Raw genomic sequence first — 1,153,433 nt, forward strand, 5'->3', positions numbered from 1 at the left:
TTTTCCCCAATCCTATTCAATACTTCCTCATTAGTTATGTGATCTACCCATCTAATCTTCAGCATTCTTCTGTAGCACCACATTTCGAAAGCTTCTATTCTCTTCTTGTCCAAACTATTTATCGTCCATGTTTCACTTCCATACAAGGCTACACTCCTTGCAAATACTGTCAGAAATGACTTCCTGACACTTAAATCTATACTCGATGTTAACAAATTTCTCTTCTTCAGAAACGCTTTCCTTGCTATTGGAAGTTTACATTTTATATAATCTCTACTTCGACCATCATCAGTTAGTTATTTTGCTCCCCAAACAGTAAAATTCCTTTACTACTTTAAGTGTCTCATTTCCTAATCTAATTCCCTCAGCATCACCCGACTTCATTCGATTACATTCCATTATCCTCGTTTTGCTTTTGTTGATGTTCATCTTATATCCTCCTCTCAAGACACTATCCATTCCGTTCAACTGCTCTTCCAAGTCCTTTGCTGTCTCTGACTGAATTACGATGTCATCGGCGAATCTCAAAGTTTTTATTTCTTCTCCATGGATTTTAATTCCTACTCCAAATTTTTCTTTTGTTTCCTTTACTGCTTGCTCATTATACAGATTGAATAACATCGGGGAGAGACTACAACTCTGCCTCACTCCTATCTCAACCACTTCTTCCCTTTCATGTCCCTCGACTCTTATAACTGCCATCTGCCTTCTGTACATATTGTAAATAGCCTTTCGCTCCCTATATTTTACCCCTTCCACCTTCAGAATGTGGAAGAGAGTATTCCAGTCAACATTGTCAAAAGCTTTCTCTAAGTCTACAAATGCTAGGAACGTAGGTTTGCCCTTCCTTAATCTAGCTTCTAAGATAAGTCGTAGGGTCAGTATTGCCTCACGTGTTCCAACATTTCTACGGAATCCAAACTGACCTTCCCCGAGGTCGGCTTCTACTAGTTTTTCCATTTGTCTGTAAAGAATTCACGTTAATATTTTGCAGCTGTGACTTATTAAACTGATAGTTCGGTAATTTTCACATCTGACAACAGCTTGTGGCGTCGCAACTAGTGCGAGCGCACAGTTTTCTATCAAATATTTACTGTGAAATGTAGACAGACTGTAAAGTAGCCATCAGATTAGCATATGTGCTGTAGCGGGCAGATTACCGGTGTCCGTTCGTCTGACGTCACGACCATATGGCATGTCTGTACCGTGAGAATGTAAGACCTGTGCGCTAACTAGCCGCGTGTATAACGTGGAACTTTCATCTTTAATAACTTCTAACTGAGGAACCTGAGGAAATTAAAAGTTAATATACTAGTTTCTGTTATGAATAAAAATAAGTCATCCAAATTTGAGCTTTGAAACCTGCATATTTTGGAAATTAGAAAAATCTTACAGAAAACGCAAATTTCTACAATTTTCGAGTCTAAATAAATACCATTATGTATAGATCACCTTCAGTGACCATCCAACTATGAAACAAAATCACCTTCCGTGCTTTTGTATTTATTTTGAGAATTTTACTTTTAGAAATTCACCTATAACTTTGTTAAAACCATAAATGTTTTGAATTTTTGTGAACAGTTATTTTATATGAGTAGGTGAGAGTGAATGAGTGTGCCTGAGTGAATGAAAGAGGGACATTCGCCATTCTTTGCAAGTGTATAAAATCTAGGTTGGAACTCGCAAGTGTTCAGACGATGTAACCGTGGGAACAGAGTCGCCAGTGGTTCCCCATCTTAGTGAATGTCGGATGTCCAAGAGTGTATGGTATTGTACAAGCAGCCAGAACGTTCGCGAGTATTTAAATAATTTCTGGAAATAAAGTAAAGTCTAGTTTTCCTTTCGGTTTGTTAAATTATACAGTAAATTTTGTGTAACAAGAAATCATGACGTAAATGATTCAGAAGTCATGACTGGTGCGTGCTAGATTTTGGCGCGAGGCGCACCCAAAGAGTTAATTCTGATTGGCTGTGTGATGTGTGAGCCAATGAGATGCGAGGACGGTTAGCAGACTAGGAGAGTGAGTCGCGAGTGGATGAGGAGTCGTGAAGGAACTGTGATCGAGAAGAGACATGCTTGATGTGTCCTCGCGAATAATGTGTAAAATGAAGTCATAAAACGGCTTCATCGGTTCGGTACTGTGCGATTTGAGACTGGAAGAGTCCAGTAACGCGTAGTGTGAGTTTGAGCGAGTTGTGACTTTTCGTTCCGCGAAAGACGCGAGTAACTTTAATAATTAAAAGCGTGGCGGTACTTCGTAAACTTTTACTAAGTGCTTATGGCGAGCATTAACGTTAAAAAACGAACTATTATTGAACATCGACTGCAAACGTGTATGTTAGAAAATCGTCTGTGTTGCAGTTAAGTAAATTCCGTAACTTTGAAAGTTAATTCTGGCGGGGTTTGAGTGTGGATAGAATTGTGAACTGAACTTTCTTCAAACGTAGATTAGCGGGCTGATGATCAGGCTTAAAGACAATAAAGAGCTTAAATAGAATTACCAACTTCGCGTTCTCGTTTGAGTAAACAATTACTACCATTCCAATAACTCAATTTATTTAGGAAGATTGCTCATAGATTGTATTTCAGCAAACATGTATCGCGGCCTCCGGTGAGCGGCTATTAAATTGCAGTTTCTTCAACACTGCTTTTCTGCAATTTTTCCAGTGGCTGCTATCAGGAGAGGCGAGTGCAGCAACTACCTAAGAAACGAGGTAGGTGGATTTTTCTTTCAGGGAAAGGAAACTGCGCGATAAGAGCCTGACCCGTCGCAAGTGGTGCATCGGCCGGGAAATAAAAATAGTAAATTCCAGTGAATTTCAAAAAAAAAGCAGTAGTGACAATTACCGGACAATACAGAAGTGCTCGCTATGTGTAGGAACTGTGTAGCGTACAAATTGATATCGCCACGTGAATAGGAAGGACAGTGAAAGTGTCCGTGAACTGTAATGTGTTGTACGGAACGGAAGAATTTTTCGGTGACTACGCGCCGATTGGAATAGCAGTCTACGACGGCGTCTGGCAGACGACGAGCTACGGAGACTACGCAGAGGCGACGACAGCAGTGGCAGTTGGCAGCGCTGATTCGAGCGGGGGCCCGGAAACTGGTACAGCATTGCAGTGTATGGTGAACGGACCCGCAGTTTCATCTAGCAGCAACGCAGCACGCCGAAGCACAAAGTTAAGTATAGTGCTTTTGAAAACTTTGTGTGTTTGTGGAGTCAAACTGAGAAAAATGGCTGAGTTTCAACCAAGTGACAAAAAGGCGGAACTAAGTTTTGATAGTGGGATGGAGACAGGGGAAAATGACCCCATGAATTTTAGTTTAGACGTGTCTCAACCCAATTTCAGTAGTAGTTTGACTGATTCATCCTATGTTAATTATAGTTTGGAGTCAGATCCAAATATGTCAGTGCCCAGGGAGTTACAGTTACCCATGCCGGTAGTTAATGTTAATAGGGACATTGTATCAGCAAATGAGGGGGCGAAGGATAATGTCGCCAGTATGCTGATGAATCTATTAACTAAGATGAACGTGTTGGATTCCAATATGTCAAGTAAGATGGATTCCAGTATATCAAAATTGGAAACTAATATGTCACAAATGGAAACTAATATGTCAAGTAAAATGGATTCAAAAATGTCTAAATTAGGATCTGATTTAAGTAATGAGATGACTAAAATGGGCGCTGATTTAGATTCCAAAATATCCGATCTCAGAGACTGTTGGAAGCAAGATTTAGCAGTGCTCAGTAGTAAAGTAAATGTTGAAATACAGCAGGTTAAACTAGAATGTACAGAAAATATTGTTCAAGTGCAAAGTGAATTGACGACACGAATCGAACAGGTTACTGAGGATCAACAGCAATTTAAATCCCATGTTGATGCAGAATTAGATAAAGTATGTGAGCACATAAAAGTGGTAGAGAATTCCAATGAAATTAATCATGCCGCCTTAGAATGTAAAGTAAATGATACCAAAATTCGGTGTGAGAAACTTGGAGAGCAAGTTGTAAATAAGGTCAATAATTTAGAGACTCACATAAGCCATTTCAGTGAAAGTGTGAATGAGCAACTTTGTGGGCATGAATGCAGACTAACCAAAGTAGAACAGTGTGTTTCTAACCATAGTGGTAGTATAATTTCCAGTGGAATAATTGAATCTACCGAGGTTGCGTATGTTACCCACAGACAGTTTTTAAAATTTGACCCAAGTAAGAACATGCACCCCAGAGAATTTTGGAACGATTTTGAAGACGTTTTGCCGAAAGTATGGAGCGATAAACAAAAGATAGGCTTTATCACTTCAAATTTGATGGGAGAGGCCAGAGTATGGGGGAATTTAGCCTCTGAAAAATACGCGAAATTGTCAGAATTTAAATTAGCGTTCTTTGAGGAATACTGGGGAAAGAGAAAGCAGATGGATGTTCTTAATCGGTTCTGGTCGGGAGAGAAGTATGACCCCAAGAGAGAGGGCATCAAACGATTTGTTCAAAGGTGGGTAACAACTCTGTCCTACCTTAGTAATAAGTTAGAAACAGAACAGATCATATTAGGGGTAGAAAATAAGCTACCGTGGAACTGGAAAACTAAGATCATATCTGCGCCCCGAGATAACATTGACAAGTTCGTACAGTATTTAGAAAGGGTTGAATCCGTCCAAAAAGAAGAAGAAAACATGAGGAGGGAGCATCGCCCGCCTGCTAGGCAGAATGACAATCGCGCGGATGTAAACATTAATAGGATGGGTGTTCAGAGAGGCGGCGGATACCGTGGCAGTTCACGTGGTAGAGGAAGAACATATGTTAACAGGTTCAATGAACGCGAGCAGTATGACAGCGGCCGACAGATGTCAGGAGGTGAGGCGGTCAGCTGGAGGCATAGTGATGACGCACCGCGCTCGGAAAACCATTAATTGTCTACGAGTGTGCTGGCGATCGTAGGCAACAGCGTTTAAAGTTAAATCTGCTGGCAAAACCATTCATAAGAAAGCAGCCTGAACGACCACCTAACATAAATGTTGTTGCTACAAAATTTAGGGAGGATAACGTAAAACAGACAGAGATAGTAGCTTTAAGTCAAGTGGAGGTTAATGAACCAATTAACTGTAAGAATAATCATAAGAAGCCACTTATTGAAGAACTAAGTACTAGTTATAAGGGTAATAATCAGAAAGACATTATGCACAGTAAAACTAATGAAGAGCTGTCGGATAGGGGTGAGAACAGTAATAATGGCAGGGTTGTGACTGTGCTTGATAAGATAATTGATGTTGTAGATAGTTACGAAGAAGAGGATAGATTAGAGGAGGAGGTAGAGGTTAATGACGACGCCTTGGATAGGGTCGTAGAAAAGGAGGTTAATGAGAAAGAGGGGGAAACATTGGAAAAATGTTTTGACTTAGCAATAGTGGATAGGCTAATAGGAGCTGCCACTAGAATTGAGGGTGATAATAAGCATGAAATAAACCCTGTAAGTGTGAATGTGATTGCCACCCAAAAGACAGGCTTCGAAAGGAGAGAAATTGTGCAAGATTTATTGGAGGAAGCAGAACCCAAAATAAATAAAGAGTACTTAGGGCAACCGATAGTAGAGCTAAGAGTATTAAATGAACCAGTTAAATGTTTGATAGATACTGGATCGGAAGTCTGTGCAGTATCCCAGAACTTGGTAAATGAACTCCCTAACAGTAAACAGATTGTTAAGATGCCAGTAAGTGGCTTGAACATTGTAGTAGCAACCGGTAAGACTAAGAAGACAGTAAAACAGGAAGTGTTTCTACCCATAGCATTTAAGGAAGTAGAAATAAGACAGAACTTCTTAGTTATAAATGGACTGAGTGTAGACATATTGGTGGGGGCTGACTTTTTGAATAAATATGAAGGATGGGTGAATTTTTCTACCAATGATGTTATGGTAAAAATTAAGGGTAAACTAATTACTATACCTTTCATCGGTAAGCAGCTATGTGAGGATCCTGAGCAGAATGATTTTCCTATATGTATTTGTAAAACAGAGAAATTCTTGGAGGGCTATAATGAGTACGGTGGCAAAAAAGTAGAGGATCCGTCTGAGCTTGTGAGTGTCAGAAATAGGATCGAGGAGAAATTACTAGAATTAATTGATATTGATGAAGCAAGGAAAAACGATTTAAGACAAATACTAGTCAAACATGCCGAGGTTTTCTCAGATCAACCAGGGCTAGTAAAGGATTATGAGTGTTTTTTGACAGTGCAGAAAGACGCTCATTTCTTCAAAAAACCATTTGCAATCCCAGAAGTACATAAGGAGGCAGTACGTGACTTAATTCAAAATATGTTAGAGTGGGGAATTATTGAAAGGGCTGTTAGTGTGTACAATAACCCGCTAGTCATAGTTCCTAAGAAGGATGGCTCAATTAGACTAGTGTTGGATGCTCGAGCATTAACCAAATAGTACTACCTGAGAGTGACCGTCCGGAGAATATTGAAGAACTGCTACAAAAGTTTAAAGGTGCTAAGTTCTTTACATCCATGGATGTGACCTGTGGATATTGGAACCTACCGTTAGCAAAGGAATCAAGAAAGTACACGGCATTCTTATTCGAAGGTAGATGTTATCAGTATAAGGTGGTGCCGTTTGGTTTAAATATAAGTGTATGTGCCTTTGTAAGAGCTATGTCGCAGGTATTAGGGGACCATCTACTAAGAAGAATTACAGTGTATGTAGACGACGTTTTGATATCGACACCAACGTGGGAGGAACACTGTATGTTATTGGATGAAGTATTGAGGGCCATAAAATTGGGGGGTATGAAATTGAAGCTAGACAAAACTGAATTTGTGAAGAAAGAAATTAAATTCTTGGGGCACATAGTGAGTGGCGATGGTATCATGCCGGATCCAGAAAAGATTAGAGCAATAAGGGATTATGCTGCACCTACAACACGTAAAGCATTAAAGGGGATGTTTGGTTTGTTTGGGTTTTATAGAAAATTTGTGTCTGGACAATTATTCAATGCACCGTGCCTGCGAGAACTCTTAAAGAAAAATGTAGTTTATAAATGGACTTCTGAGTGTCAGAAGGCGTTTGAAGAATTGAAAGAAGCTCTTATTAATAGTAAGATTTTGAACCATCCCGATTTTTCGAAACCATTTTGTCTGGGATCTGATGCTTGTGGTTACGGGTTAGGAGTTGAACTATTTCAGTTGGAAAAAGAAGGAGAAGAGGAAGTCCACAAGACCATAGCCTTTGCGAGCAGGTCATTGCAACAATCCGAGAAAAATTATAGTATATCTGAACTTGAAGCATTAGCTGTTATTTTCGGCCTGCAAAAATTTGAAAAGTACCTTTTAGGACATGAAATTTGGATCTACACAGACCATAGTGCCCTTACATATTTAGACTCATGTCAGCTAAAACATGCTAGATTAAGAAGGTGGTCCCTGTATTTACAGCAATTTAATTATAAGATGATATACATTAAGGGTTCCGAGAACATCGTGGCGGACGCCTTATCAAGAAGTGTGAAAGATACAGGACAAGAAGGGAAATCTTTAAGAAATACCGATAATAATGAAGTAATGTTGGCCATCATGCAGCTCCAGGACGATGGCTTAATTAAGCGCATTTGTAAGAACTTACGGAGGGAACAGAACCAGGATGACAACATTAAATTAGTAAAGAGTAGATTAGGTCATCCAGACTACCCAAAATTACTGGTCTACTATAAAGTGCATAAAGATGTCTTATTTAGGCGCAGGAAAGACAGTGAGGAGAATTGGAAAATATGTTTTCCGGAGCAACATGTAGATGCACTTATAGACTACGTACATTGTAAGTATGGGCATTATGGCGCTCGTAAATGTATAGCTAAGTTAAGTGAAGTGGTAATTTTTGATAATATGTGGAGAAGGGTGCAACAGCGATTAGAATCCTGTGATCGTTGCCAGAAAGTTAGGGCCAACAATAGAACTATCCAAGGACAGATGTATTCAGTAGAACCACAAAATCGGCTGGATTTAGTAGCTGTAGATTTATTTGGTCCACTACCAGTGTCTAGAGGGGGATGTGAATATGTGTTTGTGATGGTGGATGGGTTTACTAAGTACGTAAAATTTTACCCAATTAAGAAAGCCAACTCTAAAGTATTAGTGAATAAGTTGGAGAAGGACTATTTTGGGAAGATAGGAGTGCCAAAGGCAATATTGTCAGACAATGGGCCCCAGTTTATCTCTAAGAAATTTAGTGAATGTTTACAACAGAGAGGTATCGATCACATAAAAATCTCCGCGTACTTTCCTCAAGGGAACATGTGTGAGCGAATTATGAAGGAGTTAAACAGATTGTGTAGAACATATTGTCATAAAAAACACTCCGCTTGGGCCAATTATATTGAATACTTCGAAGAAGTAATAAACCATCTGAAGCATGAAGCCACAGGATATGCACCAGTAGAGCTAATGTGTGACATTAGGCCGAATAATATTTTATTCGACCTGGTCGAGTTTCCAAATCTCACAGACATAGCCATCGAAGAGAAGGAGAGACTGGCACGTATTAATATAAGAAAGAAGGCCCTGGAAAGAAAGAGAAGGCATGACGCAAGAGCTGATCCCACTAGTTTTCAGGTAGGGGATCTAGTGCTAGTGAAAACTAGGGAAAGATCTAAGAAACTTACGTCAGAAACAAAGAAGTTTACCGATGAGTACGTGGGCCCATTTAGAATCGTAGAGAAGCCTCACCCAAATGCTTATAGACTGGAGTTTGTGAAATCACATAAGGTGTTAGGGCTTAGGAACATTGTGGATTTGAAAAGATATGTTCAAAAGAGAGACGTGGCCAGGAGTGAGTAGATACCTCAGAGAGCTTTGCACTCTTTGCAGAGCTAAGTGCGTGACGAGCACTAGGTCTCGAGTCGTTTGACAATATTTCTTCCACTTTCTTTTCCGTATTGTCAACCTACCTCTTCTTTCATTCAGAACTAAATTTCTATCGTCTTTCCTTCTTCTCTATCGTAGTTTTTAAGTGATAAAGTGTTTAAGTAATGAGTAGGAAAGAACCTCAGTGCAGTATAGGTTAAGCGTAAGGAATGAGTGTAAGAGAAAATCAAAAAGGATTAAGATACCTCAGATAAGTAATAAGTCTCAGTAAAGTAAATGTTTGGCCTAAGGTGTGAGTAATGCCCTTAGAAAGGTAAAATAACTAAGAAATGTAAGAGCCTCAGAAAATATGGTGACGAACATTGAAGCTGTTTGTTAAGTAACAGAACGATATGTTAAGACGTAGCATTAAGCTAATGTTTAGGAAAGGAAATGGAGCAGTACAGCAAAACTGTCTGTTCAATGAAGTCAGGGCCTCAGGAGGTGATTTAGTGGTAAAATGAGTAAAGGTACAGTGCAACAAGGTTGACTGTCAAAGGGGTAAAGGAAGTTAAGTTAAAGGGACAGTGCAGCAGGACTGACTGTCAAATGAAGAGAAATATGTGAGAAAAGGAGAAAGAATGAGCATAGTGTTTGGCTAGCTCGATATTAGGAAAAAGTGAGGCTACGAAGGTGAGTAAATAAAAAGCTTAATGTTGGTAACCAGAGGTGGCGTTTGTTGGTAAACAGAGGAGATGTTTGTAAACAAAAGGAAGTGAGGCTACGAATGTAAACAGAGCTGAGGCGACGTTGGTAACTCAGGAGGTGGATGTATGTTAGAAAGTATGGGTAACGAGGTTTCGCAGATTAGTAGGAAACGCTTTAACAAATACTAACCTGAGTGTGTGAAGTATGAGTATGAGAGTCGTAAATTAAACCCGAATGTGACTAGAGAAAACCTGATGTTGACAAGAAATTGAAGTAACTCCAGATATGTGAGATGAGGAAAGTACCCATGACATCGATTCCATTTTTGACCAGAGACACACAAAGCTCCCCAAGTTTGTCGTAGAGATTAGTATAAGGATTGTAGTGTTGATAAATGAATAAGTAAATATGTATTTTTCAGTGTTTAATTTATGATACAGGACTACAGGAGATTGCCTGGAGACAGAATTGTAATATTGATAATTTTGTGTATATTTTATATTGTTGTGTATTGTACAGGAACTGGAGAGTCACCAGTGCTGGCGGAGCTTTATTATGTATTTGTGAACTATTTGTAGGAATGGTTTTTCTTAGTATTTCTTATGTAACCATAACTTGTTTGATTATGAGATGAAGAAGTAATTAAAGAGTAAATGTGCCACTTCGGTACTGCATTAGGAAAGTCAATTCACTTTTCACTTAAAAAAAAAAAAAAAAAAAAAAAAATTGAAAATTGTACATACTGTAAAGTAAATTTTATCAAAAATATGAGACTTTAGAGTCAAGCAGATAGCGCCATTTATCGCTGCTGTAGGTTAAGACGTAGCAGTTAGAAAGGGAACTGAGGCCAGCTGATGTTTCAGGTGCGCCGAAGTAAACAGAGGTGGTAGCACGAGACTTGAAATGGACCTCCCAAGCAGGACCCGGTCGAACTACGAGTGCTATCAAAATCTTAAGTGTAAGTGGTAAAAAAGTGACGCTCACCATAGCGATAGTAGTGTTAGTGTGCGTGTGACGTACATCAAGATAGTATTTAGGTTTGTTTTCTCTTTCAGGAATTTGTAAATAGAATTTTGTAATCTGAAAAATTTTTTTTGAATGATGATAAAAGTGCATGTTTAGATATAAGATGTTTTGTAGGTCGTCAGCCCTAGGTATAAGTGGATGATTGATGTACAGGAACTATAAATGTTAAATAGCTGTTTGAGTAAATCTTTAATAGAAATTTTTTTAGAAAACTAAAAGTTTGTCATGAATGAAAAAATTTAGTTTCCTCAGGAGGTGCGTGGCGTCGCAACTAGTGCGAGCGCACAGTTTTCTATCAAATATTTACTGTGAAATGTAGACAGACTGTAAAGTAGCCATCAGATTAGCATATGTGCTGTAGCGGGCAGATTACCGGTGTCCGTTCGTCTGACGTCACGACCATATGGCATGTCTGTACCGTGAGAATGTAAGACCTGTGCGCTAACTAGCCGCGTGTATAACGTGGAACTTTCATCTTTAATAACTTCTAACTGAGGAACCTGAGGAAATTAAAAGTTAATATACTAGTTTCTGTTATGAATAAAAATAAGTCATCCAAATTTGAGCTTTGAAACCTGCATATTTTGGAAATTAGAAAAATCTTACAGAAAACGCAAATTTCTACAATTTTCGAGTCTAAATAAATACCATTATGTATAGATCACCTTCAGTGACCATCCAACTATGAAACAAAATCACCTTCCGTGCTTTTGTATTTATTTTGAGAATTTTACTTTTAGAAATTCACCTATAACTTTGTTAAAACCATAAATGTTTTGAATTTTTGTGAACAGTTATTTTATATGAGTAGGTGAGAGTGAATGAGTGTGCCTGAGTGAATGAAAGAGGGACATTCGCCATTCTTTGCAAGTGTATAAAATCTAGGTTGGAACTCGCAAGTGTTCAGACGATGTAACCGTGGGAACAGAGTCGCCAGTGGTTCCCCATCTTAGTGAATGTCGGATGTCCAAGAGTGTATGGTATTGTACAAGCAGCCAGAACGTTCGCGAGTATTTAAATAATTTCTGGAAATAAAGTAAAGTCTAGTTTTCCTTTCGGTTTGTTAAATTATACAGTAAATTTTGTGTAACAAGAAATCATGACGTAAATGATTCAGAAGTCATGACTGGTGCGTGCTAGATTTTGGCGCGAGGCGCACCCAAAGAGTTAATTCTGATTGGCTGTGTGATGTGTGAGCCAATGAGATGCGAGGACGGTTAGCAGACTAGGAGAGTGAGTCGCGAGTGGATGAGGAGTCGTGAAGGAACTGTGATCGAGAAGAGACATGCTTGATGTGTCCTCGCGAATAATGTGTAAAATGAAGTCATAAAACGGCTTCATCGGTTCGGTACTGTGCGATTTGAGACTGGAAGAGTCCAGTAACGCGTAGTGTGAGTTTGAGCGAGTTGTGACTTTTCGTTCCGCGAAAGACGCGAGTAACTTTAATAATTAAAAGCGTGGCGGTACTTCGTAAACTTTTACTAAGTGCTTATGGCGAGCATTAACGTTAAAAAACGAACTATTATTGAACATCGACTGCAAACGTGTATGTTAGAAAATCGTCTGTGTTGCAGTTAAGTAAATTCCGTAACTTTGAAAGTTAATTCTGGCGGGGTTTGAGTGTGGATAGAATTGTGAACTGAACTTTCTTCAAACGTAGATTAGCGGGCTGATGATCAGGCTTAAAGACAATAAAGAGCTTAAATAGAATTACCAACTTCGCGTTCTCGTTTGAGTAAACAATTACTACCATTCCAATAACTCAGTTTATTTAGGAAGATTGCTCATAGATTGTATTTCAGCAAACATGTATCGCGGCCTCCGGTGAGCGGCTATTAAATTGCAGTTTCTTCAACACTGCTTTTCTGCAATTTTTCCAGTAGCTGCTATCAGGAGAGGCGAGTGCAGCAACTACCTAAGAAACGAGGTAGGTGGATTTTTCTTTCAGGGAAAGGAAACTGCGCGATAAGAGCCTGACCCGTCGCAAGCTGCTCTCTTTGGGATTGGAATTATTATATTCTTCTTGAAGTCTGAGGGTACTTCGCCTGTCTCATACATCTAGCTCACCAGATGGTAGAGTTTTGTCAGGACTGGCTCTCCCAAGGCCGTCAGTAGTTGCAATGGAATGTTGTCTATTCCAGGGGCCTTGTTTCGACTCAGGTCTTTCAGTGCTTTGTCAAACTCTACACGCAGTATCGTATCTCCCATTTCGTCTTCATCTACATCCTCTTACATTTCCATAATATTGTCCTCAAGTACATCGCCCTTGTATAGACCCTCTATATACTCCTTTCACCTTTCTGCTTTCCCTTCTTTGCTTAGAACTGGGTTTCCATCTGAGCTCTTGATGTTCGTAGAAGTGCTTCTCTTATCTCCAAAGCTCTCTTTAATTTTCCTGTAGGCAGTATCTATCTTACCCCTAGTGAGATAAGCCTCTACATCCTTACATTTGTCCTCTAGCCATCCCTACTCAGCCATTTTGCACTTCCTGTCGATCTCATTTTTGAGACGTCTGTATTCCTTTTTGCCTGCTTCATTTACTGCGTTTTTAAATTTTCTCCTGTCATCAATTAAATTCAATAGTTCTTCTGTTACCCAAGGATTTCTACTATCCCTCGTCTTTTTACCTACTTGATATTCTGCTGCCTTCACTACTTCATCTCTCAAAGCTATCCATTCTTCTTCTATTGTATTTCTTTCCCCCATTCCTGTCAATTGCTCCCTTATGCTCTGCCTGAAACTCTGTACAACCTCTGGTTCTTTTAGTTTATCCGTGTCCCATCTCCTTAAATTCCCACATTTTTGCAGTTTCATCAGTTTTAATCTACAGTTCATAACCAACAGATTGTGGTTTGAGTCCACATCTGCCCCTGGAAATGTCTTACAACTTAAAACCTTGTTCCTAAATCTCTGTCTTACCATTATATAATCTATCTGATACCTTTTAGTATCTCCAGGCTTCTTCCATGTATACAGCATTCTTTTATGATTCTTGAACCAAGTGTTAGCTATGATTAAGCTGTGCTCTGTGCAAAATTCTACCAGGCGGCTTCCTCTTTCATTTCTTTGCCCCAGTCCATATTCACCTACTACGTTTCCTACTCTCCATTTTCCTACTACCGAATTCCAGTCACCCATGACTATCAAATTTTCATCTCCCTTCACTATCTGAATAATTTCTTTAATTTGATCATAAATTTCTTCAATTTATTCGTCATCTGCAGAGCTAGTTGGCATATAAACTTGTACTACTGTAGTAGGCGTGGGCTTTGTGTCTATCTTGGCCACAATAATGCGTTCACTATGCTGTTTGTAGTAGCTTAGCCGCATTCCAATTTTCGTATTCCATATTAAACCTAGTCCTGCATTACCCCTATTTGATTTTGTGTTTATAACCCTGTAGTACCTGACCAGAGGTCTTGTTCCTCCTGCCACCGGACTTCACTAATTCCCACTATATCTAACATTAACCTATCAATTTCCCTTTTTAAATTTTCTATCCTACCTACCTGATTAAGGGCTCTGACATTCCACGCTCCGATCCGTAGAACGCCAGTTTTCTTTCTCATGATAACGACATCCTCTTGAGTAGTCCCCACCCGGAGATCCGAATGGGGGACTATTTTACCTCCGGAATATTTTACCCAAGAGGACGCCATCGTCATTAAACCAAACAGTAAAGCTGCATGCCCTCGGGAAAAATTACGGCCGTAGTGTCCCCTTGCTTTCAGCCGTTCGCAGTACCAGCACTGCAAGGCCGTTTTGGTTATTGTTACAAGGCCAGATCAGTCAATCATCCATACTGTTGCCTCTGCAACTACTGAAAAGGCTGCTGCCCCTCTTCAGGAACCACATGTTTGTCTCGCCTCTCAACAGATACCCCTCCGTTGTGGTTGCACCTACGGTACGGCTATCTGTATCGCTGAGGCACGCAAGCCTCCCCACCAACGGCAAGGTCCACGGTTCATGGTGGGGGGGTTACACGAATATGTAATAAAAAAATGGAGGTTCCTATTTTTCAAAAAACGCAGATGATGTCCGTTTGACCTATGGCAGTGCCATCTAGTGGGCCAACCATAGCGCCATCTCGTTTCCCCCTTCAAGCTAGACAAGTTTCGTTCTTAGCCGTTTTTTCGTTTGATGCTTATTTCGTGAGATATATGGCCCGATCACTGTCAAAGGACCATCCTGTATGTCTATTTGCTTTTATACGAGTTCGTTGCTGTTAGCACAGCTGGACTCTGTATATAAATGTTAAACATTTACTACAAGTTATCCATCTATGTTTATAATTATCACGTAAGATAAGTACATTTTTCAACCAGTCGTGAGGTCATGCCTCTTCGAAGAAGATATTGACGTATGCTGAATCAGTATTAGATAAGTTTTTATAATACACTTCATATACTTCGTCTGAGTTATAATATCCGAAAATCTGTAGGCTTCTGAAGATTACAGGCTGATCTGTTGTAACCAGTAAAGTGAAATAATTTTCTTTATTGTGGAAATGAGGACTGAATTTTATTCTTTAATACGTAGCACAATGAGAAAATAACAGCTTTGTATAAAACAATAAGTCTATTTACACTACTGGCCATTAAAACTGCTACACCAAGGAGAAATGCAGATGATGAAAGGGTATTCATTGGACAAATAAATTATACTAGAACTGACATGTGATTACGATTTCATGCAATTTGGGTGCATAGATCCTGAGAAATCAGTACCCAGAACAACCACCACTGCCCATAATAACGGCTCTGATACGTCTAGCCATTGAGTCAAACAGAGCTTGGATGGCGTGTACAGATACAGCTGCCCATGCACCTTCAACACGATACCACAGTTGATCAAGAGTAGTGGCTGGCGTATTGTGACGAGGCAGTTGCTCGGCCACCATTGGCCAGACGATTTCAATTGCTGAGAGATCTGGAGAATGTGCTGGCCAGGGAACAGTCGAACATTTTCTGTATCCAGAAATGCCCGTACAGGACCTGCAACATGCGGTCGTGCATTATCCTGCTGAAATGTGGGGTTTCACAGGGATCGAATGAAGGGTAGAGCCACGGGTTGTAACACGTCTGAAATGTAACGTCCACTGTTAAAAGTGCCATCAATGCTTACAAGAGATGATCGAGACGTGTAACCAATGGCACACCATACCATCACGCAGAGTGAAATGCCAGTATGGCGATGACGAATACCCGCTTCCAATGGGCGTCCACCGCGCTGACGCCAAACACGGATGCGACCATCATGATGCTGTAAACAGAATCTGGATTCATCCGAAAAAATGACGTTTTGCCATTCGTGCACCGAGGTTTCTCGTTGAGTACACCATCGCAGGCGCTCTTGTCTGTGATGCAGCGTCAAGGGTAAACGCAGCCATGCTCTTCGAGCTGATAGTCCATGCTGCTACAAACGTCGTCGAACTGTTCGTGCAGATGGTTGTTGTCTTGCAAACGTCCCCTTCTGTTGACTCAGGGATCGAGACGTGGCTGCACGATCCTTTACAGCCATGCGGATAAGATGCCTGTCATCTAGACTGCTAGTGATACGAGGCCGTTGGGATCCAGCACGGGGTTCTGTATTACCCTCCTGAATCCACCGATTCCATATTCTGCTAACAGTCATTGGGCTCTTGACCAACGCGAGTAGCAATGTCGCGGTACGATAAACCGCTATCGTGATAGGCTACAATCCGACCTTTATCAAAGTCGTAAACGTGATGGTACGCATTTCTCCTCCTTACAGGAGGCATCACAACAACGATACACCAGACAACGCCGGTCAACTGCTGTTTCTGTATGAGAGATTGGTTGGAAACTTTCCTGATGTCAGTAGGTGTCGCCACCGGCGACAACCTTGTGTGAATTCTCTGAAAAGCTAATCATTTGCATATCACAGCATCTTCTTCCGGTCGGTTAAATTTCACGTGTGTAGCATGTCATCTTCGTGGTGTAGCAATTTTAATGGCGAGTAGTGTATTTTACTGAAGGAAGTTAAGGAAAGTACCCATTTCGACCTACCACAAATTTCGGGAGATGGGTTGTTTCCAGCCTACCATTCTCTGTGACCGAGGAGGCGCCGGACTGAGTGAGCCTTGCCGTTATGTTGTGTACTATTCCTCGGGAAGTGTCGGCACAGCTCGCCCTTAATCACCTGTGAAGCCCTTCGGCGTCCTCCACCCTGCGAAAGCTTTTACAACATTTCGCTAAAGGACTGGACCGTCTGTCCGTCCACAGTTTTTAGGAAATTTAATTAACGAAACGGCGACTGCAGTCGGTCTCTCGCGAGCAGTGTGGCGTAAATTAGAAAACTTGGTCAACACCATTACGTGGCGAAACAAGGGCGCGCTAGCTGGCTGGAGGCCGCGCCGTTATTAAAGGCTGGCGCCGTGACGCGACGTGGCGGGGTCCGGTTCACTGACGTAGCAGCGGCACAGCCGGCGGTCTGGACTGGTATAGCTTATCAGCCGGGGTAACGACAGCCGCGATAAACCGTTTTACAAGCGGCACGTTCAGCTCCCTGTCACTGCATCAGTTGTTTTTTGTAATTTTCACGCGAGAAAAAATGACGGCGAAAACGGTCACAAGATTTAATTAACAAACAAACAGTTTTAGTAATTCATCCAGTTTATATTATCGTCCACTGTGGAACTGAAATTTGTGAAGTACGACATATGGTGTTTCACCAGGAATCCATACATAATGTAAAAATGGATGTGTGTGTGTGTGTGTGTGTGTGTGTGTGTGTGTGTGTGTGTGTGTTCCACATCTCCTCTTAAATCATCGGACCGATTTCAATCAAACAAAGTACCTGACGGAAACAATCGCCATGGGGAACGAAACACCTATCTGTCATAGTTCAGGAGATATGAAATCATTTAACATCGATGTGTTGTTGCTGTGGTCTTTAGTCCAGAGACTGGTTTGATGCATCTCTCCATGCTACTCTATCCTGCGCAAGCTTTTTCATCTCCCAGTACCTATTGCAACCTACATCCTTCTGAATCTGTTTAGACTTTAGTGTATTCATCTCTTGGTCTCCCTCTACGATTTTTATCCCCCACGCTTCCCTCCAAAACTAAATTCGTGATCCCTTGATGTCTCAGAATATGCCCTACCAACCGATCCCTTATTAAGATCAAGTTGTGCCATAAATTTCTCTTCTCTCCAATGCTATCCTCATTAGTTATGTGATCTACCCATCTGATTTCAGCATTCTTCTGTAGCACCACGTTTCGAAAGCTTCTATTATCTTCTTGTTCAAACCATTTATCGTCCACGTTTCACTTCCGTACTAGGCTACACTCCATAGAAATACTTTCATAAATGATTTCCTGACATTTAAATCTATACTCGATATTAACAAATTTCTCTTCTTCAGAAACGCTTTCCTTGCCTTTGCCAGACTACATTTTATATAATCTCTACTTCGGCCATCATCAGTTATTTTGCTCCCCAAGTAGCAAAATTCCTTTACTACTTTAAGTGTCTCATTTCCTAATCTAATTTCCTCACTATGACCTGACTTAATTCGACTACCTTCGATTATCCTCGTTTTGCTTTTGTTGATGTTCATCTTATATCCTCCTTTCAATACACTGTCTATTCTGTTCAGCTGCTTTTCCGGGTCCTTTGCTGTCTCTGACAAGATTAAAATGTAATCGGCAAACCTCAAAATTTTTATTTCTTCTCCATGGATTTTAATTCCTACTCCGAATTTTTCTTTTTTTTTTCCTTTTCTGCTTGCTCAATATACAGATTGAATAACATCGGGGATAGGCTACAACCCTGTCTCACTCTTTCCCAACCACTACTTCCCTTTCATACCCCTTGACTCTTATAACTGCCATCCGGTTTCTGTACAAATTGTAAATAGCCTTTCGATCCCTGTATTTTACCCCTGCCACCTTCAGAATTTGGAAGAGAGGACTCCAGTCAATGTTGTCAAAAGCTTTCTCTATGTGTACAAGTGCTAGAAACGTAGTTTAGCCCTTCCTTAATCTATTTTCTAAGATACGTCGTAAGGTCAGTATTGTCTCACGTGTTCCAACATTTCTGCGGAATCGAAACTGTTGTTCCCCGAGGTTGGCTTCTACAAGTTTTTCCATTCGTCTGTAAGGAATTCGTGTAGCATTTTGCAGCCGTGGCTTATTACATCGATATGCATGAAAACTTGCCACATCATCAATGACGTTTAAATTTATTACTTCTGTGTTACTAATTCTATTCGCAATATGTTTCGCAAACAAGATCCGCATATGCCGCCAAATGCACCAACAAAATTGTATCATGGTACCACCCAGAGTTCGGGAGAAAAGACCTCCTCAACACTAAGATGCGAGAAACTGCCTGAAGTTGAAAATTATTACTTCTTTGCTACTCTACATTGAGGAGACAAAAGTCATGGGGTACCTCCTAACATCGTGCCGGACCTTTTTCTCAGTTCGACGTGACGTGGACTCAACAAGCTGTTTGCAGTCCCCTCCAGATTTAGCCATGCTGCACTATAGTCCCCCATAGTTCCGTAAGTGGTGTCGGTGCAGAATTTTGTGCACGAATTGACCTCTTGATAATGTTCCATAAATGTTAGAACGGATTTTAGTGGGATGATCTGGGTTGCCAAACCATTCGCTAGAATTGTCCAGAATATTCTTCAAATCAATAGCACACAATTGCGACCTAGTGATGTGGTTCATTGTCATTCATAAAAACTCCATCGTTATTTGGGAACCTGAAGTCGGTGAATGGCTGCAGGTGGTCTCCAAGTAGCCCAACGCAGCCATTTCCATCAATAATCGATTCAGTTGGGTCATAGTCAAATGTTCAGATGTGCGTGAATTCCTAAGGGACCAAACTGCTGAGGTCATCGGTCCCTAGACTTACACACTACTTAAAGTAACTTATGCTATGAACAACACACACACCCATGCCCGAGTCAGGACTCGAACCTCCGGAGGGAGAGGCCTCGCAATCCGTGACATGGCGCCTCGCACCTCTTAGCCACTCAGCGCGGTGGATCATAGTCCATTCCATACGGACACAGCCACCACCTGCTTGTACAGTGTCTTGTTGACAAGTTGAATCCATGGATTCGTGGGGTCTGCGCCACATCGAACCCTACCATCACCTCGTCCCACAGAGGTGTTATTAATACTGTCACGTATCAAAGTGGCTTTGTCACTGAATAGTATTAATTATTCGACGATTTACAATCAGGAAAAGGCAGAATTCCAATCATCTTCCTTCATCTGCTCCTCTAAAATGAATCCGCTGTAAATGATAAGGACAGAGACCATGCACACGTAGTGTGTGCTATTTTCCTGTATATATATAACACCGATACGTGCAGAAATTGTACGTGTGCTTGTTGAAAGACTACGTCCTACCAAGGAATAATTCCTTCTACTTCATCTTTACTCTGTTCGTTTGCACGTTTAGGCAAAATATGACTGTTGGGCACTGCACTAGACTCACGCAGTTTAGTGAAAATACGAATGAACAGTCTTGTATCTGGTACTCTGCGGTTAGGAAATCGTCCATCCTATTTTCGACAAGCAGCGGCAGAGTTTTCATAACAAAATGCGCACACAAGTACCATATCGGCACACACAGTATTTGTAAATACAGCCGGCATGTCTTAACGATACAGTAACATTGAGCAACAGATTGTAATCAATTACATTTGGAAAATTCAACTGCGTAAAACCAAGCAGAGCTTCGCATCTTGAATTTCAAAACAAAAGTGACCGTAGATACATAAACAAATGGGGTGCCAACAAGTGACATAAAATTTTATCTCTGTAATCAGTTGTATCTGTGCAACTAACAAAAACTGGACACGGAATGTAAGACATTTTTTATTCGACTTAATATATATTACCATATACTATAAAATTTACGAACCCTTTGCCCTGTATTTCAAAAGCGACTGAAGACTCAGCACTGAGATTTCCGGTAACATGGGGTACGCAAAAGGTTTGTAATTTACTGTGCCATTAATGGGAGATTCTATACTGCGAGAAGAATTAGACGGAGCCCTAAAAGACCTAATCATAAACAAGGAACCTGGAATAGATGACATTCCCTTGGAATTATTACACATTTCGATAATGCAGTAGTGATTGAATTATACAGGTGAAATACTCCTAGGCTTCAAGAAGAACTTAATAAATCAAATTCCAAAGAAGTCAAGTGCTGACAACTGCAGAGCTAAAGAGTTAACAAATCATGGTTGCAAAATACTGACATGAATTATTCGCAGAAGAATGAAAAAACCGGTAGAGGCCCAGGTCGGGGACGCTCAATTTGAGTTCCGGAGAAATTTAAGAGCATGTGATGCAATAACTGACCGTACGGTTTTTATTAAACTGAAGAAAGACAGAACTATGTTTACAGCATTTATAAATTCAGACAATATCTTTGACAATGTTGACTGGAATACACTCTATAAAGCTATGGAGGTAGCAGGGATTAAAATACGAAGACTGAAAAGTTGTCTCCAACTTGAGTAGAAAGCTGACTGCAGTTATAGGAATCGAAAGACATGAAAAGGAAGGAGTGGTTAAGAAAGAAGTGAGACAAAGTTCTAGCCTGTCCTCGATGTAATTTAATGTGTATAATATGCAAGGAGTAAAAGGTATTTAACATGCCACTGGAAAGGGAAGTACAGTTCAGGGGAGAAGTAAGATGAACATGCATGTTTTCCGATGACACTGTAATTCTGTCAGAAATGTCACAGCTCTTGGAATATCAGTTCAGCGGGATGGATAACGTCTTGGAAAATGATTAGATCATGACCGTCCATAAAAGTAAAACAAGGATAATGGAATGTGGTTAATTAAAATCAGTAGGTGCAGAGGAAATCTGATCACGGGACGAGATACTAAAAGTAAGAGAATAGTTTTGGTATTTGTACAACGAGATAACTGAAAATGACAGAAGCAGATATGATATAAAATACAGACTGGCAATAACAAAATAAGTGTTTCTGAAGGAGAGAACTGTATCAATATCTGATGCAAATTTCAGTGTTAGATTGATGCTTGTGAAAGTATTTGGAGTGTTTCCGCAAATGTAAGTGAAACGTCGGCGATAAACCGTATAGACGTGAAAGTGATACTGGTAGATGATTTTGTACATTATTATTACAGGAGAATGCTGAAGATTAGAGGACTCCATCGTACTTCTAGTGAAGACGTACCGAAGAAGAAGAATGTTGTGGAGCAATCTGAATGAAAGAAGGAATCGGTCAGTAGGACAAATCCTGAGACATCAGGGAATATTCAACCTAAATGCGAAGCGAACTGTGATCATAAACAATACAGAGGGAGATCAAGGACCGAATATAGTAAAGAGGTGCAGATGTAGGCTACAATAGCTCTGCACACTTGAAGAGACTGGCACTCAATAGGCTGGCGTGCAGAACTGCATCAAGCGGGTATTCAGATTGAAGAGCACAATGTAGCACTCTTCTCCATTTCATAAGCCAATACCTTTAAGCATCCATGATTTCATCAGTCAGGTCCGGCGGCTTTAGACAGCTGTCGAAGAAATAAATATTATGTTGATATTATATTGATAGGTTGCTTGTTGACGTTTTCTGCTAAAACTTTCGATAGGATGCTAAACGCAGGATTGAAACTGATAGTTTTTAATTAAATGTGTAACAAATAAATATTTCCGTCAAAAAGCATTGACCCAAAAAGCAGTCATCATTCATCAGATATCTAATGCGCCGATGCCTTTGAAAAAACATATTTAGATATCACGGAAGTTGCAGTACAAGAATTGCCAAATTTCATTGGAAGCTACGACCATCCTCTTCCAGTTTCACTCACATTCAGCTACCCAGGCAAACGCAGTAATGAAGAATGTAAAATCTGCAAATCTATCTATGTTAAAATTTGCTATTAAAATCCTAGTTGAAAGACAGTATAACAGTATAAAAATTCTCAGAAACTGTAGCTTTCAGATCATTTGCTAGCCATACCGGCAACACGTTCAACCTTCTCCTATAGGTCAGATCACCTGATAAACTAACCCCTGCCCTCGTATCTGAATATAAACTACAGTCAGTCAATTTGTGACATACTGAAGACCATACACTATAAGCGCCACATATTGGAGCATCGTCCCACCGGAGCAGTAAGTCATACGTCATTGAGCAGTGCCCGATCGAAACGCTAGTGAGAAATACTTCTTCGCGTCTCAGTAACCAGAATGAGGCAGAGTACAGCCGAGTACTTGGTTTTATCAAATGAAACTTCCACCCACCCTACTTCTTACCGACACATGTATCTCGACAGCGAGGATGTAGCGTCTATGACACTGCACTGAAACACGTGATTCAGGTGACACACATTCTTGGCTTACAAATCACCCATACTTTTGCTGGAATGTCTAGAGATGCATTCACTGCTGTTGCTAAGCAACACTGCAGTTTACACAATACTGGAAACAAAAAGGGAGGCACGTAGGCATAGTCTCTGATCAACCGCATCGCCCACTCCTCACGAAAACAGAAAAATAGCATGCGGTGGAAAGCCAATTGGCGCAATGCGAGGTCCGTACGCTCCACACGGTCGATCGATTGTTATGGACGTATTCCTAACGAAAATCGCGCCGAACAGTTATAACCGTTTTGCACCGATTCCAATAGAGAACGTAGAACGTTTGTTGTTGCGTCATCTCCCTCTTCACTCGACGAACTTTGGGTAATGATGAGTGAGCAAAATCCCTAGTGACAAAGTGAGCTGCGACTTAAAACTTACGCGAATCTTAAGATTTACTTCAAGTTCTGCATTCGTGCAGCAGGTACAGTGTTAAGAAATCGCGTGAATCCTTTTCAGACAACCTGTATATTGATCCAACAATAGCAAAATAAGCTATGGGAGCAGATAGAAAATCATTTGCGGTGAGTCAATAATGCAAAACAGACTTAGCAGACGCAATACTGAATTGCATTATTTTGCAGCTGAAATGATGTGTTTGATCGTTTTTGTGTTAAAACATGTGTGCAACAGATGTGCATGTTGAAGATAAATGCCAGCCACTGTGGCCGAGCGGTTCTAGGCCCTTCAGTCCGGAACCACGCGGCTACTACGGTCGCAGGTTAGAATCCTGCCTCGGACTTGGATGTGTGTGATGTCCTTAGGTTAGTTAGGTTTAAGTAGTTCTAAGACTAGGGGATTGGTGACCTCAGATGTTAAGTCCCGTAGTGCTTAGAGCCCTTTGAGCACATTAAAAATTGTGTCAAAGCTAAAGTAAGAAATGTATATGCATTTTAATCGTTTCATGTGATTGGTAAGTTACTACGTAAGATTATATCACATAAGCATTCACCTTAAATAAGTATGGTATGTTTTACTAAACTATAAACTTTATTGATTTATGCTATTTTAAAAGAAATGTCGGTTCAGGCGCTCAGTCCGGAACCGTGCGACTGCTACGGTCGCAGGTTCGAATTCTGCCCCGGGCATGAATGTGTGTGATGTCCTGAGGTTAGTTAGGTTTAAATAGGTCTAAGTTCTAGGGGACTGATGACCACAGATGTTAAGTCCCATAGTGTTCAGAGCTATATTTTGAAAAGAAATGTAACCTAATTATTCAAATACGGTCATAATTAACTTATCTTTTGTTTTTATAAATTTCACTTGCTGATTTTTGAGAGGCATACAAAATATTAATAAGAGCTGTAGTTTATATTTCAGCTCACAATAATACGAAGTAAAATAGCACTTATACAGTTATCAACAGCGTTACATGCTTCCACTGTTTTCGTCCGGTTTCATTTTCACGTTTTGTTGGCAAAGAAATTCTTCACCGTGCAGAAATCATTGCACTCTTGAGGAATGTAGATTTCAGTTTTCATCAGGTCTTGAATCTTCGCTCTTTTAATGAGGATTTTTCCAAGAAGGTATGATACCGATGATGGTGGTGCTGATGTATTTGAACGAGACCGATGAAGAAGTCATGGCAAACCATAACGTTTATTATGGAATACTTCTCGATGGGAATAGATAAAGTGAAAAACGTTATCGACTGAAAGTTTAATTCTTTTGTTTATGGGTTTGCTTTTTGTCTCTTCAGGTTCAAATGCTTCAAATGGCTCTGAGCACTATGCGACTTAGCTTCTGAGGTCATCAGTCGCCTAGAACATAAAACTAATTAAACCTACCTAACCTAAGGACATCACACACATCCATGCCCGAGGCAGGATTCGAATCTGCGACCGTAGCGGTCTCTCGGTTCCAGGCTGTAGCGCCTAGAACCGCACGGCCACTCCGGCCGGCTGTCTCTTCAGAAATATCATCCTTTTGTAGTACAATTTCTATCAGCTTTTAAAACTAAAATTATCTCTGGTTGACACTTCTTTTATCACAGACTTTCCTAGTTCAGAATTCTTTATAACATGAAGAATATCCTGATCGAATGAATAGATTGTATCATTTGTTTCGGGATTTTTGGTGATGATTCCAAAATCTCGGTTACAACAACTGTGACCCCTCACAGCGAAAAATCGTATCTCTTATGTAACGAATGTTGTCCACCACGTTTTCTTTTACGTGATTTGTCGTCGTAATCATCACTACACATGCTGTCAACATTATTCATTTTGTCATTTAGCGATGTCAAGAGATTTTTTAAAGAGGCAAAGTGACATACATCCATTCAAAAGCAACTGTAGTCTTTGGCCTGAGTTTCTCGTTCAGCATGAGGTATTAAGAACGCCCTTTTAAAACAATTAGGTATGCCACCTGAAGAGTTTCTGAAACAACTAAAAACAGGAAATTGGATAAATTTTGAGTTACTCGCCTTTAACAAAATCGACTATTTTTTTAATTTCATGCACTTGTAAATAATGGGTGATAGGCGTATGATTATGATTTTCTTCGGTAGCATATTCAGCGCATTTCGTGGCTGTTTATGCAGAAAGTTTTGTTATAAACATACAGTAATTTCACAGTACTTGCGACAACGTATAGGGCAATAGATCCAATAGATCACGTCATGGGGAAGAGCTTTTACTGAGATCAAAATGTTCGATGAGGCTTATCGTTGAAGTCAGGTTGCGTTAGTATTTGCCGATCCTGGAACGACGGGGTCTCACAGAATAGCAGAGTTTGTTCAATATCTAAGAACTTTCAGCATTGCAGCGCGTCAGCAATCGTAATTATCTAAATAAACTATGAATAATCCGCCTCGATTGCGAAAACGATCAGCTACAATTAAAAAACAGAAATTTCTTTGAAGGTTTCGGTCCCTTACTTAATTCTTTTCATTAAACCACATGACGTGGAAGTTGGCTGATGCATGCACAGGTTGTTGATTGTTAACGGATGTTAACGATGCCCCTCCTCCTCTCTTTTTTGGCACCTTTCCCTTTCGATGAGTTGAAGGTTTGGTTAGCCAAGATGGACGCCTTTCGGTCATCGTAAGTTCATATCGCTGCGCTCTTTTAAGACGTATTGTATCCTCGTTGGCTTCTATATTTATAAGATCGTGGAGCCAAGATATGTCCTAAATGTTTTATGTTTTTTGATTACGGCCTGCTCAGCCACTTAGCATTTTGGCGATGTAGCGACAGTGATGGTTTCTGTTAGCAGAAATTGTGTGGTTTTATCCGTTAACAACATTTGAGATTTTATTTCCCCCGCCCCCCCCCCTCCCCGCCCCCACACCATTATCCGTTAAGGTGTCAAGTTTTGCAGACCGTTTGCTCTGTGAGTTACAACTTAATGGTTCCCGCATGTAGTATGGTTTGGAACCGATTGCACTTTGCTATGTCCTCATGCATAGCCATTTCTGTATGTTAGTTGTAATTTTTACCTAATTTTAGTGCCTCCATATTAGTTAGTGGCTGATGCACGACCTGTGCGCAATGTTGGTCGAGAATTAATATGTCGTAATTTCCGCATCAATGCTTGTATCACTTACTATTTGGGTGACAACCTCTTGTAGTTACTTAGGCCCCGATTCATGTTAACTGTTGTATCCCGTTTCTATGCATAAGAAGAGCGTTTCTAAGACGCGCGCATGCGCAGAGATTGTCGACAGTCGCTCAGGGGAACAGCCGGCGAGGCCTTAGTGCAGTGGAGAGCCTGTGACCCATCGCACGTTGGCTGGGGCGAGGCAGCACACACAGTTAAGTAGTGTTATTGACTTGGTACGGATGTACCGTGTAATGTTAATAAATTTTATGGGGACCTGCCGTTGTGGGTGTTCATTCTAGAAATTGACTATGCCCATTTAGGCAAGCTGTTTTTTATTTTGTTCTGAAGAAGGCGTGGTTATCCACGTTGAAACCTGGGTAAACACCGGGAATTTTCGCAATCGAGGCGGATTATTCATAATTTATTGTTCAATATCCGTGTGAATTCTTTAGGGATCAAACTGCTGAGGTCATCGGTCCCTAGACTTACACCCTACTTATAGTAACTTAAACTAACATGTTAAGACAAACACACACACACCCATGCCCGAGGAAGGACTCGAACCTCTGGCGGGAGAGGCCTCCCAGTCCGTGACAGGGCGCCTCAAACCGCGCCGCCATCCCGCGCGGATGCAGGGTTTGCAAAACAGCTGTGCAGCATACTACCTGCCCCAGTAAAACGACAGAGTGATCTTCAACAAGAAAACCTTAAGAATGAGTGTCTCGAAGCGAACCAGGAACGTTAATTTTGTGGGCCCAATGAGTTTCACGCAGAGCATATGACTGTATTACAGGCAATACTCGTTCTACACAAACACCGAAAACTGCCTACACCCTGCCGTCTGTCACGGCCATAACGTCGGTCTTAAGCGACGCCTGGTGTCGTCGGAGAGCTTCAGTGAACATTTTGTCTCTGACGTCCATGACGTGATCTGTCGCCCCAAGATGATTCCCGCAGAGACTGTGAAACATTCTGTATGTTGTATAACGGACCTATTGAGTTCGTTAATAATCTAGGAGCAAGACTCTGTACTTTTGGGGTTTCATCACTGCCTAGAAAAGTTGAGGTTGTTGGTCCAAGTTTCCTGTTTTGGACCCAGAATAAAGAGGCCAGTGAGTATACATTCATGTTCAGAAAACTGAACACCTTGAACGGCTAGAAATAGGGCGTTCATATTTACTGGACATGTATGTTAGTATGTTCTGCAGAAATGATTAGCATTTGAACCATTTCTGCGCCCTGGTTCAAGGTCAGTATCGATATCGCCGCGCAACACCACCTATCGATAAAATGTGGTTGCGACTCTCGTTGTCGCTATAGAGCGAAGGCAATGAATCAGTGCAACTTGAACAGACGTGCAGGATGCCTCGCTGACGTATGCGCTAACCGTATCGTCAAATCAGTGAGTTTGAACGGCGGAGCATTATTGGCATGAGAGAGTGTGAGGATGCATCCGGAAAATTGCTCCTCGTGTGGGACGAAGTGTTTCGGCAGTACAACGGGTGTGTACCGAATGGCTCACGGAAGGCCGTAGACACGACAAGATGGGTAAGGTCGCACCACCCAGACCATTTCGCCCCTCCTCCGAAAAGACTGACACCTCATCCGAATGGTTTTGCAGGACAGAAGTGCGAACTCCTCGGCTCTGGCGCAGCTGTGGGACGATGTAACACATCGTACACTGGCAAGGGTTGCTTGCAGCTCTCTGGTATGGACAACCTCCCCTGAGGTGGTCTACAGTATCGGAGTCTGTTGTCAGTTGACATTTACTCCACACGTATAAAGGTAAAATTGACTGGGATTAAAAAGGGTTTACTAAAACTTGTCTGAGCTCGACAGGATAAAATACAATGGGTGCTAGGGATACAGCGGCGAGAGGAAGAGGAATGTTTGTTCTTCTTCTGCTTGACTCTCGGAATAGCAGCGATTATACGCTGCCAGTCATAGTTGGTAAAAATAGGGAAGCGGTTTATAAGGTCCAAGTCCCTCTTAGGAATGACGGCGGTCAGATTTGCAATTGCCCAGCAGAAATCATAAGGCTTATGGGGTAGAGGTGGTTTAGGAACATTGGAGGCGGTAAAAGGGTACGGGGTATTGTGATGCGCGAACGTCTTGTCACGCAATGATCTTGCGACCATCTTCAGCAGTTCTGGCGCAGTGATCTCTGTCTCTGCTGGCGGCGTGTGGACTCCATCTTCTGTGTCCTGTTCTTGGATGGGCGCAGCAGTTGTGACTTCATCTCCCAGCAGCGGCAGTCCCGCCTTGTCTTCGGAAGGTCGGGCGGACGTTTCGATGCCTTTGGTCACGTCATCTCGCATTGCTGGTGGAGCTGGCTCGGAATCTTGTTTCCACCGGTCCTCCTCCTTCGAGGAGGGGGCAGACATCTCGTTTGCCACATCCATGGGCACCCCCACAGCGCTCTGCGTTACCGCAGGAGCCGGGAGAGCGTCCGTCTGCGTGGCGATGGTGGCAGTCGTAACATCTCGCCCCTTGCGAGATTTGCTGGCCAGCAACTCGCGGAGCTGCGCGAGCTGGAGGCGTACCTCGTCCACCTCGGCCTGAGGTGCAGCGCTCTCCGCTGCCATGGCAGACTTGAGAGCAGCAACTGCGTTGGCAACAGCATCGTCGATCTTGTGAATGCTGTAGGGGTTGCAGCAGCGCGGCCCTCCGCTCGCGCCAGCACCGGCAGAAGTGCCAGTGGCGCGATGTGCGGGCAGAGCTTCTTGATTCCTTGTCACCTCTTCTTGCGCAGTAATTCGCCGTCGGTGTATGTGCCGCTCCTTCCCGCGACGACAGCTCTTGAGGTAACTGCAGCCACGGTGGTTGACGGCGTGAGAACCGCCGCAATTACAACATGTAGCAGCGGCTTCCCTGGGCTTCGTACAGTCGCTTGTGAGGTGCGACTTTGCACACTTCGAACACGCGAGTCTTCCTGTACAGTCCGCGGCGAAGTGCCCCAACTTCTGACAGCGGAAGCATTGTACAAGTTTCTTCCTCTTCTGCTTGCTGTCCAGTCCAAGCGCTTGGCCCAGGAGGCTAACGATTGCGGCGACTTGTTCTCCTCGTCTTCTATTCTGGCGTCCAGACATGTAGGCGTGGCGAGCGAGAATGCCGGAATGAGGCAAGGGTGACAGTCCCTGGCCGATTATTACGGCACGGGTTAGTCCACTTCTCCTCCTCCCATAGCGTGGGATGCTATTGGGTACAAACACAAAGAAGATTTTACGCGTGTCCTGAACTGTGACTGGCGCGACCTATGTAGATTACATATTGAGGCCCAAACCCATACAGTTTCTGCAAGAAGCCAGGTTTCCACAAGACAATGCACGACAACACGCTTCTGTACGAAGGCGTGTCTCAGGATGTCAGCCTTTTGCCATGGCCCGCCGCATCACCAGACTTGTCGCCAACTGAAAATGTGTGAGGTACGGTGAAACGACGGGTGCGGCGCTGTGACCCAGTGCTAAGCGCCACAGATGACCTTTGGAACCAGGCGAAGGGAGCATTGGTGGCTATAACACAGCATGGAATTCGCGCCTTATACGAGTTGATGGAACGAATTGTTAGGGCCTGTAGAGAAGCCTATGCAACTAGACAACAGGACAACAGGACACGTAGTCCACTTCTCCTCCTACCTTTCACGAACGTGCTAGACGGCACTGGTGTATGGAACAACGCCACTGGGAAAAGGAATGGCTTCAGATAGTGTTTACGAATGAATCCAGGTTCTGGTTGCTTGAAAATGATTCCCACAATTTGTTTCGCCTCAGAAAGGGGGAACAGCATCACAGTTACTGCATACGCACAAGACACATAGAGCTTACTCAAGGCCTTATAGGAGGTGGCTTACAAAACACTCGTTCGACCTGTACTGGAGTATTGCTCATTAGTGTGGGATCCGTACGAGATCGGGTTGACAGAGGAGATAGAGAGGATCCAAAGAAGAGCGTCGCGTTTCGTCACAGGGTTATTTGGTACGCGTGATAGCGTTACGGAGATGTTTAGCAAACTCAAGTGGCAGACTCTGCAAGAGCGGCGCTCTGCATCGCGGTGTAGCTGGCTGTCCAGGTTTCGAGAGGGTGCATTTCTGGATGAGGTATCGAATATATTGCTTCCCTCTACTTATACCTCCCGAGAAGATCACGAATGTAAAATTAGAGAGATTTGAGAGCGCTCGGAGGATTTTCGGCAGTCGTTCTTCCCGCGAACCATACGCGACTGGAACAGGAAAGGGAGGTAGTGACAGTGGCACGTAAACAGCCCTCCGCCACACACAGTTGGGTGGCTTGCGGAGTATAAATGTAGATGTAGACACATGCTGAGCCAAGATGACTGAAATACTAATCATTTCAGAAGAACACATTAAGACATTGTCCTAGGAATATGAACGTCCTATCTCTAGTCCTTCAACAGCATGAGTGTATACGTTAATTCTGTTTTCTGGGTTATTTATGAACACTAGTGTACGGACGAAAGATGAATGAAACATATGAACTGCAAGGAGGCTTTGGGGAGAATGCTGCTCGCTTAAGAGGTATATTATCTCAAGCAATGATGCATGCTTTTCTGAACATAAAAAAGATCACTGAAGTGCATTTACAAAAGGTGAGCTGAAGAATTCCGCTGATATGAATTTTTTTGTGAATACCTAAAAAGAGGTCGGCACTGTTAGGTCCTGAATACAGCACTGTGCTGACTGATCGTAGTCATTTCTGTGCTGTACAGAGAAGAAAGTGATTAGCTCATCGACTCAGACTCGTTGTCGGCTCTCTGGACCACAGATCTGTTACTCTTGATTCTAGCAGCAGCACAGTTAGTCTCGTGTAGCTGAGTCACATAAACTGTCAGCTGTAGAGAAAATAATTTCATAAATAATGCATCAAAGAAAATAACAAAATAAAACCGCTGCATGTTGATGATAAACGTGGAAAGGAAGGAAGAAAGGAGGGCTAGGATTAATGCTTCTTCGACTCTGACGTTGTATGTGACGGAAGACGAGCTTGAACTTGACAGAGATAGAGAAGGAAACGGGCACCGTGCTTTTTTAATCCCAGTATCCAGCGAACTAAGAAACATACGGAAACCTGGACTAGGATAGCTTGTTGCAGATTCGAACCCCGTTCATTCTGAATCCGCGACCAGTGATGTCAACACTGCTCCAAGCTGCAAGGACTCTTTATCTGTGGGCTGTTATTGCCAGCTGCACCTTCCTCCTGTAAATGGTCATTTCTGTCACCTCTGGTCCTGGAAGGCAGACAAGGCAGGAAAGAATTCCAGTGTACATTCGGTATGTTTGCCGCGAAGTTTCATTCGTGATGTGGAGGAGGCCCTGCCAGCGGCTATCGAGCGCACTGGGTGCTACCGGCTTACATGTAGTGGCACATGTCGGCACGAATGACGCCTGCCGCTTGGGTTCTGAGGCCGTCCTCGGCCCCTTTCGGCGGTTGGCTGGTTTGCTGAACGCCACTAGGAACGCACGCGGGTTGCAAGTAAAGCTATTTGTAGCATGTACCCAGGGTGGATCGCGGTCCTCCGGTTTGGAGCCGAGGCTCAGACGACTCTGCGACGGTGTGGGATGGGAGTTTATCGGCCTCCGCTATTGGGTGCAGAATTGTAGGGTTCGCCTTAATGGGCCTGGCGTGCGCTGCACGCAGAAATGGGCTACTACTGTACGTGTGGCGTGTACATCGGGCTTATTTAGGTTAGAGAACCCCTCCCTTGGGGCCAAAGAAGATTTGCTTGTTAAATCAGCCACAGTGACCTCAGACGGTCTTGATTCTCGCAGACCAAAGATAGAAACGATTAATATGATTTTAGTAAACTGCAGGAGCATCGAAGGAAAGGTCCCGGAATTATTATCGCTTGCTGAAGATTATAATGCACGGATAGTATTGGGAACAAAAAGATGGTTGAAACCAGATCCTAAGTTCAGATTGGAATGTTTATCGTAAGGATAGATTAGTCGCCAAAGATGGCGATGTGTCTATTACAGTAAAAAAATTCGATAAAATCTAGCGAAGTTTTCACTGATTCCAAATGTGCATTAATCTGGTTGAAAATGAGTATCAAAGAACAGTACAAAATGGTGACTGAAGGCTTTTATAGGCCACCTGGACCACGACATGTAGTCGTAGAGCGCTTCAGATACAACTTCAGGATATCATTAGTACTTTTTCATGCCGTTGTAATAGGGGGTAACTTCAACTTGCCAGTTATATGATGGGAGTGTAATGCCATCAAAACTGGTGCCAGAAACAGGGATTCGGGTGGGATTAATCTGAATGCCTTCTCCGAAAATTACTTTGAGCAGATAGATAGGGAACCAACTCGTGAGAGTAGCGCCATAGAGCTCCTGGCAACAAACAAACCAGAACTTACCGAATCAGTTAACGTAGAGGAAGGTATCAATGATCATAAGGTTGTGACAGCATCTATGACAACAGATCTTATAAGGAATATTAAGAAAGGTAGGAAGATATATTTGCTCAGCAAGTGTGTCAGGATACAAATTTCAGAATACCTTACCACTCAGCATCAAATATTCGGCGATGAGAACGAAGATGTGGAGAACAAATGGAAAAAAAATCACAGGCTCATGCGATATGCTCTAGACGAGTATGTTCAGAGAAAGGTTTTAAGGGACGGGGAAGATCAAGCATGGTTTAATAGCCGTGTTAGAAAAGAGCTACATAAACAAAGAGCACTTCATCTCAGATTCAAGAAAAGCAAATATCTAGCTAGCAAAGAAAAGCCGAAAGAAACGAAAATGAGAGTAAGGAGAGCAATGAGAGAAGCCTTCAGTGATTATGAAAGTAAGACGTTGTCAACCTACCTGAGTAAAAACCGTAAGAGAATTTGGTCGTTTGTGAAATCAGTAAGTAGGTCAAAATCATCTATTCATTCTCTCAGAGACCACACCGGCACTGAAACGGTAGATAACAGAGAGAAGGCCGAAATACTGAATTCGGTGTTCCGGAGTTATTTCATCGCGTCGTACGAACGTCGAAATGGCAGATAATGAGATAACTACAATCGCTTAGTAGCCGCAAGGTGTCAGTCTGTTGTAGAACTATGGAACATGTTTTATGCTCAAGAATTATGACGTTTTTGGAAAATGAATAGCTCCTCTATGAAAATCAACATGGATTCTGCAAACAGAGATCCTGTGAAACACATGTCGCTTTATTCCTCCATGAGATCTACAGCGCAGTGGACAACGGCGCTAAGGTTGATGACGTGTTCCTTGATTTCAGTAAGGCATTTGACACCGTTCCGCACTGTCGTTTAATGAAATAAATACGATCTTACGGAGTATTGGAGCAGGCTTGCGATTGTATTCAAGACTTTCTTGCAGAACCAACTCAACACGTCTCTGTTAACGGAACAAAATCGACAGATGTAATGGTAATATCCTGAGTACCACAGGGAAGTGTGATAGGACCGTTGCTCTTTATAATATTTATAAATAATCTAGTAGAAATCGTCGGATACTGTTTAAGGTTAATTGCAGATTATGCAGTTTTTATATACCAAAGTAGCAACTCCAGAAGATAGTAAGAATTTGCAGAACGATCGGCAGAGAACTGGTGACTGGTGCAGGTTCTGTCAATTGACCCTGAACGTAAATAAATGCATCATTTTGCGCATATATAGGAAAAGAAATCCACTACTGTACAGCTACACTATTGAAGACAAACAGTTGGAGACAGCGTCTGCCGTAAAATATCTAGGTGTAACTTTCCAAAGCGACCTTAAGTGGAATGACCACATAAAACAGATAGTGTGAAAAGCAGACACCAGAATCAGATTCATCGGAAGAATCTTAAGGAAACTTAACTCATCCACGGAAGAATTCTTGAGTATTGTTCATCTATCTGGGACCGCTATCAGGTAGTACTGATAGAGAAGGTAGAGAAGATCCAACGAGGAGAGCGCGTTTCGTCCCCGGGTCGTTTAACTGGCGAGATAGCGTTACGAAGATGCTAAGCAAACTCCATAGGCAGATGTTGCAAGGGAGGCGTTGTGCATCACGGAGAGATTTACTATTGGAACTTAGGAACAGCACTTTTCAGTGGGAGACAACATAGTACTTCCCTCCATATGCATCTCTCGTTCTGACCGCGAGGAGAAATTCGAGAAATTAGAGCCAATACAGGGGCTTATGACAGTGAATCTTCCCACGCACTATTCACAAGTGGAACAGGGTTGGAAGAATCAGATAGTGGTAACGAAAGTACCCTCCGCCACATACCATTAGATGTCTTGCGGAGTATGATACAAACGTAGCTGTAGATGTAGATAAGGGGATGTTAACGTGCATAAAAAGCCTTGTATTTATAAGCTCCAACATAATAGCTGTGATGGGCCGTAGGCTTTTGAAGGAGCCACCCTGTCATTTGCCTTATGCGATTTAGGGAAATCATGGTAAACCTAAGTAAGGATGCCTGCTCGCGGACTTGAACCGTCGTCCTCCTGAAAGTGAGCCCAGCGTCCTAAACACTGCGCTGTCTCTCTCGGTCTCGACAACAAAACTCTCAGTCTGCCGCAATAGAAAGAGTCAGGAAAATAATCACATTCAGTAAAACATCTAACACAACAAGAAAATTTCCAAATTCTAAAGGCAGTAAGAGAAAAGAAACACGTACTAAACAGCGTAATAAGCATTAGCCACAAGAAAAAATTATTACATAAACCTGGCAACAATCGCACTCACGAACACACCCACCGCCATACCATAATAAACAGAGTGGAGAAGTGTCGGTCAAATGGAAACACACTGATGTAGAAATAGGGACACACAGAGGAATAGCAAATGCTGACACACACAAACACACACACACACACACACACACACACACACACACACACACATACACATCAAAAATTGCCAGGTGGCACGGTAGCTCAGCGTGTTCGGACAGAGGGTTACGTACCCTCTGTAACAAAAAACTGAGTTAATCGATAATCAACGAACTTAATCGGATGTCTTACGACGTCCGCCCCGAGCAGATACAACGATCAAACGCGGACAAAATGAGAATTAAAAAAAAAAAAAGATGGTAACGTACTCGCCTCCTATGTAAGCGGGCCCGGGTTCGATTCCCGGCCAGGTTGGTGATGTTTTCGACTCGTGGACTAGGCGTTGTTGTCTTCATCGTCGTTTTCATCGTCATCACCGCCGCGCAAGTCGCCCAATGTGGCGTCGAAGGAAATCCGACTTGCACTTGGCAGTCGAACTTCCCCGGGTGCGGTCTCCCGGCCAACGATGCCCTACGATCATTTCCATTTTTATCCATCTTTGGAATCGAGAATCTCGACGATTTTTGTCTGTTATCGACGTTGATACTGGAAAGATAACGGTCCCGGAATTTCAAAACTTTCGAGAAAGTTTAAGTTTGAAGTAAGAGAAGAAATGAAAATAGAAATATTTTTGGCTTATGAAATAAGTAAAAAGTAGCAATTTTCGGTTTTTTTGCTATGCTGTTATTGTAAAGGCTTGCTGCTTGCCAAATTTCATGATTCTAGGTCAGCGGGAAGTACCCTATAGGTTTTAATGATTGAGTTTGCGAGTATATAAATATACGACAAAAATGGCTATATTCTTTCATTGCATTGACCAAAGACCTTACCATGTGACATAAATTTCCAAATAGTATGTCCACCCATTCCAGAGAAAAATGTTTTAGCAGTCGAACAGACACAAACCAAATCACAGCGATCATATAAGGGATACGTTTTTTTTATTGATATACGGGACCCTAAAGAAACGACCGCATTTCTGCACCGTCAAAACGAAGTTCATGAAGTACACGAGGAGAGTTTGGATACGTAAAAAAATGTAAAGGAGAAAACGTGGTGTTTCAATACAATGCTAAAAATCAAACGCATTCGTGTAGGAGAATGTATGGAAATAACGTAAGAGCCAAAAGTAGTGAATAGTGAAAGTAATTTGGTACAGGAGGATTGTTAATGTTCTCGTTAACCTGATTTGTAAGGAAAACAACAATTGTTACAGTTAACATTGAAGATGCTTTTAAATAAACCAAAGCGTATCTGGTATAATTCAGACTTTACCACACACTAGACAGACTGCTTAATTCCCATAGCCGACCGCTGTGGCCGAGCGGTTCTAGGCGCTTCAGACCGGAACCGCACTGCTGCTACCGTCGCAGGTTCGAATCCTGTCTCGTGCATGGATGTGTGTGATGTCCTTAGGTTATTTAGGTTTAAGTAGTTCTACGTCTATGGAACTGGTGAGCTCAGATGTTAAGTCCCATAGTGCTTAGAGCATTTGAACGATTTTACTCATACACGTAAAACTGCGATTGCTTAAGATATATCTAAAAACAATTAGAAATCATTAAAAATAAACCGAATTTTTATTTCTAACAGTAAATCGTGATAGATTAGTTCATTGAGATATGCAGCAACTGAATACACTACTAGCCATGAAAATTGCTACACCATGAAGATGACGTACTGCAGACCCGAAATTTTACCGACACGAAGAAGATGCTGTGATATGCAAATGATTAGCTTTTCAGAGTATTCACACAAGGTTGGCACCGGTGGCGACACCTATAACATGCTGACACGTGGAAAGGTTCCAAACGATTTCTCATACACAAACAGCAGTTGACCGGCGTTTTCTGGTGAAACTTGGTTGTGATGCTTCGTGTTTCCGAATTTGATAAATGTCGGGTTGTAGCCTATCGCGATTGCGGTTTATCGTATCGCGACATTGGTGTTCGCGTTGTTCGAGATCCAATGACTGTTAGCAGAATATGGAATCGGTTGGTTCAGTACGGTAATATGGAATGCCGTGCTGGATCCCAACGGCCTCTTGTGACTAGCAGTGGAGATGACAGGTATCTTATCCGCTTGGCTATAACGGATCGTGCAGCCACGTCTCGATCCCTGAGTCAACAGATGGAGACGTTTGCAAGACAATAACCATCTGCACGAACAGTTCGACGACATTTGCAACAGCATGTACTATCAGCTCGGAGACCATGGCTGTGGTTACCCTTGACGCTGCATCACAGACAGGAGGGCCTGCGATGGTGTGCTCAATGACGAACCTGGGTGCACGAAGTTTGGCGACATCTCGGTGAACACACATTCGAAGCGTGTATTCGTCATCGCCATAATGGCGTATCACCCGGCATGATGGTATGGGGTGCCATTGTTTACACGTCTCGGTCACCTCTTGTTCGCATTGACGGCACTTTGAACAGTGGACGTTATATTTCAGATGTGTTACGACCCGTGGACCGTGGCTCTACCGTTCATTCGATTCCTTGGAACCCCTACATTTCAGGAGGATAATGCACGACCGCATGTTGCAGGTCCTGTACGGGCCTTTCTGGATACAGGAAATATTCGACTGATACCCTGGCCAACACATTCTCCAGATCTCTCACCAACTGAAAACGTCTGGTCAATGGTGGCCAAGCAACTGGCTCGTCGCAATACGCCAGTCACTGCTGTCGATGAACTGTGGTATCGTATTGAAGCTGCATGGGCTGCTGTACCTGTACACGCCGTCCAAGCTCTGTTTGACTCAGTGCCCAGGCGAATCAAGGCCGTTATTACGGCCATAGGTGGTTGTTCTGGGTACTGATTTCTCAGGATCTATGAACCCAAATTGCGTGAAAATGTAAACACATGTCAGTTCTAATATAATATATTTGTCCAATGAATAACCGTTTATCATCTGCATTTCTTCTTGGTGTAGCAATTTTAATGGCCAGTACTGTGCATGATGTACACGAGTAGATTTTGTATACGTAAAAACATGCAAAGGAGAAAATATGGTGTTTCAATACAAAGCTAAAAATTAAACGCCTTGGTGTAGCAGAATGTACGGAAATAACGTAAGAGCCAAAAATAGTGAATAGTTAAAGTAATTTGATACAGGAGGATTGTTCATGTTCTCGTTAAACAATCGTTACAGTGAACAATGAAGATGCTTTTGGATAAACCAAAGCGTATCTGGTATAATTAAGACTTTATCACGTTCTAGACAGACGTCGTAATTCCCATACTCGTAAAACTGCGTTTGCGTAAGATAGGTCTCAAAAACAAAAAGAAATCAGGAAAAATAAACTGAACTTTGATTTCTAACAGTAAATCTTGATCGATTAGTTCATTGAGATTATCAGTAAATGAATATTTTAACTAGAGTGTTGCCGAAACTACTTGACTGGTTTAGGTAACTTTCTTTTTCTATATAAGTAAAGTAAATAATGAAGTAGAAAATCGACTGAGACTCATTTCCTCTAAAGGACTCGTGCCGTGAAACAGTCAAAATATCGCGGGGCTCAACTTTCAGCGGTAACAAATGAGAGCTGTTATACTTTTCAGCCTCGCAATATAAGGTTCCACATTAAAACATTCTTTCGCATGACCCAACGAGTCTCACCCTCTATGAACACGTTTCCCAGTTGGCTGCGTTAGGTTGATAGTAAAATGAAGTGCTGATACGCGTTGCGGTGCTATTCGCAAACAGAGCAGCTGCTAGCGCCCGCATCGTGACCGCCCGCTGTTCGATTACGCTGGTCGAACAAAGGCCGGGCCGTAAATTGGTCTGCGGCTCGCTCTCAATAACTTACGGGCTGTCCGCGGCAGGGCTGCTTTACAGGGTACCAGCCGCCCTGACCGCACGGGCTGGAGATCGCTGCCTGTGGACCGTGTCCGAACAGGTGGGCCACAAAAGGCTCAGGGTACGCCAGTTTTGTTGATTAACTGTTTCACTTCTCGCAAACAGAAGGGGACGAGAAAAGTCAGCAGACGTTCCGCAACAATGGTTCGGAAGAATTTATATAAAATGGCAATAAAAGTTGCGGTTGTGGTTCTCTGGATCGGAAAATCTGTATCCACACTTTCTTGTCAGAATTGGTGGTCTATTGGTATAGCGCTTGCCGAGAAACTGAGAGGTGGTAAGATCGGATCTCAGTAGAACCAAGGAGACTGTTCAATATACCTTGAATCTAGCCTTCGCTTGGCAGCGATGTGAAGATCAGCCAGGAACGACACGTTGTTTGGATTCTCATCGGATTAGGGAAGGAAGTCAGCCGTGCCCTTTCAAAGGAACCATCTCGGCATTTGCCTGGAGCGATTTAGGGAAATCACGGAAAACCTAAATCAGGATGGCCGCACGCGGGATTTAACCGTCGTCCTCCCGCATGCGATTCCAGTGTGCTGACCACTGCACCACCTCGCTCGGTGTTAAGCCGTGAGTCCGCTTTCCTCGCATTTAGCAGAACAGGTATTCAGTTGTAAGACATGCACCAGGCTATTGAGCGACACGAAAGTAATTATTATTATTATTACTTTTTTAACGACAGGAAATCCCTGCTGACGTAACGAAAATTGTGGTACATCTTATCATATTAACAGAATCTTCCGTCAGTCCTTGGTAGAACAACATTATAATAAATGAAAAGCACCAGTTTGCTTTTGTTCTACATAAATGTCTGAAGATGGCCTTGTAAGCCGAAAACCGGTTAACAATAAAAGTAATATTGTAGAACAAAAGCAAACTGGTGCTTTCATTTATTATAAAATTGTGGTAAGTTCCTATGTGACGAAAGTGCTGAGGTCATCGGTCCCTAGGCTTACAAACTACTTAATATAACTTAAACTAACTTACGCTAGGGACAATACACACACCCATGCTCGAGGGAGGACTCGGACCTCCGACGGGCGGAGTCTCGTGAACCGTGTCAAGGCGTCATAGACCTCGGGGCTTCCCCGCGCGGCTTCGATATAACGTAGGTAAAGTAAATATACAATAGCTATGCAATTCAGAATAGCGCACCGTGCCTCTGTTCTTGAACAGGACAATGGAAGTTCTGTACACTGTTCGGTTTATCACTGTGCTACAAAGGGTCCGCAAGGCGTTTGACACAGTTCCCCACAGTCGTTTAATGAACAAAGTAAGAGCATACGGACTATCAGATCAATTGTGTGATTGGATTGAGGAGTTCCTAGATAACAGAACGCAGCATGTCATTCTCAATGGAGAGAAGTCTTCCGAAGTAAGAGTGATTTCAGGTGTACCGCAGGGGAGTGTCATAGGACCGTTGCTATTCACAATATACATAAATGACCTGGTGGATGACATCGGAAGTTCACTGAGGCATTTTGCAGATGATGCTGTGGTGTATCGAGAGGTTGCAACAATGGAAAATTGTACTGAAATGCAGGAGGATCTGCAGCGAATTGACGCATGGTGCACGGAATGGCAATTGAATCTCAATGTAGACAAGTGTAATGTGATGCGAATACATAGAAAGATAGGTCCCTTACCACTTAGCTACAAAATAGCTGGTCAGCAACTGGAAGCAGTTAATTCCATAAATTATCTGGGAGTACGCATTAGGAGTGATTTAAAATGGAATGATCATATAAAGTTGATCGTCGGTAAAGCAGATGCCAGACTGAGATTCATTGGAAGAATCGTAAGGAAATGCAATCCGACAAGAAAGGAAGTAGGTTACAGTACGCTTGTTCGCCCACTACTTGAATACTGCTCAGCAGTGTGGGATCCGCACCTGATAGGGTTGATAGCAGAGATAGAGAAGATCCAACGGAGGGCAGCTCGCTTCGTTACAGGGTCATTTAGTAATCGCGAAAGCGTTACGGAGATGACAGATAAACTCCAGTGGAAGACTCTGCAGGAGAGACGCTCAGTAGCTCGGTACGGGCTTTTGTTAAAGTTTCGAGAACATACCTTCACCGAACATACCTTCTCGCGAAGAGACCATGAGGATAAAATCAGAGAGATTAGAGCCCACACAGAAGCTTACCGACAATCCTTCTTTCCACGCACAATACGAGACTGGAATAGAAGGGAGAACCGATAGAGGTATTCAGGGTACTCTCCGCCACACACCGTCAGGTGGCTTGCGGAGTATGGATGTAGATGTAGATGTAGATGTAGATGTAGACGACTCTGCGAGCGTAATCTTTTTACAGTTTTACTGCAGGGAGGATTGTTCAGAACTGGTCTGTGGCGGCGGAATAAGGATACGCTCAATAACGCAATTCAAACGCTCAGCGACTAACGTGAAATATCGAACACTGACGATTCGCTTCGTAGTGGTCGTCCAGGGCAACACCACCTGCTGATGACGGCTGCCTACAAATTACACAATTTTGCATGATCTGTCATTATCAAGTGCCATAGCTGTTGTAGGGGTACGAAATGGAATTATCATGTAGGCTCAGTTGTGGGTAAAATAGGCGATAGACTTCGGTTTATTGGCTGAACACGGGGGAAAAGCGGTCCTTCTACATAAGAGATTGCTTACAAATCACTCGTGAGGCTCATTCTACAGGGTGGTCCAAAAGTGCGGAAACACCCTCATGAAATTCAAATGGAGTAGCAAACAAGGAAACAGAGCCCCCACACATGAGGCACGGGAAGGGGGAAACTTTATAGGCTATGCCACCAGCATGGCGGCCATCTTGAAAGCCGCCATCTTGGATTCAACTCCAAAATTTCAAATTGGAATGTGGTCATGTGACATATCAAACAGATAGAGAATTTCACCAGAAAAACAATACCGTTGTTATTTTAAACATAGCTTTATTCATTCTCGGGTTATAGCCAGTTACATGTGGCAGCGGTGGGACGCTCGGCTGCATGTGTGTTATGTGCCGAAGAGACATTACGCCGATGTTACACAGTGCCGAGAGACCACCAACAGTCATAGGAATGGCTCGATATGTTGTCAATTATGTTGGATTGTTAATGCTATCGTCCAAACCAAATCCTGATGAATTTTGACCAACACATCTGGCTGAATTTGACCACACCCATCAACAATGCGCTGCTTTAGATGATGCAAATCCCGTATTTTCACAGAACAGACCAGTGCTTTGACATGACCCCAAAGGTAAAAATCCAAAGGAGTCAAATCTGGTGAACGTGGTGGCCACTCCACAGCACCACTATGACCAATCCACTTTTGAGGGAACTGCAGATCCAGGTATGCTCGCACATTGTGCCCATAATGCGGTGGGGCACCAACATGCTGGAAGAATTCCGGAAATGTTCTGTCTTCCGTTAACAACGAGGGAAACACTTCTTCATCCAATAACCTCAGATAACCGTTGGCTGTTAACGTAACATCAATAAAAAAGGTCCAACGACTTTGGTACCCCACACACCACACCACACCAGACCATCACTTTTTGTGAGTCGACAGTTTTGGAAGCATCAATCCAGTGCGGATATGTGTCGGACCAGTATCTGTGATTCAGCTTGTTCGCTTCACCATTGATAAAGAAATTGACTTCATCGCCGAACAGCACCTGATAGGGGAAACGTGGGTTTATCTGCAGCTGCTGTGTCACCCATTCTGCGAACTGTACCCGACGGTCTGGGTCATCCTCATTCAGGTGTTGGAGCAGCTGAATTTTGTACAGGTGCCATTTGTGCTGCGGTAAAATTCACAGTATGGAGGTATGGCTAACCCCACATTCTTGTGAAAGGCGACGAGTACTCGGACTCTTACTAAATATTGATAACACGCTCACTGTTGTTGCTTCATCGGTGGCGGATTTTGGTCTTCCAGACTTAGGTTTATCTGCGACAGAACCTGTTGCTCGGAATTTGGCCAAAAGCTTGGCAAATGCGCTGCGAGTGATGGGCTGTCAGGCTGGATGACGACTGTGCTTCTTTCTCCTGATATCAAGATGATTTCAATGCGTTCTTCACGTGTTAAAGACATTTTGTAACCTATAAATAAGGAAACAATGATTAAAACGTTAGCATGAGTAAATGATACTGAACATTAAACACATGTAACATATAAGGCATGGGATAACCACTTTGCACCGTTTCAGACTCCATTTTATGATTTCTCAGTGCGTAATACTAACGCTGCCGATCGGCCCACTTCTGCCGCAAGTAATTTGCCATAACCCGAGAATGAATAAAGCTGTGTTTAAATTAACAACGTCATTGTTTTTCTTGTGAAATTCTCTATCTGTTTCATATGTCACACGACCACATTCCCATTTGAAATTTTGGAGTTGAATCCAAGATGTCGGCTTTCAAGATGGCCGCCATGTTTATGGCATAGCCTGTAAAGTTTCCCCCAACCCCTTCCTCGTGTGTAGGGACTCTGTTTCCGTGTTTGCTACTCCATTTCGATTTTATCAGGGTGTTGGACTTTTGGACCACCCTGTAGAATATTTATAAAATGCGTGGGGCATGTTCCAAAATGGGCTAACGAGGAATACTGAACGTATACAGAGAAGGGCAGCACGACTGGTCACAGGTTTGTTAGATCATTCGGTGTGCGTCACGGAGATACTGAATGAAAAGAAATGGCAGATTCTTGAAGGTACAGGTAAACTATACCCAAAAAGCCTGTTTACAAAGTTTCGAAGAACGGCTTTAAATAATTACTCCCCAGTAGTGTAGCTCACAGAGGGATCGTGAGGAGAAGATTAGCTTAGTTACTGCATGTACAGAAGCATTCAAACGGTTGTCCTTCCTGCGCTCCTTACTTGAATGCGACGAGAAGAAACGCTGGACAGCGACAGCACGATGAGGAAAATATACTGCCTGAATTTACGTCAACGGCCAGGGCAAGTAATTGGAGTGTTAACGACTACAGGGCAGAAGATTCCGCTGGTGCACTTCAATTCAAAATAACCAAGTACAGCACTTCAATTCAAAATAATTAATTACAGTTAAACTTTACCGGAGGGTGGCTAAAATTTGCCAACTTGAAAACACACGTTGTTGCTCCCTCGAATGTCCCAACAGCCGACAAAGAAATTAAAACGACACAACGTGAACAGTCGTGACTCTCTGGTAGATTAAGTAAAAAACTCAACTTTCGTGTCCAGGATCGGTCAGTCACGGACCTCGTAGCAAATGGAACAGCACCACACACCGGGACCGCGCGTAGACGCCGCCAGTGGGCCCCGGCCGAACCACGCATTGCGGAGGTTTCCTCGCTGCTGCGCCAACCGATCAAGTGATCGCACACAGCACAGCCGAAACTGTAAGCGTCACGATAAAGACAGTACACGGTGCGAGTATCGATACACACCGCTGCTGCCACTCGCTGAGAGAGACTATAACAGCATAATTGCGATAACCGCGGGAGACTAAACACAGAATAGCAACCAAGGTTTAATCCAACGCATAACATGAGCCAGCCACGTCTCAGTGGACATTGTAAAAAAGTGTAAGATGGCTCTCAATAAAATTTGTCATCACCACGTACAGATGCATCGTCTGAAACGTCCTCCCATGCTGGTCACAAATTTGGTGATGAGTTCTTGTGGTAGGCCGTTCCATTCCCCGACCGGTACGGTCGACAACTGCTGGCTGGTTGTTGGAGCATGCTGCCGTGCTGCACTACCTCTCCCGAATTCCTCCTACACGTGTTCGATGGGGCTTTAGACAACGCGGCGGCGAGGCCAGTCCTTCATCGAATGTCTTCTCGTTCCAAGACCACCTCAACCTGCGCAGTTCGATACGGTAGCGCGTTGTCATTCGTAAAATTGAAGTCACGGTCCAATGCAACCGTGAAAGGCTCCACATGGGGAAACTAAACTATCGCAACAGCGTTGACAGGGGTATGTACCGTTTTCTGGAAGTCAGAGCGTCCATGCAACATCCTGCCGCCACACACCATACCATCTGGACCACGAAAACGATGATGTTAGACAATGTATCTGGGTGCATTACGTGTTCGCACTTGTTACCATTGAGAGTACGTCCAGGATAACTGTTGAGATTGAATTTGTTCTCATCCGAGAAGAGTACATGACTTCACTCTTCGGTGACGCCGGCCCCATGCATTTGGTGTCATCGCAAACTGTGCCGTTTATGTGCGGGTGCCAACGGAACACGACGTACTGGTCATCGGACAAAGAGACAACTCCCATGCAGTCACCGTGTCACTGTACAGTGTGAGATTGTGTGGCTTGCAATCCTGTTAAATGTGACTGCATTGCACCTGCTGTCTGACGTAGGTCCCTTCTTGTGTGTTGCACAACATAGAGGTCATCTGCTGCTGTGCTCGACAACGCCCTCTGCTTTGATGATGATGATGATGTTTGGTATGTGGGGCGCATCTCAGGTCAACAGGCCCCTAGACTTAGAACTACTTAAACTTAACTAACCTAAAGACATCACACACATCTACGCCCGATGCACGATTCGAACCTGCGACCGTAGCAGCAGCGCAGTTCCGGACTGAAGCGCCTAGAGCCGCTCGGCCACAGCGGCCGACTTTTGCAGAACAGAACAGTGTAGCTCGTAACAGTCCTGAGCAAAAAGCGGCAGAACGGCTCTACCTATTTGAATGCAAGTGGGAGGACGATGTCAGATTATACACAACCGTCTCAGCACGATCGGTTTTCCCTCAAGGCGTCTATTGTGAACAATATTACGATCCATCTGCACCATAATGCGTGAAGAATGTGTGTGTGTGGTGTGTGGGGGGGAGTGATATGTATTGGAACCTGGTTCAACAGCGTCGGATTCCCTACATCAGCACATTAACTGCCATCATGTACAGTGCCAGCAGTGACGGACAATGAAGATGGTTTTACGGTATGTGGGTGTTCTTCGTGATTAGGTATGGGCCCTTTTAGGAGCTCAAGAAAACGCTAACTGTGGAAAGATATGAACACATCTTACAGCATTCAGTAGAGGGACAGTTTGGAGGCTCTTTCTATCGTCATGACAATATGCACTTTGTGGTGCCACCGCCAGACACCAGACTTGCTAGGTGGTAGCCTTTAAATCGGCCACGGTCCGGTAGTATATGTCGGACCCGCGTTTCACCACTATCAATGATTGCAGACCGAGCGCCACCACACGACAGGTCTAGAGAGACTTCCTAGCACTCGCCCCAGTTGTACAACCGACTTTGCTAGCGATGGTTCACTGACAAAATACGCTCTCATTTGCCGAGACGATAGTTAGCATAGCCTTCAGCTACGTTAATTGCTACAACCTAGCAAGGCGCCATTATTAGCTATTATTGATATTGAATCATGTACCGTCAAGACCGACGTTCACCATTAATGGATTAAAGTTAAGTATTCCAACAGCTACGTTCGTTTTTCTAAAGTCTAATTTCCTTGTCCTGTTCCAGACCTCAAGCCAGCCTGCGTGAGCTAAATCACGTGCATTTCGGCCTCCTCTAGTTACACGGTGTTGGTTCTCCTGCCAACAACAACACACTTCTACTGAGCAGCATCTGTGAGGCACTAACTGGAGGCAAATGATATTCCTGAAATGGACTGGCCTGCCAAGAGTCCCGACCTGAACACAGTGCAACACCTTTGGGAAGAGTTAGAAGGTCGACTTCGCTGTAGACACCAGAGTTCAACATCACTGTCGTCTGCGGTTTCGGCTCTTAAAAAGAAGAACTGGTTGCCATTCTTCGACAGACTGTCAGCCACCACATACGTCACGTAAAGTGCCTCCATCAGAGTTCAAGCCAGCATGGTGGACGCACATACTAATGTCCAACTCTAAAATTGCCAGTTTCGCTATAAATGATTCCGTGAGTTTGGAAATATGTCGTGACCTAACCACTAATTATCGGTGCAAGAATACGAAACTGGTAATTACTTATTTACACTACTGGCCACACCAAGAAGAAATGCAGATGATTAATGGGTATTCATTGGACAAATATATTACACTAGAACTGACATGTGATTACATTTTCACGCAATTTGGGTGCATAGATCCTGAGAAATCTGTACCCAGAACAACCACCTCTGGCCGTAATAACGGCCTTGATACCCCTGGGCATCGAGTCAAACAGAGCTTGGATGGCGTGTACAGGTACAGCTGCCCATGCAGCTTCAACACGATATCACAGTCCATCACTGGAGTATTGTGACGAGCCAGTTGCTCGGCCACCATTGACCAGACGTTTTCAGTTGGTGAGAGATCTGAAGAATGTGCTGGCCAGGGCAACAGTCGAACATTTTCTGTATCCAGAAAGGCCCGTAAAGGACCTGCAACATGTGGTCGTGCATTATCCTGCTGAAATATAGGGTTTCGTAGGGATAGAATGAAGCGTACAGCCACGGGTCGTAACACATCTGAAATGTAACGCCGTCAATGCGAACAAGAGGTGACCGAGACTTGTAACCATGGCACCCCATACCGTGAGCTGGGTGATACGCAAGTATGGTGATGACGAATACTCGCTTCCAATGTGCGTTCATCGCGATGTCGCCAAACACAGATGCGACCATCATGATGCTGTAAACAGAACCTGGTTTCATCCGAAAAAATGACGTTTTGACATTCGTGCACCCAGGTTCGTCGTTGAGTACACCATCGCAGGTGCTCCTGTCTGTGGTGCACCTTCAAGGGTAATCGCAGCCTTGGTCCCCTGACTGATAGTCCAATGCTGCTGCAATGTCGTCGAACTGTTCTTGCAGATGGTTGTTGTCTTGCAAGTGTCCCCATCTGTTGACTCAAGGATCGATCGAGACGTGGCTGCTCCACACGTTATAACCATGCGGATAAGTTGCCTGTCATCTCGACTGCTAGTGATACGAGGCCGTTGGGATCCAGCACGGCGTTCCATATTACCCTCCTGGACCCACCGATTCCATATTCTGTTAACAGTCATTGGATCTCGACCAACGCGAGCAGCAATGTTTCGATATGATAAACGGCAATCGCGATAGGCTACAATGCGACCTTCATCAAAGTCAGAAACGTGATGGTACGCATTTCTCCTCCTTACACGAGGCATCACAACAACGTTTCACCAGGCAACGCCGGTCAACTGCCTTTTGTGTATGAGAAATCGGTTGGAAACTCTCCACACGTCAGCACGTTGTGCGTGTCGCCACCGACGTCAAACTTGTGTGAATTCTCTGAAAAGTTAATCATTTGCATATCACAGCATCTTCTTCCTGTCGGTTAACTTTTGCCTCTGTAGCACGTCGTCTTCGTGGTGTAGCAATGTTAATGGCCAGTAGTGTATATTATGGTGTGGCGAACATTCACCTAGGCTTCCAGGGAGCTTGTGGTGATAATCAAAGCCATCACGATAGCTGTCAATTAGTCAACATTATTGTGGACGACTGCATCCTTTAGTTCTTAATAGTTTCCTTGTCGGTGACGGCATCTTCCGGAATGGTAACTGTCCTTGTCACAAGGTCATACGGTAGTGTGAGAATCATGGTAGTAAATTCTCGTAGACGCCATGGTCACCAAATACACATAATCTGTAATCTACAGAATGCGTCCGGGACTCTGTCGCACGCCAGCTCCGCTCACGCAAACAGCGGGCATGTAATTTACGTAGTCTGCGTGAACTGTGCGTACATGTTTTGAGCCACCCACCTCAGAAATCTAGCCAAGAACTTTCCACTCCACGTCAGAATCACTGCTTTATGGCACTCCACGCTATCAAGCAGGTGGTCGTACTGTATAAATACTCATTTTATCACATTCTACGCCGTTACCTTCTTGCAATACGATATTTATTTTGCCTTTTATTTGGAAAGCACTTTAAGTGTGAAGCCATTTTCATTTACAGTTCTCGTAAGATAAATCTAATACGTTTGTCAGGGCAGAAGTGAAGTTAATACATTACTTAATTAAAGAAAAGAAAAGCATGAAAACTAAACATCAAGAGTTCTCGCTCCGCTCTTTCATAAGTTTGTTTGAAGTGTGCCCTGTAATATAAGACTAGATGAGAGGAAACCCAGAATTTCCCGGGACTGAACTGCAACTATAATCTCCACGGAACATGCCTTTAATATAAAAGGAGTAACATTTGTGGAAAGCAAACAGACGTTATATCATGCAAGAAAAAAGAAAAGCATTTGAATCTATGCAAACAGCAGTTATCAATGCTTCCTTCGTAATATGAATCTAAACGCCCTTTCCTTGCTGTTATCTACATTTATTCCGTTCAATTCCAGACTCTCGATTTTACATTAATGTATCTTCAGTGGATTTAATACTGAATAACTCAGCTCTGGTACTGAATGCAATACTTAGAGATTAGAAAATAATTGAAGCCATAACTATTATTTGAATTAATTATAGCAGCTATTCGACTCGTTTGTCCAACCAAAATATGCATTTCCTCTCATCTTGTCACAGCTTATGGAACATCGACTCTTTCTGAATGTTTTCTGGTTTCCGTATTTCTTTTGCTAAAAGCTGTGAATTGCTGTTAATGTTTTCTTAGAAAAACTGTTAGCGATTTCCATCATAACGCTTTGTTCGTGTCTCACTCAACATTTTCAGATCATCACAGACAATATAATCACAAGCCACCTATAGGGAAGAAGACAGAAAACTAATGAGAATACACAGTATAACAGGTTGCAACACTAAAGCTGTTCGAGTAGCTATTTTTAACTATATTTCCCTTATTTACTGTGAATATGCGGAGCTTCACAAGTATCTGCTGTCATCTGCTGACATTTTATGCAAATACGTAAATGTAATTTTGGAAAATTACCACATTCTGAGTTTGATGTTTATACATGTGGAATTATTTGTTATGAAATACAGTAATCAAAGCTTTCTATTAGCAAAGCTTTGCAAGCAACATTTGTTTTGCGAGTGATCAGTAGAACGTTGTAGTACTTTTGAAATAACTGTCTGTTACAAGATAGACGCGCTACGACATGTATGTGACCAGCTAGGAATACTGAGCAATTGTAACAGAGCATTAACAAGAGGGTTGTGCATGTGTAAAAATAGCCATAGCACCACTCGAGGAGATGCAATGCGACTTAGCGGTATGTAATTGATCATTGACGAAGCTGGAGGTGCGGGCAACATCTTTATATGTGTCAAAAGCCGCCGCTACACGCAAGAGAACTGCTACGCCTCAGATGCCTCTCAGTTTTATGCACTGACCACTCAATAACTTCACACTGTGGAAACACAGCTCTAAATGAATGGTAGCTGTGTTTTTGTTCTTATCGAATATTTTATCCAAGATTGAAATATATTATTCTGGGAAGAACTGTAATCAGAATCATGAGCTTTTGTTTCTATATTTCATCACTTAAATTATTCAGAATCCATTCACAAAGTTACTAGGGCAAAAAAGTAAAATAATGGTGCGCGGCACTTTAGAATCTGTACAACAGAATTAAGACTTGTTTTGTGTCACTACCAGATATTTGCGTAGATGGCATTGTTCTAGTTATATATGATCAATGTAATATGATAGCGAACATATGAATACAGTCTGACTGAGCTGGTGCGAATGTGACAGTTTCTGTTTTTTCATTTTCTTATATCTTACTGCTAGGCTTCATTTGCTATGATATTGCATGTGTTGTGAGTAAATCAGCGTTGTAGATTTGAGTTGCAAAGAACTGTCTTCATTCAAATTATGTTTTTGTAAAATGTGTTCTACAAAATTCATTTGCTTTTTTTATACTTTTTGCGTGCATTATTTTAAAGGGTATAATGTTACACGATTTTTTTGCCTTGTTCTGTAATTACCTTATTATGCAATACAGTGCCGCAAAGATATCGGACAGTAGCTTGGCTGCATATAATAATTACATTTTTGACTTGTAAATAAAATTAAATGTGTGTAGCTGCATTGCTATAAATGAAATTCTCAACGTACAGGTAGTAGTGATATTTAAATTTTGAGGTAGTTGTGCATTACCTTCACACTGTTACATTTGTTAAGCTGGCTGTACATAGTTGCATTTTAAAGCGATTTTAAGAAGAGATTACAAACCAGAATCGTATGTTAGGAATATTATTATACATTGTCTGAGAGCTAATCAGCTGCAAGACCTTCTAACCTTGCAAGAAAATTATCATGTACAATAAACAAATGCAGAAAACAAAACTCTTTTGAATGGCCAAGTGTACGTGAAGAAAGAACTCACTGTTGACATTAATAGATAAAATAGTAGAGGAGGAGCCAAAATGACGATGCCACACAAACCCTTTTCCCCTCACTCTTCCCTGATCCACTTAAATAACTTGTAATCCAAAAACCCAGTCGTCTGAATACCTCTTTGCTCACTCGTTGACAGTAATTCTTGGCTCATTCAATTCTTCCAAGTCTAAACACAATGTTAACATATCTGTTGTGAAATTAGAAATTAAACTTATAGTAAGAAATATAAACTGTGCACACGTGTGCATATGCAGGCGCACGCACGCATACGCATACACACACACACACACGCGCGCGCACACACACACACACACACACACACACACACTAATACACGCTTGCTAAAACTTCGAAACAAAAATGTTTGGCGGGGAAACGTGGCGATGTTTCACGACATGACAGTATAGCGCACAGATAACTAACTCGCGGGACAGTGTCGTGAGCTAAACGTGAATCGAATCTATGCGGCTGTTTAAAGGCTGTGGGCAGGTACACTGGCCCATGCGAGAGAGGTCTTAGGCGGTTTCCTACACCTATGGCACGTACTCGTATGCTGCCCTGGTCCCAAAATTCTGCCTCAGACAGTGCGATTCACAAACAGTTAAAGTACGATAACACGCAGAACACAATTTAGCAATAGACAAACAGATGGCGCACACGATATCTCCTATATTAGGTTACGTTGACGACTGCGGCGTCAGGAAGCTCATCTTTCCTCAGAGTTAAATAATAAAATATATCATATCTACAACGAGCATACCCCATACTTGATAAATAAAGACTAAGGTAAAAAAAAAAGAATAATTTATTGAAGGTAAAATTTTGTCGTACATGCTACTGATTTATTATGTTAAAGAACATTTTTACAGAACAAAAAGGCAAAAGACCCGTTTGACAATTCCAAAGACAATACCACAATTAAACATCGTATGTAAGTGCGTTGTATATTAGTCCAGAATGTTTGGTTCGTAAGAACACAAGCTTCTTGTAAACAATAGCCAGTAGTTATGTGAAGATGGCCTAATAAGCCGAAAACTAGTTCATACAAACAAAAAGCAGTAGAACAAAAAAAAACGCGTAAGTGCTATTCACCCCTCAATAAAATCTTGTGGGTTCCTAGGCCGCATCATATCATTTCTATACGAGCGACGTTTCTACCCCTGTGTTACGATCCTCATCGGGATTCTGTGGCGTTCGAGACTGACAGAACACTAATAATTTATTGATGTAAAACTTACGGCGTGAACTGTCTTCTTATCTGAAAATATCGCATATAAAAAGAAATCTCTTATGTTTCATACTAAATCCGCTGAAGATGCCTTAACGTAAAAGGCTAAACGCATCTGGAACATAAATAAACGTAGACTACAGCAAGAAAATGGCGTTCTGATTTATAAAACGAGCTCGTCACCCTCAGCAGCTTCGCAAAGGTAGTACTTAATATCTGTGGAAGACCAACTGCTTATAACATCTATGGATATACACCAACCTTCCTTGTGAGTCTGTCTATCTGTTAATGAAAACAGAATGAAACACTACATCAGTTTCTGAAATTAGCCTTTACCTATACACAGAAAAACGCAATAAAGGATTCAAATTTATGATATGAAAATATTATGGTGAAGCTCCGATGCTCTGTGGATTCACGGTGCATGTTAGTTTACAGGTTTTACCACCAGATATCGCCTCCGGTCAGCTTGTAGCTCCCGTTATATTCATGTGATGATTCTCCAAAACCCAATTAAACATGGAATAGATAAAAATATATGTGTTAAATAATAATGATATTATTTAACAGTAATCAAATATGTACAGAAAGTTTCTTCGTGAGCCAGTCTATCGACAGTGTTTCTTCGGTTTCTCTTAACGTCGTTAATAACCAAATAGCTCACGGGTTAACAGCCGAATTCTAGTATCCAAAGGGCATAATAATGCAGCCAGCAACCACGCTGCCATCATCATGTTCGCTGATCAAGTGACTGGTTAGTAGCCAGAGAGGTGCTTGCCAGTTGGGCACTGACATCCAGCCGTTCGTCCGTGAACTGTTTCTTCAGCCTCTCTAATAGCGAAAATCGTATCGAAATCTCTTCACTACTTCCTGAAAGAAGCCCTGACGCACATAGACTGCGCTGGTACTTTAATTTACAATACACTAAAAGACAAAAGACACGACGCATCATGATAAAATCATCCGAATGGAACGGAGATCGGTAGATGTGATTTACATGTAGAGACAAACAAATGATTAAAATTTCAGAAGAAACTGCGTGTTTTATTCAAGTCCAAGTCAATAACGCGTTGATCCACTTCTGGCCCTTATGCAAGCAGTTATTCAGCTTCGCATTCATTTACGCATTTTTTTGGTTGTCCTGAGGGATATCGCGCCAAATTCTGTCCAATTGGAGGGTTGTATCATTCATATCCCAAGCTGGTTGGAGGACCCTTCCCATAATGATCGAAATATTTTCTGATGGGGAGAGATCCGATGACGTTTTTGACGAAAGTGAGGTTTGGGAAGCACGAAGAGTGGGATAGCGTTATCTTGCTGAAATGTAACCCCAGGATGACGTACCATGAAGAGGAAAGAAAACATGACATAGATTATCGTCGACGTACCGCTATTCTGTAAGGATACCACAGATGACAACCAAAGGGGTCCTGCTATGATAAAAAAAAAGCACAACCGACTTCTCTGGTCATCGGTGCCCAGTTCCAATCAGGATTCATCACTGATGGTAATACTCCTCCAGTCAATGAAATTCAGGCTGAAGACTGCGTAGAGACGCCCTAGAGACACCAACCTGAGCGCTATACGGCCCGAAACCCAGAAGTGATGGTCTGCGGTTCCAATTCTTTTCATAACGGACCACTCTGTTTGTCACCAGCGACATCTTCTACGTCAACGGTATACTACGAGCCGTGTAACATCCACGAGATAAATTTTAGCTATAGTGCGACTAGAGGAAATTATGCCTCTAACAGTTATAAACATTATCTATCCGACATATGGATAAATAGTGAAGTAAAACGATGATAAATATTGATTATTTATATAAAATTTAATGATGTAATTGGTCATATCGATGTGTATCGTACAAAGACAATGATAATTGTAAATTCCTTTTATGATCTGCGTTTGTCTTCGTTTGTTTTTACCTTTAGTTGGTTGGCTTTGTAGGTTGCGGACGCAAGACGCAGATCAAACTGAGGTCTGTTAAGAACTTGTAATTATTTGTTAATTATTACTTGAGAATAGAGTCCTTTATTATTATAAATACATGTGACTAATTATTTGTAACTTTAATTCCTCTCTCAATAAGCATTGTCGGTGTTAATTATGTCTTTCCGCTGCAAGGAGCGCAGCCATTGATGATAGCGATTTGTGTTGAATTTTTATCTGTGTTTCTTACAAAAGTATCAAAGATTTTCTTGATAAAAATTAGTGTGAATAGTGCACAATATGAAAGCAAAGTTTAATAAGCATTTCAAATACTTATCCTGTTAAAAGGAAATTTGCTCTAACAATAGAAAGTCTCTAACAATTGTCTGCGGCCATCTTAACAATTATCTTAGCGGCTAATTCAAATTACGCAACTCTGCGGCCATAAATGCGAAAGATAAAAGAAATGTGTAAAAATAAATGTGCACCGGTGGTCCCAAACCAATGTTAGTGAAAATAATTCGAATCAGATTGGTTCTTTAAAAAACAGTGCTCATAGCACGATCCATATAACAAACTTTTCTTGCTGATGTATGGAGCCGAAATTAATTACGCACTAAATGCGAAGAATATCGTTTCAAGTAACATACGTCCGTGTCGTGCGCGGCTGATATTCGCTGGTTTTAATGATCATTTTGCTGAAGATAACTCTTTCCATCACAATCAATGGTTGTATAGAATCTGTTGTGTGAACTGTGATTTAGTGCCACTTACATAACTTACAGACAACACTTTAACACAACGTTAACTCGGAGTTCTTTAGCAACTTGACCAAATCTTTAGCCGAGAGAATAATTATTTAGTAATTACCCACTGTAATAAAATAAGATTATCATTTTTATTTACAAATTAGTTAAATACCAAACCACTAAGTAACACAGCGAACGCCACACCCATTTTGCTGCCCTTCATGACAAGTCATCCTGGGGTTACATTTCAGGAAGATAACGCCTGCTCGCATACGAAGGGAGTTTGTAGTGCTTTGTCTTCGTGCTTGCGAATCCTTGCCTTAGCCAGGAAGGTCGCCACATCTCTCTCTAGGTGGGAATGTATGGAGCATTAAGCTCAGGGCACTCTGACCAGTTCTGGAATTTGGAGATATAATACAGCAGTTGGCCAGAATGTGGGACTATCTCCATCAGAAGGACATCCAACAACTCTCCCAGCCAATGCCAGTCGGAATAAGTACTTGTGTAAAGGCCAGAAGAGAACCAACGCGTTGTTGTGTTACTAAATTCGTGAAGTTGTTTCTTATAAAGAAATTACCAAATTTTTCTGAAATTACAATCATTTGTTTGTCCATACATGTACATTCCATCTACCGATTTTCGTCACTTTATGATAATTGCTGCGTGGTAATTTTTTTTTGTCTTAGAGTACTGGGTGATCAAAAAGTCAGTATAAATTTGAAAACTTAGTAAAGCACAGAATAATGTAGACAGAGAGGTAAAAATTAACACACATGCTTGGAATGACATGGGGTTTTATTAGAACCACGCCAAATTGCTTGGCCTCCCAGGTCCCCAGACCTCAAGCTCTGCGATTATTGGCTTTGGGGTTACCTGAAGTCGCAAGTATTTTTTTGGTTCTAACAAATTCTCATCTAATCCCAAGCATGCGTGGGAATTTGTACCTCTCTATCTACATTATTCCGCGATTTATTCAGTTTTCAAATTTATACTGACTTTTTGATCACCCGGTATATAGACCAAATAGAGAAGAAGATATAGATCTTTATACACTCCTGGAAATGGAAAAAAGAACACATTGACACCGGTGTGTCAGAATCACCATACTTGCTCCGGACACTGCGAGAGGGCTGTACAAGCAATGATCACACGCACGCCACAGCGGACACACCAGGAACCGCGGTGTTGGCCGTCGAATGGCGCTAGCTGCGCAGCATTTGTGCACCGCCGCCGTCAGTGTCAGCCAGTTTGCCGCGGCATACGGAGCTCCATCGCAGTCTTTAACACTGGTAGCATGCCGCGACAGCGTGGACGTGAACCGTATGTGCAGTTGTCGGACTTTGAGCGAGGGCGTATAGTGGGCATGCGGGAGGCCGGGTGGACGTACCGCCGAATTGCTCAACACGTGGGGCGTGAGGTCTCCACAGTACATCGATGTTGTCGCCAGTGGTCGGCGGAAGGTGCACGTGCCCGTCGACCTGGGACCGGACCGCAGCGACGCACGTATGCACGCCAAGACCGTAGGATCCTACGCAGTGCCGTAGGGGACCGCACCGCCACTTGCCAGCAAATTAGGGACACTGTTGCTCCTGGGGTATCGGCGAGGACCATTCGCAACCGTCTCCATGAAGCTGGGCTACGGTCCCGCACACCGTTAGGCCGTCTTCCGCTCACTCCCCAACATCGTGCAGCCCGCCTCCAGTGGTGTCGCGACAGGCGTGAATGGAGGGACAAATGGAGACGTGTCGTCTTCAGCGATGAGAGTCGCTTCTGCCTTGGAGCCAATGGTCGTCGTATGCGTGTTTGGCGCCGTGCAGGGGAGCGCCACAATCAGGACTGCATACGACCGAGGCACACAGGGCCAACACCCGGCATCATGGTGTGGGGAGCGATCTCCTACACTGGCCGTACACCTCTGGTGATCGTCGAGGGGACACTGAATAGTGCACGGTACATCCAAACCGTCATCGAACCCATCGTTCTACCATTCCTAGATCGGCAAGGGAACTTGCTGATCCAACAGGACAATGCACGTCTGCATGTATCCCGTGCCACCCAACGTGCTCTAGAAGGTGTAAGTCAACTACCCTGGCCAGCAAGATCTCCGGATCAGCCCCCCATTGAGCATGTTTGGGACCGGATGAACCGTCGTCTCACGCGGTCTGCACGTCCAGCACGAACGCTGGTCCAACTGAGGCGCCAGGTGGAAATGGCAAGGCAAGCCGTTCCACAGGACTACATCCAGCATCTCTACGATCGTCTCCATGGGAGAATAGCAGCCTGCATTGCTGCGAAAGGTGGATATCCGCTGTACTAGTGACGACATTGTGCATGCTCTGTTGCCTGTGTCTATGTGCCTGTGGTTCTGTCAGTGTGATCTTGTGATGTATCTGACCCCAGAAATGTGTCAATAAAGTTTCCCCTTCCTGGGACAATGAATTCACGGTGTTCTTATTTCAATTTCCAGGAGTGTATATGTGCAGTGCAGTGTCGTCACAGCCAACCAACTTGATGCAAATACGTTTTCATTTGTAGATCATCCGTGGAAAACGTTTTCACGAAGGCCAACCAGCAGCGGCTGAGTCTGGCAACCTGTAATTTCCTGTAGGGAGCCAACGGCCAGAGAGGTCAGGGGGCAACAGGCTTCTGGCGAGCATTGCCCTCATTTCTGGAGGAAACAACGCGAGGCCGGTGATGGCCGGATTGCGGGGCGGAATACACGGGAAATGTAGTGTTGGCGGGGGGGGGGGGGGGGGGAGGGAGAGGAGTGCAGGGCGCAGCGTGTTTCTGGCAGGGCAGGCGTGGCGCGGCAGACCCACCCTCGCATTAAGGTAACGAGCGGGCGCCGCGCGCAGGAAGCAGTGTCCGCCCTGAGCAGAGGGCGGGGCAAAGGGCCCCGCCGTCTGCCGGACAGACCCTTCAATTACACGCCGCGGCCGACTTCGTTAATTCCGCGCGGAGCGGGTGTTCGCCGCTTGTGTCATTAGTTCGTGCCCTTGCTATCTCTAAATCAAGGAAAACGCAAAAATAAATTATCGTAAGTCAAACAAATAAAACAAAAGATTGATACAGAATGGCCATCACCCATTCGAGTCCAGAACTGGAGTGAGTAGAAACAACGTCAAAGGGGAACAAAACACACTGAGAGAGATAATGAAATTCCATGTCGATAGGAAGGAGTGAGACAGGGTTGTAGCCTCTCCCCGATGTTATTCAGTCTGTATATTGAGCGAGCAGTAAAGGAAACAAATGAAATATTTGGAATAGGAATTAAAATCCATGGAGAAGAAATAAAAACTTTGAGGTTCGCCGATACATTGTCATTTTGGCAGAGACAGCAAAGGACCTGCAAGCGCAGCTTAACGAAATGGACAGTGTCTTGAAAGGAGGATATAAGATGAACATCAACAAAAGCACAACGAGGATAATGGAATGTAGTCGATTTAAGTCGTGTGATGCTGAGGGAATTAGATTAGCAAATGAGACACTTAAAGGAGTTTTGCTATTTGGGAAGCAAAATAACTGATGATGGTCGAAATAGAGAGGATATAAAATGTAGACTGGTAATGGCAAGGAAAGCGTCTCTGAAGAAGAGAAATTTATTAACATATAGATTTAAGAGTCAGAAAGTATTTGTATGGAGTGTAGCCATGTATGGAAGTGAAACATGGACGATAAATAGTTTTGATAGGAAGAGAATAGAAGCTTTCGAAATGTGGTGCTACAGAAGAATGCTGAAGATTAGATGGGTAGTTCCCATAACTAATGAGGAGGTATCGAACAGAATTCGGGAGAAGAAGAGTTTGTGGCACAACTTGACAAGAAGAGGGGATCGGTTGGTAAGACATGTTCTGAGAAATCAAGGGATGACCAATTTAGTATTTGATGGCAGCGTGGAGGTTAAAAATCGTAGAGGGAGACCAAGAGATGAATACACTAAGCAGATTCAGAAGGATGTAGGTTGCAGTAAGTACTGGGAGATGAAGAAGCTGGCACAGGATAGAGTAGCATGGAGAGCTGTATCAAAGCAGTCTCTGGACTAAAGACCACAACAACAACAACAACAACAACAACAACAAGGAGGGGTGGAGCGGCTTTATGTGGTGTCTTCTGAATTTTCTTCAATGATTTGTGAGACTGAGCGCTATAGCGGTACACTTCATTCAGAACAGTGACCAATAGTATTGTACAATGGAACTATTATAGTGACAGCTACAGTTTTTGATGCGTAGATAGATCGATACGCTTGAAGCAGCGCGCTCTCTAAAATGCCAATTTATGCTAGGTAGTAACTCTTCATTGGACAATAGTAATGTGGCCAACGGAAAACTGTGCTGTAATGCTGCCCATATTTTCCATGAACCAAATGTACGAGGGCCGTTGAGAAGGTAATGTCACGAACATTTTTTTCTGATAGCAGGTTAGTTCCTTAGAACCAACCCACTTTCAGAGAAAAAAGATGTGGAAATACCAAGAAATGACGAGATACGCTTGAAGTCCTCTAAGTCTATAGATACAGCAATAAGGGATAGCTCAGTACGCAGTACTGTTGAAGAGGAATAAACATATCTACAAAGGGCAGTCACAGAAGTTAGAAAATAAAAAAAATCATACGAACAAATAAGATAACTACGAAGAACCCACGGGTAACAGAAGAAATACTTCAGCTCATCGATGAAAGAAGGACGTACATAAATGTTCAGGGAAATTTAGGAGTGCAGAAATACAAGTCGCTGACGAATGAAATAAATAGAAAATGTAGGAAAGGTAAGACGAAATGACTGCATGAAAAATGTAAAGAAATCGGAAAAGAAATGACTGTCGGAAGGACTGACTCAGCATGCAGGAAAGTCAAGTCAAGGTAGTAACATTAAGAGCCTAATTGGAATTCCACTGCTAAATGCAGAGGGGAGAGCGGATAAGTGGAAAGAGTGCACTGAAGCCCTCTGGGGGGTTTGTCTGATGTGTTAGGAAAAGAAAAAAAATAGAGTCTATTTAGAAGAGATACGGGATCTAGTATTAGAATCAGAATTTAAGAGACCTTTGGAGGACTTGACATGAAGTGAGGAGGAAGGGATAGACAACATTCCACCACTTCTTCTAAAATCATTTCGCAAAGTGGCAACAAAAGACTATTTACGTTGGTGTGTGGACTTTCGGAAAATATCTTTCAAACAATTCCGGCGACTGTAAGACCTGACAAGCACGATAATTATCGCACAATCATCTTAACAGCTCACGCATCCAAGTTTCTGACAAGAATAATATACAGAAAAATGGAGAAGAAACCTGAGGAGATGACAGATGACTGCCAGTTTGGCTTTAGGAGAGGTAAAGTCATCAGAGAGGCAATTCCGACGTTGCAGTTGATAATGGAAGAAAGACTAAATAAAAATCAAGACGCGTTCATAGGATCTGTCAACCTGGAAAAAGCGTCGAAAATGTAAAATGGTACAGGATATTCGAAATTTTGAGAAAAGTAGGGGTAAACTTTAGGAAGAGAATGGTAATATACAATATGTATGAGAGCCAAGAGGGAATAAAAGAGTGGACGACAAGAACGAAGTGCTCGGATTAAAAAGGGTGCCAGACAGGGATGCAGTCATTTCCCCTACTGTTCAATCTGTACATCGAAGAAGCAATGATGGAAATAAAAGAAAGGTTCAGGAGTGGAATTCAAATTTAAGGTGAAAGGATATCAATGATAGGATTAACTGATGACACAGCTATCCTGAGCGACAGTGAAGAAAAATTACGTGATTGCTGAATGAAACGGACAGTGTAATGAGTACAGAATATGGATGGAATGTAAATCGGAGAAAGACGGAAGTAATCAGAAGTAGCAGAAATGAAAACAGCGAGAAACTTAATATTAGGATTCATGGTCTCGAGGTAGAGGAAAGTAAGGAATTCTGCTACCTAGGCAGCAAAATAACTAGTGACTGGCGGAGCCAGGAGGACGTCCAAAGTAGTACAGCAACTCGCAAAAAGGACATTCCTGGTCAAGAGAAGTCTGCTAGTATCAAACAAGGTCCTTGAGAAAGAAATTTCTGAGAATATACGTTTGGAGTGTAGCATTGTATGGTAGTGAAACATGGAGTGTGGGAAATTAGGTGGACTGATAAGTAAGGAATGAGGAGGTCTTGCGCAGAATCGGAGAGGGAAGGAATATGTGGAAAACACTGACAAGGAGAAGGGACAGGATGATAGGGCATCTGCTAAGACCTCAGGGAATGACTTCCATAGTACTGGAGGGAGCCGTAGAGGGCGAAAACGGCAGAGGGAGCAGAGATTAGAATGAATCTAGTAGATGTATGAGGATGTAGGTTTCAAGTGCTACTATGAGATGAAAAATCAACGTCTTGTAGGATCAATAACCTCACCATCATCCACTTACTCCTTCTCATGGAGCGCATCCTTCATTAGGCCAAACAGATGGATGGTAGGTATGGTCTTCTGTTGGACATGAGGAACACAGCGGCACACACCTTTGGATACTCCAACTATTCGACGGGTGTGTCAGCACTACCGACAAAGGCTTTGAGTTGTGCAACGACGTGGTTGAATGTGATCCGACGATCACCTTGGTTGAGAATGTCCACAGGTTCCCCGAGTCACAGCTGTCTGTGGCCGGCCGGTAGGCAGCAGGTAGGACAGATCTGCGTGACCATGTTGTCATGATGAAAGACGCCTTGCCAAATGAATCACCGTGCTTTTGTTCACCGCCAGGTCTCCGTAGATATTTTGCAAACTCCTGCCAATATGTACGATGTTCGACTTTTCTGTCAGAAGAAACTCGAAGACAGCTCTCTCCTTGGAACGGACCTCCGTTACAGACGCCATTTTGGAGGGTAAGTTCAGCGTCGCCACCTAACAGCAGGAGTTAAAGCTGGAATATTCCACAATGTCCTGTAACAAATTCCGCAAGTTTTCAACTGAAATCGGCTGAAAAACAAATCTGTTGTATTACCTATTGAGGGTTCGTCGTTGACTTCATAGTACTCATATAAAGTAAACAATCCAACATTCTTATCTAGGTATGAAGATGGCACCAGCCCTTTCAAAAATGGTTCAAATTCCTCTGAGCGCTATGGGACTTAACATCTGAGGTCATCAGTCCCCTACACTTAGAACTACTTAAACCTAACTAACCTAAGGACATCACACACATCCATGCCCAGGGCAGGATTCGAACCTGCGACCGTAGCAGCAGCACGGTTCCAGACTGAAGCGCCTAGAACCGCTCGGCCACAACGGCCAGCCTTGTTCTTTCGGATATGTTAAGGCTAAGCGACCACTGACCTTCTTCTGTGATGGATGCATACCCATTGCCTGAACTCTTACGGGACTCGGTCAGATTCTCTGCCGCGAGTAATGATTGTAATGGTCAGGGACACTACGAATGTAGTGTGTGGACATTAAGTTGGGAATGTGCGTCTCACTGGGAGCGTGCAAGGGATAAATCTCTGCAGTCGCACTATCCTCTGTGCCCTCAGTGGCTTAGATTGATAGAGCGTCTGCCATGTAAGCAGCAGTTTCTGGCTTCGAATCCCGGTCGGGACACACATTTTCAACTGTCCCCGTTGAAGTATATCAACGTCTGTCGACAGCTTAGGTTCAATTATCATTTCATACTTATCTAGGAATCTGTTGCGTGTGAAACAGACTTGTTGTAGTATGTAAGGTATGGGTAATCGTAAAATATTACCTCCTTTTTGCCACAGCCATTTACAGCTATACTTGGTCTTGGAATCCACTGATCTGCGTTTGCTGCATTCGATGTTATGAAAAGTTTGTAACGTCTCACTCCGAACTCTTCTATCTTAGCAGTTTGTGACTTAGCATGCTAGGAGAAACCCATCGATAGAGCTCTGATACTCTCTATGGAAAATACCGTTTTAACATCCCATGACCGAATTCACTGAAGACTTATTTACGTCCAGCACTGGTCTTTGCGGTGATACCTTGACAACAACCGTGCGTCTCTAGTCACTGTCGAGAATCTATTATTCTAGAAGTCTGCGACACATTTGCTTCACAAACAGTTCGGGATAAAATTCGGTGAGACATCAGAAATTTCGATCAGCGACGTAACTCGCTGATGTAATTTAATGTGTGCTACATTTACGTCCATGAAACAGAACAATTCATTCGGACTGCACGATTACTCAGGGTGCCCACCTCACAACTGACAAACGAAGTACTCCGAATCGTGAAGTGGTCGCAGTAATTTCTGCCCATCTTGTCGAAAGACGATATTGGGATCTATACGAGAAGTACAAGTGCTTGGTAACATGAATTACAAAAAAAAAAAAAAAAAAAAAAAAAAAAAAAAAAAAAAAAAAAAAGGTCAAGTGCGAGTAGTACACCCACTCTGAAGGACCTGTACGTATTTAATTATGTAGATACATCTACATCCATACTCCACAAGCCACCTGACGGTGTATGGCGGGGGGTACCCTGAGTACCTCTATTGGTTCTCCCTTCTATTCCACTCTCGTATTGTTCGTAGAAAGAAGGATTGTCGGTATGCCTCGGTGTCGGCTTTAATCTCTCTGATTTTATCCTCAGTGTCTCTTCGCGAGATATACGTAGGAGGGAGCAATATACTGCTTGACTCTTCTGCGAAGGTATGTTCTCGAAACTTTAACAAAAGCCCGTACCGAGCTACTGAGCGTCTCTCCTGCAGAGTCTTCCACTGGAGTTTATCTATCATCTCCGTAACGCTTTCGCGATTACTAAATGACCCTGTAACGAAGCGCGTTGCTCTCCGTTACATCTTCTCTATCTCTTCTATCAACCCTATCTGGACGGATCCCACACTGCTGAGCAGTATTGAAGCAGTGGGCGAACAAGCGTACTGTAACCTACTTCCTTTGTTTCCGGATTGCATTTCCTTAGGATTCTTCCAATGAATCTCAGTCTGGCATCTGCTTTACTGACGATCAACTTTTTATGATCATTCCATTTTAAATCACTCCTAATGAGTACTCCCAGATAATTTATGGAATTAACTGCTTCCAGTTGCTGACTTGCTATTTTTTAGCTAAATGATAAGGGATCTATCTTTCTATGTATTCGCATCACATTACACTTGTCTTCATTGAGATTCAATTGCCATTCCCTGCACCATGCGTCAATTCGCTGCGGATCCTCCTGAATTTCAGTACAATTAGCTGATCCATTGAGAAACTCGAGAATCTCAACGATGCAGGTGGTGGCAAGATATCTGGTACGGGATTCTAGGATTTTCGCGTGATACAATTGAAAATTAAAATTTTTTGGATTTTTCTCTTGTATAGTAAAACCTTGATTCTTGCCAAAATTCATAATTATAAGCCAACGAAAAGTACTCTACAAGTTTTGATGAGTGCATTTGCGAATGTAAAAAAAATGTGACATTAATGGTGTATCGTATCATTGCATTGCCTAGAGCACAGCGTTTTTTTTACGTCGCTAAGGGACCATGGACCTAAGTGTATGATATGAATTTCAACTTGGTATGTCTATGCGTTCTTAATAGTCGGAGACACAGACAGGTGGACAAAAAATTGATTCTCCAAAAGTTCCATTTTTACCAGTTGATGTACGAAACTATACAAATGAAAATCAAGAGTAAACCCCATAAGAAAAATATCTCAGGATATTGCATGAAGGCTTCCGAAAGATCAAATACAACTCACGGGTGTGAGAACCTGCTGCCTCTAACACATATCGTAATAATTACGATTTTCTTCGCATAAAAACTAGATGTGATAACGACGATCGGCGAACAGTACTCATGGCTCTCTACGAGATGCAGTGCTGGCGCTCATCTTCCCTAATGAGATTCCCCGCAACACATTCCTTCGTCGGTAATGAACTAGTGTTGAAATGATTTGCAGCATTATGAAGAAAGTCATTATGAAAGTGAGGAAGCTGAGGCACGTGTGAATATTTCTGATGAAAATAAACCATAAGAGTTTGAAAGAAGTCCGTTTGCAGTAACACGTCACTCCCCCACTTAACATAACCATCTCACCAAGGTACAACTGCATGCTTTAAGTTCCTCGCGACTCATGGAAAGCAGTCCGCTGTGGCTGAGCGGTTCTAGGCGCTTCAGTCCGTAACCACAGGGCTCCTACGGTCGCAGGTTCGAATACTGCCTCGGGTATGGATGTGTATATGTCCTTAGGTTCGTTAGGTTTACGTAGTTCTAAGTCTAGGGGACTGATTACCTCAGATGTGAAGTCCCATAGTACTTAGAGCCATCTGAACTCATGGAAATCCGCTGCACAGTGATATTATGCCTGTATTACCTCTGTGGACGAAGGAACGGTTGGGAGCCTTCGGTAGGCTGTAATGTCTCTTCTAGTTTTGTTTGATATTAATAATATTTTAGCAACTCGTCTGATTGTTTGTTCACAATATCACATGTACATTGGCAATGCTCGCATACAGGATGTCTGACTATTACACAGGGATCTGGGATATAGGTCCCGAAATTGTGATTGTTAGCACCTCTCAGAGTTTGTTGTTATTTTTCTGTATTTAACAGGTGAGCAGTGCGTGGGTCGTCTTCCCGCCATCATGTATTTTACACCCTGGTTTTAACGTCTTCCACCTCACTACGGTAATTTAAATTACTGCTGTCACTGAGTTGCCACTATTCCTGACCGTGAGCGGCGCTGACAGCGCGTATCGATATATTCCCTCCCGTAGTATCCTTTCTCGACTGCTATTACTTCCTGGGTTGGGTTGCGTTGGGTTTTTTGGGGAAGGAGACCAGACAGTGAGGTCATCAGTCTCATCGGATTAGGGAAGGCCGTTCCCTTTCAAAGGAACCATTCGGGCATTTGCCTGGAGCGATTTAGGGAAATCACGGAAAAGCTAAATCAGGATGGCCGGACTCGGGATTGAACCATCGTCCTTATTACTTCCTGGTCGTTGTCTGTTGTAAAGGAGTTCGAGTCGCGAGTTCGGGCTGCCAGTCAGTTGGAACGCGTCTGGAGTGCAGTGCGGACCTCCCAGTCGGGGAGTTGCAATGCGGCACTAATGCAGTCGGGTCGGAGCAGTGAGCTCTGCGCCGACATGGCTCGCCCTACCATTGCGCCACGAATTATTTGAGCCGGACCGCGGTCGTGGTGGACGGTCGGTCGGTCGATCGGCCTACCGGACTACGCGTTTTAGCTCGCCGATTTCATGAGTCGGCTGTGTGTGTATCAACTCTCGATTTGTCTTCGGGCATGTTTGGTTGCTGTTGGGTATCGTTCAGGTCGTCGTGCAAGTGTGTCAGGTTGTGTGTGTAGTTGCCGTTATTTCCACTGACGACTATTTTAGATGTTGTCGGCATTCTGCTGGCAGTCGGTCGGTTGGTGCGGACCAGGGAGGATATCTCCGTGTGGTTCAATCGGCTGGGTCCGCTGTGGGTCCCTGCCCAGTGTCTGAGCGTGTGTGGAGCTGTCCGATCGCTACGAGCTTCGTGGTTCGCCGACCCAGGACGTCAAAGTTGAGTGGTGCATTAGGTACCCAAGCCACGTCCGTTCATCTTGTGTCGTTCGTTTCGGTGATTTGCTGTTGGGGAGCTTTTACTGTGACCAAGACCGAGTGTTTGCAGTGGTGAAATCGAGCGACCGTGCGGTGGAATTACCTATATTGGTTCACTATAATTCAAGTGTGCCAGCGGATTTTTCTGCTTTGTGGCCTTTAGTGTTCCGGTTACCTGCCCTGGCCGCTAACGTAATTTCAGGCAGCGTCCTTTCCTCACCTGTTGTCGCTGTCCAACATATTGTGTAGTTTAGACAGCTTAATACATATTTCATTGTGGATAATCATGTCTGTAACAGGTTGGTCTTTGAGTTTTTCTGTATTGGTGGCAAGCAAGTCGTTTTGTCAGTTGGTCCGTGGCTGTTCCTTGGTTGGGTTACCGACGGATCAAGTGTAGTTAGCCTCACTAACTGTCTCACATAAGTGAACGAGTGCCGATCTATCCCCTGGAGGCTTCTGAGAGCCGTTTTCTTTACTTTCGCACGGGCATTTAATTGTCCGTATAATCTACCACAGCCAATGATTTAAAAAGTTCTTGGTTTTACTGTGTTTTATGCACATCAAAATTAATTGTGGCCTTTCAGCAGCTTGGAACCTTATTTTTAAAATTACCTTTCAAACATTGCGGTCTTCTGCCCTTAAACGTATATAGTATTTTTCAATTTTGGGAAATAAGTTTTGAGCCTTTACCCGCCTAAAAACCTTATTCGTACATTTACATTGCTGTCTTCTCCCTTTGAATGGTTATGGTTATTTATTTTAAAAACATGAAAATTTTATTGTGGGCCTTCAGCCGTTTGTATTGCATCTTGTTTGTGTTTCAGCCTAGCTGTGATTTATAATTTTATTTCTAATTTTAACTGCGTGTTTTCAGTCACTTGAAATTTATCTTGTTGATTTTTAGGATTTCTTGTTTGGAGGCCTTCAACAGTGAAAGAATTCGGTTTTCAAACTCGGAATTCTGAAGGTTTTGGTTTAAATGTGTTATTAAATTACAGTATATTACAATTTCGAGTGAAACTAACCGACAGCATATTTGGCCTTTTCCACAATTCTGATCACCTGTTCTGCCCAGCGGGTATAGCGGGCGTCTCAACAGTATTCCCGCAAACACATCACATAATTTACTACCTGATGTTTTCTGTGCGGTCGTAACTGTGCCACGAAGTGGACTATGCCTGCCAATATAGACCGTTTTGTGTCTACGTGTCCAAAATTCAATACCTGACTTGTTGCCCAGGAGAAAGTAAACATTAATGACTTGTTAGTGCCCGTCATACTTGGAGGTACTAATCAACCTAGAAACATACTACTCTGAAAAGCTATAATTGACAGTTTATTAGTGAGGTAAATACTAATGTAATGTACACTACTGGCCATTAAAATATCTACACTACGAAGATGACGTGCTACAGACGCGAAATTTAACGGACAGGAAGAAAATGCTGTGATATGTAAAGAGAATTCACACAAGGTTGGCGCTGGTGGTGACACCTACAACGTGCTAACATGACGAAAGTTTCCAACCGATTTCTCATACACAAACAGCAGTTGAGCGGCGTTGCCTGGTGAAACGCTGTTGTGATGCCTCGTGTAAGGAGGAGAAATGCGTACCATCACGTTCCCGACTTCGATGAAGGTCGGATTGTAGCCTATCGCGACTGCGGTTTACCGTATCGTGACATAGCTGCTCGTGTTGGTCGAGATCCAATGACTGTTAGCAGAATGAGGAATCGGTGGGTTCAGGAGGGTAATAGGGAACGCCGTGCTGGATCCCCAACGGCCTCGCATCACTAGCAGTCGAGATGACAGGCATCTTAACCGCATGGCTGTAATGGATCGTGCAGCCACGTCTCGTTCCGTGAGTCAACAGATGGGGACGTTTCCAAGACAACAACCATCTGCACGAACAGTTCGGAAGCGTTTGCAAGAGCATTGACTATCAGCTCGCAAACCATGGCTGCGGTTACCCTTGACGCTGAATCACAAACAGGAGCGCCTGCCATGGTGTACTCAACGACGAACCTGGGTGCACGAATAGCAAAACGTAATTTTTTCGCACGAATCCAGGTTCTGTTTACAGTATCATGATGGCTGCATCCGTATTTGGTGACATCGCGGTGAACGCACATTGGAAGCGTGTATTCGTCATCGCCATACTGGCGTATCACCCGGAGTTATGGTATGGGGTGCCATTGGTTACCCGTCTCGGCCACCTCTTGTTCGCACTGACGGCACATTGAACAGTGGACGTTGGATTTCAGATGTGTTACGACCCGTGGCTCTACCCTTCATTCGATACCTGTGAAACTATACATTTCAACAGGATAATGCACGACTGCATGTTGCAGGTCCTGTATGGGCCTTTCTGGATACAGAAAATGTTCGACTGCAGCCCTAGTCAGCACACTCTCCAGGTCTCTCACCAACTAAAAACGTCTGGCCAATGGTGGCCGAGCAACTGGCTCGTCACAATACCCCAGTCACTGCTCTTAATGAACTGTGGTATCGTGTTGAAGCTGTATGGGCAGTTGTACCTGTACACGTCATTCTAGCTCTGTTTGACTCAATGCCCAGGAATATCAAGGCCGTTATTACGGCCAGAGGTGGTTGTTCGTGGTACTGATTTCTCAGGATCTATGCACCCAAAATGAGTGAAAATGTAATCAGATGTCGGTTACAGAATAATATATTTTTCCAATGAATACTCTTTTATCATCTGCACTTCTTCTTGATGTAGCAATTTTAATGGACAGTAGTGTAGTTCAGTACACGGTCCTCAGTCAGCAGCTGAAAAATGTGCAGTTGTGCCAGACACAGTATCTAAAAACGAATGAATTGAGTAGAGGCTAATGACAGAAGCAAATAATCCCACTGAATATATGATTGGAAAGCAATGGTTTTCTAGATACGACATATCTACGTGTGTACTTTTACCAGTATTACAATACTAGTTCCTACAGTATGCAGCAGACGCAGTGCGCACATGTAGCATTTCAAGCGCTTGCCATAGCCCTACGCACCTCCTCAGGTGACAAAATGACTGACGTCCATTCCATGTATGTGCGTGCTAATGCCAATACTCAGGAAGCAGTGTTATTGTATCACGAAGAGTATCTTAAGAGAAGAGTGCCAAATGGCAGAGTGTTTACTGTGTCCCATTAGCACCAGGGTGAGACTGGTTAATTTAAACCTAACATGGAACATGCTGGTGGGCCAAACTCGTTGTCGACACCCCCAACAAAGCAGCGTGTGTTACAAGAAGTCGAAGCGGTCCTGGCAAAAGTACCAGGACTGCCGCAGCAGAGTGCATATCACCCTCCACCATTTGGCTAATATTACACGAGGAACAATTGTACTGGCTAATATTACACGAGGAACAATTGTACCAACATCAAGTGCAAAGTGTGCAAGTTCAAGCAGTTATCGTGCACGTGTTATTTGCAGTCGAACTATGTTTTACCTTAGACAGTACTACCAACATCCAAAAGATATATGTTTGAGCTTGTGAGAGCCCACGGCTGACGACTGGGCACATGTCATTGGTGATCGGTAGGTAGAGCCACCTTTCCTAAGTGACCGACCTACTGGTAGTGTGTACCATCGATTTCTACAAGACAAGCTAATCGAATATTTGGATGACTTTCCTTATGGTGAAATGATGCATACGTAGTACAGTCATGACAGTGCTCAGGTTCACTTTCACACGACTCTTAGCCAACGCAAGTGTAGGCCTACTGGTCGTGGTTCGGCAATACTATGCCCTTCCAGTTCTCCCAACTTGAATCCAATGGATCTTTTTGTATGGGCATGTCTAAAGGCCTCGGTGTGTACCAGATCTCTTGATATAGTCAATGAACTCTGGTACTGAAAATGTGGGTAATTGTCAGTGCATTTGGAACATGACTGGAATTCTTGTACCTGCGTGGGTATTGATGAGCGGATGTGCTGAAGCCTGCCTTCACATGAACGGTGACCATGTGCTTGTGTTTCTTATCAGGTCCTTACTTGCAGTTTGTATGCTGAAGCCTGCCTTCACATGAACGATGACCATGTGCTTGTGTTTCTGATCAGGTCCTTACTTGCAGTTTGGATCCTCGGGAACTCTGTTGTAAGATGTTCATCTGCTTAGAAGTAATATGCCGTATGGGGGAAACCATTGGTTTCCTATGTTTAGTGGGATTATTAGCTTTCTCCTCTACTTGCCTTTCTTTTTTTTTACAGTCAAATATTCTGTACGTCAGTTGCTTTTTATCAGTCACAATTAGTTCAAAGTGTTCCTATGTGTGGGTCAACGATCTGTTTCTAGTAATCTAGGCAAATGTACCTCCACACTGCACAAACAACATTACAGTGTGTCCGGGGGGAAAGGGGCGTAGGGAGGTGATTTGTGTACAGTAGTCACTTCGCCTATTGTCTCTTAAAGGAACTAATAGTACACGGGAAGAATGACTGCTGGAAAGGCTTCGTGTGAACTCGAAAACATGTATATTTACCTTCAGCATCTGTCCGTTAGGTATACATAGGAGGACGGTTGGTGTCACGTCAGCCACAACGTGACGTGTGTTGCATTGCACGTGTGTTTTTAAAAATATTGAAGATGTTCTAGAGCAGCTCTGTAGTTCTTTACCTGCGTTACATTCTATGGAAGTGTTCTTCCATGTGCTGTGCTGTGTCCTGTTGGGTATCACCAGTGTTAGCTGAATGCCGATGGGAAAAAGAGTGGTTCAAATGACTCTCAGCACTATGGGAGTTAACATCTGAGGTAATCAGTCCCCTAGAACTTAGAACTACTTACACCTAACTAGCCTAAGGACATCACACACATCCGTGCCCGAGGCAGGATTCGAACCAGAGACAGTTGCAGCAACGCGGGTCCGGACTGAAGCGCCTAGAACTGCTCGGCCACAACGGCCGGCGCCGATGAGAAAACCAAGAGGTGGCAGCAGCAGTAGTGGACGCGGCGTCTCAGCCAGTGCGGGAGAGCGGTAGCTGGCGGCAGGTGAGACCTCGTTGCCCGCCATCGAGAAGCTGGTCGGCTCCTACGTAAGGTGTCGCGCTGCATAGCATGGAAATAATATCGGCAAAATATTCTCGTACAAGCCGCCTCACTTCGAATAAAACACTCAAGCTTTCGATAACTGTCTCCGCCTGTGTTATCAGGTGGTATAACCACCGACTGCAGGGGCTAACACGGTTTCCTGCTTGTTGTTGTGGTCTCCAGTCCTGAGACTGGTTTGATGCACCTCACCATGCTACTCTATTCTGTGCAAGCTCCTTCATCTCCCAGTACCTACTGCAAAAAATGGTTCGAATGGCTCTGAGCACTATGGGAATCAACTGCTGTGGTCATTAGTCACCTAGAACTTAGAACTACTTAAACCTAACTAACCTAAGGACATCACACATATCCATGCCCGAGGCAGGATTCGAACCTGCGACCGTAGCAGTCGCACGGTTCCGGACTGCGCGCCTAGAACCGCGAGACCAACGCGGCCGGCAGTACCTACTGCAACCTACATACATCCTTCTGAGTCTGTTTAGTGTATTTGTGGTGTCACCGCCAGACACCACACTTCCTAGGTGGTAGCCTTTAAATCAGCCGCGGTCCTGTAGTACACGTGGGGCCCACGTGTCGCCACTATCAGTGATTGCAGACCGAACGCCGCCACACGGTAGGTCTAGTCTAGAGAGACTTCCCAGCGCTCGCCCCAGTTGTACAGCCGACTTTGCTAGCGATGGTTCACTACTTCTACGCTCTCCTTTGCCGAGACGATAGTTAGCATAGCCTTCAGTTACGTTATTTGCTACGACCTAGCGAGGCGCCAGTATCCGTACTATTGATATTGTGAATCATGTACCATAAAGAGTGACGTTCTCCATGAATGGATTAAAGTTAAGTACTCCACCAGCTACGTCCGTTTTTCTCAGTTCTAATTCCCTTGTCGTGTTCCAGACCTCACGCGTGAGGTAAAACGCGTGCATTTCGGCCTCCTTTACTGCCACGGTTGGCTCTCCTGCCAACCACAACACTGGCGACGAGAGTCAAGGTGTTCTTATCTAAATTGCCCTGATTTACTTGTGTAACGGCTTCACCTCAATCTCCAGATGTACTGTCCGAATTTTATCGCTTACAGAATCAGCAGACGCAGGCCTTACTGGTTGCCCTTGGACAGCTCGTCCAGGGTCAACGTGCGATGCAAAACGATGCGGCAGCAGCCGCTTCACCGCTAACGCAGTCACAACACGAAGTTGCGCCCACTTTTCGGCCTTTTGATGCACTGGAAAGCTGGACGGAGTGGTCACACCAATTTGGATTCCATCTCGCCGCCTACAGAATTCAAGGTAACGAGCGGCAGCCTTTCCTCCTTTCCTCCGTCGGGGTACATACGTACCGTGTGATAGTCAAATTATTTCCCCGACGCGACGTCGCAACTCTGTCCTACGAAGAAATTTTGTCTGCATTAGATGCATAGTTCAAAGAATCAGTCAATGTAGTTGCCAAACGGTATACCTTCTTTCGTACAAAACGTACGGCAGGTCAGACTAATCGGGAGTGGGTTGCAACCTTGCAAGGCCTTACTAGAGATTGTGCTTTTGAGTGTCAATGTGGACTCCCTTATTCAGATACTATGGTACGTGATACAATTGAACAGAACGTTTCTGATGTTCGTATAAGGGAACAGATTTTGAAACTAGTCAATCCCTCCCTTCAACAAGTGATGGACATATTGGATCGGCAGGACACACTTGACTTTGCTCAGGAATCATTTGAAACTTCGCCAGCAGTGTGTCAGGTTAACCGGCCCGCCGGGCGAGCTGCACGGAGCAGTAAACAGCCCTCGCGCCCGGCCGCGCCGCTGCCGGCAGGCTCTCAGCCGCGTGTGCCGCGCAGGCCAGCAAATGCAGTGATCAAATCATGCCCGCGGTGTGCTACTAAACATTCGCGAGAGAATTGCCCGTCACGCAAAGCTATTTACTTTTATTGTAATAAAAAAGGACATGTTCAGAGTGTTTGCCAGAAAAAGCTCAGATCGGAAGCTCAAAACCGTTCCAGGCCCTTTGCTTCGAGCCGGTATCGGAATCGAACCAAGGATACTCAGGCTCACGAACCTTCGCCCATGGAAATTCATGTAGTTCATTCCACTCCGCCCAGTGCCACTCTCTCTAACAGTGACCGTGTTCGTTCCAAATATAGTGTGCGTCGACATCGCCGGAACGCCGGTCAAATCGTAAGTGATTATGTACCAGTGTCCGTTCACGTAGCACGAGACAGTCGCTCTTGTCAGCAGGACAATAAACTTTTTGTAGACTTGGACATTAACGGCAAAGTGATACTATTAGAGCTCGATACCGGAGCTGCAGTTTCACTGATCAGTCACGACACTTACAAACTGCTGGGTACACCTCCGTTGCGTGCCGCAAATGTTCGGTTAACCACCTATTCAGGACAACAGATCCCTGTGTTAGGACAGTGCAGCCTTCTAGCAACATACAAAGGACAAACAAAACTTGTGTCATTTTACGTCCTTCGTTCTTCTTCTGCAGTGAACTTGTTTGGTTTCGATTTATTTCAGTTGTTTAACTTGTCTATAGTAAATAAGGTCCTATCAGTGAACCAGACTGTGCCTTCAGACAGTGTTTCTCGTCTATGTGAAAAATTTGCAGATATTTTTGTACCGGGTCTCGGTTGCGCTAAGAACTATAAAGCACATTTGGAACTGAAAGTAAACGCGCAACCGAAATGTTTCAGACCTCGCAATGTTCCCCACGTATTGCGTGATGAGGTCGCAAAAACATTACATTAATTGGAATCACAAGGTGTAATTGAACGTGTGCAGGCTTCTCTCTGGGCATCACCCTTAGTAATTGTGCCAAAACCTTCTGGAAAGTTGAGACTTTGTGTGGACTTTAAGGCAACAGTGAATCCGCAGCTAGTGATTGCAACTTTTCCTTTACCACGCCCGGAAGATCTTTTTGACAAACTGTGCCCGGGCAAATATTTTTCGAAGTTGGACCTCGCAGATGCGTACTTGCAAATACCGGTGGACGAAGAATCCCAGCGCGTTTTCGTGGTTAACACGCATCTTGGTTTGTATCGATTCAAACGACTGCCATTCGGGTGTGCATCCACCCCTGCATTGTTTCAGCAATATCTACAAACTGTTTGTGCCTCGGTCCCTACTGCAGCAAATTATCTGGACGATATTGTGGTCTCTGGAAAGACGGAAGAAGAACATTTGGCCAATCTCAGAACATTATTTTAGGTCTTTCGACAAAATGGTCTTCGCTTGCGAAAGGATAAATGTGTGTTTTTTGCTCGGGACTTGCCATATTTGGGACATGTACTCAATGCCCAAGGCATACATCCCAGTCCAACGCAACTCCGTTCCATACAAGACTTGCCGTCGCCGCACAGTTTGAACCAGCTTCAGAGTGTGCTGGGAAAAAATCAACTATTATTATAAATATTTTCCGCAAGCCTCTTCCATTTCAGTTCCGCTTCATCGCTTATGCCGTAAAGGTGTTCCGTTCGTCTGGACGACGGAATGCGAACGCGCCTTTCGCCAGTTGAAATCGGCGTTGCTTTCCAATACTTGCCTTGCGCCATTAGATCCCCGGAAGCCCCTTTTGTTGATGGTGGATGCATCGGATTTCGGGATCGGTGCTGTGCTTGCGCACAAAGATGGATCGCACGATCGCCCTATTGCCTTTGCGTCCAAATTGCTCTCGTCTGCGCAAACAAATTATTCACAGATCGAGAAAGAAGCATTGGCTCTCGTATTTGGTGTTACAAAGTTTCATGATTTCTTGTATGGTCGTCACTTTACCATAATCACAGACCACAAACCTTTGACATCGCTTTTTCATCCGACCAAGCCTGTACCTCCACGTACAGCGCAGAAATTCATTCGCTGGTCTATTTTCCTCTCGCAGTACCGCTACGATATCTTGTATCGGTCCATTGCTAAGCACGGAAACGCCGATGCGTTGTCCCGCTTGCCTGTTGCTGAGGATAGGGCATTCGATTCCTCCGAACTTGCTTGCATGTTCATTGATGCGGAAACCGATGACGTGGTCGAATCGTTTCCGATTGATTTTCGTCGTGTAGCTACAGCCACAGCGGCCGACCCTGTCCTTGCTCTCGTTCTGCTTTTTGTTTCTACGCAATGGCCCTTGTCAAAGTCACGGATCGGGGACCTGTTGGTACGCCGAATTTTTTGTTCACAAGGAGAAACTTTTTGTACGACGTGGTGTTTTGCTGTTGCGTTCTGATAATGCTCAGTCCAGGGTCGTAGTAGTCGTGGTACCACACTCGTTACAGTCCACTGTCTTACAGTTCCTCCACCAAGGCCATTGGGGTATAGTGAGAGCGAAACAACTTGCTCGTCACCACTGTACTTGGTTCGATTCCGCGGTTACGAATATGTGCTCTCCTTGCAGGGTGTGTGCCGAACAACAATCAGCGTCACCGCGGAAATTCTTTGCATGGCCAAAAGCCACTTCCCCTTGGCAACGCTTACACATCGATTTTGCTGGTCCGTTCTGGAATGCTCGATGGTTGCTTGTGGTAGATTCATTCAGTAATTTTCCTTTTGTTGTCCGGATGTCTTCCACGACGTCATCTGCGACCATCCAAGCGTTATCCGCTATCTTTTGCATTGAAGGTCTTCCACAGACTATTGTTTCCGACAATGGCCCACAATTCATGTCCGCAGAATTTCAGTCATTCTGCCACAGTCAAACGGTGCCTCTGAACGATTAGTCAGGACTTTCAAGTCACAGATGTTGAAGTTAAAAGAGTCTCATTCTCGGGAGGACGCGTTATTGCTCTTTTTGTCCTCGTATCGCTCTCAGCCCCGAGATGGTCGCTCGCCGGCTGAGTTGCTCCACGGTCGCCCTCATCGAACCTTGATGTCTTTGCTGCATCCGCCGCATCAGGTTCCTGTGCAGCGGCAGGCACCTGCTTTTGCTCCAGGCGACGTTGTCTAATATCGCCACTACCGAGGTTCACGGCGTTGGCTCGAAGGGCGCATTCTTCGCTGCCTCGGACGTGCTATGTATCTGGTTTTGGGGGCCTCTGGTGAGGTGCGTCGGCATCTCAATCAGCTGCGCCTCTGTCGTCGCACGGGATCTGCCGCTCCGTCTCCTTTCAGTGACGGTGGCGTCCGGTCAGCGCCCCGGGGACCCATCTACCGGCTCGCCTCAGCCCCAGGTGTTACCGACGCTGCCTTCCATTTTTCCCCATGGCGATGCGCCGCCGCCCCCGTCCCCGGCGCCGCCGCCTGTTATCTCGACGGCGACGCCCGCAGTCGACGCGTCGCTGCAACCGCCGAGCGCCTCACTGGGTCACGCGCCGCCGATCGCTTCCCGTGACCAGTTGTCCTCCGACATGGAACTCTTGCCCGCTCCGGGGCCACATGTCGTCTTCCCCCGTCGGGTGCCCCGGCCCGATGGAGGTCGAACCTTCGGCCCCTCCTGTCTCTCTACGGGTGCATACACCGCATGTTGGCGTGCACCCTGGAGCAGGTTTTCAGGCGTTTCCTAGCTCCCCGCGGTCCGAATGGCAGGGTGCGGGTGGCACAGCCTCGCCTGTTGTTAGGCTTCCCACCTCGTCGCATACGTAAACATGTGGTCTTCCCCACGGCGGGCGGAAGCCTTATGCCACAACCGTACGCCGACTTGCGGGGGAGGAATGTAGTGTCACCGCCAGACACCACACTTGCTAGGTGGTAGCCTTTAAATCGGCCGCGGTCCTGTAGTATACGTGGGACCCACGTGTCGCCACTATCAGTGATTGCAGACCGAGCACCGCCACACGGCAGGTCTAGTCTAGAGAGACTTCCTAGCGCTCGCCCCAGTTGTACAGCCGACTTTGCTAGCGATGGTTCACTGACTTCTACGCTCTCCTTTGCCAAGACGATAGTTACCACAGCCTTCAGCTACGTTATTTGCTACGACCTATTGATATTGTGAATCATGTACCATAAAGAGCGACGTTCTCCATGAATGGATTAAAGTTAAGTATTCCATCAGCTACGTCCGTTTTTCTCAATTCTAATTCCCTTGTCATGTTCCAGACCTCACGCCAGCCTGCGTGAGCTAATACGCGTGCATTTCGGCCTCCTTTACTAACACGCTTGGCTCTCCTGCCAACCACAACAGTATTCATCTCTTGGACTCCGTCTACGATTTTTACCCTCCACGCTGCCATCCAATACTAAATTGGTGATCCCTTGTTGCCTCAGAATATGCCGCACCAACCGATCCCTTCTCCTAGTCAAGTTATGCCAGAAATTTCTCATCTCTCCAATTGTATTCAATAGCTCCTCATCAGTTATGTGATCTACCCATCTAATCTTCAACCATTATTCTGTAGCACCACATTATGAAAGCTTCTATTCTCTTCTTGCCTGAACTATTTATCGTCCACGTTTCACTTCCATACATGGCTACACTCGATACAAATACTTTCAGAAACAACTTCCAGACACTTAAATCTATACTCGATGTTAACAAATTTCTCTTCTTCAGAAACGCTTCCTTGCCATTGCCAGTCTATATTTTATATCCTCTCTAACTCGTCCATCATCAGTTATTTTGCTCCCCACATAGCCAAACTCTTTTACTACTTAATCCTCTCATTTCCTACTCTAATTCCCGCAGCATCACCCGATTTAATTCGACTGCATTCAATTATTCTCGTTTTGCTTCTGTAGATGTTCATCTTATATCCTCCTTTCAAGACACTGTCCATTCCGTTCAACTGCTCTTCCAAGTCCTTTGCTGTCTCTGACAGAATTACAGTGTCATCGGCGAACCTCAAAGTTTTTACTTCTTCTGCATGGATTTTAATTCCTACTCCGAATTTTTCCTTTGTTTCCTCTACTGCTTGCTCAACATGCAGATTGAATAACATCGGGGATAGGCTACAACCATATCTCAATACCTTCCTAACCATTGCTTCCATTTCCCTCGACTCTTATAACTGCCATCTGGTTTCTGTACAAATTGTAAGGAGCCTTTCGCTCCCTGTATTTTACCCCTGCCACCTTTAGAATTTGAAAGAGATTGTTCCACTCAACATTGTCAAAAGCTTTCTCTAAGTCTACAAATGCTAGAAACGTCGGTTTGCCTTTCCTTAATCTATTTTCTAAGATAAGTCATACGGTCAGTATTGGCTCACGTGTTCCAACATTTCTACGGAATCTAAACTGATCTTCCGCGAGGTCGTCTTCTACCAGTTTTTCCACTCGTCTGTAAGGAATTAGTGTTAGTATTTTGCAGCCGTGGTTTCCTGCTTATCTACATGTAATGGCAGCGTATGGAGCCTCCCGCAGAGAACCGGAGAGACTCAAACCCAGAAAGTGAGAATCGCCCCGCCGCAGGTCCGGGGCCCACGAGAAATTCGGGCCCTAGAACGGACTTGCGAAGTCACACTACTCAGCTTGTCCGCCATATTCCGTGAACGTTCGGCTCCGTGCAGGGCCCACTGGAATCAATATGTAATTGAACTGATATCCACTAATCATCTTAACTTTGCTTTTTTGGAGTGCGGCCTTGGACGGAAGTGAAACGTGGATCGTAAGCAGTTTAGACAAGAAGAGAGTAGAAATGTGGCGCTGTAGAAGAATGCTGAAGAATAGATGTGTAGATCGAATAACTAGTCGGGACGCAGTGAATCGAGCTGAGGGAAGAAAGAAACCTTTGGCACAACTTGACTGATAGACTGGATCGTTTGATAGGACGCATGATGAGACAGTCAGTTTCGAAATGGAAGAAAATGTTTGTTTGGGAGCGGGGGGCGGGGACAAAAATTTTAGAGGTGGACCAAGGCTTGAACATAGTAAGAAGGTTCAAATGAATGTTGGTTTCGGCAGTTATGCAGAGATAAAGAGACTTGCACAGGACAGACTCTCTTCGAATACAGCATCAACCAGTCTTCGGACTTGTGACCACAGAGCATTAATAACAGTCCATCTGGAGAGACCACGCTTATTCTTAAAGCCACACTCACGTTCTCAGTCATTACCACCACCACTTCTACTAGAGTAATTTCTCTATGCATAACTGTTTGTGTTATTTGGCTTTATGATGCACCCATTCCTTCATGCCATCGATTTGACCTTTCTCAATGTAGGAATCATGGCTGGAAGTACACGTCCTCCGGAGCATGCTGCGTCGCAATTTCTATATGAAATTTTCCAGTGAAGTCCGACACATCCAGGGGCTTCATATAATCACGAAATTTTTCACGCGCAGGAATGGCTTTCTTCTGTACGAAAATATTGGAAATTAGCACGCCTTAGGATGAAATGTAAATCAAGAAATGTAATATGAATAGGATTTTAGGAATATTAGTTTCGCAGAGTTGGCAAAAGTGTTCGTGTTGTGACACTTTCAGGTTTCGTCAGTCAATTACGTAACAGTCGTCTTTGGTATTATAAAAAAAATATTTGTCACCATATGTGTGGCTGCAATAGTGTTGCCGTAACATTGCTACTTTTTGCCTACAATTCACGGCAGTATTACGAAATGGCTGGGCAATATTCCTGATGGCTGGAGGTGTTGCTCGTAGTTGCCTAAGATGTTATCGATGTGTTACCCGTGTTGCCCACCAATGTTGGAGGGCAATAGCTATCTCTGTCCTTATCTGTATATGCTTCCTCTCTCACTCTTAGCCTTCTTTCCTTTTCCTCATGCCGACGGCGTTCACTGCCAAGTCAAGTAATCGAACGGTGAATCGATATTATTTCGCTTCAGTTGGAAAGATGGTGTATGTAGTGGCAAACTATTCGTTTGTTTTGTACAGGAATGTATAAGTGGGCGGACAAGGCAACCATGAATTCCATAAGTAAGATACATGAATCTACTACCAGGACTATGGATCAGAGAGAGTAATACATCCAGATACCGAATTCTGAAAGAAAAGGGTCGCCCTCGTTGCTCTCATCGTAGTATGTCTGCCAGAAGTGATCCATGATTTCGTTTCACATTTACATCTACATTACATCGTAATTCGCAAGACACCTGACGGTGTGCGGTGGAGGGTACTTGGTTATTGTGGTACTGCGAACTGATAGCCGATTAATCTCTTTTGAAGCTCCATCCCATCAGTTTTCATATTTAAGGGCTGAAACTTGCCACTGTCATACTTTTTACTGTTAAAGTATTTACATATTGCGTTCGAACATTATGAATCACCTCTAACCAAACCATCTACTGGATGCAGAAGATACAGTTCTTGTGCAACATAACTCTTTATTTTCCTGAAGTAATTAGTACTACAGACACGCGACTTCCAGAAAGCTTTTGACACATTTCCTCAAAAGTGCTTTCTAATCAAATTGGGTGACTATAGATTATCGTCTCAATTAGGAGTTGGATTCGCGTTTTCAGAGCGGTTAGAGCATGCAACAGGTCTCTAGCTACGCTACTACGCTTGTCCATCCTCTGGTAGAGTATCACAGTGTAATTAGTATGGTGTCCTTAGCAAACAGGACTAACGGAGGACATCGAAAAAGTTCAAAGTAGGGCAGCTCGTTTTGTATTATCTCGATCTGAAACGGGAGTTGGGACAGCAACCACTAAAATAAAGACGTTTTTCCTTATGGCGAGATCTCTTAACGAAATTTCACAATCATTAAAGGAATTTTTCTTAACGGTGAGATCTTTTAACGAAATTCCAATCTCCAACTTCCTTCTTCGAAAGCGAAAATATTTTTATACCCTTCTACATAGGGGTCAATGACGATCGTAATAAAATATAGGTGGTCGCATGGAAAGATTTAACTATTCGTTTTCTCCGTGAGTTTAACGGTAGAGAAATAGTGTGAAAGTTGTTCGATGAAACCTCTCCCAGACACTTCAGTGAGAATTACAGAGTAGTCATGTAGTCATAGGTACATTACTTTTCACGTCTCCTAACTTTGATGGAAGATGTAATGCATTTACGAAATATGTAGTTCTTTTACTGCACTGGTCAACCACAATAAAATATTAACATAAAAATTTGATTATTATTTCAAAAAACTTTAATTAATATCATGTGTCCATTCCCCAAATGCTTGGAAACATCTGGTACCAAAAGGCATACTGAAGAGAAGTAGGCCTACATTTCAAAGATGTACATACACCGATGAACATTATGACCAGCTGCTTAGTAGCTTGTTTGTCCGTCATTGCGACGAAATACATCACTGATTCTGCGTATCATGGATCTGACAGATTGTTGGTAGCTTTGTGGCGATATGTGGCATTAGATGTCTACGCACAGGTCATAAAATTCTCGTCAAAACGGGCCGGTGAATTGCGTACGCGGTGATAGCGACCCGAGTGGGTTCCACAGGATTTCCATCAGGCGAATTTGGTCACCGAGACATCAAGTGAGCTCAGTAAAATGGTCCTCTGAACACTATAGCACGAACCTCGCTCCAAGACGCGGACAGTTATAATGCTGAAATATGACGTCGCCGTCGGGGAAGACATCAAACATGAAGAGATGCAGGTGGTTCGCAGCTGTCAGCGTCCTTCGATTACTTTCACAGGTCCCGTGCGAGCGCCGGGAAAGTCTCTAACAGCATAATACTGCACCCACCAGCCTGCGTCCGTGGAGCCTACACGTTTCGAGCCGCTATTCACCTAGATGACGACGTTTGTGGATATGACCACCGATTTAGTGTAACAAAAATATGATTCACCCGAAGGGTCAACGCGTTTCCCTCGATCGACGGTCGAGTCCCGATGGTCCCTTGCCCACTGCAATAGTAATTGATGCTGCCGTTGGGTCAACATGTGGACACATAGGGATGTTCTGCTGCGGAGCTCCTTATTCAACAACGTACGATAAAATGTGCGCTCCGAAAGACTTGCGGGTGCTATTTCGGTAGAGATGCCACATTCACCTTCTATCCTACTTTACAGAGTAGACGAGCGTCCGAACCCCACGTTCTGTGGACCGGCCGGAGTGGCCGTGCGGTTCTAGACGCTCCAGTCTAGAACCGTGTGACCACTACGTTCGCAGGTTCGAATCCTGCCTCGGGCATGGATGTGTGTGATGTCCTTAGGTTAGTTAGGTTTAAGTAGTTCTAAGTTCTGGGGGCCTGATGACCACAGCAGTTAAGTCCCATAGTGCTCAGAGCCATTTGAACCACGTTATGTGAACAGACGTTGACGTCGAACCATTTAGCCCTTACTGGTAGTTTCACTGACCTTCAAACTTTTCCGTTAACGCTCACGAGAGTAGTTCCAAAAGGTTCGACCAGCTTCGCCATTTTCGAGATACTCGTTGACAGGCACAACGTAATAATAATAATCTGTCAAAATCGCTCATCTCTACGGATTTCCCCATTTGCAGCCCATATCGTCGCTAGGGGGATCCTCTGTCCGTGTCTGCTACACTTACGTACTTTTTAAACCGTGTCACGTGCCAATAGGGTCACCACGCGTCAGCCAAAGTCGCGATGGACAATGGTCATAATGCTTCGGGTAATCAGTGTAACTTCTGTACGAATCACCGGTAGCTAAAACTAGAGAGACCATCAGCGCCCTGTAACTAGTATACCACTTTCGTATTGCTTTCAAATGATGTGTTCAAAATGTTTCGATAGCGTCTTGGAAATGGGACTTATGTACAATACTGCCATTAAAATTGCTACACCACGACGATGACGTGTTACAGACGCGAAATTTAACCGACAGGAAGAAGATGCTGTGATATGCAAATGATTAGCTTTTCAGAGCATTCACACAAGGTTAGCGCCGGTGGCGACACCTACAACGTGCTGGAATGAGAAAAGTTTCCAACCTATCTCCCATACACAAACAGCAGTTGACAAGCGGTGCTTGGTGAAAGATTGTTGTGATGCCTCGTGTAAGGAGGAGAAATGCGTACCATCACGTTTCCGACTTTGATAAAGGTCGGATTGTAGCCTATCGCGATTTCGGTTTATGGTATCGCGACATTGCTGATCGCGTTGGCCGAGATCCAATGACTGTTTGCAGAATATGGAATCGGTGTGTTCAGGAGGCTAATACGGAACTCCGTGCGGGATCGCAGCGGCCTCGTATCAGTAGCAGTCGACGTGACAAGCATCTTATCCGCATGGCTGTAACGTATCGTGCAGCCACGTCTCGATCCCTGAGTCAGTAGATGGGGACGTTTGCAAGACAACAACCATCTGCACGAACAGTTGGACGACGTTTGCAGCAGCATGGACAATCAGCTCGCAGACCATGGCTGCGGTTATCCGTGACGCTGCATCATAGACAGGAGCGGCTGCGATGGTGGACACAATGACGAACCTGGGTGCATGAATTATAAAACGTCATTTTTTCGGATGAATCCAGGTTCTGTTTACAGCATCATGATGGTCGCATCCGTGTTTGGCGACATCGCGGTGAACGCACATTGGAATCGTGTATTCGTCATCGCCATATTGGCGTATCACCCGGCGTGATGGTATGGGGTGCCATTGGTTACACGTCTCGGTCACCTCTTGTTCGCATTGACGACAATTTGAACAGTGGGCATTACATTTCAGGTGTGTTACGACCCGTGGCTGTACGCTTTATTCTATCCCTACGAAACCCTATATTTCAGCAGGATAATGCACGACCACATGTTGCAGGTCCCTTACGGGCCTTTCTGGATACAAAACATGTTCGACTGTTGCCCTGGCCAGCACATTCTTCGGATATCTCACCAATTGAAAACGTCTGGTCAATGGTGGCCGAGCAACTGGCTCGTCACAATACTCCAGTCACTACTCTCGATGAACTGTGGTATCGTGTTGAAGCTGCATGGGCAGTTGTACCTATACACGTCATTCTAGCTCTGTTTGACTCAATGCCCAGGCGTATCAAGGCCGTTATTACGGCCAGAGGTGGTTGTTCTTGGTACAGATTTCTCTGGATATATGCACCCAAATTGCGTGAAAATGTAATCACATGTCAGTTCTAGTATAATATATTTGTCCAATGAATAATCGTTTATCATCTGCATTTCTTCTTGGCGTAGCAATTTTAATGGCCAGTAGTGTAGTATTAGGTCACAAGTTAAAAGTTTCAGAAGCAATTCGCTCACTTAAAGAAAATGGAACCACAAAGCTCGGTTTGTCCTTTTCGTGTCAACATTTTTCGTTGAGGAATGCAAACGCAGTGCATCCGCTCTCAACCCCACTAGATCGCTCTCGTCCATTACGTGGACACTGCTTGACTCAGTGCACACATTTCTGATCCGGAAACGAATTGCAGCAACATTATCGGGCAACAGTTGGCGATCATGTTGCAACTGATCGTGTAGCCGGCTATATTTCCGGCCAACATTTCGGGCTATACTGTCGACAGTATTCAACTTTTACGGTCCGTACGGACTTGTTTAGTTTTAATTTTCCACCGGTTTGTATTTCCGCAACTGGCGCTGATATTTCGAGCATTACGACCCAAAATAGTCAGTAATCCTACAGCTGAAATGACACTCGGTGCACAGTGATGGATCGGCTCCGCTGTCATTCAGTCGGCAGATGTTGACGTGGCAGCTTTTAAATGCGAATTGTCCGCTGGCGCCCTGTCATTTTTAACGAACCTGGGGGCTCTGCGTTGTCCCCATTTGCAAGATAACGATGCGGCGCATTAATTAACTCTCTGATTTGCGACCCTGCCAAACGAATAAAAACTGTATCTCTCGCACAACTAGCACATTTTTCGATTTTTTTTGTCATGAAAGAGAGAAAGGAATAAACACGATATGAAATGAAAACCAGAGTATTTCCGCCACCCGCCAGGTACCTGATAAAAGGTTTGGCCATAGTGCAACAGCGAACGGTCACTTTTTTCTTCGTGAGTTTGTTTCTCTTTTGCATAACCAGTTTCATTCTTCGAATGAGCCACGCATTTATTACATTGGAACGGGAAAAAGACAACTGATACATTGTAGGGTCGAGAATGAATATTACAATCGACAGCAAAGTATGCGCTGTTATGAAACTTCGGACCGATAAACCACTGTGTGCTGAATTGGCTTGGACACGTATCCTAGACTTGTCTGTGTTGACAGCCTCCCATGTACACCCACAATCAGCAACTCAACGCGATTCTAATGACAAAAAATCTTCTAAACTGTGACAGAGCCATTATCTGCAATACCGGTTTTCTCAGGAGTCCTATTGTGGACAGCAATTCGGGGAAGAGGAAGGCATTGCTTAGCTCAGACAGTAATAACAATTCATAGGCAAGCACCACATCTATCAGAAACTTTCACTCAGTTCCGTTATGATACGTTTTGGTCCTATCGTGGAGTGTCAGTGCTTATTTTGCACAAGGACGCAAACGGCTGTTGTGCTTCATTTGTTCTGAAGCTCTTCTTTAAGGGTTGAGACAGGTATATACATATACAAAATGTTTTCTATTAAAACAGCTACCTAACCAGAGGGCTATTCGGAAAGTAAGGTCAGATCGGTCGCGAAATTGAAATCACTGTGGAAATCCGATGAAACTTTGCACAGGTGTATACGTCAGTGTCTCCAGTATTCTCGTCGATCGCGTCACATCACTCCTTTCAGTGTGAGTGCATAGTGATCACGTAAAGATGACAAGGAAATAGCGTCTTCCGCCAAGTATGAGGGTCTGGTGCGAGATTTCCCCCGATGTCATGCAACCCACACAACACAACTGTCATACGGTTCCTTCTTCAAGACAATTCTGAGCCGCACCCTGCAGGAGCAATAAAGATGCTCCTGCAGCATTTTCAACGGGAAGTATTTGGTCACCCACAATACCGCACATAACGGGCTGCCCCTGAGTTTCATTTGTGCTCACGCGAACCGCTGGCTTTGAATACAATATTTTGGCACAGTCAACGGGCTGAAGACGAGAGCACAGTATCAGTGGGTGAGCTAAGACCCCTTTAACATTTGAAAATACAATACTTTTCGAAATAACGTAGGAAGAAAGGTAAATATAATGCTTGAAACCAAAACAAAGTGCACAAAAGACCAACAGATGGCGCTTCACATGATACAAGAGCAATAATTAGCATAACAATTAATGTTTTGCAAAGAGGATGTTCGTAACAACAAATGCTTAACATGTCGGCAGCCGTTCATCAACAGTATCTACAGTCAAGGGACAATGTTAGGAACAGCACTGTACGGCATATCAGTAGCTACGGTGGGAAATTCCCGCTTGGTGTTTTCTATAAAATTCCTAATGAGGTCGGAGCATCGCGGTAGACTTGCGACTTTAGGTAACCCCACAAGTAATAATCACACGAATTGAAGTCTGGGACCTTGTAAGCTAATCATGACGAAAACGGCGGCTCAGAAAGCTATCCTTACCAATCAATGTGCGCAGAAGATCTTTAATACTTGTATAAATATGGGGTGGAGCGTCATCGTGAATAAGAGTCGAATCTTCAGTACGTGTTTATCAGACAGGCTGTGGATGACGCGATTTTCTGATTCATCGGCGTGCCTCGCATCCATCACATTGACATTTCATATACGACTGTCTTGCGGTGTCGCTGACGTGATGCCATCCATCGCCATCTGTTGACAGGTTTTTGCTCTCGTTTCTGGTTTCAATAAAATCCCATATTATTTCCAGCAAGTGAGTCAGATTTTTCCTCTCTATCTACGTTATTCCATGAACCAACGCATTTTCAAATGTTAACGGATTTATGGGTCACCTCTTTCCATTGATTTATCACAAGTAGTTGAATCGAAAAGTAATGGAGCACTTCAACTTTTTATGCACAATGCGTTGTGCTTAATTACATTTACGATAAACTACGACTCCTTGCAAATGCCGAGAGTATTTTCCCGCATTCGCGTCTTCTGGCGTAGCAAACTTTCTATAGAGAAATTTCGTTCGCGAATAGCCTCATGCTGTATCCACAGTTATCCACTACTTGATTGATGTATATTGTAATAACACACTGCTGGCCATTAAAATTGCTACACTAAGAAGAAATGCCGATGATAAACGGGTATTCATTGGACAAATATATTATACTAGAGCTGACATTTCATTACATTTTCAAGCAATTTGGGTGCATGCAAGCTGAGAAACTAGTACCCAGAACAATCACTTCTGGCCGTAATAACGGCCTTGAAACGCCTGGGCATTGAGTCAAACAGAGCTTTGGCTTGTACAGGTACAGCTGCCTATGCAGCTTCAACACGATACCACAGTTCATCAAGAGTAGTGACTGGCGTATTGTGACGAGCCAGTTGCTCGGCCACCGTTAACCAGGCGTTTTCAGTTGGTGAGAGATCTGGAGAATGTGCTGGCCAGGGCAGCAGTCGAACATTTACTGTATCCAGAAAGGCTCGTACAGGACCTACAACATGCGGTCTTGCATTATCCTTCTGAAGTGTAGGGTTTCGCTGGAATCGAATGAAGGGTAGAGCCACGGGTCGTAACACATTTGAAATGTAACGTCCACTGTTCAATGAGCCGTCAATGCGAACAAGAGGTGACCGAGACGTGTAACCAATGGCACCCCATACCATCACGCCGGGTGATACGTTAGTATGGCGATGACGAATACACGCTTCCAATGTGCGTTCTCGGCGATGTCGCCAAACACGGATGCGACCACCATGATGCTGTAAACAGAACCTGGATTCATCTGGAAAAAAAAAATGATGGTTTGCCAGGTTCGCCGTTGAGTACACCATCGCAGGCGCTCCTGTCTGTGATAGGCTACAATCCGACCTTTATCAAAGTCGGAAACGTGATGGACGTATTTCTCCTCCTTACACGAGGCATCACAACAGCGTTTCACCAAGCGACACCAGTCAACTGCTGTTTGTGTATGAGAAATCGGTTGGAAACTTTCCTCATGTCAGAACGTTGTAGGTGTCGCCACCGGCGCCAACCTTGTGTGAATGCACTGTAAAGCTAATCATTTGCATACCACAGCATGTTCCTCCTGTCGGTTAAATTTCGCGTCTGTGTCACGCCATCTTTGTGGTGCAGCAATTGTAATGGCCAGTAGTGTAGTAACGGTTCTACAACATTCTCTTTATGTAGTCGCGAAATTATCTTTGCATCTTTTGATCTCGTTCCGTTACGGACAACGTGTTGAGTTCTGTCTGCTAGGAAGCTCTGAATCCAGTCACAACTCTGCAAGGACGTAATATGTTCACTAAATGTCGGCGAATAACTGTGCTCAATGTCTTCTGGAAGTTAAGTAATACGGATCTAAATGGACTCCGATATCTATGGCGCTCTGAAATTTGTGGTTGAAAACAGCGAGCTGTGCTCTGCGAAATATTTGTTTTCAGAATGCGTGTTGATTTACATAGAGGAGATTTTCGTTCTTGAAAAGGGTTATCAGGCGCAAGCGTGGAACATGTTCCATAATTCTACAGCAGAATGTCTTGGGTGATATAGGCCCGTAATTAATGCGTCTGTCCGAATACCATGATCGAAAACGCAAATGAATTTTCGGGTTGCTAGGCAACTTTCGTTTCTCCTGCAGCCCACAGTAAACTACTCTTCGAAAGGGATCAAGTTATTTTGCATAATCTCTGTAGAACCTCACACATGTAAGCACCAAAACACAGCACATTATCATTTTTAATACGGTTAAAAGGAACTGCTGGCAATCAGAAGAGCTTTCAGTCGTCTCTGATTGGATACTTACGGATGCTATATAGTTTTCAAGGCAATGTTATAACATTAGGGCTGCAAAACAGTGACGTACCATTCTTCCTGCAAAATAGTGATCGAGTGAGAGCAAGAATTATTAGAGGAGCTGAGAGCTAAGTTTGATTCAGTTGTTGCATGAAGTCATATGATGGGTGCTGTAACTCATTAACATCAATTTTGTTATGGTTAATGAGATTTCAGGAGAGAACTTCTCACTGTATGAATTTACGCTCTAAACAAAGAGGCTCTCTATTCAACACGATAAAGTTTGTCATGTTTTATTACTCGCATTTTACTTAAGACTAGCCGTTCGCAACCTCGTTTTGTTATTCGGTTTTCTCTACGTATTCATCACGGTGTTCCACAAACTTTCCGACAGATGTTCCACTAGCTTTCCATGTTACTACTACTAATACTATTGATTTTATGTATTCATCTCCTGTTATTTAACACTGAAACAATATGACGGACATAAGTTTAAAGAATTTCTTGTTTCTGTTTGAAATTGGTGTTGACATCCCCTCTGACGTCGTTGTAGTGAATCTGAGAGAGTCGTGTTCATATCCGATTGGTAGAAAACCATTTTAGGCTTGTGGCTGGTTGGTTCTTTCAAGATCACTACGTTTGATTTCATCCCGCTCCTTTAAGTTCTGTCGCTAAAGACCACAGTTTCGATTAAACGTTGCGTTCTAACATCAAGCTCTTTTTTGTCATTATGATACGCTGCATTATTCATTTCTCAATAGCACGCCGTTTCTACTATGTCTATGCGTACGAAACGAAAAGAGAAATACTTGTTAGAAATGGTTTATCGAAAATTTTTTATTCAGACGAATCAAAAATTAATCTCATACGTCTTGGAACAAACAGATTCGGTGCGTTCGATGCTTTTGAGGCAGCGACAGTAATCTTCAATTTTTACACACTGATTATTCCAATGATTATGGAGAATGAAAAAGTCTACAAACTTTTTTCCCCTTTCGAATAGATGAGAAAAAAATTACAGCACGTTAAAGCAATCTTCCAGGGTTTCATGGTTTCAAGTAGCACTCGGTACAGACACTCTTTTTGAGACCCACTCGATTTGCCAAAGCCCTAGATGCCCGGTTTTCACATGTGCTGAAACACAATTCTGCAGTATTCCACTTGCTAATGACCACAAGTAATAGTGGGTTTTATAAATAAATTATAATAATGAACATAATAATTAATATCCAAAAATTGAAACCTTGAGATCAGAACACAAGTCGTGAGAAACTATGTCCGGCGCACAGCCTTGCATCTCAGACAAACGTGCTAAATAGAGAATGCACAAATGAAACTATTGGAAATACTTGAAGCACGGTGCTTCAGGAGATTAATAAAGTTAAGGCGAATACATAGAGTAGAGAATTAAAACGCACAGCGGCGAGTCAGCCAGAAAAGTCCTCATACGTAACATGGTGAAGAGATTCTGGAAAGAAGGAGACAGCTGGAAAAATCGACGGAAACAGAGACCTAAATGAAACAAACTTGAGAACAGATGATCTGAACAAAACTAAGGACTTAAGTTAATGAGTTTTGGAACCATGATGGAACACATTCAACTTATTTAATACACTCCTGGAAATGGAAAAAAGAACACATTGACACCGGTGTGTCAGACCCACCATACTTGCTCCGGACACTGCGAGAGGGCTGTACAAGCAATGATCACACGCACGACACAGCGGACACACCAGGAACCGCGGTGTTGGCCGTCGAATGGCGCTAGCTGCGCAGAATTTGTGCACCGCCTCCGTCAGTGTCAGCCAGTTTGCCGTGGCATACGGAGCTCCATCGCAGTCTTTAACACTGGTAGCATGCCGCGACAGCGTGGACGTGAACCGTATGTGCAGTTGACGGACTTTGAGCGAGGGCGTATAGTGGGCATACGGGAGGCCGGGTGGACGTACCGCCGAATTGCTCAACACGTGGGGCGTGAGGTCTCCACAGTACATCGATGTTGTCGCCAGTGGTCGGCGGAAGGTGCACGTGCCCGTCGACCTAGGACCGGACCGCAGCGACGCACGGATGCACGCCAAGACCGTAGGATCCTACGCAGTGCCGTAGGGGACCGCACCGCCACTTCCCAGCAAATTTGGGACACTGTTCCTCCTGGGGTATCGGCGAGGACCATTCTCAACCTTCTCCATGAAGCTGGGCTACGGTCCCGCACACCGTTAGGCCGTCTTTCGCTCACGCCCCAACATCGTGCAGCCCGCCTCCAGTGGTGTCGCGGCAGGCGTGAATGGAGGGACGAATGCAGACGTGTCGTCTTCAGCGATGAGAGTCGCTTCTGCCTTGGTGCCAATGATGGTCGTATTCGTGTTTGGCGCCGTTCAGTTGAGCGCCACAATCAGGACTGCATACGACCGAGGCACACAGGGCCAACACCCGGCATCGTAGTGTGGGGAGCGATCTCCTACACTGGCCGTACACCTCTGGTGATCGTCGAGGGGACACTGAATAGTGCACGGTACATCCAAACCGTCATCGAACCCATCGTTCTACCATTCCTAGACCGGCAAGGGAACTTGCTGTTCCAACAGGACAATGCACGTCCGCATGTATCCCGTGCCACCCAACGTGCTCTAGAAGGTGTAAGTCAACTACCCTGGCCAGCAAGATCTCCGGATCTGTCCCCCATTGAGCATGTTTGGGACTGGATAAAGCATCGTCTCACGCGGCCTGCACGTCCAGCACGAACGCTGGTCCAACTGAGGCGCCAGGTGGAAATGGCATGGCAAGCCGTTCCACAGGACTACATCCAGCATCTCTACGATCGTCTCCATGGGAGAATAGCAGCCTGCATTGCTGCGAAAGGTGGATATACACTGTACTAGTGCCGACATTGTGCAGGCTCTGTTGCCTGTGTCTATGTGCCTGTGGTTCTGTCAGTGTGATCATGTGATATATGTGACCCCAGGAATGTGTCAATAAAGTTTCCCCTTCCTGGAACAATGAATTCACGGTGTTCTTATTTCAATTTCCAGGAGTGTATATTAATTAAAAGCAGTAAAGATAGCCGCGTTTATTTTTATTTTTAATACTGGTCATGGGTTTCCGTTTACAAGACCAAATCTCCAGTTGACGTGAGGAGCCGAGACCAGGAGCCGCTGTAGTAGTGATTGGTACCTGCCTGAGAATACTCTTACAGACCGAAACCGGTAGCCAGAATTAAAAATAAAAATTAAATAAATTTCGATCTTGATTGTTTTTTATTAAATGTTAAGTACTATCGCTGTGTTCTGCAATGATGTCAAAATTATTAGCTTACTATCTAGTCAAACACATACGACACACTTAAGAAATGTGAAAAAAGGGGAAAAACGGCAGTTCGTGACAGGTAGCACGTAGTAGTACACAGCGGCTCCTGCCATATGATGCCTTCGTCTGAGGATGGTCTTATTGACCGAAACTCTAAATCAGAATTAAAAATAAAAAGAAAAACGTAGCCATCATTACTAATTGTTATTAGAAAAGTCTTAAGTGATTTTTGAGAGAGCTTGCCTTGCCGAAATGTGTTTGAAAGTGCTTCTCGACTATAAATTGGAAGCCGCTTGAGGTAAAGCAACGAAAGTTGACGCAGGGACAAACGGTCATAAGACACGCTAGCAAGTAACACACCTTTTCATCCATTAAGTAGAGTTTCGCACTCTGGAATGCTAATACTGGAAGGGTAATAAGTTGCATTTGCGTCCACGCCATGTTGCACTATTTATGAGATCTTAATTACGTAACTGGTCAATCATTACACTCCCTGTTATCGACTATAACCCTACTATTTGAGCAGCAGTGCAGAAACACAGTCAATAAAGCAAAATCCTCTTTGTAGCTTCATACAAAACAACTGTTTTCTCAAAACCACTCTCTGCCTTGGAAACGCAGGTTTAAAATGGACTTTCCCAAAATACAGGAGAAATTAAACTCCCTTTCACCTTCAAAAGAATGCTAACGGTTACAATAGCTATGTCTTGCACACACTTGTTCCGCAACTCACTCTAGTCACCCCTTTGCTCTCTCTTTCTCTCCGCTAGCCTACAGAGTTCTCTACTGAAACCATCTGCTTTCTCTTTCTGACAGCAACTGCCACTGTCTTTTCAGTCTTCTTCTCAGGCCTTGTCCCAGGCATGTCTGACGATATTAAACACAGGTTCAAAAGTGGTAAACCAATTACTATTTTGTTACTATTATTCACAGCTGTGTTTGTGATTATAACTATCGTCTCTATACAGTACCTAATAAAAAAGTGAGTAGACGTAGAGTGATCACTGTGAAGGAGCCTCAGACAGGGTTATCAAAGCCTTACGAAGTTGTAAAGGGGCCTCACTATGGCCATAAATTCGGACATTCGGTTAAATCGTGAAATACCGAGATTTGTGGAACTACTGGATGTGACTGTCGCCCGATCAAGCACTTCATGGGACTGTGAAGGCAGGCATACTCCTAGCTAAGATTCCAGTCGGCCCCCCTTGACCACCACATGGGAGGACTACTGTACTGTGTACCGAGCACATCGTGGACCCATCACATAGTGCCTGCCATAAATTCTCTTCAACAATCTATATCATCCCGCACCATGTCGGAGAGTAGAAGGAGCCGGATAAGGAAATTACTGTTCCAAGCGTACGGTGCTTTTAACACCACAGTACTTAACGGTTTCATTTGAATTGGTGGTTTGACACGCTAGTACAGACTCATTATGAACGGTGTCGCATTTTCAGTGATGAGTCGTGTTTCTACACTACCCTGGATGACCATCATTGGTGAGTTTGTCGACGACCTGATGAGAAGTCACTTTCTTCCAAAGTTTTGGAAATACCCAGCAGCATTGCTGTCTGGAACAATGTCGACTTTCTAACGCATCCCAAAGACATTACATAGGGTTCAGGGCGCGACTGAGCAGGCCAATCTACTTCATAAATGCTAACGTCCAGAAACCATTGCCTCATGGATGCTGCCCTAAGACAGGATGCATGGTCAAGATGAACAAACACTCATCGTCTCTGAACTCTCCATCTTCTGTACGCATTACAAAACTAGTAAAATGTTTTCAAAGCCTTCCTCATTTAGGGATTTCTGAAGCCCAATAAGGGGACCACACCCTAACCATAAAGAACACCTCCATATCATAGCACCACGTCTTCCTGACTTCACTGTTGGCGTCACTCTTACACCACCGTTCTTTGGTGTCGATAACACTGACTGTAGAAACGTGTTGCTTATGAGAAGCTGGTCGGCCATTGTGGCCATTCTCAACTCCCGAGGCACAGTCATTGTGCTGCAGATAGCACTTTGGAATTCATGAGCGATTCCTTCCTCGGATCTAATGCGATTCTTTATAACAGTCCTCTACAATGCTCGACGGCCCGTGACGGCAGGACTGACTGCGGAACTTTGGTACAGAGCCGAGTGGAGGGGTCTGAATCAGAGGCTGAGACGGTTCTGCGACCGTGTGGGCTGCACGTTCCTCGACTTGCGCCATAGGGTGGTGGGGTTTCGGGTTCCGCTGGAAAGGTCAGGAGTCCACTACACGCAGCAAGCGGCTACACGGGTAGCAGGGGTTGTGTGGCGTGGACGGCGGTTTTCTAGGTTAGATGACCTCGGGCAAGTACAGAAAGGGCAACAGCCTCAAAGGGTGCGGGGCAAAGTCAGGACATGCGGGGACCAAGCAGCAATCGGTATTGTAATTGTAAACTGTCGAAGCTGCATTGGTAAAGTACCGGAACTTCAAGCGCTGATAGAAAGCACCGAAGCTGAAATCGTTATAGGTTCAGAAATCTGGCTGAAGCTAGAGATAAATTCAGCCAAAATTTTTACAAAGGCACAGACGGTGTTTAGAAAGGATAGATTGCATGCAACCGGTGGTGGCGTGTTTGTCGCTGTTAGTAGTAGTTTATCCTGTAGTGAAGTAGAAGTAGATAGTTTCTGCGAAATATTATGGGTGGGGGTTACACTCAACAACCGAGCTAGGTTGATAATTGACTCCTTTTACCGACCTCCCGACTCAGCAGCATTAGTGGCAGAACAACTGAGAGAAAATTTGGAATACATTTCACATAAATTTTCTCAGCATATTATCGTCTTAGGTGGAGATTTCAGTTTACCAGAAATAGACTGAGACACTCAGATGTTTTGGACGGGTGGTAGGGACAGAGCATCGAGTGACATTATACCGACTGCACTATCCGAAAATTACCTCGAGCAACTAAACAGAGAAACGACTCGTGGAGATAACATTTGGACCTACTGATAACAAACGGACCCGAACTTTTCGATTCTGTAAATGCAGAACAGGGAAACATTGATCATAAGGCCGTGGCAGCATCCATGAATATGGAAGTTAATCGGAATAAAAAAAAACGGAGGAAGGTTTATCTGTTTAGCAAGAGTAATAGAAGGCAAATTTCAGACTACCTAACAGATCAAAACGAAAATTTCTGTTCCGACACTGACAATGTTGAGTGTTTATGGAAAAAAGTTTAAGGCAATTGTAAAATGCGTTTAGACAGGTACGTGCCGCGTAAAACTGTGAGGGACGGGAAAAACCCACCGTGGTTTAACAATAAAGTTAGAAAACTACTGCGAAAGTAAAGAGAGCTTCACTCCAAGTTTAAATGCTGCCAAAACCTCTCAGACAAACAGAATCTAAACGATGTCAAAGTTAGCGTAAGGAGGGCTATGCGTAAAGCGTTCAGTGAATTCGAAAGTAAAATTCTATGTACCGACTTGACAGAAAATCCTAGGAAGTTCTGGTCTTACGATAAATCAGTAAGTGCCTCGAAACAGCATATCCAGACACTCCTGGATGATGATGGCATTGAAACAGAGGATGACACGCGTAAAGATGAAATACTAAACACCTTCTTCCAAAGCTGTTTCACAGAGGAAGACCGCACTGCTGTTCCTTCTCTAAATCCTCGCACAAACGAAAAAATGGCTGACATCGAAATAAGTGTCCAAGGAATAGCAAAAAGCAACTGGATTCACTCAACAGAGGAAAGTCCACTGGACCTGACGGGATACCAGTTCTATTCTACACAGAGTACGCGAAAGAACTTGCCCCCCTTCTAACAGCCGTGTACCGCAAGTCTCTAGGGTAACGGAAGGTTCCAAATGATTGGAAAAGAGCACAGGTAGTCCCAGTCTTCAAGAAGGGTCGTGGAGAAGATGCGCAAAACTATAGACCTATATCTCTGACGTCGATCTGTTGTAGAATTTTAGAACATGTTTTTTGCTCGAGTATCATGTCGTTTTTGGAAACCCAGAATCTACTCTGTAGGAATCAACATGGATTCCGGAAATAGCGATCGTATGAGACCCAACTCGCTTTATTTGTTCATGAGAACTAGAAAATATTAGATACAGGCTCCCAGGTAGATGCTATTTTCCTTGATTTCCGGAAGGCGTTCGATACAGTTCCGCACTGTCGCCTGATAAACAAAGTAAGAGCCTACGGAATATCAGACCAGCTGTGTGGCTGGATTGAAGAGTGTTTAGCAAACAGAACACAGCATGTTGTTATCAATGGAGAGACATCTACAGACGTTAAAGTAACCTCTGGCGTGCCACAGGGGAATGTTATGGGACAGTTGCTTTTCACAATATATATAAATGACCTAGTAGATAATGTCGGAAGTTCCATGCGGCTTTTCGAGGATGATGCTGTAGTATACAGAGAAGTTGCAGCATTAGAAAATTGTAGCGAAATGCAGGAAGATCTGCAGTAGATAGGCACTTGGTGTAGGGAGTGTCAACTGACCCTTAACGTAGACAAATGCAATGTATTGCGAATACATAGAAAGAAGGATCCTTTATTGTATGATTATATGATAGCGGAACGAACACTGATAACAGTTACTTCTGTAAAATATCTGGGAGTATGCGTGCGGAACGATTTGAAGTAGAATGGTCATATAAAATTAATTGTTGGTAAGGTGGGTACCAGGTTGAGATTCATTGGGAGAGTCCTTAGAAAATGTAGTCCATCAACAAAGGAGGTGACTTACAAAACACTCGTTCGACCTATACTTGAGTACTGCTCATCAGCGTGGGATCCATACCAGATCGGGTTGACGGAGGAGATAGAGAAGATCCAAAGAACAGCGGCGCGTTTCGTCACAGGGTTATTTGGTAACCGTGATAGCGTTGCGGAGATGTTTAGTAAACTCAAGTGGCAGACTCCGCAAGAGAGGCGTCTGCATAGTGGTTTAGCTTGCTCGCCAGGTTTCGAGAGGGAGCGTTTCTGGATGAGGTATCGAATATATTGCTTCCCCGTACTTATACCTCCCGAGGAGATCACGAATGTAAAATTAGAGAGATTCGAGCGCACACGGAGGCTTTCAGACAGTCGTTCTTCCCGCGAACCATACGCGACTGGAACAGAAAAGGGAGGTAGTGACAGTGGCACGTAAAGTGCCCTCCGCCACACACCGTTGGGTGGCTTCTGGAGTATAAACGTAGATGTAGATACGAGGTCTGCCGGCTCTTGTTTTGCTACGGTTGTTCCTTCACTTTCCCCAGGAGTCCGCAGTCGACTTGAGCAGCTATACAATGGGGGAAATGTCCCTCATGGAAATGGTACTCAGGTGACAATCAATTGGTAGTGTACGTTTGAAGCCACTGGACTCTCTTGATCGACCCGTTGTGCTGTTACTGGTTCTCATCCAAAAAAAAAAAAAAAAAAAAACCGTACTCCCTGCCTCCTTTGATACTGGCGGTCCACCTCCAGCGCCACCTTGCTGTCATCTGCACATTACATAGGGGTGTTTTGATCAGATAGTCTACTTCAGCAGCCTACCACCCACTCCTGTATGAGTGTCTTTCTATAAGATTGGCCAGTCATTTGTATTTTTAGCACGTAGCTGACTATGTGTTTGCCTGGGAGTAAAGTAGACTACATTACTTTCGGGTACTTAGGTCGTCTGATTATGACTTCCTGTACTAACGAAGAAGATTAGTACGTATATTGCGGATATCTTCTTACAAATATTTCTTGCATTCTACCTCGGAAGAGGTTGCTTAATATGATTAAAGTCTAGATATTCGAAGTTGTAAGGTCGCAAACCACTAGTTAATGTCTGAAGTGGTGATGGTTCTGTAATATCTGTAATCTGTGAGGTCGTGGCTTGTGAACATTAGCTATATGTCAGTTTTTTATATTTTATCGCAAAATATTTCCAGTTGAATGACGCTTTTAAAACCAGCAGTCATCAGCTCGCTTAACGCACTCAAATGTCATTTAACCCATGTTTTGTACGTACATGGTGTATCAAAAAGAGACGACAGAAAATGAAGCACACACATTTTGCGAGGATAGAAGACGGAGTTATTTTATATGACGTGGGACCATAAACTTTTATTTTTATATTACTGTTCATTTTACACAACTGTTCATAGTACATAAATCATGGGAATCACGCCGGAACAGCACATACGCGCATAACTCAACATAGTGTCAATACTCCCTCTGGCAGCATACATTCATTAACCAACAAGTCGTGGCATTAACGCAGTACATTCATGGACTATTGCGAACGGTTTTGCAGCCTTCCCCATTACTGACACGAAGACTCACTGCATACTGCATCGGGTATCCATCCACAACAGTCTTGATACACCCCACAAAAATAAATGTCTAGCCAGTTAGGTCGACCGTGTCCTTCAGTTCGTCGTCCAAGTTGAAGTGTGTCCCTTTGAGATGCATTTCAGATGACGAAACACATGGGATTTGTAGGGTGTCGTGTCTGTGCTGTAGGGCGGATGGTAAAGCTGTTCCCGCTGGTACGTAGCCATTATACTTCGTCACCGTGGAGCAGAATCACGCCCTCCATGCCGGCCCGGGTGGCCAGCGGTTCTAGGCGCTACAGTCTGAAACCGTGTGAGCGCTACGGTCGCAGGTTCGAATCCTGCCTCGGGCATGGGTGCGTGTGATATCCTTAGCTTAGTTAGGTTTAAGTAGTTCTAAGTTCTAGGGGACTGATGACCTCAGATCTTAAGTCCCATAGAGCTCAGACCCATTTGAACCACATCTTCCGTGAGCAGTCCACGCCGTTTGCTCTTGATGGATTTGTGTAGGCTACGAAGTACCTCACAGTACATGTAACTGTTAATAGTTCTCCCGTGCTCGAGGAATTATATGAGTATCGGATCTCGGACATCAAAAAAGATGGTGAGCATCACCTTTCCTGTTGAGGGCACAGTTTTCAATTTTTAAGGTGAGATGACGACACTACGTTCGCGTTCCTGGATGACTCTCTACCTTACCTCAAACCGGTATACGAAAATCTCAACAAGTTTGGTTGTTATGACGTTTCGTACCTTTTCGTTTGAACAGTCTTTACACATCTGCATCCGAGTCTACACTCCACAAGTCACTTCAGGGTGTGTGCTGAGCGTAAGTTTGGTGCCACTATCATTTCCCCCCTCGCTTGTTCCATTCACAAATATCATGTGGGAGGAACGGCTTCGATAAACCTCGGAATGAACTCTAATTTCTCTGATTTTTTTGTCGTTATCATTTCGCTAGACGTAATACTTCGCCCGACTGTTCTTCAAATGTACGCTCTTGCAATTACGGCAGTAATCCTCCGTGAGACACAGCACCTCTCTTGTAGCGTCTGTCACTCGCGTTTGTTGAGCGTTACTGTCTCGCGCCCACTAAATGACCCCTTGATCCACAGCTCACCGTTCTGTCTCTCTTATCAGAGTAAGTGTCCCAGAGCCAAGGGGCCAAGGATACGTCTGAAAAGGGTTGGCGTATTAGTACGAATTTCGAATTGCAAATGGTAGTGGCATGGGTGTCGGGATAGCCTTCCTGAAGTGACCACTTCCACCGCAGTACGAGAATTCGTGTACCCAATCTCTTTTCGTCTTATGTTATCTCATGTTTAAGTGTGAGAATGTTTTCTAAATTTTGTACATTTTGTACCTGAATCGGGACGTGGATATCAGCCACGTGCTCTCCCAGTCGCATGTGGAAAACCATCTAAAACCACATCCAAGATAGCGGGCGGGTTAACGCGCTACACTATCCAGGCGGGTAGTGGGAGTCTCACAAGGAGACTGCGCCTGTCGTTTCAACAGAAAACGTTGAAAAATCTCGAAAATTACACATCGCATCAAAGAATAGTTATAATTCCCATTTGTTTTTCTCGGATCCATATTCGATACCATACGCGGCCCGCCACCAAACATGCGGCATGGGGCAGCTTTGAAATCTTCAATGGGAACCGCCTTTGTTTATTGCACATTACGATTACACTGCTAAATCTACTAAATACGTTTTGTTTGAAGCATTTTCTTCGTTTCGCCGCAGATGGTGCGGTACTCGGGGGAATAGAAATGGGTACACAATCCTAATTTAGGACAGCTACTCGCAAGGGAACCTCCCCATCGCACCTCCCCTCCCCCCCCCCCCCCCCTCAGATTTAGTTACATGTTGGCACAGTGGATAGACCTTGAAAAACTGAACACATATCAATCGAGAAAACAGGAAGAAATTGTGTGGAACTATGAAAAAAATAAACAAAATATACGAACTGAGTAGTCCATGCGCAAGATACGCAACATCAAGGCCATTGTGAGCTCACGAGTGCCGTGGTTAGCGTGAGCAGCTGCGACATGAGAGGTCCTTGGTTCAAGTCTTCCCTTGAGTTAAAAGTTTAGTGTCTTTATTTTCGCAAAGTTATGATCTGTCCGTTCGTTCATTGACGTCTCTGTTCACTGTAATAAGTTTTATGTCTATGTTTTGCGACCGCACCGCAAAACCGTGCGATTAATAGATGGAAGGACGTACCTCTCCAGCGGGAACCGAAAACATTTGATCTCATGGTCATAGGTCAACCGATTCCTCCACAGGAAAACACGTCTGATATATTCTGTACGACACTGGTGACTACACGTGCGTCACATGACAGGAATATGTTGTCGACCCACCTAACTTGTACACTTGGCGAATGTGTAAACAGATCCTTCTACCTTGCCCGATTTAGGTTATCTTGTGGATATGATAAGCACTCCCAAAAAAGTGATGAAAACATAAGAGTTTGTCACATAAACTGCAACAAATGAATGCAACAGTTTCACAGTCGCACAGTTTTATCTGTGCTCTATCAAAACATTTGTTTTTAACATTTTCACATTTTTACGTGTGTAGACCGTCAAATCCTGCATATGTCCAAGCAAATCTGAACATGTCCTTGAGTTTTGGAGAGCGAAGTTGATTATGTGTGATTGCGTGAACTTTGATAATTGTCTGAAAATAAAAAATTAAACTCTAGGAAAGACTTCAACCAAGGACTTCTCATTTCACAGCTGCTCACGCTAACCACGGGACCAAGGCTCTCGTGAGCTCACATTAGCCTTGATGTTGCGTATCTTGCCCATGGACTACTCAGTTTGTATATTTTGCTTATTTTTTTCATAATTCCACACAACTTCTTCCTGTTTTCTCGATTGATCTGTGTGCAGTTTTTCAAGGCCTATCCACTGTGCCAACTTATAACTAAATCTCAAGGGGGTGCGATGGGGAGGTTCCCTTGTTAGTGTCCGTTGAATATCGAATGGCACGTGCGACCCGACTTACATGCTACGAGGATAGGACAGGCAGTATTTCATAGTTTCTAATAGGGAACCCCATTCCCAACGTTGTATTCCCAAAACATATCGAACTGGAAACTACTACGACCAGAGCTCACGTAGCGTGCAGACGTCAAACAGATACCGCTCCAAATGTTACAGTACTTCCGCAGTGTCTATTGCCTGCACACCTACCAATCAATTAGAGAACAGACGTGTAACTGGACGATGAATGTTGTAACCACAGAAGAAAAAAAATTAAATGATCCTGATTTGCGAAGACTGTAGGTGAGATGTTTGAAGGCTGCTGTTGCCCTGTGTGCCGAGCGTTTTCCAGAAAAGGATCGCTGTCGTTCGTTCTTTTACAGGGTTGTGAACGACTTTATGTCTCGTGGCAGGTCCAGACCGGCAAAAGGAAACAAAACAATCGTGTTACAGGAAAAGCCAGTGAAATAGCTGTACTAGCGGTAGTGCACCACAACCCCTGGATGGGAGCCCGTCAATTACACCGCGATTCCCTTATGTCCGTACGTAGTATTGTCACGATAATGCATCGCCATAAGTATTATCCACACCACGTGTCACTGCATCAATAACTTAATGGTGCCGATTTTCATAAGCGCTTTGTGTTTCGTGAATGGGGGCGTCAACAAATGTAAACGACCCCCACATTCTTTGCCGAGGTACTATTTTTACATGAGTCTAATATTCACAAACTAAGGCAGCGTTAACTGGCATAACATGCTTTATTGGAGTGTAGATGATCCCCACTAGTTACGGTAAACTGACTATCAGCGTCCTTGGTCTGTTACATATGGTGTGGCGGCATGGGCAACAAACTCATTGGTCGGGGTTTTATCGACAGGACGTTGAATGGATTCAAATATCGAACGTTCTTGGAACAGGAACTACTGGAAGTACTGCAGTTTGTCGATCGGGACATTCATTCAACAATGTATGTGGTTTCAGCATGACGGTAGCCCAGCACGTTACGCAATTGAAGAACGGGAGGTAATAGACCGTTTTTTCTACTGGTCGGTGGTTCGGTAGAGGTGGCCGTTTTAGTTGGTCGGCTAGGTCACCGGGATTGACGTCCGCGGATTTCTTTCTAAGGGGATATTTAAAAGTTAAGGTGTACCAGCAAGAGCCCACAGGCAGTGGCGATATGGTCGACCGCATCGGAAACGCCTGTGCTGACATCCCCAAGGATGTGTACGCCGTTTGGTGGTACTACATCTGAACACTTACTGTAATTGGTTCAAAATGGTTCAAATGGTTCTGAGCACTATGGGAATTAACTTCTGAGGTCATCAGTCCCCTAGAACTTAGAACTACTTAAATCTCGCTAACCTAAGGACATCACACACATCCATGTCCGATGGAGGATTCGAACATGCGACCGTAGCGGTCATGCGGTTCCAGACTGTAGCGCCTAGAACCGCTCGGCCACCCAGGCCGGCTTTACTTTAATTGGGAAAGTAGAGTAGCGTTCTTCTCCAGCCACAGACACAGTTGTGCATCGATTAGTTCCCTGTTCGATAAGTCGAGCAGTACAACGTTGCGAGTAGGATTTCCTATTAGAAGTTATGAAATGCTGGCCTGTTCTATCTTTGCAGCATCAAGCTGCCATGGAGTAACGTGTCGTAAATTACGACTGTGTACCCATTTCTATTCCTGTGATTGCAGCTTCATCTGTGGCGAAACAAAGTAAATACTTCAGACAAAACGTATCTAGATTTTGCCGTAGAATCGTAATCTGGAGTAAAAAACGGGCGTTCCCACTGAAGATTTTTAAAGTCGCCCTCCCCCCTCTCCGCCACCAACCACGCATGGGGTGGGCTGGCGGTCGAATGCGATATCACTGGAAATATAACACTGAACTCCTTTTCATCCGATGTCTTCAGTTAAATTGAATAACTTGTGTATAAAAATAATATGTAAGAAAGTAGCATGTTTGGCACTGGTGTGGCATGGCATGAGCTGTTTATGCTGGCGTCGTTTCCAGGCAGCGGTTGGCGCAGCGGAAAGAAAATGGAACGGTAATTCGGAGGTTGAAACTTTTTTATTTTCTTATTTTCAATGTTTACGTTACTTTTACTGCAAAGAAACAGAGATAATTCTCATTATATTGCATTTTATTAAAAGATTCATAAAAATGATGAAGAGAAAAGACTAGAGGAAAACTTGCGATTGCAAATAAATTTCCAAGAAACTGCTGTACTTCGTCCACGAGGACTCTACAAATAATTTTTCAACACAGGATTGTTTGCGTACAAGACTTCGTATTTCGTTAGCCTTATTTTGAGCTTCGGGCAGCCCTTGCATCTACACGTGAACAATAGGTTCCCCGACCGTGAGCGTTCAGGACAACGATGGTACATGTAAATCAACAACACTGGAATACAAGTTTCTAAATTTATATATGAAGTCCTCCTAAATGTCTTGCCGTCTCTTCCTGAAAATATATTTTCAATCTCAAAATTTCATTTGCCTTTCTTTCTCGCACATTTTAAGAGAAAAAAAATATAGTATACTGAGTATTATTTCGGTTTATTTGCAGTGTAAGTAACACAAAATTGAAAACAAAAAGAGAGAGAAATTTCTCAATAGGCTTTCGATCTCAGAACCACTGGATTAGCGTTCTGCACTCTTTCTACTCCGGCAACTATTGCCTCCAATGATGCGAATGTAAGTGGCAGATGCCTCATGCGACCCGCGAAAAAAATGCTATATTTTCTAAACGCTTCGCCATCTTTATATCCCAATTCCGTCGCTTTCATCTCTAACCATGCCCCGCACATACAGAAATTTGACAGTATCGGTAACGAGAATAGGCTAGGTACCCTTGTCAGACTGATGAGCAGTAATCAAGAATCCGTCGAATAAGTGCGATGTCAGCAACTTCTTTCGTGAATAAATTACATTTCCTTGAGACTCTCGGAATGAATGTCAGCTTGTCATCTGGTTTCCTTACGGTTCGTTTTATGTGTTCATTCCACTTCAGGTCGCTCCGAGTACCTACTGCTAGGTATTTAACCCTACGTATTATTTCCATTGACTTGTCGCTATCAACGAAATCGAACAGCAGTGAATGCCTTCGCAGTTTTATGCGCAACACTTAATATTTATTTATCTTGCCGTCGCTGCATCAGAGTCGATCCTCAACAGATCCTCCTGCACTTCGCTACACTCTTCTGGCTTGCATCCTACCTACAGATAGCAGCATTATCTGTGAAAACCGGCACTGAGCCTCCAATATTACCCCGAAAAGTCATTAATGTAATATACATAGTAAAAAAGGGTGAGTCTTTATGACCTTTAAAAACCCCAAAAGCGACGTAGTTGAAGCTGAGACAAGTAATTTAATACAAGACACTTGCGACTGCAAAAGCCGCAAAGTACCCGAAAAGAGGCTTAAAAAATGTTGAACATGTGACGTCACCAAATGTCGTACCTAACCACATGTTGGTCTTGTCGATTCTACCCTCGCGGGTAGTGGGCAGTGCCACAAATCGCACCACTAGAAGTTACAAATCATTGTCCTCACTGTAACCAAGTTGCAGGTGTTCTCGTTTTGTGTTTCTTTTCTTTAGTGACCTCGTTTTTTTTCTTTACGGACTTTATTTAGTGAGGAGAACATAGATCATTAACTGGTAGCCACGCAATTCGCAACCTTACACTCATTAACTTGTGACCCACTACGCTATGTTTTCGTTTTACTGTACTATGCAATAGCTCAGTTGCATCCGCGAAACCGAAAAATAAAATAGTAGATCTTACTCCAATGTAGACACATAGAGCTTAGGCGGCCAGTGTGACCGAGCGCTTCTAAGCGCATCAGTCTGGAACCGCGCGACCGCTACGGTCGCAGGTTCGAATCGTGCCACGGGCATGAATGTGTGTAATGTCCTTAGGCTAGTTAGGTTTAAGTAGTTCTACGTTCTAGGGGAATGATGACCCATAGCGCTCAGAGCCATTTGAACCTTAGAACCATAGAGATTAACGCAGTGCAAAAAATAGTGCCTGCCACAGACAAGACTCGAACCCTGACCACTAGATGTTGAAGTCACGCACATAGGCCCGGGCCCCCGCCGATGTGAACACTTAACTTTGGTTGGGATGAGCAGTTGTGACAGACCGAGATTCATCTGTGGAGAGGTAAGTCATCTGGTGACGTCAAATGTTCAAACATTTATAATCCACTTTGGGGTGTTTCCCGAAATTTGTGTCCCGGTGTCTTGTATCAAAATACTTGTCTCAGTGTCATCTGTGTCACTTTTCGTTTTTTTTTTAATGTGAATAAGAAACACCCTGTATATGCAGACTGAAGTGACGAATGCAAGCTTCGCGGAGGGCCGAGTGGTTTGAGGCGCCATGTCACGGATTCCATGGCCCCTCCCGCCGGAGGTTCGAGTCCTCTCTCGGACATGGGTGTGTGTGTCGTTCTTAGCATAAGTTAGTTTAAATAGTGTGTAAGTCTAGCAGCTTGGTCCCGTAGCAATTCACACACATTTGACGAATGAAAATTTTTACGAACACTGCTATTCGAACCAGGGTCGCCTGTTCACGAGGCAGAGTGGCTTGCCATAACTTCACGTACTAACCTAGCACGGCTGCCTCCTCAGTCAAAATTCCAAATCACGTCTCATCTCAATGGTACTTCCCCTAAACTTGAGCAACACTGCAGAGGCTCTACAACTGTATCGGAACAGCACCTTAGCATCAAACGGAACGAGAGATCCTGTTTGAAACCCAGGCATATGTGCTTCAATAATATGAAAAGTTTGAAACTTGAAAACTTTTCTGGAATCGTTATCTTTCTCTTGGCTCTAGAACTCTTTGCTTGGATATTCCTGAAAATGCTTTTACATATGTCAGTTTTGTTCCATTGAGTGCAAAGTGTTAGGTTCTATCTGTAAAGAACTAATACTGTGTGTCAAATTTACACTGTGATAACGTTGAAAAGATAGCTCATCCGTCAGCACCACAGTCGTACTAAAATAAGGGTTTGTCTCCAGCTGAACTAAGAATTTCCTCCTCTAATGGTGATGATTAATGTCATTGCTATTCTGAGTGCAAGTAAAGAAGAATTACATGATCCGCTGAGTGGAATGAACAGTATATGGACTGGGAGTAAATAGAAGAAATACGAAAGTAATGAGAAGTAGCAGAAATGAGAACAGCGAGAAACTTAACATCTGGACTGGTGGTTACGAAGTAGATCAAGTTAATGAATTCTGCTACCTAGGCAGAAAAATAATCGATGCCGGACGGAGCAAGGAGCGCGTAAAAGGCAGACTAGCACTGGAAAAAAGGGCATTCCTAACCAACAAACATAGTCCTTAATTTGAGAAAGAAATTTCTGAGAATGTAAGTTTGGAGTAGAACACTGTATGGTAGTGAAACATGGACTGTGGGAAAACGGAACAGAAGAGAATCGTAGCATCTGTGATGTGTTGCTACAAGCGAATGTTGAAAATTAGGTGGGCTGATAAGGTAAGGAATGACGAAGTTCTGCGCACAATCGGAGAGGAAAGGAATATGTGGAGAACACTGAGGAGGAGAAGCGACAAGATGAGAGGACATCTGTTAAGGTAGATAGCATGGTCTTTCTTCGATTTACTCTCAATCCATATACTGTACTCAGTAGACTGTTCATTCCACGTAGCGGATGATATAATTCGTCTTTACTTTCACTCAGGATAGCAATGTCATTGATCATCACCATTAGAGGAGAAAATTCTTAGTTCAGCTGGAGACAAATCCTTATTTTAGTACCTAGCATGGTGCTAGAGGGATATGTAGAGGACTAAAACTGTAGAGGAATACGTCCAACAAATAATTGAGGAATTAATTTGAAAATGCTACTCTGAGATGTAGAGGTTGGCGCAGGAGAGGAATTCGAGGTTGGCCACATGAAACCAGTCTGAGGACTGATGACCCCCCAAGAAAAAGGCGATCTCTTCGTTGATATAGAACTCCCTGCAGTCGCAAGTGGCATACTATTGCTCCCAGCATGCTTAAGACGTCAGTCAATTTAATTAACGTCCTGATCTCATCGTACGCTAGTTGTGGAAATGTTTCACTATACACACTGTGGCTGATAAATTTTGTTATGCTAGCTAATCTACATAAGAAAGAGAGATTCGCCACTTCCGCTTCTTCGTAAGCGTCCACTGCACTGTACCAGAAACCCAGAGCACGATGATCGCTGGTTCTTAAAATTACGAGCTCTATTTTTGTCTCTGCAACTACGTAAAATGTATGAGATTGACAATATCCCGTTTGACTTTCGGAAAAATATCATCCAGACAATTCCCAAGACTGCAAGAACTGACAAGTGCGAGAATTATCGCATATCAGGTTAACAGCACATGCATCCAATTTGCTGACGAGAGTAATGTATGATGATATAAAGAAGAATGGCAAAGAAAACTGAGGTCGTAGGTTGCAAGTGCTACTCTGAGATGAAGAGGTTCGCACAGAAATTCGTCGCGAGCTTCATCAAGTCAGTCCGAAGACTGATGACCCATAAAAAACAAATCTACCGTGATTAATGAAATGGGTATCCGCCAATTCCGGTTTTGTGTGTTGGAAGCTAGTCAACGTTAGTTAAGATCCCTTACAGAGTGACAAATACTGAACTATATGAAATAAAATCTTCATAACTTTTGAACGGTTTGCATTAGGCATTTCAAACGGCACGGCATCCACGTGCAACGTTTAGTTTAGGGACGAAGCTTCGTTCGGATGGGTTCGTCAGTACGCAAACTTGGCGCATTTGGGGACTGTGAAACCGCATTTCGCAATCGAGAAGTCTCTTTACCCTCAACGGGTGACTGTGTGGTTTGCAGTCTCCAGTCACGGAATAATAGATGCGATATTCGTTAATGGCACTGTGGCTACCAAACGGTATCTGAAAGTTTTGGAAGATGATTTCAACCCCATTATCCAAAGTGACCCTGATTTCGACAACATGTGGTTCATACAGGATGGGCCTCGACCCCCATCGAAGCAGGAGAGTGTTTGATGTCCTGGAGGAGCACTTTGGGTGCCGCATTCTAGCTCTGGGGTGGGCAGAGGCCACTGGCATGGGCCTCCATTGCCGCCATATTCCTCAGATATGAACACATGTGACTTCTTTTTGTGGGGCTATATTAAAGACAAGGTGCACGGCAATAACCCTAAAACCATTGCTGAGCTGAAAACAGCCGTTCAGATGTCATCGACAGCATCAATTTTCCAACACTTCAGCGGGTCACGCAGAATTTCGCAATTCATCTACAGCACATCACCGCCAAGTAGGTGTTACGCCGTCGCCAAGGTAGCCCCTGCCGGCCGGCAACACAGGACCAAGGTTGTCTATGGTCACGGCGTAAGCATTGGTAAACATTGGCTGTTTTGGAAACAGACATTCCACATACTACTTCCTACAGAGGGAGTTCGAGATGGCCTGCAGGAAGTATTACTACACCAACATTTGATTCGCTGGCCAATACTATTTAAAACCTAGAACCAGTACCGGACGTCAGTTCACGCCGAGTACCGACCTCAAGGATGCCTCCACAGAAGACTACGTCTTAACCATCGGAATAGGACTTGAAATTAAGTGTATGTGTGTTACTGTGGACTCTTGTTGAAAACCTAGAAGTTGTCTTTTGTTGCCTCTAGTAGGAAAAGCTATTACCTCTTTTGACAATCGCCACTATAGAAGCCCAACCTCATCCGAGCGACGTCCAAAAATTCCAGTCTTTCTTGGGTAAAATTACGTACTATCGAAAGTTCATTCTCTCCGCCGCTCACATTGCGGCGCCCGTCCATCGCCTATGCCGAAAAATGGTGCATTTTCAGTGGTCCCCAGCTTGTGAATCGGATTTCTGAACCTTAAAGTGAGGGTCGTGCTCGACAGAGTGTCTCATGCCGTATACCCCCTCTCTTTCTTTTCTCTTGGCCATGGACGCCTCAGACTATGGTGTTGGGGCTGTCCTTTCGCATCGTCTACCGAATGGATCAGAATGCCTGGTGGCATACATATCTCAATCCCTTACAGAGACCCAATGCAAATATTCCCAAATCGAGAAGAAAGCCCTCGCCATCATGTTTGCCTGTACCAAATTTCTCCTGTACCTTTATGGTACGTCTTTTCGTTTAATCACTGACCATAAGTCCCTCATGGGCTATTTTCACCAGTAGCCCAGTTACCCACGAAAGTTTTCCACTGCCTGCAGTGATAGGCCCTATTTCTTCACGTTTTAGGTACACTATCCATTCCTAGCCCACCGCCCAGCTTTCCAACGCCGATACCTTGTCTCGGTTCTGCTCTGGCCAGGATTCGGCATTCTACTCATCCTAATTTTTCAGGTCGATGACGCCGTACAGGAGGCATTAGTGGCACTCCCCATCACAGCTGTGCGGGTGTTCCCGCGACGGCCACAGATCCGCTCCTGCAAGTAGTGCACCACTATGTTTTCCATGGCTGGCCGACGCTTCCTCTGCCTTACGCCCAGGTTGACCTCCGATTCTATTTCTCCATCCATCAACTGGTGGCTATCGACAGGGTGCTCCTCCATGTGGAACATGATGCCAATCCATGAGTTATCGTACCAAATCCCTGCAGTCCTAGATTCTCAACGTCTTACATCAAGGTCACTGGGGTATTGCCTGGACGAAAACCCTCACATGTCACCATGTCTTCTGGATAGGCAAGACGGCTCACGTGGAGGGCATGATCTGGGGTTGTCCACAGTGTACCAAGGCCCTTCCCACTCCATGCTGCTCCTTGCAGTTCTGGCCGGCCGCTTCCCTCCCATGGGAATGCATCCATGTGGATTTTGCGGGACCCTTCCTTGGCACTTACTGTTTGCTCATCACGGATGCGTACTCCCACTTCCCTTTCATTGTCTGCTGCTACTCTACCACCATCGGGAGTACTATCATGGCCCAGACAAACATATTTTCCATTGAAGGCCTTCTCGTCACCTTGGTCACTGATAACGGCCCGCAATTCCATAGTCAAGAGTTCGCCAAATTCTGCCACTTTAAGCGAATCCACTATGTCTTTACCCAGCCTTTTCATCCACAATGCAATGGCGGGGCAGAGCGGCTTGTTCACACATTTAGAACTCATATGCAGAAAAACACGGAGGACCATTCTGCAGCAGAGGCTCTTGCGTTATTTCTCAGTTCCTACAGGACCACACCGGTGGGTGACAGGAGTCCAGCCAAACTGCTCCATGGTCGCCAGCCTCGGACCCTACTCCATCCCCTCCTGCCACAGGTGGCACTTCGCGCCCAGCACGGCACTTACAGATTTTCATCCGGCTTCATGGTGTGGACATGCGGTTTTGGGTCACGGCCCCGTTGGTTGTCAGGGGTCTTTCTCTGGCCCCGTGGTCGACAACTGTTCGACGTCTGCCTGGGAGACAGGGTGGTTTCGCGTCACCGCAACCATCTCCGTCATTATTTCCTCGACCAGCTTCAGCCCCAAACGCCGGCTTTTCTCTCTCTCTCCTGTTGCCGGCCCCTTCCGTGAGTCCTATGTTGCTGCCCTCTCCTCAGTTAGTGTGGGATCTTCCAGGAAATGGCCGACAGCCGCCGGCTGCTAGCCCTGCGCCGCAGCCACCACACCTGCCGCCTCCTCTGGACCTGGGGCAACCCTGGGACCTTCCCTGTGATCCACTTCCCAGCCCCTCTTCGGCTCCGCCCCGGTTGGGTGATACGTACGTTCCCATGCCGCTCTCCTAGCCAACCATCGCCTCCCAACCCTCACCGTTTCGACGTGCCCTCCGCATCGTGCAGAAGGTGGTGTCCTACTCACTGGTGGCCGGTTTCGACCACCTCCTTCTGGACGACTTAGCTGCCGATCGGCCTACTGCACGGGTCTACATTGGTGCTGTCTCCGCCGCAGTCGCCTGTGCGCTCCAGCACTTTGAAAGGGGAGGGTGTTACACCTTCGCCAAGGTAGCCCCTGCGGGCCGGCGACACATCTACCACCACACAGGACCGAGGTTGTCTATGCACAAGGCGTAAGCAATGGTAAACGTCGGCTGTTTTGGAAACAGACATTCCGCGTACTGCTTCCTGCAGAGGAAGTTCGAGATAGCCTCAGGAAGTATTACTACATCCTGTGATTGGCTGGCCAGTCCTATTGAAAGGCTAGAACCAGCACCGGGCGTAAGTTCACCCCGAATACCCACCACAAGGACGTCTCCACGGAACACTACGTCTTCGCCATCGGAATAGGACTTGGAATTAAGTGTATGTGTGTTACTGCGGAGTGTTGTGGGAAGCTTAGAAGTTACCTTTTGTTGCCCCTAGCAGGAAATACTTACTGGCTTTGTGACTGGGACTTTTCGAGGTTTTTCAGTCATTTCCATGTAGACTCACGTAAATAAAAGTTTTGTCGTAAAAACTTTCAAAATTGTCAGTTACAACAGTAGGTAGTCATATCGAACATTTCATAACATAAATCCCAATATTCGTACTGTTTTTGCACGTTGAGTAAAGTGTGTGCACGCCGTAGATTGTAACTATTTTACGTTTATTTTTTCGTATAGTTCAGTATTTACCACCCTGTAGTAAGTTCATGTTACGCGAAAGGTAGACAGTGAACTGAGTTGAATGTCAGCACAAGTTGAGAGCTAAGTCACTAAGTTGCAAGTCAACATTATCTTCGGCGAAGTGAGGCACAAAACACCGCCGGTAAATATAAGAAATAGAACTTAACCACACGCACTCAAGTAGACAAGTCGGTTTGCACACTCTTACGTATGTTTGCACACTCTTACGTATCAGACAGTTCATACGGGATATTGAAAGGCAGGATAAAAAGTAAACTTGTTGACCATTTAGCAAAGGCAGCAAAAGAATGCCGTTATAATTTGTCGCAGTCGTAACTTACTAAAGTGCGTCCCATCTCATCAGCTTCATCTCCTGATTCGCGCTTCGCCTGGATGGCAGAGTCTGGTCCACACCGTACATTTAATAAATCGGTTAATAAGAGTTACCCTCGAATCAGCGCACGAGTTTGTAATTAACGCGTCGTAGCGCCGAAGCTAAAACAGCATAATAATTACGCGGCTGCCTTTGCGAACGGCACAGCGCGTGTTGGTAATGTGTTTCCGCGCGGCTGAACTTAACGAGATATGCGATCCGCTTAGCGCCGAATGGCTAAGTTTACGCTGCTGGTGAGTTATGCTAATGCGACGGGCCGACAGTTACTGTTATTAACAACCTGGCAGCGCTTAAGTCTGTGAGTAATGACAACTTAGCGTAAACCAAATTCGTCGCGGTTCCTAGATGACCAAATGTGGCGGCAGCATAAGTAATTGTTGCCTCCCATCAACTCTCCCAAATCTCTTTAGTGCATTCCTAGTTGATGATTTATCGTGGATCATCTGTTATTCATTCGTTCACCGAGAAATTAGTTCAAAAACTTGTTTCACACGTCCCACATCTGTGCAGTATTAGTCCGCATTACAAGAAAATAATTTCTATAATGCAGAGCTATGGTAGATGAGCTGATACACTAATAAGAAATTTTCCTCCGATATCTGAAACCTGTTTCTCATGCAGCACGATATAGGAGGAAGTCCAGGGCAGCCACGACTTACTATCTACTGGGGTCAAAGGAACATACGGCTTCAGGGAGACGGTTTTTCTGTCTTGACAGCTAACGTACCTGTAATGCGAATACATGTGCGACTCCACTAGACGCCGCAGCCTCTTGAAGTGCTACTGAGCTAGAGCGTTATTTTCGGACTGGGTGTAAAATGTTCCTGGAACAACAGCCTGTGGTCGGTAAAATCAGCTATCCATTCGCAGTGTGGTTCGTTCCAGTCATTAACGCAAGACGAAGTGTTTTTAACACTTATCAGGACTGAACACTGCTCTTTAACAAGTAAAGTTCTTCTCCAATGTTAGGACCTACCAATGTGCGGTACACCTGGTGTAGATTTGTCGGTGCGTCACATTTTGTTGAAATGCGCTATATAGGTTTAACGAAGCGCTGTTCGTTATTCAGCGGGTCTCTCATTTTTGCAATGACACCAAATTTTGAAACGGTTGCTAAATTTTTGTACAAAATCCAAAGTTTTAGATATTCCTAATGCGCTGAACTTAAACTGTGGAATATATAATGTTCCACTTATGTTTGTGTTGTACTTATTGTACATATGATTTTTTAATGTTTTTGTGTTCATTCTGGTCACGTTCACATATCACTATGAAACAGTATCTACGGACCGTTGGGGGATTACACAACCAACAACGAATACCTTAAAAAAAGTTTATTTTAAGACAACTGTTGATGGTGTTGAGACAGCAACCAGCAACAAATATATTTTCAGTTTCTTTATTCAAAAGGTACAGTTACCGGTTTCGAGTCATTACGATTCATCTTCAGACATTTCTCATGCTTTCATTAGAATATGTGGTGCTTTCTTTTAGAAATGTCGGTTTGGAGTGTTTCACGACAATATCTGTAAAAAAAATGCACCCCATGTTCTAATGAAAGCATGGAAACCGTCTGAAGATGAATTGTAATGATTCGAAACCGATAACGGTATCTTTTGAATAAGGGAACTAAAAATGAATTTGTGGCCGGTTGCTGTCTCAATACCATCAACATTTGTCTTCAGATAACAGCCACGGTCTCCAACCATGTCATCATATGACCAAATTGCATTAAAGTTTATTTTCTATCCGTTACCAGTTTATGGCCATTATATCCATTTTCAGATGTCTACACTTCTTTTCATACATTGTCAGAATTGTCAGCAGCATGACGTGTATTTCTGTACTGCATAAAAATGTGTAAGTTCTTAGCGCTACACTGTGTGTTGCACCTACGAGTTGCATAAAATAGAAAACAAATACGCCGCTGTGCATACAGGTACAATGAAAACATGTAAATTGATCAAGATACATGCATTTATATTTGTTTTAGTTAACGATATTTATGCTGTAATAATAGGAATTTATGTAGAGACATACTTGTTTGTGCTGTCAACTATATGTTAATCAAGCCTACTTTCTTATTGTGGTCAAATATGTCGCCCCCTTTTAAACACTGTAATGTCTACAACCACTTAGTATCCTGTCAGTTACATCCTAACAGTGTTCATGGCTAAAAAACATAGCACAGGAAATCCTCTGTAAGACACTTTGTCTTGTAGCTCTTAAACAATCTACTTACACGTGTACGTTATTATTTTTGTTACTAGCTTGCTAGGTCTCTCATGTACGCGTTTGTTAGGTAGATAATTTTTTCTTGTAGTCAAAAATATTACGTATAATGAATATGTCTGAAATTTCAGCTGTCATGATGGTTCGTTGGTTGATTTGGGGGAGGAGATCAAACAGTGAGGTCACCGGTGTCATCGGATCAGGGAAGGATGGGGAAGGAAATCGGTCGTGCCCTCCCAAAGGAACCATTACGGCGTTTGCCTGAAGTAATTTAGGGAAATGAAGGAAAACCTGAATCAGGATGGTCGGACGTGGATTTGAACTGTCGTATGGCCGATGCGAAACTAGTGTGCTAACCACTGTACTTTTATACGAAATGACATGCATGTACGGTTTTTACACAAAATAAGCTTATATGTTTTATGACTTTTGATTAACCCATTATAGACGTCAAAACAGTATGAGGATAAGAAGCATAATACGTTAGAAAACGTTGGCTTTTGGAAAAACTCATTAGACATAAGGGATAGTGAAAGGAAAATCGAACACCCGCCACAACGGGACCATAGGATGGTTCTATTCAAAAGTAACCACTACATGCGTTAAGACTTTCGCCCACGGCGAGACGAGGCGATTAGAACTTGTTTCGTCCGCAGACGGGTCCATAACTGCACCCACTCTCGAATTTCCTCGTACAAATGAAACCGAAGTCTACACTTGTCTTTCTTCAAGTGGCCAAAATTGTGAAAATCACACAATGAAATATCCGGGGTGTACCAAGAAAGTTTCAGTGTTTCCCATATAGATCACTGAAGCGTAGCCTTCGTCCGATTTACAGTGTGGGGCGTGGAGGGGGTTATGGTGCATGATTGCGTCCGACAGCATTCCTGGCCGGTTTGACTTCATGGCTCATCACAGTTTCTGCAAAGTGCCTTCACAGCGCTGCCCACTGATTGTGGCTCTTCGCTCGAGGAAGATGGTCATCACCGCCTTACCAGAGCCTATGTGAACAGATTTGAATTTCTTTGGAGGTGAAGCAGTGGGATGTTACCACTGTTGCCTTTGCCGTCTGCCGTCGGGCTGTCGAAATGCTGTTGGACGGAATAATCCTGTTGCACGATGAGGAAAACTTCCAATCGGATGAAGGCTAAGGTTTAGCGATTTCGTTGGGAAACTTTCCAACGGCTTCCTTACAGCCCAAATATTTCAACGTGTGATTCTAACAACTTTGGTGACATGAAATGCGCCAGCCGCGGTGACCGAGCGGTTCTAGGCGCTTCAGTCCGGAACCGCGTGACTGCTACGGTCGCAGGTTTGAATCCTGCCTCGGGCATGGATGTGTGTGATGTCCTTAGGTTAGTTAGGTTTAAGTAGTTCTAAGTTCTAGGGGACTGAGGACCTCCGATGTTAAGTCCCATAGTGCTCAGAACCATTTAAACCATTTTGATTACATGAAATGCTATATGCGTGAATGTAGGTTTCAGTCGGACGAGGAAGTACAAGAGCCGGTGCGGTTGTGGATCCGTCAGCTACCGACCGGATTCGCCGAAACAGAATTTGTGAGATAAATGTCTTAACGCGTGTGGTGATTACTGTTGGATGGAACCATTCTATGGTCCCGTTGTAACGTTTATTCGGTTTCCTTTTCAATGCCCCTCATATTAACATACTGTCATCGGAAAATGTCATCAAGTGTTAAATCTGAGGAGACTAGATTTTTACGACAAATTTTCCTCATCGGTGGATGTCTTGTCTGATATCGTTCTAGATGCGCAGATTTTCTGTGTTCTTGAGCGTTCCACTTCGAAAATCATTACGTCGCCATTCAGGAAATACATTCAGGTGTCAAGAGTTAAGTGTCGGGCCGTCTTTTTCCTAGAGTACTGCTGCCTTCCGACGTGGCATGGACTCACAAAAAGTCATAGGAAGTTCCCAGTGGGAATGTTGAGCCGTGCTGCCTCTATAGCCGTCTATAATTGCGAAAGTGTTTCCGGTGCAGGATTTTGTGGACGAACTGACCTCTGGATTATGTCGAATAAATAATCGATGGGTTTCATACTGGGCGATCTTGGCAGCAAAAATATTCGCTCAAATTATGCAGAATGTTCTTCAAACAAATCGCGAACAATTGTGGCCCGGTAACATGGAGCATTGTCATCCATGAACATTCCATCGTTGTTTGTAAACATGAAGACCATGAAAGACTGTAAATGGTCCCAAAGTAGGTGAACATAACCATTTTCAGTGATTGGTCGGTTCAATTGGGCCAGAAGACCCAATCGTTTTCATGTAATCTCTGCCAACACCATTGTGGAGCCACCACAAGCTTCCTCAGTACCTTCTTGACTACTCGGGTCTATGGCTTCGTGGGGTCTGCTCCACACTCGAACCTTACCATTAGTCCCTACCAAATGAAATTGGGACACATATGACCAGGCCAACGTTTTCCAGTCTCTAGCGTCCAACCGATATGGTTATGAGCCCAGGAGAGACGCTGCAAGCGATGTCGTGCTCGCGTCGGTCGCCTGCTGTCATAGCCCATTAACGCCAAACTTCGCCACACTCTCCTAAAGGAGACGTTCGTCGTGCGTCTCATATAGATTTCGGTGATTATTTTACTCAGTGTTGCTTGTCTTTTAGCAATGACAGCTCTAAGCAAACGCCGCTGCTCTCAGTCGTTAAATGAAGGCTGTCGGCCACTGCGTTGTCTGTGGGCCAGAGGTGGGCCAACGTGCTTGCTCAATCTGTGAAGCTTTTTGTTGAACACATCATGCAGTTTTTCTGAAATTGTAATCTTTTGTTTGTTTGTGCGTCACCTCCACCGATTTCCGTCCCATTCGGAATACTCCTCCGTGGCGCGTCGCTGTTTTGTTTTAGAAAGTATTTATTTCAGTGTTTTTCTACGATGATACATGTCTGGTTTTTTGTTGAATTATTCGCCACGTAATTGTAGTTCTTTTCTTTACTCGTTCTGTGACGTCGTATGTTTGGAGCGGAATTATGGTTCAAATGGTGTAAGACGTGTATATTTCTATTGTCTTTTGTCAAACCACAATTTATGAAAGATGTTTACATTTTATTAATAGGATTAAGTAGGAATAATTAATATTTGTCATGTTTGAAATAATTGTGGTAGCAGGGAATGTCTGCACCAAAGTATTGTTGGCGGGAGAGACCGCACTTCAGCTTTTGTAGGAAGTCAGTAGTAAAAGAGATGTGAAGCGAGAGGTTGAGAGGAGCGGAGTGCCTGCCAGCCACTAGCTATGATTTACAAGAGATTATAAACGGATGTACAGAAACATAAGCTAACTATTATCATAAGAGGAACTAATATTATTGAATTAATTTTTTGAGTAACTCAGGACTACTGAAGGTATGTTTGCGCATTGCTAGTTGTTATATTATTGTAAAAAGTAAGTCCCATTTGAACGTTTGTAAAATCATTTCATTCAGAATATAATTAATTTCTGCCAGCAATATTGCATTACTGATTATAATCCATTTCAAAAACAATAAACGTAAAACTTTGCAAAATTTTATTGTTGTCAAGAAAAAGTTTAAATATGAGTTACGTAACTTCAGTCAAATTAATTAAAGAATAACGTAAGCTTTGTTATTAAAGAATAACGTCAGCTTTGTTATTAAAGAATAACGTCCGCTTTGTTATTAAAGAATAACGTCAGCTTTGGTAATAAATACAGCCACTTATTATAACAGCCCACCAGCAGCTAATAGAGTATAGTAAGTCAGAGTAAGTATATTCACGTCGCAGTTAGATGTAGCAGGCAGATGGATATCTAGTAACAGTAAAATAGGTAAGGAACAGGTTTGGGTTATTGCAAGTAACGACTAAGGGCCACGACGACGACGAATTGTATGTTTCGTCGAAATAATGGGAAAATAACTTTTAATAAGCAGCACTTAAATTAGTATGCGAAGATTGAGAACGATAATTAATTTCAAAGGCAAGATTTCATTTCTTATTATTAAGCAAGAGGTAGAAATCCTAAGGGAAGGTATCATAGGTTATTGTAGAAGGGAAGGTTGCGTAACAAAAGAGATGTAGAGGAGACGCGACGATTTCAATGGCTCTGAGCACTAAGGGGCTTAACTGCTGTAGTCATCAGTCCCCTACAACTTAGAGCTACTTAAACCTAACTAACCTAAGGCAATCACTCACATCCATGACAGAGGCAGGATTCGAGCCTGCGACCGTAGTGGTCGCGCGGTTCCAGATTGTAGCGCCTAGAACCTCTCGGCCACTACTGCCGGCGCGGCATTACGGCTACCAACAAAGACCAATTAACATTAAAATTTCAAGCGGGTACGTTGAGGGCTCATCGGGAAAAGCGAACAAACATTTCGCAACTTATGCATTTGCAACTCTATACGTCCACTGACCTCGACATTCCGTAGGATTAAGACGAACGCAAAGAGAAAAAGGAGAGGTTCGAGAAAACTTTATAGACTCGGCGTCCGTCAGTCAGGCAACCACGCCGGTTCTTGAAATATCAGAGTCAGGATGGAGGTGTCCTGCGGCAACACGACCAGTGGGTGCGGGTTTAAATTTAGCCCCTGCGACCGGATGGCCGTAGCCACCGCGTCAGCAGGTGCCGCGTCAGCACATCATTAAGCGCCGAGAGGTCCGGGTGGACCGCGATACGCCCTCCACAGCGACGCCTTCGCGTCCACTCGACGGGGCGGCGCGGCAGCTGCCGGCCCGGCAGGTGGCGGCAAGAAGTGTCCGTCCTCGGAGGGCCCCGCAGGCCTGTTAACGCCCGCTCCGGCGCTGGCTCGACACGTCCGCTCGATACGGCGTCGGCCCATAGCTCTCGATCTGCAACAGGTAGCGCGGCCGGCCGCACGCTGGACGAGGTATCGACCCCGGGACGATGCTGCGGCGGCGATGCGGAATGTCGCCTCCCGCTGAGGCCGACGCTTAGAATGCCCGACATTTGCCACGCCGGACATTTGCCACACTTGCCCCTTAGCCAGGTAGCTTGAGTAGCGATCCCTCACGTAAGGGACGCCCTTCCTCGTACTTCTTCTGTCCGCTTGCAAACCGCCGTCTCCACATCTTACTCGATACAACCAGTACGCAACGGACCGTCTTCAAATGGCTCTGAGCACTATGGGACTTAACTTCTGACGTCAATTATCCGGTAACTTCACACTTCCCAGTGGATTTTCTCGAACTAAGAAATTTGCTGAATTTGTGAAAATTTCAGATTGGCTTTACATGGAGCCTATGATGCCTAGAAGAGTCTTTAAATCCTGCTGACATGAGAATAGCATAAGCTCCTCGTCAGAAGGTTGCTTCTACTTAACCATTTAATAGACTCTCGTTTTTTCCACAGTGACTAATTTTGTACGCTAAGCACATCATCCGTTACAGCACACTCCTGGGGCTGGGAAATGCGGCCACAATGGTTTGGTGGAACGAACTGTCATAGGTGCAATGCGTGGGTTCAGGCATTTATTTTTAAGAGGCATCTCTGGTAGCCTCAAGAGAATGACGTTATAATCCAGAATCCGCATTAGACATCACGTTCCTTCATTACCAACTGGGCAGAGCCGGTTCACGTTGGGAAATAACATAGCAGAAGTCATGGCAAACAGAAATACAGTCTCCAGTAACCTTACTTACATTAGAAAATTTTATTTTATTTGATGAAACGATGGACATTTAAAGGAATATGGCTCTTATTTTACTTGATTGAACTAGAGACGTTGAAAAATTTGGTGCTGGACTGTGATTCGAATCCGTATCTCCTCTTTCGAGGATCTGAATCTCTCGGAACAGTATAGTTCAAATCATTTTGTTCCTTTTCCGAAGACTGCAATCTTCTCTAGGTCTCCTCCAAAGGTAAGTATGTGGGTCCGAATCCTGATCCAATACAAAAATATTCATAATTTCATTTCAAGCCCTATCACGTGCACACCGGCCTGCTAGTGAAAATTAAAGCGAATTTTTAATGTCTGTTCATGTGTTGCTGACAATCGCATTAGGTGTCGCTATTTCTGGTCAAACACGCACACATCCTACCGTTGGTGAGTAAGCAACTGATATTTAAGCTATATTGGTGGATGCACGGTAGGTGTGCAGTTCGATTGTCGCTTATGCACAAAAGTTTGTATCATTATTTTATATTCAAACACCTAGCAGCTGGTAAGAAAAACCGATACGTAACATAGGTTTTTAATTAGTTAACAATCTGATTACGTGTTGGGTTCGTGTCTCTGTCTCAGAACTTCACATTATGCACTTCATCTTTAAATGCGTGCACACTTTGTTACTTCAGAATGGAGGTATATCAGACATCTTTCGTGGTTAGTTAACAGGGACGAAAGGGTCTTGATAGAAGTCCCGGTTTATTACAAAAATTGACGTCTTTAATTTTCAAGTTTAGATTTGGTCACTGATATTGGCAAAAACTTCGGTAATTCATGACTCTTTAAGGCTAGTCATCAATATGATATGATTAGATTAGATTATATTACATTAGATCAATTCTTGTTTCATAGATCATGAATACGATAATTCGTAATGATGTGGAAGGTGTCATTTTAATGAAAGATTTCTTTACATACCCTGGTTCAATTTCTTTACAAGCAATGTTTCACTCTCTCTCTCTCTCTCTCATTCTTTTTGATTTTTATCTCTCTCTGTATTACACACACACACACACACACACACACACACACACACACACACACACACACCCTTTTCTTATTTTTATTTGTTTGGTGTGCTCGACCATCGGCGAGGCACGAAAACGTCTGTGAATGAGTTTCTTAGTTTTGAGTACACTTACGAAAGAAATATATAAACAACTATGAGATTTGCTTATTTATGATGCTTAGTTTGCAGTCAGTTCTGAGTATTATTAGTAACGACGCTCCAGTCCCTAAACGTAGTTACAGAAATGCGAATCAAACGCATTACGTATTCCAGACTGTAGCAGCCGCGAGATGGAGACACCAGCTATGGTTACTTCCCAGCCCGCTGTACGATAACATCGGTTCGTCTTCTTCCTGCTGCTACTGTAACTGAGATTTGGCAACAAGGCAACGTATGTTTGGCAACTCTGTGATCAACGAGTTACTTCCTGGTGTGCACGGAATTAAGCCTCGAAGTTCACTTGAATTTACCTGTCATTTCCATTGAATAATCTGAGTTATTATCGCTTGAGGTGTAACAAAAGATTGTAAATTTACTGTTTTCATCCCAGGAAAGTCGTTGCACGTGGAAATCGCAACTAATCTCGTCCTTTAAATAGTGGTTTACGAATTCTAGCCACTACTGACCTCGTAAGAGGAAGATAAGACATCTACTTCTTCGCCCACTCTGTGGTTACGTGCTGACCTGTGAAAAAGCGTCTGTTATGGTTCGCAGTTCCAGTCTCACTAACTGTTCGGTTTCTATCCCTTCTGTGAAAGAGCTACAAGCAGTCAGATCAAACATCGATAAGGAAATCACAAGAAAATACTTTCGGCTCATAGTGCAATGGTGAAAACCTTACAATGCTGCACAGCAGGTAACTCCTCTTCCCGCCGCTGACAAACAAATTTTGGGTTTCTAGGAATACAAAATTTATTTTTGAAATGCCACATCTGCACTGAACGACGTTTTCCACAAACTGATAGAGCAATAGGGTAGCTCAAATGAGAAGCAACACTTCCTATTTAAATTTTTGCATCCTACACTGTCGGCATTTCTGTGTAGGTGGCAGTTACGTGATTTTATTTCGATGATTACAAAATAAAATCAAATGTATGCACTGGGTAGCCGAGGCAGCTAGTTCATGGTGATTCGGTCAACTAAGTAAATGAATTTACTGAAGATGCTGCAAATTCCTACAGGGAGCCTGTGTGTCAGAATTCTCAACCAGTGTGGCGCAACGGGCTTACGACAGAAAAATGAGTGATGGAAAATAGAATTTGGTGGTCTCTTGGATTGATGCTAGGTTGCTATACTTACAGTCTGGGTTCGATTCTAACTTCTGCTGATGATTTTTGATAAGGAGAGACAGATTCTGTTGTCTTCTGGCTACGCCAAGTCAGGAAGGTATAATGGCACTGTGGTCTGACATTCATGTTAAATATGATATTCCTTTTCTACCAAGTAGACGTTAGGTTGAACCACAATAAAGTCTGGAGTGGCGACATGTAGAAACTCGATCACCAGTAACCTTTTTGATAGTAGTTACTTATTTCTAGTGACGAAACAAACGCTATGTAGTCTCCCAGGACACTTATTCCATCTTTTAGCTGAGCTTCTGTATGTCGATAAAACTGGTTCTGAACTCGGAATGCAACGCAGACCGTCCTTAAGGCGGAATTTGATCCCTTCGTGGCAATACAGCTCGGCTACAATTTGTTGTTTGTCCAAAACTGCATATTTCTCAACATCTTCACATATTGCGCGTGAATGGGTTCGATTCCTGACCCGGCACTATAGCTTTAATTATGTATTATCAAGCTCTAGCATGAGAACACCTATCTGCTGGTGGATACTAATTTTGTTTTTTAATGTATTTTCATTCATTGTCAACACTAACGATATGTGATGTTTTTGACTCCCAGTGACACACAGAACTATTTGCGATATCACTGTAAGTTCAAGATGTTATTCCGAGCTGGAGAAAAATTCGGTAGCTGACGTCTCTTTGTGTGTAGTCAACAACTGTATGTGTGGAGCTCTATTCGCAGTCAGCACTGACCTCTTCGTCATATTATTTCTAGTTCAAACACGCTCACATGTCGCTGCTGGTGCAAAAAACCCATATTTAACGTTCGTTCGTTCGTTTCCTCTAGAATATAACAGCGCTGTTTCGTCTCGTCATTTCAGTTACAACATCTAGCTACTGCCGACAAATTCCGAAATGTCACAGTTGATTGTGCGTCAATATCATCCGTTTTTGTTCTGAGTTCGAATCCCTGTCCAACACAAAGCTTTACCTCACGGCAATTCAAGTAGGTTACTTGTGAAGAAGCAATATTTAAGACCTCTCGTAGTTCGTTAAAAGGGAAAACAGATGCTGGGTAGGAATTCGCATCCTAAAAATGGTGTTATGCTATTTAAAGTTGATATTTGCTAACTTTTACTGTCTAAAATCGAGGTATATCACTCTCTGTATGCCTAATCAGGAATGACTGTTAGTTTCCGTCAATCCCAAAACTTTGCTTAGTCTACATGACTTGGGTTTGAATCCATATGCTGAACCAGACGGTTCGTCGTATCATTTGAAGTTCGTACATATTCTCAACTGGCTGCTCATGAATAACTTAAATTTTTAATCTCATTTTGTGTTAAATAATAAGAACGGTATGTTACTTTGAAGAGGAAATCAGGAATACGACGAACTTACTACGTGCATTACCTGTCTGACGTAATAATGAGAGTGGTAACATTTCAGGTAAGTCATTTATTGTAATAAATGTAAGCTTACAAGCCTTAAGAACAGTCTTATCTGTGATAAGGTGTTCCCTGATATTTGTAGTATCGTGGTATGTCTTTACACCTTGAGTTAGGATACAGAGCAGTGTTTTCTAGTGGTGACTTGTTGGAACCATTTTCAATAGTCAAACGACTGTACCAAAAAGCGATTAGAGGACCTGCCAGGCAGCTGCGTTATTTGGGTTGCATGAGAATCAGGCGAAATGCAATTGTTCGGATACTTTTGAGCATAACTGTACCTCTGTGAACTTATTATGTCTGAGAACGAATGCCGCTACAGCGTGATTACCTGTAAATACCACATTAATGCTATAAATGTTCAAAATGATGTCCGTCAACCTCAACGTACAATGCATTTGGCAATACGTGTAACGACATTCCTCTCAACAGACAGTAGTTCGCCTTCCGTAATGTTCGCACATGCATTGACAATGAGCTGACGCATGATGTCTGGCGTTGTCGGTGGATCACGATAGCAAATATCCTTCAACTTTCGCCACAGAAAGAAATCCGGAGACGTCAGATCCGGAGAACGTGCGGGCGATGGTATGGTGCTTCGACGACCAATCTACCTGTCATGAAATATGCTATTCAATACCGCTTAAACCACACGCGAGCTATGTTCCAGACATACATCATGTTGGAAGTACATCGCCATTCTGTCATGCAGTGAAACATCTTGTAGTAGCATCGGTGGAACATTTCGTAGGAAATCAGGATACATTGCACCATTTAGATTGCCACCGATAAAATGGGGGCCAATTATCCTTCCTCCCATAATACCGCACCATACATTAACCCGCCAAGCTCACTGATGTTCCACTTGTAGCACCCATTGTGTATTTTCCGTTGCCCAATAGTGCATATTCTGCCGGTCTGTGTAACCGCTGTTGCTGAATGACGCTTCGTCGGTAAATACAACGCGTGCAAAAAGTCTGTCATCGTCCCGTAATTTCTCTTGTGCCCAGTGGCAGAACTGTCTACGACGTTCAAAGTCGTCCCCATGCAATTCCTGGTGCATAGAAATTTGGTACGGGTGCAATCGATGTTGATATAGCATTCTCAACACCAACGTTTTTGAGATTCCCGATTCTCGCGCAATTGTCTGCTACTGAAGTGCGGATTAGCCGCGACAGCAGCTAAAACACCTACTTGGGCATCATCATTTGTTGCAGGTCGTGGTTGACGTTTCACATATGGCTGAGCACTTCCTGTTTCCTTAAATAACGTAAATATCCAGCGAAAGGTCCGGACACTTGGATGATGTCGTCCAGGATACCGAGCAGCATACATAACACACGCCGGTTGGGCATTTTGATCGCAATAGCCATACGTAAACACGATATCGACCTTTTCCGCAATTGGTAAACGGTCCATTTTAACACGGGAAATGTATCACGAAGCAAATACCGTCCGCACTGGTGGAATGGTACGTGATACCGCATACTTATTCGTTTGTGACTATTACAGCACCACCTATCACAAAGCGAAAAAAGTGGTCCAATTCAAACGTTCATATTTCTTTACGTACTACACGAATATGCAATAAAAATGAGGGTTCCTATTTTTAAAAAAACGCAGTTGATATCCATATGACCAATGGCAGCGTCATCTAGTGGGCCAACCATAGCGCCATCTGGTTTCCCCCTTCAAGCTAGACGAGTTTTATTCTTCGTAGTTTTTTCGTTCGATGCTTATTTCGTGAGATATTTGGCCCGGTCACTATCAATGGACCACCCTGTATAAGGACCGACATGTAGACAAGGGATGAGTGTGACAGTCGTATGTCTTCGACTTACCTGCAGTAAATGTCGAAACGTGAACTGTGGTGACGTTGTTACCAAATGCATCCAAACAGAACCAACGTGCTGTTACTCTTTTCTTGGCTGCCGAAGGACAACGGAGAATGAAGAAGGTCTATGGGCAGCATTTCTGTCGAAAGCCTCCGCTGCGGAATGATGCGAGCACGCCTGCTGCTGCTTCATGACATTGCATGTTCTTATATTGCAAATATTGTAACGCGGAAGTTACGCCAACCCAAGTGGGAGACACTGGAACACCCGCGATGTAGATCTGATCTCTCAGCAAGCGATTATCACACATTCGGTCTCTTAAAAAAGGCGTTGAATTTTCGACGATTCCTGTCGGACGAGGATGTACAGCAGGCAGTTACGGACTACATCTCACAGGAACACACAGTGTTTTACTAAGCGAATATTTTCAACCTAGTGCATAGGTGAGATGATGGCATTATCTTCAACCTAGTGCATAGGTGGGTGATTGCATTATCTTCAACCTAGTGCATAGCTCAGATTATTGCATTATCTTCAACCTAGTGTGTAGATGAGATGATAGCTTTATCTTCAACCTAGTGCCTAGTGAGATGATCACATTTTCTTCAACCTAGTGCGTACGTGAGAGATGAGATGATCGCATTATCTTCAACCTAGTGTGTAGGTGAGATGATAGCATTATCTTCAACCTAGTGCCTAGGAGAGAGGTGAGACGATCGCATTATCTTCAACCTAGTGTGTAGGTGAGATGATCGCATTACGTCAATTTGAACTGGTTGGCATATCAATTAGGGGTTATACGGCCTACGAACGGAAACCTTTTGATCGCTGCTTATATTTTATCGTATCTAGCAGTGTTTTAGTGTCACAGCAGTTAACAACATTGTTGAGTGGCGTAGTATCGCTTGTGTCTGCAGAATACATCATGCATTGCGAAGGTTCCAAGCAAAAGAATTAAGATTCAGTATTCTATACTTGTTTCAAAAATGTTTAATCACTGATGATTGAAATACTACACATTTTCAGTAGTGTTGTGTAAGTCCCGAACAAATAACTTGTTCTAAAATCTTTTCAGCATTAACCGTCTATTTCGCGGAATTGCGTTCATTCTCTTACGTTCTTTTCCTTCTTTTTTTACATAAAGCATTGGACTTGCAGCCGTTTCTAAATCGTAAAAAACTCTCTTTTCCATCCCACTGCCAACGTTTACCAACTGCTTTCCCACCTCTTCTTTCCTAAGTTTCTCAGTGTACTTCCGTACTCAAGCTATTTCGCAGATATAAAAAAGAAGTTAATGTCGTCTTCATTATCGGTCCCCTCTGTAAGCCGCCAAAGCTTTGCTGTGAGCCAAAAACTCCAAAATTTTCTGTATAATCTCCCAGAGCGAACACAGCCGCAGTGGGCTTCAGTCGTTGCGAAGAGCTTACCACGATCCATCTGGCTGCGTTTACACAGAGAGGGGTAGCCCAAAAAACCAAGTTTTATGAAGGAGATAAAAATTGTATTTTTCTGTTAGCTTTCCGCCATGATTACTACTTAATATTCAATCGTTAACACCCAGGCGTTTACTATATGCACCACATACATCTTTAGACATGAAATTTATTTATCATATGAGTCATATATTTCACGCTGAAGTAAATGAAATATTACGAAATAAACGAATAACAGTTTCTAATTCCAGAAACCTGTTAACACGTTACTGCTGAATCCTTTTATTGTCATCAGTCTCAATTTGCATAACAGCACTGTTAACGTTGTAGCAAATCTGACGAAGTTAATTTTCCATCCAAGATCTGCTGACTTTTTCACATGGGCAGCGATGAGTCTGTCTGTGGTGGGTTTTACACATCAATATAATCTGATAAAATAAATACGGCGTAACAGAAAGCACACATGTTACACTACATTACGGAAACACCCTAATGAATGCATGCTTGAACACAACTATAGATGCTAGCAGAGCCCCCTAGTTACGATGTTCCATTTGATCTCAGAAGGTACCTGTGCTACGTCGTCAATTCGTTGTGCAAAGTCCTCCATACGTCGCAAGTGTCAATCGTGGTAAGAACAGTGTTTCGTGTAGTTGTGAGTGTCGAAGGTAAATGGAGTCGAGCGTGGGAAAACTGTTCGTGCTGCTATAGTGGATGCCCCGTTACCATGATAGCCGAAGTGTTGGTAGATTTATACCGCATACAGCGTAATCGGGAAAACACTATCCCCTAAGTCACAATTCTGACGTAAGTGTGTGCTGAATGATCGTGACATACACTCACTGAAGAGGATTGTGAGGAAAAATAAAAAGATTGCGGCTTCAAAACCAGTACAGAGCTGAATGACGCACTCGTTAACCCTTTCAGCACCAAAGCAAAGCAACAGGTAGGGAACTCCATGAGTTGCTCACTGCAGGCGAGTTGGAACTACAATGGTTCAAATGGCTCTGAGCAATATGGGACTTAACAGCTGTGGTCATGAGTCCCCTAGAACTTAGAACTACATAAACCTAACTAACCTAAGGACATCACACACATCCATGCCCGAGGCAGGATTAGAACCTGCGACCGTAGCAGTCGCACGTTTCCGGACTGCGCGCCTAGAACCGTGAGACCACCGTGACCGGCACTTGGAACTCCAAACGAACTCACCACTGATGGAAATTTCGTAACAGGGAAAAGTTGTGTTGAAGCCATAGAATCTGGACTATGCAGCAATGGAAAAGTGTTGCGTGGTCAGAGCGTCCTGTTCTACACTATGTCTAACTTATTGCCGAATTTACGTCTCAAGGCACAAACATGGGAGAGTGGTTTCGGTGGTCAACCACACTGTGGTATTCCACGGACCACGTGGTTACTCTGCACTGCCGCAGTACCGCCACGGACTGGGTCCACCCCATGGTACAAAGTTCGTTCCCCCATAGTGACACTGTCTTGCTGTGTTCCAACACGACGGGGCCCTTGATCAACGATCGAGGTCAGTTTGCTGACTACGAGGGTGAATTGTCGCATCTCCCCGCGGCGGCTACAACAGTCACCAGATCTCAATATTATTTAGCCTTTCTGGTCTACTTTGGAGAGAAGGATGCGTGATCGCTATCAACCTTCATCTTTGGTGTATACGCTTGACACTATTTTGCAGGGAAAAACGGCATACTGTTCCCATGAAACGCATGCAGATCCTGTATTTATTCATCAAGACACAACTGGACGCTGTTTTGAATGCCAACGGGTTTTCTGCATCGTATTATTCATCGTAATGTGTCTCGTTTTTATGCTTAGATATTTTTGTCTACTCCCTGTATCTGCCACTTTCTTCACATATGAAAGAATTAGATTACATGGATACAGGTCCTGAGATGCCTTAAATTAATGTCGGAACTGATTTTCCAAATTTCATCGTATTTTAAGTTACTCATGACAACATTAAATTACAGAATATACTAGCAAACTTCATGAAACTTCTCCTGAGTAACGTGTTCTCACATTCGTGAAATCAATATCTGGGTTTGGGTGACGTTCAGTACCGTGTTTGTATAACATTATAAAGCCATTCTGTTTACAAAGTGGTCGAGATTTTTCTGCTGAAACCTGTCCTACCATTCTTTGCTAGTTTTCCTGTCGTCTTATATGTGAGGAGGGTTTCTGCCGACGCTGTACTCAAGTTACAACTTTTCTCAAGGACACTCAATCACGCTCATGTCAGAAAAGACGACGTGCCAATATATTTGATTCCTACCTCGTGGAGTAAGGCATTCACGAGGTGGACGTTGGGAGTTAGTTTAATACCATCTTGAAGATAATATGAATCAGTGGGGCAGTGTGACACACTGATATGTAACGATTATAAGGCGTCTGACAAACCCTGCGCTCGTCGGCGAAGCGAATACGAAAGCCACTGTTCCAGGCGTTCCCTGGCACTTCTCCTTCGCCTACCGCGCTGCAGGGTGATTTGTACCATTAGTCGTAATGGATACCTAGAGTTCCAGACCACCCTCCCTTTGACTGATGCATGAAACGATCAAATGCGCCCACTTGAGAAAGGTCTTTAATTGTTGTTTAAATCAAGTGCACTTTTCCGACAGCGGGAACATTAGTTAGTACTGCTAGAATGTTTAAGAAGGAAGGTCACACGGCACAAATTTGATAATGCATCTCTTTCTTGTGTCTCCACGACGAAAACGCGGCTCGCTGAAAGAATAATTTGCGTTTAAAACTATATGATTTTCAGATAATAAAGATCTGTGGTGAAAATGAATTCATCTGTCGATTTATTGCCTTCATTTCGACATAGTAGTCTTCATTTTCCACATTGTCTTTAAATATTGAACTTTTTCATTGCAATCGTTCAAAGCGCTTTCAACTATCAAAAATTACACTTTCTCTTAAAAAAAAAGTCTATGAAAGTTAAACAATACATCAACGCGTAATTAACCTCTCGATTTTCAAATGGTTCAAATGGCTCTGAGCACTATGGGACTTAACATTTTAGGTGACCAGTCCCCTACTTAAACCTAACTAACCTAAGGACATCACACACATCCATGCCCGAGGCAGGATTCGAACCTGCGACCGTAGCAGTCCCGCGGTTCCCGACTGCAGCGTCTAGAACCGCACGGCCACCGTGGCCGGCTCTCGATTTTCGTCAACAGAATTATTTTAATTAATTTTTAACTATAAGGTAATGAAAGTAGAACTGTTCTTTACGCCAACAACTACAGCTCATTTCCGCCAACAGCTTACAGTCTCCTCTCACAACTAACTAGAAAGAACAAAGATTATGTATGTACCAGAGAAATTCTTTTACGTAACAAAATGAATTATTTATCTATATTTTTTCATGAAAGTAATTTTAATAGGTTTCAATTAACAATTTCATTGTCCATGACATCAAATGGAAATAAAATTGAATGGTCAAATTTCAAAATGAATCCAATATAAAAAAATCAAATTTTAAAAGAAATTAAAATTATTAAGATTTATATCGGATCCATTATTTGCATACGTGTTTTGTGTACAAGTGTACAAAGTTGTATTATAGGTGTTTTAAAACTACTCGTTTGTCACAGATAGGGAATTTATGGAAGGTATCGATAAGCCCATTTTCTTAACTGTGTTGACAAAACTATGGTTAGTGAAAGATTCACTATTGCGCTATTGACCAGTTCCATTCTATGGTCGGGTTGATCGAGTGGAGGGCTCTGCACATAGCCAGGATCCACATAGTCCACTCAGTTGCCTTCAAAAAGGCAGTGCTCAGTACTGTTGCATTTTCCGCAGGTGCAAAACAGCAATAGTGTGAAGATGGCGGAAATCAGCTTGTTTGTTGACCACAGGTAACTCCTATGAGTCAGATACTCATTGTGTTGATGGATGCGTTGGTGCATGAATGCGGCAGATATTCACGAAGTATGCATAACTAGCACCGTCCGTCGGGTCAAACAGTTAATGCCGATACTCATCCACGCATATTGCCATCACAACAGTTACCTCTTGGAGGTGCATAGGCGCGAGTTACTTGCAGCCGAGCAAACCGGGCTACATCGGAAAAAGCCACAAAATTTTAAGAAGATGGGAGAAACTGAATGAATACATGTCTCTCACAACCCAATCATTTACTTAAGGAAAAAAAAAATTACGCGACTGGGCAGTGAATTGCTAAACGTGTCAGAAAAGTAGTAAAAATGTCGCGACTGTTTGCGACATGCCCAACACGCTGAAAGATCACAAATATCTTGGTATATATGGAGAGACAGAAATCTACTGGAGTACGTATCTGTAAACAAAGTTCCAAGACTTATTGTTCTCTGAGTTTATGTAAAGATTTCTGGCTCTCCATACACGCGAGAGGCCAAAGTACAGCTGTCTGTGCAAAAAATATGACGTGCCCAGTCGAACACCTACCTCTTTCAACATTTGTCCTCTTATTTATGTTGGTGGAGAAGACCACTTGCAACGTGAACTGCAAGCGTTTGAACTAGAAGGGCAAGTTTGTCGGGATGATAGTTAACTCTCATGGATCAATTTTTAGTCGCCTTACCCATTCTACAGAAACACTAGTCACGTTGAGCATCCCGTAAGAACAGCGATAAAAGGTAGCCTATGTATTAATTCAGGGTAGAGGATATCTCCATTCCAAATCCGTGCAGCCGCTTAATTGGGAAAGAGTAACAAACGTACTAACTCTAAAAAGAAAGAAAAGCAACTTACTGTTCGGTTCAGAGCAAATTTTATGATATTTGTACGTGCAACAACGTCATCTGCGCTCACATGTGTGCCTGTTACCAGCAAATGCGCTGGCGTATCATAATCGGAATCAGCCTCACTAAAAGTCTACCACGTTCTAGACGTCAAGGCACGACGTCTCTCTGTATGCAGCTTTTAAATGACACCGTTGTTGTATGCCTTCAAGCGCACCAGAAACTATAAGATACGACTAACAGCTGCTAAAATGTAACGGGCTTGCATGGAATTCGTGACAAAACACTTTGAGAATGTATAAGGATTGTATTCAGTGCGTTGAATCGTGTTACGTAGGGAATATTAAACAAGAAAAGCATGTTCAAATGATTCTGTTCAAATGTCAACGAGTAAATACACTGATATACAAAATTAAAGCAATAAGCTGAAATTTCGCAAGTTCGCGTTGTATTTTGCCACAAAAGAGCATAAACAGGTGATAGTAAAGCCGAAACAATGTAATGAATACAGAACGTAAGCAATTTTAACATGCATAATGGTATACAGGAAAGTTTCATCATTTTTTCCAACTTAGTGGATTTCCTCACACATTACGACAACTGGTTAATCTGCTCAGTAGTGGTTTTGACCATCTCTGGCAGCAATACGGGCCTGACACGTCGGTGCATGCTGCGAATGATGTCATCAATTTCATTTGAGCTAATGACGCCCATTGTTCCTGCAGAGCTGCTCTCAAGTCTTGTGGTTTGTGGATGCTGACGTGACGCCATGTGTGCAACATCTTCAGTATCCAAGAAACCATCAACTATGAGGTCGAGTATTGTCGCCTATCAGTACGAAGTTTAGTCCAACAGAACCTCGCAACAACGACACATGGGGTCCCAGTATCTCATCACGATACATGACAGCAATTAAACTTGCTGGTACACCGGTTCAGTTTCCTGAAGAGGCATTTGAATGGTCAACATAAGTCCTGCCCCCACCATTAGGGATCCTGCAAGATATCGACTCTTTTCAGAATGTTTGGGTCCCGAAATCGTTTTCCACGTGCCATACATATGAGAATCGGTCGAGAATCCAGACCAAATCGGGACTCATCTGAGATAAGAAAATTGGTCCACTCTTCGACTGTGGAGGTGGCATGTGACGACCCCACTCTAGACGTTCCCTTCTGTGAAGAGGCGTCAGAGGCACACGTACAACAGGTCTGCGACAGTAAAGGCCACTCTGCCTTTCTGTAAGCCGTTTGCCTCGATATGACATCCAGTGGGCCCAGCAAGGTCAGATGCCAGTTCTTAGGCACAAACGTCGTGCCCTTACTGCCAAATAACGGTCCTCTCTTTTTAATGTCACACGTGGTCGGCCCTGCTCTGGTCTTCGGGATACAGATCCGTCTCTATTAACTCTCGCCACGTCCGAGAAACAACAGAACGATTCACATTATACCATCGGGCCATATGACTTTGCGAATGTGCTGCTTCCACTCTTCCTATAACCCTCCAAATCTGTTAAGCGTCTTCTCTGTGCCATACTGCACTGTCTGTGACTCAGTACACAATGATTGTGGATGCAGGACTATTCGGCAAACACTACCCCGTTTGACAGTTGCCCTGACGTCATCGTTGGTGTGGTTGTCGATTGACTGGTGTGCTATCTTCCGTGTAGAACACGATCGTACGGTCATCTATCGACAGTTTGTTCGATTAGATCATGAATCAGATATAGGATAGGAAAGTATCGGGTTGCTACTTTAATTTTGCACAGTGGTGTATCTTTTTCGAAGAGTGATTATTGTTTTTGTTTATAGAATTCAAATCAATAAACATCTTGTGCTACGCACTTTTTAAAGTAGTCTATGTGTTAATTCAGGGTATAAGCTAATTCTCTTCCAAATTTATTCTAAATCCGTCCATCCATTTCAGAGTCAAGGAGTAACAAACACTTATGCAAACTTTCGCATTTATAATATAGGCAGGGTGTTCGAAAATTTCCGTTACAAACTTCTAGGGCATGTAGAGGGGAATAATTAGATAATATTTTGATTAGGAACCCATGTCCGGAACGTACGGTTTCCGTGCTACAGCCGTTTGGATGCATGTTACGAGGCAGGTATACAACCAGGTAGTCATCATTGGGAGGGGGCTGGTTACGTTGGTTTGGATGTCATTTGACGTCTGTTCTAGCTCTCTGGCCTGATATGACCTCATTTACGTGTCTGTAAGTGTTAGGGCAACATGGGCGAGTCCACATTTGGAGAATACACCGACATGATCCTTTTGAATGGCGAAGCTCACGGTAATGGAAAAGCTGTTCGTTTTCTTTATCAAGTTAGTTCTCCAAAAAGTCCGTCTCCATCGTCTACCCTATTCGCAACAGTTATGCAACAGCTTCGAGAAAGATTACGTTAACCGTCAGCGGACGTAGGTGTGGTGCTCCGAGAAGACGCCGCAAGCTCGAACTGGGAGAGGCCGTACTGCATCACGTTGAAGAGATATCGTCAACGAATACACCAGCCATTTCTTTGAATGTTAATACGTGAAACTTTAATGGAAGTAGATATACTGGTTCATACCTAATCATTTACTTACATAACTGGTCGCGTTACCAATATGTTTTGAAATGATTTTACGGTTCCGGACATGGGTCCTAGTTCAAAATACTGTCTATTCACTTCACTGGACATGTCCTAGAAGTTTGTAACGGGAATTTTCGAACACCCTGTACATGGAATATTCTCCAACTTTTTTTGGAGTTTGCGTAATGGTAGATGAGAGAGTTTTGTCTGATCTAGAGCAAGGCATGCAGAGGCAACGGCAACAGCCCTGTCTAGCCTCCTGACAAAGAGAGAGTTGCTAAATTAAATTTTTTCTACATTTCCAACCGCAGATTCTGGTTGCAGTAACGAGTGTAATGATACGGCTCACGGGTTTCTCAGACTACAAATTCTATGAAATTAATTGATGATAAATGATACTAAATCAATATTCCCCAACAAACAAACACCACCTGGGCTTGCCTAAACTTAGAGCTAGCGTCTCGTGGGGACAGAGTAATTATCCGGACCACGGAAGAATTATTTCTGCAACGACTTCCGAGTCGTCACTTTGAATGTTAAACTATGGCTGCAAGGATACCAGACCTATCCGCCATGGCGAAACTGTCGCCATTTCAATCCCCCCAACATCTGAGCAGTCAGACCATGCTGTCACTGGCACAACAGATCGTAGCCACCACCCCGCCACCCTTTTTGTGTTGGCCACGGCGTCATCTTTCTGTCGGTGTGGGGGGGGGGGGGGGGGGGGGGGGGGAGCTAGTGCGGTGCAGCATCATGGACAAAACTCACGACAGACACTCTCATGAGCGCAGTCGGTCGCAGTTATGGTCAGAACCACTTCGCCACTTTACACGGATGTCGCCGCCATTGCCATGCCTATACGCCAGCCTACTGTGCTTGTTAGCAGCCATGGAGCGTGAAACTCGTGGTAGTATTACTTTTGCTCGTTGATAAGTTCACCGTTATTTAGGTCGCAATTTCTTGAGTATACTTCCACTAGCAATTCGATCGATATTCACGGCACAGCTTTGCTGCCCCTGCCTGGGATTCAGTCAACGTAGAATTCTCAGCTTTTAGCTTCACTGATGGAAAAAAAGGCGCAACACCAAGAAAAAGTTGTGCGTAATAAACGAAAGTTGGTAGGCGTGCCACATACTGTGACGCGCTGAGGATTAGATACTTTTGAGATTGGAAGTGATGGGTTTATAAGAGTTAAGAATACCTTTAAGATGGCGATACCGGAAATAGACTTGGCAGTGTACACGATAGCTGGCAGTTGTGCCGACACTGTATGGTCGGAAGGAGACCGGGCTCCGGACGGCCACGTGACACTAAAGAGAGGGAAGACCACCGAGTTCGGCGTACGGCTCTGCCGCATCGTATTGCATGTGCAGCAGCATTTCGAGCAGCAGTTGGCACCACTGTGTTGAGGGCCTGGAAGCAACCAGTCGACGTGCTTGGACATACTCGCCCTACACCTGCAATTATGGTCTGGGGTGCGATTTGGTATGACGGCAGGAGCACTCTAGTGGTAATCCCACGCACACTGACTAGAATTTGTGCGTCAGTCTGCTGATGCGACCTGTTGTACTCCCATTCATGAACAGCATTCCAGAAGGTCTTTTCCAGTAGGATACCGCTTGCCCACATACCGCTGTTGTTACCTATCATGCTCTACAGAGTGTCGATATTTTGTCTCGGCCTGTTCGATCACCAGATCTATCTCCAGTCGAGCACATATGGGACATCATCGGACGACAACTCCTGTATTTAATGGCAAAATGCAAGAGACTTGGGACCCACAAACAGATATCCGACAATCTGTACGACACAATGCACGAACGTGAGGATGCTTGCATTCAACATTCTGTCGACTAGACCAGTTATTAATGGCTCTGAGCACTATGGGACTTAACTGCTGAGGTCATCAGTCCCCTAGACCTTAGAACTACATAAACCTAACTAACCTAAGGACAACACACACACCCATGCCCGAGGCAGGATTCGAACCTGCGACCGTAGCGGTCGCGCGGTTCCAAACTGTAGTTCCTAGAACCGCTCGACCACACCGGCCCGCTAGTTATTAATGTATCAACATTTAACATTTGCAGTGGCTCATCTCGCGTTTGCATCAACCTGTGATCTCGCGATGGCAATCACTCAAATATGTTACTTAGACATTACTCTACATAAATTATTTTTTGGTGTTGTGTTTTTAATTCCGTCAGCGTATTTCCAAAGTAATTATCAGTATGTATCTCACTCTAAAGACGGGCCAGACGCGTTATTCACATTTAATTTCATGTATTCAGCTGTTTTTATTCTTTTGTTTGAACTGCTGAATGACGTTTTCGTGCCAGGTTGTTGCTTAAACTGTGTGATTGTATTACGGAGAAACAGAATGTAACAGGCGACCTCGCATTTCATGTGTTTGTAGTCAGTATATCCTGAAGTTTGCCAGATGTATCTGTCTTCTGATCTGTATTTACATTTACATCAATACTTCCCAAGCCACCTCACAGTGAGTGGGGAGGGCGCTTTGGGTATCAGTCAGTGATACCCCATTCCCTCATCATCTCGCGAATGCCGTGTGGGAAAACTGATGGTCACTAAGCCTCTGTATTAGCTCTACTTCCGCGAATTCTTTCATCGTGATTATTTCACGAGATATATGTGGAAGAAAGTAATATGTTGTCAGACTCCCCGGAAAGTACTCTGCCGAAATTTCTATAGTAACCTCTCCGTGGTGAACAACGCCTCTGAGTCATGGCTGGCGCATGCTATGCGTTGGATTAAGCCTGGGCTTCTATACTGTGTTAGTCTCCCGCGGTTATCGCTATTATGCTGTTATCCTCTCTTTCCGCGGGTGGCAGTAGCGGTGTGTATCGATATTCGCACCTTGAACTCTCTTTGGCCTGGCGCTTACAGTTTGCGGCTGGGCTGTGCGGGGCAGTTGGTCAGTTGGCGTGGAGCAGCGAGGAAATCGCGGAGCGTTGTTTGGGCGGGCCGAGGTTCATGGATCACCGATCGTGGACATGAAAATTGAGTTTTGACTTTATTTACCAGCAAGTCACGACTGTTCACATTGTGTCGTTTGAAATTCGTTGCCGGCTGTTGGGATATTCCCGCAGGAACAACGTGCGTTTTTTGAGTTGGCAGTATATTTTCCTCATAGTGTTGTCGCTGTCCAGCACTGTGTGAAGTTTGACAACTCAATGTATAATTGATTCTGGGCGCCAATACCGTCTGCGTTGTTCCATTGAACTCCCTGTTGTGTGCTGGCCGGGTGAAGCGGAGGTTATCTTGTCTGTGGGTCCGTTGACTGTCTGTCGGTTGGGCTGTCGTCCGATCGACAATGGTTGGGCCTGTCTCCCCTAAGCGAGCGTTAGTGTCTGAATTCCAGGCCGAACCTCGGAGCTTCTGAGCGCCCTTGGGTGTACTGCCTTTGAAACGTCCTCTTAGAAAAATTATTACAAGACTGTGCTTAAACTGAAACACAATATTTTTTAGCGCAACGCAATCTGACATCCAAAATTCCCTACGAAAGAATGCCCCTGATTAACATTAACCTATACGTTTCACAAATCACTTACCTCATCAAAAATCTTCGTTACTCGAACTACTGCAATACAGCGAGCGCCGCTACTGCCAGCTAACTAAAAGATTCAAACTACGGAAGTCACTAACTACTGATAGGCACAGTTAGCAAATGAAAGATTTTAATAGAGAACAAACAATGTATTTACTTTTATAGTCATAATATATATATATCAGTTCATGACACCAATTCTAACAAATTTCAAAACTCCGCCATCTCTCTCCCCACGTCCACCACTGCTGGCGGCTCACCTCCAACTGCCCTACGCTACGCGCTGTTAGCATCCAGCTGCCGCTGCCCGACACTACAATGGCAGACAACAATGCAAACCAGCCACAGACTGCACACAGCACAGCCAGCGATTTTCATACAGAGCGCTACGTGGTGTTACCAATAAGAAAACCTAAACAGCCTACTTACACCTTTTCTTGTTTGTTCTTATTGTTTGTACTTGTATGGCTTCTAGCCGATTTTTAGATTAAGATTGTTTTGCCCTTAAGGCAGCAGATAGTTTGGGCCTTCAGCCTAATTTAAGAACAGTTTTACGTAAAGCTTTTGGCATTTTTAAAATTAATGTTCAGCCTAATTAAGGAACTGTTTTAAGATAAGGTTGCCTTTTAAATTTCTGATTTTAGTTGAGCTTTACGTTATTGGCTTTCAGCCGTTTTAAAATTAAAGTGCTCTTGCGTTTAAGGCATGAGATTGTACGACGCATTCAGCCGCTAATTAAGTTCCAGAACTAAAGCTGTGTGTATTTTCTTCTTTTTTTTTGTTTTTCTTGGCGCTTGTAGTGTTTGATCAAATAAAAGGTTGTATGTTCGAGTGTAACTGACAGCCGTTTATTTTGGCCCCTTTCCACAACTTTCACTATCTGTCCTGTCCTGTGGGTTTAGCTGGGCGTCTCAGCCTCTCTGTAGCATTTCCCTGTTTCGGCACATCAAAATATTTTGTTTATCTCCAAGATATCAATGTTAGACGAGATGGAGTCCTGTGATATAACGCTCGAGACAGCCCTTTGGCGTCGCGCGGAGTGGCTACGCGGTTTTAGGGCCATGCCATCGATTGCGCGGCTCCTCCCGCCGGAGGTTCGTATCCTCCGTCGGGCATAGGTGAGTGTGTGTTGTTCTTACTATAAGTTAGTTTAAATTAGTTTAAGTACTATGTAAGTCTAGGGACCGATGACCTCAGCAGTTTGGTCCCTTTAGGAATTCATACACAGCCGGCTGGCAGGTGAGACTAATTACTCCAGCTAATAGGGAATGAGGGGTAGAAAGTTCGAATAATCCCACATCCATCCATTTATCATTCCATTATCCAATGTCTTTCCTTCTAAACTTTTTTTGTGTATACCAGTCCTCTGATTTATCCACTTTGTCTTGAGTTATTAGCACCTGCCTATGAAACTAACTGTTGTGGTAACTGTATGTGGTGGCTGCACTGAATTTCACGACTTGGCGCGTGTGTTATCGTGTTGGGGGAACGTTGCATTTTGTTGTAGAAGATATGGACAGCCGCTCTAGAACAGCCCTTACGCGTGGTACTTCTGCCATTTATTGCAGCAGAGCTGTTATACGGATGTTTGGTAGATGCTGAGCCAACAGCAGTGGGCGGTTGCGTGTTATTTGTAGCCTTTGTATGTACATTTTGGCGGTTTTTAACCACACGATGACAGCGTGTTCCAGTGTTGTGCAGTGCAGCGCCTTTCAATGTGTTGCCACCCTGTGGTGATGGAGTGGAAGATGGATCCACCAGTGGGTGAAACCTGCTGAACTGACGGACGGCTTCGTTGCTGTCGTCTCGGACGTGTTGGCGGCACGTTAGAGATAGAACAAGAGTCATACGAAGATATCATACCGTGTCACTCTGTTGAACAAAGCTGTCTGCAATGGAGATGAATGGCAACGCTGCAGGAATGGCGCAGCGCATAATAACCAAGAAATGCGTGTTGGTAGCACCGAATTTAGGGCTCCGCAGCCGATGTTGGAGAGTGCTCGTAATCATGCTGCTGCTGAAGATCGATGTGATCTGCACGTGGTCTGTCTTAGGTGCGCTCCTGGGATCCGAAGGCCTCCTTCACTAATCGCAGGATCTGACGTTCGGTTGAATGCCCATCCGAAACCCGAGCTGACCCTCAAGTAGTATCTCCCGGAAGTGACGTGACACTGTAGCTCTGCAAATACAACTTCCCAAATATTTTGGATAGTGAGATAATAGCCCTATAGATCTTATTTTGCTGTGTCGGAAGTTACCCTTCCGGTGCTTGAAAGACGACGCGGTTCTGTACGACGACTCCGCACGTACGTCAGCTGCTGTCTGTCCTCCTTGCAGTTGAGCGATAATAAGCTGGGGTTCTAAGCTTGACATGACCGTTCCAGACTTGCAAACAGACTAAACCCGACGCACTCTGCTTAGCCGCACTGAGAATGCCGTTTCGGTTTATTCTGTAAGGAAACCCAGTTCTAAGCAAAGAAGGGCAAGCAGAAAGGTGGAAGGAGTATACAGAGGGTCTATACAAGGGCGAAGTTCTGGAGAAACATATTATAGAAGTGGAAGAGAATGTAGATGAAGAGGAAATAGGAGATATGATACAGCGTGAAGAATTTGACAGAGCACTGAAAGAGCTAAGTCCAAACAAGGCCCCGGAAGTAAGCCACATATCATTAGAACTACTGACAGCCTTGGGAGAGCCAGGACTGACATAACTCTACCATATAGTGAGCAAGATGTATCAGACAGGCGAAATACCGTCAGACTTCAAGAAGACTATAATAATTCCAATCACAAAGAAAGCAGGTGTTGGCAGATATGAAAATTAGCAGCCACAGCTGCAAAATACTAACACGAATTCTTTACAGACGAATGGAAGAACTAGTAGAAGCCAACCTCGGAGAAGATCAGTTTGGATTCCGCTGAAATATTGGAAAACGTGAGGCAATACTGACCCTACGACTTATCTTAGAAAATAGATTAAGGAAAGGCAAACCTACGTTTATAGCATTTGTAGACTTAAAAAAAGCTTTTGACAACATTGACTGGAATACCCTCTTCCAAAGTCTGAAGGTGGCAGGGGTAAAATACAGGGAGCGAAAGGCTATTTACAATTTGTACAGGAACCAGATGGCAGTTATAAGAGTCGAGGGATACGAAAGGGAAGCATTGGTTGGGAAGAGAGTGAGGGTTGTTGCCTATTCCCGATGTTATTCAATCTGTATATTGAGCAAGCAGTAAACAAAAGAAAAATTCGGAGTAGGAATTAAAATCCATAGAGAAGAAATAAAAACTTTGAGGTTCGCTGACGACTTGGTAATTCTGACAGCAAAGGACCTGGAAGAGCAGCTGAACGGAATGAACAGTGTCTTGAAAGGAGGGTGTAAGATAAACACCAACAAAAGTAAAACGTGGATAATGGAATATAGTCGAATTAAACCGGGTGATGCTGCAGGAATTAGATTAGGAAATAAGAGGCTTAAAACAGTAAATGATTTTGCTATTTGGGGAGCAAAATAACTCATGATGGTCGAAGTAGAGAGGATATAAAATGTAGACTGGCAATGGCAAGGAAAGCGTTTCTGAAGAAGAGAAATTTGTTAAGATCGAGTATAGATTTAAGAGTCTGAAAGTATTTGTATGGAGTGTAGACATGTATTGAAGTGAAACATGGACGATAAATAGTTTGGACAGGAAGAGAATAGAAGCTTTTAAAATGTGGTGCTACAGAAAAATGCTGAAGATTAGATCACATAACTAATGCGGAGGTTGGTAGGACCTACTCTGAGGCATCAAGGGATCACAAATTTAGTGTTGGAGGGCAGCGTGGAGAGTAAAGATCGCAGAGGGAGACCAATAGATGAATACACTAAGCAGATTCAGAAGGATGTAGGTTTCAGTAGGTACTGGGGATGAAGAAGCTTGCACAGGATAGAGTAGCAAGGAGAGCTGCATCGAACCAGTCTCTGGACTGAAGACCACACACACACACACCTCTAAGGATAGAAAACAGCATCACTACTTTTCTCTGTGGCACATGAATGTGATCTGGTTTGACCGTTCAACCAGATGCGGAGACAGTTATAGAGATGCCAGTCTAATGCCAGTCTAACGTCACAGTATGAAAGGACGAGTCATTAATGGTTCAAATGGCTGTACCCAGTGTGGGACTTAATATATGAGCTCATCAGTCCACTAGACTTAGAACTACATAAACCTAACAAACCTAACAACATCACACACATCCATGCCCGTGGCAGGTTTCGAACCTGCGACCGTAGAAGCAGCGCAGTTCCGGACTGAAGCGTCTGTAACTGCTCTGCCACAGCGGCAGGCTGACTCATTAATATTTGACAAATAAATCTCTTCCAGCTGTAGGCCTATATGAACCTTTATTTATAGGAACACGGCGGTTTCGTGATGTCACATCACATCCTCAGGAGCATCTGAACAAGATACAAGACATACAGTTGACATTGCGATCCAAAACGGATACCAATCCTTATAACATAAGAAATATGACTAACAGTACGAAAATTCACCTGTCCTCATAACATTGAATTCTTAAGACGGGAAGAAGGGGGGATCAATCTTCTCTAAATGTTGTTACTGGTAATAAGCAGGGTGTCACTATCAGCAAAATTATATATTACGCACGATATTTTGTTTTGAGTTCTACTCTGTGATCTAATTTGAAATTACAATGAAACGACTGTAGAAAAATTGCTCGAGAAGAATCAGAGCGCTATTCTAAAATACATAACTCACAGATGTAGCAAGGGCCTTACGATTTCATCCAGTAAATTATCAATTCCCAAATAAAAGAAGTGAGGTAAATGAGTAGACATTACACTTGTTGTCAAGCGAACACGTCGGAACTTTTTTTATGCCTAATGGCAACTTAATATGTTTGGAGTCAAAACCGGTGAATTGTCAAGACAGCTCAAAATGAGACATATTTACTGAAGAGAAACCGTGTCCTGTAATTTGACACTGTCAAATTTAATAGGAATGTTACAATGACATCCTCTGAGGAGAACGTGAACAGACCCAGACCAGCAGTATGTGCTGTTAATCCGGAACCCCTTTCCTGTTCAGGCGGTTATAGCAAACAGAGCTACTTGCCCATAGTCATCGATTACACGATCTGGTGCCAAGTGCCACATCACTCGAAAATCGCACGCAGTTGGTGTGCCGCCTATATTGTCAATTACGCCTTGATAACGAGTAATTCCACGCAACTTCACTGCAGGCAGTTGCAATGAGAATGATACGTTGTCAGCTCTCCTCCCATTGCCAGCTTTATTCCCCCAGGCAGTCGTGCAGTACGATAATGCCCTACCTTACGCAATTGCCGCGTCGAGCGCTCTGCAGGAGCCTTAGACGCTATTTCATCGTCACAGCGTTAACCAATCTCTCCCTGATACAAAATGCACAGGACGAAATTGGATGCACTTCATAGAACACATCACCTCCGTGCAATTTCAGCAGTTGGGTGCAACTGTTTGAGCAATCTACACCAGATTACAAGAGGATATCGGACACCTGTGCGCTTCCATACTGTTACATTTAGAATAGTTTTTGTAACTTACCGGAGGTAGTTAATCGTAATAACGGTGTGACCTACTCTGGATTAAAATGAAGATTAGTTAATTAGGTCGTGTTTATTCAACCAGCAAAAAGTATTTAATCCGCTTTATTTATGTTTCAAATCGAAAATCAAAGTGAGATAAGCATATCATTTGAATTTTCATCACTATATATTAAATACTTCTTGCATTTGTACACAAACTGTTCAGTTAATACGCAGGATGTTGCGAAAGATGTAATTTTTGTCTTCTAGACAGCAAACAAAGTCAAATAACTAAGAAGTTACTACGCACCCGAGAAATTCTCGGAACACTTTTACTGTTTATTTTCTATGCAGTCGCCAAGTGGCAAAAAATTGACGATGGGCAAAGTATAGCGTGAGAACAGCAAGACTTATGAAAAGGAGCAATTTGAGGATGTCAGAAATAAATGTAAGTGTTAAGAAGGTCCTTAATTAAAGTATCTGACAAGTTTAAGGTCATATGGAAGTAAAACGTGGACGGGAAACAGTACAGACGAAAATAGAAGATTTTGTACAGTGTTTCAAAAGAATGCTAAATATAGGATTGGTATAGCTACTGATGAGCTTCTGCAAGTAATCGCTGGCCGTTGTGGCCGAGCGGTTCTAGGCCCTTCAGTGCGGAACCGCGCGACCGTTACGGTAGCAGGTTCGAATCCTGTCTCGGGCATGTATGCGTGTGATGTCCTTAGGTTAGTTACGTTTAAGTAGTTATAATTTGTAGGGGACTGATGACCTCAGATGTTACGTCCCATAGTGCTCAGAGCCATTGGAACCATTTTGCAAGTAATCAGAGAGGAAACAAATTTACTATGTAAATTGACTAAAAGAAGGGGCATGACTCTTCATAAGGCATCAAGGAATAGTTAATTCAGTATTAGAGGCAATGCAAGAACGCAGTAAAAAAAAAACCAGGAGAAAGAGAAATGGAACCAGCAGTACAGGTTGCTTGGTAATTAATCACAAGGCATGTCAACAGGCTAGTACGAACGGATGACACGCAAGGAAACACAGAGAGAAGGTGTCGGTTACAGAAAATGTAAAGAGACAATGTGCTGGTTATAGGAAAGGAGTAATGCAGCCCATATTAAAGTTGAAGTAATTATTTTAAAGGAAAAAATGAGATATTTATCTGAGAAATGAAGATGGAAGCTTAATTTTAGTGATAGGTCGGATATTTGACAGGAATACTTAACGGGTCTCTACAATGGACGGAAGCTGTTCTAAAATTGTGATAGAAGAGGACGTTGCGTAGCAAGTGGAATAAATACGAAAATCAAATTCTCCTCTGCCAATGGAAAATGGCGAACTTGAAATGATGATAAAAGAGAGAGAAGAAATGGCAATGAATTACAGAGACAGACGAGCAGTCTACAGTATCTAAAACCATTTGAGAGTACTACGCGTGCAAAATTCAGAGACATAAATTTATGTCAAGAGGGCCGTTAGCTTACATGAAAACTTTCCGCCAATGTTTATCAACGAATAATTGAAGGAACTTCAACAAACATTCAGAATATGCAGAGAAATAAATGTGAGATGGGATCATATACCAGTGTTAAGGCGTGCAGCTCTTCGGGTATATTCGATAGAGACTAAAATATGTTTCCAAAATGAATGTTCCATGCTGCAGGGCAGCGGGCTCTCTTCCGAAACCTCATAGGTGATTTAAAATATGTACCCGAAATATAGAAGAAATGTTGATTTACAAGCATAGTTTACTGTGTGGAGCGCTTGGTTAAAGATAAAAAGAATCATAGAAGGAAGCGAGGAAGATGGTAGAAGCAAAGTAGACAAAAAGAAGCAGACAGGGTGCGGTGAAAGAAGCTGTCTATAGAGAAAGAAAACTAAGGAAAAATTTCTTGAAAACCTAGGTCAGGTATACATAATTGCAAGAGATAGACTTGGAACAGGGATGAAGATTTAAAATACCAGCATTTGGATTGTGCTATAAAATAATATCGAAATGAAAAAGAAACAATAAGAAAAGAAAGCTACCACTGAAGCTAGAAATGTGTTACAAGACATAGGAGAGAAATAACTCCGAAAAGTTTGGATGGATGTCTTTGAAGGTATCTAAAAATATTAGAATTTAAAGCAAATTTCGGAAATTGAGTGTTGTAGGTATACAGGGATCAAAGGATGGAGAAAAGTAGAAAGAAGCCGATGCCGACATCAAAGTTGTAGGAGAAGATTATAAATTTAAAAAAAAATGAAAATGTGTAGGTTTCTGAAAGAGCCAATTTATACTCTTCAGGCAAGTTTATCTTCATTATAATATGGTTTAAATGGCTTTAAGCGCTATGGGACTTAACATCTGAGGGACTTGAAACTACTGAAACCTAACTAACCTAAGGACATCACACACATCCATGCCTGAGGCAGGATTCAAACCTGCGACCGTAGCAGCCGCGTGGTTCCGCACTGAAGCGCCTATCCGGAAATTCAATATTCTGAGATTCACAGAGTCAAGAGTGTGACAAGAACATCGCCACTCAAAACGCAGTGGCCGACGGCCATCACATAACTATCGGAAGCAGCGGCGTTTGCGTAGGGTTATCAATGCGTGAAATAAACGCAGAAATCAATGTGAGACGAACGACGAACGTATCAGTTAGGACAGTGTGCCGAAACTTTGAGTTCTGGGGTACGGCGGCATTCGATCGACGCGAGTACTACTGCTGACAGCAAGACATCGCTTACAGTGTCTCTCCTGGGCTTGCAATCATAGGGATGGCCAGATAAGTCCGAGTTTCGGTTGGTAAGAGTTAATGGTAGGGTTCGATTACGGCGCACACCCTACTAACATGGACCGAAGATGTCAACAAAGCACTGGTGATGGCTCCATAGCGGTATGGGCCGTGTCTACATGGAATGGACTAAGTCCCATGATCTGTCTAACCGATCATTGACTGGAAATCGTTCGCGACTTGTTGGAAGTACATTCCGACCGTTGGAGTGAATTATTTGGCAACCCGGATCGCCAACATGAGTCGAATATTTGTGAGACAAAATCGGGAGTACAGTTCGTGCGCAATATCCTGCACTTTCGTGATTATGGACGGCTTTAGAGGCAGCATGGCTCAATATTTCTGCAGAGCACCTACGACGACTTGTTGAGTCCAATCTACGTCGAGTTTCTGCACTAAGCTAAAGGTGGTCCGACACGATGTTAGGAGGTATTCCCTGACTTTTGTCAAATCATCGTATGTTGGGCAAAATCCCACATGTAATGTATGCAATGCATCAGAACATCTTCCGGAAAACTGTCCACGGCGAATGTTTACTCTATAAAATAATCTGCAAACAGCGGAAAACATCTGAGACACAGGAACAGATACACAGTAGTAATGCAGCGGTCACCACCGAGAATACCTCCACCGAATCTACTGACCAAACCTGTAACATAGATGCATGAGAATTCCAAGTCTTGAATAAGGGACCAGCAAGAAATGAATTAGTGGAAAATCAGACAACAGTGAAGAGGCTGAAACCGATAAAGACCAGTCTGCAACTACACTATTGGCTATTAAAATTGCTACACCAAGAAGAAATGTAGATGATAAACGGGTATTCGTTGGACAAATATGTTAAACTAGAACTGACATGTAATTACATTTTCACGCAATTTGGGTGCATATATCCAAAGAAATCAGTACCCAGAACAACCACCTCTCGCCGTAATAACGGCCTTGATATGCCTAGGCATTGAGTCAAAAAGAGCTTGGTTGGCGTGTACAGATTCAGCTGCCAATGCAGCTTCAACACTATACCACAGTTCATCAAGAGTAGTGACTGGCGTATTGTGACGAGCCAGTTGCTCGGCCACCATTGACCATATGTATTCAATTGGTGAGATATCTGAAGAATGTGCTGGCCAGGGCAGCAGTCGAATATTTTCTGTATCCAGAAAGTCCCGTACAGGATCTGCAACATGCAGTCGCGCATTATCCTGCTGAAATGTAGGGTTTCACAGGGATCGAAAAAAGGGTAGAGCGACGGGTCGTAACACATCTGAAATGTAAAGTCCACTGTTCAAAGTGCCGTCAATGCGAACAAGAGGTGACAGAGACGTGTAACCAATGGCACCCCATAACATCACGCCGTGGCGATGACGAACACACACTTCCAATGTACGTTCGCTGCGATGTCGCCAAACACGGATGCGACCACCATGATGCTGTAAACAGAACTTGCACTCATCCGAAAAAATGGCGTCTTGCCATTCGTGCACCCAGGTTCGTCGTTGAGTACACCGTCGCAGGCGCTCCTGTCTGTGATGCAGCGTCAAGGGTAACCGCAGCCATGTTCTTTCACTTAATAGTCCATGCTGCTGCAAACGTCGTCGAACTGTTAGAGCAGACGGTTGTTGTCTTGCAAACGTCCCCATCTGTTGACTCAGGGATCGAGACGTGGCTGCACGATCCCTTACATCCATGCGGATAAGATGCCTGTCGTCTCGACTGCTAGTGATACGAGGCCGCTGGGATCCAGCGTTCCGTATTACCTTTCTGAACCCACCGATTCCATAGTCTGCTTACAGTCTTCGGATCTCGACCAACACGAGCAGCAATGTCGCGATACGATAAATCGCAATCGCGATAGACTACATTCCGACCTCTATCAAAGTCTGAAACGTGATGGTACGCATTTCTCCTCCTTATAAGAGGCAACACAACAACGTTTGACCAGGCAACGCCGGCCAAGTGCTGTTTGTGTATGAGAAATCGGTTAGGAACGTTACTCATGTCAGCACGTTGTAGGTGTCGCCACCGACGCCAACTTTGTGTGAATGCTTTGAAAAGCTAATGATTTGCATATCACAGCATCTTCTTCCTGTCGGTTAAATTTCTCTTCTGTAGCACGCCATGTTCGTGGTGTAGTAGTTTTAATGGCCAATAGTGTACTTTCCAGGGAAACAGCTACGAAGTACACGAAATTTCAGTTCACCAATAAGCAAACGACATGGATAAGATAAATGAAAGTCCTTCCAGTTCTGATATAAAAAACTACAAGAAACGGCCATTACAAATGGGTAGTAAGAGGTCCGAGGAAGACACTGAAGAGAAATTGGTGCAGATACCTGGGAAAGAGAAATCTTTTAACGATACAGCAATACAGCGTGGATCCGAGATTGAAACCGAAAATCGTGGAGTAGCAGCTGTCTCCCAGTCCCGCAATCAGAGGTGGCCAGCCGCTTGAGACGACCACAGCTGGACGGTAAACATCAACCGATGAAGGAAGCTTCACGCCAGACGACAACACGTGAACAGCTGAGTGAAGCGACCGCAGCCTTTACCGAAGCATGTAAATAAAGCAGTAAATTGAAAGATCGTCGGGAACCAAATATCACTATCACCACAGAATCAAAGAAACACTCAGTAAAGGGAGTGGGGAAAAGTAGCACCAACCAGAAGGCTACAAAGGTTTTGCGAAAGCACCAAATGAGGAAGCAAACCCAATCGAAAAAGTGTGCCATGTAAAAAAAAAAAAATGCGGATAGGGAATACAAAGAGGAGGAGGAAACAGGAACAGAAAGTGAACCTGCCGGAAACCGCACTGGTCAGAATATTAAATTGGGCAGTAAGAAGGAAAATCAAAACTGAAAAATAAGGTAACAATGGACGGTACAATGTCAGCTCTTCTCAAGCTAGGCTGTTACTATGAACGTAGATGAGTGACAGGAACAACCGCTGGCAACGACACACATGCAAACAGTAGACAACAAACTGATCTCGTCAAAGGACTTAGAATTGCTGGACATGAGCATACAGTGATGTTAAATAGCGTCTGTCAACATGAGCCGAATCGAACTCAGTCAGACGTAAAATTAAAATGCTTTGTAGTTTATTTTTATTCCTCAGACGTAGCTCTTATCCAAGAAATGATCACGCCAAAGATTTCAGATTCATTAGAATTTGATGTGATAATGTTGGTGATGAATCTGGACAGGCGATTCTATACAGGAAGGGCATAGAATGTACGGTTCGAACGTGCGTAGAGTGAACAAGAAGAATTGCTGCCCTGGTCTAGAGGATGTGCTCTTCCTCAACTTTACGCCTCTATGGGTTCAAACAGTAGCAGAACGAAAATTGAATTATTTCAAGACGGAATCGTAATCCTCATTACTAATGCACGCCGAAATACAATAATAGGAAGAGAGTTTATCTGCGTGATAAAGAAAGAAGTTTACAATCCAAATTATAAATTCTGCCCAGAGATAACAGATGGCTTGTACCTCAAAGACACTTGGATCTACTTCCACCCTAATCAGTACACAGTCTGCCAGTAGATTAGACGCAGTTTATGTCTCCAGAGACATGTGAAATCATCTACAAGATTATGAAATATGGCCGCTCAACTGTAACGTCCATTGAGCTTGGAATACAATCGTTTTGTACATCAGACAGAAAACCTTTATAAGGCATGGCGTATGGCAATTGAATGCGTCGCTGCTGTACGAGTTTTGTTTTATACAGAAAATTGTAATTTTGGTAACATTTTGGATGTCACGAGGAAAAGTAAAGCTTCAATAGCATCTAAGTAATAGTGGGCAACATTTCTGCCAGAGACGTAGCACAGCGAGAGACTGTTAGTAGAGCCTTTGCTTAAGAGTGGAATGCAGTCTTGGAGAGAAGGAGGATGAGTCGGGTTGTACCTTTTGATAGGGTAAGATGTGTTTAGGCCGCGTTGTGTGCCGACAATAATTTTCAAAATGATTTCGAACAGTAGTGTAACTTCGCATTTGCCGAGACACCAAGCGTAGTAATTAATTTGGTCAAGGATTTACAGGGTGTCCAGATAGCATGATGCAGTAATCGTTTCGGATCTGAAAAATGGGCCAATGATTCCTTTGGAAGAAATGGCAGCCCAGACCAGTACTTTTTGAGGATGCAGAGACGATGGGACTGCAACATGGGGCTTTTCGGTTCCACATATGCGCCAGTTCTGTTTATTGACGAAGCCGTCCAGGTAAAAATGAGCTTTGTCAGTAAACCAAATGCTGCCCACATGCATATCGCCGTCATCAATCCTGTGCACTATATCGTTAGCGAATGTCTCTCGTGCAGCAATGGTAGCGGCGCTCAGGGGTTGCCGCGTTTTAATTTTGTATGGATAGAGGTGTAAACTCTGGCGCATGAGACGATGCGTGGACGTTGGCGTCATTTGGACCGCAGCTGCAACACGGCGAACGGAAACCCGAGGCCGCTGTTGGATCACCTGCTGCACTAGCTGCGCGTTGCCCTCTGTGGTTGCCGTACGCGGTCGCCCTACCTTTCCAGCACGTTCATCCGTCACGTTCCCAGTCCGTTGAAATTTTTCAAACAGTTCCTTTATTGTATCGCTTTTCGGTCCTTTGGTTACATTAAACCTCCGTTGAAAACTTCGTCTTGTTGCAACAACACTGTGTTCTTGGCGGTGGAATTCCAACACCAGAAAAATCCTCTGTTCTAAGGAATAAACCATGTTGTCCACAGCACACTTGCACGTTGTGAACAGCACACGCTTACAGCAGAAAGACGACGTACAGAATGGCGCACCCACAGACTGCGTTGTCTTCTATATCTTTCACATCACTTGCAGCGCCATCTGTTGTTGAAAATTGTAACTAATGTAATTTCGAAAGTTTGTCCGCCTGAAAATGTACTGTTGTCGCAAGCATATTGCAACAAACGGTGTATTTTTATCGCTGCTCGTTTAGTTTTTATTGCCGTTTCTAACATACCGGTCAAATTTGAAACACCCTGTAGAATTGGCGATTTTTTTGTGATAACGCAACAATGTGTGACTTGATGATTTATCTTCAAAGATGGATAGCATACGCGTTTGTAAGAAAGTAAGGATCATTCGTTCAGGTTTTTCCACTATCAGTTTAAAATGAATATTTAAATAATTCGAGGGAGAAATTATTTTGTCTCAGTGATGTTAAGTTTTGTTAGTACAGATATTTTATGTTTTTCCATCATCCAGCGGTTGTCTTTTTATTTCAAGTTTCATATATATAATTTTGCTTTCCTGAGTTTCTCATTAACGAGATTTATTAGTGAAAAAGTTTTTTGGATGTCTCTATAGCTTAAAGCAGGCATTGCACATCGTGTTGCTAGTAGATTGAATTTTGGTTTTTTTAACTAGCATAACAGCAGTAGCTGCAGTAGTTTGGAGATAGCAGCGGCACAGCATTTATTCACTGTGCAAACACGTACGTCATTTATAATTTACGTATCATACATTTGATATTTCAACAATGACATACTTTTCAGACAGGGCAATTTTGGTAGTTGTTTGCATTTCATATTTTTCTTGCTTGTATTATTGCTAATAGGTCAGTTTTCTGAAATTTAACAGAACAGACTGCACTCCCGACTCAAGCGTAGCAGTACACAGATTTAGTGTTGCATTTCTGATTAACTTTTGCATTGCTGATCACTTTTCAAGAGTTACGATATCACTTATGAATTTAAATACGAGTTTAACTGTTTCTATAATCAAGAGTACAACTTCACATTACCACAAAAAACAATACCAGTAAATGTATCTATACATTACCATACAACTAATACTAATTAATCACTTTCACTGGTTGACGACGATACATAACGGAAGGTAATTCAGGACACTTGAGATAATGTTTAGAAAGACGAGAAATAGTGCTACAGTGGACAGATTGGACAAAGACGCAAATAAAGAAATGCATCATACAGTTAGCACTGATTAAATCGTACTGGAGGAAAAATATTCTCGAATATTACTTCACAATTGTCTGAAAACTATGTAATCAACCGGACACTCCAAAGGCTAGTCTAATTAAAATTAAAAGAATTAAACCATAAATAAAAGCACAAGTTCACGAAACATTACCTGATATTAAAGTACGGGCTCGAGATATCAGTGAAATTAACCATGAAACTGCATCCGTGTCTCACATGATACGAGAAACCAAACACAAACTTCTTACTTAGGTTGTGAATGATGGTGGAAATGAATGTTTTTAGCAATAAACGACCAATGAATATGTTGTGAGATATTATAAAGAGTGCTACTCACCACCGAATATAGAAGAGACGTCGGTAGATTACTTTTTGAACAGTATCACACCGTGTATTGATCAACTGATGACGAAGAACTATTCGTTGGGATAACAAAAGAGGAAGCAAAAACTTGTCATCTTCAACACCCCCAAGAGGAAGACAACTGGATTAGATGCATTACCCATCGAATTTACGAACAGTTTTGGGATAACATAGGAGAGGAACTCACTGAATATACTATAAACATTTAGTAAATCACGTCTTCCCCTCACAATTTAAGGAGGAAATGATAGTTCTAATACAAAGACTGCCCAGAGCAATAGATCGGAAAATTTCTTCCTCTTATGTTGTTCAACGCTGACTTAAGAATTGTAACTTGCGTTATAAACAACAGAATAAAACAAATACTCGGAAAATAATTTGACCGTGCCAAGCCAATGCATGTACCCGGAGTTCAATGTTAAATATGTTAGTCGGGTACAGAGATAGGGCACATTTAACATTGATATGCAAAACGAGATTAGCTATAGCTTTTCTAGAGTTTAATAAAACCTTTGACGGCGTTAATCAGCAATTTTTGTCTCAAACTATGGCGAAAATGGGGTTAGTGAGCCAGTAATGAAACTGATAAAAAAATACATAGGATCGAGGCTAAAGACTAATGGGCAACTGACAGCTTCGGTGTATGTTAAACAAGATGTACGACAGGGATGCCCCCTCCAAATGTCGCTGTTCGCCATATATATAGAACCTTTATTGAATAAATACCATAGTTCCCTTCTAGGACTTCAGACAATTAATATAAAAAACGGCATGCCAAGCTTACGCAGATGACGTGAGTGTGATCGTCAATTCCAGGAAAGAAGTTTACAAAGTTAGACGAACAATAAAAAAGTATGAAGATTCAACTGGGAGCAGTTCCAACAGATCAAAAATAGTACTCCTAGGATTGCAAAACGAATACATGGATCAAACCTGGCTTCAACAACGAATGAAATAAGACCTCTAAGGACACTTTGATCCAGAATCCGATGGATATGATCAAAGTGAACTGGGGAATGTAACTTATATACGTGCGTATTTAGCGGAATATACAACATGGGTGCGATACTTTCCATTACAACTATTATAGGAAATAAAATATTAACCTTCGCTTGTTGGTATACTTGGGAAAGCAAGTTCTTCAAAGTCAACTACAAGACAACCTAAGGGCGTCTCAAATGTGGACTAGGTATCAAATATATCGAATCAATGTGTTCCGGAGTCTCGGTTCATAGCTAGAATACATACTGCAAGACAACAGGCCAAAACTTTATTGATGTCCTAGATCCCAACGACAGGACTCCACTAACGAACATTGGCCGCATCAACAGCGCATTAGAACACGTTCATAGATATTTCGTGGAAATCAGATACATTGCAAATAGCCCAAAAAGGCTTACTACCAGACAGATTTACAGCCTCACCGCCAATTCGCTGTCTGCAAACTACATCGTAGAGAAATACCCTGACAGAAACTGGAAATTCATATAGGACAATATTAACAATCCCACGCTAATTTCTAACTTAGCTGGACTATGGAACGACGTAGTAGATAAAGTAGTTCCCACACGTGAAAAGCTGAGTTATATGAACTCGCTGAGTCGAATCCGCAGAGCGAAAAATGTGACCGCGACGCCACGTTAGCACACACTTTCATACGAATTGATCGCAACCTTATGTGGAAGTGGACTAGGAAAAATTGGCAACCATTAAACGGACATGGGAGACATTGATAATGATCAAAGATATTATAAATACCGATTGGAAATTATAGCCTTCTGTGAAGAATAGCGGTTACACCAAGCTCGTCGGTCAGTATCATTATTATGTGGGGACAGAAAGAGAACCAGGAGTGTTAGAATGTATTACTTACATCTTGGATGGTCACCATCGTATAGACAAACATAAGAAAAACCAAGAATGGTTTCGGAAGTTTTTATTGGTTTTATTATCACAAGAAAGAGAAAATGGGTTTAGTGTTACTTAGCTCAAGAGGAATGGTTTCTTGTCTTCACATAATAACTGAGTGAAGGAATTCACTTCACAGACTCATAAGAACTGTGTCAATTTTAATTTTAATTTATCTCCTTGATAAAACAGCAGCAAGTGTAATTAATACATTCCTGGAAATGGAAAAAAGAACACATTGACACCGGTGTGTCAGACCCACCATACTTGCTCCGGACACTGCGAGAGGGCTGTACAAGCAATGATCACACGCACGGCCCAGCGGACACACCAGGAACCGCGGTGTTGGCCGTCGAATGGCGCTAGCTGCGCAGCATTTGTGCACCGCCGCCGTCAGTGTCAGCCAGTTTGCCGTGGCATACGGAGCTCCATCGCAATCTTTAACACTGGCAGCATGCCGCGACAGCGTGGACGTGAACCGTATGTGCAGTTGACGGACTTTGAGCGAGGGCGTATAGTGGGCATGCGGGAGGCCGGGTGGACGTACCGCCGAATTGCTCAACACGTGAGGCGTGAGGTCTCCACAGTACATCGATGTTGTCGCCAGTGGTCGGCGGAAGGTGCACGTGCCCGTCGACCTGGGACCGGACCGCAGCGACGCACAGATTCACGCCAAGACCGTAGGATCCTACGCAGTGCCGTAGGGGACCGCACCGCCACTTCCCAGCAAATTAGGGACACTGTTGCTCCTGGGGTATCGGCGTGGACCATTCGCAACCGTGTCCATGAAGCTGGGCTACGGTCCCGCACAACATTAGGCCGTCTTCCGCTCACGCCCCAACATCGTGCAGCCCGCCTCCAGTGGTGTCGCGACAGGCGTGAATGGAGAGACGAATGGAGACGTGTCGTCTTCAGCGATGAGAGTCGCTTCTGCCTTGGTGCCAATGATGGTCGTATGCGTGTTTGGCGCCGTGCAAGTGAGCGCCACAATCAGGACTGCATAAGACCGAGGCACACAGGGCCAACACCCGGCATCATGGTGTGGGGAGCGATCTCCTACACTGGCCGTACACCTCTGGTGATCGTCGAGGGGACACTGAATAGTGCACGGTACATCCAAACCGTCATCGAACCCATCGTTCTACCATTCCTAGACCGGCAAGGGAACTTGCTGTTCCAACAGGACAATGCACGTCCGCATGTATCCCGTGCCACCCAACGTGCTCTAGAAGGTGTAAGTCAACTACCCTGGCCAGCAAGATCTCATGATCTGTCCCCCATTGAGCATGTTTGGGACTGGATGAAGCGTCGTCTCACGCGGTCTGCACGTCCAGCACGAACGCTGGTCCAACTGAGGCGCCACGTGGAAATGGCATGGCAAGCCGTTCCACAGGACTACATCCAGCATCTCTACGATCGTCTCCATGGGAGAATAGCAGCCTGCATTGCTGCGAAAGGTGGATATACACTGTACTAGTGCCGACATTGTGCATGCTCTGTTGCCTGTGTCTATGTGCCTGTGGTTCTGTCAGTGTGATCATGTAATGTATCTGACCCCAGGAATGTGTCAATAAAGTTTTCCCTTCCTGGGACAATGAATTCACGGTGTTCTTATTTCAATTTCCAGGAGTGTATTATGTGCGGTTATCTAAGTGCAGAAATACGTCATCAAACAATGGTCCTATGGAATAGATGACAATGGCCTCGTCGTTAATTCATTTGTTGTCCATTTATGATAAGGAATATTTCAATTTGAAAGAAAAATGTAGTGAACTTTTTTGATGCGAAAAATGAAAACAACTTTTAAGAAATATATCAACAGCCTTGCCACAGTGGTAACATCGGTTCATCACGTCTGGTCACCGAAGTTAAGGAGCTACTTGTTTGAGAAGTAGCGTCATCGGTCACGATAAATGGCAACAGTCTGGCTATATACGTATATATATGAGAACAGTCTTATAAACTGACCCGTGCCGGCACGGTTTGCTTGTATAACTACGTGTGGCACCGGTATCGATAGTCACCTTCCTTGTGGCTCATCTTTGGTTGGCCAGGTTGAGGTGTTGAGGCTCGGCGCTGAGGTGGTGGAGTGGTGAACGGCACGTGACCGGAGGAAGAGGGCTGGAGCAGCAGTGCCTGGCGGCGGGGTTTGGTTGGACAGATTTGGGATGGACAACATATATACCCAGCCGGATCGACGAGCGACTTGACGAATGTTGGGCACCCGCTAAAGAAGGTAAAGACAGTTGTGCTCTGGAGCTCAGGTGACGGGGACCTCCTGTTATTTGAAGAGGAGTTAAGAGGATAGTTGAAGGTGGGAAGAGTGCACCGTAACGTACTCACTATGGGTATTCTGGCCCTGTGCTTTTATTGTTTAAAGAATAATCGGCGCGATATTATTGTGTCTTGTTCATTGAATAATATGTATTTGTTTTGTCTGCAGTGTGTCTTCGCTTGACAGCGGCCAATGGTTGTTAATGCTGTCTTGTTCATTGAATAATATGTATTAGTTTTGTCTGCAGTGTGTCTTCGCTTGACAGCGGCCAATGGTTGTTAATGCGTCTTCTTTGACTCCACGTGGTTCTTTTAGTTGGTAAATCGTTTGTGTGCACCCGCTTGGGATGCGATGCTATGAACGGAAGTTGTAACACCGGTGCAGGGCACTGTATCCGGTGGCAATGTCATGGTACTGTATCATGTACTGGGTATGAATTTGAAATGTAATTGTGATTTAGTAGTGTATTTATTCTAACCTACGTTGATGTGTTTTACACATGATTGAATTTCTTCGGACTACCACTGACTGAAATTTTCTGCCTTGCTTAAGGGTTTAACTGCAATTCCTCTGTTTGTACCTGCAGCTACTCAGTTACACTACTCGCTTATCATCTTACCTAGATAGAGGCGTATGTATTTATTGTGTTCGAAAAAATCCCTTCTAACTATCTCTGTCAATCTTCACGAGTTTCCCCTGATCTCACTAAAAGCCTTTAATTATTGACGTTTGGCTTTAGCTACTTGTTTTAGCTAAGGATACGAGTTGTATTTATCTTGCTAAAGCGAGGCTCATCATTTGTGAGTGTGTATTCTGTTAGAGTTTGAGGGTGCTGCCTCGCGTGTGATTTATGTTCACAATTGATTGCAAAACACGCGAGTCTACCTAGGTATTTTCAGCTGTGACTTCTGGGTCGCTGCCTTGGCGGCATCCTGGCCAACACCGAGGTATAAGTTATTGTCGCTTTGCCGCGTCGTCATACCTAGTAAAACTTGGGTAGTTTTCTTGATCCTTGGAGTTATACCTGAGTTGAGCGACTGCCTCCAGAGTTGTAGGCTGTGAAGTTTGACGGGATTAACTCATGAAGTTTTGTAAATTACGATTCAAATTTCATTCTTTTTGTTATAAACTCATATGCTTTGTGTTTATTGAATATTGTTTTCCTTACTTATATTAGCAAATTTCAGTAGTTTGTTACTTTGTACGTCACTATAATTGTGATGGTTTTCATTTAATCTGTAATTTAATTGATCAGTATGTTTTTCTTCGATAAACGTTAATTTGGTGAAAACGACGAACTACCTGATGAGTTTCCCTTCCACGTGTTGATGTTTGATCCATTCTTACCCTGAACCTGTTACCTGGGTTTCATAAACAAAAGAATGACAATAACGTAAGATGTTTTGTTTTTGAGAAATAGAAGTATTTAGTTAATTTTAAGAAGAATAATTTCTTTAGTAATGGAAAATACAAGTATACCTGAAGGAAATACGCATATACGTTGAAAGGGTACAGTACCGCCCGACATTGAAAACAGGTACAACATTCTTCATTATTCTTGTCAGAACAACATATTTTTTGTAATAATAACTCAATTATAGTTAATAAACCGAAGCCGGATACCAGTGTAGGAAAGAAGGACAATTTATTTATTTAATTCATCACATGCGCACTCCCACAAAATAAATCCCTACATCCAGTTCGGTGAGATCTGTGAAATGAATGAATGTATGGTCGTCTGCTAACCGCAGACAATGAATGTGCAGTATATGATCATCTTTGAGACGGTCCTTGGGTCACCTTTGGTGGAAACAAAGAGATAAAATTTACCTGAGCTTTGAGCGCCTGAAATGTGGCTGGCCAATACGGTAGCATGGTGCTCCCCCACCTTGAAGGAGGTGCGAGATGACCTGAAGAATGGCCATGTTTCACCACTCTGGCGCTGGATCTTGTGTTGGTAAGACCTGTCTTAGGTGTGCTCCGTAAAGACAAAAGAGTGGAGAGAATGGTATCCATGTGGAATACTTAATAGTAGTTTGGAATAATTTTTTCTCTATTTCAGGAACTTTTGGGTGGAGAAATAATGACAGGTAGGTAATATTAAGGGGACCGTAGTAATCTTCGGAAGTGACCAACGGTCACAATGAAACCACGTGTAGCAATAAGTTGAAATACTTGCGAGTGCTAGTACTAAGGTGAAATACATCCGAGTGCTAAAGTATTTAAGAAATGGCATGTGCAGGACTTGAAATTAGAGACAAGTACTTCCACGTGGTGAGTACTGTGTGAGTCTCAATTTGTGTATGAGATAAAGGATAAAGAGAAGTACTCGTCCATGGTATCAGTTGAGGACTCGTGTGTGTCACGAATACGTTCTTAATATTAGTTTGCGTGTTATGTATCCTTGTGATGCTTGATTCTAACTCTAATACTCTGAGAGAGAAGTAAGGTGAGTCAGCCGTCTATCCAGCAACGCCGCTGGGCTTGCATTGTACAGGAAGACGTGCATATATCCTCCATAGTTCGTAGTAGGAAAGAAACGATGTGTGGGAGTACGTGTGAAACTGGGATGAATACTAATTCAAGTGCGAAAGCTGAAAGTGAAGTGATTCTATCGTTGTGACTATTCTTTGTGATGTATTGTGTGTTGCTAGTGTGATGTATTTCATGTAATTTAAGTATGTGTGGTTTGCATGGGAGAGTAACAAGATATGTTCAGAGGCAGTGGCTTATTCATGTTCCTTTTTGTACCGCTCGGTCTGGAGGAAATTTTCGTGATGATGGGTGTGAGAGTCGAAGTGTGAGAAATAGCAAAAGATCCACCATCCTATCCAGAAAGTGCACTGTAGCGTTAGATAATTACGAGACCATAAGGTAATCACCAATGTAAAGCCATGCCCACCGGGCTGAGTCCTCCTGTGTAATTGTTGTATAAAATGTAATGGTGTGTTTAGGTTATCTTAGAATCATAATGGAATTTATCGTAATAAAAAATATAGTGAAAAGAAAGAGATTGGTGGCCTTGTTCTTTGAATAGTGTGTAGCCATGATATCCAGAATTTATAATGTGCGCCATTCACATTCAGTGCGATGGCCAAGTGTTGATCAAAGCCGTTGAATTAGGAAGAAAATGTGGTATTGCCAGAGCGTAGTGAACAATCAGAGTTCTACAGATTCCAAATAGTCAGATGTGTGTTATCCGTTTCCGTTGCGTATTATACAAACAGGGGAATAATTTGTAGCTTACTTGTGAGTACTAGAGCTCATTATCAGTCATTGATATTACTCGATAGATAAGAATATATCCACTCGCTTGGCAGACCACTCATCTTGCAGGGCTGACTGCTTGATGCCACAGTATGAGCAAGGCATGTGGGTGCCTCTCAACGTTAAGGAAGCTAGGTGGTGATGTTACAGTTGGCGAAGATTCATAACAGAACACACCCCACCGCAGAGTTAAAATTCACTCTAGAACACAGATATTGCTAAGGTATTACTCCATATCTAATTTGCAGGATGCTGAGGCACAATTTATTTCAACTGTTCAACTTGTGAGACGAATGTATGTGTCCAAAGAAACAGGTATTTACTGTATAGCTGTGTATTACTTGTTGAAGGGAAACGATGTACGTTCGCACTGTAGGAATGGAAAAGTGAGAGACGGAGAGAGGCAGCTAAGCAGAAATACTTTTTTTCGTTTTGTTTTAGGCAGATGGTCCTGGATGCCACAATCAACGTGGATTACTTTTCCTGGGAATTAAAATGCTCTGCAGCTGACTTCGTGGCCTACGGCCGCATGCTAGAGCAAGATGCGGGGATACAGCACGCTGCTGTATCCAGGGACATCACCGGTATTTAAAAATAGGGCGGCGCGTGCGGGTGCAGTCGCTGCCGGTGTCTGAGAGCGTTGCGCAAACCGAAAGCACTTTCATTTCCATTCCAGACGCAAGGATAGTACCAATGCGATGCGTTCATACTTCCAGATGCTTCTACGCCTCTACGTACGCCGAAAGGACGCGATACCAATATAAGAAGCGCTACTAATTCTCAAGAGAGCAGAGCTAAGGGCTAGATGCACGTCTCAGAGCAAGGGATACGTGCACAACTCGACGACTAGCAAAATACTGAAGTGTCGTTACAGTAAAAAAAAAAAGTATCTCTTTTGCTGTGAGAGTGCCTAACGTCAAAAACTGGAGATATTTGTGAATTCCAATGGGTGGACGAGAAGAACAATTTGAATTCAGTTGTGCGGATGTAAACTAGAAATAAATTTTCCCCCTGCTCGGAAGACAGGCACATGCTGTGTACGGTAGGTCTTCCAGTACAGTACGTGACTGGGAATTGATTTTATTGTTCTGACAACAGTGAGATATATGGGGAACAATTTTGCAATATTCAAGATGTTTGTTTTAACTTGAAATAACTAAATATCTCGAAAACGAAGCATCGTAAGAAGTAAATGCTCTAGATGAAATATACTGAAGTGTCGTTACACTAAAAACATGTTTCTCTTTTGCTGTGAGAGTGCCTAACGTCAAAAACTGGAGTGCTATCGCGTACGCGTGCTGTAGCATCTTCAGCAGCACGCGTAGCCACGTGCTAGGCGGCCCGGGCGGGTTGCATCATGCAGCCTTGCATGTTTTCGATTTTTTTCAAACTGTTGTATCCTTGAGCCCCCGTTCACCAGATGTACGTCTAGCGATTTGTGGCTGACGCTACAGATCACACTTTATTAATAATTACAGTTCAAGGTTACATCACACAGTTACATTCTCAGCAAGTACACCAAGTCCTTTCATTCATACATGAATTTTTTCATCATTGGTAACTTTACGACAGGAGCGGGTATACAATGAAAAAGGCATGTTACTATATACATAACTAGGCCTAGATTGGGTCTTAGCATCTATTCCATAATGCCAATACAGTTCCCTTTGTGCCAAGTTTATTCTCCAGGCTTATAATGTGTTTGTAGACTGGCATACGATGGCGACGTTGACGATACACACTGTCGACGAGGCATAGTGCTTCAATGCTGTTGGAGACAGAGCTCACAGCGGAGTGATTCCGCTGGTCTGCTTTGGCCGCTTTTGTACCGAGTGCTCTTATGTAATGAAGGTCATGTGCTCGGTATAAAAGCGGCCAACGCAGACCAGCGGAATCATTTCGCTGTGAGCTCTATCTGCAACAGCATTGAAGCACTGTGCCTCATCGACGTGTGTATCGTCAACGCCGCCATCGCATGCCAATCTACAAACACATTATAAGCCTGGAGAATAGGCTTGGCACAAATGGAACTGCACAAAGTGTCATATTGAATGGACCTATTTTTTTCCGGGGATGTCGAGTTAATTACAGTCTTGAAGTTGCCACAGGGAGTACTGAAAGTAGATGGTTTACTCTCGCTATCGTGCGATGTGAGAATGCCTCTCTACCTGGATTGGAATCATTCGCCAACCGAGATGTCATCGCTTACAAGACCTGCTATTGTGGAATAGGCACTAAGACCCAATCTAGACCTAGTTATGTATATAGCAATATCCCTTTCACATGGCATACCCGCTCCTGTCGTAAAGTTAGTAATGATTAAAAAATACATGTATGGATGAAAGGTCTTGGTGTACTTGCTGAGAATGTAACTGTAACTGATGATGTAACCTTGTCTATAATTAAAGGGGAAATCTATTTGTGCCACAATTGGGCACCTCCTCATCATCTGTGTGGGCAGAGACCTGTTTCATGTTTGTAAAAGGGACCCCCCGCCCCCCGTGTATTTATTGCATATTAGGATTCTACCCCAAATCATGGTTTTTTATTCGTGGTAGATGGCACAGTAATCGCCAAATTTCAAGTTTTTTGCAATTGAGTACCGACGCATTTGGCTCTACATTTCATCTAGATGTGCACGTAAACCTTTGTGCTATAACGGTTCATATTTATGTTCGAAATTTACGTTAGTGTTGTAAATTTGGTTGTACATTACAGTTTGGGAAGCCGTTTCAGTGATTCGTTAAGAACTAAATTCAGCTCAATCCAGGAACAATGACGTGGAAGTACTAGTTTTCTGTTCCCATCTGGGTGGTTGATAACCGTGAGCCCCCTTTCATCTCACCACTAGGATGTTTGATTTCGGCCAGTACCAATAGCAGGTGCACCTCTCTCTATCTCTCGAAGGAAATTTTATGTTATTGTAGTGGCTGTGATTTGTATTCCACTGGTAGTCGAATAGTGGCCAGCGCGAGCGTTACGGCGTTTGGATGGAAACATATACCGTAATTTGTCACGCTGGTGGCGACATTCGAGGGTAGCCACCGAAATCAGGCATTTCGATTGTTCCCTTGTTTTGGGCCCTGCCAAAATCAACCTCGTAGCGAACAGAATGCTACGTTCCTATACAAATAAGTCATATGCCAAAAATGTCAGTGTCTAGTCCTTTTATCTGTACCCCATAATCACGTTTGAAACACTCAAGTAACGTTTCAACATCGAAAATCAAGCTTTAAAACACAAAGATTTACATTTACATCGTAAATGAAATGTAGACTCAGATGTGCCCATTATTAATTGAAAAAACAAGCAAACTTGATAGTTGTCGATTACAGTGCCGTCTAACACGGATGGGAAACAATGGTTTGAGTAAGCAGCGCGTATTTTTTGGCGTGGAATCCGAATACTGAATAAAAATGGGGGGTGTGCGTTTGAAAATATAAAGTCGACCCTTTCCGTCCGGGAGGGATGGTTAGGAGAACGCCAGTTGTAGCACAGACAGATATTCCGTTTTTAAAATATTGACTTGTCACCTAAAACATTTTTTCATACTAAGCGTGTTTTCGAGATATTTAGTTGTTTCACGGTAAAGCAAACAGCCTGTATATAACGTAAACAGAGTGAAGCGACAAGGTGTAACTGGTTACTTACTCCGTCGCTTACTGATGTACACATCAACGAAAATTATGCATTACCCAATTACTTCGAAAATAATGTCACAAGAAACAAAAATTGCCCTTGATGCATGCGAAAATATTAACCTGCAATCTGCCCATGACGTCGTGGCATTCAATCGGCGAGATCATCAAGCCCAGCCCTGGTCCAAATCGTCCCACGGTTCAACGACGATTCTGCTTACGTCGCGCACAGTATGTGGTCTTTCTCGACTTCCAATAAAAGCCATTTAATTTCATCCCATATTTTCTTGATTGTGTGCGTGTCCGGAGAACACGCAGGCTACTCCATCCCGGTGATGTTGGCATGCTGAAGGGTCACACTCAAGACGAGCATGATGAAAATGCGAGTTATCATCCAACCATATGAAATTGTCACCAAAATGTTGGCGATACTATCCCGTTGTTGCTTGCATATTCTCTTCCCCGAACTGCACAAGAGTGAGATTGCCTTTAACAACCATGAGAAGTGTGTGGTTTTTCGGCCAAGATAATATCTATGACGCAACTGGCTACCGCAAGATTCCAACGACAGCCGCAATGATAAACCAACTATAGTTAAAACGGAGAATTAGCTTGCTGTGTTTGTTCTTCGTAAATGGTTCTTCTTTGTCCCATGAGAAGTCGTTGATTGGTAGCCGGAATAAGATCAGTTTGGCTGTGTTTGAATACTACTCGAATTGTTATAACAGGTTACGTCACATTTCGGGAAATCTCTGGTCTTGTTCAATCTCTTGATCGGCCTGCGGTCTAATAACTTTTGTTTATGCTACTACAACGACTTGCCTTATCATTTTTTATCCATTATGGATTTTAACAATAAAAATAGCTGAGAAAGACGGACTGAAGAATCTTCAAGGGTGTAGGTCACGAGTATCTATGGCAACTAATAAATAAATGAAATATTGCTATCATGATTCTGTGTAATTCTCGACATTCGGTCGTCCAGCGTTCTGCTGAGGTCAGATGGTATTGTCTGCAAAATGGGTCACTCCGCTGTAATTTTTTCTCGCGATAGGAATTACACTCACAATTTTACGATATATTTCGTTTGTTCTGCATTTAATTCTTGATTACTTCTCTTGATTATTTCATCTGAATGTTGCTGCGTTATTTACAAACTGATTAAAATCTGCTAAACTTTTTATCTGTTTTTCAAATATGTGAATAGAGGTTGAATTGCTCATTTTCAATCTATTTGGTAGCTCGTTACCGTCTCTGATAATCAAATAATATATTATTTATGGCCCAGTCAAGCAACATTTATTGGAGGACAACGTTTTCGTCTTTGTCATCTTTACTTAAAAATCGGCATAAATGGTTAGAGTACAAATCTGTGAATGCTGTATGACAGCTCGGTATTTAAAATTTGTTCAGACACAACAGAAGTTTGCGCAGTGATAGGATTTAATGCTGTTTCCTCCACTGTTTCACGAATTTGAGAAATTTGAGCTGAGCCGTAGCTTACTGTCGTTGCTAGTTCGTAGTTTCTTTCACACCCTTTGTACTCGCACCAAGCGAGTAAAATGTCACGTGATTGTTCGAACAATCTCGATACTGTATCGAACGCTGGGGTGCATTGTGGAATCTCGAGCCCGTTCGAACTTGAGTATTGTTTGCCCAGCCCTGAAGATCAGTCAGGATCGGGGTTAGACTTGGGCCAAACGCAACAGTCGTTTAGGAGAACTCCATGGTACTGTTATCGGTTTGTTTGACAGATACTTACCCGGATCTGTGATAACTCTGATTTCACTTTGTCGGGCGAAAAGCGTCAAGTGATTGATTTGTGACGGAATTTGGAATTTTATGTAGGTAGCAGTAGTGACTACGATATATCGTAATTTGGGACTGGTTTGTCTTGGTTCGTGAATATATGCCAAGACAGTTACTGAACGAAGTGTAGTTTGAAAGCCACTCATTCGTAGGCGATCCATACCTGGATTATACTGAAGATCTTCCATTTTGTTGTAGGAGATAATGACGTTATCGCTTTAAATCTTTATTTGAATATGAAGCTGAAGAAAGCGTTCACTAAGGAAATATTGCCTTTGACTTTTTGTATTAATGGATTTGAAGGTGAAAGCAAGCACTTACGAAATAGCGACTTTGCGATATTGTGTTAGGGCTTGTTTTGCGACTTCAGCGTGAGCGTCGATGCAATTTAGTTAATGTTTGGAAAATTGTGTATAGATACACGGACAGTATGATATTTGTAATTAGCAGAACGGATGTCCTACTGTTGTATGTGATATAGTGAAAACCAATCTAAGTCAGTAGGAGTTCTGAAGGCGCATTCTCGAATCTAGTTGCTTTTCCTATAAAACTCTAAATATTTCATTTTTTGTCTATTTTAATATTCAAGCCGTTTAAAAGTGGCGGTGACACCCAAATGGTTTGTGCAATTTTGTTTTCACTTTTCCGCTTAGACGGTTTTGTTTGATTGTCCAGCACTCGTAAAAACAAAGCCGATTTGTACCCTTACGTGAAAGAAGACAGGAAATAATGACAGAATAGTTTGTTTCAAAAATAAATTTTATGTCTCGAGTCTCATTTGTCCCATATTTAATTTTCAAGGATATTTTAAAAGTAAAGTTTAATTTTAAACCAAACTAACAATTTGCAAATATCATAAAGAAAAGTGGGAAAAGGAAGTCGGAGATTAGATACAGAAAAGTCTGCAACGTTAAAAAAAGCACAGATATTAATTCCGAAAGAAATAGGAATATTAGTGCAGATTGGTTAATTTACAAAGAGAGAAAGTATTTCATAATTCTTAAGTAAAAAAGGAGAGAAATTATCTCCAGGATTTTATTGAAAGGTAAAGGTAATTAATTTTTAAAAGAAAGCTGATTTATTTACTATTGGGAGAGTAAGAATCTTAAAATGATATACAAAGATACTGTATTGTTGGAGCGTGGCTGCTGCCCACGAAAGTTACCTCTGATTAATATCGTAAAGAGTAAATTATTATTGTGTAAGTGCGACATAAATATTATATAAAAATGCAGACAAGCACACTGAAATTAGCTATTTCTATGCAATCTGGTCGTGGTTTCGAATTGGAAAAATGTTTGTACGGTACGGCGAGTATGATAGCTCGTTTTGCTTACCGAGGTGAGTTGCAGTATAGTACAGTTACACTCTGAAAGATTTAATTTGTGGCTGTGTGTGGTGAGGTCGATAGGCTAATTTTCTATCCATCGTATACTTTAGTGCATTGTATTTTCCATTGAAACTGAGATTGTCTTTCGTTGTAGTTATTTGCACGAACCTTGAAGATCTTTTGATAGTCAGATTCGTTATTAATAACATTATCATAATCATATTCTGGTACCTACCACAAGCCCGTAAAACCACAAGTAGTACCTGTGGCAATGCACAACCTCTTCGTAGTGGTACGTAGTGTAGACTGTATCGAAAGAATTTCAACATCCTTTAAAATTGTCTACGTTGTGATCTGGACAGACATCACTTCCAATACAGAAGCTTAAGCCCGCTGATTACTTTAGGTATTGTCTTACCTATGAAGTCGAGTGACGTACTTCCACAATAGAGCTAACATAGCAGATTTTTCTGTTGTGCTTCTTGAGGACAACAGAGCGAACCTAAGTTGTTGACTTCTGCTGTGCGACGTTGCGCTTTTCTTACGTGTCATTGTGCCTCTGTAGAGTCTAATCGTTTTGCTATTTCTACGAGGATGGTCGTATCTGTGGTACGGGGCAGTATCCACAAACAGATCCGAGTTTCGTCGTTAAACACCACCCGACGCCTATCCTGGGGCGTGTATTATTCGTGATTTCTTGGCCATCTGTAACTGATTGTGAGTCCGCAGTCTTGTGGTATGTGACATGTTACTCGCCATGATCGTCGGGATGATATCTTGTTCATCCGTAATGGAGTCCATGGTGTTGTGTTATTTGACGCGGTGTTCGCCATGGTCGTCGGGAATGGACTTCGTATCAAGCAAGTGTCTCCTACCCGTTTGATGTGATAAACGGCATCATGTAGCAGCTTCCAACGCCAAACGCAGTTCTGGAGCCCTCAGTTTATTATTTGTTTGGCTCAGATGTCGTAGATAATGTTCATCATGTGCACCTGTAGAAAGTGAATACGGTGTCTAGCATAATTCCTTATCACTATGCGACAAGTAGAACATACAGATGACAGTTATTGAACTATGTGAAAGAAAACGTAAATTACTTACAAACTAGGCGTACACACAGTTTATTCAATACGTAAACGTCACTACAGATTTTCTGATTTAGGTTATGCATGTTCGACATGCGTGCCATTATTGGTGAGGATGTGGCGAAACTCTGCATGACCCGCTTAAGTGTCGGAACATAGATTCTGTCAATAGCCTCCTCAAGGGCTGTTTACAGATCAGCCGAAGATTTTGGGCTATTGTTGTACGCTTTGTCTTTAATATAGCCCCGCAGAAAGGAGCCGCATGTGTTCATATCCGGAGGATATATAGGGCAATAAATGCCCATCGCAGTGGCCTCTGGGTACCCCAGGGCCAGAACGCGGTCTCCATAGTGCTCCTTCAGGACATCGAACACTCTTCTGCTTCGGAAGGGTCGAGTTCCGTCTTACGTGAACCACATCTTGTGAAAATCAGATTCACTTTGGATAATGGGAATGAATCATCTTCCAGAACCTTGATGTTCCGTTCGTAGTCACCGTGACCTCAAAGAACATTACACCGATTATTCCGTGACTGGACATTGCAAACCACACAGTCACCTGTTGAAAGTCAAGAGACTTCACGATCGTGAAATGCCCCGATTTGCTTATTGACGAACCATTCCAAACGAAAGTGGGCTTCGTCGCTAAACCATACCATACTCGCATCAAAGCCCAGTTCGTGAATTCTGTGGACAATAGTTTTATCGAAACACGACAGCTGTTCCATGGCCGCGTTCCATAGCTTGATCGCTGATGGGTTTGAATTTTGTATTGGAATAGATGCAGAACTTCAACAACAATTTCTCGCAGTGTCTCCTGTTTGATTACCATCTGTTGTGCAATTCGTCTGATCGATTTTCTGCTGCTGGTTGAAAAACAGCGCGTGTCTTCTCGATGTTTTCAGGCGTTTTCGCCCTTTTTGGACGACCGACGTGCCAACACTCAACCAGTTCTCTCAAAACTTAAGTGTCACATTCTTGATTGTCAGCACATTTGAACCGGTTCTCTTCAGCTTGAACTCGGTCGCAAACTTTCTTTGAGCCACAGCTGGGCTGTTATTGTTCGGATAGTAGAGCTTCACAAGCGCTATGCCCTCAGGCACGCTGTATCGTGACATTTTCACTTGCAACTGGCCAACAACAATAAGGTGCGTGCACAAGCGCATATTAATTCCCATCATGCCCCGCGGCCAACCGTGCCGTTTGAACGTCCTAATGCATACAGTTCGGAAGTTATGACGATTTCATTTCACATAGTTCAATAATTATCGCCCTGAATTCCATGTCCGCATCACATCACCTTGGCTCCGGTCCATCCGTAGGAAACTTCCCTTGGTACAAACCTTCACATAAAGTCATGTTGCGCACTCGATCTTTGGTCACAGATGTCCTGAGTGGCGTAATTAATATTCATTCTGCTGCTCCACGGATGTCTCTAACGCATACATACCGGTGTTTCAATTTGAACTGGAATGGTGTATCCATTAGAATGGGCCCATACATCCGAAGGTAAAGCTCGTGGTAACTGTGTGTATGTTTTTGTGTGTATGTTTTCAGACAACGTCAAGGGTGATCTCCGTGTCGGTACAGGAACAGTCACAATAGTAACACAGACGCACGAGATTTCGGGCTGATGCAAAAATTTGGTTAATGTCTGAATAAAACTTTTCTTGAGATTGCAACAGCGGCTAGGTTTTTCCGATATGTTTAAGTTCACTGACTTCTTTATTCAACATGAAGTTTTCATCAAAGTAATAAAATAGTTTCACATACACTTGTCAGATTTAAAGCAGGTGTCGTTTGACAGTTAGTGTGATGGATTGCTCTCACCATCTGTACACCAACAGGAATATCACTAGTATCGTGAGATTGGACCGTGCTGCGCAGAGCACTGTGCCTGCCAGTTCGCAAGTAGCTGACTTTTATGGAAGCAAAAATGTCATCTGCTTCAAGAAACGAAACATGAATCTGCCGCTGATTAAAATTAAGAATAGGCTTATGATCTTCTTAGAGATACTACAGAGGTAAATACAGTAAGCGAATTACAAAAGCTTTATGCGATTAGTGCATGAGGAAAGGACTCCATACTTGGTCAGTTAAAAGTTAAATAATGACAAGGAAAGGCGATGTGATACGCAACTTTGAAAAGATACATTGTCGAGCACCAGTTATTTCAGTGAGTAAAATTGTTTTCGAGACACAACATGATAAGTTTGTAGCTTTTTCTTGAGTGGAATAATTTCACACAGAAAAAAAAAACCTGTGTGCATCACTAAAGTTAAGAACGGATTTTTAGCATCCTTTGAATTACCGCTGAGAGCTACACCACAGGTAAATTTCCTATTTTTTGCATGTCATTTGTCCTCTGTAGAGACTTAAGAAGAGATTTCGTCTCTCCACAGAGATGTGAGCTCTGTAGTGACTGACAGCAGGTACTTGGTGTCCCAACGTCGGACGCCAAATAACGCTGGATGGCGTCTGCAAGCATGAGTCCTGCCTCAGCGTTGTCAACTTGAACCGATGCACCATAGTCACTGGAGCTTCCTGCAGTCTTTCATACTGGTTATTTTTAAAGAAAAAACACGTCTTTCCAGACACCATTGAGATCAAGAGTTCAAGGCTCTTACTGAAAATAGACACCGCCTCGCCTTTAAAATATTGTTTTAACAGACGTCTCTTCAAATTTTACCTAGCAATGTCTGGCAATGGAAACTGTCACAGATTAAGTCACTTCACAACAGTGACTGAAATAAGAGTGAGTTCTATTTTTAGTTCTCGTAAAAATTCATACATATAGTCTTATGCAGATATTTTTTATACAGAAGAATATCATTTTATTTACTTATGCAAAGCATAAACGAGATTCTGATGTACACTCCCTTACTGAACGAAGTACTTAATTTTTGAAACTGGTATTTAAAAATCAGTTCATTATTATCTCGTGTATTCTTGCGGACTGCCATTTTTCCTGCTTACGTCGTTTTTTAGAGGCTTCAGAATTCATGAGGTATACTAAGTCATTTAGCTACAAACACGGAACATACGTCCATGAATTACTGTGAACGCTGTTAAACGCATGCTGTGATCGGTGCGCTGCTGGCTTCATCTGTTGTGCTCAGTATAGATAATGTTGTGGGTAGAGCAAACCAAATACTGCAATTCATTGGCAGATCACTCAGAAGGTGCAACAGGTCTACTAAAAAGATTTATTACATCACGCCTGTCCGCCCTAACCTGGAGTATTGCTGTGCGATGTGGTATCCCCATCAGGTGGGACTGACGGAAGACATCGAAAAAAGTTCCAAGAAGGGCAGCTCGTTTTGGATTAACACGAAATCGGGGAAATAGTGACAAAGACATGATATGTGAATTGGACTGGCAATCATTAAAACAAATGCGTTTTTGGTTGCAACGGGATCTTTTCATGAAATTTCAATCACCAGTTTTCTCCTCCGATTGCCAAAACATTAGGATGGCACTCACCTACATGGGGAGAAATGACCATCACTATAAAATAAGAGAGATTAGGGATCGCACAGATAAATTTAAGTACCAGTTTTTCCTGCGCGCCGTGCGAGAGTTGAACGGTAGAGAGACAGCATAAAGACGGTTCAGTGAACTCTCTGCCAGGCATTTTACTGTGTGTAACAGAGTAATCACGTAGATGTAGATGTAGAATATATCCAGAAATTACCATTTTTTAAATTTTAATGAAGTGATCTGATACTGAGGAACATTTTTTCTTAATCATTTATCGATCACAGTCCATTCTCTTTGAAGTGTAAATTTTGGGGAGCTTACCACCTTATTTTGATCCATATATGGTGTTAGTTTTTTAAGATTTTGTCATTGAAAATATATCTCTGCAAACATCTACAAGCTATCATTTTGATTGAAAACGTAGGGGGTTTCTTCCCAGGATATCCACTATTATTTAAGTATGATATATATATAGATACAAATTAAATAACGCTTTAATGATCGTGATTGAGTTCATCGATACAACACACTGGCTTTTTTTTGTTGACACAGTTGAGACACCTAACAGACAGCTTAATTATCTAGTATTTCAATTCATAATAGTTTTACAAATCCATAGACAAGTCTTTTTCAGAATTAATTTATTTAATAACAAAAATTAACTGGAATAAGTTTACAGACTAATGAAACTAAGTCCGAATTAATTCCTCTAAACCGAGCGAGGTGGCACAATGGTTAGCACACTGGACTCGCATTCCAGAGGACAACAGTTCAATCCCACGTCCGGCCATCCTGGTTTAGGTTTCCAGTGATTTCCCTAAATTGTTTCAGGCAAATGCCGAGGTGGTTGCTACGAAAGGCCATGGCCGACTTCCTTCCACATATTTATCTAATCCGATGAGACCGATGACCCCTCAACGTCCTCTAAGACCATGTGTGAAAAAGTAATGCTTCTGATTATATTTTCCTTGATAAAATCAGCACGACACAAAAAAAATTATACTAACATTTGGTTTTGCGATTCACTGCAATTGGTACGAGGAGCTTTCAGCAAGTAGTGTAAGACGTTTTCACACAGTCAGTTTCGATATAAAAATTGGGAAATTTGTTGTGGGACATCATGGAATATTCCCCATCAGCCTCGTGTAGTTTCATGAAGTTTTGATTGGAGGTGATGCTATTCGTACCCTTCAAAATGGCGTCTGTAACGGACGGGTGTTCCTAGCAGGGAGCTGTTAATAAGTTTCTTTTGGTGGAAAACCAGAAGATCGCGGATACTTACAGACGCTTGCAGAATGTAACGAAGATTTACAGCGAACAAAAGCACGCTGAGTTGTTGGGCGAGACGTCTGTCATCAGTGTAACAATGGCCCGCAAATCTGTACGAACTCCCGCGTGCCGACGGGCCGCACACAGCTGCGACTCTTCCAATGTTGGAACGTACGGAGACTTTCATTTAAGGTGATCGACGGATCACAGACAAACACCTCATTGATCAACTGGACGTCTCTGTTGATAGTGCTGACGCACGCGTCCACTGGTTGGCGTACTCAGAGATGTACGGCAGCTGGGTTCCTAGCCGCCTAACAGAAGGCAATAAAGGTCAACAGTGCAGAGTTACTTGCGCTCTACGAGTCTGATTGTGAAAATTTTTAGTCGAACATCGTCATAGGCGATGAAATATGATTTCCTCATTCGGACCGGAAAGGAAACGGCAATTTATGGAGTGGCGCCACCCCACCTCTTCTCAGAAGAAAAATCTGAAAGTCGCCTATTCGGCCGGTGGAGTCATGGCGACTCTGAAGAGGTTATCTGTTTTGTGTCCTCTCTCATACTGAACCGATCAACTGTGTCGTGTATTTTGGTACCACCAGGAAGTTGAAGAAACGATTTCATCGTGTTCGTCGTCACAAAAATGCAAACCAACTTCTCCTTCTCGAGACAACGCAAGGCCTTAGACACACCCGTGCATTTGAGTGGAAAACTTCCATCTGTTTGGCCGAATGAAGGATGCATTCCGCGGGAAGCAGCATGTGGATCAGGTGCAGGTTATTGATGCAGCAAGACCGTGGCTCCGACGTAGACCAGTGGATTCCTACCATGGCGAATACGGGCCCTCCCAGTGAAGCGGCGTTATAGCATTTGCCCCCGGTAAGTAATAGTAGAAATAAAATGCAGAGACTTAACAATGGAGAAGGGTTATCTGTGCTACCAGAATTACAAATATTTTTATCTGTGTATCTTTGTAGAAGAAGGATGATTAGTTTCTGTTTCATTGTCTTGTCGATTCTGCGGTACTCACTGACGGACGTTAAATTTCCACGGTCTGTATCTGGTTCAATTATTTGTAGAAGGAATATAATTTTGTTGAATACACATGAGATTAATAATTGTAGTGAGTATTTTTGTAAGTAGCTACTACCTACCCTGTATATGATTTAGTACGTGCCGGCCGCGGTGGTCTCACGGTTCTAGGCGCTCAGTCCGAAACCGCGCGATGCTACGGTCGCAGGTTCGAATCCTGCCTCGGGCATGGGTGTCTGTGATGTCCTTAGGTTAGTTAGGTGTAAGTAGTTCTAAGTTCTAGGGGACTGATGAACTCAGAAGTTAAGTCCCATAGTGCTCAGAGCCATTTGAACCATTTGAACCATTTAGTAAGTAATAATTAAATGTTGCGCTACGGTCGCAAGTTCGAATCCTACCTCGAGCATGGGTGTCTGTGATGTTCTTAGGTTAGTTAGGTTTAAGTAGTTCTAAGTTCTAGGGGACTGATGAACTCAGAAGTTAAGTCCCACAGTGCTCAGAGCCATTTGAAGCCAATTAAATATTGCCCTGGCCATTTATGTGTAGGCTCATTGTTGTAGCGACGCGATTAATTACTAAAATTATATAAGTGTATAGATGGTCTATACTACGGAGATGTACTTGAGGACAATATTATGGAAATGGAAGAGGATATATACAAAAATGAGAAGAGAGATATGATAATTACATAAAGAATTTGACAAATCTCTGAAAGGCTTGTGTCGAAACAAGGCCCTGGGAGAAGACAAAATTTCGTTAGAGCCCATAGTGCTCAGAGCCATTTTTTAGTACGCTGTTCTGCTTAAGACGGCCAGATGAAGACCCACATTGTCGGAAGCTGAGATCCTAACTTCGCCACGCAGGAAGCATTCCACTCCAAAACCTTTGCCCGGGTTCATTCACTGCGGAAAGTGAACCGTAGTGCGGATTTTCGAGAACGACTGACCACTGTTGTAGCACACATAAACGACTCATAAGTAACGGCCGCTGAAAGTAAGCAACAGCGAGCGTGCGCACTTGGCAGAGGTAACACACAGCACGTCCGCACGGCACGGGTGCGACACCCGGACTGCCAACTGGGCCACCCAGGTACGACTCCCTATCCGTGCTCACGGGTTTACTTCCACCAGTACCTCGTATCCTACCCTCCGAAATTGGCTAAGCGTCGTTTCCGTATTACTTTATGGACGATGGTTGGTCTCGGATATTGCGTCTGCACTTACGCCTCCAAGACCAAGCACAGTTGATAACAGCGAAACTACGAAAACTTTATTTGTAGATAGACAACAAATATCTCGTATCTCACTAATCTGAACTGGTGCGAGTATATCCACTATCCAATACAGTCACAATCGGGATAACAAAGAGACGGAATTACTCTAGCGAACCACTAGAAACCAAAGATTCATGGTAGTGAGCAACAAAACAGGTTCAACGTGTGATGCCACATTCTGCTGGGGTGGCAACCGAGTATCGTCACATCAGAATTAGGTTAACTAGAGATTAACTAGTCAACGAGGAACGTATGGAGATTTTGTACGAAGTAATTAATTTTGATTCGTGATCTTGTTTATGTTGCAAGGGCCTAAGGTAGATACCATATAAACAGTAATTATGCCCCACTGTGGAAGTACTGTCCATAATTTTTGCAGTTCGTAGTTACAATTAATATAGAAGTTAGTAATTTGCAGCAAAATTGCGTCCTCCTGTTGTAAGGGAGCAATTTGTAGTAAACATGAAGGGTACTTCGTGCACGAACACACCAGAGAGGCTACAGAGATGCGGTTCTGTCGTTATTTAAGCAAACTGTTGTGACGGATAAATCTTCCAAGAACAGTGAAAATTTGCACAGTTAGGTTGGGTCTGCACAGTCAGTTGTTTTTCTCGAAACCTGAGGTCTTAAAGAACTTTCACAGCAAGAGCCTTGCCTCACTGGTGTTCCGTGACAAGTACAGTCTCCAGCCAATATGGGTCTACCGTTTAGGCAGCGTGATGAAAGAGCTTAACTGAGTAGTAGAGACACCAGAAGGTCGATAAAAGATCTGTAGTTACTAAGAGAAACAGTTAATGACCTTGTCGCTCGCTAGTAGCGACATGCGGATCATTCGTAATTACAGAGGCAGCTCGTAAATACGATCGCATTTGTGCCACCGACGCCTCCACGCAACGACTAAGGTAATTTGGCACGTTCTACTGCCATGATCAGTTAGACAGTAGCTCTCTCACTCGTCGTCAGTTACATTTTTTATTTCGTTATTTGGTGTCTCTCATCTGTTTGCTTATGTGTGCGGTTTCTCTTGATTGACTGGGTGTAGTCCCTTGGTCCAGTAATAACTGTCTCGTATCCAGGCCCTTTTGACAACTATTTCTGTGTCTTTCTATGTTGCCTAGTCGTATGAGCTTCGTTCTTAATGTATTTCTGTGAATTGAAGCTGTAGTTGATTCTTATTTAAGTACGGCTGTGGTATCGCCATCTACCAGACGAAAACTACTATTCCACAACCAAGATAAATACCATGATATCGTTGGTAGGAAATACTCTGCCTTACTTAGCAAGATAGAAGGAAGAGCGATCATATCGGTCTCTATAGTATATATCGCAACCCAGGCACAATTATTAACGAAGGACACTAAATATAGGCAAAGGTAAGTAAACTACAGCTGAGCAGCCGAGCAATTGAAAATATGAGGTAAAGAAAAGAAAGAGAAATGAGAATGCTACTACTGTAATCTCTATCTGGTTGGTTGCTGTTGATGTATTCCTCCAATGATTATGGTGTTCTTGCCCTTGCCAGTTGACACAATATCTACAAAGACATGCTACATGGAAAAGCAAATGAAGTTTCCTAGATGCTGGACATAATTGTATATTTTATCACATACTCAGTAGCATTGACAGGTTTGATCAGCCATTCACTGAAACTGGGAAAAAGGTTACTGACCATATTTTTAAGCATGACATGTTGTGCCGGGAAGGATAAGAATAGATTGCTGAGGAAGAACCTAATGACACAAACACAGGAGGGCAGTGAAGGAATAAGGGGGAAATTTATAATCTGCACTCTGTAGTAGGAGCACACAAAGGCAAACTCAGTTGGAGCAAATGCCAGTACGAAAATGGTCACAATCCGGGTGATGATTATTTTTAGTAATTAATATGGCTGAAATGTGCAGTGATTTCATGACTGCTCGTAAATTGTTGCTTTACTACCTGAAAAATACAACATTGCAAATTTTCTGTTAGAAACTAAAAGAAAAAATGAACTGTGTTTGTAGTGTAATACTGAAAAAATTCATTTCCGTGGATTCGTGGAAACACGTTTGATGTTATGAAACAGTCGCACAAAGAAATAAACAGAAGGGACAAATCTATAAACACAGAATCCTGAACAGTTTCTGTGTGTTGGGCGCAGCTGCCTCGCTCGTGTATAAAGCGATTTTGTAAACGTCTCCATGGTAACGGCTCTACGTAGATCTATAGACGACTATCGTTCCCGCCTACAGTCGTTAACGCTTCGTAGCTGAAAGCTGATAAAAGCCCTGCCAAGAGTCAAGGATTCATTTAAGCTGAATCAATTGTAAGAGTCTCTTAGTACAAAAGTATTAAGGCTATTTTGTCTAAAACTGACATAGTGAGACGTGGCTGTGTACAATTAATATAGTTTAATTCTGACAAACAAGAAAACAGCAAACAACCACTATTAATACTGCTATTAATTTAGGTAAATAGCGCCGTTACCGGTTTATAAATGGTAAGTTCATCACCAGACGGCTGTTCACACGATTTTCAAGATACACTTTACATTATCGTCCGTTTTCGATTTTTTATTATTCCACCGTGGCGAAGTATCTTTGGTGTGTTGTTGTCCCTTATTAGTATTAAGGCTTTCGTGGCCACTAGCTGACAAACTGCCTATTGGCTTCTGTCTCGGGTTCTTCGACCGACGTTTGTCTCATGATTTTTCTGAAGTTTCGCCACCACGAGTGACTGACATTGTCAAGGCTTCACCCTCCATTACAGCACCAACAATAGAGACTGAAGATTTAACAATGCCACTGGTGCTGGCGAAACGTCAGAGAAATTGTCACCGAAGAACATAAGACAGAAGCCAACAGGCAGTTTGTCGGTGTCTTAGCAGTAAAGAAGAAATGCGTTAAAACTTCATGCGTGATTCATCATCTTTCACGCATGTCTGTGTTTATGACGCCATACCTCTAGAACTATGTGTGGTACAATGATATATTTGTGTAGGTAAATTCAACGGCGGAAGTGGATAAGTGTGCTAAATATGTTGCCAATAGGGAATAAATTTGAACGTCATGTATGACACAGCAGTTTTTCAAGTTTCTCAATGTTTATGACGTCAAATCTTGTGATCCATGAATCATACAAAGATGTGATTTTGTAAGTTTATTCAGCAGAATATGTTGACACTGTTTGCAGAATGTGTTGAGATTAGAGTTAGTAGCAAAGAAGTAATAAATTTGAACGCATCTGTTTGTTTATGACGTCAAACCTCCTGAACCATGCAACGTAGGTGAAATTTACCCTACAGCAACTGTTGACCGTCAGTGACGGGTAAATCTACGAAGGGTGGTTGAAATTGTTACACACACACACACACACACACACACACACACACACACACACACACACACACACACGTATATATATTTTTATAATATGTGTGGAGTAAGTTGTTACTGCTTGGAAAAAAAATCTATATCTAAGCTACCCCACTGTGATTGTGAAGAAGAGATCATATCACGACTCTAGTAACACCCGTGATAGGAAGTAAACTTCCTGGCAGATTAAAACTGCGTGTCGGACCGAGACTCGAACTCGGGACCTTTGCCTCCTGCGTAGTTCTGCAAGGTTCGCAGGAGAACTTCTGTGAAGTTTGGAAGGTAGGAGACGAGGGACGAGGCACTGGCGGAATCAAAGCTTTGAGGACGGGGGGGGGGGGGGGGGGGAGTCGTTATTGGGTAGCTCAGTTGGTAGAGCACTTGCCCGCGAAAGGCAAAGGTCCCTAGTTCGAGTCTCGGTCCGGCACACAGTTTTAATCTGCCAGGAAGTTTCATATCAGCGCACACTCCGCTGCAGAGTGAAAATTTCATTCTAGGAAGTAAGGTAGTTTTCAAACCACACTGCTGGGAAGGCATTTTTCACCTTTTGAGGTCAAGACAGTGGCCGTAGAACGCTAAGGTGCGCTGAGGTGATAGGAAGTGCCTCGATATCATTATCAGATTTTAGAGGCGGCAGTTTATTGCGAGTGAGCGATCCACCTAAACAAGTGCCCAGCTGCGGTGCTAGGTCAGGTGTGGCCCGCCCTCTGCTAGAGCAGTGAGGGTCGCTGTGCTGAAAGAGCCGCCCACCTGAAGTTACGGCCTGTGACCGCGGCGGCTAAACACTGTCTCCCTCCCACCCCCATCCCTGGACGCATCGGGGCGCCGTTACGCTATCGTAAATTGTTCGCTCACCTGTTGTGCCACCTGCTTCCGTCCGGAGCCGCCGACAACAGCACACTCCATAATTTGCTAATACACCGCCCTGCTCAGGCTACTGTGTAACACTGTAGCTACAGAGAATTTTCTAATAACGCTACGATGCCAAAAGGTCGCAATAAGTTACTGTAAACGTCCCATTAATCGTAAGAATATGCGACAAGTTCCGAAAAACGTTGGTACACGTTTGACCTGAGGTGAATTGAGACTCCTAGTGCAGGAAGGATTTATCACACACGTAGGGACAAACACGAGTTTTTGCTGCACTTGGGCAGCCTGTGCTGTCAGTTAATAAGTGTTGAAATCTTAAGTGAGTGGTATACGTTTTAACTAATGAAAACTGCACCAGTACACTTATTTATTCGTGCTTAGCACAACGCGTTTCAAGAATTTATTCTAATTTTTAAGTGCATTTGCTTACATGAATTATTGGCGACGTTTGCATATGTGATTTTCTGTTAAAAATATGAGAATGAAAGTTTTCAAAACTATAGCACGCATAAAATTCAGCAATGGGTGTCGGCAGTTAGGTCTGATCCCTAACTACATTAACGTTAATTTGAGGTTCAGAGGTACAGCTTTCATTATTCAAATCATGAATGACACAGCTGCAGAGTTTCCTAAAAGATGTAAATGGTGGACGAAATTGAAGGTTCTAGTACTCCTGACGCTTTCAGCTTATACAAAGCCAATAATTTTTACTAGGTAAGACTTTCACTGCCATATGGATTTATCACACATCCAAAGGACAAGATTAATCTCTGGCGCTGCCGGCAGAATGACGAATGACATTTTAAACCGTTTGCAGTCAATTCCGTAATACCAAAATTTATATTTTATGTTGCAGGTTTTTTATCTCAATATTATTTTAGAACCTTACGTACAAAACGTATTTAATCTAAATCAATGAAATTTACCTTACCCATAATTGTTCCAACTGCACTCCGTGCCTGTTCCTTTATAGGGTGTAGAATAATAATCAGTACCAGTGACAATGGAAGATATTTTTATGTTACATACGACTGGTTTGGGGCTTGTGCCCATCTTAAACTGGTCTGCATTCGGATAAATGGTTTCTTACTCAGTGTTCGAGATCACTGTTTAACTCAAAAACAAGTAATGTGATCAGAATGAGATTTTCACTCTGCAGCGGAGTGTGCGCTGATATGAAACTTCCTGGCAGATTAAAACTGTGTGCCCGACCGAGACTCGAACTCGGGACCTTTGCCTTTCACGGGCAAGTGCTCTACCAACTGAGCTACCGAAGCACGACTCACGCCCGGTACTCACAGCTTTACTTCTGCCAGTATCCGTCTCCTACCTTCCAAACTTTACAGAAGCTCTTCTGCGAATGTGATGATGTCTAAATAGACACAAATGAAACATTTGGAAGTGGCTAAGCCACATGAGCTGCAAAACATTATACTAATTACGTAAATCTGGTGTATCCACACCGTTTTCACATCAAATTTATCACATTTGTGTATACAAATATTTCGTTTCTTTACTCAACTGTATATTACTCACCTTGCTAATTATTGGTGGTTACATATTACGTCTTTGATAGAGTAGTGCCACTTTAGACGTTGGTAACTTCAGACACACGTGCACTCACAACGTGGTCACATTTGAAAACAGATTATGGTCAAAGAACTTATGTCCAAGAAGTACAGAGATCTTAAACGAACAGATACATAATAGATATTACAAATTATGAAAATGAAACTGTTACATGATCGTGGAACACACTGTCATTTATTGTGTCTAGAATGATTGCTGGTATATTATATAAGGTTAACATTGCGTTTTTTTCCAAAAACTTGCTTGGTATCAGGAGGCCATGAGTTACAGTTTATGATTTTTTAAATACTCCATTAAATATCTCTAGGAATTACTTACTTGCAAGGTCTACTTGTTCACTGAGAATTAGGAGTGGTGATCTGCAGATACTGATGTGAATTTCGAGCTCTTCAAGAAGACTGATTTTCTTTGCTTTGCTGATAGTGTGCAGTACCTTTAGCTTGTCTTTAACGGTTGTGGCTGAATGGTTATGTTCTTTAAAATCAGTTGAGAATCTGGATTTATAAAAGTTATTTAGCCGGATGGCATCCACGCGTTCCCGGTATCTCGTACTGAAACTCCTTTGACCTGTCTGACCTATGTAGAAGTGTATGCTATTGCCAAGTAAAAGTTTGTAAATATCTGATTTGCTATGAAAATGTCTGTGTTGTTGCAGTGAATGATGTGCTGTTGTAGGTTATTGTTAAAGTTGAAGGACATTATAAATGGCAGTGTGGTTCCACAACCGTGTAACAATTTAATATTCATGACGTTTTAATATCTATTGTGCATATGTCTTCGTAACATCTGTGTACTTCTTTGACTTAATCTCTTTGGCCATTACCTCAGTTTTTCAAATATAAACACGTTGTGCAAGCATGTGTGTCTGAAGTTACCAACATCTGAAGTGCCGCTCCTCTCTTAGAGGCATTATATGGAAGCACCCGTGATTACCATGGTGACCAGTATACAGTTATCTAGTAAAAAGCGAAGTATATGTGTACAAAAATATGAATATAATGTGAAAACGATATGGTTTATCTACTTTTATGTAAGTACTTTAGTATTTTGCGATACATGTCGCTTAGCGACTTGCAGATGTTTCATTTGAGTCTGTTTAGTCATCATCACATTACTTGTTTTTGATTTAAACAGAGATCTCAAACACCGGGTATGGATACATGTAACTGAATATAAACCACCTGAAGATGGGCACAAGTCCGAAATTGGCCGTGTGTTAAATAAAATCACCTCCTATTGTGACTGGTGGCGGTTGTTATTCTACGCCAAATTAATGGAAGGGAGAATAATCAAATTTTAGAAAGCACCGAGCTGATCATCGTCTAATTTCAAAATAGGAGTAAACCTGCAAACATCAGATTCTTTAAAGAATCGAATTCTCATGTGTAAGAAGTTCAAAACCTCTGATTACCTTAAAAATGATTTAATCTGTTAAATATTTGACGTTAAGCATGTAAACGAAAAGAAGTTTGAAAAATGAAACTATGTCTAAAGTTTGTTGTAAGTCGCTAAGGGCTGTCAATTCCAGATACTGCATAGCTATAGTCAGGGATTTTATGCATGGTGGGTGAGACGTGCTGCGCCTTTTCTGGTGCACCAGCTTTTGGCACGTCACTATCGATTACCCGACTGTACTACGATCTTTGCCCCTGTTGTGATCTGCGGGCTGTTTTGCGGTCACGGCAGTGGGGGTCGGACTCGCTACGAGACGGAAGGATGTGTTCGCGGGGACGAAGGAGGAAAAGACGCGGGCTTGGCCAGCAGTGGCGCCGCCGGTCTACCTTGCAACACGGTCTCGAGTTTGTGTTGGACCTGCCTGATGTCAACTCCGGGCACGGTTCGTCGCATTGCTTTGGTGCCTGTTTTCTCGGACCATCTCGAACAACTCTCTCCATCGAAGGTGTAAGTGTTTCTGGTGCCTTCGTTTCGTTGAACGATTTGCGTTGCAGTGAGTGTACTTATTGGATGGTTGGTTGCCCTAATGTACGACTTGCTGACGTAAGAGCAGCCGGCAAGGTGTGTGACCGCGTGAAGACCGACAGTCACTACTTCCCTTAAAAATCAGTGTTCCCAAATGATGTGGTAGGTGTAAAGTAATGAAGATATTAGGTCATAGTCTAGTCGTATGTTTCTGCATACCAAGCTTACAAAATTGGCAGGTACATTGCAGATCTATGCAACGAAATTAAAGTGCAGAAAACCTAGTATCGTTGTGAAGTCGTGCATTTGAATAATGTGATATTATCTTAAAATTTTTCCATTTCATCTTTGTACACATTGTCGCCTTAAACATATGTGGAAATATTGTTTGGCAAACTGCGAGAGTATAAAAGTCTGATACTATATTTTCAGCACTGGATTTGTGTACTGTTCTTCGTTTAAATCTTTTACAACATTGATATTGCTGTAAAACTTGAGTCACTTCTATTGAAAGGATTTATTAGTTCTACATTTATATTGTTGTTTATTGATCTCTTAACCTATATTAATTGATGTTTTCTTGGAGTTTGCCGTATTTTCTGCGTTATGTTTGTGTTACAGTATTCTGCTTGTTGGGGTGTATGGGAGCGGTGCCACGTTCCGGTTCGGTGCACAGAAGCTGTGACCTGTCGTCTAATGGGAATTGACTTCCGGTTGCGCCCCGGGGTTTAGGTGTGTTTTGGATGGCTGGTCTGCCGCTTCCGGCATTTTCAGTTAGGTCACATTTTGCCAAGGGCAGTCTGGCGTCACTGCCCGCTTGGTAGATATTTAACCTGTTTCTTGTATAGGTAAAACAAAGGGGTTTTTCAATTCGCTTGTGAAACAATTGTATTAATTAACTTGTTGTGCTGCATGTGTTATTTTGGTTCGTAACGAACAGGTGTGCTTTGTAAATCACTGTCATGCTGCAGATTATTGCCTTAAAAAAACTATATGTGCCACCTTTTAAAAGCACCTTCAGATTATAATTTATGTTTCTTAAGTACTGAAATGTCCCTGGCTCATCTTTTAAGTCAGTTGTTGTGATTGTATGTCTTGATATTGTCTTAAACACGGCCACGTGTTGATTGCCTTCTATCAGTTTTATGAAATCTTGTTTTGAATAAATATTACTTACTGATTTGCTAGTTGTTGTGTTAAGAAGTGACATAGTAGGGACCTTGACCTTCCATGCTAAGTGTCCCCCTCATCCCGAGTGAGTTGCGCTGTCTCACGACGTACGGACTGTTTCTAAACCGTCCAGTCACATTAATCCCACCACTTGTCACAAGTCTTTTGCAGCGGGGACCACTACGAGACGTGGAAGAATGCAGCCAATGTTCTTCTGGAAGATACCGACAGGAATGTGGGGTCATGTGACTGCAGTGCCCCGGACAGCTGCGTTAGGTCTCGCTCAAGAATCCATGTCGCGAACAGCCCGATTGAGGAAGTCTCAGAGATTTTCTGTTGGGTTTAGATTCGACGAGTTTTGTGGCCAGGAGTGTATGGCAAATTCATCCTAGTGTTCTTCGAATACGCTAGTACACTGCGAGCTGTGCCACTCGTTGGATTGTCCTGCTGGCATACGTCATCGCGGCGAAGAAAAACAAGCTTCGTGAAGGGGTGGACATGGTTTCCAAGGGATCGCCCAGGGAATGCCACGAAAACATACTGCAGATGGTAACACTCCCTCTTCTGTCCTGGACGATTGTTGCTATATGTGTGCTTTGTGTTCAATGGCGCACAGAACACGATTCATTTGAAAAGACCACTTTTCTTCATTGAGAGAACGTCCAGTTGCGAAACTGGTGTACAAATTCCAGCTTTCGTTGGTGATTAACAGCAGATAGCATGGGTGCCTCAACCATTCGCGTGCTGCAATTGTTGAGGGGGCACGCTTGATAGCCCATTGCTTCATCTGGGCAGTAAGTTGCTCAGCAGTTGCACGACTGTTCTCCAGTACGCATCTCTGTAGCAGTCGTTCAGCTCTGTCGTAATTGCCCGTGGTGCACATCGTTGCACTGATCCGGTTTTGGATAGCACCATTTTGAAATGCACGGTATACCTTAACCCCGGTGGCAAGTGAGCTGTTTACAGACTTATATGGTTCTAAAATGTTTCCACCTTTGGCTAGAAAGCCGATGATCATGCCATTTTTGACCGCAGATAAATCACTTTGCTTCTTCATAGCTGTAGCGGCTTTTATCCTTGCCCCCCCCCCCCCCCTCCGACACGCTTTATATACCATCCACAACTACATCTACATCAACATCTACATTTATACTTCGAAAGCCACCCAATTGTATGTAGCGGAGGGCACTTTACGTGCCACCGTCATTACCTCCATTTCCTGTTCCAGTCGCATATGGTTCGCGGGAAGAACGGCTGCCAGAAAGCCTCCGTGCGCGCTCGAATCTCTCTAATTTTACATCCGTTGTCTCCTCGGGAGGTATAAGTAGAGGGAAGCAATATATTCGATACCTCATCCAGAAACGCGCCCTCATGAAACCTGGACAAGCAAGCTACACCGCGATGCAGAGCGCCTCTCTTGCAGTCTGTCACTTGAGTTTGCTAACCATCTCCGTAACGCTATCACGCTTACCAAGTAACCGTGTGACGAAACGCGCCGCTCTTCCTTGGATCTTCTCTATCTCCTCCGTCAACCCGATCTCGTACGGATCCCACACTGATGAGCAATACCCAAGTACAGGTCGAAAGAGTGTTTTGTAAGCCACCTCCTTTGTTGATGGGCTACATTTTCTAAGGACTCTCCCAATGAATCTCAACCTGGTACCCGTCTTACCAACAATTAATTTTATATGATCATTCCACTTCAAATCGTTCCGCATGCATACTCCCAGATATTTTACAGAAGTAACTGCTACCAGTGTTTGTTCCGCTATCATATAATCATACAATAAAGGATGCTTCTTTCTATGTATTCGCAATACATTACATTTGTCTATGTTAAGGGTCAGTTGCCACTCCCTGCACCAAGTGCTTATCCGCTGCAGATCTTCCTGCATTTCGCTGCAATTTTCTAATGCTGCAACTTCTCTGTATACCACTGCACCATCCGCGAAAAGCCGCATGGAACTTCCGACACTATCTACTAGGTCATTTATATATATTGTGAAAAGCAGTGGTGCCATAACACTCCCCTGTTGCACGCCAGAGGTTACTTCAACGTCTGTAGACGTCTCTCCATTGAGTGCTGCCATCTACCTTCTGTGAGTGGATACTGCACGTTGACGTTGAGCGTAAATGGTGGTCACATTAATGTGATTCCAATGTGCAATGTAATACTTGCCTTACCGTGTTGAACCTTTCACGTAAGATTATATCGCACAACGAGTAGATTATATCGGCATTTTAAATTTTTAAATTAGGTTACTATTTATATGATATATTGAAAATCAAATTTTTGTTACTCTTGGAATCCGTTATATAGGCAACCTGTAACTATCTTCGGGTTCCATGTCGTTGAATAGCCGCTTTGTAATGCAGATGTTACATCTGCATCTGGGAAATAAAGGAAAATGTGATGAAAATTCTTCGAAAGCTCACGGCCAAAATAAAGCGAAATAGTGGCTAAGAGTATGTAAGAAACATTGGATATACTATAAGCAGCTACAGTACATAAGCCTAACTGATTTTATACCAGAGATTTGTAATACATTTCGAATCACTGGCGTTCCTCTTCGGGCTTCAAGAAATACAAAACACGGGATATTATTTACGCCACTAAGACTGCTACAAAATAATTGTCGCTGGTCGTATCTGAGCTTGAAGCAAGGTGCTGGTTATGCGTGTAACTTTTGCGCACAAAGTTAAACGTCAACTGGTGCTGCAATACGTTATTAGTTGTCAATACGTACAAAAGAGGTTTTCCTAAATTTTACTGACTAAAAGAGATAGATTTAAAGTTCAATATTGGTTCAAAATGGTTCAAATGGCTCTGAGCACTATGGGACTTAACTTCTAAGGTCATCAGTCCCCTAGAGCTTAAACCTAACTAACCTAAGGACATCACACACACCGATGCCCGAGGCGTATTAAGAAAGAACTATGAAAATAGGAGCTATTTAAACGGATCTCTGCTGGAAGTATTGTGTCTTGAAAAAAAATTAATTCTTCAAAGACTCTTCTAAGATTTTCTGCATTTCTTTTTTACAGTGTATGGGGATTATTTACCATGTATTTGTTCATCTTTAGAATCTGGAATGGGGACGGTCCACTCTTCGTTCTGTCACCCCAAGAAGTAATTTATCAAGAAACTAATCTGAGTTTCGGGAGTTGAGTATGGAGCAAATGAAGGCAATGACGAAACAAGTCCACTTCATGGAAAAACTGCTCACGCTGACGCGATGGAGGTAGACTGAGAGCGACAGAACTCTCAACAAATACACTCTGTCAGCTTTATAGCTTCGTCATTGTAATTTGTCCTTTGTATAGGCAATTCAGACATCTTTGCCTACTTGCAGGGGAAATTTGTGACCTTGCCCGGGATATGATACCAAAGATTCGCTGAATCGAGCTCCAAGATAACCCATCCGACAGTTGATCAATTGTCTCTCGACGGTCTGTGAACACAAGTTCTCGAACTTTTTCCTTATGGTCGTCGATTCGACGTCCAGAATGAGGTTTGTCATCAATCGACATGTTGCCATTTTTAAATAGAGCAAACCACTCATACACTTGAGTTTTTTCCCACAGTGTCAACCTTGGTAAGCTCTTTTCAACGTTAAAACAATTTCAGCAGCATTTTTACCGAAACGAAAACAAAATTTCACGCTTGCATGTTGTTTCCTTAAACCTGCCATCATAACAAGAACAAAACAACGCTAGCAAAAAACAATCACTGCTGGTGGACAGAACAAGCCTGGTCGACAACAGAGGCGGAACCGAACTGTCAATGAGTTGCGCTAGACACGCCTAGCGGCAGACATGTATACTACACAAGCTCTGCCCACGGAAATGTTATTCCGTTTCTTTTTTTTCTTTTGGTATCCCCCTGTTTTGTCAAAGACAGTGTAGTAAGGTGAAAAGCACTCTCGCAGTTTAAAATAAATTACTACGATTAATTAATGTTTTACACTTCGAGGATAAATACTTTCTAATTAACTCTATATGTGGTACATTCGTTATACGTCATTCGTTCATTCCTCAAATTGGCAGTATTGTACCCATTCGAATATTTACAATATTTCATTTTAAAGAGAGGTGTGCAAATGCAGTGTCTAACGACTCGGAAAGTAAGTGCTACAACTTCTTTGACTTACATCACTGGTAGAAGTCACATGACAGCCGGGTAGCAGCTTTCAGGACCTACAGTGTTTCAAAGCCACCAGTGTGCTATTTTAAATGGTTTCTAACGCTTTACCTACCAAACCAAAGTGAGACCCCCAGAAGATGTAGTCGTTCACATCGACGGGTATGATTGGAGTTACAACTCTGTGTGACAGGTAGAACGGCCACCAGAATCGTCACTAGCCCTGGTAGGGTGTACCTGTGCGCCCCATTCTTGCAATGTTTTTCCGGAGGTACAAAGTTGTTACTCGTACCGTCATGATGTGGAGAGCCATCGGCTATAGCTACAGAGCACGGCTGGCAAGCAGTGAGGGAAGTCTGACAGCGCTCCGATGTGTCACGGGCCACTTGCGTCCTCGTATGTTAGCTGTCATGGGACAGTATCGTGGTGCAGTACTTCAACAGGACGATGCTCGTCCACACACAACATGTGTCTCTCTGAACTGTATACACTACTGTCCATTACAATAGCTACACCACGAAGATGACGTGCTAAGGACTCGAAATTTAACAGACAGGAAGAAGATGCTGTGATTTGCAAATGATTAGCTTTTCAGAGTATTCACACACGGTTAGCGCCGATGGTGACAACTACAACGCGCTGACATCGGGAAAGTTTCCAAGCGATTTCTCATACACAAACTGCAGTTGACAAGCTTTGCCTGGCGAAACGTTGTTGTGATGCCACTTGTAAGGAAAAGACTACCATCACGTTTCCGACTTTGATAAAGATCGCATTGTAGTCTATCGCGATTGCGGTTTATCGTATCGCTACATTGGTGCTCGCGTTGGTCGAGATCCAATGACTGTTAGCACAATATGGAATCGGCGGGTTCAGGAGGGTAATACGGAACGCCACGCTAGATCCCAAGGGTCTCGTATCACTAGCAGTCGAGATGACAGGCACCTTATCCGCATGCCTGTAACGGATCGTGCAGCCACGTCTCGATCTCTGAGTCAACAGATGGGGACGTTTGTAAGACAACAACCATCTGCACCAACAGTTCGACGACGTTTGCAGCAGCATGCACTATTAGGTGGAAGAACATGGCTGCGGTTACCGTTGACGCTGCATCACAGCAGGAGCGCCTGCGATGGTGTACTCAACGACGAACCTGGGTGCACGTATCGCAAAACGTCATTTTTTCGGATGAATCCAGGTTCCGTTTACAGCATCATGATAGTCGCATCCGTGTTTGGCTACATCGCCGTGAACGCACGTTGGAAGGGTATATTCGTCATCGCCATAATGGTGCATAACCCGACGTGATGGCATGGGGTGCCATTGTTTACACGTCTCGGACACCTCTTGTTTGCATTGACGCCACTTTGAGCAGTGGACGTTACATTTCAAATGTGTTACGACCCGTGGGTCTACCCTTCAGTCGATCCCTGCGAAACCCTACATTTCAGCAGGATAATGCACGACCACATGTTGCAGGTCCTGTCCGGGCCTTTCTGGATACAGAAAATGTTCGACTGCTGTCCTGGCCAGCACATTCGCCAGATCTCTCACCAACTGAGAACGTCTGGTCAATGGTGGCCGAGCAACTGGCTCGTCACAATACGCCAGTCCCTACTATTGATGAATTGTGGTATCGTGTTGAAGCTGCATGGGCAGCTGTACCTGTACACGCCATCCAAGCTCTGTTTGACTCAATGCCCAGGCGTATGAAGGCCGTTATTACAGCGAGAGGTGGTTGTTCTGCGTACTGATTTCTCAGGATCTGTGCACCCAAACTGCGTGAAAATGTAATCAGTTCCAGTGTAATATATTTGTCGAATGAATACCTGTTTATCATCTGAATTTTTTTTTCTTTTTTTGTGTAGCAATTTTAATGACCAGTAGTGTACATCATGGTGAGTACTCCCGTGACCAGCAACATCCTCACATCTGTCTCCGGTAGAACGTGTGTGGGGGCAGCTAGTATGTCCAGAACGAAATTTTCACTCTGCACAGGAGTGTGCTCTGATATGAAACTTGCTGGCCCGTTAAGGCTGTGTGCCGGACCGAGAGTCGAGGTCGGGATCTTTGCCTTTGATGGGAAAGTGCTCGCGTCTCGGTCCGACACATTACTTTAATCTGCAAGAAAATATTCAGCTAGTATGTCTTCTCAGTCTCAGTGCGAAGTAGACAGTATGTCATCTCGGTTTCAGTGCCAAGAAGCAGTATGTCAGGGACCAGTTACGACAGCTGTGGGCCAGCCTGCCTCACGGGGTGATACAACGGATTTATGACTGCCTTTGCGAGCGAATCAGTCTATGCTTCCAGATCAAAGAGGGTTCGCAATTTCCTACTGATAAATGGGCTCACACCAAGTTCTTTGTAAATTTGACTCGATATTACAAATCAGTGAAATAGTACACATCCCATCTCACCTCGAGTAGTTTCACTTCGTTTCCTCCTGCACCAGAGTCAGTACCGGGGACATCAATGACCAGTTACAACACTTGTGGATCAGCTTGCTTCAGGAGAGGATACAATTGTTTTATGACAGCGTTGTCAGCCGAATCAGTACATGCAGTTGTGTCAGAGTGGATGCAGCGTAAGACGGACGAGTGGATTATACTGCCAAGTTCTTCGTAAATTTAAGTCGATATCGTAATCACTATAATAACACCGCATACTGCTTGAACCTGTTAAGTTCCATTTCATTTCCTAATCTCCCTCAGGGTAGTGATGGCGGTTGTCGCTGAAACAACCTATTTTCGGTAATATCGATTTTTTTACACGACAATTTAAATTGACTGTTAAATACGCTAAAAATAACCGGTTTCTGAAATAAGTGATTTTGGTTTCTTTTATTCCTATTACATCTTGTGTAAACGTACAAATCGAAAAAAAGACTGAAAACTTTTGATTTTCTCATTTTCAAGACACACAGAATTAAACTATTAAATTAAATAAGAGAAAACTTAGCCAGTCCATCATTCGCAGCTCTCCTCGAAAAGTGATAAATGGCTGAACACTACAAAAAAATCACCAGTATTCTCTTACTGAATCTAGGGTTTCGAACCTCTGCTAAAACATTATGATGTTATCGGGGATCGCATCACTATTTGGACATTACGAATTGTCGGCGCTAAAATGTGAAAACAAAGGCTGAAAATTATACAGTGTACGCTTTCACGGCCAGTGTTGTCTTCAGTTGAAACTTCCGGGCTGAGAGACCATGGTCGATGTATAAAATTTCCACCGGAGGAGAAAAGAAGCCAGAAGTCCAGAGAAACAACGGCCATCTACTGGAAAAGTTCTCCTGCCGTTCATTAATAAAGTCACGGACCGTATCGGGAAAGTTCTGGACAAATATGGGATGAAACAATCTTCAGGCCCACCAAGAAGATTAAGGAATATTTAAGAATTGGAAAAGACGCCCCACACCCCATAGCAACACCTGGGGTATAGAAAATTCCATGCAGTTGTGGACAGCTATATATTGGAACAACGAAAAGAAGTGTAAACACCCGCTTAGCCACATAAAATAAACTGTCGCTTAGGACACATCGAAAAGTGGGCCGTAGCTGAGCATGTTTTTCGAGATGTGAATCACGAAATTAAATTTAATGAGACAAGCGTTCTAGCACGAACATCCCATTATCATGCGCGCATATATAGAGAAGCAATAGAGATTCACAAACACCTTAACATTTTTAATAGAAAAGAGGAAGTTTTAAAGTTAGACAAAGTATGGATGTCGACCTTGCGCCAGCAGAATGACAATCGATTACTCTTAATCGAGAATGATGACGCCTTACAAAGATCGGCATACGTCGGCATCAAGTGACGAATGATGGTTCCTTCTATGCGCTTTATAAATGCTAGAGTACCTGGAGCCTCAGTAGCAGTAGCCGGACAACCTCAGAAGGTGTCTCCCGCAGATGGAGACGAAACGTCAGGTGGAAATTTTATACATCGACCACGGTCTCTCAACCCGGAAGTTTCAACTGAAAAAAAGGCTGAAAACCTTTTTTTTGTGTTAATTTGTCCGTTTTAAAGGGGCACAAGCAGATAAAGAGATGAAACTTCCTGGCAGATTAAAACTATGTGCCGGACCGAGGAGACGAGGTACTGGCAAAAGTAAGACTGTGAGGACGGGGCGTGAGTCGTGCTTGGGTAGCTCAGTTGGTAGAACACTTGCCCGCGAAAGGCAAAGGTCCCGAGTTCGAGTCTCGGTCCGGCACAAAGTTTTAATCTGCCAGGAAGTTTCATATCAGCGCACACTCTGCTGCAGAGTGAAAATCTCATTCTGGATGAAAACATATTATGCAGGTAGAGGCAACAGATCAGCTACTTTCTATTTTCATAGTATGCAATGTATGAATTGTTAAGTTTTCACTTTATTACTGTCCTTTATTACTGTCCTTCCTCCTTCATTATTCCATTGAACTGACAGACAAATCTTTAATCTTTTAAAGAAAATTAAGCACTGTCCTTCATTATTAGGTCGTTTCGTAAAAATGATTAGGATTATCGCGTAAGACTACCCGCAGTTCCGATTTTCTATAACAACCCAATATTTCAAACGAATGCAAATATTTCGAGCAAAAAGTGCTCTTTTACAAAAATAATGTTTATTTAAAACCAAAAGATTAATACTGCTGTAATGGCTAATTGATATTTCGATATTTTGCTTGGTTATTAGAAAAAGAATAAAAAGAACACCTGTTAAAGCTGAGACCAAACGAATACTGAAAAAATAGTGGTTATTGAGACCTAAATTACCGGTATCGGGTCTAACCGATGTTTTTTCGGATCCCTACTCCTTCGTGCTCCACTTATCTTGACAGACGGTGTATAACTTCCTTCGAGCATAGTCGCGCATCTACCTTCTAACAATACCACCACTTGCAAAGTAGGTTAGAAGTCAGATTAATGATGTTACTCACGCAGCATGTGTTCGCTTTATCGGGCAACCAAAAAGTTATTGACTGTAGATGGTATCGTCAGAATGGAAATAACGAAGTTACTGTAAAAAATGCATTAATTTTGGCACTTATTTTGAATGGATTCCCACATAGAATTCGTCGAAGTTGTTATGGCTCATCTTGTTGATTCTTTGACAGCTCGAAAGTCCAGTTCTGTATTTTAGCAATATTTGAAGACCTACCAAATGTGCTTTTCAGGAAATTCTTAAAGATCAAACAATTCCAGATCAGAACAATGGTATGGTAGAAATAATTTCTGACTTGATCCACATTTTTATTAAACTTCTTGTAAATTCACATATACTTCTTCGTAATTGTCACATCACCAAGAAAACAGTTTTGTATCAATCTTCATATTTTTACAATGAAATGAACACCCTTAGCTGCCTACAGGCGTTGACATACGTCAACGGGGACAGATGAAAAAGTGTGAGCCGACGGGGACTCGAACCCGGGATCTCCTGCTTGCATGGCAGACGCTCTATCCATCTGAGGACACAGAGGATAGCGTGACCGCAGGGATTTATCTCTGGCACGCCTCCCGCGAAACCCACATTCTCAACGTATTGTCCCGCACTACATTCGTTGTGCCCCCGTCCATTATACACATTACTCGCGGCGCGTTGCCGATTCCCGTATGAGTTCGGGCACTGTTTGTGCATTCGCACAGAAGATGAAGATGGTCAACTGGCAGGTGAGCCTTAACTATATAAAGATACTAAGATGGTCAAGTGGCCGGTGAGGCTGAACTGTATATATATATATATATATATATACTAAGATGGTATCTGTTCTTTCGGACATGTCCGAAAGAACAGATACCATCTTAGTATATACTTCATATATTTAATTTCCGCTTTAACCAAACACAAGTCTTGACTGTTCTGTTACAAAGTGAAATAACAACTTAACTTCTGCAAAGTTAAACAAAGACTGCTCTGTGGGCATTCGCGCCAATACGGTTACAAGTAACTAAAAGATAGCCCGCATTTCGTGGTTCTGCGGTAGCGTTCTCGCTTCCCACGCCCTGGTTCCCGGGTTCGATTCCCGGCGGGGTCAGGGATTCTCTCTGCCTCGTGATGACTGGGTGTTGTGTGACGTCCCATAGTGCTCAGAGCCATTTGAACTATTTGAACTCAAAGATTATGACAGTCTCACAGACATGAATACACACAATTGTAATATATCGATACATCGGAGTACCTATACATTAATAAAACCAAATGTGAATATTGTCACAAAAATATGTCTGTTTTTTGTTGTTGTGGTCTTCAGTCCTGAGCCTGGTTTGATGCAGCTTTCCATGCTACTCTATCCTGTGCAAGTTTCTTCATCTCACAGTACCTACTGCAGCCTACATCCTTCTGAATCTGCTTAGTGTATTCATCTCTTGGTCTCCCTCAACGATTTTTACCCTCCACGCTGCCCTCCAATACTAAATTGGTGATCCCTCGATGTCTCAGAACATGTCCTACCAACCGATCCCTCCTTCTATTCGAGTTGTGCCACAAGTTCCTCTTCTCCCCTGTTCTATTCAATACCTCCTCATTAGTTATGTGATCCACCCATCTAATCTTCAGCATTCTTCTTTAACACGACAATTCGAAAGCTTCCATTCTCTTCTTGTCCAAAATATTTATCGCCCACGTTTCACTTTCATACACGCTACACTCCATACAAATATTTTCAGAAGTGACTTCCTGACATTTATATCTATACTCGATGTTAGCAAATTTTTCTTCTTCAGATACGTTTTCTTTGGCATTCCAAGTCTACATTTTATATTTTCTCTACTTCGAGCATTATCAGTTATTTTCCTTCCCAAATAGCAAAACTCCTTTACTACTTTAAGTGCCTCATTTCCTAATCTAATTCCCTCAGCATCACCCGACTTAATTCGACTACATTCCATTATCCTCGATTTGCTTTTGTTGGTGTTCATCTTATACCCTCCTTTCAAGACACTGTCCATTCCGTTCAACTGCTCTTCCAGGTCCTTTGCTGTGTCTGACACAATTACAATGTCATCAGCGAACCCCAAGTTTTAATTTCTTCTGTTGTTACTGTTACTTCGCAGAAAAGTAGTACGATATTACTGGTATCGAGCACTGGCGTTGGAGTGCCGTAATGGCCACGTAAATAAAGAACCATTACAACCTGCAGCCTTGTACTTCTCATCGTTTCTCATGGTTCCCTCCAATAAAAGTCTTAGAAATCGCATAACGATTTGATCGAGACGCTACTTGCGTGTCTCCCTCTCCCCAAACAACCCCGTTTCCCCTCCCTTCTCCGCATCTCGTGTTCTCGCTCGCACCTGCATGCACGCGAAGCCCCGCCGTACACAGCCGTTCCAATAACCGGTATAGGCTGCACACTCAATTAACGTAGGAGTACCGCTAAAAGGATATACGTGGGGCCGAGTCAGCGCCGCCGCCAATTAGGCTGTTCAGATTGGACGCCGCCGACCGGCGGCTGCGGGCGTCGTCCTGCCCTAGGCCCGCGGGCCCGCACTCGCCGGCTTCATTAGGCGCGGCTGCTTACGCGAGGGGGGTGGTGTGGGGGCGGGCAGGTGTTGCCGGCCGGCGGCGGCTAATGTGATTACCTCGGCCGCGGTGGCTGCAGCCGGCGGAGCGCGGAAGCGCAGCCGCCTTCCCCCGTACGGAGCGGCTCTGAGCTGCGATTCCGTCAGGTAGAACCGCCATAACAGTTTGGACGACTCGACGCGCGAAAACTGTCCCCGAGTTCGCAGACGTAACCTGGACTCGGAGAATTGCACCTATGAAAACTTAACTTATTTGCTTTTATTGCCACTTTGGCTCTCACTAACTTAGATCGAAAAACTGCGAAATCTGAGCCGCAGAACTGAGCGAAAGGAGAAAGTAAAAAAAAAAAAAAAAAAAAAGAAAAAGAAAAACCTCCCGCTAGTATGGACCTCTGTGGCCCTCGAGCAGCTGCCACTGGTTGGTAAAACAGTTTCGAATTCCTCCTCGGAAGGCGGTAGAGATTTTTAATGCGACGATTTTCTATGTTTCCTTGATGCAGCGGACGTTCCTAAAGTAACTTCCGTCATTGTTTTTCACACGGAAACTGAGCCGTGGCGGCTCATATCGATAGTGCCACTCTGGTTGTTTATCTTTCGTGCCACGGTTAGGGCGTTAAGCAGCGCCCTCTGGGGCCTACACGAGGAGTAACGAGGCGAGGTCCTGTAGGGGTGTGTGCTCCGGGACGTGGTGGAAGACGGTTGTCGGGTGACGCAGCGAGTGTGGGGCCGGACCTATCACATGGAGATATACAAGTTGGCTCTCAACGGAAAGCGTCTTAGCAAGCGGCGGGAAGCGGGCGTCCTGTAATTTGTGTGAAGGAGTAACGATTTTTGCATTGATGTCCCAGTGGTTCACGAGAGTTGCGATGGCTGCTTTCGGAGAAGAGAACTGGTAAGAGCTTGTGTCTACGCTCTTTTCCGTACGATCTTGCTGCCTGCCGTTATAAACGGGTGAAAATCAGGCTCTGGTATTGACCATACGGGAACTGGTGATGTAAAATTACATTTGTGAGTCTCACTTGTACTGTGACAAAAAATATGGTTCAAATTTCTCTGAACACTATGGGACTTAACATCCATAGTCATCAGCCCCATAGAACTTAGAACTACTTAAACCTAACAAACCTAAGGATAGCACACCACACCCAGTCATCACGAGGCAGAGAAAATGCCTGACCCCGCCAGGAATCGAACCCGGGAACCCGCGCGTGGGAAGCGAGAACGCTACCGCACGACCACGAGCTGCGGACTATACTGTGACAATGTAGAGGAGATAACTGTGGTAGTTTCAATAGGTCTGGTTCTTTGCTGTGCAACTAAGGGAGTCAGTTATTTGGGGTAACTGAGGGAGCACCATTGTGTTGGTCTAAATGATAGATTCTCCACGTTTTGTCTATGGCTTTGCGATTCGAAATCGTGGGTGGGTCCACGTGTGAGTAATTCGCTATTGTATTGATGGTTATGTTGTAAAGGCTGTTCTCTGGTGTGTTAAATCAGGCGCTGATTTGTAGCCAATCTAAGCAGAAGTTACCATTGCTACTTGCTTATGTTCTACTGTCCTTATGATTGGCGTTGTTTGTCTTTTGATTGTGGGTGTTTTCACGTTTAAAAAGAAAATTACGGCTACTATTCATAAGGGTTGTCTAGTAAGGAAATTGCTTAAGCTTTTATCATATGCTGGTCTGTTCGTCTCTCACATTGGCTTCCTATGGAGTAACTGAAAGAATGTGTATGGTGGTTCAAGATTGTAGGCTGACTAGTATCTGAACTGCTGCTGAGATTAACGGCGAGATCAGCATTCCGCAAACCCGCACGCTGCGCGTGGTACAATGTTACGCTGCTGGGGAGCCGGCTCTCTGTTCTTGAATTTTGTAAGGATACGTGACGAGTGCATCGCTGTAGTTCTTCGCGTGCTAAATTGCGGGGTGTCGGTGCCGTCCCAGGGCTAGACTTGTGATCAACGTTATGTTGAAAGGGAATTAACTGTACCAAACTTGAGAGAGCTTTTAGTTTGTTTTAGGTCTGTACATGGAATGATGTATTTATTTTGTCGATTGTGGCAATAACTTCCTGTGTGGGGAGATCCTGTGAGGGACTTGTATTGTACTGTTGCAGTGCAGCCCATCTGAAACATGCTGCTTAAAACTTGGGACTGCAGCTCTCTGATGTTATATACTACTGTTTAATTTTAAATTTCTTGGATGTAATATGGTTGTTGAGGGTTATGTGATTAATTTTGATCGCCGGTTCCTTAAAGGAAGTATTTCGTTTTAAAATATGTGCTCGGTTAGAGCCTATTTAAATATGATTTTAACTCAACATTCAAATTTTCTAGTCTTGCTTTCTTAAAAGGCTTTCAGTTAAATGATTGCTATTTGCCTGTTTAAATGTTTGAGTGACTTAAAGGAAAAGAGTATTATTTTGTAATTTGTACTGATTGTTCCTTTTGGGTAATATCTTACTTACGTGTTCAATAAATGAGTGTCTAGTCAATGGTGATGCACTGTTCTATTGCTAGCCTACCCCTTCCACTCCACAGCCTATTCAGCTGCTTTGTGTCGCAATTGTGTTCTGAATACCCCTCTGACCTGACACCTCAGGAATTTTATTGCTTGCCAAAAACAAATACTCCACTGAAGTATACACCTTGCACTATTTTTCTACAAAGTTCCCCCCGACATTGGATCTTGCCGCATAGCGCGGTGAATAAAACAGTCTGGTAAAACTCGGTGCCCAGAGATGCAAAGAATTATCACATATCCTGTTCCACCACAGCATTGGTTTGGAAGTGACATCCCGAAGGTACGGCTTTCAGTGCAAGATACAGGTGAAAATCCGATGGGACATAAAAACCAGTGACCAACTGTTTGACGAGGCATGAATTCTTCATTTAACACGTAGTGTAGGCGTTCATGTCTGGAACCGCGTGACCGCTACAGTCGCAGGTTCGAATCCTGCCTCGGGCATGGATGTGTGTGATGTCATTAGGTTAGTTAGGTTTAAATAGTTCTAAGTTCTAGGGGACTGATGATCTCAGAAGTTAAGTTCCCTAGTGCTCAGAGCCATTCGAACTATTAGGCGTTCATGGATGACGTCCCACGTGCCCATTCATACAAGGTAACAGCACGCACCTCCATTGGCGACAATGTTGTCAGTATACATCAGTCTGCAAATCGTGATGTATACTCGAATAACCTCGGGCACACCGGTCTGCTGCTACTCTTCTCGGCGCTTTGCGCATGCGTCATTCCTCATCCGCTGACGCCCCTACTGTTGAACAAGAGCGGGCGTGGACTGGTATCGCGTTCCTTGTGTCACCTTCCCTTTCAAAAACAATGCGATACATTCTTTCGCCAAGTCCCTTGTACATAGCGAACGTCAAATAGAATAAGGGAAAAAAAGTATCAAATATTTTTGTGAGGATTACACTAATTTTATTTTTTCTTCCGTTTCTGTTCCGGCTGAGTTAGAAAATTTTAATTTGTGTGTCTCTCAACTTTACGGTTATCAGCGCCCGTAGAAATTCCCAACCTTTGCTCAGTTCAGTATCGCCATTTACATTAATGATGGTGAAACGATGAGGACAACTCAAGCACCTAGTCGTCTCGACGCAGGCGAAAAATCCCTGACCCCGCCGGGAATCGAACAAGGGACACCTTGCTTGGGAAGCGAGAAAGCGACCTTGAGACCTCGAGCTGCGGACTTTTACTTTGTGACGACCAGTTTCGGACTGCTTTGTACACTTTGAAACCATAGCCTTCGTTGTAAATGTTGACATACATTTCTACCAGTGCATACATATACAACTGCCATAACTGGTATTTTTACGCTTGTACAAAATAGTAATGCTTTTTGAGAATCCAGTAGCTTGCCTAAGACAAGTAGTGTAAGCTCCCTCCATAAGCACATGGTGCACATGGTACTAGAGGGCGGCGAAGAGGACTTAAACTGTAGGCGAGGATAGAGAATGCAATACATCCAACGAAAAACTGAGGACGTTCAGTGGAAGTGGCATTCTGAGACATTTTGGCGCAGCAGCGGATGTAGTGGGAGCAATATCAAACTGAGGACTGATCACTCATAGAAGAAGAAGATCTTAAAATAAATTTTTCCCAGTATATGGTTCCACCTCCATGTCGTTTTATAGGCCAATGTTTCGGTCGAATTAGCAAGCGGTCATCATCATGGTAGTACTTGTAATAGTTGGCGAAAACTTGGTCAACAAACCAACATGAAAGAGCCGTGAAGTATATGGGAGACTTTTATTCACGATGACATGTCTACTAATGGGACAATAAGAAGATCTAATAGGCGTTTGGACGTTTCTGTAGACCTATATAGAGGAAACTGAGACGAACAAACGGGTTAGAACAGATAGCTGTGTATTTCTTATACTTTCTAACGGTTTTGTGGACTACATTGTGAAGGAGTGGAAAGGCGCAAGTAACACTCGAATTCTGTCGGGGTACTTACACAAGCTAACCCTCTATTACATGTCGACGACACGGTCATTACACAATAAACATGCAAAGATGAGTATGCATACTGGACTTCCAAAAATAAAGTATAAATTCACAAATTACGTTTTTGTGTAAGGGACCTCTACTATCAAAATAAGTGCCAACGGAAAAGTGTCCGACTCCAAACGTCTTTTATGAATTTGAATTGTTAGAAAAATACTGTCGCCAAATCACACTACATTACTTCGTTCAAACAGATTTTGCAAAATAAGTGTCATTCCGACTCTGATATACGGAAGCCAAACCAGGACACCAACCAAAAGGGAAACATCGACGGTGCCGTTCACTGAAATGGTGTTCCTTCGAGCGGCCGAAGGATCTTCTCTGGAAAACAGTACCGTAAATAGTGATATACTTGAGGAGTTAACGGTATATAGTGTCCAGAGTGCGTCAGGACGAACAGGAAACGCAGGAGTAATCATCTAACAAATATGTCGGCAGGCTGGCTCCCGTTGAAAACGTGGAAAGGTACCTAAACATAAGGAGAAGGGCCCCTGAAAAATCGAGAAAACGGTGTGAACCGCGACATGCTTATTGGCCTAAACGTTGAATGAAACTGGTATTGCTGTTGCCGATGATGATGGTAAAATACGTGAGTCGAATTTATTTTCCTTAAAACTTAGCCGTTTACCGATGACAATAGGATCCAGTCAGAGACATCAAAGGATATGGGAGATCATGTGAACGGAATGGGTAGTGTCCTGAAAAGAGAATATGAGATGAATACGAACAAAAGGAAAACTTGGATAATGGAATGTATTCCAGTTAAACCAGTTGATCCAGATAGTATTACTTGAGGAAATGAGACACTAAAACAAATCGGTGAGTTTTCCTACTTATGCAACAAAATAACTGACGATGGTCGAAGTCGAGAGCATATAACATGCACAATGTCAGCGGCAAGGAAAGCGTTTCTGAAAAAGGATAATTTGTTCTAATTGAATATAAAAGTAAGTGTTATTGGAAGTATTTTCTAAATGTATTGGTATGTAGACGTGCGTTTTAAGCAGTTCAGACTAATAATAAAAGCTTCTTAAATGTACTCTACAGCAGAGCGTTGAATGTTACATAGGTAGTTCGACTAACTAATGAGGAAGTAAAGAATGAATGTAATTGGGGAAGAAAGGTGTGGCACAGCTTGACCAAAAGAAAAGAGAGCTTATAGGAAACATTTTTAAGCTATCAGGGGATCGTGTTTGGTAACAGATGTAAGTTTGAAGAGCTAAAATTGTAGAGGGAGACCAAGGGCTGAATACAGTGAGCAGGCGCCAATGGATGTAATTTGCAGAAGCCATGCAGAGACGAATAAGATAAGTCTATGATCTAAAGACCACAACAGTTATAGCACTTATACGGAAAATTTACAGACACAAGTTCGAACGCAATAAATTATCTTCAAACTTCATCTCCGATTCGTCAGTATCTAGCACGAAAAGAGAATCACACGAGTGTTTATTACTAAGAAATGCAAAGATATTGATAACTCATGCGCCGGCCGGTGTGACCGAGCGGTTCTAGGCGCTTCAGTCTTTGACTGCGCGACCTCTCCAGTCGCAGGTTCGAATCCCGCCTCGGGCAGGGATGGGAGTGGTGTTCTTCGGTTAATTAGGTTTAAGTAGTTCTAAGTTCTGGGGGACGACCTCAGAAGCCATTTGATAACTCATGCCAGAAGTAAAATTAAACAGAAACGCCGAAGGTAGCGTAACGTATAACAACATACAGTGACAGCAACGCTTCGGTAGCAGGTGCATTAAACACAGCTGGTTTGCAACAAGTGCTGACCACAGGGCACAGCGGAAAGGATGTAAGTCTGTCAGCTCAGTCTGTTAACGGAAGAGGTTTTGTACCGTCGCTCATCACCAGAGAGACAGCGACAATGGACGAGGGGGCGCCCTGCCACCAGGCAACAAGATGAATGGCCTCTTTTACGGAGTCCAGGCTCTCGCCGATGGAAAAACACAGAGGCGAAACACTTCACTCCTTCCAGACGCGTGTCCTTGCTGCAGCGGTTTTTGAAGCATTCTTGAATTTGCACTTTTTCAAATATTTTGCTCGGCTGTGAGTAGAGTATATATACATAATATGCAAGTGAGTTTGGTATTCATTTAATCGTAATGCACCGTAGATCCCTCGAACAAAAAAATCATTTCCTAGTGGTCTACAAGAAAGGTAGCAGAAATCCCCAAAGTTAGTATACATTGTCTTTGGCGTCGATCTGCTGCAGTTTGTTAAAACGTAGTGAGCTGAGTCTTAAAGAGGTACCTGCACGCAGAGTGACAATCTCCGTGGCAACCAGTACGCATTCCGAAAACATCGGTCGTGCGGATATAGGCTGCCGATTTTCTCAGATGACAGCCTGAAAATCATGACAGTTAGGTAGATGTCGCATTACTTTACTTATAAAATGGTTTTGACTCAATATTGTAATGTATATGCAACAAATATGTGAGTTCCTGCAACAAATATGTATATGTCAGTGAAAATGGCCTCGATGAGCAACCTGACCTATCAGTAAACGGAATCTAACCTGCACCTGCGCATGTTCAAAAATGGCTCTGAGCACTATGGGACTTAACTACTCTGGTCGTCAGTCCCCTAGAACTTGGAACTACTTAAACCTAACTAACCTAAAGACATCACACACATCCATGCCCGAGGCAGGATTCAAACCTGCGACCGTAGCAGCAGTGTCAGTTTCTCTGTCATTTAAGCCCTCAACAGATCGTTACATGAAAAACTTAATACAACCACTTGGATAAGCTATCTGACTGAGTATTTGAATATGAAAAACTACAGGAACAAATGAATCAGTAACAATGAATACATAAGCTATCTGTGATTTTGAACAAGAATTTTCAAGTGATACAGAATCTGACGTGTGCTACGGAATTTACTGGGTTAGAGTACATGACGTGTTGTGGTGTGTCAGTATCTCTGTTTTGACCCTACGTTTTGCACTCACTTCTTTAGATGACTGCCGTTTTCCATGTGATTTGCAGTAATTTGCAGTAATTTGCAGCAGCATGCAGCAGCAGCGGTTAAAGCTTATTTATTGTTACTAAGAATGAATTTAATAAAAAGGAGTGTGCTTGGGTCCTATTAACTACTAAATAATTTATGAGAAGACATTTCATGAATAAAGTCTATTTAAAAACTTCAGAAATGAATAAATATTAATAATGACAATGACATAGGTGTCAATAATAGCTAAGTGCCAGATTAACAATTATTTCAATTTCACTGTTACATTAACAATTAATAACCACAGTGTTTATTTATTAATTAGATGTGCAGAATAATAATTATTATTTCGAGGATAAGGAGGCTTCTTTCACCGAGAAGCCTGAGCCTGCAGTTGCTTTTGCGCTATGCTTGCGAATTTAACCTTGAATTCCATCTTCAAGCGCCGGCCTGAGTGACCGAGCTGTTCTAGGCGCTACAGTCTGGAACCGCGTGACCGCTACGGTCGCAGGTTCGAATCCTGCCTCGGGCATGGATGTGTGGGATGTCCTTAGGTTAGTTAGGTTTAAGTAGTTCTAAGTTTTCGGGGACTGATAACCACAACAGTTAAGTCCCACAACGCTCAGAGCCATTTGAACCCTCTTGAAGCGTCTGTAAGCCACCTGAATGTCTCCTGGCTATATAAGTGAAATTCGTCCTGGAGTGTGGTAAGATTTGCCGTCACCGACGTGGGGACAGCGTGACACATCAACTGTCTCCGAGCTCTCGACCGACAATACTACTTCCACTCTCACAGACAGACCTCGTCTCACAATAATGCTTAGAATCGCGCTCCCATGTTTCGCCCTCAGCTTTTTACTATCGATATCTGAGTGCTTACATAATGCAAAGAATAGCGTTGGGTGGGCTGTATTGTTTTCAATGTAATGGAGAGTTCTGACACACTCCTTAAAGTATTACACCAAATGACATTTGTGACTGGAATGAACTTTCGTTAACAGGGAGGACGCAATATGCTGTCTTATACTGCCCGTCCAGAACGTTCCAAGACTGATTTTACTTCTTGCGTATAAGCGAGGCAGCGGAGTGACTACGGTGACGTTTTGAAGAAACAACTGTAAACAACAGCTATGCATTCGACACGTCAGTTGTGGGCAGGCAGTGTTAAGCTTTTGAGGTACGACTGTACTGTATCAATGTTGTTACGTTACAAATCGCAACAGAGCAACACCTCTAAATACGGCATTTAAGGACATCCCCCAGAACGTTCTGAAGAAGAAAAAAATGTGTGCAAAGTTTTTTTACACACACCTTGACGCCCGAACAAAAACAAAGACATTTGGCACCTGCCGTGAGATGATTTAAATGAAAAATGCGTACAAACATTTTCTGGAAAAGTTCGTCTGTTATCAACACTAACCTGGCACGAAGCGACACAGTGCAGAAATTTACATGAAGGGTCAACACACGGACGACGTAACCGATATTCAAGTCAATGTGATTCACGAGTTGACCAACATCCGAAAGGAAGACTTTTTCTGATAGTTTCATGGGGATGCATGAACGTTCTGTGCATTGTAATCAAATGGGGCAAGACTTTGTAGAACAGCACAAGCATTAAAACTGCTCTATTAACTTTTCTCTGTTTGTTATCAATCCAGTCTTTAACCGTTTTGGTTCAAAAATGGCTCTGAGCGCTATCGGACTTAACATCTGAGGTCATCAATCCCTAGAACGTCGAACTACTTAAACCTAACTAAACTGTCATCACTCACATTAATGCCCGAGGCAGGATTCGAATCTGCGACCGTAGCGATCGTGCGGTTCCAGACTGTAGCGCCTAGAACCGCTCGGCCACCTCGGCCGGCTAACCGTTTTGGACAGCCGGGTAGGTGAATTTTCATGGACAGACGTAAAGTAATTTGGGTGCGCTCCAAGGAAGTGCTGGACCTATGGATGTTCAAATTCTGTACTATTGATTTGGCATACATTAATAAGAGCAGTCTCAAGAGTTTTCATAAACGATGTCATTATCCTTAGTGAAGTTACGACTGTAAAACAAAAAAGGAAAACAATCAAACTTACACGCAGGTCTTGACAAGTTCTCAAAGTGATGCATAAATTGATCACTGGATTTAAATCTGCAGAAATGTGAAATCCTGAATTCGTAAAACGAAAACAGTAATGCCCAAAGACTACAACATCAATGAGCCACATTATTAAACATTCAGTTCACTGAAATATCTGGGTGTAACAAATTGTATTCTAGTGACATGAAATGGCTGTTGCGTAGCTAAAGGAGGTGGCAGATTTCGATTCGTGGGTAAGACAGTGGGAAAATCCATTAGCCTACGAAGGAGACAGCTTACAAACACTTGCGAGAGGCATCCAAGATTATTGCTCATGTCTGTAGAATTCATAAAATTTGGACTGCCAGAGAATATTGAACATATGCAAAGGCGGGCAAGATGTATAGTGACAGGTTTGTTTGATCCATGTGAGAGCGCCACAGAGATGCTGCGACATCTGAACTGGCAGACACTTGAAGATGGATGAGCACTATACCGAGAAAGTCTACTTACAAAGTTTCGAGAACCATCACTAAGTGAGGAATGTGTGATAGTACTGTAACCCTCCACACAGAGGAGCGTACGACATTAATTAAAACGCTCACGGAAGAGTTTAAGCAATCATTCTTCCCGCGCTCCATACGTGAATGTAACAGGAAGAAATCCTAATAACTGGCACAATGAGAACTGTCTCAAGTGTAAAAAATGAAATAATGTGACACTCTTTTTTTTCCACGAAGATGACATGCTACAGATGCGAAATTTAACCGACAGGAAGAAGATGCTGTTATATGCAAATGATTAGCTTTTCATATCATTCACACATAAAGAAGGTTTCCAACCGATTTCTCATACACAAACAGCAGTTGACCGGCGTTGGCTGGTGAAACGTTGTTGTGATGCCTCGTGTAAGGAGGAGAAATGCGCCTTGTTCGAGATCCAATGACTGTTAGCAGAATATGGAGTCGGTTGGTTCAGGACGGTAATAAGGAACGCCGTGCTGGATCCAACGACCTCATATCACTAGCAGGCGAGATGACAGGCATGTTATCCGCATGGTTGTAACGGATCGTCAGCCACGTCTCGATCCCTAAGTCAACAGATGGGGACGTTTGCAAGACAACAACCATCTGCACGGACAGTTCTACGACGTTTGCAACAGCATGGACTATCAGCTCGGAGACCATGGCTCCAGTTATCCATGACGCTGCATCACAGACAGGAGCGCCTGCGATGGTGTACTCAACGACGAACCTAGGTGCTCGTATGGCAAAACGTCATTTTTTCAGATGAATCCAGGTTCTGTTTGCAGGACCATTATGGTTGCATCCGTGTTTGGTGACATCGCGGTGAACGCACATTGGAAGTGTGTATTCGTCATCGCCATACTGGCCTATCACCCGGCGTGATGGTATGGGGTGCCATTGGTTACACGTCTCGGTCACCTCTTGTTCGCATTGACGGCACTTTGAAAAGTGTACGTTACATTACAGATGTGTTACGACCCGTGGCTCTACCCTTCATTCGATCCCTACAAAACCCTACATTTCAGCAGAATAAAGCAAGACCACATGTTGCAGGTCTTGTACGGGCATTTCTGGATACAGGAAATGTTCGACTGCTGCCCTGGCCAGCACATTCTGCAGATCGCTCAGCAATTGGAAACGTCTGGTCAATGGTCGCCGAGGAACTGGCTCGTCACAATACGCCATTCACTACTCTTGATGAACTGTGGTATCGTGTTGAAGCTGCATGGGCAGCTGTACCTGTACACGCCATCCAAGCTCTGTATGACTCAATGCCCAGGCGTATCAAGGCCTTATTACGGCGAGAGGTTGTTGTTCTGGGTAGTGAGTTCTCAGGATCTATGCACCAAAATTGCGTGAAAATGTAATCACATGTCAGTTCTAGTATAAGATATTTGTCCAATGAATTCCCGTTTATCAACAGCATTTTTTCTTTGTGTAGCAATTTTAATGGTCAGTAGTGTACATTGCTTGAAAGTAATCAGACCAATCGCGGATCGCGTCTTGGTATTTCACCACTGGATTCCGAGCACAAACTTCATATTTTTAATACGAGGTCAGATTCAGCTTTACCACCACTGTTTAAGGTGGAAAATAAAGTAAGACGGTTCATGATCATTCTTCTTCTCGAACAATGGTATGTTCATCAGCACCCACGGCCTAATACACTCACTAATCATTAAGCTATATCGATTTCATTTCTTTTACAGGAATTCACATTAATACTCATATTTTCTAATGTTTGGATGTAAATGCAATGCGCAGTGTTGTCGCTTCTGTGATGTGCCTTCCGACAGAAAACTTTTAATTCGTTCATACAGTGCATGCTAGTGAGCAGATTCATTTTCATACCTGCTACTGCTGATCGGCGAAGAATAAATTACATGTCAACTGCCATGCACTTCATAGTGGTTTGTAGGGTGTAGGTATAAATGTAGATCCAGGCTTCGGAAAACTGACAAAGAAGGCTCTAAATTTTATTTAGACAATGTGAAAAAAAATGGTACCAAGTTTATATGCAATTGTACTTCGTAGTTTGCTTCTTGCAAATCTTAAGGAAAATCATATGACGACGAAGGCCGTTACGAAAGAACAATGGGTGGAGAAAACTTGCAAGACATAAATATCTCGGTCTAGCATAATTTATTTCGAAAGGCTTCCGATGATCGTACTTCGAGACGCAAAATAAGACGGCTCCTTCACTCGTGTCGCACTGTATGGAGAAGACACGGTGATAGTCTGACGGGCCATGAACGTTCGACACCTACAAGACGATATTGAAGCTCGTATAACCTCCTGGACGCTGAAATAACGCCTGCCTTTCAACGGAGACAAAAGCGAGGCCATTATCACGAGCCGCCGGAACGCCCGTTAACCGGGTCATTCGTGAAGGAAGAGGTCAGTAGAAACAGTTCAATAAGCGGAATTTCTAATGGATGGCCAGTCACCGTTCCGTACAAATCATTGCTTCGGTCTCATTTCTGCACGTAATTATCCATGTAAGTAACAATCAAAATAATGTTAACTTGTTTCACATGACTTGTCATAATACTGACGTAGCGCTTGTTTGAAGCTGTGAAAATGACGTCACAAGCAACCAGAATAAAACCAGCAGACTAAGCTGTAGGTGAGGAGAGGTGTGATCAGTTTTAGAGTGGGTTGAGCTACTTAGACCAGTGATTCCGATACTTCCGTGTTGATAAGTAATACACTCCTGGAAATGGAAAAAAGAACACATTGACACCGGTGTGTCAGACCCACCATACTTGCTCCGGACACTGCGAGAGGGCTGTACAAGCAATGATCACACGCACGGCACAGCGGACACACCAGGAACCGCGGTGTTGGCCGTCGAATGGCGCTAGCTGCGCAGGATTTGTGCATCGCACCGCCACTTCGCAGCAAATTAGGGACACTGTTGCTCCTGGGGTATCGGCGAGGACCATTCGCAACCGTCTTCATGAAGCTGGGCTACGGTCCCGCACACCGTTAGGCCGTCTTCCGCTCACGCCCCAACATCGTGCAGCCCGCCTCCAGTGGTGTCGCGACAGGCGTGAATGGAGGGACGAATGGAGACGTGTCGTCTTCAGCGATGAGAGTCGCTTCTGCCTTGGTGCCAATGATGGTCGTATGCGTGTTTGGCGCCGTGCAGGTGAGCGCCACAATCAGGACTGCATACGACCGAGGCACACAGGGCCAACACCCGGCATCATGGTGTGGGGAGCGATCTCCTACACTGGCCGTACACCTCTGGTGATCGTCGAGGGGACACTGAATAGTGCACGGTACATCCAAACCGTCATCGAACCCATCGTTCTACTATTCCTAGACCGGCAAGGGAACTTGCTGTTCCAACAGGACAATGCACGTCAGCATGTATCCCGTGCCACCCAACGTGCTCTAGAAGGTGTAAGTCCACTACCCTGGCCAGCAAGATCTCCGGATCTGTCCCCCATTGAGCATGTTTGGGACTGGATGAAGCGTCGTCTCACGCGGTCTGCACGTCCAGCACGAACGCTGGTCCAACTGAGGCGCCAGGTGGAAATGGCATGGCAAGCCGTTCCACAGGACTACATCCAGCATCTCTACGATCGTCTCCATGGGAGAATAGCAGCCTGCATTGCTGCGAAAGGTGGATATACACTGTACTAGTGCCGACATTGTGCATGCTCTGTTGCCTGTGTCTATGTGCCTGTGGTTCTGTCAGTGGAATCATGTGATGTATCTGACCCCAGGAATGTGTCAATAAAGTTTCCTCTTCCTGGGACAATGAATTCACGGTGTTCTTATTTCAATTTCCAGGAGTGTATATTGGCAACACTGACTCATCCAGGTGCAATACACCTTTGTTTCTGAACTGCGCTATAATAAATAAACATTACGCAAAATTTTTGTTTGATATTTATAAAGCCAACATACCCTCAATGGTAAACTGGATCCATGGACCTGCATGCTTGGACAACCAACGACCACAATATAAGTATATCTACGAGAATTGTGGGTTTGAAAATCTGGTGACGGAGAGACATTTCTTGTAAAGCGAGCACGAAACGTATGTAAATTTTAATGTGTAGACAGGAACGGATGAAGCGGCACTGAAATGTATCGAAGAGAAAATAAATGTGTAGCACCCCTTGAATAGAGGATGGAATCGGTTGATTGGACACAGACACTGAAGTGTTTTATAAATTTTCTAAGGTGTTACAGGTAAGACTACATTTATTAAAAATGTCACAATTAATTTTCCGATTAATATACTATTTTCGTAAAGGAGAGCTTGTAATGGATCACGTCACCGGAATTAACTGCTGTAAGATATGTTTGCTGATCTGTTAATGTTTGCATTGGAAAAATGTGACTGGGATTTCGTACTGTTACTCTAGACATCTACATCTGCATTCATACTCAACAAGTCACCGGTGCATGGCGGAGGGTACCCTGTACCGCTACTAGTCATTTCCTTTCCTGGTCCACTCGCAAACACAGCTACAATCCTCCGTAAGAGCACTAGTTTCTTCATCTTCATGGTCCTTAGACGAGATGCATGCTGTCGGCAGTACACTTGATCTGCAGTCGGACTCATATTCCGGTCTTTTTAAATTCCGCTTTAGTGCTTTGCGATAAGGGCGTCGTCTTCCCACTTTCACATTCACCATAGGACTTTTCTCGAACGTGTAGTTTGCGAAGAAGCCTGTGAAGTGGTCCGTTATTAAAACTCATTCAAATTAATGGAAATGTAAACTTTATATTCACATTAATTGTGTGGAACCACTGGCTTTGAGGGAATGGCTCTGATCGCTATGGGACTTAACTTCTGATGTCATCAGTCCCCTAGAACTTACAACTAATTAAACCTAACTAACGTAAGGACATCACATACATCCATGCCCGAGGCAGGATTCGAACTTGCGACCGGACGCCGGCCGGCTTGGAGAGAATGTTTTACTGCAGTTGTAAATAATATATTCCTTTGCTGCTTATTGACGACTAATGTTCGTGTTCCCAATGGCACCTCCTTCTTCATGTCTACTGGAGATAATAAAATGTTTTTATACATGCCATTCCAAATAGCGGTCTTCGCTAAGCCATTGACTATTTCACTATAATTAATGCTAGAGTTTCCCTTGATCTATATAAATCTAATCTTTTGCCTGAGATCTTCGTATCATTGGTCGCTTTCACAATATCCGTTACCAGTGGGTAGTTTCCTTGAAGAGGGCTGGTGTCTGCATATTTTGGAGCAAGCTTCACAATTCGTTAAAATCAAACTTTTTGCACTGTGATATTCTCCAAGTAGGGTTGCAGTCTGCCAAAACTGCAGTTTTCTCGTTTTTGTGCATCACATAAGTGACGTAGTAAATGGTAAGATTACCGGTATTGTTGGTAACTTTGGTAGGGAAAGAGACAGAAGTCAGTGTGTGAGAGAGAAACCGACTTTTCTACGTTTTGTGTTTGTATTGCACATAATTAGCAGAGTACATCGTTCAGGATTGATTCAATGTGTATCCTGTATTATTACAAAACGTACATTGCCTTTTATAAGTAATACAAAGTTTTTGATCGCATAAGGTCTGCGCTCTTATGTAATCAAAGCAGTTACTTTTAATACAGTTACCGTTTAATTACACAAACATAAAAAGATCTATGTTATTATTGTTCTTTGTACTCAACAGAGCATTCTTCATTATCAAAACGAGTAGTTTCCTATTATTATCGATAAATCCGAAAGTTGTTTATGAATAACAATTGGAAATTTGTGGTAAGGTCATCGGTCCCTAAGCCTAAACACTACTTAATCTAACTGAAACTAAGTTACACCACACACACACACACACACACACACACACACACACACACACACACACATGCCCGAGGGAGGACACGAAGCTCCGACGGGGGTAGCCGCACGGACCGTAACAAGACGCCTAAGACCGCCGGGCTATGAATAACAGAGTCATGTTTTTTATAAGTTCCATGAAGTACTGAAGTGATATTCTATACAGTATTACAAATCACAGTGAATGAGAAGTCATAGATATCACAATAACAACTTCACAGAATCTAACTGCGATTTCAATCACAATTAGCAGTCGCAAGTAGCATTTCACATTCAACACCGTGTGCCATCTGTTGGCCGAATTTCGTACTGCTTTCTGTAAACTTGGTGTCCTGCTATGGATTTAGCTGCGATTTCAGGGACAAGTCGCAAGTAGCAACTAAAAACCGCAGTTAAACAGTCAACGCCGTGTGCCACCTTTTGGCGAATGCACGAACTACTATATCACTGCTACACTCTATGGAGTCTAACTGAGATTTCAGTGACAAGTCGCGACTATGTGTCGCAAATAGAAACTAAAAAGCGCAGTCAACGCCGTCGCCATCTGTTGGCCCAAGATCTAACTTCGCTCTTTCTCTGCGAATCACTATCGATTCAAACAACGATTTCTGTGACAAATCGCAATTAGAAGTCACAAGTAGCAATTAAAAAGCGCAGTTAACATTCTTTGCGTAGTGCCATCTGTTGATCGATGTTCTTACATTGTTATAAGAACCTTGTGCCTCACGAGATCGATATACTGTGTCTGCATACTATGACGACATGCACAGTCAGCACCAGTTATAATCGGTCAAACACAACTGTGATTATGAATGTATTATACCAGTAAGAAGCAACAGTGCCTTTTTCTCCTGAATATAACATTTAGATACAAGTAACCTGAAATTGTGTTTGTTTCTGCTTCCTATATGACAGTTGTGGTTAATACTCCATATGCCTACAGGACTTCGCAATGTGAACACAGCAGAACTCAGACGTCTGTGTAAGTGTAATGAAATGAAAAAAAAATATTATTGACTCTTATGAATGTCTCAGTTTTGTTCCGACACAGTTGAAGACTATGGAGAAAAATTTTATACCTGTCGGTCTACATGGTAACTCCACACACAAGAACTTTTGCCGACACTGCGACCACCTACACAAGTAAGCTTTTCCTGTGTTACCTTCAAGTATTGCACTTAAACTATTCCTGATTTAACTGGAAGATCCGTACCTCCCACTTTCCAATCAACAGCCTCAAAAAGAACACTCTAGACCTCGAGCTATGTTACAGGTATCACCACACCAAGATTGCGGGGAAGATTGGGGGGGGGGGGGGGGGACGGCATGTCACTCTCTAACAAGTATTAACCAAAACCAATAACTAAATGGCGGACGGCTTAACGGCTTAAGGCACGGGGAAAATGAGATTTTCATTATTAACTCGCTGTAATTAACATTTATTTATGATTCTTTTAAGATCGCATAATAACTTCAATTAAACACAGTTAAAACACTCATTCTGCACACCTGTTTCATTATCACGGCGGTCTTAAGCTGAAAGTCCTCTAAGAGCTGTGAATTATCACGATTCTCTCTCAAGAGCCTTGATGTGGATAGGTACGTACAGAAACCAGTAATCATAATCGGAACTGCATCTGCAAAATCATTTAAACATTTCTGCTGACACTAATTAGAAGCAATGTAACTGACGCAGTAGTATTGTTAATATTTTCTGCAATGAAAGCAAATCAATGGTTGATGTATCACATTTGCAATGACGATCTCACTTAAGTAATTAAGTTCATCGAAACACTTAGAAACTAACCTCTCGACTGAGGAAGACAGTCTAAAGGCACAGTGGGTATTTATCCAGATCTGTTGACAATGTTATTTTGAATTATCGCTACACTGAGTGAGTGAAAAGTAGTTCAGCTATCTGTGAACATAACAATACGGTAGACTTCATTTTCTAAAAGACAAATATTACGGTACTGTAGGACTACTTACATATTCAAATTTTAAATGGTTCAAATGGCTCTGAGCACTACGGGACTTAACATTTATGGTCATCAGTCCCCTAGAACTTAGAACTACTTAAACCTAACTAACCTAAGGACATCACACAACACCCAGCCATCACGAGGCAGAGAAAATCCCTGACCCCGCCGGGAATCGAACCCGGGAACCCGGGCGTGGGAAGCGAGAACGTTACCGCACGACCACGACATGCGGGCACTTACATATTAATTACACTATTATTATTATTGCCAAAGATGCTTCTCTAATGCAGAATTAAAGCCAGCGGAAGAACTAATGTAAAACATACTTACCAATGACAGTTTTCTTGAGATGCAATTTTCTGTGGGGACAAGTGTAACTTTTTCATGTGGTGATAAATTGCAGCCAGCCGGAGTGGCAGAGTGGTTCTAGGCGCTTCTGTTTGGTACCGTGCGACCGCTACGGTCACAGGTTCGAATCCTGCTTCGGGCATGGATGTGAGTGATGTCCATAGGTTAGTTAGGTTTAAGTAGTTCAAAGTTCTAGGGTACTGATGACCTCAGTAGTTAAGTCCCATAGTTCTCAGAGCCATATGAACCATTTTCTTGATAAATCGCAGAAATCGCAGGAGCCGCCGAAATCGCAGAAGTCACAGAAATCGCAGAAGCTGCAGAAGTGCGGATGGAAGCCAAGATCTGGATTCGCTAACTGCGATTTTTAGCTGCGACAAATCACAGTTGAGAACAGATACTGAAAAGTAGCATTCACAGAATCGCTGATGTGGGAAAACCGCAGTTTAGCCTTTCACTATTTGATATATTGCTACAAAAACGGCGACCGGGGTGGCCGAGCGGTTCTAGGCACTACAGTCTGGAACCACACTGCTGCTACGGTCACAGGTTTGAATCCTGCCTCGGGCATGGATATGTGTGATGTCCTTAGGTTAGTTATGTTTAAGTAGGGGACTGATGACCTCAGAAGTTAAGTCCCATAGTGCTCAGAGCCATTTGAACTACAAAAACTACCGCAGTCTACGCTTACTTGTCATTGTCTACAGTAGACGGCGGTAGTCTGACAACTATATCGGCAAGTAACATAAAATGATGTGACTTGCACAGCCTGGACTAGTGTGCAGTTAACAAGTCTTCTGGCTGAAGATAACAGCAACAAAGTTGTGAGCGGCTACTGCAGCGAGCTATGAGCTGAGCAACATGGGTAAGTTGTTACGCATCCCAAGAGCGTACAAACGGAGGACGTAACTCGACACGACCTCGCAGGAAGTACAACAGTTTGGTGCGTAACGCCTGGGTCAGAGAAGCGGCGGCAACCCGGGGCACACGGCTCGGTGTACGCGTCACGCTGGTGGCAGACCGTGTCCACGCGACTTAATTAGAGCTGGCACGGCGCACGTGATGAATGCGGTGGCGGCGGCGCCGGCTGTCTCCCTGTCTGAAATATTAATTAAGCGCCTAATGACTCGCAGCGCCGCCCATGTCACGCCGCAGCGGCCGCACGTCCGTGACTTGGCGTGACGTCCTCACGGCCGTGTCACACGTTCCGTAACCGGCTGGATACTATTGCTACTGCAGCGCTCGCCGCTCATTCACCCGAACGCCTTCCTCGTCAAGCCGACAGCTGTTGGACGAGGCAATATACGGCTACCTCGCCGCTCTCTCTGTGTCGACATTCCAGTTCAGCTGAGCAGCATTCGGGGCAAGTGGGCTGAGGTGCCCATTTCCTTTCGGGCGCTGACATGGATCTACAAGTAGAACGCGTTTCGGAAAAGTTCACGCTGTTCCACAAGGCTACAATGAGGAGACAAAAGTCGTGAGATACATGCCAATACCGTGTAGGAACTCCTTTTTTCCTGCGTGGCATATACTCAACAAGTCGCTATAAATCCCTTGCAGAAATATTGAGCCATGTTGCGTGTGTATCAGTTTATAATATCGAAAAGTTATCGGTGTCGGATGTTAAGCACGAAATGGCCTCTCGATTATGTTCCATAAATTTTCGGTGGCGATCTAAGGCGCTGCAGTCATGGACTGTGCGGCTGGTCCCTGCAGAGGATCGAGTTCTACCTCGGGCATGGGTGTGTGTGTTTGTCCTTAGGATAATTTAGGTTAAGGAGTGTGTACGCTTAGGGAGTGACGACCTTAGCAGTTAAGTTCCATAAGATTTCACACACATCTGAACATTTTTGAATATTCTGTGGGATTCATGTTGGGTGATCTGGGTGGCCTAATAATTCGCTTGAAGCGGGCAGAATGTTCTTTAAGTTTATTGCGAACATTTGTGGCCCGGTGTTATGTTTGGGAACATGAAGCCCATGTATGGCTGCAGATCATTCCCAAAGTAGCTCGTACTGAGGCGTTCAGGCAGTCGTTTTTCCCTCGCACGATCCACGAGAGGAATAGTGAGTGGGGGGGGGGGGGGGGAGGGGAATATGACTTTGGCGCGAATAGCGCCCACCGCCACATACCGCTTTGAGGCTAGTGGAAAATATGTCTCGATCTAGGTGTAGAACATAACCATTTCCAGTTGGATCACAGGATCAGGTCCATATAATGAAAGAACAGACCACCCCATTATGGAGCCACCACCAGCTTGCAAAAAAGTTCAAATGTGCGTGAAATCTTATGGGACTTAACTGCTAAGGTCATAAGTTCCTTAGCTTACACACTACTTAACCTAAATTATCCTAAGGACAAACACACACACCCATGTCCGATGGAGGACTGGAAACTCCGCCGGAACCAACCGTACAGTCCATGACTGCAACACCCCAGACAGCTCGGCTAATCCCGCGCGGCACCAGCTTCCACAGCGCCTTGTTGACAACTGGGGTCCTTGCCTTCGACGGGTCTACGCAACATTCGAATCTTACCATCAGTTCTTACCAACTAACATATGGGCTCATCTCAGCAAACCACGGCTTCCCAGTCGTTTAGGTTTCAATCGATACGGTCACGAGTCCTTGCCTTCGACGGGTCTACGCAACATTCGAATCTTACCATCAGTTCTTACCAACTAACATCTGGACTCATCTCACCAAACCACGGTACCAGTCGTCTAGTTTCTAATCGATAGGTTCACGAGCTCAGGAGAATCGTCCACTGCTGTAGCACATCAACGCCAAATTTCGCCACACTGTCCTAACGGATACGTTCGCCGTACGCCCCACATTGATTTCTGCGGTTGCTTCGCGCCACGTTTCTTGTCTGTTAGCACTGACAACTCTACACGGACGTCGCTGTTCTCGGTCGTCAAGTGAAGGCCGTCGGCGACTGCGTTGTCCGTAGTCAGAGGTAATGCATGAAATGTGGTATTCTCGGCACGCTGTTGACATTATCAATCCCGGAATATTGAATTCCCTAACGATTGCTGCAATAGAATGTCCTGTGACCATAATCACGTTGGAAACTTTTTCACGTGAAACACCTAAGTAGAGATGATATCTCCACCAGTGCACTGCCCTTTTATGCCTTGTGTACGCGATACTACCGCGATCTGTATCTGCATATCGCTATCCCACCACTACTCTCACCACAGTGTATATCTTCACAAGAATAGTGATGCAAAATGTTAGTAGATAGTAGCTTACCAGAGACCCGCACCAGTTTCGCACGGGTTGCACTAGCAGTTGACTCGTGCATACTCGTCAACACCGATTTCCTGCAAATTTATTGTATACGCAGGTCTTGCCCAGAAATGAAAATGGCAGAACTGAGAAAATTTCTAGTACGTTCTATGGGACCAAACTGCTGAGGTCATCGGTCCCTAGGCTTACAGACTACTTAATCTAACTTAAACTTACGCTAAGGACAGCATACACACACCCATGTCCGAGGGAGGACTCGAACCTCCGAAGGGGGAAGCCGCGCAAACCGTGGCGAAGAGCCTTAGACCGCACGGCTACCCCGCGCGGCAACTGAGAACTCCAGATAGCCAATCATCTAGGAAAAAACAGCAATTTTGGTGGGGGTCGGGCGAGGCACGAGTCATTTATATATCCGTACTTCCAAATGAACAGTTGGTGCTGCTGAAAGAAAACAGAAGGGTAATCCGCTGCTCGTGGGCTGGCCACACTGAACTGAATTTTTTTTAGTTATCGATTTGATAGTTTTCTTATACCTTAAATAAATCGATACAACACTCAATACTTTGTATCTTGTAGAATGGAAGACGAAGCAAAACTTGAGATCTCAAATAAACATCCAGAGACGTGTTGTACGGTCTACACGAGCACTTCGTATATAAGGTTAGACACTTGTATTATTTTACGGCTGATGATCTGCACGTGCTACAGCGATATTCATCGGAAAAACTCAGGTATCAGTCATTTTCTTGGCTTTGGAACCGAATACAAACGCCATATTCTTTCAGTTACATGCTTGTTTTAAAATATCCTTGCAGAAACAAAGTTGGTTTACATTCATGGAAGATTCTCACTCATCGCACAGTTTGACAGCAAACCATGTGTAACGCGTCATTTGTCCAACTACTGGCGAGGATAGCTGATCTGCAGTGGAATGTATTTTTATTTTGATGTAGTCACGTCGGGATGTTTTTTTTTCTGTCACGACGAGATAAGAGAAATTTTGAAGTTTTTTGATCAATTTATTATGCTGATCACAAAATTCGAGATCGCAGCGTAGCATTAGTGGAAGGCATTTGAGGGAAGGGAACACTTTAAATGCTACACGATAGCAGTCCTCCTGAACCTCGAAAAATCTCGTCGTAAATTAACAGAAGAAATTAGTTCTCCCGCACACAAGGTTTCATTACACCAAATGAAACATACTGAGTATCAGCTCGGCATATTTGCTGTGTGAGTAACATAACAATTAAAAATAAAGGAAAAAGAGTTTCCACACAGAGACTCGAGCCCAGAGCCTTCGGATTACCGTTTGTACCCTTTCCATTGCGCCAATCACTTCCTGGAAACTTTGCCAACATAAACGGCCCATTCCTCGACCTACTCACGATAAAAATTCTATTTTTTTCTGAACGCCTAGCCATTTGATGCTTTTACCTCTGTCAGTTTCATTTCTGGTCAATCCCATATATAACATAAATTTGGACGAAATCGTTGATGACTCGTAGGCGTGATCCCTTTCTATGTACGGCCGGACGTCTTGCCTGGCGTAGTAGTAATAAACCATACACACAAACCATCCTCCTGAATGAGTCTGTCTATTAGGGAAAACAGTATCAAAATCCCTACAACAGTTTCTGAGATTGGACGTTACATAGAGACAGAAAAATGAGGGGGGAGATTATAATTTGCAAATATGAACAAGTAGTAGAAGTAGCAGAAGAAGAAATATATGTGTAGACTCTGGTAATAATGATTTCGCGTGGTTCTGTTGCCTGGTGCAAGTTTGAAGGCAGTGGTCGTCAAACTGCGGCGTGTGGGCCGCGTGGGCCCCGAATCGAGTGTTAGCGCGGCCTGCTGCTGCTCGGGTGTCTGAATCTTACTGTGTTATCTCGTATTTAATGACGGGTTACCAGCAGCTATACAGCCCGCAAGACAGGGCACAAATTTAAACAGCCCTTGCTATGGACAGACTTGAAGATAGGCTTAACGGAAGATAAATGGCAAAATAGCAAAAATATTATTTTAGTATTGCGTAACTTATTAGACATTGTTTAAGAACATCATCGCAAAGTTTCATAATCTAACTCTGGCTAGAAATATGTTTTTAAAAAGTTTGTTTCGGCGTCCGCGTCTGCCACGCGCCACCTTTCTATGCTGTGATCCACAGCTTCTCTATGCTAGAAATTTTTTGTGTGGTAATTTTTCGTTCACACAATTTAAACAAACTACAGATGAGTCTACAAGGATGTAAGAAATATTACCTTTCCTTGTTCCTTCGTTTACAAGGTGTTTTTTTAATAGTACGTGCTACAATCTTATTTCAGATTTTAGTTTTGCGTACATCAACCTATTTTACTCGGAATGGGTCGTAACAGTGGACACATATTTAAAAGTGAGGAAATTTTTATTTTCTTTTACAAACTTACTACAAATCCTCAACATTTCCTTTGTGACTAATCGTGGTGCAAATATCTTCAGGAATAAGTCAGTGGAAAGCCATACACCCACAAACATAATTTGCCACTTGCTGTTTTAGGTGTTATAAAATCAGCTTTCAGGTACCTAGCCAATGCTGAACTGCTGAAAAAATGTTACATGGGAAAACACACAACACAAATGGGATGAAGTCGTGTAACCTCCAATGGAAATGAAAATTCCGTGTGGCTAGGGACTCCCGTCGGGTAGACCGTTCGCCGGATGCAAGTCTTTCGATTTGACGCCACTTCGGCTACTTGTGCGTCGATGAGGATGAAATGATGATGATTAGGGCAACACAACACTCAGTCCCTGAGCGGAGAAAATCTCCGACCCAGCCAGGAATCGAACCCGGTCCCTTAGGATTGACATTCTGTCGTGCTGACCACGTTTTTTTTCATTTTGTTCGTTGTTCATCGTTGTGTTTCATCTTTGCGGACGTCACATTACATCCCTTCAAGTTCGTTGTTGATCCTTTCATTCGTTTTTTTTTACTACAGAGGCCAATCAGCTCTCTGACCGAACACGCAGGTAACATGCAATTTGTAGAAAAATCGAGTGGGGAAAATAAGAATGGAAGACTAAGAACAAAGATCTCGCATTAAAAAGGTTGCAAGACAGGGATGCAGCCATCGGCCCTTTCTGTCAAATCTATACATCGAACAAGAAATGACGGAAATCAAAGATAGGCTCAACAGTGGGATTAAAATTAAGGATGAATACTTATCAATGACTAAAGTTGGTGATGGCATTTTTATGGCCAGTGAAAGTGAAGAGGAATTTCAGGCGGTGTTGAATAGAGCGAACAGTCTAATGAGAATAAAATATGAACTGAGAGCAAACAGAAGAAAGGTGTAAGCAATGAAGACTAACAGTAATGAGATTGCTGATTATCCGAACATCGAAATATGTGACAACGAAGAGTAGACGAAATGAAGGAATTCTGGTGAGTTGGAAATGAAAACACATAACAGAGGAAGCAAGAAAAACATAAAAGGCGGACTAACCAAGTAAGGAGAGCACGCATGGTCAAAATAAGTCAGTAAGTATGAGACATCGGCTTTAATTTGAAGAAGAAGCTTGTGACGATGTAAGTTTGGAGCTCAGCATTGTCTAACAGTGGTTCGTGGATTTTGAGACAACCTGAAAAGGAGAGAATGCATGCGATGTGTTGAGTTACAAAAAAAAAAAAAAAAAAAAAAAAAAAAGGTTGGAAGAATAAGTGGGCCGATAATTTAAGGAAGAGGAGGTTCTCTGTAGAGTCAGAGATGAAAGATACAAATGTAAATCACTGACAAGAAGACGGGATGGAGATAGGACTTGTCTTAAGACATAAGAGAATTACTTCCATCGTGATAAAGCGAGCTGAAAAGGGTAAAAATTTTTAGGAAAAAACAGAGACTATGTATCCACCAAAATTTTTTTTGAGAAACGAGAAAGTTAGTCACATGTTTTGTGAAATGAGTTATCTAAAAGTAAGGAACAAAACAGTTTAGACAAAATTTGACACGCCTCATTTACTCTACATTATTTCGAGCACTATTCAAAGACACGCAAAATGCTCTTCTAATCATTTTTTTATTTCTTTTTTTCAAACAAGTCATTTCACAAAACATTTAACGGATTCTTTTCCAAATGATTTATTTTTATACTAAAGTTCTGTTCAGCGTAAATGATCTTATTGACCCCTTATTTGCTTTCCTAGCGTTTTCTGTTTTCTAGGAGTTCTGAATTTAGTAGTAGGTTCGAACCAAACTATTTTCACTGATAAAAGTCACACTAATGTAATCGTTTATGCGTAAACTGGGTAGGAATGGCAAAGATAAACATTTTGACAGATTTGTGTTCCTTGTGTCTGCTGTTCTCGAAATGTCCTAAATTTAGAACTTGATTCGAAGGAAGGCATTTTCACAATAAAATATCACAGCAAGGCTAGACCTTGAACAGATAAACTTTTTTACAGTCTATTTACATTCGTAGCAGCTGCTTTTCGTGAAATATTTCGATTTTCTCTGGAATCACTAATTTAGTTTTTCTTACTTACACTTAATACTTTCAAGCAAATTGCAAAATAAGACGTCACAATAGTCATTTCGATACCACATTTGTCCACTTCTTACTTTTCGTGTAGCTATGAAAATTCGGACAAAAATTCATTCTCTAATTTTCCCTCAAAAAATAAGTGATTACATTAAAGGAATTAACTTTTTTATCAGGGTAGACCTCATACTGGTCAATTTGATACTCCAGTTATCCATTTACAACTCTTGGTTGGCTATAAAAATTCGGACAAAACCCCATTGTGTAATATATAGCGGGTGTAGTTTTTACTCCGCTGAAAACATTTGAAAAATAGTTGAAAACGTTTGGTTTGATTTTAAATCCTTGGAATGTTATTTGAGCATCCTATATGCTGAACCTGTCCTCCTGACAACTATGTAATTGCCGATTTTTTTCACTTTTTCATGTAGACATTTTGCTTTACTTTCCTTTCGCCTTCTGTAGATCTCATACCCAAGTTGCTCTATTCCTATATTTTCCTAAAAGTTTTTTCTATTTTCTTCTATTTTCTATCAGTTGGAGTACTTCTAGTGTTACCCAAAAAATTTTCACATCTTATCTTCTTGTACCTACATTTGTCTGCCCAACTTATGTGTTAACCCTTTCCCTCCTCAACTGAACTACCTATTATGGTTTTCAATACATTACACCTACATGACTGCACTGAAATTCACACTTGAGTGTTTGGCAGTGGGTTGGTTCGGGGTTAAAGGACTAAACAGCGCCAGGTTCAAGAGACAATTCATCAGGAGTTAGTGACGTCAGCCAGAAACACTCTTTTCTGACCCCTTGCCGACCCACTTACGGGCGAAGACAGTTACAGAGTAGATTGCTTGCATCCAGAAGATTCTTAATAATAAAAGTCAGAAGATGCAAAACGTAATAGATATCTGTTTAAATGGTAATAATAAAATAAACCGAGATAAATAATGAGATCAATAGGTAAGTGGGACCAGGCGAGTTTCGACAGGGAATCTGCGTGTGATCAGAGGCCCTCCATCCCACAGCTGTCTCAGCCCCAATCCCTTATAGTGGTAAAGCAGGGAACGTCACTTACATTTACGGAGTGCTAACCCTAAGACCGAAAATAAGATTCAGCAGAAGAAAGGGGCTAACTGAATCTAAAAGCCCTTAAAACAGAAGAAAAATAAAAATGATAGAAGCAGCTGGCAAAGGAGGTAGGGTCGAGAGTCCATCAGCTCTGGAATTGAATTCACAGAACCTCTTAATGACCATTTCTCGACCGTTCCATTCTCGAATAGCATGTAGGAAACATACACCGCTACAACTTGCACTGAAATTTAGGATTCTCTAATTTCATTCCGATGGTCATTTCTCCTTGTGTAACTGGGAGTCAACAAAATACGCCGGCATTCGGAAGACGAAGTTGGTCGTTACAGTTTTACAAAGAGATCTTGCTGCAGTGAAATATGTCTTTGATTTAATGACTGCCACCCAAACCTGCTTATATTATATGTGAAAATCTCTCCCCTGCTTCGTTATAATTTAAAACAAGGTGCCCTTCTTTGAAGTTTTTAGACGTTAACAATCATTCCTACTCGTAAGGAGTGTATTGCTGTAACAGGTTTGGTTCAGCAATTTGATGGTTCCAGTTGAAATTGTTTGTAATTGTGATCCCTAGGTATTTAGTCGTATCAGCAAGCATGAAGTAAGTGTTATTTATCGTGTAACGGAAATTTAACGGATTTATTCACTATTAATGTTGACTACCTCACACATTTTATAGTTTACAGTCAAACTCCGCCTTTCGCACCATTCATATATCTTGTGTAGATCATTTGTTATTCGTTTTGATTCTATAATAGTTTTATGGACGGTAAACGACAGCATTGCTACAAATAATTAACGTAGGCTGCTCAGATTGTGTTCTAAATAACATGTACAGACTGAAAACTACATATGCTCTGTAAAACTTCCTCGGATAGCCACAGTTATGACTTGTGTTTCAGTAAATGACTTCCCGCTCCTAAAACACTTCACCGGAATACAGCCAAAACTACTTTCACACATGACGATTCCTCCAAGTTGGAAACGATGTTTAAACTCGTATTTTCTTGGGAGTTCTCAATACAGTCACCAGGCATGTCTGATGATCCATGATCATGTTTTTTGTTCACAAGGCGACTGCGCGAAACTTCTCAATCTCCTCAACTTATAGGGATTTGATTTTCATAAAAACACATTTTCTGAAAATCACCTTGCTTCCGAAAGTGTATGTCTGTAGTTCTACATGGTGATGCCTTTTCGTTTTAAAGGAAAGGCAGGTTTTCAGTACTTTAAATATATTTTTTTCTCTCTTTGCACTATCTCCTTCCGTACTACCCGCCACTGGACCACAGTTATGAAGATTTTCTCTGTGTAACATTTTCGTGTTAACTAAGGAGCTCTTCAAATCACTTAGCTGTTCTAGAAATCTTTTGATTCGCTATAGTGTCCTGTGGGATTTGTAGCATGTGTATTCCATAAATCACAAAAGATATTGCACAATAGTCTTTCAGCGCAGTACACAGTTTACAAAAAACTCATTTTTTGTTCGTAAAAATTTGTTTTTCGCTTCGGTTGTGGAAATCTCCGTTTACGGAGAATCCTTATTTCAACCTTTATTGAGTGTGCCCTGTAACTCTAGAACGCAACCAGAGATGGCAGTTTGTTTAAGATGGCGCTCTTTCAAACAACCAGGACCAGTTATTACTCGCCCTCCTCTGACCTACTTCCAGTCTTTTGATGATAGACTCTTTCGAAAAAAGCTTTAGCGGAGTCCTACCCTATTCTTTTATAATAAAAACTTTTTCCGTGAGATTGACTTTCGATCGTCAACAAAAGGTGCTTAAAAGCGAAACAGTCTTGCATTTTCGTGCGACAAACCGTGTGTTATGAACGTTTGATCACGGCCCTTTGCTTTGCTTATTTTGGTGGGGCATGAGCACGTAAAGGGAATTACACCATAAAGTATATTTACAACGCTCCTCTTTCCATATTTTAATTTTCTGTTGATACCTATCTTTGTAACGATGGAGCGGATACATGTTCCATACGTTTTGTTCGGTCTGTTAAAGCACATATATCTAAGAAATATAGATTCGTCTGTTTAAAAGGGCTAAAATTTCTGATAGCATGTTGTCGAATGAAGTTAGGATAATGTTAGTGAGATTTACCTATTTAAGAGGTTTCGAGCCATCACAAATGCAGGTTTCCAGCGGTTATTCTAAAAGTTGAAAATGACGAGTCTAAATCTCTGCACCATACACGAGGTTTGCTTTGGCAATGAGGGCGAACCCCCATTATACTTTTACAATTAAAACTTCCTTTCTCAGCTCTCTCCGCTGGATGAAAAGAATCGCTACAACAGTTAACTTTATCCTTTTCCGTAGGTAATGTACTAAATAAATCTTCATATAAGTTATTGAAATAATGGTCTCAGAAACGAATTAAAATAAGCTCCAGCCTCTTGGTTCCAGCTGCCATTGTTGGAGGTTCTTTCAATTTAGGTTTTTGCATGTTCGGTCTTTCACATACGCGGGAAGTGGTGTAGTGATTTATTTGTGTGTGTAAGCGGGTGTGTCGATTCGTTGTATCGTCGATGTGGTATATCTGCCGTGGGTGAGTGTCCGAGTAACTGAACAATAAGTATGCGTACACTTGCGCTGTTAATGACACTTCGGGCGATCAAATGAGGCTACGTGCAACATACAACAACTTCATTTTAGGGGCAAGTAATTTTGTCTTTGATATTGTTAAGGTTTTCTATAAGTAAGTGGCAGATAAATAAATGACTTTGGAGTGTCTGTTAGACGTAGAATAAATTACGAACAAATCGGTGTGAAGCACCTTAACCTTCTACTTTCAGAATTATTTCAGGATTGTTATGGAATGTCTTTTAGCTTGAATAATAATTTATACTTTCGTAGGGAAGGTATGGAAAAACACCTTTTGCGAGGTATAGTTATTTTTAATTGAAAGCTGAGAATTTTCTTAACAGTTACAAATCTAGTCACTTCACGCGGCAACCACAAGGATCTGTTTTGATATCGATACTACTCTTTGCAAAATGTGTGAAATTGACTTTATTCTGTTTATTCAAGAAATTAACAATCTTCTTTTTGCTTAACACCACGTAATACTGCCAGTTTGGCGATGACGAATACACGCTTCCGATGTGCGTTCACCACGATGTCGCCAAACACGGATGCGACCATCATGATGCTGTAAACAGAACCTGGATTCATCCGAAAAAATGACGTTTTACCATTCATGCACCCAGGTTCGTCGTTGAGTACACCATCGCAGGCGCTCCTGTCTGTGATGCAGCGTCAAGGGTAGCCGCAGCCATGGTCTCCGAGCTGATAGTCCATGCTGCTGCAAACGTCGTCGACTGTTCTTGTAGATAGTTGTTGTCTTCCAAACGTCCCCATCTGTTGACTCGGGGATCGAGACGTGGCTGCACGATGCGTTACAGCCATGAGGATAAGATGTCTGTCATCTCGACTGCTAGTGATACGCGCCGTTGGGATCCAGCACGGCGTTGCGTATTACCCTCCTGAATCCACCGATTCCGTATTCTGCTAACAGTCACTGGATCTCGACGAACGCGAGCAGCAATGTCATCTTCGAGGTGTAGCAGTTTTAATGGCCAGTAGTGTAGCATTTTGGCTTTTGCATAGCCGGAGCATAGTCTTGGTGTAAAGCGCCGTAGTCCTGTCTCTCACATTAACCAGATCCAGGCCACCATCCCGCTTCGGTAAGGTGAGAGCTTCATACTGGAGATGTGTCCAGAACTTATAAAATACCCGAAATCCGCCTGTAGTGTGGCTGACATTGCGCAGTGATGGGCAGAATCTGCGCGATAAGGGGTATTGGGGATGCCGGATGGATACTGACGAAGGTGACTCAGGCACATAATCAGCGGGTGACCTGCTGACAGGACCGTCTTCAGATTTGAGGTTGTTCTGGACACGAATTTTGTATTGTGCAAATCTCGTAACAAAGTACTCATTACGGACAGGCCGTTACGTCAGCGAGAATAAGTAGTGGGAGTAATCCTAATTGCATTTGAGATTTGGCATTTATATTGAAAATTATTAAAATGAGTGAAGGCAACAATTACCAAAATTTGGTAGACTTGGATACAGAACAATCGGTCGAACAGTGGGAAACACGTACCGCGGAACCCATTGTTCAGGACTAGGCGGCTAGCATGAAAGACGCGACCGCCGAAACGCAACAAAGAGCAGAAATGGAATTCCAAACTTTAGAAAATGTTTCGGAATCGGAAGTGCATACCAAATCTGAACCCCTTGATGACGAATACGGGGTGACAATTAAAGAGGAAGCAGCTACGGAAGTAAAACCGGTAGTTTCCGGGAATTTAACTGATTTATTGAATGTTGTAATTAACGAAATCAAGAGTCAATCGGCAGAAATTAAAGCTCAGGCTGCCAAGCAAGAAGTTCAGTCTACCAAGAAAGAAGCTCAGTCTGAAAAAATTGTACGGAAGCTACATAATCAGAACAAAGCTATTAATGTTGTTAACAACAATGTTGTTGTCAACACAAAAGTTGATAAGATTAAAGAAGATATTGTGATTAATACCGAAATCGGTAATCTTAAACAGGAAATGATAGGCGTTCAGGCGGAAATTGCGAGCATAAATACTCGTTTTTATTCCGAAATCAGCAGAATCGAAAAAAGTGTAGGAGAAGCAGTTGCTCCGATCATCGAGAATAAGGTGACGGTACAAATTCAATTTAAAAAAAAAGAGGATCAAAAGAGGGTGGAAACTTTAAAGGCTTTAGTATCCGAAGTAGATACTAAAGTGAGGAAGCAGGCTAATACCTGCGAAGAGAAAAAAAGGGAAGTAGAAACGCTTGAAACAATCACTTGCCAAGTAATTACGAGAGTGTCGGAATTAGAAAAGAAACTCGAAGAAAAACAGAGCTATGTGCCAATCTGTGCACATAGTTCGGAACTGTTGACGAAAGAGGAACGGTTAGACCCCTTGAAAAAAGGCTGTATAAACCCGACGGATTTCATTAAAAATTGTGAAACAGTTTTAGCCAGATCATGGCCTAATTTAAGGAAAATTAATATGGTTATTGATGTCTGAAGGTGGCAGGGGTAAAATATAGGGAGCGAAAGGCTATTTACAATTTGTACAGAAACCAGATGGCAGTTATAAGAGTCGAGGGACATGAAAGGGTAGCAGTGGTTGGGAAGGGAATGAGACAGGGTTGTGGTCTATCCCCGATGTTATTCAATCTGTATATTGAGCAAGCAGTAAAGGAAACAAAAGAAAAATTTGGAGTAGGTATTAAAATACATGGAGAAGAAATAAAAACTTTGAGGTTCGCCGATGACATCGTAATTCTGTCAGAGACAGCGCTTTCGGGGTTTGGCAAAGTGTAAGAGTATAGATTGAAGTGTCAGGAAGTCATTTCTGAAAGTATTTGTATGGAGTGTAGCTATGTATGGAAGTGAAACATGGACGATAAATACTTTGGACAAGACGAGAATATAAGCTTTCGAAATATGGTGCTACAGAAGAATGCTGAAGATTAGATGGGTAGATCACATAACTAATGAAGAAGTATTGAATAGGATTGGAGAGAAGAGAAGTTTGTGGCACAACTTGACCAGAAGAAGGGATCGGTTTGTAGGACATGTTCTGAGGCATCAAGGGATCACCAATTTAGTATTAGAGGTCAGCGTGGAGGGTAAAAATCGTAGAGGGAAACCAAGAGATGAATACGCTAAGCAGATTCAGAAGGATGTAAATTGCAGTAAGTACTGGGAGATGAAGAAGCTTACACAAGATAGAGTAGCATGGAGAGCTGCATCAAACCAGTCTCAGGACTGAAGACCACAACAACGTCAACCTGTTTTATTTGGTGCAAGATGACAGAGTGTAATAAGATTAGGAGTGTCTCCACTCAATTATTGTGGTCTAAAATTGGTTTATGGTTAATTAGAAGAATGCTAAATTTTGTTAATGTTTTGAGCATATGCATTTCCGCTGTTTCTTTTTTGGGACATTTTCTGAGTCTGGTTAGGTTACACGAACATCCTCAGACACGTGGGGCACGTCTTACGCCGGAAATGCTTGTGCTCCTCCTATTTCCATCTATTGTACTATAAATTTTTTTCGTTATCTTGTCACCAGAAGATATGACATTACTGTCTCTTTATATCTTGTAATTGTTTTACTGTATATATATATATATATATATATATATATATATATATATATATATATATATATATATATATGCATCTATGGCGATGTATAATTGGTTTGTTTTGTAAATATTATTTGTATATTTACTCTGGGTCTTGCCTAATCGAACGATTACATCGATAGGTCGTGTGGAGAACCAAAGTGTTTAGGATCTTTGATAGTCTTAACTCTGCTGCGTGGAGCGCGGGCAGAGAGGGTCTGGATGGCGTAGTGCGGTTGAGCAGGTGTGTTGTGTGATGCTCCCGCGAGTTGCCGCGCTTTCGGGGTTTGGCAAAGTGTAATTGCGCTCGACTTGTTATGATAGTTTCTGACACGGTGTCGCGGACGGGAAGCATTAGCTGCCGCACATCAAGAGCCCGTTTCGCCTGGTGACAGCGTCAAGAAGAAGGCGCGCCTACATCCAGCTACTGGAACAGCGACGGCCGACAATGAGTAACTGTCGCCACCTCCTCGACCGACGACTTCAAACCTTCAATCAACGAATAAGGAAGACTGAGAGCACGTAAAGTTTTCGAACTGTATGGCACACCTCAGCTTTTCAAACTGTCCAGTTTGTCTCACCAAATTACAGTAAAGTAGCATGAACCATTGTTGCTCATTGTCCCAATTGCATTACCAAGCAGGGTCCCTTCCTTTCCCGAAATTAACCCGAGTGTCGTTGAAATTCAGACGCCAGCATTAAAGTAATATCATTCCATTTCACTGCTTTTATTTCCAAGTTCACTTAAGGTATTCATAGCTGGCTACAATATTCATATTACACAATCAGAAATTAAGAGTGCGAGTTTTGTTAGCATTTTTTAGCTAACCTGTGACTGCAGCTCAGCTTGGTACGAACTAAATGTTAGTATTGTAAATTTTTCAGAATCATTTAATTCAAGTACAAAGTTAAATCTCTTATTTCTAAATTGCGTAGATTCAAGTAGCTTTTGAAATGATTGTTGAGGTAGCCCAAGACTAACCTTATTTTACTGGATTTCGATGTGCTTCAGAAACAAAGCTCACAATTAATTTCAGTCACTAACTTAGCTTTCAATTTTCTGGTTTTATCAATTCTTTTGGTAAATTAAGTCAGAGTGTAGCGAAATTTATTACTTCTGTCAAACTTTCAGTTTTCAGACTACACATGTCAACCTTAAGTTGCCACGCTTCTAGTGCTAATTATATGTGCAATAACTTTTCTTTTTCAGTTACTATAGTAACTGTCCATAGGACTAGCGACCGTAATTTTCCCCAAATCTCAAATATCTAATTACCGCTAGTTAATTGTTAACGTAACGGCCGCGCATTTACTTTCTTTATTAACTTTACCCGTTTTCAAAATTGATTTCCACCAGTTTCATTTGCATTTTTCCTTCCATTTAGATGTAACTTTTTCCTCCCTCTTTACCGACAGATTAACTTCGGTGACGATTGCTTTTCCCAAATTTCCATTAGGTACACGCGGTTTAATTTTTCACTGTCATTAAGGTCGATAAGTGAGAGGGAAGTTACACATGGTGATTCTGTATGTTGTCACGGACGCGTTGCTGCAGTTTTCGAAAATTGATTGCGGAGATGCGGCGAATGCCTCGCGTGAACACCAACCCAGGACTCTCAAAGAAGTAATTCAGAGGTCACGTTCCAGTGTCAGTCTCATTCTAAAAATTCTAGCCAGCAAACCTAAAACTTTTTCAGTAACTAAAGCCAACTTGGCTCCACTCATATGAAAATTGTAAATTGTTCCACGAGAGAGTTATTATATAACTCACGTGGCCGAGAAGGCGCACATTTAGATGCTGCTGGCTGTACCTAGAGCGGATGACAGCAGATGTTAGTTCGGCGGTCCGCTGCGCCCATACGTAAAGGTGGCCAGACAGGCAGTAGTAGGGACAAAGGGCACCGAGCTATCAATCTGTCCGCATGAGTCAAACGCAGGCATACGCCGTGTCACTGGTGACGTCACAGCCGGGGCGCTACCAAATGCGTTGTTGTTAAAAGTAGAAAGTGATCTCGCGAAAACTATACAACATCCTAGATTTCACGCAAGTAATTGCTTGTGTGGCGCCCATAATGTTGACCGAGTGGCAAATGATAAGATTCTTTTCCACATTGCAGCGAGTAATTGACATTAATGATAAGAAGTCAGGGGACCGATGACCTCAGCAGTTTGGTTCCTTAGAAATTCACACACATTTGAACATTTTGAACATCAGAAGTCAGGACGATGGGCCATTTTACAGGAAACTTAACGTACAGGTCGTCTCTGAAATGTTAGTAGTGCTGTTTATGATAGGGACATTATTATTCGTATCAGGAATAATATTATGTTCGTGCATGTGAACTTTTACTGAATATATTAATCATTATGAACTTAAAAAAAATGGTTCAAATGGCTCTGAGCACTATGGGACATAACATCTATGGTCATCAGTCCCCCAGAACTTAGAACTACTTAAACCTAACTAACCTAAGGACATCACACAACACCCAGTCATCACGAGGCAGAGAAAATCCCTGACCCCGCCGGGTATCGAACCCCTGAACCCGGGCGCGGGAAGCGAGAACGCTACCGCACGACCACGAGCTGTGGACATTATGAACTTAATACTTTTACTTATAATCATAGGTCCTGAACATCTCTCAGAGTAAATAGCTAGTAGGAACATTTTCTTTCAAGAGCACAAGATGAAAGTGCACTTGCAGACTGGATATTATGGTCAGCATGTTCTCCATCGCTTTCCGGCTGACCTCTAAAATTTTCTGAAGGCTCTTGTGGCGTAGAGTATTGATTATTATTCCACCTGCCTCCCTACGTTCCTCTAGCCTCTTCAGAGGTCTATACCAAAGGGCCAATGCGGTACTTTCTCCTCTGGTGTCTCCATTTCCAATATTCTCTCTCCTACCTGGAACGCTGACCACAGAAACTTCAGTTCTCGTGATTATACCTTGCTCAAATTAGCGTATCAATTAAATATCACTCCACGCTGCATGTCATAATCTGCAGGAGACAAGTTTTAAATATGGTGTGTTTGGCTCTCACAGGAGCTCGCTTGTCGCACACCATGTTCCGCGCTAGATGAAAAAATTTTGATCCCTTTCTTACTCTACTTTGTACTTCTAATTAGGCATTTCTCTTCATTTATATCGTACTTCCCAGGTAACTGAAGTTCACACGAGTACTGTTCGGAAAGTAAGGTCCAGTCGGTCGCAAAATGAAAACCACAGTGAAAATCGAAAAATTTTTTAGTCGCAAGAGCTAGCCACACCTTCCAGTTGCCTCTCTAGCCGCCGCACCGACTTAGACATTATCGTGGCGTTGAACAAACTGTCCAGTACCCTCGTCACAGAAAGCAGCCGTCTGTGCTTTCCGTCAATTCTCTACACTGGTCTGCTAGTCGTTGTTTGTGCCAAATTGTTGTCTTCGAAGCCAGAGGTTCATGTGCGCAGAGATGAACAACGTAGGGAGCCAATAACGGGCTGTATTGTGGGTGATCAAACACTTCCGACTGAAAACGCTGCAGGAGCGTCTTCATTGCTCCTGCAATATGCGCCTGAAAATTGTCTTCAAGATATAAACGCATGTGGGCTGCATAGCTTTAGGAGAAATCATTCCCCAGATCCACTTCCTTGGCGGGAGACACTGTTGTTTTAAGCATTTCTACGTGATCACTTTGCGCTCTGAACAGAAAAGAGCGACGTGAAGCGATCGATAGGCACACTAAAGACACTGCTGAACGCTTCTGCGCAAAAGTTCCGTCGGATCTTAACAGTAACCTTCCGCCACACACCGTCAGGTGGCTTGCGGAGTATGGATGTAGATGTAGATGTGATTTCCATTTCGCCCCTAATCGGACCTTATTTTCCGACTACGCCTTGTAGTTTTTCTGTGTTTATTTCGTCTAATCATATAACCGGCTATATCTCTTTCGTTCTTTGTTGTGTAGGTATTATCTCGCATTACTTTATTCACATTTAAAAAGGAGTGCATTGGTAAATATAGATGCAATGGTGAACAAACCATCTGTCATTTCCTCTAGAAAAACGCGTGAGGAAGACTTTACCAGGTGTATCGGTATCAAATCAGCGTTAAGATACAAATGTGTCGATAGGTAACATTTGTTATCAACGAGCCTTACTTTTTTTTGTTTGGTTGGTATGACATCTGTCAAACATATTTAGTATACATCAAGTCATGGAACAAACAATATCATATTTTATCATCGTGTTAACAATGTCGAATTTTGTACCAGAAATAATTAATTTTTTGTTTTCATTTGAAAAAAAGTCCTGCAGCGTCGCATCGAATGCTTGTCGAGGCATATGGTGATCATGCTCTATCAGGAGCAACATGCAAATGATGGTTTCAACGATTCATAAATAATGATTTTGATGTAAGAAATGAAGAACGTGGAAGAGCACCAAAAAAGTTCGAAGACGCCGAATTGCAAGCAATATTGGATGAAGATGATAATTTGAATAAGAAGCAAATGGCAGCAATGATAACTGTTGCACAACAAACAATTTGTGACCGTTTGAAAGGTATGGGAAAGATCCAAAAGTGTGGAAAATGGGTGCCACATGAATTGAATGAAAGACGGATGGAAAACCGAGAAACCATTTGTCAAATTTTGCTTCAAAGACATGAAAGAAAACAATTTTGCATCGAATTGTTACTGGCGATGAAAAGTGGATTTATTTTAAGAAACATAAACGGGAAAAATCATACGGTTAATCCGGGACAACCATCAACATAGACTGCAAAATCAAATCGATTCGGCAAGAAGACGGTGCGCTGTGTTTGGTGGGATCAGAAAGGTGTGGTGTATCATGAGCTTGTAAAACTCGGTGAAACTGTGAATACTAATCGCTACAGACAACAAATGATTAATTTGAATTATGCATTGATCGAAAAAAGACCAGAATCGGCCAGAAGACATGGAAAAGTAATCTTTTTACACGACAGTGCACCTGCACACAAAGAAAAACTGGTTCGGGGTAGCCGGCCGCGGTGGTCTCGCAGTTCTAGGCACTTCAGTCCGGAACTGTGCGACTGCTACGGTCGCAGTTTCAAATCCTGCGTCGGGCATGGATGTGTGTGATGTCCTTAGGTTAGTTAGGTTTAAGTATTTCTAAGTTCTAGGGGACTGATGACCACAGCAGTTGAGTCCCATAGTGTTCAGAGCCATTTGAACCATTTTTTTGGTTCGGGGTACAATCAAAACACTTGGCTGGGAGCTGCTACCCCACCCACCGTATTCACCAGACTTGGCCCCTTCCGACTACTATTTGTTCTCATCAATGGGACACGCATTGGCTGAGGAACACTTCGATTCCTACGAAGAAGTCGAAAATTAGGTGTCTGATTGGTTTGCTTCAAAAGACGAACATTTCTATTGGCTTGGTGTCCACAAATTGCCAGAAAGGTGGTCAAAATGTATAGAAAGCAATGGTCAGTACTTTGAATAAAATGTTTTTACTTTTCAATTCAAAATTAGTGTTTCATTTTCAGAGAAAAACGCTCATTTCATACCGGTACACCTGGTACGTAAATAAAACCATTGTCAGCGAAAAAGGTTTCCTTTTATCATACGCACTCTGGGAATATTAGCAATCATATAGTGCTTCATTGGGGAACGTGAGATATTTTCGCAAACGACTAATACGAAAAACTAGTCCGCTTAATTCTCCTGCTTGCGATATTGGTCGCGCGTAAATTAAACTGTAGCCTATAATCAGTGCAGTCGATGTGGCTAACTGTTCATCCGGGTACTGGCGGGGGTGCCCGCACTGCGCCAAGGCAGTGGCGGCTTCCCCGCCGTGGGCCTAACGGCGTAATCACGCCGGCCGGCCGTGTCAGCGGCAGCTCGCGGCCTGATACATGGCCGCAAGCCATTTGGCCGTGGCACCGCACGCGGGAGGCACGTGCTCGCCAATAACCCGGGGCTCAGGGCACGGCTGCGGCCGGGTCAACGTCACTCGTGACACCGGAGGCAGCCGGAATATTACGCCAGCTCCCGAAACAAATCATCGCCCTTCACACGTTCCGGGCGACTGAGCACACGGGTATAAACACTGAGCAGGAAACAGCACTGGTAAGTAGTTTGTGATACGGAGCGTGGATTTTGAGAGCGTAAGATGCCACTGACACAGCCGGCGCTGTGGTATGTATGAGGTATTATTTGGCATACGCTTTCGTTTCATTAGATTTATCCAGTAAAATTGCTACATCACGAAGATGGCGTGCTACAGACCGACAGGAAGAAGATGCTGTGATACGCAAATTATTAGCTTTTCAGAGCATTCGCACAAGGTTGGCGCCGGTGGCGACACCTACAACGTGCTGACGTGAGGAAAGTTTCCAACCGATTTATCATACCAAAACAGCAGTTGACCGGCGTTGCCTGGTAAAATGTTGTGATGCCTCGTGTGAGGAGGATAAATGCGTAACATCACGTTTCCGACTTTGATAACGGTCGAATTGCAGCCTATCGCGATTGCGGTTTATCGTATGGCAACATTGCTGCTTGCGTTGGGCGAGATCTAATTAATGTTAGCAGAATATGGAATCGGTGGGTTCAGGCCGGTAATACGAAACGCCGTGCTGGATCCAACGGCCTCGTATCACTAGCAGTCGAGATGACAGGCATCTTATCCGCAAGGCTGTAACGGATCGTGCAGCCACGTCTCCATCCCTCCGTCAATAGATGGGGACGTTTGCAAGACAACAACCATCTTCACGAACAGTTGGGCGACGTTTGTAGCAGCATGGACTATCAGCGTGGAGACCATGGCTGTGGTTACTCTTTACGCTGCATGACAAACATGATTACCTTCCATTTTAGAAGTTTCATGAGTACCTTCGATGGTGTACTCAACGACGAACCTGTGTACACGAATGGCAAAACGTAATTTTTTCGCATGAATCCACTTGCTGTTTTCAGCACCATGATGGTGGCAGTCGTGTTTGGCGACGTCGCGGTGAACGCACATTGGAAGCGTGTATTCGTCATCGCCATACTGGCGTATCACCCGGCGTGATGGTATGGGGTACCGTTGGTTACACGTCTCGGTCACCTGTGGAACAGTGGACGTTACATTTTAGATGTTTTACGACCCGTTCCTCTACCCTTCATCCGATCCCTGCGAAACCCTACATTTCAGCAGGATACTGAACGACCGCATGCTGCAGGTCCTCTACGGGCCTTTTTGGATACAGAAAATGTTCGAATGCTGCCCTGGCTAGCACATTCTCCAGATCTTTCACCAATTGAAAACGTCTGGTCAATGGTGGCCGAGCAACTGACTCGTCACAACAAGCCAGTCACTACTCTTGATGACCTGTGCTATCGTGTTGAAGCTGCATGGGCAGCTGTACCTGTACACGCTATCCAAGCTTTGTTTGACTCAATGCCCAGGCGTATTACGGCCAGAGATGGTTGTTCTGGATACTGATTTCTCAGGATCTATGCACCCAAATTGCGTGAAAATGTAATCACATGTCAGTTCTAGTATAATATATTTGTCGAAGGAATACCCGTTTATCATCTGCATTTCTTCTTGGTGTAGCAATTTTAATGGCCAGGAGTGTAGCTTTACCGGGCGTGCGTTCAAATAAGTATTTGGTTTTATAATCCGTTTATTGAAGTTGTTTTGGATACACAATACTGTATTTTTGGATTTTGTTTCTGGTATGTACACTAATAAGTCAGACGGTTTCCCGACGCTCTAGCATTCCGAATACAGCTTTGTATTTGAAAAGGATGGATTTCCCAAATGTAGTCCACAAATACCTAGTGACAGTCGCTGCCCCTTGTTGAACGTCATTGGAAATACGAGTCGCACCGGAAACTAATTGAATTAAGTACGCGAGCTGACTGCCATATGAAATAGATACATAAAAACACGTCCGTATTAGAATGCAACGGAGTTTGAAAATTTCAGAGAAATCGGTCAAGAAACTTCCGAAATTTGCTCTTAATAACAGATGAATAGAAAATGTAAATGTTCCAAATCTCTGAATGTCTTGATCCATAGACTTGAAAGCTTGACACAACGCTGAACTGAAATAGGCCCTTGGTTTTATATAATTCTTTTAAATACATTTTCGAAGTGCGTTGCGAATAGCTTTAGTTAGTAAAGAAGTAATAAAACAAAACATCATGCCTGACGTGCTATAGATTTAAGTGTCAGGAAGTCGTTTCTAAAAGTATTTGTATGTAGTGTAGCGATGTGTGTAGGTGAAACGTGGACGATAAATAGTTTAGACAAGAAGAGAATAGAAGCTTTCGATATGTGGTGGTACAGAAACAGACATTAAGGGGTAGTCGATTTGCCTAGGACGAAGCAGTGAAAGAAGCAGTGCATTCCTGGCTCGTAGGTCAACCGATAACTTTCTTTCATGAGGACAACAGGAAGCTTGTGCAACGATGGACCAAATGCATTGAAACGCATGTCGAAAAATGAGGTACTTGTAAGTTTCTTATTTGATTACAATAAAATATTATATTTACTTTATATTATTGACTTACCTTTTTATTCCACTAATTTAGATAATACACTCCTGGAAATTGAAATAAGAACACCGTGAATTCATTGTCCCAGGAAGGGGAAATTTTATTGACACATTCCTGGGGTCAGATACATCACATGATCACACTGACAGAACCACAGGCACATAGACACAGGCAACAGAGCATGCTCAATGTCGGCACTAGTACCGTGTATATCCACCTTTCGCAGCAATGCAGGCTGCTATTCTCCCATGGAGACGATCGTAGAGATGCTGGATGTAGTCCTGTGGAACGGCTTGCCATGCCATTTCCACCTGGCGTCTCAGTTGGACCAGCGTTCGTGCTGGACGTGCAGACCGCGTGAGACGACGCTTCATCCAGTCCCAAACATGCTCAATGGGGGACAGATCCGGAGATCTTTCTGGCCAGGGTAGCTGACTTACACCTTCTAGAGCACGTTGGGTGGCACGGGATACATGCGGACGTGCATTGTCCTGTTGGAACAGCAAGTTCCCTTGCCGGTCTAGGAATGGTAAAACGATGGGTTCGATGACGGTTTGGATGTACCGTGCACTATTCAGTGTCCCCTCGTCGATCACCAGAGGTGTACGGCCAGTGTAGGAGATCGCTCCCCACACCATGATGCCGGGTGTTGGCCCTGTGTGCCTCGGTCGTATGCAGTCCTGATTGTGGCGCTCACCTGCACGGCGCCAAACACGCATACGACCATCATTGGCACCAAGGCAGAAGCTACTCTCATCGCTGAAGACGACACGTCTCCATTCTTCCCTCCATTCACGCCTGTCGCGACACCACTGGAGGCGGGCTGCACGATGTTGGGGCGTGAGCGGAAGACGGCCTAACGGTGTGCGGGACCGTAGCCCAGCTTCATGGAGACGGTTGCGAATGGTCCTCGCCGAAACCCCAGGAGCAACAGTGTCCCTAATTTGCTGGGAAGTGGCGGTGCGGTCCCCTACGGCACTGCGTAGGATCCTACGGTCTTGGCGTGCATCCGTGCGTCGCTGCGGTCCGGTCCCAGGCCGACGGGCACATGCATCTTCCGCCGACCACTGGCGACAACATCGATGTACTGTGGAGACCTCACGCCCCACGTGTTGAGCAATTCGGCGGTACGTCCACCCAGCCTCCCGCATGCCCACTATACGCCCTCGCTCAAAGTCCGTCAACTGCACATACGGTTCACGTCCACGCTGTCGCGGCATGCTACCAGTGTTAAAGACTGCGATGGAGCTCCGTATGCCACGGCAAACTGGCTGACACTGACGGCGGCGGTGCACAAATGCTGCGCAGCTAGCGCCATTCGACGGCCAACACCGCGGTTCCTGGTGTGTCCGCTGTGCCGTGCGTGTGATCATTGCTTGTACAGCCATCTCGCAGTGTCCGGAGCAAGTATGGTGGGTCTGACACACCGGTGTCAATGTGTTCTTTTTTCCATTTCCAGGAGTGTATATAGAACCAGCTGTAGCGATAATTTTAAATCAAGTGAGAAAAATTAGTCTGCCATTGATTTCTCTTCCTATAAGCTGCCTAAACTACTAGCGCAAAACCATCTTATTTAATTCTGAACTACTGACCTACAAAAGGACTACAAAAAGTCTACGAGGTCATATATTTGTTTATAAAAGGTGTGTCACAACTTAGTTGGTGATATTTAAACGCCTCTCAGACTTTCATTCAACGTAGCTAAGAACCACCCCGATTAAACCAACTTTCAATGTAATAAATAAATAAAAACTGAAATAAAATCGGACCATTCGTTTGGGAGTACGATGCCGCAAACACATACCCATTCATGTATATTTAACTTACGACACACCTGTGTTTGCGACAGAGGTTAAAAAAATATTTTAAGGAAAGGCTCTTGCGTTAGCTCACGCGAAACAGTAGAATTGTGAAAGATACAGCGAGTGCTGTTACAAAGTCCACAGAACGAACCCCAGTTTTCGGTAACAGAGGAAAGGATCAATAAGAACGACACAGTAGGTGAAGTTATCCGATGAGTTGACTGTTCAGAGTACATCAGTCACTTTGTCTCTGGTACAGAGAGAAACGGAGCAACAGTAAGTTCACAAGATTCTCCAGTTTGCCTTTCTAATACAACATCTTCACTCCCTTCTGTGGCTGCATGCAACTTACGAATGCACAAGAAATCCTCAGAACCTGCAAAGATATAGACTTTCGTTTACCCCTGTTAAACCTAACAATTTAAAAACTTTCTGCAGGGACAATAAAAGTATCTTATTGCATCCATTCAAGTTCATTGTGCATTCCGACGGAATGGGCAATTCCAGCAGGACAGTGCGACATCCCACACATCCAGAATTTCTACAGAGTGTCTCCAGGAACACTCTTCTGAGTATAAACTCTTCCGCTGGTCACCAAACTCCGGAGACATGAACATCATTTAGCACATCTGGGATGCCTTGCAATGTGCTGTACTCTTACAGATTTATTGGCAGTCCTGCAGGCTTCATGGTGTCAATTCCCTCGAGCACTACTTCAGACGTTAGTCGAATGCATGCCACGTCGTGTTGCGGCACTTCTCCCTGGTCGTGGGGGCCCTACACGATATTAGGCAGGTGTACCGATTTCTTTGGCTCTTCAGTGTACTCTTATGATACCTAGGAAATATTCTCAGACTTTGAGACGAATGCGATAACTCCAACTCGAAAGGAAGCATGTGCTGACAGGTCTGACTATTAACGAGCTGTTGGTTTAGTAAGTCATAGCTGCAGAATACTGAGACGAACTATTTACAGATGAAAGGAAAAACTGGTAGAAGTCGACCTCGGGGAAGATCAGTTTGGGTTCCGAAGAGATGTGAGAACGCACGAAGCAATACTGACCCTGCGACTTATCTAATAGGATATGTTAAAGAAAGGAAGATATACAGCATCTGTAAACTTGGGAAAGATTTTAAAAACGTTGACTGGAATACGCTCTTTACGTTTCTGGAACTGGATCCGGCCACTGTGGCTGAGCGGATCTAGGCGCTTCAGTCCGAAACCACGATGCTTCGACGGTCGCAGGTTCGAATCCTGTCTCGGGCATGGATGTGTGTGGTGTCCCTAGGTTAGATAGGTTTAAGTAGTCCTAAGTCTGGGGGACTGATGACCTGAGATGTTAAGCCCCATAGTGCTTAGAGCTATTTGAATCATTTTGAAACTAGCAGTGGTAATAGAGAGGGAGCGAAAAGTTGTATACAACTTATACAAAACCAACTGGTAGTATTTGTTGATGAATTGTAATTGTTAGGGACAGGAAAACTCTTGGAAGAGCACTTGAGCAGAATGGGCAGTGACTTTAAAGGATGATATAAGATGAACATAAAAAGGCAAAAGTTTTGAAATGAAATATAGTCGAATTAAATCGGCGACGCAGAGAGAGAGTTAGATTAGGAAATGAAACACTAAAAGTATTAGATGACTTCTGATTTTTGGACAATAAAGTAACCAATGATGTCCGAAATTAGATAACGCATGTAGACTGTCACGGCAAGAGAAGAGACTCTGAAGAATAGAAATTTGTTAACATCGAATAAGCGTTTAAGTGCTGGGAAGTCTTTGCTGAAGATATTTGTCTGAAGTGTAGGTTTGTATGGAACTGAAACGTGAACGATAAGCATATCAGACAAGAAGTGGATAGAAGAACGTTGAAGATGAGACTGATAGATCGCGTTACTAATAAAGAAGTATTGAATGGATCTGTGGAGAGCAGAAATGTGTGGCATGGCTTGACTAAAAGAAGGGATCCGTTGGTAGGACACGTTCTGAGACATCAATGAATCGTCAGTTTACGAGTACTATTGGAGGAAACTGTGGGTGTGTGTAAAAACTGTAAAGCTAGACCAAGAGGCGAGTATAGTAAGAATGTTCCAATGGACGTGGACTGCATATTTATTCGGAGATGAAGAGTCTTGCACATTATAGAGTGCTGCATCAAACCAGTCTTCAGACTGAAGACCACAACAAAACAACAACAACAACCTTCAGGAGTTCTAGACAGGTAGAATACCTATGAAGAATACCGGAAAGTAGATACTGCTGGACTTTGTAACAAGCATACAACATTAAACACAGAGTAGAATCACGACTACGAAATGAAGCAAAACAATCGCTTCTGTAAAGAACATTAATATCATCATCATCTAATACCATTGTTTTCTTGTAACTGACATCTGAAACTCCATAGCTAACTTTTGTAAGTCGCATGTTATCAAGAAAAGTTGCGTCTCATTTTCAGGTCACATTTTGCGCAATATGGACCGATGCGTCACTTAAACGTTCTTTTCTTGGACGAACATAGTTACAGTGCCGTGCAAATTGACACTGTATGGCACCAAATGAGTGGAAGGGTGTTTAATCACAGTTGAGGTGGTGCACGGGACCCAAACAACGAGCACTGTAATCATACTAGACGCCAAAGATACTTTGTTGTGTTTTTGCCCGGAGTCCTTTACGCCTCTGAAAGCTGTTTACACCGAACTCGGCACTCCCCCATAAAACGAGAGCGCAATTTATTTTGCGGCTGTCAACTCGAATGTATTACGAGACATTAGCGCCGTCAGCACTCACGCTAACATGTTAACGCCCTGCTATTCACTTGTCCGTGTGATAAAGCGGACTAAATTTGTATTCTCAACAAGCCTTTGCCCAGCGAGGTGACACGTGGCCTAAGGCGCTGTAGTAGCAGTTCTGTAATTCAGATTAATTTCCCCTGGTTCGCTCAGATCGCGACAGGCAAATGTCGAAAACCTTCTGTAGAAAATGGGACGGCCGGTTCTCGCCCCAAGACGATCCAAACCTCTAGTTTGTCACCAGTCTTTCGACTTTACGTCATTTTTTCTTATCTGTTAATTATTTCGTGTACACATAAGGGCAGCATCGAAAGGCTTGTGGAAACTATTTTGCATACTCTGGTTATTCTGTGAGCCTACTTCCCTTCTGCTTCGACCAAAGGCAGTTGTCGATTCCTGAATGCTACAGATGATTTTTTAGGTAAGCGTCTTCTGTAGATTTGTTTACTCACACTTCATTTTGTACATATTCATTTTTCATGTGTCCATAATTTCTCTGGATTTCCTACGGTCTATGTAACACATCTGTACAATGCTGTGTTCCAGACGAGCACTTTTAGGAAATTTTTCCTAATTCTTTTTCTATATCTAATACCGGTAGACTACATTAAAAAAAGAAAAACAAATAGTTTCTTGCTGTGTCACCCTACTTCTTATATCCTTCATCGTCAGCAATCCAGTGTCACCTTTCTTTCCTCGTAGAATTATTCCTTTTCCAGTATTCTGACGTACCTAGTTTCTAGCTGAAGCAAGTTGTTGTTCTCGTTTCTACTGCTCTTCATCACTTTTGTCTTTGTGCTGTTTATGCTTCAGCCATATTAACTGCGCCGTCCCTTCATTTCAATAGGTCCTTTAATCCTCGATTACATCCAGCCACAGGTAGTATGACGTGAGCGACTTCTACCCCTCTTCCGAAATTTTCGTTTACTTCCCAAGACTACATTGGTCTCGTGGTTTGATTTGTAAGGCTATAGGCGACTAAGCATATGATGTGACAGCAATCGCTTTAGCTTCTAAGTCTTGGACTTGTCTACCTGGCCATGCATCTGCTAAATAGATTCTGCCCTCTGATAGTGGTTGTTCTTGCTAGCTTGCATTGGAAGCTACGTTCGCCCATGGTATCTGAGTGGTCAGCGCCACGGAATGTACCTAACGGCCCGAGTTCGATTCCCGGCTGGGCGGAGATTTTCTCCGCTCAGGGACTGGATGCTGTCCTTATCATCATCATTTCATCCTCATTGACACACAAGTCGCCGAAGTGGCGTCAACGCGAAAGACTTGCACTAGGTGGAGGGTCTAACCGACGGAAGTCCCTAGCCACACAGCATTTTCATTTCCATTCGGGGTTATCATTTTTATCAGAAACTTAGTTAAGTTTGATTAATGAAATAATTTAGTGGAATGATGGCGGTGTCATTATTGTAGTCAATATTGATGCATGATTAATATATCGAATTGAGATTTATCCTTCAAAAAATAATGGAACTAGTATATGGGACAAATATCACAGGTTAAGCGATATGACCAATAAATCATGAACTGATGGCAACACAAAGTGAAGCAACAAATAATCAGTGGTCTACTGGAAGGCGTTTGGTTGGAAAAGACTACCGTAGATCTGTTTAATCTATTACCTTGACTCAAAACATTATGAAACGTCCCCTTAGAAAAGTTATACGAGAATGTGCTTAAACTGACACACAATATTTTTAGCGCATCACAATCTGACTTTCAAAAATCTCTACAAAAAAATGCCCTGACTAACATTAACCTATACGTTTCACAAATCGCGTACCTCACAAAAATCTTGGTTACCAGAACTACTGCGATACAGCGAGCACCACTACTGCCAGCTAAATAAAAGATTCAAACTGCTGAAGGCACAAACTACTGACAGGCATAGTTAGCAAATGAAAGATTTTGATAGAGAACAAACAATGTATTTATCTTAATACTCATAATATATATAGCAGTTCATGACATCCAGTCTTACAAATTTCTAATCTCCGCCATCTCGCTCCCCACATCCATCACTGCTGGCGCCTCACCTCCAACTGCGCAACGCTACGCGCTGTTAACATCCACCCGCCCAACACTACAATGGCGAGTATTAGAACAATGCCAATCAGGCACAGACTGCACATAGCACAGCCAGTGATTTTTCATACAGAGCGCTATGTGGCGTTACCAAAAAAAACCTAAACAGCCTACTTACAACATGGATAACGCAACTTGAAATTATCCAATGCCGAATAGACTTTGATGGATGTATTTCACTCAAAAGTTATACAATTTTGGCGCAGCTGAGAACAAGTGGCGAGACTGTGATTCTGTTTGCCGTAACATACAATAGTGTAACGTACAATAGTGTACCCCTTTTTGGATGCATAACGCTGTCTCAGGTTACGGTCATAGTGCAAGAGGCTACAAAGTAGCGATGCCCGGCGCCTGTAATTCGTTATCGCGGGCACGAAATATGAAAATTCGTGTGTTGGCGGTCTGTTGGACAGATAGCTGTTACTCCCTGATAGAGCCCTGAAATCTCAGCTGATTCGAACACGTGACATTCCCGTTCCCTGGTCATGCCATGGACCAATTTGACTCACTTATGTCAAGGCGGCAGACCTGATACAAATATTATCCTACTACACTACAAGTTGTTCTGACGTCTAAACTGTCAGTATTGCTAAGGCTTCACCACAGGCTCCCCAGTCAAGACTGGTGCCAGTGCAAAGTCACGCTCAAGACGAGTGTCTCAAGTCCAAGCCACTCATAACAAGAGTCAGGACCATAATCTTCGGAGTCTGAATCAGAAGCTCCGTTTCTGCTTCCTACCCATCCATCAAACATCAAACCTGTGTAAACTAGAAAAAAAAATCGAGCGATGCAACTGCCCCCACATGGGTTTTCGGCCAATCACAACACTCCACTAGGGCCATGTCTTCTCTCTAGCTCGTCTGTTCTAGCATCTGGCCAAACCTAACCAAAGTTAATAATACTCTTTTCCCTGCTGGAAAATCAGCCAATCCCTGATACGAAAATTCCCGCGCAGGGAGGAGAAGACGCTATGCTCCTAAATTGTTTTTCCTACTGCCATTTTAGTAGTGTGTTGTGAGTTTTCGTTTAGTTTTAATGTGAACGACACATTTATCACACAGATCATTATGTGGATGGGCCAAACGTTACCGTTGTTCGACCATGGGACTGTGGCTCAACTAATACAAGTGCTATTATGTCCCAACATGACCATTTCAGAGCCGGCGTAAATGTTCCATTGTATCCTAAAATTCTTCTAAGGGCCTGACTTCCCAGAAACACGGCATGCCGAATGGCGACACCATCTGACGGCATCATCGATAGTGTCTGGTCCAAGGTGAACATGGAAACTCACGGATATTTATGGACGCCATCCCTTAAAACGTTGCCATTTACGACACTGTAGAAACATCTTGGCCAGGCGACACACTTCTCTCCTGCGCCCCTGACCCTGCTGGGGCCAGAAACGCCTCAAAGGTATATCCAGGGAGGCAGTTATCCGCCTCTTCGAACGAAAGCATTGTCTGCACACAGGTGCTAGAAATTCATGGGACCAGTATTCAGTCCCCAGTAAGTGCTATGAGATTTTCCTCTCCCTAACAGCTCAACATGACTTCGAAGCTCCAAATGTAAGATTTATTGTTAGATACACAAACTGTCTGCTTGTTTTCAACTCCAGAAAATACTATTTGAAGGAGAGCCACAATAAAGATCCCACATGAATTAACAATGTACATGTTCACATCAGTGCCTGCTCATGCTGATAACTTCCCATAGTCTCACAAAAACGATGTTAGAGCGTAATAACAGTATTAAAGAATAGCCTTGAATATGAAAATAAGTGAGAAAGTGACTTGTTCTCTCTCAGCTCGTTTCAGTGTAATTTGAACAACAGCGGTAATAATCTGAAATCCTGCCTTACATGCTCAACTAACTTCTATCTTGGCCATTAACGTTTGTTCATCTCACTCATTTTTTTATATATATATGTTAGATGATTCTTCTGTTTGTCATTGTAGGGAATTCTTCAGATATGAAGCTTTTACTGTCTTGTTCGCATGTAGGTACACTGGATTACTAATTTTGACAGGAATAAACTGCCATTTCCAGATCCGAAACGTTATAAAAATTACAACACCATAAACACCGTTGTATCTGTAATCGTAAACTGACGATTTTACAATTAGTTCTTTTTTACGCACCCACAATGGACAGGTTGTGAAATCATGCTGTATGATAAACCTCTCATTTGCCTTCATACCATCAAAACGGCCTGTGAATTTGAAATAAAACAAGTTATTACAGTAAGCATATAAATTCCTGAATATGCGTAACATAACAATACCTCATAATAAAAGAGAGTAGAACTTGGAAAATGATGACTGTGTCCTCTTGGCAAGACAGTCATGCAACTGTGGCTCAACAAGAAGTGCCCAATGTGTCTGGGCCGCACTTTGTCAGGCCAACAGAGTAATACTGAGGAGTGCCACCAGATGTCACTAGTCTCATAAATGATACTAAATGTGTTTTAGGTTTTTATAAACGTACATGAAACATTATATGGAAGAATGAAATCTGAATCATTTAAAATGGAAAGTAGTAAAATATCAGGCATGTAACATGGGAAATCACTATGTAAAAATAGTCGCATTTCGTCACTTCGAAATTTTACATAATTTTACAGAAATTATTGATAAAAGTAATAGCATCTTGACATATTATAATAACGAAAACTGTAAGGTACATGTCATAAATCCATGTGTGAATTACTAACTTATGGTAGACTTATATGTTTCACAATGAATGCACACATGTGCATTTTCTTCTACAGTTGTATTACTATGAGATCTAGGGCAGAGGAATATTGGAAGTCTTTTTCCACTGGTATAAAATTTTTTTTATCAATGCCAACAACGTTACTCGATGTCTAAGTGACAACTTAACAATGTGACAATCGAGATGTGATACTATAATAATTTAGAGGGAGATACTACACCACTTGCTGGCTTTATAAGGTAATAAACATATTAAGTATATAGGAACACAAGAAATTACAAATGAGAAGAACGGCATGTACAAAAGTACTACTGCACAACATTCCAATAATATGACGAAACCACTCAATTACTTTTGTGCCATTTATTGAGTATTGATGTATGCATTGAAATTAAATAATTATGTAAAACAGCACTAGAATTGGAAATTTCAATATGATGTCTACTGTGAGACGAAAAGTACATATATTACCAGTTGTAGAAGTCGGCCTTTTGCCACACTCCTAATAATTGAACGATTCGCATACTGTAATCTACATTGTGTCCCAGTTACGTCGTTCATTTAGCCTGTAACAAATGTTTATTGCCAACAGCCTTATTGGAAATAATTTTTTTGATCTTAAGAACTTGCAAAATACTAGTATTTTTACCTAGAGAATTTTCCATTTTATATGACTGACATTGTACTGTTTCACAGTTTAAATGATTCACCTTGTATTCTCTCACACACTGTTACATGTACGTTTATAAAAAAACCTAGAACACATTTATTTTCATTTATGGGACTGCTGTCATATGGTGGTACTTTTCCGTATTACTCTTTTGACCAGCTTGGATACGGCGGTATATAGCAGAAGCCCAGACAGACACATAAGTACTTCTTGATGTGACTCACTTGTACGACTCTTATCTTGCCAGGAGTACACAGTTATCATTTTTAATGTTCTACTCTCCTTTTATTATGAGGTAACGTTATCACAGGCATGTATTAGAATTTGTACATATACTGTAATAACGTATGCAAAGATAATTTTGTCTTATTTTAGATTCACAGCGTGATTTCATAAGCTGTACGCTGTAGGTACATCAAAAAGAATGTACGTAAAATCGTTAATTTACTATTACAGCTACAACAGTGTTTACGTTTTTGTAAATTTTGTGATCTTTCATATCTCAAGAAGGCAGTTTAGTGATGTGGAAACTAGTAATACACTGTACCTACACGTGACAACGGCAATAAAAACTACATGTATGAAGCTTTCTTTACACTGATTTCTCTGATCACTCTCCAGATCGCAATGCCAGGTGTTTATAATCATCTGTTTGTACTTTGGCCACTAATTTATAACGACTGAGAACATATTATTCTATCCTACATGATCATCGTCTTCACATAGATCCGAAAGTGTTGGGAGGTATATAGTTTTCCTTAGTCTGCCTTCGATTACTAAGCCCCTGTCAGAAGTATTTATCTCGTACATTTTCCCTTCCTGGAAGTGAACTGAACTTTATCGGTATCTCTTGAGTTATCTTTCCAGTTCTCCTGTATATATACTATGATTAGCAGTATTCAAGTATGGCATATCCTCCGCCATTCTTGTTCAAATGATCTCGTCAGTGACATGCAGTTTAACTTACATTAGAAAGTTGGTGCTCGACAGCTATAATATGTTTAAAGGGAGGTATATTTATGTACACTATTAGGTGCTGTTTGAACTTTATTAAAATGTGTTTCTAGTTTCGCTCTGCTTAGACCATCTCCTAGAATTGGTAAAAAATTTGTAACAGCAATTTTCCTTCTGATTTATGAAGCCTATTCTGAAAGTAATATCCGACAGGTCGGGCTAAATGGAGATGACAATGAAAGTCCGATGAAACTTTGCACACATGTATCGGGTATTGTCTCTGAGCCGTGGCGGCTCAGTTTGGTTGCCTAACTACCTCTGGCACCGGTATTGATAGTCACATCCCTTGTGACTTATCTTTGGTTTTCCTGGTTGAGGTGGTGGATGGTGAACGGCACGTGACCGTAGGAGGAGGGCTGGAGCAACAGTGTCTGGCGGCAGGGTTCGGTTGGACAGGTTTGGGATGGACAAGGCGTGTAGACAGCCGGATAGCCGAGCGACTTGTCGAATGTTAGGCAGCCGCTAAAGAAGGTGCCGAAGGGCCTGCTCTGGATCTCTGGTGACGGGGTCCTCCTCCTGTTGTGTGAAGAGAGGTTAAAAGGATAATAGACGATGGGAAACTGCACCGTAACATACTGCCTATTGATATTCTGGCCTTGCGGTTTTATTGTTTAAAAGAAAAACTGGCCCAGTATTATTATCTCTTGTTCAGTGAATTATATGTATTTGTTTGTTCTGCAGTGTACCTTGGCTTGAGAGTGACCAATAGTTGTTAGTGCGTCTTCTTTGAAGCCATGTGATTCTGTTAATTGGTAAGCCGCTCGTGTGCACCCGCTTGGGGTGCGATGTTATGAACTGAAGTGGTAACACCGCTGAGTGGCACTGTACCCGGTGGCAATGTCATGGTTTGTATTAGGTACTGAGTATGAATTTGAAATCTGTGATTTAGTAAAGTGTGTTATTCTAACATACGTTGATGTCTTTTCGTCATAACTGAATTACGTAGGTCTACTACATAGTGAAATTATCTGCTTTGCTTGAGCTCACCTTAACTAGTGTTTCTCAAGGAGTTTTAGCAATACTTATTCATGCCTCAGTAGGTTTAACTGAAACTGCTCTGTTTGTACCTGCAGCTTGTCAGTTACATGTAGTTGCTTATCATTTTACTTAGACACAGGCGTATTTATTTATTGTGTACGAGAAAATCCATACTAATGATCTTTGTCAATAAGCCTTGTGAGGCATATATATATTCGTAACGTCAGTTAAAACAAATACTTAAAGCCAAACTTAAGTAAATAAACTATTATATTAACTATTTGTCTTATCTGAGTTTACGAATTGTATTCATCTTGCTAAAGCGAGTCTCATCATTTGTTAGTGTATATTCTGTTATTGTTTGATGGTACTGGCTCGCGTGTATTTATGTTCACAGTTGATTGCGAAACAAGCGAGTCTACCTTAGTGTTTGCAACCGTAACTTCTGGGCCGCTACCTTGGCGGAATTCTGCCCAACGCCTGAGGTCTAAGTTATTGACGCGGGAACGCGTTGCCGCGTCGTCTGTCATACCTAGCAAAATCTGAGTAGTTGTCTCGTTCCTTGGAGCTATATCTGGGTTGTACGACTGCCGCCAGGGCTGTAGACTGTGGAGTTTTGCGGGATTAACTCATGAACTTTTGTAAATTATAATGAAGCTGTTGATCCTCTGACTGTTTATAAAAGAAGGAGGCTGAAATTATTTACTAACTGTTGTTCATGAAATCGGATGGACTCTGTATTTGGTAAATGTAGTTTCCCTTTACTGAACGACCCAAATTTCATTCTTACTGATCATAAACTTAGATGCCTTGTGCTTATTGAATACTGTTTCCTTTGGCTTATATTGGTAAATTTCAGCAGTTTGTCACCCTATACAGGGTGTTACAAAAAGGTACGGCCAAACTTTCAGGAAACATTCCTCACACACAAATAAATAAAAGATGTTATGTGGACATGTGTCCGGAAACGCTTAATTTCCATGTTATAGCTCATTTTAGTTTCGTCAGTATGTACGCTGAATGGAGCACTTATCATGATTTCATACGGGATACTCTACCTGTGCTGCTAGAACATGTGCCTTTACAAGTACGACACAACATGTGGTTCATGCGCGATGGAGCTACTGCACATTTCAGTCGAAGTGTACGTACGCTTCTCAACAACAGATTCGCTGACCGACGGATTGGTAGAGGCGGACCAATCCCATGGCCTCCACGCTCTCCTGACCTCAACCCTCTTGACTTTCATTTATGGGGGCATTTGAAAGCTCTTGTCTACGCAACCCCGGTACCAAATGTAGAGACTCTTCGTGCTAGTATTGTGGACGGCTGTGGTACAATACGCCATTCTCCAGAGCTGCATCAGCGCATCAGGGATTCCATGCGACGGAGGGTGGATGCATGTATCCTCTCTAACGGAGGACATTTTGAACATTTCCTGTAACAAAGTGTTTGAAGTCACTCTGGTACGTTCTGTTGCTGTGTGTTTCCATTCGATTAATGTGATTTGAAGAGATGTAATAAAATGAGCTCTAACATGGAAAGTAAGCGTTTCCGAACACATGTCCACATAACATATTTTCTTTCTATGTGTGTGAGGAATGTTTCTTGAAACTTTGGCTGTACCTTTTTGTAGCACCCTGTATTTCACTATAATACTCATGGTTTTCATGTTGTTATTAATCTGCAATTTAATTGATCAGTATGTTTTCCTTAAATAAATGTTAATTTAGCGAAAACGACAAACTATATGATGGATCTCCGTTCCACATGTTAGTGTTTGATCTATTCCTATCCTGAAACTGTTAACTGTGTTTCAGCCTCTAGTATGTGTGTCGATTGCGTCACGTCGGTTTCTTCATTTCTGAGCACACAGTGAGCACGTAAAGATACCCAAAATATCTGTGTCTCCTGCCAAGTTTGCGTGCCTGCTGAGAGGTTTCACCTCATTTCATGCAACCCCATATAACCTACTGTCACGCATTTCCTTCTTCGTGACTATTCTCGGTCGATCATTGCAGGGGCAGTGAGGACGCCCTTGCAGCGTTTTCGATGGGAAGTGTTTGACCACCCACCATACAGTCCGGTCTTGGCTCCCTCTGATATTCGTCTCTGCTCATGTTAACCCCTGGCTATGGAGATAATATTTTGGCACAAACAACGTACGGAAGTAACTGAAAGCACAGGCAGCTGGCTTCTATGACGAAGGTATTGGAAATTTGGTACAACGCTACTACAAATGACGAAGTCGGTGTGGCGCCTAAGCAGAAAATCAGCTTGAAGTTGTAGCAAACTGTTGCAAATAAAATGTTTGTGATTTTAGTGTGGTTTCTATTTTGCGACTGATCAGACCTTACTCTTCGAGTAGCCCGCGTATAAAAAAGTTACCTTAATACTGAAGTACATACGCAATCAACAGTTCCTTATTGATCTCTGGATATCATTAGTTATATTACATATCACTAAGACACTTTTTATAACTGGACATATCTGTACTCTCGTTCAAAAGAAGGCGTATGCACTAACACCTGTCCAAATGTGTTACATCTACGCCGCACACAACTGCGAATATTTTGTAGCATGTTCCACTTGTATGTGGGCTGTTTTTCTGTAGATTACTTGAGGGCCATTGAGCTCAGTGTAAGTGAAATTACTCTGTATAGCAACAAAACGATAGCCTACAGGTAAGTGAAACATGTTTCCATCTACCCAGATACGAAACTTTTGGACTAGTAGCGACGTCGTAGTAGTAATAGTAGTAGTAGTAGTAGTAGTAGCAGCAGCAGTAGCAATAGTAATTTTATTGCTCCCTTGATCACTTTTACAAGGATACTGGACGTGCCTTAGTACGAAAATTTAAAAACAATGTAATTCACACATACAGGCATTTACATACTTACAGGTCTCGTTTGACAAGGGTGGGACAGTTAGTCGGCCGTTGCCTTATAGAAGAAAACATGCACGCATTTACCTAAAGTAATTTAGGGAAACCTTCATCACAATCGCCAGATAATGACTGGAGCCACTAACTACCAGAATATAAGGTCAACCTGTTTAAAATAATGGTATCTGATTCAGTTTGTCCATGGTGTACAGTACTGGATTTCAAACTAATTGAAAGGCTAGTACTACACTGTTCATTCAATTCTTACTTCCAGTAACTGCGCGCTGTGCACACAATATAGACAGGTTGTTTCGTACTGTTACACTACACACGCTATCCGCTGGTGACAGGGCTATAGTGAGAACGTCAGGTTTTCATTTTGTATGCAGTAGCTTTCCACCGGAGGCGAGGAATTTTAATATAATTTACCCTTTCTAGGCTAAAAATTTTCTTGGAGCAGATTTAACTTTATAAGAGCCAATTCGACACAGAAAACCCATTTCCGTTATAATTTTGTGTACACATGGAGATGATTGCTTTTGTGGCTGATCGTTTATGATCTTAACCATCTAACAAAACAGAGTGACTCACTTTACCAACTGCCAGTGGTTTCAACATGACTTTCTTCAAATCTTTAGCAGATATGGAGCATCGGTCTTCAAAATTATTACTTGTAGCCCAACGAATCCAGCCCGTTGAGACCACTCTGCTAAGAAATCGTGTATACAATTAAAAATGCGATCCGATATTCCGTGAGCTCGCATTTATTCGTTAGGCACTAGTGGGTAAGTGTATAGAACGTCTTTCTGAACGCTTGGAACACCCATGTTGATACAAAATCTCGGAAATACAGAGGTTTGAAGTTTATGTTCCATGGATATAGTGGTCGTTTCATGCGAAACACTATACTAGAATCAACATAAGAAACAGTTGAACAAGGGAATATAGCTGAGCGTGGAAGAGGATGATGAAGTTTCGTGTTTACAATGCGCGCAGCAATTCTCTGTCGGCGACTTGGTGCGGTTCCGTAGGGAATACATTCATACGCGCACCGAATTCGCGTGGTATTGTGTGAGCTTTGGAGACTCGCAATAGCCTTATTGCTTTCCTGCTCGGTTTCTCTACTGGCTTTAAACGTTCCATTACGTAAAATAAACGCAGTTGACAGAGAAACAAAGGATTCAATGAAAACGGATTACAACAGTTGCGTTACAAGTTTCAATACTGTCGCCTGCATCTGACTGCGCTGTCTGGCAGTGCCGGTAGTACAGCGATATGGCGATGGTGAACACAATGGAAAACACGGCAGACTTCCTCCTCTATTTCCTCGCTGCTCTGGTAGTTATTTTGTGAACTACTAGCTGCCAGTCACTTTTTATCATTCAGATGTATGTCAGCTGAACAAGGACGGCAAAGAAACGTGAAAAATATTTTAAAGCAACCTCTGCAGAATTCGCCCGTAGCAATTTAGAACATTTATTCACACTTTATCTCAAGCTGATAGAACTGATTGTGTACATGCCAATGAAGATATCTTTCTGAAATCTGGGTGAATTACTCCTCGGGCATGTCCGCGAGGAGTAATAGGCTAGTTTTGTTTTAATTCACTCATTAGTTATTGCAAAAACGTGATCAAAACACACGAGAAAACTGCATTTTTGTTTGAAACGTCCGCCATTCTATTGTTTTGTCAAATTAAAAAGAAATTGTGGTGTGACTCGCTGCCCAATATCCAAAAGGTTAAGAACTTGTTAATTTATTTATTTATTTTACTTTCAGGTATGATTTGCAAATTGTGGGGCTTTTGACGTGGACACGCTTAGTTTTGGGTACAACTCCTCTATTGGGACTCCTAATGATAACTGAATTTCTTAAAAACGTCAGTAAACGTTGTCCAAAAATCAATAAGTAATATGCAAAGAGATTTACATTGATTGCTTTATTAGCTTTTCCAAAAAATAGTAATCGTAAAAAGTACTTATATTATTGGCTGTCTGACGAGAATTTCCGTGAATTGCTGTATCAAACGAGTCTTCCGAATGAAGAGCACAATAAAAGCAACGTGTTTATAAAAGCTAATCTGTACGCAATGCTCACCGACGTCCTCGTACCGCCTACAGTACCTAAAGTAATCATTTTCCTAATGGCAAAAAATGTAGAACACCGAACATTCGGCATAATTTTCGTCCTAAAACACAGGGTGATTATAATTAAATTTTCAAAACGCTGTAGAAATAACACTACTGGTCAGAATGCCACCAAATTGCAACGGAATATTATCGGAGAAGAGGGAAAACGTATGGCAGAAGAAAGAAAGGGTGAAAATTAATCGACAGATGGAGTTGTATGTGTCAGAATACATAAATGAAAACGCCTGTCATGCGCACGACCCATTGAAGCTGCCGAACGAAGTGGCCGAGCGGTTCTAGGCGCTACAGTCTGGAACCACGCGACCGCTACGCTCGCAGGTTCGAATCCAGCCAGCCTCGGGCATGGATGTGTGTGATGTCCTTAGGTTAGTTAGGTTTAAGTAGTTCGAAGTTCTAGGCGACTGATGAACTCAGAAGTTAAGTCCCATAGTGCTGAGAGCCATTTGAACCATTTTTGAACCATTGAAGCTGATATAGACATGGCGGGTAAACGGCTTTTCCTCCTTCCGCGACTGCGATGTTCGCCATGACTGTCTCAATGCAGGATGGCGCTTTGCTTGTAAAGATGTATCACAGGAATGATGACTGTGCACCCTTCGCTCTACATTAGTTCCCGACACTGAAGGATTTGGAAAAAGGCGTCGGTCCGATGACTGCCGTGAGTCTGGAGAATATGATTAGGAAATTCGAAAAGACTGGTTATTTTGGGGTGCAACCTGGTAGAGGGAGGAAAGGAATTGATTCGACGTCAGTGGAAGCAATTTCTTGCTCGTATGGTAGTGGACAATGATTGGACGTGGAACATTTTGTGGAAGATAAAGCCCACCTCAATGTGACAGGGTATGTCAATACACAGCATTGTCGAATGTGGATAATGGGAAATCTGCACCCAAATCAACCAGTACCATTTCATGCAGTTTCCTCACTTCAACTTGTTGCAGAAAACGGTGGACAGAATATTGGACATGTTTTCTCCCAGTCACATGGAAATTAATAATCTGATTTGATTATGACTGATGCTTTTTATGCTGTTTTTGGCTTCATTACAATTAAAAACCGACGTGGTTGATGCTTTCTATGCGATTTTTGGCCTCAGGATAGTTAAAAACCGATTTTTCCCATCCGATGCTATATGACCATGCCGTAGTGGATGGGCTTACGTAACTAACAGTATCACACCTGTACACCTACGCACACTGAATACTACAGTTTGTTTAACTTCAAACTTACAGCTCAGGCATTGTCGTATGATTCATTTGTCATTTGCAGTCGACCACTATTAAATTATGATGCTTACAGCGCCATCTATTGCTACATTTTGTAACTATAAATTTTTCTTCTGTCATACATTTTCCCCCTTCCCCGACAATATTCCGTGGCAATTTGACGGACGGCCGCTGTGACTTAGCGGTTCTAGGCGCTTCAGTCCGGAACCGCGCTGCTGCTACTGTCGCAGGTTCGAATCCTTCCTCGAGCATGGATGTGTGTGATGTCCTTAGGTTAGTTAGTTTTAAGTAATTCTAAGTCAAGGGGACTGATGACCTCAGAAGTCAAGTCCCATAGTGCTTAGAACCATTTGAACAATTTTCTGCTTAGAGCCATATGAACCATTTTACAATTTGACGTCATTATGGCCGTTGGTGTTATTTCTACAGTGGTTTGAAAGTTTAACTTTAACTGTAATCACAGCGTATTTTTGGAGATTTCCATGGAGGCAAGACAATAAAGTACTCTCGGTTTTCAGGTTGCGGCAGTTGAGGTGTAGCCGCTGTTGATGCGGCTTGAAACTGAAAGTACATTTCATGTCAAAAAAAGGAGAAGCACCCAGAAGATTTGGTCGGGTGTTAATGTAAGTCCTTGCACGTACCACTTTTCGTCACGTGTGTAAATGATTAAGTTGCAATTATCTGCGATAGATACAACTGTCACCAGAGTGAATTGGTGTTGTTCATGTTTATCGTAGTTATGAGGCCTGTTCGGGTATATTAGAGACTTGAGTCACAGTGGGGGTCACAGAGACGCCACATAGTCGTGGGAGACATGAGCACCTCACAGAGTACGGAAGAGTGCTCGTTGTGGTTATCCATTTGGTACGCTGGTCGAATCGTCCAGTAGCCAGGTTTCTAGGCCGTTCGGATGAGACAGAGGCCCGGATGTAATGGAATCGCTGGAACGTTCAGTGTCATCCTGCACAATTGGTTGGAGATTAGCACCAGTCGGGCCAGGGAATTACCGTCGCATGCGTAGGCTGCCTTTAACGCCACAGCGCAACTGGCTGCCTTTCGATTGCTGTCGCGACTGTCAGTCATGGAGTGCTGTTGAATGGCGTCAAACTGCGTGCAGTTTTGCACTACCCCACGCAATAATAATCGGCGAGTATTGTGGCGGGCTGGGGAGAGATCCAACTCTTCCGATATTTTCAAGACGCTTAGCAGTGTTACTCCTGGTGTCACGTTGTGGGGAGCCACAGAGTATGATTTTCGGGAGCCATCGGGCGTAGTTCCAGTTCAGGGCTGGTAGTGGTAGGAGACACACTGCCGTCACAATGGTAAGAGGCGGGCAGCGTTCTCACGTGTACCTCTTGTGCAACGGTATCGCGGTGCCATTTTTGAACAGGATAACGTTCATTCACACACGGCACGTGTCCTTATGAACTGTCGGTGTGATGCTGTGGAACTTCTGTGACCATCAATTTCCCAAGTTTTTGCCCAACAGACCGTGTGTGGGTCCAACTCTAGGGTGAGCTCTGTCCCACTTTCAGTATCCAGGATATCAATGACCAATCACAACAGCTCCTGACCAGCGTGCTTCAGGAAAGGATAGAAGGGCATAATGATGCACTTCCCACCCTAATGAATACATGCATCCAGAGATGGTGCAACGTCGCATTGGTAAATGTTCTCACACTTCCAAATTTTTGGTAAATTTCACTCGATTTCGTGAAAGGTTGCAAAACGTCTGGCTTGCCGCCTTCCGTTAATAAACTAAGTGTTTCAGCACCTTGTCATGACTGGAGATATATGGGATAAACAATTCTCATCAGTTTATTAACTCTGTTTTCTATACTTGCTTTACCGTACTGTATTTGATAAAAAGTGCAGGGTCTCTCCGTCTGACCTTACTTTGCTTCAGCCAAGGGAATTAATGGGAACGTTGCTGTTAGTTTCCCCAGGATCTGGGAAATTAGGGAACAGCCGAAGCACACAACACTGCGAATTACGGAGCTGTCCACTCGCCACTCAGAGGGCTAAGGCCCTAGCTTAGATGGGTGGTGGAGACTCGAGCAAGGTTTGTGGGACCTTGTGTCACTCAAAAACTGACGGGATTTTCGGTATTGCGGCCTACGGTACTGTGGTACTGTGCGACGTCTGGCTAGTGGATTTGAGTCTCAAGGGCCGGCCTGAGTGTCCGAGCGGTTCTAGGCGCTACAGCCTGGAACCGCGCGACTGCTACGGTCGCAGGTTCCAATCCTGCCTCGAGCATGGATGTGTGCGATGTCCTTAGGTAAGTTTAAACAGTTCTAAGTTGTAGGAGACTGATGACCTCAGAAGTTAAGTACCCTGGTGCTCAGAGCCATTTGAATCATTTGAATATGAGTCTGAAGTGCTGGACCTCTATTTGATCGGTCTCATCATTCTTGAAGAGGCTATGCCTGCTGCTATGGGAACGGCACCTGGAGGAGTTCCAGTCACGTTCACTTGGAATGCTGAAAATTAAGACTTCTATAAACAACGCTCTGATACGTGGGGTTTCTTCACATCATTGAGGGAATGTGCAGCTTGATTCCACTGTCATCCCCTGGACATACTAGTTACGCTGATTAGTTGTCTGTCGTCTTGGATTAAAATCCTCAATCTCTTGATTTTCTTGTATGCATGATTTCAATTTCGTTTAAAATAAATAGAGTCCCGTTCATCTCATTTTCCTTATAAGTCATTTTTAAAATGTAGTTAGTAATTGGTTTTGCAGCAATTGCCCACCTTAGGATGTCATGTTAGGGCCAAATTTCTGATAGCGTATTACCATTATGTTGGGTGCATCAACATTGCGTCTTTAAGGGTCTTTGGAGTCTAGACAATCTGTGATTCTGGTAACGGGTTCTATGATAATCACCTGGGATACTGAATTTGTTATCACCCAGACAATGACACAGACATTCAACCAGTGGTGTTTTGTTTCGTTTCCACCTCCTCTTCTAGGTGCTGCACTTCTCTCCCAGGCAGTGTGTTTAATTTTAAGCGAATTATATGGAAGATCCTGCATAAACGTATGTTATAGAGCTATATGGAAAAACAGACCAGCGTCAATGTAACGAGGGAGGGCTATCGCGCAGAAGCCACTGTTGTTGTTGCTGTCTTCAGTCCTGAGACTGGTTTGATGCAGCTCTCCATGCTACTCTATCCTGTGCAAGCTGCTTCATCTCCCAGTACCTACTGCCACCTACATCCTTCTGAATCTGCTTAGTGTATTCATCTCTTGGTCTCCCTCTACGATTTTTACCCTCCACGCTGCCCTCCAATGCGAAATTTGTGATCCCTTGATCTACATCTACATCTACATCTACATGACTACTCTGCAATTAACATTTAAGTGCTTGGCAGAGGGTTCATCGAACCACAATCATACTATCTCTCTACTATTCCACTCCCGAACAGCGAGCGGGAAAAACGAACACCTAAACCTTTCTGTTCGAGCTCTGATTTCTCTTATTTTATTTTGATGATCATTCCTACCTATGTAGGTTGGGCTCAACAAAATATTTTCGCATTCGGAAGAGAAAGTTGGTGACTGAAATTTCGTAAAAAGGTCTCGCCGCGACGAAAAACGTCTATGCTGTAATGACTTCCATCCCAACTCGTGTATCATATCTGCCACACTCTCTCCCCTATAAAGCGATAATACAAAACGAGCTGCCCTTTTTTGCACCCTTTCGATGTCCTCCGTCAATCCCACCTGGTAAGGATCCCACACCGCGCAGCAATATTCTAACAGAGGACGAACGAGTGTAGTGTAAGCTGTCTCTTTAGTGGACTTGTTGCATCTTCTAAGTGTCCTGCCAATGAAACGCAACCTTTGACTCGCCTTCCCGACAATATTATCTATGTGGTCCTTCCAACTGAAGTTGTTCGTAATTTTAACACCCAGGTACTTAGTTGAACATGCCTCAAAACATGTCCTACCAACCGATCCCTTCTTCTAGTCAAGTTGTGCCACAAACTTCTCTTCTCCCCAATCCTATTCAATACCTCCTCATTAGTTACGTGATATATCCACCTTATCTTCAGTATTCTTCTGTAGCACCATATTTCAAAAGCTTCTATTCTCTTCTTGTCCAAACTAGTTATCGTCCATGTTTCAATTCCATGCACGGCTACCCTCCAAACAAATACATTCAGAAACGACTTCCTGATACATAAATCTATATTCGATGTTAACAAATTTCTCTTCTTCAGAAACGCTTTCCTTGCCATTGCCAGTCTACATTTTATATCCTCTGTACTTCGACCATCATCAGTTATTTTACTTCCTAAATAGCAAAACTCCTTTACTACTTTAAGTGTCTCATTTCCTAATCTAATTCCCTCAGCATCACCCGATTTAATTTGACTACGTTCCATTATCCTCGTTTTCCTTTTGTTGATGTTCATCTTATATCCTCCTTTCAAGACACTGTCCATTCCGATCAACTGCTCTTCCAAGTCCTTTGCCGTCTCTGACAGAATTACAATGTCATCGGCGAACCTCAAAGTTTTTACTTCTTCTCCATGAATTTTAATACCTACTCCGCATTTTTCTTTTATTTCCTTCACTGCTTGCTCAATATGCAGATTGAATAACATCGGGGAGAGGCTACAACCCTGTCTCACTCCTTTCCCAACCACTGCTTCCCTTTCTTCCTCCTCGACTCTTATGACTGCCATCTGGTTTCTGTACAAATTGTGAATACCCTTTCGCTCCCTGTATTTTACCCCTGCCACCTTTAGAATTTGAAAAAGAGTATTCCAGTCAACGTTGTCAAAAGCTTTCTCTAAGTCTACAAATGCTAAAAACGTGGGTTTGCCTTTTCTTAATCTTTCTTCTAAGATAAGTCGTAAGGTCAGTATTGCCTCACGTGTTCCAACATTTCTACGGAATCCAAACTGATCCTCCCCGAGGTCCACATCTACCAGTTTTTCCATTCGTCTGTAAAGAATTCGTGTTAGTATTTTGCAGCTGTGACTTATTAAACTAATAGTTCGGTAATTTTCACATCTGTCAGCACCTGCTTTCTTTGGGATTTGAATTATTATATTCTTCTTGAAGTCTGAGGGTATTTCACCTGTTTCATACATCTTGCTCACCAGCTGGTAGAGTTTTGTCATGACTGGCTCTTCCAAGGCCGTCAGTAGTTCTAATGGAATGTTATCTACTCCGGAGGCCTTGTTTCGACTCAGGTCTTTCAGTGCTCTGTCAAACTCTTCACGCAGTATCGTATCTCCCATTTCGTCTTCATCTACATCCTCTTCCATTTCCATAATATTGTCCTCAAGTACATCGCCCTTGTATAAACCTTCTATATACTCCTTCCACCTTTCTGCCTTCCCTTCTTTGCTTAGAACTGGGTTGCCATCTGAGCTCTTGATATTCATACACGTGGTTCTCTTCTCTCCAAAGGTCTCTTTAATTTTCCTGTAGGCAGTAACTATCTTACCCCTAGTGAGATAAGCTTCTACATCCTTACATTTGTCCTCTAGCCATCCCTGCTTGGCCATTTTGCACTTCCTGTCGATCTCATTTTTGAGACGTTTGTATTCCTTTTTGCCTGCTTCATTTACTGCATTTTTATATTTTCTCCTTTCATCAATTAAATTCAATATTTCTTCTGTTACCCAAGAATTTCTAGCAGCCCTCGTCTTTTTACCTACTTTATCCTCTGCTGCCTTCACTACTTCATCCCTCAGAGCTATCCATTCTTCTTCTACTGTATTTCTTTCCCCTATTCCTGTCAATTGTTTCCTTATTCTCTACCTGAAACTCTGTACAACCTCTGGTTCCTTTAGTTTATCCAGGTCCCATCTCCTTAATTTCCCACCTTTTTGCAGTTTCTTCATTTTTAATCTACGGGTCATAACCAATAGATTGTGGTCAGAGTCCACATCTGCCCCTGGAAATGTCTTACAACTTAAAACCTGGTTCCTAAATCTCTGTCTTGCCATTATATAATCTATCTGATACCTTTTAGTATCTCCAGGATTCTTCCATGTATACAACCTTCTTTTATGATTATGAAGCCACTGACTGGTACGAATTAATCTGCATGCGGAGATCGCGGACCCGCCGCGCGCCATTTGACACTGCTGCCCTCTGTACCGCGATACAGCTGTCGCCATTGGCGCCCCTCGTGCCGGGATGGGCCCACATTCCGGCAGCGGCGTCGCGCGGAACTGCAATAAAACGCGGCCCTCGCCCGGCTATCACCCCCGCCAGCACATCCCCCGCTCCAACCGCCACCCCGTAGCCATTGCTGCCCGCCGCCGTGCTGTCCACTTCCGGCGGGGCTCCACTAAATTAAACAACAGCGTCCAGCACCCAGCGTCCACATCTCACACCATCTCGCGCCCCCTCGTGGCTGCCCGCAAGCTGCAGAGGAAACCTATTTTGCGGGCTGGTTTAGCATCGTGCGCCACACCAGCTGGACAATTCACGCTGCCCGGCGACGTCCGACCATTAAGAGGCGGCGCGCTTTACGAGCACTGGTCGCTGGAGTCGCTCTGCCTGCCTTATAGTTGATTTGATACTGTCGGTGCTCCCCACTGTTTAATTTATATCTTGCACTGTTCAAGATCAGGGGCAGTAAAATCTTCTTACAGTAATTTAAATCCGTATAAATGCATGGATGTATGTCGGGAAATTAACATCGTCGGTTGGAATAGTTATTGACAGTTTATACTGACGTGACAAGAGATAGCGGTAGTATTGCGTACACAAGATATAAAAAAATATTGCTTTGTCGAAGTGGTCCCCCCCCCTCCCCCACGCTCTTGTTTCCTCCTTCCTCTCCATCCCCCACCCATTGCCACACTGCTATCACTATATCCTTCCCCCTCTCTACCTCCACACCCTCCTTCATCAGGGCAATTTCCAGCACCCCCCGTCCTCACTTCGCCGTGACATCTACCCTTCCTACCAACTATAGCCTAGCCTTGTTCCCCGTCCACCTCCCCAGGGCCTCCCTTTTCCCTCTCGCCTCCTATCCCAGAGCGGATTTCCCTCCTTCCCCCTGAGTCCCTCCACCCCCTTCTTGGCTGTTTTCCTCTGCCCTCCCTTTTCTCCCCAGCTATCCTTTGTTGCGCCCCCACTTCATCCCCCCTTCTCCCCCTCCTTCTCTCCCCTACTTCTCACCTCCTTTTGCCTTCTCCCTTGTTGCCCTCCCCTCCCCCAGCAGATCCACTGAGGTTTTTATTTATTATCAAGTGTGCTGTGTTGTGTTCGGGGCCATTATAAAGTGTCATCAAGTGATGTGGTTTTAATTCTGTGCTCGACTGTATATAGTCGATGATTGTTTGTGTGCTTTTTTTACTGTGACCAACTTTTAACATGTTCTTTCCACCACTGTTTTTTTAAGTGCATTACATGTTTCTTTGTAACTTTCTATCGATTTTTAACTGTCTCCCAGTGCATTTCCCTGTATTTGTGCGTATTTTAACTCCCATCATTTCCATTTACAGATTTTTATGTCCTCCTTTTTTATCCCTCTGTAATGTAAGAGTTCACCTTCCATATGTGTAAAGTTCTTTGGCTGAAGAGTGGTGGACTGTGCCATGGCCAGCCCTCCCCTGCCTGTATGGGCAGGGGAATGGAATGACAATAAAGAAAAACAAATCGAAGCTGTCGTTTGTACTCAGGTGATACATATAAAGAGATTTCGGACGACATTATGACCATACAGCGAGAAATACCTCATTTTTAACTCGGAATCGTAATTGGAACTAGACGCGTAGGCCATTCCAGTGTTAGGAAATTCAGTATTCTGAGATTCACAGTGTGAAGACTGCGCCCTGAGTACCAAATTTCAGACATTACCTCTCACTGCAGACATACCAGTAGCCGAAGGTCTCCACTTGATGACCAAGATCAGCAGTGTTTGCTTAGACTTGTGAGTGCTAACAAAAGTAATACTGCGTCAAATAACCACAGAAATCAGTGTGGGACGTACGACGAACGTATCCGTTACGACATTGCGCGACCAACAGGAGTGCCTTGGCTAAAAGCACGAAATAGCCTGTAGCGCCTCTCCTGGCTTCATGACCATATTTGTTGGGTGCTAGAAGACTGGAAAAGAGTGACCTGGTCCGATAAGGACCGATTTCTGTTGGTAAGTGCTGATGGTAGGATTCGAGTGTGGCGCAGACGTCACAAAACATGGACCCTAGTTGTCAATAAGGAACTGTGCAAACTGGTGGTGGCTCCGTAATTATTGTGGTCATGTTTACATGGAATGGACTGGGTCCTCTGATCAAACTGAGCTTCAAGATGTAACTACTTTTAGTTCACTGTGTTATGTCTTGAAGTTACAGTTTTCGATCTAATGTCTATATTAGTGACAGAAGACTGATAGTACATCACATCAACAACGCCAAACAAAATGAAAGAGGAGGGAAAAATTTTCTAAAAAAAATAAATAAATAAACAAGTTTATGTCTCGTAAATAGAGCGGTAGTGCGGAACGTTACTAGATGACAGGAATGCAGATGTCAACTAAAAACGCGAAGAACGGAACGTTACTAGATGACAGGAATGCAGATGTCAACTAAAAACGCGAAGAACAATAAGTAATCACTTATTTACAAAAAAAGCGAGAAGTTAACTGTTTTATAATCTATGCATAATACATATCAAAGAAAGTGTATCATAACTGAATCATTACAGATTCCACTGATGACGCCTCAAAGTGAAAAAAGGCGAAACGCGTCTAGGAGAATAAAATACAGGGCAGCAAGCGTAGGCGTTTTTTATTTACAAAACAGATATTTCTGAGCATGCTGTGGAGGACTGCCATGCAGACACACTCCTTATCGTCAGTTATGATTGCAGTGGGCGCAGCCTCACCGAGTTTTCGCCGTAAATCTATAGAAAAGTGTCCCCCGTCAAATTAATCGCATTTCTTGTTATACTTGGTCGATGGTTGAGCCCTTGCACGCCGTCATCCAGGTGAATGGGGAATGGCTGCAAGAAAATGCACCGCACCACAGGTGTAGGCTGGTGAGAGCAGAATTATGCTTTGGGTTGCACTGAGTTGGGCTTCCATGGGATCTGTGGTGGTAATCGAAGACGTCATGACAGAAGTGGGCTACATCAACAATATTGTGGACCATCTGCATGGCTTCTTGCTTGTAGTGTCCCCCTAAGGCGATGTATTGCAAGGTCAGAATCGTGCTATAGTGTCTTGAGGGACGTTATAGTGAACTGAAAAAATGGCTCTTAGCACTATGGGACTTAACATCTGAGGTCATCAGTCCCCTAGAACTTATAACTACTTAAACATAACTAACCTAAGGATATCACACACATTCATGCCCGAGGCAGGATTCGAACCTGCGACCGTAGCAGCACCGCGGTTCTGGACTGTAGCGCCTAGAACCGCTCGGTCACCCCAGCTGGCATAGTGAACTCACATTGATGTCTTGGCCAGCAAACATGCCTAGTCTGTGTCCACTGGGACACACATTGGGCGGCAGATGCGTGCTCGTAAACCACCATCCCATAATTTGACGCGAACGGCTTGACCCGTGCGTAGACATCTGTTGCCACATAGTTCTGAAATCCTGTCAAGGTCTTGTAAAATGCAAAGCAGAATGTCTGTTGTACTGTGTTTGAAAAGTGGAACAACGCGCTATTAAATAGGTGTTCATAATGTTTTTGGACATCGGTGTATAGTCCACTACCAGTTAACCAACTATTTAATTACAAAGACCCCATTAGACGAATGTAAACACTACATGTTCCATAATAAAAGCAACAGACAATGTGAATCTTGCTACCGATTGATAAAAGGCGCAATCATATACTTCTTAGACTCGAATAAAGCCTTCGACACTGTCGACTTTGACGTTTTAACTACCAAACTTAGTAGCGTAAATTACACACTAAGTGCAGTGCAATGGTTTCTCTCAGACTTGCCATCTTGCTACCAGTGTCTCTTGTCCTGCACAATAAAGTCACTGTGGAGACTGATGATAACAGGTGTGCATCACGTGATTAGGTATTATGGAACATACTCTTTTCAATCTATGTCAATTATGATTCATCGGTTTCGCGCCGCTGCAAACACTACATGTATGTTGATGATCTCCAGTTGTATCTAAGTAAATGAACCTGATTATAGCTATTCATAATTTCAATACTGTCCTTGAAAAGTGACTCCGTGGTCTTTGAATTTATTTTCATCTTCTATCTTGAACAGGGAAGCTCGTTGTTGCCTGATGGCCGGTATTTAGTCCAACACTCACAAAGCAAACCGTGCTGAAAAGCGCGTTCATCACTTAGCAGATTCCACCGAAAAGAGCTCGTACGGGTGCTGAGGAAAAAGAACCATTGCCAAATGGGTATCTATACCTCGCGAAACGGTACCACCTCCATCTGTTACTGACCAGCGTCTCTGGCTTTACCAGACGCCTCACATTGGTTACATTGACACCACGAAGTTACGACTCTACGAAGGTCTCTGAATACCCCGCAGCAGATTTCCAATCGATCGTATCCTCTCATTTACAGATGCAAGCAAACAGAACAAAAAATAGGAAAGAAAAGAGACTGCATAAGGAAAAACTGTAAAGAAACGCAAACGCACGGTCTTTTGCCAGAAGCTACGTTTTGGTGTTGCGGTAAAAAATACAAACATGAAAACCTGTCGCTGTCAGATGTAAAGGCACAAGTTGGAATTAACTTCTATGAAACGGGTCATAGTGACTTCTTTCAACCTGTGCATCATAAAAATGGGGACAGAATATAGAGTTAATGCTCAATTCATACAAAAACCAAGAGGTCAAGTTTGGTTATTCTACGCTCATTAGTCGAAATATCGGAATGACTATAATTTGTAGTATTAAATTGGACAAACAAAGGCTATAGGAATAGTAACAGATGTAAGTCGAAATTAGACTTCCCATATAGCTGCAATATGGAAGAATGTATCAGCATCTCTCCAAGCACTACTGTCTTCGATGTATCTGTGGCACCCGATTTTTTCACTAATTTTCACTATAATATGCACCTTGGAAACCTTCCACATTCAGTACCTATTTCATAAACATTTCTCTGTCATTTTGTCTTCAGCTTTTATATCATAGTTTTTCGAAATGTTTTTACTTTATGGATGAAACTTGCTGTTGAAACTGTATTGCTGAAATATTTGAAGATCTTTATTGTTAACCTACTGTCTTGCATTCGATATAAATCTTCAGAAAATTGCAGTCATCTTTTATCATTACGAGCTTCGATATGTTTTCTATGTTTCGACAAATCATGTAGAGGGTTGGGCAAGCAAAAGTGGCCGGAACAACGGAGTTCCGGGGTAGAAAGAAAGACAGAAGAAGAAAGGAATTACAGAACTAATCTGACTCTAGCAGAGGCTGATAGCGAATACCGTTCGTCTCTTGGACCTTCTGGATCCTGGTCAGAAAATTGCAGAGGGCGGATACAGGTTGCACTGCTACAATTGCGGCAGTCTCATACGAAATGTTCTGCTACAGTACTTGAAGACTAAGAGTTGTTTCAATACGCCTTAGACTTGAAGGCACCCCACAAAAGCGCATGGTGACAGTTCAGGGACCAGACTGACCTTTGCTAACGACTCTTGGCAGTCGTGAAGATTATATACAAGCGTTCCAATGTACAGCCGGCTGTATGGTCAGCTGCCACATCTTGTTGGAAGAAACTGTAGATCATTTCTTCAAATGGCTATGAGCATTATGGGACTTAACTTCCGAGGTCATCAGTCCCCTAGAACTTAGAACTACTTAAACCTAACCAACCTAAGGACATCACACACATCAATGCCCGAGGCAGGATTCGAACCTGCGACCGTATCCGTCGCGTGGTCCCACACTGTAGCGCCTAGAACCGCTCGGCCACCCCGTCCGGCGATCATTTCTTCCTTCGTTAATGCTGCCTCAAGTGATTTCACAATGTTAGCAATGTAACGCTCGTACGTGAGCCTCTAAGATCACGAAATGGTGTTTGGTGGAGGTTACGCCGATTCTCCTCTGCCCAGAGCCTGTGATTCTGTGAGATGACATAACCACTCAGGTGAAACCAGGCTTTATCAGACATAAAGAACATATCTTTGTGCAAGCCATTCGTTGTTACCTCAGTGGGTAGTCACTCTCAGAACTGGAGGCGCTGAGGAGCATCTGCAGGTTTTAATGCATGAACAACAGACGCTCTGTAAGGATGCATGTCCAGATCCAGGTGGTGTATTTGTGCACGTGATCGACGTGACATGCAGGTGTCTTGCGAGAGGCGTATTGCAACGTTCCGTAAAGAATTTTGTTCAAGGTAATGGGCACAAAAATATACGAGTATATACAAGGTTGTATCATAAATTCATGATTATTACTTCATGTCATTTGGTTCATTTTACAAGTTATTTTCTCTTCGCTCTCGTAACTGTCCTTATCTCAGCGATTACTCTTATTCCAAATACTGGCATCATTTAAAACTGTAAAAGTGCGGAGGTTTCGCATGGATCAGCTAGTTTCATGGCCATTAACTAATTTATAACCTTCCATACTTTTTCGTCGGCTTAATGTATTCCCAATGTTTCGTCTTTCAAATATTTCCAATTTATCTAAATTACAGCTTAAATCTAGACATTCACTTGTATATAGGCATTCTGACTTCTCTACTGTATTATAATACCTTATTTTCACGTTTTAGAGGCGCCTCTTCTGTCGTGAAAGCCATTTTATGCATCTTTTACCTTCAGCAGCTTTCTCAAACAATTTCTTTTTATTATTTATCAACGTTATTTTAATTTTTAATCCTTTCAGTTTGGCCAATATCTATCTTTAGGAATTATTGTTTTTTTTTATTCTGCAGAAATTGTCAAGTCGGTCCTTGTGGCTATTTCTTCTAAAAAATAAATCTGCGTTACGTTATTGTATACTCTTAATATTATTATTATTGGTGTGCACAGCAGCAGAAGTAGTAGTACTAATACTGGTAGTATTAACGCTATTAGTTCTTAGCCAATCGTATTTAATGACATTGTTCTACATGCATTCGTATGATTTTTAACTCTGTTCATCGTATTTATTACTATATATTTGTCATATTGCAAGTACTGTTATTTATTAAGTAACTATGTTATAAACCACGGTAGGTGTGAAAAGATGCTCCTATATGACAGATGTCCCGAACACCCTAATCTGATTAGGCTATATAAATAAAATATATAAGGCTTTCTCCAACTTCTGTGCACATAAATGACGCAAGCGGATGTGATATCTAAAATCACTGCTGGAAAAAAGTCAGAGATCACAATGTAATACCTGAAATTAATTACGAAACAGTGAAGATCGCAAGGCGCATTTATTGAAAGGTGACTGGTTCCGATCATCACATGATCATCTGCAGACTTTCAATCACACTGATGGTAAATGGCTGTGTGTGGAGTAGCAACCGCTGAATGACGATAGTCATCTGTTGACCCATCGTCATTCAGCAGCTCTTGCTCAATAGACAGCGATTGCCCATCAGTATGGTTGAAGGCCTGATAAGGGAAACCGGTCAGGTTTTAATAAATGTTCCTTGCGATCTAGACTGTTTTATACACTACTGGCCATTAAAATTGCTACTCCACGAAGATGACGTGGTACAGACGCGAAATTTAACCGACAGGGAGAAGATGCTGTAATAGGCAAATGAATAGTTTTTCAGAGCATTCACACAATGTTGGCGCCGGTGGCGACACCTAAAACGTGCTGACATGAGGAAAGTTTCCAACCGACTTCTCATACACAAACAGCACTTGACCGGCGTTGCCCGGTGAAACGTTGTTGTGATGCATCGTGTAAGGAGGTCTAATGCGTACCATCACGTTTCCGCCTTTGATGACGGTCGGATTGTAGCCTATCGCGATTCAGGTTTATCGTATCGCGACATTTCTGCTCGCGTTGGTCGAGATCCAATGACTGTTAGCAGAATATGGAATCTGTGGGTTGAGGAGGGTAATACGGAACGCCGTGCTGGATCTCAACGGCCTCGTATCATTAGTAGTCGAAATAACAGGCATCTTATCCGCATGACTGTAACGGATCTTGCAGCCACGTCTCGATCCCTGAGTCAACAGATGAGGACGTTTGTAAGACAACAACGATCTGCACGAACAGTTCGACGACGTTTGCAGCACCTTGGAGACCATGGCTGCGATTGCCGTTGACGCTGCATCACAGACAAGAACGCCTGCTATGTTGTACTCAACGACGAACCTGGGTGCATGAATGCAAAACGTCATGTTTTCGGATGAATCCAGTTTCTGTTTACAGCATCATGATGGTCGCATCCGTGTTTGGCGACATCTCGGTAAACGCACATTTGAAGCGTGTATTCGTCATCGCCATACTGGCATTTTCACCCGGCGTGATGATATGGGATGCCATTGGTTACACGTCTTGGTCACCTCTTGTTCGCATTGACGGCACTTTGAACGGTGGACGTAACATTCCAGATGTGTTACGGCCCGTAGCTCTACGCTTCATTCGATCCCTGCGAAACGCTAATTTCAGAAGGATAATGCACGACCGCATGTTGCAGGTCCCGTATGGGCCTTTCTGAATACATAATATGTTCGACTGCTGCCCTGGCCAGCACATTCTCCAGATCTCTCACCAACTGAAAACGTCTGGTCAATGGTGGCCAAGCAACTGGCTCGTCACTGCTCTTGATGAACTGTGGCATCGTGTTGAAGCTGCACGGGCACGCCTGCACACGCCATCCAAGCTCTGTTTGACTCAATGCCCAGGCGTATAAAATGGTTCAAATGACTCTGAGCACTATGGGACTTAACGTCTGACGTCATCAGTGCCATAGAGCTTAGAACTTCTTAAACCTAACTAACCTAAGGACATCACACACATCCAAGCCCGAGGCAGGATTCGAACCTGCGACGGTAGCGGTCACGCGACTCCAGACTGTAGCGCCTAGAACCGCTCGAGCACCCCGGCCGGTGTATCAAGGCAGTTATTACGGCCGGAGGAGGTTGTTCTGGGTACTGATTTCTCAGGATCTATGCACACAAACTGCGTGAAAATGTAATGAAATGTCAGTTCTGGTGAATACCCCTTTATCATATGCATTTCGTCTTGGTGTAGAAATTTTAATGGCCATTAGTGTAATTGATTTCAAATAGCCGGTACGAATTATTTTGTTTTTTGACGTCTTCGCCGAATTTTTGTAGACGCTGTTTGTTTTGTTTTCTCCTGCTCCCTACTGGGCACGGAACGGCGCACATGAATTTTGGAGTTTCTCATAGCCTACGCCGCTAGAATGAAAAAGAAAATTGAGAATGCGCTAGGTGACGATCAGTTTGGCTTTAGGAAAAGTAAAGGCAAGAGAGAGGCAATTCTGACGTTACGGCTAATAATGGAAGCAAGGCTAAAGAAAAATCAAGACACGTTCATAGGATTTGTCGACCTGGAAAAAGCGTTCGACAATATAAAATGGTGCAAGCTGTTCGAGATTCTGAAAAAAGTAGGGGTAGGCTATAGGGAGAGACGGATCGTTTACAATATGTACAACAACCAAGAGGGAATAATAAGAGTGGACGATCAAGAACGAAGTGCTCGTATTAAGAAGGGTGTAAGACAAGGCTGTAGCCTTTCGCCCCTACTCTTCAATCTGTACATCGAGGAAGCAATGATGGAAATAAAAGAAAGGTTCAGGAGTGGAATTAAAATACAAGGTGAAAGGATATCAGTGATACGATTCGCTGATGACATTGCTATCGTGAGTGAAAGTGAAGAAGAATTAAATGATCTGCTGAACGGAATGAACAGTCTAATGAGTACACAATATGGTTTGAGAGTAAATCGGAGAAAGACGAAGGTAATGAGAAGTAGTAGAAACGAGAACAGCGAGAAACTTAACATCAGGATTGATGGTCACGAAGTCAATGAAGTTAAGGAATTCTGCTACCTAGGCAGTAAAATAACCAATGACGGACGGAGCACGGAGGACAGCAAAGCAGACTCGCTATGGCAAAAAAGGCATTTCTGGCCAAGAGAAGTCTACTAATATCAAATACTGGCCTTAATTTGAGGAAGAAATTTCTGAGGATGTACGTCTGGAGTACAGCATTGTATGGTAGTGAAACAAGGACTGTGGGAAAACAGGAACAGAAGAGAATCGAAGCATTTGAGATGTGGTGCTATAGATGAATGTTGAAAATTAGGTGGACTGATAAGGTAAGGAATGAGGTTCTACGCAGAATCGGAAAGGAATATGTGGAAAACACTGATAAGGAGAAGGGACAGGATGATAGGACATCTGCTAAGACATGTGGGAATAACTTCCATGGTTCTAGAGGGAGCTGTAGAGGGCAAAAACTGCAGAGGAAGACAGAGATTGGAATACGTCAAGCAAATAATTGAGGACGTAGGTTGCAAGTGCTACTCTGAGATGAAGAGGTTAGCACAGGAAAGGAATTCGTGGCGGGCCGCATCAAACCAGTCAGTAGACTGTTGAGCCACCCTCCCCCCCCCCCCGCCCCCAAAAAAAAAAAAAAAAAAAAAATCGCCGCTAGAAATGGACACCGGCGAAATATCACTGCGGCGAACATGTCCGCGCGCTGACCACCGCATTGTCCGTTGATTCGCAGCCGCGTGCCGATTGGCCGCGCGCGGCTGTAAGGAAGGCCGTGTCGCAGGGGACGCGGTCCGTCGCGACCTCCACAGGCCGCGTGGAATGAATCACGCAACCGCAGCCAGGGGCGGATGAAAGCGCCGGCGGTCCCGAGCACAGCGTTAGGCATGCGCAGACGCGCTTAGCTGTGAGCGGAGCGGCAGTCCGTCTTGCTCGGCGTCGTTTTAAATCAAATTAAGCCCCCCGCCCCCCCGCCAGATTGGCGCTGGGAGGCCGGGCAGCGCAGATTTATCGCTCGCCGCAGCCCTGCGCGTGCTGGCGGCAGCGCTAATGATGAATAGTGAAGGGCGTGAAGGCTGCGCCGGCCCCACATAACACGGCGCGGCGCGCTGCCGACCGGCCAATGGCGGAGCACTCGGTTGACAGCTTATTTATGCTGTCTGACCTGCTGCCAGCGGCGGCTCGGTGTGGCCAATCCTCTGCTGATAGCGAGGCTTTTCGAGGTTTGTCAGCTCTCTTCGAAACTAACGAGTGTGTTCTACACCTCGTTAATCAGTTACACTGAAGCTTCCAAAGAAACTGGTATAGGCATCCGTATTCAAATACAGAGATATCTAAACAGGCAGCATACGACGCTGCGGTCGTCAAGCCAGTATAGGACAGCAAGTGTCTGGATCAGTTGTTATATCGGTTACTGCAGCTATAAGGGCAGGTTACCAAGATTTAAGTGACTTGCAAACGTGTTGTTACATTCGGCGCACGAGTGATGGACACAGTATCTCCGAGGTAACGATGAAGTGGAGATTCTCCCGTACGACGAAGCCACGAGTGTACCTCGGATGTCAGGAATCCGGTAAAACTTCAAATCTCAGACATCACTGGGCCGGAAAAGATCCTGCGAGCACTGAATCAATGACGACTGAAGAGTATCGTTCAAAATGACAGAAATGCAACCCTTCCGCAAATTCCTGCAGATTTCAATGCAGGACCACCGACAAGCGTCAGCGTGGGAACCGTTCAACGAAACATCGTCGATATGAACTTTCCGAGCCGAAGGCACACCCGGGTACGCTTGATGACTACACGACACAAAGCTTTACGCCTCACCTGGGTCTGTCAGCACCGACATTAGACTGTTGATGACTTTGAACATGTTGCCTGGTCGGACGAGTCTTATTTCAAATTGTATCGAGCAGATGGACGTTGCCGGCTGTTGTGGCCGAGTGGTTGTAGGCGCTTCGGTCTGGAACCGCGTGACCGCTACGTTCCGAGGGAACCCTGTCTAGGGTAAACATTCACTATCACAGACACAATGTTTCCGCACACGTAAACCGCCGCACAAGCTGACCACAAGGGATTGAAGAAAAGAAGCCAGTTCGACAGAGCCGTAGAGAGGGTACGACAGTCTTCTTGTGAAATAGCCTCCGGTTCGAGTGTAGGCCGACAGGAAACGAACCCTACTAGGACTGTACGGAGACGTGGACTTAGCCGGCCGACTACGATTCGTGACCATTTGCTGACATGTAGGCATAGTGCCGAATGACTTGTCGATGACCCCGAAAACACCTACGTCTACATCCATACTCCGCGAGCCACCTGACCGTGTGTGGCGGAGGGTACCCTGAGTACCTCTATCCGTTCTCCCTTCTATTCCAGTCTCGTACTGTTCGTGGAAAGAAGGATTGTCGGTATGCTTCTGTGTGGGCTCTAATCTCTCTGATTTTATCTTCATGGTCTCTTCGCGAGATATACGTAGGATGGATCAATATACTGCTTGACTCTTCGGTGAAGGTATGCTTTCGAAATTTTAACAAAAGCCCGTACCGAGCTACTGAGCGTCTCTCCTGCAGAGTCTTCCAATGGAGTTTATCTATCATCTCCGTAACGCTTTCGCGATTACTAAATGATCCTGTAACGAAGCGCGCTGCTCTCCGTTGGATCTTCTCTATCTCTTCTATCAACCCTGTCTGGTGCGGATCCCACACTGCTGAGCAGTATTCAAGCAGTGGGCGAACAAGCGTATTGTAACCTACCTCCTTTGTTTCCGGATTGCATTTCCTCAGGATTCTTCCAATGAATCTCAGTCTGGCATCTGCTTTACCGACGATCAACTTTACATGATCATTCCATTTTAAATCACTCCTAATGCGTACTCCCAGATAATTTATGGAATTAACTGCTTCCAGTTGCTGACCTGCTATTTTGTAGCTAAATGATAAGGGATCTAGCTTTCTATGTATTCGCAGCACATTACACTTGTCTACATTGAGATTCAATTGCCATTCCGTGCACCATGCGTCAATTCGCTGCAGATCCTCCTGCATTTCAGTACAATCTTCCATTGTAGCAACCCCTCGATACACCACAGCATCATCTGCAAAAAGCCTCAGTGAACTTCCGATGTCATCCACCAGGTCATTTATGTATATTGTGAATAGCAACAGTCCTATGACACTGCCCTGCGGCACACCTGAAATCACTCTTACTTCGGAAGACTTCTCTCCATTGAGAATGACATGGTGCGTTCTGTTATCTAGGAACTCCTCAATCCAATCACACAATACGTCTGATAGTCGTATGCTCTTACTTTGTTCATTAAACGACAGTGGGGAACTGTGTCAAACGCCTTGCGGAAGTCAAGAAACACGGCATCTACCTGTGAACCCGTGTCTATAGCCCTCTGAGTCTCGTGGACGAATAGCGCGCGCTGGGTTTCACACGACCGTGTTTTTCGAAACCCATGCTGATTCCTACAGAGTAGATTTCTAGTCTCCAGAAAAGACATTATACTCGAACATAATACGCGTTCCAAAATTCTACAACTGATCGACGTTAGAGATATAGGTCTATAGTTCTGCACATCTGTTCGACGTCCCTTCTTGAAAACGGGGATGACCTGTGCCCTTTTCCAAACCTTTGGAACGCTTCGCTCTTCTAGAGACCTACGGTACACCGCTGCAAGAAGGGGGGCAAGTTCCTTCGCGTACTCTGTGTAAAATCGAACTGGTATCCCATCAGGACCAGCGGACTTTCCTCTTTTGAGCGATTTTAATTGTTTCTCTATCCCTCTGTCGTCTATTTCGATATCTAGCATTTTGTCAACTGTGCGACAATCTAGAGAAGGACGTACAGTGCAGTCTTCCTCTGTGAAACAGCTTTGGAAGAAGACATCGACACTGGCACGAGGACGACGTGCAGTATCTTCAGATAAATCTCGGTTACAGCTGTATCGATCTAATGGGAGCGAGAGAGTATGGCGTATGGCGCATGAAACAATGGATCCCACGTGTTTACAGGCAGGAGGTGGCTCACGTCCGGTCTGAGCTGTGTTTGCATGTTCCCAATTAGGCTCTGTTGTCCGGATCAAAGTACCAGTGACAATTGTACGTTCTGTGTACATACTTTCCTACCAGCTGCATTACTTTTTCGTGTTACAGTTCCGTGGTAGAGATGCCATAATCAACTTGTCAGTGGAACCTGCCATCGATCATTAGTCAGACGCAGGCGACACGACGAACTCCAGTGAACTAACGCCTTTGACTTGTCTTGCCTCCACTCCCTCCCCCAACCACCCTTCCGATCGCCCAGTCTTATTCCAATCTACCATTCACGGGATGTCGTGGACGTCTACATACGCTCTATGATTTCAGCATCAGCTACATAACAAGAGATGTAGGCATCATTGCAAGAGAACTGGAGCAATATCTCTCCAAAACGATTCCAGTGCATCGCAGAATCCTTTCCTCGAAATATTAATCCAGCTCTGACAAGTCGCATACTCACGACAAGCAATTAGCATCGCATCCGGTACCTTCCCATGACTTTTGGAAATTCATTGAAAGTGCTCAGTATTCTCCAGACGGGGATGCTACAAGAAAGGCGATGTGTATCAAAGGGACGCTTACTCTCGAAAAGCTGCTAGTCTGAATTCGGAGTAAAAACAAAATATTTTCCCTAAGTTACGTTTCACTTATTTCACACAGGCTGTAATTGAAGAAATGACGGCATGTGAAAAAGTGACACCAGTAATCTTTATTCCGGTCTATCGTCGTCAATGGAACCGGAATGGGAAGAAATCATTCTGGAACAATGTCCACTATACGCAGGGACGGCTTGAGAATTATGCACGTAGATACAGATCGCCTACGATAGGTTCGCACCTGCTGCATTTTAATTAAGAGTGATGACTTTAAACGTAAGTGTTGTAAAAGTGCCGATAGTGTGCCATAATTATTCTCACTTGTGGATAATAAAAAGATGTAAAAATAATATTCCTTTGAGTAAGTCACTGTACAACATGAGTTTAAGGCATCGTTAACCTGGTGGCCACATCCGGGAAGTTCGGCCTCCAAGTGCAAGTCTTAATTCAGTCGACGCCACAGTGGGCGACTTGCTAAGCGATGATTAGGATGAAATGATAATGAAAACTACACAACACCCAGTCCCAGAGCAGAGAAAATCTCCAACGCAGCCGGGAATCGAACCCGAGCCCGCTTTCATAGGAGGCCAGCACGTTACCACTCAGCTGAGCAGGCGGACGGTAGACACTATAATCACTAAGTAGAAGAAGCACAGAAAGTCAGAGCTGCGTAATCCCCAACACATCGAGGACTATGTACCGTGCCAGTTAGGCGTCACCACTAGGCGAAGAAGGTAATCATCAAAAGTCTTGACGAACCATCGTTTGAGAATAATACAGTAGAAAAAATCACATAAAATGGAATAAATCAGATGCACCTCGAAGGAATTATCTGAAACGGATGAAAATCGGTAAATGCGACGTCCATGTACCGGGAAAAAAATTATTACAATTTCATAAAAATTGGACGCTTTATTCATGACAAAGAACAATACAAACTGAGCAAGTCAATAACGCTGTGGTCCACCTGTGGTCCTTACGTTAGTAGTTGTTCGGCTTCGGATAGACTGAAAGAACTGCTTGATTTTGGAAATTTGTAGTTAGTTGCTATGGGACCAAACTGCTGAGGTCATCGGTCCCTAGAGTTATACGCTACTTATTCTAACTTAAAGTAACTTACGCTAAGGACAACACACACACCCAAGCTCGAGGCAGGACTCGAACCTCCGATGGGGGAAGTCGAACTGTTTGATGTCCAAGTGGTGCGTCAGATCGTCAAACTCCCGAGATGATTGGTGGGCCCTTCTGATACTACTCCAAATGTTCTCAGTTGCGAAGATATCTGGCTACCGTCCAGGCGAAGGCAGGATCTGGCAAGCTCTAATCCAAACATCAGCGGCACATCAGCGACATTCTACTTTCCGTTCTACCTCCTATTCTTCATGGTAAGCCTTCCGGTTGCTGTGGCCGAGCTGATCTAAGCACTTCAGTCCGGAACCGCACTGCTGCTACGGTCGCAGCTTCGAATCCTGCCTCGGGTATGGATGTGTGTGATGTCCTTAGGTTAGTTAGGTTTAATAGTCTAGGGGACCGATGATCTCAGATGTTAAGTCCCATAGTGCTTAGAGCCAATTGAACCATTTAATTTTAACCATGGTAAGCCATCCTTGGCTTGCATTTCAGCAATTTAATGCCTACCCATACACGACGAGTGATTTATTGCTTGTGTCGTGCTTAAAAAACTGTATTTTGGCGAACAAGGTCGGCGGATCTGTAACCAGCTGAGAAAGTTTGGTGAATCATAGGCAAGGCCCACCAACGAGCTCTGGGTTTTGACGATCTAATGCGCCATTCCGAAAGAAATTGGCACGATATTCCTCAGGAGGGCATCCAACAAGGCTATCAATCGATGTCGAGCAGTATAGCTGCTAGCGTAAGTGTTTGTGGTCGACCAACGCGGTATAGACTTATTCAGTATGCCAGGCTTTTTCTTTTTGATTAGTCATTCCACTTTTTTGAAAGTGTAACCCTTTGTTAGTCTGTTCATGGACATCACATCTACCGATTTCCGCTCCACGGGGATAATTCCTTCACTGTGCGTAATTTTTCTGTCTTAATGTGTGACCGCAAATGAAAGAAAGTATCACCTCCATGCGTGGAAGCAGCTAATAGTCCCATTGTTTTTTTCCTCATTTATCCTCTGAGCTGCCCTTCCATTAGTAAAATGTACGAGGAGCGGAACGGTAGTCCTAATTAAAAACTGGCTACGGAAATGCGGCAATGAAAATTCGGAGCAGAATGGTGGATCCATTTGTCTTCGTTACATTGCGGCCAACTGCGAAGCTGGAACAACAGATTCGCCGAGCTCCCCCCTAAACCGGCTGTAAAGTGCGGGCGCGGCGCAGCCGGGCCGTCAATCAAAGCAGATAAGGCGATCACCTGGCCGTGATGAACGGTGGCGCCCCGCCGACTCCATCTGCAGGCCGTTGTGGCCGAAGAGCGCAGACAGAGGCTCCGGGTAGGCCGCATGACAGCGGGGGGGTCTGACATAGGGTCACCGATTCTGGTCAAGTTTTGTATTTCAGATAAACAGACACGTATTTTGGCTTTTTGTCGTAACTCCTTAGTTTTTGAAAAAAAAACGTAGGTCACATTAGATAACCGAAAATTGTATTTTCAGTGCTTTACATCGGAAGATCACCTAAAAGCAAACGATTTTTATCGATATATACTACTGGCCATTAAATTTGCTACACCAAGAAGAAATGCAGATGATAAACGGGTATTCGTTGGACAAATATATTATACTAAAACTGACAAGTCATTATATTTTCACGCAGTTTGGGTACATAGATCCTGGGAAATCAGTACCCAGAACAACCACCTCTGGCCGTAATAACGGTCTTGATACGTCTGGGCAGTGATTCAAACAGAGCTTGGATGGAGTGTACAGGCACAGCTGCCCATGCAGCTTCAACACGATACCACAGTTCATCAAGAGTAGTGACTGGCGTATTGTGACGAGCCAGTTGCTCGGCCACGATTGACCAGACGTTTACAACTGGTGAGAGATCTGGAGAATATGCTGGACAGGGCAGCAGTGGAACATTTTCTGTATCCAGAAAGGCCCGTACAAGACCTGCAACATGCGGTCGTGCATTATCCTGCTGAAAAGTAGGGTTTCGCAGGAATCGAATGAAGGGTGGAGCCACGGGTCGTAACACATCTGAAATGTAAAGTCCACTGTTCAAAGTGCCGTCAATGCGAACGAGAGGTGACCGAGACGTGTAACCAATGGCACCCCATACAATCACGTCGGGTCATACGCCGCTATGGCGATGACGAATACACGCTTCCAATGTCAGTTCACTGCAGTGTAACCAAACACGGATGCGACCATCACGATACTGTAAACAGAACCTGGATTCATCCGGAAAAATAGACGATTTGCCATTCGTGCACCAAGGTTCGTCGTTGAGTACACATTTATCAAAGTCGGAAACGTGATGGAACGCATTTCTCCTCCTTAAACCAAGCATCACAACAACGTTTCACCAGGCAATGCCGTTCAACTGCTGTTTGTGTATGAGAAATCGATTGGAAACTTTCCGCATGTCAGCACGTCGTATGTGTCGCCACCGGCGCCAACCTTGTGTCAATGCTCTGAAAAGCTAATCACTTGCATATAACAGCATCTTCTTCCTGTCAGTTAAATTTCGCGTCCGTAGCACGTCATCTTCGTAGTGTAGCAATTTTAATGGCCAGTAGTGTAATATTTAGGGTTAATAACTCTTTTGTGATTCGATGCTTTAGATTGGGAACCTCTCGTTCTATGCGTTCAGCAGAGTGAGATCGCCGGTTAAGCGGCCAGTGCATTAGACTACCAAACTAGTGGTCCCCTGTTCAACAGAACTGTAATGAATTTCATCGTAAGACTTCAAAAGAAAGCGGTCCGCCTCCGGTAGGTGTGTCTTCAGCTCGACAGAATGTCATTCCTAAGAGCCCGGGTTCGATTCCCGGCTGGGTCGGAGATTTTCTTCGCTTAGAGACTGTGTGTTGTGTTGTCCTAATCATCTTCATTAGCATTTCATCCCCATCGACGCTCAAGTCGCCGAAGTGGCGTCAAATAGAAAGACTTGCATCAGGCGAACGGCCTACCCGTGAGAGGCCCTAGTCACACGACATTTATTTAAAATAAAGCGACATCACAGTATATCAGAGAATTATGAGATAGACCTGATGTTGTCGAAATTCATCCGTTGGTCCACAACTAGTTTCCCCACGTCTGTTTCTCATGATATGTTTGTATACGATTGGTATGCATCCAAACTGATATCCGAGAGATCTGTTTTTAGCCACATTACTCAGATATGTTTTCCGCGAACAAAAACTTGTCAATGCGGTGAAATTTCGTTCGTCTGTTGCGCATGGTGCAAGAAGCATTTATGTTTTGCCTGTTTCTATGATAAGTTTCATCCCACTGATTACGAGAACGCTCACGAAAAGACCATCAGCTAGGATTACGCAATAATATACTTTTGGTGTATTGTTGCCCTAAGTATCACGATGAAAATAACTGTCAGTAAGTTATATATACTTGTCTGATTACACCTTCCGATGTTCTGCTTCAAAAAGAGGGAAATAAAAGTATACCGACTCTCAGAATATAATCAGATACACCGAAAAAACATCGAAAGGATCAACCATGGAGCAACGGATTCTCAGTCTAATGCCTTGGTCACTTGACCGCCGACGTCCTTCTACTAGGCACGTTCCACTAACAGCATTAGCATGTTTTCTAATCTATTTAGAAATATGGAGTACTGGGAATAGTGTGTGAAAATGACGGAGACATGAAGGTGGACAAGTATCTGAGGAAGAACCAGGCGGTTTACTGGTCATTCGCTATAAGTTAAATTACGATGGAGAGTAAATTATCATCTACATTTTTGACATAACACATCTTTAATTCTCATGCTGTCTTCTGCGCATGCCCGCTTGCAGTTGGCAACGCTGTAATCAAGTACATGCCATTCGACCAAGAGAACTTACACATGTTTGCCCCGATAGTAGTTTGCACCAAGGAGGAGCAACAAGCAGTTATTCGATTACTTTGATCAGCAACGTAAGGAGACAGTGCCATGTCACAGAAAAACATTTATTTGTGAATTGTGCGACTGTGACAAATGAAGAGGGAACCGAAGGTCCATCAACGTACACCACCATCCTGAAGATACAGATAGCTGAAGAGATGGTTTTGATAGATAGGCGAGTTACCACTGAAATTATTATGAGCAGACAAAAGCATAATCGTTAGGCCATATACCGAGCGAGATGACGCAGTGGTCAGCACAGTGGACTGGCATTCTGGAGGACGAAGTTTCAATCCCCCGTCCAGCCATCATGATTTAGCTTTTCCGTGATTTCCCTAATTAGCTTCAGGCAAATGCTGGGATGGTTCCTTTGACATGGCACGGCCGACTTCCTTCCCCCTCCTTTCCTAATACGTTGAGACCGATGACCTCGCTGTTTGGTCTCTTCCTCCAAATCAACCCCAACACTTAGGCCCTAACTGGATGTTCTTTGATTGCTCTGGCAAGTAGCTCATTGGAACTGCAATAGATGAAATATTAGTTCATTTTATTACATGAATGATATACAGATTTACTTAACTTGATACAGTCCTTTTCCACAGGAATTCTTGATAATTTACAACTATCATTGACTTTAAAGCGTCACTTGATTCACTAATTAACAAACGGTTCTCTTGAAGTTCTGTGCTCAACCGTTACAAAAGTACATTTCCATCTGAGACCCGAATAACTCTGGTCCTACTCGATGGTGTTGACTGCTTCAGCTGATGTCACGAATTGGGCAGATTGCTGCGAGGTGCGGCTCTGTTTTGTCCAAAGTGTGATTGAGATGTTGTGCTGAGAGAGGAGGCTGTCTACTTCAACCTCCACCATTCGCCGTTAAAGACTGCAGCGAACATCACTAATATCTTTAGTATCGATGTGTGTTCCTGACTTCGGTGGGGCGCCAAAAAATTTGTAAGATACCACGTATATTGTAGTGTTTCCATTGACAACAATTATAATGCCGCCCATCAGATCATTCACGACGAACTCCACTTTCATTATGTTTCTACGCCATGTCAGATTACTGGAGAACTCAAGGTCAAACACGCTGACATCTGCCAAGGCTTACTCGATCGTCTTAACAGGGAAGGTGTTGCGAATATGGTAACTCAATACTACAATTCACTTAGCGCAAACAACTACGGCATCAGTTTCCCAGCAATAACTCGTTAGAGGTAACCATTGCACACTGTGGTTATTAAACCTTTGTCTGACATGGTAGCACTATAACAGACAAAAAACACAATAATAAATAACATATATTAAGAATATGTTACGAAACACTACTTACCGGTGGTATAGTTTTATGCATAGCGCTGGATGTCCGCTACCTGATACAAATAAATGAAAATAAATTTTGCTTTTTTGTGCGTCTATGATATTTTTAGTATGATTCATAATAAAGTTGAAGACGCACTTTTAGTGGTCCAAGTGTTCGTCTGCAGGGCCCAGGACATAACGACCACAAGAGGCAAATTGTCATGAAATCATGCTAATACATCACTAGCAACCTTGAAAAATGGCCTCCATTCGGAGGGCAAATTTCTTCAGGTTTAAGGTATAGTATAGCCGTCAGGTTACTATACTGAGATGACTGCAGGCACCCAAATTAACTGTATAACGGCTGAGTTGTAACTGCCTGAGTACTCGCAGATCACCGTGTTTTGGTGCCTGTTAGTGGAAGGATTTTCAGTACCGCCAGTACTGGTCGGAAGCAATGTAGTTCGCAGCTGACAGCACTCCCTATGGTGCCTATAGACACTCTCGGCTGACGTATATGATGTGCCAGAGTACGTGGTGCGAACGCAAGAAGAGGTCCGTGTTTGTGAGTCCCGCCTGGAGGCTGCTGCATGGAAGTGAGAGACGCCAGGCCAATGGTTTTGTCTGACTGATGGCAGCCTGTCGCTGTATTTGTTGTGTACCTCTTGCTTGGTACACAATAGAAGGCGCCATCGGTGGACAAGATTATTCTAGACTGTTCTACGGATACAAATGAGCCTATACTGAAAGAGTATATCATCAAGGTAACAATCATCAAAAAAGATTTCTGTAATGAGCTTTTGGAAAACAAGCTAAAGCCAGCAATTCGCAGCAAATGACGTGGCCTGTTGTCAAAGAAATTGCTGCGGTTCAATGACAACGCCCGCCTGCACACGGCTCACCAAACTGTTGACACTATTAATAAATAGGGATCTGAGCAGCTGGAACAGTTTCTCAACAGGGCAGATTTTGCTCCTGACTACTTCTACTTGTTTGGGTCACTCATGGATACTTTTCAAGGTCACTATTTTCTTCAGATGTTGGGCAGCAGACATCAGTGTAGAAGTGGCTCCGAAACCAACAAGAATACGCTATGTTATGGACTGCTAGACTAAGTCCATTAAGAAGGACAGATAACATACTGAACAATGATGTACAAATGAAACCACCATCTTCTCTAAAGACGTTGTTCAAATGGCTCTGAGGTCATCAGTCCCCCAGAACTAAGAAATATTTAAACCGAACCAACCTAAGGACACCACACACATCCATGCCCGAGGCAGGATTCGAACCCGCGACCGAAGCAGTTTCGCAGTTCCGGACTCAAATACGTTGTAGAAAAAGAACTGTAGATAATTTTTTTTTCTTAACCTGACTTATACATGCTGTTTACGAGGGTCATAAGTGAAAACCAAGCCTTTCGCTTCCAGTGATCCTAAGATTGAGCAAATAGGATGCATCCCAGGGACCGTCACGAAGTCATTAAACTGCTACTGGCTTCTATTAGTTTCTTTCGTGTTGAGTTATGAGGACAATATTCTTTTAGTATTGATAGACTGATGACGTACTGAATTACAGATACCTGCTAAATCAGAGACGTACCGCTATTGTCAGGACGGCGAATATAATAAGTTACCACATCTAGAGGCTCTAATGTTTCAAGCTTTGATTGAAGGTTCGAGTGAAGAATGGGGAGGTAGCACGAATGGGCAAAATGAGCGATGTCATCACGTTTGGACAAAAAGGTTACCCGGCCATGGGAGAAATGATTGGTGTAATGATTTTGTAAGACCTTCATGTTTACCTGTGACGGCTGGTTGTTATGTGCTAATGAACTACAGCACACTGTAAATTTTGCACCAAAATTACGTCACTGTTCTCTGAAAATTATGCCCTTTCTCTTCGAATGAGAGTCGAAATTGCACTACAATCATTTCTCTTTGAATGCATGATGATATGAAGATACACTCCTGGAAATGGAAAAAAGAACACATTGACACCGGTGTGTCAGACCCACCATACTTGCTCCGGACACTGCGAGATGGCTGTACAAGCAATTATCACACGCACGGCACAGCGGACACACCAGGAACCGCGGTGTTGGCCGTCGAATAGCGCTAGCTGCACAGCATTTGTGCACCGCCGCCGTCAGTGTCAGCCAGTTTGCTGTGGCATACGGAGCTCCATCGCAGTCTTTAACACTGGTAGCATGCCGCGACAGCGTGGACGTGAACCGTATGTGCAGTAGACGGACTTTGAGCGAGGGCGTATAGTGGGCATGCGGGAGGCCGGGTGAGGTCTCCACAGTACATCGATGTTGTCGCCAGTGGTCAGCGGAAGGTGCACGTGCCCGTCGACCTGGGACCGGACCGCAGCGACGCACGGATGCGCGCCAAGACCGTAGGATCCTACGCAGTGCCGTAGGGGACCGCACCGCCACTTCCCAGCAAATTAGGGACACTGTTGCTCCTGGGGTATCGGCGAGGACCATTCGCAACCGTCTCCATGAAGCTGGGCTAAGGTCACGCACACCGTTAGGCCGTCTTCCGCTCACGCCCCAACATCGTGCAGCCCGCCTCCAGTGGTGTCGCGACAGGCGTGAATGGAGGGACGAATGGAGACGTGTCGTCTTCAGCGATGAGAGTCGCTTCTGCCTTGATGTCAGTGATGGTCGTATGCGTGTTTGGCGCCGTGCAGGTGAGCGCCACAATCAGGACTGCATACGACCGAGGCACACAAGGCCAACACCCGGCATCATGGTGTGGGGAGCGATCTCCTACACTGGCCGTACACCTCTGGTGATCGTCGAGGGGGCACTGAATAGTGCACGGTACATCCAAACCGTCATCGAACCCATCGTTCTACTATTCCTAGACCGGCAAGGGAACTTGCTGTTCCAACAGGACAATGCACGTCAGCATGTATCCCGTGCCACCCAACGTGCTCTAGAAGGTGTAAGTCAACTACCCTGGCCAGCAAGATCTCCGGATCTGTCACCCATTGAGCATGTTTGGGACTGGATGAAGCGTCGTCTCACGCGGTCTGCACGTCCAGCACGAACGCTGGTCCAACTGAGGCGCCAGGTGGAAATGGCATGGCAAGCCGTTCCACAGGACTACATCCAGCATCTCTACGATCGTCTCCATGGGAGAATAGCAGCCTGCATTGCTGCGAAAGGTGGATATACACTGTACTAGTGGCGACATTGTGCATGCTCTGTTGCCTGTGTCTATGTGCCTGTGGTTCTGTCAGTGTGATCATGTGATGTATCTGACCCCAGGAATGTGTCAATAAAGTTTCCCCATCCTGGGACAATGAATTCACGGTGTTCTTATTTCAATTTCCAGGAGTGTACAATGGATAAAACATATATTATAGTGCTAACTTCGCGATAAATAGAAACCAGTGTCATGCACTGAAATTACGGTCAGGCATATTATGATCAGTTCAGAGAAGGGATGCAGCTGCCTGTCTTCGACTGCACATGTTCTGATGTGATGCCATCCCTTCGGGCACTAGGAGTGCTACGCTACTCACAGCACCAGGTCAATAGTTTTCTTTGAAACTGTGTGTAACGAATTGTGCAAGTCCAGAGTATGAGGAGTTTTTGACGATTAGTTAAAATGCTGACTCTGTGTGTGAATGGGCAGCTACACTGACCGGTACTTTGTTGGCTCAGCTTCGATTCCCACAATCACCAACACTTTTTCGTTTAGTTCTATTCCTCGAAATCTTAAACGCATAGTTGTAAAATTTAATTATATTTAAAGAGTTCGATTTATATGTGCAAAATTGATATATCAAGTTAGTTACTATTACTACCCTTTTAAATCATAGGATTATAGACCATCACTATGGAGCACAGTGGTAAAATTTTACGTGATACTGATACTGATTCTCCTTATGTTATTACAACCTTCCTCAAAACTGATGGGTTCTTTAGTGATATCTCCCACCAGTTTCTCCCACAGACAAGATGCCAGTGAGAGGATAAACTTTTCTTGCGTTCGTCTGCAGTCCTCAGCACATTATGAGCACAACAGACAAATCGTTTGTCATGAAGTCATGCTAATACATCACTAGCAACCTTGAAAAATGCCACCATTCGGAGGGCCAATTTCTTCAGGTTTCAGGTATAGTATATCCAGCTGTAACCACTTGCTGATGATCATCAGATCAAACAGAAGTACCAAACTGCAGGATATTGATCACTATGCTACACCCACTGTTTCCCAGAACCCTCAGAAATTTTACGTTGGTTTAATATCGAGTGAGGTAGTGGACCAGTCGAGGAGCGGTAGAGTGACTAAGTCTTCATCGAACGAGAAATGTAGACGTGCAGCTCAGTGAATACGGCTGTTGCATCTTAAATCCTGGGAGTGTCCATAGCATGCTTGAGATGAAGGGACAGAACTCAAGGGTGTCTGTTGGTGAAACATCTGGCTGGGGATCTGTGCTCATGATAAAGGTGTCCATAAAAATGATCTATTAACATGGAAGGTGGGAAAATGGTATCTGGATGTACATGGCCGGCCGGAGTGGCCGAGCTGTTATAGGGGCTACAGTCTGTAGGCGCGCGACCGCTACGGTCGCAGGTTCGAATCCAGCCTCAAGCATGGATGTGTGTGATGTCCTTAGGTTAGTTAGGTTTAAGTATTTATACGTTCTAGGCGACTGATGACCTCAGATATTAAGCCCCACAGTGCTCAGAGCTATTTGAACCATTTGATGTACATGAAAACAAAAAAATCTTTGATGTTTAGATGATATAAGTTGCCGAGTCTGCACATTTATAATAGTTGAATAAATATTAAAAACACTCCTGGAAATTGAAATAAGAACACCTTGAATTCATTGTCCCAGGAAGGGGAAACTTAATTGAAACATTCCTGGGGTCAGATACATCACTTGATCATATTGACAGAACCACAGGCACATAGACACAGGCAAGAGAGCATGCACAATGTCGCCACTAGTACAGTGTATATCCACCTATCGCAGCAATGCAGGCTGCTATTCTCCCATGGAGACGATCGTAGAGATGCTGGATGTGGTCCTGTGGAACGGCTTGCCATGCCATTTCCACCTGACGCCTCAGTTGGACCAGCGTTCGTGCTAGACGTGCAGACCGCGTGAGACAACGCTTCTTCCAGTCCCAAATATGCTCAATGGGGGACAGATCCGGAGATCTTGCTGGCCAGGGTAGTTGACTTACACCTTCTAGAGCACGTTGGGTGGCACGGGATACATGCGGACGTGCATTGTCCTGTTGGAACAGCAAGTTCCCTTGCCGGTCTAGGAATGGTAGAACGATGGGTTCGATGACGGTTTGGATGTACCGTGCACTATTCAGTGTCCCCTCGACGATCACCAGAAGTGTACGGCCAGTGTAGGAGATCGCTCCCCACACCATGATGCCGGGTGTTGGCCCTGTGTGCCTCGGTCGTATGCAGTCCTGATTGTGGCGCTCACCTGCACGGCGCCAAACACGCATACGACCATCATTGGCACCAAGGCAGAAGCGACTCTCATCGCTGAAGACGACACGTCTCCATTCGTCCTTCCATTCACGCCTGTCGCGACACCACTGGAGGCGGGCTGCACGATGTTGGGGTGTGAGCGGAAGACGGCCTAACGGCGTGCGGGACCGTAGCCCAGCTTCATGGAGACGGTTGCGAATGGTCCTCACCGATACCCCAGCAGCAACAGTGTCCCTAATTTGCTGGGAAGTGGCGGTGCAGTCCCCTACGGCACTGCGTAGGATCCTACGGTCTTGGCGTGCATCCGTGCGTCGCTGCGGTCCGGTCCCAGGTCGACAGGCACGTGCACCTTCCGCCGACCACTGGCGACAACATCGATGTACTGTGGAGATCTCACGCCCCACGTGTTGAGCAATTCGGCGGTACGTCCATCCGGCCTCCCGCATGCCCACTATACGCCCTCGCTCAAAGTCCGTCAACTGCACATACGGTTCACGTCCACGCTGTCTCGGCATGCTACCAGTGTTAAAGATTGCGATGGAGCTCCGTATGCCACGGCAAACTGCCTGACACTGACGGCGGCGGTGCACAAATGCTGCGCAGCTAGCGCCATTCGACGGCCAACACCGCGGTTCCTGGTGTGTCCGCTGTGCCGTGCGTTTGATCATTGCTTGTACAGCCCTCTCGCAGTATCCGGAGCAAGTATGGTGGGTCTGACACACCGGTGTCAATGTGTTCTTTTTCCCATTTCCAGGAGTGTAAATAGGTTGGCCATATTTGTCTGTTGCACAACAGATGACAGTAGGACGTAAAATGGTAGTTTGTGAGGGAATATGTAATCATTTGTAAGGTGGTAGATTAATTGTAGGTCAATTTCGTCATAATGGGAAGGTGAATGTGTCACCTGTTATACTTCAGCGAAAATGAGCAGATTTGCTTATAAAAATGTACAATATGCAATGCAAAGGGATGACACTCAATCGACCGTATTAACATACTGAACCTACATCCTGCGTATCACTAAACAAGTGGTGAAACAAGCCGCTGGAGGAAATGTTTCATTTTGGAAGCAAATGCAAGGATCGACGTCCCAGGCACATCATGGGTGGAGTACGTGGAAAGCTCTTAAAGGCAACCCCGAGTGAGAGACAATGAACGGGCCAGGTGACTCACCCAGGAGGGCAAGTAGTGCGCTACCGGAGTGGTACAGAAAGAAGCTTTAGAAAAGTTCTTTGGGGATGTAGATGTAGATGTAGAGATGTAGATTTCCAGATGGATATGAACAAACCAGTGATGCAATCGATCATGTGAACTGCACGTGGTATGCTCGTAATGTGCGCATGTAACTTTTAGGCATCTGGCTAGGGCACAAAACGTTTGATTGGCTGACACGAACTAGGAAGGCGTGAAATACCAAAATTTCGACGCAGTTTAATGGTAGGTCCTTTGCGATTGGCAGAGTGAGTTTCCACAAAATAAGAGGAATGCTCCTATTGGGCAGAAAAAGCCATGACGTGGAGCATGAAAGGACCCAGGTGTGGAACAGTTTTGCTTCCAGAGAGGCAAGACCTAGAATTTCTCTGAACTGGCATCAAGTGCAGAACAGGGCGCATAATGCTCTGTGCAACACTGAGGAGGAATTTTGTATGAACACTGCTTTCACTGATGCTGACATTCAGATAGATATTGTGTGTAGCATCATTGGGCTCCAACAGTGCAGAAACAAACCAGCCACATCGTTAACTGTTCTTTCAAGAACTGAGAGAGCATTGGAATACGCATGCTACTCCAGCCATGTGCATGCATATCACTATATTTCAAGATTACGGACGAGTGCAAGTCTTCTCACCTCAGCAAAATCAGCAAAGATTTGGATCGGCTGTTATAGGAATTTGAGGGAACGAGAGCAGACATGCAGCCGACAGCTCATTGCAGGTAAGGTATATACTGCGAGCAGAGGTGTAAACTTGTTGGTTCATCAGCATCGTGTCCACTGTGAACTCGAGCAACCTTGAGTAATCTTTTGCTCAGCTTGTCACATAAAACTAACCATCCTAAATAGCACCAAACTTAGAACTGGAATCGGATGATTTGTCGTAACATTGGCCAACTTCACAACGTAGTAGTAAGAATAATTTTTTAAAGAAACTTTTGACTAGAACTTTGATATTCTTGTGTTTGGAGTTATTTTGATCACTCAGGACGAAATGCTTTACCTTAACAACTGTCCTAACATTGTCACATTACAACCTATGTAAATTCGTGTATTTCCTTGACAATAATTCTGCATTAAAACCAATTTGTGTACAGCATAAGCCCACTTTCAAGACACTTCATGTAACATACCCAGAATCACCACCCTATTGGCACCACAACGCGGGTAAGGGTTAATAACGTATTCTACGAACTATAACACGTACTTCTGTCTTCGAAAAATTGACTCCGTAAGTCAGGCGCGTCTTAAGCCCGAAATTAATGTAAAAATGTCCAGTCATTGATTTTAAATTACCGCCAGTCTTAAAAACGGCCATATATTCGATTCCGCTGGAAACTTGTCTCTAACTGGCGACGTTGGTTCAACTGGCAGCAGCAGTGCACCGATGCGACGAACATGAATTGCGGAGATTCACAAACTTGCTGACACTGTCTCCCTCCTGCCCTGGCATAACAAACCCAGAACACTACCTAGCCTATGATGCGTCACTGCATTGTACGGTGCCTGTGAACTTGAATTGAAATCTATCTGTGTTATCGGTAACAGTATAATATTTTTGTTAATACCTAGTTTCATATTGGAAGAAAGGGATCCACATGATGCTATTAATTGAAAGTAATGGCATATGCCGAAGAACATGGAGAGACAGCAGCTGAGCGGAATTTCGGCCCTCCAACAATAGAAAAAAAAAATTCATTATTAGTGTGGGTGGGAGGGGGGGTGTAGTAAAGATGAACTGAAAAAAAAGAGGAATACTATTGTGGAGGTAGAAGACTCAAAAATAGCTCAAATGGCTCTGAGCACTATGCGACTTAACATCTGTGGTCATCAGTCCCCTAGAACTTAGAACTACTTAAACCTAACTAACCTAAGGACATCACACATTCATACCCGAGGCAGGATTCGAACCTGAGACCGTAGTGGTCGCGCGCTACCAGACTGAAGCTCCAAGAACTGCACGGCCAAACTGGCCGGTCGATAGAAGACTGAATGTAAAATCGTAAAAAGGATTTTAGAGGTCAGTTCGGTTTTACAAACTAAAGATTTTATAATCTGGCTTTGCAGTCTAATAATAAAAACAGTAAAAAATTTATGTTTAATCAATATTCCCTAAAAGTTAAGATGCGTGCTCACCAGCGTCTGTAGCGTCTTATAGTCCGTAAAATACAGTAATAATTTGTGAATAGCTAATGGCCACCTACCAGATCCAAAAAAGATCCACTACAGTATCTTTATGCATAAGATACGCCATCCTTATCACTTGAACATATTATTTTCTGAGTTTATAATTCACACAAAAAACCTTCGACAAAAATGTTGCTTACTTGTGTTTTCTAATAAACGGGTGATTTCAGTCCATAGATTCCAAACTATATCCTGATTATGTCAGGATGCCGCAAACTCTTTCTTTGACTAAGCTTACCAGTTTCTCATTGTCCATGTTCCGTGTCATGTCGGTCTATACGGCCGAAGAGAGCAAACTGATTAGAATTTCCCCGACTGTCTTCCGAAGCGTGTACTTTCGGGCGATGAGATGGACTACTTTGTGACTGCGCACGTAGTGGCGTTCTGATTTGAAGAGATCTGCCGTCTTCGGTCGATGTCGGTCGTCGCCGTAGCCGCAGATGTAGCTGTGATCTTTCTCTGCGAGTCGTCGTCGGCTGTTGGGCAGTCGCAGGTTGCCTTCTCAGAGCTCACAGTGACTCGTTCAACCCTCACCACAACCGTCGCAGATGTGGCTGCTACTTGGTATTCGACGACTCCGGCGAGAAACGCAGTATTTATAGTCCTGTTGTCTCTCGTCGTGTCAATGATTGCTTCACAATGACATGGATACGGAAGATACGACCTCAAAAACTCTACAAATCAGGACCATAAACGTTATTTTATTAGTTCGTCTCTCTTATTCACCTCCTCACAGTGATTCACAAAGACCACAATAAAATGTGTTGCTTAAAAAAAACTAACATTTTCGCTCCGCAATTCTAGATAGCATGTTTCTGCTGATGCAGTGCAGTGCCTTCATTCTGGAATCCACTTCTCATCTCTCTATACAAATTTTAATCGATTCATCTGGCGCGAGTGCTTGCATACATTTTTTCACCACGTCGCGGCCCTGCTACACGTAACAAAGTGCTGCAAACGCTGCCAGCTCTGTCACAACTTCTCTGTGATGCACTGGGGGCTGCCAGCAATATTCTTTTCTTATTCTTTTAAGTGCTGGATATTACGTGGCCATCATTGACTATCTGCTATTGCTAAATAGACTACATCTGAAAAAATAAATACATGAAACTACAAAACTTATGTCATACTCTAAGACAAAATAAAACTAGCGACTACGAAGATGTTGTGCAAATTAGTCACAAACTGATTTTCATACAGTTATCGACGGAATATGCTAATCTACAAAATTTGGCCGCCGATGGATGAATGTGTGACGCTGCAGCGCATTTTCATGTCGCACCTGGCAAGGGTAGTAAAAAGACATTTTGTACATACCAATGCACAAAGTCTTTGCGAATTTCATTCCGTGTACTCAGTTGGACAGTAAATGTGCCTCGCAGACAGGCACATGAACATTATACGCAGATTAGCATTTGATAGCGGACGTGTAGTTAGGCTCAAATGGCTTCAAATGGCTCTGAGCACTATGGGACTTAAATCTGAGATCATCAGTCCTCTAGACTTAGAAGTACTTAAACCTAACTAACCTAAGGAAATCACACACATCCATGGCCGAGGCAGGATTCGAACCTGCGACAGGAGCAGTCGCGCGGTTCCGGACCGAAGCGCCTAGTACCGCTCGGCCACCATGCCCGGCAGTTAGGCTCAAAGAAGTCGGTTGGACTGATCGGTGAATCACTCGATATATACTAAGATAGTATCTGTAGCTTCGGACATATCCGAAAGAACAGATACCATCTTAGTATATACAGTTAAGGCTCACCGGCCACTTGACCATCTTTTTCTTCTGTGCGAATGCATAAACAGTGCCCTAACTCTTACGGGAATCGGCATGAGTATAATGGGCGAGGGCACTACGAATGTAGTGCGGGACAATACGTCGAAATTGTGGGTTTCGGGGTAGGCGTGCCAGAGATAAATCCCTGCAGTCGCGCTATCCTCTGTGTCCTCGGTGGCTCAGATGGATAGAGCGTCTGCCATGAAGCAGGAGATCCCGGGTTCGAGCTCCGGTCGGGGCACACATTTTCATCTGTCCCCGTTAACGTATGTCAACGCCTGTAAGAAGCTAAGGGTGTTCATTTCATTATAGAGTCACTCGATGTTTGAACAGGAGCAATGCTACTATTCAACGTTGTTGACAGGCATGGGTGAACCACGCCCGAACACACTGTCAAAAGGAAAGCAATCGACAGAACGTGAGAGCATCTCAGAGTCCCGGATTCATCATTATCATCGATTCAAGGTGCAACTGCTGCCTCATTTAACACAAGGATCATCGACAGGAGGCTCACAGAAAGGAGTCAAAGTGCTCGTTTGAAATAGTGTCGGGTACATAGGGTCAGGAATCTCATTGACTTCAGTAGAATTGCCTTCAGTCTCGCTTCGAACTGAGTCTCGATGACCAGCGAAGGCAGGTCTGGATATTTCGTGGACAGTGGTGTCAGCGAAGGCATGTCTGGAGATGTCCTGGACAGTGGTGTACCCGCTATATGGTCCGACATTCATTTCATAGGAGGACCCTTTTGGCGATTATCTGTGGTACCACAATAGCACAGCGGTTACGTTGTCGATATTCTACGACCTCCCTTGCTGTCTTTCATGGCAGTCCATCCAGAGCTTCCATTTTTAGCAAGATATTGTCTGCTTGCACACGATGAGAGTTTCTATTGTTTGTCTTAGTGCCTGAGAAACCCTACCTTGGCCGGGTAGGTCGCCGAATCTCTCCCAAATTGAGAACTTTGGAGCATTATGGAGAAGGTCCTCCAATCATATCGATATTTTGAGAATCTAACGCTCCAATTGAACTGCATTTGGTACGATGTCCCTTAACAGGACCCGCAACAAATCTGTTAATCAGTGTTAAGCCGAATAAGTGAATGAATAAAAGCCAGAGGTGGACTACCGCAAGGCCGGCCGGTGTAGTGGTGCGGTTCTAGGCGCTCCAGTCTGGAACCGCGTGACCGCTACGGTCGCAGGTTCGAATCCTGCCTCGGGCATGGATGTATGTGATGTCATTAGGATAGTTAGGTTTAAGTAGTTCTAAGTTCTAGGGGACTGTTGACCACAGATGTTAAGTCCCCTAGTGCTCAGAGCCATTTGAACCATTTTTTTGGACAACCGCGTTAGTGTGTTACTCAGTATGTGAAGCTCTTCACCTGAGTAAATCATTCACTTTTTATGGAGCTGTAAGCATTTGTCTGTCTGTATATGTGCTTCACACCTGCTGATTTCCGTGCCATTCGGGTATTTTTTCGTGCCGCGTCGGTTTCTCTCTCTCTCTTTTTTTGTCTTAGCGTGTAACATTACATGATACAACTGTTATATAGGTATCTACAGTTCTGTTTCTTTTTCTTAGCGTACAAGATTAGCTGATAGTTTGTGACGATTTAAATTTGTGAGACGCAAGGAAACTGATACCCTGGCGTCTGCCTTCTGTAGGTAATATTCCTCAAATTTTCGTTGTGGATTATATCCCAACATCTACATTTCGGTGGATATTAATGAAGCCCCCAGGGGACAGTGTTTCACCCCTTGTCACTACACCTGCGACACTTTCTCACAGGGTGAAACTCTGTGCTGCAAAAGAACTCGATCCCGAAATTACTTGACTTCGCAGGATATTCTTAACGAGTAATTTTCCCCGGATTTATATTCCACTCGATTTCATGGCTTCGATTCAACAAGTTTTTTCTGTCTTTGCTTTCCAAACTGCACAGAAATCAAGTTGCTGCATTAACATTTCTGGAAGTAAGGAAAATTGGAAAGAAGAAATGAAGCTGTGAAAGGGGGTCTTGAGTCGCCCTTGAATAGCTCACGTAATAAGAACATTTCCACGGAAAGCAGCCATTCGGTTACCTTTTCCGGTTCGCCACACAACTTTAAACACTTCTTAAAACTGTTGTCTGCAATACCAGTAGTCTTCCCTTGCTAAAAACTATCACTTGAGTATGTATTTCGTGAGTGGTAGACCACTCTACCTCACACAAAGAGTTCAGTGAGGTGTTCTTTGAAGGGCGTGACTTTGCCTTAAAGTGAATAGCGCAGCGACAAACGCCCTGACGGTCTTTACTAGCCGGACGAACAAAAATGCCGCGTAGAGGCTGCCTGGTGTCATTAGAGGAGGAGCTTTTCTCTAGTTCGCAGACTTCAATAACGGTCTAATCATGTAGAAGAAGGAAGTCGGAAGCTGACAGCTATAAAGGGAAGTAACGCATTTCCGCCATTAATTCTCGCTTCTCGTTTACGAGAATTTCCTCTATCTGAGAAAGCTTCGTCTCCTTGTCGAAAATTACCCTCGATAACGGAAGGCATCCTCCCAGGGCTATGTTGAGGAGAGCAGCAGGACCCGCCAAAACTGTTCTCGAAACTTCCAGCAAACTGCTGACAACGGGCTCGCTTCAAAACTTATCAAGGGCGCACTCAAAAGCGTCATCTTTGCCTGTTAGGTAACTGTGTCAGTACGAGACAACTCCAAGTGGGCTTCTGAGGAACCTGTCTCGATGAACAGCACCGGGTAAAGCCTATTCGTTTCTACTATCACTGTCATCTAGGAGCGTCAAACATTACCTCTTCCGGAATTTCTTCACTGCGGAAGATCGTAATACTGTTCCTGGTTTCAATCCCGCCTCTAATGATCTCGTTATCGAGGAGACATTAAACACCAATCTGCCTCCCTTCTTACGTTTGAATCCACACTCGAACGTCAGAACTGCTGACATTTTTAGGAAAGAGAGTAAAGAATCGTCCAAAATCGTTGAACAGCGGAAGGGCAGCTGTACTGGACCAGACACGAGAGATATTTTACGAATTTGCTCCGATTAGCAGTAGTTCATCGCGGATTGTTGAAACAACGAAGGGTAGGAAGCAATTTAAAAAATTGCCGGCTACTCCCATTTTAAAAAGAATAGTCAGGCATGTTTTATGTTCACGCACTATACGGCAGGAATATCTCCTGCATAAATAATTCAAGAAGGATACTGTAAAGAGATCCTTCGAAGTTAGGCTCACTGTGTTTGTTCAGAAAACGCAGAGTGCCGTAAACGAGGCCAAAGAGACTTATACTGTGTTCCACGACACCCGTAAGGCATTCTATACAGTTCCGCATTGTCGTCTGTTGAAAGTAACTTCGACTTATCAAGTCTCTGACTAAGTTTGCAACTGGATGCAACACTTCCTTACATACCTAACTAACCCCGTTAGCTTAACGAAATCAATGAATAAAGATAATTTCTGGAGTACCTCAGGGGTATAGGGTCGTTGCAGTTTACAATGTATATAAATGATCTGTTGCATAATGTCAGGGGCATAGTTGTCTGTAGGGAGGCAGTAGTGTTGCAAGACAAAAATGCATGGCCCTGACCGGAAAAAAACCGAATTTTGTGTAAATACATGAAGAAATCCAGTACTCTGCTGTTACTCTACTTGCGAAAAATACCTAGAAACAGGAAAAACACGAAAATATCTGTGATTATCCGCCTGGGGCGACCCGGAAAGTATGATCACATGACAAAAATCTGAAGGAAATGTAATTCATACACGAAAGAAGTTGGTTACAAAACATCTGCTCTGCAGTTATGACCATCAGCCTGAGACTTTTAACCGGTTGGATTGATTCGTGGACCATTCACATTAATGTCGGCACCACATACGTTCTACGTCAACGTGCAATAGCAAATTACAGATGTCAGGTCGCAGATTTAGCAGTGGAGAGTACACTACTGGCCATTAAAATTGCTACACCACGAAGATGACGTGCTACAGACTCGAAATTTAACCGACAGGAAGAAGATTCTGTGGTATGTAAATGATTAGCTCTTCAGAGCATTCACACAAGGTTGGTGCCCGTAGCGACACATACAACGTGCTGACATGAGGAAAGTTTCCTACCAATTTTTCATACACAAACAGCAGTTGACCGGCGTTGCCTGGTGAAACGTTGTTGTGATGCCTCGTGTAACGAGGAGAAATGCGTACCAACACGTTTCCGACTTTGATAAAGGTCAGATTGTAGCCTATCGCGATTGAGGTTTATCGTATCGCGGCATTGCTGCTCGCGTTCGTCGAGATCCTATGACTGTTAGCAGAATATGGAATCGGTGGGTTCAGGAGGGTAATACTGAACGCCGTGCCGGATCCCAACGGCCTCGTATCACTAGCAGTCGAGATGACAGGCATCTTATCCGCATGGCTGTAACGGATCGTGCAGCCACGTCTCGATCCCCGAGTCAACAGATGGGAACGTTTGCAAGATAACAAACATGTGCACGAACATTTCGACGACGTTTGCAACAGTATGGACTATCAGCTCGGAGACCATGGCTGCGGTCACCCTTGACACTGCGTCACAGACAGGAGCGCCTGCGATGGTGTACTCAACTACGAACTTGGGTGCACGAATGGCAAAACGTCATTATCTCGGATGAATCTAGGTCCTGTTTACAGCACCATGATGGTCGCATCCATGTTTGGCGACATCGCGGTGGACGCACATTGGAAGCGTGTATTCGTCATCGCCATACTGTCGTATCACCAGGCGTGATGGGTTGGGATGCCGTTGGTTACACGTCTCAGTCACCTCTTGTTTGCATTGACAGCACATTGAACAGTGGACGTTAAATTTCAGATGTGTTACGACCCGTGGCTCTAACCTTCATTCGATCCCTGCGAAACCCAACATTTCAGCAGGATAATGCACGACCGCATGTTGCAGGTCCTGTGCGGGCCTTTCTGGATACAGAAAATGTTCGACTGCTGCCCTGGCCAGCACATTCTCCAGAGCTCTCATCAACTGAAAACGTCTGGTCAATGGTGGCTGAGCAACTGGCTCGTCACAATACGCCAGTCACTACTCTTGATGAACTGTAGTATCGTGTTGAAGCTGCGTGGGCTGCTGTACCTGTACACGCCATTTCTTCTTGGTGTAACAATTTTTATGGCCAGTAGTGTATATATAGCGTGTTCGGGTAATGTTTAGAGAAAGGCCAGTCGTTGATCTGATGCAGAAACGGAGCGATTTCTCTGATGTCCGAAATGGCACTATCATGGGCTTTCGGGTCAGTGGTGGGTGCATTGCAATCTTTGGCTTTGGAGCCTAGAGTAGAAGGCTTTGCGTACCGCCACGGTTAAATTTTATAAACTCTTCGCGTGCCACCTTGGTTTATACCGTGCATGGCAAAATGGCGCTATCCAAAACTGATGCCGAATCAACCGTGGCGCACCACAGGTCATAGGTGACAGGGGTGAACGCCGGGCGCTGAGATGTGTACGGGCGAGTAGACGTGTAACTGTTGAGCAACTGAAAGCCCAGATACACCAAGGGGCTATCAACAGTGTCTCCTCAACGACCGTTCAGAGGAAGTTGCAGCGTATGGGCCTCCGTAGCAGGCGTCTGGTTCATGCCCCCATGCTGATTGCTGCTGGAATTTGAACCCCAATACTGCAACTGGACGTCCACTAACTGTCGTTAGGTGGCCTTCTCAGATGAATCAAGTTTTATGGTCCATCGAACAGATGGCCGTTGGCGTCTAAGGCCCTGCAACAATGGTCTTGAGAGTCGCGGCCGGAGGAGGCAGCGTTATGATCTGGGGAATGTTTTTGTGACATTCCCTGGGTGACCTGCTCATTCCGGAAGGAACATAGGATCAACACAAGTATTCGACTGTCCTAGGGGACGAAGTCCACCTCTACATGCAATTCGTTTCCCTCCGCACGTTGCCAGCTTCCAGCACAACAATGCGACGTCTTATACAGCTTGCAGTGAACGTGCGTGGTTCGAACAGCACCAGAATGAGTATTATCGCACTTCTCTAGCGATGAACCCCTCCGAATTAAAACCCAATGGAGAAAATTTTCGACTACCTAGATCGGGCCGTTCGCGCTATCGATCCTCATCCGAGAAACCTAGCGCAGCTGGTCAAGGTAGGTAATGGCAACGACAGAGGTCCACAGTCCTGTCGGTATCTTCCAGAACTTCACTGACTCTTTTCTTGCAAGACTCGCAGCGGCCCGCCCTGGAAAAGGTGATTACTCAGGCTTTAGACAGTTGTCACATTAACGTGACTGGGCAGTGTATAAAATATAGAGAAGATCGAAGAAGAGCGGCACATTTCGTATAACATGCGCGAAAGCGTTTCTCAAATGCTCAACCGAGTCCACCCGCAGACGTTACAAGAGAGGCGCTGTGTAACGAGGGAAAGTTTAAGGTTGAAACTCGTATGCGTAGATTCCAAGCAGAGTCAGGAACATTGTTATCCACAAAGGGAGCGTTGGCCCCCTCTTGGATTCTGGGTAAAGGCCTTTCATTCGTTAAGAAATTCTCTCGAATTTCCACCAGTTGTTGCCTACGAATCCAGAGAACCGCCATTTTAACACTGCCGACAGTGGCGAGAAATACTGGTGCCTCATCAATTTCTACAGTCTTGCGTTTTCTTAGTTGTAATTTTGTTCATCTGAATTGATAACGATTCTCTTTTACGGCAATGGTTTTGGCGCTAATCTGCATTCAAGAAGAAAGTAAACCTGCACAGAACATCAGCATCATTTCTTTGGGCCTTTGTTCCACTTCAATGCGGGATCGGCCTAGTTACTATTGATCTGGCGAGGATGGTGTCAGAAGGTGGCCGGATGCCCTTCCTGTCGCCACCCCGGATGAAACCGACGAAATTTCGCAGTTTGTTGAAGATATTTCTGAGTATTGTGGCATAAGTGCTTCGTGGTCTTACGTGGTTCGTTACTGAACATTTTCGTTTTATTCGTTATCATATCCAAACTTATTTTTGCATCTGTATCAATCTGATAGTATCTGTTTAAATGGTTCAAATGCCTCTGAGCACTATGGGACTTAACTTGTGAGGTCCCCTAGAACTTAGATCTACTTAAACCTAACTAACCTAACGCATCCATGCCCGAGGCAGGATTCGAAGCTGCAATCGTAGCGGTCACGTGGCTCCAGACTGTAGCGCCTAGAACCGCTCAGCCACCCCTGCCGGCGATCGTAGCTGTACTACAGTGCAAATGTCGACGGAGTGCACCGTGTGTCTTGTTTGGTAACAAACTTGTTCTGCTCGCTCCTGGTAGTTACTGATTGGAGAAGTAGTGCCCACTTCTCTTCGCATTCAAACTTGCTTTAAATCCTACTCGGTTCTGCCTCGATATTTTTTCCTGCAATGTTTTTTTGGATATTACCATAATGGTGTACCCTTATTTTTTGTCTTCCGTCGCTACTTGGAAGAACAACTTCATATTCATATGTGAAAAGCACGAAAAAATTGATGTTTCACACTATTAATTCATTAAAGTAACCAGTTTTTGACATAAGTGGCCATCATATGGTTGTAATTGTCGCCATCAGCCCTTATTTTAACGAGCTGGTCATGGAACGCATGATGGACAGAACACCCGAAGGCATGGTTCAGGCACGTTTCTACACAACATGCTTTTTGCCGACGAACAGCAAATCATGCAGGACAGAGAAGACAGATTACAAATAGCGATGCGTAGATCAAACAAAATAAAATTAAATTACAATCTAAAGAAATCAATAACATAAAACATAAACAAAATAGGAAAGTAACTTATAAGGACTAAGACAGTCATGAATAATATAGTAATAAGGACTAGGACAGCCATGAATAATACAGTAATGGAAGAGGCGTCCCATTCCGAGTATCGAAGTACGATATAACTTTTTAACAAGAGAAAGACATAAATAATAAAATTAACACCTATCAACATATAGATGGCACGAAAATAAGAACACAGAAGGGTAACACCAGTAGAGGAACGCAAATGAAGTTTTACACTGAAGCGGCAGAGAAACTAGTATAGTCATGCGTATTCAAATACAGAGATACGTAAACAGGCAGAATACGGCGCCGAGGTCGGCAGCACCTATATAAGACAACAAGTGTCTGGTACAGTTGTTATATAGGTTGCTGTTGCTACAATGGCAGCTTACCAAAATTTAAGTGACTTTGAACGTGGTGTTATAGTCAGTGCACGAGCGAACGGGACCAACGACAACTGAAGAGAATCTTTCAACGTGACAGAAGTGGAAACCCTTCCGCAAATTGCTGTAGACTTCAATGCTGGGCCATCAACAAGCGTCAGCGTGCGAACCATTCAACGAAACGTTATCGATGTGGCCTTTCGTAGGCGAAGGCCCTCTCGTGCACCCTTGATGAGTGCACGCACGATACAAAGTTTTACGCTTCGCCTGGGCCCGTCAACGCCGACATTGGACTGTTGATGACTGGAAATATGTTGCTTGATCGGACGAGTCTCCTTTCACATTGTATCGAGAGGATGGACGTGTACGGATATGGAGAGAACCTCATGAATCCATGGACCCTGCATGTCAGCAGGGAACTGTTCAAGCTGGTGGAGGCTCTGAATTGGTGTGGGGAGTGTGCAGTTGGACTGATATGGGACCCCTGATACTTCTAGATTCGACTCTGACAGGTGACATATACGTAAGCATCCTGTCCGACTACCTGCAACCGTTCGTGTCCATTGTGCATTCCGATGGACTTGGGCAATTCCAGCAGGACAATGCGACACACCGAGCGTCGAGAATTGCTGCAGAGTGGCTCCAGAAACACTCTTCTGAATTTAAACACTTCACCTGGCCACCGAAATTACTGAGCATATCTGGGATGCCTTGCAACGTGTGAACAAGTTTCTTTGAGTCTTCAGTGTAAAAGTCATGGTAGTACCCAAATATTATAAGTAGCAGAACGTTCGACATTAAGATGAAAAGACCTCAAATAATTGGAAACATTGGAAATGGACTTCCTTAGATCAGTGAAAGACTGTACGAGAGAACACAGAATAAGAAATGAAGAAATAAGGAAAAAATTGGAGGTAGCATCATTAATCGAATAAGTAATCTAACGAAAACAGGACTCCTTAGAGAATGTGTTTCTGAGTCACCCCAGACAGCCCCTCGACAAGCAGTGGGATACAGTCCTATTGGAAAGAAGTGTGGAAAGGCCGAGGAAGAGATAGAGAAGCCGTAACGTGCCATAAGGCCTATTCGTAGATTAGCAGAAGAAGAAGAAGAAGAAGAAGAAGAAAGTGACGATAAACAACAAGAGATATTACAAATGGATAGCTAGGCTCAAAAACAGTAAATGTCTTCTTTGCCAATTCAATTGTAACATAATTCAAAATATTTAACCTCTGTGATAAATTAATGTGTAGGGAACGTACCAGAAATAAGGATAAAAATTGAAAAACCAGTGTGTGTTTTCGTGAGAGAACAAGGATGTGAGGAACACCATAGCTCAGTATGTGTTTAACAGGAGATACTAGCCACAGTGTAGTGTATGAAATTATTTCTCCTGAATGTAATAAGTTACCAGTGAGGAAAGGACGTATCAACTAGATTGACTGAACATAACACAGCTGCAGGGCGAGAAATCTGACTCTACATTTGCTGAGAATTTACTGAGTGAGGGCCACACCTACCAGCAACAGTACAGTGTCCTCTACCGTACAAATAGAGGGCGAATCCCGAATTCAGGAGATCGATATAGATGTGAAACACAACCTTTACTTCATGCTAAATGATCAGACTGCATACAAAGCTGAAAATTCCTCCCATCCTTCTCACTGGTTTATTGTGTAGTCATCTGACCTGCAATACAGAGTAATTGCTTATACTTACGGATATACTGCATTTCCATCCATGTTAAAAGTGTCAGTCATATCATTCCCTCTATTTTTGCATCAGTTTCCAAAGGTAATATCATTTTAAGTTACTCTCCAATAGTCTTACCTTTATTTTATTATCTTTATCATTTGAACTGAATTTGTTAGATATTCGCCTATGTCACCACAGGAATATCTTTTTTCATATGTATGTGGTATGTAAAAAATTTCCATTGAGGTAGTAAATATAACAATAACAAATTTAGACATTTAGAGTCACATATAGCTTGATTTCTGCTGAGGTCATATAGTCCTCCTCCTTTCATTCTCACACATACACACACACACACACACACACACACACACACACACACACACGCACACACATTCTCTTTCGTTTTCTTCCAGTGTTTAGTGTTAATGTTTTCAGGTAGGTTTCCATCACGTTTGTTTAACCTTTAGTTTAAAGACTCTGAATTAAGTTAAAACGGCATTGTCAAAGACGACATTTTCGAACCTCTTTCTTCTATTTTTGCACCTCAGTCCTTTGGGGTTCACCTTTTTAGCGTATCGATTGATAGGAGACTAGTTAGAACCTCTAAAAGAAGCGACAGAGTGTGGTTAAACATCTCTCGGTGAACAGTGACTTTCATCGCGGCTTGTTTTGAGCGTGTGCCATAGCGGCAGACATTAAAGCAGTGTCTACAGACTTGGTTGGGCGCGAACAGTAAGACGGAGGAAGAAATGTGGCAGTATGTGGTAAGTTCCTATTGGACCAAACTGCTGAGTTCATAGGTCCCTAGGCTTAAACTCTACTTACTCTGACTCAAAAAAACTTACGCTAAGGACAACACACACAAACACACACACTCATATACGAGGGAAGACTCGAACCTCCAAGGGGTGGAGCCGCGCGAACCGTGGCTAGGCGCTAGAGACCCCGCGGTTACCCCGCAAGCTGGAGGAATAAGTCGAGTGGTGCCTGAACAGTGTACTCACGGTCGCTTGTCGGACGAAGTGTAATAATAACCATATTAATTGTCAGTTTTGATTGTTTTAGGGGTAACATTTAATTGTACGTGAGTTCAACTAAACATCTTCATACAAAGTAGTCGTGTTCCTCTGAATCAAAAGCGTCATTTCAGTGTTTGCTCTCTTCGAATCCTAAATTTTTGTAGTTAAATGATCAGAAACATCTTTCGCCGTTTGCTGTGAACTGTTACAGCTAATAGTTTGACTTAACTTGAAGCAAACGGCTGTTTGGCCTCCACATAGTACATGATTAACGAATAAAATGTCAATCAACAATATAGGTTGCCAGCTATTTGAATATGAGTATTCCTCCAAAAAAAGTATGCCGTATCTAAATACATACTCGAATGTGACTGTCATTTCTGTGGCTTTAACTAGGGAGGGAAATTCGACACAGTGTTTTAGTGGGGAAACGTGGGTCTTTGTCTCCGCATTGTGGCTAACTGCTACGCCTCATGGCTTCAGCGAGCGCCTATTCTCTGCATAAGTACGTCGTCCCTATTTATTTTAGCCTCTTGGTCGCACCACTCAGAGATTTTATTTGTATCGATCGACATGCAGCGATGTTGGCCTCACAATCTCCATGTGTAATGTATTTTGAATGCTGTTCATCACTATTGCATGGTCTTTAATACTGATAGTTAGTTGCTGACTTTGACAGTCTTGTAAGCCAAATACCGAATGATATATTAATTAATACTATAGATCGTGCACACTGTTGTTTGTTCATTTATAAAAAAAAGGTCGCCAGTCGTCGCTCTATCCACTGGTTTAATGATGCTTCTCCCCCCCCCTCCCCCGTCTATCTTATCCTAAATTCTGTTAACCTTTTCATCGCTACGTAATAACTGTACCCAATTTACCTATAATCTAATTGGTATACAGATCTTCAAGATTCAAATGTAACGCTTATGTCGTGAAGCATCAGTGGGTTAAATGACATTATTTATTACTTTTTTGACGTTATGAAGCTACCTCAATTTATGGAGCCAGTTTTAAGTTAGCGCATTGATAATGTACGTCTCAAATCATAAAAACAATCTTTTGTAATATAGATTCCATAAACACCGATTTTGTTAACAGCAGGCACAAGGAACTGCATAAAAGGACACTGGCAATTGCTGTACAAACCTAAACAACTGAATAAAAATTAGCAGGGCGTGAGAAGTGAACATGTATGACATACGATTATTTCTGAGACTGAAGACGTAATTTGGTCCGGTCTTCTGCTAGAAGACTGAAATGCTGCAGCTCTCAACAACTGTGTGTCCTGTGCAAGCATCTCTGCATGAGAACGCTGCAACCTACATTCGTTTGAAGCTGCTTACTGTAGGTACGTCTTGGTTCCCTCTGCAATTTTTTACCCACGGACATTCCCCCTTTACTTGGTGTACTTGAGGAGAATGTAACTGTAACTGGTGATGTAACCCTGTACTATAATTATTAATAAAGCGTGATCTCTAGCGTCAGCCGCCAATCGCTAGACGTATATCTGTTGAACGGGGGCTCAAGGATGCAACAATTTGAAAAAAATCGAAAACATAGTGCTGCGTTATGCTGAGCGCCTGCGAGGCTGCATGATGCAACGCGCTTGGGCCGTTTCGCCAGTAGGGACGCGTGCTGCTAGAGAGACTACAGCACGCCTATGGGATAACGCTCCTCTGCCGGCCCTGGCAGCGGCTAACTTCGTTATCAGCGTTCTTGTGTAATCAAGGTCATGCGCTCAGTATAAAAGCGGTCAACGCAGACCAGCGGAATCATTACGCTGTGAGCTATATCTGCAACAGGATTGAAGCACTATGCCTCGTCGACGTGTGTATCGTCAACGTCGCCATCGCATGCCAGTCTACAAACACATAGTAGGCTTGGAGAATAAATTTGGCACAAATGGAACTGCACAAAGTGTCACATTGAATGGATCGATTTTTTCCGTGGCTGTCGAGTTAATTTCAGTGATGACATTGCCACAGGAAGTACTGGAAGTGGATGGTTTACTCTCGTCATCGTCCGATGTGAGACTGCCTCTCTACCTGGATTGGAACCATTCGCCTGAAAATGTGTCCTTGCAAATAATCAATCCTTTTACTGAAATTTCCCATAAATTTCTTAGTCTCCAGTTCCATTCAGTGCCTCCGCATTAGTTATGCCACCTACTAATATAGCCCTCAAAATTCGCGTGCAGCACATTTCAATAGCTTCTATCCACTTGTTGTCGGAGTTGCTATTGGTCCGCGTTTCACTTATGTTCCAGGCTACTTTCCAGACAAACGCCTGTTTGATATCAATAAGTCCCTTTCTTTCCGAAATTTATTCTTACTAGTACCTGTCCCCATATTACATCCTCCTTACTAAGGTCATCGACAGTTATTTCACTGCGTAAATTCGAAAACTGATCGACTAATTCGAGAATTTGCACAAACTAACCTCATTACCGCAGGATAACCTGTTTTAATTTGTTTTTTTTCCATTACCTTTGTCTTACTTATGTTGATGGTAATCTTAGAATCTCTGTTCAACACACTTTCCATTCCGTCAGCCGTCTGTGACAGAAATTACAATGTCACCGGCAGACTTCAAAGTTTCATCTCGTCTATGAACTTTAATTGCCTTTCTCAGTTTCTCCGTAGTTTCCTTTGCTCAGTGCACAGATCTGACAACACGGGAGACAGACGACAATCCTGTCTCACTCCTTTCTCAACTACTGCTTCTCTTTCACGTCCTTAGACTGTTATAACTACCACCGCGAGTCTATACGACCTGTAGAAAACGTTTCGCTCCATTTCAATCATGAGTAGATATGCCTTTATTTAACGTATTATCTCAGATAAGTAATAGGGTGTTCCTACACTCCTCAAGCTGCCAAACCGATATTCTCAGAGGACGGCTTCTAACAATTTACCCCTTCTTCACGATGAAACGTACCTACGGGGCATGTAACGTAGGTTCGCCCACAGATATCTGTCACGTTGTTCTTCCCAGTCACTAGGGTTGCACTACATTAGCTCAAATTACTTAAACTGGAATCAAATTAATTATTGTTTGATTTTAGATTCCCGATATTATGTAAAGCTATTTATACGGAAGCATTCAATGGTACTAAACGAGGGAATAATCTTGAAAAGAGCTGTTAACATCCGTAGCTATCGTGATAGAGTATTTTGTGTTGAGATACTTTTATTTATCGTCAAAAGTGTACCTTTCCTTTAAGTAACTTAGTGACGTGGAACCTAGCTGGGGAACGTCGTTGGCTGCTTATCGATGAAGCTGCAAATTCTCGGCGAAATCTGAAATCTTGCTGCTTATCGATGAAGCTGCAAATTCTCGGCGAAATCTGAAATCTTGCTGCGTGGAATTGCTCCCTCGCTATAGATCGGCCGGTATCCGTCAACGATCTATTACAGCGTTATTAATGAAATATGGAGATGAGGTCCGTAACTAGGATTCTATCAAATAGTTGTGAAAAGAACAATAATCTTCTTTCGAATAAGCGCGACCAGGTTTGCCGGTTTGTACCACCAGTCACCCTTGTATTAAACTGAACGATTAGTAGGAAATCGTAGTACTTCGTATTGCTGAGTCCAGATTTCACCATAATAAATCACGAACAGAGACCGTTTGATTATAAATCAGCTTGTATTTTCCAGAAAATACCCTTCCAAAAATTTAAGAACAGTGCCAATGACATTTCTTGAGTGTTAATGAGTTAAACTTTGATTCCGTAATGGTGGCTCGCAAAGGTACTACACACTGACGATGATTCTATTTCCCATCAGTCGAATGCTTCCTTAAACAGTTAGAATCTAAATGAACGCTGTATTTCAGTATGCGGTTTTTCATAATGGTGTTGGGAGTACAAGAACGTTAAGCTTACTCACAAGAGCTTCTCTTTGACGTTGAATAATAAGTAATTTCTTTGTTCTGTACAGTACCATACTATTGCTTCTCCACATACCACGTAAATTAGAACTGGAAATCGACGTCATAGGTCTCGTTCGGTGCATTCTGAATTACATATGCAAGATGATTCAGTTGTCCCTATCCATAGGTCTTATGCAACCTGCAGTAGTTTCAAATACCACACACAAGATATTGATATTCTTTGTCCTTCAAGCGCGTTTTCCTCGAGTAACTCAAAAACTGTGGCCACCAGTGAAAACGTATCCCAGTACAGAATTTAATTACATTAAATTTCCGACAGAAAGGTTTGCTCATTTTTTCTGTGGGTCTTTTAGTATGCGACCAGCGAGCGCCAGGATATGAAAACCTCACATGTGGTTTTTGAAGATGTTGCTGGTTGCATATAGCCGGTCTACAGGGGCAGCTGCAACACCCCACATAATGCAGTGATGCGCTATAACACACCTCAATAATACTGGTGCATGCACACTAGTAATGGGTGTATACATGAACTAGACATCTGTGCCACAATTTAAATGCAGACTAGTGCATTGTTTGAATAAACAGAGTTAGTAAGGCTCTCTGTATTTACTTTGTAGCATAACAATGAAATATGTGTCGGTATGTAATCTTTGGAAATAGTAATCAGTAAAACGGCTCAATTTATAATGCATTTCTAAGTCCACCATGAGTTATAAGGTGATAAATATGCATACCAGCATAACAGGAGTGCAAACTTATACATGCATTTTCACTGATAAACCTGAAAAACTCTGCGGTAAGTTATCAATGGCAACTTTCTAGAAAACATTTGCACTCAGGGGGAAGACATATTCCAAAGGAATGAGGTTCTCAGCTTACTTTAGACAATGCACATTAATTTACATTTTCAGCCAGTTCAATATCAGAGCTAGTTTCATGGCTTTTATTAAATGCTTCTTCAAGTACAGGAAAACAGTCTACTCTGCTTACTGCACCTGTACGAGACGTCTGACGGAAAGATCCACTTGACAATGTGTTATGCAGACTACTGTCTGTTACCGTAGGAGCGTTTGCAACGGTGGACATAGTATCTATATCATCTGCGACAGAATCTCCAGCAAATTGTCTTCTGCGTGCTTTAGTTGGGCCTCTTCGCTGCAGTTCGTCTCCCATGGACCTATCCCAATTCCATGACGTCATTCCTACACATACTAAAGAAACATTAGCGTATGCCAGTACGATGCCTCCAACTATCAAAGGCGCCCAAAAATGAGTAAATAATACGCCTTTTACATTGACATTGACCTTTCTTCGTCACGTTGGACATTTTAAGTAACCATATTACACGTGTAATATCATTGGAAATAGTTTAGATTATCACTGCAGCTACCATTTTCGAGATAACCTGTGGAAGCAATAAAATCTGCAGTGTTGATTCTGCATGAGAAACATCAATCCATGTAATAAGTAGAATTTGATGTAACTAAGATCAGAATTTACAACTATCTGCTGGCGTTCATGTACGGCGCGGAAGACAACTAGCTGTAAATATGCTTACACACAACTGTCCTATTTATTTCATATCTTATAATGTCGGGAATGCTACTGTGAACCACACGTACCGTCGTTTATATCAGAAGATGTCAGACGAGTAAATTGACAGGCGATACATGCTAAGACAAAGCCAGCTCTGAAGACGACTGCCTCAAAGACTATTATTCGATTGTATTTGTATTAAGAGCTCATAATAGTTTCTCTGATAAGCACATTTACTTTGGCATTTTTCTATGACGGCAGGTTTTAGGTACAATTGAAGGGTTAATGGACGATTGCTGCTACTAAGTGTAAAAGTCAGCCAGTGTGTGCAAAACATTGATGCACTGTTGTCAGTGCGTAATTTGGGAAGATGCTGCACACCGCCAGATTTTTACTAAAGTAAATGAAATGTTGTTGAACATTATTAAAGCCACTTTCCACAACATTCACAATCTATTCCAGTTTAAGTCTGTTACTTCAGTCCACATTCACGGCACTATTCATGGTCACTAGTCACTGACCACAAACTAAATTTCTCCTGTCACCGTTACTTACGTGACAAACGAAAAAAACCTCTAACTCTTATCTCTACATTACGGTTTAGCGTGACTTCGAATACAAGTGGTCATTGCACTGCACTGCTACGTCTCTAAACAAAACGCGTACACATGTGTATACAAGGTAGTTTTTTATTTTAAATAATAGATTGATGATTAAGTTCGTACCTTTTTTTCCTTTTTTATGTTGGTATGCCGGTTGCCATGGATCTATTTATCGATTGACTTTTTTGGTTAGTAGTTCCCTGTTGCTATTTGAGATTAAATATCGTCATTGTTTGGAGACAGTGAGTGGAGTAGCAAGTCGAGACATTGAAACATTTCCGACAAATTCAGCTGTTTGAGTTCAATAGAGGGGTGACCGCAGCGAAGACGGCAAGAACAAAATTGCATCTTGTGTGGGGATAACACCAGTGGACAGAGTGGCATGGAAACGGTTTTCTCAATTTAAAGAGGCTAGCTTTGACATTTGTGATTTTTCCACGATCAGGAAGAGCTTTGCGGCTTCGTGAAGGTCGTTTAAACGCATTAATATACAATAACCCAAAAACTGTAGTCAAAAACTGACAGTTCTGATGAACTGTGAACATTCCACCATAGTGCGATATTTGCATGCGATGGAGAAGTTTCAAAAATCGAGTGCGTGGGTAGCGCATGCTCTAAGCCAAACTCACAAAAATTTGCGAATGGCCATATGTCAATTTACGCTTGCTCGCCATCAGTTGAGTCGTGAACAACATCTATCATTCCTATTCTGTCTCGTTACTAGTGATGAGAAGTGATGTCTTTATGCTTACGCAAGGAAAAGAATGGAATGGGTGAGTTCAAACAAAGCAGCAACTGGCTGTACAAAGACCTGCGCGCATCCACAAATGAAAACGTTATGTATGGCGTGGTACAGGGACGGTGTGGTGCACTACAAATTGCTTTTCCGACGACTCACTATCGCTGCTGGCATTTATTACGAACAACCGAGACGTCTTGCAGATGCAGTCCGGGAACAACGACCGGGAAGACTGCGTGAGGTGATGCTCCTCCGCGATAATGCGGTTGGTAAATCGTTCCGCGGCCTCCTTATTCATTTCATTTGCGCCCTCAGATTTTCACCTTTTCGGCCCTCTATCAAACAACCTTCAAGGAACTACCTTTCCTGCTGAAAATGCACTCCGAACATGGCTCGACGAGTTTTTCGACCTTAAAACCACGTGTTTTATGTAGTCGTAGAACCTCAAAGTTCCCAGCGTTGGCGGACTGTTGCAAATAGTGAAGGAGAATGTGCTACAGTACTGTTGACTAAAGTCTCTATAATGAGTATCTACGGAAATATGCTACCAACTTATGCACGTACCCTGCATTTATTGTAGTAGTAGTCTCAGTTGCAAATAGACGCACTGATCAAGTTAATATATATATATATATATATATATATATATATATATATATATATATATATATATATATATATATATATACTGGCGCACCTGCCTAATATCGTGTAGGGCACCCGCGAGCACCCAGAAGTGCCGCAACACAGCGTCGCAAGTGCTTTACTAATGTCTGAAAATGTGCTGCAGGTAATTGGCACCACGATTCCTGCAGTTCTGTCCATAAATCTGTAAGAGTACGAGGGGGTGGAGATCTCTACTGAAAAGCACGTTCAAGGCATCCCACATATGCTCAATAATGTTCAACTCTAGGGAGTTCGGTGGCCAGTGGAAGTGTAAAAAACTCAGGAGAATGTTCCCGGAGCCATTCTGTAGCAATTCTGGGCGTGTGGTGTGTCACATTGTTCTGCTGGAATTGCCCAAGTCCGTCGCAAATCGCAAAGGACATGAAGGGATGCAGGTGATCAGACGGGATGCGTACCTACGTGCCACCTGTCAAAGTTGTATCTAGACGTATCTGGGGTCCCATATCACTCCAACTGCACACGCCGCACGCCTTTAGAGAGAATCCTAAAGCTTGAAAGTCTCCTGCTGACATGGAAGATCCATAGATCCAGGAGGTTGCCTTAATACCCGTACACGTCCATCCGCTCGATACAGTATGTAACGATTTTCCTGTTATCAACAGTCCGAAGTCGGTGTTGCCGGGCCCAGGGGAGACGTAAAGCTTTGTGTCGTGCAGTCACCAAGGGTGCACGGTGAGCCTTCGTCTCCGAAAGGCCGCATCGAGGATGTTTCGTTGAATGGTTTCGGCACGCTGACGCTTGTTGATGGCCCAGCATTGAAATCTCCAGCGATTTTCAGAATGGCTTACGCTTCTGTCATGTTGAACGATTCTCTTCAGTCGTCTTTGGTCCCGTTCTTACAGGATCGTTTTCCGGCCGCAGCAATGTCTAAGATCTGATGCTTTATGGGACTCCTGATATTCAAGGTACACTCCTGAAATGGTCGTAAGGTAAAATGCAGACTTCATCGCTACCTCGGAGATGCTGTGTCGCACCGCTCGTTCGCTGACTATAACACCACGTTCAAACTCACTTAAATCTAGATAACCTGTCACTGTAGCAGCGGTAACCGATCTAACAATTATGACAGACACTTGTTGTCTTACATAGCCGTTGCCGACCGCAGCGCCGTATACTGCCTGTTTACATCTCTCTGTATTTGAATATCTTTGCCCATACCAGTTTTTTGGTGCTTAAGTGTATATTTGTGGCATCTTTCTTAGGAACAGTCGTCTATAATGTGGTGCGACTAGAGTGTCCATTTCGCCTTGTCGATGTACTGCTCGCGTTCAGTAATGGCAAGTGGCAAATGAATGCTCTCTCGGCTACAGGTGCTGCAGGAATCGCGTCGCTGTTTGCAGGCTGTGTTGTGAGGCGGCCAGCTACTGGGTTTCGCTGGGGGCGGCAGCGGCCGCCATTGTGCGGCGTCACGTCCCGCCTGCCGATGGCCGATACGGCACAGGCGCCGCAGCGTGCTGACTGGAGCCACTCGCTGCGAATCGCCGCTCCGCCAGCCAACCACCACCCATTCCGAACGCCCAAGGCTCGCTTACGTTCAGTCCGTGAAACAAATGACTGGTACTGACAGTTCACGAGGTCAGGTGACAATGCTGCCAGATGGGGCTTACTGCACCGCAGTCGCTAACACTAGCTTGCACTATAGTCTGCTCACCGGGAGCTGAGACGGAACAGAAACAGTTTCATGTGAGCGAGCGCCATCTGTTCCAGTGAAAGCAGAGGCGTCGAAAATCCTTCGTGCACGCTTTACAGTTGATTGCCGGTCTGACGCCCAACGAAGCTTGCGTCACTAGTGACAAACACTGTATTACGAACTTGGGCTAAAATATAACTAAATAAATCCTATAAACCTGACAGGTGGCGTAGCAGATTCAAACACTACCGATTTTAGTAACACTACCAGTTACAACAGTGTCAAAGGAACGATAAAATCAAGTTCATTCTGTAGTACTTGAACTATTTTTATTCGGGTTTATAAGAAAACTCTTTTCTCTGTCCTCTACAATGCAGTCTAATTTCCAGATTTGCTTTTCAACATTTTTCCTTCAAAAGGAGGACACATTTGTTCCACTCTTCTGGAGTAACTGTTATTACTGCTTGTTCTAACAGTTCTTACAACTTTTTGTGATTTTCTGTTCGTTGCTGCAATATAGCCTTTCATTCTGCCCCAAACAAACACGATGGTGTTTATTTCGCAGTGGTACCGTGGAATTCGAGGAATGGCTTTTCCTGAACTCCTAGGTATTTCACATACTGCATATATACTGTGTGATGAAAAGTATCCGGACATCACCAAGTACATACGTTTTCGGTATCAGGTGCATTGTGCTGCTACCTACTGCCGGTTACTCCTTACCAGTGACCTCAGTAGAGGTCGGGAGAGAGCAGAATGGGGTTCTCCACCGAAATCACGGACTTGGTCAGGTGACTGAGTGTCACTTGTGCCATACGTTTGTACGTGAGATTTCCACACTATTAAACATCCCTAGGTCCACTGTTTCCGATGTAATAGTGAAGTGAAAACGTGAAGGGACACGTACAGCACAAAAACGTGCAGGCCGACCTCGTCTGTTGACTGAAAGAGACCGCCGACAGTTGAAGAGGGTAGTAATGTGTTAATAGGCAGACATCCATCCAGACTATCACACACCAAGATCCCTTGCAAGTACTATGACAGATAGGCGGGAAATGAAAAAAAAACTTGGATATCATGGTCGAGCGGCTGCTCATAACCCACAAATCACGCCGGTTGATGCCAAACGACCCCTCGCTTGGTGTCAGGAGCGTAAAAATTGGATGACTGAACAGTGGAAAAACGTAGTGTGGAGTGACGAATCACGGTGCACCATGGGGCGATCCGATGGCACTGTGTGGGTATGTCGAATGCTCCGTGAATGTCATCTGCCAGTGTATGTAGTGCCAATAGCAAAATTCTGAGGTGGTTGTGTTATGGTGTGCTCATATTTTTCATGGAGTGGGCTTGCACCACTTTTTGTTTTTCGTGTCACTATCACAGCATAGGCCTGCCCTGATGTTTTAAGCAACTCCTTGCTTCCCACTGTTGAAGAGCAATTCAGGGATGGCGACTGCATCTTTCAACGCGGTCGAGCACCCGTTCATAATCCACGGCCTGTGGGGGGCTGGTTACACGACAATAACATCCCTGTAATGGACTGGCCTTCACAGAATCCAGACCTGAATCCTATGAAACCCCTGTGGGATGTTTTAGAACGCCTACTTCGTGCGAGACGTCACTGACCGATACCGATACCTTTCCTCCGTACATCACTCCTTGAAGAATGGGAGGCCATTCACAAAGAAACCTTCCAGCACCTGACTAAATGTGTGCCTGTGAGAGTGGATGCTGCCATCAAGACTAATGGTGGGCCAACACCTGGTTGAATTCCAGCACTTCCGATGGAGGGTGCCACTACCTTGTAAGTCATTTTCAGTCAGGTGTCCGGATACCGGATACTTTTGATTACGTAGTACGCATTGTGCGCTACTCTGTTTTTTAACGAATTCTACTAGTGCTTCCTTCAACAGACTGTCTCCAAATAATATTTTAGCCATTCTGATATGTTGTTGTTGTGGTCTTCAGTCCTGAGACTGGTTTGATGCAGCTCTCCATGCTACTCTATCCTGTGCAAGCTTCTTCATCTCCCAGTACCTACTGCAACCTACATCCTTCTGAATCTGCTTAGTGTACTCATCTCTCGGTCTCCCTCTACGATTTTTACCCTCCACACTGCCCTCCAATGCTAAATTTGTGATCCCTTGATGCCTCAAAACATGTCCTACCAACCGATCCCTTCTTCTAGTCAAGTTGTGCCACAAACTTCTCTTCTCCCCAATCCTATTCAATACCTCCTCATTAGTTACGTGAGCTATCCACCTTATCTTCAGTATTCTTCTGTAGCACCACATTTCGAAAGCTTATATTCTCTTCTTGTCCAAACTAGTTATCGTCCATGTTTCACTTCCATACATGGCTACACTCCAAACAAATATTTTCAGAAATGACTTCCTGACACTTAAATCTATATTCGATGTTAACAAATTTCTCTTCTTCAGAAACGCTTTCCTTGCCATTGCCAGTCTACATTTTATATCCTCTCTACTTCGACCATCATCAGTTATTTTACTTCCTAAATAGCAAAACTCCTTTACTACTTTAAGTGTCTCATTTCCTAATCTAATTCCCTCAGCATCACCCGATTTAATTGGACTACATTCCATTATCCTCGTTTTGCTTTTGTTGATGTTCATCTTATATCCTCCTTTCAAGACACTGTCCATTCCGTTCAACTGCTCTTCCAAGTCCTTTGCCGTCTCTGACAGAATTACAATGTCATCGGCGAACCTCAAAGTTTTTACTTCGTCTCCATGAATTTTAATACCTACTCCAAATTTTTCTTTTGTTTCCTTTACTGCTTGCTCAATATACAGATTGAATAACATCGGGGAGAGGCTTCAACCCTGTCTCACTCCTTTCCCAACCACTGCTTCCCTTTCATGCCCCTCGACTCTTATGACTGCCCTCTGGTTTCTGTACAAATTGTAAATAGCCTTTCGCTCCCTGTATTTTACCCCTGCCACCTTTAGAATTTGAAAAAGAGTATTCCAGTCAACATTGTCAAAAGCTTTCTCTAAGTCTACAAATGCTAGGAACGTAGGTTTGCCTTTTCTTAATCTAGCTTCTAAGATAACTCGTAAGGTCCGTATTGCCACACGTGTTCCAACATTTCGACGGATTCCAAACTGATCCTCCCCGAGGTCTGCATCTACCAGTTTTTCCATTCGTCTGTAAAGAATTCGCGTTAGTATTTTGCAGCTGTGACTTATTAAACTGATAGTTCGGTAATTTTCACATCTGTCAGCATCTGCTTTCTTTGGGATTCGAATTATTATATTCTTCTTGAAGTCTGAGAGTATTTCACCTGTCTCATACATCTTGCTCACCAGCTGGTAGAGTTTTGTCAGGACTGGCTCTCCCAAGGCCGTCAGTAGTTCTAATGGAATGTTGTCTACTCCGGGGGCCTTGTTTCGACTCAGGTCTTTCAGTGCTCTGTCAAACTCTTCACGCAGTATCGTATCACCCATTTCGTCTTCATCTACATCCTCTTCCATTTCCATAATATTGTCCTCAAGTACATCACCCTTGTATAAAGCTTCTATATACTCCTGCCACATTTCTGCCTTCCCTTCTTTGCTTAGAACTGGGTTGCCATCTGAGCTCTTGATATTCATACACGTGGTTCTCTTCTCTCCAAAGGTCTCTTTAATTTTCCTGTAGGCAGTATCTATCTTACCCCTAGTGAGATAAGCCTCTACATAATTACATTTGTCCTCTAGCCATCCCTGTTTAGCCATTTTGCACTTCCTGTCGATCTCATTTTTGAGACGCTTGTATTCCTTTTTGCCTGCTTCATTTACTGCATTTTTATATTTTCTCCTTTCATCAATTAAATTCAATATTTCTTCTGTTACCCAAGGATTCCTAGCAGCCCTCGTCTTTTTACCTACTTTATACTCTGCTGCCTTTACTACTTCATCCCTCAGAGCTACCCATTCTTCTTCTACTGTATTTCTTTCCCCTATTCCTGTCAATTGTTCCCTTATGCTCTCCCTGAAACTCTGTACAACCTCTGGTTCTTTCAGTTTATCCAGGTCCCATCTCCTTAATTTCCCACATTTTTGCATTTTCTTCAGTTTTAATCTACTGGTCATAACCAATAGATTGTGGTCAGAGTCCACATCTGCCCCTGGAAATGTCTTACAACTTAAAACCTGGTTCCTAAATCTCTGTCTTACCATTATATAATCTATCTGATACCTTTTAGTATCTCCAGGGTTCTTCCACGTATACAACCTTCTTTCATGATTCTTAAACAAAGTGTTACCTATGACTAAGTTGTGCTCTGTACAAAATTCTACTAGGCGGCTTCCTCTTTCATTTCTTAGCCCCAATCCATATTCACCTACTATGTTTCCTTCTCTCCCTTTTCCTACACTCGAATTCCAGTCACCCATTACTATAAAATTTTCGTCTCCCTTCACTATCTGAATAATTTCTTTTATTTCATCGTACATTTCTTCAATTTCTTCGTCATCTGCAGAGCTAGTTGGCATATAAACTTGTACTACTGTAGTAGGTGTGGGCTTCGTATCTATCTTGGCCAGAATAATGCGTTCACTATGCTGTTTGTAGTAGCTTACCCGCATTCCTATTTTCCTATTCATTATTAAACCTACTCCTGCATTACCCCTATTTGATTTTGTGTTTATAACCCTGTAATCACCTGACCAGAAGTCTTGTTCCTCCTGCCACCGAACTTCACTAATTCCCACTATATCTAACTTTAACCTATCCATTTCCCTTTTTAAATTTTCTAACCTACCTGCCCGATTAAGGGATCTGACATTCCACGCTCCGATCCGTAGAACGCCAGTTTTCTTTCTCCTGATAACGACATCCTCCTGAGTAGTCCCCGCCCGGAGATCCGAATAGGGGACTATTTTACCTCTGGAATATTTTACCCAAGAGGATGCCATCATCATTTAATCATACAGTAAAGCTGCATGTCCTCGGGAAAAATTACGGCTGTAGTTTCCCCTTGCTTTCAGCCGTTCGCAGTACCAGCACAGCAACGCCGTTTTGGTTAATGTTGCAAGGCCAGATCAGTCAATCATCCAGACTGTTGCCCCTGCAACTACTGAAAAGGCTGCTGTCCCTCTTCAGGAACCACACGTTTGTCTGGCCTCTCAACAGATACCCCTCCATTGTGGTTGCACCTACGGTACGGCCATCTGTATCGCTGAGGCACGCAAGCCTCCCCACCAACGGCAAGGTCCACGGTTCGGGGGGGGGGGGGGCATTCTGATATATGAGGGCTATTCTGAAAGTAAGGAACGATAGGTCGCGAAATGGAAACCACAGTGAAAATCAAAACTGTTTTATTCGCAACAGTTAGCTACAACTTCCAACTACTTATCTCCATATTCGCCGACCCGACTTAGACGTTTGTCGTAGCGCTGTGCCAACTTTCCAATACCCTCGTTATAGAAGGCAGCCGCCAGTGGTTTCCGCCAATTCTCCATGCTGGCCTACAGCTTGTTGTCTGTGCGAGAATGTTGCCTCCATAGCCAGCCGTTCATGTGAGCAGAGATGGAAGTCAGAATGAGACAATTACGGGCTGTATTATGGGTAATCAAACATTCCCAATTGAAAACAATGCAGGAGCATCTTCATTGCCCCTGCAGAATGCGGCTGAGTAATGTGTTGAAGAAGAAAACGCAAGACAGTTATGTAATGCTGGCTGCATAGCTTGAGGCGAAATTTCTCACCAAGCCCTCGTACTTGGCGGGAGACAATATTGTTGTAGGTATCTTTAAATATATTGTTGTAGGTACCCAGTGTACTCAGAACTAAAAAGAACAAAGGAACGCGATCGACGGGCATACTAAAGACACTGTCCAACACACCACTTGAAAACTTTATCGGATTTTTACTATGGTTTCCACTTCGCGAATTATCGTTCCTTTCTTTACGAATAACCCTCTGTCGTGATATTTCTTTCTTGGGGGACTTAAAAGAGTGTGTGGCCTTGTTACCACTTAGCAAATGGTACATCGAAGAATAACCAACACTTGAAGATGCTGCTGTTTTCAAAACAATATCGGTCATTGACTGCTCTGAATACAACAGCTCCGTTTGGTACGCATTAAAAACCACGTGTTTCTTTGCAGAACTTAATTATATCTTCTTCTATTGCCTCTTGGGTGGACTCAAAACTGACACTTCGGACTCACTCACTGCACCCTTGGAGAATGAAAGTGAGTTTACCATACGTGATACTAATGAAGAAAGAAGAAAAATAGCTGTTGGGTAAGAACATAAACAATGAATGCTAAATATGGTTACGAAACTGATACTTACGCTAGTAATAAAAAACTGGAGTTTCAAACCAGATGAGCTTTGCAATCAGATTACAAGATCACAAACTAACGACTCATACCGCAAAGGACGAGGGCTCACTGTGTGACCGCTCCCTGTGCTGTTGACCTCGGCAGCGCTGTGGTCACCCGCCTCGATATATTTTTACAGCAAGCTTTTCATTTCAGTTAATGGAGTACAGAGGCAAAAATAATAACAAAGAAACGCGGTAGCACACACACCCTATCTGTGAGCCTATGTTTATTTAGAGTAACTAGTTCTAATAATTAAACTCGAAAAATTGGAAGAGCTACTATGTACGCATCATGCCGAAATACCTTAATGTTATATCTTGACTAATGTTAGTTGCTATACTCCGATATACTCCTCAGTAGAATTTCTAACTATTTTGGCAATATTGTCATTTACTGTTTACGTTGTTAAATATTTGCATTATTAACTTGTTCTGCAATGGCCAACGGAATAATTTACTCGTGTATAAACAGTTACAATCTGAAGACAGTACTCATGATGTGATGATCGTTACGTAGTACGCTCTCCTATTAAATTACAGTGTTTGCTGCAGTTACAGTAGTGAGAAAACTCCACTACTGTCGCTGTCAGAATATGACTTCGAATAGTTTTCTTCTGTTGAGATCGAGGTAACATTGGCGTTTAACCAAGTTTCATCCAACTACATAAAACTTTCCGGTTTCACACCCCTCATCATCCACAGAAATCTTCAGCGCCGTTCAACAGCATCTAACTTTTCTACTAATATTTTACGTTCTTTAGAAAAGGACTAGTTGAAGTCTATGTCTTTGAGCTCTCTACGGAATGATAATCCGCTACATAACAAACATCGTCTTCCAGAAGCTAAACGAGTAATTTCAAGCACCTTGATGTCTTTTCTTAAATTATAATAGTTATGTACATGACGACGAATAGTGTTTCTCAGGAAATCGTCAAAAACTGTCTCTTGTCTCTTCCACTGCCGCGTTTTTCCTGGTGTCTACAGTATTACTGTGCTAATATCATCACAGTCTACCATGTACAGGACTATTCTTTCCCTAAAGTTTCAACACTGTTTTTGATTACTTTTGGAGTTGTGCCAGTCTTCTTCACGATCAGTGGAACAGGAAAGAAGGGTTGCCTTTTTCGTTTCCTCCCCTCGAAATACTCCCCCACCGAGTCCACGAATTCGCGGAGTTGTCTAACTCCTTCTCTTCGCCTGTTAGGTTGCACCATACGTCACATTGGGCATGCTTCAAAACGAAACCGAGTTGAATAAACACTGAAAACACCAGGAACGAAATAATCTACGAGCGTGAGTTCTACATAGACAAGGCGAAACGACAGTACCACTTAAGCCGTCATCTCATGGGACGTGAAAACGCACATGGCATGTCAGATTTTTGTCTCGCTAAGACTAACGTGGCCAGTGAGATGGGACATCGTGTTATGTCACAAGCACAACACAAGAGCCGCTGTATTGTATACCGTTGAACATCGTATTTTGTGGGATTTCTTTCTCATATAGTATATGGTAAGAACATAAGCTGCTTCAAAACATCAGCAATTGGAGGATCTCTCGAGAAACTGTCGTCTTAACTGTGATTTGTTATAATAAAATGACACGAAACAAAATATCGGTAGGTGAAGGCTTCCAGTAGTTGTTGTTTTTAGTGTTACAACTTTTTTTGCCAAGGAAGTAAACAAATATCGAGTAATCACTTGCAGATCTAGTCTTTAGACAGTCTATACCACATATGAAGAAATGGCAGTAATATGTAAGACGTTGCGCAGTTGATGTTGTCGTGGGCTCATGTATTGTGAAGTGAAATACTGAATGTTTGAGTACACCCACTTCCAAATTATTTTCACCTTTTGTTTTGTAAAGGATTTTGACTCTTTCTTGTTCATTTAATAGAAGCGTTATCTCCAATATCGATTTTACTTATTATTAATCATATATTTGCTGCAATTCTTGTTCCAAATGGGAATGACTGGAAAGTTTCACCAGTCTACGTCTAGAAGTAAACTTAAGTTATATACTGGAAGGTTTTGTTATCATGAAACATTCTGCGAAAAAAACGAAAACTATCTCTGGGTTTATGGACTGGCTCGAATTTGTTTCTTTCCAGAAAATGTCTTTTTGAATCATGATGAGCAATATAGAATAAAATATTCTCTTTCATTCGAATAAAATTACGGAAAGAATCGGAATGTTGAAATCTGTTTATGAATTATGTTATTTCGGAGTGTTGGTAGTCAAAGCAGTATCGAGAAGATAGGTATTACCCATGTGCAAATTGCCATTAGACACTATACCTTAATTACTTCAATTAAAAGCGGAACTAGGATGAAAATTCAATTACGTTAACGAATAACTTTTACTAGTACGTATATGTAGTGTTGGCCCTCCAGTAAGTCGCTGTTAGAGCCATCAACGAGTCGAGAATCTCCTTCGCGATCTTCTCAGCACTTCCTCGACAATTGCTAACAGCGCTAACGCAGCTAGTTTAAGTGCGTCCATTTTCGCAAAGAAACCGTGTTTTGCGAGCCAAATAAAGCCGACATCGGACGCAGGAGACCGCTGAAGTCGAGAAACAAGTTAATTAGCTCGTCCTGTGTGCTGACGGTGTTGTCTCTCCAGTGAGGTCGGATGTCCTATCCGCGTCCACGTCAACGTTAGCTGCCTCGTCCCCTGTGAGGACGGCTTACATGCAAGAAACTCGCTGTTAACGCCTAAAACAGAGTTCTGCAGCGCGGCCAGGGACTCAAAAGCCGTCCGTCGTTAGCTGGCGTCTAGCCGTCGCAGGGCGACGAATCAATGCTTGGCAGATGTCAGTACCAAAACTCGTCTCGAAGGCTGCGGTGCTGTGCAGTGAAACATTTTTCCGTGCAGCTAACATGACAGCTTCTTACGGTCATTTTTGACATTGTTATAGTGTGAGAAAAGTAGAACTTTGAGTTTATGGTGATGGCATTTACAACGCACAGTATAGGACTTGGAGGAGCCATTAAACGGGGTTTATAGTGTCATCAGAATAGGTTACAAAATAAACATCAATGATAGTAAAGCAAAGGTAACGGAATGTAGATGAAGTAAACCAGGCGATACTGTCGTAACTAGGTTGGGAAATGATACACTGAAAGTACTAGCTGAGTTTTGCTATTTTTGCGGCAAAGTAGCTGATGATAGCTGAATTAGAGAGGATATAAATGGCCGACTGACACTAAGAAGAAAAAAGTTTCTGAAAAAAAAGAAATTTGTTGACATCGAAAACAAATTTAAGTTTCTGGAAGTCATTTCTGAAGGTATTAATAAGGCGTCTAGTGTTGAGTAGAACTTAAATGATGAGATGTTCAGACAAGAAGATAACAGAAGCTTTTCAATTATGAAGCTACAGAAAAGTGGTGAAAATTAAATACATATATCGCCGGCCGCGGTGGTCTCGCGGTTAAGGCGCTTATTCCGGAACCGCGTGACTGCTACGGTCGCAGGTTCGAATCCTACCTCGGGCATGGATGTGTGTGATGTCCTTAGGTTAGTTAGGTGTAAGTAGTTCTAAGTTCTAATGGACTGATCACCACAGATGTTAAGTCCCATAGTACTCAGAGTCATTTGAACCCCAAATACATATATCGAATAACTAAGGAAGAGGAACTGTATGGTACAGGAGGAAAAATATATAGCATTACTTGACTAAAAGGAGGCACTGGTTGATACGACACTTCTTGAGGCATCAAGGAGTAGTCACTTTGGTAATGGAATAAACTCTATGGGTAAAAATTTAAGATACAGGCAGGGGCTAGACTGCAGTAAGCAAATTCAAAGGGATGTAAGTTTCAGTAGTTATGTATGGATGAAGACTCCTGCTCTGCTAAGATGAAAGTGGAAGCAACAACAAAATTGTTTTCAGGCTGAAGATCTCAACGACAAAATTGACAGAAGGCATGATATTTTTTAGCTATAAATATCATTTCAGTCAATGTTCACACAAACAGTTTAATGTCTACTTCAGTTGTGACTGATTTGTTATCAACATCCCATAAATACTTCTTTGGCAATGGTTGCGTCAAAGCAAAACTGTTGATAATCACAAGACAGTCTAAAGCAGGACGGTCATTAAACAATTTGTATGGCCCTCTACTGGAATAAACATTATAATTTATTAAATTTTATAAAATTTCATTTCCTAACATTTGGCGTAATAGCATGGAGGAGCAGTAAATTAACAGAAAACAGCAATATGTACTCCTAATATATGTCGACATGAAGAATAAAGATGGAGAATATTAATAACTTTTGTTTCATTTAAAAATCTTCGATGGAGGCATCACATTTCAGCATTCTCTCACATTTTGCCAATGCAAACCGTGAACGTAGTTATAAAACCGTTACTCAACAGCACTACTGCACGGAATGATGCAGTGTTTAAAGGGATTTGGGTTGTTTTCTGAGGAGTGAACTTCGAACCTTTTTCCTGTCGTACTGGTTTGCCAATTCTGTACCTACTGTAAATAACTGCAGATGAATGTTCAGTTATTTTCTTTTTGTAAGGCTCATGGCCGATTTAGTCCTCCATCTGTGTCCGATCTTCTCATCGGTCTCAAATAAAGTAACTGTAAATCGCTCCAAGCAGTTGTTAAAATCACATATTTACTATTGCACATAAAACAAAGTGTGATAGCGTCGCAAAAACTGTGGCGTCTATGTACAGAGATGTGTCTCTTATTTTAGCAAGGAGCATATATGTGTGTTAATCCTGATGTTTCACGGACCATTTTAATGTTATAGTCTGGCAGTCGTGATACTGAATATCAGTAGGATTCATACGCTACCACACTACGCGCTGCGTCCGGTTACACAGCTAGGTAGCAATACACATAAAATTAAAAGTAATGAAAATAATAAGCAAACGTGTATAGGCCTACTAAATCGTTTATTGACCTGACAGGTTATTACTACACATGAAATCATTAGTCTTCAGCCGACAATAAGGTAATATGAACTTAAAATATAGGGAAAAATGAGAGGGTTCATTCATAAACGTTCAATGAAACATTCTCTTCCACGAACAACAGCAAATCTGAATCATTTGATGCTACTCTATGGCACTATGGTTTACTATTTGTCATACCACCACACAAAATGAAAGTCATCAGTTTAAATTCTCACAGATTTACTAGCTTAATTAACATAATAAGGTGGAAGTAATTACTCCAGTTGCTGACAGAAAGTATTTCTTCAAGAAGTAAGTTACTTGAACAAGAAGCTACAATTGGCAGCTGTCGGTGTTTACTAAGTTTCAAAGGTGTACACAATACCAAATTAATTAAATACCATTTCAAGAGAGTTAGCTTTAATACAGGGATCACCGTGAAACATTGCATCTGGACGTCGCATCGTCTTCTTCCTGCTCTAGTCAGAGGTTGGTCCTCATGTCATTCGCTCTGCATTCCATTAATCTTGTTTCTATTACTTTTACTGGAGCTTTCATTACGGCTTGACAACTGTGAGCGAGCGATCGATCACTAGTCAACCGGCATGCAAAAACTTTGAGTATTGGCTATCTCACCATTTATAGTTTATAACGCCGTTCCTCATGCAAATTACATCAGCTCAAACTAGGTAACAGTTTAAAATCATACAAATGTTATAAAGGAAATAAAGAATAGAATGACTTTTGTATCGAGACAGGTGAATAAACAGAAAAGAAACTCTCTTCTCGTAATAGGCGGCAGCACAAAAAACTAGCGGTGGACAGATCGCTTTCATCGTAAATTCCCCATTTCTTCTCTTGGTACTATATTATGTTTCGTGGCTCTTCGAACGCTTGCCTGTGTTAGAATAACTTCAAGAAGGTGTGGTTACGGTGCCTTGTGCAGTGCGAAGTCCTTTGGGAGGCAGACTTTAGCTGAACACCGTCGTCTCCACAATGCGAGTATTTCGAGATTAGCGAGCCTGCACTTCGTAGTAGTCTGAAGTTGGTACTCAGTACACGTCAAGTCAGAATGCAGGAGCCGAAGGTCGGGCACGAAAGCAGAAATAATCTTATGCGAAACAAATTAAATATAATTTTTTGGTATTTAAAGTGATACAAACGTCGAGGAAAGTTTAAGGAGTGGAAATGCGGTGAAGGGGTACGAACATATTAATCATACGAGGGTGAACTGATAAACCAGCCGCAAACTCCGGAGAAAGTAACGTTTTAAACTTCTCCCCTTTAAGTATCTGGAAGGCGGCAGCATATGTCGCGGGAAGGGTAGCCCTGACTTCATATACAGCGGCCAATGGCTAGTGATCTGCAGTCAGACAAAGATGGCAGATGTGCTGTGAGTACCAGACTTGAACAATGCGATTTGTATGAGCCGAGAGACTGTCCGTAGAGCACATCCATACCGTGATTCGTCCCGTTTATGGTGAGAACTGCATTTCATGGAAAGTTTTTTGGAATCGGATACAGGTATCCGGCAAAAGATACAAAAATCACAAACGCGTCCTGGCTGACCTGGTTATCCAGTGATGGTAGCTTGCTTCCTCGTCTAGCAACATTTCGCTACAACACATGGACCTCGCGGGTTGCACCAATTTGAGGAACCGAATAAACTCGTTATATCACAAGAGCTCACTCGTTGGATGCAAACGCAGCCACACGAATTCTATGCTGCAGGCTTTTAACGCCTTGTCGAACGACGGCATAAATGTTTAAGTTTACAAGGGAAGTATGCTGAAAAGGAAAATAAATTTCAGGCTGGTATACAGGGCGTATCACAGTTAGCAGCGAAGACTGACACAGGTGAAACTGTTCGAGGAGGGGAGAGGTCATCGAATGATATGCCGCTCGTGTGGAAACATGTACTAGAACTACCCCTATCGCATGCACTTGAAGAAAAATGGTGGTTACCAGAAACGCTATTTCATTTAAGAATCGATGAATTTCTGGAAATATTGCTGGTAACTGGAACTAAAAAAATTTACTAGGAAAATAACAATAATGAGTGCGAAATGAACTGATGCTGGATTAAATTTGTTGCGTAATATCCAGCGAGATCATTTGCAAGTACTGCCTCTTAATCATTAGCTGCAAACAAAGACATTGTATTAACTTTTGACAAGGTTGACTGGAATACTGCCTTTCAAATTCTAAAGGTGGCTGGGGTCAAACACAGGGAGCGAAAGGAAATTTACAATTTGTACAGAAACCAGATGGCAGTTATAACAGTCGAGGGGCATGAAAGGGAAGCAGCGGTTGGGAAGGGAATGATACAGGGTTGTAGCCTATCCCCGATGTTATTCAATCTGTATATTGAGCAAGCAGTACAGGAAACAAAAGAAAAATTCGGAGAAGGTATTAAAATCCATGGAGAAGAAATAAAAACGTTGAGGTTCGCCGATGACATTGTAATTCTGTCAGAGACAGCAAAGAACTTAGAAAAGTAGTTGAACGCAGTGGACAGTGACTTGAAAGGAGGATATAAGATGAACATCAACAAAGGCAAAAAGAGGATAATGGAATGTAGTCGAATTAAGTCAGGTGATGAGCAGGGAATTAGACTAGGAAATGAGACATTTTTAGTAGTAGGTGAGTTTTGATATTTGGGAAGCAAAGTAACTGATGATGGTTGAAGTAGAGATGATATAAAATGTAGACTGGCAATGGCAAGAAAAGCGTATCTGAAGAAGAGAAATTTGTTAACATCTAGTATAGACTTAAATGTCAGGAAATCGTTTCTGAATGTATTTTCGTGGAATGTAGCCATGTGTGGAAGTGAAACAAGGACGATAGATAGTTTAGATAAGAAGAGAATAGAAGCTTTCGAAATGTGGTGCTATAGAAGAATGCTGAAGATTAGTTGGTTAGACTACATAACTAATGAGGAAGTATTGAATAGGATTGGAGAGAAGTTTGTGGCACAACTTGACCAGAAGAAGGGATCGGTTGGTAGGACATGTTCTGAGGCATCAAGGGATCACCAATTTAGTATTAGAGGGCAGCGTGGAGGGTAAAAATCGTAGGGGGAGACCAAGAGAAGAATACACTAAGCAGATTCACAAGGATGTAGGCTGCAGTTGGTACTGGGACATGAAGAAGCCTGCGCAGAATAGAGTAGCATGGAGAGCTGCATGAAACCAGTCTCAGGACTGAAGACTACAACAACAACAACAACATATTGACTGTTAAACTTCAGTACAAAAATGCTGTCAACTACAAGAGTTGAGCGAGACAAACGAATGTTGGCATGTGTGTTTCTACATCTGATATGTGAAGTCTGTTCGAATTTTGCATCAGTAGCATAAGAGTGGAAGTAGTAGTGCCACCATGAGGATACCAATCAGGCTTGCTTTAAATACACGATATAAGGGCCGTGAGCGTTAATTAAAACTGTTCAAATGTGTGTGAAATCTTATGGGACATAACTGCTAAGGTCATCAGTCCCTAAACTTACACACTACTTAACATAAATTATCCTAAGGACAAACACACACACCCATGCCCGAGGGAGGACTCGAACCTCCGCCGGGACCAGCCGCAAAGCCATGACTGTCGCGCCTAGACCGCTCGGCTAATCCCGTGCGGCAGCGTTAATTACCCTTGAGATTGGACATAGTGAGTTGGTATCAGTCAAGAATACCTTTAAGATGACGAAGACTCCATTATCAAGAATTCAATGAGTTTGATCGAGGTTGTGCGACATGGCTAGCAGCAAATCGATGCTTCTTCGGCGATACTGCTCAAAAACTTTTTTTCAGGAATGTAGCCAGTGTACATGATTACTGGCAGCGGTGGTCACGGAAAGGGACGGTCAAAGAACACCGGGCTCTGGACGGCCAAGTGGCACTGCCGAGAAAGGTGACCGTCGTGTTCGACGTACGGCTCTGGTGCAGCAACAGTTCGAACAGCAGTTGGCACCACAGATACACAACAAATAGTTACAAATCGGTTACTCGAAGAACAGATCCGAGCCAGATGCCTTGTAGTGTGCGTTCTACTGACGACAAACAACTATCCATCGCGACTTCAGTAGTGTCAAGCGAGAGCTCAACTGAGGGCAAAGTGGAGGTCGGTTGCGTTTTCTGATGAAAGCCGGTTCTGACTCGGGGCCAGTGATGGCCGTGTGTTCGTCAAAAAAAGGTCAGGCGAGCGCCTCCAACCAACCTGTCTACAGTCTAGACTCACCTGACCTTCACCTGGATTTTTGGTCACGGATGCGATTTCGTATGACAGTAGGAGCACACTCGTAGTTATCCTACGCAGCATCAAAGCAAATCAGTACGTCCATCTTCCAATTGGACCTGTTGTGGTGCCATTAATGAACAGCATTTCAGAGAGTGCTTTCCAATAGGATAACGCTAGCCCATATACCAACGTTGTAACCAAATATGATCTAGAGAATGTCGACATGTAGCTTTGGCCTGCTACATCACCAGCTCTGTCTGCAATCGAGCACGTACGGGACGTCATCGAACGCAACTCCATCGTCATCCACAGCCCACATTAACCGTCTTAACCGTCCTTGTATTGACCGACAACTGCAATAGGCATGGAACTCCATCCAACACACTGACATCCGTCACTCGTACCTATCTACATAGTTACTCAGCATTTCACACGTAAGTGCCTGGTAGAGGGTTCATCGAACCATTTTCACTGTGCAGCTGGTCCTGGAGGAGCTAGGAGTCCTCCCTCGGGCATATGTGTGTGTGTGTGTGTGTGTGTGTGTGTGTGTGTGTGTGTGTGTGTGTGTGTGTGTGTTTGTCCTTAGGATAATTTAGGTTAACTAGTGTGTAAGCTTAAGGACTGATGACCTTAGCAGTTAAGTCCCATAAGATTTCACACACCTTTGAATATTTTTTTGATCCATTTTCATACTACTGCTCTACCATTCCACTCTCGAATGGCTCGTGGGCAAAAGGAACACCTAAATCTTTCCGTTGGAGCTCTGATTTCTCTTACTTTATTATGATGATCATTTCTCCGTGCGTAGGTGGGTGTCAACACAATATTTTCGCATACGGAAGAGAAAGTTTTTGGTTGACATTTTGTAAACAGATCTCGCCGCAAACAAAACCACCCTTGTTTCAGTGACTGCCACCCCAACTCGCTTATCATATCAGTGATACTCTCACCCTTATTGCGCGGTAACATGAAACGGGCTGCCGTTCTTTGCACGTTTTCCATGTCCTCCGTCAATCCTATCTGGTAAGAAATCCCACACCGCACAGCAATATTCCAGCCTTGGATGGACAAGTGTAATGTAGGCTGTCTCTTTAGTGGGTTTGTGACATCTTCTTATTTCTGCCAACAAAGCGCAGTCTTTGTTTCGCCTTCCCCACATTATTATCTATGTGGTCTATCCAATTTAAGTTGCTCGTAATTTTAATTCCTAGGTATTTAGCCGAAGTAACAGCACTTAGATTTGTGCGATTTATCGTATATCCAAAATTTATCGGATTTCCATTAGTACCCATGTGAATGACCTCGAACTTTTCTTTGTTTAGTGCTAATTGCCACTTTTCGCACCATACAGAATTTCCCTCTAGATCATTTTGTAATTGAAATCGGTCGTCTGATGACTTTACTAGACGGTAAGTTACAGCATCATCTGCAAACAATCTAAGGGGGCTGCTCACATTATCACCTAGATCAGTTATGTAAATCAGGAACAGCAGAAGGCCGATGACACTGCCTTGCGGAACGCCAGATATCACTTCTGTTCTACTTTATGATGTACCGTCTATCACTACGAAATGTGACGTCTCTGAGAGGAAATCAAGAATCTAGTCACACAACTGAGACGATAGTCCATATACACGCAATTTGATTAATAGTCGCTTTTGAGGAATGGTATCAAAAGCCTTCTCGAAATCTAGGAATATGGAATCGATCTGCAATCTCTTGTCGGCAGCACTCGTTACTTCATGAGAATAAAGAGCTAGCTGCGGTGCCCAAGAACGATTTTTTTCTAAATCCGTGTTAAAAAGAAAAAAAAGGTTCAAATGGCTCTGAGCACTATGGGACTTAACTTCTATCGTCATCAGTCCCCTAGAACTTAGAACTACTTAAACCTAACTAATCTAAGGACATCAAACAACATCCAGTCATCACGAGGCAGAGAAAATCCCTGACCCTACCGGGAATCGAACCTGGGAATCCGGGCGCGAGAAGCGAGAACGCTACCGCACGACCACGATCTGCGGACAATCCGTGTTGGTCATGTATCAATAAGTCATTTTTTTCTTGGTGAGTCATAATGTTCGAGTACAGTATATGCTCCAAAATACTACTGAAAAACAGTGTGTCTGTAATTCAATAGATTACTCCTATTTCCTTTCTTGAATATTGGTGTTACATGTGTTACTTTTCAGTCTTTCGGAACAGATCTTTCGTCAAGTGAGCGGTTGTACATGATGGCTAAGAAAGGCGCTATTGTGTCTCCATAGTCTGAGAGGAAACTGAATGGTATACCATCTGGACCGGAAGACTTGCCTTTCTTAAGTGATTTGTGTTGTTCGCAACACCTAAGGTATCTACTTTTATGTCACTCATGCTTACAGCTGTTCTGGTTTCGAATTCTGAAATATTTGACTTAATATTCTTTCGTGAAGGAATTACGGAAACTGAATTTAGTAACTCCGCTTTAGTGGCACAATCATCGGTAACATTTCCATCTCTGTCGCGCAGTGACGGTGTTGACTTTTTTTGCCACTGGTGTAGATACAACCAGAATCCCTTTGGGTTTTCTTACATATTTTGAGATAATGTTTCATTGTGGAAACTATTAAAAGCATCGCATTGACGTCAGCACTACATATCGAGCTTCCGTAAAACTTAGCCAGTCTTGGGGATGTTGCATTCTTTTGTATTTGGCTTGCTTTTTACGTTGCTTCTGCAACTGTGTTCTGACTTGTTTTGTGTACCATGGTGGATCTGTCTCGTCTCTTATTAACTTACGCGGTATGAATCATTCAATTGCTGTCGATACTGTATCTTTGAATTTGAGCCATATCTCGCCTACACTAACATAATTAGCTTGGACGGAATGGAGAAACGACAATGCATGCATGTCTATATGCTAGGATTCAACATTATGCCGGTTACACGGCTGATTAATGTTGCAGCATTTCATATTTCTATATTTATAATGGCTTGTCTCGCAGTGACATTAAACTCTGAACTTGTAACTTTAATCACTTAAATATGGTACAAAGACAATTGTATTCCCAAGATTTCATTACTCTAAATTCCTTTTTTTATACTGGAAACTTTTTTCCATCAGTGTATACCAGAGTTGGAACCGCGGACATGAGATTGGTAATACTGTAGTCACACGTTCACGAGTCTTATCCACCGCTTCTTTTTGTCCCCAACTAGAACAAATTCCGCTAGGATTGATTAAATTTGTGGCTGCTAAATGAACATTTTAAGTATAGTGGGAGAGATGGAGTGTCACACGTAGGAGGAATTTAATAGAAAACTTTAAAGTACTGAGAACGAAATTGGTATCCTGGGTCACCTCGTGTGACCCGCTTTCGTCGCTGCAAAACCTGCTGTGAGGCCGCTCAGATATAAACGAAGTCGGTCCTTTCCTGAAATGAAATAATTAAATACCTGCCTTTATTTGCAGGGTCGCTGTAATAGCGACCGGTATTCACGGGCTGTATAAATGGCGCTCGTGTGTGCCCCGCGCCAACATAATGGAAGGACGGAAGCGCTGCAGGACGAAGGGAAGGGACGGGAAGAGGTCGCCAGCGTGAGTGAGTGGGTTATTCACACACGCCGTGCGCCAGCCAATATTGGAACAAAGGATTAATGTTTCGACAGCGCAGCCTAGCGGCGATTATTCAAACTCGCCGGCGCTCCTCTCTTTTTATTCCCCTCCCGCGCCGTCTTCTTTTATTTTTAATTTAGTTTCCTTTTCCGGCGGGTGCTCTCGTGTTTACGCTTCACGTACTCGCTCTCTGGGCCTCAGCGGCCGAGGCGACGTTAAGCCCTTGCACGCACGCACGCACGCACGATGCGATACTCCTTTTTTTCTCCCTACGCGGGGTTTGTTTAGACTCGCCTGGCAGACGATCCTTCATGTCAACACGTGTTGGCCAGAGCGCGCCGCAGCGCCGCTGACACTGACGTTGACGGCACCCGACCGGCCGCCATCAGCTGTAATGCCTGACACTACACGCCCCTACACAAACTCAGCCAGACAGAGATTTATGCATTTGTGTTCGGAATTACGTCGGACAGCTGTTCCCGCAAATCTGCGAAACACGGCTTGATCTTGAAAGCTAACGATGCGGACATTTTTACGAGTGATGAAAAAAAAGTTTCTTGTTTCGAGGATCATATTCTGAAAATTCATTACTGATGGAGTGATCATGACCATACCTTTGTAATCGAGTGTTTCCCCTGATAGTAACCGTATTATGGGCACTGGACCCAGAAAGCAATAGAAACATTTTTATGTAACATTAATCTATGTATTTTTACTTATTTTCTAAATAAATGACGACTTATGTTTGTGGCGATGTATTCACTGAAAAAAAATATCTTTCAATGCGCAGATAACGTATCTGACTAACATGTTCCCACAGCTGGTTAACATGGCCTACAGGTAACTGTTTCCACTTCTGAAGGAAACTCGAAAAAAAAAGGACGGTCCATATAAATCTGAAGAATTTCAACGGCTCATAATTTCCATCTAAAAGATTACAGAACTGAAAAGCTGTTTTGAACAAATCAGTAGTTCTGGAAGAATCATAAACGCCGACCGTTGTCACAAGTGGATTAATATTTCTGCGCATGAGATCCTTTATCCGGTATAATGCTTCACTTGTTCGGATTGTGTTGCTTCGTTCGTATTCTCGTTGGTGGCGGTGTGTAAAGTCTGTGAGTGTGTTGTTCTGGTCGCGTGACAGTAACGGACAAGTTAATGATTCGTCCGCAGTCTCTAGTTGGTAGGAGAGCGTTTGGTCCTCCTCTTTCTTTTCTTTTTTTTGGGGGTTAGGGGGGGGGGGGGGTAAGGCAGGACATATTGGAAGACATACTCATTGGCTACAACGCAACGGGCATTTTGAAGAGAATTCAATGTGCTCGATGTTCCAAGAGAGGCAACAATCTTATCGATGGTAAGGGAGTTCGTGACAACTAGTGTATTAAACAGTGACTGTGGTAAACATAGTCCATCAGTGAGTGCAGAGGTAATTGACAATGTTCGAAGACACTCGAGGAACTCTCCAAGGAAATTGTTGCGACGACTGAGCCCGTTGACAGGCATTTCACGTGGCATGTCAAAGAGTTTCGAAGAAATCGACATTGTGACCAAACATAGTGGTCATGATGCAGTCTTTGCAAGGAGCAAATCAGAAGAAAAGAATACGTTACTGTCGATGGTTTCAGGTGTTTCTTATGCAACGTCCAGACATTCTCTCCTTAACTTGGTTTACAGATGAGGCACGGTTCTATATGCCAGGTTACAACACACAAAAGAGCAGGTACCGGGCCGGTGTAAGTTCAAATATCATCCATGAAACGCCACTGCATGGCCGAAAGATTGGAGTGCGGCGCACGGTGTCAGCATCCTGGATTATTGGCACCATTCTCTTTGACACGACCGTAGACATTACATGTTGTGCACGCATATTGACTACATCTGTGCAGCAGTTGGATGGCGTCGAACTTACAGGAGGCTATTTCCAACAAGACGGGAGAACGTGCTACATGTCTTACGCTTCCAACCAACTTGTAACCAGTTTCTTTGGTGACCGAGTAATCTTACAAAATTTGTGGCCCTCGATCACCTGACCTAACACCCGGACTTTTTTTCTTGTGGGGGTACATTAAAAGACGAGAGTATAAGAATAGACCGCGGAAAACCGAAGACCTCCGTGAGGTCGCTACACACGAAAAAAGCTACACTGACGAAGATACACATCACAGAACGTATCGGAATATGATGAGACGAGTACAGTTGTGCATCGATGTTGGTGGAGGGCACTTCCAACATTTGCTGTGAAGGCTTTCTATGTATGAATGTAATCTCCCCATTGTGTATTATCACCACAAAAAATAGCAAATATGTCCAATTATTGGTGCAAATATTATGACTCTTTAAACTAGATCATGTTTACATGGATCACACTAAAGCATAATATCTTTGTGGTCGTTAGTTCAGCGCAAACGTGGCGCAATTCAGTAATGACTACATAAGTTTCAGAACATTGATAGATTATAGTGACAATGCAGACAATGGTACCATCAGGAAACAACACTAACATCCAGTATAAAGAATGTTCATGGATGAGAGGAACAAAATTTTGGACCAAATGTCATTATTTACACTCTCATTCTCATTTTGTGGAGACCATGAAGACATTTATGTGGTAACTCAGTATCAGAGATGTCACAGAACACTGAATCGATGAAGCACACGACAGCTTCTGGTGCACTGTGTAAACATGCTTTGATCAGTATATTTGCACCGAATTTCTGGTCACTTCGGAAATAATGTGATCAAGATCTGTTCACAAGTTATATTAAACTCTGCACTTCGGTTATGTGATCCTATCTGCACATACAACAAAGGAAATATTAAATTTCATGTGCTATAGAATATATATGACCAATGCTATGTCATTCATATTCATTGATAGGAAGAAAAATGTTGAGAGTAAACAGAACTATTTGGAGAGGCAAACTGGACACAGAAATAACGTTCCAAAGAAAATTATGTATAAAGAGGTACGTAGTGATCAAAAATCCTTCCTATGGTCTGCTACTTCGTTAAAATGTTGTTGAAACTTCAACTATGGTTTCCAGAATTCTTTTTGTCTTTCCACATAAGAAACTTTTCCAAGTGATTCGTAAAACGCAAACACTAAATTATCAGCATTTGTACAGAAAACACATTTTCACATTTTATCGTACTCTTTTCATACTATGGGGAAAGATCACCCCAAAAGGTGTTGTTGAAAATAATATCTAAACTTTTGCAGCCGTAAAAAATTATTATTTACAAAGTAATTACCAATATACTGAAATCGGTGTGACAAATGGTGTCAATCGTATCGACCATGATACTCTTAAGAGTTAATTTTATATTGTATGTAGCGTACGACAATATGTTCCTTAAACTGATTCGTTCCATGGATTAACAACTTGTAAGTTCATTAAGTCATTTATCCGTCTCCTGTAGGTATTGAATCTGTACTAACAGGTCTTTCTGTTGACAAAGTATTATCATTTTCTGACATACACAACGTCCTCTAGAAACAAGTGACTGCCATGCTGCACCGAGTAGTGGTCAACAGACCGTTGTAGACAATAGAAACTTTCGCGTCGCTCGAACCTGTGTTTGGTGTGGGCTATGATGAGAATGCTTTATTGGTGATGGTGTAGCTTAACGTGGAATTTACTTTTGAGGAAATCACGTTGGAAATTAGTAAAACCTGTGAAAACTATTGGTTGTGATTGTGATTTTACATCTATTACGGAGCGTGAATATTAGGATCAGGCTAACGAAAGCAAACGTAAAATTCAGAAAGCTAAATGGAAGAAAGAGGTTGCAAGGAAGAACAGAAAGTCTGGAAAATGTTATTTCGTTAAAAACTGGCAAGAAAGTCAGTTTCACTAAATCTGAAGTTAGTAAGGACTGATGCACAAAGGAATATGTTGTAAAAATAAGCTTAAAAGACGAAGAAGGGATGTGTGAAAGGTTTTGGGCTATATGTGAAAAAAGAGCAAAAAATATATTGATTGTCTGGTCGGAACCATAGTTCTTCTGGTTATCGTCTAAACTGAAAAAGAACTAGCCTGAAGTCCTTACATCCCTGCTGCAGAGAGTTTTGCAAGTTCCCGAGATTCGTTTTTAAAACAGCTTTAAAGGCATTATATGCCGGTGCTCTTACAGTCGAAGACAAGAATGGGAAAGACAGCTGCAGGCCGCTCAAAGCAGCAAGGAAATAAGAGGAAATGATCCGCTCTCACTGGAACAGTTTCCTTCCAAACCATAGCACTACTTACAAGGCAAATTTCAAAGGAAATGATCGTCGTAAGAAAGTATATCTAAAAGAACAAAAAATAAGTGTTACGCACACAAATACGCGTATTCAGGCGGCAGTCTCAAAACCACGGATACCTTAGCGTTCGAGTTTTATGACGGGCAGAAATTGCCTCTGTGTAAATTGAGCATTGCCTTACAGTTCTACGACAGGCTACTCTTATTCTGTATGTTTAATATTCGCTGTCACAATGTCCAATGAAGTCACTTTTATTGTTTTCAAGAAGGCGTAGCAGGAAAGAAGGATTCAAATTCTGTTGGTTCCTTTTTATAAGATTTCATGAGTCGTGAACTCCAGCAGCAGACAACAGTAAGGCCATTACAACTCCGTCGGATTCATGCGGAGAGGAGTGTGGTAAGATTTTGTACTTGGCTTTCAGAACTAGAAAACGTAACCGTAAATCACGACTGTCCACCCAGGGGACACACATACAGTCAGCACGACAGCAGATAAGATCTATATGGAAAAATTCTAAGAAATATTGAAAATTTAGAGAATGTGCGTCAGGATATTACAGTGATCCAAAATAGTAAAAAGAATCCTGCAGGCTTTGAAGTTCTTGTGGCATTAAGGGGTGGGTAATTTTTAGTTTTAATTACTGCTGAATAGTAAAATAGGGAAAAATTTCGTTTAATTTTTTATGTTATAGAACGATCTATGGAAAAATAACTTAAGTTTGCAGAATGAGAGATTCACTCTGCAGCGGAGTGTGCGCTGACATGAAACTTCCTGGCAGATTAAAACTGTGTGCCGGTCCGACGCGAACTCGGATCCCGAGTATATCAGTAAGGCTCACATATTACACTATCGCGTCATATATTCTAAAACCAGAATATTTCTTTTGTATTTGACTAAACCACGTAGAAGAGTATGAAATGAATCTAGAAAGTGATTAAAATATATGATGCTCTGTATCTTGATTTCAATGTACAATGAAGCGCCATAGGAACTGGTACAGGCATGAAGGTTCAAATACAGAGCTATGTAAACACGGCAGAATACGACGCTGCGGTCGGCAACGTCTACGTAAGACGACATGTGTCTGGCGTAATTGTTAGGTCGGTTATTTCTGCTACAATAGGAGGTTATCAATATTTAAGTGAATTAGAACGTGATGTTATAGTTGGAGCACGATCGATGGGACACAGCATCTATGGGATAGAGATGCAGTGGGGATTTTCCCGCACGATCATTTTACGCGTGTACCGTGAATATCAGGAATCCGGTAAATCATCAAATCTCCGACATCGCTGCGGCCAGAAAAAGATCATGCAAGAACGGGACCAACGACGACTGAAGAGAATCGTTCAGCGTAACAGACGTGTAAACCCTTCTGCAAATTGCTACAGATTTCAATGCTGGGCCATCAACAAGCGTCAGCGTGCTAACCATTCAACGAAACCTCATCGATATAGGCTTTCGGAGCCGAAGGCCCACTCGGGTACCCTTGATGACAGCACGGCAGAAAGCTTTACGCCTCGCCTGGGCCCGTCATCACCGACGTTGGACTGTTGATGACTGGAAACATGTTGCCGGGTTGGAGGGGTATCTTATTAAATTGTATAGAGCCGATGGACGTGTACGGTTAGGGAGACAACCTCATAAATCCATGGACCCTGCATGTCATCAGTGGACTGCTCAAAGTGGCGATGACATGGGGGGGGGGGGGGGAGGGGGGCGTATGCAGTTGGCGTGATATAGGGACCCTGATGCGTCTAGATACACTCCTGGAAATGGTGTGTCAGACCCACCATACATGCTCCGGACACTGCGAGAGGGCTGTACAAGCAATGATCACACGCACGGCACAGCGGACACACCAGGAACCGCGGTGTTGGCCGTCGAATGGCGCTAGCTGCGCAGCATTTGTGCACCGCCGCCGTCACTGTCAGCCAGTTTGCCGTGGCACACGGAGCTCCATCGCAGTCTTTAACACTGGTAGCATGCCGCGACAGCGTGGACGTGAACCGTATGTGCAGTTGACGGACTTTGAGCGAGGGCGTATAGTGGGCATGCGGGAGGCCGGGTGGACGTACCGCCGAATTGCTCAACACGTGGGGTGTGAGGTCTCCACAGTATATCGATGTTGTCGCCAGTGGTCGGCGGAAGGTGCACGTGTCCGTCGACCTGGGACCGGACCCCAGCGACGCACGGATGCACGCCAAGACCGTAGGTTCCTACGCAGTGCCGTAGGGGACCGCACTGCCACTTCCCAGCAAATTAGGGATACTGTTGCTCCAGGGGTATCGGCGAGGACCATTCGCAACCGTCTCCATGAAGCTGGGCTACGGTCCCGCACACCGTTAGGCCGTCTTCCGCTACGCCCCAACATCGTGCAGCCCGCCTCCAGTGGTGTCGCGACAGGCGTGAATGGAGGGACGAATGGAGACGTGTCGTCTTCAGCGATGAGAGTCGCTTCTGCCTTGGTGCCAATGATGGTCGTATGCGTGTTTGGCGCCGTGCAGGTGAGCGCCACAATCAGGACTGCATACGACCGAGGCACACAGGGCCAACACCCGGTATCATGGTGTGGGGAGCGATCTCCTACACTGGCCGTACACCTCTGGTGATCGTCGAGGGGACACTGAATAGTGCACGGTACATCCAAACCGTCATCGAACCCATCTTTCTACCATTCCTAGACCGGCAAGGGAACTTGCTGTTCCAACAGGACAATGCACGTCCGCATGTATCCCGTGCCACCCAACGTGCTCTAGAAGGTGTAAGTCAACTACCCTGGCCAGCAAGATCTCCGGATCTGTCCCCCATTGAGCATGTTTGGGACTGGATGAAGCGTCGTCTCACGCGGTCTGCACGTCCAGCACGAACGCTGGTCCAACTGAGGCGCCAGGTGGAAATGGCATGGCAAGCCGTTCCACAGGACTACATCCAGAATCTCTACGATCGTCTCCATGGGAGAATAGCAGCCTGCATTGCTGCGAAAGGTGGATATACACTGTACTAGTGGCGACATTGTGCATGCTCTGTTGCCTGTGTCTATGTGACTGTGGTTCTGTCAGTGTGATCATGTGATGTATCTGACCCCAGGAATGTGTCAATAAAGTTTCCCCTTCCTGGGACAATGAATTCACGGTGTTCTTATTTCAATTTCCAGGAGTGTATGATTCTGATAGGTGAGAGGTACGTAAGCATCCTGTCTGTTCACCTGCATCGATTCATGTCCATTGTGCGTTACGACGAACTTGGGCAATTCCAGCAGGACAATGCGAGTCGTGACGACGTTCAGAACTGGTACAGAGTGGCTCTAGGAAACTCTTCTGAGTTTAAATAATTCCGCTGTTCACCAAACTCCGCAGACATGAGCATCATTGCGCGTATGTGGGATGCCATGAAAGGTGCTTTTCAGAAGAGATCTCCACTCCGTCGTACTCTTACGGATTTATGGGCAGCCGTGCTGGATTCGTGGTGTCAGTTCATTCCAGCACTACTTGAGACATTAGTCGAGTCTAAGCCACGTTGTGTTGCTACACTTCTGCATGTTCGCGGTGACCCTTCACGATATTAGACAGGAGTACAGGTTTCTTTAGTGTATTTCAGGTGAGTCGTTCCAGAGAACGGCTCAGTTAAAGGTGGCAGTTATAGGTACAAGATAGCGACACAGAATAACTCAGTATGTTCGAGATGGCGCAGTGGTTAATGGTTCAAATGGTTCAAATGGCTCTGAGCACTATGGGACTTAACATCTGTGGTAATCAGTCCCCTAGAAGTTAGAACTACTTAAACCTAACTAACCTAAGGACATCACACACATCCATGCCCGAGGCAGGATTCGAACCTGCGACCGTAGCAGTCGTGCGGTTCCGGACTGAGCGCCTACAACCGCTAGACCACCGCGGCGGGCAGTGCTTAATACTACTAGACTTGCCCTCCAAGAGAACCACCCGGACATCCAGATTTACATTGTCTGAGTTTCCCTCAATCTACATTGACAAAAGTGTGAAGCACCCTGAAGGCATGGTCGAAGTCAATGTAGCTTCGCACTGGCAGATATGTAAACGATAAAAATTGCAATTCTGTGTGCCAAGTAGAGCGGCAACCAGAGTACATTAACGCTGCGTGTGTTCAGTTTTGTTACCAGGCCTGGTAACAGGCCAAGGGACGCGAAAACTGTCAGATTCTGAGCGATCACGGTATAGGACACGGAGATGTCCTGTGCTGTTGGGACACATCGTCATCAACATCTGACGGAGTTTGGAAACTCTGTCATTATGGTGACATTAAAATGTTTCCAGACTATATCTGATTGCCTTCTCATAACCAGGTAATAAATAATAGCAGCAGCCAACCTCAAGATAGTATCTGTAGCATGTCGAGCCACTGAAGTCATGTTTTTCAGACACTTTAGCACAACGAACAGGACTAAAAATGACTAGTTTAAGAGTGATCTTTACTGCCATGTATCACGTAAACTCCTTGTTTCCATAATACAGAAGTATAACCACTAAAAGCGCCAAACACTTATGGACAAGGATCCACACAGAGGGAAGCCCGTCACTGATCGTGGATGAAAATTCCATCTTTGAATCAAAACTCAAACAGCACTTTAAAGAATCAGAAAACGCCTGCATTATTTTTATACAACAGTAAAGAACACATGTGGCTTACATGTCGGACTACTGATCTAACTGACAGGCTGAAGTACACTCGGTGACCACTGCCTTAAACTGTAGCCAAGTGGAGACTATAGGAGCTCGTAGCCTGCCTCCCGAGTACTGGAACATGCACAGTGCTGCCCACTACACTGATGTACATCCTGTACATCACTTTTACTAGTCGGAAGCATTTGGGAATTTTAATTTTGCGTTTCAATTCCTGCATATTCATAGTCTTGAGACATTCCACACCCTATTGGGTGTATGATGGCAGTGCTTTCATATATTCGAGCGGAATTTTTGTGTGGAGTTTTAATTTACAACCTTAGAAAACGATTGGTCGTTTAATGGAGTTATTCTATGAGCCTTAACGTCTGTAGATGGGCTTTATTTCGCTAGATGCACGATACCTAGATACAGTGCAGCCATTCTTTTAAGCAGAACTAACTCGGAATGCAGAATTGTAAATAGATTGTTTGTGTGCATTCTCATATAGAAAAAAAATCCTTCGATCTATCATTTTCTAAGGGTACTCAAACATATGGCCACGTTCTATTGGCATTTACAGTAAATGCTGCATCTTTTATCTTTCACAGTTTTATCCATATTTTCCAATATAATGTTTTAAAGTATTTTGCAAGCGTCGCTTGAACACTTGTACGGTTTGTTCTGTTTTCAGTAGCCGATTATATTCTTCCTTCGTGACAGCTGTTTTCACCAAATACTCCGAGTCACATTTTGTGACTTAGAGATCTTCCATTTCCAGTATTATTTTGCGTACAATTAATACACGAATAGTATTTAAAGAATAATGTCTGTAACGGGGAATGATTTAAGCCTGTTTGATACATTTGTTCTTTTTTCTTAAGACTCTTGGGTAACGTTATTCATGGGAACCAGTCCTAGCTAGGAAAAAATTAATATTTGACATTATTGCGAACAACAATGTCCTCGACTGAGAAAATATCTCTCTCCAGCTTCAATGTAATACTTATGTATAACATTCATGTTGTTTTGTCGGAAGCATGAGTTAATAATTTCTAAATAGTTTACAGGCAACGACGCCTAAAGAGTATCGTTCAGAGTGACACATGTGCAAACCTACAAATTGCTGCAGATTTCAATTATGGGCCATCAACAATTGTCAGAGTGCTAACCATTAAATGAAACTTCGTCGATATGGGCTTTCGGAGAAGAAGGCCCCCTAGTGTAACGTTGATGACACCACGGCACAAAGCTTTACGCCTCGCTGGGGCCCGTCAACAGCGACACTGGACTGTCGGTGACTGGAAACATGTTGCCTGGTCGGACGAGTCTCGTTTGAAATTGTAACGTGCAGTTGGACGTGCAGGGATATGGAAACAACCCCATGAATACATAGACCCTAAATGTCAGCAGGGGACTGTTCAACCTGGTTGAGGCACTGTAACGGTGTGGGACGCGTGCAATTGGAGTGATATGGGACCCCTGAGACGTCTGGATACGACTCTGACAGGTGACAGGTACCGAAGGTTCCTATCTGATCACTGGCATCCATTCATGTCCATTGTGCATTCCGACGGACTTCGACAATTCCAGGAGGACACTACGACACCCCACACGTCCAGAATTGTTACAGAGTGGCTTCAGGAACACTCCTCTGAGTTTAAACATTTCCGCTGGCCACCAAACTCCACAGACATGAACATTATTCAGCATATCTGGGATGTCTTGCGACTTGCTGTTGACAAGAAATGTCCACCACCTCGTACTCTTATGGATTTATGGACAGTCCTAAGGATGCACGGTACCACTTCCTTCCAGCTCTACTTCAGACGTTAGCTGAGTCCATGCCACGTCGTGTTGTGGCACTTCTGCGTGATGGCGGGAGCCCTACACGTAATTAGGGAGGTCTACCAATTTCTTTGGCTCTTTGGTGTATGTGTGCTGGTAGTGGTGAATGCGTCTCAAAACTTCCAGCCAGCAACGTTAGACACGAAGCGAGTATGTAAACAAAAAATCAAGACCGTAGCTCAGCTCCTATACTCCTAAGAAGCATTCAAAATACGTGTTGTACTTAACACCTCTACGTTCTCAGTTCCTGTATTTGTAAGTGTTGCAGTAGAAAAGAAAATTCTATGTTCCTTATAATGCCTGTCTACTTTGCTCCTAGACTTAACGCATACGCAGTATTTTAACAGAAACAATACGAAGTTACTAAACAGCTCAATGTTCATAAATATTTGACATTTCTTTTACTGAAGAGTGCCACTCAGCCCTCATGCGGCCGTATAACATTGTCAGTGTACAGTTGCCAATCTCTTCTCCCTCTGCTTTTTTTTCCTCTTCCATGACATAATGTTTACTTCCTTTGAACATTCAAGCGACAATACATCACTTCAGATCTGCCTCTTCTGCTTCGCACAAGTCAGGGAAAATACAGTAACTTTGGCCATTTACTCCTTTCTCATGCCACTTGTTTTCACGTTTTTCTGCAAAAGTCTGTGTGCCGTAGTAATCTTGCACGTCTTTTTGAAGATAATTCGGTCTACTCTTGTGTCCTCCACTTTCGTGTTCTCTTGATTGCCATCACTTATTATTTGTTCCATTTTACGTGAATCTTCGTTGCACCTGCTTGTGGTCTTCTTATTGTGCCAATTACACAACCAGTAACTTGCGTGGCTGGTGTTGCTTCACGCTACATACAAAGCGGTTTTCTTCATACGGCACTTCAAAATATTGATTTCTTCGTAATTCGTTTTGCAAAAATTCCGAGCACTTTTCATCATGCATGTGGCAGTACGAACGTATTACAGATCAAATTTAAAATCTCAGTTTTTATGCTTTTGGACCAATCCTGTCACAGTCCGCATGCTTAGCTGAGTGGTAACGTGCTCGCCTCCCATGCAAGCAGGCCCAGGTTCGATTCCCGGACGGTTTGGAGATTCTTTTACACCTGGGGACTGGGTGTTGTGTTGTCCTTATCATCATCATTTCTTCCTCAACACCGGCTCGCAACCCGACCAATGTGGCGTCGACTGAAAAAAGACTTGCACTTGGCGGCCGAACTCCCTCAGAAGGGGCCTCCCGGCCAACGATGCTATACGCTCATTTCATTCAACGATTTCATCGATTTTCTTCATATGACTAACTTCCTTCTACTTGCTTAACAAACAACAAATATTCACATTTCTAGGTTCAAATGGCTCTGAGCACTATGGGACTTCACCTCTATAATCATCAGTCCCCTAGAACTTAGAACTACTTAAACCTAACTAACCTAAGGACATCACACAACACCCAGTCATCACGAGGCAGAGAAAATCCCTGACCCCGCCGGCAATCGAACCCGGGAACCCGGGCGTGGGAAGCGAGAACGCCACCGCACGACCACAAGATGCGGGCTTCATATTATCTCTCATGATCTAACGACTTCTGATACCCCTCTTCCAAATATTGTTTGTGCTTGGAAACGGTGTGCTCCAGCTCCTTCCTGATAGTAATACTCGTATCTTCATTTGAAGCCTCAGTCTGCTTCATAGTATCCAAGAACATCATCTCACAATCATTGCTTACGATAAACTTTCTTCATCTTCCTTCAAAGGTATCATATGATCACATTTAATATCAAAATCTAACGAACTCTGACATATTTCTTCATGCTTTTATCGTGATAGTCCGTTTATGCCCCTATGTAACGATAATCTTCTCATACTCTAATTGAGTATTCCGTTTCAAAATGCGTTCTTCACTTCCACTGACAATACATCTGAATCCGAACCAAGAAAGTGTATATACAGTAACCTTCTATCACCATGTGCATTCTTCGCATCGTCTGCTTGACCCTTATGTTTCAAATTACGTTCTTCATCCACTGACAGTCGTTGGCAGCCCTTGCAGAAATATTGACCCACGCTGTGTTTATCACCGTCCAGAAAAGGGAAAGTATTGCCACTGCACGATTCTGTGCACGAACTGACCTCTCGAATATATCCGATAACTTTTCAACAGGTGGCCATATCATTCGTCGAAAAATCCAGAATGTTCTTCAAACCACTCGAACAACTGTGGCCCGGTGACATGTCAACCGCGCGGAGTAGGCACGCGGTTAGAGGCGCCATGTCACTAATCGTGCGACCCTCCCGCCGGAGGTTCGAGTCCTTCCTCGGGCATCCGTGTGAGTGTTGTCCTTAGCTTTAAGTTAGTTTAAGTAGTGTGTATGTCTAGGGACCGATGACCTTAGCAGTTCGGTTCCTTAGGAATTTACACACATTGCCAGTCATAAAGAATCCATCATTGTTTGGAAACGTGACGTCTATGAATGGCTCAGATGGTCTCTGAGTAGCCGAACACAACCACTTCCCTTCAATGATCGGTTCAGCTGGACCAGAGGACCCAGTCCATTCAATGTAAAGAGAGTCCACACCTTTAGGGAGCTACCACCAGCCTGCACAGTGCCTTGTTGACAACTTGGGTCCATAGCTTCGTGGGGTTTCACCATACTCAAATTATACCATCAGCTCTTACCAACTGATATCGGCGCTCAACTGACCAGGACCAATATGCTCACGCTGCTGGCGATGTCATGCTGCCGGCGGGTGTGGCCGTGCGGTTCTAGGAGCTACAATCTGGAACCGAGCGACCGCTACGGTCGCAGGTTTGAATCCTGCCTCGGTGATGGATGTGTGTGATGTCCTTAGGTTAGGTAGGTTTAAGTAGTTCTAAGTTCTAGGGGACTGATGACCTCAGATGTTAAGACCCATAGTGCTCAGAGCCATTTGAACCATTTGATGTCATGCTGTTAGGAAAGACACTCGGGTTGTTGGTCTGCTGCCGTGGCCCATTAGCGGCAAATTTCGTCCCACTGTGCTAACCGATACATTCGTCGTACTTCCCACATAGATTTTTGTGGTTATTTCAGGCAGTGTATGGTTCAAACGGCTCTAAGTACTATGGGACTTACCATCTGAGGTCATCATTTCCCTAGACGTAGAACTACTTAAACCTAACTAACCTAAGAACATCACACACATGCATGCCCGAGGCAGGATTCGAACCTGCGACCATAGCAGCAGCGATGTCTCGGACTGAAGCGCCTAGAATAGCTCGGCCACAGCGGCCGGGTCAGGCAGTATAACTTGTCTGTTAGCACTGAAAACTTTACGCAAACACCGCTGCTGCCAGTCGTTAAGCGAACGCAATCGGCCATTGCGTTGTCCGTGCTAAGAGGTAATACCTGAAATCTGGTATTCTCGGCACACTCTTGACGCCGGGATCTCGGAATATTGAATTCCCCAGCGATTTCCCAATTGAAATGTCCAACTACTTTCCGCATTCACAGTATGTCATTTCCATTTGTGCGGCCACAAGCACGTCGGCAACCTTTTCAAGTGAATCACTTGAGTACAAATTACTGCATCGCCAATACACTGCCCTTTCGTACTTTGTGTAGGCGATACTACCGTTATCTCTATATGTATATGTCGCTGTTCCATGATTTTTGTCACCTCAGTGTAAACCTGACCATATGCGTAATGAAAACACGTGTCTCTTATGCCTTTCAAAAATCGAAGTTATTTAGGTGAAAAGTGAAAACATTATTTTGAAAAAAACAACATTTCAATTCATAGTACTTCTGTTTCATTGCCCTTTACCATGTAACACATATCCCTAACAATATTTAGGCTCATCCAGTCTTTTGATAACAGTAAGCTCGTTCCACATACAGAAGTTACCATTGCTACGTAGCGTTCTCACATTAATTGGAAGGGTAATCACTGATCAAGAAAACCTTTTCATTGACCTTCTGTTATCCATGTGTTTCTCTGAATCACAAAGACGACACTGTTTCAGCCATAAATCTCGTAACTAATCCCGTGCACCATAACTGAATTTCTCAAACAATTCTCTCCTAAGAACCGTCGTAACACGTCCAAATTATAATAATAGTTTTTATCAAGTTCTACACAGTGATTTATCTGCAATGCGGCTGCGAGCGACAGCTCCGCTCTGGAGGTCATCAACACCTCTGCTGTCCACACCAAGACGACGCGTGTGTACGATCGCTGAGGTATTGACCCCACTACACACCAATACAGTACACTCTCCATGGATATAGCGCGCTCAGCTTCGAAAGTTCGAGAAGCCAGCGATAAGTAGGGAGTACAATATCGATGCATTACACATCAAAGAAGTACTCCTTATGTTAGGAGCTGCAGTTGTTTTTGTATGGACAAAAGGAGACTGTTAAAAGGAGCGTTGGCCACTTTTGACACGCCGCGGGATACTACCGTAAAACGCAACAACATTGAGACACGAGAGGTGGATGCTGCGGTACCTATGGTGCTGTCGGAATTCGTTGGAAACTGTTTTGGCTGCCTCATCCTGTATGCATCTGACCGGTTTGACGTGGGTGAATTGCGGACAGTGCTGGATACACTTATTTGTGGGAGCTGGGAGGAGGGTAAACGTGGGGTCTGACCGCTTGGCTGTCCCCTTACTCTTAGTAACAGGTGAGAGTTGCTGCCTAGTGATCACACTATATTTGAGCTACCGGAGGATGATTCGTCTGTTTGGTCAGTAACCGTTTTTTCTCCCAAGCCCAGACGAACGCTGAGGTGGCTTTGTTGGCCATTGGGACCTGCAACGTAAGGCATGTGATGGTGCCACTCAGTGAGGCTCTAAGGCAGATCAGGAATGAATGATACTGTGCATGTGTTAAGTTCGCCAGACGGTCTCGAGAGCCCTCTCTATTGGCGAGTATTGGAAACACTGGATGCAACAGGCTGCAAGTCGCAGCTCTTAACATTACGAATGATGCTTGCTGCTTGCGGTCTGAGACCATCATTGTTTCCTCTCGGCCGTTGCCTGGATTGACGAGACGATAAGCATGCACTCGGGATGCAAACACTCTGAATTTTGGCACGAGTCACAGTTAGCAGCACCGTATCCAGTTTAGATAGCAGTCCTCTGATTTGAAGCCGAGTGGAAAGGCGAAATAATGAATTCGGACTTCCGAACCTGTTTCACCGCGAAAACTCGTAACATGCCTCTTCCTTGCAATTCTAGAACGGGCACCAAAATGGGAGACAATGGTCGCTGAAGAGCTGAGAAATTAATAGTGGAAACGTTTAAGGATCAGATGAAATATATGTGATACTGTACGGAGATCACGCGAAAGAACTTGCCCCCGCTTGCCTCCCCCTTGTTTTTCTGTCAGTAGCGTATCGTGACACAGTGACACATTGTCATTCTGTAAATTTTATGAGTTGCCCAGCGTAATGGAACAAATTGCTCAGCTACCATGTTTCCAGAAGGCGAACCAGAATATGTAGGACATGGCGCCACAACACGATTCCTTGCCGACCGACAGTACAAAAATTTGTAATCATAATTTCGTCCTATGCATATTTTCGGTAAAACGTTGGACCTCAAGGAAAAGCAATATGGCAACATCGTACGACAAGTACGTTGTTTGAATGTTTTGTAGGAATTATGCCTATTTAGTTCAGATAGAGTTTTGCGCCAGAATACTCTAGTTTTGTTAGAGCTGGATTGCAGGAGTAAGAGTACTTTTTCGATATAATTTCGATCTGCCCAATTTTATTTCTTAAGCGATACATACCATTCAACTACAGTTTTTATGTGAACATAACAATTATTCGTCAAATATGTCAAACATATACATGATGAAGTGATATAACTGAAGAGAGGTATCGGCGTTGCCACAGTGGATACACCGGTTCCCGTGAGATCACAAAAGTTAAGCCCTGTCGGGCGTGGCCGGCACTTGGATGGGTGACCATCCGGCCACCATGCGCTGTTGCCATTTTTCGGGGTGCACTCAGCTACTCGACCGAATAGTAGCGGCTCCGGTCAAAGAAAACCATCATAACGAACGGGAGAGCAGTGTGCTGACCACACGCCCCTCCTATCCGCATCCTCAATTGAGGGTGACACGACGGTCGGATGGTCGCGATGGGCCACTTGTGGCCTACAGTCGGAGTGCTTTTATATAACTGAAGAGAGAGAAGCAATACTGATAATCAACACGAAAGCATGTAGGGGTGTAGTCCATGGAAGACAACAGAACAGAGTAAATGTTTTAAGCGAAAATACATCTTTAACACAGGAATAATGAAAACGATTGTACTCTCAAATCTACGTCAGTATTAAATTATTGCTCTTTTTTGTGTGAGGCTTGCTACATTTGTTGTATAACAATTAAGAAGCTACACTACGCAGTCTAAAATTAGAAAAAAATACACCTTGACCCAAAACTGAATTCTCGAACTCCTGTATTCTAACCCAGACTGTACCCATTGCACTATATCCTTTTTAGTTTTTCTTATTCCTTGTTTTTGTTTTACTTTTTTTTAAGCAGCCCCCAACCACCCATACAGCCCATCATTACGCTCGCAGAAGATGCCTTCATTGGCTAGGTGCCTTCATCTCTATTGGCAGTTTCTTGAATTAACTAAACTCTTCGTCAGGAAATAAACTGTAACCGGTTTTTTCATTGAACTTACAACTGATCTCAGCTCTGTGACGGATTCGCTGTTTGTCTCCTTGGAGTTACGTTGTCCAGTTTATTCCACAATCTTGTGTCGTTTGCCGTAGTTGGTTGTCCGATTTCTGCTCTCTTCTCTTTGAAAGAGCCACTCGCTGTAAAATCCGCACTGAACATTATTGAACCAAATTGAGTTCTTCTTACGAAAAGTAATAAAAATAAAATGTTCTGCTTTTTTGTGAGAAGTCTTTTCCTATATTCTTCGAGAAACCAGGTGATCGTATTAAGGAAGTAGAACTTCTGAATATAAGCTTAACATGATTTTGCTAAGGCAGGTGATAGTAACTTGGTCGTATTCTTACTTCAAAATGTGAGTAAAGTAGTTTGAAAATATTGGTTGAAGTCTTGGAATTCCTTTTATTTAAAGTGTTCCGCTTCCCCACAAATCATAAAATTTTCTAACGTTGGAACTTTGTTTCTGGTTACATACCGGGTGGTTATAATTTAAGTGCAGCTATACACGGATGTTCAATGTCGGCTGTAATTCTCATATGCTAGCAAAATTTGGTGGAAATGCTAATGGTTTAATGTGGAATCGATTCACCATGGGAAAACATTAGTAACAGTTGTGGCCACCAGGTGCAAATCTTGCACTGCATATTGTATGTGTGACGCTATCACAACTACGCTGTCATTTACAAGCCATAACGTGAGTGAGCAATATGCCCATCAAGAAGAGAGAGTGAGCACTGTTAATGAAACTGTTTTATGTGAAGGGTAGCAATGATAGTGTTGGACTGAGATTGTATCATCGACTGAAAGTCCAGAGGACGGACACGATGTCATCAAATGGTTTGAATACGATGACGATGGAATTAATAAAAAGGGGTGAGCTTGCCGTGACACCTGGAAGACGAAGGCGTCTTACACCGGCCCAAGTTACTGACGAGTTTGCCGTTGCTGAAACTGACCAAGTAGCATGTGACCCGTGGAGTGTTGTTGCTCGTCCAACAGTACGGAAAGCTTTACCGCCTATTTTGCGCTAGTACCCGTGCAGCAACGTTCTGAATTTGGTTCCTTGACGAGAATATACGCAGAAGGCCGTTCAGGTTTACCGTGATGTCTGCACGTTATCCAGACCTCCTTGTACAGCATGTGACTCCTACATTGGAAGAGCGCAATTGTGTGGAAACCACTGTTTTCATGCAAGACGGGGCACCTCCTCGTGTCGCTTTTCCAATAGGACATTTGCTTAATGCAATCTACAACGAACATGTTACCTCTAGAGATTTGCTAGATGCATGGTCTGCTAGATCACTTGATCTGAATCCATGTGACTTCTGGCCCTGGAGATACCTAAAAAAACGTGTCTACCAGGGACACGTCCCTTTGCTTCTTGAATTGAAGGACAGTTTACAGGAACACGTTTCTCCGATTCCACTGGAAATGCTGGGAGTAATTGTTGATCACGTCGTTTACGTCTGCAGCATCTTGTCGGCTTCTCTGGTGCTCATTGAACAAATTGTTTGAACGAAGCTTAATTATAAAATCGTTACTTTTTGACTTTTTTGACCTTTTCTGCCGACGTCCAGTTGCTATTCCATTCCATATATATTTCTGTACGACACTCTTGCATTCACAGCGCCAGATTTTCACCTGGTGGCCAAAACTGGAGCTAACACTGTTTTCAAGCGTTAATCGGTTCCGCCTTAAATCATTAGCATATGTACCACATTTCGCTGTCATACGACAATTACAGTCCACACTGGACGTCTGTGAGTGGCTGCACTTAAATCATAATCATCCAGTTGTTCGTGAAATTTCCAACCACATAGGCATAACTTTTATGTTCCGTAATAGTGTGCAAAGTCCAGTGTTGATGTTGTGGGTTCCAACTTCCTATTTACAGTTGCTAGTTCTTTTCGTGACCAAGTCCAGATCGTATGGCGATCTCTGCAATCAGAAGCATGTTCTAGCGAATTTGACAGTTTAGCTGACAGTGGTCATAACATGGATTAGTTTTCGATTTAACCTTGTACAGTTTTCTCCCGCTAGAACTTTCGCGTTGACAAGATTATACCATACAGATTTTACGTCTCACTTGAGGATATTGTTATTTACCCTCTTCCAGATAGTTTTACACCTGCACGGCACAGGCAGACAGAACAGAATGAAGAGGCTTGTCATGCATGTGATTTCAGATTTGCTAGACTGCATTCCTCTCACGTTCATTTTCTGCCGAAAATACGCACTGGGTGAAATTTTGTTACAGACATTATCCAAAGAATCGCGCTTTGCAATCCGAATGCGCAATTTTTTTTTTTTTTCGCCCTGTAAAATGACGGAAAGAAATCACAACACCAAGAAGGAGTTATGCGACTTAGACCAAAGTTGATAGGGGTGTCTCTACATCTGAAATACGATATCTATTCAAATTTCGTGCCAGTCGCGTGAGAGTCGCAATAATAGCGCCGCAGTGAGGACGCAAATCAGGTTTCCTTTAAATACGAGGATTGGAACTTTAATGGGGGCAACTATTTATTTACAGGTGGTGCAAAAGACGTGTTTCAAAGTTTTACTGACCTTCAAAGTAGTCACCAGCATTGTGTATAACCCGTTGCCAGCGATGTGGAAGTCGTGGAATAGTCTCAACAGTACCAGTTGTGTTGACAGTTCGAGCGGCGTGGTCTGTTGCCTGACGAATTTGTACCACTTTTGAAGCGAATGCCGCGAAGTGTTTCCTTCAGTGTAGAAATCGAGTTGAACTTACGACGGCTTAAGTCAGGGGAGTGCAGTAGGTGGTATAGCATTAGCAGCCCCATCAGTCAAATAAATCAGTAACAGTTTGCACTGTACGTGCTTGAACATTGTCCTCCAAAATGATGGTCAGGTCCTGCAGAAAGTCTCATCACTTCTGTTTCTAAGCTGGTCGTAGGTTGTGTTCCAAAAATGAACAGCAATGAAGCACATATGGAACATCATCGGACGATAACTCCAACGTCATCCACAAGCAGCATTAGCCGTCCCTTTGTTGATGGACTAAGTGCAACAGGCATGGAACTCCATCCCACAAACTAACATCCAGCACCTGTACAACACAATACATGCAGGTTCGCATGCTTACATGAACATTTTGGTGGTTACATTAGCTATTAATTTACCAGCGTTTTGCACTTAACCGGTGTTCTTTTTTTTCGCAATGTTAACTACTTGTATATTACCTAACCAATGAATTCACGAAATTTTATTACTCTACATTAAATACTTTTTGGTGCTCTGATTATTATTCCGTCATTGTATTATATAAGGAAATGTAGTAGCTAGTCAAATTGCTATAAACATTATTTATAACGCTGAGAAACGTGGCAGTTAAACGATATTTTACGAACCTTATAAAGAATGAGGCCGTTCCTTTCCTGCAGTTTTCGTGATAGTTTCCTATCTGTAAAAATGGTTCAAATGGCTCTAAGCACCATGGGACTTAACATCTGAGGTCATCAGTCCCATAGACTTAGAACTACATAAACCTAAATCACCTGAGCACATAAATCACACCCATCTGCGCCCGAGGCAGGATTCGAATCTGTGACCGTAGCACCAGCGCGGTTCCGGACTGAGGCGCCTGGAACCACTCGGCCACAGCGGTCGGCCCCAATATTGTTGTTGTTCCTATTATTAATGGCAAATCATCGTGGCATTAGATTTTAAAACTCTGAAGCAGTGCTCAAGAAAAGGGAGGCGATTCTCGAGGACCTAATTAAGAATGGCCTGCACCATATGTTCGAGGACTGGCAGAGACGCATTAAAGTAGGAGGAGAGTATTTTGAAAATGATCATGTAAACATTTATATGGAGTAATAAACTCTATGATGAAGAAAAAATCACTCTGAGTCTTTGTTGATCAGCCCTCGCATGTTGCACCGGGCAAGCTATTGCTGTTAAAGCCTGTATTTCCGAATGACGATACATTTTGACAACGAACAGCAGTATGCTACCTGCACGTTTCTTTATTTCCCGCGGACAAGTAATTACTCATTCCTAACTCCGATAAGCGTATTACAACTATTACAACGGAAGATGCAGAATGGTGGTGTACGCTTGACAAGACGAAGGACAGTCGACGCGACGGAGCTGCAGAATGACTTGGCACAGAGCCTTCTCGCGGCCGTCGTCAGCAGAACAATGGCGGCGCTGAAATTCGTTCCCGTTCCGACTGCAAGCTGCCGGTTTGCGCCGTGCCCGGCGGAAGTAATGCAAACGGGATCGCCGTTACAGAACGCCGGGGCGCGTTCGTTAGCGATACATTGTACGCGCGTGCCCGGCAGTCAGCGCCCACACGCGATGCAATCAAATAATATCAAGCAATTAGCTTTGAGCGGGGTTTTTCGCGTAATTCCGACGTCAATTCCAAATTGGAGCGGCCGTACCAAACGACGCGTGCCAGTTTAAATGGAGCGAGTCCGGGGTCAGTGGAGAGGGAAGGCGTGGGTCGAGAGAGGAATACAGGCCGAGGGGTGAGCTGGGTCAGACTTAATTAAGCTTTATGCAATTAAACTTTGTTTAGGGTAGATTTAGTTGTGGGAGAGGTTGCAGTAAGCTGCAGCGTTGTGGGGATCATCGGTAGGTGGCTTGGAAATGGCGAAAGTAGAAACTACATTTTCAGATTTTTTTTTCAACAAGATAATCTGTCGAATTTTTCATCGCTAAATGAATAATTTCCATTTTAATCAGTTTTGCTGGCGGAAGTAAAATATTGTTTTCGTATACGAAGAGATACATGATTCCTGAGTAACTATCGCACTATGCATTCACCATCGGGTAACGATGTTATAAAAAAGTAAAAGCCATTGTAAATGATAAAACAGTTCGCAAAAATTCATTAGTTTGTCAAATTATTTGGCAATGTGCGGATTTGTCTAAGATGTCTGTGAAACATAGAATGTGTTGAAGTGTTTGAAAAAATTAAAAAAAAATACTAGATTGACGCTGATTTGACAAGATGTCGGGTGTTGTCTGTTCTGTGTGTATGTCTCGCCGAGAAAGTGCTTTTATTACAATTTATCTCACTGTATCGTGAGTTTCCAGAAATTTAAAAACTACAATGAAAAAAGTATAGGCATAAAAAGAACTTCGCGACACGATATTCAAAGCGTGACCGCTGTGCAAAAGCAAGTTAAATTTCACAAACTTTATACATTTGCCCACTGCTCTAGCAAACTCGTGGATAGGAACGAATGAATCTGACAAACACGTTTGATCGCTTACAAACGCGAAAGGAATTTGGATGTGGCGGAAGTAGAAAAAAGCTTTTAGGTTTCTCTCTCTCTCTCTCTCTCTCTCTCTCTCTCTCTCCCTCACTTTTTTTTCTACGAGGTAACCTATCGAAATTTCTGTCGAAAAATTACCGTTAAGTCAGAGCCCTCTACACGGACGGCGTTATGACGTACTGGTCATTACGAAAGACCTAAATATCATTCACCCAGTGGTTCATTTGTCTGTCATATTCTATTAGCTAAAGCATTGTTATTTCCTTAACGTATTGTTCCAAATGTAAATGTAATAAAATGTAGACTGGCAATGGGAAGGAAAACGTTTCTGAAGAAGAGAAATCTGTTAACATCGAGTATAGATTTAAGTATGAGGAAGTCATTTCTGAAAGTATTTGTATGGAGTGTAGCCATGTATGGAAGTGAAACATGGACGATAAATTGTTTGGACAAGAAGAGAATATAAGCTTTCGAAATGTGGTGCTACAGAAGAATGCTGAAGATAAGGTGGATAGATCACATAACTAATGAGGAAGTATTGAATAGGATTGGGGAGAAGAGAAGTTGTGGCACAACTTGACCAGAAGAAGGGATCGGCTGGTAGGACATGTTCTGAGGCATCAAGGGATCACCAATTTAGTATTGGAGGGCAGCGTGGAGGGTAAAAATCGTAGAGGGAGACCAAGAGATGAATACACTAAGCAGATTAAGAAGCATGTATGTTGCAGCAGGTACTGGGAGATGAAGAAGCTTGCACAGGATAGAGTAGCATGGAGAGCTGCATCAAACCAGTCTCAGGACTGAAGACAACAACAACAACAACAACAACAACAACAACATTGTTCCAAATATGTTAGGGCTCTTTTACTCTGTCCCGTACATACTTCGTATTTTACAGTTTCATTATTATGTAGTTCTGTATCTAGAGTAGATGTTCAAGTGTGGTGAGACCTAGTAATCAGTAAGCGTGAGGACTGGGTTTCAAATCACCGATCATCTACCTAGACATAATTTTTCTTGTAATGAATGAACTCCCTGTGGGGTAGACACTATCAATATCTTTCCTCATCCATGTCCTATCCGAGATTGTTGTTCGACTCTACTTAACTCTTCATCAGTGTACGGACGCACCAGTGGTTTTATAGGCCGATATGGTGTGGAGAATGTGCAACCCAGTTCGACAGCTTGACTCATTCTCATGTCTTAGGTGTCGGTAACTCACCGTAGCTTTAAAGCAAATACATTTTATACAGGACTGATCATCAAACAGTTTTGAATTAGTAAATAAGCTTGGGAATAATACATAAATATGTGAAACGACTGAATAAATACCGTAAGATTAATAATGTAGACGAAATGAGAGGATTATCGTTTAAGCAAAACAAATGTTTAATGAATAATAATCACACTTTGTGAGCGGGCGCCGTGCGTAAAATGCGCGCCCTAATTGAAAAAAAAAACAATGAAAGAATAATTAATGCACATAGTGCAAGAAGAGCATTGAATACAGAGCATCGAATACAGAAACAAATGCGAGCGAAGTTCATTTAAGCGCAAATTAATGCACAAAAGCCAGCGGCAAACACTCGAAATCCGAAAATGCAGTTCTCCAGTATTATTTGCGACATTCATTTAAGTTCGTTATTCTGAGTAACCACTACAAAAAAAAATACAAGTAATCTATCACCAACAAATATGAATATCACGTCCAGTAGGCCGGCCGAGTTGGCCGAGCTGTTCTAGGAGCTACAGTCTGGAGCTGAGCGACCGCTACGGTCGCAGGTTCGAATCCTGCCTCAGGCACGGATGTGTGTGATGTCCTTAGGTTAGTTAGGTTTAAGTAGTTCTAAGTCCCATAGTGCTCAGAACCATTTGAACCTGCAGCATGTAATTTACATTTCACGCCTGTCTCAAATAGTATAAATGAATCCAGAATGAGATTTTCACTCTGCAGCGGAGTGTGCGCTGATATGAAACTTCATGGCAGATTAAAACTGTGTGCCCGACCGAGACTAAATGAAGTTAAATTTCTTAAAGTCATGTAAAGTCAATCACCGAAAACATAGTCAAATAATCTACGTCCGATGAAAAGTTTATGTACGCATCTCACGCTCAGAAAATTATTCCAAGCGTAACGAAAAGTTAAAATACGTAACTCAAGCGCCTGGTCGTGCATACAGTCCACTTGATCGACTCACCAACAATGACAGACCAAGATGTGACAGCCAACAACTAGCAAAATACGAATTGTACCCTACAGCTAGCCCTTATACACTTGTGAAGTCGCACACTACTGAATTTGTATTGCATGCCTACATAATGACAGCATTCATATTTGAAGGTAAGACATTAAAAGATTCATAATTTCGACAGTTTTTGCTTAACACGATGCTGTTACTCTGATAAGTTATTCAAAACATCGCAAAGCGAGTGTGACTATAAATTATTATTATAAATACATATGGCCAGTTTAACGAACGATTTTCCATTACGTTTTTAGTTGATCTGCCTTTTATTTTCATGCTTCATTCATAATAATTTTATTAATGGTTATTTACTAGATGAATAATAATTAAAAGAACGTTAAATAATAAAATGGGTTGTTAATCCACTTGGAAAAATAATAGATAAGAATCTAAAAAACTCATTCTGCTTTAATACTACGTATAACAGTGAAGGGCCTATGGTATGGACACTTTTCAATTTTTAATAAACTCTTCTGTACCTTTACAAAAATGCATCATTTGAAAAGCCACTTGTTGTGGTGTTTATTGGCATCGTCATCTAACATTAGACACTTCACACGATCATGTTACTCCAGTGGTTCAGTTGTTGTTGATTCTATAGTCTATCATAGCCTGAACAACTGTCACACGTTTGATGATTATCTGAGCAACATTCTTGAAATTTCGTTACACTTTGCTCATTGCCACAATTTATATGGCGCACTTGCTTTTTCTGTATCATGTTTGTATGGTGTGTAATATAGTTTCACTGAAAACACAATATTCATCTAGGATTCCGTCCACCGTAGCTTCCACTCAGTCGTCTCCGCCCTTCGGTTAAGCGTGCCCGGCCGAGCCTAGTGGCGCTGCAGTTCGGAATCGCGGGACTGCTACGGTCGCAGGTTCGAATCCTGCCTCGGGCATGGATGTGTGTGATGTCCTTAGGTTAGTTAGGTTTAAGTAGTTCTAAGTTCTAGGGGACTGATGACCTCAGAAGTTAAGTCCCATAGTGCTCAGAGCCATTTGAACCATTTTTGAACCGAGCCTAGTGGAAATCCCCGCCTCGCTGACTGACTCGATACTGCAACCTCCTGCTTTAGTCAAAAGCACTATTGTAGTTCTAGATAGCGACGCAGAGCGACGAGACTGACTTAGATTCCTGAGTTCACGGACGACAGTCTGATGCACAAACACCTAATGTTTTGAAACAGTGCAGGAATAGAACGAATAGCAGTAAAAATGGCGTGTATTTCACAGCCAAGTATTGCATGACAGAACGTAACTTCCATGTTTACGTCCAAGAGACAACAACGGAGAGAGAGAGAGAGAGAGAGAGAGAGAGAGAGAGAGAGAGAGAGAGAGAGAGAGAGAGAGATCATTTGTTCACGTTCAGACATGCAGTGCGCCTAACAGGACCACTAAAGTACTTAAATTCCAATCATTCACAAAAATACGTATAAAATTAACATTTTGGTTGACGTTACCTGTGAACCTTGCGACTAATCTCTGATAATATCAGTATGTGTTTTTTTCCTGGGGTGATGTAACGATTTTCGTCATTGCTTAGCGTGAAACTTTTAACGCTTTATTTTCAGATAATGATAATGTAAAAATCTTCATTTGCCATTAGTATGATTATATAATGTATTTTCATTTTTATCCAGCGTCTTTGTATGTTTCTTGTAGTAATTTATCTTTTTCCTGGAGTGTATAATATCGAACGGGCCCACTCGTTTTTCATGGTCTGGCAAAATAACGAGGGCGCACTGAAAAGCAATGCTTTCGAATTTTTTATCGGGAAACTCTTAAAGCTTATTAAACAAAAGAAACTTAATTAACGTTCTACGTCTTTATTCTTTATGTCTACATTTCTATTTCTCAGTGTAGTTATCCCGGCAACAAACAAATTTCTCCCAATGATAGACCAGTTAGTTGATACCGTCACTGTAGAATGTTTGACTTTGTTGAAGGAGCCACAAGCTCACCTCTGCTTGCAAGCCTTCATCACTACCAAAGTGAAGTAATCAATGGTGTTCTCCAAGTTCTGGAAACAGATAAAAACCGGATGCGACCAAGTCAAGGCGTCGGATTGTTGCAGATTTCGCAACGCATTATCAGGCAGAAGGAGAGGATGCTTCATTTGTGGATGAAGTCTTACAACTCGTGTTTCCAGTTTTCCGAACGTTTCTCACGCACAAACATACCTACGTCACATACCGCCATGTTACACTTTACAATTTGGAGTCCTCTTGGGGTAGATGATTGTAGCTTAATCAACGAAGCGGAAAAATCATTCGAGTAATTTACCTTTTCTTTAAAGCTTGTGGCAAATGTATGATTTTATTCAATTTGTAGATTGAGCAAGCTCTGAGAAAAACAAGAAGACATTTGGAAACGGAATTAAAGGAGAAGAGGGAAAAACTTTGAGGTCTGCCGATGACACAGTAATTATGTCAGAGACGGCAAACGACTTGGAAGAGCAGCTGAACGATATGAATATTTTCTTCAAAAGATATTATAACATGAACAACAACAAAAACAAAACCAGTGAAATAGAATGTAGTCTAATTGAATCAGGCAATGCTCAGGGAATCAGACTTGAAAATTACACACTAAAAGTAGTAGATGATTTATGTTATTATTGGCAGGAAAATAAGTGATGAGCTAGTTGCAGCGGATATAAATGCAACAGCAGGAAAAGTGTTTCTGAAAACATAAAGTCTATCAACATCGGTTATAAATTAAGTGTTAGAAAGTGTCTTACGAAGGTATTTGCTTGGAACGTACACATACATTTACATACATACTCCACAAGCTCCCATACTGTGCATCACGCAGGGAACCTTGTACCACTGCTGGCTTTTGACTTTCCTATTCCATATGCAAAATATTTGAGGGAAAAACGACTGTGTATACAGTTTTGTAAGAAACTTTATCTCTCTTGTCTTGGCGGTCCGTCGGTAGTAGTAGGAACATTCTGCAGTCGGTCGCATCGCCGTGTCTTTAAACTTTCTGAACAGTGTTTCACGAAAAGAACATCTAGTTCCCTGCCGGAAATCCCCTTTGAGTTCACCTAGTAATACTTGCGAGTTGATCGACTCTGCTGGTAGCGTATCTAGAAGTTCGCCTGTGATTTGTTTCGATATCTTCCTACAATCGAGTCTGGTGCCAGTCCCAAAAACTAGAGCAGCACTCAAGAAGGGATCGCACAAAGGTTCTGTATGAGGTCACCATCGACGACTTGCACTTTGGATTTCTTCCAACAAACTGAAGACGACTATTTGCCTTCCTTTCAACCGACATTACGTGCACACAACGAACAATTGCCATCCAGGAGCAGCTGTAAGGTAGTGAAACTGGACGATGAACGGTTCAGAGAAGAAGTAAACAGAAACTGTCGAAATTTGGTGCTACAGAACGATGCTGAAGATTAAATGTTTAGATAGGTAACTAATGGTGAGATACTGAACCGAGCTGAAGGTGAAATGAAATGTCGTTTGGCTAAGACCTCTCGTCACGTAGACCGGTCGCTTGGTGCAAGTCTTTTTAGTTAACGTCACTCTGGCGACTTGCTTGTCGATGAGGATGAAATGATGACTATGAAGACAACACAACACCCACATCCTGAGTGGAGAAAAATCTCCGACCCAGCCGAGAATCGAACTCGGGCTGCTACGAAGGCATTCTGCCGCTCTGACCACTTTTGTTCTTTAAATCTCATTTTGTCCGTTACTGTTCAATGCGTCTATTGGGGACGGACGTGGCATAATACCCGCTCAAGTTCATCGTTGCTCCATCCACTCAGTTTTTTTCACACAGGTCAGCTAACCCTCTGACCAAACAGGCTAAGCACCCGTTCTGGCTGCAGCTATGGATGCGGAAGAGCTAGAGATGAAGGAAATGTACAGCACAATTTGACCAGAAGAAATAATCCTGTTATCAAAGATATGTTAAGGAGACCGAGGTATGATTACCCAGCTTGAAATGGCTGAAGGTTTCAGCAGCTATTCAGGAATGTAGAGGCTAACACAGCTGCGACAACAACTTAGTGGCCGCGTAGGCATCCTATCCTAATCCAAGAGAGGGAACGTATCTGCGAGTTACGTACACTCTGTCGTGTGTAGTATCGTATGTTAATTGCATGTGAATCGTGTTTTGTAGGGACCACCGGATACCTAAACGAGAGTGCGAAATCGCTCAAAAACCAGTCTATCGGTTGCCAATTACACGCTCGGATTCCATCCTAGTCTCCCTCACTTCCCGGCCTCGGAATCAAGCCCACTGCACGTTAATGCTTCCCTTAGTAATCCACACAAAATTTTAACTAGCTGATATGTTGTCTATAGATATTCAGAGGGTACTTAGTATAACAACAGAACAAGTATCAAACGCTATTATTGGAAGAGGTTAAATAATTTTTCTTGTATAATTTTGCAGGTTATAGCCTATTCCCCACTCAACGCCAAATACTTAGCTCGTTTTAAGGTGCAAAGGATGAAAAAGTGTTTCGTAAGGGAAAAACGCAATTATTGTTCAATGTCATCTCCATTTAGGTCATTGCCCTTTCTGGATTTTTTTTTTTCGGGGAGTAGTTTCCGTTTTAGAAGTGCGATTCGTGCAGGTTGGATAAATACATAGATTCGCTCTCCAACCACACAGTTATTCAGACCTGGGAGTGGGTGGTGGTAACGGTAAGCCGAGTCCGGTGAATAGGAAATATGTCGCAGCAATTCGTACTTCAAATTACACATTTTTTTAAATTTCATATATACCAATGCCAATAACTACTTCGTTCTGATGAAAATTCTCTGTCTCTCTTAACGTAGCACAGGCCACTTCCTACGCATTTCTTTCAAATGGTTCAAATGGCTCTGAGCACTATGGGACTTAACATCTACGGTCATCAGTCCCCTAGAACTTAGAACTACCTAAACCTAACTAACCTAAGGACATCACACAACACCCAGCCATCACGAGGCAGAGAAAATCCCTGACCCCGCCGGGAATCAACACATTTCTTTAAAATCCAGTTTATGCAGAAGCTTATTCGGTATTCGCCATATCTTTCTTGCCTTTCACAAGTTCATCAGCAGTGCCAAGCTCGTGCAAAAGTACAGTGATACTAAAATTACCATACTTTGCTGCTTGTTTCATCTACGAAACTTTTCATAAATTTTGCAAGAAACTTGCTTATAACTTTTTGTGCTCACTCAAAAGTCACCCTGTACAAAAGCAGTCATCCAGTCAAGTTTGAACTTAGCTTATTTTACTGTGAAACATTTACCAACATAGCAAAAACGAAGTATATGCGATATGCCAAATGGAGAATTTTTCACCTAGCCTCTGAATACAAATATGAAGCGTCACTCTTTGATGCACTTTGAAATGTCCGTCAGTGACTGAAATCAAACTTTTAGGTTTATAGGAAGGACCTGTGGCAACTATTTTTGGCTGGAACACGATGATGCTGGTAGCAGACGTCGGACGAGGCACATGTGAAGCAAGCAACTAAAAGTACAGTGCTGCTGGAGAAGGCTGGAGGAAGTATGGTGCTTCCAAAGTTACGACCCTCTCCCGCCTGCTTCACAACTGAAAAGTTCCGTACATTTTCAAGACAATTTGCTTTATTAGCAGCTAGCAGCTCCATGATATCTTTATGGTGCTATCATTTTACTTATGAATTAGTTTTATGTTCATAATTGCAATCTACAGAAAAAGTAAGATGGTTCTATTACTATTTCTCACAATTTTTCTATTTCTTACAATATTCTTTACAAATAATTTCGTTTTCCGTAAGATATCGCAACGTCGTCTTGTGCAGGCTTCCTGGTAACGCAGAACAGAATTTTTCATCTCATTGAAGTACAAAACTGGGTTTATTATCTATCTTGGCACGACGAACATTATGTATTACGATCAAATTCTAACGTCAATACTGAAGCAAGTTTGTTACCGACTCCCTTTTCACCACAGCCTGATTCAGTATGACATCCGAAATTTTTATTTGTAGTCAGATGCAGGAGGACAGAAATCTGTGTGACCGCTTATGTTCACGCAGCTACCACCGTTACTTGACACTGCACTAGCATACTGTTGCGTCTATGTAAATCACTCTCTGCTTCGAATTATGACGAAAATTCAGTCCTCCAACTAAGTCCAAACTCTTGCAATTGGCCATTAATATATGCTGTGACCTGTCAAGTGGAATCTAAAAACTTTTCTCTCTCTGTGATACAGCAAAAAGCCTACACCAGGGAATAAAATCTGAGAACTGCGCCAAAGTTTCATGGTGGTCCGCAGTACCAGAGAAACAACAGTCCCAAGGTGTTTTTATCAATCCCAGTACACTTAAATCAAGCACACATTTCTTCTAGTTAAGAATAAGTGCTCGAATTATGCTCGACGTTTCTTAGACCCCCGTTTCAATTATTTGAACAAACCAAGTGGTGTTCCATTACTTTAAAAATTACAGGTGTCGTCCTCATAGTAAATGCACCTCCTTCGTTGCTGAGATTAAAAGTGAACATGTCAATAAGAAGTCTTTCTTGTTTGTTTGTGGACGCTGTCTCTCATTCCGTTCCACGAAATATGCTGGCAGACTGAAACTGTGTGCCAGACAAAGACTATTAATCAGAACCTTGCCTATCGAAAGAAATACCGTTACCAGCTGAGCTATCCAGGGGTACTCGTGACATGGCCTGGTGACATATAGTCTTCCAGTATCTCATTCTTATCTTCCAAACGTCAAAAGCTATCTTGGATACCGTGCTAGACCGGAAGCAGTGACTTAGCTCTCCATGACATTTTTCCTTCCAGGAGCGATAATTTTCTTCCTAGTGAAACACTCATTCTAGGCCTATTTCCAAATTTAAATTCGGAAATAGTATCAATTTGTACCTCGTGGTTGATGTCTGTGTGCGTCCTAGACCTATAAAACGTTCTCAGTTATAAGAAGATGTATTTTATTGCTCATTATTTTACCCAAAGTATGAAGCATGGTTTCTGCTTCTACAATATACCTCTCGGATATCCAGCCGAGTGAGTTGATCGAAATGGCACAACGTTTCGACAAGCGCTACACCTAATATCTTCGGGCGAAGTTTCCAAAAAATCTTGTTGATTATTTTAATGTAAACAATGCAGCGCTGCGAGGAACTTCCTCCCCTCACCACAGGGCATGTGACAGTTGAAAGGCAGGGTGGCTGAGCAGCGTTGCGTTCTAGTCCACAGGCGTCTAGGGCGATCAGAAATGGAGTCAGTCTTTCGAGCAGTCCAATGGATGTGTCTAAGGTCTCGCTACAGTGATCCGTTGCAAGTCCAGGGTGCCCATTTCTGCTGTTCAGCTCGGGAGAAGCCAATTCAAGGCAACGGCGCATTGAAGATTTATCACGAACACGTCCCTCTTTTTTACGATTTGTCATAATAAAATGTCAGTTAACGACATACCGGCGTTAAAAAGCCCTTAGATCACTGTAAGACATATGTTATGTATGTAATTTCACTACATTACCAAAGAACGTAGTGTAAAGACTGAGGCAGTTCAGAAGCAGAAGGAAGTAGGTTCGAGCTCAAACGATGTGCTATTTCGGGAGGGGCACTGGCTGTCAAATACCACATTCTAGTTCCTGTTCATTCCAACGCACGAATGTAACAATTTTTACAGATTAATTGAAACATAAGCTGATGAAAATAAGTTAGGCAGTTCCCATTTGCGAAATGTGTCTTTTCTGTAGAACATGTATGCATTCACTTGGAAAGCTCACAACACCAGATGAATGCCATTGCTGAAAATAATGTGTTAAAATGGAATGCAATACGTACACAATCGTACTTTCTGTTTGAACCGATCCTCTGATGAGTGCAAAGGGGCTGGCGTGTGGTAGTTGAGACCCTTCCCTTCCCCATGAAATCTAGGTTCTTATGTCACTGATGAGTCCCCTGTAGTGTGGGGGAAGGTAGGTCCTCTAGGGGCTGCATCATTTATAGCAAAACAATCAACAAGACTCTGTTTCTAAACTTCGTCCGAAGACGGTATTCGTAGCGCTTATCGAAACGTCGCACTATTTCGATCAACTCACTTCGCTGGAAACGTGAGAGGTCTATTTTAGAAGCAGGATTAACGTCTCACACACTGCATAAAATAATTATCGAGAAAGTAATCTTCGTATGACTGATGACGATTTATGACTTTTGGAGTTGCAGAGACGTCAACCATGAAGCACAAATTAATGCAGTCTCCGAATTTAAACATGAAAATGGGTCGCAAGCGATGATCTTCTCCCATTCTTCTTGTGATGTGAGGGGGAAGGGAGCGCTTGCTGCGTTTCTCTAACAAAACAACCAAGACTTCAAATGTTCAAATGTGTGTGAATTTCTAAGGGTCCTAACTGCTGAGGTCATCGGTCCCTAGACTTACACACTACTTAAACTAACTTGAAGTAATTTATGCTAAGAACAACACATAAACCCTTGACCGAGGGAGGACTCGAGTCTCCTGCGGGAGGAGGCGTGCAATCCTTGACATGGCCCTCAAACCGCGCAGCCACTCCGTGCTGCCAACTAAGACTTCGTTTCGGTACTTAGCTAGTAGGTGAATAGAGTGGCACTCGACCAAAACTCGCACCGTTTCGACTGTAAACACGAGAGGTTTATATTTATGCAATTCTCTTAGATGAGATTTTCTTTTCTTCTCTTCATAAAGCATTCTGTATTAGAGTCACCACAGCTGATTCGCTCTACATGTCAACAAGAAAAATTATCACATATGGTGCATTAGACATTGAAGTGTAAAGTACGATTTATGAACTTTAGCTGACTTTCGTGGAAGCAGACAATTATGTTCTTTGACACACTTTCACTAGTAGTTCAATTAACAATGTTATAGCACTTAGACAATAACAAAACCTAAAATGAGTAGAAGTACATAACTATTTTTATATGATTCTCGCGCACTATACATTTGGCATTTCGAAGAAAAAAGTGGGAGCCTTCACCTTCAATAAAGGAAAGATTATTTTAGTGAAGTTAAACTTGCATTAAGATATCTGTTGTGCTATATCTAATGACGCATACCTTAAAACTACAAAGGTGATGTAGAGTTTAATTTACGTTATTTATCATCTATATTTCATTTAATTAAACAATTATTACGACAGATAACTTGACACCATTAAAGCATTTCATCGTATACGTATTGCAAATGTCGCCACATGTGCGTTCCTGGAATAGGAAATCTCCGTGATGTGACACTAACGCACCCTTTTCAAAGGCTAGGGACTTCACTGTACACTGCTTAACAGATATTGCAGAATAAACACCCCACTCCTAAGTGTTTATTAATATCGTATTTGAATGTATAAAACTTGTTGTATTTTCGTTTGCAATCGTAGTGTATACTGTGGTCCAGACCCGATGGAAGCCGGTTTCCAAGACCACACTGGATTCAGAATGTACGTATCATGCACAAAAAATTATTTGCAGTACAGCGCATTTTATTTCTTTTCTCAAAAACAGCATGTATCGAATACATCCAACTAAAACAGCATACGACAAAGATTTGCAAGGTCATACACCCTCTTTTTCATGTGTACCAACAGTTTACATGAGCTTTTATTTTCCTCATAAAAAAAATCACTTATCCATATGTAGATGAGGGTGCAAGACTCTTGAAAGGTGTCGTGTAAGAAAATAAAAATGACTCCCACAGATAGTTGTTTTTGCAATAGTAAGACATAAGAGACCATCATCTTCAGAGCTGTTGTTTTTGGGCAGAATGATCACATAATCCATCGTCAGGACTTTACTACGTTTGCGATTGTTTTACTCCGAGTTGTGGTACGAATACTGTGCACATTATGTACAATTTACTATTAACATATTCTCTACGTCCTCCAATATTAAATCCGTTTCTCTATATAATTTATTTCGGCGATGTTACTTTTTTGTATGGGAGAAAGCATATTTCTTAACACTCATTAAAACGCATACTGCCAATGAAAGTACAAATCTGGGTATAATATCGCCGTACTGGAAAGTAGGTAACTGCTAATGTTCAGCTAAAGTATTACTCAGTAGCAGAGAGTAGTGCATGCGAATAATTACAAAATTTTAATAACTTCAGAATATCTCATACTATCTTACTTACGGATTAGTTTCCTACGCTGCTACTGCCACGTATTATAAGAACGACAGTGTTTGAAAGTTATATAAAAGAAATGTATTGTGCCTCTCGCACTCCAAAGAATCCCTTCTTTTAGATTTCCTTGAGAGTGTTACATGAGATCTGTCGCATCAGAATTCTGGAGAAGACACTATTGCTGACCTCTAACAAAATAACTTTAAAAATTGTAAAAATTATAAGTCATTACATTGGGTTAAGTATTGGAAACTGAGAGATGATATTTAAAAATATCAAGACGTTGACTGATATTACAAATTATGTATGAAATTAATAAGCTCGGGATTACAAAACAGCAATATCCACAAACGAGCTGCAAGCATGATGGAATGTTTCATCTCAGTCAATAGTTGCAGTGAAGCAGAACACTGTTAACGACAGCAGGTCATGGCAGTGGTAAAACTGTTTTCGTTTCATCTCTGAGCATAAACATTAATAATTGATTATAATTAGTCTTATCAGCCACATACTGCTTAAGCATACAATAAATGATGCATTTAATCTTATTCAGCAACGAAAAAGGAACGTCGTTCTGTGATAGCGGTTAACACACACTGACCAATATTGAGCTACAAAAAGTGAACACGGAAACACGAGCAAACTGCGTAAATTTCGAAGACCCCGTTGTTGATTAAAGTTTTCTCACAGAATGAGTTCACATTTCGTACCTTACAATCGTTAATCTGTTCACAACTTTTAAGATTATCTTCAAGTAAAATCCCTGAGCCGTGACGGCTCGGGTTTGATCTATCGAAAGTACCGCGTATAATGTTATCGCTGTGTCTCGGAGGAAAGAGAGAAGTGGCGGCCCCTCGTGTCGGAAGGTGGCGAGGCACCTGTGACAGTCGAGTAGATGGATTTTTGGGGGCGAGCAGAAACATTGTGATAGACAGCAGTGCGCGGATCGTGAAGCCGTGTCTGCCGACGCCGTGTGTGGTGGCAAGTGGAAAGTTTGCCACGTTACCTGATTGTGTTTGGGCGTTTGCGGCGGACTTGGTGGGTAGAAGCGCCGCTGCTGTCGGGAACATGCTGCTTCCATGTTTATGATGGATTTACCGTTTGCTTCTAGTGACTACATTCTCGTCTGTATGGCTCTGTGACTGATGTGATGCCATTCCGAGCACAATTGGTTTGGATATAAGCAGCATTTTGTTCTCAGTGTCCATCGTTCTGGCGATTACTGAGTGTGCTTGCCGTTGTGGTGTATTTATTGCGCAGTGTGCTTTCGATGCTTGGCCTTACTATTAAGGGTCCATTGCGTAAGTCCGCGTTTATCCTGTGAGGACTTGTGTCCTGCATTTAAAAACTTAGCAATGCCTCTGCGACGTGCATGGCGTTGCCTCTGGCGGCGCAGTGTACCTGTGTATCGCAGTTTGAAGGCGATTGACATTGACTTGTCTGGACAGTTTAATAAACAGCAATTGATTGATGGCCCGAATGTTTTTCGTGGACTCCATCTGAACTTCACCTGTGATGTACAAGCAGTGTTTGGAGGTAGTACCTGGCTGACACTTGCTGTTGTATGGGGGCAATCAAGCAGATTATGGTGGTCTCGAAGCATTTCCAGATGCAACTATTTTGGCTTGGAAGACATGGAGTATTGCTGAGACTACAGGACTTTGGGCTAAGCAGCCTAATGGTACTCTTGTGCCAAGCATGCCATGTGTTTTGACTACGAGAAGGAAGAAGTTAAATGCTGATGAGTACCTGTTTATATGGGCCAAAGTCGGCCATGGCAATCATACTTCTCTGCTTAAGTGTTATTGTTTTACTCCCCTCTGAATGGGAAAATGATAAAGGTCTTTACTATTACTGACCTTCCTGTATGCCACTGACTTGGTTGTGTTTTTCAGCCACGTAATTTCTGCGTTTATTGTAACGAACCGATGTCTGTTTCTGATTAATGTTTCCCCGCGACACTGAGTGTTAATCTTTTAACTAACACTGTTTTAGTTATTTTAATCAGTGTATTGCAGGAAATATCCTACTTGTGCCTCGCAAGTGGAGGGCGGAGGCGATTTATTGGCCATGATGATGTGTTAGTAGATCCATTTCACGAGTCCAGGCCAGTCGCCCGGAGATTTAGAAGTTATATGTGTGTTAATACTCCTTATTTTAAGCGTAGTGCGTTCATGCAGGAAGTTTATGTGGTTTTGCGCAGATTGCGTGGTATGTTTAGATGACTCTGAATTCAGTGTGTTAAGTGGTGTCCTCTGAGGTGCTGGAAGTAGTGGATAGACAGCTGTTTTGGACACGTTGTATATGAAAATAATTTATGTCTTTATTACGTTGGTGAGTTGCTTGCCCTTTGTGTGACAGGTGGTGCTAATTTCATTAATTTCGCCACCGGTCTTCCCAGAGGCTGCGGGAGGAACCGACCCACTGTGGCAAGCAGTTACATAGTCGCTCCCCCCACCGTAGCGGGCGTTGTTTACTAGCCCGACGCCTTCCTGTACTTGGAGGCGGGAGCGTGTTGACTGGTTTCTTACGGCTTGCAGTCTGGGGAACCGTGCCTTTGGTGTACACGTGGAAGACTTACGTTTTGCTTCCAGTACCTCGGAGTGGCTCTATGTGGGTAATGAGAACAACTTATGTTGTTGGTGGCTGAGGCCGAAAGTGGTTCATTTGCTAAACAGAAGGTGTACATGCATTTCTTTCCCATAACTATGTAAACATGTTTAGGTGGTTGTGTTCTTTTTTAAGTCAATTGAATTGTTGTTCAGAGGTCACTATGTATGACCAGTAAATTATGCAGACATTTAATAGCAAGGAAGTGTATTGAATTGTGTTCCTTATGTGGGGAAATTGCCTTGAATAGACATTTAATTAGTAAACAACTGAATGCTATTTGTGAGTTGAAGTTTATTGTGTTCCTAAACACATTAACGATTATTTTTAGTAGTTCACTTATGTAGTTAGGCGATTACAAGGCCTGTTGTGTTGTTTCCTTTTAAAAATATTATCAATGTTATTAATAAAGAAGTGTGTTGTAAAAAAATAAACAGTGAATGAAGTGCCGCAAATCCCTTTGGTCCACACCTTCCGTCATTCACCCTTGGGTGGTATTAACAGACCGTGAAAGCCCATCTCAATCCCCACGTAATCATTGAGGAATACATTCTCCCAGTTGACGTCCCACCAAATCGAGAACACCTGTTGGGTAACGAGGTACATAGCTATTAAGATGAGACGTCATACTAAAAGACTGAGTCCGAAGAAAAGTTCTTGTACTGGTTCCACATATAATACACGCTCTTTGGCTCGGAGAAATTCCGCTTGGCTCAATCCAATACTCCAAAATAAGATACCCCACGTCATGATGGCGTGAAAGCAACCGAACTATTCCAGACCGTTTATTTTTACAAAATCTGTGTGAGGCAACAGTCGCATCAAATAAAGATTTTACCAGACGTTTCAATTGTTGTGTGGTATGCTCTTATCATCTGAATGTATTATCATGTAATCAAGAAAACTGTATTACTTTTATTTGAATGTCGTCATAACATTTATATAGTATACTTGTCAACCTTTGATGGCAATGACTTTCTCAAATTTCTTATACAATCATTTGCAGTTGAAACGAACACATTGTCTGGTAATCTTAGGGGTCAGAGGTCATCAGCACAAACAAGAAAAAAGGTAGTCTAAGTCGAACACTGTCGGTCACAAAAAAGTGATTAGTTACAATCCACATAAATAAAGCTCAACATAGAGCTCTTTCCAATTCACTCTCTAGCTTCTTGTTAGATAGAAGCTACCTGAACCATTTTCAGAATTTAGTGTAATACCATTACCTTTAATTTACTGAAAAGTAGGGGTGTCTAGTAATGGTTCGTGATATCAATAGTCCGTGGCACAGCAACCATTATTTATCCTACTCGTTAATACCATTAGTCATTATTTTTTCTGAGACAGCATGTGCTTTAAATGTGTAAACACAATTAGATATAAGGATGGTAGTGAACTGACTTCACTGGGCAGATACATTAAAATGTGTTAATTTCGATTGTGATTTCTCGAGTTTAGAAATATTATTTAATTTTGTTATGTATTAGAATCATGCATTCTAATCTATATTGTTTGGTATTGACTGCGGTTTTTCTCAGGCAAACATGGTGATTTGATATTTCTTGTCTTTTTGAAGAAAAACAGACAAAAAAAAGAAGTGACGCGTTAACAGCTAATTATTCGAATGGTATGTAAATCGTTATATGTGATGTACATGTACAGACAAACAAATTATTAGTTTCAGAAAAACTGGATTATTTATTCAAGAGAAAGAACTTTACAACTTGAGGGAGTTCGTAAGGCGGTAGTCCATCTCTGGCCCTTATAGAACCATTTACTCGGCTGGGCATTGATTTTTAGAGTTGTAGGGTGATCTCCTGAGAGGCACGTGCCAAATCCTGTCCAACTGGTGGGTTAGATCGTAAAAATCCCGAGATGGTTGCGGGGTCCTGAGCGTAAGCCACCACATATTTTCGACTAAGGACACATCTGGCGAGCTTGCTATGAAGACAAGGCGTAGAAGCTCTCGCCATGTGCGGGCAGGCATTATCTTGCTGAAATGATTGCCCGAAGACGGTATGCAATGAAAGGCAACATAACGGGGCATAGAATGTCGTCGACGTACTGCTGCACTGCAAGTGAGCCCGAATGACAACCAAATGGCACCCGAGTCCATCAGTCCTGGTTTCTAAGCCTTATGGAGGGCGACTGTCTGATTGGTATCACGAGGCATTTCCAGACACGTATTTTCCCTGGAATCTTACTGACAGGAGTAGAATTGTCTTCAGGCATGAGTCTCAATTTGAACTGAGCCCCGACGAGCTGTGATGACGTGCCTAGAGACGTCCCAGACAGGGGTAAAGCTTCAACCTGACTGCCGCCCAACATGCGGCCCGATAACGAAGGTCGATGGTCTGGAGTGCAACTTCTTCCGTAGCCGGTCCCCTTTAGTTATCATTTGCTGCTCCCTTACAGCACAGTCATCTCGAGATTTTGACGATCTAACCAGCCAGTGGAACAGAATTTGGCACGATATCCCTAACGAATATATCCACCAACTCTGTCAATCAATGCCAGGTAGAATAACTGCTCGCATAAAGGGCAGAGGCGGACCAAGGCTGAACTGGTGAAGCTCTTTCTATTGAACAAGCATGCAGTTTTTCTCACATCGTAGATATTAGTCTGTCTGTTCACGTACATCACATCTTTTTGGTTCCGTCTCGTTCGCACACCGTAGCAACATAAAAACCAAGTATTAGAAATCGTTTGATCATTTGAACGTAATGTATACAGAATTATAAAAAATGATCTTATTCTGATCATGGCGGATAGAAATAAGTTATTACACGAAGAAATCGTATATAGCTATAAACGCACCTAGGTGGAATTCGAAATCGTATTAATTAACTGGAATCTAAAGTAAAATAACTCACCCCTGGTTGTGTCATTGGGTCTTTAAGAAGACGACAGGTTGGCATATTGTAAGGAGTTTAACATCCGCTGGTCGCGAAAGTGAAAACCAAACCTCCTTGTCACTTGTTCTCAGAACTGTAAGAACACAGTGAAAGACACTTGGTGGTCATCATTCAGTGCCACACCCATCGAGTCTTCCTGAACCAGTCACATTGCAACATCACCCTGTATGATTTTATGAAGTTATTTTATGGATTACACAGTGAGGAAGGAAATAACACTCTGTGTGCAGCAACATACGATGTTCTGAAAATCTATAGATTATATATGAATCTTGGTACGAGCTCATATTACTCCAAGTATTATTTTTTCGGCCTTGTAAGAAGGTATTTGACAATGACAGCAATATCTGTAATACGAGTATGTTTCTAACGTCCATTAATGAAGGGTATTTCAGTATCTTATGAACAAATATTTATATTTTACTTACTGGAACATTTTCGAACGTCGGCTCAGGTTTCACAGTGAAAAATATATCTTCTCGAAGACGATAACTGCAACAGAAGAGGAATTAAGAATTACTGAGTTGTAGCAAAAGTTCTGTATATCTAATACACCCGCGTTACAAAACAAAACAGCTCTCTGTGGCGAAGAAATGTGTTGTAAATATACGTATATTTCCAATATAATGTAATGCGCTACAATTATTTCTTTAAAATTTTTGTGCACGGATCAAAATACAATTCTCTACATTCAGGATACCTTGCTCTGTGTCCCACGTTGTCACTGCAGCGTGAGGTGTTACAAGTAACAGATACACTCGAAATCATAGGCAATACAATTACAGTCATAACGATGTAGTTCTAGGAAAAATAGGTTAGGTAATGGATGCAAGAGACATTAGTGAAATTACAGAACGAAGCATTGAGTTATAGATGCTACTGAACGTAGGTCCATGGTAATAAAATTCTAAAAAAATCACAAGCAGGCGAAAGTTTGGCGTGCGTGCACGTAGAGTTTCATAAGATCTTCCGAGTACGTGTCTGAAAATTCTTGTCAATTTCAGCTCTCAGTAGGACCTAACGACTGGACAAATGACGGGCGGAACAATTATAACGATCTTAGGATACAATGCGGCAGGTACAGATATAGTAGTGCAGTGTTTATGGAAACCAACATCTAGAAAATACTCAGCTTCGAATTACACAACTAACTATTCTCTTGTTCACGTAACAAGATCAAATCATCCTATGTTATCGTCCCCCCACTCTGCAACTGTAGTTCGTAATTACCTGTTGCTAGATCTCAGCTGGAGTATCCCTAATTAGTTTTATAGTTTTAATTTATCAAATTTGATTGCCTTAATAGCACTGATGTTGGAATCCAGGGAAATACACCAAATCTTCATGTCAAGCTGACGTCGAACAGATGTTGATCACCCTAGAATCCACACCAGACTTTCGTAAGCAGCATAAATGCCTTTCGCAGATAAAACTAAACAATAAAACTAAACAGATTTCAACGTGTAAGTATACCGTTTCAAAGTGTTGCTCATCCTGAAGAGCCATTCATTTTCTAAAGTGTACCGACAGTGCACACTATTTCACCTGCTACAACTGTTTAAACAGCGTTGATGAACTGCGTTAGGGCGTCCTTTTGCGCAAAATTTATTGCGCTACGTGTGGCGTAGCAGAATTAATCACTCATTAAGAGGCAGTATTGACCGCCTATCAGTACACGGAGCGGAAATGCAGCTACAGCAAAATGGATACCACGCTGTGTGTGAGCCATGTTCATGCCGCTGTGCGAGTGTGTACGTTGTCGCTGAATCATGAGGCCGATCTGTCAGCCAAAAGTATGCCGCCAGTAATAAAACTTTATTAAACAGTTTCCAATAATAATAATAGCAGACCACCATTCAGGTCCCAAGTTGAGAACTTTGAACGTTGCAGAGATAAATAAATTCAAGCAAAATTCGAAATTTTCGGTCTGTCAAAAAGAATAGCTACCTTGTTCAGAAACAAAAACAAGAAAAAGGCAGTTTGTAAAGCAGCCGGTATTTATTTCGAAGACGTAATACTTGTAAATACGAATATATTGTTACCTAAAGTTGTCCTGGCTTTCTTTGAACCCATATATCGACTGCATACAAATCTTACTTAAAGGCGTATGGAACAGGGTAAATACCTAACAAAATTAGGGCAGCAACAACGCTCATTGGCGTTAGTTTGTCTGCCCCCATCACAGAAGAGTAACTCTCGTGTTCTGGGAAAGGAAGACTGATTGCGTGGACTAATTAACAGCCGCGCGGAGTGGCCCCGCGGTTAGAGGCGCCATGTCACTGACTGCGCGACCCCTCCCACTGGAGGCTCGAGTCCTCCCTCGGGTGTAGGTTTCAATTAGTTTAAGTAGTGTGTAAGTCTAAGGAACGATGACCTCTGCAGAGGCGGCGGGAGTGGCCGTGCGGTTCTAGGCGCTACGGTCTGGAGCCGAGCGACCGCTACGGTCGCAGGTTCGAATCCTGCTTCGGGCATGGATGTTTGTGATGTCTTTAGGTTAGTTAGGTTTAATTAGTTCTAAGTTCTAGGCGAGTGATGACCTTAGAAGTTAAGTCGCATAGTGCTCAGAGCCATTTGAACCATTTGACCTGTGCAGTTTGGTCCCTTAAGAACTCACACACATTTGAACATTTGACTAATTATCGAGCAGTCGGCATCTAGTTTTCATAAAATAAGGACGTGCTTCTTGAGGTTTTTCCAGATGACAGAATGTTCCATCATCTTTCTGGCGTGCATCCGTTGCTGATCACTGTTTCACTCTGTGTAAGTAGGCTGTTTAGGTTTTTTTTATTGGTAACGCCGCCGCCATGTAGCGCTCTGTATAAAAATCACTGGCTGTGCCGTGTGTAGTCTGTGGCTGGTTTGCATTGTTGTCTGCCATTGTAGTGTTGGGCAGCGGCAGCTGGATGCTAACAGCGCGTAGCGTTGCGCAGTTGGAGGTGAGCCGCCTGCAGTGGTGGACGTGGGGAGAGAGATGGCGGAGTTTTGTAATTTGTAAGACTGGATGTCATGAACTATCATATATATTTTGACTATTGAGGTAAATACACTGTTTGTTCTCTATTAAAATCTTTCATTTGCTAACTATACCTATCAGTAGTTAGTGACTTGCGTAGTTTGAATCTTTTAGTTAGCTGGCAGTAGTGGCGCTCGCTGTATTTCAGTAGCTCGAGTAACGAAGATTTTTGTGAGGTAAGTGATTTGTGAAACGTATAGGTTAATTTAGTTAGGGCCATTCTCTTGTAGGGATTATTGAAAGTCAGATTGCGTTGCGCTAAAAAATATTGTGTGTCAGTTTAAGCACAGTCTTGTATAAATTTATCTAAGGGGCGTTTCATCTGTTGTAAACTTACTTTACGTTCTACAAGTAACCGTCTTTGAAGGTGGCTGTGAGGTTATAAGCAGAAGTATCGAACCAATCAATCTGTATGAGCACTTTTCTGAGCGAGAACGTTATAAATGGGTATAATCATTTATATTCGAATTTGATTATTTTACTCAGATTTTTGTTGGATAAATTTAAAGTTGTCTTTCTTACTATATGCCAAGCAAAGTGTTTCTAAGAACCTTCTTTCACCAGAATAATGAAGCAATTCTCCGTGCGTCGAGAGTGCTACTGACAGCTTCTTCTCAGGAAAGAAAGCTAACCCTGCACTTTCAGATTTGCAATCAACCACGTAAAATGTTTACACTATATTTACTGGTTCTACATCGCTTGACTGCTGCTGCACGCCTTACTTCCAAACTGACAGAAAATGGAAGACTTCAGGGTGCCAGTGCATTGTGTCCGATATCTACCAGTAATAATTTTGTAATAATAGTAATAATAATACGTAGGCCCTGCATCATTGTGGTAGGTGTTATATATTACGGTTCAGTTGTGCTGTCAGTCAGTTCAGTTATCTGTTGTAAAGTGAATAATGAAGCAATTTCTGGTCTGTTGCGGAACTATTTACTACTTGGAGAACGCCATTTCGTGAGATATTGGGGTATATGTGACATATATGTCTGAATTATAGTGTCATAGATACGCATCGTACAAATTATGTGTAGTGTCTGACTATATGAGGAACCAGCGCTGCTTCCTGGACTCAGGTAGGCGCGCCGAACCCAGATGGAGCCCACCCGGCGGATTAACGACGATGGCCGGTTTGCCAGCCAGCATGGATGTGGTTTTTCGGCGGTTTTCCACATCCCATTAGGTGAGTACCAGGCTGGTCCCCACGTTCCGCCTAAGTTAGATCACTCGCAGACATTTGAAAACGTTCGAACTCTTCCATGGCTCACACTAGATGCCGATGGCTGGGGTACACCATTTTCATCCTGGGGGATACGGGGTGGCGACAGGAAGAGCATCTGGAAACCCTCTGACAGTAACACTGCCAAATCTACAGGAACAAGGCCACCCCTGCGTTGAAGTGGGACAAAGGCCCTAAGGAAATTTTGAAAATGGGTGACTATATGAGGAAGATAATGTTCATATATGCGTTTCACGAGCTGTAACCTGAAAAATGTGTACATACTAGGAGAAATGGTTGTGAAAGTTGTACTTATTCCGCAGAACGACAATTTGTTTGGTACATTTGAGCGAGCAAAGGAGCTGGAAACAATTATCTGAAGTAGTGCGTATCCCAGGATATAGTATTGTGTCAAGGTTGAGTGAGAACCTTGGATGGCGGAGTTTCCATACGAAGATAAAGTAATTTCTTAAGAAGGGCGAAGAGTTTACCTTATGTTACTTTTACTGCTGTGCTATTAAAAAGATTCAATATGATTTCATAATACTTTTCTATTCATTATATTCTACTTTCCTATTCTATTTTGTAAAGCTTATTCCCACTATTAAGTGGAAGATAGATATTGTGAAGCCCATACTGTCACGCTTTGCACTACTTCATGGACACTGAACAATATTTTCAAGAAAGAAATATAAATTTATAATACACTGAGGCCTTTTACTGTAAAGTAAAAAGGGGGATAGGAGGAAAAGAAGTGCAGATGCAAAATAACCATAACAGAATTAATGTAGCAAATCTCAGCATCAGTGTTGCTTTACAAAATAACATTTTTATATTTGTATATATTTTATATTTGTTTCCAGATTTTAAAAGACAGTGTAAAATAACCAAACTTATCTAAAATTTCACGAATTTGCTTTCATTTTAATGAATAAGACAAGAAATTCACTGAGAACTCTGACTGCAAATTGAAAGTGGGAAACAACTTGGGGTAGTCACGAAATAATCATATAAAACCGTAAAAATTAGCCTAGTTACGAAATAACCATAGCTATTTTTTATAGAGCAGTTGTTACAAATTAACAAGGTGTTAAGTGTGATTCTTGAGTTTCTCCCGGCGTATTTGATAATCAAAATATCCACGGGTGTACTGCCGGTCTATAGTGTCCAACGGGCACAATATTTCGGCGATCAAACATGTCGCCATCATCAGGTGAACTGACGGACTGAGCTCCTGTGAACGTGCCAGTTTGAGCAGAGAGTGGTCGCTATGCCTCGCTAACCCCCAATACACCATGTGATCGACAATGCAGAAGTGTGTTTGTGCAGGCCACAGGCTGAGGTCGGAGCCGACAGTCTTCCGTCAAGGACGACTTATATGTTTTTTCCTAATTAACATGGATATAGATTAGTTCTAATGCTTTGGCATTTTTCCGATTAGCACATCTTTGCCTTTTGAGAGGTCTGTGAGGGTCGAAGGGCTTTATGTCACGCATCGCTGGGAGGATGGCGTTGGCAGTGAGGGCGATTTTGACATGGGGGAACGCCGAGCGACTACAAGCATGTGTGGGATGTGTATGGGGCAGGAGATGAGGGAATGTGTGTGTAAAATGTGGGGCTATGGCTGTAGGGGTTCTGTGACCAACATGGAAACTTGCGATTACTCGGGCTAAGTCTGTGGAGACTTTGAATCACTGCCTTCAGAGAGTAACAAAGCCCATATTGCATGGACATAGTGGTATGTTTCTTTTCATGGATCGTGGTAGATGGCAGCAGCTTTCTGTGATGTAGTACAGGCGGGCTGAGCAATTCTGTGTGGAAGGGAATTTGCTGTTCTGAACTGACAGCATTCATTCCTTTCTGTCACTGTGTTTTTCTACAATCTCAAGGTCATTATTGTTGGTCTTAGCCTCTAAGCAATATACATAACATGTTATTGGTATATCAGGTTAGCGAGTATGCTGCGGTACAAGTACTGTATATAGTTCACAGTACAGTGGTGTGGCGACTGGACTATAGTGCACTTTCGGTATAAAATCATTTTCACGTAACGGTAGAGTGCTAACTGTGTCATCGGACCACACTTGGATTTTTCTGTATCTTGTTGGGCAGCAGGAGCTGTGCCACGTAATGTCTCTGTTTCAGAATAATCTTAGGCATGGTACCTAATTCTTATCTGCATGGATAGTAAACAGGAAGGCCCAAACAAGACACGGTGGTTAGATGAGTGAAAATGTACCACGCTGGAGACAGAAGATGCAACTATATGAGCTCTTTTGACTATGTTTGCAAATTAGGTAAATGTTTGTTTTGAATCTTGATGATACTTATGCCCAATATTATTGTGCTTTTAAATATGTTAATGAGTGAATCGTATTGTAGTTTTGGATTTTATTAATGCTACAGGCTCTTTTGCGACATGTTTGCAAATAATGTAAATGTTTGTTTTGTATCTCGATGATACTTATGCCCAATATTATTGTGCTTTTAAATGTGTTAATGAATGAATTGTATTGTAGTTTTGGATTTTATTAATGCTACAGGCGGTTTCAGGAGTTAGTCTTGCTATTAAGGGCATTAAGAGAAAATTTTCAAAGAAGAGTGCAAGGTGCCCTGTGTAGGAAATTATAGTCTAGAGAAATTTGGATGTAGAACGACTGGGAGTATATGAAACGCTCACACTAAAATTTGTGTTTGAATAATTTTGAGTTGCGCTTGTTTTGGAGCCATGTATGTCCCGTTAGAATTACGGGGTTGCTATCGCTGTGAAATGTAGGATAACTTACATGTCTGTAAAGAATTGCTAGGGAACAATTGTGGTGTCGCTTTTGGGTTTAAGTGATGTTCAAGCATCATGAAATTCGTCTTTCCGTAACGGATTATTGCTCGTAACCTGCTTTTGCTTCTGAAATTTTTGTATTATCTTTTCTATGAATATTTTGTTATGATGAGTCCGGTAACATACTATATAAATGTAATATTAGTGTTTCAATAAATGTCACTCTTTACTTATTTTCCGAGTTCAATCTGAGTAGCTGGAGTTCCACAGCATAGGGATTAAATTTTAATCTTTACATTTTACAAGTGAATGTTCAATAAGCAATGGAACACATTTTTTTCTAGGCTAATTTCCGTTGAAAAAAATGCGAATTTTGATGTGGGACATCGTGGAATATTCCCGCTTCAGCATCTGTAGTTGCATGAAGTTTCGATAGGTGGCGGCGCAATACTTAGCCTTTAAAATGGCGCCTGTGACCGTGGTTCGTTCCAAACAGAGAGTTGTCGTTGAATTCCTTTTGGCGGAAAACCAAAGCATCACAGATATTCATACGCACTTGCATAACGTCTGCGGAGACCTGCCAATGAATAAAAGCATGGCGAATCGTTGGGCGAGGCGTCTGTCGTCACTGTAACGAAGTTAGACAAACTTGTTCGAGCTCCCATGTGCTGGCCAGCTGCAAACATCTGCGACTCCTGCAACGTTCGAAGGTGCGCACGGTCACATTAGAGATAAGCGATGGATTTCAATCAAACGCCTTGCTGCTCAACTTCTCATTCTCCATGACAACACAAGGCCTCACAGAAATTCGTGCCCTCGAGAGTTGCTCACAAAACTTCACTGGACTGTTCTTTCTCATCCATCGTACAGCCAGTATCTCACACTTACCGACTTGAATTTGTACAGGTCAATAAGGATGCACTTCATGGGAAGCAGTAGTCGAATGATGGGGAAGTTATTGATGCAGCAGGACATTCGGTCTGATGTCCAGCAATGGAGTAGTACCATGCAGTCATACAGGTGCTCTCAGTTCAGTGGTATAAGGCCAACGAAATGAACAGAGATTATGTTGAAACTGTAACCAAAGGAGTGGGAATAGTATGGTGTCTTGGAATCCTGTACAAATTAACCAACTTTCAGAAAAAAATGATGTTGCATTATTATTGAATGCCCGTAGTGTGTGATAGTAATTGGATAGCAGTAACATGGTTTTCATGTTTCTTTGCAGTTATGAAGTGTACATGGCGCAAGGAAATAGAGAGTCCACACTGAAAGAGAATCGTGCTCTAATTAAGCATCTTTTTTTTAAAGGTGAACATGGCCAACAAATTTGTGATGTTACGTCTGGTACGTGGGTAGTAACTGCCATTCCTACCCCAATATCAATAACCGGGTAGCTGCTTTTAAAATACGACATTTCAGCATTGAAGATGAATCGTGTCCTGGAGAGGCATCTCAAGTCATATTTCCTGAAACAGTAGATGCTGTTCATTCAGTGATCCTGGATGGTCAGAGAATAACTGCTAAAAAGATAGCAGGGGCCTTGGGCATATCCTGATAACGTGTTGATCATATTATTCATGAAATTTTTGACATGAAAGTCTGTCATCCAAATGGGTTCCGAAATGTCTCAGTTGAGACCAAAAGTGTGCACGAGTGTTTGCTTCACAGTCCTGTTTCGTCGGGATGTTGTCAGATTTTTGGAACGTCTTCTCCCTATGGGTGAAAAATGGATATCCACGTATCATCCAGAGACTGTGCACGAGCGTTTGCCTCACAGTCCCGTTTCGTCGGGATGTTGTGGGATTTTTGGATCGTCTTCTCCAAATGGGTGAAAAGTGGATATCCACGTATCATCCAGAGACCAAAGAACAGTCCAAATAATGGATACGCAATGGTTCGCAACGTCACAGGAAGTGCAAAACACAAAGACCAGCAGAGATTGCTCGCATCGGACTTTTGGGATGAAGATGGAACCCTACTTACTGGCAACTTACATCGCGGTATGATGCTATGCTAGCACTGAAAGACCTGAGTCGAAACAAGACCCCTGGAGTAGACAACATTCCATTAGAACTACTGACGGCCTTGGGAGAGCCAGTCATGACAAAACTCTACCAGCTGGTGAGCAAGATGTATGAGACAGGCGAAATACCCTCAGACTTCAAGAAGAATATAATAATTCCAATCCCAAAGAAAGCAGGTGCTGACAAATGTGAAAAATACCGAACTATCAGTTTAATAAGCCACGGCTGCAAAATACTAACGCGAATTCTTTACAGACGAATGGAAAAACTGGTAGATGCAGACCTCGGGGAGGATCAGTTTGGATTCCGTCGAAATGTTGGAACACGTGAGGCAATACTGACCTTACGACTTATCTTAGAAGAAAGATTAAGAAAAGGCAAACCTACGTTTCTAGCATTTGTAGACTTAGAGAAAGCTTTTGACAATGTTGACTGGAATACTCTTTTTCAAATTCTAAAGGTGGCAGGGGTAAAATACAGGGAGCGAAAGGCTATTTATAATTTGTACAGAAACCAGATGGCAGTAATAAGAGTCGAGGGGCATGAAAGGGAAGCAGTGGTTGGGAAAGGAGTGAGACAGGGTTGTAGCCTCTCCCCGATGTTATTCAATCTGTATATTGAGCAAGCAGTAAAGGAAACAAAAGAAAAATTTGGAGTAGGTATTAAAATTCATGGAGACGAAGTAAAAACTTTGAGGTTCGCCGATGACATTGTAATTCTGTCAGAGACGGCAAAGGACTTGGAAGAGCAGTTGAACGGAATGGACAGTGTCTTGAAAGGAGGATATAAGATGAACATTAACAAAAGCAAAACGAGGATAATGGAATGTAGTCAAATTAAATCGGGTGATGCTGAGGGAATTAGATTAGGAAATGAGACACTTAAAGTAGTAAAGGAGTTTTGCTATTTAGGAAGTAAAATAACTGATGATGGTCGAAGTAGAGAGGATATAAAATGTAGACTGGCAATGGCAAGGAAAGCGTTTCTGAAGAAGAGAAATTTGTTAACATCTAATATAGATTTATGTATCAGGAAGTCGTTTCTGAAAGTATTTGTTTGGAGTGTAGCCATGTATGGAAGTGAAACATGGACGATAACTAGTTTGGACAAGAAGAGACTAGAAGCTTTCGAAATGTGGTGCTACAGAAGAATACTGAAGATAAGGTGGATAGATCACGTAACTAATGAGGAGGTATTGAATAGGATTGGGGAGAAGAGAAGTTTGTGGCACAACTTGACTAGAAGAAGGGATCGGTTGGTAGGACATGTTTTGAGGCATCAAGGGATCACAAATTTAGCATTGGAGGGCAGCGTGGAGGGTAAAAATCGTAGAGGGAGACCGAGAGATGAGTACACTAAGCAGATTCAGAAGGATGTAGGTTGCAGTAGGTACTGGGAGATGAAGCAGCTTGCACAGGATAGAGTAGCATGGAGAGCTGCATCAAACCAGTCTCAGGACTGAAGACAACAACAACAACAATGATGCTATGCTGAACTTCTCAACAAAAAGCTGAGGAAAGGAATGTTGTTTCCGCTAGACAATGCCCCTTTATAGAAGGCGGCCATCATGTAGCAAAAATTGGAAGATCTGCACTTTTCAATCCTCAACATTAAGCAGTTTCGTCTGAATTGGCCCCTCGGACTATTACCTGTTCTCAGACCTCAAGACACATCCAAACACGACATTTTCTGAACACTGAGGAAGCTGTAAAGGTTGCGGATGGGTGGTTTGCAGCACAGCCGAAATCTTTCTTTATACTGGTTGAGGAAGATGGAACAGAGATGCTGTAAATGAGTTCAGCTCAAGGAATATGTTGAGTACATCAATTTTTACGGATCCATGAAACATTTTTTCTTTATAAGGACAAGGCTTACCAGTACCTGTCGTACACCTGCTGGAGGACTTCCAGTTCTCCGCTCTTAATACCATGCCAAATGTCCAGGGATAAAGTAGTGGGTAAAATGAAGCAATCAGCATCCTTCGAACTGGATCGCACGAGTGGATGTCATCGCTTATGGCTGTACCTGGACAGAGGTAGACCCGTGGACTTTGTTTCTCATCGAAATGAGGCAATAATCAAGGGGGGGGGGGGGGATGATGAACGGTAATAGTGATGTGTCCTGCTACGATACGTTTGGTCATGGTAACGGATGGTTTACTGTTGCCATTGTTCGAGGAGGTACTGGAGTACCAAGTGTTGCTGGACTTGAAAGTTTTGTTGACAGAGACATTATTGCCTTTCGCACTTACCATATTTCTGAATTGGCAAATAAGGATTTTTCTTAAATCTGCATATGTTTCTCCTTCTTCCTTGTCATTGTATACTCGTAACAGGAGGAAAATATCTGTTAACGAATCTGTATTCATTTGGGTTAAAGGCAAAGGTGTATGTGAATATGTAAAATTTGTTGGTGATTGTACTGTATAATTCCATAAATAATTTTTTTTTTTGCAAACTGATCTGTAGCGTAGCTTAGAATCGGACATGGGTACATCTAGAACCGGGGGGCTCAAGGAGGCAACAGCATGTCACGCCACAAAGGCAGCTGACGCAATCCGCCGACCAACTTACGTAATCTTGGCAGCGCGCCTGGCTGGCGCCTGGACAGAGGTAGACCCGTGGACTTTGTTTCTCATCGAAATGAGGCAATAATCAAGGGGGGGGGGGCGGGGATGATGAACGGTAATAGTGATGTGTCCTGCTAGATTAGTAATTTTTTTTATGTTCCCATGTTACATGCTTTGCAGCCGTCCCTCTTTAAAACAGCCACCCCCCGAAGACCACCACCTACTGTGCTGAAAGCGGCTATCTTCGAGACGGCCGCAAGGACAGCGGCATAAAGCGGTGGCGGGGCAAGTTGCTGGCGGCGCCGAGGCGGTGCACTCGTGGGACCTGCCGAAGTTGGCGCCGCGCCCGCCCTAACTGCCAATTAACAGCGAAACTCCAGCGCCACTCCTCCACACTCCACGCTAACTGTGCCCGTGGCGTCGCGGATCGACGCCATTGCGCATGCGCGATCGCGAGGCCCTAGATGCGCCGCCTTCGAGAGCTTTCGGAGTGCTCTGGGCAGCTGCTCGTCTCGCTCCGCTGAACCAGATCGCAGCGCCTGCAAGCACCGTTAAGTACTGTGTGACGACGCCATTCAGCGGTACGTGTAGGGCTGAAAGGAGCTACAAGAGAAAGGCGCAAATCTCGATGCTAGGCACTGAGATGGTAATTTTATCTACGAAATTTTTATTTCGATATACACTCCTGGAAATGGAAAAAAGAACACATTGACACCGGTGTGTCAGACCCACCACACTTGCTCCGGACACTGCGAGAGGGCTGTAAAAGCAATGATCAGACGCACAGCACAGCGGACACACCAGGAACCGCGGTGTTGGCCGTCGAATGGCTCTAGCTGCGCAGCATTTGTGCACCGCCGCCGTCAGTGTCCGCCAGTTTGCCGTGGCATACGGAGCTCCATCGCAGTCTTTAACACTGGTAGCATGCCGCGACAGCGTGGACGTGAACCGTATGTGCAATTGACGGACTTTGAGCGAGGGCGTATAGTGGGTATGCGGGAGGCCGGGTGGACGTACCGCCGAATTGCTCAACACGTGGGGCATGAGGTCTCCACAGTACATCGATGTTGTCGCCAGTGGTCGGCGGAAGGTGCACGTGCCCGTCCACCTGGGACCGGACCGCAGCGACGCACGGATGCACGCCAAGACCGTAGGATCCTACACAGTGCCGAAGGGGACCGCACCGCTACTTTCAAGCAAATTAGGGACACTGTTGCTCCTGGGGTATCGGCGAGGACCATTCGCAACCGTCTCCATGAAGCTGGGCTACGGTCCCACACACCGTTAGGCCGTCTTCCGCTCACGCCCCAACATCGTGCAGCCCGCCTCCAGTGGTGTCGCGACAGGCGTGAATGGAGGGACGAATGGAGACGTGTCGTCTTCAGCGATGAGAGTCGCTTCTGCCTTGGTGCCAATAATGGTAGTAAGCGTGTTTGGCGCCGTACAGGTGAGCGCCACAATCAGGACTGCATACGACCGAGACACACAGGGCCAACACCCGGAATCATGGTGTGGGGAGCTATCTCCTAGACTGGCCGTACACCTCTGGTGATCGTCGAGGGGACACTGAATAGTGCACGGTACATCCAAACCGTCATCGAACCCATCGTTCTACCATTCCTAGACCGGCAAGGGAACTTGCTGTTCCGACACGACAATGCACGACCGCATGTACCCCGTGCCACCCAACGTGCTCTACAAGGTGTAAGTCAACTACCCTCGCCAGAAAGATCTCCGGATCTGTCCCCCATTGGGCATGTTTAGGACTGGATGAAGCGTCGGCTCACGCGGTCTTCACGTCCAGCACGAACGCTGGTCCAACTGAGGCGCCAGGTGGAAATGGCATGGCAAGCCGTTCCACAGGACTACATCCAGCATCTCTACGATCGTCTCCATGGGAGAATAGCAGCCTGCATTGCTGCGAAAGGTAGATATACTCCTAGTGGCGACATTGTGCATGCTCTGTTGCCTGTGTCTATGTGCCTGTGGTTCTGTCAGTGTGATCATGTGATGTATCTGACCCCAGGAATGTGTCAATAAAGTTTCCCCTTCCTGGGACAATGAATTCACGGTGTTCTTATTTCAATATCCAGGAGTGTATTAATACACGTCGTACAGTAATGCAAGTGGGTTGTATGAAACCGTGGTGTCAGTCATTTGGGACACGTCTGAAAGAACAGTTAGTACGCGATATGCGGGTAAGTGCTCTACCAACTGAGCTACCCAAGCACCACTCACGCTCCCTTCTCACAGTTTTACTTCCGCCAGTACCTCGTCTCCTACCTTCCAAACTTTACAGAAGTTCTCCTGCCAACCCTGCAGAACTAGCACTCAAGAAAGAAAGGATGTTGCGGAGACGTGGCTTAGCCACAGCCTAAGGGATGTTTCCAGAATGACATTTTCACTTTGCGCGGAGTGTGCGCTAATATGAAACTTCCTGGCAGATTAAAACTGTGTGCCGGACCGAGACTCGAACTCGCGACCTTTGCCTTTCGCGGGCAAGTGGTGGAGCACTTGCCCGCGGAAGGCAAAGGTCCCGAGATCGAGTCTCGGTCCGGTACACAGTTTTAATCTGCCAAGAAGTTTCAGAATAATTTAAAATTATGAATAGAATTTTGAGAGGGAAAAATAGTGTAGGATCAGAGTTTGGTAATTGCAGATCAAAATTATAGTATATCCGCAAGTAGTTTAACGTCTATGTACAGCAAAGCCACGGAAGCTCCGTCATGGAGAAGGCAGTGACGTTAAACTCTTGTGATGAAAACCCTATAAAAAGACCTGATCGTCATTATTGCCGCCTTGTTTCCTTGATTGTTTCGTTAAACGGTGGGGAACCCTTGTCAGTCGGGGAGACAATAATTAGATGGGAGTTTATCGTGTTAAGATTCACGATAAACTGTTAGAATATTACGGTGATTAAAAGTGATGTAGTGCACGATCTCTGACTGTTGGTAGCAACGGAGTATAAAGGGGATTTTTGGACTTTAGTGCTATATGGGAACTTTACGGACATATAGACGGCAGGAACTCAAATTATCTGCTGATAAGAGTGAATTCAGAGGTACCGGTACCCAGATATTAACGTGTGGTCTTTGAAAGTGTCGTGTGCCGTTAGTGCCAATCTGGACGTAGAGCGCGTGCATATTGGCATTAGCGGACTATTCAGATTCCTACAGGCTAGGAACCTTTTAAATAGACCATCATCCATCACCAACTTAATCCTTGAATATAGAGTGAAAGCGAAATACAAGAATGTAGTACTTATTTTATTTATGTAGTACTAATCAGTGAAGGTTTTACGGAACCAAAGCTATTCAGCAGTAAGTCAAAACCATTTAGCGGAAAGAGTAGGCATTAACTAACACGCTAACTGAAGTAAACGTTTACATGTTTTACGGACTGCATAATATGAACTTTTGTGACTCTTTGACTTCCCCACTCACTCCAAAAGGTGGCGCAGGCTGTCTTAATCATAAAAGGGGATTGTTTTAGCAGGGCAAATTACTAAATAAAAGCAATATTTACAAGACTCGCAGTAATAGCAAAACACAAAGCCCGCACCACATCGGAGAGTCGACGCTGTCACGTCGGGAAGTAAAGCCCAAAAACCTACTGACGATACGTATCGACGAGCAGACGTCGACGCGGAGAACCTAAAAAGGGAACCACAAGAGGTAGTTGGAATAACCATTCCGCTATCCGGATACAGTGTTTATGGCAAATGCGCGGAATATCACGGCAAGCACTTTGGCTGATTCACACGCGCAGCCAGCTATCCGCAGCTCCGTCCATGTACTCCATGCCTGCTAATTTTAGATTCCCGCTGGAGGTCGAACGCAAATGTGTATCCGCACTGATGGTTGTGTATTCGTTGTCCATTGGGGCGATTCGGCACCACAAGACACTAGAGGCATCAATTATATTGGAAGATCAATAATGAAGCGCTCGGATTAAAACGAGTATAAGGTGAGGATGACAATGATGCTGTCTTTCACCCCTACTGTTAAATTTATACATCCAAGGCCCCGTGCTACTTTAGCGACAGAAGCGACAGGCAGCGAATGACATTAAATATATTCGTAATTGTGAATGACGTCTGTATTCTGGACATTACAGCTACAACCAGCAGCGCCAAGCGACATGCTCTGGTGTACTGCATGCCTCAAGAGGGCTGCTACAACTGACCAGCTGTTTCTATAAAACTGCGCCCATAAAACGTTGAATACTAGGGCTCGAGAGCAAGGCACAAAAATTAGGTTTACTCAGAAAAATAAGGTAATAAAGGAACACTGTGCATAAATTTTACTAGATGACCATTAACTTTCAGCAGCCAGTAAGTCGGAAAAGAAGTACGAGAAAACGATCGACTTTCCCAATGAGGTGTCGGTGGTGTACTGGTAGCATCTTCGGCAAATAATCTGAACTGTCGTGGGTTCAGGGTTCAGACCATGTTACTTCTCATGTTTAACCGACTCAACTAGTATCCCAGAACTTGTTCTATATACTAAGTAATGTCTATACTCTTTACTTTGCATCTATTAGTAAATTTTTAAGGTCTTGCGAAATTACTTGATCTTTAAATGACCGCAACTATCCCAGTATATCACGCACATTAAATTCCTAATAAAACACACCGAACAACCAAGACGTTTCACTGATATTTGATTGTTAGGACAGTAATTCATAAGCGATCAATATTCATGCGAAGTGTTTCAATTAATCTAAATGGCTGCAGAAATAAATAATAACTTTTTTTGGAAAAAAAGGTCAAATGGTTTGTTAAATGATTTGTCTAGAAGTAAGGGATTAAATGGATTATAGAGAAACATAAGTGATACCTCATTCGCTGTAAGTGATTTCGAGCATCATTCAAAGGCACGTCAAAGGTTTCGTTTATAAATTTTATTTATTTTACATGAATCATTTTAAAATATCATTTGACCGACTTCTATTATTTTTACACACATCAAAAAAATTTGCATCACCTCGTTTCTGAGAGTTTTGGAACCTGTACACAAAATTGGAATATAGATCAATATAAACATCATTTCCGCCCTTTTTATTGCTCATGAAAACCATACATTGCATGTTGTACCACCATACAGTGAGACCTCCAGATGTGGTGGTCGAGATTGCTGTACACACCGGCTGTACACACCCTGCAGCACGTCCTCTTGCATTGATGGATGCCTGTATTCGTCGTGACTATCCACAAACCCATCATGGCACTGTTGGTCCACGTTGTCCCACTCCTCAACGGCGATTCGGCGTAGATCCCTCAGAGTGGTTGGTGGGTTACGTCGTCCATAAACAGCTATTTTCGATCTATCCCAGGCATGTTCGATAGGGTTCATGTATGGAGAACATGCTGGCAACACTAGGAGAGTGATGTCGTTATCCTGAAGAAAGTCATTCACAAGATGTGCACCATTGGGTCACGAGTTGTCAGCTATAAAGACGAAAGCCTCACAAATATGCTGTCGATATGGATGCACTATCGGTCGGAGGATAGCATTCACGTAACGTGCAGCCGTTACGGCGCCTTCCATAACCACCAGCTGCATATTTCGGCCCCACATAATGCCACCCCAAAACAGTAGGCACTCTCCACCTTGCTGCACTCGCTAGACAGTGTGTCTGAAGCATTCAGCCTGACGGGTTACGTCCTAAAAATGGTTCAAATGGCTCTGAGCTCTATGGGACTTAATATCTGAGGTCATTAACCCCCTAGAACTTAAAATTACTTAAACCTAGCTAATCTATAGACATCACACACATTCATGCCCGAGGCAGGATTCGAACCTGCGACAGTAGCGGTCACGGAGATCCAGACTGAAGCGCCTAGAACCGCATGGCCACACGGGCCGGCTGGTTACGTCCAAATACGTCTCCAACGATTGTATGGTTGAAGGCATATACGACACTCATCGGTGAAGACAACGTGATGCCAATCCTGAGCGGTCCATTCGGCATGTTGTTGGGTCCATCTGTACCGAGCTGCATGGTGTCGTGGTTGCAAAGATGGACCTCGCCACGGACGTCGAGTGAAGTTGCGCGTCATGAAACCAATTGTGCACACTTTGAGTCGTAACATGACATTCTGTGGCTGCATAAAATGCATTATTTAACATGGTGGCGTTGCTGCCAGGGTTCGTCCTGAGCCATAATCCGTAGGTAGCGGTCATCCACTGTAGTAGTAGCCCCTGGGCGGCCTGAGCGAGGCATGTCATCGACAGTTCCTGTCTCTCTGTATCTCCTCCATGTCTGTACAACATCGCTTTAGTTTGATGCAGCCTGCCGTGAGTTCCTTCCTGTGCAAATCTTTTCATCTCAGAGTAATACTTTCTATCTACCAGGTGATCAAAAAGTCAGTATAAATTTGAATACTGAATAAATCACGGAATAATGTAGAGAGTGAGGTACAAATTGACACACATGCTTGGGACGACATGGATTTTATTAGAACCAAAACATACAAAAGTTCAAAAAATGTCCGATATTGCGCTTCATCTGATCAGAATAGCAATAATTAGCATAACAAAGTAAGACAAAACAAAGATGATGTTCTTTACAGGAAATGCTCAATATGTCCACCATCATTCCTCAACAATAGCTATAGTCGAGGAATATTGTTGTGAACAACACTGTAAAGCATGTCCGGAGTTATGGTGAGGCATTGGCGTCGGGTGTCGCCTTTCAGCATCCGTAGAGATGTCGGTCGATCACGATACACTTGCGACTTCAGGTAACCCCAAAGCCAATAATCGCACGGACTAAGGTCTGGGGACCTGGGAGGCCAAGCCTGACGAAAGTGGGGGCTGAGCACACGATCATCACCAAACGACGCGCGCTAGAGATCTTTCACGCGTCTAGTAATATGGGGTGGAGAGCCATCCTGCATAAACATCGTACGTTCCCACATGTGTTTGTTTATTAGCCAGGCTAGGGATGACGCGATTCTGCAACATATCGGCGTACCTTTCACCCGTCACGTATTGCTGTCCAGCACCATCCGTCGGACATTTTGTGAAATTTCTTTCTTTTTTTGGTTTCTAATAAACCCCACGTCATTCCAAACATGTGTGTCAATTTTTACCTCTATGCCTACATTACTCCGTGGTTTATTAAGTTTCCAAATTTATACAGACTGTTTGATCACCCAGTACAACCTCAGTCATTTGTTGGATGTATTCCAATCTCTGTCTCCCTCTACAGTTTTTACCCTCTGCAGCTACCTGTAGTACTACGGACGTTATTCCTCGATGTCATTACACATGTGCTGTCAACCCATCCCTTATTCTTGTCAGTGTTTCCCATATACGAGGGTTGGAATTTTAATAGTGGTAACTATTAATGTACATCTCGTAGAAAATAGATACGTATTTAAAAATTTTACTGACCTCAAAGGAGTCACCAGCAATGTGTATAACCCATTGCCAGAGAGGTGGAAGTCGTAGGATACCCTCAGCAGAGCCAGATGTGTTGACACTTCGAGCGGCGCGGTCTATTGCCCGACGAATTTGTAGCACGTCTGAAGCGAATGCCGTGAAGTGCTTCCTTCAGTTTAGAAATCGTGTTGAACTTACGAGGGGAGTGCAGTAGGTGGTATAGCACTTGTCGGCCCTATCAGTCAAACAAAGCAGTAACAGCTTGCACTGTGCGTGCTTGAGTATTGTCCTGCAACTTGAGTATCAGGTCCTGCAGAAAGTGTCGTCACTTCTGCCTCTATGTTGCTCATTTTTGGAACACAACCTATGACCGGCTTAGAGACAGAAGTGATGACACTTTCTGCAGGACCTGACCATAATTTTGCAGGACAATGCTCATGCACGTACAATTCAAGCTGTTACTGATTTGTTTGACTGATGCTGCTGCTAAGTGCTATTCCATCTACAGCACTCTCCTGAAATAAGCCCTCATGAGTTCAACTCAGTTTCTAAACTGAAGGAAGCGATTCGCGACATTAGCTTCAAATTCGTCGGACAATAGTCTGCGTCGCTCGAACTGTGAGCACAAGTGGCTGGCAAAGGGATATAAATAATGCTGGTGACTACTTTGTAGGTCAGTAAAACTTTGAAACACGTATCAATTTTGGGCGAGCTGTAAATAAATAGTTGCCACTATTAAAGTTCCAACGCTCATATTCCTTTCCTTATTGAACCTCCTCTTTCCTTACTTTATCAATCCATTTAATTCTCGACAGTCTTCTGTAGCAGCACATATCAAAAGCTTCGATTCTCTTGGGTTTTGATTTTCCCAAATGCCATATTTCACTACAACACAATACTGTACGCGAAATGTACATTCTCAAAAGTTACTTCCTCCAATTTTGGTCTATGTCAGGAAAGCCTTTTTGAGAGCGCTAATTTGCCATCGATATCCTCACTGTGCTCTCTGTCATGGGTTATTTTGCAACCTCAGTAGCGGAATTCCTTAATCTACTTCGTGACCATCAATTCTGATGTTAAGTTTATCAATGTTCTCATTTCTGTTACTTCTCAATACTTTCATCTTTCTTCGGTTTATTCTCGATCCATATTCTGCACCCATTAAACTGTTCATTCCTTTTAACAGATCCTGTAATTCTTTTTCACTTTAACTGAGGAAAGCAGCGTCATCATCGAATCTTATTATTGATACTCTTTCACTTAGAATTTTAGTCCAACTGTTGAACCTTTCTTTCATTTCCGTCATTGCCTCTTCGATGTGTAGATTGAGCAGTAGCGGCGAAGACGCCATCCCTGTCTTACAACCTTTTCAACCCAAGCACTTGCACTCTTTTCCGAGTGCTTTTTCCCGACTGTCAACCCTTGAGTATTTCTTGATTTTTGTTCAGCCTTACTTCCATTGCCAACCACAACAACCTTTTGAAAGCCAATCTGGCCGCCATCTAACAGATTCTAATGCTCTAGAAATATTTTAAATTTAGTATTTGATTCGTAGGATGCCTATGCTCCAGAAATGTCGTAAATTTACTACTTGTTTCGTAGGAAGCCTTTTTGATAGTTAAATATTACATCACTGTATGTCTTTGTGAACATAATAGCTAGGCCTTGAAGAGATGAGCAGCTTCTTGACTCTTCATTTACAAAGATAGCAGGAATTGTTCGTTTTCCCTCAACTCATTAAGGTATTCGTAATTACCACAATTACTTTCTCGTATTTGAATATTTGTTTGTATAAATAGACCCAGTCAGTGTGATAAGCTCTTCCTCTATTGCTCACTCTACTTTTTGGCCATGAAAATTCTGGCAAAATGCCATTGTGTAATTTAAAGGCAGCCTTGTTTTTGCACCACTCAAACATCTGAGTAAAACGTTTCGAGTGTTAATCGTGTTAATACAAAAAACGCCCTCCTTATGCCCCAGCATGGGTAAAAAATCTCGTTTTGGTGTCTTGAACCGATTACGAAATTTGACGAGTTTTACGACCATCTGATTGCCTATGCTCGGGAAGGATTTGGGCTTTCCACATGCGACGTGTCCATCGGTCATGAAAACCAATACGTCGAGAAGGAAAAGAAAGATCATTCTGTTCTCAAAATTAAATACAATTGCAATATGTTGGCTTCATTTCATACACGCTAATGTGTGGTCTAAAGTAAACTATACACAGTGTATTTTTATCTCTCCAAACTCTTAAAAGTTTCGCACAGTTAATTGGTTAGTTTCATGCAGCAGAGTAACTGTAATTAATAATGAAGAAATTAAGTCGTTCATAGAACGATGATATCAGACTGGAATATTCAGAAGAATGAAACTTTATCATCAAATAATTTTATTGAAATATGATGACAGTTGTTCATAGCAGCTGGATCATCCACTCTAGTGCTTTACCCACAATCTCAAAGCTTCATAGCTGTCGCTGTCACTGTCAAGCATGCTCTATTGACAAGAGTGAAACACTTTTGGATTCAAGTGTCACCGATTGGACGACAGGCAATAGCACAGACATCGCCAACCAAAGACGCTTCCGAAGCTGCACGTGTTTTGTCACCTGAAGCTGTTGAGCACTGTCTGTCGCTTCTGTTGCTCACACAGCATGTAGCCTCAGAAACGTTTATGGAAATCAAAGGAAGGTTCAAGAGTGGGATTAAAATTCAAAATGAAAGGTGGCAACGATAATATTTGGTGATGAACTGGTATCTGCAGTGAATGTGAAGAATAATCTGGTCAATAACTGCTGATGTAACACGGAAACGTACACTGCCTAGCACAGTTTACGTATAAACGATGTAATTTGCAGATTGACAATTATTGAACTATATGAAACAATGTAAATTAGTTACAATCTACAGCGTGCACATTATTCAACATGTAAACGTCACTACAGATATTCGGATTTAGGTTACGATATATTGGATATGCATGCCTTCCTAGGCGATGATGAGGCGCAGACGAATAGCGAAATTCTGCGTGACCCGCTGAAGTGTCGGAACATCGACGCTGTTGATGACCCCCTGAATAGCTGTTTTCAGGTCAGCAATGGTTTTGGGGTAATTGCTGTACACCTTTCGCATGTGTTCAGATCCGGAGAGTGTGGAGGTCAACTGAAACCCATGTTAGTGGCCTCTGGGCATCCCAGAGCCAAAATGCGGTCCCCAAAGTGCTCCTCCAGGAGATCAAAGACTCTCCTATTTTGAAACGGTCTAGCTCCGTCTTGCATTAAACCACATCTTGTCGGAATCAGGCTCGCTTTGGCTAATGGGGATGAAAACATCTTCCAAAACCTTCATGAACCGTTCGGTAGTCATCCTGTCATCAATGAATGTTGCACCGATTATTGATCACCACACAGTGACCCGTTGAAGGTGAAGAGACTTCTCGATCACGAAATGCGGATTTCAGTCCCCAAAACGCACCAATTTTGCTTATTGGCGAACCCATTCAAATGCAAGAGGGCTTCGTCGTTAAACCAAACCATACAACGCATGTTGTTGATATGGTCTTCAGTCCAGAGATTGGTTGTTGCAACTCTACATGCTACTCTATCCTGTGCAAGGTTCTTCATCTCTGAGTAACTACTGCAACCTACATCCTTCTGAACCTGCTTTGTGTATTCATCCCCTGCTCTTCCTCTGCGATTTCTTACCCTCCACAGTTCCCTTCGATACCATATTGGTGATCCCTTGATGATACTAATTCCAATCATGCCCTGAGGGCAACCCTGCAGTTGGAACGTCCTAACGCAAACCGTTCAGAAGTTATGACAATTTTATTTCATATATTACGATATGACAATTGTGGCAGACCCATAGTTGTATTATCTGACGTCAGTGATATTATATTATCCCAACCTGATGCTGTAAGTCGTATTAAAAGCCTGATCATGATCTGCCAGCCGGAACTGGTTGTTAGATATATAATTTTATCAGCAACTTGAGGTAGTAATCATAACTTTTTCAAATGCTTACGAGTTGTGGAACACCATCTCCTGAAAATACGAGGGTAATCCCAAAAGTAAGGTCTCCTAATTCTTTTTATCAGTACAAAGAACTGTTTATTTCTACAATGATTTACATTAGTTTACAGCTTGAACATTTAGCTGTTTTTCGACATAATCAACATTTCTCTCGAAGCATGTTTGTAGACACTGTGGCAGTTTTTGTATCCCCATGTCATACCAGCTCGCCGCCATGCTGTTGAGAAAGTTTTGAACTGGCGTGATTGTTGCCTGGTCTCAGGTGTAAAGTGGCATGGCCAGGTTTCGTCACCCGCGACATTCGAGTCCAGAAAATTGTTCTGTTCGGCTGCAAGGCTGTGAAGAAATGCGCAGGAAACATGAACTCGTTGCCGCATGTGGTCCTCAGTCAGCATGCGTGGCACCCATCTTGCACACACCTTCCGGTAGTTCAATGTTTCCGTTAAAATTCTGTGAGCGGTGCTTCGGGAAACCTCAGGAACCAACGTGCAACCGTGATCCGCCGATCTTCACGCATGCTTTGCTCAACCTTCAACACTGTCTCCTCAGAAATTGACGGTCTCTCGCTCCTATGTTCGTCGTGAATTTCGCTCCGACCAGCTGCAAACGCTCTACACCACCTACCAACATTATTGACATCTGTGCACGACTCACCATACACTGCCGTCATTTGGGGATGGATTTCAATAGGCTCAGTGCCCTATGCGTTCAAAAAACCGAATACCTGCGAGCAATTGGCACTTGGCGGTAACATCCAACCGGAGTCTCTCTTCTTCGGCCAGCTATTCGCATGATTCTCTTCGCCGATCTACGGAATGTTTTATGTCGTCGTGTTGCTCTTTTATGGCACGCACATTGGTGGACACTTCCCAATAATAAATTGCGGGACGTGAAAGCTCTTCCCTGTGCTTGGACCTCTTCCTCCCGACGACGAGTTCGGGAGGAAGAGGTAATTTTAACTAGACTCCAGATAGGGCACTGTCTTTTTAGCCATTGACATCTTGTAAGCGGCGATCCTCCCCCACTCTGTCCCCACTGCTGTCAACTGTGGACGGTGAGACACCTTTTACCTGAGTGCCCCTATTTTACTCCGTTACGCGCCCGTCTACAGCTGTCGCCTGATATATCTTCCATATTGGCAGATGACACGCGATCAGCCGATCGTGTTCTCGAGTTAATTAGTGCCAGTGAGATGACATCATTCATTTGAAGCTCTTTTTGGGGACAAACAACCGCCCTTCTATAGTGGTTTTTTAAGCTTTTCTTCTGTTTTTGGTTTCCCCACTTTGAATTTTGCTCCCATTGCTGTTGGTTTCCAGTTTCGTTTTTTAGCTTTACCTAAGTGACAGACCGGGCGCTAATGACCGTAGCAGTTTTGTTCCCTCAAACCATAACAAAAAAAATCTCTACGGCAGCCAAGCCTGAGCGCCTCAGCGCGGCGTGCGCATGTTGACACACAGCGCGTGAAGCACTCTTCATAACAGTGTGACCAACTGCCACACAAACAGAGTTCTGTACTTTTTTAAAAAAAATAGGAGGCCTTACTTTGGGATTACCCTCGTACATATAAGAAATATATCGTAACAGTCGGGATAATGAGCACGCAACGGAAGCTCTGCGCTGGCTCCAAATCGCGAGACCGCGGCAGACCATCGGAGCAGAAAGGTGTGGCTGCAGCTGCCGCTGAGCTGCGGCCGGCTGACAGGAGAGCCCTGCCGGTACCTGCCAGTGGCTGCCAGGGCACGCCACGCACACAGCCAGCGTGCAGCGGGCCCGCCGCGACGCCGGACAGCCGGCTAATTGCCAATTAACGAGGCGGACACTCAGACACCGCCGCGGCCACTGCCGCCTGCCGACTACAGCAAACAGCGCCTCCGCTGCACGCTGCACGCTGCAGCTGACAACGGCTGAAAGCGAAAGCCGCTGCGGGACCGCTCGTATCCGCTGCAGCGTCCTCAGCACTACTCGGTGCCTCGCATCCCCACGGTGAATGTACATTGCTGTTTATCGCGTTATGTTGACTGGGAATTTAAGGAGGGAATTTAAGGATATGGGACCTGGATAAACTGAGTAAACCAGACGTTGTACAGAGATTCAGAGAGAGCAAAAGGGAACAATTGACAGGAATGGGGGAAAGAAATACAGTAGAGGAATAATGGGTAGCTTTGAGGAATGAAATAGTGAAGGCAGCAGTGGATCAAGTAGGTAAAAAGAGGGCTCGTAAAAATTCTTGGTTAACAGAAGAGATACTGAATTTAATTGATGAAAGGAGAAAATATAAGAATGCAGTAGGTGAAGCAGACACAAAGGAATACAAACGTCTCAACAATGAGAGCGACAGGAAGTGCAAAATGGCTAAGCAGGGATTGCTAGAGGACAAATGTAAGATGTAGAGGCCTATCTCAGGAGGGGTAAGATGGATATTGCCTACAGGAAAATTAAAGAGACCTTTGGAGAAAAGAGAACCACTTGTATGAATATCAAGAGCTTAGATAGAAACCCAGTTATAAGCAAAGAAGGGAAAGCAGAAAGGTGGAAGGAGTATATAAAGGGTCTATACAGGGGCGATGTTTTTGAAGACAATGTTATGGAAATGGAAGGGGAGGTAGATGAAGATGAAATGGGAGATATGATACTGCGTGAAGAGTTTGACAGAGCACTGAAAGACCTAAATCGAAACAACGCCCCGGGAATAAACAACAATCCATTGGAACTACTGACAGCCTTGGGAGAGCCAGGCCTAACAAAACTCTGCCATTTGGTGAGCAAGGTGTATGAGACAGGCGAAATTCCCTCAGACTTCAAGAAGAATATAGTAATTCCAACCTCAAAGAAAGAAGGTGTTGCCAGATGTGAATATTACAGAACTATCAGTTTAATAAGTCACAGCTGCAAAATACTAACGCGAAAGCTTTACAGACGATTGGAAAAACTGGTAGAAGCTGACCTCGGGGAGGATCAGTTTGGATTCCGTAGAAATGTTGGAACTCCTGAGGCAATACTGACCCTACGACTTATCTTATAAGAAAGATTAAGGTAAGGCAAACCTACGTTTTATCATTTGTAGACTTAGAGAAAGCTTTTGACAATGTTGACTGGAATACTCTCTTTCAAATTCTAAAGGTGGCAGGGGTAAAATACAGGGAGCGAAAGCATATTTACAGTTTGTACAGAAACCAGATGGCAGTTATAAGAGTCGAGGGACATGAATGGGAATCAGTGGTTGGGAATGGAGTGAGACAGGGTTGTAGCCTCTCCCCTATGCTATTCAATCTGTATATTAAGCAAGCAGTAAAGGAAACAAAAGAAAAAATCGGCGTAGGTATTAAAATCCACGGAAAAGGAATAAAAACTTTGAGTTTTGCCGATTACATTGTAATTCTGTCAGAGACAGCAAAGGACTTGGAAGAGCAGTTGAACAGAAAGGACAGTGTCTTGAAAGAAGGATATAAGACGAACATCAACAAAAGTAAAACGAGGATAATGGAATGTAGTCGAATTAAATCGGGTGATGCTGAGGGAATTCGATTAGGAAATGAGACACTTATAGTAGTAAAGGAGTTTTGCAATTTGGGGAGCAAAATAACTGATGACGGTCGAAGTAGAGAGGATATTTAAATGTACTCTGGCAATGGCAAGGAACTCGTTTCTGAAAAAGTGAAATTTGTTAACATCGAATATTGATTTAAGTGTCAGGAAGTCGTTTCTGAAAGTATTTGTATGGAGTGTAGCCATGTATTGGAAGTGAAACGTGGACGATAAATAGTTTAGACAAGAAGAGAATAGGAGCTTTCGAAATGTGGTGCTACAGAAGAATGCTGAAGATTAGATGGGTAGATCACATAACTAATGAGGAGGTATTGAATAGAATTGGGGAGAAGAGGAGTTTGTGGCACAACTTGGCTAGAAGAAGGGATCGGTTGGTAGGACATGTTCTGAGGCATCAAGTGATCACCAATATGGTACTGGAGGGCAGTGTGGAGGGTAAAAGTCGTAGAGGGGTACCAAGAGATGAATACACTAAGCAGATTCAGAAGAATGTAGGCTGTAGTAGGTACTGGGAGATGAAGAAGCTTGCGCAGGATAGAGTAGCATGGAGAACTGCATCAATCCAGCCTCAGGACTGAAGACCACAACAACAACATGTTGACTGCACTGTATCAGCCAACTGCTTAGAATTCTGAAGTGAAATACGTTATACACTGAGATGACAAGAGTCACAGGATAGCTATATGCACGTATATACACTAATGCTCATAAATTAAGGATAATTGCTGAGTGTGGTGCCACACAACGTGACACTACACAAAACTGGCGCTAATAGCATCGGCACTACAGGAACACACACTACACACATCTGTAAGTTCACGGTATTGACGATATTATCACCATGCACACGTACACATACCGCACAACGGGTTGGCATACTCAGGATCAGGTGGTCGAGCAGTTGCTGGGGTATAGCCTCCTATTATTGGGCCAGTGCCTGTCGGAGCTCCTGAAGTGTCGTAGGAGTTTGAAGACGTGCAGCGAGCTACATCTACATCCACACTCCGGAAGCCACCTGACGGTGTGTGGCGGAGGGTACCCTGAGTATCTCTATCGGTTCTCCCTTCTATACGTCGACCGCGAGCATCCCAGACGTGCTCGATGTGGTTTAGGTCCGGAGAACAGGCAGGTCACACCAGTTGCTTGATATCTTCTGATTCAAGGTACTCCTCCACGATGGCAGCTCGGTGAGCCCGTGCGTTATCATCCATCAGGAGGAAGGTGGGACCCACTGCATCTCTGAGCAGGTGGACTTCCTGGTGGAAAATAACGTCCCGATACACCTCACCAATAACAGTTCCTCCATCAAAGACCTTCTGGTGTGTAAGTGTACCAATCGTAAACTCTCGCCACACTATCAAACCACGACCTCCACACAGGTCCCTTTCAGGTACATTAATTGATTCGTATCATGTTCCTGGTTCACGCCAGATGAAAACCCGCTGACAATCAGACTATACGTAGACTCGTCCGTGAACAACACCTGGGACCACTGTTCCAATGACCATGTACTGCGTTCTTGACACCCGGTTTTACGGGCTCTCCTGTGACCAGGGATCATTGGAATATACCTTGCTGGTCTTCAGGCGAATAAACCACGTCTGTTCAGTCGTCTGTAGACTGTGTGTCTGGAGGCAACTGTCCCAGTAGCTGCGGCAAGGTCCCGAGCAAGACTACCTGCGGTACTCCGTGGCCGTCTGCGGGCACTGACGGTGAGGTATCGGTCTTCTTGTGGTGTTGCACACTGTGCACGTCCCGTACTATAGAACCTGTACACGTTTCCTGTATTCTGGAATCGTTGCCACAATCTTGAGATCACACTTGATGGCACATGGAGGGCCCGTGCTACGACCTGCTGTGTTTCACCAGCCCCCCAATCGCCCTAGTATTCTACCCCTCATAACGTCATCAATATGTGTTCTTTGAGCCATTTTCAACATACAGTCACCATTAGCACGTCTGGAAACGACTGCACACTTACTCGCTACACCGTACTCTGACATCCACCAACACACCTCTGTGTAACGGGACTGTTGCCAGCGCCACCGTCAACGACCGCAGGTCAAATGTACCGCTTGGTCATACCCCGAGGTGATTTAAACCCGCAAACCGCCCACCAGACCGTTGTTTCACCATGTATCAGCATTATCCTTAATTTACGAGCATGAGTGTAGATGGTGATAGTATCGCGTACACAAAGTATAAAAGGGCAGTTCATTGGCCGAGCTACCATCTGTACTCACGTGATTCATGTGGAAAGGTTTCCAACGTCATTACTGCTGCAAGATGGGAGGTAGCATACTCAGACATGAAACGGTTATTGGTGCTAAACGCATGGGACATTCCGTTTCGGAAATTGTTAGGGAATTCAATATCCCGAGATCTACAGTGTCAGCAGTGTGCCGACAATACCAAATTTCAGTTGCTGACGGAATTCACTTAATGACCGTGAGAAACGGTGTTTGGATAGATTTGTCAATGCTAACAGACAAGCAAATCTGCGTGGAACAACGGTAGTAATCAACATTGAACGGACGACGAACGTATCTGTTAGCATAGTGCGTCGAAAGATGGCGTTAATGGGTTTTGGTAGCTGATGACCGACCAGATTGTCTTTGTTAACAACAGGACATCTCCTGTCCTGGGCTCGTAACCATATTAATTGGATCGTAGACGATCGGTAAATCGTAACCAGGTCAGATGAGCTCTGATTTCAATCGGTAAGAGCTGATGGTAGGGCTGAGTTTGGCGCACACCTCACGAAGCCGTAGATTCAAGTTGTCGAGAAGGCATTTTTCTGGCTCGTGGTGGCTCCATAATAGTGTGGGTTGTGTCTACGTAGAATGGACAGGATCGTCCGGTCCAATTGAACCTATAATTAATTGGAAATGATTATATTTAGCTACTTGGAGACCATGTGCAGTCAGTCGTCAAATTCATGTTCCTAAAAGAGGATGTATATTTCTTGGATGATAATGCGCCATGTCACCAGGCCACAGTTGTTTGCAATCGGTTTGCAGAACATTCTGGACAATGCGAACGAATCATTTGGCCTCCCAGATCGCCCAACATGATCCCATCGAATATTTACGGGACGCAATAGAGAAGCCAGTTCGTGCATAAAACCATACAGCGGCAACACTTTTACAATTATTGACTGCTATAGTGACAGGCTCAGTATTTAGGCGATGGGTTCCATGGACCTGCTGAGTCCACGCCGCGTCGAGTTACTGCACTACGCCGGGCAAAACGAGGTCCGATATCAGGAGGTATCCCATGACTTTTGTTACCTAAGTGTAAAGCGCTATTAAGTACGTTCCGAGAAAAGTAATACAAGCCGGCAAAGACTTACTCCTGGTTTAACAGCACCATTGGGACAATCCTGTGAATTCAGATACTGCAGGGAAACTGGCAGAGAAAAATTTAGTAGGAGTGAGTGGATTTTGTATTGTTCCCCTGGCGCTGGCAGTTTTTACATACAAACTAAAACTTGTCATTGCTACTTTAAAGAGAACATTACAAGAAATACTTGAATAATTATGGTCTGTAGAAACGTTCCCACTCCACGGCTGTAATGCGACAATGTTAGTGATATATTTTCAGTAAGAAAAAAGTCTAGGTTTCAAATAAAAGCAGAAGTTTTTTTACTCGTTGCGCCTTTTTGAGCCATCTTCAGAGATTCTACAGGGGAAAAATAGATACAAACTGGTTAGACATAAGGTCCTATGTAGCACGAAAAAGTGGTAATTTTTTATAAAATCCTCTATAAAACACCAGAATAAAGGGGGGCGGGGCGTACATTTGGGAACAATGGGTAACAATTTAGGTATAAAAAGCAATTTTAGTTCGGCCCAAGAATGCGAAAGTAAAAAATTAAAAAGAAATTAAAAGATGTTGCCCAAAACTGCCAACGATAACCTAATTTCCTAGTGGAACCATACAAACGACGACGATTCCTGCCTTCTGCGAAGGCAGACAGCAGAGATATTTCTACCTAATGCGTTATCCACAGTTTCCAAACATAATGTCCCCATTTATTTTGTGTTTTTATATGTTATTTAAAATGTTTTCACAACCTCCTCACGGCAGAAAGGACCACGCCGCTAATCCATCTCAATTTTTTCCACGTAGAAATTCTGAAGGTGTGTCAAAAAGATGAAATCCACGGATAAAGCTTCTGCTGTAATTTCCAACACAGGCTGCTTTTCTTACCGAAAATGATGGTCTAATTTCCTTACTGATGTATTATTTCAAAATATTTGCAAAGCTAATGTTCTCAAAATACTTTCGCCTTTAAGTGGAACCCGTGTACTTTGCACTTTTTGAATTTCAGAATGTTTGCTCCATCGAGAATGCATTTTATACATTCACTCTGATATATTGGAAGCATTAAATAATAAAATATCGACAGCTGATTTTCTGTGATTTGTCCAAGGAGTTTAAATGTGTTGATCATCTTAATGTCACGGAGAAACTGAGCTTTATGGAATTAATTACTGTACAAACAACTTGTTTAAAGTATATTTAAGAAACAAAATGCAGTATGTAGTGCTGAATAATTCAAATAATGTTGGAAGGAGAGAACAGTATAGCGATGGAAGAAATCACATTAGGAGTGTACTGAGAACCATGACTAAAAGAAAAGATCGGTTTGTAGGACACGTCGTGAGTCCTCAAGAAATCATCAGTTTCGTGAAGGACAGAATTGTATCTGTGGCTGTTAGGGCAGTGGGATACGTTGTAGAGGAAGACAAGGCTTGAATACTACAACCCGGTACAAATATCTGTAAGTTGTGGTAGTTATGAAAAAATAAAGACGGATGGACGGCACTAGTGTGGAGAGATACACCAACAACAACAGCAAAACAACAACTCAATTATTTTTGCTTTATGTCATAGTACACATGGATCTTTCCATGCACGACTCCCAAAATCATTTACTTACCTCCAGATACTATAACACTGATAAATCTGGACCGGTTTCAACCCGATTAAACTGCCGTTTTAAGATCAGTAGAAGCACTGAGGTGTTTTTTTCTGCATCGAGACCGTCCAGTGTTATTCAACAAAGGGATGGACACAACTGGGACCGCAGTGCACAGTGTCTGTGATGAATTCAAACTGGAAGGAAGTGAGCAATCAGTCGTGATCCGATCTTTAATTTTTCTGATCTAGATTTCAGCTGCAGCCGGCCGCGGTGGTCTCGCGGTTCTAGGCGCGCAGTCCAGAACCGTGCTACTGCTACGGTCGCAGGTTCGAATCCTGCCTCGGGCATGGATGTGTGTGATGTCCTTAGGTTAGTTAGGTTTAAGTAGTTCTAAGTTCTAGGGGACTGATGACCACAGCAATTGAGTCCCATAGTGCTCAGAGCCATTTTTTTTTTCAGCTGCAGCATAACTAACATTAGTGTGTATGACTTGAGTCGTATAGAGTCGACTGGCTTGTAAATGAACATCTTATTACAAGAACTTTGCATGTACGTACTTTAACATAGCGATGCACGTGCTATGGTCGTGCAACAATACGTGCATTTAAGCGACTCATTTCACATGCTTTAACTGAAATCTACATCTGCAGTGAAGTACAGATTTAATGGCGCTTGACTGCTGACTTCCTTTCTGTTTGAATTGTTCAACAAAAATACTAGTTTCTCAGTAGGTTACACTGCGTAGACTTCTGAATGTGATGCCACATTGAAGGTGTCGATTTTGTAGAATTAAGTAGAGGAATATATTAGAATTAAGAAATAAATCCAGAGAACCTTATTGCTTATGAAGTACTAAAATTTGAATATTAATTTTATGGAAGTTCTCACGGCGAACAGTTTATGATTTTATGGGTCAATAAGTAATGATATCAATTGCATGAGCTGGAAAAATTCTTACCTAAGTAAATTCGACGAAGTGCAAGAAATATGGTATTCCCACAAGGTAAATGGTTCAGTAAAGCAAAGGGCTGCAAAAGAAAGCTAGAAAACTATACTGATGCAATTTTTTTTAGAGAAGGAGGTGTGACATTTGACAGAATCAAATGTGATCATGACTAAAGATTGTGAACATAAGACGATGTAAAAAAAGGAAGAATAACACAAGAACTGATTTAGAAATGTCTGCAATTAATGGAAAAAATTAATAATGTTCGACATAACAGGAAAGAATATGTACTCTGACTGAAGAATGACAGATTACTAGCCACAAGAAGGAAGGATCACAGGACGAACGAACGTATAGCTGGTGCAACTTACAAAGAGTATTACTAACAGCCTTAACAGCCAATATCCTAATGGTTGTTTGAAAATAATGGTTAAAGGTGATGACATCAGTCTCGTACTTTAATCGTTAATACACATGTGTGACAAGAAATGTTTTACCTCCTGGTTATTCTCCTTTTGTGCAGCGGGCATCTTTCCAGCGTTTGCAGATGTCACTAATGAATTTTCCAGCACGAGTATTACATCACTAAAGGGTATACAATCCAGTGGCAACTAACGAGGATATACACAGCAATCCTCTCCATCCTAATTCGCGACATGAAAGGATAGCCATAATGGATGGTTGTGTAACGTTTCGATAATAACAAGGATTGTCCGGTTAAATGAAGTTCTAGATTAATCGCATGCTTGTCACTGATCGTTACGAAATATGCTGATAATGTTCTTCATTGGGAAGTCTACACTGATTTCGATTACGGACGTAATAGGTTTAGCTGTCGTCCAATAGCAAAATAGTATTTACTGAAGGTTAGGCGGGGCTATATAAGTCAAGGGGAAAAATAAAATCATCTTCATGTATTTGTTCAGACCATGATTATAATGGATTATGAAGTAATTACGTTGGAAAAACTTGCCATTGTTATATTTAGACAAACCTTTAAGTATAACTGAACTAATATTCGTACATCTTTTTCGTATTCTACTATGACACTCATCGTCATGTAAAGAGGCTGTTAACTGCAGGCGACTCGTGAGACACAATACAACTCGTTATACTGCCGTTTTAACGCAGTACATGAGCAAATAATCTGACAGCTACCTCCATACACTTTGGCCATTAAAATTGCTACACCACGAAGATGACGTGCTACAGACGCGAAATTTAACCGACAGGAAGAAGATGCTGTGATATGCAAATGATTGGCTTTTCAGAGCATTCACACAAGGATGGCTTTGGTGGCAACACCTACAACGGGCTGACATGAGGAAAGTTTCAAACCGATTACTCATACACAAACAGCAGTTGACCGGCATTGCTTGGTAAAACGTTGTTGTGATGTCTCGTGTAAGGAGGAGAAATGCAGTTTATCGTTTCGCGACATTGCTGCTCGCGTTGGTTGAGATACAGTCACTGTTAGCAGAATATGGAATCGGTGGATTCAGGAGAGTAATACGGAACACCGTGCTGGATCCCAACGGCCTCCTATCACTAGCAGTCGAGATGCAGGCATCTTATCCGCATGGCTGTAACGGATCTTGCAGCCACGTCTCGATCTCTGAGTCAACAGATGGGGACGTTTGCAAGACAACAACCATCTACACGAACAGTTCGACGACGTTTGCAGCAGCATGGACTATCAGCTTGGAGACCGTGGCTGTGGTTACCCTTTACGTTTCATCACACACAGGAGCGTCTGCGATGGTGTACTCAACGACGAACCTGGGTGCACCAATGACAAAACTTAATTTTTTTCCGATGATTCGAGATTCTGTTTACAGCATCATGATGGTCGCATCCGTGTTTAGCGACATCGAGGTCAACGCACATTGGAAGCGTGTATTCGTCATCGCCATACTGGCGTATCACCAGGCGTGATGGAATGAGGTGCCATTGGTTACACGTCTTGGTCACCTCTTGTTCGCATTGACGGCACTTTGAACAGTGGACGTTACATTTCAGATATGTTACGACCTGTGGCTCTACCATTCATTCAATCGCTGCGAAACCCTACATTTCAGCAGGATATTGCACGACCGAATGTTGCAGGTCCTGTATGGGCCTTTCTAGATACAGAAAATGTTCGACTGCTGCCGTGTCCAGCACATTCTCCAGATCTCTCACCAACTGAAAACGTCTGGTCGATGGTGGCCGAGCATTTGGCTCGTCGCAATACACCAGTCACTACTCTTGATGAACTGTGATATTGTGTTGAAGCTGCATGGGCAGCTGTACCTGTGCACGCCATCCAACCACTGTCTGACTCAATGCCCAGGCGTATCAAGGCCGTTATTACGGCCAGAGGTGGTTGTTCTGGGTACTGATTTCTCAGGATCTATGCACCAAAATTGCGTGAAAATGCAATCACGTGGCAGTTCTAGTATAATATATTTCTCCAATGAATACCCGTTTATTATCTGCATTTCTTCTTGCTGTAACAATTTTAATGGTCAGTAGTTTATAAACTATTCCAAGCGGGGCTAAGAACTAAATTTAGTCGAATTGAAACTTACTACAGAAATAATCATAGAGTATCACTTTATGGGTCCAAACCATAATTTTCTTAGAAAGATAATTAGAATATTATTGCTACTAAAGAAATCTGATTCAGCTCTATAACGGAGTACAAACAGTATAATTGTGGTATTATTTAATTTTTTTGTGTCAGTTTAGCCATAAAACTTTCCACATCCAACTTTAGCTCAGTGATTCCTGCAGTAACATCTCAGTACTGAGTGACCTAATGCTCGTGATTGTAACAGTTATTATGAGTGAGGCACATTTTTGCTTTCTACGGTTACTGATTTGTGCATTAATGGTAACTACTGCTACCGACAACTTAGATTGGCCTGTATTCGTGTGTATCCAGTGTGCTATACAATGGGAACCTTAATGAAAGGCACTGAAACAGCTAATATTCATTTTTCTTGAACATAAGATATCAAATTAATAAGCCTGATTCGGCTGACGTCCGTTCGATTTTTTATTAGTGTATGAAATTTACTACTTTCATTATCGCCAAAGTAAAAGCCTCCTTAGTTTTTCTATTAATTAGAATATATTTATAATTACTGATACCTTCATCCATTAGACACACGCACGGTCAAAACTAAAAATCCCCCCAGTGGGTAACGCTATTCTGTGTCACAGCAAGTGAGTGTTATAGCCTGCATGGTATATTGTAACAACACGACGTTAATCTTGTAGAACCATAACAGCACTAAACGCTTTTCCTTAGAATGAACAATAGCACAAGAAATAATAAAATAATGCCGTGCTGATACGGGCACATAATACAGGCAAATCCACTTGCGTTTGCCGAAAGTCCAATGGAATGCTACAAACGGGGCCCTAAACGGCAACTCAACTGGAATATCGACCGCGAGACAGTTTTTGGAAGTTACTGCCGGTCTGAAATGCAACAGCAACTCTCACCGATACATATCTATAGGCTTCAACTCTACCATCGCCGTACTGAGACGGTTGAGGGCATCCAGGACATTAATCACATCTTCGCCAGTCTTCGGTGAAGAAGCGAATCTATGTGGCTGATTTCTTAGATGGTCCACATGCATCCGCACCTCACTTCCCATGAGTTAACCCTCGTGTTTGCAAACAATTTAGATATAATTGGTATCATTTTTTAAGCCGGAATTGCAATGTAACTGTTACGTTCGGACTACTGTGGTGTGTGTGTGTGTGTGTGTGTGTGTGTGTGTGTGTTCTTTGCCACTGTTTGAAACCTGAAATCTGTTTGGCAGCGTAACGGGCCGACCTGTTTACTTCAGTACTATTCAGAGACTTTGTATGTTTTGTTTGTTGTATTATTCACGGCGTAATTGAAGTTCTGTTGCTCTAACAAAGACATTGTATCGAATGGCTGTAAGGTAGGAGCGTGCTAGGCGTCGACAGCACACCGCACAACTCCGACGTCATTTGGGTTGCCGCCAGCGCCAGCCGTACGGTACAAACGCCGCTGGATCTCGGAACTCTGGGAAACACCAAGGCCGGACCGTCGGGTGGCGACAATAGTGATCCACCCAGACCACTAGGCAGCGTGTTTGACACGGCACAGGTCGTTGACATGCCATTTTTTTTCTTGTATCCTCAGGTCCACGTGCCGAAATAGGATCGCGTAGATTTCCCTCATGAACCATGGACCTTGCCATTGGTGGGGAGGCTTGCGTGCCTCACTGATACAGATGGCCGTACCGTAGGTGCAACCACAACGGAGGGGTATCTGTTGAGAGGCCAGACAAACGTGTGGTTCCTGAAGAGGGACAGCAGCCTTTTCAGTAGTTACAGGGCAACAGTCTGAGTGATTGACTGATCTGGCCTTGTAACACTAAGCAAAATAGCCTTGCTGTTCTGGTACTGCGAACGGCTGAAAGCAAGGGGAAACTACAGTCGTAATTTTTCCCGTGGGTATGCAGCTTTACTGTATGGATAAATGATGATGGCGTCCTTCCGGAGGTAAAATAGTCCCCCATTCGGATCTCCGTGCGGGGACTACTCAAGAGGATGTCGTTATCAGCAGAAAGAAAACTGGCGTTCTACGGATCGCAGCATGGAATGTCAGATCCCTTAATCGGGCAGGTAGGTTAGAAAATTTAAGAAGGGAAATGGATAGGTTAAAGTTAGATATAGTGGGAATTAGTGAAGTTCGGTGGCAGGAGGAACAACACTTTTGGTCAGGTGAATACAGGGCAATAAATACAAAATCAAGTAGGGGTAATGCAGGAGTAGGTTTAATAATGAATAGGAAAATAGGATTGCGGGTAAGCTACTACAAACAGCATAGTGAACGCATTATTGTGGCCAAGATAGATACGAAGCCCATACCTACTACAGTAGTACAAGTTTACATGGCAACTAGCTCTGCAGATGACGAAGAAATTGAAGAAATGTATGATCAAATAAAAGAAATTATTCAGATAGTGAAGGGTGACGAAAATTTAATAGTCATGTGTGACTGAAATTCGGTAGTAGGAAAGGGGAGAGAAGGAAACGTAGTAGGTGAATATGTACTGGGGCAAAGAAATGAAAGAGGAAGCTGCCTGGTAGAATTTTACACAGAGCACAACTTAATCATAGCTAACACTTGGTTCAGGAGTCGAAAAAGGAGGTTGTATACATGGAAGAAGCCTGGAGATACTAGAAGGTATCAGATGGATTATATAATGGTAACACAGAGATTTAGGAACCAGGTTTTAAAATGTAAGACATTTCCAAGGGCAGATGTGGACTCTGTCCACAATATATTGGTTATGAAGTGTAAAGTAAAGAAACTGCAAAAAGGTGGGAATTTAAGGAGATGGGACGTGGATAAACTGACTAAACCAGTGGTTGTAGTGAGCTTCAGGGAAAGCATAAGGGAACAATGGACAGGGAAAGCAATACAGTAGAAGAAGAATGGGTAGCTCTGACGGATGAAGTAGAGAAGGCAGCAGAGGATCAAGTCGGTAGAAAGACGAGGGTTGGTAGAAATCTTTGGGTAACAGAAGAAATATTGAATTTAACTGATGAAAGGAGAAAATATAAAAATGCAGTAAATGAAACAGGCAAAAAGGAATACAAACGTCTCAAAATCATATTGACATCAAGTGCAAAATGGCTAAGCAGGGATGGATACAGGACAAATGTAAGGATGTAGAGGCTTATCTCACTAGGGGTAAGATAGATACTGCCAACAGGAAAACAAAAGAGGCCTATGGAGAAAAGAGAGCCACTTGTATGAATATCAAGAGCTCAGATGGAAACTTAGTTCTATGCAAAGAAGGGAAAGCAGAAAGGTGGAAGGAATATATAGAGGGTCTATAGAAGGGCGATGTACTTGAGGACAATATTATGGAAATGGAAGAGGATGTAGATGAAGATGAAATTGGAGATATGATACTGCGTGAAGAGTTCGACAGATCACTGAAAGTCCTGAGTCGAAACAAGGCCCTGGGAGTAGACAACATTCAATTGGAACTACTAACTGCCTTGGGAGAGCCATTCCTGACAAAACTCTACCATCTGGTGAGGAAAATGTATGAGACAGGCTAAATACCCTCAGACTTCAGGAATAATGTAATTATTTCAATCCCAAAGAAAGCAGGTGTTGACAGATGTGAAAATTAACTATTCATCAGTTTAATAAGTCACAGCTGCAAAATACTAACGCTAATTCCTTACAGACAAATGGAAAAACTGGTAGAAGCCGACCTTGGGGAAGATCAGTAGAAATGTTGGAACGCGTGAGGCAATACTGACCTTACGACTTATCTCAGAAGAAAGATTAAGGTAAGGCAAACCTACTTTTCTAGCATTTGTAGACTTAGAGAAAGCTTTTGACAGTGTTGACTGGAATACTCTCTTTCAATTTCTAAAGGTGGCAGGGGTAAAATACAGGGAGCGAAAGCATATTTACAGTTTGTGCAGAAACCAGGTGGCTGTTACAGGAGTCGAGGGGCACGAAAGGGAAGCTATGGTTGGGATGGGAGTGAGACAAGATTGTAGCCTCTCCCAGATGTTATTCAATCTGTATATTGAACAAGCAGTAGAGGAAACAAAAGAAACATTCTGAGTAGGTATTAAATCCATGGTGAAGAAATAAAAACTTTGAGGTTCGCTGATGACATTATAATTCTATCAGAGACAGCAAAGGATGTGGAAGAGCAGCTGAACGGAATGGACAGTGTCTTCAGCGGAGGATGTAAGATGAACATCAACAAAACCAAAACGAGGATAATGGAATGTAGTGGAATAAAGTCGGGTGAAACTGAGGGAATTAGATTAGGAAATGGGACACTTAAAGTAGTAAAGGAGTTTTGCAATTTGGGGAGAAAAATAACGGATGATGGTCGAAGTAGAGAGGATATAAAATGTAGACTGGTAATAGCAAGGAAAGCGTTTCTGAAGAAGAGAAATTTGTGAACATCGAGTATAGATTTGAGTGTTAGGAAGTCGTTTCTGAAAGTATTTGTATGGAGTGTATCCATGTATTGGAAGTGAAACGTGGACGATAAATAGTTTGGACAAGAAGAGAATAGAAGCTTTCTAAATGTGGCGCTACAGAAGAATTCTGAAGATTAGATGGGTAGATCACATAACTAATGAGGAAGTATTGAATTGAATTGGGGAGAAGACAGGTTTGTGGCACAGCTTGACAAGACGAAGGGACCGGTTGGTAGGACATGTTCTGAGGCATCAAGGGATCAAAAATTTAGCACTGGAGTTCAGCGTGGTGTGTAAAAACCGTAGAGGGAGACCAAGAGATGAATACCCTTATCAGATTCAGAAGGGTATAAGTTGCAGTAGGTACTGGGAGATGAAGTAGCTTGCACAGGATAGAATGGCATATAGAGCTGCATCAAACCAGTCTCAGGACTGAAGACCACAACAACAACAACAACAACAACAGATCCTACCGCCAGGCAGCCATTTACACAGCGCACGATCTTAGCATAGCATCTCCATTGGAGGGAGAAACCGCCCAGAAGACCTCTGCTACGACGCGCACTGGATTCCGTCACCATTTTGCGTGACAGCATGTCACTTCTCCGTCTTGTCTCTAAGTGTGATCGGCAACGTAGCAGGTTGGACTTACCATAGTTGCTACTGTTTGTTTTCTTTGTCGACAAGATAGTGCTTAGACTATACATTGTGCGTCTGTTGTTGCGGGACTTAGAAATTTCTCTAAACTGTTTGACTGTAGATGCTTGTCTTGCGAAATACTAGTGTAAAATACTTTGAAAATGTTTCACTTCCACGGCTTCAGCTACAGTGCGGGCTACTTAGATGAAAGACATGAGAAACTTGCTTGATATTGAAGTTAATTTTATTCATATTTCAACATTTTGTTGACGTTTATAGAGTGTTGTGATTGATTCCACGTGTTGAGGAACTGAATTATTTGTTTTTGTAAACCAGGAAATTTATGTTTGTTTGTAGTTAGGGAACTGTTATTTATTTGCTCGCTTCTGCAAGAATTTTGTTCAACCTTGTTACACTTAAAGGGATTTTACCTGCATGATCCGCTGACGATTTTGTTGACTGTGTTTGGAAATAGACTTGTGTTATTGAGACTACCTGCCTCTGTAGTGGATATCTCCGTGGAAACGGATGTATCACAACAGCAGGCCAATAAAGACTAAAATATTGCACGCTGACGTCTCATCCCTTTATCGAAAAAGTACGTCGTTATGTTACCGTATAAAAGACAAAGCGCCACGAGAAACTTCTGTGGGTACTGTGACGGAGTGGCCCAGAAAAGACTGCGAAATCAAAGAGCTGCGAGCATGCAGCGGCGGAGGAGGGGTCGCTCGTGCCGTGGCTTTGATTAAGGCCAGTGTAACGAGCGACCCATGATTGCAGCATCCGTGACCGGCAGACTAAATGGCCACAGTGGAACACTCGGCACAACCACGCCCAATAGCTCTGGTTTTAATTTGCATCTATATAAAATGGAGGAGGAGAAGCTGTTAACTGAGGATCTCCATGAGCTATGTTCGAATGTTACACTCGAAAAGCCGTTCCAGTACGCTAAGTGGACCATCGTTCACATAGAGGTCAGCAACGTCAGTAGATATCTTTTCCACATAGGACAGAGGACGCCGTGTCGCCTTTTACAATATCGTCGTTCTGATTGACGTGGGAACTTAAAGACATAAAACACTGCACATGCGTTTTGTTAGTTACACGAGCAGTACATGATATATATATATATATATATATAATTTCCTTGCCTAAACAAAAAAGTTTTTCCGGCTGCCGTGGCCGAGCGGTTCTAGGCGCTTTAATCCGGAACCGAGCGACTGCTATGGTCGCAGGTTCGAATCTTGCCTCGGGCATGGATGTGTGTGATGGCCTTACATTAGTTAGGTTTAAGTAGTTCTAAGTTCTAGGGGACTGATTTTTGTGTTAGCAGAAGAGCCAACACCTTGTTACGAGTGGAGGCCGAAATGCACGCGTTTTAGCTCACGCAGGATGGCGTGAGTAGGGAGGAACTATACTGACGTGAGGTCTGGAACATGACAAGGAATGAGAATTCAGTAAGTGGACGTCATTAGTTTGATACTTAACTTTAATCCATTAATGATGAACGTCGCTCTTGACGGTTCATAATTCAAAATATTATCTGTTCAGTATACATTCTGGAAGAAAATCATTATAGTAACTGACTATGACGCCCTGCTAGGTCGTAGAAAATGACGTAGCTGAAGTCTATGCTAAACTGTCGTCTCTGCAAATGAGAGCGTATGTAGACAGTGTACCGTCGCTAGCAAATTCGGCTGTACAACTGGGGTGAGTGCTAGGGAGTCTCTCTAGACTAGACCTGCCGTGTGGCGGCGCTCGGTCTGCAATCACTGACAATGGCTACACGCGGGTCCGACGTACACTAACGGACTGCGGCCGATTTAAAGGCCACCTAGCAAGCTGTGGTGTCTGGTGGTGACACCACACTGATGACCTAGGATGTTAAGTTATATAGTGCCCAGAGCCATTTTAGCCAAAAACGTTTAGCAAACGAGCGAATTGCAAAAGTAGATACACATATTTGCTTGAGCAAATCAGTAGATTGTTTCTTCCCATTCACGATTTCATAGATCCCTGCTTCTAAAAATTTCGTACGTTCTACTGTATATCCTACCTGTTACAATACGTCTCGGTGTGACTCATGCTTGCCGTACAGAAACAGCGTGTTTTATGAAGACAAAGAGAGAGTTAATTTTCAGAAGAGCACTTAATATTTATTTGAGAACAATAGTTAACAATTTTGATGCTTTCTCTCTAGTGCTATTTATTATAACACTGGTATCGTTTTCAAAAAGTGCCAGTTCTACTAGATACATTGTATGTCAGTCGTGTAAGTATGGAGTGGCAGTGGATCTAAATTGGTATCTGTGTGACTCTCTTCGCGGTACGAATGACAAGCAAACACAAGGGAAACAATAAATTTCAATGTGGCTAGATTGTCAAGGCGTGACGCTGTGAATACTTTACATCTGAAGAGTTGTGATAACTGTGCGTTTAGATGGTCAACATGTCATCCTGTTAGAGCGTACTTCCGCGATGGAGAGTACCTGAATGGCTGGTCTCACTCAGTGACAAGAGACTGTCGAGACCTATAGCAAATAAAATTTCATTCTCTTAATGGACTCCAAAAGTCGCGTCCTTCAAGTATATTTCGGTGAACAATTCGTCACAATTAGCTGTTATTAAAAAAGATGCATGTAGCACATGTCAGTCAAAGTTGAGTAAACTATGCAGTATCCTAAGGATTTTGAAAAGCTATGAGTAGGCAGTTGCGAGTGCATACTACGCATATTTTCACATTTAAATTCATGCGATCATTTTCTGGAATAACTCTCTTGTAGTGAAATGTGCTTTCAGAATTACGGAAGACAGCTATCAGAATCATTAATATGGAAAGAGTACCGCAGATTCAAGCATTTTATTTTCCTGTGCGTACATATTAGAAACATTAGTGTTTTCGTGAAGAAATATGAAATTATTAAGGAAATCATTACACAGAACAGTAAAATAACCGCCATGTTATGCCTACGGACACAAAATTGAACCTAAACCTATATGAATGGCTTCCTAAAATTATGAAATTTGTCATGGATATAGAAACTATTGGGAAACTAATAAGAACATTCCTACAGTAACACTTCAACTGTTCAGCAGGAGATGTTTCCGTTAGTCTTAAAACTTTCAAGGGATGAACACGTCACATTGCTGTTAGACCATCGTAAAGTTTACTACTCCACATTTAATTAAAAGGAAATCATAATTAATAGGTTATGCATTAGGCAACTACATTTATTACACATCTAGAGCTATGATACGTACCAAATTAAGTATACAATGCCCTGTTTTATACCAGACTGTTTAATAACTTAGAGTTAATTGCAATAGTAATACAAGTACAATTCAACTTTTATAAATAAATTTCGAAACTATAATTTTTTATGTGATAGTGTGCGCGAATCTCTTATACTTACGGATTGCCAGAATGTGATAAGCTCCGTGTCCTTGTATGTGGACTGTCAATGTCACACGAACGTGGAGCTTGTTTGCGTCTACCGACGAGAAGCGCTTGTAACCCAAACCACATAGCCAGCAGCCATCAAGTCGTTTACTCATCTTCATCTTGTGACATGGTTACAAGGACGTATGAAATTCTGCACGAAACACAGTAACTGTTAGCAAATGTTTTTGCTTGTTATTGCGGTAAAGGCATTTCGAAATTTTACTTGCTTTATCCGAGCTCGTCATTATGTTTTAGTGTTAAAGTTAAAGCTCTTGACTCCGTGCACCAAAACTCCTATGATGATCGTAACCGTTAAATTGCAAATTGATATTGATAAGGTCAAAATAGAGAGTACAGCAATCCATTATTTGAAATGATAGATTTTTTAATAGTTTATTTCGTTACTGGCATGAATCAGCTATGGTAATATTCAGATCAGCCTTTGTTAGTAAAATGATCGAAATAGATTTTGTATGTGTGTGGTGTAAGATTTCTAGTTCATTATGACGTTCAAGGAATGTGATGTGAATTCTATATTTTCATTCTTTGTGTCATACTTCATACCTGTACGTTGGACATTTTTCAAACAATATTCTTAAACAGTCGATATAATGCGCCACAGAGTTTCTGAGTAAAATCGCTGTGATCTCTGGTTTCCCAGTAGCATTATCTTTGCTGCAGCATTCTGTAAGACGTAGGCGAGGGAGTTGGGAATTGGTCACACTACTGAGCGGTTTGGAAATAGCTTACAGAGCATGGAGATAAAGATGTAGAAGAAGTTGAATTTTGGATATGTGATTTGGTGAAGTTTAATTTGAGAAACGTGAAGTTTTACAGGCTGTATTATTGCCTGTGCGTCATTTAGGTTGTGTTGGTAAAACGGAATGTTTTAGTGGAAGTTTTCCTTATTGGTTCAGATTAATTAATACGAATATCGAGACGTGATTATGTAAATCTATCAGTTCACATTTCTTGCATCCGTAGTTATAGATTTACCACTGTTTTGATATTTCCCACCATCTCATCAAGAAAATTTGGATCCGTAAAAATATTTGTCACTGAACTGTACTTCTCGGAACACAGTGGTTGAAACTGAAGTATAATCTGCGTAGCAAAGCTTCACGTCCTTGCATTGCACTATGCAAGACTTTCTTACGTTTCAGCTAATTTGCTGCTATGCTGCGTTTCCTTTATTTTCGTTACTACAAACAGTATCGAGTTTCCGTTTCTACAGGTAAGCCATGGAAATTTGTTTGGACTAGTTACATTATAGTCAAGATAGTAAGATCATTCGTAGTTAGGTGTTGCATTTCAAATTTAATGTCAGATTCCGTTTAGGTAAAATTGAGTTTAACTTACATTCATTGTCTACAGGCTCATTCTTACAGTGTTACAGTGGTGTGTGTATCATTTAGTTCAAATGGCTCTGAACACTATGGGACATAACAGCTGTGGTCATCAGTCCCCTAGAACGTAGAACTACTTAAACCTAACTAACCTAAGGACATCACACACATCCATGCCCGAGGCAGGGTTCGAACCTGCGACCGCAGCGGTTCCAGACTGTAGCGCCTAGAACCGTTCGGCCACTCCGGCCGGCTTTAAATAACATTTTTTTTAGTTCAAACATATGTCAACATCACCATCAGTTATCTGCTATAATAGCACGCCCTTTGCCTCTCCATTTTCTGCGATCTATTACTTCCTCCTTAAGGTTGCTGTATGTTGTACCGTCCATCATAACATCCAGCATCTGGAATCTCTTCCTTCCTCGCTTCCTTTTCCCTTCTACATAACTGCTTTTATCAGTCCGTCATTATTTCTTAATATATGCCCAATCCAATTTTTTTTCTTCTCTTGATTATATCTAGTAACTGTCTTTTTTCTCCCACCCTTATCAGTACCTCTTCATTTTTTACTCTGTCCATCCAACTTATTCTATCCATCCAGCGCCATGTCCAGATCTCAAAAGCCTCCAGCCTTTGTCTTTCTTTCTCATAGTCCATGTTTCAGAGCAATATAGAAGAACATTCCATACAAGACATTTTATGAGTCTCTTCCTGAGTTCTCTGTCCAGACTACTGGAGAAAATTCTCCTTTTCTTATAAAACGCCTCTTTTGCCATTGCTATCCTTGTTTTAATTTCTGTGGTGCACTTCCACTTGATGCCTGTCGTGCTTCCAAGATACCTAAAATTTTGCACCTGTTCTAGTATTTATCCATTCAGCATAATTTTTATTTCCTTATTTCCTCCTAGCGCCAATACTTTTGTTTTAGTTGTGTTAATTTTCTTTCCATATATTTTTCCGTTATTTTCAATGGTGTCCACCAAATCCTGTAATTCTTTTTCCCCTGTGGCTAGAAGGACCATGTCATCAGCAAACCTCAAACACCCTACTCTCCTTCCTCCGATTTCTACTCCTTTGTCATCTAATGCGCATTAGTCAATCATATTTTAAAGTAGAAGCTGAAAGGGGTACGTGATATGCAGCAGCCCTGTCTTACTCTTTTTCCTAGTCCGAACCAGTCTGTACTTTCTCGTCTCACTTTAATTGAGGCTTTTTGATTAAGACAGAATGAGTTTACAAGTCTTATGCTTTTCCAGTCCACGCTCTGCTGCGAAATCTACCCCATCTCCTCCACATCAACATCGATGTCCGCTGACGGAGATACTAAAATAATATAGGAGTTTCTTTTTAGTTGGCACAGACCTTTCTTTTTAGTTGGCACAGACATTCTTCGCTGATTTGTTGCTTTTTAAAAAACAGTTTGTTAGTTCTAACCTAACCTAACACCATAATTAATCGAAACTAATGATCAATGACATACAAAATCATTGATCGAAGACTGACATAAATTCTACAGTTTCAAACAAATAACTGCGATATAAAAGCCGAAAGCAAATTTCTGTTGATGGAATCTTGAAAATAGCTCCCACCAAAGGATTATCTTAACGTATTGACAGGTAAATGTTAGGGTTAGAAAACTACTGTAGGCTACCGTAGTCTGTCATAAGTAAGTGTAGACAACGGTAGCTTTTCTAGTAGCTTCGGTCAGTTATGGCCGTACCTAAATTACGTGTACGTTACATATGTTGCGTAAGTGTGTTACCTTATAACGAATGCTTTCTTTGTGTAAGCGATCAGTTTCTTACTAAATTTCCCTAGAAACTAGAAGCGGTGAACCGCCTGGAAACTGAAGATATATAAAGGACTGGGTAACCTACGGCACATTTTTGTTCTACGTAGTTACCCACCTGCCTGTTACCTAAAAATATATTTATTTATGATAAAACTGAAACCGTTAAGGTTTCTTTCAGGTTATATTCGAAAATTGTTGATTTGTAACGTGAAACACTGGGATGTTGTAGTAAAAAGAAAGGAAACAATACGGACTTATCATACAGCGCTCCAAAACGCACTTTCTTCCAGGAAAAGGTAAAATAAGAAGAACGCAAAACAAAAGTATTTGAAATATCGATTCAATAACTTGTCGAACTTATATGAAACATGCTTCTATTGTTCGTAAATAACTTTCGCGTTTATCAGTAATATCAGGAAACTGTTGCCTTTGATCATGATGAACGTTCTATTGAGTACAAAGTAACGACAGTGATTATATACTTTTTTATGTTTACACATGTAAACTGTACATATATCAAAAGTAATTGCTTTGGCTACATAAGGCGCAGCAGTTACGCCGTTGAATACTTTTTTTTGCTTGTAGAGTGCATTTTATATTCTGTAAGGATACAAAGTACGCAATGGAATTATGTGCGATTCTAATTATATGCTAAAGAAACAACCAAACAAAAAAGAGAAAAAAGAACAAAGAGGAGTCGTCGGCTCCCAGATTCTCTCTTGCAGATTCATTTACGTTTCTTTCGTGTGCCGAATCTAATTCAATCACTGTTCTTGAATAGTTTAACTTCTTGGGGATTTCAGGATTTGAGTGTTCCATTTCGCTGTACGCACAGATTTTTGCTTTTTGATCACGTGACAACTGTTTTGAACGTGGCACTGTTCTAATTGTAATTTATGTACTCAAGACGCTCTGTTACTAATGGCGCCTGTTTGACATCTGCAGTAATGGTACTTACGCACAGACTAACACCGTACACTGCTGACTGCTTTGTACCGAATTCCTCCCTTTGCCAGCCACATCTTTAGTGCTATAAGCTATACCACTGACATCAAATGCGATACCTTTTGACAACATTTTTCGGTAAACTGGGTCTCATACTATTGCATATGCACTGTGTAATAGTGCTCCAACCGACAAGCCATCCGCTGTGACCGAGCGGTTCTAAGCGCTTCAGTCTCGAACCGCGCGACAGCTGCGGTCGCAGGTTCGAATCCTGCCTCGGGCATCGATGTGTGTGATGTCCTTAGGTTAGTTAGGTTTAAGTAGTTCTAGTTCTAATGGACTGATGACCTCAGAAGTTAAGTACCATAGTGCTCAAAGCCATTTGAGACATTCCAACCGACAATGTTATTTTTCCTACAAATACCCATACTTTTATACTGAATTCCACTTCTGTTGATGTATCCCACTGTGAGGAAAGACGGTCAGTACCTTCGTGGAAATATGTTTGCCGTTGCCTACGGAACCATGATTGTACCTGATTGTAACATGGCATACACTTCTACGACCGAAGCAAATAGACGCCGAAAATATCTTTCTAGCGGGATCCAAAAATATGGAATTCTCATGGGAAGAGACGAGGACTGTATGGAGGATGTGTAAGGGATTCCCAGCCAGACTTCTGCAGTATAATCGAAACGAAGGGTACGCCATCTCCGGGAAATGATGAACTTTTTTGTTGACAGCAGGCGCTTGCTGCTCATCGAGTTTCGGGATCACAGCACCCCAAGGAACGCAAAGCGGTAGGTGGACACGCTGTAAAAATTCAACCTCGCCATCAAGTCCAGACGCCCAGGAATGTTGACGAACATGATCATTCTCCAGCAGGTATTGTATCGAATGATCCTAGTACTGGTTTGTTATATTTTCGTAATCATTGTAGCCTTTGACCATTTGATTCAATTCCAACAGCTTCAACAACTGCGGACTCGAAATGTCAAACGTTAGGTGCCAAACGTCACATTTGTCAGGAGAGTGAAGAAATAATCTATCTCATTTTGCATCCAAAAAATTTAGAAGCAATTATTCTGATAGCGCAGATGTATCCGGCTCATCTGATGACTGCAAAAGAATACTGAGAAAAATTAGGAAATAAATAAATTGTTACGAATGTGTCAAGCGGTAATTCCCTCTAGAGTTTCAAGAACCAAGTGCCATTGTCTCCTCCAGTTAGTTAATGAACGGTTTGTGTAGTGAGCTGACTGAGTGTAAGCTTTTGTTTGTATCATTAAAGCGTCTTTGTAACGAAAGGACGTAATTTGGATTTCAAAAATAGCAAAAGCACAAGCTGGAGAAGTGAATAAAGAAATAAACGTGTTTGTGAAAACTGTTATGGGAAACCATTTTCGGTAAGAGGGCCAGGGGCTCTACGGTATATTATCCAAAATTAAATCCTATGAATTCAGTTGTCTAAGAAATAGAAGTCAGTACTGAAGTTGTTTCTTGAATTTAACTTTGTTAGCCTCTTGTGAAATAATTAAAAAATATAGGAAATGGCTTTGCTTGACTACTGTTCTACTAATTAAAACATTATAACTGTATTTCTGTACTTTCATTATGACAAATGTAAAGTAGTGCCCCAGTATTAATGGCACCTGCAACAAAAACTGTGTCATTGGCATTTAAAACGAGTCGGTTCCCTGCTGTGACACCGAGCCGTTTATGTTCTAATTTATCACGTTATTTTTGGCAGTCACGAGGTGAGCCGGATAATTGTGTGGTACTAGAATATCTTTTCAAATTCTTGGTACGAAAAGAGATACAGTGTTTCTTGATTCTTTCCGAAAATGTATTATTAGTCACTTAGAACGTTTGGTATTTGTACTCTTCATTTGGGCGTGTGAGCATCAACATGCCAAGAATTGAACGAGTGGTGTGCTTGGGAGTTTGATTATAGACGTGTAGTACAGGCTGCAGAAGATGAGTTAAATAAGCAAATACAATGCAGATTTGGGAAAACTGAAGGTGATATTAGGTATAAAACTTTGCCTCCGCCGTCTTGAAATGGATGGCAGTGGTGGTAGTTGGAGGTGCTGGTGGTAGTTCGGGTCGAAAGCGTCATACAGTAAGGTTAGGCATTTGTAAACATAACGCCATCAAAATATTACACGATTCTGAATGCAACATATAATTATTATCCACTGAGTATGTCAACTTAGGAGATTAATAATCTCGTTATTTGGGGAAACGTTAATTTTTTGCTTTAACACGAAGAAATCTGCGGCTGAGCCTCGTAAAATGTTGAGTAATACATAGGGCGAGTCACTATTGGTGAACGAACGTGCCGAAAATGGCTTTAAACTTCAAGAGCGGTGATTTTGAAGCTACTGAAAACGGCGGAAACAAACACCAGAGACCATTAACGAAAGAAATGTATACGTTTCAGCCGAGCACTGAAAGATAAAAGACCACGAAGCAACGATAGTCGTGAAAATGTTATTTTTCGGTATGACAATACTCGATTTTGTGTCTCAATATCCCTCAAAACATACTTGGACACGTTAATATGGGAAGTCCTACCCGAGCCGCCGTATTGTCCATACGTAGCTCCTCTCACTACCGCATTTTCCATGAACTGCAAGCGGCCCGGTTGACCAACAGTTGCGGCCATATGAAGAAGTGAAAAATTGGATCGATTCATGGATCTGCTCAAAAGACTGCCCGTTCTTTCACAGTGGGATTCTTATGCTGCCCGTAGTATGTGAGAATGTACTGGCCAGCGATGGCCAATACACATAATAGCAAAGTTTTTGTATGTTTTTCGCAATACAACTTCGAACAAAGAGAAAAACAAGCGGAAGCAAAGTTGTAGACTTAATGGTTTGGAAATATCGTACTTGTCCAACGTAAGATTGAAAAATATACTTTTTCAGGATGTCAGTGGTTGTGTTAAGGCAGTTTCTACATCAAGGCTTTTCTCAGGAACCGGCAGCAGGGAAACTGATAGTGATTCTTCTCTTGAAACGGTATATCACATTTGCGGTCATAATAATACATTAGCACATAGCACTCACAATAAAGAAGATGGAGCAATTGTCTCTTCCGAACCTGGGGCAGCTGGTCAAAAGGACGTGAAATGAGCCTTCATGTGGCTTCACCTGTGGCACTTCTGTGATCTAATCCGCTAGAGCAATGGGAAGGCATGAAAATTACGCAGTTGCATAAAGTAGCCAACGACTACCTGATAATATCAATGACATCAGAACCCTCTGAGGAATTATTTTCAAAGGCAGGCAGAACATTGACCAAGACAAGTAGGAGCTGATCAACGAAAATCAGGATAAAAATATTGTTTATGAGTTACTGCACGGAGGAAGAATGGGAAGTTTAGGTAAGAATTAATTTACTTACTTTTGAGTACTATTTAGATGTTTCTCTGATAATCGTTTTTGTAATTTCCTGTTTCAGGCTACCAATTTTTAATAATTGGAATTTATAATGAAAGTAAAAAGTTCGCATTATTCTATTTAAAACTTTAGAAAATTGACTAGTTCTCCGTGCTATAGATGTTTAAAACAAAGTTGATGAGGTCATAGCCGATAGAATCCGGTCTGTCTAGAGTTGCACTCTACCAAAACTACAGTTCGGTAGTTTTGGTACACTGCATAAATGACATGGTAATGGTAGGATTTTTGCTAGTATTGGTGGCACTGGAAGATTTTTGTGGTAGAAAAGTATGATTTCAGCAGTCTTCTGCGCTAAGTTTAAAACACTTGTTGCTTGGCTGAACACTACAATGATCTCTAGCACTTGCACTGAGATGCTAGAGATAGAACTGACTACAGTGTATGAGGACCTAGGGGACTGAAGCCTAATGTTTCAAGAAGATAAAGTTTGTGTGCATGTTTCGGCTACAGGCAAAAAGTGGCTGAAGATAAAGATATGGATGTACTGCCCTGGCCTATATGTTGTCCGGACTTGAAGCCCTTGAAAAACTATCGTGGAATACTTCCAAGGTGTTTTCTCTACAGTGGAAAGCATTTTGGGATCATATGTGAGCTGAAAAGAGCGATACCAGAAGAGTGAGTGACAATCTCACTGCAAGAACTGAAATTTCTAACAAAATCCATGACGAAGTAAATTTTTGAGGTAATGAGGAAGAATGGAAGTTGGATAAAGTACTAACTGTACTAACAGCGCAATGATACAACAGGACAGTGAATGCCTCTATACCAGTTTCCAGCCAAGAAATGCGAGTGCCTTATTTTGTTACTCATGTTATGAAAGAAATTATGTAATACCGTCATGATTCATTATGTCTTATACGTATCTGGTACTTTCATAAGAAATTAGATATATGTTGCTCCAGACATTGTAAATTATTTTCGTAGGAACCCTGGCTTTATACAGATTTCCATTAGTTTATTGATAGTTAAGGCGATTACTTCTGAAGTAATATACAGTTTACTTACAGAATGAGATTTTCACTCTGCAGCGGAGTGTGCGCTGATATGAAAATTCCTGGCAGATTAAAACTGTGTGCCCGACCGAGACTCGAACTCGGGATCTTTGCCTTTCGTGCTTCGGTAGCTCAGATGGTAGAGCACTTGCCCGCGAAAGGCAAAGGTCCCGAGTTCGAGTCTCGGTCGGGCACACAGTTTTAATCTGCCAGGAAGTTTCAGTTTACTTACAGTTTAGCGTCCCTACTTTAGTCGATAAGAACGGAACCCTTACAGGGCCACGTTTTGTCTTTCTTTATATCAGTCTGTCCGACTGTTAAGAGCCCTTTTTCTCAGAGATGGGTATACTTATGAAGTTGAAATCTGCAATGTCATGTAAATGTTGATTCATCTGCCCCTACCTATGGGTTTATGAATCCTGCAACGCCTCTCAAACAATGCACGAGGTTATCATATCGCCTCGCTCGCTACTTGTTTACTATTACTTCTACAGAAACACGAACAGGGCCTTTTTGAAGGAAATCAAATTTTGTTAAGTTTTGTACTGGGATACGTTGTTACAGGAGGCCACTGTTTTCGAGTTATTCCGGAAAAACGCATTTAAAGGTAACTTTTGTACGTTATTCTTGAATAATTAGGAAAGGTTAGGCTGTAGCGAAAACCTTTCTAAGGGCAAAATTTGGCCACAACAGTGCTTCGGGAACTTAAATTGGAATCTCCGGAGAGAAAGCGACATTCTTTTCGAGAAACACTATTGCGAAAATGTATAGAGCCGGCAGGTAAAGCTGACTGCCGAACGATTGTACTGACGCCAACACACATTGCGCGTAAGAACCACAAACATAGGATTCTAGACATTAGGGCTCATACGGAAGCATGTAGGTAATCGTTTTTCCCTCACTCTATTTGCGAGTGGAACAGGAAAAGAAGTGATGTTGTGGTACAGGGTACCCACTGTCACACACTTTACGTTGGTTTGCGGAGTATCTATATAAATGTGGATATAAGTGTGAATTTCTTACAAAAAGATCTCCATTTTTTCAATAGACTACCTATTAGCACTTGACGAGCTAGTGAATAGGAAAATCACACACGTGGTTTCTTACGACTTTGCGGGTTGCATAAAGCACATAGGTAGGGGCGGCTGGATCACCGTATATAATGCTGAAGTATACGGTCCATCGGCGGAGTAAAAAATTTAAGCTTTAAAGTCAGTGAATTCAAAAGATATGTCTATTTGTGACACATATTTATATTTCATGCCGGTATCGATAACGATACCAGGCAAAAATCGTGAAATTCTGCAATGTATTATAAGTCTGTGCCGATCCTTCGTTGAAGGAGTTGTACTCGACCTTACCAGGATATTTTTTCCGGCTGTATCGTTTTCATTTGACTACTCCCTATGTCGAGGCATTTCCCGTCTCCCTAGTAGGCAGATTAGTATACTATCTATTGCCTGGAGTTCACTTATGTTCTCATATCAGCAGATCGCTGTCAAAAGTTCATAAAACTCTTGGAATGCAGTGGTGGCAACAGAGAGCGGCCGTTAAAGGGATTTCCAGGACACTGGCTGATTGTTAGCACCGACAACGTGATAACGCGGTGCTGTTTGCAACCTCAAAGTGTTTTCGCGCCGTCTTTGGCGGCGGCGGCGGCAGTAGCCACAACAAACCTGGCACGGCGGCGCGGTCGCGGAATCGAATGACTGGGACCTTTGGGGGCACAGTGGTGGCGGCGGTGGGGGCGGAGGCTGGCCGGGGTTGGGTGCGGGTCCCAGCCGGCCGTTCCGCTGATGGCTTGCACCTGCTACGTGACGCGGAAACGAGATCCGGCAGGGCTAACGACTCGGCTGGATATTTGTGTCCGACCAGCGGATCCCGCTCCACGGTGACACCGGAGCGCGGTGGCCCTGGCGTTATGGGAGGCGCGGCACGGTGGCCCAGGTGGCGCTGACCGGCGCCGGCCGTTACCCGAAGCCAGGACCGGCACCGAAACGAAACGGAAAACAAAGGAGACGAGCGCGGCAGCAAATGAAAGTCCGCGCGACACCGCCGCTGTTTGTTTTTATTGGCCCAAATGCCGACTTTACTGCACGGCTGAGACCTCCTACCCTCCCGCGATACGCACATTTTTACTTTCTGTTATTTCGCCCTGGGGCGGCAAAACATCTGTTGGCGCTCGCACTACGCAGGGGGTGGACGTGTGTTTTTTGTAGGCTCGGTGCTAGGGGGAAGGGGGTGGGGCGGTTGTTAGGCATCTCTGTGGTCGAATCCGTTGAAATTGCTTATGTCCGTGTTATCATTGCACTCGCGGGGAAACTAACACGGCCAGGCTCGCGTAGAAACAGAGGTTCGTCCATCTGACGACAGGCTTCGTAAAATAACGCCGTATAGGATTTTGCCGACGATTGTGCTACTTTGTCAACAACACAGAATTACCAGACTGAGGCTATTTCGGCCACAGTGGTTTATTTTTGTACTTTTTTGGTTTCTTAAAAATACTTTGTGCATTTCTCATTAACGATGCCTGGCAGTATGCAGTACAGAGCTGCATTCGGTAATTTCGTTGTTCCCTTGATAAACTATTAGCACCTGGGTATATTTCTAATGCTTTCGATGTCTATGGATGTTATGTTGCCTCCATTAGTACGAAGAGAAGGACCATTCTGCTGGCACTTGATATTTGAGGCATTTGTTCGCCTTTAAGCTTGAGAAGCTAATTTAATACCATTTGTCACCCCGTCCGTGGGGTGACTTGCGTGCTCAAACGATTTGATTAAGAAGCATAATGAGGGATCAAATGGTTCAAATGGCACTGAGCACTATGGGACTTAACTTCTGAGGTCATCAGTCCCCTAGAACTTAGAACTACTTAAACCTAACTGACCTAAGGACATTACACACATCCATGCCTGAGGCAGGATTCGAACCTGCGGCGGTAGCGGTCGCGCGGTTCCAGACTGTAGCGCCTAGAATCGTTCGGCCACCCCGGCCGGCCGTGAATAATTGTAAATGTTCTCCAAGTAGACTAGCATAACCACGACATTCGATGATCACACGAACATAACCGACACCATTTTGGAGCCACCACCAGCTTGCACAGTGGCTTGTCGACAACTTGAGTCCATGGCTTCGCGGGGTCTGCACCACACTCGAATCGAGCCATCAGCTCTTACCAACTGAAATCGTTTCCATCTGTCCAGACAACGGTTTTCCAGTCGTCTAGTCCAACCGATATGGTGACAAGCCCAGGAGAGACGCTAGAGGAGGTAGTGTACTGTTATCAAAGGCACTGGCGTTGGTCGACTGCTACCGTAATCCATTAAGCCAAATTTCGCCTCAATGTCGTAACGAATGCGCTCGTTCTACGTCTCATAATAATTTATGCTGTTATTTCACACAGTGCTGTTTGCCTGTTTGCTCTGGTAACTCTACGGAAGCGCCGCTGCTGCAGGTCATTACGGGAAGAAAGTAGGCCACTGCGTTGCCCATGATGAGAGATAATGTCTGAAATCTGGTATTCTCGACACGCTCTTCACATTGTGGATCTAGGAATAGAGTATTCCCTAACAAATTTTCGAAATGGAATATGCCGTACGTCTAGGTCTAACACCATTTCGCATTCAAAACCCAACATGAATCCCATCGAATATTTATGGGACAACATCAGGCGGTTAATTCGTGCTCAGAAATCCTGCACTGTCAATACTTCAGCAATTATGCATAGCTATACAACCAGCATTGCTTCAAACAAAAGTATTTTTATAGTTATTAAAAATTCGCATGCACGAAGTTTCGGGGCTGTCTATACTGGGTTAGGAATCCGTATTGGTTTAGAGGTAACTGTTTGGAGCTTTATAGTCCGTTTTAAAAGCGAATCATGTTAAGAAGTTCTCTATTAAGTTAACTAGTTTCTCGTTTTAAGTGTTATACGTGTTAAATTTTTCAATCGATTTCAAATATTTTGATGAGATTACAGCAGAGACATTAGATAAATTTCAAGATTATTTCAGTTTAACTGCACCTAAGTCAGTTAATACGAGGGGTGGAACTTAAATAGTGGCAACTATTTATTCACAACCAATACAAAAGAGTTACATGTTTGCACCTGTTACTATTCTTCAAAGTAGTCACCAGCGTTGTGTAGAACCCGTTGCCGGAGATGTGGAAGGCGTAGTATACCGTTAGTAGAGCTTGTTCTGTCGATGGTGCGAATGGAGCGGTCTACTGCCTGTCGAATCTCTGGGACAGTTCTGAAGCGAATGCCGCGAAGCCAAAACTGAAACGTGAATCCTACTAATGGCTTCATTATGGGTCGCCGCGAAAGTCGAAAATACGTCAGAGCCCCTGTATTGTGAAAGTTATGATGATTCTCGTGTACGACTATGATGGTGTTATCCTAACGCATTACGTTCCTCCACGGCAGACCGTCAATGAATAGTATTACTGATCGTTTTTGGAGCATAACCTGCGACCAGCTTTGCGAAAGAAGCGGCGGCACTTTGTGCGCAACCCACCCATCATTTTGCACTACAGTGAGCGGGGGTCAAACAGCGCAAGCTGTGGCTGCTCTGTTCGGTCGATGGGTCTGGGAAGTACTGTATCATCCACCATACTCACCGGACTTAACTCATTGTGACTCTCATTTGATTCCGAAGACGAAGGAACCACTAGGTGGCATTCACGTCAGAACTGTTCCAGAGATTCGACAGGAAGTAGACCGCTCCATTCGCACCATCAGTAGAACAGGCTCTGCTAACGGTATACTACGCCTTCCACATCGTTGGCAATGGGATCTAAACAACGCTGGTGACTGCCTTTCAGGTCAGTGAGATGTGAAAACATGTAACTCTTCTGTGTCGGTTGTGAAAGAATAGTTGCCACTATTTAAGTTCCAACCTCCGTATATTGCTTTCTCGTACGATTATCTCACGCAAAAACCTTGAAGGTAAAGTAGAGACATCGAACTCACACGAAACCTTATCAGCAACGGCTCTTAGCACGAATTATTTACAAGTGGAACAAGAAAAAGGGAGAAATAGTAGTGACACACGAGGTACCCTCCGCCACACAACAGACATGAAAGCGGTTTAATACTGCACTGTCATCGAATTCAGAGCTATGATGAAAGTTTCAAGTCTCTGACTTACAGGGAAATGATAATGGTAAACAATCTACCCTCCGCCAAAAACCCGACAGGAAAGCGAATTAATATTGCATTGCCATCCAGTTCTGAGCTATGTTGAAAGTTTCAATTCTCTAAGTCCTAGGGAAGCTAGTTTAAAATCAACTGCAAAATTTGTACCAAACAGAAACTAAGCGATCTAATAAAAAGCTGTTAAAAATGACTGTTCTTAAGATATAAGATCGATTAATTCTTTCAGCGTGACGGTGATGTGTATACTCTAGTCTTTGTTTGACATCATAGAGTCGTTTGACAATTATCTAACGGCAAGTTGGCTGGTTTGGTCTCATTTATTGGTCAAAAATATCTTCCGTATTTTTATGTCTCTTAGGATAGACCAGTTCAAGAATCTGAATGGTCAAAAAGAAACAATCAGAGTAATCTTGTCTCATATTATGGACACAGATACCCCTTTAAAATCTACGACTACGTCTAAAGATATACTTGTGACATGCTACAGAGAGCTGAAAGGTTCACTGAACTTGATATTGGGGGGTATATGAAACAGTAGAATCTACTATCATTAATCAACAAAAGCACATGTGAACCTTGTTCTTGCTGTTGACCATTTTACAAAGAAAATAGCTATACGTAAAATCCAAACGTCCATTCTCACCTTTATGAATACTAGACACATTATAGCGATAACGTATTTGGCAAACTACCTGCAACTCATGTGAAGTACGTAGAGCTACGAGTGCAAGCAGAATAGTAATGCCTCCGAATCTGTTATGTGAAAACTAGTAAGATTTGTAAATAACATAAATGTTATTAACATTCTACACGTTTACTGTTCATGTCTACATATTTATTTCTGAACCTAGTCGCCTTGGCGTGGAACATATTTCACCCAAAAAGAGACCAGTTTGTTGATATCATCACTGCAGTTGGCTTTGTTGACGGAGCCACAAACTTACCTCTGATTGCACCGCTTCGTCACTAACAAAGTGAAGCTGTCGAACGCCTTGCTTAAGTTTTGGAAACGGAAGCAATTTGAATGGAGCAAAGTTGAGATGACAGCGAATCCGAGGCGTCAGAGTGTTGTAGACTGATGCAGATATCGAGGTGTTCGTGTGTTTTCTGGCATTGTCACGCTGAAGGAGATGTGCTTTGGTGGACGATTTCTTCGAATCCGAAATTCGATGATAGCACGCAGTTACACACACACCTACATACAAATAGCTGCACTAAATACCACCATATTGGATCCTACAATTTGGAGCCCCCTCGCGCTAAACGGCTGGGAATATGTAGACATGAAGAATAAATATGTAGAAAGTGAATATTTAAAAAGCTTCTAGAGTTTGCACATAAAAAGTTCGGAGTCATTACTTTTCTACACGCCCTCGCATTTCTGTGATGCTTTACTTACGGGAAATTTCATAAGACAAGAATTTGCGTACCATTAATTTGCCGCCATGTTTTTGAGCAGAAAATGTACGGTGTCTGCGTTTCATGGCAAGAACTGTTACGCAGTTTTGGGGCAATCTCGCACATCGACGTGATGTGAAATTTATATTCCTGTTGCATTGCAACAGCGCCTATTACGGGGAATCATTCAGTTCGATGTTCTGCAATCTGTCCGAGGCGGATCCAATAACAGTACTCCATAGTCCTGGCACGAGCGCGCAGTTTCTTGACGATTAACGGCCTTCGCACCTACAAACGAAAGTGGAGAAATAAACACCGGGAATTGGAGCCGCACGCAGAATACTTAATTAGGTATAAACTGTTATTTCGTTTCTTTGTAACATTGTCACTTATCATACCGTCTAAATGGTTTTCCAATACGGACATTGGAGCACAATCTTTCTGCTACCGTTGCAATTCGACAGACGCATTTTCGCGAAATTTAGTTAAAAGGAAATAATCACGCAGTGAACGTGACACAAGTACGAACTTGGATATCTGCAGACACTCCCACAAATTCGATGTTCCGTACTGTCCTCTCGTCACTCTGATTTCAAAGAAAAACAAGGAAAAAGTCACAGTACATGTAACCAGCTATAAATGTGAGACAAAGCTTAAGTGAGACACCACAAATGGGGAGTTCACCTTTCCTCAACAGTGTTTTATTTCATGCGTTGGCCGATATAAATAAGAAAGAAATTTAACAAATGAAGAAAATGAATTATAAATAAATGTGTCCGCGATCCCATTGTACTGTTTATTCAAACTTCGTTTCAGATAGCAATTTAACCTATTTAATTCCAGCTGCGTAGTTTGTTCCGCCCAACGGCCATCGCTAGAATTTGGTTATTACACGAATGGCAGCCTTTGTTAGTTGTGGCAGGTCTTCACTCGTGAACTATGTACCCCGCAAATCGCAGTTGTTATAAGTTCTAGCCATCGATTTTGATCCTACTACCATTCCAGTCGAAGCTCTTGAATGTGTCTTCCACTACTAAGATTAAAACCTACTCTGGCAGTTACACTACTGGCCATAAAAATTGTTACACGAAGAATAAATGCAGATGATAAACGGGTATTCATTGGACAAATATATTATATTAGAACTGACATGTGATTACATTTTCACGCAATTTGGTTGCATAGATCCTGAGAAATCAGTACCCAGAACAACCACCTATGGCCGTAATAACGGCCTTGATACGCCTGCGCATTGAGTCAAACAGAGCTTGGATGGCGTGTACAGGTACAGCTGCCCATGCAGCTTCAACGCGATACCATTGTTCATCAAGAGTAGTGACTGGCGTATTGTGACGAGCCAGTTGGTCGGCCACCATTGACCAGACGTTTTCAATTGGTGGGAGATCTGGAGAATGTGCTGGGCAGGGCAGCAGTCGAACATTTTCTGTATCCAGAAAGGCCCGTGCATTATCCTGCTAAAATGTAGGGTTTCGCAGGGATCGAATGAAGTGTAGAGCCACGGGTCGTAACAAATCTGAAATGTAACGTCCACTGTTCAAAGTTCCGTCAATGCGAACAAGAGGTGCAACCAGTGGCACCGCGTACCAACACGCCGGGTGATACGGCAGTATGGCGATGACGAATACACGCTTCCAATGTGCGTTCACCGCGATGTCACCAAACACGGATGCGACCAACATGATGCTGTAAACAGAACCTGGATTCATCCGAAAAAAAAAAATGACGTTTTGCCATTCATGCACCCAGGTTCGTCGTTGAGTACACCGTCGCAGGCGCTCCTGTCTGTGATGCAACGTCAAGGGTAACCGCAGCCATGGTCTCCGAGGTGATAGTCCATGTTACTGCAAACGGGGTCGAACTGTTCGTGCAGATGGTTGTTGTCTTGCAAACGTCCCCATCTATTGACTCAGGGATCGTGGCTGCACGATCCGTTACACTCATGAGGATAAGATGCCTGTGATCTCGACTGTTTGAGGCCTTTGGGATCAAGCACGGCGTTCCGTATTATCCTCCTGAACCCACCGATTCTACATTCTGCTAACAGTCATTGGATCTCGACCAACGCGAGCAGCAACGTTGCGATACGATAAACCACAATCGCGATAGGCTACAATCCGACCTTTATCAATGTCGGAAACGTGATGGTACGCATTTCTCCTCATTACATGGGGCTCACAACAACATTTCACCAGCAACGCCGGTCAACTGCTGTTTGTGTATGAGAAATCGGTTGGAAACTTTCCTCATGACAGCACGTTGTAGTTAAGAGTAAATATTTATTCTCAGTCCTCGTAATATTCTTTAAATCAATGTCTTGTAATACACACGTTCTAAGGAAGCCTATGCTCTTCCTCTGGGTCCCAGATATTTTCGTATCAAATTTCATCGAAACCGGTTCACCGGGTTAGTACTGAAAAGTAACTGACGTAGCTACTTTTGCCTATATGCTATTAGCAAGGATAAAAAATTTAATAACTTTCGACATATGTGTCAACTACTCTTCTCACCTTATTCTCCCTACTCATATTTGCAGCTGGTTTATAACCACTGATATTTATCTTTTCCATATCACACACAATGTAATGTTTAGACGGGCGTAGCATATCTAATACATTATCAGATTTAAAGTCATCTAAACAAACCAGGAGCTCATCTATTCTATTCTTCAATCCCTGAGTCGTAACTTTATTGTTTACTTACTTTTGTGAGAATGGTATGAGTTTTGGGCCTCCTTAGTACCTGCCTGCCTGAACTTCTCATTGGACTAGGATATTAGTATAGAAAAGAGGTACATCCATGAGTACTAGCGCCCACCTTTATGGATATCGCAAACAACCCTGCCAGTTTACCCTTCCTATTCTTATTGAGGGTTAGGCCACGCCTTGTGAAATCCCCCCTACCAATAGCCTCGACAGGATCCAATCTAATGTCGGACAGAGTGGCTGCCCTACGCAATTGATCCAACTCCCTTCTGACAGAGCGGTTCAACGGGGGCTAATCATGCCGCACGAGAGCAGGAACCAGCCTAACATTGGTATGGGTCGTTGCAGAGGCTATTTTCCCCAGGTCACACTCAATACTGTAGCCCTGATTCCTATCAATAGTGTTCCCCCCTCCCCTCTCTATCATCACATGATCCTGCTTTGAGAAAGCCTTGCACAAGGAATCTATATCCTCTACCACCTGGCTAAGACATGCACTTGGCTCGAAAAAGTTTGTGACCTGGTACCTGTCAACTAATTTTTCCTGCAAAATCTGGCCCACACCTCTTCCATTGCTGCTACCTAGCAACAGAGCTTTCTTCTTACTTTCTACTTTGTTTTGAAACATTTGGTCTCCTAGTGAGGTTCTGTTGCATCTACTTCTACTGGAACCTCTTCCTTACTTAACTGTGGTAGCCAGGCAAATCTATTGATTGTGCCAATTGCGAAACCGTCAAAAACTCTCCTCTTTCTGTGGCCCCTGTACTCAGCTACCACTTCCCACCGCTGTTTACCCTCATCCTCCCTTAAGCTCTTGATTTCCTCCCTAGCTATGTCCAAATCAGCCTGAAAGGCTCTAATTTTCTCCTCCTGTTCAAGTATAATCCTATCTCTTGAGCAGACCCTGCAAAAGATTGGAAGAGTCTCGTTTGCTTCCCCAATTCCCACGCCGCTACAATTTGCACAATGAAACCACCTGTCACAACAGCTGCACAAAACCCCTGAACTAACTTTCCTACTGCAGCTCACACACTTAGTGGTGGTAGTTTGGAAATTAGTTAAGAGATTTACTGAGTGATAGCGATAATATATTAAATACAGATGCAAAATGACACTAAATATGTTTTGGAAACTAATATGTAAGTAAACTATTACCAAATGCACTTAAATTTGTGGTATAACGCTAAATATGCAAGATTCAAAATTAGGCCTAAACAGCCAAATGTAACCAAAACGAACTTCTGACGATTACTGGAAGAATACGCAAATAAAAGAAAAACCTTTAATGGCAAGCTCGAAGAGCACACTAATGAACGTATTCAATTAGTTAATCTATACCAGATGCACTTAAGATTGCGGTATAACGCTAAGTATGCGCACTCGGAAAGTAACCTCTTCCCGTTGTTATTCGATGTGTCCTTTTAGCAAGCAATAAAAGAAACCCACGGAGTTGGAGAGGGAATTAAAGTATAAGCAGATGAATTAAAACTTCGGTGTTTGCCGAAGACATTGCTGTTCGTCAAAGACAAGAAAGAAACCGGAAGATCAGTTGAACAGAATTAACAGTGTCTTGAAAGGAAGATATACACTCAGCATCAACAAAGGCAAAATGAGTGTAATGGATGTGGACGAACTAACAGAGGCGATTCTGAGGAAATTAGATAACAAGACGAGACACTAAAAGTATTAGATGAGTTCTGCTATCTGGCCAATATAATAATCGCTAGTCGGCGAAGTAGAGAAGATGTAAAACGTAGACGGTAATGACGAGAAAAGCGTTTCTCAGGAATATTTTTAACGTCAAACTTATATACAAGAATGAAGATATTTGTCTGTATTGGTGCCTCTTATGTATGCGAAATGTGGACGGTAAACAGATGAGACAAGAAGAGAATAGAAGCTGTTGAAATGGGATGCTACAGAACAATGGTGATGATTAGATGGGTAGATCACGTAACCAACGAAGAGGTACTGAATAGAATTGGGGAGAAAAGAAAATTTAGATATGACTTGACTAAAAGAAGGGGTGGTTGATAGGACGCATTGAGACATCAAGTGTCAAGCAAAGGTTTCGATTTCTGACAAATATTTCAAGTCTTATGTGCACATTTCAGGTGTTTGGCAGTCTTGTTGTTGTGCCTGTCTGCGACTCAACATTCCCACTATATGGCGTGTAGCAATCTGTCCTGTTCGTAGTACTGTATGTAATACTTAATTATTTGCCTTAGCTGTTCTGTTGGTTCTTGGTTCCCACGACTTGTCAACAGTCAGTGACCCATTCAATGATACATCTCCTATTATTATTCACCTCCATGAGTGATGATCACTTCAAGTTGAAAATTAAGTAGTCAGGCAAATATCAAGCAATGGTTTCAGAACTTTCTTCGTGGAATAAACAACACAGAGAAAACGTAAACATGAAGTCTCCCTACTTCTTTGCCCTTTGCTTTGCCCATGTCATCAAAACATTCTATATTTAGGAAATTTCTTTCTTAAATCGACAAGGAAACTTAAATCCAGTAACGTTAAACAATCATTTTACTTGTCGGACAAGCACTAGACAAATTTTGGCCTTAGTTTTGACTGCACTTTAGCTTTGGAAGAGGACGGTGTATACAAAATGATTTGCAGTTGTGGCAAACTGTATAGAGCCCAGTCTGGTAGGGCAACAACCACCTGCTTGAAAGAGCGCAATGGAAGTTCAGACAATAGAAGGAAACCTTACATTTCTAAAGAACCTGATTAAAGAAAGCATCCACTACAAAGTGCAACACGAAGTCTTACATAAGAGCCACAATGGGGGGGAGGTTAACTACCTTGCTATAATGGTACTTAATAAACACACGTCTATTTGACCAAACCAGGTACTGACTATATTTTACACGGTACGCCACTTCCATCTGCAAGCACTTCTAATAATCCAATACAAATCACTTAGTAAATTATCCCTCCTATATACACACCCTATTTTTTCATTTATATCAGTTAGTGTAGTTTCACTTGTCCTGTTAAAATTGTACTTTGTACCATCAGAGTTGTTTCAATTACGTGTTTAGTTTCTGTTATTTTACCTGTTTCTAATAATGGACCTGTTAAAGAGAGAGTGGTCTTGTTCAGTCAGCCTCTTTGATCAAGTAATCAAAGTTTCTGAAAATTGTTCAATTTATTTTTCTTCTCAAAACAATAAGTATTGTCGTAATGTTAAGTACCATTCATACTATTGTATCTCGTTATAACCAGACTTCTTTATGTATCTTGCTATTTAAACAAATATTACAAATACTGTAGTGGAGCGTGTTGAACAAATGAAAGGAAAAAAGTCATGCATTTGATTATTTAGTGTGTCGTATTTTAACTAATGTCAGCTAAATAGATTTACACCAAATTTTTACTAAAATAATTCCTCTTTCAATTCTTAATCTAACATTAACAACTGTCATTTTTGGAAACCAACCGAGACAATTGGTGGATGTACTACTTTAAAATCTTTCATCCTACAAAACATTTCACAGTCGCACTTATCTCTGCTCATGGCGATGGCATAACAGCCAAAAAACGGTTTGTATAACAATAAATGTTATGGAATATTGCACCAGTGTCGTATGTTTTTCATTAATAACGTTATGGGTTATTTGGTGAGACGTGTCTCTTACTGTTTTGATACATTAACCTTCAAAAATAAGTATTACGAAATGTAGAGTTTTGCAGGTAAATTAACTTGATGGGGATTGAATAAAAACATCTTCGTATTTTTAAATTTCACCGCGGTGACAGGAAGTCAATGGATTCCTCTCAATATTGTGTCGATCTCCTTTTTCCCGGCGTAATGCGGGAACTAGCTGTGGCGTGAACTCAAGTCGTTGGAAGACCCCTCCAGGAATATCGGGGGCAGATCAGTTCTAGGCGCTACAGTCTGGAACCGCACGACGCTACGGTCGGAGGTTCGAATCCTGTCTCGGGAATGGATGCGTGTGATATTAGGATCCAGTAGTTCTAAGTTCCAGGGGACGGATGACCTCAGAAGTTAAGTCCCATAGTGCCATTTTGAACCAAGAATATGCCTCTGTAGGCACCCATAATTGCAAAAGTGTTGCCGGTGCAGGAATTGTCATACGAACTGTCCTAGGAATTATCTCCCATAAATTTTCGATTGGAGTGGTTTTGGGAGATCTGGTTGGGCAAACCACTGTTCTGAATGTTCTTCAAACCAGTCACGAACAGTTGTGATAAGGTGACACGGCATTGTTATTTGGGATAAAGAAGTCCATGAATGGCTACAAATGGTCTCAAAGTAGCCGAATACAACCATTCCTACTCCGTTTTCGGTTCAGTTGGGAAATAAGACCTAGTTAAATCCATGTAAACATAGCCTACACAATTATGGACCCACCACCAATTTGCCTAGTGTCTTATTGACAACTTGAGTCCGCGTTTTCGAAGGGCTTGCGCCCACTCTAACCCAACCAGACAGCTCTTACCAACCGAACGTGGGCCTCATCTGACCGGGCCACGGTTTTCCAGTCGTCTGGCATGATCACGAGCCCTGGAGAGGCGCTACAGGCAATATCGTGCTGGTAGAATGGCACTCACCTCGGTCGTCTGCTGCCATTAAAACCAGATTTGTCCCCACTGTTCTAAGGGATATGGTCGTCGTACGTTCAAGATTGATTTCCGCGGTTACTTCACGCAGTGTTGCTTCTGTATTAGCACAGACAACTCTACGCAACCGCCGCTGATCTCAGTCGTTAAGTGAAATCCAACGGCCTCTGTATTGTTTGTTGTGACAGGTAACGCCTAAAATTTGATATTTTCGGCACAGTCCTGAGACTGTGGATCTCGGAGTACTGAATTTCCTAACGATTTCCGAAATGGAATGTCCAACGCATCTAGTTCCAACTGGCATTCCGGGTTCAACGTCTGTTAATTCCCGATTTGGTGCTATAACCATGCCGTTAGCCTTTTCACATGAATAACATGTGTACAATTGACACCTCCACCAATGCACCGCTCTCTTGTATCTTGTATACGCGATAACACCGCCATCTGATATGTGCATATCTCTATCACCGGACTTCTGGGATTCGATGTGCGAACTGGCGAAAATTCTCTTGAATCCAGTTACATCTACTCGCACATTATGAAGATAGTTTAATCGTTTTCTTCATGCACCAGATAAAAAACTGTTTAATTTATGTTTTCATCGTTCACTCTGTCTGGTAGGTTCTTTGTAGCCGGTCCTATTGATTTCGCCTGGTAATCGATAGCGGTTGACCCCCCCCCCCCCCCCTCCACCCTCCCAGCATTTTGAGACTTTCTCGATGTAATTTTACGTGGGCCACAATGACGCTGCCCTCTCGCTGGAACACTGTCACCACCGTATTATGGGAGCGCATGTTGCTGACAATTAATTGCTCGCTGGCTGCGATATTAATTGTGGCCTATTGTGGCGCAACGCCGCATTATGCGAACTGTCTGCCCGGCCACATGCTGGCCGCACCGATGCGAGCGTCGATGGAACTCGCGCCCTCCTCTGTGGAGGCTAAGTGTGTGTGAGTGCACGCCACGTGGCGTGTAGGCCTAAGTTCGCAGAAAGCTCTCCACGTGATGAATTGTCGTTGCTTGTAAGTGACAACGAACAGACATTAAATTTTCACAAAGGGATGAAATAAATATACTTGTATTATTTTCTCATAACATTAGCGATAGCGGAACGGATTACAGAACTTGTTTCGAAGGAGGGGTGGTTGAATATTGCAGCCACACACGTATGGTTATACGCCCTATTGTTTGTAAAATTCCGAGGCGTAGTCTCCCGAGGGGATATGCACTCGGAAAATTAGTAGATCAGTGTACTCGCAATAGATGACCATTGCAGTCTACAGATACATCGATACATTGTTCATCCCATGTTACCCTGTCGTCCTCAATTGCAAATCATATTACGTTGGTAGTTATCGTAAGACCGACTGTACACAGAAGAATAAAATTAAAATTTACATGTCATATTCGTTTTGTCATTCCCTTTTAAAGAACACACGGCTCTTATTTTAGCTCCATAACATGCAAAAATCAGGATCCGTTCCTTTCGTCCAAAATCTATTTTGTATATGTTTCTTTATTTTGTGTACATTAGTAACAGATAACGCAGAATACTTTATAAACAATTTACGAATAATGTGAATAATGTAAGACATTGTGATTCTTACGAAAAATAACAAAAATTTCATTCACTAAGTTGTCTAAAATTCTTCCTCAGACTACGATACCATTTAGCTGCACAACACAAATTTAAAGGAGACCGAATTTTTACCAGATTTGTATGAAACGATTGGTGCGATAATACACCTAGTACATTACACGCATTATACATGTTAACTTGAAAATTTATTACGCCTTATAATTTAATTTTAAGAATATTTTCCTTATGAAACGTATTATCTCTTCGTAATATAACTTCCATTCTATCACTAAAGCATTGAAACATAAATAATATCTACAACTTCAAATGTCAGTAGCAAACTTTCAATAGGACGTAAACAAAGCATCTCAATAAACGAAAACTCAACAGGAGAAAAGATGTTAATTCACAAATGCTGGAAACCAGCAGTGTTACCATAACATATACAATATGTCCCAAAGAGAATTGTAGGAAGGAAAAATTTTCCGTTTGGTTTGGGAAATAACAGGCGCTTGCTACATCTGAAGTAAAGAGGTTGTGACAGCGTACAAGACCCCAACTATAAATTTTAGTAGATATAGCGGCGATTTCTATATCCAAATCCAATAATGTACATGTCAATGGACTCAGAAAAAAACTATGTGACTTAATAAAGTCATAAAGAATCAAATGGTTCAATAGGCTCTGAACACTATGGGACTTACCTTCTGAGGTCATCAGTCCCCTAGAACTACTTAAACCTAACTAACCTAAAAACATCACACACATCCATGCCAGAGGCAGGATTCATCTTATATCCTCCTTTCAAGAAACTATCCAATCCATCAACTGCTCTTCCAAGTCCTTTGCTGTCTCTAACAAAATTACAATGTCATCGGTGAACCTCAACATTTTTATTTCTTCTCCATGGATTTTAATACCTACTCCGAATTTTTCTTTTGTTTCCTTCACTGCTTGCTCAATATGCAGATTGAATAACATCGGGGAGAGACTGCAACCCTGTCTCACTCCCTTCCCAACCACTGCTTCCCTTTGATGTCCCTCGACTCTTATAACTGCCATCTGGTTTCTGTACAAATTGTTAATAGCCTTTCGCTCCCTGTATTTTACCTCTGCTACCTTCAGAATTTGAGAGTATTCCAATCAACATTGTCAAAAGCTTTATCTAAGTCTACAAATGCTAGAAACGTTGGTTTGCCCTTCCTTAATCTAGCTTCTAAGATAAGTCGTAGCGACAGTATTGCCTCACGTGTTCCAACATTTCCACGGAATCCAATCTGATCTTCCCCGAGGTCGGCATCTACTAGTTTTTCCATTCATCTGTAAATAATTCGCGTTAGTATTTTGCAGCTGTGACTTATTAAACTGATAGTTCGGTAATATTCACACCTGTCAACACCTTTTTCCTTTGGGATTAGAATTATTATATTCTTCTTGAAGTCTGAAGGTATTTCGCCTGTCTCATACATCTTGCTCACCAGATGGTAGAGTTTTGTCAGGACTGGCTCTCCCAAGGCCGTCAGTGGTTCCAATGGAATGTTGTCTACTCCGGGGTCCTTGTTTCGAGTCAGGTCTTTCAGTGCTATTTCAAACTCTTCACGCAGTATCGTATCTCCCATTTCATCTTCATCTATATCCTCTTCCTTTTCCATAATGTTGTCCTCAAGTACATCGCCCTTGTATAGACCCTCTACATACTCCTTCCACCTTTCTGCTTTCCCTTCTTTGCTTAGAACTGGGTTTCCATCTTAGCTCTTGATGTTCATACAAGTGGTTCTCTTATCTCCAAAGGTCTCTCTAATTTTCCTGTAGGCAGTATCTATCTTACCCCTAGTGAGATAAACCTCTACATCCTTACATTTGTCCTCTAGCCATCCCTGCTTAGCCACTTTGCACTTCCTGTCGATCTCATTTTTTAGACGTCTGTATTCCTTTTTGCCTGCTTCATTTACTGCAATTTTATATTTTCTCCTTTCATCAATTAAATTCATATTTCTTCTGTTACCCGAGGATTTCTACTAGCCTTCATCTTTTTACGTGCTTGATCCTCTGCTGCCTTCACTACTTCATCCCTCAAAGCTACACATTCTTCTTGTCCCGTTGCGGGATGTTATATGCCGCAGAATGTGCTACTTGTTTTACTTTATTCAAATGGTTCAGATGGCTATGGGACTTAACTACTCTGGTCATCAGTCTCCTAGACTTAGAAATACTTAAACCTAACTAACCTGAGGACATCATACACATCCATGCCCGAAGCAGGATTCTAACCTGCGACGGTAGCAGTCGCGCGGTTCCTGACTGTGTGCCTAGAACCGCTAGACCACTGCGGCCGGCTTTTACTTTATTTCTGAAGAAAAAAATTACATAACAGAACGTAAATTGCGCAATTCGTATTCATGCTAACAACTATAAATGCCGCAGTCCCTTCCCATTCCACATCAGAGCTTCTCCTTCCCTCTCCCCTCCAACCGTTTCTCCCAACCGTTTTTCTCTCGATATTATTATTCAGTCCATGTACTACAACTCCCCAACATTTTACATTATCCACCACTAATCGTAATGTGCATGGATCCTACTCAAAGGACTCCTACATTTACACCCAAACCCTTCAACCCTAGAGAACACTTTTCCGCTCCCCATGTCATTACCCCGTATAGGTCCTTCTGCTTTCTAGTGAAATAGCAGTTTCCTCTTTAAGGGGACATCACTGTTTTTGCAACGTATTCTAACTATAAATTTTTGCTTCTGTCTGTATCATTTAGTCTTGTAACCACCGAAAATCACTCTACAGGTTTTAAAAATATTTTCTATATTGTTTGAAAGGAATTTTTGGAATTTTCTATAAATAACTATTCATTTATATAATTTTTGTGCGGAAAAATGAATAGTTATGTACAGTCAAACGATGGGAGGGTTCCACATGAATGTGGTCCTCCACGAACGGAAAATCTGGAAAATTTTAAACGTTTTAATTAGCATTTTGGCTGAAGAGCCGGATGCTACGCCGCTGGCAGCCCACCTTCCACGTAAGTGGAACGAGAGGGATAAAATAACAATAATGAAAAAGTACTATGATTATCTTAATAATTGCATACGTCTTTCAAATCATAACATTAAGTAAAAGAGCGACTATGTTTTTTGGTTCTGTGATAATGGAAATTCGAATGACAGAAACCATGTCAGCTCCAAAACGAGAATATGAACACATGATAGCATCTACAAACTTTTCCACTGACGGGGTGCTTTTGAATAATACACTCCTGGAAATGGAAAAAAGAACACATTGACACCGGTGTGTCAGACTCACCATACTTGCTCCGGACACTGCGACAGGGCTGTACAAGCAATGATCACACGCACGGCACAGCGGACACACCAGGAACCGCGGTGTTGGCCGTCGAATGGCGCTAGCTGCGCAGCATTTGTGCACCGCCGCCGTCAGTGTCAGCCAGTTTGCCATGGCATACGGAGCTCCATCGCAGTCTTTAACACTGGTAGCATGCCGCGACAGCGTGGACGTGAACCGTATGTGCAGTTGACGGACTTTGAGCGAGGGCGTATAGTGGGCATGCGGGAGGCCGGGTGGACGTACCGCCGAATTGCTCAACACGTGGGGCGTGAGGTCTCCACAGTACATCGATGTTGTCGCCAGTGGTCGGCGGAAGGTGCACGTGCCCGTCGACCTGGGACCGGACCGCAGCGACGCACGGATGCACGCCAAGACCGTAGGATCCTACGCAGTGCCGTAGGGGACCGCACCACCACTTCCCAGCAAATTAGGGACACTGTTGCTCCTGGGGTATCGGCGAGTACCATTCGCAACCGTCTCCATGAAGCTGGGCTACGGTCCCGCACACCGTTAGGCCATCTTCCGCTCACGCCCCAACATCGTGCAGCCCGCCTCCAGTGGTGTCGCGACAGGCGTGAATGGAGGGACGAATGGAGACGTGTCGTCTTCAGCGATGAGAGTCGCTTCTGCCTTGGTTCCAATGATGGTCGTATGCGTGTTTGGCGCTGTGCAGGTGAGCGCCACAATCAGGACTGCATACGACCGAGGCGTACAGGGCCAACACCCGGCATCATGGTGTGGGGAGCGATCTCCTACACTGTCCGTACACCTCTGGTGATCGTCGAGGGGACACTGAATAGTGCACGGTACATCCAAACCGTCATCGAACCCATCGTTCTACCATTTCTAGACCGGCAAGGGAACTTGCTGTTCCAACAGGACAATGCACGTCCGCATGTATCACGTGCCACACAACGTGCTCTACAAGGTGTAAGTCAACTACGCTGGCCAGCAAGATCTCCGGATCTGTCCCTCATTGAGCATGTTTGGGACTGGATGAAGCGTCGTCTCACGCGGTCTGCACGTCCAGCACGAATGCTGGTCCAACTGAGGCGCCAGGTGGAAATGGCATGGCAAGCCGTTCCACAGGACTACATCCAGCATCTCTACGATCTTCTCCATGGGAGAATAGCAGCCTGCATTGCTGCGAAAGATGGATATACACTGTACTAGTGCCGACATTGTGCGTGCTCTGTTGCCTGTGTCTATGTGCCTGTGGTTTTGTCAGTGTGATCATGTGATGTATCTGACCCCAGGAATGTGTCAATAAAGTTCACCTTCCTGGGACAATGAATTCACGGTGTTCTTATTTCAATTTCCAGGAGTGTAGAAAAATCGATCGGGGTGGCCGAGCGGTTCTGGGCGCTACAGTCTGGAACCGCGCGACCGCTACGGTCGCAAGTTCGAATCCTGCCTCTGGCATGGATGTGTGTGATGTTTTTAGGTTAGTTAGGTTTAAGTAGTTCTAGGGGACTGATGACCTCAGAAGGTAAGTCCCATAGTGTTCAGAGCCTATTGAACCATTTGATTCTTTATGACTTTATTAAGTCACATAGTTTTTTTCTGAGTCCATTGACATGTACATTATTGGATTTGGATATAGAAATCGCCGCTATATCTACTAAAATTTATAGTTGGGGTCTTGTACGCTGTCACAACCTGCCCCACGTGTTGAGCAATTCGGCGGTACGTCCACCCGGCCTCCCGCATGCCCACTATACGCCCTCGCTCAAAGTCCGTCAACTGCACATACGGTTCACGTCCACGCTGTCGCGGCATGCTACCAGTGTTAAAGACTGCGATGGAGCTCCGTATGCCATGGCAAACTGGCTGACACTGACGGCGGCGGTGCACAAATGCTGCGCAGCTAGCGCCATTCGACGGCCAACACCGCGGTTCCTGGTGTGTCCGCTGTGCCGTGCGTGTGATCATTGCTTGTACAGCCCTCTCGCAGTGTCCGGAGCAAGTATGGTGGGTCTGACACACCGGTGTCAATGTGTTTTTTTTTTCCATTTCCAGGAGTGTATTTGTATGGAGTGTAGCCATGTATGGACGATAACTAGTTTGGACAAGAAGAGAATAGAAGCTTTCGAAATGTGGTGCTACAGAAGAATGCTGAAGATTAGATGGGTAGATCACATAACTAATGATGGGGTATTGAATAGGATTGGAGAGAAGAGAAGTTTGTGGCGCAACTTGACCAGAAGAAGGGTTCGGTTGGTAGGATATGTTCTGAGGCATCAAGGGATCACCAATTTAGTATTAGAGGGCAGCGTGGAGGGTAATAATCGTAGAGGGAGACCAAGAGGTGACTACACTAAGCAGATTCAGAAGGATGTGGGTTGCAGTAGGTACTGGGAGATGAAAAGATAGAGTAGCATGCACAAGATAGTGTAGCATGGACAGCTGCATCAAACCAGTCTCAGGACTGAAGACCACAACACAACACAACATACTGTGCCAAACCTGTGACCTACATAGGTCAAAGTTGTTGTTGTGGTCTTCAGTCCAGAGACTGGTTTGATGTAGCTCTCCACGCTTTTTTATCCTGTGCAAGCTTCTTCATCTCCCAGTACCTACTGCAACTTACATCCTTCTGAATCTGTTTTAGTGTATTCATCTCTTGGTCTCCTCCTACGATTTTTACCCTCCAAGCTGCCCTCCAGTGCTATATTTGTGATCCCTTGATGCCTCAGGACATGTCCTACGAACCGATCCCTTCTTCTAGTCAAGTTGTGCCGTAAGCCACAAATTTCTCTTCTCCCCAACACTGTACAATACCTTCTCATTAGTTATGTGTTCTACCAATCTAATCTGCAGCATTCTTCTATAGCATCACAATTCAAAAACTTCTATTCCCTTCTTGTCTAAACTATTTATCGTCCATATTTCACTTCCATACATGGCTACACTCCATACAAATACTTTCAGAAACGACTTTTTAACACTTAAATCTTTACTCGATGTTAACAAAACTCATTTACTACTTAAAGCGTCTCATTTCCTAATCTAATTCCCGCAACATCACCCGATTTAATTCGACTACATTCCATTATTCTCGTTTTGATTTTGTTGCTGTTCATCTTATACCCTCCTTTCAAGATACTGTCCATTCCGTTCAGCTAGTCTTCAAGATCTTTTGCCGTGCTTGACAGAATTGCTATGTCATCGGCGAACCTCAAAGTTTTTATTTCTTCTCCATGGATTTTAATTCCTACGCCGAATTTTTCTTTTGTTTCCTTTGCTGCTTGCTCAATATACAGGTTGAATAACATCGGGGGTAGGCTACAAACCTGTCTCACTCCCTTCCCAACCACTTCTTCCCTTACTTGCCCCTCAATTCTTATAACTGCCATCTGGTTTCTGTACAAATTGTAAATAGCCTTTCGCTCCCTGTATTTTACCCCTGCCACCTTCAGAATATGAAAGAGAGTATTCCAACCAACATCGTCAAATGCTTTCTCTAAGTCTACATATGCTAGAAACATAGGCTTGCCTTTCGTTAATATATTCTCTAAGATAAGTCGTAGGGTCAGTATTGCCTCATGTGTTCAATCATTTCTACGGAATGCAAACTGATCTTCCCCGAGATCGGCTTCTACCAGTTTTTCCATTCGTCTGTAGAGAATTCGTGAGAGTACTTTGCAGTCGTGGCTTATTTAACTGATAGTTCGGTACTTTTCACATCTGTCATCACCTGATTTCTTTGGGATTGGAATTATTATATTCTTCTTGAAGTCTGAGGATATTTCTCCTATCTCATACATCTTGCTCACCAGATGGTAATTTTTGTCAGGGCTGGCTCTCCGAAGGCTATCAGTAGTTCTAATGGAATGTTGTTTACTCGCAGGGCCTTTTTTCGACTTAGGTCTTTCAGTGCTCTGTCAAACGCTTCGAGCAGTATCATATCTCCCATTTCATCCTTTTCTACCTCCTCTTCCATTTCCATAATGTTTTCCTCAAGTACATCGCTCTTGTGTAGACCCTGTATATACTCCTTCCGCCTTTCTGCTTTCCCTTCTTAGCTTAGAATTGAGTTTCCATCTGAGCTCTAGATATTCACGCAAGTGGTTCTTTATTCTCCAAAGGTCTCTTTAATTATCCTGTAGGCAGTATCTACCTTAGCCCTAGTGATACAAGAATCTACATCCTTACATTTGTCCTCTAGCCAACCCTGCTTAGCCATTTTACACCTCCTGACGATCTCATTTTTGAGACGTTTGTATTCCTTTTTGCCTGGATCATTTGCTGATTTTTTGTATTTTCTTCTTTCGTCAATTAAAATCAATATCTCTTCTGTTACCCAAGGATTTCTACTAGCCCTTGTCTTTTTACCTACTTGATCCACTGCTGCTTTCACTATTTCATCCCTCAGAGCTACCCATTCTTCTTCTACTGTATTTCTTCCCCCCATTCTTGTCAATCGTTCCCTAATGATCTTTCTGAAGCTCTCTACAACCTCTGGTACTTCAATTTATCCAGGGCCAATCTCCTTAAATTCCCACCTTTTTGCAGTTTCTTCAGTTTTAGTCTACAGTTCATAACCAATAGATTTAAAACCTGGTTCCTTAATCTGTCTTGCCAATATTTAATCTATCTGACACCTTCCAGTATCTCCAGGCTTTTTCCAAGTATACAACCTTCTCTAATGACTATTGAACCAAGTGTTAGCTATGATTACGTTATGCTCAGCCTACCAGACGGCTTCCTTTTTCATTCCTTAACCCCATTCCATATTCATATACTACGTTTCCTTCTCTTCCTTTTCCTACTATCGAATCCCAGTCAATCATGACTATTAAATTTTTGTCCCCCTTCACTATCTGAAAAATTTCTTTTATCTCATCATACGTTTCATCACTATCTTCGTCATCTGCGGAGCTAGTTGGCATATAAACCTGTACTACTGTGGTAGGCATCTGCTTCGTATTTATCTTGGCCACAATAATGCGTTCATTAGGCTGCTTGTAGTAGCTTACCCGCATTCCTAGTTTCTTATTCATTATTAAACCTACTCCTGCATTACCCCTATTTGATTTTGTATTTATAACCCTGTATTCGCCTGACCAAAAGTCTTGTTCCTCCTGCCACCGAACTTCACTAATTCCCACTATATCTAACTTTAACCTATCCATCTCCCTTTTTAAATTTTCTAACCTATCTGCTTGGTTAAGGGATCTGACATTCCACGCTCCAATCTGCATAACGCCAGTTTTCTTTCTCCGGAATATTTTACGCAAGAGGACGCCATCATCATTTAATCATACAGTAAAGCTGCATGCCCTCGGGGAAAATTACGTCTGTAGTTTCCCCTTGCTTTCAGCTATTCGCAGTACCAGCACAGCAAGGCCGTTTTGGTTATTGTTACAAGGCCAGATCAGTCAATCATCCAGACTGTTGCCGCTGCAACTACTTGAAAGGCTGCTGCCCCTCTGCAGGAACCACACGTTTGCCTGGCCTCTCAACAGATACCCCTCAGTTTTGGTTGCACAGAGAATTATGCTGTTGACGGGACCTGAGGCGAAAATTGGCGTAATCAGTGAATAATGGCTAATTGCTAAAAGGGTGATGTATGATCTCGAAAAAAAATATCGGTATGGCAGTGCCAGCATTTACTTTGCATTGGAATAATCCCTTAAAATGTATCGGACTAGTTACAAGAATTTAAGTAAGTGTGGGTTTTCTTTAATATCCACGCAATATGCTTTTAAGACTGAGGCGGTAGCCGCCAATCAATAGCGCACCGCAATTAGTAACATCTAACAGAGCTCGACGCTCATCGTTCGACAAGGACCAAAAAATGTTTAATTTCGAAAATCAGGTCAAGTAACAATGATAATATGAAATAAATATTTCATGAGTTTCACGTAACTGTTACTAGTGTAAACAATCTCTACTTACAGGGTGTTCATTTCAACTGAAGATACTGAAATATTTCGTAAACTACACATCGGATCAAAAAGTGTTACAATGCCAATTTGTTTGCGTCGGAGGGGGCATCCAACAATACCACACTCGGCCCCCTTCCCCAAACCGCTTGTGAGTAGAAGGGGGGGAAACTTAACTTTGAAATCTTCAACAGGAACAGTCGTTTCCTACTGCAGATTACGATTCTGTTGCAAAATCTACAACCGTTTTCTCTGAAACATTTTCTCCGTTTCGCCACACATGACTCTCTAATCGGAGGAATGGAAATGGGTACACAGTAGTAATTTACGACATGTTACTCAATGGCTCTTGAATATCCAATGACACGAGGGACCCCATCTCCGTGCCTGAGGAAAGAACAGGCCAGTATTTCATTATTTCTAGTTGGAAAACCCACTCGCAAAGCTGTATTCCTCCGACTCGACGCGACACTGCAGCAGTAGCTGAAGATGAACGCTATAACGCTTTTCCAATTAGAGTAAGTGTTAAAACGCACTACTGCCAAATTCAATATACTTAGTAATCCACTTTTACACAATACAGAAGCATATATGTGGGAATTTGAGCATAGGCGTTTCTGATGCGATCGACCACGGCCTGTTAGCACTTGTTTGTACACCTTACCTTTCAAATATCCCAAAGAAAGACATCCTGTGACGTCAAATCCGGCGACCTACCGGGACAACTAATAGGGCTCCCTCTCTCGATCCACAGGCCAGTGTAAACACGGTATAATACCTCCCGTGCTTCAATCGCGTAATGCGCTGTGCAACCGTCATGCTGAAACCACATACGTTGTCGAACGTGTAGGGCAACATCCTGCATTAGTACTGGGAGTTTTAGCTCCAAAGACGTACGATTCAACGTACCATCGAAAAAAAGGACCAATGGGTTTTTTCGCCATGAAGCCACACAATAACGATAACCGGTCAAGGACGTCGATGGTCAACTTGCCACAACCAGTGGGGATTGTCTACACTCCAGTAGTGAATGTTTCGCCGGTTTGCGCTACCGTGGTTTGTGAACGTAGGTTCATCGGAAAATAGAACCTCGGCAAAGAACGTGTGGGTCGTCTGCATTTGTTGACGTGCTCATGCACGAAAAGCTATCCGGTTATGGAAATCGATACCATGGAATTCTTGCTGCAGTGGCAAGTGGTATGGATGATACTTATGATGACGCAGTATTGTGACAATACTCCCTACGGGCATACTGGAATCGTGGTGTGATTGCCGTACACTTATCCGTAGTTTATGGTGTACTGCCGCTGGTACAGCTATCATTAGCTTTTTCTGCTCTGTACACTGCCGTGAGACGCAAAGGCGTTCACAATCTTGTAAAAGAGCGAACTAGAGCGAGTTTTCTCTGGGGAACGTTCAGCATACAGGGCAACAGCTTCCTAAACGTTTCTGCTACATTCTCCGGAAATCAAGATTCTTTCAATTTTTTATTCTATGGTTGCAACGTTCACCGTCCACTTGCACGTCTGTTTTCCATATGACAGGTTTGCACGCAATAAGCATTAAACGAGTATTGTAATGTTCGCAGCCGCTGTCAGTTCTACTTGTACACGATAAGTAACATCCGGTCGCAGTGCACTGTCTGGTATTGTATGTCGTAGTTCGCTACACGGCCGCGATGACGCGTCGAGTTGTCCCCTGTCGGACGAATACAACTTTGCGTATGTGGTTTCCAATTAGAAGTTATGAAATACTAGCCAGTCCTACCCTCGCAGCATGGAGGGAGGGTCATTGAGTAACATGTCGAAAATTACGACTGTGTACCAATTTCGATTCCTCCGATTACAGCGCCATCTGTGACGAAACGAAGAAGATGCTTCATTCAAAACGTATGTCGAGTTTTCCGTGAAATAGTAATCTGCAATACAAAAACTGGGCATCCCACTGAAGATTTCAAAGTTGACCACCCCCCAACCCACGCACGGGGTGGTGTGGGAGTTTGAATGTGGTATCCTTGGGTGCCCCTCTCCGAGGAAAACAGATTGGTTTTTTCATACAATGTGTGGTTTTCGAGATATTTCAGTGTCTTCAGTTAAAATGAACTCCTGTATAAAAGGCAATGTCCCGACTGAGGCACTGACTGACTCATCATCGCTCAGACCAAACTGCTAATAAAGGAAACTTGCGATTTGCAGAGGGTCTTGAAGAATACCATAGGCCTCGTTTACGATGGGATTTATTTTCGAAATCCCATCCCAAACGAGTGAACCAAGGGATGAAAGCTTTTTGAATATATATCTCTATTAAAGCAATTTTGAGACAAATTGGTATTTCGTTGTTTGGTGAGAAATAAAGTAGTTCGTGTTTCAGTGTATCTGGAAATTTAATCCCTAAGGGGTGAAACAGTGATGAAACCCGATTTTTAAAATAAATCATTATTTATTAATTACTACTGTATTTTAAAGCTATATCTATGAAAACTGATATTTAATTTCTCGGTTACAAATATAAAAATACGTATTTCAGTGTTTCTGGGAATTCATTACCTAAAGAGGTGAAACAGAGGATAAAATGTTTTATGAAAAGATTTCATTGTGAATGCATTTTGAAGCAAAATTTTTCAAAATAGGCATTGGGCTTCTCGGTTGGAAATGAAAAGAAAACTTTTGTCACGGTTTTTGGTAACTTAACGCCTAAGGCGGTGAAATATCGCTAAGGACAAATACTTGGAATTTTGAGACAGTGCTCATCTTATCGTTTAAGTGTTCAAAATTCCATTCCTAAGGGGGTGAAATAGCTTATGAAACGTTTTATGAAATTATTTCATTATGAAACCATACATGAAAATTTGTATTTGGTTTCTCTGTTAGACATAAAGACATATATGTAAGGGGATGGAAGTTTCTGTGGAAATATCACCAGAAGAACGCAAGAACACAGGCATGATTAACAGACACCTTGGACTCGAGCAACCAGACTCGGTGTTTGGTCAAAACTAAATTCGGAAAAGACTACACTCCAATGGCTCAGTTATCATGAATAGTTTAGAAGGTTCTGAAATTTATAAACAAAATACAAATGTCAGACCAATGACAATCATTAAAAATACAATTTATAAGAGAACCGTGTATACAAAACCCTATATATTCAAATAAAGTACAAGATAATGTAAATATCTGTTTAATGTTCAGACTCTGGATAATCTTTTGGATTTTGTTTTAAAGAATGTTGAGGAATCAGATTCGGCTTCGTGGTCTTGTTTTACCATTTTTAATAGCTTAGCGTCCGCTGCTCCGCTCGCATGGTCTGAAGATTTCACTTTCATTGTTTTGTTTCCTTTAATCGAATTTTTATTTTCTTCATAAATTTCAGAACCTTCTGAACTTTCATTATTTCAGTTTTATTGCTTTGTTTTTCTTTAATGGAATTTGCATTTTTTTTAATTTTAAAAATACAAAAATGCAAATTCGATTAAAGAAAAACAAAGCAATAAAACTGAAATAATGAAAGTTCAGAAGGTTCTGAAATTTATGAAGAAAATAAAAATTCGATTAAAGAGAAACAAAACAATGAAAGTGAAATCTTCAGACCATGCGAGCGGAGCAGCGGACGCTAAGCTATTAAAACTGGTAAAACAAGACCACGAAGCCGAATCTGATTCCTCAACATTCTTTAGAACAAAATCCAAAAGATTATCCAGAGTCTGAACATTAAACAGATATTTACATTATCTTGTACTTTATTTGAATATATAGGGTTTTGTATATACGGTTCTCTTATAAATTGTATTTTTAATGATTGTGATTGGTCTGACATGCTGTTTATTTTCACACTCAGGTTTGTTGATGATATACGCTGATCAGTCAAATCATTATGATAATAGCCCACTCTCAGACATATTTCCGTCTGATGGCATAGCGAGCGGTAAGAAAAGTGTATAAGGAATGCAGGACGCGTTTGAGATCAATCACAGCTATCGATGGTACGAACTGCAAATGGACAAACTGTTATGGCCCGCAGCGTGTGAACGTACATCTCGAAAAAGACGAATCTTGTGAGCTGTTTACATGTTGCTCTTGTGAGCATCTATGGAAGATGGTTGAAGGACGGTGAAACCGCAAGAGAATCGACAGCTATCTGTGGCAGGTCCGACGTCAGTGCTCGAGTAGGGACAAGTGTTTCGAAGCCTATTAATGTACATGGCACTCCACAGGAGACGAGCGTTAAGGTTTCTGACACCTACCCAAGGACACAAACAGTTTAGATTACGATGGTCGTGTGTTCGTCGAGACTGGGCAGTGGATCAATAGAAACGACTTGTGTGTTGGTGTGAATCACCTTTCTTGTTTCACTAGGTGCGTGGTCGACTCCTAATGCGCGATCATCAGGCACACCGCTGTTAGGAACATGTAAAGCTCCACGTACACACGCAGGTTTGGGTAGTGCGCCTCTTGTTCTCTGAGGGACGTAGAACTGTGATTTCCAAGAGGAATGTGGTAGTAATAGGAGGCACCATGACGACAGTGGAACCCCCCCCCCCCCCCTCATGCATGATTTTTTCATAGACTCCACTGGTGCCCTTTGATGTCTTGGCCAACAAATTTGCCTGATTTGAAGATGATGGAACAGATCAGGAAAACAACTGGGCGCCAGTTACGCTCTCTCGAAACACAAGACCGAAATTTAAGGGAATTCTGTAACATATTTTTATGTGCCAGAACTAAAATTTGATTATTACTTCATGTTTTTTTCTCATCTTGATGTAATATCGATTTTATTTTTTATATCTCACCTGTGAAACCAATAATTAACTTCTCATTATCATGCAATTCTTGGTTAATACTTTGCATTATTAAAATTAATGTATACCAAGTTTCTTCTACTGTTGGCAGATGGGTTTATAAATACCTAATGTCTTCCTGTGGGAATAATACATTAAATTTATACATCTTATCTTCAACCATAAGGCCGGCCGCTGTAGCCGAGCGCATCTCGGCGCTTCAGTCCGCAACCGCGCAGCTGCTAAAGTCGCAAGTTCGAATCCTGCCTCGGGGATGGATGTGTGCGATTTCCTTAGGTTACTTTTGTTTAAGTAGTTCTAAGTCTAGGGGACTGATGACCTCAGATGTTAAGTTCCATAGTGGTTAGAGCCATTTGAACCTTTTTTTTTTTTAACCGTAAAAGTAAGTGATGTAGTACATCTCTTTGGCTGGCACCTTTACCTTGCGTTGGCGGGCTACGCCTAAAAAGACTTGCGGTCACTGCAGTCAGTCTTAGCCGACGGTCAGTGTGTTCGTCAAGCAGTAAATTTTTTGCAGTAAAATTTTGCTCAGTGTTAAGTGGAAACATGGATCTGATGCATTTTCAATAGCAAGAATTTTGTTAGATGCAAGTTTTTTTTTTTTTTCTTCAAGGATAAATGTGTGTTGAAGTTGCTCTCACCACAATTTGAGCGAGCTTTGTTGTCAAGAAATGCCATATGGCGAGATGAGGCCCCATCTGTACTATGAGACATGCAAAGACGTTAAAAAGAATTACGCACCACGAAGCAACTTTCCAAATGGGTCGAAGAGCAAAACATGTGATATACATGTGCAGACAAACAAACGATCACAATTTTGTAACAATTGGATGATTTATTCGAGAGAAAGTGCTTTACAAATTGAGCAAGACAATAATGCGTTGGTCAACCTCTGTCCCTTATCCAATCAGTTATCGGCTTAGGATTGATTGACAGAGCTGTTGGATGCTCTCATGACAGATATTGTGCCAAATCCTGTCCACTCGGTGCGTTAGATCGACAAAAGCCCGATCTAGTTTGAGAACCCTACCCATAATGCTCCATACGTTCTTTAATTAGGTAGAGATCCGTCGATCTTGCTGGCCAAGAAAGTCTCGTAAGCACGAAGACAGGCAGGAAAAACGCTTGCACTGTCCGGGTAGGCGTTACCTTGGTGAAATGTAAGCCGAGGATGGCTTGCCCTGAAGTGCAGTGGGAGGAGGTGTAGAATATTACGGACATACCACTGTGCTGTAGTGCCGCTGCGGATGACACACAAAGGCATCCCACTATTAAAATGAATGGCACCTCCGACCATCATTCCTGGGTGTCGAAACGTATGGCGGGCGACATACAGGTTGGTATCCCACCACTCTCCGGGGCATCTCCACACATGTCTTCGCTGGTTACCGGGGCTCATTTCGAAGCGCGACTCATCACCGAAGACGATTATACTGCAGTCAGTCACATTCCAGGCCGAAGACAATCACGAATGCCTAGTATACAACATGCTCCCATGCTGCTCATAAGACTGGTAAGGATTTGTTGTGGTATTACGCTCGACTACTCCAGCAGTCCGTATGACAACTGCTGGACGATTGTTCGTGCATGTGGACTTCCTGCAATACGTCACCCATCTCACGAGTGCTCGTTGGGATTTAATTCTGCGAAGTGCGCAGGCCAGGCAGTTCGCCGAACATCCTCTCGTTCCTCGAAATCCACCATTTCCGTTGTTCCATGCCTTCGCCCATTGTCATCCATCATAATGAAGTCAGGGTCGAACTCTGAAATGCGGAAGGGGTAGGTTGTTGCAGTTGCGGCGAGCTGTGGATGTAGCGTGTTCAAAGGTTTGGAGGTCGGTAAGCCCACGCAAGCAGGCATTATGCCTCTCCACACCGTAACACCTAGACCATGTTCTACATTGTTCCTGGGCGCGTTACCTTTCCCATTTCTCACCACATGAGGTACGTCCAGAAACACTACTAAGACTGAATCTGCTCACATCCCAGAAGAGCAAGTGGCTCCACTCCTCGTTGGTGCAGTTCCTGACGTCTTGGCACTATTCCAGACGATGCTTTCAATGTGCTGGTGTCATCGAAATTCAGTTTACCGGTAGTCGGTGAAGAGACCATCCCCGTGCAGTCACCGTGCCACTGTGAAGTGTGAGAATGCGTGCCTTGCATGTGATTGCAGTTACACCCTTTTTTCGACGTGGGTATTTTTTTGCCTGTTGCACAATGCAGCGGCCATCTCCTGCGGTACTTGACCGTGTTCGACCATCTCCTCTTGTACAGGCAGCAGTACCTGTAGTTTGCAATACTCACAATTCTGTCAGTAACACCAGTCTCCTGGACTACACAGGTCACACTTTGTCCTTCTTCCAGTATTCCGATGTTACTTCCACGAGTGAAGTTATCCAGATATTTTTCTGGGCTATGTTGTGACGAAGAACACTACACAGTGCACCGTAACTCCTCACCGCTTACCAAACACTGTTTTCTCTTGTTTCTATAACTTCCTCATATGCGTGGCCAGCGACATTTGGTGCTGTAGTCTTGAGACTTCACGCCCTGTGACGTCAGACTTCTTGCACACGACCGGGAGCTCTATGGCAACATGCTCCCGCATTTTCATTCACTTTCACGAAGTTGTTAGTATGTTATGTTACTTTATCTGTCTTGTCCACAAATTCTGAAAAGCAGCGTAATTACTTCAATTGCCGCTTTGCCAAAATTCAGGGTTAATCTAAATATTAAGTTTAACTGAAAAGAAGAAGTTTCACACTTCAATTAATACGAGGCTTATTCTGAAAGTAAGGAACGATCATCGGTCGTGAAATGGAAACCACCGTGAAAATCCGATGACGTTTTTCCCAGGTGTGTTGGGCAATGTCTCTAGTATGTCCGTCGATCGCGTTACGTCGTTCATTTTAGTTCTGAGCACACAGGGAGCACATAAAGACACCTAGAACAATAGTGTCTCCCAACAAGTACGAGGGCCTGGTGAGAAATTTCGTCTGAAGCTATGCAGCCAAAATTACATAAATATCGTGAGTTTTCTTTTTCAAGATATTTCTCAACCGCATTCTACAGGGGCAATGAAGATGCTGCTGCATCGTTTTCAATAGGAAATGTTTGATTACCCACAATACAGCCATTAATTGTCTCCGTCTGAGTTTCACTTCTGCTCACATGAACCGCTGGCTATGAAAACAACATTTTGGCACAGACAACGAGCTCTAGGCCAGCGTGGAGAATTGGCGGAAAGCACTGGCGGCTGCCTTCTATAACGAGGGTATGGGAAAGTTGGTACAACGCTACGACAGACGTCTAAGTCGAATCTGCGCCTATGGAGATTAGTAGCTGGAAGTTGTAGCTAACAGTTGCAAATAAAACAGTTTTGATTTTCACTGTGGTTTCCATTTCGCGACCTATAGTTCCTTACTTTAAGAATATCCGTCGTATTATTTTTCTTTGAGTAAGTATAGTAACGTTTCTTGGAAAGATAGAAAAAGTATTTCCTTCTTGCTTACTTAAGTCAACTTATAAAATTTCAAGACAATTGTTGTTAATGATTTAGCATGCAGATACAATTTTGTCAACTCAGGACTCTCAACTGATTCCATAGGTTACAGTATGTTTCTTTCCGATGAAGAAAATCGCGGGGTAAGGTTGTTATGATTCTCGTCCCAGTATTGAGTACAAGCAGTCGGGTTTAGTGGACGTTTGAAAGTCATTTTAATTTATGTGTGTGTATGAAGTGTTAGGATGACAGCAGCCAACATAACATCTGTGAAACGAGGGCCACGATAATAATTCTGTCAATTCTAAGTCAAAGTAAACCATTTTTCTAAAACACAGTGTCATCAAAACTTTCAATACAGATCAGTCACTAGAGTGTCCAGATGTTGCAATATTAACTCGCACACATTGCGGAGTTAATACACGTTTACAGTTACGTAATCGTAACTAAATAACGCGATTGTAATGGTATATGAGTAATCCGGAAATTAAAATCTCATTCAAAACAGCAAAGGATTGTGTCATACTGTACGTAGACATCTAGTGCTACCTATGTCTGGAAACCTGCCAATGACTTGTGGAATCCATGCCACGCAAAATCGGTACTGTATTGTGTTACAGACATGGACCAACGCACTATACAAATGTGGTCGTTATAAGTAGCCTCATCAGTATTCGAACAATGAAAACGAAAACCTTAGCAGAATTTCCCTGTGGTCCATCAGTGAAGCAGATTCTTGCAATATGAAGATGAATTATAGTGCGGTAGTGTGTTTGTTATAGCATTCATTTGTCTTTACGTTTCTTTAATCACATAACATCCTTGAGGTACGACTGCGCCATCAGTCCATAATGATGAAACAGGTGAATTTTGGCAACTCTAACGCTGCCCATTTTGCTATTGAATGCATATCGGAACCTGCTCTGTCCCACACCACAACCCCTGCATCGTAGTCCGCCTTATGTCACGGTTAGTGTACGGGTTTCGCCAGCTGAAGCCAGCGAATACTTCAGTGGCCCTCCACAGAGGCCGCTAGCGGAGGTTGCACTACTTCGCGCCTCTCCGACACGTGTTCTAATCAGGCAAGGAGATGACATCACTCTGGCTGCGAGGCCAGTGGACGGTGCTGTGGCTGAGAAGCTAGTGAAAGGATGTGGGGCATCACTCACTGGCCACAAGCAATCGCGCGGATTCCAACTATTAATCCACGCAGTTATTTAACTCATGCCCCATCGAGTTAACAGCAGGTCTCGCCTTGTCTTCAATCGGAAGTCTACCGTCTTTATCAGGAGTCTTCTGTCTGCTGGTACAGCCGCCGCTGCAGCCACGACTGCCCCGAAACGTCGGTAATGGATTCATCTCTCGACAGTGCTTACTTATGGAGAATGACTGTTTCCTGTAGTGGACTTAGAAGGGAATACTTGAATAACGATAACAAAACCAGTGGCTATATACGAGTATGAATCCACCGCGTTTATTCTTTTTAAAACATGCTACTAGTTTCGACACACTTTACGCCCCTTCACATGAAAACACACGTAACCTCATTGAACAGTATGAGGGCACAGGTAACATACACAATAATTTATGACTAAAAAAGGGAGAGATCACATCATAAAATTTCATAATAAAAATAGGATATTGTCATCCTTGAAAGGGAATGGTCCGACCCAGTTTGTCTAAACCTACCCTGCAATTTCTCATATAGGAAGAAAACGCGCCAAAAGAAGTGCACTGTCAAATATATTGGAGCTTAGATGAACTGCAAGTATTTTTTTTTTATAATGTTAAGAGCGAAAAACTGCTCGTAACGTAAGATTATACATTCATTCCTTCCTCGCTCGCCGGCCGGGGTGGCCGAGCGGTTCTAGGAGCTACAGTCTGCAACCGCGCGACCGCTACGGTCGCAGGTTCGAATCCTGCCTCAGGCATGGGTGTGCGTGATGACCTTAGGTTAGTAAGGTTTAAGTAGTTCTAAGTTCTAAGGGACTGATGACCTTGGCAGTTAAGTCCCATAGTGCTCAGAGATGAAGAAGCTTGCACAGGATAGAGTAGCATGGAGAGCTGCATCAAACCAGTCTCAGGACTGAAGACCACAACAACAACAGCAGTGAAAACATAGTCAGGGCATTGTATGACGTTATACTGTATTACAGATGACTTCTATCAGTCAGTTACAAGTTGCAAGTTTTTTTTTCGGAATTGAGATGGAGTAATAAATGATCGTGGTCCTTAACTTGCATATGGTGCAACATATTAGATGATGCAAACTGACAGTACACTAGTGACACAAGTTTAACAAAACTGTTCCGCCAATAAACCTGAAGTCATACAATGCCCTGACTATGTTTTCACTGCTGTTGTTGTTGTTGTGGTCTTCAGTCCTGAGACTGGTTTGATGCAGCTCTCCATGCTACTCTATCCTGTGCAAGCTTCTTCATCTCCCAGTACCTACTGCAACAGGAAAATTAAAGAGACCTTTGGAGAGAAGAGAACCACGTGTATGAATATCAAGAGCTCAGATGGCAACCCAGTTCTAAGCAAAGAAGGGAAGGCAGAAAGGTGGCAGGAGTATATAGAAGCTTTATACAAGGGTGATGTACTTGAGGACAATATTATGGAAGAGGATGTAGATGAAGACGAAATGGGTGATGCGATACTGCGTGAAGAGTTTGACAGAGCACTGAAAGACCTGAGTCGAAACAAGGCCCCCGGAGTAGACAACATTCCATTAGAACTACTGACGGCCTTGGGAGAGCCAGTCCTGACAAAACTCTACCAGCTGGTGAGCAAGATGTATGAGACAAGCGAAATACCCTCAGACTTCAAGAAGAATATAATAATTCCAATCCCAAAGAAAGCAGGTGCTGACAGATGTGAAAATTACCGAACTATCAGTTTAATAAGTCACAGCTGCAAAATACTAACGCGAATTCTTTACAGACGAATGGAAAAACTGGTAGATGCAGACCTCGGGGAGGATCAGTTTGGATTCCGTCGAAATGTTGGAACACGTGAGGCAATACTGACCTTACGAGTTATCTTAGAAGCTAGATTAAGAAAAGGCAAACCTACGTTCCTAGCATTTGTAGACTTAGAGAAAGCTTTTGACAATGTTGACTGGAATACTCTTTTTCAAATTCTAAAGGTGGCAGGGGTAAAATACAGGGAGTGAAAGGCTATTTACAATTTGTACAAAAACCAGATGGCAGTCATAAGAGTCGAGGGGCATGAAAGGGAAGCAGTGGTTGGGAAAGGAGTGAGACAGGGTTGTAGCCTCTCCCCGATGTTATTCAATCTGTATATTGAGCAAGCAGTAAAGGAAACAAAAGAAAAATTTGGAGTAGGTATTAAAATTCATGGAGACGAAGTAAAAACTTTGAGGTTCGCCGATGACATTGTAATTCTGTCAGAGACGGCAAAGGACTTGGAAGAGCAGTTGAACGGAATGGACAGTGTCTTGAAAGGAGGATATAAGATGAACATCAACAAAAGCAAAACGAGGATAATGGAATGTAGTCCAATTAAATCGGGTGATGCTGAGGGAATTAGATTAGGAAATGAGACACTTAAAGTAGTAAAGGAGTTTTGCTATTTAGGAAGTAAAATAACTGATGATGGTCGAAGTAGAGAGGATATAAAATGTAGACTGGCAATGGCAAGGAAAGCGTTTCTGAAGAAGAGAAATTTGTTAACATCGAATATAGATTTAAGTGTCAGGAAGTCATTTCTGAAAATATTTGTTTGGAGTGTAGCCATGTATGAAAGTGAAACATGGACGATAACTAGTTTGGACAAGAAGAGAATAGAAGCTTTCGAAATGTGGTGCTACAGAAGAATACTGAAGATAAGGTGGATAGATCACGTAACTAATGAGGAGGTATTGAATAGGGTTGGGGAGAAGAGAAGTTTGTGGCACAACTTGACTAGAAGAAGGGATCGGCTGGTAGGACATGTTTTGAGGCATCAAGGGATCACAAATTTAGCATTGGAGGGCAGTGTGGAGGGTAAAAATCGTAGAGGGAGACCGAGAGATGAGTACACTAAGCAGATTCAGAAGGATGTAGGTTGCAGTAGGTACTGGGAGATGAAGAAGCTTGCACAGGATAGAGTAGCATGGAGAGCTGCATCAAACCAGTCTCAGGACTGAAGACCACAACAACAACAGCAGTGAAAACATAGTCAGGGCATTGTATGACGTTATACTGTATTACAGATGACTTCTATCAGTCAGTTACAAGTTGCAAGTTTTTTTTTCGGAATTGAGATGGAGTAATAAATGATCGTGGTCCTTAACTTGCATATGGTGCAACATATTAGATGATGCAAACTGACAGTACACTAGTGACACAAGTTTAACAAAACTGTTCCGCCAATAAACCTGAAGTCATACAATGCCCTGACTATGTTTTCACTGCTGTTGTTGTTGTTGTGGTCTTCAGTCCTGAGACTGGTTTGATGCAGCTCTCCATGCTACTCTATCCTGTGCAAGCTTCTTCATCTCCCAGTACCTACTGCAACAGGAAAATTAAAGAGACCTTTGGAGAGAAGAGAACCACGTGTATGAATATCAAGAGCTCAGATGGCAACCCAGTTCTAAGCAAAGAAGGGAAGGCAGAAAGGTGGCAGGAGTATATAGAAGCTTTATACAAGGGTGATGTACTTGAGGACAATATTATGGAAGAGGATGTAGATGAAGACGAAATGGGTGATGCGATACTGCGTGAAGAGTTTGACAGAGCACTGAAAGACCTGAGTCGAAACAAGGCCCCCGGAGTAGACAACATTCCATTAGAACTACTGACGGCCTTGGGAGAGCCAGTCCTGACAAAACTCTACCAGCTGGTGAGCAAGATGTATGAGACAGGCGAAATACCCTCAGACTTCAAGAAGAATATAATAATTCCAATCCCAAAGAAAGCAGGTGCTGACAGATGTGAAAATTACCGAACTATCAGTTTAATAAGTCACAGCTGCAAAATACTAACGCGAATTCTTTACAGACGAATGGAAAAACTGGTAGATGCAGACCTCGGGGAGGATCAGTTTGGATTCCGTCGAAATGTTGGAACACGTGAGGCAATACTGACCTTACGAGTTATCTTAGAAGCTAGATTAAGAAAAGGCAAACCTACGTTCCTAGCATTTGTAGACTTAGAGAAAGCTTTTGACAATGTTGACTGGAATACTCTTTTTCAAATTCTAAAGGTGGCAGGGGTAAAATACAGGGAGTGAAAGGCTATTTACAATTTGTACAAAAACCAGATGGCAGTCATAAGAGTCGAGGGGCATGAAAGGGAAGCAGTGGTTGGGAAAGGAGTGAGACAGGGTTGTAGCCTCTCCCCGATGTTATTCAATCTGTATATTGAGCAAGCAGTAAAGGAAACAAAAGAAAAATTTGGAGTAGGTATTAAAATTCATGGAGACGAAGTAAAAACTTTGAGGTTCGCCGATGACATTGTAATTCTGTCAGAGACGGCAAAGGACTTGGAAGAGCAGTTGAACGGAATGGACAGTGTCTTGAAAGGAGGATATAAGATGAACATCAACAAAAGCAAAACGAGGATAATGGAATGTAGTCCAATTAAATCGGGTGATGCTGAGGGAATTAGATTAGGAAATGAGACACTTAAAGTAGTAAAGGAGTTTTGCTATTTAGGAAGTAAAATAACTGATGATGGTCGAAGTAGAGAGGATATAAAATGTAGACTGGCAATGGCAAGGAAAGCGTTTCTGAAGAAGAGAAATTTGTTAACATCGAATATAGATTTAAGTGTCAGGAAGTCATTTCTGAAAATATTTGTTTGGAGTGTAGCCATGTATGGAAGTGAAACATGGACGATAACTAGTTTGGACAAGAAGAGAATAGAAGCTTTCGAAATGTGGTGCTACAGAAGAATACTGAAGATAAGGTGGATAGATCACGTAACTAATGAGGAGGTATTGAATAGGATTGGGGAGAAGAGAAGTTTGTGGCACAACTTGACTAGAAGAAGGGATCGGCTGGTAGGACATGTTTTGAGGCATCAAGGGATCACAAATTTAGCATTGGAGGGTAAAAATCGTAGAGGGAGACCGAGAGATGAGTACACTAAGCAGATTCAGAAGGATGTAGGTTGCAGTAGGTACTGGGAGATGAAGAAGCTTGCACAGGATAGAGTAGCATGGAGAGCTGCATCAAACCAGTCTCAGGACTGAAGACCACAACAACAACAGCAGTGAAAACATAGTCAGGGCATTGTATGACGTTATACTGTATTACAGATGACTTCTATCAGTCAGTTACAAGTTGCAAGTTTTTTTTTAGACGGAATTGAGATGGAGTAATAAATGATCGTGGTCCTTAACTTGCATATTGTGCAACATATTAGATGATGCAAACTGACAGTACACTAGTGACACAAGTTTAACAAAACTGTTCCGCCAATAAACCTGAAATGATAAAGAGCTATCGGGAATTATATTATCCGACAATCATCTGAAAATGCTTTATAGTGTCAAAAGTTTCTTTATTGAGAGACAAAATCACAATATTAGTAATGCGTGGAATCCAAATTATATTAACAGTATTTTCGTCATCCTCCTGTGTCGTTACATCCAGTCCAAGAATACAACAAGTGCAATGAACTATTTTATGCAACTGGTGAGAAAACGTTTTGGATGTAATATTCAACAATATTCACTCCCATTTTCCAGATTTTGCAACGTCGGTTACATGATATTTTCCAACCAAACAGCCCTTTTCTTGATATTTGTTCCTGAAGATTTGATATAAAGATTCGGTAATAGTAATTCGCTGATACTTATCGTTAACACTGTTGTATACGAATGATTAATACCATTCGTAGACGTAGTGTGACTCTGCCTTTTTTCACTCTAAATAATAAAGTTCTTGGACTAAATTGACTGAATGTCTTTACAAACTACATTTGGGGGAATAACAAGAAGTTTTGTCTCCACGTCAGCTACTAATATCTATATAGTATTACATATTAATGTCGTGTCCTGTACATATACGGTTACTTGAAGTACACTTCGTACTTCCCCACATGATTTACCGAGTACGTTTCAGGAGGCCGAAGAAACATGGAAATCAGTAACGTTCATCTCACTAGAAATTCAGAGGGCTCCGTATTCTAGATCTCCCTCGTTAATGGTGCACGGACTCAGACAGGCAGTTCAAATACTTTCGAACAGGTTTTCTTTCACACTTCTACGGGTTTCATTTTGGCACATACTTCGTGCTTAGTGTAAAGTTTTTGCTCCCTTCGTGCAGCTCACGCTCAGATTTTGAGAAACGAAGTCGGCTTTGGAGACTGGTTCGCTTTCCGCATCTTCTCCCTCGAGTGATTGTCAAAAAAATGGACGAAAAATAATTTCAAGTGGTGTTTAAACCTTGCTTTATGAAAGGCAATACGGCTCGGGAGACTAAAGAGAAGCTTGATAAACATTACGGTGACTCACATTATATAAGTGGTTTCAAAATTTTCGGAGTGGCCATTTGGGCACAAGCGATGCTGAACTTTCTGGACGCCCTGTGGAGGTTACGACTCCACAAATCATTGATAAAATCCATGATACGGTGATGGATGACAGAGGAGTCAAGGCGTGTGAGATTACTAGTGCTCTGGGCGTCTCGAATGAACGGGTACATAATATATTGCATAAACATTTGGACATGAGAAAGCTATCCGCAAGATGCTCATGCTTGACCAAAAACTAAATCTTGTGAAGTTTTGGAAGGATGGTTTTCAGCTGTTCAGGAAGAATCCACAGGACTTTAAGTGTCGTTTCATCACTGTGGATGAAATATGGATACGTTGCTATACTCCTGAGACCAAAGAACAATCTAAACAATGGGTTATCGTGGGAGAATCTGTGCCAAAAATTACGAAGACCATTCGTTCGGCCGGAAGAGCAATGGTGACTGCCTTTTGGGATTCGCAAGGGATAATCCTCATCGACTATCTGGACAAGGGTAGAACTATTACAGGTACATATTATTCATCGTTATTGGACCGTTTGAAAACCGAGCTGCAAGAAAAACGCCGGCGATTGGACCACAGAAAAGTCCTTTTCCATCACGACAATGCACAATCGCATACCTCAGCAGCTGTTGTCCCAGAATTAATGGATATAGGATTCCAACTCGTTTCACATCCCCCCTATTCTTTAGACTTGATTCCCTCGGACTACTATTTATTCCCCAATTACAGGAATGGCTGGCGGGACAAGGATTTTATTGAAACTAGGAGGTGATTGCAGCAACTAATAGCTACTTTGCCGACTTGGACAGTTCCTATTATTCGGAAGGGATTAAAAAATTAGAACAGCATTGGACGAAGTGTGTAAGTCTAAAACGAGACTATGTCGAAAAACAAAAATGTTTGCCGCAAACACTTAAGTAGTTTTTATTTTTGCACGAATATTTCAAGTGCCCCTCGTAATCCCTGTTACTTCTGACGTTTTCTCAATGTCTAACGAAATGTCACATCACTCGAGTGAATGTCCAAGAAATTAAATGGAAAGAACACGTATGTAGGTCCATAGGAGAAGTTGGTGATTTCGTCTGCATATTCTTTAGATTTCTGTTGTTCATCCTACACTTTCGCAAAGCTGTAAAAATTAATTGGATTCCACATTACGTGAAACTCAGGGACATGCGCCAAGACAAATGCTATAAAGAAGGATGTGCAAAGAAATCGCAAAGAAGATTAACTCAGTTTTATGTCTATTGTCAACAGTTAGTGATATCGCAAAAGGCAACTGCTGATTATTATGGACGTTAAATGAGTTCGAGGGAATAGTAACAGTGAACGACTGTGTCAGAGGAAGAGAAATTCGCTTACGAAATTATGATCGCATTGTTCCGCGTTATCTCTCTACCGTTCTGCGTGCAGTGAAGGCTATGTACCTGTCCGTTCTGGAAAAATTTGGAAATCTGTGGTAAGTTCCCTAAGTTTACACACCACTTGGTCTAACTTAAACTAACTTATGCTAAGGACAGCACACACACTCATTGACGAGGGAGGACTCGAACCTCCGACGGGTGGGAGCCGAGTGAGCCGCGACGAGTCGCATAAGACGGCGCAAATAGCCCGCGCAGCTGCCCGTGTCGTTCATGCACCGTATGATACAGCTACAGTAGGGTGGAACACTTCTCCAGCCACATGACGAGCCAAGAATTTGTCAAGTTTCAACATTAAAAGACAAAAAAAGCTTGTAACATGTTTTAGAAGGAAACACTTTGACATTGTATTCCTTTCAGTGTACTCTCCCTGCAAAAAAAAAAAAAAAAAAAAAAAAAAATTCTGAACAGGTGTCAACATGTCTGACTGGACAGTTCCCACGTCAATGGCCACAAGGAATCGCGCGAATTCCCAGTATTAATCCACACAGCTATTTAACTCGTGCCCCGCCGAGTTAACAGCAGGTATTGCCTTATCTGAATGGGCCGTCTACAGTCTTCTTCAGTACTCTTCTGTGTACGGGTACAGCAGCCGCGACTGTCACAACTGCTCCTAGACAGATTCAAACTAATATTGTACCTGAAATGGAAGTTGTGGTTTTGTATTGTTCTAATCAAAGGAGGTTTTTCGCATTGTATTAGTCATTTGATAGTTGTGTTGTAAAAATGTGCCATCGAACAGAACCCCGAAATACAGTCAGTCAACTCACGCATATCCGTAAAATATTTAAACAGGATTGTCTGCCTATGTAGTCTTCACTCTATATCATTACGGCATACTAAGACCAACTAGTAAATAGTGCAGACGTCACATCCTTTTCTCGGTTTTATGTAGAAAAGTGAGAGACGGGACAGAAACAAGCAGGCCACAGCGTTTAAAGCCCTGCACATTTTGAAGTAACCGCTAATAGCATTGGCCTGGGCTTGTGACTCTCTCATTAAATTCTGTTGTGATTCGCTCGCGGCGTCATTTCGCACGGTGGCGTCTGCCGCTTCATATTTCAGCCTCGATTTATTGCACAGTTTGTGGTTTCATCAAGTTGACTAAACGTTTTTCCTGCCTCTCTACCAGGAATTTTGATGTCTGTTAATTTGTCCGTACACCCAATACACTCGTTCAAAGTCAATCGCCTCCTCTGGCTGCGGAAGCGTTGCTGCCGTTTTTCCAAAATTTTTTAAACCGTTAATACTTATATTTCAATTAACATAATAGTGGGTACACGGTAAAACATTCCACACTATTATTTTTGTACGAGCTAGGTTTTCTGTATAGGGAACGCTATTATTGAAAATAAGGTAGTAATTCGAAATACGCTACTAACAATACAAAGCACTAGTAAATAAGCAACAAAGCAGAATGAAGCCCTTATGACAACAATTTTTTGGGGAAGTTTGTACTGCGTAAACATGTGCGTCAGCACAGTTTTGTTCCTTTCTCTCTTAAGAAGCAGTGTTTGCTCGTTTTGTACTACTCATTTACTAACAGTTAATGGAAAGCTCAGGGTGACCATTCACTTTTACGGAAGCTACTATCCGCAGGGTAACTGTTAAGATGTCCACCTATGTGTGGACTTTTCCTAAAATTGTTAAATAGCCGAAAAGTCCAAAAAATCTCTAAAGTTTTAGGCAATAGATAAGTCACTCGACCGCACAACGCTGATGAAATATTCTTTGATTACCTGCTGTCACAGCTGATGATGTTTCAGATAATGATTGACTGACCATTTCAATGGCTCTGCGTTAGCGTCAACATACTAATGAACTTTTCCAGCGTTACTCAAATACGTAAGGCAGGGATAAAATGACTAAGCCGTAAAAATTTGCTTCAAATTGTGTGTCGAACGTGCGAAGTATTACATTTCAGAATTTTCGTTAACGCAGAGCATTAAAGAGGTGGGTAACCGTATACAGTTTTCAAGGATGAACTAATAACACTTTTCACCAGAATACGAAGTTATAAGTTCAACAGAAACACCGACAACAACGATGAAAATGTTTTGTACGAAATGAGTCGACGCCTATAGTTTTCTGAAAAGGAGATATTATCTGCAGTTACGTTCCACTTCGTATCTACATAGGTTGCCGCAGTTACGAAAAAGATACCAGATGAGTGAAAATCCTAAGCTGATTTTATGTTCGTAAAGAGAAAATTTCCTGTCTCCTCCTAATTACAGTTCACATGGTCAAAATGGCTCTGGGTACTATGGGACTTAACTTCTGAGGTCATCAGTCCCCTAGAACTTAGAACTGCTTAAACATAACTAACCAAAGGACACCTCACACATCCATGCCCGAGGCAGGATTCGAACCTGCGACAGTAGCGGCCTCGCGGTTCCAGACTGTAGCGCCTAGAACCGCTCGTCCATTTCGCCTAATTACAGTCCCATGTAACTCTTACTAGCAGTGGAGCTTCGGCTCAAAAGGTAAATTTGAAGTACTTGAGGTCTTTGCATTTAGCAGGAATAATATTATGTCTTTGCAACACTGTAACGATCAGTTCACTTAGTAACCATGTGTCCCTTCACGTTAATTGATAGATTGTGCCTACCATTCTACAATACTGATAGAAGACAAATGAACATTGTAGTTACGATGCCATTTGATTTTCTGTCAGTGGACGTATGTGTAAAAGAACCCCCCTGACTAGACTTTATTACTATGATACACTGTCCAGTCACATCAATGGACTACCTGTCAAAACCTGAATAACCCACCTTTTGCAGCGTAGACCGCCGAGAGACGCGCAGGAAGTCAGTGAGGGTCTACAACAGCAGGCCGTGCTAGGTCATGAGTACCAAAGCGCTCAGTCTCACTTCACATTTTCCCAACCACCACTGGTGCGAGGAGAGGAAGAGGGGAAAACTGCAAATGCACTAAATGGATGCCCAGCCGCACTGTATACTACTTGGTTTTATATTTCACATTTATCAACAACATAAGTCACATGAAAGCAATTTTCCAGAATTATTTCATTATTTTTTGCTCGGTGAAGAAGTAACATAATTTTTTGACGGGTACGAACTGACAGCGTAAGGACAGACGCAGACAGTTTCACAGTTCTTTTGTCTTTGTTTGCTTTAACAATTAGGATGGGGCCCGCCTTTAGCAAAACACAATTTTCTTTGGTATTCCAATCATGTTTCACACCAATTGCAGTATCATCAGTGGACTTTTATTTTATGGCTGTTAAACATAAAGAAGGGTTTTTACTGTTTGTACACATGTAAATATTAGTTTTTAAAATCTTAAGTACATTTTTTTGAAGAACACATCAATTTATGCAATCTTAACTCTTTACCACATAGAGTGGTTTTTCTGTTGTCTCATTTTTTTATAGTGCCTTTAGTGCCTATAAAAACGTAGTACCTCAGGAAAACCACATCATTTGGTAAAAAGGTATGAATACATAATTTGATGTGTTCTTAAAAAAATTGTAATTACGATTTTAAAAACTAATATTTACATGTGTACAAGCAGTACAAAACACCACTCAAGTTTAACAGTCACAAAATAAAATCCCACTCATGATGCTGCAACTGTAGTGAAACATGTTTGGGATATATAACAAAACTGTGTTTTGCTAAAGGCGGACCCCATTCAAAAACATATGTATTGTGACTTACTTAGTTTTCTAAACGAAAAAAAAGATCTTTCACATAAATATGTCGGTCGGAATATTGTAGTGCTTTTGCAACTTCATTATGGATACTTGGAAATCTTACCTGAGGAAAGTAGTATAGACGTCCTGGACAGTTTTAACGTAAATAGATTTGTCATTAAAACTGGAATTACCTTGCAGGTGACTTAGTTACATAAGCACGTTCACGGGGACTCTTTCGACGGAAACGGCAGACGATCTAGAGAACAGTTCGGGAACAGGTATAACGTTGACAGTGTCCTCTAAATCTTTATAAAACTATCATTGTAATTCTGTCAGGCCCACGATGAATTCTTCCAATGTCGCGTTTTCTTTAATGCCTGTGAGATTAAGGAACTGGACTGTTTTTATCACAATGTGTACCGTCTACAGGTCGATTTTGTTTTTAAATATGTCTCTTTTAAATCAGAAAGCAGTTACTTTGCAGTGCCTTACTGTGCATAGTGTGTCAAGATCACTTAAAACCCGATGTCTGCAGTCGATTTCATTTGATCTAATTTTCGCTCGTGCACTCCTTTTTAATTCATTAATTCTACATTAACGTGTCTTAAATTGCAAAATCGATCCATGCAAGGCTCTAGACTTAACCAACGTACCTTGCAGTAATATATGATGTCCCCATAGTGTTCGTTCAGTTCTACTGGAAACTGTTGCAACTGCCAATCGAATAATGTGGGAGACTTCAGAAATTTTACTATTCGTACCACCAATGCTTTTTCATGTACAGAACAATGAATCGCGTTTATCGATAGTTGTATTTCTTTGCTCTTTCATTATCAATTAAATTTTTAAATTCTTTCTACATGGTACTGTAATGTCATTTCATAGAAAATATTCAGTACCTGTCGCTTGTGCCAATTAAGTATTTTCATTCCTCTCTCCTGTCATTCTCACTCATTTTAAAGGACTGCGAAGATAGATCGCTGGCCAGCCTCTTTTTGATTGATGAGCCACTGGAAGTTTGGATGTCCTTCATGACACGAACAAATGGTGAAGCTTAAACAGCACCGACAGTATGATTCTGCCAAACTTAGAGAGTTGTGCTAACCTAAAAGTGCCACAGCGCAATGCTAAATTACTTGTGATACTACACAACAGTACCATGCGAATAAGTTCATGTTGAAACCGCGTGTTATGCAACCGCAATGCAACGTGAGCAAACCAGTCCAGGCTTCATGACTCCACATTATTAATGCTATGATTTACGAATGGCAAATCCAGTGACTACCGTTTTGAATGCTGACAACACGTGACCAAGTTCGACAACAAAGCAACGAGTAATATCAACCGTTGAATCAAGAAAAATTTATATTGCTTGTATCCAGAACGTAACTATGCAACGAATGAAACATTAACGAACCTATCCGCTATTGACGTAAGAACAAGAACCGTTGGTTCATCTCCTCAATCACCTCGCGCCTAAGTCCGCTAGTTGAAACACATTAATCTAAAAAATTTCTACAAATAAAATATCGGTGAACGTTTCCCGGTATTAATTCACACCCGAACATGCTTCATAATCGATGTTACCCACAAAAACTACATTTTGAATAACTTTTCTCACCGTCCATGACGAGCACCTCTGCGCCCGTCTCGTTCAATCGGCGGCCCCAGAGAGTCGTAACATGGCGCGTTCCAGGACCAACCGCCAACCGTTATAAAAAACTGGTGGTGGGGGTAGGACCTCAGTGAGAACCAACCTCACAAACTTTGCCCTGCACATCCCCACTATCTTTGGAATCACGAACTCTCTGCCGAATCTGCTCACTTCGTTCTGTTGGTTCTAAACTACCCTACTGCTACCATCTTTGACTAACCCAGATTGTTATATATTCCATACATCATTACGTTTATCCATCCACATACATCATGGGTTCAAAGGATGAGAGAAGAGGTGTGAAACCAACAGAAGAAAAAATATACTCGGAAGTATTCTTGAATACAGAGGTATATAGCTGGACGAAACATTGAAAGGACGCTCTCGGTGTAAAACGAATTATTAAACATGTAGAAATTAATCAGTCAGTTAAATGAAGCGTAAACCTGTGAGGTTCCACCACATATTCTTGACTGAGGTTAAATCCTGGAAATTTAGTGGCCAGGGGCGTACGATAAACTTATCCTGGTGCTCTTCGAAACCGTGTGACGTGTACCATTTTCCTGCCAGTAGGTGCCATCTTTTAGAAGAGCAACAAACTGCATGTGGAAATGGACTTGTTCCCCAAGGACACATGCATACTTCTGTTGATCGACTGTGACTTTCAGAATGACGAGATCATCCGATGAATTCCACAAAAACATTCCTCACGATCATGCTCCCTCCTCCAGCCTGGATCCTTCCGACAATCCGATATACCATAAAACGTAATTCATCTGATAAGGCCACCTGTCGTCAGAGTGGGTTCCAGTTGCTGTATTTGGCGTGCAACTTGCAACCTTCTTCGCCGATGAACCGCAGCCAGCACTGGCACATGGGCCATGCGCCTCATGCAGAGGCCCATGCACAGCATTGTTCCCTGACGGGTCGTTGAGGAGAAACAGTTGGTAGCCCCTTTGTTCATTTGGGCAGTCAGTTGCTCAACAGTTGGAGGTCTGTTTGCCTCTACTCATCTAAACAGCTGTTGTTCCTCTGTGTCCTCTAGGGCTTATAGCGCACCACAGTCGCCTCTGCGCCGACGTTGGATAGCACCATTTCACCATATACAGCACACTACAACCACAGCTGCAAGGGAAATGTTAACAGACCTAACCGTTGTGGTGAAGCTTCCATCCATGGAGGAAAGGCAATGATAATGCCCTCTTGGAAGTCAGATAGTTCGCTTCGTTCCCTCACTACGCCAACGACTGCACCATTTGCTGTGTCTGATCAAAACGTTTTGAATACCCTCCACTGCTAGTGTTGCCATCTGCCGTCTGTGTGTGGATATTGCACGTTGCCATCAAAGACAAGCGGTGATCACACTAATATGACTCGATCGTCTATGGCTTTGGACGGTTCCCAGCGATACTCGTGTTGACACATCCGCTTAAAATCATCAGGACATTTCAGTACAATGCTCCTGTGAAAGTTTGACCTTACGAGTATAATCTATTGGCACCACAACACGGCAGTCCCAAAAAACATTCATTATCACTTTTCGCAAAAATGATTGTGTCATCACATGAAATGTAGGTGTTTCCAGTTTTTGGTTCTCTCCTTCGATTGTGGCCACAGTGAGACTCCCAGCACTCTACTGGGGTGTACGCGGCTAAGCAAATCATGTGAATTAGCCTGAGACAGTTGCAATATTCGCTCTGCTGCCTCGGTTTGGTGCGCTTTTTGGATAGATGTGATCAGTCGAACCACTGAGACCGCGGAGAAATTCGTCATGGTCCAACTTGCGCGCAAAATGGATGAGATTAATCCATGATTGATTTTCACTTTTTCCACCATCAACTCGATCGTGGTATGCCGGACTTCGAGCAAAAGCGCTTCCACTTGTCTTCCGATTGGCAGTTCTTGGTCTGACGGACTTATCTAACAACATTGGAAATTTCTGTGCCTCTTGCCCCTGTGTCATAAGCTGATAAATTGTTGCTGTACATTTCCACCTTCTCACCATCGATTTTATAGGGTAGTTTCCTTCAAATACTGAGAGCAAATTGCTCTACTTTACTGATCTGCTGCGCGATTTGGTTTTGCTCCCTCTAGCTGAATGCTATCTCAGATCACGTAAGGGATGCTACGGTACTGTGGGCCGGCCGGTGTGGCCGGGCGGTTCTAGGCGCTTCAGTCTGGAACCGCGTGACCGCTACGGTCGCAGGTTCGAATCCTGCGTCGGGAATTGATGTGTGTGATGTCCTTAGGTTAGTTAGGTTTAAGTAGTTCTAAGTTCTAGGGGACCTATGACCACAGATGTTAAGTCCCATAGTGCTCAGAGCAATTTGAACCATTTTAGAACGGTACTGTGGCGTGGTTAATCCATTGTCTACCTGGACTGCACGTATGTACTTGGAAACAAAGATCCAAAAAACCAATTAGGTAACTTTATTTCCTTTGAAGCGATAAATGAAACACTTACGACGACACATCACAATTTTCATTAATATGATTCTTAGAAAAAGATTTCTTAGCTAGTATTGCTGTGGTTCGTACTGTAAAGTATTATGTTCTCCCTGTGTAGTACCTAAGGTCAAGTTTCGCTCGAGCGGACAGGAGAGGTTAAGAGCTAGGGTAGTCGGAGTCCGACAGGAACGGTTGACGGGCAACTTCTCACTAGTAAGTCCCCGTTGCACACCTCTGCTATGCTCCTGCTGAGGAGTAATTGAACTGCATTGACGCTGTGTTAATAGCGCACATACCTATGTTGCTTTCACGTTTACTGGCATTTGAGTATTTTATCGGAGGATGTGTTCATAAATACATGATTTAAAGAGGTAAGAATCACCAGCTTATCTTTGGAAACAAAACTGGTTAACCAGAATGGCTGCCGAATCTTCACCTCGGGTGGCACAGGAAAGTGAATCTAAATGCAGATACACTGAACATGCAAATTTTTGTCAATTGTCTCTACGATAACTATAATTTCCACACAGATTGACAGTCAATTCAGATGATCATGAAGTCAATTTTGTTGTAGCAGATATATCTTCCAGTCCACTTATTTGCGTTTCATGTGAACTATGTTCATACTTATGTGATTTCAGGCTTTCTCGGCGTGTTAAAGTAATAAAATGTTGGTGGCTGATCAGTCGAATGGTAGCATCGTCTTGTCGCGACATTTCAATGAGTTCCATGTCCACTTCCTCCAAGCGAAGAATCTGATCACCCGGATAGATTTTACCTTATGTTCTTCGTCAATACAAAATTTAGTTCACAAGTGAGCCTCCAGTTGCAAAGCTACCGAACTAAAAGAGAGTCACCCGCAGGAGAAATCATACTAATGCCCTAAGCTTGATAACGGCCTTCTTCCGGTGAGAAAGAGAGCTCAAAATTTTTTTTAGATATACCTCACACAGATGAAACCAATATATGATGATTAGAACAACGGTGCTACTAAACTGTGGCTATGACGACTGTTACGTTACTTCCACTGTTCAAAAAAGTGCAAAATATTTTCAATGGCATTAATATCGGATAGTTTAGCGGGCAAAGTGTTCGATAAACCAGGAACATATGTGTGGAGCTCTCCGAACAACTCTAGTAAATAATTACATGAGCTTTAGCAGCCAGATCAATCTTATTAAACTCTTTTAATGAAACAGTACTGTTGCTTGTTGCTGGTGTTAACAGCATACTTAAGATGAAGATGTAAAAAGAATGACAATATATGGTCAACGAGAATCTGAAATAAACATCCTGCGGTGGCCACACACAACGGCTGTTGTAAACGTTAAACACCTACAGGTCGCACACAACAAGGACTCTAAGAAACACATTATACAGCCGTCCACTGCACTATTTACACAGGGTGACAATTATTGTGCTGTATGAAATAAAATCGTTGTAACTTCTGGACGATTTGCGTTAGGACGTTCAAACTGCACGGTTGCCCTCGGGGCTTGATGGGTATTAGCATGGTTTGGTTGAGCGATGAAGCCCACATTCATCTGGATGGGTTCGTTAATGAACAAAGCTGGTGTGTTTGGGGGACTGAGAATCCGCATTTCGGGACAGAGAAGCCTCTTCCCTCTCAGTGGGTAACTCTGTGGTGTGCAATGTCCAGTCACGGAATAATCGGCGCATATTCCGTGATGGCACGGTGACTACCGAACGCTACGTGAAAGTTTTGGAATATGATTTCAACATGATGTAGTTCATGCACGACGGAGCTAGACCCCATGGAAGCAGGAGTGTGTTTGATGTCCTGTATGAGAACTTTGGAGACCGCACTTAGCTCTGGGGTACTCAGAGGCCGCTGGCATAGGACTCCATTGAGCCCAATATTCTCCGGATCTGAAGACACGCGACTCCTTTTTTGGGGCTATGTTAAAGGCATAGCGTTCAGCAATAGCGCTAAAGCCATTCCTGAGCTGAAAACAGCTATTCAGGAGGACATCGACAGCATCGATTTTCCGACACTTCAGTTGGTCATGTAGAATTTCGCTATACGTCTGTCACACATCAACGCCAATAATGGGAGGCGTATCGAAGATGTCATAACCTAAATCCGAAAATCTGTAGAGACATTTCGTGTTGAATAAATTGTGCGCAAGCCGTACTTCGTAGTTAATTCACATTTTTTCACATAGTTCAATAACTGTCAACCTCTATATTCTTCCGGCCACTGAACTGCAGCTTTATTTGATGCTGAGAGCAACGGACGTCTCCGCAGTACCCGACTCCTAACGTCCACCACATGCACCCCCCTTTGCAACATTGAGTCGGAAATTGTTGAAGTTGTACATGAATTCGTTCACAGTAGCAATACCTGTCTGGTTTAAGACCGACAGATCCTAGCATTCTCTTCTTGGTTCGGTGTCGACTGAGAGCTTCTAACATCCACTGTTCATATGACATGTTACACTGCTGGTAAACACGCTGGATAGACTAGGTTTACACACCAATAAATTAGTAGACTTCATTCGCGGAGTGGTTATGGGCACGCTCCAAAATTTTAGCTTCTGTCTGTCCGTGTGGCACATACCGACGTCAGCCAGTCTTAGCGCGTTTATTTCATACAACCAACTGTGTCGCACATACCAGTTTACTATCTTGACTTGTAGCAGTGATAGAGAATAGCATGAAATGCTGGTACCAGGTACATAATCTGTATTACACTCAAGGTGCGATCGTTATTGTCTTAGTGTCTGCTAATCTTAGTTTTTGGAGCTGTGTGTCACTGAAGTCTACACGTTACAAGTGTGCAGCCCGTCTGTGTTCAGTACAGATGAATAAAATCAATGACGATGAATATTTACTTCCACTATGCCGAAAGCAAATAAATTTAGGAGATGTCGAGATGTTCCCGATACATTTTGGTACATCCGCAACAAAACAGAGCAAAAACTAAAATATCTATTTTAGTGAACAATCAACCTGCTTTCTTGGTAGGTTTGAAGCTGTTGCCGCTGACTTCCTTGGATTTTTCTTTGTGTTTGAGTAGAGTTCCGTACCTCAGTCGGTAAAAACGAACCATTACAGGAAATAGAAACACACTGTTATCAATCTGCCTGTCTCTCTGTTTGTCTGACTCTTCGACTGTGAAAAGTCCTTTTTATCAGAAATGAATAGACGTATTGAGTTGAAATACACTACTGCCCACTAAAATTGCTACACCAAGAAGAAATGCAGATGATAAACGGGTATTCATGGGACAAATATATTATACTGGAACTGACATGTGATATTCTGCTAACAGTCATTGGATTTCGACCAACGCGAGCACCAATGTCCCTATACGATAAACCGCAATCGCGATAGGCTACAATCCGACCTTCATCAAAGTCGGAAATGTGATGGTACGCATTTCTCCTCCTTACACGAGGCATCACAACAACGTTTCACTAGGCAACGCCGGTCAACTCCTGTTTGTGTATGAGAAATCGATTGAAAACTTTCCTCATGTCAGCACGTTGTAGGTGTCGCCACCGGCGCCAACCATGTGGGAATGCTCTGGTAAGCTAATCATTTGCATATCACAGCATCTTCTTCCCGTCGGTTAAATTTTACGTCTACAGCTGTCGTTCGAATCTACTGACTAAAACTGTAGCTGCCTCCGTCTAAATTGCTTCGATGCCTTCCGTTAATCCGACATGGTGCGGATCCCAAACACTCGAACAGAACCAACAATGGTTCGCATTAGTGTCCTGAGGTTTCCATTATACATGATTCACAATATTCTGAAATACTCTCAATAAAATGAAGTTGATTTCATATTACTTACTATTGTTCTTACATGCACATTCCGTTGTACACTGAAGTGCCAAAGAAACTGGTATCGGCATGCGTATTCAAATACAGATATATGCAAAAGAGCAGACTGCGGCGCTGCTCTCGGCAAGGCCAATATAAGACAACAAATCTCTGACGCAGTTGGTGTATCGGTTACTGCTGCTTCAAGGGCCGATTATCAAGATTTTTAGTGAGTTTATATCGTGATGTTACAGCTGATGCTCGTGCGATGGGACATAGCAACCCCGAGATAGCGACGAAGTGGGGATTTTCCTCTACAATCATTTAACAAGTGTACCGTGAATATCAGAAGCTGGTGAAAATGTAATCGTATGTCATTTCTCGTATAATATATTTGTCCAATGAATACCCGTCTGTCATCTGCACTTCTTCTTGGTGTAGCAATTTTAATGGCCAGTAGTGTATTTCGAGGAGATCGACTCCGGAAATTAGGAGTACCGGCATCGGAGTCTTACAGCAGAATGATTCCACTGCCGACGACGTATATTTCGCGTAAGGACCACGAAGATAAGATTAGAGAGAGTAGGCGCTTTTTTTCCTTGCTGTACTTACGAGTGGAACACGAAAAGAAATGACTAGTAATTTTACAGGATGCCTCCGCTTCCTGGGTATGTATGTAGATGTAGATGTACTGCTAGCGTATGGAAACGAGACAGACAGCGCATACTGTCGACATTTGCACCAGTGTGCACCATTTTCAGTTAAATACAGAATCAAATCTAATGTTAGCAAGAAACCAAAAGAAATGCAGTAAGTCTATAACGAGGTACCGTATACAGTTGGTCCCTTATACTAGAATATTCAAAAGATATCCCTGAACAATTACTGAACATTTGTTGGTAAAGCTCTGTTTCATCTTACAAACAGGGCAGGGACGATAGGGAAATATTGTAGTACCGATGTGGACGCATTTTGAAACTTTAGGCCACTCTTCCACCTTTTTCCTTAATCCCTGATTGCACACAAAGGACTGGCAGATATCAGTTCATTGTCAAGGCCTTCGTCATCTGTGGGTGATGCCACGATGATTCCTACTGCGCTCTGAAGGAACTAATTAATATTTTTTCCCTTTATGCTTAGGACACAGCGGAAGATCGAAGTCGAAATAATCCTGAAGAATGATGAATAATATTTGAGTAATTGATAACAGCTGAAGATGTGATCCGTATGAATTAGAGATAAGAAAATACTGTAGGCTGCCGTTGGCTATCACAAGTAGGGGTGGAATACTGTTGTTTCCCTAGTAGCTTTGGTCAGCTAAGGTCGTATCCGCGTTATCTGTACGTTAGGTGCGTTGCATACCTATGGGACGTAACATTATTTCTATGGCTTTGTTTGTGTATGTGACCAGTGTATTACTAGATACCCCTAGTAACGGGAAGCGGTGGAGCATGTTGAAACTGTATGAGAGTATATAGAAGGCCGCAAAACCAACGGAACATTTTTGTATCAAATACGTATCCACATGTCTGAAGCTTAAGAGAAAAAAAGTATTTACAGCAAAATTTAAATTTTCGACAACTAATTCAGGTTTTATTGGAAAATTTTTGTTTTTTAACGTGAAACAGAGGGATTTGTTAGTAAAAATAAGAAACAATAGAGATTTATCGTATAGCCTTATAAAACGAACTTTCCTCAAAAATAAGGTAAAATTTAAGAATAAACGAAAAATAAAAAAATATCAAACATGTTTTCAGTACTACGTCGAGCTTCCATAAAACACATTATGTTATTCATAAATAACTTTCGCATTTATTAATAACAACAAAAAACTCTTCATTTTGATTATGATGAACATTCTACTGAGTACAAATACCACAACAATAACCACATATACCTTTATGTGTTCGCGCAATGGTTACACAAAATATCAAAAGTTATGCGATTACCTAACTATTTTGTAAGGATATAGAATACACAATGGACCAACACCGAACGAAGGGCGGTTCAGATTATGTACAAAATAAACAAACAAAAAAAAAAAAAACAAGTCGTCGGCTCCCAGTTTCTCCCTAACACTTTCATTTATGTTTATTTCCGTATCAGTGCTACCAGTACTACCGGTAATCCTACCGTTTACTACTTCATTTGTGTATTGTACCAAAACGACCGGACCGTAGTTTTGTTAGGGTGCAAATCCAGTGCAAATAAGGGTGCTTCTAAAATGTGTACACGCTTTGAACTGTCATTTACAATTTATTTCCCGTTCTACAAGGTTAAATATCTGTGAGAAAGTAATGTTATGTTTCTTCAACAGATGGCAGCAGTGGAAAGGAAGTAACTGCAACATGGCGGACGTGATTTTGAGCTTTGAAGCGCAGAAGCAGATAATTAAGTGGTACTGGAAGTTCGAGAATGTAGCTGCGTTTCGAAGACAGTGGAGAACCACCTTCAAGGTTAACAATTACATGTCTACGAGACAAATTCGAAATTCATGGAACAGTCTGTGATGTGCGTAAAGGTCGATAAGGGCGACTTCCTACAGCTACAAGCGATGATTGCCCAACTGCGGTCTTGGAACTGTCTCAGGGTTCGCCTCAAAAATCTTCAAGGCAAGCGGCATGTGAGAGTAATGTAAGTGCTAGTAGTCTGCTACGCATTCTGAAGAAGGGCAAGTTTTGTGTGTACATTCCAAGGCTGATGCAACAGCTAAGTAACGACGATCCATATCGAAGGTTAGAATTTTGTGAATGGGTTCAGGAGATGGTGAGACGTGAACCGGGATTTATGGGTAGCATAATTTGGTCGGATGAAGCCCAATTCAAACTCAATGGAACTGTCAATAGGCACAATTGTGTGTAGTGGGCTGAAGACAATCCTCACATTACAGTTGAGAAGGCTGTGAATTTGCCTGGTGTAAATGTGTGGTGTGGTTTGTCTGCAAGGGGACTTATTGGGCCTTTCTGCTTTGAAGGTACTGTTACTGGAGAAACGTACCTAACAGTGCTTGCTGATTCCATATTCCCTACCATTCGTGCATTATACGGTAATGATGAGTTTCATTTCCAACAAGATGGCGCCCCGCCGCACTATCATAGGGACGTACGAACATACCTGGATCACAATGTGCCAGGCCAGTGGATAGGACTCAGGGGACCAATCGAATTTCCTGCACGCTCTCCAGACCTCATGCCGCTGGATTTCTTGTTATAGGACACAGTAAAAGTTGAGGTGTGCAAACGTAAACCACGTAACATGGACACACTTTGGAATGAGATTCAGGCAGGTTGCGCAGAAATCTCATTGGACACTTCGGTACGATGTACGCAATCAGTGGTGACTCGTACTCAGAAATCTATTGATGCTGAAGGCCACCAGTTTGAACATCAATCACATACATTTATTCTTCCAGTTGGACTTTAAGCTTTCCATTTGCAGACGTTTAACATTGTAGAATGGGAAATAAATTTTCTATGACGCTTCAAAGTGTGTATACATAATTTTGACGCACCCTGTATTTTCAAAGTTACAACTACGGCGCTCCAGGGCTTACTGACAGTGGGAAGATAGAAGGAATAAGTAGAAAGTGTCAGCCTGTCAAACGTGAAAGACGAGGCGGTCGCGGCCACAGTGTCCGCAGGGAGGTATTTTCTAGACGTGTGGCACTGAGCGTTCCGGAGTTGTCGGCCCTTTAAACCGCTGACTCGGCATCCCGCGTCGCAGAGCGACCCCGGCCTTCCCCAGCCCACTGCCGTAATCCTGAGCACGGCACACCTGAGCGGTCGCACTGCGGGCTTAACTTGCCGGCTACTGCTGCTGCTGCTGCTCCCGCTGCTGCTCGCTGCTACTCGACGCGCCACCGCCCACCGCGTTAATTAATCCGGCAGATGAGCGCACCTGAGCTGCACACATGAAGCGCTTCGTCCGCTGCCGCTGTTGCGCAGCTTAGCGAGACTCGGCGTCGCGTTACACTGGGCCGCAGGCGCTCGCTGGGTCGCAGGTAGCTGTATCATCGGCGACATATAAAGTAACCCTGCAGGCGCAGCAACAACTCGCTTTCATGGCTTCTGCCAGTCATGGCAACAGATGCGTGGACTCCCATCGAAAATTAGGCGTCTACATCACTAAGCTGCAGATTAACTGTTTGAAGTAAACCATTAAACCAAGGTTAACTAAACCAATTGAGATCATAAGGTAAATATTTATAGGTATGAGAAACATTTTCAGTAGATCCATTAAGGGGGGTAGAACGTCAAACGGGCCGACTTGGAGCAGGAGAGGCATCACAGGACATTTTCATTTCCACTGTCTATACTTTTACAAATAATTTCATAAAACTTTGTCAGCATGACCAAGAAGGATTCAGGATTCACACTCATTGCAGTGGAAGTTCGGAAACATAACAAAATAATTTTTTTACGTGTGAAGTTTCATCATATTTTTCACTTACTAATCGCTGCATTTGTTGCTATAGGTACACTTTTCTTCTTAAGTTAGAGGGATTCTTTGATGAATTTTGCACAGCATATACATCATTCTTACATCTCTAGAATTTATTTAATTTATGAAAAAACGAATGATCTGTTGTATTTTAAACTTCATGTTTAGAAAAAATACAAATTTTGTAGTTAATTGCCTCAATTTTTACCACAGTTTTTAATAGATTTGGAATATTCTAGTTTCATACTCCTTTAAGTATGGTTTGTAAGTTGTGCAAAATTAATCGAAGAATCTGTCTTACTTATGAAGGAAAGTGTACCTATAGCAACAAATGCTGCCATAAGTAAGTGAAAAAAATGATGAAATTATACATGTAAAAAACTTATTTCGTTATGTTTTCGAACTTCCACTGTTAACAGTGTGAATTCAGAATCGTTCCTGGTCATGCTGCCAAAGGTTTATGAATTTATTTGTAAAAGTATAGACAGTGGAAATTAAAATGTCCTGTGTTGCCTCTCCTGCTCCAAGTCGACCTTTTTGACGTCTTGCGCCACTTAAGAAGACGAGTAACATACAGGGTGTCTTTAAAATATGTTCACATTTTAAGGCATTAATACCTTTAAAACTATAATAGATATTAACAAATAGTTTTCACCACCATTGGTGTGGTGCTCCATCCTGCTGGAATACGACTCAGGTATCAGGTATTCCAATTGTGGCACAGAAAACAGTTGTAACTTGTCCTGGTACATATCACCTTTGACAGTGGTTTCTGTGAAAGAGAATGGACCAATGCATCTGGTAACACCAAAACATTGACCTTGGGATTGTCTCTTTCCATTTCACATGTAACCTGAGAATGCTGTGAACACCATATACGAGCCGGCCGCGGAGGCCGAGCGGTTCTAGGCGCTTCAGTCTGGAAGCGCGCGAGCGCTACGGTCGCAGGTTCGAATCCCGCCTCGGGCTCGGATGTGTGTGATGTTTTTAGGTTAGATGGGTTAAAGTTGTTCTAATTTCTATGGAACTGATGACTTCAGATGTTAAGTTCCATAGTGCTCAGAGCCATTTGAACCATTTTTTGAATCTCATATATTAGCGTTATGGTGATACAGTCCGCCGTATACATGAAACATTACCTCTTCGGCCGGCCGGAGTGACCGAGCGGTTTTAGGCGCTTCAGTCTGGAACCGCGCAACTGCTACGGTCGCAGGTTCGAATCCCGCCTAGGGCTCGGATGTGTGTGATGTTCTTAGGTTAGTTGGGTTACAGTTGTTCTACGTTCTAGGGGACTGATGACTTCATATGTTAAGTTCCATAGTGCTCAGAGCCATTTGAACCATTTTTTGAATCTCATATATTAGCGTTATGGTGATACAGTCCGCCGTATACATGAAACATTACCTCTTCGGCCGGCCGAAGTGACCGAGCGGTTTTAGGCACTTCAGTCTAGAATCGCGCGACTGCTATGGTCGCAGGTTCTAATCCTACCTTGGGTATGGATGTGTGTGATGTCCTTAGGTTAGTTAAGTTTAAGTAGTTCTAAGTTCTAGGGGACTGATGACCTCAGAAGTTGAGTCCCATAGTGTTCAGAGCCATTTGAACCATTTTACCTCATCGGAGAAACAAATAATTTCCAAAAAATCATTGTTAGCGTCAATCTTGCCTACCATACTCAGTACACATTGTCCGCGCTAAGGTTTGTCCGTAAGCTATAATACCTGAAGCTGCTGCATCTTACAGGGACATAAACTTAACCTGTTATGCATGACACTGTCCACTGTTGATAGTCGTATTTCCACATCTCTGGCCGCCATACTCACCGATTTTCTCGCGTTCCTTCCAAATGCTTGCGTACCGTGTTCACATCGGCGTCTGAAACGGATAGTCGACCACCTATTTCCTATGGCCATCACTACTTGTTTCCATAAATGAAGTATGCCAAGCCTTAATAGTCGTTACGGGCCGTGGTTGCCTTCCACATCGTTTTCGAACGTTCTGTTGCACATGGGTATCGAACGCCGTCTATATGAACCAGACGATACACGGAGCTTTCCCTTGTGGCGTACACATTTTATCATGTTTTCAACTTTAGTTTCCGTCAAAACTGCATCACCTGCAAGGTAAAAGAACTTTGAGTTACCTTACTACAAGCCCGCCAGGCCAGCCGAGCGGTCTAACACTCTGCTTCCCGAGAGGAAAGGCGTGCCGGTCCGTGGCCCCAATCCGTCCAGCGGATTAGTGTCGATGTCCTGTGTAGAGATGGGTGGTTCGCGAACGAACGGGTGCAAAGGAACGGTTCACCAAGATGAACGAAAGGACCGAGGAACGAATTCCAACGAACGATCGGTTGATAGTTCACTTCGGTCGTGGCGGTCTACTTATAGTTCCCGGCAACGAGGAACGACCGGTTCATAGTTCACTAGTTCACTTCGGTCGCGGCGGTCACTTCGGCAGTTCTCGTTCCAGCCTCGGTCGCGTGCTCGTCTCAGTCTCGGTCTCCCTCGGCCGCACTCGTCGTTCTTCGCGCGACCACCTGCCTCAGTTCCACTGCCGACCGCTCTTAGTTGTTCAGTATCCAGTCGTTCGTTTCGTTCACTGCGCTCGTCTACTTTGAATGTGTTCCAAACTGTTCTTGCACTTGGTTCTGGCTATTCAGCGTCCACGACCGGTAATCAAAAAGTATTTTATAGTTACATAAGTTACATAAAAATTACGTTGTATCTAATAGGTACGTCTTTTCAGGTAACAAAAGGGCATTTCAGCTCACTTCATTATATCGATGAACAGCAGAAGACATGCAAGGCAACTTTTTGTTTGTTATTGATATATTTTTTGGATTCATTGACTTGATTTAGCAACTGACTTTCAATAATCTGCTTAATTTTTAGTGTAAGAAAATTCATACAAAACCATTTTCGTGTACCTTTCATGTACAAAACATTACATTTAAGAAGGCTCTAATTATTTTTAAGTTTGGTTGTTTCCAATTTGCATTACCTGCCAGTTATGTTTCTTTGGAAAAAAAAGTGGGTTGTAGGTCATTTTGGCTCAGCAGGAAAAGCGATGCCACTCCATTTGAAAAGACATAGATTGCAATAAAATCGTATTTACTTATTATCTCAAAAACATTTGTTCAGAAGGAGCTTCCAAACTAAAAACTTTATTACTGCGAACTTAATTATTATTATTATTGCTGCATTAAATTTAATAATGCAACATAAAAACCTAATTTTTCTAAGCGAGTGACGCAAGTATGATGAGAAAACCACATTTTATTTTATGCTTCCATAAATTCTCTACTTCGCCTACGAACTCAGAGACAACGAGAAGTATATATAGGGTGTAAACGATTATTGTTTACAACGTAGCATAGCTATGTAGTGGAAGTCGGAACGAAGAATTTTATACAAGACATTTGTGGCCTAATAAGTTGGGAAACAGCCATCAACAGGTTTACAAGACTACAAGAGATATAGCCCATGCGTATCGCGTGAGATTTTGATGTTCTCTTCTCCAGCTCTCTACACTTCGTCATCGATTGTTTCGTAATTGTTGCTTGCAGTAGCTTGTTGTTTCTTCACTGCCTAATTATTACATGTTTGTCTGTTTGTTTGTTTGTTGTATCTGCTCGTAACAGACAACACATCGTTCGTAATTGGCGAGCAGTCTGTACTCGGTGACGGTTTTCCGTGCGCCACCCTGTATTATTTCCCTTCGATCAGTCACACAACGCTACAGTTGGCTAAACAAGATGTTCTGCAGAATCACGGAAATTACTTCTAAAAGTGTGTAAGAATTCTGTAATGAACAAAACCTCTATACTCCAGGGAGGAGGTAAGTGCCCCCTCTTGGTGCCCTCATCCTTGAGCCACCTACACTAGTTTTTCATAAGAAGCATATACCAAGCACAAATGAACGGTGAACGAGTAAAAATGAACGGTTCCCATAAAAGAACGATCAACAGTGAATTAGTTCCCAAGGATGAACAAGTTTTCGCATCTCTAGTCCAGTGTGCCGGCCAGCCTGCGGATGGTTTTTAAGGCGGTTTTCCAACTACCTCGGCGAATGCGGGCTGCTTCCCCTTATTCCGCGTCAGTTACACTGAGTCGGAAATTGCTGCCCAAATACTGTCTCCACGTACGGTACATCCTAAATACTCTACCGCTCAAACATTTGGGGTTACACTCGTCTGATATGTGGCGTTTAGGGGTTACAGTGGGGGCAGAACTGCACAATAACCCTGGGTTCGGTGTCGGGTGGTGGTGGGGTGGGTGGACTGCTGTGGCCTATTGGGGGGTTGTGAACCATTGAGGGCTACGGCTGGACGAGGCCTCTCCCTCGTTTCTAGGTCCCCGGTTTAATACACAGTACCTTATAACATGCTGAAAACCATTTCGTAATGTCAGGTATAATTTTAAACTTATTGAAGCCTCAGGTAGGAAAGGTAATTAAGGGACTCCCCGTACAATACGTTCTGAAACAATAACAATGGAATATCAAGGATGAAAATTTCTCGAACTAAAATATGTATAAAACACGGATGCGGTTCCTAACCCATGTTGTTGAAAAAATATACTTTGAATTAATTGGGCTGGGATAAAAGTTGAAGTGAGGGATCAAAATTCAGTATCAAAAGATATCAACGATAGGATTCACTGATGATATTGGTATTCTCAGTGAAAGTGTATAAGAATCACCAGGGGGGCTGAATGGAACAAACAACCTAATGATTACAGTGTATAAACTGAGAGTTGACTGAAGAAAGACATAAGTAATGAGGAGTAGCAGAAATGAGATAAGAGATAAATCTAACCTCAAACTACGGGGAGGACACAAGTAGCAGACTATCACAGACAAAGGACGCTTTATTGGACAACAGAATTTTACTGGTATCAAACACAGAACTTGATCACAGCAAGATATTTTTGAAGAATGCGTATTTGGAACACACCATTATATGGAAGTGAACCACGGGAAACGCATGAAAAAGGTAACTGAAGTGTTAGAGATGTATTGTTATAGACCGATATTGAAAAATGTGTGCACTCATAAGGTAATAAATGAGGAGGGACTCTGCAGAGTCGCCGAATAAAGAAACATATGGAGATACTGACGAGAGGAAGTGACGGGGTGATTGGACCTGTGTTGAGATATCAGGGAATAAGTTATGTGGAACGAGGGGGAGAGGAAGAGCGTAAAACAGGAGGAGGAGACAGAGACTGGAATCCATCCAAAAAATAATTTAGAACATACAGCGCATGTGGTACTCTGTGATGAAAACGTATGCACAAGAAACATATGACTAAAGTAACCAGAATATTTATTACTTAATTGGCTTGTAAGAAGGCTGTTTAAGTTTTTATATTGGTAACGCCACGTAACGCTCTGTATGAAAATCACTAGCTGTACTGTGTGCAGTCTGTGGCTGGTTGGCATTGTTGGAATATTCGCTATTGTAGTGTTGCGCAGCTGGATGTGAACAGTTCATAGCGTTGTGCAGTTGGAGGTGAGCCACCAGCAGTGGTGGATGCGGGAAGTGAGATGGCAAAGAGCGGATGATCTGGACGTGTGTCCATCAGAGACAGTAAATTTGTAAGACTGGATGTCATGAACTGATATCTATATATTATGACTTTTGAACATTATTAAGGTAAATACATTGTTTGTTCTCTGTTAAAACCTTTCATTTGCTAACTATGCCTATCAGTAGTTTGTGCCTTCAGTACTTAGAATCTTTTATTTAGCTGGCAGTACTGGCGCTCGCAGTATTGCAGTAGTTCTAGTGAATAAGATTTTTGTGAGGTAAGTGATTCATGAAAGGTATAGATTATTGTTAGTCAGGGCCATTCTTTTGTAGGGATTATTGAAAGTCAGATTGCGTTGCGCTACAAATATTGTATGTATGTTTAGTGATGATCAGAATAAGTAAAGAGAGAAATGTGTGAGTACGTTCAGTTTTGCTAAGCTGTTTGAAAAGCAAAAAACGTAAGGGGTTTACCAGCACAGTAATTCACTAATTTTTCTAAGGGGACGTTTCAGGGTGTGAGTACTATGGGACTCAACATCTGACTTCATCAGTTCCCTACAACTTAGAACTGCATAAACCTAACTAACCTAAGGACTTCACACACATCCATGCCCGAGGCAGGATTCGAACCTGCGACCGTAGCAGTCAAGCGGTTCCAGACTGAAGCACCTAGAACCGCTCGGCCACCGAGGCCGGCTGCCATACTTACAGTGTGACGCTGAAGTTACCTGTGTCTCCCGATACATGACCTTTATTGTAACATCTTGAAAGAAATTCTATGTGGGCGATGCCAACTTTTACTCTTCAGTTGTGCTTATGTGCACTCATTTCATTTGTCTGTGGTTTGCATCATTATGCACCATGGGAGCTTTGGCACTCTCCCCAGGAGCGTACTAACAGTGAAGTTCAGGTGAAGCACCCAGTTTGTTTTGGTAGGTAGTACTGACAGAACCCCAGTGGAATTTTTTTTTCTCGTAGGCTGAAATTCGAGACGCGTTCATGTGGTCTCTCCCTGGCATGTAGCTTCTGGGAGGCACTTCCCACCAACAGGGAAACGTCCGATCCCACCATTCTTAAAGGGGATAATTATTTCAACAAGAAATTCAATGTACCACGTTTCTAAACCGGACTAAAAGTATAACATATCTTCTTTTTTCCCAACACAAATTCAAAACCTTATACAAATAGTCCTGAAAATTTCTGACACATACAGTAGCTAATAATGAGGTAATTTATTAATGCATCCATTAGCAAGTAGTGTGATAGTAAGGAGGTGGACTATTCAAGTATCAATTTTTTATTACTTGCGCCCCACGTTTTTCGTTTTATATTTACAAGTATTTTCATACGTATTAAAAACCAACAATTCCAATTTTCGTGGCTATCGCTATGGAGTTAGGAGTCTTTATGAGGTTACGAGAGATTATTTCAGTCAGACTGTGGAACGAGTTGTATTACAAATTCATTTATAATTAATTATATATGGCTTTTTACTTTTGTACGAGGAAAATTTTTCATTGCTATCAAATAATTTGATGAGATTACAACAGAGATGTGTGAGAAATTTCAAGTTTCTGTCAGTTTCTCTTCACCTTTCTCAGCGAATATATTTGTTCTTCATGCTTGTGTCTGGCGGAAAGACAGCGAAGTTCGGTTAGGTTAAGTTAGAAATTTGAGCTCACATGGAGGCTTACTAGCAATCGTTCTTACCGGGAAGAAGGGTACGCGACTGGAACAGGAACACAGCAATTGTCATTGGTACACATATTACCTAGCCCACACAACAGATAAGAAACTGAGTTAATATGGCGTTGTTATCCTATTCTGAGCTAAGCTGAAAGTTAAAGTCTCCAGCTCATCGTAAAATAACTTTAAAATCAGTTGCAAAATTTGCACCAAACACATAGACAAAAACGAAAGCAAACTAATAAAAACATGTTAAAGCACCTAGTGTCTCGGTGCAGTGGTCCCTTACTTTCTGAGTCCATTACGGCTGCTCGAGAACTTGAACGACTGCTCCTGCTTTTGACACATACAAACTATTTCAGCTAAAAGTTGTCGCGCGTTAGTATTTGAAATGGAGAGGGAGAAGTTTCTTTTAGTGCTATTACTATATATGATCTGTGAGATTTTTATGTTATCGGATTTTAAATTACGTAAAAACATGTTGCAAGTCTATATGGACTTTCAATGTTTCAAACCATGTATCTGCGTTAAGTTTTATTCAGTTCTACAGAAAGATTAGTTGTCTGAAATAATGAAAAAACTTGCGCAGTCGCTTGTGAAATTGCAATTTTTGTTCAGTTCAGTAATATACTTCAGAAGGACTGAAATTTCCAGTTAATTATTACATATGTGGAAAATTTGGTACTATTTAGCAGAAACTAATCGCCGGAATGATCAAACCGGTTGACATACGAACTCACATTAAGCTGTATCTCGTACGGCGTTCACTAATGCAAACATCCTCTTACATCAGTATCAACGAAGTAACAGTTTCCAGTAGGCGTTAGTCAGCTATGGACACCAAACAACAGGTTGGTTGGTACGTTGGTTAGTAGGCTGGGGATCCATGTGCGAGACGGCTGTGCTGGAGCAGATGCTGTGCTTCATACGCGCGTCTCAATATCTGACACGCCGATGCCAGCAGTGGTGTTTTGAATATGGTGTACAGGGACGGAAGGGGAGGCTGGTGGGCAACATTCACCTAGTACAGAGCACATAAGCTTGGATTTCCATCAGCTTTTAGACAACGCTTTTGCAAGATCATAGGCTGGGCATCTAGGTCTACCATATTCTCTTGCCTGATTTATTTATTTTAGCCCATCGGACTTTTAGTTACGGTAACACAGAAAACGTGTCAAGCACGCTATCTGCTTACCAAACACAAAAACGACCTGGACGATCGAATATACATTGCCTCCTCACGCCTTTTCCAGCTGTTGCACGTGACCCAATGCGTGCTACTTCGCTGGTCGACATTGAGACGTGGAGACACTGCTGTCCGGTGCGAGCACGTGGTTTGTCACCTGTTAAGCACATTCTGTTACGCAGTAACATGAAAGTCAGTAACAACGTTACGTGATAGACATGTTCACGGAATATTTTACTTGTTATGGACCTAGGAGTATTTCTTCTCGCGTCCGACAGGTTAGACAGACTTCATAACTATTTTCTCAGAATATTTAATTCGATCGAGACAATCCATGAGAGTGCCTTGTGATTAACACTGCTAACGGGGATTCATCATGGAATGATGACGAACTGTAAATATTTTGCTGATACCACACAATACGGGGGACAGTACATGATTACTTCGTCACAGAAAAACATATATTACTGAGTTTCGAAGCAAAAGAGAGCAGTATTCTGTCTCCTCCAACCTGCAGCTATCCTGTTCCAGGGAGCGACACTGGTGCGTCCGAACCTCTGTGGGCGCAGCAGTAAAAGAGGTGTGCGGCTCTGTAGCTTTCCCGGTTTGCTGTGGCCCACACCTCTGAGACTAATTAGACCCGAAATACGGATACACAGGTGCGTGGTACTCTGACAAAGAGATTCCCTGTGGACCCGCTGTGCGTGTGTGAACGTGTCTGCTTGTGACGTTAGTGTGTAGCCAGCAAACCGTGTGGTGAGAGTACCGCGCCAGCAGAGGTCGTATATTGATGATTAACTGCTTGTTGGCAGTTGGCTCATTAGTGACGCTACACCATCGGGGATCGATTAAGGTTTGTTGAAGGGATGGACTGAGATCTTCTTGAAGAAACGACACCGACGTTCCGGGAAACCCCGCTAAATCAAAATCTGGATACAGGGTGTCTACGTGGACAAAGAAAAAAAAATTCCAGGATTTTCCCGGATGTCCAGGTTAAAAATACACTTTCTCCCGGGAGAAAATACACTTTTTCCGTGTTAAGTCACCATATACTATTCATTGGCACTATAAAACTCATCAATCCTTTCAATGTTTATGGTTTTATATACCGATGTAGAATTTCCCGCCACTTTAGAAAACATAACTCGTGGGAGGGGGGGGGGGGGGGGGGGGGCACGACACGTTTTGAAACACCTTTGAAGTGCAGCAATATGTATGCTGCATATTTTCGTATTACGAACGTATAAATTCGAATTCCACCAAATATCGCATGTTACTTTCCGAAGCAATGAAATCGAGGACGCGATGCGCTTTTGTAAGCGAGTCATAACTCATATCAGGGGATCTCGCCAGCTGTTGACAGCATAGGACACGTTATGTAGTCAGCCAATAGCAAGATCACTCTTCAGTAGCGCGAAAACACAAATAAGAAAAGTTAATGGTTTAAATCAATATAATGTTGGTCTCGAAGATTAATAAGACGAAGAGAAGCTTCCACATATAATGTTGATCTTTTCTGCACGTGATACACTTTAAGATACATCAGACAAATGTGCCAGTAACATTTTTAATAACGACGTAAGTGTCTGAAATTCTAGGGTAGAAATTCTTCTAAATGGCCGTCTTCAAAGAGTTGATTTTTAAATGAGAGTCAAACGCTTTGCTATTTAAGAAATTCGTCGTACATTCTCGCACACAGTTCATCTTGTGTAAAAGAAAATTTGCTTTTAATGTGTGTAACACTTTACAAACCAGCATTCGCAATATTTATCCGCTACCCGTTAGAAATAGGTTCGCTTAAGCAGTTGCAAGAGAGCTCCAGATAACAGGCGTCACAGCGCAATGACGTGTAAAAGATTAAAAGATCTTACATTATGTCATAAAAGAAACATGACATCAGAGCATACTTCAAGAGCATCGCAATTTCGTAAAATGTATAATTCGGCTTAAAGTGCACATTCGTATGTCCAGATTCGGATGGAAATTTTTTTGGGGTACCATTATTGTATTATCTCATGTTGCGTTCTTTATTATCGCATAATGTCATACGTGCACTTCAAACCAGCGAACAGTTCAAACCAGCCAACAGTGTGAAATTAAACAGTTCGTTTCAAATAAACTGACTGCCTCAGCAGAAAAGATTAATAAAAGCCAAATCTCCTCAGCAAACCGACAAAGATAACTTAGTTGTTCTGCAAGGCGATTAATGCTTGACTGTAAGGAAGGTGGAAATCAAATCTGAAACTAATAACATATTTGAGCCTTCCATAATTATGCGAACGTATTTTAATTCATCTGATATCTCCCGGTCACTAAAATCCGTTTTATCATTTAACGAGAGCAATAAACGAAAAGGAAACAACAAAAATACTAAACGTAGACACAGGTCACGTGGAGACGAACTATCTTCCCACCACAACTCAGACTGCTCTGCGCAGCAGGCCTGGATTTACTACCTGTATATTTCCGAACTGGGGCAATATTAGATAGTGACGCCCAGCCACACTTTTGTAACCAGAAGCAGGAGAAAGTACTACTCATGCTCGGCTCAACTACGCATGCACAATAGCCCTCTGGCAACTTCTCAAAGGAATCTCATTTAAACAGTTGTCACGTCACGCTCATCGGAGGCAATTTGTTGTTACGAAGCATTGCATAGTGTTCCAAAAGCCTTTGACACATTTTACTGTTGGCAGACACTTGTATGAGCACTGTGTTTTGTTGTTGTATACGGCGCATTTCCTTTGAAACTTAAGTCTTTTTTACGCTTTTTTTCTCTCCCGTTCATGTTTCGTTGCTGCAGTGTTATTCTGCAGTAGCGGGGTACAGCAATATCCTTTGTTAGAGTATTGGTTCTTACCACTCAAAATCACAAAAATTTAACAGAAAACTAAAACAATGAAAAATTCCCGGAATTGTAAACAATTCCCGGGTTTTTCCCGGTATTCTCCCGGATGAAAAAAATCCCGGATTTTTCGTGGATCTCCCGGTTGTCCCGGCTCGTATACACACTGGGATATTGTGACTGGATTTTACGGTAGTAACTGGCAGAATTCAACCGTATTTCTGTTCTACACACAACTCAACAATGCGTTTCGAGAGACAATGCACTTATCATCAGGTTATAAAACTTACCTCATGCAGTTAGAACACTGAAACTCTGCCAATAACTATAGTTGTGGCGTTTATAAGTTAAAATACAATAAAAGCTCATTCGACTTTTGGTCCTCGTGTTATGTTAAAATCATCGACATCTATCGGTAACCGTCCCGTCTCACACAACACAGCACACCAGGTCACCTCCTACTGCTCTGCAGTGGATTTCGAGAGCGTCAATTTGACGCATCTGCAGAGGTCCAGGTTCTGTTATGAACTGACGTGTCCGCGGAATTACTGTGTTACTTTGGCTATTGGCTCAACTATAATGCTGTTCTACTGGTCGCCTATTTTTTTCTCAAAATAAATAAATAAATAAATAAATAAATAAAATGGTTCAAATGTGTTCAGTGTGATATGGACGACCACTATCGAACGTCGACGATTTTAATGTAAGATGTAAGGTGAGGAGCAACAATTGTTCCTGTTGGTAGATTTTGTAGTGCTTTAACTTCATGAACTAAGTTTAACAACCTGATGAAGAGACCGTTGCTTCTCGATATGCGTTGTTGAACTGTGTGCAAGACAGAAGTACGGTTAAATGCTACCAACTACTACTGCAAAAACCTAACAGCCCTTACCTCACATCTGCAATGAATATTAAATTAAAGGTTCTGACTGATATTTCAGAGGCTGAGAGTGCACAAAATGGAAAGAGTGTTTCATATGACCAAAAACGTTTATAATAAAATATCCTTGTCCTGGAACACGAAATTAAGACACTACCAAACACTGGCCAGACCTGAAGCTCTCTATGTGGCAGAAACACTTAAACTAACAAGAAATTGAGATCTTGAGAAACTAGAGAAGGTCGAAAGAAGAATTTTAAGGAAAATACTGGGAGCTAAAAGAAACGATAATGCTGAATACAGGTTAAGACCAAACAGAGAGCTATATCTGAAAACGGAGAAACTAACTGATGTAATGAGGAAGAGGAGACTACAGTTTTTTGGACATATATACAGAATGGATAACAACAGACTAACCAAGCGGATATTCACATTACTCAATAGCTACAAATCCAAGCCAACATGGATCTTAGGGACTGAAAAGGACATTGAAAATACTGGAGTTACAATAGACACAATAGAAAACAGAACACATTTCAGAAAGGCAGTTCAAAAAGCAGAATTTCAGGAGAGAAAGAAAATAACTAGACGAAAGTGGACTCAAGAAGAAAGGGAACAACACTCTAAAAGGATGAAGGAAATTTGGAAACTTAATAAATCTAATACAATGAAGAGTAGCCAAAGTTGATTCATCGTACCCTCCAAATGGGTTATTCGAAAGAAGAAGAAGAGGCTGCGAGTACTAAATAGGAGTCCAGACATGTAAACTCTTCAAAAAGTGATTCAGGCAAGCCAAAACACTTAAAAAGCTCCAAAATCCTTTGCTATCTCGCTTAAAATTTTGTCCACCGATATTTTTGCACGCACTGACAGAAGATACTGACTAATTAATCAAGAAACTGGGGCAATATAGTTCAACTGTTGTGTAGCTCTTTTCAATATAACACAGGGCGAACGTAGGGCGTTATTTTTGCAAAAAAATCACGTGTGAAGTAAAAGTAGAAATCTTGCTAGTGAGTGTGATGTCTACGTTAGTCTAGTGCTCGTTTAAGATTTATGAATGTAGCTTGAGACAATTTTTTAGTTTTGACCAGAATTCAGTCTCGTAAGAACACGGTACACATTTTTCAAAAAGAACTCCTTTAAACAGTCACAACGGTAGAAATTAGCGAGACTCAAATGTATTCGACAGTAAATGCAGGATGTTCAGAAACAGGCTGAAAAGTTTGTACGGGTATTTCAGGGTAGGCTGTGCTGAAAAATAATAAATAAGGAAAAAATTCGATACACTGTGGCGTTTCCGAGGTAATTAACATTGAAGATAGCCAATAAGACCGTTGCGCGCGCCAATTCAAGCGGCCTACCTGGTATGGTGCCACCATACATGTTCTTCATTGGTTTGCTAAAACCGAACAAGACAGCGACACAAATATTGGATCTGGGACGGTGTTAAGGATCGAGCCATAGTCAACGGCTGAGTGGTCTCTTGGGCCAACATCGACGCTATGAGACCTAGCGACACTGACTATATCTACGCCATGACAACTAACGACACTGTATCTGGCGGGTCGCTTGAATCTGCCTGATTGGCTAACTGCAATGCTATTTAACTCTGAGCCAGTGCAATGTATCGATATTTTTTCTTAACAACTGTTTCCCGGCATAATCTACCCTTCAAAATCCTTACGAAATTTTCGGACTGTTTATGATCACCCTGTATAGACATAAGCTGGACAAATCACCCTCTCATAATAGCAACTGAAACATTACGGGCTATCCGCTCATTGTGTCTGATTGGCATATGAAGGGGACTACATATAAATGTAAAAAATGTTACCAATAACACACACAAGAGAGTCCGTTGGAAAAGAAATAGACAGATAATGTAAAGGCAGGATAGAGACATCGCTTTCGTAGACTCAGGTGTCTAATTATTAGTATATCGCAGGGTGATCACGCTGTGCCGGAACTCTGATGTCATCAACGTTAAAAATCTATGGAACTCCTGTTATCGTCTCGAGGTCCTGAGTCTGAAATATCGGAGACCAGTGGGGAACAGTCTGCTGACAGGGCCGCCTTACGAAGTTTCCTACGCCATAAACCCTCCATTTTCTCGTGCTGACACTTTCGATTTTTGCCCAGACGCTTCGTCAATAGCAGCTTTAGCAGCATTAACAGGTTCGGGGCCATAGGCGAAGGTTATTTACTTGCAAAGAAAGGTTAAAAAGCAGATAGACGATAAGTAGCTCAAAAGGACTGCAATTATTTTTGCTACCGTTATCTGAAACTATAGAAGGAAAAAAATGCGAAATAAAAGTATTATTTCTTCATGAATTTAAGTATTTATGAAAGAACTATAGGAAGTCTACCTTAAATGTTTAATCAGCTATTGAGCAGACGAAAATTGAAATCGCTTTAGAAAGAATATAATTACAACAGGTCTATAAGTAAAAGTCGCACAGTTGGGTCATTGGAAGATATCGATATGTAAAATTGAGTTTGATGTCAATAGGACTAGAGTTTTTGCATATAAAACTTAGAACCCTTAAGAAATTTGAACAAAGGAATAGCAACCCAGGGGGACGTAAGTGCAGAAACAATTAGAAATTTCTGACAGATTCTAGTAAAGCCTTAAAAATATAATAGTTTCAGATATATATTTCATAACACAGATTAGTTTAAGTTTGAAGTGCTAACTTTGACACTTGGACTGCCTCATTTATTCCATTTTTTGGTGGAAAAGGAAGCGCATTTCAAAAATATCCCAAACTTGAAAGGTTATTTCGCTATACATGTAGAAAAAGAAACAGTTGTGGTAATAAGAAACGGATCAGATTACTTGAGGCAGAATATAATGTACAAGTGACAGCTCTCAGTAATATACAGAAAGCGATGTTCCAGGACGTGTTAGACAAAGAGCAAGAAAGATTTTGAAGCTACCGGTTAACAGTGGGTAGTATTTCTGCGATGAAGTAGATAACTGGAAAGGCAGATTCCTTTACAGAAGATGAACCTAAAACCTTTATAATATTCTATACAACATTGTGTACTACTATGCCAAAGGCATCAGGTGAGGATTATGATTGTTCTTATTATTTATAACATTTAATAAAATATAAAAGCAGGAATTCCAGTTTAAGGTGGGGTAAATTTTGGTGTAAGACAGAAGCACTTTTATTTAATGATTTGATTTATTGCCCAGAGGTAGGAGCATTTAATAATTAACATGGATAATAGATATGTTTGTGTGTGGTTCAGTTATGAATTTAGACTATACACAACAATTTAGTAGTAGTTCAGTTATGAATTTTGACTATATACAACAAGTTATACAGAGAGCGTAGTGCTAATAAAAATTTCCTTTTGACCTACGTGAAATCAATGAAGAAGGGAACGATATGCTCTTGTGCATAAGTGAGTCACAAGGACACTATTAAAAACGGAAGAAGCATATGCACTTGCGCTTAGCAAGACATAAAACCACTACTATACCGAAGAAGCCATGGAGAAGGAATGAATATGGCAAAGGAAAATGTACTCAGGCTGGAAGTTTGAACCACCAACAACGCCACAGACCCTCAAACGTAACTTGAAGGTGAATCGAAGAATTTTTACTTAAAAAAAAAAGACAAAAGTTATACCCGTTCTCTCTGAAGTCACCCACATTGAAAGATTGTAATATAGTAATTCTGCAGTTATAAGGCATTATTGTGTAGGCCACCAACTATTTAGGCAGATGAAGTAGGATCTCTAGAACTGTTACACAGTGGAATGAGTAACGGAAGTAGAAACAGTGATTATAATTTTATGAAAATTTTGATTGTGAAAGTAAAACTTAATTCAAATTTCATGCTTGTTGAGATATTGTGTCAAGTTAAAAGACAAAGGACTTTCATATCGTAAGGGGGAAAGGATGTTACGTGGCTGTATCTTTGATGAACTTAGATGACTCGTTATGTTTTTTCATTGAAATATAACACAAGGTAGAAGTGATCGATAGCAACGCACCAGTCCGAAAAGACAATTGTTAGCAAGGCGTATTGAATTCATTGTTGGCTCAGAGCAGCAAGTATTGTGCAATACGTGGAAAGCGACTTCTGTAGCGCCAGAAGGCTACCCGCAGATTCACATACAATATATGTACACCCAGGGGCGACTTCAAGCGAGGTGGACTCGACGGTGGTGGCAATATAGACAGACGGCGTTAGGTACAGCCGGAAAGCAAAATGCAGTGGATTAGAAGTGATGGGCCGGTTTTTTTGAGGAGCTAATGGGTTAATTAACAGTGGGAAAACAATTTAAGGAGACCATAAGAGAGAACTGGAGTGTGATTATAAAGGGGTGAACAACTTTGTCTTGACTGAATGAAGAAACATAGTGCAATTAGATAAAAAGTGTCTGATAATAGATAAAAAAACGTTTGGTTACAGTTGGTGTCACAACTGCAGTAAAATCCGAATGAGAATAATAAACGAAAGTGGTTATTGACCTTACTCATTTTCAGTCCATCCCACAGAGAACAAAGTTACGTAGAGATAGAAATGACACAACTCATTACAGCGCCTAGTCATCACAAACCAACATAAGAACAGATTAATTACTTTACAGGAGCTGCCACAGAACTCTCCAGGCTAAGAACGACTCTTCATGATATTCCGTTCTGTCAATGTTGTCTGCATGTCGTAGGAACCTTAAGTAACTTTCGTTTGCAGTTAACTTGAGTTCAGAAAAACTCTCATATGTTATGTAAAACTGAGTCAGATTGCATAACACAAACAGTTGTAAAATTCCCATTGTACACGGTCATTGACTTTTTCAGACAGGGACCATAAGCAGATTATGATTGGTTTAAAGCACCAGAATATTCCAATTATAGAGCTGATAATACGTTCTAGTACGATACCAAAGATATACATCTATTTCAAATCAGCTCTATATGGAAACTGAGAAAGTCTGACAGTGTGTTTTGGACCGTTACAATGTTAACAATGCGAAACCACCGGTGTCGGTGAATTCTGCCGGACTGCAGCGTGGTTACCAATTGGAGCTGAGCCTTGGTATTCAATGACAACAGGCGCAGATCTACGCATCTGCTGGCTTAGCAATTGGCTTTTGCTGGCGCTGCGCTCTCCAGCAGTGCCCAGTCCATACAAGCTGAAACTATAATCACATTAAAGAGCAATTATATGCATTGATGAGCCGAAACATTATTACCACCTATTGAAACACGTGTTTGTCCACTTCCGCAGTGATTATGCGTGCCATTTATTCGGCAAATACTTGACAGGTCTACAGTGGCTTGTGGTACCATATGCCTACTCACAGGCCACACATTCCCGTAACTTACGGGCATGTTGGTGTGCGGGGGTGGAACTGGCGCCACAGAGCGTCACAGTTGGGTTTCATCGGATTCAGATAAGCCGAATTTGATGGCAAGATATCAACGTGAGTTCACAATCATGCTCCTCAAACCATTGTAGCACGATTCTCGCCTTGTGACACGCACAGTTATCCTGCTGGAAGATGTCAAAACTGTTGCGGAAAGACATGAAACATAAGCAGTTACAGGCGGTTCTTAATAATGTTCACAGTTATCATGTTTCCTTCGATTACTACCACAATTAACATGGAAGCCCTGGTTACTGTCCCGCACAGCATAGTACTGCTCCCAGCCGCCAGCGTCCGTGTCGCGATGTATGTTTCGAGCAGCTGCTGGACCGCATGACAGCGTATCTGTAGACTAATATCGACCTGGTTTAACAATAAACGAAATTCATCCGAGCAGCCGACACGATTCCTTTGATCCTCGGTCCAATCTAGATGATCCCGTGCCCACTCTAGTCACAACTGACGATGTTGGTGGGTCAACATGGGAACACGTACGGGTCCTCCGCTGCGGAACACCATGTTTCATCCTATGCGCTCAAGGATGTGCTCCACACTCGTGCCTGCTTTAGAGAGCGGGGAAGCGTCCAGTCCCTATGTTCTGCAGTGAGGTATGGATGTGCAACTTCTTGTCGCCTACTCGTGGTTTCAGGACTCTGGACTCTTCAGCCACTTTCCACAGATGCTCACCACAGTAGCGCGCGAACAGAGACGCTCAAGCACAGGCACTGGAACACAACAGTCAGGCTTTCGTCATAGTCGCTTAATTCGGCGTATCTCCGCAGGTGCAGTCAATCACTGCCAAAGAAAAATTTCTACTCTGCCGTCAAAAATCGAATCATTCAATGTAATAAAATTTGACCAGTTTGAAATACAGATTTTTCCATACATAGTACAAGAGGAAATTCTTTTAACGCATACCCAAAAATATTTCTGGCTTTTGAGTTTCGCTGCCTCGACTGTCCAGGATAAGCGTAAAACCTTCCCATGAACATAAAAATTTCTTTCTAAGGAACTACGCTATGTACAGCTTTGCTGTTTGTTACAAATGGCAGCTTGACTAAAAACCAACAAATGTGCTTCGGATGTTGTCTGTAGGACTTCAGGAAGATACCCAGTTTCTCTCCATATCTTCGCCAACATTCCTTTCTTCACCAAATCCAGAGAATTTCGCATTCGTACCGTAAGAGCGCGCGCATCAGAAACTGGCGAACTGAACACTTAGCTTTAAACGTAACCCCTCAAAAAAACGTCAAGAGATGTTATTTATGTCTGATAAATTAGGATCGCTACTATGATCCATCAGACTGCACAGCTTTCACCCGATCATTGCCGAACAATAACCCCCAGTCAGTCGGTATATCATCTTGTTCAAACACTACCAACGGTGGAGACTGCTGAATTGAGGTGCAATATGAAGTTCCAACCCGTCCAAATAAACTGTGACTGTAATAGTAAGCTCAGTACAACAGAACGGTGCAGAGTATTGTGTGTTGTGCATTAAGCCACAGCGCACATTCATTTTCGAGGAGTCTCTTATCTAAAAGACAAATGGTATGTGGGTTATTCGACCCCCAAAGCCGGACATTAAGCGTGTTTACTTTACCGGAGATGTGAATAGTCGCTTGATCGAGAAAAAGCTTAATTAAGGTAGTCATTATCTGCATCTATTCGTTATAACGTGATCCTAGTTAGCACGTCTGGAACTATTATCTGGCTGCAAAGCTTGCAAGAGTTGCACATTCTACGCATAGAAACACAGCCTGAGATGTACCCGTTTCTCTGGAAACAATACGCGTATATTATCGCGGGCTGCGTTGTACGCCAAGGTATCGACAGAGCCACTAGCTTCTGGTCTACCACTCCTTGTCTTCTCAGAAAAATTGCCAACCTCTTTAAATTTTTCATACCCTCCTTTGCATGTTTGTGCATCAGAAAAGAGAATGTCTATTCCAATTTCGTCCCAGTCGCATAAAAGTGGCGCTAGTAGCTTGCTTTAAGCGCACGTTGCAACGGTCGTGAGCGTCACATACATTTGAGACTAGAAATGGTGAGTTGACATTAATCAGGAATGCCATTAAGGCCACAAAGAAGCCATTATCAGTACCTCATTGAGTTTCAACGAAGTCGTGTAATAGGGCTACAAGCAGCTGGATGTTCTTCTGCGATATTACAGAAATGACTTGTAGCCACGGTACATGCTTGTTGGCATCGGTGGCGGTCACGAGAACTTACGGTCACAGGAAGACCGGGCTCCGGACGACAACGTAGTATTACCGAGAATGAAGATCATCGTGCTCGGCGTATGGCTCTGGCGCATCTTACAGCATCTGCAGCAGCAATCCGAGCAGCAGTTGCCACCACAGTGACGCAACTCACTGTTCAAGGATAGTTTTGAGCCAGACGTGCATTCCACCCTAAACCACTGCCATTTGCGACTTCAGTTGTGTCAAGGGAGAGTTGACTGGAGGGCAGAGTGGAGATCTGTAGTTTTTCTGATGAAACCTGGTTCTGTCTAGGTGCCGGTGATAGCCATGTGTTGGGTGGGAGGAAGCCAGTAGGTGGCCTGCAAACAAGGTGACTGCGTGCTAGACAGTCTGGACATGCACCTGGAGCTATGACCTGGGATGCGATTTCGCATGACAGCAGGAGCATTCAATGCACCCTGACTGAATAATTGTACATTAATCCGGTTATTAGACCTGCTGTACCACCGCCATTCACGAACACCATTGCACGGGGTGCTTTCCAACACTATGAGGCTCGCCTACATTCCACTGGTGTATCCCAACACACACTACAGAGAGCCGATATTTGTTCTTCGCTTACTCGATCACCAGGTCTGTCTACAATCGAGCACACATGACGTCATCGGATGACAACTCCAGCGTCATGCACCATCAGCGTTAACGAAACCTCTGTCCGCCGACCAAGTCCAAGAGATTGGACCTCCACTTTACAAACAGACAACCAGCAACTGTACAACACAATGCAAGCACTTATGCATGCTTGCGTGCAACATTCTCACGATTCCACCGTTTTTTAATGCATGAGAATTTCACATTTACATCGGCTTATTTCGCACTTGGATTAGCCTGTGAATTTGCAATGTTCATCACTTACGTATGTTACCTAAAGAATGCATTCCCGAAATTTTATTACTCTACGTTAACTATTTATTGATGTTGCGATTTGTTTTTGTCAGTGTATTACTCATTGCTGCTGCTAGAGACGAACTCTGCAGAGTCTGCTCTTTACCAACGGGTAGAAAACTCAAGACAACAGCTGTTGCTGGATACTTATCGAAAACTCAGTTGCCTGCCCTACAACCTCTCATAGTTTTCTGCAGCAGAAGCATCGAACTGTCACGCTACAGTGATTCCAAAGCTCGGCTGCAGTACTGATCTCCAAGATTCGGTTGCTCCCCGCCAATGACAGTGACACCAACTGGAAGTGTGACTGTGAACGGGACTGTGAGTACTTGTGTCGTTTATCCACTGATGTTTTGGGAATTTTGGATGAGTTTTTCTAACAGAGTGCCTTTCCTCAACTGTTGCTGAAGATTTTTTTTCCAAAACAGCTCTTACATAAATAGAACTTGACTGCCGTCACACCTCTTAGACACTGAAGATCCAATGAAACTGGTAGACCTACTTACTACAGCGTACGGCTCCCGCGAGCACGCTGAAGTGCCGCAACACGACGTGTCATGGAGTCGAATAATGTCTGAGGTAGCGCTGGAGGGAACTGACACCCATGAATCCTGCTGGGCTGCCCATTAATCCCTAACAGTACGAGAGGGTGGAGATCTGTTCTCAACAGCACTTTGCAAGGCGTCTCAGATATACTCAATGATTTTCATGTCTGGGGAAATTGATGGCCAGACGAGTGGTCCTGGAGCAATTCTGGACGTGTGAGGTGTCGCATTGGAATTTCCCAAGTCCGTCGGAATACACAATGAACATGAATGGATACAGCTGATCAGACAGGATGTGTAAGTATGTGTCACCAGTCACAGTCGTATCAAAATGGTTCAAATGGCTCAGAGCACTATGTGAATTAACTTGCTAGGTCATCAGTCGCCTGTTGTTGTTGATGTTGTTGTGGTCTTCAATCCTGAGACTGGTTTGATGCAGATCTCCATGCTAATTTATCCTGTGCAAGCTCCTTCATCTCACATTACCTATTGCAATCTACATCCTTCTGAATCTGCTTAGTGTATTCATGTCTTGGTGTCCCTCTACGATTTTTACCCTCCACGCTGCCCTCCAATGATAAATTTGTGATCCCTTGATGCCTCAGGACATGTCCTACCAACCGATCCCTTCTTCTAGCCAAGTTGTGCCACAAACCTCTCTTCTCCCCAATCCTATTCAATACTTCTTCATTAGTTACGTGATCTACCCACCTAATCTTCAACATTCACTTGTAGCACCACATTTCGAAAGCTTCTATTCTCTTCTTGTCCAATCTATTTATTGTCCATGTTTCACTTCCATACATGGCTACACTCCATACAAATGCTTTCAGAAGTGACTTCCAGCACTTCAATCTATACTCGATATTAACAAAATTCTCTTCTGCAGAAACGCTTTCCTTACCATTGCCAGACTACATTTTATATCCTCTCTACTTCGCCATCATCAGTTATTTTGCTCCCCAAACAGCAAAACTCCTTTTCTACTATAAGGGTCTCATTTGCTAATCTAATTCCCTCAGCATCACCCAAATAATTCGACTACATTCCATTATCGTTGTTTTGCTTTTGTTGATGTTCATCTTATATCCTTCTTTCAAGACACTGCCCATTTCGTTCAACTCCTCTTCCTAGTCCTTTGCTGTCTCTAACAGAATTACGATGTCATCGGCGAACCTCAAAGTTTTTATTTCTTCTCCCTGGATTTTAATACCTACTCCGAGTTTTTCATTTGTTTCCTTTACTGCTTGCTCAATATACAGATTGAATAATATAGGGGAGAAGCTGCAACCCTGTCTCACTCCCTTCCCAACCACTACTTCCCTTTCATGACCCTCGACTCTTATAACTGCCATCTGGTTTCTGTACAAATTGTAAATATCCTTTCGCTCCCTGTATTTTACCCCTGCCACGTTTAGAATTTGAAAGAGAGTATTCCTGTCAATATTGTCAAAAGCTTTCTCTAAGTCTACAAATGCTAGAAACGTAGGTTTGCCTTTCCTTAATGTTTCTTCTAAAATAAGTTGTGAGGTCAGTATTGCCTCATGTGTTCCAACATTTCTGCGGAACCCTAACTGATCTTCCCCGAGGACGGTTTCTACCAGTTTTTCCATTCGTCTGTAAATAATTCGTGTTAGTATTTGGCAGCTGTGACTTATTAAACTGATAGTTCTGTAATTTTCGCATCTGTCAACACCTGCTTTCTTTGGGATTGGAATTATTATATTCTTCTTGAAGTATGAGGGTATTTCACCTGTCTCGTACATCTTGCTCACCAGATGGTAGAGTTTTGTCAGGACTGGCTCACCCAAGGCCGTCAGTAGTTCTAATGCAATGTTGTCTACTCCCGGGGCCTTGTTTCGACTTAGGTCTTTCAGTGCTCTGTCAAACTATTCACGCAGTATCATATCTCCCATTTCATCATCATCTACATCCTCTTCCACTTCCATAACATTGTCCTCAAGCAGATCTCCCTTGTATAGACCGTCTATATACTCCTTCCACCTTTCTGCTTTCCCCTCTTTGCTTAGAACTGGGTTTCCGTCTGAGCTCTTGATAGTCATACAAGTGGCTCTCTTTTTTCCAAAGGTCTCTTTAATTTTCCTGTAGGCTATATCTATCTTACCCCTAGTGAGAAAAGCCTCTACATCCTTACATTTGTCCTCTAGCCATGACTGCTTAGTCATTTTGCACTCCCTTGGATCTCATTTTTGAGACGTTTGTATTCCTTTTTGCCTGCTTCATTTACTGCATTTTTATATTTTCTCCTTTCATCAATTAAATTTAATATTTCTTTTGTTCCCCAAGGATTTCTAGCAACCCTCGTCTTTTTACCTACTTGATCCTCTGCTGCCTTCACTACTTCATCCCTCAGAGCTACCCATTCGTCTTCTATTGTATTTCGTTCCCCATTCCTGTCAATTGTTCCCTTATGCTCTCCCTGAAACTCTGTACAACTTCTGGTTTAGTCAGTTTATCCAGGTCCCATCTCCTTAAATTCTCACCTTTTTGCAATTTCTACAGGTCATAACCAATAGATTGTGGTCAGAGTCCACCTCGGCCCCTGGAAATGTCCTACAATTTAAAACCTGGTTCCCAAATCTCTGTCTTACCATTATATAATCTATCTGATACCTTTTAGTATCTCCAGGATTCTTCCATGTATACAACCTTCTTTTATGATTCTTTAACCAAGTGTTAGATATGATTAAGTTATGCTCTGTGGAAAATTCTACCAGGCGGCATCCGCTTTCATTTCTTCCCCCAATCCATATTCACCTACTATGTTTCCTTCTCTCCATTTTTCTACTGGCGAATTCCAGTCACCCATGACTATTAAATTTTCGTCTCCCTACACTATCTGAATAATTTCTTTTATCTGATCATATATTTCTTAAATTTCTTCGTCATCTGCAGAGCTAGTGGTACTACTGTAGTAGGCATGGGCTTCTTGTCTATCTTGGCCACTATAATATGTACACTATGCTGTTTGTAGTAGCTTATCCGCACTCCTATTTTTTTATTCACTATTAAACCTACTCCTCCATTACCCCTATTTGATTTTGTATTTACAACCCTGTATTCATCTGACCAAAAGTCTTGTTCCTCCTGCCACCGAACTTCACTAATTCCCACTATATCTAACTGTAACCTGTCCATTTCCCTTTTTAAATTTTCTAACCTACCTGCCCGATTAAGGGATCTGACATTTCACGCTCCGATCCGTAGAATGCCAGTTGCAGTACGGCTATCTGTATCGTTGAGGCACGCATGCCTCCCCACCAACGGCAGGGTCCATGGTGCATGTGGAAGGCATCAGTCGCCTAGAACGTAGAACTAATTAAATCTAACTAACCTAAGGGCAACACACATATCCATGCCGAGGCAGGATTCGAACCTTCAACCGTCGAGGTCGCTCGGCCCCAGGAGTCGTATCTAGAACTATCAGGAGTCCCATATCACTGCAGCTGTACACGCCCCACACCATAACAGAGCTTCCATGAGTCTGAACAGTCCCCTGCTGACATTCAGGGTCCATCGATTCATGAGGTTATCTCCATATCCGTGCACGTCCATCCGCTCGATACAATTTAAATAGAGACTCGATCGACCAGGCAACATGTTTCCAGTCATCAACACTACAATATCGGTGTTGACGGGCCCAGGCGAGGCGGAAAGCTTTATGTCGTGCAGTCATAAAGGGTACACGAGTGAACCTTCGGCTCCGAATGCCCATATCGATAATGTTTCGTTGAATGTTCCGCACGTTGACACTTGTTGATGGCGCAGCACTCAAATCTACAGCACTCTGCGGAAGGTTTGCGCTTGTGTCACGCTGAACGATTCTCTTCGCTCGTCGTTGCTCCAATTCTTGTAGGACCTTTTTCCGGCCGCAGCGATGACGGCGATTTGATGTTTTACGGGATTCCTGATATTCTCGGTTCACTCGTACAATGGTCGTACTGGAAAATTCTCGCTTCATCGCTACACTGGAGATGCTGTGTCCTATTGCTTGTGCATCGACTGTAACACCACGTTCAATCTCACTTAAATATTGATAACCTGTCACTGTAGCTGCAGTAACCGATCTAACAACTGCACCAGACACTCGTCTTACGCACGCGTCGCCGACCGCAGTTCCGTGTTCTGCCTGTTTTGGCTCTGAGCACTATGCGACTTAACTTCTGAGGTCATCAGTCGCCTAGAACTTAGAACTAATTAAACCTAAGTAACCTAAGGACATCAACACATCCATGCCCGAGGCAGGATTCGAACCTGCGACCGTAGCGGTAGCCCGGTTCCAGACTGATGCGCCTAAGGCGGAGCGCCTAGAATCGCACGGCCACTCCGTCCGGCTTTGCCTGTTTTCATATTTATTTATTTGAATACGCATGCGATACCATTTTCTTAGTTGCTTCAGTGTAATTATAAAACCTGACAGCGTTGACAGTGTATCCTAAAGTGTTCACTAGTTGTGCCACCATCTGCAAAACAGCGCACAGACATTTAGAAATGTATCCACAAACAAATTTTATGAGTTAAGCCACCATTTGCAACAAACCGCATAGCTGTATGTTGCATTGTTGCTTAGAAACAAATGTTTGTACTCAGGCAAACAAATTATTCTTACCCTGTATTTCGAATGAAAAAATGTTGTAACCTGAGTTGGTCCAGTTTACAGCACTGAATACGTGTCCAAGTTGACTTCCCGTTTTGGTGGACATAACACTGACAAGGAGACGGCACGATCGTGGGGTCGGGGATTTGTCAGCAATTTTGTGTGGTGAAAGAGGACCCCTAACACTTCACGTGGTTAAAATACTACGACGCACTACTCGGAAAATCCCGAGGAAAATCGATCCAAAGTTTCTTAGGTGCCTTGTGAGTATAAAATGTTATTCCGCTGCCGAGTCGCCGTCTGGCTTAGGTGGTTAGCGCTCGGACCCTTACGCCAAAGGTCTCGCGTTCCATTCCTGCTCTGGCACATTTTTTCTGTTGCTTGCAAAATTGCAGCGCTTTGTTAGAGGAGAATCGTGAAATTAATTCCCGGGAAGACTGTATAAAAATTCATTCTATAATTCACCATCAATTATCGTCACCAATATTCCGAGACTTGATTCAATATGCCTGGTTTGCCTCAAAATTGTCAGAAACTCGAAACATTTTTGTAAATGTTAATGGGGCATGTTTTTGTACAGATTTATTACAAACGCCCGGTGATTGTAAAAAAATTCGCTTTTATATGTTGCGCAAGATGCCGCGAAAAATTATTTCTTTGTTTGTTTTTACGATAATTACGACTACGGTTCTTGTTTATAATTATTATATGTATAATAACTGAATGTTTTCCAATCGACTTTGTTATTCTGATTAAAAAGGCAATGTCTCTCCTCATATAATTTACAATGAAAAATGGGAAACCCACCGCCATGAATTGTGTTGTTGGACAAAAAGGAAATAATTTTTATTCAATAATGAAACTAATTTGTTAAAGGTAATGTAGATTTGGGAAACTTTCTGAATAATTGGTGGAATAACGAAGGAAAATGAAACAGAAGAAGAAAAAATTGCCAGAGGAGGAATCGAACACGAGACCTCTGGTGTAAGAATCCGAGCCCTAAACATTTTTTTTGTTTTTCTTTTTTTTACTCATTTTGTTCGATATAATTCGTTGCATTTGGTCGGGGTGGACGTTGTAACATTATGTGATTGCCTTATCATTTTAAATCATTCACTAATCGAGTAGTCGCTGGGAAACAGCTACAGTTAGCAAATAATGTTGCGAGAATGTAAAAGGTGAACGACCTGTGACGTAACTTGTTTATTGTCAAAGCGCGGTCAGAGATGCAGTGAGTTATTGACTTTGAAAACCATGGCGCGAAACACGGACAGAAGAAGAACACTTTTACACATTTTTTTGATGTACGAGGTATTCTCGATGAACAGTTACTCATTTTTTCTCTTGTCTCTTGTAACTTGTGTCGGATGCGCATGTCTTGCCGCCGTATTATTATCGTTAAAAATAATATTATTTTAGTGTAAAGTAAAAGTGCAATACTGAAAGTGAAATACTGCATAGCAGCAGATTTATTGTGCGACGTGTATGTGAAAACGTCAAAGGAATTATTTTCATTACGAGAAGAGAAGTGCCAGTCAAAACGGCTTCCACGTTAAATCCTTCGTTGCAGTGTAAGTTCATCTATTAATTGCCATAAATTCAGAGTTAAATGGAATTGGTGTATGGACTATTTATTTAATATAGAATCTATGTCTCACTCCTTCATGAAGTTATTTAATTTTCTTTATGTTTCTGCCAAATAGAGAGTTCACAGTCACGAATTCTTTCGCCGAGATCGGACGGAAGTTGCATGCGGTGAAATATTGTCTGCGCCCCATATTCTACTGGTAAATGCATGATAAACTACGGTTCCTTAGGAAATTCATGTTGACCTATCCAAAAATAATTGTAGTTTGAATAGGCACTTACTCTCCTCTGCAATGCAACTTCCGACTGATCAGACGATCCAACAAGAAACAGCCGCACATGGTCGGCGTTCGCAAATATATTTCAACCTCTGATTACAGCTATATGTTACAGCACAAAAGTAAACATATTGTTATAATTAGCGACTACTAACTGGGACATTTATAACTGTATGTTTATGTATACACATTACGTAAACAGATTGTTATAACGTCACAAGACATCCATTCAAATTGATTGTTGGTTCCTTGACTCAGTTTTTTTTATTACAGATGTAAGGTGTCAGGCAAATCCAACACCTTACATGAAAACCCTGACATGATAAGCAAATCCAGTAGTATGTCACATAGCTGGGAATAAATCGTGACATTAAATTAACCAAAGTAATACGAGTAACGAGTGAGCAAATGGAATACCACAGACTAACACAAGAATGCCTAAATGCATGTCGTACCTTCCCACCGTGAGGCAGATGCAGTTCCGAGGGGAGAAACGAGGACAGAAGCCGAGAGCAGAACCGTGTTAAGCTAGATAAGGGAGGGGGCTGGGCACCCACGCCGCGAGCCTACCTGTACGACTATACAACCCGCACATTTTAGCGTGAGGCTTTTTCGCGTCTCAGGTATGTCAAGGACCACCCCCAGCCCATGTTAAAAGCTAGAGCCCTCCAGAAAAGCAGTATAGATCTTACGATAACACAAAAAGGGCCACTACCACCCGCAAGTTTTAGCGTGAGACTTTTTCGCGTGTCTGTTACATTAGGATCACTCCCCAGCCCATGTTAAAAGATAGAGCCCTCCAGAAGAGCAGTATAGATCTTACGATAACGCTAAAAGGACCACACTAGCTGCAGGTTTTAGCCTGACACTTTTTAGCGTCTCTGTTACGTTGCAAACTTTAAAAACATTGCCCCACCACGAAAAGTATAACGTTTCTCATTGGATAGACAGAATTTTTGTAGGCGGAGCTTAAGGTTAACATTCAGACCCTGATTGGTCAGATGAAAACATAGCTAGATAATTTTTTTAAACTAACTTCGGTAAATTGTAGTAAGGAGAAGTTAGGAGAGTTAGTTCCGAGACGGCGGGCTGGATGGCTGCTGCGCCGGCCGCTGCCGCCCTGACGCTGCTTAGACACCGACAAGGTAATGAACGTACGCGATGCCGCATTTTTGAGCGCATAAGGCTTCACTCAGAACTGCAGAAGTCTCATCTGTTACACCCCTTTTTGCGTAATACTAGGGTCGATCGTTAATTAAAACTCATGGTGTTCACATTTGCCACTTAAAGTGAAAATCTGAAACGCGACAATTTTTCTATTTTATATAGTTATTGAGAAGCCACATCAGCCACTATAATTTACGACAAGTTAAATAAGTAATTAAAGATAATTGAGGGTCACTGTAGACCATTTTTATAGTTTTCTCTTTTGTGAAACTTAAATTAAACCTAGATTATAGATGTGATATGGCATAGGTCATCCTTCGGTCGATTGTAGAACTTGGAAACCCATTTAGGGATTATTCGTTCACATTTTTGTTGAACGCAGTTGGTTTTTACCATCCTGTATTAAAACATTTCCTTTTATCAATAGTGCAATTTATAAACGATGTTTTGTGAGTAGAATAAAATCTCCAATGGTAAACTTAACTGCTTTTTCGACGTTATTTTACCAACTAACTAAAAATAGGAAAGCCTTGAACCCTTTCCTCTAAATTTAGTTAGTATTAAGATTCTTTTACAGGGAGTGCAGTGGAGCTGACGCTGAGATCATTTAGTATTTGGTTATATCATCGCTAGTCTCACTGAACTCTTCTGAATTCTACATGTCATGTGTGGTCTGTCGTCTCCCTACCAGCAACAGGTCCCAGGTTCAAACTAGTTAATTCCCTAAAAAACACGCACAGAGCGTCGTTGCGCGAAAGTGGTAGGGAGACACGATATAGTACAATCAGACACCACCATGAATGTTTAGACAGAGAGCACACAACCCTCTTATCGAACACGCTGAGCTACCGTGCCGGCTAACCTAGGCCAGACGGCGGCTCGGCAGTGTACTCACATTTTATAGTCATAAGGCACCTAAGAAACTTTGGATCGATTTTTCCCTGCCTTTTCCGGGTAGTGCGTCCTAATATTTTAACCACGTGAGGAGTTAGGGGTCCTCTTTCACTACACAAAATTGCAGTCAAATCTCGGACCCGACGGTCGTGCTGTCTCTTTGTGAGTGGAGACAGTACAGGGTGTTACAAAATGGTACGGCCAAACTTTCAGGAAACATTCCTCACACACAAATAAAGAAAAGATGTTATGTGGACATGTGTCCGGAAACGCTTAATTTCCATGTTAGAGTTCATTTTAGTTTAGTCAGTATGTACTGTACTTTCTCGATTCACCGCCAGTTGGCCCAATTGAAGTAAGGTAATGTTGACTTCGGTGCTTGTGTTGACATGCGACTCATTGCTCTACAGTACTAGCATCAAGCACATCAGTACGTAGCATTAACAGGTAAGTGTTCATCACAAACGTGGTTTTGCAGTCAGTGCAATGTTTACAAATGCGGAGTTGGCAGATACCCATTTGATGTATGGATTAGCACTGGGCAATAGCCGTGGCGCGGTACGTTTGTATTGAGGCAGATTTCCGGAACGAAGGTGTCCCGACAGGAAGACGCTCGAAGCAATTGATCGACGTCTAAGGGAGCACGGAACATTCCAGCCTATGACTCGCGACTGGGGAAGACCTTGAACGACGAGGACACCTGAAATGGACGAGGCACTTCTTCGTGCAGTTAGCGGTAACCCTAATGTCAGCGTCAGAGAAGTTGGTGCTGTACAAGGTAACGTTGACCACGTCACTGTATGGAGAGTGCTACGGGAGAACCAGTTGTTTCCGTACCACGTACAGCGTGTGCAGGCACTATCAGCAGCCGATTGGCCTCCACGCGTACACATCTGCGAATGGTTCATCCAAGAGTGTGTCAATCCTCATTTCAGTGCAAACGTTCTCTTTACGGATGAGGCTTCATTCCAACGCGATCAAATTGTAAATTTTCACAATCAACATGTGTGGGCTGACGAGAATCCGCACGCAATTGTGCCATCACGTCATCAACACAGATTTTCTGTGAACGTTTGGGCAGGCATTGTTGGTGATGTCTTGATTCGGCCCCATGTTCTTCCACCTACGCTCAATGGGGCACGTTTTCATGATTTCATGCGGGATACTCTTCCTGAGCTGCTAGAACATGTGCCTTTAAAAGTACGACACAACATGTGGTTCATGGACTATGGAGCTCCTTCACATTTCAGTCGAAGTGTTCGTAAGCTTCTCAACAACAGATTCAGTGACCGATGGATTGGTAGAGGCGGACCAATTCCATGGCCTCCACGCTCTCCTGACCTCAACCCTCTTGACTTTCATTTATGGGGGTGTTTGAAAGCTGTTGTTTGCGCAAGCCCGGTACCAAATGTAGAGACTCTTCGTGCTCGTATTGTGGACGGCTGTGATACAATACGCCATTCTCCAGGGCTGCATCAGGGATTCCATGCGACGGAGGGTGGATGCATGTATCGTCGCAAACGGGGGACATTTTGAACTTTTCCTGTTACAAAGTGTTTGAATCATGGTGGTACGTTCTGTTGGTGGGTGCACGTTTTCATGATTTCCTGCGGGATACTCTAACTGCGCTGCTAGAACATGTACCTTTAGATGTACGACACAACATGTGGTTCGTGCACTATGGAGCTCCTGCACATTTCAGTCGAAGTGTTCGTACGCTTCTCAACAACAGATTCAGTGACCGATGGATTGGTAGAGGCGGACCCATTCCATGGCCTCCACGCTCTCCTGACCTCAACCCTCTTGACTTTCATTTACGGGGGCATTTGAAAGCTGTTGTTTACGCAAATCACGGTGGTACGTTCTGTTGGTGGGTGTTTCCATCTCATGATCAATGTGATTTGAAGAGAAGTAATAAAATGAGCTCTAACATGGAAAGTAAGCGTTTCCGGACACATGTCCACAACATATTTTCTTTCTTTGTGTGTGAGGAATGTTTCCTGAAAGATCGGCCGTACCTTTCTGTAACACCCGGCGTATTGCGGTCTTCGCAATGTCCGACATCTACCTAGTTTCCGATACGGCCGGCTTGTGGCCCCACAGACAGGAGCCCCCTGTTCTGGAGCGCCTAGGCCGCACGCCCCCGTGACGCTCCGCGCAGGTCGTCTGCGGCCGGCGCCATTAGCAGGTAGCGGCGCCAGGTGTTACCGTGGAGGGGAGCCGGCGGCCGTGCCGCTGCATTTTCGCGGTCCGGCGCAGCATGTTTAGCGCGCTACGTGGCCGGCATGCCCGAGCGCCCGGCACGGCCTTTGCCAGTGTCTGGCTCGCCGGCCTCCCTTGCGCAGTTCTGCGGCGGGGTGGGGGCTCGAGCCGGCCTCCACCACTTCAGATAACCTTCCTCAGGTCGCGTTAATATTCTGCGCGTTCTGCCCTTAAATAATTACAACCCCTTTTTTTACTCGGCAGAATATTCGGGTGCGGGCTGGTCCAACCGTGGGCTGGTGCACCAAGATTTCCAACTGGAAATGCCCTTTCTTCATGAGAGTTACGAACGGCTTTCGAAATGACTGAGTTTGAGAGCGGTACACTTTTCAATCAACTTACTTTTTCTTCACCTATGTTGCAGTCGTTATAGCAAAGGAGAAATCCATGACCATCGACAATAATCAAGCTTGACGTTATCGACAGTGTCAGTACGGAGACAGGGGCTAGTGATCATGCTGTCATCATAGGTAAGCTCGCCACTACAGTTAATAAACCCCTCAAGAAGTTTAGGAGAGTCGTTATGCTAGGAAAACCGGGTAAGCAGTTGTTAGCATCCCAGGAAGACAACGCATGGACATAATTTGGGTTTAAAATGACATACTTTGAGGAATTATGGGCAAACCTTAAATTCATTGTAAATCGCGCTCTGGAGACGTACGTGCCAAGTAAGTGGAATAAAAACAGGGAGGACTCTCCGTAGTGTAATAATTAAATTCGGGAAATGCTCCGTTCAAAAAAGAACGCTCAAATGTTGACAGCCAAAAGTTAGTAGAAATCCCGTACGTCTAAATCTACATCTACATCTATACTCCGCAAGGAGTACCTCTATTGGTTCTCCTTTCTATTCCAGTCTCGTGTTGTTCGTGGAAAGAAAGATTCTCGGTATGACACTGGGTGGGCTCTAATCTCTGTTATTTTATCCTCATGGTCTCTTCGCGAGATATACGTAGGAGGGAGTAATATACTGTTTGACTACCGGGTGAAGGTATGTTCCCGAAACTTCAACAAAAGCCCGTACCGAGCTACTGAGCGTCTCTCCTGCAGAGTCTTCCACTGGAGTTTATCTATCATCTCCGTAACGCTTTCGCGATTACTAAATGATCCTGTAAAGAAGCGCGCTGCTATCCGTTGGATCTTCCCTATCTCTCCTATCAGCCCTATCTGGTACGGATCCCACACTGGTGAGCAGTATTCAAGCAGTCAGCTAACAAGTGCACTGTAACCTACTTACTTTGTTTTCCGATTGCATTTCCTTAAGATTCTTCCAATGGATCTCAGTCTGGCATCTGCTTTACCGACGATCAACTTAATATCATCATTCCATTTTAAATCACCCCTAATGCGTACTCCCAGATAATTTATGGAATTAACTGCTTCCAGTTGCTGACCTGCTATATTGTTGCTAAATGATAAGGGATCTTGCATTCTATGTATTCGCAGCACATTACACTTGTCTACATTGAGAGTCAATTGCCATTCCCTGCACGATGCGTCAAGTCGCTGCAGATCCTCCTGCACGTCCGTAAGAAGATCAATCCGCAAAGCATACAAGAACTTTCAGCGTCATACTTACCTTATGTCCTTACGTAAAATCTTTAGCAGCGTCGGCTTCGGTCCAGTCACTATTCGACCATGCTGGTGTGGCAACAGAAGATAGCAGAAGGGAAAACTGAAGTTTCAAATTTCACGGTTAAGGCAGGAGAATCATATATACTGATCGTGATTTGATTGTCGCACAGAGCCCCGCATGGAGGACACAGTAACAGGCATCCATTGCATAGAAAAGCCACTGAAGCAGTCGAAAACAAAACAAAAAAATCGCTGGGTCCGGATGGAAGCTCAATTCGGTTTTACAGAGAGTACTGTGCAATTTTGGCTCTTTACTACGCTTGAGTTAATAGCGAATTTCTCGCCCAGCGCGAAGTCTCAAGGGCTGGAAAAATGTTCGTGTGACTCCTGTACGTAATGCAAGTCTTCTGGTCCAGACTGCATATCAGTTAGGTTCCTTTCGAAGTATACTGATGCATTAGCTCCATACTTAACAATCATATACAAAAGTCCGCTCGACGGAAGATCTGTACTCAAAGACTGGAAAGCTCCACAGGTCACTCAAGTATTCAAGAAATGTACTAGAAGTAATCCAGTAAATTACATTCCCATATCGTTAGCGTCGATATGCAGCAGGATTTTGGAACATATTTTGTGTTCAAACATAAATTACCTCGAAGAAATCGATCTATTGACACACAGCAACATGGGTTTAGAAAACATCGTTCCTGTGAAACAGAACTGCCTCTTTATTTGTATGAAGTGTTGAGTGCTATTGACAGGGGATTTCAGATCGATTCCATATTTCTGGATTTCCGGAAGGCTTTTGACACTGTACCTCACAAGTGACTTGTAGTGAAATTGCGTGATATGGAATATCGTCTCAGTTACGGGACTGAATCACTAATTTCCTGTCAGAGAGGTCTCCGTTTGAAGTAATTGACGGAAAGTCATCTAGTGAAACAGAAGTGATTTCTGCCGTTCCTTAAATTAGTGTTATAGGCCCTTCGCTGTTGTTTAACTATATAAACGATTTTGGAGACAATCTGAGCAGCCGTCTTCGGTTGTTTGCAGATGACGCTGTCGTTTATCGATTCATAAATTCATCAGAAGATCAAAATAAATTTCAAAATGATTTAGAAAAGATATCTGAATGGTGCGAAAATTGGCAGCTGACCGTAAATAACGAAAAGTGTGACGTCATCCACATGATTCCTAAAAGGAATTCGTTAAACTTCGTTTACACGAAAATCAGTCTAATGTAAAAACCGTAAATTCGACTAAATATCTAGGAATTACAATTATGAACAACTAAAATTTGAAGAAACAATAGAAAATGTTGTGGGGAAGGCTAACCAAAGGTTGTGTTTTTTTGGCAGGACATTGAAAAAATGTAACAGACCTACTAAGGAGACTGCCTACACTACGCTTATCCGTCCTCTTTTAGAATACTGCTGCTCGGTGTGGGATCCATACCAGATAGGAGTGACGAAGTACATTGAACAAGTTCAAAGAAGGGCAGCACGTTTTGTAATTTCACGAATATAGGAGAGAAATAGACAGGAATGATGCAGGAGTTGGACTGGACATCATTAAAAGAAAGGCGTTCTTCTTTGCGACGGAATCTTCTCACGAAATTTCAATCAACAACTTTCTCCTCAGAATGCGAAAATATTCTGTTGACACCTACCTGCATAGGGAGAAACGATCACCACGATAAAACAAGGGAAATCACATCTCGCACGGAAAGGTGTAGGTGTTTGGTCTTTCCGCGTGCTATACGAGATTACAGTAATAGAGAACTGTGAAGGAGGTTCGATGAATCCTCTGCCAGGCACTTAAATGTGATTTGCAGAGTACCCGTGTAGATGTAGAAGGTACAAGAAAGGACTCCCATAGTTACATAACAATATCCTTAACATGGGTTAGCTGTAGAATTCTAAAATTCATTCTGGTTCAAATAGATTATATAAGAACTCAGAATGTATTTCAGAACTCTGCAGCAATGCTTCTGTCCATAAATAGGCACAGATTTAGAAACCATCGCCCGTGCGGAACTCGGCTTTCCCTTTCCTCTCATAATAACGTTAAAGTCACAGATGGAGGACAACACTTACATTCAATATTATCATATTTCCAGAAAGTCTTTGACACGGTGCCCCCCTTTGCTGGCGGTTGATGAAGGTCCGAGCATATACAATTGGTTCCTAGATAAGTGAGTGGTTAGAACTCTTGTAATGTAAGGAACCCAGTATGTTGTTCTCGACGGTGAGTGTTCATCAGAGACGAGAGTATTGGCACGAGTGCTCCAGGGAATGTGAGTGGGCTGTTCTTATTTTCTGTATACGTAAATGATAAACGGACAGGGTGAGCCGCAATTTACGGCTGCTTGCTGTTGACGCTGTGGTGTACGGGAAGGTGTCGTGGTTGTGTGACTGTAGAAGGATAAGAGATGACATAGATAGAATTTTTCGTTAGTGTGATGAAATGCAGCTTTCTCCAAATGTAGGAAAAATTTAAGTTAATACGAATGAATAGGAAAACCAATCCTGTAACCTCCGAATGTAGCGTTATGAGGGTACTGCTGGAGACAGACAAATCGATTAATTGTGCAAAGTGATTCGATATGAAAAGAGGTCAGGTTGTTAAGTGGACATAGGAATGCTCGACTCCATTTTATTGGCAGAATTTTCGGACAGTGTGGCCAATCTATAAAAGCAGACGGCGTACAGAAGACTAGTGCAGCCCATTCTTGAGTGTTGTTCAAGTGGTTTGGATACCCATCAGGTCCGATTAAAGGAAGACATGAAAACATTTCAGAGAGGTGCTCCTAGACACGTTATCGGTTGATTCGATCAGAGCGCAAGTATTAGGTAAACGCTCCGTGAGCTAAAATGGGACCCCTAGAAGGAAGACGACGTTTATTTCGCGAGGCACTGATTGAAATACTTAGGGAACCGGCATTTGAGGCCTACTGTAGATCGATCTACTGCCATCAACATAGTTTCTCATGAGTATGACGAAGATAAAATGAAAGAAACTTGGGACCATACGGAAGCTTGTAGATAATCGTTTTTGACTCGCTCTGTTCGTCAGTGGAACAGGAAACGAAGTGACTAGTAGCGGTGCGTGATACCCTACGCCATGCATCCTACTGTGGCTTGCCGAGTATGTACGTAGATGTAGTGTAGATTTAGGACATCAGCCGGAGCTATTTGCTTGTTCCACCTCAGAATTATTCAGACCATTGGCACTCTTCCGCGAGCGGCGTCAATCTCATTAACTCTTAAGCAACAAATTTTTTATCTGGCACAACAGTGAAATACATGTCAGTCTGTAGTCTTTGCTCAATTTATTACGTATTTCTAAGTTGACGATGAGTTATAAGATTGTAAATACCCATACAAAAAAGAACAAAATCAGCGCAGAAAAAGTTTGAAAAAATCCCCAGGAAATTAGCAGTGTAAACTTCTGTTAGTAAACGTATGCTCTCGGGAGGAAAATGTTTCACAAAGGGCTGTGGTTCACAGCCAGTTTTAGTCCATGCAGATTAATCCACGTTTGAAGCTATTTCACTGAGATTCAATTTGACGACTTTCATGAAATGATTCTTCAAGCTCAGGCAAGCATATACACTAACTGCTGCATTCTACTTGACGTTTCAACCATTTATCCACTTGACACTTTGTAGCTCAGACTAACATTAGTTACTGTAGTAGTGATTAAAACAATAACAATTGTGACTATATCATCCGTACCACACTTTCCTCTAATTTCTGAATCGTCTGCGTACTCTTCTGTAACATCTTCCCGCAGTTCATTACACGATCAGCCTGAACTACATCTCCAATTGATCTGTGCGACCTTCTTGACATAATTCTTATAGATACAAAACAAATATCGACCAAAGTCAGTATTATACCTCTAACTATAAAAACTAACCAAAATGTGTGATTAATATGCTTATTACATTCTATAGGATACATACATTGCTTTCGTGATGTAGTATCATATTTTCAATAATCATCCTACATTTGCATTATCAGCGGAAATAATTTGTATTATTTAACGTTTTCGAGATTATTTGTGAAACAGCACTGTGTGTAATATTTCATTAAGTATAAGTACGACGGCCCGCCGAAAAGTAATGCAACCCATTATTTTATGCGAAAACTCTACAAGCTGTTTTAACATAAAACAAACGTTACTATCATTCTACATGTTTATTATTCGTGTGTACAAATTTATTTCTCAACACCGTCACCTTGGTGACGAATGCACTTATACCGACGACAGACCAGTTTGTTGATACCTTCACTGTAGAATGTTTAATTTTGTTAACGAAACCACAGTCTCTGTCTGCACCTCTTCAGTATTATCAGAGTGAAGTCGTCGCAGGTGTTCTTTAAGTTTTCGGCACGGCAGAAAATCAGATGTGGCGTTCCCCATGGTAGTGTTATAGGTACTTTGCTGCTCGTTATCTATATAAATGGTTTGGGAGACAATTTTACCAGCCTCTTCGGTCGTTTGCAGATGACGCTGTCGTATATCGACTAATAAAGTCATCAGCACATTAAAAAAAAGTGGAAAAGGATTTAGAAAAGATATCTGAATGGTGCGAAAAGTACAGTTGACCCTATAAAGCGAAAAGTGTGAGGTCATCCACATGACTGCTAAAAGGAACTCGTTAAACTTCGGTTACACGATAAATGAGTCTAATTTAAAAGCCGTAATTTTAAGTAAATATCTAGGTATTACAATTACGAACAACTGAAATTCGAAGGAACACACAGAAAATGCTGTGGGGAAGGCTAGCCAAAGACTGTGCTTTATTGGCAGGGCACTTAGAAAATGTAACAGGCCTACTAAGGAGACTGCCTACACTACGCTTGCCCGTCCTCTTTTAGAATACTGCTGTGTGGTGTGGGATTCTTACCAGATAGGACTGACGGAGTACATCGAAAAAGTTCAAAGAAAGGCAGCATGTTTTGTATTATCGCGAAATAGGGGAGAGAGTGTCACAGAAATAATACAGGATTTGGACTGGACATCATTAAAAGAAAGGCGTTTTTCGTTACGACGGAAACTTCTGACGAAATTCCAGTCACTAACATTCTCCTCCGAATGCGAAAACATTTCGTTGACACCTACCTACATAGGGAGGAACGATTACAACGATAAAATAAGGGAAATGTGAGCTCGTATGGAAAGATATAGGTGTTCACTCTTTCCGCGTGCTATACGAGATTGGAATAATAGAAATTGTGAAGGTGGTTCGATGAACCCTCTGCCAGGCACTTAAATGTGATTTGCAGAGTATCCATGTAGATGCAGATGTAGAACTTGGAACTGTACAGAGCATGATTCATGTCAGTAAACACAAGGCGTCGCCGGCCGATATGGCTGAGCGGTTCAGTCTGGAACCGCGCGACCGCTACGGCCGCAGGTTTGAATCCTGCCTCGGGCATGGATGTGTGTGACGTCCTTAGGTTAGTTAGGTTTAAGTAGTTCTACGTCTAGGGCACTGATGACCTCAGATGATAAGTCCCATAGTGCTTAGAGCTATTTGAACCATTGTTTCGAACGTCCTGGTTGTTTAAAATCCATCTATGAAGGGTGATGTAGCATCGCAGGCCAGCGGCCTCACCGAACACAGACGGTAGCGGCTAAAAAAACAACGCGTACACAGCAGGCGCCGATATTCTGCAACTGAACTCAGCAAACATGACTCCCCCAGGCTTGTCGCCAACTTGCGATGGACTGCCAATTACCAGCAAGCCGTGTAATTCACGAGTAGTCCGTCATACATCCCTTCCCATCCTCCCTAACGCTAGCAAGTGGTGTTTTAGGACGAGTGTGATTTAATAAATGTTTTTCGGTGATCTTATGCCAGTGTTAGACAATGCACTATACCGACGGACTCAGTTCCCTGCTATGGAAGTCTGTAACAGTATGCAGTGAGGGAGGCGGTAGAAAATTTTGTTTTCAGGATTTCCCATTACGATCTCGTCACAAGAAAACAATGAAGTTGCAAAATATAAATACGTCAAAATATCATTCACAGTTTTAAGCCAATTTTATGGCCGCGTCGCAGTTAAGTATGGCTGTATTATCTTAATAAAACTCTTTTTTCATCATACAAGATAAAATTTGTAGATGCAACTGCCTACAGACATTAAGTACACTATTAATGACTAAAGGCTAAATTAGCAGCCTTACGGCATCATGAAGTGTACGGCCCTTGGTCTTACTGCTTTATCTTGAACACGGGAGTGAGTTAGTGGAGCTATCTATGGCAGAAAACGCCGAGAAACAGAAGATGCAACGCTAGATAATCACAGTTCACCGCCCGTGGTAACTTATTTGCATAATGATTTATTAGCATATGGATCCTGTGCTGAGTAGCATGAAAGGAGCCAATTAGCCTGCTATCTACCTGCATAACTGTACCTACTACTCGCGCAATTCTCGCTGACGCGCGGCGAGGTGTCTGATGGGAGCGATTGTAAAGGATTCTGCCATTCACGGCCGTTCCCACATGCCAGGCGCCGAGTATCTGCCACAACTACTCGAATAGCACAGGACGTTGTCATGATGACGTTTGCGATTACGTCCTAGATCCATTATTCTTTGACTTACGAAACATCCGGCGGCAATAAAAGACGGAGTGCTTAGAGACACAGAGAAAGAGATGGTGTCGTGCACACACCCAGTCTCCTGGGACAGAGAGTGCCGGCCGACACATGTTCTGCCCTAAGGAAACACAGCGTTTATCACCGTGCATGCGCAGACGTATCCATCACGAGCACAGAGCGGCTGTGTTGCTTGTCGGGGCTGCTACAGGCCATGTACCCTGTTGGGTTCCGAACGTTCCGCTGCTCTCTGCGACGCCTCTGAGGGGAAAGGAGAGGAGGTTGATACGAAGCGACATCCTCATTGTAACATACAACTAAACAGACTGCATAGTTGTAATCGGTTATAGTTTTCCCATTGCACGTTCGACATACAACGAAGGAAATGTTCCCGATATGCCAGGGAGTCACTCCATAATACTAGTCAAATTTCTTTTTACTTAATTTTCATTCGGTTATACAACAACGTAAGCCAAAGATCAAATTGATCGGCAGAACGGGTCTGATTATAAAGTATAAAGAAATATACATTACTGGCCATTAAAATTCCTACTCCACGAAGCTAACGTGCTACAGACGCGAAATTTCACCGACAGGAAGAAGATGCTGTGATAAGCAAATGACTATCAGAGCATTCACACAAGGTTGGCGACGGTGGCGACACCTACAACGTGCTGACATGACGAAAGTTTATAACCGATTTCTCATACACAAACAGCAGTTGAGCGACGTTGCCTTGTGAAACGTTATTGTGGTGCCTCGTGTAAGGAGGAGAAATGCGTACCATCACGTTTCCGACTTTGATAAAGGTCGGATTGTAGCCTATCGCAATTGTGGTATATCGTATCGCGACATTGCTGCTCGCGTTAGTCGAGATCCAATGACTGTTAGCAGAATAAGGAATCGGTGGGTTCAGGAGGGTAATACGGAACGCCGTGCTGGATCTCAACGGCCTCGTATCAGTAGCAGTTGAGATCGCAGGCATCTTATCCGCATGGCTGTAACGGATCGTGTAGCCACGCCTCGATCCCTGAGTCACCAGATGGGGACGTTTGCAAGACAACAACCATCTGCACGAACAGTTCGACGACGTTTGCAGCTGCATGGACTATCAGCTCGGAGACCATGGCTGTGGTTACCCCTGACGCTTCATCACAGACAGGAGCGCCTGCGATGGTGTACTCAATGACGAACCTGGGTGCACGAATGGCAAAACGTGATTTTTTTCGATGAATTCAGGTTCTGAATACAGCATCATGATGGTTGCATCCGTGTTTGGTGACATCGCGGTGAACGCATATTGGAAGCGTGTATTCGTCGCCGCCATACTAGGTCACCTCTTGTTCGCATTGACGGCACTTTGAACAGTGGACGTTACATTTAAGATGTCTTACGACCCGTGGTTCTATCCTTCATTCGAACCCTGTGAAACCTTACATTTCAGCAGGATAATGCACGACCGCATGTTGCAGGTCCTGCACGGGCTTTCTGGATACAGAAAATGTTCGACTGCTGCCCTGGCCAGCACATTCTCCAGATCTCTCACCAATTGTAAACGTCTTGTCAATGGTGACCGAGGAAATGGCTCGTCCCAATACGCCAGTCATTACCCTTGACGAAACTGTGGTATCGTGTTGAAGCCGTATGGGCAGCTGTACCTGTACACGCCATCCAAACTCTGTTTGACTCAGTGCCCAGGCGTGTCAAGGCCGTTATTACGGCCAGAGGTGGTTGTTCTGGGTACTTATTTCTCAGGATCTATGCTTTTACCGGGAATCTGGACCTTCAGTTACCATACATGCTAGATGATCAAAATTAAAGGTTTGAGTATACAGGATGCCGTAGACGATTATCCGACATGATCCTTAACTCACGAGGTGGCCTTTCTGTAACGTACTCTAAGAGTTAAGGTCTCTGTGGCCGCAATGTTTAAAAAGATTTAATGACAAATCTATTGAAATTTTTAATGAAATTTTATACAATTTATTTAAGTGTTGTTTAAACACTTCTTGTTGATTATATTGCCATAAAAAGCCTGCAGCATTGTACCTTTCATAAAAATGGAACACATACTTCTCTGCGGTTTTTAAATAGTACCCGTAATCTAACTGCTAGAGATTTGAATTTTACATTCTGGAAAATTGTAGTGTCTCTGTAGAAATTAAATTCTCAAATAAAACGAAGTTCCAGGCACACAAAAACTACCGTCGATAGACACGATGTGAAAGCCAGCCAATTTGACTTTGAGTGCTGAGATCTTCTTTTTTCCTTATTAACAACGAGAACACGTTTCATTTCCGGTAACACACTAAATATTTACTTGGTGAAACAGAAAGGTACTGTATGCAGTTGTCCTGAAGTTCTTCTTCTGAATGATCCTCCGCTAGCAGAACTCTGGTCAGTAGCTATTGTAAAAACACCGACTTTTTCAGGTATTCCTTGACGTTTATCACTGACATCTTCCACCATCCACGACCAACTACACTCCTAGAAATTGAAATAAGAACACCGTGAATTCATTGTCCCAGGAAGGGGAAACTTTATTGACACATTCCTGGGGTCAGATACATCACATGATCACACTGATAGAACCACGGGCACATAGAGACAGGCAACAGAGCATGCACAATGTCGGCACTAGTACAATGTATATCCACCTTTCGCAGCAATGCAGGCTGCTATTCTCCCATGGAGACGATCGTAGAGGTGCTGGATGTAGTCATGTGGAACGGCTTGCCATGACATTTCCACCTGGCGCCTCAGTTGGACCAGCGTTCGTGCTGAACGTGCAGACCGCGTGAGACGACGCTTCATCCAGTCCCAAACATGCTCAATGGGGGACAGATCCGGAGATCTTGCTGGCCAGGGCAGTTGACTTACACCTTCTAGAGCACGTTGGGTGGCACGGGATACATGCGGACGTGCATTGTCCTGTTGGAACAGCAAGTTCCCTTGCCGGTCTAGGAATGATAGAACGATGGGTTCGATGACGGTTTGGATGTACCGTGCACTATTCAGTGTCCCCTCGACGATCACCAGAGGTGTACGGCCAGTGTAGGAGATCGCTCCCCACACCATGATGCCGGGTGTTGGCCCTGTGTGCCTCGGTCGTATGCTGTCCTGATTGTGGCGCTCACCTGCACGGCGCCAAACACGCATACGACCATCATTGGCACCAAGGCAGAATCGACTCTCATCGCTGAAGACGACACGTCTCCATTCGTCCCTCCATTCACTCCTGTCGCGACACCACTGGAGGCGGGCTGCACGATGTTGGGGCGTGAGCGGAAGACGGCCTAACGGTGTGCGGGACCGTAGCCCAGCTTCATGGAGACGGTTGCGAATGGTCCTCGCCGATACCCCAGGAGCAACAGTGTCCCTAATTTGCTGGGAAGTGGCGGTGCGGTCCCCTGCGGCACTGCGTAGTATCCTATGGTCTTGGCGTGCATCCGTGCGTCGCTGCGGTCCGGTCCCAGGTCGACGGGCACGTGCGCCTTCCGCCGACCACTGGCGACAACATCGATGTACTGTGGAGACCTCACGCCCCACGTGTTGAGCAATTCGGCGGTACGTCCACCCGGCCTCCCGCATGCCCACTATACGCCCTCGCTCAAAGTCCGTCAACTGCACATACGGTTCACATCCACGCTGTCGCGGCATGCTACCAGTGTTAAAGACTGCGATGGAGCTCCGTATGCTGCGCAGCTAGCGCCATTCGACGGCCAACACCGCGGTTCTTGGTGTGTCCGCTGTGCCGTGTGTGTGATCATTGCTTGTACAGCCCTCTCGCAGTGTCCGGAGCAAGTATGGTGGGTCTGACACACCGGTGTCAATGTGTTCTTTTTTCCATTTCCAGGAGTGTATTTTATATGGATATGGTGTCTGTTCTTTCTCACATGTCCGAAACAGACACTATATCCATATAAGTGCACAGTTCTGGCAACACCGGCCATCACCTTCTTCTCCTGTGTGGCTGGACACATATTCCCCGAACTCGTACGAGACTTGTTAAGAATGTCTTCTACGAGTAATGAATGTGTTGGGGTGGAATACTACGAATGTAGTCTCGTGGAAAGTGTCTGCGAGATAGTCCCTGCAGGCGCACTGGCGTCTGATCCTCGGTGGTTTAGATGGATAGAGTGTCTGCCATGTAAGCAGGCGATCCCGGGTTCGAGTCCCGGTCGGGGACACATTTTCACGTGTCCCCATTGATATATAGCTTTTAGCAACTGAAGGTATCAATATAATTCTAACTAACAATTTTATCAAATAGGATCGTTAAAACTGACATGTTCCTACGATTCCATTGTGTTCAGTACCAAAGAGAACAGGTACGCACTTCAGAAGGCGCGATTTAGGAGGCCCCAGCTAGTGTCAATGACATCGTGAGCAAGAAACAAAGAAGACAACAATGTAAGTGATAGCAAAACATTGTAAGGGTTGGCAATTTAAGGAGGGTAGTGGGGTTATAGAAACACTTTGCCAGAACAGTTCCTGCAGAGCGACTTCGAAAATTTCCTCACAGTCTGAGACATCACAGGTCGTGAGTTAGCGTTTAACAGGCATGGAAACCAATAACTATGAAATTGTGAGAATGCTTGAAAATGAAAATGGCGGAGTTCTAGGAAATATTGTGACGGGGATGAAGCGTGGTTTAACATTAATTCTGAAATTGAAAGTTAGCCGACAAAATGGCATCTCCTAACAAAGAAGTTTAGAAAGTAACGGTGTTTTATATTTAGAGAAAGTTATAGGAATTGTGTTTAAGAATCAGAAGGGGTTCATAATGCTCTATATTTTGTAGAAAAGTTAAAAAATAATTGTATGTCATCACCATGAAGAACCTAAGGGCACATCTCATCGACATCGTCCATAGAAAGCTCTTACGCTTTATCCTTTTATACTAGTGAGATTCCTAATCTCGAATGTGAAATATTGTCAGATCTCCGTTATAGGGGAGAAATAATGGATATCACTATTAGATTGAGTTGTATATGGTCGGGTTACTAAACGAAGTTTGTCACTGCTTACTGCCTAGGGAATGTAAATCTCTGCAAAATGAGTTGCGCAACAGCGGATGAAATGTTTTGAGAAGGGCAGCGATTGTACTGAAAATTGAGAAACATTCATGAAGTTGTGAATGTGTGTATTTCATTTCGCTTTCTTGTGATTATGCAAATTAATTTTTTTCCTCGTAAATTAAAACATTAAGAAATTAGTAGGTATTACTGCTCGTAATGAAAGAAGTATTCTGAAAAAACAGTTCTCAAAAAATTGTCATTTGGATGTCTCATTCGGTTTTTCTGCAGAATTTAAGATCATATATTCTATCAAAACAAAAGCTTATCCATATTCGTTGACATTTCCGACTGAATTGTGAAGAATTTATCCCCCATAATAAGTTCAGTCTTTTACGAAATATTTAATGCATCACTGGCACACGGCATTTCTCCAGAGAGATGAATGGCTCTGAGCACTATGGGACTTAACATCTATGGTCATCAGTCCCCTAGAACTTAGAATTATTTAAACCTAACTAACCTAAGGACATCACACAACACCCAGTCATCACGAGGCAGAGAAAATCCCTGACCCCGCAGGGAATCGAACCCAGGAACCCAGGCGCGGGAAGCCAGAGAGATGAAATAACCGAAATATGCCTTCGGTTAACCCTCATTTTGTAAGCATTAAATAACAAATTATATTTAATTTCTCAGCTGATGTAAGGAGGGTAGTTTTTCTGCCTCAGGGGAAATCACTTGTGGGATCCCATAAGACTCAGTCTTAGGCCCATTCTTGTTTCTTATATATTTGAACGACTTCATAACATAGAACAAGCGGATTTAGTTCTCTTTACAGATTACATTAGTATTCTTATCAATCCATACACACAGCTTCAGAAGAAATGGAAAATAATTTTCCTAAAACTATTATTGGGCGGGTTTCTGAAAATCTTCTCACTTTCAGTCTCAAAAAGATACAACTTATATATCTTTCTAGAGGAACAATGAAGGAACAATGATAAATGTAACAGATACATTGGAAACTTAAAAAATGTTAGGTATACACATTGATGTCAATTTGAACTGGATGAAATACATTTTTTAATTTCTAAATCAATTCAGTTCAGCCACAATTGCACTTCAAATCATTGCAAAATTAGGGAGAGACCAATCATTAAGCTTATATACGTAGCCCATTATGATTCACATCTTTCTCACAGCTTTGTGTCTGCTACAGTTCTTTCTTCATGAAGACAGTTTTCAATATCACACCAGAGATGCCATGGAATAATGATACACAGAACTGCAGTAACAGATAAAAAAGATTCATTAATCAAAATTTATGTTGACAAAAGGAACTCACTCCTACCTCCAAAATTTTTGATCGCTTGTCCAATGATATAAAATATCTGACAGAGAGCAAAGTAAAATTGGTAAAGAAAGTGAAAAAAAAAATTATTTCCCTTGAACACCCGTTCTGCTAACAGAAGAACAGAATAATTTCGATTTATGTAATATTTAAAAGGTGATTGGTAGGAACTACCAATTCAACTGTAAGTGTATGCTACATGCCAACTTTGTTATGGTTTGTCCTCAAAGGATTTCAATAGGTCATTTGAAATATCTACTCTAAGAGTTTTATGCAACGGACGTGTTTCAATGTTATGGCACATTCTTCTTACAGTATCGCATCCCCAAAATAATTTTCATCTATTTCTTTTTTTCTTTCTATAACATTGTTTTCAAGTTATTTTCCCATATAAAGGCTTCCCATCTATTCATACTGCTTCCCTTCTTTCTTAGTATTAGTTTCCTGTCTCATCTATTAGTATTCATATATACCCTTCTCATTTCTCCAAAGGTCTCTTAAATTTTTCTACAGGCTGGTCTAAATTTCCCATAGTCGTGCGTGTTTTTATAACATTCCATTTCTACTTAACCAAGCCGGCTTTGACATTTTTCACTTTCTGTCAGCGTCACTTTTTAGAGGGATATATTGACTGTTGAGTCATGGAATTCGTATTGCTGCATCTTATAAATCCTAGGAACAAAGACTCTTCTAGCAGAGTTTCGTATTTCTTTTAGTGACTTTTGGCTTCTTGAGACTAGGTACGTGCAATGAATATCGGTGTGTGCTCTTTAACGATCAATGTGTCATTGTCGGTAACTAATTCTCTGAAACATCAGTTAATCAGCATTAAAGATGAAACATCGACCTTCGATGTTGACGAAAAACTAGGCTACTAAATATAACAGCAAATTTTGTTTTAATCATTTAAACAATTTTTTTAACATGTCACAAATGACAGCAGCGCAACATTTGTCAACCGTGTCTATTGCGGGGTGGAGGGCTAAAAGCGGTAGAGAAAATGTGCAGTATTTTTTAACTTCTACTTAGATCTATGTGAATGCTGTTTCCGTTTATGACAGATAAGATTACTTTCTTAATAACTCTTCCCGGTTTCAACGTGGTCTCTCTGAACTTTCAATATGATTAGGAAGTGATACGACAGAGTAGGAATGTCACATATGGCGATGAAGGATGTAAGTGGCTGTTGGTACTTTATTTTTTAGCACTTACGTTGTTGTGAAGTGACCTAAGAAAAGGGAATGTAACTTACGTTAAGTGTGGCGCATGGAGCAAAGAATCCATTTATATCTGGATCTTGGCTATAACTACCAACAGGTAATATAAAGAAGAATGTTACAGTCTGGAGACAAACATATGTGGGACGATCAACGTTAATTATTTCTCTGTTTTTTTATTAATATACATGATATTAGATATGTCTTCTGAAATTTTCCCGGCGTATTCCTTCCTCTAATAATCCGGATATGCAGCCGGATCCCGTCGACATTCTGACACGATATTTCGGCCCAGAAACGTCCGGCCATCATCAGGTGGTACACAACTACTGAAGAGCCCAGGTGCAGTCGCGGTACTTATACCGAATCTCACGCATGCGAAATGTACTGGCATCCTACAGCGAACGCGTCAGGTATTGACAGGCGCGGCATAGCCGAGTTGTACGTGCTGCCCTCAGTAGTGAAAGTAAAAGATCATCTAGTTATTGAGTATCTAATGACGCTGTCGACTCCGCTGTGATTGTATAATTTTAATAACAGGATTACAGTTTTTATCCAGCAGAAAGCTGTTTTCACGATTTATAAGATTATCGGCAAGACGTATTTCCACTGATTCTTTGATTACGGAATCTCAAAATCCGGTAACCGGAGCTAAAATTTTTGTGCCATTGTATTCCATTGAATGTGAAACGTCCCCTTAGAAAAATTATACACTCCTGGAAATTGAAATAAGAACACCGTGAATTCATTGTCCCAGGAAGGGGAAACTTTATTGACACATACCTGGGGTCAGATACATCACATGATCACACTGACAGAACCACAGGCACATAGACACAGGCAACAGAGCATGCACAATGTCGGCAATAGTACAGTGTATATCCACATTTCGCATCAATGCAGGCTGCTATTCTCCCATGGAGACGATCGTAGAGATGCTGGATGTAGTCCTGTGGAACGGCTTGCCATGCCATTTCCACCTGGCGCCTCAGTTGGACCAGCGTTCGTGCTGGACGTGCAGACCGCGTGAGACGACGCTTTATCCAGTCCCAAACATGCTCAATGGGGGACAGATCTGGAGATCTTGCAGGCCAGGGCAGTTGACTTACACCTTCTAGAGCACGTTGGGTGGCACGGGATACATGCGGACGTGCATTGTCCTGTTGGAACAGCAAGTTCCCTTGCCAGTCTAGGAATGGTAGAACGATGGGTTCGATGACGGTTTGGATGTACCGTGCACTATTCAGTGTCCCCTCGACGATCACCAGAGGTGTACGACCAGTGTAGGAGATCGCTCCTCACACCATGATGCCGGGTGTTGGCCCTGTGTGCCTCGGTCGTATGCAGTCCTGATTGTGGCGCTCACCCGCACGGCGCCAAACACGCATACGACCATAATTGGCACCAAGGCAGAAACGACTCTCAGTGCTGAAGACGACACGTCTCCATTCGTCCCTCCATTCACGCCTGTCGCGACACCACTGGAGGCGGGCTGCACGATGTTGGGGCGTGAGCGGAAGACGGCCTAACGGTGTGCGGGACCGTAGCCCAGCTTTATGGAGACGGTTGCGAATGGTCCTCGCCGATACCCGAGGAGCAACAGTGTCCCTAATTTGCTGGGAAGGATCCTGCGTAGGATCCTACGGTCTTGGCGTGCATCCGTGCGTCGCTGCGGTCTGGTCCCAGGTCGACGGGCACGTGCACTTTCCGCCGACCACTGGCGACAACATCGATGGACTGTGGAGACCTCACGCCCCACGTGTTGAGCAATTCGGCGGTACGTCCACCCGGCCTCCCGCATGCCCACTATACGCCCTCGCTCAAAGTCCGTCAACTGCCCATACGGTTCACGTCCACGCTGTCGCGGCATGCTACCAGTGTCAAAGACTGCAATGGAGCTCCGTATGCCACGGCAAACTGGCTGACACTGACGGCGGCGGTGCACAAATGCTGCGCAGCTAGCGCCATTCGACGGTCCGCTGTGCTGTGCGTGTGATCATTGCTTGTACAGCCCTCTTGCAGTGTCCGGAGGTAGTATGGTGCGTCTGACACACCGGTGTCAACGTGTTCTTTTTTCCATTTCCAGGAGTGTACATAACTTTGCTTAAACTGACACAATATTTATAGCGCAACGCAATCTGACTTTCAAAAATCCTTACAAAAGAATGGCCCTGACTAACATTAACCTATGCCTTTCGCAAATCACTTACCTCACCAAAAATCTTCGTTACTCAAATTACTGCTATACAGCGAGCGCCACTACCGCCAGCTAAATAAACAAACAATGTATTTACCTCAATAGCGTTCAAAAGTCATAATATATATAACAGTTCATGACATCCATTCTTACAAATGTACTGTTTGTGATGGACACACGTCCAGACCATCCGCTCTCAAAAATCCGCCATCTCACTTCCCCATATCCACCACTGCTGGCTGCTTACCTCCAACTGCGCAACGCTACGCGCTCTTAACATCCAGCTGCCCAACACTACAATGGCGGACAACAATGCAAACTAGCCACAGACTGCACACAGCACAGCCAGTGATTTTCATACAGAGCGCTACGTGGTGTTAGCATTAAAAAAACCTAAACAGCCTACTTCCAAATGTCCCACAGAAATACAGTGCTCTGCTACTGCCGATTTTGGCGGTTTCCTTAGACGGGTGTATCTTTCATGTTCTGTACATCGTTCATGGACAGTTCTTGTCGTCTGGCCAATATATGCAGAGCCACATTTACAAGGAATTTTGTGGACACCTACTTTCTTCAGTTGTAAATCGTCTTTAACGGATCCAAGCAGGGCCCAGTTCTTTGCTGGTGGACGGAAGATAAACTCGATTTCATTTTTCTTCAGTAATCGGCCTATTTTCGGCGACACATTCCCGGCGTATGGAAAGAACGCAGTTGATTTAAAATCTTCATCAGCGTGCTCAGTGCCTTGCTTCCTTTTATAACAGTTGCGCATGGGCTTCCTTATTTGGCTGGAAATGTAGCCATTCTCTTTAAAATCCTTCTCCAAGTGTTCTAATTCTGCATGGAGGTTTTCATCTGATGTTACATGCGCTCGATTCGTTAAGGTACTGAGAACACTGGCTGTTTGTTCTTGATAATGGCAGCTTGACGCCTGGAGGTACAGATCTGTGTGAGTCGGTTTCCTGTACACAGAATGTCCTAATGACCCATCATTTTACACTTGGAGAAGATTTTTAAAGAGAATTCATGCCAAATAAGGAAGGCCATGCGCAACTGTCATAACAAGAAGCAAGGCACTGAGCAAGCTGATGGCTTTAAATCAACTGCGTTCCTTCCACACGCCGGGAATGTGTCGTCGAAAATAGGCCGATTACTGAAGAAGAGTAAAATCAAGGTTATCTTCCGTCCACCAGCAAAGAACCGGGCCCTGGTTTGATCCGTTAAAGACGATTTACAACTGAAGAAAGCAGGCGTCTAGAAAATTCCCTGTGAATGTGGCTCTGCATATATTGGCCAGACGACAAGAACTGTCCATGAACGATGTACAGAACATGAAAGATACACCCCTCTGCGGCAACCGTCAAAATCGGCAGTAGCAGAGCACTGTATTTCTTTGGGACGTTCAATGGAATACAATGGAACAAAAATTTTAGCTCCGGTTACCGGATTTTGAGATTCCGTAATCAAAGAATCAGTGGAAGTACGTCTTGCCGATAATCTTACAAATCGTGAAAACGTCTTTCAGCTGGATAAAAATTGGTATCCTGTTATTAAAATTATACAACCACAGCGGAATCGACAGCGTCATTAGATACTCAATGACTACATGATCTCTTACTTTCACCAGTGAGGGCAGCACGTACAACTCGGCTATGCCGCGCCTGTCAATACCTGACGCATACGCTGTAGGATGCCAGTACATTTCGCATGCGCGAGATTCGGCATAAATACCGCGACTGCACCTGGGCTCTTCAGTAGTTGTGTACTCACCTGATGATGGCCGTACGTCTCTGGGCCGAAATATCGTGTCACAATATCGACGGGATCCGGCTGCATACCCGGACATTATTAGAAGATAATATTAGATACATTTTTCATGTTGCTTTTTACAGCAATGTGTAAGTTCATAATTTATCACCAATGTTGGAAACATCGATGTATTTGGGTTCGATTATTATGGGCTATCGAAGTCGATGATGAAATCGAAAACAGCATCAAAGATTTGCCATCATGGATCGTCACTACTCTAATCCCTCGTCCATCATCTGAAACTGACACTTCCATCTTTCTCATTATATCAGACACTATGTACCACCATCTGGATACACTTTACGTATGTTTCAGTTCTGCAGATCCCACGAACACTTCTGCCGCGAGGGGCACCCGTGTAATTTGCGCTGCTGAGCGAACCGCGCAGCGTTGACGCCGGATGCGCGGCCGTGTCGCCCGCTAACGATGACTCTGCGGGAGCCGCTCCCTTGGCGCGTCGCGCGTGACTGGAATCCTCGGCCACCCGGCAGCGCCGGCGTCGAAGACGATGACGACGACGACGACGACGACGACGACGACGCCCTGCGAGCGCCTCTCGAAGGCAGCCATTAACATGCGGCGCCGCCACCACCGCAAATAATTATCGCAGCCCAGTCAGAGGGTGACTTCGCCGAGCGGTCTCCTGTCCCTGCTTTCCGCACTGCTCTGACGGTATAGGAGCTACGTTGCACCTACAGGGACTCCATGAGATCGCCGAGTTTCGAGGAACAACAACAAGTACAGGGACTGAACGGAACCACTACGTACACCGGACAAAAACTTAGTTAGCCCCCGGAGATATCTCGCTAATACCGCTTAACTTCGTTACCAATCTAGATAATGCCTCTATTCGATGAGGAACAGAGACAGCAGGTTTCTTCAAGTATGCTAATCGCTGTTGATTAGATCCTCAGAGCTACCAAGCTGCGAGTATGTTAATTGCTCTGTTTCACATGCTGTCCCAAAGAGTGTAACTGTTTTATATTTTTATATTGTTTGTTGTTGTGTATTTAAACTGGTGATTTCTCATAATTAAACTTCCATGTGTGTCGGTGTTGTAATGTGAATCTGAACATTGCAAGTGGTGTGTTCAAAGAAATTTCGTGCTTGCAGCCAGTCGTTTAACACATCCAACGATATTTCAAGTGGGCTCCTGCCAGTCACATTAAGGTGAGCCACCGAAGATTGATGAACACTTTTGTCTTCATTGTTATTTCGATTCCCCACAAAGGACGCGGGTTGGTAGCGGAAAAAAACGCTCTTCAGCCAAAGGTTACATAACTTGTACAGAAAAGAACGTTAAAATATGTTAAATGATGACAGTAACAGAAGATTTTGTAAAAAAAACGCGCTGTTGGACTATATTTATGATTTTTACAGAGAAACAAAAACCTCTGTAAACAAGGTTTTTGTAAAATAGAGCAACGTGGAAAATTTTGATCATTTTTAAAACTAGTTTGACAATTTTATATAGTTTTCTTACAGTTGAAATACAGTCACTGATGAGTATTCAAAATGGTTCAAATGGCTCTGAGTACTATGGGACTTAACTTCTGAGGTCATCAGTCCCCTAGTACTTAGAACTACTTAAACCTAACTAACCTAAGGACATCACACACATCCATGGCCGAGGAAGGATTCGAACCTGAGACCGTAGCGGTCGCCCCGTTCCAGACTGTAGCGCCTAGAACCGCTTGGCTACCCCGGGCGGCACTGATGAGTGTGAATGTGAATGATGCCATGATTTAATGGTGTCCTAGGTGATACACGAGGAAAATGTCATAATTAACATGCTATAATGAATATGACTATGGTGCCCTACAGAACCGTACCTAGCGACAAGAAGTCACCAAAGTGGATGAAGAGGGAAGGAGAAAATTGAAAGACTGTGCGAGATGGATCGTTCTGATTATGGTTGCAACGATGACATTGCTTTGTTTCGCAATATATGGCACGATGCGCGTATTCCGTGCATGCGTCAACATCGAGCTGACTGACGGACACTTCCTGATGGCAGCGCTCTCGCTGGTGGAACCGCGCAGCACAGCTGTCCTCTGCATTACCCCGCGCTGCGGTCACTGGAGCCCTCTGTTGTGTCTTCATTTAGAACAAATTGTGGAGAAGATGGGGTTCCACGCACTGTCCAGTTGATAGCCAGCGTTCGCCTAGAGCCGTGGCGGGCGGTAATGCAGAGGACAGCTGAGGTTCTGCGGCTCCACCAGCGAAGGCGCTGCCGCCGGGAAGTGTGGTCCGTCTTTCAACTTGATTTTGACGAATGCGCGGAATAATCGCAGCACGCTATATTGTCGAACGAAGCCAGTTTACGTCAGTCTTCGACGGCTAACTTGAAGATAACTGGCAGGTGCCAAGTTCAAATGTGGTGTAATGTATGAAACGACGACCAGCTGCAAGTGCAAGCTCGAAATTTGTTCCAACATACAGATCACTGGGAAAATTTTAAAATTCCCAATGCTAGTGGTGTCCTTACGCCTTAGCACGCTGTATTTCCTTAGAACGAGAATGGGTTATACCCACAGATAATCGACAGTGAAGATCAGGTTTTCACCATCTCGACCAAAAATCACTTGAAGTTCAACAGTTTATGAGAGAAGACTTAAAGACTGACTGCAACGATCTTGTTGGCATCCACATGTCTATAGCGAAACAGTATAAGTGAAATACACTCCTGGAAATTAAAATAAGAACACCGTGAATTCATTGTCCCAGGAAGGGGAAAATTTATTGACACATTCCTGGGGTCAGATACATCACATGATCACACTGACAGAACCACAGGCACATAGACACAGGCAACACAGCATGCACAATGTCGGCACTAGTACAGTGTATATCCACCTTTCGCAGCAATGCAGGCTGCTATTCTCCCATGGAGACGATCGTAGAGATGCTGGATGTAGTCCTGTGGAACGGCTTGCCATGCCATTTCCACCTGGAGCCTCAGTTGGACCAGCGTTCGCACTGGACGTACAGACCGCGTGAGACGACGCTTCATCCAGTCCCAAACATGCTCAATGGGGAACAGATCCGGAGATCTTGCTGGCCAGGGTAGTTGACTTACACCTTCTAGAGCACGTTGGGTGGCACGGGATACATGCGGACGTGCATTGTCCTGTTGGAACAGCAAGTTCCCTTGCCAGTCTAGGAATGGTAGAACGATGGGTTCGATGACGGTTTGGATGTACCGTGCACTATTCAGTGTCCCCTCGACGATCACCAGAGGTGTACGGCCAGTGTAGGAGATCGCTCGCGACACCATGATGCCGGGTTTGGCCCTGTGTGCCTCGGTCGTATGCAGTCCTGATTGTGGCGCTCACCTGCACGGCGCCAAACACGCATACGACCATCATTGGCACCAAGGCAGAAGCGACTCTCATCCCTGAAGATGAGACGTCTCCATTCGTCCCTCCATTCACGCCTGTCGCGACACCACTGGAGGCCGGCTGCACGATGTTGGGGCGTGAGCGGAAGACGACCTAACGGTGTGCGGGACCGTAGACAAGCTTCATGGAGACGGTTGCGAATGGTCCTCGCCGATACCCCAGGAGCAACAGTGTCCCTAATTTGCTGGGAAGTGGCGGTGCGGTCCCCTACGGCACTGCGTAGGATCCTACGGTCTTGGTGTGCATCCGTGCGTCGCTGCGGTCCGGTCCCAGGTCGACGGGCACGTGCACCTTCCGCCGACCACTGGCGACAACATCGATGTACTGTGGAGACCTCACGCCCCACGTGTTGAGCAATTCGGCGGTACGTCCACCCGGCCTCCCGCCTGCCCACTATACGCCTCGCTCAAAGTCCGTCAACTGCACATACGGTTCACGTTCACGCTGTCGCGGCATGCCACCAGTGTTAAAGACTGCGATGGAGCTCCGTATGCCACGGCAAAGTGGCTGACACTGACGGCGGCGGTGCACAAATGCTGCGCAGCTAGCGCCATTCGACGGCCAACACCGCGGTTCCTGGTGTGTCCGCTGTGCCGTGCGTGTGATCACTGCTTGTACAGCCCTCTCGCAGTGTCCGGAGCAAGTATGGTGGGTCTGACACACCGGTGTCAATGTGTTCTTTTTTCCATTTCCAGGAGTGTATTTTAAGAAGAATATGTGACAGAATTCACTTGCAACCAGAAGTGGTCTGAAGTTCCATCAGTCCAATGCACACATCAATGACGTAACTGTGTAACATACGGGACTTGGACTGCGCAATATTCGAGGTGTCTTCTTTCCCATATGGAACGGTGATTAGCCAAACAGCTAAAAAATGGTTCAGTTCACCACATTCCGGAGTACGACACATCCGTATAGAGCTAACTCAACATGTGCCGTCCGAAAGTATGATAGGAGCAGAAAAGTTTGCATGGGATAACGGGGGCAATAATATGACGTTGGTTTTTTGTTGCCAGGTGGAGTCGCGTCAGAGCTATGAAGGTCAACTTTTTTTTTAACGAGATTTCATAGTTTGGTACTTATTTTCTGATAGCGGCTATCGGGACGAATAGAGTGATGTATAACAGTAAAGTCTCTGTAGGTCAATGAAGGTAACATGAACGTCCACTTACAGAAGGTGTTCGAAGTGATGACCATTAGTATCAATGCAATGCTGCAATCTCCTTACCATGGATTGAGTGGTATTCCTTATCGAATCGGCACTTATCGAAGCACATGCTCTGACAATTCTCTCTCGCATATCTTCAGCCCCCACAAGAAAAAATCCAGAGGCGTGAAGCCTGGCGGACGAACCAGCCACGACACATCCCCTCCGCGTCCAGTCCAACGATTTGGGAATTACCTCTGCAACTCATTTCTAGCCGTCAGTGAAAAATTTTGCAAGACACCCATCGTGTTGATACCACATTGTGCTTCTAGTTCCTAAAGGTATATCTTCCAATAACAGACCTAACGTTTCTTGCAGGAATGTGGCGTACTTCCTACCATTAAGATTTCCTTCTATGAAATAGGGGCCTATAATTCTGTCCGCAGAATCTCACACCATACTTTCACCGACTACGGTTTTTGGTGTGCAATTTTCCTCAGCCAAGATGGGTTCTCAGTTGCCCAATAACGCATACTATGCAAATGAACATCTCCATTGTCCGTGAATGTAGCCCTTTCAGTAAATAAAATCAAATTACTAAATGTGTCATCCCTCTGAATCTGAAGTTGAGCCCATCGGTAGAATTCAATGCGACGCGTACAGACCGTACCAGTTAATTCTTTGTGGATGATGATGTGGTGAGGATGATGTTTATGGCTATACTGAACACGAACAACACTACTCCTCATTACACAGTCCCTTGCAATTTTACTCAAACTATCACAAGGACCTCTAACAGTGGCAATAGTACCAATTTGCGTTTCCTCGTTAATAACTTCCCTTTGCCGGATATGTTTCCCATGCGTTAAAGATCCAATTGTGCTCCATTTATCATACACATATTTAAATGTACGACTTGTAGGGTGAGTAGATTAGATTAGATTAGTTTTTCGTTCCATAGATCCGTCCTGAGAAGATCCTCGTGGATGTGGAACATGTCAATTTTTTTAAAGCTGAAATAACAACACTAATAGTATGATATATATAATACATCATTTGTTTCTATTAAAAAATTCGTCAATGGAGTAGAAGGAGATGGGCAGTAGTAAGTCTTCATGGCTCCTTTTCAACTGATCTCTATTTGTAACTAAATTTTTTTATGTCTGCAGGCAAATTATTGAAGATGAGTGTCTCTGAGTAGTGGACCCCTCCTTGAACTAAAGTAAGTGCTTTGAAGTCCTTGTGCAGATCATTTTAGTTCCTGGTATAGTATGTATGAACTGAGATGTTTGTTGGAAAAAGGTATATATTATTTAGGACAAATTTCATTAAGGAGTAAATATACTGAGAGGCAGTAGTTAGTATACCCAGTTCTTTGAAGAGGTTTCTACAGGACGTCCGTGAATTTACTCCACAAATAATACATTTTACACGCTTATGGACTCTGGAAACTTTTGTTTGACTTGAAGAGTTACCCCAAAATATTATACCATATGATTTTATGGAATGAAAATAGGCAAAGTATGCAAGCTTTTTCATTTTTATGTCGCCTATGTCTGCTAACACTCGAACTGAAAATACAAATTTGTTAAGGCGTTTCTGCAATTCTGTTGTGTGCTGCTCCCGACTGAATTTATTATCAAGTTTTAATTCCTGGATTTTAAGACTGTCAACCTCTTCTATCTGCTCTTCTTCATACTTTATGCATATGCTGGGTGGAAACCTCTTACAGGTTCTGAATTGCATATAGTGAGTCCTTTCGAAGTTTAATGTCAGTGAGTTGGCTTTAAACCATTTATTTATATCTATGAAAATATCATTAGCAGATCTTTTTAGAAATACACTGGACATACTATTTATTGAAATACTTGGGTCATCTGCAAACAAAATGAACTCTGCTTCTGTTGAGGATATCTTTCAGTGTATGCGTCTCTAGCTCTCACTGACTTTCGTTGGCACTCTCCGTAAATGAGAAGCATATCGACTTGTTCTTCGAAGGAATACGTCATTCACATTCGCTTGATTCGGCGATGCTAGTCTTACCGTTCCTGTTAGTGTTGCATTGCGAAACCGGCGAATGGTGTTTACATGTCAAGGGCACGTTAGATGGATGTACCGTATGCGGCGAATATTTACTATTTGCACGATATACGAGAGAGAATTGTCGGAGCATGTGCCTCGATACGTGTTGAAGCGATAAAGAATACCACTTAATCAATGGTAAGAAGATTGAAGCACTGTGTTGATACCAATGACCATAATTTCGAACAACTTCTGTAAGTGGACTTTCATGCCAACTTTGTGACCTTCGGTGACCGTCAAAGACCTTACTGTTACACGTAGTTGGATTCGTCTCAATAACCGCTATCAGAAAATAAGTACCAAACTATAGCATCCCATTAAAAATAAAATAAAGTTTACCTTCATATCTCTGACGCGACCCCACCTAGCAACAAGAAACCAACGTCATATTATGGCCCCCGTTGTCCCATGCAACATTTCTCCCACAAACGTTTCAGCTGCTATCATACTCTCGGAGTTATTATAGGTGGCAATAGTTGGTGACTCACCCTGTATATTGGTAGCTGCCGCGCATTATAATTTATGATGGCCAGCCGGGATGCGGCCAACAAGGACACCTCCATTGCAGCTGTATGCAGCGCAGAATCGCACAGTTACTGCCTGGTGACCAGCAGGCCACAACCGCCCCCACGACGCTCCCGATGACGTTTATTGAGGTTCTCCACAACGACCCCCGAACTCAATCACCACTGGCTCCTTCTACTGACACATCATTATCTCTAGTAGTGCCTCAGGCTGTTGCGAACGGAACGACGGTCATGGCCCATCCTCCTGTCTTTACAGCCGTGAGCAATCTCTGGTGCAGCGGATGGTCCTCGACACCACGGTTATGCCTACCGAAGGTTTTGTACCTGACCATTCAGATCCCTGGGCGTCATCGGAGACTGTAGATCAAGTGCACAAGCAACGTTATCCGAAAAGACATCGTCCCCTATGACACCTGCAGGACGCAATCTCAAGACGATAAGTATAATACCTCTCAAGATGTTCACTCGATAGACGATTCCGTGGTGAAAGCACCAGTCTACCACCTGTCGGAGGTGCAACATGCACAGGGCGCTGTGCCTATGGACGTCGAACAGCAGCTGAGCCAGCACCACTCTTCTACCGGCAAGGTGACTCCTCCTTCTGACTCGACAGGTACTCCTTCACACACACACCGTCCACGCACCTCTGAAGACGAAACATCGATCGTTGTGACAGCAGCAAATGCTGCTGCTCCAACCCACGACTGCTAATCGACAGAGAAACTGGATGGGGATGTGCAGCCTATTGGGAAGACTTTCCTGTTCGCTGCTGGTCTTCCTACCTCCATGAGTGTACCAGTAGTCACAATTCCGCAACGAGCTTACAGGATTGGCTCCACAATGCCAACACCATTGGAGTCCCTGTCCAACTACAACTGCTCTGCGAAATGTTGAAGGCGTCTGTCCACGATGTTGCCCTTCTGCAGGGAGTTCGCACAGCTACTTTTCCTACTATCAATGACTATTTTTCTTACCTCACACTTTTTGCTAACTGTGGTAGGGGGACTGCTGTCCTGTTAATGGAAGGCACTGAGATAAATGTTCAAATGGCTCTGAGCACAATGGGACTTAACTTCTAAGGTCATCAGTCCCCTAGAACTTAGAACTACTTATACCTAACTAACCTAAGGACGTCACACACCTCCATGCCCTAGGTAGGATTCGAACCTGCGACCGTAGCGGTCGCGCGGTTCCAGACTATGGCGCCTAGAACCGCTAGCCCACTTCGGCCGGCCGGCATTGAGACACACGAAGTGGTTTACCCACCATCGGCTAGGCATTTTGCTGTGACTTTCCTTGGAGTCCGAATCACCAATGTTTACGCTTCCTCGGGCATGGCCAAGAGACGGGAATGGTCGCGATTCTACTCAGAAGAAGTCCCTCATTTTTTTACTGGCCCCTACCACCACTTTATTCTTGGCGGCGACTTCATTTGTATATTATCCCAGACGGACCAACATTCTCATTCCACCACATGCCATGAACTCAAGCAGCTCGAGCACGAACTGAACCTGGTCGATATTTGGGACCAAGTGCTTGGTGCTCGACCTGGATCTACGTATATGTCGCCAACCATTCAGTAAGTCGTCTTGACCGTGTCTATGTTTTCCAAGGAATAGTAACTGGCACGCGTGACGCTGAGTTGAGGACTACGGCCGTCTCCGACCATATCGCCTACATTTGCACTGGTTCCCTATGAAGGCATAAGGTGTGACGGTGTCGAGTCACATGGAAACTGAATGTCGCCCGTCTCAAAGATACGAAATGCAGGCAGACAGTAGAGAGGATGTGGAACAACTGTATGAAACGCCTTCCAGGGTATTCTTTAACACTCCGGTGGTGCCTCGACTGCACGAAACCTGTTTTGCGTTTTTCGATGACGAATTACGATCGCAACAAAATGCTGTGGCAGCGACGTATCATGGAGTACTATTTCATAATTCTCTGCGAACTCTCAGACCATCCCCCATCTGTTCAACGACAAGTTGAAATTCAACGCATTTAGGAGAATATCGCTTAAGCGTCGCCGCGTTTAGGGCACAATAGTACGTGCAAGATGTCACGACTGGGTAGTACGAGAATCCCCATCCATGCATGCATCATATTATCCGAGAGAAACAGCGGTGTCGGAGAAAGCTAGTTAACGCTCTTGACATACCAGGTGGTCTTCGATTGACGTCCCACAATGATATAGCAGACGCCTCTTTGGATCACTACAAATAGTTGTATGCAGCCGAAGACCAGAACAAAACAGTAATGAATGATGTCCTCCACTCGTTCACAGGAACCCTTGATGGGGCTGCTGCGGAGATTCTCACTGCACCGATGACAGCTGATGACGTCGCTGATGCTCTTCATAAGGGTGCAAGTAACAAATCCCAGGTTCTGACGGCTTTTCGCTGGAGTTCTGCCGCACAATCCACATCATTGCTTCACGCCAGATTCTATGTACGAAAAACTGATGAACGCGGACCTTCCCCTCTCACCAGAATTTGTAGAAAACCTACTTATCCCGGTCACCAAACTGTTGGAGGAGTTGAGGGAGTTGGATATTATCGGCCGCTGATCACGTTAAGTTATGACTTCAAGACATTTACGCGGATTCTTGCCGCTCGTCTTCAGTCATCTCTATGGATTAAAATGTGCTTTAGTACTGGCAGTAACATTCACACGTCACTCAGCTATTACCGTGACATCATAAGTCTGCCTGTCACCTGCCCCAATCACGGTGCCTTAGTGACCGACCGTGCTTTTGATAGTGTGAGTCATGACCTTCTGGGCAAAGTACTCCTACGGCTGGGCTTCCCACACATCGTCCTGCGACTCCTCCGAGGTGCTACGTCACGAGTGCCGGTCAGTGGCCGTGTGGTCTGCCCGCCAGGGATATCGACTATCGATGCTCCTTTATGCTATTGCCCATGGGCCACTGAGGAGGCGGCTAGTAGGATAAAATGAGGGAGCATGCTTTCACCTGCTTAGGTATGCATGTGACATGGAGTTATTGGTTGTATCAGGAGATGAAGTACGAGGGGCACTGGAATGGACCAACCAGTATGGCTCTGCAGCGGGAAGCCGTATGCACCTGACGAAATCTGGTGCTATGGTCGTTGCCAGAGGTCTTCCAGCAGAGAGTGTAGCTACCGAAATCGGGGAGTGTCCGGGCACGCACCCTTCCGGCCTCTGCTATTGGAAAGTCGCCTCGACTTGTTTCTAAGCTCTGTGGGAGCGGCTGCAGACGCGAAAGCCCACCGTGGTTGCTGTAGCAGAAGACAGCAACCCAGCAGCGTTGCCCGTGATTGAGAGCGGAGGCGTACAACTTCGGTTTGCCTCATGCGCCGGCCGCGGTGGTCTGTCGGTTCTAGGCGCGCAGTCCGGAACCGTGCGCCTGCTACGGTCGCAGGTTCGAATCCTGCCACGGGCATGGATGTGTGTGATGTCCTTAGGTTAGTTAGGTTTAAATAGTTCTAAGTTCTAGGGGACTGATGACCACAGAAGTTGAGTCCCATACTGCTCAGAGCCATTTGACCCATTATTTTTTTTTTTTTTTTGCGTCATGCGTACAGTTTCCCTCTATGGCAGACCTCCAGCTGCGGCTGAAGTGACCTGAGGTGGCCCAGCAGTAGGAGGAAGCCGACTAAACGGGAGTGGACTTAAAACAATATATGGCTCAATGGAGGTGGCGCCCATGACAGGTGGTGGCAACTTGTAAAACCATGTCACCCCGTCGCCTGAGGGCGGCCTCTCGCTGCACAGGATGCTGTCGGACTGTCATGCCTCTTCTGAAAATGAAGTGTATTTACGCTGTTTCGGTGCCCACTTGTTGCTCCGAAGCACTGATTCCAACCACGCACATCACAACAAGGCGTCGGCCAATAGGTATTGCAACTGGTCTGCCGCTTCTACAGGGTCTGTCACGTTGCCACTGCTAGACCCTGGCACGCAAGGTGGAAACTGTTTGGCGGTATTTCTACATGTAAGAAAGGTTTTTGGTTCGCTCTGTGCTCACTGTCATCTGCGGCTAGCTTGTGGCAACTGTGGCAGTTTTGCTTTTTCACTCAATACCTATAAAAATTAGTGGCGGCGCCATAACGGTAAATGCAGTATTACTCATTGCCCTCCACAATGTTAAATCCATAGCTTAGAAGAGTCACAGACATCCGTCTCCAGAAATTCGAAAGAAGGTTGTGATGAACAATAAACCTGCACCCACATGCCATTAGGGGCAGGCTAGTGCCCGTGCTTACTGTCCCTCACTCCCACCCCAGCTACTTACCCGATGAAACTCATACGTTTTTAGACCTCTTAAGGGCTAATAAATTGGCGACCAAGACCTTTAATTCTGTACACATGGGTGTGCTGAAAAGTATTGCCTCCGAATATTTTTGTTTGAAAACTCTTAAAGCTGTTGAAATAAAAGAATGATCATTAACATTCAACAATGGGGTAACAAAAGTCAAGGGATAGCGATATGCACTTATACAGATGGCGGTAGTATCGCGTACACAAGGTATACACTGAAGAGCCAAAGAAACTGGTACACCTACCTAATATCGTGCAGCATCCCCGCGAGCACCCGGAAGTGCCACAACACGATTTGGCATGGACTCAACTAATGTCTGAATTGGTGCTGGACGGAACTGATAAGGTGAATCCTGCAGGGCTGTCCATAAATCCTTATGAGTACGAGTGGGTGGAGATCTCTTCTGAACAGCATGTTCTAAGTCATCCCAGGAATGGTCAATAATGTTCATTTTTGGGGCGTTTGGTGGCCAGCGAAAGCTTTTAAAGTCAGAAGTGTGTTCCTGGAGTGACTCTGTAGCAATTATGGATGTGTGGGTTGTCGCATTCTCCAGCCAGAATTGGCCAAGTTCGTCGGAATGCACACGCTTATGTCGTACGGTATTACTTTTTGGGGTAATTTTTCTGATTCATAAACGGCATTTTTGGCTCATAAACGGGCTGTTCGAGCTATATGTGGTATATGTTCGAGAGCCTCTTGTCGACCCCTATTCAATAGTCTGGGAATTCTGAGACTGCCCTCACAGTACATATTTTCTTTAATGTCGTTTGTTTTTAGCAATTTTAGCTTATTCCCAAGAGTTAGCAGCTTTCACTCAGTTAATACTAGGCAGAAATCAAATCTTCATGTGGAATGCACTTCCTTGACTCTTGTGCAGAAAGAGTGCAGTATTCTGCTGCATTTATTTTCAATATGCTACCACAAGAACTATAAAATATTAGCAGTAGCCCAAACACTTTCAAGTATAAACTGAAGAGTTTCCTCGTGGCTCACTCCTTCTATTCTGTCGAGGAGCTCCTGGAAGAGCTGAAAAATTAAGCAAATTCCAGTGTTACGTTGTTGATTTTCCTTATTCAGACTTACGACTTTTCTCCTGATTATGTTTCTTATATTTCATTTTACTTGTTTCTACTATCGTATTATAATATCATGTATTCACTCGTTCCATGACCATGGAGATTTCTCCTTAATTTGGTCCCACGGAACAATAAATAAATAAATAAATAAAATAAATAGATTGCACAATGGACATAAAGGGATGCAGGTGATCAGACAGGATGGTTACGTACGCGATACCCATCGGAGTCGGAGAAGCACCAAGAGACCCATATAAGTCCGACTGCACACGCCCCACAAAATTGTAGGGCCTCCACCAGCTTGAACAGTCCCCTGCTGACATGCAGGGTCCATGGTTTCATTAGATTGTCTCCTTACCTGTACACATCCACGCTCTCGATACAATTTGAAACAGGCAACATGTTTCCAGTTATCGAAAGTCAAATGTCAGTGTTGACGAGCCCAGGCAAGGCATAAGGCTTTGAGCCGTTGTAATATCCACGACACTATGTTCTATCCACCAGATGTTAAAATGAACTAAGTGTACAAACTTCAAAATATATTAACGATACTACGTGTAAAAAGACTGTATCGTGTAAAAACGACGATAATTATTTCATTATTACTGTAATAATTTAACTTCTGTGTGAATTAAAACTATTATCGGAGAACTACATTCATAGATAACGACAATTATAATCCTTTTTTTTTTGTTATATGTGATAATTGTGGTTCAGTTGTTCTTCCTGTGCTAACCGATGAACTGTTCGGACGTGAGACGTGTGAGGTCTATAAAGAGAAAACCTGTAACTATATTGTAAATTATTATTTGAAAAATAGAGTCATAATTGTCTAGAGATGGATTTGTATTTATTTCAATTTTAATCCAATCTAATTAATGTTTTTAAGCGTTAATTTTCAGCTCCGCAATTAGGAGCGCAGCCATTACCGCTAGTAACTTACAGAGGAGTTTCCTAGTAGCTGGTATAAAAAATAGGACGTAATTTTCATTGAAAATAATTTTAAATGCTAAAGAATAGAGATAAAAGGCTTAAAGAGTTTTATCTATATATATTAACTTGATATAAAGGGAATCGAGAATAACAATAGAAAAATTGACTATCGTCTGTCTGCCACCATCTTAGCAAAAATATCTCCGCGGCAGTTTTGAATCGAGAATTTTAACAAACATAAATGTTGTTACATATAAATGAATGGAAATAAATGTGCACCTGTGGTCCCGAATCTACTTTAAAAGACAGAATTCAACTCAGACTCTATCTTTAAAACCCGTGCCAACAGTACGTTACGTAATATCAATTTCTTATCTGCTGATGTATGAAGCCTAATTATTTCTGACGATTTACATGAAATAATTTAATAGTAGACATACGTCAGTGTTGTGCGCAAGTTGTATTTTCTGACTAAATGTTCCCTTTGCTAAAGAAAATTTATGCCATCTTAAGTAACAGTTGTGTAAAATCTGATAAATGATATAAAATTTAGTGCCACTCACACGACTTTACAGACAACATTTCTACACAACGTCAAGTGGAGTTTCTTTAGCAGAATGACGAATATTAGACGGGAAAATAATTTTTGAGATCAAGTGAATTGTTACGCTGACGATAGGCAATTGTTTCATATTTTTGCTTTCATGTTAATTTCTTAAATCTGTTGTCATTTACGGCATAAATTTCACTTCTAAATTTACTGTGGTGTCTCTGACTTTATCTGGGAGGAGACTGAGCAGAAGAACGTGTTACTTTTACACATAAAGAAGAACGATCTGTCATACTGCTCCACTTTAAAACACCGTTTATATGTAATGCATGTCACACAGTCACATATGGAACCTACATCCGCTTTCTCTTATATAATGTATATGATAAGATACTGTCATCCCCTTCCCTTCTGTGTGAAAGCATGAACGAGCAAATGTATTTCTACTAGCATGCTTGATGGTAGCAGACAAGCCTCTCTGCTAGAGAACAGTAGGACCAACGTCGGAACAGGTAGCTACGCTTTTTTAAAGCAAAGAGCTTTCTGTTCTTAGTATGGTCCGTCCGTGCCTTGTCATGTTGGTACAGGAAGCTGCCTCTCTGGTCACTTCTGTTTTTATCTGTGAAGCACCCTCTGTAGGGGCCCACAGCAGTCGGTCCGCGGCGAGCGTGTGAAGTGGTAAGATCTCCATTTAAGTGCTCCTATGCTAAGTCCGTAGGACAATGGATTTCTTAAGTTCACCCTAAATGAAAATTTAATCATCTTTGTTTCACATTTAGATCTAAAATATCTTATGTTATCTTAAATTGAAACGTCGTGCAATTCGAATGTGAAGTTCAGAATATCTTCCAGTACTTGCTTTGTGAGCAAAGTGGAACCACGTGTTGATGATCTGTAACTCTAAGATCATCAATCTTAAATGTAAATGTGCGTGAGATTATAACGTCTCCTCTTGACAATATTTTTCAATATAGCCACTCTTATCTATGTTGAACCCACATGGGGTGTACCAGTGGGGTGAGACCAGTACCACGTGCTTATAGAGTTGTTTGGCCCATCAGGTTAATAGTAAGACGATAGTAAACAGTTCGAGGTTTTTCTTTTGTAAATTGCGTTTCGATGTAATTTATTTTAATTATTAAAATTATTATGGAGTTACACTCTTTGCGTAAACCAAGTTGACCACGTGAAGCATGTGGTGTAATTATCAAAGTAGCCCTCAGATTTCAGAGACAATTAGTATTAATTTAGTATACCAGTGTGTGGTAATTTCATGACGGACAGGATTCTGCTACAACCGTAACTTCTTTGGGCGAAAATTGAATCGGTTGGTTGTGGTTAATTTCCTCTTGCGTGTCTTTCAACGATCTTAGTGTGTTATTTTATGAATGCAGTGTTGTATGCAGTCTCTTAATCTTGGCTCCATATGTGATGTGTTCCATAAAATTACAAACGCACATTTTCGCAATCCTAAATAAGGCATCTGGTTTAGTTATGAATCAAGTTTAATATGCTGAAATTTTAACGGTACCATGGTCAACGTTAAAATAAATGTCTAAATATAAATTGATTTATTTCTTTTTATTTAAATTATCTTTCTTTATATATCTCACCGGTTATCGTAAGATGACTATTAAAGGATTATAATTAATGTTAGTCTGGTTGAGAATTTGGTAAACTAGACTGGATACCTGGTGAAACAGTTGGTCAGTATTACAAGGATAACTTCCCCAGATAGCTCACAGCTTTCAACCCGCTTTTATTATCTAGAATATCAGCACCGCTTTCAGAACAACTTAATGCATCAACTTTACAGCAGGTTTCACATAAAAATTTCGGAGGAATTACTTTTCAGCATGCCCTCGTAAGTCATTTGCGCATGACCAAAACAACATACAAACAAGTGGTATTATTGGGTCGAAAACGTTGCCCTGTTTGCTTACGGAATAAATGGTTAAAAGTTTTACTACAACGCTGTTGATGCGCGTGGCGAAATGTTCCCGCAATCTTGAATCGACCACAATGTTTCGATGGGGATGCAGGAAGAGGTGGGGGGTGCTCATATCCGGGCGTTAACAAAGTGGGCATGTATTCGTCGGCGGCCATGAATTCTTTAAGTTACGCGAGCAGCTCGCACGCTAATTTCTCGGCCGCGCGCACATCGAGGCACAAACAACGCAGCGCTAGGCTACACGCACAAGCAACTGCGCGCATTCGCAGCACGCAACCGCACGCATGAAAAGTTAACCACGCCTACAGTCCTCTCGTGCCACGCTCTCCCCTCCGTGCCTTCCTGCTGCTTCAGTAAACAATGCCTACTTCATTTACATAATTCCGTATCGGCTTGATGCATGATTTTTAATTTTTACCCTTTTATGTACAGCAGCATGTAGTGCGCAAAACACTCGTCGTACAGTGTGTTACGTAAGAACGTGTTCGAGTTAATGAGTAGAAAAATGTATTTAACAGCAAAGTAAAAGATCCACGTACATCATATAACAACAAAACAAAAATTCAAGTACAATTAATTATACCTCCAGCCCCTCACAGCGTCCACAGTTGCTTGGCATCTTCGAGGCATGATTGAAACCAAGTTTTCAGCGTATTCACGTAGAAAAGACATTCAAATGCGTCGAATCTGAATTGGCAGCGGTTTCAAACTGTGGGTTAGTTTTCCCTGCAACTTTTTTTTTTTAATACAAGCCCATGTATTTTCAATAGTATTAGCGTCAGGCGATTGTGAGGGTCATTCCAAGAGGAGGAAGAAGAGATTATTGTTTAACTTCCTACGAAATTGTTAAGGCTTTTGTGGCCACTTGTTGACAAACTGCCTATTGACATCTGTCTCAGGGTCTTCGGCCGACGTTCATCTGATGATTTTACTGACGTTTCGCCAGCACGTGTGGCTGTCATTGTCAAAGCTTCACCCTCCATTGCCAGTGATGAACTGGAGCCGAACTTGCGGCTGCAGATTATATGTACACTACTGGCCATTAAAATTGCTACACAAAGAAGAAATGCAGAAGATAAACGGGTATTCATTGGACAAACATATTATACGAAAACTGACATGTGATTACATTTTCAAGGAATTTGGGTGCACGGACCCTCAGAAATAAGTACCTATAACAATCACCTCTGGCTGTAATAACGGCCTTGATACGCCTGGGCATTGATTCAAAGAGAGCTTGGATGGGGTGTACAGGTACAGCTGCCCATGCAGCTTCAACATGATACCACGGTTCATCAACAGTAGTGACTGGCGTATTGTGACGAGCCAGTTTCTCGGCCACCATTGACCAAACGTTTTCAATTGGTGAGACATCTGGAGAATGTGCTGGCCAGGGCAGCAGTCGAATATTTTCTGTATCCAGAAAGGCCCGTACAGGACCTGCGACATTCGGTCGTGCATTATCCTGCTGAAATGTAGGGTTTCGCAGCGATCGAAAGAAGGGTAGAGCCACGGGTCGTAACACATCTGAAATGTAACATCCACTATTCAAAGTGCCGTCAATGCTAACAAGAGGTGACCGAGACGTGTAACCAATGGCACCCCATACCATCACGCCGGGTGATACACCAGTATGGCGATGACGAATACACGCTTCCAATGTGCGTTCACCGCGTTATCGCCAAACACGGATGCGACCATCATGATGCCGTAAACAGAACCTGGATTCATTCGAAAAAATGACGTTTTGCCATTCGTGGTCCCAGGTTCGTCGTTGAGTACACCATCGCAGGCTCTCCTGCCTGTGATGCAGCATCAAGGGTAATCGCAGCCATGGTCTCCGAGCTGATGCTCCATGTTGCTGCAAACGTCGTCGAACTGTTAGTGTAGATAGTTGTTGTCTTGCAAACGTACCCATCTTTTGAGTAAGGGATCGAGACGTGGCTGCATGATCCGTTACAGCCATGCGGATAAGATGCCGGTCATCTCGACTGCTAGTGATACGAGGCCGTTGAGATCCAGCACGGCATTCCGTATTACCCTCCAGAACCCACCTATTCCATATTCTGCTAACAGTCATTGGTTCTCGACCAACGAGAGCTGCAATGTCGCGATGCGATAAACCGTAATTGCGATAAACTGTAATCCGACCTTTACGAAATGGGATGGTACGCATTTCTCCCACTTACACGAGGCATCACAACAACGTTTCACCAAGCAACGCTGGTCAACTGCTGTTTGGGTATGAGAAATCGGTTGTAAACTTTCCTTATATCAGCACGTTGTAAGTGTCGCCACCGGAGGCAACCTTGTGTGAATGCTCTGAAAAGCTAATCATTTGGATATCAGAGCATCATCTTCCTGTTGGTTAAATTTCGCGTCTGTAGCACGCCATCTTCGTGGTGTAGCAATGTTAACAGCCAGTAGTGTACCTGGCGCGCCAACGTCCGAGGGCTTCTCCGCGGCCATTTCCGGTGCGGTCCTCCCCTTGCAACCTGCGACGGTTATTCGCTGCAGTACAAGAAGCCAGTATCTGTTTACCTTAAGGCTTTCCTCTTTCTTGTTGGTGCTATTCGCGTGCTTTTGTATTTCTACAGCTTATCTGGACAAGCGGGTGTGATAGTGTTCCTCTACAGCCAAAACTTCCGTGTCGACGAGTTTTATTACGTGGTCGGTCTCACTGAGTGTTCTGCCACGGCCGATTTCTCCACCTGCCCCAACCTACAATGTCGCTTATGTTCTTTGATTCTGGTGTTGATTGATCGTCCAGTCATGCCGACATGTGCATGGTATGCAGTGTACTCCCGACAATGCAAATGGGTCCCTTTCTCCTTTGCGGATCTAAGACACACTTTGATCTTCCTTGTCGGTTTGAAAATCGTCTTTACACCGTGTTTGCGCAATATAGGTCAATCCTGTCCGTCACTCTGGAAAAGATTGGCAGAATGGCTGTACCCGACATTTCTTTTTTTGATTTCTTACTTAGCCGAGTGTTTGGCTCTGTTATACTTCTCATATAATTTGTGGAGCACCCTTTACACCTCAGAACGCTTTCCACATGTTTCATTTCGCGTCTGAGGTGCTGCGGCTCACATATTCGTCCTGCTCGCGTTACGAGCGTATTAATCATGCTTCTTTTTTGGTTCGGGTTGTGGTTTGATAGTTTGTGTAGGTATCGGTCCGTGTGTGTCGGTTTTCGATACACGCCGTGTCCCACGTTTTCGCCGTTCCTTGTGACCAGCACATCTAGAAATGGCAGTTTTTTGTCCTTTTCTACTTCCATGGTAAATTTTATGCTGGCATGGAGGATGTTCAAGTATCTTAGGAAGTCACCGGTCTGTTCTTCACTATGGCTCCACACAACGAAAATATAATCGACGTAACTGTACCACACCTTAGGTTTGCAGGTTACCAAGTCCAGCGCCTGTGCCTCGAAATGTTCCATGAATAAGTTGGCCACCAATGGACTAAGAGGATTAACCCTGGCAATGCCTTCAAGCTGTTCGTAGAAACCGATATTCCACGTGAAATGTCTCGTGGTGAGACATGCATGTAAGAGTTTTTTGATGTCTTGCGGGAAAATGGAACCGATGTGCTCCAGAGCGTCACTGAGTGGCACTTTCGTAAACAATGAAAGAACATCAAACCTGACCAGCATGTAGTTTGGTGCAAGTTTCAGTTTCTTCAGCGTCTCAATGAAATGTCCTGAGTCCTTTATGTATGTGTCGGTCTTCTCCACGTGCGGCTGGAGCAGAGAGGCCAAGTGTTTTGCCAGTTTATACGTCGGTGAGCCAGGAGCGCTAACAGTCGGTCTCAGTGGAACGTTGTTCTCATGGATCCACACAGCCGAGGTTGTAAGGCTTTTGTGTTCCACAGGTTTCTCTCTATGTTCGCCAGCAGAGAAGACGCCTCCATTAAATGATTCGTATTCCGTGTGATACGCTGCGTCGGATCTTCGCTTAGTTTTCTGTACGTCGTCGTATCTAATTGGTCACGGAACTTTTGCTGATAATCTTCGGCCTTCACCACGACGGTTCCATTCCCCTTATCGGCAGGCAGTACCAATATACACTCCTGGAAATGGAAAAAAGAACACATTGACACCGGTGTGTCAGACCCACCATACTTGCTCCGGACACTGCGAGAGGGCTGTACAAGCAATGATCACACGCACGGCACAGCGGACACACCAGGAACCGCGGTGTTGGTCGTCGAATGGCGCTAGCTGCGCAGCATTTGTGCACCGCCGCCGTCAGTGTCAGCCAGTTTGCCGTGGCATACGGAGCTCCATCGCAGTCTTTAACACTGGTAGTATGAGTCGACAGCGTGGACGTGAACGGTATGTGCAGTTGACGGACTTTGAGCGAGGGCGTATAGTGGGCATGCTGGAGGCCGGGTGGACGTACCGCCGAATTTCTCAACACGTGGGGCGTGAGGTCTCCACAGTACATCGATGTTGTCGCCAGTGGTCGGCGGAAGGTGCACGTGCCCGTCGACCTGGGACCAGACCGCAGCGACGCACGGATGCACGCCAAGACCGTAGGATCCTACGCAGTGCCATAGGGGACCGCACCGCCACTTCCCAGCAAATTAGGGACACTGTTGCTCCTGGGGTATCGGCGAGGACCATTCGCAACCGTCTCCATGAAGCTGGGCTACGGTCCCGCACACCGTTAGGCCGTCTTCCGCTCACGCCCCAACATCGTGCAGCCCGCCTCCAGTGGTGTCGCGACAGGCGTGAATGGAGGGACGAATGGAGACGTGTCGTCTTCAGCGATGAGAGTCGCTTCTGCCTTGGTGCCAATGATGGTCGTATGCGTGTTTGGCGCCGTGCAGGTGAGCGCCACAATCAGGACTGCATACGACCGAGGCACACAGGGCCAACACACGGCATCATGGTGTGGGGAGCGATCTCCTACACTGGCCGCACACCTCTGGTGATCGTCGAGGGGACACTGAATAGTGCACGGTACATCCAAACCGTCATCGAACCCATCGTTCTACCATTCCTAGACAGGCAAGGGAACTTGCTGTTCCAACAGGACAATGCACGCCCGCATGTATCCCGTGCCACCCAATGTGCTCTAGAAGGTGTAAGTCAACTACCCTGGCCACCAAGATCTCCGGATCTGTCCCCCATTGAGCATGCTTGGGACTGGATGAAGTGTCGTCTCATGCGGTCTGCACGTCCAGCACGAACGCTGGTCCAGCTGAGGCGCCAGGTGTAAATCGCATGGCAAGCCGTTCCACAGGACTATATCCAGCATCTCTACGATCGTCTCCATGGGAGAAAGGTGGATATAAACTGTAGTAGTGCCGACATTGTGCATGCTCTGTTGCCTGTATCTATGTGCCTGTGGTTCTGTCAGTGTGATTATGTGATGTATCTGACCCCAGGAATGTGTCAATAAAGTTTCCCCTTCCTGGGACAATGAATTCACGGTGTTCTTATTTCAATTTCCAGGAGTGTAGATACGATTTAGCAATAATCACAGGTAGAACCAGACAGAGAGCAACGCAAACTGTTGGTAGAGGAATTAAATAAGTTAAGACAATCTCACAAGTAAAGAGCACACTTTTCAGTATGAATCTTTTTGTCACTGATGACGGTAAGCTCCACAAATGGATACAAGACAGTACCATTGTTACGTAAGTTTTTAAATAAATTATTTTTGTGTCAGTTCACTCAGAATGATAGTGGTTTGCCACATTATCAGAAAATTAAATTAGAAATCAAATTAACTTCTACACACAAGGATACATAGGGGAGAGCATCGTAGCTAAGAACAGTTTTAAGACTTTTGCGTGTAGAAATTGTATATGTCATGGACATTTTGTATATTTACTTCTTTGGTTTGTCAGTGACGTCATTCATTTTTAATGTCCCCCAATCGTTTACAAATATTACTCCTGAAAAGTAAAGTTCTTTCAAGTGCAAATAACTATTTCAAGGTATTACATGGTGAAGCACCTAAAAAAAATTTAAAAGCATTGCAATCGAGCAAACTTGTCAGTACTGCATTTAATAACCTATCTGTTACATTATTACTTACTATACACAGATAATTATTGGTCAACAATTTTTTTTCAAACTGACAGTTGCCTGAATTTTTTTTATTGATTCTCAATGGTTTTGATCTGATGATTTCAAATCTAGAATCGGTTTTGCTCTCTATGCTCTGGTTTTCATGAAATCAGAAATTTTCCATTCCAGTCATCTGCCGTTCGATTAATGACTTACGTGTCTATGTTACCGATGGATTATGATGTTGAATCTTTTTTCTTGAAGATATGATGTCATTTGGTCATGGCTGCGAAGAGACAATAATGTAATAGTTATTCAGACAGTTTCTGTTACATTTGTAGATACTACCTCATTACAATTCAAAGACGCGATCTAACATCCTCTGTGAGGCAAGCCTATGAAGCATACTTTGGACCTACTCTTGGCGAGTAAGGCAAAGCATTCGCCCCTCACACTGCATGATACAACTGTGAGAAATACTGCGTGACTCGACGAAAGGAAGCCTAAGGGTTTAGGTTTCGAATTCCCCGCGTCCTGACGTGAACCAGTTCATTAAACAAGTGACTGCTGTTTTCGTATAGTTAATACAAGGGGAACTGGTACGAAAAACAGTCATAAAATATCATTTCCTAATATCACCAACTTATAACGATGATAAGCATTAAGGAAAGGGCTGCATGAGTGTCAATCGTGGCGGTAATGGGAACTTTCTTGGTGATAAAACAGCTGCTAAGTATGAAAGTCTCGTTGCTGATACGTCACCAGCAAATCATTCCCTCACGTTTAATATGAGTACCAAACTCCGTTTCCTGTACAGTCATCTTTATACATACCCTGACAACTTAGGAGTCGTCAGTGACCAGCAAGGCGGAGGATTCTATCTGGACCCCAAGACAGCGGAAGAGAGCTATGCAGGGAGATGGGACAAACATTTGGAGCCAGACTATTGCTGGGGTGTTAGCTAGACCTTGCTGAAGTAGCCCACAAACGTAAGAGCTAGAAATGAAAATGCCTGCCTCAACAGAAAGTGTTAGTTAAGTTGGTTGTTTGGTTGTTTGGGGAAGGAGACCAGATAGCGTGGTCATCGGTCTCGTCGTATTAGGGAAGGATGGTGAAGGAAGTGGGCCGTGCCCTTTCAGAGGAACCATCCCGGCATTTGCCTGGAGTGATTTAGGGAAATCACGGAAAATCTAAATGAGGATGGCCGGACGCGGGATTGAACCGTCGTACTCCCGAATGCGAGTCCAGTGGTTAGTGAAGTATACGTCAGTTTTGTCAAACTGTGGGCAACGGCCTTGCCGCAGTGGCTACGCCGGTTCCCGTGTGATCACCGAAGTTAAGCACAGTCGGGCATGGCCGGCACTTGGATGGGTTACCATCCAGGCCGCCATTCGCTGTTGTAATTTTTGGTGGTGTGACCTTCTTTATGGCGGTACGTTTTTCGTTTCGTATCACTGAACAGATTTAGACTGTGTGTCTATTTAATTTGTATTTAATTTAATGTAATTTGTATCACCAGCTAAGTTCAAGACTCTTAAATAAAAAAATTTCCCATCTACATTACGATTTAATGATAAAAAACATGAAAAACTGATGTTTTGCGATTGCAAAAAAAATAGAGTTTTCAGAAAAAATCGACCTCAGATCTGAAATCAGCACCTTTAAGCCGGGTAGGAACAACTGCTGATATCAATGCATCACAAATGTTGTTGACCAGCGAATTAGCAATTGGAATCAAAATAAGGAAAGGTAATATCATAAACCAGTTAGTACTTGAATACATTTGAAAATAGAAGCTACTGGGAACTAACAGAACTTTAATTTTCAAGACAAGTGAAATTGTTGACACATTAAAGAAACCCATTTCATTTACAACTATCATATGTTCTACCCTAATACACTTTCTGCTGTTTCAAGCTGCATGTACAACCGACGAAGTGCGGCTTCACTGTGCACATATTATATAAATAGTTCTAGGAATATGTAGCATTTTGCTCACAACTAAATTCTGTATCTGAAGAATTAACAATAGCTTTAATCCATACACTTACAAAAATGGATGTGTGTGTGTGTGTGTGTGTGTGTGTGTGTGTGTGTGTGTGTGTGTGTGTGTGTGTTCCACTTCTCGTCCTAAACCACTGGACCGATTATAACCAAACTTGGTACATACATGTATTGCTTGCTATCAAGCAAAAGTCGCTGTCGCGCTGTCGGGGAAGAACCACCTACCTTTCATAGTTAAGGATGATGTCATAAACAATGAGATGAGTGAAAAAATGCCAAAGCATAGATGACGTTTAAACGTATTACCTTTGTGATACTAACTCTATTTGCAATAAATTTTGTATGTAGTTTATAGAAACGCCGCTAAATGCAATTACAAAACTATGTTATGGTATCACACATATTTCAGGTGGTATGACGTAGTGAACGCTGAGATGCATGGAAAAATGCAGCATTATGCGTAACTTTTAAATTAATTAATCCTTTGCTGTTTACTACATTCCCAATACATCTTGCAGGCAGTGTCCACGTATGCCGCTAAATGTACCTACAATAATTATATCGTTGTATGATACATAGTTTAGGAGATATGAGATCACAAACACAGAGATGTATGAAAAATTGGCTCATCATTTATGAAGTTTTAATACGTTTATTCTGTGGGAAGAATCAGTTACTACTAAGATACTTTGGCAGTCTAGTCAACTTAAAAAAATCCTTCACACCTGGCACCACTTTCGACAGCTTGCAACGTCGCGGGGCGAATAGCTGAGGGCGAATACAAAAGCCATCTGTAGAGTTATGAAGAGGCGTTGCCATAGACACTTCCACAAAATCGCGTTATAGACATACGAAGCAGCTGCGCCCAGCATTCAGAAAGTGTCGACGATCATCTCGTACCGAGTGTGCGGGGGTACAGATGTGGCTTCGTTTCTAATAGACAATTGACAAAGTGAATACCCGGACAATGCCGGGTTTTTCAACTAGAGTATTACAGAGCACTTAAATGTGTAGAAAGTGAAAAATAAATGAGATGTCGGACAAACGCTCAAGGATACTTCAACTCAGTAGTAAGAAGGTAATAATTACCAATCAAACACAAACTCTGACTTGTAACTTCCAACAGATTTTATTTAACAATTGCATGACATCAAACTGCTGTTACCTCAGAATAATATACATATTTTTACTAGAATTTGAAACGTTACTAAACAGTTAAAACGTCGACGGGCGTCAAAGACCAACCCAAACAATAAATAATTTTAAAAACCTCTTTACATAAATCTTAAGAACCATACAAACAATAAACGGTTTACTGAGAACCTCCCACAGAAGCAGGACACCTTCGAAGATATAACAGCAGAAACAACTCACAATTTCTGTTTTGTAATAAGATATAGAAAACCCAGTACAATGAAAGACATCTTTCAGGAATTACAAAATTTCAGCGAAAATTAATGGCACATAAGAGGAGCGCGGAAACTACAACTCAGATCGGGCCTGAATGAAAGGTGAAAGGAACGGTGAAGAAGGAAAGACGAACGCCTCGGCGTCACCGGGAACAATTAATAAAATACTCATCTTAAATTCGCCGAAGAACTGGAGTCTACTGATAAATACAGCGACCGCGCTATTGTTAACAATTCAAAGTGGACGCCACCAAGGCCTCGTTCCCAGTTAAACGGTCATCTACAACGAACGACGCACACCGTTTATTATACCACTGAAACAACAACATAAAGCCACACAGCAACTGGGCAGTATCCAGAGCTACACATCAGAAAAATTTCTAAACATGAATACGGCCACAAGGCAACCAATAGCCTTTAATTATATTACATATATACAATACACACACACAACAGGACTCTAGCACACAATACGTCTTTCACCATTAAGCCCCAGTTTGTTTACCTCTGAAAACATTACCTATATAACAGCAGACAGCCAGAAAATCGAAACTGTGGTTATTTCGGAGAGCACAGACACGCACTTAGATATACACTCCTTACCGTATCCCAAGTGTGTCCTAAACAGGCAAACCTCATCCACCACCGATCAATAAGTTGTGCACCAGTATTCAATATGAAACAGATAAAATGGGCGTCCAAACATTGGGAGAGCCGTTAACTGCAAACAGCACGAAATTCAGCGGAATAATTCCCACTGTTTGATTTTGTAGCGTATCCGGTTGCAGGCTGATACATTCCAAAGCCACCTTCACATGTTGATATCGCTTAGCAGCAAAGACGAGACAATCGCGCTCTCACTAGACGCAATACACTTTCGCCGACCGCACGCATGTCTCTGTCCGCGGTCGCACTGCCCACATGACAGAAAGGGGCAGACAATGCACAAAGAGCGACGGCCGGACTGCACAAAGGTATACCAACCAACTGCCCAAAAACCAGCTCTCTCCCCCACAGCGTCGTACGATTAAATAGCCGAGAAGCGACCAGAGAGGAAAACCGGTGCCACGCGATCTTCGACCATAAATATAATAGACTGGCCATGACGTCATTTTCGTGGCTCCAACATCTTTGGGCTAAAGTCACGTGACTGTTGGCAAAACATGGTTGTTTCGTGTTGCGCTTATGGCTGTACTCACCGTTTTGTCGGGGGAAATGGCATTACATTTCACGTGTAAGTTTTTCTATGATAGTGCATATGCGCTTATTGAAATTTGCTGACGTGACTTTCATATGTTTTTTACACTTGAAATAGAGTATCACGTAAATTAAAGTGTTGAAAGTGATGCCTGTAAAGTCAGGCTCATATTACATTTTGGAAAGTATCTGTGATAATTCTGTTACAGAAGTAAGTATAACTGTTTTTCGTTCCTACTCATGGGTTCCCTGAGGATGAAAACCGAAGGCAGCTTTGGATACAGGCCCTGAAACGCAAAAACTTTAAGCTATCTCCACATACGAGCCTTTTTGCATATACAAGTGAGATTATAATGAGGTAAGAGCACCTATAGTAGACACATGAAGAGAGTTTTTTTTACCTTCTAATACTACTAAATAAATGTAGGTTCCAAAATTATTTTCTGAAACTTCAAAGTCTCACCTTTCATCTAAAATATCATTTTTTTAGACTTATAGTTTAAACTTTTGTAAAAATAATAGGTACTGAACCTTTGAAGTGCACCTAAAATTGATACTCTAAAATGGATCTGCTCCTAAAGACGACAAATTTTGGCACCTATAGTTGACTTAATTCCCATATCCCAATTTCTTTTATAAGTGACTAGAGCTCAAAGTGCGGCGAATCCAGTGTTCAAGGTTTTGACATGAGCCCACTCTTACTGTTTAAAAGAATTCTAACGACATTTTACTATAATTGATAGTTTATAGTAATTTCGTCTCGCTGCTCACCAGAGCGGCGTTCAATGTATTTGTTAGATTTTATAAATGGTAGTGTGAACAAATCCAGGTCAAATGTAGTTCTGACATAATTTTTCGCAAATAAAAAAGTAATTTTTGTTGGAAGCGTTTGGCAGTCAATTGAGAAATGTGGGTCAAATACGATACAAACATAGGATGGCAGACCGCCGATTTGAAATCCCGCCACGTTTTGCCAACAGTCAGGTGATTTACGTTGGAGCCACACCATCCCCATAGCTTCTGCACAGCAAGGCCAGTCTACTAGTATCTATGGTCGAAGCACGCGATACAGAGTCCATCGCAGAGATCTTGAATGCATACAGAGAAGCGACGGCGCCATATATCTATAAAAGTGCTACTCAAAACACAGCCTCGCTTTTAACAACAACAAGAACTGCAGAAACTGGTTATAGCACACTCTAGTGCTCTTTCCTTCATGTAACAATGAAACCAGTAACTGGACTGAAGTATCGAAGACAAACACAAAAGAAAGTCAACTCCTGAGGAGAGTGGATCAGAATGTGGGCTCATATTATAAGCATGTCGGCGCTCTCAGTGTTTGAGCAGAATGCTACAACTACTTGCGTAGTAGTATAGAGTTCCTCACCCTCCAATCTTAAACGTAAGACTGTAAATATTAACTACATAAAACTGACTGTGAGAATTTTTTTCCAAAAGTGAATATTAGTATAGAATTAATTAACTACCGGTGTAGATAAACAGTAGGCCTCCAACTGCAGACGCCGGTAACTGGCTGTCGAAAATGTACACAACACAATCAGAATGGGATAACCGTCTGATCTGACTACTACACAAAAAAGTTTACAAAGTGGTCAATGTGTCTCTAGGAATGTATGCCAATTCTATGTTTGAACTATTATTTTCTTATTTCAAAAAATAGTTTTCTATTCCGTCTCTCTTAACAAATTTTTAGAAACAGGTGTTCGGAACTGATAATACAATATCTGGTGTCAACTTCTCGTACACAAACATTCTTAATAGTGACAAATAATTCCAGATATTTCTGGTTTCACAAAACTGGTAGGTACGTAATACCAACATACGATTTCAAAAATAGTCTTGTAAGCTATCTCTCATTAAAATTTTTTAGAAACGGGTAAACTGAAATTGTAGTCCCTGTTTTAAATTAGAAGTGCATGCCTCAAATCTTAAGCAGCGTGTTCAGAGATAGTCTTACCCTCGACTGAGTGAACAATTTCAGCAGTTGTTACTTCTTTATCATTTTCCCCAATGTAAGATACTTTTAACAACGCACTGAAGATAGTATATAAACAAACGGAGAAAAGATATGATGTTGTTACGTAGCTACCACTTTTGTGAAACCAGAAATATCTGGAATTATTTGTCAAATGGATCTGAGCACTATGGGACTTAACTTCTTTGGTCATCAGTCCCTTAGAACTTAGAACTACATAAACCTAACTAACCTAAGGACATCACACACATCCATGCCCGAGGCAGGATTCGAACCTACGACCGTAGCAGTAGGGCGCCTAGAACCGCGAGACCACCGCGGCCATTTGTCACTGTTAAGAACGTTTCTGTACGAGAAGTGGACACTAGATGTTGCATTATCAGCTCAAGAAATTGACAAAAATGTCACTGTACCGACTTGAGCTCCAGTTCCAGGAAATGGACTGGAAAAGAGAGTATACGTAAAGTGAATCACACTCAAAGCTAGAAATAGTTTTGCAGGGTGATTCTTAACAATTCAAGAACACAAATATAAAATATTTCAAAGATGTTCTCGTTATAAAGTAGGTGAATCTGACTGACGACATAGCAGAAGTCAGCAGATCCATTTTGTGTGAACACTAAACGATTAAATATGGCTTTTGCATCTCAACCTTCTGCACGACGTGAAACGTTTTTCTACTCCTGTTTTTAACTTTCACAGGTTTCGCTGTCCATGTGATATGTTCTGCAGATCTAGTTTCACTTCTGTAAACAAATGATGATATTCCAATGTTTCCACTGTTGTTATTTTAGACCAGAAATTAAAATAGTTCTCATGTCATTTGTCACCAAAGAGTGCATGGTTCGAGCTGCAAATTTAATAATGTAACATAAAAAATGTCGCAAAGTGATGATGGAGCTGTTGATGTGTCTGTTCCGAAAAAAATAACTCTTGCAGAAGTGTTTCTTTTACGTAACAATGATGGAAGTGCTGCACTTATATGTTATTGCAGCGTTTTACTTCATTTGTATGTTACGTATGACGTGTTTCCGAACACTACACGGAATTCAACACGCACGCGCGCGCCCGTGTGTGTGTGTGTGTGTGTGTGTGTGTGTGTGTGTGTGTGTGTGTGTGTGTGTGTGTGAGAGAGAGAGAGAGAGAGAGAGAGAGAGAGAGAGAGAGAGATGGTGTGGGAGAAAACAATAATATGTCACTATTAGTTTACTGAACACTCACTGCTCCGAGTACCATCAAACACGCATCTGATAAACAAATGGGATTCGCGTGTAGCATGGCATTTACGTAAGGCCTGTATTTCTGGTGGTGTTTGGAATATTTGTACATTGAAGCCTACGCTTGTTACCGGCTTTATACGGCAGGTAGTTCAAGCAAGCATAACATAGTTCCTCTGCTTTCTAAAGTGCCGTATTCTAAACAACTGCGCTTTAACAAACGATTATGGTAAATAAGTGCTTTTGCCTTAAAAAGCGTCACATATGCACTTTAATCTATGTATTCTAACCATGTAAGAGCCTTATAAAACATTCACGTTTCACTGCTTACTTTTTCTGATAATATTATGTTCCAGTTGGTTCATGCCAATATAGAGTAACTGACGTTCTCCAATATTTCAAGGTTTCTATATAATGTTATATATTGGTATTTATTCCAATGTCCTTCGCATAGGTAGATCACATTAGAAAGCAACGCATCCAGGAAATGTTCAGAAACGACGTAACTTACTAACATATTATCTTCCACAATGTGTTGGTTTTCGTGTAACTTAAAGAAAGCAGGCTGTGTTCTACATAACACAGCCAAACGGTACCACAGCGGAACCTAAAAAATGAAAAAAAAATTGAGACTGTAATTTAAAACTAATTATAACGTCAAAAATACGCTTAGATTGTATCTGTTTCGAGCAGAAGTCAAATTTTAATTATATCATTTTAATTACTTCAGCTTTAATGTCAGGTATAAATACAGCCGGGCCCCCATGTTTTAGGTAGCTAGTGCCTAATGTACAAAAAACAAAATCTGAAAAAGAATTAATGAAAATTTACTGCGCGGAAAGACAAATTAAGCTCAACAAGACAATGACAATCCAGACTCTGTTGTATGAGAGCGAAGTACGAATGGTTAAAGTCAAAGACCGGCGTGAAACTCAAGCTGTAAAAGTGAAGCATTTGACAGGACTACAAAAGTGTAGCCGACCGGACAGCATTCGAAATGAAGGCATAGGATGAGAACTGAAGATCTTCTTGCTTGTTGGAAAAAATATCGAAGTAAACAGGCGAAAATGTCCTATCCCAGTCCTTCAAAAGAGCTGCGAACGGAGACAAAGAAAAGCTGTTGAGTACCAACTGATGAGCAGAAGACATTTTGGAACACTCAATATCAGTTAAAGTGACAGGCTCGAAGGAAATTCATGGCGTAGATGATGATGATGGTGGTGATAGATCGTGATGAAACATTGTGGCCGCAAGAAAACAGCTGCCATCACTTCTGCTATCGACAAGACACTATTTAAGCTTAAGTTTCACCTTTGCTAAACCACAGTTTTGACTGCAGCTTCGTCTCCATAGTACAATGGCGAATGCGTATTTCATTAACGAGCACAGAAAGACGCAGAATGTCTTTCGAATTTTTCTTCAGCTTCGGATGATACGATTTTGAAAAGTCCATCCAGCAGCGCTCTTGACCTAAAGCCAACAAATACGATACTCACAGTGAACTCTTTTTCTTCCTGTGTAGCGCTTCAGAAAACTGCGTAGAAAAATCTGAACCTAGACACTGCCAACACTGATATGTGGTGGAAAACTGTTGAGGTAAGGAGAAACGTACCAAAGACGCACTTCTAATTTTCCTTTAGTACTTCAGTGAAAAAGAAGGAAATATTAAGGTAAGTTCTCTGTAATACTGGATTTGGAGAAAGATGTGGAGGCGATTTAAAGACTCATCAGCGACCATACCATTAGAGGAAAGTTACAAATAAAGTAGAGTGGCTTAAGATGGTTGCAGTTCAGAGACAGACGAATGATTTAGGAACACAACATATTTCAACACAAAGTAGCAGTAATACAAGCGAAAGATAAAAAGAAGTACTAGATCTTGTTAACAATGGTTTAAGGTATTCTCACCGTCGTTCTATAACTTGTGCTTCGAAGAAGCAATGAAGGAATTGAAGTCCAAAGAGGTATAAAGGGGCAAGAGAAACAGATAACCATGCTAAGATTCACGATAGAGGATGACAGCCGAAACAGTTGCAGGACAAAAAAAAAATTTATTAAAATTCTTGATCGAGGTTTCGGTATATATAAATATACCTTCATCAGAAGTAAAAAATCTAAAATTACATCACGCAATGGAGATTAATAAAATAATTAATAAAACAATTGTTTTATTAATCTCCATTGCAGGATGTAATTTTAGATGTTTTACTTCTGATGAAGGTATATTTATATTGTAAGTAGGCTCTTTAGGCTTTCTTATTGGTAACACCACGTAGCGCTCTGTATGAAAAATCACTGGCTGTGCTGTGCGTAGACTGTGGCTAGTTTGCATTGTTGTCTGCCATTGTAGTGTCGGGCAGCGGCAGCTGAATGCTAACAGCGCGTAGCGTTGTGCAGTTGGAGGTGAGCCGCCAGCAGTGGTGGACGTGGGGAGAGAGATGGCGGAGTTTTGAAATTTGTAAGACTGGATGTCATGAACTGCTATATATATTATGACTATTAAGGTAAATACATTGTTTGTTCTGTATTAAAATCTTTCATTTGCTAACTATGCCTATCAGTAGTTAGTGCCTTCAGTAGTTTGAATCTTTTATTTAGCTGGCAGTAGTGGTGCTCGCTGTATTGCAGTAGCCTGAGTAACGAAGATTTTTGTGAGGTAAGTGATTTGTGAAACGCATAGGTTAATGTTAGTCAGGACCATTTTTTTGTAGGAATTTTTTAAAGTCAGATTGCGTTGCGCTAAAAAAAATATTGTGTGTCAGTTTAAGCACAGTTATGTATAATTGTTCTAAGAGGACGTTTCAATATATACCAAAACCTCGGTCAAGAATTTTAATAATTTTTTTTTATCCTGCAACTGTTTTGGCTGTCATTCTCTATCGTGAAGAATTTCAACAGTTGCTGTTCCAGCCATTTTTAAAATCTTAAAATGCTAAGATTCGTGAACACCAGTGGCCTCCCGTTAGGAAGTACAGAGAGATACAACTGTTGAATAGAACATAAACCGAAGGTCAACAAGGAGTTACTTGGTGTCAGCGTTGGCAATAGCGCTGTAACGTAGAAGTTGAAATAATTCTTCTCCGTAGGAAGTAACATCACACACGATGGTCAAAACAAAGAAGATATCGGAATTCGACTGACAAAGCTGCAACAAAGAGCCATACCGGTCTTGACAATGATATTATTATTATTATTATTATTATTATTATTATTATTATACGTTTGGCTTCAGGCAGACAGTGCCCCTAAGATACTTTGAATATCTCAAAGATATTAATTGCGAGTAAATGTTATCGTCTATGGAAATTCTTAGCTTTAAAATTTATGAGAGTGATTGTACCGTGCGTCACGCAGAGAATTTCCTCTTACGACTAGAACATTATAACTGTGTTTCTTTCAGAGGTAGTAATTATAGCGGTTTGGATCAGTTTTTGAATGCTACAATGCCTGAAGATTGTACATTTACTATTCTCGGTGGCTGTCTTCTCGCTGTAATTTCAAACGTTCTGGAATTGGAAATGGAATTGAACTCCCATGCTTCTTGACAGAGCGAACAGGAACGATGCGAGAGACCCCCACTGCCGTACTAGGCAAGGTCCTAATGGAGGTGGTTTGCCGTTGCCTTCCTCCGACCGTAATGAGGTTGATGATGAAGACGACACAACAACACCCAATCATCTAGGGGCAGATGAAAGTCACTGACCCCGCCGGGAATCAAACCCGAAACCGAGTGCGCGGAAAGCGAGAACGCCACCGCGAGACGAGCGGCGGGCTCAAACATTCTGCTCGAAGTAATTCCTCTGGGAGCAGTAGCGGAGTGCAGTCCTGATGGACATAAACCTAAATATTTGCTTCATATGTGATTTTCAGTTTGTTCAACTAGCGGCAGAACCTAAAAGAAGCATAAACTAACGCTATCACTGATACGGAACAATAGATAACCTCTTCGCTCACGCGAATTAGAGGCAACTACATATGCCGAAGTTATCTTTTACTTGAATATTTCGTAGATAGTAAGGTCCTGGTAGAGCTATGAAAAAATGACATAAAGTCAACGAAAATGTTGCTAATCCGAAGAAGACATCCGGAATTATATCAATCTGAAACGAGTACACTTAGAAATCCGCAGAAGAAAAGTCAGAGTCTTTTAAATGAGATGTTGTTGCACAACTTTTCCAAATTATCTGCACAGAGATGCTGCGGAATGAAGAGGTATTAAAACGACGAAGAATGAAGTATATCATGGAACATTCCCACGAGAAAGAGTGAAAGGCTGTAGCTTTTGGAAAAATTCTAGATTATTCACTTTCATTGACAACTGTAGTAAGTGTACTAAACGAGAGGAGGCAAACCGATGAATAATATCAGTTATTTCTATTCGGAAACAAAGATTCACAGGGAGATCGCAAAATAGTGGTAACAAACTGGGTGTAAATGTAGGCTTCACCAAACAAGTTCACAAAGAATCTTTTAAAATGTTACCGTCGGAGGTTCGAGTCCCCCCTCGGGCATGGGTGTGTGTGTTGTCCTTAGTGTAAGTTAATTCAGGTTACATTAAGTAATGTGTAAGCCTAGGGAACGATGACCTCAGCAGTTTGGTCCCATAGTCCTTACCACAAATTTCCAATTTCTTAAAAATGATATAATAATACTGAATAAAAAATGGATAAAGTGACTTGTGGTCTACACAAAATGTCGTTGTATTTAAACATTTTAAATGAAGATCAGATCAGAAATTATATTGCAATCCATTTGATCCCGTAGTTTTCAGCGATCGTTGAATGTAGACAATGGAGAAAAGAACAGCAATCATTGCGTAATCCGTCCTTTAATTACAGCTGATCTACATTTCAGCCATGATATAGTCATCTTCAGTGCGTATAATAATAGGTGACGTTAGTCCCAAGCGTCACATGGTAAAGAATACTAGTTGCTGTATACATCCATACAACAAAAGGTGACATTAATCCGAAGTGTCACTTAGCAAACATTATTGGTTGATTTGTGTTCTACATCAACCAGTATTGTTCACGACGCGACACTTTGGAGCAATGCCACCTGTTATTATACGCACTGAAGATAACTATGTAATAGTTGAAATCTAGATCTGCTGTAATAAAAAGACGAATTTAGCGATCAGTTGCTGTTTTTTCTACATTGTCCAAATCAAAAATTGTTTCCAGATAGCGCAAATGTAAATGGGTCTTGCAGCGCTGGCACGTTCTAGGTGACACACACACAAAACGCATAGTTTTCCGCTAGTGTTCTGACGGAATTCTCCATCACGAAAGACGCATCACTCGTGCCTGGTGCATATCCATCTTTCGTACTCCAGGTCATTAACGCTGTGAACAAGGGGATGGTCGCAGGATTATGTTGAGGAATCACATCGTATCGTGGGTGATTTTTTTCTTTTTCCTTTTATGAAATGCTTTGGTATCCCTAATCCTCTCCCTTGTCGGCCTCAACTATTGGAGAAACTCAGTGGCCTCTTCGTGATAGCATTTTCGTCAACCGACTCGGTCAGCGGGTCCTTGTATGCCGTCCAGTGACATGGGTGGCAGTTGGTGCTTTGCTTACTCAAGTGCTTAGTTGGTTACTGTATGGAACACGAGACGTGTTGAGCGGAGAAACTGCATTTGAAGGAACTTAAGAGTATTGCGGTATTAAAATGGAGGCCCATTCTTACACCAAACTCACTTAAGTAAGATGTCCAGAAAATGTTTCACACAAAGACGTGGGTGACTAAGGACGTCTTTCTAGAAGTAACTTAGAATTCTGCATTCCCGATATCACTTTAAAATCATGAGGGTCGTTCAGTGAGTAAGATCCCACAGTTTTTTAAAGGCTATTAATATACATATGCAAACATACTTGTCAGTGCTTCACATTTGATGTTTGTTCTGCGCGCCGGTGAAGTTTCGAACCATTCTGGCAGATGGCAGAGCCGTAGAACAGCCTCAAAATGGCGTCCACATACGACTCACATTGCAAACAGCGTGCCATTATTGAATTTTTGTGTGCAGAAAAAGAAACCGTGGTGAACATCCATAAACGTTTGTGTGCAGTGTATGGCGATACTGCAGTTGATAGGAGTACAGTTGGACAATGAGTAAAGAAAATTACAGCCTCAGGAAATGCAGAAACAGAGCTCCATGATCAGTCACGCTCATTGCCTCATCCATCCTACAGTCCAGACCTGGCCCATGCGGACTTCCATCTCTTTGGGCCACTTAAAGATTCTCTACGGGGGACACACTTTGAAGACGACGAGAGTGTCAGTTACGCAGTGTAGACACAGCTACGCCTATAGGACAAGAGCTTTTACCAGCAAGGAATACATCCTCTCCCACAACGTTGGCGCACGGTACAGCCATAGAACGTGCTGGAGGCTACGTGGAGATATAGGACGTGGACAAGACATGATGATGTATATTGCCACCTAATTCTAACTCTTAGCAATATATGTGTTCTGAGGAAAAACTCTGTGGCATAAATTATTGAACGACACTCGTACATTACCCTAACCATATGGACATACTTCAAGTAAAATGATTCCACATACCTACAACGGATATGCAGGCCAGAATAAACATCAATTCACACTATAGCCGACACTGTATCCACACCACTTGAAAGAAAGGTCCAAACTCTGACTTCTCTATGTCTCCAAACGGTACCGTTTAAAGTCATGGCCGCCAATCTGCAGCAGCTACCATGCCCCCCTCATAAGGAGCGTCTATATTTATACCTGTGCCCCCTTTTTACATCTCATAGGTGGCCGCTGTAGCAGAGGGGTTCTAGGCGCTTCAGTCCGGAACCGCGCTGCTGCAGCGGTCGCAGGTTCGCATCCTACCTCATGCATGGATGTGTGTGATGTCCTTAAGTTAGTTACTTTTAAGTAGTTCTAAGTCTAGGATTCTGTTGACCTCGGATGTTGAGTCCCATAGTGCTAAGAGCGACTTGAACCATTTTTTTTCTGCTTCATAAATGATACTGTAAGAAAGAACACATGGAGGAAACTGCAGGCGCAAACAGTCTAGAAAACACAGTAGTTGGGTGCAGCAGAAACGAAGAGGTGAAGAAAGGGAGATACGAAAGACAAGACGAGGAGAGTTGAAAGACAAGTGTTGAAGAAAAAGGCTCATTTAGTGTGATAATTCGATTGTATGTAGCACAGGGAGTAAACTTAGATTTCTTATCTTAAGCAACAGAGTACTGCCAGAATTTGAGTGAAGTGACTGTCATCGTTATATTACTTAGTACAGTATTGGAAAGGAACCAAGATAACTCCTCGGTCTAAAACGGATTAATGATACATGTTTCTCTTTTGTCTTTTAGATTGTCACAATTTTAACTACTATGAAACACTCGCGACGTCGATTACATGTGGTACTTTCGCATGGTGATAAACAACTAAATCTCTGCAGAGCAGTTAACACCTATACCCTATGCTGTGCCGCGTTAGGGTGGAACTTTACGACAGGTGGGTCATAAAACGGCGGCAGCCGAGACTCAGTGAGGTGGATTGCCTTTTTTCTCTCGCGTTATATCGTCCAGTATTCATTGTGAAATGGATTGTATGACGTATATGGGTCTTAAGGGACACTGACTCGTGAAATGACGCCATTATCCCTTGCATCGCGTATGACTACCATTACAGCCTAGTGACCGTAAACAGGTAAATAGATGCACAATAGTTGCAAACTTGTATTGCTGTGAGTACCGGGCGTGAGTCGTGCTTCGGTAGCTCAGATCGTAGAGCACTTGCCAGGGACAGGCAAAGGTCCCGAGTTCGAGTCTCGGTCGGGCACACAGTTTTAATCTGCCAGGAAGTTTCATATCAGCGCACACTCCGCTGCAGAGTGAAAATCTCATTCTTGTATTGTACAGCTTGTCATAAACACATACTTTTCAAACGGGAGGCCGTTAATTCATGACGCAAATTATACACAGATGTGGGCTATAACTGCATCTTGACAGTGTGAGTACTTATCAAAGTAAGTGCGAAAGAAAAAAATGCAGAACTACGGTTTGAATTACAGTTGAATTTTTGTTAATGATATGCGTATTTCTCTGAGTAGCATATTCCATAAATGACGAAACAATACTTTTCCTAAAGTTAACAAAAAGGTAAAAACAAAGGCAATGTAACGTTATAATTTTACGAAGAGAATACAACGCATATCATAGACAACTTTTTAATAATGACTGATCGGTACCGAATAAGGCCATCTTAAAATCTAATCAGTGGGGAAGTTGGGTAGCTGTCGCCAGCATCAGCTAGTTTTAGTTGTCAAATCGCAAGACCAGAACAAGACGTGATAGCGATAGTTACCGTACTCCGCCAAATAACGTATGAAGGTGAACTAATTCGACCGAAACCATCATTAGAATGAAAAATCCGTGATGTACATGGATGGATGATCGTAATATTATAATCCAGCATCATGTTTTCCTCCTGGCGATACAATGACACTTTTCTATAATGCAACGTCTTCGGTAGTTTTAATCATAAAGTAAGCGCACTGGCCAGTTAACAAAAAAGAAATAGAAATTTCAATTGGTGATTAAAAATGATGACTGCCTAACGTGAATTTAACTAAAAAACGTTTTCTATTAATTAAATGCGTCTGAAGTAGGATGCGAGGTGCTGGCAAGACGTACGTGTGAAATCTGGCTCGCATTGTTCATTCGGGAGACTCGAATTTTTGTAAAATTTGAAGTCAAAATTGATTTCATCTCTCTTTGAGTGATATGAAAATAAGATTTCGTATTAAAGTTTACTGCACAATAATGTACTTACAAACACCAGATCCAATGAAGACTTTTCTAAAATTTAGTTATTACATTCGTGAAGGTATGTGCCGTCTACGCAGCTAATTGAAGGCATTTAGTTTATTGCCATATGCATTTCGCTTCATTTATTTGTGAAGCATCTTCAGTGGCCTGTTTCTTTTTATATGTATAATACACGTATTACTTGTTGCTATGTCACATTTTGTGGGGTTTTTCTCTTGTATTTTTTTAAAAGTGAGAGTCAACTTTTGCAGCAAAATTTTCATGATGTGAAACTATTGTTCAGTGTTACTTATGATTTCTTTCGCTGTTAGCTCAAGCGTGTGGTCCTAGAGATGTATTCGATAGTTTCCATGCTCACGTTGCCCAATTTCCGGCGTTCTTTCACACACATTTGATTCAACACATCACATACATCACTTGCACTTTCCATTTTCTGATCGACGTATATGTGTTTTCTATGTTTAGTGTTGTCAACTGTCGTTGCGTGTCGATCTGTCATCTTTTGTTTGTGTTCTGTGTGTGTTTTGATATCTTTCATTTGTTGTGTGTGTGAATGAGAGAGAGAGAGAGAGAGAGAGAGAGAGAGAGAGAGAGAGAGAGAGAGAGAGAGAGAGAGAGAGAGTGTGTGTGTAAGAGAGAGAGAGTGAGAGAGAAAAGACGGGAGGAGCATTAATTAATTATTTATTCTGGTTACATTTCGGATCTCTGTTTGTTATTCTTTTGGAGGATTGCTTTATCAGAGAGTTATTGCTAGGTTATTGCTAGGTTCCTTGGTTGGGGATCCTAGGCAGGAACATCACAATCGTCTTAGCCTCACAGATTCTCGACTAGGTTGATTTCGGAGAATGCTGACTCCAGTGGTATGGTCAGCTGCGCTAGGTCCCTCAGTTGGGGAGCCAAGGTGGGAACAACACAATCGTGTTAGCCCCTCAGATTCTCGACTAGGTTGATGTCGGACAATGCTGACTCCAGTGGCATGGTCAGCTGCAATAGGTTCTTCGGTTGGGGATCCAAGGAGGGAACACCACAATCGTGTTAACCCCACAGATTCTCAACTGGGTGCAAATTTAGGGAATTTGGTGGCCAGGACAAAACGGTAAACTTATCCTGCTGCCCTTCGAACCACGCACATAGACGGCGAACTGTGGGAAACATCGCATTGTCCAGACTGCATGTTGGGTTGGACATGGTGCTCAAGGGTAAATTCATACCTGTGTTCATCCACGGTGCCTTCTACAATGACGAGATTACCCAGGCAATGCAACGAAAACATTTTCCATGCTATTATACTGCCTCCTCCTGCCTGGATTCTTACGACGATTGTTTCTGGGTAATTGATTTCAGACGTTTAATGTCGATGGAGCATGAAACATGATTCACCTGAAAAGCCCACCTGTCGCCTCTCAGTGGACGTCCATTTACAGTACTGGCTGGCAAATTCCAGCATTCGTCACCGACGAACAGCAGTCAGCATGGGCGCATGAACCAGGTGTCTCCTGCCGAGGCCAAGGCTCAGAAATATTCGCCGTATGGGTATTGAGGCGACACTGGCGGTAGCCCCTTAGTTCATCTGGCCGATCAGTTGCTTAACAATTGTAGGTCTATTCGCTTGAACTCATCTCCGCAGCCGTCATTCACCCCTGTCATCTGTGGCCCGTGGTGCACCGCAGCTGCCTCGGTGCCGGTTTTGAATAATTTTTTTTTTCTTTATTGTTATTTTAATACCTTGTACAAAAGATGGGTCGGCTGCAGCCTACCTAAGCCGCTCTTCGGCCACGTAAAATCGTAAGCATATAAGATGTAGGGGGCAACGGCCTTTCCGCAGTAGATACACCTGTTCCAGTGAGATCACCGAAGTTAATCGCTGTCGAGCGTGGTCGGCACTTGGATGGGTGACCATCCAGGCCGCCATGAGCTGTTGACATTTCTTGGGGTACACTCAGCCTCGTGATGCCAATTGAGCAGCTACTCGACCGAATAGTAGCGGCTTCGGTCAAGAACACCATCATAATGGCAGGGAGAGCGGTGTGCTGACCACATGCCCCTCCTATCTGCATTCTCCCCTTAGGATGACACGGCGGTCGGTTGGTCCCGGCAGGCCACTCGTGTCCTGAAGACGGAGTGCTTTTTTTATATAACATCTAGACAGATTTACAGAAAATATGAATATGAAACAACAGATGACACACGTAATGTTAATAACGAAGACGTTCGAACTGAAGACATTGAACTGCATGAGCAAATGTAACCGTACACGAAGGCATAATGAGTACACTGCCGAATAGTGGAAGACACTGAAGAGACAAAATAGCACTGGAATGGAGAAACACTGCACAGAAAACATTGGCGATGATCTTCGACGCACTGCACACACTATTGCACGAAAAAGGGGGGAGGGCCTGCCACAGGGAATAGGGGTTCGCGGCAGGGAGGTGGGGAGGACGCCAGTGGGAGAGAGGAATTGAGGGGGAGGGTACGATGAGGAAGCCCAGGGGGAGAGGGAGCAGAGTGAGAGAGGAGATGGAAGGAAGGAGGGAGAGAAGGGAAAGAGGAAGCCCCGCAAGAAAAGCTCAGGAGGGGGAAGGGGAGGATCAAATCTGGTAGGAGGGGTAGATGGAGGGGACGAGGGCATCATCCGGGAGGGGGAGTTAGCAGAAGCCACCTTGGGCAAGGGTGTAGAGGATGGCAAGATGGAGAACGGGTGGGATGCAGGAGTACTGCAGCAGGAGGAGATCGGGGTGGCAAAGGACGGGAGAGACAAGCAGGTGAGGGGGATCAAGCTTGTGGGAGGTGTAGTGGATACGTATCCATTCAAGTAAGAGGAGGAGGTGTTGGAAAGAAATTAAGTCGTAGAAGAGGCGCGTGGGGCATGGGAGGCGGATGCGATAGCCGAGGCTGAGCGCATGGCGTTCCAGGATTTCAAGGGACTTGTAATAGGTAGGAGGGGCGGAGATCCAGGTGGGACGGGCATCACGGAGGAAGGGGGTGACGAGGGATTTTGTTCCACAATGCCATTTTCCCATGCACTAAATACTTTAACCACGGTGGCAAGCGAGCAGCTTATAAACATAACGTTTCGGAAGTTCTTCCACTCTTGATGCGAAAGCCAGTGACCGTGTCGTTTTGGATGTCGGATAAATCGCTTCATTGCCGCATTACGAGGACAACTGCACTGTTTCCCGCGTGTTCCCCACACCATTTGTTCACTCTTTTCTGCTAGTCTTACCACCTGCCGTATGTGAGCGGTTATTCGACGTTGACATCGAACGTAGGCGGTGGTCACATTAATGCGATTGGTCCAGGTTTATTCCGAAATTCAGTTTTAAAAAGTTAATATTGTTTCGAGCTTACTTCCATGAAAAATAATACCAAATAGCCGCACATGACACCAAGTTATGAAGTAATGCATCAAATAAAATTCCCACATTCCATGAACGTTTCATTTCAGTTCCTATAACTCACTCTTTCACTGTCTTGCCTTCTCTCGTTAGGCCGCTCTCTATCAGTGGCGGGTGCAGAGAAACCTCAATGAGAGGGTGCTAAAGATATCTTGAGCTGCCTTCACCTTTACCGTAATAAAATATGATCAAGTCACATGCAAAGCTTAAGAAAGTTGTATTTCAACTGATTATACACACGTATAATATAAGGGACGGTTTCCAGTGCTGACGTCATCCGGCAATTTATGTGTGTGGATCTTTTATTGTCGATTCCGTTCCTTTCTTGTGCATTCGATAGAGGGTCTATATAGTAACAATGCGTTTTTTGGAATCTTCTCCAAAGTTATTATTACCGGAGATACACGCATCAATAGTTTCCCATACCTAAAACGAATTACGAGTTAAGTATGGGAAACTGTTGTTACGTTATTAGTAAAAATATAGTTGCGAGTCTCGTAACAATATTTTTACTGAGAAATTATTATGAATTACTATTATTAATACTTCATAATTAACTGATCACTCTCACTCTTCCCTATCCTTCACACTTGCACTCGTTACAACCAAGACTTTTTACATATTCATTCTTCAGTCGTAATATATCTGCTTGTCAGTGTAAACTAGTTTTCTATTCGGTGATTTGTCCGTATTTATAACGCTACTATCGAAGGTTTTCTGTGCAAGGAAACAGTAGAATATTAGCAACTTTTCTCGAATAAATGCCAGACAAAGTAACGTATCGAGATCACTAGAATGGCCACGACTTTTCTCGTAGGTATGTGTTAGATATCTATGTGCCACACAGAAACGAACAAAATACTACATAGAAAAGTACAACTACTCGATTACTCGATTCAGAGGAGTCGACTGACGAAAGAAACGAACGAGTAGCGCGGTCCCCATATGTATCCGCCACTGCTCTCGGTCGACCTCTCGATAGCCCCCACGCAATTGCCTTAGTACGTAATTCTGTGCTGCCCGCGAGTAAGGCCAACTGGAGTCATCTACGCGATCTACGAATGTCTTGAGTTCTTGTAGTAGTTAGCACATTGGAGTCGCATTCGGGAGCACCATAATTCAACTATGATAGTTCAAATACGAAAGAACAATTCGGCTGATTACGGTTTTTCGTGATTTCCATAACTCATGGCAGGCAAATTCTGGGATGGTATGGCAAGCTGGTAATGTGGACAGAGAGCTTCTCAGCTGAGAATAAATTGGAGGGAATTAACTGTTCCCGCATTCGCCTTACTTCCAAGATACAGCGCCTAGTTCAGAACTCGGGAACTGAAACAAGTTTCAATTTATTTTTGGCACAATGTTAAACGTTGTTCAGGAGGAAGTAAGTACAACTATGTGTCCAGCTCGCGCGCGCGCGCGTGTGTGTGTGTGTGTGTGTGTGTGTGTGTGTGTGTGTGTGTGTGTGTGTGTGTGTGTTGGGGCTTATGGGAGCTCAACGTCGAGGTCATCAGTGCCCTGACACACATTAAAGGGAACGAATGTGGACAGACTTAATAAAACTGAAACACACACGCAAAGAAAGAAGGAAAATGCTACATAAGAAAGCAGAACGTAAGGAAAGGGAAACCGTAGCAACAAGAATGCCACAGTAAATTGTAATTGGCTGGCCACTTACATAAAATATGGGCGAGCTTGTCACACAGTGAGCAAATTAAGATCCTCTCTCTAAATCTTTGTAAAAACATTTGACATGGCACCGAACTTTAAAACTTTAACCACATTCGTCCGAGTGTTGCCTAAAAGAGATGGCAGTTCCGCTGGCATATCAGCCGCGGCCGGCTGGTCAGAAAATAAAATGCTATCCAATAAAACGTGGCGCACAGTGACCTAGAAGCCACAAGCACCACACATTGGAGGGTCCTCCCGCCGGAGCAGGAAGCCATGCGTCATAGGACAGTGGCCTATCCGAAGCCGAGTGAGGAGAACCTCGTCTCATCGACGGTGCTGAAAGGAAGTACACCACACACGCGTTGTGGGCTTGACTATACGGAGCGTATTGTCAGTTACTTCCAGCCACTCATCCTCCCACCGACACATGAGTCGTGAGCTCAACAGCGAGGTGAGTGTGTGCAAGGATATAGCACACTGAGATACTTGTGGATAAAGACATGCCTCCCTGGCTGCAAGATCTGCCCTTTCATTCCCAGCAATGAAGACATGCCCCGGAACCCAGCAGAAAGCCACCACCTTCCCCCATCGCTGTAGGTGGAGGAGGGCATCTTGGATGGTCTGGACTATTTTATCTACTGGATACAAACTTTTGCAAAGAGTGAAGGGAAGTTAATGAATCGGAACAGACAAGAAATTAATGACAGGAAGAATGTATCATCTGTTCGAGTGCTCGCAAGATCGCAGACAAATCTACATCAAAGACAATAAAAGTCTGAGGCAGTCGGACCGTGAGGACACGAGGTACAGCTCGTGCCACCATTTCTCGTCATATACTAAGGACCGTATTCTGTAAATTACGAGGCATATAAGGGTTACTGTATGTACCATAAATCCAAACGTTAACTCCTTGTATTCATTTATAAACCTTGTTTAGTCTGTAAAACTGAAAATGAAATTAGCAAACGGCGACTACAATACGCTGCGATATCAGCACAAAAAAAATTAAAACCGGGGGATAATGAGGCTTTCATTTATAAAATTCGTAGTTCTTTCTTTATGAGAGACGTGAAGATTATTATTGCTCATCAGCAGTGATATAGTCAAACTTTTGATGCTCCTGCAGTTAAGAATGTCCCAGAAGACGGCTTTATGATGCCGTCAATGGGATAAATTTTTATTCAAAATTTATTTCAGCGAGGTGCTCTCGAGTTTTATCATACTTATTTAACCATTAATGTATTGTAAGATGATTACTCCATTATTTCTGCAGGTCGTCCCTGCGTTAAATTTAACACCGTCATAATAATTCCTCTAGGACATAGTTTTATTGTCGTGCTTCGGAGTACTAACAATCTGTTATTACCTTAGAAATATGGGGTTGCATTGGCAATATGGATTACCAAATAAAGACATTTTCCTAGTAGCTGACTTCAAACGTAGGAGAAGACTGAATAATTTCCGCGGGAATCAGGCTCAAATTAGTACGCCATAGTATATGGTATTAATAAAACGTATACTACCATGCAACCGCGTTATCAAGTAGTGAATGTAAGACCATGACGACGATGTAATACAGCTGGAAAACTTTAACTGAAGATGGAAATTTCCACATAACTCTCGGGCACATGGCATTGTTAAAGTAAAGAGATCTTCAGAATCTGTGTGCAATGTAGCATTACTACGAAAGTGTGTTCTTGAACGCACCACATAAGCTAAACACATCAGTGGAACAGCATGATACTGTGTCGGCAGTTAATTACAAATATCACGGGCGTTCTTACCAAATAATATATATGATGGATTTCCTTAAGGGGACCCGGAACGTCCTATACCTCCTATGTTAAATGTAAGGAACATTTTCTTATGAACTATAAACACCAGAATGATGAAACTAGTACAGTATAACATTACATATATTTAATACCATGTACCATATAGATTTTAATTTATTTGTGTTTTTTGGGAAGATATTAATTTTTTTACTGAAAATAATTGACACATTTTTTGGCATAGTATCTTTGAAATAAAATCTGTTATCAATTATGCATCACTAAAAGCTTATCATACAAAGTGTATATTGGCACTGTTTACATTCCTTAAAAATTTTAAGTCTTTATCTCTTATAGTTTAGCAGAAAATGTTCCTTATATGGCAAAAAAGTAAACTTGTGGAAAACGAGTTTCAAAGTTTCACTAACATTTTAGTGGAGTCCAGCACCATAAGAGGGGTTTTCACTGTTACTAGACATCTCCCCATCTGGCCGTCTTTTTAGACCTTTCATTCTTTGTCTGGCTTGCCTCTCACACTCCTTTCCGTTTCCCCTCATTGTCTATCGACATCATTGCACTTGCCATGTACTTTCCGGGTATCACATCCAACTTCTGCAGCTCATTGCACTTTATAATGTTACTTTTTATGTACGCAGCAATGGCATCCCATACTCCAATATGAAGAGTATGAATTTCCACAAACAGATTTTTTGACATTGTGGTCCAAATTACATTATTCACACACTCACTTTGATTTTGTGTATGTCCACGGAGGCATTTCTTCAAATGTTCAGTTGCAGAAAGATCTCTGAAAATTGGTTTTATAGCCTTCAAGACAGTTTCTAGTAGACTGTGATGATGCTTGTGTACACGTTCAGATCCCTGATATTTTTTGTACTTACACCAGGAATTGGGTCCCTGTGGGCATAGTCCATGTATTGGTTCCTTGTCAGTCGATAACGTGTGGTAGTAAAGTGCCGTTACAGCCTTTTCCATTGCATCAACACTATCAGTATTGTGTCTTATTGCTAGTCCATAGTCTCTCTGCAATCGGTTGATTACCTCCTCTGTCAATCTTTTAGCTCCACCCAAAGGTTTTCCAACACTGAGGATTTGGCCTTTCATTGTGACCTTCAGTCGACGCAGCCTTATTGCCATACGTTTCTGAACGTGACCTATGCACTCCTGTTTAGTTACGGTAACATCATTTCCATGAGGTTTCAGCTCATATACAGCAGCAAAAGACTTCGAATCACCATCACCCAGGAACTGTAGGTATCTGACCTTGTACCACAGAAGAGAGCGACTGAAAATGTCTTTCACACCGGAAACTTCCGTGGCCCCACTAGACCCACTGTAATTCCTTAGACAGTTTTCTGCATGCTCATCTCTCACTCTTTTAGGATACCTACAGTGCTTGGATTTAATTACAACATCTATAACGTTTGTAGTATCAGCACTTGTGGCCGTTATTACCCCATTATGTGAAGTGTGCCCGCGCTTCTGCCACGTACTATCTAGTGCGACAGTCATGTACCGAGGATTCTGAACATCTGGAATTTCTTCATTCACCGCCACAGCCTCCTCTACTGTTTCTTTCATGGATTCCGTGGCAACATCTTAAACACAGGATCCCACAACCGAGTTATATTTTGAGAATTTCGTTGGTGGTGTTGGTACATTCATTACACCACAAAACATTTGACCAGCAGAGTATCCATTACCTATTGACCTTAGAGTATAAACACATCTAATATTTACACCATAGCACTTGCTTTTCTCACTGTCAGTTTACCTTGGCCTATTTCGACATATTCTGAGTTCCAAAAAGAAACACTGTAATGACAATTACTACAATGGAGACAGATATCTGCTGCTAGTCCCATGTGTCGCTTGAAATTTACTGACATAATCAATTTGCAACATTCCTTACATAGTACTGAGCTCTCAATCACCTTTGAGAGCAAAGAAATGTTAATTATTTCGTTCACATTATCCTCACTACACTTCTCCAATAAACTGCAGTATTTTTCAGTTGATCCATGCAACTTCTTGCTTGTGCAAGAGACAGGAGTAGATTTCACTTCATGAATAAACTCACTATTTTCAGAATCATTTCCCAAGGTAGGAGAAATTGTCACAGTTCCACTAGTGTACCTCTGTTAGTAAATTGAGGCATATCTGACAAGTTCCAATTATGCAATAGAAATACAACACAAATCGTGCGATAACCACCAAATCCTCAATGTAAACAACAGAATCTAAAGAGTACAATACGCAGACAAAACAATTGCCTATCAAATCGTGTTGCCAACATAATATAAAGTCTTTGGAAAGACTGGAAGTTTTGAAAAACGATGTTTTCAATGAACATGTATCCTTGGATATTCAATGTTGCGACATGCCCTCTACAGTACATTATTGAAAATAATATTTTCAATACTTGGAGTTGGACTACAGGTAAGATTAATATGTCATTTTAAAGAGGAAGATCTGTAGTATTTTATTTCACAATAAACTGAAAACCCAAAATTTCATCATTTATTAGGTTCCGGGTTCCCTTAACCAGCATTTAATTTCTTCTGTTACGAGTCACAGCGTAGAATTTTAATGGACAAATTTCGACTTAAAAAAAATATGAAACAGAAGAAGGTAAAACGAAAATACTATCTCTAAATTGTTGCAGGCTTTGGTATAGGTTACCAACTTTGATTACAAATCGATAAAACGTCATTGGTCACATTTCCGAACCTAGCCACAACTGACATTTTCATAAAAACCATCAGTAGTAGTGGCCGACGACTTCCGGCTTTATGAGTCAGCTGCCCCCAAAAAGCTGAAATGTCAGCAATGATCAACAGCATGGGGATATAGGAGGCAATGGACATCACTGCATTAAAGACTTATAATTTCTATCCACAGGATATATAGCCTGTACCTGAAAACGTGTAACAATAATATTTCCATTGTTAAAATGTTCTTGGTTAGTCTACATTCGGATCTCCGAAGGTAGACTACGGAGGGAGAGGTAAAATGAGGAGAAGATGGAATAACCAATGAAAGGGAAACATTCAACGAGTTAGAGCGTGATATGCTAAAAGTCTGAATGTGGTAGGGAAGTCAGAAAATAGGGAAAGGGTAATGCATAAGCTCAATCTAGATGTAATGGTGCTCAGTGTAGTGAAGTAGAAAGAAGATTAGGTTTTCTCGTTAGTAGAATGTAGAGTAATATCAACAACGTCAGAAAATAGTATAAGGAGAGTACGATTCGGCGCGAATAGGAAGTCGGGGCAGAGACTGAATTACTGTGAACAACTGAGAGACGGTGTTGTTTACATCAAAATCGACTGAGAGCCAACGCCAACGGCAATAGTTCAGGTATTCATGCCGGCATCACAAGGTGAATATGAAGAGCTAAAGAAAGTATATGAGGATATTGAAGGGCTAATTCAGTATGTAAACCCAGATGAAAATTCCATAGTCAATGGTAACTGGGAACGCTTCAGTAGGGAAACTTTTATAAGACAGAGTTACTGGAGAATGTGGGATCTGTACTTGCAATCAGAGAAGAGTAAGACTAAGTTCTGATACAAATTCCAGCTAGTAACAGCGAATGCACTGTTCCAGAATTACAGGAGGAAGACATATTCTTGGAAACGGCCCGGAGACACGGGATGATTCTCGTAAAAAATTTTCTCTGTCTTATGATGCTACATTTTTTGAGCTGGATATAAAAATAAAACATCAGAACTATTACAAAGTACAAGTTACTCCTATGTTAAGGAATCCCACAATGAAGTCAACACGCAAGGTTTATGTTGATGATATATGTAAGTTTGAAATTTGTTGTAGTTATCTAATTACGGTACTTCATATTCACGTTAAACGTTATTATGTGGACCGTGTCAACAGAACAAAATTAGAAGACACAGACACATACCGAAGATGAACCAGAAATCTACTGATCAAAGTTTGGAATTCGTTCAAGGATATTTTCTGAGGCTTTTGGTACAAAGGGTACGTGGTCTCCAGTGGTTCGTTACAGAGTAATACTGTAATCATGATTTATTCAACTTTCTTACCAGAATTACTTTGATTCTCTTATAATACCACGATATTACAACGGTCAAAATAGCTGGAAGCATCACAACGCACTGACATGACAGGACCTGGTTATTCTTGCGCCTTACCTTTGCTTTCAGTGAACACGCGGACGAGACGCATATCATTCAACTCTTCATTAGTTATTTCCATGCTACTGCGCACCACTTTCAACGTACAACTGACACTGCCAGAAAAACAATGGCTGGACCGAAAAATACTGAAGACAAGCTCAAAAATCAAGAGCGAAGTAAGTCACCAGGAGCAAGTATCACGAGTGAACGGAACCAGTTTGTTCCCACATAAGGCACACAGCGCATACGGTCGATTTTTTTATACTGTTTTGCAGATATTTTCAAAGTGAAACCGGTACATCTGGTAAGATTACAAAACGATATGAGATTACTTTGTAACGACCCACACTATACCACGGGTCCCTAATACTACAATACTCTGAACATATCCTGAATAGACACCGAAATTTTGTTGGTGGAGTTCTGGTTCACCTTATGTAAATGAACCAGCTGACACGGAAAAAACGAAGCAGCCAACAGATATGGTCGGTTGCAATTTAATTCTGTAGATGTATGTACTATCGGCGGGTATCTAAATTGTAAGAGTTGCTATGCTCCGTGGCAAATAGAACGCCCACCGAGGAGCACTTCAACTGTTTGCGTTTAGTGTTGTTACCAGACCTCGTAGGGCGTATAAGGAGCGTGAACGGTGTCAGACGTGGGGTGTTCACTGTAAAGCACACGAATTTCTGCTTGCTCGTATGAGACAGCATTATCAGCACCTTGCAGAAGTTGAAACTGTCCTCACAGTGTGTCTCTAGCTGTCTGGTTTAATCTGGCTACTTCCAGCTTTTTGGGGCATTCGGATGTTACAGAGGGCTGATAATGCACTGCATGGTAACGTGAGGTCAGATTTACTGTTCCTCAAGGATCCGGTCTACCAAGTCTGGGTACTACAGAAAAACTCGCAGAATTGTGTAATGGTTCAAATGGCTCTGAGCACTATGGGACTTGGCTTCTGAGGCCATCAGTCCCCTATAACTTAGAATTACTTAAACCTAACTAACCTAAGGACATCACACACATCCATGCCCGAGGCAGGATTCGAAAATGCGACCGTAGCGGTAGCGCGGTTCCAGTTTGTAGCGCCTAGAACCGCTCGATCACTCTGGCAGGCCGATTTGTTTACCAAGCACATTGTAATGCCTTAACAACTGCACCTTCCTCTCGAGAATAAGTTACGGACTCCCAGCAACACTCTGTGTCATCCCAAACCGTCGGTTGGAGACTAGCAGCATTACACCACAACGCAGACGGTCTCGTTTGGAGTGGTGTTATAACCGAGAAGCATGGACTGCTGATGAATGCAGTCACACTGTCTTTTGCGATCTATCACGATTGTGCACTACCCCGGACGACCATCGTATGGTGGTGACAGGGAGAGAAGTCCCATTCCTAAGATGTTTTGGAGATACAGATCGGTCTTAGCCCTAGCGTCATTGTGTAGGCTGCCATGAGGTGTGATTTCAGACAGGCTGGTACTGACTGAGGGAACTGCTGATTGATATAACTCTGACGATACATTCGTAAAAAACGAACACCCTGTATCCTCACGTGTTACCTCTCAGGTGACGGCATCGTGGTGCCATTTTTAAACAGGACAATGCTCGTCTACGTATGCCACGCATTTCTATGAACTATCCTCATGATGTTTAATATTCTTGGGGCTAGCAAGATTACCAAATGAGTCCACAATAGAATAAGTGTTGTACCTGTCCTAACATCAGCTCTGGCTTAGAGCCGGTACCGAAGATATCAAGGACCGGTTTTAACAGTTGTGGGCCACTTTACCTCAGGAGAGAATATAAATGCTTTATGATGACGTCTCAACCGAATAACTGCAAGCATCCAAGCTAGAGGGATTGCAATGCATCCTGAGAAGTGGTCTTATACTGCCAAGTTCTTCACTGAAACAAAATCGGATATCTTCTCAATCCATGAAGTTTCATTGCGTTTTCACCTACACCCAGCTCTGAGTGCAATCCTTATAATCCTTATTCTGCCTGGCAGTGGATAAGAAAAAAAAAATTCTATGGCGACACTGACAATTCAAGAATTCCACTACGGTATAGGAAGTGTAGTATTGTAAATCCAGTCCGCAGCTCGTGGTCGTGCGGTAGCGTTCTCGCTTCGCACGCCCTGGTTCCCGGGTTAGATTCCCGGCGGGGTCAGGGATTTTCTCTGCCTCGTGATGACTGGGTGTTGCGTAATGTCCATAGGTTAGTTAGGTTTAAGTAGTTCTAAGTTCTAGGGGAATGATGACCATAGATGTTAAGTTCCATAGTGCTCAGAGCCATTTGAACCATTTTTTTTGTAAATCCGATTCCTGGGGAGCACACATACTATTACTTGATACGGAAGTAGGGAACCAGATCTGACTCATACTATGTATTATCATCTATACCTGGGATGCACAAAGAGTGCCAATGTTGCACAAGACAGGACACTTCTCTTAATACATTTCCACACCGAGCCGAGCCATACTGAACGTGTGCCCCAAACGGGACACTACATCACCGAATACGTCATTCTGCGAGCCTTTCAGTACGTAGTCATTGTGGTGTCACCGCCAGACACCACACTTGCTAGGTGGTAGCCTTTAAATCGGCCACGGTCCGTTAGTATGCGTCGGACCCGCGTGTCGCCACCAACAGTGAATGCAGACCGAGCGCCGCCACACGGCAGGTGTAGCCTAGAGAGACTCCCTAGCACTCGACCAGTTGGACAGCCGAATTTGATAGCGATGGTTCACTGCCTACTTGCGCTCTCATTTGCAGAGACGAAAGTTTAGCATAGCCTTCAGCTACTTCATCTGCTACGACCTAGAAAGGCGCCATATTCAGTTACTATTCTGAACAGATAATATTGTGAATCATGTACCGTCAAGAGCGATGTCCATCATTAATGAATCTAAGTTAAGTATCAAACTAACTACGTCCGCTTTCTGAATTCTCATTCCTTGTCATGTTCCAGACCTCACGTCAATATAGTGCTTCCCTCCTCACGCCAGCCTGCGTGAGCTAAAATGCGTGCATTTCGGCCTCCACTCGTAACACGGTGTTGGTCCTTCTGCTAACACAGAAGTCATAATATGTAGAGGCACATTCGGGAAGTAAGGTCCGATTAGGTGCGAAATGGGATCCACTATGAAAATCCGATAGAACTTTGCACAGATGTGTTGGTCAGTGTATTCAGTGTGCTGTCGATCGCTTCACGTCGCGCTTTTCAATTCAGAGCGCAAAATGATCACGTAGAAATGCCTAAAACAACAGTGTCTCTCGCCAAGTATGTATATCTGGTGAAAGATTTCGCCTGAAGCTATGCAGTCAACATAACATAAATGTCATGTGTTTCGTTCTTCAAGAGAATTTTCAGCCGCATTCTGCAGGCCAAATGAAGACGATCCTACAGCGTTTTCTATGGGAAGTGTTTGATCACCCACAATACAGCCCTTAATTGGCTCCCTCCGTTGTTCATCTCTGTTCACATGAACATGTGGCTACGAAGACAACATTTTGACACAAAAAGCGAAAGGGAGAGCAGCGTAGAGAATTGACCGAAGGCACAGGTGGCTGTTTTCCATGACTAGGGTATTGGAAAGTTTGTACAACGCCACGACAAATGTCGAAGTCGGAGTGGCGACTATTTAGAGAGGTAGCTGGAAGGTCTGACTAACTGCTACGAATAAAATATTATTGATTTTCCTGGTGGTTTTCATTTCACGACCGATCGGACCTTATTTTCCGAACAGCCCTCGTAACATCTTAGCTCAGCCAATTCATGACGTCGTAGTACTGACGGGAAGTGCGAAGGGAGGGTAAATGAGAAAAGCATGTACATCAACACCTCCGGAGAATGAAGGCAAATGACCGCATCGCTGGCGAGGATGACTATACGTCCAGATTAAATACCCCTGCTTTAGAAGCCTTGGTTTCAGTGTCTGGTCACCCGCTCTGCATCTCTGATCCTGACGGAATAACAGTCTCGCTAGTAACTTCCTCGTCAAATCATGGTGTGCTGCCTGTTGTCGAGAGAAGGTTTCGCTATAGCCAACCAGCTACAGTGGATCTTGGCAGCTGCAAAGTGCCACTGTTGTTTTGTCACCTCTATGACTGATAGAATATACAGACTAGCTTAGGCCTGCCCTTGGTGAAGGGCAGTACCAAGTGACTGCAAAGCACCGCCCTCAACCTGTTGGGTGAGGCACCAAAGTACCGTCTCCGTGACTGTACGCTGTGTTAGTGATTTGGGTCCTGGGCTTTCACCTTCACGACATTCGCAGTCCGTAATATGCTGCTGGCACTCGCTTGAACAAATGTCCGTCTTCTCGAGTGCTGGGATGGGCCACAGAAGTTGCTGGTGGGCCACAATGCGCTAGCACCTGCAGACTCTAGTTCCTGCTACCTGCATGACCCATACAACAGGTGCAGCCGACAGACTGCTGTGTCCTCACTCGTTGTTGCAATCGAGTGTGCAATTCAGCGCGTCCTCTGCCGCACTGTAGAAGACGTAACATAATGTAAAATCTGGAGTAGTAAATACACTCCTGGAAATGGAAAAAAGAACACATTGACACCGGTGTGTCAGACCCACCATACTTGCTCCGGACACTGCGAGAGGGCTGTACAAGCAATGATCACACGCACGGCACAGCGGACATACCAGGAACCGCGGTGTTGGCCGTCGAATGGCGCTAGCTGCGCAGCATTTGTGCACCGCCGCCGTCAGTGTCAGCCAGTTTGCCGTGGCATACGGAGCTCCATCGCAGTCTTTAACATTGGTAGCATGCCGTGACAGCGTGGACGTGAACCATATGTGCAGTTGACGGACTTTGAGCGAGGGCGTATAGTGGACATGCGGGAGGCCGGGTGGACGTACCGCCGAATTGCTCAACACGTGGGGCGTGAGGTCTCCACAGTACATCGATGTTGTCCCCAGTGGTCGGCGGAAGGTGCACGTGCCCGTCGACCTGGGACCGGACCGCAGCGACGCACGGATGCACGCCAAGACCGTAGGATCCTACGCAGTGCCGTAGGGGACCGCACCGCCACTTCCCAGCAAATTAGGGACACTGTTGCTCCTGGGGTATCGGCGAGGACCATTCGCAACCGTCTCCATGAAGCTGGGCTACGGTCCCGCACACCGTTAGGCCGTCTTCCGCTCACGCCCCACCATCGTGCAGCCCGCCTCCAGTGGTGTTGCGACAGGCGTGAATGGAGGGACGAATGCAGACGTGTCGTCTTCAGCGATGAGAGTCGCTTCTGCCTTGGTGCCAATGCTGGTCGTATGCGTGTTAGACGCCGTGCAGGTGAGCGCCACAATCAGGACTGCATACGATCGAGGCACACAGGGCCAACACCCGGCATCATGGTGTGGGGAGCGATCTCCTACACTGGCCGTACACCTCTGGTGATCGTCGAGGGGACACTGAATAGTGCACGGTACATCCAAACCGTCATCGAACCCATCGTTCTACCATTCCTAGACCGGCAAGGGAACTTGCTGTTCCAACAGGACAATGCACGTCCGCATGTACCCCCTGCCACCCAACGTGCTGTAGAAGGTGTAAGTCAACTACCCAGGCCAGCAAGATCTCCGGATCTGTCCCCCATTGAGCATGTTTGGGACTGGATGAAGGGTCGTCTCACGCGGTCTGCACGTCCAGCACGAACGCTGGTCCAACTGAGGCGCCAGGTGGAAATGGCATGGGAAGCCGTTCCACAGGACTACTTCCAGCATCTCTACGATCGTGTCCATGGGAGAAAAGCAGCCTGCATTGCTGCGAAATGTGGATATACACTGTACTAGTGCCGAAATTGTGCATGCTCTGTTGCCTGCGTCTATGTGCCTGTGGTTCTGTCAGTGTGATCATGTGATGTATCTGACCCCAGGAATGTGTCAATAAAGTTTTCCCTTCCTGGGACAATGAATTCACGGTGTTCTTATTTCAGTTTCCAGGAGTGTATGTTACCAGACTACACTTTTCAACTGAACCCACTTCTGCCCCGAGCGTATGACAAATGGTTCTAATGGCCCTGAGCACTATGGGACTGTGGTCATCAGTCCCCTAGAATTTAGAACTATTTAAACCGAACTAACGTAAGGACATCACACACAGCCATGCCAAAGGAGGTTTTCGAACCTGCGACCGTAGCGGTCACGCGGTTCCAGACTGAAGCGCCTAGAACCGCACGGCCACACCAGCCGTCCCAGCATATGACAGCCACCTTCACCAGCGTCTGTGCTCGACCTCCAGCACCTGTAGCGGCACCACCTCACCCATTCAGCCTCCACACGCACTACAGATTGAGACACGAGAGGTGAGCGTCACAAATGAGTTGTCAAGGAGAAATATTGAAGACACTCCTACTTTCTGTCAGACTTTTATACCCGAGGATAGATGGTCGGAGTGTTTTAAGCCGTATATTTTATTCCCTTCTATGCCAAAGTTAAATTTAATAAAGGATGAGGCAGATCATACGTGTGAACCCGCCAAGTTCGCCGATCTCGCTAACGCGCTGATTTCTGGATTCGGTTAGGCGCTCCGGCCCCGGATCGAATCCGCCCGACGGATTAACGACTATGGCCGGTGTGCCGGCCAACTGGATGTGGCTTTTAGGCGGTTTTCCACATCCCCCTAGGTGAATACCGGCCTGGTCCCCACGTCGCGCCTCAGCTACACGGCTCGCAGACAGCTGAACACTTTCGCACTATTCCATGGATTACACTAGTCGCAGACAGTTGGGGTACACTAATTCCTTCCCGGGGGGTACAGGGTGGTGGCAGGAAGGGCGTCCGGCCACCCCTTCAACTAACTTTGCCACATCCGATTAACCACGCCGACCCTGAGTATCCGTGGAAGAAACGGCACAAGCAAAAAAAAAAGAGAGAAAGGCAGATCATATTTGTGAATATCTGTGTTAGTGACAAGCTCAGGTAGAAATTTAATAACAAATTTCATAAGCGAATGAATCTGTTGTGAGGCTGTGGTCTATATTTGCAGCTGCTTGAAAACATTCCTGTAAGATTTTTCGAATGCACTGTCTCTGCTCTTCGAAAGGACAGACACCACACAGTTCCTGCAGCTATATGAATATTGAAGGGGGATCAGTGCCATTAGCTGCAGCGGGACATTAAGCGGGATCAGCAGCGATGAGCGAAAATGCGTATGGGACCGGGTTAACAACCTGTGATGTCCTGCTCAGCAGGCAGGTGCAGTAACCATTCCGCCATCCTTTTTTTCCCTCCATTTCGTTGCCATCTACACACAAGTCGCCGAATCGGGGTGTTATTACCGGCCACCAGGTTCCACCGTGACAGTTATAGAATAATTCGATGGGAGTCTACATTCTGTATCGCAGAAGTACCCGGATCATGTTATATTAATAGGAGGCGACTTCGTTGTTGTTGTTGTCTTCAGTACTGAGACTGGTTTGATGCAGCTCTCCATGCTACTCTATCCTGTGCAAGCTGCTTCATCTCCCAGTACCTACTGCAACCTCCATCCTTCTGAATCTGCTTAGTGTACTCATCTCTCGGTCTCCCTCTACGATTTTTACCCTCCACGCCGCCCTCCAATGCTAAATTTGTGATCCCTTGATGCCTCAAAACATGTCCTACCAACCGATCCCTTCTTCTAATCAAGTTGTGCCACAAACTTCTCTTCTCCCCAATCCTATTCAATACCTCCTCATTAGTTACGTGCTCTATCCACCTTATCTTCAGTATTCTTCTGTAGCACCACATTTCGAAAGCTTCTATTCTCTTCTTGTCCAAACTAGTTATCGTCCATGTTTCACTTCCATACATGGCTACACTCCAAACAAATACTTTCAGAAACGACTTCCTGATACATAAATCTATATTCGATGTTAACAAATTTCTCTTCTTCAGAAACGCTTTCCTTGCCATTGCCAGTCTACATTTTATATCCTCTCTACTTCGACCATCATCAGTTATGTTACTTCCTAAATAGCAAAACTCCTTTTCTACTTTAAGTGTCTCATTTCCTAATCTAATTCCCTCAGCATCACCCGATTTAATTTGACTACATTCCATTATCCTCGTTTTGCTTTTGTTAATGTTCATCTTATATCCTCCTTTCAAGACACTGTCCATTCCGTTCAACTGCACTTCCAAGTCCTTTGCCGTTTCTGACAGAATTACAATGTCATCGGCGAACCTCAAAGTTTTTACTTCGTCTCCATGAATTTTAATACCTACTCCAAATTTTTCTTTTGTTTCCTTTACTGCTTGCTCAATATACAGATTGAATAACATCGGGGAGAGGCTACAACCCTGTCTCACTCCTTTCCCAACCAATGCTTCCCTTTCATGCCCCTCGACTCTTATGACTGCCATCTGGTTTCTGTACAAATTATAAATAGCCTTTCGCTCCCTGTATCTTACCCCTGCCACCTTTAGAATTTGAAAAAGAGTATTCCAGTCAACATTGTCAAAAGCTTTCTCTAAGTCTACAAATGCTAGAAACGTAGGTTTGCCTTTTCTTAATCTTTCTTCTAAGATAAGTCGTAAGGTCAGTATTGCCTCACGTGTCCCAACATTTCGACGGAATCCAAACTGATCCTCCCCGAGGTCTGCATCTACCAGTTTTTCCATTCGTCTGTAAAAAATTCGCGTTAGTATTTTGCAGCCGTGGCTTATTAAACTGATAGTTCGGTAATTTTCACATCTGTCAGCACCTGCTTTCTTTGGGATTGGAATTATTATATTCTTCTTGAAGTCTGAGGGTATTTCGCCTGTCTCATACATCTTGTTCACCAGCTGGTAGAGTTTTGTCAGGACTGGATGTCCCAAGGCTGTCAGTAGTTCTAATGGAATGTTGTCTACTCCGGGGGCCTTGTTTCGACTCAGGTCTTTCAGTGCTCTGTCAAACTCTTCACGCAGTATCGTATCTCCCATTTCGTCTTCATCTACATCCTCTTCCATTTCCATAATATTGTCCTCAAGTACATCGCCCTTGTATAAACCTTCTATATACTCCTTCCACCTTTCTGCCTTCCCTTCTTTGCTTAGAACTGGGCTGCCATCTGAGCTCTTGATATTCATACACGTGGTTCTCTTCTCTCCAAAGATCTCTTTAATTTTCCTGTAGGCAGTATCTATCTTACCCCTTGTGAGATAAGCTTCTACATCCTTACATTTGTCCTCTAGCCATCCCTGTTTAGCCATTTTGCACTTCCTGTCGATCTCATTTTTGAGACGTTTGTATTCCTTTTTGCCTGCTTCATTTACTGCATTTTTATATTTTCTCCTTTCATCAATTAAATTCAATATTTCTTCTGTTACCCAAGCATTTCTAGCAGCCCTCGTCTTTGTACCTACTTTATCCTCTGCTGCCGTCACTACTACATCCCTCAGAGCTACCCATTCTTCTTCTACTGTATTTCTTTCCCCTATTCCTGTCAATTGTTCCCTTATGCTCTCCCTGAAACTCTGTACAACCTCTGGTTCTTTCAGTTTATCCAGGTCCCATCTCCTTAATTTCCCACATTTTTGCAGTTTCTTCAGTTTTAATCTACAGGTCATAACCAATAGATTGTGTTCGGAGTCCACATCTGCCCCTGGAAATGTCTTACAACTTAAAACATGGTTCCTAAATCTCTGTCTTACCATTATATAATCTATCTGATACCTTTTAGTATCTCCAGGGTTCTTCCACGTATACAACCTTCTTTCATGATTCTTAAACCAAGTGTTAGCTATGATTAAGTTGTGCTCTGTGCAAAATTCTACTAGGCGGCTTCCTCTTTCATTTCTTAGCCCCAATCCATATTCACCTACTATGTTTCCTTCTCTCCCTTTTCCTACACTCGAATTCCAGTCACCCATTACTATTAAATTTTCGTCTCCCTTCACTATCTGAATAATTTCTTTTATTTCATCATACATTTCTTCAATTTCTTCATCATCTGCAGAGCTAGTTGGCATATAAACTTGTACTACTGTAGTAGGTGTGGGCTTCGTATCTATCTTGGCCACAATAATGCGTTCACTATGCTGTTTGTAGTAGCTTACCCGCAATCCTATTTTCCTATTCATTATTAAACCTACTCCTGCATTACCCCTATTTGATTTTGTGTTTATAACCCTGTAGTCACCTGACCAGAAGTCTTGTTCCTCCTGCCACCGAACTTCACTAATTCCCACTATATCTAACTTTAACCTATCCATTTCCCTTTTTAAATTTTCTAACCTACCTGCCCGATTAAGGGATCTGACATTCCACGCTCCGATCCGTAGAACGCCAGTTTTCTTTCTCCTGATAACGACATCCTCCTGAGTAGTCCCCGCCCGGAGATCTGAATGGGGGACTATTTTACCTCCGGAATATTTTACCCAAGAGGATGCCATCATCATTTAATCATACAGTAAAGCTGCATGTCCTCGGGAAAAATTACGGCTGTAGTTTCCCCTTGCTTTCAGCCGTTCGCAGTACCAGCACAGCAAGGCCGTTTTGGTTAATGTTGCAAGGCCAGATCAGTCAATCATCCAGACTGTTGCCCCTGCAACTACTGAAAAGGCTGCTGCCCCTCTTCAGGAACCACACGTTTGTCTGGCCTCTCAACAGATACCCCTCCGTTGTGGTTGCACCTACGGTACGGCCATCTGTATCGCTGAGGCACGCAAGCCTCCCCACCAACGGCAAGGTCCATGGTTCATGGGGGGAGGGAGGCGACTTCAACCTAGCTAATATAGACTGGTATGTCTGTGGAATCATTACAGGTGGTGCAGGCAAGCCGTCGTGTGAATTACGTTTTAACACATTATCGGAAAACTGTCTTGAGCAGCTAAATCGACAGCCAACGCGTAATGGAAATATTTTAGATCTGGTAGCCACTAATAGACCAGACCTCATCCACGGTGTCAGTGTTGAGACAGGGATTAGTGACCATGATGTTGTCATTACGACTATGGTTACGAAAGTTAAAAAGTCGGCCAAGAAGGCTAAGAGAGTATTCTTACTAGAAAGCGCACGTAAGCAGTTGTTAGCATCCCACTTAGTAAATGCATCGACTTCATTTACTTCCGGTACGATGGACGTGGATGAACAATGGCCAAATTTTAAACACATTGTAAATCACGCTTTGGACAAGTATGTGCCGAAAAAGTGAGTTACCCACCGTGGTTTAACAGCGCAATTCGGAGAATGCTCAGGAAGCTAAGGCAGTTGCACTCGCGGTACAAGAAAGATCCGGAGAATGAGGACAGGCAAAAGTTAGTAGAGATTCGTGCAGCTGTAAAAAGAGTGATGCGCGAACGAAGCAACCACTACCACCGTCATACCTTAGCAAAAGATTATGCTGAAAACCCAAGGAAATTCTGGTCTTACGTAAAATCGGTAAGCGGGTCGAAGGTTTCCATCCAGTCACTCACTGATCAGTCTGGCCTGGCAACGGAAGACAGCAAAACGAAAGCTGAAATTTTAAATTTAGTATTTGAGATATCTTTCACTCAGGAGAATCGTACAAACATACTGCCGTTTGAGTGTCGTACAGGTTCCCGTATGGAGGACATAGTGATAGACATACCTGGGGTTGTGAAGCAGCTGAATGCGTTGAAAATAAATAAATCGCCAGGTCCTGATGGGATTCCAATTCCGTTTTACAGAGAGTACTCTCCTGCATTGGCTCCTTACTTAGCTTGCATTTATCGCGAATATCTTGCCCAACGTAAAGTCCGGAGCGACTGGAAAAAAGCGCAGGTGACACCTGTATATAAGAAGGGTAGAAGGACGAAGCCTCAAAATTACAGACCAATGTCATTAATATAGGTGTGTTTCAGGATTCTCGAACATATTCTCAGTTCGAATATAATGAATTTCCTTGAGACAGAGAAGTTACGGTCCATGCATCAGCACGGCTCTAGAAAGCATCGCTCCTGCGAAACGCAACTCGCCCTTTATTCACATGATATCTTGCGAACCATGGATGAAGGGTATCAGACGGATGCCATATATCTTGACTTCCGGAAAGCGTTTGGCTCGGTGCCCCACTGCAGACTCCTAACTAAGGTACGAGCATATTGGATTGTTTCCCAAATATGTGAGTGGTTCGAATACTTCTTAAGTAATAGAACCCAGTACGTAGTCGTCGATGGTGAGTGTTCATCGGAGGTGAGGGAATCATCTGGAGTGCCCCAGGGAAGTGTGGTAGGTCCGCTGTTGTTTTCTATCTATATAAATGATCTTTTTGATAGGGTGGATAGCAATGTGCGGCTGTTTGCTGATGATGATGCGGTGTACGGGAAGGTGTCGTCGTTGAGTGACTGTAGGAGGATACAAGATGACTAGGAAAGGATTTGTGATTGGTGTAAAGAATGACAGCTAACTCTAAATATAGATAAATGTAAATTAATGCAGATCAATAGGAAAAAGAATTCCGTAATGTTTGAATACTCCATTAGTAATATAGCGCTTCACACATTCACGTCGATTAAATATTGGTAGTGGGACAGGGAGAGAAGATACTTGTTGTGGTATGAGGTGCCTTCCGCTGCGCACCGTATGGTGGACTGCGGAGTACGTATGTAGATGTTGATGTAGAATAAAAAAATTCGTAGCAAGCGGCCGAATGCCCAGAAATGGACCTCCCGTCCAAAATACGCGAATTTTACCGTAAACTTTGGCACTGCTGCCTACATTCCCAAGCAAAACGAAAGCCTCACGCCACAATACGGAACCGTGGCACTCGCCGTTTGGGACACTGCTTTATCGTACCTGCACGGACTATCTCGGTACGCCTGATGGCCGATTCACACGCCCACAGAGCGCCATCTGCCCGCAATCCCTGTCCGGCCGTGAGGCGTACCCAGATAGTCCGTGCAGGTGCGATAACGCTGTGTCCTGGAAGGCGGACTGGTTACCGCACTCCCTTAGTAAGCAGGACTCCTGGGTTCGAATCACGGTCCGGTAACATTTTCAGACGTAGAGGCTGATTACGCTGAATGTCTCGCTGCAGCTGATAGTAGTGATCCTGTAAGATGTTCTTATGTGAAGCCCATACATAATTCTAATCACTGCCCTTTGTGTAGCTAATACTTTTTGCCTAAACAGGAGTTACTGTACCTCAGAGTACTTTCCTGTATGACATCAGTGAATGAAAATATGAAAAATATGTTCACTTACTGACTTCTGTATCCCAAGCTACTGTTCTACATCTACATCTACATGGTTACTCTGCAATTCACACTTAAGTGCGTGGCAGAGGGTTCATCGAACCATTTCCATTCTCTACCATTCCACTCTCGAATGGAGCGTTGGAAAAAGGAACACATAAATCTTTCCCTTCGCGCTCTGATTTCTCTTATTTTATTATGATGATCATTTCTCCCAGGTAGGTGGGTGTCCATAAACTATTTTCGCATTCGGAACAGAAAGTTGTTGATTTAAATTTCGTAAATAGATCTCGCAGCAAAGAAAACCGCCTTTGTTTCGGTGTCTGCCACCTCATCTCGCGTATCATATCAGTGACTCTCTCACCCCTATTGCGCGATAACACGAAACGAGCTGCCCTTCTTTGCACTTTTTCGATATCCTCTGTCAATCTTATCTGGTGAGGATCCTACACCGCGCAACAATATTCCAGCACAGGACGGACAAGTGTAATATAGGCTTTCTCTTTAGTTGGTTTGTCGCATCATCTAAGGTTTCTGCCAACAAAGTGCAGTCTTTGTTTCGCCTTCCCCACAATATTATCTGTCTGGTCTTTCCAATTAAAGTTTCTCCTAATTATAATTCCTAGGTATTTAGTCGAATTGACATCCTTTTGATTTGTGCGATTTATCGTATACCCAAAATTTATCGGATTTCTTTTAGTACCCATGTGGATGACCTCGCACTTTACTTTGTTTAGTGCCAATTGCCACTTTTCACACGATACACAAATTCTCTCTAGACCATTTGGTAATTGAGATTGATCGTCTCATGATTTTACTAGCCGTTAAATTATAGCGTCATCTACAAACAATCTAAGGGGGTTGCTCAGATTATCACCTAGATTTTATATGGAAATCGGAAACAACAGATGGCCCATGACACTACCTTGCGGAATGCCAGATATCACTTCTGTTCTAATCGATGATTTATCGTCTATCACTACGAACTGTGACCTCTCAGAGAAGAAATTGCGAATCCAGTCACACAACAGAGACGATACTCTATATGCACGCAATTTGATTAATAATCGCTTCTGATGAACGGTATCAACAGCCTTCTGGAAATCTATGGCAGAAGGAGTCGAATCCAAACATCTCAGCAAGTCTGTTATAACATTTTTCCGATTCAAGTTGTCATGATTACCTGCGCTTGAAACCCGCGCCGATAGCCAATGGAGCGACCGATCAGACGGAGAGGGGGAGGAGATCAAAGCTCGGCTAAGACACCCCTCCTAGAAAAAAAAATAGTCAATTCATTAGCGCACCTGATGATGGTAACGTGGTAGTTTGCCGAAATATTGTGCCCATTGGCTACTGAAGTTCAGTAGTTCGCCCATGAACTAGTTCGACATTTAATATGCGTTTTTAATTATGTGAAGTCCTCTTTTTACTTTATTTTTTATTTTATTTATTTATTTGTAAGAAATGAGGCCCATCCACGCCCGAATCAACGTGGTGACCATACCAAAAGTTCTACTGTCACCTGCGTCAACATATTAGTTATCTAGGAAGTGGATCACAGGATGCCGGGTAAGACTACGCATTAACACGGTCCATCAGGTGATAGATAGTGGACGCAACGTGAGTGAGGGTGGCGATTTGAAGAGCAGATGGAAAAAAGAGCCAAGGCTCGTGCAGTGGGATAAAAACCTCTGCGACAGTGGGATGGGTAGTAAGAGCAGTAGTGGCTTACTAGCTGCGATAGCTCATGCAAGGTTGGATTTGTTAGCATGGGAATCATGCATCAGTACCGTGGCAAACGATGGCGATGCATCCCAGTTGCTGCAGCCGCTACATTCCTGGAACAATCAAGATCGTTATACAGTAGTGGGAGATCGGCCACCGATCGTCTCACTGTGTGGGTAAAGTCCTCTGTGATACAAACGAAGCACAAGTACGCGACATACATGATGAGAGCGGCGTTAGACTGGTGTTGAACAACGACAGCTACTCACCGCGACGTCAGGGTGACGGTAGGGGCCCGGCGGTGCGCACGCCACCGTGGCCAGCAGATCGATCCCCAGCGGACGTGTTGTATGGCGAGGCGGGGCCGGCCGGCAGTGTGAGTATAAATCCCGGCCCGGCCTCCTTAAGTCGCCACCGTCACCGGCTCCGCACACGCTCGCGAGCACACACAGATACACACACGCGCCGCTTCTTTGGCGCGCCCAGAAAGATAGATGCCCGCCCCAGTCGGCACGAGTCCCCGCCGATCTGGCTCCCTCACACACAGACACACGGAGCGGCCGCACTTTTTTCCCGCGAGGCGAGTGGTCGGAGGGAAGAAGTCTTTGTTCGCTTTGCAGCGCAGAGGACGTTATGGCCGCGTACAGCCGGCCACGACTGGACGGCCCCACAGAAGACAGCCGCCGTGAACGGAAGCACTGGAGCGACGCCAGCCGAGCCCAGGACCTGCCTACTGCGGCCAGCAGATGCCCGCTGACCTATGGAGCTCTGGCCTGCCAATACAGCCCACAAACAAGATATAGCAGAAAGTAAAGCAGTAGCTAGCCGCGTAACAAGCGGCCAAGTTACGTGAAGCGGATCGGAGGCGAACGTCTAAATCCTTCGCCGGTCGGAGTGGCCGTGCGGTTCTAGGTGCTACAGTCTGGATCCGAGCGACCGCTACGGTCGCAGGTTTGAATCCTGCCTCGGGCATGGATGTGTGTGATGTCCTTAGATTAGTTAGGTTTAATTACGAGGGTCGGTCAAAAAGTAATGACTCCCATTTTTTTTTCTACTAAAAAAAATTAAGTTAAGTGAAAAATTTGAATTTGGCGCCATTCCTCAAATCTTCTTCTGCAATCCACTGTAGTAGTAACTTTCTGTGTCAACAGGTGGCAGCACAGCAGAAGTTTGTAAGATGGCCGACATCGATGTTCGTTTGAGACAGCGTTGTGTGATTGAATTCTTGAATGCAGAAGGTGAAACGCCCATACGCATTCATGAAAGACTGAAGAAGGTGTATGGTGTTGTGACAGTGGATGTCAGCACTGTTAGACGATGGGTTCGTCGTTGTAAGGAAGCTGAAGGGCAAACACCGTTGACTGACGAAAAGCGGAGCGGCAGGCCGGTGAGTGCAGTGACTCCACACAACATTCAGCAAGTTGATGACATCATTCGTGGTTACCGTCGGGTGACTGCAGATGAAGTGTGTCGCATTATTTCTCTTAGTAAAGGCAGTGTGATCACGATTATTAAACAATTGGGGTACTCAAAAGTTTGTGCACGGTGGGTTCCAAGAATGTTAACCGATCAGAATAAAGAGGCAAGGAAAACAATAGCCTCCCAACACTTGCAGCGCTTCCATTTGGAGGGAGATGAGTTTCTGAAAAAAATTGTGACCGGGGACGAAACATGGGTGCATTTTTTTGAACCCGAATCAAAGAGGCAGTCAATGGAGTGGCGTCACACAAGCTCGCCGAGGAAGAAAAAATTCAAAACTGTGCGATCGGCAGGGAAAGTTATGGCAACAGTTTTCTGGGATACAGAGGGTGTGATTCTGGTTGATTTTTTGGAGCAGGGATGCACAATAAATTCTGTTCAATACGTCACAACCCTCAAAAAACTTAAAGCACGTCTTCAGCGAGTTCGCCCAACAAAATCAATGGCAGATGTTCTTCTTTTGCATGACAATGCAAGACCACACACCAGTCGTCACACCTCTGACGAGATTGTCAAAATTGGATGGGAAGTTTTGCCGCATCCCCCATACAGCCCTGACCTGGCACCATCAGACTTCCATCTGTTCGGGCCACTAAAAGAAGCTCATCGTGGGATTCATTTTGAAGATGAGGAGGCCGTCAAAACATCCGTGCGTCAATGGCTTAGGAAGCAGAGCTGTGATTTTTACCGTGCTGGGATACATGCCCTTGTTCAAAGATGGACCAAAACTGTAGAGATGGGCGGAGATTACATTGAAAAATGACAAAATGATCCTCAATGTTGTGGTTTTCAACCTATGTAATTGCATTTAAATTTCCTGACAATTAAACATAGAAAAAAAATAGGAGGCATTACTTTTTGACTGACCCTCGTAGTTCTAAATTCTAGGCTACTGATGACCTCAGAAGTTAAGTCGCATGTGCCCAGAGCCATTTGATTTTATGTATCTTTCAATAACAGCGTAACTTAAAATTCAAAGATAGAGGTGCACTGTAACTGGAGTCTAATTTTTGTATTCAGTAACTGTGTCAGAGAATAGTTCCATCTTAAGTCGATTAAGATAAACATAAAATCTGGTGTTTGTTTGCAGAGTTTATTAAAAATGGTTCAAATGACTCTGAGCACTATGGGACTTAACATCTGAGATCATCAGTCCCCTAGACTTAGAACTACTTAAACCTAACTAATCTAAGGAAATTACACAGATCCATGCCCGAGGCAGGAGTCGAACCTGCGACTGTAGCAGCTCCGCGGTTCCGGACTGAAGCGCCTAGAACCACTCGTCTGTAGCGGCCGGCTGAGCTTTTTTAGATTACCCTGTGGCTCAGTGAGCGACAGTAAACTAAGTCCGCAGCTCGTGGTCGTGCGGTAGCGTTCTCGCTTCTCACACCGAGGTTCCCGGGTTCGATTTTCGGCAGGGTCAGGGATTCTCCCTGCCTCGTGATAACTGGGTGACGTGTGATGTCCTTAGGTTAGTTAGGTTTAAGTAGTTCTAAGTTCTAGGGGACTGATGAACATAGATACTAAGTCCCATAGTGCTCAGAGCCATTTTTTATAGTAAACTAAAACCGTACTAATCTATTGACTTCAAATTCTACAGTTATGTGGGTGCTTGATTTGTACAGTTAGTGTAGGTGAGGGGCTAAAGTGAAGATCCGAATGTAGTGTTTTCTCCTGCATACGAGAGTAGTGCGAACGCCTGCATCTTCATTTCAGAGAATGTGTCCTCTTTGTGCCGACATTTTAGTGCAGTGGTCACAGTGAGTGTTCAGTGTTGTGTGTCTTTTCCGAAGAGTTGCGACTGGCCATCATACTGTCGCTGGGTGTGTTTTTCTATCTTTTGCGAACAGAAACCAGACTTTCGCTATGTTTTTTAATTGTCTGTCTACTATGTTACCTGTCTGCATCCTGTGTATTTTTATTCGCTTTGCCAACCCTTTGCTTTATGTTTTAACTTTCCCCAATTTTCCGCAGGTTTACAATTTAAGTCCCCGTTTTATGGCCTGCTTTTATTGTTTCTGAACTTCTACTTACATTTTAAAAAGTCAGCAGGTTGCAGAGCAGCGTAATAAGCTGCTGCCAGCCCGCCACCTTCGGGGAGAATCGAAATACAATAAAGGAAAAAAAAATCATTTTGACATGAGAAATGACGAATGCGGGAAACCACCGAAAAAGTTCGAAGACAACGATTTGTAGGCCTTATATGATGAAGATAATACTCGAGCTCAACAGGAACTCGCGGAACAATTGAATGTAACGCAGAAAGCCGTTTCTCTTCGGTTGAAAGCTATGGGAAATGTGCAGAAAGTGGGAAAATGGGTTCTGCACGAACTAACTGAAAGACAGCAAGCAAATCGAAAGATCACTTGTGAAATGGTGTTCGCCAGATACAGAATAAAGTCGTTTCTTCATCGAATAGCGACAGGTGATGAGAAATGGATCCCAAACGTCGTAAATCATAGGTGAATCGTGGCAAACCAACGACACCCAGTACAAGACAAAATCGCTTTGGAAAGAAGGGTGCTATCTATTATGAGCTGCTAAAACCTGGCGAAACCGTTAGGACTGATCGTTACCAACAGCAAATGATAGATTTAATTAGAACATTACGTGAATAACGACCAGAATATGGAAAAAGGAAACACAAAGTCATATTGCTCCATGATAACGCCCCATCACACACAGCAGAACGGATCAGGGAAACGATTGAGGCGTTCAGAAGGGCAATAACAGGGCATGCGGCCTATGCTCGAGATTTGGCTTCGTCCGATTATCATCTGAGACACGCTTTCGCTGAACAACGCTTCAATTCCCATGAACATGTACGAAAATGTCTCGCTGACTGGTTCACTTAAAAAGAAAAACAGTTTTTTTTTGCGTGACTTTCATAGCCTGCCGGAGAGGTGGGAGAAGTGTATAAATAGCAATGGAGATTATTTTGAATAAAATATTCTTTATCAGTTCAGACCACAGTGTGTAATCATTGCAACCAAATTCCAGTTTGATTCTTCTACACCTGGTATATTACGTAAAGGACATAAAGCCGGATATGGAGTGGCACCATTGGGGTATTTCAAGAGAGATGTTTCTGAGATAGAGGAAACTGAATGCGCGTAGCACTGTGTCAACTAAAATGTTCTGTATCTTTACATTTAAATACTTCTGACGTGTACCACATCAGTTTGCTGAAATCAGAGGCGTAAACCAGCAGTTAATACAAAAATCCAAGGGGTAGCAGAAAACTGGGATCGCTCATTCAACGCTCGTCGCAATTCAAGGCAACCGGAGAAAATCAGTATCGGAAGGGTAATGGCGTTCAGTGACGCACAACTAGAACTTCTCTCAGCAAGTTGGAAAATTTGCAGTCTAAATGTAATTTTCCACCCTGTAGTGTCTATAATGAAGATGAAACAGGTGTACAGACTGTACCGGGAAAATGGTAGGGAAATATGGCAAGAAAAAGACAACAATAATAATAGTGATGGAATTATTTAAATTTGTTACATGTTAGTGTCATATCTCGATGTTTAATACGATCACGATGATGGAGACAATGATGATGATGATGATTATGCTGATGGTGATGCTTTTGGGGGTAAAACGTTGTAAAGGTTAATAATGGCAGTACCTGTAGTCTCCTTTTGGCTGTTAAAATTACAATAATTTCTTTTTATGTGCAATTTTGCCCCGTTGTATTAGCATGTTTGACCCAGACCTGCGGCAAAGACCCATCCATTTCCTTTATTTGAAATAATTTGTTGAACCGTAATTATCCGATAAAATATGATCCTAGGTGTAATGTGTAATGTTTCCAATGCCCTGTAACCAGAAAATCAGAAGGGGAAAAAGAAAAAGTGTTAAGTGCGCGCCCTTGCCCCTGTTACCCTAATAGGTCATTACACTGCTGAACAATACTTTTTTTTGTTTGTTTTACCGCTGCCCATCGTGAAACTGAATGCTGCCTGTTAGTGGTGGAAGCATGTGACAGGATAAGGAAAGATTGTAAGCAGTCGAACTATTCTCGCGATGGTGCCAGTCGCAAGTGGTGAAAACCACCACTGATATGTGTTTGTGTGTGAATTCCTAATGGACCAAACTGCTGAGATCATCGGTCCCTAGATTTACGCACCACTTAAACCAACTTAACCTAACGTATTCTAAGAACAGCACACACACACCCATACCCGAGGCAGGACTGGAACCTCCGGAGGGAGAGGCCATGCAATCCGTGACATGGCACCTCTAACCACATGGCCACCCCGCGCGGCCCGCCACTGATATAAGCGACGTGGACAGTGGGCGGACAACTATAGTCCATCGCCTGGGAATGAGCGTCCAGTCAACGGCGAAAGTGCTGCTAATATCGTGAACATCCATAGAATCCATTTGAAGGAAGCTGTGCCTATGAGTGACACATTCACGGATTATCGCCTACTTGACACGAGCTGCTATCTCCATCAGGAGTCGTAACAGGAAAGACTGCGCTGGCAGTGGAAATCGAGTGCTGGAAGCCGATGCGACAACACAGTGATATACCGGTATGCTAGCAGTACTGGCTTGTTAAACTGTGTGGCGAATAGCACTGATTGGGTTTTGGACTATGAAATTGCTTACCTGAATTGGTGGCATAATCTGCATGTGGAGATGTCTTATAGTTGTGAATGGACACGGAGGAAATTGATGATTATTGAGGTTCTTCACAGGAGTAGTACTTTCGTAACCAGCAAAGCATTGATGTGGTACGTTAACTTGGACACTCCTACATCCAGCACTTTTGCTGTGTTGATAAACGTCCGGCAGTGGGTGGTTAAAGTTATTGGTGTATAATAAGTACATGAATTATACATTGCCGGCCGCTGTGGCCAAGCGGTTCTAGGCGCTTCAATCCGGAACCGCGCTGCCGATACTGTCGCAGGTTCAAATCTTTCCTTCGGGATGGATGTGTGTGATGTCCTTAGGTTAGTTAGTTTGAAGTAGTTCTAAGTCTAGGGTACTGATGACATCAGATGTTAAGTCCCGTAGTGCTCAGAGTCATTTGAACCATTTGAATTATTCACTCTCTGATTCTTAACGCCGTTGGGCGCGACGGTACCGAGTAATTGACAGTATCTAACATAATGCTGTGCCGCCTAATATTGTCATCTCGCCATAGTCTTTCTGAAATGCACACCATCGTCTACATTTTTTGGTCTGATGCGTCATATGCTATTGTGTATGGGAGACGGTATTAAGACTCCGACAACCTGTTGGCATAAGGTCACAGAAATGTGTAAGGGACTGCTCCTAGTACCAGTGGAATTTGATTTAATATGTATACTATATATGTATGAATGGGGAAATCCTTGTTAGTAGGCTTATTTTGTCTTGTAACTTTGGACTCGCGGTGGCTATAAGTTGTAATCCTTTTGCATTCCAAATGTTAATTACTGTTCTTTTCAGATTGTGTGAAGAAACGTCTGACTTATGAGGCGTTGGATGGCCAGTGAAAGTCCAGTAAATGATTGGTTTTCAAATGATCAGATTTCTGTTGGCACTGATCGCGGAACCACGGCTGTAGGCAATACCGGGCTAGCAGCGGACTGGGACCGCTTCGTCGTGTTGAGCAAGGTTCAGTCGTAGGAAACTACCTTACCTCGGCGGGGGTTTGTATTTTGCAATAGTTTAAACCATTATAATTGAATTTCATTATACCGTATAATAAGGTTTGAATATTTACTCGTTTTCAAGGTGCGTAAACGGACTCTTAAAAATTTATTATTTAATATTTATTGATTACTCATGATTAATAGCCTATGATTAAAAGGGTCCTTTACTAGAGTAATGAAAGACTTCGGCAATTTTACAAGGAATTATTGTCATGTAAATTTGTTCGTAATGAATGATTTTTGAGATAATTTTTTTAAATTCGATTGTCTGGAATTAACTGTTCCTGTGAAAGATTTTAGTTTGGTCTTCCTTCGTCCGCTTGGACGTAAAACATTAGAAAAGTGGAGTTAATGTTTGGTTTTCATGAAAGTTTGAAAGTGTTGGTCTGTCTTTCGACCCGCAGTCAACCGTCCACCGCACATTCGATGCAATGTTGAAATCACGCGTGGCCAGCCAGGAGTCTGACTACTCTTCACAGAAAGTGGAGAAACAAGTATTCGTCGCCCTCTAAAGCAAGACAGGCGAAGATTGTGGTAGGTTTGACGACAGAGTACAATGCTGGCGCGGACGCAAGTGTATCGAAGCGCCGTGTCCATCGAACATCGTTGAACATGGTTCTCAGCATCAGATGGGCTCTTGTTGCCCCGTGGACCTATTTACGACTGCAGTGGGAGCGGGATGGTCGGTTTCTAACCGTGAATAAATGGAAACGCGTTCTCTTGTAGGGTCAGTGAAGTTTCGTCTTACGCAGGACGCACGGCCGCGTCCGGATAGCTAGTTTCCACGTGAAACATGGTCACCGCCACAGACACGGGTCAGTAGGCACAGTACTACACAATGAGGACATACGCCTGGGATTTTATGATCCCTTCATGCTTGATGTATTCTGAGGCGGTAATGACATCTTCAAACAAAGTAACTGTCGGTGTATCACGTTGACCTGGACCATCGAACTCACCTGATCTGACCCGATGGAACTCATCTGCGACACTATCGAGCGTTAGCTCCGGATTCACAAACCGCCTGTCAAAAATTTACGGGAACTGCATGACTTCTGTTTAGTCTTCCGGAGCCCCATGCATTATAAAAACTGCTAAGGACTTCTCGAATCCAAGCAACGTAGAATGTAGATTATAGCTTTTTTTTTATCTTTTCCAGTCTATGTCTTCCCCTACGGTTTTATCCTGTACAGTTCCCTCTCATGTCATGGGCGTTATTTCCCGATGTTCTTCCACTCACTCCCTTCTTAGTGTCAGTGTTTACCACATCTTTTTTCGTTCGCCAATCCGGCGGAGAACCTCCTCATTCCTTACCTTATCGGACCACCTAATTTTCGACATTCTTCTGAAGCACGACATCTCAAATACCTCGACTGTGTTGTGCATCGTTTTCCACACAGTCGCATGTTCCACTGTCGTACTATGCTGTGCTCCAGTAGTATATTCTCAGAAATATCATCCTCACATTAAGGTCGTTTTGCTTCGAAGGTACGGCCCCACTTAACTTCGTGAGCACAAATTTTGGTGTTAAGTTTCTCGCTAGTTTCATTTCTACTACTTATAATTTCTTTTGTCTTCTTAGGTTCACTCCCAGTTCATATTCCGTGCTCGTTAGACTATTCATCCCATTATCCTCTAATTCTTGATTTCCACTGAACTTGAAGCGCGCTCTTGAACCTATCTTTTATTTGATTCATTGCTTCTTTGTTGTATTGATTGAACAATCGGGGCGGATTACTGCATCCCTGTCTTAAATCCTTTTTAACCCGAACTTTCCGTTCCTCGTCATCCGATTTCATTATTCTCTCTCGGTTTTTGTACGTGTTGTTCACCAACCGTCTTTTTCTGTACCTTACTCCTTTTTTCCTCAGAATTTCGCGTACCTTGCTCTGTTTTACATTGTCGAAGGTTTTGTCTAGATCGTAAATCCTATGAACATGTCTTCATCCTTGCTTGCATTATCACGTGCAACGTAAAAATCACCTGTCCAATGTCTTTATCTTTCCTAAAGCCAAACTGATCTTCATCTCACAGATCCCCCAAATTATTTTCCATCGTTCTGTATCTTGTACATAAGGAGAAATTTTTTTCACCGAGTGCAAACTGTAGGGATTGTTCGATCAGTGGATACGGAACAAAAAAGGTGTAATGTACTTATGACTGGAAATGCATGGTTTCCATGCTAGAGACCATTTATTCATTCATACATTGTTACGGAAGCTACAGTCTAATACGGGCTGCATCATGCAGCCACAGTTACGATACATGTTGAATAGATTTCCATTTGCCTCAACCCATGAGTGTATGCGACGTGGCATGTTCTGTCCCACACGTTCACATCGGACAGGCTGCATCCGAACAGTCAAGGGCAGCATGAATACGTTGCTCCAGCGTCTCCACGTCTGGAATGGGCTCTGCCTACATGATACATTTGAGATGGTTCCATAACCATAAATCGCACGGGTTGAGATCCGGTGAACGAGCAGGCAATGAAACTGGACTTCCTCTTTCGATCGATTGACAAAGGAAGTCACGGTTGAAATACGTCCGGAAGATAACGACGAAGCGTAGCAGCCACGTATCCCTTCGATCATCAATAACACCTCTTCTAACAGGGGAGGCAAAGTCACCGGTAAGAAACGCCGATAGTTCCGCCCTGTCAGGCGACGTGGAAGGAAGGCTAGTCTCAGAATGCCATCGTCAATTATCCCGGCTCACACATTCCGTCTGCACCGATGCAGACGATTCGCTGTCACCAAACAATGGGGGTTGTGCTTACTGTCCCACAGATGACAGTCATGAAAGTTGAGGATACTCTAGTCCGCAGCTCGCGGTCGTGCGGTAGCGTTCTCGCTTCCCCGCCCGGGTTCGATTCTCAGCGGGGTCAGGGATTTTCTCTGCCTCGTGTTGACTGGGTGTTGTGTGATGTCCTTAGGTTAGTTAGGTTTAAGTAGTTCTAAGTTCTAGGGGACTGATGACCATAGATGTTAAGTTCAAAAAATGGTTCGACGGCAACGTCTGTTCACATAACGTGGTTCAAATGGCTCTGAGTACTATGGGACTTAACATCTGTGGTCATTACTCCCCTAGAACGTAGAACTACTTAAACCTAACTAACCTAAGGACATCACACACATCCATGTCCGAGGCAGGATTCGAACCTGCGACCGAAGCAGTCGCGCGGTTCCGGACTCTGCGCCTAGAACCGCGAGACCACCGCGGCCGGCAGATGTTAAGTTCCATAGTGCTTAGATCCATTTTGAGGATACTATACTGCGTAAACGTGGCCTCATCTGTGAATAGGATGGGTGACACAAATACGCGAATCGTGGTTGCGTGGTGAAGAAACCAGTAACAAAACTGCTCCCGTGATGGAAAGTCTCTCGCTAGTAAGCCCGGCGTACGCTATAAGTCCTAGGGCATGACGTAGGAGAAGCAGTATCACCCTTTAGGAGGAAACCAGTCATACAGTAACTGTGGCTGTATGGTGCAGCTCGTACTAAACCGCAGTCTCTGTAACAATTCATTACTGAATAAATGGTCTCTACCACGGAAACAGTGCATTTACAGACATAAGTTCATTGGACCTTTTTTGTTCCGTATGCTCTCATCGATCAATCCCTAGAGTTTGTACACTGCGGAAATTTCACCCTGTATATACTTATTACAAAGTCGAGTCGGAGGTTACCTACTGTTACCTCGGAGTTTCAATGTTCGTTGGTAAAGCAGTTCCAGAAGTTATCTGATGTTGTATTAGTTCTGCATTCTGCGTTCTGCGCAGTTAATCCGCCGGTGAATTCGTTCCGGAGCCTAAGCGCCTTCACGAATCACAGGGGCGGCGTGCTAACACTTGCGAATGTTCGGGCGTAGAGACTGAAAATTGGTATAAGGTACTAAAACGTTTGCACTCAGTAGCTAAGTTCCTAGGGATGAAGGGGTTGGCGTTTTCGAGAACAACAAGTATTCTCTCTAAAGAAAATAACGCGAATATCCTGAGCTCATAGGCCCTGATCCTACATTTGATGGCGTATTAAAAGAGCATTCACAAAGAGCAAGTTCTCTTGAAAGTAAAGTTCATTGTTTCGGTGAAGTAATATAAAATTTTTCAGGGGATTCAGGGATAGTTTCTGAGTACTTTGGTACAAGACATCAGTGGTCTCGGGTGGCTCGTTACAGAGAGGTAACGTATTATGATTTATTCAGTTTGCTAGCCAATTATCGTTGTTTCTGTGACGGTCCCTCAAAGAAAGCACCTCAAAGAAAAAGCCTGTAATCTGCAATCACCTGAGCTGCAGGCACACGCAAAAGTTCTGTGACGTGGTTGCCGTAGCTGCGAGGAAAGATCAACATGACTTCGCTGTGCCACTATTCCACCGCGGTCACTGAACCCATGAGCAAGTTGTATGTCGGCTTATTCTCCACCAGGGAATCTGTTTATACAGCTGTGTTCACTGACGTCCTACAACTAACACTGCCGGAAAATCAAACCGGACATAAGACCGAGCAGTAGTAAGTGGTAGTCATGATGTGTAATTTTTTCATTTCGTTCTTTGGCCTTCACAGTGAATAATCTATTTAACTACTTAAAACACATAGTGCACACCGAATTGTATGAAAAGAATATGTAAATGCATTTTTACACAAGTAAGGGGGCGATTAAAAGGTTTTCGTCTGATGACGTTGCTGCAGCACGTACGCTACATAGCGCTATTCCGATGTTGGTAAATAAGCACGGACATGTAGGCAAGGCGCCCCAGTGTGCCATTCGTGTCTCTCCGAAGTGCATGCGATAAATGCTGGAACGTGCACTGTGGTGACGTTATTACAAAAGTAATGCAACACTTTGTTCTGAAAGCAGGTTTGTTTTCTTCGGGATTCCAGTACTCCGCATTGTTCCCCACACTTTTGGTAACGAAAACTTATTTTTCAACAGAGACTTCATTCAGTGCGACGGCCTTGCACCACAATACTGGACAGACCCTGTATGAACGCAGGGTACCATTCTACTGGTCGACGTCGAAACCGACGTCTTGCTGCCTCAATATCTTCATTCCCATGCTGCTTCCCGTGGAGTACATCCTTCATTGGGCTATCCAGATCAAAGTCGAAGTTGTGAGATCAAGGCTGTATTGTGGACGAGGGAGAACAGTCCAATGAAGGTTGTGCAGACCTCTGGACGTGCGTTGTCCTGCGGAAGGAGACGTTCGTTAGTATTATCTTGACGACGAACACGATATAGTCATATCATCAGTGTACTGGGTGTAGCACAGTTCACTTCAAAGTTGATCGTTGCACCGCCAGGGAGGACATCAAATAGAATAACCACTTCCGAGTCTCAGAATATCGACGCCATGGCTCTACCGGCTAAGGGCACAGCTTTGAACTTACTCTTCGGAGGAGAAGCGGTGTAGCGCCACTTCACGGATTGTCGTTTAGTTTCCGTTTCGAAGTGACGAACCCATGTTTCATCGCTTGTTGCGATATCCGGAAAAAAATTTTCACCAATAGCCTCGTAACTCGCAACCAGTTTCCCCATAGATGGTCCTTCGTTGCTCTTTATGGTCTTCTGTTAGAGTCGAGGAATCTAGTTGGCACGCAAACCTTTGAGTACACCAACTGGTTAAGGAGTGTATCAGCACTACCAACACAGACGTCCAGCTGGGCAGCGAGGACTTTGATTCTGATTCAATTACCGCCTCAAAAGAGAGAGTCCAGACACTCCAGCATTATAGGAGTCAAAACTGCGAGTGGTGGGTCGGCACACGGGAGATCGGAAAGGTTTAAATAACCTTGTTGTGATGATGACAGAATCCTCACTCATCGACTCGCAGTGCATCTATGAGAGACTGAAGAATGTGTGCGGGGCAGCCTGTCTGTCGAAGAGCACCGTTGAGGAGTTGTCTCCGTACGAATTCTACAAGCGCCTATGTATGTGTTTGATACTCTGGTTTCCTACAAATGAAACTTAATGACAGCTGTCTGCTTGCAACACATCTCATTTACAAAATGGTTCAAATGGCTCTGAGCACTATGGGACTTAATTTCTCAGGTCATCTGTCCCCTAGAACTCAGAACTACTTAAACCTAAGTAACCTATGGACATCACACACATCCATACCCGAGGCAGGATTTGAACCTGCGACTGGAGTGGTCGCACGGTTCCAAACTGTAGCGCCTAGAACCGCTCGGCCACACCGGTCGACCATGTCATTTAAAAAATCCATTTTGAAGGCTATGTATAGTGCCACCTATCGAAACGTCGTGAATCTGTGTGGGCTGAAGAAGGAATATTACTCAATGACCTACAACAAATCCAACGTTTCTCCAACCGAAACTGGCCAAGGAAAAGAAAAGAACACGTAGCATTCCTTATTGAACGACTCTCGTATTTAGTTAGCCTCTAGTGCGTGTAATCTGTTTAGCCATCTAAAACATATGTTTATAATGGACACTGAATTGTATGAAAAGGAGAAACCAAGACATACGAGGAGCGAGAATAAACTAACGAGACTGATTTTCTTTACAAGATGTGGCAACCCTGCAGGATTGCATAGGCATCTTGGTCTGTAAGCTGCTTCTAGTCCAAGCAGCACATCGATGCAACTGCTCAGTCGTGAGTTGTGCTCTAATAAGTTAACACGTGTTTGTGTCTCTCGTCACTGAAATGGAACGGCATAATATTGCGCAATGGTATGCCATTTTGTTTTGCATTAAATTGGGTGACAACGCGACGATAACTAACGGCAAGCTTCAGAAAGATTTTGGAGGGATGGTTATCTCAATAGCTCAAGTTTTTCATCGGCATAAAATGTTTAGTGAAGGCAGAACGAATGTTGAAGATGAAGACCGCAGTGGACGACCATCAACCTCATGAATGGATGTCAACTTGGCCAGGGTGCGTGAACTCGTACGATCTGATCGAAGATTATCCGTGAAAATGATTGCAGAAGAACTGAACATCAATCGAGGAACGGTTCGTCTAATAATAACTGAAGATCTTCGTATGAGAAAGATTTGTGCAAAAATGGTCCCCAAAAATCTCACTCCACAACAGCGAGAAATGTGGCAGCCGATCTGTTAGAGCAAACGAAAATCAGTCCTGAATAGTTGAGCTGTGTTATCAGTGGTGATGAAAGTTGATTTTTTCAGTACGATCCAGAGACAAAACTCCAAATTTCGTAATGGTGCTAAAAAGGAATCATCCAGACCAAAAAAGCTCGCATGTCATAGTCAAAAGTGAAATGCATGCTTGTTTGCTTCTTTGATTCCTAAAGAGTGGGTTCCTCCTGGACAAACAGTTAACCAATATTAGTGCAAAGAAATTTTAGAAAGACTTCGTAAAAGAGTTCTTCGTTTCCGTTCCATCATTGCTGATAATTGGATTCTGCTTCACAATAATGCGCCATCCCATTCTGCTCTGTCAGTACAGCAGTTTTTAACCTCAAAACAAATTTCAGTTTTACCACAGCCACCTTATTTACCAGATATCACTCCGTGCGACTTTTTTTTTATTTCCAAGAGTCAAAACGGCGGTCAAGGGACACCATTTTCAAACAGCACAAGATGTCTAAAAAGCTGTGACGACGGTCTTGGAGGATATTACAGAAGATGAGTTCCAGAAATGTTACCATTAATGGCAGATGCGCTGGAAAAAGTGTGTGCAATCAGAAGGGAACTATTTTGAAAGAGACAACACTAAACGTGACTAAAACGGTAAGCAACATTTTTTTACGTCAGTATCATTACTTTATTGTCGGACCTTGTATTTACAGGTATAAGGGTCGATCAAAAATTTTCCGTTTGAGAGTGTTCTGCAGAGTATAAGCAACTTAGCGCTTCTACGATCCCAGTGTACGTATGTACCGACAGGTGGCCAAGGGAGTAGCCTGGCATTTGTATGTTCCTGAATTGCGAGCGGTAAATATGGGTATGTGAACTACGGTGATGAGATTACCAAATGCGTCCAAATGGGACCAACGTGCTGTTATTCCTTTGTTAGCTGTCATAGGTCAAACACCGGCAGACATCCATGAGCGAGTGAAGAACGTATATGGGAAAGCATGTCTGTCGAAGACCACCATTGTCGAATGGTGCGCCAAGTTCGATGCTGCTCTAAATTCGACACAAGAACCGATCGATCTGGGACTGCAGCAGAAGATACGACTAGCGAAGTGGAAGACATTCGAGCACCCTTTCTATAGTCGTGATCGCTCCCCATACGATTATTACGCTTGAAGAGTCTAGATCTCCGGTCGGACGAGGATGTGCTGCAGGCAATCACAGACTTCTTCACGTAGCAAGACGCGGTGGTTTACCAAGCGGATATCGTAAACCTGGTGCGTCGGTGATATGACAGCCTCAGTGCTCTCGTCGATTTTGATTGGATGGCATACCGATGCTGGACTGTACGGCTTTCGAACGGAAACTTTTTGATCGTCCATTGTATAAGAGCTGCAGGCTGTTACAATTTTGTCCACCATACATTCTTAACAAATAGATTTGGAAGTAGAGCAGGCAGTAGAGATTTGCCATTTCACAGCGCTACAGAAATTGCATCACGAGCAAGATATAAAAATGAAATATGCACACTTTTAAACGATACAGATGAACGAGATTAACAATCACTTTATAAAGTCGACTAGCCTTAGTAAAAAAGGAGAATGCGCTCATGGTGGGAGGAGGCATCCCATATTGAGTATTGCTTTCAGAAAGTCCAACCATTCACGTTTGAACTTGGGACACGAAAACAAGGTATGGTTTACATCAGCTTCCGATTCGGACTCACACTCACATCCACAAGAACTGTAAATGTTGACGCGATGTAGAGAGAGAGAGAAAAAGACGCCTGGTTGAAGCAGAGTCGAATGTGTCTCCGTAAATTACGGCTATGTAGTAATTAACCATTCAGACCCTTGGCTGCAGTTGTGTAGATTAAATTTTACTGTGTGTCAGCTGCAACAGAAGTATTTTTTCCCAGTGGAAACCTGAAGTACACATTTGTCAATGTTCAACATTTTCATCACGCGTAAATTCTGACAACTGTTTGAAATCGCCATGGAAATCTCAGCAAGTAAATTCAGCAACGTGCAGCAGCTCGTCACTATCAGAATAGACATATATAATTGGTTCGCTATATTACACGGTCTAAATAAATATTATTATTATTTGTTTGCATGGTAATTATTGAATGGTCATTTTACTATTTATTAGAACAGAGAATATTCCGTAATTAGTTATTTTTTTTTACCTGCAAAATGAAGTCAAGTGCACACAGTATGTTTTGAAAACGGGTACATATATTTGTATAAATTTTCTATACAAAATCATTTTAAAAAATCACTTAAGAGCAACACCACATAAAGCAAAATTTTCCTTCATCCGGAAAAAAATCAGGTCGGAAAAGATTAAATGTACACTGCCGCTGCCAACAGCAAATATCATCTCGTGTATGGAACAGGTTTGTCTCCAAACTGATACACAAAGCACACTGTTGAAATTTGAACTATTGTGTACGTATTTTCGATATACTGCAGGTAGGAAGATAAATACACTACTGGCAATTAAAATTGCTGCACCACGATTATGGAGTGCTACATGCGCGAAATTTAATGAACAGGAATAAGATGCTGTGATATGCAAATGATTAGCTTTTCAGAGCATTCACACTAGGTTGGCGCCGGTGGCGACACCTACAACGTCCTGACATGAGGAAAGTTTCCAACCTACTTCTCATACACAAACAGCAGTTGACCGGCGTTGCCTGGTGAAACGTTGTTGTGATGCCTCGTTTAAGGAGGAGAAATGCGCACCATCACGTTTCCGACATTGATAAAGTTCGGATTGTAGCCTACCGCGTTTGCGGTTTATCTTATCGCAACATTGATGCTCGCGTTGGTCGAAATCCAATGACTGTTAGCAGAATATGGAATCGGTGGGTTCCGGAGGGTAATATGGAACGCCGTGTTGGATCCCAACGAGCCTCGTATCACTAGCAGTCGAGATGACAGGCATCTTATCCACATGGCTGTAACGGATCGTGCAGCCACGTCTCGATCCCTGAGTCAACAGATGGGGACGTTTGCAAGACATCAACCATCTGCACGAACAGTTCGACGACGTTTGCAGCAGCATGGACTATCAGCTCGAAGACCATGGCTGCTGTTGCCCTTGACGCTGCATCACAGACAGGAGCGCCTGCGATGGTGTACTCAACGACGAACCTGGGTGCACGAATGGCAAAAGGTCCTTTTTTCGAATGTATCCACGTTCTGTTTACAGCACCATGATGGTCGCATCCGTGTTTGGTGACATCGCGGTGAACGCTCATTGGAAGCGTGTGTTCGTCATCGTCATACTGGCGTATCACCCATCGTGATGGTATGGTGTGCCGCTGGTTACACGTCGCGGTGACCTCTTGATCGCACTGACGGCATTTTGAACAGTGGACGTTACATTTCAGATGAGTTACGACCTGTTGCTCTACACTTCATTCTGTCCCTGACAAACCCCACATTACAGCAGGATAATGCACGACCGGATGTTGCAGGTCCTGAACGGGCCTTTCTGGATGCGGAAAATGTTCGACTGTTACCCTGGCCAGCACATTCTCCAGATCCCTCACCAATCGAAAACGTCTGGTGAATTGTGGCCGAACAACTGGCTCGTCAAAATACGCCAGTCACTACTCTTGGTGAACTGTGGTATCGTGTTGAAGCTGCATGGGCAGCTGTACCTGTACACGCCATCCAAGTTCTGATCGACTCAATGTCCAGGCGTATCATGGCCGTTATTACGGCCAGAGGTGGTTGTCCTGGGCACTGATTCCTCAGGATCTCTGCACCCAAATTGCGTGAAAATGTAATCACATGTCAGTTCTAGTATAATACACTCCTGGAAATTGAAATAAGAACACCGTGAATTCATTGTCCCAGGAAGGGGAAACTTTATTGACACATTCCTGGGGTCAGATACATCAGATGATCACACTGACAGAACCACAGGCACATAGACACAGGCAACAGAGCATGCACAATGTCGGCACTAGTACAGTGTATATCCACCTTTCGCAGCAATGCAGGCTGCTGTTCTCCCATGGAGACGATCGTAGAGATGCTGGATGTAGTCCTGTGGAACGGCTTGCTATGCCATTTCCACCTGGCGCCTCAGTTGGACCAGCGTTCGAGCTGGACGTGCAGACCGCGTGAGACGACGCTTTCTCCAGTCCCAAACATGCTCAATGGGGGACAGATCCGGAGATCTTGCTGGCCAGGGTAGTTGACTTACACCTTCTAGAGCACGTTGGGTGGCACGGGATACATGCGGACGTGCATTGTCCTGTTGGAACAGCAAGTTCCCTTGCCGGTCTAGGAATGGTAGAACGATGGGTTCGATGACGGTTTGGATGTACCGTGCACTATTCAGTGTCCCCTCGACGATCACCAGAGGTGTACGGCCAGTGTAGGAGATCGCTCCCCACACCATGATGTCGGGTGTTGGCCCTGTGTGCCTCGGTCGTATGCAGTCCTGATTGTGGCGCTCACCTGCACGGCGCCAAATACGCATACGACCATCATTGGCACCAAGGCAGAAGCGACTCTCATCGCTGAAGACGACACGTCTCCATTCGTCTCTCCATTCACGCCTGTCGCGACACCACTGGAGGCAGGCTGCACGATGTTGGGGCGTGAGCGGAAGACGGCCTAACGGTGTGCGGGACCGTAGTCCAGCTTCATGGAGACGGTTGCGAATGGTCCTCGCCGATACCCCAGGAGCAACAGTGTCCCTAATTTGCTGGGAAGTGGCGGTGCGGTCCCCTACGGCACTGCGTAGGATCCTACGGTCTTGGCGTGCATCCGTGCGTCGCTGCGGTCCGGTCCCAGGTCGACGAGCACGTGCACCTTCCGCCGACCACTGGCGACAATATCGATGTACTGTGGAGACCTCACGCCCCACGTGTTGAGCAATTCGGCGGTACGTCCACCCGGCCTCCCGCATGCCCACTATACGCCCTCGCTCAAAGTCCGTCAACTGCACATACGGTTCACATCCACGCTGTCGCGGCAAGCTACCAGTGTTAAATACTGTGATGGAGCTCCGTATGCCTGACACTGACGGCGGCGGTGCACAAATGCTGCGCAGCTAGCGCCATTCGACGGCCAACACCGCGGTTCCTGGTGTGTCCGCTGTGCCGTGCGTGTGATCATTGCTTGTACAGCCCTCTCGCAGTGTCCGGAGCAAGTATGGTGGGTCTGACACACCGGTGTCAATGTGTTCTTTTTTCCATTTCCAGGAGTGTATATTTGTCCCATGAATACACGTTTTTCAAAAATGGTTCAAATGGCTCTGAGCACTATGGGACTTAACATCTGTGGTCATCAGTCCCCTAGAACTTAGAACTACTTAAACCTAACTAACCTAACGACATCACACACATCCATGCCCGAGGCAGGATTCGAACCTGCGACCGTAGCAGTCACGCGGTTCCGGACTAAGCGCCTAGAACCTACACGTTTTTCATCAGCATTTCTTCTTGAAGTAGCAATTTCAATGGCCAGGTGTGTAATAAGAAATAAAACGAAATGCTATTAGTGTATAACGTGCCATTCGAGTTGGTGGGTCCCTGATACCAAAGTATTCAGAAAATATCCCTGAACGATATCCGAAATTTCGTCGTTGTATTTCGGGTTCGTTCTGCACGCTATCCTATGGTACTGATAACGTATCGCACCTTGGTAAGAAAAATGACACAAATCCATACCGATAGATTTTAGTTTATGCCAGTGGAACGTTCATTTGAAGTGCGCCAAAATGCACGGATAACTTCACATTTCTATCTGGAAATTTCGCCACAGGAGCGCAATCGTTTCAGTTTTGAAGTAGGCTATTTCATGACTATCCACAGCAAGGACAGTGTCGTGTCAGCGTAGCTGTTGGCGGGTGTGCTTGCGTCATTTAAGAGGAGCGGCACATTCTGAGTTGCGACGCCTTTCATGTGTAAGGTAAGCTGAATGTAATTTGTAACATCGCTGTTTAGTACAATATCTGTTGTTGTACAGTGTGTGTCTCTCAAATTGCAAGGTAATAATAAAAAAATTCGTAATATTTACAACTGCTGTAATCGTCAAAACAGTGTCTCATCCTTGGGCCCAAATGATAATAATAAAAAGTGTATGCTCTGTCTGTGCGGGAATCACAAGTACGAACATAAGTGACATGGACACATGACATGGACACGTGACATAAAAGTACACAAAGTGCAGAATAGTGAACGAGGCATTCTTCTGTGAAAACAACATACGAGCAAAAAGAATATTTGGAGATCATCTGAAACACCTCTGCAGTGATGTGTATTGCTGCATAGAAAAAAAAAAAGAAAGAAATGGAAACTGCTGCTATAACGAAAATTCATATCGAATCCTTTTTCTCGGCAAAATATATTCATACGTTATATAAGCCAATTTATGATTCTATATTTTCATGAAGTGTGTTCTTTCAATTGTATACCACGTGATTCACCTGCCCCTACCGATGTGGTTTATGTAACCCACAACGCCTTCAAATGTCATATGCGAGATTTTCATATTTCGTCGCTCGTTCTGCGCAAACTGTTGGCCCTACAGAAAATAATCAACAAAATCTTTCTTGTAGAAGATTTAACATAGTTAAATTCCATACTGTGATACGTTTTCGCTAGGGGCCGTAGTTACCAAGTCATTAAAAAAAATGTAAGTGACCTTGAAATGCACCCTTTTGCGTAACTTTAAGAAAATGCTGTTAAATCATACAACAATACCTCTGCCATTATTCATATTATATGAAATGGTTTTGAAAATATTCTTATGTTTGTTAAAAGCCACTGCTAAACTTTCTCAGGGCGCTATCTCCACAAATATCATACGCATTCCAACGTGAAGATATTCGTCTTACTCACGATGGATTAAAAATCTGTCTTTAATATTACGCGATAATCCATTAAAGAGAATGCTTAATTTTTTCTGTGAGGCTTGATGCTCCAGTATATATGCCTATGTGCAATGGCAGCGTAAGGATTTATAGAAATTCCTCTTAATAAAAAACTGTACCTCTGGCCTAATATGATTTGGAAAATATTACAAGACGCCTTTTTTCATTTATTGAGATTATTCTTTTTCATACTTTTACCATGAAATGGCTATTAAAACAGCTTGTATTATTTTTATCCAAATAAAAATGTTCAAATGTGCGTGAAATCTTATCGGACTTAACTGCTGAGGTCATCAGTCCCTAAGCTTACACACTACTTAACCTAAATTATCCTAAGGACAGACACACACACCCATGTCCGAGGGAGGACTCGAACCTCAGCGGGTACCAGCCGCACAGTTCATGACTGCAGCGCCCTAGACCGCTCGGCTAATCCCGCGCGGCTCATTTTTATCATTAACGGTGTCGCTACAACAATGAGCCTACACATAAATGGCCAGGGCAACATTTAATTATTAGGTAACTAAATCATATTCAGGAATGGTACTCACTACTCACAAAAACATATTTTATAACTAGTAGTCTCACATATATTCAAACAATTTCTAATATTGCTATAGATAATTGTATGAATCACAGACCGTGACCAATAAGCGTCCGTCAGCTAGAATGTTAGAATAGAGAAAACAATGAAACAAAAAACGCTCATTCTTTTTATATAGATGGACAAAGATCATAATTATTTCGATTAAGAGAGCGTAGATCACGCTTCTTTATTGTTTCGTATCGATAACCTATTGTTCTCCTTTCTTACCTGAGGTTATGCTATAACCCCCACACTCTGGTAAGTTGTTCATAAAACTCCCTCCTACCCGTGTACAAAAATTTGCAACTGTACAAATTATTTAACACATTAGATCGTTTTTATCTTCATTGACTGGCCTTATTACGCCACAGGCTTAGTCGAGCATACTAGTATAAATTTTACTTAATAATTTTCTGAATTTTAGCTGCACAAAGTAATCGATCAAATAGCCGTACTCGTCAAGCCATCTGACTATGAAGCTGCTGTGCTCTTAAGGAATAAATTTGGGGCAAATTGACGGCTAATTAGTTTCAGTGCAACGTTTATATAAGTCGTTTATCGTTCATGACCCACTACCATATAATTATTAATGTTAACCAAACAGCTGACTATGTTAGTGGCATAATAATACAATCAAAAAAGGTCGACTATCAGGAATAGTTCGTGTAGTCAGAAATTTTTGTACAGTGGTAGAAGGACGTGCCATAAACAACATACTAGAAACACTGACTGTAGGAGGAAAGGTGAGTGGTTGGAGGTGCGTTTTAAGGATACGTTTGCACGTTTTTCTTGAATAAGTAGAAAACCTGGCCTCCAGTGGAAACGTATCCCAGTATAAAATTTAACTGCATTAAATTTCCTACAAAAGTGTCGTGTTCAGTTTTTTTCTGTAGGTCTAATAATTTTTGCATACACAGCGAAAGTATATCAAAATCCCGTATGTGGGTTTTGAAGACACTGGGGATTGCATAAGAACTGTGGTAGGGGCAGCTAAATTATCCCGTGTGACCGAAGTTCGCTATTAAATTGTATTAATATTCATTAATTATAATTGGTAATTTGTATTTTTCTAACAAAACAGATTCAACTGAGTTTCCGTTTTTTATTCTAACTTAAGTACTAATTTTGCTCGCCTGAGATTCGAATGTCTTAATTATTACATGAGGGTTCAGTACAGATACAAAAAAGTGACACAAGTCAGAAAATTCATTAATAATTATTTGGTAATACCTCACTATCGACGAAAACAACTGCATGCCCGCATTACTGTTGTACAGAAAGTAATGGAAATTTCATAGTCTTCTTCGACTCGATTTTTCTCGACTATTACATTTTTGCTGTAGTTGTGTCACTGTTCTTGTCGGTGTGCAATAGGCGGTCTCATTATGCATCCTTGGTTTATACCTGTTGTCCCTGTCTTGTTTGTTGAATGTTTTACTTACAATGTACCTTACTATGTCCCATCTAATAAAAATCTCTTTGACCCAAGCACTTACTTCAGAAGATACTCCATCTGCTACCTTCTTCATCTTCTTCACTGTCGGGCCTGTTTTGTAAATATAGGGAGACAGAGTGTAGCCATATTCGTAAATAGATAAACAAAAAAATATAACAAAGACTCTTCTCAGCTAGCATTCTCACTTCCATTTGTCAGACTCCGTTTGATACGATTTACAGAAGTTTTCTCTACAGCCCCCCATAAACACAAGAATTCCTAGGAGGCGCATAGTAAGAAGAACCGAGGCTGATAAAAAGAAGGCAGCGCGCAGACGGAAAACAGGTCGGGTACGTGACAGGACAATAGCGATGGTTGCCGCAGACGGCTGGCGCGAACACCGTATTTGCATATAAAGAGTCTCACTGGGCGGCATTCTTCGCCATAGAGCGAAGCGTTCGTGGCATTCTTCTCCCCGGGTTCGGTTTGTAGACGTGAATACCATATTGACGCCCCGCGAAGTAAATCGAAGTATTGAATAGTGGTGCGAGAAACACTCTAGAGTTGATTTTCCCAAGCAGAAGCTGTCCAACATGCAAATGATTTGTGATACAAGGTAGAAGATGCCCTGCTTTTAGCGTGTGTGCCTTCCACACACTGCTGTGGCAACAGTATTTACCTACAGGGTGTTACAAACTGTAACATTCACTGCAACTGTTTATATTTATCAGAGTAGAAAGAACGAGAATCTTCTTTGTTTATGATACCAACTTTGTTTCTGCTAGTCACGATTTTCTATTATTTATTTCTTTAACGAATCGTTTCGGCAAACAACTTCTATCCTCAAACGTGTTTCTCGTTTGTTATGACATGTATGCATGAAGCTTTAGATGTGTGAGCTGATACGTCATTCTGTTGCTTTTACTGTAATATATAGAAACTGCGGGTTGTATATCTACCATCTATGCGACTTCGCACGTTGTTAAATGATACCTAGCGCCGAACGCAAAGCAATGCGAACATGAGCTGCTATGTGAAAGTTGCTTGTAATGATTCACTGTACCAGCCCTTTCATTGTTTACACCATGTATAATAATTCAAAAAAGGTTCCACTATCCTTAGATCTTTTGCTTATAGACAATCTTCTTTCACATTTCCAAAACTGTTAGCGATGATGAATTTACTCTCTGCGCCAATTTCCAGCAGGGGGCTTCCTTTTCCTACTATTTTTCTTTCCCCTTCTTTGCCTATTACCGAAGTCCAATCACCTACCACAATTAAATTTTCATCTTGAGAGGCACCCACATGCCTTGCTCATACTGCGGCATCAAGCAGTCAGGCCTGCAAGATGAGTGGTCTGCCAAGCGAGTGGTTTCATTCTTATTTTTCAAATAACATGAGCTCTAGTACTCATAATTAAGTTATAAATTATTCTCCTGTTTGAATATTACTCAACGGAAACGGATAACGCACATCTGACTATTAGTAATTTACACAACTCTGACTGTTCACTACGCACTGGTAATACCACATTTTCTTTCTTATCCAACGGCTTTGGTCAACAGGTGGCCATCGCACTGAATATGAATGGCACACACATCATACATTCTGGATATCATGACAACATACCATTCGAAGGAAAAGGCCACCAATCTTTTTCTTTTCACTATCTTTTTTATTCCGATAAATTCTATAACCTAAACACGCCATAACATTTTGTACAACAATTGCACATGAGGAACTCCACCCAGTGGGCATGGCTTTACATTGGTGATTCTCTATCTTATGGTCTCGTAATTATCTAATACTACAGTGCACTTTCTGGATAGGATGGTGGATCTTTTGCTATATCTCACACTTCGACTCTCACACCCATCATCACGAAAATTTCCTCCAGACCGAACGGTACAAAAAGGAACATGCATAACCCATTGCCTCTGAACCTATGTTTCTACTCTCCCATACAATCCTCACATACTTAATTACATGAAATACACCACACTGGCAACATGGAATACAGCACAAGGAATAGTCACAACGATATAATCACATCACTTTCAGCTTTCACACTTCAATTAGTATTCAACCAGTTTCACACGACACTGCCCCACTTCGTAACTTTTCTTTCCTACTATGAACTCTGGAGTATATATGCACGTCCTCCTGTGCAATGCAAGCCGAGTGGCGTTGCTGGATAAATGGCTGACTCACCTTGCTTCAATCTCAGAGTATTATAGTTTGAATCAAACGTCACACGGAAACATAACAGGCAAAATAATATTAAGAACATATTCGTCACACACGCAAGTCCTCAAATGATACCATGGACGAGTACTTCTCCTTATCCTTTGTCTCATACACAGATTGAGATTCACACAGTACTCACCACGTGGAAGTACTCGTCTCTAACTTCAAGTCCTGCACACGCAATTTCTTAAATATTTACAACTTATGGTACACACGCCAGTAATTCAGCTTAACTTTAGCACTCAGAAGTATTTAAACTTATTGCTGCACGTGGTTTCATTGTGCCGTTGGTCACTTCCAAAGATTACTACGATCCCCTTAATATTACCTGCCTGACATTTAATTCTCCTCACAATTCCTGAAATAGAGAAATTAGTATTCTAAACTACTTTTAAGTATTCCACATGCATACCATTCTCTCCATGCTTCTGTCTTTACGGATCACACCTAAGACAGGTCTTACCAACACAAGATCCAGCGGCAGAGTGCTGAAAACATGGCCGTTCTTCAGGTCACCTATGCCGAAGTGGGGGGGGGGGGGGGGGGGGGCACCTTGCCACTGTATTGGTCAGCCACATTTCAGCGCTCAAAGGTCCGGTAAATTTCATCTCTTTGGTTCCACCAAAGGTGACCAAAGGACTGTCTCAAAGATGATCGTATATTTCACCTTCACTATCTGTGGTTACCAGACGACCATACATTCATTCATTTCACAGATCTCACCAAACTGGGTGCAGGGATTTATTTTGTGGGAGTGCGCATGTGATCAATTAAATAAAGAAATTGTCATTCTTTCCTACACTGCTACCTGGCCTCGGTGTATTAAGTGAAATTGAGTTATTATTACAAAAAAATATGTTGTTCTGACAAGAACAACGAAGAATGTTGTACTTATTTTCAATGTCGGGCAGTACTGTACCCTTTCAATCTTTATTAAAAGTTTGAGTAATTTCGTTTATATCACCATACATTTTCTCAGATTCTTCATCTCTGTTATGTTTGCCAAATAGTACAGGGTGACACAGAATAACGGGAATATTTGAAATGAAAAGTGTCAGTCATAGACAGGTGGCAGCATTGCGGGTTCGTGACAGTTAGCGAGTAATCAGTCAGCCATTTCAGTAATCATGGATCAGTGGAATGGACAACAGCGTGCGTTAGCCATAAAAATATTTTATAAAAACAATGATAGTTTGGAAGCGGAACACAGGGAGTTTCGAAGTTTTTATAATGTAGGACGTCATTATCCCGTTCGGTAATAACACTGAATAAAATGTTGGATTAATAACTTTGAAGAGACTGGATCTGCCCTCAAGTTGAAACTAACGAACGATCAAGAAGTGTGCGTTCTTCAGCGAACATTGTGTTGTACGCGATCCTGTGTTACGGAGCCCACGGCGTTCAATTCGTAAGCAAGAAGCAGTGGTTGGAATGTCCCAAGAGAGTGTTCGCAGGAATCTTCATTTTGATTTAGAATATCATACGTATAAACTACAGACGGTGGAACAACTGAAGGACAGCGATTACCGGTTACGATTAGGATTCTGTCAACAAATGATAACAAAAATAAAGAATAACGATGAATTTCTAAACAAGTTGCCGATATCGGATGAGGCACATTTACATCTCACAGGTTATGTGAATAAACAGAACTACCTTTACTGGGCACGCACAAATCCTAATGACGTTCATGAGCGCCGTTCGCACGCTGGCAAAGTGACAATAAGGTGTGGTGTGTTATCACATGGGATTATCGTACCGTAGTTTTTCGCAAATGAACAGGGAAACACAATAACTGTTAATTCTGATCGTTACGTGGAGATGTTACGAACTTTCGTCACACCTGCATTGAACAGCTATCCAAACGATCAAGGAGCCTGGTTTCAACAGGACGGAGCGACGTCACACACTGCAAAGCAATCAATGGCATATGTGCGGTAATTGTTTGGCAACCGAATGATTTCAAGATCCGCTGACATTCCCTGGGCCCCTAGATGGCCAGTTTATCCGTTTGCGATTTTTTCTTGTGGGGCTGTCTCAAGAGCAAAGTCTACACGACTCGGCCAAGAACTGTGGATTACTTAAAACAGAGAATTCGGGATTCATTTCACAGTACCCCAGCTGATATGTTGCAGTGGTCAATGAGGCATCTCAACAGCAGATTTCACGAATGTATTCGTACAGCAGGGCGCCATCTAAAGGACGTAATTAAAAAAAAAATGATTAATGGCAAAGTTGTGAGGTTTCAATTACTATTAGTGCAACTTCTTTCCTTGATCACTTCTAGTTTCATTGGATTGTCGAAATGTTCCCGTTCTTCTGTGTCAACACCGTGCGCTGGTCAGTAGTCGTCATGTTGTACAGTGTCATCCACCTTATGGAACCCTAAAAACACTTAATCTACCTTTTCACCTACATCTATTATTTTCAGGATGTCGTGGATGTATAAAATGAAACAATCATCACAGTTCGCATCAGATAGAGAAATACATATCTTGTCTTTTGTATTTTTATTGTTTAAATACATTTTTAGACTCAAAAATCCATGCAGGTTATAGACATTAATGTATGTATTTAAACATGTGTGCTTGTGTACATATGTTCTACACCTCCTCTTAAACCACTAGCCACCTATTAAACCACTAGGCCGATTTCAACCATAATTGGTACATGTATCCCTCAGTGTCAGTGAACAATCTCAGTGTAAGAACCCAATACTTACTACTGGCTGACCGCCGTGGCCGAATGGTTCTAGGTGCTTCAATCCGAAGCCGCGCTGCTGCTACGGTGGCAGGTTCGAAATCTGCCTCGGACATGGATGTGTGTGATGCCCTTAGGTTAGTTATGTTTCAGTAGTTCTAAGTTCTAAGGGACTGATGACCTCAGATGTTAAGTCCAATACTGCTTAGCGCCATCTGAACTTAATACATTCAGGAGATATGACGTTGTACTGAAAGAGATGTGTGAACAGCTTCTGAATCTTGCACGATGTTTAAGTGTATTACCTCAGTGGTACTAACTGTATTCGCAATAAATTTCGCAATCAGTATCAACATACGCTTTTGAATGTACCTACTTAACTACATCATTGTACGACACATATTTCAAGAAAGATGACGTCACAAACACTAAGATACGTGAAAAAACGTCGCATCAAGCATGAAGTTTTAAAACATTGATTCCTTACTGCTAAGACTCTCATAGAGTTCAGTCAGCTTAAGGAAAACCATGATATTTTGCAGCACTTTTGACAACTTTCTACTACGAAGCTCAAACGGCTGTAGGCGAAAACGATACTCGTCTACAGGTCTATGAAGCGTCGTTGCCATAGAGAAGTTGCAGACGCACGAAGCAGCTGCGCCCAGCGTACAGAATCGGTCCGGTATCATATTTCTTAATTATTATGCTGTACTCACATATACGAACATTATGCAAATTTCTTTGTACAAATGTCAAAATTTCAAAGGTGTTTTCACGAGTATATGGAAATGAAATTTTTTCACTACTTCGCTAAATATACAGATTTTTTTCTTTCGTAATAGGAAATTTGCAAAATGAATACCCAGGCAATGCTGCGTGCGTCAGCTGGCGTGACTATATTCCTGTGCTTGAGTGGGTTGTATATCAGAAACTGTGACGTAGTTCATTGCCTGGTGCAGCGTTACGGCACGAACGCCGTGTTAACGAAGAGCAGATATCCACTGTGTGGTGCGAAGCGGCAACTGAGCGGACAAGAAGTTAGTAGTGTCGAGCGTTGGCTGGATGGAGGAGGGAGGTAAGGGCCGTAGGGCTATGGAGCGTCGCCGCAGACCTCAAAGGGCAGCCCGCCCCGCGCAAGGGTCTGCCCTGCGGGCCCTTGGTGCCCTTTGTCTGCTGCGGCCACCCGCCAGCTGACGCCAACACCACCACTACCACTACCACATATACCTCTGCGCCTCCCACTTTGTGGTCGCTGAGCGAAGGCTAAAGGTGCCACCATATACTGAGCAGTGCAGGGGCACTCATTCTGACCCTGAAAAAGTGTAGTCCATTATCCACTAAGGCCTGCCGTAGTGGCCGCAGACATGGGCACTTAAACAAAGACACGGTTAAAGTACTCTTTCTCTTATCTCCCTTAATTGCGCCACAGAACTACAGCTCTATTTCCAGTAAACCAGTGACCTCATGGCAACCTGAGCTCTAGCCTTCCTTCCATAGGACAATTAAGTTCCGATCTTGCAACCTGTCATGTACAACAGCCTAAGCAGTTGCTTAGCTGTTGATTAGAAAATGAAGACACTGGTGGCAATATTGGAAAATACTTACACGCCTCAATATTTACAAGAAATTTTTGTTGACTCTGCCCCGTATAAGGACTGTTCTCCTGTTTAGTATCACCTTCGTTTCTTTCATTCAGTATTAAATTAAGTTTTTCACTTGTATTTGTAACGAACTTGCAAATACTGTAAGATAAATCTTGTTTTTACAGCGTTTTGTACCACTATAGTTGACTTACTTTGAGTAAATGTCTCTAAAACGCCACAACACCAATCTCTTCGTACATCATATTGGCATAATTATTTACAGAGTAGTAGGTTCCCTTTTTAATGGAGGTACACATATATTTCTAGTGTTTCTCCCAAAGCAATGCTTCTCAAGTAGTACTGTTTCACCTGACTGCAATCTCTTTGTGAAAACTGATGATAGTATTTCAGGCTGAAATGGGAATAGAGTGTGATGGAGATTTTCACCATTAAAACTAATCTTTAATCCATAGTTCAAGATTTTAGCCGGCCGTGGTGGCCGTCTGATTCTAGGCGCTTCAGTCTGGAACCGCGTGACCGCTACAGTCGCAGGTTCGAATCCTGTCTAGGGCATGGATGTGTGTGATGTCCTTAGGTTAGTTAGGTTTAAGTAGTTCTATGGGACTGATGACTACATATGTTAAGTCCCAGAGTGCTCAGAGCCATTTGAACCATTTTTATCAAGATTTTAATGCAAGTTCAGAAGTAAAATATGTTTTAATTTTTTTCGTTTGAAAATAGTATACGTGTGTGTAAGCTTGTTGTATAAGCCACGATCAAAACCTTTCTGTTTGAGTGCGTTGCTGCAGCGTCTATGCAACCAAGCGCGCCTCTGTTGCTGTTATACAGGGTGTTACAATAAGGTACGGCCAAACTTTCAGGAAACATTCCTCACACACAAATAAAGAAAAGATGTTATGTGGACATGTGTCCGGAAACGCTTAATTTCCGTGATAGAGCTCATTTTAGTTTCGTCAGTATGTACTGTACTTCCTCGATTCACCACCAGTTGGCCCAAATGAAGGAAGGTAATGTTGCAATTGTGCAATCACGTCATCAACACAATTCCTGTGAACGTTTGGGCAGGCGTTTTTGGTAATGTCTTGATTGGGCCCCATGTTCATCCACCTACCCTCAATGGAGCACGTTATGATTTCATACGGGATACTCTACCTGTGCTGCTAGAACATATGCCTTTACAAGTACGACACAACATGTGGTTCATGCACGATGGAGCTCCTGCACATTTCAGTCTATGTGTTCGTACACTTCTCAACAACAGATTCGGTGACCGATGGATTGGTAAAGCCGGACCAATTCCATGGCCTCCACGCTCCCCTGACCTCAACCCACTTGATTTTCATTTATGGGGGCATTAGAAACCTCTTGTCTACGCAACCCTGGTACCAAATGTAGAGAATCTTCGTGCTCGTATTGTGGACGGCTGTGATACAATACGCCATTCTCCAGGGCTGCATCAGCGCATCAGGTACTCATGCGACGGAGGGTGGATGCATGTATCCTCGCCAACGGAGGACATTTTGATCATTTCCTGTAACAAAGTGTTTGAAGTCACGCTGGTACGTTCTGTTGCTGTGTGTCTCCATTCCATGATTAATGTGATTTGAAGAGAAGTAATAAAATGAGCTCTAACATGGAAAGTAAGTGTTTACGGACACATGTTCACATAACATATTTTCTTTCTTTGTGTGTGAGGAATGTTTCCTTAAAGTTTGCCCATACCTTTTTGTAACACCCTGTATAAGCAGCGAAATGGAGGCAAGGGGTTAGTGTAGCCTTTGAACGGAAGCCCTTCGATGGCACCTTATACTGAATTTACGTTCAATTGTAAAATTCTGTGTAATATCATGTGTAAGTAGAACGTGATAAAGCCTTGTAGAGCAAAGGCATATCTCTATTATTTAAAAAAAAACTGCTAAAAAGCAGCTGTGTGGACAGGTGACAGTTGGAACTCGGAGGGAGACGTAGTGCATTTTTTCCGCGAGTTGCGATCGCGGGTGTTTTTACGTTCGGAAATTACGGAATAAAAAATTAATTTCAAGTCAATAAACAGACAGCAAAGCGTATGTTACATGCAGAAGGAGGGACTACTTCAAGAAAAAATTGACTGAAACAGTTATCTGGAGATCAACACAATGGGTACTTTTCTTTCTTCTAGAGACTTTCCTTCCCATTATTGTTGTAATGAGACATTAAATTTAGAGTTTTGAAGTTTTCATCGTAAAGGAGATTCTGGCAAAGGAGAAAAGAAAGAGAGGACACAATAACCGAAGATCGAGAAACTGAATAGCGTAGATTTGTCAAGAACGTTGATGCTGAAGCCTGCAGAAGAACGGATAATTTAATACGTGGAAAGGACGAAAACTGAGCGGTTTCTGCCAAGGAGGCGCAAGTGTACACAACGACAGCTATGACTGTCTATAGAGAAGATAACTGTATTGCATTTAGACTGACAGGAAGAGAGAGCCAGTGAGGTGTAGCAACAGAAGCTGGTTCAACAGAAAGCAACTGTTCAGCTATCTCTTGTGCTTTGAGAAAGTGAACTGACAATTGAGTAATCATTATGACAACATTAATTATGAGGGCCAAGCACGTGCTAATCTAAAGGTGAAAGGTTTAAATAAATAGACACCAGGTCAGATAAATATTAGTTCTTGCCTGGATACACTTTCTTGTGATCATAAAATTATATGTTCGTGAATCAACCCAGCAACTCCGATTGAAAAGGCATTACTGAAATTTTGTGACCAGGTCAGAGCGAGCCAGCCCTAATTTGAATCATTAATGTTATGAACCATATTTGTTGGCTTATGAAACTGACTACCACCACCTCAGCAGCTTCCAGCTACCGTGGAACATCAGTCGAGCCTGTATCAGCGATCTCCTTCATTCAGAACAGTGAATACATTACATTGAAATGGTAATCAAACACAGCACGTGATATATACGAATACATACACGACAGTAGACATGCTGGTGACAAAAAGTGCTAAGATTTTCGTCTCAGCATAGAGTAGGGGATCAGTGATCATAAGGCCGTTACAGAATCGCTGAATAAAGCTGTAAATAGGAATACGTAGAAAAGTAAGAAGAGCCGGCCCCGGTGGCCGAGTGGTTCTGGGTGCTTCAGTAAAGAGTCGCGAGACTGGTAGAGTCGCAGGTTCCATTCCTGCCTCTGGCGTGGATGTGTGTGATGTTCTTAGGTTAGTTAGGTTTAAGTAGTTCTAAGTTCTAGGGGACTAATGATCTCAGATGTTAAGTCCTTTAGTGATCATAGCCATTTGAACCATTTGAAAAGTAAGAAGAGCTTTGATTTTAGCAAGAGTGACAAAAAACTGATTCAAGATTATCTGACAGGGTAACATGAAAATATCGTTTCCAACGCTGATAATGATGAGCATCGATCGACAAAGTTCAAGAGCGTTACACAATGCTCTTTAGACAGACATGTGCCGAGAAAAGTTACGAGAGATGGAAAAGACCCGCCGTGATTCGACAACCGCGTTAGAAAGCTGTTATTACGAAATCAATGAAGGCTTCACTGCACATTTAAAGGTACATAATACCCGACAGACAAACAGAAAGTAAACGAAACTATAGTCAGCGCAAGGGGGGCAATGTGCTAAGCGTTTAATGAATTCTGAAGTAAAATTCTGTCTGTCTACTTGACAGAAAATACTAAGAAGTTTTGATTTTATACTGAATCAGCGAACGAATCGAACCCATCTCTCCTCATACTCTGTCATCATAATCGCACTAAAATGGAGGATGACACATAAAAGGCCGAAATACTCGTACTATAGGTCTTATTCCAACACTGCTTCACAAAGGAATATCACACAGAACTTTCTGTTTTAAATAGTCTTACGAACGACAAAATAACAGATATCGAAATGATTGAGGAAGGGATAGAAAAGTAACTAAAATAAAACAACAGAGCAAAGGCTACTGGATCTGATGGGATACTAATTCGATTCTAAGTAGATTACGCGAAAGAAATTGCCCTTGTTCTGTCAGCAGTGTACCATTGTTCTCTGGTGAACCGAAGCGTTTCATATGATTTAAAAAAAGTACAGGTCACTCCCATTATCAAGATAGGTCGTGGACCGGAGACTAAACTATAGGCATATATCTGTAGTGTCTGTCTGATCTAGAATTTTGGCACTCGTTTTATGCTTGCTTATTATCACATTTCTGAGTACCGATGATCTCCTCTGGAGGAATCGACATGTGTTCCGGCTCTCTCTGTTCGTCCACGAACCCAGAAGGAGGTAGATCAAAGCGCTTAAGTACACTCATGCTCATAAATTAAGAACAGTTGCAGAATGTGGTGCCACACAACGTGGCACGACACAAAACTGGCGCTAATAGCATAGACACATATGGAACACATACGACACATATCTGTAAGTCCACGGTATTGGTGATAAGTTGAGAAAACCGTCCCGAAACTCATGTGCTACAAAACGCCACTATTTCCTGCACATGTACCCCGACATCAATGTGGGATATGATCACCATGCACATGTACACAGGCCGCACAACGGGTTGACATACTCTGGATCAGGTGGTCGAGCAGTGCTGGGGTATGGCCTGCCATTCTTGCGCCAGTGCCTGTCGGAGCTCCTGAAGTGTCGCAGGGGTTTGAAGACATGCAGCGATATGTCGACCGATGTGCTCGATGGAGTTTAGGTCTGGAGAACAGTCAGGCCACTCCATTCGCCTGGTATGTTCAGTTTCAAGGTACTCCTCCATGATGGCAGCTCTGTGGGGCCCTGCGTTATCATCCATCAGGAGTAAGGTGGGACCCACTGCACTCCTGAAAAGGTGGACATGCTGGAACAAAATGACATCCCGATACTCCTGACCTGTTACAATTCCTCTGTCAAAGACATGCTGGGGTGTACGTGCACCAATCATAATCCCACCCCACACAGTCAAAAAACAACCTCCATACAGGTCCCTTTCAAGGACATTAAGGGGTTGGTATCTGGTTCCTGGTTCACGCCAGATGAAAACCCGGAGAGAATCACTGTTCAGACTATACCTGGACTTGCCCGTCAACATAACCTGGGACTACTGTTCCAATGACTATGTACTGTGTTCTTGACACCAGGCTTTACGAGCTCTCCTGTGACCAGGGGTCAGTGGAATGCACCTTGCAGGTCTCTGCGAGAATAAACCATGTCTGTTCAGTCGTCTATAGACTGTGTGTCTAGAGACAACTGTTCCAGTGGCTGCGGTAAGGTCCCGAGCAAGGCTACCTGCGGTACTCCGTGACTGTCTGCGGGCACTGATGGTGAGATATCGGTCTTCCTGTGGTGTTGTACACTGTGGACGTCCCGTACTGTAGCGCTTGGACACATTTACTGTCTTCTGGAATCTTTGCCATAATCTTGAGATCACACTTTGTGGCACACGGAGTGTCCGTGCTACAACCTGCTGTGTCTGACCAGCCTCCAGTCGCCCTAGTATTCTAACCCTCATAACGTCATCAGTCTGTGTTCTTTGCGCCATTTTCAACACACAGTCACCATTAGCACGTCTGAAAACTTCTCCAAACTTACTCGCTGCACCGTCCTCTCCAACATACCTCTGTTATTGGGACTGCTGCCAGCGCCACCGTGCGACGACAGCAGGTCAGATGCACCCCATGGTAACACCTCGAGGTGATTTAAACCCACCAGAGCTTTGGTTCACCATGTATCAGCATTATCCTTAATTTATGAGTATGAGTGTAGAGAACGTGCTCCTAGATTAGCGGAACGCGTTCGTTAGTTGTGCACTGCTGCCTAATATCAGATCAGCTGTTTGTTCGATTGGACTGAAGAGTTTCTAGCAAACAGAAAACAGTACGTCTCCCTCAACGGAGAGAATTCTTCGGGCATAAAAGTAGCTTCGGGCCTGAGACCGGTGAGTGTTATGGTGTCAATACTTCCCACAGTATATGTCAATCACTCTGCAGGTAATGTCGAAAGTCCCATGAGGCTTTTCGCGGACGGCGCTGTTGAGTACAGAGAAGTCGCAACGCTGCCAAATTATAGCGAAATGCAGAAAGACTCGCAGTGAATCCACGCTTAGTCCAGGGATTGGCTATTGACCCTCAACATAAACAAATGCTAAATATTGTGAATAGACATAAATACTCTTTGTTGTTTATTACACAACTGCACCACAATCACTGGAAGCAATTACTTCAATAAAATGTTCTGCATTGCCTAAAGAATGTGACCACTGCCCACAGCGAGGCTGAATGCCACCTGATGGTGTTGCGTGCACGCGACGCAGTAAGGAAAAAATATGAGGGGAAGGAAACGAATGGGAAGTCATTTTACACTACTGGCCATTAAAACTGCTACACCATGAAGAAATGCAGATGATAAACTCGTATTCATTCGACAAATACATTATACTAGAACTGATATGTGATTACATTACTATGCAATTTGGGTGCATAGATCCTGAGAAATCAGCAGCCAAAACAACCACCTCTGACCATAATAACGGTCTTCATACGCCTGGGCATTGAGTCAAACGGAGCTTGGATGGCGTGTACAGGTACAGCTGCCCATGCAGCTTTAAAACGACACCACAGTTCATCAAGAATAGTGAGTGGCGTATTGTGACCAGCCAGTTGCTCGACCACCATTGACCAGACGATTTCAGTTGGTTAGAGATCTGGAGAATGTGCTCGCCAGGGCAGCAGTCGAACATTTTCTGTATCCAGAAAGGCCCGTACAGGACCTGCAATATGCGGTCGTGCAGTATCCTGCTGAAATGTAGGGTTTCGCAGGGACTGAATTAAGTGTAAAGCCACGGGTCGTAACACATCTCACATGTAACGTCCACTGTTCAAAGTGCCGTCAGAGCGAACAAGAGGTAACCGACACGTGTAACTAATGGCACCCCATACCATCACGCCAGGTGATACGCCAATATGGCGATGACCAATACACGCTTCGAATATGCTTTCACCGCGATGTCACCAAACACGGATGCGAACGTCAAGATGCTGGAAACAGCACCTGGATTCATCCGAAAAATGACGTTTTGCCATTCGTGCACCCAGGTTCGTCGTTGAGTACACCATCGCAGGCGCTCCGGTCTGTGCTGCTGGAAACGTCGTCCAACTGTTCGTGCAGATGGTTGTTGTCTTGCAAACGTCCCCATATGTTGACTCAGGGATCGAGACGTGACTGCACGATCCGTTACAGCCATGCGGATAAGATGCCTCTCATCTCGAGTGCTAGTATTACGAGACCGTTGGGATCCAGCATTGCGTTCCGTATTATCCCCCTGAATCCACCAATTCTATATTCTGCTAACAGTCATTGGATCTCGACCAACGCGAGCAGCAATGTCGCGATACGATAAACCGCAATCGCGATAGGCTACAAGCCGATCTTTATCAAAGCCAGAAACGTGATGGTACGCATTTCTCCTTCTTACACGGGGCATCACAACAACGATTCACCAGGCAACGCCGGTCAACTGCTGTTTATGTATGAGGAATTACTTGGAAAGTTTTCTCATGTCAGCACGTTGTAGGTGTCGCCAGCGGCGGCAACATTGTGGGAATGTTCTGAAAAGCTAATCATTTACATATCACAACATGTTCTTTACGTCGGTTAATTTTCGCGTCTGTAGCACGTCATCTTCATGGTGTAGCATTTTAATGGCCAGTAATGTGGATAAGATACTAGCTGAAAATGCGGAAATTGAGTCATATAAGCGGTTCTGACAAAGGGCACATAGCTGTAGTGCTGCGGCTAGGAACGTGAATCCCTGAACCGGCGAAGCTGGTCGCCTGTTGGAGTAATACTGACGTGAGCGGCTATCGATAGTGGTTGAAGTAGGGTGAAATAATGGGAAGGCCGTATGGTATTGGACGACCACGTCTCACCGCAAAACGTAGATGTCGGTGGATCCCCCACTATGGAATCCAGGATAGACAGCGATCTGTGGCAGATATGACGACATAGTACAATTCTTGTGTAGGCAAAAGTGTCTCGGTGCATGCCATGTAAAGGGCACTGTTGAGCAAGCTGCTCCACATCATACGACCCTACATGTTCCTGTGTTGCCCCAACGACATCATCAGTTGCGATTGCAGTTTTCGTCGTGAATCAAAAGAAACTTGTCATCTACCGAATGAATCGCATTTCTTGCGACACCGGGTCAATGGTTGGTTCCTTACACGCTGCCATCCAGGCAAATGGCTGCACGAAACATGTATCACGCTTTAGATGCAACCGGTGAGGGCAGAAATATGCTATCGGGTACACTGAGTTGGGCATCCACAGCATCTGCGGTAGTGATGGAAGGCATAATGATAGCAGTGAACTAACGCCAGTATTAAACTATTAAATTTCTTTGTCCAATATCTTTGTCAAAGAAATTTGATGGTGTATTAGGGAACTTTGCCAAATTTCGTCAAATATTTGGTCAAGTCTATGGCCTCTCTGTAGATCTGATTAAAGAAGACGCTTGTCTTCTGTTCACTGCAACGTGACATACTACCACGTTTAGCGCTAGCATCGCTGCAGCGTTCTGTCATCCGTAGTGAGTTTATAAACATTGCCGTAAATACAACTGGTGTGTTCCGACAACTACAAAATTAATAGAGATGTATAAAGGTGATGAGGCGCTTTACGACGTGAGGCACCCTGAATACAAAAATAGATTAAGAAGATTGGAGACCTAACCTAACATAACTCTCTCCTGTAGCAAGGAATCGGAGTTTTGCAGTAAGCCCGTATTCTGCAGATATAGCAGTTCTTAAATAAGTATTGTGCTTTGTGATAGGAGGATACACTTCACTGAGAACATACTGAAATTTATGCTCATCCATTCTTAAGTAGTTGATGTACATCTTGACGGCCTCCACTACAAGCTCGCGTAACAAGTTTTGTTGAATGCTTTTATCGTGTCGTCGTAAAACCCATAGCTTCACCCAGGTACGTTTTTTTCCCCTGCTTCTCTTCCGTATGTGCACACAGTGCAGTTGTGGTACATGCAACTGCTGCGCTTAACAACACGTTGTCGTGGTCAGCCATCTCGAACTTTGACGAAAATTAAGATGACAGTGTAACATCCCTTTTTAGCGCCACGTCAAATACTTTTGTCAGATATATTTGAACAATATTTGATCACACCTTTGATCAAATCTTTGACAAAGGAATATGGTAGAGTAATACCGGGCTAAGTGAACATTATTGCGGACCACCTGCATCGGTTGATGTTGTAAGTCTCTGCATACGGCGACGACATCGTCCAGCGGGGTAACAGTGCATGTTGCAAGGTTAGAATCGTGCTGCAGTGGTTTGAGGAGAATTATAGTGAACTCACACTGGTGTCTTGCCCAACAAATGTGCCTAATGTTTACCTATCGGAAAACATGTCGGGCACTAGCTGTGTGCCTGTAAACCACTATCGCGCAACTTGCGGGAATTGTTTGACCTGTGCATAGGCATATGATGGCACATACTTACAGAATCCTGTCAAGGACTTGTAGAATCCGTGCAAATCAGAATCTCTGTTGTACTGTGGTTTAAAAGTGGAATAACATGCTGTTAAACAGAAGAGCCTCAGGGAGAGCATAATGGAACGATTGACAAGAATGGGGGAAAGAAATACAATAGAAGAATAATGGGTACCTTTGAGGGATGAAGTAGTGAAGGCAGCAGAGGATCAAGTAGCAAAAAAGACAAGGGCTAATAGAAATCCTTGGGTGACAGAAGAAATACTGAATTTAATTGATGAAAGGAGAAAATATAAAAATGCAGTAAATGAAGCAGGCAAAAAGGAATACAAACGTCTCAAAAATGTGATCGACTGAAAGTGCAAAATGGCTAAGTAGGCATGGCTAGAGGACAAATGTAAGGATGTAGAGGTTTATCTCACTAGGGGTAAGATAGATACGACCTACAGGAAAATTAAAGACGACTTTGGAGAAAAAAGAACTACTTGTATGAATATCATCAACTCAGATGGAAACCCAGTTCTAAGCAAAGAAGGGGTTGCAGAAAGGTGGAAGGAGTATATAGAGTGTCTATACAAGGGCTAGGTACTTGAGGGCAATATTATGGAAATGGAAGAGCATGTAGATGAAGATAAAATGGGAGATATGATACTGCGTGAAGAATTGGACAGAGCACTGAAAGACCCAAGTCGAAACAAGGCCTCGAGAGTAGACAACATCCCATTAGAACTACTGACAGCCTTGGGAGAGAAAGTCCTGACAAAACTCTACCATCTGGTGAGCAAACAGTATGAGACAGGCGAAATACCCTCAGACTTCAAGAAGAATATAATAATTCCAAACCCAAAGAAAGCAGGTGTTGACAGACGTGGGAATTACCGAACTATCAGTTTAATAAGTCACAGCTGCAAAATACTAACGCGAATTCTTTACAGACGAATGGAAAAAGAGATAGAAGCCGACCTCGGGGAAGATCAGTTTGGATTCCGTAGAAATGTTGGAACATGTGAGGCAATACTGACCCTACGACTTACCTTAGAAGAAAGATTAAGGAAAGGCAAACCTACGTTTCTAGCATTTGTAGACTTAGAGAAAGCTTTTGACAATATTGACTGGAATACTCTCTTTCAAATTCTGAAGCTGGCACGGGTAAAATACAGGGAGCGAAAGGCTATTTACAATTTGTACAGAAACCAGATGGCAGTTATAAGAGTCGAGGAACATCAAAGGGAAGCAGTGGCTTCGAATGGAGTGAGACAGGGTTGTAGCCTCTCCCCGATGTTATTCAGTCTGTATATTGAGCAAGTAATAAAGGAAACAATAGAAAAATTTGGAGTAGGTATTAAAATCCATGGACAAGAAATAAAAACATTAAGGTTCGCCGATGACATTGTAATTCTGTCAGAGACAGCAAAAGACTTGGAAGAGCAGTTGAACGCAATGGATAGTGTCTTGAAAGGAGGATATAAGATGAACATCAACAAAAGCAAAACGAGGATAATGGAATGTAGTCGAATTAAATCGGGTGATGTTGCGGGAGTTAGATTAGGAAATGAGAGGCTTAAAGTAGAAAATGAGTTTTGCTATTTGTGGAGCAAAATAATTGATGATGATCGAAGTAGAGAGGATATAAAATGTAGACTGGCAATGGCAAGGAAAGCGTTTCTGAAGAAGAAAAGTTTTTTAATATCGAGTATAGATTTAAATGTCAGGAAGTCGTTTAAGAAAGTATTTTGTATGGAGTGTAGCCATGTATGGAAGTGAAACATGGACTATAAATGATTTAGACAAGAAGAGAATATAAGCTTTCGAAATGTGGTACTACAGAAGAATGGTGAAGATTAGATGGGTATATTACGTAAGTAATGAGGAGGTATTGAACAGGAATGGGGAGAAGAGGAGTTTGTGGCACAACTTGACAAGAAGAAGGGACCGGTTCGGAGGGCATGTTCTGAAGCATCAAGCGATCACAAATTTAGTATTGGAGGGCACCGTGGAGGGTAAAAATCGGAGAGGGAGACCAAGAGATGAATACACTAAGCAGATTCAGTAGGATGTAGGCTGCAGTACGTACTGGGAGATGAAGGAGCTTGCACAGGATAAAGTAGCATGGAAGCATGGAAAGCTGCATAAAACTAGTCTCAGGTCTGAAGACCACAACAACAAACAAGAGGTCATAATGTTTTGGCACATCGGGGTATCTAGGAGTATTTGTATGGAGCAATTTGCGGTCAATATAATATTAATTGAGGGTCAGACAGATGTCAGCTCAGATTCACTGGAAGAATCTTGAGGAAAGTAGCCAATCACGCAAAGAAAGTAGCTTAAAACACAGACTTTCGGGCAATATTTGAATACTGCTCACCAGTCTGTGATCCGTACCAGATAGGAATGATATAGGAAATAGGGAAGATCCGAAGATGAGCAGCAAGTTTCGGTACAGATTCATTTAGTAAATTTGACAGTATTACAGGGATGCTCGGCCAGCTCGACTGCAGAAGCTGCAAGAGACGGGTTCTGGATCACCATGTGGTCTATTGTTAAAACACCTATAGCGTACGCTCCCAGAACGGCCAAACAACATACTATTTCCTCCTTAGCATATTTAAGGGTAGGACCTTGAAGATAATATTAGAAAAGTTCCAGTCCACGCAGAGTTTCACCAGCAATCGTTCTTCCTACTAACTACTTGCGACTGAAACACGGAAGATGCTAGTGACACCGGTACGTACGCAAAGTACCCTCCACCTGAAACCGCAAATCGGCTTTCGGAGTATAAATGTAAATATAGACTTAATAACTTTGTTATAGCTATATTACAGTACAGTTTTAGTCCAATTACAATTACTTACACGTAGCTTACTCTATGTATTTTAATAAATTCACAAGTCAAACATTTTCAACTGCAAGAAAATTTGTGGCAACGGCATCGAGAATCACTGGCTTTGCGTGACTTGAATCATAATCCATTCTACTAAATCAAATACTAAAATTTACTGTAATTTTATCTGTGTGTGTGTGTGTGTGTGTGTGTGTGTGTGTGTGTGTGTGTGTGTGTGTTTGTGAATGACCCAGGTTTACTTTTATTTGAAAGCGTAGAAGTCTAGGCGTACCCGTGCACCGATTCAGTTTAGGCATTTTTTCGGTTCTGATTTAGTTCAACAAAAAAGTAAAGAGTGTGGAGTCAGTCATTCGAGTCTTCATTAAATAATTATGGGTGAAGTATTACGATACTGCTGTTACGAACAGCTATATATACATATAGACATACAAATACTCTTTAGAGATTCATTATAAACTGAAATACAGGTGCACATTTTAAGTTACTGAAATTTTTTTTTTTTTTTTTTTTTTTTTTTTTTTTTTTTTTTAACAGCATCAACATATTCAAAGAATGGCACCGCGAATGCACCGTAAACTGCTGTTAAGAGTGCTTACTTTTTGACAACCCGTTTCGGTCAAGCAGCCGTGTTCATGTCACAGATGTAGTGACATCCATTACTTGAAGATGATCAGTTAATGGTAACTGTTTGCTCAAAAATAAATACATCTTACAGCAGCTTTTGCTGATTTCATTATACCGTTTCTCCCATTCATCTGCTTCACTACTCTCGATATGTATATTCCTATATAAACAAACATAGTCTTTTTTTAAATGTTCATCCAGAACGGTTTCGTAAATGCTGTTTTTAGTAACGCACAATGAGCAAAAAATAAAAATAAAAAAGTGCAACTGTAAAAATAAATAGTACGATATTAGGTAAGACTGACAAAAACTTACTAAAAAACAAACGGCTGTGCTCTAGAAAAGACGAAACTTTTTACTGAACAAGAAGGAAAATGGTATAGTTTATTTCCGTTATATCTGTTCACAGTTTTAAACGAAAGGAGAAAATAACTAGTGTTTAATATTAGGGAAATATAGACTGTTAAAGTAAAGTTATGGACGCGCAGGTGGTGATAGCAGAAACGTGAAAAGGCAGGTTCTGATATTTCACCTGGAAGTTATAACTAACATTACCGAAATCTGTATAAACAGTAGCACATCACAAGGCGTAGTTTCCTGAGGTGCCCATCTGAAATATTTTGGAACCATCAGGATAGTTGTCATACCAAGTAAGTACAAAAAAGTGTTCAGTTAAATTATCTATCTCATCACTATTACGAAAATGATTGGATTGTAGATCTTGAAGAAATTCAAATGTTTTTACTAAAATTGCAGCTATTATAATGACATTTGAGAAATAAAGTTTAGCGAAATGATTGAACGTACGCGTTAAAACTATCAAGTTTTCAGATATTTGCTAGAAATTGTTGCCTCCAATCCGTGTCCATGTCGTAGTGAGGTGGGTAAATGCGAGCAATACCAGTGATTATATGCCGTTTATCTCTCTTGTTTAAAAATTATTTTTAACCCTCCTAGAATGCAAAACAACACACTACTCACGTCCTCCATTTTTTGTCAAAACCTCTAATTATTGTGTGGTGTTCTGTCATGATTACAAAAATGATATCTTTTATAAAATTAATTACCAGATTTCGGTTGTGGCCACAGACCATAGAGGGATGACTACACTCAGCAACTGCTAGCAGTGGAAAGCTATATGAGCAGACACAATCAATTTTGTAACGGTGACAGTGAATTATGCTGTCATGATAAACTCTACTTCAGTCAATGGTACAACTTTGCCATTTGTGGCCGTCAGAGCAGAAAATGATGACTGTAACTAGATGAAATATATCCGTGTTATATTTGTCATATATATATATATATATATATATATATATATATATATATATATATAAAAAATCTCTTATCTCAAGGAGCAAATAGGAATCGCAAAAATAATTCTTGACGAATAGGTAGGATAAAGATAACACAAGCGTAAACTCAATGCATGATGTATTTTAGGATAGATGGACTTCTTCGAAGTAAAAGTGGAAGAATCGACAATGATAAAACAGACGTAGTTTGAAACGAAATGCTCGAAGCGAAATGTATCTAATCAAAATCCTAACAATTACACAAAACTTTAGCTCATATATGTCGTCAGTGGAGCGCAGAAAAGAGCGAAACGCTGTCGTAGCCCACTGAATTCCTTGTTTTTTACTGTTTCTCCACAAGGGCGTTTGTTTACAAAACGACTTCGCGGAAAACGCGATACATTGTTTCTCCCAGTTTACTGCTCACGTTTTCCCCGCACTCGATTATCTGGTGAACTGGATCCCAACGGCATTAATTAGTGCCTCCGTTACAGACTTATTGGCAGTCGAGCTGCGCTTCAGTTCATGATTCGCCGTCCACTTGCAGTGGCAAACGCCGTTAATGTGGAGTAAATTCCCACCGTATCCGGAGAATGCATTATAATGAGTCCACCAACCATACATCTCCCTAATTTTATGCCGCACAGCAGTAGCGGTGATTCTAGCGCCAGCTGCATTTCGTTATAAGTCAGCAGAGTTGCAATACTTCGATCATGTACAAGGCCGTAGTACGAATCGACAGAAAGAGTACCGCAAACTCATATTAATTTGTAAACGTTTGGACGTGAGAACGAAAGGTGAAACTTCCTATATCTGTCAGGAAAGACAGGGTTGTTGTTATTATTATTACTTAGGTCTACGTCCATTTGTTTCCCTGTACATCCCTTTATTCGAGCAATGCTTCGTTCCCAATATAATTCTTGTGTAAAGATGCCAGTGTTTTCGCAGAGGAAGTCGGTACCAACTGTAAGACATTTGTATACAACTACTGTAATTCACAATCTGAACGCAAAACGAATTTCAAATTAATATGAATGTGGAAAAGTGGAACTGTAGGGTGCCAAATATGATAAATGGGATGGATATGCAAATATCTCATGTCCCCATTGCCATGTCATGTTCGTCAAGAGGTAAGCTGTACTAAAGAAGCTTTTGTTTTTATTTGATATATTTTTCAGTCTTTGTCTCTGCTTACACAGTGTTTCTTTCATTAGCCTAGAATTCTTAGGAAGTGTTCAGTAGTTATCAATTTGCCCTTCGCATGATAATTAACAAGTACAATCGTTTTTGCATTACAAAAAAAAAATACCCTTTGCATTTCTAACAGGTGATAGCGACCAAACCACTTCTGATGGACCTACGCTGTAGACATTGCTGTAAAATATGTTCATATCGCTCCATATTTTTTTTTAAATCTTAGTTACGGAAACAAATGTTAACCATGAAAAGCACCTATCTTTTTCGTAGTTTTCTAGTGTTACTGCAAATGACAACATGTAATTTTCGCCTGGCATTCACTAAATCCAAACCCTTCCTCCCCGTTAACAGCGTATAGCGTGATTCATCACTACAAATCACTGGTTTCCAGACATCCACTGTCCAATGGAATCGCTCTCCTCATCACCTTAAGTGTCGCATAGTACTCGGTCGTTACATGTGACTGAATCGTTGGGCAGTGCTGCCCTCTCTGGACGTGTTTGTACATGAGGGACAGTGGTCAGTCGGCCACCCTTCCAAGGCCACCTAAGGGTACACTCACCGAGGCGAGGGAGGGATTTGCAGCAGTGAACGGACACTCGGTCGGAGGGCTGTCGCATGTAGGGGCCCGCACTCCTCGTATGCTAAAAGGCGAATATGTATATTTTCTTTGAGTGTGATTATTGTCAATAATAAGTGCGTCTCTACATATGCTGTCCTTCATTGCAATCCGAATGGATCCAAATCACGGTACTGGTCCTCCGGTAAAATTGACGACTCAGATTTCCGACTGCAGGCGCTAACATTTTGGTCTATCCAGGCCGAATTGTGTTGGATTCGACGAATTAACGTGCATCGACAGCTATCCATCGGCGAAAAGGCAGCGACGAGTGTTGACGGAGCAACATGGAGATGCAGCTTGCAGCATAGAGATGACGCGTCTGAAAGTTAAGTACCTGGTCTGGTTATCCTGCTTCCTGCAATCCCCACTGGCTATAACTGCTGCTTCAGCTGTTGCCTGCCATTGTTAGCGTTCCATGATGGACGAAGTATTAAGAAAGAGACTTGCAACCACACAGTCAGTGACAAAAGAAAGCCTCACATGGTTATTAATGTTTGCAAGCGAATTCGGTATAGCAGGCAAATCGGACACTTTGGACGTTAATGTCAGGCTAGAATAGTTGCCAAAGACTGTGGACAAGTATGAAGTTACAGCTCGAATTGTTTGAAGATGTAGAGAGTGTTGCTGGGGACAGAGAAACATTCGAAAATATAGTCTTCGAGGTTTCAAAAAAAAAGTGCGATTCAGATGAATCACACAAACACTGTTGACAAGACTTCATCAGATGCTGGGTCTGCCTTGAGTGTATTATAGTGGCGACTTCTGCCACCGAATGTATCATGAAGACCAAATGTAGTGGGAAGAGGTAGAAGCCACCGTATTAAAAGTTGTCCGAGCTTTCCAAGTGATTTATTTATTCCAACTACAGTGCCCCCGTTCCTCTCGGTCTGCATCACTGGGCCCCGCAATGCTGAGGTCATTATTTCGCTGCCAGCAAAACGGCCAGCCGTGGAACAGCTGCCTCAGCGACCTGTGCACGCACTTTCGTCAGCCTTGGATGGCAGTGGAGTTGCGCCCTTCTCAGGATGTCGGCAGTTGACTCGGCGGTCTGTGTCCACGCTGACTCAGCGCTGCTTGGCGTGAGCCACAGGTGGCAATTTGCACGCGCCGGTGTGGCTGAGACCGCGGCGACAACAAGCGACCGTAATCCGGCATCCGAATCTGCAGCCCTCACCTCAGGATGCCTCTGGCGTATGTTGGAATCCAGGACGGCTACCTGCAGTACCGAGCCGTGGAGTGGCCCAACGCTGGCTGGCTACGGACCCTGCACCGGCCTCAGAGGGTCAAACAAGTGACCCGTCGTGGACTGGAACGCTGGCGCCCCATCTGCTGCTGCGGGTAGCTGGTGGTGTGACACGCCTTGGCATGCAGGAGAGCTGCCACACTTGAATGAGTCTTGTTAGAAACCCGCACCTATTTATACGTGGCTGTGCACCTCTATTTTGCCATATGCGCCGCTTTGCATCACATACTCACAACATGCTAGGCTGGCCAGTGGGACCCTTGTGCCTGTGGTTTGTGACATGCAAAACTGCTACGTAAACTCTTTCAGCAATATGATGCCCCTGTGGCCTCCATTTGACTTCGCAACTGTTGGTGTGCATAACTCACCACCATTTGCTGAGTTCATTAACAGGTGAAGCACACAATGTAATTGCCCATCTCCCAGTGACTAATAATAACTTCAAGGTAGTCTTTGATTTGATCTGTAATAGATTCAATTATCCTCGACTAATTGCATCGGCACACTTAAAGAAACTGCTAACGCTACCGGCAATGAGAAAGCCATGTTCAAGTGTACTTCGTGCACCACTAAACGAAGCTTTAAGCAATGTGCATGCGTGCATGCGCTAATGGCATTAGAGCTAGATATCTCTTTGCAAGCCATAATTACATCATAACTCCTTATAGAAAGTGTTGAACTTTCTATAAGAACGGAGTTTGAAGCCAGTTCGAGTTCGAGTAGCTTTCCAACATTAAAAGAAACTTGTGCATTTCTCGAGAACAAATGTAAGTCTTAGAAATAGCTAAGACTATAGCATCACAACGTCACGGCACAACTGTTAATAAACATCAGAATGCGGCCAACACCAAGCAGTTTGGGCATTCGAAACAGACACACGTTGCTACATATACTCCATGTGTCATGTGCTACCAGCCTCACGCGCTGCGCAAGTGCCGAAAATTCAAACAAGCCAGGTCTAGTGAAGGCAAGGCTGTGGTGACGCTCAACAGCTTCTGTTACTGCTGTCTGAAGAATGACCACAATGCCTATCAATGCAACTCCATTACCTGTCACACCTGTGGTAAACTTCACCACATGTTATTACGTGCAGAATCACAACGGACACAAGATGTACCAAGGAAAGAGTGTGCAGGTGAAATGCAACACGAACGCAATGGTAAACATTAGTCAACTAATTACAGCTTTTGTTCACTGAAGATCAGTCCAGAAAAACTAGTACTCCTTGCGACAGCGAGAATAAGGATGCAAGATATAAATGGAAACTGACAGTCTTGTCGTGCTCTATTAGATTCTGGGTTGCAGTCATGCCTTACATCGGAAACATGTGAACAACACCTCAGACTTCAAAGGTGGCACAGCAGAGTAACGATTCAAGGAATAAATGCAACTCCCTCAGAAGAAAAACACCGTGTCTGTATACTTGTGGGCTCCTGTGTAAGCAACTCAGTTTTGCTAAGGATAACTGACACCTTGCCTGAGCAAAGAACTGATCCTAGTACGTGGCACTTGTCAAATGTACAACTCACTGATCTAGAGATTTGGTCACTTGAAAAGATCGACGAGTTGCTAGGAACTGAATTTTGTCCATACATTCACAAATCAAGGACTATCTTCGTAGGAACTGACCATCCTGTGTTTCTAGAGACTGAACTAAGTTGGGTCATATGTGGTAAGTATCAATTGTTAAAGCACATTTACTCACGGCGGCCGGTCGTGTCGTGCTTTGTAAAACCGAACAATGATGTCCAAACACACTTGAAGAAATTCTGGGAGATAGAAGAATTAACTCGTGATGTAATAAGGAAAGAAGAGGAAAAAGGTGAAGCACACTTCGTGCAACACACAACGAAAGATTCCACAAGGAGATTCGTTGTCCATCTTCCGTTTCGCGAAGAGCCAAGTGAATTAGGCGAATCTTTCAACACTTCAGCAAAACGCTTCTCTCAGACTGAACAGAAACTGGCGAGGTACCCGAAGCTTAAAGAAGGCTATACACAGCTTATGAGGGAATATGAAGACTTAGGACATGTGGAACATGTAGCTACACCTGCTGCCGTTTCATACTACATGCCACAACATGCAGTTCTCAAGGAATACAGCTCGACTACCAAAACACTGTAGTTTTAGATTGTTCGGCCAAAAAGAGCTGAAATTTGCCTCTAAACAGTTTATTGATGGTCGGACCAACGATTCAACAAGATTTGTGCTCCATAATATTACGCTTGTGCATGCATCGCATTGCCTTCACAGCTGACATAGAGAAGATGTATCGACAAGTTCAGGTAGCGGATGAAGATCGCGCCTACCAACGAATACTGGGGAGGATTAACAGATCTGCACCACCGCAGCCGGCGGCGGTGGCCGAGCAGTTCTAGGTGCTTCAGTCCGGAACCGCGCGACTGCTACGATCGCAGGTTCGAATCCTACCTCGGGCATGGATATGTGTGATATCCTTAGGTTAGTTAAGTAGTTCTAAGTTCTAGCGGACTTATGACCTCAGATGTTAAGTCCCATAGTGCTCAGAGCCATTTGAAGAATCTGTACCACTGCAGGAATATCAGTTAAAGACTATCACATAAAGAATTGCCTGTGCATCTTTTCTTGCGGTACGATGTCTGTTTCAATTAGGCCATGAAGAGGGCAGATGTAACAAGACAGCAAACGTTCTTGCTAATGACTTCTATGTGGACTATTGTATCTCAGGTTGCGAAACACTAGAGGTTGCAATCAAAGACCAGCAAGACCTCACGGAGCTTTTGAAGAAAGGTCGTTTCTCATTACGGAAGTGCTCCAGTGACAGTGTGGAATTCCTCGAAAATAACCCCTGGGAGTTAAGAGAGACACGAGTACCCTTACGGCTTGATAACGACGATGATATTAAAACTTTGTGTTTACTCTGGCACCCACCTGCTGATCACTACCAAATAGTGAATAATGCCAAGCTAGCGCGTAATATCTACAGCCTCACAAACCGTATTATACTGACTGTACGAGCAACTAATCATCATGGAATCACATGTGTCAAATTATTAAACTCCAAAACACGAGTATCTCCATTGAATAGTTGTCCTTCCTCGCGTGGAACTCTGTGGTGCTCTCTTGCTATCACCACTACTACAGCATGTAGTTCACTCGCTGGGTATAGACACAGAACGAACTTATTTGTGGACTGACTCAACCATCCTACTGGAATGGCTCGCGTCTCCACACACGGAGTGGAAGACATCTGTGGGAACCCTGCAGCTGAGATACAGGAAAGTACAGCAGCTGCGGTGTGGAACCATGTATCTGCAAACCCAGCTGATCTGACTTCGCGAGGAGACCTGCAGACCTGTCAGAAAACAGCCTGTGGTGGGATGGTCCAGCTTGGCTTAAGGAACCCATCACTTCATGGCCTGTGATAGACAACTCTTGTGGTTCTGCAGGCCAGGAGCTGTCAGAAGAAAGGGCTAAAGTCTTCTGTCACATCAGCAGATCAATTCAAGGCGGTATCATCTCGCGATTCTGAAAGTTGTCACGCTTACAGCGGATAATGCTATAGTTACTTAGATTCATTAATAACTGCAAGACAGCAAAGGAAATGAGAGTAGCTCCTGAACTGTCTTGCAATGAACTGCAGGACGGTTTACTACAATGTGTCATGGTAGCACAAGAAGATACATACGCAACGGAAATCTATAAGTTGAAAACGATAAAGCTAGCGAATAAAGATAGGAAGCTCAAATCACTGCATCCTATCCTCGATGACATGAGACTGCTACAGGTAGGACGCAGGCTACAAAATGCTGATCTGTCATGTGAGGAGAAGCATCAACTCGTACAGCCACCTAACCATCATCTCACGCGGCTGATAGTGGAAAGTGAACACCGTCGTCTTTTCCACGCTGGGTGTCAACTCTTGCTTACGTCTCTCGGAAAGCAATACTGGATACCTAAGAGACGAAATGCAATCCGGCGTGTTCTGCATTAGAGCTTGACTTGTCAGCGATTGAAGGCGAATCCTGCACAACAGCTCATGGGAGATCTGCCACGTCCACGTGTAGAAGCTGTAAGGCTTTCCTTAGTTGTGGAATTGATTACACACTACCGTCCTACGTGAAAACAGACTCCAGGAGATCCAAATTCAGGGAAAAGTGCTACGTTGCCCCGTTTGTGTGCTTGACTACACGAGCAGTGCATTTTTAGGTAGGCGGCAAGATGACGACTGCAGGATTCCTGTCGGCCCTCACAAAACTTGTTTCACGGCGGGTTAGGATTCAAAACCAGTACAGCGACAAGGGAAAAAACTTCGTGGGAGCTAGTCGGGAACTTGATGAGTTACAAGCTGCTGTGACCAGTAATTATTAGCAGACACAGGTGAAAAGCTTTATGCGCGAGGAAGGCATCGACTGGCACTTGATTCCAGGTGCGGCACCACACTTTGACGAAATATGGGAAGCTGGAGTAAAGTCCTTCAAGGAGCATTTGCGGTGAACGACGGGAAACATATGTCCAACTTTCAAACTTTTGACAACCCTGACTTGCCAGATTGAGGTTTGCTCGAACTCACCTACTCTCACGGCACTGTCTTGCTATCCTACTGTTCCGCAAGGCCTCACCCCAGGTCATTTCCTGATTGGAACCGCAATCACAAGCATTCCTCAGCCAGATCTAGGTACAGCCATCCTGAGCTTGCTCACAAGGTGGGAACTGCTGCGATAAGTCTTCCAAATCTTTTGGCGGCGCCGGTCATCTAATTACTTGCATCATCTGCAGCAGAGGACCAACTAAATGGTCCCTAGTCAGAATGTGCAACCTGGTGCATTGGTCATAGTAAGAGAAGATAACCTGCCACCCTTATGTTGGAAGCTTGTCGTCGTTGAAGGAGTGCACCGTGGGAGCGATGGAATAGTGCGTGTGGCCACTATTCGCACACCGCAAGGAGTTTTCGAGAGGCCAATCTGCAAGCTGTGTCCTTTACCGAATGATGTGATACAAAAGTGATCCGGGTATCCGTGTTTTTTATTTGTCTCTTTTTCTCCTTTTGCCTTGTGCGTACGTTGCAGCAGACACAGTGTATTTTTTCATGTTTTATGTTTAAATGTATGCTTGTTTATGTGATGGTGATTTCGAGATACCAGTTACAAACTCTGTGTACAAAATACCTGATTAAAGGACGCAATGTTCTGTGCGTTTACTAGTGTTACTTTCTATGACTTAGCTGGACTTGTGTTTCTTAAATTTTGCTGGACAGAAATTAATACTTCTTTGGTGGCCGGCGTGTTCGCTCTTTACATATGGCTGAGTCTCTGAACAGTGCTGCCACCTCTGGAGGTATTTGTATATGGGTGACAGTGGTCAGTGGGCCACCCTTCCAAGGGCACCTGACGGTACACTCACTGCAGCTAGGGAGAGATTGGCAGTTGTGAATGGGCACTCGGTATGGCGGCTGTCAGAAGTAGGGGCCCGCGTGGCTCGTATGCTAAAAAGCGAATACGTGTATTTACTTTGTATGTGATTGTTGTCAATAATAAGTGCTTCTCTACATATGTTGTCATTCATTGCAATACGAAGGGATCCGAACCGTAATATACAATACTGGCCATTAAAATTGCCCCACCAGGAAGAATTGCAGATGATAAACGGGTATTCATTGGACAAATACATTATACTAGAACTGATATTACATTTTTACACAATTTGGGTGCATAGATCCTGAGAAATCAGTACCCAGAACAACCACCTCTGGCCGTAATAACGGCCTTGATACTCCTGAGCATTGAGTCAAACAGTCAACAGGTACACCTGCCTATGTAGCTTAAACACGATACCACAGTTCATCAAGAGTAGTGACTGGCGTATTGTGACGAGCCAGTTGCTCGGCCACCATTGACCATACGTTTTCAATTGATGAGAAATCTAGAGAATGTGCCGGCCAGGGCAGCAGTCGAACACTTTCTGTATCCAGAAAGGCCCGTACAGGACCTGCAACATGCGGTCGTCCATTATCCTGCTAAAATGTAGGGTTTCGCAGGGATCGAATGAAGGGTACAGCCACAGGTTGTAACAAATCTGAAATGTAATGTCCACTGTTCAAACTGCCGTCAATGCGCACAACAGGTGACTGAGACGTGCAACCTATGGCACACCATCACGCCAGTATGGTCATTACGAATACACGCTTCCAATGTGCGTTCACGGCGATGTCGCAAAACACGGATGCGACAATCATGATGCTGTAAACAGAACCTGGATTCATCCGAAAAAATGACGTTTTGCCATTCGTGCACTCAGGTTCGTCGTTAAGTACACCATCGCAGGGCCTCCTGTCTGTGATGCAGCGTCTAGGGTAACAGCAGCCATGGTCTCCGAGCTGATAGTACATGCTGCTGCAAGCGCCGCCGAACTGTTCGTGCAGATAGTTGTTGTCTTGCAAACGTCCCCCTCTGTTGACTCAGGGATCGAGACGTGACTGCATGATCCGTTACATCCATGCAGATAAGATGCCTCCCATCTCGACTGCTAGTGATACGAGACCGTTGGGATTCAGCACGGCTTTCCGTATTACTCTCCTGAACCCACCGATTCCATATTCTGGTAACAGTCATTGGATCTCGACCAACGCGAGCAGCAATGTCGCGATACGATAAACCGCAATCGCGATAGTCTACAATCCGACCTATATCAAAGTCGGAAACGTGATGGTACGCATTTCTTCCAAAAAATGTTTTACATGTTTCTGAGCACTATGGGACGTAACATCTGAGGTCATCAGTCCCCTAGAACATAGAACTACGTAAAGCTAACTAACCTAAGGATATCAGACACATCCGTGCCCGAGGCAGCATTCGAACCTGCGACCGTAGCGGTCGCTCGGTTCCAGAGTGAAGCGCCTATAACCGCTTGGCCGGCGGTACGCATTTCTCCTCCTTACACGAGGCATCACAACAATGTTTCAGCAGGCAACGCCGGTCAACTGCTGTATTTGTATGGTAAATCGGTTGGAAACTTTCCTCATGTCAGAACGTTGTAGGTGTCGCCACCGGCGCCAACCTTGTGTGAATGCTCTGTAAAGCTAATAATTGGCATATCACAGCATCTTCTTCCTCTCGGTTAAATTTCGCGTCTGTAGCACGTCATCTTCGTGGTGTAGCAATATTAATTATCCAGTAGTGTAGTCTTTTAAATTCCTGGTCCTCCGGTAAAATTGACGTCTCAAATTTCCGCCTGCGTGTGCTAACACATAGCACTGAGTCCAGTAATGTGTCTGCCAATACGTGAGGTCTTCCTGGTCTCAGTGTAGATGTGGTTGCTTCTTCACAATCACATCGCCAGCTGTAGAGCTGGTCACTTTCTGAAGGGTAGAAAATGTTATTCACGTGATATCCAATGGCTAGACCAAGTTCGAAGTTACTAAGCTCACGCGGCCGAACAATTATGCTGTTACTTCTTCCCTACAGACAACATCATATCGCTGCGTCCTTTTAAACTGGTGGGTCCGCCTCTCGTGACATCTAGTCATCATCATCATCATTTCTGCCTAAAGGCAAGTTTTCACGTGGTAGTTCTCCAGGCCGTCCGGTCTTCTGGCATTTTCTTCAGGTCTGCATAATTTCCTCTTCCCTTTATGTCGTCTATCACCTTGTATCTCCTTCTACCTCTCTGTCGTCTCCCACAAACCAACCCTTCCAAAGCATCTACTAGCAAGCACTTCCTTCTCAAGAATGTCCCAGCCAGTTCTTTTTCCTTTCTCTTACAACCTTCAGGAAACATCTTCGCTCACCAACCCTTTCCAATACTCTTTCATTACTCACTCTTTCGATCCAGCTTATTCTCTCCATTACCCTCGACATCCACATCTCACATGCTTCTAACCTTTTTTCATCCTCTCGTCTCAGTGTCCATGTTTCTGCCCCATATAGTGCCACACTCCAGACAAAACATTTGCCAAGTCTTTTCTTAGTCCTTTATCTAATTTGCCACATAAGAGTCTCCTTTTTCTGTTGAATGCCTTCTTGGCTATGGCAATTCGAGTTTTCACCTCCTGGTGACATCTCAAAAAATGGTTCAAATGGCTCTGAGCCGTATGGGACTTAACATCTACGGTCATCTGTCCCCTAGAACTTAGAACTACTTAAACCTAACTAACCTAAGGACATCACACAACACCCAGTCATCACGAGGCAGAGAAAGTCCCTGACCCCGCCAGGAATCGAACCCGGGAACCTAAGCGCGGGAAGCGAGAACGCTACCGCACGACCACGAGCTGCGGACGTGACGTCTCAAGTTTTCAGATATTGTGCTTCCAAGATATTTAAATGCACTTACTTGGCTAATGGTAGATTGTTTTATTTTAATATTGGACAGTCTGCGTCTTGTACTGATGACCATACCCTTTGTTTTTGCTGTGTTTATTTCCATCCCATATTCCACACAAGCTTCATTCCGATCTTTGAGCTTGTTATTCACTGTCCTGTCACTTTCTGTCACTAATACCATGTCATCAGCAAATCTTATACCTTCTATTCTCTTTCCAACAATACATATTCCTCCTTTCCCATCTAAACTTTTCGCAATAATCTCTTCAAGGTATACGTTAAACAACATTGGGGAAAGGCAACAACCTTGTCTAACACCTCGTCCAGTGGCTCTTCCTTCTGACATTTCATTTCCAGTCCTTATCCTTACTTTCTGGTGTAAATATAGATTCTGTATCAGTCGTCTCTCTTTCCAATCTACTCCTTTCCTCTTCAAGATATCCATCAGCTTGTTCAGTAACGGGAAACTTCCACATTACATTCCCAAGGAGTACATGGTATGTCTCTCCATGTGAACGATTCCGGTGTGACGTCTAGTGGTCACTTCCAAATTACGTAGAGGTGTCCAAATTCTTCTGATCAGATAGGGTAGACAACAAGACGGGTCGGGTCTCAGCGACACATATAGGGGGAACAGGGGGTGTCACGTGTGATTAATGCGACGGCAGAGCCGGGCAGACGCCAGGGGGGGAGGCAAGGCGCCTCTGGCCGACACTTTGCTCTGGCGTCCAGCCCAGACGAGATAAGACGGCGGCTGCTGCGAGAATGGCGACCGGAGGCCCTGGAGCGTGGGAGGCGGCCGATAGCCGCGGGCAGCAGACGAGCGGATATTACGGCCGACACTGTGCGTCTGTGGCAGACGTTGGACGGTGGACGGTGGACGGACCTAGGTCACTCCGGCCACCCGGCTGGAAAGAATCGCCGTGGATCCTGCTGCCACGGAGGGAGATGTGGACTTGTCAGGTTGTAACGTGCCGGGCTGAATCCTTGTATTAGTGCCACTTAAAGTTCACGTCACAGCCGGATGTAGTGAAACATTTCCTCACCCAGTAGATAGTGCGCAATGTACCTGACCTACCTTGTTTTGCTTATTAAATATTGTCTTCTCAGGAGCTGCGCCCGTCTCTCCCAAATCACACTGCAATCAGGAGGCCAGGATCCTAGATTATGTTTTCCAAAATCAAAAGCCACGGCGGTATTCATTGTTGAACACTTATGACAACCACAGTGCGATTTATTCGTTATCACTCACACACACAATATTCATGTGACCAGGATTCTTACACTTAAGCCGGCCGATGTGGCCGAGCGGTTCTGGGCGCTGCAGTTTGGAGCCGCGAGACCGCTACGGTAGCAGGTTCGAATCCTGCCTCGGGCATGGATGTGTGTGATGTCCTTAGGTTAGTTAGGTTTAAGTAGTTCTACGTTCTAGGGGACTGATGACCTCAGATGTTAAGTCCCATAGTGCTCAAAGCCATTTGAACCATCTTACACTTAATAATCATCACTTTAGGTAGGTCAAAAACTTCCAGTCTTTAACAATGTTCGCAGTACGCGTTAAATGTTCAAAGCCGAATACTATTACAATTTTTTGGTACCGACAGGAAAAGTTAAGTTTCTGTTTCAAGTATTATCATATCACATTCCGGCACCGACTTGCCGCATTTTTGCTCCATGAGAATCTGGTCGAGAACTAACTGAGAACTGCATCAGCTCGGACGTTATATAGGCGGTGCTTGAATATTTGACTATTTCTGTTAATATATTATAGTATATAATTTCCCAGGGTGAGAATGATCCTTTCTAATTGGTTTTGAAGTTAACTATTGGGTTTTAATACTTAAACTACATGAGTGAATTGTATCAATTTAAATACGCAGAACTAACGTATGCATCCGCAATGGGAATTCCCGACTTATAACCATGGCAGCCCTCTTGAACAATAATTTTTACTTATTCAACTTTACTCAATTCTTAATTAATGCACTTACATAGTTGAGACTGGAGCCATTTTATGTAGAAAAATATAGGTAGCAAAAGTATCAAAACAGATTTCGGAATTATTCAGTAGTTTGGTCACAATTGGCACTGAAAGTCATACAGGCTACAGATTTCAAGTCTTAATATCTATTTAACTAATAGTCTTTAGGTTAATTTAAACACTTTGCTGAAATCAGTAAAATTTAGGTTTCCTTTTGTATGCAGTCTCATAGCTGACTTCGAACTATTAGCTAGCTCGAATTTTACATAATATGTATTGCACAATATACGTCATTGTTCATAACTTTTAGTAGGATACATTTCCAATAAAATTAATAAGCTCATTACTTTCAGTATAGACATTAGAATGTACTAAAATAATAGATTTTACTAGGGGAATTTTATTTAAACTATTTCTGAATGCTGTGCTATGAGGATGAAGGCCACAGAATCTGTAGTCGGAATCTGAGTATGAAAATGAAAAAGAAAAAATAAAAGTTCATTGCTTAACTAAGTTAATGAAGGAGTGTAAAACCAAAACATGATATCAGTGGGCAACCCTGCTTCGTCACAAGGTGGGGTTCGAGTCCCTCCCTACGCTGTCTCCTTGTGCGTCTCGTGGAACAAGGGATCATTTGAGGACTTACTTCAGGGCGCCGAGTGGATTGTGGGCAGAATGGGCAGAACAGTGTTGCGTGCTATTTTTATTTCCGTTTCAGTTTAAACAATCTTTTCTTGCAGAAAACTGCAGCCGAAATGGCTTTGTTATATAATGTAAAGAAATCTTATGGTGCGCAAGGTTCACCCAGCAGGCGATAGTGAAGTTGCTGACCCAAATGTTCATTTTTGCCATTCTTGCACATAGCACGTGCTTCATCTGAGAAGACAGAAGGTCTCATTTACGAATGTAGGTCTTGTAGACCTCAATCTGTTCAAAGGTCGCCACTCAGGGCAAGGTCGTTCAGTGTGGCTGGATCTTACGTCGTGAAGTGCAGCAGCTAGCGACACAGATAGTGAGGGTATTCACTCGCTCCCACAACCGGCTGGTGCCACGTACGAGCGGCACAACACTCCCACACAATACAGCATGCACTGCGTAATATGATAGAAAACGCCACTTGTAAAAACAGGACTTTTCCGGGGATCATATCTCGAGTACCATCGAAGACAGAAAGGTAGGTGTTGAACTACATCGCAGTAGTAAAGATTAGGCAAGACTAGTGTTAGGACTAATTTTTGTTTAACAAGGGTTGGAAATATTTTTCTAAATTTTTTAATTGCATGTAGGGAGGAGAGCGATTTCCGGCAAGCTGTGACTGTTTGTTCTTCCCAGTTTAGGTGTTCATCCAAGATTATTCCAAGGTCTTTTACTGTTTTTTGGTATGGTAGTTGGGTACCATTGAGGAGTATTTTAGGGACTGTTTCGCGAAAGTACCGGCTGATTAACTTTGGATGAGATATAAGTATGACCTGGGATTTCTTGGGGTTTAGTTTCAGACCTAGGTTCTGTGCCCATCGAGAAACAGAGCAAAGATCTGCGTTCATACTCGCTACTGCGCCAGCAATGTTCTTGGGGCTTGCACTTATGTACAGTTGGATGTCGTCGGCATAAAGATGGTAGTTGCAGGTGTGAATCACTGAAGAAATATCATTAATGTACAGTGAGAAGAGTAGTAGACCAAGGACGGAGCCTTGGGGAACTCCAGAGCGCACGCTTTTCCATGATGACTTTTCCGACCCACAAATGACTTGTTGACTTCTGTTTTTGAGGTAGCTGTCGAACCATTGTATGGCGCTGTTTGAGAAATTCAGCTGTTTCATTTTAATTAGTAATATATCGAAGTCAACTGTGTCAAAAGCCTTGCTAAAGTCAAGCAGTGTTAGGATAGTAGCTTCACGTCTGTCCATAGCATGTTTAATGTCATCAGTTACTTTGATTAATGCGGTTTCTGTACTATGGTGCTTTCGAAAGCCTGACTGATATTCGTCATGGATGTTATGAGTTTTGAGGTAATCCGTCAGTTGTTCATGGACGATGTGCTCTAGGGCTTTAGAAATTGCAGGTAGGATGCTGATCGGCCTGTAGTCACCTGGCGACTTAGGGTCATCAGTCTTGGGTATAGGCTTAATTAAACTTTGCTTCCACTCAGTAGGATATGTACTACTGACAAGAGACAGGTTGAAGATGTCTGTGATAACTGGAATAATAGTGTCTACGACGTTCTTAATCATGCCAATGCTCACTCCATCATTTCCTACTGCCTCGGAAGAGATTCTCATAATTGCCTTGTGTACTGTGCCGGTAGTGACATGTTTTAGGAAAAACTTGTCTCTCGAGAGATTGATATCTTGGGACTGCTAATTTGTCGCTGCGTGGCAGTTTGCAGCTGTTGAGAAGAAATCGTTTAATTCTTCTGCAGACGCTCTATAAACAGCGTCAGATCTTCGCTTCCCTATACCGAAACTGCGCAGCTTTTTCCACAGTGCAGCAGGTTTTGATATGCCGCATACGACAGAGCGGGCATGTCTGATTTTCGCATTCCTCACGCTTTGCTTGGTCATGTTTCGGAGTTTCCTATAAGCTTCGTACGCCTCGGGAGTTGGGTTACGCTTGAAGGCCCTATGTGCAGCAGCACGTTTATTCATTAACTGACGTAATGCAGTGGTGAGCCACGGATCGGGAGCTCTCTTTACCTTAACAGTGCGTTGAGGAGCATGTTCATCATACAGTGCAATAATTTTGCGACATAATTGTCGAATTTTTTCGTCTAAAGTCGGTTCATCGCTTATATCATGCCAAGTGATGTCTGAGAAATCCTTTTGAAGAGCGTCATGGTTAACATTTTTTAAGTTTCTGTAGGTTACCAGGTGAGATTTTTCTTTGGTAGTATGCGTTGAGTAATTTAAAAATATCACGTCATGAGCAGAGAGTCCCGGAGCGGATGTCTGATTGGCGCGTATTATTTTATCTGGTCGCTTTGTTGGTATTATATCTATGATTGTGTGGCTGTGTGGCGTGCATGTATAAGACTAATAACGTCCAGCGACTCCCGTCTGAAGCAGTTCCTCTCTCTCTCACTAGTATGAGGAAAGGGCTGGCTCAAGCAAAGAATTGTACCTGCCTACCCAGGCAACAGAAGTTTTTAGTCACATTGGTGCCCAACTTAAACGAGGGCTAAGTAAAGGAGGTGTGTTTCATGACTAAGACTTTTATGCCACAAGTATTTCGTCTGCTGAAGGTTCACGTACACTACTGGCCATTAAAGTTGCTACACCACGAAGATGACGTGCTACAGACGCGAAATTTAACGTACAGGAAGACGATGCTGTGATATGCTAATGATTAGCTTTTCAGAGCTTTCACACAAGGTTGGCGCAGGTTGCGACACCTGCAACGTGCTGACACAAACAGCAGTTGACCGGCGTTTCCTGGTGAAACGTTGTTGTGATGCCTCGTGTAAGTAGGAGAAATGCGCACCATCACGTTTCCGAGTTTGATAGAGGTAGGATTATAAACTATTGCGATTGCGGTTTATCGTATCGCGACATTGCTGCTCGTGTTGGTCGAGATCCAATGACTGTTAGCAGAATATAGAATTGGTGGGTTCAGGAGGGTAATACGGAACGCCGTGCTGGATCCCAACGGCCTCGTATCACTAGCAGTCGAGATGACAGGCATCTTATCCGCATGAGTGTAACGGATCGTGCAGCCACGTCTCGATCCCTGAGTCAACAGATGGGGACGTTTACAAGACAACAACCATCTGCACGAACAGTTCGACGACGTTTTCAGCAGCATGGACTATCAGCTAGGAGACCGTGGCTGCGGTTACTCTTGACGCTGCATCACAGACAGGAGCGCCTGCGACGGTGTGCTCAACGACGAACCTGGGTGCACGGATGGCAAAACGTCATTTTTTCGGATCAATCCAGGTTCTGTTGACATCATCATGATGGTCGCATCCGTGTTTGGCAACAAAGCGGCGAACGCACATTGGAAGCGTGTATTCGTCATTGCCATACTGGCGTATCACCCGGAGTGATGGTATAGGGTGCCATTGGTTACACATGTCGGTCACCTCTTGTTCGCATTGACAGCGCTTTGAACAGTGAACGTTACATTTCAGATTGTTACGACCCGTGGCTGTGCCCTTCATTCGATCCCCGTGAAACGCTATATTTCAGCAGGATAATGCACGACCGCATGTTGCAGGTCCTTTACGGGTCTTTCTGGGCACAGGAAATGTTCGTCTGTTGCCCGGGCCAGCACATTCTCCAGATCTCTCAGCAATTGAACACGTTTGGTCAATGGTGGACGAGCAACTGACTCGTCACAATACGCCAGTCACTACTCTTGATGAACTGTGGTATCGTGTTGAAGCTGCCTGGCAGCTATACCTGAACACACCATCCAAGTTCTGTTTGACTCAATGCCCAGGCGTATCATGGTCGTTATTACGGCGAGAGGTGGTTGTTCTGGGAACTGATTTCTCAGGATCTATGCACCCGAATAGCGTGAAAATGAAATCACGTGTCAGTTCTAGTATAATATATTTGTCCAATGAGTACCCGTTTATCATCCACATTTCTTCATGGTGTAGCAATTGTAATGGGCAGTAGTGTAGTATCAGAAACATGAAGGAAGTGTGATGAATGTTTATTGTCGTGGTTGTAGGCTACATGAGCTTTCCGAGAGCTCCGTTTCCTACCCTCTCGTAGGCGCCGCAGCTGCTGTGGTACTTCCGACCAATGGATCTTACACCCTGACCAGAACGCCCCCCACTGAAGATTTATTCCAGTTGGTCACAAGCAACGATTGTGTTGACACCGAGACGAAGGCAGCGCTTTCGCTGACAGCCTTCGTCTCCGTATGTTTTAGTAGGCATATTCTATTTGAGTTCTGCACACTGTAAGTAATATAAATATATAAAACAACGAAACGGAAACCTTGTCTTCTCAAGTATCGTCATTGTTAATGGGTGGGAACAAATGGTAGTGATTGTACTAACTTGTTGTGCGAGGCCATTTCAAAATTGCAAATGACAGATTTGTGGCTAATCAGCAACATCCTTTCCCACCTGGCGAAACACGTCCAGATTAAAAAACGGAAGCATAACAACATAATTATCCGCTAAGAAAAGAGAGCACTTGATGATCACACGCACGGCACAGCGGACAAACCAGGAACCGCGGTGTTGGCCGTCGAATGGCGCTAGCTGCGCAGCATTTGTCCACCACCGCCGTCAGTGTCAGCCAGTTTGCCGTGGCATACGGAGCTCCATCTCAGTCTTTAACACTGGTAGCATGCCGCGACAGCGTGGACGTGAACCGTATGTGCAGTTGACGGACTTTGAGCGAGGGCGTATAGTGGGCATGCGGGAGGCCGGGTAGAAGGTGCACGTGCCCGTCGACCTGGGACCGGACCGCAGCGACGCACGGATGCACGCCAAGACCGTAGGATCCTACGCAGTGCCGTAGGGGACCGCACCGCCACTTCCCAGCAAATTAGGGACACTGTTGCTCCTGGGGTATCGGCGAGGACCATTCGCAACCGTCTCCATGAAGCTGGGCTACGGTCCCGTACACCGTTAGGCCGTCTTCCGCTCACGCCCCAACATCGTGCAGCCCGCCTCCAGTGGTGTTGCGACAGGCGTGAATGGAGGGACGAATGCAGACGTGTCGTCTTCAGCGATGAGAGTCGCTTCTTCCTTGGTGCCAACGATGGTCGTATGCGTGTTTGGCGCCGTGCAGGTGAGCGCCACAATCAGGACTGCATACGACCGAGGCACACAGGGCCAACACCCGGCATCATGGTGTGGGGAGCGATCTCCTACACTGGCCGTACACCTCTGGTGATCGTCGAGGGGACACTGAATAGTGCACGGTACATCCAAACCGTCATCGAAACCATCGTTCTACCATTCCTAGACCGGCAAGGGAACTTGTTGTTCCAACAGGACAATGCACCTCTTGCATGTATCCCGTACCACACAACGTGCTCTAGAAGGTGTAAGTCAACTACCCTGGCCAGCAAGATCTCCGGATCTGTCCCCCATTGAGCATGTTTGGGACTGGATGAAGCGTCGTCTCACGCGGTCTGCAAGTCCAGCACGAACGCTGGTCCAACTGAGGCGCCAGGTGGAAATGGCATGGCAAGCCGTTCCACAGGACTACATCCAGCATCTCTAAGATCGTCTCCATGGGAGAATAGCAGCCTGCATTGCTGCGAAAGGTGGATATACACTGTACTAGTGCCGACATTGTGCATGCTCTGTTGCCTGTGTCTATGTGCCTGTGGTTCTGTCAGTGTGATCATGTGATGTATCTGACCCCAGGAATGTGTCAATAAAGTTTCCCCTTCCTGGGACAATGAATTCACGGTGTTCTTATATCAACTTCCAGGAGTGTAGAAATAGTGGACGTCAGATGAAGAAATTTAAGAAATGATTGAAATAAATTCAACTTTTTACCTCCTACTGCTTTAAAGGATGATAATGATGATGATGATGATGTTTGGTTTGTGGGGCGCTCAACTGCGCGGTTGTCAGCGCCCGTAAAAATTCCCAACCTTTACTCAGTCCGTTTTTGCCACTTTCAGGAATGATGATGAAATGATGGGGACAATACATACAACCAGTCATCTCGAGGCAGGTGAAAATGCTTTAATGCGACATCTCTGTACAGACAATATTGATATTAGTAAATCATTGACGTGCTCTTCATCATATGGAGATATCGCACCTGATCTTTGGATTATGAGAGTAAATAATCAACATCATGGCCTTTCAAGTGGATAATAGAAATAGTCTTGTCCATCAAACTGCAAGGAAGTGGTAGTTTTTGCCTTTTCTTTCGTACTAACACACACACACACACACACACACACACATACACACACACGTAAATACGCAGCCACGATTGTACGCTGAGTAAAGTATTTATAGGACGACGTACGAGCAGCAGAGGAAAAGTCCACACAATCTTTCTGTGAATTTTCATAACTCTGCTTCAATTCGTTGCCGGCATATTGTGCTCGGCATTTCAAATGCATCAGTGAAGTTCAACAAACACCAACTTGTTCTGTGCCCGGAAGGTACACAAAAGGCCATGTTGCTGCTTCAATATTCCGAGCTGTTGTGTTTGCTTTGAAGTTGCTGTACGCTGGAACTTTGTTTTCTGTGGAATGCATTTTTCCGTTACTAGTGTGAAGGAATATGCGCAGAAATAATTTAAAAACCTCCTAGCAATATTGCATCGCCCTTGTAGTGCTTTCCGTCTTCGCTTTCAACTGGGCAGGATTTTCAGTAACTCGACACTAAATCTCGTTACGATATGAAATTAAAGCTTGTCGGCGAAATTAGATTACTTAAATGGTAAACAAAGAGCAAAAACATAATTAAGTATATTACAGATAGCCGTAATTGTAGGAAGTCAAATACTTGCTGATATTTAAAAAAAATAATAAACGAATTTTTTTTTATATACCTTAAAATGGCGTGTCGAATGTTTAGTGGATGTTTTTTCCATTTACACTACTGAGCCTCGGCTCTGTCGATATTATATCACGTTAATCAATTGTGTTCTTCTGGATGTGGAATTATGTTCAAATTTTTAGCGTTAAATCTGACTGTAATACTAAAGAATTTAAAACCTCTTTTTCTGATGTTCTGCATTGTATTACTCTCTAAGTATCGAATAACTAGCATTACTTGCATTGAAATGGTTTTAAAATAATCACATTTATTTCTGTTTTATAGAATTTCATCTTTTTTAAGTAGTCATACATCCCTTTACATTGCAGTTTTAGTGATATTTGGAACTGGATACCAGCTAAACAACTCACAAAGTGGCTAAGCCTCAGGAACATGAGCTAGTTGCAGTACCTAGATATACGGTGTGAGACGGTCACATATTACCTGTCATAGGAGGTATAGGGAAAGCAGACTAAGAATTTTTTGTAGTTATCTATTGTAAAGCCACCATATAGCATGTCACGAATCAATACGGTAAACGTTACTCACGAATTGTCAAACTGTGATACACTTACAACAACATATTTTGGTAGTGCGTTATCCCATTATCAAATACCGAAACAGAAAAGAAACAAATCAATGCATCGCAACCCTGCACACTCTGACAACTACACAAATATTTTTATCGTCCAGCAGTATAACAAACATTAAAGCTTCTATGCCATTAGTCACCGTCGAACGTAAAAAGCCAGAAGTAAACACGCAGTGTCAAATACGAAAATCTTCCTTGAACATCGCATTATGGCGCATCACACATTCACAGGGTTCGGTCTTAATTTAAGGGCAGCAGCATTCACCTACAAAAGATAATACACTAGTGGCCATTAAAATTGCTACACCAAGAAGAAATGCAGATGATAAACGGGTATTCATTGGACAAATATATTATACTAGACCTGACATGTGATTACATTTTCACGTCAATTGGGTGCATAGATCCTGAGAAATCAGTACCCAGAACAAACACCTCGGGCCGTAATAACGGCCATGATACGCCTGGGCATTGAGTCAAACAGAACTTGGATGGCGTGTACAGGTACAAGCTGCCCATACAGCTTCAACACGATACCACAGTTCATCAAGAGTAGTGACAAGCGTATTGTGACGAGCCAGTTACTCAGCCACCACTGACCAGACGTTTTCAGTTGCTAAGAGATCTGGAGAATGCGCCGGACAGAACAGCAGTCGAACATTTACTGTATTTAGAAAGGCCCGTACAGGACCTGCTACACGCGGCCATCCGTTATCTTTCTGAAATGTAGGGTTTCGCAGGGATCGAATGAAGGGTAGAGCCACGGGTCGTAACACATCTGAAATGTAACATCCACTGTTCAAAGTGCTGTCAGTCCGAACAAGAGGTGACCGACACGTGTAACCAATGGCACCCCATACCATCACGCCGGGTGATACGCCAGTATGGCGACAACGAATACACGCTTCCAATTTGCGTTCACAGCGATGTCGCCAAACACGGATGCGACCATGACGATACTGTAAACAGAACTTGGATTTATCCGAAAAAATGACGTTTTGCCATTCGTGCAGCCAGGTTCGTCGTTGAGTACAGCATCGCAGGCACTCCTGTCTGTGATACAGCGTCAAGGGTAGCGGCAGCCATGGTCTCCTAGCTGATAGCCCATGTTACACTCCTGAATGCGCCGATTCCATATTCTGCTAACAGTCATTGGATCTCGACCAACGCGAGCAGCAATGTCGTGACACGATAAACCGCAATTTCGATAGGCTGCAATCCGACCTTTATCAAAGTAGTAAACGTGAAGGTACGTATTTCTCCTCCTTACACGAGGCATCACAAAGCGTTTCACCAGGTTCAAATGGCTCTGAGCACTATGGGACTTAACTGCTGTGGTCATCAGTCCCTTAGAACTTAGAACTACTTAAACCTAACTAACCTAAGGACACATCCATGCAGGATTCGAAACTGCGACCGTAGCAGTCACTCGGCTCCAGACTGGTTTCACCAGGAAACGTCGGTCAACTGCTGTTTGTGTATGAGAAATCGGTTGTAAACTTTCCTGATGTCAGCAGGTTGTAGGTGTCACCACCGGTGACAACTTTTTGTGAATTCTATGAAAAGCTAAACATTTGCATATTTCAGCATCTTCGTCCCGTCGGTTAAATTTCGTGTCTGTAGGACGTCATCTTCGCAGTGTAGCAATTTTAATGGCCAGTAGTATATTCGGATATGAGTTTATGAATAATCTGTCCGTTGTTCAGCGTCTGCAATACACCCAAAACACAGGGTGATTGTTATTAACGTTTAAAAACCAGTGAGTCGACTTAGATGACGCTAAGTCATGTAATATAAGACGCATGGCGTCGCACCTTTCGGCAAACACCCATTAAATGGATGACAAATGTTGAACATTTGTCATCCACCAGACGTACACTCTTTGACATAAAACTCGACCGGCGGCCGGCCGCTGCAGTGGCTAAGTCCGCGTCAATCACGACATGGGACAATTAGACTCCCCAACTCGCTAATTCTCTAAGTCCAGCAATCTGCACAATCTGGCAAAACTGTAGACTGCGGTATTTTCTGGAGGAAGTCTTGTCCCATATAAGAAAAACCATACAGTGTATACGCCCATGGTGTAGCGGTACCGTGCGTTGTTTCTGTCTACAATGTCTGTGGATGGAAACTAGGTGGCGCATAAAATTTTTATAGCCTCTTCCAACATAATGCTGAAGACTTGAATCTAATGGTAATGCAGATTCAATCTAATTCACTTTCTATCACACCGATAACAAACCAGTGCAGCGACAGATTTCTTGCAGCGTGTCCTCCTCTGGACGTCCCATGCGGCGAATCTCGGGGATCCATTTGTTGGCTACTGGCAGCGGCCGTGGCGACAGCAGCGGCGTAGCACTCCCCCGTTCTTTATCGAAAGCGCCTGCTATCGCCCATCGCTGTTGGTAATTTAAAACGCTTTATTATTATTAAATGTTGCTCCATAGAAGATTTCTATGATTTCCATTCACGCTCGAAAGCAACATAGACCGACCACCTGATTAATAGATGGGTACTGTATTACATGTTCAAATGTGTGTAAAATCGTATGGGACTTATCTGCTAATGTCATCAGTCCCTAAGCTTATACACTACGTAATCTAAATTATCCTAAGGACAAACACACACACACACATGCCCGATGGAGGACTCGAATCTCCGCCGGGACTAGCCGCACAGTCCATTACTGTATTACATTATCGGCAAGTGCTGCGTATGGTCCTAAATTAATTTGACAGACTTAGACGAAATTAAACCACTTCAGTACATTCGATGAATTTATAAAAGCTTCATACCTCTTAATTTTCCTTTCGAAGTCCATTATTCGGATGTTTTCGTTAGACCAGAGCGAGCGTCTGTGGTGTAAAGTGTATTACAGTTTTTGTTTCATTCCTTATGGTAAGTCTGTTCAAAAATGGTTCAAATGGCTCTGAGCACTATGGGACTCCAACTGCTGTGGTCATTAGCCCCTAGAACTTAGAACTACTTAAACCTAACTAACTTACGGACATCACACACATCCATGTCCGAGGCAGGATACGAACCTGCGACCGTAGCAGTCGCACAGTTCCGGACTGCGCGCATAGAACCGCGAGACCACCGCGGCCGGCGGTAAGTCTGTGCGATGAATTGTGAGAATACCTTGCAATGCATGTTCTGTATCAGTGCAATAACACTGCACATTAGAAGTTCCCTGTATGGATTCAGGAAGTATTTAACGTTGATAGGAAGTGATAGTTAAGGTCATCAGATTTAAAACAGAAAAAGTTATCGATTTTGAGGTTTCATAGAATAGAATGGAATTGCGTACGCCGGTGTCAGCGAACGTCTTCACTTAAATGCTATTGCAAAGTTTCGAAGAGAGGAGCTATATTTATCTACATGTTCACTTCATAAACAACCTCCTGGCATGTTAGACCTATACGACGAACAAAGGTCAAATTCGAATCGTTGACAGTAGGTTTGAATCTTTTCAGAAACTATTGGCATTTGCATAAAACACATTCATGATACTAACACAGTTTACTAAGTCGAAATTGCAAGATTTGTGTGTAAAGGCATTCTTCAGATTTAGCAGTTTGTTACTCCATTAAATAAAATGGAAAATAAAACGTTGTATTCAGCGGTCTTCGCCGATATTTGAACTGCCATTTCACATAGCACCAGCATCGCAACACATGAGGGAATCGCTGAACTAACGACACACACAACACGCGGACTGCAGTCATTGCGATGGTGCCGGAGCCTCAAAACGCGACATTAAACACACTAACAGGTGTTACGTAAGTGAAGAATGCCGTTCTTGGAGTCCAGAAACTAAATATACTTTCTAAGTGTCTCATCTTACAGTGGATTATATCGTATGAGTCTTCCATGTGAAGAACGAATTCCAAGTGAATTTAGCTACATAGTGCCGGGCTACACCCGGAAGTAAATGCACTCTCACAGTGTTGACAAATACTTGCTACGACGCCGCCAATTCTCAGCTCTCTTACGAGACAGCTCTTTAGCGAAATGCTTGTCGTGGTTGTCCGATACGGTTCTTCAGAGGGGAGACGTTCTCGCACGTTTGGTTTTTTATGCAGCGTACTTCCCTGATAGTTTGTGACGTCGCCTTGTGGGCTATGTATACATTTGAGACATTCAATTATCATTATTCCAGAATGAATTAAGTTGCAGCTTCCGGTGTGGAAGAAGGCTGTTGACGCCGACATTATATCATTACAACGCAGGGAAAGCAAAACGGATGATTCAGTGTTTCTCATTCAGCATCAAGCAAGTGAGATAATTTTCCGTAACGTTCATAATCATCTCAAAATACAAACGAAGTAAAAATATATCGAAAGCTTATTTTAATTGAATATAATGTATGATATGAAATACTTTGCACCTCGATGTCGAATGTGTCCATGTGCAATCTTTTGCAGCCTACGTATAGAATGTCATGATTACCACGAGTCTTAATAAATATGTTAGTAGGGATGGACGCAAGAACACACGCAGTCAAGAAATATTCTGTTCCACATGGCATTCAGTTCATTTCAGATATAAGAAGAAGTAAAGTGGGATATTAATTCCGTTAATACGAAAGATATGCCGCACACATGGATAACGAGGAAGTCTGTGTCTTCACACGTTTCCTCCTTGAAATGTGTATGCTCTATTGTATACTAAGTAGCCTGATCATCGTTTCCGTGGTGTTATCCTCTTGTTTGGCCCCTAAACTATGAACAGTTTCCAAATGCATGTCTCTGCATGAAAGTAGTTGTTCGAACACTTCCTGAGTTATTTGTTTTGTATAGTTGCTTGGAATTCATGATGCAGACGGCGGTGCCTCACCCTCTCGAGGGTTTGGTCTCGCCGGCCGGAGTGACCGAGCGGCTCTAGGCACTACAGTCTGGATCCGCGCGACCGCTACGGTCGCTGGTTCGAATCCTGCCTAGAGAATGAATGTCTGTGCTGTCCTTAGGTTAGTTAGGTTTAAGTAGTTCTAAGTGCTAGGGGACTGATGACCTTAGAAGCTAAGTCCATTAGTGCTCAGAGCCATTTGAACCATTTATTTGGTTGGGTCTCCAAACTAAACCGTTTTTTATCCACTGGCATAGTTTATTCAGACAGCATCAGCACAAGACTATCAAACATAGCCTTCGTTTAATTTCTTGCCTAATGATGGTCGTTTCTTTCTTAATGGTGATTCTTGACAAAGCAATTTAACGAAGCTTATATTTGTGTGTGACAGATAACTGAAAAATAGTTTTCTTATTTTGTTCAAAAAATGGTTCAAATGGCTCTGAGCACTATAGGACTTAACATCTATGGCCATCAGTTCCCTAGAACTTAGAACGACTTAAACCTAACTAACCTTTGGACACCACACAACACCTAGCCATCACGAGGCAGAGAAAATTCCTGACCCCGCCGGGAATCGAACCCGGGAACCCGGGCGTGGGAAGCGAGAACGCTACCGCACGACCATGAGATGCGGGCTTTTACTTTGTCAGTCTTCCTTTCCCCACTGAGTTGTAAATGGTACTCTTTATAAAACGAGTTGTAGCGTCACAGGGGCAACTACCGCAATGCAGTTGCAATGGAATCGAGAGAGTAGGGTGCGTGTTGTTGCACTGATTGAGCATGGCAGCTATTCGGTATCAGAATCTGTAGAAAAGTGTGGAGTACCGGCAAGAACAGTTAGACGCTGGTGGAAAGGATACAAGGAAAGGGGCTATATAGGGCGGAAAAGAGGAAGTGGACGGCTCCGTGTGTCTACCGCAGCAGATGATCAACGTGTTTTGGCGAATATACGTGCTAATCCATTCCTCAGTAGCCGTGTCCTGGAAAAGCTATCTCAGTTTCCCGGCAGCGGAAAGACTGTTACGAGGAGACTAAAAGACGTCGGAATATATTGTCGGAGAGCTGTTATAAAGCAGTAATTAACCGACTATCAGAGGGCTGACTGCATAGCTTTTTCCGCAGAATATATCGACTTTGACTGGAGTAGTACAATCTTTTCGGATGATAAAACATTTTCTTCCTGTAGCGCCGGCTCTCATCAAGTGAGTCACGAAATTTTCTCCATAAAGTTATCAGTTTATGCTGTTAGTGACTTTACATTTGTATTAGGCACAAAATAATAAATATAAACAGTTGCCTATATCATTATTTTAGTAGTTCATCCCTCACCTGATAAATTCATGTGACCCTTGAATTTGTGAATATTTGCATTAACACGCAAATGTTTTTAGCGTTTGTTATACTGCCCACGAGGACAATGCTTCCAGCCATTACGTTTTCTCTTCTTAGACTTCTCTCCACAGTTAATTCTTATACGACTCTGCGATTCGTTTCTATCTCCTTCTACCTTGTTTTGGTCATTTTCCACTACATTCAGTACCTTGACCTGTAGACGGGCCATACCTTATTTCTTCAGATCCCATCTTTCACTTCGAAAGAAAAGGGTACTTACTCCACATCATCCATTTTGGAGTGTGTTTCTATATTTCTATCACATGTATGTTTACTTCAAAGAATATTATTCGTAAACATAAATGGTTTGTTATCGCTGTTCTTCGCTTTAATTTTGTTAAGCATCTATTTCTCTCCCATTCTGGTCCTGAAGTGCTGTACTTTTATTGCCATCAGTTTTTGTTGCTGTGTTCATATGTTTATTAGTTTTTCTCAATTGCATTTACCATTTGTTGTTGTTCTCACATTCCAGTGTTATTCTTTACTCGATTTTCGGATAATACCTGCAAAATGTTGTTTATTCTGTCTAAATCTTGAACTACTGGGAAATTGTTACCAAATATGATGCAGCTTATCTTTTCACGATTAAATATAACTGTTAATATTTCCTGTTCCATTACTGGTATTGCTTTATATGTACGGTGTTAAGGAAAGTGGTATTCCACACTTTTCGAGTTGGTAGTATGGACTAGAAGAAGACAACCTGCATATTGTAGGAGCTACACGCACTTCTTCAGTACAAGAGAAGTGTTTTAAGTACAACAACAGATGTGTTTCGCAGTAGTAAAAGTGAAGAAGTGCTCATTGCTCTTAAGATATTGATTTCAGACTCATTTCTCTTCTTTAGTGGATATGATTGTCTTGTTTCTGTGCATCCTATCAGCTTTCGAAATGTGGATTACTTGTTTTTAATATCCTGTATTCGAAGCAGATATGTAGACAAAGGACGTCCATACTCATTTCCAGACTTTATATTCCTATTTTATTCCATTTGTATTTGTTATTGGGCTCTAATGTATTAAAAAATTGGAACCAATCTACTCAGTCCAGGCCAGTTTTTTATAATAGTAAAATTATACCTTCCATTTCGAACCATTCCTATATCAATGAAGGAATTATTTCTTTATCGGTTCATTTCTTTTCTTTTGACTAGCAGCACATACAAACCTGTAACTGATTTAGTTTTTCTTATTTTGTTCCCTAATAGGCCTGCCCCAATAAACCGATCTATATTTCCTTTTTAAAATTGTACGATATTCGTATGTTTCTTGGATGCATGATGTACATTTCACTGTAGAATGCCTTGGCTGATTTTTCTTTTAAAGTTAAGCATAAGATAAAATATATTTTACAGTACTTTGCTAACATTACAATCATGAACTATAACATTTCCCCAAAGGTATACACTCTTTTTCTCCAGGTCACTTCTCGAAACTTAGAATATAATTGCTCAGTAATGTCCACATGTAAAATTAAAATGTGTTCAACGTTTCGTAAGTGTATTTCCTCTCCACCTGGCATGGGTGAATGATAACACATCTGTCAAATACGAGGTCTGTATCACTTAATCCCAGGTCTTTAGCGTTCGTTTCTGCCATCTACTTCGATATCTACATCTACATCTACATGATTACTCTGCTATTCACATTTAAGTGCTTGGCAGAGGGTTCATCTCCCGAACAGCGCGCGGGAAAAACGAAGACATGAACCTTTCTGTTCGAGCTCTGATTTCTGTTATTTTATTTCGATGATAATTCCTACCTATGTACGTTGGGCTCAACAAAATGTTTTCTTAACAGAAAGTTGGTGATTGAAATTTCGTAAATAGATCTCGCCGCGACGGAAAACGTCTTTGCTTTAACGACTTCCATCCCAACACGCGCATCATATCTGCCTATTACGTGATAATACAAAACGAGCTGCCCTGTTTCGCACCCTTTCAATGTCCTCCGTCAATCCCATCTGGTAAGGATCCCACACCGCGCAGCAATATTCTAACAGAGGACGAACGAGTGTAGTGCAAGGTGTCTATCTAGTGGACTTGCATCTTCTAAGTGTCCTGCCAATGAAACGCAACCTTTGGCTCGCCTTCCCCACAATGTTATCTATGTGGTCTTCCCAACTGAAGTTGTTCGTAATTTTAACATCCAGGTACTTAGTTGAATTGACAGCCTTGAGAATTGTACTATTTATCGAGTAATCGAATTCCAACGGATTTCTTTTGGAACTCATGTGGATCATCTCACACTTTTCGTTATTTAGCGTCAACTGCCACCGGCCACACCACACAGCAATCTTTTCTAAATCGCTTTGCAGCTGATACTGGTCTTCGGATGACCTTACTAGACGGTAAATTACAGCATCATCTGCGAACAACCTAAGAGAACTGCTCAGATTGTCACCCAGGTCATTTATATAGATCAGGAACAGCAGAGGTCCCAGGACGCTTCCCTGGGGAACACCCGATATCACTGCAGTTTTACTCCATGATTTGCCGTCTATTACTATGAACTGCGACCTTCCTGACAGGAAATCACGAATCCAGTAGCACAACTGAGACGATACCCCGTATACCCGCAGCTTGATTAGAAGTCGCTTGCGAGAAACGGTGTCAAAACCTTTCCGGAAATCTAGAAATACGGAATCAACTTGAGATCCCCTGTCGATAGTGGCCATTACTTCGTGCGAATAAAGAGCTAAGGAATTGCCTGATGACGGGGCTAGGAATCGGAGAGTGAACGTACTGGTGACGTAGTTTGTGGTTCTTGGTGTCTCAACCTAATTCGTTCACCCTAGTGTGCTTTCTTCCAGGAAATATCGTCCTCGGAAAGTGGACAGGATGGTTTTCTCTTCCTTTGAAATTGTGAGATACCGCATCAGGACGCTTCCAAGATAGTACACAGTTGTTCACGAGATTTGTTTCTCGTAAACCTTTTTCTTTATTCTTCCTTTACATTCAATTTTGATATCAGCTGACAACTACCTGCATTGCCTTGATTAAAAATTATATGACCAAGAAACAAATTGCTTTCACGTTTAATATTCTGTAGGCGCATGAAAATATATGAATTGGGTTACGATTTACAAATTTTATGATCTTAGTCATAACAGCGATGCTGCATACACGAATTGTTCTTGAGCAATGGTCATTACATAAAGATACGTACTCGTAGTGGTATTTAGTTCTCACTAATATGAAGGGATGACTTATTTCACTAACATTCATGAAAGCAGCTGTTTCTCTCAACTGTAGGCGTTTACTCTGAGCGCGGGCCGCGTTGACATGAGGTGTGAACAGGCGATGTCAGCGGCCACGGTCTCCTTCAGTAAATGCAACACATTGAGCGAACGAGCACGTGTAAAGTCTATAGAGAATATCTCCCTATAAAACAGATTTCTTTCTCCTATATATCTTTGTCAGTGGAATGATAGAAAAAAGAATTGTGTAGTGAAGGCTACCAATCGTTTTGGATAAGCGAGGCAGATTAGCTTTACAACCATGCAACAGAGTCCAACAGTTCAACAGACTGCTGCACTGTATTGAACAACTTACACCCCACCTCATCATTACCAAAGCATAGGAGGACGGCATATTCTACAAGAAAACCTACCTGCGTCTTATAACTGACGCCTTAAACTATATTCTGATCCAGTGCCAGCACCCTCCCCTTGTCAGTGTAGGTTTTTATCAACTGCTATCAGCAAAGGATTTCGCAATATGGAATCCTCGGAATAATTTATAAACCTGTAGCTTAGACTACACAGCCAATGCTGTTGTCGAATTTTTTCACAGTATGGAAATTCATAGTATTAGTCTATTAGTCGAAAGTATTTAATTTCTAAGTTAATGGATGATCATTTCTTTACAGGACCATAGCCCGATTCATAATAGCAGAGCCGTCCAGAACTGGTTCCAAGGATAGCAGAGAATAAAACTTCTTCCTTTCGTGCAAAAATCACCAGACCTCTACCCCACTGAAAATATGTGGTTCAGAAATGGCTCTGAGCACTACGGGGCTTTAACATCCGAGGTCATCAATCCCATAGAACTTGGAACTACTTAAACCTAGCTAACCTAAAGACATCACAAACATCCATGCCCGAGGCAGGATTGGAACCTGCGACCGTAGCGGTCGCGCGGTTCCAGACTGAATCGCCTAGAACCGCTCGGCCACAACGGCCGGCGGAAATATGTGCGCGGAGTTTACGAGGTCGTTACCACCTGGGGCAAGTAATTCAGAAACTCTGTGGTAAAATATAGAGAATACATGGTGGGTGATAAACGATCATCACAATCTCTCGATGAATTGAGCCTTATCATTTCCCCGACGCCTTCGAGCAATCATTGGCAACGAGGGAGGATGGGTAGGAAACTAAAACAAAAATACAAGACAAACCAGTTGCGAGGTCCTAAAGTTTTCCGGAAACCTACTAATGCTAAATGGTCCATGAGTATTCATACTGAAATAAAAATAAAAGACAAACCAGTTGCGAGGTCCTAAAGTGTCCCGGAAACCTACTAATGCTAAATGGTACATGAGTATTCTCATTAAGTGTGTCACTAAGTGATTCTTACACACAACAACTACTAATTACATTCTTTACTCAAAGAAATAAATAAACCAATAAACAAATGTACGCGCAACGGATAAATGTTTAATTTTGTAGTATTAACCCCAAATTTGGTACACTGCTAATCACCGGACTGTGTTTAAAGAAAATACGTAAGTCACAGGAATCGTAACTGGGCCTGCATAATAACTCCTCCTGTGTTCTGTAAGCTATTTCTTTTCATTCTGTCTTACTTTCATCTCTCAAAACATAACAACTGTATTACCAGTAGCATAGAGGATCAAATTTCCTAACAGCAGATGTTGTAAGAACATGCACATATAAAGATATTTCACTTCCTATGGGAAGGAATGGAGGATAGCCCACAATGCTTGGTTCATAACGTCACAGCAACACACTATCACTCTTTTTAGCATTGGGCAAAGCAATGATCGTATCTTCACGCGCACCAGTACTAGAAAAAGACTAACTTCTTCAATCAAACCTCTCATTTATTGACGTGCCTCGATGTTAACTAAGTCCCGCGTGATTGGAAAGTTCACGCGGTCGCGATTCCGAAATTTACATTCCCTTCATATTCGTGCGCGGCACGTTATTTCAACTGAAAAAATGCTCTCCACAAGTTACCTAAACTGATTTCCTAATTATATATCGGCACTATTAAATAATATGCCATCCAAAGCCTCCCCTCCAAAAGATACAAAAATACACACACAGAACTTTTCACAGTACTCAGAGTTTGTGTATAGCGTGGATAGCATGACAACACAAATTAGTATTATGCTGTTTCCCATTTTCTTTTTAATTCAGGAAAGCGATCTCAGTGATTCCCACGTATCTTTCAAATCCAGTTGTTCTAAAAATCAGCTTCACACGTGAATTTCTAATGACTCAGTCCACAAAAGGTGACTTCTTATTCTTTCATATTAAATTATTAATCTTGCCTTTATCCACGAATTTCAGAAACTCGTCAAATTACAAATTACAACACACGCAAGCTACAAATGGCTTCTTTGAAAACTAATTCTTTCAGATCAAAATTAAGAGCATTACTTTCACCATTAATTTCTGTTAGCAGCTTGATTAGTTAAAGCCACGAGATAATATTTTCCTACACTTCCATATCAGATTTTGAAACTAACTAACCAGGGCCATCAATTTAATTTGACCATTACTAAAAAGAATTATGGTAAATCAACACATCCCTACTTATAAACTAATGGTTCCAAGCACTCAGTCATCCACTCTTCATCATTTTCTTCATCAGCCCCTTGTTTTGAGTGCCAGGCCCTTAGACTGTAATAGCTCGTCACATGTATCTTGTTTGTGTCATACCTGCTTTACAATTGAATTCTAACACTTTACTGTTCACCGAATTAATCGAAATATCAAATTCCGTTAAGTTTCAAGTTACTCTTCGCGGTCGCGACATAGTATTCTATCATTTGCCTATCTTTTACCTGTCTATAAACAATTTGGTTCCCTCAAAAATATTATATTAAATTAAATATACTCTGAAAGAGAATATTACCACGTAAGGCGGAACATTAGAGGCTTAAGTAACTCATTTCCTTTCCCTTTTCAGAGAGCATTTTGCTCCGCTACCTCCTCAGTCCATCTGGCTGCTTCAGTCGTCTCCAGGCAAGTGCCTTTCTCTTACCAAGCTACCGCTCTCCCCCCTGCCTACGGCGAGGGTGGTGCGAACCTTGGCCAATCAAGGCACCAGAATTTCAAGCATTTGAAACTCCCGGCTATCTTCTTCCCAGCACACAATGAAATCGGCCCGTGCTTTTCTACTCAATGAGCTTAACGCAAGAATTCAAACATAGCCCCCTTCTCTCCAATGACAGAGACAGGCCTTTACCTCAGAAAACTCTCATGTCACTGCATATCGATACATCATTGCCTTCCCATGATTCTAATAATTTCGTTTCAATATTCACTCCCATTCTATCCACAATGCATACTATTTACCTTGCTCTCAACCCAATCGTGGACTATCTAGGGTAAGATAAATGGGAAAAGTGGGTCTTCATACATTATACCAAAATAATAAACTCATCCAGTAGCTCTGATCAATTTCCTAAACACATCAGGTTGGCTCAATAAAAATCAACAGCTCAGATCGAGCGTCTGATAACAGATACCTGATACCTGACGTAGCAAGATATTCTAGCAATTACATGTGGATAGTAATTCCTTTGCGAATAGGCTGATATTTTTGAAGTACAGCGCCTTTTGGCTATCATGTAGTAAATTTGGAGGAATATGGCCTAATTTAGGGCGCTGCGTTGACGGTGCCCACGCTCGATATGATGAGCCTGCTGCTCTTAATGTTATTTTGTTTCTTTCGTTCTGAGTGTAGCACGAAATAAAATTCTCATATACTACACGATTTTCGCTTCTATTCGAAAAGCTTCTTGAGTAATCCCGCAGTGAACATTATCTAGAGATGTCACTTGTATTTTTTGAAGTAAAGGCGTATGTTTAAGGATAACGAACTGTAGTCGAAGTTAAACCAGATGATACTGAAGGAATTAGGTTATGACATACGACAGTGAGAGTGGTAGCCATTGTTTGCTACGTGGGAAGCCAGAAACCTGAAGCCTTCAGTAGTAAAATGTATGTAAAATTCAATAACAACAAATCCTTTTTGGTGGGGTAGGGATGCTAATATATATATCTGACGCTCAGGAAACCTTATCTGAAAGTATATGACAGGCTTCCTGCTATTATATTATGTCGTTTGCTTTCAGTAGACATATAGATAACACATGATAGATCTTTCTCGTCATCCGAATCACATAAATGGGAACAACAGTCAGAGGGTTATTACTAAATTGTAGGCACATGGCCACACCACATATCTAAAATTTGGAGAGCAGACTCTCTCGCGATGGATTGGATGTCTGGATCCTACCATGAAATATTCAGACTGCGAAAACAAGTTCTTCTTGCTGTCAGCGTGGTCCAGACTGCAATGTTGTAGGCATCCTTTGGCAACCCTGTTGGCATAACAATGATTTGCAGCTGTGGAACTGATTTATCCTGCTAAATTCGCCAGACATTTTCTTGTCATCTGTATGAAAGACCGTGAATATTCCCTCTGATGATATCTTATTGGCTTAGTAATATTTTGTGAGTACAACGTCATTTCATGCAGAATTTATCCGTTGTCTCATCCTTCACATTGTGAGTTATCATTTATCTATTGCAGCCCCGATTATGGCAATGAGTGAGTTTATGCACGAATTCCTTGGCACCATAGTTGTAAAGTAGTGACTTTATAAAACGGTAGTTGCCTCCGAAAGCAGTTCCAGGTTTGCTGCAAAAGATGTCTCTTACCAATTTCTTTCGGTATGTTTTAAATCAGGTGCTACCTGTCACATGTAATTGAGTCCTAGCAAACTGGCAGGAGTTGCCATGATCGTAGACCTCACTAATCTTAAGTCACATCAAAATTACTGATAAAATTACTGAACAGATTCGAAGCATCTATGAGAGTCACGAATTTTACTTTGTTCATCAACTCAGTCTGCAATAAGAGGGCAAAAATTACACGGACAATGACCAAGTTTGTTAGTATGCATTTTCTGTGGTAGATCTGAATGTGAAAACGTACGATAATGGACAACTGCACGTTTGCGAACTTGTGTTTTATTTTTGCTTCAATATTGTTGTGAACCCACCGTCTGGTATCAACGCTTTACATTAGCAACCATTTTATCTAATCATTTTGATAGTACACCTGATAATATAGATGAGTAGAACACAAGACCGAACGTAGATAATGCCCGTTTAACGTCAAAAGTGTGTAACATTTTACTTTTTTGAATAGGACAATAATTTGAGGTTTAGTTAAAATAAGCTTACGGTGCTTGTGTTTTTCAATCTGTGGTCTGTTGTCGGTTTGAAGGCCTTCAATTACATCGGCAACTTAGTGCAACTCCACCGAGGGCTGTCTGAAGTGGTGTGGAGATTGCAATGTGAAAGTGGCGAGCTGTCGAGGACGATCTTCATATTATTAGTGCGATTGAGACTCCCTATATTCTTGACGACATTTAGCACCTTGGCGGTCAGTCACCCAATTTCAGAATTCATGTCGAGTAATCCTGCTAAATTGTCATAATATTGTCTTTTTATATTCATGAGTCATGTTCAAGTGCCATCTACAACGCAAATTTAATATTACGATCCTAAGAACTAACCTCCAATATGTTTTGTATTTCATAATCAGAACTATCTACATTAACCATCATCAGAACAATGTCAGAAAGCAGATTGCAGCAGTACCTTGGTATTTACTTGGGGACCTGCTTGAGTCGTGTTCTAACAAAAGGGTAATTGCTGGTTCACATTATATTACACTATCTAGAAGTAGCGAATTTTCCTTTTTCTCTGCAAACATCCAGAACTAAATTCAGTAACATAGTGCTAAGAAGATATTTGCATTGTTCCAGCTCAACCATCAGCGTATTTCTATAGATTTTTATTTTCACAGCTATTCTCGTTCTCCATTGCAATAAACGTCATTCATTACTTGCTTGTTCTTGTTACGATTATTATTGTCATTCTCTCACTCGAGAGGGTTTTCACATCCCTATTTGGTATCGATGCACAATAAGAGTGGCTATGAAAGAAGAGAATAATGACTGTTACGTCATGCAGAATACACTCATTTACCCCGGCACCTCGTGATCAACCCTTCAGGAGAAGTGAGATATATGAAGATGCCAATAGGAGGACAGAAAAGCTGGCACAACTCTGCAACTACTGCTGTTGATTTAACAGTGTTACCAGATAAACTGGTGCTGCGGATTCAAAAATGTAGCACAGACCATGCCACAGTAACAGAGAGCTGCTAATTTCGGACCATGACCGTGAATTACTCTTGGGTCAGCTATTGGTTAGAGTGTTGCATCTGTAAATGGAAGGCTTTGTTTGATGTCTTGTGGTGATGCTGCCTGAGACACAAAAACGGTTTACATTTGAGACCTAACCCTCGAGGGGGTCTGCTTAATGAATTCCAAGCAAAAATACAAAAAAAAAAGTCAGGAACTGTTCGAACAACTACTTTCATGCAGAGACATGCATTTGGAATCTGTTCATTGTTTAGGGGCCAAACAAGAGGATAACATCACGGAAACGATGATCAGGCTACTTAGTATATAATAGAGCATACACATTTCAAGGAGGAAACGTGTGATGACACAGACTTCCTCGTTATCCATATGTGCGGCATATCGTTCCTGTTAACGAAATTAATATCCCACTTTACTTCTTCTTATATCTAAAATGAAATGAATGCCATGTGGAATAGAATATTTCTTGACTGCGTCTCTTCTTGCTTCCATCCCTACCAACATATTTATTAAGACTCGTGGTAATCATGACATTCTATATGTATGCTGCAGAAGACTGCACATGGACACATTCGACATCGAGGTGCAAAGTATTTGATATCTTACATTATATTCAATTAAAATAAGATTTCCATGTATTTTTACTTCGTTTGTATTTTGAGATGATTATGAACGTTACGGAAAATTATCTCACTTGCTTTATGCTGAATGAGAAACACTGAATCATCCGTTTAGCTTTCCCTGCGTTGTAATGATATAATGTCGGCGTCAACAGCCTTCTTCCACACCGGAAGCTGCAACATAATTCATTCTGGAATAATGATAATTGAATGTCTCAAATGTATACATAGCCCACAAGGCGACGTCAGAAACTATCAGGGAAGAACGCCGCATAAAAATCAAACGTGCGCGCACGTCTCCCCTCTGAAGAACCGTATCGGACAAGCATTTGGCTAAAGAGCTGTCTCGTAAGAGAGCTGAGAATTGGCGGCGTCGTAGCAAGTATTTGTCAACACTGTGAGGGTGCATTTACTTCCGGGTGTAGCTCGGCACTATGTCGCTAAATTCACTTGGAATTCGCTTTTCACATTGAAGACTTATACGATATAATCCATTGTAATATGAGACACTTAGAAAGTATATTTAATTTATGGACTTCAAGAACGGCATTCTTCACTTACGTAACACCTATTAGTGTGTTTAATGTCGCGTTTTGAGGCTCAGGCACCATCGCAATGACTGCAGTCCCCGTGTTGTGTGTGTCGTTAGTTCAGCGATTCCCTCATGTGTTGGGATACTGGTGCTATGTGAAATGGCAGTTCAAATCTCGGCGAAGGCCGATGAATACAACGTTTTATTTTCCATTTTAACTAATGGAGTTGGAAAGTCCTAAATCTGAAGAATGCTTTTACACATATATCTTCTTGCAATTTCGACTTAGTAAATTATGTTAATATCATGAATGTGTGTTTTGCAAATACCATTAGTTTCCGAAAAGATTCAAACCTACTGTCAACGATTCGAATTTGACCTTTGTTCGTCACATAGGTGTAACATGCCAGGAGGTTTTTATGAATTGAACATGTAGATAAATATAGTTCCTCTCTTCGAAATTTTGCAATACCATTTAAGTGAAGACGTTCGCTGACACCGGCGTTAGCAATTCCTTTCCATTCTATGAAAACTCAAAATCGATAACTTCTTCTGTTTTAATTCTGATGACCTTAACTATCACTTCCGATCAAACGCTAAATACTTCCTGAATCCATACATGGAACTCCAAATGTGCAGTGTTCCTGCACTGCTACAGAGCATGCACGCATGTATTGCAAGGTATTCTCACAATTTATCGCACAGAATTATCATAAGGAATGAAACAAAAACTGTAATACACTTTACACCACAGACGCTCTCTCTGGTCTAGCGAAAACATCCGAATATTGGCCAAAAGTTGCACAAACAATGGACTTCGAAAGGAAAATTAAGAGGTATGAAGCGTTTATAAATTCATCGAATGTAGTGAGGTGGTTTAATTTCGTCTAAGTCTGTCAAATTATTTTCGGACCATACGCAGCTCTTGCCGGTAATGTAATACAGTAATGGACTGTGCGGCTGGTTCCGGCGGAGGTTCGAGTCCTCCATCGGGCATGGGTGTGTGTGTTTGTCCTTAGGATAATTTATATTATGTAGTGTGTAAGCTTAGGAACTGATGACCTTAGCAGCTAAGTCCCATAAGATTTTACACACATTTCAAAATTTTTTAATGTAATACAGTACCCATCTACTAATCAGGTGGTCAGTCTATGTTGCTTTCGAGCGTGAATGGAAATCGTAGAAATCTTCTATGGAGCAACATTTAATAATAATAAAGCGTTTTAAATTACCTACAGCGATGAGCGGTAGCAGGCGCTTTCGATAAAGAACGGGAGAGCGCTGCGCGCTGCTGTCGCCACGGCCGCTGCCAGTAGCCAACAAATGGATCCCCGAGCTTTGTCGCATGCGACGTCCAGAGGAGGACACGCTCAAGAAATCTGCCGCAAAATGGTTACTGGTTTGTTATCGGTGCGATAGAATGTGAAATAGATTCAATCTGCATTACCATTACATTCATGTCTTCAGCATTCTGTTTAAAGAGGCTATAAAAAGTTTTGCGGCAGCTAGTTTCGATCCACAGACATTGTAGACAGAAACAACGCACGGTAACGCTATACCACGGGCCTATACAGTGTACGGTTTCTCTTATATGGGACAAGTCTTCCTCCAGAAAGTGCCGCAGTCTACAGATTGTGCAGATTGCTGGACTTAAGAGAACTAGCGAAGCGGGCAGTTTATTTGTCCCTTGTCGCGATCGGCGCGGACTTAGCCTCTGCAGCGGCCGGCCGCCGGTCGAGTTTTATGTCAAAGAGTGTACCTTGTATCAAGTGCAGCGCTTGGACCTATCGGTCTGTCGCACCTGATAATCTCAACCCAAGTCAAGTATTTAAGGCTCCGTGATTCTGGGCCTAAGTGCTCGACCTCTGCGCGTTTGTCTCAGCATTAGTCTCCTGTATGGCAGGAAGTATTTTTTTCATTACATTAATAATTATCTGTTAGCATTGAGGTATGATTTTTTATTCTACTTACCGGTGCCGTGGTCTCCGCTAGTATCTTTCAAAGTACAGTAAAACAAAACCTATCGTACTGCGTGACATATAAATAAGTACACGCTTCCGAACTACGTTCATATCAGTAAATGACTTACGTTTTCTTTTCTAATAATGTCTGTAAACAGAAAAAGGGACAAAAGGAAAGAAGCTCAAAATAATAACAGCTAACTTGGTTACAGCGAGGACAAAAGTTTTGTAACGTCTACGTTTAAAACAGTTCATATTTACTAAATGATTTCGAAATTTGCACAGTTTGCTCGAATGTGAGCATTGCATCGCTCAATCACCCCTTCACGCCCACGTGCAACCGCCGCACATACGGTAAGGTACGTCTTCCGGCGACGTCACATGTTCACCGTTTCCCATTAATTTTTGGCGTATTCCCCTACATTTGCGATCCCATGTGTCTATACGAAATTACTTGTCACAGTGTCATCTACGTCGTCTCCAGCGTTTTAAAACGTTAATAAGAATTCCTTTGTACATTATGAATGCGAAAATTTGTGTGTATGCATGTTACTCCTCTACGCTGAATCGGCTGTCCGAAATTGGCAGTAATTTGGAATGGAGTTATGTTATTCTCAGAATTAACACTTAGGCTACTTTTAAAAGTGTATAGTAAAATATAAGTATTGATTTGAATAATATAACGCGAAATGTGGAACAGTAATTCAAATGGCTCTGAGGGCTATGGGACTTAACATCTGTGGTCATCAGTCCCCTAGAACGTAGAACTACTTAAACCTAACTAACCTAAGGACATCACACATATCCATGCCCGAGGCAGGATTCGAACCTGCGACCGTAGCAGTCACGTGGTTCCGGACTGAGCGCCTTAACCGCGAGACCACCGTGCCCGGCGAACAGTAATTATTCATAGAGAAAGCTATTTGCTTTTTAACTTTTGGTGTGTTAAAATATTTATGTTGTTTAATATGTTCTACGTAATACGATTCAACTTAATAAATAAAATACTTATACGAAGATCAAAGTGTTTAATCCATACTTCCAAACAAGCGCGTTGGAATTGAGCCACTGCCTCGTCAGACATACCTTTCCGCTTTCGAGATGATTGAGGTTCTCAAAGATTGAGGCATTTAAATTCTGTTCGACAGAAAGACGTCGCATCATTACATGTAGAACGTGATACGCTTTCAGTGAGACTGTACTTGACCATCACATGCGAGCGTATCCCTTGGTAATAGGCACACATGTGAAGACAGATAATATTGTTGCACGTACAAATATTATAAAATTTGCGCTGTACCGAATTAGAAATTGCTTATCCTTTTTATTCGTCGAGTTAGTGCGTTTGTTGCTCCTTCATACTGACGTGTTTGGATAAACTTTGCCATGGAGATGGTCTATATCCTGAATTAAGACATAGGTCACATTTTATTTTGAATCACAAGTAAGATCGTTAAGTTTAGCAGAGATTAGTTTTTGCTTAAGGGGACTCATTCATGAAATTGGCGAAAATGAAATTTTTCAGTTTGTTTCTTTATTTATCAGTAGAGCTCAGGGGCAATAATTTTCCAAAGTTCATATGATGAGTTCCCTTCCGAAGTGACTGAAAATAATTAAATGTATGACGCGACCTTCCCGCCACTCCACATTTTTCAAGCAGTATATAACGAAACCGTGCATTACTTTCAAGCAAACGTACACGGGATCCTACTATAATGCTGTGATATAAACTATTGCGCACATAGAAACTGGTATCCGGATGTATGTTCAAATGCAGAGATACGTAAGGAGGCAGAATATGGCGCTGCGTTCGGCAACATCTATGAAAGACAACAAGGGTCTGGCGCAGCTGTTAGATCGCTTACTGCTGCTTCAATGGCAGGTTTTGAAGATTTAAGTGACTTTGAACATGGTGTTATAGACGTCACATAAGTGAGGGACATAGCACTTCTGAGGTAGCTATGCAGTGGAGATTTTCCCATACAACCATTTCACGAGTGTTGTGTGAATATCAGGAATCGGGTAAAAGATTAAATCTCCAACATCGCTGTGGTCGGAAATAGATCCTACAAGGACAGACCAACAACGACTAAAGAGAATCGTAAACTGCTACAGATGTCAGTGCTGGGCCGCCAAAAAGTAGCAGCGTGCGAACCATTCAGTGAAACATCATCGATATAGGCTTTCGGAGACGAAGGCCACCTCGCGTACCCTTGATGACTGCACGACACAAAGCTTTACTCCTTGCGTATACTAAAATGGTATCTGTTCTTTCGGACATGTCCGAAAGAACAGATACGATCTTAGTATATATATAGTTAGGGCTCACCAGCCACTTAACCATGTTCTTCTTCTTCTTCTGTGCAAATGCACAAACAGTGCCCGAACTCTTACGGGAATCGGCAACGCGCCGCGAGTAATGAGTATAGTATAGGCGGTGAGGCACTACGAACGTAGTGCGGGACAATACGTTGAGAATGTGGGTTTCGCGGGAGGCGTGCCAGACATAAATCCCTGCAGTCGCGCTGTCGTCTGTGTGCTCGGTGGCTCAGATGGAACAGTCACCGTGGTGTAGTAGTTAGCCGGCACGGTAGCTCATCGTGTTCGGTGAGAGGGTTACGTGCCCTCTGTAATAAAGAAACTGAGTTAATCGATCAACAAAGAACTTCAATGGATGTCTTACGACGTCCGCCCCGAGCAGATGCAACGAACACAAGCGAACAAAATGAGATTAAAAAATAAATAAAAAAGATGGATAGAGCGTCTGTCATGTAAGCAGGAGACCCCGGGTTCGACTCCCGGTCGGGGCACATATTTTCATCTGTCCCCGTTGACGTATGTCAACGCCTGTAAGCAGTTCAGGGTGTTCATTTCATTGTAACTTTACTCCTTGTGCGGGCCCGTCAATATCAACATTGCATTGCTGATGACTGGAAACACGTTGCCTGGTCGGACGGGCCTCGTTTCAAATTGTATCGAGTAGATGGTCGTGTACTGGTACGGAGACAACCTCATGAATCCATGGACTCTACATATAAGCAGGGGGCTGGTGGAGACTCTTTAATGGTGCGGGACATGTGCCGTTGGAGTGATATGGGACCCCTAACACGTCTAGATACGACTCTGATAGGTCACACGTACGTAAGCATCTTGCCTGGTCACCTGCACCCGTTGGACTTGGGCAGTTCCAGCAGGACAATGCGACAGCCCCCACATCCAGAATTGCTACAGAGTGACTCCAGGAACACTCTTCTGAGTTTAGACACTTCTGCTCGTCATCAGAGGCCCCGCACAAGAATATCATTGAACATAACTGCGATGTCTTACAACGTGCTGTTACGGAAGAGAAATCCACCCCCTCATACTCTCACGGGTACATGGACAGCGCTGCAGGATTCATGGTGTCAGTTTCCTCCAGTATTACTTCAGATATTAATCTAGTCCATGCAACGTCGTGTTGCGGCACTTCTGAGTGATCTCGAGGAGCCTACATGATATTAGGCAGGTGTAACACTTTCTTTGGCTCTTCATTGTATACTCTCCGGTTTTACAGATTATTTGTGAATCTTTTCCGTATTTTAATTAAATCATATGGACATGAAGCCTTAAAACCAACTTTTCATCTGCTGCAGTTGTCAGAATTGCAAAGAATCTCGAGGAAAATACATTTACAACGCTTCTCCGCCACTCAAAAGTCATTTGGAGACCTGGCAACGGAAATAAGGCAGAAAACAAGAAAGCCGAAGAGAATCCTTGAAGATATGGAGAACACTGTAGACAAATCTGTTGTCTTCTGAATATGTGACGTAAAAAAGCGTTAAGTTGAACATTAAACAGGATAATGTCAAATCAAGCACCTTTCAGGCGTCTAAATTTCCAAATTGTTGTTTTATTGGGGTAACAGTTTCGGCGATATTCTACGCCGTCTTCAGGTGCCCAGAAACTAAAACCGCTTCTGCAGATCTGAATATTGCGTAGTATATCGTCGGAACTGGTAGCCCAGTAAATTATTAATATGGAAACTTAGAACGCTGAACGGTATTTGAATGGTGATTGTGAACTGAATAGTCGAGACCCTGCAACCATCTGTGAAAACAGAGACATACACAGACTTAAAATTGCATTCCTTGGAAATAACGTTCTTTAATCTTTTACCTTTTCTCAGAATCTATTAGGGCTAAAATTATGAAATGTTTTACACTTATTTCTTTAAACGTAATAAAAGTTGCCTCAAGAGTAAACTTAGAAATTCTGAGTGTAAGCTATGATAAGGGGCAAAGTGCTTCAAATGTTGCATGAATTTTATTATGTACTTACAGAATTATAATTAAAAAATTGCTAGAATTCTCCTTTCTATATATTTAAAAAAACTCATTAGAAATGCTTACTATATACAAAGAAATTAAACAAAGCAATTTTTGACAAAATCTCTTGACTAGTTTTTGAATTACATACGAAAAATGAATATTTACGTAACAGTAAATGTGTTAATTTTATGTAAAGCATGGCATAAAATTACACCGCTGTATCTTCAAAATGGTTGATTTTGATGCGTCTCTAGGAAAGTGAAGTGTGTATTTTCTCCCTTAACTAAACGAGGGAGTTGTTAACGACATGTATTCGGTCAGCTTCACTCGTCGGTTCAATGTTTTTTCTGAATTTTGGAGTGGTGCATAGGCTTGGATAATGTTCAAATGGTTCAAATAGCTCTGAGGACTATGGGACTTAACATCGGAGGTCATCAGTCAACTAGAATTTAGAACTACTTAAATCTCACTAACCTAAGTATATCACACACATCCATGCCCGAGGCAGCATTCGTACGTGCGACCGTAGCAGTCGGGCGGTTCCGGACTGAAGCGCCTATAACGGCTCGGCCACCACGGCCGGCTGTGGATAGTGTATTTCGAAGTGAACATGTCTTTATAAATACACTACTGGCCATTAAAATTGCTACACCAAGAAGAAATGCAAATGATAAACGGGCATTCATTGCACAAATATATTATGCTAGACCGGACATGTGATAACATTTTCACGCAAATTGGGTGCATAGATCCTGAGAAATCAGTACCCGGAACGACCACCTCTGGCCGTAATAACGGCCTTGATACGCCTGGGCATTGAGTCAAACAGATCTTGGAAGGCGTGTACAGGTACAGCTGCCCCTGTAGCTTCAACACGATACCACAGTTCATCAAGAGTAGTGACTGGCGTATTGTGACGAGCCAGATGCTCGGCCACCATTGACGAGACGTTTCCAATTGGTGCGAGATCTGGAGAATGTGCTCGCCAGGGGAGCAGCCGAACATTTTCTGTATCCAGAAAGGCCCGTACAGGACTTGCAACATGCGGTCGTTCATTATCCTGCTGAAATGTAGGGTTTCGCAGGGATCTAATGAAGGGTAGAGCCACGGGTCGTAACACATCTGAAATGTAACGTCCACTAATCAAAGTGCGGTCAATGCGAACAACAGGTGACCGAGACGTGTAACCAATGGCACTCCACACCATCACGCTGGGTGATACGCCAGTATGGCGATGACGAATATACGCTTCCAATGTGCGTTCACCGCGATGTTGCCCAAGACGGATACGACCATCATGATGCTGTAAACAGAACCTGGAATCATCCGAAAAATGATGTTTAAACATTCGTGCATACAGGTTTGTCGTTCACTACACAATCGCATGCGTTCCTGTCTGTGATGCAGCCTCAAGGGTAACCGCAGCCATGGTCTCCGAGCTGATAGTCGGTGCTGCTGCAAACGTCGTCGACTGTTTGTGCAGATGGTTGTTGTCTTGCAAACGTCCCCATCTGTTGACTCAAGGATCGAGACGTGGCTGCAAGATCCGTTACAGCCACGCGTGTAAAATGTCTGTCAACTCGACCGCTAGTGATACGAGGCCGTTGGGATCCAGCAGGTCGCTCTGCATTACCCTCCTGAACCCAACGATTCCATATTCTGCTAATAGTGATTGGACCTCGACCAACGCGAGCAGCAATGTCGTGATAAGATAAACCGCAATCGCGATAGGCTGCAATCCGACCTTTATCAAAGTCTGAAACGTGATGGTACACATTTATCCTCCTTACACGAGGCATCACAACAACGTTTCACCAGGCAACGCCGGTCAACTGCTCTTTGTGTATGAGTAATCGGATGGAAACTTTCCTCATGTCAGCACATTGTAGGTGTCGCCACCGGAGCCAACCTTGTGTGAATACCTTGAAAAGTTAATCATTTGCATATCACAGCATCTTCCTCCTGTCGGTTAAATTTCGCGTCTGTAGCAGGTCATCTTCGTGGCGTAGTAGTTTTAATGGCCAGTAGTGTAGTTTTTTAACCACGGGTAACAACACCGTAACTAGTTGTGAAATATTCGCAGTACTGTCAGGGGGCACTCCGAACGACGATGTAAGAAGAGTGGCAAATGCACGTGATGAGGTGTTTGTTGTGACGGAACCGAATTGGGACTGTGGGCCCCGAGCAGCGTGCGCGCTCGCAGAAGTCGCGTCGCGCTGCCAGCCAGATAATCCGATTGTTAATCAGGCCAGTTAGTCGCGGCGCTGCGCGCGTCAGCAGAATTATGCTCCCCCGGCGGCAAACAGAGCGCCGCGCGCTGTTGTAAGGTGGCGGCCCTGTGGCGCGACCGTGTCCCCGCGAGATAACAGCACAGCAGACCACTGGACACCGACCGCTGGCCGCCGGCGGCCGGATATTGCAGATCCCGGCCGGCCCCCTCAGCAAATCTGTCCGCCTCTGGCTTGCGGGCTTAGCGCGGACCGGCTAGCAGTCGGCCGGCGGCTTAGGCGGCAAAGCTAGCGGCGGCGGCGCTGTGCGGCGAGCACGGACAGCGCAAACAGGGCGGCGGTGTGGCTGGCAAGTGGTGGCGAGCGCGCGGCGCGGCTCACTGTGTTAACTACTCTGGCCACTACGACTCACGAGAACTGTATTCAGACATTATGAATCACCTCGAAGGGCACGATCTATTGGTACGTAATCAGCGTGGTTTCAGAAAACCTCGTTCTTGTGCAACGCGGCACGAAGTAATGGCCGCTATCGACAGGGGATCTCAAATTTATTACGTATTTCTAGATTTCCGGAAAGCTTTTGACACCGTTCCTCACAAGCGACTTCTAATAAAGCTGCGGGCCTACGGGGTATCGTCTCAGTTGTGCGACTGGATTCGTGATTTCCTGTCAGGAAGGTCGCACTTCGTAGTAATAGACGGCAAATCATCGAGTAAAACTGAAGTGATATCGGGTGTTCCCCAGGGAAGCGTCCTGGGACCTCTGCTGTTCCTGATCTATATAAATGACCTGGGTGACAATCTGAGCAGTTCTCTTAGCTTGTTCGCAGATGATGCTGTAATTTACCGTCTAGTAAGGTCATCCGGAGACCAGTATCAGTTGCAAAGCGATTTAGAAAAGATTGCTGTATGGTGTGTCAGGTGGCAGTTGACGCTAAATAACGAAATGTGTGAGATGATCCACATGAGTTCCAAAAGAAATTCGTTGGAATTCGATTACTCGATAAATAGTACAATTCTCAAGACTGTCAATTCAACTAAGTACCTAGGTGTTAAAATTACGAACAACTTCAGTTGGAAGGACCACATAGATAATATTGTCTGGAAGGCGAGCCAAAGGTTGCGTTTCATTGGCAGGACACTTAGAAGATACAACAAGTCCACTAAAGAGACAGCTTACACTACACTCGTTCGTCCTGTGTTAGAATATTGCTGTGCGGTGTGGGATCCTTACCAGGTGGGATTGACGGAAGACATCGATAGGGTGCAAAAAAGGGCAGCACGTTTTGTATTATCACGTTATAGGGGAGAGAGTGTGGCAGATATGATACACGAGTTGGGATGGAAGTCATTACAGCATAGACGTTTTTCGTCGCGGCGAGATCTATTTACGAAATTTCAGTCACCAACTTTCTCTTCCGAATGCGAAAACATTTTGTTGAGTCCAACCTACATAGGTAGGAATGATCATCAAAATAAAATAACAGAAATCAGAGCTCGAACAGAAAGGTTTAGTTGTTCGTTTTTCCGCGCGCTGTTTGGAGTGGAATGGTAGGGGGATAGTATGATTGTGGTTCGATCAACCTTCTGCCAAGCACTTAAATGTGAATTGCAGAGTAATCATGTAGATGTAAGTGTAGATGTAGTTGTCAAAGTGGATGGCAGAAACGAGCGCGAACGACCTGGGATTAGGTGATGTAGGTGATATAGATGTAGATGAACAGTGAACGGTGGGCTGTACTGGTGGATGAGACTTTTTTGTATGAAAAAGCTGCATAAGAAGGGAAAGTATCTCGCAAGTAAAATATTATTTTGGAACCAGTCGACGTTCTGACAGGAGTGAAATGTGACGTTTGTCACCTGTCTTGTACAGCTTATGAGGGTACTGGTGTGTAGTATCTGTAGGTGGTTGTTCTTTGGAAGGCGACAATGCCCAGTGGCGCAGAGAGTCGCAAGCAGAGGCAGTTGTTGGGAGGCTGTGGAAGGTGTAGGCTGCGTGAGTCAAAGGCGGTTGCGCAACGGGGGATTTATCTCTATGTTTAATAGTAGTGGCACACTGTTAGAATAACAGTGTGTTTTTGTTTGTGGAGTGTGATAAAGGAAATAAATTAAATTTTACCAAGTTCTTACTGCGTCTCCATCAGTTAGTACCACACAACTGCATTTAACAATGAACGAAGTCTCGATGTACACGGTCAACTAAAACAAGAGGAATGTAACATAATAGTCGTTAATTAACCCATATAATCTCCAAGGAGACAGGAGCTTATAAGCTCCAGCCTATATAAAGTAAGAAGGCTGCGTCAGAGGCACTCAATGAACGGAGGTATCTGCGTTCAGAATAATAATGTAGGGTGTACAGCATACACAGATAGTTTGGAATTCTAGGAAATAATTTTTAAAATGTCCGCCCCTGGTAGCTGAGTGGTCAGCGCGACAGAATGTCAATCCTAATGGCCCGGGTTCGGTTCCCGGCTAGGTCGGAGATTTTCTCCGCTCAGGGACTGGATGTTGTGTTGTCCTAATCATCATCATTTCATCCCCATCGACGCGCAAGTCGCCGAAGTGGCGTCAAATCGAAAGACTTGCACCCGGCGAACGGTCTATCCGACGGGAGGCCTTAGTCACACGACTATTATATATATTTTTTTAATTGGCTAAGTTCGAGTAGCACTCGCGCTCTGTGGATTCCCAACAAACTTAATTCTTCTTTATGCAATAATTTACCAACAGCCGTATGTATTGTAGAAAATTATTTTATTTTATGTACTTCTATGTGCTACCACAGTTTCGGCATTACATTGATGCCATTTTCAGGCCCCTGTAGAATGGGTAGAATAAATGTATAATTATAAAAAAAAACATTTCTCGTCACAAAATTCACTTAGAAATTCCGAAATTTCTACACACCCATCGGAATAACTATGCCGTCACTTTACAACATTTTTGATGTATGAAACACTGCTAGATCCGGCAACTTATCATTTACATCGGAACTACTGCTACTCACGTCCGAACTGTTTCATGGCTAGGCTCCGTCTCCTCTCTAGAATACTCTAAGTGTTCTCTACCAGCAGAGAGAGGCGCGCGAAGAATATTGCTTTACCATTTCTCAGTTTACTCAACAGCCAATTGCGAAACAACGTTCTCCCCCGTCAGTTTGCGCTTTTCATCAATAACCAATCGCAAAATAGTAAACCTAACGACTGCACATTTTACCGACGTAATTATCTAATATGTCGAAGTTTTGTTTATGAATGAAGTTATTTACTATTGTTATTTATAACTGAATAAACTTTTCCTTTACAATAACCTACTTTACAAATCTATTCTACAAAAATCCCCTTTGTCTGCATCCATACTTCTTCGAGATGTTCCCACACTAAATCTCACCACATAACTATTTAAACAGTTATCTTCATATTTCATATTAACCACAAACCACACTCAAGCATCATTCATACTGCTAAAACACCTTCATAACATTTTACATACACAAAAAGACATAACACGTTATGAAAACAGTAAAACTGTTTATTAAAAACATTCTATTACTTTAGTGCACTCTAGTGAGCAGAATCTAAACTAAATCACAGTCTCCTATCCCTCGGGCATGGGTGTGTGTGTTTGTCCTTAGGATGATTTAGGTTAAGTAATATGTAAGCTTAGGGACTGATGACCATAGCAGTTAAGTCACATAAGACCTCACACAATTTTTTCTTTATCATTAAGTGTTTGCGATTGATTGCCACGATCGCCAGTGGAGACGACGGAACTAGCTACCGCGTAGAAAAGCTTTTCTCCTATTTTTCTCATGTATACCAAAAACAATAGAGATTTTAGAGGGCTCCATGAAAAAAATAAATTGTGGGTGGAAATCGGTGTCTGAAACCGTCATCCAATAAGGCAACACATCATCGCATTCATAGGAGACAAGGGCTTTCTAAGCAGCAGCTTGCTCCATCCTCTCCACTGGCGATCGCAGCAGTCAGTCGAAGTCACTGAATAACAATGAACATTTCAAGACGTTCCGCCTATGGTCCGCCAGAACACAAAGTCACATTTGCTGCTGAATGGGTGGCCTATTGGCAGGCGTGGGTGTCTGTAACATCGACGCTCTGTAACGTCGTTGGATGACGTTTCCGGACACCAGTTCCTGTCCTTGATTTGTTCCTCAAGAAACCCTCTACAATCCCTCAGAGTTTGTTGCAACATTTCTGGGACTTTAAGTTCTTCATTTGTCTGGCCATATTGTCTATAGTTGCTTGACAATTCTTGTATTTTTACTCACCTGACGCTTTTCGATTTACTGAGGCAAAGTGCCATCAGTGGTGGTAATTTCTGCTTGGTTTCTCTCCTACATTAAGAAATTCCTTCTGCTCGCATATATTTGGTTCCTTTCTTCATTAGACTCTGATACTTGTAGTCTATTAAAGAAAAAAACCGAAGACGGCTTTTCCTGGTATAGGCGATAAACCAAGCAAAAATTATCACACTGAAGTAGCCACATATCCCTGTGCATGCTCTGGCTTTCAACTTTCTAGATTATCCTGGTAGGAGGGGGGAGGGTTATCCGCAGCAATGAAATGATGACCATGGGTGCCACACGAGCGAATGCTAGCGGCCACACCTCCGGGACCGACTCCACTGTGTGTCGTCATCAGGGTCGCCGTGCCGCACAATGTTAACCATATTGATCTGCATTTACAGCCGGAAATTCGCTCCCTAGCGGCACGGGGGAGTTTAGGCGTCGAGGCTTAGCGCTGAAGCCATTATCACGGCGGCTGCAGCCGTCCTTTCGATCGAGGCACCAACCTCCGGTGCTCTCGAGGGAACGGGCGACTAAGCGTGGTAGGGGCCCCTCCGGCGGCAGCGGGGGGGAGGTCACCGTCGGCAGAGGAGGGGCAGGCGCGCGTGTTCCGGCCTGGCCGCCTCCCAAACAAGCAGCGGCCGCGCCCGAATGCGAATTACCTGCTAATTCGCCTTGGCTCGGCGGCACAAGAAATGGCGTCGCATCCGTAGGAGATTGGACACGGCCGTCGTGTCTCCGCTCTTATTCACGCCTATATTAACGCCCCACATTACTCGTCCAATTACTTAGCTGTTTCCATCTTCCATATGCAGAGCTGTTGTGGGGAATGTACTGAAGTTGATCGATGTAGTTCCGAAAGGTCACGGCAACGCAAGTTCCATTGGAAGATGCACTTGAAGGTCAATTACTATCGGACGTTGGATTGTGTCGGACAAGATCTACTTTGCGAAATGTTATGGAGTTCCTTTTGTGTTCTATAAATCGTCTGAACGATTTTTATACCGAAGAAATGTGGCAGGACTATGTTTACAGTACTTGCGTACACGATTCACCTTAATATTAACCAACATTCATATTTTCCACTTCATCTCACGCAACTGCAGTTACAAACGCACGATATTTCTCTCTCCATCCTCTTACAGGCCACTGATTTTTAAATAATTCGTCTATGGATTGGAAGCATTCCACCAAAAGCTATTATTTTAGGTCACTACCTGTCAGATATTTTATGTTTTTCAAAAAATGATTGTATATTTTCGTTGATGCATATTGAGATCCTTCCAGAGCCTCTGGCAGTATTATTAATACGAAATAGAAATCATTTATTAATGGGAAAGGATGGCCATTTTTCTTCTTCTTGTGCTGTAAGTATGTACATCATTATTCTTTTGAACATATATTGTCAAAGTATAGTTAAAATGCCAAACTCAGTAACAGATACATGCAATATATAACTGCAGGTAACACCATACATTATTTTTACTGCCGCACAACATTATTGCGTAAGACATTTTTGAGGGCAAATACACAAAATATGTTGGAAGATTGAATCGTCTGGTATCACGATCAGCAATTGTAAGAAGAGCGAAGATAGAGGAACTTAATTGATTGACCATCTGAATAATATCCTTTTTCCTATTCAAGTTTTCAATATAAAACGCTCAAAAATGTGTAACCTTCTACCTTGTTTACTAACTTCTGTTCATGTACTACAGCTATTGTACGAGTATGACTCCACTTGTTGTGCAGAACTGAATACAAAGTTTCTTCTCAAAGTTTACAGATTCCACTTTCAGTGAACTACGTAATAATTCTTTGAAAAACCTCACTAACAATTCCTTCTGTAACTTTTCCTTTAATTGGATTCATTATAATATTCGGGTAGTAACAATCCCGCTTGATAAATTAAGTTGAATGTCATTCATGCATATAAAGAATAGGAGAATGAGTCCTCTTATGCGATTTTGAATCAGAACAACAGTGTATTTAGGACCAGTAACAACTTATCTATTCCTAATAAACTTTTAGTAATATCTTTTGTTTTCAAGTAAGTGATCTTACATTCTTATTGTATTTTAGGGAAAGTAGTATTGTTCTCTATGATGCAGGCTGTGGTTGTACTTTCGGGTGTAACGGAAAAAGCAATTTTAGGTTTAAAAATGTTCAAATGTGTGTGAAATCTTATGGGACTTAACTGCTAAGGTCATCAGTCCCTAAGCTTACACACTACTTAACTAACCTTAACTATCCTAAGGACAAACTATTTTACGCCATGCAACTTAAAACCATACAGAGTAAGAGTATTGCACTGTATGTAATAGCTTTACAAGAGCCTTATCCATTTTATTGAGTAATACACAACCGCCTTCATTTCCATCTAAAATGTATTATCTAATCACACGTATCCGAACACCTATTAGTGGACATTAATGTGGGGGTGTTCACCCTTGGCCTTCTTGAGACTTGAATTCTGCTGAGGACACTTCCAGTAAAGTGTCTGAATGATTATGGAGCAATAGCAAGCAATTCTTCCACAAAAGCCGAAGACAGAGCAAGTAGTGAGGTTGAAAGCAGGGGTCTGGAGTGAAGTCGAAGTTATAACTCGTGCCACAAATGGTCTATTCTGTTCAAGTCTGGACTATGGCCAGTCGAGTCCAATTTCAGGAATTCAGGAATTATACTGGCTCTAAGCACAATGGGACTTAACATTTGAGGTCATCAGTCCCCTAGACTTAGAACTGCTGAACCTAACTAACCTAATGACATCACACACATCCACGTCCGAGGCAGAATTCGAACCTGCGACCGTAGCAGAAGCGCGATTCCTGACTGAAGCCCTTAAAACCGCTCGGACGCAGCGGCTGGCAGGAATTACATTGCCCTCAAAGAATTACTTAACATGGAAACATGAAAATATTTCTTCGGAAGCCAAGGTTGTTAAATATTATTAATATCACGATGCCTGTTTTCGATAGAAGCTTGCTGTCATCATACGATTCAATTACGTAACGAAGGATAATGAATTTAAAAGGATAACTTCCTAGAAGTTGGGTAGTATATCATAAAATAAGTTTCATAAATTCGCTAATTGAACGTGCATACATGTCACACACAGAGGTAACACATTCCGCTCGTAATATAGCAGAGGCAGTAGGTGTAAAACATAACGTCCTAAACAGACAGCATGAAGGTAGGAACTGAACGGACGTGGAGCTCACACCCTAACCTGCAGATGTCAGACCCCCGGATCGGTGCCAAACGTTGTATGTAGATAGAGTATCAACCAAAACGTCGATATGGTTCGTCCTGTGTGCTGTCATTCAGCAGAGCGGACGTAAACGTTAATTAAAAGTAGCACCAGAAATACGGAACACAGCAAAGGCATACAAGTTACATATAGCTTCCATAGGGAAGCTGGTAGAGCGTTAGATCGTCGTACCAGGGGCATTGGGTTCATACCCCAATGATGATAAGGGTTTTCCTACTGTACTATGCTTGAAAGTGTAATGTGGGACCATTAATACTTACGTATGATGCATTTTTTTAATTTTACTGTTCCCATTATTTTTGTTTATTCTGTGAGACTACAAATGCACTAGCTGCTTCACCACGAGTGGTGTCTAATCCGTAGCACACGTCAGAGAGAATATCACACCCATCTACACAAATCTACTGTATAAATTTGCTACTTTCAGATAACCAAGAGAAAGCAGACTGTCAAAAGAATATTGCTACAGACTTCTAAAAGTTGCCTTACATGTCAAGAAGATGGTAGAGCGTGTAATCAGTTAAAAGAACTTCTCCTCAGTGGGGTTGTGATCGCTGGCCACTGACACGACGACCGCAAGTTTTACCAACTCCCCCACGAGAGCTGTTCCCGTCCCTCATAGTTTCGACTTTTCAGTGCTTTGTAGTTCTACTGTTCCTTTTAATTACCAATGACGCATGTTTTATTCGATGAGAGCACACAGCACGAACTAAATCCGTGTTTTGCTTGATATCGCATATAAATACAACGTTTGGTACCGATCTGCGTGTCTCACATCTGGATGTTTGGGTGTCAGGGCAGAGCGCGCACTTGCAGAAACTTTTCAACAGGTGGCGTTAGTATACCAGTCCACTATTTAACAAAATTATTTTTTTAATTATGTATACTCTTCGAAACACTAATTCACAGAGTAAATTTTGTATAAGTATCAGAAATTTAGTAGCATCAACATGGAGTATTAACGATGGAAAACTCTATCATGGACACAATCTGCATCAAAGCAATGTTATTAACGAGCTACTGACAGCTTAACTGTAACTACACTTAATGAGAAGAACGAGATAACACCAACAATTACAAACTTACATAATACAAGGAATTTACAGTTTCATCAGTAAGTTAAAGAAATTGAAATATTTAGAAAAACATTCGTGAAGCAGGAGAACATTCATGATTATAATGACAGAAGAAAGAAAGACTTGCAATACCATCTATTCAACCTATTCTTGGCGCAGAAACGGGTACTATATGCTTCTGTAAAACTTTTCAATAAATTACCAGATGAAATAAAATGCCTCACATACAGCAGGAATCGTTTCAAAAATAAATTGAAATCATATCTCCTTGACACCTCCTTTTACATTATGGATGAATTCTTGAATATGAATAAATAAATCTATAGGTATAATATATGAATTTTCTTTCATTTAATGCAGTGGGATAAGTAGTAAAATTTTTAAGTTTTTAAAAAGAAAAAAGCAATCTTGATTCATGCGTGGATTTCTTACGCACTCGACAAGTTCCAAATCATAACGATCACCGTTAGATTGGTCAATGGAACACGTAACTAACCAACTAACTATCTGACGAAGATGATGATCATGCCTCGAGTGTTACGAAGTTTCCTCTGAACATTTTTTTTTTCTGGAATTGAAGATTGCTGGGAGGTGACTCGTGGAAGATTAACAGTTCAGACGAGAAAATATTGCAGGATTTAGATGTGAAGTGCCATTGAATAATGCTGAAGATGGGGCGGGCTGACCTATTATTAGTGAGGAGGTACTGAATTATGGTATGCGTGAAGAAAAGAAATTTATGACAAAGCTTGACCAAAAGAATGGATCGATAGGACAAATCCAGAAGCATCAAGGGCCGCCAGGAAATACTGTGTTTGTGTGTGTGTGTGTGTGTGTATACTCAGGGAAAAAGGGGGGGGGGGGATAAATAGTAGAATTAGACCAAGGCTTAAATACAGTAATCAGATTCAGATGTATGCATCAAACCAGCCTTCGCACTGAAGAACACAACAATAATAAATTTAACTGTAATACGCTAGTGTTAATGAACATAATTACTTTTTTGTTTTTTCGAATCTGAACTTACAATTTGCACACGTCCTCTTTTGTTTATCAGTATATTTTGCAGATTACTTTTCCCCTGCGTCTCCCGGATTATTTCAGGACTTTATGTTCTATGCAAATCGGGCTCCTGATTGTAATACGTGATGCTATGTTTGTTAAGTAGCAGATTATGCACCCTACAGCTCTGCACGTCGGCAACACAACGGACGGGGCTGTACTGCGGGTTGCAGTATGGTGGTCCACAGGAGCGCCACGCTACCCGACTACCTGAGGCGCTTCGGCCACACAGGGCCTTCCGCTTACCCGAGCAGAGCGTTGAGCTGCGTTACGTTACAATGCCGCGCCGTTCCATTCCGCCGTCCCTAAACTGTTATTGTTCGGTAGCGAGGCCGACCGCTACACATTCGCTCGTGCGTCTCCCCATCCCGCTGAGATGTCCCCCAGGCTCTCTTTCGCTTCGACTCACTTCGGATTCCGATAATGCTTAGTGAAAACCTGCGTCTCCAGTGCCAGTCAATAAGCAATACAGACAGAGATAACATTTCGGTTCCGCTTGATATATGGGAGTGGTACATAAAATTGTTTTTAAGAATCAAAATATTATTTACAATGGAACTAACACAAAACCGAGAAGTTTTCACACCGTTGATTGACAGAGATAAATCAGAGAAGAATCCGAAAACCTACGTTTGCATTACCTCATTATCCAAACAGGACATTCTAATAACGGCTTCAGACACTGACAACTGTCTACGGTTATTAGAGTACCGACATCTTCCTGGAAAGCACCTCTTGTCCTGATACCAAAGCTGATTAAATTATTTTTCCCTTCACATACGGTTGTAGACTGAAACAGCAAAAATACCATGCCCGAAATATTTAACTATCTAAAAATGTGCGTCCATATCTTAATAAGACGAGCGTCAGAACATGTTTATGTATAAACATTGAAATTAAGAATTATTTAATGATAGTCATAATTTCGTAAATATCGATGAAAATTTTAATTTTAAATCTGCGGGTTTATTTCCATTCTTTGGCATATGAAGTATTTCTCTTAACCATCCCATTTATTTCTGTTATTTGAGAACTGCTTTGTATTTTTATCTATTATTTTGTTCATTTTCCTCGTTCCCCTTTTCTTTTCAGAATATCTTCTAGTATATGTATTAATAGGAACTTTCTTGTTAGGCGGTGGCCTAGGATGTTCTTCCGTCTCCTCAGTGTAGCCTATAAAATTTATTCTTTCGTCAATCCGTTTCCAGCAATCCCTCAATTTTACTCATTCTGTCCAGTTTAACCTTTTGTAGTTCCTGTGTATCCGCGTATATCCTCTATTCGTCCACATTTTTCATCGTCTATTTAATGCCGAATGATAAGAACGTGTGCGGTATTTTAAGAGAACAAAGCAACATCCTTTCTTCGCTGCCTGCTTCAAAAATCTTATGTAATTTGTCAATGACTGACGTTGAAATGGTTCATGTCGCAACGAAATTTAAACTACAATTGAAATACTTGCATAGATACCATTTTCACAGGAACAATTTGCACAAAAGTGACAACAGAGAAAGAGAAGAAAGTGTCAAATACTGTATCTCTTGCAATTCTACAACATGGACGTAAGTATTATGACACGAAGTTGGTTGACTACAATACAATATGGTACGATTTGATATAATTTAAAACCGTATAAAATGGTTTTCAGAATCGCTCTCGAATAATTCTGCCCGCAGTAGCGGGGTTCATACTAGCAACGAACTTTAGGTGTTAGAGAACCGGGTCTTCAGTTGTGAATTTGGACGAGTTGACGGTGGTTCTTTATTCACTATCATGATGGAGCAGAATATTTTATTTTTTTCATGATGCTACATTTAATAGATTCGGTTAACACCAGAGCATAGTTAAAAATAGCTATTAGTGACTACCAATACACTGACGTACCTATCTAAACAAATACATGAATAATGATTGGTGAATGTCCTTAGGACGCTGTATGAACATGTACAACAGATGCATAAGCAGTGGTGGTAAGCTCCTTTTATCAGAAGTAGTGTCTACGTGTAACAAATTATAGGTGTGTTTTGCAGCGGAGATAAAAGAGACTGAAACAGTACTCACAATTTTTTTCGTATCTGCAGAGATTAGACCAGAGTCTGCTTACGTACCTGAAATAGAGAACACAAAGGTATAGTTAAACACAAGCGGTAGATGAATACTAAGTGATTGTTGCAGGAAATAAATAGGGAAAGTTAAGTAATTTTACTCTCTGGGAATTATTTGTGTTTTTTAGGCGACAAGAAAACGTTTAAATTAAAACAGGATTCAGTAACATTATGGCACAACTGCAGGTTATTGGGACAGAAATGAAGCAAATGTATGAGTGAAATTTCTCAAAAATCTCCCCTGTTCTACTGAAAGGAAAGAAATTATAGTGAGACTAAGTTCACTTTCTATAAAAATGAAGAATCGTCAATGCATGTTACTCGATATTATTTTTCTGTTATGAAACAGCAAAAACTTCCGGAGATCATGAACGGTAGTGATAATGTTCAGCAACTGTAGCTCGTTATCGCTTTCTTGTCTGGAGTACTGAGCATTTCAACCGTATTTCGGCACGCTGCATGTTGTAATTTTTACATTTTATGACATATTCTTTTTGTTTGGTATCTGATAAATTATAGTCTCTGCTACAGCCTGCGTACATGCTTCGAAAACTACATGCCCAAGGCATTTCGTAATTTAACTAGGACAGATACGTGACACGCCGATGCATGGCACATAACCATCTTGTTCTCAGTGAACACTCGATGAAAACTCTCAGTCAACTTATATATAATTTGTGCAATCACTGTACAGAAAGTTTTCGCGTAAGAATTGAAAGACAAGTAGGAATTGACCTCAGTAGAGATCAGTTTGGGTTTCTGTGAAATGTAGCGCTGCGCAAGACCTTACTTACAGCACAATTTAGAACATGAGATAAAAAACAGAGACCTCCTTTTATACGTTACTTCTAGAATTATCGAAATATTTCGGAAATATTGACGTCAACAACTTTTCAAAAATACGAAGTAACAGAGGTAACATACAAGGGGAGTGAAGACAGAAGTTGTAACAGTTGAAGGACATGAAAGGGAGGCAGTAGGAAGGGAAGTGAAACAGGATTGTTCTTTATCCCTGATGTTCTTCAAGTTGCACGTTGACCATATAGAAAAAGAAGCCAAATTCAAATTCAGGACGACGAAATAAAAATTTTAAGGTTTGATAGTAACGTTACAGTAGTATACAAGAGGGCAAGGGATTTGGAAGAGTAGTTGAGCGAAATGGAGAGTCTCTTGAAATGAGATTATAGGAAGAACATCAACAAAAGTAAAACAAGGGTAATGCAATGTAGTCGAAATAAATCAGGCACTGCTGAGGGAAATAGATTACGAAAAGTGACTCTTTTACTATTTGGGCAGCAGAAGAAGGGTCAATGGCCGAGAAGGAGAGGATATAAATGACCATCAAGAAAATAATTTCTGAAAAAGAGAGAAGTGATATTATCGAATATGAACTGAAGTGTTACGACGTCCAGTCTGAAGGTATTTCTCAGGAGTGTAGACTTATATGGAAGTTTCAGTATCCAAGGCAGCGGACAGACATGTATACATAGATTATCTGGAGTGGATGTCGTGGCAGAGTAGTGCGAACAGACACTATGGGCGGCAGAGGCAGAGAACCGTATAAGAAGAACCATTGACCTAAGTTCTTCCTTGCCGGCAGCGATATGCCAGGTCTGCCAGCAAACTGAAATCCACTTGGTTTTCACACCACACCATGCTCTTGGTTCCGCGTGTTAGCTAGTTGTTTCGATCATTTGCGGTGTGCGGTGTTCGGACTCTCTGCACTATATACATTGATCCACACGTCGATTTTTCCCTCTTCCGTGGTTCATCTACCCCATTTCCCAGTCGAGCAGCCACCGTTGGCTGGAGCAGTCACATGTGTGTCAACCGGACTGTTTATTGGCGTTGTCACGCCCGTACGAACGCGAAAATGGAGATGAAGGGCGCTCTTAAATGTGTAATGATTTTATTTCTTTCTCGCACTGTTAATCTGTAGGCACTATGAACCCTTGATTTATACAATTGTGAGAGCATGAGCTGCGCCTCCACCAGCGACAATAACAGTTGGCATAGGAGCAGATCCATGAGCTGCTCAAACGGAATATGGAACTGACCCGTTTCTTCAGCGCGCTGCTGACGGGCAGAGAGGAGAATCTTTCTCCTTGGCCATTCCCGACGCCATTCGCTGGTATTGACAATTCTACGAAAAGGTTGTAGAATTACCAGTGTCGAACTTGCTGCAATGCCAGGTAGTAGTACGAAAGCCCACGACCAAAACTATGTTTCATCGTTTTATCGCCAAAAGCGTACAAAATCGCTAGAGCCCAAAATCGCTAGAGCCCAATCGCTAGAGAACAGGGGTCGGCAGTGACCGTCAGAAACGTCACAGATCAAGGGGGAGCGATGGAAAAAAAGGCGAATAGTGCTAATACGATGTGTCTGAAATTAAAAATGTACATAGGGCTGTCATTTTATTACGAGAGTCACCTGCACATCCAAAAACAAAATAACTACCGGCGCTTGTTACCCTCCTATGCCGAGAACTGATATTTATTTGTTACGCTCTTGTCGCTCGTGTCACGTCACACAAACGCAAGAAGTTTAACCTTCGGATTTCGCAGAAGAATTGAAAAATAAGGTTTTTAAAGAACATCTGTTAGAATTTGTAATTAACAGTTTATTACAACAGATTATAGTAAGAAAAACCATCCACAATAATCACGACACATCCTATGAATACTGGGTTCAATATGATACCGTTCATTAGTCGACGAATGAAGAATTAACTTGTAAAGAACGCAAGGAGGCAAATACATGACTGTTTGCCATGTTTGCAAATTACTTAACGTGGTAGAATAAATGACCAGTATTCAACGCTGAAATTTCAATTATAATGCTTACGAATATGAAACTTGTAAAAAGTTACTGAAAGAATGGGATGGATACTGGCGTTGGCAATTCCCGCAATTACAATGACGTTCCGCGTCTCCATGAAACAGTCCGCTGGGTCTAGGAAGATGTTTACCTGACTTCCACGCTATGACCGGGTGCTATTACAATCCAGCGTTTTATAAAAAGGGAAAAAAGGGCCATCACAATTGTGACCCTACACGTAATCGACAGGCTTTCACAGATTTCACAGACACACTTCTGACACTGCGAATGAACTGAACTCCCTAGAAGTATTATTGTGAAGATTATGCAACGAAGAAAAACTAGTGATGTCGGTTTTGAACTATTTAGAAATGCAATCAGATCAGAAGTGATGCGAAACTTTTCTGAAATTAGTATCTTTGACTAATCGACCTCTAGATTCTTTATGATTTTGACCGTACTGATGAAAGTAAAAAAAAAAAAAACACATTGTAATTTTTGTACAAACTATAAACCGTTTTGTCGGTCCCGCTGATAAGGCCGCCTTTTTATTGTCCAGCAATGCAGAAATACATGAAATTGTGCAAAATATTTAAGCTGCCTACCGAGACCTAGAAACGCAGCTTTGAAGAACACTGTCGGTTGGTCTTGCAGTATTTTGGAGATGCTGCACATTTGGCGACATCACGACTGAAGTTCAAGAAGTACCAAAAGCGCCCTGGGACGCTCGCTGGATAGCCGACCAGCAACCCATGTGGCCTAAGAGTCGGTTTGAGTGTCCCTAATGGGCAACCTCGTTTGCGGACTCGTTTATTACTGACATGATTCTCCGGTTAGCACTCATTCTGAGGTCTTAACTCGAACATTGGCCTTCTGCGTCCTTTATTCAGGCGTAGCTATCCAGGTTGCTGAAACACTTGAACTTATAGCAGCAACAAAGCGACACACTTACCGACGACCGGCCAGTGGTAAAGCTAGATACGACCAGTAAATAGTTCCCAGTGCACGTGACAAGGGCGAGGCGTCCTCGCTATGTGCTGACGCCGTTAACGATTAGAGTGCGCTGACGTAGCAGCGCAGCCCATGATTTCCCTCGGCCGTCTCGGTGGATATAAGTAAGTCCGAGAGTCCCAGCTCGCAAATTTTCGTACCCTCAGCATCGCTGACCTTCCGCATCTGTTTCCGCTTCAGGAGCAATTCTATGGTCCTACCTTCCTTGTCCTTTGATGTACGTAACACAGGATTACTCATACTTCAAAGTAACGAGTCGTATACGCCGAAAAGTGGGCCATTTGGCGCCAAAATCTGACAGTCAGCAAGTTGCAGGGTGCTGGATTATGAGGCTGTTTCTCATCCACCTCAAGCATGATCCAGCGTAATCAGCTAACGTTTGTCGTATATGAGCGGTTGTTTCAGTTTCAGGTCGATAGGGGTAATGGTTAGTTTAAATAACTTTGACGAGTACTGGGTCTTGGGTTGCCCAGATTAGATTAGATTAGATTAGATTAGATTAGATTTTAGTTCCATAGATCCGTACTGAGGAGATCCTCGTGGATGTGGAACATGTAAATTTCTTTAAGCTTAAATAACAATACTAATAGTATGAATAAATACGTCATTTGTTCCTATTAAAAAATTCGTCAGTGGAGTAGAAGGAATTGGCCACTAGTAAGTCTTTCAGGCTCCTTTTAAACTGATCTTTATTTGTAACTAAATTTTTTATGATTGCTGGCAAATTATTGAAAATGAGTATTCCTGAGTAGTGGATCCCTTTTTGAACTAAAGTAAGTGCTTTTAAGTCCTTGTGAAGATCATTTTTGTTCCTGGTATTTTATGTATGAACTGACTGAAATCCGAAGAAATTCTGGTCGTATGTAAAGTACACAAGCGGCAAGACGCAGTCAATACCTTCGCTGCGCAGTGCCGATGGTACTGTTATCGACGACTGTGCCGCTAAAGCGGAGTTATTGAACGCAGTTTTCCGAAATTCCTTCACCAGGGAAGACGAATGGAATATTCCAGAATTTCAAACACGAACATCTGCTAGCATTAGTTTCTTAGAAGTAGATACCTTAGGGGTTACGAAGCAACTCAAATCGCTTGAAATGGGCAAGTCTTCAGGTCCAGATTGTATACCGATTAGATTCCTTTCAGATTACGCTGATAATATAGCTCCCTACTTAGCACTCATATACAACCGCTCGCTCACCGATAGATCTGTACCTACAGATTGGAAAATTGCGCAGGTCGCACCAGTGTTCAAGAAGGGTAGTAGGAGTAACCCATTTAACTACAGACCTATATCATTGACGTCGGTTTGCAGTAGGGTTTTGGAGCATATACTGTATTCAAACATTATGAATCACCTCGATGGGAATGATCTATTGACACGTAATCAGCATGGCTTCAGAAAACATCGCTCTTGTGCAACGCAGCTAGCTCTTTATTCGCACGAAGTAATGGCCGCTATCGACAGGGGATCTCAAGTTGATTCCGTATTTCTAGATTTCCGGAAAGCTTTTGACACCGTTCCTCACAAGCGACTTCTAATCAAGCTGCGGAGCTATGGGGTATCGTCTCAGTTGTGCGACTGGATTCGTGATTTCCTGTCAGGAAGGTCGCAGTTCGTAGTAATAGACGGCAAATCATCGAGTAAAACTGAAGTGATATCAGGTGTTCCCCAGGGAATCGTCCTGGGACCTCTACTGTTCCTGATCTATATAAATGACCTGGGTGACAATCTGAGCAGTTCTCTTAGACTGTTCGCAGATGATGCTGTAATTTAACGTCTAGTAAGGTCATCCGAAGACCAGTATCAGCTGCAAAGCGATTTAGAAAAGATTGCTGTATGGTGTGTCAGGTGGCAGTTGACGCTAAATAACGAAAAGTGTGAGATGATCCACATGAGTTCCAAAAGAAATCCGTTGGAATTCGATTACTCGATAAATAGTACAATTCTGAAGGCTGTCAATTCAACTAAGTACCTGGGTGTTAAAATTACGAACAACTTTAGTTGGAAGGACCACATAGATAATATTGTCGGGAAGGCGAGCCAAAGGTTGCGTTTCATTGGCAGGACACTTAGAAGATGCAACAAGTCCACTAAAGAGACAGCTTACACTACACTCGTTCGTCCTCTGTTAGAATAGTGCTGCGCGGTGTGGGATCCTTACCAGGTGGGATTGACGGAGGACATCGAAAGGGTGCAAAAAAGGGCAGCACGTTTTGTATTATCACGTTATAGGGGAGAGAGTGTGGCAGATATGATACACGAGTTGGGATGGAAGTCATTACAGCATAGACGTTTTTAGTCGCGGCGAGACCTTTTTACGAAATTTCAGTCACCAACTTTCTCTTCCGAATGCGAAAATATTTTGTTGAGCCCAACCTACATAGGTAGGAATGATCATCAAAATAAAATAAGAGAAATCAGAGCTCGAACAGAAAGGTTTAGGAGTTCGTTTTTCCCGCTCGCTGTTCTGGAGTGGAATAGTAGAGAGATAGTATGATTGTGGTTCGATGAACCCTCTGCCAAGCACTTAAATGTGAATTGCAGAGTAGTCATGTAGATGTAGACTTGTTTGTTGATATATTATTTAGGACAAATTTCATTAAGAAGTAAATATACTGAGGCAGTAGTTACTGTACCCAGTTCTTTGAAGAGGTTTCTGCAGGACGTCCGTGAATTTACTCCACAAGTAATACGTATTACACGCTTTTTGACTCTGAAAACTTTTGTTTGACTTGAAGATTTACTCCAAAATATTATACCATATGACATTATGGAATGAGAGTAGGCTTAGTATGCAAGCTTTTTCATTTTTATGTTGCCTATGTCAGCTAACACTCGAATTGCAAATACAGATTTGTTTAGGCGTTTCTGCACTTCTGTGGTATGCTCCACCCAACTGAACTTATTATAAAGTTTTAATCCTAGGAATTTAAGACTGTCAACCTCGTATGTATTGTTCCTTTTTTTTCCCCACTTCTTTTCCTCATGTGCACACAATGCAATTGCGGTACGTGCAACTGTTGCGGTTAATAGCAAGTTGTTGTCAGCCATCTTGAACTTTGACGAAAAATTTGATGACAGTGAAAGACCCCTTCTAGCGCTACGTCAAAGATCTTTGTCAAATATATTTGACGGAATATTTGATCACATCTTTCATCAAATCTTTGATAAAGACCTGTGTTGCAACGACCAGTGCCTGAATAAGTATCTTGAAGTAAACAGTTTATTCCGTTGCAGGGGAATTTTCCGACTCAGCGCGTTGTAAGAATGTGGAACAGCGGTCTTTGTTGTTATTGGTAAATTCACCATCGGCGAAAAATCCTTTTGGACTAGACGCTTTCTCTGTTTCTGAATGTCGGATTGCCGACAAAATTCATTTACTGTCCTAGTCGTTCTCCGTTCAAGATTTTGACTCTTAGTTACTGTTGTATGACCAGCTATTTTAGATTTCATTGAGTAGGGCAAAAAAATGAGAAGGCCCATGTCTCCCTAAAGCTATCAGCAATACCTAAATCTTGATGGCGCCACCCGATTCCCATCGCCATCTTCGATAATGTAAAAGCCGAGTTGCAGCGTTGGCAGGAAGTCGGTGTAGTCTCAGTGGGCAACCCCTCTGGTGGGGACACAGAAGGCAGATGGCGCCGTTCACGTTTGCGGCCATTTTAAAGACACAGTCAATGGCGCAGCGTGTCACAGGCTGGGATCCCTTTGTACATCGAGGCAGGGGCAGCTGCTGGGTGTAGTGGTGGGTCAAAACTTTTGCACTTGTTTTTGGTGGATGTCGATCCCAAGCTGCTGTCATGTCATTCAAATCAGGTGTGCCTGTGACCTTTGGACGACACCACTGCCTACGCGCCTGCCTAGTGAAGGATCCAGTCACAATATTTCCCGAACAGGAAGCTCCCAGCTGGACCAGATTACATATCTGCTATCACCCCCATCTACGTCCTCTTATGTGATATTTTCGCCGGCACCTAGCACGCCCATGGCTCCCGATGTTATGCCAGGGGAACTGGAACCTGTGCCTTCCTTCTCCCAGTTGGCCATTGATCAGTCCTCGCCTTGGCCAGTTTATTCAATCTTCAACTGTTTTGGCAAAGTCAGATTGGTGGTTGTTGCCTATTTTGATGGCAGTACCGATGCCGTGAAAATGGACCCGTCAGGTTAGCCGAGGACACTAATGCGCTGCTTCCTCGACCCGGGTAGGCGTGATGGCCCCGGATCAAATCCGCCCGGCGGCTTAACGACGAGGACCTGTGTGCCAGCCACCCTGGATGTGGTTTTGAGGCTGTTTTCCACATCCCTCTAGGTGAATACCAGGCTGGTCCCCATGTCCTACCTCAGTTACACGACTCGTAGACATTTGAAAAACGTTCGCAGTATTTCATGGTATAACTAAACGCTGACAGCTGTGGTACACAAATTCCGTTCCAGGGGTACTAACATCGCCAAATCCATAGTAACAAGACCGGCCCTGCGTTGAAGTGGGACAAAGGCCTCAGAAAATGATGATGAACCGATGCCATGAAAATTCACACCCTCTCTAGTTTCGCGGCGGAGATCTCGGTAGAAATAAGGCAATTTTCGCCCCTATATGGCCTTTTCAGGGAGGAAGGAGTGTGTATATGCGCCAGTGGACATATATATGAACAGAGATGAGATGACATGTGTCTGGCGGCAGAGTAGTGTGGCAGTTTACTATGGATGGCATGCGTGGGGCATCGTATGGGCAGAACCGCTGTCACAGATGTCTACTTGCCAGTGTCAATAGGCCGGGACAGCGAGTGCTTACGCTGAAGTCGATTGAGACGCACCTGGCTTCCGCACTGCAGCATGTTCTTGATTCTGCGCGGTAATTGTGTCGATCATTCTCACTAGTCACGTTTCTGATTTCTCCATCCCAGTCCCTTTGCGGCGTTCGACCACTCTGCACCCTGTAGATTCACTTGAACATAGGGTTTTGGCGTTTTCAGGGTTCATCTACCTCGTTTCCTTCTCGAGCACTCGCCCTTAGGTATAATAGGGACATTTGTGCCGAGCGGATGGTTTAGTTCTGCAGATACGAAAGCGTAACGTAGACAATAAAAATACAGACAAGAATAGCTTAGAAGCCTTCTAAACAAGGTAATAAAGAAGAATATTCAAGATTAGGTGGGTAAATCAGATAATCAGTAAACAGGTAGTGCACGGAATTGTGGAGAAACAAAATTCATGGCAACATGACTAAAACACTTATGCTGAGGCATCAAGAAAGCACCAATATGGTGATGGATGGAGATTTGGGTGGGGTGTGGGAGTTAATAATTGTAGGCAGATATCAAGGCCTCATTACAGTAAGGTGAATGGACAGAATGCAGGGTGCAGCACCGAGGCAAAGATGAAGAGGCTCTTACACGATTGACCACTACCATTGCGCAGAAATGGTTAACCAGAACCGGAAAATGTTGTTGGTAAAAATACATTTAAAATCTGAATTCGGCCTTATAGACATTACTTTCTTTGTAGGCTTAAAATCCTCTCAGCACCTTCAATTGTTGGGTGTCCGGTAATTGTGTTTAATATTCCTGTTTTCCCTTGGTGAGGAAATTTTCTTCGCTAGCGTTCTTCAAATTATATAATAACTCACTGCATTAAGAGGTTATATTGCCTCACTAAGTTCCACCAAACCACGTATAAAAACTTAAAAACAGGTAAAATGTTTGTAACACACTTCAGAAAGGTGAGTATTGTTACGACGGAATCTGTCGACTACCACACATTGTATAATGCGGCCACACCAGGAGCAATTTGTCGTGGCGAGTAGCGACATATATCGGAAGCGTCCGATCGATACGCATTTATTACACGGCACTCTACAATCGGCACCCGCAAAGAGTGACCTGTCGCACTAAGCTAGTCTCGATCACCTCAGTAAGCAAGAAAACCTACACTGCTTTAAGATTTTGACATGTTACTGACGTGTTTATTCATTTAAAAAAAGTCAGTAAACTGAACTCTTAATAGGAATGCAAATCGTAAATTAACATAATACTATTACCACATAGACAACAAGAAACGCTAGGATAGTCGAAATGCTTAGTAGTGCGTAAATATGCATTGTTGTATGACACACTATACAAAAGTTATAAAAATGTAAAAAGGTTTACAAATATTTTTATCAATAGTACTGGTTATCTCGATAGAATGGAGAGGAGGATGGACGAGATGGACGCAGTAGGAAGGAGGACAAAATGAGCCAAGAGATGAGTGAGGAGGAGAAGGACAGAGAGAGAGGTGGCATGAGGAGATAAGCAGAGAGAGAGGAGGGAGGGTATGGACAGAGAGAGGTGGCTGAGGAAGAGGAAAGAGACACGGTAGGTAATGGACAGACAGGAGGAGAAGGATGGATGAGGTGGACAGATAAAGTAAAGAGGAGAAGAGGACAAAGATAAGGGCAGGAGGATTTGAACAGAGAGAAGTGGGATGAGGAGATGAATGGAGAGAGGACAGGATGAGATGGACAGAGAGTGGCGAAGAGTTGATGGACAGAAAGATGCGGTAGTAGACTGACAGAGAGTTGATGAGGACAAGATGTCTTAGTGGAAGTGTGTGGGAGTTAAAGATGGGAGGATATTGACTTAGAGAGGAGAGGAGGAGATGGACAGAGAGGAAGGGACAGATTGGCAGAGACAGAAAATAAGAGGAGTTGAACAAAGGCAGGGGAGGGGGGACAGAGACGGAGGGGAGAGGTGATGGAAAAGAAGTAAAAGCAGAGATTGACATAGAGGGGGCACAAAGGTGACAGAGGGGGAGAGGAGTTGCCGTTAGAGGGGACGAGGAGATGGACAGAGAAGGTAGTAGCAGATGCTGGGAGGGGTGAGGAGCTGATGGAAAGAAAGATGGGGAAGAGCATATTGAAAGAGGTAAAGGCAAGATAAAATTGAGATGGACCGAGAAAGGGGGTGGTGCAAGCAGGAGAGTGCGGGAAGAGAGATGGGGAAGGAGGAAATGGACTAATGTAAGACAAGAAATACATCCATGTGCAACGCCGTGTACTTAGCTAGATTTCAATATTTTTATTTATATTCATCGCTTTTATAAGATTATAGCAGAAAATTTGTGTAGATATAGGCTTGCTCCTTCTAAATGCATAAAATTTAGTGCTCCTGCATCGTGAACTGTAGTTGAGTCTACATCTTAATACTAATTTTAATAATCAAGATCCGGTATCCAACATAGATAAAATCAAAATAAGTGTTAGCTTACTTTAAGCCATATGAAATTGCAGGAGTCTTTGATCAACTATGATAAGTTCCTGAATCGTTGCAAAATGCCCCTCACCTCGATCCAAAAGTGCTGAATCGTATTCCATCACAAAGAGACTTAAATATTGTTCTGTAATAACGTTATGACTATTTGAAACATAAGTATAAGCAAGCAGCTGATAAAAATATTGCGGAAGAAACTTTGTTACCACCTGGTTCTCAGTTACTTATTCACTTAGATCAATACATTCATGAAGTCCGGTTGGTTACATTACTCAGTGTGAGGAAATATGATTCAGTACATGAGGCTTGTGGGAACAGGCGCTGGATGTGACCGAATATGCAAGGTAATTTCCGCGCGCTCTCGTTTACTCAGTGGCTCTCCAACAACTTCAGTTAACTATCATCATTGCATAACTTTAACACAAGATCTGATACGTCGACCCCTCTGGTGTAAATACGTATTACACTACAACTTCTCCATTTTGTTTCCTATTTCAGCAATAACACTATGGAACAAATCGTCCACTAACATGAGTTTTATCCAAAACGGGGAAACTGATTTCTCGACATGTTGCAGTTATCTTCCTTTTGTCAACCAGCGAACCAGTTTTTCTATCACATTATCAGCACTATCTATGGTTACATGTTTGGTGTCTTCACTGACTAGCAAGAAAGTAAAGAACACGGAAGGAGAGGAAGAAATGCTACTAAACTTGACGGGCTGGGAGGGCATGTGAAGATGTTATTTCAAGTCAAATTTACAAAGAACTTCACAGAATCAGCCCAGTTATCAGTATGCCATTCCATCCCCTCTGACAGAGACACTTCTACTGGTTCAGTTGGGAAGAGAGTTATAATGCCATTAGAGTCCATCTTGCTCTAGAAAAGACACAACTATTGTAACAATTTCCTTACATTCTGGATACTTACTCTGGGACGAATTTGACTTGAGCTAGTCATACGCTCGTATGATGTATCGGCGACAAGTCTGGGAATCTTGACGGCCATGGCAGTGTCTCGATGTTACTCAGACAGGAGAAGGAGAAACGAAATGAAACCTCACGGTTTGGGGCGGGGGGTATGTGAAGTTATTGCAACACTTACAAAATCAAGTCAAATTGACAAAGACTTCGACCTTGTGTGACCACCCACTTATCAGTATGGCATTTCACTCCCTTTGGGCTGCATGTATGCACTGATTCTCTTGGGAAGGCTGTCATAAAGCCAGTGTATCATCTCCTGAGGCAAAAAGGGCAACAACTTTTGTAACCAGATCATTGTCATCTTGGACACTACATCTGGAGCATAAATTATGTCAGAGCTAGCCCCACACTTGTTCTATCGGGCTAGGTCTGAGTATCTCATATAGGAGAACTTACATCACGCAAGCACATAGGCGGACACTGTACTGCTGAAAGATGGCATCACGATACTGTCAAATGACTGGTAATAAGAGAGGAATCAGGATGTCCGTGGTATATCGTAGAGCCCTCTGAGTTCTCTCAGTGAGGACTGCTGACCACAGTTGTTAAGTCCCATAGTGCTCAGAGCCATTTGAACCATTTGAAGTTCCCTCAGTCACTAACAGCTGTGACCTAAAGTGATACTGCTATGTTCCCCATCAACGATGCCAGGAGTAACAGTACTAGGTCTCTCAGAAATTTTGGAAAAACGGGAACTCTCTTCAAGTCGCCTCCACACTCGCCGACGTTCGTCATCCAGACTCGTACAGAACCTTAGTTCTTCACTGATGCCACTCATAAGCAATCCATGCTCCCCTGTCATGACAGCAACACCAATACAGTTGTTTGTATAATGGCGTTAAAAGCAGCCTATGCAAGTGAAGGTAATTTTTCCGATCCGGCTGCTGTTACTCCCTTAACCATGGTGTGGGATGATGCAGAATGCTGCTGCAAATCAAGTACTTGTTCCCAGATGGCAGGTACAGATGTGCTTGGTGCACAATACTGCGATCTTGTGGTGGTTCCAATGGCTCTGAGCACATGGGACTTAACGTCTGAGGTCATCAGTTCCCTAGAACTAAAACTACTGAAACCTAACTAACCTAAGGACATCACACACATCCATGTCCGAGGCAGGATTCGAACCTGCGACCGTAGCGGTCTCGAGGTTCCAGACAGTAGCGCCTAGATCCGCTCGGTCACCCCGGCCGGCGATCTTGTGGTGGTCAGACATGCTGGACTGGAACCTTGACACTAAGTATGCCTACTCTCACGTTCCCGTGGCGTCCAACAACGGACCATTGTGACTTCCGATTGCCCATCGAGTCTTGACAGTGTACGATTCGACCAGCTGGCTGAATGGCGACCCACAATGGAGCCTCTTTCAAACTCTTTTATGAGCAGAAAACGATGCCTCGGACGAGTACGCGGCATCTACGGGATCTTCATAGGGATCACACAACGTCGGGCGCTGTTAACGCCCCTTACATATCCTGCTAGGCTGGAAACAACACTATACACGGACAACAATAACGTACTCTGGTGGCCGATCTTCAGTCACGAAGAACTGCAACTTTACTCACTTTCATAATGGCAGGTGTTCGGTAGGTGTACGAAGCTACACTGGCAGCCGACCGTAGCTTTTGGGTGCTTAAATATTTTATACAGGTGGTGTATATTTTCCACCTTATCAGCGGGCTACCATTATGCCATTACACACTTCCTAACGAAGTCAGTGTTCTTCCTCTTCGTATGAGACACCTTCTGCGCTACTGTCACATTCCCTATAAAGTTTCTGAAAGATTTTATACTCACTATTATATCAATTTTTAGGCTATTATTATTATTTAATGCTCATTAAATACACATATTGTAATACTGAAACTCAAGGGAGGTCTGATTATACACTACTAGCCATTAAAATTGCTACACCAAGATTAAATGCAGATGATAAATGGGTATTCATTGGACAAATATATTATATTAGAACTGACATGTGATTACATCTTCACACAATTTGGGTGCAAAGTTCCTGAGAAATCAGTATCCAGAACAACCAGCTCTGGCCGTAATAACGGCCTTAATACGCCTGGGCATTGAGTCAAACAGAGCTTAGATAGCGTGTACAGGTACAGCAGCCTATGCAGCTTCAACACGATACCACAGTTCATCGAGATTAGTGATTAGCGTATTATGATGAGGCAGTTGCTCGGACTCCATTGAACAGATGTTTTCAGTTGGTGAGAGATCTGGAGAATGTGCTGGCCAGGGCAGCAGTCGAACATTTTCGGTATCCAGAAAGGCCCGTACAGGACCTGCAACATGCGGTCGTGCATTATCCTGCTGAAATGTAGGGTTTCGCAGGGATCGAATGAAGGGTAGAGCCACGAGTCGTAACACATCTGACATTTAACGTCCACTGTTCAAAGTGCCGTCAATGCGAACAAGAGGTGGCCGAGACGTGTAACCAATGGCACCCCATACCATCACACCGGGTCATACGACAGTATCCCAATGACGAATATACGCTTCCAATGTGCGTTCACCGCGATGTTGCCCAAGACGGATACAACCATCATGATGCTGTAAACAGAACCTGGATTCATCCGGAAAAAAAAATGACATTTTGCCATCGTGCACCCAGGTTCGTCGTTAAGTACTCCATCGCAGGGGCTCCTCTCTGTGATGCAGCGTCAAGGGTAACCGCAGCCATGGTCTCCGAGATGAAAGTCCATACTGCTGCAGACGTCGTCGAACTGTTCGCACAGATGACTGTTATCTTGCAAACATCTCCATCAGTTGACTCAACGATCGAGAAGGGGCTGCACGATCCGTTACAGCCATGCGGATAAGATGCCTGTCGACTGCTAGTGATACGAGGCCGTTGGGATCCAACCCGGAGTTCCGTATTACCCTCCTGAACCCATCGGTTCTATATTCTGCTAACTGTCATTGGATCTCGACCTAAGCGAGCAGCAATGTCGCGTTACGATAAACCGCAATCGCGATAGGCTACAATTCGATCCTTATCAAAGTCGAATACTTGATGGTATGCGTTTGTCCTTATTACACGAGAGATCACAACAACGTTTCACTAGGCAACGCCGGTCAACTGCTGTGTGTGAGAAATCGGTTGGAAACTTTCCTCATGTCAGCACGTTGTACGTGTCGTCACCAGCGCGAACGTTGTGTGAATGCTCTGAAAAGATAATCATTGGCATATCACAGCATCTTCTTCCTGTCGGTTAAATTTCGCGTCTGTAGCACTTCATCTTCGTGGTGTAGCAATTGTAGTGGCCAGAAGTGTATTTATTTTTCTTTTGTCATACGTTTCCCCCTTCTCCGATAATATTCATTTGCTATTTTACGTCATTCTGAACACTGCTGTTATTTCTACAGAGGTTTTAAAGTTTAACTTTAATTATAATCACCCTGTACGCTAATTAACATGAGCGTGAAATAAACCTGACATTTACGTACACGGGCAAAACTGGTGGCAAAATTATAGCGCATAAATGAGTAAGGTCACACTTCAGATTGACAGCTCCCTCCACATTTGTACTTCATCTTTTGACACTGTGGACACATTCCGACTGACGAATACACTTCAGAACAACTTGTGACGTCCAGAGACAGTTATCTGAAATATTTTAGGGGCGCGAGACTGGGCAACAACAGTGGGATGACACTGTGCAATTGGAGGGAGGCCACGGGAAGCGACCGCAGAGGGAGATGGGCTCTGCTGGTATTGGAGCAGCGGCGCCCTGCTTCCACTGGAGGAGCTCGAGTTGACCTTTCCTTTTGCACCACAATAATAGACGTGGCCAGATTAAATGACACATTCACCAGTTGGAACGAGCGAGAAACAGCTCGTAGTCGTGGTGTTGGAGATTGGTGGCTTACCGTACGTAGTACAGCACGGTAACAGGACGGCGATACCAACTGCAGCGTCCATCAGTGAAAAATACACAAACTAGAACCGCTATTGCAAAAGAAGAGTGATTATCTGCACTTTCAACTATACAGTATCACTATATGGCAACTAACCATGTTAAAACCAGTTCAACTGAACTGAGGCATTTAGTTTCCTTCTGTTTCAAATCGCATGGTCAAGTTGCTTGTTTTGTGTATTCTTTATTCGTTTTCCCTCTCTACTGTGTCTGCAGTCGTAGCTGTGTCACATAAACCTGTTGTGTTGCATTTCTGTGTTGATACTCAGCGACAGCTCACAATGAATGTATTGGATACGATCCGTGCCCACGAGAGTAAGTCTACGCTTATACTCGAAACCGAACCTACCGTGTGTGGCACAGCGTGCTTCAAGTACGAATGTTTGTTTTCCAACATCCCCTTGCCATTAGTGAATGGCGAGTGGGAAGATTGACTGCCGGTAAACCTCGGTATAAGTGTAAGGCATCTCTTTAGTGCATGAATTATATTCGCTTAAGATTGATTCTCAGTACAGCATCTGTTTTTCTCACAATATTGTTCAAGTGGTTCAAATGTCTCTGAGCACAATGGGACTTAACTTCTGAGGACATCAGTCCCCTAGAACTTAGAACTACTTAAACCTAAGGACATCACACACATCTGTGTCCGAGGCAGGATTCGAACCTGCGACCGTAGCGGTCGCACGGTTCCAGGCAGTAGCGCGTAGAACCGCTCGGCCATTCCGGCCGGGTCTCACAATATGTTTCATGTGATCATCCCACTTTAATTCCCTCAAGATGTTTACTGCTAGATGGTTACTGTTTCCAGTGATTTGTTGCGAATAGTCTAATCCTACTCTAACGGGTTTCTTCGTCTATTTATTTGAATTAAATTACATTTATTTACGTTCTTGGACAACTCTCACTTCCTGCACCAATCATTGACCCCCGTGTAGGTGTTCTTCGAAGTCGCAAAATTTTCTTACGATGCTATGATATTGTCTACAATCGCATTATCTCCGAGTAACTTTACGGTGCTTTAGACGTTATCCACTATTGCATTTATATGTATTGTAAACAACTAGCCTTTCTCCCATCGCTTTAAAAAAATAATGTTCAAATGTCTGTGAAACCTTATTGGACTTAACTGCTAAGGTCATCAGTCGCTTAGCTTACACACCACTTATCCTAAGTTACCCTAAAGACAAACACACACACCCATGCCCGAGGGAGGATTCGAATCTCCGCCAGGACCACATGGCTTCCTCCATGTATGTATTCAGCACACGTATCTAACACATCTCATTGTTGTCTCCCAATCTGTGTCCACCTCTTCCTCCCACTTACTGCACACCTCAAGCTTTCCACTCTATCCATCTCCTCCTCGCCTACATTTTGTCTGTTTCCTCCAACTCCTCTCTCTGCTGAGATCTTCCTCCCCCTCTCCCTCTTATTCCATCTCCACCTTCCCCTCTTCCTTTCCACCTACCACTACCCCTTTACTCGTTCCACCTGGCTCATGCATCTCTCCCTCTTCCCTTCTCTCGATCCATTTCCTCCCTCTCTTCACTGTGTCCATCCCCTCCTCTATCCATATCAATTTGCTTACATCCATGTTCATCAGCACATGTTGAACCTGAAAAGTAGCTAAGCAGATCAGGCCAGTGTTACTGCAACACATGCCTGTCATGCAGGGCAGCCTACATGTGAATGCCTGAAAAACTGTCCTTGCCCCTGACATGTACGCTGATTTAAAAAGCTTGATCCGGAAGCTCGATACTGTTCCCACACAATATATTCGTCGTTCAGGGCAGCCTATGCTTCAGACACTGGAAATATTACGTTTTTGGCCATATCGCTACCCCTGTTGGAGTAGGAGGCTATGAACCCCACAGAGTTAATGCTGGCCAGGCCTGCTCTTTTGGTGCCAGCTACGCTAAATTTGGTTGAAACCGATACATGAGTTTGGGAGGAGATCCTGGACATACACACATACAACATATTCTTACCACACTTTCTTCTTGTACTCCTATAATTGCTTTTTGCATCTGTCGATTTTACTCCATTAAGTAAAACACGTTGAGTTCAGTAAGTCCTGAACGCAGTCACAAATCTTGTTTGATATATGTTTGATACTTGTAAGGTAGTATCGCGTTTACTAAACGGAAGCACAGAAATGTATTAGACGCCCTCCTGAAGCCAAGAGCACTGTATTCATCTGCTTGCTTATCTCTTTTATGCTATGGATCTCATAAACGAATTGAATTCTGAATTTCGCATGACTTCTGCCCTAGCAAACGACTAGGCACTCGATCTGGAAGGTATTCTATTTTAGAAGATCTTCCCTAAATTTTCTAATTCTAAAGAATAGACTAAAGGGCTATTTACGTACCGAATACGATATGTGAGCGATAGGAGAGACCCCTTTGGGGCTGTTACGTTGCAGTCTCGTACTTTGGTACACAGGTCATAGCAACTTCGTCAAGATGAAAGTTCCTGAAAAGTCGTAGCTGGCGCAGCATCTGCTGTGATGTCTTCAGTAGTGTGTGTCCTGCTGTGGCCTCTTGACAGCGTTCAGACAGCTGCGCCGCTTCCTCTGCGAGGAGACCACTACCCACCACGATGTCACACAGACAGGCTTTGGCCCTCGGCAGGCCTAGCTAATTGCGGGTGATATTTATGGAGCGCTAATAGGAGCCAGCCGCCCACTGCGTGCAGCCTGGCGGCGGTTTTAATAACGCGCGGGGCTGTCTGTGCTCGTGCGGCCGCACCTCCCCTCGCCCCTCACCCACATTCGGTGTGCCTCCGGCAGCCATATATCCTCCTCCCGCCCCCCCCCCCCCCCACCCCCCACAACCACCCTTCAACGTTGTCAGAACCCCAACTTCAAGTTTCTGTTGCCACTTTATTATCTCTCTCTTATCTCTACTACCATTTGAATATCTCTGTGACGCCAATAGACTCTCTGTTTTTCTGGTTCTACTTTACATCCTTCCTATGGACTTAACTTATCTCCGCTGGATCGTTGTGTTCTTCAGCCCAGCGATCGGCCTGATTAAGCTCTCCACACGCTAGTCTAGTCTGTGTAAGTGTCTTCATTTCCCAACACCTCTGTAGCTTTCAGCCATTTTAACCTGCTCATTGTATTTATCCCTTGGTCTCACTCTGCGGTCCTTACACCTTCCCCTTTCTCCCGTCCGATTACCCCATTACCCAACAGACAATCCCTTGATGCTTAAGTACATGTCCTTTGAACCAGTCACTTCTTTTCGTCAAGTTGTGCCATAAATTTATTTTTCCCCAATTACAGTCAGTGCCCTGCAACCTCCGAGCATGGATTTGGCGAGTGACTGAGTGACAGGGGTTTGTGTCAAACGGAATGCTCCCGGTTGATCGAACTGAAAGAGAGACTAGCTTGTCTATCATAAATTCTATGACAAGATCGGCGGATGAAGAGGACATAATCCACTCAGAAGATATAATTAATTTAGAGAATTGACTTCCCTAAAATGGAACCCTCTACACTAACTGCGAAATTCTTTCTCAGACTTTTTGTCGCTGTTCTGCTGTCTATTTAATGAAACATTCATATAAACCTAAGACCAGAGTCCCCTACAGCTACCCAACTTCTCCCCAGCGAGTCCAGACTGTACTATGACTGCGTCATGCAACTTTATCTGTTGAAACATAGGTAATTGTGCTATGCACAGCTCTATTTAAAAAGGATGGCGTGATGAAGTCGTGGGATCGACCTCTACAGGGCCGCTTTCATACCCAGCAGCTAACTCGCAGAAAATAATAGCCTGTAGCAGTGGTAGTGCAGTCAAATAGTCTATGCAGTGTCCAGAATTCAGAATTAATAAAATAATCAAAATATCAAATAAAAGATAAAAGAATAATTAATACAAGTGGTCTAGCCTAATGCCTGAAACTGATGTAGATGAAACCAGAAGATTCTGTTAAATAAGGTTTCTTCTAGAAAGTGATCTCTAATAAATGGGAAGTGGTGCAATGGTTACAAGTTATGATGCAGACAGGAAGATAACCTTGTTAAAATGCAATGAAATTGCGTGAAGCTGTAGTAGTCCAAGACTCACAAAAAGTCTAAGAGTCTTTCATAAACAACAATATATGAAATCCTCACCAGCTCAGAACAATTCAGAGTTCAGCATGTTGATTTCCATATCATCACACGAGAGACAACGAGTAGGACATAATACTCTGTCTAGTCTCAACTCCGTAATGCAAGTGGAAAAACTGGAAAAGTTAAAGTTCTTCACTGGACGAGGTTTAGAAAATTTCTTCAATGGAGGAAATTCAGACTTTTCGAAAACTAAAGCCCCTTAAAAACGTAAAGTATCAGCCATTCACTGCCTAGAATCTATCAGTTGCGGGACTGAATATTACACTATAACCCAGGAAGGTCTGCCATCTTCTCTGCCTTCTTCCAGAACTACACGCAATGTACCCAGAAACGCCCTTTTCAGCTCTCCAGTCAAAATACTCTGTCTCCACATGACTACTGTAGTATTCCACCACTATCTAGCTCTCATTGCTGAAGGTCTTCCTCACCAAAATTACATTGCTTTTATACTCGACAGATATGATTTGGCTCAACTTGACCACTTCCTCCACTAATCTAATATATTAAACAACATTGAATATAACGTTGTTATATAAACATTCAGTTGCCTCAGACCATTCACAACAACTACATTTAATAGTTTGTAATAAACACCACATATTTGTGCTCACGTTAAATTGATGAATGTTGTTAAACGATTATGAATGACTGCTTGTCAGAAGCACCTTTTGGCACACTTTGTAGTGGTGGTGTTCACTGACATATTCGATTGACCACTTCTTCAATTGCCATGATTTTTAATATTGATTGTAATAACATGTGTAAATAAAAATGTCCATTTGTTCAAAATCTTTAATCTCTGAATATTCTTCACCAATTACTTGGAAATTTTGACAGACTGTTGAATTGTAATTTCTAAAGTTGGCATGTTTTTAGGCGCCTGATCACACACACAGATATATATATATATATATATATATATATATATATATATATATATATATATATATATATACACTCCTGGAAATGGAAGAAAGAACACATTGACACCGGTGTGTCAGACCCACCATACTTGCTCCGGACACTGCGAGAGGGCTGTACAAGCAATGATCACACGCACGGCACAGCGGACACACCAGGAACACAGGGCCAACACCCGGCATCATGGTGTCATGGTGTGGGGAGCGATCTCCTACACTGGCCGTACACCTCTGCTGATCGTCGAGGGGACACTGAATAGTGCACGGTACATCCAAACCGTCATCGAACCCATCGTTCTACCATTCCTAGACCGGCAAGGGAACTCGCTGTTCCAACAGGACAATGCACGTCCGCATGTATCCCGTGCCTCCCAACGTGCTCTAGGAGGTGTAAGTCAACTACCCTGGCCAGCAAGATCTCCGGATCTGTCCCCCATTGAGCATGTTTGGGACTGGATGAAGCGTCGTCTCACGCGGTCTGCACATCCAGCACGAACGCTGGTCCAACTGAGGCGCCAGGTGGAAATGGCATGGCAAGCCGTTCCACAGGACTACATCCAGCATCTCTACGATCGTCTCCATGGGAGAATAGCAGCCTGCATTGCTACGAAAGGTGGATATACACTGTACTAGTGCCGACATTGTGCATGTTCTGTTGCCTGTGTATATGTGCCTGTGGTTCTGTCAGTGTGATCATGTGATGTATCTGACCCCAGGAATGTGTCAATAAAGTTTCCCCTTCCTGGGACAATGAATTCACGGTGTTCTTATTTCAATTTCGAGGAGTATATATATATATATATATATATATATATATATATATATATATATATTGTTACAATAAATCTCAAATGTACCTTTCAGATATACTTCAGATTTTTACACATCATTGTAATAAACATTTAGACATATGGGGGTATATCCTTTTTAATGTAAAGAAGTGAAGTGTTGTTAAGAAAAGGGAAAGTTTCATTTGTAGCTTACTGGTTCATGATTAAAACACTACCAGAGAATCTGAATTTTCAATAACAATAAACAGGGGAAAACGTAAGTGGAAAGAGGGATGAGAGGAAATGGACGTAGGAAACAGGAAAGAGCAGACAGATAAAAAGAAGTGGCAGGATGAAATGGAGAGAGAGAGGGAGAAGAAGATGTACAGAGAAATGGAGGAGGAGGTGATAGACAGAGAGGGAGAGAGAAAGTGGGGGCGAGAAGAGGCAGGAAGAGAGAGCGGAGGAGGTGATGCACAGAAAAAGTGTGTAGGAGGAGGTGATGGACAAAGAAAAGTAGAGGGGGAGATAGACAGAGACCTGAGAGAGAATGAGATTAGGACATATATCCAGCTGCCACAAATATTAGAGATGTGTGCTTTATCTTTTGTTTATTTCCCATTTAAGCATACTGAACCACTGTACTCTGTGGCCACATACAGCTGATAATGGAATATAGTTATTGGCAAAAAGAGTATAACAGTCATTAAATAACTACACATGTCTGAAAAGATACGAGATATTCAAGTAGTAATTAGTTGCTGTTTTAGCGTGGAGGATATGATTTTCTGTCAAACTTTTGCATAACATTATGGATATGTAAATGTAACAAATCAAAAAATAAAACTGATACAGATACGTAGATTCCATGGATGATAGCTATAGTACAAAATTATCATCAGAAACATTGTATGTTGAAATCGCACAAAGCTCTTAAAAGTTGTTAATTTCAGAGTTTCATTATGAAAATGTTCAGAGAATGTAAAATACCAACTGTCGTACTTTTTAAGATAGTGGAGATGAAGTTGTTCATGGATATATCTTTTTTTTCATTTTTGTTTTGAGAATGCAAATGTATTCAGATTCGCTTTACTATATAACTGTGATTTATTTTGAATTTATAACATTTGTAAGTAGCCTTATTTCAGGCTGTCTTACACTCCATTATCTCAGACGCATCTTTTGCATCCTGGGCATGCAAGAAATCGCCACGCTATTCTCTCTGCAATTATCCATTTCCACCTACATGCTGGTCGTTTCGCTGGGAGTGCCATGATATGCCCTCGGCCCGTCGGCTAGCGCTCTGCTGCATAAAAAAAGCAAATGCTATTTACCTCACACCAACACTATGCGGCCGAATAACGGGCCTACATAGGTGTAGCATTACAGTCCGTCCACGGCTGCTTCTCGCTGGCTCCAGCCTCTCACCTCCTTTCGGACTGTCGGCTACCGACTGACTGATTCACACTGACCTCTCGGTCTTAAGGGTTTTCCCTCATTCTCCCCTTCGACGCAGCCTCTTCCTGACACGGCATAACGTCGAAATGCTTCTCGCCGCCTTATTGGCTCATGTGGTGCGTTATTCGTTAGTTATTCTACACAGTCTCAACTGACGTCATAGGCAACCTTTCCTATATGAACGGCATGGTTGGAGAATATGCTAATCCCCACTTAACTTAAAATTAGACTGATCATTCAGTTTTTTGTGTTTGAGAATACACCACATGCCAGGGACATATAGCATTATATGTATCACTACAAAATACTTTCTTCTCCGTTAACTGTTTTCAGTTATTCAGTTTACTTTTTGTCGTTATATTTACCCGAACTTAGAACATGCCGTGTCTCAGGAAAAAATATTGTGGCTTAGCCAATCGCTTCACATGATCGCGAATTACAATTGTATGCTAGAACTTTGACGTACAAAGAATTGCTACAGTGTAATACAGAAGGTAAATGAAAGAAAAACACAATGAAATAGGAGGCAAATGAAAGAAACATGCAATGAGACAAACAATAACGACGCTTTCATTTGAAGTCAATAATTACACTGTATTCACCGTAATTTGTGGTGGTCTCCTGGATACTACAAAAGCTGAGACATGTTTCATTACAGGGTATGCAAAAAGCACGAACGGCAATTAAGCTGCGTCCATGCTAATCGCAATGCTTGCAAGCAGTTCTTTTGGTAGGGCGGTGTAATTCATCCATTAGTGTGGATATCCGTTGTGGATGTGCTGCAATACACCCGACAAGTATTCGATGGAGACGGGTAGACCAGTCCGTTCACCTAATATCCTCTTTCCTCCGGCTGCGCTGTTTGATGTTGTTGCACATTGTCATCCATAGAAATTAAGTCAGGGCCAAATGCACGTTTGAACAGATGCACATAGGGAAGGAGTACAGTGTCACAATAAAGTTGATCGGTGTGGGTACCTTTTTCAAAGTTTTAGGCCCATGAAACACCATAACAATTAGACCTCCAAAATTACTGGGTCGAAACGAAAGAAAGTTCTTGAGCATGTTGTCACACATTTCCCTCTCGTGCACATGAAGTTGTACGTCACATAGGATGAGGGCATTGCAATTATGGCGACATGGCAACACGAAGCAGCCAAAGGAACAGGAAAACACAGTGTGTTCCAATCAGCGAGTTGTTACTGTGCACTGTAGTGCTGTTGTTCATTACAAAATGGTCCGGAGATAATATTTGGATGACTTTACAAGGGGAACAGTCACCGGGAAACTGGATGAAACGCGAAGTTAGTTTATATAATTTAGTGTTAGGGTATGAGGAGGGATAATACTGCATTAGTGGCAGAACAACTGACAGAAAATTTGGAACACATTTCACATAAATTTTCTCAGCATGTTATAGTCTTAGGTGGAGAATTCAATTTACCAGATATAGACTGGGACACTCAGATGTTTAGAACGGGTGGTAGGGACAGAGCATCGAGTGACATTATACTGAGTGCACTATCCGAAACTTACCTCGAGCAATTAAACAGAGAACCGTCTCGTGGAGATAACATCTAGGACCTACTGATAACAAACAGACCCGAACTTTTCGACTCTGTATGTGCAGAACAGGGAATCAGTGATCATAAAGCCGTTGCAGCATCCCTGAATATGGAAGTTAATATGAATATAAAAAAAGGGAGGAAGGTTTATCTGTTTAGCAAGAGTAATAGAAGGCAGATTTCAGACTACCTAACAGATCAAAACGAAAATTTCTGTTCCGACACTAACAATGTTGAGTGTTTATGGAAAAAGTTCCAGGCAATCGTAAAATTCGTTTTAGACAGGTACGTGGCGAGTAAAACTGTGAGGGACGGGAAAAACCCATCGTGGTACAGCAACAAAGTTAGGAAACTACTGCGAAAGCAAAGAGAGCTTCACTCCAAGTTTAAACACAGCCAAAACCTCTCAGACAAACAGAAGCTAAACGATGTAAAAGTTAGCGTAAGGGTGGCTATTCGTGAAGCGTTCAGTGAATTCGAAAGTAAAATTCTATGTACCGACTTGACAGAAAATCCTAGGAAGTTCTGGTCTTGCGTTAAATCAGTAAGTGGCTCAAAACAGCATATCCAGACACTCCGGGATGATGATGGCATTGAAACAGAAGATGACACGGATAAAGCTCAAATACTAAATTCCTTTTTCCAAAGCTGTTTCAGAAAGGAAGACCGCACTGCAGTTCCTTCTCTAAATCCTCGCTCAAACGAAAAAATGGCTGACATCGAAATAAGTGTCCAAGGAATAGAAAAGCAACTGGAATCACTCAACAGAGGAAAGTCCACAGGATCTGACGGGGTACCAATTCGATTCTACACAGAGTACGCGAAAGAACTTGCCCCCCTTCTAACAGCCGTGTACCGCAAGCCAGACGAACGGAAGGTTCCAAATGATTGGAAAAGAGCACAGGTAGTCCCAGTCTTGAAGAAGGGTCGTCGAGCAGATGCGCAAAACTATAGACCTATATCTCTGACATCGATCTGTTGTAGAATTTTAGAACATGTTTTTTGCTCGAGTATCATGTCGTTTTTGGAAACCCAGAATCTACTCTGTAGTGGGGAGTCTGGTGCGTCGCAAGGTACACCCCAGGTGTTACATGCTTCACCCACTGTCCCTGCTGTCGAGACATCTTCGCGGGTACCGGGCGCGGTTGGGCCACCCTCTCCCCAAGGGGAGTGGCGGGTTCAGCGGCGTTCGCGGCGCACGAGGCGGAGGGTCAATGTGGAGGCTGGCCGTGTGGCATCGCCCGCTCTGCCTGTGAGTGGACATGTGGCAGCTCCTTCAGCAAGGTCCGAGCAGGCACATGGGGGGAGGGGTTTATTAGTTATTGGGAGCTCCAACGTTAGGCGGGTGATGGAGCCCCTTAGGGAAATAGCGGAAAGGTCGGGGAAGAAGGCCAGTGTTCACTCTGTCTGCTTGCCGGGGGGTCTCATCCGAGATGTGGAGGAGGCCCTACCGGCGGCGATAGAGAGCACTGGGTGCACACGACTGCAAATTGTTGCTCATGTCGGCACCAATGACTCCTGCCGTCTGGGTTCAGAGGTCATCCTCAGTTCGTACAGGCGGCTGGCGGAGTTGGTGAAGGCGGAAAGCCTCGCTCGCGGGGTGGAATCAGAGCTAACTATTTGTAGTATCGTTCCCAGAACCGATCGCGGTCCTCTGGTTTGGAGCCGAGTGGAAGGCTTAAACCAGAGGCTCAGACGATTCTGCGGAGAGCTGGGGTGCAAATTTCTCGACCTCCGCTATCGGGTGGAGAAATGTAGGGTCCCCCTGAATAGGTCAGGCGTGCACTACACGCCGGAAGCGGCTACGAGGGTAGCGGAGTACGTGTGGAGTGCACATGGGGTTTTTTTTAGGTTAGAGAATTCCCTCCCTAGGCCCGACAAGACGCCTCCTGAGACGCGGCAAGGCAGTAGGCAAAATGCAACAAGGAATAACAATATTAATGTGCTTATAGTAAACTGCAGGAGCGTCTATAGAAAGGTCCCAGAACTGCTCTCATTAATAAACGGTCACAACGCCCATATAGTACTAGGAACAGAAAGTTGGCTGAAACCAGACGTAAACAGTAATGAAATGCTAAACTCGGATTGGAATGTATACCGCAGAGATAGGCTGGACAGTGAAGGGGGAGGCGTGTTTATAGCGATAAGAAGTGCAATAGTATCGAAGGAAATTGACGGAGATTCGAATTGTGAAATGATTTGGGTGAAGGTCACGGTTAAAGCAGGCTCAGACATGGTAATTGGATGTCTCTATAGGCCCCCGGGCTCAGCAGCTGTTGTGGCTCAGCACCTGAAGAATAATTTGGAAAATATTTCGAGTAGATTTCCCCACCATGTTATAGTTCTGGGTGGAGATTTTAATTTGCCGGATATAGACTGGGAGACTCAGACGTTCATAACGGGTGGCAGGGACAAAGAATCTAGTGAAATATTTTTAAGTGCTTTATCTGAAAACTACCTTGAGCAGTTAAATAGAAAACCGACTCGTGGCGATAACATATTAGACCTTCTGGTGACAAACAGACCCGAACTATTTGAATCAGTTAATGCAGAACAGGGAATCAGCGATCATAAAGCGGTTACTGCATCGATGATTTCAGCCGTAAATAGAAATATTAAAAAAGGTAGGAAGATTTTTCTGTTTAGCAAAAGTGACAAAAAGCAGATTTCAGAGTACTTGGTGGCTCAACACAAAAGTTTTGTCTCAAGTACAGACAGTGTTGAGGATCAGTGGACAAAGTTCAAAACCATGGTACAATATGCGTTAGATGAGTATGTGCCAAGCAGGATCGTAAGAGATGGGAAAGAGCCACCGTGGTACAACAACCGAGTTAGAAAACTGCTGCGGAAGCAAAGGGAACTTCACAGCAAACATAAACATAGCCAAAGCCTTGCAGACAAACAAAAATTACGCGAAGCGAAATGCAGTGTGAGGAGGGCTATGCGAGAGGCTTTCAATGAATTCGAAAGTAAAGTTCTATGTACTGACTTGGCAGAAAATGCTAAGAAATTTTGGTCCTATGTCAAAGCGGTAGGTGGATCAAAACAAAATGTCCAGACACTCTGTGACCAAAATGGTACTGAAACAGAGGATGACAGACTAAAGGCCGAATTACTAAATGTCTTCTTCCAAAGCTGTTTCACAGAGGAAGACTGCACTGTAGTTCCTTCTCTAGATTGTCGCACAGTTGACAAAATGGTAGATATCGAAATAGACGACAGAGGGATAGAGAAACAATTAAAATCGCTCAAAAGAGGAAAGGCCGCTGGTCCTGATGGAATACCAGTTCGATTTTACACAGAGTACGCGAAGGAACTTGCCCCCCTTCTTGCAGCGGTGTACCGTAGGTCTCTAGAAGAGCGAAGCGTTCCAAAGGATTGGAAAAGGGCACAGGTCATCCCCGTTTTCAAGAAGGGACGTCAAACAGATGTGCAGAACTATAGACCTATATCTCTAACGTCGATCAGTTGTAGAATTTTGGAACACGTATTATGTTCGAGTATAATGTCTTTTCTGGAGACTAGAAATCTACTCTGTAGGAATCAGCATGGGTTTCGAAAAAGACGGTCGTGTGAAACCCAGCTCTCGCTATTCGTCCACGAGACTCAGAGGGCCTTAGACACGGGTTCACAGGTAGATGCCGTGTTTCTTGACTTCCGCAAGGCGTTTGACACAGTTCCCCACAGTCGTTTAATGAACAAAGTAAGAGCATACGGACTATCAGATCAATTGTGTGATTGGATTGAGGAGTTCCTAGATAACAGAACGCAGCATGTCATTCTCAATGGAGAGAAGTCTTCCGAAGTAAGAGTGATTTCAGGTGTGCCCCAGGGGAGTGTCATAGGACCGTTGCTATTCACGATATACATAAATGACCTGGTGGATGACATCGGAAGTTCACTGAGGCTTTTTGCAGATGATGCTGTGGTGTATCGAGAGGTTGCAACAATGGAAAATTGTACTGAAATGCAGGAGGATCTGCAGCGAAATGACGCATGGTGCACGGAATGGCAATTGAATCTCAATGTAGACAAGTGTAATGTGATGCGAATACATAGAAAGATAGGTCCCTTATCATTTAGCTACAAAATAGCAGGTCAGCAACTGGAAGTAGTTAATTCCATAAATTATCTGGGAGTACTCATTAGGAGTGATTTAAAATGGAATGATCATATAAAGTTGATCGTCGGTAAAGCAGATGCCAGACTGAGATTCATTGGAAGAATCTTAAGGAAATGCAATCCGACAACAAAGGAAGTAGGTTACAGTACGCTTGTTCGCCCAATGCTTGAATACTGCTCAGCAGTGTGGGATCCGCACCAGGTAGGGTTGATAGAAGAGATAGAGAAGATCCAACGGAGAGCAGCGCGCTTCGTTACAGGATCATTTAGTAATTGCGAAAGCGTTACGGAGATGATAGATAAACTCCAGTGGAAGACTCTGCAGGAGAGACGCTCAGTAGCTCGGTACGGGCTTTTGTTAAAGTTTCGAGAACATACCTTCACCGAAGAGTCAAGCAGTATATTGCTCCCTCCTACGTATATCTCGCGAAGAGACCATGAGGATAAAATCAGAGAGATTAGAGCCCACACAGAAGCATACCGACAATCCTTCTTTCCACGTACAATACGAGACTGGAATAGAAGGGAGAACCGATAGAGGTACTCAGGGTACCCTCCGACACACACCGTCAGGTGGCTTGCGGAGTATGGATGTAGATGTAGATATAGAATCAGCGATCGTGTGAGACCCAACTCGCTTTATTTGTTCATGAGACCCAGAAAATATTAGATACAGGCTCAAAGGTAGATGCTATTTTTCTTGACTTCCGGAAGGCGTTCGATACAGTTTCGCACTGTCGCTTGATAAACAAAGTAAGAGCCTACGGAATATCGGACCAGCTGTGTGGCTGGATTGAAGAGTTTTTAGCAAACAGGACACAGCATGTTGTTATCACTGGAGAGACGTCTACAGACTTTAAAGTAACCTCTGGTGTGCCAAAGGGGAGTGTTATGGGACCATTGCTTTTCACAATATATATAAATGACCTAGTAGATAGTGTCGGAAGTTCCATGCGGCTTTTCGCGGATGATGCTGTAGTATACAGAGAAGTTGCAGCATTAGAAAATTGTAGCGAAATGCAGGAAGATCTGCAGCGGATAGGCACTTGGTGCAGAGAGTGGCAACTGACTCTTAACACAGACAAATGTAATGTATTGAGAATACACAGAAAGAAGGATCCTTTATTGTATGATTATATGATAGCGGAACAAACGCTGGTAGCAGTTACTTCTGTAAAATATCTGGGCGTATGCGTGCGGAATTATTTAAAGTGGAATGATCATATAAAATTAATTGTTGGTAAGGCGGGTACCAGGTTGAGAGTCATTGGGAGAGTCCTTAGAAAATGCAGTCCATCAAAAAAGGTGGTGGCTTACAAAACACTCGTTCGACCTATACTTGAGTATTGCTCATCAGTGTGGGATCTGTACCAGATCGGGTTGACGTAGGAGATAGAGAAGATCCAAAGAAGAGCGGCGCGTTTCGTCACAGGGTTATTTGGTAACCGTGATAGCGTTAGGGAGATGTTTAACAAACTCGAGTGACAAACTCTGCAAGAGAGGCGCTCTGCTTCGCGGTGTAGCTTGCTGTCCAGGTTTCGAGAGGGTGCATTTCTGGATGAGGTATCGAATATATTGCTTCCCCCTACTTATACTTCCCGAGGAGATAACGAATGTACAATTAGAGAGATTAGAGCGCGCACGGAGGTTTTCAGACAGTCGTTCTTCCCGCGAACCATACGAGACTGGAACAGGAAAGAGAGGTAATGACAGCGGCACGTAAAGTGACCTCCGCCACACGCCGTTGGGTGGCTTGCGGAGCATAAATGTAGATGTAGATGTAGAAGAGCGTAGTAACCTCCAAATCTTTGGAAGTCGTCAACTCATCGATCAGCTTTATTGTGACAGTGTACTCCTTCCCCACGTGAGTCTTTTCAGGGATGCATTCCGCCCTGACTTCGTTTTTATGGATGACTTTGCGCCACCTCATCCAGCAGTACAGATGGGGCATCTCTAGGAACGTGAGGGTATTCGATGAATGGGCTGGCCTGTGCCTTCTGCAGATTAAATCCCGTTGAGCACGTGTTGGATGCATTGGAGAGACGTATTGTATCACTTACACGTGCAGCAACGAGAATTCAGTTGGTGGACGAATGTAATTCCCTGCCACAAGAACTCCTTATCATCTTTGTGATCAGGATGGGGCAGGTCACAGAGCACACGTTGCTGTCCCTGGTGGTCAGGCAGCCTATTAAGAACCATGTATCGCCATTTTCTGTGTCCAGGGAACCATCATTAATTGCGGAGTATTATTGTCTTCTAATAAAACTGTCATTCCTGTTGGTATCATTTCGCATTTCCTTCAATTACCCTCTGTACTATACTGTAGCAGTTCTTTCCACGTATGGCCCAGGTTTCTTCGAGCCATTGGCAGTGACACATCATACGAAAGTTAGTTTCGTCCGGAAGTTTTGCACAGCACTGTATACATGCCTAACAGCGATAACAGCAATGACTGCGAGTAACGAATAACGGATACTCTGTAACGGGTATGTATCTCCACAATACCGGAAACAGGTTGTATCATAATTAATGGCGGAAAGTCACAGAGCTGAAAGAACACAATACTAGAAGCAAAAACATTTCAGTAAACGTGGGGTCCAAAACGCATATCTTAAGAGCTATGAGTAATTCTTGATTTTCGATACTGTGAAACAAATCTGTTCCGCTGTAAGCTCTTTACTTTCCCTATTTTAGGAAGTGGTAGTATGGACTAAAACAAAACAAAAATGCCCAGTAAACATGTGCCCTAAAACGCATAACTTAAGAGCTATGAGCAGTTGCTCATCTTCGCTATTTCGAAACACCACTCTTCTAATGAGCAAGTGCTCATAACTTTTAAGGTATGCATTTTGGAGCACATGAAAATGAAGCTGATCGAAAGTCTCCCCTTCCATGCCACGTCTCCACCACACGACATCGCAGGTGGGACGAGCATAGCAAACAGGTGCATACTGTCGCGTGGGAAACACAGCTTTTGGGCTCATTTTCTTTAACGATCACGGTCTCCGCAGTTTCTTGATAGCTATTGAAATCCCAGGACTGTAGGTGTAATTTCGTGAACTGTAGCCATGCTTGAATTTCTTATGTCCCTTTTTTCTGATGAAATTAACAATATTCGCATGGGGGCAACTCGACAAAGAAGGTTCTCTTTGTTAACCACGGTAGCGAGTACTGTCGTCTCGGTAGCAGTTGTACCGGTGCTTAGCTCGTGCTATCTGTCGTCATCTCCGCTAGGGCACCATACTGTATCTGCTTGGTGTGATATCACTGAAGTGAAGGGGAGAGAGAGCCTTACTTCAGGTTATCACGTGGCGTTTGACTATCCTACCTGAGCAGTGTTGGTTTGATGAATTGCCGAGGGCCGGAAGAGTCCGTCGGAGGAGTAGGGTGGCTGCAGAAAGACAGACAGCGAACTAGATAACTCTTTATGGTTCCAACAATCTTAGTACAAATGAAATTTCGGGAATACATTTGTGTAGATAACGTTTAAGTGATTAACATGGCAAGGTTAATGTAGGCGCCAGATAAGACATTGCAAATGGGGAAAGCTATTACACTAATAACCCGTGTTACCGCCAGAATGTTGAATTCAAGCATGCAAAGGTACGTGTGTTGTCTTTTAAAGTTGCCAGATGTCAGTTTGTTCGATGGAATTCCATACCTGTTGCAGTTGGTCGGCCAAGACAAAGACTGATATCGCTGGATATATCGTCCAATGATCTCCCATATGTTAGAGACGGAGCTGGTGGACGAGCAGGCCAAGATAATATGTCGACACTCTGTAGAGCATTCTGGGTTACAAAACCGATATGTGGGCGAGCGTTATCCTGTTGGAGAACACCCCCTGGAATGCTGTTCATGAATGCCAGCAACACAGGCGTAATCACCATTCTGACGTTCCGAGGGTACGTGTGATAACCATCAGAGTGTCCCTGCTGTCTTACGAAATCGCACCCAACAACGTAACTCCAGGTGTAGGTCCAATGTGTCTAGCTCACATACAAGTTGGTTGCAGACCCTCAATTGGCTTCCTTCTGACCAACACACGGCCATCACTGGTGCCGAGGCAGAGCCGTCTTTTACTAGAAGAAGTAAAAGACCTCCATCCTAACCTCCAATAAGTTGCCACTGAAGTCGCCAATACAGTGATTTGGGGTCATTCGAATACTTGATACAGGGCGTCTCTCTCGGAGCTGTCCTTAAAGTAACCGATCTGTAACAAATCGTTGTGTCACAGTGGTGCCATTTGCTGCTCAAGTTCCTGCTACAGATGCAATATGATGTGCCAGATTCCTGCTCTTCTTCGCAGAACGAACTTTAGGTGATGTTCAGTAGTGTTTTTTTTCCGTGAGTAGGCCAAATCAGGGAGACGTTTAGGCTAGATCTCACGTCTCATAATGACTTTAGATTTAACATACGGATCTCCGATTGTCCTTTCCTAGTTAGGCCATACTCTTTCCGCATTGTGTTACCAGCGATGATAATAATGAGCAGTAGTCTTCTGGAGAGCATATTTCTCAGGTGTGTGTACAAGGTCTACTAGAAGATAATATTTTCCCTTACTATACGTAACAAATTACTTGTCCCCCCTCCCCAGTATAAGAAATACGGCGTTGCCCAGGTATTTATTAATAGCTTTGCGCCCACGCTCCTCCTACTCAGAGTCTGGCCTTGTACTAAACATTTACGACGTCGTATCTACTGAACTACGTGTGTGCTATAATGGTATAATTTTGTAGGATCATTCAGCGACGTATGAAGATACCGTCTACGAAATTTATTGCGAATCGAGTTAGTAGCAAAGAAGTAATAAATTAAATGTCATGCGTATTGCGGCAGTTTTTCATTAATCTCATTCTTTATGACGGAATAGCTCCTGAACTGTGAGTCATACAATAACATAATTTCACACTTACACTATGTGTTCAAAAGTTCCGGACACCCCCGAAAACAGAGAGCAGAATAGGGCGCTCCGCGGAACTCACGGTCTTCGGACGTGGTCAGGTGATGAAGTGTCACTTTTGTCATGCGTCTGTACGCCAGATTTCCACACTTCTATACATCCCTAGGTCCACTGTTTCCCATGTGACAGTGACGCGGAAACGTGAAGGGGCGCTTACAGCATAAAATCGTACAGGCCGACCTCATATTTTGACTGACAGAGACCGACGACAGCTGAAGATGATAGTAATGTGTAATAGGCAGACATCTATCCACTCCATCACATAGGAATTCCAAACTGCAGCAGGATCCACTGCAAGTAGTATGAAAGTTAGGCAGGAGGTGAGAAAACTTGGATTTCATGGTCGAGCGGCTGCTCATATGCTACACATCACGCCGGTAAATGGGAAACGATGCCTTGCTTGATGTAAAGAGTGTAAACATTGGACGGTTGAACAGTTGAAAAACTTTGTGTGGAGTGACGAATCACGATACACAATGTGGCGATCCGACGGGAGGGTGAGGGTATGGCGTATTCCCGGTGAACATCATCTGCTAGCTTGTGTAGTAACAGTAAAATTCGGAGGTGGCGGTGTTATGGTGTGGTCGTGTTTTGCATATTGGGGGCTTGAACCACTTATTGCTTTCCGTGGCACTATCACAGCACAGGCCTACATTGATGTTTTAATCACCTTCTTGCTTCCGACTTTTGAAGAGCAATCCGAGGATGGCGATTGCATGTTTCAATATGGTCGAGCACCTGTTCATAACGTACATCCCGTCGCGGACTGGTTACACGACAATAAATCCCTGTAATGGACTGGTTTGCACAGTCCTGACCTGAGTCCTATAGAATACCCCCTGTGGGATGTTTTGCAACGCCGACTTTCTGCCAGGCCTCACCGACCGACATCGATACCTCTCCTCAGTGCAGCACTCCGTAAAGATTGATCTGACATTCCCCAAGAAACATTCCAGCACCTGATTAAACTTATGCCTGCGAGAGTAGAAGCTGCCATCAATCCTAAGGGTGCACCAACACGATATTGAATTGCAGTATTACTGGTGGAAGCGCCAGGAACTTGTAAGTAATTTTCAGCCTGGTGTCCGGATACTTTTGATCACATAATCTACATTCACTTATATATGCTCGTACTGTCTGTCTGAGGCCAATACACTTAGAAGCGAGGGAATAATAAAATTATAGCACTGTGCCTCATGCTGTACTTTTACTGAATTAGCAGGGGTAAAGCAGCAACTATAAACAATTTTGCTTTCGTTACTTTGTGGGAATTGTCAGCGAAAAAATTCTCGTAAAGGTTTGAAATTATTCGCAGGGTGGGTTGCCAGTGGCTAAGTGCTCTCATTCTCAACTACTGGATGAATAAAGTTTGGGAATTTATGCGTCGTGGGCTACGCTTCTCTCTCACTCCCACCTCCACCTTTCTGAGAAGGCGGTGTGAACCACTATTGGTTGGACTTGGTCGAGTGGCTTAGAAGGAAATGTGGAAAACACACATTCACAAACAAGCAAACATTTTCATAGAATGTATGGATTGTGTTAGGAGGAGCATTTCGTACAGTGAAATATTTTCTGCAACCTTTCACTGTTTTTGATTTTGCCTTACTGTTTTTCATGTGTGGTCACCTACTTGATCGTGCCTTAAGAAATAAGGGTCATATATAATTCATGCTAATCTACCATCACTGATGCTAGAACCAACCGCTAGCCTCATCCAGGTCATTTGCCACCTGCTTGCTATAGTTCGATTTCACTACACGACGTTCGATAGTAAATATGTGGGCTGCAGTCCGATTACAGTTCCCAGTTTCTAAAGCGGCAGGAAGGGAAGTTGCCGTGGTGGGGAATGCAGAGGTATAACATTTCGTTTAGCGTACCTCGCCAGAAACTATTTTAAAAACACTAGTTAATCAAAATTATAATTTCAGTCAGTTTTCCCTACCAGGATGTGTAAAAAAAAAAAAAAAATAGAACAACAACAACAACATAATGTTAACCTTCCACGCAGAAAACTGATACGGGCTGAACATTAATGAAACCGACAAATTGCAGGGACGTATTCCTGATTGGAAATGGACGAAAAAGAGTCGTATGAACGTGTGTTCGGAACTGCATCGCGGCTACGGGAGAGGGTGCTGACGAATGGCAGTTCCTCTGACCATATACCATGTTTCCCTTCTCCCTTCCAGGTTGCGTTTATAACGCAGCGTACTGCCAGCAGCAAAACGGTCCGGTGTTCATGTCGCGAACAAACAGAGATGGTATTTGTGTACGGCCAGCCAGATGCAAATGGTCGACAGGCAGCACGGCTATACCAAAACAAGTACCTTCACACAAACCAACCAAGCCGGACGACATTTCAAGACCATTTTGGGCGTCTGTGTTATCATGGTTATTTTCAGACAGACGAACGTGCATGGAGACAGCGGACTGTGCTTATAGCATATTTGCAGGGCAGGATTCTACGTGTTATTGAGACGAACTCTAGCAACGTTCCATGCAATTGGCCCGCCAATATGATGTGAGCCAAATACGATTATACAGGGTGGTTCATAGATAGTGAACTGGCCAAATATCTCACGAAATAAGCCTCAAACGAAAAAACTACAAAGAACGAAACTTGTCGAGCTTGAAGGGGGAAACCAGATGGCGCTATGGTTGGTCTGCTAGATGGCTCTGCCATAAGTCGAAAGGATATCAACTGCGTTTTTTTTTTTAAATAGGAACCCCCATTTTTTATTACATATTCATTAGTACGTAAACAAATATGAATGTATTAGTTCAACCACTTTTTTCCTTTTTGATAGATGGCAGTGCAATACTCACAAACGTATAAGTACGTGATATCACGTAACATTCCACCAGTGCGGACGGTATTTGCTTCGTGACACATTAACTGTGTTAAAATGGATCGTTTATCAATTGTGGAAAAGGTAGATATCGTGTTGATGTATGGCTATTGTGATCAAAACGCCCAACGGGCGTGTGCTATGTATGCTGCTCGGTATCCTGGACGACATCATCCAAGTGTCCGGACCGTTCGCCGGATGATTACGTTATTTAAGGAAACAGGAAGGGTTCAGCCACATGTGAAACGTCAACCACGACCTGCAACAAATGATGATGCCCTGGTAGGTGTTTTAGCTGCTGTCGCGGCTAATCCACACATCAGTAGCAATCAAATTGCGCGAGAAACGGGAATCTCAGAAACGTCGGTGTTGACATCAACATCGATTGCACCCGTACCATATTTCTGTGCACCAGGAATTGCAAGGCGACGACTTTGAACGTCGTGTACGGTCGTGCCACTGGGCACAAGAGAAATTACGGAACGATGACACATTTTTTGCACGCGTTCTAATTAGCGACGAAGCGTCATTCACCAACAACGGTAACACAAACAGGCATAACATGCACTATTGGGCAACGGAAAATCAACGATGGCTGCGACAAGTGGAACATCAGCGACCTTGGCGGGTTAACGTATGGTGCATCATTATGGGAGGAAGGATAATTGGCCCCCATTTTATTGATGGCAACCTAAATTGTGCAATGTAGGCTGATTTCCTACGTAATGCTCCACCGGTGTTGCTACGTTTCACTGCATGACAGAATGGCGATGTACTTCCAACATGATGGATGTCCGGCACATAGCTCGCGTGCGGTTGAAGCGGTTTTGAATAGCATATTTCATGACAGGTGGATTCGTCGTAGAAGCACCATACCATGGCCCGCACGTTCACCGGATCTGACGTCCCCGGATTTCTTTCTGTAATGAAAGTTGAAGGATATTTGCTATCGTGGTCCTCCGACAACGCCTGACAACATGCGTCAGTGCACTGTCAATGCATGTGCGAACATTACGGAAGGAGATCCACTCTGTTGAGAGGAATGTCGTTACACTTTCTGCCAAATGCAAAGAGGTTGACGGACATCATTTTGAGCATGTATTGCATTAATGTGGTATTTACAGGTAATCTCGCTCTAACAACATACGTTCTCAGAAATGATAGGTTCACAAACGTAGACGTGTCACATTGGAACAACCGAAATAAAATGTTCAAACGTACCTACGTTCTGTATTTTAATTTAAAAAACCTACCTGTTACCAACCGTTCGTGTAAAATTGTGAGCCATATGTTCGTGACTATTACAGCGCCATCTATGACAAAGCGAAAAAACTGGTCCAACTAAGACATTCATATTTCGTTACGTACTACACGAATATGCAATTAAAAATAGGGGTTCCTATTTTTAAAAACGCAGTTGATATCAGTTTGACCTATGGCAACGCCATTTAGCGGGCTAACCATAGCGTCATCTGGTTTCCCCCTTCAAGCGAGACAAGTTTCGTTCTTTGTAGTTTTTTCGTTTAACGCTTATTTCGAGAGATATTTGGCCCAGTCACGATCAATGGACCACCCGGTATGAATCCCGCACGACAAGTGTTACTGCCCCTACCATTCCCAATCCCGTGGAGGTCAGTTTAAACATCTGTTGTGATATGGGTGCGATGGAGCTCTGTAATGAGTTCCAGGACAATTTTTTGCGTTGCACGCGCACCGGACATTTCAGGTCACATACTCAGTGGACCTTTCTTCCTCCATATGTGCTTGCAGTTTGCCGGTCTTATTGATGTTCACCCTGCATATGAGTGGCTGGACGGATATATCCTCTCTGCGTCTCTAGCGCAGTGCTGTAACCACCGCTCAAGATCCCCCGGCAATGGCAATGGTGCTTGCGTTACTAGGAACGCTCTACACAGCGCTTAACAGCAGAGGAGAGATCTACGGGACTCGGCAGAGCACAAGTACATTAGCAGTGGGATAGCGCCACACAGGGCGTTTACCACTGGAGCGTTGCACACAGGTGCACGGTGACGCACGCATTGTTGGAAGACACGAGCGCGGCGCGGTGCGGAGAGAGGGAACAGTCTTTCCGGCGCTGGTTGCGTGTCTCGCTGGCGTGGCTGTGGCGGCCGCGACGCTGTGCCGGCTCGTTGGGCGGGCGTTTGATGTCGGCTAATGCCCCGCTTTGCCGCTAATAACCGCCACGGGCCGCACCGGAAAATGGACGGCTCCGCTGGATGGTCCGCGCGCTAGGCAAGGTAATTGACGTGAGTGCAGCGGCGGCGCACACGTGCTCGGCGCGGCTCGCTTCGCCTCCCTGATTGGCCGGGGACCATCGGCCCGCATCACATCGCCGAAACACACACGCACGCACCCACGCACTCGCGTCTCTGCTGCGTTTTCGCCCATTGCCTGCGCCGTTGCTCTCGGCTCTCGGTCTAGCAGCCAGCGCAGGACAAACGGCGCAGCCATCAGCGCACCGCGACGCGCAGAATACGCAGCTTCAGCTTTTGTAAAAGTCGACGTTTGTTCGGCGCCACTCTGTTCCCTTTTATTGTACCTCTTACCGCTGAGAGCGAGCACAGTGGGAGTCGACAACAAGCAAGAGACCGATAGAGGCTGCTGCAACTGGCCATGTCGGTCACAAGCATAGTTGGCTGAGAGCAATGTTTTAGTGTGTGAAGTCTGTGCGTCTTGCAACACCACGAGTCTACCCACATCGTCATGCGACGCGGATCGAGTTTTACGTCGTATTTACAAGGGGTAGTCAAATATAACAAGAAGCACCGAAAGTACACAACTGGCCATTAAAATCGCTACACACAGAAGAACTGCAGATGATAAACGGGCATTCATTTGACACATATATTATACTAGAACTGAGATGGGATTACATTTTCACGCAATTTGATGCACAGATCCTGAGGAATCAGTACCCAGAACAACCACCTCTGGCCGTAACAACGGCCTTGGTACGCCTGGGCATTGAGTCAAACAGTGGTTGGATGTCCTGTACAGATACAGCTGCCTATGCAGCTTCAACACGATACCACGGTCCATCGAGATTTGTGATTAGCGTATTGTGACGAGGTAGCTGCTCGGCCACCATTGACCAGACGTTTTCAGTTGGTGAGAGATCTGGAGAATGTGTTGGCCAGGGCAGCAGTAGAGCATTTTCTGTATCCAGAAAGGCCTGTACAGGACCTGCAACATGCGGTCGTGCATTATCCTGCTGAAATACAGGGTTTCGCAGGGATCGAATGAAGGGTAGAGCCACGGGTCGTAACTCATCTGAAATGTAACGTCCATTGTTCAAAGTGCCGTCTATGAGAGCAAGGCGTGACCGAGAAGTGTAACCAATATCACCCAATACAATCGCGCCGGGCGATACGCCAGTATGGCGATGACGAATACACGCTTCCAATGTGCGTTCACCGCGATGCCGCCAAACACGGATGCGACCACCATGATGCTGCAAGCAGAACCTGGAGTCATCCGAAAAAATGACGTTTTTTGATTCGCGCACCCAAGTTCATCGTTGAGGATACCATCACAGGCGCTCCTGTATGTGATGCAGCGTCAAGGGTAACCTTAGCCATGGTCTCTGATAGTCCATGCTGCTCCAAAAATCGTCTAACTGTTCGTGCAATGGTTGTTGTCTTGCAAACGTCCCCATCTGTTGACTCAGGGATCGAGACATGGCTGCACGATCCGTTACAGCCTTGCGGATAAGGTGCCTGTCATCTCGAGTGCTAGTGATACGAGTCCGTTGGGATCCAGCACGGTGTTCCATATTACCCTCCTGAACCCACCGATTCCATATTCTGCTGACAGTCAGAGATCTCGTGTACAGACGTGTGACACACGTGACACCCAGTCACGTGACCACGTTCGACGTCCGTGATTTCTGTGGAGCGCTCCATTCTGCTCTCTCACGGTGACTAATGACTACTGAGGTCGCTGATATGGAGTACCTGGCAGTATGTAGCTCCACATTGCACCTAATGTGAGAAACATATGTTTTTGTGGGTGTCCGGATACTTTTGATCAGATACTGTACATCTAGCATACAAGAAAGCTACTACAAACTCCTATGTTTGACATAACAATGAAATCGATTAATGAATATGAGAATGAACACCACACAATTAAATTCTGGTATAAGAAAGAACGTAATGTCTTAATGCAAAATAGTAATTACAATAGAATAAAAGTGTAATGCCATAAGATTTAAATTTTTTGGTACAGGAAGAAATCTGGCAGAAACAGAATTTGATAATAATGAAATGGATGTATTACAGAAGGACATAGCACATAATTTATCAAAGAACGCAACTCATACTAAAATAGCAAAAATTCCAGCAACTGATACAGCTAAGCTTTCTACTCCAGATGAAAACTACATTTCTGGAAAGATATCCAAAATGATAAGCAAACGGAATAAAAAATTCAACAAAAAGGAAGTGGTTACATCTGCACGATTTGTGAAAAAAAGGAAAACTAACAATGCCCTAATACTCGTAGCAGACACAAGGAATATAGTAGTGACCATGTCACAGAGAGATTACATAAAGATAACCTTAGAATTTTTCAGCAAAAAAAAAGCACATTACTCACACAGAAAAAGACCACACGAAGCTATTTCAAGACTTTGTTTAAAGAAGCACCAAATAAAACAGATTTTTAAATTATGATGTCAAAAAAAATCATAATACAGACACTCCTGTCTGACCACACGTTAATTAGACATTTAAAGGAAAGGAGTTAAACAAATGTGACGGAAATCGGTAGATGTGATTACAATTTCAGTAAAAGAATGCTTGATTATTGAAGACAAAGAGCTTCACAAATTGAGCAAATCAGTAACAAGTCAGTCCACCCCTTACATAAGCAGTTACTTCACTTGGAATTATTTGACAGTGCCGCTGGATTTTCTCAGTAGTAGGGTAGTGCCGGTGTCAGCACACTTTTCATATCAAACTGATACGCAAATTAATTAAATTGATCAATTCAACACGACCACCCCTGTCGACTCCTCCACCCCCGGATGACGTCACGTGTTTTTCTCAGCTGCACGTGTGCCTCAGCTCCCACCTCCCGCCCCACAACCCACACAGAACCTACCCTATAGGCAGGAATTTTTAATTTTGACGGGAATTTCGAATTTTCGTGGGAATTTCTTTGTCCCAGTGCTGTGCTGACATCGCACCCCAACCCCTACCCAGAAATTGGCTGGAAATTCAAATTGGTGGTTCCCTTTCTGGAACTCGAACTTTTCGGTGAAAATCCCAAGTGCATCCCTGTAACACAATTAAAGAACCAAAGAAGCTTGGAATTGATGGGAAATTAAAAATGGCTGTGCCTTTTATGAGACTCGAACCCTGGTCCACCTCGGCAGAAAGACCAAGCGTATGCCGCTAACACAATTCAATCACCAGAGGCGCTTGGAATTGACGGGTAATTAAAACTGGCTGTGTCTTTTCCGGGAATTGAACCCTGAATCTACTGGATGGAAATCCCAAGTGCACCCGCTAAGAGCCGTGTGCCGTAGCCGTGTGGTCTGAGGCGTCTTGTCATAGTCCGGGGGGCTCCCACCGTCGAAGGTTCGAGTCCTGCCTCGGGCAGGATGTGTGTGTGTGTGTTGTCCTTAGCGTAAGTTAGTTTAAGTTAGGTAAGGTCGTGTGTACGCTCAGGGACAGGATGACCTCAGCAATTTGGTTCCTTAAGGATTCACACACATTTGAGAATTTGCACCCTCTAACACATGGAAAATGTCCATGTGCGGGAGAGGAATATTAGGTTAGTGTACTTTATTTATTTAGTCCTGGAAGCTGACGCAAATATCGATCCTAATTAAGTAATTAATCACGAAGATTGGGCCTAAGTACACAACTAAATGCGTAGCGCTACACAAGAACGGTATAAAAGCGCAATACATCTTAAAAACTGACGATACCATACAACTGGCGTTACCCTACGGGGGAAAAATTTTGCCATACTACTCGCAACTAGCGACAGACACACTCAAACTTTAACCTAAACCTACAAGTTGGTGGGGAAAAGGCAGGGGTGTAAGGTACTATCTTTATTCCTTTTGGTGGGAAACATGTTCAATTGACGAGAAAGGTGTATTACCCTGTAAGCATACACTATCTATCGCCATTAGACGTGAGAGTTCCTTAAAGATACCTGCTCAAAAACCATCCTGCAGCCCAGGTGATCGAAGCTAATACAAGGTACCAGAACTGATAGAAATAAGATGTGTCACAGTTCTACCTACACTTCCACAGGTCATAATGCAGCACATATACTGGGCGAAAATCGTCATCCTAAGAGACTGCAGAGTGCAGAGTGGGAGGGGGGGGGGGGGGGTGGATAGTTGAACTGCAATCTTCCCAATGTACAATCTCAAACTGCCGAAAACTAAGGCTTTCCCACTTCCCCTCACGCCTCCCATCTAGGACGTTCTGCCAGGTAGTGGTGGGGCTGTTTACAGATGATGCATAAATTAGTAAGCATGCTGCTGCGGAATTGGTCAGTGTTGAAATTACATGTTTTTACTTTTACTTCTTTAATTTTTTTCTCATCAATAACATAACAGTACCCAGTTCCCCTTCTTATTTGTGCTACCTCACGCGTGTTGTGAACAGCACCTTCTGGCGATGGTCAACACTGGAACAGAAATCAGTTTTCTGTGAGAGCCAGAGGATCGAAACTTGTTAATGTCAGTTTAGCAGCAGCTGACACGGGCCTCTCAGTCATGGTAGAAAAAACAATGTGTATAGATGTGTACACTGATTGGGTGCATTACAACCGAGAAAAACAATGTATTCAATTGCTTATGAAGGAATAATAGAGGAACCCTCTCGTGTGACTGATAGTCTGTTGGATATGGTCATCCTACAGTACAGGTGATGAAACTTTACACCGGTATGTGGAAGTGACTTCTATCACGAACCACTTGCTCCAATGGACCAGTACCTGTATATTTAATAGTATCGCTACGTATGTTTGCGTGGTAGGTATGAATGCACCCTGGGAGGCACAGATCTCCATTGGACTACCTGCATGTAGTTTTGAGATGTGTCACTAAATCTTTGTCGCCATGCTGGATCTCCATCGGAGCTTCGAGTCTTGCCTTGGGCATGGGTGTGTGTGTGTCGTCCTTATTGTGAGTTAGTTTAACTGAGATTAAATAGTTCGTACGCCAAAGGACCGATAACCTCAGCAGTTTATCCCAGAATACGTACCACAAAAATTTAAATCTGTGTCCTTTCTCTGTGCCATGTATGATGTGTAGTCTTCCTCATTTTCCCAACAAGAAACGCCGCCATAAGTGCTGGTACTATCTCTTCTACTAGCCCATGCTGAAGGGGAAAGCTTCGTTTGGCGCTCTCCTTATACACTACACACGGTTTGTGGAGATATGACAGCATGTCACAATTTCCACCGAGTTGTCAAAACGCGCTCGTGTCGCATTAACTCAGCTGGTCCTGTTTCCCCACAGGATGCAGAAGGTCTTAGATTTAGCACACTCCGACTTACGTATAGGTCAGATTTAAATTGGGACCATCACATGGACTAAGCCGCAGAGAGGGCGGTTCAGATACTTAGTTGCAGTTACAAGATGCAGAGGGACTGTCGAAAAACAGCGCTGGTGTTGTTGGTTCATGGGAACCTTTGCAGATAGGTTCGAAGAAAAAATGTGACTCGTTTCGAGATACGAAAGTGGCACGGCATATTATTAACCAGTGGATGTAAGCATTAAAAGATGTCTCTACAGGATCCAACGCAAATATGTGAGACTTGATTCCAAATTGTGGACAACATTAGAGACTGCATTTTTGCCTGAAAGTGTAACGTTATCAGCGACCGTCTGTGCCTCTAGACTCAAGATCACTTTTTATGCAGGGAAGTGGTAACATAGGATTTATGATCGTGTTTTTAATAGCATGGTCCTTACGCGAAAGGTGGTTGTGGGTTGTAGAATCCCTCTGTGGTTAGCTTCAGATGTCATTTCTCAATAGTGTTCCTCGAAAAGAACATCGTTTCCCTCCATGGATTCCAAGTTGTCCTACTTGGTGAGTGTAACCGACCTGCTGAAAAAAACTTTACTCGCCATACAATGTGACTCTCATGATCAGTTTAATTAATTACCCTATCAAATTGACATCAGTGCCGCCTCTCGGGTGAAAGAGACGGCTAGGGCACCATGGATTGATTCTTGACAAGCGTTTCTTCTTTTTTTCTCGTCCCAGAGATATCTTTCAATGAAATTTCAATGTCCCACCCACACAGAGCGATGTAGGCTCTCACGATTTGTTTCTTAAACGCTAGTATAATATAGCAGCGTATTCGTGAAAGGGTAGCTGTCATAGTGTACAAAAGAGCTATGGTCTCCTGAATTATAGGTTTTTGTTGTCATACGTTAAATGGATGTTCTTTTTCCAACATGTGTGCCAATGGCGTGAAAGATTGTCTGAAATGGTTATAATACACACGTGGATGCGGTTTTTTTTTGTTTTTTTTTTTTTTTTTTTTTACAGGCACTAAACGCGAGAGGCGGCCTCAGGCCGTGTAATTTGCTCAATAATCAGGAAGAAGTTGCTTAATATAGATTTTCGTTTCTTTGGAGTTTAAATTCTCGCTTTTCCTCTACTCTGATGACGTTTTCGAAATAACGAGGACATTCTGAGGTGATCGGTAGTTCTCGCGTCAAAACAGTCTAGATTTCTTGTTCCTGACTTAACGCCATGTGGGAATGTCTCTTCTAATCATTTGTGGTCGGTGGCGGTACACTCGCTGGACGACAGAAAATAATGAGATGCGACTGAAGTGATCGTAAAAACTATATCGATTTTGCTCATAAGCATAAAAGAAAATGGACTTTACCTATTTTCGTGGAAAAGTATTTTGCTTTTTCGTAATAGATACTTGATTATTGATGCACTGTCGTTAGATACAATTGTTCTCCATCCTCGAACGACAGGCTGGTGGGATCGAGGGGGTGAGAGGGGCGTGTCTGCTGTGGTCCTCGCTGGACACAATCGCTCTCTGTCCGGGGTGGCTCTGTCGTTATATTTTAAACGAACAAGTAGCACTTAAGGTGGTCCTTCTTTTATCTGCTATTGTTGAGTTGACTATAAGCGCTACTGTGTTGGCGTAGGAGCGTCGCCTTAAGGCGGCAGCCAGATGATGGGAAGCCGAGTTTTGTGGACCATCTGGACGTTCTCCAGATGGGTGGGGTTATGCTACTTAATTTCCCTATTGTGTTGTCTAGGACTGTCGTCTGAAGGCATGACGCATGTCGTGAGTGACGCAAAGGAGGTGCGTCTACTGCGAGCGGTCGCCGGACACAGACGCTCTCTGCCCAGAGGCGGTGCGTGAAGCGTCTATCGCTATATTTTAGACGAACAAGTTGCACTTGGGGCGGTCGTCCTTATGTCTCCTATTGTTTAGTTGACTATACACGCTATTATGCAGGCATAGGAGAGTCGACTCAAGGTGGCGCCCAGATGGTGGAAAGCCGAGTGCAGGCAGCGGCTTTAGAGGGTGCTAGCAGGGCACGAGACACTTGGCAGAGAATCGTAGAAGGCGGGAGTGGGAGCAGCAGGCGTGAGGGGAAGTGAAAAAGCCTTGGTTTTCGGCAGTTGTGATTGTACATCGAGAAGAATGCAGTTCAACTAACCCCCCTCTCTGCACTCTGCAGTCTCTTGGGATGACGATTTTCCCCCAATTTATGTGCTGCATTATGATCCATTCATTATGGGTGCTGGTTTTTTCACGACAATGTCACGCATCTTTTTTTCCATAAGCTGTAGTAGCGTGCATGGGCTTCGATTACCTGAGCTGCAGGATGGTTTTTGAGGAGGCATCATTAGCAAACTCTCTTGTCAAATGGTGATAGATAGTGTATGGTTACAGGTAATACACTTCTTAAACTCATCTCTGTCCAACAGTAGCATCTCGTCAGTTGAAAATATTTCCCACAAAAAAAATAAAGATAGTACTTTACGCCCCTGCCTTTTTCCCGGCAGCTTGTAGGTGAAGTGTAAAGTTTGAGTGTGTCGGTCACTAGTTGCGGGTGATATTGCGAAATTTTTTCCCAGCAGGATAACACCAGTTGTATGGCATTGTCAGTTTTTAGGTTGTATTACGCTTTATGCCGTACTACTGTAGTGCTATGCATAAGTTATGTAATTAGACCCAATCTTCGTGATTAGTTACGTAATTAGCATCGATATTCTCGTCAGTTTCCTGACCAAAGTAAATAAAGTGCACTAACGTAGTCCTCCTCTCCCTCATCTGGACAGTTTCCATGTATTAGGGGGCGTAATTGGGCTTCCCACGCAGTAGAATCAGGGTTCAAGTCCTGGAAAGGGCACATCTATTTTTAATTTTCCGTCAGTTATAAGTGCCTCTGGTGGTTTGTTTTAGGGTGGTACACTTGGGCTTTCCACCCAGGTGGACCAGGGTTCGAAACACGGAAATTGCAAACCCATTTTTAATTACTTATCAATTCCAAGTGGCTCTGGTGGTTTGATTGTGTTAGATGTTTGCACTTGGGCTTTCTGTCCTAGTGGAACAGGGTTCGAGGCCCGGAAAGGGAACCGGTAATTCTAATTTCCCGCCAATTCTCTGGTGGGTTAGGTGGGATGGGGTGGGATATCAGCACAGCCCTGGGACAAAGAAATTCCCACGAAAATTTGAAATTCTAGCCAAAATTCTAAATTGCCACAAAAATTCGAAATTCCCACCAATCTGGTAGGTTAGGGGAAGGGGTGAGGTTAGGAAAATGTGGGGGAGGGGAACTAACAGTGGCACACGTGCAGGCTGAGAAAAACATGCGACGTCATCCAGGGGTAGGTGTGGGTGCGGTCGGGTGCTGGGGTTGGTGTGGGAAGGCGGGGGTGAGAATGATTAATTGATCAATTTAATTAATTTGCATATAAATTTGATATCAAAAGTGTGCTGACGCTACCACTACCCTACTACTGTACTCCTGAGGCTTGTTATGCCAGATTCTGTCCAACTGGCACCTTAGATCGTCAACATCACAAGCGAGTTGTAGGGCACCCCCCCTAATCCTCCAAATGCTCTCATTTCGGGAGTGATTTGATGACCTTGCTGGCCAAGATAAAATTAGGCAAACATAAAGACAAACAACAGAAACATTCGCCATTGTGTGGGCAGTCATTATCTTGCTGAAATATAAGCCATGGATTGATTGCTGTGAAGAGCAAAAGAACAGGGAATAGAATATCATTGACTCACTGCTCCACTGTAATGGTGCCATGAATGACAACCCAAGACGTCCTGACATGAAGTGAGATCCAACCCTTGACCATCACTCCTGGGTGTCAGGCTGTATGGCAGGCGACAGTCAGGTTGGTTTCCCACTGCTTCCCTGGCGTCTACAGCTACGTCTTCGCTTGTCATTTGGGCTCAGTTCGAAGCAGGACCCATTACTGATGACAATTCCACTCCAGTCAATGGAATTCCTTCCAAAGATGGCACAGAGTCCGTCTTGATCCAGGTTTGGCCTGGGTCTCATTTTAATGAACTTGTGATTACACTTTAACATTGTGTGCTGTGAAGTTGGGTAGTAGGTCAGTTTGAGATGGAGAATATAGACTTTGGAATTACGCCATGTCAGGACTTTTGTACGACATATGTGACTCCTGTAAAGGGCTAAATAATGTGAACTTTGCACTGTTCAGTTTTGAAGGATAATACATTTATCCAAATTAAATCTAAAATCCTCGAGAAGAGGCCATGAAGGCCCAACGGTACCCACTGGCCGCTGTGTCATCCTCAGCCCATAGGCGTCACTGGATGGGATATGCAGGGGCATGTAGTCAGCACACCGCTCTTCCAGCCGAGACCGGAGCCGCTACTTCTCAACCAAGTGACTCCTCGATTTCCCTCACAAGGGCTGAGCGCACCATGCTTGCCCTACAGCGTTCGTCAGACTGGATACTCATCCACGCAAATGCTAGCCCACCCTGACAGCACTTGACTTTTGTGAAGAGCCGGTGTTACCACTGCGGCAAGTCCATTGGCTAATACATTTATCTATCTCGAATAAATATTGGCATTCAGTACTTTATCCAAGCAGGAGCTCCTTATATGAAATATCCATTGTACAAATTCTACAGATGCCTCAGTACAGGCAACAGTTATAAGGTGGGGGCAGATTTATAGTCGGTAATAATAATAATAATAATAATAATAATAATAATAATAATAATAAATACTTGAAGGACACTGTAGAGGTGAATGCAGTTTTGGATCCAAATGTTGGACGGCACCGTCTTGAACAGGTACAAGTGTACTGTAAATATAACGTGTAACGTCCTGAATCTTGTTAAAGAGATTTGTCCCCAATTATATGTGCACTAGATCTTATGTTTACATATCAAATACATTTATACTGACTACAACAGTGTTTGATGCTTAAGTCGATGATGGTCATAACCATATGTTCTCATTTATTTCGACAACTGCTCGTTTTCGGAGCCACGTTTACTGAAAAGTTTTGTTTGTTATTATCAAACACTTCTACCAGTGTCTGTTTACACCTTTTGTTATGATACACCATGTACGCAGTTGTTCACTTCGGCGCCTTAAGCGTGCGTCCCAAGTGGCCACTTGGATCGCTTGTTCCTTAAGCCAGCCCTACGTGGCTTCATGCATATCGGGTGCGGAGAGTAATGAAAAGTCATTTCGCTCGTTCTTTTTGCCAAGTGGTTTAAAATCAGCTGAATCAAATGTGATGTATGGTGAAACTCCGATGGTTCAAAGTGAGCGTCTCACGCAAATGGTGTGGCTAGCCAGCCTTTGACGTACTGCTTCTAGCTACCATCTAAAGTACCCCAATATTGGTAGATCTACCACCAGATGACTAGATTGTGTACTTAATCTGCATCAATTGTAATGAACGCATTTAGTTAAATGGGTACAGGAAGCATCTCGAAAAAAAAAATCAATGCTGTGGAAGGGAAAATAACCTTTGAGGGCATTGTAAGGTCGTGAAGGAGACTAACGTCAGAGTCGAAATTTAAATTTTAGCTAATGAGAAGTACACAGCGAAACTGAAATACCATGCAACTATAGTTTTAACTTTTATGACTGTTCATTGTTAAGACAAATACCCCTTATAAACAGTCTGACTGGTTTGTTTACAGTGAACTTTTAAAGAAGGAAGGAAATTTTATATGCATGTTTTCGTGAATGATGTTTACTATTTTTATAATGTGAAACGTCCCCTTAGAAAAATTGTACAAGACTGTGCTTAAACTGACACACAATATTTTTGGCGCAACGTAATCTGACTTTCAGTAATCCCTATAAAAGAATGTCCCTAACTAACATTGACCTATATTTTTCACAAATCAGTTACCACACAAAAATCTTCGTTACTCGAACTACTGCAATACCGTGAGCGCCACTACGGTCAGCTAAATAAAAGATTCAAACTACTGAAGGCACTAACTACTGATAGGTATAGTTCGCAAATGAAATATTTTAATAGAGAACAAACAATGTATTTACCTCAATAGTGTTCAAAAATGTTAATATATATACAGCACTTCATGACATCCATTCTTACAAATGTACTGTTTCTGAGGGACTTACGGCCCGATCATCCGCTCTCAAAAATCCGCCATCTCACTTCCCCACATCCACCACTGCTGGCGGCTCGCCTCCAACTGCGCAACGCTACGCGCTGTTAACATCCAACAGCACAACACTGCAATAGCCAACAACAATGCAAACCAGCCACAGACTGCACACACCACAGCCAGTGAGTTTCATATAGAGTGCTACGTGGCGTTACCAATATAAATACCTAACAGCCTACTTACAAATGGCCTGTATCAACAACGAAGCTTCAGACTGCTGCGTTCACCCTCTGGTAATGAATAATATTAGGAAAAGGTGCTTTGAAGTAGTTTTCTTAAATACTGTCGTAGATTTCCGTCTGAGATTATTTTCGTGAACGTCTACGAAACTCGGCTGTTCCAAATCACACCACAACTGTGTAAAGCACTAACCTAAGAAGAAGCGTGTCAGATCTAAATGCTCTCATTTCAACTAACGGTTGAGTTACGTTAATGTGACCGAGTGTTAAAAACCTGATTAAACACCGACGCAGAGCAGAGGAACAGCGAGAGAGTCAGGCACATTCTCCAAGATGCCAGAGGAGATGTGGAGTCATGCCGACTTCTGTGCCGCGACTAACTGTGCTTCGTTTCTCGATTGAGAATCCATGGCGTGAACAGTCCAGTCGAGATGGAGACAGGGATTGTCGATTGGGTTTAAAATCGGGGCTTTAGAGACCAGTACAGAATGGTTAAACTCATCCTGGTACTCTTCAAAGCATGCATGTACACGAAGAGCTGTGACACGGTGCATTCCCCTGATGGTGGCTACCATCGTGCCGAGGAAGGGACACATTGCATGTAGTGGTTGACATGGTCCGCAAGGTTAGACACAAGCTAGTGTTGATCAGCTATGCCTTCCAGAGTCCCACGAAAACGTTCCCCAGGCCATAAGGCTCTCTCGTCCGACCTGGGCTCTACTTACGATTGTTGCAGTGCCGTACATGCCAACGGCCATCTGTCATATGGACTATAAAACGTGATTCATTTAGACAGGTCACCTGTCACCCCTCGATGGACGTACAGTTGCGGTGCTGCGTGGAAATCACAGCTTTCAACGACGATGAACACCAGTCAGCATGAACTAGGCATCTGCTGCAGAGGGCCATACGCAGCAACGTTTGCTGAACTGTCATTGAGGAGACAGTGTTGGTAGCCCCTTTGGTATATCTAGGCGGTCATCTGGTGAACATTGCACGTCTGTTCCTTCGTACACATGTCCACAGTCATCGTTCACCCCTGTCATATACGCCTGGTGCACCAAAGTGGCCTCAGAGCCGGTTTTGGATAGCACCATGTGCGGTGTACTTTAACCACGGTGGCGCGCGAACATTTTAAAACTTATGCGTTTCAGAAATGATTCTACTCTTAGCAGGAAAGCCAATGATCATGCCGCACTGAACGTCAGATAAATCAGTCCGTTTCTGTATCACGACGACTCCACTGTTCCACCCAACCCCCCCCCCCCCTCCCCCCACTTTTTCACGAAACGCATTATACCCTCCACTGCTACTGCTGCCAACTTCTGTCTGTGTCTGGTTATTAGACGTTGTCGTCAAACACAGACGTCGGTGACATTAATGTGGCTACACGGTATAAATACGTAGGGTTACAATTGCGAATGAATTAAATTGGAGCAATAACACAAAAAATCTTGTGGGGAAGGCGAATCACAGACTGCATTTTATTAGCAGAGCACTCAGGAAATGCCACAGGTCTACTAAAGAGGGTGCCTACAACAAGTTAGTACGAACTCCTTGAAAAAAAATTCAAAGAAGTGGAGCTCGTTTTCTATTATCACTCAATAGAAGAGAAACAGAGAGAGGGAGAGAGAGGCAGAGAATCATGGAAATAATATGCCAGCTGCGATGCGTTTTTCGTTGCGGCAGTATCTTCTAACGAAAAATTAATCACGAAGCCTCTCTTCTACGTGCGAAAGTATTCTGTTGACGCCAACCTACATTGGGATAAATGATCATCAGACTTCACACGGAAACATTTAAGTGTCCATATGTCCCGTGCGCTATTCGGAAGCGTAACGGTAAAAAAATAGTCTAAATGTAGTTCGATGAACCCTCTGCCAGCCACTTAAGCGTTTATCGCTTAGCTGACATGAAGGTATAGAAATGTCTCACTGCTATTCTTCCACTGAATGATCGCCTAATACCTCCTTTTTGTGCGCTTGTTTCATTATTTCAGTAACTGAATCCTTACATGCCGGCCGTGATGGTCTCGCGGTTCTAGGCGCGCAGTCCGGAACCGTGCGACTGCTACGGTCGCAGGTTCGAATCCTGCCTCGGGCATGGATGTGTGTGATGTCCTTAGGTTAGTAAGGTTTAAGTAGTTCTAAGTTCTAGGGGACTAATGACCACAGCAGTTGAGTCCCATAGTGCTCAGAGCCATTTGAACCATTTGAACCAATCCTTACATAATACTTTGCTCCATCGTTCAGAGCGGGCAAAGCTTTTTTTTTAAACAGAGAATGTAGTCTAGGATAGGTCAAATGGGATCAAATGGCTTCGGGCACTAAGGGACTTAACTGCTGTGGTGATCAGTCCCCTAGAACTTAGAACTACTTAAACCTAACTAACCTAAGAACATCCCACACATCCATGTCCGAGGCAGGATTCGAACCTGCGACCGTAGCGGTCACGCGGTTCCAGACTGTAGCGCCTAGAACCGCTAGGCCATAGGATAGGTCAAATTTTGCATACGAACAAGGTACCGTTATAGCTGGACGTGGTCTTTCCTTCCGTAATGGTGAGATTATTCCGGTTTTTGCTACCTTGGCAGTCCTGAAAAGGGCAAAAATACAGCTGTATTTTTAACTGAAATTTTTCTGTGTGACATTGCAATCACCTTAACTGGTACACATTTAATGTGATACGAAATTGTATCAACACAGTATATGCCTATTGTTTCTGATGGCGCGTTCAGACATTTCCATTTTGAAGGGATACTGCGCGTAAACCGTACGACCAGTAGTACCTCCAGACCTGCTAGTAGACATTAATGAGGGGTGTTTTTATCCCTGGCCTTTATGACGTGTTCAACTGTGCTGGCAGTTTTTTGAATAAGGTGTCTGTGAGTAATGGCAACCTATTCTGACTCAAGAGCAGAAACCACAGGAGGGGGCATGTTTTACGCTGGGGAGTGGAGTGAGGTCAGCTTTGTAATTCATCCCAAAATGTTCCATTGGGTTTAGGCTCACACACCATTTCAAGAATGGTATCGTCCACAAGTCTTTGCCTAACAGACGTTGCTTTAAGACAAGGCGCACTGCTGTACTGATTTAAATAATTATGATCTCCGTAATTTATCTGTGCTGTATGCAGTACAAAATGCTGTAAAACGTGTTCGTATGCTTCCACCTTTTGTAGTTTCTTACGCGCTGTAAGTGGACCTAACTTTAACCACGAGAAACACACCCATACCGCAATACCACACGCTCCGTACTTCATTGTTGGCTCTATACATAATGGTTGGTAACGTTCTTCGGGTTTGCACCAAACTAACAAGGAGACGGCACGTCCGTGGGGTTGGGGATTTGCCAACACCTCACGTGGTTAAAATATTAGGATGCACTACCCGGAAAATCCCGGGAAATATCGATCCAAAGTTTCTTAGATGCGTTATGAGCATAAAATGTTAGTCCATTGCCGAGCCGCCGTTTGCCCTAGATGGTTAGCGGTTGGGTTTCTTACGCCACAGGTCTCGGGTTCGATTCCTCCTCTGGCACTTTTTTCCTTCTGTTTCATTTTCTTTTGTTATTCCACCAATTATTCAGAACGTTTCCTAAAGCTACATTATCTTTAACGAATTAGTCACATTATTGAATAAAAATTATTTTCTTTTTGTCCCAGAACACAATTCACGGCGGTGGGTTTTCCATTTTTCATTGTAAATATATGAGGAGAAACATCGGGTTTTTCATCAGAATAACAAAGTCGACTAGGAAATATTCAATTTTTATAAATATAATAATTATAAACAAGAACCGCGGTGGTAGTTATCGTAAAAACAAATAAAGCAATAATTTTTGCAACATCTTGGGTAACATATAATAGTGGATTTTTTACACTCACAGGGCGTTTGCAATAAATCTGTACAAAAATATGCCACATTAACATTTACCAAAATGTTTTGGGTTTATGATAATTTTGAGGCAAACCAGCCAAAGCGAATCATGTCTCGGAATATTGGTAACGATAATTGATGGTGAATCATAGAATGAATTTTTATACAATTTTCCAGGGAATTAAATCTCCTGTAACAATGTGTTGCAATTTTGCAAACGGTTATGAAATTTTTAACTTGCCTGTAAAAGTAAACATCACAAGGTGGCACCAAAGAATTGAATTCTGGAGGTGTTACTTTTACAGACCAAGTTGCCGTATTTCGTCATCTTGAAAAATTGCATCATATCTCTCCGGATTCGTTTGACCTCCCCAAGAGTCAATGAGAAGTAAATATCTATTCTCCCCAGTGTATTATTATAAAGTTCTCCGGCCAATAACATAGCATCGCGAGAGATTTCTTCCGAAGATGTCGATGCAATTAAATTATTTTCCGTCAACAGCTCTTCATTACACACCACTGTGTCCTTCAATCGTAATTTTGATAGATCACTATGAATGGATTCTTCAGGAACTTCTTCTCTTATTCCAGATGAGCCAGCAACTTCTTCAGTCGACATGTTTAACCTCGGATGGGAATAACACGTTGAAATTTGAAACAGGCAGATCTGTTCACGACGAAATCGAAACACAAAGTGCTGTTTACTTCTCACGGCTCGCGCACAGTCCTATGTGCAGATGACTGTTATAATCCCAAGTGGACTCTCACAGAGTCCCTTTAAACCTTGAAACCCCACAAAACGAAGTAGAACAACGAGCGCGAATATTTTTCATAGAATGAAAAACTGTACATTCTTGAGCTAAAATAATGTTTTAAAAATAATGTAGGTTTGTGAAACTTTTTGAATAATTGGTGGAACAACAAAAGAAAATGAAACAGATGAAAAAAAGGTGCCGGAGGAGGAATCGGACCCGAGACCTCTGGCGTAAGTTTGCGAGTACTAACCATCTAGGCCAGACAGCGGCTGGGTAATGGACTAACATTTTATACTCATAACGCACCTAAGGAACTTTGGATCGATTTTTCTCGGGATTTTCCGAGTAGTGCGTCCTAATATTTTAACCACGTGGGGTGTTAGGGGTCCTCTTTCACCACACAAAATTGCGGACAAATCCCCGACCCCACGGTCGTTGCCATCTCCATGTAAGACTATTCCATCGGGATGCCACAAGTTATAGCGTCAGTCATCATTTAAGTTCACACCTTTGCAGTCATCAACGGAATAGTGGCTTCGCTCTTTGCACCACCTCGAGTGTCACCTACTGCTGGTTACCGAAATGTGTGGCTTAATGAAGAGCTGTGGACCATCCTACTCCATTCTTTTTAACTCCCTGGGCAGTCATTCTGCTGGTTGGACCGCTGTTGAACTTTGACTGAGTGATTCCTTCCGTCGATTTCCAGAGATTTTTACAGCCACTCTCCACGATACTCAATCGTCCCTGTTCGCCAGTGTATGAGTTCTGCCTGGCCTCGGTTTATCTGTCGTTGTTCCCCGAATTTCTACTTCACGGTCACAGCACCAACCGTCAGGGTGGGCTGCTTTAGAAAGGCTGAAATGTCGCTGATAAATAAGTTACTTAGGTAACGTCCAATGAGTAGTCCACGTTCATCGTGACAGATATGTCCTGACCGATCATTGTTGCTATTACTGCTTTTCTACTGACAACAAAATACTCCCGTCTCCTTTATACCGGCGGATCCGCCTCTCGTACATCAGGTGATGGGTTCCGCATTACATGGAATGTCCAGATATTCTTGATGAGATAGTGTAAACAAAACGAGACTGCTGTTAACTTTGCTCATATAACTCGCATCTACGGGTGATTAGCCGAGCAGTCTCAGGCGCTACAGTCATGAACTCTGCGGCTGGTCTCGGCGGAGGTTCGAAACCATCCTCTGGCGTGGGTGTGTCTGTTCGTCCTTAGAACAAACTAGGTTAAGTAGGGTGTAAGCTTAGGGACTAATGACCTTAGAAGGTAAGTCCCATAAGATTTCACACACATTTGGACATTTTATAGTTCGCATTTGTGACAAAGCAGGCTGGGATCTTGTTACTTCCTCTCTTATTTGGCCATCTGCCTCCTTAAATTCATTTTTTCATTATTGACTAACTATGATTAACATACGTGAGTTTTGTTGTGGTTGGCAGGAGAGCCAACACCGTGTAACTAGAGGAGGCCGAAAGGCACGCGTTTTGGTTCACGCAGGCTGGCGTGAGGTCTGGAACAGGACAAGGAAATTAGAATTTAGAAACAACGGACGTAGCTGGTGTAATACTTAAATTTAATCCATTAAGGATGAACGTCGCTCTTGACGGTACATAGTTCACAGTATCAAAGTAACTGATAATGGCGCCTTGCTAGGTCGTAGCAAATGACGTAGCTGAAGGCTATGCTAACTATCGTCTCGGCAAATGAGAGCGTGTTTTGTTAGTGAACCATCGCTAGCAAAGTCGGCTGTACAATGGGGCGAGTGCTAGGTAGTCTCTCTAGACCTGCCGTGTGGCGGCGCTCGGTCTGCAATCACTGATAGTGGCGACACGTGGGTCCAACGTATACTACCGGACCGCGGCCGATTTTATGGCTACCACCTAGCAAGTGTGGTGTCTGGCGGTGACACCACAAGTTTAATCTGCATTTTCTTAAAAGAGAAAGGTTGGCCCTTAGTTTTAAAAGATATAGCATCAGATCTAATTTTCTGCTTAGTTTTGTGTGTTAATTAATTTCCTGACTTATTTAGACTATTCCTAGTTAGTATCTTATATTATAGGATGAGATCAGTAACTGTTTCGTAACTTAAATTCTACTGTTGACTTACAAACAAATATAATTTCTGTAGTATTTATAAACATTTGGAAGACGAATCGCTGCAGAGCGGTTCTAGGCGCTTCAGTCCGGAACCACGCCGCTGCTACGGTCGCCGGTTCGAATCCTTCCTCGGGCACGGATGTGTGTGATATCCTTAGGTTAGTTAGGTTTACGTAGTTCTAACTCTAGGGGACTGATGACCTCAGATGTTAAGTCGCATAGTGCTCAGAGCTATTTGAACCATTTCAATACTAAACATTGACATCCTTTATGTATTGATTTGGTTTTATTCGAATGCATGTTGGAAAGGCAGCCCTTAATTAATTCCAAAGTAATTACCAGTTAATTTCATCATTTAAACAAATACTTCAGCTTAACCCTCGTGGTAGAAGTCATGGTTGAAAAGAAACAAATTTTCTATGTATTCAGTTAATTTAATGAGTTGAGTTTTAATTGTAATTTGTGTAAATTAAACACCAAACTATGTATAGTTTCAGTACCTATTACTGTGATGACACATAAAGGCCTGATTTTTGGTCCAGAGTCAGTTCGTCCACTGCCGATTTTCAGACGAGGAATCTGTGCTGATTAGATCAACAACAATGTATCAACTTAACAGTGGAATAAGTGTAACACAATTAGGCCGTGTGTTAAAACAATGACAGTGTTTGTTTAATACGCACCACATTATTCTGCAAGAACTGCGAACTGTGTGGTTGCGTTTTTACTGCTCCTAGATATTCAACAGTAAATTATTGTAGCAGTATGCTGAAGTTTTCCTGCAACCTATTAATGAGGCTTATCAAAATTTGCCAATGGTTAACTGGCCATATGACTGTGTAATATTCGGGGGTTGTGAACAATGAAAGCAACGACCTGTGAAACGCAACTGTACAACTGTCGGCTACATCATTTACAGTAATCAGAGTTGAATTTTTCAGCCAGTATAACAACGCAGTACATCAACACCGAGGACTATCAACGAAGAAATAAAGCAGGCGAACGCCACACATTGAATTTAACTGACGAATAATGATGAATGTGCGTTTTGGATGTTTACCTTTCTTCTACCACTGAATATTGGCCGTCCACGTTAGTGAAAAATCTCCGCATTTCCATTCAAACATCAAAAACGTTCAACTCCCGGGAACTCAGGCTTTTACTCTTCGTAAAGATTACGAGAGAACTGCAGTGACATGGAGGATTTAATCCGATATGGACTTCTGTGAATGTCGTAAACGTGAACGCTCAATAAACAAGAAATCTAGGTTTGAATCACAGTCTGATTCTGAAAGAAGATATATGTTTCCGGAGTACACATACAAGGTCGAGTCACATTATTGTGACCTCCACCTGTATTATACATATCAACGTTCAGTAACCACTCAGCAGCGCTAGCAGTCAAAGGTACATAAAGCGTGTCACGGTGACGCGGAAAACAGTGCAGGCGTTGTAATGCGGAAACGGAGCGATTTATCTGACATCCAAAATGGTATGTTCGTCGGCTTTCGGGCCAGTTGCGAGACAGGGAAGCAGTTATCTACTCACGTGAAGCCTTGATTACAGTATACCGTGCATGATAAAAAGGTGCTGTCCCAAACCGTCATCAAGGCAACTGTGGTTCATAACAGGCAGTAAATGACAGGAGTCAGTGATGGCAGCGGAGATATGTGTGGGAGAACAGACGTGCATTTGTTGAGCAAATGACCGCTGAGATCAACAAAGGGGTACTAACAGTGTCTCCTCATCGACAGATCAACTAATGTTGCTGTGTTTGGGCCTCCACAGCGGGCCCCTAGTTAATGCACCAATGGTGGCTGCTGTTGATTGGCGAGGAAGGCTGGAATTTGCACATTAACACTGCAAATTGACGACCACTGAGAGGCGATATGTAACCTTTCCGGATCTATCGCGTTTCATGCTCCATTCCACAGATAGCGGTTGGAGTGTAAGGCGTCAATCATCTGACAATAAAGTCGTTGTAACAATCGTTGGAAGGGTCCAGGTCGGAGGAAGGAGCGTTTTGGTCTGTGGAAACATTCCACAGAATGTTTTCGTGACATTCTTTGGGTGACTTCGACATTCTGAAAGGCACAATGAAGCAGTACGAGTATTCGTGTATCGTTGGGGACCATATGAACCTCTACATAGAATTTATTTTCCGTCGGCACGGTGGCGTCTACCAACAGGACAATCCAACGTGTCACACAACTCGAAGTGTACGTCTGCAGTTCTAAGTGCACCAATGTGAGTTTACCGTACTTCTCAAGCCGTCAGACTCCCAGGATTTTAACCTAATTGAGAATCCCATGGAATACCTCGACTTTCTTCCTTCATGTCTCGCCATGGTCCACGCTGGGAAAGCTGGTTATTCTCGCCTCTGGCAGGTGTTCACATTAATGTGACTGTGCAGTGTATATTTCAGACGGAAAAAAAATCTGTGGTCCACATGATTTGTGAGTAATTATCATTGGTCAGCTATTTCTGCAAACTAATTATTCAAGCAATAATAATTAACAATAAGGAGAACGGACTGGATTGGGAAATGTATGCGGTACTATCCACAAAGCTCTAAATATTAGCAGTGGATGGCATTGAAAAGGAATTTTTGCTTCCTCTCACCGGAACTGCGTTACGGTAAATCTCTCAAGCGCAGAGAGCATCCCACTTACGCTATCTCTCTGTAGCTCTGTCTGAGAGAAGTCTAAAGTGCGTCACTTAGCGTGGCCTTTGTCAGAGCTTTCTCCCACCGTCCAGTATCTGGCAAAAGCATTTCGCCCGGCGCTTTGTGAGACTAAATTCAATTCAGTTCCCAGGCCATGAGAAGACTTAAGGCCTCTTTTGCTATATGTCGTTACATCCGTCGAGCAAACGTGACACTGGTCACGCTAGAAAGCTATGTAGAAGTTCTCTGTATTAGTGAGGAAAGAAAGACTTTTCGGGACCCGACTGACCTGCTGAAGCACTGCATGGATTTCTACGACTTAGTTGTGAGGTTTCTAGCATAGTATGGAATTTTTTGCAGTGTATCTAAACGTGCAACAATTCTTGTCGTATTCTGCTACTCAGTAGCCAGTCTTAATATGGGAAAAATTGAGAGGGAAAACTAGAATCGTTAAATGTTATGGATGAACAAACATAGAAACGCAAACATGTGTCTGTGTGTATCACAGAACATCGCTCTATCGCCCGACTGGTGACGCTGAATGCAGCAGTTGCCTTGAACGATTGGCCACTGCTGGTCACTTCGACGTTTCCAGAGACACAAATGTATCACGGCTGCTTTATAAACGTTGTTGCTAGCTTTCACTCGTGTGAACTCACAACACTACTGTCTTCTAGGCTAGGGAACGCTGAGCAAAGACATTCAAGCGGGACGTCCCCATTCCATCAGTCAGCCCAGCACCTAGGAAACGCAGTACATCTACATCTACATCTACATCTACATCTACGTGATTACTCTGCTATTAAAAATAAAGTGCCTGACAGAGGGTTCAATGAACTGCCTTCAAGCTGTCTCCCTACCGTTACACTCTCGAGCACCGTGAGGGGAAAAAACAGTACTTAAATTTTTCTGTGCGAATCCTGATATGTCTTATTTTATCGTGATAATCATTTCTCCCTATGTAGGTGGGTGCCAACAGAATACTTTCGCAATCGGAGGAGAAAACTGGTGAATGAACTTTTAGGAGAATAAAAACGCCTTTGTTTTAATGAGTGCAACTCCAGTTCACGTATCATGTGTGTGGCATTATCTCCCCTATTTCGCGATCATACAAAACGAGCTGCTCTTCTCTGAAATTTTTCGATGTCATCCATCAGTCCAACCTGATGCCAACCCCACACCGCATAGCAATACTACAGGATAGGGCGGACAAGCGTGGTGTAACCAGTCTCTACAGTACACCTGTTGCACCTTCTAGTGTTCTGCTAATGAATAGCAGTATTTGGTTAGCTCTACCCACAACATTATCTATGAGATCACACTACTTTAGGTTATTTGTAATTGTACACCCTACGTATTTAGTTGAATTTTCAGCCTTCGTATTTCTGTGCCTTGCTGCGTAATACAATGTTTAGCGGATTTCTTTTAGTACTCATGTAAACAACTGCACACTTTTCTTTATTCAGGACCTATTGGCACTTTTCGCACCATACAGATAACTAAATCATTTTGCAATCAAGTTTTGGTCATCTGATGACTTTACAAGACGGTAAATGACAGCATCATCTGCAAACAATTTAATATGCCTACTCAGTTTGTCTCCTATGTTGTTAATACAGATCAGCAATAACAGAGGGCATACAACACTTCCTTTTACTTCTGTTTTACTCTATGACTTTCCGTCTATTAGTACGAACTGTGACCTTTGTGACAAGAAATCACGAATCCAGTTGCACAACTGTGACAGTATTCCATACGCACGTAGTTTAGTTAGAAGACGCTTGTAAGGAACGGTGTCGAAACATCTCTGGAGCCCGCACGGGTGCCCGAGCGGTTCTAGGCGATACGGTCGGGAACCGCGAGAACGATACGGTCGCAGGTTCGAATCCTGCCTCAGGCATGGATGTGTGTGATGTACTTAGGTTAGTTAGGTTTAAGTAGTTCTAAGTTCTAGGGGACTGATGACCTCAGATGTTAAGTCCCGTGGTGCTCAGAGCCATTTAAACCATTTCGATGTTTTATTTTAGCGCAGTTGGATGGGCTCATGTCACACACCCTTCTAGCTGGAGGTCGGGGCGTGCCGGCACACTGAGACTGCGTGGCTGGGCAGAGCACCGTTCGTGTGTCAAAGTGAAAACGAGGCAGAAGTGACGTCGGTTCTTCCATCAGCACACTAAAACCAGATTTACGTTGACTGCATTTGCAAATCTGCAGCACTATTATACTTGAGAGAAGAACGATGCGTCACGTTAAAGAGGTGAGTTACACCACCGAGAAACTCGTGATCGTGCGGTAGCGTTCTCGCTTCCCACGCCCGGGTTCCCGAGTTCGATTCCCGGTGGGGTCAGGTATTTTCTCTCCCTCGTGATGACTGCGTGTTGTGTGATGTCCTTAGGTTAGTTAGGTTTAAGTAGTTCTAGGGGACTGATGACCATAGATGTTAAGTCCCATAGTGCTCAGAGACATTTTTGAACCACCGAGAAGCTATATCTTACTTAACTTCGGTTAATCATTAATAACTATCATTGTATTTAAGGTAGCAAAGATATCGACGTACCAAATCATAGCGCTCTTCAATGCGTATGGACTGACATATTCGCATGAATTATAACTTAATTAATTAACCCCTGACACAATTTTTGACTGAACTTTTAATTAAGATTAGAATTTAATCTAACACCCCTACACGACTAGCAAGGCACTATGTGATGGCAGATACAATCTAACACACCTACACGACTAGCAAGGCACTATGTGATGGCAGATGTGAGTACACACCACAGACGACATTTAGTTTGCATGACTTATGATTTTTATTGTCGTTTTTATTTAACTGTTAATTAATTCGCTAAGCATTTCCTGCAATTCACGAACTGTTGCAGCGGTTCTGATCGTGGCAGTGAAAAGAGTAGGAACATTCCTCTAAAGAATTGCTGCCATATTTGTTTCTACTGCTTTAATTGGCAACACAGAGATCATAACTACTTTAAATAGTGCTGTTAAAATTTGCAACTGTTTAATATTAATTTGTGGGGAAACTACTGCAAGTAAAGTGTAATACACCACCTTTGTCTCGATTTTTAGTGTGCGTCTGATGGCATAGTCGATTCATATTAAAATTTGTATGTAAAACGTTGTGAGGATGGTGACAGTAGGAGGTAGATGCGTTGTTCTTCCATAGAGGGAAGAGCCGAAGTCATAAATGCACGGCGGCCATCTTGCTCGTTCGCACTATTCGAGTCATACTTGAAGAAGCTGGACCTATATTTCTCTGGGCGGTGATTCGTCCGCAGCTTTTCGGTGACAAAAGGTTTGCTCCGTCGGTGGCGATACTCCGAAATATTTCACGTGAGTTCACTGCAGACTTACAGATTCTCTGCTTTGGTCAGAGCTCTGAATTATTTCCACTGATTGTTCAGCAGAATTCTTAATTTGGGGTGCGAAGCTGATATGGACTTTGAACTATTTGTCCTTGTGAGATCTTTAATTCAGCTGCCATTGAAGACTTTGGTTATTTTTTTACTATCCGCACTTAGAATGAAAGCATCATGTGCTTATTAGACTTCTATTTATCCGAGTTCGATTAAACTTACAGCTGTGATCACAGCCTGTTCGTTTTAGCTACTTTTTCAGATGATGTTCAGATGTGTGTGTTTCCTAAGAGATCAAACTACTGAGGTCATCCGTCCAGCCGGCCGCGGTGGTCTCGCGGTTCTAGGCGCTCAGTCCGGAACCGCGCGACTGCTACGGTCGCAGGTTCGAATCCTGCCTCGGGCATGGATGTGTATGGTGTCCTTAGGTTAGTTAGGTTTAAGTAGTTCTAAGTTCTAGGTGACTAATGGCCACAGATGTTAAGTCCCATAGTGCTCAGAGCCATTTGAACCTTTTTTTCATCCGTCCCAAGACTTACTGGATACTTAAACTAACTTAATCTAACTTATTCTAAGAACCACAAACACGCATGCCCGAGGGAGGACTCGAACCGCGCGGCCACGTCGAGCGGTGCTATTTTTAATATATTTTTTTTGTGCCCAGTTATTTTAGTCTCGCACTAATTACGAGATGCATTTCATTACGTAGTGAGTTATCACCAGCCTAAAAACAGTAGTGTGATTTATTGACAGTAAAGTTAATTTCTAAAACAACTGCAGTTGTGGTACATTATTTCTACTGGTTGTACCTATGATCAATCCAACATTGGCTTGCTTATCTGACTGACATAGCAGTTTATTTTCATTTAAAGGGTGTGCAACACTAGGAGAGAACCAATCCTCCCAGTAACAGACAATGAAAAGCCACTTCAATTGTCAGTTCACTGTCGCAGCAACTCACACACGATTGGCCGCCTGTTCCCACATTAGAGGTAGGTGGGGAGGAGAGGTCCTAGCATATAAAACTCCATGCTTTTGGAGCAAACAGTTCTCTTTGCGCGAGTCATGGGTGCGCTGAACCTATGATAGTTGATTTCTAACAAGTGGTATAGAATTGAGTTGGGTTATTTGGGGAAGGAGCCATACAGTGAGGTCATCGGTCTCATCGGATAACGGAAGGATGGGGAAGGAAGTCGGCCATGCTCTTTCAAAGGAAACATCCCGGCATTTGCCTGGAGCGATTTAGGGAAATCACGGAAAACCTAAATCAGGATGGCCGGACGCGGGATTGAACCGTCGTCCTCCCGAATGCGACTCCAGTGTCTAACAAGTGGTATAGAACTTAGCATTTTCATGTCTCGCTTCTCCACAGTTGTCACCTTGAACGCTTGACGGATATGGCGAAAACGGACGTAAAAAGAAAAAAAAGCAAAATGCAAAATGCAGAATGCAAAGTAGGATGAGAAATACTCGGAAAATGCTTGGTGCGTATGCCTGTTCGATGTGTGTTTCCCCAAATATTCAGTTTGCAACAGAATGTTCGGAAGGATAGGTTGGCCATTCATGACAAGCCATCCTGGCTTACATTTCGGAAAGATAATGCCAGCGCGCACATGGCGAGAGTTTCTACTGCTTGTTGTATTACTTGCGAAACCCCACTTTCGCCAGCAATGACTCCGGATCTCTTCGGAATTGAGAACGTTTGGAGATTTATGGGCAGGGCCTTCCAACGAGTTCTGGCTTTTGACGATCTAACGCTCCAGTTGAACAGTATTTTCCATAGCATCTGTCAGGAGGACATCTAAAAACTGCATCAATCAATGCCAAGCTGAATATCTGCATGGGTACGGGTGAGAGGTGCACCCACGTCTTACTGACTTTAGTTAATGAAGTTGTCTCTCTCGAAATAAATCACCCAATTTTTCTGAGACTGTAATTATTTGTTTCTCTGTACATGTACATTACACCTGCTGATCCCTAACACATTCAGATAAATCCTTCGTGGAGCGCTCTCTCTCTCTCTCTCTCTCTCTCTCTCTCTCTCTCTCTCTCTCTCTTTTTAATATATTACATTTTGCGGACAGGTGTGCCACGAGGTAGCCAAGTCATAACAGACCGAGCAAAAGGTCGGTGGTAGGTACAGAATACAGGAAGGAGTGGGGAAGAAACTCGGCCGAGTCTTTTTCATAGGAATCATCCTGGAAGTAGTGTTAACCTTGGAATAGAATGGTGGGATGCTGCATTTCCCGCTCATCTTTCTTTTAAATATTTCCAAGAGACTTCAGCACATAGTTAACTGAGATTTAGACTAATATTTAGTTGAGTAGAGACCTATCCAGTAGTAGTTGCAAACTTGCTTAGAATTGTTGTGATTTTTAATAGCAGCATTTCTGGGACATCTCGTACCTCAGTATAGTATTACTTCCCGCATTGCCGCTTTTATAGCGATATAAAACTGTACTGGTATTTGAATAATAATAATAATAATAATAATAGTAGTAGTAGTAGTAGTAGTAGTAATAATATTAGCTTCATAATTATAAACTGTAAAGGTGTAAGAGGAGAATAATTGATTCTTTGTCGTGTATGTATCAGATACAGTGAAAATGGCGGGAAAAACTTAGAGGACGAGGAGACTGTCAGGGTACTTTACTGAGAAGGCGGAAGAGATGCTACAGAAGGAGACGAATATAGAGGCAATGAAATAGACTAAGGTGACTGCACTGATAATGTTGAAGAGAATGTGATGATCGCTGATGAAATGATATTTAGGAAAAGGACTCACACTAACCCATAGAAACCATCCCAATAGAGAATGCGGCTAAAGCAGGACGCTGTTGTGTTTCTTACAGGAAGAACGACAGAAAAACAACAGTTGGAAGAATCTCACATTTATTTGTAACAGACGTATTATTCAAAGTCTTTATATCCTGACTGTGTGTAAATTATCATGTCAAAACTAATTTCACAACTACTGCGTGGTTAATAGTAGTTTGATAGTAATAAAACACAAATGTCCAACTCTGGAATAGTGATTTTAATTCTTTTGGTAATTGAAGTATACATTTCTCCAGTATTGTGTTCACAATTAGTGCGTATAATTATATTATTGTAGGGTTAAGCGATTCATGCAGACAACTGCAAACCGAAATCTTATAATGGATTTCTTTTCGTTCCCTTCTTTTTATACATGTAAAGCGAAAAGTGAATTAAGTAATTGCTCTGTGACACAGAGAATATTTTTATACAAAAAAGAGGGGACATACGCTCTGCAATTGATTAATTTCTGTATCTGCACCTGTTTGTTTCTATATGTGGTAGCGGGCGGACGTATGACTAGCTCCGCCGTGCCACCATTGGTTGAAAATGAGTATGCCAACAGTATATAAAAAGTTATTAGGAAGACCAAGTTTATTGATATGTATTTCCTTCAATAACATTCGCCTGTTCTTCATTACGCCCACACAGCGAATCCTGCATCAAGAGGATCCAAGCAGACAAAAGGAATTTCCGTGAGCAGTGGAGGAGAGATCACATATAAGTATTGTAATTAGCAGCGCTACGCACATTGAAATTAATACAAAGAAGCACGTAAACTCTAGTGATGAATATTGATCTTAAATGTATCGACACTGAAGGTCTGTTGATATTAGTACCAGTTAACGTTCACACAGGACACCATCCTATTTCTTTCAATTATTCTTCACAATTAATTTTTTTAACTTATTAAAGCAGTAGTTAATAATCAGTTCCCATTATTTCGTTTGCCCACCCCCCCCCCCCAACCCCACCCTACATGCCACTATTCAATATTAATAACTCAAAAGATATATGCACGGCCTTAGTCCCGAATACGAGTCCCAGTGACCTCCCATTGTTCCACCACGCTTATTTGTGGCACAAAGCAAACCACTGTCAATCCGCGTCATCCCCTGTTGCTTGTAAACCACGACTTTTCCTGAAATCGAAATATTCCAATTGTTCTAAAGTATTAGGCAAAGTAATTGGGAACAATTCATGTTCTCAGGTGTTTTATCTTTCTGTGATTATAAAAAACCTGACTTTACATGACTCGCTCTCTTATCTTCCCATCGGAAAGGAGAGCTGCGTTTCCAAAGAAATTCTCCATTGTTTCAGAAAGAGATGAACACTCAAACCTTCCATTAAGGGTTTTACGTTTGGAACATGATACCTTAAATTCAGGATGAGATGGAGTTTCCTCGATCTGTTTTTTATGATAATGATTTTGGCATCAGGTTTCTCACAGTAAAAAATATTCTGTGATTCCCTAAAATGATAAGTCCTATTTAAAATTTATCTTCCATTACTCTTACAAGAAACATAACCTCACCCTAAACGGCAATGTTAAACAAACTTTGCTTCCTAATATTAATAATTTCAGAATAGTTACACGAGATGATACAAAGTGTAGAAAATTTCGCATTCTTCTAAAATCCGAATTTTCATGGTACAAATTTCACAAGAGCTGTATCACAAAAGAAGCTAGGAATAAAAATAAGTCCATGAGAAAGAGCAGTGGAGTTCACCGAGAATATTCCTTAGTGAAAAACAGCAGGTGTAAACATCACGTAATGCACTGCTAACAACAAAGTGACCTGAAATTAAATGTTCACGCTAGCAACATTACTACCTTGATCATCTGTCTGTGAATAGAAAACGTTTAATGGAATCTGTGATTCGTCACTGTCATCACTTGAGCAGCAGACAAAGAAATGTACGTGCAAAAGATTCATCACAGTGAAACAATGGCTAAAATATCTGTATTCAAAATATAAATAATTCTACCGCAAATAGCTGGACTCCTAACATACATTTAGCGAAATTGCTCATACCCAAGTTGCAAACAACGACGCCGGTTCTGGTCTGTTGTCATATATCTCTGAATTAGCATAATATAATTAATGTGGGGACTACACAGTGATTGTTATCAAACGATATATCCTAACTTCAGCTGAAGAAGGACTTTCATGTCTTCTTTCTTACGCCCTTTTTGCGTGGACAACAACTGCCGCGACAGTGAAAATATCACGAGGAAATGGGAAATGAGACAACCGTAGGTAGCACTTTCGGAACCAAATTACAGGTAGGAAACAGTAACGTGGCGCAATAACAAAGCGTTAATTACGTTAGACAGCGAACAAACATTCACTGTGGAGCAACCATAAACGAAGGCCCGGTAGCACGCCATATACATTAACAGTTAAGCTAACCAGACACAAACCGTTAAGGGCAAAGCATGATTACAAAAATGGTTCTCATATTGTCATGTTCCCTATAGCAAAGCGGGTGGCTAATATGGTGAAACAGAATATTTGCATTTCTATTAAACAATAATAGAGGCAAAAATTAGACGACACCTGCTAGCCCCATAATGAAGGCATCGTTCCCTCTTAGAACCAGTCTTGTTCTCACAGCAGTGCTGTTCTGATTGGCTGTTGAATACTTGTTAAACCACCCCAGAAAAATAAACCTACTTCGGGACAGACTAATACTCACAGCTATGCGTACTACAGCTTGTTCAAAACCATGTTTCGACATTTTAGACGGTTGTGAAGATATGCAACGGTACAGAATGGCAAGAATAATTGGATGGCAAGATACATATTTAATACATTGTGGACGCGACCCGAGGACGACTCATGCAGTGGCAATCGCTCAGCCAGGATGCACCCGAATCTCTCTCAAGTTATTGGACCAAGTAAACTTAGTGATCTACATTTTGTCGAAAAGATACTACCTACTGAGAAAATATCTCATAGAACACCTGCCTGCAAAGTCCATTCAACCATTACCGGTAATGCCGGCTTTTTTGGCCGAGCGGTTCTAGGCGCTTCAATCCGAAACCGCGCGACTGCTACGGTCTGAGGTTCGAATCGTAACTCGGGCACGGATGAGTGTGGTGTCCTTAGATTGGTTAGGTTTAAGTAGTTCTAAGTTCTAGAGGATTGATGACCTCAGATGTTAAGTCCCATAGTGCTCGGAGCCATTTGAACCATTACTGGTAATATTATATGGCCTGTGTCTTATCTCGGGAGCACATAGCAAATATGTTATCAAAGTGTGCCATAATTAACTTGATTCCTTTTACTATTACCCCTTATTTCCGAATTCACCTTCAGTAAGAGATGTTGAAATGACTCGCTCCATTTCTTTCATTATTTGCACTAAATGTATTAATATCTGCAAAAAAGGATGACTGAGTGCTGCACTCTATTATTTTTAAATTTTACTTATGGACTGTCTCCCCCTCGCTAAGCAGCAGCATCCACCTTGAAAGCAGGCAACAGACGAAGACTTTACCCATGCCACCATGCCAGCGTAAGGGAAAATACTTCTGAAAAGTTTCTTAACTTTACACACATGGAGAACAATCTTACTGATCCCTGACTGCAAACATCCTTAGTACTGTACGCAACCACACTACCGCGGAGTGCGGACATTTGCCACGCCGAACATTTGCCACGATTTACCTGCTCCGAAGGGTTGGGTCCTTTGTCCCCCCCTCCTCCTCCTCATCGCTCTCGCGCAGTAATGGTACCTACTGAGCCTTTCCACTGGTTTACTTAACATAGGACCAGAATCTCTTTGGATTTTCCGTCACATTTCTAAAAAGACTTTCGTAGTGGAAACTATTAAATGCATCTCGCATTGAAATCCGCACCAAATTTCGAGCCTCCGTGAAACTTCGCTAGCCTTGGAGATTTTGCGTTCGTCTAAATTATACGGGCCTTTTTCGGGGCTGATGCAGCAGCTTTCTGTCGTGTTGTGTGTACCATGGGGTATCAGTTCCGTCTCTGATTAATTTATTTGGTATGAATTTCTCGAGGGCTCTTGATACTATTTCTTTGCACTGAAGCAACGTATTGTCTTCACTTACTTAGTTTGGAAGGATTGGAGGCTGTCTCTTAGAAAGACGTCCAGCGAATTTTTAGCTGTTTTTATAAATAGATATATTTCACGTTTAGCTTTGGTGAGTTTCATTGTTACGGAAGTGAACCTAGCTACGACTGTGTGTTCACTAATCTCTGTATGTCGTGATGCTCAGGATTATTTGTGGCTAAGAGGTCAAGTGTGTTTTCGTAACCATTTACAATTTGAATTTCCTCGTGAACTAATTGTTCAAAATAATTTTAAAAAAGCATTTAGAACAATTACGGAAGTTGTTTTCTATCTATAATAGGGCCAGAAAATGTCTTTTTCTCAACAAAAATGACTCTGAGCACCATGGGACTCAACATCTTAGGTCATCAGTCCCCTAGAACTTAGACCTACGTAAACCTAACTAACCTAAGGACATCACACACATCCTTGTCCGAGACAGGATTCGAACCTGCGACCGTAGTAGTCCCGCGGTTCCGGAATGCAGCGCCTAAAACCGCACGACCACCGCGGCCGGCTTTTGTCAACATACGGAAGATAGATTGAAGTCACTGCGAACTATAGTCGTATGAGTAGCGTACCTATTTGTGATGAGACTCAAGTATTCTTTGAACTGTTCAGGAATTGCTTCATCTGACCAGGGGTCGGTAAAAGGATCCAGTTATTAATTTATTCCGGTTGTCGGATATAACCTCTGCCCATACTAATTCACAGAAACTATCTGCTTCAATGTCACTTGTAAGCTGAAATACACATTACATTATTTTTCCTTAAGTTGTGCTTCATGTTTCTGTTGTAGTGCAGATCATTACAATTACGCTTTTCCCTCCAAAACATAGGATGCTTTCTCTGTGACCCTGTAAATACCAGAGCTAAACAATGTAGAACAACAACGCACGTTACAAGCATAACATTCTGTATTACTTCATTTTAAAATTGTACGTCGACTTAAGATGACATGTTAATTACGGATGTTCTTATCTCTATTTTGTGAACGAATTTCAGTCATGTTTTGAACATTGCCCCGCTACACTTTATTAACTAATGTTTCACTGCAAGGTACATAGGATTTTAGAGAGTAAATTAATATGGAATATGTCGTTCTTCTTTTCAAACATGCATTAACCCATTTATTCTTTCCCTTTTGTCTTTTGGGTATGCAGTTGTAGTAATTAAATTATACACAAATGCAGTGCTCAAACAGAAATGATTAGCGTACATTCGCATTGTCTTTACATCGTTCCTTTCTTGTTGCTCCCCTGACGATGGACCGTTTCTAAAGCGATCAGTAGGCGTGAAAGGAAGCTACCGTACAGACAGAAGGATGTATATTTACACTTGGCAGAACTTATTACACACTGACATAATCATCGGTATTGCTTTAGTTTCCCAAAAGATATAAATACGTCGAGTTCGTAAAAGAAGCTCTGTGTTTCGCCAAGATGTCGAAGAAGAAGGTCCTTTACGTACTGGTTGCATCGAGTAAGATGTGGAGACGGCGATTTCAAAGCGGACAGAAGTAGTACGAGTAAGGGCGCCCTTACCCGAGGGATCGCTAGTCAAGCTACCTGGTGAAGGGGCAAGTGTGGCAAATGTCCGGCATTCCACTGCCGCTGCCCCAGAAGGCTCAAACTCGTCTACCGGACCCTAACAGGACCATCGAACGTCTCCTAGATTTCGCGAGCTGTTCACAGTTTGACGACGTTCTTGTAACTCGCTAACATTTCCACCAGTCTTACTTAAGAGCGGAAAGCAAGCGTTGTGATAGCCCCTTTGCTGATACCGCTCATAGTACCACAGTAAAGTGCTGCTTCCTAGTGACACAATCAGAGCTTACTTTCCGAATGGGACTAGGAAACGCCAGCCATTCTCTTGAAAACAATCACCTTTGAAAACTTCCAGGTTGGTGTGTTGGCCGGAGTAAGGAAATCCAGTCCTTAATCTTCAGGCTGGAGTGTAGACGCAGTCCCACGGACACTTCCGAGCCGGCACTATCGCTCACAGTAGCTACCAGCAGTTGGCGAGCGTCGCGGATTGCATATGATACGTTACATTGCTGTCAGGAGCTTTGCGCCATTACCTCACCTCCCGTTGACCGCCAAATAGTGGCAGTGAGCATTTTACACCATCAGGACTGGAACCGACTTGCCCTCAAGCAAAGCGGTACATCACCATCGTGCTACAGCTGCCTCGTGTGCAGAGATTGATCAGGTGAAGACAAAAACAGGAGTCGTTGTTGTTGTTGTGGTCTTCAGTCGTGAGACTGGTTTGATGGAGTTCTCCATGCTACTCTATCCTGTGCAACCTTTTTCATCTCCCAGTACCTACTGCAGCCAATATCCTTCTGAATCTGCTTAGTGCATTCATCTCTTGGTCTCCCTCTACGATTTTTACCCACCACGCTGCCCTTCAGTACTAAATTCGTGATCCCTTGAAGCCTCATAACGTGTCCTACCAACCGATCCCTTCTTCTAGTTAAGTTGTGCCACAAACTCCTCTTCTCCCCAATTCTATTCAATACTTCCTCATTAGTTATGTGATCTACCCATCTAATCTTCATCATTCTACTGTAGCACCACATTTCGAAAGCTTCTATTCTTTTCTTGTCTAAACTATTTATCGTCCACGTTTCACTTCCATACATGGCTCACTCCATACAAATGCTTTCAGAAACGACTTCCAGACACTTAAATCTATACTCGATGTTAACAAATTTCTCTTCTTCAGAAACGCTTTCCTTGCCATTGCCAGTCTACATTTTATATCCTCTCTACTTCCACCATCATCGGTTATTTTGCTCCTCAAATAGCAAAACTCCTTTACTACTTTAAGTGTCTCATTTCCTAATCTAATTCCCTCAGCATCACCAGATTAAATATGAGTACATTCCATTATCCTTGTTTTGCTTTTGTTGATGTTCATCTTATACCTTACTTTGAAGACACTGTTCATTCCGTTCAACTGCTCTTCCAGGTCCTTTGCTGTCTCTGACAGAATTACAATTTCATCGGCGAACCTCAAAGTTTTATTTCTTCTCAATGTATTTTAATACCTCCTCCAAATTTTTCTTTTGTTTGCGTTACTGCTTGCTCAATATACAGATCGAATAGCATCGGGGAGAGGCTACAACCCTGTTTCATTCCCTTCCCAACCACTGCTTCCCTTTCATGTCCCTCGACTCTTATAACCGCCATCTGCTTTCTGTACAAATTGTAAATAGCCTTTCATTCCCTGTATTTTACCCCTGCCACCTTCAGAACTTGAAAGAGAGTGTTCCAGTCAACATTGTCAAAACCTTTCTCTACGTCTACAAATGCTAGAAACATAGGTTTGCCTTTACTTAATCTAGCTTCTAAGATAAGTCGTAGAGTCAGTATTGACTCACGTGTTCGAATATTTCTACGGAATCCAAACCGATCTTCCCCGAGGTCGGCTTCTATCAGTTTTTCCATTCGTCTGTAAAGAATTCGCGTTAGTATTTTGCGGCTGTGACTTATTAAACTGATAGTTCGGTAATTTTCACATCTGTCAATACCTGCTTTCTTAGGGATTGGAATTATTATATTCTTCTTGAAGTCTGAGGGAATTTCGCCTGTCTCATACATCTTACTCACCAGATGGTAGAAACAGGAGTACATCCAACAGATAACTGTGGATGTAGGGTACGACTGTGGCCCTCAGACGATGAAGTCGGCAAAGAATGGGAATTAGTGCCACACTATGTGAAACCAGTCAGAAGCCTGCTGTCCAAAAAAATATTAGTTTCGCGGAAGGGTTAATTAATTGACGGCATTCCAAGGCACTGGTCCGTAGCACATAATGAGTCTATGATTGGCAACCGCTGAAAAGTACATGTACTCTTGCTGTTATACCTATAGAAGCACACTTCAATACATAGGAGAGAGAAAGGACACTCTGTCCTGTGATATCCACTTTACATGATGGACTGCACGCCTATGAGACAAGCGCTAAGAGGAAGTGGAAGCGCCGCTAATGGTCCACTCTGTAACAGGTGCCATTGTCGCTTTTCTCCGCCGCGCCTTTGGGAGGCGCTTTGGCTGCGTGTGGCGGGGCCGCTGCATCGCTGGCGAGACTTGGCTCGTTTGCAGTCGCGGCTGCTGAATGCCTCGCGGGCTCTATTGCCGCACACTCCTTTGTTAAGGTGGGCCATTGAGGGGTCGAGACCGTTGGGGAGAGAATCGTCTAGCTGAGGTCGAATCCGATCAGATCGGATCGGGCGAGCTTGCGTGCCCGTGCCGTGTGCGTGAGCTGTTAGGTGTGTGTGTTTGTGTGTGTTCGTGTGCCCACCCGCCTGCCGGAAAGTGCGAATAAGGCCAGAATCAATGAGTGAATGAATGAATGAATGAGAGCGAATGGCCCGCCCCCCGGGAGGTGGGGGAGGGGATGGAGTGGCACCGCCACCCGATACAGCTTCACGCTCGGCCACGGCCTTTGTGCCCTACCGGCGGTGGACATCGATAAATCGATACTCGCCTCCGAGGCGCTATCGCCTCAGCGACTTGTATGAATATTTATGCCCAGCTCAATTATGCAGAATTTTTACTAAAGGCGGGCTCTGCGCGTAATATACATATATATTTTTTTAACTCGCAGGTCCCTTCTTTTTTGTTCCTCCGCTTTTGTTCTGTCTACCAATTATTCGTTTTCGTTACGCCACGAGTAGCGTCGAACTGGCGTCGATATCTGCGTAACAACGCCGATAGCAGGCGTGTAACGTGTTTTTACCTCAGAGAGCCAAAGAAATTCTAGGCAGCAGAAACAGCTGGAGAATGCTAACAAGCGCGACTGTATGCACACGCGCGTGCACACACACACACACACACACACACACACACACACACACACACACACACACGCACTCACGCACTCACGCACGCAAGAGCTCAAAACCAAAATACCTATCTTGTAAGGGGTAAGATACCCTCCGTGTAGCGAAGCAAATTAAATCACATAAAGGAAGGCTGCTGTTGAGACCAATAAAAACTGCATTTTTTTACATAATTTGTATCTCTGAAGTATGTGGATTAATAGCGGAGAAATCCGGCGATGCTCAGATATCTATTTATAGCTGTGCATCCACGCACGTAGCACGCAGCGTGTGGCCTTGCGCTTAATACACTCCTGGAAATTGAAATAAGAACACCGTGAATTCATTGTCCCAGGAAGGGAAAACTTTATTGACACATTCCTGGGGTCAGATACATCACATGATCACACTGACAGAACCACAGGCACATAGACACAGGCAACAGAGCACGCACAATGTCGGCACAAGTACAGTGTATATCCACCTTTCGCAGCAATGCAGGGTGCTATTCTCCCATGGAGACGATCGTAGACATGCTGGATGTAGTCCTGCATACGACGCTTCATCCAGTCCCAAACATGCTCAATGGGGGAGAGATCCGGAGATCTTGCTGGTCAGGGTAGTTGACTTACACCTTCTAGAGCACGTTGGGTGGCACGGGATACATGCGGACGTGCATTGTCCTGTTGGAACAGCAAGTTCCCTTGCGGGCTAGGAATGGTAGAACGATGGGTTCGATGACGGTTTGGATGTACCGTGCACTATTCAGTGTCCCCTCGACGATCACCAGAGGTGTACGGCCAGTGTAGGAGATCGCTCCCCACACCATGATGCCGGGTGTTGGCCCTGTGTGCCTCGGTCGTATGCAGTCCTGATTGTGGCGCTCACCTGCAGGGCGCCAAACACGCATACGACCATCATTGGCACCAAGGCTGGGAAGTGGCGGTGCGGTCCCCTACGGCACTGCGTAGGATCCTACGGTCTTGGCGTGCATCCGTGCGTCGCTGCGGTCTGGTCCCAGGTCGACGGGCACGTGCACCTTCCGCCGACCACTGGCGACAACATCGATGTACTGTGGAGACCTCACGCCCCACGTGTTGAGAAATTCGGCGGTACGTCCACCCGGCCTCCAGCATGCCCACTATACGCCCTCGCTCAAAGTCCGTCAACTGCACATACGGTTCACGTCCACGCTGTCGCGGCATGCTACCAGTGTTAAAGACTGCGATGGAGCTCCGTATGCCACGGCAAACTGGCTGACACTGACGGTGGCGGTGCACAAATGCTGCGCAGCTAGCGCCATTCGACGGCCAACACCGCGGTTCCTGGTGTGTCCGCTGTGCCGTGCGTGTGATCATTGCTTGTACAGCCCTCTCGCAGTGTCCGGAGCAAGTATGGTGGGTCTGAGACACCGGTGTCAATGTGTTCTTTTTTCCATTTCCAGGAGTGTATTAACGACATCAAATCTACTGAACTGTCAGTTGCACAATGATATAATTTTGTAGGCACATTCAGCTGTATATATGGATACTGTGTACAATATGTGTTGCGAATGGCATTAATGACAATGAAGTGATGAATTGAAACGTCAGGCACGATGCTGCAGCTCTACACGCACGACATTCTTCGTGTCTATGATACTATTTTGCACCTACATTCAGTGGATATGTGCATTCTGTTTGTAAATATAGTTTCGAGTAGGAGACCCGCCGTATGCCATTTGAGTCAGTGATCGAGTAGGCAGAGTGCTTCACAGAGAAGGCATCAAGCCACGTTTCCAGCGTTGCCACAGGATCCAAATTTAGGTACGTTCCATTAACGATGCAGTAAAATACCTAAACATAGAAAGTAAACAAGGTCTGCCAGAAATGCTGCCCCAGACTTCGAGGGTTTGTAGATGGTAACTTGAGGAACAAGTCGAGGACAGAAACCTGTGTCGAAAATGTCAGCTAACGCAGCGAGCGTCGACGTTATTGGTGCTCGTGTCTGCCTCTTGGCTACCCCTTCGGTTGTAAACCTTATTCTTACGCTGAAGGGCTACAGGTGGAACGCCTCGCAACTTTGTTTGTTATTCCGTGATCGCGACTGATTACCAAGGACACCAGTGGAGAAAATGGAGCTTACTGCTGCGTAGACAAGCCTTGTCTCCTATGACACGGTGCTCTGTTGCCTCGATGGATGGCGGTTTCGGACACAGGTTTCCATCTGCAGTTTATTTTTCTCCTGGGGCGCTAGAAATCTCCAAAATTGTTCGGTACGCGGAAGAAGAATAAACAGCTGATGGAAACCCGTATCCGAAACCATCATCCACTAAGGCTACAAATGGAACAGCTCACCTCTGAATTACTTCTATGTCTTCCATTAACCCGACTTGGTGCGGACCCCAAACACTCTAGCAGTATTCGAGAATAGGTCACACTACCGTCCTATAAGCGGTTTCCTTTGCATCTGGAACTAACTTTATCAAAATTCTCCCAATAAACCAAAGGCGACCATCAACTTTAACTACTATAATCCTCACGTGCTCGTTCCATTTCATATCGCTTTGCAACGACACGCCAAGTTATTTAAACGACTTGACTGTTCCAAGCACACCCGCCAGGTTAGCCGAGAGTGCTAATGCGCTGCTTCCTGGACTCAGGTAGGCGCACCGGCCCCGGATCGAATCCGCCAGTGTGTCGGCCAGCCTGGATGTGGTTTTTAGGCTGTTTTCCGCATACCACTTGGTAAATACCGGGGTGGTCCCCACGTCGCGCCTCAGTTACACAACTCGCACATTGCTCCATGAATTACACTAGAAGCAGACAGCTGGGGTACACTAATTCCATCGTGGGGCATATGGGGTTTCAGCAAGGAGGGCATCTGACCACCCATTAACATTAACCTTGGCAAATCCGATTCTAACAATGCCGATCCTGCGCAGACTCGGGATACAGGCACAAGCAAAAGAAGAAGATAGTTTCAAGGAGGACACCACTAATACTATATCCGAATATTACGGGTTTGTTTTTCCAGCACATCTGCGTTAACTTGTTATCTTCTAAATTTGTAACACACCGCCATTCATCACACCAACTAGAAATTTAGTCTGTGTCACCTTGTATTCTCCCCCATTCACTCAACTTCGTCATCTACCTATACACCACAGTATCATCAGCAAACAACCACAAGCCCGCATCTCGTGGTCGTGCGGTAGCGTTCTCGCTTCCCACGCCTGGGTTCCCGGGTTCGATTCCCGGCGGGGTCAGGGATTTTCTCTGCCTCGTGATGGCAGGGTGCTGTGTGATGTCCTTAGGTTAGTTAGGTTTAAGTAGTTCTAAGTTCTAGGGGACTGATGACCATAGCCATTTGAAGCATTTGATACAACCACAGATTGGTGCCCATCCTGCCTATGAGGTCATTTATGTATATAGAAAATAATAGCAGTCCTATCATACTTCCCTGAGGTACTTCTGCCGATACCCTAGCCTCTGAAGAACGCTCGTCTTCAAGGGCAACATACGGTTGTTCTATTACTTAGAAGTCTTCGAGCCACTCACATACATGCACATACATGGGAACTTTATCCATATGCTTGTAACTTTGTTAAAAGTCAGCACTGGTGCACTGCGTCAAATGATTTTTCGGAAATTTAGAAATATGGAATCTACCTGTTGCCTATCGTCCATAGTTCGCAGTACATCATGTGAGAAAAGGGGCAGCTGAGTTTGATACAAGCGATGCTTTTTTAAACCATGCTGATTTGTAAACATAAGCTTTTCAGTTTCAAACTATATTCAAGAACTCTGTAGCAAACAGATGTTATGGGAGCTGCTCTGTAAGTTTTGGGTCCGTTCTTGGCTCATTCCTATATACAAGAGTCACTTGTGCTTTTTTCGAGTGCTTGGGACTTTTCACTGGACGAGCGACTCGCAATAAATGCAAGTTGCGTAAGGGGCTAATGCCGTAGAGTGCCCTCTGAAAAACCGAACTGGGATTTTATTCGGATGTGGTGACTTACTTGTTTTCAAATCTTTCTGTTATTTCTCTACGCCAGGGATCCTTATTTCTGTGCAGTTCATAAGGAACTCTGTTCGATGGCCAAACGATGGACATGGTTGAGCACTTTGCTGTCCCTAAGATTCTTCCCCTTCAGCTAAATGTGATGTTCCGGCAAAATGGCGCCCACGACACTGGAGTTTACAAATAAGTGACTTCAGGACCAAACATTTCCATAGCGATGGATAGGACGTGATGACGAAATCATGTGGCCACCGCAATCTCCGGACTTAATGTTACTTAAAATCCGTCTTGATTGCATTTTTTTTATTTATATGACCTGTTTCGGTTCATTCAGAACCATTTTCAGATCCGATATTTCAGTTACAGGAGTAACCCGTCCAAATCCAGCAATTTTCACATGCTACGTGACATAAAATTGGTTGGTTATGTGGTTATGTTGGTTATGTGACGTAGCATGTGAAAATTGCTGGATTTGGACGAGTTACTCCTGTAACTGAAATATCAGATCTGAAGATGGTTCTGAATGAACCGAAACCGGTCATATGAATAAAAAGAAATTTGCAATCAAGACGGATTTTAAGTAACATTATAAAATCACTGATTTCTGTTATCCCATAAGACATTATGTCGGTTTTTGCAAAATTCCGGACGTAAGCCTTCTGGAATTCTTAAAGTGTATTTGTGTAAAAGGTAGTGTGTGTGTCTCCGCACAGACGAAATATGGTTGCAATAGCCTCCGTGACCCGAGACGTGTTTTTGTGGACGTCAGTTGAGATAGGGTATCGTCTAGAGGTTCTAATGGTTTTGAATGAACTGATGTACATACTTTTTGAGTTACTTTACATGGCGCCGCTAACCACAATTACCACGCGTCAAAGTCAATTTGCATTTGCGTTTGCAAAGGAAGACACTCTGTATTTGACGTTGGTTGTCTTACGATATAATTAGAAACGGAATATACTGAAGCACTCACTGCCCAGCCAGATTAGACGACGCCTTGTGAAAGGCAGCTGCAGCACCGTTGAAACGTCGGTTAGTTTAATACCTCAGTATTTCCAGTATTTTAAAGATGACGATTCTGTGCACGTTGAAGGAATTTAATGCAACTGACTCCCGACAAGGAAGGCTATGTATTTATCCCATAAATTGTGTAGTTCTTCGTGTTTTAATTATTTATTTTAGGATTCTTTCTTTTTGATTATTTTGGGCGCCGAGGTCTCCCTTCTCTGATGATGACGTGGTATGAGAAGGGATAGCAATTGTTCGATATGGAAGATGGAAGACGTATGTGACCCATTAGTAGAATCAGAGTTAGGGGAAACTTTGGAAGGCTTACAATTAAATAGAGTGGAAGGCATAGATAGTTCTTCGAAGTTTCATAAATCACTGGAGAAAGTTGTAAAAACGAGTGTTAAAGTAGGGTGTGTAAAACCTATGAAACTGGAGAAATACCATCCGACTTTGAGAGAAATATAAGCTACAAAATCCCGAGACCAGGAAGGGCCGATAAGTGCGAAAACCATGTTTAACAACACATGCATTTAAGTTGGAGACAACGATAATACACAGAAGAATGGAAAACAGAACTGAAAATCTGTTAGATAACGTTCAGTTTTTAGGCACCAGAGAGGCAAGATCAGCATTCACAGAAAATTCTACAGTCTGGATCCACACGATCACTACGGTCGCAGGTTCAAATCCTGCCTCGGGCAAGGATGTGTGTGATGTCCTTAGGTTAGTTAGGATTAAGGTAGCTCTAAGTTATAGGGGACTGATGACCTTAGAAGTTAAGTCCCATAGTGCACAGAGCCATTCACAGAAAAATAGTAGTAACTTACAGGGGAAAAAAAAGTACAAAAAATGGTTCAAATGGCTCTGAGCAGTGTGGGACTTAACTTCTGAGGTCATCAGTCCCCTAAAACATAGAACTACTTAAACCTAACTAACCTAAGGACATCACACACATCAATGCCCGAGGCAGGATTCGAACCTGCGACTGTAGTGGTCGCACCGTTCCAGAATGTAGCACCTAGAACCGCTCGGTCACCAAGGACGGGAAAAAAAAGGTACATCACATACAGTATATGTGCAGGAACCAAGGCGGCACAGTAAGAATGGAGGATCGAGAAAGATTAAATCAGGATGCAGCACTTAGATGCAGTCTTCCACATATCTATTGAATATGTACGTCAAAGAAGCAATGACGGAACTAGCAGAAAGGTCCGGGAGTGATATTTAAATTTGGATGAAATGACATGAATTATAGGATTCGCTGATGACATTGCCTTCATCAGTGAAAACTAAGACGGATTACATGAAATGACGAATGGAATAATCACTCAAATGAGTATGGATTATGGGCCGAAAGTAAACCGGACAAAGGTGAAAATTAAAAGGTGTAGGAGAAATGAGGTTAGCGATCAACTTAACGTTGAAATCGGTAATGACGAAATAGGTGAAGTGAAGAAATTCTGCGGCCTTGAAAACAACATGACACATGACGGACGAAGCAAAGAGGACACAAAAAGGAGGCTACCATAAAGGAAGAGTGCATTTGTTACCAACTGATATCTACTATCATAGGACATTGGCCTTAAACTGAGGAACAAAAACCTGAAAATGTGCACTTGGAGCACAGCATTGTATGGAAGTGAATCTTAATCAGAGCTAAATTGGAACAGAAGAGAATAGATGTGTTTGACACTTGATGCTACAGAAGGATATTGAAAGCGAGGTGCACTGAAAGCGTAAGACTCAAGGAACTTCTCCGCAGTATCATTGAAGAGCGACATTTGGGAGCATTTACAAGGAGAAAGCCCTGGAACGTGTGCTACGTGTTGAGCCACAGACAAATATTTTTCATGGTTACTGAGGGACGTGTTAATGACAAAAGTATAGGGGAAGAGATCTATTGGAAAAATCCGATGAATAATGCAGGACGTAGAGGGGCCAGAGCTACTCTGATACGAATATGTAAAGAATGTTGCAGCGTGCTGCATCAAACAGCTGAGAAAACTCATGATCTAACCAAAAAAGGATAAAATAATGAAAATAAAAAGGAAATTCAAAGACGTACTTATATCTGAGTACATCATTCATTTGGATGTATCGTATCAACTAGATAGGGTAGTTTGTCATTCTTATATGCCATCTTTATCATTTCCTAATCGGACCAATGGCTATGGGAAGCGACATGGGTGGTAGGTGTTTTATTTAATCCAAACTTTCCAGCACCCACTATTTCATGAACACGACCTATTTTGCACGAAATTCAATCTGTTCGTTTGGCTGCTGGCCAAGGCGAATTTTCTCCTTTCTCGAAGCTTAAAATCGGCGGGATGAACCGTTAGAATGTACAGGACAATGACAGGGGGGAATTGAAGAATAAGAAGATGAATGGCGGCAGAGGATCCCATCCCCTCTGTATTGGCGTAAGTGACTTGAACCACGTAGGTGGGACGATCTTTCTCGCCGAATTCGTGGGCAATTGTTTCCATTGTTTGATGTAAGTTCGTGGTAGAAGCATCGACTTGTTTCTAGTAAGTATGTCAGTGAAAACGGGAGAAAAAGGTATCCGTAGGGCGAGCTTTCGACGCGAGCCGATTCGGCAGTCGTATTGCACCCGGAAGCTAGGCTCGCGATTGGCCAGAAATTGCACCAAAAAGTGCGACCTCTCGGGGATGCCGAGGAGCGAACGGTGGGCGGCTGAAGGCAGGACGAGCTACAGACTGGACGTGTGGGAGCTGCTGTTGACCACAGAGGACGCGTTGCGCAGCGGCACCGCCATGAAATGACGCAGAGACGTAGGCAACTGCCCGCCGGTGTACAGCCGGTTAGGTCGTGATCAGAGCTTGTTCGTAGTCAACATTTCCCGGTACCGAAATCTTTACCAATAACTAAAATTTCTGCCACTTGTCTTAAGCAAATTCTTCACACTGCCTGTTTTAGTGTGACCAGTACGTTCGTTCTCTCGACTCAGCAACTGCAACTAATGTTCATTTTTCTCTCGTCCTGCTCTTGTCGCGAGCAAATCGGTTAACGAAATTGTAGTTTTCTCAGACCCACGAGTCTCTCTGAATGAGTGACAGCAACTCTCTCTCCCTCTCTAGGTCTTTGGCGTCAGGAACGCTTATTTCTGTTGCAGCGTGTTGGACCATGCACAAGCTTATAAAATCATTTCCCGTGTTTCCATAGACACCCCACGCTAATAATTTTGTCTGTTAATTGATTGCCAAGTCTTTGTCTTGTAAGGGACAGTAGCATTTAAGAGTATTGCTTGTTACACAGTCCAGAGTCCCTTCTTGTAAAAGTAACTGTTAATAAAACCAAAGGTTTGAATTCAGTCTTTTACTTCAAGCCCCCCAGGTCATTTCCACATGCAATACGAAATGTATGAGGTAAGGCTAAACATTGTGTTTGTATCTACACTCCTGGAAATGGAAAAAAGAACACATTGACACCGGTGTGTCAGACCCACCATACTTTCTCCGGACACAGCGAGAGGGCTGTACAAGCAATGATCACACGCACGGCACAGCGGACACACCAGGAACCGCGGTGTTGGCCGTCGAATGGCGCTAGCTGCGCAGCATTTGTGCACCGTCGCCGTCAGTGTCAGCCAGTTTGCCGTGGCATACGGAGCTCCATCGCAGTCTTTAACACTGGTAGCATGCCGCGACAGCGTGGACGTGAACCGTATGTGCAGTTGACGGACTTTGAGCGAGGGCGTATAATGGGCATGCGGGAGGCCGGGTGGACGTACCGCCGAATTGCTCAACACTTGGGGCGTGAGGTCTCCACAGTACATCGATGTTGTCACCAGAGGTCGGCGGAAGGTGCACGTGCCCGTCGACCTGGGACCGGACCGCAGTGACGCACGGATGCACGCCAAGACCGTAGGATACTACACAGTGCCGCAGGGGACCGCACCGCCACTTCCCAGCAACTCAGGGACACTGTTGCTCCTGGGGTATCGGCGAGGACCATTCGCAACCGTCTCCATGAAGCTGGGCTACGGTCCCGCACACCGTTAGGCCGTCTTCCGCTCACGCCCCAACATCGTGCAGCCCGCCTCCAGTGGTGTCGCGACAGGCGTGAATGGAGGGACGAATGGAGACGTGTCGTCTTCAGCGATGAGAGTCGCTTCTGCCTTGGTGCCAATGATGGTCGTATGCGTGTTAGGCCCCGTGCAGGTGAGCGCCACAATCAGGACTGCATACGACCGAGGCACACAGGACCAACACCCAGCAGCATGGTGAGGGGAGCGACCTCCTACACTGGCCGTACACCTCTGGTGATCGTCGAGGGGACACTAAATAGTGCAAGGTACATCCAAACCGTCATCGAACCCATCGTTCTACCATTCCTAGACCGGCAAGGGAACTTGCTGTTCCAACAGGACAATGCACGTCCGCATGTATCCCGTGCCACCCAACGTGCTCTAGAAGGTGTAAGTCAACTACCCTGGCCAGCAAGATCTCCGGATCTGTCCCCCATTGAGCATGTTTGGGACTGGATGAAGCGTCGTCTCACGCGGTCTGCACGTCCAGCACGAACGCTGGTCCAACTGAGGCGCCAGGTGGAAATGGCATGGCAAGCCGTTCCACAGGACTACATCCAGCATCTCTACGATCGTCTCCATGGGAGAATAGCAGCCTGCATTGCTGCGAAAGGTGGATATACACTGCACTAGTGCCGACATTGTGCATGCTCTGTTGCCTGTGTCTATGTGCCTGTGGTTCTGTCAGTGTGATCATGTGATGTATCTGACCCCAGGAATGTGTCAATAAAGTTTCCCATTCCTGGGACAATGAATTCACGGTGTTCTTATTTCAATTTCCAGGAGTGTATAAGGACATCTGCACTGATTTTTTTCCGCTGCGTCAAGTTAAATAGTTTAAATGTCTTCTGGACAGAAATTCCTCCCACTTTAATTATTCAAATGTGGCCATTGTAATCATGGAGTATGACACTAATATCAGTGGATATACCGGCTTCGGTGGTCTCGCGGTTCTAGGCGCTGAGTCCGGAACAGCGCGACTGCTACGGTCGCAAGTTGGAATCCTGCCTCGGGCATGGATGTGTGTGATGTCCTTAGGTTAGTTAGGTTTAAGTAGTTCTATGTTCTAGGGGCCTAATGACTACAGATGTTAAGTCCCATAGTGCTCAGAGCCATTTGAACCATTTGATCAGTGGATATGCTGCAGGAACAATAGGAATAAGTGATTAAGAGTATTGCTCTCTCATTTTTGCCTATTTTCAGCCACAAATAAGGATTAAGATCACCAGTTTACCATCACACCATTCCATGATACCAAAATTTAAAACTCAGCGGGCACCTTATGAAATGCTTGTCTTGCTCAATTTGCAGTCATTTAAGCTGTAGCTGCGTATTCTCGAGCCTTTCAGTTGGACGATCGCTTGCTGAACATCTCCTCCGGGACATGGTTCCAGTCTTGACTTTCCTAATGACACTGTGGATCTTGGGGACTCCTCCAGGTTACAACGCAAACTCAGCATCCGCGTGGCTGCGAACACCAGCGCCTGCGGCAGAAGAAATGCGCCTGGCGCACGGCCCCCTAGCGAGGCCCCTGCAGCCACGTCTCCACGAGATTTATACGCCGCTGCTACCGGAATTTCCCGCAGGTGAAGCCCGCGGACCCTAGATAATGGAGACCGCGAATTCAAGTAGAGTGCTCACCAGTGTTATGGCAAACATAAATTCAGTCGTAGTTCCACCTCTCCAAACTTTTAAACGTCTCTCGCTAGAAATTTTCCGTTCACCCCCCCCTCCCCATCTCTGACCCCTTTTACAACTCCCGGGAAACACTCAGCTCACAAAGTCCCATTAATAGTTTCTTTCCACACGCTCATCTAGTTTTGTCAGTATAACTCATAAATAATGCGTATATGGCATCTCGACAGTTTATCTTGGGAAGAGCCTGAAAGGTGACAATTGCTCCATAACTAGTTGTTCCAAACTCTGGAACATTTTAAATCTCAGATATCTCGTCTCTTAAACTTTTACATCATGAAATATAAAAGCATGGAGGAACTATTGCAAAAAAAGTACAGTCATTTCTCAGAGTAATAGTGGGCGGACTGTAATAAAAGCTAAGAAAAAAGTACTCTAGTTGTGTGCCGTTACACGACTGCTATCTATAGTGCCACGTCGTTTTCACACTAATATTAGAGGGGGATCGAGTAATGCAACACATATTTATACTCAGCCAAATATGGTTAAAAAAAAATGCGGATTTTGTTCTGGGACATTGTGGTATGTTTTTGCTTCTGCCGCTATAGTTTCATGATGTTCCGAGAAGCGACCGGGATAAACGTAACCTCCTAAATGGCGTCTGTAACGGACGCTTTCCAAGCAAAGAGCTGTCATTGAGTTTCTTTCGACAGAAAACCAGAGCTTCGCATCTACTCAAAGACGTGCGCAGAAGTCTACGGAGACTAGGCAGTGATGGAAAGCACGCTGAGTCTTTGGGAGAGGCGTATATTATCATCGCAACAGGGTCGCGCAAACCTGTCCGCCGGCCGCTGTGGCCGAGTGGTTCTAGGCGCTTCAGTCCGGAACCATGCTGCTGCTACGGCCTGCAGGTTCGGATCCTGGCTCGGGCATGGATGTGTGTGATGTCCTTAGGTTAGTTAGGTTTATGTAGTTCTAAGTCTAGGGGACTGATGACCTCAGATATTAAGTCCCATGTGCTTAGAGCCATTGTTGAACCCAACCTGTCCCATCTTTCGCGTGCCGGCTGGTCGTACACAGTTTTGCTGCACCCAGGAAACTGAAGGAACGACTTCAGCGTGTTCGGCGCCACAAAACTGCAAATCTCAACTCCTTCTTCATGACTACGCTAGGTGTCCTACAAGCCTGAGCACTCGAAAAGAGCTCACGAAGTTTCATTGGACTGTTCTTCATCACCCGCCCTACGGCCCTGATCTCGTACCTTCCAGTTTCCATTTGGTTGGCCCAATAGAAGATGCATTCCGCTGGAAGCACTACGTGAATTACGTGAAGGTCATCGATCCAGCAAGACGTAGGCTCTGACGTCGACGAGTAGAGTGGTACCATGCAAACAAAAAGGCGCTCCCTGTAAAGTGGCGCAAAGTCATCACATCGTACGGAGGTTAATTGAAAAATAAGATTTTGTACCCAATAGTGTGAGGAATCGTGCATAAAACCGATCTCCTTTCGGAAAAAAATGTGTGTCATTAATTACTGAGCACTACTCGTATATTCACCTCCAAAATTGAACAGCCATTTTGCAGAACACACTTTTTGTATCTGGTAATGAGATTTAATATTAACAAACATTAACTCTTGCTTATAAATAAGTAGTAGCAGTACATTCCGTAAGACACGCGTATGCTCTCATACAAATACATTAACTTCAGCCACTGGGGTACAAAGCTCTTAAGCAATGTGAAAAACGAAAGTAATCGTAACAGTAGTGTTTATGCTATCTACAATTTTGTCAGAATAGGCTATGTTTGCATTCATTTTTCACGCAAATGTGTGAGGCATATGAACGTTTCCGAAAAATTAATGGGTTTCACACATATACGTTTCAAAGTATAGAATCCAAATGGTCCTTCGTGTAGTTTAAATAGTTCATCATTATCTTTTTCTTTCAGAAACTAAAATTTGTTGCTTCAATTGCTCTTACCTATTTTCTCTTGTCATATTAATTTCTTGATCATTCTAGCGCTTCGTCATATCCAATACATTTAATGCGCTCTTTCGCGGCCTATTCTTGAGTTTTCCTAAACTTCGTCATTCAAATACATTTGTTCACAAAATTTTGTGTCTAAATAAACGCCCAAAATCTTTCGTTACTATTTTCAAATAATTGCCATGAGCTGACTTTTGCCCTTGATCTGTTGCACAATATCTTCATTTGATTTAGTGACATCATTGCCACCGAAACGTAAACCCTTATAATCTTCCTTTCTTTCCCTTTTCCGGTTTTGAAAGTGTCCAGTTTGAAAGATCTGTTTAGGAGTTCACACCCAGATGGACGCATGTTTATTTTTGTTTCTTTTCTATGCTACATAACTGATTGAATAATAGTTGTCTGACAAAACATACATATTAATTCTCTTTTTATTTCGACTCTTGATTACGGAAGACAACATATACAGCACGCACGTCAGGAAAAGGTATACACCAGAATAACGTGGTCTCAATCAAAGAAGAAAATGGAAAAGGTTTATACAAAGTCAGAGAGTCGAACGTGTATTTAGAGAACGGGAGATGTTGGTTTAACTGGAGACGTTGGGATTGATCCCGAAGCAAAATACTGGTAATCGGAAGAAAAGCTGCATGATGTGGAAAGGTAGGACTATTCTTCGAAATATACCGAGGATGAGCACTTCTCTGCCGATGTATATAGTTTTTAGTTACATATATTGTGGGCTCCTTTAGATAATGCACACTGGTCAGCAGAGATATTCCTGATAGCTCTCTTCAAGCTGATTGCTTGGCTCTTAGATGTAAATAGAAATCATAAGCATACAAGCGTAACTTATAATTGGACAGAACTGACTGTGCGTCCTTGACATATAATGAAGACAGTATTTGACCAATGAGTCACGCATGATACTTCCCGTTCACATTGAGCTTTGTAGTGCTGGGCAGGACGCATTGTTGGTTATATGTCAGATACGAAGTGAAAGCATAGCGATACACTTAGGAGAGAAATTTAGGTTACATCATTTAGCAAGTAACATATAGAAAACATCAAACAAAACTTTTGCTAAAATATAGAAACCATAATACAATTACCTTCAGAACATATACTACTTTTATAGAAGCAGATATACTACAACATTTGCAGAAACCAAATTCGTATGCCCCTTGTAGGATTGTTCAAGTAAGTGGTTTGTTACGCTACTGTGAGCTGTATATTTCAAGACCTTCGACAGTAACTCTCTTTAACAGGCTCGGAAGGCCCAGCGGTACCGACCGACTGCCGTGTCATTCTCAGCGATAGTCGTCACTGAGTACCGACATTGAGGGGAATGTGATCAGCACACAGCTCTACTGGCCATTGTCAGTTATCGTGACCGGAGCCACTATTTCTCAGTCAAGTAGCTCCTCAGTTTGCTTCACAAGGGCTGAGTGCAGCCCGCTTGCCAACAGCGATCGGCAGACCGGATGGTCACCCATCCAAGTTTGACAACGCCTAGCTTCGGTGATCTGAAGGGAACCGGTGCTCCCACTGCGGCAAGGACGTTGTTACCAGACAGTACCAGAATAATAGAAATGGGGTAGTAATCTGAGGCTGCCGTGCCAGCGATTTTCTATGGTTGTGGATTGACAAGCTCCTGTTTCCAAGCCACAGGGAAAACACATGGGGTGAAGGGTAGCTGGAGATACCGGCAGTTGTGGGAAACAGTGGATAAGTAACAATATAGTGTCCTCTAGGCGATTGTCTGATACATATGATGGATTTTGGACAGTACTGCCTCTAACATGCTTTAGCCAGTATTTTTCGTGAGTACCGCCATTTATCTTACTAAAAACAATAGTTGTTCGATTATTGTTTTCGCTCAAGGCAAATAAAAGTGATTGAGAGACGATACATTGTATGTATCTAATTTTGTAAGGACAGTAATGAACAACTTGAGAATGGCTATAAGTTAAAAATTAGTTAATGTGCACAGAATAAAATAAATAACAGTCGTGTGGACGGGGAGTTATCACTCGAAAAAGCCTAGATTAGTTACGTATATGCAATTGGATCCTTGAAAACATTAAAAACGTAAAGTTTTACAATATGGGAGACGTGCATATTTTCCAGGAAGACAAGGTGAGTTATTTTCCTTGGAATTGTACCGAAATAGTAATTCTGTAAAAAGGTTCACAAGCTAGGAAGGTTATAGAAATTATAGACAGGAGATCAAGATATCGTAAGAAAAGAAAAAGACGTACGTGTGAAAAACTTGTGACGAGGTATAAAACAACTTTAAACAAATAAATGTTCCAAAACGCAACGCGAAAATGAGGAAACAATGAAAGACAAGATAAAAGACAATGAGAATATAAAAATAATAGGACGGTAGATTTCACGCAAGACAGAGGTACAGTTCTAACATGCATATAAAAGGATGCCAAACCGAGAGCAACACGAACAGGAAATCTGCAGGAACATATCAAGTTCCTGATAAACGTCTGGAAGCGCTAGAGGGTAAGGCAAGACCATTCTTGCAGTTATTGAATGATGTACATTGAACAGGAGAATAATCAGTCTCTAAAGTGAAATGTAAACCCTACTAAACAATGAGATTAGTATCCAAGACACTCAAACAGTTAGAGCTACCATTTAGTTAGACAAACACAACAACACCTACCAGAAGACCAGGTCGATCTCAGAAGAAAAGAGGACCACCAGAAGCAGTTCTAGGTCACAGATGTAGCGGTGGCCTACTCCCGGGCTGGGAACCCCTAACGTTTTTTCAGAACGGAGTACGAGGAACCTTTGTGGAGTCGGAAGACACAATAAAACAAGATTAAATATCACTTCTTTTATTTCTCATAGTACATCTTGTATCCAATCTGCAGAGTCCATAGGCAGACTTAGGGTGACCGAGCATTGCTGCATCGGTCCCGAACGCAAGTCGGTGACTGAGAGTGTTGCGGGTTGCCCGCCTACTGACACATTCGGTCGGCTGGTTTGCTACGCATGAGGAAGTGACCAAGGCGCGTGCGTGTCTAGCTCATCTCGCTCACATGCCGTCCCGAGAGCACTCGGTCCGTCTCAGTTCACGTCCTGTGTTGTGCAGTCAGATGAACAGCGATGCCAGATACCGTGATGCTGTGGTGTCTGCTGATCCTGTGCCACCAGATGGGTAGGCCGGCTAACTTGAATTATGTTGATGTTCTGGAGCAGTAGACTCTTGAACTACTGATCAGTGGTGGGTTCAATACTGGATGCTAGTTCATAGTCGCCTTTTGTTACAGGTCAGCTGTCACCCCATCAGGCAACAAGAGTATGACCCATACTACAAAAATCTCACACAAGACGTTATAATATAACTATTATTTCATTATTTACGACTACAGCTGCCGAAGGTAGATCAGATACTAAATATAATAATCATAGAATTGAATGGGAACAACATGAATGCCATCGATCCTAGTGATCTACTGGCTCTGGGCTAACGGGTTGGAGTACGTACGGCGTAGATGGCTGGCTTTGCCCTTCAGTTACATTTGAAATGACCGAATCGTGCTCGAGTTTTATAAATCGTGAGTGGTCTTCCGTTTTTGCTGTATCAGCTTAATTTGTTTCAGTTTCAAACCCCTGGTTAATGTTGTTGTACCATACATAATGCTCTTTACGAAATGTTTCGAGAGTAACGGACGCAAGTTGGTCAGCACGTATCTCACACTTCTTTCCTGAGCTCACTCTCACTCACACACAGAAGTATTGATATCACTCTCTTTGTGACACACTATCCGTGTCGAAATTTTTATGCCTAGCGGCTGGCTCATGTCGATATTTTCGTGTGCTTGAGCAATGCTGGTCTGTAGGGACTTGGAAAAATTTTCTCTCTCTCTTTCGCTTACTATCTTGGTGGGTAACACAAGGTAATTATTGAGAAGATATTAACCAGTAACAGCTTTCACCATTTCGAGAAAGCGTTTGATAATGTACGTTAGATCGCCCCCTTTTAGGCCATCAAAATGATTAAAGTACATAACAACTAACTATGAAGAAACAAAACAGTGACCTATTGACAAACACATAGTAAATGCACAGACGACCGCACGTTTTTAGCATCCAGTATAGAGGAAACGACGTACCAACCTCCACCCTCAACTGCATAGCAGCCAATGTTAGGATGAAAGTCGGCATCAGTAAGACAAAATTCATCACCAACATCAGAGTCACACGGGACAATATTCTACTGGGTAACACATTAATACAGAAGATTGACTCATTCACCCTCGGAGAATAAATAACCTAGATAATCATGGGAATCTGGCCATCTTATACAAACATTTAGAAACTTAAATCCTTTCCAGCAGCATAACTTTAATACTACTATACCCTGTGGTGAGTTTGATTACTGACGGGCTCGAAATGGTTCAGCACATTCAGACACTAATAACTTTAGAAACTAGGTGAATGGAAATATACTGGAAAAAATTATGATCCTCATCAAAAAGGATGTTGTACACAGTATCAGACACAATAGGGAGTTCATTACAAAAGGAATGAGAAATAGGAGTCTCATCATGTACAGCCATGGAAGACAGGATGCACAAGTGAACAATCATGTCAGGATTCCTCAGCACTGTCTTTAGGGGAAGTGCAACTTGCACCTAGTGGACAACACTAAATGTTATTACGTTAGTTGCCACAATCAAAAATTTATTTAAAGGAAATTCTGTTTTCACCTTTGCTGTTTTGTGGTCACAGTTATTTGTTTCAAACAAATTAATCTAGCCTTCTCCAGAAGCATCAAATATCTATAACATGCCTGAGTAAGGCACAGCCAACATTAAAATTAAAACCTATAGTACTGTGTTACCATTTCGAATTAAAACTACTTAACTGAAGTCCACCCCCGGCATCTCTTCACAACGCGGTCGGCTGGCAGCGGCTACTACCGTTGCACGCGGAATTGCGCTCTGTAATATGCTAGAAATTCTTAAGTGATATATAATAATAACAATAATAATAAAAAATGTACCGATAAGATAAGGAATAAGGCAATAATATGCATTGTGACCAATATTATTCATTTTGTGCTTAGAGGAAGTAATTAAATTGCTTATCCAATGAATCCAAACAAGTAAAAAATCCCACAATATAATAAGATGACATTTGTTTATTTAATCTTCCAGGAATTGTTTTAATAATGATAGAGCATTTGTCTAAATAATAAAATAAGATTAAATAATTCAAATATTTATACGCATGAAATATGTATGGTTTTACTAGGCTAGGAATGTTGGTCGGCCGTAGTTTTGCTGAAGGAACAAATGCGACATTTTCGTAGTTAGGAGAACTACGCAAAACACCAATCAGGATGGCCAGACTGAGCATACCTCGTCCTCTCGATTGCGAAGTCTATCATTTAATAACTGCACTGACTCACACAGTTTATCCGAATAACTTACAACATAAAATACAGTTCTGCACTGCATCACTGCACACGCTATGGATACCCGCTTGTGACTGCATGACTACTAACAGAACTGTTATTCACCTTGAACTATCATCGGTCGTTTTAAAAAACTGACTAAAGAGCCGTAAACATGTAGGCCTAACTATGCGCCAAGCACATCTCCACTTCCTAGACCAAAGACATTGCCACAGAGTTTTCTTTTCTTTTTTACTAAGCGTTCAACTGTGCTCACTGAAGACAGTTGTAATGTGGCAGATTGTTGCAGTTTCCCGGTTAGTCATTACTCCACACACTTTGTCCTCAGAGTAATCTTTAGCTTTGTAGGGTGCACTGCCTATGAGGTACAGTTTGTTTCAAAATGAATATTCGAGTTTTAAGGCTTTATTGCACAACCCCGGCCCTACATGAACCATGGATCTTGCTATAGGACGTGTGGCTTGCGTGCCCCAGTGATCAGATAACCGCACCGTAGAGACAACCACGACGGAGGGGTATCTGATGAGACAAACGTGTGGTTCCTAAAGAGGGGCAGCAGCGTTTTCAGTAGTTGCAGGGCCAACAATCTGGACGACTGACTGATCCGCGCTTGTGGTACTGCGAAAGACTGAAAGCAAGGGGAAACCGCAGTCGTAAGTTTTCTCGAGGATATGCAGCTCTACTGTATGGTTAAATGTTGACGGCGTCGTCTTGGATAAAACATTCCGGATGTTCTTCAGGGGACTACTCAGAAGGATGTGGTAGTTAGGAGAAATAACACTGGCATTCTACGGATCGGACCGTGGAATTTTAGATCCATTAATCGGGCAGGTAGGATGTAAAATTACAAAAAGGGAAATTCTTGGGTTGAAGTTGACTATAGTGAGAATTAATGAAGTTAGTTGGCAGGAGAAACAGGTCTTCTGGACAGGTGAACACAGGGTTATAAATAAAAGGTCAAATGGGAGTAGTGTAGTATTGGGCTTAATAATGAATAAGAAAATATGATTGGGGTAATCTAACATGAGCAGTGAAGTGAACACATTATCGTTGCCAAAACAGACATGAAGCCCAAGTCTACCACAGTAGTACAAATTCACATATCAACTAGCTCCACAGATGAAGAAGAGATTGAAGAAATGTGTGATGAATTAAAACGAATTATTTAGACAGTTACAGGAGACGAAAATTTAATTGTAATGGGGGACTGGAATTCGATTGTAGGAAAGGGAAGAGAAAGGAAAATTGTAGACGAATATGGACTGAGGAAAGGAATAAAAGGGGAAGCCAACTGATAGACTTTGCACAGAGCATAATTTAACCATCGCTAACACTTCGTTTAAGATTCATGAAAGAAGGTTGTATACGGGGAAGACATATGGAGACAACAGAATGTTTTAGATTAATTATATAATAGCTCGACAGATATTTATTAGCTAGATTTTAAATTGTAATACCTTTTCAGAGACAGATGTGGACACTGGCCGCAATTTATTAGTTATGAACTGTAGATTAAAACTAAATATATTGGAAAAAAGTAGAAAATTAAGGAGATGGGACCCGGATATGTTGAAAGAACCAGGCGTTGTTGGGAGTTTCAGAGGGAGCTTTAGGTAAAATTTGACGAGAACAGGAGGAAGGAAAACAGTAGAAGATGAATGGACAGCTTCAAGAGATGAAATAGTGAAGGCAGCAGTGGATCAGATAGGTAAAAAGACAAAACCTAGTGGAAATGCTTGGATAAGAGAATCAGTTTAACTGATGAATGCAGCAAATAAATCAGGTGGAATAGAATACAAACGTTTGAAAAATACGATTGAAAGCATATATGACTACGGGAAAGATATATACAGCCTACTGGTAAATTGAAGAGGCCCTTGAGGAAAAGAGAAGGTGCTGTACGAATATCAAGAGCTCAGTTGGTAAATCAGTTCCAAGCAAAGAAGGGAAAGCTGGAAGTTGGAAGGAGGATATAGAGTGCCTACACAAGGGAGACGAATTTGAAAACAATATTATACACTCCTGGAAATTGAAATAAGAACACAGTGAATTCATTGTCCCAGGAAGGGGAAACTTTATTGACACATTCCTGGGGTCAGATACATCACATGATCACACTGACAGAACCACAGGCACATAGACACAGGCAACAGAGCATGCACAATGTCGGCACTAGTAAAGTGTATATACACCTTTCGCAGCAATGCAGGCTGCTATTCTCCCATGGAGACGATCGTAGAGATGCTGGATGTAGTCCTGTGGAACGGCTTGCCTTGCCATTTCCAGCTGGCGCCTCAGTTGGACCAGCGTTCGTGCTGGACGTGCAGACCGCGTGAGACGACGCTTCATCCAGTCCCAAACATGCTCAATGGGGGACAGATCCGGAGATCTTGCTGGCCAGGGTAGTTGACTTACACCTTCTAGAGCACGTTGTGTGGCACGGAATACATGCGGACGTGCATTGTCCTGTTGGAACAGCAAGTTCCCTTGCCGGTCTAGGAATGGTAGAACGATGGGTTCGATGACGGTTTGGATGTACCGTGCACTATTCAGTGTCCCCTCGACGATCACCAGAGGTGTACGGCCAGTGTAGGAGATCGCTCCCCACACCATGATGCCGGGTGTTGGCCCTGTGTGCCTCGGTCGTATGCAGTCCTGATTGTGGCGCTCACCTGCACGGCGCCAAACACGCATACGACCATCATTGGCACCAAGGCAGAAGCGACTCTCAGCGCTGAAGACGACACGTCTCCATTCGTCCATCCATTCACGCCTGTCGCGACACCACTGGAGGCGGGCTGCACGATGTTGGGGCGTGAGCGGAAGACGGCCTAACGGTGTGCTGGACCGTAGCCCAGCTTCATGGAGACGGTAGCAAATGGTCCTCGCCGATACCCCAGGAGCAACAGTGTCCCTAATTTGCTGGGAAGTGGCGGTGCGGTCCCCTACGGCACTGCGTAGGATCCTACGGTCTTGGCGTGCATCCGTGCGTCGCTGCGGTCCGGTCCCAGGTCGACGGGCACGTGCACCTTCCGCCGACCACTGGCGACTACATCGATGTACTGTGGAGACCTCACGCCCCACGTGTTGAGCAATTCGGCGGTACGTCCACCCGGCCTCCAGCATGCCCACTATACGCCCTCGCTCAAAGTCCGTCAACTGCACATACGGTTCACGTCCACGCTGTCGCGGCATGCTACCAGAGTTAAAGACTGCGATGGAGCTCCGTATGCCACGGCAAACTGGGTGACACTGACGGCGGCGGTGCAGAAATGCTGCGCAGCTAGCGCCATTCGACGACCAATACCGCGGTTCCTGGTGTGTCCGCTGTGCCGTGCGTGTGATCATTGCTTGTACAGCCCTCTCGCAGTGTCTGGAGCAAGTATGGTGGGTCTGACACACCGGTGTCAATGTGTTCTTTTTTCCATTTCCAGGAGTGTACAAACGGAAATGGTTGATGGAAATGAAGTAGGAGATCTGAGACTGCGAGAAGAATTTGACAAAGCTCTCAACGATCGAAGTCGAAACAAGGCCCCGGGGTAGACGATACTTCGTTAGAACTACAGATAGGCTTGGGAGATCCATTCGTGAAAAAACTCTTCCATCTGGCATGCAAGATGTATGAGACAGTAGAAATACCGTCAGACTTCAAGAAGAATGTAGTAATTCCAATACCAAAGAAAAAAGTTGCTGACAAGTTAGAAACTTGTACAGAAACCAAACGGCAGGTAGAAGAGTCGAGGGTCTTGAAAGGGAAGCAGTGATTCACATATATATACATATGAACAAGCAGTAAAGAAAACAAAAGGCAAATTTGGCATAGGTATTAAAGTTCAGGGAGAGGAAATAAAAACATTGAGATTTGCCGATGACATTGTAGCTCCGTCAGAGACAGCAAAGGACTTGGAAGAGATATTCAGCGGAATGTGCAGCGTCGAAAGGAGGCTATAAGATGGAAATAAACAAAAGCAAAGCAAGGATAATGAAATGCATTTCAATAAAATCGTATAACACTAAGGGATTCAATTTAGGGAATGAGACGCATTAAGGCTATAGATGAGTTTTGCTGTTTGATCAGCAAAATAACTGATTATCGTCGAGATAGGGAGGATATAAAATGTAGACTGGCAGTGGTCAGGAAAGTATTTATGAAGAAGAGAAATTTGTTGACATAGAATATAGATTTAAGTGTTAAGAAGTCTTTTTTGCAGATTTTTCTCTGTAGTGTAGCCATATAAGGAAATGAATCATGCACGATGAACAGTTTAGATCAAGAGAGAACAGAAGTTTTCGAAATGCGACGCTAAAGAAGAATGCTTAAGATTAGGTGGGTCGATAACGTAACTAATGACGGAATACTGAATAGACTTGTGAGACAAGAAAGTTGTTGCACAACTTGACGAAGAGAAGAGATCAGTTGATAGGACACATTCTTAGACATAAATGGATTATTCCTTCACCAGGGAAGACGAATGGAATATTCCAGAATTTGAAACACGAACATCTGCTACCATGAGTTTCTTAGAAGTAGATACCTTAGGGGTTGCGAAGCAACTCAAATCGCTTGATACGGGCAAGTCTTCAGGTCCAGATTGTATACCGATTAGGTTCCTTTCAGATTACGCTGATACTATAGCTCCCTACTTAGCACTCATATACAACCGCTCGCTCACCGATAGATCTGTACCTACAGATTGGAAAATTGCCCAGGTCGCACCAGTGTTCAAGAAGGGTAGTAGGAGTAATCCATTTAACTACAGACCTATATCATTGACGTCGGTTTGCAGTAGGGTTTTGGAGCATATACTGTATTCAAACATTATGAATCACCTTGAAGGGAACGACCTATTGACACGTAATCAGCATGGCTTCAGAAAACATCGCTCTTGTGCAACGCAGCTAGCGCTTTATTCGCACGAAGTAATGGCCGCTATCGACAGGGGATCTCAAGTTGATTCCGTATTTCTAGATTTCCGGAAAGCTTTTGACACCGTTCCTCACAAGCGACTTCTAATCAAGCTGCGGAGCTATGGGGTATCGTCTCAGTTGTGCGACTGGATTCGTGATTTCCTGTCAGGAAGGTCGCAGTTCGTAGTAATAGACAGCAAATCATCGAGTAAAACTGAAGTGATATCAGGTGTTCCCCAGGGAAGCGTCCTGGGACCTCTACTATTCCAGATCTATATAAATGACCTGGGTGACAATCTGAGCAGTTCTCTTAGACTGTTCGCAGATGATGCTGTAATTTACCGTCTAGTAAGGTCATCCGAAGACCAGTATCAGCTGCAAAGCGATTTAGAAAAGATTGCTGTATGGTGTGTCAGGTGGCAGTTGACGCTAAATAACGAAAAGTGTGAGATGATCCACATGAGTTCCAAAAGAAATCCGTCGGAATTCGATTACTCGATAAATAGTACAATTCTGAAGGCTGTCAATTCAACTAAGTACCTGGGTGTTAAAATTACGAACAACTTCAGTTGGAAGGACCACATAGATAATATTGTCGGGAAGGCGAGCCAAAGGTTGCGTTTCATTGGCAGGACACTTAGAAGATGCAACAAGTCCACTAAAGAGATAGCTTACACTACACTCGTTCGTCCTCTGTTAGAATATTGCTGCGCGGTGTGGGATCCTTACCAGGTGGGATTGACGGATGACATCGAAAGGGTGCAAAAAAGGGCAGCACGGTTTGTATTATCACGTTATAGGGAAGAGAGTGTGGCAGATATGATACACGAGTTGGGATGGAAGTCATTACAGCATAGACGTTTTTCGTCGCGGCGAGACCTTTTTACGAAATTTCAGTCACCAACTTTCTCTTCCGAATGCGAAAATATTTTGTTGAGCCCAACCTACATAGGTAGGAATGATCATCAAAATAAAATAAGAGAAATCAGAGCTCGAACAGAAAGGTTTAGGTGTTCGTTTTTCCCGCTCGGTGTTCGGGAGTGGAATAGTAGAGAGATAGTATGATTGTGGTTCGATGAACCCTCTGCCAAGCACTTAAAAGTGAATTGCAGAGTAGTCATGTAGATGTAGATGTAGATCAGTTTAATACTGGAGGGAAGTGTGTAGGGTAAAAATCGTAGAGGCAGACCAAGTGATGAATACAGTAAGCCGATTTAGAAAGATGTAAGTTAGAGTTGTTATTCGGAGACGAAGAGGCTCGCCCTGGGTAGAGTAGCTTGGAGAGGAACATCAAACCAGTCTACGGACAGAAAGCTACAGAAACAAAGACAATAAGCATTTGTACGTTCAACTTGCAATTACAAAAAATACATGAAATGAAAGAGTATCTCAAACGGTTTTTGTTACAAGTGCTTCAATGTCAGCACCATTCGTCACACATCGAGTTCTTCCCTTTCCTTGATCAGTGTGTTGGAGTAAATTGTGAAACAATGCTGTTTCTAAGGTCGTGTGGATCGACTAGTAGCGGAGGCACATGTACGTGATCCTTTATAAACCCTCCACGAAGAAAGATCGCATGGCGGCGTGTCGTGTGCGAACGCGGAAGTTATGCAAAACAAGCTCTGTCATTCAGGCCGTTGCGGCCAATCCAGAGGCCAAATATAATTTCGTTTAACCAGTCGCATACTGCGTTCCTGTGGTGCTGCTTCTCCCAATTAAGGGAATAGCCATAGCTCTAGCTCACCAAGACAAGAAACACCAATTACGTACGGCTCACTAAAAATAAGTTCCACAACACTTTTCACCGGGATATGGCACAAAAGACATTCAATTTAGAGGGTCTCGTTTCAACTGTACCATCTCGTGTCGATTTGCTGTCACCAGATGCGCACATTATGTGTATTCACATTTCCACTTAGATGAAATGTCGACAGGATTCAAAAAATATCCTTCGTCATGCAGCTACATCTGTTTTAACACAAAAATCGGGCTCTGTAGGCTTTACAACTCGTAACTATTGCGAACGATAAGAATGTAAGTATAAGATTTTTTGGAGCTACGTGTGAAGAACTCTCACTAATTCATCACACTCTTATTTATTTATGCATTTATTTTACCTGGAAAGATTAGGGCCTTCAGGCCCTCTCTTACACCTAACCAGGCATACTCAGATTGAACGAGTTACAGTTTCTACATAACATTAAGGACATATAGCCTATTATGCAGTATTGATGTTAAAGAAAAAAATAGATATTATAACAGTAGTACAATGATAATTATAACAATAAAAATAATTATAACAATCAAGAATAATAATGATAATAATAATAATAATGATAATAATAATACTACTACTAATAATAATACTAATAGTAATGTCAGTCCCATTGTTAGTTGGGAATTTTCTCGTTATGTTCTTCCATCTTGTGAGTTATTCTCATCGAGCAGAGACATAAGACGATAGAATGGGGTGAAAAAGATATATAAGAGGTAGATAGGTTAGAGGAAGAGAAATAGAACGGTAAAATTCGAAGCTGTGATGGTGAGGAGAAAGAAAGAGATGGGAGGGGCACAAGAATGGTGGCTATACCGTCCCTAATATGTAAGTTTTGAGTTCCCTCTTGAATGTTGAGTAGTTCTGGATAAGACGCAGATCACAGGGGAGCGCGTTCCATAGTCGTATGGCTGAGATGGAGAATGACACGGAGAAAGATTTTATGTTATGTAAAGGTACAGCCAAGATGATAGACGTATCCCATCTGGTGTTGCGATTGTGGAATGATGATAGGTGTTTAATGTGAGAAGGTAAGTATTGGGGGCACCAGTGGCTAAGAAATCGATGAAGTAAGCACATCGTGTGGAGATCGCGTGCCTTATGTGGGCGTATCCAACCTAGCTGGGAGTATGAAGGACTGATATGATCATACAACCGAATATTGCACACGTATCTAACGCAAGCATTCAACACTAGCTCAAGGCATCTAGAATTTTCACTATTTGTGCCGTGTTGAACTACATCGCAGTAGTAAAGATTAGGCAAGACTAGTGTTTGGACTAATTTTTGTTTAACATGGGTTGGAAATATTTTTCTAAATTTTTGAATTGCATGTAGGGAGGAGACCGATTTCCGACAAGCTGTGACTGTTTGTTCTTCCCAGTTTAGGTGTTCATCCAAGATTATTCCAAGGTCTTTTACTGTTCTTTGTTATGGTAGTTGGTTACCATTGAGGAGTATTTTAGGGACTGTTTCGCGAAAGTACCGGCTGATTATCTTTGGATGAGATATAAGTATGACCTGGGATTTCTTGGGGTTTAGTTTCAGACCTAGGTTCTGTGCCTATCGAGAAACAGAGCAAAGATCTGCGTTCATACTCGCTACTGCGCCAGCAATGTTTTTGGGGCTTGCACTTATGTACAGTTGGATGTCGTCGGCATAAAAATGGTAGTTGCAGGAGTGAATTACTGAAGAAATATCATTAATGTACAGTGAGAAGAGTAGTGGACCAAGGACGGAGCCTTGGGGAACTCCAGAGCGCACGCTTTTCCATGATGACTTTTCCGACCCACAAATGACTTGTTGACTTTTATTTTTGAGGTAGCTGTCGAACCAGTGTATTGCGCTGTTTGAGAAATTCAGCTGTTTCATTTTAATTAGTAATATATCGAAGTCAACTGTGTCAAAAGCCTTGCTAAAGTCAAGCAGTGTTAGGATAGTAGCTTCAGGTCTGTCCATAGCATGTTTAATGTCATCAGTTACTTTGATTAATGTTGCTGTACTATGGTGCTTTCGTTAGCCTGACTGATATTCGTCATGGATGTAATGAGTTTTGAGGTAATCCATCAGCTGTGTACTCTAGGGCTTTAGAAATTGTAGGTAGTATGCTGATCGGCCTGTAGTCACCTGGCGACTTAGGGTTGTCAGTCTTGGGTATAGGCCGAATTAAACTTTGCTTCCACTCAGTAGGATATGTACTACTGACAAGAGACAGGTTGAAGATGTCTGTGATAACTGGAATAATAGTGTCTACGACGTTCTTAATCATGCCAATGCTCACTCCATCATTTCCTACTGCCTCGGAAGAGATTCTCATAATTGCTGTAGTGACATGTTTTAGGAAAAACTTGTCTCTCGAGAGATTGATACCTTGAGGCTGGTAATTTGTCGCTGCGTCGCAGTTTACAGCTGTTGAGAAGAAATCGTTTAATTCTTCTGCAGACGCTTGATAAACAGCGTCAGATCTTCGCTTCACTATACCGAAACTCCGCAGCTTTTTCCACAGTGCAGCAGGTTTTGATATGCCGCATACGACAGAGCGGGCATGTCTCATTTTGGCATTCCTCACGCTTTGCTTGGTTCTATTTCGGAGTTTCCTATAAGCTTCGTACGCCTCGGGAGTTGGGTTACGCTTGAAGGCCCTATGTGCAGCATCACTTTTATTCATTAACTGGCGTAATGCAGTGGTGAGCCACGGAGCGGGAGCTCTCTTTACCTTGACAGTGCGTTGAGGAGCATGTCTATCATACACTGCAATAATTTTGCGACATAATTGCCGAATTTTTCCGTCTAATGTCGGTTCATTGCTTATATCATGCCAAGGGACGTCTGAGCAATCCTTTTGAAGAGCGTCATGGTTAACATTTTTTAAGTTTCTGTAGGTTACCAGGTGAGATTTTTCTTTGACACTCTTGATTGTTCCTAACTCTTCCCTTTACGCACAGGTGTACAAACAATACTGTTTGAGCTGCTCCTTCATCTGATGTATTATTTATAATTAGAAGTTGAATATAATAAATGTTACAAAGCCTCAAAGCTCGTATATTAATTTTGAAACACTCAGTATGTTTCTAGCTACCTGTTTAAAGAGATATATTTTAGTAATCTTTTTCATCTCGTTGTGCAATTCATTATACAGTTTTATTCTGTGGCAGATGATGCTGCTTTGCGTCTTTTGTTTGTTTTCCTTGGGTAAATATAAGGCCAGACTGGGTCTTCTTCCTTGGTTATCTACGGGACTGTTAGTTTAGTGCCGATATGCACAAAAATTAATACAGGGACTGATTTGGTGTAGTAACGATGTCAAGTAACTTAAATAGTTGTAACTGCTACTTTAACTAATTATTCTTAAGGCTCTTTTCTGCAGTTTGAAAATTCTCTCCATGTTTTGTGCCTCTGATAGACAGAAAAGAGGAACATAGCTAACAACGAACTACCTGTATAGAATTTAACGTGACCCGCCGTGACAAGTCTCGACAGCTAACGTAATCGATGGACCCGGAGAGACGGCCGGTGGACTCCTTAGCCGGGAGTAGCATGCAGTCATAGTACTGGAACCACCTCAAAACAGCACTCTCTGAGGGGCAACGATGATTACGCATTCTGTCCATGGATAGGGCAGCGACAGACAGACATACATTCGCACATTAGCAAAAAAAATAGACATCCACCATACACGGGACATTTGACATTTCCAGATATCGGAGAAAATGTAACTGGTCGCAATGAAGAAACGCTGTCAGAGAGTGTGGGTATAATTATCGGGGGACTCGAGGAAAGCCAAAATGCACTTTCTAATGATTTTTGAGCTGCAGGAAGTCTACATACTTAAAAACGGAAACGAAGCAAGGTATTTGAAATCCCAAGGAAAAATGTGAAAGCTGTAAGGAAGGATGGGTAATTTAGAACACATAGAAGAACTGAGAGGAAACGATAAGACTGGAAGATCAACAAGGCAATGCTCAAATTAAAAAAAATGGCGTAAGACAGGATTGCACGGTTTCACCTGAAGTGTTCTATTTATACATCGAAGAAACAACGGCAGAAACAAAAGAAAAGTTTTTGAATGATACTTCTATGGACGTTGCTCTATAACGATGCTTCACATGAAAGTGAATCACGAAATATGGGATTATTATAAGAGAAGACAATGGAAGCGTTTGAGATATAACGTTACAGAAACGTACTGAAAACTTAATGGACTCACTGGACATCAGGAGAGGAGTGTGAGATATATGAAGCAAAAAGTGATTCGAAGGAACTGCAAGGAGATAGAACATGTGTTAAGACATAAAAGAATAACTTCCGTGGTACAAGAGCACGGATGGGCAACATGCGGCCCACGGGACGGATTTGGCCCGCTATTTGTTCCAATCCGGCCCGTGGAACGAATTCATGGCAGAGAGCGTACGGGGTACTCGCATTCTACTCTGCACGGTACGCATTTTCGAATGTTTCCACCGACACTCTGACCGCCCCGAGTTTGCAGCTGATGGCACCGATCAGCCAAACATTTGCTTACTCAGGGCATATGTAGTGCCATTTTACCTCCGCTGGATTTTAACACCCTTCTAGTCTGAGCTCGAAGCTACAGGCCACGTGTTCATTTGTGTACGGAGTGTGTGGGAAACACAGCACACTGTTTTCAAGGGGTGCGGGTAGAAGTATTTTCACCTCTGGATCAGTGCCAAAAACACACTCCGGTTATTTACTGCTTACTGCCTTCCCCTGTGCTACACTTTGCCACGTGAGATTAGCCGAGCGGTCTAGGGCGCTGCAGTCATGGACTGTGCGGCTGGTCCCGGCGGAGGTTCAAGACTTCCCTCGGGCATGCTTGTGTGTGTTTGTCCTTAGGATAATTTAGGTTAAGTAATCTATAAGCTTCGTGACTGATGACCTTAGCAGTTAAGTCCCACAAGATTTCACACACATTTGAACATTTTTGCTACACTTTAGTAAATCACAAACTTTGGTAGTAGGTGACAATGGCACGAAAGTTATTGACTACTCGCGAAACGTGTGTATTTGAACGAGGTCAGCAAAGGTCGCAACTTGGTGAGGAAGTTGGCTATCTGTTATCGGTTCACGCGTTAATTTTCTGCGCTAGCTGTCTGTTAATTTTGTGCAAGTGTTTAGGTTCGTCGTTGCTGAGTTCGTTCACAAAATGCCTGCCATTAAGAAGAGAAAAATAGATGGTCAATGGCGTCAGTTCGAGGAGAAATGGATGGAGGATATAAATTGGTTTTTGCTGGTTGTGCTGTGAATCACTATCTGCTGTGAAGCAATATAATACGAAAAGGTTCTTTTCTGCTAAACACGGTGCTCGAAAACAGCTTCAGAGTAATAGCAGAAATACACAGTTAAAATATTAATTTCCAACTTGGACGATTAAAAGAAAATTTTTGCCAAACCGGGACAGAGTGCGACAGTTCGATTAAAGCTAGATTTGTAATAAATAGAAAAATTACCAAATAGTTAAGGCCTTTTGCTGAAGGCGAGCTCGTAAAGGAATTTCTCTTACACGCTGCAGATGTACACTATCCTAATAAACAGGAAGAGTCCGAACAAATACGTCTATCGAGAAGAAGAGTTGTTCGACAAATTTGTGTGATCGTGTTGCCACATCGAAACATTTGTGATCAGTTTCGACCAGAGCACTGATTTCTCAGAAGCACCTCAGATAGTAGTTTTTGTTCATGGTGTCGATGGGGTATATATTATAAGGGAAAACGTATTACCATTACAGCCATTAAGGGAAACCACTGCCGGTTTAGATAATTCTTAAGAAGTAAAAAATATCGGAAATTCAACTCGCTGTGGAGTCTAGTCATTCGATTTTGTTCTGGTGGTTATATTAGCATATTAAATAAAACAATCTTTGAATTAAATAACCAGAAAGTCAAAGATCACAAAGACGTTTATTGAGACTAAATACACACGACTGCCAACGTTATTTACAAAAAGTAAATAACAACGACTTCAGCCAATGGAACATGAACAACTAGGAAAATGACACAAACTTCTTTATATGGTCCCCTGAAGTAATTAATAACACAGATTCATCAACGTGGGGATACTATCGCAGATGTAGTTTGTTTTATTTGAAGATCAGATGGTAAGGAACAATGGTAAAAGAGAGAATTCACTAACGATAATTGTCATACTACAATTCGGAGACAGATAGTTAAAGACATACGTTTGTTCTGTTACTACGGCTAAAATGGTTCAAATGGCTCTAAGCACTATCTGACTTAGTTTCAGAGGTCATCAGTCCCCTAGATTTAGAACTACTTGAACGTCATTAACTTAAAGACACCATGCACATCCATCCCCCATGCAGGATTCGAACGTGCGACTGTAGCAGCAGCGCGGTTCCGGACTGAAGTGCCTAGAACCGCTCGATCACAGCGGCTGGCTATTACAACTAAAGCTTGGTATCGGACACCTACTGAACTGACGAAAAACGCCTTAAATTGCATAAACACAAGACGAGGAGAAAATAGTTACCTATGTCAGTACTCGTTTGATTGTCTGTATGATAATATCAAACATAGTATTGCTTATTGGATGCAAGATGAAGGACACATGGGGGCTTCCGGTTACGACTACTACCTTCAAGATCCGACGAAACTCCGTTAACTCGGATAAAAGTGTACCCGGAGGGTTAGTCGCGAAAAGATGAAATGTCATAATTACTGAAGGCGATGATGCATTCATACAGGGATCATTGGTTGACTTATGTGCCACTTGTCGTTGAAACTAACGAATGGTCAAGACTGCAGCACACATGAATACTTTAAAATCACAAGAATTGAGAGAGAAAAACTTAGAAACTCTAATGAACAAACAGGTATTTTAATTTGGAAATAAATTAAAGCATGAGGCTCTGAGCTCATTGATATTTAAGAATACTTGGAAACGTCTCCTTACGGACAACGACTGCCTCAGCAAGACGCCTTCTAAATACGAAAACTACTTACATACAATCGACGATGGAAGCAGGAAAGTAGCTACTCAATTGTGACACGTAATGAATACCAATAGAAAGTAGCTGCATGATGAAATAACGAATCGACACCTAACTCAATAACGATGCTGTGCCATACTTCTGACGCGCCGACCACTACCTAAATGTCGACCCAAGCCAATATTTCCGGAAGCTCGTCCTCACTAAGGGAAGGGGAGAGCTGGTCCCGTTACCCATTTAACAAGAGGCTCCAACAACGAAACATCGCTGCCACACCCTTCATTTACCGATAGCCCTAAAATACCAAAATACTTCAAGGCTGCTGTAGCTCATGCAGACCGAAGATGAGGCTGTGGATTGCTGCCGAACGTTTAAAATAGACCGATTCATCCACTCAGTCACTTATAAAGATTTACGTTAGGGAAAGTGGATTAAAAGGGTACTGTTGTACAATAAATAAACACATTACGGAATCCCTCTCACGTTTCCTCCAAAGGCGCTCCGTACCAGTAAACAAATGAGATTCAGCGTCACTCATATATTTACAACACACTTGGAGATGCAAACCTACAGATTGTATGAAATGGAACTGACAGTAACGTTTCAATAGGAATGTTGCACTCTACAGCAGATTGTTCTGGGGATAGGAAGAAGGAAGAACAGCAGTTGGAAGACCCTGAGATCATGTGCCATGAAGAAGAGCGAAACAAACCACGAAATGAAAAACATAGACCTGTATAAAGCAGATATTTCAGAAATATCATACTGACCACCAACATAAAGAGTCAGAAAGAGTAGTAAAAGAACACGATGTACATACAGGGTAAAATGGGTATAGGTGAAGATATTTCTCTTGGCGACTGAGGATGGTGTACTGAACAACATTAAATTAGTATTTACATCATTTGCTGACTAATAATTATATCTATACAATTTGTATGTTTTTAGCCGGGTAGTACCTTTAAGTATGTATGGCAAGAGCAAGCCATTAATCCTTAACTTCCCCAGGCCAGAAGTTCAGGTGTTGAAGTGTTGATACATGGACTCAAAATCTTTAGTCTAGACTGGCAGCCGCTATTTACTAACAATGAGACGGTACGAAGTTCCCCTTACCTATTTGATACGTCTTTACAAGCTGTTTAAGGCACGACTAGGAGAACAACAAGTGTGTATTGGTAGGTGCAACTATCAACATTTTCGAGAAAATCGAATTTGAAAAGTTTAGAAGTGCTCATTTCTTTAGTATAGTTGCTAATAGGCAACGTGTCGTAGTCGAGCGAGTAAGCACATAGTTTTATAAGCACGAGGTTTATGGAACTAGTCTCACTGCCGGTACTGCTCTTATTTTGGTGAGTGATCTGCACCAATTTTCAGTGCTAAGCTTCGATATGTGTGGTACACCGCAAAGTTGCGTAACGAGCGAGAACCGTTTATGAGTATAATCCAAGTTTGTTTTGCAACACAGTGAAAACAACTATGACCATTCAAAAATTCAGTGTCCCTTACATCTGCTGTCCGTCGTGATAATTATTGCTTTCTAAATTTCTACAGTATCACCGTAGTGTGTGCAGTGCTGCGTAGGTTAAATATTATATTTGTATCAAATGTAGGTACAATAATACAAATAAAATACCGATTTCATTAGAAGTTCTCGTGTATCCCTTTTTCATTTTTAAAAAATCACTTTTTTCTGCCTTCTTTGGTATCAAAGATTGGAAAATAGTAAATAAATAACTACAAACTGATACTTTTCGCCGTCATAATAAATCCGTTTTTAGAATTACGTGTGGGAGAAAAATGAACTACCAGCAGTCCTGGGACCTCACGCATACGAATATAAGCGCTTATTCACTCGGCTATGGATTCCATAAACACTACTGCTTGTACAACGTTTACAGCATAAGCACGCCAAAAATGTTTATACTTGGTTCTCTCGAAAACGTTTGAAATTTAGGTCTTCCTAGTTACATATGTTAAAGTTGTAATCGTGCCCTACACATCCTGCCAATATGAATCAAATCGGTGAAGGAAAATTTATATGGGCCCCTTGTTAGAGGTGCAATTATAACCAAGCAGAAAATTTCAGTTCGTTAAGTTTATGACACGTTTGTGGGAAGACTGTTCGACGCAAGGAAAAAGCAACCAGCCAATTGACGTGTGAACTTATTAAAATACCACAAGGAAAAATATCTGCGCTTATAGCTGTGACACCAAGCATAAATTTAACGTCATGATTTTAGACCGCATTTTTATTTTTCTGAAATGCTTTCAAAATTTTTCGTCTTTCCGTTGCAAAGACAGTACATGTTCTGTAGCAAGTCTGAAACGTGATGAATACGTCATGTAAATTTTATTCATATTCGAAGGTTACGCTGCCTTCTTATAAAAGAACGTGCAAGTGTGCGTGTTTGTGCGTGCGTGTGTGTGTGTGTGTGTGTGTGTGTGTGTGTGTGTTTGCGTGTGCCTGAGAGAGTCTGTCTTTCTGTGTAGGCGTAAGCGCAGATGCTGGTGAAAGAAAGAGAAACCGCATTTATTCGCCAGTCACCGAGGCGTACGGGAAGCCAGGAAAGAACCAAAGAACGGAAGAGAATTCCATTAGCAATGAAAAACGAGTTTATTGAATTCCTACATTCAATAACGTCCAATTTGAATGTAAAGGGAGAGAGTGAGTAGGAGGGTGGGGCGAACGGTCGCGACCTGACTGGAGGACGCCCCCATGGGGGGGGGGGGGGGGGGGCGTATCGAGCCAACGCATTTCATTCACGCACCTGCTCAGGTGAGCCAGGCTCGGGAGTGGCGCGAAGTCTCGCGACTGTAGGGGCGGCCGAATGTTTCAAAGAAATGACAAGGCGTAGCAGGCAGCCTCCTGTCGCCAGGAAACCAGAGGGCCGCGATTTTTCCTACGCAACAGCTCTCTGATAATGCAGTTCTGAATTTCGAAACACCACACTATACATTATACATACTCCATCCCCGGGCTTATATTACAGTCAATAGCTTGTTTAGTATTTTATCCACAATCTTCAGCGTACCTGCTTGAAGGTCTCTCGGGCATGAAGCCGGGTTGACTGGTCGTTGTTGAACGAATTTTCGACGGCGTAACGTGCCATCATCATCAGGTTACTCCTGTTGACTGACCTCCTAGGCCGGCGGGTGGTGTGGTATATATACCTATCGCCTCTCCCCTCCACTGACTCCACGTATGGACCGAGGGATGTGCAGGCCGCGGCTGTGGGGGTAGCTTGCGCTGACCAGATGACTGATGGGCGTCAGTACGCTTGTCGCCCTCGGTGGGTGTGGTGCCCCGTTTCCGCTGCTCCTGCACAATTTTTATTGCTGGATTCCACTCTTGGCTGAGATGAAATCCGTTGTCCTTCTTAATAAGGTTCTCGTGCAGCCGGATATCAATTGCTTCCTTGTATACACAGTCCGAAAAGCGGGAAGTGTTGTGCAGGACTTCTTTGTTCTCGTATTCCATACGGTGTTTTGTCTCGAGGCAATGTTCTGCGATGGCAGATTTTGTAGGCTGTTGGAGATCGGTGTGCCGTTTGTGTTCAGTACACGTTTCCTCGATGGTGCGAATGGTTTGCTCCACATATGCTTTCCCACACTCGTACGGTATGAAATAAACTCCAGATTTCCGGAATCCTAAATTGTCCTTCACTGTCCCTACAAGGGACTTGATCTTTGGTGGTGGGCGGTAGACGCATTTGATATTATGGCGTCCTAGAATCCTGCCTGTTTTCCCAGATACGTTGCCCGAATATGGCATGTAGGCTGTCGCTTTCTGTGGATCATCATCTGGTGTCGGCAGTGGTGCGGTCTTTTGCTTGAAGGCGCGTCGAATTTGGCGGTCACTATAGCCGTTCTTCTGGAACGCATCCTTGAGGTGATCTAGTTCCAGTTTTAAGTTTTCTTCGTCGGAAATCACACGGGCTCTGTGAACCAATGTATTTAGTACTCCTTCTCTTTGTGACTGGTGATGACAGCTGGAGGCGTGAAGGTATAGATACGTGTGGGTTGTCTTCCGGTAGACGCTGTGTCCTAGTATTCTATCAGGCGTTTTCCGTAGCAGAATGGTAGCTGCCCGTTTTTCTCCACCTCCATGGTGAACTGAATTTGGTGGTGGATAGAGTTCAGATGATGTAAGAACAGTTGGAGCATCTCTTCCCCGTGAGGCCAAATGACGAAAGTGTCGTCAACATATCTGTAGAAGACTGTTGGTTTTAGTGGTGCTGATTGTAACGCTTTCTCCTCAAATTCTTCCATGTACATGTTGGCCACCACAGGTGACAGAGGGCTACCCATAGGTACGCCGTCTGTCTGTTCGTAGTAATGTCCGTCAAAAAGAAAATATGTTGACGTGAGCATAAAGTTAAATACTTTCGTGAATGTGGGCCCAAATTTCTTCTCAATAAGATCCAGAGAATCCTTGAGTGGAACTCTCGTGAAAAGTGATACAACATCGAAGCTGACCATAACATCTGAGCTGGCCAACTTGAGTTTCCCCAAACGTTCCACAAACTGAGCCGAGTTTTTGATGTGGTGCTCACATTAGCCAACCAATGGACTCAATACTGCGGTCAAGTGTTTGGCAAGCTGGTATGTTGGCGCTCCTATAGTGCCCACTATCGGTCTCAGAGGAGTGCCCATCTTGTGTTCCTTTGGAAGTCCGTAGAGTCTTGGTGGTCCAGCAGCACGCGGCCGCAGTTTCTTCGCTGTCTCTTCTGTAAAGGTACTTCGAAGAAGTTCAATCGTCTTGCGCTGTATCCGACTGGTTGGATCCGTCGTCATCTTCCTGTAAGCAGGGTCGTCCAAGTTCTTGTACATTTTCTCTTTGTATTCTGCCGCCGTTATCCGCTGGGAGGACGACAATGTCTGGATCGTCACACAGAGAACGCAGCGCGGCTCTTTCCCGACTGGAGGTGTTGTGTTTCGGCGGCGCGGCCCTGGCGAGTGTGCAGCAAGTATCCCGTCGTAACTCCTCCGCTGCGTCTGGTGGCAGCTTGGAGGCGACTTGTTCCACTCCGCTGATGATTTCTGCGACAGGGATTGCTGCTGGTGTTGGAGCAAAGTGTAAGCCTTTTTCTAGGACTGACAGCGCAGCGTTGTCGATGGTTTTGCCTGTAAGATTCATAACCGTTCGTTTAGTCTCCTGTTTGGGCTGTTTTGATGCAAGCCGAACAAATTTTGATGACTGTTTGGTAGTTGCATTTCGTTGAGCCCTCTCAGCTTTTGCGTACCTGTCGGCGGTGATTTTTTTTACGTATATCTAAATTGAAATCTATTGCAAATCACTGGGAAAGGCATAGGAGTGCGTACCAGTTTCCCGTTCATCCACATATCGATCACAGGAAAAATAATTTCCTTACAGCGTCTGTGAACGTTGTAATTAGTCTCCTTAGGGAAGCACTAAGTAAGATGTTGCACTATACTGAATTTTTGCTTAAAGTTATTAATCGAAACTTTCTGAGCAGGCTTTCAAGGAATAGTTTGCATCTGTCTTCTACTGACTACCAGTTCAGTTTGTGGAGCATGTTGTCATGATGTACGTTTTTGAATACCACAGTTGTTGGTGTCTGCTTGGTAAATAAATCTAAGACTCTTGTGTAGGTAGTCCTGTACTGAATCATCCTGGTTTCTATCTCTTTACAGTTACTGCCACTGTTATTTCAGTCTGTTCCTGTGCCATTATCGCTTCCGTTTCTGATGGCATTAAATACGGCTTCAAAAGTGCTAAACGTATTAATGTTATTGTTTCCCTAGCCGGCCGGGGTGGCCGAGCGGTTGTAGGCGCTACAGTCTGAAGCCGCGCGACCACTACGGTCGCAGGTTCGAATCCTGCCTCCGGCATGGATGTATGTGACGTCCTTAGGTTAGTTAGGTTTAAGTAGTTCTAGGTTCTAGGGGACTGATGGCTTCAGAAGCTAAGTCACATAGTGCTCGGAGCCATTTGAACCATATATTGTTTCCCTACATGTGTGGTGTTATTTATTATTATTATTTTTTCTTCGTTAGGGCGCGTTTGAACATTTTAATTTGGACTGACAGCTTCATTGTGTTCTTCGCTTACCAAAACATCTTCATGAATTCCCTGCGTTAGTTATTACAATTATCCGTTTCCTGTCTCACGTTTCTTTTCTTTTTTCCTTTAAATCTACTGTATTCCATTCTGTACATCTACATCTACATCCACATCCATACTCCGCAAGCCACCTGACGGTGTGTGGCGGAGGGTACCCTGAGTACCTCTATCGGTTCTCCCTTCTATTCCAGTCTCGTATTGTACGTGGAAAGAAGGATTGTCGGTATGCTTCTGTGTGGGCTCTAATCTCTCTGATTTTATCCTCATGGTCTCTTCGCGAGATATACGTAGGAGGGAGCAATATACTGCTTGACTCATCGGTGAAGGTATGTTCTCGAAACTTTAACAAAAGCCCGTACCGAGCTACTGAGCGTCTCTCCTGCAGAGTCTTCCACTGGAGTTTATCTATCATCTCCGTAACGCTTTCGCAATTACTAAATGATCCTGTAACGAAGCGCGCTGCTCTCCGTTGGATCTTCTCTATCTCTTCTATCAACCCTACCTGGTGCGGATCCCACACCGCTGAGCAGTACTCAAGCATTGGGCGAACAAGCGTACTGTAACCTACTTCCTTTGTTGTCGGATTGCATTTCCTTAAGATTCTTCCAATGAATCTCAGTCTGGCATCTGCTTTACCGACGATCAACTTTATATGATCATTCCATTTTAAATCACTCCTAATGAGTACTCCCAGATAATTTATGGAATTAACTACTTCCAGTTGCTGACCTGCTATTTTGTAGCTAAATGATAAGGGACCTATCTTTCTATGTATTCGCATCACATTACACTTGTCTACATTGAGATTCAATTGCCATTCCGTGCACCATGCGTCAATTCGCTGCAGATCCTCCTGCATTTCAATACAATTTTCCATTGTTGCAACCTCTCGATACACCACAGCATCATCTGCAAAAAGCCTCAGTGAACTTCCGATGTCATCCACCAGGTCATTTATGTATATTGTGAATAGCAACGGTCCTATGACACTCCCCTGCGGCACACCTGAAATCACTCTTACTTCGGAAGACTTCTCTCCATTGAGAATGACATGCTGCGTTCTGTTATCTAGGAACTCCTCAATCCAATCACACAATTGATCTGATAGTCCGTATGCTCTTACTTTGTTCATTAAACGACTGTGGGGAACTGTGTCAAACGCCTTGCGGAAGTCAAGAAACACGGCATCTACCTGTGAACCCGTGTCTAAGGCCCTCTGAGTCTCGTGGACGAATAGCGAGAGCTGGGTTTCACACGACCGTCTTTTTCGAAACCCATGCTGATTCCTACAGAGTAGACTTCTAGTCTCCAGAAAAGACATTATACTCGAACATAATACGTGTTCCAAAATTCTACAACTGATCGACGTTAGAGATATAGGTCTATAGTTCTGCACATCTGTTTGACGTCCCTTCTTGAAAACGGGGATGACCTGTGCCCTTTTCCAATCCTTTGGAACGCTTCGCTCTTCTAGAGACCTACGGTACACCGCTGCAAGAAGGGGGCAAGTTCCTTCGCGTACTCTGTGTAAAATCGAACTGGTATTCCATCAGGACCAGCGGCCTTTCCTCTTTTGAGCGATTTTAATTGTTTCTCTATCCCTCTGTCGTCTATTTCGATATCTACCATTTTGTCAACTGTGCGACAATCTAGAGAAGGAACTACAGTGCAGTCTTCCTCTGTGAAACAACTTTGGAAGAAGACATTTAGTAATTCGGCCTTTAGTCTGTGATCCTCTGTTTCAGTACCATTTTGGTCACAGAGTGTCTGGACATTTTGTTTTGATCCACCTACCGCTTTGACATAGGACCAAAATTTCTTAGGATTTTCTGCCAAGTCAGTACATAGAACTTTACTTTCGAATTCATTGAAAGCCTCTCGCATAGCCCTCCTCACACTGCATTTCGCTTCGCGTAATTTTTGTTTGTCTGCAAGGCTTTGGCTATGTGATCATCGACCATAGAACTTCAACGGTCTTCGATGTACTACATCAGTGAACTTGTCAGTGCTGTTTATGGGTTCGGAATTTTTCCTTTAAAACATATGCCATTTTGGGGTGATAAAGTTTTCTTAGAGTCTTCCGCTATCACTTTGTAACTGCATCAATTTTTGAACGAATTCCTAGAGATGTAGTTTATGATTCATATAGTGCTTCAGGTAAAACAGCTATCTTGTAATGCCGAAATTCCGCATTACGGCATATCACTCATTCGCTGTAGTGATTTTGTACTCTTTCTGCCGTTAGTAGCTCTCAATAAATTTGTTCTACTGCTTTGTCCAGACAGTATTATGATTTCTCCGAAATATCTGAAACAAGGCGGATGTGAAATCGTTCCATATATCGTGTGTATTAGGGATAATCTGCTTTCTATATACATTTTTCATCAAATGAGTCTTCTAATATGATATTTTAAGTGCTCTCTTTGATGCTGTCTCATGTAATTCTCTATGGCATACCGTCTCATTGGCGTACCTGTTTTCTTCACGAGTTTGAGTAATCATAGGCAGATCGTCAGCCAAAGCTAGGCATTTCGTTTTGATTCTCCGTCTTGCGGTCCCGTTGTTTAATCTCTATATTTATTTCCCCCTTCTTAGATCACTTTGTCTAACAAAGTGTTAAACGGATGTGCGTTTCTCTCTAATCTTCCTGTCCATCCTGATGTCTTCTGAAGTGTTCAAAACGATTCACCTGTCTACAGAGTCGTACCTCCTTCTTTAAATCCACAAAGGTGATATATACACTGAAAAGAAACAGGTATAGGCATGCGTATTCAAATACAGAGATATGGAAACGCAGAATAAGGCACAACTGTGAGCAACCCTCGTAAAAGAAAACAAGTGACTGTTGTTAGATCGGTTACTGCGTCTACAATGGCAGTTTATCAAGATTTAAGTGAGTTTGAACGTGGTGGTGTAGTCAGCATACGAACGATGGGACACAGCATTTCCGAGGTAGCGATGAAGTGGGGATTTTCCTCTACGAGCGTTTCGCGAGTGTACCGTGAATATCAGTAAACGGGTAAAACACCAAATCTCCAACATTGCTGCGACTGGACATAGATCCTGCAAGAGTGGGACCAACGACAACTGAAGAGAATCGTTCATCGTTACAGAAGTGCATCCCTTCCGCTAACTGATGCTGATTTCAGTGCTGGGCAATCAAAAGGTGTCAGCGTATGAACCATTCAAACCAAACAAAATAAATATTGGCTTTCGAAGCCGAAGGAGCATTCGTGTACCCTTGATGACTGCTTGATGCAATGCCTCGTCTGTTCCCGTCAACAGCGACATTGGACTTTCGATGACTAGAAACATGTTTGCTGGTCGGACGGGTCTCGTTTCAAATTGTATGCAGCGTGCAGCGGATCCATGGACCCTACATCTCAGCAGCGGACTGTTAAAGCTGGTAGGGGTTCTGTCATGGAGAGGGACGTGTGCAGTTGGAGTGATATGGGACCCCTGATATATCTAGGTTCGACTCTGACAGGTGACACGTACGTAAGCATCCTGTCTGATCAACTGCATTCATTCATGTGCGATATGCATTCCGATGGACTGGGGCAATTCCAACAGGACAGTGTGACACCAGCACCTCCAGAATTGCTACAGAGTGGTTTCGGTAACACTCTTCTAGGTTTAAACACTTTCACTGGCCACCAAACTCCTCAGACATAGACATTATTGAGCATATCTGGGATGCCTTGCAACGTGATGCCTTGCAACGTGATGTTCAAAAGAGAATTCCATCCCCTCGTGCTCTTAGGGATTTATGGACAGCTTTGGAGGATTTATGGTGTCAGACATTAGTCGAGTCCATGCCACGTTGTGATGCGGAACTTCTGCGTCCTCTCGGGGGCCCTACAGGATTGTGTATGTTGGTACTTCGACGTATCCTTAACATTGTCTAAAAACACCAAATCTGTTCAGCATACGATCTGCCGTTACTAAATAATAATCGATATTGTTATTATTATTGTCATTGACAGTAATTATCTTTGTTGATAAATATAATTGTTCTTATAAAAACACCTCAGATTTACATAATCGAACCGCGAATGAGCGTAGACTCAAAGAATAAATTTTATTATTTTTTTGGTGTGTGTAGTTGCTGATCCGATTTAAGAAAGATTCTGGTGGCTCTAATCTGCTCAAACTAAATATAGAAGCTAAGAAATACAAATTTCTAGACCTACTGTATTTATCACATTGTATATCACTACTCATGCTGTAGTTTTCAAATAAACGTTGTTAAAGTGACACAGAAGGTTCCACTGATAAAAAATGTCGTCTTCTATTCATGAACCCAACATATGTACAAATACTATGTGCAACGGTATATAATCGAGGCTCTGAATTATTTATTGATTTACAAGGAGTAATCTGATTATCACTTATCCTACAAAAATTTCCTGTGTTTGAATTGTAGTCAAAGCTGGTGGAAAGGGTATGCTTTGTTTTGGTTTACAGTCGAGAACACTTTCCTACAAAGGAGCTGAGAACACAAGATTTTTAAAAAACGTTGCAAGCAACATGGCGCTACCATGGCTGAATCGAAGTTCTCGAAGTAATCTCAACTTTTGGAACCTGAAATTAGTCTACTAGGACGATGAAAGTAACTTTTCTGTTACGAAAACAAGTGTATGTTGCGAAAATAGTTGTTGCGGAAAGAATGGTCATGCTGATGGCACACGATGGTAATTAATGACCGCTACTGCGCGGTGTAAGTGTACCAAGCCTAATCCATTTCAAACACAAAAATAGTTTGTACTTCATTCGACAGGAGAATGACACACAAGTAAAGGCAAAATTCATTTTATTCATATCCCGTCTGTTGTGACTCACAATTCGCAATTTCTCACAAACTCAACTTTTATTGATCTAAGTTCACGAAGTTGATGACTGAACATACAAACGAAAGGTAACAAAAACGATGCCCATAAAAGTCTCCTAATTGAGGCAAACAAAAGTTCACTTCTAATTCTCCACAAAGGTTCGTGGTAACACACTCACACACTAGTAACGGTCCAATTCCGAGACGAAGACGTAATCTTCAACATGCGCAGTACAGGAGGTCGGCATCCGGCGTGAACTGAGCTTCGGGCCTCCACCCCCCCCCCCCCCCCGGCCTGCAGGAAGTAGGGAAGTAGTGATCGGAATTTTTGTTTCCATTATCTTGTATGTAAATAGCTGGTGTTTAAAATGGTACTTTTGGTACGCCTTGGGCATAAACAACCACGTCCTCTGTGGTGTTATATGGGTTGCCGGTAATCAGGGGCTACCTTGGCTCCGGTATAACACCGTCGTTTCTCAGTTCCTTCAAAACTTGTGGAGAGGTATTCTGTCTGTGCCACTAAATGACTTTTTTTGTCATACGCGTTCCTTTTCTTTTGTTCGTTAAGTGTCTTCAGTGGCCTTTAATACATGTTTGTGTCAGGTATATAATGACTGCGTTACATGATAATTACAAAAAATCACTATGTTATTCTTTCTGTTGTTATTCTCTTGTTTTTCAGGTTAGAAACAACTTTTGCAGCACAATTTCCGTGAGGTTAAATTATGATTTGTTATTACTTAAGATTTCTGATGTTTCTAATCCACGTGTGTCGCCCTGGAGACCTATTTATTCGGTCTGCGTACTGCAGAAGGCCGATTTCGGCATTTAATCGGCCACATTTATTTCAGCACTTCAGTTCCACCTTTGATTATGTGTGGAGTGTGTGTATTTACTGTGTGTGTGTGTGTGTGTGTGTGTGTGTGTGTGTGTGTGTGTGTGTGTGTGTGTGTGTGTGTGTGTGTGTGTGTGTTATTGTGTTAGTGACTAAGACGGTCAGTGAGTTATTGCTTATAGTGAATTGATCGTTAACTGTTTTCGTCTTTAGTGTAACGGCTCTATGTAAATGAAAGTTTTACCGTCATGTCAGGAGCTCTTTCATTGTAATTACTCACACTAATAATTATCGCGTCGTGTTCCATGTCCAGTCAGGTGTTCAGTAGAGGCAGATTGGCTATCTTATCACTTCTACATTCTTATCACATTTAAGGAAAAATGAAAACAAGCAGAGAACAGAAACATCACAAAATCCACAAACAAGGCAGACAGTGCAGCACACACAAAACCACAAAACAGAAACTCGCAGTGCCACGTCTCTTTACACAGAGTTCTTCTATCGCACGTCATTGTATTCCGCTGTGTGGAATTCAAAGGTGTACGTTTTTTAATGGAAGCCAACAAACCTATTTTCAGGACAGTGGAAATTAAAATTTGCTCTGGTGCGTCTCCTGCTCCCAGTCAGTCGGTTTGACGTCGGACCCCCTTATACGGCGTGCTTACCTGCTAGAGAACCTGTTACCTCGTCAAAATTCGTCAAATGTGTTCGTACATGAATAATCAAAATGTCGTCTAATACTGAAAATGCTGTTAATGCGAATGGTACCCAAGACTTGTGTAATGGCTCTGAGCACTATGGGACCTAACATCTGAGGTCATCAGCCCCCTAGAACTTAGAACAACTTAAACCTAACTAACCTAAGGACATCACACACATCTATGTCCGCGGCTGAATTCGAACGTGCGACTTTAGCAGTCGCGCTGTTCCGGACTGAAGAGCCTAGAGCTGTTCGACCACCGCGGGCGGCAAGACTGGTGTATCTTCTCGGAATGATTACATCTATTTTGTCACTGTCTGTTAGATAAAATGAAATATGAATTTCTAATATTGCAGCAATTGTACACACGCCAAATAAGCGAGACTGTTTCGGCACAAATGGTCATTTATATGTATTTCATTTACATAAATAACACTACAGAACATAATTCACGAAGTATTAATAAGAAGTGCATGTTAGGCCTACAACAAGCAAAAAGTTTTATGTTAGGAAATAGTTTCACATTTCATTCATACGCTCCTGTTTCTCAAATACGAGATCGAAAAGCAGTAGCACGAAATTTTCATATAAATTTGGAGTCGTCATACTCTTCGATATAGCTTGTACGATATCCCAGGTTCTTCTCCTTCTTCGTTCTAACAAGCAATCTTGTTATCAGTAATCCGTAAACATTCCTGCCATTGTCAAACCTTATTCTCCGGTTAACTTTACTAAGCCTGCCAGAATCACATGGACATTTATCTCACTTTATTCTCCTGTTAGTCGTTATTTCAGCGGTATTCCGAGAATATAATTTATAGCGGTTGCTAACCAGCGAGTGTACAACAGGTGGTGTAGCGAACTGGCGTAAATTTTCTGTCATAATTTCATTTTCTTGAATACACTGAGAAGATAATATGCAATCTTTTTTACCTGTTATTCCTGTTAGTCATTTATTTCAACCCGCTGGTCTGAGTCTATGGATTTCGCTGGTAATTATAACAACCATGATCATTCGCACACACAATCCACAACCTAAACAAACAGTGACTGGAATTCACAAGTTCGAGTTTATTCGGCTCAACTCGTGTAGCCCTAACGCCTTTCGTCTCTGGGAAAGCTTTTTATTTCTAGATGAGACCGGGTTTTCCGTGGCAGAGGCATCACGTACACAATGCAAGCATTCAAAAACCAACTTATGATCCGTTCACAAATCAACTTAGAATGTGTTGAAAAATGTTCAAAAACCAACTGGGATACGTTTCAAAATTGTGTGAATGATCGGTAGACCAATGTTCGCTGGATGCTAGGCGCTTTGTGAAATAAGGTTGCTTTCTTCAAAAATATGAATTTAGTGCCCACTGAAATTGCCACCCGCGGCAGATACTCCGGTTTGCACCCCCCTTTCCCATTCGATCCCCGCCAGCGCTCTCTCTCTCTCTCTCTCTCTGTCTCTGTCTCTCTCCCAGTCAATCACATAAACACAGACACAGCAAGTATCGCACCACATACAGAGATATCAACAAAAACAAAAGACAAAGGATTAAAACCCAACGAAAACTAGCAACACCAGTAAACACACACACATTCAGTAAATAATAGATTAGTATGCAGTCGATAAAACGTCGAGAATCAGCCATCTGGCGTATAAAGACCTAGTAAATCATCTGTAGGACGTCACACATGGGCTACCAACATCAGAATTCGTAACACCGAATGATAATTTAACGTCACGAAAATTGTTCTGCAGAAGTTGTTTCCAGCCTGATAACTTACAGAATCAGATTAGAAAACGTAATATACTCAATTTTAACGAACTTGCAACATGGTGCAGGTGAAAAGCAGGTCTGAATCCTGCTTTATAAATGAAATAAATGGTTGCAGCTCTGTCATAAGTTGCTTTGAGAAGTATCTTTTCTTATTTCTTGATGGTATCTAGTTTCGAGCACCTGTGACCATTTCAAACCATCCGTATCGTAAGTGTGAGAATACAGGTGACAGCATATATACAGAAACTACCCCTGCAATGATGATCAAAGCAGCACCGTGACCGATTCAACAACAATTACCAAAGAAATAAAGAACTGTATGGACAGCTTCTGTACATAGGCTATCGTCTGTACTGTCACACTTATATATGAGTGGTTTGAAGATAGTTACAAGATAGTTACAAGAAAATAGTTACAAGAAGTAAAAAAAGAGCTAGTTCTCACTTCAACTTATAACGGAGCTACAACCAATTATTTCACTTATTTGTAACATCTGTATCACACATTTCTTACATCTATAACACATAATTATGTATTACGCGCCACTGAAGATGATTCACAAATAAATAATCGAAACGTGTAAGGCATAAAGCGAACTGCCTTTTATTTAGTTACAAAGACGGAATAAACCTTCATGAATAAATTCAAGAGCTTCTGTAATATCTCGTGATGACTCATATCCACAAGATACAAACACTTTTACAAGCAATGTACTAAATGATGCCACGAAAGCTACTTTGTAACCATAACTGCTATAAGACGAAGACCTCCGTTATCTACGAGTTATTCGTGACACGAAATGCCAGAAATCTTTGGTGACTGAAAAACCCGTTTGCTCAAATTGATTACTAATGCGTTACACCACATGAAGAGAACAGAAATGCCCTAGGTTAATAGTAGCCGCTAGTACCACATCGTTAATCATGCTGCATTCATACACAAAACCCTCCCTTTTCAGATATGGCTCGCAAGCTCGCAACTGTAGAAAAATAACTTGTCCTCCAGTGCATACCCATGGAGAAATAGGGTATATAGTTTTCAACGTAACGTCAAGTACACAAATCCACGCCGGCCAGTGTGACCGTGCGGTTCTAGGTGCTTCAGTTTGGAACAGAGCGACCACTACGGTCGCAGGTTCGAATCCTGCCTTGGGCATGGATGTGTGTGATGTCCTTAGATTAGATAAGTTTAAGTCGTTCTACGTTCTAGGGGACTGATGACCATAGATGTTAAGTCCCATAGTGCTCAGAGCCATTAGAACCATTTGAACAAATCCACGGCAGCGTTTGTACACCACAGAATAGGGCTGAGCGGCCACACTTACTAGCACATGGCAGCACACACAAATAAATGATCACCAAAAGAAACGGGGCAACGGCCTTGCCGCAGTGGATATGCCGCTTCCCGTCAGAACATCGAAGTTAAGCGCTGTTGGGCGTGACCGTCACTTGGATGGGTGATAGTCCGGGCCGCCATGTGCTGTTGCCATTTTTCGGGGTGCACTCAGCCTCGTGATGCCAATTGTGGAGCTACTCGACCGAATAGTAGCGGCTCCGGTTGTAAGCAGGCTGTTTAGGTTTTTATGTTGGTAACGCCACGTAGCGCTCTGTATGAAACTCACTGACTGTGCTGTGTGCAGTCTGTGATTGGTTGGACTCATTGTTGGAATATTCGCTCGTGTAGTGTTGGGCAGTTGGATGTGAACAGCGCGTAGCGTTGCGCACTTGGAGGTGAGCCGCCAGCAGTGGTGGATGTGGGGATAGAGATGCAGAGTTTTGAGAGTGGACGATCTGAACGTGTGTCCGTTAGAAAAAGGAAATTTGTAAAACTGGACGTCATGATGAGATATATGTATCATGACTTTTGAACACTATTAAGGTAAATACATTGTTTGTTCTCTATCAAAATCTTTTATTTGCTAACTGTGCTAACTGTGCCTTCAGTAGTTAGAATCTTTCATTTAGCTGGCAGTATTGGCGCTCGCTGTATGGCAGTAGTTCGAGTAAAGAAGGTTTTTGTGAGGTAAGTGATTCATGAAAGGTATAGGTTATTATTAGTCAGGGTCATTTTGTAGGGATTGTTGAAATTCAAATTGCGTTGCGCTAAACAAAATATTGTGTGTCAGTTTATTGATGATGAGACTAAGTAAAGAGAGAAATGTCTGAGTACGTTCAGTTTTGCTCAGCTGTTTGAAAATAAAGTAACGTAAGAGGTTTATCAGCACAGTCAAGGGGATGTCGAAGGGGTCGTTACACGGTCAAAGAAAACCATCATTACGATCGGGAGAGCGTTGTGCTAACCACACGCCCCTCCTATCCGCATCGGTCGGATTGTCCCGATGGGCCACTTGTGGCCTGAAGGCGGAGTGCTTTGCTGTACAAGAGCCGGAACACAATGGAGTAGAAAGAAGCAGCACTATTCCCTACCAACTTGCTATGCGGTCTGTACAACCGTGTCAACTCTCAATGGCCGACCCCACGTCCGTGTCAAAGATCTTAGTTTGATCTTAGTATGTGTACAGTATTCAACAATCACTATCTGAGCCTGGCTGATGAATTAAATAAAAACTTAGTTTATGCAGGGAATCATATAAGGCTATTGGAAATGGCTTCCAGAGACAGAATCTGATATACTCTTCCTTGATACTGGTGAGGTGCAGTTTGAGTCAATAATTAAATCACTGCTGACTAAAGACTGTTACTGATATGATGGAGTATCAAGCACGATACTAAAGTACATTGCTGCATATGTTAGCCGTGTAGTTAGGTATAATGGTAGACAGCTATAATGTATAATGTAGACAGCTTTACACCTATTTCTATACCATCAGTGTTTGCTGAAGTTACTGAGAACGCTCTCAAATGCTCAGTTTAGTTTTAGATGTGGTTTAACAGCTTAAAATGCTGTATTCTCTTTTCTCTGTGAGGTACTGGATGGATTAAAGGAAATGTTTCGAACGCTAGCCATCTATTTTGATTTAAATAAGGCTTTTTATTGTGTTGATCACAAAATATTGTTCCACAAGGTAGGCCATTAGGAACACGGAGAGTGGCTCAAAACTGGTTCACCTCTTACTTTAACAACAGACAGCAAAAGGTCATTCTCCACATTACTGACAATGGCTACGGTGTAAGGCCGGCCGGAGTGCCCAAGCGGTTCTAGGCGCTACAGTCAGGAACCGTGCGACCGCTACCGTCGCAGGTTCGAATCCTGCCTCGGGCATGGATGTGTGTGATGTCCTTAGGTTAGTTAGGTTTAAGTAGCTCTAAGTTCTAAGGGACTGATGACCTCAGCAGTTAAGTCCCATAGTGCTCAGAGCCATTTGAACCATTTTTATGGTGTAGGGTCTAAGTGGTGCATGGTTAAATGGGGTGTGTCCCAGGGTTCAGAGATGGGACCACTCCTGTTCCTTATCGATATAAATCATTCACTTTGTAGTATCACAGGTGATTCTAAAATATTTTTGTTTGCTGATAAAATGAGTTTGGTAGTAAAGGATGTTGTGTGCAACGTAGGTACTGTTTCAGATGGTGTAGTTCAAGACATAGGTTCATGGTCTGTAGGAAATAACTTTAAATCACGGTAAGCCTCAGTTTTTCACAATTTCTAATACGCAATTCAGTAAAACCTGTCCTTTTAACTACACAGAAGTGGTATCTATTTAGTTAGACTGAACAATTCAATTTTCTCAGTGTTCAGATAGATAGTAAACTGTCATGGGGAGCCCCTGTTTGGTACCTTGTTCAAAGACTCAATGAAGTAAGTGATATCTAGACACGCAACGTAGTTTACTTTGTTTATTTTCATTCCCTTATAACGTATGGTATTATATTTTGGGGTAACTCTTCCCATTCTCAAAGGGTAGTTCTGGCTCAGAAACGGGCGTTTCCGTTAAATAAATCGGGTACGTCGCGAACCTCTTGTCGATCCCTGTTCATAAGTCTAGGTGTTCTAACATTGGCCTTCCAATATATCAGTTCTTGTTGACAGTACCAACTTATTCTCAAGAACTAGCACCTTTCATTGAGTTAATGCTAGACAGAAGGCCGATATGCATTTGGATCGCATGTCCTTCACCTTTGTGCAGAAGGGCGTGCAGCATTCTGCTCCATCCATTGTCAGTTAGCTACCACAAGAATTCAAATATCTTTGCAGTAATTTACACGCTTTCACATATAAGCTGGAGAGATTCTTTGAGGGTCATGCCTAGTTTTCTGTCGATGAGTTTCTTTAAAAGATAAGCTGAAACCTACGATTTATTATTGAATGCCTTCATACAAACACACAGATTGTCGTCTTTTTAGGATTCATAAACATTTTATTTGATCTATTATTACTTTTCTGTTGTGGTGTCCGGCACTGAAACGTTCCGTGACCATGAGGATTGGCTCCTCAGTTTGGTCATACGCAACTGGAAGGTGTAAAATAAAAAAAAAATAATCGTCTCCATTTTATCTGACAAGAAAACACGAAGGCTTGTCTCCTCTGCTTACTTTAAGTCCGTTATCCTGTGTAGTGATACATTTTGGGACACCTCTATGCACTCACCAAGAACATTCTTAGCTCTCAAAGGAGCTATCATGTTGGTCTGCAATGACATTTAGCGAACTTCGTGTAAGTTGTCTTTCAGTGATCTCAAGGTTCTAATTCTGCAATTCCTATACAGATGTATCATGGAATTTGTTGTCTCCAATTTTATTTCATTCAGAAGGAAATGAACATTAGACGGAAAAATAATTTGCACCTGGTAACATGTGTGCACTGTTCAATAGCTTTCCAGTAGAACTGAGAAAATTTGAGAGATAACCACATCACCCAAAAGCCTGAAAGGTTTCCTCGTGGCAAAGTATTTTTGAAACTTTCTATATGATGTGTTATTCATCTGTACACTATCTTTTTACATGTTTTATTAATTCATTAATTAATCAACTGCATCTACGCTCCGCACACCACCTTACAGTGTTTGGTGGACGATGCTTGTGTACCGCTGTCGCTTATCGACTTTCCAGTCCTAGTTGGAAGAACGATTGTTAATTAGCCCCCGTGTCGGTTCGAATGTCATTGATTTCATCTTCACGGTCTGAGATATACACTCCTGGAAATTGAAATAAGAACACCGTGAATTCATTGTCGCAGGAAGGGGAAACTTTATTGACACATTCCTGGGGTCAGCTACATCACATGATCACACTGACAGAACCACAGGCACGTAGACACAGGCAACAGAGCATGCACAATGTCGGCACTAGTACAGTGTATATCCACCTTTCGCAGCAATGCAGGCTGCTATTCTCCCATGGGGACGATCGTAGAGATGCTCGATGTAGTCCTGTGGAACGGCTTGCCATGCCATTTCCACCTGGCGCCTCAGTTGGACCAGCGTTCGTGCTGGACGTGCAGACAGCGTGAGACGACGCTTCATCCAGTCCCAAACATGCTCAATGGGGGACAGATCCGGAGATCTTGCTGGCCAGTGTAATTGACTTACACCTTCTAGAGCACGTTGGTGGCCCGGGATACATGCGGACGTGCATTGTCCTGTTGGAACAGCAAGTTCCCTTGCCGGTCTAGGAATGGTAGAACGATGGGTTCGATGACGGTTTGGATGTACCGTGCACTATTCAGTGTCCCCTCGACGATCACCAGAGGTGTACGGCCAATGTAGGAGATCGCACCCCACACCATGATGCCGGGTGTTGGCCCTGTGTGCCTCGGTCGTATGCAGTCCTGATTGTGGCGCTCACCTGCACGGCGCCAAACACGCATACGACCATCATTGGCTTCAAGGCAGAAGCGACTCTCATCGCTGAAGACGACACGTCTCCATTCGTCCCTCCATTCACGCCTGTCGCGACACCACTGGAGGCGGGCTGCACGATGTTGGGGCGTGAGCGGAAGACGGCCTAACGGTGTGCGGGACCGTAGCCCAGCTTCATGGAGACGGTTGCGAATGGTCCTCGCCGATACCCCAGGAGCAACAGTGTCCCTAATTTGCTGGGAAGTGGCGGTTAGGTCCCCTACGGCACTGCGTAGGATCCTACGGTCTTGGCGTGCATCCGTGCGTCGCTGCGGTCTGGTCCCAGGTCGACGGGCACGTGAACCTTCCGCCGACCACTGGCGACCACATCGATGTACTGTGGAGACCTCACGCCCCACGTGTTGAGCAATTCGGCGGTAGGTCCACCCGGCCTCCCGCATGCCCACTATACGCCCTCGCTCAAAGTCCGTCAACTGCACATACCGTTCACGTCCACGCTGTCGACTCATACTACCAGTGTTAAAGACTGCGATGGAGCTCCGTATGCCACGGCAAACTGGCTGACACTGACGGCGGCGGTGCACAAATGCTGCGCAGCTAGCGCCATTCGACGACCAACACCGCGGTTCCTGGTGTGTCCGCTGTGCCGTGCGTGTGATCATTGCTTGTACAGCCCTCTGGCAGTGTCCGGAGCAAGTATGGTGGGTCTGACACACCGGTGTCAATGTGTTCTTTTTTCCATTTCCAGGAGTGTACTTAGGAGGAAGTAACGTTTTGGTTGACTCTTCTAGAAACGTACGGTCTCGGAACTTTAGCAATAGACCACACTGTGATGTAGAACACTTCTCTTCCAACGTATGTCACACGTTAGCTCAGCAGCTCTATTATATTTCCGCGCTTTCTGAATGAACCTGTAACGAAACGTGCTGCTCTTCTTTATATCTTCTCTGTCTCCCCATCAGCCCAGCGTGGTAAGGAATACGGACTGACAAGTGTTTCGTGAGCTATTTCCTTTGTTGATGGACTACGTTTCCTTCTTCCAATGTATATCACTCGGGCATCTGCCTTATTCACAACTAATTGTATGTGTTCGTTTCATTTGAAATCGGTCCGTATGCGTACTCCTCGATATTTTATGGAAGGTACTGCTTCCAGCCTCCACCCCCCCCCCTCCCCTCCATGAAACATGGACCTTGCCGTTGCTGGGGAGCCTTGCGTGCCTCAACGATACAGATAGCCGTACCGTAGGTGCAACCACAACGAAGGGGTATCTGTTGAGAGGCCAGACAAACATGTGGTTCCTCAAGAGGGGCAGCAGATTTTTCAGTACTTGCAGTGGCAGTCTGGATGATTGACTGATCAGGGCTTGTAACACTAACCAAAATGGCCTTGCTGTTCTGGTACTGCGAACGGCTGAAAGCAAGGGGAAACTACAGCCGAAATTTTTTCCGAGGGCATGCAGCTTTACTGTATGAATAAATGATAATGGCGTCCTCTTGGGTAAAATATTCCGGAGGTAAAATAGTCCCCCATTCGGATCTCCGGGCGGGGACTACTCAAGAGGACGTCGTTATCAGGAAAAAGAAAACTGGCGTTCTACGGATCGGAGCGTGAAATGTCAGACCCCTTAATCGGGCAGGTAGGGAATTAGTGAAGTTCGGTGGCAAGAGGATCAAGACTTTTGGTCAGGTGAATACAGGGTTATATGAGGTGCATTCAAGTCCTAAGGCCTCCGATTTTTTTTCTAATTAACTACTCACCCAAAATCGATGAAACTGGCGTTACTTCTCGACGTAATCGCCCTGCACACGTACACATTTTTCACAACGCTGACGCCATGATTTCATTGCAGCGGCGAATGCATCTTTAGGAGTCTGTTTTGACCACTGGAAAATCGCTGAGGCAATAGAAGCACGGCTGGTGAATGTGCGGCCATGGAGAGTGTCTTTCATTGTTGGAAAAAGCCAGGTCAGGTGAGTAGGGAGCATGAGGAATCACTTCAAAGTTGTTATCACGAAGAAACTGTTGCGTAACGTTAGCTCGATGCGCGAGTGCGTTGTCTTCCCAGACGTTTTTATTGCAGTGCAGGAAGGAATTTGTTCTTCAAAACATTTTCGTAGGATGCACCTGTTACCGTAGTGCCCTTTGGAACGCAATGGGTAAGGATTACGCCCTCGCTGTCCCAGAACATGGACACCATTTTTTCAGCACTGGCGGTTACCCGAAAGTTTTTTGGTGGGTGTGAATCTGTGTGCTTCCATTGAGCTGACTGGCGCTTTGTTTCTGGATTGAAAACTGACTTCCACGTCTCATCCATTGTCACAACCGTCGAAAACAAAGTCCCATTCATGCTGTCGTTGCGCGTCAACATTGCTTGGCAACATGCCACACGGGCAGCCATGTGGTCATCCGTCAGCATTTGTGGCGCCCTCCTGGATGACACTTTTCGCATTTTCAGGTCGTCATGCAGGATTGTGTACACAGAACCCACAGAAATGCCAACTCTGGAGGCGATCTGTTCAACAGTTATTCGGCGATCCCCCATAACAATTCTCTCCACTTTCTCGATCATGTCGTAAGACCGGCTTGTGCGAGCCCGAGGTTGTTTTGGTTTTTTGTCACACGATTTTCTGCCTCATTAAACTGTCGCACCCACCAACGCACTTTCGAAACATCCATAACTCCATCACCACATGTCTCCTTCAACTTTCGATGAATTTCAATTGGTTTCAAACCACGTAAATTCAGAAAACGAATGATTGCACACTGTTCAAGTAAGGAAAACGTCGCCATTTTATGTATTTAAAACAGTTCTCATTCTCGGCGCTGGCGGTAAAAATCTATCTGCCGTACGGTGCTGCCATCTCTGTGACGTATTGACAATCAACACGACCTCATTTTAAAACAATGCGCATGTTTCTATCTCTTTCCAGTCTGGAGGAAAAAAATCGGAGACCTTGAATGCACTTCTTAAATACAAAATGAAATAAGGTTAATGCTGGAGTAGATTTAATAATGACTAAAAAAATAGGAGTACGGGTAAGCTAGTACAAACAGCATAGTGAACGCATTATTGTGGCCAAGATAGACACGAAGCCCACGCCTACTACAGTAGTACAAGTTTATATGTCAACTAGCTCTGCAGATGACGAATAAATTGATGAAATAAATTAAATTATTCTGGTAGTGAAGGGAGACGAAAGTTTAATAGTCATGGGTGACTGGAATGCGAGACTAGGAAAAGGGAGAGAAGGAAACATAGCAGGTGAATATGGATTTGGGGTAAGAAATGAAAGAGGAAGCCGCCTGGTGGAATTTTGCGCAGAGAATAACTTAATCATAGCTAACACTTGGTTCAAGAATCATAGAGGAAGGTTGTGTACATGAAATAGCCCTGGAGATACTAAAAATTATCAGACAGATTATATAATGGTAAGACAGAGATTTAGGAACCAGGTTTTAAATTGTAAGACATTTCCAGGGGAAGATGTGGATTCTGACCACAATCTATTGGTTGTGAACTGTAGGTTAAAACTGAAAAAACTGCAAAAAGGTGGGAATTTCCGGAGATGGGACCTGGATAAACTGAAAGAACCAGAGGTTGTACAGAGTTTCAGGGAGAGCATAAGGGAACAATTGACGGGAATGGGGGAAGGAAATACAATAGAAGAAGAATGGGTAGCTTTCAAGGATAAAATAGTGAAGGCAGCAGAGGATCAAATAGGCAAAGAGACGAGGGCTAGTAGAAACCCTTGGGTAACAGAAGAAATATTGAATTTAACTGATGAAAGGAATATAAAACTGCAGCAAACGAAGCAGGCAAAAAGGAATACAAATGACTCAAAAATGAGATCGAAAGCAAATGCAAAATGGCTAAGCAGGGATGATTAGAGGACAAATGTAAGGAACCCAGTCCTAAGCCAAGAAGGGAAAGCAGAAAGGTGGAAGGAGTATGTAGAGAGTCTATACATGAGCGATGTACTTCAGGACGATTTTATGGAAATGGAAGAGAATGTAGATGAGGATGAAATGGGAGATATGATACTGCGTGAAGTGTTTGACAAAGCACTGAAGGACCTGAATCGAAACAAGGCCCCTGGAGTAGACAACATTCCATTAGAAATACTGAGAGCCTTGGGAGAGCCAGTCTGGTGAGAAAGGTTTATGAGACAGACGAAATTCCCTTTGACTTCAAGAAGAATATAATAATTGCAATCCCAAAGAAAGCTGGTGTTGACAGATGTGAAAATAACCGAACTATCAGTTTAATAAGTCACAGCTGCAAAATAATAACGCGAATTCTTTACAGACGAATGGAAAAACTGATAGAAGCCGACCTCGGGGAAGATCAGTTTGAATTCCGTAGAAATGTTGGAACACGTGAGGCAATACTGACCCTACGACTTATATTGGAAGAAAGATTAAGGAAAGGAAAACCTACGTTTCTACCATTTGTACACTTAGAGAAAGCGTTTGACAAATTGATTGGAGTACTCTCTTTCAAATTATGATGGTGGCAGGAGAAAAATACAGGAAGCAAAAGGCTATTTACAATTTGTACAGAAAGCAGATGGCAGTTATCAGAGTCGAGGGGTATGAAAGGGAAGCAGTGGTTGGGAAGCGAGTGAAACAGAGTTGTAGCCTATCCCCGACGTTATTCAATCTGCATATTGAGCAAGCAGTAAAGGAAACAAAATAAAAATGTTCAGTAGTCGAATGTAGTCGAATTACATCTGTTGATGCTGAGGGAATTAGATTAGGAAATGAGACACTTAAAGTGGTAAAGGAGTTTTGCTATTTGGGGAGCAAAATAACTGATGATGGTCGAAGTAGGATATAAATGTAGACTGGCAATGGCAAGGAAAGCGTTTCTGAAGAAGAGAAATTTGTTAACATGGAGTATAGATTTAAATGTCAGAAAGTCGTTTCTGAATGGAGTGTAGCTATGTATGGAAGTGAAACGTGAACGATAAATAGTTTAGACAAAAAGAGAATAGAAGCTTTTGAAGTGTGGTGCTAGAGAAGAATGCTGAAGATTAGATGGGTAGATCACATAACTAATGAGGAGGTATTGAATAGAATTGGGGAGAAGAGGAGCTTGAGACACCACTTGACTAGGAGAAGGGATCGGTTGGTAGGACATGTTTTGAGACATCGAGAGAGCACCAATTTCGTATTGGAGGGCAGCGTGTAGGGCAAAAATTGTAGAGGGAGACCAAGAGATGAATACACTAAGCGGATTAAGAAGGATGTAGGCTGCAGTAGGTACTGGGAGATGAAGAAGCTTGCACAGGATAGAGTAGCATGGAGAGCTGCTTCAAACCAGTCTCATGACTGAAGACAACAACAACAACACTGCTTCTAGTGACAGTTCTGCTATCGAGTAATCGTACAAGGGTTCCTTCTACCAACGTATACACAATAAGTTGTATTTCTTTATATTCACAGTCAATGCCCCTCCCTGATCAAGCACCCACATTCTGCAGGTCTTCCTGTATTTCGCTACAATTTTCTAGCGTTGTAACTTCTCTATAGACGACAGCATCATACGCGGCCAGCATGATAGAATTTTCGTTGTTATCTGCTAAGTCATTTACAAACATTGTAAAAATTAATGACCCTATAACATTTGCCTGGTGCACGACTGAGGTAAGTTTTGAATCTAAGACTTCTTCCCGTTCGAAAGCACATGCTGTATTCTGTTTGCCAGACATTTTTCAGTTCAGGCACACAGTCCTTTGTTTATCATTTTTCAAAGTAACGATCAGTGAACTATGTAACGGCTCTTTCCTATGTAACGACTCTTTCCATTACCAAATAGATGTGGCTGGCATGGTCTCACGAAAGACGATACATGAATAAGGAAATAATATGAAGATTTTTTGTCGGGATTCACTGCATGGTACTCTTCGATATCTTCAGTTGTTCTGATGAATGACGAATCGCTGTTCGACGAATATGGGCTACACTCTCGTTTACTGAGGTACTGTTTGCAGCAGACTGGGGGCTACAACATCACTCTGGTGTCTCAACATCGACATCTGAAGCAATTTTGTCAAACTGCTCAGTTACGTTTCGAACTGTCGAAGAACAGAGTACGTTTCACTATTTTTGAACTGTCTCTAAAGACCTTTATCTGTTTCAGTAAACATTATTAAGTGCACCAATACGTTTTGCTGTCGGTACGTGTAGGCTAATCTAAGGAACTACTATAGAAATTCTGACAGTTATCATTTACGGATAGACTGATTCCGGAGGAAGGTTTTTCTGCATAATTTATTACCTCTACGCGGGACAAATCGTCCGGCCGGTGACATTTGTGTGCTACCAGAGCGAGGCCTTAGCGAGTCGCTATTTTGTAACAAGTTTTGTGAATGACGAGACATTGTTCTACGTTAATGCAATGTTTCTAGAGCTCATGTGAGCGATAGAAAGCATTACCAAGCTTTCGGAATTACAATCGTGCAATTTAAGTTGTCAATTTTTTTGGGAAACCCTAAACGTATGAAGGAGAGAGACAAAGAGTTAGGGGAAGGGGGAGGGAGGTGGGACGTTGATTAATATGTAAGAATCTTTCAAAATCACAAACACATACCACACCATAAATTTTATTTTCTTTGTTTAACTCGCATGTTAGGAATAGTCCATTTGATGTCTTTTGAAGTGGGAATTTGCTCTACCTGAACTGCTGAATGTTGGAAACCATTTGTACGCGGGTTCGTACCCGATGCTGGAACGGTAATTTAGAAAACGAAACCGATGGCTGCCTAGCGTGAGCTCGGACGCAGAAAAATTGGCGCTGACCGGAATAGTGGCAGGCATTAAAGCGATGCCCACCGGTAACGGCCGGAATAAACTGCCAGACACATTTCCGGCGGAACATACACGCTTTTTTCCCGCCTTTGCCGGATTTTTATTGCTACCGAATGAGATTATTAATCTCATGGCCGAGCTTACAATCCCATTTTTCACGGCCTCGCATATTTCACCTGCCGTTGCCTCCGCTGCTTGTTCGGAAGACAGAAAACAGGCGTGCGTAACTAAACAAAACTGAAAATAAGCCTGGATGGAGAGCGAAATAAAAACAAAATCGCAACGCGACTGAAAACTCGTAATGACATTAACTACTGGGCTGATGCAGGTTAAATCACTTCCCCGGATGAAGCATGCCGAGGTAATTATTCACCAGGGGCAACGGGTTCCGCAGCCACCGTGTGATGGGAAATTCGACCTCCGCACTGGCGAAGCTCGCGCTGTTAATTTCACCAGTGCGTGTTGCTGGAGGTAACTGCCCGAACTCAGCCTGCAAGAGAGAAACATATCCCTTTAGCCAATCGCAGAGAGACCGGCAAGCTTAGAGGGTGTGAAATACCTGGACCTTCTCTGTAGTACTGGTATGTAATTTCGCCTGTACTGCGTGAAGTGTCAAGTATTCGTTGTAACTGCCCACCCTAGCGTTAATTGCCGGCTATCTGCTACCATTAAGGACACTCACCAGCGCACTTTGAACAAGCCAAGCTAATGGCCTGTCCAGCCCTTCAACGTAGCTACGCTCTACATCATGAATGCCTGACAAGGCCATTCACTTCTATTTCGTAAATATCGCTTCAGCGTGGTAGATGGATGATTAACAGAATGCGACGGAAAGGAACTATAAAACTTTCAGTATACGAGGTGCGACAATAATGTAACGAGACTGATTTCCCTTGTAAGATGTGGCGACCGTGCAGGCTTGTGTAGGCACAATATCTTCGACCTTGTTCTATAAGCTGCTTCTAGTCCAAGTGGCACATCTATGCAACTGTTCAGTCGGTAGTTACGCTATAGTAAGTTAACATTTGTTTGTGTCTCTCTTCACGGAAATGGAACCGCATAATATTGTCCAAAGGTGTGCCATTTATTTTCTCGTTAAATTGGGTGAAAACGCTACGACAACTTACGATAAGCTTCAGAAGTCTTTTCGAGAGGAGGTTATGTCAAGAGCTGAAGTTTTTCGTTGGCATAGAATGTTTAGTGAAGACAGAACGAATGTTGAAGATGAAGACCACAGTGGACCACTATCAACCTCACGGACGGATGTCAACTTGGCCAGAGCGCATGTTCATAAAGAGTGGACAAATGACTAACCATTATTACTATAAAGAAATTTTAGAAAGACTTCGTAAAAGAGTTCTTCGTGTCAATGCCAACATTACCGATAGTTCGATTCTGCATCACGATAATGCGCCATCCTATACTGCTCTGTGCGGGCCGAAGTGGCCTTGAAGTTCTAGGCGCTGCAGTGTGGAGCCGCGAGACCGCTACGGTCGCAGGTTCGAATCCTTCCTCGGGCATGGATGTGTGCTATGTCCTTAGGTTAGTTAGGTTTAACTAGTTCTAAATTCTAGGGGACTAATGACCTCAGAAGTTGAGTCCCAAAGTGCTCAGAGCCATTTGAACCACTTTTTTTTATACTGCTCTATCAGTACAGCAATTTTTAACCTCAAAACAAGTTTCAGCACTACCACAGCCACCATATTCACCAGATATCACTCCGTGCGACTTTATTCTATTTTCAAGAGTTAAAACGGCGGTCAAGGGACACCATTCTCAAACAACACAAGATATCCAAAAAGCTGTGACGAGGGTCTTGGAAGATATTACATAAGATGAGTTAAAGAAATGTTACCATCAATGGCAGAAGCGCTGGAAAAAGTGTGTGCAATCAGAAGGGAACTACTTTGAAGGAGACAACACTAAACTTGACTAAAACGGTAACCTACATTTTTTCACATCAGTCTCATTACTTTATTGTTACACCTCGCACATTTATCACAGATTCAAGAAGAAAGTATGTTACACGGATGTGCATTCGGAAGGGCTTTTTCCGTTTTACAAAGATTCTTCTTCACAACCTTTCATATTACATAAATAACGTGAAATACTCAGGAACAGAATGTACCAACACATTACTCCTATACTGCTCGTAACTGTTTCATAGAAGAAATGTTGTAACCTCCCTTCGTTATCTCTCTCTCTCTCTCTCTCTCTCTCTCTCTCTCTCTCTCTCTCACTCTCTCTCACAACACACACACACACACACACACACACACACACACACACACACACACACACACACACACACACACACATGCCTGGCAGTATATATATATATATATATATATATATATATATATATATATATATATATATATATACTCTAGCACGCATACGTTCTATCAGGTGCTGGAAGGTTTCTTGGGGAATGCCAGCACATTCTTCACTGAGTGCTACACTGATGAGAGGTATCGATGTCGGTCGGTGAGGCCTGGCACGAAGTCGGCGTTCCAAAACATCCCAAAGGTGTTCTATAGGATTCAGGTCAGGACACTGTGCATACCAGTCCATTGCAGGGATGTTATTGTCGTGTAACCACTCGGCCACAGGCCGTGAATTATGAACAAATGCTCGATCGTGTTGAAAGGTGCAATCGCCATCCCCGAATCGTTCTTCAACAGTGGGAAGCAAGAAGGTGCTTAAAACATCAATGTAGGCCAGTGCTGTGATAGTGCCACGCGAAACTACAAGGGGTTCTTGCCCCCTGCATGAAAAACACGACCACACCATATCACCACTCCCTCCGAATTTTACTGTTGGCACTACACACTCCGGCAGATGAAGTTCACCTGGCATTCGCCTTACCCACATCCTGTCATCGAATCGTCACATTGTATACCGTGATTCGTCACTCCACACAACGTTTTCACACTGTTCAATCGTCCAATTTTTACGCACCTTACACCAAGCGAGACGTCGTTTGTCATTTACCGGTGTGATGTGTGATTTATGAGCAGCCTCTCGACTATGAAATCCAAGTATTCTCACATCCCGCATAACTGTCATAGTACTTGTAGTGTATCCTGATGCAGTCTGGAAATCCTTTGTGATGGTGTCTTTAGCTGTCGGGGATCTCATTCAACAGACCATGTCGGCCTGTACGATTTTATGCTGAACGAGTCCTTTCACGTTTACACTTCACTATCACATCGGAAACGGTGGAGATAGGGATGTTTAGGAGTTTTGGAATCTCGCGTACAAATGCATGACGCAAGTGACACCCAGTCACCTGACCACGTTCGAAGTCCATGAGATCTGCGGAGCATCCCGTACGGCTCTCTCACGATGTCTAATGACTACCGAGGTCGCTGATACGGAGTACCCTGCAGAAGATGGCAGCACAATGCACCTACTATGAAAAACGTATGTTTTGGGGGGTTTTCGGATACTTTTGCCGGCATAGAATGTAATGCACCGTATTTTTTCTTCAACAATTCTTTATTGAACATAACGAGAATTACGCACACGAAGAAATTCTGTTGTATCTACACACCCTATTTTTCCACGCAATCTCTATCCCGTTCTATGGCCCTCCTACAACGCGAAACAAGGGCGTGTATGTCCTGTCGGTACCAATCCTTGTCCAGGTGGCGGAGCCAGCGCCTGACTGTATGAATCACCTCACCGTCCTCAAAAGTCTTCCACTAATGGCATTCTTTAATAGCAAAAACAGATGCAAGTCTGAGGGGGCTAGGTCAGGTGTGACAGCCATGGACGGTCTCCTCGACCGCTGCAAATCTTGGAGATTTGGCGCCTTCTGATGACCCCAGCCTCCGTGCCCAGAGACTAACTGTTCCTCTGTCAACAGCAGATGCTCCATAGTCTTTGCACAGGCGTTTGTGAAGTTTCTTCAGAACTGCTTGCAACGTACACCACCTATAGAAGTCACTTTGAGACTTTCCGGCGGCTGGGCCATCTGCCGGAAGTGACTGAGAAAGAAAAAAGTGGTGCATTACTTTATGGGCAACACTCATATATAGCATAGATGGATAATGTATGTTTTCCGTACATTTATGCATTCCTTCGTATGGCTCAATGTCCTCGTGTATGTTATTCAACTGGACTTCTCTTCGGCGAAATGCGTCGCCATAGGCAGTTATCCGAACGGGAAAATGTGTCATACCAATTAAAGGGAATTCCAAACACGTTTCGTTTATGGCTAATCTCTGCATCATTAAGAGATAGTTAATTAGAGAAAAAGATGAAAAGTTCGTGGTCCAGCTGGTATTCGTTCGCACGCCGTTTTTATCACCAAGCACACGACTTACCACTTTTTCTTTATTCCTCAAAAACGGCAGCAAAAATGCTTCGTTTACAATGAAATGACATACGTAAGGTGACAGCTAATTGCAGTCATCAGTCGGAGCATTACGAGAATGAGAAATAATATCCAATCTCCAACAGTAGCACCTGGAGACATATTTAACGATGTCATCCATTCGAGATGTATCTTTACTGTCACCTTCAACTGGTCGCAGTTCAGCATCCATATGTTGTTCTTCTGCAGCATGAGGTTCCTCTTCATCAGTATAGAGACAAAACTAAATCATTCAGTGAAGTCTTCATATATATGCTGCTTAGTCCCCTCCAGAGTAAATTATGGTGATGGAAGAGCTGTCCCGAATAGGAACATCGCGTAGTCCTTCACTGCCTTGTCATTTTCGTCAGTTTCAGCCTTTAACAGCCTTTGTGGCTGGCAGGAGAGCCAACCGTGTTTTTCGAAACGAGGCCGAAATGCACGCGTCTCAGCTCACGCAGGCTGGCGTGAGGTCTGGAACAAGACAAGGTAATTAGAAATGAGAAAAACGGACGTAGCTGGTGGAATACTTAACTTTAATCCATTAATAGAGAACGTCGCTCTTTATGGTACATGATTCACAATATCAATAGTACGAATACTGGCGCTTTGATAGGTCGTAGCAAATAACGTAGCTGAAGGCTATGATAACTATCGTCTCGGCAAATGAGAGCGTAGAAGTCAGTGAACCATCGCTAGCAAAGTCCGCTGTACAACTGGGCGAGTGCTAGGAAGTCTCTCTAGACCGGCCGTGTGGCGGCGCTCGGTCTGCAATCACTGATAGTGGCGACACGCGGGTCCGACGTATACTACCGGACCGCGGCCGATTTAAAGGCTACCACCTAGCAAGTGTGGTGTCTGGCGGTGACACCACAAACAGCATCCTTTGTAATAGACACCAGGTGTAGCCGTTATACCTGCTGTACCGCTGATTAATTTTTCATGTGTGGCCGGTGGAGTAGGCAAGGGTCGGGAATGCGCCAGAGGCATCGGGAGCCTCCCTGTGGCACTCCTAGAGTTTCGTGGCCCAATCCATCCCCCTCCACGAGGATGGCACGTGTTCCTAACCTATAACCACTATGCTAAAGACAGGTCAGAACGTGTTATCATATATCTTGTTCTGGTCCAGGTACTTAAGTGCTTTTTAGAATCCAATTTCCATATACATTTTGTACTCAAGACGTTCATCACTTCCGTTATTGTCGATGCAATGTTTGCGGAAGTTCTTGTTATTTCAGCAATTTTCTCCCTGGTCATCCTCCAGTTGATAACCCGATCTCCATACGTAACCGATGGGGCACATTGTCAACAAGGTAGCATTTACTGCTCATTAGTGCTGTGACGTTATTAACTAATTTGTATCAGGCTGTTCTCACATCGAACGAAATAACATTACTACCGATGTTTCAGCAGACTAAATTCCATGCTATTCCGGCGTATGTTGTATCTATATTACTTTTCCTTTCATGTCCCCTCCTTTCTGCTAAAATCGCTATTGTTGTAATGTTTTTGGATTTTAAAAGCTTTTTGTTGAGACAACTTCATTCAAGATTAAATTCCTTATTATGTTAGTTTAAAATTTATTTTTTAATTGATCGGTTCATCTACACTTTCAGGCCTGACAAGGTCGTGTAGTTCTGCTGTAATACAGTCTGGATTGTTACACATTAAGCTCGATGTACGTTTGACATATAATTCCATCGCTTTAGACTTGTTGTGGCTTAGTCTCATTTGTCCATTGCTCAGATCCAATGTTGCTCTCTTCACAGGCACTCTAAACAATTTTGCTTTCCATAACAAATTTGCTAAAGTGGACTTGATCGTCTTCTCCAAAAATGACGGGATGGGGATAACCTGTGTTATGCAGTAGGCCTTGGATAAAATATACGTGTTGATAAATAGTATTCTCTGGAACTAGTGCACCCTGCATTGACATTTTTCAATCAAAACTCCCTTGATTTTCCTGGGCACCTTTCGCCAATTTATTGCCAATATTTGTAGAAGGGTTGCCAATGCTATTCCAAGAGCCTTGTTCCCATCAACGCTGTTCGCCCACTCAGCGTGCAAGTTAGTAAGTCCTTTTATATTCAGAACAGAGGTATTGAGAAAGGGCTTCCTTTGGTAAGCCCCTTTTTATTTCAAATTTTTTTTCAGTTAACGGAGATGTGTGCAGTAACAAATACTGCCATATTTTTATGATTTATATGGTTTTTGGCAGGAAGTCCATTGTGTCTATTAGGTATTTTGATTAATTGATTAAACGCCTTATGGGAGATTGAGAATAGCAGCCCACATTTGTCTCACCTAGCGCAATGAGGTAAAAAGTGCAGTTTGTAAACTCGTTCTCCTACAAGCACAGGTCTGCTATTGGTCTATGATGTCAGCGGAGTCGAGCTGTAATCTTACAATCTGAATTTAATAGCCAGATCGGCCGTAGCTGTTAATTTTTTGTAACCTCTGTTCTTTGGGGTCTACACTACTTTCATTGTTTGAACTCTGCAGGCAGTGGATTTCATCAACAGTTTCGGTGAAATTGTCTCCTATTAGGTTCCAAAATCGTTTATAGAATTAAACGGGCAGCCCGTCAGGTCGTGGATATTTCCTAGCGGGTGAGTTCCAGTATATCATAGATGATGTCGGAAGAAATGCTCTCGTCCTCCTCTGGCGATATTCGTTGAAGGTGTATACCAAAGAACTCATCTTATTTTTTCGTAATTTGTTCCCCCTATGCTTTTATTTGCATGGTGTCATGTAACCTTGTAGGCGCTGCATCTGATTGTCGACGTCCCTTAGCACACAGTAGTAAAATTCTATAATCTGTTTCCTAAGAAATATTAAAACTTTCCTTGAGTTCGGTTTCACCCTTTGATTCCATCATTCTATCGGACGTTTCCCAAGCTCATCTACTAAATTTTCTTGTTATAATAACCATATATTTAGAGATTCCACTAGCTTCTTACTCTTCGGGTGGGTTGTGGTGTTAAATTTACGCTGGTTAATAAAGTACTGTGGTTGGAAATGCTACCGCGGACAGTTTCTGCTTTCAATACTCTATTTGCTAAGTTACCCGACACGTATATTCTGGTAATCCTACTACAGAAATTCGAAACAATATGAGTGAATTTCACCATTATTGGGTATTTTATTTCCCACTCATCTTTTAGTTTAAAGTCAACAGCATGACCTCTCATGCTAGTTGAGTAATTGATGCTGGGAATTTAATCCTTACGAGTCAATACACATTAAAATCTCACAGAAAAGAACGTGGTTCTTGCAGTTCTGTGAGTGCTGCCAGAAGGCACATATAAATTGACAATAGTAACTCCTCTTGTATGTATTCACACACCTCACCCTGATTGTAATTTATGAACTTTGAGTAAGGGAATACCTTCCATAACTAAAATGGCCATATGATAAAAACGGACATAACCGTGAAAACTTACTTGTGGGGACACTACTTCCTGTGGCAGAGCAATGTCAGTCACTGACTCATACAGAAACTGCTTCAGAGGAGCTGTTATTACATGCGACTGTATCCTGTTGGTGTTTAACGTGATAATCGTATATAACTGTAGCACTGGCGAGTGACACGTTTTTCTAGTCTGTCATTTCATGACATTCCATGCCGGATCTGTCTTGAAAATCTGACGGGAGACATACGTCCTGGTTTGCATTTGAACCTTTCTTTTTACTCTTCTTACGTTTTGTGATGACACTGGCATCACAGAATCTCTGCTCCGTTCACTCTCTGAGCGGTTACCCCAGGGTCAGCGGTGTCGTTCAATATGAAGGTCTGTCGTGTGCAAGCATCTCGTCTGCCGTGCTCGGGGCACACGCAGTTTGCAAACATTCTTCCCATGTCCGGTCGCTTCTGCGATCACCGACGCTTTTTGCTTGTTTGTTATTGCTGTACAACTCTACTTCATCATTACGGGGTTTGGGAGGCGACGTCATGTGTTGTTGACAATCTCTGGCTAGTCACCATATTTGCTTTCTGTTGCAACCAGAGGTGAGTCTGTTTGCGTTGATTGACATACCAGTACTGCAGTTCAGGGTTGTGACGTCAACGGGGACCGCGCATTGCTAGCTGCTGGCGGGTTCCGGACTACAGAATGGGGCTGTGACGTCATCTCAAACTTTTCGACTGATGGTGGCGTATTCGATTTGTCTACAGATTTAGTTGACTCTGATTTAGAATTAAGCTTACAGTACTGTCGCAAATGATAGTTGCCAATATTGTTTTCTGAATGTCGTCTACTGCATTCAGCGACAAGTTGATTTCATCTGTGCGTGCTGGTGACTATACTATTTTTAACAACAGAACTGTCTACAATATATTTCCTAAGTAAAGTAGGAAATGCATTTCCCGTGATGCTGGAACCTTCATGACCCGTCACCCGATTTTCGGTCCGGAATTAGGTGTTAATCTTTCACGTGTTGTAAATTGTTCTGCAATACAAACATACTCCTTGGACAGTTTTGCTGGAGAGTCCCCGCTATCGTTACATAAGTGACAAGTCAAAGTCTGTCCATTGTAAATCACGCGCGCCTTGTAGCCACAGACCAATACATGAGATGGGATATTTTGTTTTACAGGGTTATCAACAGACCTAACACCACCAAAGTACTGCAGTCTATGTTGGCTTGATCACTGTTCATTACGAATTGCTTAATTTCTCCATAAGTAGATAATACGCCTTTCAAGTAGCAGTTTTCTACCTTATGGACAAATTAAATACTCTAATCTGTTCATAATCAACATCAGAATTTGAAATGGTAATTGTACTCACCGAACTATCGCGACGGCGGAATTCAGCTATTCCCTCAAACTTCTGTAAAACCCGTTCCAGCAGCAACGGGGAAAGGAGTTTCACAAGAAAGAAGTAATGCCAATAAAATCAAGTCATGAATTTCCAGTGAACTCGGTCACACATTACCGGTTGCTTATCAAATCCAAATCTTGCAGTAAGCTTCCTGGCAAACATGGTAGCCAAGGCAGTAGTTAACAGCGGGGACTTTATCACCACAATCACAATTTTACACAACACTGTAACCCATAGAGCCAACAGAAATTCTCAACTTCCAAGTATAACAGCACGGTGCTTGAAGCGCCACAGCTGGTCCGCTCAGTATGACCGCAAAAGCTGCTATTCGGGTCCCAGGCACCGCTTAAAGTTAACTGTCTGTAATATATTTTAAACTACTGCTGAGAGTGAAAAAAGCTACGATCCCTGTTTACATTGCTGTTCATTGTAAAACCACGCCAAACTTTGATTTTACTCTCGAAAATAACATCTACATTTTAACAAGGAATCTGAGCCACATTTTGCTTCTGGTAAATGTCCACATACTTGGGAGGCGAATGCTAGCTTTAAAGACAGTGAAACATTTTTGTTCCAGGATATTATCCGATTTTACAGTTGCAATAACGTCAAAAAAAAAGATGAGTGCAGGGCAGGAGAGGCAGAACAACACATGCAAACATTACAAAAAACACCAATGTAAATATTTGCAACTGATAACGAGAATAGACTCTCGAAACAAGTTGTGTTATGCATAAGAAAACGAAATTGTTGTCGTGCTCGGTTATTTAAGTCATCAATGACACACTGCAGGCTTCTCCAGAAATATCGATTACGATGAATCATACTAGGTTATTGATAATATTTTTCTCGGGTATGTAGCCGGATCATAACGTCTTCACGACACAATATTTCCGCGGTCCAACTGGCCGCCATCTTCAGGTGAGAGTGCTGGTGCACGATCTCGCCGGAACTGACTCCGCGGAAATATTGTGTCATGAAGACGTTATGATCCGGCTGCATACCCGAGAAGAATATTATCAATTATTACGCCGGGAAAGCCTTCGTAGTCACATACTAGGTTATTATTTTTGTTGTTGGAAGATATGACGTAGCTTACCATCAACGTGATATGGGAGAATGACAAGTGTGGGCCGCATTTTCTGTTACACATGTCGTCACTACTTCAAACGGAGGGCAATCGAGCTCAAAGGAAAGTAGTACAGCACACCACAGAATTTCATTCCTTTTTTTCAGTCACTTTGCATTGGTGCAGCTAGAACATGCAGGATCTGCCGCGTCCACATCTGATAGAAATGGTGGCAGTACGGCCAACATCGGGGATAACTTCTTTTTTTTCTGTCAGGTCCTGGAACCACATCAGTCACTCAGCCTAGTGTAGTTCATCCTCAGCGGACTGAGTGCAGCTATACTGCATGTGCGTACGGGGCAGCAACAAGATGTATGGTGCTAGCACGCCGTCTAACTAGACCAATCGGACGCGAGCGTTGGCACTGCGGTAGACACAGTGACTGCTTTGCACCGTCCTTCAGCGGCCCTCCAAATATACCACAACGTTTCTTGGGATAGCTCAGATAATTATTGTACTAGACAGTGAAAAATCAATGTTATTTATATTTTCCGATTTTACAGAAGCAACAGCATAAAAAAGTCAGCTCCCAGACAGAAGAAATCTACAGCAGAGGTCAGGGCAAGAGGAAACGAAATACACTTCACAGACTAAGACAGTATGTGAAGCTATTTCAGTGACTACGAAATGGAGTCAGATTTACAAAGAAGGTGGCAGTAAGAACCAAGGTATCAATAAGACCTTGCACTACCTCTGGCGTGGACACATGCACTGTTTCAGTAGAGAAGGGTGACATAAAGCGGTTGCACCCTCTCCCGACTCTCCCGAGTCAAGCTGGCCCACAACTGTAGTAACTAGTTCATTGATATGCTGGATACTGGCACTAGGGCAGATCTGACATCCGAGCTGGTCCCACACTTGTTCTATTGGGGATCTTAAAGGGCGTGGGAGTACCTCTACGTCAAGCAGACTTTTCATAGATACATGTACCATGTACCGACAAGCATTGTCCTGCTGAAATATGTCACCAGTGTACGGTCGCATAAGGGGTAGCACATAAAGACACAGGATGTCCATGAAGCGCCGTTATAGCGTCAGAGCTTCCTCAGTCACTACCAGCCATGACCTGGAGTCATTTCCGATAGTTTCCCCTCACCAACACGTCGGTGCCTCTCCAAAACATAGGAAGTAGGGTACTTCTCATCCAGAATAGTACAGAACTGCGGTCCATTGCTGAACACAGTTCGAATCCATTCGTCGGCAACCCATGTTTCTCGCACACAGCACTTCAAACGGAGTCGTTTTTGTTGTGGTGTTCTCGGCGGGCTACACATGAAGCATTAATTCCGCAGTCCATCTGCTGCTATTCCCCGAAGATTGACGCGGCTAGAAATAGAATGTGTCTGGAGTCCGTTCCTTGGTCTGGATTGGTAGGCGCAGGTGTGAAGGTATTACGATATGCTTGGTGCTTAATAATGTACCCTTCATTGTGATTGACAGACTTGGTCTACCGGAATTTTGATGAGTCTGCCGGTCTTCACATTTGTACGCAGTCCGACCTCTCATTCCAATTCCATACATATCTACGTACTGCACCATTCGTCCAGCCGGCCAAATGGACACCCACCATGAGATAGTGTCTCATAGATTGCCCGAAAACTCCGTGTCCTCAACAGTGATGCACTATCACGCTGTTGACGCCCCTAAATAACTTACCAGGTGTGAAAACAACACTAAAACGAACGAATTTACTGTGGTGGCCGCTATACGTACCATAGGGAATTTAAACTCTCCATGAAATACCCACGTGTGTACGTATATGGACTTTCATTGACATCCGAACATGTCTTCACGAATTTCACTTTTTTTTCGGGCAGTGTAGAGACGTCACTACAACGGCACCACTACCATGAGACATGGAATCGATCTCACCTTCACCAGCATTACATGTAGTATAATTGGTGATTCAGGAGGAATAATAAATATTTGAGGGAGTTATAGTATATAATAATTCGATTGAATAATTCTGTATGAAATTTATCCTATTTTTGTCGGTTACCGAGATTCAACTGCTATTATAGTCCTAGAATATGTTAAGGAGATGCAAATGATTAAGTTCGAAGTAGGTTGTTTGAACTCTGCAGGCAGTGGATTTCATCGACAGTAATTCTGCCTCCAACTTCAATAAACTTTAGAATTCTTGACAACACCACGTGTAGCTGATATGAGGCCATCTTGGCGGTCTTTTACGAGGGCAGTACTATTCATAGACCTAACGACCAATTAATCTGTAGTTTACTTTTCGTACGAATGCATTGTTTCACGGCGATATGTATGAGAGAGCGAAGTGCATTGGAATACTTTTCAAATTTTGGCCACTTGCCAGCCCTGAAAAGGAAGTTACATGTATTTCTATATTTACCATTTTAAAACGACACCATTCACTACACACTGATGAGGCAAATATTATGACCACCTGCTTAATAGCTTGTTTCCCCGTCTTTGGAACGGAATATGTCACTGATTCTCTTATAAGGGATCCTACAGTTTATTGATAGGTTTGTGGAGGCATGTGGTATTAGATGCCTACGGACGGTTCATGTAATTCACCTACACAACGGGCTGCTGATCTGCGTTCGGTGATGGCACCCGACAGCTACCCGGATGAGTTCCACAGGATTACATCAGGTGAATGTGATCCTCGAAACGTCAACCTGTTTTCATTATAATGCTCCTGAAAAACCTGCAGCATGGTTCTGGCTCCAACCCCCGTCGGAGGTTCGAGTCCTCCCTCGGGCGTTGGTGTGTGTGTTGTCCTTTGTGTAAGTTAGTTTAAGTTAGATTAAGTAGTTCGTAAGCCTAGGGACCGATGACCTCAGCAGTTTGGTCCTACAGTCCTTACCACAACTTCCCTTACTGGCTCCAAGATACAGGCGGCTCACTGCTGAAAGACGACATCGCCGTCTGCGAACACATCAAGCATGAAGGGATTCAGGTGCCACGCAGCTGTCAGCGTGTCTTCGATTGCCACCACAGGTCCCATGCAAGAGCAGAAAAATGTCTTCCATAGCGTAGTTATTGTTCCCACCAACCTGGAGCAGTGGCGCACAGCACGTTTCGGGCCGCCCTTCACCTCAATAATGGCGCTTGTGGAGACGATCATCGACCTAGTGTAGCATAAATTTGATTCACCCCAAGAGGCGACGCGTTTCCGTAGATCGAGAGTCGAATGCCGATGGTACCGCACCCAAGGCAATCGTAATTGACGATGTCGCTGGGTCAACATCTGAACACGTAGGGGCAGTCTGCCGCGGAATTCCATGTTCTACAGCGTACGATGAACTGTGTGCTCCGCAGAACTTGCGCCCATCAGCATTCTGCTGTTTAGGCAGAGATGCCTCAGAACACCATCTATCCTACTTTATAGAGCAGACAAACCTCCGAACGCCATGTTCGGTGAAGAGTCGTGAACGTCCAACGATTTAGCGCTTAGTGGTGGTTTCACTCTCCTTCTACCTCTTTCCGTAGACGTTCACAACAGTAGCACGTGAACATTCGACCTAGTTCACCGTTTTCTAGGTACTCTTTCAAGGGATTTGCGTAATAATGATCTGCCCTTTGACAAAGTAGCTTCTCTGAGGATTTCCCTATTTCCATGCCATATCTTCTCTCGAGTGAGTCCCCATCTGTCTCTGCTGCGCTTGCATAATATTCATTGTACGTCAAGTGCTCGCAACGTAATCAAGCGTCAAGCAGGCTCGTGGTAGGTGGTGGCCATAATATTTTGGCTTATCAGTGCATGTGCACTCAGTCTTTTTCTGAGATTGCAAAAAGTGCTCCGAAAACATTGAGTTTCCCCGAAGATAGAAAACTGTTGTAAGGGGAAACATGGTCATGTATTGAAGGACCAATATTCAACTCAAAATCAAAAGTGTTTCAGTCGAAAATATCTCGTCAAAACTGTATTGAATAGTCTTGTGTTACATTATTATTCTATTACACAACAATAATTGCTCTGAATAGACAGCTGCAGCCTATATGAAAGTGTCTGCGTCACTTCATTCACTACATAAATACTTAAAGCATTTTCTTTCGTGCTTAAAACAGCTGATAGAGTTACTAATGCTCACTATACTGAATATGGTGATGTTTTTTTCCAAAGACTTTTGTAAGAAAGCTCAAGCCGGGTGGAAGTCGCGACGCATCTGGTGGACGATACATTTGTGACGTACGTTATTCTGACCACGTCACTACTGCCTACGAACAATCATTATGAAAATGCGTCGGTAAGCCTGGAGACTATCATTATCAATGTTTAATCCATCGTCTTGTCAATCGTTGCACTTTCTCTCCTTATCTTCAACTCTAATTTCTGAATGGCACACTTCCTTCAAAAAAAATGTTCAAATGTGTGTGAAATCTTATGGGACTTAACTGCTAAGGTCATCAGTCCCTAAGCTTACACACTACTTCACCTAAATTATCCTAAGAAGAAACACACACACCCATGCCCGAGGGAGGATTCGAACCTCCGCCGGGACCAGCCGCACAGTCCATGACTGCAGCGCCTGACCGCTCGGCTAAGCTCGCGTGACACACTTCATTCAAAAAAACGTAAAACCGTCTCTGTATGATTACATAACACTACCACGTTCTCTAACTGATCTTCTGTATCAGGAACCGAGCTTTCGAACAATCTTCTTCAAAATATCAGAGACATTGAATTCCTTCCAAACTTCAAAAGACAGCTAATATTCTACTTTATATCACAGCAGCTGTCTCCTCCATAACAGTCTGCGGCTCATTCTCTTTTATCCTCCCTCCATACAACATTCTTCTCGGTCTGTCGGCAGAGTTTTCTGTTTAAGTTCTGTTCTTTCCCTACAGCCACTGATACTGAAATTTCTGTATTCACTTGTTTCCTTATCTCTTTCGCTTCTGATAATATTTAACATGGCTTCAAATGAGTAAGCTAATTTCTGCCATTCTTAATGATCTTTACTACTACTATTAACGTGTCATTATTATTATTATTATGATTACAAATGATGAGAATATTTTTATTAACATTGTGAAAGATTTGTTATATTTTTGGTATGTAATGTAGTTGATCAGATGTAAAAGAGGGTTTTACGGCCATAATTTGATCCAGATAAGTAAGCAAGTCTCGAAAGGAGGATATAAGATGAACATTAACAAAAGCAAAACGAGGATAATGGAATGTAGTCAAATTAAATCGGGTGATGCTGAGGGAATTAGATTAGGAAATGAGACACTTAAAGTAGTAAAGGAGTTTTGCTATTTAGGAAGTAAAATAACTGATGATGGTCGAAGTAGAGAGGATATAAAATGTAGACTGGCAATGGCAAGGAAAGCGTTTCTGAAGAAGAGAAATTTGTTAACATCGAATATAGATTTATGTATCAGGAAGTCGTTTCTGAAAGTATTTGTTTGGAGTGTAGCCATGTATGGAAGTGAAACATGGACGATAAATAGTTTGGACAAGAAGAGAATAGAAGCTTTCGAAATGTGGTGCTACAGAAGAATACTGAAGATAAGGTGGATAGATCACGTAACTAATGAGGAGGTATTGAATAGGATTGGGGAGAAGAGAAGTTTGTGGCACAACTTGACTAGAAGAAGGGATCGGTTGGTAGGACATGTTTTGAGGCATCAAGGGATCACAAATTTAGCATTGGAGGGCAGCGTTGAGGGTAAAAATCGTAGAGGGAGACCGAGAGATGAGTACACTAAGCAGATTCAGAAGGATGTAGGTTGCAGTAGGTACTGGGAGATGAAGCAGCTTGCACAGGATAGAATAGCATGGAGAGCTGCATCAAACCAGTCTCAGGACTGAAGACAACAACAACAACAACAACAAGTAAGCAACAAATAAATGAATAAAATAATCAGAAATTGAAGTTAATTTAAGAAAAATTGTTACCAAAATTCGGTTATAAGTCAAATATATTTTGAAATAGACGCTTTTGTGAAATTCACACAAATTTCAATTTTCGAGACAGAGAATACCGTTACGGCAGTAATGAAACTCAATTCATTTGCAAGTATCAAGTGTTTCACAGTAGAAGACCTTCCCCAGTTTAAAGTATAAAGGTGTTGCACAACGGATGAGTTAAGATTTAACCGCCCACACGTTATGCAGCTCATTTTAAAAATTTACTGAACTCTAATCACCATAAAACTCTACAACTGAAGAATTGCCAATAGCCTCTAAACAGCTTTAATAAATGGTTCATATGACTCTGAGCACTATGGTACTTAACATCACCAGTCCCCTAGAACTTAAAACTACTTAAACCTAACTAACCTAAGGACAACACACACATCCATGCCCGAGGCATCATTCGAACCTGCGACCGTAGCAGTCGCGCGGTTCCAGACCGAAGCGCCTAGAAACGCTCGGCCACAGTTGCCGGCAGCTTTAATATACCGGATATCTTTGGAACTTTTGTATTTTTTTCGATTCTAATAAAACCCCATGTCATTCCAAACATGTGTGTCAATTCTTACCTCTCTATCTACATTATTCCATGATTTATTCAGTTTTCAAATTTATACTAACTTTTTGATCACCCGGTATTCTATAGCACTGAATACATAGAGACCGTAATATTTACAAACTGTGCACAAAACACAGCCTCGTATCTTACAGCAACAAAAACAGTACAGTTCACCGAGGACTGCGTACAGTATTTTCTACTCCACACTCCTCCATGTGATTCTGATATCAGTTATCGGACTGAAACACCAATCAGAGAATATAATGTTTTCGTAGGTACACTGTAGTCTAGTTACGACACTCTCCCCTAGCATAAATCATTCTCGAGCTACCAGCTTCGTGAAACGGTTAAAAACCCGCGAGTCTTTTGGTTGAGTGCTTCACGGCCAGTTTAGAGAGGCACTCGCGTGTGATTGCTGTTGGCGTCCGTATATAACCAAAGTACCGCCTGACACGTCACTGGTCTCCATTCCAGGACATTAAAAGGTAATGTTAGCGTTGTAGGACCACCAGGCTTCCTCAACCTGCCGATGGTTCCTGCCAAGCCTAGTTGCTTGTTTTGTTATATCGATTACACATTAGTTGTCTGTCCTCGCGGGCGTGAAAATATGTGAAAGATTTTTGCACCACATGAACAGTATCCAGGTGCACATAAAATGCGCGATGGAGGTAGAGAAAGACCGTGCCTTGCCCTTCCTTGACGTCCTTGAACACCGAAAAGCAAATAGGAGTCTCGCTGTGAGTCACGCCGTCTACAAAACGACCACAAGGCCGATATCTTCATGCTAGCAGCTGCCACAACGCAGCAAAGTAATTTTCTGTTCTTAGCGCCTTGGTGCATGTAGTGGGAGCCCTTTTAAACGTTGAAAACCTGCGGGAGGAACCGTGCCGTTTATGGAATGTGTTCCAAGAAAACGGCTACAACAACGTACAAGTTCCGTAAGATATTTTTCCAAAGACACGTAAGCAGAAGACCTTGTCTTTCTGCCGTTCTGCGGTTCGCTAACAAGAAAGATTAATAAACTCCTAAAGAGAGATAAAATCCATTCAGTATATAGGCTTCCAGCAAAAATTCGACAGCATACGATGCCTTTGGAAGCCAGACAGACTTTGTGCACTATTGAACAGTATCGTGTAGAACACGAGAGTTTTCTCCTCCTCCGGTATATCGAGTGATTAGAAGTATCAGAACATCATCTGGAAAACGGACACCGAATTTTATTCGACGAACCATCTATTATGAAACGGATAGGTGGGCTCTAGAGTTATAAATGAATCGATTAAAATAAAAATTTCTGAAAACTCAATAAACACGGCAGTTTCCTTCCGTGCACAGCGTCGTAACTGGCTATCGGGAGCCTGAAGAGGGAGCAGAGGTCATACAACTAAACCATTATCTTCCATGTGCATCCGTGAGAGGGCGGTAGTGCGGCTATATAAGGACGGCAGCAGCAAGCTCGTGGTGTTTTAACTGCCCAACTCGGCTGGTGGCTCGATATCTTTTCACCAGTGTTTGTATTTTCTTTTCGCATTTCATCATTCAACTGTCCTTAGCAGACTAAAATCTGTGGGATCAGATCCAGAGGTCTCGACAGTCTACAAATATTTACCCTTCTGCGATTCATCTTCCGAGAATTGTATTACTCAGTGATCTGCAATCACCGAACGAAGAAATACCAATCGTGTACTTTCACCTCCTTCTCGAAGATGTTTCATTCGCAGTAAATGACAATGATAGAAGCCTTTCATGTGGGAAACCGATACGAGTAGAAATACTGTGTGTGCTCATTGAAGGACTGCCTTCTACCAACTCAATAAATTACACTTCGTCCACACTCTGTTCATATCGTCTACCGTATTCCCTACAAGCAATAGTAGCGTTTTCATGATATATCCCGTACCCAAGTATTGCGGTGGCATGCTCAGCATGTGTAAGTGAGGCATCCTTAAACGACACACTGGAATAGGACAACCAAATAATCACGGTGAGACATAAAAAATTCAGCCGAATATCAAAAACAGAAGTTCAAAACAAAAATAAAAATTGATAAATGAACTCAGTAGAAAATGAGTACCAGAGAAACCGTATCTCTTTTTTGTATCGTCAAAATATGACGGAACCACACCAAAGTAGGCAACGTACATCAGTACCACAGAGTTATCTATGTATCGCTGCAGTCCATAACATCGAATGGGAGAAGACATGCCTCTCTCTCTCTCTCTCACCACACCAGCATCCTCGCACAGAGGCCAGTACAGAACCGAGCATGGAAGCACTCTGGCGCAGTTCGTGACCTCAGCTGAAGCAGTCAACATCAGCGAATTGGGCTAAAGAGCTGTACAAGACTCAAATGGAAATGTACTTTTCTAAATGCTGGACACTGTACTTGGAGAGAACATTTCCTCAAATTTTGCATCAGCTGATGCCTTAATAGTCAGTGACGGTCGTAAATTTCCAGGCACTCCTGTGTCAAAAGTTTGTATCACTTTAATTAAAATCAATTTATTCATTCACGTAATAAAGTGAACTAACATTTCATATCAAATGAAACTTAATGATTCCAGAGATCTTTTCAAGTCTCAAACATCTAAGACGTATTTAAGCAGACTGAAGAAACAAATGAAAATTTGTACTAGGGCCTTGAATGCACTGCTCACTGACAGCGGCTGAAGTGCGAAGATGTGAATGGGACTGGGATGAGAAGGGAGGTGTTATAGGGTAGTTCGTGCAGTTGTGCAAAGCCACAGTGTAAGTGTTGCGTAGTGATGGGCACATCATCTAGCTAGCGAGCAGGAGATCCCGGTTTGAATCCTGGTGTTCGTAGAAATTTTCATTCGTAGCTTCAGTGTGCATAAATAATATTTCATATGCTTTAATTCCAATAAGGTATCTCCCAGAGCAATCAAAGAACCCACAGCTAAAACCGGATGACTGTATTTTCGTCTTGTCATAACATCTGTAATCAGCTGTACCTCTGTGACCAATAAGAACTGGATTGGGCCGATGTAAGATTTTTATACGATTAGTCTGTCCTACGAAACTTACTGTTCCTCTTGAAACTCCTTGCGTATGTATATATCTGCATCTACATATGTACTTCGCAAATCACTGTAAAGTGCATGACAGAGGGTACGTACCACTCTCCCAGCTATTATGGCCTTTTTCCGTTCCATTTACGCATGGAGCGCGACAAGAATGGCTGCTTTAAATGACTCTATGACTCTACGTGTATCTGCAGCAATTAATCTAACCTTGTGCTCACGATTCCTACGGGAGCAATACGTGGTATTCAGTATATATTCTTGGGGTAATAATTTAAAGCGGTTTCTTGAAACTTTTCAAGCAGACGATTTCGGGACAGTTTACGTTTATCTTCATGAGACTGCTAGTACAGTTTCTGCAGCGTCTCGCATAGGTCAACACACGTGGCTATTCTCCCTGCCCTACTTTGTATAGAGTCAATATTTCCTGCTAGTCGTCATAGGCACAACTGAGCAATATTCTAGAATGGGTCGCACGTATGATTTACATGTACTCTTCTTTGTAGACCGGTTGCATTCCCCCAGCATTTTACCGATAAACTAAAGTCTACTACGTGCTGCACCTATGACTGAATCTACGTTTTCGTTCCGTTTCGTATCCGTAGAAAGTGCTACAACCACGTACTTCTGTGAGCTGACCGATTGCAACAGTAACTCTCTGGTAGTTATCGGATACTACGTTCGTTTTATGAAGCGCAGAATTTTTCATTTCTGGACATTGAGAACCAGTAGTACACCTTTTTACCGCTTTGATATCATAATAAGATCTGCGAAAAATTTGAGGTTACAGTTACTATTGTTCAATAGTTCTTTCATATACGACATGAACAGCAAATGCCCCAACAAACCTCTCTAAGGCACACTCGAATTAATCTCTAGATGTGTCGATAACTCTACACTCTAGATGACTTACTGCGTCCTTCCAACCAAGAAATCCTCAATCCAGTTACAAATTTTGCTTGATACCACAAACGATCGTACTTTCAGTAAATGTACTAAGTCAAATACTTTTCGAGATATCCTGCTTCTACCTGAATGTCTTGATCCAAGGTGACGGTTCAAACCCACGTCCGGCCATCCTGATCTAGACTTTCTGTGATTTCCCTAAATCGCTTCAGGCAAATGCCGGGATGGTTCGTTTGAAGGGGCACGGCCAGCTTCCATCTCCATCCTTCCCTAATCCTATGGGGACCGATGACCTCTCTGTTTGATCCCCTGCCCTAAATCGTGATTAGCCTGTTGCTGGATATTCTGGACAACGCATGCCCGCGAATGCTTTGTCTACCGGAGATCGCGATGTATGTGTGAACCGAGAACTATAGCGCTGCCCGTCAACCGAAGAACGGCAACAGGGCAATCCCACGGCCAATCGGAGAGCGTGGCGCCAAGTTCACGCAGTTTCAAAATGGTGTGTTGTCAAACTACACAACATTAGTAATTTTAGTTCCTACAGGCATCAGATATCCAGGGTTAAAATTTCGTGACACAATTTTTCTCCACTGTGTATAAATTACAATTCCTTGATGCCTCTTTCTGGCTATATATGAAGGCTGGAACTATACTAGGGATTTTGATAAGGTTCTCAGTGATAGATATGTTGTTGTTGTTTTGGTCTTCAGTCCTGAGAGTGGTTTGATGCAGCTCTCCATGCTACTGTGCTAGCTTCTTCATCGCCCAGTACCTATTGCAACCAACTTCCTTCTGTATCTGTTTAGTGTATTCATCTCTTCGTCTCCCTCTACGATTTTTGCTCTTCATGATACCCTCCAATACAAAATTGGTGATCCCTTGATACCTCAGAACATGTCCTACCAACCGATCCCTTCTTCTGGTCAAGTTGTGCCACAAACTTCTCTTCTTCCCAGTCCAATTCAATATCTCCTCATTAGTTATATGATCAACCCATCTAATCTTCAGCAATCTTCTGTAGGACCACATTTCGATAGCCTCTATACTATTTTTGTCCAAACTTGTTATCGTCCATGTTTCACTTCCATACATGGCTACACTACACACAAATACTGTCAGAAACGATTTCCTGACACTTAAATCTATACTCGATGTTAACAAATTTCTCTTCTTCAGAAACGCTTTCTTTGCCATTGCCAGTCTACATTTTATATCCCCTCTACTTCGACCATCATCAGTTATTTTGCTCCCCAAATAGCAAAACTCATCTACCACATTAAGTGTCTCATTTACTAATCTAATCCCCTCAGCATCACCCGACTTAATTCGACTAGATTCCATTACCTTCGTTTTGATTTTGTTGATGTTCATCTTATACCCTCCTTTCAAGACACTATCCATTCCGTTCAAATGCTCTTCTAAGTCCTTTGCTGTCTCTGACAGAATTACAACGTCATCGTTGAACCTCAAAGTTTTTATTTCTTCTCCATGGATTTTAACACCTACTCCGAACTTTTCTTTTGTTTCCTTTATTGCTTGCTCAATATGCAGATTGAATAACATCGAGGAGAGGCTACAACCCTGTCTCACTCCCTTCCCAACCACTGCTTCCCTTTCATGTCCCTCGACTCTTATAACTGCCATCTGCTTTCTGTAGAAATTGTAAATAGCCTTTCGCTCCCTGTATTTTACCCCTGCCGCCTTCGCCGCCTTTCGAATTTGAAAGAGAGTATTCCAGTCAACATTGTCAAAAGCTTTCTCTTAGTCTACAAATGCTAGAAACGTAGGTTTGCCTTTCCTTAATATAGCTTCTAAGATAAGTCGTAGCGTCAGTATTGCCTCAGCTCATGTGTTCCAATATTTCTACGGAATCCAAACTGATCTTCCCCGACGTCGGCCTCTACCAGTATTTCCATTCGTCTGTAAGGAATTGGCGTTAGTATTTTGCTTCCGTGACTTATGAAACTGATTGTTCGGTAATTTTCACATCTGTCACCACCTGCTTTCTTTGAGATTGGAATTATTATATTCTTCTTGAAGTCTGAGGGTATTTCGCATGTCTCACACATCTCGCTCACCAGATGGTAGAGTTTTGTTAGGCCTGTCTCTCCCAAGGCTGTCAGTAGTTCTAATGGAATGTTGTCTACTCCCGGGTCCTTGTTTCAACTTAGGTCATTCAGTGCTCTATCAAACTTATCACGCAGTATCGTATCTCCCATTTCACCTTCATCTACATCCTCTTCCATTTCCATAATATTGTTCTCAAGTACATTGCCCTTGTATAGACCCTCTATATACTCCTTTCATCTTTCTGCTTTCCCTTCTTAGCTTAGAACTGGGTTTGCATCTGAGCTCTTGATATTCATACAAGTGGTTCTCTTTTCTCCGAACGTCTTTTTAATTTTGCTGTAGGCATATACTGATTCTCAAGTAAGGTCCGTGTACATGATTTATAAGTATTTCGTGATAATTTGCTGAATTATGACGAATTCCGCCCATGAACCATGGACCTTGCCGTTGTTGGGGAGGCTTGCGTGCCTCAACGATACAGATAGCCGTACCGTAAGTGCAACCACACCGGAGGGGTATCTGTTGAGAGGCTAGACAAACATGTGGTTCCTCAAGAGGGGCAGCAGCCTTTCCAATAGTTGCAGGGGCAACAGTCTGGATGATTGAGTGATTTGGCCTTGTAACATTAACCAAAACGGCCTTGCTGTTGTCTTACTGCGAACGGCTGAAAGCAAGGGGAAACTAAAGCCATAATTTTTCCCGAGGGCATGCAGCTTTACTGTATGGTTAAATGATGATGGCGTCCTCTTGGGTAAAATATTCGGGAGGTAAAATAGTCCCCCATTCGGATCTCCGGGCGGGGACTACTCAAGAGGACGTCGTTATCAGTAGAAAGAAAGTAGCCATTCTACGGATCGGAGTGTGGAACGTCAGATCCCTTAATCGGCAGGTAGGTTAGAAAATTTAAAAAGGGAAATGGATAGGTTAAAGTTAGATACAGTGGGAATTAGTGAAGTTCGGTGGCAAGAGGAACAAGAGTTCTGGTCAGGTGAATACAGAGTTATAAATAAAAAAATCAAATAGGGGTAATGCAGGAATAGGTTTAATAATGAATAAAAATAGGAGTGCACTACAAACAGCATAGTGAACGTATTATAGTGGCCAAGATAGAAACGAAGCCCATGCTTACTACAGTAGTACAAGTGTATATGCCAAATAGCTCTGCAGATGATGAAAAAATTCATGAAATGTATGATGAGATAAAAGAAATTATTCAGGTAGTGAAGGAAGACGAAAATTTAATAGTCATAGGTGACTGGAATTGAGAGTAGGAAAAGGGAGAGAAGGAAACATAGTGGGTGACTATGGATTCGGGGAGAGAAATGAGAGAGGAAGCCGTCTGGTAGAATTTTGAACAGAGCATAACTTAATCATAGCTAACACTTGGTTCAAGAATCATAAAAGAATGTTGTATACGTGGAAGAATCCTGGAGACACTAAAAGGTATCAGATAGATTATATAATGGTAAGACAGAGATTTAGGAACCAGGTTTTATATTGTAGGATATTTCCAGGGACAGATGTGGACTCTGACCACAATCTATTGGTTATGAACTGTAGATTAAAACTGAAGAAATTGCAAAAAGTTTGGAGTTTAAGGAGATCGGACCTTGATAAACTGACTAAACCGGCGGTTGTACAGAATTTTAGGGAGAGCATAAGGGAACAATTGACAGGAATGGGGGAAAGAAATACAGTAGAAGACGAATGGGTAGCTCTGAGGGATGAAGTAGTGAAGGCAGCAGAGAATCAAGTAGGTAAAAGACGAGGGCTAGTAGAAATCCTAGGGTAACAGAAGAAATATTGAATTTAATTGATGAAAGGAGAAAATATAAAAATGCAGTAAATGAAGCAGGCAAAAAGGAATACAAACGTCTCAAAAATGAGATCGACAGGAAGTGCAAAATGGCTATGCAGGCATGGCTAGAGGACAAATGTAAGGATGTGGAAGCTTATCTCACTTCAGCCTGCAGGAAAATTAAAGAGACCTTTGGAGAAAAGAGAGCCTCTTGCATGAATATCAAGGGCTTAGATGGAAACCCAGTTCTAAGCAAAGAAGGGAAGGCAGAAAGGTGGAAGGAGTATATAGAGTTTCTATACAAGGGCGATGTACTTGAGGACAATATTATGGAAATGAAAGAGGATGTAGATGATGATGAAATGGGAGATACGATACTGTGTGAAGAGTTTGACAGAGCACTGAAAGACCTGAGTCGAAACAAGGCCCCGGGATTAGACAACATTCCATTAGAACTACTGACAAAACTCTTCCATCTGGTGAGCAATATGTACGAGACAGACGAAATACCCTCAGACTTCAAGAGGAATATAATAATCCAATCCCAAAGAAAGCAGGTGTTGACAGATGTGAAAATTACCGTACTATCAGTTTGATAAGTCACAGCTGCAAAATACTAACACGAATTATTTACAAACGAATGGAAAAACCGGTAGAAGCCGACGTCGGGGAAGATCAGTTTGGATTCCGTAGAAATGTTGGAACACGTGAGGCAATACTGACCTTACGACTTATCTTAGAAAAAAGATTAAGGAAAGGGAAACCTACGTTTCTAGCATTTGTACACTTAAAGAAAGCTTTTGACAAATTTGATTGGAGTACTCTCTTTCAAATTCGGAAGGTGGCAGGAGTAAAATATAGGGAGCGAAAGGCTATTTACAATTTTTACAGAAAGCAGATGGCAGTTATAAGAGTCGAGGGGCTTGAAAGGGAAGCAGTGGTTGGGAAGGGAGTGAGACAGGGTTGTAGCCTCTCCCCGACGTTATTCAATCTGCATATTGAGCAAGCAGTAAAGGAAACAAAATAAAAATTTGGAGTAGGTATTAAAACCCAAGGAGAAGAAATTAAAACTTTGAGATTCGCCGATGACACTGTAATTCTGTCAGAGACAGCAAAGGACTAGGAAGAGCAGTTGAATGGAATGGACAGTGTCTTGAAAGGAGGATATAAGATGAACATCAACAAAAGCAAAACAAGGATAATGGAATGTAGTCGAATTAAATCTGTTGATGGTGAGGGAATTAGATTAGGAAATGAGACACTTAAAGTAGTGAAGGAGTTTTTCTATTTGGGAAGGAAAATAACTGATGATGGTCGAAGCAGAGAGGATATAAAATGTGGACTGGCAATGGCAAGGAAAGCGTTTCTGACGAAGAGAAATTTGGTAATATCGAGTATAGACTTAAGTGTCAGGAAGTCGTTTCTGACAGTATTTGTATGGAATGTAGCCATGTATGGAAGTGAAACATGGGCAATAAATAGTTTGAACAAGAAGAGAATAGAAGAGTTCGAAATGTGCTGCTACAGAAGAATGTTAAAAATTAGGTTGGTAGATCATGTAACTAATGAGGAGGTATTGATTTGGGTTGGGAAGAAGAGAAATTTGTGGCACAACTGGACTAGAAGAAGGGATCGGCTGGCAGGACATGTCCTGATGCATCAAGGGATCACAAATTAGTGGGCAGCGTGGAGGGTAAAAATCGTAGAGGGAGACCCAGAGATGGATGCACTAAGCAGATTCAGAAGGATGTAGGTTGCAGTAGGTACTGGGAAATGAAGGAGCTTGCACGAGATAGAGTTGCATTGAGAGCTGCATCAAACCAGTCTCAGGACTGAAGACCACAACAACAACAACATGACGTATTACTGTCCTCCGCAGCGGTTATTTTTGTCCGTGCGTGAAGGCCGCTGTCGGGCACTCCTGTATGGAATTTTACACTCGCGGCGCGCGGGAGTGACAGCCCAGTCGATAAATGAACGGCCGCCGAGCCTTTGATGCGAGCCGCTCATTGTTAGCGGGTTGAGATCGGGCAATCCGCTGCTGTACGCAGGCAAGTGGCGTGTGCTGCTTAAATCGTTTAAATTATATAAAAACTATGAGATTCAGTTACCTAACGTCGTTCTGTGATTTTGAATCATAACTCTACGCAGAGCCCCTAAAACAAAATTAGCGCTACGCGGGACAAGTCGTCCAGGTTCATGTCTGGGAACTGTTATGGCCAATGCATTCGGCTGATGTTGCATATTTCAAGATAATAAGATGCTGCTGGAGTACGTTCCGGTCGGAGATGGTCATCCACTAGGATGGATTAGTCACCGACTTCACGTCTGTAGGGGCCTTGCAACCGTTTGTAGGACCTCTTGGACGTATTGGGGAACAGTCAAATTGCCGTAGATGCCGCCCCGTCATTATTTCCGCCCAGAACACTACACTTCCACCTGCAAGCGGATAGACTTCATGAACGTATCGGCGTTCCTGACGTCGTCTAGCCCCTCTCCAAGCCCTAACACGTCTAGTGTCCGTGCGACAAATCAATCCCGGTCTCGTCAGCAAACATGACATTGCTCCATTCTGCAATTGTCCAATGTTGACGTGTAAGAGCCTAGACACTTCGGCTGCATCGGTTCCGCTGGTTAGGTACAAAACATCTTACTAGTCTACTGGAATGAAGACCACCCTGATGCAATCTCCAGTGCAATGTTTGCTCTGAGATACGAATCCCTGTTGCCGTCCGCCGCGATAGCTGAATGGTCAGCGTGACGGACTGCCATCCAAAGGATCCCGGGTTCGATTCCCCACTGGGGGATTTTATCCGCTCAGGGACTGGGTGCTGTGTTGGATTCATCATCATTTCATCCCCATACGCCTCGCAGGTCGCCCAATGAGGCGTCGAATGCACCCGAGCAGCCAGACCTTGCCCCTCAGGGGCCTCCCGGCCAATGACGCGAATCGCTCATTTCCATTTTCCATCCCTCTTGACCCGTTGGTGTCATTTCCAATATTTTTGGCATTTGATGTTCGCCGCCTGTGAGCCGACAAGAGGAGACGTCCTGCACAGGTGTTGTCATACGAGGACGACTACTGTGATGTCTATCATTCACATTTATCATCTCCCTGTGCTTTCTCCACACCTACATCTACATCTACATCTACATGACTACTCTGCAATTCACATTTAAGTGCTTGGCAGAGGGTTCATCGAACCACAATCATACTATCTCTCTACTATTCCACTCCCGAACAGCGAGCGGGAAAAACGAACACCTAAACCTTTCTGTTCGAGCTCTGATTTCTCTTATTTTATTTTGATGGTCATTCCTACCTATGTAGGTTGGGCTCAACAAAATATTTTCGCATTCGGAAGAGAAAGTTGGTGACTGAAATTTCGTAAAAAGGTCTCGCCGCGACGAAAAACGTCTATGCTGTAATGACTTCCATCCCAACTCGTGTATCATATCTGCCACACTCTCTCCCCTATAACGCGATAATACAAAACGAGCTGCCCTTCTTTGCACCCTCTCGATGTCCTCCGTCAATCCCACCTGGTAAGGATCCCACACCGCGCAGCAATATTCTAACAGAGGACGAACGAGTGTAGTGTAAGCTGTCTCTTTAGTGGACTTGTTGCATCTTCTAAGTGTCCTGCCAATGAAACGCAACCTTTGGCTCGCCTTCCCGACAATATTATCTATGTGGTCCTTCCAACTGAAGTTGTTTGTAATTTTAACACCCAGGTACTTAGTTGAATTGACAGCCTTGAGAATTGTACTATTTATCGAGTAATCGAATTCCAACGGATTTCTTTTGGAACTCATGTGGATCATCTCACACTTTTCGTTATTTAGCGTCAACTGCCACCTGACACACCATACAGCAATCTTTTCTAAATCGCTTTGCAGCTGATACTGGTCTTCGGATGACCTTACTAGACGGTAAATTACAGCATCATCTGCGAACAACCTAAGAGAACTGCTCAGATTGTCACCCAGGTCATTTATATAGATCAGGAACAGTAGAGGTCCCAGGACGCTTCCCTGGGGAACACCTGATATCACTTCAGTTTTACTCGATGATTTGCCGTCTATTACTACGAACTGCGACCTTCCTGACAGGAAATCACGAATCCAGTCGCACAACTGAGACGATACCCCATAGCTCCGCAGCTTGATTAGAAGTCGCTTGTGAGGAACGGTGTCAAAAGCTTTCCGGAAATCTAGAAATACGGAATCAACTTGAGATCCCCTGTCGATAGCGGCCATTACTTCGTGCGAATAAAGAGCTAGCTGCGTTGCACAAGAGCGATGTTTTCTGAAGCCATGCTGATTACGTGTCAATAGATCGTTCCCTTCGAGGTGATTCATAATGTTTGAATACAGTATATGCTCCAAAACCCTACTGCAAACCGACGTCAATGATATAGGTCTGTAGTTAAATGGATTACTCCTACTACCCTTCTTGAACACTGGTGCGACCTTAGACACACCACCTTGAGTCACATGTAAGCGATTGGCAGTATCTTTCAATGGATGGCCTTCTGAAAGTAAGGCCACTATCCTGGCTCTATCAAAGTGTTGTGTGCTTCAACATTGTCTATTACTGCAATGTTGAACACAAACTGAATGAAGCTTTGTTGATCCTAGACTGCTCGCAGTGTGTCGCTGTCTGTGAAACGGTCACAGAGCATACCAGTAGTAAGCAACGCCCAGTATATGGGATCTAACTGGAGAATGCAGCCCCCCCTGTGGCCGAACGGTTCTAGGCGCTTCAGTTTGGAACTAGGTTACTGCTACGGTTGCAGGTTCGAATCCTGCCTCGGGAGTGGATGTGTGTGATGCCCTTAGGTTAGTTAGGTTTAAGTAGTTCAAGTTCCAGGGGACTGATGACCTCAGATGTTAAGTCCCACACAGCTCAGAGCCATCTGAACCATTTTAACTGGATAAGGCAAGAAGTTCCTAGGTCAATGAGACCGCTAATATCGTAGACTACATTTTACGATACTATTCCAACATTTGTTGATTTGTGACGGTTCTGATCGGTACGTTCTTGCAACTATGACTAAAAATAGTCAAAACTGCAGGTTTTGAGATGTGGTACTACAGAATTTTATTTTTCACCTATACGAACGCAGAACAGTGCTAAAATAACGTTTCAAGAAGTATAAATTTAAAAACTCTCCCCCTCTTGGGAAGGTCACAACAGTACTGCAGACTGCAGCTTCCCTTTTCACAAATTAAGAACTATATATGATAGCTAATAGTAAGGAAGTGTCAGTTTAAATAAATGAAACTTATAATACTATTAGCACATTTAAAGAGAACGTTATTCACCACATCTCTATAAACATTGATCAGGTCGTATTCTCCACGTAGCGTTAGAAACTTGGGGTGTTCCAAGGGATGAGGGGATGGGTTAGTGCGAAGCCCCCACGCAGCGCCGTGTTCAGTGTTACTGGAGGGGATCAGGCCGGCCCGGTTGCCTGGTGAACAAGGCGTACAGCAGGTAATTGAGCTGGATCAGCCGGCAGCTGTCGGCCCTGTTAGCGGGGCTAGAGTTAGCGCAGGTGGTAATGGGGCATCGTTAGCCGCCATTACCGACACCCGAGTGCTGGCCCGTCTTCAATCACGGCCGCCGTCACAGTAGTGTGAACTAGTAGTGACTGGAATCTTCACAACTATTCGATGTTGGTGACAGTAACTTCTGTTTCCTTCCACGTCACACCTCAGCTAAGGGTGCGTGGTTAAGCCAACTGTCCGCGAGAAGCGGGAAGTCCGTGTCGAGACCCGGTCCGGCACAGATTTTCATTTGTTCTGAAATGTTCTACGGCTGATGCGGGATCATAATAGCAGTTTGCGAGCTCATTCGTGATTATTGGTGTTGAATGTGTGGTGTATCCATCACGTTGCTGTCACGTGGATGTGTCCAGTGCGATGTCTTCCTAAACTGCAACAGCATACATGTCAGTGACCTTACATACATATGACTGTTTAGAGCAGGGGTGGGCAACTTGCGGCTCTTGCACTGCATCCGGTCTGAAATGGAATTCATGGCTGACCTCGGAGAAATATCGTGGAGAGAAAGCGAGGCGCTTACATAGCACTCCGACCTGGATCTATTTTCGTATATTTCCACCGACAATTGGCTGCCCTCTGGTTTGGAACTTATGACGTAGACCACTAAAAGTTTTTCTTGCTCTTCACATGCTGTATGCTGTTTCAGTACCGTTGGATTTGGAGGAACACGTTTCCAGTCCTACCACGAAGTTACGGTCAATATGATCTTTTGAGTGTGAATTTCATACGGAACAACACGCTGTCTTGAAGGGCAGCTGGAAGAATTTTCTTCGCATCTGTATCAGTGCTGATAACACACACACACACACACACACACACACACATATATATATATATATATATATATATATATATATATATATATATATAAAATTGCTGCTTACTGCCTACATCTGTGCTACAAATCAATAGATCGACAAGTCCAGCAGGGTGACAGTCACATCTGTTCGTCATCCCTAAAACTTAACGTCACGGACGCTATAGGTTTGACTTATGCACCTACAGCGCTGCTATCAGCCTCACGCGTCACCAAAGGTTGCTCACGTCCGATGTAGGGTTTCACCAATAACACAGGGACCATCGATCTGAGTCTTGAAAATCCAATACCACGCCCTTGATACATATTTCGCCGAAGCAGAATGGATTTTCTACTGTCCAGGAGCTTATATTGCGAAGAATGAATGGTCATTGTTTGCCAGTGATGTTTCATACGTAAACCAGCTCTTACATGAAAACGCTGCATCTCTTCGCTGTTTTCGTAGACACCTGTCAGAGAAATACAACTGATTCTGCAAGTCACTGCCATGAAGCTGTTGACTGAACGAAAGGCGTGGAATGCAATGTAGTTTTCGTTGATAATCTGTGGCTGTTCCTACTCTCACATCCTGGCTGTCTCGGAGTGACATGCGGACTGTTAGTTACCGTTGCTGAAATGTTTGTTGCATTTCTGTTATCTAATTCCAGAAACAATATCCACTGTACAGTGGAGTTGTGGTGCTTAGAAATATTCTGTCGGATTCAGACTGTTAAGACATTGTGTCTGACCAGGATACGAACTTGGAACCTTTGCCTTTCGCGGACAAGTGCTCTACCGTCTGGATTACCCAAGCACGACACACGTCCCGACTACACAGCTTTAGTTCCGCCAGTACCTCGTCTCCTACCTTCCAAACTTAATAGAAGGTCTCTTGCATTACTTGCTGGACTAGCAGTCTCGGAATGGAGGATACTCAGGTGACATGGCGTATTCACAGCATGGCGGATGGTTTCCAGAATGAATTTTATGTCTGCAGATGAGTCTACGCTGATCTGAAGTTTCCTGGCAAAGATTAAAACTGTGTATGAGACCATGTTCGGGTCGCCGTAAGGCACTCACTTTTAATGAGCCAAGAAGTTTCTCTCATCGATTCCATTTTTTGTTCTTGGCCTGTTTTATTCTTCACACTTACTGTGTCTGTATTTTATTTCTTATGTTTGCAACGGCCGATAGCTACGACTTGGTACGATCAGGATACCTTTCAGCACACGGCCACACCATTGCTCGAATCGTTTGACGACAATCAGCACGAATGAAAATACGTATTTTTGTTTTCGGCTGTCTCATACACTGTGAAATTCTGAACAGCTTTACGACGAAGTTGTTTGGTCACTATAGAATCAGAGCAGAGAAGGACGGGCTTCGAGCTTATGGGTAAACACACAGAAATGCCTAAGTTACGTGTTTTCATACATTTAATTCAGTAGTACAGGTGTTTCTCCAGTCTGCGAGACATAGCTTGGCACCGCTTTTATCTTCTTACTTTTTAATCAAGTTCTGCACATGTTATTTCACTGATACGTTCTTCGAAGTCTGCTTAGTTCCATTACATAAAATGTAGCAGTCAATATTGGGCAGATATAAACTGTAAAAATTATTTGCTTATATCATAAAATCCACCATGTTTTGTCGGAGCCGCCTCATCCTGTGTTGGGATGAAATTCTATCTTGTTCTTTCACGCTTTCTAAACCCTGATTGGGAAATAAAGGGTAATTTTTTGATTACGTTTAATGTTTAACAACTGCTCCAATTAGACACGTTATTTTGGCTTACGAACAGAACATTAATGTTATTGTAGAATGAAGCGCTTGCACTGCTACATCTGGAATTCTGGCGACATATGTAGAGTCGAAAGTCGAGAATCAAGTTAGCAGCCTTTTTTCTTTTGTGTGTGTATGTGTGTGTGTGTATGTGTGTGTGTGTGTGTGTGTGTGTGTCTGTCGAGTGTTGGAAACTGAGTAATGAGATGCGGATTCTGATGTCTCTGTAAGTTAAAGTCTCTTATACGTTGACATTATAAAGTGGCTGCATATCTGTCTTAAACGAATGAAGTATTTGTTGATCCATGATGCTCAATGTTGTGGTTGTTGCATTCCGCTGCTATGTCTGAACCCATCAAACTGTCTTTCAATGCAATATTTATGATGATTAGAGTAATTATTAACGTATCCACATCCACGTACTTGCATCAATCGCTGCATAGATCGCCTGTCTATGACCTATGACTGCGGCTATACATAAATATATTTTAGAATATTAATACAGTAGATTTTGAAGATTTAAAGATGTCATTTGCACAAGTGTTAGAACAATAACCAATAACAGTGAAATGATACTCACTCGTTTCTTGATATGCACGGCATAGACAGTATGGAACATGAAGCGCACGTACCTGAAACATAACGAAAAAATCGGAATTAGTCACATGCGTTCTGAGATAACGGACTGTTACACGACCATTGATGCTGGCGAAATTATCTCGACCTTCCAGCCGCAGCAATTGCTTAAATGCCCACGAGGTTTTGGCTGAGTTTTTGTGGGCCATTTTCAAATGGTGACAACGGCTGAGGAGCCTTTGGCCGAAAGCTCGTGGGTATGTAACCACTTGATGAAGCAGGAAATTCGAGAAAATATCAACTGTGTTACATTAGATATTGTACACATGTTTACTTATTCTCATACAAGTTCTTTCCTCATTCTCACGTTAGGATAAACTAGTATTAGGGAGAAATGCAGTTAGAATATCCGTTCAGCTGTCAGTAATTAGATTCGTTCTTAATTTTCCCCGAACCAGTTACGGTTGACCTGAAGATGCCTTCAACAAAGTTACAGTTGAATTTTCTGCCTCATTCTCGTCTACCTGAACTCGTGCCCTCTCTCCAATCATCGCATTAGTAAAAAATTGTTCTCCAGTTTCACAGCAAAGGCGCCGAGAGCAGCATCATCGGACCAGTGAAATTTATCACTTAATTATCTAAATACGCCACTGACCATTAAACCTGCTGCACCATGAAATTATACTTTTTGTGCTCACTCACTTTGGAAGGAGGACAACACTGTTAAACTTGTAGGTAATTTGTATTCGGGCTGGCAGGAACAATGCTTCAGACCTGGTTGATCATCGAATCAACCTGAACTTTGGTGGCAGGTATGGATACGTCATGATGTGCTGCTCCAAGTCTACCGCAGAGTTCATGGATCGCAGTTCCTGCCTAGCGGTGGTGTGGCCTCCCTTGCCAACCCATAAACAGACCATAAACAGACGTTTCGGAGCTTGACAGATCTGGACAGCGTACTGGCTAGGGGGCCTGCCGAATAGCCTCTTTATGGTCGTAGATCAGGAAAAAATGGGGAACATGTGGTTCTGCGAAATGTTGTTGAACGACAGCGGTACGGAGAGGTGAAAGATAGGGCCCTGTCAACGGCTTTTCCACACAACATCCCAGATTACCTAATTTGAGAACGAGAGGTGTTCGTGTTATGTACTCATTCGCATCCCACACAGTAACGCAAAGAATCGGGCTTGTAGGATCATAACGAATGCAATATGGCAACGGTAATACTCCTCAACGCTTCCGGATGCAAATACGTCAATCTTCATGCTGTGCCGGACCAAGGATTCGTCTGAAATGACGACTTGGTGCCACTACTGTGTCCAGTCTTATCTTTAGGTGCATCGCTGTCTGCTCGAATCACTGTGCTGTGGCATAAAGGTAGTGGTTCCCCACATTTCTGAGGCCATTACTAATGAGTGGAGTCAGTTATTAAATAGTGTCCCCCCCCCCTCACTTTGTCCACACCGCCACAACTAAGCTTTAGAACGAAAAAGAATTTTCTTTGACCACTTCTGCTTTTAAAGTCACAAATAATAATTGATGTTTAGTTTTGGTACGTGTTTTATTAAACCACGGGATAATGAGTGAATAACACAGTTCATAATTCGTATTTCCAGCTACTTTCTTCTCAGTGCATTGCAGGTAATACCTACACCTACTTCTCAGAAGAGAAGGCTAACTATTCACATTGAGATTAGACACTTGTTGCATTCCTGCAGCATTCATCTTCTTACTGACACGTGCTTCATCCTTATCCTACACACCTGCAACCCCGCACTCCCTACCAAGTAAAATGCGTAAGCTATACTTACTTATTGCAAATCACTTGACTGCGGGACTCCTTACTTCTGACCGAGCGAGGTGGCGCAGTGGTTAGCACACTGGACTCACATTCGGGACGACGACGGTTCAATCCCGTCTCCAGCCATCCTGATTTAGGTTTTCCGTGATTTCCCTAAATCGTTTCAGGAAAATGCCGGGACGGTTCCTTTGAAAGGGCACGGCCGATTTCCTTCACAATCCTTCCCTAACCCGAGCTTGCGCTCCGTCTCTAATGACCTAGTTGTCGACGGGACGTTAAACACTAACCACCACCACCATCCTTACTTCTGAAATGAAAGAAATTCAAGGATTGTATTTGACCATTGCCACTACCATAAAAATAATAATTTTACAAGAAGCACTCAATAAGTAACGAAACACACTTTTTTCTGAAAGCAGGCTGGTTTTCTACGGGATTCTGTTACATCGTATTATTCCTCCCTGTTCTGACTATAAAACCCTAGTTTTCTACATGATCTCCGTTTGATGCGACTATCTTACTCCACCTTACTAGGAGGGCCTGGGTGCTCGCTCGACCAGTACAGGCTGTCCCTGTACTGGTCGACGTCGCAGCCAACGTGTCCTCCCCATCTTCCACGTCCCGCTTCCCGCGGAGAGCATTCTTCACTGGGCGAAACAGATGGAAGTCGGAAGGTGCGGGATCTGGGCTGTTGGGTGGATAAGGAAGAACAATACAACGAAGTTTTGTGAGCTGCTGTCGTGTGCGCAGACTTGTGTGAGGCCTTACGTTATCATAGAGAAGAAGAGGTTCGTTTGCATTTTCGTGGCGAAAAATACGCTGAAGTGGTGTCTTCAGTTTCCCGACGGTAGCACAGTGTCCTCCAGAGTTGATCGTTGTAATATCAGGGAGGACATCGAGCAAAATAAGCCCTTAAGAGTGCCAGAAAACCGTCGCCTTGACTATACCGGATTAGGGTGCGGCTTTCAACTTTTTTGTTGGGTGAGAGATGGCGTGGCGCCACTCCAATTGGGGGGGGGGGGGGACGAGTGGGTCACAACTACTGACAGAGACGTCCAGCTGAGCAGCGAAGCATGTGATTGTGACTCATAGATCCTCTCGTTCGTCCATACGTTCCAATCTGCAGGAGTCGCAGCTGTGTGCGCGACCTAGTTGGAATGATGACAAACACCTCGGCCAACGACTCACCTTGCTTTTGTTCATTACCAGGTCTCCGTAGACATTCCGAAATCGCCTATGGATATCTGCGATGTGTTTTTTGTTTTCAACAAAAGAAACAGCTCTTTGCTATTAGCCCACTTTCGTTGAAGATGCCATTTTAAAGGCTATGTAAAGCGCCGCCACGCATCAGAACTTAATGAAACTGAAGCAGGAGTATTCCACGATGTCCCACAACAATTTCCGCGGTTTGTTCAACAAAAACAGCCAGAGAAAAAGAATGCTGTATTAATTATTGAATGCGCCTCTCATGTACGACCTACCCGCAGTGTAATAGCCAATATACAGTGCGAAACAGTGTAGTAGCCAATATACGGGGAGAACATACAGAAAACCAAGGAAATGCAGGGTCAGATTTATGACTGACAATGGAGGAAAGAACGGTCTACGAACCTATGTCCGGAAATGCATTGTAGCCACGGCAGCCTGCGCTCACGATTGAAATTTCCTGTGTCTACGTGCCACGTGTTCCTTATGTGCTGCAGGCTGTGTGATTGATGAATCTTAGTCTAAGCAGCAGAATTATCCGGTATTCATGTTGGTAACAAGCCGATATGGTGTTTGTGTACGGTCAAGTGGACTGAAACGGTCGAGAGCCAGCACGGATACACCAAAACAAACACCCTCACAGACACCAACCACATCAGACAACGTCTCTAGCTCTTTTAGAGTTTTTATGTTATCATGTTTCCTTTCAAACAGGTGAACATGCGGGGAGTGCATATACCAGATTTGGAGGACGGGGTTCTATAGGATATTGAGACGAGTTCTAGTGCAAGCGCCAGGGAAATGACTCCGCAACATGGTGTAAGTCAGACTACGGTTATGTGTAGCCTGCATGACAATTGCTACTACCCACATCACCTAAAATCCCCCGGAGGCCACTTTGACCATCTGTTGTGGCGTGGATGCGATGCAGCTCTGTACTCTGTTCCGGGACGATTTGTTGTAGCAGGTACAACGTCCTTTTCCGGACACCTGTTCATCGGACCTTTGCTGTTTGTTGGTTACATTAATGTTCACCCTGCATTGTTACTGTCTAATTGAACTGTTAGTTACATCACTTATTGTCTCCAAGCGAATAATGAAGCAATTCCAGGTTTATTTTGAGAAATATCTACGACTTCGAGGAGGCATTTTCATGAGATATCTAGGCAAATATCATTTACACTGAAGAGCCAAAGAAATTGATATATCAGTTTAATATCGTGTATCGCCCGTGCTAGCACGTAGAAGAGCCGCAACACGACGTGTCATGAAGTAGACTAACGTCTGAAGTAGTGCTAGGGGGAATTGGAGCAGTTAACCGCTCAGGGCTGTCCACAAACCCCTAAGAGGGGGTGGACATCTCTTCTGAACAGCACATTGCAAGGCATCGCAGATAGCATTAATGTCTGGGGACTATGGTGGCCAGTGTAAGTGTTTAGACTGAGAAGAGTATTTCTGGAGCTACTCTCTAGCAGGTCTGGCCGTGTTGAATGTCGCATTGTCCTGCTGGAATTGCCCAAGTCCGTCGGTATGACAATGCACATGAATGGATGGAGGTGATAAGACAGGATGCTTACGTACGTATCTCTTGTCAGAGTCGTATCTAGACGTGTCAGAGGCCGCATATCATTGCAGCTGCACACGCCTCACACCGTTACAGAGCCTCCAACAGTTTGGGCAGTCCCCTACTGACATGCAGGGCCCATGAATTCATGAGGTTGTCTCCATACAAGTAAACATCCATCCGATCGATACTATTTGAAACGAGGTCATCCGACCAGGCTAATTTTCCAGGTATCAACAGTCCAATGCCAGTGTTGGCGGGCTCAGGCGAGGAAGAAAACATTGTTCTGTGCAGTCATGAATGGGCCTTCGGCTCCGTAAGTCCATATCATTGATGTTTCATTGAGCGGTTCGCACTCTAACAGTAGTTGATGGCCCGGCACTGAAGTCTGTGGCAATTTGCAGAAGCGTTACACTTGTCACGATGAACGTTTCGGCGTTGGCCCCGGTCTTGTAGGATCTGTTTTTGGTGGCAGTGATCTCTGAGATTTGATGTTTTACCGGATTCCTGGTGTTCACGGTACACCCGTGAAATGGTCGTACTGGAAAATCCCTATTTCATCGCTGATTCAGAGATGCTGCGTCCTATCGCTGGTCCGCCGACTACAACACCACATTCAAACTCACTTAAATTTTGATACTCTGCCATTGTAGCGGCAGTAACCGACCTAAAATCTGCACCAGACACTCCTTGTTTTATATAGGCGTTGCCGACCACAGCGCCATATTCTGCCTGTTTACATATCTCTGCATTTGAATACGCATCCCTGTACCAGTTTCTTTGCCGCTTCAATGTCTACATCTCACAACTGCACGGTTCAATGCGCAAAATACGTGTGTAGGAGTTGACTATGTGAAGAACATGTTGGTTGTGCATTCCTTCCATCAACTGTAACTTCCACTACACTGTGACAAGCATTAATGCTTGTATTTGAAGAATAATAGTGATTGGTAGCTTATGTATTCAGTATTACTGTCTTTTGAAATAGTGAAAATAGCAGCGATCTTTTAAAAATAATCCAGTTTCGTGGCTGAAACACAGTTGAGTTCTTTTGTTTTTATCCCTGAGAAAATTTAATTTTAAACCTCTGCGGAGAATTATTCCCAGGATGGGAACCACTCCATTAAGGGAAGTCGCAACAATGTTTGCCATACAAATGGCGCATGATCGTCGCACTGTCTTCGTGGATATTTGTCATGCTGTAAACACGACCATCTTCTGACTGAATGCACATACGTCAGTCTACGCTCCCACCCTATCATCTGAGCATTATGTGTATACACTCATGCTCTAGTCGTGTGGGTTTGCTGAGATTCCGCGTAGCGTTTAGTATGGTTCCTGACCCCACTGTCTCGATAACTGCATGACAGTCTTGGGATCCCGACCAACGCGAGCAGGAATATCGCGGAAAGATAATATGCATTCTCGATAGGCCACTGTTGGATTCGACGCATGCTGTAGTGTTTATACGTTTCTCTTTTTGCTGCTTGACCACTGTGTTACTGCACCTGGGAGTGATGGTGCTACGGTTGGCTGATCGTGAGTTTTTATCGTGAGGTATCACGATAACACGCTGAACCACTTGATAGTGTATGCACAAGTCTCCTGAAAGCATTCACAGTGCGATTTGTTTTACTTAGTCACCAATGTACTTGTTTACCCTAGCATAAACGCATGTTTCCAATATCGGCCTCCGTCAAATGCAGTAACATCGTGGTCGGGTAGTAAATGCGGCATAAAATGATCTCTTAAACAACCAACATTCAGAGGTGATTTCAGAATGAGAAACTAACTGCATAATCTTTCCCTTTCAGCGCAAAGTGGATGGCGTTAGTTAGACTTACTTATAGTAGAAATGCTAATTATTTGAATACAGAAGAAAGTAGTGAATTTGGTATTGGGTGAACGTCGACTCCACGGTGCTACAATTTTAGTGGTCAGCAGTCTATATTTTTGGTGGCCCTTCTGTGATCATGCATTCTATTATAAACTTCTAGGGACTGAAAGTGAAGCAACCGGTTGTAATTTTATTTTACTGTGAGTTTTTTATTCGAAGCTAATGTATAATAGTTGGTATCGGAATTGCTCATGATTCATTTGAGTGACCATACGTGCGAAGACCTCATTGGGTGTGTATTTGTGTGTGTGTGTGTGTGTGTGTGTGTGTGTGAGAGAGAGAGAGAGAGAGAGAGAGAGAGAGAGAGAGAGAGAGAGAGAGAGAGAGAAAGCTGCTACATGCTATCACAGTTCGTCGCTTCCCAATCTTCGCTTGTTAGCTTACGAGTATTACGGGATGCGTGAATTGTCTCTATTAATACGGTTTATATGCTCATAGCAGTTTTGTTATGCATGTTGCTATTTCGGTTGCTATTTGGGCTTACATATCGTCAATTCGTCATTTTCAGATAGGTAACGGATCAGCGAACTCTAGATATGAATTACAAAGAGAAATTGGGAACATTTCTGACGTATTCATCCGCTTGAGTTCAATAAGAGCGTGACAGGAATGGAGACAGCCAGAAACATTTGCGACTGTTAAGGGAAGCATGGCAATAAAATGGTTTTCTCGTTTTTTGGAGGAGAGTTTTGACATTAGTGACTCTCTACCTACAGAAAGGCCTTTGGGGTTTGATGAAGATCATTTAAACGCAATTTATCCACAACCATCCAAGTTAGTGTGCTCTAAACTGGCAAATGTGGTGATCTGTGATCATTCCACCATCGTGCGACAATTGTGTGCCTTAGGGAAGGTTCGAAAATCGACTTCATGGATACGCCGTTCTCTAAGTTAAAACCACAAAAGCAGCCGGTGTATCTCTGCTTGCTTGTCATCGTAGAGTTCTGAACATGGCGGTGTTTCAGTAACAGTATATAAGTTTCAAAGGAGAAATATCACAGCCAACGTGTTGCAAATAATTTTTAATACATTGACCTTGATTTCGACAGCTCTAAGGATGTCTAAATCAGAAATAAATTTTGTCAACAGCAAATTTACATTGCGAGCAGGCGACAGTTAATTTTAGGACAAGACACGCTCAAGACTAAAATTAAAAATTAAAAATGTTACAGCGTTTAGTACGTATATGTGCCAATGAACAACATCAGACTCAGACAAAATCAGTTAAAATATGCCTTTTACGGGTGTGATTAATTTAAGATAGGTGAGCAAAGCTACGTTTGTTTGATTAGAAGAAAATAAAAGAATAACACGATTGGCGACGCTGTCTCTGGCAAACTGCTTGAGTTTGCGCGCACAACGGTCTGACTGGCTAACTTCAGCTGTAATGAAGTCAGACAAAATGCAACATATTGAGTTTTCCTCTTAACAGCTATACTGACGAAAAAAAAAAACCAACAGCGAGAAGTAATTATTGTAAGTGTAATGAAATTTCAGGAATACATTTATCTATGTAAAGTATTTAACTTTGAAAGGTCATAAGTTAATGCAAGCACGAGGGAAGCCTTTGCAAATTAGACGTGCTGCTACATTAATAAATGGTGTAGTCGCCAGAATGTTGAACACAAGCAAGCACACGTGGAAACATTGTGCCATACAGGTGCTGGATGTCGATTTGCGGGCTGCAGTTCCAAGCATTTTGCGTTTGGTCGGTCAATACAGAGACGCTTGTGGATGAGGCTGGAGTTACCGTCCAATGGTGTCACATGAGTGCTCGATTGAAGACAGATCTGGTGAGCGAGCAGGCCAAGGCAACGTGTCGACACTCTGTAGAGCACGCTGGGTTACAACAGAGTTATGTGGGCGAGCATTATCCTGTTGGAAAACACCCTCTGGAACGCTGTTCCTGAATGACAGCACAACGGGTTGAATGACCAGATTGATGTACGGTTTTGGAGGCAGGGCACGTGTCATAACTGCGGGAGAGCTCCTGCTGTCATACGATATTGCACCCCGGACCACAGCTCCAGGTGTATGTCCAGAGGGTCCTTCAAGCAGATAGGTTGGTTGCAAGCCCTCCTCAACCGGCTCCCTTCTAACCAACGCACGACCATCGCTAACAGCGAGGCAGAACCAGCTTCCATCAGAAAGCGCAGTAGGCCTCCATCCTCCCTGCGAATGAGCTCTCGCTTGCCAGTACTGAAGTCGCAAACGGCGGTGATTTGGGACAATGGACGCATGCTATAGTGACTCATGCTCGGAGGTGTCTTTGAAGTAACCGACACATCATTGTGTCACTGAGGTGCCAACTTCCGCTCAAATTGCTGCTGCAGCTGTAGTACGATGCAGTACGATGTCCTCTCGGTAACGCCACTTGACCGTGTGCAGTCAGGTCATCTTGTGACCGTACCTTCCCGTCTTTCTGCAGTATCACTGTAGGAACATCCAGCTTCTCGTAACCCTATTACATGAACGCATTCCAACTTAGTGAGTTACTGATAATGGCGTCTTCGTCATCTTTGATTAACATCATCTCACTGAGTCCAGTCTCAAAGGTAACTAACGCCCATGGCCCTTAAAGCGCGTATTTAAAGCAAACCTGATATGTCTACATCTACATCTACATAAATACTCCGCAATCCACCATACGGTGCGTGGCGAAGGGTACGTCGTACCACAACTAGCATCTTCTCTCCCTGTTCCACTCCAAAACAGAACGAGAGAAAAGTGACCGCCTATATGGCTCTGTACGAGCCCTAATCTCTCTTATCTTATCTTCATGGTCTTTCCGCGAAATATAAGTTGGCAGCAGTAAAATTTCACTGCAGTCAGCCACAAATGCTGGTTCTCTAAATTTTCTCAGTAGCGATTCACGGAAAAAACGCCTCCTTTCCTCTAGAGACTCCCACCCGAGTTTCTGAAGCATTTCCGTAACACTCGCGTGATGATCAACACTACCAGTAACAAATCTAGCAGCCCGCCAGTGAATTGCTTCTATGTCCTCCCTCAATCCGACCTGATAGGGATCACAAACGCTCGAGCACCACTCAGGAATAGGTCGTGTTAGTGTTTTATAAGCGGTCTCCTTTACAGATGAATCACATCTTCCCAAAATTCTAGCAATGAATCGACGAGGGTGCTTTAGAAAGTGAGAATCACACATCGTCTCACGCTAATGGCATTGGGCAACATGAGTGCATCGTGATAGTGGTGCCATTAGCACCACTATAATGAGACTAGCGCGAAATTTGAATAGCCGTTTTCTTTCAGATGTAGAAACACGCATAACAACTTTCGTTTATCTTGCACAACACCTTCTTGGTGTTGCGATTTTTTTTCGCATCAGTGCATTTCTCAGCAAAACTACCCTGAAACACCCTTATAAGACTTTCAGCCTGTTGCTGACCTCCATTTAGAAGGAATTATTTAACGACGTAGCATATCCGTAAAAGTATCTAATCTACCTGGGTCCTTTAGAAAGTGAGATACACACACCGTCTCATGCTAACGGCATTGGGCAACATGGGTGTCGCATTGCCAGAAGAGATTTCACTCCCTGAATTTCCTGTAGTCACAGTTTTGCTGCGGTACGGTAACATGTACATCGCGGTCTGAGAATGAAGGCTGACAGCAACTGGAAACGTACGCCAAAGTTGAAGTACGCGGGACTCTGCGATTCTTGTAAATAAAATGTCTAAATTCCACACGCATTCACCGTAAAATTGGGCGGGTAGATGGACCAAATGCAATGTCGCGTCCAGTAGTACTGAATTGTACCAAAAATTTGACGAAGGGCGCACAGACACATATGACGCTGGTAGGGGACGATGGTCATAGAAGTAGACCACCGATGAATATTTCTACCTAATCGGGGAACTAATTTGCTGCAATCGAAGATTTTCCAGTGATGAGGAATTGTCCTGTGACCAAGAAGAGGATTTCTGTTATCGAGGATTTCAACGAGTACATCGTTCCGACCGTTGTTTACAGAAATATGCTCACTATCTTTAAAAATAGTTTCACATAAGTGTATCACTTGGATATGTAGTGCATCATTCACAAAAGATTACTTGGCTTTAGGTAATTTCCAAGAATGATTGCCTTTCGAAGTCGCGGGGTCCAAACGACACATATCGAACGTGAGATTGTAAATCGATCATGCGAGTCTCGTGGCGGGCGTTGTGAGTATGTTTACGGTGGTCACTACATCAACGACGAAAAAAGAGCTTTAAAATACTTGTAATTACAAAGGAGACAGTCGTCGGTGTGATCATAATGTGATGTGTACACTACAAGGACAATTCCCTTTTTCCCATAGCCTGGGTAAACTCTGCCAATATCACGCAAGAATATCCGCAGAGTTTCGCATGCCTTAACTTTTCCCTGCAAACGCAAGTTGTGGAAATAGAGGTACTGAAACAAGTACAGTTCGTCTCTTTGTCGTGGACGCCCTTCTCTTTTTATGGGAGACTTCATAGATTTTAAGAGCCGCTCAATATTCTGCGTGTGGACACACGATTCATACGAAGACACTAACTCCACGAAATGGTTCACGAAGTCGTGGTCAAATCCTTCAGCTTTCAGATTCCTGTACGACTGAAACCCGTCCGTAATGACTTTAGTACCATGCAGTATGAAGTGTTTTATCAGAGCTATTAAAGTGACCTTGTCTCTGGACAATACGAAACACTTGCGGGACTCTCTTTCTATTCTACCGAATACGCAAATATGATTGATTGCATATTTGAAGGTCGTCCTCTCTGGTTGTTCCGTCTGCTATATGTGATTCGTCCACTTCCACAATTTTACTCGTTCCACCAATTGGTACACTGTCGTTTGTCACTACCACATAACAGACTTCTCGCAAAACCCGAAATAGTCGCGCACCGTATCAGCAGATAACTCAGATGCTGTTGCTTGCAACGTGTAGTCTCGAATCCAGCACGATAGAAGAATTACATTGGTCTGGATGGATAACTTGGAAGAGTGGAACCACGTACTTTTCCTGATACTCGTTCGTTTTCCGCGCTGTCCGCACTGAAACTGAAACGGTATTTCAGCATCGAAACTCCTCTTACGAAGTTTTACACACATCGCACCACCACAGTCAACACAGTCCCTCCATTCGTCGACCGGTCGAACTCTACATTTGCGGCAAAGAGCCAAAGAATTTTATACGCTCTATATGCATGTAATTAGATTTTTCCGTGTCAGATAATCCGCCGGAGAAACGTCTGGAACAACAGACATCACAATCACTATCGACAAAAACCGTCTGGGTTTGCCAAGCAAGTCACAAATAATTCGCAGAGGAATGTAATGTATAGCAACTAAAGGAAAGACGGAAAACAGATAAAAATGGCGATCACAAATAATTGATCATAAAGCCAGCCACGAGACTCGCATAGTCGACTTACAATCGCACGTTAGATATGTGTTGTTTGAAGCCCGTAACTTCGATAGGCATTCATTCTCGGAAATTACCTGGCCTTAGTATTCTGAGTCCCCTCCAGCAGTCCCGCATACGTATTCCTCCGTTATAGTTTGAAATCACGTGTAAACGCGATGTGATGTTGTACGATTGCCATTATTCTGTCAGCTTACATTATTTTGGACTCTGATGTGATGAATGTCAGTATTGATGTAATATGTTTTCCACAACTATGACAATATTAACGTTTCGTGACTGGTGTCTTGGCTACATTATTAACGTCGGTTTAAATTAGAATTTGTGTCTCCGTACAGCGAGCAGAAGTACGTCAGAAAACGAAATTTTTGGCACCGGTGCCTTTCATGTACGCAGTTCTTACAGCGTTTCAATGAACACCGTTGCTATTGTATATGTCAGGATGGTTTTGACATCTTCGTGTGTAATAGACACAAGAACAAACTGTAGATACCCACGGATTGTTAACATTGCAAGCATGTTTCCGAAAACTCTAGTTTACCGAAAGCAACTCAAGCTTACGCTATGCATATCACAGTATATATGACAAAATAATGGCAGAGACTGTAAAATGACAAAGTGGTTTACCCAAAGGAATCTTGAGGTACGTCCGCACGATGCCTCTTTCTTATTGGGAGGGAGCATAAGCATGAGCAGTAAAGTCCATGCGCAAAATCAAATGAAAAGATATGCACAGTACACATGCGCGCTCTCGCGTCTACACGTTGTCTTAATGTTCGCGCAGTCTTCTATACATCCCTTCTTTGCTCGGTAATTCGTGCAGTTTATATTGTGATGAAAAAGTAAACACGAAGGCGACCATAGGTTCAAAAATGGTTCAAATGGATCTGAGCACTTTGGGACTTAACATCTGCGGTCATCAGTCCCCTAGAACTTAGAACTAGTTAACCCTAACTAACCTAAGGACATCACACACATCCATGCCCGAGCCAGGATTCGAACCTGTGACCGTAGCGACCATGGGTTCAATGTAATCTAAATAACACAGATATTATGGGCGAGAAAAGTGCCGGGGCCGTTTGGTTTGTAAATTTCAGAAGACTGTCTCAGCTTGATTTTGATTTTAAAGCTGGACAGAGAGGGAACTTTTCTCTCTCTCAAGGCAAGATACTGTTATGTGTAATGCAACTGCTTTAAAAGCATGGCTGGAAATTAGATTTCGTTATGAAACAACCGGCAAACTCCTACACCAAGTTGAAGCTATTTGTTTCGCATTACAAAACAAAGCATTTCAGTGATGGTGCCTGAAAACGGAAAAAAAACTTGATACATATGGTTACGTGAATGTTAGGCTTTAATTTTGTCATATGTATATTACTTTATAATAAGGGTGTTTACACAGCTTCACCACAAAAAAGTTAAGGTATAACATCATCCGACTAGACAAATTTGGAAATGTCATACACCCTAGAATCCACTACAACGGAGGTCGTGTCTTCCAAATTGGTAGATTCCTTATACTCAGTGTTATTCATTTTCATTTGTTGGAGTTTGTTGATGAGCTCGAAGTGTGACAACTTTTTGAGTTATTCAGGTACCAGGCTCCTGAACTGTCACGCTATAACGTCACCGAAGAATGAAAATTCGTCCGCAGTTTTAACATGCACGTTTCATAAATTTATTGGCTGATATTCCTCTTTTCCTACTTCGATATTAATATTATTCTGCTCTTTTTTTCAGAACCCACCAACTCAAGCCAGTACTTGCCACTCAGGACAGCGAAACTCAAATTCCAGCATCAAGTAATCTTTAATTGCGGAGTTAGACTTGATTTCTCTCTCTATATAATGATATGTGTATTTCAGCAAGCTTTTTTTGCGTGGGCGGCAGCCGCTTGTCGTCTGAAATAACGCAAAGGATTTCCACATAACACGGGAAGCAATGTTCTTTGATACGCGCTTTCCTATCACAACAAATTACCCAAGCGTGTTGGCACTTTTCGAAATATAAGCATATGCTAAAATTTGACCAGAGAAAAGGTGTTTTGTGGACGCACATTTACAAGGGTTTTGAGATGAATAACTACAATGCCTTTTGCAGATGCAAACATACTGCAGCAGTCATAAATGTGACGGAATTACAATGATGAATCAAGAAATGATTGTAATCGTAAAAAAACCACGGAACACGTCGACTTCTTATACTTCATTGAAGGATATTAACGTTATTCTGACAATAAATGTCGGATATTATAAGCTTTTCCTCGAATATGATGCTACTTTAAAAAAATAAAAAATAAAAAGCTGTTTGCAGTTTCCCTATGGTAATCGTCGGAATCATATATACATGATAAAGAAGAAAAATTTCCCGTTCAGTATAGCTTATAATGAACTTTGCTGAGTTGTGCAAATTTAGTCTCAAAGGAAAACAAAATGCTTGCTACTAAACCTTAAGTTATTATTCATTGGTTGCAATGCAAATTTGGAAGCAATACATTCATTATTACTCTTGAGCTTCTACCGATACATGAATATTCATCAAAAATACTTTTTTTCGTCGTGATTGGGTTCTATCCAACTTTTCGGAGCAGAGGCAGTTTTTTTATTCTCGAGCTATAAAAAATAACGAACTGCGTAGGAAAAAAATTCGGACCGTTCACATGCATTGTTAATGCACGTTCAGGACGAATGAATTTTTCAGAGGGATTAAGTTAAAAACATTTCATTTATACTCCACCAAAAGAATGCAGCAGTGGCATTTGGTAGTACGCGGTAACAGACAAAAGAATATGCTAAAAAATATGTTAATGGGAAATTCGCCAGGGTTTCTATTTTATCTTGACCAGAATAGTTTCTCAGTTCATCCACTTCTTTGACGTGACTTCACTGATTATTTTTGTACCGCTACTATAACCGAAATCTTAAAAAATCATTATTTATTACATTTAAACAAATGTATTACAAAATTTTATAAATAATGTTAAGTGTCAAGAAATATCAGGGGAGAAAAGACCCTGTTCAGAACATCTTAAATAAAAAAATAAAATAAAGACAATACGAACAAATAACTGAACTAGTGGTGCTGTTTGTCCACAGCTGGGATCAAATGGAGCACATTCTACAAATGCTTTTTTGCTGTAAAAAACTTATTTGTGTTTATTCTGCTGTCGATCGGGGTGGAAACGACACACCTTCTTGGGACTGAAAGCAAAGAGCTGCAAAGATTTATGAAATGTTGATAACGTTAGCTACTACAGTTATTTTAATTTTAAATATTTTACATTGAGATTCTTCATTGCCTAAAAGTTTCACGATTTTTGACAAGGGCTTAAGATTGGAAGTCCTGTTAAATTACTCTCGAGTGATCGCAAATTACGAATTAATGTAAATTACCAAGTCTTTACAGCTTTAAGAATAGAAATATGGTACACATTGAACATGCAGGCCGTAATTTATTTGTTCTCTTTGCTATTAGCTAATTTAGTCCGTGGGTCATTTTCAAATACTTTTCACAAGCCTGAAGCTTCATCCAATATTTGACGGAATAGCCGGTACAGATGTAACACCACGCATCATTTTCAGGTGGGTATGTAGCACAAATACATACTTGTATTTGTAGTACGCATGCACACGAAAACGTTGTGTGCCATTACATATGTACTAGCAATTTAGTCAATTGCGATGTTACGCTTCAGGCTTGTGACAAGTATTTGAAAATGACTCAAGGTCGAAATAACTAGTAGTAACACAGAGAGTAAATAGAATACAGCCACTTTGGACATTGTATTCGTTTATGAAACATGAGAAAGCTGTGGACTCTAACGAGAACAAAATTTCTCACTGCTAGTTTGTCCACCACAGCATGATCAGTAAACAGCCGCTTGCCGCGCGTGGTAGCCGTGCGGTCTTGGGCGCCTTGCCACGGTTCGAGCGGCTGCTCCCGTCGGAGGTTCGAGTCCTCCCTCGGGCTTGAGTGTGTGTGTTGTTTTTAGGGTAAGTTAGTTTAAGTTAGATTAAGTAATGTGTAAGCTTAGGCACCAATGGCCTCAACAGTTTGCTCCCATATGATGTACCACAAATCTCCAAGTTTCTAAACATGCGCAGCTGCTGCTCACCGTGACCATCACATCATTTACAAATGTGGAATATAATAGCTGTTCTGACGATAGCCCTGACTCTGATGAACACTCACCCCCGAGGATCTTTTACTTCAGGAGTCTTAGAGCCACTCGCATATCTGGGAACCTTTTCCGATTGCTCCTACCTTCGTAAACAGTCTTCAGTGCGGCACAGTGTCAAATGTTTTTCAGATATCAAGCAAGGAATATGAATCTCCTTGTTGTTCTTCATCCATATCTCGCAGGATATGATGCGAGAAAAGGGATAGCTGAGTTTCGCTACCTGGAATGAGTGAGTCATTGACGGTGGCGGCCTACATACATTATGTCTGGAGGGCGTTGTCGGCGTGCTGCTTGCCGGTGTCTCTTACCTCTCTCGTGATGGACATGCTTGATCTAGCGCCTACTGTGTATCTTAGCTTCATCTTTGCCGACCGACATGCTGGCGACAGCTTACGCCACGCACAGAGCCGTCTTCATTTTTTCTAGTCATTTGTGACTTTTTGCTGGATGAGAGATATGTGATAAGTGTAAGCTAAGTAAGTGATCATTGCCATAGAGTACTCTTTGTAAAACTGAACTGAGATTCAATCCGGAACTGGGGACTTGTTTGCTTTCAACTTATTCACTTGTTCCTCTATGTCAGGAAGACTTATTACTATATCATCCATATGGAAGTCTGTGCAATTATCAGATGATGGTAGTTTCATATTATTCTCCAGCGTGAACGTGTTTCTAAACGCGAAATTTAAAACTTCAGCTTTTCTCTTCCTGTCTTCTACTGTTGCGCTATACTGGTCGAAGAGATACTGGATATAAGCGTTAGACCAATTTAGCGATTTAACATGGCACCAGAATTTTCTCGGCTTCTTGGCAAGATCTATCGCTAAGTATGATGGTGGTAGTGGTATGCTTCTGCTATCGATATTTTTACAAACACGATAATTTCAACTAACTTTTGACTGTTGTCATTTCCACGTTCTCTTTTGAAGCTAGAGGGCAACAGGCTTTGATTTTCGAATTTCATTGTTAAAACACCGTGAACCTCTTCTGTCCTTGCCGGCCGGAGAGGCCGTGCGGTTCTAGGCGCTGCAGTCTGGAGCCGAGCGGCCGCTACGGTCGCAGGTTCGAATCTTGCCTCGTGCATGGATGTGTGTGATGTCCTTATGTAAGTTAGGTTTAATTAGTTCTAGGTTCTAGGAGACTGATGACCTCAGAAGTTAAGTCGCATAGTGCTCAGAGCCATTTGAACAATTTTTTTCTTCCGTCCTTGATCTACTTACTCGCCAACAGTTCTCAACAGCAACATTTACAATCCATTTGGACTTTGCCCACATTCCTCTACGTCCATCGTATTGGGAGTAAATGATGTCAGTTCATTGACTGAGTAGAATGGTAGCAACTGCTCATCTGCTTAAAATACTCTCCTCGCCTTCTTAATTCATTTATTAACGTTAGTTATCCTGGTCAATACCATGACACCATCATCATTAATCCCTACCACTACACTGTCGTCCGCACAGTCATTGGGTGCCAGAGTTCCACGTTATGACTAACAGCATTTGTTGTTGCGTCAGTAGATGATCATTTGATGGGTAATGACCTCCCCTATATCTTTCCGTACACTACAGTCTTCAGCTATAGGCATCCATGTTACAATAGTCTATCATAAAAGGCCTAGGTTTTTTGATCTCATGGTTGACAGCAACGAGTATCCTCGTCGTAGTTACGTCTTCGTCATTAATATTCTCGATAGTCCTCTTGTTTGTTTGCCAGTTTCGAAGTCATCTTGCAACGTCCTTCTTTTCTTAGATGGCTAAAGAAAATATCTGAAAAGTACTTAAGCATTAAAAGGCTATAACTCTCTGATTAAAGAAAAGCAGGTAATATACAGCAAGTATAAACTTTCAGTCCCAGATGTTTTGAAGGTTTTTTTCTTTGTTTTGAAGTTAAACAAAATTATTTCTTTTATTTAGCTATCCAGCCAGTCGTTTTATTTTCAGAAGAGCAAAAAACCGTCCTTATGAATTAGAATTTTGAGATCATTGTCAATTCTGGGTGTGATGCTTAAACACTATTTTATATATATATATATATATATATATATATATATATATATATATATATATATATATATATATATATATATTTTACAATTCCAGATCTGTCGGGAGATAGGGAAAAACTTCATTGATATTTTCCAATGACGATTAGCACGCGTGGAGAAGTCATTCAGTTCGAGCTAAGATTTCTATTACTTTATTACGATAGGAAACGAGACAAAGTGCTGGATGAGTTTTGCTATATGGACAGAAAAGTACATTATGGTGGCAGAAGTAGAGAGGAAATAAACTGTAGACTGGCTATGGCCGGAAAAGCGTTTCTCAAGGAGTTCGTTAACATCGAAAATAGATTTGAGGATCAAGAAGTCTTTTCCAGAAAGTATTTTTAAGGCGTGTAACCATGCGTGGAACTGAAACATGGACGATAAACAGTTTAGAGAAGGACAGTATAGAAGGTTTTGAAATGTGGTGCTACAGAAGCAGGCTGAAGATTAGATGGGTAGATCGCGTAACTAATGAGGAGGTAATGAAGGGAATTTGGGAGAAAGAAAATTTGTTGCACAACCCAACAAAAAGAAGGGATCAGTTGGTAGGACACAATCTGACCAAAGGTTCATCAATTTTGTACTGCAGAGGCGTGTCAGGGGTAAAAATTGTGGAGGGAGACCAAGAGATTATAAGCAGATTATGAAGCATGTAGGTTGCAGGAGTTATTATGAACGATGTAGGCTGCACGAGTTATTCGGAAACGAAAAGGCTTGCCAAGGATAGAATAGCTTGGACAGCTGCATCATAATAGCCACCGGACTGAAGGCCATAACAACAACAACAACAACAACAACAACAACAGTAACAGTCACTTCTTCCTGAGTAGCTGAGAGTCTACAAAATATTTTCCCATTGGGAGGAGGGAGTCCCTGATTAAAACTTCTCGCAAACGTCTGGTCATAATGATAAACTCCTTTGTAGCAAATGATTGCTATCCCCATTTCGATAATCATATTTGTCACACTCTCTTCCTTTTTTCAGATGCTAAAAAACGAGCTGCCCTTTCTTGAACATTTTCGATTTCCTTTATCACTGGTATCTGGTTAGAAAGTCACACAGTTCAACAATACTGCAGAAGAGTGGGGTGACGCGTAGTACAGTATGTCTGTTTAGCAGATTCGTTGCTTCTTCCAAGTGCTCTCTCAACAAACTTTTTGGTTCACCTTCTGCACAAAATTTTGTAAGTGATTTAAGTTGTTCGTTATTGTAAAAGGGGCGTTAAATTAGTAGCGCAACAATTTTTTTCTGAAAGTAAGTTGGTTTTATTCAGTATTGGAACATACCATAGTCCCCACGGTCTTGTCTACAAAACCCTATTTTTCAACATACTCTCCGCTCAATGCCACGGCCTTACGCCACTTTACTGAGAGGGCCTGTATGCCAGCACGCTACCATTCCGCTGGCCGACATCGGAACCAACGTCTTGCAGCATGAATGACCTCCCGGTCATCATCTTACTGCTTCCCGTGGAGTGCATCCTTCCTTGCGCCAGACAGATGGAACTTGGGAATGTGTGAGATCCTCTGCTAGGCGGCGAGAAAATGTTGGCATACACATTTGGCTACCGCAATTGGTGGACGAGTGTATGAGCGCTTCCAACAGAAACGTGAAGCTGTGCAGCGTATTGTGTTCCGCCTGTCACCTCGACTGAAAGTGTCCGCTCGTTCCAACACTGCCAGGAGTCTTAGTTGCGTGCAGCCGGTCGGCACGCGGAAGATCGGACGGGTTTGCGAGACCTTTCACACCCTACGACTCACAGTCCTTTTGTTCACTCATAGGTCTTCATAGACATTCTCTAAGCGTCTAGCGAATATCTACGATTTTCTGGTATTCCGCTAAAAGAAACTCAACATCTTCCTGCTTGGAACGCACCTGTGTTACAGACGTATAGTGCCACCTCCTACCGGAAGTTCATAAAACTAAGGTCTGGCAGGGGGAATATCCCTCCATGTCGGAGAACTAATTCGGCTCATTCTTCAACCTAACTGGCCGGGAGAAAAATGTGATGCATTACTTATTGAAAGCCCTTAAGTTATTTAGTTGGATCGACAACCTTCAAATTTGTATAATTTATCGCCTAACCGATATTTAACGGATTTTTTATAGTCCTCATGTGAAAGATTTGACACATTTTACTCTTTAGGGCCAGTTGTCACTTTTCGCGCACTAGAGATTTCTTGTCTCAATCATTTTACAATTCGTTTGCACTGGACAGAACCGATAGCACCATCTGCAAATAGTCCACAAGGGCTATTCACGCCTTATCTTAAATCGTTTCTCCACATTACTAACAGAATAGGACTTGCAACATTACCAACACATGAACAAGATACCACTGCTGTTTCAGTACCTGACTTCCCTTTAGTTACATTCCCCCACTTCAAGAGACGCTGCTGACAGATGCCGCAAATCACACCCACTCGCTTGGAAAATACTGATAGTAAATAGCATCTCCACCACCAGGACTCGAACCAGTAACCTCCAAGTCGGACTCAACCGCACAGCCGATTTTGTCTATGTTCACTATTTACACAATAAATAAAGCTTAGGTCTCACCATACACGTTAATCCTGTAGTTAATCTCATACAGTACAACGTTAAGTATCATGTAATAATATTTACACTGGAAATACCGGCCAAAAGAAATTAATGGTAAAAGACGTAGATGGTTATGCGGTAGAGTAACTGCATCCACGCTGTCGCTACAGAGAATAATGCCTCGTATTACACGCAGGCAGACACTGTGTCTGACTGCTGCTCCAGGGTTCAGACGTGGCCGCTCTGTGGTCCCACTAGAATAACCGGATGCTCAGAGCGGCGTTGGTTCTACGGGACTCTGCTCAACACAAGGCATCTACTGCAGTCGCTGTTGCTGACGGGATGGTGGGAGGGGGAAGCAATGTTTGCCATCTGTATTTACTCTAGCACTGCAATTGGAAGCGAGCTAGACGCAAAATCAGTCGCAGCTGTGTGTGACTTGCCTGAGAACAGTTTTTCCAACTTCGTCTACATCTACATAGGTAAATACAATCACATGAAGAAGTATATCAGGGTCCATATTTGCTTTGAAAGTGAGGAATTGAATAAATGATGTTGTAGGGAAGATAGCGTTTTAATCATTATAAGTTAGTGCAAAGTAACCTATAATACTGAAAACATACCATGAGGCTTCTGGAAAAATATCATCCACACTGTTGGGAAGAAAGCGAGGCCGAGTAAGTGTGATAACTACAGCACAGTCAGCTCATACATCCAACTAGCAAATACAAACGAATACGAAATGAAACTGAAGACCTGTTAGATGACGATGAGTTTAGCTTACGGGAAGTTAAATACACCAGAGAAACTGTGCTGACGTTACGATTAATATTGGAAGCAAGACTGACAAAAATTAAGACACGTTCGTGGGATTTGTCCACGCAGAAATGTATTCGACAGTATAATTTGTGCAAGATCTTCGACATTGCGAGAAAAATAGGAATAATCTACAGCACTGATACGTGAGCAGAATTCTGAAACAGTGATTGTAAATACAGGGCACATTATGTGAGGGACTGACGATGAAGCCGTCTTATCAGTTTGTTTGCATGTACCGATAAGTGGGTTATTTGAGTGATCCCATCTTCGCAGTTACGTTACATCTACACGGTACTTTTCTCTCGTGAGTCGCTTAACAAAATATTGTGCACGAAGGGCTTTGTTCAACTCTTGTACACTTATAATAGTAATTTGAAACACCCTGTATGTTTGTTAATTAATGATCTGCAGCAGCCACAAAGTGGCGTCAGCTACTAGATCCGAAAACTGTATTTTGCATCAGGAGCTGACAGCATATGTGCCATTACCCAATTTAACAAAGACCTTGCTTATCAAAATCATGCCCACAATGAAAATTAAACGTGTTGCTTCTCCGTACATAGCAATTTTACGTGTAAGCATCAAATAAAATTACAACAAATATCCGATATGTCAACATGTAACAGTAAACTGTAATAGCACATTACATCACCACATTATAGAAAAATTATAGCAAATTTCCGCACATACAGAGAAAATGTAACGAACTGACCCATGTCACAAGAACGCTGTTAGAAACTGTCCATATTACAGCGAAATCGTAACAAATTGACTAAACTGCAGCAAAATTGTAACAAATTGCTCCATGTTACAGCAATATCATAACACTGTGACCCGCGTTAGAGCAAAATGGGAACCAGTTGCCTACTGCTACAGCAATTGTAACTAATTGTCCTTTGTTGCCACAAAGATATAAGGAACTGTCTGTGCTACAGTGAAATTGGAAGGATCACTAAACTGCAAATGTCTGTGTATTCATGGTTGCAACAGTCAGGTGTCATTTGACTATGGTTCCAGAATCCTAAAATGAGATTATGATTAAACAACCATTACTTGGACAATATCTTGGAGTTATGTCCTTGTTTAAGCTTCTTGGACAGATCATCGCATTTACGGCCATTTTGTGGATGATGCCGGTACCCTGGCTGTTTTGCACAATCAGTTTTACAGTGTGGCATTTCCAGCCAGAACCTCCCTCACTCTTGTGGCTTCCTTCGAAGCTGCAATAGACACAGGGACTACCGTACTTAACAGTAAAAACTGACATGAATGAAAGTATCCAACAGTAATACCAAAAATCTTCTAGGAAACATGTGTCTATATAAAAGCCTTTTGGGAGATGATGGCAATGCATGGTTGAGAACTACCACTAAATTCAGTATGAAGTATTTACCTAATTAGTGCAAGTGCAAGTGAAATGGAGACTTTTCGATGAAGTTCACATTGAACCGGGCTGAAATTTTATTCTCAAGCAGTATTAACAAAAGATACAGCGCTACTTCAGAACATGCCATGTTGCTATATAATGCACACTCACACCCGTTAATGAAGGTGTTCCACGAGTCATTCTGACATTTCGAAGCAGTACTGTATTCATCTTTGCAGAAGTTACGAAAATGATAGGCCAGATAGTTTCAATGCAGATGGCTGCTGGCTTGTCTTTGGCAGAGGCTATGGAGTCTGCAGTATACTATATGTCATGTATCGCCTTGCAGTGCATCACTGCATGTCACCTACACTGTGCCCCTTACAATGCATTTATCAGTTCGACTGAAGCTTCTCTTGTAGAGTCTTTCACATATGACATGCGTGTTGTTGACTTCGTTACATGTAACAGTATTTCTCGTTACGACAAAGGTTTTGGTCGCAGAAATACTCCATCTAATACAATGTTTTCTGATACCAGTTATATAAATTGTGTTTGAGAACTATATGCCCTTGTAGACAATAATATTATTTTAACATCGATTGTGGCATGTGTGAAGTCTTTATTTTAATGAACTAAGAGCTATGTTGAAAAGTATGTGGATGATCTGAATTTTTCGTACCGTGTTCCAAAGTATCAAAATGACCTGATTTTTGAACAAATTGGCTCCATGTTCAAAAGTAACTGATAGACCCGAAATTTATGCAAATTGAACCATGTTATAAACCATACAATTCATCTGAATTTTGCATCAATTAGTGCCAAAATTCAAGAGTATCAGTACGATCTGAATTGTGTTAAATTACTGCAGTGTTCAATCAACAGAAAATCAAAACTTGTCAACTAATCATTTTGATTACTGGAAAAAAATTTTCTTACAGAAATCAAGGTGTCGGAGCTTGGTGACTAATCGGTTTTGCTTGTCGGAAAAAACTGTAATTTTTCGGAACTCAGCAAAAGAACGGGTAATACTCGTAATAGCACGAGCAGCCATTCCAAGTAAATGATTGTTGCTAAACAGTCCCACCCCCCACTCTCCAAAAAAAGTAGGTCAGATATACATTAATGTTAGCAGTCATACATCTCTTATCTACTGGTACTAATTACATGCGGTAACACAGGGATTCTTCTTTCTCATTCAGTGTTACAGGATATAAAGCAGCTCCTTCAAAAATATCTGATAATGAAGAAATACAGAGCACCGATCATCATTTTTCTAAAGGATTGCAAAAGGCTGAAGATCAACATCTCTGCAAAAGATGCAATTGGTTGATCAATATGTACGTTGTCGACTGTTTACGTAAATATTAATGTAGCAATATTATTGTATTGGTGAAATGTCTGGGAAAAGTAATTAAAGAAACAAGAATTCGTGTTAGTAAAGAGACTTTTCGAAAACAGTTGTAGAACATCTTGAGGCAAGTTAATAATTCTCTATGTACTGAACATTTTGTCTCTTCTTTGTAGTAATGGGTGAATCATCTCCAGAGCCCACTAAATTAAATCCAACCAATGATGTGGGATTGCTTTGTGCTGAATGCATATCTAAAACCTGGAAAAGTACTCGTACATGTGTGACAGCTAATTGGGTTTGGTTTAAGGATCCTGGACAATTCTGGAATATCTCAACTTTTCACATCCCTCAGAACCGTTACATCAAATTGCCAAACTTTTAAAATCAGTTTTTCACTAGTCTGAAACTTTCTCTTGTCGAAATTAGTAAAAGTAAAGTAAATATGCCTAAAGACAGAGAACACAAGTTTAATACCATCTGAAATTAGTGATAAGCGATACTCAACTAATGTTATTGAAAAGCTGTTAAAGAAACTGAAGACTTTTCAAGGGAAGGCTTCCAGCTGAACACCACAGGAAATAGTTAAACAGTATGTTAATTTTGATGAAAATAAAGGTTTTTATGCAATAGTGTACACAAAACTGCTAAAGTGATAGCAAATAAACATGCTGTAACAAACGTTCATTCAAATGACAATGGACGTTTCATGTGGGCACACAAACGTTGCTAACATGCCGTTTCCTACTGAGCTGAATCATGTACAGGTATTTGAAAAACAGTCTGAAAGCATCTTTGTTCACGTCTTTGGAATCCAGTTACCTCTTTGTGAGTAGATGACTACGGGAGATGAGGAAGATGAAAAAGAATTTCGACCTGTACCGCTATCTGTCACAAAGCACCACTGTGAGAAACACAAAAATCTGTTACTGTTGCAGGTTGTTCGTACAGATACATACCGTTTCTACCGCATAAAAAACTAACTGAAGTTACCACATTAGAGCGTTACTGCTCATGATAACTCCATTGGTTTATGTAAATGTTGTCAGTGTTATTTTCATTCCAAACAGATGTTAGATGCGCACTTGGTTTAGTGCACACAGTTTAAGCTAGTCAATGGAGTCAAACTTAGTGGCAGGAATGAATACATAAAATTTACCAATTATTAATAAATTATTGCTGCCCTGTATAATTTATGCTGAGATGGAGCGCGTGGAGTTTTAGTTGGTATTACGATCAGGTAGCATAAACCATTCGTATAGCCTGTTGCATTCGCTGTGTCTATGACAAAGGCTATTCAGCGTTTAAATTGTACAAAGGCAGCGATTACATGGAACGCTGCAATGAACAGCTGCATGTAAGTGTTGAGACTACGAATGGGCTCTATTGAAGAGTATAGAGACGGACATGAGACCTAAATAATAATTCATAAATAGGAATTATCGTTTCAATTAATAGAGGTGTGCCATACTTGCTGAAAACCACTTAAGGAAGGAGACGTTAAACACAGAAACCATTTGACACTTACAGGGGTGCTGCAAATGGCAGCTGAAACTAGAACTATGGGCAACACCTAACTGTTCCAGTCGTATTTCAGAGTCTGAGCAAATGTAACGGTAATTTCTTGATCACAAACGTATGAGAGCTAATGACGACAGATGGTGACGAAAAAGTTATACTAACGGAGAAACATAAATCATTACGAAGAGTAGGAGACGTAATATAGATTTTCGAATTATAGATACGCTTAATTTCTTGACATCTTCCGTGCATAAGCGTGAATCGTACTTCAAATCACATGTACTCAAGATAATGGCAGAGTTTTCTGACAATCGTGAGTGTAATTCAGTCTATCAGCGAGGTGTATTTCCATATGAATAAGCGAGTAATGAATCGTTTTCACGGTAAGATCCTTTACCCCCCAATAGAGAAGTTTGAATGTCTATTACAAAATAAAACGTTAACGGTATGTCAGTACCCGAGAGCTTGCAATATATGGATTTATTCACGTGTAAGACACTAGAAGAGTATTCCAAGCTGTATTTGGAATTTGACATGCTACTACTTCCTGATGCTCTGGAAAACATTCGTAGCATATATCTTGGAAACATGTGAACTCCAATCTGATCATTACATAACTTCATCTGTCTTTGTATGGGAGTCTCTACTGAAAATTACTAGCGCTGAGTAACAACCTCTTTCCGACACTGAATAACTTCAATTTGCAGAAAGAGGCGTTATTGGCGGTATTGTTCGTTGTTCATACGGACTTGTCATTGCAAACAACACGTCCGTGGGTAGTTATGACGATAAAAGCGACGAATCCTACTTCACATATCTTGATGGGATAGCCGTTACAGGAGAGCAACGTTACTGTGTTTTCAAATGTTCAGTTTTCAAGAGAGTTTTGAAACTTTTGACGTGAGAAACATACTAGACGATTCTGACATAGGACACATTTCAGAAATAGATGACGAACGTCCTGTGAGTATTCACGATTTTAATTCTGACTATTCCTCGTGCCATGCCGCCAAAATCAGATAGTAAAAATCCAGGGTAATTAATTTTGACTTTATATGATACGACAAACTGTGTTTACCACTCCACAAATTTGCAACAATGTTTGCATCATAAAATGGTATAAAACATGGTTTATAGAACTTTATCTTTTAGACAAGCTTCCTAGATGAGGCCATACATTGAGATGAATGCACACAAACGTATGACGGACAGGAATGCTTATGCAATAATTGCAATATGCAATAATGAATATGCAATAAACTCATAGATAATAATGAGTTCGGTAAAACGACGGAAAATGTGTGAAACATGAGAGCGATAAAACTAGTGGCTTGCTTCAAAGGTAGATGCGGAACTGCTGATATGAATGCAAGACCGAATTTAAAATATGGTGTAGCATTTAATGAAAAATTTTGTTGCTGTTCAATTACGTAGAGTTAACATTGATTTTGATAAAACTATAGCTGCGGGAATAGCAATTTCATATATCTCTATGGCACTGCTTGTAGAGTTTCGTTGTAAGAATATGCTGAAGACATTTCAGTCCAAAAATGTTGAAATGTGTTATAATGACTTAGATTTTTCGTTAACTGCAGCACTAACTGTCGGTAGCCAGTTGAACGTCTCACTAGAATCCCCGTAGATGTACTACTCTTATCACATGTTTCATAATCAGGAAATAGACAATCGTTACTCCAATCTATGTATGCTTTCGTCACAGTCGCAGTCACTGGACAGTTTATACTGGAAAGGATTCCACGACGTGCAAGCCGGTAAATGTGCATGAATGTGAGCAACTGGCTGCAGACGGTGAGTAATATAAATAAACAAAACAAGAAATAAAGTATCACTCATTTTTTATTTTAATAAACAAGTGCACTTGTGCTCTCTGTAGTATCTCAAACCTACGGAATTTGTATGTGTACAAAGAGTTCCCCTTTATTGGTGTGTTGCAGCCCGAAGGAAATTCTGTATAGAGGTTGTTTCGAACATCCTAGTGGTTTTGCGCGTATGGTCAACCGAATCAGTTATGTAGCTAGTAACAGCTTAACAGAGACATTGGACCACTTTAGAACTCGGTGTCTTAAAAACAAAACTTTAACAGAAGGAAAAAAACGCCAATTAACAGAAGAAACAAGAGTCGTATCTGAACACTATAGTCATACAGTTATCGAGAACCTACACGTTTTGCTTTCTCTTTCAGCACTGTGTTTAAAACGATTAGTTTACAGTACCACAGGATTTAGTTAAATGGAACGACACACTTGCAAACGATACAGTTTTGATGTATAAACTCTGTTCTTTGTAATTTAAGCCTGTGGTCGATTGAGGAGCATTATCGATAGTACTAGGTGAAAGTTGGACACCTGTGCATGAGGAGGTCGTGGAGTGTGTGGCTACCCGTTGTTCGTGTAATCCGATGCGGCGAAGAAAATCTCTCGTGGGAAGTGAACTAATATGGACAGCAGGAAGACAGTGACTATAACAGTTCAAGGTTGGTCTCACGGGTGCTATGAAAATCAAATGCTTACTCGTATTTAAAAAGATACGTGAGGGGTGCTATTATCTGCGAATAGAGCACCAAAGATATGCGAATCCACATATTCATATATTTAAAGAGGCAGAATGCGGTGCTGCAGTCTGCAATGTCTGTATGGGACAACAAGTGTCTGGTGCAGTTGTTAGATTGGTTATGTAGCTACAATGACAGGTTATCAAGATTTAATTGAGTTTGGAAGTGGTGTTATAGTTGGCGTGCGAGCGCTGGGACACAACGCTTCTGAGGTAGCGATGAAGTAGGGATTTTCCCGTACGACCATTTCACGAGTGTACCCTGTTCAAAATGAAATATCCGAGATCGCTGCGCCCTGGAAAAGATCCTGCAAGAAGGGGACGACTGAAAAGAATCTTTCAGCGTGATAGAAGTGCAACCCTTCCGCAAATCGCTGCAGATTTCAGTGCTGGGCCATCAACAAGTATCAGCGTGCAAACCATTCAACGAAACACCGTCGATATGGGCTTTCGGAGTAGAAGGCCCACTCGTGTACCGTCGATGGCTACACGACGCAAAGCTTTACGCCTCGCCTGACTCCTTCAGCACCGACATTGGACTGTTGATGACTGGAAACATGCTGCTTCGTCGGACGAGTTTCGTTTCAAATTTTGTCGAGCAGATGGACGTGTACGGGTATGGAGACAATCTCATGAATCCATGGACTCCGCACGTCTGCAGAGGACTGTTCAAGCTGGTGCAGACTCTGTAATGTTGTGGGGCGTTTGCAGTCGGAGTGATATGGGACTGCTGATACTTCTATCTACGACTCTGGTAGGTGAGACGTACGTAAGCATCCTGTCTGATCGTCTGCATCTATTCAAACGAAATTAGAATTATACATTAATACCTTCAGCTGCTTACGGGCGTTGATATGTATCAACGGGGCCAGGTGAAAATGTGTGCCCCGACAGGACTCGAAACCGGGATCTCCTGCTTACATGGCAGACGTTGTATGCATCTGGGCAACCGAGGGCATAGAGGATAGAGCGACTGCAGGGACTATCTCGTGCACGCCTCCCATGAGTCCCACTTTCTCACCTTACATGTCCACACACTACATTCGTAGTGTCCCTACCCAACACACTCACTACTCGTGGAAGACATTCTTTCTACCAAGTCCCTTAAGAGTTCTGGTAATATGTGTGTATCCGCACAGAAGAGGAAGGTAATGGCCGGTATTGCCAGAACTATGTACCTATATGGATATGGTATCTCTTTTTCGGACATGTCCGAAAGAACAGACACCATATCCATATAAGTATGTGCATCTGTTTATGTCCATACCGAAGATCGCCTAATACCGGCACTGCCAGCCCTTGTCGTTACGCAACTTTTGGAACCCAACCACGTGGTAACAATGCAGCCAATGCAGCGTCTTTTGTGACTGATATGCAAATCGAGCTCTCATAGACTTACTTACTAACCAACTTTATTTTAAATTAAAGAGTATTTCTTTAAGAATAAAACTTAAATGTAGTATTTTCTGGTTCTCCAGTTAACAAATTCCAGTTATCCCTTCCCGCCCTTTATTTAAGAAACGCTATTTAAGCAATGCTTTAAACCGAAATGAAATCATACGGAATAATAATTCATTGTGTTAGTGCGGCTACAGTCATTTCAAGACGTACACACACTTCACGTGGCTTCTATCAATACTAAGATCATGAAATATTTTCTGTTAATGTGAGATTTCACTAAAACGTTATTTATAAGTTACTCTCCTGTAGGATTCAGTGCGAAACTAATACCAAAAATGTTCAAGTGTGTGTGAAATCCTATGGGACTTAACTGCTAAGGTCATCAGTCCCTAATCTCACACACTACTTAACCTAAATTATCCTAAGGACAAACAGACGCACCCATGCCCGAGGGAGGACTCAAACCTCCGGCGGGATCAGCCGCACAGTCCATGACTGCAGCACCTGAGACCGCTCGGCTAATCCCGCGCGGCCAATTAATACCACTAAATTGAAAGTACACACAAGCACTGAACGCACACCAGCACTGAACATTTCAACAACAGGGTCCCACACGCCGTAAAAACTCACTCTCATTCGTTACCACTCACTCACTAAATCTTACTGTAATACTAATGCATAGTAGAAACTATCTAGTACTTTTTAATGCTGTTTCCTCATTGATGAAGAGCTGCAATCAGCGTAATAAAAATACTCTTAGATGAGTTTTGTTCTTTTTTTAAGGTTTTATCTGTTTTATTGTTTTTACATGGGTGTTCAAGGTTTAAATAATGAAAACTGCACCAGTTACTCATTTTTTTATGCTTAGCACAATGTCTTTCGAGAATGTATTCTCATTTTCAAGTGCATTTAAACATTTATTTATTCATGTATAGAATCACACATACAGACATCACATACCATATTCATGTAAACAAATGCTCAAAATCACTGGGAAATCATAAGAAATTTTCGAAACGCGTTGTGCTAAGCCTAAAAAAATAATTAACTGGTGCAGTTTTAGTTATTTCAATCATGAATATCACAGTTTCTGATTTTCCTAAGTCGTCTAATGTGATGAACTAAATTAATTTACATGGATGTTGCGTCGTAAGCTACTCAACGTATGGCTACTTGACATCATCTTACCTCTGAATAATCCTGCTAACTGTCTACATGTAAAAAAATTTAATGGTACTGAGGTACAATGTTCTACATTTTTTGTCCCATATTTTCATGGTCAAGGAAGCGATTCGGTTGTTCGAGTACAAGAACAGTTTACTAGTTAAACAGTAAATAATTTCATTTTATTGCTTTTGTTAAATTTGAGTTTTCCATCATTCTTTAAAAATTATTGAAAGATTTAGAAAATATCATTACAAACAACATAAATGTAGGTCATCTGGTGTCAGTTCTACTTTTACATTACATATACCAACCCCTTTTGTTACAACAATCGTTGGTCACCAATAAAATTACTCGTTCTAATAGAACGTCGTTTTCTCCTGTCTGTTCTCAGGGGAGAAATTAGCCATAGTTACTGTAATTACAGTGATTGGTAGAAACAGGCCGATGTGCGAAGTTAGTTGACCATCTTACCGCGGCAGTAAGGCTGTATGACATTAAGGCTGTATGTATTATTCACAGAATTGTGGCATACTTCGGCAAGCAGAACAGGGAGTACGATGTGTAAAATAATTATTGGTTTTTGTGCATCGCATCGGGACCCCTTTTTTTCTTTCGTATACAGCACGTCATCCGTGTCGACATGTGACGTTTTTGACGTTGATAATACAGATCCGCAGTGACGCTAGAGCGCCATGTGACGAACGAATCGTTGATGGCGCTGATGGGGCGTGTCAGTTCTGTGATCCGGGGTAAATGGGGAGCAGCCCTGAAGGCGGTCTCTCAGTAAACATGTCTGTCTCAGCGTTGCAGGACTGACGAGTTTTGTGTTTGCGGCAATGCAGGGACATAAACATTGCTACTTTGAACAGAGGAGATGCTACAACTCACATAGTGATAAATATTTAAATTAATAGTGTCTCGAGTTTGTTGCAAACGAACTACTTGAGGTACAAATTGATAGACTAATAATACACAGTGATATTTCGACTGATCATTCAATACGACATTGTGTACCGGAAAATGCACTGTGGTGAAGAGAGATTGGAGGCGTTTGAGTTTTGGTACTAGACAAGGATGTTAGTGGACTAATATGAAGTGACGTCCTCTGAAGAATCGACAATCAATGAAATACATATATGGGAAACACTATGAGCGCCATGATGACAGGACTTGTTAACACATCATGGAGTAATATCCATGATACCTCAGGGAGTCGAAGAGGGTAAAATCTGTAGTGTAGGCCACAGATTGAAATATCCGTGATAGATTAGGGAATCGAAGAGGGTGAAGTCTGTAGTGTAGGCCACAGACTGAAATATCCGTGATAGATTAGGGAATCGAAGAGGGTGAAGTCTGTAGTGTAGGCCACAGACTAAAATATCCGTGATAGATTAGGGAATCGAAGAGGGTGAAGTCTGTAGTGTAGGACACAAACTGAAAAATGTGCAATGAATAAGGGCGATGGATGTGAGTGTTGCTCAGAGGTGAAGACACTGGCACGGTAGGTGAAATAGCGGTGGGCCATATAACAACAGTCAGAAGTCCGTTAATTGGAAGAAAGACAATCTGTCTTCATGAAGGACGGATGTGCAAGTCAGTTCCACGTCAAGTTTCAAGCGCTTTCGCCCGACAGGGACTGATAAGTCATCACAGTAACACAGTAGTAATAACAGGTAAAGTAAGAACTGTACGAATATCAGCATCTATTCTACCATTCAGAATGTTGGAATTCAATTTTGCTATTTGGACACCAAAGGAATTCACATTGGAAGAAGTAGAGAGAATTTACTTTGCAGAATGGTTAGTAAGACAAGCGTATGTGAGAAAGGAAATTTGTTAACATAAAATATGTACTTACGTGTTAAAAAGTCGTTGCTAAAGACATCTGTCTGGATGCAGCCTCGTAGGACAGTGACAAACGGACGATAAACACTTCAGACAAGAAGAGAAGATCTATAAATGTAGTGCTACAGACGGATGCTGAGTTTCAAATGACTGGATTGCATACCTAATGGAATGATATCGAATCAAATAGGAGAGAAAAGAAAATTATGACAGGACTTTATTGAAAAATGCGACTGTGAATAAAAAATGAAAAGAGGGAGAGAGGGACTACACTACAGTAAGCAGCTGAGAATGAATGTATGTTGCAGTAGTAGAGACGACGAAGCTTGTACAGCATAGATTAGTGTGGAGAGCGGCACCGAACCTGTATTTGAACAGAAGATGAGACAACATGACATGTCAACGCCAATATTTTGTGTTGCCAGTGTATGCGACAGTGCTCGAGGTTTGTGAAGTGATGAATATTTTTCCAAAACTTACTTTTCAGCCTATATGTAAATACTCAGTCCAGACCGTGTTTTGTCTGCCGACATTATGTAACCGTATGGAGCGGCAATTTCGAACTGCAGAAATAATGAGACATTAAGTCTTTCGATCGATATTACAATATTTGAACTCCGAGGACAAAAACCCACAAGAATTTTTTTTCTACTGTAACAGTGAAAATAACATTCAGTAGAACAATCTTAGACTTTACGTAAATGAAGTAATTTTTGTGGTTAGTGCGGAAGATTAATTTTTCTCAGAGTAATTTATCAGTGACTTTAAAAAAATATATTTGCGACAGTAGTGTTGTTATGGGAAGAGGGTGTGGTGTGATTTATTAATTATTTGGTGGATACTATTTAATGTTACTTACTGAATTAATGAAACAGCATTTGAATATTTGTTTGTACTGATAAGAAATGACAAAACAATTCATTATAGTCGGACTCAGCAGCACATGAATAAGAACTATCAGAGATTATTTATTTCCTTTAAATAATATTGTTATTCTTGTAGCTACATTTTCATACATTTTATAATAACACGTACACACTACCAGAACAACTTTAAAGAAACAGAACAAAATCCATCACAAACAACAACAACAAAAGCGTGATTGTACTTTTGCGAACTACATACAGGGTGTAGCAGGTATGAGTGCAGCTGCTTCTATTGGTGACTGAGGACTGTGTACTGATCAACATTACATTAGTATTTACGTCATTTTCAGACTAATAATTATAGCTATTGCAAGTCGTATGTTTTAGGCTGGTTAGTAGTTCCAAGTACATGTGCCAAGAGGAAGCCACTAATGTTCATATTCCCATGGATATTCCCATGGGCAACAGGGCAGGTGGGTGGACCGATGCAAGGCAGTTAGTGTATACTGACAGGTATAATCCACTTATTGATGCCGTTACGACACTGCAAATCCTACTGTTTTGTGGGAAAACTGTTCCATGCAGAGAAGAAACAACCAACACACTACTGTGTGTTCGTATAAAGATACCACTTCCTATATAGAAGTACATACAACGGTATCCAGAGAAGCTCCTAATAATGCCTCATTACATGTTCGATTGTGGAACATAGACATACAGGAAAATCTGAAATACTTCGGTAGCTGGTTCAGTGGGCATAATAATCTAAAACAAGCAGTCAATCAACATACCGTCTTTGGGTATAAATTGTACGGACAGGAAAAAAGTCGCTACTCCAAGGAGGAGCTACGTGTCATAAATGAAAGTTGATAGGCTTGTTTCTACATCTGAAAGATGAAGTCTGTTCAGATTTCGCGCCAGTGGCATAAGACTGGCGCTAGTTGCGAAACTATGAGGATGGAAATCAGGTTTGGTTTAAATGCACGCTGAAAAAGGCCCTGAGCGTTAGTTACCTTTTAGATTTGACGTGGTGTGTTGATGTTATTCAAAAATGCGTTGAAGGTGACAAAGACACCATTATCAAGACCTCACTGAGTTTGAAAGAGGTAGCATAATAGGGCTATGAGAAGCTGAATGTTCCTTCTGCGATATTTCAGGAGGACTTGGCAGGATTACAGACGCTGTATATGATTGCTGGCAGTGGTCGTCAACTGAATGCACATCTCCGTGCTCCTGACGGTCACGAACCACTACCGAGAGGGAAGACCACCATGTTGAGCGTTTGCCTCTGGCGCATCGTACTGCGCCTGCAGCAGCAGTTTGAGCAGCAGTTGCCACCACAGTGACAGGATCAACAGTTGCTATTGTTGCGTGCACTCCACTGACACTAAACCACCACCATTTGCGACTTCAGTGGTGTCAAACTAGGGCTCACTGGGGGCAGGGTCGAAGTCTGTTGTGTTTTCTGATGAAAGTTGGTTCTGCCTCGATGCCAGTGATGGCCGTGTGTTGGTTGGAGGGAGGAAAGTTGTTTTCTTCTTTGGTTTTAGGGCGCACGACTACAGTGGTCATTAACGCCCAGACTAAATCATGAATGCACTGCGAGGCACAGGGTTAAAACAGCAACTAAAAAGGACAACACCATAAAAGGCACATTAACAGGCAAGGTATTAAGAGAAAACAGCATAATCAAATATCCTAAAATGGTATCTAGAGTACATGGCAGGCCAAGATCAATGCAGGAGGGAAGCTGACGACCTGTAGCCTACCTGTGTGCATGCTAGACACATTGGACCGACACCTGGAGTTTTGGTGTGTGTAGCAATTTTCGTATGACAGCAGGAACACTTTCATGACTATCCCACGTCCCCTCGCTGCCAAATTGTACGGCAGAATGGTGAGTCGACCTGTTGTGCTGCCATTCATTAACAGCATTCCAGGGCGTAATTTCTAACAGGATAACGGTCGCCCTCATACTGCAGTTGTAATCCAGCCTGCTCTACTGAGCATCGACATGCTGTCTTAGCCTTCTCGATCACCAGATCTGTCCGCAGTCGGGCACGTATGGGGACATCATCGGACGACAACACCACCGTAGTCCACAACCAGCAATAACCGTCCTTGTATTGACCGAGCAAGTACAACATATATGATAACTCCATCCACAAACTGACATTTGGCTCCTGTAGAAGACAATGGATGGAAGTCTGCATACTAGTGTTCAGCGCTCTGGCTGTTGCGCCTGTTGTCAATGTACCTGTGTTGCATATTTTTAATGACTTATCTTGGGTTTACATTAACCTTTAATATTGCGACGTTAATCACTTAAATATCGTACCTACTCAAGTATATCCCCAAAATTTCATCGCTCTACATCAATCAACTTTTGTGTTTCCCGATTTTTTTCAGTCCGAAGCAGATATTGACATTAAAAAATCTGTCATTTAAAACCAAACTTAAAGCTTACAAATCAGTGTTGCTATATGCGATAAAAACCTGTATCACCACAAAAGGAGATGAAGAGAACATTCGATCTTTGAATGGAAAATCGTGGGGACGTTCTTTGGACCAACCCGTGAAGAGAACACCTGGAGGCGTAAAAAGAACCAGGAACTCTACAAACTACCAATGAAACAACAGGACATCCTGCAGAAAATGAAAGTGTGGAGAATAAACCATCGCCATCTATGAACACTATAAGGTCAGCGCATGATCTGCAGGGTGCATGATCACCGGTATGTAGGTATATAAACATGTATGCTGTTACGATACAGAACGCAATGAATACCAATTAAAATAATGGCAGTTGTTACTGATGCGGCAATACACTCCGCACCTAATCTATGGCTTAACTGGAAGCTTGTGGAGTATACGAGAACACCGCAAAACCAAACCACAGAGGTCACATACATACTGATAGCAGACACCACTTCCACTGAAGAAGTTATATTGCACGAGTAAGTCAACAGACAACGACTTTGAGTGACGGATATGAGAGAAAACACTCTGCATGACTGAAGTGTTTATACTGATCTGGCATCTTATTTAATTCAATCGCAGTATTGTCACTGCGCAAATTTTATCCGTTGATGTATCTCTCACACTCTTCAGTTTTTCCCTCTAGGTTGTTTTTTGCGAAGGTAGGTACGCCGTTTGTTTGCTGTGTAGGGGAACAGGTACGAAGCGGTGTCGAGACACGGCACTGCTCAACTAACAGCGTCACACAGGGACGCAGATAAACATGCGCTGCCTAAGCTCCAGCCAGCTCCAGAGTCTCCTGGAAGATGCCACGTGTTTGCAGAGTCACGCTCGGCGCAGCGTAGCCCCCTTCTGGAACGATAGGCGCGACTCGCATGCGTGCAAACAAGCGGGCCCGTAACGCAGTTATCTGCTAGAATACGGCCGCTCGGCTTAAAAGACACCGTGGCAGAAGAGTGGGGAGGCGCGGATCCTTTTGGCAGGCGGCGGCGGCGGCGGCGGCGGCGGCGACAGAGGCGCGTGGGCGTGTATGCAGATGAGGCGGCGCTGTTTGTAATAAACTCCAGCCGCAGGGGGCGGAAAAGAGCCGCTCCTCGCTTTTTATTTTCCTCGCCGCTGCGCCCGGCCGCAGAGTTCTCGCTCGCTGACCGCAGGGCTCTTCCTGTATGAAATACCTCGACATTGCTCTAGGGGGTCATATGTCCTACAGCTCTTGCTCCTCCCCCTACTAGAAGAACACCTCCTCCTCTTCCCTTTATTAATTCCTCTTATCTTCCTCAACACCGTATTTGTCCTCCTGGAGCTCCTGTAAGTAACCCTCTTCCTGCCTCTCTTCCTTGATCTCCTCATTCTTCATTTCTTCGTTATTCTATCTTCTCATCGTCTCATCTTCCTAAGTCTTCAATTTGCCTTTTAACAATCCTCTCTATCTCTCTCTGTTCTTTCTGTTATCTCTTAACTTCCTATTTCTCCTATCCTCTCATAATCTCATATATTTCCTACTCTCTCTTCATTTCCACTTTCTCCCTACCTCCTCATAATCGCCTGTTCCTCCAACTCCTCTTCCTCCTTCACGTAGCTTTCTCCTTCTTATCTATTCCTACTGTTGTTACTCCTTTTCTTCTTTTAATTATATTTATCCATGACTTCTTTTCCTTTTTTTTCAAGTTATTCTTCTTCCTCTGCTACTACTACTACTACTACTACTACTACTACTACTACTACTACTACTATTGCTACTCCCTACACATTACTGCCCTCATCATCCTTTTCCTCTTCCTCCACTTTAGTCCTCTTCCTTACACATTTTATAATCTTCATCCCATTCAGGCTCCTCTGATTTCTTTTTGGCGTTACATACCTCAGTCATTAAAAATGGAACCTTTGTTGTCTGTACATCTGTCTGTCTGCCGACTGTTGAAAAGTATTTTTCTCAAGAATGGATAGAGGCATCATGTTGAAATTTATGTCACATACTAATATCAACGACTCTTTGGCGGTACAAAACAATGGAAGTTGAAAGCTATTCTAGTCAAAAGACACAGTCATTTATGTAACGTATATTGATACTCACAAACTCACTTACCGAAACCACAGTGCATTTCCTGTTGACATAGAATCTTGAAATTTGGCATGAATCATGGTTCCACAGTACAAGTAAAGGCAAAACTTTAGATGATTGTTGGTTTGTAATTATACCACAGGAAAAACCTTGGCATTTGTTACCCGATTTCAAGCTTGAAATGAAAACAATCTTAGAAGTCATGAAATCCTTGGGACTAACGTCTAACCAGTATCAATGTCAACAACATGCAAAAATCGTCGAGGCTTTCGATTTCCGGAATGTGAATGATCAGCCCATATACATAATGATCAGAGCTCGAGTCCCACTCACACCTGGCCAATATTTATTTTAGGACTCTTCCTGATCCTTATTAAGTCTATCATGAAGCTTTTTAATATTCTTGTAATGCCCTTCAGCTCTATTGTAAAAGCCTTACTTACGCTCTTTCTCCTCCTTTTTCATATTATTTTAGCTCTCGTCTTTGTCACCTCACTCTTCATCTTTTGGTAATACTTTCTATAGGCATTAAAGACAACAAGATAAATATAAAGTAATATTCAAAGAGGTAAAACTAACTATTGTCTTTCTGAGTGGTTAGTTATGAGGAACGTTGAGAAAGAAGGACGATGAAATGACTAGCTAAAATGAATTTAAACTCTGACTCACACACAAATAGTCACCGTTGTAAAATAGGCGTTCTTTATACATCAGAAGACTAAGTTATCATTGAGTCAATGTGGAATGCTATATACACAAACTGAAAAACTAAGAGTATGAAGACTCAATAGAAATGTACTTGTACGTAAGGAAATGGGAGAGATAACAGACACATCATTAATATCATTCAGCATAGTCCTGCAACTACAACGAGCAAGCTGGAATACGTGTTGGGACGCTGGACCCATGTTCGATAGAAGTGAGGCTCAGTTCTCCTAGGCCAGGTATCCGGTTTTAGTCTACGCCACGAGGAAGGTCGCTGAAACGTCGCCGATACGTCAGTTATTTTAGTGTTTTATGTATCATATAAGATGACGATACAGCATACACAGGAAGATTGTAACTAGAGCCGTATTTAGGCCTCTCTGTACCAACTGAGAAAAATGACGAGATGGCTCTTCAGACAGAACACACTTCATCTGCTTCCCCTCCCTTCTCAGTAAGAACTTCCAACCAAAAGGGTGCATTTGAATTTTAACGCTCAAAGTAAGCAAAATGTGAACACGTGACCTCAAAGAATATTAGTGAAAAATGAGACATATTTAATCGATATTGAATCAGAAACATAGGTAATAACTACATATGATAGTGGGACAACCCACTCGGTAATCAGGATAAGCAATATTACAATGAAATTACAATGAAATGAACACCTTTAGCTGCTTACAGGCCTTGACATACGTCAATGGGGACAGATAAAAAAGGGGGCCCCGACCGGGACTCGAACCTGGGATCTCCCGCTTACATGGTAGACGCTCTATCCATCTTTTTTCTTTTTTTTTTAAATTTCATTTTGTTCGCTTTTGTTCGTTTCGTCTGCTCTGTGCGGAAGTCGTAAGACATCCTTTTAAGTTCGTTGATGATCGATTAACTCAGTTTTTTTTTATTACAGAGGGCATGTAACCCTATGACCGAACACACTGAGCTACCGTGCCGGCTTCCATCTGAGCCACCGAGGACACAGAGGACAGCGAGGACAGCGCGAGTGCAGGTGTTTATCTCTGGCACGCCTTCCGCGAAACCCACATTCTCACCGTATTTTCCCGCACTATATTCGTAGTGACATGTCCGAAAGAACAGATACCATCTTAGTATATATAAGCAATATTACTGAAACGTTCTGATACTACGTTATTTTGGAAGCACGAATGACAGACTCAGTTACTTGACTTTTGAGGAAAATACATTAATCAAAAACTGTACGACACACCGGGTCCATATTAATTTCTATGGGCCTGTCTCATGATGGAACCCTTTCCCCTGTACAATTCTTGTGTTGCGACATGTTAATTTGTCATCCACCACCAATGGACTGGTCGTGGAAGTTACGTAGCCTTGTCTGCGAAATAACCACTGCAACATTAGATATTTTATGTAACCAGATGAAGTGTACGAAGAATAGGTAGCTGTGTGAGACGAACTGCTGAATAACACAAGGACATCATAATGCACAAAATGCAGGGTAGTCGTAAAATAAGTCATTCAGCGTATCATGTTGTGCTGAGAGTACGATATGTGTTGACGTTAATGTTAAACAGTTTCAAAATTTATTGGAGATGTTTAGTGATAACTGTAAATTGTGATAAATGTATTATTATTTGGCTGAATTTGTTGAAAATATGAGAGGATATTTATCTTTGTAGATAACAATCCAAAAAATGTTACCGCCTAAATTACACCGTCGAATATTGGCTTCCACTCTTGGTACACCCTCTATTCAGGCTGTTGGAAACTCAGTACAAGATATCGTCCGAGTGACCTGCCAGTTCCTTCCTCGCCATGATAATATTTTACGAGTAGAAGAGCAAGAATGAGATTCCGTTCGAAAGCTGAAAAAATTTTACATTTATACTGGGCTCTGTTGCTAGCAAAACACCGTTCGTTTCCGCAGCTGCAACTCTTTTCAGTAGACTACATGATACGTCCCCGGTTTTTCAGCAAATATGAAGCCTGAAGGCTTGGCCCTAGGGACGCCCAGAGCACCGTACTTTGCTTTTCATTTGCAGCTGACACACTGCACGGCACAAGGCACAAAGGTTGAGCGGTTACACGGGGCGGTGTGTTTTATGGTCCGGCCGTCACACGCACGTCGCCAAACAGCATCGTCTCACGAAGGTGCAAAACGCCCAGCAGTAACACCAGGGGATGAACCGCCATCGCGTACGTGATGAAAACGCGTCAGAGAGGTCGTGGAGAAAGCATTAAAGTTGAATTTCATCGGGTGTGCAAAACGTCACCACTTTTATATAGCATCTAATAGTCAGCCAACCGGTTGCACACCATTTTTTTAAAAAAATTACACATTAACCAGGTTTCCGTAGGTCTAAGACTATCTTCATCAGAATGGTTTTTACCATGGTGTAACTACGGAATTCTGGTTAATGTGAATTTTTTTAATTGTGTGCAAACGTTTGACTGACTATTACATTTTTTATAATTGCATACACGATTACTGAGCTCTGCTCACAGTAACAAAATCCTTAAAATATCAAATTCACCAATTTTTTTACGACAACATTCGTACATGTCACAGGTTCTGCATTAATGCCAATTCCGATTTCTTTACACTGCTTTACACTCTCATTAAGATTTTATGAAGTCGAATATACAGAGTGCGCCGGATACGTTCAACTGTTCATAAATTTGCATTAGCAGGGGACACACACAAGGCGCCGCTGTAATACACTACTGGACATTAAAATTGCTACACAGCGAAGATGACATGCTACGAACGCGAAATATAACCAACAAGAAGAAGATGTTGTGATATGCAAATGATTAGCTTTTCATAGCATTCACATAAGGTTGGTGCCGGTGGTGACACCTACAACGTGCTGACATGAGGAAAGTTTCCAAGCGATTTCTCATACACAAACAGCAGTTGACCTGCGTTGCCTGGTGAAACGTTGTTTTGATGCCTCGTGCAAGGAGGAGAAATGCGTACCATCACGTTTCGGAATTGGATAAAGGTCGGATTGTAGCCTATCGTGATTGCGGTTTATCGTATCGCGACATTGCTGCCCGGGTTGGTCGAGATAAAATGACTGTTAGTAGAATATGGAATCGGTGGGTTCAGGAGGGTAATACCGAACGCCGTGCTGGATCGCAACGGCCTCGTATCACTAGCAGTCGAGATGTCAGGCATCTTATCCGCATGGCTGTAACGGATCGTGCAGCCACGTCTCGATCCCTGAGCCAACACATGGTGACGTTTGCAAGGCAACAACCATTTGCACGAACAGTTCGATGAGGTTTGCAGCAGCATAGACTAACAGCTCGGAGACCATGGCTGCAGTAACCCCTGACGCTGCATCGCAGACAGGAGCGCCTGCGATGGTGTACTCAACGACGAACCTGGGTGCACGAATGGCAAAACGTCATTCTTTCGGATTAATCGAGGTTCTTTTTACTGCATCATGATGATCGCATCCGTGTTTGGTCACATCGCAGTGATCGAACATTGGAAACGTGTATTCGTCATCGCCATACTGGTGTATCACTCGGAGTGATGGTATGGGGTGCCATTGGTTACACGTCTCGGTCACCTCTTGTTCGCATTGACGGCACTTTGAACAGTGGACGTTACATTTCAGATGTGTTACGTCCCATGGCTCTACCCTTCATTCGATCCCTGCGAAGCCCTACATTGCAGCAGGGTAATGCACGACCGCATGTTGCAGGTCCTGTATGGGCCTTTCTGGATACACAAAAAAGTTCGACTGCTGTCCTGTCCAGCACATTTCCCAGATCTCTCACCAATTGAAAACGTCTGGTCGATGGTGGCCGAGCAATTGGCTCGTCACAATACGCCAGTCACTGCTCTTGATGAACTGTGATATCATGTTGAAGCTGCATGGGCAGCTGTTCCTGTACACGCCATCCAAGCTCTATTTGACTCAATGCCCAGGCGTATCAAGACCGTTATTACGGCCAGAGGTGGTTGTTCTGGGTACTGATTTCTCAGGATCTATGCACCCAATTGCGTGTAAATGTAATTACATGACAGTTCTAGTATAATATATTTGTCCAATGAATACCCGTTTATCATCTGCATTTCTTCTTGGTGTAGCAATTTTAAAGGCCAGTGGTGTACTACACGCATGTTAGGAACTGTTCTCTTGGAGTTCAGTTGATGTGGAGTGCTTATCAGTGGATCACTGCATTGCGTCGGTAGGGGAGAATATAAAGACTAAATCAGTCACAACAGCACGACGCATCTTTCGATAAAAGTTTGATTGACGTGATCCACCTAGTTGCAATATTCTGTTGCTTCGGATAACGAAATGGCGTCACGATGGAACTGTGAACGGAAGTAGACCTGCAAGACGCCTTCTTTCGGTACATACACCGGAGAAACAGAAACGTACAAGGGGAGCGATATTGTGCAATACTCAACTGTCAATTTGGCGGAAAATTATCTCACCTGGGCCGGCATGTAGCTGCGTTCGCCGTATCCCGCACAGACATGTTCACTGCCATATTGAATAAGATCCCAATTGTTCATAAGCGTACGGAAAGTTTACTGAAAGGGAGTTCTTGGAGCTCCTGTAAGTTGAAGAGGACATTGTGAAGAGGTTACAGAAGCCGGACGAAGACCATTTGTACTTGTCTGGATCTGGGTAATAGTTTTCTTTACTGCAGCAGCGCATGGAAGTACACCACTTGGTTTACGAGTTGAATATACTTCTGATAAGAAGTGACTTACTTCGAATTTCTTCATCTACATCTTCATCCATACTCCGCAAGCCACCTGACGGTGTGTGGCGGAGTGCTTTTTAGTTTGGACTCCTACATTTTGTGCATGTTTATGTTTTTAGAATGAAATTTTCATTCTGCAGTGCAGTGTGCGCTGATATGAAACTTCCTGGCAGATTAAAACTGTGTGCCGGACCGAGACTCGAACTCAGGACCTTTGCCTTTCGCGGGCAGGTGCTCTACCGTCTGAGCTACCCAAGCACGACTCACGCCCCGCCCTCACAACTTTACTTCTGGAAGGTAGGAGACGAGGTACTGGCAGAAGTAAAGCTGTGAGGACGGGGCGTGAGTCGTGCTTGGGTGGCTCAGACGGTAGAGCACCTGCCCGCGAAAGGCAAAGGTCCCGAGTTGGAGTCTCGGTCCGGCACACAGTTTTAATCTGCCAGGATGTTTCATGTTCATGTGTTTATCAGGTACAGTTTCTTCTTTTAATAACAGTGTGAAGTATATTTAGTATGGATAGGAACTGTGCAGATGTGAGCTGATTTGATAACCCTTCGCTAAAGTTCCAGGCGGCGCTGCTTTCGGTCATGTGAAATAGGCTGTTGCCATTGGACATCACTGTGGCGGAGCCAGACGTGGGGACCCGAGGGACATCCAGCAAATCCCACGTGTTTCCCGATTGGTCCACTACCGCGGCCACCCTGGATACTGCCTGCACAATGGTTGACTGCTAATCCGTCGTTGGGTGGGAAGTCGTTCGACGGTGTGGCAGGCAGCAAAACGCTGTCTGTAGCTGATAAACATCTTGAGCCAGACGCAGTCGCTTGCCCTGTTATAGGAGAAGCATCTCGGCCTGCAAGATAGGAGGGGGGGGGGGGGGGGGGGGGGTCACAGAGGATGGTGTTACTAGTAGTTGGAGCTCCATTGTTAGGCCTATAGTGACGCCCCTTAGGGATATGGCTGCCAAACACGAGGAAGAATCCAGTGAACACTGTATGTGCATACCAGGGAGGGTCATACTATATGTGAAACGAGCGCTTTCGGATGCCATGAAGGGCACAGTGGGCAGCCAACTGCAGGTGGTGGCTCATGTCGGTACTGATGACGTGTGTCGTTTTCGATCAGAAGAAATTCTCTCAGATTTCGCGTGGCTAGCTGAAGTAAAGACTGCCAGTTTTGCTTGTGAGATGAAGGAGGAGCTCACGACATGTAGCGTCGTCGACAGGGCCAACTATGGTCTTTTGGCACACAGCAGAGTGGAGAAACTGGATCGGAGGCTCGGACGGTTTTGCGAGCGTGTGAGCTGCATGATTCTCGATTTTTGCCATAAAGTGGTACGTTCTCTGATTCCATTTAATAAGTCAAGAATTCACTACATATAGAGAGCGCCTATACGGTTAGCAGGACATGTGAGGATGGGATTTGGCGGTTTTCTAGGTTAGAAGATCTCGAGAAAGAGTAGAAAAGGCCTAGTTTCAGGGGGTGCAGGACGAACACAGAATAGGGCTGACATAGCAATAATCAGTATTGTAGTTGTAAATGGTCTTAACTGTATTGGGAAACAACCAGTGCTCCAATCGCTGACACAAAGCACTGAAGCTCAAATCATTCTAAGTATGGAAGGCTGGTTAAAGCCGGAGTTAATTTCAGCTTTAGATGGACCTAGCCCTATTCGAAATGGATAAATTAAAAATAATTGGCAGTGAAGCGTTTATTGCTGTCAGATGTAGTTTACCTTGCAGTGAAATTGAAGTAAATGGTTACTGTGAGTTAGTATGGGCAATGGTTACACTTGACAACCAGAATAAATTAATAACTGGTTCCTTTCACTGACTCTTTGACCCAGACAAAACAGTTGCTGAACAGCTCATACCATATTTGAGTCCGTTTCCAAATAGGTACCCGACTTACAAAATTAGACTTGGTGGTGACATCAATCAATCCGCTATATGTTGACAAAAAGTAAATGTTCAATGACGGTGGTAAACATAAGACGCCGTCCGAACACGTATTGAATGCTTTCTCAGATTATTATTTCGAAATTTCGAACAATTACTTCGGGAGACCAATCGAAGTATAAATCGTAGCGAAAACATACTTGTCCTCTTAGCAACAAATAATCCTGAGCAACTAGGAAGCATCATGACGGTGACAGTGACTAGTGACAATAACGTCGTTATAGTAAGACTGAATACCCTAACATCAAAATTCATCACAATTAAACGCTAAATATATCCAATTAAGAAATCAAATCAAAATTCGCTTTACGCCTTCCTAAAAGACAATCTCCGGAACTTTCAATCTGACTACGTAGGTGTAGACCGGATTTCGTTTGAATTCAAAGGGATAATATCAACATCAGTTGAGAGATATATGACAAACAAATTAATAAGAGCTGGTACTGATCCCTTGGTACACAAGAAAGATCAGAATGCTATTCCAGAACCAACGAAAAAGCACGCCAAATTTTAAAGAACGAAAAATCACCAAGATTGGCGAGCTTTTACAAAAGCTCGAAATTTAGTGTGGTTTTCAAAGCGACAAGTTGTTAATAGTTTCCACAATGAATCTCTGCCTCGAAGTCTGGTAGAAAACCCAAAAATATTCTGCTCGTATGTAAAGTACACCACCACTAAAGCAGAGGTACTAATCACTGTTTTGCGAAATTCCCTCACCAAAGAAGACAAACTAAATATTGTGGAATTAGGATCAAGAACCAATGCCAACGTAACTTACATGCAAATATCCTCGGTTTAGCGAAGCAGCTTAAATCAATTAAGGTAATGCCTCCGGTCTAGATTATACTAGTCAGGTTCCTTTCAGAATAATCTCATACAACAGCTCCATAGATAGCAATCATAATATGCAGCCTCTCGCTCGTCGAGAGAGCCATACTAAAAGACTGGGTAGTTTCACAGGCCACTTCACGACTCAACAAAGAAAATAGGAGTGATCCGCTGAATTACAGTCCCGTATCGCTAACGACTACTTGCAAGAGGATTTTGTAACATATACTGTTATAACATTTTGAATTAACGAGATGAAAACGGTTTATTGGCAAGTATCGAGTGCGGATTATTCACACTAAGCAGTGAGTTCTGCCGATAGAGGATCTCAAATGGATCCCATATTTTTTATATCTAGAGGGCTTTTGAGACCGTTCCTCTCAAGCGACTTTTATTCAGATTGCGTGGTTATGGAGTATCGTCTCAGTTCCCCGTCAGAAATGCCACAGTTCGCAGTAACTGAAGGGAAGTCATCGAGTAAAACAGGAGAACTATTTGGCGTCCCTAAAGGAAATGCTAGAGGCAGTCTGTTGTTCCTGATGTATATAAACGATTCATTTCACAATCTGAGTAGTCGTCTTAGATTGCTGACAGATGATGCTGTCATTCACCGTTCTGTAAAGTCCTCAAATGGCGGATAACTAATTGCAAAGTAATTTATACAAGATATCTGTAGGATCGAAAAGTGGAAATTGGCACTAAATAATGAAAAGTGGGAAGTCATCCAAATCAGTACTAAAAAGAATACGCTCAGTTTCGATTACCCTATAAATCACACAGATCTAAAGATTGTGAACTGAACTACATACTTACGGATTACGATTACGAAGAGCTTAAATTCGAACACACAGATAATGCTGTAGAGAAAACAAACCAAAGACAGCGATTTATTGAGAGAATACTTAGAAAATGCAACTGATGTGCTATTTTATCATCATAAAATAAGATAAATCTGAGCTTCCATGGAAAGATTCTAGTGTTCGTCACTCCCGGCCACTATTCGAGAGTGGAACGGCAGAAAGTGAGCAAGAAGGTGGTTAGATGAACCCTCTTCCAAGGACGTAATTGGGAACTGAAGGGTAATTATGTAGATGTACATGTGAACAAACATAACTGTCGATTCTGCGCTGCATACAACCCGTGTCAATTGCTGGAGCGTCTTATGCTTACCGTAAAAGTGACAATATGGTATGCAAATTCCTCCAACCGTATTATTGATACGTATTTCTTGAAACTGAGGGACATCCTTAACAATAAATTCTGAGTTCCACACAGCCATTTTGCAAACATGTCTGCGCCGTGAAATCAATTCCTATGGTCACATGTTGTTCCAGAAAGATGAGTGCAACAGCTCGTACAGCATGTTTTTTCACGGGAGACCTGAGTGAAATTTTTCGACGTAGTGTCATTACCTGTTTCTGGGACACTAACTGGCCTGCTCGTTCGTCAGACGTGACAGCACCTGATTATATTTTTCTGGGTCTATCTTAAACAGAAATTTTGTGAGCAACGCTCAACCATTGTGGAAGAACTGAAAGACTGAAGCAGTGAGTGCATTTGACAGATTACAAACGGCATGTTGCGACCGTTCTCTCTTCAAAACAGATAACGTAAACGTGTTATTCAGCACTGTGGTGACTTACCTAGTGTTATTTTCAGTAAATACCGATACAAAATTTCCATGAAAAAGAGAATGTATCTTTATCAAAACAAAAATATTTATACTTTCCCCTGAATTGTTGTTTTATTTTCAAAATCGTTAATTAATAACAAATTACTGTGCCACAATTATTTAAGCTTTTGCAATCATTATATCGAGAAACCTAAATATGTAATTTCTTACAATTTCTAATGCCCGACTACGAGACAGTGGTATTAAAATCAGATTCTCTGCAATGCTACATTTGTTAGCAAAGCGTTAATTATAAACTGTTAGCTCGTACATGAAAGTAAATGATTTGAACACCTCTAACTCAATTAACTTGGAGGCAGTTGGTCACATTGTTGGCAATATCTTGATCAGCAAAGTGCATAGTCGATATCTACATCTACCTGATTACTATGCAATTCACATTTAAGTTCTTGGCAGAGGGTTCATCGAACTACAATCATACTATCTCCCTCCCATTCCACTCCCGAACATATTTTGTAAACTGTGCCTTAACCGGCTATGTACTTAATGGATGTCCAAGGCAGAACCCTAACTTGGCTAGGAGTACCGGGACATTGATTCCGGAGCACACACCTCCTCTTTCTCCAAAGAGAGTTGAAATAATAATAAAATATATCAAGTGAGGTCTTTAACTAAATTGGAATAATCAGTGTTGAGTTTCTTCATTATTCTGACAAAAAGACAGCTGCACCATCTAGTCAAATTTAGTTAGAAGAGAATCTGTGTTCAGCACTTTTGCATAATCGTAAAAGAAAGCAGAAGAGACAATCAGAGTTAAAGCTCACTGAAATGTTACATGTAACTGAGTTTGAAATGGTTTAAATTTGCTGATACGTGCAGTGAAGGTTCTCTTTCCATACATAATAGAAATCTAAGATGGGTAACGATCGGAACAAGTTATCATTATGCAGTCTGCCAAATGCCACCGAAATTGTTTCTCCCGGCAGCCACTGTACCTAGAGTCTTGTGAGAGTGAACGTTAAATACTTGTTTTGTCAGACCACAGAATACACAATGGCGTAAGGAGTCATGTACAAATGATACTCACTAATACAAATCACTTATCAGCGATATGAAACACAGCAGTAAACAATGACGATCGTATAATCAGGCCTATGGTGCACAGTTTCATGTGATCTCCAAAGTTGGCAGCGAGAAGAATTAACGCAGCAGCAGCTCGAATCCCAGCGACCACCGCCGATTGACTGATATGGGGACAGGAAGCCAAAAATATTCCGACACACTGTGCTGAGACTGAGGATACGAAATGCTCTGGAGAAACACTAAAGCTGACTCCCATTATTAAACTAAACCTAAGCATAAACACCTGTTACAAGTCACATTTCATTCTGTTTATAAGACAAGGCGAACTAGTGTTCTGATTACAATATGACCTGATTTTCATTCGCCTGGAACCGTTAGAAATTCATAAGATAAGTTATTTCTTCCATAGAGGTGCGTAGAGCGCGTCTGTAATGTCACCATGGTTACAAACTCGACTTATGGAAAAACATGTATACAGAGGAATGCAGAAGTCACTTCACACCGAAATCTCGTAGAAGAATGCATAATTTATAGCAATCTGATTTTCCTGTAATTATAAGATTTATATAATCCAGACTGTTCCAATACAAAATGCATCACATGAAACCGGATGAATGCTGTCCAAAGTCCGATTATCGTTATTCTAATTGCATTGTGGAAGACATCCTATTCGTTAACTTTACATACCTTTGAAAATTTATGTTATGTGTCTGCAAAAAGGTGCGTCGATTTGACGCCTATGTTTTGGGTATAAGAACCAGACGAACTCAAATGTCTGATGATACATTACCTTTTTGTCGCTGTCGTTCTTCCCTATTCTTACACAATTCCACGGTATTATTAAGATTTTGCTGATTGCGGAACGATATATTCATGTCGCTCGCCACGTCTCTTCTCAAACTGTTGCTAAGTAACGACATGCTCCACTGTATCGAGCCCTGTATTGTTGGGAAGTGCATCACGTCCTGATTGATACTTTGTTTACTCTAAGATCGTATGCAGCAAATAAGAGAAGCAAAATTCAGGAAACTATCCAATGATTGTAGGAAGGATGTAATTAGGCTTGGACTATGTGGTCAAGTGTCTCGAGAATAAGTTCCCTATGGAAAGAAAATAAATACGAAAAATTAAAATGAGAAGGAAACGTGGAAAAATTAGTAAAATCGATCAGTCAAGAGAGGATCTTTCGATACGTCGTAGTAGCTCATATTCGCATCTGCGTAGCCAGAATTCGAGGAACCACTTGTGCTATTGATCTGTAAATGTAATCAATTCATTGCAGCTGCGCGAGATTAGCCGAGCAGTCTTAGGCACTGCAGTCATGGACTGTGCGGCTGGTCCCGGCGGAGGTTCGAGTCCTCCCTTGGGCATGGGTGTGTGTGTGTTTGTCCTTAGGATAATTTAGGTTAAGTAGTGTGTAAGCTTAGGGACTGATGACCTTATCAGTTAAGTCCCATAAGATTTAACACACATTTACCGTTTTTTGAAATTCGTTGCAACGATAAATCTGGAGTGAACTGGAAACCTCTACAAGGGTGTACTAATTTCTTTTTTGCAGCGGTGTATTTCAAATATCTTGGCTGCAGGTCAAAATAACTGTAACGGTGTGGGAACGACCCCTACGACAGTTAACTAGCAAGCGTAAGTCGAGGTCATGCATTTGCCCAACCTCAGCAAGCAGCAAATCGCTTCATTTGTCGGCAGTGGCAGCCAGAAAAAGAGGATGAGCCGTATCTGTATTTAGCGTGTCGGATCAGTAGGAAACGCACACACCGTAGTCATCAAACCGAAACGAAAAATATAGGAACGTTATAGGAAGTCCGCAAACAGCTGAAAAACAGTGAATTCGCCGAATACTATGTAGCTATGGAGACCTGTATATCAGTACTGGAAAATGGAGGTGGAGAAAAGCGGGAAAATCAGAAAGGCAACTGTAGAAGAGAAGTAGCAAAAATATGCCTGCTCTTGCGAAACACACATTGCACCCTCGAGCCTTTCAGATCCGATAAAAAAAAATAAAAAATTAAAAAACTCATCCTCAGTGTTATGATAGTGCATTACGATGGACTATACCGAAAAGCGATAGAGATTACGAATAAGGTCAATATTTTCAGTCGAAAAGTGTAGGGTCTGTCTCTGTATTCCTGTCTGAAGAAGATGTGTGTAGTCTCCCATCGTGGAGTGATAGCAAAAGCGATCTATAGCAACCAACAACTTCTAGTTCAGCTCCAGTTTTGAAAACGTGTGACGTCATGCCCCTGTGCAGGAACCAACGGAAGCGGACTGTTACTGCAGTCAGTAGTGAGCCACTGTGAGAACAGGAATAACATAAAGTTACAGCCTTCATTGAGGATGTCCTCTGCTGATGGGGACCACACTTCAGCTGCCTCTAGAAACTTCATTCGGATACAGCTTAATAACCTTGAATATTTTCAGAAGAATGAATGTTGAGCGCAACATTTCTAAACCGATAGACTGTTGATAGTAGTCCTATGATCACGAGGCACACAATACATCACATGTAGTGAGCGCAATATAAAAACGTGTTGGTATACCTGCCGTGCGTACATGCCTGCGGAGTATGAAGGTTCTGGGCGTAAGCCATTCGTGTAGGCTTACAGCACGATTCTACTTAGTGACTGAAAAACTGAGCACAGAGACCGAATTTTATGAAGACATGAGTCTATTTTTGCAGATCAAACATGCGTCATACAGTCAAGTGGGAGAATTTAGCAAATTATCCCAAAGACAGCTGCTTTCGTTGGGATTTTAGACCAAATTGGTAGGACATACGCATTAACATATGTCAACAGTACTCGAAGGGACGCCTCAAGGTGCGATTGTACGAATACGTTGTCAGGAGTTCCATCTCGAAAATTCAAACGTTTATTGTTGCACATAACACAGCCGTTTTTATTTCATTCGATGCTCTTGAATGTAGAGTATTGTGCTTCTTGATCTACCTTAATCAGTGCGCACCATGTCTCGCTCTGCTCCAAAAAAATATGTAACACCTGAGAAGACGTGCTGCTTGTAAATGCGACTATCATGCAGCGTAGCCCATGCAATTGGCTCGTATTGGCATTAGGTACCTCAAAGCAGACGTAAAGGAGGAAACGAAGTGGACTTACGTTTAACGGTTGAGTCGTCGTTACTGTGACGTCAGCACTCGATTTCGTACACAGACATGACAATAATAATTATTATTATTTATCGAACTCGTATTTAAAATCCATCGCGAACTCTTTTAATAGCCTAGTATGCACACAGCTAAAAACACTGAAGAACTTTGGAAGTTAGACTTGTTTTCATTCTTCTTTTTTTCACTTCTCCCGCTGGCAGTGAAGATTATTTTCACTACTCAACGCATTCTAACGTATCTGCACAGATACTCTACGACGACTGCGGGAGAAGTAACATATGCCCTGTGAGGTTTCAGAAACAGAGAGAGAGAGAGAGAGAGAGAGAGAGAGGTGGTGGGAGGGCGAGGGGGGGGGGGGGGGGGACACGGAACGTTGGAGTTTCAAGCACCATCAAAACTGTTACACCGCACACACTCCGTATTGATTTTTATATTTTCTAAAAAATTTCAGCTTTACATAACTTTCTCCCTTGAATACGTAACACCTAATGGAAAATACGTGTACGTATTTGCACCATGCTTTGTGAAACTTTGAGAAAGGAAACTTTCTAAATAATTTTTCATACAGCATTCAATTCCCTCCTCACTGTCGGCAAAATTGTAGCCTCCCGTCCACTCAATAGAATTTATTTAGGTAGTTCCAATATTTCAAATTTCTTAACACTACTTTCTACTAATGACTGAACTGAAACATCACCATTTAAGGTTTATCAGTTCTTTTCTGTGTGCTGTTCCTCTTACGATAGGTATTTCTCCATACTTTATTTGCGTTTATTCACTTTATTCAACAAGTAAATGTCCCGACAGATATTCGGATTTAGATTACGACATGTTCGATTTGCCTGCCATCACTGGCGATGATGTGGCGCAGACGAATAGCGAAATTGTGCATGACCCGCGGAAGTGTCGGAACATCGTTGGAGTCGATAACCTCCTGAATAGCTGTTTTCAGCTCAGCAATGGTTTTGGAGTTATTACTGTACCCCTCGTCTATAATATAGACCCACAGAAATGAGTCGTATGTGTTCAGATCCGGAGAAAATGGCGGCCAATCTACGTCCACGCAAGTGGCCTCTGGGTACCTCAGAGCCAGAATGAGGTCCCAAAATTGCTCCTCCAGGACATCAAACATTCTCTTGCATCGATGAGGTCGAGCTCCGTCTTGCATGAATCGTATCTTATAGAAATCAAGGTCACTCTGGGTAATGGGGACGACATTCTGTTGAGGAATTTCTTGAAAAATTAATTTGATTCCTGTGTTATATTGTTGATTGCGTTTACATAAACTTATGACTTGTCTGTTTTGGGACTCATAATTTATTTTTTTTTACCTGTTATCACTTTCAAGTTGTAATTTCATGTACTGACACATTCCGTGTCCTAGGATATTTTCTCTTCACTTTAGTAACACGGAACTAGATGTGTACCATAAAAATATAAACCATCTTCCAAAACCTTCAAATACCATTCGGTAGCCACCGTGCCATTAAGGAATATCGTACCGATTATTCCGTGACTGGACATTATAAACCACACAGCCACCCGTGCCGGCCGTGGCGGCCGAGCTGTTCTTGGCGCTACAGTCTGGAGCTGCGTGACCGCTACGGTCGCAGGTTCGAATCCTGCCTCGGGCATGGATGTATGTGATGTCCTTAGGTTGGTTAGGTTTAAGTAGTTCTAAGTTCTAGGGTACTGATGACCTCAGAAGTTAAGTCCCACAGTGCTGAGAGCCATTTGAACAGTCACCCGTTGAGGGTGATGGACTTCTTGATCGCGAAGTCCGGATTCTCAGTCCCCCAGATGCACCAATTTTGCATATTGACGAACCCAGCCAAACGAAACTGGGCTTTGTTGCAAAACCAAACCATACTAATTCCCATCATGCCCCGCTGCCAGCCGTGCACTTTGAAAGTCCTAACACAAACAGTTCAGTAGTGATGACGATTTTATTTCATGTAGTTCAATAATTGTCACCATGTATTTATCTCATGTTGTCTTGTTGGCGCTGATCTCGATTAATATTGTAATTATGACCTGCTTACGAATGCTGTATCAGTTCTAATGATGCGCATACATTCTATAATGACACAGAGTACTTAGAAATAAACGTAAAACACTAAACGTAAAATACGTTTTGTCGCAACGTAGAGTGGACGACATATCCTTTCAGAGACACTAATGTGCCGTTGAAGGCAGTACAGCTAGGTTCCATGAAAATCCTTTTTAGTTCACGTTTCCTGTGTAGTAGTGTAGTGAAACAGTATTGTAGAAATGGTTAACTACACGAGTAATCATTGATACAATCACCATGGTTACACATATATGAATCTGACCTATTCCACTGGGTAAAAATAGACTGAAAGTTACCTAAGCTCTACATTTAATATCTTTACGGAACTTCCCTGAACCGAATTTATGCTATTACTCGTTAACTATTTCTCTTCCCTTTTACTTGCGATCCTCAGGTCAGTGTGCTAGCCTAGTGCTTTAGTGTTTAGGATAAAGAACTGCTCCACGGCCCAATAAACAATAATTTAGCGCCGCGCACTGGAATAACGACTTATTGGCAAACATTATCCTCGTTTTGCTTTTGTTGATGTTCATCTTATATCCTCCTTTTAAGACACTATCCATTCCGTTCACCGGTCTTCTAAGTCCTTTGCTGTCTCTGACAGAATTACAATGGCATCAGTGAGCCTCAAAGTTTTTATTTCTTCTCCATGGATTGTAATACCTACTCCGAACTTTTCTTTCGTTTTCTTTATTGCTTGCTCAATACACAGATTGAATAACGTCGGGGAGAGGCTACAACCCTGTCTTACTCCCTTCCCAACCGGTGCTTCCATTTCATGCCCCTCAACTGTTATAACTGCCATTTGGTTTCTATACAAATTGTAAATAGCCTTTCGCTCCCTATATTTTATCCCTCCCACCTTCAAACATTATAGTTTCATTTTCACAGCAGAAAAGAACAAATCTTTCGTGATTGTATGTGGGGCCACCAGTAGCCAAGACAACGCAATCTCACATCGGAAACAATGAATACTGAACAGTTGTGAAGAACTGTATCGAATGCTTTTTAGAGGTCAAGAAATACGGCATCAACTTGAGCTAAAGTGTTTGATTTTCCTTGAATCTTACGAACCATGAAAGCGAGCAATCTTTCAAACAATGGATTCGAGTATAACGTTTTAATTCTTCAGAGCCTTCGGAAAATTCGTCGTAGCGAGGACCATAACGAACGATCTCACTGACTGGAGTGAAACGCGCCCACATTTCTGCATCGTTCTTCTAGTAACCGAAGATAAGCTGCACTTTCGCACTTTTGATACAATTTCAGTGGCCTTTCCGCTACCGAGCGACGTAAGCTAATTCTTCATTGCCTACTCCTTTTGAAACGAGCCCGTCGGTTCGTTTAGTATAAAACCTTAACTCTATCCGAAAAGGCTTTGGAAGAATCAGCTGTCCCGACCGATCGCCAAGTCATCCTCGGATGGTAACGTCACTTGATACGGATGTGGAAGGGCCTGTGGCTAGCTTAGCGTTCTCCAGGCAGTTGTCGGTTTTCGTAAGCGCTACCACTACTTCCCAATCAAGTAGTTCCTCCATTGGTCTTACAAGGGCTGAGTGCACCCCGTTTGCCAACAGCGCTGTGGAGGCCCGACATGTTACCCATCCAAGTGCTGACCAAGGCCCAGGGAAGTGTGATAGGACTGCTGTCATTTTCTACATACATAAGTGATCGGGCGGACTGAGTGAGCAGCAATCTGTAGCTGTTCGCTAATGATGCTTTGGTGTAAGGGAATGTATCGTCTTTGAGAGGCTGTAGGAGCATACCAGATGACTTAGATTGAATTTATGGTAGGTCTGATGAGTGGCAAGTACTCAACGGTCCTACAGGTAAAGAACCTTGGGGATATCATACCCGGTTAAAGAGCATTTGATTAAAACTGTGCACACGTCAGTCTTTGTGATGTATCCGTGTCTAACTGACGGAATGATTTTGGTTGCACCGGGCCAGATTATTTGATTGAACTTGATTTATATTGAATTAAATATGCAAATGTTATCCAGGGATTACGAGACGCAGTGCTTGTAAAATTGAGTTTCACATTATACACTGAAGTTGTGTTATGCAGGTAGTTCGTCGTTTTTATTATTATTCTGAGAAAGTTTGAGTGACTGTGTGTACTTTTAGTTTGCTACATGCAGTATATTTGATGATTTGAAGAATATTACTCGAAGTTCGAAAAAAATGTATATATGTACACTTTGATTTGGCTTTTAAACGTTCACGATGAAACGTCCCCTTAGAAAAATTATAAATTACTGTGCTTAAACTGACACACAATATTTTATAGCGCAACGCAATCTGACTTTCAAATAATCCCTACAAAAAATGGCCCTGACTAACATTAACCTAAACCTTACATGAATCACTTACCACACAAAAATCTTAATTACTCGAACTACTGCAATACAGCAAGCGCCAATACTGCCAGCTAAATAAAAACTACTGAAGGCACTAACTACTGATAAGCATAGTTAGCAAATGAAAGATTTTGATAGAGAACAAACAATGTATTTACCTTAATAGTGTTCAAAAGTCATAATATATATATATATAGCAGTTCATGACATCCAGTCTTACAAAGTTACTGTCTCTGTTGGACACACGTCCAGATCATCCGCTCTCAGAACTCCTCCATTTCTTTCCTCACATCCACCACTGCTGGCAGCTCACCTCCAACTGCGCAACGCTACGAGCTGTTAACAGCCAACTGCCCCACAGTACAATAGGATATACTCCAACAATGCAAAGCAACTACAGCCTTCACACAGCACAGTCAGTGGTTTTCATATAGAGCGCTACGTGGCGTTACCAACATAAAAACCAAAACTTCGTGTTGTACACGGTCAGATGGACATGTAGGACCACAAACAGACTTCACCCATTATCTATTTCAAAATCAGGAATTTTGTGTTTTAGTCTCCTTTTTGATGGACGTTTCACTCAATGCAGGTCGATATTAACAGTGAAGCGGTCCCGGGACACCGGGAGAGTTAAGTGATTAAAAGCAATGATTCCAGTCCCATTAAACACGAGAAACGCCAGACAATGACAAATTTTGGACGCTGTTTAGGGATATTTTCTAATTGGTTCAGTATAAGGCACCCGATGTTGGCGGTGGGCAGCAGCGAGTAATGACGTAACTACGATTTATGCGGTTTGCTATCAATATCAGCTTTGTGTTTGTGAAAATAATGTCGCAGCAGTAAAAACGCAGAGTAACGCGCCTGTACATACACGTAATGTGAAACACATTTATGTTTTCCACGCAGGTGTTAAACAATCACTGTCCTTTATACCGCTATCAGCTGATGTAGGCTGTTTGCCACTTTGAAGTGCGCACTTTACCCATCCTGTACACGTTGTCACCCTTTGTGGGTTTATATAACTGCCAATCTGTCGTTTTGATACGTAATCGTCGGGGTAGAAGGCACGAGCGAGAACAACGTTCGATATTCGTCAACATTTAAAAATAACTTCTATTCCATAGTGGCAGACATATATAGACATACGAACTCATAATATATCGCACAGAACGTTGATCTAGCACATTTTAGCTGAATAAATGCGTAACCAATTTTTACTAATTCGACAACAGCGCTTGGAAGGCATGATCTTCAAGCATTCAAATTTGGAATATACGCAAAACAGGCGCTGCTTCAGTGTATAGTCCTGACAAAATTGTAGATAAGCTTAAAGCTAACGGAAAACTAATCCAGTCAGCAGGATGCAAGCAGTTGGCTCATGAATTGTGTACTTCAAAGCCAGATACACTTTTTTAATCATTTACTTCAATTCCTATTTTACTTTCTAAATTTATAAACCTGTGCTAAAGCTTCATCAGTATCATTGATTTTTCTATACTTAATAAAGCTTTTGTTGAACCAATAATTTCTGTGTTCCCGCCCTAATAATTCGTGACAAAAAATCAACCCCAATCGTGAGTCGAAGCAAGTTGTGACAAATATTTAGTCTGAGAGGATTTTATTTTCTCAAATACCAAATCCTTACATAACCTCAGATTTGAGGGAAAACGTAGTCCAGGGTAAATACTAAGAGATAGTTCGGTAAAATGTTAACATTGCCTCTTCAAACATTAAAAACTGTCAACTGGAACAATTTGTCTCGCCTCCACAACTTCAACTTTTCCTACTACATTAGTGTGTCTCCAATTTCTGTTATAAGATAACGTTTCGCCCACTGTTACAAAAACTATTTTCTCAGATACACTGCCTGAGAAAAAAGGTGAAGCCTCCAGAAGAGGACGAGGAAATGAAGTGACACTTCGCAGGTTGTGAGTGTTGGCGACGTTATTTCAGTGATTACAAAAATGGTTCAAATGGCTCTGAGCACTATGGGACTTAACGTCTATGGTCATTAGTCCCCTAGAACTTAGAACTACTTAAACCTAACTAACCTAAAGACATCACACAACACCCAGCCATCACGAGGCAGAGAAAATCACTGACCCCGCCGGGAATCGAACCCGCGAACCCGGGCGTGGGAAGCGAGAACGCTACCGCACGACCACGAGATGCGGGCAGTGATTACGAATTCTAATTAAATTTGTAACAAGTTGGGAACCGGATATCACTTATCAGTATAGCGTTGTATCCCGTCTGGCCTGGATGCAAGCTCTGATTCGGGATACTGGTGTTAGGTCGCCGTTGACGTTCGAGATGTTCCTAGACATGTTCTATCAGGGACTTATCCGGGGATCTTGTTTACCATGGAAGTATCTCACCATCTCGCAGGTTGTTTATAGGGAATCGTGCCATTTGTCGCCGAGCAGTATCCTGTTGAAAACTGGCACCAGGATACAGTAGCATGACAGGTAGTGTATGAAGATGCAGGATGTCATGGGCACGCCGCGTGTCCGTGGCATACCGTTGTTCAGTCAGAGTTCCCTCAGTCACTAATAGGTATGACCTGAAGTGATAACTGAGGCCATCCACACTGAGACGCCACGAGTAACAAGGTACTGTCTGTTGAAAACAGCAGCATTCGCCGACGATAGTCATCCTGAAAGGGACACACAATAACGATTCATAACTCAACACAATTAGACGCGGTTCATTAGCAGTCTATGGATTCTATTCACATCATAACTCCCAACGTTACCGTTTGTGTTGTGTTAGCGGCAACCTGGACGTGGGACGGTAATTCCCTATTGTGGCTGCTGCTAGACTCTGATCAATGGAGCCAGATGACGCAGAGTGTTGCAGGGAGTCCATTACTTGGCCCGTTACAGTCGGCTGGCTGGCGCATGAGTGAAGGCGCTGAGGCGGGTTTGGTGCACAATACAGCTATTCTCAGCTGTAGTGGTGAGAGGTGGTCCATCGTAACCTTGGCAAAGAACACCTCTGCCCTCACTTTCCCAAGCAGTCTAACGTTGGCCACTGTCACATCCTAATATCTCAAAATCTAGATGTTGTAACATTCTACCAGCTAGCCAAATGGTGACTTAAAAGGTGACTTAGGAGGGTACAGCGTTGTATCTCGGAATGTACGAGATATCTCTGTGTCATTCGCAGTCATCACGAAATACCTGACGCTGGTCACACTCCTTACACACCGTATCAGCCCTGGTAATAACACTAAATGTGAACGACACTAATGCACTCTGGTTTCCGTTGCACCTGTCACCGCGAATTGCAACTGTAATCATTTACATACCCATTAGCGATTGTGTATGTACGACGTAATGTTCGCTTTTTGTTAGGCAGTGTACATTGTGCTGATGAAGACCACCTGCCACAACGATGGTTTATAAAACAAGGCGACGTAGCCATACACAGTCAGAAAAGTTTTTCTGATTTCACACAGTACCGACTCAAGGCAAAAGCGGTCGCTTCGGACGCCAAGCTGTGAGGGGCATCAGAGCGACAAATGTGCAAAATAATTATGCTGAGTTTATCATAATTAGAAGTGAAAAACTGACACCAGTGAAAATATACGATGACAAAACAAAACCGTTCCAGTAAACATACGCCCACAAATAAGCTTTTGCCGTGCGGTTCTAGCCGCTGTAGTCCGGGACCGCGGGACCGCTACGGTCGCAGGTTAGAATTCTGCCTCGGGCATGGATGTGTGTGATGTCCTTAGGTTAGTTAGGTTTAACTAGTTCTACGTTCTAGGGGACTGATGACCTAAGATGTTAAGATCCATAGTGCTCAGAGCCAAATAAGTATTTTGTGACATTATGGCGAATGTGCGGTTGCGAGGTGTCACCGAATCAAATACTGTCGTAGTTAGTATAAATGTATGTGAAACGTATACTTTTTGATTAAGTCGCAGTCTAGTTGGGACGAAATTTCATGCACCGTCTATGGTAAAATTCTATCTTTGCATTCAGTTCAATACACAGCACAATTTATTAAACCTAGAACAATACAGCTAGTTATTTGCACTATGTATAAAAGTTTTTAATGTGATCGTAAATTAACTTACACGGAAGTGTACAGATTTGTCTTTCAGTATTTACCACTGGAATAAGGTTGACAAACGTATTTCCATTATGGAAGAATATGTGTACTACTTATCTTAAAGGAAGAAACAACTGATTTCAAGTATCATTAAATTTATGATTATTTAAAGTGTTCAAGGGAAGTCAACCTGTAGTACTTCATTTTTAGAACAGGTGCAAAAGAGCAGCTGCTCTCCTCTTTCCAAAGGATGTTGCTTAAATAGTGAAAATAATCTTTAAATTGTAAATTTCGAAAGCAGCTAGTTACCCCACTAAACTCTCCGAGGTTCTTAATATCGTTACATGTTTGTGTGTGTGTGAGTGTGTGTGTGTGTGTGTGTGTGTGTGTGTGTGTGTGTGAGCGCGCGCGCGCGCACGCCAGCGTTGCAATGTTCTATTCAAGATCGGAGAACTCTTTGCCCATAGATAGGTGCTAATGTAAAATTACTGAACGCTGTTTTGATAGTCCAAAGATGTGCTGCTGGATAAATTCCTAATAAACTTCTAGTACTTGATTGCTCATGCATTGAAAATGCTTACAAGAATAATATACAGAAGAAAGGTAAAGAAAATTTAAAGTCGGTTAGACGACGGTGAATTCAGGATAATGGAATCATGACACAAGAAAAACCGAAATACTGTTATGAGACTTGTCGTCTGGGAAAAGCCGTTCTACAGTGTGAAATGGTGCAAGGTGTTCAAAATTCTGAGAAAAATAGGAGTAATCTACAGCGAAAGACGGATAATTTATAATATGTACAAGACCGGAGAGTGAACCATAAGACTGAAAGACCAAAAGCGAAGTGCTCGCATTGATGAAAATGTATGTGTAAGGGGGAGGGGGGGGGGGGTTGCTGTGTTTCGGCCATACTGTTAGGTCTACACGTCGAGGAAGTCACGATAGAAATAAAAGATACATTAAGAACTGATATTAAAATTCTCGGTGAAATGATGTTAGTGATAAGATTCGCTGATGCATTGCCATCGATATTGGCGACCACGAAGTAGACGATGTTAAGGAATTTAGCTATTTCGAGGAAAGTAACCGACCACGTGTAAGGTGTCAGCAAATCCAACACCTTCCATGAAAACCCTGACATAATAAGCAAATCTAGTAGTATGTCACATAGCTCCGAATAAATCGTGACATTAAATTAACCAAAGTAATACGAGTAACGAGTGAGCAAATGGAATACCACAGACTAACACAAGAATGCCTAAATGCATGTTGTACCTTCCCACCGTGAGGCAGACGCAGTTCCAAGGGGAGAAACGAGGACAGAAGCCGAGAGCAGAACCGTGTTAAGCTAGAAGGCCCTACGATAAGAGAAGGTCTGGGCACCTACGGCACCAGCTAACCAGTAGGACCACACAACCCGCGCGTTTTAGCGTGAGACTTTTTCGTGTCTCAGGTACGTCAAGGACCACCCCCCAGCCCATGTTAAAAGCTAGAGCCCTCCAGAAAAACAGTATAGATCTTACGATAACACAAAAAGGGCCACTACCACCCGCAAGTTTTAGCGTGAGACTTTTTAGCGTCTCTGTTATGTTGCAAACTTTAAAAACGTTGTCCCACCACGAAAAGTATAACGTTCCTCATTGGATAGACAGAATTTTTGTAGGCGGAGCTTAAGGTTAACATTGAGACCCTGATTGGTCAGATGAAAACACAGCCAGATTGTTTTTTTCAAACCAACTTCGGTAAATTGTAGTAAGGAGAAGATAGGAGAGTAGGGTTAGTTCCGCGAAGGCGAGCTGGATGGATGGTGCGCCGGCCGCTGTCGCCCTCACGCTGCCTAAACACCGACAAGGTAATGAACGCAGGCGATGCCGCATTTCTGAGTGCATAAGGCTTCACTCAGAACTGCAGAAGACTCATCTGTTACACCCCCTTTTTTGCGTAATACTAGTGTCGATCGTTAATTAAAACTCATGGTGTTCACATTTGCCACTTGAAGTAAAGATCTGACACGCAATGATTTTTCTATTTTATAGTTATTAAGAAGCCACATCAGCCACTGTAATTTACGACAGGTTAGATAAGTAATTAAAGATAACTGAGGGTCACTGTAGACCATTTTGATAGTTTTCTCTTCTGTGAAACTTAATTTAAACCTAGATTATAGATGTGATATGGCCTAGGTCATCCTTAGATCCATTGTAGAACTTGGAAAACCACTCAGGTAATATTCGTTCACAGTTTTGTTGAACGCAGTTGGTTTTTACCATCCTGTATTGAAACATTTCCTTTTATCAATATTGCAATTTATAAACGATGTTTTGTGAGTAGAATAAAATTCTCAGTGGTAAACTTACCTGATTTTTCTTCGTTATTTTACCAGCTAACTAAAAATAGGAAAGCCTTAAACCCTTTCCACTACATTTAGTTAGTATTAAGATTCTTTTACAGGGAGTGCAGTGGAGCTGACGCTGAGATCATTTAGTATTTGGTTATATCATCGCTAGTCTCACTGAACTCTTCTGGATTTTACATGTCATGTGTGGTCTGGCGTCTCCTTACCAGCAACAGATCCCAGGTTCAAACTAGTTAATTCCCTAAAAAACACGCTCAGAGCGTCGTTGCGCGAAAGTGGTAGGGAGACACGATATAGAACAAACAGACACCACCATGAATGTTTAGACACGAACGAACAACGAGGATATAAGAAGCAAGCTAGAACAATATTGTTAAGGCTTTCGTGGCCACTTGTTGACAAACTGCCTATTGGCTTCTGTCTCGGGTTCTTCGGTCGACGTTTATCTAATGATTGTTCTAACGTTTCGCCAGCACGAGTGGCTGGCATTGTCAAAGCTTCACCCTGCATTGCCGGCAATGGAGGGTGAAACTTTGACAGTGCCAGCCACTCGTGCTCGCGAACGTCAGAAGAATCATTAGATGAACGTCGGCCGAAGAACCCGAGATGGAAGCCAATAGGCAGTTTGTCAAGCTAGAACAGGCAGAGAGCTTCCTAGCCAAGAGAAGTCTGTTGGTAAGAAATACAGGCCTTAATATGACGAAGAAATTTCTGAGAACACAACTTTGATAATGAATTGTCGATAGGTCAAAAACCGGAACAGAAGAGAATCGAAACATTTTACATGTAGTGCTACAGAAGTGTGTTGACAATTAGACCGACGAATAAGATAAGGAATAAGGAGGTTCTCCTCAGTTCTGGCGAAAAAAGGAATATATGGAAATTACTAACAAGGAGAGGGGACAGGATAAAGGGACATATTTTAAGACATCAAGGCATAGTTTGCATGATACTAGAGGGAGGTGTAGAGGGTAAAAACTGTAGGAGAAGACAGATTGGAACACATCGAACAAATAATTGAGTACGAAGGTTGCTAGGGCATAATGGAGAGAGTGTCGAATATTATAAATTCATGTCGGAGAGTATCCTACCAGTGAGAGAAGACTGATGACTAGCTTGTTTTTCAGCGACAAATTTATCTTTCTATTGCGTTCAGTAACGGAAGTAAGGATAATTAGCTTATTCTTTGTAGGATACGGTAGCTGTCAAAATAATTACATGGCTTGAACCTTTCCTGCAAGCAGGAAAGTGAATCGATGTTGCCTGTATAATGAATAAAGATTTAAGAATTGGCAACCAATGCTGTAGAATCGCAATAAAGTCATGAGAAGTTCAATTGACTCTCTTCTTAGAACATGTTACGCGTTTCGGGATAATACACATCTTCAGACATCACAAACTTCAACTCCTTTCTAACCAACCAGGCGTACAGCCTTGACAACCCAAAGAAAGTGTATAATAACATATGACTGCAGCACAAGCAGTCTTGAAGCTGAGCATATACTTCAATAATGCTTGTGTCGCTGCCATATCTTATTGGACACTTTCTTTGAGTTGTTAAGGCTATACGCTTGGTTGGTTAGGAAAGAGTTGAAATTTGCGATATCTCAAGATGGGTGTAATCCCGAAACGCGTAACATGTTCCAATAAGAGAGTCAATTGAACACCTCGTGACTTTATTGCGATTGTACAGCACTGGTTGCCAGTTATTAACATAAAAGTGATCGCAGGCCTCAGACGGGATTTTATGTCCTGTATATCAGTCACTGGAAAGGATGCAGTGAAAATGCTGCACACAATATGTCAAAAAATATGGATCACGCAGCAGTGGCCAGAAGATTGGAAAAGAGCCGTATTCATTCCTATTCCAAAGAAGAGAAGTTCTAAAGAATGCTCTGATTACAGAACAATCGCACTTATTTCACATGCTAGCAAAGTTATGTTGAAAATCTTACAAAATAAATTTCGCCAATATCTAGATCGAAGGCTACCAGAAGAACAAGCTGGATTTAGGAAAGGAAGAGGAACTAGAGATCAAATTGCTAACATTCGGTGGATTATGGAAAAAGCGAGAGTATTCCAGAAAGATGTGTACCTCTGCTTTATTGACTACGCCAAAGGCTTTGACTGCGTCGATCACAACAAATAACGGAACGTACTGAAAAACATGGGTGTACCAGATCACCTCATTCATCTGATACGGAGTTTACACCTTGACCAAGAATCCACGATGAGAACTATTTATGGAACAACGAAATGGATAAAGATTCAGAAAGGGGTCCGACAAGGCTGCATATTGTCACCGTACTTATTCAATCTGTATGCAGAACTTGTTATGAGGAATGTGAGACTAAATGAAGGAAAAACAGGAATTAAAATAGCTTGAATAAATGTAAGCAACCTCAGGTACGCAGATGATGTGATCCTGGTAGCAGAAAGTGAAGAAGAATTGAGAACACTCTTGCTGAAGGTGAGAGACGAAAGTGAAAAGACCGTTCTTATGCTGAATGTGAAGAAAACGAAAACTGTGGCAACAACACCTACCAATTCGTGGGATATAGCAGGAGAAACCATGGAGGTAGTGACCACATTCAGTTATGTGGGTTCCCAGATCTCTGCTGATGGCGACTGCAACCATGAAATCCGGAGACACCTGTTGCTAGGTAGGCAGGCGATGTCAAACCTTTACAAGTTTATAAGGTCCAAAGATGTAACACTAGGAACAAAGATCCTTATTGTGAGGGCTATGGACTTTCCAGTTGTGATGTATGGATGTGAGACCTGGACCATTAGAAAGGCTAAACGACGAAGAATTGACTCCTTAGAATTGTGGTGTTGGAGGAAACTTCTTAGAGTTCCATGGACTGCAAAGAGAACCAACAGATCAATATTGGATCAAATAAAACCAGATTTCTCCCTGGAAATTCTAATCTTAGAACAAAAGCTGACCTACTTTGGACACACAATGCGAAGGCATGCCTCGATGGGGAAAAAAAACATTAATGCTGGGGAAGACTGAAGCAACTAGAAGAAGAGGACGACAGAGGATGAGATGGATCACAGAAGCAAAGTGTTCCAACCTGGAAGGTCTATGGGAGAAAGTGCAAGACAGGAAAAAGTGGCGTGATTTGGTTCATGGGGTCACGAAGGATCAGAACTGACTAAACGACTAGAGAGAGAGAGAGACACAGAGAGAGAGAGAGAGAGAGAGAGAGAGAGAGAGAGAGAGAGAGAGAGAGAGAGGTGTAAGAATAAAGATTTGGGAAGGAATAAGGCATTCGATCATACTGGTTGGGTGTGAATTAGTTTCACCAGTTACAAACCAGACACCCAGTCCATTCCTCATTTCCTCCTGCCTCCTCCGCTCTACTGCAACCTATTGTCTGGGGAAAGTGATGTTTCACGTGTGTGGATAAGTGCTCTCCAACCACCCCCGAACACAGCATCCGATGACAGCTGTCACCGTAGCTGGAGTAAGTCGTGTAGTGTGACTACTGGCAGGAGTCGGCACTGCTCTACCTCAACGTGGCGAGACCTCGAGCGCGGCCATCTTTGTGTGTGCGCTGCGCTCCATTCCAGGAGAGCCTGTAGTATGTAGACTGTAGACTGGCCTGCTTGCTTCAGTCTGCCGGAATGTTCTCAGTGGCTGCCGGCTGCTGTGCTGCCCCTAATTCCTGGAGTTCCACGGTTATTGGATTCAAAGGAAGGCGGGACCGGCAGGGCACGGCGTGCCGCTGGGGGGCAGCAGACAGCTGCGGTCGCCTGTGGGTGGGGGTGATGTGGGGCGAGGAGGCCGGGGAAGGAAAAGATTCGCCCTGGGGAGCAAGAAACACGCGGCAAAGTGGAAGGGGCAGCAGAAAAATCCGCAGCGGCCAAGGCGCCAGACTTCCCCTGCTAGATAAGCTCACGACGGCCACTCAGCTGGGCGGTACGACCCGGCCACTGCAATAGGACGGTAACTACTGTAAGGGTTTCATAAGATTCCTGCCTCTGTGAATAATTCACTTTTACTGTACGGGCAAAGATGAATGAGCGCGCAGCACGAGGAGGGGATGAAAACCTTGACTCTGTGTTAAGTGTAACTTGTGGCGCGCTTGGTCGCTGGTCAGTTGTGCAACGCTGACGCCTTCTTATTCGAGGCATAGTAGGGAGTAGTTGAGCTTTTACAGAGGGATATTTGTTATTTGTGAATCTGAGAGGAATTATTTGCAATACTTTGTTAAGGAGATGAAAATCTGTTTCTAAACAGATGTTAGTGATTCTGCTGATGCAGAAGACTTTTTTTATGAATTTCTGAAGATAACCAAAGCAAGAGCAAGAATGAAATGTTTGTTTGTCAGAACTATTGATTGAAGTAAATTTTTGTCCCTCTGATAACTAATAATACTCATGCCTAGTTCTAATTGAATCCACCAATAACAAAATTTGTTGGAATGTCTGTAACTTTTGTATTGAGAGAATTTCGTAGTAGTTAGGGTAGTCTTATGTTGTTTCTTGACAATAATCAGAGTTTCATTTTTCAAGAACGACATCCTTTACAGTAAAACTCTCCTCCATCGTTCTTAGTAAAATCGTGAATATTTTGCTGTATGTGCATTAAACATTAACGCCACGCAAAGCCACAGAGTGATGCTGACAAGCAAACAACACGTTTTGCAGTGTGTATTTCATTTTTCTTTAGCTGCTGAATCTGGTGACTCCTATTTGATTTCGAGAACGTATGTCCACAGGACTCTAAACAACATGCGCAGGATGAGCTAAGTGATTTTTCTTTCGAGACAGATCTCACTTTGCATTTTTATGAGAAAACAGTTCGTAGTCAGAATTATTAGGTGTTTGCTAGAAAGCAGATTAATTTACAATGGGCAGAGTCACTAATCTCGAACACCTATTTCTCCCCTCAGTAGGGTACTATTTTGTTTTTGTCGACATTTCAAGTCAGAAATTACACTTTATGTAACGCAGCTTTAGTAATGTGCTTCAGTATTAAGTTCCAGTAAAACAGTTTCCACTGAGCACACAATTACACTACTGGCCATTAAAATTACTACACCACAAAGGTGACGTGCAACAGATTCGAAATTTAACCAAACAGGAATAAGATGCTGTGATATGAAAAATGATTAACTTTTCAGACCATTCACACAAGGCTGCCGCCGGTGGCGACATCTACAACGTGCTGACATGAGGAAAGTTTCCAAGCGATTTCTCATATACAAACAGCAGCTGAGTGGCGCTGCCTGGTGAAACGTTGCTGTGATGCCTCGTGTAAGGAGGAGAAATGAGTACCATCACGTTTCCGCATTGTAGCCTATCGCGATTGCAGTTTATCGTATCGCGACATTGCTGATCGCGAGGGTCGAGATCCAATGACTGTTAGCAGAATATGGAATTGGTGGGTTCACGAGTGTAATAAGGAATGCCGTGATGGATCCCAACGGCCTCGCATCACTAGCAGTCGAGATGTCAGGCATCTTATCCCCATGGCTGTAACGAATCGTGCAGTCACGTCTCGGCCCCTGAGTCAACACATGGAGACGTTTGCAAAACAACAACCATCTGCACGAACAGTTCGACGACGTCTGCAGCAGCATGGACTATCAGCTCGAAGGCCATCGCTGCGGTTACCCTTGACGTTGCATAACAGACAGGAGCGCCTGCGATGACATGCTCAACGACGAACCTGGGTGCGCGAATGGCAAAACGTCATTCTTTCGGATGAATCCAGGTTCTGTTTACAGCATCATGATGGTCGCGTCCGTGTTTGGCGACATCGTGGTGAACGCACATTGGAAGCGTGTATTCGTCATTGCCATACTGGGGTATCACACGGCGTGATGGTATGAGGTGGTATTGGTTACACGTCTCGGCTCGCATTGACGCCACATTGAACAGTGGACGTTACATTACAGATGTGTTACGACCCGTGAAACCCTACATTTTAGCAGGATACTGAGCGACCGCATGTTGCAGGTCCTGTACGGGCCTTTCTGGATACAGAAAATGTTCGAATGCTGTCCTAGCCAGCACATTCTCCAGATCTCTCACCAGTTGAAAACGTCTGGTCAATGGTGGGCTCGTCACAATACGCCAGTCACTGCTCTTCATGAAGTGTGGTATCGTGTTGAAGCTGCATGGGCAGCTGTACCTGTACACGCCATCCAAGCTCTGTTCGACTCAATGCCTAGACGTATGAAGGCCGTTATTGCGGCCAGAGGTGGTTGTTCTGGGTACTGATTTCTCAGTATCTGTGCACGCAAACTGCGTGAAAATGTAATCACGTGTCAGTTCTAGTATAATATATTTGCCCAATGAATACCCGTTTATCGTCTGCATTTTTTCTTGGTGTAGCAGTTTTAATGGCTAGTAGTGTAGTTACTTCTGCCGTAAAATTAAATTAATTTTCATTATTTCAGATACAGTATTTCACTAAGTTTAAAGTTTCGTCCACGATACTGTTCACATGCGCAACCGAGGGGCCAAACAACAGTAGTAGCGCTAAACACTCGAAAAAGAAATCTGAAGTCTACATTACACAAAGAGAAAGTTTCTAAAAACGGAATCTTCAGTACGTTCATTTATAGATATATTTGTATAGGAAGCTTACATATGACTTTATAAACTGTACACTTTATGAAACATTCTGATTAAAATTATTTGACTGTCCAGGTCTGTCACTTGCCGCTACAGTGTTGTCACATCGGCTGCCGACAACCGCCCCGTTATAGGCGACACATGACACAGCCAGTCACTTCACAAATGATGTTATTGTGTCAGAACTGAGCAATGTTGGAAGCAGCCTTCACGATGAATGACGGAAATAAGTGATGCTCTGTCAACAATTGATTTTATGTGACCAGTGACTGAACTGCGGTATGTGATGTATTTTGTAGCGCTGCTAACGGGAAATCCATGGAGATAACTGACTTTGACAAAGGGAAGCACTATTATGCATAGTCTCTGAACGAATATCTCGAAAACGGCGACGTTGGTCGAATGTTCACGTGCTACTGTTGTGTGCATCTGCGGATAGAGGTAGAAGGACAGTGAAAGTACTACTAGGCGCTAAGTGGTTAGACTTCCACAACTCTTCACAGAACATTGGGTTCGGAGGCTTGTCTGCTCTGTAAAGTAGGATAGATGGTGATCTGTGGCATCTCTGCCGAAACAGCACAATGCTAGTGTTCAAATGTGTGTCACATCTTATGGGAATTAACTGCTATGGTCATCAATCTAAATTATCCTAATGAGAAACACACACATCCGTGCCCGAGGGAGGACACCCTCCGCCGGGACCAGCCGCACAGTCCATGACGGCAGCGCCCCAGACCGCTCGGCTAATCCCACGCGGCCAATGCTAGTGCACCCACAAGTGTTTCAAAGCACACCGTTCATCGTATATTGTTAAACATGGAGCCTCGCAGAAGACCAACCCCACACGTGTTCTCATGTTGTCCCAACGACATCAGTTATGAGTGCAGATCGCACAGCGTTGTGGGAGTTGTATCGACGATCAGTGCAAAACATGTCGGCTTTTCAGATGGATCACCTTTTTGCTACGCTAGGGCGGTGGTCGTCTACACAAACGCCTTCATCGAGCTGAATGGCCTCTCGAAACGCGCAGCGCACCACGGACGCAGGATTGTGGGAGCAGTACTATGGTGTGGGAGATATTTTCCAGCGCTTGCGTGGGACCTGTGGCAGTAACCAAAGACAGGCTGAGAGCTGCGATGCCCTTGGATCCCTTAATGCTTGATGTCTTCCCCGCCTGCGACGTCATCTTTCAGCAGTATAGTAGGCCGTGTCTCGGGGGAAGAACTGTATTGAAGGGGCTTGAGAGGCATTATAGTGAACTCACTGATTCCACTGCGAACAGATTCTCCTGACGTAGATCCTGTGGGACCTATCTGGAGCGCTATCAGGCACCATCGTCGCGTTCCCGAATTACCGGCCCATTCTTTGCGTGAATTACATGCCGCGTGCAGGGGATCCTAATGCCAGCTACAGCCACAAACCTACCAACTAACTGTCGGATCCCTGACGCGCAGAATCACTGAGTATTTATTTCCAAAAACGCAGAGATAAGCTATTAAGCATGTGACCATACTGTTTTCGCTCATCAGTGCATTGAACTGTACTGATCCATTCCGAGACGACTCGAGCAGGTTTGAATGCATTCCTACTGCGTATTAAGTATAGCAGTGAGTTGTGGTTTTGATATTTGTCCACCCCATGAATTCCCAAACTTCGGTGAATTACTGGGCGTCTGGAGAAGAACCACATCACAGTTAGACAGCCTTGTGCAGGAAAGTATGGGTCGCAAATGAAGTAATACTGATATAGATTGGTTTCAGAATCTTTATTCTGAGGATTCAGACCGTGCTCCCGAAATTTGCTTGTTTCTGCTTAACATCCAAGAGAGAATAAATGAGAGCAAATGCTATGACGATAAAGAATTTCGCCAGCTAGATAAGAAGATAAAAGGGTAACAGGTAGAAAGGATACCAGAACGTATAATATTCCATTTTGTGTGCCTTGGTTATTAAAATACGTGGGGTAAAAAAATTCCATATTGTGTGCCTTGGTTATGAAAATATGTGGGGTAGAAAAAAAGGATTGAAACATGGATGGGTAAAATCTGCTGGTGTACTAGTCCAAATTTATAAAATACGACAGAGCTTTAGCGTCTCTACACATAACGCATCAGAATGAAATCTTCTATAAGTGTGAAGCAAGGAAGAGTGCCAAACGTGTATACCTTTTGTTTCCACCTGTAAGAATTCACAAACCGTGGTCTTTGAGAAGTAATTTATGTCAAACGGATTGGAGTGTCCTCAGTGGGGACCTATGGAAGGCTACTGAACTGAGAACAATCGTTTCCGACTTCTTTTCCTTTTTTGAATAAGCATTTTTCTGAGTGGTTTGATGCACACACCACGAATTACTCCTGTACCAGCCTCTTCATTTCAAATTAGCACTCACGCTTTATGTCCAAAGTTATTTGCTGTATATTTTACAGTCATCGTATTCTGAAAAAGTATTATTTTTGTGTTACGGCGACGGCACGCCAGACGGGAACGACAGAGAAGAGAAGGCTGTGAGAAGAGGTCACTCAATCGCACGCTGGCCGACCTCACTCCAGGACGACAACGCTACAGCAGCGGTCGCTATGTGAAGACGGCATAAGCACAGCGCCTGACTGGTGGGAGCCCACATTGATAGCAGCTTCACCGTCAGCCACTTCGTCAGCCGACACATCGAAGTCTCTTCATTAACAATCTCTACGTAGCTGAGTTAGAGATCAGCAGTCACTGCAATTCAGTTGGCAGACTTTTGTTAGCAGCGGTCGCTAGGACTAGACGCGTTACTTGTGTTTGTCTTTTCTGATGAAGACGGATTGTTGTGCATATCGCCCTTTGCTTGTGACAATCTGTACAACTGTACTTGTGCATGATCATGTATAAAGAACAACGCGAATTCTCAGATCTAGTTAAGTATTTGTATTCGTCTTGTTGCAACAAAGCTCATAAATAAGAGTTGTTTGATTATTTGTCTAGCGAACCAAGCATGCAGGATTCCTAGACGCAACATTTTGCCCTCCTTTACTCTCTCTAGTATCATGAATGTTGAAAATTAGGTGGACTGATAAGGTAAGGAATGAGGAGGTTCTACGCAGAATCGAAGAGGAAAGGAATATGTGGAAAACACTGATAAGGAGAAGGGACTGGATAATAGGACATCTGCTAAGACGTGAGGGAATGACTTCCATGGTACTAGAGGGAGCTGTAGAGGGCAAAAACTGTAGAGGAAGACAGAGATTGGAATACGTCACGCAAATAATTGAGGACGTTGGTTGCAAGTGCTACTCTGGGATGAAGAGGTTAGCATAGAAAAGGAATTCGTGGCGGCCCGCATCAAACCAGTCAGTAGACTGATGACCAAAAGAAAAGTATCATGAAAGTTATCCCCTTGTCACATGTCCTATCATCCTGACCCTTCTCCTGGCTGTGTATTGCACAGTTTCTCTTCTTCGCCTACCTTGCTGAGTATCTCCTCACTTCTTATCTTATCAGTCCACCCAATTTTCATTGCCCTTCTGTAACACCATATCTAGAGTGCTTCGATTCCCTTCATATCCGCATCATTGCAGCCCGTGATTCACTTCCATAGGGTAATGTGCTTCAGTGGTATGTTCTCATCAATGTCTTTCCTGAAATTATATCTTATGTTTGATACTAGTCATAGTGTTACGAATATGTGGACGATTAGTTCCTCCACCTAGGGCTGGTACTGAGAGGAACAGAATTTTCTTGCTTGGCTGGATGAGAGTCGGCGGTACGATGACGTTGCGTGGCCGCTCGGGCGAGCTCAGGTGCAGTGAGAAGCTGCGCGTGGGAGGATGTGGGTAAATCCTAATAAGGCGAATTTTCACGCTTAAGAGGACAGACAGTGTTCCAAGAATTGGCGGAGAGCCACACAAGCTGGAAGATGGCTTCTTACAGCTCTTCAAGAACCTGTAATAATTCACAGTAAAAGCCTAAACCAAGTCGGAATACATTTAATATCTGAGAAAAGTGAGGCTCATTAAATGACACAACGGTGTTTCTATATATTTAAGACTATATTTCACAGTGAATAAACATTTTCGCATGGAACCTCTGAAATAAAAAAATTAGATACTCCATGCGATTTCAACATACCTCAGTTCTCAGAATTGCACTATAGCTATCATCTCTAAAAGCTATGTATCAGTATCTATATTAAATTTCTTATCTTTTTCCATTATGCAGATTTTTTAGAACATCGTACCCTCCATAATTACACTGCAGGTGATTACAGCATGAATATCTCACATTTTGTCACATTTAATGAAATATGAATGAATATGTAATGAATAGTTTACTATTTGGCCAGTTACGTTATTCAAACATTAATTACAATTGATAACGCTAAACCTTGGTATTTGAGAAGCGTTCAGCTGTGTTAGCTGTCACTGACCTTGTAAAAGAGTGCCAAAAGACGATGTCAACAAGCAGACCTAGATAACTGTGTAGACACCTCAGGTACACATTTATGAATGTTCAATCTTCTCACTGTGCGCAAGTGCTGCCTACTGTTGGGCATCTATATGAATGTATCAGCAAGTCAATGTAGCAGAGCGCGGCAGCTCGCGAGCAGCAGAATACACGAATATTATGGGTCGCTGTATTGCACAGTATAATATGAATTATTTGGGGGAAAGAAATAGAGTAGAAGAAGAATGGGTAGCTCTGAGGGATGAAGTAGTGAAGGCAGCAGAGGATCGAGTAGGTAAAAAGACGATGCTAGTAGAAATTCCTGGGTAACAGAAGAAATATTGAATTTAATTGATGAAAGGAGGGAATATAAAAACGCAGTGAATGAAGCAGGCTAAAAGGAATACAAACGTCTCAAAAATGAGGTCGACAGGAAGTGCAAAACGGCTAAACAGTGATGGCTAGAGGACAAATGTAAGGATGTAGAGGCTAGGGGTAAGATAGATACTGCCTACAGGAAAATTAAAGAGACCTTTGGAGAAAAGAGAGCCGCTTGTATGACTATCAAGAGCTGAGATGGAAACCCAGTTCTAAGCAAAGAAGGGAAAGCAGAAAGGTGGAAGGAGTATATAGAGGGTCTGAGGGTCTATACAATGGCGATGTACTTGAGGACAATATTATAGAACTGGAAGAGGTTGTAGATGAAAATGAAATGGGAGATACGATACTGCGTGAAGAGTTTGACAGAGAACTGAAAGACCTGAGTCGAAACAAGGCCCTGACAGTAGACAACATTCCATTACAACTACTGACGGCCTTAGGAGAGCCAGCCCACACAAAACTCTACCATCTGGTGAGCAAGATGTATGAGACAAGCGAAATACTCTCAGACTTCAAGAAGAATATATTAATCCCAATCCCAAAGAAAGCACGTTTTGACAGATGTGAAAATTACCGAACTATCAGTTTAATAAGTCACAGCTACAAAATACTAACACGAATTCTTTGCAGACGAATGAAAATACTGGTAGAAGCCGACCTCGGGAAAGATCAGTTTGGATTCCGTAGAAATGTTGGAAGACGTGAGGCAATACTGACCCTACGACTTATCTTAGAAGTAAAATTAAGGAAAGGCAAACCTACGTAGCTAGCATTTGTATACTAAGAGAAAGTTTTTGACAATACCTACTGGAATACTCTGTTTCAAATCCTGAAGGTGGTAGGGGTAAAATACAGGGAGCGAAAGGCTATTTACAATTTGTACAGAAACCAGATGGCAGTTATAAGAGTCGAGGGAGCATGAAAGGGAAGCAATTGTTAGGAAGGGAATGAGAGAGGTTTGTAACCTATCCCCGATGTTATTCAATCTGTATATTGAGCAAGCAGTAAACGAAACAAAAGAAAAATTCGGAGTAGGTATTAAAATCCATGAAGAAGAAATAAAAAACTTTGAGGCTCGCCGATGACATTCTAATTATGTCAGAGATAGCAAAGGACTTGGTAGACTAGTTGAACGGAATGGATAGTGTCTTGAAAGGAGGATCTAAGATGAACATCAACAAAAGAAAAACAAGGATAGTGGTTCAAATGGCTCTAAGCACTATGGGACTCAACTGCTGTGGTCATCAGTCCGCTAGAACTTAGAACTACTTAAACCTAACTGACCTAAGGACATCACACACATCCCTGCCCGAGGCAGGATTCGACCCTGCGACCGTAGCAGTCGCACGGTTCTGGACTGCGCGCCTAGAAACGCGAGACCACCGCGGCCGGCTGAGGATAGTGGAATGTAGTCGAATTAAATCGGGTGATGCTGAGGGAATTAGATCAGGAAATGAGACGCTTAAGGTTGTAAAGGAGTTCTGCTATTTGGGGAGCAAAATAACTCATGATGGTCGACGTAGAGAGGATATAATATGTAGACTGGCAATGGGAAGGAAAGCGTTTCTGGAGAACAGAAATTTGTTAACATCGAGTGTAGATTTATGCGTCAGGAAGTCGTTCCTGAATGTATTTGAATGGAGTGTAGCCATGTATAGAAGTGAAACATGGACGATAAATAGTTTGGACAAGAAGAGAATAGAAGCTTTCGAAGTTTGGCGCTACAGAAGAATGCTGGAGATTATATGGGTACATCACATAACTAATGAGGAGGTATTGAACAGAATTGGGAGAAGAGGAGTTTGTGACACAACTTGAGAAGATGAAGGTACCGGTTGGTACGACATATTCTGCGGCATTAAGGGATCACAAATTTAGCATTGGAGGGCAGCGTGCAGGGTAAAAATCGTAGAGGGAGACTAAGAGAAGAATACATTAGGCAGATTCAGGATGATGTACGTTGCAGTAGGTACTGGGAGATGAAGAAGGTTGCACTTGATAGAGTTGCATGGAGAGCTGCATCAAACCAGTCTCAGGACTGAAGACCACAACAACAACAACAAAATGAACAGTGTTATTTTGCTTGATATTTATTGAAGGATCATTTCACTATTTATTTCAACAAAAATTTGGCGTAATTATTTATTTTGGTCCACATATCATTTGCACAAAGTTTGTTTTGAAAACGTTTTCATATTTTTGTGTAAGTCTTGCATGTAAATTATTAAAAATCACCTACGGATAGTAACACATAATGAAACCCTTTTGTTTCATACAGAAAAAATTCGGGGCTGGAGAGGTGGCCCCAGGACCTAAAGCACCACAACAGACGCAACTGGTTTGCTCGTATGGGATGCTGTTTGGAGGAACAACTCAGAATTAGAAAACCATTAGGTACTGACGCTGTTATTGATGAATTTCCCCTTTGTCTGTGCCAGGTTGCTTCCTTTATTCTCCTTGTATGGTCGGTTATGGGTTATTTTGTCGCCAATGCAGCAGAATTCCCTCATTTTGTCTATTACTCATTAAACTGCTCAGTTCAACAGGTTATTCTTCGATGTCGTTAAGGATAGGAACTTCATCAGCGAATCTTACCACTGATAGTCTTTCATATAGAACGTTGATCTCACTTCTTGAACTTTACGTGCTTTTCCGCCAGTGCTTTTTCGATGCACAATTGAAACAGAAGGGGAAAGGACGACACCGCTGTCTTTTTAGTATGAATTCATTCATTCATGTAATTTCCACTTGGTTGCTTTTGTATGGCACCCGTCTTCGTTTACAGCTTATACCTATTTTTCTGAGAATTGTCAGTATCTTGCACGATATTACATTGTCAAAGGTCAGAAATAGCTTGAATGTGGCATTAGTTTTCTATATTTGCCTCCAATATCAAGTCAGTACTCTCATATGGGGAGCGGAAGGGACGAAACAAGAATAAAAAGTATAGCTTGTCTAAGCTCTTTGACGATTCACCAATAAGAACTGAAAGCGCGATTTCTTTCCACCTGGTATTCTTGTTCAAAGGGAACAATTTTTCTTTTGCTGTATTCTGTTCGAGTCGGTTCTGGAGGTTGGTGATGTGCATTTTCTTGTGCGTGTTCTGAGTGTTTATGTATGTGGTTGCTGTCATTTATACTGACAAGGCGACTGATGTACTAACACGGCCTTTGGTTCATATGCATGAGATTATGCAGGTAACTGTATTGAATATTTCTCTTGTGTATGATCTGGAAGACAAGGGTAAACGTTTCTATTGGGCTAGTGCGTAAGGCCGTGGCGTTTTTCCGTAAGTTTGATAATAAACACAACAGATACACGTAACAGAGACTTTTGGCGTCAATAACACATTCTCTTTCAGTCTGATAAAGCTGAGGTATCTTTGCGATTACTTTTCTAGAAATCATGTGGTTTTTGAGATGACGAACTCGCCGAGCCATGTTCAGAGCGCATTTTTATGCAGAAATGATTTCTCTTCAAGCTTGTTCGACAGAGAGAGGAAAAGGTGAACATCTGAGGGTGGAAGATCAGGTAAATGAGGTGGGAGAGCAATGACTTCCAAACCCAGTTCCTGTATAATGCTTCTTGTCAATCTACCAGAATGCGAGCGGAAGTTATCGTGCTGTAGTGTAATTTCACGAAGATTTCCTGGTCGTGGCTCTTGGTTTTGGACTACGTCTGCGACACGTCCCAGTTGTTGACAACAAATGTCAGCAGTGATCGTTACACCTCACAAAATGATAATAAGTGTACTCATACAGCAACAGCGGACTACAAGTAAAACATGACAATCGACACATAGACCCGTAGCACCAGAAACACCAACATACAAAACAAAAACGCTACGAACTAATGCACCAAACTAATAAAACTACGAACTTGGCTAGCCGTTTTCAGAAAAAGAATTTATTCCAAGTACTGAAGCAGTATAAACAGAACAAAAGGTTTAGGTGTTACGGTTAATATGGCGCTGTTTCTGATCTGTTTACACTGTATGTATAACTAGTAATCTAGTTGAGAAACAGGTTTTTCATTGAAGAAAGTTTTCTTTCACTTTGTTACCCTCATAATTATTGTCTGAGCGAAGTCTTTGGCAGATGCTGGCCACGGATACCACGTGGATTTTGAGTTATTAATTTTTTTATTTATGCTAAGTTCTGTGGGACCAAACTACTGAGGTCATCGAACGCTAAGCTAACACACAACTTAATCTCACTTAAACTAACTTACGATAAGGACAACAGGTACACCCATGCCCAAGGGAGGACTCGAACCACCGACGGGGCAGCCGCTCGAACCGTGACAGGATACCCCAGACCGCACGGCTACCCCGCGCGGCCTTTGAGTTATTAACCAGGATGTTAATCACATGGTTTTTCAGTAACTATTCGTTATTACAGAATGTCTTACATACTTTTCACGGCGTTTCCCTCATCAAATTAAATAAGAATGTCGTTTTCCAAAGTTTGACTTTGAAGGACATGAAGTTCAATGCACTTTTATCTTACAATCACAACTAATTATGATTTTCTACCATCGGAAAGACCGTTATTTCCACGATAATGCCTCTAAAACTACACACATCTCTCAAAAGCGAATGACTGCTTGCAACAATTTAGTGTACTCAAAACTCGAGTCAAGGCAACGTTAAATTTCTTCAAAACAGCAATGAGACGAATCACAGCACATAAATTTGGAATACCAGCTTCCGTTCAAATGTTCATAAGTTTCTTTATTTACCCCTCTAATACTGGCTTATATAACGCGTATAGTGTGCTTGGTCGAGGTACAGGAAGAAAGGCCCAGAAATCTCGTTTATTCTAAACAGAACTTGCAAAACAAACAGCACGATGAATGGGCCAATTGTTGAGCAATTTCCATCGACACGCTTTGACATTTACGCTATTTGAGCTGCTGAAATGCAAGTGCGTATGCAGTAGCTAGTAATTTTCACTTTCCCATACTGATCAAACATTAGGTCGGACAAAACAACAAAAACCAATCGTTTCCGATTTACGTTTTTTAACTGAATGACGTCGTGACCCGAAGTACCTCGTTCGCTTCCTTAACATGCAGTTCTTTTGTTCACATGACGTATGATTTATTCGGTCAAATTTTAAGTTATTTCCCAGTTAAATTTGGTTAATATTTAATTTGTAATGGATTATTTACTATAATAAAATGTGTCGTTTAGTTTTTTAAATTTTCTTTTGTGAATCAAATGCAACTGTTTTACATGTGAACATTGCTGAAGTGCAGTGCATACCTGCCCAATACTCTACACAGTAGACGTTAATTATTTGCACGAACTAAAGATAACAGTGAAATAGCTGCATAATATATTCAAGTTATAAACAGAAGCAGCACATTTATCTTGACTAATTTATAACTTCAATACGTTAAGTAAGCATGAGGAATGCAAAACTTTAAAAGTAATCTTTAACTTCCAGTATCCTAAATACTATTTTATTCCACCTGTTGTGTAAACAATAACATAGCTTTCACTAGTCTTATACATTCTAGAATCAGTGTGCGTCGTCTGAATAATTTAGTATAGATATTAAGATATTCGGTTTCTGATGTGTGAGTCCAAAATTGGAACTTTCGACCGGTGCAGTAGGCGAACATCTCGTCCACGAATAAAGGTAGATATATATTTACATGGCTATTCTCGTTCAATTACATTTTTCATTTATTGCTAGCTAAAATGTTGAAGCATATGTCGTGCCCAGACAGTTCCTGGAAATGGAGCTATAGCCCCCAAATACGTTAGACTAAAGCAGGGAAGTGAAATATTGTGATTGAAAACCTATTACTAGCAAGAAAAGCATTCCTATATTACACAAACCAAAAAAAAAAAGGTTTGCATCACCTCGGTTCCGAGACTTCCGGTACCTGTGCAGAAAATTGGAATAGAGATCAACATAATCATCATTTCCACCCTTTTTATTGCTACTGAAAACCACACATTGCATGTTGTACCACCATACAGCGAGATCTTCAGAAGTGGTGGTCTAGATTACTGTACACACCCGTACCTCTAATACCCAGTAGCACATCCTCTTGCCTGTATTCGTCGTGTCATACTATCCACCAGTTTATGAAGGCACCGTTGGTTCAGGTTGTTCCACTTCTCAACGACGAGTAGGCGTAGATCCCTCAGAGTGGTTGGTGGATAAAGTTGTCCACAAACAGCCCTTTGAATCTATTGCAGGCATGTTCGATAGGGTTCATACCTGGAGAACATGCTGAACAATCTAGTCGAGCGATGTCGTTATCCTGAAGGAAGTCATTCACAAGATTTGCATGAAGGGGGCCGGAGGATGGCAATCACGTACCGTAGAGCGGTTACGGGGCCTTCCATGATCACCAGCGGCGTACGTCGGCCCCACATAGTGCCACCAGAAAACACCAGGGAACCTCCACCTTGCGCCGGCGGTTGTGGCCGAGCGGTTATAGGCGCTACAATCCGGAACCGCGCTGCTGCTACGGTCGCAGGTTCGAATCCTGCCTCGGACATGGATGTGTGTCATGCCCTAAGGTTAGTTAGGTTTAACTAGTTCCAAGTGTAGGGAACTGATGACCTGAGTCCCATAGTGCCGAGAGCCATTTGAACCATTTTAACCACCTTGCTGCAATCGCTGGAGAGCGTGTGTAAGACGTTCAACCTGACCGAGTTGCCTCCAAACACGTCTCCGACGATTGTATAGCTGAAGTGATATGCAACACTTTTTGTTGAAGAGAACGTGATGCCAATCCTGAGCGCTCCACTCGGCATGTTCTTGGGTGCATGTGTATGGCGCCGTGTGGTGTCGTGGCTGCAAAGATGGACCTCGTCATGGACGTCGGAAATGAAGTTGCGCATCATGCAGCGTGTTACACACAGTTTGGGTCGTAACACGGTGTCGTGTGGCTGCACGAAAAGCAGTATTCGACATGTTGGCGTTGCTGTCTTCCTCCGAACCATGATCGTAGGCAACGGTCATCTACTACAGTAGTAGCCCATGGGCGGCCTGAGCGAGGCATGTCATCGACAGTTCCTGTCTCTCTGTATCTCCTTCATGTCCGAACCACATCGCTTTGGTTCACTCAGCGACGCTTGGACACTTCCCTTGTTGTGAGCCCTTCCTGGCACAAAGTAACAATTCGGACGCTTTCGAATAGCGGTATTGACCGTCTAGGCATGGTTGATCTTCAAACAACACGAGCCGTGTACCTTTTCCTGTTGGAATGACTGTAACTGATCGGCTGTCGGACCCCCTCCGTCTAATAGCCGCTGTTTATGCATGATTGGTTACGTCTTTGCGTGAGTTTCGTGACATCTCTCAACAGTCAAAAGGACTGTCTCTGTGGTACAATATCACAGTCAACGTCTATCTTCAGGAGTTCTGGGAACCGGGGTGAGGTAAAACTTTTCTTGACTTATGTATAAGTTAGAGTCACAGGCAGCCTTTCACTAAAAGACACTAACAACACATTATTTATAACGACTGACCTACAAAAGGATTTGCTTAAGCTCGTATTCGACTCCGTCAGATCTACAAAAAAAAAAAAAACTGTCAAAATTAAAGGTTTCTTATCTCTGTAAATACGAAGATATGCTGAAAAGTAATGCCTCGGAATTTATGTGTAAACGCTTTATTTCTACATTCAATAAAATTTTTTTTTCATTCTATGTCTTGTTTCTTAGTGTCTACATATTTACTTCTCAACACAGTAACCCTGACGACGAGTACATTTCTCACAACGAGGAACCAGGTTGTTGATAGCGTCACAGTAGAACAGTCTCGCTTCTGCTTGAACCGCTTCGATACTATCGAAGTAAAGGCTTCTAAAGTGATTTTTAAAATTTGGGAGTAGATGAAAGTCGGACGGGGCTAAGACGGGACCGTATGGAGGTTGATCGGTGACAGTGAACCCACGACGTCAGATTGTTACAGATGTCGTAATGCTCGTTTGTGGTCCCGCATTGACATGCTGAAGGACTGCGTGCTCCGTGTATGGACGAATACTTCAAAATCGTACTTTCAGTTTTCTGACGTCTTTAAGCATGAATTACAAGTGCATCACCCCTTGAAAGTTCTACAACACCGTGAGCATTATTTTGACTACTGATGGCACGGCGTTGAACTTCTTTGACGGCTGCTAACTTCTGTGGTGGAGCTACACTGATGCTCTCTTGTTTTCAAAGCAGAAATGGTGAACCCAGTTTTCACCACCTGTCACAATGTTTTTAAGGAGACCATCACCCTCACGCTGAAAATACAAAAGAAATTCGGGAACTACCTGTAGGCTTCTTCTCGTGTTCTTCGGCCGACGTGAGATAGATGTTTTTTCTGACGCTTCGTCAGCACAAGTGACTGGCATAGTCAAAGTTTCACCCTCCAGTGCTGGTGGTGGACTGGAATAGAGCTCGCGGCCGCTGATTATATGTACCTGGCGCGCAAAGGTTGGAGGGTTTTTCCGTGGTCATTTCCGGTGCGGTTCTCCTCTTACGAATCCATTTGCCATGATGCTTTCTTCATTCTTCTTGAAGCTATTATCATGTCTATGTATTTATTCATCTTCTTTGAATAACCGGGTGTTATACCCCTTGTCTACAACCAAAACATCCGTGTCGGCGAATTTTACGCTACTGGCCATTAAAGTTGCTACACCAAGAAAATGACGTGCTACACACGCGACATTTAAGCAACAGAAAGAAGATGCTGAGATATGAACATGATTAGCTTTTCAGAGCACTCACACAAGGTTAGCGCCGGTGGCGACACCTACAACGTGCTGACATTAGGAAAGTTTCCAACCGATTACTCATACACAAACAACAGTCTACCGGCGTTGCCTCGTGAAACGTTGTTGTGATGCCTCGTGTAAGGAGGAGAAATCACGTTTCCACTTTGATAAAGGTCGGATTGTAGCCTATCGCGATTGCGGTCTATCGTATCGCGACATTGCTCCTCGTGTTGGTCGAGATCCAATGACTGTTAGTAGCATATGGGATCGGTGGGTTCAGTAGGGTAATACGGAACGCCGTGCTGGATCCCAATGGCCTCGTATCACTAGCAGTCGAGATGACAGGCATTTTATCTGCATGGCTGTAGCCGATCGTGCAGCCACGTCTCAATCCCTGAGTCAACAGATGGGGACGTTTGCTAGACATCAACCATTTGCACGAACAGTTCGACAACGTTTGTAGCAGCATGGACCTTTAGTTCGGAGACCAAGGCTGCGGTTACCCTTGACACTGCATCACAAACAGGAGCACCTGCGATGGTGTACTCAACAACGAACCTGGGTGCACGAATGGCAAAACGTCATTTTTTTCGGATGAATCCAGGTTCTGTTTACAGCATCATGATGGTCGTATCCATTTTTGGCGACATCGCGGTGAACGCACATTGAAAGCGTGTATTCGTCATCGCCATACTGACGTATCACCCGGCGTGATGGTATGGGGTGACATTGATTACACGTCTCGGTCACCTCCTCTTCGCATTGACGGCACTTTGAACAGTGGACGTTACATTTGAGATGTGTTACGACCCGTGGCACTACCCTTCATTCAATCCCTGCGAAATTTCAGTAGGATAATGCACGACCGCATGTAACAGGTCCTGTACGTGTCTTTTTTGGATACAGAAAATGGTCGACTGCTGCCCTGGCCCGCACATTCTCCTCTCACCATTTGAAAACATCTGGTCAATGGTGCCCGAGCAACTGTCTCGTCACAATACGCCAGTCACTACGCTTGATGAACTGTGGTATCGTTTTGCAGCTGCATAGGCAGCTGTACCTCTACACGCCATGCAAGCTCTGTTCGACTCAATGGGCTGGCGTATCAAGGCCGTTATTACGGCCACAGGTGGTTGTTCTGGGCACTGATTTCTCAGTATCTATGCACCCAAATGGCGTAAAAATGTAATCACATGTCAGTGCTAGTATAATATATTTGTCAAATGAATAACCGTTTGTCATCTGCATTTCTTCTTGGTGTAGCAATTTTAATGGCCAGTAGTGTACTCTGTGGTCGACCTCATACAGCTGCCACGGCCGATATCTGCACATGCCCCAACCTCCAATGCCGCTTACGTTTGTGACCCTGGTGTTGACTGATCGTCCTGTCATTCGAACATAAACTTTACCTCATGGGCATGATTTGCGGTATATTCCCGGCATAGCAAGTGGTTCCCTTTTCTCCTTTGCCGATTTTCTTAGCCTGTTTATTAATACTCTTTACGCCATGTTTGCGAAACGGAAACCAATAGGCAGTTTGTCAACAAGTGGCCACGAAATCCTTAGCAAGTTTTTACAAAATGAATTGTTAACAGACTTCCAATCTCCTCTATTTCATATCAGGAATGACCTTCCAAGGGTTCTGCAACTGATGACTACATCAAATCGATTTCCTTAAGCCTCGTCGGATGCTATCTGCGGTTGCCCACTCCGAGCTGTGTCACACGCCTTGAGATTAGCACCAGCGAATCATTCATCACGAGCATGAACAATCCAATGTCGCACGTTGCTAATTTCAATACCTTAGACAGCTTCTACTCTTCTATGGATTTCCCTTGAAGGCACGTTTTCTGCGGCTAGGAACTCAATTACTACACACTGTTTCTTGTATATCGCGATGTACAAACTACAATTGTTGATGCGAAATCATAGTTTAAGATATTTTGTTATTAATCACAGAAGGTTCTAAGATAGCCAGCTGAAATTGCTGATCCCTATAATAGTACAGTTGCTTAGCTGACATATCTAGCTACGTGTGTAAGTGTCTGAGGATGGTAAAAATGAGACACCGAAACTGGTAATCAAGTAAGTCCTAAAATTACAGTTGTCGATATTTATATTCTTCAAGTTTCTGACCAGTCGCAATCTCACTCCGTTTAGGCAAGACAGAGATACAGAGGCCAGTAATAGGTTTCGCAGCGTTATTGTCTTGTAGATTTGAAAAATTTCGTGTGAGATGAATTATAAAAAATGTTCTCTTCTGCTATAGCATTGCGTTCTTTCATGTTGCACCTACACTGAAGAACCACGAATCTCAATCACTTTAAATGTTTTCGCCTTCTGTTTCTGTGTTACATTATAATTATTATACAAGATCACACCTTCACCCAAAAACCTTTATGTCTTTGACGTATTGAAATTACGTGGCAAAAGTTTGTGAAACAGGCCATTGTACGTCTGCTTCTGTAACAATATTTTCTATTGCGACAACACGTCCTGAAACTGAGAGTAATGCGACAGTAGTGGAAATACACTCCTGGAAATTGAAATAAGAACACCGTGAATTCATTGTCCCAGGAAGGGGAAACTTTATTGACACATTCCTGGGGTCAGATACATCACATGATCACACTGACAGAACCACAGCCACATAGACACAGGCAACAGAGCATGTACAATGTCGGCACTAGTACAGTGTATATCCACCTTTCGCAGCAATGCAGGCTGCTATTCTCCCATGGAGACGATCGTAGAGATGCTGGATGTAGTCCTGTGGAACGGCTTGCCATGCCATTTCCACCTGGCGCCTCAGTGGGACCAGCGTTCGTGCTGGACGTGCAGACCACGTGAGACGACGCTTCATCCAGTCCCAAACATGCTCAACGGGGGACAGATCCGGAGATCTTGCTGGCCAGGGTAGTTGACTTACACCTTCTAGAGCACGTTGGGTGGCACGGGATACATGCGGACGTGCATTGTCCTGTTGGAACAGCAAGTTCCCTTGCCGGTCTAGGAATGGTAGAACGATGGGTTCGATGACGGTTTGGATGTACCGTGCACTATTCAGTGCCCCCTCGACGATCACCAGAGGTGTACGGCCAGTGTACGAGATCGCTCCCCACACCATGATGCCGGGTGTTGGGCCTGTGTGCCTCGGTCGTATGCAGTCCTGATTGTGGCGCTCACCTGCACGGCGCCAAACACGCATACGACCATCATTGGCACCAAGTCAGAAGCGACTCTCATCGCTGAAGACGACACGTCTCCATTCGTCCCTCCATTCACGCCTGTCGCGACACCACTGGAGGCGGGCTGCACGATGTTGGGGCGTGAGCGGAAGACGGCCTAACGGTGTGCGGGACTGTAGCCCAGCTTCATGGAGACGGTTGCGAATGGTCCTCGCCGATACCCCAGGAGCAACAGTGTCCTTAATTTGCTGGGAAGTGGCGGTGCGGTCCTCTACGGCATTGCGTAGGATCCTACGGTCTTGGCGTGCATCCGTGCGTCGCTGCTGTCCGGTCCCAGGTCGACGGGCACGTGCACCTTCCGCCGACCACTGGCGACAACATCGATGTACTGTGGAGACCTCACGCCCCACGTGTTGAGCAAGTCGGCGGTACGTCCACCCGGCCTCCCGCATGCCCACTATACGCCCTCGCTCAAAGTCCGTCAACTGCACATACGGTTCACGTCCACGCTGTCGCGGCATGCTACCAGTGTTAAAGATTGCGATGGAGCTCCGTATGCCACGGCAAACTGGCTGACACTGACGGCGGCGGTGCACAAATGCTGCGCAGCAAGCGCCATTCGACGGCCAACACCGCGGTTCCTGGTGTGTCCGCTGTGCCGTGCGTGTGATCATGGCTTGTACAGCCCTCTCGCAGTGTCCGGAGCAAGTATGGTGGGTCTGACACACCGGTGTCAATGTGTTCTTTTTTCCATTTCCAGGAGTGTAAATCAGTTCATATACTGCTACAGCCAAATATGGTCAAATGGGAAATGAATTACGTACACTTACTATATTATGGCAATAAAAACGTGTAGCAATCAGATATTTAACGGTACTCATATTGTGTTTGACCTCGTATCCGTAACATGTATAATTTTTAAATAAGGTCTGTTTCTAGGATTACAGAGTTCATCGCTAAAAAACGGAACTTTATAGGATCACTCTGTTGGCCACCTTTCTGTCTGTTAGACTGTTAACACCACTTCTTTTCAGGAACCACTTATTAAGTTAAAATGTATGTGGTACTAAGGCCAATTGTCCATTGGGGGAGTAAAAACTTTATTCCCACAAGTCAGTGAAATGAAAAAAAAACGGCCATTTACGTCACACTTGCAAACCCACTGAGTACCTTCCTTCGACCTAGAATCTGAAATTTGGTAGAATCTAGTTATTAGAGCACAAGTAAAGGAACAAAACCTGAAAGTTGTTAATCTGAAATTACATCAGACGAGAAAAATATCTCTTCTGGTCATAGCAGATGAGGAATTAGCAAAAAAACATTCTCAGGAATGTGACCGTTATCTCCCCAGTATCGATATCGATAACAGGCAGAAATCGTAGAACTTCTCGATTACTGGGGTGTATGAACTCTCTATATACGTAATTATATTCGTACTGAACTCTCAGTGCCAAGTCCTGCTTGCACAGGGACAATCTGTAATAAGCAAACATATAGTGTAAATATTAATAAAATATATTTTATCCGTATTCTACATACTTTTATCTACTTTTCCACATAAGTTCCATTATTGTTCAAACATTTATCATACTGAAAAACAAGGTTGTGAATTCCAATTTCGATGAAATGTGACGTTTGTGAATAAATCAAATCCATGGCTGTAGTTTTCAGTGCGTCGTCGTTGAACCGTTGACCACCAACAAACTCCTTAAAGTCGCTGGGTGCAAGACCTGGAGCGTTAGGTGGATGATTCAATTCTTTCCTGCTTTGTCTTGGAGAACCTGCAGGCCGGAAGACAGTCGACCAAGCAAATTGATATGTATGGCACGTCTGTGCTTCTTGCAGTTCAGATTTCAATTTTAGACAGTATCTAAGAGTCGGAAATCGACTCAGTTTTCTTAAAAATTGCGCATCGTTCTCGCTCTCCTTCACAAACGGACGTTCGCTAAAAAATATCTCTCGTACATCAATTACTTATACTAATAAATTCTTCGATGGAGCAGAATGATTCCACTACATTATTATTTCATTACTCTCATAAACTGTTAATCATTAGTTAACTTTTTAAATTCTAGGACATGGTTAAGAAAGCACTTTGAGGTGCACTGAAAATCTTCTGGCTGTAGGAGTAGCGTCATCGACGCAAGTTAACAATACTTGACCACAGACAGTATTGTTCACCTAATATCGTCATTACCCAATATCCAAAACGTTTCCGCCCCTCGACATGTTCATTATTTGGTATAATTAGTATATTATGATGCTTCATACAACCGTGCATCTTGTACGATATAGTTACGGACACTGTTTCTCTCAAGAATAGAAGACACCAGATCGAAATCGCGCAAGGCCCACTTTGCGACCTCTGCGAAATTATCGAGTTAATAACAAACGCCGGCCGCGGTGGTCTCGCGGTTCTAGGCGCGCAGTCCGGAACTGTGCGACTGCTACGGTCGCAGGTTCGAATCCTGCCTCGGGCATGGATGTGTGTGATGTCCTTAGGTTAGTTACGTTTAAGTAGTTCTAAGTTCTAGGGGACTGATGACCACAGCAGTTGAGTCCCATAGTGCTCAGAGCCATTTGAACCATTTTTTAATAACAAACAGGTTTTTTAGAAACTAGAAAATCATTATATGGAACTAGACAACGAAAAAATTGGCACTCATGAATCGACAAAATTACACACCATTGAAATGACACACATTTCAAAGCCCGTCTGGTGACGCTCTCGAATGCAGAGCATAACGACTGCATGTGAGTGTCCAGATACTTTCTGCATTTTTTGGTAGCTGTCAGTCCAGGTAACCATCTTTCATTACAATTTGGCAAACAAATAACTGACACCAGATCAAGTGTGAAGGCACTTTTCTGAACTGATCCCGTTCTATTTCATTAAAGTGCAAGTGTGATAATTTCAAGTTTAATTACAAATCTAACGAAATGGAAGAAGACGAAAGGGAAAATAAACATAAAATTTATGAAATTTGACTGTTATTTTCAGATTTATTTAGGGTATTACATAGATTAAAGAGCATGCATTTGGTTTTATTTAACATTTTCTTTAAATTTTGAACTGTGAGGAAATGAAAGAAGATAAAGAGAAGAAATTTCTATTTACAATCTTTTCTGCGACTTTTGTGTTACTTAACACATCTTCGTCATCCACATCTTTGAGAAAGTAAAACATGATTAGGAAGAGATGAAATCTTTATTTTTAATTTGAAATCCAACGAGGTTACTTCGTTATTTAAATAATGAAAACGGGAATGAAGATTGCAGAGAAGAAAAATAAGTTAACAGGCAAAGGGAAGTGCTGAAGAGGTGAAGTTAGTCCCGATGCAAACAAACGTAAAATAACAAAAAACGAAAAACGAAGAAAAGGTAACCCAATTAAAAAATGACCTGTAACTGAAAAGACGCCATTACGATCTCTCCAGTGAAAAAACATTTTGGGTTCATGAAACTTCCTGGCAGATTATAACTATGTGCCCTACCGAGACTTGAACTTGGAACCTTTGCGTTTCGCGGGCAAGTGCTCTACCATCTGAGCTACCGAAGCGCGACTCACGGCCGGTACTCACAGCTGTACTTCTGCCAGTATCTCGTCTCCTACCTTCCAAACTTTACAGAAGCTCTCCTGTGAACCTTGCAGAATTAGCACTCCTGAAAGAAAGGATATAGCGGAGACATGGCTTAGCCACAGCCTGGGGGATGTTTCCAGACTGAGATTTTCACTCTGCAGCGGAGTGTGCGCTGATATGAAACTTCCTGGCAGATTAAAACTGTGTGCCCCACCGAGACTCGAATCCTCTGGGTCAATATTCCACCTGGATCTCTGGGAAAGAACTACCAACGATAATTTCCTCAACTCAAAAATCTTAGAGGCAGAACATGGAATGTCAGAATTGTGAATATGGTAGGAAAGCCAGAAAATCTGAAAAGCGATATTCAGATGGTGAATCTAGATTTGTTAGCCTGTGAAGCAAAATAAAAAGAAGATGAAAAAAGAGTAATAACAACAGCAACAGGAAAACGGTTAACAGGGACACGCTGTGTAAGACATCACAGTGAGACTGCCTATGTGAGTAACTCAGGCTGGCCGTCGTCATAAATATAAGTGGCGTTCAAAAAGAAACACGTCGGAGGCATAATTACAGAAACCAGTACGTGTATAATGAAACACCTAACCCACTGTGACACAAGGCGGTGAATGACTGTCTCAAAAAATTTCTGGGCCAGCCATGTGAACCAGTTCCGCACGTACAGCTGTTTGTCGTCGTCCGAGGTAAAATGTTCGCCCTTCAGAGCCTTTTTAAGGGAACCAAAAATAGCGTAATCACAGTGAGAGAGGTCTGAAGAGTATGGAGGGTGGCCAAGAACCTCCCATTTGAATTTCTGCCGGAGGGTCGGACTGTGTTGGCCGTGTGAGGCTTTTCACTGTCGTGGAGCAGAGTGACGCCACGGGTGAGATTGCATGGTCGTTTTGATTTGATCGCTTGGTAAAGGGTGGTCAAGGTTTGCGTGTAACGCCGGGCATTCAATATTGTCCCGTACTGCAGGAAGTGCATCAGAAGAGGGCCATCTTGGTCAAAGAAGAATGTCAACATAACCTTTTCAGCACTCGTGTGGACGACGACGTCTAGATGTATTTGCGGAATTGGGGATTTTATGAGACAGCCATTCACCGCCTTGTGTCACAGTGGTTCATGTGTCTCAGCAGCTAGGACCAATACTTCTAACATACAGGTACGGGATTTTGTAATTTTTCCTTGGACTTGTTTCTTTTTGAAGGCCTCTTATACACTCCTGTCCACTAAAATTGCTACACCAACAATAAATGCAGATGATAAACGGGTATTCATTGAACAAATATATTATACTAGAACTGACATGTGATTACATTTTCATGCAATTTTGGAGCATAGATACTGAGAAATCAGTACCCAGAACAACCACCTCTGGCCGTAATAACGGTCTTGATACGCCTGGGCACATGAACATTAAGTCAAACAGAGCTTGGATGGCGTGTACAGTTACAGATGCCCATGCAGCTTCAACACGATACCACGGTTATTCAAGAGTAGTGCCTGCGTATTGTGACGAGCCAGTTGCTCGGGCACCATTGACCAGACGCTTGCAATTGGTGAGAGATCTGGAGAGCAGCAGTCGAACAATTTCTGTATCCAGGAAGGCCCGTACAGAACCTGCAACATGCGGTCGGGCATTATCGTGCTGCAATGTAGGGTTTCGCAGGGCTCGAATGAAGGGTGGAGCCTCGGGTCGTAACACATCTGAAATGTAACGTGCACTGTTGAAAGTGCCGTCAATGCGATGAAGAGGTGACCGAGACGTGTAACCAATGGCACCCCTTGCCATCACGCCGGGTGATACGCCAATATGGGATGACGAATACACGCTTCCAATGTGCGTTCACCGCGATGTCGCCAAAAACGGATGCGACCATCATGATGCTGTAAACAGAACCTGGATTGATCCGAAAAGATGACGTTTTGCCATTCGTGCACCCAGGTTCGTCGTTGAGTACACCATCGCAGGCGCTCCTGTCTGTGATGCAACGTCAAGGGTAACCGCAGAGATGATCTCCGAGCTGATAGTCCATGCTGTTGCAAACGTCGTCGAACTGTTGTCATGGAAACGGCCCCATCTGTTGATTCAGTGATCAAAACGTGGCTGCATGATCTGTTACATCCTTGCGGATTAGATGCCTGTCATCTCGACTGCTAGTGACAGGAGGCCGTTGGGATCCAGCACGGCGTTCCGTATTACCCTCCTGAACCCACGGATTCTATATTCTGCTAGAGTCTCGTTGGATCTCGACCAACGAGAGCAGCACTGTCGCGATACGATACAGCACAATCGCAATAGGTTAGAATCCGACCATTATCAAAGTGGAAACGTGGTGGTACGCATTCCTCCTCCTTACAAATGGCATCACAACAACGTTTCACCAGTCAACGCCGGTCAATTGCTGTTTGTGTATGAGAAATCGGTTGGGAACCTTCCTCGTGTCAGCACGTTGCAGGTATCGCCACCGGCGCCAACGTTGTGTGGATGTTCCGGAAAGCTAATCACAGCATCGTCTTCCTGTCTGTTAAATTTCGCGTCTGCAGAACGTCATCTTCGTTGTGTAGCCAATTTAATGGCCAGTAGTGTATAAATACAAGCAATTTAAAGAGGAATAATTGCACACTCTTCTCCAGACCTTGTACCAACATAATTTTCATATCCTATCATTCACTCCTTACCTCAAAATACTCAATCTTGTATCCTCAATCACCTTTATGGTCATTATCCTGACGATTGAGGGCCCCTATCCTCAGCAGGAGAACGGAATCACCATCGCAGACACGTGTGAGCGTAGCTCTTCTAATTACAGTTGACAGGCCTGGGCCACGCTACTGGAGTCAGGATATGCGTTGGTGCCGCGTAGCGCTGTGAACCTCCCCCACCCCCACCGGGCGACGCAGTGTTGACACCTGCGGCTCTCGCCGCGGCACGCTTTGTGTCGCGTCGCCCGCTGTAATTACTGAAGCAGAGGCTCCGTTCGCCACCCTACCCTCTCCTCCTGTCACACATGGTGACACGTAAACTGTTACTCCTGTGGCTCCGGGTTAAACTCACTGAAGAGGAGGCGCGTAATTCTGTGTGTCAGACGTCTGTGCACGGAAGAGACGCAGATTGCGGTTCATTAGCTGGAGTGTGCACCAAGATACAGTCACTCTGAAACTTGGTGCTAGATTACGGGAGTTTGCCATGTTCGTACAAAGGTCGTTTCGGAAAAAAATGCTGGCCCATTGAAATCAACACGGCAGAGATAGAAAATAATATAAAAACACAATTCAAGTCATTCATGTGTTACAATGTGAGCGACAGATTTCAACTTCAAATAACACAAGGTTTCTGCGGCATTTTGACGTATTCGTTTATTTCTAACCCTTGAAGTGACACTGGCGAATATTCATACCACTGGCCTTAAATTCTGTTTATTGCTTTATTTTCTACAAACAATGGACTATAATGGTATTAATACAGGGTGAGTCAGAAGTCCTTGGACACCTATGAAGATTAAATGGAAAATTTAAAGGTGATGATGGGAACATAGCTTTGATGTGGGGCTGCAACTTTTGGAGTGAATGTCATTCATGGCCGCCATCTTGAAATGCGCCATTTTGGATTCAAGTGTTTTGTTTAATGGGGAGGGGGGTGCATGACACATCAACTAACAGTCGCTTCAGCTCTGGAATTTAGTGGTGTAATTTGTTTCCGTCTATCGTGTAATGTTTAGACGTTATTAACGTTCAAAGTTGGGAAATTACCTTCCTTCCGACTGCTACTAACACACGTTCTATGTGTTGTCCATCCTGTACAATGCACAACTGTAGTCGCCGTAACCACTCTGACTGCACAAGGAGGAGAGTGTCTCCTGCAATTTGGTCACAGGGGTGTTGTAAGCGTTCTTGGAAGCTCTCAGCGTACACTATCTGCTTAAGATCTTCCCATAGGTAAAAATCAAGGGCCGTTAAGTCAGGGGATCTGGGCAGCCACTCGACGGGACCACGGCGACCAACCCACCCCTCCGTGCGCAGTCAGAGTGGTTGCGGTGACTACAGCTGTGCATTGTACGGGATGGACAACATGTAGAAACATGTGTTGTAGGAGTCGATATGAAGGTAATTTCCCAACTTTGAACATTAATAACCTCTAAACTCTACAAGATAGAGAAAAACAAACTACACCACTAAACTCCAGAGCTCAAGCGAGTGTTATTTGATGTGTCGTACACCCCCCCTTCCCATTAAAAAAAAAGACTCGAATCCAAAATGGCGGATTTCAAGATGGCGGCCATGAATGACATTCACTCCAAAAGTTGCGGACCCACAGCAAACCTATGTTCCCATCATTACATTTAAATTTTCCCTTTAATCTTCCAACTTATGAAGTTGTCCAAGGTCTTTGAACTCGCCCTGTATATTCACGAGCGTTCGTCTGATAACTACGAATTCCATTTTTACGTTTCAATGTCGGAAGGCTTGAGGAATCAGGGAACAACTGAGATATGGTATGAATGACCTTTCAGACGCTCGTCTACAAACTGCTTTTGTGTTCAGCTGGTATTTGTGACCAGTGGTTGTACTCTTCTAATTCAAATGAAGGTAAGATCAATTCATAGTATCGTTTCCTACATTATAAAATATAAGACCAGTGCTAGAGTCGTTTTTAAGCATATTTACAATTGGTTTTCCTCCGTGCTATGCATACTAACGAACAGAGTTAGAAATTTCAATGAATTACAACATCAGGTGTGTAAGGGATGTTGATAGAATCATTGGAGGTGGGGGGGGGGGGGGAGTTTAAAATGTGTGTCTCACCGAGATTCTAGCCCAGAATCTCCTGCTTCCTAGGCAGGCGCTCTAACCCTAAGCTACGCTGGAGACAGCCATCAACGCCGCTGCGCGGACTTATCTTAAGCACCCTCCCTCTGCCCCCCCCCCCCCCCAACAGATTCACATTCTCAACTTACTCCACACACACTATGAAAGTAGTGCTCCCTGCCCATTAATTTCAATGCTCGTGACAAGGCCTATTCCCGCATGAGTTCGAGCGTGATTTTGCTTCCGCACAGAAATGATCCTTGGCTTGTGATCGCTGTAATTCCAAGTGTATGGTGTCTACTCTTTCGGACATGTACGGAAGAAAAGACACCAGACGCAAATAGAGTCTGGTGAATTCACTTCCTAGTTACATCAAATTGTATTGATTACATGCAGTGAAAAGCTTCTTCTGATTAAGTATGATCATTATAGATGCATTGTTCCATAAATTAGTTCGTAATTTTTAGCAGCTGAAATAATATAAATTATTACTGCTGACAGTGTACATATAGGATAACTACTGAACAACATGTCGGAAAGAGATTATGCACACACTTGAGTGCAGTAAGTATCTTACTTACTCATTTTTAGTTGGCTTTTACACTCAGAGGGATTTTACTGGTATATGTGAATAATCACAATAGATCTATTACAATGACTTTAAGGTAATCGCATAGTTTCTTGACCGATGAAGTTATGGCTGATCCTGTAGTGAACTGCCCAGACGAGTTTACGGAGGAGCTCGCAGGGGTCTCTCATGCAGATGATGTAGTTACTATCCCTTAAAGTAGGCTGAGTAACACAGTATCAAGTGGAACAGCACGTGACACGTATAGTACAGTTGCAGTAGATAACGTAGAGTGTTTGCCTGTGCTTGAAGAAGTACTTCATGAATATTCCGGACACTGACTCTGATCACTGAAGGAGCTGCAGGTGTGGTTTATATATGCGGTCCAAAGATGGTTGCAGAACCCATCCCTTTGCGAAATGTATTCCTCCTGAGCCCCCACCGCAGTGACATTGCTAATTTCCTGCAGACTTCTTCAAATTTCTGCAACATAAGTTTTGTGCTTCTGATTTAATGATACATAATTAAAGACCACATAACTCACGTGGACTTAGAAATACGCAATAACGTGAGACGTTTTATTCGTTTTATTGATTATTATTCCCCATGAGTACACACTGAAAGTATTTGACTGTTATGCAGGTTGTCACTTAAAAGGGCAATGTAGACGTTTTTGATCTATCTACTGAACAATACATCCAATAAGCTGCCATCCGGCCTTAGTGTCGCACGCGTCCTCTTCTGCCGAAATTCTCAGTAATGGTTTTGCATAAATGCAGAATTCCATTGATTCACCATTCAGTTAGGTCTTCAGTCCTCACGTGGTGGTGGTGGGTTTGTTGGTGTAATACGCCGGTTTTAGAAAACTATACATAGGTGAACCACAAGAAATAATGAGATGATGGGAAGAATATATAGAATGCTTATACGCTGCAGACAGCCGACCAAGTGAAGAAGAGCTTGGGATAAACGAAGAAGTTAAAGTTGAAGACGATGGCAAAAGAAATGCAATACTAACTAGTGAGATTGAAGCATCAATGAAGGAGATGGAAAATGGAAAGGCAATGGGAATTTATGAGATTCCTGTGGAACTGTTAAAGTCATTGGAGAAAAAAGGGAAATGGGAGTGGATTCAATTGTTTAATCTAATATACATGACAGGAAAATGGTTCAAGTGGCTCTGAGCACTATGGGACTTAATATCTGAGGTCATCACTCACATAGAAATTAGAACGACTTAAACCTAACTAACCTAGGACATCACACACATACCGAGGCACGATTTGAACCTGCGACCGTATCGGACGCGTGGTTCCAGACTGAAGCGCCAAGAACAGGGAAATGGTCAAAGCTCTTTACAGAAAGTATCTTAATACCTACAGAAAAGAAAAAGAACAGAAAAACGTGTGAGGAACATAGAACAATGAGTCTGATATCGCATGCAGCCGAAGTCTTGCTAAGGACGCTCAACAGGAGGCTACATTGGAAGGAGATTTGCGTAATAGGAGAAGCACAATTTGGTTTCTGACGCGGAGTCGGAAATAGAGATGCCATTGGGTAGTGGTAGGTGAGAGGTACATGGAGAAGAAAAGGAAGGTGTATGTTGCGTTCATTGATCTTGAGACTGTGTCAGATGGGAAAGCCGGTGGAAATCCTAAGGAAAGATGGAGTTGACTGGACGGACAGACGGCTAATTACAATTTTATATTTGTGCCAGAGAGCAAGAGTAAGAATAGGAGGTGTGATGAGTGAAGAAATTGAACTGAGAAGAGGTGTAAGAAAAGGTGGTTGTTTATCACCAACAGTGTTCAATATCTATCTGGAGGAAATTATTAATGAAAGTTTTGATGGAAGGACAGGAGTTTGTGTAGGGGGTCGGAGAGTGGAGTGTATAAGATTTGCAGAGGACATAGTTGAGATGGCAGAGTGTGTAAGAGAGATGGATCGAATGTTAGATGATCTAAACATAAAATTATAAGAATACGGAATGGAGATTAACAAGAAGGAACCGAAAAGCATGGTAATTGGATGAAACGGAAGAAAATGCCGTACGAAAATAGGGAGAGAGGAAATAGAGGAAGTGATTAACTTCAGTTACTTGGGAAGTGTAATAATTGTTTATACGTATTCCCCAACAGAAATAACGAAAATAATTGTAACGGCAAAAAAGGATTCAAGAGGGAACAGAAATTACTTTGCGGACCACTAAACAGAGATCTGAGGAAAAGACTGGAGCGTTGCACTGTATGGTGCGGATACCTGGACATTGAGGAAGGAAGATGAAAGAAGGTTGGAGGCACTAGAGATGTAGATATGGAGAAGAGTGGTAAAAGTGAAATGGGGAAACATAGTAAGAAATGAAGAAATATTAAGAAAAGTGGTAGAAGAAAGAAACATTCTAAACGTCATCAGAAAGGGAAAAAGGAATTGGATTGGACATTGTTCGAGGAGGGAGTGTTTATTGAAGGAAGGAAAGAAGGAATGGTGGAGGGGAAAAGGTGAAGAGGCAAAAGAAGATATCAAATGCTGGACAATATCAAAGAAGACAAATATTTTGAAATTAAATAACTGGCTATGGACAGACAAAAGTGGAAGAGGCTTAGCCCACGACAAGACCTGCCGTAAGGCAGAATACCATACCACTAACACGTACCAGAACAAGACTAGTGCAAGAACATCAGTGTTTCACTGGTGGTATGGCAAGTGTCGCTGTCCTGGTCATAATGGCCTACTGATAACACCAGCTTACACACCAAACAATAGCACGTTAGGGACGCATTTTTTTCTCATCAGTCAGACATGAGTTTTCTGTGGCCCAAATGTGGCAACTGCGCCTTTTAACGAGACCATCGAGATGAAAATAGGACTCTTCGTAGAATACTTCATACAATTTCAGTATTCACTTCCTGAAAATTACTGGCAGATTAAAACTGTATACCCGAGTGAAAATCGAACACAGGGCCTCTGTCTATTACGAGCAAGTGATCTACCGACTGCGGTACCAAGCACGTCTTAGAAACCGTCCTCACTGCTTTACTTACGGCAGTACTTTAACTCTTACTTTCCAAACATCAAATCAGCGTACACTGCTGCAAGAGCAAAAACTTCGTTCTGGTGTATTCAGTCCTTTTTGTTTGATATTCTCATAGGTGCGTCACTTTCGCTGTACATGTTCTCTTCATGCAAGCTGTTTAGTCAATTACGCGTAGTAAGCTTGAAGATGCAAATATTTAGTGAGAAGAGTTGTCCTCCTGCTCGATGACGAATCGAGGCCCATGCTCTACCGGCCACAGGCCAAACTTCCGCGAGGTTTGTTACTGAACGACCACTTCGAGCTCATGTCGTGTGATTTGCATCAATAAAGGAAACAGTACTTTCATAGGCTTTGATGAAATTGTAAAAGTATTCTTACTGAAAACTGTACTTTCACCATTTTCATAGTAATGTTTAACAATAAGGACGCGCTGTTGTATCCTGTAGCGCTCCCTGGTTACTTACTCCTGTCTCCTGTTGACCTGCCACGATTACACCGACGTGTCGGAAATCATTGCATGTCTCTTGACAATGTGTCAGGCCTCTTTTTACCCGGCGTAGTGCAGCAATTCTTGGTAGCATGAACTCAACAAGTCGTTGGAAGTCCCCTACACAAATACTGAGCCATGCTGCCTCTATAGTGGTCAACAGTTGCGAAAGTGGACGGTGCAGGATTTTGTGCACGTGCACGTTCTATGTCGAGCGACCTGGGTGGTCAAATCATTCGTACTAACTGTCTGGAATGTCCTTCAAGCCAATCACGAACACTTGGGGTACGTTGACATGGCGCTTTGTCATCGATAAAAATGAAGTACAAGAATGGGTTAAAATGGTCTAAAAGTAGCCGAACATAGCAGTCAATGTTCAGTTGGACCAGAGGACCCAGTTCATTCCATGTAAACACAGCCCGAAGCATTATGAAGCCACCCCCAGCTTGCACAGTGCCTTGATGACAACTCGCGTTCAGGCCTTCGCCGGGACTGTGCCACACTCGAACCGTACCATCAGCTCTTACAACTGAAACCGGGACATGTGATCAGGCCAAGACTCTTCACTCGCCTATGGTCCAACCGATATGGTCACGATGCCAAGCAATGCAGGCGATATCGTGCTGTTAGTAAAGGCACTCGCATCGGACGTTTACCGTCATAGCCCACTAACTCCAAATGTTGGCGCGTTGTCCTAACGGATACATTCGTCATACGATTTCCGAAATGTAGTATCCCATGCGTCTAGCTCAATCTACCTTGCCGTGTTTAAAGTTTGTTAATCAGTGAATTCCCGTCGTGCGGCGTTTACCACATCGAGGAGCTTTTTACATGAATCACCTAAGTAGAAATGACAGTTCCACCAATTTACTACTGTCATCTGTTCATTCGTATCTCTATCCCGTGACTTTTGTCACCTCAGTCTTACATGTGGGTACATTACAGCAAAAAGGCGCGTAATTAAAATTTGGCGAACTATTTGTAACACTTTTTCAAAAAGTTAATCCAATTTACGAATGGACTGTTGGCGACGATTGTTGGAGATGTTGGCAGGTTGGGCATGGGAACCTTCTGAACATATTTCTCTCTCCTAGCTGGATGCCAAGCCATTCAGCTTTTGATCCTGCACTTTGCCAAGAACTGGAAGGTTGAGGGTCCACCAGCGTGCTAGGATGGAGCTTATTAGACACTGTTAAAAAGAGGTGTTGAGAGTGGGAGGATTGGAGCAGTTTTTCTGAAAATTGAACATAGGGGTACTGCAGATTGGCTAAAAGGATAACTGATAATATGGGTTTACAGCCCCGAATATTTCCGAAGCAATGTAGGCACTAGGCTGCCTAATTTGAGAACGCTTTTTCATAGTTCTTTGATGAGTCAAAAGTTCGTTGTCCCGTCCATCGGTAATGCTGGAATTCAGTAAGGTGTTGGCCCCTCCTTAGCCATGATGACAGCTTCCACTCTCGCAGGTATACGTTCAACCAGGTGCTGGAAGGTTTGTTGGGCAATGGCAGACCTTTATTCACGCAGTGCTGCACTGAGGAGAGGTATCGATGTCGCTCGGTGAGGCCTGGCGCGAAGTAGGCGTTCCAAAACATCCTAAAGGTGTTCTTTAGGATTCAGGTCAGGACTCTACGCAGGCCAGTCTACTACAGGGATGTTGTTGTCGTGTAACCACTGTGCCACAAGCCGTTCATCATGAACAAGTGCTCGATCGAGTTGAAAGATGCAGTCGCCATGTTTGAATTGCTCTTCAACAGTGGGAAGCAAGAAGGTAAAACATCAATGTAGGCCTGTGCTGTGATAGTGACATGCAAAACAAAAAGGGGTGCAAGACCCTCCATGGAACACACGACCACACCATAACACCAGGGCCTTCGAATTTTACTGTTGGCAATAAACACGCTGGCAGATGATGTTCAGCGAGCATTCGCCATACACACATCTGCCAACGGATCGTCATGTAGTGTACGTGATTCGTCACTCCACACAACAACTTTTCCACTGTTCAATCGTCCAAAGTTTACGCCTCTTACACCAAGCGAGGTGTCGTTTGGCATTTACCGGCGTGATGTGTGGCTTATGAGCAGTCGCTCGACCATGAAATCCAAGTTTTCTCACCTCCTGTCTAACTGTCATAGCACTTGCATTTGATCCTGATGCACTTTGGAATTCCTGTGCGATGATCTGGATGGATGTCTGCTTATTACACATTCCGATCCTTTTCAACTGTTGGCGGTCTCTGTCAGTCTACAAACGAGGTCGCCCTGTACGCTTTTGTGCTCTACGTGTCCCTTCACATCCCCACTCACTATCACATCGGGAACAGTGGCCCTAGGAGTGGAAATCTCTCGTACAGACGTATGACACAAGTGACACTCAATGACCTGACCACGTTCGAAGTCCATGAGTAGCGCGGAGCGCCCCATTCTGCTCTCTCACGACATCTAATGACTACTGAGGGCGCTGATATCGAGTACCTGGCAGTAGTCGGCAGCACAATGTACGTAATATGAAAAGCGTATGTTTGTGGGGGTGTCCAGATACTTTTGATCACAAATTGTATGTCTATCGGTTTTATCTTTTTATGGTGTACCGTTTCCCCTCATAAAATATGTTACATTAGCAAAGAGAAGCTCCTGCTGCGATGGATTACAGCGTCGGATGTACCAACCTGAAAGTTGCTACTTGTAGAAGGTTCATGTGGTAAGCTATTGTGAATAAACCGGCAAGGTAAATTCTGACAGATTGGAATCGATTCTTCCCTAGATGAGAAAGTGGAGGCCTACACACTTGATACGTTCCAAACCTGTATCAGTGACGTAACACTGTATTTATTCCCCATAGTTCACAGCTTCTAAGAAGTATTTTAAGACAGGTAAGTTGGGACGCTACAATAATGTCTCGATTCGTGGAATGCCAACTCATTTAGTATTGCAGCTCAAAAACTCTGTATCGCTGTCAGTCTTATATGAGAGCCAGTCTAAATTCACTTATCATAGTAAGGAATTCGGAATCTGATTATAACATATTGAGCACCAAACAGTTAATAAAATAATCCACAGCCGGCCGGTGTGGCAATGTGGTTCTAGGCGCTTCAGCCTGGAACTGCGTGACCGCTACGGTCGCAGGTTCGAATCCTGCCTCGGGCATGGGGTGTGTGATGTCCTTAGGTTGGTTAGGTTTAAGTAGTTCCAAGTTCTAGGGAACTGAAGACCAGAGATGTTAAGTCCCATAGTGCTCAGAGCCATTTGAAGAAATTGTTTCAAAATAATCCACAGCATCCCTTCACATTATTTTCAGGTCAGTCATTTAGTTAGCTAAAATTAAACTTTATAAATGGTTTCCTTAAGCAGAATGAAGCATTTGTGGTTAGTACGTGTTCACATCATGGAGAGCATTGGTACACTACCTTAGACAGTCATACTTTCTCTAGCCTGTTTGGGCAGAGTGTACGTTCATGATAGGTCGACAACGTCTGCCAATGTTCGTAACACAAAATTTATTGTTAACTACTGTTGCATGCCAGCTTTAATAACTTATATTGTTGTTCAAAATGGCTCTGAGGACTATGCGACTTAACATCTGTGGCCATCAGTCGCCTAGAACTTAGAACTAATTAAACCTAACCAACCTAAGGACATCACACACATCCATGCCCGAGGCAGGATTCGAACCTGCGACCATAGCAGATGCACGGTTCCGGACTGAGCGCCTACAACCGCGAGACCACCGCGGCAGGCTATTGTTGTTATATATACATTAGTGTCGATAGAGTCCTCAGCGCTATCAGACTGATTTCTTAATCAGATAGAAGTAATTATTAATACTGGGCGCTACGCACCTTGGCGGGGAATGCGACGAAGTCTGCCGCCTCTCAGAGATAGCTTTCATGCGTCACTTTTCCACGCCCCAGGTTCATGTCACATGATCACCTGCCACGTGTGGACTGGGTAATCTGTCTTTCCTACCTTCAGCGTGTGCAGTTCTGGGGGACTTGCTGACTCACAGGGTACGTCTATGCTCGTACCTCCCTGCTCATGATCGCTGCTTGCTCTTGGCTCATGGCGCCTCGCTACTCGCTGCCAGTCTCTTTACATTTAGGCTGCAGTCCAGCGTCTGTCACATCCCTCCACGATGGTCTCACATGCATAATTCTTCTTCACTAACTTAGTATTTCAGGTGAGTCAGTGCTGTGTAACTGGATCCCGTATTCTTTTGTATACAAATAACTCGTAGTTTCTCGGGAAAAAAGATTGATTTTTATAGGAATTGCAATGTAGACACTCATCATCAAAATATGTTACTCTAAAGACATTTTGAGCACCCAAAAGGGAAGGGGGAAACAATACAGCTTGAGTGGGTACATAAAGGCATCACCCTCTCGCCGGGAAGCTTTACCCTCGTATTGATCTGATCGCTAGTTGAGAGGATTGCTTGCAGTGTGCAAAAGCTGTGTTCTGCACATCGTCTGAGGACGATCATGTGAAAGTCGTGGTTTCTGACAACGAAGAAGGAGAAGAGGTGTGGCTGCACGATGTGACTGTAGGTCGTAAACATGTTGTTGTTGTTGTTGTCTTCAGTCCTGAGACTGGTTTGATGCAGCTCTCCATGCTACTCTATCCTGTGCAAGCTGCTTCATCTCCCAGTACCTACTGCAACCTACATCCTTCTGAATCGGCTTAGTGTACTCATCTCTCGGTCTCCCTCTACGATTTTTACCCTCCACGCTGCCCTCCAATGCTAAATTTGTGATCCCTTGATGCCTCAAAACATGTCCTACCAACCGATCCCTTCTTCTAGTCAAGTTGTGCCACAAACTTCTCTTCTCCCCAATCCTATTCAATACCTCCTCATTAGTTACGTGATCTATCCACCTTATCTTCAGTATTCTTCTGTAGCACCACATTTCGAAAGCTTCTATTCTCTTCTTGTCCAAACTAGTTATCGTCCATGTTTCACTTCCATACATGGCTACACTCCAAACAAATACTTTCAGAAACGACTTCCTGATACATAAATCTATATGCGATGTTAACAAATTTCTCTTCTTCAGAAACGCTTTCCTTGCCATTGCCAGTCTACATTTTATATCCTCTCTACTTCGACCATCATCAGTTATTTTACTTCCAAAATAGCAAAACTCCTTTACTACTTTAAGTGTCTCATTTCCTAATCTAATTCCCTCAGCATCACCCGATTTAATTTGACTACATTCCATTATCCTCGTTTTGCTTTTGTTAATGTTCATCTTATATCCTCCTTTCAAGACACTGTCCATTCCGTTCAACTGCTCTTCCAAGTCCTTTGCCGTCTCTGACAGAATTACAATGTCATCGGCGAACCTCAACGTTTTTACTTCGTCTCCATGAATTTTAATACCTACTCCAAATTTTTCTTTTGTTTCCTTTACTGCTTGCTCAATATACAGATTGAATAACAACGGGGAGAGGCTACAACCCTGTCTCACTCCTTTCCCAACCACTGCTTCCCTTTCATGCCCCTCGACTCTTATTACTGCCATCTGGTTTCTGTACAAATTATAAATAGCTTTTCGCTCCCTGTATTTTACCCCTGCCACCTTTAGAATTTGAAAAAGAGTATTCCAGTCAACATTGTCAAAAGCTTTCTCTAAGTCTACAAATGCTAGAAACGTAGGTTTGCCTTTTCTCAATCTTTCTTCTAAGATAAGTCGTAAGGTCAGTATTGCCTCACGTGTTCCAACATTTCGACGGAATCCAAACTGATCCTCCCCGAGGTCTGCATCTACCAGTTTTTTCATTCGTCTGTAAAGAATTCGCGTTAGTATTTTGCAGCCGTGGCTTATTAAACTGATAGTTCGGTAATTTTCACATCTGTCAGCACCTGCTTTCTTTGGGATTGGAATTATTATATTCTTCTTGAAGTCTGATGGTATTTCGCCTGTCTCATACATCTTGCTCACCAGCTGGTAGAGTTTTGTCATGACTGGCTCTCCCAAGGCCGTCAGTAGTTCTAACGGAATGTTGTCTAATCCGGGGGCCTTGTTTCGACTCAGGTCTTTCAGTGCTCTGTCAAACTCTTCACGCAGTATCGTATCTCACATTTCGTCTTCATCTACATCCTCTTCCATTTCCATAATATTGTCCTCAAGTACATCGCCCTTGTATAAACCTTCTATATACTCCTTCCACCTTTCTGCCTTCCCTTCTTTGCTTAGAACTGGGCTGCCATCTGAGCTCTTGATATTCATACACGTGGTTCTCTTCTCTCCAAAGGTCTCTTTATTTTTCCTGTAGGCAGTATCTATCTTACCCCTAGTGAGATAAGCTTCTACATCCTTACATTTGTCCTCTAGCCATCCCTGTTTAGCCATTTTGCACTTCCTGTCGATCTCATTTTTGAGACGTTTGTATTCCTTTTTGCCTGCTTCATTTACTGCATTTTTATATTTTCTCCTTTCATCAATTAAATTCAATATTTCTTCTGTTACCCAAGGATTTCTAGCAGCCCTCTTCTTTGTACCTACTTTATCCTCTGCTGCCTTCACTACTACATCCCTCAGAGCTACCCATTCTTCTTCTACTGTATTTCTTTCCCCTATTCCTGTCTATTGTTCCCATATGCTCTCTCTGAAACTCTGTACAACCTCTGGTTCTTTCAGTTTATCCAGGTCCCATCTCCTTAATTTCTCACATTTTTGCAGTTTCTTCAGTTTTAATCTACAGGTCATAACCAATAGATTGTGGTCAGAGTCCACATCTGCCCCTGGAAATGTCTTACAACTTAAAACCTGGTTCCTAAATCTCTGTCTCACCATTATATAATCTATCTGATACCTTTTAGTATCTCCAGGGTACTTCCACGTATACAACCTTCTTTCATGATTCTTAAACCAAGTGTTAGCTATGATTAAGTTGTGCTCTGTGCAAAATTCTACTAGGCGGCTTCCTCTTTCATTTCTTAGCCCCAATCCATATTCACCTACTATGTTTCCTTCTCTCCCTTTTCCTACACTCGAATTCCAGTCACCCATTACTATTAAATTTTCGTCTCCCTTCACTATCTGAATAATTTCTTTTATTTCATCGTACATTTCTTCAATTTCTTCATCATCTGCAGAGCTAGTTGGCATATAAACTTGTACTACTGTAGTAGGTGTGGGCTTCGTATCTATCTTGGACACAATAATGCGTTCACTATGCTGTTTGTAGTAGCTTACCCGCATTCTTATTTTCCTATTCATTATTAAACCTACTCCTGCATTACCCCTATTTGATTTTGTGTTTATAACCCTGTAGTCACCTGACCAGAAGTCTTGTTCCTCCTGCCACCGAACCTCACTAATTCCCACTATATCTAACTTTAACCTATCCATTTCCCTTTTTAAATTTTCTAACCTACCTGCCCGATTAAGGGATCTGACCTTCCACGCTCCGATCCGTAGAATGCCAGTTTTCTTTCTCCTGATAACGACATCCTCCTGAGTAGTCCCCGCCCGGAGATCCGAATGGGGGACTATTTTACCTCCGGAATATTTTACCCAAGAGGATGCCATCATCATTTAATCATACAGTAAAGCTGCATGTCCTCGGGAAAAATTACGGCTGTAGTTTCCCCTTGCTTTCAGCCGTTCGCAGTACCAGCACAGCAAGGCCGTTTTGGTTAATGTTGCAAGGCCAGATCAGTCAATCATCCAGACTGTTGCCCCTGCAACTACTGAAAAGGCTGCTGCCCCTCTTCAGGAACCACACGTTTGTCTGGCCTCCCAACAGATACCCCTCCATTGTGGTTGCACTTACGGTACGGCCATCTGTATCGCTGAGGCACGCAAGCTTCCCCACCAACGGCAAGGTCCATGGTTCATGGGGGGAGGGTCGTAAACATGGCAGATAGATTCACCTATACTAACAAAAGCTCTTTTTCGAATATTACGAATGTCATAGCAAATTTTCCATTTTATTTTAAATATTATTGAAGCAGATTAGTGTCTGTCATGAAATTCTGTTGGAGAAAAATTCTTAGACCTACCTACTCTGAAATTACATTTCAGCAGTGTTCATCCACATCTATTCACATAATACGAGAGTGTACTGGAAATTAATGTCTCCAACATTTTTGTGTGAAAATTTTTAAAGCTTTTCAAATAAAAAGTATTTTCCGCATCTTTATTCTTTGTCTCTACATACCTATATCTCAACACTGTCAACCTGATGGCTAAAACATTTCTCCCGACGAGGAAACATTTTGTTGAAACGGTTACTATAGAAAGTTTTGACTTTCATTATGGAGTTCCAATCTCACCTCTTTTGCCATCGTTTCATCCCAATAAAAGTGAAGACTACGAAGGTGTTCTTTAAGTTTTGAAAACAGATGAAAATCGGATGGGACAAAAGTTGGGTCCATATGGATGATGGTCAATGACAATGAACCCAAGGCGTAGGGTCGTTGCAGATACCGCAGAGCTCGTGTGTGGTCCGGAATTCCCATGCTCAAAGAGGGGATCCTCCATGTATTTCAGATGGCACCCATACACACCACATTTGTAGATTCAATTGATAACATTCTAACGAAAGAAAGATAAATTAGATGAAATAGAGGAACTATTTTTCTAAAAATTTTTACACCTGTTGTTATCCATTAAGAAGGGGTTATAATATGCATGCCCTTAGTCCATAAACCGCTGAAATAAGTGCCCGTTCTAAATCGTCTCTTGTAATTCTCATAACATTGCAGAGTATGGTGGTTTTACTGGTAGGATACTGGGAAAATGCTACCTACAGAGCAGATTGCTAACAAAACTCACGTGACCGATTCTAGAATATGGTTTCAGTGTGTAGGATCCATATCAAATAAGATTATCAGCAGACACTGGAAGTTTACAGAGATCGGCTGCACCAGCGGTCACACAGTTTGTTTGATCGTGACAGAGCCTGACAGAAACACAGACAAAATTGAGCTGGAAGACGCTAGAACTGAGATGCAAACTATCTCAGGAAAGAGTACTTGTAACGTATCAAGTACCAGTATTAAGCGAGGAGATACTACATCTCCATAAATATCGACCTTGAAGTGATAACGAATGTAGTTTTAATCTAATTATTGTTTGCACATTGGAGTTAAAGAAGTAATTTTTCAGAACTTTAATATATGTTACAAATAGAAATACCTTCTGCCTTATATTTTGTCGTAATTCGTGCGGTCTGGATGTAGATGGAGATGCAGATGTATGCTGGATGAGAACTCGTGCAAAGAAGAACAGCACACAGACATGCTAGGGTGACTTCGTAAGAGCACCCCAACACTTACTAAACCTCCTGAAACGTCTGAGTTCGGGCGGTGAGTCCGTAGATGGTGCTGTAAGGGCCGTACACTATAACTGGCCACACGTTTACACCAGAGTTTCCGATAATGAAGCCAGTCCGTCATTGAACTGACTTAGTGAGTCGCTGCATAAGAATTCTTCCTAACTGTTATGTGGAAGTGCTCTGCTACTTTTACGTCCCCTTGCACAGCCGTAGCAACGCCGTCGGATTCTGAAATTTCAATATTCCCGTCTATGTTTTACGTGATGAAGGGGGAACAAGTTTTTTTTGTGCAAATAATTTTTGCACAGGATGCCATTATGGTGCCTTTATTTAAGAAACGCTGTGAAATAAACTTTTTCACAATGATTGTAAGCAACTATTAAATGTACGAGAGCATGGTCTACCGCATGACAAGATCGAAAGGCATCCTATCAACGACTGCAAACTCTTGTGCGCAGTCTTTAACTTGAGAAAACAACCGGTGTAGTTCACATGAGATTGTAGATCCTCGGTTACGAAAACGTTATTCATTTATTTTTAATATCACCGTTTCCTCACACCGTAAAATTACTGATAGATGGTATTTATGATCCCAACCCTCCGCCTTATGGTTGAGTGATAAAAGGCAACTCCTGTTAGAAAAATTAATTAATAACAATTGTTTAACTCGCACCAGAATAAATGTACTTTCCCTACGTACTGATTGCTGACGTCACAATCGATTTCTCATCAGCACCTTATTCCACTGGATCTGAAAGCGTCAGATGGCCAACTACCTCTGATAGCTAGCGTGGAAACCTACCGCTCGCTCCTTAAATGGTTCAAATGGCTCTGAGCGCTATGGGACTTAACATCTCAGGTCATCAGTCCCCTAGAACGTAGAACTACTTAAACCTAACTAACCTAAGGACATCAAACACATCCATGCCCGAGGCAGGATTCGAACCTGCGACCGTAGCGGTCGCGCGGTTCCAGACTGAAGCGCCTAGAACCGCTCGGCCACTATGGCCGGCGCTCGCTCCTTACTCTGTACGTAGTGCACCGCTGTTACATCCACTTCACGTATATGAAACAGCAAAACTAGAAATAAAGTAATATCCTCTCTTCACTGCACATAAGGTAAATAAGGTATACTTTACAGTATTGAATGAGCTTGTCGTGTCTCAAGTTTCAGGACATGCGGTGATGGTGAAAATGCAGAACATAAACCAGTTTGATATCATTGCAGGGCGTCAGTGTTGTGTAGAAGCAGGGTGAGCAGCGATGGTGCATGTTAAAGAGGACTGGTGAGATGCAGTGGGTAGTTTCATTATCGCCGGGCATATGCCGACGAGTAGCGAGAAGCGAGGCGGTAGCATAAATGCACACGCAGCGTAGCTTATAAACTGCCATGATCTCAACAATGGGAGCCATTTTGTTTTAATATTAGTTACGACCAGTGTGCTCAATTTTGCTCTTATGAATATTATGTTGTACTGAAATAGGGACCTAGAAACGACGGAGAGGCTTCGTCCCCGGCGTACGCTCAGTGGTACACAACCCCACAACAGGCTACAGCAGTCCACACATCCCTCCCCCGTCCCACACCGAACCCAGGGTTATTGTGTGCTTCGACCCCGATGGACCCCCCAGAGAACGTCCCATACCAGACGAGTGTAACCCCAAATGTTTGCGTGGTAGAGTAATTATGGTGTTCGCGTAAGTGGAGACAGTGTTTTTGCGCAGGCAACCAGTCCACATTCGCCGAGGTAGATGGAAATCCGCGATAAAAACCATCCAAAGGCTGTCCGGCACACACCGGACCTCGACACTAATGCGGCAGCCGGATTCGTGCATGGGGCCCTGCACGCCTCTCCCCCCCCCCCCCCCCCCCCCCTCTGAATGTAGTGCGTTACACCGCACGGCTAGCCCGGAGGGCTAGTTTCTATAGTGCTTGACTTCAGATTCAGTTTCATAATGAATTCTGTTCTTATTCAGAAAATTAAAATGACACCATTATGCCTGTAGCACATCTGATGCAAAAACAAACAAATACCAGCCAAACAGGTCTTGCAGGCCCAATGGGACCAACCAGCCGCCATGTCATCCTCAGTCCTTTGGCGTCACCGGGTGCAGAGATGGAAGGGCATGTGGTCATCACACCGCGTTCCTGGCTGTTGTCAGTTTTCGTGACCGGTGCCGCAACTTCTCAATCAGGTAACTCCTCAATTGGCCTCACAAGGACAATCCGCTTGCCAAAAGCACTCGGCATATCTGGACGGTGACCCATCCAAGTATTAGCCAAGCCCGACAGCGCTTAACTTCAGTGATCTGACGGGAGCTGATGTTACAACTGCGGCAAGGCCGTTATCGTTTTTGATATAAGCTGTACTTATATAATACAATTTTGTTTCCTTTTTCTCTATGATACGTAATTTTCTATCCCTCTGAAATATTTTCCAAATCTATCCTGATAATTTTGTAGCCCCGACTTTGGGGGTGGCGGAGTGTAAATGTGTTTACAGGTGGTTTTTCGTCTTGTAGTTGCTTTTAATTTTAGTTTGCTGGTAGTTTGACCAATTTTTGAATACCACTGCCCTTTGCAAAAGCCTTAAAATTATTTTTCTAGACAGCCAGAACACGATGGGGAACATATCTCCCGTAATTTCTACTTTACGAAGCTACACCTCAACCTGCCGAAACTGAAATAAAATCTTCAGATCTCTACATATATTCCAGAGGAATCAGGATCTATATCTACATATATACCCGGAGAGCACAATTCGCTTCAAAGTCATTTTGACGCTAAATGAATCTCTACTGTCTTTTAACAAATCAGTATATCGAGTAAAAGTTCACACGAATGATTAACATTTTTGCTGATGATTAAAGTAGTCCTATCGTAAGTAGCACTCAGCAGGTCAGAGATGATTTCCACTCGAAGTTCCCACCATTTCTAATTATCACTGTAACTGTCAATTAAGTATAATTAATTGCTAGCCTTAAAAGCGATGAATAAGCAACGCTATTTGTCATGCGATTTTCTACAACATTAAGGTTGGCAGAAGAAATGAAAGCATCGAAATTGAAACACAGGTCTTTCAGTAAATTATTAATCCATGTAAGTTCACATTTACACCAAATGTGCGCGATACGTAACTCGTTCGAACAATGTTCTAGTCAGTGCTGTTTGCGGCTTAGAGTACACGGACACGGAAAGAATTTCATCACACTCTGAAGCGTAGCAAGGTACAACGCGAGCGACTGACAACTATTGAATGATAGTTCACTGCGGTAATCCTTTTATACCATCAATGCTGCTACGGAACGGGTGCCAAATAGAACGCTTTAAGCGCCTGCGGAATTGCTCTCATGCCACCTTATCTGACACAAAATGTTGCATATAGTTGTTAGTTGAGGCCTAACCACTATCCAAATTTATCTGTGACCAACACCGTGCTCTATCTATGTAATATAAAATTCTGAATTACATATCCATTACATTACGACTTCCAGGTGTTTTATAACGAGACGAGCTGTAGAATCGGGCTTCTGAATTGTCTCTATTCCAGCGTCTGTACCGATATATATACATAATTCCATCAGTACACCGTATAAATATACACTCCTGGAAATGGAAAAAAGAACACATTGACACCGGTGTGTCAGACCCACCATACTTGCTCCGGACACTGCGAGAGGGCTGTACAAGCAATGATACGCACGGCACAGCGGACACACCGGGAACCGCGGTGTTGGCCGTCGAATGGCGCTTGCTGCGCAGCATTTGTGCACCGCCGCCGTCAGTGTCAGCCACTTTGCCGTGGCATACGGAGCTCCATCGCAGTCTTTAACACTGGTAGCATGCCGCGACAGCGTGGACGTGAACCGTATGTGCAGTTGACGGACTTTGAGCGAGGGCGTATAGTGGGCATGCGGGAGGCCGGGTGGACGTACCGCCGAATTGCTCAACACGTGGGGCGTGATGTCTCCACAGTACAACGATGTTGTCGCCAGTGGTCGGCGGAGGGTGCACGTGATCGTCGACCTGGGACCGGACCGCAGCGACGCACGGATGCACGCCAAGACCGTAGGATCCTACGCTGTGCCGTAGAGGACCGCACCACCACTTCCCAGCAAATTAGGGACACTGTTGCTCCTGGGGTATCGGCGAGGACCATTCGCAGCCGTCTCCATGAAGCTGGGCTACGGTCCCGCACACCGTTAGGCCGTCTTCCGCTCACGCCCCAACATCGTGCAGCCCGCCTCCAGTGGTATCGCGACAGGCGTGAATGGAGGGACGAATGGAGGCGTGTCGTCTTCAGCGATGAGAGTCGCTTCTGCCTTGGTGCCAATGATGGTCGTATGCGTGTTTGGCGCCGTGCAGGTGAGCGCCACAATCAGGACTGCATACGACCGAGTCACACAGGGCCAACATCCGGCACCATGGTGTGGGGAGCGATCTCCTACACTGGCCGTACACCTCTGGTGATCGTCGAGGGGACACTGAATAGTGCACGGTACATCCAAACCGTCATCGAACCCATCGTTCTACCATTCCTAGACCGGCAAGGGAACTTGCTGTTCCAACAGGACAATGCACGTCCGCATGTATCCCGTGCCACCCAACGTGCTCTAGAAGGTGTAAGTCAACTACCCTGGCCACCAAGATCTCCGGATCTGTCCCCCACTGAGCATGTTTCGGACTGGATGAAGCGTCGTCTCACGCGGCCTGCACGTCCAGCACGAACGCTGGTCCAACTGAGGCGCCAGGTGGAAATGGCATGGCAAGCCGTTCCACAGGACTACATCCAGCACCTCTACGATCGTCTCCATAGGAGAATAGCAGCCTGCATTGCTTCGAAAGGTAGATATACACTGTACTAGTGCCGACATTGTGCATGCTCTGTTGCCTGTGTCTATGTGCCCGTGGTTCTGTCAGTGTGATCATGTGATGTATCTGACCCCAGGAATGTGTCAATAAAGTTTCCCCTTCCTGGGACAATCAATTCACGGTGTTCTTATTTCAATTTCCAGGAGTGTATTTTGATCATTGTAACTTACTTCTAAAGGCTAGTCAATCCATCATGATTTTACGATCTGAATTACAAAATTCAGTTTTAACTTAATAGCTCGAAAATTAAAAGAGGTACCTCCATAGAGACGTCTATAGTGTGTCTGTATAAAAAATTGAACCTGTATCCAAAATTACTACTTTCTATCGTTAGTATTACGTGTTCATGAAATTTCGTAAAAAGTGGAATTTTGTGGAAACTAATCATTAGATCATGCTGAAACTCATAATGGCTATTATTGGATATTTTTATATCATCTAGCCAAGTATTATGTTACTACTGACACATTCAATTTCACTTTAGATTGTTGCACAATTCTGTGGCTGAGTGCCACTGCGAAAGAGAGGGGGAAGTTCCTGTCTCAATCGCTCGCCACCGCTGCTGTGTACTCACGGTGCTTGCTTTCCCATGAAGTTATGATCACAGAATCAGTAGAGTACTCTGTTTTAATCAGAATTTTGGAGGAGAAAATATACATATTTTCATAATTTCGTTGTATTGAGAATATGTAAGTAAAAGTGAAGCCTATACGAATCATACTTAAAAAAAGATATCATATTTGACGTCCACAGTAACTAAATGGCCGACTTTTCGTGTTCATGTTAGATTGCTCAACCCACAAATAATTATTTTTTTCATTCAGAATGTGTGCTCTTATTTGTAGATTTAAAATAAAATAAAATAAAGGCAGTAGATAATATAACGGATAGGAATTATTTCTACACGTATTTCATCGATACACGTGCTTCATGCATAAATTGTTACTACTTAAGGAAGATTCATCATGGTATTTAATTGGTTGTCAGCATGTATATTGGAAGTGATCATGAACGGTCAACTTTCTGCACTGGAATATCAAGATCTAAGTGTTTATATCATGCTTCTTCTTTTAATATTTGGAACTGTGAAAACTTAACCTATAAGCCGATGCTTGTAAAGTTATCACCTCGACGGAAGATTGTTCGGCTGTATTTGGGTTCACAAATCCCCCGTGCACGCTACAAAAGTCGCTCCATTTTTCGTGCTATTTATTATGGACATAAATCTGACATCATCAAGGTATTAATTTTGAAAAGTTTTCTTCGTAAGTAACTGAATTCGAAACACGTTATTGTTGAAAGTAATGAAATCTTATTTATTTTAATGAACACATCAGTCGTACATCAAGACTGAACGGATTATGGATTGAAGAGCCAAGGGAGTTCCGGGGAGAATAAAGCCCCCGTGAATAATCTTTCCCTAGAGGCTGATATATAGAAGTCTAGTCCTACCAGGACGTCACACCGCTATGCGGGCAGAAGATTCCCATGTTTCATTAATCGAGTGTCGACCTGCGTTCCCGCTGAAAGGACGAGAAGGGCGACTTGTGTTTCGGAAATACGTTATGCACCGGCTAATCCGTTCCGCCGCGGCGCCGACATTCCGAATGGTAATCCCGGATAGCACGACTAGGATGGGGGGGGAGGGGGGGAGGAAGAGGACGGGCAGTGGTGGTGGTGGGTGTGGGGAGGGGGCGGGCTCGCATCAATATGCATGACGTCATAACTGGATTCGGCCGCGGGCGGCGCTCTCAAAAATCAACGCGGACAGCTCAGGCAGCAGCAGCCGACACAGCAGCGCCTGCAGGCCGGAACAAAACAGCGTCGGCGTAGCTGGAAGGGTGTGGGGAAGTGTGTGGCGGCGGAAGGGACACACAGGCGGTGCCGTGGGACAGGCGTCGCGACGTGTAGGCGTCAGCGGCCGCCTGGGTTCGCGGCACACGTCGCTGTCGTCATGTTGCCAAAAGCGGTCTTGTTTCGCACAACTCCAAACCACAATAAGCCGTTGTAGGCGTGAGTCGGCAGTATGAAAATAAAAGAAAATTAAGTAGAACAAAAAATGATCGTTAGTTTTTGCGTCGAAGGTTATTAGAAAACTGATAGGGTTAGGTAATTCAGTAGCACTGTGCAACAAATTTAATTGAAAATTTCTAAAACATATAAATTTACTATGCCCACATTTACTTTGACGTAGTATAGTGGGAAATAAATAGCGTATAACGTCAATCATTTTCTGCTAAACACCGAACATCAATAACACTAGACAGTATCATTTTGTCGCCGTGCTACGATGGAAACTATTAGCTGAGACAATAAAGAACCCAGAGAGGTCTAAGAACAATAATCTTATAATTAGTAATAAAAAAAGAAATTCTTTGGCTTTTGGGGTAGAAAGAAAGGAATAATATCTATTTAATTTTGTTGTTTCGTTGGGTTATACGTACAGTTCTGTTAAATGAGTAACAATCCATTCTAGATTAAATGTGGCCTCGTTGGGTGTCGCCTAGATTAAACCTGATTAATACGTAGTGTTCTCTTAAATGAGTAAGGATCCATTCTAGATTAATTGTGGCGGGAAACTTACTCAAAATGAGACAAATAATCAGGCAATGTCGAATGTGGCCGTCTTTGAAACAGAATTGATTCGTTTCGTGTCATAATTTTGAGAGCAGTTTGGCTCCAGTTCATTCACCACCATTTTATAAACTGAACCTGCCGAATTAAGGTAGTAGTTCAAATGTTACACTAAATGAGATTGCGCAGTCCCTAAGCGGATCGAGTCCATAAAGAATATGAACCTATCTGATATTTTCTATTCAATACAAGCTGAATCAAATCCCCATTGATATTACATAAAATGTAGTAGTCAGCCAACCGGATGTACAGAATTTTTTTGAAAAACACATTAACCAGGATTCGATAGTCCGAAGACCATCTTCACCAGAATGGTAAAAGTTACCTAGAACAATATATAAGGTATAAGTAATACAGATGAAGTAGGTACATATCTGAAAATTCTCAAGCAAAACCAGAAAACTGTACTTACATTAATTCATATAACAACTTTAAAATTTCAGAAAAAGTGCTCTCGTCAAATCACATGATCCATAAGTCAAGAATAAAAATCATAATAAAAAAGACAGACAGTTACCACAGAGTGATAAAACCATGGTTGCAAGTGGCGGCACAGGTTAACAGCGGTAGCCGCCTACCGGCACATACAGGACAACAGACACCAGATTAAACGGCGTGTTAGCCGACACTGCCATGAGATGGACACGAGGATTAGTAATGTCATCTAGCAAGAAAACGGCAAACTTTTGAACGTCTACGTTAAGAGCAAAAGTACGTGGCTGCAGGTATACGCTTGTAACATATAGTGGCCAGATAATAGGCAGTATGGAAGTTTGCAAAAAAAGTAAATCAGCCTTTTTACAGGTAGTTTTAAAGAAAGAAAAACATTGTCAATGACAGACGGAAACCGACATTCCCGATGCTACTATGGGGACAAAATTCGAAAATTAGTCAATTCTAAGTAAAGGCACTAAACCTTGAAAAAAGTTTTTACTACGGAATTGTAATTGTTCATTATGAATAAAAAAAGTCTTTAAGCGAGAGCTGTTTGAAAATTTCCAATTATTCAAGGATATCGAGTCTGAGACCTTGTTTCTCAGAGTGTGGGATACTGACACCTTGCACTTCTTTGGGTTTATGCCCTGCGATTAACCAATCGTCGGCAAAGGATGTATTATGAATATTAGTACCCTTTTCCTAGTAGGTGTTCTCTAAATCTTACAGACATAGCTCGTACTATTTGTCCTACGCAATACGTCGGACAAGAGTCGTAGACGATTTTATAAACTCCTAACTTTTGCAAATGAGACTGTGTTAAATCGAGATTGTGAATAAGATTACTTTTTAGAGAATTATTGCTGGAAAAATGTACTTTGCAATCATATTTGTTTTGCAGAAGACACTGTATTCTGTTAGAGACAGGTCCAAGAAATGGTACAGAAATAGAAAAATCCAAAAGCGTTAATTTTTAATATAACACATGAAAAAAATTGTTTTTGGTCATTTGTTACCTGACTGGCTGTCCACCAATCTGTTAGGAACTCTATTTCTCATGAACGCGTAGACGTATCTACCTCAAATGCATGTCTCATACGCCGGCCGCGGTGGTCTCGCGGTTCTAGGCGCTCAGTCCGGAACCGCGCGATTGCTACGGTCGCAGGTTCGAATCCTGCCTCGGGCATGGATATGTGTGATGTCCTTAGGTTAGTTAGGTTTAATTAGTTCTAAATTCTAGGCGACTGATGACCACAGATGTTAAGTCGCATAGAGCTCAGAGCCAGAGCATGTCTCATACTAATGACAAAGTCCCTCGGCACTGTAATAAATATAAGCTTCTAAATAAATGCAATCAAAAGATACGGTCATCTGTGTCACATATTTTGTATTCGCTTACTTACTTATCAAAGCCTATACGGTACTCCCGTTGACGTAAAGTCATAAAATTTGTCAAGAAGCAGGATTTCACAATACAAGCAAAGAAAAAATCCAAAATTGTTAATTTATAACTATGTCACACGAAAAAAGTTTTTTTGGGTATTTTTTATCCAACTGTCTGTCCTCGTACGTTCTTTTTATCTAAGGAATGGGTAGACGTATAACGTGCCAGCGTCGATACGATAACACGGAAAAATCGTCAAAATTCTCGGTTCCTGAGATGGATGGATGAACTATCTCTGCACATAACTTACTGCGAACGGAGCCCTCTATGTCCGAGATCCATTCGCACTCCAGTTTCTATTCTCTGTAATGAATTCTGTCCATTCTGTCATAACTTTTAATTGAAGAAAAAGAGGAACTATGTATCTATTAGTAGTAGAAGACCACATTAAAGGCCATTAAAAAGTACATAGCTCCAACTTTAGAAATACGTGTTCTGTTTTACACAATTAAAATAAATATGTATTTAAGGAGTAATATATCCTAGAAGTATTTGGCAGAAGAAATTCGTTGTAAGTAGTGATATAGGTATAATGGAACGCCAAATGTCTAAAACAGCAGATTGAAAGAAATTGTAAAATGCCATAACGGGAACAGCTCTACGACAAGTGCAAAACTGTAGAAGCATGCGTGACTAGTGGAAACAGGAAGGCCGCCTGTAGCAAAATTTAAGGTATCTTTGGGAGTAGTTGTAACGTCCCCCTCACTGAAGGGATTACTCGATTCCTATATAACTGACTGTAATGGCATATACCTCACGAAATTTTACACTGAATAAGACTATCGTTACCGAAGGAAAACGAGAAAAGTGTAGAACAGAGTCTTCTGAAGGAAGAATCTATTCTAAATTTAAGCTGAATACTAGTGATAATTTTTAAATGCGTGGAATATAGCGGAACTGCTTACGAAACACACAGAGGAGAAAATGGTACCACGTAATATTTACTACAAAAATCACTGATAACACAAAGAAAACACTGATTATCTATAAAGAAGGATAATAAACGGTCGCCAGCCCACTAGGGCAATGAATTTCCAGAATCTTGATGAAGGTAATGACAAAGAAATTTAAACCAATAATCACTGGCGTGGCAACAGAAGGTTGTAACGCCTTTCCACAGCGTAACAGTTCACGAGAATACAATTAATTAGAAAGCACTCTGTTTGCGGTTACTTATTCTGAAATACTAAATTTTGGAAGTAACGTTAAATGAAATTACTGGATAAATAAATGACTGCCTTAACTTAAACTTGTTATGTAAGGAAAATGAGTTTGAGTAACCTCAGTATAACTTAATGCAAATTTAAAAAAAGGGAAGCATTTTACTTTTAATTATTGAAAGATTCAACTGAATTTACTTCAAGCAAATGAGCAATTGGTTTTACTTTTAAAATAACAACAATGAAATACATACCAAGCCAGCAGAACTCACTCGCTAAGCTAAATACAGAATAAATGAAATTGCACACTCTTAATTTGTGCTGTATCGATATTATTAGTTTTGCCAGTGAAATTTTACTTTACTGTAAGTAGCCTCTGTCATGCAATACAAAATGAACAGTTAGTGAGAAAATATAGACTGAAACTGGTCATTAGCAAACACACGAAACTGGCAGGAAATATATAATCAATTTTCATATTCTTACGACACTCGGTGATTGTATGGAAAGGAAAAGGGAGCTTGTACATCTACTACGTATTAAATATAGTTTCTGTAATACAGCTTACAGCTTCAGAATGAAAAGTACAGTGCAAGCTATCAACGGATATTAAACGGTGAACGTTTTGGTTGGTGAAGAAGATATTTTATCTCCAGTTTCTGTGTTACGGGGATGTTATGCAAGAAACACGGGAGTACGTAATATCGTCCGATGTCGGCATCGTAGTAACTCAAATTCCAGAGAGGTCCGGTGGTGGTAAGTGTAAATATTATCGAACCATCATTTTGGTAGTCACGGTTGCTAAATGTTAACAATAATTCACTGCACGAGGAAGATAAAAGTAGTAAATTTTTGCCTCGATTAAGATAAATTAGGGTTATGAAGAAATATTGGACCGCGCTACGCAGTATTGATGCTGCCACTTATCTTAGACTGAAGACTTTGTATTCAGGGCAGCCACAGCCTTGACATATCATTCTGAAGACCAAACCTCTTCATCTGTAAATATTTTATTATGAACACTACCGGTCTCGTAGCATTATAGCAGCATCATCACGTGCAATAAAATGAAGTATGTTCATATAAAAAAAAAAAAAGGGAACCGGATCACCCAGCGCTGATATCAGCAATTTTTCACTTTATGACGGGTGTCAATTAGAAACCAGCACAGACCTACATAGGACACTCCACTGATACTGGTATCAAGTGAGCGTTCTATGTTGTTCTATGCTATTTTATAATTGACACGAGCTACATAGCGAAAAATTGCTGACCATAAATCAAGATCACCCCATTCTCTTTTTTAATCAGCACGTTACTTGATTTCATTGCACATGATGATGCTGCTATAATGCTGCAAATACCGGTCGTGCTTATAAGTAAGTATAAGTATAAGTAAAGTACGTACGGTTGAGGCGGTTTTATCTTCAAAATGACCTGCCTTAGAACATAGGTTGAAGAAAGACAAATTAAGTTTATAGTATTTAAAAATTTAGATGAAGATTCTGACAAAAATGACTTCCGCAGATTCTTTGAAATTTTTAAGGCCGTAGTGGTAAAATATATGGCTCGAGGAGTTATGCACGACCCGCACAGGAGCCATACAGCATTTATAAGCTTCAAGTGGCTCTGAGCACTATGGGGCTCAACATATGAGGTCATCAGTGCCCTAGAACTTAGAACTACTTAAACCTAACTAAGGACATCCGACAAATCCATGCCCGAGGCAGGATTCGAACCTGTAGCGGTCGCGCGGTTCCAGACTGAAGCTCCTACAACCGCTCGGAAACTACTGCCGGCCGCATTTATAAGCAACTGTTGAAGAGAATGAGGCAGGTTGGTAGTCTGTCGCTGATGTTCTTCAGTCAGTACATGGAGCAAGCGTAAGCAAACTAATGATAATAATGTAAAGTAAATTTAAGTATAGGGAGAAGGAAGAAAAACATTGCCAATACATGTGACATTGCTGTAAATCATGTCTACTCTCAAAATAGATATTTTTTTCACGTCTTTCAGGGCTATGTCGTTCGCTATTTCCATGATAACCAAGTCTACATGATCGTTTTTATTATATTTCATATTCGTCACCTTTCCTCTTTAGTATTAAGTTACATTCTGTGACGTAAGCAGGGTTGTGCACTGCATATTTCAGCCACCACAATTACGTGAATTTTTCGCGAGCCAGGTACGACCACTGCCTTAACTAAGAGGTTGTTTGTAGACAGAAGTCGAGATACTGTTCATAGTGAATCCTCCTGCATGCGGGCCAGTAGGTGGTGTACAAGTCGGTGTGTGCAGCGCTGGGATCGCGTGAGTCTGGTTACGTCCGCGCGGTCACGTGTCCTCGTGACTCCACGGATGTATCCTTCCGCCGGCGTTACATAGATCATTGCTCCACCTCTGGTGGTAGTCACGCTCTGGACCTTGAATTAAGAACGTCTCCGAGTCTCAGCGACGGACCACACCGGCCGCAGCCGCTGCCGCCCCCGCTGCCGGCTACGTTGTGCCGCCTTCGCCTTGTGCCACATTCGCCGCTGCGCTTACAACATCCGCTCCCGATGGGACCGCATCGCTGTGGTTACCATTTGCTACCTACGTGCTCCTCGCCACCTAGGACAATCCCACAACCTTTTTCCTGCTCCTCAAGGCATTGTCCGGGATAGAAATTTGATGTTATCAAGTTTCAAAGATGTTCACTCTCTGAAATGTACTTCGTTTACTTTTTGTAATTTTGTGTAACAAACAGTTGTAACCTCAATGGCTACATTTCACTACTTCAGCCACAGCACTCAGCAAACGACAGAAAACATTCTCCTGGGAGAATGCTGTCCACTACGTTCAAAATAATTACTACATCCAGACAGAAGACTTATGTCATCTGTGAACGATGTAACTGGTATACACTGAACAAGCAAAACATTATGATCACTGCCCACCATGACGTTCGATACCGCCTGGTGGGGTACGTGTCTTGGTAAAGGAAGTATGTAGGGGGAGCAGACACGGACACGGAATCACCCTAGCGAAGACATAGGCTGCAAATGGGGAAATCCTCTGAACTAAGAGACTTTGAGAAAGGGCAGATTATTGCTAAGCAAAACCTGTGAACGAGTATTTCGAAAACGGAAGGAGGTAGTGTAAGTAGGCTGTTTAGGTTTTTATGTTGGTAACGCCATGTAGCGCTCTATATGAAAATCACTGGCTGTGCTGTGTGAAGGCTGTGGTTGGTTTGCATTGTTGGAGTAATATTCGCCATTGTAGTGTTGGGCAGTTGGCTGTTAACAGCGCGTAGCGTTGTGCAGTTGGAGGTGAGCCGCCAGCAGTGGCGGATGTGGGGGGAGAGATGACGGAATTTTGAGAGCTGACGATATGGACGTGTGTCCATCAGAAAGAGTAAATTTGTAATATTGGATATCATGGACTGGTATATACATTATGACTTTGGAACACTATTAAAGTAAATACATTGTTTGTTCTCTATCAAAATCTTTCATTTGCTAACTATGCCTATCAGTTGTTAGTGCCTTCAGTAGTTAGAATCTCTTATATAGCTGGCAGTATTGGTGCTCGCTGTATTGCAGTAGTTCGAGTAACGTAGATTTTTGTGCTGTAAGTGATTCATGAAAGGTATGTATTGTTGTTAGTCAGGACCATTCTTTTGTATGGATTTATGAAAGTCAGATTGCGTTGCGTTGTGTGTCACTTTAGTGTTGATCAGAATAAAAAAGTGAGAAATGTCTGAGCACGTTCAGTTCTGCTCAGCTGTTTGAAAATAAAATAACGTAAGGGGTTTACCAGCACAGTCATTTATAATTTTTCTAAGGGGACGTTTCAGTAGAAGGACAGTGAAACAACCATTAGGCACTAAATTGTTGGACGTCTACGATTCTTTACGGAACGTTGATTTCGGAGCCTTGTCTGCTCCGTGAAGTATGATAGATGGTGATCTGCAGCATTTCCGCCGAAAGAATATAATTCAGAGCATGCACATCGGCCATCGTACATTGTTGAAGATGGAGCTCCGCAGCAGACCACCACTGCATACGTTTACCGAACGACATCGTCAATTGCGACTGCAGTGGGCGGGGGACCTTCGGAATTCGACCGTCAATCTATGGAAACGTGTGAGCTCTTCGGGTGAATCACATTTGTGCTACACTAGGTCAATGATCGTCACCACAAACGGCGTCATTGAGGTGAACGGCGGCTTGAATCGTGCAACGCGCTACGGACGCAGGCTATGGGAGAAATGCTGTGGGAGATATTCTGCTCTCATGTGGGACCTGTGGTAGCAATCGAAGGCACGCTGACTGTTGCGAGCCACCCGCATCCATTCATGCTTGGTATGTTCCCCGATTGCGAGGTCATCTTTCATCAGGTTAGTTGTCCGTGTCTTGGAGCCAGAAATGTGATACAGTATACTGAGGAGACTTACAGTGAGTTGATGTTGATGTCTCGGCGACCAAATTGGCCTGATGTATATCCTGTGGAACCCATCTGGCTCTCTATCGAGCGCCATCACCGCGTATGCAAATCAGGGGCCCGTTATTTACGCGAACTACATGTTCCGTGGATAGACATATGATGCTATATACCTCAGAAAGCCTATCAACATACTATCACATCCTTGACACGTAGAATCAGTGATGCATTTCGTTCATAGGCGGAAAAACGAGCAATTAAGCAAGTAGTCATAATAATTTGGCTCATTAGTGTCTGTTCCCCCTGTACTTTTATTCCTCATACTGTATTTTATTTCAGTGTCTTCATTGCTTCTTCGCAGGAAAGGCTGATGAACAGTGATCAGATGCAAGGCTTCGTTTTATTCGTCTTAACACAAACGTTTCTTTCTTGGCAACCCACTTTTATTTGTATCTATTTGTGATTTGTGGATATTGTAGGTATTCTTTTGTGTACTTCAGTCCCAGTATTTTAAGTGCTGTGAACATTTTATTCCATGTCACATATCCAAGGACCTGTCTTTGTATGAAAATGTTAGGAGAGCGCCCAGATATTTCTTCACAATTTCCTCCAATACTAAGCCCTACTTAAGGTTACAAAACGAATTCAGTCTACACACTCATGTTATAGGTTATTTGTATTTCAATATCCACAAAACTACATGTGTAAACTAATTTTGTAATGCGTCCCAAAACTAACGATCCATTTTCATGAAAAAATGCAATGATCGTGTGGCATTATGGCCGGGAGACCCCATCCGGGGAAATTCGTCCGCCGGGGGCATGCCTTATTTCAGAAGACACCACATTGGGAGAACTACGCGTACGTTATGATGTGGATAACACAACACCCAGCTGAGAAAATCGAACCTGGCTGGGAATCGAACCCTGGATCACTGCAAGCCAGGCAAACACGTTACCACTCAGTTAAACAGGTGGACAATTTTGATGACAAAATTCATAGACCCAATGCTTCTTTCACAGATCTTTCAGATGCTCTCTGTAGAAGAAAGAATACTCATTGTTTCCTGGAAATCTGACAGCAAAACATTCGAGCATGTGCATGAGCTGTACCGTCGGAGATACGGAAAAGAGCCACCTATAAAGTCCCATATCAGCCTAGTTGTCAGCAAATTCACAAAAACAGGGCGAATGGCTGGGATCTGTTGTGTCGCCAGCGGGCTTATTCGCCGATTTGCTGATCAGTTGTAATTCATTAATATTTGATGTATTTGATTTTTTTAATCCTTTTAAAATGGTGAAGAATGTTTAATTGTTTAACATCTGAGATTTGAAGTTTAAATAATTTTTTTTATTAAAGCTGATGGTTCATATTTTTTCTTCTTTAAATAGAAAACATTGATGACTGTAACTTTTTAAGTTTTTCGAAAATCATTTATTATTGGTTAATAAATTTATGGAGAAGGTACTTGACAACAAATTATGTTCCATGGTTTCCACAGTCCTTTCTCTAGGACCGGGCTCTCTGTGTCCTTTAGCAGAGTAGACGCCCTTGTTCTCTACTCTCTTCTGCTACCTAGAGCGTGGTTACGTTCTAGTCTAATCATCCTGTTATTGAACAACGTTTCTTTGCTTGTTACTTTTTTTACCATGTAACATTCGTATTGCTTGGAAGCTGGCCGCACATGATTATTGTTTCAGGTACCCAATGCAACATGGAGGCTCGAGCTGTGAGAAGAAAAAAAAATGGTTCAAATGGCTCTGAGCACTATGGGACTCAACATCTAAGGTCATCAGTCCCCTTGAACTTAGAACTACTTAAACCTAACTAACCTGAGGACATCACACACATCCATGCCCGAGGCAGAATTCGAACCTGCGACCGTAGCGGTCGCGCGGTTCCAGACTAAAGCGCCTAGAACCGCTCGGCAGCACCGGCAGGCCCGTGAGAAGAGAGGGTACTGTTAAGAAGGATCTGGTTAAATATGTATTGAGAGTACGAGGCGAAAGCGGGGTGGTGTTATTAGTGAGTTACGCACAAGTTCCCGTACAGCAGTCATGCATCCCGTGGAGATCATGGCAGAGCGTGTATGACAGATTAGTACCACGCTGACGAGCTGCTCGGCTTCCCTGACACGCTGAAGCCAGAATACGGAGTTCTCCGCAGATACTACTCCATCTCGAGCGCAAATTTATCGCCTGTAAGCGGAGATCGTGCATTTATCCGCCCACCGATCGGAGATCTTGGGATCCGTGGTTTCTGATGTTGGTCACGTTGATGTCGGTGCGAAGAAGGCTAAGTGCCTTAAATAGAGACTGAAGATCTCTAGAGGGTGAGAGTGGTGTGAAAGAGGATCGCCAGGTAGAACGGAACATGCCCAGCGAGTCACTCTGTTTTGCCAAACTTCCGAATTCGTTCCTTAGCGTGATTAAGGCCATGTATTATCTTCCTATAAATACCATTTATCAGTTGGTGAACTTTTTGTGGTTCTCTGTAAACCTAGAGAAGTAAGTCAATGTATCTAAAGTTACTTAGGATTTGGTGTTTCAAACAATTTATTCCTTGTTAGCTGAAGTATTGAGTAGTGTCCTGGCCCGTAATGGTGTTTGGCGCGAGCTGCGCTCCATTATCCTTCAGAAATAAACTGATCGGTTCATTAAGTTCAAATGGTTCAAATGGCTCGGAGCTCTATGCGACTTATCTTCTGAGGCCATCAGTCCCCTAGAACTTAGAACTACTTAAACCTAACTAACCTAAGGACATCACAAACATCCATGCCCTACGCAGGAGTCGAACCCGCGACCGTGGAGGTTGCGCGGCTCCAGACGGTAGCGCCTAGAACCGCTCGGCCACCACGGCCGGCTGGTTCATTAAGTAATACGTGTTTCGCTTAAAGCAGTTCGGGGAACTCCTTACTGCCGCCCTTGCGTTTCATGTGCATCTTTAGCTGGCAGATGGTTGTAACTGACACTGTGCAGGGCATCAGTCAAGAGGATTACACTCATTTATTTGTTTTTTATTGCAAAGGCGTACCACGTATCAAGACTTTTTTTGACATCACTAGGATTGATCAGATGTCAGGCGGGACCGTATTATGGAGATCGGACGTTCTGCGGATGATGCAGTATAGTTACTGATAATGTCACTCGCTCATGTCACAGAGATTCGATTCAAAGCAGCCGACGCCAGAAGACAAAAGGACGCCGAGGCCCAGCCCAAGTGCGGCTTATTTGCATCCCCTCCCCAGCGCGTCGGCCAGTGTGGCCGTGCGTTTCTAGCCGCTTTAGTTTGGAACCGCGAGACCGCTACGGTCGCAGGTTCGAATTCTTCCTCGGGCATGGTTTTTTTGGGGGTCATCAGTCTACTGACTGGTTTGATGCGGCCCGCCGCGAATTCCTCCCCTGTGCTAACCTCTTCATCTCAGAGTAGCACTTGCAACCTACGTCCTCAATTATTTAGGTTTAATTAGTTCTAGGGCACTGATGACCTCAGATGTTACGTCCCATAGTGCTCAGAGCCATTTGAACCAACTCCCCTGCGCTTGCGCTAGTATTACCGACGAATCTGAGTGTGCTCTTCCTGAGTCTGGTAGTTCAGTGTCTTTATCGAGCTACGAATGGTATTGCAGACATCGCGCTATTTGTAAGTTTCGGCAGTTGCAGCCCGTGGTTACTAGTTGACGTACAGTAAGCGGGCGGTAGCCCACCACCCTTGGCTCACTGCGAGTTTATTGCGGGATGGGCGGTTTTTCCTGGTGTCTTCAAGTCATGCACGCCGGAGTTCCGAATGTTGATTTCCTGTTGGGCTATGATTTCATTAGCGAGATCGGCCTTATCTCAGATTATGATGAAGGACATCTTCGTTCCAAGTTCGCGACCTCCATAAGAAGTATAAGATGTACCAAAAAGTGTTCAAAGGCGTGTGAAAACCTTATGGGACTTAACTGCTAAGGTCATCAGTCCGTAAGCTTACACACTACTTAACCTAAATTATCCTAAGGGAAACACTCACACCCATGCCAGAGGGAGGACTCGAACCTCTGCCGGGACCAGCCGCCCATGCAGCGCACCAGACCGCTCGGCTATTCCCGCGCGGCTATATGACTACCATTTCGCATTGTGCTTCCTCCATTTTTCTTATGGAGGAACCCAATGGAGGAGGGTTTGGACCCGATGTTGATTACAGTGTTTTTAATGACAGGGTGATACATGAATCAGTCCCCTTGCCCAATTTGCCCCATAGTTTCACATGGTTTGCCGGGGCATGATATTTTACTGTCCTGTACCTCAACCACGCTTGTTATCAATTTCCGATGGCGGAGGAAACGAAAGGCATGACGGCGTTTGTTACGCATTGCAACTTGTATGAATTTAACCGTCCACTGGAGCTGCAGTCCTTTCTCGTTTGCTCCATTCTGTTTTCGGTGATATGGTTCATTTCGTTTGTACTTGCCTGGATGACGTTATCTTTTGGTGCAAGACTATTTCCGGACATCTGGAGCACCTCTGCCGGGTATTGGCAAGGTTGAGGGAGGAGGGATTAACTGTGGAAACCTCAGAGGTTAATTAGTGCAGTCCGCGATCTCCTTTTTCGGTCATTTAGTTTCGCCTCATATGCTACGTATAGACCAGTTGCGCACCCGGGCTATTCACGGTTTTCATTCTCCTACAACCAAAAGGGAAAATCTCTGTTTGCGGGTATGATAATTTTTGTTCGTGCGTTCATACCTGAGTTCGCTCAGTAGTCGACCCTACTGAATTTATTGCCTAGGAAAGTCTGCAACCTGTCTGTGACGTCATAAGAGCCCTTTCAGTAACGCCCTTGCAATGGCTGTACCGAATTTTGAATTACCCATTACTATACAAACTAATGGTTCAAAGTCGGGAATGGCAGCCTTGTTGCTGCAGGAATAGGACGGAGAACGTCACCCTGCTGTTCATGTGTCATGCACTTAGCCATTCAAACTTGACGGCCTCGCTCTATTATTTGGAAATAAAGAATTCAAGTTTTACTTAGAGCATCGTCTGTTCGGTTTAGAAACAGACAACTAGGCTCTCCCTCGTGTCCTAATGTGCCTCCGTAAGAGAGGAAGTATTACTAGGTGGACAGTGCGCATTTCTGCATTCCAGTTCTCAGTAAAGCACATAAGAGAGGTGAAAACGTCATAACTGACGCGATAAGCCGTAGGTTAGAGTATAGCGCTGAGTAAATTTCGGTTCCGCGAGTGTCAGACCAGGTAGCCACTATTAATGCTGTTTTGGCTGAGTGACTGTTCGGCAACAAGATTCTGACCAAGGGTTTTGTCACATACTTAACTGCGTCATCAATCTGGGGAGATAGTCTCCCAATACCGGCTTAAAAATGGAATTTTGTTTTTGCGAACCAAGGGCGATGCTCAATGAAAATTTTGCTTGCCTTGGGATCTCATTACCGCCGTCTTCAAATATTACCGTCAGTAGCTGTTACGTGGACACTTAGACACTTAAAAAATTACACTCAATTTTAATCAACATGTGACCTGACCCTCACTATATCAATACGGGGTGTTCTAAAAGTCTTTCCGCAGTGCCGTATGATTGTTAGCCGCGCGTGTTGCATGCCGCAGTGGATATACCGAAATGAAACTCAGTGAGATACAAGTTATTAATTTATTGAATATGTTGTGGTTGGCAGGAGAGCCAACCGCGTTTTTCTAAAGGAGGCCGAAACGCACGCGTTCTACCTCACGCAGGCTGGCGTGAGGTCTGGAACATGTCAAGGGAATTAGAATTAAGAAAAACGGACGTAGTTGGTGGAATACTTAACTTTAATCCATTCATGGAGAACGTCGCTCTTTATGGTACATGATTCACAATATCAATAGTACGGATACTGGCGCCTTGCTAGGTCGTAGCAAATAACGTAGCTGAAGGCTATGCTTTCGTCTCGGCAAATGAGAGCGTAATTTGTCAGTGAACCATCGCTGGCAAAGTCGGCTGTACAACTGGGGCGAGGGCTAGGAAGTCTCTCTAGAACTGCCTTGTGGCGGCGCTCAGTCTGCAATCATTGATAGTGGCGACATGCGGGTCCGACGCATACTACCGGACTGCGGCCGATTTAAAGGCTACCACCTAGCAAGTTTGGTGTCTGGCGGTGACACCACAAAATATTCATTTTTACTTACAAAATTTCACATTTAATGTTGAAACTGTCCCCCAATGTTTTTGAATACACAATTCAATTCGTCAAATCATGTTTCCAAACACAAGCTGTAACATTTCTTCTATAACGGAAGCAGTGAAAGCGGATATAGCAGTTTTCAGTTCATCGACAGATTTTGGACGGTTTTTATAGACAGTTGCTTTCGCTGCACCTCAGGAGAAAAAGTCAGGTGGTGTTAGGTCAGGCGATCGTGGAGGCAAAAGTCCCTGAGAAATAATGCGATCACCAAAAATATCAGCAAGCAGTGACATTGAAACGCGAGCTGTATGCGCGATTGCACCATCTTGTTGAAAATAACCGTTCAGTATTTCACTTGACACAAGTTCTATGAATGGGAACAGAATATCATTGCACTATCGTTGTGCGTTTATTGTTTCGCTGAAAATTATGGGACCCACAATCCGGCGTCTAGAAATTGCAATCCAAACTCCAATTTTCACAGAATGGAGTGGTTCCTCGTGAATACACAATGGATTAGCAGTATTCCACACAAGAGAATTTTGCTAGTTCATGTACCCGGATAAATGAAACCACAACTCATCGGTGAAGCATTTTAACAGTGCCAAAAACGAAACGAACGAATAGAGGAACTAAACTTAAACGTTCACGTCAGCACGTAACGACACACACCAACGATACTGCTGACGCTGGCTGAGATAAACGAAACAGAGGAATGTTGGGATAGTCCACTTGAAGGGAAGTAACCCAGGCAGGCGAACACTTACACAGCACGCTCGGCTAACAATCATACGGCACTGCGGAGAGACTTTTTGAACACCCCGTATATGAGAATGCTTGGGCAATGGCGAGAATATAACTTGGCCATAAGACCGGACTGCTATATTCCACCTGTGCCGAACGTTCTATGGAAGGTGTTCTAATGGATTATGTAGGCCCCCTTCCCTGGAATCAGGTGGGATACCAGTTTATTTTCGTTTAATAAATGCTTTTTCACAGTTTGTATGGAGGAAGGGGGAAGCTAAAATAATATCATTCTTTGGTTCTCCTTACAGGGGAAGGGGGCAGGGGCTGGACCATGCTGAGCGATCGACAGCTCTAGCTGAACACTTTCTTTGCCGGTTCGAGGGCCTTTCGTCTCTCTCTGTGGTAGGAAAGGAGAACATGTGTGACCGTGAAGGGGTTGCCGGAGCTGCAGGGAGCTGGTAGCGGTGTCCGTGCAGCAAACGTGGTTCTTGAGCAGAAACTGGCAGTTATTACTGGCGCACGGATTTTCTGGTGCGGGCGTCGTGAGCCGGCGCTTACCGTGTAAGACAGTCCGGTCGCTTACGTGACGAGCTTGGCGAGGCTACTCTTGTCCCGGCTGTGCTAGTGCGCGAGGTTTCGGGATTCCTCCTGCAGAAGTCAGCGCGATTCAGAAGAGTCTACGGATCGTGCACGGGCCACTCTAGTCGCTAGTAACGCCCCATCGTAAGATTTTGCCGGACTCTCGGTCAAAGCATTCTATGATTATCCGGTCGAGGACAAGGGGCACGTACTGGCACCTGCTTTTTATGGGTATGCGTCATTTGTAATGTTTGCCAGAAACTTGTCTTGGTTTTGGTTTTCAACTTCAGATGTGCTGCGTTCTCGGATATTGCATTTAATTCGTGATTACTTCATGGGGCCGCTGGCATGTGCTCAAATTCCACCCAAGTAGAAACTGGCGTATCTTTTCCTCTTTAAAATTTCGGGTTGACCGATTTTACTTCAAATTCGGAATTACTGTTTTCTTGTGATCTTTCATTTCAAGGCTTGGAGGCCTGCTCTCAGTTTCAATTTTACATTTTCTCTTGTCACTAGGTCTAAAAATGGACATCCTCTTTAATCAGTGACAGTGACTTGGTTACTGCATCTTTTATAGCAAAAGCACTCTTTAGCGGAACTGTGGAATTTTTATGTGACGCTCAAATGGTGCTTTGTTAAGTTATGCACATACCAAAAAAGGTGTCACATCACCCCGGTTCCTGAAGACAGACGTTGACTGTGGATAATGTATCAACGACACAGTCCCTTTGACTGTTCAGAGATGTCACTAAACCCCCGTAAAGATGTAAACAACCATGCATGAGCAGCGCCTATTAGACGGAGGGGGTGCGAGAGCCGATCAGTTCCGGTCATTTCACCAGGAATGATGTAGACGGCTCGTGTTGTCTGTAGTTCAAAGGCTCTGAGCACCATGCGATTTAATTTCTGAGGTCATCAGTCGCCTTAGAACTAATTAAACCTAACTAACCTAAGGCCATCACACACATACATGCCCGAGGCAGGATTCGAACTTGCGACCGTAGCGGTCGCTCGGCCCCCGACTGTAGCGCCTAGAACCGCACGGCCACTCCGGCCGGCTCTGTAGTTCAAGCATCCCTAGACCGTAAATACCACGGTTCGGTCGCGTCTGCATTGTTACTGTGTGTCAGGAAGGGTTCTCAACAAGGGAAGTGTTCAGGCGTCTCGGAATGAACCAAAGCGATGTGGTTTTGACATGGAGGAGACACGGGCCAGCATGTTCTCCATACATGAAAGCTGTTGAACATGCCTGGCATAGATTCAAAGGGCTGTTTATGGACGACGTTACCCGCCAACACCTCTGAGGTATCTACGCCGAATCGCCGTTCAGAAGTGGGACAATCTGGGCGAACAGCACCTCGATGAACTTGTGGATAGTATGCCACAAAGAAAACAGGCATGCATCAATGCAAGAGGACTTGCTGCTTGGTATTAGAGGTACCGCTGTGTACAGTAATCTGCACCACCACCGCTAAAGGTCTCGTTGTATGGTGTCACAACGTGCAATGTGTGGTTTTCAGGTGGAATAAAAAGGGCTGAAATGATCTTTATGTTTATCTCTATTTTCTGTTCTGGTTCCGCAACTCCCGCAACTGAGGTGATGCGAAATTTTTTTGATGTGCGTTTATGAAATTGTCTACTAAGGAAATACTTAAAGACCTCAGAAGGGTCAAGGTACGTTTTGAGTTGTGAATACAAGCTTGAAAGCGGCTTTTGCATTTGTCAAGATTGTAGTGAAACTTAATGTATAATTTACCTTTGATTTTTTGTTGCTCCCATGTTTATAGCCGCTCTAAGGGTGATGTCTTTTAGAGATGGGTCAAAGGCTTTCGTTTTCGTATACGCTTTCACTGTTTACTGCTGATGTTTTAGAGGTCAGCTTACTCTCGCTTGCCTTGTTGTCAGTGGGGGCCGGTGCCGGAGGTGTATGCCCGGCGTTTGTTGCTCCGATATAGTCATGGACCCCGATATGACGTCGGCTGGTCCATTGTGATTATTATTATTTAATGTGTTTGATTTTTGTTAATGCCTTTGAAGTTATGGAACCTGTCTATATTGTTTAACGTTTGGCTTTCCAGTTTCATAGTTTTTCTTGAGAAACTGATCTTTAATATTAATTGCTTTTATATGCAGAAAAGAAAACATTAATACTTGTAGATGGTGTTTGAATTGGAAAAAAAATTCAAATTGTTGACAAATTTTCGAGGAGATACTTGATAACAGATGATGTTCAATGGTTTCCTCCTAGTCGACCTGGCTGTTTTTGTCGTCTGACTACGTAGACACCTTTGTTACCTGTTCCAGTGTTGACCACAACTGATACTTGCATCGTACTGTGGACACTGCAGAGGTGTAGTTCGTGGTCAAATACAAAAGCCCAAACTGTAAGCCTGGCTATCATCTGCATTTATATTCAAGCATGCGTTCCTCACTGTTTTTCAGTTCTTTTTGTCTGATGGCAATATGGAATTCGACTAAGGAGAAGAATATTCCAACGGAGAATCATTGCAAGAATCCTAAAGAAATATAAATGTCTCACAGCAAAGGTAAATTATAAAACCGTCCTTCGACCGATTATTGAGAAATGTTCTTTGGTTCGGCAACGTCACTGCCTAACACAGAAGATCCAAACAAGAGCTGCATTTTTAGTCACGTGTTCATATAGTAAGTCGAAATCATCATTCTATTCGAGGAACAGATCTTATGAGAGAAACATTGTGCACCATCTAGGGATCTATGTGGTAAGGTCTTATGGGACCAAACTGCAAACGTCATCGGTCCCTAAGCCTACACAGTACTAAATCTGACTTAAACCAACTTACACTGTGGACAACACATGCACACCCAAGCACGACGGTGGACTCAAACCTCTAGCGGAGAGAGCGGGAAGGGGGGGTGGGGCACGGACTGTGACTAGGTGTCCTATCCCGCGCGGCAGGCAGGGAACATTAACCTTCTCAAGAAAGATTTGATTGCCTGCGTTTCTAAGGAGGTGTGTTGGCTTCGATTCAGAAGAAGTGGGTAGGAAGATGAAGCCTTATTAAACAAGAAATTCCGGACGGAGTGGCCGAGCTCTTCTAGGTGCTTCAGTCTGGAACCGCTTGACCGCTACACTCGCAGGTTAGAATCCTGCCTCGAGCAAGGATGTGTGTGATGTCCTTAGGTTAGTTAGGTTTAAGTAGTTCTAAGTTCCAGGGGAGTGATGACCTCAGAAGTTAAGCCGCAAAGTGCTCAGAGCCATTTGAACCATCTGAAACAAAAAAAAAAAACTTAATAATTTTAGTGCCAAATAGAAATAACATATTAGTTACAACTGAAAGCAAACTCTTCTTAAGTGCACATCTTGGCTCTGTGAAATGAAAACCCGCCGTATGGCGTCGTATACTGCAATGTTGCTTCTCTCTGTGTTTAGCAACACACTTTGATGCTCTTTAGCATGATGTCCACCATGTGGCTAACCTACTTTTCGATGACGACTTTCCTGCGTCCGTCTAGTGTCCGAGGAATCATCCTGCAATGATGCAATTTTCAACTGGCATAATACGCTAAAGCGGATGATGCTACCACATAACACAGGCAATTCATTTTGGTTGATGCTTTCGTTCTGGAGGGAGCTGAGATGAAACGGGAGCCCTGCTTTATCTTCTCGCAATGTATCGGGCAAACGTCTTAGTGTGCCGCCCTTATACAGTCTATTCCAGACATACTGCTACACACTTCGAATTATTGTACAGGGTGTCTTAAGGGACAAATAGATGTTAGGAAACCGTGTCCAGAATTGTTGTCCAGCGGCACTACAAAGCATCGAAGCTATAGACGCCGGCGCCTGCAACCAACCACCTCTTCAGCAGCAAACGTGACATTGTAAGCTGACGAATCGTAGGCGGAACGTCTCGAAATATTCATTGATTTTAGCGATCGCCAGTGGAGGCAGCTGGGGCGTAGACGGTCCTTGTCTGCTATGAATGCCACGACGTTCTTGACACAGGTTTCCTTCTGCACTTTATTTCTCTCCTGTACAGCAAAATAAAACTGTAGATTTTGAAAGATTCCATGTGTAGAATAAGCTGTGAATGGAAACCCATGATGGAGCCCTCATCCAGAGGGGCAACGAAGCATCGCATTCCTAGGAGGGAAGGCTTGTCTACGCAGCACCCAGCTCCATCTTTTACACTGGTGACCTCGGCAATTGGTAGCAATAACTGAATAACAGACAACATTGCATGATGTTCTGCCTACAGTCCATCAGCAAACAAAGTTATATCTGCTGTTAAAGGGGTCGCCGAGTGGCAGACGCCAGCGCCTATAACTTCGACACCCTGTAGCGTCGCTGGACGACCTTCTTGAACAGTACAATGGAAGACATCGGAAGTGGACTTGGGACTTCAAGCGGACGAGACACAACATGTAAGCTAGGGAATCTCCTCTACAAACAACTTCCTTGACATCTGTGTGTGGTTTCCCTGCGGGGGAAGCTGCAGGTGTTGCGCAACAGTCAGGAAAGGCCCTGCAAAACAATTTTATTGGTTAGAAGAAGAACGTGAGATGGCCAGTGGGGAGAATGGCTACGACCAGGGAAAGATCGCTGCAGAACGGCAAGTGAGACATCGTCCTAGTATTGGGGCTTCACGATGGGACAGGAGACACTTCCCGGCAACAATCGATAGGAGAGACTTCACATGGAGATATCTGGGTCGAGTGCCCTTGATCAGACTTGACATTAAACATATCTGCCGCCAACTCTGTTGGGCATTAATCTCTGGCCGCAGCTTCAAAAAATCCGAATTCAGAACGCTTTTACCCAAGACATCAGTGGCCTCACCATCACACTACAACAGCGCTCACATCAAAGTCCGCCTTAGCAAACACTCTTAATGTCCTGGTAACGACCTAGAGAATTTTATTTATTGATACCAGGGTTGCCCAGAAAGTAAGTTCCGATTGGTCGCAAAATGGAAACAACAGTGAAAACCAGAAACGTTTTAATTGCAATAGTTACATACACCTTCCACCTACTTCTCTACATAGTCGCCGCGCCAACTTCGGGTTTTGTCATGGTGTTGTATCAACTTTCCAATATCCTCGTCATAGAAAGCAGCCGCCTGTGCTTTCGGCCAGTAATCTGCACTGGTCTGCAGCTCGTTGTCTCTGGAAAATTTTTTGTCTTCATAACCAGCGGTTCTTGTGAGCAGAGATGAGACTCAGGGGGAGCGAATTGCGGATTGTATTGTGGGTGATCAAACACTTCTCATTGGAAACGCTGCAGGAGCGTCTTCATTGCCCCTGCAGTTTGCCACCGAGAGTTGGCATGAAGAAGGAACTGCTCGACAGTTGCGTTATGCGGGCTGCATGACACAGGCGAAAGCTCTAAAGCTCTAACCAGACCCCCAAGCTTGGCAGAAGACGCTATTCCCTACGCGCCTTTACGTGCTGACTGTTCACTCAAAACTGAAAAGAGCAACGCGACACGAGCGATGGGCACACTAGAGACATTGCCGAAAAGATCTGTGGAACGCCTTACCGGATTTTCCCAGTGGCTTCCATTTTGCGACCGAACGGAACTTACTTTCTGGGTAACCCTCGTATCTGCCATATTACTGTTTTCATACAACAGCGGCCAATGACACTTCTGTTTGTGAGTGTTGTCACAATCTAATTACATTCTTCATGGGATCGCCCACTCCCTTTATTTAGTATTCAGATTGAGCTGTACGTGCGTTAGAATTGAGATCTGCCGCTCACTAAGCCAGTCGACTCACCGTGTGTTAGAAATGGGTTCGCTGGCGTCTCGCAAGAGAGAGCGTAGCCGCACGCCGAGCTGATTTAATAGCATGAGCGGTTCCTCCGGCCCTCAGTGTTTGCGTGCCGTTATGCATATTAAACGGGGTTGCTCACAAAGGACTGAGGTCCGGTTCATCGAGTTATAGAGGACTGTGCGTACCACACTGAAGAATTACTATTTCGCTCTGCCCTTGCGGTCGTGCATTGCGTCTTCAGAGAAGTGGCGGTCCGTGGTGATGCTACAGTGTTGCACAACTCCCAATAATTTACACGTTATATCTCTCCCTTTCATTCGTTTCTTTTGGTTTAGGATGCCTAATACATACCATGAAATACACTGATAGGCTAGAACACCATGACCTACGGTGAATACAAACTCATCTGTCACCTGCTTGTCAGGCACATGCATCGTGCATGTAGTACAGTGAGAGTGCTGTCCGTGTATAGAATGTGGAAGGCGCGTGATCCATCTGAATTTGACCGAGGGCAAATTATGATTGCCCGGAGGCTTGGCACAAACATTTTCGAAACGGCACGCCTTCCAGGAGTTCGAGGAGTGCTCTGGTGAAGGTATTCGACACCTGACGAAAGCAAGATGAAACCACGACCAGATGTCTTTGGGTTGGGTGGCCACCCCTCACTACAAGTGTCGGACGTCATTGGCTGGGCAGACTGGTAAAACATGACAGGCGGTGAACTGTAGCGGAAGTAACATCAGACATTAATGCTGGGCAGAGTACCAGGAGAACAGTTTCTTGACACGTGTACTGCTGGACGGAGACAAGCTGGCGGCGGCTTCATTATGTCTGCAAAACATTCACGTGGGCATCCATGGGTCCAGTGGAGCTCGTGCGAGGCACCATGATGGCCAAGGAGTATCGCAAAGGTTGCAGACCACGTACATACCTTCATGCTTCCGACGGAAGTGGCGCTTTTCAGCAAGATAATACGCCATGTCACAAGGCCAGCAGCGTGATTGAGAGGTTCGAGGAACACAGCGGAGAGTTACAATTGATGTGCTGGTCCCCCAACTCGCCATATCTGAACCCATCGAACACATCCGGAATGGGGTTGAATGTGGCGTCAGGGTTCATCGTTCCCTTTCCGGAATTAATGGGAATTAGCTGAATTTTTGTCTGCAGATGTGGTACCAACTCCCTCCAGCAACGTGCAAAGACCTTGTTACTTCCTTGCCGACACGCGCCACCGCTGTTCCCCGTGAACATACAGACGACTGTTAGGCAGATGGTCATAATATAATAATATATATATTGTTGTCGTCTTCAGTACTGACACTGGTTTGATGCAGCTCTCCATGCTACTCTATCCTGTGCAAGCTTCTACATCTCCCAGTACCTACTGCAACCTACATCCTTCTGAATCTGCTTAGTGTATTCATCTCTTGGCTCCCTCTACGATTTTTACCCTCCACGCTGCCCTCAAATACTAAATTGGTGCCGGCCGCGGTGGTCTCGCGGTTCTAGGCGCGCAGTTCGGAACCGTGCGACTGCTACGGTCGCAGATTCGAATCCTGCCTCGGGCGTGGATGTGTGTGTTATCCTTAGGTTAGTTAGGTCTACGTAGTTCTAAGTTCGAGGGGACTGATGACCACAGCAGTTGAGTCCCATAGTGCTCAGAGCCATTGGAACCATTTTTTTTTACTAAATTGGTGATCCCTTGATGCCTCAACACATGTCCTACCAACCGATCCCTTCTTCTAGTCAAGTTGTGCCACAAACTTCTCTTCTCCCCAATCCTGTTCAATATTTCCTCATTAGTTATGTGATCTACCCATCTAATCTTCAGCATTCTTCTGTAGCACCACGTTTCAAAAGCTTCTATTCTCTTCTTGTCCAAACTATTTATCGTCCATGTTTCACTTCCATACATGGCTACACTCCATGCAAATACTTTCAGAAATGACTTCCTGACACTTAAATCTATACTCGATGTTGACAAATTTCTCTTCTTCAGAAACGCTTTCCTTGTCATTGCCAATCTACATTTTATATCCTGTCTAATTCGACCATCATCAGTTATTTTGCTCCCCAAATAGCAAAACTCCTCTCATGTCCTAATCTAATTCCCTCAGCATCACCCGATCTAATTCGACTCCCTCCTTTCAAGACACTGTCCATTCCGTTCAACTGCTCTTCCAAGTCCTTTGCTGTCTCTGATAGAATTACAATGTCATCGGCGAACCTCAAAGTTTTTGTTTCTTCTCCATGGATTTTAATGCCTACTCCGAATTTTCTTTTGTTTCCTTTACTGCTTCCTTTACTGCTTGCTCAATATATATATATATATATATATATATATATATATATACGGGAACGAACTTTCGTCGTCCAACTGCTTACTGCCTCGTAGGGGTAGGGGACTAAAAAATCTGTGGGTCTCTAAATAAACTCAGGTGTTTGCACTACTGTGGCAACCCCCTAGAGAACCCATAGTACTCCGAGCACAGGCAGCATGCTCACCAATGACATGATAGGGTATTGCAGAAGGCGTGCAGACGTCCCTACTAGAAATACTTCAAAAATGCCCCTTTAGATAGCACCACTGTACTGAGGACACTTCTCATAGCTTCCTCTCCTCCCGCAACGTTAATTTGTTACCTAAGCCGCTAGGGTACGCTTTTCCGTCATCCACAATATTACCAATATTGATATTACAACAGCAATCATAATAACATTTTGCTTCATTCACAACTTTATTTTGAGAGTAGAAATTAGGGGAAAATGTTTTCTCATTGGCATAGCTACATTTTATATTTCTGTCAATAGTATGTGGATTTCAGATTTAATGCTAACATTGTGCCATTTGGGAAAGTGGCTAGGATACTGCTTTTGTTGATGTTACTGCAGCAGTAATGTTTATGTTTAACACTTTTTATATATTGTGCTGTATCAAGGTGATTAAGTGTTTTGGTCCATGGTACCGCAGTTTTCTGTGCGTTGCTGTACCTGATATGTTCTGGACGCGTAGAATTATCTGGCACGTTGTTTAGAGGTTGCTCTAGACTGTTAAAGTTAATCGTCAGAATTTCGACGACATCGGTCGACGGAGAAAGGTGCTTTTCAATCATTCTTGCGCAATTCAGCGAGCCAGGAAAGATTGACCGAAACGGCGGTACTTTCAATTGAAAGAAATCTTGTGAAGGAGATGGCAGTATTCAGCCAGCAAATGACAGAGTTCGCATCAATACAAAACAGGAGGGAAAGTTTCCAACACAAAATTGGTAAGAAAAAATGTACTTATAATGTACAATATGTCTCTTATTTCCAGTCGTTTAGAGGAAGAATGTATTTCCGCTACTAGGAATGTAGCTCATTGCATAACGATAAGAGCTTTTCTAGGTATTACATAAATCCTTGCATACTCTTTGGCACTGATAATTTTCTATGACAGATACATCTCTAACTTCTCGCTAGATCGTATACTCCATTTGAAAATTGATTTTAGTAACCTTTATACACCATGAACTGTAGGGGTATTTATAATGAATGTCGGGAATCAAGGCGCTAAAATAATTTTCTCCCTCGTGCAAGTTTCATATAAAATGCAGTAATGAACCTTCGTTGCAATACTCAACTTCAGAAACAACCGACCACCACTGATTCAGAGTTGGCAAGTTTCTTATATCTGCTACTTTGGTTTGAGGATTCGGAGCTGCCAGTTTCATTACGTAGCCAAGGGCTGAAGTAGAAAAAAAAACGGTGAGCTGTTTTTGTTACATGTGGCTGAAGCGGTAGTTGTGGCTCTCCATCTCCGAGCGGCGCTCCGCTATAGAGGTTGAATCAGGGCCTTCGCATGTGACGCTGCCTAACTAAAGAACGACCGTTATTTTAGTCTTACTCTACAGATGGATCAGAATTCCGAGTTACCATTGCATGTCAGGGTTACTTCAAGCCCACTCGGAAAAGGAAAAGAGGATTTTTATTTTAAAACTAATTCTGGGAGAGTAGTTCTGTAAGGCACTTATTCCTTTGTAGGTATTCATGTCTCAAATTGTCGCAGTTTTAAACATTACTAAGTCGTAGTTAAATTTTGAAAGCGATTAACATTTATTTCTGTTTAAGTCGTCTGTACTGGTAGATAGGACAGCTTGGCTGTGGAAGTGGAATGGTAGCCCACAACATAGACAGACAACAGTATTCACAATTATAAGTACCCAAGCTTTAATTATCTTCCAGCAATAAAGGCACATAACAAATCTCAATTAAGCGAGGACATAAACTTGGTTACAAACATATGTAAACCTTCAACCAGTGAGTAACACCAATAAAGAATTACCAATCAATAAAACGTAGATAATGGACTGCTTTACAAGGATGCTTAAATTAAGTAAAATCAGAAAGCTAAGTTACAAATTTTATGTTAAGCTTCAACAGGTGAATAACCCCAATACAGAATTCTCATTTAAATAAAACATAGATAGGAAAATCCCTTACCAAAATGCTTGAATTCTGTAAAATCATGAAAAGCTGAGTTACAACTTTTGTCACAAACTACTTAGGAATTTACAGCAAATAAATAAGTTGGACCTGTTTAACCAGAAGGTAACTGCCAAGTCCAAGCGACCGAAGCCACTCAGAGCGGACGACTGCCCCAACTTCGGTCATCAACCGACATCGTGACGGCCCTGTGGCCACCGTGCTAAAACAGACTAACGTGTCGGTAAGCGACCGACAGCAGCACAGGAGTAATTGTGACTGAAAGTCAGCGTACGCCTTACGAAACACGGCACACCCTGAAGCGGGAGCAGCTACAGCTGACTAGCGTTCACACAACCACGAGCAAACAAATCTCACGCCGCCCGTACTAACGCGGGAAAGGTAGGGAGTGACGAGACGCCACGCGCAAAGCAGCAATTGTGCCTACCCCTCGACCACAGGATGAGCCCTGTCTCCTTGTCTACGGTAATACAATTTATAGCACACAAGAAACGATTAATAATGGCATTAGTTCAACGCAAGATCAGTTAACAGTTAGGTCCAGTAAAGATTTACCAACGGATTTACCTTCAAACCAACTTTTGGACCACAGGCGGAAATTAGTAAACTTGGCATAAGTTTTCACCAGACCGGTAAACAAGAAATCAAAATAAACAGTTGCCAAAAATACAGTCACGATACGCAAGCCCTTCAAGACCTTGCTATTTTACTCACAGTTATCATTACCGGCGAAACATACACAAATGAATGACAAGAAATTCACCATTGAAAGAGAAAAACAACACACCACAAAGGTTAAATTAATTAATTTGCAGACGAGCCAGTCACTGAAAGCTCAGTTCCACAAGATTAGGAGTAACCTCACTCGGCAGCAATACATTTGTGGGCGTGAGAACTAGGTTGCCCAAACAGGACTCCAAAACCCAAAACAACAGGTCACACGTTAGCTGTCTTGCTCTCGGATACTAGGCACCACCGGGCTAAGACAATGCACATACGGACAGAATAGCACACGTGGGCATAAAGCGAGCAGCAGATGCGGACCAAGCAAACTGTACTGCGCCTAAATACGACCCACGTCACGTCCACAAACCGGAGCACTGCTCCAGGGACTGGTGTCTGTTCGCTGGACTGCCGCAACTCTCTGTCCCCCGGAAAGCGATGCTGACTGCCACCTTGCTCAACGCTCCCTTCTCGGCCGTGCACAACAACTCTTCTCTTGTCGCCTCAGAGTGCGGCCGAAATGTCCGTTCTCCTCTGCTGTCCGCCCCAGACTCCCATATTCGCAGTCACTCCCTCTTATAGGTAAGTTGTTAAAATTTCATCTTATGTGTATTTCAGATTACCTAATGAACGAAATGAAACAACTGTGTGATATCTGGGCTAAGGTGAAGCAGATTTCATCACCTGATTAACAGTCAAATATGTTTCTTTCAAGTCCTTGGATTATCACTGGTATGCCTAGTTTTTTTAATGATTCAATTTTGTTAAAAGTCATTTTCTTACTGTTTACCGTATTTAAAGATTTATATAGGCTTTATTTTTAAAAAAATATTTCTGTATGATTTTAACCACAATTCTCATTGTGTGGTGTCTTCTGTGTTTAACTTGTCAATGATAAAAAGCCGTTGAGGCAAATATTTTTAAGAGTCTGCTTTTACTTTTGGCTCAGCACTTTACCACTCCCAGCTCCATGGTCCCTGTCATTTCACAAGTGCCGTACTCCAGTGCAAACACAAGGTTGGTATAAATTATTGAATAGCTCTCATAGATTTGCTGGGTCTAAGGTGCTTAGCATATTGTTATAGTGCTTCAGCACACAAAAAGAAACTCTCTGACGGTTTTTTGATATATTACAAGTACTCCATATACACTCCCCCTACCCCCACGGTCTTGACGCTGCAGATATCAAGTCAATAAGAAAGTTCTTCTCAGGTACGCCGGCGAGCACATCCCTATCAATTTGATCAAAGGCCTGTCGATGCGAGCTCGCACTTCTGGTAGGTTTGTTCGCAGCAGAGGCGTAAGCCGAGCGGAGTAGCTCAAATATTCAAATGTGTGTGAAATCTTATGGGACTTAACTGCCAACGTCATCAGTCCCTAAGCTTACACACAACTTAACCTAAATTATCCTAAGGACAAACACACACACCCATGCCCGAGGGAGGACTCGAACCTCCGCCGGGACCAGCTGCACAGTCCAAGACTGCAGCGCCCAAGACCGCTCCGCTAGTAGCCGCAGGGGCGCCTTGCGACGGTTCGTGCGGCTTCCACCCCCCCCCCTCCCCCTCACTTCCTCTCCCCACGTCAGAGATTTTAGTCCTTCTTCGGACATGGTTGTGTGTGTTGTCCTTAGCGTACGTTAGTTTAAGTTAGATTAAGTACTAAATAAGCCTAGGAGCCGATGGCCTCAGCAGTTAGGTCCCATAGGAACTTACCACCACAAGAGGAGGCGTAAACACTGACTCTTTCAAATAAGGCCACACACACAAAAAAATTGCTTCAGAGAGCGTGGAGTCCATGGCGCCAATTGCTCATTATCTACCTCATTACCACCAAACCACCAGTTTCTTAATTTCCTGTTTGAGAATTCACGCACATCATGATGGACGTCGCGTGGAGCATCATCCACCTGACAGATGAAGTGCCCACTTTCTATCTCCAGCAGAGGCGTGATCAAGTTTTCCAGTATGTCTAGATATGCGTGTTCTGTAACGGTGTTTACGCAGAGGAAAAAGGCACTGTAAACCTTAAATCGTGAGACTGTACAGAACTCATTAAATTCTGGTGAATCTCGAATGAGCTTCCCCTCGTATTGGCACACTGTTCACTGTGCCACTGGCAAAAAATGTTACTTCCTTCTTCCATAAGTGGCTGCAAGTTTCAAAATCAGGGCTTGCCGAAATTGCAAGTAATAAGACTTCAGCTCCCACATTTACCTTAACATCTTCTAAACGGCCAGTTGTGGTATGAAACATCCTGGCAGATTAAAACCGTGTGCTGGACCGAGACTCGAACTCGGAACCTTTGCCTTTCGCGGGCAAGTGCTCTACCGACTGAGCTACCCAAGCACGACTCATGCCCCGTCCTCGCAGCTTTACTTCTGCCAGAACCTCGTCTCCTACCTTCCAAACTTTACAGAAGCTCTCTTGCGAAACTTGCAGAACTAACACTTCTGAAAGAAAGGGTACTGCGGAGACATGGCTTAGCCACAGCCTGGGGGATGTTTCCAGAATGAGATTTTCACTCTGCAGGTGTGCACTGATATGAAACTTCCTGGCAGGTTAAAACTGCGTGCAGGACCGAGACTCGAGCTCGGGACTTTCGCCTTTCGCAGGAGAGCTTCTGTGATGTTTGGAAGGTAGGAGACGAGGTAGTCGCAGAAGTAAAGCTGTGAGTACCGGGCTTGAGTCGTGCTTCGGTAGCTCAGTTGGTAGAGCACTTGCCCGCGAAAGGCAAAGGTCCCGAGTTCGAGTCTCGGTCCGGCACACGGTTTTAATCTGCCAGGAAGTTTCATATCAGTGCACACTCCGCTGCAGAGTGAAAATATTCTGGCAGTTGTGGTATGTTCAGATCTCTGCTTGCCCTGTTCGTCGACTTCTGTAGGCTGCGTGTGAAATTCAACCACAAGCAGTCAAGCGTTTCTGCACTCACTGTAGCCTGATCCGTAGGATTCTCCTTGCAGTGGCATCCTGTAGCTTTAAACTGTGCATACCACCGCCGAACTGAGGTGGATCCTTGTTGAATCTCGTCGGAAATTTGGGTGCACTGTTATGAGAGACTGATGTGAAATGCATTTTGACCACAACATTCGACTCCTCGCAACCTGTCGCCATCTTGTCTACCTGCTTACTGCTGCGCTCTCGTGGCAGAACAGAGGAATCATGGAGGTGAACGCACCACATCCGAACGTTTGAGGAAAAAGACTGAAGCTGAAGCGTGTCGCTCACTGTTGCTTCAAACCTTGACAGCCGATGACAAGATCAGATTCTTTGAAATTTCGGCACAGTTGCTACAGCTTATGGGCGATAATGCGTTTTGTGAGAAACTGACCTTCAATGATAAAGTAACGTTTTTGTGAATGGCACAGTGAACAGACACAGTGTGCGAATCCGAGGGGCAGAGGAAGTGCGGCTCCGACAATAAAAATCTTCTCAACCTTTTTCCGTGTGAGTGCGCATTTTTTGACACTATATCAATAAATGTAGCTACAGTGAATTTATGAAATCGCTTAAATCATTTATGTTAGCCTTTCATAGCTAAATCTAGCGACTTGCCATTATTTCGCACAGGTAGCAGTGAGGAGTTGCGTCCGAACTACCTGATGGAAGTAGCGACAATAAATTATAAAGACAAACCTTGCACGGGAAATAATGTACCTATTTGTGAAATCCGTATGAAAATTCCAAGAGTAGTTCGTGAGATCACCTTTCACATACGAACGGGAAAACGCAGAGGAGGACATCATAATTTGTGTAGATATTATAATAAATAAATAACAGATGAACCACTACATAAAATGGTATCCAACATTCGGCTTCCAGTAGCTAAAACAACGATCTTGAAAGACTGATCGGAGTCTTCTGCCTGGATACTGCACTGCCCGCAAACTATTCTCTATAACGGTGAGGGGCGTCCACGCAGTGTACGCGACACTGGCCGTACTCAAAACTACCGTCCAGCAGCACTTCTTGCTGTAAGGTGACACAGCGAGCGAGAATGCTGTAAGGCTGAAATGACATATAGAGTATTCATGGACTGAGCACGCCACACAGACAGCACTGGCCTTTGGTGATGGGAGACACAGGACGCTCTACTGAACTGCTGCACTGTGTGACAGTGGTGAGAAAGACCCAAATAAAACTGTGGAAAAATGCAAGTTGTGCAAAAGAATTTTGTCGACATTCTTGTTTGTTGCAGTTTATATCTAAGAAATTACTATCACTTCAGGACTTGAAAAGTTCGAGGGCATTTGGAGACTAACCGACAGTTGCTATTTTCCTCTTTTCAAACGCTCTTCGTGGAGAGAATCCGCAAAACGGATGAGGGGTCAGTACAGGTAATGTAAAACTTTTAAAGCCATATTAACTCATAATCTACATCTACATCTACATCTACATCCATACTCCGCAAGCCACCTGACGGTGTGTGTCGGAGGGTACCCTGAGTACCTCTATCGGTTCTCCCTTCTATTCCAGTCTCGTATTGTACGTGGAAAGAAGGATTGTCGGTATGCTTCTGTGTGGGCTCTAATCTCTCTGATTTTATCCTCATGGTCTCTTCGCGAGATATACGTAGGAGGGAGCAATATACTGCTTGACTCTTCGGTGAAGGTATGTTCTCGAAACTTTAACAAAAGCCCGTACCGAGCTACTGAGCGTCTCTCCTGCAGAGTCTTCCACTGGAGTTTATCTATCATCTCCGTAACGCTTTCGCAATTACTAAATGATCCTGTAACGAAGCGCGCTGCTCTCCGTTGGATCTTCTCTATCTCTTCTATCAACCCTACCTGGTGCGGATCCCACACTGCTGAGCAGTATTCAAGCATTGGGCGAACAAGCGTACTGTAACCTACTTCCTTTGTTGTCGGATTGCATTTCCTTAAGATTCTTCCAATGAATCTCAGTCTGGCATCTGCTTTACCGACGATCAACTTTATATGATCATTCCATTTTAAATCACTCCTAATGAGTACTCCCAGATAATTTATGGAATTAACTACTTCCAGTTGCTGACCTGCTATTTTGTAGCTAAATGATAAGGGACCTATCTTTCTATGTATTCGCATCACATTACACTTGTCTACATTGAGATTCAATTGCCATTCCGTGCACCATGCGTCAATTCGCTGCAGATCCTCCTGCATTTCAGTACAATTTTCCATTGTTGCAACCTCTCGATACACCACAGCATCATCTGCAAAAAGCCTCAGTGAACTTCCGATGTCATCCACCAGGTCATTTATGTATATTGTGAATAGCAACGGTCCTATGACACTCCCCTGGGGCACACCTGAAATCACTCTTACTTCGGAAGACTTCTCTCCATTGCATCAAAAATAAGAGAAGATTTACATCTTTCTTCCTCATGGGCCGATATAATGAACATCCATTAAAATATGTTAAATGACTTCATGATGCGAAAAGTGCGTAACTACACTCCTGGAAATGGAAAAAAGAACACATTGACACCGGTGTGTCAGCCCCACCATACTTGCTCCGGACACTGCGAGAGGGCTGTACAAGCAATGATCACACGCACGGCACAGCGGACACACCAGGAACCGCGGTGTTGGCCGTCGAATGGCGCTAGCTGCGCAGCATTTGTGCACCGCCGCCGTCAGTGTCAGCCAGCTTGCCGTGGCATACGGAGCTCCATCGCAGTCTTTAACACTGGTAGCATGCCGCGACAGCGTGGACGTGAACCGTATGTGCAGTTGACGGACTTTGAGCGAGGGCGTATAGTGGGCATGCGGGAGGCCGGGTGGACGTACCGCCGAATTGCTCAACACGTGGGGCGTGAGGTCTCCACAGTACATCGGTGTCGGCGGAAGGCGCACGTGCCCTTCGACCTGGGACCGGACCGCAGCGACGGACGGATGCACGCCAAGACCGTAGGATCCTACGCAGTGCCGTAGGGGACCGCACCGCCACTTCCCAGCAAATTAGGGACACTGTTGCTCCTGGGGTATCGGCGAGGACCATTCGCAACCGTCTCCATGAAGCTGGGCTACGGTCCCGCACACCGTTAGGCCGTCTTCCGCTCACGCCCCAACATCGTGCAGCCCGCCTCCAGTGGTGTCGCGACAGGCGTCAATGGAGGGACGAATGGAGACGTGTCGTCTTCAGCGATGAGAGTTGCTTCTGCGTTGGTGCCAATGATGGTCGTATGCTTGTTTGGCGCCGTGCTGGTGAGCGCCACAATCAGGACTGCATACGACCGAGGCACACAGGGCCAACACCCGGCATCATGGTGTGAGGAGCGATCTCCTACACTGGCCGTACACCTCTGGTGATCGTCGAGGGGACACTGAATAGTGCACGGTACATCCAAACCGTCATCGAACCCATCGTTCTACCATTCCTAGACCGGCAAGGGAACTTGCTGTTCCAACAGGACAATGCACGTCCGCATGTATCCCGTGCCACCCAACGCGCTCTAGAAGGTGTAAGTCAACTACCCTGGCCAGCAAGATCTCCGGATCTGCCCCCCATTGAGCATGTTTGGGACTGGATGAAGCGTCGTCTCACGCGGTGTGCACGTCCAGCACGAACGCTGGTCCAACTGAGGCACCAGGTGGAAGTGGCAAGGCAAGGCGTTCCACAGGACTACATCCAGCATCTCTATGATCGTCTCCATGGGAGAATAGCAGTCTGCATTGCTGCGAAAGGTGGATATACACTGTACTAGTGCCGCCATTGTGCATGCTCTGTTGCCTGTGTCTATGTGCCTGTGGTTCTGTCAGTGTGATCATGTGATGTATCTGACCCCAGGAATGTGTCAATAAAGTTTCCCCTTCCTGGGACAATGAATTCACGGTGTTCTTATTTCAATTTCCAGGAGTGTATATTTATTAGTACATGTATAGGAAACTTTTATTTGCATGAAGCGCGTCGGGAGACAGCGACTACTTGTTGAAACCCTTAATGTTAATATTGTTATATAACAAAGCGAACGTGATTTAATAAATTATCAAAGGAAAAATGCCACTGTTGGAGCTCAAAAAAGGCGAATGTGTTCGTCTTTTAAAGACTAACGGGTAAGTTGCGAATAAGCTGCTTCATCCCCATTCATCCTTCTAAACAGAAAATTTTTTCAGGCGAACATATTCGCCCTCTTTTAGCACAGAGCATTCTAAAGCCGTAAGCACTGTCTTCCGTTTCGTTAACTTTTCTTACTCAACCCCCCCCCCCCCTCTCTCTCTATTTCTATCTCTCATCGTCGCTGTATATATGTCACCAAATCCCAAACAAGCTGAATATCAATTAGATCATGTGGTAAAAACTACAAGGAAATCTTGTAAGTCAGAGTGAGGAATGGCCTAAACATAGACTCAGACCATTATATGACTGAAATAAAGACCGTGTTCCAACCGGACAAAGCTAAAAGAAAACAAAAAATACTTCCAAGAGTAAACACTAAATTTCTAATGCAAAATCAGGACACACTCTGTGATATATTAAACTCAAGAAAAATTAATGATTGGGAAGAAATTGAAGAAACAATGCTAGAATCAGTTAAAGAAATGGGACAACCACCTAAAATACCGAGACACAGGTGGTGGAATGAGCTGTGTGATGAAACAATTGACAATCAACTAAAGGCACAGAAAAAATGGAACAGTAACAATAAATACGAATACTGGGAACAGTTTACAGAAGAAAGGAAAAAAAGACAGCAAAAATCATCAAATCATTGAAAAGGAACAACAATAGAGACTTCTACAAGACTTTCAAAGAAGCTTTAACAGGATTTCAGTCACCAAGTTTACATTTTAAAGTTAAATACTTTGAAAATCTATTAAATGGTGAAGAGTCTAATGACAGATCACAATTTCAAAAACCACAACATGAAAATCCAACATCGAAACCACTTACAGTAGAAGAAATACAAAAGATTATCAAAGCATTGAAGAATAACAAAGCAACAGGGGACGATGGGATAGCAGCAGAAATGTGGAAACTAGGGGAGATCTGTGCATGGCAGATAATTACCAAAGTAATTAAACACATTTGGACAGAAGGAATCATACCCAATGACTGGAAACAAGCATTGATCCATACTCTCCATAAAAAAAGAGCTTAAACAGACACTATTAACTACAGGGATGTATCATTGTTACCAGTAACATACAGAACACTGTCTAAAGCACTTTTAAATAGAATAGAGGAACAAGCAGGATCAAATACAAGAGATTATCAAGCAAGATTTAGAAAAGGTAGTTCATGTGAATAGTAGATTCTTAATTTAAAAACTGTTTCGAGAGTGAGAGCTATACAAAATGAAAATACAGTTCTTACTTTCGTAGGCTTCAAGAAAGTCTACGACTCAGTTGACCGACAAACTCCATTCCAGATACATTAGGAATCAGAGATATACGAAAACACCAGAAGACTTGTTGAAAAAACGCTCAAAGGTACAACACCAAGGATTAAGTTTCAAGACGGAATTTCTAAACCATTCAAAATCAAAGCAGGACTAGAAGATGGACTGTCCGCAGTTCTCTTTAACTTGGTTAAGGTAAAATAGTAAAAACATGGGAAAGAACATTAAAAACAGAGGCACAAAGGGTATTAGCATGGCCCAAGGAAAGAACAAATTTGAACAGAAATGTTTATCCTGTGTGAATGATATGGCATTGATAACTGAAAACGAAACAGATGTTACAGTTATACTTGCTGTGTTACACGAGATTGCTGACAATACTGAGCAAAAAATATCCTATGAAAAACCGAGTATACAAAACACAAATATAATACAGAAAAGTATATGAAAACAAATAATGGAAAAATTAATAGAGTTAATAAAATCAGATACCTTGGTGAATGGATCCAAGCCAATGGACTGGATAACACAAGAAATAAGGAAAGAATAAAAACAATTAGAATATGCGTAGCGAATTACCAGAACTAGAAAAAAGAGAGAGAAAAATACTAAGCAAAATTCTAAGCTGCGAGGAAAATAATGTAAATACACTCCTGGAAATGGAAAAAAGAACACATTGACACCGGTGTGTCAGACCCACGATACTTGCTCCGGACACTGCGAGAGGGCTGTACAAGCAATGATCACACGCACGGCACAGCGGACACACCAGGAACCGCGGTGTTGGCCGTCGAATGGCGCTAGCTGCGCAGCATTTGTGCACCGCCGCCGTCAGTGTCAGCCAGTTTGCCGTGGCATACGGAGCTCCATCGCAGTCTTTAACACTGGTAGCATGCCGCGACAGCGTGGACGTGAACCGTATGTGCAGTTGACGGACTTTGAGCGAGGGCGTATAGTGGGCATGCGGGAGGCCGGGTGGACGTACCGCCGAATTGCTCAACACGTGGGGCGTGAGGTCTCCACAGTACATCGATGTTGTCGCCAGTGGTCGGCGGAAGGTGCACGTGCCCGTCGACATGGGACCGGACCGCAGCGACGCACGGATGCACGCCAAGACCGTAGGATCCTACGCAGTGCCGTAGGGGACCGCACCGCCACTTCCCAGCAAATTAGGGACACTGTTGCTCCTGGGGTATCGGCGAGGACCATTCGCAACCGTCTCCATGAGGATGGGCTACGGTCCCGCACACCGTTAGGCCGTCTTCCGGTCACGTCCCAACATCGTGCAGCCCGATTCGAGTGGTGTCGCGACAGGCGTCAATGGAGGGACGAATGGAGACGTGTCGTCTTTAGCGATGAGAGTCGCTTCTGCCTCGGTGCCAATGATGGTCGTATGCGTGTTTGGCGCCGTGCAGGTGAGCGCCACAATCAGGACTGCATACGACCGAGGCACACAGGGCCAACACCCGGCATCATGTTGTGGGGAGCGATCTCCTACACTGGCCGTACATCTCTGGTGATCGTCGAGGGGACACTGAATAGTGCACGGTACATCCAAACCGTCATCGAACCCATCGTTCTACCATTCCTAGACAGGCAAGGGAACTTGCTGTTCCAACAGGACAATGCACGTCCGCATGTATCCCGTGCCACCCAACGTGCTCTAGAAGGTGTAAGTCAACTACCCTGGCCAGCAAGATCTCCGGATCTGTCCCCCATTGAGCATGTTTGGGACTGGATGAAGCGTCGTCTCACGCGGTCTGCACGTCCAGCACGAACGCTGGTCCAAATGAGGCGCCAGGTGGAAATGGCATGGCAAGCCGTTCCACAGGACTACATCCAGCATCTCTACGATCGTCTCCATGGGAGAATAGCAGCCTGCATTGCTGCGAAAGGTGGATATACACTGTACTAGTGCCGACATTGTGCATGCTCTGTTGCCTGTGTCTATGTGCCTGTGGTTCTGTCAGTGTGATCATGTGATGTATCTGACCCCAGGAATGTGTCAATGAAGTTTCCCCTTTCTGGGACAATGAAATCACGGTGTTCTTATTTCAATTTCCAGGAGTGTAGGTGGATCAAAAGAAGATATGATGATTTATACAAAAATACAGAAAAGATTATGGATACAATGAGGAAGAGACGGCTAAAATAGGAAGAACTCGGATTACAAGGAAAATTTTGAATGAATGGAAACAGTAAAGAAAGATGCCAACAAAATAGGTGTTACAGAAAAAATAATACGAGACAGGAATCACTTTAAGCTAGTGATAGAAAACGCAAACTATGAAGATGAGACAAAACCTCGGCCCAAGAGAGTATGGACAGATGACCAGGTACGAGCAAGTGGAGAGAAAATGAAGAAGTACTGGGAAGAAAGGAAGAAAAAGATACACCATATCTTCCGCCGTTGTGCAATAGACGGCAGTAGCGGCAAATGTGTTTCAGGTGGTTGGTCATAAGTGTAACACAATAAGCGTAGGAATCTGTAAACATTATGCCATAAAAATATTAGTCGATTTGTGATTGCATCACAAGGTTATTTCGATTAAGTACCCATTTCTCTACATTTGTGGAAAGTTTTAATTTTCTAATTTAACATAAAATCTGCGGCTGTGGCTCTTAAAATGCTGGGTAAGATCAATGATGAGGGAAGTATTAGTGGAAGAACGTGCAGAGAATTTATTCAACGCCTTAATAACGGTGATTTCGATGTCGAAGATCGTCAGGGCTGTGGAAGACAGAACGTTTTCGTAGCTACTGAAACTGACGAGGACAGTCACAGGACATCATTATCGAAATCAACTGATGCGTTGGAGCCCAGCACCAACACAAACGGCCACATTTCAGCGACATACACGTACAGGTAATTTTGCAGCAGGTCAGTCCCCATGTCGCAAAATCCGTCAAAATATACATGGAAACGTTGAAATGAAAAGTCCTATCCCTTCCGCTGTATTCTCCATACGTTGCTCTCTCTGACTACCACCTCTTTCGATCAGTGGCATACAGTCTGCTTAGTCAGCACTTCCGACCATATGAATAAGTGCAAAATTGAATCGATTCATCAATCCCCAAAACACGCGCAGTTATTCCGCTACGAGATTAGTATTCTACCCGTAAGATGGGAGAATGTAGTGGCCAGCGAGGGGCTTCACTATGAATCATATTTTTTTTAAGTTTTTCACAATAAAGCCGTGAACTTCGAGAAGAAACGGCGGTAGCAAATTTGTAGACCTAGTAGCTCAGTAAAGTTCAGACTATTTATACACTGCTAACACCTTTATATACTTGTGGCACATAAAAACTACAAGTAAGTTCGCATAATTCAAGATTAATGCAAATCCGTTTGGTTTACATTCATTTCTGGATACTTACCTCATCAACCGAAGTCATCCAAAACTTCCAGATTATGATTTGTATCATAAAAGAATTTGCAGTCTTTCCAGTTTTACATAATTTTTGGCAGTTACTTTAAGTTATTTTAAAGAATGTCAAAACACTTTTCAGTCCATTTTCTTTTCTCACTGCAGTGCCACATTTGACATTTTTTGTAGTCGTGTAGTGCCTATTACGTAGGGACAGCGTGTTGTAAATATTGATTGGTGACAAACGTTGCTTGATATAGTTCGGTGACGTCAGAGCCCTTGAGATCAACTACAAACTTTACCACGTGTTAACCAACTCAGTTAAATCTAAATTTACATCTCAGACCGAATATTATATGTATAGTTTACTCATCTAAGTACGGTAAATTTGAACTTTTGGATGTCGGTAACTGATAACGTTACTGAAAAGAGTTTCAATGTTCCCCGAGAACGACATATTAAGTGCATACAGTAAAATTATCGATGATTTTTCACGAATAGAAATCATAGAAATGGCCATTCAAACAAGTGATGCTTTTCAAAACTATAAAATATGGTGTTTCGTTGTCTTCTCAGGAAATGCCCATCAACAACTGGTAGTTTTATAAGTCTGCTAAAGCCCTCCGTTGGCCGCACCTGATGCAAAAAAATCAAATGATTCATCCAATGTACCTGTGGTAAAGGAAATGTGTAATGTTTAAATTTTTACCTTGCACTGTGCGATAGCTGTACTATGTCCGTTGCCCCGATAGCAATGCAAATGGTCGCTGTACCAAGGGCTGACCAAACACATGATCCCTTATCTCTACCCCTCTTCCAGCCATCATGATTTCGGTTTTCCGTGATTTCCCTAAATCGCTTGAGGCAAATTCCCTCCGAAATGGCACGGCCGATTTCCTACCCACTCCTTCCCTAATCCCAGCTTGTGCTCCGTCTCTGATGACCTCGTTGTCGACGGGACGTTAAACACTAATCATTTCCACCTCTTTATCTCTACGACCAATAGAAACCGCCTTATGACACCCTCAAAAATCGCATTTTCGCAAGAGGCTTTTTGCAGCATTCATACACTGATTATACCAATATTTATAAACGTCTTACACTTCCAATGTGTAATACGCCAGTTTTTAAAGAAGCTATTGCTTTATTAACTAGTTTTAAATAGTCAACAAATATCAGTCCAAAAACATTTTGAAATGTGACTGTAGTTTTCTCCCACACAGATGGTGTCATGCCTTGTGCATTGAAGCAGTTGATATCAGAATGAGATTTTCACTCTGCAGCGGAGTGTGCGCTGATATGAAACTTCCTGGCAGATTAAAACTGTGTGCCCGACCGAGACTCGAACTCGGGACCTTTGCCTTTCGCGGGCAAGTGCTCTACTATCTGAGCTACCGAAGCACGACTCACGCCCGGTGCTCACAGCTTTACTTCTGCCAGTATCTCGTCTCCTACCTTCCAAACTTTACATAAGCTCTCGTGCGAATCTTGCAGAACTAGCACTCCTGAAAGAAAGGATATAGCGGACACATGGTTCAGCCACAGCCTGAGGGATGTTTCCAGAATGAGATTTTCACTCTGCAGCGCAGTGTGCGCTGATATGAAACTTCCTGGCAGATTAAAACTGCGTGCCCGACCGAGACTCGAACTCGGGACCTTTGCCTTTCGCGGGCAAGTGCTCTACCATCTGAGCTACCGAAGCACGACTCACGCCCGGTACTCACAGCTTTACTTCTGCCAGTATCTCGTCTCCTACCTTCCAAACTTTACATAAGCTCTCCTGCGAATCTTGCAGAACTAGCACTCCTGAAAGAAAGGATATAGCGGACACATGGTTCAGCCACAGCCTGAGGGATGTTTCCAGAATGAGATTTTCACTCTGCAGCGGAGTGTGCGCTGATATGAAACTTCCTGGCTGATTAAAACTGTGTGCCCGACCGAGACTCGAACTCGGGACCTTTGCCTTTCGCGGGCAAGTGCTCTACTATCTTAGCTACCGAAGCACGACTCAGGCCCGGTACTCACAGTTTTACTTCTGCCAGTACCTCGTCTCCTACCTTCTACCTTCCAAACGTCACAGAAGCTATCCTGCGAAAGGCAAAAGTCCCGAGTTCGAATCTTGGTCCTGCACACAGTTTTAATCTGCCAGGAAGTTTCATATCAGTGCAGACTCCGCTGCAGAGTGAAAATCTCATTCTGGAAACATCCCCCAGGCTGTGGCTAAGCCATGTCTCCGCAATATCCTTTCTTTCAGAAGTGTTAGTTCTGCAAGGTTCGCAGGAGAGCTTCTGTAAAGTTTGGAAGGTAGGAGACGAGATACTGGCAGAAGTAAAGCTGTGAGTACCGGGCGTGGGTCGTGCTTCGGTAGCTCAGATGGTAGAGCACTTGCCCGCGAAAGGCAAAGGTCCAGAGTTCGAGTCTCGGTCGGGCACACAGTTTTAATCTGCCAGGAAGTTTCAGTTGATATCCATCTTATAACGTAATTAAATACGAAAGCGTACACTGTATACACTCTAAAAGGAGGTCAGTAATCGTGGGTACGCAGTCGAGATCTTTGAGGCATACAGGCACATGTGTGGCTGTTACCTGCCACTAACTTCTGTATGAAGAATTGTCCTACTTAGCAAAAACGCATTTAAAATGTTAACTTTTCTATTAATTTCCTATTTAAGTGAACTCAAATTGCCCCTATGACACATGGTTGCGAAATGTGGTAATAGAGGAAGCGTGATGAACAAGCGTCACATTTTGCTGCTGACGTAGGAATAAATGCAAAGCAAGGACATGGTCCATGAGGTGTAGGGCTTGTTCCGTGACCCATAAGATCAACTGACTCTAATCCTGTGGAATTTTATCTGCCTGTGGTCATCTCAAACGTGAAGTTCAAAGGACTCCCGTTAATGCTGTTGAAGAATGAACCAGCTAATTTTGTGATCTTGTCATGAGCCACGCAATTACCGGTGATTATTTGAAAGCAGTCGTAGCTCACTACAGATCTGAGTACAGCATCGTATCCAGTTGCGGCGACTACATGTGAAACACTCCTGAACAAGGTACTAATGTACCGTAAATTTGAACAGGTAAAGCGCATTGCATTTGTTGTTAACGTAGGTCAGGATAATTTAAGTGCAATTAAATGGTTACTTGATCGAGGTGTTTACATTTAAGATATATTTGTATTCACTAGGATAATATTCGTACGATAGTCAGTGCGACTCTTAACCATACATTCACAACAATGTCTCAAACGGTTCCTTCGCGGACCGATGTTCACTGGTAAGTTTTTGCGTCTGTCACCGTATTCCTTCACCTGTGAAACTAAACACTGTAAGTCATGATACGTCCAGTAGATACGAGGGGGAGCACCTTAAAAGTGTGATTGAAATCTAAATTTCACGCCATTGTTCTGTAAATTGGCACAACTGTTACCGGTGATGCGAGGAATTCCCTACAGGCGGCAGCATACTAGAGACAAGCGAAACGGGGCCCCAGCAACACTTAAAAACTGCTTCCCCTCTTGCGACATGCATCAAAGGAAAAACAGCGTTCTAGCATACGCTTTATAGGCAGTGAAAGTAGGAAACCAATTAAAACCTATCGGCGAATGAAGGTCCTGAATGGTGGTACATGTCTGTCACTGTGGAAAGCGTACGAGTAGAAAGCAAGGAAAAGGCATGACAGTTGTGACAGACAGTCGGCGCCCGGGTCAGGCTCACCCCGATCTGACACCTGAATCTATTGCACCATCACCAGTGCGTCGTATTCCAATATGTTAAACAATCAGCTACGTGGACTTCTGACGAAAGCTGTCATTTTGCAACATGAACATTCTCGGCCTCATACTGCCTGTGTAACACTTGTAACCAGCGATGACCTGAAGCTTGATATTACGCCATATCCACCATACTCACCAAACTTCACACCGAGGGATTAAGGCGGGTAGGAAGTCAAACGGACCGACGTGGAGCAAGAGAGGCACCACACTACATTTTAATTTCCACTGTCTATACTTTTACAAAAAAATTCATAAAACTTGGTCAGCATGACCAGGAAGGATTCGGAATTCACACTCATAGCAGTGGAAGTTCGAAAACATAAGGAAATAATTTTCTTTACGTGTGAAATTTCATAATTTTTCACTTACTAACAGTTGCATTTGTTGCTATAGGTACACTTTTCTTCATAAATAAGAGTGATTCTTCGATGAATTGTGCATGGCATACAAACCATACTTACAGGTGTACGAAACTCTAGAATTTTCGAAATTTATTAAAATCTGTGGTGAAAATTGTGGTAATTAACTATACAATTTGTGTTTTTCCTAAGCATGAAGTTTAAAATGTAACAGTTAATTCGTTTTTTCATAAATTAAATAAATTCTAGAGTTCCATACACATGTGAATATGGTATGTATGATGTGCAAAATTCATCGAAGAATCTCTGTAACTTATGAAGAAAACTGTACCTATAGTAACAAATGTAGCCATTAGTAAGTGAAAAAATGATGAAATTTCACACGTAAAAAAATATATTTGGTTATGTTTTCGAACTTCCACTGCAATGAGTGTGAATCCTGAATTCTTCATGGTGATTCTGACAAAGTTTTATGAATTTATTTGTAGACGTATAGACACTGGAAATTAAAATGTCCTGTGATGCCTCTCCTGCTCCAAGTCGGCCCGTTTGACGTCCTACCCACCTTAATATTTATTTATTTATGCATTTATTTTACCTGGCAAGATTAGGGACTTCAGGCCCTCTCTCACACCTAACCAGGCATGCTCAGATTGAACGAATTTCAGTTTCTACAGAACATTAAGGACATATAACGTGTTATACAGTATTAATATTAAAGAAAAAATTAGAGATTATAACAGTAGTACAATGATAATTATAACAATCAAAAAATAATTATAACAATCAAGTATAATAATAATAATAATAATAATGACTATGTATATGAAAGAAAACATATTTTTTATGAATGTCAGTCTTATTGCTACTTGGGAATTTTCTTGTTATGTTCTTGCAGCTTGTGAATTATTCTCATCGAGCAGAGACATAAGACGATAGAATGGGGTGAAAGAGATATAGAAGAGGTAGATAGGTTAGAGGAAGAGAAATAGAATGGTAAAATTCGAAGCTAAGATGGAGAGGAGAAAGAAAGAGATGAGAGGGGCACAACAATGGTGGCTATACCGTCCCTAATATGTAAGTTTTGAGATCCCTCTTGATTGGTTCTGGATAAGAAGCAGATCACAGGGGAGCGCGTTCCATAGTCGTATGTCTGAGACGGAGCATGATACGGAGAAAGATTTTGTGTTATGTAAAATTACAGCCAAGGTGCTAGACGTATCCGACCTGGTATTGCGGTTGTGGAATGATGATAGGTGTTTAATGTGAGAAGATACCTATTGGGGGAACCAGTGGCTAAGAAATCGATGAAGTAAGCACATCCGGGGAGACCGGGTGCCTTATGTGGGCGTATCCAACCTAGCTGGGAGTATGAAGGACTGATAAGATCATACAACCGTATACTGCACACGTATATAACGCAGGCATTCACCACTAGCTCGAGACATCTCGAATTTTCACTATTTGTGCTGTGTTGAACTACATCACAGTAGTACAGATTAAGCAAGACTAGTGTTTGGACTAATTTTTGTTTAACACGGATTAGAAATATTTTTCTAATTTTTGAATTTCATGTAGGGAGGAGAGCGATTTCCGGCAAGCTGTGACTGTTTATTCTTCCCAGTTTAGGTGTTCATCCAAGATTATTCCAAAGTCTTTTACTGTTTCTTGGTATGGTAGTTGGTTACCATTGAGGAGTATTTGAGGACTGTTTCGCGAAAGTACCGGCTGATTAACTTTGGATGTGATATAAGTATGACCTGGGATTTCTTGGGGTTTAGTTTCAGACCTAGGTTCTGTGCCCATCGAGAAACAGAGAAAATATCCGCGTTCATATTCGCTACCGCGTCAGCAATGTTCTTGGGGCCTGCATTTATGTACAGTTGGATGTCGTCGGCATATAGATGGTAGTTGCAGGAGTGAATCACGGAAAAAATATAATTACTGTAGAGTGAGAAGTGTAATGGACCAAGGACGGAGCCTTGGGGTACTCCAGAGCGCACGTTTTTCCATGATGACTTTTCCGACCCACAAATGACTTGCTGATTTCTGTTTTTGAGGTAACTGTCGAACCAGTGTATTGCGCTGTTTGAAAAATTCAGCTGTTTCATTTTAATTAATAATATACCAAAGACAGCTGTATCAAAAGCCTTGCTACAAACAAGCAGTGTTAGGATGGTAGCTTCACGTCTGTCCATAGCATGTTTAATGTCATCAGTTACTTTGATTAATGCAGTTGCTGTACTATGGTGCTTTGGAAAGCGTGACTGATATTCGTCTTGGATGATATGAGTTTTGAGGTTATCCGCCAGCTGTTCATGGACGATGTATTCTAGGGCTTTAGATATTGCAGGTAGTATGCTGATCGGCCTGTAGTCACTTGGCGACTTAGGGTTGCCAGTCTTGGGTATAGATTGAATTAAACTTTGCTCTCACTCAGTAGGATATGTACTACTGACAAGAGACAGGTTGAAGATGTCGGTGATAACTGGAATAATAGTGTCTACGACGTTCTTAATCATGCTAATGCTCATTCCATCATTTCCTACTGCCTCGGAAGAGAATCTCATAATTTCCTTGTGTACTGTGCCGGTAGTGACATGTTTTAGGAAAAACTTTTCTCTCGAGAGATTGACATCTTGGGGCTGGTAATTTGTCGCTGCGTGGCAGTTTACAGCTGTTGAGAAGAAATTGTTTAATTCTTCTGCAGACGCTTGATAAACAGCGTCAGATCTTCGCTTCCCTATACCGAAAGTGCTCAATTTTTTCCTCAGTGCAGCAGGTTTTGATATGCCGCATACGACAGAGCGGGCATGTCTGATTTTGGCATTCCTCACGCTTTGCTTGTTTCTGTTTCGGAGTTTCCTATAAGCTTCGTACGCCTCGGGAGTTGGGTTACGCTTGAAGGCCCTATGTGCAGCATCACGTTTATTTCTTAACTGGAGTAATGCAGTGGTGAGCCATGGAGCGGGAGCTCTCTTTACCTTGACAGTGCGTTGAGGAGCATGTTTATCATACAGTGTAATAATTTTGCGACATAATTCCCGAATTTTTCCGTCTAAAGTCGGTTCATTGCTTATATCATGCCAAGGGATTTCTGAGCAATCCTTTTGAAGAGCGTTATGGTCAACATTTTTTAGGTTTCTCTAGGTTACCAGGTGAGAGTAATTTAAGAATAACACGTCATGAGCAGAGAGTCCCGGAGCGGATGTCTGACTGGCGCGAATTATTTTATCTGGTCCCTTTTTTTGCTGTTATTCTATGCGTGTATGGCTGTGTGGCGTGTGATGAGTTTGGTCCAGCGGTGTTAAACTCATATCATTGGAGTGGAACAGATCTCCTTAGTTTTTCTGGAGAGGGAGATTTAACTGTAAGTCGATGTTTGTGTCGCCCATAATGATTATGTATTCGTACTGTGTCACGACCGAGGACAGGGCAGACTGAAAGGAGGACATGGCACCGACGTTTGGAGGTTTATGGATTACTCCAGTTAGCAGTTTCTGATTTGATGTATTTATTTCGAAAAACAAGAACTATGCTTCTCCTTCGCCCTTTGAATCCGATGTGCATAGTACAGTAGGTGTCAGATCAGAGCGAACATAGGCACCCACACCACCCCCGCGTCGTGTTCACGATTTGCCCTTGGGAGAGAGTAACCGGTGATTCGGATAGCGTCGGAAGAAATGTTCAGAGACATGCTTGGACCACACAAAGTGGCAATGGCAGGAAAGGAATCTCGTTTCGGTGAAGAGGTGCAGCTTGTGTAGACGATCAAAGACTTTTTTTATTTTTTCCAGAGGAATCCGCGCACTTATTTCGCCCAGGAGAAAATGTGCTCAACTCCAGGGAAACTATGTCGAAAGATAATAAACTTGTTTCACGCTTCCGTTCAATAGTAAAATTAAAATAGGTATTTAAGGTTTTAATTTGACTCCCTCTCAAACTTTTGTTAGGTTTGAAATTTTTTTACAATGTTATAGGTTTTCATTTACCGCTTGCTTCGTAGGGCTACTTGCCACTTTTAACCGTAATACGATAAGAAATTGGATTACGCCAACCTGCAAAGCTACATTGACAATATAACCGTATCTTGTTTTGCAGTCGAGAAGACGCGAAGAAAGAAGTGTCAACGGAGTATTCGTCTTACTTTCTGACAATGTCAGATACTAACAGCGAATAAAAGCCTCGCGTCTGGAAGACTAAGCCGCTGTATTTAATTATAAATGAGAGCAAACGCGGTTTAAGATTTAGGAGGACATTATGAACACAATGCTCCGCCCCGCGGGTAGGCCAGACTAGCGCTTAACGCGATTAAGTCGCGACGAGCCCCTCTTTAAACGTGTTAATAACACTCGCGCGGAAGGACGGCGCCGGGGGCGCGACGCTGCGGAATTAAAAGTATTTCTTGGAGCGAGAGGAGCGTATTGTCTCGCGGCCGGCTACGCAATTACTCTTTGCAGCGGAAGAACAGCTCCTACGGCCCCGCGGAACAAAAAGCCCGGCCACGCCGTGTTGGTCCACAATGACGGCCGCGACTCGCCAGCCGTAGCGGGCGGCGGCGCCGCCTCAGCGCTGCCATTGGTCGCTGCCGCTCCAGAGGGAACTCCCCGGACGATCCGCTGTTTCTGGACCACCCGGCCACCAAAATGGAACTGCACAGCGTGGGACAATGCTTGCTACACTAAGGAAATAGGCGAAGAATACCTGAGCAGAATGCTGCCGAACTTTCAAAGTGTCCTACTCAGAAGTACTGCTTTCTTTGAAAGCTACCGTCTTATTACGAGGTCTCACATTCATCTTAGCATTTGTCATATGTTAACAGAACATTGAGCTGTAGCCCTATGGTCGTGCTGTTGTTTTAGTTAGTTTTCAGTCCTGTATGGGACCTTCTATTATTGCTCGTGATACTCTTACGAGCTCTTTCAGCATTGATTACTCTCGTACATTCCAAATGATATGAAGCTGATCTTAGAGCTTCAAGTTTCTCACGTTGTTTTCTGGTATGTTGTATAATCAGCTTATACTACTTGCGATAAAATCGCTACACTACGAAGACGACGTGTACAGATGCGAAATTTAACCGACATGAAGGTGGTGCTGTGATATGCAAATGATTAGCTTTTCAGAGCATTCACACAAGGTTGGCACCGTTGGCGACTCTTACGACGTGCTGACATGAGGAAATTTTCCAACCGATTTCTCATACACAAACAGTAGTTGACCGGCGTTGCCTGGTGAAACGTTGTTGATGCCTCGTGTAAGGAGAAGAAATGCGTAACATTACGTTTCCGACTTTGATAAAGGGCGGATTGTAGCCCATCGCGATTGCGGTTTATCGTGTCGTAACATTGCTGCTCATGTTGGTCGGATTCCAACGATGGAATCGGTGGGTTCAGGAGGGTAATACAGAACGCCGTACTGGATCCCAACGGCCTAGTATCACTAGCAGTCGAGATGACAGGCATCTTATCCGCATGGATGGAATGGATCGTGCGGCAACGTCTCGATCCCTGAGTCAACAGATTGGGATGTTTCCAAGACAATAACCATCTGCACGAACCGTTCGACGACGTTTGCAGCAGCATGGACTATCGGCTGGGAGACCATGGCTGCGGTTATCCTTGACGCTGCATCACAGACAGGAGCGCCTGTGATGGTATCCTCAACGACGAACGTGGGTGCACGAACGGCAAAACGTCATTTTTTCGGGTGAATCCAGGTTCTGTTTACATCATCATGATGGTCGTAACCGTGTTTGACGACATCGCGGGGAACGCACCTTGGAAGCGTGTATTCGTCATCGCCTTACTCGCGTATCACTCGGCGTGATGATATGGGTTGCCATTGGTTACACGTCTGGGTCACCTCTTGTTCTCATTGACGGCACATTGAACAGTGTACGTTACATTTGAGATGTGTTACGACCCGTGGCACTACCCTTCATTCGATCCCTGCGAAACTGTATATTTCAACAGGATATTGCACGACCGCATGTTGCAATTCCTGTACGGGCCTTTCTGGATACTGAAAATGTTCGACTACTGCCGTGGCCAGCTCATTCGCCAGATCGCTCACCAACTCAAAAGGTCTGGTGGATGGTGGCCGAGCAACTGGCTCGTCACAATACGCCTGTCACTACTCTTGATGAACTGTGGTATGGTGTTGAAGCTGCATGGACAGCTGTACCTGTTCATGCCATCCAAGCTCTCTTTGACACAATGCCCAGGCGTATCAAGGTCGTTGTTACGGCCAGAGGTGGTTGTTCTGGGTACTGATTCCTCAGGATCTATGCACCCAAATTGCGTGAAAATGTAATCACAAGTCAGTTCTAGTATGATATATTTGTCCAATGAATACCCATTTATCATCTGCATTTCTTCTTAGTGTAGTAATTTAATGGCCAGTAGTGTAGCTATCATGACTATGTTACGTTAATTTGCAGGTCTTTGGTTCCAGAAAATCGGGATGCTTATGAAATGAGTCTCAAGCCCTCGTTTCGAATCATTTCAAGAACATTTCTATTAGTCTGGCTTGCTATGCTTGAGGAATAATTCCGTATATCTTGGGTGGACTCGTGAGTGCCTTCTGAAGCCATACTTTTGCGTTGCAGTCCTTGTTTTCGCATAATAGGAAGGGATACAGGGCGTTTCGTAGTCTCATCATCTGTTTCTTCGTTTGTATGTCTTGTCTAGTAAGACAACAAGTTATCTGACGTTCTTGGTCCAATGGATTTGCTTGTTGTTGGTCCGCAGTCTGCCTCTCAGATTTGGTCTTCTTTAGGTGAACATAAATGTACGTTTCTTGTTTGTCTGTAGAAGTTTCATCTGACACTTTGGCCAATGTTCTGTGTCAGTTTGTGAGCTCTAAAGGCGGATTATTGCTGCGTTCACTCGACGGCACTGCTGAGTATGGCAGTCTCGTCCACAGACTGTGCGACTGTTGTTTATGGCAGAGCGTGGTGGTCACTGAAAGGAACAGGGCTGGCGACGGTACAGAGGCTTGTCAAATTCCTTGATTGAAGTACTTCATACATGAACTTTGGCTATCGATCTTCACGAAAAACCTTCTCTCCGAAAGCAAACTGTCTCTCAGTTTGTTTAAGTACTCTGGGATCACGCCAAGGACTGCCATGTTTGATACTAGTCTTGGTCTCCACATTTTGTCACATGCCTTCTCCACACGAAGGAATACTCCTGCAGTGTAGCAGGCACGGTTCACAGTATACGCTACGTATTCCGCCTCTCTCAGTAATTGTAGTTCTGTAAACAAGTGCGTCAGGATGAGAACTGTTAAGGTCTTATGATGTCATTTTCGGCAAGCGAGCACCTTAATCTGTACAGTATAACCCTTTCAGTGGTGTAGATACTTTTGACAATAGGCTGATCGGTCTGTGGTGTACTGGACGTCTTGGGTCTTTCTCCGGTTTGGAAATTGATACCACCCCTGATTTCCTCCGAGCGTTAGGGAAATAATCATTCAGAAAGCAGCTGTTAAATATCGCAATCAATAATATGAAAGGCTTCCTCGGAATGTGTTGGAGCTTTTCGGTAGAGGTTCCTCTAGGACCTGGGGCTGGATTTATGCCCAGATTTCTGATCACTTTTCATACCTCTGCTGGTTTTGTGAGTACAGGACTGCTGTATTTGGAAGCCTGTCTGACGTGGTGCTCCTCTTCGGTTACTCAACGATTGAACGTATTTCTTCGTCTTTGATACCGAAGTCTTTGTAATGTAGCGTGTAGGTGTTAGAAAATAACTCTTCTTTCTACAATGGATGAAACGTTAAGTCAAAAGGGCCTAATAAGGCTGTTCTTGGTGACCTTTGCTTCGTTAATGGTCTTACTAAATTACAGTCATTACTTGTTTGTAGGGGAAACGTCCTTACGCCGTTCTCCCACATTTCGCTTCTCCACTTGACTGCATATCGGTGAAGTTCTCCAGTGAGTCGTTTTACTTTTCTCTTGCCTTGTGGATCCCTGAACCGCACCCACTGCTTGCGAGATCTATTTTTTTAGACTTTCTAAACCTTGCAACAAAGGAGAGAATCGAATTGTGATACAAAACATGTGGTTGTCGTACCCTGCCGAACCGCTTTCCCGATTGTATAGGCTAGAGTTGATCGTTATACCCCGTTGAAACCTCAAGTTCTTTAGGATTGTGATGTCTACTATGTTTGGTCTGTAATTTCTGATATTCGGCACATTTAGCTCCGACGTCTCGTATGTAATTATACGGAGCCTTTCTTATATAATGAAATGATAATTAAGTCGACACCCTAGCTGCAAACAGGCGTTGATAGACATGATTGGGGACATGTTGAAAATGTGTGCCCCGATCTGGACTCGAACCCATGATCTCCTGCTTACATGGCAGACGCTCTTTCCATCTGAGCCACCGAGAGCACAGACGATAGTGCGCCTGCAGGAACATATCCCCTGCACGCTCCCCGTGAGACCCACATTCCCAACATGTCCACACCACTACATTCGTAGTGCGCCTAATAGATGTTTGAACATCACACTCATTACTCGTGGCAGATTAATCTACCGAGTCCCGGCAGGCGCAGTGTCCTGTGTGCCATCGGTGGCTCAGATGGATAGAGTGTCTGCCATGTAAGCAGGAGATCCCGGGTTCGAGTCCCGGTCGGGGCACACATTTTCAACACGTCCCCAATGATACATATCACCGTCTGTTTACAGCTAGGGTACAAAACTGTACGGTTATCAATGGTATCTGTTCTTGAGGCAACAGATACTATATACATATATATATATCAGTCTGCCTTCGGCAGTGACACAGTACGGACCGTGTTGCCTGCCTGTTTGTTTACGCCGGAGCAGCTTCGCGTGTGCGGTGTTGTGAGTCTAGAACGAGATGGCACACTCGTACAGAAAAGCGACATTTGAAGTTCAGTTTCGTGAACGACTACACACGACCAAAGGCACACGAGATTGAACGTTTCTTAAGAGAAGAGGTAAAAATCGATCCACAGGAAATCGTGGGAATCAATTTATCGATCGTTTCTAGCGTCGTCTATGTCAAGCTTGTTGACGAAGCTTGCAAAAGACTTCTACAACGATCACCGAACGGGCATCGTTTCTGTCATGCCGTCGGGAATGTTGGTGCGGTTACAGTTGATCACGCGGGAATGGGGATCCCCACTATAAGAGTCTTCGAACTTCCGTTTTAGGTCCCGTCTGAACTTGCTACCGACGCATTTCGACCATAAGGTACAGTTCTATCCCATGTGGCCGAAAAATGGACGAGTTTTACCACGTACCCCGTTTTAAATGGGGTGAGACAAATACGGATAGAACTGCGAAAGCACGTCCCCTCTTATTTGTACATAGGAGGTTGTCGAGCGATTATAATCTATGATGGGCAACTTCGCACTTGCTCGGGGTGCGGGAAAGAAGGTCACGTCCGCTCGGAATGCCTCCAGCGACGTTTAGTGCAAACTCCACGGGATGACGTTCAGGCGCCACAACAGATGACTGTCTTACCGCTGACCTTTCTGAAAGTCCTGAGAGGCGACGTGAGGGAGATTTCCGATGGGCACCAGCAGCTGCCCCTTATAGAGAACATGGACACCAACGGACTGGAGCTCCGACCACCGGTTCCACCACAGCAGACACAGGACACCACACAAGAGGTGCAGCTGACGGCCGCTCCAGGCTCATCCGTGGTGGCTGCCAGTGCTTCCACCGAGAGCGTGATAGGTCTGGACAAAGACGGGGGATACACAACCCAAACAGCCGATGCGGAAGCAAGGCAACGGAAACAGCGTTCGCCGAAGAGAAGAAAGAAGCGTCGACTGACTTCTGCTGACAATAGCCATAGTCCAGAGGGGACAGTGGACGACAACGACAGTATCGACCTTAGACCAGTGGATTCAACAGATACCGAGCTGATGATGCAGGAATTACACAGCGACGATAACTTGAACTCTCCTTCTGGTGACCGGAAGGCGGAAGTGGAGATGACAACTGTCCAACATCAGAGCGGTGACAACGTTGCCTCCCATCCTTCGACCAGTTCCGGAAATATGCTGGGGGATTGGGCGCAAGAAATGGATCAACAGGAACAGAATGAAAATACGAACGCGACAGGAGGGGTCGGGAAATGTTGAACAACTTAGCGTGTTGAGGAGCGCCGGCGGTGCAGATAGACGCTTAATGACACAGCCCTTCAACTGATGAACACACGCCAGGCGTACCGCACTGCCACGATAAACATTAATGGCATTCGGATACCGCTTAAAATTCAAATGCTGAAAGATATGTTACGAGCTGCGGACGTGGATATTGTACTCCTACAAGAAGTGCGTTTCACATCGCCGTCAGTATTCTACGGCTACGAGGCACATTATTCAGTGCAAGATGAAAGTGCATGCGGTGTGGCGATTCTCACCAGGGAAGGAATAGGCCTGGAGGACGTCATGTCTCTCCCTTCGGCACGTGGCATAGCGATCACTGTCGACGGCGTTCGTTTCATCAATTTATACGCGCCATCTGGCTCCAGAAACCTAAGAGAAAGGGCGAACTTTTACACCGAAGAGATAGCACCGTTGTTCGCTGAACGCTATGATAACTATATAGTGGGCGACGTCTTTAATTGTGTCGTCGACAAAAAAGACCAAGTACCTCATTATGTGCGTGCGTTGATTACCGAAATGGCGCTTCTGGATACCTGGGAACTGCAGCATGGCGACAGACCGGGTTACACGTTTGTAACGGGACAGTCGGCGAGTAGACTTGATAGAATGTGTCACACGAGCTCTACGGACGGCGATACTGGATGGCGAAATCTGGCCAGCGGCTTTTACGGATCATATGGCGTACGTCTGTACGATTTCACTAACGCGTCAGAAGATATGGCGGAGTAAGGGTCACTGGAAAATGAATTGTGCACTTTTACGTGGCACTGAATGTCGCCGGTCGATAGAGGCGACATAGGAGACCTGCGTTCGCCGCCAACGAGCATACACCTCGGTTCTCCTGTGGTGGATTAAATGCGCAAAACCAACGTTACGGAGAACATTGATACGATACGGGCAGGACAAATCGCAGTGGAACCTCACAACGGCTGATTTTTATTTTACAGAAACTGAGGGAGCTGATGACCCAACAACCATCGCCGGAAAGGCGCACGGCCATGCGCAGGATAAAAGCCAAATTTTTACAGCTGACGAGACTAAGAATGGAATATATAATGGTCCGGGCGAGATTCGCGGACACAGTTGCTGCCGAAACCCCCTCCATGCACCACGTAGTACGTGAAGGCCAACGACGACGCCGGACATTGATTGGGGAACTAAACTCTGAAAGTGGCCAGCAAGTTGTGCACCAGCGTGATATTGCGCATGTGTTTACCGACTATTTCCGCCAGTTATATGGACCTGTACAAGTGAACCACGATAAACTACATGATGTCTCGTCGGAAATGCTAGGTAAAGGACCACCACTGGATGCAGAGACTTTCATCACAGCGATAACAGAGGACGAGCTGACAGACGCAATTGCCAGCGGAGCTCCAAACAAGTCCCCAGGACAGGACGGCTTCCCAATTGAATTTTACCGTGCCTTTGCATACCTCATGGGACGGACCTGGATTCAGATGTACAACGAACTCCTGTTACCGCAGACTGAGATACCTGCCGAATTCACGGAGGGTATCATCATCTCAATACCCAAACCACGCGGTGGCAGAAGGCCAGGAGATTATAGACCACTCACTCCCTTGAACTGCGACTATAAGATTTTGGCGCCCATCCTTGGGGCTCACCTGCGGTCTTCAATTTCTGATAGACTCCTAATAGGTCAAACTTGCCTCGGCGGTAAGAGTAACGTACATACGGCGCTCGGTGACTACCGAGATATCATCGCATTAGCTGCGGCATGCTGAGTGCGTGGGGCACTCGTCGCTATTGACTTCCATCATGCGTTCGACAGAGTGGATCACACCATTTTGCATGCGGTGATGGGCAGTTTGGGAAACCCACAGGCTTTCATTCTAGTGATCATGCGACTGTTACACGGCGTGCGATCAAAGGTCTCGGTGAATGGGCGTGGCGCTGACTACATTGTTATTTCAAGGTCAGTTCGTCAAGGTTGCCCCCTTTCGATGTTTTTGTATGCAATAGCTTTGGAACCCTGCCTATATGGTCTCCGAAGACGGTTGGAGGGAGTGCCGTTGCCACAACTGACCTTTCATTGGCGCGCTTATGCTGACGATATGATGCTGATGGCACGGACAGGGGAAGAAGAACGTACGGTGTTGGCATGGATACAGCGATACGGGATGGCGGAAGGAAGCGTATTTAATCTACAAAAATCACGCTGCATGATTGTCGGTCGAGGATTAAAACCTGAGGAGGAAGGCCCGCTCATGTTTTTAAGACCCTAAAATGCCTAGGTATTACGTTACACACGGATGTGCAGCGGACAGCAGCGGGTAACTACCGACGCATATTGAAGCTGATGCGGACAATGGTGCTATTACAGAAATTAAGAGCGTTGGATGTGATTCAGAGGGTGACCTATGTTAACGTATACCTAGCACCGAGACTCACTCACGTAGCGCATGTCCTGCCCTTAACGCGCACAATGGCATCACGGATACAAGCAACCTTCGGAACCTACGTGAGTGTGGGACACCTGTTTAAGATCCAATACACAACGCTTACGCTACCACCTGGAGAGGGTGGACTTGGTCTAGTGAACGTATATAAAAGGCACGGGCGTTATTCGTCAGTACGATTTTCCGACAGTGACGCGGTCAATTTCGCAATATCTCGGGTGCGTTGGCCGATGTACTAGCGTCCACTTCAATGCTGCCCCCAGTCAATGTGGGCCATATTTCACCGAAATTTCCATCCCAACAACACGACTACCGACGACGCGAGATGTATAACAACTGTTACTAGGAAGTTCGCAACGAATCAACGGCGGCACGCGATTCATTTGGCAGACACTCCACTATGTTTAGGCTGCGCAACAGTGGACACTGATGAACATCGTTTAGCATGTAGTGGGACGGCTCCAGTGTGGCATTTGGCACAGCAGATATTGGCGTTCCTTTTACGCTCCGCCCCTCACACAATTTCATCACACACACTTTTTATTTTTCGGCCCAAAAAACCAATGCAGTGACATGGGTACGGGGACTGGTGGTGGGCTACGTGTATAACGAATCAGAAAAGGACAAAATTGATTTTTGACATTTTCTCCTGGATGGACACACGCAGCTGCAACAGCATAAGAAATATAGGAAAGACTTCGCTAATTACTTGAGACTTACATTTACCGATCCGCCGGCCAGATGGGGTGTGACGCGTGAGAGATTAGATAGACGAAGAAGCCGAGACAGACATCGATGACACTTACGGACCCTTAGTTAATTTCGAGAAGACGACCCAGTCCTACACCAACGTCTGGAGAACGAGTCGATAGATGGCTCTCTTGCTCTATCGAGCGTCGGGTCGTGAGCAGGTGTAGCCCCCGACACGAATCTCATTTCATTGCTACAGGTGCATGTTTCTTTTGTATTTGTACTATCCGCAATGTCTTCATATCTTTCATGTAGGCATTTTCAGTTTCATTAAGAAAAAAAGATGGATAGAGTGTCTGCCATGTAAGCAGGAGATCCCGGGGTCGAGTCCCGGTAGGGGCACACATTTTCAACACGTCCCCAATGATGTATATCAACGCCTGTTTGCAGCTAGGGTGTAAAACTGTACGGTCATCAATGGCATCTGTTCTTTCGGGAACAGATACTACCTTGTTATATATACATTTCTTCTAGGTCATATAATTTCGGCCCTTCTTTGTTGTTCTGTTTTCAATTCCAAGTGAAATATTTTGCGTTCAAGTCTATAAAAGTAGCACCTCTTCGAATATGTCAATGAAGCTACCAAACGTGTACTCAAGTACAGGGTGATTAAAGCTGAACTATCAAATTCCTTGAGAAATAACAACACTGGTTGGAATGAAGTCAGATTGCAATTGATTATTATCGGAGAAGGGGGAAAACGTATGGCAGAAGAAAAATAAATGGTTACAAAATGTAGCAATAGATGACGCTGTGAGCGTCATAATTTAATTGTGGTCGACTACAAATGGCAAACGAATTATACAAAAACGCCTAAGGTTTACGTTTGACGTTAAACAAACTGTACTGCTCAGTGTTCATGGCTCTACAGATGTGATACTGTTAGTTACCTACGCCCATCCACCACTGCAAGGTCATATCACATCGGATGGGAAAAATTGGTTTTTAATTGTCCTGAGGCCAAAAATTGCATAAAAAGCGTCAAACACATCGGTTTTTAATTCTCTTGGGCCAAAACCGCATAAAAAGTATCAAATTGAAAACGGGTTATTAATCTCCTCGTGACTGGCGCAACCCATGTGCAATGCGCTGTCCACCGTTTCCTGCAGCAAGTTTAGATCGAGAAACAGCATGTTCCACAAATGATCGGCGGAGTGTTTCCGGGGTCACGTTCAAAATATGTTGCGCAATGCGTGCGCTCAATATAGCTAAGTTTGCAATCGGAACACTGAACACAACATCTTTCAGACAGGCCCACAGCCAGAAGTCACAAGGATTAAGATCAGGTGATCGGAACGGCCAGGCTATAGAAAAATGGCTGATGATAATTCAATCACTTCCGAAATGGCGCTTCAGCAGCTACTTAAGTCGATTTGCTATGTGTGGAGTTGCACCATCTTACATAAAAATAATTCCAGCCACACATCCACGCTGTTGGAGAGCTGGAATGACGCGGTTGCACAAAACCCCCTCATAGTGCTTACCAGTGACGGTACAGGTAACAGGACCGGAAGCACCTGTCTCCGAAAAAATATGGGTCTAAGATAAATGATGACGTAAACTTGCATAAGGCAGTGACCTTTCCGAGATGAAGTGGTACTGGTTGATTTGCGAGTGGATTTTCCGTTGCCATATTCGACAATTCTGTGTATTGACATATCATGTCAGATGTAAGTGGGCTTCGTCTGCCCACAAAATCTTCCATGGCCAATCATTGTCCACTGCCATGTGAGCAAGAAATTCTAAAGCAAAGGTCTCTCTTGCTTTCAAATCAACAGGAAGCAATTCCTGCACGTGGGTAAATTTGAAAGGATAGCAAAGAAGGATGTTTCGTAGGATTGTGTGCAAAGTGTTCACAGGTGTGTCCAATGTTCGGGTAATTCTACGTCCACTACATGTTTGCACATCACGACTCGTCTCCTCCTGCATTGATGTGACCACTGCTTCCACTGACGTCGAATCAATTCGTTTCCTCCCTCTACCCCTCTACCAGGTTGCACACCGAAATAGCCCGTGTTTTCAAATTTCCGTATCACTTTCTCCAGACCCACGGCAGTCATGAGACCAACTTCTGCAGAGCGACGTGTGCACAGTCAACATTCACGTAATGCAGCTTTACAAGCAGACCGCGATCCTCCATTGAGACATTCACTCCGAACGTCGCAGTCACAAAAGGAGGAAAAGCCGTGTACTGGGCGTGTTAACTGGATTTCTTGTACAATGCGGATTTAACAGTTATAAAGGACTTTTACCATAGCGGTACAACTTCGGCTCCACTCGTGGGCATAACTATTAAAATAGTTAGATACATTTGGATGATACAACTGGAACAGCTAAACGTTTACACTGTTAAATACTGACGAGATACAACTCAGGTTCGAATCCTACCTCGGGCATGGATGTGTGTGATGTCCTTAGGTTAGTCAGGTTTAAGTAGCTCTAAGTCTAGGGGACTGATGACCTCAAATGTGAAGTCCCATAGTGCTTAGAGCTAGTCATCAGACTAAATTAACACTAGCATTAAAAGGGGGGGGGGGGGGGGCACACATCATGCTAACATTTTGAATATACTGTAATATAGTCATTTACGTGAAATTTGTATATTTGAAATAAATTATATGTGGGTTTCTTCCAGATTCCATAAATATTTCAAAATTTTCACCTAACCTTAAACCAACAATTTACCTCTTGTGAACAGATGTCACTTCTTCAGCGAAGCTTATCTTCAATATGTTCAAGTCCAGGAACCTACTTAGGCATCAATATCTTTTTAAACAGAGTGTCGTGAGTAAAAATCGACAACAATTAACAAAATTTGCGTTTTTAATTTTTTACCGTGGGCATAAAATGCTTCGCTGTTGTACGTAACTGAAAGGGCATTGATATTAAAAAGAGAATGCTAAAAGATATTTTGAGGTTCTGTTTCCCGTTAACACGTCAGTATCTGTGCTCTCACCCCCCCCCCCCCCGCCCCCTCCCTCTCACCCAGGTAATGCAGATTACGGAAAATGCATTGGTATTTCTAGGGTTAATCGGTTAAAAACAGAGTGATTACTCAAGCAGGAAGGTGATTTAATTTTATCTCCTCTAATGAGCATATGTCTACAAACAAATAACTTAGAACATTAAAGTGTTAAAGTCAATATAATTCTGCTTCAGAAACGCTAAATTAATTCATGATGAGACTAGTAACACTTTGATTGATCAGCATACAGAATTGTTTTACAAACATTTTCCTCTTTCATTAGAATAACAGGGAGCGCAAAACGTAGTGTGTGACACGTTCTAGGCATGAAAATTGTAATTCCTTGTCACCAGTTTCCATAGATATCATGATAATATGACTGCTGATTTTAAGAAAACAACAAAACTTAAAAATTAAAACACTCGTATGTAGCAGAATTTAACTGAGTTTAATAATTAACCATTAATAAGCCAGTGCATCGAAAACACCCGATGCTCACCCTCATGAGTGTAGCTGAGTGACGTCTCCAACACGTGTAAGTTAGTTCCAACACCTGCTCCAATCCATAAAGGCTAACCCGCTGCAGATTGTAAATGGTGTCAGATCGGTACACACAGAGCTGGACACAGCCCCCGAGCTCATCGGAACTTGCTTCACCCAACTAGACCTCAGTCGTATCACTTTAATCATCAGATCTATAATATAGTTAGAACATATTAACCCTCTGAACAGAGTAGTCTGCAGAGCTTGACCACCACATCTGACAGACTTTTGGCAACTCAAGCCGAAATAGTCACTGCACAACTTGCATGGACATACAATTCAACTGCGCTGTCGTTAAGCAGACACTGACACTCGGAATATCGGCCTTAAGTCACTGGGACTTACAAGGACAGCATCAGACATGTTAACCACTGGTTCCGATGAGACATAGGTGTGTTGGCGAGTGCCCTATCCTGAGTACCTTGTCGGTGGCTTTCCATGCGATAGTCCATAGTTCATAGAAAATCTATGCTGAAGTTTTGTGTGTCCTGTTCCCGTAACTATTGTTCAATTTCGATCAAGCGCCGAGCGTTATAAGGCGCTGCAGTCATGGACTGTGTGGCTGATCGCGGCGGAGTTTCGAGTCCTCCCTCGGGCATAGGTGTGTGTGTTTGTCCTTAGGGTAATTTGGGTTAAGTAGTGTGTACGCTTAGGGACTGATGACTTTATCAGTTAAGTCCCATAAGATTTCACACACATCTGAACATTTGATCGATCAAGCATGCATAGCACAATGGCTACATTTACGAGTAATACGATGGCTATACAGGCTCAAATATTACCTGGGGGTTTCTTTTCTTCCATCCTACAGAATGTCATTAAGTAGTACGTCATGCAAAATTATTCAAAAGTAGACACTTCCGCCGTAGTTATTTCATTAATAAGTGAAGGATTGCAGCGCATGTTCTTAAAATGCGTATTTCGTGTGATATTTACTACCTATCATTTGCAGTCCTGGAACATAATTCCGTTGGTGCTTGTTGTAGCAACCGAAATATAAATTCGTAGAGCATCACCCTCTTTTAATTAAACCTACTACAGCTTTGCGAGAAAGCGGATTTTTCAGAAGCCATAACAGAAAACACAGTCCGTTAGGTTTCGAAAAGATTGTTCTTTCTTCGATCGAAGCACGCGTGCTTGCTCGTTCATTGACGAGAAGTCAAAAAATATGTCTTCACGAAATCTTCCCTCGAAACGATTTCTCTATTAAGTTTCAGAAATTCAGAAGTATTTTGAACTTATTTCTTGAAAATTTTAACGTGCCTGTAAAAAGTAAATATCACAGCGTTAGCTAATCTGTACCGTTAGAATGATAACCCTGACCCTAGAAACATGAAGAACGTTACGAGTATAGGAGGTACCAATCCAATTCCAACATAATCTTTCTCGGAAAGTTCTAACCGTCGCATGAAAAGCAGCTGGTTAAATACTCAAGACAGATATCGATACAACATACCTAAGGTTCATCGAAATCCATTATTAACAGGTATGAAAGTCTCCTTGTTATGTATCTGACTGACTCCCGACCGGGTCTGCGAGGGAGCCCTTCCTGCCGGCGACACGGAATCGTAGCGCCACCTAGGCGGACGCTGTAACGTATATTGTCCCAGAAATGATCGCAATTGACCTGTCGCACTCGAGACAGTACCAAATTGGCCCACTAAATGATGAGTAATGGTTTGAGTACATGATGCCTGTCGGATGTGTCCGACGTTACTAGATATTTCCTCGTGGAGACACAAACGACCTGTGCAGTGAATCTATGTGGACTCGAAAGGGTTGTGTAATCTCTTTGCCTGTGTAGCTAACAAACAGCCTCCTTCGTGTCCCACCAAGGAACATTTGTGCTCTCCACAGCGACGACTTATTGACGATGCGCATCAGCTCACACTTAGTCGTTTACCACCAATAACTGCACCAAGGCCATCCAAGCACAAGTGCAGTCAGTGAGATGCTATGAGCATTTTCTGAAGCTATGTATGACTTTGTGTGTGTCTGTGATTTTTTATTCTGCCTATTTACGCACCCGAGAACCACGTCGCTCGGATTTGATGGAAGACGGCTTTGAAACTTTACTATGTGTATCTATATACTTCACGGAAAAAGGGCGATTAGTGGGCTCAAGTCACCGATGGTGATTGCACTAATTTGCTGTGAGTTAACCCCTATTTCATTTGCAATGATTACCGGTTCCTAATCTGCTAACTTAAATTGCTAAAATAGTTTATCCCAAAGTTTTTAACGATGCGTTATCTAGTTCCTTTCTATCGGATTACAGTCTTCTTGGTAATTTATAAATATTAATTGTGCTGGTTAAGCGTAATTTTTTGGTAAACAAGATTATGCAAATTCAGTTTTGCTGTCCGCTATCTGTAGTCAGTGCTAAGCGACGCCTCGCGTACTGGAAAGAGCGACGCCACTGGTCATTAGATGACTGGACACGAGTGACTTAAAATATCAACCGTGCTGTACCATGTGGTACTCCGATGGAAGGGTTTGGGTTTGGCGAATGCCTGGAGAATGTTACCTTGTAACTGTGAAGTTTACAGGAGATGGTGTTACAGTAAGTGCATCTTTTTCATTGTTAGTGGGTTATCCTCCTACTGCGCTTAAGAAAACGCTAAATGCGGAAGGATGTGAACACATTTAACGAGACTCTCTATTGCGTATAGCAGAGGAACAGTTCAGAGACGACGATTGAATCAGTATGGGAATGCACCCTGTTATAAAGCAGCACGTGTGAAGCGATAGTTTGTGGAAAATAACATTCCTGAAATTGACTGGTGTGTCCACAATCCTGACCTGAACCCAATGGATCACGTTTCGGTTGAGTGAGAAAGTCGGCTTCGCTGTAGACCGCGGGATGCAACATCACTACCCTCTTTAGTTTCGGGGATGAAGAACAGTGGGCTGCAACCCCTACAAACACATCCAGACACTTCACTGCAAATATTCAAGGCATCATAAAGGTGGAGGATGGGCAGACCCTATGTTATTGTTCACTAAAAAATGTACAGATGCTTTTGGCCAGATAGTGTAATACGTGGCAAGGTGTTCGAAATTCTGTAGAAAATATCTGTAAGCTCTAGCCGAAGACGAGAAATTTACGGTATATCGAAGAACAGGCAAGGCGAACGCGGCAAGTACAATAACCCGATTTTCCAGCAACTTCGCTCCATGGGAGAGGAGTAAAGATAAGCGAACGCATGTCTTGGATTGTGCATAGATATTCGAGTGTTTCTGAGGAAACGAAGGTCAAATTTTCGACGTAGTTTAGATGTCTTTTAATGTACAATAGTGTCGGACCACGCGGTAGCGTTGCAGCCAATTAACTGCAGTTCTTCAACCCAAATAAAATGATATTGTTGTTTTAGTTTTAATCGAAAAGTATCACAAAGAAGAAAGGTGGCTAAAGAAGATAATAGGCCACAAAGGATGAACTATAAGTAGGTCCGTAACCTAGCTCCACGTACTTGTTGTTAAACGACTAGAAATGTCTTTATTGACTATGTATTGTTATAGTTACAAAGTGGAATCTTTGGCTAACCTAACATGCTTGGAACATCTTTGGTCTCTATCAGGGCCACCAGAAGAGTGAGTGCCTGTTAACACAAAGCAGTTACCTACGTTTCTCAAGTTGACTTCACCTTCCCTGGGCAACTCAATAGAAAAATGAAACCAAAAACCTAATGCACTTACGGCCTGGTCCGAAAGATTTCCGACTTTAGATAGAATAAAAAGACCTCTCTGTGTTTTGGCACATTTTGTTTGTTTAAGCAGTAAGTGCGAGGTGATGGAAATTTATTACGGTATATAAAGACGCCTTCCAAGATTTATAGGAACATGGTAGGCTAAAGTAAAAAATTCTTGTTATTTATAATTGCTGCATTGATATCCATGAATTTATGTCTTTATCAAAGTTATATACCAAATAAGTTAGTTCATACGACTTTGTGAGTTGTCGTGGTTTACCGTATAATCGAAATATTTTGAAGTGTCGCCGTCATAATTTTTTTTTTTTGTTTTTAGCTTTTTTTGCCAGAGAAAATTCATCCCTTGTTTGTGGAAGTCTATGAAAAGTTTACTCTCTGAGTTTTAACTGTTAACATGGGGGCAGCTGGTATCAATTTGAATTTGAAGGTGGTACGAATGAATTTCGTCGAATTGAATGAAACAGTAAATCAAAACATCAGATTGGTGTAAAATATAAGTTTTAAACTAAGGATGAATAAAGCACCTGACTTCCAAGAAATATTAGTAACAGTAGTACTATTTGGAGGTTTTGTGCAATATTATTTTCACATTTGCTCAGCATCCAGATTTTCCATCAGTTGATCAATTTACCTTATAAAATATTCTGAAAGCTGCCTTAGTCGTCTCTGACTGTAAAATCAATTCCTTTATATTATCCTTTATATTACAAATTTTGAGTCCACACTTTGTATCTTCTCTACTTAGGCCATTGTTAGTTATTTTTAAGCCCAAACAGCAAAATTTTCTATTGTATGTAGTGTCTCATTTACTAATATATTTTCTTCAGAGTCGATACACTTAATTCGAGTACACTCCACTACAATTAATTTTGTTTTGTTGATGATTATCTTATAACTATTGAACACGTTGTCCGTTCCGTTCAGTTTTTCTCCCAAGTGCTTTGCCGCCTCTGACAGAATTAAAATATCATCAACAAATTACAAACGTTTCATTTCCTGTTCCTGAATTTTAATTCAACTTCAGTAGTTATCCTTGGGTTTCTTCGGTGCTTTCTTAGCTTAAAAACTGAATGGCATGGATAGTTCACTACCATGGCTCACTCCTCTGTGATCTACTTTTTTCCTTTCTTGTCCTTCCACTCTTTAACAGAAATTTACTTGCCCTGCAAGTTGTACATATCATTTCGTTCCTTGCATTTTATTGTTACTACTCTCAGAATTTGTAAGGGTGTATTCGAGTCAACACTGTCAAACGCTTATTTTAAATCTAAAAATTATATATATGAGGACTTTGCATTCCTTCTGCCAATCTTCTAACACAAGTTCATGGGTCAATTTCGCCTCACGTGTTCTACATTTCTCTAGTACCAAAATTAATCTCCGCCTATGTTGGCATCTACTAGTTCTTTCATTCTTCTACCCTCTCATCATACCCGTAGGAAATTAGTTTCAGTATTTGGCAACCACGAGTAATCAAATTGAAAAATTTGCTAACATCCATATCGTCCAGCCTTCTTCGGAACATCTAATAATTACATTCTTGCTCCCTATATACGCTGAAAAAGCTGTTTCCCATCTTTCTCTATAATGGAAGAAAAGAAAGCTGATCTTTAGAAACTTAAAATATTTTTATAGCTTTGGACTGCAAGATCCAGTGGAAAGTTATGTAGGTTCATAACTGATGTGCATTAGTCACGGTTTTTACAGAAATTTGTTGGAAAACAGTTGGCAATATTGCATTTGTTAGGAATTGGAGAAGAAGAAGAAACCTTATTAAAAATACATGTTTTCCGAGCTGTAATGTCTCAGCTACTATGTTCAGTCCTTACAAGTCAGACAGTTGCGCACATTATCCAGCTCTTCCGATCTGAATGCACTGCGTGTTTTGCTGGGCATTAGTGTATTTGGAGAGTGAATGGCGAGCCCGGAACAACAGATTAAAAAACAATTAGGGCCAGCGCCTGGCTGGCCGAGCTCCCTGGGGGAGCCCCACCCCTCGGGCCCACACCCCAATGCCTCCTGGGGACTATAAAAGCGTAGCGCGCCAGAGTGGCTGTGTGGCCTCTGCGGATGTGCGCAACCTGCGCTCCACGTTTCTCCTCCCAGTGCGGCAGGCCAGGGGCAACGTAGGACGAGGAAATTGCTGCAGGTTCACTTGCAAGACCTTTCTATAACTGCTTTCCAGCTTTCGGAGCAGAAGTATCTACCTAACCATTGAGATTTTCGTATTAACAGTTCACGATTTAGCTTGGATAGAGGAGGGCATGGAAAGGTGTACCACCAGGTACTGTAGATTTTCCTTTCTGGGTTCAAATGGCTCTGAGCACTATGGGACTTAACTTCTGAGGTCATCAGTCCCCTACAACTTAGAGCTACTTAAACCTAACTATCCTAACGACATCACACACATCCATGCCTGAGACAGCATTCGAACCTGCGACCGTAGCGGTCGCGCGGTTCCAGACTGAAGTGCCTAGAACCGCTCGGCCACTCCGGGCGGCTTCCTTTCTTGTTTGCTCACAATTAATTCATATACTATATCCGACATTTTACAGATTGTTCTACTTATTTTGATCGCTATATATATTTTTTAAGCCAGAAGCAAAGGAAAAAAGCCAAGTATTGTATAGTTAACAGAGGAATGAAAGGGAAGCAGCGGCTGGGAAGGGAGTGAGACAGGGTTGTAGCCTCTCTCCAATGTTATTCAATCTGTATATTGAGCAAGCAGTAAAGGAAACAAAAGAAAAATTCGGAGTAGGTATTAAAATCCATGGAGAAGAAATAATAATGTTGAGGTTCGCCGATGTCAAAGTAATTTTGTAAGAGACAGCAAAGGACTTGGAAGAGCAGTTGAAGGGAATGGACAGTGTCTTCAAAGGAGAATATAAGATGTACATCAACAAAAGAAAAACAAGGATAATGGAATGTATTCGAATTAAGTCGGGTGATGCTGAGGGAATTATATTAAGGAATGAGACATTTAAAATAGTAAAGGAGCTTTTGCTATTAGGGTAGCAAAATAACTGATGATGGTCGAAGTAGAGAGAATATAAAATGTAGACTGGCAATGGTTAGGAAAGCGTTTCTGAAGAAGAGAAATTTGTTAACTTCGAGTATAGGTTAAAGTGTCAGGAAGTCGTTTCTGAAAGTATTTGTATGGAGTGTACCCATGTATGGAAATGAAACGTGGACGATAAATAGTTTTACAAGAAGAGAATAGAAGCTTTCGAAATGTGGTGTTACAGAAGAATGTTGAAGATTAGATGGATAGATCATATAACTAATGAGGAGGTATTGAATAGAATTGGGGAGAAGAGGAGTTTGTGGCACAACTTGACAAGAAGAAGCGACCGGTTGGTAGGACATGTTCTGAGGCATCAAGGGCTCACAAATGTAGGATTGGAGGGCAGCGTGGAGGGTAAAAATCGTAGAGAGAGACCAAGAGATGAATACATTAAGCAGATCCAGAAGGTAGTAGGCTGCAGTAGGTACTGGGAGATGAAGATGCTTGCACCGGATACAGTAGCATGGAGAGCTGCATCAAACCAGTCTCAGGACTGAGGAAAACAACAACAACAACAACAACAACAGTGGAAATAACAAGCACTATTGACTGTCATGCTGCACAGTTCGTTATTAAGATGTGAACAAACAGTACGTATTTTTCAAAAAGTGTCCAGTGTGTTTTATCCAGTAATCCATTTCCTATCCTCAATACCTACTCAAAGATGTAACACACTGTGCAGATCCTCTCTTACGCTGGAGCTTTAAATAACGTTCTACATAGACTAGCATAGGAAGGGGTGTAAAGCAAGGATGCTCATTGTTACTGAAGCTATTCAACATACATGGAGAACTGATAGGTAAGGACATAGAGGACGCAAGAGTCATTGTAAATGGAGGATAAACGATGAAGACTGTAAAATAAGTGGATGGCTAAGCAGCGACAGTGGAATCAGGAGAGATGGAAGGTGTTGAAGAGTAATTCAAGAATGGACATGGAGTACAGAATGAAGATAAGTACAGGAAAGCAAAAGTAGTTAGAGTAAGCAAGAAGGAAACTTCAGTTAACACGCACTTACATGAAAACACAAAGATAGAACAATTGAACATTTTTCTGTAGCTGGGAAGATTAATGACATGGAATGGAATCTCCATGGAAGAAGAAAGGAGGAGCATAGAATGGGACAGAGATCATAGGAAAAGGTGACACAGTTACTGTCATCGTTAGGCATAAATCAGATACAGTAACTTCCACTCTTTCGACATCAACTTGCCAAGCCAAGACTGAAGTCCAGGAAGAGTTTCCTAGCAACTTCACAGCCCTTAGAAGGATCATTTGCGGCTACCCGACTCACCAAGTGGAAAGAAAGATGACAACACCTGTCAAACAGGATGACACCACAAGAATCTCTGCTGCCTGGGCACATGGAGAAGTGGGACATCTGGAAGTCCTTGAACAGACTACGGACCAAAGTCACAAGATCGAGCGACAATCTCCTGAAATGGAACTTCCAACTGCCAAATGCCGACACACCACTGTGCGAATGCGGTGAATTGCAGACAATCCGGCATCTCTTCAAATGTAGCTCATGCCCAACCATTTGTAGAAGAAAAATTTGCTAAATGTAAGGAGTGAATCACGTCTTATAGCGGTGAATTATGGACAGTTGAGAAGAAGGAAGAAAGATATTTAGAAAGGTCTGAAATGTGGCTATGAAAAAGAATTCTTCATTTAAAAAAATGAACTAACGGACTTAAGAATGAAAACATAATGAAGAAAATACTGGAAGAAATAAGATTATTAAGAGTGATGAGTAAGAGTAAAGGATCTTAGTTGGGACATACACAGTGAATAATTCTCACCAACAAAGAACTGTAGGGTAAAAAGTGGAAAGAATGCGAGGAAGAGGTAGGAACAGAACTGGGATGATGAATGACATCACATGAGGATGAACACACAAACAGATGAAGGAACATGCTGAGAACGAACACGATGGAGAGCCTGCAGTTGAAACGTGTTATAAAACAGATACACGAAAGAAAAAAGGAGGAAGAGTAGGAGGAGAAGAGGATGATTGGAATTCCTATCTCTTCTTTATTGGTGTGCATTGGAGTCACACAAACCTATGATGGAGAGCGTGCAGTTGAAACTCGTTATAAAACAAATAAACTAAAGAAAATAGGAGAAGAAGTAGGAGGAGAAGAGGAAGAGGATGAATAGAATTGCTACCTCCTCTAAACTGGTATGCATTGGAGTCACACCAACTTATATTACGGAAGTTGAAGGTGAGTGAAAGCCAAGCCCAAAACGAGTCCCTGCTTAAAATAATATTATGTAAAAATGTGGCTGAGTGCTGTATTTCTGCAAGTGGAAACTGTATTATATTGGGTTGCATCTGCAAAAGAGAACCTTATTGTTGGAAAGACGTACAAATTGAGAATCATTTTCCCTATCGATGTGACAGCGGCTGCCGCATTGTGAAGACTCTAAAGGCGCGTGGCTCGTCTTGCCATCGGCGGCCGCTTGATGGCGGCCAATTACGTGATTACCTGAGGGCGAAGCAGCGCCGAGCAGAGCTGGGGACAGGGAGCGGGCGATGAGAATCCCAGGTGCGAGAAAGAGTCTTGAGACTTCTAATTGGAAACCCGTGTCGCTTCCTGCAAACTGAAGAACTTCCCACCGCCGGGCCCTGGTCGCTTTAATTAAGGAGCTCTGCTGATTGAGAAACTTCAGCAGCCGCTAGTGTCGTCCTTAATGGCCTACAGGTTTCATTTGTGACAGGCGCCTTGCTCACGGCCGTAAATGTGTTTCGATACTAATAAACGAGGACATTTCTAATATTTGGAGAACTTGTGGAGATATCGCGCTACAGTTTCTTCTACGTATAAGATGTTTCGACAACGTAATGCAGCAGGGTGACTTCCTTAGCAACCTCCGATAATTTCATAGGCGAACTCCCAATGATCTTTAACGAACACCTGCAACGATAGATCGCTGTGAATGACATCTAGATTCTCAGTAATGGGGCCACACCGACCAAGAGCCATAGCACAGCATTTGCAGAAAGACGACACACACACACACACACACACACACACACACACACACACAGACTAAAAACATAGCATCACCACCCAATCAAAGGTAACCAACGTCAGAAGTTGGTGATAGTGAATAAAAACTACCTCAGGGTTAGGAAGTAACCTTAATCCAGTCCCTCTGTTGTTTGCCCAGGAAGAGAGCAGGATTCCGAACAGAAATTAGGCAAAAACCTCCGCCTCTCTTCTAAATTTCAATTACTTCATTGAAAACCTGTCCAGAGGCTAGAGGTGCACTCAGGAATGTCTGTTTTTTTATGTTCCACTGCAGTCCCAGATTTTCCCAGCTGTTCTAAGATTGTGTGACGCTTATCCTCCCTGCGTCGGTCAACCAAGGTTCTGAAGGTCTGACCAATGAATTACATGCCACCACTGTATAGGATACAATAGACCCCCAACCTTACGCAAACGAAGGTCATCCTTGGCAGAACCTCAAAGGCCGTTATTTTACGGGAGGAACACAGCTATTTCCGTAACACGATTCCGCAGAAACTTCATTCAGAGACAGAAGGCATCAAAATAAGCAACCACACGTCTCGGGTTACCTTTCGATAATCGACTGTTTCTGAGAAAACGATGGTCATAGTTTTCGACAATATTAAGATGTCTTTTATCGCGCGCTAATTAGAGCCGAAACGGCGGCACAGCAGCTTGCGTCGCAGTCTCACACTTTCTGCGTCCCTTGTTTGAAACCCGACTGTTGTTTCAATTTGATATTTTTCTATTTTCTTCAATTTTTACCTGTACACCCACGTCCGTTAAAAGTTACTACCCGAATGTTTCTTATCAAGTTCAGAGATACAAGGGCCTTACATTAACAGTGAAATTATAACTGGATTTCTCAATGTCATGCAGTTACTATATAATAATTTTGTATCTGGTATTTTCAGGGATAACTATCTTTTTAAATTCCCGTATTCTTACATGTTTGTATCAGTTCCTACACTAATTCCTGTATTGTATTCTTTCCACACAGAGGCAGGTTTGTCGCAGTGAGACTTTTTTCATGAATCTCATTCGCGAGAAAAAAAGTTGTTAACTAAGCAGAAGATTTCACGCACTGACATCAATTTCGCGGCAAACCACGCATAACGGATCACTGTATCGAAAAGTGGCCCTTGGAATTGATTACGAGTCAAGATACACTACACGAAATTCACCGAAAAAAAAAATTCCAGATAAAATTCTCATTCATTTATTATTTCCCCTTATTTCATTCAACAATACATACAGTTGGTAGATGAATATGAATAACGTTATTTCAATACACTTTTGAAATTCTCTGCAAACATGAGTAACTAAATGAATGTTAAACTCGAAAATAATAATCAGGTTTAGAAGACGGGGCTCAAAAGTGTGAATCGGCGACGCTAGTCACTCTGCCACTAGCTAAGAGACACATAAGGTGCATTGAATAAAATTAAGTAAATAAAAAGAAGAATCGGATTTTGGACACAGGGATCAAAAGTGAAACTGTGCTACCATTTCGGCTCTAATTATCGTGTGCTATAGGGAATCTTCAGTACATCGAAAACTTTGACCGCAGTTCTCACAGGATTTGATGGGTGTCTACGGATAAGACGAAACACGTGTTCGGTTATTTTGGCTGCTCTGCCACTGAGCGAAGTCTCAGGGAAATCGGGTTATGACACTTGCTGTGTTCTCCTCGTTGGATGGTGTTCTAATAAGAATCTTCACACCGTGTTTTCACAGATTACGGCCAATCCTGTCGGAAATGTTACCTGCCTAAAGCAAAAATGCTGTACATTGAGTTTCCATCTCCTTATTTCCGTCACTCATTTGGTTCACAGTTGGTCGACAGTGCAAGAGCGCCTGATCTACTCTTCACTGTAAGTATTCTGGCGAAAGGTGACGCTGAGGCGGCCTTACTCAGCTGAGTCCTTCTCCGTAGCTGAGTCATCAGTAGGCATGGTGACTCAGCGTTTTGGGCAGGGAACTGGCAACCCTCTGCAGTTCTTACAGATGACATTTGAGAAGTGTCATGTGACATAGGGCCACTAACGAAAATTTACGAAGAAATAGAAAAGAGGAGATTGCCATGCAGTGGACCCGAGCGAGGCTTCGTTCGACCAATTGAGGAGCTACATCACCGAGTAGTAGCGGCGGCAGGTCATGGAAAACGTTCCTAAGAGCGGTGTACTGACCCCACACTCTTGGACACTGAATCGGATGACGCCATTGTCAAAGGATGACATGGCGGTCGGTGGGAACAGTTAATATTCATAATCGATAACTTATGTCGTTGAACATCTTTGGTTGCGGTGGATCTAGTTGTTTGCACTGTGTGTGTTGTCTTTCAGTGTGTGAGAATAATGTATTCTGGTTCTTGTTCGGCGCAGCTCCGTCTACCAAGATTTTAAATTTCCTTTTAAACAGCTCTCTCGTTGCATTTTTACGTTTAAAATGACAGGGAGTCCACTCGTCAAAATATTGGCGGCTCTGGAACACTACAGCCGGTTGTAGTTGGAACGAGCTTTTAATACATGACACTGCAAACAAGAGCGACTAATTTGATATGTTTATGTATGTCCGTCCTTTTGGCAGGAGATCTCTGGGACGACGGTCGTTTACTATTGTGACAAAATAAAACACCTACAGCCATCCTTATGATTTTACTGTGTTGCAACTAGTTTCAACGCTTCAATGCGTCATCTTCAGGCTGTTGATGAGATACGGGTAGATATGATCCATATATATATGTCACATCAGTTGCAGCCCACTTTATTAGGCACTTCTTGCTAGTTTCAAGACTTACTCAGTTTCAAGTGCATAATAGAGATGGGTTCATCATCCTCGTAAAGAATACAAAACAAGAAATGCCTGCCATGAATAGTTACATGTTCGTCAGTATACACGATCTCCGAATAGCTACCCACAGACCAAATATACGTACCGCTGTTTGCAGTCCCGCGTTGTAGCGTGGCGGAACTGCAAACAGCTGTGCGTATTTGTGGTTAGTGGGTACATATTCCGAGGTCATGTACATTGACGACCATGCTATGCGAAATTGTGAGCTGCGAATGACTTTCGTTTTATGCCAATTATGAGGATGACGAATCAACATCTGTTATGCACTTGACAATGAGGAATCCTCGAAGTGGTTATGAAATATATAATATTCTGTGTGTGTGTGTGTGTGTGTGTGTGTGTGTGTGTGTGTGTGTGTGTGTGTGTGTTTGCATTTGTGTTGACGATTCCCAGAAAACCAATTTTCTAGAATACAACTTGGGAATTACACGTATCGCATTGATCCACACTCCTGCAAAATCGTCTTAAATGACCAGTTGTATACATTAAAGAGAGTGGAACAACTAGTTGAAGAAGTGTAGCCACTTACAGACAGAAACAATGAATGATTGCGCGGGTAAACAGTTTTAGCGACAACAAACATATCAGCGAATAGAAATACGACACTGGCTGAGGAAAAATGTTTAAATTCATTGATTCCATGATAAACCAAGACGTGTACGTAACTTTTGCAACAGAATTCCTAATGTACGAGACGTGTTCAACAAGTAATGCAACACATTTCTTTTCTCAGAGATTCATTTGAAAAATGTGTAATTTATTGTGAGGTACGGTGGAATATTTCCGTTTCAGACCCTGTAGTTTCATGATGTTTGATAGACGACGACTCTCTAAGTAGCCTTCAAAATGGCGTTTGTAATTTACGTGCTTTCCAAGCAGACAGCTGTGAATGAATTTCTTTTCGTGGGAAATCAGAGAATCGCAGACATTCATAGGCGTTTGCAGAATGTCTGGCCATGAACAAAAGCACTGGTGACATTGGGTAATGCATCTACCATGATCACAACCATATCGCGCAAACCTATTGTTGCTGTTATGATTATAGTTTCCTCGTCTTCTTCTGTTTACCCATTTTGGTTGGTTATTCCCAATGAAGTTTGAATTTTGGTTTAGATTCGACCAATGTTTTCCCCCTTTTCGTCTATCGGCATTCCTCTCTGGAGAATCTGGCCAGTTACGGTCATTATTTCTACTTCTTTCCCGCGAGTTGTGAATTTCATTCACGAAATCGAGTTCGCACAGCGCACTCTTGGAAGCTTCGATTGAATCGCTGCATCTACCGATGAGCAGTTGCTGGTAACGTAAGGTAATTTAATGTATCAGTGCCTTATAATTTCCATGGGACTGTACGATTGATTGAAGAATCGTTTTTTTTACCTGGTATTCGAAGAATTTGACAGGATTACGGAATACCGATGCTTCTAAGTCCCTTCCTAACATGATCTCCTGTTTTATACTTTCCTGTGTGTCTTGCGACGAGTAATCGCTAAGGAAAGCATTCTTGGTAGGAGCGACGACAACTCTCCGCAACTCCGCGTATATATTCAAACTTTCTAAGAAACCACTGGTAAATAGGTGCTTGTATTTCAGTGACCAAGATTCTGGGAGCATGTGATCCTACTGGGCCATCCAGGTCTTTGGATGTAATGCGTTGTTTGCCTCCTTGTAGACTTAAAAATTCTGGATGGTTAAGAAATGTTTGAGGCCGAATGGTCCGACATACCCGCCGTACGTCTGCAGCGCTGATACCATGTATCCATGCTCAGACGATCCTCGTTCACTGTATGGTATCCCCTTATGTTGTCAGATTCACGTAATGTTTATGACCTCTGTAGACGTGTACAATTGTTTTCCAGTTCGATCTCTGACGTACTGTGTGTTACCGACGGAGCTTGTTCTATTACACGTTTCGCCGCAACAGGAGCATATTACTGTTGAATTCGCCCTTGTGCAGCGGTTCGGAGAGTCGAAAAACATTTTCTTTGCTTCTCGCTGGCGCTCTATTGGACGAAATTGTGTTTGCTATTGCGTGACCCGCTCATGTGCCTGCCGAGCGTCCTTAACCAATTCGTTTTGTTGGGCGGCGACTCGGGTCTGCTGATATTTAACTTCAGAGATTCGGTCTGTATGAATTCTATCTGTTCGATTCACTATCTCAAAGAGTAGGCTCAAGTTTAAGACATAAGTCAGAAATAATCAATACGCAGAGAAATGGCATACGGAAATACTAAGGAATGACGAGACACGCTTGAAATGCTGTAAGGCTATAGGTAGGCAATAAGGGGTAGCTCAGTAGGCACTACAGCTGAAGAGGAAGAAGTTGGAAAGAAAAACGTAGGTATGAGTAGAAAGAAGGTGACTGCGAAGAAGCCGTAGATAACACAAGAAACCATAGGTAACAGAAGAAACCGTTCAGTTGATCAATGAAAGGAGGAAGTACAAAAATGATCGGGAACTCAGGAATACAGAAATACAAGTCACTGAGGAATGAAATAAATAGGAATTGCAGGAAATCTAAAATAAAATGGCTGCATGAAAAGTGTGAAGAAATTAAAAAAGATATTATAAGGACAGACTCAGCGTACTGGAAAGTCCAAATAACATTCGGTGAAATTAAAACCAAGGGTGGTAACATTAAGAGTGGAACGGGAATTCCACTGTTAAATGCAGAGGACAGAGTGGATAAGTGGCAAGAATAAATTGAATGGCTCTGGGAGGGGAAACATTTGTCTGATGTGATAGAAGAAAAAACAGGAGTCGATTTAAGAGAGATATGGCATCTAGTGTTAGAATCAGAATTTAAAAGGGGTTTGGAGGACTTACGGTCAAATGAGGTAGAAGGATGGATAACATTCCACCAGGATCGCTAAAATCATTGGGGGAAGTGGCAATAAAATGACTAATCGCGTTGGTGTATAGAATGTGTGAGTCTGGCGACATATCATGTGACTTTTGGAAAAATATAATCCACACAATTTCAAAGACTGCAAGTACTGACGAGTGCGAGAATTATCGTACAATCAGCTTAACAACTCATGCATCCAAGTAGCTGAAAGAATAATATAAAGAAGAATGGAAACGAAAAGGTTGTGTAGGATGACGATCAGTTAACAGAATTTGTCGAACTGGAAAAAGTGTTCGACAGTGTATGATGATACAAGATGTTCGAAATACCGAAAAAAGCTATAGGATGAAACGGATAATAACCAATATATACAAGGGACAACAGCGAATAATAAAAGAGGATGGCCAAGATCGGAGTGCGCGGATTAAAAAGGGTATAAGAGAGGGATGTAATCTGTCGCCCCTACTGTTCAATCTGTACATCAAAGAAGTAATGATGGAAATAAATGAAAGGTTCAGGAGTGGAATTAAAATTCAAGGTAAAACGATATCAGTGATACGATTCGCTGAAGACATTGCTATCCGAGTGAAAGTTAAGAAGAATTACATGTTCTAGTGAACGGAATGAACAGTCTAATGGCTAGACAGTATGGACTGAGAGTAAATCGAAGAAAGATGAAAGTAATGAGAAGTAGCAGAAACGAGAACAGCGAGAAACTTAACATCAGGATCGATGGTCTCGGAGTAGGAGAAGTTAAGGAATTCTGTGACCTAGGCAGTAAAATAACCAATGACGGAGGGAGCAAGGAGGACACCAAAAGCAGACTAGCAATGGCAAAAATGGCATTATTGGCGAAGAGAAGTCTAGTGGTATCAAACACAGGTCTTAATTTGGGGAAGAAATTTCTGATAATGTACGTCTGGAGAACAGCATTGTGTGGTAGTGAAACATGGAATGTGGGGAAACCGGAACAGAAGAGAATCTAAGCATTTAAGATGTGGTGCTACAGACGAATTTTGAATGTTAAGTGTACTTCTAACGTAAGGAATGAGGAGGCTCTGCGCAGAATCGGAGATGAAAGAGACAGGTGGAAAACACTGATAAGGAGAACGGACAGGACGATGGGATATTTCTTAAGGCATGATGGAATGACTTCCATGGTACTAGAGGAAGCTGTATATGGCAAAAACTATATAGGAAAACAGAGATTGGAATACAGCCAGCAAATAAATGAGGAAGTAGGTTGCAAGTGTCACTCTGAGTTGAAGAGGTTAGCACAGGAGAGGAGTCTGTGGCGGGACGTATCAAACATAGTGATAAGACTGATGATCCCAAAACAGTGTATTTTCTTGGATTCTAACACTCTTATAAGCTGGTATGGTGGTCTCTGTTTGGTATGTAGGACATTAGGCGCACACTATCAACTGCTCAGCGGCTGTGAAGTGAGACAATGCTCCTCTAACAACAGATTTCTTATTAAATAGGTGCTGGTACAATATCTGACAGCGCTAACTCTCTGGCGAACGACTGACGTACAGACAGCGCTGAACGACTCAGCAAAGCCCCTGGCTGGTTGATTGGTTGGTTTGCGGTGGGGGAGTGGACCAAACAGCAATGTGATCGGTACCATCGGACTGGGGAAGTATGTGTAAGGAAGTCGGCCATGCCCTTTCAAAGAAACCATCCCGCAATTAGCCTGAAGCGAAGTAGAGAAGTCCCCACTTGGCTTTTAAAAGAAAAGTTGTTGAAAAATTAGCCGTTTTTTCGTATCTATGATGCACATCTTCAAATGTGTTTATGAATTTATATTGTTCAGACACTGGGCACCCTTCCAGATTGTTTACACACAGTTTTCCATAATTAGAAGCCGTAGCGTCGCCAGCTGGCGAGATCCCCAGTACCTAGACATAGTAGACCTTAGTTTTAGTTAAGCCAGACCAGTGCTAGCACGTTTGGCTGTGCATTTATGACAGATGTAAACATGTTCTATGATTGTAAGGGGGCGTCTTCCCCATATGGTAAGTCAAGTATGTCTGTGCCTTAGCTCTTTTAACATGCAGACGGTTTGCTTCAAATGGCTCTGAGCACTATGGGACTTACATCTGAGGTCATCAGTCCCCTAGAACTTAGAACTACTTAAACATAACTAACCTAAGGACATCACACACATCCATGACCGAGGCAGGATGCAAACCTGCGACCGTAGCCGTCTCGCGGTTCCGGACTGAAGCTCCTAGAAACGCACGGCTACCGCGGCCGGCGGATTTGCTTCAGTGTTTTCCTTCTACAGATGATTTCTTATGCCGTTAACAGGGCCTGTATTTTTAAAGTCTCATTACAACTTCCCATATGAGAGTTCTTCTATTACCATTTTTGGCCTCTGGTATGTTACCAACTTACTGAAATGCAATACATGTTTGGCTTTTGCCTGCTTCTCTTTGATCGGTATAGGCAATAGTCTCGTACGCGACAAAATGTAGTTCTTGTTTCAGGTATAAATTGCGACCATTGAAGTTGTTTCGTGTTTCAGCGCTATATATGCACTTGGCGCACTCTCTCATGGGTGTAATTGTGTGCGTTTTACTTGTCATTTCATGAGATGATTATTTACCCATAGTTCGGTATGTGTTAAAATTTGGATTTCATACTATGGAAGGTAGTACACACTTTAGTTAAAATTTCCCTCCCCACTAACGCCATTTAGGACCTGTCACTTTTATGTTGTGGGATTAAAAACTTTTCACGTGGTTTTGTTGTTTTAGAATTTTTCTATATGGCCATTATACTTATAGGATTTGTAATTTTCCTAGGTTGTCTCGAGATGCCCTTCAATACAGGCGGAGTTCTCTCTGTAGGATGCATAGCAGGAACTACTCACACTGTGCTAAAATTCAGATTAGATTTTTGAATGACAGACCTCCTTCGTAACGGCACTGAGCACTATGGTACTTAACAGCTGAGGTCATCAGTCCCCTAGAACTTAAACGTAACTAACCTGTGGACATCACCCACATCCATACCCGAGGCAGGATTCGAATCTGCAACAGTAGCGGTCGCGCGGTTCCAGACTGAAGGGCCTAGAACCGCTATGCAACACTTCTACGTAATCTTATCTCACACAAGATATGGATACCGCCACCATGGGGTTGCAATTAGAATGGCCGGCAGTGTAATGAAATTAGCCAGAATACACCCGTTTTGCTGCAGACTCCGGCTTTCCTGTGTGTAGCTGATATTACCGCTATTGCCCCTAAGATGCGACGTCGAGATGAGCGTGGACTGGACGCTTGAGAGCCTAAGCACAGTGCAGTACGCGACCTCGCACGATGGCGCTGGCTTGTTCCATAAAGCATTTAGGGGGGTCGCTACTGGTCAACTCATAAGCCCGTAACGTGTCCGCAGCGGCCGCAACTGACGCACCGCCAACCGCGGAACGGCCGCACGGGTGCCTGAATTACCCATTCACGCAGTTACCTGCGCCACTGAAAGGACCGCCGTGTGTTGCCCTCCGCTCGTGTTAATTCCGCCGCTAAATAAGGCCATTGTCGACTCGACGTTTCGGAAGAAGCGTGCCAGCGTTCATATCCCCGTGTTGGGGGGGGGGGGGGGAGGGGGGGGATAGTACCGAATAAAAAGAAGTCAGGGGGTAGGGATAGGGTGGCTTCTGCAGGTGTTTGCGCTTGCGGATGTTAGTGGCGGACGGTGGAGGTACTGTTGCGGTAAATTAGCGCGCGCGTGCAAATGTTGTGCTCTCAAACAGCTCCGATTCATATAATTACGTCAGCACGCCCCTCAGTCGTCCCTCACACGCGCAGTCATCAAAGCAGAGACTGGAGTGGCTGCACGTAAATGCACCCCACCGCTGTCGCATCCCTCACGTACACGCCAAACCACATACCTGCTTTCTACACCACTAACGTACGAAAGATGGGGTGACAGACAAGTCTGCAATTGTTTGTTCCGCCGACAGCGTTTCGATTTCCTTCGAACGAGCTGATCTCCTCAAAAGGATTCATGTAATGCCCTACTAACAACTTTCTGGAAGCCAGATTTCCAGCGCCCGTAATAAACACAAATTATTGCCGTGAAAAGTTTTTGAAATTATTTAAGGATAGGCAGAGGCACGGGTAAGACGAATTTAAATAGCGTTTGTTTTCGTTTTATAGCTATAGGTCTACATTAAAATCCATAATTTATCAGTTTCTTAGGAATTTCCTATCACTGAGGTAATTCACTTTCCTTTACTATGGCAGAAATTCGTCCTGATACACACTCACCAAATATTTTACCCTGTTCTCCACAATGGCTCCCTTAATTAAGAACTGGGAAGACTGCCCCTGAAAGACCTCTTTAGTTCAGTGTTTACACTTTTTTTTTACACACACATAAAAAAAATTTCCATAACACCGGTACCTACAACTCCTGAACTCCTGTACTCCTGCAGGTCGACGTTGACTGTGAATATTGTATCACAGACACAGGCCCTTTGACTGCTCTGAGATGTCACTAAACCAGTCCAAAGATGCAAAAAACCTATTAGACGGAGGGGATCCGATAGACGATAAGTTCTAGTCATTCAACCAGGAAGGAGGTACACGGCTCGTGTTGTCTGTAGATCAACCATGCCTAGACGGTCAATACCGCGGTTCGATCGCATCCGCATTGTTACTTTGTGCCAGGAATGGCTCTCAACAAGGGAAGTGTCCAGGCGTCTCGGACTGAACAGTAGTGATGTGGTTCGGATATGGAGGAGATAGACAGGAACTGTCGATGACACTCCTCGCTCAGGTTGCGCAAGGTTTACTATTGAAGTGGATGACCGCTACCTACGGGTAATTGCTCGGAGGAATCCTGACAGCAACGTCACCAAGTTGAATAACGCTTTTCGTGGCGCCACAGGACGTCGCGTTACGACTAAAACTGTGCGCAATAGGCTGCATGATGTGCAACTGCACTCCCGACATCCATGCCGAGGTCCATCTTTGCTACCACCACACCATGCAGCGCGGTACAGATGGGCCCAACAACATGCCGAATGAACTGCTCAGGATTGGTATCACGTTCTCTTCACCGATGAGTGTCAGATATGACTTCAACCAGACAATCATCGGAGACCTGTTTGGAGTCAAACCGGTCAGGCTGAACGCCTTAGACACACTGTTCAGAGAGTGCAGCAAGGTAGAGGTTCCCAGCTCTTTGGGGTTGCATTACGCGGGCCCGACGTACGCCGCTGGTGGTCATGGAAGGCGCCCTAACGGCTGTATGTTACGTGAGTGCCACCCACCGACCGATAGTGCAACCATATCGGCAGCATATTGACGAGGCATTCGTCTTCATGAACGACAATTTGCGCCAGAATCCTGAACATCTTGTGAATTACTTCCTTCAGGATAACGATATCGCTCGACTAGATTGGCCAGTATGTTCTCCAGACATGAACCCTATCGAACATGCCTCGGATAGATTGAAAAGGGCTGTTTATGGACGACGTGACCCACCAACCACTCTGAGAGATCTACGCCGAATCGCCGTTGAGGAGTGGGACAATCTGGACCGACAGTGTCCTGATGAACTTGTGGATAGTATGCCACAACGAATGCAGGCATGCATCATTGCAAGGGGACATGATACTGTGTATTGGAGGTACCGGTGTGTACAGCATTCTGGACCACCACTTCTAAAGGTCTCGCTGTATAGGTACAACATGCAATGTGTGGTTTTCATGAGCAGTAAAAAGGGCGGAATTGATGTTTATGCTGATATTTATTCCAATTTTCTGTACGTGTTGCGGAAGTCTCGGACCCGAGGTGATGCAAAACTTTTTTTGATGTGTTGATATTGTGCAATTTGAGGGGAACGGGGGAGAATGAAACGGAAAGGGAAGGAACTAGTAATAGCAGCTGCAACAGGACTTTCTGCCGAATCAGCAGGGACGAGTGAAAATGTGAGCTAGGCTGGGAATTTAACCTGGAAAGTCCTGCTGACTATGCAGTTGTGTTAACCATTGTGCCACCCGGACACTGTGTTTACCGTAAATGCTCGGACCATCTCGGCACGCTACTCAGTCGACTCACATTCCCGCCTAGCACCACTTGTCCGGAGTCACCATCTACGTCCTCCATGGTTACCAATTTTAAGTTCCTGCTGAATGTCGAAAGTAAATATGAATCCACAGTGTAGGTTAGCGGTTCATTGCCCATCGAGATGAATCAGTTATAGGAATGCATGGTGTCTGTTCTTTTGGACAGGCCCAAAAGAACCAGCACTAAACTTTCATAAAAAAATTAATATAAGAAACTTTTACTGCCTAGACTGCAATCTACATTATACGATTAAATAATAACTGTTTTCTGTTCCGTACAACAACCATCATCAGCTCGATTAATTAGTAAAAACCGAGTCGAATGTGCATTTAAAGACAACGTCATTAGTATTAGTCATACAATGACATGCATTCGAATTATGGGTCAACAAAACTAGGTAGTGTACTGTTAAAAGAAACATGGAGAGCTAACGAGGTTGTAACCGCATAATCTCGAAAACTTCTGGAAAAAAGAAAGAAAATGGTCAGTTGCATTTGATCCCACTTTTACGTATGTAACTGACTATATTCCTTATTTATTAATTTAGTAGTAAGTTCTATTGGACCAAACTGCTGAGGTCATTGGCCCCTAAGCTTACACACTACGTAAACTAACTTGCGATAAGGGCAACACACACACTCATGCCCGAGGGAGGACTCGAACCTCCGACGAAGAGAGCCGCGCGGACTGACAATGCGCCTCAGACAGCATGGCTACCCTGCGCGGTCATTATTTACTACTTGCAGCGTGGGATAGTATGGTTTACAACCTGGCTAACTCTCGACGATGCTTTTAACAGCATCTTGTAGGACTATAGTACGAGCGCTTATCATTGCAAGACTGTTGCTTATGGTGATGTTTTACAACGCATATTCGACTCCCTTTTTGTGATTTGGTCAATCTGATGACTTGTTGAACACAATCGAAAATAATGTTTATATTTTAACTGCATAACATAAATTGCGGCCTAGTCAGTAAAAGTACTTTACATTAAAATCTTTTATTACGTTAAGACAGCCATCTCCTCCCTGACAATGGCAGGCGTCACTAACGCTGTTGTCAGATTGTCAAAACTTGATGGCTACAATACACTGCCTGGAGAAAAATGTGAAGCATCCCCAAGCGGAGAAAGAAATGAAACGCTACTTCACAGGTTGAGCGGGTGTGTGATGTTATTTCAATGGCTACAAGATAGTCATATTTGCAAAGAACTTGGCACTTTTCATTGACACGTTGCACCCCCTCTGGCCTCATTGTATGCACTGATTCGGTTGATGGCTGCCATAGAGCAGGCCATTGTCCTCTCCCACGGAAAGCTCGCCGGCCAAGGTAACAGACACTTGGTCTACTGGAAACTGGCTCTAGTATGGAATTAGAGTTAGCGATCATCCCACACACCTTCTTCCGGGACAAGTCTCGGGATATTGCTGGCCACAGTAGCACCGTAGTATCACGCAGACCGACTATAGATATTCTCTGCCTCGTGATGACTGGGTGTTGTGTGGGTCCTTAGGTTAGTTAGGTTTAAGTAGTTCTAAGTTCTAGGGGACTGATGACCATAGATGTTAAGTCCCGTAGTGCTCAGAGCCAAGCCAGACTATAGATACATTGGGCAAACACTGCTATGTGAAAAATGGCGAAACGGTACTATAGCACGAGAGGTAACACATGAGCAGGCATGATGTACGTGACGTACAGTTTTGTCATCCGAGTGCCCTCTCTCACCACCAGACTGAATTGAAGTTGTACCAGATGTTTCCAGTTTTATACCCGATGGCTTCCCACAGTACGATACCATAACACAGCTGTGCCTCTCTCTTTACTCCAGGTCACTACAATACTTCCCGACGATAGCGTGCTGCAGAACATTGATTCATCACTCTACGGCAATACCGAAATAGGCGGCATCCATCAGGAGTACATGCCTCAACGCCACGATACCCTCCACACGCAGCCGTCGGTGTTGTGGTGTTGAAGACAGCCAATGCACGGGACCGTAATCCCACAATCCTGTTGCTTTCAGTCTCCGCCAAAACGTGTGGGACGACACAATGGAAAAGACATTCCGTTAGATGTTTAGGATAGTGGGCGCAGACGAGAAGATGTTACGATAAGTTTGTTGGTCTGGTCGGACGTAGTTTGTCTTCCCTCACGTTTCCGTGCACGCCAGTATCGGGCCACCTCCAAATACCTGTCAGATCTGGATATCACACGAATCAAGTAGCCGCCCAAATGGAGATCCACAATAAGGACCTTTTGAAACCTATCAGCTGCTCCCATGCGAGTGCATGACATTTCTGTGTCCTTTATACTGATCACATCTGAACCTGTTTCTGCACTTGTACACCCTACTAGGTATAATAATAACACTAAAAGTGAACTACACTAACGCAGACTGCTGGCCGTTCTACCTGCTGAGGAGAATTGCAACTCGATTCATGTACTTTTCTCCAAAATTGTGAAAACCGACCATGTCTTTTGTTTACTTCACATGTTTTTTTCAGGCAGTGTATTAAGAGCGTGTGGCTTGGTTCAAATGGCTCTGAGCACTATGGGACTCAACTGCTGTGGTCATTAGGCCCCTAGAACTTAGAACTACTTAAACCTAACTAATCTAAGGACATCACACACATCCATGCCCGAGGCAGGATTCGAACCTGCTACCGTAGCAGTCGCACGGCTCCGGACTGCGCGCCTAGAACCGCGAGACCACCGTGGCCGGCTAAGAGCGTGTGATGGTGGGTTCTAATCATAACTGTTATGCCTTTATTTCACAAATAAAACACCTCAACTACACTCAATTCTCCGTATTTCCTCCAATAACTCGTTAGAGTTATGAGGCTCACCATTAAAAGCCTTGCCTATTAGAACTAGGAACTTTCACATTGGCAGAAAAGGTTTCGCAAAAGTAATGTATATGCCAAGAATTCACAACAGAAACCATAAGCTTAACACAAGCACTTAAGGGACAACAAACGTTATTAGGAAGTTAGCAAATAACTAATAATTACACATCGACGGACAACATGCCATTACTGCAGATGGTCATGCCATTAATTTAGCAGCTAAATTCGACTTCTACACTGCAAATATCCAAGGGAGAAAGTGTGGAGATAAGCCAGATAAATCAGAGCGAGCATTGTACTCATGAATGTTTGGTCGAGTTGACGAAAGGGGTGGTTGCAACGTCTTATTACGACATAATGACGTCGAAAGCGGCTTCCAGCACAGGCTGTTTCAAAGCTCCTACCATGCACTGCGTGAAAACGGTGGTGCTTTATCGTGAGCATCGTTATGTCCTTGGTAATGCGGTAATGGTTGGTGCCTTCCAAGCTTGATATTTAACTGCAGCCGCTGATCTCCAAACTAAGAGAATGGGTGTAATAGACATTTCTCTGAGTTTTATGACCTCAGACGAACGATCTTCAGTAAACCCCGATGTCAAAAACAAAAAACCAAAAAAAATTCCCGGTATTGCCAGTTCTGAGGAAGGCACTGGCTAAGTTCAACCTGCTAGGACATATAATGCTTATAACGTCTTCTTTCTTCCCATCCTGCCCAGGCACCAGCGACGAGTAAGAGTTTGTTTTCTTTATTAAGGGTCCTCATTGACGAAGGCAGAGTCATGAAAATTTGGAGCGGATTTCAATGCTTATCTCTATTTTCTTTGAGACGAATATCTGCTTACAGCCGGATGTTTCATGCAGTGAAAGGGCCAAAAGTCTGTTAAAATATAAATCTCATATTAATTTATTGCAGACAATTTTTCTGTTATTTGACAACTTGCGTGGCAGGTTTGAGTCATAGTGACAAAATCCACGCCATTCATATTATTAAGAACAAGACAGTTTCCATTCAGTTTGACTGACCACTACTGCTTCGTAACATGTTGCTTTCTTTTCCGTGAAAATCAGCTCTCACATCAAGGTTACTTCCTGCAATGTATCTTCAATGAATTATAAAGCTATTAAATAACTGTTCGGCTGCGTCTACTTTAGAAACACAATGTGGTGTTTACAAAATATAAAGCTTTCTTGTCCTGAGGACGTATTTTGCTAAAAGCATTTGTGTGGACGTTTCGTAAAATCTGACGTGTACCAAGACGAATTTTCATGCTGTACTGCAATGTACGCCTGTCTGAAACTACCTGCCAATTTAAACTCTATGACAGTCTGAGATCCTAAACTGGGACCTTCGCCTTTAGCAAATCATTGCTCTACCGAAGGAGGTATCGAAGCCCGAATCACCACGCACTCTCACAACCTTCCAAAATTTTCTTTCAGTTGTAATCGTCCCACATGATGTGGAGAAGAGCTCCTGTGGAGTTCGGAATGTAGAAGGTGAGGTAGTGGCGGAAGAAAAGCTGTGAGGGCGAGTCGTGAGTCGTGTTCGGATATCTACGTTGGCAGAGCAATCGTTCATTAAGGGCAAAGATTCCAGGTACGACTCCTCACCTAGCACACAGTTTTAATTTGCCAGAAAGTTCGAATGAACACAATAGTGATTAAAGTAGTCAGAATAACAATGCTTACACTGGATCGGTGAGAAATCCGGGTGTACGGTATGAGAAAATATATCTGCTTTTAGCAGAAAAGCAAGGACCGTAATCTATATTTAATAATAGAAGGATGAAATGTAGTGAGGACTTAAGAAGGGTTCATTAAAAGGCACGAGAGAGAGTGAGAGAGAATCAGCTGCGACTGTCCGATCCTCGCCGATATTTGCAAATGCGATCACTTTCGGTTCACTAAAATATTTTCAGTTACCGGCTACCTACAGGAATTCTTGATACGTGTGAGATGTTTCTTCAGATTTATTTACTTTCATTTACTGCTCACATGCCAAATAAAAATAAAAATCTGTTTACTGTTCATTTCCGTTTGACAAAAAACAAAAGAAGAGTATAATCTAAAACAGGGAAACTAAGTTGGCTGCGAAAAGACGCATGAAGCCATAATCGTTGCCACCATTTGTTTACGAATTATCAAGATGAAAATGATGAAGAGTAAATCCCCGTACGGTGCTTGGCGGAGGGTACCTCGTACCACAACTAGCATCTTCTCTCCCTGTTCCACTTCCAAACAGAACGAGGGAAAAATGACTGCCAATATGCCTCTGTACGAGCCCTGATTTCTCTTATCTTATCTTTGTACTCTTTCCGCGAAATGTAAGTTGGTGGCAGTAAAATTGTACTGTAGTCAGCCTCAAATGCTGGTTCTCTAAATTTCCTCAGTAGCGATTCACGAAACGAACGCCTCCTTTCCTCTAAAGAGCCCCACCCGAGTTCCTGAAGCATTTCCGTAACACTCGCGTGATGATCAAACCTACCAGTAACAAATCTAGCAGCCCGCCTCTGAATTGCTTCTATGTCCTCCCTCAATCCGACCTGATAGAGATCCCAAACGCTCGAGCAGTACTCAATAATAGGTCATATTCGTGTGTTATAAGCGATCTCCTTTATAGATGAACCAAATCTTCCCAAAATTCTACCGATCAACCGAAGACGGCTATCCGCCTTCCCCACAACAGCCATTACATGCTTGTCCCACTTCATATCGCTCTGCAATTTTACGTCCAAATATTTAATCGACGTGACTGTGTCGAGCGCTATATTACTAATAGAGTATTCAAACATCACGGGATTCTTTTTCGTATTCATCTGCATTAAATTACATTTATCTATATTTAGAGTTAGCTGCCATTCTTTACACCAATCTCAAATCCTGTCCAAGTCATCTTGTATCCTCCTATAATCACTCAACAACGACACCTTCCCGTACACCATAGCATCATTAGCAAACAGCCGTACATTGCTATCCACCCTATCCAAAAGAACATTTATGTAGATAGAAAACAACAGCGGACTTACCACACTTCCGTGGGGCACTCCAAATGATTCCCTCACCTCCGATGAACACTCACCATCGAGGACAATGTACTGGGTTCTATTACTTAAGAAGTCTTCGGCCCACTCACATATTTGGGAACCAATCCTATATGACCGTACCTTAGTTAGGAGACTGCAGTGTGGCACCGAGTCAAACACTTTCCGGAAGTCAAGGAATATGGCATCCGTCTGATACACTTCATCCATGGTTCGCAAGATATCATGTGAAAAAAGGGCGAGTTGCGTTTCGCAAGAGCGATGCTTTCTAAAGCCGTGCTGATGCATGGACAGCAACTTCTCTGCCTCAAGGAAAATCATTATATTCGAACTGAGAATATGGTCGAGAATCCTGCAACAAACCGATGTTAAGGATATTGGTCTGTAATTTTGAGGATCCGTCCATCTACCCTTCTTATCTACAAGCGTTACCTGCGCTTTTTTCCAGTCGCTCGGGACGTTACGTTGGGCAAGATATTCGCGATAACTGCAAGCTAAGTAAGGAGCCAATCCAGTAGAGTACTCCTGTAAAACCGAATTGGAATCCCATCAGGACCTGATGATTTATTTATTTTAAACCCATTCAGCTGCTTCACTACCCCAGGGATGTCTATCACTATGTACTCCATACGGGAATCTATACGAGACTCAAACGGCCGTATGTTTGTACGTCCTCCTGTGGGAAAGATTTCTCGAATGCTAAATTTAAAATTTCAGCATTCGTTTTGTTGTCTACCGGTGCCAGGCCAGACTGATCAGTGAGTGACTGGATGGAAGCCTTCGACCTGCTTACCGATTTTACGAAAGACCAGAATTTCCTTGGATTTTCAGCAAGATCTTTTGCTAAGGTGTGACGGTGGAAGTGGTTGAATGCTTCGCGCATCGCTCTTTTTACAGCAGAAACGAATCTCTACTAACTTTTGCCTGTCATCATTCTCCCGATCTTTCTTGTACCGCGAGTGCAACTGTCTTTACTTCCTGAGCATTCTCCTGTCAGATCATGGCATTTATCTGAACTTTAATAAATAACTTGCTTTCTGTGTGTGAGAGGCTTTATACAGCTCATATACGTCGCTGTACTTACGGTTCTGTGAATGAAACATATGAATTTCAATACTTATAGCACTTCAGGTAAATAATTATGCTATTTACGAACACAAAACTAGAAACGTGTTCTATTCATAGAGACAATGACTAGTAGAACGCCACGTAATATGATGACCTTTGCCGCATAGCTGAATTGCTGACAGTGCACGTTAGTGTCTTCCGTGCGCCTGGTACCATTCTGCCGCTGGTTTATCGGTGAAGTGAATATCTAGCTGCATAAGGGAGACTGACAGGTCTCAAACTTATTTCCATTTTCATACTGTGAAAGGTTAGGCTACATTATTTATTAGTACATGGTAGTAGGAGTAATGGTACCCCACACGTATGGAAGATATATAACCAAATAACTTCACCGTCACCTTTAAGGCTGAAAGCAATGGGCCTGTCATTTGTCAAGGAAACTTGCCTCATATCCTGTGAGGCACCGTCGTATTGGGCCCGTACACGGGGCTTTGCAGATGTACAATGGTAGTGACGCCTAACGGCAGTTGCTCCCCTCAGCAGGCCGCCAGTGAACGTTAATTGGGGCACAGGGCGCGGTGTGCACAGAGCCCACTGTGTGGAAAACATTTCAGGGGCTGCCCACCCACTGGTAGGCAGAGGTGTGCACACTCAGCCGGGAAGTTTCTGCAGTCGGCGACGCGCGAGATAACGGCAGAGGTGAGTGTGCGCCTGAAAGCTGGCACCCCACCACACAGCTATGCTGCAGACGCGGCCGAAATGTTAAGGGGAGCGGCGAGAACACCGTACGCCACACTATACAGTAGTACAACGAAGTGGCTAGTGGCTTCAAACACACCAGAGGAGACGAGTGTGCGAACTGGAAGGGGGTCAATTTGTTAACGGTAAAAGGATGGCGTAAGGAGGTATACGGCGACTGTTTGCTGAAGATACAGATGTAAGTGTCGAAGTCTCGTCTTTGACTGTAGAAAGATACAAAATGACTTGGATACAAGTTAATTTTCATTTACTTAGTGGCTCTAAATGGGGAAAAGTATAAGACGCTGTAATTTACATGAAGCTGGCGTCTGTTAATGGCTGTAGGAGGATACATGAGGAATTTCTTTTCGGTGTGATGGATTGCAACTGCCGAGCGGAATTAGCCGAGCGGACTTAGGCGCTATTGTCGTGGACTGTGTGGCTGGTCCCAGGTGAGTTTCGAGTCCTCTCTCGGGAATGGGTGTGTGTGTTTGTCCTTACAATGATTTAGGTTAAGTAGTGTGTACGTTTAGGGGCTGATGACCTTAGCAGTTAAGTCCCATAAGATTTCACACGCATTTGAACATTTTTGATTGTAATTTCCTCAAAATCTGGGAAAATGTAAATAAATGAAGATAAACAATGAAAACAATCCTGTAATATTCGAATAAAATATTACACTGACAGGCAAAATCGCAGCACCATAAAATAATTGCTGTACAGGAATATGTTCGTCTAGGGAACATATTTCAATGATTAACATTGCATGGTCACAGGTTAAGCGAGATAAGCCGTTGGTAATGTGAAATGCAAGTACATTAATAGCCAGTGTAACCAAGAGAATGTTGGATACAAGCAAGCAGACGTGTATGCATTGTGTTGCACAGGAGCTGGGCGTCAGGTTGTGGGATAGTGTTCCATGTGTGTTGCACTTGCTTGGTAAATACAGGACCGGTTATTGCTGTTTGTGGATGATGTAAGAGTTTTCTTCCAATGATGTCCCATATTTGCACGACTTGAGACACGTCTGGTGGCTGAGCAGGCCAAGGCAACATATTGGGTTACAACGGCGATATATGGACAAGCGTTATCCTATTGGAAAACACCTACTATATTGCTGTTCATGAATGGTAGCACAACAGATCGAATTACCAGACTGATGTACAAATTTGCAGCAGGCGTGCTTCGGCTGTCATATGAAATCTGTCACTTCTTGCCGTAGCTCCAGGTGTAGTTCCAGTATGTCCAGCGTACAGAAACCTGGGATCCAGCCCCGCAACTGGCCTCCTTGTAACCAGCGCAGGGCCATCACTGCCACCGATGCCGAACCAACTGTCACCAGATAACACAACAGATACTCATCCTGCCCTCCAGTCAGTTCTCGCTTTACACCGCTGAATTAGCAAAGCGCGGTGGTTTCGGATCAGTGAAATACACGCTACAGGGCGTCTGGGTCAGGTCTGTCGTTGACGTACCCGATTTGTACGAGTTCGTTGTGTCGCTGTGGTGGTAACTACTTTTCAGATCGCTGCTGCAGATGCAGTACGGTGCGCCAGAGTCGTCATACGTCGAACACGATTATCTTCCCTCTCGATTGTGTCACGTGGGCGTGTGGAGCCACGGGCTCTTGCGACGGCACATTCTCGTGACCAACGCAGCCAGCAGACTGTGGCTAAATTACTACCAAATCATTCTGCAATATCGCATAATGAACACCCAGCTATTACACCACCTCGCTTAAGCTCAGTAGGCGTTGATAGTGGCGTCTTTGTCGCCTTAAAGGCATTCTTGACCAACATCAGCTCACCACGTCCACTCAAAGGAAGCTAACGGTCGAGACGGTGACGGAGCGTATTTAACGCAATCCAGATTTGCAACCGGGTAGTGGCGCTACTAGCGTCTCTCTTATGCGACTCGTACGAAATCTGAACAGTTATCATCTTTCAGATGTAGACACACAGCTAACAAATTTCGTTTACGTCACGTAAGTCCTTCTTGGAGCTTCTGTTTTTGTCCGCCAGTGTTGATGTGTGAGCGAACTGTCGACTTCCGTGTATTGGGCAATTCTAGAAACGTGTAGCCCTCCACCGTAGGAACCCCAGTAAGTGAGTGGCATGTGCATCACAGTGACGGTGGGGGAGAGGAGGGGGGGAGGCGGCGCTGAAATTGCAGGACATCGGAAAGAAATTTCAAAATCTAAGTGCTCACGACAGTACGACTCCTGGGGGTAAAACGGCTAAATTGCACTCAGATTCACAGTGGAATTCTGATTGTATATAGATCAAATACTATGTCACCTCTAGCCGTAGTGAAATTGTGCGGACCATTTGAGCAAGGCAACAAGATGAAAGAACATCTGAGGTTAGAGGTGGCAAGAAACTCCCTTACGAAAAGTACGTGGTCATGGAGCGGATTTCTATTGTCGAGGGACTGAACGACTGGTAGAACATTCGACTGTTCTTTACAGAAACTTGATGACACTGTCGAAAACTATTGTAGTGCATCTGTGTCACTCTGGTGTGCAGTACAACATTCAGTAAAAGTTGCTTGACCGGCGATAACTAAGAGTAACACACTTACTGAAATCTCCTCGTAGAAAAGGAGGCTGCAACAGAATTTTAGTGCGACCCTTTCCCGAGTACTGCTCGAATGTTTGAGACCCCCCGAAGGTCACGTTACTGCAAGACATCGAAGAAATTCAGAGGTGTACTAATAGATTTTCTACTGATAGTTTGCGAACTAAGCGAATGTTACGAACAGGCTCCCTGAATTCAAAGGAGAATCTCTCGAGGGAAGAGCGTTATCTTTTCGTGAAACACTAACCGGAAAGTTCATACAGTTTTATAGAAACGGCCTTCGCTACAGACTGCAGAACGACTGTTCTGCGATGAACTTATATCTCGAATAAGGATCTATAAGACAAGAGAATTTAGTGCTATTACGGAAGAATGTAGACATCAGGGAATGGACTAGAAAGGGAAATCACCATGGTTGGTTAACCCCTCACCGTATACCGTTTAGTGTCTTGCTGAGTTTGTAAGTAGCTGGAGATGAAGCTAAAGGAATGTCATGGAATTTTCCATAGTTGATCTAGGAAACAAAATCACTACAGAAGGACCATTCCATCTAACATGAGTCTCCTAGCCAGATTTCAAACCTACGATCAAGAAAACTGCTAATCATGACCGGACTCGTGAATCGCACATAAATTAGCAACATAGGAGCAGGCACCTAGCGGTCATACATTCAAGCATCTCTCCATCATAGTCCTCTTACGTGAAGCGAAGTAAGCTTCACGTCTTTTTAATGATTTCGTGGTGTTTCGAGCTATCATTCTCTTTGTTTCATGTACCATTGTACAATTTCGGCCTTTGGCCATTTTCTGTTTTCTAAAACGAAGCATACAATCATGTCACGTGTTATTTTAACATAGGAACAAGTCATATCTCTAGATATACAAGGGACATTACAACTTACTTTATGTATAATTTTTTAGTGGTACATTTTATCATGTACGTCCTTCTTCCGGTGTATAATGCTTCCGTTTTAAATACTTGAAACTGAAAAATCTTACACGAAATATAGGGAATTGCAGCTGAAGGCGTCACAAATCATTCAAAAAATTCAGCGCAGTTGAAAACCCTACCACAGCGAAAATTATGAAAGTCTTGTGACATCCAGAATTAGTATGAGGGTGGTACACTAATGTTATTCTCCACATCTGTATCGGACGATAAATTGTACCTATAGAAATTGTGATCAGTATCAAACTGACATGTAGGATTTGAACCATTTAATCTTGCCATGCACAAAGTACCATGAACCACTGAAGTACAGTTCATTGAACTGTTTGCAACGGGTTTTTCTCTACCTGCTGTTGTTACCTCATTACTCCATGGATTCGATGTGAATATATAAATTTGATAGCGGAATGCTTAAAAGCACCTGGTATACAGATTTAAACACACTGTAAGTCCACTTGGCTCAAGTAATATTTTGGAAGAAGCCTACCTGAAAATATCTATATAAGAAACATCCAGGTAGACACTCGTGTTAGTACTCCGCTCCTGTGACCCGGAGAGGCGCATCGTCTCCGAATCGGATCCGCCCGACGTTTTAACGATGATAACTGGTACGCCGGTGGTTTCTCATATATAACTGGGTCCCTACCTGTCTTATTTCCACGTTTTACCTCGATCTCTGTTTTCATACCAAATTAGGTGTTTTCCAGGTCTTCCAGCTTGCTGTATTGCCGCTGGGCATCTCTTGTGAGGCAGAATAATTCTCATTCAGCTCGGTACTAAGGAACATCTTGTGGGATTTAACCCTTCCACATGAAACTCCGTATGTGGCGAGAAGGAGGGTGCGTAGGGGGCTTACCGTAAATCTGTCTAAGTTTTTCATTATGCTCACGTGCAGTTCTTCTGGATTCGGGATCTGAGAATCTAGCAGCTTTATATAGGTTTCCAAGTGACGTGGTTTCATGCATGCTTCTGTTGGCTTGCGTCTGTCACTTAACCCTACAACGTTTTTGTTTCTTTTATTCACTTGCAACCTTGAACATGAGTTTTACAGTGGGTGGTTGAGCGTCTAATTGTTGCGTTTCACTTTCATTGTTGATTTTAGACTCGCCTTTACTACTATTAGCAGTTTCTCACAGTTTGGCGACGCCTTTACTGTAAAGTAGATTTTGTAAGATGAGGCTTGAACGACGCAGAAGGTCTTGCAGAACTGTTACTTGACGACGAATTATCAGATTTAAGTGATTTTGAGTCTGATCACACAGAAGTAGAAAAGGATTCCAGTGAAGAAGCGGAGGACAATGAAGAAAAAACAAACCATGCAGGTTACACTCGAAATAAATATGTTACAAGTTCTGGCAGAATGTACCTTGCAGAAGCTCCGAGACATAGTAAAAGGGATTTTGGTAACATAGTCAGTGAACGTCAAGGAATAACCAGTGCTGGGAAAGTAACAAGCATACGTGAATCATTAAAAAAAATTCACTCCTCAATTATACGGTAAATACTTGACCATACAAATGAAGAAGCTGAAAGAGAAAACGTATCTCCATTTAGCTATTCTGAAATATATGAACTGATGGGAATTTTAATTCTAATGAGAGTTTCCCAGGACTCCAATATCTCTTTATCTGATTTATGGTCAAATTTATTGGGAAGAGCGATTTATAGAGGAGCTATTGGTAAAACAAGAGCATATCAGCTGTTGAAATTTCTTCGCTTTTATGATAAAGGCACCAGTTCAGAAAGACGTGTACGTGACAAATTTGCACCACTGTGTGAAGCATTTGAAGTATTGAATGGAATATTCCCACGGTACTTCAGAAGTGGACCCGACAAACCAATTGATGAAATGTTGTGTCTTTTCAGAGGTTGTTGTCCTTCAGAGTTTTCCTCAAAGACAAACCTGGAAAATATGGAATATTAGTCAGAATACTTTGTAGTGCAACTGAACGATACATAATAAAAATGGAAGTGTACGCTGGAAAAGACAGTAGACCTACCAGTGAACGAGGTCCCTTTGAGACTGTGAAGAGACTGGTGGAGCCAATAAAGAATACAGGCTAAAATGTCACAACTGACCGCTTCTACACTTCTGTGGAGTTGGCGGACATTCTCTATCAAGACTACAAACTTACATTGGTCGAGACACTCAAATCAAACAGAAAACATACTCTACAAAAAGCGGTACGAGAAGATGGCCACTGTCAATGTTCTACAGTCTACTTGATATAGTTGCAGTTAACTCATACACACTGTTCAAGATGAATGCGCCTAAATGCAATGAAGGAAAACCAAACGCCACAAAGCTTTATCTCCATGAATTAGGCCACGAACCTTTGAAACCATACGTAGAAGATCGAGCCATGGATCTGAAAGGGCTCCAGTTGCGTATTATCTGCGCGATGGGAGAGATAATAGGAAAGAAACTAGAGGTAAACAAAATTGCAGCAAAGGAAAAACTAACTAGGAAAGCAAGGTGCTACTTAAGCTTGAAGAATGCAAGTAACCAGAGAGCAAGAGACAACATCACAAAAACCAAGTTGACATGTGGAATCTGCGGGCGCCATCCGTCTAAGACTCACTCAGAATCAACAATTTTGTGTGCAGGGGGTAAATGTCATCTGTAAGTGAAAATATTTTCTCCAAGTGAAAAGTGTTTCCGAGAGTTTTCAATGTACAAAAACATGTATTTTAGCAATTGTTTTCATTTCTGTTTTTGAAACTTTCCCTCAACGACAAGCTGTATTATTCAGTTAATAGATCAAATAGTGCATTAAAACTTTAGACAGCCTTTGTATTCAATTACAAACCTTCTTATCGTGTTTACACAAACTTTCATTGACCAAGATTTGACCATTCTTGGTTGTTATATTCACCCCATGAGTGTTAAAAAATGAAGCTTTCAATTATGTTGTCACTATTTCCTGTTAAACTAATATCTCAATGGAAACAGAATTACATATAATAAATACATATTACAACAAATTACAAGATATACAACTTATTGTAACACGGCCAAAATTTGCCCTTGGTTGGTGCTCCGTGTAACCTAAAATACCTTGCTGTTTCTAGGGTTAAGCTCGTACTGATTTGCTTGGCATATAAAAATGAGGGTCATACAGGGCACGCATATTCTGCTGAGGGAAAAAAAAGTATCGAGGCAGTTGTTCTTAATATAGTTGGTCTTGCTTCCCGTTTACTATTCGCTAGTTTCCCCAAGATGTTATTACAGGTTGCAACCTCTTGGCGGGTCTTGCCGCACTGATAGTGTATGTCAGTGATCTGTCCAGCACGATACCCGGGTATGCTGGTTTTCCGTACATTCCATATGGTCGCCATTCCACTTGACGTTCTGCTTTCTGTTCGCCTGTTTTCAGCGACGGCGGAAGGCGCTGTCTCGTGTCTTCAGGAGGTTTGTTTTGAGTAAATTCTGTTGCTAGTGCTCAAACATGATATTTATCTAGGTTTTTGCTGCATCTTCTACGTTGTTGATAGTCAAGTCACGAAAGATGACGATGGGTGTGATCTGGAAGCACACGTTCCTGGGTAAAAAAAATCAGGAACCGTATTGCACTTCAACTGGCCCACTGAATCACCCGACCTTAATCCAACAATAATGTCTGGGGCTAAAACGTAACACTCAGCTTTCCCACACATTTGGATAGACGTATTGCAGGGGTGGCAAAGAATTTGGCTGAGAGGCCACCCCCCCCCCCCCCCCCCCCCAAGTGCCATAGCGCCCAACTTCGCTGCCCACTTTCCCCGCTGTCACAGCACGCTGTCTGAGCGCGAAGAGTGGATACGGGGGAAACTGCGAACACGTAGAATTGAAATGACAGAGCAGTCGTACTGCATACGATTTCGTTCTATATTTAAACATTTCTTAACAACATATGTCACAAGCAAAACAAATTTTCTCTATTACTTATTTTTTATGCACTGCACGCATAATACAATTATGTTATACAAACTGTCGTCAAACAGATGCAGACAATATAAGATTTTTCGCAGTCAAGTAACCACGTAATGGCGATATAATTTGTTTCATGACCGAAGTAAGTCCTTTCACAGGAATATCTCCATCTAAATGTTGTAGTACTTCAGCATGCACACTATGGGACGTGGAAAATCTACATGAGGAAAGAAATTTAAATAAATGTACTGAACAGTTTTAAGGTTAAAGGGATTTCTTTTTGAAACGGAAATTACCTTTCAGGTCGGTTACAACTGCACATGAACAGAGGTGCTTTCAGCTGAAACGGAAAACGGCCTCTGAAGACTGGCAGTGTCAAGGAAACTATTCTTGCAGTTCTTTAAATTCTCTCAATGCTTCAGACCTCGCGTTCTCCTTAACGATAGTGAACTTAGGGAACTGGAGTCTGTCTGTGAGAATGTTTACCATCTCTAACGCGATTTTCTCTTTAAATGCACCCACAGCACATCAGCAAGGAATTGTTCTTCACCTTGCATTAACTTACTGTGGACACTATGCAGTCAAGTCCACTTAAAATCTGAGGTCTGCAATTCATTTCCGATGTTCGAATTATCGTTCCCCCCGCTCCTCTTTCCCTCAGTAATTCAAGAACAGGGCTGTTTTAAATCGAAAAATCGTTCCATGTATTCTCCTTGACTTTACCAAGATAATTTGCAGTAATACATAAAGACACTGCACTCTTCGTTCTGTTTCACCGAAAACAATTACAACTGAGACAGCTCTCAACTGCAGAAATTTTGCTATTCATGCCATCAATGCAAATGTAGCATAGTGCATCTTGATTTACAGAACAATGAGCCCCTCTTACAATCGTTCTAATATTTTGCTGTTTCACTATCAAATACATCTTTAAATTGTTTCTGTATGGAACTATAATATCGTTTCATAGAAAATTTGCAGTACGCATTGATAATATACCCATTGGTTATGCCATTTCATAATATGTATTGAGAATTCTCATTCCTCTCTTCTGTATTAAATATCATTTTTAAAGGCTTGTAACGACAGATCGCTAAAATGCCTCTTTTCAGCACAGTAGCCGCTGGACTTGTGGAGTCCTTCATACCACAAACAAATAGTGAAGGATAAATAGTGTCACACAACAATTCTGCCGCACTGAGAGAATTGCTGCAAGCGAAGCAGGTTGCTCCGCAATACTAAATGAAATACCGCGTGCTTCTGGGAAGGAATCAAATAAACCAAGTCGGGCCTAACCTTGGACCGCACACGGCCAGCGCATCCAGCTTGAGTGAAATTTGGCAAGCCGCGGCCGGCTCTGACGTGCGGGATCTAATCACCAATGAACCGCTTCATCTGAATAAGGCATACCTCAAGACAGTGGGGGCTGCCTCCCTCTTGAAACAGAGCCATTCATCATCACTGGAAGCAGTATTCCAAGGTATTATGGGTAGCGCCTCTTGTGCCTGTTCTACTTACATAATAGCTAAGCCTCAGGTTAGTCAAACTTTTGACCAATCATCTCCTGTTCATTCCGTTTACAAAATTATCCTGGAAAATTAATTTTTTTCCCTTCCTCCTATGAACACATCATTCAGGCATCGAAAGTGCAGTAGAATTAATTTAGAATGTGTTCAACCAATAATTTACGTAACTGTAACGAGTCAATTATTGTGGACTCGAAGTTGAAAAGTAAAAGTGACAATAAAACTAAAACCTGGTCCTTTCCTTGATGTGAACCTGAGGAAAGACTTTTTCTAAGTGAAAGGAAGTTTGTGACGAGTGAGACACTTTTGATAATGAGTTTCAAACTACAGCAAAAAGTCATCATTCTCGTCCGCGACTTAAACAGCAACAACGAAACGCGACACAAAGGTGAAGACAATAACAACGTCACTACTGGAGCCAGTTCATCTGTTACGACAGACGAAGTGTTTCGAGAAGCTAGTCTAAAATAATTATATCCTACGCCGTGCTCTTGTTCTTTTTAGAGCGGTTAATTCAAGGGCCCTCCCCCAACCACATTTATCGTACTTGATCATGCCCTTTCTTCACTTCATTTTTCAAGATCATAAATACAGAGTTCATTCAGGGAAACTCAAGGCAGTCCGCCGGATTGCCTGTGTGTTCTTCCGAGAACACATTAAGTGACAAAAATCATGGGTTCCCTCCTAACAACCTTGCCGGGCCACCTTTTACCCAGCGCAGTGTAGCAGCGCCACGTGGCGTGCAAGTCATCTGCAGAAATATTGAGCAGTGGGGTCTCTATAGCCGTCTAAAACTGTGACACTGTTTCCATCGAAGGATATTGTGCGCGCTCTGCCCTCTCGATGATGTCCCATAAATGTTGTATTGGATTCGTGTCGGACGATCTATGTAGCCACTTCATTCGCTCAAACTGTCCAGAATGTTCTTCAAGCGAATTGCAAACCACTGAGGTCTGTTGACAAGGCACACTGGCATCCATAAAAACTGAGTCAATGAATAGTATCAAATGATCTACGACTAGCCCAACCGTTTCCAGTCAATGATCTGTTCAGTAGGACCAGAGGACCCAGTCCATTCAGTGTAAACACAGTGCATTAAGGAGTTACCACCATCTTGTACAGTACCTTGATTACAACTTGGGTCCATGGCGCCGCCCGGAATAAGCAGAGCGGTCTTAGGCGCTGCAGTGATGGACTATGCAGTTGGTCCCGGCGGAGATTCGAGTCCTCCCTCGGGTATGGGTGTGTGTGTGTGTGTTTGTCCTTGGGATAATTTAGGTTGTGTGTAAGCTTAGGGATTGATGACCGTAGCAGTTAAGTCCCATAAGATTTCACACACATTTAAACATTTTTGGGACCATGGCTTCCTCGGGTTGCGCCACACTCGAATAGTACCATTGGCTCTTACCAACGGAAATCGGGGCTCATCTGACCAGGCCTTGGTTTTCCAGTCGCCAAGGGCGCAACCGATATGCTCACGAGTCCAAGAGAGGCCCTGTAGGCCATGTCCTGTTAGCAAGGGTAACCGCGTAGATCGTCTGCTACCATTGCTCATTAACGTCAAATTTCTCCTGAGTGTCCTGAGGGATATGTTCGTCGTACGTCCCACACTGATTTATACCTTTATTTCAAGCAGTGTTGCTTGTCTCTTAGCTCCCACAGCTCTATGCAAACGCTGTTGGTCTCGGTCGTTAAGTGATTTCCGTCGGCCACTACTTTGTCCTTGGTGAGAGGTAATGCCTAAAACGCACTCACGACGCACTATTGACACTGTGGATCTCGGAAAATTGAATTCCCTAACACTTTCCGGGAAGGAATGTCCCACTTTTCTAGCTCCAACTATTATTCAGCGTTCAAAATCGGTTAATTCCCGTCGTGCGGCCATACTCTCTCGTAAACCTTTTCACATGAATCACCTGTGTAGGAATGACAGGTTCATCAATGAACTTCCCTTTTACACCTTGCGTACGCGGAACTGTAGCCATCTCTAAATGTGCATGATTTTTGTCACCTGGGCCTAATGTTCACCAAGTCTCAACGCCATGTCTAGTGGCTGCACTCCGCCGGGGAAAAGGAGGTCCGATATGATATTAGGAGGTATCCCACGACTTTTGTCACCACACTGTAGATGTACCCTTACGTAAGTGCAGCTCCGCTTATCGGCTATGAAATGGATTCACACGTTAAGACTCGCTTCAGTTTGTTCAGTCAGTTCAACGGTCCATCAGTTTGCTCTAAACAGCTGATAGCGCTGTCGTGGAAGGTAGATAAATGAGATATGTTGTGTAGCTTGAGGGAACAGCTTGAAAGGATGTTCCGAGCGGGGAAAGGACAAACGCAAGAATATCTCAATCAGGTCCGTTCTACTCTTAGGGGTAAATATTTCGTGAGTACGCACATTAACACCACTCTCTCTTTTTAGGTCTTACAACTCTGTACAATAGACAACTAGCCTATCGCCATTGAGTTAATCCCAGAAGAAGAATATAAGTCGCATACTAATACAGTATCACAAATAGTAATTTGGTAACATTTCTGTTTCATCAGACTACATACTACTAACTGAGAGCGGAAGTGGCACTGTGAGTTAAAATTCTTAAACAGACGACACAAATGTTTCTCTATGGCTTTCAGTTCACTGCGACGAGATTCTGGTATGATCACGTTAGCAATGTTGCCATCTAGTCAGACATCTATAGAGAAAAAGTACAAATGTACAAAAAATCTCACTTTTTGGTAATTTCTACTTACTTTGATATTGTTATGTTTAGTCTGATTCGAATTTGAGGCGCTCTCTTGCATGACATCAGCAAGTCTCTTTCTCTCTCATTTGGAGTAACCAGTCTTCTGATTTCTCTGATACGGCTCGCCGTGAGTTCCTCTTCTGTGCCAACCTTTTCATCTCCGAGTAGCCCTCAACTATTTGCTGGGCGTATTATCACCTCTGCCTTCCTCTACAGGGTTTGCACTCTACAACTCCCTCTAGTATCAGCAACTATAAACATAGAAAACTAATAACCGAATGTCGAATGTTGGCGCACGATTGCTTTAGCACCGAGGGGTAACAGCAACAGCCGACGACAGCTAGTGTCAAGAGACAACTGCGCTCGCATGTTCAAAACATGTGATATCACACTTCTGCAAGGCAACATTCGGAAACGGAATTCTATTTCAGATATTTTTGAGGCAGTGTGTGCTTCGCTCTCCCGAAAACGCTACGCCTCTCTTGAAGATGTCCACTGCAAGGACGAAAAGTTAGGTTTTAACAAGAATTCATCAGACCAGGACCTCATATCATGGAATAAGTAAATGTGACATGACAAACAATAATTTAAATAACAATGATAATAATAAAAATGATAATAGTAACACCTGCTGACAACGGCCTGGTTAGCCAGTCCTGTAATTTGGGCACATTCACCGGCCCCGGATCGAATCCTCATTGTGCTAGCCATTGCCAGGTCTCTAGGCGGTTTCCCACATCAGACACCGAGTGAGGTGGCGCACTGGTTAGCACAGTGGACTCACATTCGCGATGGCAACAGTTCAATCACGCGTCCGGCCATCCTGATTCAGGTTTTCTGTGATTTCCCTAAATCGCTTCAGGCAAATGTCAGGATGGTTCCTTTGAAATGGTACGGCCAACTTCCTTCCCATCCTTCCCTAACCCAGCGGTACCGATGAACTCGCTGCTTGGTCCCCTCCCCCAAATCAACAAACCAACTAATCATCCCCATCAGACTATATGAATATTGGGCTGGTACCCAAATCCCGTCTCAGTTACATGATTTGTAGATATGTGGGAAATGTTCGTCTATTTTTGTGTGAATATCACTAAATACAAAAATTTGTGGTACATCTCTTTCTCCCGTGGGGTAACTGGGTGACGTGCCAAATCTAGTAGTAAGCATGCAAACACTGCGTAGATGTGGTACAAAGCCAAAGCCATTGAATAATAAGGAAGAGGAATGACATTTGCAGATATTGAGAACTATACTAAGTACTTAATTAAATCTGGTTCTGCCTTGAGCAAATACGATTATCTTATTTTAATACTCATGCTTTATCAGAGAGCTTCCTCCGTGTTCCGTGGCAGTTATTTATTATATATATGATATTTACCTGTTTTCTACACTATAACATTTACATTGGGAAATGTACTGACAGAAATATCAACAGAAAAAGTAAATTTTCATAACCATGTTTGATACTGCATTTAAAGCACAGGTATGATTATTACCTCCCAGTATATCTTCAGTTAACAAACACTTATCAATGTTTATTTACGAGATCGGTAAACATGGCGGCCACTGAGTGACGCGCGTTTCTTCGGCTCGCGAGTTTTTCCGCTCATTGAAGGTGTTACAGAGAAGTGCGACAGTCCACAACGTGTGCATCTGACTAAACAAGTGTTACTTGCCGTGGTGTATTGTTCTCCGTCGATTACCACAAGTGATAAGTGATAAGTGAGTGAAAAATGGGAAGAGCACGAGTAAGCGGCAGCAGGCGAGGCTACAGGCGCGCAGGCAGCGCGGGCGCCCGGTCTCCGGCGGCAGGTGAGGCCCCGCTTCCCGACATCGGGGAGCTCGTCCGGTCCCAGGTGAGTGCGGCGCTGCACAGCAAAGACACGCTAGACGTAATCGTCCAATCCATCACGGACTCTGTGACGGCCGCGGTCATGGACAAACTGCAAGAGTCTGTCGGGCGCAACAGCACCGAAATCCAGTCTCTTAGAAAGTCCTTGGCCGCACAAGAGAAAAAAGCCGCCGAGCTAGAAGCTAAACTGTCTGCTGCCACCGATGAAATTGAGCAGTATCAGCGAAGGAACAGCTTGCGCTTGTTCGGGGTAGCTGAAAACGATCGCGAAAACACCGACGACCTGGCCATTAGCCTCGTGCGTGAGAAACTTGGCGTGCAGATCGACGTGGCCGATATTGACAGAAGCCATCGTGTTGGGCGCAGGTTACCAGGCGCCACGAAACCCAGGCCTATAATAATTAAATTTGTGTCGTACCGGAAAAGAGCTGAAGTGTTTGCTCAGAAAAGAAAACTCGCCAAGAGTGGGGTTACCCTGAGGGAAGATCTGACGCGCGAAAGACTAAAAGTTTTGAACGCTGCGATCACACAGTTCGGCCTTCAAAATGTATGGACCCAGGACGGCAGGATCGTAGTCAAGACGGAAGGAGGGAGGAAAACGGTGACGAACATGTTCGAACTGAAAGACTGAGCGAAATCTCGCGAGACACAAAGTCTCATATTGTAATCTGTCTAATATAAGTTAATTTTTATTCTTTCTTTTCATGTTTTAGCTTAAATATAGCTCCGTTATTTCTATAAGTACCATAAGTACTCTATTTAAAATCAGTCAATTATTTCACATAAATATTGTTTCTTTATTTGTCTATCATAAGTGCTCATGTATACTCATATTGTCAGTTAAATGGGAATTAACATTCTCCATTAACAGGAATCTCCTTACAACCGCCTTTCTATATCTATTATTTTCATCTTCGCCACTACTACTACTACTACTATTATCTTTTTCGTAACCACTACTGCCACTTTCCATCTTTCTTTTCGCTCCCTTCTCCGATACTTCCAGCGTGTTTTTCACCTTTAGTTCACAGACGCTTGAGTCAGTCACGACCTTGGACACCTGTAAACATGTCTTCCCCCGCGAAATCCAGCTTTTGTCCCTCTTCCGGCCAGCAGGTAAACGGAGCGCGCTCGGTCCTACAGGCGGCCACAATGGGACGGACCGGTTCCGGCGGCGGGCTCTTTGTGGCCCACGCGAACGCGCAGTCGCTAACGGCTCACTTCGACGAGTTCTGTGACCTGTTCTGCCAATCGCTGTTCCACATTATCCTCGTCTCTGAAACTTGGTTGAAACCAAACATTTCTTCCGACGCTATCCGAATCGCTGGTTACTCTCTCCTAAGGGCAGATCGTGAAACACGACGCGGGGGTGGTGTGGGTGCCTATGTTCGCTTTGATCTGACACCTACTGTACTATGCACATCGGATGCAAAGGGCGAAGGAGAAGCAGAGTTCTTGTTTTTCGAAATAAATACATCAAATCAGAAACTGCTAATTGGAGTAATCTATAAACCTCCAAACGTCGGTGCCATGTCCTCCTTTCAGTCTGCCCTGTCCTCACTCGTGACACAGTATGAACACATAATCATTATGGGCGACACAAACATCGACTTACAGTTAAAATCTCCCTCTGCCGAAAAACTAAGGCGACTGTTCCACTCCAATGATATGAGTTTAACACCGCTGGACCCAACCCACCACACGTCACACAGCCACACACTCATAGATATAATAGCAACAAAGCGACCAGATAAAATAATCCGCGCCAATCAGACATCCGCTCCGGGACTCTCTGCTCATGACGTGATATTCTTAAATTACTCAGTGCATACTACCAAAGAAAAATCTCACCTGGTAACCTACAGAAACTTAAAAAATGTTAACCATGACGCTCTTCAAAAGGATTGCTCAGACATCCCTTGGCATGATATAAGCAATGAACCGACTTTAGACGGAAAAATTCGGCAATTATGTAGCAAAATTATTGCACTGTATGATAAACATGCTCCTCAACGCACTGTCAAGGTAAAGAGAGCTCCTGCTCCATGGCTCACCACTGCATTACGCCAGTTAATGAATAAACGTGATGCTGCACACAGGGCCTTCAAGCGTAACCCAACTCCCGAGGCGTACGAAGCTTATAGGAAACTCCGAAACAGAACGAAGCAAAGCGTGAGAAATGCCAAAATCAGACATGCCCGCTCTGTCGTATGCGGCATATCAAAACCTGCTGCACTGTGGAAAAAGCTGCGCAGTTTCGGTATAGGGAAGCGAAGATATGACGCTGTTTATCAAGCGTCTGCAGAAGAATTAAACGATTTCTTCTCAACAGCTGTAATCTGCCACGCAGCGACAAATTACCAGCCCCAAGATATCAATCTCTTGAGAGACAAGTTTTTCCTAAAACATGTCACTACCGGCACAGTACACAAGGCAATTATGAGAATCTCTTCCGAGGCAGTAGGAAATGATGGAGTGAGCATTGGCATGATTAAAAACGTCGTAGCCACTATTATTCCAGTTATCACAGACATCTTCAACCTGTCTCTTGTCAGTAGTATATATCCTACTGAGTGGAAGCAAAGTTTAATCCAGCCTATACCCAAGACTGACAACCCTAAGTCGCCAGGTGACTACAGGCCGATCAGCATACTACCTGCAATATCTAAAGCCCTAGAATACATCGTCCATGAACAGCTGACGGATTACCTCAAAACTCATAACATCCATGACGAATATCAGTCAGGCTTTCGAAAGCACCATAGTACAGCAACTGCATTAATCAAAGTAACTGATGACATTAAACATGCTATGGACAGACGTGAAGCTACTATCCTAACACTGCTTGACTTTAGCAAGGCTTTTGACACAGTTGACTTCGATATATTACTAATTAAAATGAAACAGCTGAATTTCTCAATCAGCGCAATACACTGGTTCGACAGCTACCTCAAAAACAGAAGTCAACAAGTCGTTTGTGGGTCGAAAAAGTCATCATGGAAAAGCGTGCACTCTGGAGTTCCCCAAGGCTCCGTCCTTGGTCCACTACTCTTCTCACTGTATATTAATGATATTTCTTCAGTGATTCACTCCTGCAGCTACCATCTATATGCTGACGACATTCAACTGTACATAAGTGCAAGCCCCAAAAACATTGCTGGCGCAGTAGCGAGTATGAACGCAGATCTTTGCTCTGTTTCTCGATGGGCACAGAACCTAGGTCTGAAACTAAACCCCAAGAAATCCCAGGTCACACTTATATCTCATCCAAAGTTAATCAGCCGGTACTTTCGCGAAACGGTCCCTAAAATACTCCTCAATGGTACCCAACTACCATACCAAAAAACAGTAAAAGACCTTGGAATAATCTTGGATGAACACCTAAACTGGGAAGAACAAACAGTCACAGCTTGCCGGAAATCGCTCTCCTCCCTACATGCAATTCAAAAATTTAGAAAAATATTTCCAACCCATGTTAAACAAAAATTAGTCCAAACACTAGTCTTGCCTAATCTTTACTACTGCGATGTAGTTCAACACGGCACGAATAGTGAAAATTCTAGATGCCTCGAGCTAGTGATGAATGCTTGCGTCAGATACGTGTGCAATATTCGGTTGTATGATCATATCAGTCCTTCATACTCCCAGCTAGGTTGGATACGCCCACATAAGGCACGCGATCTCCACACGATGTGCTTACTTCATCGATTTCTTAGCCACTGGTGCCCTCAATACTTATCTTCTCACATTAAACATCTATCATCATTCCACAATCGCAATACCAGATCGGATACGTCTATCATCTTGGCTGTACCTTTACATAAAACAAAATCTTTCTCCGTGTCATTCTCCATCTCAGCCATACGACTATGGAACGCACTCCCCTGTGATCTGCGTCTTATCCAGAACTACTCAACATTCAAGAGGGAACTCAAAACTTACATATTAGGGACGGTATAGCTACCATTGTTGTGCCCCTAACATCTCTTTCTTTCTTCTCTCCATCACAGCTTCGAATTTTACCATTCTTTTTCTCTTCTTCAAACCTATCTACCTCTTATATATCTCTTTCACCCCATTCTATCGTCTTATGTCTCTGCTCGATGAGAATAACTCACAAGCTGCAAGAATATAACGAGAAAATTCCCAACTAACTGACATTCACAAAAGAAATGTATGTTTACTTTCATATACTTAGTCACTATTATTATTATTATTATTATTATTATTATCATTATTATTATCATTATTATCGTTGATTGTTATAATTATTTTTATTGTTATAACTATCATTGTACTACTGTTATAATCTCAAATTTTTTTCGTTTGACATCAATACTGCATAATACGTTAAATGTTCTTAATGTTATTTAGTAACTGTAACTCGTTCAATCTGAGTATGCCTGGTTAGGTGTAAGAGAGGGCCTGAAGGCCCTAATCTTGCCAGGTAAAATAAATGCATAAATAAATAAATAAATAAATAATTTTCCACGTGTTAGTGCTAATACGATATTCAACAAATGCGAATATGGACAACAATGAGTTGTACAATGGTATGACCATAGTGAAAATTTGTGCTGGACCGAGACTCGATGCGATATTTGCAACCGCCAATACGTTTCTTGTATTTCATGACGGTTGTAGTCGCCTCAGCGCCTGTTCCTTCAGACATGCATTTATTGATGTTCATATTCTATTTCGTTTTTATAGCACTACTGTTATATCATACTGAATTGTAGACAAGAATTAGCTATTTTACTCTTTTCGCAAAGTTTTTTAGGTTTCAGTACTATTTTGCTAAGGAGTAGTTGTCAGATGCGAAGTAGTTTTGTTCTGTGATATATGTTAGAATGTTTGTTACTTCTTTTATATGGAGTTTGGGAATGGTTTTTTTTTTTTTTTTTTTTGTCTTTGTGACTTCTGTTTGATCATGCTGATGGGTTCTGTGGTGTGAATATCGGTGTACATGGATGTGATGTAAAATGATGTCAGTGTGGATGTTGTTGCTTTGTCGATGTGTTTGTTCTTTTCTATAAGCTCTTCAGTGTTGCCCATACTTCTGTAGTCTGTGTGTAGATGTATAATGTTTCTCTAAGTATGTGTGCATTTCTTTGGCTAGGTGATAAGTGGACGCACTTCTGTAATTTACTACTGAGTGTTTTGGTATATCTTTGTTGGATACACACACACACACACACACACACACACACACACACACACACACACAACTTAACAAACACAGAAAGACATACAAACAAACAAAGGCGCATACTTAGAAAGCCCAATGCTACAACAAAATTCAAAACTCACATCCAGAATAGGATGGCAGAACAAATGAATACCACAAAAGAGTGAAGAAGTGAGTAATTAAGCTCCACTGAAATACCCGGCAGATGAGCGGAAACGCCAGATCTACAGAAACTAAGTGCACACATTTACATAAATAATAAGCTCCACACTCCCCATTCGCCATTTTACAAAGCCTAATGACAATCAACACAGAGTTCAACATTTTTTTCGAGAAGTGGTACTGCAATATGAAAAACACTACTCAAAGAGTAAAACAGTGAATGTTTCCTTACAAAACAGTGTAATATAATGACAGTGATGCTGTAGAAACGAAACAGAAAAAAATAAAACAAATTTTTGAAAAAATATTGGTAATATCATATTAGGCCTACAATTTCGGAAATTATATAACGAAATGTTGGTAAACGCTTGTTAACTGCAGATAACAGACTGGAACGCTATAATTGTAGCTGTACTGTGTTTTGCAAATACCAAAGAGACTAGTGAACACCAGTATGTAAAGCTTGGGTATACATTTATTTATCCTGTTAATACTCCATTTGATACATTTTAATGCATATATTACAATCTTGAAAGAAGGTAAATAGCATAACACATATATTTTTTTGTATGTTGTTTAACAGAGAATAGATAAAACGCACTCCAGGTGGGGAGACTTCCCTGAAACGTGTATGGGTACTAAAATAAGAAAAAGTGTGTTTGTTCAAGAGAGAACCACGTTTCATTATTAGATATTAGGAAGCAAAAGTAGACAAGAAGGAGCTCTAAAAACAAAATGATTAGCTCAACTCCAGGCCAGGCATTTCCAAATAAGCTCTACAACAAAATCAGAAGTTCAACAGAAAAACTACATTAGACTATACTGGATATAAAATTCAATAAAATCTGTCTCCCTGATGAAATAATGAAAAAGTATGTACATGTCATTGCAAACATTATGTTATCTGCATCACAAAATGCCCATTACGAAGCAAATTTAGGTTGGCTGAAATAGGAAATTATATAACTGCATTCAATAAAGGAGTTGCTCATCCCTGAACTGTTTAAAAATCATCTTGAACTAGCAAATAATAGAAACATCTCAGAAATACTTTTTGCATCATGAATAAAGTCAGAGACCACGCAGAACCTGTAATGGAAAGAAAGTGGGGAAAACAATATTATCTGTACAGACTTACAGAATGTAACTCAGCAGCTGATGATAGAAACAGTAGGCAAACAATTCACACATTCTGTATGCAACTGGTCAACCCCAACGATATACAACATACAAAACAACGACTAAGCCCGCTAGGAAATAAAGAAACAAAAATAAAAAAAGAAAGAAACCCTCCAACAGGCTTTGAGGGAACAACGGGACTGACCAGTCGCTGGGGTCATCACAGCCCTTAGGCATCATCTGGTGCATATACGGAGGTGCGGTGGTCAACACACCACTCTCCTGGCCGTTGTGTTTTTCGTCACTGGTGGCATTACTTCTCAGCCTCGCACGGGCTGAGTGCGCCCACCTTGCCAACAGCATTCAGCAGACTTAGGTGGTGCCCCATCCAAGTGCTACCCAAGCCCGACAGCACGTAGCTTTGGTGATCATACAGGAACCAGTGTTACCACTACGGCAATGTTGTTGGCAAACCTGCTAGAAAGAGGACGTAAATACAGTGTCAATACATAGGCTGAACACAAGATAGTGGAGTATATCAAAGCAGAAACTCAGTACTAATGAAACAACAAGAGATAAAGAACAACAGTAACTTCAATACAAGATTGGCTTGGTTCAAATTTTTTGAGCACTATGCGACTTAACTTCTGAGGTCGTAAGTCGCCTAGAACTTAGAACTAATTAAACCTAACTAACCTAAGGGCATCACACACATCCATGCCCCAGGCAGGATTCGAACCTGCGATCGTAGCGGAAGCTCGGCTCCGGCCTGCAGCATCTGTAACCGCACAGCCACTCCGGCCGGCTTCAATGCAGGATTAACAAGAGAGCAGAGGAAATCAGATGCATAACAAAGGAACAAAAAAATAACATACTGATGGGAACAAAGAAATGAGGAAGATGAAACAACCAGAAAAACAATAAGTTACCTTAAGAGTAACTGCAATCTCATCAAAAAATCTGACAAGACCAGCATCACGGTAGTAATAAAACAAGAGGAGTACAAAAATAAATTCCTAAAATTTATGGAAGAGAACAACATAACAGAACTAACCAGTGGCCCAACACAAATATACCAGGAAGATACAGAGACACTTCCGGAAAAGTCTCACATAAATTCACGAAACAGAAAGTAAGTTGGCCAAAACAAAATAACCCAAGCACCCACATGAAACAGACTACTACACACTCACAAAGAGGGTATACCAATACGCCTACTCATGTGTTACATACCGTGTAGCCAGCTAAATGTATACATACACAAATATTATATGTAATCAAACAACAGAAGTATGCACTGCACTGAAGAGCTTATAGAGAAGATGAAACGCATCAAAGTTGCAGCAACAGCCACAATCACATCATTTGATGTTAAATCCACATCCACCAATATCCCTACCACAAAAACTGTCAACTTCACTCCAGACAGAAATTAGAATTACAGATATTCCCAAACCCCTATAAAAGAAAAAAACAAACATTGCAAAATTAAACACAGAAAGAGACTGTTTCTTTTTTGAGAACGACTACTACTCAGAAAAGGATGGACTCCCCATGAGATCACAAACCAGTGGACTGCTACCCAACACCATCTTACATCACACTGAAAATAAAATATTTGAAACTATACTGAATCCTAAACAATACAGAATAATATACTCGTATCGTTGTCTAAATATATTATATGACCTCCAGACAAAACACCTCGTCATATACAACAAGTCCACAATGATATTAAAAGAGGTGACCCACAAATAAAATTCACTTTAGAATCAGAAAAGGACAGAATGCTAAATTCCTGAGACATCGCAACAAACAACACAATAATAAACACCACTTTTCCATGCAAAAAAACACAAAGCACCACCACTTCTATTCATAAACAATCAAACTATCCTATTATCCAGAAGGAAGCTGGGAGCCGACATATGTTACACAGATTGAATGAAATATCTCTATAGGACAACTACACAAGTGAGCTACACATAATTAAACGAATATTAGTAGAAAATGGATACAAAGCAATCTTTATAGACAAAATAAAGCAAAAAGTTAAAACAAAAGTGAGGAATGCACCAAACGCAAAGCAGCGGACAGATTAACATCAATACACAACCACAGGCACATAGAAAATAACCACACAAAATGTAGACACATAGAACACACCGGAAAAACAAGAATCTAAATTAACAAGTGGCATACACTCACCAAGAAGAAAGAAGCAGCTTATAGAATAAGCAATATATTCAAAAAACGAGGACTGTAAACACCCTACACATTACAAAAAGCTATATAAAAGAAACTGAGGACTGCAAACGTAACACACCTGGTATGTGCCAGCTCATGTGTGAACACTGCAGTTCCGTTCATATTGGACACACAAGTAGATATTTCAACAACAGATTCACTGAACACAGAAGGGCACTGAAGGGTAACAGCAGCCATTATAAGTTCGCAGATATCATGGAGGAGAAGCACAGATCAACAGATATAAACACAGACTTAAAATTTCTGAAATACAGGAATAGCACTCCACAGAAACTTATAACAGAAGAGAGTTTCCATACACAAAATTCACAGTTGAAGAAGTTATGAATAGCTGTATGCAATGGAACCGTGTTCTTCAACGCTAAGAGAACTATCCGACACAGACACCCACCCACCCACCCACACACACACACACACACACACACACACACACACACACACACACACACACACACACCAAAGGCACAGTGTCACGGTAAAAATGAAAAATCCTTCCCAGAATATCCAGCGAACATCACAGAAACAGTGATACAAGGTGTATTAGGGATCTCTGCTCAAACACCTTCTAGAGGCACACAAAATCTACAAAAACTAAGTACACACATTTACATAAACACGCTCCCCCATCCCCACCAACTATTTTACAAAGCCTAATCACAATCAACACACACTTCAACACATTTTCCGAAAAATGGTACTGTAACCTGAAAAACGCCATTCAAAGACTAAAACAGCGAATTTTTGTTCACAACATAATAGGACAGTAGCGCCATAAAAACGAAATAAAAAATACAGTGATTACGGGAATGTGGGTAATATACAAGTATTAGTCCTAAAATTTGGGATACTAAATAATAAAATATTGATAAGTGCTTATTAATTGCAGGTGACATACTGGAAGGCTATAATTATAGCTTGCTGCAGATACCAACAGATGTGTGAACGTCAAGATGTAACACTAGACTATTTATAGATTATTCATATTAATATTTGCGTCAGTACTTGTCTTAATGTAAATACTCTAATCTCTAAAACAGTAAAAATCATAATTTATGTGTTATTTGTATGTTGTTTACCTCAGAATAAATGAAACCCACTGAAGAAGGAAAAACTTTTCTGAAACATGTATGAGTACCAAAACAAGGAAAATAGTGTTTGTTCAGAACAAAGACACATTTCATTATTACATATTAGGAAGCAAAAGTGGACAAGAAAGAACTTCGAGGAGCAAATCGTTATAATAAAGTTAATAATTTTTGCACTTTAGAATAACTGCTTATTATCGTCAAAAGCAGGAGTGAAGAATATAGAGGAGGCTAATAACAGTGACCGACTGTTAAGAGAGGGCAGACTGTTTCAATAGAGGAAACTGAACAGTCAACAGGGCAAGGTGTTGACTATAATAACCACCAGGGAGGTACATAGAAATGATGGCTGTTGTGACAGAAGATCATACACCGTGTTTTGAAAGAGGAAGGCATTTCTCCGAGATTCTGTGGAATGTTGTTGCAGCGACGATTCATCGCTAGTTTCACCCGGCGTGAGCTCTCATATGGAAGTTCTTGAGGAATAGTGCCACTTTACTCGACAGGTGGGTGTTCTAATGATTTCCAATATTTCTTTTAAGGTCAAAGAGAAAATACTTTCTACAATTTTTAATGCATGGGGACACTTTACAGAATACAGTTGTATGTTCACTCAAATCCTGGTCCAGAAGTATTCCAAAACTTCTTGATAAGATTAAAATAATTTCTGCACACTTTAGCATTAGGGGTGGCAGTTATTTTATGGACTGACAGGAAATAAATCTTTTGTGAACGACTAAACACGCTTCCGTTTTAGATGGCATAAGTTTCATAATTATATCTTGCTCCCAGTGTGATAAGGTACTAAGTCAGTGTTTAGGTGTTGGATGGCTGTGCTCAGATTTGTTAGACAAGCACTAAGGCTTAACCGAAGTTCGTCTGCATACAGGTGATGCCTGAAATGGGCAATACATCGTTGTCTTGTAATGCGAAAAGTAATGGTTCCGATACTGAAGCCTATGTGACCCCTTATATTACATCCCTTCACTATGACGTTTACGCTACGAACATTTCACGCAGTTGATGACAAGTACAGTACGAGCGGAACCATTAAGAAACTTTTGGTTAGATAGCTTCAAAAGTAGAAGTCAAAGTCTACAGTGATGAAAGCTCTGCAGAAGTAAAAAAAATAAAAAAAGAGTAACTGTTGGCTATTGTTTGAGCAAAGCAACTTTCAATTAGTCGTTCACGTATGTAAGAGCAGTCTTAAGCTGTGAATTTTGCAGAAATCTGATGTAATCGCCCAGTAATTTATTCGAGGTTAAGTAAATAGGAAGCTGATAGTGAACTTGGTATTCTAAGAACTTAGATAATGCTGACAGGCACCAACAGCAGTGCTCTTTGGGATATTCTTTCCTAATTAAGTCTCTACAAACGTACTGTTGGGAACATACTATAGCCCAGAGAATAGTTACAGATACACTTTTTTTTTGCTTGTAGTGGATCAGAAATAAATTTGACCAAGTGCACTCTCTATCGGCCGTCTCAGTTTTTGCACAGAAATGGTGAAAAATAGCGATCTAAAACCACAACATAAAAAGGTGATTGACAATATGTTTGAGTTTCACAGATATATGGTACAGAGAGTGACATGATAGTGTCTACGCCAAATGGCGTTTGTTATTGTATCTCTGTGGTGTGGAATAACGACAGTAATGGTACACTACAGAACAGCTGCCACAACTGTAAAATCAAATATTTAATTGCGTAGATTTTTAAAAAATCACCTTAATTGAATCACGAGGCTAAATTGGTTCCGCTGGAATGAAATTCCAAGAGATAATTTTCTGGCCTTCAAACAGAGGGAGTCAGCTACATGCCGAGTGGTGTAAGTTTCAAGTTACAGCGGTGAGTGGAAAATGTAATCCACAGAGAGCGCAGCCTATCCTGGCCGGTTATTGGTTTCGTACGGGTACAAAAGGCGACAGAATGTTCATTTTTCGTGTGTGAAACAATACAGGATACCAGAATAATTGGTTACGCGAGGAAATGGCTGACGATTGGCCAAATTAAGCAATTTCACAGAATCGAGTTCGGCTGAAACGCAGTAAAGGATTGCAAAAGGCCTGATAGTCCATTAGGTACGTTCTATTTCCACAGTTGTGACGTCATTACGAGGAACGGGAGATAGATCACTGACCACACAAACCATCCTGACACCACACTGCACTCGTTCGTTGGCCGTTGTGTTTCTGCATTAAAATACACCACTGTGGCTGTTAAATTTAACTTATAGTGTCATTCTGACCATGACGTAAATAAAGTTTAACAGCGGGATATGCCCATTTCGTGGAAAAAATAAGTATTTCTTCTAAGAATACGAAAATATACAGAGTTTAGGGGTGTAATAGCAGTTATTGTTATCATTGGTACCTTAATATATACCCATTTCAGTGTGTTAGTTGTGTTTCTCCGTGTGTAATAGTCTTTCTGCAGGGATGTCACATAATTTACTACCTGATGTGTTCTGCACGGTGTAAATGAGGCACCAAGTGGACTACGTATGTCAGAATAGACTAAAAGTTCTGCATCCACACATCCACACTCCCACACTTCACCTGTTGCCCAGGGAAAAATAAGCAATAATGGCTTGTTCTTGACACGTGTACTTGGAGGTTGTAACTGATCCAAAAACATACTACTCCTAATAGCGACAACTATGAGTCTGCCAATGAAGTCACTGTCGATGTACTGAATTTGTTGGAGAATTCTCGGGCGTAAAGTTCAGTATGTATCGTCGTTTTACTGTACAGTGGCACGGCAACTTTTCTCGCTTGGCGACGAAAAGATGCTACCTGCCAGTTATGATATGCTACTGCAATAAAGCAAAGTACATACAGTAGCTGCCGTAAACTGTAAAGTTCCAAGTAAACAATCAATATGCAGGTTTAGTTTTAACGATCGATCGTCGAGGGCGTAAGCGCATTGGTAGTAGGAGCTTTAGTATTATTCATGTTCCCAAAAATTTCCTTATCATGGCCTTACTTATTATTTTGAAGACGAAGCAACCCAAAGATATCCACTTTCAGTCAACTTTCCACAGAAATTGATCTTTGGTCCTTATAACATTTAATGTTGTGACAGGTTATGATTTTTCATTAAAAAAACACTGATTCACGAAGTTTCACTTTTAAAGAATAACTGGCTCTTGGGCTAATTCCAACTAACACTTTTCCATAATCAGTATGACTTTCCATTTTAAAATTGCATTGAACTTAAATATCCAGCAACTTTAGTATAGTGGTCCACCACAGCTGCGCTTCAAATACAAAGATGATCTTTCTCTGTTGATTTATAAGTGTCACTTGTTATGTTTCTCCCATATTTTTTGCTGCAGATCTGAAGATGGTCATTACAGACCGAAATCCGTAATCTGTGAATTAAAGTTTGTGACCATAGTCGTAAATTAAAGGAGATTTATTCTATATACGGGTCACTGTTTTACTCGCGACAATGTCGCAGCTTGCGAAATATGAAAACTTATTTCGCCCGTAATTTAATAAATCTTCGTTTCTGAAATGTTACTAATTTAAATTTATCTTTTGTATACCTGCTAAAGAAAATCTCAGAGTCCTAATCACCGTAGGGTATAGTCCATAAAATATCACGTCGGGGCATACAGTATTCCAAAGATAGCATTAACCTGTATAATTTGATCTCCCGTTTCATTAAGGTAGCTTCAGCTTAAAAAATCAACTTCACTTACCCACAATATATTCCACTCAGACTCAATTCGTAACAATTATCTTCACATCAACTTTTCGAGTGAACACTTGAAAATTAACTTTACTTTTCACCCACTTTATTAACGTGAAATCATACAGTTATAAATAGCCACTAATCAAACATTAACAACATGGATGAGTACGTTTGCACCCATTCGTGACTAAAGCTGAACATGATTTGTCTCGATCTTTACAGTATCAATTCCATACGAAATTTATTTCACTTTGTAACTTTTTTCTTTTTTTTTTCATTATTTCAGTAAGGTTGGGTGAATCGCTTCGGGTCGTCTTCTTTGGAACTCGACCGTCTTTGTCACTATGTGAAGACGGTAACTATGTGAAGACGGGAAGGACCTTCTTTCCGCCACTACTACAATCCGGCTCGTGTCATGAAACAGAAATAAAAACAAACATTTCTTCCAGTATTTCAGTTGTAATGACAAAATACACAGTTGATTTTACCATATCTAAACCCTGTAACAAACCTGCAGCTACTTACATTTCATGTGTCATGTGGCGCGAACAAATCGATGGCACAGCACTCCAAACACTGTATCACCACAACTGGCTGATACGTCCAACCAATTATAGCCACACTGACAAGAAATCTGTGCCTTTTGTATTGCATGGGACCTTTATATAATTACTGTTTGTTGCAACGTAGATATTTCTAGTTTTAAACATAACAATCTCTGCGATTACGTAACACCCTGTATATGTAACACCCTGTATATGTAAGATTTCCTCTTGTCCAAGTAGTGGAGAAATTTAGAGTGTGGCAAGTACCGAGGACAAAGTCCATCGAACAAGAATACAAAGGGAGGCGTGAAAATACTGCTGGGGGCAGAAAATGCGGACTCTGTGCGGAGCGCTCCCAGCCTCACTATTAGTCGCTGAACATCGCCAGCGCTCACGGCGCCGGACACGAGCAAATATTGAAAGTTGGTGGGGGATCGCTTTCCACTTTCTCCAGCACGCCTGGCCACTGTCGTGCAGCTTCCGCGTGCTCTGGCGGGCTTACTCGCTAACGCCATTACAAAGTTTGCTTCCAGCGGAGGGCATTAACTGGCAGTTATCCGGCGCGAAACTGACCACCCAGACGCAGAAATTAAATCTGCTAGCAGAATGCTGAAAGGTTCGGGACCACTACTTTCTTTCGGCGTGTGTGTGTGTGGGGGGGGGGGGAGGGGGGCAGAAGGGTGTAGAATGCGGGAGAATGGAGAGAGACAGATCCAGAGGGAGGCCAGAGAGAGAGAGAGAGAGAGAGAGAGAGAGAGAGAGAGAGAGAGAGGAGAAGGAGAAGTTTGGAAAGTGGTCATCAGTGCCGGAGGTAGAGACAGAATGGGAGCGTGTAAGCAATGCAGAATTTTAAAACGCGCTTAGGTACGCTGGGTGCTGCACTGGTACCAAGAACTGCTGATAAAAATTTATTTGTTGTACAACAAGATTCTGTCCACAGACCGTGAGTTATTGTGCAATACTGACAGCTTACAAGGCGGTATTAAATCAATGGTGTCAAATAAGAAAAAATTTGTGGATCTTCACTGCTGCCAAATAGTAAATCATGACTTTTATTAAATATTGACGAACTGTGGGGCACCACATTCTTAAAATTTAAACATAGAGATGAATGAAGTATATCTGAGGTAGTTACGTATTAAGTTATCTGCTAAGGTAAATTCACTAAATTCATGGCTGCTCGAATACTTTTTTCTCACATTTGCGACTTGTTTACAGCTTACTGATCTTTAGGCCGATACTTGTAACCCGTTATCTAAGCCTCTTCGTTCTTGCATAAATATTCTTTTATATTTTTTCGTTGCATATCCTCCCCTACTTGATTTTTCCATTGCGTAGAGGTTCTTCCTTTTTTTTATCTCTCTAGTGTAGCAGTTGCCGACACAGTAATTATTTTCGACATGTCCTAGACCCACCACATGCCCGCACAATTCAAAAAGCCCTTTCTACACCAGCATAGTCTACAAGCCACCGTTTGATATGTGAAGGATGGTACCCTGTACCGTTGCTAGTAATTGCCTTTCTTGTTCCACTCGTAAATAGATCGACGGAAAAGCGACTGCCTATATGCCTCCGATCGAGCCCTAATTTCCCTAATCTTATCTTCATGGTCCTGTTACGAAATGATATTCGCTACAGTAGAATGGTTCTTTAGTCAACTTCAAATGCCCTTCTAAATTTCCTCAATAGTGCTCCTCGAAAGTAACGTCGCATTCCCACCAGGAATTTCCATTTGAGATCCCGAGGAATCTCCATAATGCACGCGTGTTGTTCCTGAGAAATCTCTGTAATGCTTGCGCGATTTAGGAATCTATCGGTAACAAATTTAGCAACCCGCCTATAAACTGGTCCAATGTCTTCCTCTAATCTGATCTCGTGCATATCCCAGACACTCGAACAGTCCTCAACAATGGGTCACTCTAATGTCCATATGCCTAAAATTGTCAAATAAACCAAAGTTAACCATGCACCTCCCATACTACATCTTTTCATGCTCATTCTCTTTCATTACGTTACACCCACATATTTCATCGACTTGAATGTGTCAGGCATCACACTAATAATGCTGTACTTGAACATTACGGATTTGTTTTTCCAACTCATCTACATTAAGTTAAGTTTTTCTACATTTAGAACTAACTGCCATTCATCACACCAACTAGAAATTTTGTTTAAGTCATATTGTACCATCAAAAAGTTACTCTCTCTGTTCTGGTTGAATAACATCGGTGATAGTCTACGCACGTGTCTCATTCCCTTCTCAGTCACTATTTTTCCTGCCTGCCGTGCGGCTCTCATAACTAATGTCTTCTTCTTTTTCTTCTTCTTCTTTTTCCTCTTCTTCTCCTGGTTCCAGTCATTTACGGATGTTGGCAACCACCTTGGCAGTGCTTTTCTTGTCACTTGTAATCCTAAATAGTTCTGTAGACGTTTTAGAGGTCCACGTTCTCATGTTCTTAAGCTAGGATTTTCTTCTCCGGCCAAAACATTTCTTCCATGGTATTTTTCCTTTCAGGATTGTCTGGAGAAGGTGGTATCTGGTGTTGGTACGCATGATGTGTCCCAGGTACGGAATCTTTCTTGCTTTCACGGGGGCCAAAACTTCTTTCTCTTTCTTCATTCTTCGTAGGACCTCGACATTTGTGACATGCGCTGTCGACTCTATTCTTAACATTCTCCTGTACAGTTGCATCTCAAAAGCCAACGATTCTGTCAGAGTCCATGTTTCAACACCATTGAAGAACGTGCAAGATACGTAAGAGCGTAGAAGTCTGATCTTCGTCGTCACTGCTAAGCTATTATTCTAGAAGAGGTTACTCATCTTATTGAAGGCAGCCCTGGCTTTTCCAGTTCGAGTTCGCACATCATCAGAAAGATCCCACTGGTCATTTATTGTAGTGCCAAGGTACGTGAACTTATGTACTTGCTCTACGTGATTTTTTCCTATCTTAATGTGACACTCAGGGACTCTGTTTTTACTGACTATCATTGTTTTCGTTTTTTGAGGGTTCACACCTAGACCATATTCAGAGTTTTTTGTGCAAGTCTATCGACAAGGTCCTGAAAACTATCCTTCTTATCAGAAAATATTACTGTGTCGTCGGCATATCGGATGTTGTTGATATAATTTCCGTTTAAGAGCAATCCCATCTGTACTTCATCAAGAGCTTCCTTACAGATATGTTGTTAATAGATGTTGAAAATTAGTGGGGACAGTATACAACCCTGCCTTATACCTCGTAGAATGTCTATGTCTTCTGTGTTTTCTCTGCACAGTCTCACAGAAGCTGACTGGTTCCAGTATACGTTTACAATTATAAGTAGGTCTTTTTCATCCAAACCAATGCTTCTTAAAATGTCAGCAATCTTCTGGTGTTTTAACTGTCGAAAATATTCTAATAATCAATGAAGCAGGCACAAATGTCGCAATTCACGTCTCTGCACCTTTGCAATAGTACCTGGATACTAAATAATGCTTCGCGCGTGCCAAATGCATTTCTGAAATCAAACTGTGTAGAAGAAATTTGTTCTTCACAGATCTTGTAAATTCTTTGGTGAATGTCTTTTTTTCTGTACAAATTCTACATAACCTCACGATCACTCTATTTTATGTCTGCCACCTTCAGAATTTTAGTGTAATCCAGGCACCATTGACGGAAGACAAGTATTATAAATGTAGGTTTGTCTTGCTTTAGCCTATACTCTAAGGTAAGTCGTAATGTTAGTACTTCCTAGCACGTTCTTACATTTCTCCGTCACCCCAAGTGATCTTTTCCGAGGTCGGCTTCTGCCAGTTTTTCCATTCTTTTGTAAATAACTCGTATCTGAATTTTCTAACCACGACTTACTAAATTGATAGTTTGGTAATACTCACACCTGCATTCCCTGGAGCTGAAATTACTACATTCTTCCTGAAGTCCAAAGGTATTTCACATGTCTCGTAAATCCTGGGCACCAAATGTGACAGTTTTGACCTGTCTCGCCCTTCCAAGGATATTACAAGTTCTGAGGGATCTCCTCTACTCCAGTGGCTTTGTTCCGACTTAGGTATTTCAATGCTCAGATAAATTCTTCTCGCAGTATCATATCTTCATCTCATTTTCATATACTTCTTCCTCCCTTTCTTTAATACTGTCTTCTAGCTCATTTCCCTTTCATAGCTGCTCTATATGCTTTCAACCTTCCAGCTTTCCCTTCTTTGTGTAGCACTTGTTTACCATATGACGTCTTCATACTCATGAAGCAGTTGTTTACTTTTTATATAGGCGCTGTCTACATTTCCCCGTGGTATACATGCTGCTGTAGCCTTAAATTTATCATCTCGCCATTTTCGCTTATCCAGTTTGCTCTTTAATTTTCAGTGTCACTTTTTAGATTTCTGTGTTTCGTTTGCCTCAATCATTTATGCACACAATAAGTAATTTATTTTTTTTTTTTTTTACTTCAACGTAAACGTTGGTGTTCAGTACGAAAATGACGTATCATATATTCAACGCTGTAACCAGCATAAGTATTTGAAATACGATGAAGCTCACACTTTCAAATACTTGTTGAATAAAAATGTTAAAGATTACATTTATCCTGTGATCATCTGGTTCAACGTTCTACGAAGAAAACATTTCAGGAACCAGTAAAGTGCAAACATAACACTAATTTCTTCTAATTACAGTTACAATCGTTGTTACAGATATCCTCGTATTTGCTCAGGAATCTCATTCGCTCTTATTTTTCCTAGTCATATTCTCCTGGGAATTTTCATATTAAAGCGAAGCACTTAATTATCATAATTGACAACTACGATATCTCGATATTTTTAAAGAAATAGAACTACATGGCTGAAATATTAACAAAACAGCATTCACTCTGTTCTGTTTTCCTTAATTTAACCCTGGTCACGCTTTTACTTTACACGTTTCTGTAGCAGAGCATGTATATTGTGTAAACCTGATCATCATATTTTCCGACAGATTTGTAAAGGACAACAGGAGGGCAATTTAGAAGAGCAAGCTCTTTGATGTCGGAGCTGTTGAGGCCACAGAAACCAGATAATTAAAGGCCTTTAACTTCAAACGAATTGCCCAATACCTGTTTCAAAATCTGGTCTAAGAAGGCTAAAGACTATTTTGAGAGTGTAGTCTTACGACCTAATCACGACTGTCGGAAATAACTTACCAGAAACGTATCGAAAAGAGTCAGTAGGACAGTTTGTAGTTTACCATTTCTTAAACTATTATATTCAGACCTCTACATCGCCGGCCGCGGTGGTCTCGCGGTTCTAGGTGCGCAGTCCGGAACCGTGCGACTGCTACGGTCGCAGGTTCGAATCCTGCCTCGGGCATGGATGTGTGTGATGTCCTTAGGTTAGTTAGGTTTAAGTAGTTCTAAGTTCTAGGGGACTAATGACCACAGCAGTTGAGTCCCATAGTGCTCAGAGCCATTTGAACCATTTGAAGACCTCTACACTTGAATAAATAAAGAAGAAAATCATGCGTTCAATCTGAAGCCATTACTAACAAACTGTGTCGAAACGAGAACGAAAAGGTGGCCGAGCGGTTCTAGGCGCTACAGTCTGGAGCCGAGCGACAGCTACGGTCGCAGGTTCGAATCCTTCCTCGGGCATGGATGTGTGTGATGTCCTTAGGTTAGTTAGGTTTAAATGATGACCTCAGAAGTTAAGTCGCATTTTAAGTCGATTTTCTATCCCACGGTCACTTATTTAGAGACCTGTCATTGTGTTGTTCGACAACTACTTAAATGAGTAACTACCATGCGATCTTCCTCTGTGAAACAGTGTTGGAAAAGGACTATCATTGCGGCCTTTTCTTTGTCATTCTCTGTTTCATTGTCAGTATGGTCACAGAGTGTGTGGACCGATGGCTTCGACTCGTGTACAGATGTAAGATAAAAGCAGAACTTCTTAGAATTTTCTGCCAAATTGGTAGCTAGAGTTTTACTTTCGTATTCATCGAATGCTTCATGCATAGCACCGCTTACCCTAATTTTTGCTTCGTTTAGTGTATTTTTATCCGGAAGCGCTGTGTGCTGACCACACAACTCTCGATGACGCCATTGGCTAACAAAGATAAGATAGTCGTTCGGGTCCCACTAGGCCGATTGTGGCTAAAAAAGCGCTGCTCACTTTTTACCATGAATGCGAGAGAATTGCTTGTCTGTACGTTAGCACAAACCTCATTGTGAATGTCCAGAAAGCACTGAACAGCTCTACAGCGGAGTAACAATCGGCTAGATCGCATAATTCCGGTTTTGCTACAAATTAGTAAGTTACTGAATTACAACTATTGCCACCAAATTCATATTAAAGAATTACTGTTTTCACATCACGTAACATTCCAATGTGAGGACTATCACAGACGTTCCTTAGCAGTACAGGTACTGCAAGTTACCTTCATTGTTACATTGGATATGAATTTTCCGCTTTTATATTCTGTTTGTGCATCTTCTTGAATGTGGTTCCGTTACGCTACCAGATTTTGTTTTATAATTATTCAAATGAAATATTGTTAGACACATGTGAAGTCGATGGTCACACCTCCGTCTACCTTGAGTAAATCAGACTTGCTAATTTGAAACATTTCTCATTTGTTTACACACGTTAACGTTATGTACTCTTACTATGTGTGATTACTTCTATGTTAGTTGAAACACGGCGATGGGTGCCCGACTAGCCTCCAACCATAATTCCTTAGAAAGTTGAATCACATTACAAAACCCCAAGACAGCTAACAGTTTCGCAATTCACTAGCTGCTTTTAATCAAATTGTGTACGAAACGCGGGAAGTAAGATCTTATTTGTGCGACAGGTTTCGTGATTTCAAGCCAGAGAGGTCACACAGTTCGTTCCTCATGTAAGTACTATAGGTCTTCTGCTGTTCTCAATCAGTATCAACGATTCAGGAGTCAATCTGAGCAACTTTCTGGGATTCTTGTCAGATGACGCTATTGTTTATTACATATTAGAAGCATTAGTACTGGTGTTTAACTTCCAGCCTCCGTCGTAGATGAACAGCAAGCAACGTTCACTGAACGGTTGCTAGAGAGACTGTGTTGATAGCTCCTTGGCTCATATGGGGGGCTAGTTGCTCAACAGCTGCACTTCTATTCGCCCGTCCACATTTTTGTAGCCGTCATTTACCCCTTTTATCTGTGGCCCTCGGTGGACCAAAATTGCCCGGCACTTGTTCCGGGTGGCGCCATTGTGCCATACACAGTATACTTCAACCATGGCGGCACTCGAATAGTTGAAAACCGTTTCGGAATTGCTTCCATCCTTGACCCGAAAGTCAATGATCATGCTGTTTTGGACGTCACCTAACGCTCCATTTTAACAGTACGATAACGACTGTACTGTTTCCATGTAATACTTTGATATGAAATTAGTACCAAGGTGCCAATGTGTAGTTTCTATATTCAATTATAGTTAAACTACTTCTGACCACTGGAGTGTGTGAACATTAATTCAGTACTAGGTGAAATCTTAACAGGAACACAGCTTTGCAATGTAGTGATAGTCCAAGTCAAGAAATAATACTGCAAGCTCAACGATAAAAAAAACAGAGCGGACTTGAATTTAAAATTCGTAACATTCTGTCACGGAAAATTGATGTTATTAAGTGTGTATTTCGACAACTGATGAATCGTTGAGTCGGACGCCAGGAAGATGGTATTTTTTCTACATCTACATCCATACTCTGCAAGCCGCCTGACTGTGTGTGGCGGAAGGTACTTTGAGTACCTCTATCGGTTCGCCCTTCTTTTCCAGTCTCGTATCGTTCGTGGAAAGAAAGATTGTCGGTATGCCTCTGTGTGGGCTCTAATCTCTCTGATTTTATCCTCATGGTCTCTTCGCGAGATGTACTAGGAGGGAGAAATATACTGCCTGACTTTTGCGAATCTTCAACAAAAGCCAGTACCGAGCTACTGAGCGTCTGTCCTGCAGAGTCTTCTACTGGAGTTCATCTGTCATCTCCGTAACGCTTTCGCGATTACTAAATGATCCCGTAACGAAGCGTGCAGCTCTCCGTTGGATCTTCTCTATCTCCTATATCAACCCTATCTGATAAGGATCCCACACTGGTGAGCATTATTCAAGGAGTGGGCGAACAAGTGTACTGTAACCTGCTTCCTTTGTTTTCGGAATGAATCTCAGTCTGGCATCTGCCCTATGCCGGAGGGATTGGCCGAGCGGTGCTAGGCGCTTCAGTCTGGAACCGCGCAACCGCTACCGTCGCAGGTTTGATTCCTGCCTCGGGCATGGATCTGTGTGATGTCCTTAGGTTAGTTATGTTTAAGCAGTTCTAAGTTCTAGGGGGATGATGACCTCCGATATTAAGTCCCATAGTGATAAGAGCCATTTGAACCATTTGCCTCGCCGACGACCAACCCCATATGATCATTCCATTTTAAATCACTCCTAATGCCTTCTCCCAGGTAATTTATAGAATTAACTGCTTCCAGTTTCTGACCTGCTATATTGCAGCTAAATGATAAAGGATTTTTATTTCTATGTATTCGCAGCACATTACACTTGTCTACATTGAGATTCAATTGCCATTCCCTGCATTATGCGTCAATTCGTTGCACATCCTCCAGCATTTCAGTTCAATTTTTCATTGTTGCAACCCATGGATTTATTGATACACATCCGGAGCCATCAAGGAATAGTTATAAGCACAGAGAGCTGTATCACAGAAATATTGGTGCTGAAGACCACAACAATCACAACTCGTATAATATGACTTTTATATATTTCGCCCCGATATATCTCCATCAACTACTTCCAAATTTAGTGCCGAACACGAAGCAAGTAGCATCCAGAGACTGCAGAAGCAGACGTAAATCTTAATGTGGGCTGTAAATCTATGTTTCGGCTGCTGTGAGTGGCACCGTCCTCAGACACGACTTCCTCCAGCACTACTGCGCACAGAGCGGCGGGCAGAGTCCCTCCGCCCACGTACACCTGCTGAGGGGCCCAGTCCTCACGGTTATTATGTCCGGTACGGAGCGCGTGCTTTACATAAACTCGATTTATATGCCCATCTGATATCGGATCTGGCCGCCGTTGATTGGCGCACGGCCAGCGGGCGAGCCTCTCCGCTCCTCTCCCCTCCTCCCTCTCCGGCTCTGGGATTCCCTACGGAACACCGTCGACGTCGAGTATCGACGGCCCTGTCGATACTCGCTCTGCGGGCTTATATCGGTATATGTATGTATATACAGACGCGCGTGCGTCTCTCGCTTTATTGCCTCCTGGAACTGCCGCCATCTGAATGGCTGCGAAACAGCGAGGGTGGTCATCGCGCGAATGAATCCTCACGGATCGACAGTTGGACTTTGATTCCCTTGGTCTGCCTGGTACGAGAAAAAAAAATTTAGTTGCGTTGAATGTATTATGTATACTGTAAATGATGTCCCACAAATATATTGTTCCGGCGCTCGTAGCCAACATACAAGAGCGAAACAAACATAAAAGCGTAAGTAAATACTGGAAATTTTGAAGTTTTTTCATTAAGTCACGATGAGTTAATTCATCCATTAAATATCGTAAATACTACTTTCTGTGACCTAAATATTATGCCATCTAACGTGATAACTAATAATCTAGGGATTATTCAACAAACAGAAGAGCGTCCTATCTAAATGGGCATACCTATACTGTTTTCATCATCAGCATAGACATTACAGCATGTATTTATCCGCATTCGCTAAAATCTCAATGTATTTCGTTTCAGGCGGAGCGGAAGCCAAGCTGTCTCGAGTACAGTCAAGTGCGACAATAAGGATACGCTTTATGCTGTGCGTTTCACGCACATTGACTGAGCGATAATAATGGAAAGCAGTTTAGGGGCGCATCTCACTTCGACAACACCGGTTAGACAGCTGGTCCAGTTAACCTGCAGTTATGTGAGCAATTGCAGTTAAGCCGTACAAAGGAAAGAGCAAATAAAGAATATAGCTTTGAAATAAAATTCTGCTAAAGTTTGGCAATACCGCAGGCTTCTTAGCGGACGAGACGGCATAACATGCTTCTGTTCTTAGTTAACGTAGTATTGCAATTAAAAACAAGAGAGACGAAAATTACTAACTTAAACACAGGGTAATTATTTTGCTTCAGATAAGTGTGACGCAAAGCGTATTGCAGGGATTTCATCGTGTAACTAAACACTTAAGCCGTTGGAGGTATAACTTACAGTCTGTCGTCTTGTGATGCCTGAACTCCTTCCATAGCCCAATCCGAAATAACTTTCAGTACCGTAATTGCTGACTTCATAATCCTGTGACAAATCCCTTAACGTAGATTCAGATCAGTTCTGTTGGGCTCATATTGTAATGGTACAGCAGCCGCTACAAAAATCCAGCATTTGTATGGTGATCTCGGTGTTGTGACAATCATTGGTTTCCATGTTTCTACGATGATTATCATTGTAACTCGTATGAGATCACGTCTGTGGTGTAAGACTCTGTGCGTAATCGCCGGCCGGGGTGGGCGAGCGGTTCTAGGAGCTACAGTGTGGAACCGAGCGACCGCTACGGTCGCAGGTTCGAATCCTGCCTCGCACATGGATGTGTGTGACGTCCTTAGGTTAGTTAGGTTTAAGTACTAAGTTCTAGGGGACTGATGACCTCAGCAGTTAAATCCCATAGTGCTCAGAGCCATCTGAACTGCACGTAATGCAAATAAAAAACATCTGATTTTTCGTTTTTGTCGTGATCATTTAATTTACGTTTTCTTAATTTAAAAACTGTTTATTAACAATGTTTAATAAGATATCGATAATTGAGAATCTGCAATTGCAATGAAAGCTCGAATTTTGTGGGCAATATGTAATTAGGAAATAGTAGACTTGAATTTTTCCTTAGAAATAATGTTTAGATATGTATTAATTAGCATATCTTTAATGGTTTTACGTTTAAAAGATGTAGGTATTCCAAACTGAACCAAAAAGAAAAACTAAGAAAGCGGAAGAAAATCTTAAGTTCATACTTTATTACATAAAAAATCGCGATGTGAGCTGTTTTATAATCTAAATGTAACTAAACTGTATCGTTATAGATCCAACTGATGATGCGTTAGAGCACGAAAATGGGAAAACGCGTTTGAGAAAAATAAATTAAGGGGCATCAGGGAAAGGCGGTTTTATTTACAAAACAACTATTTCTGTGCTTCTTGCCTAGGATGACCACTCAAACAAATGTCAAGAAAGTGAAATTTGAATCCTGGCTGTCTGCATTACATGGGATAACCATTGTACAACACAACCTATTCAGCAGTGCACTCCGTATTCAAAAATTTCTTTAATTCAGTTAATACAGTTCTTCGAAAAAGTTCAAAGCTACTTATTTCAGTAAACTGGTGGAAAGCATTAGAGCCATCTGTTTCTCGCGTGAAGCAGCTTCAGCCATTTTCACACGACGTACTAACAGCAAGACAATCAGGCGACAATCCGGGTTCCCGGGTTCGATTCCCGGCGGGGTCATTGATTTTCTCTGCCCCCTGATTACTGGGTGTTGTGTGCTGTCCTTAGGTTAGTTAGGTTTAAGTAGTTCTAAGTTCTAGGGGACTGATGACCATAGATGTTAAGTCCCATAGTGCTCAGAGCCATTTGAATCAATCAGGCGACAACAATACGAAGACTGCGACTGTATACGATTTTTTACACAAAAATTACTTTGGTAAAAATGTGCTTAACAACAAGGCTGATGGCTATTAATACATTAGCATATCTTGAAGTTTCATTTACGTAACTGAGTAATAAGGTACGTAATACGTAAGTGGGACCTATTTCAAAGAGCGTAACAACACTTGTGTACGAGTGTTACAGCTGTTAATCAATCATCGCGTTTGTTTTCATTTACATCAGGTCTATTCTCATGATGAACGAAGTTTAGATATCATACCTCACTCAAAGCCGTCTACTACTGTCGACCATAAGCTTAAAACTAAGGAAGAAATTTTCAATGTTGTTGTTCTGGTGTTCATCCCTGAGACTGGTTTCATGCAGCTCTCCATGCTACTCTATCCTGTGGAAGCTTCTTCATCTCCCAATACCTATTGGAACCTACATCCTTCTGAATCGGCTTAGTGTATTCATCTCTTGGTCTCCCTCTACGATTCTTACCCTCCACGAAGCCCTCCAGTGTTAAATTTGTGATCCCCTGATGGCTCAGAAAATGTCCTATCAACCGATCCCTTCTTCTTGTCAGGTTGTGCCACAAACTCCTCTTTTCCCCAATTCTATTCAATACCTCCTCATTAGTTATGTTATTTACCCATCTAATCTTCAGCATTCTTCTGTAGCACCACATTTCGAAAGCTTCTATTCTCTTCTTGTCCAAATTGTTTATCGTCCATGTGTCACTTCCATACATGGCTATTCTCCATACAAATACTTTCAGAAACGGCTTCCTGTCACTTAAATCTATACTAGATGTTAACAAATTTCTGTTCTTCAGAAACGCTTTCTTTGCCATTGCCAGTCTACACTTTATATCCACTTTACGTCGACTATCATCGGTTATTTTGCTCCCCAAATAGCAAAACTCCTTTACAACATTAAGTGTCTCATTTACTAATCTAATTCCCTCAGCATCACCCGACTCAATTCGACTACATTCCATTATCCTCGTTTTGCTTTTGTTGATGTTCTATATCCTCCTGCAAGACACTGTCCATTCTGTTCAACTGCTCTTCCATGTCCTTTCCTGTCTCTGACAGCAATTTTCAATAACGATAGCATATTCTCATGAGAGATGCCGCAACTTCAAATTTTTTTCTGTAATATTTGTTTTAACATTCGTAGCTGTAATTGGACAGCATTGATAGCTAGTGAAGGAAAAAACCTTTTTAAAATAAAACATTGGCCAGATGTGAGTAGGACTCATGGTATGAGGTTTCAGTAAAAACTCAGTATGCAGACAGATCCTCAAAACCGGGAATCGAAGACGTTGATAATTTATGCCTGTTATCGACATTCTTACTAGCGATTCCAGGACTTTCAAGAAAGTTTCAATTTTAAAGTAACTAGCAAAAGAAATATTTTTTTGGTGTGATACAACTACAAATTACAGATTTCCTGACTTTTTTAGTTTACTTGTAACGTAAAATCTTGATTTTTGCCAAATTTCATGATTCTAGGTCAATGGGAAGTACTTTATACGCTTTAATGAGTGAATTTGCAAGTATTAAAATATGTCACATAATTGACTTAGAAGCATAACTTGTATACACCACCATGGGACTATAGACCTTAGTAAGTGACAAATTTCAGCTTGATAGGTCTAACCGATACTAAGAAGACGGTATCTAAACGGATAGACGAACAAAAAGACAATCGTATACTGGAATATGAGAAAAAAATTTCCGTGTGACGTATTTACAAATTAACAGATTTCGAATGTTTCCTTTCACTTGTACTATGAAACCATTTTCTCCGCGAAATATAACGATTCTGGGTAACACGAATTACCTTACACTTTTTGATGAGCTAGTTTGTGACTATGAGAATATATTTAAAAAATGCGAGTTTTCAAGCATTAAAGTGTGTGGCATGAATGGCCGTATCTTTTGACAGCATTGACTTAGAAAATACCACTTATTACAGCAACAAGGGCACATTGAATAGACGGAAGGACAGACCAATATCAAATGGCGAGTTATTTAATCTTTGTGATGTAATTACAAATTAACAGTTTTATGACGTTTTGCTTTAGTTACACTGTGAATTCTTCCTTCTCTCCAAGCTACATGGCTCTAGGGCAACGGGAGTACCCTATGCGTTTTGATGTATCAGTTTTCTACACCAAAAAGGAAACACAGACCGTAGTACAAATCTCAAATTGATACGTTTACCCGCTCCTTAATTAAAGGATATTGCGCTTCAACAGACAGAGAGATAGACGGGCAACGAAGTAGTGGTATAAGGGTTCCGTTTTTACCGACTGAGGTACGAAGCTGTAGATGTGATGAAGGTCACTAAATGAATCGAAACTTTTTATCAAATGTGACTAATTACAAATAAGACCGTTACAATATATATTTTTAAAAAGAAATTTCTGATGATGTACGTCAGGTGAACAGTTTCGGAAATGGGTCATGGAGAGTGGAGAAACCGGAAGATAAGAGAACTGAAGAGTTTCAGATGTTGTGTAGATGTTAAAAATTAGGTTCACTGCTAAGGTAAGAAACAAAGAGCTTCTCGAGAGAACCGCCGAGGAAAGGAATATGTAGAAATGTAGATATGCAGGACACTGGAATGACGCGACAAGTATGATAGAACGTTTGAAGAGACATCAAGGAGAAACTTCTGTGCTGCTTGCCGAAGTACGGTGTAAAAACTGAAAGAGATTGGAATACATCCAACAGATATCTGATGTTGCGTCGGTTAGTGTTAAGATGAAGAGGTTACCACAGATGAAGAAGTGTTCGTAATTGTAAGGTATTTTAAACATAAACGGTGTTTCAGCTGCCCCTACCGCTATCATTTAACGCAACCCGCCGTGTTTTAACTAACCACTCGCGAGTTTTTTTATATATTAGTGGAAATCATTGTAAGGGCAGAGTTTCTACAAAAGTGATATACGATGTCTGAATCACACAGGTAACGAATCTACTGTGGAAGTAGTAGCTACATGACGGAATTAAGTAGTTTCTTTCACAACACGAGTAACAAAAATAGGCGTTTGCATTTCGTAGACGGAAATTGGTATAAAGGTACTCGTTGCCCTGGCGTGTTATTGTACTGTTAGTACTTCGTCCAACCTCCGTTCTTCCTCATTACATCAAAAATTCCCTTTAGCTTTGATGTTGTTAGGGTCTGTAGTTCTTGCAGTGACACTGTTCCCCCACACTTTTCGTATCGCTCTTTTCAGTTCACATATGGCATCTGATTCAGTTCCATTGGGTGAAACACTCGTTGCAACTGTTCGCCAAAGGTGTTCCACGATGTTCAAATGCAGGCTTCATGCACGCCAGGGCCAGACAACGGCATCTATATTTCCAGATCACTTGTTATATCAGAAACATGCGCAGATGCATTATCTAGCTGAAACATTAGAATTTCATGTCCTAGATCGTCAAACATTATAATCCATTCAGTCTCTAGAATGTGAGTGCGCATATTAGAGTTCATTCTAGTGTTCAGTCACTCGGTGCCTGATTTACGTTTAGCGCAGAAGGCTTTCGAAACCGTAACCCTTCCTGCACCAAGGTTTCTGCTCGTTCTGTTGTCAGACCATGCCAGTTATACTGAAATCCACACTAACCATCTAAACAAAATTTCTTCTAACAGTTGATGTCACTTTATCCCATTCCCTATTCTATGACATATGTTTCTCAGCAAACTTCAATCTAGGCTTTTTTAAGTTTGGGTGTTAGAGCGAGTTCCTGTACTCGTTTCCTGAATGCAAGAAATTTTTATTTTATGAAATTTGAGGTATGTGCCTAGCCTTTACTTACTGTACTTAGCTCCAGGTTGAGAGCAATAACGGTTGGTGCACCGTACTTTACACAAAAGTAACCTTTTCCATGCCTCACATAAGTTTTCTGCTTTGTCCATATTTTCCTTTCTGTACATATAGTGCACCCAGTCTAACGAAATTATAGATCATTGAACTTGTATGATTCAACTTCATGGCGATTGGACTTTTAGGGTTATAATTCCATCTAAGCACCGATTTTTGCTTTTTCATTATATGATAACTGTTTTCTGCGTAGAATTTTCACAATCATAGTGTATGTACACAATACGCATTTTTTACAAATGGTGCCCATTTCCTACCTGCTGAAAAGGCACATCTCACAGAGTCGATTGCCTTTATACCGAGTTCCAGTCTCTACCACCTGAATCTGTTACTGTATATTGTGCTTCTGACATCATACGTGATACCATCTGACTGCACTTGACAGTATGCTGAAATCTCATACTGTATGGTTTACAACTACTCCAGCCGACTGTGCTAATTTTCCTACATATATCTATGCCTTTATATTGATTTCCAGTACTACAGAAAAAAATAAACAAGATATTCTTCGTAGGAAATTTAACTTAGTTGAATTTTTTACTGGGATGAAGTTTCGCAAGCGGCCAGGGTTTTCGGGTTATTCAAGAAGAAAGTACAAAATTGACTTTCAGAGGCATCTCTACCCTCGCACTCATTCCTTACCAGTGAGGATTTCAAGTGTGTTGTTCGTAGCACCCCCTCCCACCACTGTACACAAATTTCAGACTACATTAATTATTCCCGAATTCAACCTTTCTGCGGTCTTCATTGAATGGCTCTATTACGCCACTCGTTTAGTGCAGCACAGCATAAAGGAAACAGTTACATTGAGGCCGCCGGCCGGTGTGGTCGAGCGTTTCTAGGCGCTACAGTTTGGAAACGCGTGACGGCTACGGTCGCAGGTTCAAATCCTGCCTCGGGCATAGATGTGTGTGATGCCCTTATGTTAGTTAGGTTTAAGTAGTTCTAAGTTCTAGTGGACTGATGACCACATATGTTCAGTCCCATTGTGCTCAGAGCCATTTTTGAACCATTGGGGCCTTCTGTCTAGGAAACTACTGTGTTTGTAAGGATTAGGTTTGGATCTAACTGTCAACACATTTAGTTCTACCGTAACTTTTACAAAATTCATTTTTCTTTCATTGCCGTCAATAGCACATTTCAATTAATAATTTTAACGAAACAGCTGACTGTGGCGTAGCAGCCCCATCAACAGGGACCAAAAACCTCAAATATTGGGAATAGTTTGTGTACTCGGAAATTTTTGTACAGACGTAGAGGGAGTGCCACGTACAACATACTAGAGATATTGACTGGTGAGGGATGAGTGTGGGTATGGAGGTGTGTTTGAAAGTCACATTAACATTTGCTTAAGTAATTCTAGAACTGTGGCCTCCTGCAAAAACGTATCCCAGTATAAAATTCAACTACATTTAATTTCCTACAGGGTCGGTCCTTCCCTTTTTTTCTTTGTAGACTAATAGCTTGCGCCTAATGAGGGAGAGAATATGAAAATCTCGCGCGTGTTCAGATGTACCATTACAGGTCACATAAAACGACAGCTGCAGGGGCAGACGAATCACGCCATATAGTTTATGGCCTGGATGTAAGTGTGCCTGGAGTATATGACATCATCCAACACCGCAAGAGAGGAGTGCCGAGCAGGGAAGTTGATAGTGACCATCCGACAATCGCGAGCTCAGAAACAATAATCTATAATTTTACTGGAAACCATAACGTTACCGCTCCTGTACAATCTTGAATTACATTCTAAATTTCGCCGTTGCCTTGGATCTTTGTTTTTATGCTAGGGCACTGTCTGCGATACAGTTAAATATATTGAACTCTATGTTCAAAGGGATTGCCGCAGCAGAACCATTCCATTACGGTATCACACAAACGAGAATGTCAGTTAAACTGTACATTAAGGATAACTCTGCAGATGGTGACATTTTCGACGGCAATGACCGTGGAGGAATGCGTAAGAACAAGAGACGAAGGTGAATATGCAACTGCGTAAACACGTTCAAATTACCGATACGGAGGACAGGTCGGCAAAAGTGGCTAGCAGTAAGTGTACTTGGAACGGTCGCTCAATTCCCCCAAAATAGAGCAAGAAACAAGATTACTGCCCTAGCGATAACCGGGTCTGTATATTAAAAACCAGCCATAGTTTTATGCGTTTGGGTAAAAAGAGCCATTCGAAAAGCTACATACCATAACAGTTTCCCAAAAGAAAATTCTTCAACTCAATATTGAAAATACACCGTTAGTCGGTAAGTAAATTCAGCCTATTGAAAATGTGTATTCCTACTTGGCATCGTGTTCCTGTCTTGCTGTCAGAGAACGAATGCATGTTGCCAACAGCAAAGCTGAACTTTTGCGACTAGTTAGAAAGTGGACATCGGACATGCTTCCTCACCTCCCGCATTTCGAATAGTACTTCCAGTCAACGCTCCAATTTGAAAGGCGTCTACTGTTAGACACTCTTTCACGTCACGTATTCGTTCGCAAGTAGCTACACTCTACGCTGCCTCAGACATTTGGGTGGCACATCTCTGTGTGGAAACTGTACATTATTTCCTAGCAAGCTGTGCTAGCTTGGAAGAGAACAGATCAGAAATGAGCTCCGTATACTCGTTTTAAACTCGCCAGCGAGTCCTATGATGTCATCTCCTAACTCACTGTCTCAGTATTCTACTCGTAAGCCTCCGTCGCATGCCACACATCACCGGGGTCTGTTGTGGTGTACACGTGGACTCCGAGTTCACGAGTTTGCAAGCATAACCACGGTCTCGCGACGTTCCCGTTACATACGCAATCATTTTCAGTGATATTTTCGCCATTAAACTGTAAGTTACTATTCATTTATTTCACAAAATCATGATTGCGGCTTTACAGCCATTCCCAACTGTAAGTTGATATGTCACAAAATGTCCGACTTACCTAAATGACAGAGGCGACCATTGCGCATGACGTTTATTATATATCAACATAACGACTGATGGGTCAGCGCAGAATATTGTCGTGTTAATAGATACATGTGTTAAGATGAAACTTCTTTGAAGATTACTGTAGATGTATTTTAATATTTATTCAGGGAATGTCTAACAATTAGGCTGATATATACACACATTCCAATCTGTAACGACAGTAGCTGACAACATGATATAAGGATGAAGTGCAATGTCTAAAAGCTTATTAATTATTAAAGTAAGTTTCAGAAATAAATGATAATCTACACAGTTCGCTGTTAGTCCATATATGCAAGTTCCCATGTTGAAATGTGAAATAAACGTCTCGCATTTTCGTCCCAGGGATAAAACAGTGACTTAGGTCCATACCCACTTTTCGTTTGATGCAGCACGTATGTCTCTCTTGGTGGAGGTGCAATAGACAACGGAAGAAATTTGTGTGATCCTCTTCTGAAGCCAGGAGTATAGTATGAAACTTGTTCCGGATATTAGTCTTTCTGTAATGGAACACGTCTGCAGTTGTGTACATTGGATCAATTAATTTTCGTCTTGCACCCTTCACCATCTCACATAACGCACCGTTGCTGAAGTCCATCTGATACTGACAACCGGTCGTAGCCTTGTCAATGCTATTTTACTGCAAGGTCATGTACTCATCTTCTGTAATACTAATGAGTCATGACTAGCCTTTCACTCAGTTATGCTTCACCATCAATGAGACGACGAGCATGAAGCGACCGCAGCGCCACAGTTGTTAGACGTGTCATACTCGGGGAACTACAGCGGGAACGAGGGAAGCCCGCAGGAACTGAGGGAACAGCGGCTCCTCGACATTGTGAAGCATGGAACGCACAACAACAGACTCGAAGGCGCTCCATTTCTGATCTCTGGACGGGTCTCAGGCAACATGGAGGCTTGGCGGCACAACTGTTTCCGTGTAACCGGCCGACAAAGACCCTTGCAGTCCACCTGGTGCTATGATGTCGATGTGCCGATTCTGCCTCGTAATATAGACACTTCGTACTATGTTAGTTAATTGGTTCTATTCAAACGACTTAGCTCTAGATTGTAGTGAGGTGGTTGCTGGCTCACACCTTGTGTCTTACGTCGTTTTCTAGATTATGAAGCACTAGATTTCTCTCTTGATAGGTTCTACATTGGAGTTTAACATGGTAAATGTAACATTTTTGTTCGCCATTAACATTTTCAGAACATGTGGGATCAACAATCAGTTTTATGTCAGTCATTGAAGGTATCAAGCGGCTTATCACATTGCTGTTCCACTTATCATGTAATATTTAGGGTTTAAATGCTAATATGTGGAGATTTGCTTTTGTATGTAAGTAATGTGAAGGCACATGCTCCATGAAATCGGATTTATACATTAAATATGATAGCTTGTATCCATGCATTGAACACTATGTTACTTGTTACCATAATTTATAATTTTTACGAGTTTATTTTCATACCCTCCTGTCTGCATTCAAGTTAAAAGTCTACATGTTTCACTCCTCCACATGTGTTCTCTCAAAAACTAAGTTCCTCAAACATTCCAGTTTCATGAAATCAAGTTTTTTTGCGAGATAGGTAAGTTAATGGTGCTGTTAAACTTCCAGACTCGGGCCAGAGGGGATGAAAACATCTAGACTATTTGCATTTGCAGATTAGCTCAGCATTTTTAATGTTACTAAGGGTCATGGGACATACAGAGCAAAATTATTTTCATAACACGAATTGCATCTAAAATATGCAGTTATTTTCCATGCCTAATTAAGAGTTTCTTTTAAGGATTATCGCTTCAGTTTTACCTTAGCAACTCTTGTTAAACTCATTTTAGTTATTCTTTGTCCTTTGTGAACGTAATTTCCACTATGAAATTTAAACCGAATATTGGTCAGATAGCGTGTAGTCACATATAGCTCAGATTTTATACGAAGATGAAACATGTGAAGGCATAAAAACTGGGGTCATAGTCTGTTATGAACCCAGAGGATAAAGAAAAAAGTAGTGCCTGGCTGTCAAATACTGGTTTCAAGTTTGAACTTGTTACGTCATTCCCTTACTAAACTACAAACTAAGCGAACTGGCGTATTACGCCATTACTAAAAGGTTATGCAACTTATTGTTTATCCATGGCCTGTGCGAGCTCTCACGACGAGAAATACACAGAGTGGATCACCTTAAACTTGCATCGCGGAAATGGGAAGCGATGATGATGTAAGGTAGTCACGAAATGGATGGGTAGTCAGAGGTTCATAATGTTAGCCAATAAACAGAGTGTAATAATAGTTACTAACACCAAGAATCATGGACCTTGCCTTTGGTGGGGAGGCTTGCGTGCCTCTGCGATACAGATGGCCGTACCGTAGGTGCAACCACAACGGAGAGGTATTTGTTGAGAGGTCAGACAAAAGTGTGGTTCCTGAAGAAGAGCAGCAGCCTTTTCAGTAGCTGCAGGGGCAACAGTCTGGATGATTGACTGATCTGGCCTTGTAACAATAACCAAAACGGCCTTGCTGTGATGGTACTGCGGACGGCTGAAAGCAAGGGGAAACTACCGCCGTAATTTTTCCCGAGGGCATGCAGCTTTACTGTATGATTAAATGATGATGGCATCCTCTTGGGTAAAATATTCCGGAGGTAAAATAGTCCCCCATTCGGATCTCCGGGCGGGGACCACTCAAGAGGACGTCGTTATCAGGAGAAGGAAAACTGGCGTTCTACGGATCGGAGCGCGGAATGTCAGATCCCTTAATCGGGCAGGTAGGTTAGAAAATTTAAAAAGGAAAATGGGTAGGTTGATGTTAGATATAGTGGGAATTAGTGAAGTGCGGTGGCGGGAGGAACAAGAATTTTGGTCAGGTGAATACAGGATTATAAATACAAAATCAAATAGGGGTAATGCACGAGTAAGTTTAATAATGAATAAAAAATAGGTGTGCGGGTACGCTACTACCAACAGCATAGTGAACGCATTATTTTGGCCAAGATAGACACGAAGCCATGCCTACTACAGTAGTACAAGTTAATATGCCAACTAGCTCTGCAGATGATGAAAAAATTTATGAAATGTATGATGAGATAAAAGAAATTATTCAGGAAGTGAAGGGAGACGAAAATTTAATAGTCATGGGTGACTGGAATTCGAGAGTAGGAAAAGAGAGAGAAGGAAACATAGTGGGTGACTATGGATTCAGGGAGAGAAATGAGAGAGGAAGCCGTCTGGTAGAATTTTGCACAGAGCATAACTTAATCATAGCTAATATTTGGTTCAAGAATTATAAAAGAAGGTTGTATACATGGAAGAATCGTGGAGATACTAGAAGCTATCAGATTATATAATGGTAAGACAGCCGCCTAGTAGCATTTTGCACAGAGCACAACTTAATCATAGCTAACACTTGGTTTAAGAATCATGAAAGAAGGTTGTATACGTGGAAGAACCCTGGAGATACTAAAAGGTATCAGATAGATTATATAATGGTAAGACAGAGATTTAGGAACCAGGTTTTAAGTTGTAAGACATTTCCAGGGGCAGATGTGGACTCTGACCACAATCTATTGGTCATGCACTGTAGATTAAAACTGAAGAAACTGCAAAAAGGTGGGAATTTAAGGAGATGGGACCTGGATAAACTGACTAAAGCAGAAGTTAACAGAGTTTCAGGGAGAGCGTAAGGGAACAATTAACAGGAATGGGGGAAAGAAATACAGTAGAAGAAGAATGGGTAGCTCTGAGGGATGAAGTAGTGAGGGCAGCAGAGGATCAAGTAGGCAAAAAGACGAGGGCTAGTAGAAATCATTGGGTAACAGAAGAAATATTGAATTTAATTGATGAAAGGAGAAAATATAAAAACACAGTAAATGAAGCAGGCAAAAGGGAATACAAACGTCTCAAAAATGAGGTCGACAGGAAGTGCAAAATGGCTAAGCAGGGATGGATAGAGGACCAAAGTAAGGATGTAGAGGCTTACCTCACTAGGGGTAAGATAGATACTGCCTACAGAAAAATTAGAGAAACCTTTGTAGAAAAGAGAACCACTTGTATGCTCAGAGGGAAACCCAGTTCTAAGCAAAGAAGGGAAAGCAGAAAGGTGGAGGGAGTATATAGAGGGTCTATACAAGTGCAATGTACTTGACGACAATATTATGGAAATGGAAGAGGATGTAGATGAAGATGAAATGGGAGATACGATACTGCGTGAAGAGTTTGACAGAGCACTGAAAGACCTGAGTCGAAACAAGGCCCCCGGAGTAGACAACATTCTATTGCAACTACTGACGGCCTTGGGAGAGCCAGTCCTGACAAAACTCTACCATCTGGTGGGCAAGATGTATGAGACAGGCGAAATACCCTCAGACTTCAAGATGAATATAATAATTCCAATCCCAAAGAAAGCAGGTGTTGACAGATATGAAAATTACCGAAATATCAGTTTAATAAGTCACAGCTGCAAAATACTAACGCGAATTCTTTACAGACGAATGGAAAAACTGGTAGAAGCGGACCTTGGGGAAGATAAGTTTGGAATCCGCAGAAATGTTGGAACACGTGAGGCAATACTGACCCTACGACTTATCTTAGAAAATAGATTAAGGAAACGCAAACCTACATTTCTAGAATTTGTAGACTTAGAGAAAGCTTTTGACAATGTTCACTGGAATACTCTATTTCAAATTCTGAAGGTGGCAGGGGTAAAATACAGGGAGCGAAAGGCTATTTACAATTTGTACAGAAACCAGATGGCAGTTATAAGAGTCGAGGGGCATGAAAGGGAAGCATCGGATGGGAAGGGAGTGAGACAGGGTTGTAGCCTGTCCCCGATGTTATACAATCTGTATATTGCGCAAGCAGCAAAGGGGACAAAAAAAAAATTCGGATTAGGTATTAAAGTAAAAATGTTGAGGTTCGCCGATGGCATTGTAATTTTGTCAGAGACAGCAAAGGACTTGGAAGAGCAGTTGAACGGAATGGACAGTGTCTTGAAAAGAGGATACAAGATGAATATTAACCATAGCAAAACGAGGATAATGGAATGTAGTCGAATTAAGTCGGGTGATGTTGAGGGAATTGGATTAGGAAATGAGGCACTTAATGTAGTAAAGGAGTTTTGCTATTTGGGGAGCAAAATAACTGATGATGGTCGAATTAGAGAGGATATAAAATGTAGAATGGCAATGGCAAGGAACTCGTTTCTGAAGGAGAGAAATTTGTTAACATCGAGTATAGATTTAAATGTCAGGAAGTCGTTTATGAAAGTATTTGTATGGAGAATAGCCATGTATGGAAGTGAAACATGGTCGCTAAATAGTTTGGACAAGAAGAGAATAGAAGCTTTCTAAATGTAGTGCTACAGAAGAATGCTGAAGAGAAGATGGGTAGATCACATAACTAATGAGGATGTGTTGAATAGAATTGGGGCCGTTCACAGCTATTTCGCGCACGACACCACTGTGGTGTCGCCAGGTGGCATAGTGTTAATTCAGCTGTTTGTGGTTTTCATTCCACAAGATGTCTTTTCATTTGAACTTAGCGATGTCATTTATGTCGCAACAAACGTCAGCTAAATGAAAGGGAAGTTAGTCATGTGCGTCATCTGAGTGCCAGTCATGTAAAATGTTTATTATGCCATCGGATGTTGTATGTATACTGTATTTTCTAGAGCGGAGCATATGGACCAACCTAGCTTTTGACTAAACGAGATTGGAAAACTGCCTAAAAATCACGCTGAGGCTGGCCACGGTACCAGACCAACGATCGTACACCGCTGTGCTGATTCTCTCCGAATCTAGCTCACCTCCCTGTCTCGCACCGTAGAGCAACTAAAGACTAGGCCAAGTAACTTATATTGAATACAGTACTACAGTGCAAAGTGACACAGGTAAATGGCACTATTTTTCATCTTTGTCGCCACACCACTCTAAACGCCAGTAGGAAATGTGTACAAGTCGTTCAATTCCTCGACGATAGAGATTCGCTACCTGGTCACGGAGCGTTCGAGAACCGTTGTGTTAACGCCTCCTCCGTTGTAAAATCTCTTTCCTCCCAAGATATTCTTTCACCTTGTCGAAAAGCCTGAAATCGCAGGGTGCAAGATGTTCTTCCTTTCGAACTGCGCCACTCACGCTTGTGCGGTGTTGCTAAAATTGTTGAAGCCATTTCACAACGGATGGAAGTGACATCACTCTTGGTCCGTATACCATCAAATTTTCGCTGTGAATTTGCGTGCAATTTAGACGTTACGACCACTAGGATAGTAAGGCCCAAATTACTTCGACTGTTGACCATGTTTCCAGTTGCTGCACCATTTCACTCACACTTTCATATACCTGTTATGTGCACACAGCAGAATTGCGTCTACTGGAAACCTGAAAGAAGAACTCTCTTCTCACAATGGGCCTCTCTCTTTGCGCATTGATCTTAAGGTGGAATGCCATGTGTAGTTTAGTTCTGAAATCCCTGCATACAACACCATGTACTGTTTGCTTGATTAGTTAACACGATAACGGACAAAATTGAATCACCAGGAAATGACCCAACAATAGGGAAGTTTACACACTGACTGACTGTCACAATGGCACCAGGCCATCGCACGTTCTCCAACGCTGAACCCGAGTGGTGTATTGTTGTCAATTTACCTAGGGTAAGAAATGAGGATAAAAAACCATTGGATGGAGAATTTATGAATAATGTAAGTTGTAACTTTGTTATGTTGTTACCCTCATCCAATAACCTTCTTTAAGGAAGCACCTCACTGTAGCTTTAGAAGCAAAAATCGGTGTGGGAAGCCCATTATTCGCGGAAACATACATCCCAGTGTAGCAGTGTTTGATATATACGGTAGTCGGGCAGTGCTCTTCCAATGATGAATATTGGTACCTCGTACTATCACTATGGAAAGCGACACGTCTGTGAAATCCTCCACACTCTCAGAGGAGGTGGATGGCCGGGAACAATGGGCAGGTGTGAGAATTCTGTCGCTGCTGGTCTGTACTTGCGTTGATGACAGCCACGGGAGTGGCTGTTACGATGATGAGTACAGAGACCCACAATAGGCAACATGCGCAAGCGTGTGGAACGCACACACAGACACACACACACACACACACACACACACACACACACACACAGACAACATACAGATACGACAGTTCATGAGAAAACAAAAATATCTGAGAAGATACATCTTGTATTAAGCATATATTCGCGAAAATTAGGAAACGTTACTTTCCGGGGAAAAGAGTTTGAATGCAAACTGATATAAAACTTACTAGCAACTAGTACATTCGCAAGTAAAGCTTTGCGTGAAGTCTGTAAACATTTTCACAGTTAGATCGTCGCGTTGTCACTCAGGAAATATTTCGAGGTTACCCACGTATCTAAATTCAATTATAGAATTATTCCATAATATTTAGTGGACCAGTACTTCAGACTGAAAGTAGCAAACTGAAAACTGAAATATATAAGTTTCATTAACCGACAGAAATACTGAGTTCAGGAAGTTGACCATAAAATCAGTATGAGAAGACGAAGATAAAGAATAACAATCGTATAAAAAATTAAATGGAACAAATTAACACTGCAGAGATGGAACCACTTTTATGAGGTTTCATACTTAGGGCTCCTGAAGATAAAAGCGTCAACAGCAAGGGAAATAAAGCTAAACTACTTCTGGCGATTAAACAGGGTTTTAGAAATAGCTTCCGATGTGCATGAAAAAAAAGTATGGATCAGTAGGGTAGGTGAGGGTAAAAGATGCATAGGGTAAGAGTACACATGAAGTGTTTTTTCAGGGCCCTGAGCCCAAAGTTCACCATTCTCCCACCGGGCAGTGCATACGTCAGTACCTACTCTGTTCAATGCTGGAACCTTGTGGAAATGGGACGATTTGGCTGGAGAAAATGCGGTAAGTCAGTTGAAAGTTTTCGATGAAACGAGTGTTAGGGAACCTTAACCTATTTAAAAATTAGATAGATTCAGTACCGGAACTAGCGGCCATAAGCTTTCAATATCCTTCTTGATCTTCACGGCATTAGTTGCATGTGTTATCAGGCGACTCTTGAAAAAGAAAATTGCGGAATGGGGTAAAAGTACGTAGGTTCACAGGTGGTACTATTATCCCATCAAGAAATTATTTGCGAACTTTTGTCCCACAAACTGCACTTTGACTTATGCACTCCCTTACAGCGCATTGAAGCGTTTTTTTGTCCCTGTTTGCTTACTGTACATTACTGATTATTCACCATGCATAACTTATCTTTTCCGCGTTTTTCTGTCATTGGATAGTCTTTTCTTTTTTCCATACCTCCCTCTAAAAGAGGTTTCACTTAGTCACCTATTCCATAACGGCATTTTTCCTGAAATCGACCAAGAACATGGTGGTAGTATTAACAGAGCCGCTCTACTATCAAGGTCTTGGCCTTATTGAAAATGGGAGTTTAATAGGAAATCGGAAATTTGTAGGAAGTTCTATGGGACCAAACTGCTGAGGTCATCTGTCCCAAAGCTTACACACTACTTAATCTAACTTACGCTAAGGATAACACACACACACCCATCACCGAGGGAGGACTCGAACCTCCGACGGTGGAAGCCGCGCGAACCGTGTCTGGCGCCTGGGCGTCCTGCTACCAAGCGCGGCGGAGCTCAGTAGGGCAAACATCGAAAACGACCAGGTTTTCAGAGGCTGCCTTGAGATAACGTCTTGAAACGGGCCAAGCTAGCCAGCAACACGGCGGAGTGCAAAAATTATCACGGGAACAACATCAAATAATTGTACAGCACTGCATTTCCCTTGATACATGTTTTCCGACCTTATTTCAGGTCTTTACGTAATTTACTGCTTGAATTCACCGAGAAATAGGTTTCTAATTTATTTTTCCATATATTTATTTGCAATCATTTTTGTTTTCTTCAAATGCGTATAACAGTACGTAGTGTTTACCCCATACCTGCCTACGCTTACCCACTTTTGTGTGGCAAAAGTATGGATAATTGTTCTCGAGGAAAACTTTTATTAGTGCTCTATTAATAATTTCATGGGAGTAAAACGTTTACACATCGTAACCGAGCGGGCAGATTAGGCGTTACCTGCCCGTTCGTGCAACTAATTAAAAACTATTAAGTATAAAGAAATGTGTTTATGTAAACGCAGGCTTTCACGCCTATACAGCTGTCAGGCGTCAAGCAGGGTGGCAGTATCATAAAACCGCGACGTTTCGACGAGTGACAAACTCATCATCTTCAGGCGAACTGTCAAGATTTTTAGTATGCCGTGCTACTTATATTTGCGGTGTGCTCCTCTCCATCTGGTTCTAGGAGAGAGAGGTCAGCGGGCATGGTGGGGGGGGGGGGGGGCGGGAACACTGCAGATATAAGTAGGACGGCCATCCTTAAAAGTTCGACACATCGTCAGAAGATGATGAGTACGTCACTTGTTCAAACGTCGCGGTTTTGTAATACTGACATCCGGCTGCAAACGCAAGAGCTTTTCAACAAAAGAGGCGTACTCTTAACCTCATCTAACCTACGTATTACTACTTTTCAGCCCGCATCTCGTGGTCGTGTGATAGCGTTCTCGCTTCCCACGGCCGGGTTCGCAGGTTCGATTCCCGGCGGGGTCAGGGATTTTCTCTGCCTCGTGATGGCTGGGTGTTGTGTGATGTCCTTAGGTTAGTTAGGTTTAAGTTGTTCTAAGTTCTAGGGGACTCATGACCATAGATGTTAAGTCGCATAGTGCTCAGAGCCATTTGAACCATTTTTTGTTTTTACTGCTTTTCAGTTGCACTCCAGAGTCACTGTTTCTAATTCAAAAGAAATATTCAAAAGCTTACTGAGTGAACAGTGCGATTATTATGAGAAGAAAGAAGGTAATGGACGGATTAGAGCACAGACTGTAAGAATAAAGAGCCAATGAAGTCATGTAGCACGTTACGGAGGAAGCAAGAAAATTCCGAGGTGGCGGCACTACGGAAGTATGGGAGAGAGGCGGAAGCCTTTAGAAAACCTGCGGGAGCAACATGGATGTGCTGGTATCTGTAGAACATGCGAACTTTCTCCCTGTGGTGTAATTTATTATCCTCCGAGATGAAATGGAGTTTATGGTAACTTGAATCATTTCTGCATTGGCTTTAAGCTTTACATGACGTATTAGTTTTCCATAAAACAGTTTATTGCAAACACGTAGACAATAAACACCTACTGGTTGTGAACACTAAGTCTAATAAGCAGTACTGCGATTCCGATTAAACACATCGGTAATATATCTAAACTCCGCTTAGCAATTCGCAATTTCCAAATTACCACCCAGTCTTACGAAGTTTTTAACTCAGTTCGTCTATTAGTACACATTCAAATTAATCTCCAAAATATTTTCAAGTCCAGAGTAGCATCAGAATGACACGCTAAACAGTCTCCAGTTAAGTGTACGAATGCAACAGGAAGTCTACAAACGGTAGTCGACACGGCTGCAGCTAGGTACAGCTGCATCGTATTATTTATTTGATGGTTCAAATGGCTCTTAGCACTATGCGACTTACCTTCTGAGGTCATCAGTCGCATAGAACTTATAACTAATTATACCTAACCTAAGGACATGACACACACCCATGCCCGAGGCAGGATTCGAACCTGCGACCGTAGCTGTCGCTAGGCTCCAGACTGTAGCGCCTAGAACCGCACGGCCACTCCGGGCGACAGTATGTGTATTTGAGGAACATCTTAAAATTAAAGGGTGCTCGGCGTATGGTCTGGCATACCCGTTCTCCCGGTTTCAATATCATCAAGATTTGGCAGATTCTGCATTTGTCAACCGCTCTAAAGGAGGAATGGAACGCCCTACCATAAGAACTTTTTAACAAACTTGTGACCAGCATGGGAGCAAGCTGTACTGCCGTTCGTGAGACCTCACACCCATATTAAAAAACACATCCCACTTTTTGTAGCCGTCTACTGTGGCCGAGCGGTTCTAGACGCTTCAGTTTGGAACCGCGCTGCTGCTACGGTCGCAGGTTCGAATCCTGCCTGGGGCATGAATATATGTGGTGTCCTTAGGTTAGGTTTAAGTAGTTTTAAGTCTAGGGTACTGATGACCACGGATGTTAAGTCGCATAGTGCTTAGAGCCATTTTGAACAGCTTTTTGTAACGTCTATGGGACCACCATGAATAGCGATGACTTCCATGTAATTATTGTCCTTGAATAAAAGTCTCACGTTTTTTCATCCTGTGGCGTATTTCTTTCAGTTTTCTTCTTTGCAGCGCTGTACTTGTTCTTTCTATGTATGCTCCAGGTTTCATTCAGCTATGTTAATTGGCGGCTCAAGCTTTGCCGATCAGTAATGTATGATCTAGCTTGATTACCTTTCTAGAGTTCCTGTACTATACCTTACTCCCAGAGCAAAAGAGTTTTCACACAGGCAGCCAGTAAGTTAAAACGAACCGAAACTTTTGCGCACGTCGGCAAGCATCTGGTCCCAAAACTTTCGACATTGCATTTGATGGATGTCCTCTCACTACCAGAAGAAACAAATTTAATATAAGCGTACTCCCGTATGTGTCATATGACTTGACAAGCCCAACCCAACGCCTATTTCTCTTCTGGTTCACCCTCCAATCCTCCCCCAATTTCATTGTAACGACAGATAGGAACATACGTATGATCCATTCAGTATTCACGCACCCATACAAAGAGTTCTTGAACCCTTTTCCTCGAGAGTATATCTTCTAATTTGCCTATTTCCTTCAAAATATGAGGTTTTGATTTGATACAAACTTTCTTATACAAAAAAGACTGTATTTTCTTGGTTGGTATTCTCTGAGTAACTAAATGAAGTTTATCTCAGCAGCTGAGAGACTTAAATGTAATTCTCTGAATTTGATTGTGTAAAGTCCTTTGTGTCATGGCGGCTGCAGTGTAACACGTGTTAAGTTCGGCTCGCGAAATTTAGTCGAATTCGAAGGTGTTCTCGCAGGTGGTGTTGTCTAGTACAAGTGGAAATCGTGTAAACAACAGTGTTCTGTGCAGTAGTGCTATTTTTTTCTGTGCTCCGCCAATATATGCGAGAAAATGGTAAACAGAAGAGTCAACAGCAGCACGTCCAGCAGCGGGGAAGCAGCAGGTGCGGCGGGCCTGCTCCTGGCGGAAGGTGCGGCCGCGGCTCCCGGTATAGCGGAGCTGGTCCGCTCTGAGGTAAACGCTGCGCTTCGCGATAAAAACAACCTCGATCTGATAGCAGGCACCATATCAGATACTGTAACGGCAGCAGTATTGGCCAAAATGCGTGAAACTGTTGAGGCCAATACTGCCGAAATTACAGCACTAAAAAAGTCTGTGTCTGAATACGAGAAAAAGACACGAGAGTTGGAAGTGAAACTATCTGCCGCCACAGACGAGCTAGAACAGTACCAAAGGCGAAATAGTCTACGACTGTTTGGAGTAGCAGAAAATAAAGAAGAAGACACGGACAACCTGCTTATACAGGTTGCGCGTGAAAAATTAGGCGTTGAAGTGACCAAGGCAGACATTGACAGGAGCCACCGGGTGGGACGAAAACTACCAGGTGCTACCAAACCTCGTCCAATAATAATTAAATTTGTATCGTACCGAAAAAGGGCTGAGATCTTTACCCAGAGGAAGAAGTTAGCAAGGACAGGGCTTACAATAAGGGAAGATCTGACACATGAGCGGCTAAAGATTTTAAACAGTGCCATTTCCCATTTCGGTCTTCAGAATGTGTGGACTCAGGATGGCAGAGTAATCATTAAGACTGCAGCTGGAAAGAAGACAGTCACAAACATGGCAGAACTAAATAGTATTAACCTACTCGAGCCAAAAGTCAAACTTAACACAATTTGCAAATTTTAACAGTCCTATACTCAGATATAGTCTTGCAATTGTATTAACTTTTTAATTGTTTGTACCTTCAACTAATTGTTTTTGTAACTGTATTAACTTTTTACTATTTTTTTGTGTCTTTAGCTGTAGCCATTGCTTAGTTTTAGTTACTGCTAATAGTTCTTTCATTTTCTCAGTTTATTCTCTTCCATTCTGTAATAGTTTTATTGCAATTATTAGTCTCTCCTTTAGTTCATTTGTCAACCATCTCTTCGGTTTAAATTGTTCATAACAAAAATCTTTATAAGTATCACTTTAACAAATTTAAATCTAATTGTAGCTTCCTACGATAATCACTACCAGTATCACGCTAGTAAATTTGAATTTAATTCTAGCTTCCTACGATAATCTATTAAATATTAAGCTTACTTCTCTCTACTGGCAGCATCGGCCTCTTAAATCACTCCCTTTCCCTTATTTCCACCCTAAGCTGTTTCAAATACTCTAATTAGATTTCTCCTCTTACGACATAGGATACTCAGTGACACACAGCTGTCACCATTTTGGTCATATTTTCCCTGCACCGAATACCACTAATCCATTTTCTATACTAACGCAACCTCAGGAAATCTCTTGCAGTCGCCTTTCTTTCGGCACTCGCGGAGTCACAAACAGGGCGCGCAAAATCTCGGACACCCCTGTATTATGTCACTTGGCGGAAACACCGGCCAGTGCCCCTCGCGGCAGGTAGTGCCTAACAAAGGGACAAACCAGTCTGCCACCCTACTCCAGGCTGCTCAGCGGAACGCGTCCGAGCTTTTAGCAGCTCACTGCAACATTCAGTCTTTACCTGCGCATTACGAAGAACTTAGCCTCCTCTTCAACCAACTAAACTACCACGTAATCCTCTTATCCGAAACGTGGTTGAAACCACACATATCCTCTGCATCTATTCATCTCCCAGGGTACACATTTCTTAGGGCAGACAGATCAAAAAAGCGAGGTGGCGGGGTCGGCGCATATATACGAACAGATCTCAAAGCGAAAGTCTTATGTACGTCAAATCCTGCTGAAGAAAAAGAGGCTGAATTCATGTTCATTGAAATAAATATACAAAGTCGGAAATTATTGACTGGCGTCGTGTACAAGCCGCCAAAAATAAGCTCAATGAGTTCCTTCCAGTGGGAATTACATTCACTTCAGTGTCAATACGAACATGTCATCATAATGGGTGACTTGAACATAGACCTGCTAAGAGACACTCCATCCGCAATAAACCTAAGAAGATTGTTCAGTTGCAATAGCATGAACATTCTTCCATTACAACCTACACACCATACGGCACACAGTCATACTCTTATAGACGTGATCGCAACGAAACAGACTGACAAAGTAAGAGATGTTGGTCAATCATCGGCCCCTGGCCTCTCAGCACATGATGTAATATTCCTGGCCTACTCTGTGCAGCCCCTAAGGATCAAATCGCGTTACATAACTTGTAGGAACATGAAACGTATTGACCTTGACGCTCTAACAGCCGATTGCTCAGAAATCTCATGGCATCAAATAATCAGAGAACCTACAATCGACGGCAAAATTAATGAACTTGGTGATAAACCCACTGCCCTCTATGACAAACATGCACCTGTGCGCACAGTCCGTGTAAGAAAATCTCCTGCTCCATGGCTGACAGCTGAATTACGTCAAATGATGACTAATAGGGATGCTGCCCACAGGCGTTTCAAGGCACATCCGAAACCCGAGCGTTTCGAAGAATATAGAAAGCTACGGAACAGAGTGAAACAATGCATTCGCAATGCCAAAATCAGGCACGCTCGCTCCCTTGTATGCAGCGATCTGACACCCACGACTCTATGGAAGAATCTCCGTAGCTTGGGGGTCGGAAAGGCAAAATCGGAAACTATTTTTCATGTGTCTGCTAACGAATTAAATGAATTCTTCTCTGCATCTCTGAATACCAGCACGGCTGATAATTACCTTCCACAAGAATCCCCAAACAGGATAACTAACAACGATACCTTCCATCTAAAACATGTAACAACAAATACGGCAAGAAAAGCAATAATGAGAATCTCTTCTGATGCAATAGGCAACGACAGTATCGGTACAACCATGATTAAGAATGTGGCCGATATCTTAGTACCTGTCTTAACTGACATATTTAATTTTTCCCTCGTGAACAGAATATACCCCACTGCATGGAAAAGAAGCATAATTCGACCCATCCCTAAGATCGAAAACCCGCAACTGCCTAGTGATTACCGACCAATTAGCATACTGCCTGCTGTTTCCAAAGCACTTGAATATATTGTTCATGACCAAATCACTGAACACTTGCATGAATTCAGTCTATATGACAAATTTGAATCCGGTTTCTGTAAACATCACAGCACAAACACTGCTCTAATTAAAGTAACTGATGACCTGAAATATGCCATCGACAATCGAAAGGCAACAATATTGACGCTACTGGACTTCAGCAAAGCTTTTGACACTGTTAACTTTGACATATTACTCAGAAAAATGCAACAGCTTAATTTCTCTGATAGTGCAATGAGATGGTTTGAAAGCTACTTAAAAGACAGACAGCAATGTGTTGTCTGGCAAATGAAAAATCTTCCTGGAAACATGTTTCTTCGGGAGTGCCACAAGGATCAGTCTTAGGACCACTTTTGTTCTTTTTATATGTCAACGATATTTCGTCGGTTTTGTCCTCCTGTAAACATCATTTCTATGCCGACGACCTCCAGCTCTACCTAAACGTCAGACCTGAAGACGTAAACACTGCAATCGCTCTGATGAATGATGATCTGTCTTCAGTAGTAACATGGGCGAAAAACCTGGGGCTTAAATTAAATGCAAAAAAGACGCAAGTAATCTTAATAGCCCATCAGAAATTAATAAGTTCATATTTCCGCAAACGGCTACCTCCTATTCTGCTCGAAGGTACTCCAATACCATATCAGAAAACAGTGAAGAACGTGGGTGTAACTTTGGACGAGAATCTCAACTGGGCGGAGAATACAGTCGCAGTGTGCCGAAAGACGTCTGCTTGTCTCTATGCTCTCAAAAAGTTTCGGAACATATTCCCACAGGACTTGAAACGCCAGCTCGTGCAAGCACTCGTTCTACCGAACCTCCACTATTGTGATGTGATTCAACAAGGCATGAGTAGTGAAAACAAAAGACGGCTAGAGCTAACCATGAATGCCTGTGTGCGTTACACCTGCAACATTCGCCGATATGATCATGTTAGTGCTTCATACTCCGAGCTAGGGTGGCTGCGGCCGGACAAACTGCGTGACTACGACACTCTATGTCTACTTCACCGACTCCTCGTCGCGCAAGCACCCCAGTACCTAGCTTCAGAGATTAAAAACTTGTCATGCCATCATAATCGAAACACGAGGTCACTCTTATTTGGTATCCTAACTGTGCCCACTCACAAAACAAAAACTTTTGCAAACTCCTTCTCAGTTGCCGCTGTTCGCCTCTGGAACAAACTGCCCCTTACCTTGAGGAAAATTCAATCTCCTGTTGCTTTTAAGAAGAAGTTGAAGGCTTTCCTACTATCATCCGCATAAAATTCTCCACAAAATTAATGTGCAAGGCCAATTCTCTCATCTGTCAAATAGCAAAGCTAGCGTCTCCTATCTTGCTCCTGAGATGCCTTCCTCTTCATCTATCTCTATTAGCCACGCAGTCTTCTTTTCCTTTCTATTTTCCATAATTATGTTTCATCATGTCTCTTTATTCTTCTCCTCCCTTCACCATGAGTCTCCCTCATACTCCCTGCTGCCAGCACTCCTATCTAAAATCTTTCTCTTCAATAATGTATTTTTCGAGGTGTACCCTTCTAATCGCTTATCTCACTTTTTGTATTAGATGTAGTTTAACATGCCTACTAAAACATATGAATGTAAACTAAGTAGAATGCCTGGTTAGATGTAAGAGAGGGCCTGATGGCCCTAATCTTGCCAGGTTAAATAAATAAATAAATAAATAAATAAAGTGACAATGTTTTGGTTATTACTGTACTCTGTATATGAGACAAATTTTCCGGAATATGCAAGCAAAACAAAAAACATCAATGAAGTGATTGAAACACACAACTCACTTCACATAAACACTGAAATAAATGACACTCTTTCTGAATAAAGCTACATTTCTCTATATTTCCTCACTAATACACCCAGCAAATACACAGAATCACACTTGATATTGATGTGACTGTAACTGTTACACATCTGATGATGGCATCATGCTGTCGAAACGCGTCGTGTCAATAATTATCACTAAAATGCAATTGAAGAAGTAAAAACTATTTCATAAATACGAGAGGTTGCATAGATATTTTAGAGACATTTCTGCGAAATAGAGGAAAAGCTTAGAGAGTGCCTATCTAGTGTCTTGATTTGACACAAAACAGGACACAGCACTGCAGTAGATCACGTAGAGTGTGAAAAGCAATATGTTTGGTCGATGGGTGACAACGTCAAAGTCCAAAAAAAAAAAAAAAAAAAAAAAAAAAAAAAAAAAAAAAAAAAAAAATACTGTCCTATAAGAAGCGGCTCGAACAATGGGCCCCATGCTTTTTGACGTCCTACGCATAGTTACTGTAAAATCTGGATTGTTGGTAGCACTCTGGAACTCACAAATGATTTCTTCCTCTGATTTTACGCGACTTTTTTACAACCACTCTCCCCAATGTTCGACGGTTCGTGTCCCTCAGTGCATGAAGTCTCCTCCATCTTGGTTTAGCTGTAATTGTTCCTTCAAGTTTCCACCTCACGATCACATCATATGCAGTAGACTTTGGTAGGTCTGAAATGTGTCAGATGGATTTTTTTACTGACGTGACATTGGCGACACCATATTCGAAGTCAATGAACGCTCGTGAACGACCCACAGTGACGCCTCTTCAGAGACGATGTAATATTCCCTGCCTTTCAAACTGATGAGTTCGCCTCTCCGACACCTCTCGTTCAGTTCCACATTCCGATGGGAGGTCCGATACACTTTTGAATACAATAAAAATTTGCACATAAAAGGCGTCAGACGGATTAACTATCAATCGCATTGTAGTCTATAGAAACCCTTATCAGACAAAGGTTGCTAAGTGGGTGATGACGGTGATTCAAAAGAAAATATTACAACATGAGAGCAATGGACAGCCGTGAGAACAACAAACGGCGTCTATGGAAGATGTAATCTGTACTGAAGGCAGATTTTAAAATACTCAAAACCAACAGGGCAACCAACAGACCATGATACATTTCTAATTTTCTGGTTTATTGTTAACTGCGTAACATATGGTGCACTTAGATCGCTAAACATAGCTTTTGGCTGTAATTAGAAAATCATGGATCTCTCAGGCGTTTAACAACAAAGCTGTCCGCTTGTTCGACACAAGAGTGCACTCAATACAACATATAACATTCACAACTCTGTTACGTTCTCCGAAGATTTATCACAATGTTGTCACATTTCTGAAATCACAATAACCCAGAACTAACGAATCGAGCTACTATTCTTATCACACAGACGCTGAACAAAATTTTTATTAGTTCTCCATGTCGGGGCCCATAGGTTCTTTAAGCAGGGTATTGTGAGCACCAAGGATGTATGATCATTTCGAATTCAGTGTTCTCCTTTGGGATTGGAACATTTGCTTTGAATCACAACTTAAATATCCTTACTCCACCATCCCTAGTGCCTCTACTATTTTAGGATTAAAGCACTTCTGTTCAACCAACAGTTTCTGATCTATAGCTACTTCTAACGTTGTTGGTCGTATGGTGACTTCTACGAACTTCGTTGCCTACACAACGAGCAATCAAAAATCATCAGACTTAGGGTTATTACTAGTCCTGGACACGATTTCCAGCTTGTTCAGACAAAGGCGGGTAGCGATCGCAGGAGGCAAGGCTGCCATATTGTCAGGAAGTTGGAAAGACAGTGCACATGAGTGAGAGTTGTTCTATAAAGGGAGAGACCTTCCTTAGGTGAGAGGCAGTGAATGTCCACTTACGTAGCCACGTACAAGCAACTTGTATAAGTCAATAAGTAGGCGAGATAGCGGCAGTCCTTCCTCAAGGCAGTATTGCGTGCACATTGGTTACCATCTTCCCCTATTCGCTGGTTACAAAAGCTTCTGTACGACCGTTTGGACAAGATGACGGTTAATCAGCCATGTGATCGTATTTCGTGCTCATAGCGTACGATAGTTTCCTATTACTTTTACTAGTTAAGGTGTTCAGGTGAAAGCAGTAAGCCTTACAAGAGCCGCAAAAGTCTTGTCATAATAATTTACTGCACCTAAACCGACCACTCGTATGACGTCTCAAGGCGTTTCGTGGCAAACCTTCTTGTTAGCTCCTTGTATGACGCAAATTCATTAACATTTCACGCCATCATTTACTCCTTTTTGGTTGAAAAAGGGGAGGCAGTGTTGCTCCAACGTTCATGACGTTTCTCCTTAATTTGTTAGCACTTAATTCCTCCCTCTCTCTGTTTTTTTTATTTTTTATTTTTTTTACAACGATCTGCTTATTGGTTTGATGCAGCCTTCGACTATTTCCTCTCCTGCGCTTCGCTTACAGCATCACTTGCACCCCAGGCCCCAATGACCCTGAAAAACCACTGGAACACCTGTTTAATATCGTGTAGGATACCTGCGAGAACGCAGAAGTGTCGCAGCACGACTTGGCTTGGACTCCACTAATGTCTAGTTCTGGAGGGAACTGATACTATTAATTCTACAGTGGTGTCCATAAATCCGTAAGAGTACGAGGGGATGGAGATCTCGTCGTAACAGCACGTTGCAAGGCATCCCAGATATACTAAAAAATGTACATGTCTGGGAAGTTTGGTAGCCAGCGGGATTGTTGACACTCAGCCACTGTGTAGCAATTCTGGACGTGTGGGATGTGCATTGTCCTGCTGGAATTGCCCAAGTCTGTCGGAACGCATAACAGACATGAATGTATTAAGGTGATCGGACAGGATGCTTACGTACGTGTCACTCGTTAGTGCCGTATTCAGACGTACCAGGCGTCCCATATCACTCCAACTGCACACGCCCCATATCATTACAGGGCTTCCACCAGCTTTAACACTCGTTTGCCGACATGCACGGTCCATGGATTCATGAGGCTGTCTCCACTTTAGTACAGATCCATCTTCTCGACACAATTTGAAACGAGACTCGTCCGACTTGGCAACATGTTTCCAGTCATCAACAGTCCAATGTCTGTGCTGAAGGACTCAAGCGAGGTGTAAAGCTGTGTGTTGTGCCATCTTCAATGGTACACGAGTGGGCCTTCGGCTCCGAAAGCCCTATTGACGATATTTCGTTGAACGGTTCTCACGCTGACACTTTTTGATGGCCTAGCACTGAAATCTGCACCAGCTTGCGGAAGGGTTGCACTTCTGTCACGTTGAACGATTCTCGTCAGTCGTCGTTGGTTTCGTTCTTGGAGGATCTTTTTCTGTCCGCAGCAATGTCGGAGATTTTATGTTTTACAGGATTCAAATGTTCGTACTGGAAAATCCCCACTTCATCGCTATCTCGGAGATGCTGAGTCACATCGCTAATGTGCCGACTGTAGCACCATGTTAACTTTTACTTAAATCTCGATAACCTGCTATTGTAGCAGTAGTAACCGATCTAACATCTGCGCCAGACACGTGTCGTCTTATATAGACGTTGCCGACCGCAGCGCCGTATTCTGCCTGTTTACATATCTCTGTATTTGCATACTCATTCCTATACCAGTTTCTTTGGTGCTTCAGTGTATTTGCTGAATGTATTCCCATATCTTTCTTCCCCTACCGTTTTCCCATTTACAGCTCCGTCTAATACCACGGAGGTTATCCCTTGATGTATTTACACCTGTTTTACCATCCTTTCCCACTTTATTATCAGTGTTTTCCATGTGTTCCTTTCTTCAGCGGTTGTGGGGAGAACTTTGTCATTCGTTACCTTACCTGTGCACCCAATTTTCAACATTCTGCTGCAGCACCACATCTAAAATGCCTCGATTCTCTTCTTCCACAAATTAAGACCAATGTTTGATATTAGCATACGTCTCTTGACCAGGAATGCCCTTTTAGCCTGTCCTAGTCTGCTTTTTAAATCCTCCTTGAAAACAGACGCAAATTATTTAATTAGAGGTAAAGAATTTACTCAAAGGTGAACGAAAAAAATTAAACAGCTCTGACTTCGTGGTTAATAGCAACAATGAGTCCATTCCTTTATTTTATTACAATGTGATTATTGCACGGTTCTGATTCAGTACAATTTTGATTGTTGTGCAGTTTATTAAATGGTAGGAAGCACATGGTTTACATTCAATAACTCACACGGACAACATGCATGAATTTCAACTTAAAACTAATAATCGCGTATGAATGGTGTGAAGCGGTATTTGGCCCATACAATGTTTCGTTTAAGTGTTAGTCATTTTCATGAGTAATTATCCACAGTTCCACTGACCAGGGAGAAAATAGTCTTTTAAAAGTAATGATGATTACGAATGCTGGCTAAATCTCGATAGGGTTGTAAGTTTTTTCAAACACATAGAAACGAGCTATTAGGGAAGTAGTGTTCGAGTTTCAGTTGGTTCAAATGTTTAATGTTCAATAACTCACACGAACAACATAGATTAATTTTATTCACTACTATTTCCTCCATTGCATCTCTAATTAACATTCTTCCTTTCAATCTACTTTCACTGCTTACCTATCGTCAACATGCAAGGTAAGCAGAAAGACTTTCCATGATTATTTTTTTTATAAAGTATGCCATGCAGCTTGTTGCAAATCAGAGCTTAGCTCATGTATTCTTTTATCGGTACACTCCCCCACGGTTTCGTTTGTTCCCGAGACAGTTTCTGCATGTCTTTGACAACGTCTCTTTGTCACCGACTCTGTAGCGTCTCGTACTGTGCCGTAACAGTTTGCACATCAGGAGCGGGTGAATTGAGCCATGTATCCTTAATATGGTTTCACAAAACCCCAAAATAAGTTGTGGCTGGTGCACATGATGGCCATAATGTTGGATCATGACTACCGATCCATCTGTCCAGATAAGTTGCATCCAAGAACTGCAGAACGTTAGTGTGGGAATGCACCAAGTTCTTGAAACACTGCCTGTGGTTGAAATTCCTGTTGCAGGTGAAACGTAATGCTCGAACATGTTCAGATAAATTGTTGCCACTGTGACAGGCTCAATGAGAAAGAACAGTCCAGTAATGGCATAGACTTGTGGAAGTGCTTCAGTGTAGAGTTTTATGATTTACGCTACCATTTGCAACAAACAACAGAGCTGTATATAGCAAAGTTGTAATCAGGGAAATACTGTATGGCCACCCTGTATGTTTCGCATTCAATACACTATTCCCAAAGTTTTAAGGATGTGATAAATGAAGTAACATAATTTACAGACTACTCGGGGTAAATGAATAAAAGTGCAGATCAAGTTAGGTAGCGTGATGTCAGGGTGATAAAAGCACCAAATGGGTCTGGTCCCTGAACATAAGGCTGCTATAGAAACGGGAAAAGCCTGTGTGTGTCAATCACACTGACTTTTACCGTGGTTTTGTTCTTCATTAGAACATCGCCGAGACATTACACTTGGATGACTCTACTCAGGGAAAGATAATCTGCGAAACAAAGAAGGACGAAGTGGAAAGAGTGTAGCCCAGAAATTTAATATCGCTCACAGTGCTCATTCATGTGCATGGAGAGCCTTCCAAACCACAGATACGAGTGTCCAAAGGAGAGGGGAACTACAGCAGCTGACGACCGCTGCAATCAAACAAGACAGCGATTACGGTTGAAACCACATTTAACAGGACTGCAAGACACACAGCATCACGCTCCACGGTGGCACAGTTACTGCGTTGGTGTGGCGTCTATGGCCGACGACCAATACGTCGGATTCCGGCGGCGTCGTTCGCGATGGTGCCAAGACCATAGCGAATGAGCCAATGAGAAGCGGGGTCGCGTGCTCTTCTCGAATGAGAACAGATTAAGTCTGAGTAGTGATCATGGACGTACCCTTACATGACGAGATGTGGTAGCAGGTAATGGCCACTGGAACATTTTCGAATTGGATAGTATTGATGGTTCATGTGTTACAGGTTGGGGAGATATAATGTTGTGTGGACGTACATACCTACGAATCTTTGAATTGGTAAACTCACCGATTAAAGTAATGATGACTTCTTCCCCACTTACGTCTTTTCAGAGGTGCATTCGACACTGATTTAATTTGACGGATGACAATGTGTGTATGCATCGAACGGTCATGATAGTTGGAGGAAATGTCGGATCTGTCGTTCGGCGAGTTGACTGGCCGGCCCGTTACCCCGACTTAAATTCAACTGACCACATGTGGGAGGTGTGAGGGAGCCGCAACTGCTGCACATCCACATGCACCATAGGCAATCCAGTAGTTATCAACCCCCTGCTGGAGGAATGGAACGGCGTACCACAAAAACTGCTTACAATACTGTGGCCAGTAATGAGAGCACGGAGCAGAGCGCGCATTACCGCTGTTTTCAATGTCCAGGGGTCATTATAAATCACGCTGCCTTAAGTTTAATTATTGTCTTTGACCGAATGGGACGTCTCTGTTCTCCCCACTGCATATGTCCATTAATTAACTTCTTCGCTATTCCGTGTCAGTTCTTTCCATATATTGACAAAGGTATCGACTCGCTTGGCAACGACACATCATGCGGAAGTTACTTCCGTCCTTAATTTTAGTACATCACTGTATTTACTACAACGTGTCCAAGCGAGACGATGTACTCTTACAAATTCTTGGACTGCTTTAAACTTCACACGAGAATTGGATGCTGCAAAATTCACGATCACAGTTTTCACGAATCTAATGGAGTTCTGCACAACTGTTGCTCTTTTCACATGTACAGAAGGACGACCAGATGTGTAGCGCCCTAAATTAGTTTTTAGAGAGGGTTCGTCTAGAGTAAAACACAATTTTTGTTTTTCTTTTTGTTTCCCAGACAAGCTTCGCTGAAGTTTCAGCACCATCAGTGTATTTTTATTATCTTTCCGCGAACCAAAAAAAAAAAAAAATAAAAAAAATATGCTGTTCACTACTTGTAGACACATAAATTTTGTTTTAAAGCAATATTTACATATTTGAAAAATAGTCACAGTCTTTTATATACAACTTGTTACACGTGCTATGGCTTTCCCAGGAAAGTTGTTCTGTTTCACACTTTGTCACCAGCAACCATACAAAATCTACAAAATGGTTCAAATGGCTCTGAGCACTATGGGACTCAACTGCTGTGGTCATCAGTCCCCTAGAACTTAGAACTACTTAAACCTAACTAAGGACATCACACACATCCATACCCGAGGCAGGATTTGAACCTGCGACCGTAGCAGTCGCACGGTTCCGGACTGCGCGCCTAGAACCGCGAGACCACCGCGGCCGGCACAGAATCTAGAGTGGAACAGTTATTTACTTCGAAATTTTACGACTGTGACTGTTATGGCTAACAACATGTGAAGGCTTTTGAGTGTGTGTGTGGAAAGTGGGGGGTAGGGGTGTTTATGCGTTCGTGTTTTTCTTTGAGGACAGAGAACAGTGTTCCGTTGCAGGGAACTGGATATTCATTTGTTACTTGTTTTCATTCAATTACATTCAAGGCAAACGATGGATCTGAGGCTGTTAATTATTAAAATTCAAATTAATATGTACACAGTTGCTGACAGGATCGCGAAATGTTGAAGATATTTACATTCAGCAAATGTAGAATTATAGCTGTTACATTTCAATCCTCTTCTGTGTTCTGTATATCTAGTATTAAAATTTCTGCTTATCTCTCCTCAGGAAATTGATTTGCAGTCTTGGTAGGTTTGTTGGTGAATAGCAGATGTGTCGTGTTGGCTGTGTTAGTATTGGTTGTCATTAGATTTCTTTGTATTGAGATGTCTATCCTGTAGGCTATTTTTAGCCCTTGTTTTTTAAGCACGTGGCCTGTTTTATAGGCTGCTTTGTTGTTGTAAGTGAGAGTTTACCATCTGCTTGTTCTTATGGTAAACTTAAAACCAGAATCATAGCATCCCAAGTCATAAAATGTCAAAGTAAATAACTGTTCTACATTAAGTTCTGTGTGGTTTCAGATGACAAATTGTGAAATAAGAAAACTGCTATGAAAATCATAAAAAATCCAAGAAAACCACAGCATATAGTGACAAGACATATGTACAAAACCTTCTGTTTAACAAATACGTGAAAAGTCGTAAAACCTGAAATTTGTATCTGTACAAGTTCTATATAAATCTAATAAAAGACCACCGATGAAGCTGAAACGTGCACGAAATAGGTCTGAGAAATAAGAAGAAAAACAAAATTTGTGTTTTGTTCAAGCCGGACCCTGTCCACAAAACCATTTTTGCAAGCAAACACGGACACAAAAGCTACAACTTCAAGATGATTTTAGCGCACTTTGATGGCACTTTCCCGTCGCGCGCTGGTATTACTCGGAGCACTTCACGCAAAAGAAATAAGTGGAAACAATTCGCGTTCGACGGCCAGATGTGGGCGAGTAGGCGGCGGTGTGTCGCAGCAGGTGATGGCACCGGACTGAAGCGTTTTTACACGCCTCGTTTCAGCCGCCATCCGGCGCGATGGCCATCGCGCTTCCCGAGGCTGCATTGCGCAGTGAAAACTACTTCCGCCTCTGTGCGCAGCCTGCGGCGAGCTGCAAGTGACAGTTTACTTGGGAGCTAATTAGAATAATTTGCCTTGTTTCTGACTAATTATAACAGCCTTGCTTGTCTCTGAAGTGCGTGGAGTACCTTGAGCAGTAGAGCCCGTTACCCCTTGAGCAATGTAATTCGGATGTTGGGATTGTTGTTGGGAATCCTCTTCAGCCGGTTTATAAACGAATGAACTTCCTAGGTTAAGAAATTCGCGTCCTTCTGACACTGATGGCCAAGGAATGGAAACACTTAGCTCGCTAAAAGGAGAATGAGCTTTATAAGTATTGGTATCCTACGTCTTGTTTTTCTCTTGTCATCAGTTTTCTGACTTGTTTGATGTGGACCGACAAAGTTTATTCTCTCATCGGTACACCTTTATCTCAGTGTAGTACTTATACTGACAATCTTAAATTACTTACGGGTACGTTCAAATCTCTGTCTTCAAAATGGTACAAATGGGTCTGAGCACTATGGAACTTAATTTCTTTGGTCATCAGTCCCGTAGAACTTAGAACTACTTAATCCTAGCTAACATGACATCACACACATCCATGCCCGAGGCAGGATTCGAACCTGCGACCGTAGCAGTCGCACGGTTCCAGACTGTAGCGCCTAGGACCGCTCGGCCACTCCGACCGGCTCACTGTCTTCGTCATACGTTTTGTTATCTACGGTATCATTTACAATGCCTATATACGACATCAAGTGCCTAGTACACTTTTAAAATGGTTACTGTTGCTACAATGGCACGTTATCGAGATTTATGTGAGTTTTCAGGTGGTGTTATAGCCGGCGCACCAGCGATGGGACACAGCATATCCGAGGGAACTACGAAGTGGGGATTTTCGCGTACAACTATATCACGAGTGTACCGTGAATGTCAGGAATCAGGAATCCGGTAAAACATCAACTCTACGAAATGGCTGCAGCTGGAAAAAGATCCAACACTGAAAAGAATCGTTCAAAACCACAGACGTGTAACCCTTCCGCAAACTGGGTAGATTTCAATGCTGGGCCATCAACAAGTGTCAGTGTGAGAACCATTCAACGAAACATAATCGATATGGGCTTTCGGAGCCCAAGGCCCGCTAGGTCCTTTCTCGTGCTTTTGATGACTGCACGACATAAAAACTTTATGCCTCACTTGGGCCCATCAACGCCGATATTGGACTGTTGATGGCTGGAAACATGTTGCCTGGTCGGATGAGTCTCGTTTCAGATTGTATCGAGCGGATGAACGTGTACGGATATGGAGACAATCTCATGAACCCATGTACACTCCATGTCAGCAAATGACCGTTCAAGCTGTCGGTGGCCCTGTAATGGTGTGGGGCGTGTGTAGTTGGAGTGATATGGGAACCCTGACAACTTTAGATCAGACTCTGACACGTAATGCGTACGTAAGCATCCTATCTGATCACCTGCATCCAGTCATGTCCATTGTGCATTCCGACGGACTTAGGTAATTCCAGCAGGACAATGAGACAGCCTACACGACCAGAATTGTTACAGAGCGGCTCCAGGAATATTCGTCTGGGTTTAAACACCTCCGCTGACCACCAAACTTCCCAGACGTGAATATTATTTAGCATATCTGGGATGCCTAGTAAGGTGCTGTTCAAAAGAGATCTCTATCCCCTCGTACTCTTACGAATTTATGGACAGCACTGCAGGATTTATGGTGTCAGTTTCTTCCAGCAGACACTGGTCGAGTCTATGACACGTCGTGTTGCGGCACTACACGATATTAGGCAAGTGTATCAGTTTCTTTCGCTCTTTAATGTAGTATCATGGTAGTTATTCCCTGACTTCTTAACACTTCTTCGGTCATCTTTTCCCTTTGCAGTAGACAAGAACTGTAATTGGGGAAACAGTTTAGTGGCCGTTAAAGACGGATTTCTCTAACCGGAGCCTTCAGGACGTTACTTAGTCCTTGACAGTACTGGATGTTGAGCGCCTGAAGTTTGAGTGTAGTGTGAAATATAAGAGCTCGGCAGTGGAGAAGAAATTGTGGAGAGCTGCGTGCCAAAAGTGAAAGTGCGCATTAAGAGTATACATTAAAATCAATACGTAAAAACAAGGAAGTACCATTGTGGAGGGAACTGTGAAGGCAGTGGATAGAAGAAGGACGATGTGGCGGTCTGAACTGGAGTATGCCAAATAGGAATGGCGTGGTAGACACTACAGACGTTTTAGACTAATTTCTACTTACAGGGAGGGTTACAGCACGTCCGATTCTGCGCCAGAGGCTTGTTTTATGCTCTGTTTGCAGCTTACCTGTAACAAAAAGAAAAAAAGAAATGTTTTAAATTTTGGTTAGTCAGACAGGAGGAAAAGCATAGTTTATATATATATATATATATAAAATTTAGTCAGTTCGGACATGAAGCGCCACATAATTTGCTATGATAAACATGTACACTATGTACTAGATCTGATATTTCACAATAAAATGCTCTGTGTACCCTTTCTACTTCTTTTACTAATAATTTCATGTTGTGGCTGTGCTGAAACTGGTATTTAACTGAATCCTGTGTCGTTGTAGTGGAGCAAGAAGGGATTTCAGTTTGTGAATAATAATTATAACAATTGTAATAATAATATTGGGTTGGCGTATAAGTACGTACCATTTTGCCATAAATTTAGGAAACACTACAGGTGGAGATAACAGGGACTTCAGTCATCGTCGATATATTCTCCTTCACTGTTTGGGACAGTCTGCCAACGCTGGGATGACTTTTCAATTCCGTGAGTGGTTTTGAGACAAAGAACTCATCGAGGCATGTTCGTCGTACCTTTTCATCCAGAAAGGAAGTTCCATGAGTGAGCTGTGCGTGGCTGGTGTTCCCGCCATCGTGTACTTTACACACTGTTTTTGACGTACTTACATCTCACTACGTTAATTGTATTTACTACTATCACTGAGTTCCTGCTTAGCCTGACCGTGAGCGGCTATAGCGGCGAGTATCGATATATTCCCTCTCGTAGTACGTTTGCTGGACTGCTATGACTTCCTGGTCGTTGTCTCTGGTACGCCAGTTCGGATTGAAGAGTTCCGGTCGTGAGCTCGGTTTGCCAGTCAATTGGAACGCGTGTGGACCGCAGTACGGACCTGAGAGTCGGGGAGTTGCAATGCGGCACTCGTGCAGTCGGATTGAAGCAGCAGTGAGGTCTGCGTCGACATGGCTCGCCCGACCATTGCCGCCACGCATCACATGAGCCGGGCCACGGTCTTGGTGGATCGTCGGGCGGTCGTCCTACCGAAGTACCGTTTTGGCTCGCCGATCGCTAATGAGTCGGCTGTGTGTGTGTGTGTGTGTGTGTGTGTGTGTGTGTGTGTGTGTGTGTGTGCATTAACTCCCGATTTGTCTTCGTGTGTGCTTAGTTACTGTTGGGTATCGTTCAGGTCTTCGCGAAAGTGCTTGTCAAGTTGTTTGTGTACTTCGCGTTATTTCCACTGGCGAATATTTTAGTTGTTGGCATTCTGAGAGGAGTCGGTCGGTTGCTGCGGACCAGGAAAGTTATCTAGGCGGGACGCAGTCGGCTGGGTCCGCTGGCGATCCCTGTGCAGTGTAGGAGCGTGTATGGAGCTGTCAAAGTTGAGTAGTGGTTTCAACTACCCAATCCACCTCCATTCATGTTGTGGTGGTCCGTTTCGGTTGTTCGTTGTTGGGGAGATTTACCTGTGAGCAACACCGAGTGTTTGTATTGCTGAAATTTAGCCGCCATGTGGTGCAATTAACTATATTGGTAGACTACAATTCGAGTACAACCGGGGAATTTTCTGCCTTGTGGCCGTTGGTGTTCTGGTTACCTGCCCTGAGCACTGGCGTAAATTCAGGCAGTATTCTTTTTGGGTGAAGTTAACTATATTACCGTATGTCAAATTCAAGTGTACCAGCCGAATTTTTTGCCTTGTGGCCGTTAATGTTCCGGTATTTCAGGCAGCGTGCTTCCTCACCTCTTGTCGCTGTTCAACATGGTGTGTAATGTTGACAGCTGATACATACATCATTGTAGATTATCACGTTCGTAACCTTTTGTGTTCGAGATCTCATGTACTGATGGATGGCAAGCAAGTCATTGTGTCAGTCGGTCCATGGCTGTCCCCTGGTTGGGTTCCGACGGATCAAGTGTAGTTGGGCTCACCACCTGTCCCACCTGAGTGAACGAGGGCAGACCGACCTCCCTGGAGGCTTCTGAGTACCGTTGTCTTTATTGTCTTTCCCAGCGGTGTTTAATTATCTGTTTCCAGCTATTTGAAATTTAAGGCCATGGTTATATTTTTTTAAAGAAATTCTGGAAAATTAATTGCGGGCTTTCAGCCTTGCCACTTTATTCTTAAAATTATCTTTCAAGCTTAAACATTGTTGCATTCAGCCTTTAAAAGATTATAGTAATATATTTTAAAATTTTGAAATTTACTTGTGGCCTTCAGGCATTTGTATTTCACCGTGCATATGTTTGTTCTGTCTACTTTGCCTTGAGGCTTTCCACCTAGCTCTGATATATGTTTCTTTAATTATTTTATTTGCTGTTTTAACTGCATTTTTATCTTGTTGATTTTTTTAAGATTCCTTGTTCGGAGGCCTTCAGCCGTGAAAGAGCTCCATTTGGTAAAGGTTCGGTTATGTGCTTCTTTGGTTGTAAATGTGTTATTAAATTGCAATAAAGTACTATTTTATGGTGAAACTGACCCCAGCCTTATTTGGCCCTTTCCGCTATAACAATCACCTTTTCTGACCTGTGGGTTTAGTGGGTGTCTCAATGAGGACTGTTCGATAGAGAGCGGCAAAGGTGAAAATCTGAGGTCGCGATATCAGGCGAATAAAGTGGATGTGGAATAACTTCCAACCGAACTCCTATACAGTAATTTTAGGCGGTCTATCACAATGCTGGCGGCCGTTATCGTGGGGTAGCGTCACTTCAAACAATCTTCCTGGTCTTTGTTCTCGAATTGCGTCAGCAAGACATCTAAGTTGTTGATAATAAATGTCAGCAGTCATAGTCAGAAGTCTGGGCAGCAATTCGTAGTACACAGCACTGCCGCTGTTCCACCAGCCGCAAAACATTGTCTTTTACGGTTGCCCACAAGTTTTTATGTGGGGAATTGCTGCTTTGTTTTCGCTCAACCATTCTGCTGCGCTAGTGTCAGTCCAAGGGAAAGGAAAGTTTTATCTAAATTCATTGTAGGCGCAGTTTGGTGATGAAATCTGTGGCAGCTGGCAGAGTGTGGAAGCAGTCAACAGCCAGCGGGCCAGGAAAGGTAAACAGGGACTCGCCAGCGCGGAGCTGCGATGGCGGTACTGAACGCACCATTTGTTTTGAGTCGAGTAACAACGATTCAGGAAACTTTGCCGGCCGGAGTGTCCGAGCGGTTCTAGGCGCTACAGTCTGGAACCGCGCGACCGCTACGGTCGCAGGTTCGAATCCTGCCTCGGGCATGGATGTGTGTGATGTCCTTAGGTTAGTTAGGTTTAAGTAGTTCAAAGTTCTAGCGGACTGATGACCTCAGCAGTTAACTCCCATAGTGCTCAGAGCCATTTGAACAATTTGAACAGGAAACTGTAGCGTTGCTTTAAGTTATTGCGATGTCTGAGGCGAGGCACTAGGTCAGAGCCAAGAGCGGCGACTTCTAAGTGGCTGACGTGTGGGAGTTAATCACTGCCATAGTTTCTGTCAGAGACAGTAAAGGACTTGGAAGAGCAGTTGAACGGAATGGACAGTGTCTTGAAAGGAAGCTATAAGATGAACATCAACAAAAGCATAACGAGGATAATGGAATGTAGTCGAATTAAGTCGGGTGATGCTGAGGGAATTAGATTAGGAAATGAGACACTTAAAGTGGTAAAGGAGTTTTGATATTTGGGGAGCAAAATAACTGATGATGGTCGAAGTAAAGAGGATATAAAATATAGACTGGCAATGGCAAAGAAAGAGATATTGGTTAACATCGAGTATCGATTTAAGTGTCAGGAAGTCGTTTGTGAAAGTATTTGTATGGAGTGTAGCCATGTAAGGAAGTGAAACATACATGATAAACACTTTGGTGAAGAAGAGAATGGAAGCTTTCGAAATGTGCTGCTACAGAAGAATGCTGAAGATTAGATGGGTAGATCACATAACTAATGAGGAGGTATTGAATAGGAGAAGAGAAATTTGTGGCACAACTTGACTAGAAGAAGGGATCAGTTGGTAGGACATGTTCTGAGGCATCAAGGGATAACCAATTTAGTATTGGAGGGCAGCTTGGAGGGTAAAAATCATAGAGGGAGACCAAGAGATGAATACAGTAAGCAGATTCAGAAGGATGGAGGTTGCAGTAGTTACTGGGTGATGAAGCTTGCACAGGATTGAATAGCATGGAGAGCTGCATCAAACCAGTCTTAGGACTGAAGATCACAACAACAGCAACAACAGTTTCTGTCTCTCTCTGACACTACGTCGGAAGCGAGGGAGAAAATAATATAAATAGACAGACAATTTTATCTTGCGACTCAGCGTGCCAGGTCAATCGAGCGTCGGGACAGACCTGTGCAGGTCTTGGATTGTAGGACCAGGCTGGCAGCAATGTTATAAGTATTCGGCATATACTTGTATTCTGTTTTCTATGTACTTGTTCGGGCTACATTCCGCCTCTGCGGACACAACACTGGGGCTGGATGGAAAGTCAGCCTAGAATTGGGAGATCTCACGGTCTGCCTGAAAGAGGGCAGTAACAGTAGTATGAAACGGGTCCAGGAGGGGCTCAGTTCCACTGGAGTCCACGGGCCAAGTTCGCTTCCCACCTGGTGTACCGACGTCTGGGCGAGGCGTACACTGCAGGAGGCGTAGCGGCGGTGCAACAGCGCCAGACACAGAGGCACGTGTGACCATCCGGCAAGCACCACTAGTGGCAAGTTGTGGCACAGCGTCCAGGAGGGTGCGGGTTCGAGGCCGGTCCTGTCCTGGGAGCAGTGGCCTCCCAAGGGTCCCAGGTGACCACTACGTCCACCTCCGTCCGATGGCCGGAAATGGGGTGGAGGGCGGTGAGGAACAGGGACTGTAGCAGACTCCGGAATAGCGGGCAACAGCATGGCGCAAGTTGCAACGCTTCAGCGGGCGGCGATCAGGAGCGCGGCGGCCGACTTCCATCGGCGGACGGCCTTCATGATGGCAGCGGCGGCGTCGGCGTCGGCATACCAGGAGTTTGCTGAGCCGACTGGACTCGCGCGGGCATCGGCGGGCGGCACGCTTCACCCATCAAGTACCGCTGTATCACTCTACACTGCCTCTTGACGCTCTTGAACATTTTGGCCTCCTGACGAAATACGGCGTGGTGGGTCCCAGCTTCAGAGGCGCCATCTGGAGTCACGAGTTCGACACACCGACCCCGCAACAATTCCTTTCTTTTCCTTCTGTTAGCATGATGACACAATTTCTCGTCGCCAGTAACGACACAGGAGAGGAATATTCGGTATTGTTCACTAGTCAATTGTTGACGAGCAACCAGAGATGCACATACGCCTAACCGCAGATTTTCGTGATTTTTGCTCCATATGGTAGCCATGCACCCGATTTTTGAACCACCCCTACTGCACGCAAATGTCGCTCGAAGGTGAAATGATCACAGGTCATTACATTTGCCAGTTCTCGAGTACACTGACGTGGAGTATTGTGGATGAATGGGGTTAAACTATCTTCATAAGATCACTAAGATCTTACTAAACGTGCAGAGTCATTAACATCGAAAGCGATCCTTCTTACAACAAGAAAACCATTTTATGGCCGTGCTCTGTTCATCCCCACACACGACACAAATGTTTGTGTCGGCTTCCGCTGTTGTTACCCCTCTGTTGAACTCAAACAGAAGAATAAGTGAGACATGTTCCTATTTCTCTATTTGACAAACCATTTTTTACCGACCACAGCTCCATGCTATATCTCCAAACGATGTTGTGACAATATGTTAAAACAGTCAACTAAAAAACAGGACAGTTAAATAATAAACCCATAGCAACGCGAATATCTACATAGAAAACAATGCACAAACCTTATAAAATACGATACATCAGTCGTTCCCCCCGTCTCTGGCTGCAACATCCGTCGGCTCTCGCGACACTCAGACCCCTCGATCAAGTATCTATTAAAGGGAGAAATTATAACGGCTTTAAGTACGATATTCCAACCTTACATAACTACAGATCAGGGTGAAGCTGCAGTTAATTAATTTGACTTGTTTAGGACAGCATTTGGATTAATTAGGTTTTCTACACTTTTCCTTTAACAACTTCAGGCAAATGCAAAAGCAAAGGAAAGTGTATCTTCTTGACGATCTCACGTTTCTTGCATCCTTCACCTGACTTCGTATTCTGTCCCCAGTGACGTCGACGACGACGCGACAATTTGAGATCTTCCAGAATAGATTTCCACTCTGCAGCGCAGGTGTGCTGATTTAAAACAGGAGAATGGACGTAAATCTGTGAGGGCCAGTCGTGAGAGTGGTGCTTCAGCTTATCGGAGTCCTAGATCACCATCAAAACTCTGTTGTCCGAGGACGCAGACTGACTGATGTATTGGCAAACTACTAAGACCACTCCATCTGCACTTTGGAAGCGTTAGCAAATTTGCAGACTGCATACCTCGATTTCCCATACGCGTATGATATAGTAGAATCTGACTACCCTGAAGCTGCCATGCGTAAAAAGAGACTTGATTGGAGACTAGTCTAAATCTTCAGTGTATGTGTAATCAGAGCAGACACAGTTACAGAGAGCCATCCGCTACTGCTGTCATTTGTCGGAGTCCCTCTATGCGATGCCAACGGTACTTCTGCTCCGAGAATTACTGAACACATGCTAT

General features: G+C 43.0%; 2 non-coding genes across 2 annotated transcripts; one reads left to right on the plus strand and one right to left on the minus strand.

The window, feature by feature from the left end:
- Window positions 1-181,361: 181,361 nt before the first annotated feature.
- On the minus strand, window positions 181,362-181,436 carry Trnas-uga (transfer RNA serine (anticodon UGA)). The gene has a single exon. It is a non-coding gene; the product is annotated as a tRNA-Ser (tRNA).
- An 853,915-nt stretch (window positions 181,437-1,035,351) lies between these two features.
- On the plus strand, window positions 1,035,352-1,035,426 carry Trnat-ugu (transfer RNA threonine (anticodon UGU)). The gene has a single exon. It is a non-coding gene; the product is annotated as a tRNA-Thr (tRNA).
- The last annotated feature ends 118,007 nt before the right edge of the window (window positions 1,035,427-1,153,433 follow it).

Source organism: Schistocerca gregaria, chromosome 8 (genome assembly GCF_023897955.1).
Source record: "Schistocerca gregaria isolate iqSchGreg1 chromosome 8, iqSchGreg1.2, whole genome shotgun sequence".
Classification (NCBI taxonomy): Eukaryota; Metazoa; Arthropoda; class Insecta; order Orthoptera; family Acrididae; genus Schistocerca; species Schistocerca gregaria.